The sequence below is a fragment of the Candoia aspera genome, chromosome 3 (assembly GCF_035149785.1).
Source record: "Candoia aspera isolate rCanAsp1 chromosome 3, rCanAsp1.hap2, whole genome shotgun sequence".
Taxonomy (NCBI): domain Eukaryota; kingdom Metazoa; phylum Chordata; class Lepidosauria; order Squamata; family Boidae; genus Candoia; species Candoia aspera.
Genome location: NC_086155.1, coordinates 155163554 through 156185288, shown reverse-complemented (window position 1 = coordinate 156185288; position 1021735 = coordinate 155163554). Strand labels below are relative to the sequence as shown.

The 1021735-nt window shown below is 38.3% G+C and overlaps 16 protein-coding genes, 1 long non-coding RNA gene and 1 other non-coding gene across 33 annotated transcripts; 11 read left to right on the top strand and 7 right to left on the bottom strand.

The window, feature by feature from the left end:
* The first annotated feature begins 17587 nt into the window (after positions 1-17587).
* On the top strand, positions 17588-38605 carry IMPA2 (inositol monophosphatase 2). Of its 2 annotated transcripts, XM_063299089.1 has the most exons (8): positions 17588-18101; positions 25448-25581; positions 27601-27705; positions 28687-28732; positions 29904-30012; positions 32170-32278; positions 32863-33014; positions 34178-38605. In XM_063299089.1, exons 1-8 carry the CDS (start codon positions 17994-17996, stop codon positions 34291-34293), a joined length of 879 nt encoding a protein of 292 aa, XP_063155159.1. In that variant the 5' UTR covers positions 17588-17993; the 3' UTR covers positions 34294-38605. The 2 variants fall into 2 exon arrangements, with proteins under 2 accessions (XP_063155159.1, XP_063155160.1); XM_063299090.1 differs by lacking the exon at positions 27601-27705.
* A 5632-nt stretch (positions 38606-44237) lies between these two features.
* CIDEA (cell death inducing DFFA like effector a) lies at positions 44238-60815 on the top strand. Of its 2 annotated transcripts, none has more exons than XM_063299088.1 (5): positions 44238-44380; positions 47895-48051; positions 48413-48559; positions 49702-49886; positions 60492-60815. In XM_063299088.1, exons 1-5 carry the CDS (start codon positions 44337-44339, stop codon positions 60595-60597), a joined length of 639 nt encoding a protein of 212 aa, XP_063155158.1. In that variant the 5' UTR covers positions 44238-44336; the 3' UTR covers positions 60598-60815. The 2 variants fall into 2 exon arrangements, with proteins under 2 accessions (XP_063155158.1, XP_063155156.1); XM_063299086.1 differs by lacking the exon at positions 60492-60815 and adding an exon at positions 51907-52475 and having other exon boundaries at positions 44248-44380.
* A 9289-nt stretch (positions 60816-70104) lies between these two features.
* TUBB6 (tubulin beta 6 class V) lies at positions 70105-76368 on the top strand. Its single transcript, XM_063299085.1, has 4 exons — positions 70105-70262; positions 71025-71133; positions 73962-74072; positions 74569-76368. Exons 1-4 carry the CDS (start codon positions 70206-70208, stop codon positions 75630-75632), a joined length of 1341 nt encoding a protein of 446 aa, XP_063155155.1. The 5' UTR covers positions 70105-70205; the 3' UTR covers positions 75633-76368.
* A 1620-nt stretch (positions 76369-77988) lies between these two features.
* Positions 77989-122522, bottom strand: AFG3L2 (AFG3 like matrix AAA peptidase subunit 2). 2 transcript variants are annotated; one of them, XM_063299083.1, is made up of 17 exons: positions 122288-122521; positions 120553-120652; positions 116873-116941; positions 113701-113816; positions 112059-112211; positions 103534-103608; positions 92900-93024; positions 90577-90850; positions 89838-89975; positions 86155-86308; positions 85675-85782; positions 85286-85411; positions 84665-84775; positions 83783-83898; positions 83224-83424; positions 79655-79849; positions 77989-78985 (listed from the first exon to the last, which is right to left on the bottom strand). In XM_063299083.1, the coding sequence occupies exons 1-17, from the start codon at positions 122408-122410 to the stop codon at positions 78746-78748; spliced, it is 2424 nt and encodes an 807-aa protein (XP_063155153.1). In that variant the 5' UTR covers positions 122411-122521; the 3' UTR covers positions 77989-78745. The 2 variants fall into 2 exon arrangements, with proteins under 2 accessions (XP_063155153.1, XP_063155154.1); XM_063299084.1 differs by lacking the exon at positions 77989-78985 and adding an exon at positions 82687-82768 and having other exon boundaries at positions 79683-79849; positions 122288-122522.
* Positions 122523-128806: 6284 nt separating this feature from the next.
* Positions 128807-149367, top strand: PRELID3A (PRELI domain containing 3A). Its single transcript, XM_063299082.1, has 6 exons — positions 128807-128963; positions 135001-135169; positions 135439-135528; positions 135997-136067; positions 136149-136251; positions 146626-149367. Exons 1-6 carry the CDS (start codon positions 128932-128934, stop codon positions 146716-146718), a joined length of 558 nt encoding a protein of 185 aa, XP_063155152.1. The 5' UTR covers positions 128807-128931; the 3' UTR covers positions 146719-149367.
* A 4419-nt stretch (positions 149368-153786) lies between these two features.
* On the top strand, positions 153787-156245 carry LOC134494121 (uncharacterized). The gene is made up of 2 exons (XR_010067642.1): positions 153787-153939; positions 155922-156245. It is a non-coding gene; the product is annotated as an uncharacterized LOC134494121 (long non-coding RNA).
* Positions 155958-227421, bottom strand: SPIRE1 (spire type actin nucleation factor 1). Of its 2 annotated transcripts, XM_063299080.1 has the most exons (17): positions 226879-227421; positions 208929-208963; positions 204103-204330; positions 197389-197514; positions 195077-195160; positions 190148-190312; positions 188681-188767; positions 187991-188120; positions 179798-179967; positions 172100-172190; positions 171745-171887; positions 169220-169273; positions 162292-162429; positions 161407-161477; positions 160433-160460; positions 159871-160007; positions 155958-156216 (listed from the first exon to the last, which is right to left on the bottom strand). In XM_063299080.1, exons 1-17 carry the CDS (start codon positions 227204-227206, stop codon positions 155958-155960), a joined length of 2274 nt encoding a protein of 757 aa, XP_063155150.1. In that variant the 5' UTR covers positions 227207-227421. The 2 variants fall into 2 exon arrangements, with proteins under 2 accessions (XP_063155150.1, XP_063155151.1); XM_063299081.1 differs by lacking the exon at positions 169220-169273.
* A 9219-nt stretch (positions 227422-236640) lies between these two features.
* On the bottom strand, positions 236641-264691 carry CEP76 (centrosomal protein 76). Its single transcript, XM_063299079.1, has 12 exons — positions 264523-264691; positions 258196-258351; positions 256948-257029; positions 255847-256071; positions 254055-254240; positions 253460-253557; positions 252476-252604; positions 248764-248955; positions 247441-247607; positions 243611-243944; positions 240371-240588; positions 236641-237306 (listed from the first exon to the last, which is right to left on the bottom strand). Exons 1-12 carry the CDS (start codon positions 264583-264585, stop codon positions 237168-237170), a joined length of 1989 nt encoding a protein of 662 aa, XP_063155149.1. The 5' UTR covers positions 264586-264691; the 3' UTR covers positions 236641-237167.
* Positions 264692-264823: 132 nt separating this feature from the next.
* Positions 264824-275623, top strand: PSMG2 (proteasome assembly chaperone 2). Its single transcript, XM_063299078.1, has 7 exons — positions 264824-265204; positions 267021-267192; positions 269080-269138; positions 270065-270183; positions 271862-272032; positions 273484-273604; positions 274950-275623. The coding sequence occupies exons 1-7, from the start codon at positions 265145-265147 to the stop codon at positions 275040-275042; spliced, it is 795 nt and encodes a 264-aa protein (XP_063155148.1). The 5' UTR covers positions 264824-265144; the 3' UTR covers positions 275043-275623.
* Positions 275624-276386: 763 nt separating this feature from the next.
* On the bottom strand, positions 276387-299632 carry PTPN2 (protein tyrosine phosphatase non-receptor type 2). Of its 3 annotated transcripts, XM_063299076.1 has the most exons (10): positions 299388-299628; positions 293607-293697; positions 288404-288504; positions 286278-286376; positions 285754-285891; positions 284880-285089; positions 282517-282678; positions 281254-281444; positions 279610-279711; positions 276387-276723 (listed from the first exon to the last, which is right to left on the bottom strand). In XM_063299076.1, exons 1-10 carry the CDS (start codon positions 299460-299462, stop codon positions 276702-276704), a joined length of 1191 nt encoding a protein of 396 aa, XP_063155146.1. In that variant the 5' UTR covers positions 299463-299628; the 3' UTR covers positions 276387-276701. The 3 variants fall into 3 exon arrangements, with proteins under 3 accessions (XP_063155146.1, XP_063155147.1, XP_063155144.1); XM_063299077.1 differs by lacking the exon at positions 288404-288504 and having other exon boundaries at positions 299388-299627; XM_063299074.1 differs by lacking the exon at positions 276387-276723 and having other exon boundaries at positions 278777-279711; positions 299388-299632.
* A 2742-nt stretch (positions 299633-302374) lies between these two features.
* On the top strand, positions 302375-322005 carry SEH1L (SEH1 like nucleoporin). Of its 2 annotated transcripts, none has more exons than XM_063299073.1 (9): positions 302375-302618; positions 303651-303701; positions 307355-307501; positions 309729-309940; positions 310459-310557; positions 311029-311169; positions 311497-311654; positions 316745-316898; positions 321176-322005. In XM_063299073.1, the coding sequence occupies exons 1-9, from the start codon at positions 302508-302510 to the stop codon at positions 321390-321392; spliced, it is 1290 nt and encodes a 429-aa protein (XP_063155143.1). In that variant the 5' UTR covers positions 302375-302507; the 3' UTR covers positions 321393-322005. The 2 variants fall into 2 exon arrangements, with proteins under 2 accessions (XP_063155143.1, XP_063155142.1); XM_063299072.1 differs by having other exon boundaries at positions 319585-322005.
* A 4163-nt stretch (positions 322006-326168) lies between these two features.
* On the top strand, positions 326169-402069 carry CEP192 (centrosomal protein 192). Its single transcript, XM_063299954.1, has 47 exons — positions 326169-326360; positions 327602-327721; positions 328549-328691; positions 330542-330591; positions 331301-331348; positions 332655-332784; positions 333073-333206; positions 335472-335618; positions 335775-335916; positions 336554-336618; positions 338340-338556; positions 339002-339133; positions 342415-342479; positions 342576-342773; positions 343193-343316; positions 347385-347473; positions 347795-348440; positions 349827-350009; positions 352386-352533; positions 353003-353168; positions 355883-356675; positions 359683-359831; positions 360179-360409; positions 360759-360884; positions 361657-361800; positions 362210-362270; positions 363579-363718; positions 363802-363894; positions 364650-364765; positions 364849-365025; positions 366786-366876; positions 375457-375621; positions 376665-376925; positions 377111-377217; positions 380217-380326; positions 381521-381662; positions 382734-382900; positions 383191-383314; positions 384135-384240; positions 388742-388943; positions 391873-391952; positions 392777-392872; positions 397956-398075; positions 398501-398619; positions 399375-399483; positions 399854-399912; positions 401802-402069. Exons 1-47 carry the CDS (start codon positions 326194-326196, stop codon positions 401938-401940), a joined length of 7341 nt encoding a protein of 2446 aa, XP_063156024.1. The 5' UTR covers positions 326169-326193; the 3' UTR covers positions 401941-402069.
* A 15313-nt stretch (positions 402070-417382) lies between these two features.
* Positions 417383-706603, top strand: LDLRAD4 (low density lipoprotein receptor class A domain containing 4). 3 transcript variants are annotated; one of them, XM_063299069.1, is made up of 6 exons: positions 417383-417556; positions 510341-510830; positions 551062-551202; positions 691721-691875; positions 702548-702601; positions 703093-704702. In XM_063299069.1, the coding sequence occupies exons 2-6, from the start codon at positions 510791-510793 to the stop codon at positions 703633-703635; spliced, it is 933 nt and encodes a 310-aa protein (XP_063155139.1). In that variant the 5' UTR covers positions 417383-417556; positions 510341-510790; the 3' UTR covers positions 703636-704702. The 3 variants fall into 3 exon arrangements, with proteins under 3 accessions (XP_063155139.1, XP_063155141.1, XP_063155140.1); XM_063299071.1 differs by lacking the exons at positions 417383-417556; positions 510341-510830; positions 551062-551202 and adding an exon at positions 687517-687663; XM_063299070.1 differs by lacking the exons at positions 417383-417556; positions 510341-510830; positions 551062-551202 and adding an exon at positions 688064-688324 and having other exon boundaries at positions 703093-706603.
* Positions 706604-728443: 21840 nt separating this feature from the next.
* On the bottom strand, positions 728444-746633 carry FAM210A (family with sequence similarity 210 member A). 4 transcript variants are annotated; one of them, XM_063299064.1, is made up of 5 exons: positions 746508-746633; positions 743880-744062; positions 741819-742314; positions 737232-737343; positions 728444-730795 (listed from the first exon to the last, which is right to left on the bottom strand). In XM_063299064.1, exons 3-5 carry the CDS (start codon positions 742286-742288, stop codon positions 730463-730465), a joined length of 915 nt encoding a protein of 304 aa, XP_063155134.1. In that variant the 5' UTR covers positions 742289-742314; positions 743880-744062; positions 746508-746633; the 3' UTR covers positions 728444-730462. The 4 variants fall into 4 exon arrangements, with proteins under 4 accessions (XP_063155134.1, XP_063155137.1, XP_063155135.1 ...); XM_063299067.1 differs by having other exon boundaries at positions 743945-744062; XM_063299065.1 differs by having other exon boundaries at positions 746518-746633.
* A 37-nt stretch (positions 746634-746670) lies between these two features.
* On the top strand, positions 746671-765291 carry RNMT (RNA guanine-7 methyltransferase). 3 transcript variants are annotated; one of them, XM_063299063.1, is made up of 11 exons: positions 746671-746811; positions 748339-748576; positions 750709-750829; positions 751532-751654; positions 754240-754355; positions 754924-755105; positions 756522-756686; positions 757831-757948; positions 758582-758683; positions 763074-763107; positions 764315-765291. In XM_063299063.1, exons 2-11 carry the CDS (start codon positions 748370-748372, stop codon positions 764347-764349), a joined length of 1203 nt encoding a protein of 400 aa, XP_063155133.1. In that variant the 5' UTR covers positions 746671-746811; positions 748339-748369; the 3' UTR covers positions 764350-765291. The 3 variants fall into 3 exon arrangements, with proteins under 3 accessions (XP_063155133.1, XP_063155131.1, XP_063155132.1); XM_063299061.1 differs by having other exon boundaries at positions 746711-746752; XM_063299062.1 differs by having other exon boundaries at positions 746804-746887.
* A 6763-nt stretch (positions 765292-772054) lies between these two features.
* On the top strand, positions 772055-775518 carry MC5R (melanocortin 5 receptor). Of its 2 annotated transcripts, XM_063300223.1 has the most exons (3): positions 772055-772161; positions 772856-772955; positions 773676-775518. In XM_063300223.1, exon 3 carries the CDS (start codon positions 773775-773777, stop codon positions 774750-774752), a length of 978 nt encoding a protein of 325 aa, XP_063156293.1. In that variant the 5' UTR covers positions 772055-772161; positions 772856-772955; positions 773676-773774; the 3' UTR covers positions 774753-775518. The 2 variants fall into 2 exon arrangements, with proteins under 2 accessions (XP_063156293.1, XP_063156294.1); XM_063300224.1 differs by lacking the exon at positions 772055-772161 and having other exon boundaries at positions 772593-772955.
* A 20908-nt stretch (positions 775519-796426) lies between these two features.
* Positions 796427-797389, bottom strand: MC2R (melanocortin 2 receptor). The gene has a single exon (XM_063297242.1). The coding sequence runs from the start codon at positions 797384-797386 to the stop codon at positions 796427-796429; it is 960 nt and encodes a 319-aa protein (XP_063153312.1). The 5' UTR covers positions 797387-797389.
* A 77882-nt stretch (positions 797390-875271) lies between these two features.
* Positions 875272-875411, bottom strand: LOC134495082 (U4 spliceosomal RNA). Its single transcript, XR_010067762.1, has one exon. It is a non-coding gene; the product is annotated as a U4 spliceosomal RNA (small nuclear RNA).
* Between the last annotated feature and the right edge of the window lie 146324 nt (positions 875412-1021735).

Below are 1021735 nucleotides of genomic sequence, written 5' to 3'. Positions count from 1 at the left end.
AAACAAGAGGCCGATTCGGAATTACATTATTTTTCTATTCAAATATCGTTAAAGTCGTGTGATAATAAACACAGTCATAACCTTTATGGAATTTGTATGTTAATTTCGTGTAACATTTTCATGTTATAACGCTGGACTGCAAATTTAAGTATAAGCTTGTCTAGAGAAATGTAAACACCTGGTATATAACGTTCGCCTAACACTGATTTTTGGGAAAAGGAAAGCCAATTCCCTACTACTAGGAAGCTAAATAATCACATCCCTGAATAATTATACTGTATGCTCTTATCAACTTATCTAAGGTACGATTTTATTTTTATTTATTAGATTTTTTTTATCCTGCCTTCTTATTCTTATAAATAACTCAAGGCAGGGAACATACCTAATACTCCTTCCTCTTCCTATTTTCCCCACAACAACAACCTTGTGAGGTGAGTTGGGCTGAGAGATTGGGACCAGCCCAAGATCACCCAGTTGGCTTTCATGCCTAAAGTGGGACTAGAACTCACAGTCTCCTGGTTTCTAGCTTAGTGTAATTCTTGTATCTTTATCATATATTATTATTTCAGTTTTGGAACTGGCAACATTCATCATGGCAGACATTATGTGATTGCACAAAGCCATGGGCGGGGCATTCTGTGAGTGTTCTCATCGCATGCTCTCAAAGTTCTGATTTTGTCTGCTGGTACCTCCAAAAGCTGGCTGTCCTTGTTGGAGGGATTCCAACTGTCACCTATCAGCAGAAGTCCTACTCCAGTGTGTTGAATATTATTTGATCCATTTCTGAATGTAATGAGCGTCAGATAGTTCCAGAGAGAAGCTATTCTTCAAGATACAATAGAACTCCCAGTCTGGGCTGCCAAAAACCAGATGATCACTAGATGGCAGCAAAGACTGTTATCTGTTCCTTTGTTTAAGGACAGTAGAGCTCACTTGGAAGATGCAGTACAATAATTTTAGTCCTTTAATTAAACCCCTTCCACACAGAGACGGCTGATCTGGACTGGCGCTGTGCTCAATTTACAACACAGTTAATCTTGGGAATCTTCTGTAGTTGAGCTAATTAAATTCCAGTTCAGCGGCTGTTCCAGAAAAAACACTGCAAATATAGCACTGACGCATTTTCTTTGGCACTGTAGAATCACCCTGTCCTAGCTCATTGAATTCCCCCTGCTCTCTCTTCAGTTCAAAGTACCATGACACTTTCCTACCATTCACTAGTCATCTCTGGTGGATCTGAGGGTGAATTTTGCCAATCACCTGAATTAGGGGCAGGATTTTTTCCCCCTTTCATCAAAACAAAAGAGATACCACAGTAGGGTGCTGGCTGAAACACTGTTTTTTGTGCTCCCCCATTGGTCAGCTGAAGGAAGAACTACTTAATTCATGAGATTCCTTGGCCATTTGCAATGAAAACAGTCCCAATAAGGCATGATTTTTTTCCCCCATTTGATGGTGAAACAGTAGCTAGGTAGAAGAGCCACTAGGATGTTATTGGAGGAGAGGGTTATTGGAGAAGCTCTTTAGTCAGTTATTACAGATATGGAGCCCTCCTACACATTCTATTGAGTTGGGTCCTAGACTGATTTTATTTATATCTTGTCTTTCTGCCCAAATTTCTGCACTGATAGCAGAACTGTAACTCATGAAAGTTTGCCTCTGTTAAAACAATTTCAAGAAAGCGTATTTGCAGCTGGCGTATATGGCACACTGAGGGGCAGCAATGTTACCCCACTGTTTTAGGAACACCTGGGTGAAGATGTTAGCAGCAGGAAACTAATGAAACAATGAAATTAGATTGCTGAAAAGGAATCTGCTTAGGATTGTTGTATTACTATCAGCAAGAGGAAATCAATTATTTTAAATTGGTTTGCAAGGAAGAGAGCGGAAACTTCATATTCCCAGAAATTCTTCTGAAGATTGCTGGCTAGTGGTGGAGATCGTTTATGTGTATTATGCCCCTCACCCTAAATAGACTTCAAATGCCAAAGCCTTGTTCATCATTTTAAGCATTTTTATGAAAAAAAATTGTAAATATTCTGAATAAGTACATTTGCTAGTCAAAGTTGCTAATTGTCCTGATTACCAGGAAACACACTGAGGCGAGGACTTGGTCTCTAATATTTATTAGTAGTACTTAACAAGAATCCTAACAAACTGAGAAAGCGTGGGAAAACCCAGCCATATAAACCCCAAAGGTTAAGGCGGTCCCGATCTGTGTCTCTTTGAATGGCTGAACAGTTCCTCAGTGCTACGCATGCGCTTGACAGTCTGGGTGAGAGCCCCCTGCTCGCCATCCTTACTCATGACACTAATGAAGCTTCAAAATCATGCTAGCTAATAGGCAATTTTTGTTTGCTTCCATTCTGGGGCTGGAATAACGCTGGAGAGGAATACAAAGAATGTTTTTTTAAAAGTATATGGGTAGAATCTTGACTTGTTCTAGCTCAAAATAGGAAAAAAACCAATCTCATACCAGTCGAATTACAAAACCTAGTGAATCTTGAAATTTATCTATAGACTTTAAGTATATCCTTATTTATATATTTAAGTATATTTAAGTACATCCTGGGGATGGCTAGCGCCCTAGAATGCTTTTTAAAGGGCCCGTTATATTCACAGACTGATAGAGAACTCTCAGCCATCTAGATTCTATCTCATTTTTATTCTTATTATATTTATTGTTGTTTATTCGTTTAGTCGCTTCCGACTCTTCGTGACTTCATGGACCAGCCCACGCCAGAGCTTCCTGTCAGTCGTCAACACCCCCAGCTCCCCCAGGGACGAGTCCGTCACCTCTAGAATATCATCCATCCATCTTGCCCTTGGTCGGCCCCTCTTCCTTTTGCCTTCCACTCTCCCTAGCATCAGCATCTTCTCCAGGGTGTCCTGTCTTCTCATGATGTGGCCAAAGTATTTCAGTTTGGCCTTTAATATCATTCCCTCAAGTGAGCAGTCTGGCTTTATTTCCTGGAGGATGGACTGGTTTGATTTTCTTGCAGTCCAAGGCACTCTCAGAATTTTCCTCCAACACCACAGTTCAAAAGCATCGATCTTCCTTCGCTCAGCCTTCCTTATGGTCCAGCTCTCGCAGCCATATGTTACTACGGGGAACACCATTGCTTTAACTATGCGGGCCTTTGTTGTCAGTGTGATGTCTCTGCTCTTAACTATTTTATCGAGATTTGTCATTGCTCTTCTTCCAAGGATTAAGCGTCTTCTGATTTCCTGACTGCAGTCAGCATCTGCAGTAATCTTTGCACCTAGGAATACAAAGTCTTTCACTGCTTCTACATTTTCTCCCTCTATTTGCCAGTTATCAGTCAAGCTGGTTGCCATAATCTTGGTTTTTTTGAGATTTAGCTGCAAACCAGCTTTTGCACTTTCTTCTTTCACCTTCATCATAAGGCTCCTCAGTTCCTCTTCGCTTTCAGCCATCAAAGTGGTATCATCTGCATATCTGAGATTGTTAATGTTTCTTCCAGCGATTTTAACTCCAGCCTTGGATTCCTCAAGCCCAGCTTGTCACATGATGTGTTCTGCGTACAAGTTGAATAGGTAGGGTGAGAGTATACAGCCCTGCCATACTCCTTTCCCAATCTTAAACCAGTCCGTTGTTCCGTGGTCTGTTCTTACTGTTGCTACTTGGTCGTTATACAGATTCTTCAGGAGGCAGACAAGATGACTTGGTATCCCCATACCACTAAGAACTTGCCACAATTTGTTATGGTCCACACAGTCAAAGGCTTTAGAATAGTCAATAAAACAGAAATAGATGTTTTTCTGAAACTCCCTGGCTTTTTCCATTATCCAGCGGATATTGGCAATTTGGTCTCTAGTTCCTCTGCCTTTTCTAAACCCAGCTTGTACATCTGGCAATTCTCGCTCCATGAACTGCTGAAGTCTACCTTGCAGGATCTTGAGCATTACCTTACTGGCATGTGAAATGAGTGCCACTGTTCGATAGTTTGAACATTCTTTAGTGTTTCCCTTTTTTGGTATGGGGATATAAGTTGATTTTTTCCAGTCTGATGGCCATTCTTGTGTTTTCCAAATTTGCTGGCATATAGCATGCATTACCTTGACAGCATCATCTTGCAAGATTTTGAACAGTTCAGCTGGGATGCCGTCGTCTCCTGCTGCCTTGTTATTAGCAATGCTTCTTAAGGCCCACTCAACCTCACTCTTCAGGATGTCTGGCTCTAGCTCACCGACCACACCGTCAAAGCTATCCCCGATATTGTTATCCTTCCTATACAGGTTTTCTGTATATTCTTGCCACCTTTTCTTGATCTCTTCTTCTTCTGTTAGGTCCTTGCCATCTTTGTTTTTGATCATACCCATTTTTGCCTGGAATTTACCTCCAATGTTTCTAATTTTCTGGAAGAGGTCTCTTGTCCTTCCTATTCTATTGTCTTCTTCCACTTCCACGCATTGCTTGTTTAAAAATAATTCCTTATCTCTTCTGGCTAACCTCTGGAATTTTGCATTTAATTGGGCATATCTCCCCCTATCACTGTTGCCTTTTGCTTTCCTTCTTTCTTGGGCTACTTCTAGTGTCTCAGCAGACAGCCATTTTGCCTCCTTGGTTTTCTCTTTCTTTGGGATGTATTTTGTTGCCGCCTCCTGAACAATGCTGCCAACTTCTGTCCAGAGTTCTTCCGGGACCCTATCTACTAAGTCCAGTCCCTTAAATCTATTCTTCACCTCCACTGCATATTCCTTAGGAATATTAGTGAGCTCATATATTTATTTATAATTATCTTGAATTTTAACTCTGTTTTTATTGTAAACCGCCCAGAGTCCCTCCATTGGGGGAGAGATGGGCAGTGATAAAATATGATAAATAAATAAATAAAGGAGAGCAATGCTGAGATTTCTAGAAGAGAAAGCACAAACTGACATTGTATTTCTTACCTGATCTGGATCTAGTCTGTCTCAGGTTGTCTCAGATGATCACTAGATGGTAGCAAACAGAGTTTTTTATTTTTAAATCTTTGTTACTATTTAGTGGTCTCATGTTTTTGGCAGCCCAGATTTGATAGCTGGGTTCTTGGGAATTCCCAAATTCATAAAGCTTAAAAAGAGATATTGTGGACTGGAGTAGGACAGGCTTAGTACATTGGATTCAGGGCCTTCAGTCCTTTGCATCAACATTTATATCAGCACAAGAACTATCTAAATGTATCCCTCCCATTGTTTGTATTGGGTTTTTTTCCTCACAGTAAAAGAGTAGCAGCAAATCTGGCTTCATACTTCTATTCTGCTTTTGTAATTTAGCATTTGTTAAATGCTCTGACTTTGGAATACTTTGGCAGGAGTGCTGAAATAGTTTGCATGCCAAGTTATTCTTAATTTAAACACCAGTTGTAAAGATTACAGAGAAGCTAGTACATGCTTTAATATGAACCCATAAACTTACTGCCTTCCGATTTTTTTTCCTCCAGACAAAATACAAAACACTGATTTTTACTGCTAATGCTCTGACGAAGAAACTAAAGATTGCCTGCTGTAACTGGAATCTGCTTATATATTAAGATTGCCAGTTTTGGCTTACATTCAGATGTATCCCTTTTGTCAAAAGGATAGTTATCAGAGAGGGGAACTGGTTTTGTCAGAGCACCTGATCTGTGGAATACTCCTTATTCTCCAGCTGCCTTTTTTTTTTTTAGCAGGTCACTAGATGAATTCTCCTATTCTCCCAATTTGCAATTTAATTATCAAAATCCTAAAATATCCAGAAGGAAAGATATCTTAGTCTGTTGCAACAACAACAACAAAAACATTATGGTACCATAAAGATTATTAAATGGATTATGGCATAAACTTTCATGGCCTGCAGTCTGCCTTCTTTCCTTTGAGAGAAAGTGTGAATGTATGCACCATATACATACAGTAGGAGAATATTAAAGAGGTCAGAGAGCAAAGAAACACAGAAAGTATAGCCTGGGGTTAGTACATTATTTATCATGGTCATTCCCAAACTAGATTTTGAGTATTACATAAACTTTATTGGAAATTAACTTATGTAGAGTAATAAAAATCTTTTATCTCTGTTTATTCAGTGGTTGCTCACAGAGAAAACCTGTGGTTCAGCTGTCTTGTGACAGTGGTCTTGACAATTCTTTTGCTCAGATGGCTGTCTTGAAGTTAGTAACTCGATGTTCTAGGGGAGAAGAGATTCCTCCTTTTTTTACATACTGCATTGCCATTCCTCTTATCATATTTGTTTCTAATACCACTTTTGTGAAAATTGGCCTGCTTCTCCTGCATACAGTAAAGATCATTAGTGGCAAACAATCACATACATCACATTGGAAGATGAGCAAGTATATCATCTCCTGATGACATAAAACATTATTTGTCCTGGAGTAGTGTTGCCAGAGTAACTATGTAAGCAGAATTGGCATATGGATCTGCCCCAACACTCCATGCTTGTGCCCTGTGTTACTGGATGATCTTTTATTGTAGATAAGTAGACTTTGGGCAACTGTCTAAAACATTTACAGACTTAATGTTCAAAGCCTGTATCATAATTAAGGGTAGGCTATGGATCATTGATTATATGCTTGAGTAGTTTTAACATGGAACTGATAACAAAATATTCTCTTGGTTTTTTTCTTTCTTGTAGTATACTTCTGGATGCTAATCTGACCTTGTTGAACTATTTATTGATTTGGCATTGACTTGGCACTGAGTTACAGACAGAACTGACTGTAATCCTGTCTTTTCAGAAATAATTCCTATTCAACTCATGCAACTTCTCTGAAAGAGCATCTTTTTTCATCGTAGACTTTTACTAATTGTTTCCTTCTCTCATTTTTATAAATAAATATAAGTTTTCTGTTAAGTCACCTTTAGGATTAGTTAATACACCATGGTGTATTTTATACATTTGCTTTGGATAGATTGCTAATTAGAGAGATTATGTTGAAGGATTTAGTTACAGAGGATAAAAACGTCAGCATGTAGCAGCAACTCACTGACCTTCTGTTTTATCAGAAGTTAAGCAGAGTTGGCTTGGGTCTAATTAGTTCGTGGCTCAGAGATATCCCAGGAATGTTGCAGTTCTAGGCTAGATTGGAAAGTCAAAAAACATCCTGGAAGAAGCAATGGCAAACAATTTCAGTACTGTTCCCAAGAAAACTGTCAGTCCCTAGGACTGAAGCTCCAATCTCTATTCAGGAGACTTCAGCAGAAAAAAGGGCACATTTTGTATAGTGTAATTACTGTGAAAGATGCGAATTGCACATCATTGCCAGAACAGTGCCAGGTTAATTTCAGCTTATAGATGTGTTTTTATGACCCAGAGATTTTTTTTATTATTATTGGATAGCTAAATTGACTGTAATATACTCCAGATGGCCCAGAAAATACATTTTTTTGGTTCACAGATTAAACACAACACAGGAAATAGGTATGAATGTCAAGTTAAAATGTGGCTGCCTGTCAAATATTGTTTCAGTCCTTGAAAACACAGCAGTTTCCTTTCATAATATTACTCTATAAATTAAAATAAAACAAAATATTGTTCGTTCATTTTCCATAAAATAGGAACTACAAAGATATGAATGGAATACAGCTTTTAAATGGACCAACAGTCTTAACAATCTGGTGCCTTTCAAGTGTATTAGAACTAAAATTCCAAAACTTCTCAGACAGTGTGGTCACCAGTATAGCCCAAATGTATCTGGAGGCATCCGGTTAGAAACGACTGGTCTATACCTTGACATGCCTGATAATGAAAAGAATTACAGTAGTATTGAAAGGGCCATGAGCAACATATCCTTATTCCATATCTTCCCTCCCGGAATTAACTAACTCTGTGTCTACAGATGGTCCTTGTTTAACGCATTCAGTGACTGTTCGAACTTACGATAGCACTGAATGAGCGCTACTTACAACCGGTCCTTGCATTTACATCGATCAGGGTGTCCCCGCAGTCATGTGATCACTAGTTACAACCTTCTTTCCCAGCTTCCAACAAACAAGTCAATGGGGAAGCCAGCAGGAGGTCACAAATGGTGACCACGTGACATCCTCACTTAATGACTTGCAGTGATTCGCTTAATGATGGCAACTCGAAGTGCTGGAATTTCCATCGCTAAGCAGCACAGTTATGTGATGTTGCACCTTGTGACTACATACAATTCTAGATTAAGACTGCAGATGGATTTCTGCAATTGAAATGTTACAAAAATGTTAACAAGGTAATCAGATCGAATGCCCATAGAACCTCTAGATATATAAAGAAGAAACACACTGGATACTAATGTTCGCACATAGTAAAACCCAACTTAGGAGAATGATGTATTAACCCAAATATTAACCCAAGATGTTAGCCTATGGATGAACATGACCCCCTTGAAAATCCCCTCAGCCCAACTTACCCACTGGTTAAAAAGGTAAAGGTAAAGGTTTCCCCTGACATTAAGTCCAGTCGTGTCCGACTCTAGGGGGCGGTGCTCATCTCCATTTCAAAGCTGAAGAGCCGGCGTTTGTCTGTAGACACTTCCATGGTCATGTGGCCAGCACGACTAAACAGAACGCCATTACCTGCCCGCCAAAGCGGTACCTATTAATCTACTCACATTTGCATGTTTTCGAACGGCTAGGTTGGCAGGAGCTGGGACTAGCAACGGGAGTCATCCCGTCACGCAGATTCGAACCGATGACCTTCCGATCAGCAAGCTCAGCAGCTCAGCGATTTAACCCGCAGCACTACCGCGTCCCTACCCACTGGTTACCTGGAGCTATATTAGCTAATGGGTAGACTGGTTCACTCAGAAACCTTGTTGGCTTGATCCACCATTAGCTAACATGGAGCTATGTCAGTTTATGGATGGCCCTGCCCAACTGAAAATCCTAAACACAAGATGTTCTCAAGGATGGAGCAATGGAGGCAGGCAATTATAGCCTCTTTGCTCTGTGGAGCCTCCAGTGCTCCATACCCTTGTTTGTCAACAGCTGACTTCAGCCTATTGATCTGTTTAGTGGGGGAGCTACTTTTCTGGGGTCCAATGCAGCTGTATATGCTGCATCCACTTTAAACCAGCTTTTTGAGTCCTACCAATATACAAAGGGAGTTTGAGTGGCCAAATAACACCCCAATTTGATACTTGTTTCATTTATTTAATAAGCAAAGTCATACAATGTGCAATGTGACAGTATGAAAGAATAATTGCCCCTTAGATTCAGTAGCTGGTTGCATTACCTTTAATTACAGTAACTGCAACCAACAGCTTCCTGTAATTTCACACATTCCTCCATGGTGATCTGCTTCAATTCAGTAACTGAGTTTTCTAGCATGAGCTGCTTGAAGATTAATGGCTACCTTGAAATGAGCATCTCCATTCTTAATGAGAAATGGCTTCTACTTTGCTATTCTCCCGTGAATCTTATTTTTACCCAGTGCTTTTCTGATGATGGAGTTATGAACACTTTTGCCAAGACAAGAGGGGCCTGCAGATTTCTGGATGTAGTTTTGCAATTCTTACATTATACTTAGCTCTTGGAATGATTTTGTCAGGACAGCCACTCTTGAGAAGATTTACTGTTGTCCCATCTTCTTCATTTCATGTCTCATGTCACTAAAAATGGATTGGTGGAGCTCCAGAGCTTTAGAAACAGCTTTGTAATTTTTCCAAACTCACAAGCATCTATTTATTGATTGATGCGTTTTTATGGCTGCCTAACTCAAACTGTGTAACTCTGGGAAGTATACAAAAAAAAAACACCCAAAATTGTAATTAACACTAAATAAATAACTCATTAAAACATACTAAACAATAAAGTGGCCAATAGAAGTGAAAACTTCTACAACTCGCCCATTGGGAGCTCAGCTCAACCTGACCCCAAAGCTGGGGGAAGAACCAGGTTTCAACCGCCTTCCTAAAGGCCTGTAGGGTTGGAGGAAAGGAGATTGTTCCAAGGGGCAGGTACTATCACATAGAAGGCACACTTCCTGGGTTCCATAATAATGGCATTCTTTCAGTAAAGGCACCCAGAGTGTGCCCTCCTTGCTGGAACATATGGGATAGGCAGATACCCCCAGGAGCAAACAGCCCTGCAGATAACCTGGTCCTATGCCACATAGGACTTTATAGATGATAACCAGCACCTTGAATTGCATCCAGGAGCCTGTTTAGAAGATTTCAAGAAGTTTCTTTTGCATCAGGCACAATCTGTCTCTAGAAAGTTTAGTGTTAACTCAGAATAGAATCAGTTTAAAAATCAGTAGAATGCAAATGAAGCTCTGATAACCTTCAGTAGCAAAGGTATGCAATAATTGAAAAAATCTAGAAGGTTGAATACTTTGTCACAGAAATGTATATTCATTGTGTAGATTTTCTGCAGTGGGAAAACTTAAAAGAGGGTTACACTTGGCAGCAGTACTGCCTGGGGCTCTGTAAAATTCTGGAACTGAGACAGAATGATTGCATGATAAAAGCCCTACTTGGAACTACCCAGCTAAGGTTGTTTAAATAAGGCATGTGTACACAGCATTGAGAAACCAAATTACTGAACTCTATACTTATGAAACAAGAAGTTATGAGCAAGTGGCAGCATTTAGCTGACCTTGGCATATTTGGAAAAAACTAATTAGGGTCAGACCAGGGAAGTATTTGGATTAGAGATGACCAGGAAATTCCAGAACTATAGGCTGGACTGGTAAGACAAAAAACACATTGGAAGAAATCAGGCACAAACCACTTCCATACTGTTACCAAAAAAACTACAGAGATGTGTCCATGTAGCCACCAGGAGTTAAGCTTGACAGTGGAGCCATAAGAAGTTATAAAAGGCTCTGCCCAGCATTTGAAAAAACAGCTAAAGTTCACACTGAATTAAAAGTACAGCAAAAGGTGGAATAAACATATAGCTCTGTTATCATTCATATTCTTTTTTTTTTAAATTAGAATCTGTTTTAAATACTGTACTTAACACTTACAAGAATCTTTGGTAAAAACCTTGTGTTTCTCAGTGTAACTTTCCAACATTTCAAGACCATCATCATACTCCATGCCCCTCTAAAAGAAAAGAAAAAAGAAAAAATCTTCAGAACTAATCACTGTAAGAACGAAGCTTACAAATACATCAAAAAGTTAGTGCTAGTGCACTTCCACAACTTCTATTAAAAGGACATCCTCTTTCCCAAGTACACCCTTCCATGCATCTAGGAAGGAAAACATTTGTATACTAGAACAAGAATAGGGAGCTCAGAAGAGAAGCTGTAGCCTGCCTGTAGCTTTTGCCCTATAACACAGTTGCCTAGATTCAAGTGAGTATTTGTCATTTTAGTATGATCAACATTACCACACACACTGTTCAATTTGGTACACACTTGAAAAAGGCATAGTTGAAATCTGGATTCTGTGTATGGAGGAAGGAACCATTAACTATCTTTGTATAGATTTTTATTTTGGAAACTGATTGGCATAACAAGATAAAAGTATAAGAAGAAACCTCTTGGACCTAGGTAAAAACTAAATGACAACATCTATTTCCAAGTGGCCCAATAGGTTGTTATGGATAGTCCACAACCAGTGCCATTTCCCCGCCAACAAGTAAGATTCTAGAAATAGCATTATGATTGCTAGGAGTAACCAGATGTTTGGAACATTAAGAGCCCTGCTGAATCATTCCAAAACCCTATTTAGTTTGCTCCTACAATGTCCAATCAAGTCCCTGGGGATAGATACACAAGCGGGGACATCTATATAACAATGCCTTCCTGCCTGAAATGCAGACACATAATGCTTATGATATTGGAAAAAATGAGTAGACCTTTTCAGAACTAGCCACGGAGGTTGGCATCACTCTAGTTTGTGGTACTGATTTCCATAGTTTAATTATGAGTTATATGAAGAATTGCTTTCTCTTACCTGTTCTAAATTTCCTTCTTCCAGCTTTATTGGATGAGTGCAGGCAGTACTATTCTTAAAAAGAAAACTGAAGCAAATATTTGTGGCTCAGGGTTGAACTGTGGAGTCCTTGGTGCTCTCTGAGCCTTGTTGTTTTCTTGCAGATGTTTCATTGCCAGACTAGGTAACATCTTCAGTGCAAAGAGGAAGTGGACCTTGCTCTCAGTTTATATACTGTAGTTTGTCCAGCTTGTGTTGGTAGGGGTGTTGTTCTCTCCTTGGGAGTTCTTTGATTGGGCTGTTGTTTGCTGCTTGGTTGATTGCCTGAGTTAATAGTTCCTTGATTAAGGTTTAATGTACCATTTGATTGTTCACATAGAGGTAAACAGCATTTACATACCATTCAAAAGAGACAATAGAAAAGCCAAAAGACCAGAACACCTGCTTGCCAGCAATCAATACCCAGAAATGCAAAGATTAACACTGGGATTAACACCAGATGAACAATCAAACAGTACATTATACCTTAATCAAGGAACAGTCAATCAACCAAGCAGCAAACAACAGCCCAATCAAGGAACTTCCAAGGAGAGAACAACACCCCCACCAACACAAGTAGGACAAACCACGGTATATAAACAGAGAACAAACCCCACTCCCTTTTCGCACTGAAGATGTTGCCTAGTCTGGCAATGAAACGTCTGCAAAAAAACAACAAGGCTCAGAGAGCACCAAGGACTCCACAAGAAAACAATTGGTTAACTATTTTTTCTAAACCGTAGCTTTATTCAGTGTCCTTCTCAGAGCTGGTAGCAGCATCTTGGCTTTGTTCAAGAAAGCTAAACTGGATTAGGCTTGGTTAGTACTTGGATGAGGACCACAATGAAATCCCAGAGCTGCAGGCTAGACAGGTTTTTTAAAAAATCCCTGAAGCAAGCAGTGGCTGACTGAGCACATCTACAGTGTTGTCCACAAACCAATATTGATGTGTCTATGTTGACATCACGAGTTGAGATCAACTCAAAGACCTTTACCTTTGTCCTGTTTTTTTCTTTCTCTCACTTTCTCTGTGTATTCATATATATGCTCCCTTGACATTGTAACCTTTTCAGAAGGTAAATGGCTACAAGCCATTGATAATTTTTCTGTTTCTTCTCCAGTTTTACCATTTTGTGGTACACTTTTAGATGGTATGTTATTTCCATACCTAAATGAGTGTTAATTCCATAGTTCTCTCTCACGGACATTTACATTATTAATGATTAATGAAAGAATACCTCTTTACAGGAATGTTTTAATTTTAAAAGATTGTCATAGCAACAACTATGTTATTTTTGGATATACATTCTCATAGTAGTTCGAAAAGTTCTCAAGCTGTCTGATTAAACAGCATCATGAACCAATATTTCTATTATTATTCAGAAGCTTATCTTACAACTTTGGAACTGTGAAGAAAATAGAAGCCATTTCCTACAAACACAGCCTTCATGCTCCAATGAGTAAGATGTTGTAATGCATGCATAATTCTGTCTCTGCACAGAATTTCCATAGAGCATGTTCCAACAAGAAAAATTGGAATAGAAAAATATATTAATCGCCAGAGGAGCAGAAAGGTTTTGATATTGAATATATTCAAAATAATATATTTTGAATATATTCAATATCAAAACCTTTTGATATTGTAGGAATGCTAATTTCATGGATAACTAAACTATAAATTCCATATGATGTTTTGAAATTTAGAATTCCGAGTTACTTTTTTTAAACCATATCTATATCAGGACTGTGCAGCAATAAAGACAAAAAGATGCTTTGGAGCACAAGGGACAGCAAATGCAGCACCTGTCTGCAACGATAAAATCGCCCGGATTCGCTCGAAGTTGGACTCCAAGCGTGAAGCAGGGTCTGTGGAGATGCCAACGGAATGTTCTTGCCCAGTTATCTGGGAACAGTTTGATCCTGTTGGACCCGAGGAAGTGGACAGAATCCTCCGGATTGTGATTGCCACCACGTCATTTAGATCCATGCCCCTCCTGGCCGGTGAAGGCAGCCTGGGAGGTGACATGTGGTTGGGTCCATGCAATGGTTAATACATCTTTGGGAGAGGGGGTGTTTCCGGCTGCCTTTAAGAAGGCGCTGGTGCACCCCCTCCTCAAGAAGCCATCGCTGGACCCAACTGTACTGGACAATTTTCCTCCAGTCTCCCACCTCCCCTTTTTAGGGAAGGTGATTGAGGAGGTGGTGGCGTCGCAACTCCAGAGGATTCTGGATGAAACAGATTATCTGGACCCCTTTCAGTCAGGTTTCAGGCCAGGATATGGGACAGAAACTGCATTGGTCGCACTTATGGATGATCTCTGGCGGGATCAGGATGGACATAGTGCATCCACCCTGGCTCTTCTTGACCTCTCAGTGGCTTTCGATACCATCGACCATGGTATCCTTTTGGGATGGCTCAGGGAGTTGGGGGTGGGCGGCATGTTTTTGCGCTCGTTCACCTCCTTCCTCCAGGGCCGTTCCCAATCGGTGGTGATTGCGGGGTGCCACAGGGTTCAGTTCTCTCCCCTCTCTTATTTAACATCTACATGAAACCACTGGGTGAGATCATCCGTTACCATGGGATGAGGTATCATCAGTATGCTGATGATACTCAACTGTATATCTCCATCCCAGGTGAGGTAAGTGATGCGGTGACTGCCCTGTCTCAGTGCCTAGGGGCTGTAGGGGCCTGGATGGGTAACAACAGGCTTCAGCTGAACCCTGGTAAGACGGAGTGGCTGTGGGTTGACGGCTCCTCGGTTTCCGGGAAATTGTCATCTTTAGTTCTGGATGGGGTGGCACTGCCCCAGACAGACCCAGTGCGTAATCTGGGGGTTCTTCTGGACTCACGACTCCTGCTCACAGAGCAGGTGGCAGTCGTGGCCAGGAAGACCTTTGCTCACCTTCGGGTTGTGCGTCTGTTATGCCCGTTCCTGGAGCGAGAGGCCCTCCAAACAGTCACTCATGCCCTCGTCATCTCCCTATTGACTACTGCAATGCACTCTACATGGGGCTACCCTTGACCAGTATCCGGAAGCTTCAGCTGGTCCAGAATGCAGCCGCGTGGATTATTTTTGGTGCCCCTAGATCGGCACATAAAACACCTTTACTGCGCTGAAAACCTGGTTTTGCCATCTTACATGGGGCAGGCAGGTGGACAACTATCCATGGGGTTGGCTCGCACCTTAGAGCTCCTCCCACCTAATCAGAATTTTTAACCTCTTGGATTGTATACTTATTTATATTGCATTCTATATTTGTAATTTTTTTTATAGATTTTAATTGTTATTATTATAGTCTTAATTTTATTGTAAACCGCCCAGAGTCCCCCTTTTGGGGGAGATGGGCAGTAGCAAATTTTGAATAAATAAATAAATAAATAAATAATTCCTTGAAGCAGCTGCATCTCTTCGTGGGATCATGTGGCTATCCTCCACAGCTGTAGTACAATCCCAGAAAAATATGCATTCAGTTTAAGTAGTTGAAGACAGGTAAAAAAAAACAACATGTGCATCTCTGGACTTTCTGAAGCATCCTTTTGTCTTCAAATCTAAGAGCTGCACAGCCCTAATCTATATTATTCTTACTTTTAAAAATGCTTTGAATGTTGCTTCCATTCTTCTGGCTCTCATTTATTGTCAATATTTATATTCATGGTGGCATATTAGGCATCCTTTTCAATAATGAATCAGCTCAGTCAAGCACAGAACCTTAAGAGTGGACTAGCTGTAAGAACAAAGGCAAGCTGGCCGCCTTTCAGTTTCATAACTCACTCTCTTCTGAGGTGCTTTGAAGCAAATTGTCAGCATATTTAAATATTTATATTTAAATTCTAATTTGTCAGACTGTGAAATACTTCAGATGTAATGTCCAAAAGGTGCCAGGGGAGGCCAAATGTAGCATCTGTGATAAAACAGAAAAAGCCTGCATAGTCCTATGTTAATTCAAACATATTTTAAGTTTTATATTCTAAAAATCCAAATTCTTTCAGGGAGATCAGTCTACTACAGATTTGCAGATTATCTGAAAATACTGCTAGCCCATGCAGAGTAACCCAGTGTGGAGGGTCCCAGAAAGGCCCATAGATGTAAGCAAAGTACTAGTAAAACTTTCATAGAAATATTGGAAGAGCATATCTAGTTCAGAAGCTGCTTTAGTTCTGTTGGATACCAATTTTCTTGTTATCCCAAGAGACCCCAGATTGGAAATTTTTATTTAAACTTGTAAGAGATACAAAACAAGAATAAGAAAAAACAACTAATGATAAAGCATGAGTTAAAAAAATACTTTTTAGTGATGCTTTCTCCCCTTCCCTTCTATTTGTTTCCCCTAGTGCTTTTAATCATACCAGCCTGAAATTGGCATATTTAATTTTTTTCCCCATTATATTATAGCAGCTGTCACCTTCCAACCCCTAGAACTTGTCTGAAACACTGGTCTAAATTTAACAAATGCTCACATGTTCCAATAGAAGAGAATATATGTAGCCCAGGGTTGAAGGGCTGAACACTGTTAGCAGGCTAGGTAACACTGATGATGTTACCCAGCCTGGTAAAGAAACCTCTGCAAGAAAACAACCAAGCTAAGAGAGCACTGTGAACCCAACAGATGCTCAAACGAATGCAATGAAAACTAGGAAACAGTTTCTGCTTATACTACAAGCAGTTAAACAATTCTGGTTGGCACAGAGCTGTGGCAGACAGACTAATCTACTAGATTATCAAACAGGACCATTCCTAGAGATTTGTTCTCTCTTTATAAATAGAGGAATGGCAGATTTACTTCCTCCAACTTCACACTTCTGTGTTGGATGCTTATCTTGTAATGAGATAAGCAACATTATTTGTAATAAATTTAAAATATGAAAAATAAGTAAATCAACATTCCAAGCAACATTAATGTTGCAATTTACTTGTTTATCGTTTCTTAATTAACTGAAATTAATTTAACATTAATTTAAGATAATAAAAGACTCGCTTGCCATGTGCTTGCTCAACTCAAACCTTTTCTATCTGCGCAGGGGCTGGATAAATGTCCTATAAACAGATTTTGCCTGAAGGATCTGACCAATCACAGAACGGCGGGAAAGCAGTCTTAACTTCCTTAGTTCTTTTTTAGGAAGAACATTCTGATACAAAGTAAGGTTAATGGTTTCATTAAAATAAATATTATCTTGCCCCTCAGTAATAATTCAATTCAATCATAATTTAATCATTTTAGCAAAAAGCCTTCGAAGGACTGGATTTGGAAGACCTGAGCTCACTTTGGCTGTCAGTTGGTCTTACGCACTTTCCCGAGGAGGGGAATTTTTATTTTAAAAGGTGGATATTAATTTCTGCAATCATAAATAAATGAAACTAATTGCCTTTGACAAGAACTCCAGACTGACTTCACAATCGGGAAAAATGCGAAGGGATACTTTTAAGAACTACTGCCAGCATCTGAAGATGTTTTGCAAAAACTGACCTGCAAAACTGCACAAACATTGCTTCCGAGAGGGTAAGACAGCGAAAGAAAGACCGGGCTCCCATTTTAAAGGGGGGGCTGGGTGGGGGGAGTGTGAAAAAAGAAGCGAGGAACTTCCTGTGAATCATATCCTATTGCTCTAGAAACGCCCACCCGCGCCCCTGATTCGCTAGCTACGTGAGGAACCAGCCTGAGCGCAATGTCCTAAAATTAGGTGACAGCAAGAGGGCTGTGCGCGGAGAGAGGCGGTTTCTCCTCTAGACGAGCGGAAAGCATGGCCAGTCCGCTGAGGAAGGCGGGCTCTGTGTCAGTCGAGTCTCTCCCGCCTTCCTCCGTACCGGGGACCGAGGTGGCTCAGGCAAGGCGAGAGGGCAGCGAGGGATAGTGGCGGCGGCGCAGGAAGAGCGGCGGGGGAGGCTTCGCAGTGTGGGGGAGACACCCCGCGGGGCTGAAGCTGAACCCCCTCCTTAGCCTCAGCGAGGGAGGCCCCCTGAGCGCCAGAGAAAGTTCAAGGACTTGCTGCCACCGACCCCCTTCCTGTTTCTCTCCGCGGCGGTCTCGGAGATCCCCGCAAACGCGGAAGGAGGCAAGGCTCCTGGGCGCGGGGAAGGAGCGGCGGAAATCATGAACCCCAGCGGGCGGCGGGGAGCAGGCAAAGCGGCCGCTGGCGGAGGCGACCCCTGGGAAGAGTGCCTGGAGGTGGCAGTGCAGCTCGCTCTCCAGGCGGGACAGGTGAGCAGGAGCGCTTCGGCTGGGTGGGCCGGTCCCCGGAGCGGTTTGGGCTCAGTCCACACGTGGAGTCTTGTGGGGAGCAAATCCGAGGCGGAAAACTTTCTTTGCCCTCTCTCCCAACGTCAATAAGCTAAAGGAGGCTCCCCGGTGCACGTTGTTCCTTCTGCCTCCTGTAAGATTTATGTTGAGATTTCTGTTCAGTATACTTGCTAACTAGAGCTGCGGCTGCGTGCAGATCTTTGGCCATGGCAAGGCACAAGCCAGCCTTCACCAATATGGATCCCTCCAGGTGCACGGAGCTCGTTTTCAGACGTTTGTATCTGGAGGGGATCAGGTTGGGGAAGAAGTGCATCTTTGGCACTTAGTGTCTGGTCATTCAAATATGTTGATTTGGGTGCAAACCAATTAAATTCATTGGATTTCAGTTACTCCTGAATAAGTACAGAAACTTGCCCTCTACATGTTCCTTTAGGAGAAGATGTAAAAACATCTGGTGATCACATACATGACGAAAGAAGCACTTTTTCTCTGTAACTTGGACATAGGCATATGTTTCATCATGGTTAGGTACAGATGCTTATAGTATCATTTTTGAACTAGATGTTTGAAACTTAAATGCAGCTACACAAAGTAAATAAGAGAAAATGGACCCAGCATATTTACATTCACATGTTCACAGTATTATTTGAAAGGTTAACATAGCTGATGTTTTCTCTCTCTAGATCGGTATCCAGGGTCTCCAAACTCTTCAGGTCATTGACCCCTTCATGAAGTTTCAGATTGTTCATTGACCCCCAAACATTAATTATATGAAAATAATTTAATAAATACTACTTTAACTAATAGTACTACAATTAATTATAATAATAATAACCATAATGGGTAGTCCCATCGACCCTTGGGTGTCGATACTGACCCCTTTGGGAACCCTGATCTATATCCAACCTTTCTTCCATGAGGATGGTGGTGATGGTGAATTTCACAGGTTTTCCCCACAGCAACTCTGTGAAATAGACTATGTCTCAGTTCAGTATCATCCAATGAGTTTCCATGGTTGAAGGTGAACTTGAATCTTGGTACTTCAGGTTTTAATTACTTTTAAAACTGAACTCTTCACACTCAGTGTGAAATTATGCATTAAAAAGAAATAACAGGAAAGATAAGAGAGTCACTGAGAAGCTCTCTGCCACAAATAAATAATAGTCATTTGGATAATAAACTCTGTACTGTACTGTATGTGTTTATACTGTGTTTTCTTCCTACATCAATTTTTTTACACTGGCACACTAAGTTTGAGAAGAAATTGAGAGGGCTTGTCCTGTTTATTATTACATAATGTTTCTATTCTTCCAAGTAAAGCTATTGAACTTCCTGAATAATTTTCTATCGCAAGGATGTGTTCAAATGGATCACAACATTTCTTAGTTTAATTTTTCTTCAGTTTAAACTGTCCAGTAAACAGTAACATCTAAGGGGAGGTAAAATCAACCAATCTTTTTGCTTATTACATAGTGATAGTGTCTGTTGCAAAAGGGAATAACCTTATTGGGCAGGGGGCCTATTATGATGGAGTACAATATCATAGAGTTGGAAGGAACCATTTATGCCCTTGCATCCAACCCCCTACTTTGTGTATAAATCCAGATTAAAACATTGCAGGTAGATAGCTGTTTAGTTTTGGTTGGGTGGGAAATAGCCAACACCAACACAGTGTTGCTTTTATTTGTTGATTTTTGAACAAGAATGTTTTTCTAACCTAAAGTGCACTCCTCCCTTTCTATTGCTTTTGTTCCTTTCAAACAAATTGTGTCCTTCAACTGCTCAGTTCCAGTGACAGAGTCATCCCACCAGGTCTCTATTATATTTATTAAATCATATTTGACTTTACAGTGATAGTCATCCTACCAGGTCTCTATTATACATATCACGTCATATTTGACTTTCTATACTGAGGGCCCAAGCTTGTCTTGTTTATTTCCCATACTCTTAGCATTAATGTATAAACAATAATGATGAAAAACTTTATTCTTCATTCTGGTTTTTCTTCAAAAGGTTTAAAAGGCCCCATTTCAGCAACACTCATTCTTCTTACAATGCCCAAGACTTTATATGAGGCCCTTCAGCATTTTTGTTTCCATCCATCATCCTTTGGCCAAATACAATTATATTAGTCCTAGTGAAGTGTGACCATCTTGTGCCAACAATCTGTTATCTAGATAATTCAGACAAAGGTCCCAGAAATCAAATACCTCCCACTGACACCATTTGTATAGCCGTTCACTGATTTACAATATTCTTCTTTCCCCTTACAGTCCTTTTCCATGAACTAGAAAGATGGATGAGAATATCACTGAACCCTTAGGATCTTGAGCTTTCCCAAATTTTCAAAGTCTGGTGTGATATAGTTATAGCTGGTTTTTGCAGAATTGTTTGTCCCCAGATGTATTAGCAGGAAGGGATAGTTATCAGAGGATTTGATAAAACTTGTTTTGTCATGTCTTTGATCCTTGTGCCTGTCAGATGGCACACTTCATGAGCCAAAGAGTCTGGTCAATATCATTTGTTTTTGTTCCTCAAAGTGGTGAGTTGGCAACTACTGCAACTCCTTTTTTGTTGTTTTATAGGGCAGAGTTTACTTGCTATTAATAGCATATGCTTAGAGTGGTTGCCTGAGGCTGAAACTCAAATTAAGCTGCTACCTTTCTTTAGCAATTGTAGGGAGGAAAGGAAATGTGGGTTGCACATCCTGTATATTTCTGACAAGTTCTTTTACCTCTTGAAACACGATAGCAATAAAAATGTTTTTCAAAATTGTGATGGGTTAACTGAAAACTGTCCATGAACTGAATTTTACTTGTGGCCCTCCAAATAGCAGTTGGGTAATTTGAATATCCTATTATGCGTGTGTTCTTATATGTCCCATTGAGTTTAATATTGTGTACACTTAAAAGAGGCCAGCTTTCTCAGCCCAGGAACTTTTTTTGCTGGTAATGCCAAATCTGTACAGAGTAAGATCATATTTCTCCACAATTTGGGTGTGGATGAGCATGCATACCTGGTATGCACACCTGGCATGTATTTACTGGGACCTGGGGTTGAGAGTGAGTTGTGATGCTGCCACCTGGGAAATCTGCTCTGCCATGTTCCAGGTCCTGCATTAGCTGTGATCCCATAGTAGGCGAATTGAGTAACAATGATTGCTTGGAATAGTTTAGTAATGACCAGGGGACCTGGTCTGGAAGTGACAAGCTGTGAATCCCTATTTGTGATTTTGGACCACAGGACACACTAGGAACTCTGCTTGTGTACTGCATACCAGGGTCTTTTCATGATCTCTTGGAACTCATTGCAGAGCAGGAGGTGTAGAGCGCTGATTGCTTTTTATTTGCGGGACTTCAGCCTCCATGTCCTGAGGGAAGACTCCATGAGGCTTCAGGACTTCAGGAGTTAATGGCAGCTCTAGGCAATCTTGGATCCAATGAACACAGGTGTCATACATTAGATATGGTGTTTATCTACAAGCAGTTGATATACCATTTGATATTGGAGAATAAAGATTAAATCCTTTGCTGTGGTCAGATTGCTCCCTGTTTGCTATGAGACTCATCACTGCCAAGAGGCTCTCCAGGATGGAAGGACCTACAGTATTTGGATGGTCTGGTCCAGTGCCTAATGAATCTGAATGGATTCTAGAGAGCACTTGGGGATATTCCCAGCAACCTGGTAAGTGAGTCTTTTGAGAGTCTAGTCAATTTCTGGAATATTGAGGTAACCAGAGCAGTTGATGAGATTGCCCTCCTTGCAAGCCCATCCTGGGCTATTCCTGTTTGCCAGTTCTGAGAGATGAGGTAGCAGAAGAGACACTTGGAGTACTAGTGGAAGAAAACCAAGAGCAGATTGGACTAGACACAAGTAACTGCTCATATTTGAGACTACACTGTATGAATAAGGATGGCAAAATATGTTTCTTATTGTGATCATAGATTGTGCCTCTGCAGCCCTTTTTAGGGTTATCTGCATCCCTTTGAGGGGCAGGAAGCAGAAAGCTCTCTCTGAAAGCCACGTGAGATCCTAGGGCAGAATTTCATATATAAAATTGCTTGAATTCCCTCTGGCCTGGTCTCTGCACAGGTGGGGTCGTGACTGGATTAGCATCTTGTGTGGGTAACTAGGATTCATTTCAGCTTGTCAGTTTTGAAGAAGTGGATAGGGTGATCTGTGGAATATGCTTTACCACGTGTAACCTAATACATGTTCCATCTGGCTCTTTGAGAAGCATGGAAGGGTGAATGGAGCTCAGTAGTCAATGCCTTACTGAGCATGGAGATTATGTCCTACATCCTGACAGTGGTGCACTTTCCTGAAGAGGCCCTCCCTAGATCCAGCCAATCTTGACAACCATTGCCCAGTCTTCAGTGTCTCTTATCATGCTGTAGAGAGAGTGGTAGAACTTAATGTGTAGAAAACCCTAGAGGAAGAGGATTATCTGGACTCTAATTAGTCCAGATTCAAATCTGGGCATGGGACAGATACCATACTAGTCCAAGGGATGAATTACATCAGGATCTGGAAATGAGTGTACGCCTCCAAGTTCTTTCAGACCACTTGACAGCCTTCAGTACCATCAACCATGGTATTCTTCTGGACCACCTAAGAGAGTTGGGAGATGGAGGCACTGTTTTATAATGGTTCTGCTCCTTCCTGAGTAGGTGGTCCTAGCTGGTGGTAATGGAAGAAAAGAAGTGGTCCAGGTGGCTGCTTATTTGTGGGGTGCCACAAGTTTTGTCTCTTTGCCCTTCTATAGATTTAACATCTACAGTAGAATCTCGGTTAACCAGAACTCAAGCAACTGGCACTCTCAAGCAACCTGCAAAAAAATGAAGAAATAATACATCAAATAAAAATTTAAATAAAATCAATTTTTAGCAGAAAGATAAGTTTAAACTTGGCGCTCCGATCTGATCCCCCTCCAGCAGAAACACAAGCCCAAGCCTGGCACAGCACGCCAACACCCCCCCCCCCAGCAGAAAGCCAAATCCAAACCTGGCGTTCGCACCACACCAACCCCACCCCAGCAGAAAGGCAAGTCCAAACCCATCTTTTTAAAGGTAAGTCCAAACCCACCCCTCCACTAGAAAGGGATCGGATCGGCATGGTGTGGGACGCCAAGCCGAAACCCACCCCTCTGCCGAAAGGGGATCAGCCGATCCCTCTCTGGCAGAAAGGCAAATCCAAACTTGGCACACCTATTTTTAATAGTAACCACCCTCAAGCAACCGGAAACTACATTTATCTGGCATCTACCAGTCCCCATGGGTGCCGGTTAACCAAGATTCTACTGTACATGAATCTGCTAGAAAAAGTAATCCATTGGTTCAGGGTGCAGTATCACCAGTGTGCTGATTATATCCAATTATACACACAACATTGTTTGGGCTGGGAATGCAAGTCCTGACTCATTATTTGGAGGCTGTTAGAGTTTGGATGGAAAAAACAAGCTAAGACTGAATCCCTGTAAGACAAAGATCCTACTTGCCCAGAAACCATCCACAATTTGTCTACCCCAGTGATGACTCAAGATGGGGAGGCACTTACTCTAAAGGAGCAATTCAGTGACCTGGGGTCCTCCTACACTCACAGCTACAGCTATAGGCAAGTAGAAGCCATAGTTGGGGGAGGGGGTTCCCAGCTTTGGCTGATATATTAATTGTGGGCTTTCCTGGAGCATGATGTCCTGGCAATGATCATCTACAGTATGTTTCCATCACCTCTCTGATCACTGCAATGGGTTTTACTGGTGGCCATCTTGGAAACCTACCCCAAAACTGTAGTTGATGCAGAATGCAAAAGCCTGTCTGCAGGTGGGTGAGAGCTTCTAGTAAGCTTCTAGTAGCCTTCTAAGTACAATTCAAGATGCTGATTTTAACCTGTAAAACCCTTTATTGCATGGTGTCTAGGCAGCTGCAGGATCACCTGCTTCAGGTAGAACTGACTGTTCTTATTCAACCTGATGGGGAATGCTGTTCCACCCCTCCCCCACCTTGTGAGTTCAAGGGGGAACTGGTTAGCAGGAGTATGATGCTTCTCTGGGTATGCCCTAGCGTTAGCTCGGGAGTTCCCAAAAATCAACTCCCTGACAGCCTTTTGGAGGGCAGTTAAAGCTATGCTATTCCACAGTTCTCTGAATGTCAAATTGGGAGTGGGTTTATTTTTACTGATTGTTGAGATCAGTTTTATGGTTTAATATAGCTTTATAAACAGTCATGAATCCACAGTATAAAAGTGTTATAAATAAATATGCCTTGTTTGAAATTCATGGGAATAACCCTGTGTCAAGTAAATATTCCTAAATTCATAGGATTTTTTAAATAGGGATTTTATACCACCCAAGTGCTTATTTTACAATCCTGATACAGTGGAATAACAGATGCTTTCATTCATGGTTAACTTCTCTTTGCCCTATAAAAAGACATTCCTTTCCCCCTGAGTTTACTTTTAAAATATTTCTACCTATGTGCTTTTAGAAAGGAATTCATATTGCAAGTCATTTCTGGATACTGTGCAATGGTCATTTTTGCCTGAATTAATAGTTATTCTGAAAGAAAATGCAAAGGATTAGAAGATACTATTTGGCAGCATAAGGAGGAGCAAAAACTGAAGAAATGATAGTTTTTATGTTTTTTTATCATGTATATCTTATTTGGCCCATCTTTCTAGGTCTCTAGAAAATTGGCTACATGGAAGTTTTACAGAAGTCAAGTTATATTTCAGTAACAATAACTTCCACTATACAGACTGTGTAAAATTACAGGAAGTCACTATACACACTGACTTACCATTAAAGGGCCAGGTTCTGATACTAGTTCAATCCTAATTTAACCAGTTTAATTTAACTCAATTTAACTCCAAGTCAAAAGCAGTCCATTTTATGTAGTTGCAATAGTGTGCAAAAATATTTTCTTCTAATAGGTTCTCCTTTCCTTGTTAAAAATGAAGCACAATTAAGATGTTAAGGTAGCATTTACTGAATTAATAATATACATGTAAACAATGACAAAATATTAGCATCACAATCTTGAGACAAAAATGTGGCTTCTAAATAGCAGTCATGTATGAAGAAAATTCAACAGAAAAAATAAGATAATTCTGTTAATCAGCACCAGAATCTTCCTGGAATAAAGTACTAGTGTCCTATTATATCAGTATACATGATATCATTTTAGAAGTTACCTATGTGCACAACTAAAATATATGTATCGTTTATTTCCATTGAGAATTTACATGCTGCAGTTTTTCAGAGATAATGGGAACAATTTGTAAAGCAATATATGATATTTTCTTTCTAGATTATTAGAAAAGCTCTCACTGAGGAAAAGCAAGTATCAACCAAAACCTCTGCAGCAGATCTTGTGACTGAAACTGATCACTTAGTGGAAAATTTAATTGTTTCTGCACTGAAAGAAAAGTTTCCCTCTCACAGGTATGTCTGGCCATGGCATTATTCTATGGTGGTGTTTTGAGTGAGTGAAAATCATAATTATGTGAATAGATATGCTTCACACATAATATGCTTGAATGAAACGAGCATGCTTTACATGCAGTTACATTTGCTGGAGAGTACAGATTGGCAGTAGCCACTATCAAATGTAGCCCTGGATGTGATGCATTGCCAACAAAATGACCTGGTTCTCACAACATACTGAACGATGATGGAGTTAGGTTTCATGTGCTGTCTGAACCTGGATCATAAGTTAAATTATGGTTAAGGTGGTTTGCATGGATGGTTTATTTTGTTTTATTTCAACTTATTTTAGTGCTTTTAAGCTGCTTCATTTGTACATTTTTAGTGGCCTAATAGCAACTTTGTTCATTTTAGCCATGATTCTAACCCTGTGATTAACTCTTCCAATTTTGAAACATAAAGTCAAGAAGCAAGAATGAAACTGTTAAAAATGTGGCTCGTCCAACTGCTGTATCTCCATTGCTCCTGGCTCTGCTTTCATCCGATGCAGTCCATGGGACAATTGATTTGGCCTCTACAAATTTCTGAGCCCATTGGCATGCTCAGGGATGTGTGTAACAGAAAAAGCCAAGTAGGCAAGAATGGTAACTGGAAAACCATTGCTTGGTGTGTTTTTTATCTTCTGCCATATTCTTGGATAAATCTTCCATCTATGACAATGTTTTCCAAACTGGGCAACTTTAAGAGGTGTGAACTTCAACTTCCAGAATTCCCCAGCCAGCATGCTCAGATAAAAGCAGAGCCAGGAGCAGTGGAGATACAGTAGTTGGATGAGCCACATTTTTCAACAGTTTCATTCTTGCTTCTTGACTTTATGTTTCAAAATTGGAAGAGTTAATCACAGGGTTAGAATTCCACACACCTTAAAGTTGTCAAGTTTGAAAAACACTGATCTTTGATTACAGTAACTAACTTTCTAAATATGTGCTCAATATATACACATGACATCATTTTAAAGTCTCATGGTCCAAATTTTCCACTCCATGAGCTTGGTAGATAAGTGAGGACTTGATGCTGTATTTCTTTGATCCTTGCCCTTGTATTACACTTAAATTATAAATGTAGTAGTAATAGTAATATGATTAACCTTGCAACCCCTTCTGAGAACATTTAGCGGAAATAGTGACAAGAATACTATTTTCCAAAGTGTAACAAGGATTGTAGTGCTTTGCATACATTTGCAGAGTACAGTAAAAGCATACTCTTTGTAAGAGTATACACTGATTTTACTTTGAGCTAGGGGCACAGAGAAGATTTCAGACTAATCTAAAATGGATGTATGCCAATTTATGTTTATATTGTGTTGTTTTTAATTATCTTGTCTTTGTTGTCTTAAATCCAGTTAAGTTTACCTTTAAGGTTACACTTGTAGAAGGTTACAGTCTAGGCTTTTTTGGCAAATGTTCATGTTTTATTTTTGTTTTTTAATTATTCTGTACAACAGGGGTGGGCTGGGAATACAAATCAGTCTCCCAGCTTTCTGAAGAGCTGCAGGAAATAGTCTTAAGTTCCCAACCCTAAAGCCCCCCACCAGCATATTCTACAAGAGGAAGTAGGAGCTAATTTTGCTTTAATTCGTAAAAGTAAATAAATTGTACATAGTCCAAAGAACAGGCCTGTGATTTACACACCCTGTAAATGTTCTTCCAGCTGTCATCCAAAGGAGGATTGCTGCAGAGTAAGATGAAGAAGCAGTCACTGCATTTTCACACAAGAGGTGTAGTTTTCTCATTCATTAAGGTCTTGGCATGTGTACAGAGGTTCTTTAAGTCCCTTAAGCCTTCCTGAGATCCTTTGATCACAATGTTTTAAATTTCCTTCATTTAAATACATATGTAATAGGGAAAGCTTTTATGCCAATTCCTAAAATGCTCTTCTGGATGGAACCTATTTTACTTAACAGTACACCTGCAACTGCCTCAAATGCAGCTTTAATTCATAGTTTTTTTATTTGAGTCTTGTGTATACCAATGTTAGGTTTATTGCGGAAGAAGCTACTGCTGCTGGTTCAAAGTGCATACTCAATGACAGTCCAACCTGGATTATTGATCCTGTTGATGGCACCTGCAATTTCATACATAGGTAAAGAGACAGTGAAAACCTTGCATCAAATGACACAAGCCAGAGTGTCAAGCATCTTTAAATGCCTGAAGTATCAATGGAATTTCTGTGTATCTTGAATCCCATCTACTTTCATAGAGCTTGCAACCCATCCTATGCATGTTTTGTGCCAAGTAAATCTGTGCACAAGATTATAGCAAAATTATTTTTAAAATCTATGCATATATTAAGAAAATTTTAATAGCATAGCTTTAATATTTACATTACTATCAAACAAAAAAAATCAAATGATCTGTTTAACTCATTTGAGTAATTTTAGTTGCTGTTCTTTTAACAAATTAGTCTGTGAGCATTAAATTGACATGATCTTGATCACCTTGAACCATATTTCCCTTTGGAGGGAATTTTCATCAGTTTTCAATCTTACATTCCATTATGAAGTATTTTACGAACTAAAGTATCAGTTATTAATCATTTAACATAGAAGGCCTACTTTTTACCCAATGTATGCTGAAATAATATGGGGAATTGGGCTGAAAGTTATGGGAGGAAAAAATAATATTTATATTCTCAAGTTAAAAGGTGGCAGCAGTTTTTAGGAAATGACTTCTGAACTCTTAACATTTATTTTGGAAAAGCAGTTGCCACTCTCTTTTAACCTATTCCTGGCATAATATCATCCTACAAAGGCAGCAGGGAATATGAACAACAGCTAACTGCTTCAGTAGGTTCTTAAGATTTAAAGAATGGAGAACTTTCTGAGAATCAGACAATTAATCATGCTTTATGCTTCAATGGAAAAGTCACAAAACTGGCCTTTAGGATCAGGATGCAACTCAGTTTTCTGACAGTTAAAATTATATGAAAATTAAAAATTTAATCTCTTAATGTACAAAAAATATAGCATTTCTTACCTATGAACAAATATCATCACATTGTTGATATGCTGAAAGTCATTGTTCAGAAAGTTTATTAACAAATATAATGTATTTATTTACACAGGTTTCCAACTGTAGCCGTTAGCATTGGATTTGCTGTCAACCAAGAGGTATAAGATAATGTTCTGTAAGTTGGATAGGCTTCAGCAGCAGCTATTAACAATTGAAAAGAAAAAGAAACAGATTTAACAAATACAAATTAACTGAATAATTCTTACCTAACGTCCTTCCAATTTATCCTGTGGTATTTATGGAAATCTAGGTTTGAATGCATAAACCTACTTACAATACTCTCAAATCATCCTTGAATTGGATTCTTCTCTTTACTAGAAGTGTTTTGGACAGTAAAAATATATTATGTTTCTAGCCATGCAGAACAGTGTTGTGGAGAAACAGTTGTTACAGAAGTACTCCTTAACCTAAACTGCTTTTCTTAAACTAAATTGCAATCAGTGAGATTAATTTACTAAGTATATGCATTTAGGAGTAGTATAGTAGTTAAGCAAATGACCTAAACCAAGCCTTATTCTTTGAAAGCCTTTTAAGATGGCTACACCAACAGTGCTGCCTATCAATTAAATCAGCGAATTAACATTTCTCTATATTGTTCTCTGTCTACTCATGTTGCTGCAGAATATGAGGTATTTGTCTGGATTTCTGGAAACAATGTTGGTAGCTAATATATGGCTTTTATGCCATTCCCTTAGAACAGGTGACCCACTGAACTGGGTTTCCCTACAAAAATAACCAATGTTCTTTCTCCCTACCTCAATTTGCCAACTTTGACTTGGCTGAGATCCATCCTTACTGCTAGACAATGATGGAAGCTACAAAAATGTTGCAGTAGCAAAAATGTTGGGACAAGCAAGCTGTGGAAGCATGATTACCCTTCATGTTATTTCTGTATACTGATAATTGTTTGGGGGTAAATTACATATAATATTTCTAGATAGTAGGCAATACACAATGGGGAATTCCAAACAAAGATGATGGAACGCATCTGATAAGTGACTATGCTTGCAGCCAGCACTCTGCAGAAGATGTTTCTTGTGTCTTTCCTTTAGTGATTATAATGTAAGAATTAGTTCTAAGTTTATATAAGGAGATGGAATAATTAATTTCCTATTTTAATTTGCTATAGTTTTATAACAAGGAATACTTGGGGTAATCAAAATACCTAGTATAAACTGCAATTATATGCAGTTAAAATAAAAGAGATCTGTTTATACTGATATAATGCAAATTGCATTCATGTTCCTTTTCTTTTTTTAAAACCTAAAGCTTGAATTTGGTGTAATTTATCACTGCATTGAAGAACGATTATACACTGGTAGAAGAGGTCAAGGGTCATATTGTAATGGCAAAAGGCTTCAGGTGTCAAAAGTGACAGGTTAGTTTAGATTTTGTAAGCACTATAAAATTTGTTTGTTTGTTTATCAAATTTGTCACCACCCATCTCCTCCCACCAAAGGGACTCTAGGCAGTTTACAACAATAATAATGTATATGTATATGTATATATATATAATTATAGAGTTGTCAGTAATTCTAGATAAAATTAATGTATCTTCTGTGTAATTCCTACTTTTTGTTAGTAATTCAGTTTAATGACGTTTTGCTAAATCACTGTAAATTCAGCTCCATTAAAATTGAGCTCTGCTTAATCCTATTGTTAGGTATCTGGGCACCCAGAGTGGGAGACGGGGGGCAAGTGGCAAAGCATGTGTTGTGACCTCATGATACAGAAACTGCAACTTATGCTCTTGCATCAGACACTGGGACACAAGTAGATAAGGAGGATTCTCATATTGATGTCACTATGTATATGTTGTAATCTCAGTTTGCTGTGGATACCTGTGGCTGGGCATATCTTCAGTGGCAAACGAGTAAGCTAAAGTTGACTTAAAGTAGTTCAAATATGACAGAGCTGAATGGGTCTCTACACAGTTGGATCAAACTGATTTGAAACCCTCCTATCAGATGCTATGGTTGCTGCAAGAACACTATATAAAGCAGGCTGCATTGTTCTGGAGTTATAAAACCACCTCTTAACAGTTTGCCCTGGCAGTGCATAGAATTCAGACAATTTCTTTAATGTTCATGACCTCTGTTGGATTACTAGTGTAGAGCTTTAAGAGCATAAATACTAGTTTATAGTGGTCTTGTAAGGGTGGATTAGAAGACATTCCTCTTCGCCCAGGCATTTTTACAGTTATTTGTTCCACATTTTGCATTTTACTGGAATACAATGTATATCTGTGTGTGTGTACAAACATACAAACTGTTTTATTCTTTGGTTTGAATTGCTTAAATTACTTTGCAATCTGTCTAGAGACCTCCAGTTATTGAGTACAATAAAATATAATAATGTAAATAGTATATGCATGCTAATTGGAAATATTACAAAATTTTCAATACAATGAGTCACCCTAAAGTATTACAGCTTTGCACCTATTTCTAAAATATGTAGCACTGGATGCTCTACAAAAGGTTAAGTTGTTGTGTTGTCTTATCTTTCTTTCTCAAGAATATATCATTTGCATGTGGCATTCCCATTCTGTTTTACAATAAATAATAAGACAATTATCTTTTCTGCAAGATCTAAAATTTAGTTCACATGGCCTTTGAATCTCAGAACTGAAGGGGTCATCAAATCCAAGTACAGACTTAGGGTTAGACTTAAAACGGTCAGATGAAATTTTTGGATTCATACTATGAATTCTTTGTGATTTAATGTGATAAAGACTTATTTCTCTATCAATTCTAGAATGGCAATGAAAGTACAGGCAATCCTTGTTTAGCAACCACAATTGGGACTGGCAACTTGGTAATTAAGTGAAACAGTTGCTAAGTGAAACGGCAACTGTGCTTACGATTTTCTTCAGCTTTCCTTTGCTTTACAGACCTGTGAATGTCGTAAATGCGAGGAATGGTCTTAAAGTTACCTTTTCATCACCACTGTAACTGCAGACAGTCACTAAACGAGGACTACCTGTAATGTTAGCAGATTTATTTTATTTAGTTTCAAGATAATGGCATTTTGCTAATGCAGAATTTATTAGGAATAAATAAGATCTCATGAAGCACCTATTAAATTATGCTGCATAATCTTAGGCCTCCAGGACTTAAATTGCTTTTCATAGTACTTGGATAGGAGACCACTATGAAATCCCAGGCTATAGATTAGACTGTGAAGTAAAAAAAAACCATCATGCCAAAAGAAGACAATGGAAAACCACGTCTAAATTGCAACCAAGAAAACAATGTGGACATGTCCATTTAGTCAGCAGGTATTTAGTTCAGCTCCCATGAAATTGTACTGCTAGTATGGTTTTAAATTTATTTACTTTAAATGTTAACATAAATGAAATCAGGTTTAGTGTCCATGCTCCATTTTTTGGTATGTGGCCTCTGGCATGGCATTCAAAGGTCAACTGTGGACTTTGCCCCTAAAAAGACTACTTAAAAACAAAAGATGTAGAACTTCAAGATAAATTGAAATTGAAATAAGCTGTTGCATTAATACACGTCAATCATTTTTCTTGCAGATATCACAAAAGCCCTGATTTTAACTGAGATTGGTCCAAAGCGAGACCCTGACACTCTGAAAGTCTTTCTTAGTAACATGGAACAACTGCTAAAAGCACAGGCTCACGGGTAATTCTGTTTCTTACAAAATCAATAAACTTTGTAACAAGAAAACTGTCAATATGATTTAATAATTCAGTTAAGTACTATAGTCATAAATCCAATCAACCACATCAACAGTTTCATAGGTATTCAAATGCATATATGGACTGTGCCATTAGTAGAGACCCTTGTATATCAAGTGAATTCTTCCCTTGGTGTATATCTGCAATAATACCATCACAGAATTCTGTCTTCTTTTTTGCACTGAATTCATGAATTGGACACGAGTAAGCTGTGTTTGTGCATAATGCTAGTCTGTAAAATGTAATTAATGCATGTACAACTCCATGGTTTCCTCTTCATCCCTATTGTGATTGGCTTTTTAAGGGAGGTCTGGAAAGTTTTTTGTGTAGGGTGTCATGTTCATCCTGGACATCAAGGATAAAATCTGTAAACCAATAAAAACTGTTGGGTCAAATATTTGGAAATGTATGTCATTATTTTGAAGTAGTTAACAATTTGTAATGAACAAATTGCACAGTCATTTCATTATGAGCTAAATTAATGGGTTGTCTCTAATGTTATTTGCTATTTTTTAACATTTATTTCAGGGTTCGTGTTATTGGAAGTGCTACCTTGGCACTCTGTCATTTAGCATCTGGGGCTGCAGATGCCTATTACCAGTTTGGCTTGCACTGTTGGGATTTGGCAGCAGCTACTGTTATTATCAGAGAGGCAGGGGGAGTTGTGATAGATACATCAGGTAAGCAAATATATTTTATGGAGAAGAAAGTATGAGTTGTACATTCCTTCTAATTCAAAAGAGGAATATTCCTTTTGCCACAATCTCATTCTAGACCTTCCTGGAAGTCCAACCTTCAGGAAAGCATTTTCAGAAGAGTATGAGGCTACTTTAGAGTAGTTGGGGAGTGGGTGGCCTTGGAAATGGGGAAGGAAGGAAACTAACTTATTGTATGAACGGCTATCTTGTATTCTAGGGCTTTAATAGACAATTTTAAAAGTTTGCAAATACTGTGCTTCTTATTGTACAACCAGTCGCAGTCCCTAATGGCTTACTGTATTGTTATGATGGGAAACCCAACTTGGTTCAAAGCAAGACTTCCCACACGTATCCTGTTAAGTGTTTTGGGTGATATCAAGATGGACTTTAGGACAGGAAATCCGCTGCCTGGTCTTTGAGCCAACCCCTCTTCTACTCACACTAGTTCCCCACCTTCTTCTGTAGGGAGGAAAAAAAGACTACTCAGCATTCAGAAGAGAAATTTGGTATTTCCAAGCATTGCTAGGGAGTGTAGGTGGAGCAGATACTTGTGATGATTGCCTTAATCCAAATAAAACTCTCAGACTCAGAATCTTGATTCAGGTTCTTGGTTTATTTAGAAAAGAGTGCAAACAGGTAAAAAGCTGAGAATGAGAAAAGCGCGCCTAAACTCAAACTAAGTAGCGTCTTTGCCAACATCACCCCACCCCCTCCCTCACAGACAGCCCTCCCCACATTCCCAGGTGCTCCTAACGAGCTCTGCTGATCAACGGGCTAAAAGACCTTGACATTTAAGAGACAGCCAAAACACATTCCTCCCTGGCACAATCCAGCACGTCTCCTGTACAAGGTTCCCAGCAGCACCCTCCCAACCAGTACACGTATCAGCACCATGGCAAGCGAACCATTACGATGTAGCAACACCGGAACAGTGAACATGACAATACTAAAGTGAGGAGGAGCAGGAATGGGATCAAAAAGAGGGAACTGTTGACAAGAAACTTTACAGATCGCAATAAAGCTTAGTAATGTTCTTCCTATATATGTCCCAGCTAAATGCACATAATGGACTATACAAGAAATAATTTGTATCTGTGTCACAAAAGAAACATCTAAGCTACTTTTCAATCAAATTCTTCTCCTAGGTGGACCTCTAGACCTGATGTCGTGCCGAGTAATAGCAGCAGGTACCCAGGAGATGGCCTCATTCATCGCTCAGGAAATACAGACTATTCACTATGGACGTGATGATGAGAACTGACCAGACATCAACCTAAAAGCAATATGAAATCTGACCTTTTGGAAATATTTCACTTCCTTTCCTTTAAGATGAACCACTTTTAGAAACTATTATTGGTTTCTTGTACAGTTTGTAAATCAAACAAATTATAAAAACATTTTATTTGCATTTTAGGAAGGTGAAGGGTATATTACACTTACACACACACACACACACACTGTATATATGACCTTTCCCTTTTTAATAAGACTATTTTTCAGTTATGCTTTTTTAATGTTACAAGCTCTTTGAGGCTGAAATAGAAGGGGGGATGTTTTTGGTTTGACATAGAATGAGAAACAAACTGTTATAACAAACTTGTATCTCAGGTAATTTCTTTTGTTCCATGGCAAGGAACAAGTAGTGCCTCAAGTGCCCTCATCCAACAATACTTGAGTGAAATTACTATTTTTTTTTCTGAATTTAAAACAGACCCACTGAATAGCTCCCGAGATAGTTACATTTATTTATATGGTGCACAAACAAGCATGATAATGGTACATATTGGTACATATTCTTAGAATTATGTGTTATCCTTGAATAAGTAAATAGGTACTAAAAGAGCTGATTAAAGAATGAAACATTCCAAACATTCAAAATTCTTTAGCTTGATTCTAGCCCTAGACGGTAACAGCATGTTTTTAAAAAATAACATGGAAGATTCACTAGGATGCTACTGTTCACAAAAGTTTCTTACTAAGCACATAGGTAGTCTAATACCTAGTCTATAATCAGTGGCATTCATCTGAATGGAACAGTACATATTCTGGTCACTGCTAGAAGTCAAATCTCCAAGTTACATCTCTTGGCGACTTCACAGATATATCCATGTAATTTTCTTGGTAACAATACAGAAGTGATTTTCTATTGCCTTCTTCCAGGATAGTGTTGTGTTGTGTTTGTTTTTTTACTTCTCAGTCTAGCCTAAAGCCCTGGGATTTCCTGGTGGTTTTCTCTGCAATATTAATTAGGCCCACCCCTGCTTAGCTTTCAAGCCCAGGCAGGTGCTACTATGTGATGAGATGGCCATTGTGTATCCTTGAATGATTACTCTGGAGAAAAGGAATCTATCACAGCAAATTTAAAACTAGCAGAGAGATTCCTGCAATGCTGAGTGTTAGTATTGCTTGAATAGTGCTTTGTAGTTTATCCTGTGGAATGTTCTCACTATTATATAAAAATAGTGGCTGAATGTGTTACAAGAACTAGAGTTTTCTTGAGTGGAAATGGGCATGACTTGGGTTGAGTTTTCATAAACAGCACATAAGGTGGCAAACCCTTAGAACTCTGTCTTACATAATTAAATGCTGCACGATAATCCCAAATAAATACCTAAGTAACAAGAATTAGAATGTCAGTGGAAGGGACCCTAACCTAATCTTTTCACTGACCTAGTGTTTTATATGTTTGAGTCTTATGAATTGTTGCGATAAACTCTTACGAGCCCACTCTTGGCATTTCAGCTGGTACAATCCAGGAGTACTTAACTATCTCACCAGTTATCAGATTTAGGCTTTAGACTGATGTTAACCTGAGTTACTGGCAGTGACTGTATGGATGAACTGCTGGTACTGATGATCTGTGTTCTGTCCAAATGCTGGAACGTTATGTTGGCCATAGTGTACCTTGTCTCTCAATAACATCCTTCAGTTCTACATTCGGTGGAGATAAATGGCATTAATGATACTTCTAAATAAGTATCATTTTATAAATGGAATTTAAGGCAGAGCCAGTTGTTCCTCTATATATATATGAGGCTACGAATTTGGCCTATTCTCTTAATAAGTAAAGATCTATTTTCTTAAGAGGTTTTAAAAATTGGGTAGATGCTCCAGTTAAAAAAGCAATGTGCATAGTGGGTTGGATCCAGATTTAATCCTACTAAGAATAGACCTATTGAAATCAATGGGACCTCAGTTAATCATAATAAGTACCTGTTCTAAATGAAGGATTTGCAGCTGATTAGATTTTGTTGTAGTAGGCTAGCCTTGCTGCTGTAGAATTTGGTGATAATTATTAAAGGGACCACTGAACAAGAGGCTCTTCCACTATTCAACTCTAGCACTGAAGATATGCCTCCCCAGAATCAATCTTTGTGTGTGTAAATAATTCATAAAAAATTTAGCTGTATGATGGCAGCTTTGTTACTTATTGTTAATTGTGTTGCAGTAGCGGTTGCCAATGAATCATTTCTTCTGTTCTATGCTACAAATGTGCTATCTGTATGAATTATCTCATTTTCCCATATTAAAAAGTATTGTGGTTTGAATGCTTAGGAAATGTGGCATATCTAAAAAAATGAAATTTTGAAGATAATGTGTATAGTAAGAAAGCATGTATTGTGCAGTTAAACCAGAAAGGCCTAAGAATGAAGGTGAAAAGCTGCTAAAAACAAAAGCCATTAGAGATCATTAGTTCTACTTCAGTAACTTTCTGCCAACTCCTTTGGTGACAGATACCTCTCTTCACTTACCAACTACATAATAGTGAAGAAAACATGAGCATTTCCCATCATCTCTCTATGACTGGAAAATTCCTGCTGCTATTTAATTTCTTCCCTGTCTGCAGTCATCAAGGTACAGCTAAGAATCTGACAAACTTGGTAGCTGGAACATTAAATGCACTGAAACATAAGAAGTAATACGTTAATAAGGGATTAGGACAGAATCATAAAATATGACAAACTGTCATTGCACAAATATTTAAAAATGATAGTGTGTGCACCTTTATGCACTGGTGACTTTATAACAGCATTTCTATAGCACTTCAGAATGTTCAAAAGCACTTTCTCAGTATCATTTGCAAACCTTACAGTATTCCTCCAAGATACTCCTCCAATATTCCACTTATATTACAAAAAAGAAGAGAGTTGAGGGTTAGAGTATAACCTGCCTAATTTTAATCTAATGAGTAAATTAATACAGATGCAAGATTCAAACAGAATTTGTTCTTAGTAGCATAGGGGTAATGTGTGCAAGAATAACTGCATTCTTGCACACATTACTTGGGGTAAGAATGTAAGCAGAGATGTAAAATATGACCTGAAGCTACATACCCTTTTTTTTTCTTTAGTTAGTTACAAATGTGATGAGGAAAATACATTATTTAAAATGTTGTATGAAAGAAGATACATGCTTTTATTGTCCAGTAATGATTGAGACTAATTCACAGAATTTTATGCATTGGTAGAATATAGACATCAGATTTAGATTATTATGCATATGAATTGTCCCTTTCATCTCTTTAAAAAAAAGTGATCTTGTGGGTAGTAATCTGAATAGAAACCATGGAAACTAGGGAGCAGAGAATAATCTTTTATTCCCATTCTGTAGATCCAAAAGAACATACCTGGCTGTGAATTGTTCTATACAGAAGCTAATATTAAAGTCCATAACAATCTGGAGGAGTGATTTGTCAGAAGCATGGTATCTGGGTGGAAATGTATTAACTCATCCCTGTGTACCAAAGTCGCAGGGTGTTTTTTGTTAAGTAAGAATTATTAATGATATGTGAAAGCATCAAACAAGGGCTTCACATTTACTGTTATTTTTAATCTTCCCATCTTTCATTCTCCAAAACAATAGTAACTTGGAAGTTTAGTATCTTAGCCACTATTTTCTTGTATATGCTTTAGAACAGGGCAGATAACCTATGGCTCACGGGCTAATTTCAATCTTTTGTGCAATGGATGAGGTCCCATCTCTGGAAAGAGCTATCTCCTGAGGCAGAAGGGGATGTCAGCCAAAAAAAGGGTATGTACGAAAGAGTGGATGTTCTCACCCACTTTGGGTTCTTGTCACAGCCCCCTACTGTTTATCCCTGAGAGAATGTATGATCTTTGAAAGAAAAAAGGTGTGCCTACCTGTGCTTTACAAGAAAGCTTTTCAGTGGAAAAATACATATAGCAGAAATTACTTGGCCATCAAGTTGGCAGGGTGACCTATTAAGTATCTTGCATGTATAAAGTGTTCAAGAGCTGTATGGTCATGACTTTTTATGCATCTTTATTGCAAGAACTCTAAAACTTACTGGTTTACAGTGTTTATAAATATACATTATGAACCATTTGGTGTTATGTACTTGTTCAGTTTACAAACTCTGTATCAATGGCTGTCTGCTATTAATCCAGACGTTTCTACCTCATAGGGGGCTATGAGGAATAATGTGTTTATTATTCAGTAGAATAAAAGTTGTTTCCAATGGATAAAGAACTACATCTTGATATCTAGAATTCTTATTAATGTATGTGGGTCAAAATAGCTTCATTTTCCAATAAAACTGAGAGGCAAATGTGTATTATGCAGCTCTTCTTCTGCTGTTGTTGTTTAACTTAAGAGTAAGTGTATAGTGGCCTGATCAAGGTTGGTGCCACTGTGTGGGGGGGTTTCCCCCTTCCCCTCAGTCCCTTTGTTTAGAATAATCCTGCCTCACACAAATGTGTGTGTGTGTTTAAAAAAAGTTTTCTTTTAAACTCAACAGCTCCGGGTATGTTAATTTTTCTAAAGAAAGGGGTAGGGTAGAAGGAGCATTAGAAATTCTAATCAGGATAGGGCCAATGTGTACTTCTTTCTAAAGAAGAAAGACAGCTGTAAGATGTATATTATTGTGCAGCTTAGCCAGGACTGACAGAAGTTTAGGAATTGCTATTTTAGGCCCTGCGTACTTAATTTACAGAGGCACTACACAGTATAAAGTGAAAATATATAACAGAATCTGACATCTCAGCTTAATTTTTTGAAAGTGACTACACTATCTGAAGCAACTAAGGTGCCTTAAATGCATAGATCTGCTCTTGTTTTTTGCAAGCAGTGTTTTGACTGTTGCTTCACAAGGTGTTTTCTACAGATCTTTGCTTCCCAAGTACAAACAAGAATAAACCGGGCTGCAGAAATCCAGATGACCATTACTGTAACTGGGAGTTAGAATGTTCTGTGGTTTGGTAACTGAATAGCAAGACCACAGTGTCAACCTGTAATATCTATGCTGAAGTACCAATAATTATTTATTAAGCCTGGGGTGAGGTGGGGGCTTTATCTACCTCTTCTCTGCTCATACAATATTTTGAAAGAGCAAAATACACAGAAACCCCCTGTTTAACAAACCAGGGCACAATGGGGATAAAAACAAGTAGTTATCTCAATATACTTGAGAAACCATGGAAAGATCGCTGGGCTTAAGCCCTAACAAAGTGTCAATGAATCCTGGTTTTATGTGCACATTTGTTTTCTTTCCCACGGTGTTAAAAAGGAGACATATTTTAAACTAAAAATAGTTGGTTGTTCAAAGTATTCTAATAAATAATGTCACAATTTATTCCTTGGGAGATGAAGGACAGTAGTGTCATAAGTACTCATCTCTCTGTAGGAAAAGGCCATTTGATTCCTTAGTGAAAATAGACTTTTTTTTCTATTTCTATTACTTAAGAAGTAATACATATAGTATTAGTAAAGAGAATAAGTACTGAAAATAAGACTCAGGGCCAACCAATTTTAATATAGTGAATTTAATCAGTGGACCTCTATAATGATTTAACTGAAATTTTGCTACAGTAGGCTCCATTCTTAACTCCAGGGACTACCTGTACATCAAGTTTTGGCCCAATAAATTGGTAGGCCTACAGTGAATCTACAGTCTTTCCACTACAATTTCTGTGAATCTGTTATTCATAAAATTTCTATTAAACATTTTATTTGATACGTTAACTTTATTTAAATATTTAAGGGGAAATTGCTTTTTTATACAGAAGAGAGGAAGATATTCCATTTTATTAATGTCAATTTTAGTCACTGTCACTGAAGTTACTATTTTTTTGCTGGTTGCAGATGGCCTAATTCTAATTTATCCTTAGATCTACCTTCCCTTGATACAACTTAGTGTCTTAGAAGAACTAGATAATTAATTATCTTAATACTGAATATTAAGGGCCTCTGTTTATAGAGAGAAAGCAGGAACAATTTTGTGAAGAAAATGGGTAGAGGGTATGGAATTCGCTTTCTTTTCTTCTGTTCCTCTGCTTAAACCACAGATTGCTTCTTAGGATTGCTTTTCATTTAAGATGGCTGGTAGGTAGGTAGGTAGGTAGATAGATGATAAACACTGGTTTTAGGTTTAAGATATCAAATACTTAAAAAAAAACCTTATCCAACAAGTAAAGTGTCATACACAGCAAAAGCAATAAAGATACTAAAATACTGTACTTAAGCCACTGAGAATGTTATATTAGCCTGTCCTCTCTGATCAAATTTAATAAATCAGTTTTAAAACTGATTTATCAAACTGCAGATACATGATACAATAATTCTATATATTTGTATTTTAGAAAATTGTGGAACTTACAGAAACATTTTAACCCTTATTAAGAAGCTAAACCTCTTCATAAAGAGTAAAATAAAAAGCAAGTCTAGTTTTTGTCCGGTTCTGAAAAAGTAAAGAGAACCCACTGAGAGACTGGTCCACCTCCATTTTGTCCATTTTTAGAAATCACCTCTGCACATACTAGATGTTACTAACACCCTACATTTCAATCTCTTGGTTCCCATCCTGCCTGAAAATTCATTGGCCTAATTTCCAGTGCTCCTAACTCTTCCTTTCTAATGCTATAAACACCCCTCCTTTTCTGCCACATCCTATTCCCAGGCACCTGAGCTAGCCTTCCAAGTGAAGCTGAAATGAAGAGTGGCAGTGTTAATCTTTTCATTCCCTGTTTGGTGGCCAGGAAAGGCCCAGCACCAGAACAACCTAGTCTTCCCAACCCTGGCAATGTCCAGATGTGTGCATTTCGAGTCCCAGAATTCTCAGCAATGGTCATTCTGGCTGGGGAATTGTGGAAGTTGAAATTCACGTACTTGGAAGTTGCCATCTTTGGAAAACACTGGCCTAGGTTGAAGCAAACTTATATTCTACAACACAAGTGGAACTATGCAGCTTCTATAGTACTATGGTTTTCTCCCACAGTGCACATTGCATGCAACCAGGAAAAAATAGAAATAATAAGAGAAATATATTAAATATTTCACAAGCAAGTCTGGGATTATCTGATGTTTAATTGTGGGTATTTTTCCCCTGGCAGGATTGTTTTTTACCATTATATTTACTACCACAATCTCAATTGCTTATACAGTATTGTTTCTTTTTAACTGTGTAAACTGCCCAGAGTCACATGCAAGTGGGCAGCCATGGAAATTGAAATGATAGACAGAGAGAGAGGGGAGGATTATAACCAACCTAAGATAAATTAGGAGAAAGTTAGATAACCCTTAGTTTACTTGAGTTCAATTTGAGAAAGGTACATGAATGCTCAGGTAACTTGTAGATACTATTTCAAGGCTGACTTCTGCAATATCAGAATTCTCATACAACATATGATGTGTTATAAACTGGGAAGATTTTGAAAATGAAAAGCATTGATAAATAAGAACCACATGGATTTATCAAGAATAAGTCTTGCCAAATCAACTTCTATGGTTTTAGTTCGGTGAATCATAATGCGTTCAGGAAATAGCATTCCTTCACCTTCCCCTAGCTCTGATTGATTTCGTGCCTCCACTTGTTCAGAAAATCCATTAATACAGATAATTTTACTCTCAGACTGTTTTAAGTATGAACAAAAGGTTGTTCTGGACAACTTAATTAGGACTGGCTTAGAATGCCAAAACAGTTAATTCTCTCAAGTCATCTATTTGAAATATCTCTATTCTCATGTTTTCTAAAATATAAGTACAAGAGTAATGTTTGTACAATGAAAGTATAAATAAAACTTTATAATAAAAAGCACAATATATGATATAAGCATAGTTAGAAATAATGCCCAAAATGTCATAACTATAATATGTTCACCCCCTGCAAAATGTATTAACTATGTCAAGGAAAAATGCTAAGTTTTATTCATTCATACATCTGGGGAAAAGGTAATATAACTAAACATATTCTTGGCAAGGATAGAAATATTTTTGCCAAAAACATCTAACAAAAAAAAATCCACCCTTACTAAATGTAACAAGCAAAGACAATATTTATGTTAAATATTTACAATTAATAATGACAGATTAATACTCAGCATCTGAAACTTAGTGAGAGCAAATAATACTCATGGTTGCAAAGGTCAAAATCATCTCTGTCAAGCACAATTAACAAAGGCATTTTCATGCTTTAGATAAAGATTAATGATCTTAAGGCCAAGCAAAGAAGGTAAATTGGCTCATGACTTTGTTCATGACCACTGGTCTGATTCAGACATTCTTAATGTGTGAGGTTTAATGATGCTCTGACCTTGCTCGTCATGCCTCACTTCCCGACTTTGCTCTTCACAAACTTGTATTAAACCAGGTAGCCCGAACAGAAGCTTTACTAAAATTTGCCTTAATATGAGTCCTGCACTCTATTCAGTCTGGGACCTTGATATAGTACCATCCCTAAACTGCATGGAAAACTGTACTGATATGCAAGCAAAGGTGAGCATCTCCCCTCTCCAGACCTTCTCACAGAGGCTGGGAAATAAAATAGGCACAGTGGAAAAAGCAAAAGGATGCAAGGATGGTGTAAATGTGCACAGCTATCTTCTACACATTTTTATTCTCATGCATTAATCAAGAATACTTGAACAGTGAGGATTTATGAATATAGTATATATTATTTTCAGCAAAGCATTTGACAGTCTCAAAATTCTGTTGACAAGAGTAAATGTATACTAGATGATCCTGTTCTTTGAAGGATCCACATTGGTTGAACAACATAGCCATTAAGAGCTCTGGGTCAATGTGGAGAGAAGTCTCACAGGAAGTAGAGTGTCCTCTAGACTTTTAGTTCATCACTAGCTGATATGAGTTTGCAGCACAATGCTACTGCAAAACAGTTCATGCACTCTTATATAGCAGAAGCAATAGTATGGTATCAGGAGCATGAGAAAAGTTCTAAATGTACTCAGGTCACATATGAACACTGTGTCCTGTTCTGTGTATCATAGTCCAAGAAACTTACCAATATGCTGAAGTGTGTGCACTCTGAGCTTGGCATCTCCAGGCAGATCTAGAATAACTTTTCCCCAACTTTTGGAGAACTGCTGCCAATGTGTGTCAACAATAATGCTCTATGTGGATCAGCTGTCTGTATAAGGCAGATTTCTATGGTCCTTGGAGTGGCTAGTGACAGAACAAACCAAGATCTTTGAAACATAAAGGAGTTGGAAACACCAAATAAAACTTTGGAAAGGGGAGGATGATGGCAGTCTTTAAGTACAGTATCTAAAACAGCCTTTCTCAACCTTTTGACCCTGGAGGAACCCTCAAAATTATTTTTCAGGCCTCAGGGAACTCCTGCACATTCAGGCTCAAATATAGGCCAGAAATTACAAAATTATTATATTCCTTTCAAGTGTAGGCCTGTAAATATGCATTAACAGTGTTCTTAAACTAAAAATAATGAAATGTACCTCTTTAATGTGAAGTTGCCCAAATTTGAAATAATTTTTTAAAATAAATCATGATCTCCCAGGAAACTCCTAGTTACCTCTTTCAGAACCTTGGTTGAGAAACCCTGATCTAAAATATCGTGCATGGAGGTCAAAAGTTTTGTTTTCTAGAATCAAGAACAGATACAATGCCTGCACTGGAGAAGTAAATAGAATTAATCTCAGAGAGGAAGGCAATTTCAGACAAAATTATGAAGGACATGGCTCAGAATAAAGCCATGGTTTTCCTTGTAGCACTAAACAGTTCAGCAGTAAAAGGTGAGCAGAAACGAAAGAGGGGAGATGGCTTCAGATTATAAATTTGTAGACCATTACTAAAAATACCCTCTGGACTGCAAAAAGATCCAATCAGCCTTGTGCAAATAAAAGCGTCAGGCGCCACCCAAACGAAGATTCGCACACTCTGAAATCACTTCCCATCCGCGCACTGGGTTTCTGTCTCCTCTTTCGCCTCCGATCAATAGGCGGTCCTGCTGCGTAAAAGACAAGGAGGGCGGAGCGCTCTTGCTCATAAGGAGTAGCGGAGGCGGTCGTAGGCGAGAGGGGAGAGTAGGTGGCGATGGCTGTGGAAAGCGCTCGCGATTACGCGGTGGTTTTGCTGCGGTAAGTATGCTGCAACTTAAGCCGGCAACTATCCCATATACCCCGTGGGGTGCGCGCGCGCGCGTGTTCTGGTTACCAAGGCAACCTGTCGGGGTGTTTGCTGGCGCAGCTGAAGTCGCCTAGCCTCTCCCTTTCCGACGGCGTTGCATTTTCTAGCCCGGGAAGCGCCTTTGTCTCGCGCTGCTCGGCGCCTCATCTTCCCCCGCCAGACCCATCCATGGCTGCAACGTCTGTCCTCAACCCGGGCTTGGCGTTGGCTATCGACTGGCGATCCTCCAGCGAGGTGTTTTCCGGTACCCACGCCTTGTTGCCTCTCCGCCACATCGTCAGCTAGTGAACTGGGGAGCCTCCGGGTGTCGCCTTGACCTCGGTTGCCGAGAGGAAAGGAAGCTACTTGGCTCGCTCCCTTCGTGTGTATTCGTCGGGGTGCTTTTTACACTGCGAGAAAAGACGAGCTCCGCTGCTTTGTAGTGGCTTAAAGTATTGCTAAATTAAAATGGCCTGTTGGGGTGACTGCCTGGCTGACACAGCTCATCGTAAAATTCGTATTCCAGATGTAACTGTCCAGTCCTTGGCATAAGCTAGAAAGCATGTTAAATACATGAAGCCTTTTTTTTGGAAAGGGACTCTGAACAAAATGTGAGTTTTTTACCTCTTAAGCCATTAAACCAAAGCAGGGGCATAGTTAGGGTACAGTTCAGAATGTTGTACCAACCCAGGCACTTTTGTTAATTCAGCACGCTATGACAAATACAGATATATGCAGCCTAAGCTCATGGAGAAAAGGTGGGGTAGAAGTGTAATAAAAATAAATTACAGATAATCCTTGTTTAGTGACTATCTCATTTAGCAACCATTCACAGTTCTGATGGTGATAAAAAGTAGGTTTATGACCAATCTCACATTTACAACCTTTGCTGGTCTGCAAAGCTGAAATAAAATCATAAGCACAGTTGCAGTTTTACTTAGTGACTGCTTTGAATAATGACCAAGTTGCTGGTCCCAATTGTGGTCACTAAATGAGAACTACCTGTAGACTGGTGTGATGAACACTAAAAATTAAGCTGGACAAGCATACATTGAGCTAGACTTTTGCTGAGATCAAGCATTATCAAGTAAGCATCACTAGTATTGATGTTTCAAACCCTTGAAAAAGCTTTACTTAAAGCTGACCCATTCAGTTAAGGATTGGATGTCATGTGAGCTTTAATCACAGTGTGATTGAATACCTATTTAGCATTTTTTTTCCATTGAAAACCTTTGCTGCAGTTAGTCTGACTCATTAATTGCACTGCTTTTTCCATAAGGCCTTCAGGGACATAAAGCCTTTTTGGAAACAAATGTCACACAACCCAAGATGATCTGAAGTAGACAGCCTATGCACTTGCAGCCATATTGAAAGTTTGCGCAAACCTATTTTGTAAGCTCGTAATGCAATTTGATGCCATTTTGCTCTAATAAACTGTGGCTGAGTTTTGAGCCTATGGTATTATGTGAACTGGTGGTGAGATATTTTTTTATTCCAGTACAGAAATGTTAAGGGCAACAGCAGCTGGAACATCAAAGGACATTAGGGTAAAAAGGTTGTAAATCCTGCTTTACAAGGCTGCAATTCTAGACATATGCAGCAGCTTGCTTCTTAGGCCCCATATTTGTTGCAAATTTGCCTTGGACTAACAAATAGTTTTATTAAAAGGCTTAAGAAATATGGGGCAATATAAGGAAGAATGTTTAAATCTGTATTGCATTGTTGACAGAGTCACAAGTGGTCTATCAAATTATGTATTCCTCTGACATGAATCTTACTGCTGTAATTGGCATCAGGTGTACCTGAAGAAATGCCTGTACCTAGTGAGATTTTGGATAGGTCCCCCTGGCAATCAAGCGAAAGCTAAAACCAGCCTTCTCTAACCAAACACCTTCCAAATATATTGCACTAAATTCTTATAAATTAACCAGAAGTAAGAGCTCAATGGATAAATTAAGCTGTAAATTATATCTTACAGTAGGAATTATATTAGCTAATGTAACCAGTTGTCCAACTTTCTACATATAATAGCTCGACTCTCCTTTGACGTTCCTTTAAAGCAGGGGTTGACAAACCTTTTGCATGGGCGGGTGGTAGTTTCCTGAAAATGGGGGGAATGTTCTTTTGGGGTTCCTTTTAAAATCTCTGAACTTTCATTTTGTTCCCTTTTTTAGGTGCACTAAACTTGACTTAGCAAATCATTTTTCCTTAAGTGTCCTGGTAAAAGCTCCTGAAAAAACATGCTACCAGGTTTTGGCAATCTGCAGCTGGATTTAAAGTCATGATTCTTGCTATGCCCTTAAGATCCACAAAAGGGTTCAAGGTGTACAATTGGTCTGTCAATTCCCTGCCCCTGCATTAATGGCAATAAAACCATTGTTGGTGGTACCTAATATTAGCTTCATCCATTAAACTGTTTAACTGGTTGCTAATAAAAAGCTGGTGAACTTTCTAATCTTATATAGTTCAAATATATTTTGTAGGAGAGAGCCTGCTGAAATCTTATGCCCAGAATAAAAGTCCCATAATGTGCTAGTATGGACTGAAAATGACTTGTTTTTGGCCAATGACAAAGCCAAGAAGGTGGCGTTATATTGGCAGCTTAAGGTTTGATCTGGATACGAAAGAGGAAGAAGAATGTGCTAGTATTAAATATAGTTACAAGCCATTAGACCCTTTAACTGGACATTAAAGCTAGGTTGGAGAAATCTAGTATGGTCTCAAATCTTTGTTTGCTTTTTCAGCTGGTGGGTCATCATAGTTAAGCTGGCAAGGCCTCCAGTTATTAGTATTCTAAAGATATAATGCTAATATGGAAACTCTCCCAAATGAGATTTATCTTTAGGTGGGTTTGCAAACCATTAATGGTCTGTACCCAGATAGCCATATTCAGTTTACTGAAATTGGCCAAAAATGAACATAGGAGACATTCTACAAACTGGATACAATAGAAAAGCTGTTATTTTCCGTAAGAATAAAATTAGTAAACTTGCCAGCTATGTCAAGTTAAGAGTTGCCTTCATTCCCTCTACAAAAAGGAATATGGATCCAGGTTGGGGGGGGTTCAGACAAAGGCTGTGTTTGGCTTTTGTGTGCATGTCACAGGTGGCTCCTAGAATGGGTGGGCCTAAAATAAAAACTAAATTTGAAGTATGTCATTGAAAAACAAAAAGCTCATGCCAGATCCTTCTGGACTTGTAATTCAGCAAGCAGTTTGAGGAAGCAGCCATATGTTTAGCAATAGATTTAGCAATAGATTTTGGGAAAACTACAGCCTGCTTTTCTTAGATATTTCTGGAATACAACTCCCCAAATTCCAAATCAGCAAGGCCAGTTCATGCTGGCTAAGAATTTCAGCTGTAGGGACTATAATATATCAGTGGCTCCAGAGTGGTAAAGGCTGCTAATTGAAACTTCTTAACTGAAACTTCCACAGTTAGTAGGGACACTGAACTATGGTAAAGAAGTACTGTATTTCTGTTTCAGATCTCTAGTATCAGTGGGAACATCAGTAGGATCAGTAACAAGACAAGCCCTGCTTGCTCCTCTTCCATCTGCAGCTCGGCCTTTCCGTATTTGTAACCATGACAGAAGCAGCCGGAAAGGAGTTGTGGCAAGCAGTTTACAGGAGCTTATCAACAAGGTTTGACTCTCTGAAAAAACATAAGCCTGCTAATCATGCCTTAAACGTTCTTGTTCCAGAACCGTTAAAAGTTTCTGTTGTGCTCCAAATGCCTGGGATAGTTTCTGCTTAGATTCTCTAGATAGCTTACAGTACCTTTACTACATAATCCTGAATATAGTGTCAGGAAGAATTAAGATCTGTATTTTGATTGCACAGTAGATGTTAAAATGCATCTTCTACTTTACACACACAACAGAACTACTGCAAAAGATCTCTGGGTTATTTGCAGTAAATCAGAAATGCTTTCTACCTGCCTTATGGGATAGCTTTAATAAAGGGGCATTTAAAACTAAGCTTTCTTGAACTTCTTCATCTGTAGACCTTGGATGCGTTGATGATAACTGCTGGATTAATAACACTGGTTCTAGAAGAAGATGGAACAGTGGTGGATACTGAAGACTTCTTCCAGTCACTAGGGGATAATACACAACTCATGCTTTTGGATAAGGGACAGAAATGGAAGCCAGTAAGTGTTCCCCTCTAAAGTAGTGCACTACAGCCAACAACAAGCTTGGTATGACTTTCTTCTGCATTTGTCTCAGAAGCAGTACCGCAAGTGTCATTGAGTGAAGAGAATTGGGGAGAATCAAAGCCTTGTGTGTTGTGTTGTGTCAGCTCAGAGGGCAGAGAAAAAATTATATAAATAAATAATGGCCTCAAGGTCTATTCAAGTGTGCCCAGAACAATGTTTCTCTTCTTGTAATATTTTTCCTCTGGTTTACAGAAGTGACCCACAATCAGTCTCTTTCCAAAAACTTTTATGAGCTGCTTCTCTATCATTTTTCTTAGTCCTCATCCTTCCTTACCTCACTCTGTCATTTGATTTGTGCCATGTAAGTCTAGCTAGCTCTATTTTTGAAGGAAAGCATTAATTTTCTTATATGCATTACTGTTTTTCTTACCTGGCTGGCTGTATTTCTGAATTCTGCAATTCTGTGCAATTAGTTAAGATGTCACTACTATTACTACTATTAAGAGTTATCTTTCACGAACTAAATAGGAACAGGAGTTATTCAGCTTCCTTAACTTGTCTCACTGTTTAGTTGTTTCAGCTTCTGGTTCTACTTTGCCTACTGAATATTGACTCTAAACCATAACATATTTTCCCAGTATTTCCCTTATTGAGTTGCCTGAATTTACACTTGTAAATGTTTGTATGTATTTGCCATAGTTTAGTATGTTGCTATCAGAGATTTTAACATATTAAAGCATACCTTGACAAATGCTTCTGTTCCAAACGTAACAGCATATTATTACACAAATGGAAACTAATGTATGAAATTCAGTCTTGTTTTTAGCTGAAAAAAATGTACTAGTCAGCCATGTAAACTTAAGCCTTGTTTTTATGATGGTGGTGACACTGGGTCTGCCATTATGTAATACTATAACTTAATTAATTGGGTTGTTGTAGTTATGGGAGAAATAATTATGTGTCGGTCTTCTGTTTTTGAAGGAAGGGTGGTATCCAAATCCATATCTCCAAGTTAAAAGAAGAGAAAGAAACACTTAAACTTGTCCCAAACTTTCAGTACAATATAACAGGCATTGCAAATGTTTGGGCAAATAAAATCTAATGTTTCATGCATGTTTTTCTGCATTTTGATATAGGGACCAAATTATGGTACTGCAACAATACAGCAACCAAAGAAAATGGGAGTAGCAAATATTACTTTGGATTTGTACAAACTGAATCCTAAGGACTTCATTGGTTGTCTGAATGTAAAAGCTACCTTCTATGAAATCTATTCTGTGTCCTATGACATCAAGTGTATGGGAGCAAAAACTGTTCTAAGGTAAGTGTACATTTCTAGTGTTGAACATGGAAGCAAAATTATTACAGATGTTCTAATGAAACATTACTAATAGCTTATGTAATCAGAAAAATAGCAAATTCCACCTTTGGCTGCAACAAGAGCTTATGGAAGGCTTTAGATTCTTACAGGCTAAACTAGGGCAAATTGTAGTCTTATGTCTTTATTATCTTAAGCAGGCCAAAGGTCATAAGAGAAGCCCTCCTGGACTAGAAGTCTATCAGGTATAGGTGCCTATGAAAAGGCCACAAATCAAATATGAGCACATCTGACTGAACTGGAGGGATCAAGGTAGATACCACCCCCCCCCCATAAACCATGGAGGCATTCTGCGACTTATCTCTCAGGCTAACCTACTTCAAGGGTGGTTATGAGGTGACAGTGATGGGTGAATCTAGATATGGTGCATTAGGCTTTTTAGAGGAAGCATGGAATGTAAGAATAAGAAACAACTACCTCAGGCGGAATCACTAGCTTATTTATTTCCATAGTTTAGCTGAGCAATATTGGATGCTTAGTATTAACATCCAATGGTGCAATAGGAAAAACAAAAATTCTTTGTTGACATAAATAATTTTGATAAGCCTCAGCTTATTGAATGCTAACTCCATGCTTGCTTCATTTAAAGTAAAAGTGTTGAAAACATAATTTATTAAACTTGTACGCTGCCCGACTCAGTATAATATCAAACAATTGCTGCAGCCATTTTCTACTTTAACTCTTTCTATACAAATGCTGTGCAGATAGTTAAGGCTGTAGAAGCTAAATGTCATTGTCTAAAGTCCTGAAAGAATTAAACCTTCATGTTTAGAATGACATGTAAGAAACAACTACAGTCAAGCAGTCTTATAAAATACTTCTTAAACTGAGAAAATACTAGAAGTCAGTAATTCTGCTACCTTGATGTAGTTTACAATGGGAATTTAATATTCAGCAATAGATAGATATGATAACATGACATTTTAAAATAATTGGGCTGAGCTGAATTAAAGAACTAGCAACTGAAAATGTTTGAAGTCTTGGATATTGAGGCACTAGATGATGGTAGTGCCTATAGCTTCTCATGTGAGAACTTAATATGTAACTGTTGTGGAATGGGAATGGGAATACATTTCCCAGAATGAAATGGAAGTTGGAACTTACGCATTAATATTTTTAAATCTAAAAAATATTACTGTGCATCTCGCACTGACATTTTTCTATGATGAAATTAAGACAGTGACTTTTATGGGGCAACCTAATCTTGAAGTAATAATTTATTTTAATAAGTTTCTATCAGCAGCCATAATAACTTGATCGCCAGAAAAATCCTTTGTTGAATAAATTAGATATTCAAATGTGGTAGAAACTTCTTTTAAAGAAGCAACTGATCTTATGACTATTTTGTACATTACACTAATCAAGTTTAACCATGGTTTGTTATAAGCCACTATTGATTATTAAGTTTGTACAATACATTAACCCAAAACAGGCAAAAACCAGGTTTTGAGATTCACCCAATATCAATATATTAATTGCCCTTAATATCTAAATTATAGAACAGTGTATATGTATAAAACCACAGTGCTACACTCAATTTACAGCAAATCAGCAGAAAAATTATTAGCAAAACTGAAAATGCAGCGTTAAGCTTTTGTTGAAAGGAATTTTGTTTCAGGCAGATCTCCTTAGGATGTCCCATAGCTGAAGCCACAACAGAAAAGACAGTCTTGTGTCATTGACATAGACATCTAAAGTCAGCTGCAGATGACCTTAGAATGCAGTCTGTATTAGAAAAGGAGGTGCTTTCATTATGAACTTCTCCCAATATCTCCAGCAATTGAGGGCAATAGCATTTTGAAATTGGCTAGAATTGAAAAGAATGACAGTTTAAAAAATGCTACTTATAACAGCGCTGCTTTGGACAAACTGAACCATCTTTGTCAGATAACACATTGCTGTAATGGTCTGGTAACCATCCAATTGGCCAAGTGGACTAAGCCAAGTGTTATCTTCTTCACAGGAGGATGCTTCGTTTTCTATCACAGGTTGCCCAAGTAACAGGGCAACTTCTTCTCCACACCGGAACATACATGCTACAATTAATGGGTGATTATGAAGATGGTCTGGTTACGGGTGCCAAACACTAAAGTGAACATAAGAGCCTTTTTAACTGCTTGTTTGTCCACCTAACACTATAAGCCGGTTTTGGGAAGGAGAGATTGAGTTACACCTTAATATATTAAGTATCTCAAGTTTAACTTGGTACACAAATATACTTTAATGTTTAGGCTTTTATTTAAGGTAATGATGTCATAACTGTAAATATGGTCGGAATCTTTTTAATGTAACGAAGAGAAATGTATTTAAGTTGAGGAATTCTTGTGCCATAAACTTCCACTATGAAGTTCTTCACATAGCAACACATGACTCATACTGACTGAGAACTTTATTTAATTCACGTGTGAACAGTCATATTGCAAACTCTGAAGTCTCTGACTTTTTTTTTTTTTGCAGAAACTCAGCATTAACCTCAGCTGTATTTAAAACTCTCTCGTTGTTGCTAATCTATAAATAAACACATCTCAGTATTAAAAATGTTCTCCCTTATTTTTCAGAAATCACCTCTACCATTATCTTAGTTGTTCAAACACTGCTTATAGTTGTTAAAAGAAGGATGATTTTGCCAACAAAAATAAATATTGCCTAAATGGATTTAACTTAATGGTTAAAGCCAAGCTGCTTAGTCTAACATTTATATTAAGACATAGCCCCATCTTTCCTCCTCATGCAGTCTCCCAGGCACTTATCAGCATCAGGACAAGCCTTGGCCTCAAAACTATTAGACTTGCAAAGGACTGATAACATTTCACTTGACAGAAAATACCAAACACTTTCTCCTCCTCCCTGAGTTGCATGGTGGAGCACAGAGTGAGAACATTTCACTTCCAACCTACTGTTCCTTACTTAAGCAAAGGTACAGTAACTATCCTGATGCAAGAGGTCTGGGAAGCTTAGAATATCTGTGGAAAATAATAACTTCAATTGATAGGAAGTTAGCTGAACGGCTGTACAGGACCTGGAGGTTTTCCAGGAAGCAAAGTTTTTAATTTTTTTTAAGAAATAGCTAGGGAAACCTGAGGCTAGAGCTCCTACAGTCTCTTTATGGCTATGCTTCTGTTAGGAGCACAACAATCTAAAGTTTGACTCTTAGGAATCCCCCTTCAGCAGAGACTTGGATGTAATGATCTGTATAGAAAAACCTAGGTACTTAATGGTGGGGCACATCGGACCTCTAGGACTGATCTCAAACCTGCATATCCAGAGTTATTGCAGATCTCCAAGAACAGGGTTGAATTACAATAGCAGTGACATCCAGAAACTAAAAAAGCACACAGTGGTGGCTTGTCATCATCTGATAATGTAACAAAAGGAAGAAGGTCCCTTAGTTCTGGCAAAGGAAAGTAAAAGCTTTGTGGCTGCTGTGAGACATAGATTGAGTGTTCATACTGTCTAGGCCAGCCTTGCTCAAGTGGGGTTCCATGAGAGATCATGACTGGAAAGAAAAAGGTTTTGGAACAGCATGCACTATTTGTGTGTGTGTGTGTGTGTGTGTGTGTGTGTGTATTCATCAAATTTTGCCACCACCCATCTCCCCCCAGAGGAGGGACTCTGGGCAGTTTACAATAAAGGTAAAAGATTTAAAATACAATAAAGCCATAAATAATACATTAAATATAAATATAAATACAAAATATAAATATAAAATCCAGATGGCAATGAAAGTTCTAATTCAGTTCATGTATATGAGGGCCATTTTAATGCACTATACAATGCTAGTTGTAGATATAATTTTATGCAATTATTTCAAGGGTTCATCCAGGGTAAAAAAGTTAAAGGCTGATCTAGACTATGCTTTGCTTAACAGACATAGATGACTGGGTCCACACAACACATCAAACCTAAATCAGAAGGCTTCAGTGGCGTAGTACATTGTGTGATTCCAGTTGGTGTGGTCTGCTTATTTTGGGCTTTGTGCAACATGTGGTTTCCAAATCACAGTTAACACTTGATGCATTTTGCAAATCAGAATTGGCTTGAACAAACTATGGCTTAGCTTAAATGAATCAAGTTTAATAATGGTTCAGTTCTTCATCTTGCTGTGACTTGAACCCTTCCCAACATAACTCAATTGAACAGACATTTTCAAAACAGTTTTCCTTCCTCATCTAAAATGGTAGTTTGGGTGTACTGAGGCTTTCAGCAGATACTATCTTTACTATTTCTTTGCGAAATGTATTTATTTGAAAAAACAATGCAAATTAAAATCTGTGTAAATGTCTTACTACTGACAGCTAATGGAAAATAGAAGTAAGCTGAAACAACTGAATTTTATCAGCAGTCTGTGCCCCTTTCATGTTTACTTGCAGTCTTCTGCACAGTTTCCTAATCATCCAGTAAAAAAAAAGCATGTGAGATTAAATTGAAACAATTTCAAGGAGAATATTCAATCTCTGCATTGTCTTCATCTGTGCTTGACAATGTGCATTTATCTAAAACTACACAAATAGCTTTAGATAACAAACGGGCACATACATATAATTACAGCAATTCTTCAGTAGTTCTTCTGCTCCATAAAACAAAGTAGCAAAGTAGCAGACAACTTCAACAGGATTTACCTCATTCCACAACACCCCCCCCCCAACTGAAGATGTGTTCTGTAGTTACAACACAAATATTTCGTTGTATTAAGGCATTAACAATCCTGCACAATACATAGTTTCTGGCACACCAAGGATAAACTGCATCCCTCAGCTGGGCAATCTGAGATCCAACACTATAGCCCTCAAACCCTCTTTTTGTAGCCTCTGAAACCCTCTGTGACTGCAGTCACTGAATATGAGTGATGCAGTTTCTTGACATTTGGGGGCAGGAAACTAGCATAAACCCTAATATAGAGTAGGTAATGCAGGAAAACCCTATACTTCTCAAAATCATGCCTGGCCAACATGCATGACATGTTGACATCATGGTTCAAACCAAATGTTTATTTACCCTGCAAAAAATGGTGTCATCCTCCGCCCCTAGTCAGTTGTTCAGTCATTCAGTCACCTTAAATATGCAGCTGCCCCTGAAGAATGTTCAGAAGCTACAGCTGGTCCAGAATGTGGCTTGAATATTTATGGGTGCACCTTGAGACACCCATGTAACACCTCCATCCAGAGAGCTGCACTGATTCCCAGTTGGCTTCTGAATGGAATTCAAGGTGCTGGTTGTCAGCTTTACAGACATTCATGGTACTTGATATCTGTGGGACTGCCTTCTCCCAACAATATGATTGACTGTTAATAACTACTACTTTGAGTTCTTCTAAGCTTATGGTTGTGTCATGTATCAGCCACATTGTCTTCTATTTGCCTGTTTTTCATTGCCTTCAATTTTTCTAGACCTTGGAAAAATTTATTTCCCCTAGTCTGACTGTTCTTTCTTGTAACATGCTACCTCTTTTTAACTGTGTGCTTAAGGTTGCAAATGTAAGATGGTACTAAGAACAAATATATCCTATTCATCATGGCTCACCCTAATGTTAGGCAGAAGTTGAGTGCATTGAGGATAGCACACTGTAGAATGAAGCCCTGGTATATGCTAGTCTACTTGTCCTAACAGTCAGGAATCACGCTGAGACGAGGAGTAGGTCTCTAGTGTTTATTACTGCTACATAAGACAGAATCCTAACAAACTGAAGAAGCGTGGGAAAACCCAGACAGATAAACCCCAAGAGTTAAGGCGGGTCTGATCTGTGTCTCTTTGAATGGCTGCTTAATTCCTCAGTACTGCGCATGCGTTTTCCCCCCTGGATAGAGGCCCCCTCCTGCTCGCCATCAGTACTCATGACACTACTGTAGCTAATCTGAAAAATAATATGTCAAGAAAAGTGATAATCATGTCTGTGAAATCTACTTTTCTATATGAAGAGAATCTTCTGCATAAATCCTACCCCCAGAGGTGAGGTTAGCCCCATTGCTCCTGGCCTTCCGGAGGAATCTGAAGACTTGGCTCTGCTTCCTGGCTTGGGGTAGGGAGGGGAATCATCATGTTTGGGGATGGCTACTGCCCTAGAATGCTCATCACACACATGGACTGAGTTAGATCATCTGCCACTTGGATTTTATCTTTATATTTATTGTCTACTTGTAATTGTATTTTTATATACTGTATTTATATTGTATGTCTATTGTTTTAATTGATTATTTTGTTGTAAACTGTCCAGAGTCCCTCTGGTGGGAGGAGATGGGCGGTGACAAATTTGACAGAAAGACAGACAGACAGACAGACAGACAGACAGATAGATATAAAGAGCCTCACCTGTACTGTGAAGTAGTGCAGACCTAACTAGGTTGCCTGTCTTTCTGAGAATGATTCCATTGGTTAGTTAAAACCATTAGTATCAGTTTTAGTTTTTCCAGGAACTGCTAATCTTTATGGTAGGTCTGGCAAATCTTTATAAAGTTATTTTAAAGATGGTGTGTAAGTGAAGGTTTTGTTGTTGTTTATTCATTTAGTCACTTCCAACTCTTCGTGACTTCATGGACCAGCCCACGCCAGAGCTTCCTGTCGGTCGTCAACACCCCCAGCTCCCCCAGGGACGAGTCTGTCACCTCTAGAATATCATCCATCCACCTTGCCCTTGGTCAGCCCCTCTTCCTTTTGCCCTCCACTCTCCCTAGCATCAGCATCTTCTCCAGGGTGTCCTGTCTTCTCATTATGTGGCCAAAGTATTTCAGTTTTGCCTTTAATATTCCCTCAAGTGAGCAGTCTGGCTTTATTTCCTGGGGGATGGACTGGTTTGACCTTCTTGCAGTCCAAGGCACTCTCAGAATTTTCCTCCAACACCACAGTTCCAAAGCATCGATCTTCCTTCTCTCAGCCTTCCTTATGGTCCAGCTCTCGCAGCCATATGTTACTACGGGGAACACCATTGCTTTAACTATGCGGACCTTTGTTGTCAGTGTGATGACTCTGCTCTTAACTATTTTATTGAGATTGGCCATTGCTCTTCTCCCAAGGATTAAGCGTCTTCTGATTTCCTGACTGCAGTCAGCATCTGCAGTAATCTTCGCACCTAGAAATACAAAGTCTTTCACTGCTTCTACATGTTCTCCCTCTATTTGCCAGTTATCAATCAAGCTGGTTGCCATAATCTTGGTTTTTTTGAGGTCTAGCTGCAAGCCAGCTTTTGCACTTTCTTCTTTCACCTTTGTCATAAGGCTCCTCAGTTCCTCTTTGCTTTCAGCCATCAAAGTGGTATCATCTGCATATCTGAGATTGTTAATGTTTCTTCCAGCGATTTTAACTCCAGCCTTGGATTCGTCAAGCCCAGCATGTCGCATGATGTGTTCTGCATACAAGTTGAATAGGTAGGGTGAGAGTATACAGCCCTGCCGTATTCCTTTCCCAATCTTAAACCAGTCCGTTGTTCCGTGGTCTGTTCTTACTGTTGCTACTTGGTCGTTATACAGATTCTTCAGGAGGCATACAAGATGACTTGGTATCCCCATACCACTAAGAACTTGCCACAATTTGTTATGGTCCACACAGTCAAAGGCTTTAGAATAGTCAATAAAACAGAAATAGATGTTTTTCTGAAACTCCCTGGCTTTTTCTATTATCCAGCGGATATTGGCAATTTGGTCCCTAGTTCCTCTGCCTTTTCTAAACCCAGCTTGTACATCTGGCAATTCTCGCTCCATGAACTGCTGAAGTCTACCTTGCAGGATCTTGAGCATTACCTTACTGGCATGTGAAATGAGGGCCACTGTTCGATAGTTTGAACATTCTTTAGTGTTTCCCTTTTTTGGTATGGGGATATAAGTTGATTTTTTCCAATCGGATGGCCATTCTTGTGTTTTCCAAATTTGCTGGCATATAGCATGCATTACCTTGACAGCCTCATCTTGCAAGATTTTGAACAGTTCAGCTGGGATGCCATCGTCTCCTGCTGCCTTGTTATTAGCAATGCTTCTTAAGGCCCATTCAACCTCACTCTTCAGGATGTCTGGCTCTAGCTCACTGACCACACCGTCAAAGCTATCCCCGATATTGTTATCCTTCCTATACAGGTCTTCCGTATATTCTTGCCACCTTTTCTTGATCTCTTCTTCTTCTGTTAGGTCCTTGCCATCTTTGTTTTTGATCATACCCATTTTTGCCTGGAATTTACCTCCGATGTTTCTAATTTTCTGGAAGAGGTCTCTTGTCCTTCCTATTCTATTGTCTTCTTCCACTTCCGCGCATTGCTTGTTTAAAAATAATTCCTTATCTCTTCTGGCTAACCTCGAATTTTGCATTTAATTGGGCATATCTCCCCCTATCACTGTTGCCTTTTGCTTTCCTTCTTTCTTGGGCTACTTCTAGTGTCTCAGCAGACAGCCATTTTGCCCTCTTGGTTTTCTCTTTCTTTGGGATGTATTTTGTTGCCACCTCTTGAACAATGTTGAGAACTTCTGTCCATAGTTCTTCTGGGACCCTATCTACTAAGTCCAGTCCCTTTAATCTGTTCTTCACCTCCACTGCATATTCCTTAGGAATATTAGTGAGCTCATATCTAGCTGATCTGTGGGTCTTCCCTAATCTCTTTTGTCTGATCCTAAATTGTGCAAGAAGAAGTTCGTGATCGGAACTACAGTCAGCTCCAGGCCTTGTTTTTACCGACTGTACAGATGTCCGCCACCTTTGGCTGCAAAGGATGTAGTCAATCTGATTTCAGTGTTGTCCATCTGGTGAAGTCCATGTATAAAGCCGTCTCTTAGGTTGCTGGAAGAGAGTGTTTGTTATGCAGAGTGAATTGTCTTGGCAAAATTCTATCAGCCTATGTCCTGCTTTGTTTTGTTCTCCCAGGCCATGCTTACCTGTAATTCCAGGTGTCATTTGACTGCCCACCTTAGCATTCCAGTCTCCCGTGATGAAAATAACATCTCTTTTAGGCGTGTTGTCCAGTACGTGCTGCAGATCCTCATAGAACTGCTCTACTTCAGCTTCTTCAGCATCTGTGGTTGGGGCGTATATTTGGATGACTGTGATGTTAGATGGCTTGCCCTGAATTCGAATTGAGATCATTCTGTCGTTTTTTGGATTGTATCCAAGCACTGCTTTAGCCACTTTACTATTAATTATGAAGGCTACTCCATTTCTTCTGTGGTCCTCTTGTCCACAGTAGTAGATCTGGTGGTCATTTGATGTGAAGTGGCCCATTCCAGTCCATTTCAGTTCACTGACGCCCAGAATGTCTATCTTTAATCTTGACATCTCACCAATAACCACATCCAATTTGCCCTGGCTCATAGATCTTACATTCCAGGTTCCAATGGTGTGTTGATCCTTAGAACATCGGATTTGCCGTTCACCACCAGCACCATCGGCTGCTAGCCGTCCTTTCGGCTTTGAGCTAGCTGCGTCATCACGTCTGGGGCTAGTTGAACTCATCCTCTGTTCCTCCCCAGTAGCATTTTGACCATCTTCCGACCTGGGAGTCTCATCTTCCGATGGTATACCGACATATGTCTGGTTGTACTGATCCATTTAGTTTTCACGGCAAGAATACTGGGATGGGTTGCCATTACCTTCCCCAGGGATCGCATTTAGTCTGACCTCTCTGTCATGACCTTCCCGTCTTGGGTGGCCCTTCACGGTTTAGCTCATGGCATCATTGAGGTGCTCAAGCTCCAGCACCACAACAAGGTAATGATCTTTTGCTGAAGAAGTGAAGGTTAACTGTGCATAATTAACTGGTTCCTATAGATAGTAGATAGTAGGGACGCGGTGGCGCTGCGGGTTAAACCGCTGAGCTGCTGAACTTGCCGATCGAAAGGTCGGCGGTTCGAATCCACGCAGCGGGGTGAGCTTCTGTTGCTAGTCCCAGCTCCTGCACACCTAGCAGTTCGAAAACATGCAAATGTGAGTAGATTAATAGGTACCGCTTCGGCGGGAAGGTAACAGCGTTCCGTGTCGTCATGCCGGCCACATGACCATGGACGGGTCCTTACGGACAACGCTGGCTCCAAGGCTTAGAAACGGAGATGAGCACCGCCCCCTAGAGTCGGACTCGACTGGACTTAATGTCAAGGGAAACCTTTACCTTTACCTATAGATAGTAGAAGGGATTTCAAGTATGTGCTAGAATCTTAATTATTGTGTATATTACATCTCCCCATTTAGCTGCTTCAAGCAATTATCTAATTTTCTCTTCTCTTCATTTTATATGTTTAGTGCATATTGCAACGCTGTCCTTTATACAAAGCATGCCAATCATTTTGCATGCTTTGAAATATATTTCTGAATACACTATTCCTGGCACAATTCTCCAAACATCATATTGTTGAAGGGAAGCAAGACATAAGACCTCATACAAAATATTATTTTGACAAAGATAACCTATTGCTTGCAGATACTGTATATTTGTTTAAAGGAATACAGGGTTGGCCTTGGGCATGCAGAAGGAAGGAATGAGCAGTTAAGGGAGAGTTTACAGAAAAGTTCTCATGCTCCTGAGAAAGGGGAAAGTATGAGAAAGAAACTAAAACTACCCCACATTGATTTTGTTTAGTATAGATGGGACAGAGAAAAACTTGGACAGGCTTTCAAGACTGATGTCAGCCCTTCAAGACAGCCGAAGTCAAGAAGCAGGCACAGCAGGAATGGAATAACAGAATCTTGAAGAACCTCAGCAGTAGAAATAAATCAAAATAACATAAAATAACAGTAACTATAAATCAGCCCTCTATCAGGTGGGACACAAATACAATTTAGCTATTGCTGAAGGCCCACTGACATGGAGACAAGACACAGGATCATAGGATGTCTGTATTGAAAGAGCTGTGCTGGTTGCCAATAGCATACCAGGCAGATTTTAAGCTGTTGGTATTTACCCATAAAGCCCCTAATAGTTTATTGCCTGAGATTTAAAGGATTGCCTCTCCTATTACAACCTTGAGTTAAAATATGGGGTATAATCAAATAAATTAAAACCTAGTCACTTGCCATTTGACTTGTATCTAAGCATCCACTCATGCATCCTACAATGGATGCTTCAAGATCTAGAAATTTAATAGACTATTTGGGTTCTTAATAATTGCTGTGTGCGCTTGAACATGGGGGAAGTCATAACTAAAGGTAGATTAGAAGTTCCAGTGTTCAGGGTCTAGAATCTTGAGGGGGAGCTGGAAGAACATTCATCTGAAACCCAGAGAGCTACTGGCAGTCAATGGCTGGGTTCACACATTGCACTAAGGCATGGCTTATTTTAACCGTATGTTATTGAAGGAGTCACAGTGGACAGCATCACACATCATGATAAGTCACAAAGCATGGTTATAAATCACAGTGACTAGCTTCACCATCATACTAAATCAGAGCTAAAAGAGCCATACTTTAATAGGGTTCACACATTAATTAACTTACTGTGCAGTTTCTTTTGTTTTCACTTAGCATTTGTCAATCTCAATAATACCAAATTAGATGGATTAATTGGTTGACTCAAGATGACATGATCCTGACAACAGCATGAATTCCAAGCAAATTCTTGCACCATCAAAACATGTACTGTACATCCCCAGAAGAAATGGGAAATAACCAGTGCTGATGTCGGCTTTAAGAATGTGCAGCCTGCCTCCAGGAAGATTCCCATTTCTGTATAGAGAGGTAGTCTTAAGTCCAGATACAAACTTATGAACAGCAAGTGATGTGTGTGGCAAACAATTACACACAAACAAATCCTAGGCTTCTTTTTTCCCTCCTCCAGTATCAAAATTATCAAAATGCATTTTATCTTTCCCCTTGTTTAAATCTGTACAAGAACAACTGGCATAAAGGAGAATTAATTTATTTTAAAGGACATGGTAATACTTTTGCAAAACATGTCCTCAGCATAGTGACTACAACTGTGCCTTTGCTCTCTTTTCTCAATGCTCTTAATTCTGTGGTGCAACTGACATATAATGTAATCCCAAATTCTGGGCACACTGCTTAACAAATGGACCTTGACACAGATTTTTTTATTTGTGGGCAGGCTGTAGGGGTGGGATAAAGAAAGGCTGTTTTGACCGTTTTACATTCTCAGCATTCATATGCCTTTAAATCATGGGGTGTATGGCACTACAGCACACAGTTTTCATCTGTGCATTAACAACTAGTTTCATCTCTGAAAAATTCATTTTTGAATAAAACAGATGCAAGAATGTGACAATTCATTCTCTGGGACTTTTTAACAGGCTCTTTCAGTTTGCTGCTGAAAGACACAGCTTTATATCCGTGGTCAAAATGGAGCAGTCTTGTTTGAGCCAGGAGATACTGTGATTAGGGTGTGATTGCCACTTGTTTTTATATGGCCACATAACTGGAACTGTAAGGAATTATATTGCCCCACCTGCAGATATAATTTGATTGAATAGCCAAAAAACTTAAGGGCAAGTGGTGCAAATAGTTAAAGATTATCCCTCCCCAACTTGGTGCAGTTGAAATTATGACAAAACTCTTGCTGGAATTATGGAACTTGACATCTTGTAACATACCAGTGGAACTTTTCCTAAATTAAAGAAAGTAGCAAAGGTGTTGCAACAGAGGAAGAAAATGATCATGAGAAACAATTTTATTATTAATAAACATGCCTGACTGGAAGCCAAATGAAAAAAAAATCAAGCAATATGTGGGCTCATTCTTTCTCTCTCTTTCTGGTTATAGGTATATAATTTAAAATAAAGTCCCTCAAATCAACCTTGACTTTTTACATCACAACAGACAGCAGAAACTAAGTGCCTTTGGTTGATCTCAACAACAACAACAAAAAGCTAAGCAGTGTTTCAAATGAAAAGTATTTGGAAAGGAGGCCACCCAGAACTCCCAAGGTTGTAGGCTAGAATGTGAAATTGAAAAAAATATTCTGAAAGAAAGCAGTGACAAACCACTTTGCCTGCAGATAGATTATTTTCCTTTGCAAACTATTTGACAGTTGCACAGTACTTTTCAGTGCACTACTTTATGGCAACTTTGCCACCCTCTGAATGCATAATATCTAACTTAAAAAAGGCAGAGCAATGAAAAGCATATTTCATTTAGTATCAAATTCTTGTTTTAATTTCCTTGGCTCCTCTCTTTTTATCTTACAGTGAGAGGATCTGTCCCTTTCAAAATTAATGTTTGTTTTGTCATGTAACCCTTTGATTCCATCCTCCTGTTAAAAAATGATGATAGATTGTAAACAGTAGAGTTGATTTTTTGTTTAAGAAGGTTGGTAGGCAAACTCCATATTGCCTTCCTTGATGCGAGGGAACCTATGGTCTCCACTGCTTTCTTTTTTCTTGGCAATGTAGCAATCAAAAAGAGGAACAGAAGTAAGTTTATTTCAGTTGCAATACCAGTATCAGCTATGTTGATGTCAGGCATTGCAGATAAACAACTGTTTCAAAAGTTGGTTGTAGCCTTTCTTTAGTAGTCTTGATAAAGGCAACTGGTAAGCCTGAATGCTGAAAAGATGAAAAATATGAAATATGAAAAAATTCCCTGAAAGCAGGGGAAAGGTTCTACAAAACAGATTGAATATGCAAGAGCCACTCCATCAATTTTCTAGGACTTTAAACAATATTTCTATGGTTTCTTTGCTTAATTCTTATTTAGGCAGCACATACAAATGGTTTCAAGTAAGGTGGCTGTGTCTTTTGTAGTATACTAATTTACTGCTATGTAGCAATCAGTCATAATTTCCAATTCTTTTCCCTCATTAGCTGTACTCAGTAATATTTCAAATACAGCTGCAGTGCATGTTCTTCAGGACTATGTGTGTGTCTCAGGATTATGTGAATTTTTCTATGGTCTCCCATTCCTTAGCCTGAAGGAGACTCAAATAGCCCCTCCCTCCCAATATCTGTTGAAAGAATGAGGGGAAGGGATTACACCAGCATGGCAGGCTGGGAAATTCTGGGAGTTGAAGTCCACACATCTGGCAGTTTCCGAGGTTGAGAAGCCCTGGATTACACAGACATGGCCCCACACATCTCCTGATTGCAGGAAACCCATCCCTGCGGTCCATGTACATGACCAGTGTGGAAAAAGTAGCTCTAGGCACACAGATCCTTTCTCGCAATGATTAAAGGCATGGAAGTTGAGGGCTGCAGCCCTGCACTTATCATAAGCAGGGAGGAGTAGCCCATATAGCCTAATGCTGCAGTTCCTCCCAATAAGAGAACAATGCCCCTGCTTGCACTCTTGCTCCAAAATAACTGGGATTTGGAAATGTTTGGCTTTGGCTCAGTTGCGAATGTAGTGATCATTGGTTTCTTTTCAGCTCACTCTGCAGGGATGGAAGCATGAGCATACTCATCACTTTGCTGTTCCCAAAGCAACATTATTCCACCTGTTCCTTCCGGCTCTGAGTCACATCTCTGCCAGGCAAATACAAAATTGTTCCTTCTGGCTCTTCTCCCAATTCTGTGCTGGAAAACTCCACCCTAGCAGGTGGCCATGACTGAGATTCCAGATGCTTGGAATAGCCAATTGTCCCTTAGTGTTAACTGCACTTAAGACCAAGCCACAGTAAAGGAAGGGCCTTTTTGCATGGCTGCATCATAATTCGATGACCAATTTACAAAGGCAAACCAAGGGTGGGCAACTTTTTTCTGCTGAAGACCACATTCCTGCAGGAGTAATCTGCTAGAGGCGACACTGCATAGTTATGGTGGAAGAAGCAATGATTCCAGGGGTGGATGTGGTCAGAGCCCAAAGCGGACATGGACCCTATTTTTCTGGCACTCCCTTCCTTCCTTTCCTTCTGCTTTGTAGCAGGCTGCCCCAAAAGGGTTAGCTTTTTCCTTTCAAAGAAGATAAGGGATCACTTGCAAAGTGCCTTCAAAATAAGCCTGAGAGTCATGTATGGCAACAAGACTCCAGTAGCAAATCAGCACTGGCCCAAACCGAGCCTGTACTTTCCATCTTCCTGACCCTCTTGGGCACCTTCTCTATTTCTCAATCCACCAGAAGCAACAGTAAGAAAGAGCAATCATTGGGTGGGGTGGGGGGTTGGAGGCACCTTGTTGGCTGCTGGACAAAGCAGGAAGCTGCTTGCCTGATTCAATTCAGCTCCAGTTCCTAATTTGCCTTGTCATTTACCACTCATGTAGTTTTTGGCTCAGCTAGATGAAAACCAAACTTTGGCTTGGAAAATTCCAACTTTGGCTTGGAGGAAATGCCAGCCAAAGAAGGGGGATCTGGGAGGAAATCAATGTTCAGGTATTTATTTTAAATTAAGACTTTTTAAAATGTCTTAATTTAAAATAAATTAAAATTATTAAAATTATTTTAAATTAAATGCCCGTTCACAATAAAAAGGTAGGCTAAACACCGTTCAAACAGAGAATTATTTCAGTTTGTTGGGTGAGCTTATTAGGGCACAATATTAGTATAAAAATCATTCTTTAGAGTAAAAAGAATAGTTCAAAAAATTTAATTATGTTCTTTTAACTGGGAATGATCTGAATCAAGTGAAGCACTTTACTGATTTAAACGTACTTTTAAAACAGATGCTTAAATCTTCCCCAATGAAACAGGGAACTTTGATTTGTGGCCATTCGATCCACTCAGTGGATTATTAACACAAGAAATATAAATATGCAGTCACAGTATTATTATGTCATTTTGTTTCTATTCAAGATCTTAGTGTTTTTTTAAAAAGATGTAATTTAAAATTTTTAAATGTACCAATTGCACCCTGTCCTGGACTGGGAGGCCCTGCTTACAGTCATTAATGCCTTGGTCACTTCCTGTTTGGACTACTTTACATTATTATGTAAAGTATTTTTGTTTTTAATATTTAAATTTAATTTTAATACTGTGCTTTCCATTAATAAAAGTATTAATGTACCTTTGTATGTCACTACATTTATTAGACCAAAAAGATCTCAACTAAAAGAACCTTACATGTAATGCCAGTGTAGCTAGAACACTTTTAGCGACAAATTATTTTTACATGTAATCTAGAAGATGTGTTTCCATAACTTACTAAGCCAAACCAACCAACCAGATCATGGCTTAATTTGGGTGCAGGGAATGTTATGAGCAAATCTGAAGGAGGTTGCATATTTTTTGGTAGTGGTGGGGCTCTTGCACACACAAATCAGGATTGCTGCCAGAATTTTTCTTGTTTTGCCTGGACAAGAAGACAGGCTGCTTATCCAATCAAAGGCCAAAGTAAATTCCATCAGAACTCATATCCTCAACAGACCATGTGCATTTTGCTGTGCCAGAGATTCTGGAGTTGTAATGTATCATCCCACTTGTAACTTAAGATTATACTTCTGTGTGCCTTTGCTTAGGAACGTATCTTCCTGACTTTAATAAAATCTTATTTCTGAAGGAATGCAAGAAGGGATGGGTTCCAGACAAATGCTTGGAGGATTGGCAGAGAAAAATTAACAGATGTACGGAGCCAGAAAACAGAGTAAGATTCAAAAATTTGCAAGACTCAAAAGAAAGAGGCAGACTTGCATTTCCTGATGTTAAATTATATTATTGCACAAACTGCCTATCACAGATAACAGAATGGATAAAATCCCTGAACAGCATAATATCAATCATAGGAGGAGCCAGTCTAGCCAATGGAATTAATAGCTATTTATGGTATAAGGAAACAAAAGAAGACTTTGAAACAACATATTATAAGACGAAGTTTGTTAAAAATACGGAATCTTCTAAAAACCAGGAAAAGCCCAGTGATCTCATTATTAGCTTCACCATCAAATGCCTCTTATTTCAGGGATAACTACAGCAAGAAAGAATTAATTACATATGCCAATATGGTACATCTAGACTCACATGCAGCTTTAAGCTAAGGCCAAATAGGCACTGACCTAAAATGCCAAAGCTGGGGACGGGGGGCAAAGCTGCCCCTCCTTTTGAATCATTCTAAAAATTCAAATCTTCACATTGGCAGGAGGTGCCATCAGTTAATGTGGCCTCAGGGCACCATATACCCTTCATCCAGCACTGTCCAGACTCAGAAAACAGATTAAAGGCACAACAAGAATTGCTCCATGAAGGTAGGAATTTTCCATGGCTGATGTATTTACAAATTGCTGGAAGAATAAGAAGTGATCTCAAGAAAGGAGGAAGAACCCTGAGAAAGATGTCAGAATTTGAAACACTTATACAAAACCAAGACACCTACTTGGATATATATATATATATATATAGTTATTGAAATATGACATAGAGATGGAACAAGTAAAAAACTGTATGATAAAGTGGATGCAAAACAACAAAGAAGTAATCACAGTACAACAATGGGAAGAAATATGGAAAAAGAATCAATAAAATTTACCCCAAGCTACAATTTAAGGGAAAATTGGTACAAAATGGTACAGATGGTATATAACTCCATCAATAATTACCAATATAGACAAATCATATAACAATATATATTGGAAATGCCACAACAAAGAAGGAACATTTTATCATATTTGGTGGTCATGTAAAAAAAAACAACAACTCAAAAATACTGAAAAAAAATACAACAAAATATTCAGAAAATTCTAAAAATAAAATTTGAACTGAAACCATAACTATTTCTATTTGGTATAATTCCAGAAAATGTAAATGAAAAAAAAAATCACAATTTATTAAGATACATGCTGGCAGCTACAATGTCACAACATTGGAAAAGAGAAACTTTGCCAATGATACAAGACTGGGAAACTGACAATTTATCTCTGTTACAGAATCTAACCATATTTAAGCAGGAACATACTGCACATGACACAGCAAGGCAAACTTAGACATTTGGAATATGGTTTCTAGGAAAAGAATTATGAGAACTAATGAATTAAACAACCTAAACAGAAATGAGCAATAGCCTTCAAAGTTTAATGTTAAGTACAGCAGTCATGGAAACAAATGGGAGAAAACATCCCTAAAAAGTACTTCTATAATGTTTTTTATTCATGTTTTATCAGTAGTTCTTTCTTTATATCTTTCTAAAAATTTGTTAAAAGCTTAAAACCAAAAAAAGGGGGAGATGGGATGCATGTATTATAGCGCATATTACACACTCTGCTCTGTCCCTCTTTTGTTTGGATTTGCACTAACCCTAGAGCTGAATTATGTTATAGAGGCCCTTTCGTCAATCTTGATTCCTGGTGATTGCGTAGACAAGTCTGTGCACTTTTCTTGGTAACACATCCCAGCTGAACTGTTCAAAATCTTGCGAGATGAGGCTGTCAAGGTAATGCATGCTATATGCCAGCAAATTTCAAAAACACAAGAACGGCCGTCAGATTGGAAAAAATCAACTTATATCCCCATACCAAAAAAGGGGAACACTAAAGAATGCTCAAACTATCATTTCACATGCCAGTAAGGTAATGCTCAAGATCCTGCAAGGCAGACTTCAGCAGTTAATGGAGCGAGAATTGCCAGATGTACAAGCTGGGTTTAGAAAAGGCAGAGGAACTAGGGACCAAATTGCCAATATCTGCTGGATAATGGAAAAAGCCAGGGAGTTTCAGAAAAACATCTATTTCTGTTTTATTGACTATTCTAAAGCCTTTGACTGTGTGGACCATAACAAATTGTGGCAAGTTCTTAGTGGTATGGGGATACCAAGTCATCTTCTATGCCTCCTGAAGAATCTGTATAACGACCAAGTATTAACAGTAAGAACAGACCATGGAACAACGGACTGGTTTAAGATTGGAAAAGGAGTATGGCAGGGCTGTATCCTCTCACCCTACCTATCCAACTTGTACGCAGAACACATCATGTGACAAGCTGGGCTTGAGGAATCCAAGGCTGGAGTTAAAATTGCTGGAAGAAACATTAACAATCTCAGATATGCAGATGATACCACTTTGATGGCTGAAAGCGAAGAGGAACTGCGGAGCCTTATGATGAAGGTGAAGGAAGAAAGTGCCAAAGTTGGCTTGCAGCTTAACCTGAAAAAAACCAAGATTATGGCAACCAGCTTGATTGATAACTGGCAAATAGAGGGAGAAAACGTAGAAGCAGTGAAAGACTTTGTATTTCTAGGTGCGAAGATTACTGCAGATGCTGACTGCAGTCAGGAAATCAGAAGATGCTTAATCCTTGGGAGAAGAGCAATGGCCAATCTCGATAAAATAGTTAAGAGCAGAGACATCACACTGACAACAAAGTCCGCATAGTTAAACCAATGGTGTTCCCCCTAGTAACATATGGCTGTGAGAGCTGGACCATAAGGAAGGCTGAGCGAAGGAAGATCGATGCTTTTGAACTGTGGTGTTGGAGGAAAATTCTGAGAGTGCCTTGGACTGCAAGAAGATCAAACCAGTCCATCCTCCAGGAAATAAAGCCAGACTGCTCACTTGAGGGAATGATATTAAAGGCAAAACTGAAACACTTTGGCCACATAATGAGAAGACAGGACACCCTGGAGAAGATGCTGATGCTAGGGAGAGTGGAGGGCAAAAGGAAGAGGGGCCGACCAAGGGCAAGGTGGATGGATGATATTCTAGAGGTGACGGACTCATCCCTGGGGGAGCTGGAGGTGTTGACGACCGACAGGAAGCTCTGGCATGGGCTGGTCCGTGAAGTCACAAAGAGTCGGAAGCGACTAAATGAATAAACAACAAAGTCTAGGGCTAAGAGAAAGTGATTGGCCCATAGTCACCCAACTGGCTTTCATGCTAAAGGGAGGACTAGAACCTGGGTCTCCCCAGTGCCTTTGACCACTACACCAGATTGGCTCTCTAGGGCTAAATTATATCATTCCATTGTTTACGGAGGAGGGCACGTGGCCACTTACTATACTTTGGCACGGGCTGAAAAAGGGCTGGGCAAGCGCTAGGAAGTCTAACGTATGGCAGCCTCTGGCCCCCAGTCAGGGCCGCAACGGGGGGGGGGGGCAAGCGGGGCATGTGCCCCGGGCGTCACGCTGCGGGGTACCAAAATGGGCACTGAATCCATGTTTGCCCCGGGTGACACAGACCCTAGTTGCGAGCCTGCCCCCAATGTGTGAAAACAGCTCTTCCCAAGCGTGAGGCGAGTCACACTGGCACACACAGGCCCGGTCCGAGCAAAGGCTGGGCAGGGGCAGCGCCAGTTGCTGCTGCTGCTCCCCCCCCCCCCCCCCCGTCCTTCTGTGAAGTTGCCGAGTGAGCAAAGCGGGGAGGCTGAATCATGACCCGGGAGCCAATAAAAACGTTCATTGAGGCAGCAGCTCTGCACTCATCCGCCGAAGTGGGTGAAATACGGGCAGGAAGAGGGGAAGCGGCGGAGCAGACGCGTCGGGCGCGCAGAACGAGCACCATGAGGGAGATCGTGCACATCCAGGCTGGTCAGTGTGGAAACCAAATTGGAACCAAGGTATGGGAAAACGGTCCTCACCTTGCATGATAAAACCCATCGGCTAATTATAGTCACGGATGAAATCTATCTGGCAGCCGGTCGCGAGGGTTGAGCGTGAGTGGGAGATGAGCTGCTCTCCCCTGAAGGCGATCGCGCCTTCTCGTCTCACCCCTCCAGGTGCACTAGACGTCTTTGAAATCCGCGGGGAGAAGCCGCCCGTTTCATTGTTGTCTCACTGTTTAATGTCAAGAGGACAAAATGATCACTTCGCTGGGGGGAAAGTTCCTTTAAACTGCGGGCGCGCGCTGCTGGGCCAGAGGGCTGGAAGCCACCAAAACGGGAACTAGATCACAGCTTCTTTCGTGTTGACCATAAAAGGCTTCGGAAAAACCGAAACCAGGAAAAAAAAATGCTGAGGCGGGGGGGGGAGTGGGATAAGGAGATTAAAAAAGGAGACGGGGAGGAAAACTTCTACCAGGAAACGGACTGAGACTCTTAAACCAGTTTCTTTTCCTTTGGAACTTCTCGGTTCGTCTGCCGCCCCCCCCCCCCTTTTTCCCTGCTGGGCTGTTCCAGGCAGGAGCGGGAGGGGCTCGGAAGAGCCGCTCTCAAACATGCCAGGCATCCGGCAGCTGCTGATCCGACGCCTGCCTCTGAGGCCGCCTCTGTCCCTGCCGGCGATGGATGGCTGGGCGGGAGACAGGCAGGCAGCCGCGCACGTCTCCCTCAGGCTGGTGAGAACAGCGCCGCCCTAATTCTCCCCGTCCTTTCTCCTCGTAGTTTTGGGAAGTGATCAGCGACGAGCACGGGATTGACCCAGCCGGAGGCTACGCTGGTGACTCAGCCTTGCAGCTGGAGAGGATCAGCGTCTACTACAATGAATCATCCTGTAAGTGTAGAGTTGCAAGCCGCCCCGCGATCTCTTTCGGGGAGGAGAAAATGGGAAGGAAGCAACGAGGTTACTCACGCGTTTCCTGTGTAAAAATACTCCCCAATCTGGCACACAACAGCAGCCGCCCCCCCCCCCCCGTGGCCCTAGGATGCCCATTCCCAGAATTCCCAACCTATGGCTTGCTTGGTGGGAAATTCTGGAAATGTCCCAACATGCCTTCAGGTTTTAGAAGCTGTTCTATGAACTTAAGTAGCATAAAGTTATTACCAAGCTGTTTTATTTATTTATTTATTTAACATCAGGCAAAGAAAGCTGTCTTATTAGCATAATATCTACAATAGAAACATGAAACAGCATTTATTTTTTTAGATTTTTTGGATTTTTTAAATTTAAGTTCCACTTTAAGTATGGCATAGTCATAGGTGAACTGTGGTTTTACAGTCATACCACTCCAGAATAGAAGGCGAGACTGCACATCCTTTAAAATCAGTCGTACAACTGATTTTTTTTTCTTTTAATTTCTTTCATTTTTTTCTGTTGCCCGTATGTTTTAGGTCTTTTAATCCATACGTGTAACAAACATACATGTATAAATACTTTTAAAAATACATATGCTGCTGAAATAGGGTTGCTGGGGAGAGAGAGAAATGAAACACAGGAAAAATACATTATGATTTTAATTATATGTGCTTTGCTTTGGTTCCCAATAAGACAAAACTAGTGTCTGTCAGAGATGTCAGATTTCTCCATGATTCCCACTGCAGAAAGCACATCCACCAACTGAGATGCTCCGTTACACTGTTTAGTCATTCTTACTCTTGAGGATGTTTCTCGTTTCTAGTGGAAATCCTGTTTCTTTCTTATTTACTTTTACCAATCCTTGTACTGCACATGTGGTACCCCCAGTTTAATATATGACCCTGAGAGTCATTCTTTGTGGCCACACAGTGGGGCAAGTGGTGCTGCCTCAAGATTTTCTTCTGTTGCTGCCACCTTTAGGCCACTCCTCAACTGTTGCTGAATGCAAATGTTGAGCATGAGCCTGATGAAGAAGAAGCATGCCGTGGCTGGTTGCCACAGGTTATGCCAATCACCTTTCCCCGACTTAAATGGGGAAATCTCTTACTGAGCTGTCAGTTCACAGGAAAGGGAAATTAAAGCTCCTCTTCCAGTAAGTGAGAGAGCATTTGTGAGTTTTTGTGCAGAGGTCTGTGCATATTGATGAGTACAGTATGTGCATCTGGCTTCTGACATACCATCTTTTGCCTCCCACAGCACTTGGGGCAGAGAAGAGTTGCCCACAAGCACTTTCTCGATTGGAGAAAATTCACAAGTGTAAAGTTTGCAAAACCTCAGTAACTAGCAGTGATCAAGCCCTAAATGTTATGAGCTATTGTCCCAGTCCAAAAGCATGAAATCCTGCCATTCTTTATGGGTGTGAGCATGTTAAGCTCTGTCCTGGATGAATTCCAGATGAGCTAGTAGTCCATTCTCTCCTCCCCCCCCCCCCCCACCTTGCCCCTGCCTCCATGGCTCCTGACATTTCTGGCTGAATGAAACCTCCCACTAACTTCCTTTCCTATTAATGAAGCACACAAGCCCCATTTGCTTATTCTTGTTTCAGCTGATGGCATGATAGGTGGACAAAAGAGATTCTAATCACTGTGGGGCCGTGTTTGTAAGAGATGATAATGGCTGTGCTAGCATGACATACTAACCCAAGGCTAACAGAACCATCATTCTGATCCAAAAATGGCCAAGGAGATGCCTTTGGGAGGCCAAAAGATGAATGCAATAATTGTAATGGTATGTGGGAAAGACTTTGGGAGACTGGGCAAAGAGATGCTGCCAAGGGAAAGGTCAGGTAAGAGATAGCATAGCCTGCAACCAGCTTGGCCCACAACTGGATAGTGGGCTGGGTAAGAAGCTCAGAAGAGACCCTCCCTAGTTTCTCGGACAGTAAAGGAGACAAGGGGGAGGGCTGTACTTTCAGACTTGCAAGATTCTGTCAATGTAGCTGTACAATAAAGTAGAATTAGCTCATTGGTTGTGATTCCTATCTGATTTATCCTGTGAGGCCAACATAATGCATTTGTTCTTTCTCCAGAAATTGGTATGAAGAGCCACATCACTTCCAATGCTGTTTAATACCCTTTTAAATGATCCAGTAGGAGGCTGTCATTACAATATATGATAGCAAAGTACATTGTTTGCCTGTGAACAGAAAACTATTCGAACAGTGCCTTTGTGTGGATATCTGAAGAAATTAAGAATAGCAAGCCACCCTTTTTCTTTCTGTGTTGAACTATTAATGTCGCTGAAGAGACAGGCTCTATGAATACACAAGAAACCTTCTAGATGAGCTGAAACCAAGACTCTGTATAATGGGGGTTATAAAAGTGTTTAGGGACTGAAATTCTATGGTATTATTTTAACCTAATTTGTTATGCATCTTTGCTTCTTCCTCTCAACTGTGGGTTTTGGATGTATTGTTTTGTTTTTAAAATGGCATCAGCTTGCACATTTATATCCACATGTGCTCACTAAGATTTTGATATGACACCTAAAGGGTGGATGTGGGAGTGAGCTTTAGGGGATTTTAAAGTTGGGGTGGTATATGTATATTGACTGAACTTCATCAAAAGCCTAAGTAAAGACTTCAGTAGTTGTAAAAGACAATGAGACATTTCTCCAAAGAACAATAAGGAATTCGTCCCTCTTTTTGAGATCAAATAAAAATTAGGCGATGTAGATAAATATTCAGAACTTCATGTGATACATGGGTAGTCATTTTTTATTTAATGTATATTTCATTAATTTTTTAGCCCAAACATATGTACCTAGAGCAATTTTGGTGGACCTGGAACCTGGAACCATGGATAGTGTGCGATCTGGCCCTTTTGGACAACTCTTTCGACCTGATAATTTTATCTTTGGTATGTTGACAATATTCTTTTACAAAAACAAAGCTTGCCAAAGAAAATGCACTGAAATGCATGCAGTAGACAATGCTTATATACCCTTGCACATTTATAGTTTTGGTGGGTACCTCTTTTTTCACATTAACAAAACTTCATATGGGTAGCCAGTGCATTTTTCTGCAGCACTGGCTGGTGAATCTTGAATTTTTAGTAAAAGACAAAAAGCAACTGGCAAGCCCACCCATCTCAGCACAAATGGGTGTGAATGAAATTCTTGTGTTACTTGGATAGTGTCAGTATACCACAATGTACTTGAGTGTAAAATTATATGAAGCATTTCTAAAAATACTTTGGCTATTACTTGGCAGCTAGAGTTCCCAGTATATGATAATACTTAAAAGTTCTCTTGAATACATTTAAATTTATAGAGTTTTGGAATGGTGAACATGCACCACTACAGATGTTTTGAGTCTACCATTTAATAAATCTTACCTTTTTTCTATCATTTCAGGACAAACAGGTGCCGGAAATAACTGGGCCAAAGGACATTATACCGAAGGAGCAGAACTTGTAGATTCAGTGCTCGATATTGTGAGAAAAGAATGTGAACACTGTGATTGTTTGCAAGGATTTCAGCTCACTCATTCTCTTGGAGGAGGAACAGGTTCTGGGATGGGTACGCTTCTCATCAGTAAAATTCGAGAGGAATATCCTGATAGGATAATGAATACCTTTAGTGTCATGCCATCTCCCAAAGTGTCTGACACTGTGGTAGAACCATATAATGCCACACTCTCAGTCCATCAGCTGGTTGAAAATACAGATGAAACCTACTGTATTGATAATGAAGCACTGTATGATATTTGCTTCCGTACTTTGAAGCTTACCACTCCAACATACGGAGATCTGAACCATTTGGTGTCCGCTACAATGAGTGGGGTCACGACATCACTGCGTTTTCCTGGCCAACTAAATGCAGATTTGCGCAAGTTGGCAGTAAATATGGTTCCATTCCCACGCTTACACTTCTTTATGCCTGGATTTGCTCCCTTGACTGCTCGAGGAAGCCAGCAATACCGAGCTCTCACAGTCCCAGAGCTCACTCAGCAGATGTTTGATGCAAAAAACATGATGGCAGCCTGCGACCCAAGACATGGACGATATCTGACAGTGGCCACAGTCTTCCGAGGTCCCATGTCCATGAAAGAAGTTGATGAACAGATGCTGGCCATCCAGAACAAAAACAGTAGCTACTTTGTGGAATGGATCCCAAATAACGTCAAAGTGGCAGTTTGTGATATAGCACCCCGTGGCCTCAAGATGGCCTCTACCTTTATTGGAAACAGCACTGCCATTCAAGAGCTCTTCAAAAGAATTTCAGAGCAGTTCTCTGCCATGTTTAGGAGAAAGGCTTTTCTTCACTGGTTTACTGGTGAAGGAATGGATGAGATGGAATTTACAGAAGCAGAAAGCAACATGAATGATCTTGTCTCCGAGTACCAACAGTACCAAGAAGCAACAGCAAATGATGGAGAGGAAGCATTTGAAGACGACGAGGAAGAAATTAATGAATAAAGTTAATATAATACTTAAGTCTGAAGTGCTTGCTGTAGTGCTATTCTTTTCCATAATAGTATCATAGAGTTTAATTTTCAGAGACTAGGTAAATCTGGCTGCGGTTTTGTTTAGAGTGGATCACGAGTGCTTTGTACGAAATATGAAGCTAACATTTCTCCTGATTTATTTTCTTGCTCAATGGTGCTGCAAGGACAAGACTTTAACGCAAAAAATCAGGCTCAAATTCAACAGACTGAGCATTATTCCCCTCATATTCACTGGGTTGGCTGAACCTGTTTTGAAACAGTGATGTTAGACTCTTGCCCATTTAAAAGTGGGGTCATAAGCATATTAAGTCGTGTCTAAATTACTTAGGTCCCCCAGTTATATAATGTAGGCACTAGACTTAATAGGCTTATGAGTGTACCACTTTTGGCTTAGCACATAAATAAGATAAAGGATGTACTGAAATAAATAATTGTATCCAGCTCCTCGAAAGGAATGGAGATTTTTCTTTTAAGAAAGGGTTGTATCGTATTGTTTCCCCCACCCGCAACTGCGAATCTAAACAATTAATTTACACTGCAATCCTATGCACGGTTACTTGAAAGTAAATGTTTGATTCTGAATGGGATTTATATCCAAGCAAATGTGTTTTCAGAATTGCAGTGTTACTGAGTCTTTGTTCTTTTGTACCAAGCATTCAGCAGAGTTGTTGGGAAGAAACTCCATTAATTAAAAAATAATTTAAAAATGTAATTTTGTCTTCTGTATATTCCATGTTTATAAATTAATGCTTCAACGCTGGTGTTTTGAAAACTTTAAAGAAGTAACCTCTGAGGAAGTGAATGATTCTTTTAGAAGCTGAAGCCTTAAATCTTACAATACAAATGAGGCATATTCTGAGGCTTTAGGGCCACATATACCCTATGAAGCTCCAGAATTGTCCCAAACAGTTACCAATTTTCCACTTTATATGTGATAGAAAGAACGCATTAAATACACTGCATAGGGTTTAACTACTGTAAATGTAATTTTATTACACTGAAATGTAAATTAATTCACATGCAGTTCTCTTTCTGGCTCCAGCGACTTTGCCTTTAGCTCAACCTACCTTTTTGGAGTTTAGTGCCAGCAAGCATGGCCCCAGTCATTCACTTGGGTAATCCCCATCACGTGGATGGGCCAGACATGTTGTCTGAGTAGATGTCAGCACATTCCACAGGAATTCCAGTCTACTTCAACCATCTGCCACATCAGATTTTCCTAAATGCTATGCCTGACCTATGCTGACTTTGGACTTTTTGGATGATAGTATGACAGTTAACCAGCATCAAGTGAAACAAAGCGCTTTCCAGCTGAACTCCCAGTCTACAAAGAAGTATGTCCAAGTGTGTGCTTGTGAAATAAATAGCTACTATAGCAGCCAAAATGATTCATAGGGTGAATGGGTCCTCCCAAGCCTCTTATAAACAGCTGCCTAGCTATTCTAATCCTTGATGTTGTGTTAGCTCTCATCACAATCCAGATAATGTACCATTAGCAGTTGCATTTTTAATTTCTTCCTTGGAAGATCTCCAGCATGGGACTTCCTTTTATACAGCCACAAAATAGATTGGACTTTTCATGGATCTATTTCCCCCAATCTTACTATCCTAGTTTTGTCACAAGAAGTTCATAACATACCATGAAGCTAGATTTTCCCCCAATATACCTCCTTTGATAGTTGCTTCTATTACCATTTGTTGTTTTAATGCCCATTTTCATTTCAATGCTTTGAAAACTCTTCTCTATCCCCTTCTCTTTTCACTGCCCTAGATACTTTTGCAGAAGCAGCAGCCATACTTTCTTCACGCTTACTACCAGGTCATTATGAGCAAATAGGGAAAGGACCTTTCTTTCCAGAGATCCCCTTTTTTCTTTTCATTTTGAGCTGTTTATTTGCATTCTGTTCTTATCCAATTACTAATCTGTAACAGGAATTCCAGCTCCTTCCTATCCCTTGCTCTTGCATGCCCTTTGCTAATAATGACAGGATAATGAATAGTCCATCCATCCTTTCTTGCTTGTGCAATCTACCTCTGGTTCTGAACTGGAAGATTGGTATCATGTGTGTGTGTGTATGAGCTCATGTGATGATGCTAACAGTACAGAGCAGATAACTTGATGTTATTTTCCATCTTAGTTTACTTAAATGGTACATGCTGAATTGATTTTTCTCATCTCAGTGCCTCACTTTATCAGCATGCCTGTGGGACCACTAGCCTCCTTCAAAAAGTTACCCTGTATCCTTTATGCCTACATTTTTGTAGTCATTAGAAATCTAACAACTGGTTGTATAGTCCCATAGCCAGCCCAAGGATCCAAGAGAATCTGCCTGTTTGCACAGTCCAGTGTGCTGATTTTATTTGATGTTTCTAAACTCTATTTACAAAATACATTCGCATGTTCAGTATTTTACAATCTCATGTAGAAAAAAATCCAAGCTTTATTAAAATTGCAATATAATTTAGATTTTACTCTTCATTTTAGCCACAGATCCATAACTCTAATGAATAAGCTCTTTAGCAGGTTTCCAGTTTGATCACTGATACCTGCAGGGTTTTTTTTAATGGCGACAAGGTAAATAAATTTAAATTGGTGGTTGAAAACTATGTGCTTCCACAAAACAGAAGTGTCGTAAGTGATGTGGGCTCCCAATAAATACTCTGCTATGACCAAAAGCAACAATTTCAGAATATTGACAGCTCACATTTGGTAGAGGTGATCAGACAAAGAAGGTTTTTTTGGGGTGTTCTGGGAGGTTTTACATTCTAGGGCAGCTTACACATACCAGGTTACATAACTGTGATATGGGTCTGAAGAGTTGGGACTCCAGAAGAGGTTCAGTGTAAACCGATTAGTTCTAAGATACTTTTTATCAGGAATTTGGGGAAACAGCTTTCCATGGATTCTGAATACTCTGTAGAGGGAAAAACCCACCCTCCTCCTGGCTCATCAACTGTGGCAGGCTTCTTCCATAAAGCAGAGGATACTTGGAGACCAGATTTTTGAACTGTTTCCCCTTTACTTTTCAGTGCACAATATAAACACTGTGTCACTTTTATGTACAACACCATCATACTGCAACACTAAAAAGGCACATGTCCTGTGATTTGCCTGGCAGTCCCCTCATCTGTTGCCTCTTCTTTCTCCTCACGATCTTTGTTCCAGTCTTTAAGGCCTTCTGGAAGTGAAGTATCTTCATCTAAGCTGCCTGTGCCCTCAACAAATTCTTCATACGTAGATTTTTCAGCAAATGGTCGGGGGCCAAGCATTTCAACCATATCACTCTTATCCAACACCTCCTTCTCTAAGAGCCTTAAAGCCACCTGAAACAATAGGCACATATATGTTACAAGGAAGCCTGGTCTCTGATTTTTCACTCTACAATCTTAATATATTGTTCATACATGTAAGAAATTCCAGATTTTTTATAATGTTAACCTCTGCTGAACACATTCTGAGCACCATTACTACAAGGCCTTCCAGCTGAGATTATGCAGGACAAACTCTGCATCCCTGTATCCTACTTTCAAGCTTTCCAAAAACAAAACACATAACTTTTGTTCTGTTCTGACTAAAACTCCATCATTTATATTGAGATGTCCAGAAATGCATTTCTGCTGCTGTCAAAGCTTTTGGACAGTGATTATGGTTATTTTTGTACAGCCCTACTTTAGAAAAAAATAACATGATGTATTCAATAGAAGCAGATCTTTCTGATACACAGAGGCTAGTAAAACTAGCCATATTGGAAGTAGGCAATTTTCTGTCCTTGCAGCTACACCCTGAAATAATAATTCTTGGGAGCCAGGTAATGCTGGAATCTGGAAGGAAAAAGGAATTGTAAGAAATGATTATCCCCATTCCTTTGATCAACTGGAAGGAGCCTTATGTCTCAGGGAATCCGGTTTGGATCCAATTCAACAACACGCTTTTAACCTACTTATGTAAGAATCTTATGCCCATCCTGATAATGGTAAGACATGAGTGCATACCTTTTCTACCTCAGCCTTCTTTTCAGTAAGCAGAGAAAGTGTCCTTTCATAAGCTGCATTAATAAGTATTCGCACTTCTTCATCTATCAATCTTGCAGTTGCTTCACTGTAGGGCTTTTCTAACACCATGTCTCCTTGTCGTGGAAGATCAAATGAAATCTGCCCAACTTTTTCATTCATTCCAAACTGAACAATCTGCAGATTGAACAGCAGAGTAGATAGGCAATTACTACAATACTCCATCAAGAATGAAATATTAGTAACCTAACTATTGACATGTTAATATGAAGTTAAAATTTGCCCTTGCCCTTTTAAAAAATTCCTCTATCCATAAATGCTTTCTGTGGGAGCTTAATTTTACTGACCAGGAAAGGAACTTTGGGGCATGATACCTCAGTGAAAAGGTTAACCAATGTGTGGCTACAATACGAAAGTGATATATTCCCTTCCACCCCAATAGATTTATATGATCACTCATCTCACAAATGTGACTCTGGCAGCTAACAGCAAATAAAAGCAATTAAAAAAAAACATTATTAACAAAGAGTGAAAATGTACAGTGGTCACCAAGGGTAAACCCAAGCAGAATAATCAACAAAAACCTCTCAGTAGGCCATCTAACCTCCCAACCCCCAGGCCCCCCACATCCTGATCTTCAATGCTTTATGAAAGGCCAGTAAGGTCAGAGCTAATCTAATGGGGGGGGTGTGTGTTCCAGAGGGGAGCTGCTGCAATGGAAAAGGCCTACTTCCTAAGTCCCATTAAATGACATTCTTTAATTGAGGTGACCCAAAGCAAACTCCTCCTGTTGGACCTAGTGGGACTGACAGAAACAACTGAGGAAAGGTGGTCCCGCAAATAGCCCAGCCCCATGCCATGAAAGGCTTTATAGGTGACAACCAGCACCTTAATTCCACCTAGAAGCACACTGCAGCTCATGGAATGTAGGTGTAACAAATGTAGTGCAGCTGCCAGACAGTCTCCAAGGACAGTCCCATGTACAATGCATTGCATTAATTTACTTGGGAGGTGACTAAGGCATGAGTGACCACAAGAAGTGCCTCCCAATCTAGGAAAGGGCACAAGGAAGTTGTGTGAAAGCTCTCCTGGCCACGGTTACCACCTGTTCTTTGAACAAGAGTTATGAGCCCAGAAGGACCCCCAAATTGCACACTGGTTCTGTTTGGGGTACTGCAACCCCATCCAGAACCAAATAAGCAAAAACAACGGAGCCAGGTGGCCCTAAAATCCACAGACCCTCAGGGTTGCCAGGGTTGAGCTGAAGCCTGTTCTTCCCCATGGAGACCCCCCTAGCTTCCAAACACTGAGACAGAACTTCCATGGCACCATTTGGTCATCCTGAGGCCGAGATGATACTGATACCACACCCTGTGCTGTCAGATGACCTCACCCAGCAGTTTCATGTAGATGTTAACTGGGAGTGGGGTGAACACTGAATCCTGTGTAACTCCAGAGAAGGGACTGTGGACTAGATCTCTCCCCCCATCACACCGACTGGAATCAGGTCCAGAGAAAGGAGGAGAAACAGTGCAAAATAGTGCCTCCCACTCCAAATCTCCAGAGCTGGTTCAGAAGAATACAATTGATGGTACTGAAAGCTGCTCAGAGATCAAGAAGAGCCAGGATGCACACACCATCTCCATCCTGCTTCCCCCAAAGAACATCCACAAGTGCAATCAATGCTGTTTTGGTCATGGGCCCAGGTCTGAAACCCTGCAAAAGATCCGGATAATCCATTTGCACTTGTATGGCACCTTCTGCCAAATGCATCTCTCCCAGGCTATCCAATGCTTTACCCTGCTCATGTTTCTTCTGCTGTAGCAACTGCAAACTCCAAGTATAGATGGACCATGACATGGCCTTTCAGAACAGCTCATGGACCATCTGTTGAGCCATGGTATCTTCCTGGCTCCACAGAGGAGGAAGAAAAAAGAATAAAGGCCACTGTTTGTCATTTCACAGAAAAAGGCAGGCTTCCAAGGCTGATGTTCCTTATCCCCACCCAGAACTGATAACTGCAGTTGACTCCACTGGCCCACTGGCAGTTGCATATGGCTGGGGCGCCTTGTGCTAATTAAAGCTCCTCAGTTCTGGCACAAAGCAACATTCTTGGCCTGCAACATTGCCCTGCCTTTTGTTCCTTTTATTTTTTTCCTTCTTTTCTTATCTTCAGCCTAAGATGAAGCCCAGAGGGAAAAAAGCCCTTCTTTTTCTGCTGAAGGCAGAGCTAAGGCTGAGGACGTATCCTTCACTAGATGGTAAAAAGCCTAAGCAGCATATAAAATTATGAGTGTTGTATAAAATGTGGAGAGGATTTTTTTCTCTCTATTCCACAATATTAGTACTCATGAACATCCACTGGCACTAAATATCAGAAGATTCAGGATCAATTAAAAATACTCTTTGCAAAAAGCATAAGTGAATTAATGAATTTGCTGCCATTCGATGGTACAACAGCCACCAATTTATACAGACTGAAAAGGTACTAGACAAATTCATGGATTACAGTACTATCAACAGTCACTAGTCCTGGTAATTCTATTGTACCTGCTAAATCAATAGGCAGCATACTTTAAATATTAGTTGTTAGGGAATAACAGTGGGAGAGATATTACCCTTACAAAGTCTTTGCTTCTGGAATGCACTCTATTAGCCACTGTGCGACACAGAATGCTGGATTAGATAAACTTCACCTGATCTGTAGTGGCTTTCCTTATGTTCCAAAGGAACACCGTTTTTTTAAATATGGTAACCATTAATTCCACTGAAATATTAATATTAAATCATTGTAATTTAATAATCAGAACAGTAACTTGTAAATGTATATCAAAATAAAATATTTAAAATAACAAATTGCATAAATTTCTTAACAGAAGTATTCAATAAAAATTAGGGATTCCGTAACTATTTAGTTGTTACGCTAATAATACAAGCAGTAGAAAGTATAATGCTGATGCAGCATCAGCATCACTGAAATGCATGGAACCTGCTCAAGAATGCAATACACACACCTGTGCAGCAGTTCCCATTCATTCCTGTGTTCTCAGAGAGCTGCTTCAGAAGAGGCTCTTCCTGGATTTCACCCAATAGAGCCTGTAAAGGGGATGAGGCACACACTTAACAGCTATCCAGGAAAGTTCTGTTTGGCAACAGACTGAGGCCCAATCTTGCAATCCAAGGCTTTACTAGGAGACCCAAGCACTTCTGCGTCTCTAATTCCCCTGTTTGTGGTTAATGTCAGTAGTCTAAAGGCCATTTAATTGAGAGATGCTGATCAAAATTATAAAGTACTTTGGACAAGGCAAGATGATAAAATTTAAATGACCAAATATGATTTTTAATTTTTGCATGAAGAAACAGAACTCCGTATTTTGGGAAGGAAACAAACTCTTTTTCAACCTGCATTTAGCAGATGTCAGATGAAACTTTGAGAGGAACTGTGGTACTATTATAAGAGGATATTAAGAAGAAACAGAATGTACAAGCAAAATTCTTGCCAGGTAAGATTTCTACAAAGTTGGTGAAAATACCAAGCAAAAAATACAAACCTGAGCATATGCACTCTGAGTAACTTTCTTTAGGTCATCTTGGGCCCCTGTTGTAATTCTTCCAAAGAAGATTTGTTCTGACACACGTCCTCCCAAAGTCATACACATTCTGTCCAGAAGCTGTTCTTTGGTGTACAGATACTGCTCTTTTGGCAAATACTGAGCATAACCCAGTCCTTTCCCACGCGGAATAATAGATACCTTGTGTCAGAAGAGAAATAAAAGCATTTTGGTAATAAACCAACAAATATATAAACAAGCAAGTATTAGCTTATAACCTAAGTCTGGATTTCACATAATGGCTATTTGTGCAAAGACACATTTAAATAAGAAATATGTAAGGATCAAGACATGACATTTGTGCTCCAAGATATTAAAAGTTGATTTAATAACCTTCCAGTTTATATGAAATAGACACATGATTAATTCAAGGCATCCTGGTTTGACAGCATGCATCGCAAAAGGAGATGCCAAGGGGCTATATATAAGGCTCATCTATAGTTTATCTCAACTGAGAAGCAATCATCCAAAAGAACCACAGTGCTACAAGTCAACAGACCTTTAGAAGCGGATCAGCATGTTCCAGAAACCACCCAGCAACTGCATGGCCAGCCTCATGATATGCAACGGTTTTTTTCTCTTCTGGTTGTAACACTTGTGTTTTCTTTTCCAGGCCTTTTATTGGTTAAATAAACAATCAATCAGTGGATCAATTCCTATGGAGCCTATTTCTCAGCTGCTGTTCCAATGAGTGGCTAACAAGAAAACATGAGACTAGGAGATATTTTTTCGTTTTCCCTCTGCATGAGTGAGAAATTATCACAACGGAGGAAGAAGGAAAAATATTTTTAGGCAGAAGTCACATTGGCTCCTACATACTATTTTCATGTAAGAAGCAAAATGTCATTATTGCTTCACAGCAGGGGTGCCAAAAATACAGACTGCCAGCACTTCTGTAGCCACCAAAGCACCCTGAGTGGGTAGGGTTAAATACATTATGATTCCCCTTTCTTGCAATTTAGGGGTTTAGGTGTGAATGGGCAAAATGAGTGCCTTAAACCTTACAGATGCTTAAGGTACCCATGTCATCCCTTTAAACTCCTGACTCCTGCCCCTGGATTGTAACCTTCACCAGGTGCATCAGGGCCAGCAGCAAAAAAGGGGCTCTTACTGCCATCAGGGGGGCAAAAATGCCAGCTGGCAATCAAAATTGTGACCATCATGATTTTGCCACTCCTTCTAAGTTTTTATCCCCCCCCCTCTATCCCTGTAAACTACTCTATGGGCACTCCACATATGCCCATGGCATCCATGTGTCACATGAAGCCTAGCACTGTACATAAACCAATGAAATTATTTGCCAAACAACATTAAAACATGAGTAAAAGAACCAATTGATAACAGCACCAATAATGTAATCCACAACGTGCAAGCTTCTCACCTCCTATCACTCGTTCAATGGCTTGCTCAAAATGCTTTTGAGTTATGGCATCTGCAAGATGTCTTGCAGCAATTAAGGCAGCTTCATTGCATACATTGGCTATATCAGCACCTGAAACGAGAGGATGAGAGACGCATAATTTGAGGCTATTTCAAATTTTTATCACTTACCGCAAGGAGGATAGTTTGAAATTCTGTATTTCTAATTAACAGCTAACGTCCTACCAAAATAAATGCTACTCAGCCCTGGAAAAGTCCAAGTCCAAGTAAATTTTGGGTCAATTATTTAAAGATTATCTTTTGAGAATCACAACAAATGGCTAATATACTCATAAAGAATCCATTCAGGATACCTGAATAACATTAGGACTTAAGAGTTAAAAGAAAAATTATTCCCAGGCTCCAGAAAACTATTTTAGGTATGCTCATGGCTCACTGATTTTGTTCTTCACTTTTTTCCTTTGATGATCATCTTCAAACTCCTTTGCCCAAAATAATCTTGGCATGTGACACTGGGGAGACTATAAAGCAAGGCCTTCTTAATATGAGTACAAAGTCAGTAAATGATATTTGTTATGTGATGTACTAACAGTGCATTAGTTTATTACACAGGATTACCTACCTGAAAATCCAGGGGTAAGTGATGCAAGTTTCCGTGCTAAATTATCTTTATTCAAGGTAACATCCAACTTAAGAGGCCTAAGGTGAACTTTGAAAATAGATGCTCTTCCCTTTATATCTGGTGGCCCTTGGAAAGTTAAAAAAACCCTTTTAAAATATACTTTTTAAAAATATTTAAACATGTATACTTTTTACAAGCCTAGTAGTAGCCTAGCTTACTCCAATTCACTGGCCTTCCACGTACAAAGAGTAATTTGAGATTCTTTTAGATAAGCAATTTCACCCTCTAAGTTTTCTAAGATGCTCCAGGAAAATAAGGATTCCACCTCATTTCCTCTCTGCATAATATTGTTTAACATCTTTACAAGGCCAATATGGGTAACAGCTTACCAATGAAGATCTGTCTATCAAAACGCCCTGGCCTCAGAAGTGCAGGATCCAGGATATCTGGTCTATTGGTGCCTGCCAGAACGACGACGTTTGTTGTTGTATTAAACCCTGTGAATGAAAAGTACTATTCAGTAGTTATTAATTATTTTCCAAAATAGATCAATAAATATTATGGTTTCACTCTGATTTTTCAGAAAAGCCTTTGAGGCTTTATAGAGGCAAAGATGCATTTAAGCTATTTTAAATTGAAATTGTGGGAATTGTGGTTCAACGAACATGGCTCAAGAAAGCTGTTACAGAGAATTTTTAAAATAACTTTCATTTACCATAGTTCTTTATTGCATCTGTTTTCCAATTCTCAAAATAACTTACTTGGAAACAGTAGAATTTATTTCTGTATCATCTCTTTAAGACTGTAGTTTTATTTTAATACCCAAGTATTAAGATGTACCAGAACTACTACAAAATTTAAATAGTTACCATCCATTTCTACTAGTAGTTGATTGAGTGTGTTTTCTTGTTCACTTTGCCCTCCAAAGTTACTCCTTCCTCTCTTTCTTCCCACTGCATCTATTTCGTCAATGAAGAGAATGCAAGGTGCATTTTTACGAGCCAAAACAAATAAATCACGAACCTTTGCAAGAGAACATAAAGTATTTTCAATGATTTAGTGCTCGACAGTTTGTTTTTCATTCAACAGAAAGTTACAGTAAAGTCATGAAATCAGGAAGATTGTATTGTAGCCAATATGCTAGATGTAAAATACATTTTGTACGAAGTGTAAGATGCTTTAAAATGCATTAAACATACATTTTATGTTTAGTGTAAACATAAAATATTAAACATAAAAGTATTTTGTTGTTTTATGAGAGCCAAACATACAGAAGAGCTGGATCTAGAATGAATACATGCTGATCCAAATTCCATCTGCCAGAGCCAGATCACTTCATTTAGTGCAGAAGTTCTATACATTTTTTAAAGAAAAGATCACAATTTTCATGTACCATCTTATACAAGCATTATATATTATTATTTAGTTTTGTCAACATCCATGGAAAGCCACTGTCATATTTCTTTGAAATTCCAATCCACGTGATTAGTGGTTTTCATACAGAAAGCTTAGCTATTCAAAGCTGTATCCTCATTGCATGGTCTTCAAGAAGCCACAGTATCTCAAACTCAAGCATGCCCTGTTTACCCAGATAATATGAAAGGATGTGTAACAGTGCCTATACACAATGAAACTTCAGCAACTATAGTAAGTACTATGTTGGCATCTTAGAAAAACCAAACAATCCATGCTCTGTTGCTAGAATACAATGATGAGATAAAAGGTAACTTTATATAAAACTGAAGCAAAAAAATATATACTGCCTAAATCTGTTCTAAAATTTAGTATCAACTGCTTCTCCCAATACTATTAATAAAAGTTTTTTATTCATTATACAACTCTGCATTCATGATCCAGTTAGTACCTTTCCAACATTAATGAACAAAGTAGATGAAGCAAGACATATCTTGTATTCAGATTATTTCACAAGAAACAGAATGTATGTACTGTATTCCATTATTTAAGAAAACTACAAAAGGATAATACATACTGTGTTCAGATGGTAACTCTATAACCTTACTCATGTTTATATAGACAATGCCTATAACTTACTCACACAGTTAAATAGATTGTATGTCATTGGCCTGGGACTGTAAATAAAGGACTTGATTTGATTTGAACCAGACTGTGCTTTATCTTGTCCTTGTCCAGTATAGCAGTATTTTGAAGTGAGAATAAATTTTGTATGTTAATGGAACAAAGGATTCAAAGTGAGGGAGTGTTCATATCACGATTAATAAAGATGTAAAGAAGCCTAAATTGATATGCAGTGAAAAACTGACAGTAAGAAAGGCTATTAATGCAAGAATGAAGCAGGAATGGCAGGGGGGTTTGATATACAGGTAATCCTCATTTAGCGACCACAATTGGGACTGGCAACTCGATCATTAAGTGAAGCAGTTGCTAAGTGAAACTGTGACTGTGCTTACAACCTTACTTCAGCTTTCCTTTGCTTTACAGACCTGTGAAGGTCGTAAATGCGAGGATTGGTCATAAAGTTACTTTTTCATCACCATCGTAACTGCAAACAGTCACTAAATGAGGCAATCACTAAACAAGGACTACCTGTAGCATATGAATATATTTCACTGTATTATGTGTAAACTGTTCAGATACGGATAAAACTGTGAGTCTGAATCATAAACCATGAACTGGAATGAAAGCAAACAAATGAAAGCTCAGTTCTGTAATACATTACACAATTGGGACTGGCAACTTGATTGTTAAGTGAAGCAGTTGTTAAGTGAAACTGTGACTGTGCTTACCATCTTACTTCAACTTTCCTTTGCTCACAGACCTGCGAAGGTCGTAAATGTGAGGATTGGTCACAACTGCTTCTGTAATGTATTAGATTGTAACCAAATTCTATTCTATTAAGTTCTATTAAATTCCTCTATCTATGATCAAGTCTGGACTCAACCCATAACATTTAAGTTGCATACAATCTATGCTTTTATTTATATCTGATTTTCTTTTTATTTCCTACCCTTTATTAGAAATAAAATAATAAAGGAAAAAGATAACAATATCTAATAAGAATATGCAAAACATCTTGTGCATAAACCATTCTGTGCATAGAACAGCTGGCATTTCAGGTCTGTTTTGTTCTGAATATGGATTGAAACATTCAGACAGAAGGCAGGGGGGAAGAGATAGGGAAAAAGTCAAGGATGTTGATGGTGGCAGCTGAGTAGGTACAAATACTGAGACCACTGGACAGAATATTCTGGGAAGATGGAGGAAGACAGATGGGATATGCAGTGCTGGGAGCTGCTAAAGGAATAAGGGAAGAGAGGGTGCCACATATCAGCCTTGTCCTACTTACTCCACAAAATCATCTAGATTTTGTTTCAGCCAAAGCACAGAACAAACATCTGGGTTGTTGGGGTTTTTTTTGGTGGTATTTGAAACAAAATATATTTTCTGTTTCACACAGACCCCTAGAATCTAAACTATTTTATTCATAATTCTGTCCATTTGCAGTTTAAAAAATGCAACCAAGTGGTAGCATTCACAATATATCCTACCTAAGGTTGCTGCCATACTGCATTATCAGCAGTTAACAGTAAGAGTAATTGTATGTATGAAAGCTTGCTCAAATTGGAGGTGTCAATGAATCATTGAAATTTCAAGATAAATTACACACAAAAAATTGTGCCTAGGCAACTAATTGAGAGAATACTTTTGGAAAACCAGTTTACCACACCAGAGATTTTTATAATCCAACTCTGAATAGTATTATTAAAGCAACTGCTGCAGCTGCCAATTTGCTATTGAGACAGGATGAAGGTTTTGCTTACAAAATGTAAGCTGAAGAGGTGTGCTGGGTATGCTAGAACCTCAGAGGATACTTTTGTGATTGATCACAGGCAGGATCACTCTCTGATGATCCCTACACACAGGAACATTCTCTGCCTTCTGAAATTCATGAGGTACCTACTATTAGATCTTGTAGGCACCTGACGACATCTCTCTTCATCCAGGCTGCCTCTGTGCACATCAGGTGAACTGTTTTTGTTATTGCTGTTATTTCTGACCCCTCTTTTTTTATGGTATCTGATTTTATATTATTTTTAATTTTATCTTTATTGTGTATGTGTATTTTATGAATTGCATTCAGATGTTTTTCTACAAGAAATATCAACAACAACCATAATTTTCCCTAAGTGCTCTTTTTTAGATATCTCAACTAACCAATGCTGTTGCTCCAGCCATCAGTCCCTCTGCACCTACCCCATACGGACCTCTAGCCTTCTTGTTTAGAGTACATATCAACAATCTTGTCGTAATTAAGTATTAATTAAAAGACCCAAAATGATTACAACCCAGAAACAGCCAGAAAACTGTACCTCCAAAGTAAGATCTAAAAACTGAAGGTGGCATATCATTGATTGGTCTCCGTTAAAAACTCTGACAGCTGTCATTTGAAAAAGAATCTGTAATCTGGATAGCAACTGAAGCATAGTGTATTATTAGGTTTTCAGCCTTCCAACATTAACTATGTCCTTTTAATCAATGACAGAGCAATAAAGGAGCAAGGCCATAGACTTACTCTAGCAGGACCCACGCCAACAAACATCTCTAAGAATTCAGACCCATTGACTGTAATAAAAGGAACGTTGGCTTCCCCAGCTGTTGCTTTTGCTAGAAGTGTTTTTCCTGTACCTGGGGGTCCAGTCAGAATAGCACCCTAAGAAAAGGTAGGGAAGAAAAAGTTAAGCATGATCAAATCAAATGCATGCGCGCATACAGTCACACACCACCACCATCATTCATTTTTGTCATAATATTAGTAAATTTTAGCACATTATTTAGAGCAGTTTGGAGAAAATGTAAAATATTTAAGAAGCCCAATCCAAATTACAAAAACTGTGTCAATACAGGGCATATACTTTCTACTGATGCAATGTGGCCAACAGATATTAGCTTGCAAGGCAGTCTCTAGATTAGAGATCTCAACATGTACAGAAGAGCATGAACATATGTATTATTTTTAAAAAACTTACAGCTACCTTTCGTTGAGGTAAATCTACATTAAAAAGGCCTCTGTTTTTGTTTTATTCAAAAGGAAGTAATGGGATTGAGCTAATTCAGCCAAATCATAAGTGAGTTCTTTTAATTCCATAAATTAATCAATACATTTTTCTTATTCTTGTGGATAATTAAAATAATCTGATGTAAAGTTAGAATGTAGGAAGATTATAAACTGTGACTAAATTTGAAATTACTACTTCATACCAAACAGATTTCTATCTCTAAGTTAATAAGTGTCTTATTCTTGAACTTAGTACCTTTGGGATCTTTGCTCCAAGATCCTGATACTGCTTTGGGTTTTTCAGAAAGTTAACGAATTCCATTATCTCTAATTTAGCCTCCTCACAGCCAGCTACATCTTTGAACTTCACATCTATTTCATCTTTTAGGACTTTAGCAGTTGTTTCACCAACACTGAAGAGTCCACCCATTCCTCGGCCTGCTCGGCCTAATCCAGCTGCTCCTCTTCTTATTGAGTATAGTAAAAAGCCAATTATAAGGACTGTTGGCAACATATTCAGCAGAAATGAACTAAAAAAAAAAAAGGGTAAAAACTGAAAGTTGGTATAAAGTGTGGCTTACGTCAAAATATTCATACAACTTGTAAAACTCAATACATGGAAAATACAATACAATGTGTGGGAAAGTGCATTTACTGTGTTAGGAATTTTCTAAATCTAAAAGAAAGACTGTGTATAAAGCATATTTATATTAGCAGAACATCTAACCTCCTTTTTAAAACTTTAATGACCAGACATTTACAAAACTAATTGTTGGGGTAAACATTCTTAAAGCATGGGAATAGAGGCAATTTCCACATGAGGAATGAAATGGTTCTAGCAAAAAATGCTAGGTGCTGTATATTGCCAATATGTACAGTCACGGCCCAAAGTAGTAAGATCACCGTACTGTAGGAAATAGCACCTATACATTTTCCTAGAGTCTTGCTCACATACATACATATACCCCAATGCACATTCCATTCTCACTAAAATTCCTTCCTTGACTGTAGCAAAGCTGTTCAAATGTCTACACTAATGACAATGGAGGCTTTTGTAAGCCTAAGTGCAGAGGGTTTGCCTTTTCAACGGGAAGCAGGATTTGGAAGAGTTTAAATTCTTCCACCCACGGCAATTTCATTCTGCAGACAAACTTTAAAATGCCTCTGCTCAAGGCCTTACAGGTAGTCCTCCCTTACCAACCATTCAAAGTTACAACAGCACTGAAAAAATAACTTTACTGCCCATTTACGACTTTCGCAGCATCCTTCAGTCACATGATTGCCATTATTGTCAATAGGTGTTGTCCTGTGCCTGACCTGTGGTTTTTTTTTCCTTCCCCTTGCAGAGCAAAGAGATTGGAGAGAAAGGATTGCAAGAGAGCAAGCTGTTTGCTCTTCTACACATTGAGAGCAACATGATCATGCTGGCAGCTAGGGCTGGGAGCTGTGGGCACGCTACACAAAGAGATTACATTACTCTCTTGAAATCTCTTCCTTTCCAATCTCTCTGCTCTGTGAGGGGTGGGGGTGTGTGTGTGAGAAAAAAGCAAGCAATCTCTCCTTTGCCTGTCCCTTTCCAGCTGCCAGCACGATCACACTGCTTTCTATGTGTAGAAGAGCAAACAGCTTACTCTCTTGAAATCCCTCTCCAACCAATCTCTCTACTTTGCGGAGGGGGGACAGGCAGTCAAGCATTCCAAAAGCCAGGGGAGTGCTTAGGAGGCAAACAAAAGCCAAAGGTGTGAAACTGATTTCAGCAGTCTTGTGTCTTTCCAGCCAGAAACCACAGTCACAGTTATGTGATTTCCCATTTAATTACCGCTATGCTTAGCAGTGGAGTTGCTGGTTCCCGTTAGGGTCGTTAAGCGAGGACTACCTGTATTTGTATTCAATGCAAGATAATCCTATCTGCTTCAGTAATCATATGCTTCCAGAGTGCCCCACTCCCATGATACAATCAGCTCTTCTGGCTAACGGGAATCATAATCTAATTCATCCAGAGGATGTTTAGAAAGACACCATTTATAACCTAAAGAGAGGAATGTTGGATTTATTTATTTTTCTAACATTTAGCACTTTCTAACATTTAGAATATCGCAAACAGCTCTTAAGTTAATCTGTGTTTAAAAGGAAGGTCAAAATTCTATGGAGTTAAGTGCAAACATAATTAAAAAGAACTTTAGAACCCAACCATTATTTAAAATGATGGAAAAAAACAAATTTGGGTAACATCAAGGAAGCAATGGTTCACTTCATACATGTCACACTTTGAAACAGCTCAGAAAACCATCTCCAAGAACACTGAAAGAACACAGCAGCAACTGCTCAGAAACACATATTTGAAGCCTATCTTTGCTCTCAGTTCTAAGACCAACAAAGGCTTTAATGACAGTTATCTGATACCTTTTAGAAGCAGCTGCTCTTGCAAGAGTGAATATTTATTTATAGTTTTCTTCAAAAATTTCAGCCTCAGTCTCAATAACAGTTTAATTTTTTTAAAATAATACTGCCTTCTAATGATTTTTAAAGGTAAAATATTATGCAATCCATTTATAACATTTATTGTTTAGAATACTTACCCATCACTTTCTGCTGCATATACTACAGGCAACTTGTTCTCCCCTTCTATGCCCATCTCTTGTTGGGCAGTTTCCAAATTCCGCTCAAATGTATCCACACTTCCAATATTAAACCAAAGAAATTGCTGTAAACACACCACAATGATGGGAGTTCAGTTTTACTACTTTCAGGTAATCTTAGACAGAAAAATAATAAAGCTTAATTTCAGAGAAAAGGGTTCCATTATGCATTAAGTGAATCAGAACCCTTCCTTATTTATTGATTGGACTGCTACTCAGCCTTTCATTCAAAAGCTCGACCTGGCATACACAGAACTCTGTTCTCCTATTTTCCACCAAAACAGTAACCCTATGAGGTAGGTTGACCTGAGAGAGAGTTCTGGCTCAGTCATCCAGTGACCTTGAATATCTGAGGGTAGTCCAACAATTTAACCACCTCACTACACAGGTCTCTCAATCTGCCATATATCAGCAAGAGCTGTGACTTTGGCAGAGGAGTACAGAGCACAATATACTCAAACTTCCCATGACTTCCCATGACTTGTTGCTTGGCCACTGAGATGCTTGGCCAAATTCATAAAAGATCTAAACATGGTTTAGCATAAGTCACAGAAGAAGTGCTACATACTGCACTAAACCATGGATTACCTAACAATGACCTACTGCTTAACAATAATTCACTGAGTCTGCAGAATATATTAAAACATAATGCAGTGTGAATCCATCCTAAAGATTCACATGGTCTCCACTCTTTTTTCTTTCCCAGTTGCTAAAAAGTAGAGCTTCAGGTCAGCCAACTGTTAAGGACTTCTTCACTATCATGTCAATTCACATGATTACAGTTATCCAAAACCACAATGAAATAACTCCTTTCCTTTTGGCCACAGAGGTGGAAGAAAAAAGAGAGAAGAATATGCAAACTGGAGGCTTCCTGCTGTTCACCTCTGGTCATGCAATCATACTACTGTACAATTCAGTGCCATTACAAAATATAGCAATTGTATTATGTTAGCAATTATTTCTGAACCACTCTGTCTATTGACATGGCTTGTGGAGCAGTTCTGGAAGTTGCTTTTGGAAAGGAAGCAAAAGTGTCCTCCTGACCTTTAAGAGGTTCATTTTGGAACTATTTAGATAAAGGCCCTCAAGTTTAAATACTTTCTGATTGAGAAAGTACAGTTTATAGTTAAAGGGAAAAGCACAAACATTGAGAAAATTTCAAGTTATATCTGCCAGTAAAATGACAGCTGTTATCTTGATTTCAGTTGTGCAAGTTCAGTCTAGAAAGAAAGCCCTTGGGGCAATGTTTTATTTTGAAATGCTTATGACCGAAGTAGGTTTTAAGTTCAAAGATAAAGACCTAATATAGACAAAATGTCATTTGCACTGCTACTAAAAGAGATGCCTCTGGGAGCTTCCGGTGAGGATTCATGACGTACTAGACGTCCCTGAAGGAGTGGGGACGGCACTGTGGTGGAGATTGGTGGCCAGATGGTGAATTCTGGCCAGTGCAATCTCTCCAGAAAAAGGAGAAATTGTGAGATCGCCCACTTGCACTCCAGACAACTGCTCCTTGTAAGTATACTGCAGGAACTGCAGGAACTGAGGTTTTTGTGGTTGGCTTGTGAGTTGAGTGGCTGGGAGTCAATGGATTTCAATCAAGCTCACAGCCATAATGCAGCCTATAGGGACCTAAGGTTCGTACAAGCCTCATTTCTTAAACACTTTCAAATATAACTAATTTACAGCTAAAGAGAGAATTTCTGAGCGGCCAGATAAAAATTCCACTTGGTGAGTTAACATTCTTTCTGGATTACAAAGGAAAAAAAAGGTTTTAAAGATTTAAAAACTTTTGGCAAAAAGCTTAACAAGGACTGAATGTAACAAAGTTTAAAATGGATGAAGGGGACAGTTATTTTGAAAGATTATTTTTTTGGTGAAAGTGCTTTTGAATAAATTGGAATTAAAATAGATAAACGAACCAGACCTTAGTGGGAATGTTTTTTGTTTACTGTTAAAGAGTGCAGACAATTGGTGGATTTTACAGAACAAAAGGTAATATGAGTCAGACTATGATGCTGTCTGTAATCATAGAGTACTACTTGAGTCAAAAGTATTAAGGGCAGAAGAAGATCAAATAGGAAAAAAAAAGGGGGGGTAGCTTGCTTTTTCTCTTTCCCTTGAGACACTTTTATTTTTGGGTTCTAATATCATAATGGCAACCACCAGAAAAGCAGCAAAAATGGAGGGGAGGAGGAGATCTCTAGAGCAACCTGAAGAAAGAGAAATTACACCAGCTTCACTTCAGAAAATGTTTGCACAAGTGGCCAGTAAGTTATCTGAATCACTTGATATGAAATTGACAGCTTTTGAAAAAAGAATGGATGAAAGACTTTTAAAGATGAAAGAGATGAAAGAAGTAGTTAAGAAGATGGAAAGCTCTGTAAAACAAGTGCCTGGAGATGTAAAAAAAAAAAAATTAATGACCAAGTGGAAATCTCGGAGAGTAAGATAGAAGTTATAGATAGAGATTAGGAAAGAGAACTGGATAATCTGGCTCTATTGGAATTGAAAGAGAAAGAATTTTGTTTGAGATTTAGAGCAACCCCAGAGGATTCTGGTGAAGATAAAAGCTTTTGCAAATTTTTTGGATTGGGCTGAGGATACAGAGGCAGAAATCGATAAAGTATATAGAATAAATAGAAGATTTACGAGAATAAGAAATGTTTCAAGGGATGCTTTGGTGCACTTTGTCAGGAAGACGACAAGGGATCAAGCTTTGCAGCAGCATTTTAATACAAGACTGAAGATTGATAATACAGATGTAATTGTTCTTAAAGAAACTCCTAGTAGGATTTTGTGTTAAAGAATATTATTAAAGCAGAAAAAGATACCATTTTGATGAGACAAATTGGAAGGTGTGATTTTTACTTTTAAAAAGCAGAAGTTTCAATTGAATTCTATCCAGAAGGCGAGGAAACTTTTAGAAAAATTTAAAGAGGAATTGGAGGAGATTCAAATGGAGGTGTCAGAGACAACACAAGAACTCCAAAAGGAAACTGAAAGGGATGATACTGAACTAGGCGCTACAGGTATCGATTTTTCTAAATTTGTGGCTTGATTATGGATTACAAATGCTTAATGTGGAATATAAATGGGGCAAATGTTCCTCAAAAGAGAAAAAAATATTTCATTATTTGAAAAAATTAAAGCAAGATATAATTTACCTACAAGAGACACATTGTCATAAGTAATGATGGCGAGCAGGAAGGGGCTCCCATCCAGGGTGGAAAACGCATACGTAGTACTGAGGAATTAAGCAGCCATTCAAAGAGACACAGATCAGGCCCGCCTTAGCTTCTGGGGTTTATATGTCTGGGTTTTTCCCACGCTTATTCAGTTTGTTAGGATTCTGTTTATGCAGCAGTAATAAACACTAGAGAACTACTCCTCGTCTCAGTGTGATTCTCACTGTCAGGACACACATGTTAGAAAAAAGGACATAAAATATCTGATTCATAAAAATTTGGGTGAAGAATTTATTTCAGCAGGAACAAAAAAAATAACAAGAAACAGAGTTGTTTTGTATATAAATCCCCAACTAAAACCAGAACTTGTATTGACTGATTAGCATGGTAGATTTGTTGAGGTGGAAGTTAATTTGCATGGGACTAAGACTTTGATACTCGGAGCACCTGAAAACGGCATGGAACCTGAACCAGCGCCAAATTCGTTGGTTGTTCTTTTCACGCTTTAATTTCAGAGTCACGTACATTCCCCGTAGGCAGAACCAAAGAGCCGATGCCTTATCCAGGAAGCCTAAGTATGAGAGGGGGGCCTTTCCCCTACCTCCTTGTCCGGTAATCCCTGTAGAAAAATTCGATGCAACTCAAGCAGGTGGAGATTTGCTCCTACAACTCCAGAAACAGCAGCAGAATGATCCCTTTGTAAAGAAACAAAGAATTACCCAAACTTCCAGCTGACCAAGCAGCACTATGGAATTGGAACCACGACTTGCTATGCTTCCAAGGCCAATATTATGTTCCTCCGGGGAACTTCGTGAAAGAATACTTTGTTGATGCCATGATAACCCAGCCATGAGCCATTTTGGATTTTTCAAGTCTCTGAACCTCTTATCTTGGGAATTTTGACCTCGCGTGTTATATGATGTGAAACAGTATGTCCTTCCTGTCCAAAATGTCAGAGAGCAAACAATCAGACGTGTAAACCTCCAGGACTTCTTATGTTGCTCCCAGTGCCAGAGCAACCTTGGGTGGCAGTATCAATGGATTTTATAATTGATCTTCCAAGATCGCATGGAGCCATAGCTATCCTTGTTGTTGCAGATATTTTAACCAAGATGGTGTCATGAGTACTGATGGCGAGCAGGAGAGGGCCTCTATCCAGGGGGGAAAACACATGCGTAGTACCGAGGAATTAAGCAGCCATTCAAAGAGACACAGATCAGACCCGCCTTAACTTTTGGGGTTTATCTGTCTGGGTTTTCCCACGCTTCTTCAGTTTGTTAGGATTTTCTGTCTTATGTAGCAGTAATAAACACTAGAGACCTATTCCTCGTCTCAGCGTGATTCCTGACTGTTAAGACAGATGGCGCACTTTATCGCCTGCCCAGGACTACCTACAGCTCAAGAAACCACACAATTGTATATACAGAACATCTTTCGCCTACATGGACCGGCCAAACAAATTACAGCTGATCGTGGCACACAATTTACAGCGAAATTTTGGAAGGCATTTCTCCAAAACCTGAAGATCCAAGGAAATATTTCATCTTCTCACAACCCCCAATCAGATGGAGAGACTGAACATGTTAACGCCATCTTAGAACAATACTTAAGGTGCTACGTTAACTATCAGCACAACAATCGGGTCGAGCTCTTGGCCCTTGCTGAATTCGCTTATAATAACTCAGTATGTTCCTCGACTAAGACCACACCATTTATAGCCACTTATGGTTTCCAACCTTGTTTATTTCCACTAGAACCACCGTAGTCATCAGTTCCTGCCTGTGATCAATTCCTGGAAGAACTTCAAGCCTGTCACCAGGTATTGAAGAATCAGTTGGACCAAGCCAAGGATAATTTATTAAAAATTTGCTGATCGTCATCAGAAAGAGGGAAGCTGCTTGGCAGTCGGGGATTACGATTGGCTATCAACTCAGAATCTACCTTCCGCACATCCTTCAAAGAAATTAGATCACTGGTTTGTGGGGCCATTTCCCAGTGAAGCAATCAGCAATCCTGTGGCCTTTCTCGTCACCTTACCCAGACACACGAAAATACACCCTGTGTTTCATCGGACATTGTTGGTCCCTGCCGCTGCTCCGAGCCCATTGAGAACATCCAAGCCGGTTCCTCCACCTGTATATGTTAATGGTGAACCTGAGTATGAAGTCTCGTGAATTCTAGATTCTCGAAGGAGACGGGATAGACTTTAATACCTCGTGGACCGGAAGGGATATGGACCCAAGGAAAATTCTTGGGAATTGGCTTCTGACATTCATGCTCCAAGGAAAGTCGCTCAGTCCCATTCATGTTACCCCCTGAGACCAGCCCCCAAAGCTGTGAGGGAGGGGGATCCTGGGTGGGGGGGGATAGTGTCAGAATCAAGCCTGCCTCTGACTCAGAAGGCGAAACTTCTTCTGAGTCAGAGAAGGAAATAGAAACTTACTGGGCTGGAACCGGGAAAACAAAACTTGAGGATGAGTCAGCAGCGTGGGAGGGGTCCAAGGTGCTGATTGGCCAGGATTTGGGGGAGGATTCGAATCCTCCAATCAGCATGCGCCAACGACAGGCAGAAATGCATGTGAAAGAGAAGGCAGCCCAATTTGGCCGCAGAAGGGTCCAGGCGCGTGAAGGATCCTTATAAAAGGCAGATGTGCAAAGAGAAAGCTGCTGGAGACAACTGATCCTGCAAGCCTGCAACTTCAGTGGAAGAGTCCCTACCAACATCGGAGACAGTGTCTGTTGTCAAAGAGGAATCAGCGCCTTTGCTCTCTACTGAAGAAGACTTGAACCTTGCTCCTGCTGCAACTGAGGATCCGTTATTCGCCAAGCCCAGCAATCTCAGCCTTGCATCCAGCCTTGGATCTCTGCAGTCATCCTGTGTGCATTCCAGACGCGCTTCTTGTCCTGCTCCAAGGTTCCAGCTGAGTCCAGCAATCTCAGCCTTGCATCCAGCCTTGAATCTCTGCAGTCATCCTGTGTGCGTTCCAGATGTGTTTCTCGTCCTGATCCAAGGTTCCAGCCGAGTCCAGAGACTTTAGTCCAGCCTTGTCGTGCCCCTGTTCCACAGTTTCGCCCAGAGTTTTGGGTGCAGCCTTGCAACGCTCCTAGATAGCCGATTAGCTCCCATTCTTCCGGGCTGCTTCAGTGTGCCTTCAATCTCCAGTCTTGTAGTGGATCTTTGCTCCAATCTAACTGTGTTTCGAGTGCTCAGCATTGCTCAGGAGTTTCACACCTATCTCGTCATGAAACTGTATCACAGTCTAGCCTTGGTCTGAGTTCCCAGTCTTGCTCCAAGTCTCCAGTCCAGAGAATCCAGCCTAGTCCAGAGCTTCTAGCCATGTCTAGCCTTGCTCCGAGTTCCTGGTCTTGCTCCAAGCCTCCAGTTCAGAGAATCCAGCCTAGTCCAGGGCTTCCAGCTGAGTCTACCCTCGTTCCGAGTTCCCAGTCTTGCTCTGAGTCTCTAGTCCAGAGAATCCAGCCTAGTCCAGAGCTTCTAGTGGAGTCCAGCCTTGTTTCCAGTTCTTAGTCTTGCTTCAAGACTCCAGTTACTGGCTTCTAGTCCAGTGCGGGGTGTCAGGTTCCATCCTTAGTCCTCAGAAAAGTCCAGGGGGCTCTGATCAGCACCATCCAGTATTCCAGTGCCCGCGTAACTCATACTGTTCCAGTTCGAGACCTGTTGTCTTCAGCTTCAGCAATACCTTGTGTTCCAATCTCTTCCAACCTTCCAGTTCCTGTTGGGGAGTCCTGTTCTGCTGCCTTGTCGCCAGCTCCTTGGGCAATCCTGCCTGTGGTCTTGCTGTTGCCCAGTTGGGCTTGATTGAATCCAGTTCTTCTTGCTTTAAGGACTTAATTATTTTAAATAGTTATTTAATAAAGAATATTGTTGATATTACTCTGCCTGGTTACATAGTCTGAACTGGACAGTGAGTTGGTTTATAAAAGAAAAGCTAATTCTTTTAGATGGAGACTAAACATCTAAAAGAATTAGATTTTATTTTATAAACCAAACTCACAGGATTATAATCTGAAAAAGTCTTTGGTAATATCTCTACTTTAGAAACCTTAGTAGCCAAGTTCTTTAGCAACGAAATGTTACTACAGAAAAAAGCAACAGTGGAAGATTGTAAAAAAAAATTAAAATAATTTTTTGAAAATAACGTAGGTAAAGGCACCGATTTAAGAGTGGTTTGGGATGCAAGTAAAGCTTTTATTGGAGGTTATTTTATACAACTTAATATTGAACTCCAAAAGAAGAATCAAGAGAAAACACAAGCTATTTTGGATGAGATAAAGAAGAAAGAAGAATTAAAGAAATTAAGAAAAAGAAGGTAAGTATTTCTCAACAAATTAAGCTTTTATAATGACAATTATCTATGTTATATGTAAGAGAAATGGAAATAAAAATGAATTATGCAAAGCAAAAAATTTTTGGCCTTGCAAATAAACCAGGGAACTGGCTAGCATATAAATTACAAAAAAGAAAAAAGAAAAAAAAGAAAGAAAATGATATTGAAATTACAAGAGGGACATACTGTATTAATAGACAATGCGGCCATACAAAAAGCATTTTATCAATATTATTCCAACTTGTATAAAGGAAGTGACATCTCTCTAAAGAATATATATGGATTATCTAAAGAAACAAAATTTACCAAGGATTATAGAGGAACAGAGACAGATTGTTAATGGACCTATAAAAATAAGGGAAGTTCCTGAAGCTATAAAAAAGATTAAACCAGGAAAGGTGCCTGGACCAGATGGATTATCAGGTTCTTATTATAAATGTTTTGAGGATGAACTTTTATAACTCTTACAAAACATGATGAACTCTATCTTACAGGGAGGAAAGATGCCAGAGAGTTGGAAAGAGGCCAATATAGCACTAATACCTAAAGAGGGACAAGATTTGACTTTAACTAGAAACTATAGGCCAATATCATTATTGAATAATGACTACAAGTTGTTCACAACGATTTTAGCCGATAGACTGAAAATTTTGCAAGAATTTATTCATGAGGATCAAGGTTGGCTTTTACCTAAAAGACAACTAAAGGACCATCTTAGAAATGTGTTGGACATCTTGGAATATTTGGAGCAACATAATGAAAAACAAGCCTCATTGATTTCCTTAGATGCAGAGAAGGCCTTTGACAATTTGAACTGGGCTTTCTTGTTCACAGATTTGGAAGATATGGATTTTGGAGAGAACTTTATAAAATGGGTAAGATTGATTTACACTTCACAGAAAGCACAAATAATTGTTAATGGAGATCTAACAAAACCCTGAGAGATACAAAAAGGAACAAAACAGGGATGCCCACTGTTTCCTTTCTTGTTTATATTGGTCCTTTAAATACTGAATAGAGATATTAGACAAGATGAGAGGATTATGGGAGTAAAGATTAAAAAAGAAACTTATAATTTAAGAGTTTTTGCAGATGAATAAATATTGGTTCTGGAAGATCCTTTAAAGAGAAGGATAGATCTAAATCTGTGTGGCAGGGGAAAAAAACACGAGTTAAATATAAGGTCTTACAAGATGCAAAGGAAAGAGGAGGATTGGGTCTACCTGATTTAAAATTGCATTTTGCAGCTTGCTGTTTGGTTTAGATGAAAGAGCGGGTGGTGAGAAATAGAAGGCTTTTGGAGTTAGAAGGACGCAACCTGAGATTTGGGTGGCATGGATATTTGTGGTACAACAAAATCAAGGTTAATGTGGATTTTAAAAATCATTATGTTAGATGTGCCATATTGAGAATATGGAATAGATGCAAACCCAGATTGTGCCCGAAAATACCTTTGTGGCTCTCAGAACAAGAAGCATTTTATAGTCGAGAAATAATAGGCAAACACAAATGGCTAACTTATTGTGAAATACTAGAATTTTGTCAAAGGGAATGTAAAATAAAATTAAGAGAAGAACTGGTGGCAGAGGGATATAGTTGTCAATGGTTCTCTTATTTACAATCATCAGAAAGATTTAAAGTAGACAAAAGAGTTTATGGTTTTTAACATTGTAAGATAAAACTTTTGGTTATAATGTACAGATGAAACAATGGGAAAATATGTGGTTGAAAGGACTGAAATTTACACGATGTTATAATCCTTAAAGATAATTTTTATAAGATGAAGTACCATTGGTATATGTCACCAGAGAAATTGTTTAGAATGTATAAAGGTACTTCAAATTTATGTTGAAAATGTGAACAAGAAGGGACATTATATCCTGTTTGGTGATGTGTAAAAAAGCTAGAAAATTCTGGATTCAATACACACTGAGTCAGAGGATTTTGAAGATTAATATATAACTGAGACCAGAGGTTTTTCTTTGGGATTGATGGACAAACAGCTGGAAAAAAGTCATGGAACTTTATTTTTGTACATAATAACTACAGTGAGATTATTGTATGCACAAAGATGGAAAGATCTGGCATTACCCACAATGGAGGAATGGTTGGCGAAGATGATGGAATTTGCTGAGATGGCTAAATTCACTTCTTCGATCAGAGAGAAGACAGTATCTACATTTATTGCTGCCTGGAAACCCCTTATGGACTTTTTGCGTAAAACAGAAAAAAACGAACTTATGAATTATGATTCTGATGATTAGACAGAATAGTATAAAAAGAAGAGAATTATGTTCTAACCGTAGAGTAAGAGGTAAATTTATAATTGTACTTATAACTGCTGTAAAAAGATCAGAAGCTACTTCTTTGTATCTTTTTTCTTTCTTTTCTATTTTTCTTTTAATTCTTTTCCCTTCTTGTACTTTCAGCTTTCTCTCTCTTTTTCTTACTTTATATTAGTTTGTATTATATCTTTCTTTTTTAAAATCTTTAATAAAAAAATTATATACTGTATATAAAAAAACTAAAAGAAATGCCTCTGCAGCCTTTTTTAGAATTTGTGACTGATCCTGAAAAACTAGGTTTTTAAAGTGTGGCTTGTTGGAAAAGATTTCAGAGTCTGTCAAAGATGACCACTAGAATTTTCTATGGTACTGGTATGGATTACTGTTGTTTACAAAATACAAAACCAAGTGTCATCCACCCTTTAGTTTTTGTAACGCCAAATTTAGTCAGAATCTGCCTAACTCCAATACTATAAAGGAAATGTGTAACCATAGCAAGAACAAGAAAATTCTGCATTACTGAGCTGTTTACCAGATCAAAATTAAAAACACAAATTCCTTAGGGTGCTGCAAAAATCACTTCTGTCCCACCAAATTCAAACCGTAGTTTTGTCATTTACATATGAGGACCCAGCCCCTTACCCTGATATGCTACTTAACATGGGAGCCAGACATCTATTTAACTTATAGGAATGCATATAATTGTAAATGTTGCACCCTCTTGATGTTCACAGGCAACTATGAATTCAATTTACCCCATCAACAGGAGATTTCCCTGGAATAAAGATGACTCTAACAAAGCGCTTGTTCACCACTTCTAGTTTGTCCACCTACCAAAAAGAAAAGGAACATATTATTACCGGTATTCCTTGTTCATGTAATACTATATCTCTGCTAGTATAAAGGTAGCAAAGCATTAATATTAGATTTATTAACTTTTCCAAATTACTCTCCTTGCTAATTAAACTAGAGGCTTTAAAGCTGGATCTGTGCTACACACCTGTAAAAAAAGTGTTTGATTTAAAATAAGAAATAAGGTAGATGAAGTTGATAAATTCTCCCCCTGAGCAGACTACTATTGCTTCCTGCAATCCATAAAACTGTGTAATTTTCCTGACCATCAGTCCAGTATATAAAATTGGACAATGGGAAGAAGCATCACAGGAAGTAAATGAGAATCCATCACTCCCTGCTTTGTTGTTCTTTTTGTGCCTTAAATTGTACTGGTGGGGTCATCCTTTAAATGATTGTAACAGAACAGCACCTGAAGCCATGGATCTTTTAACATTTCTTAAGCCTAGTTTAAAGCTACTTTATTTGGCAAAATGTGCACCTTTCAGTGCCTGCAACGGAGTTTTTTCTGAATTTCAGCTTTCCTATTTAAACTTTTGAGGTACTATAAACAGTTAAATGTACCTTAGAGATAATCAGTAAGGCAGATTGCTCCATTATCCTCCCCCTAATATTTTATAGTGGTATGCAAGAAAAAGGCTTTTCTGAGTCTGCCACTGCAAGATTAACAGACTTATGGATCTCAAGAGATACATAAGCTAATAGGAAGATACCTATTTGCTTATCTTGAAGATCATTTTTTTCCCTAACAAAAAACTGGAATTAGAGAATATCTTGCCCTCAGTTCAGTGTCTATGTGGTAAAAGTACTACTACCTTCTCCAAAGAAGGATAGATTTTATTTTTGGGGGAAAAATAAGAAAGTAAGTCCTAAAGATCTGAAACTAGGGAACCAAACTGAACATGTATTTATTCATATGCAAAGGTGGGATAAGGATGATTATTTTTTTAAAAAAATAGATCTGCAAGTACATTCCAAGTACATACAACCTTCTGAATATTTTAAAGAAATCCTGTTCAGGATGCTTTAGGTGTTCAATGTTTTTCAGACAAGATGGCTTAGGGCAGAGATGGAATTCCCAGGGTGTAAGGCTCTTCCATCTGGCCTGTCAAACTTGGGCAGGAGGTCCTTCTCTCTCTCTAAAACACTGCAGTTTGAACCAAATTGCTCTGTATCTCTTTCTGGGTGATCTAGTGAGGAGGGAATCAAGTTTCTTCCTCTGTCGCCAGATTACTAGGACTTTAGACAGGCTAAAGATCCACTTTCTGACACTATGCAGCCTCCAGGATGTCCAGGAGCAATCTTTATATCCTATATTTTCCTCTGGAAGTCCAAAGCAACTTACGTGGGCATAGTCCTTTATGCCTTTTCAACAATATCATGTAAAGTAGACTGACTGAGAGAATGGGGCCCAAAGTCTCTCAATAAGTTTCCATGGATGAGGATGGAATCAAAACTGGTCCCTCCAGTCCTAGTTCCAACACTTTAATTGCTACTCTGCTTTGTGTCATGCTCCCATATCAAACATTCCCAGAACATCTGATCCGACTTGCATGCATGAATGGAATCAACACAGGTTGAGATTTGCAAGTCAGTAGAAGTGGGAGTGGGGACAAGCCAGGAGTGTGAAAGCATCTTGTTTGGGCTCTCTCTGGCATCCAAGGTCATCCAGCAGAGCCGTTGCAGACATCTGCACAGAACTGAACGGACTGGCACGGAAAGCGGGGCTGCATACCGAAGAAGGGGGAGGGGGCTGAGTTCATTGGGCGGTTTAACTTGGGGAAAGCGCGGGAACTTCTGTTCGCAACTTTTTCCTTGTACTGCACACTACACTCCATTAAAGAGATTTCTACTTAATCACGTATGAATCGAATATAATGGGAAGTTGAGTAGGCAGTCATCACACTTCAGATCATGGATCAATAAAACTGTTCCTTGTGCCAACTTTAGAATGTCTTCTAAAACACACACACCGTAAAGTCCTTATTACACTAATTACAATGTTAAGTACCTGAACTCTGCCACACATTCATTAACATACCAGTCAACAGTGAGAGCAGCCATAATATTTAGAAGCTGAAGTATTTTCCAGAAACTAAAGCATCTAATCAAGAAACCCACATGCAACTAAAGCACTAATGTATTTGGGCCTTGCAACACGAGGAACAATCATACAGTGATTCTGTGTAATGATTGCCTAATCCCAAATACTCAGTCTCACAAGCTCGGGCTTAAAGATAACTGATTTATTAAAAGGAATAGTATGCAAATACAGAGAAAGCTGAGAATGAGCAAAAGCGCGCCAAATACAAACTTAAAAGCCTTGCTTGCGATCAAGTCCCGCCCTATCGCCCGTCAGGACGCTCCCCCTCCCAGGTGCGAGAATCCGTTAGACGCGCCTGGGAAAGTAACCTTGAACAGGAGCGCAAACCCAAACATGCATTCCAAGCCCTGAAAACAATGAAGGGCAAAGGAATGGAAAAACCCCGGGTGAAGGAACACGGAACAGAAAAAGACATGTGAAACGTTACAATGTTAACCAGACATTGAAATGAGAACATGACATATTGCCCCCTCAAAAGAAACTAGGGAGCCGGTTTGTCAGGATAGGCAGAGTGGAATTGGGTTACGAGACGAGGGGAATGAACGTCAGGAGCAGCAACCCATTCAGGATGAGGGAAATGTTTCCAGCGGACGAGGTACTGTAAAGCGGAGCGCTGGCGGCGGGAGTCGAGGATGGATGCCACCTCGAAATGTTGCTGGTTGTCAATCATGAGGGGAGGTGGAGGAATGGGTTGCGGATGCCAACGGTCCGACGACAGGCAGGGTTTGAGTAAACTACAATGGAAAACAGGATGTAAACGTTTAAGGTTGTGAGGCAAATCAAGTTTAAACGTAACAGGGTTGATTTGAGCAACAATTGAAAAAGGTCCGACAAATTTAGGGCCAAGTTTCTTAGAGGGTTGTGGGGACTTGATAAACTTAGTTGATAAGTAGACTTTATCCCCGACCGTAAAGGATGGTTCTGGGGAACGCTTTGCATCGGCATGGCGTTTATAGGTAGCCTGGGCATGGTGGAGAGCGAGTAGAATATTAGACCATGAGTCTTTGAGAGATTCTGCCCAGTCAGCAAGGGTGGCTGGTAGCGGTTGAGGATGAGGAAGTTCAGGAATAGGAACAAAGTCACGTCCAAAAACTGTTTTAAAGGGAACTTGACCAGTGGTTTGATGAACGGAATTGTTGTAAGCAACCTCAGCAAATGGGAGTAAATCGACCCAGTTGTCTTGTTGGTAGTTAACAAAAGCCCGGAGGTATTGTTCCAATGTAGAATTAACCGCCTCTGTAGATCCGTCCGTTTCCGGATGCCAGGCAGTGGAAAGGGACTGTTTTGTACCCAAAAGTTTTAAAAACGCCCGCCAAAATTGTGACGTAAATTGTGTGCCTCTGTCACTCACCAAACGGGCGGGGATACCGTGGAGGCGGTACACGTGGATGAGGAAGAGGCGTGCCAGCTGTTGGGCGGTGGGGATAGAAGCGCATGGGACAAAGTGGGCTTGTTTGGAAAAAAAATCTTTAACGACCCAAATGACAGTTTTGCGTTGACTAGGGGGTAGATCAACGATAAAGTCCATGGAGATGTCCTGCCAAGGGACAGATGGAGTGGCAACAGGTTGAAGGAGCCCTTGGGGTTTGCCTGGTTTGCGCTTTATCGCCGCACATACCGGGCACGCAGTGACATACTCCTTCAAGTCTTTAAGCAAAGTTGGCCACCAGAATTGCCGGCGAATGAGGTGCAGAGTTTTGACGTAGCCAAAGTGTCCAGCTAGCTTGTCATCGTGGCAGCGCTGGAGTATGGTTTTTCGCATTGCCTCGGGGACATAGAGCCGATCGTTGCGCCAGGCAAAATCATCGGTGAAAGTTAAAATGTGTCTATTGGCTTGTAACCAAGTGTCTGTTTTAAGGTGGGAAAGCAACTGTTGTTGCAAATCGGAAGGAATTGACAAGTGCGGCGAGCGGCTGGAAGGCAGAGCGGTTGGAGGCTGAGTTGATTGCGCTCGGGTTTGGCTGCGAGTCACTGCTGCCAAACTTAATTGTTTGTCGGTCCAGATGGTACCTTGGACCGTTGGCCCTGGGCCAGCGTCTTGGGGTCTGCGCGAGAGCGCATCAGCTAAAAAGTTTTTCTTGCCTGGTATAAATTTAAGGGTGAAGTCGAAGCGGCTGAAGAACTCAGCCCAGCGGAGCTGTTTGGGACTGAGTTTTCGACTGGTGCTTAGAGCTTCCAGGTTTTTATGGTCAGTCCAGACTTCAAAAGGTTTTGAAGTGCCTTCCAATAGGTGTCGCCATGCTTCTAACGCCGTTTTTACAGCAAAAGCCTCTTTTTCCCAAACGTGCCATCTTCTCTCTGTTTCAGTGAATTTGCGAGAGAGGTAGGCACAGGGTTTTAAAGCGGCTGATTGGTCGGCTTGTAACAGAATTGCTCCTATGGAAAAATCAGAAGCGTCGACTTGTACAACGAAGGGTTTAGAGGGGTTTGGATGCTGTAAAATTGGTTCTGTGGTAAAGATTTGTTTAAGCGCTTCGAACGCTTGCTGACAAGCAGGAGTCCATTTAAGGAGCGCGCCTGGGTTCTTTGAACGTCGCGTATCCCCCTGTCCTTTAGTTTTTAACAGTTCAGTAAGGGGGAGGGCGATTTCTGCAAAATTTTGGGCGAATGCCCGATAGAAATTAGAGAATCCCAGGAAACTTTGTAATTGTCGCCTGGTACGGGGAGGCTCCCATGCCACAATAGCTTCTACTTTTGCAGGGTCCATTTCAATGCCCTGAGCTGAAATTCGGTAGCCTAGGTAATCAATTTGCGACTGATGAAATGCACATTTTGACAATTTTGCGTACAACTCTGCTTTTTTCAACTTAGCCAGTACTTGACGCACCAAGTGGATATGTTCTGACATGGTTTCAGTATAAATCAATACATCATCCAAATATACTAGTACCCCCTTGAATAGGTGGTCATGCAAAACCTCATTGATTAGTTGCATAAAGACCCCAGGTGCCCCAGACAAACCGAATGGTAAGACTTTATATTGGAAAGCCCCAAGAGGACAGTTAAATGCTGTCTTCCACTCATCCCCTTTCCTTATTCGAATGCGAAAGTAAGCTTCTCTCAAATCCAGTTTTGAGAAAATTTTTCCTCTGGCCAGATGTGATAACATATCTTTGATCAGGGGCAAAGGATATTTATTTAATATTGAGACCGCATTGAGCCCGCGGAAATCGGTACAAAGCCTTAATGACCCATCCTTTTTTGGCCGGAATAGGACAGGAGCGCCTACCGGGGAATTTGCCGGCTCAATGAAACCCCTAGCCAGGTTTTTGTCAATGAACTCCCTTAGCGTGGTAAGCTCTTTGGGAGACATGGGGTATATTTTTGGGTGAGGCAATTTTACATTTGGTAAAAACTCAATGGCACAGTCCGTTTTTCGGTGGGGTGGCAAGCGATCCGCTTCCTTTTCCCCAAATACTTCAGCAAAATCCTGATACTGATTGGGTAGTCCCTCAAGAGGTTGAAGCGTTTGCACAGTAGTATACGCTACCCCTCCACCCTCCATGTCCTCCAGTAGGTCCTTTTCTGGTACTTTGTAAAATCCATCTGCAAACGTCACAGTTCTATGCAGCCAGTTGATAAAAGGGTTTTGTTGCACAAACCAAGGCATCCCCAAGATTACCAGAGGACCCCCCACTGGAGCTACCACAAATGGCAGCTTTTCCTGATGGGAGCCCATCTGCAAGGCGACCAGTTCCGTGGAAAGATTGACTGCTTTCCCTCCCGCCATAGTTCCATCCAATTGGGTGAAAATCATGGGTCTTGGCAACGGGAACATGGGCAGTTCCAGAGCCGCTACGACATCAGGGTGCATTAGGGAACGGGAGCAACCCGAGTCTAGCATGGCCCACACTTCCACCGTTTTGGTTTTTGAACTCAGTTTAACTTTAACAGTCAGTGTGGGGAAGTTTCCACTCACCGAATCATGGTTACGCCCGGTTTCTTCCACCTGCCCTAGGGCGCCCTTCAGGGCAGGTGGTAGGCTTTTCCCGCCGGCTGCTCGAATTGCAACTCTTCTTCCTCATCTCCGAAGGGTAGGTCTGGGGGGTCCAGTTCCGCGAGGGCTGCCTTCAGTTTTCGCGGTGGAGCAGGAGCAGGCGACTTTACCGTGGGTTTCGTCTGTCGTTCCTCTGGACGGCGTCTCGGGCACGACGTGGCTCGATGCCCCTCTTTCCCACATCTGAGGCACTGACCCTTGGAGAACCGTCGCTCCCTCTCCTCTTCCCAGGTTTTCGGTTTGGGGCGGCTGGCAAGTCCAGATGTGCGCGCTCCTCTAGCAAGACGTGTTTGTCTAAGCTCTTTGGTATGGGCATAGGTTTGTAGGGCATTTTCTGCGCTTCCCGCCAACTGAATCCACCCATATAGCGTTTTGGGATCATCTCTGCCTAGTGCCCATCGAAGGATTTCGGGTTCTAGCCCCTGCTTGAACAATTCGATGATTGTTGGCTCAGACCAGTCTTCCACTTTGCCTGCCAAAGCTTTAAACTCCAACGCATATTTGGCCACTGAGAGGGACCCTTGGTAGAGTTTCCGCAGGTCATTTTTGGCCGTTTCTTGAGCTAGGGGGTCTTCGAAATGCTCCTTAAGTGCCCACAAAAAGTCATCGAAGTCCTCTAACTCATTTGCCTCCGCTTGGCATAGTTGCACATACCAATCCGCTGCCCTTCCTCTCAGCTTGTTGGCAATGAAATTGATCTTGCCATGTTCAGACCGAAAGTTTCGACCCCAATCTTCTATGTAATGTTTGGCATTAGTAATAAAGAAGGAGAGCGTTGTGGGATCCCCATCGAACTTCACTCCAAATGGTGGGAAGGTTCTTGCCGGCTCAGCTGGCTGTGGCGGTGCCGCGAATGTCAGCGTACGCCGAGCCCCCATGGGTGGTCGATCCCTAGGGGGTCTTGCCTCTCGCTCCCCCCCTTGACGTGCTGATCGAGTCTTGCTTCTCCCCCGGGTCGACATGGTACTGTGCCTGGGGTACTGTGACGGCTCTTCTTCCCAATCCTCCGGGGTGGGCTCTGCTTCTCTGGGTAGATCCTCTCTGGGTAGATCCTTGAGGATCGTCACTATTAAATCCATTTTATCTTCCAATGCCCTCATACGGGCCGGAGTGACCGGCTCCTCCTGGGGTTGGTTGGTTACCACCACCCTCGGTGACAAGGGGACTTCGTGCTCCCAGGACAATTGTGGAGACCCCCTCCCCGGTGCTCTTTCCATGACAGTTCTATGTTCACTCCTGAGACTCTCCTGCATGGATATCAGCAGCTCGTCCAATTGGATATCTCGCAACTCCCGACGAGCTGCTCTTTGCGCTCTCGATGTTAGCGCTGGCCGGCTTTTGGCCGCCTCCCGCTCCTCTTCGCTTCCCTCACTTGCGCGAAGTTGAGGTTCTGTCATCGCTAGCGTTCCCTCTTATCCAAGGATTGGATGGGGCTAGCGGCAAATGGATAAAATGATTCTCAGCTTTATGTAATGATTGCCTAATCCCAAATACTCAGTCTCACAAGCTCGGGCTTAAAGATAACTGATTTATTAAAAGGAATAGTATGCAAATACAGAGAAAGCTGAGAATGAGCAAAAGCGCGCCAAATACAAACTTAAAAGCCTTGCTTGCGATCAAGTCCCGCCCTATCGCCCGTCAGGACGCTCCCCCTCCCAGGTGCGAGAATCCGTTAGACGCGCCTGGGAAAGTAACCTTGAACAGGAGCGCAAACCCAAACATGCATTCCAAGCCCTGAAAACAATGAAGGGCAAAGGAATGGAAAAACCCCGGGTGAAGGAACACGGAACAGAAAAAGACATGTGAAACGTTACAATGTTAACCAGACATTGAAATGAGAACATGACATTCTGGTTCCACTGAATACAGGAAACTGCCTTATACTGGCCAAACCACCAGTCCATCAGGAATAGACAACCTATAAATCTATAGATTTTGCTGAACTTCAGCTTGCAACAGATTCAGCTGCCATGATGAATAGCGAGGAATGTCTAAATATTATAGTTCAATTATGTCAGGTGAGTTACCATTTGTCCACTTCTCTGACTGGCATCAGTTCTTCTAGGGTTTTAGATAGGAGTCTTTTTATACCTTTGGACACAAGGGATTAAAGCTTGAGTCTTCTGCATGCAAAACACTAGCTCTGTCTAGTGCCCTTGATAGTATATAGCTATTTTATTTATTTCTCTATAAAATTATACTACAAGTCCAGACTAAACTTTCTACGATTTGCTAGGTTAATCTGTGTTGACCTGAGTTTAGTCTCATTGATTTTAAATTATACAGTGATGCTATCTTTTATGAGATGATTTCCTAAGGCTACTTACGACTCCTTTGGAAAGGTAGTTGTTGACAAAGTCCTTCCATGTGATTTCTCTTCCAGAATTCCTGAAGATAACGTAATATACTAGCACAGACCAGAAAAGAGAAGTCGAGATGAAATAATACCGAAACTCTTTGTCATCCCAGGGAAAATCACCCTAAAAGGAGAGAAAAGGAATTATTAGCTACAGAGGACAATTTTGTATAAAAAGATAACAGATTTCTTATTTTACACTAACAAAAGCAAGCATATAGCTTTTTAAATATTTAAATAAACCCCAGGCAACATTTGGCCTCGGGTTAAGATATAAAGCAGATATCGGTTGACTTCCTGCTAATGGATTAGCTGCTGGGCGGGGCTAAACTAGCTTCTGGTTCCAAAAAAAAAAAAAAAAAAGATAAAGGCAGCCCCTTTGCAAAGCACTGTTGGGCGGGGCTGAGCTAGCCTTTTTTTTTAAGGTGAAGCTAGATCAGCCCCGCCCAGCAGCTCTTTGCAAAGGGGCTGCTTTTACCATGGGCTGGGTGGCTGTGGCTTTCCCGGGCGTTGCAAGCAGGCCCAGAGTGCGCAGGGTGCAGGATGGCCAAAAGGGCAGTATGGGGGTGGGGAGATAGCTGCGTGGAGGGATTTGAAGGCAATCCCTTACCTTGCTGAGGCTCGGGGCTGGGAGGTATCAAGCCTGGAATGGCTTGGATTGGGGTGGGTCCTTGGCTAAAGACCGGTAAAATTCACTTAATGACAGCAAGGGGAATTGCCAGGATTGTGGTCACTAAGTGAAGTGGCCACGTGATATCTTGCTTAACTTTTCCTCTCCCCACTACAGTATGACTGACTGGAACCTCTCCCTCGAAAACCACTGTAAAACAGCATGGGGGTGGCCAGTAGGATACTGACCAATCCAGCAGGACCGGGAGAATCACACTACTCTATCCCAGTCCCACCACAGATCATCCATAATGGCAATCAATATTGTTTCAGTGCCACATTCAGGTCTGAAACACAACTGAAAAGTGTTTAGCTAATCCGTTTCTTCCAAGACTCCTTGTAACAGTAAGTCCACCATATTCTCAACAACCTCCCTAAAAAGGGAAGGCTGAAGACTAGATGATTATTGTTGTTGGGTTCAGTCACGGCTTCTTCAGGAGGGGGCACATCACCACTTCCTTCAAAGCAGATGGGACCATCTTCTTTCTCAAGGATGTATTACCTACACCCCAACCCAACTTCCTGCTATCTCCCCAGAGGCTTTCACCAATCAGGAAGGGTAGGTATCCAAACCTCAGGTGGCAGAATTGATCTCACAGAAAACCTTGTCCACTTCCTTAGGATCACTGAATCAAACTAAACTGAGATTACTTCACAAGACATAGCCTCAAGCAGCTCTGTAAGATTTGCTCAGCTGGCACCCAACATCAGGCAAATTTAATTTTATCTTCCAGATGTCTTGAAAACTCCTCACCCCAGTGCACTAACTGTTCTTTGGTCTGTCCTTCTCTAATAGGGTCCAAGTAATTGAAGTGATGAATTAAAATGCTCCTTTAATTGGTATATTACAAAATAATGATTCATGAGTTGATAAATAGTTGGTAAAAGCAAGTTGGTAAATAGTGACATTAAAAAAAGAAGTAGATGAAGAAAAGAATTGGAACCTTTTGCAGTCTTGACCACCAGTTAGTATCTTCTTTCTTGCCACCTTTTTTGCCCCCACTACCACCTCCTCCACTGCCAGACTTGGAAGGTTGCTGGGATTCAGCCTCCTTTGTATCTATATTAAATATGCATATATGTTTCAATGGAAATTATAAAGGATTTATTAAAATTATCAATGACATTCTCAGATATTGTCAGTTTTGTATACACAATACTTATACAACATTAATTGCCTAAATAGCCAAGCTACACCTTCAAGTAATTGTACTGCGATCTAGCAAAATCATTTTTGCACATCTAACCCCAGAATTGTTGGGAGTCAAGATGGCATACAAATTTGATTAATACACTCCTATTCTATTATTAAGGGACGCGGTGGCGCTGCGGGTTAAACCGCTGAGCTGCCGATCGGAAGGTCGGCGGTTCGAAACCGCGCGGCGGGGTGAGCTCCCGTTGCTCGTCCCAGCTCCTGCACACCAAGCAGTTCGAAAACATGCAAATGTGAGTAGATTAATTGGTACCGCTTCGGCGGGAAGGTAACGGCGTTCCGTGAGTCATGCCGGCCACATGACCCGGAAGTGTCTATGACAACGCCGGCTCCAAGGCTTAGAAACGGAGATGAGCACCGCCCCCTAGAGTCGGACACGACTGGACTTTACGTCAAGGGAAACCTTTACCTTTTATTCTATTACATCCAGCATCTAATATTACTGTTGTTGTCCTCTGTTTCCCACCCAGCTGAATAAAGATGCCATGGTGCAGGAAAATACAAAGTATTATTGCAATACAATATGAGGTGGCTCCAGCCACTTTGTGCCAATAATCACAAAGCCAAGAGGTCTCTGAAAATGTACTGTAAGTTGCTAATCCTGGAGACTTTCAAGTTATCAAATGCCAATTTTTAATGTAAGAAAAGGGGGGAAATTATTCACTATGTGACTGTAAAACATTTATATTAACTATATATAATTTCAATTAGATTTAAACATTAACATAATTTTATTTGGGCCCCATTTGACATTTTTTGCAGGATGGCACTTCATTCAAATAATGTGGTTTCAGCCTTGCTATAGAGAAGGGTATTTCTGGAAGATACTGCCTTCCCTGTGTCAGGAGTCACAGTGACTTCTTTCCCACAAACTACAGAGAATTTTAAACAACTGATTCTGGAGTTTTTGCAGTTTCACAAAGTTTGCCTATACACAGCTATTTCAAGATAATAACCTGAAAAAAAAACATTATACTAATATTCAAATCATGTGATTATGCTAACAATGTTAGAGCATGTAAGTACTGGTAATGAGGGAGACAGTTTTGTAAAAAATTTACAAATTATAGAGAGCCCCTCAGGAAGATATGCAGGAATAAATTGGTATGACTAGGATGTTTCAGGCACAGCTTGCTATTTTCCAATACAGTACTGGATTTCAGTATGACAAAATCCAGTTTTCAGTGAAAAGATAATCTACTCTCAGTTTCTTTCATATATTTCCAGTTGTGTTTATTAAAATATCTGTGGTAATGTTATGGCCTGCAAAATGGAAGGCTGGAAATTCAAACTCTCCTCTCCCAGATGCCCTCCGGTTCCTTGTAATTGCTCTGAAGTAGCAGCTTGGTCATTCCTGCTGCAACCACTATCCTTCAGGGGGTCTTACCTGGCATCTAGCCCCTAACATTGATATGTAAGACGGATAGGATTCTCTTACGCTATGGTGCTTTTCTAGCAACTAAAACGCCAAAAAGCAAAAGTTGAAATAATTTTGAAAGTGCCACAGACTGTTTGTATAATATATTAAAACCTCTTTTTAGCTGTAGGCATTAAAAAGCAGATATTCAGTGTGGAAGGAGAAATTACGGAGTTGCTCTGAGGACATTTTTACTGCAACTTTCATATTAGCTAAGAAAGAAAGAAATCCAATATAAAATGAAATATTCCAGGCAGAATATTTGAAGTGATGCTTCAAATGAAAGGCCCTCAACCCCAAATCTCTGAAGAGACTAGAGAGAAGTTTAATTACAGATTATCATAATTGCTTGTCTCTCTCTCTCTCTCTCCCCACTTCCCCCACCCCCATGAATATAGCTAGAACTATCAATAAAGGCTAAACTAAACACCTAATTTTGTAACTGGTACAAAGAGAGAGAGAGACTTGGCATAATGCAGGAAAGAGAAATAAAAAATCTAGCAGAAATTCCTGGCTACACATATCTATTTATTTCTACACAAACAGCTGATGGGGAAGATGAAAACATTGTCTTTTACTGGGCCTCTCTCTACAAACTTTTTTCTTTCACTGCATTTTTAACAAAGACATATGCAGTATGACTGTGTGTGTGGGAGACAGAGATAATGTCTCTGATCTGTACATGACAAAAGGGGATCTCTCACTCATGACAATATGAATTGTGAAACTGAGACTGTAGTTTGGCAAGCAGGCTGGGTTCCCATCTACATTATTTTACTGTGATTGCCCAGCTAATTCTGTTTATGCTACTCCATCAGTGGTATCCTCAGGGAGGAAAGGGTCAGAACTAGCAAGATGGCAGATGGACCATTACAATACAAACCTCACTTCTTTAGGCAGCATACAATGTTGGCAGATGTACAAGAGGTGGAACTTCCACCAAGATGCTTCTTCTGCGCTCTTGCTGATTTTGACACCCCCTCCTATGAGCACTATTGCCCTCCTTGTTACCCCTTCTCTTTGTCCTCTTACTATTTTCAAATGGATGCACAATGGATACTGAATAATCAGCTCTTTGCTTTTGAGCAACACCCAAGACCATTAGGGTAATGAATTCCAAAAGGCATGTGAGACTGTTAGACATAAGCAGAGTCAGGATGAGTCCATATATAATTCTAAACAAGGTATATAACAAATCTCTGACAAAGAACTAACAACTGAATAGAGTGAATTCAAATCTGAAATGTGAGTACATCCAACAGACTTTTTCTAGCTAAAATGTACTAACAGAAAGGAAAAGAACACAACAGAAGTAAAGACCAGGAAGATTATCTTTGGGGGAGGTCAGTTCAGCCAATTTAAGTACTGAATTAGGAAACAATAAACATGTATACTGGTGCAAGTGATCATTTGGATTAATGAGTACTAAAGATGCTAAAGTTAATATTCATTCTATATACAGGCCTCTAATGAAAGAGCTTGGTACCTTTGGGTTCTCCATTGGAATCTTTTGCTTCATTAGGTTTCTTTCCTCCAGGAAAGTATTTTTCAAATCCTATTAAAAGAAAGCAGTGGAAATAAAAATCACCTATACATTGATGCCTAAGACAGTAAACCTTCATTATATATATTATCAGTTGGCTTCCAGGTGCAATTCAAGGTGCTGGTTATCACCCTTAAAGCCCTTCAGGGCATACAGCCTGACTATCTGAGAGGCCATTTATCTCCAACTGCTTCTGCCCATCTGGTGCAATCTAGCAGGATAGGTGCACTCCAGATCCTATCCATCAAACAGGGTCATCTTACAAGATTCAGCAAGCACACCAATCTGGTTACAGCTCCTGCCCTCTGGAATGATATACCTGAAATATTTGTGCAGCTTCCACCCTTATGTCCCAGAAACTAATAAAAAACTGGTTGTTCTCCCGGACCTTGGAACAGGGTGGTTGTAGAGCTCCTTTTACATTAGATTAATATTTTCTGGTTTAAGACTATATTCTCTTTTCTTATACATATTTTTTCTTTTATTTGTAAACTACCCAGAGTCATCATGGAGTCAGGCAACCTTGAAATTGGATTAAATAAATAAATAAAATAGAAACCCCATGAATCAAAGAAGTGAAAGAGACTTATAATTGTAATTTGTAGTTCTTCCGTATCTTTATATTCCCAGATCCTTAATTCTATCAGGTGGGTAATCCAGTTAAGCTGTAGTTCTTCTACAGGAAAGGAAATGTATTTATTCATGCTCACAAACATATTTCTATAAAAGCCCTGTTCCTAAAAAAACAAAACAAAAAAACTAGGATTTATCCCTGGTGGATCCCAGAACAAAAAAAGGAATGGACAGGATGACTTTTGATCTGTGCCTTAGAAGTATTTTTGACATTCAAAACATGTATATGTACATGCAAATTTCTTATTTCTTAAGAAACAAAGTCAAATTTAAGAGTATTTTATTCAGCTGGATTATAAAGAAGGGGGAAGTCAGAAATTAAATATTTACCTATAAATATATTAGGTTTTTTTGCACATTTATAAATAATAATATAGTAGAGATTTTGGCATTAAGCTCAAAACATTATACTTCTTTTTTATATCACAAAGACAACTCAATGTACTCTGTTTGGTATCTTTTATTAATGTCAGATTGACCATTAATTGTGTAACTTCAGTAACTATCTGTCCATTTGTAGACAGATTGTGAATGCTACCACCTGTCATTTAGATCCATGCCCCTCCTGGCTGGTGAAAGCAGCTTGGGTGGTGACGTGGTTGGGTTCAAGCGATGGTAAATACATCCTTGAGAGATGTATTTACCATCGCTTTAAGGAGGCGCTGGTGCACCCGCTCCTCAAGAAGCCATCGCTGGACCCAACTATGCTGGGCAATTTTTGTCCAGTCTCCCACCTCCCCTTTTTAGGGAAAGTAGTTGAGAAGGTGGTGGCGCTGCAACTCCAGAGGATTCTGGATGAAATGGATTATCTAGATCCCTTCTAGTCAGGTTTCAGGACAGGATATGGGACAGAAACTGCATTGGTCACACTTATGGATGATCTTTGGCGGGAGTCGGATGGGGGCAGTGTATCCACCCTTGCTCTTCTTGACCTCTCAGCTGCTTTCGATACCATCAACCATGGTATCCTTTTGGGACAGCTTAGGGAGTTGGGGGTGGGCGGAGTGGTTCTGTGCTGGTTCACCTCCTTCCTCCCGGGCCGGTCCCAATCGGTGGTGATAGGAGCAAGAGATCCAACCCTCAATCCCTCTGTTGTGGGGTGCTGCAGGGTTCGGTTCTCTCTCCTTATTCAATATCTACATGAAACCACTGGGTGAGATCATCCATCACCATGGGATGAGGTATCATCAGTATGCTGATGATACCCAATTATACATCTCCATCCCGGGTAAGTGATACAGTGACTGCCCTTTCTTGCTGCCTGGGGGCTGTGGGGGTCTGGATGGGGAACAGCAGGCTTCAGCTGAACCCTGATAAGACGGCGTGGCTGTGGGTTGACAGCTCCTCTGTTACTGGGAAATTGTCATCTTTAGTTCTGGATGGGGTTGCACTGCCCCAGACAGACCTGGTGCGTAATTTGGGTGTTTTTCTGGACTCACGACTCCTGCAGGTGGCAGTCGTGGCCAGGAAGGTCTTTGCTCAACTTCATGTTGTGTATCAGTTATGCCTGTTCCTGGAGCAAGAAGCCCTCTGAACAGTCACTCATGCCCTGGTCATCTCCCATATAGACTATTGCAATGTGCTCTACATGGAGCTACCCTTGAAGAGTATCCGGAAGCTTCAGCTGGTCCAGAATGCAGCTGCGCGGGCTGTTTTTGGTGCCCTACCTTTACTGCTCAAGCTGCACTGGGTGCCAGTTTGCTTCCAGGTCCAATTCAAGGTTTTGGTTATCACCTTTAAAGCCCTACATGGCACGGGGCCAGGTTACCTGAGGGACCGCCTCATCCCCATAACATCGACCCATCCCACCTGATCATGCAGAGCAGGCATGTTGCAGACCCCGTCTGTAAGAGAATTTCATCTGGCGGGTCCAGGAAGCGGGCCTTCTCTGCAGTGGCCCCCATCCTTTGGAACATCTTGCCCCCAGAGGTGAGGCAGGCCCCTTCACTCCTGACCTTCCGGAAGGCCCTGAAGACTTGGTTCTGCTGTCTCGCTTGGGGTGGGAAGGTGGGTAGCCATTCTTGGGGGTGGCTAGTGCCTTAGAGCCCTTCCCACAGGATTGGAATTTTTATAGCCACTTGGATTCTATATTTATTTATTTATATTGTATTTTATATTTGTAACTTGTTTTTACTTTTTATGGGAATTTAACGTTTATTGTTATGGTATTGATTTTATTGTGGACCGCCCAGAGTCCCTCTTTTGGGGGAGATGGGCAGTAACAAAATTTGAATAATAAAAAAATAAAATCTCTTTTTTGAAAATGTTAGTTTTAAATAAAAAATTTAAAAAGTATTTGACTTGAAAGTAACTGGAGCAGAAGGAAGTTTTTAAAATATATGAAAATACATTAATAATTCCATTATATTGATATCATGGAATTCTAAGATGTTGAAACTCAAATTATAGAAGTGTTAGTAGAAGCGATGGTTGAAGCCTACATATTATCAGCTTAAATCTGGTTGAACTACTAGTTTCCCATGAGTATTACTGTAAACATTATACAACTTCAGAAAGATATAGCTGCTGTACATTTATTATTTCTTTTTTGAGATGGTATGATACAAGGAATTTTCCAAATAGAAATGGAAATTTCACTGAATGAAATTGATTACATTCTAAACCTTGCTACTTTTTATCAGCCACCCATGACAAATAAAATACATACTTTGCAGAGAATGACAATATGTACAATAAAAATGAAAATATGAAATGTGGATTAGTTTCAGAATTAATCATACTCAGAACAAACTTTGTGAAATTAATGACAGTTAAATTACTTTTATCTCAGTGGATTTATTTAAAGTATGACTAAATTTGAAGTATTTTTAAATAACAATACAATCTGCAAATCAGTTTCATATATCTCTCTTGCCATCCAGAATAAGTTAGCACTAAAAATTTCTTGTTACCTGTATATATACCTTTACAATAACAGGAAGTAATAGTATGTAAGCTATATGGCATCACTATTATAGAGCAATAATTACCTTTTGGAGGTTGGGAAAAAAGTTTTTGATAAGCAGCAATTACATTTACAAGGACACTGCTTCTGTTTGGAGGAACTTGGGAGATCACTTTCTCATGAAGCTGAAAAATTAAGAATATTCATTGTAAGACTGAAAATGTTTCCAGAATTTTTCTTAGTACAATTCTATGCATGTTTAAAAGTAACTTAAGATGCTTTCAGTGAGGCTTACTTGTAAACTGCATCTAACTATTTTCTTACATTTTAATCTATACAAACCTAATATATCCCAAGTCACACTCTCACAGTATTGTACATTCCCTGACATCTTCTGAATTCCCATGAATGCCCCAGGAAAACAGTACTTAGATATGGCTTTTATCATCCAACAATACCACACAAGTGTAGAAAATACACTTGGAATTTCTTAAACATTACAGCAGGCTTATATTTAACAGCATATTGGTCACCACAGATGACCAGAAAGTCCATGAAAGCAAGTGGGAGATGAGGATTCCATTCTTCCTGGTTAGCACTTCCTTGATGTCTATGCCAGCCATGGAGTACAAATAATCTCCTTATTCACAATTAGCACTGAAGTCAAATTATCTGATAAAGGGGAAATAAAGTGCTGTACTGTATCATTCTTCTGGCAGTAAATTTAATAGAAGTCTTATTTTTCTGTTTGACTAGTTTTAAATCAGGTTAGGTTCATACATTGTGCTAAACTGTGGTTCACTGAGTAACAGAATATGAAGGACTGGGTTCAAACAAGCAACAAACAGACCATATTATGGTTCAGCATGGTGTGCAGACCAGGACTCTTTCTTTTCATGCTGGTTATGAAAACTGGAAGGGAGCTCCTTCTCTGAAACTTGCATGAAAACAAAACTTCTTTAAGTTAATCTCTTTCCAGAGTAATATTTTTTCCTAGAATTATTTATCAGATTAACTAAAAAGCATAATTAATATGTGCTAAAACATACTGAATAAAATTCTTGCTTAATAAATTCCTTATGGCACTTATTCCTTATTTATGACACTTAGCCAAGCACTCTACAAGAATCCTGGTACATTATAGAGGGTAGGAGATTCTGTACTATATATATATATATATATATATATATATATATATATATATATTGCTTTTCATGATGTTGGTTCACTCAAGTTCACTACAGAGGATACCCCATCTTAGAAGACTATAGATATTGTCTATATCAATATCTGTATCAATATATTGTCAATCTGCAGCAAAGAAACAACTTTCAGAATGGTTAAAGCTATACAGGGAAACTTTATGTAAACATCTTTAAACTCTTAAAAGCACTACACAAACATGGTGGCTGAGTTTTTGCTAGTAGGAGAAAGCAGATTGCCTGGGAAAAACAGGTCCTGTAGCCCAAAATATCTAGAGGATACAAAATGGGCAAAACCTGGTGTTGACAATAAGCCACGAGGGTCAGGTATCTAATTCAGGGTAAAGCATCTTCCTAATATCCTAATGATTATCACCTATTATTATTCTTATTAGTATTAAAGTTACCCTGAAGTAAGCGATCCTGATCGGAACAGGCAATGCTGTTATCCTCGCAGCGAGCAAAAACGCAAGCTACGCAATTTACGTTTCGTTGCAGCTGCTGGCTCAGGTGGTTCGGGCGAACAGGGGCGCAGGCAACGCTGCGGGGAGGGCGGCAGTGGAGGCGTAGGAAGAAGGCACCCGTCTGCCCTTGTCCTGCTTATCGTGTGTGACTCACCAGTCTCATGGAGCGGGAAGGGACCGCTCGACCTCGGCTCCGAAGCAGCAGCTGAGCTCCGGGGACCCCAGTAGGGGTGCGCCGGCAACAACCGCGCGACAGCCAGAGGCAGCGATGAGCCATGACCCCCCAAACAGGCCAAAAGGCCCCACAAACACCGCGCTGTCACGCCTCCTAGAGGACTGAACCACACTCGTGGCGCCCAGCTTGCGTCATGGCGTCGGCGTCCTCCTCCCCTTCCCCGCGCGCGCGCAGACTGTCTCCACGCCTGCGCGCTTTTCCTCGAGTGCTCCGCCTCTCCTTGCAGCCGTGAAGCCGTTTCATTTCTCTTGATTGCGGAAGCGTCGCTGTTTCCCAAAGCAGCGGTTTTCGAGCAACGGTGCCTTCGGGCCTCCCCAGAAAGATCCTTACAAACACGAAGAGGGAAGGTCAGTTAAATCAGCCAAAAATCCGAGAACAGAAGTTGCATAAGCGGAGACAATAACTTTGGAAAGTTATAGGCTTATAATTTATTTCTTCATGCATCAAGAGTTTTGCAGAAGAGCATCTGTCAAAGATGACTCTTCAATTTTTATTTTCTATGTTTTTGCTTCAAGACCATATAATAATATAATTATATAATTATATAATAATAATAATAATTTACAAAACTAATTCAATTTGAACAGAGCAAGTCAAATATTGCTGGCTTGTTTTCTTTCAGAATTCTTAGACATACCTGATTATTGGGAACTGGGCTACTACAGTTTTTGAGGAATACAACAGGACTCTTACATAGGCAAGGTTACTTAAAAGGAAATCCCACAATGTTTAGTGGGATTTATTTTCAAGTAAGTACAAATGGAACTGCTGTGATTACGTTAAATGAATATAAACCCTGTTTTTCTGGTTAAGTGATAACAATTATCCAGAAAAAAAAACCTTAAATGGTTTCAGTTCTGCTCCCAAATCTGAAAGACTATTTTCTACACTTCAATTTTAACATGGCAATGTAGGTGTAGGCTACTGAACCAGCTTGAACTGGAGCCCAGAAGTGTGAGAATCTGAGTTCTAGGACATTTTGAGAAGCAGCAAGAGCATTAGTAGCAAAAAATGTTGTATCTTGGCCTTTCTTCACAAGATTAGTTACACCACTGCATGACTGGTCCAGCCTCCCATCAGATAAGTATAAGAAAATTACAGCTTGGAAAGGACTTAACTGTGTGTTTCACTAAAGGTTTTATTATCTCTAAGGTGGAGGATATTGCTGGAGGTGTTTAAAAAAGACTGGATGGCCATTTGTCTGGATGCTATAATAGTAGATTCTAGCACAGGGCAGGTAGGGGGATGCACTAGTTCTTCAAGTCTGCTTCAGCCTTTACATTATATAATTCTATGAATTACAATTAAATGGAAACAATCTGTACTTAAGTTATTTATTACTTATGGTGGTTTGTTTGTTTGTTTTCTATCCCGGATTTATTATTTTTTTATAAATAACTCAAGGTGGCGAACATACCTAATACTCCTTCCTCCTCCTATTTTCCCACAACAGCAACCCTGTGAAGTGAGTTGGGTTGAAAGAGAGTGACTGGCTCAAGGTCACCCAGCCAGCTTTCATGCCTAAGGAGGGACTAGAACTCTCAGTCTCCTGGTTTCTAGCCCCTTGCCTTAACCATTAGACCAAACTGGCTTTATAACAAATAAAACCACTACTGTACAGCAAAAATAAAAAATAAAACATGTTGCTAATAATTAATACATTGATGTATAAAATCTGGTTGTAGATGGTGTTCAGTCAGTCCTCAAAGGCCCTCCAGAAGTCTATAGTTTTCCCTACCTTTTGGAAGGCCATCACTGAGAAGGCCAGCCTATCCACTAGAGGAATGCTGTATGGAAGCAGTGATGGAAAAACAGTGTTTTCTGGTTTCTTCTCCCTTCACCTCATGAAAATGGGAGATCAGAAGCAGCTTTTCCCGGTGGATCTTCTTGGATGGATCAACTGTATTTGGAGTAGGCAGTTTGAAGGTACCAAGACATGTAGGATTTTATAAGTTGAAACTAGCACTTTTAATTGCACCCAGAAAAAAAAGGGTAACCAATGCAGGGCCTGCAAAATCAGTATCATGACCAAAACAAGTGCCAATCAGTACATGGGTCACTGTATTCTGAACTAATTATAGTCTCTAAGTGGTCTTCAAAAAGCAACCCCATGTAGAGTACATTGCAGAAGTATAAACATATAGCAGGAAGGTCATGATTCACTATTGACTGGTCTTCCTGCTCCAAGAAAGGCCACAACTAGGGCATGACATGGTGTTCGGTGAAGGCCCTTTAGACTGCTGCCTCCATCAGTCAATCTAGCAGTGACTGAATCCAAGAGGACCCTGAGGTCACAAACCTATTCCTTTAAAAGCAGCACTTAGCACTACCCTCTCCCAAAGGTAACACTGGGCTGACTGAGAACTGAAATTCATTTTGTCAGAATTCAGTTTCAACTGTTTTGTCCGATCGAGACCCCAACAGCCTCCATAGACACTAGGACAAGATGTCAATAGCATCACCAGCTGGGGCCAGGGTGGCCAAATATGCTGAGCATCATTGGTATGTTGATGGTAGTAAAGGTAAAGGTTTCCCTTGACGTAAAGTCCAGTCGAGTCCGACTCTAGGGGGCGGTGCTCATCTCCGTTTCTAAGCCTTGGAGCCGGCGTTGTCATAGACACTTCCGGGTCATGTGGCCAGCATGACGACTCGGAACGCCGTTACCTTCCCGCCGAAGCGGTACCTATTGATCTACTCACATTTGCATGTTTTCGAACTGCTAGGTGAGCAGGAGCTGGGACGAGCAACGGGAGCTCACCCCGCCGCGCGGTTTCGAACCGCCGACCTTCCGATCGGCAGCTCAGCGGTTTAACCCACAGCGCCACCGCGTCCCACATGTTGATGGTAGCACATCCTAAACAGCTAGATGACTTCTTCCAGCAGCTTCATCTAGTTTAAATAGAAAGGGGGAGAGGAACAATAAAGGTAGAAGAAAGCAGTTCCTTTGTCGCTGACTAGAACCATCCACTGGGGAGTAAATGGAACTACTATAAAACAGCCTGCAATTCCCAACAATGTGTTCAATCACAAACTCCAGCAGGCAGTCTAGGAGGATATGATTGATGGTATCAAAAGCCACTGAGAGGTCTAATAAGATCAAGAAGGGTATATTGCCCCCATTGAGGTCCCAATAAAAGTAATGTACTAAAATGACCAATTGGGTTTATGTCCCATGTCCATACCTGAACCCTAACTGAAGAGGATCCAGAAATTGTGCTTCCTCTACAGCCCTACTACACACTCAACCATCTTCTAAATAGTTAACTTCTTAACTTCATTAATGGAGTTTATTTCTAAAATGTGGACCAATGAGCTGCTGTTTTTTATTTCTGTAGATCTAGGCTGCACAAATCATAATGAACACTACAATAGATGAAAGCAATGTTACTTTTTAAATCTCTTGCTTCCATCTAGTGATCATCTTGATTGTTGAAGCTCAGATTTGGTAGCTTTATGTAGCTTAACTGACTACCTGCCAAATTCCCTCTGATACACAGCAATGAAAAGAACACAGGAGGTCTGTCCTTTATTGCACAGCCTTCAAAATAAAGACACAGCATAATTTAGCCATAAGCAAAAGTGACAGATACTTATGTGACTGTGTAAATAACTGTTGAGTCTGTCTTCATGGAAAATTTACTTCTATTGTTCAGGATGCCAAGTGGTCTTCATATGAATGAATGCTGCTTCTATGGATGGGAGGCCTGTATAACCGGACAAAATTTTGGAATCCCAGGATCCTCTGGACAAACTATTAGACTATAATGTGATGCTATCTTACTGTCTATGTATTCTTTACGTAGTCAAGATAGCTATCAGCAAGAAGTAAGAATATTCTAGAAGAGTTGATGGTTTTGCCTGCAGAATTTTACACTGCAGAAGTATAAAAACTGAATGGCAAACCCCTTAACTGCAGAACTGCTTTCACAAACAATATTATCTTAGCATGACTCAAGCAAGAAAAATTAGACTGGAGCAATGCATGTAACACATGCTTGGCTCTCAATGGCTGGAAATACAGACTTCTACCTGAAAGATATCCCTAATGGTATTTCTTTCCTGTCTAATATTCAGCTGAATACAACTGTTTTTGATTGGGGAATATCTTCTATTCATAAAACGTCTTGAATATGTAAATTTGGGCTCCAGACTATTTAGAAATTAAAAATATTAATTTTGTAGTTTTTAAACTTTGAAGGGATGCGGTGGCGCTGCGGGTTAAACCGCTGAGCTGCCGATCGGAAGGTCGGCGGTTCGAAACCGCGCGGCGGGGTGAGCTCCCGTTGCTCGTCCCAGCTCCTGCTCACCTAGCAGTTCGAAAACATGCAAATGTGAGTAGATCAATAGGTACCGCTTCGGCGGGAAGGTAACGGCGTTCCGAGTCGTCATGCTGGCCACATGACCCGGAAGTGTCTATGACAATGCCGGCTCCAAGGCTTAGAAACGGAGATGAGCACCGCCCCCTAGAGTCGGATTCGACTGGACTTTACGTCAAGGGAAACCTTTACCTTTACCTTTTTAAACTTTGAGTTGCATTTATAGGATAACATACAGTCAGAGTGAAGTACTAAACTTATTTGCTGGAAAGCAAGCTCCACTGGATTACATAGTAAGTTCTTGATCAGGTGTGGAGAACTATAACTGTCCAGGTCAGGGAAGGACAACCTAGCATCCATCAGATTTCTGAAGTTTAGTTCTATCAACCTTGGCCAGCGTGGCACTTAACAGGTAGAGTGTGAATTATAGTCCTTCTGGAAAGCCGAAGTGTTTTCCATCCTGCTCTGAATTTCTGAGTATATTCACTCCTGTCAAGTTGCAGAAAATACAAACTAGTATCATTTGTCAGCTTTGGGGCTAAGATAAAGTATATTATTTCAACACTTCACTCTAACAGTTTAGTGGCTGCCAAGAGCTCCAGTGCACAATACAAGAGGATGGGGCAGTGGTGGTAATTATTTTAGTGGAAGTTGAAGGACACTTTTCTCCCAAGGCAGCTAGTTTGTTTAGATGCACTAGAAGACACTATTCTAAAGCCAGTATTAACTGAAATCAATTGCCATGGCTCAAGTTTTATTTGTTAATTTCTGAATGAATGCATGAACTAGGGCAGCATCTTTCTGGGCTGGTCTTGTTGCTGTTGTATTTTGCCAACTTCCAGTAGCAGTGTACCAACAAAATAAGACATGATCTCATCTTATCCTCCCTTGACTAATCATGAGGTCATTTTGGTCACATTTCTCTGTTTTTTGCTTTTCTGGGAAAGCAAAATGTTTTCTCATACCTGTTACAATAATTTGAAGAAAGTGATCTGATAGGCTAACACATTTTAGACTGCAAATCTATAGTTATTTGGGAATAACTCTGAGGAACCCAATGAAATTTGCTTGGAGTAATCTGGCATAGGAGAGAGGCATCTGACAAATTACATCAAGAAAATATTTTTGGAAATATTAAACAAATGCACAGTTCTATAGGAGTGCTTTCCGAAGTTATTCATAGGCTATGGCCACACAACATGCTAACCCAGTTGGCTGAACTAAACCAGAAGCCTGGGGTTGCACTACATTGATATATTAAGGGTTGTTTTTTTTAATCCGTTCAATCAGGTCCAATTCTTGGAGACTGCCTGGATGAGTCCCTGCAGTTTTCTTGGCAAGGTTTTTTGGAACTGGTTTGCCATTGGCTTCTTCCTAGGGCTGAGAGGGAATGACTGGTCCAAGGTCACCCAGCTGGCTTCCTGCCCAAGACAGGACTAGAATTTAGGGTCTCCCAGTTTCTAACCTGATGCCTTAACCGTTACACCAAACTGGCTCTCCATATATTAAATAACTGAGCCAAATTTGCACAACACTGGTGAGTCAACTGTATTTTAACCTACCACCTAATGTGAACATGGGCATAGAATAGGGCTATAATGTTATGTCTGATTTCCTCTTTCTGCTTTAATTAAAATTAGTGATCCAGTACGGTGAATCCTTAAATCTGGTGAATTTAGCAGCGCATATATTAAAATGAGAATGTTTTCTTTTAAAGTAAAGCGCTGTCTACTCAGAAGTAAGTCTCATTGATTTCAGTAGGATTTGTCCCCAGTAAATGAGTGCAGATTGATTCTTCCATCAAACAAAAAAATCGAGCCAAACCGAGATGCATTATTCTGCTTTCGGGTCAGGCTAAACCCGATCAAGGAAACCTTTAAAGCCTTCCCCACGCAGTCACGCAATGAAAACCACAAGGTACAAGTACCTAGGAGAAAAAGCCGCCCGCTCACAGAGATGGGGGCGTGGCTTAATAGCGTAGCAATGACGGCGCAGGCACACGCCGACCGGCAAGGTGAATTCCGCGGCTCCGGCCCAAGGGCGCTGCTGTCTTTACTGCGCGCGCGGCCTTCCTCTTCCCGGCCGCAAGAGCTGAGAGCGGTTGACCCAGAAGGTCGTCCCTGCCCTGGTGACGCAGATGCTGACGTCTCCGGCCACATTCTTATCCTCATTTCGCGGGAAGCTCCACCTTTTCCTTCTGGGCCGAGAAGCCGGTGCCGTCTGCCGAGCCGCCATAGCTGCCGCAGGATGAAGATCTGGAGCTCAGAACACGAATTCGGGTAAGAGAGGGCAGAAGTGGCGCTTTTCCTGTTTGCTCGGTCGGGTCCTGGGCGCGTTTCGGCCTGGCAAGAATTTAGAGGGAGAGCTAACACGGATTTCTCTCTAGCCTGGTCTGTTGAAGATCTCCAGCTTTTCCCAGCCTGGTGCCTTCCCGTCCTTTTAATTCCCATTGGAATTAAAGTCATTCACTCTGGTTGCGTTAATTAAATCATGGTTTATTCGTTGGGTTTACGCAATGTGCTAATCCATAAACCACGATTTACAAACCATCCCGCCTGGATCCCCGGGACGCTCTCGGATACAAACAGGCAGCCTCATTTTGGTGATGTGTCGCAGTCTGTCACCCACAGCCAGGCAGATCCCTTCCCTGCAGCAGCTCCTCTGATTGCTGTAGCTTCGCTGCCCTTCCAGTCGTGGTGCTGAAGACTTAGGTGGATAGCGGGAAGAGCTTTAAAGGTTGTGGGGTGTTGGTGGTGAGTGTGCAGGCACACTCATTTGATTTATTTAAGGCAATAATGCAGTGCTTACAGTAACTATGTCTCCTCCCCCACCTCCACCCCCCCCCCCCCGTTCCCTTTCTGTCCTTATTGCAGGGGAAAGTAGTTCTTGACTTGCCCTCTAAGGGAAGCTGGTAAGGAGAGACCTCTGCTAGGATGGAGGAAGGTCATCAAGTTGATGTTTTCTTCTTCTATAACAGTGTTTCTCAAACTTAGCAACTTTAAGATGCGTGGACTTCAACTCCCAGAATTCCCCAGCCAAGTTGCCAGGTTGAGAAACACTGCTCTATAAGGTCTGTGATCTGTGTTGAGTGATGCCCTTCGTGGATGATCTTAAAACCCTTGCCTCTTCTGAGGTTTTTAGAAGTAGTTTTCTGATAATTGAGCAATCTGAATAAGCAGTTTGACTAAGAGACAAGTAAAATTAGTCCTAAATCTTCCTCTCTGGCTTCCACTGTTTTGACATCTTGAGTCTGTCTTGGTTATGAAAAATCCAGAATCTGGACTTAAGGCAGAGTCTTTTCTGGTTTATGTTTCTCTCTGTGTGTGTACAGGAGAAACATCTTGCTCTCTTAATCCATTTCTTCGTCTTCTTTTTTAGTGGAGAAATAAGAAAACAGTTTATCCTTTCAGAGACCAATTTCATATAAAACAGACTTTAGCGCTTCACAGAAGGGTGGCTGAAAGAGGGAGCAATGTTGTGATGTCTCCATATATACATATATGGAGGAAATAATTTCATGATCCAGTCACCTTGGAATTTTGTAATGAGAGAAGTTGGGACGCCGTAAAAGCTTGCTTTCATTTAATTGACCGTGCAATTTTTGGAATCAGCAATTGTCCAGCAATCAAATATAATGCCAGTCATGAAAAGCAGATGCCTAAAATCATTCTTAAGTAGCATAATATGCTAGCAAATAGCCATGCTATTATGAAACAACTTTGTGAAATGCCGTAATAAACTATAGGCTTTTGATCTAAAATTTAAATATACATTTATAAAATACAAATCTTTTCCCAGAAGCTAATAGATACAGTTATTCCAGCTGATACTGAAAGCATATATTTATGTGATTAATGGAATGAACTTAAATATTGGGATGATGCACAGTTGGAACATTATTTAGAAGACCTCAGAATCTTGCATGAGCTCAACTGCACAGTACCTTTCAGCTATTCTAATTTGCAGGCTTCTGACTGAGCCTTAAAAGGTACTGCTGCTTTAAGCATCACATTAAAAGTGTTGAATTGATGCTTTTAAGCATTCACACCTTTTTAGAGTCCCATGGAAGCCTAAAGAAAGAGGGGCTTTAATAAATGGCAGGGAGGTACTGAAGCATTTAATTATTTTTGAAGCATGGGCAGTCCAGTTAAGTTTGCCACTTTCATCCTTGTGAGTTCTCTTTTCTGAATGTTCAAGGACAGCTGAATGTGAACTTAACCTTTTTCACCTTTCTGTACAGTGTCTGGTTAGATTGCATAAGCCTTAAGATTGCACATATTGGTGTGATGAAAACCTTGCAGTCTTGTTACTGTCATTTCAGCAGTGGATGTTTTCTGAACAAAAATTTAAAATCTGCGTTTTTCTTCTGCAATAGTCTATAAAAATGAGAATGCAAACCTGTGGGCGCAGTTTCCTACTGAAATTGATGGGACCCCCTTTTTGTTACATAGATAGTATCCTGCTATGAGAGGACTTTTCAATTAATGTGTGAAGTGGTTCCTTGGTAGAGGATCAATTTTTTTTAGAATGGAAATTGAAGATGGTGCTCATACATTTAATATTTGTCAATACTGCTTGGTAGAATTTCTACTAGAAATGCAAACAGTACGTGAAGAAATTTTAAGACATGCAAATGGTGGGGAAAGATAGCAGGTAGAATGTGAGCAGTGGTAAAAAATGAATATTTGTCCAAAAAATTTAACATGGCTGGGTATGTGAATGTGCTGTTGCCTAATTTATTATATAGAAATTAGTGTTGGGTATATCAGGAGAAATTTAAAAGTAAGTTGAATGTAATGGAAATGCACATGTAAATATAGTATTTAAAACAGTGTGATAAAGCAAGAAGAATCAAGATCGAGAGATTGCTTGGAATAGGGCAGGCTATAAATTTGTGAAATAAAGAAGAATGTATGGTGCTGAATGAACATGAGTTGAATACAAAAATGAGTGAGCAGTATAAAAGAAGAATGGTGAGGTGGCTTGGTCATATAGAGAGAATGAATGAGGATCAAATTGCAAAACAAGTATATGAAGGAAGAGTTGAGAGGAAGGGGAAGACAAAGAACATTGCATGGAGTTGATGAGATCTTCAGAAAGAGACCAATGAGATATTTAAAGAATAAATAGCTATTGTGTGAAATGATGAATAGGTGTGGTAGAAACAATGATTGGAGACATATATTGAATGATGTCTGTGTTAAGATTTTTCCCCCTCTTATTCTTTGCCTTTTAAATGGTTTAGCTTATGTATTACTCTTTTTCTAAGATTTATATAACATTGCTTAACTTGAGAAGGAATTGTATGACTGGTATGATGTGTGTCAGTGAACCAACACCCCAAAATAGCTGTCATCTTGCCAAAGTTTATCTAAGGTTAAATCCTGAAACTTAGTTGGGATAGTCAATTTGGGTGGTGTAATATAAATTATATTATGCTTACATCAAGCATTTAAAATTCACATTATTATTTGTCTGACATTTAATATCAAACCTTTAGCTTTCATCAAAGCCTCAATCTATCTGGAAGTGCCAAAGGGTAAACTGTACAATAGTCCTCGCTGAATGACGGTAATTTGGACCAGAATTTCCATCACTAAGCAATGCGGTCTTAAAGCACAATGTCATGTGACCGCATTGCTTAGTGACAGCAATCCCAGCAGTCCCTGTTGCTGTCATTAAGTGAGGACCTCAAGTGAGTGAGACTTGTGACTTCCTGCCAGCTTCCCACAAGTGAAGTCAATGGGGAAGTCAGCAGGAAGTTGCAAGTCCTGGTCACGACAAGCCTTTCCTTAGGTGGCTCACAAGTAGGCGGGTGGGTGAGTACTTTGGAGTGCTGCAGGTGTGGGACAGGGGTGCTGTGGAGTGGCTTGAGTGCAGCAAGGCTGGAGGGGGCTCTGCCACTGTGAGTGCACCCAGGCAGGTGGCCCCCTGCCTGTCTACCTGGGCCTGCACTTGCCCTGCTGCCTGGGGGCTCCTTGGGAGAAAAAGCAGCATACTAGAGCAACTTGTGACCTTCCCTACAGGGTTTCCCATTGAAGCAACTTGTGGGAAGCCAGCAGGTAGATCACAAATGGTTATTGCGTGACTGTGGGATGCTGCAATAAGTGCAAGTTGGTTTCCAAGTGCCCGAATCATGATCACATGACTGTGGGGTTGTGGGACGACTGCAACTGAGTACCGGTTGTGAGTACCACTTGTTCATCACTGTCATAACTTTGAACATTCGCTGAATGAGTGGTTAACCGAGGACTACCAGTATGCATTCTTGCCTACAAAAATCTCCTCTCTGCTCTTCAAATTTAGACAGCAAGAATGGAATGTTCTGGCAGCACTGAATGAAATTGTACTAGTGATATGAATTGGTGAAGGTTATTCACCACAGGTTATTTACCCTGTGTAAGGGTACAAAAGATCTGTAATGCTGATTTGAACTTACCAGTGTACGTCATAAATGAGAGAGCATTTTAAGCTTAGCTTTTTCCCTGAGTAGGAGGAAATTATAGTTGTGAGAAAAATGCCCACTTAAATTAGAAACCAAAGTGACTGGAAATAGATGCAACAAAGTGTATTTTATTGGCATGTGCAGATTATAGTGATCACTGGGCTCCTCACCAAGGAACTGCAGAAGAACCCCCAACAAAGCAAGGTTGCAGATTATAGACATTTGGTTTGTTACGCTACATAAGAAAGATTAAGAAAATATTGTAAATCACAGTGAGGCCCAGAATGCCTTTGATAAGGATGGGGGTGAGTGATCTTACTATGGTGGTCCCAGTATTCCTTCACACTATCAAGATTCTATCCTGCTAGATACCTTCAACTTATTCTATAAACAATAGTGTTTAATGTATCTGCACACTTTCTTCTTTCTCATCATTCCATTTACTTTCTAAGGAAAAACAGTTGTCTGGTTTCTGTTATCTGTCACTCCAGAGGCACAGCACTAGCCTTCATTTCAAATTCTGCTATACAGTTCTACTTTAAATCATGGGTGGGCTATTAGTAAAAGAGAATAAATGAAATATGAATGAATTAAACCTACACAAGTATAAACCAGGCAAGTATTAATTATCAGAGGAATCTAGTGGTAGCCTGAGACATTTCAGCATATGGGAATTGCAACAGAGCCACTTAAAAGAGATATGTGGAACAAGTGATCCTGTAGAAGAATGCTCTACTCCTCTCTTTTCAGCTGGAGTGATCTAAAAGTACCTCTAAAAATCAAAGTCCAGCTTACACGCTCAGAATACGCACATGATGTGTGCTAACTTACATTCAGCAGCCTGGGGGCATGTAGGGAACAAAGGTTGTGAGTTGTAGTTTGGTTTCTCATTGGATACATCTATACCTATCAGCAACAGTTTTCAATCTGCCCTCATTTCATGAATAAGTTCTGCTGAATCATGATGCCTTTGTCAGATATTTCATTTATTCTTTACATAGTCAGATTTCTGGAGCCATCAGAATTCAGCATAACTGGAAAATATAAATAGGCTTCAAGAGTGACAGATGACAGTTATCTAGGAATTTAAAACTTCCAGAAATATGGAAGGGGGGAAAAAAGGCAAACTAATTGATGTGAGAGAATATTTCTGGGTCATATGGTCAAGCGGATGTGATACAATGCTAAAAACTACTTTAAGAACTCATAGCTGTAATTGAGATTGTTTCTAAATACGTTGCTGGCATTGCTGATTAGCAGGGCTCTTTTTTAAGAGAATCTTGTCAAATTAAATACAGGATTGAATTTATAATCTGAAAGTTTTTCCTCTGAGTACAGTGGTCCATTACTGAATGGGAACTTGCTACAGAGAAAAGCCTTGTTAGTTTTTTAAGAGGGAAAATGTTTGCATTAATATCATACTAGCATGATGTTCTTCTAATGTTGCTAACCTCATGCTAAAACAAATTCTGACAAAGCACTTTTAACTGAAAAATATAAATCAGAATCAGTATTAAAAGTAAATTACACATAAAGATGTAATTCTTTTTAACATTAGCACATGATTTACATGCATTTTATTTTGGGCTGAACTTATGACTTTTGGATTACCAGGATGGGGGGGTCTGTGTTCATTAAACAAAACTGCATACACACATCCTTTCTCCTAACTTCTACTTTCAGCTGATTAAACATCAAATATAGGTGGGAAAAGTTGGGAAAAGAATAAGAAAATAAGAAGATCCAGTACTGATTCCTGTTTGGAACATTCTTTAATACAAATCAAAATAATTTCTACTCGTACTGAACCTTCTTGCTGAGTGCTTAAAGATATGTATTGATTAATTCTGTTCTATTTCATTTTTCCCCAGGCATCCATGGGATACTGTAATAAAAGCTGCTATGAGAAAATATCCCAATCCTATGAACCCATCAGTGGTAGGAGTTGATGTCCTGGACCGAAGCCTTGATAACCAAGGAAGATTACATAGTCACCGATTACTTAGTACAGAATGGGGTCTACCAAATATTGTAAAAGCTGTAAGTTATAAAAGCTAGCGATAAGCTAAAATAGAAAATGAGTAGAAACTTTTATTAAATAAATTTCTAAATTATTGTATAACCTTTTTTGCTTCTTAATGCAGTTATTGCTTTTGATTTTGCATGACTATAGTGATAAATACTCAGATATCATCTTGTTAAGAGTTACGGTGCACGTGAGGAACCATACTTCTAGAGACTTAGATTTATTGCAGACCTTCTGCTCATGTGACTTTGGATTAATTCTTGTTTTTCTTTTTTTGTTCAAGATTCTGGGAACAAATAGAACTGTTACATACATTAAAGAACATTCTGTGGTTGATCCAATGGAAAAGAAAATGGTATTGAGCTCCACAAATGTAAGTGATGAAGTTCTGTTGTATTTGCTTGCAGGACAAGATGCTTACTGAATGCTTGTTCTGTATTTTTTTTTAACACACTGTTTGAAGATACTCTGAAAAATACAGTGTAAGACCAAGTTGGTAGACAAGAACAGCACATCAGGTAATGCTCAGTATCTCTGAAATAAACCTTAGGAAAAGTTATTCTAGGAATTGTAAATTTGGGAGTAGGGAGGACATCCTGAAAGAATCACGATCAGTTATTCTGCTTATATTAATACTTAGAGTATGAGCCTTAAGACTCTTTAGGTTACAGTCTCCAATAATGAGTTTAAGATTTCAACCTTTGCCATTTTTAAAATGGTTCTTTTATTTAAGGAGTTGCAGAATCCAAGATTTTTCCATTTAATATTAATTGTGGTTTTGAGTTGCAAGAGTAAGTCAGAAATGGTAAAAAAAACTAATTTTTGCCTTTATTTTTCTAAGATAACACTTACGAATCTTGTATCAGTGGACGAACGATTAGTCTATACACCTCATCCTGAAAATCCTGAAAAGTAAGTTCAGATGTCCTGTTTGATGAAAAGTGTGAAGATTAAGAATCCTTCGATGTCTAACATTTTTTTTTCCTTTCATAGAACTCTCCTAACTCAAGAAGCAATTATTACAGTAAAAGGTGTTAGCCTCAGTAGTTACTTGGAAACTTTAATGGCCAACACAATATCGTCTAATGCTAGAAAGGTAGGTGTATAATTTTTTTTTATTGTGTTACTGTTGCTACCATGGTGCCTTTTTAAGAGTTAATAAAGTGTAAAAACTCCCTTGGCTTTTGGAGTCCAAGATGCCCTCAGTTACAAATCTTTAACAATCAAAAAATAGTCAAAATGCAACACTATTTAGTAGTTTTTTCCAATATGATGCCATCTAAATATTTTGTATTATAACTTCCTTCAATCAGTCTGCTGGGAGTGATGGGAGTTAAAGTTGAACAAAAGTCCCTTATTCAACATTTTGAAAACATGTGAACACCAAGGAAAATGACTGTGATGATAGATTGCCCATTCACAAACCATCTGTGACAGTGGATGTTTTGTGGTCCACCACAAAACATCAGTTTACCAAAGAGTGAATTGGTGAAGGTGCTCCTGGCACCCTTTCTAGCTCCTCAAAAATTCACTGTCAGCTTTTTTTTTAATGCAGAGAGCATATTTATCAGAAAAGCTTTGGGCTGCAGCTACTCCCCATTTTATTTTTGATAGGCCTATATGGAATCCAGGGGATTCTTAGAAATAAAATGAGGGGCTGCTCCTTTGCTTTGCAATGTAGTAGCTTCCTTCTAATTTTATTTTTAAACATTAAGAATGAGGTAAGAGGCTTGAGGATAGACAAAAGAAATGTCTAAGGCCTGCACTGGAATCCCAGATCCAAACCGTCTGAAGGTCACTAAATTGCTGAATGGCAGAGAAACATTACATTAAACATTCAATATAATTTTTAAGAAGTAATATTAGGAATATGACTTTTAATTTACAGTGGTGTTTTAGAGAACATTCTTAATATTTAGTGCTTAATATTCAGAAATGCAGGTGGTAGTGCATACGTACTGATGGTTGGGAACAATGTCCTGCATTTCCTTTTCAGATACATATCTGTGTGTCTATGGTATTGGTTAAAATAGCAGATGTTTACAGCCAAGAGAGTAGAACATGTGTGGCTGAGGTATAATCACATATTCAGCCTGATCTTGAATGGGAAATGTGGCAGCTGGTCTCCTGAACATAGATCAAAGAATAGCATTTCTTATTGCCAATTAGCTTCCCCAGTGGGTTGCTCAGGGCACATAGATTTACAGAAGAAGCAGGCCAATCACTTGGTCAGTTGCCTGCCATTTTTAGCTTTCAAAATAGGAGAGAGAAGAAAGGTGTTTATTTATTCATGTCCTTGGTTTATATTATGCATTAGCAAGCATTTAAGGCAACAGTTACCACTGCATGATATGATGTGATGTGGGCACCCCCTGAGGGAAATCTGTGGGTGGGGGAACTATTTACAAGTTATTTAAAATTAAAATGGCCCAAATCTCATGGAATATGATGTGAGAAAAGCTTGCAAAAGCTTGTTTTTCTCTTTTTTAAAAGAAACTTTATTATATTTTCAAAGTAAAGATAAAACATGAAAAGATAGAAAAAGATTGAAAGGCAGCTAAAGAAAAAAAGGGAAGAACTAAAAAGAAACAGAAACAAATAGAAACAGATACAAAAGAACAACTTCTGACTCTTTACAGCAAAGATGTGCATAAAAAATACATCAGTCTCTTACTCCAATTTTAACTATAGTAAACATTATTTCTATAGTCCATTTCAACCTAATAATAAAAATTCAAAACTATAACTTCATTTTTTTAATTACAAACAAAAACCCAAAAGCAATTCTCTACCAAAGAAAAAGTTTATACTAAATATTGTCATACATTTCTGTAGTCAATTTTGCCTTCTCTGCCAAATCTATTCAATTTTATCTTATTATACCCCTAATACTACCATCCATCACCATACATAAAATATCTAACTCTTAATATATAAAAAATACAAGTCAAACTATTATTTCAAACTAAATATTCCACAAACTTACAAGGGATAAATTCTGTTATATATTCAGTTTAAAAAAACCATTAGGATCACAGTCTATATCTTATAATATAAACATTTCATTATCAATATTAGTATTATATATATAAAAAAGAGCATCCTAGGTATTCATCTTAATCAGCAAAATCCATACCAGCCATAATCATAAAAAATTATCTCACCTCAAAAAGATACTGTCTTAGTCAATGTATTCATCGCCCATCTCTTTCAGAGAGCAATTCTTATTTATAAAATGCATATCTAATCCCAATACTTCTTAACATTCTTATATAATCATTCCAAACAGCAAAAAATACCTTCATCTCATATATCAAATATAGGTATAATATTACCATTATTAATATCAATATAACCTAAGGTGAAAATAATATCCTAAGCAAAGCAATCATCTTAACCATAAAAAATCCATCCACACAAACATAATTGGAATTTATCCAACCTCAAAATAAACCAAAGCACCATTTAGTCTCTTATTCATTATTACATATCTTAACATTATACAGTTGTCTCCTCTTTCATCTTCCCATCTTCCCATCCTACGTACTGAAGTTCTCTTCTGGGACCTTCCAAATGTTTAAACTAAACTCCTTTTCTTCTTTTTCTTCATATTTCAGAAAAACAATGTTATCCAATTCTCTAACTCCAAATCAGTAATTTCCAACTTATTCTTTGACAAATCCAGTATGTCCTTTAAGTATTTGGCATCACTGTCACTTTTTGCCTACTGTTGATCTTCTACATTGTCTGAATCTTGTAGAATATTTTTCATATAGTGCAAAATTTTGGAACTAAATTCCTGAAGAATCAATTTAAAATCTTCCATGACTCTTTAAAATAGTCTATAGCACCCTCTAGTGTCCCAGTATAGCTCCCATAAAAATAAAATCTAATCCAAAAGAAAGATCCAGTTACTATTGTTTACATGACTAAACCAATGAGCATAGTAGGAAATAATAACAGAAAAAAACTTTCCCACAGGAGCCCAAAAACAAAAAAGGCAGATTTCAGCTTCACTAAAACAGATTTTCTAAAGAAAAAAAAGGAGAAAAAGTCACAGATAAACTCTATAACTTCACTTCTTAAGAAAGAAAAAAACCCATCAGCATTCTCAGCTTTCGGGTTTTTTGTGATATATACAAAGCACAAACTTCTATGCCATTCACTTAATCCAAGAGATAATGAGAATCACTAAGAGAAAAGCTTCTTTTCACTGTAAAAAGCTTCTTTTAAGTAGCAAATAAGCATAAGAATAATGTGCTTTAGAAATGGGGTGGTCAGCTCTAAAGTCCTTTTGTCTTCAAGGCAGCCTGGAACAAGATGACAGCCCCACGTCCCAGCTATTCCAATCTCCAGTCAGTCGCTGAAACTCCGTTTCGTGACACCCCCCCCCCGAGAAACAGCTGTCTGGAGGACAGAGGGGATGATTTCCAGGATTCTCCTTGGATCTGGAGAAGTCTTTGGACACCAGGAACCAGCCCAAGTCCATAAAAAAAAGCATACGTCAGTCATCAGCTCCGCTTCAAAAAGGAGCTGTTCAAGCTGCCATATTCCCACCGGAAGTGCAAAAGCTTGTTTTTCTCAAGGTTACAGGCTTGTATGCACCATCCACTGGTGCTGTGTTCCCAGTCTCTAGGTTCTATGCAATCTGGCTTCTACAATGTGAACTTGTTCTAACTGTTCCATATATGGTGTCATTAGGGAACTCTCATCCAATATATTTGAAATAGCCAATGGCTATTGCTTTCTAAGTTCAGCAAGGTATGGAAAACATGGGCAACTTTCTGTTGTGACTCCATTCCTTTGAGAACAGTCTGCTGCTTCAGGGCAGAGCTGAAGTCAAGTGACAGTTAGGCTGCCCCCTTTTTGCTCCCTTTCCCTCACCTTACAGAGGAGTGCAGATTGCAAATGCCTCCTCTGTTTAGAGTCAGTGATAAATGAAGAACGATTGTTAAGGTTGCAAAACTGTTATTTTAAATGATTGATGCTACCTGTAAAATAAGATGCAGTACAAACTTTCCACATGTTTGAGACATGGGTGGGAAACTTGTCCCCTCCAGCTGGTGCTGGACATGATGGTTGAAGCTTCTGGAAGTTATAGTTTGGCAGTATGTGGAGAGGCACAAGTTTCCCATCGCAGTGTTAGCGGGTGAGAGAGAGCTAGAATCATAAGCATGTGGACTTTTGCAGTTATTTCTAGTGCAATTAATTTCAAATAATACGTAATTAGGAAGACTAGTCAGTGGCACTTTCGTGTAAGTTGACAAGCCTGACAACATGTGATTCCCATTTTTTCCTGTGATTTTTGTAACTTTAGATTGGTCCTAATGGCACCTTTGTTCATTGCAGCACTTTGTGTTTACTATGGGATGTACTGTAACTATTGATTCTGTGGGATGTAATTCTTACATCCTTTAGAGTTTAATTAGAAATAGATGGCAAGACTGCAACTAAATAGCTCAGTCCTATAAAGAGTATTTTTGGAAAAGATACCATATACATATTAGCTGAGATGCTGTTCACAAACTTTTTTGGGGGATAAACAATCATTTTTACATTTCTCTGCCTGTTGATACAATTGTCAATGCATTGCTAATCCTAGTCAGTTGCCTTACTGTTGATTCTTCTTTTCTGTTTTAATGCTGAAACCACTAAACCTTTGGTGTGCCTCTGTATTTTCACCCATTCAGCTGAGGCCACTTCCTTTTTGTAACCAAGTGTCTAGATGGCAGTTATTTTTTAGGAATTTGGTAACACATGAGATAATCTCAAGTGGATGTCAAAAACAAACTAGTAAGAGCACATGTGCTTAGCTGACTCTTCAGCATTATTATGATGGGATGCATGTTCGTATGTTGTCAAAATCCTGCTTTGCTATACTTACAAACTTTCTCCGGGATACTCTTGCTTGCCATATCTATGCAATTAAAAATGTCGAATTTTGCTAGAGGCTCTTAGTTTGCAGGATTGATGATGGAATAACCTTTTGCTGCAAGTTGTACATCTTTTCTGTGTTGCTCCAGGGGTGGGATGCTCTTGAATGGACAATTCAACATTCTGAAAATGTTCTAAGCTAGCAGTCTCTTTCTACAGCTGCATTTTGTACTAACTAGTGGTAATATCAGCATTTGTTACCTTGGTATAGCATTTCACCTTCTAGCAAGTACGTGCATGTTGTTGTGATGTGCCTTTAAAAAGTTGCATGCCTTTTATATGTATATACACACATTGCATGGAGAGGAACAGTGGCTTTATTCTTTAATTATGGAATAAAGGCTCCTTTGGTATCTAAATACTTTGTCACAGGAAGGTTCTTAATTTAAGGGGGTCAATTAGTAATATTATTCTTACATTATTTGTTGTTCCCTTTTGTGTAAAAAGAATGTTGTTAGAACACTAGAGGAAAAACTTTCTTCTGTCAGGTACTACATGTCTGGGTTGAACAGGGGAGCAATTAGTCAAGGGTCACTATTGTAGCCGTAGGTGGCCAATCAGACTGATTATGTTTTGGGTCTGAGCACTGCAAGAGTAGATCTGACAGAACTGTTCGGTGAGGCAGTTAGATTCAAATGCTGTGCTGCTTAACACTACTGCTTGAGGTCAATACTGGTTTCAGTTGCCTCTGTAGTATATTTCTGTAGAAAAATGGTGCCAACAGTATTTAGGTGATTGATTGATTATGTGCCATCGAGTCATTGTCGACTCTCAGCCACCACACAGATAGATTTTCAGTATAATGATCTCTTAAAAGAATACAGTTGCACAGCTTGTGCTAAAAGCTGTACAAATACAGTCAGTGTACTCTGGCTATCAGATCAGATACATGGGTTCTAGCTGCTAGAACTTGACAGGGGTAGATGGATGCTACCCAAAACAGCCTCATTATGGGGCAGCCAGTTCTCAGGTTGTTCACATCTTGTGCCTTGCCTTTCTTGACAATACAGTGAGAAAGAGGTGGGGAAGGTATCAGACTGCATGCATTTCATGATATATTTGAGTCAGGCCATATGTACTATATTTACCCCATAGAAAGACAAGATTGTTTCCCCCAAATAATTAGGGGAATTGGGATTAACACTGATCATTTTGAAGATTTGGCCTTAGTTGAAAAGGGCTACTTGCCTGCTGAACATCTGTGACATCTAAGTGAACCTTTTCTCTTTTCTCCCCTTCACTCCCCAGTTGCCCCTTCCCTTGGCCTCATCTCCATCCAGTTTTGTCTTTCGTACTTCCTCTTCTTTTGCCTTCCCTTCTTTTTAACTTCTGTTCATCCTTATTTTTTTTTCTTCTTTTATTCCTTCGGCTGGAGATGGATGGTGGGGAACATTGATCTGCATCTGGAGAGTGGTTTATGTGAGAGAGAAAATGTTTGGTATATGCAGATAGGCTCAATTGATTTGATGAATGGGGCTACTTGCATTACAGGCTATTAATTTTAGTAAGTTATTAATTCAGTAGTCTCAGCTTTGTCCATTTCTGGAATGTGGTATTTTTGGCAAATACATATTCAGGTCTGCAAAACATTCATATTTATTGGCAATGTGGAAAATTTCCAGCTGGTGAGTTAACCTGGCTTCCCAAGATGTAGACCCTGGGCACAAAGTTTTGTCCAGAATTATATTTTTCTACTACTTTTTTTTTTTTTTGAAAGCTGTGGGGACCTTGTCTTCAATTCAGGATTGTCTTCCTTTTGGGTAAATGCAATAGATATTGTTACCTTCATTGTTTGCAGATTCCTGGTTGCTTTGTACTTTTTAAGTAAGCAGTCATACAGAACTTCTTTGCTCTACTCACATGTAGCTGCAAGATAAAGTGATTAGCCTATTCTTGAGATTAGATGTGCTCTTTTTCTTTTTCATTCTCCTTTGCATGAGAGGAGAAACTACAACTGCTAGTTATAATTTGTAATTATGCTTGTATCTAGATTGAAAACAATGAATGGAATAAACCACCAGTTGCTTTTCATTTGAATATGATAAATTGCAGCTCATTAATTGAGCAGTTATTTGAATTCATACTAATAATGAAATTATGTTTCCTATAATAAAAGAGGGTTTTTGTTTTTTTCCAACTGAAGATCTTGTTTTCAGAGGTACATTTTTTAGTATCTCATAGAACTGTCAGTTATCTGTAAGAAAAAATGTAGATAGGGCCTTATTATATAAAAATACATTATTTTCTACCAATCTTGGAACAGAATAGTTTAATTTCTGTGCTTAATATCCTAATTTATAGGTTTGAATAAAATTATTCAAACAGTATTGTCATTCTTTAAATACTCTCATTTTTGGAGTATGTGTGTATATAGTATGAAAAAATAGGATATGCTCACCATATGCTTTCAGTTGTCCTTAAAGTAAAAGCCATTAACGTTATGTCTAGGTTGTACTATCATCACATGCATAAATATATTAAAGGTACATATTTACTGGCAAATCTGCTTGCTTGCAGTGTATATTAATATGCTGTTTTTCAGTACATTGCAAACCAGTTCTTTGTCAGGATTGCTGTATCCATAGCTACGTTTATTTAGAAGTAACCTAACTCATGTGTCTCCTTCAGCTGTTACAAATGAATGACTAACTGTTCATTGCAACATAAACTAGGGAATTCAGAGACATTTGTTGACATTTATCAGTTTAATTGGAATTTGCTGAAATCAAATTGTTGTTTCACTTCTTAGAATTTATTTAAATCTACACTCCAAAATTTTATTTAGCATGGAATTTTGTTCACATAGTTGTCAGATCTGAAGTAATATTTAAAACCTTTGAAAACTGATATATTGCAAGTATCTTGTTCTGTAAGAATGCAATAGTTCCTGCTCTGTTTTGCAATAGATCAGTGAATGTCTTCTTTCAGCATGTTATTTTTCTATATTGATGATTCATTTTAGATTTTTATCTAGAACTTTTAAAAGTAGATCTGAACTGTGTAATTTGCAGTGCTCAAACATGTTCAGATGGACAGTAGTTTAGAGATGGTTGGTTTAGGCTCAAAAATGAAATGTGTGCAGGCTTCAAAAATATGGAAGTATTAATAATGAGTACAGTTCTCAGAGGTGTGAAACTACAAGAGAAAATATATAATTGATCTGGATGCTCTTTAATATGTATGCAATTTGTGGCATATCTCTACCATAAAGCTTGCAAGAAACCTTAGATACTATAGTACTGAATTTAGATAATAATCTCACTCAATTAATACTAGATACGTTTGGGAGAAGTCATGGCAGTTAAGTTGTCATCAGCCTAGGATCAATTACACTGTTGTAAGCCTAACAGAAAGTTGCAGAATGGATAGTCCTTAAGGCTGGGTCTTGGATCTCCTATTCAGTAGTATGTTTACTTGGTGCTTTTTTCCACACCTCAAAACTAAACTTCTATTAAGAAGTCACATTTTTGCAGTTTAGGGACAGTACATGCAAATAATACAGTAATCTAGCAGATGAGGACAAAGTAAGCACCATCCTGTTACATTTTTTGAATAGAAGCAACATTCCTGACTTGAGTAGTATGTTTTGCAATCATCATAATAAGTATGTGAAATGCAGGTAAACACTTCTAATCAAGTTTCCTACACACACCTCACATATTTTTACAGAGTTGTAGCAAACTTGATGGCTGGAATACGTGCAGGTAGCACATAGCTGACCTTGATCACCCCCAAAAAGGAGTAAGCAGGGTTGGATATGGTTAGCGCTTGAGAAACTACCAGAAGTTCCAGGGTGATCTGGACTTGAAAGTTGAGAAAACATTGCCAATAGAAGGCAGCAATGAACCACTTCCATGTTGTTGCCAGGAAAGTAGCTAATTCAGTGTGTGTATTTGTGACAGGGCTATTAATTCATATTGATAAGATTGTGGGTGTAGGCTTAAGCTCTCTGAGGTGATTTGATTCTAAGTATTTATGATACTTTAAAAATCTGACTGAAATTTTATTGAACATAATTGGCAGTTATTCACTTTCCATAAGCTTATATAAGTGTCAATAAATGGCTAATCATTTTGGACTGGAACTAATACTTTAGTTGAGCTATTTATAGTCTATCGAAATGCCCTTAAAACAGATTGATAGATAAGTTTTTGCATTAATTTCAAATATCAAATTTCAGTAAAACAGCAATAGCTATGTAGTTCTTGGAGAGATAAAGAATATTCAATAGTCATTTGTTAGATAGGGTTTTGCATTCGTTTTAAAACAATTTCTGTCAATTACAAACTTTAGAAGAAATTTATTTCAACAACTCCAGGGCTGGTTGACGTCTTTACCCTGACTGTGAACATGTTGAAGCGTTCTGGATTCATAGCCCCTTGTGGGTCCTCACCATGACTTGTAATGTCTTCTTTTAATCTTTTACGTTGAAGAGATCCAGTTTGGTCTAGTGGTTAAGGCAACGGGCTAGAAACCAGGAGTCTGTGAGTTCTAGTCCCGTCTTAGGCGTGAAAGCCAGCTGGGTGACCTTGGGCCAGTCACTTTCTCTCAGCCCAACTTGGTGCAATGTAGACTAGCCTCCTCATGGTGCACCTCAGGCAACGTGACTTGTCATGGCTAAATAGTCTACACATCTGGCTGCTGGATCTCACAAGGATTTCCCAGCAAGAAAAAGCAGCATGAACACCGAACTGCTATGCCATATGATTAAATGTATGTATGTATGTATGTATGTATGTATGTATGTATGTATATATTTACGTTATGGGATTTCTCAAAGTTGGAAACAGCTAGCAAGGGGCAAGGAAGATTTCCCCCTGAGGTCTGAGGGGTGAAAAACTGGCTTCTGAGACACCCTCAGGGATTGTAGAATTCTAATGGACCATCGTTTTCTAGGACTAGCACTTGAACAATTCTTTCAATGGCAGAAGAGAGAAAAAGAAATCAAGGCAAGGAATTTTCTCATTCAGAATAGGCAAAAAGAGTTACTCCAATGTATTTTCTTTGTTGAGATGCAGTGTGGTAATTGAGAAAACAATAATTCCAGTATTAACTTAGTATTGTGGCTTGTGAAAAAGTTTCAGGATACACTGATAGATTAGAATTTGAGTAATTGATACGTTTTGTTCTGGAAATATCAGTAAATCAAATCTGTCTTTAGCACTCATCCTGAAATGTTTGATCCTTTGTAACTGATTTGCTGGATTGAGAAATCAGTTAATTGCATTATGCAGTAGAATTGGCATGCAATCTTGTAATGTTGTTGGCAAGGATATTGTTTACAGAAAAGTGTGTCACTAGGTTAAAAATTAAAGATTTTCAATCAAGTTAAAATTAATGCTGTTGTTAAAAAGAAGGAAGCCCAAGAAATAATCCTATAGAGATTCAGTAGCACTAATAATTCAGCTTTTTTATAATGCAGAAAGAAACAAAGTACTTTGCTTTTGAAACTGTTTTAGGTTCTGACAGAGGAAAGTTTTACATGCTTAGCATTGTTTCCAGTCAGTCAATTAACCTTTTCTGTTTTCCATTACAGGGGCGTGAAGCTTTAGAATGGGTGATTGGTGAACTAACTTCAACACGAGACAGTATGAAGTCATCCATGGCAGCTGCTTCAATGGAAAACTGATGAACTGTCACAATCTTTATTTTTCCATTGGATGTTTTGTTATTGTTGTTGCTGAGGCAAATACTCCATACTTTTTTGATATACACATACAGGCAGGCAGGCAGACAGGCAGAGTGAGAGTGTGTGTTAATTTATAATCAGTTTTACAGGACACACTTCTTTTTTCCTTTACATTGAAGCATTTTGGGGACCCACTGCATTATAATTAAGCTTATTTTTGTGTTTTTACATGGCTTCAAGCTATAGGTACCTAATTTCCCCACAGGACAGTGACTTCAAATTCTAGCTATTTACATGGATTTCAGACTTCAGAGTGGTTGAAGTTCAGTCTACATAACTACAAAGCTGTGCTTTGATAAAGAGCTATGTGAATACACTTTTGAATTTCCTGCTCTTTTTGCTGCTTGAATTTTAATCATTTATGTTTTTAAGTACAGTTATAGTTCTTTGGTGAAGTACATAGGTACAAAAAAAAAAATGGAGATTCTGTCAACCTCCAGTGGCTACTTATTTGTGGGGATGGGGGGTGGAATGACAGTCCAGAACAGTGTTTTTCAAAGTTGACAACTTTAAGATGTGTGGATTTCAACCCAGCCAGCATGCTGGGAGTTGAGGTCCACACATCTTAAAAGTTGCCAACTTTGAAAAACATTGGTCCAGAAGATATATAGAGGCATGCTCTGATTAATTTCCTTAATTTTGCAGCATGGCCTCCTGTTTTATTGGAGCCTGTTTGGGGAATATACCAAGCAGTGCTCCTTGGGGAGTTACATTGTTTGTTGCAGATTTCTGTGGTATTATTTTTGCACTGTTTGAATGTAGAGGCTGAACAAGGAATGCCAGCATTTTACCTCTTTTTATTTATACTCAAACCACTGCTAAAGATAGGGGAGCAGATATTTTGCTAGAAGATAGTAATTTAATTCTTTTCTTGCCAGCTGCTATTTAGTGCATAATTTATTTTGAAATGGATTCATTCTGGTCATTTGTGAAAGGCAACTAATACCTCAGTGGGAAATACTAGAAATCAAAAGTATGTAGAGTTATTTTTATACATTCAGGATAACTTGCTTGTTTAGCTCATTACTTCACACCATGGATTAGAAGGTTGCAAAAGGGTTTTATATTCCAGTCTGTATTTCACACACTGCTTTGAGAATTGTGTTTTATCTTGTGCATAGAACTGTTGGTAGGAACATGATGTTGTAAAACTCAGTTAATGTTCTTTAGAGCCAACAGCCTTCACATAGTTCAAATTTTGGTTCTAACTTCAAATTTAAATGGAATATTCTTTCTAATAAAAATTCAGAAGTAGTTTTATTGGTGAAGGCAAATTGGAAAACAGCTGCTTAACTAAGTTATTGCAGGGTTCTCTAGATATTGCACAAAGAGGACGTGGTAGAAATAGGCTTGAATTGCAAAGAAACTTTAATGGAATAGCAATAGTTTTGAATCATTTTTGAAGCTAAGTAAGTTTTGTTTGCATATGATTACATTTCATACAATTTAAATTTTTATTTTTCTACAAGCAATTCATCACTAATGAGTGAAAACCTGCTTTGTGACGTTTTCTCTAGAAATTGGAAGCAGGAAACATTTCAAACTCATAATATATCTTAGTAATTCGTATCGCAAAGCTTTAAAGGCATGAGGCACATAATTGTTTTATCTCCAGAGAAAGATACATGCCTAAACTGAAAATGTCCCTTGATTACCAAAATCCAGTAAGATTAATATAATGCTTTCTCTTCAGATTCTTTTTTTAAATTATTGTTTCAGAGAAACAAAGAAACTGAAGAGTACCTTTACTAGGAAAACTACTGTCCTGTTCCATATTCCTGCTAGATTGATTCTCTCTATAAAGCAGACTGTTGCGAAGGCTTTTCCAGTCTATAGTATCTATGATACCATTTTGCATTTCCCCATTCATTTGTTGGCTTTACAGTATAATTGAGAGGGAAGCAACACTAATGGCGGGGATATCCTTAGGCATGCATGAAATCAACAGGGTCTGTGATGTCAAAATGTGCAAGATGGTGGATGCAGCATTGCAGTCTTGCCAATTTGGACATTTGCTATGGACCCTGCTGAATGAAACCCTTTATTAAGAGAAAGGAAAAGCAAAATGTTACTAACATCCAATTTCACACTGTCTCACACACTAACAGAGTAAATTATATCAATAAAAGGAGAATTGGCAAGGAAAATAATAGTCTTAAGGTTGTATTTTCAGTCTCTTAACTGAAGAAATCTAGCGTGTATGCTCTGTGCCACTTCCAGCAGATAATAGTGATCATATGCAGGTGTCTTTCAGAGTCTGTCATCTGCCAAATTTATATGCATGTTCAAACATTTGGTTCATATTGTCCATGAATCCACCTGGTCTTTAATTGGTCTTGTAACCCCTTTCCTACTTGGATGTGTTTTTACTTGTGTTTAAAAGTTCCTCAGTGTAAATGAAGACAAAGCTTATGTATTTTCAAAAGATGTAGCAGAAGTATTTGGAGTAGGTGAAACTGTTCATGCCATCATGATCAGAAACATTTGTGCAAATTTCATTTTCTACTTAACTTGGCTGTTAAAATAGAAAAATACTGTCTTCCCTAATAATGGGGTCCACTTCCTAGAATAAAGAAGTCTTGATTTTAATGGAGATGAGCAGACTGATTATTTGAAAACATTTAGTTTTATGTTTTGGACAGTCACATCAAAATCTCCAGTTAACTCTCTTAATTAGTGTGGAACAATGCTATGATTGGTGAAAGTAGGCAACTACTTTTCAAATAACATATTATTACTGGAGTGAGGGGAAGCATTGAGGTGCTCTCTTCATCATTTTGTGTTTTGATTGTGAGCTCTTCAAAGCAGAGAATCGTATGATCTCAAGTGTTAAATATCGTAGACATCTGAAATTATAAATAATATGACCCGCCTAGAGATGGCAAACACATCTTGTTTTTCTTTAGGAAAGCATAGTCTGTTTTTATGTCAATTGTTGAGCAGGATAATCATACAGTGCTGAGTCCTAAAAATTGAAAATAGCACTAGCAAGGTTAGCAAATGTTCTAGAACAAATCACTAAACTCAAGAGTACTAGGAGTAAACATATTCATTAATTTTGTCTGACCTATGATATAAAACACTGAAATTAAACCACTGGAGGTACATAGAATGGTGCTTGTATTTACAAACTAATAAAAGCAGGAAAATAAAACTAATCTTGTTTTTTCCTAAAAGCTAGAAACCATACATGGCAAATAAGTGCAGTATTGTTGAAAACAAAGGATATATATAAATAGGTGTAGAGTTGTACTTGTATGAAAGCCTGTGTTATATATGAACTTTGTGCTTTGTGTATGAAAAACATTAACTGACATAATTCAGACCAAGAATGATAATTCTTAATTTAATAAAGGCAGGATAGAAAAAAAAAATTGTCCCTTGAGTTTTATCCTGTAACAGTCATGGAAATATAATCTAATTTGTAAAAAAAGTCCTAAAGATTATAACATTTTAAAAATGTTTGTTAGAATTGTATGTGCATATAATGAAAAATAATTTTGTTTAGCTGATGAAGCAATGAAGACACTATTGCAACTTTTAGACATGTTTAATGATGCATAAATTGCAGGTCAGTATTATGTGACAGGAAAACAAGCAGAAAAAGAATCATTGCCTTTTTCATTTACAAATGGTTATTCTGATCCATCGGGGTAGCCGGCATGGTGACATGACATAAGAAGATAGACCTAAAGAGCTTAAGATTGTGCTGCCTTTTCACATAATTGCCAAGTATCATTGTAGGTTCAGGAACAAAATGAAGAAAACTAAACAAGTGCATTTTTTTCCTTGTAAGCATCCAGACTTTGATGACCTATATTTCTTTTTTAAAACCAGCTATGTAAAAGATAGCAGTGGGAAAAAAGCCAAGAAGAAAATGGTTATTGGTTTGCTTCCCCAAAGATATTGTCCACTTTCAGAGAGTAAGCCTAGATAAACTTCTTTCATTACCACTGTTTTCCCATTAATAGTGTAAGATAAAGGCTGGGTAAGACATCACTGAAGCAAGTTACTTTCTGGGTATCATCAAGGGATGAAGTCTTATTTCTAAAACATTTATTACTTTAGCAGACAATGGCTTTACTCTGTGTCTTAAATCCAGCTCTAGTAAACTCGGCTTTCTCCAATAATCCTTCATGCCTTTGATTTTCATTTGTTCCTCTTTTTTATTTTTACAGTATTATGATGTATTTTCTACCTTTGGCCTAGATAGGTTTTCAGGTGACCACAGTCCTTTCAGAAAGCAAGATTTAAAACAGAAAAAGTCATTTGAAATTTAAAAAAAAACATACAATAATTTTCCTACAAATACATGACTACAAAGCTTTTCTGCAAAATCTGTATTTATGGAGTGCAAAAAACTAAGAGTCTTCAGTTAGGAACTGCTAGACAACAAAATTTAAAATGTGAATGTCGTTATCTTAACAACTTAAATATAAGAGTCATCTCTGTACAAACAAACACTTATTTTCCTTGATGGAAAGCAGCAGACTCCAAAGGGTTCTTGCTGATGGAAAGCTGACTTCAGCCAATTTCTCCAGGAGCTTCCAGTGCCACCTCATTACATGTTCAGGATGTCCCCGGTTCTCCAGAGCAGATTTTAAGAAATACACATTGACAAAAAGAATTGTGCTGTATATATGTGGCTTCTCCCTAGGGATTCATCCAAATAAGGGAGTTCTGAATCCAATCCATAGTCATTAAAACAACCCTATATTTTAACTATTTCTCATACGTTCATGCATTTAAAAAAGTGTACCGTTCTATACATGGCAATAGGCTTTGAAACTTAGCAGTGCAGATCAAAGTATTGTGGTACAAGGTTGGCTGCTAGAATGTCTTCCTATGTTTCACTGGTGGCAGACAGCATGGAATAGCAAAAAGACACTTGCTTATCCGTTCCTTCCTAGAGAGTGGTAAGATGCGATTCAGACCTACCCCAGCGTTGATCTAACACTCTTACTGGTTTGAAGGTGTGATGGCTGCTAGATCTAAGTTTAGGGATAGTCTCTTTTTGGCCTTTTCTAAACTTCCCACTATTGGCAAGAGCTGTCCTTGGAAACAGGAAAGGAGAAATCTGACTAATCTTATGGAGCCATAGGTTTGCAAATAACAAATATGTAACTTGCAAGTAATTTTTTAGCACATTCATTTAACTTTGACACACATCATGTGATGATCAGATGTGCTTTAAGAATCATTACAGCATCTAGGTCTTAAAAGAATTTTTTCCCTCCCATGGTGTAGTTTTCTTTTGAAAGCATGCAATAATGGATAACTTGGCTTGTGGAACAGCTTTGTTGTATTTTCAAACCAATTGGGCACACAACATTTGTACAAAGCATTAAAAAAAGTCACTTCACCAAATGGACTGGTGCAAGCTCAATACCCTTCTGCACTGAAGCAGCCTTGTTCTCTGTAAGGCTCAGGGTAGCTGTTCTGAAAACTTTTTCTAATGCAGCCTTCAGAGCAACCAAACAGCTGGGAGAGTGTTCCTTTGGCTTGCTACAAAGGGCTTTGCTTGTGCCCCAGTGATGCCCTTTTCAAATACTTTGCACAGCCCCAAGCATTACTTACATATTTTGGTAGATTGTGCCCATGTCTTGAAAAAGCATGAAAACACACAAGAATACTAACATAATCCCAGTTCTTCATCAGTCAAATATATATCACAGACAGTACTACATAACTTGCATTAGTGACACCTTGGAATGTAAAATGAATTAAGAAATAGATTTCCTAAGAAAATCTACACAATGCCAACATACAGAGTTCTGCAGATTCTCTGCCAGATATATAGTATATGAACGGCTTTAGTTTATAGTTGAACTAACTTTATAATATTACAGGAGGAGAAGTGTTTGAGCCAGGGAAACATATTGTTCCAAATAAATATATGTCACATGCAACAATATTCTTGAGCCACCCTCAAAGCAGCCATAAAATCTGCAAGCCTAAATACATTTAGGAACAAGCAAACATTCACAGAACTCTGCATTTTATCTTGCAATTTTAATCTTCAGTTATGTGTGCCACAGTAGCTACTGCTTTCCCTTCCTATTTTATCTTTTTGCTTATACCCATTTGTAAGTTAATCTGCAGTGATTGCAATATACACTGAATTTGTAGTCTAGTTTTCTAAAAAAAAAAAAGGAATTATCTTTCAATACAATTTTCGGATCAATAAAGAACAAAGTAACTTGGGTTTAAATTACAAAACAATTTGAGGTAGAGAAGAGAGACTCAGTTTAATAAAATTCCTGTTAAGGGATGACAGTGGTTAAGTTAAGAAGCAAATGGGTTTGCTTAACATAACCATTACACTGGAACTGGTTTTGAATTCCACAGCATACACTGATAAGCAATCACTGGGGGATAACTTACAAATGGATATAAGCAGAGAGATAAAGAAAAATGGGGAAGGGAAGTAATAGGTTTTAATTTATACCATTTCTTTTTCAGTAGGTTTTGCAGTCACAGAAATAAGCTATTCTGACATTTGTATTGTGAATGCAAGTGTAATGTAATTATGACAGGGATGGTAAAGGTTCAGAACAATGCAAAGTATTAAAACTACCTATTGATTTTTCAGCTTGAGATATGGAATTTTTGGGAAAACCATTTTTGGTACAAATTTGTAATCATTGTCTATGTACTGACTATACAATTGATTGTTTCAATGGACCAAAGTAAGCTGTTTTATTGCAATTTTATGCACTGCTATTCTATGCTGATGTGATTTGTTCCTTCTGTGCAGCCCCATACAAAATCCTTAATTCATTTATTTCGTTAATACATCAAACGTATGTAGACAACTATCTGACTGTAGTCCTAACAACATCAGGGTAATCTTACATACCAGAATTTGATAAATACTTTGCCAGGAAATAAATTTATAAATTTATATGATATTCAATTCTTTGCCCCCCACAGAAACTCACAAAAAAATGTGAAAACTATGGAAGATCTTTGCCAAAATGATGATTTAATAAAAAAGTAGTGGACAGAATATTCTAGCCTAGATTTGAAAAGACGGTTGACTATTTCTGTAGGAAAAAAATAACCTATTTTTATTTTGGAATGAGAACTAAGTGACACGGCTAGAAGAACAGCAGACCAGCTGCACTGAAAGAGAATGTATAACATGGAAAGCCAACAGAAGTGAAAAGATTCTGGGTAATGTAGCGTAATAGAACCACCAGTTTGACGATATAATGATACTTTGCCTTCATGTTATATGTGTGTGTGGATTTTATAAGTTAAAGAGTTTTATAAGTGTGGATTTTATAAGTTAAAGCATTTTATAAGTTAAACAACCTAAGATAGACAATTTCCTGATTAATGGAAATGATTACTAATTACCTTGGAGATTGTCGGTCATCACCCATGTTGCCACTGGCCTCCAAAACATAGTTTTCAATAAATTTCAAATGTCTTTGACTTATATGATCATCAAATCTTTCAAGATTTCTTGTGTTATGCATGAGGTTTTAGCTATTTAATTTTCTAAAATTATTCCTAATGTATTTAATATTTGGGTATTTGGGATATTGCATAATCATGCCTCTTACCTGAAAAGATTGCTGACTTATTTCTAATGTTACTTTTTTATATAGTTACTTCATCACAAGATGTTTGCCATATAGAATTTGTTATGGAGCCAAATACTCATCATAAAAATGGACTAATTTGTGATCCTTAGATCTTTAACAATCATCATTTCAATTAGGTAGTAGAACATTCAGTATAGGATCTGGGTTTTGGTATTCAAGGAATAATCAGATCAAAATATTAAGAGTCAAGGATTAAGGTGACAGAATAATATTTTGATAATATATTTAATAAATAAATGTCTGGTAAGTAATTGAATATAAGGACATTCTGCTTATTTTGGAAGTGAACTGAGGTGTCACTCATTCCTTTGCAAAACAAAAATGAAAATGCAAACACCTTTTTTTCCCATCGCCTATCTTACTTTGATTCTAAAGTAGGCTAGGGCATTAAAACATAGAAGAGTAATTGTTTCTATCCTGCAAACACTTTAACTGGGCTGCTATAAATATAAAAATAATCCAATTCCATACTAAGCGCCAGTTTTGTTTAAAAAATCTGACTATAAAAGAGTGCAAAAATGTGATGTTCAGTAATATTTTAACTTCAAAACATTCAAGCAGTGTTTCTCCAACCTTTTGAAAAAAAGGAAACAAAAACACCTCTTAATCTGAGACACCACTGTCCCAAATTTTTCCAGGAAAAAAAATCTTTACAGCCAAGATACATACCCCTGGAGAAATGGGGTTAATAATGGACATGCTCTCATATTCTTAGTTACAGCAGTACTTATGTATTGCTCTTAAAACAAATATATATATTTATCTTACTTTCTCAGGATTATTGCCCAGAGAACATTTAGTTTACAAAAGTTCATTAATATTAAAAATTGAACTTATATTGCATTCTCCCTTTATAAAGGGATTTGTTTTGTTTATTTATAAAAGCTACAGGTAACACTACCACTAATATTCAGAGTACATTCCAGATAGGAAAAAAAAATATCACTTTGAACACACTGATTTTATTATAGTATAGCAGAAGCTGCAGGAAAATAATTACCCATTCAGGCTTCCAGCTTATTCAGTATTTTATACTAAGACTGAGACTGTATGGATTGATCAACCATTTCGAGCACATTAGCAAACCCTTCTTAATCTTATGCTATAAGACATTAAGTTCTGTACATTATGGGACCAGGTACCTTGGATACCAAAATATGAATAATATTCAATTGGTAGTAAATGCCATTATGTTTTAATGCTTACAAATGTACTAACACCATTACCTAGTTTTTCTTTAGATATATCTATATATACATTGACACTCATCTTAAAAATGATTAAAGGACAAATAGGGAAAAATACAAATAAAGACTTTCTTTGTACATTGTACATATACAAATAGACAACCATCTAGTATAGTTGCTTTCCTCCAGTAAAACAAGTTTATTAACTGGCCTGCTGAGTAGGCCAATTTCTGATTCCTTTGTAAATTATATAGAGCAGTGAAATCAGTAAGCTAATGTAAATGTAAACAGTCAAGTAGAACAAAGGAAAGAAAGACATCCCGGTTTTAATGAGTTTTCTCAGGATCTCATGAAGACCAAACAAAGAGAGGCACAAGACTCAGATTTCATTGATAGTTCTCTCAGAAGGACAGTATTCTGAAGTGCCTGGAGATGACATGTAGAATGACTGTGTTTTCCTTTTTAATCTGGCTCGTTTGTTAGCCAAAGAGAGGCTGCGGCGGCTTGAATTAATGATTTCCGAAATGAACTTCTTGCAGTCCACGCATACCTCCATGGTACTCCAGTCTTCCATGAGTTCTTTTGGAAAGAGTGCTTCATCACTTGATTTATCTACAGACTTTGACTTTGAGGACAACCTAAAAATAAAGGAACAATTCTGATCTTATTAGTATCACTCATCTTTCCAATTGTTCTAAAGAATTTCAGAAGTCTTTTCAAGTTTTTCCAGTTCTTAACATATTGAGTAAAGAGAAAGAAGGAACTAAATAAGTCACCTGAATTTTTTATGGTCAGTTAGTAATTTGTGCCTTCAAGTCAGTGTTCATTCATGGTGACCTCACTGACAGGTCCCTGCAGTTTTCTTGGCAAGGTTTTTCAGAAGTGGTTTGCCATTGCCTCCTTCCTAGGGCTGAGAGAGAGTGACTGGCCCAAGGTCACCCAGCTGGCTTTATGCCTAAGGTGGGACTAGAACTCACGGTCTCCCAGTTTCTAGCCTGATGCCTTAACCGCTACACCAAACTGGCTCTCCCAGTTATTAATTTTTATTTATTTATTTATCTATCTATCTATCTATCTATCAAATTTATCACCGCCCATTCCCCCCACAAGAAGGGACTCTGGGTGGTTCACAATAAAAACTTAACCACAATATAATATAAATGCTATACAATAATATTAATAAGCAACAAAATATAAATATATTAAAATATAATAGAATCCATATGGCTAAAGTTCTCTCTCTGTCCACAAGAAAGACAGGGCAATTCTAAGGAGCTAGCCATCCCCAGGAGGAACTATTCTCTTTGCCTCCTCAGGCATGATGACAAAGCCAGGTTTTTAATTTTTTGATCCAAACCTATTAATATAAATCTGTATTAATTGTGATTAATACTAATGGTTATGTTATATGGCTAGTATTTGCAAAGGCGCTTTTAGTTTTAAAAGACTTTTACAAGCAACATAGAGAAGAGTACTTTTGCAAACCTGATCATAAAAAGTTTTATAATTTTAATAGCAAGTAAAGTTTTAAAACTTCTCACCTTTTGCTTTAAACAACATAAAAACAACCTATTTTATATAATCAGAACATTTAATCCTCAGAAAAAATTCTGCTTGCAAGAAAAAGAAAGGAAAGACTAACGTATGTATTATGGTAGAAGTTTTTAGAGGCAAAAATGGTAAAATATTCAAGTAAATATTTAGGAAAAATGCAAATTTAACTAATGAAAAGCAGGATGTAGCTGTAGAATATAAATCAAGCAATTGCTCTATATTCAAAAATTCCCTTCTATGCTTCCATTCTTGTTATGCTACTAGCATAAAAGTTTACCAGATGCACTTGGAGTTTCTAAAATTCTCTTTGAGTCTTAAACACACAGTATTTTGTCTTAAATCATGCGGTGTACAAAAAGTATAAGTGCAAAAGCTGGCCTGCAGCTAAACCACAAAACAACCAAAATTATGGCAACCAGCTTGATTGATAACTGGCAAATAGAGGGAGAAAACGTAGAGGCAGTGAAAGACTTTGTATTTCTAGGTGCAAAGATTACTGCAGATGCTGACTGCAGTCAGGAAATCAGAAGACGTTTAATCCTTGGGAGAAGAGCAATGACCAATCTCGATAAAATAGTTAAGAGCAGAGACATCACGCTGACAACAAAGGTCCACACAGTTAAAGCAATGGTGTTCCCTGTAGTAACATATGGTTGCGAGAGCTGGACCATAAGGAAGGCTGAGAGAAGGAAGATCGATGCTTTTGAACTGTGGTGTTGGAGGAAAATTCTGAGAGTGCCTTGGACTGCCAGAAGATCAAACCAGTCCATCCTCCAGGAAATAAAGCCAGACTGCTCACTTGAGGGAATGATATTAAAGGCAAAACTGAAATACTTTGGCCACATCATGAGAAATCAGGACACCCTGGAGAAGATGATGATGCTAGGGAGAGTGGAGGGCAAAAGGAAGAGGGGCCGACCAAGGGCAAGATGGATGGATGACATTCTAGAGGTGATGGACTCATCCCTGGGGGAGCTGGGGGTGTTGACGACTGACAGGAAGCTCTGGCGTGGGCTGGCCCATGAAGTCATGAAGAGTCGGAAGCGACTGAACGAATAAACAACATGAAAAGTATATTTTCTTTCTTTTTACTAAAACAAATTAATTACATACTAAAACAGGTTGAAAAAGCTACAAAAGATTACATTCTTAATTTAACTTGATTGTTCTCACAGTCACATCACAATCACATGTGAGGAAGGTAGAAAGCCAATCAAGGGGTATTTTCCAGTTTATTGCAGAGTGTCAAATGTATGACTATTTGCCAGTTAGAAATAAGGCATGGGTTTGCGCTCAATGCAATGAGTTCATGGCACTCAGGAAGCAAGCTTGTTCCCTTAAAACCAAGGAGGTTGAACTGGAGATGCTTGGATAGCTACAGAATACGTAGACAAATTATTCTGGGATGTTATAGCATTGACCCACTCCCAGAGCAACCCTCCTGCTATCAGGGAGACTGAGGGTCTTAGGAAAGGAAGACATCATTTCAAGAATAAGGCAGATGATCCCACTGGACAGACACAATCCTTGCAGGGGAACACATTTCCTCTTCAACTAAGAAGACTCCTATGGAGTGTCAGACAGATGGGTTTCTGACAGACATGTAGTGTGACAGATTGGAGAGGAAGGAATATTAAACATAACCAAGAGATAAGAGAGTTTGTTGGTGTTGGTAGCTCATAAACAGCAATTCAATCTAGACGGCAAGAAACAATTCAAAATATTCCAACAGACTCTGCCTTAATGAATTCACTAGTGAGGCTCAGAAACTCCTGCAGTTTCCCCACTTGTGTATTTACTCCTAATACTAGCTTTAAAGACTCTTTATTTAAGCTTCCCTGAGCTTTTCCAGCTGTGTGGGGCTTGACATATAAATCACATCTTGACATGCGTATTTGGTACAAAGGCATCTAAGCATCATGAGTCATCTAGATGTAAATTGTTAGATAGTGCTGGGGAGGAACAATGGTCATGGTGCGTATTGGCACCTATAATATAGGGAAGTATAGTGTGACAGTCTTAAGTTTAGGCCACTAGTAGCAAACAGTAATTCAGGACTTTCACGCTAGTGTTTTCAGAAATGCTATCTGTTCCAAATGCAGGACTAACTAGACAGGCAGCGCTCAGGAGTTTCAATATATGAGATGATGGTGTCAGGCAGAGGGGCTTAGATTTCAAATATATATGCCAAGATTCAAAAAGGTTTATATATGCACAAAATCTTTCCAAGAAGGATGCTTTGGTTGACTGTCTTCTTGTTCTTGTGCTTCACAGAAAGTTACTCTGGAAGGTGTTAACAGGAAAGGGAGGGCTGTCTTTTGAGGCCTGCCTAGGAGTTTGTTAAAATGCTATTTTATTTTAAGGTAGGGAAAACATTTAAAGCATTGCTTCTAGAATTCTTTCTCACCCCTTAGAAATAGCTCTATTCTGGGTCATGTAACTGGGGAGGAGATGGTAAGGAAGCTTAGAACTGAGGTGTTGGGAATATTTCAAGTGACTGACCAATTGCCTCTTCCATAGTGGGAGGAGATTTTCCATGGTGGGAATTTATCTGGAATCTTCTCTGTAGCCCCTATTTAAATCCAGCCATTTTGAACTCAGTATTTCTAGCTTCTTTGCTCCTAATTTGATTGAGTTGCATGAAATCCCATTAGTTTGGAAAGAATAAAAATGAAATAAACTAATGAATAATGAATCTCTCTCTCTCTCTTCAATTATTAATCATAAACATAACTTACCTTGGTATGCCCTTCAGTGACCTGTGATGGCTGATGGAAGGTTTATCAGGCCTCATAAAGCTTTCTCCTTTCTGTAAAGCAGAAGGTCCCAGGGAAAAAATTGGAAGGGTGGAATATGGCTTTGAGGGTAGGCGCATCTGGTGTAAAAGCAAGGGAACAATAGTGAGATCTAATTGCCCTGAGACTGCAAATGTCATACAACTTAGAGCAGCTTACTCCAAAATATTCTCAATAATACTGACTTTATGAAACTTAGTAAAGTGCTAAGATAACATAACTTTCAACTATTTGCTAAGTATAATATTCTGAGAGCAAGTGCAGACTCTCATTTTACAACCAGTCATTAAAGTTCACTGTATGACATTTGTCCACTTAACAATATCTCATTCAGAACTACCTCTTATGTTTCTTTAGGGATAAAATTGGAGATGGAATACTATATATACTGTCTTGCGTTCCTAAAGGAAAGGCAGAATTTAAAACTAACATATAAAAATGAAATATCTAAATAAATAGAAACAATTTAAGAAACAGATTTTTCGACAATTGTTTCTAAACTTACTTTTTTACAGCACTGTGAACACACAGGCCTATAAAAGAAAAAAAAAAGGTGTGGCTTTCTTAGTTCAAAGCAAAATAGCCTCTGAAATCTATATTGCATTCTTCTTATTTCAACAGTTACATACTATTTTTGAATTTCATGGGTTATTTCATTTGGAAACACAACACAGAAGAAGGCCAGAAGACTGGAACTGGGAACAGAATCTTGTGTGCCCAATCTAGATCTGACCCAACTTCCCACTTGGGCTGCTGCTTCTCATGTTCAAACCTAGTCTGCTTCACTAAGGTGATTTAATTTATAGAAACTATTTGGAAGTAAAGATGAGATATCTCAGAAGCCAAAGTGGGCATGTTTCAAATAGGGTACTATTTCACAATCTAAAACCAGAAATGGAATAAACAAAAATTTGCCGCAATTTTATTCGCCTAAGAAAATTTAGAAACCGGCCAAAGATTTCACCTGAGACTCTACAGCAGACCTTTACTTCAGAAATGCAGAAAGCAAATTTTAAATAAGTCTTATGAGAAACTCAGAGGAATGTTACTGTTCAGAGCAATATAGCAATCAGTCTACAGTAGCATTTATGGCTTTATGTTATTACAGTACCTATCATGCATGCAGTATCTATGTAAGCTTATGAGACCAAGACTGTTAATCTCCTGCTCTTAAGAAAGCGATCTTGATGGATTCTAAATACGTTGTCTCTCACTATCTACTCATCCTCTTTTATATTAGCTGGCATGTATATGATACTCCATAATCGGCAGTATTAACTGAAAAGGTTTCCCACTTAAATCGATAAAAGTGCAAATATTTCACCTGTTCAAGTTCTCCTTTACTCTCCAAAAATCACCCTTTCTCCTTCCTTCCATATGCAAAAACAATAAAAATAAATTCTTTAAAAATGGTTTAATAAGTACTTCATTCCTGTCACTGCAGTATTCAGCAGTTTTCAATGGCAGCCATGTGCTTACCTTTTACAAAACTGACAAGTATAGGACCAGGTGAAGAAAGAAAATCTTCTTGTGCGGCAACAAAAACAGAGCTACAAAAATTGGGAGAAAGAAAGACGATTATGTCTGTACAGGAACCCCAGTAAAGCTACATTACTTAATCAGAGATTAGTTGTATACTTCATTAATTTAATCACTGTAATTAAATTTGTTAAAATAAGTAGTTTCTCCACTCTTTATGAAATACTCATTAAATGTTTCTAAAATCCCTTGCTGACGTATCTTCTTCTATATTAAGCATTCTGATAGCAGAAACATAGACCCATACTGACAAAGAATAACTACCACTGAGTTCAAGAACTGGACTCAGATTTATGCTCAGTACTACAGGTGCTTGAGAAGGTCAAGGGGGTGATTTATACTGATTCTTGCTCCTTTCCTCTGTGGTTCCTGCCCAGTGCTTTCTATAAAGCTGCTCCAGAAGGCTGAGTGATATCCAGAACAAGATGAGAAGTAACAGTGGATGTTTCAGGTAAAATTTGCAAAAATTACTGTCCTGCCCCCTTTTAAACACTTCTGGACATTTGTGAAGAGAAGGAGCTCTTATATTTTCAGAAGAATAAGCCTGGATCTATATACCTAGTCTTTTCCTTGTGCACAGATTTACAGCCTGAAATATTTGAGTTCATCTTTGCAAGTTTTAACTTCCTGTGTATGTACACAAAATCAATCAATGCATAAATAAAGGTAACTATTTAGTTCACTTAAATAATAAATTTAGAATATTTCTAAGTGTTTGAGACTTTTCTGAATTTACACTTTTAGGATTTCTAATAACATTTGATTGAATTTCTTCTCCAAACTCCAGTATCCATATCTATGGAAGGTCAACAAAATCAGCCATACCTTGCCCTTCTTTAGGGCAGTATAGACATCTTTGTATTGTTGGTACTTCTCTAGTTCTGCCTTTACCAGTACTTGACGGATATGCATTACTTCTTCCACTGTGAGAGCCAGGCATTCCACTGGGTAGCAAAACTCCTCCTGAAAGCAAAAAATTGTTTTTAACTGTCTTTCTCATAGCATTTCCCAGATATCCATGTGAAGAGCCAGCCACCTGGTTAGTAATTTCAAGAGAAACAGATTTTACCGTCAACATTGGAGAACACTTATTGATCCACAGGCATCAAAATAGCAAAGACTTCAGATATGCAGCCTAAAGGTGTTGTCCCCCAAAAACTCTTTGATGTTTATTAAGCCAAAAACTATGATGGTGTCTTTGATACCTTATGATGCCTAGAGGAGCTGAAGAAATGGTTAGTAATCCAATCCAAAAGAAATCTTTATTCTGTGGTATTCTTTTAATTGCAGTTATATGTATTTGTTTCTTTATGGAATATTTAAACAATTATAGTTATAATTTTGTACACCTTTATACTCTTGCTATTAGCAAGAATATCAATCCATTACAATTTGTGATAGGAAACAGTATATAGAAGTTTTTTTCAACACTAAAACTCCATAGCAGGTTAATATTGAGTTGAGTAAATCATCAGAATTGTTGATACCACGGAATAAAAATGGACATTCCCAATTCAGTTCTTTCATAGATTGAACAGATCTTGTTGAAAGACAGAATTCTTGCCATAAACTGCTAAATTATATTTTGCAAAAATTTGATTTGTAAATTATAGAAAATGACATGTTAACTTTATTTTTACCCTGCCAAAGAATGACTATAAGGTTGGGAGAGGAAAATAATCAGTAGTCTGCAGATGAACTAGGACATTCATCAAATCTACATTACTGATAGCTCTTAGGAAAATTGGTAAAATCCACACTATAAATGCAGCATAATGCTGCAAAATCCAACTAACAGACCAAGATATACAGGGTAGATACAGAGGACATTCCTTTATTTTCAGTAGGTTATAATTCTGTCTTTCAGTTCAGAAAAAAATTAAAACGCAGAACTGGTAAAGAGAGCGTACCAGAGCCACTGTATTTTAAAGAACAGCTGTCTTACCTATCTAAAAATGGACCTCAAACAGAAACTTCATCCTGCTCAAGATGCCTACAAATTGTGCCTTTTCTATCATTAACTTATTCATACTGAAGAAGACTTGGCTTAAGAGCCAAAATTTAGTGCAGCTTGCTATACTATATTATCCTTAGCATCACACTGGAAAGAAAAAAAAAAAGCTATTTCCCCCCCAGCATCTACTACAGGTCTTATATTTTATATGTGATTATAACTTTTTATCTTTTGCTTTTCAGTTTTATCTACTGCTTTTACAGAATTATCTAGCTTATTTTAAAATATTGCTTTACAGTGTTTTAAATTTCCATCACAAGTGTGTGGTCATTGGCTTTAAGACCCTATACCTAAAGGTTGATATATGATATGATCCAGAAACAAATCAAGGAATATGGTGGCAGGATTCTTTATATTAAATGTTGATACTCTGTAATCCAAAATGGTTTGCCACTAAAATATTTGAAGGGGTGTTGCCTTTGTATGAATCAATCCACTTGCTCAATCGCTGATACTAAAATACATGGGGCTATTGCAGTGCAGATCAATGAAATCCCCTCTCCAAAGAAATGCCATTGTCCTTCCTCCATATTGATAATTTTTAAATAGGTGACAGCTTGCTTTTTGTTGTTTGTTTCATAATCTTGTTTAAAACACCAATGCCAGGGCAGCCTTTTAAGTACTGAAAAGTATATAAAATGTTTAATTAATAAAGGTGGATTATACTCAGTCTATAATATAGATGAGGTATGTGAGGAGGCACTAGTCCCTTCCTTTTCCAAACAGTGTTTCTCCCCAAGCTACAAAATGGTCCAAATTCACCAAATAACTTTCATGACTAAGTAGATAACTGAATCAAGTCTATGTAAATAATGGCATCACTGAGAAATTACTAGCTTTTTCATTTCTTCTATGTATAATTAAAATAGCACCTAATTATAATTTCACAGACTTTTTTTGTTTTTGGTCTTAGAAATATAACTTAAAAAAAAGCGTGCATCTATAACTTCAATGTGAAAATGAGAGGTCATGTTTGGAAATATTTACTACACAGAGAGCATGTGAGAGTAAAGCTAAATTGCTGCTCTGTCAAATGTACAGTATGTTTACTGGTCAACCCAACTCTTCTCTATTGTTCCTTGGGCCTTATTATCTGTAACAAACTATTAAAGTATAAATTAATACTTTTTACTAATTTATTACATATTACACTGGAGAACTGAAATAGTTTCATTTTTATAATGGATAAAAGCTATACCTATGAAATATGGTATATTATTTTCTTAGTATGTTCTACTGCTCTGTCCTTCACTATAATAAACAGTAGAGAATTGTATCATTCTGTTCTTGCTGTCATAAAAAAACCTTTCTTGAAAATATGAAAGAAGCATGACCAAAAGGAGAAAAACTATGTTTCATAATTTTAGTTTTTAAAAAGTTACACAAGGACAAACAAATTGTAATACATCATTAGGCGAATAAAAGATAGTGAATTATTCTGGGAATAAAATAGGACATACTGATATATACCTTGTATTAAAAAGAAAAATCTTTTAATTAAAACTGATTCATGTAATAATCCAGGTAAAATTTGCTAACAGTAGCATTTAGCATTACCAATTCCATCATAGTTTGTCCCACTTTCATGAAGATTACATGCAATCAGGTGAAAAATTCTGAGAGGAAAATTTGTTTTATGTCTCCCAATTCAATGGAATACAGCAAAATTAGCAAATCATTACAGAGAATCCATTATTTGCTGGATTAGGAACTCATGACAATATTAAAGGAAAATTGATATGGCATAAAGAGTTATCAGTTTAAATGCCCCTGAATTTTTAAAGAAATGTTTGGCTCTGCATTTTCAGAATCTAACACACCACCCAGGAAAAGCACATGGTAAATATTGTGATGTTAACTTAGAAAGGGACAAAAATCTCTTTAAAACTTGAAGAAAACATTTCATCATGTTCTTCTCCGTATAGCCTTGCTGATTCATTATTTTTGAATACGATGTTCCTAGAGTGTTGTTCTCTTAGTGAAAGAAAAGCAGGGCTGTTCTTTTAAAACTATACCGACACATCCTCACACATCCAAACACGGAGCATATTGGTTTGCAAAGGGATCCCAATATTCATGTTGTCCGTTTGAAGACAACAGTCCTAGTTGTGTGGATGTTTAGAAAGGAGATACGTGATAATGGCGCTCTTGTTTCAAAACGGGAGTTACTACATGCAAGTATCACCACACAGGTTTACAGTATGTCTTTAACGAATTAATTGGTGCGTTTCTGATAATATTGGCTAGAATCATAAGAATTGGGGAACTACCTCCAAACAGATTGCTGTCTTGTTTTTCTAGAAAGCAACATAATTTCTGCATGGCCAACTGTTTTAAAATAGAAAATAGTCTCACAAGTATTTCACAACATGACAAGCATAGAGAGTAGGCCAACTATTTAACAAAACTTCAGGGTGAGATGTGTCTGCTTTTTGGATTCTGGCCATTTAACTCCTTTATGTTAATTGCCCATTATACAATTTAGTTCCAGCTGCTGATTATGTATTTAAAATAGATCCTAGAATAATGTCAATGTTGCAATGTTGCCTTTTCAGTCTGAAATAAAATGCATGGAAAAATGTATCAGAGCACCATCATGACTTCAGCACAATCTTCATTGATGGGGGGGAGTCTTCTGCCCATGAGAAATTCCTGTAATTTGTGCCCTTAAACTTTCCCCCATCAACAATTAGCTACCATATTTAATGAAAACTATTCAGTATTCTACTGATATTTCTAAATGTAAGATGAGTCCAGTATTTTAGTATAACTGAAGGTTTAAATATGGATTATTCCTATATTGAGGATTTAGTAGAAAGTCCAGATGCATGAAGCCACCCAGGATCCATCCACTCTGACTGTACCTTAAAGGCATTTTGAAGTACTACTAGAATTTTACATTTAACGAGGACTAATAGAGAATAATTCCTTAGAAACTTCTCCAACCTCAAAAAGTATTAGGATGGTACTGTTGCTATGCCTTTTCTTCTAAACCACTACTCTACTGCGAACAGGATCATTGCTGATGCAGCTGTACTAAAGTTTCTTTTTCATCAGAGGCAATTCAGTTAGCTGCTGGTCCTGCTAGTGGGATGGATACAGTAGTTTACCAAGCTAAAATTCTCAGGCAGCTTTTGAACTAGTTTATTCTTAAATTGCCATTCTATAGAAAACTAACATAGGAATAACTTCTGTTAAATAAAACATAAAACATAAAGCATGCAACACATTCATGTATTACAGATGAAGACTCTAGTGAAATAAAAGTCTCTATAATAATAAAGCCCAAAGTATTTGTTTCTTCCAGTTTAAATCCACTGAGAAAAATGCACTAATTTGTGTAAAAATCTTCAGTGATGTTCATATATGTTCTTAATTGTAAATGCTAACTTATATTTAAGATTTCCTTAAATGCTTGGCATATGCATTTACCTGTATATGAATACACAGTGAAAGATTAATTTATAAATGTGAAAACTTGGCCAAAATTGACATGTATGATTTTATGAGTTTAAAAGCATTCTTAATTTTTTCTAAACTATTTCTCTACTATTTCTCTACTATATTTGCTTTTTAAGTTCCACAAAGTTAAGATCCTAAAAGCTCCTCCTCTAATAAACTTATGTTAATTTGATTATCTTTCATAGGTAATTTCTGCTCCCAGGCAAGTTGATCAGAGAATCTATGCATGCACAAAAGAGCCCTACAGACACTGAAATCAATTTTAATCAGAATCCAGTGAAATCCTAAACTGTTAATGCTTTGCCACAGTTTAGGAATCTCTCCCCATCTTGATGGGAGGGAAAGATTTATAGGATAGATTTGCAAAGCTCACAGTATGAGGCAAACCTTTGAGGGTTTCCACTTGTTAAAAACTCTTTCACATAGATAATAAACAGTTGTTGCCATTCCAAATAAAGCTGCTTCGAAAGGATGAGAACTAAGCTGAGAAGCTGTATGTATGGTTGAAAAAAGTGTCTTCCTTGGAACCTGAACATTAGATAGGAGGTAGAAAAGGGAAATCTAAACATAAATAAAACGTTTGTCTAGTATTTTACATAGTGTAACCCCAGCATCAATATTTATTTCTTTGGCTTAGTAGGAAGCCAGCTCAATATAACCAGAATTAGTATATGACACAAGTTCCCAGCTAGTTCTGATGGAAGAAACAATGCAACTTTCTTTTCAGTGGAAATGAGGATTATTTAAAGATGGGATTTCTTTCACCAGAAGCAATGACATTCCATCAATCCTGAGGGAAAGAATGAAGAAGGAGGATGTTAAATTTAACAGAGGATAACGTGAACTTATCTATGCCATTTTCTCCATACTTTGAGAAACTGTAGACTTAGAACTGTAACATTAATTTTATATCTTTTCTTAAATATAACTTTAATGGTACTGTTAAATGACACTGAAACAGTTACTCAATGACAAATATAAAACGTTCTAAAGTTATCTTTATAGCTTTCCTAAAAACAACAAATTTGCAAAGTTATCAGTTCTTTCCCTAAGAAGATAGCTTAGGCACAGTAGGTATACATTTCTTTATGAACAACACAGCATTTTTTTTAATCACCATTTTGCATAGCATGATTCATCCTCATTAACAAACCCAGCAATTACTGGCATAGGACTATATTGCCATTCTGGAATGCTCACTGTGTTCTAAAATACAGTACTGCTTTTTTATGTACACTCTAAAGAACCTTAACAAAAGAAAGGAAAAATAAAAAATGAAAAGAAAATGGTGTTCTGCCATATGAATGCAAAATCAAAATCAGACACTACAGGGGAACTATTTTATAGTATATGTAAACTTTAATATGTATTTATTAAATACCTACCAGCTGTCCCTCCTATATATGACTTTTTAAAACAAGTATATAGTTTAAGGCTTTTCTGGATTAATTAACTACCTCTTCCCACTGGCTTTGAAAAACACCTGGAAATCTCAACTGGCATAGAAAAATGCAAATATGGAGCAACTTGAAGAAGGTCACAGCGGTCCTGTGTGGTTTGCATTTATTCATTATTTCTAGTTCAGTTCAAGGTGCTGTTTTAAGCTTTAAAACCGTACACAGGTTGCATTTTGTGTATGTAGACTTTGACCCCAACTCTAGTTGCCTTCTGGAAGCTATTTAAGATGGAACTTTTCCAGTGGATTGCACCAGATGCTTTCTGGAATGTAGGTTTGCCTATTTTTGACTGTTGAATTTTTTATATTTTCAGTTTTATTGGTATAATGGTTTTTTTATGCTATGAGCTGCCATGAGTCTACACAATTGTAGCAGGACATAAATGTGATTGATTGATTGATTGATTGATAAATAAAGGGTTCAGCTTCTTCCATATTTGTGGGCCTCACATACTTTGTGTCACCTCTAAATGGAAATTTGCAGAGAACTATTAAGAGGAGATAAAGCTTAAAGTTACAGAATATTGCAACAAAATGTTTGGTGGGGGGAGGGGGCAATCCAGTCTAGAACCAATGGAAGTTCAGGTACTAGAAAATTCTGGTCCTTTCAGGAAGCATTTAGTCTACGCTGAAATCTGAATGTTCATTTCAGACACTGTCTCGTGCTGTGGGGATTTTGGCAAATTACTATAGATGTCTGCATAGATTCTGTTGTTTTGTGATTTGTTCATACTATTTTAATTTTATTTTAACTCTGTAGCTGCCTTGTTCTTAAGGAAAACAAGATATAAAATGTTTAAAATAAATAAATAAATACTTACAAGAAGTCTCCTCATTCTCATAAGACCAAAGAACAACAGAATTAGGGGGTTTTCCTTTCAATGGTACAAGATATAAAATATGAGATTATTTCTTATTCAGAAACTTCTGTAGTTTTAATTTTTTAAATTAACATTTTATTTGTTGATTCAGACTCTATCTGTATGCTATACCAAGAAACCCTGATTTAGCAGGGCAAAATGCCATGTGTGGTACTGCCTGCTGCTCTGATGGCCCTTAGTGGCTTATCTTGACCAATCAGCTCAGTCTTAGTGGATGGGCAGCTCCATCCATGTTTATTGTCTGAATGAAGGACTTTTCTGACATGTTCCCCTCAGAACAGACAAGAGGAAGAAGTCCAGAATAAACTGTTTCTAATAATATGCCAAACAAACCATAGGGGAACACCATCTATCATTTGTTAGCCTGAACGGCTTTTGAGATAAGACACCAGGAATAATTAGAATAGCTTATATTATCATGTGGCTTATTTTCTGCCAAGTCATAATTCTGAAAAATTTGGACCCGATGCTTCATAAAAACACAGCCAGTATACACTTTAAGTTTGCCAGTGGACATTATATTCAGAGTTCTTGCTCTGATCTCAAAGGCTAAAATAAGATTTTTTTTCTTTTTTAATCCATTCAATTGTGTCCAATTCTTGGAGACTGCCTGGATAAGTCCCTGCAGTTTTCTTGGCAATGTTTTTCAGAAGTGGTTTGCCATTGCCTCCTTCCTAGGGCTAAGAGAGAGTGACTGGCCTAAGGTCATCCAGCTGGTTTTGTGCCTAAGGCAGGACTAGAACTCACAGTCTCCCAGTTTCTAGTCTGATGCCTTAACCACCACACCAAACTGGCTCTCCAAATAAGAATATAATTGTCAAATAGCATTACTTCTTCTAAAACAAAACCCAGTTAAAATCTGACTTTTTCTTAAATGGTCCTAAAATAATAAATAAGAAAAAAAGCATAATGGACCTTATAAATCCACAGACAACTTCTAAGAATATACGAAGATTTCTTTAAATTAAGATGAGACTGGATTTTTCACAGCATGTCTATTAGAAATGCCAGATATCTCAGAAATGATGAAGGCTTTATCTGTACTTGGTCTCCATAAAAAGCAACTTTTAAGTAGTACATAAAAACAATTGCTACAGGGTATTTTGAGCACCTGCATAGGTATACAGGTAGTCCTCACTTAACGACCATTCATTTAATGATGGTTCAGAGATACAACGGGGCTAAAAATAGTTACTTATGACCCTTCCTCGAAGTTACGACTGTCACACACACCCCGTGGTCATATGATTGCGATTTGGGTGCTTGGCAACCGGCTTGCATTTATGACTGGATGTAGTGTCCTGCAGTCACATGATCGTGATTTGTGACCTTCCCAGCCGGCTTCTGACAAGCCAAATCAATAGGGAACTGTTGATTCACTTAATGACTGTGGTAAAAATGGTTGTAAAATCGGGTCCAGTCATATGATGCCTCGCTTAATGACTGAATCACTTAATACCAAAATTCTGGTCCCAACTACAGTCATTAAGCAAGGACTACCTGTACTTCAAACAATTTTCACATGCACAAAACCATTATTCTTCTAAAGCTATTTCTTGGAAAATAATTACTTTTGTATTGTACTCTGCATATTGAACTGACAAATCAGTTTATCTAGGATCAGAAAGTGAATTCAGGTTAGAATCATAAGACAAAATGGCACTTGATTTTTTCTTGAGAAAGCAGCTCTGGTCTATGAATTAGTGGAGTAATGCAAGTTAACCTCAGTATACTGAAGAACTGGCATCCAAATCAGAACTTCTTGAGCCAATGCAGAATAAGAAGGCCTCTTATTAATACCAATCAGTGTCTATCAGCTGACCTAAGGAGCTGAAAAGTGCCTAAACCCGAATTCTTTCACTCTCTATCAATTTTAAGAATCCTTTTAACAAGGAAAAATGGACCTTATAAAATTGCAAGGATTTGGCGTTGTGCCAGCCCTTAAAACAGGCATTTTATTTCCTTATGACAATTATGTTCTATTGGAGTCTGCTTTCAGATGAATCCAACTAACTGAATGTACTGTATTTTCTTTTGGTCCTCAAATAGATTCAATAATACTATGTGATCACATGGCATTCTAGGCTCTTTAAACATGTGATAGGAGAAAAACATCTCAGATTTCAGTAACAAATTAAAGATCTGCAAAAACAGCAGCAAAAAGTTTCATTTTCATGTATCATGTAGAGACCTTTTATTTGGAGATATATTCATTTTGTTAGCAAGTTTATGTAAGAACCTCAGTAATTAGGCACAACATTCAAACCTGAATTAAAAGTTCAAAGATATTTCATTCTAGATCTTACTCTCAACGTCCTGGAAATAAAATTCAAGTGCTGTTCCAAGTTCTCACAATTTTGAGCTAAGGATTCATCACAGTATGGTTTTTACATATTCCCTCAATGCCAGAACTACCATGTTTGACCCCTCAACCAATGCTGAACAAGATCTACCACATTACTTACAAGTGATCTGGAGCTCTGTTTTGTGGGGGGCAAGAATTGCCGTACGTTGGTTGGCGTTTCCTTCTCAATGGAATGTCGCCTCTGAGGTGGTTGTCTCCTTTCTGGCTGGGGTGTAGATGATATTGGCAAGAATTTTGGAGGCACTATAAATTTGACAAGGATGAATTAGGTCCAAACTTAAACTTACTTTTAACAGTAAGTGCAATGATGTCATACAGCTAGAATGAAAGTACCCCCATGTCATGTCATGTCATGAATATATATACTGAATAAATTTGAATCTCTTTTAACCCATCAGCTTCAAAATATTTCTACTGTATCAGAAATCTTATTCTTTTTGAGCATTTTTACTCACTCTTTTTTCCAGATGTGGTCTCTAAAAATATATCTTCCATCTGGGAGGGAGAAATACTACCACTACTGGCAGATTTGGGTATAGAATCCTCCTGGAAATAAAATAAAGCAATTGATTGTCCCCCTTCTCTTTAATTGGAAAACAGTATAAGAAATATGCAGAAAAATATGTTTAATAATGCAGGATATGGAACTATATAAGATTACCTGGTAATATTAACAAAAATACTACCAGAAAACAAAATATTGCTATTTCTTGAAACATTAGAAGTATAAACTGTTAAAAAGAGCCATTGACAAGTTTCCACATGGGCCGCACCACTTTACATTCATTTTTTAATTAAATTCATTCAGTGAATTTATTTCATTGATTTTCTTCCTTGGGCAGAGAGGCAGGTCTTCATACTACACTCTTACTCCTTGTCACTGCTTGTCCTTTTTCTTTTTCTTTTCCCTGGCTGACTAGCAGTTGGCCCTATAACAGGGTGTATACATGCATGAAATGTGTTGGACTGGGCCCTCTGGTTCCCATAAAGGAGTATAGGTAGTCCTGGCTTAATGACCAATGGGACTGGAATTTTGGTTGTTAAGCAAAGCAGTCATTAAGCAAATCTGACCCAATTTTATGACCTTTTTTTGAGGTGGCCATTAAGTGAAGCACTGTAGTCATTAAGTGAACCATGTGGTCATTAAGTGAATCACACGGTTCCCCATTGATTTTGCTTGCCAGAAGCTGGCTGGGAAGGTAGAAAATGGGGATCACATGAGAAACAACATTGGACTTTGTTCTTGTATATGATAACAACAGCAAGACTTTATATGCACAAAGATGGAAAGATGCACAAACTCCCACAAGGGAAGAATGGATGGTTAAATTAATGGAACTGCTGCAAATGGCTAAATTGACACCATTGATAAGAGAAAATACCATGACTGGATTTGTTTCTAACTGGATTATTTGCTGGTAATGGAAAAAAAATTAAGTTTTGATTTTGGGCTTTGATGATTAAACTGTTTGTTTTTATAGAAATAATGTTAGCAAAAGTTTATCTAATGGTGTAAAAGATTAAATTTGTATAATAAGCATTTATATCTGTGTTGGAGAAGGTCAGAAGTCACCTTCTTTTTATATTCTCTTCCTATTTCAGCACTTTTTTAGTTTTCCTTTTTTCTTTAGTTCTGTATTCTAGCTTTTCTGTATTCTATATTTTGTATTTTAACTTTACTTTGAAAATCTAATAAAGTTCTTATATATAAAAAAAGAAAATGGCGATAACATGACCATGGGATGCTGCGATGGTCATACAGTTGTAATTGAAATTATTCAACCGCCATTGCAAATCAGGTTGATTGTCAAAATGTATAGACTTTCAGCTGTTTGCAATGAACAAGTCAAACAAAAGCAATTGAAATAGCTCAACACAACAAATGCTTCAAGTGGTGTCCTCAAATTCAACTGAAAATGCAACTTATAATGACTTCTCCAGTCTCAAAATTATTCAACCCCCTGAACAGAATCTGTCACAACAGCACACATACAGTATGCAAAACAGGTGTTGTCTCAGGCACACCTGATGCAGCTACTCGAGGACTTCATTAGCTGCACCAGGTGTGCTTGAGCTGGAACACATGAAATACCTTGAACTGGCTAGGGGTTTGTTGAGTGTCACATTTGACTGCATGTTAGAAATACAGTATGGCTAAGTCAAAAGAAAGGTCCAAAAAGGGAAGAGAAGAGATAATCGCCCTTCACAAACAAGGAACAAGATACAAAAAGATAGCAAAGGCACTGAGTGTTCCTAGAAACACTGTTGGAAGCATAGTTCGCAAGTTCAAAGTTCAAGGAACAATGGCTACACTACTTGGACAGGGCAGAAAAAGGAAGCTGTCAATGGCTGCAACCAGATTTCTTAGAAGGCAGATTGAGAGAAACCCTCGAGTGACTGCAAAAGACCTGCAGCAAGACTTGGTGGCAACAGGCACTGAGGTTTCAGTGAGCACAGTAAGGCGCGTACTAAACACAGAAGGTTTCCATGCCAGAACTCCAAGACGTACCCCACTACTGACCCAAAAGCACAAGAAAAGTCAGCTCCAATATGCTCAAAATCATAACAATAAGCCACAGAAGCTTTGGGATTCTGTTCTGTGGAGAGATGAAACAAAACTGCAACTTTTCAGCCCGATGGGTCAGTGGTATGTCTGGAGGAAGAAGAATGAAGCATACACTGAAAAGAACACTCTGCTTACAGCTAAGCATGGTGGTGGCTTGGTGATGCTCAGGGGCTGCTTTGCATCCTCTGGCACTGGAAACCTGCGGCGTGTGGACAGCAAGATGGATTCATTGAAGGATCAGGAAATCCTAGGAGAAAACGTCATGCTGTCTGTAAGGAAGCTGAAGCTTGGGCGTCATTGGACCTTCCAACAGGACAATGATCCTAAGCATACCTCAAATTCCACTAAGGCTTGGATGCAGAAGAAGTCCTGGAAGATTCTACAGTGGCCTGACTTGAACCCCATAGAGAATCTCTGATGGGATTTGAAGAAGGCAGTTGCAGCACGCAAACCCAAGAATATTACTGAACTGGAGGCCATTGCTCATGAGAAATGGGTTAAGATTCCTCAGGAACACTGCCAGTAGCTGGTGTCTGGCTATGCATCTCATTTGCAGCAGGTCATAACAGCAAAAGGGTGCTCTACTAAGTACTGAAGATGCTTGCCATGAAGGGGTTGAATAATTTTGAGACTGGAGAAGTCATTATAAGTTGCATTTTCAGTTGAATTTGGGGACACCACTTGAAGCATCCATTGTGCTGAGCTATTTCAATTGCTTTTGTTTGATTTGTTCATTGCAAACAGCTGGAAGTCTGTACATTTTGACAATCAACCTGATTTGCAATGGGGGTTGAATAATTTCGATTACAACTATAAATGTGAACCAGTTGCCAAGTGCCCAAATCATGATCATGTGACCGCAGGGATGCTGTGACAGTCATAAGTGTAAGGACTGGTCATAAGTCATTTTCCCCCCCAGCACTGTCATAAGTCCAAACCGTCACTAAGCAAATGGTTAAGTGAGGACTACCTGTACAGCACCTAAATCCTCCATCCACAATCTCTGGGGAAAACCTATTTAGTATTCCTTTCTTCTTTCCACAGGTGATCTAACTAGAGGACATGTTATAGTCTACAATCCTTTCCAGAACAGAAGTTCCTGACTTATTAAAAAAGTCAAATCTTCATTACATATATCAAGATTAAAGAACTAAAAGGAAGTTGAAAGAGAACAAAAGGAGAAGGAAGAGTTGAACTACTGAAGGGACTGAATTCAGTCAGGTGTTCACCCACTCCCACTCAGAACGAAGTCACAAATAGCTAGTATCACATCTGCGAAATAAAAGTAAATCTATACCGCATCCAGCTTTACTGGTTCCTAACTAACTGCATAACCTCCTGATTCCAACTTGGATCATTATGGGTTAGGACTTTCATTCTTACTTGCTACATCCAGCCATGGAAGAGAGATCTAACGGGGGAAAGAGCAAAAAGCAATATGCTCTAGTGTCCTCACCTCTTTTTAAAAGTCCATCAGAGGGAGCTCTGAATATAGCCTGCATCCAGCCTGCAGACTCATAATCCACGCCCCCCCATGAGTGAGAGATAGCTCTCTGTCAAATACAGAGTCAGATTACCCAAGTCCATCCCCTTGTTGGATATGGAAGATATACGGTCTTTTTAAAACAAAAAAGAGAAGTCAGTTGAAAGAGGCAGAGAAAGAATGGGGCTTCCATCACCCTCTACAGATTCCAGATTACTGTCTGGAACAGTGTTTTTCAACCTTGGCAGCTTGAAGATGTGTGGACTTCAACTCTCAGAATTCCCCAGCCAGCCAGCTGCCACGGTTGAGAAATACTGGTCTGGAATCTTCAAGAAGCTGGAGAAGTCCAAGAAAGGACCTTTGTTTAAGAAATCCTGCTAATATGCAAATCCCACTTCTCTTGCAATGGCCTACCCGGTACTCTCTGCCATACCTATTTCTACCTGTTGTGGACCAATTAGAGACCCCCACTCTAGTGGCTCCCAACGTCCCCATTCACCTTTCTAACATTTCCTGTCCCAGCCTACCATATACCTTAACAGCATTAGCTGCCATGTGCAGGGTAGGCTTTATATACTACCACACACTATCTTACTCCATCCCCCAATAACCTCGCTCCATTCAACCGTCATACCAACTCCTGCATCCAGAAAGCTTTCAAGCTTCTAACAAATCTCTTCCAGCCCCTCTGTTCTCTCACTCTGGGTCAGGAATTACCTACAGCCTTTCTAATGCTCACCCAGGGAGGATAGCCTTCCTAAGGTTAGCTTCAGGTCTCAACTACCAGCAACCATGGTGACTGACAGAGGTCTCCCTACTGGCACCAACAAAGATTCTCTCCCCATCCCCAGTCAGGCCAAACCGCCTGCAAGTTTGAGGCTCAACTCTTGTCCCTCACTTCCTCTCAGACTGTCCTTCTTGTCACTGCCCTGATGGTTATGGCAACAACAGCTTGACTTCTTCACCCTCCAGCAACACATCTTGCTGGGGGCTCTAGCAGCTTCAAAACTCTCTAAGTCCAGTCTGCAGAGCCCTGGATTTTTACCTAGTAGTCTGGGACAAACCATGCTATTGCTTTCACTCTCTTTATCACCTTTCCTAAACCTGGTGCCCTCCAAATGCACTGGACTACACTACGTCTAGTAATGACTGTCTAGTAATGATAATAACAACAAAACATATTTTATATTGCTTCCTATACAATAGCTTCTTGAGACAGTTGACAAAACAGAAAATTCTTAATAAAACTAGTAAGTTAAAAACTATATTAAACTGTGTGTAATAAAAAGGAGAGTGAAAAGAAAACAAAAGCAGAAACAAAAATAGAAAATCAAACATTCATACAAAAAGGGTCTGGATGAAGAGACAGGTCTTCAACAGTTGCCTCATGAACTTCAAGGGAGAAACCATTCCAGACTGTAGGCACTATCACAGAGGAAACCAATCTATGAGTGCCATAAGACAGCACTCTGTGGTTCTAGGTACAAGCAGCAGAACCTCTCACAACAATCTCAGAGATCAATCAGGTCTAACAGCAGAAGTGTTCTGTCAGATATCCTAGTCCTATTTAGGATGTTTTGTCATAAACCAATGTTGAACCTGACTCATAGATAATTGGCAGCTAACTGGCAGCCGACGTAGTTGCTTGAACAACTGGAACATGCACATAGCCAGGTGTCCTGCTCAGCAACCTGCCTACTACCTGCTGCACCAGCTGCAGCTTCTGGATCAAGAGCAAGAGTAGGCCTACATCGGGTGTAATACAGAAATCTAAGCAGAGATTACTAACAGGTAGACAACAGCAGCTAGGCTGTCCTGCCCAGGATAGGATATAGTTGGCATATCAAACAAAATCAGTAATAGTGCTCCTTATCACATAAGTCACTTAGGCCTCCAATGACAGTAGGAATAACTTCATTTATGTACTTATTTTTTCAGAGGAATACAATGCCATTGAGACTGGCAAACTACTCAGTTCCTGTATTCATAACCTACCCACCTATAAGGTCTCTACTGCATCAAAATTCAGTCTTAGTTTACTGGTCCTCATCTATCCCATCACGGTGTTCAGAGACTGGTTCAGAATCAGTGCCTCTCCTGATTCAGATATTAAGGAGAGACAGAGCTTAGTGCCACCAACCCAAGACTTGGAACAAGAGGCCATATAATAGGCCAGACAGCTACAGGCATCTTGCCCATATCTGCAAGCCTCATAAACTAAAAGCAATCCCATGCAGTTGGTACACTATACATATTAATAGGACTTGTGTCCAAGGGGGCATTCATACTGGCATGAACAAAATTTATTTTATCCAAACCATGGCCTAACACATTCACTGTCATCTTTAATTTCAGATTTGATTTCTGTCATCTTTGAGATGGCTGGCTAGCCAGTACATTTAGTATGTTTCCCTGTTAATTTTATTTTAAAAAATAATAAAACAGTGTTCTGTCTCAATTGAGTACTAAGTCTTCTCCCATCCATTTGATGTCTCCATTTCATTCCTACATGTCAACAGTGGGTGAAAAAAGAGCTGCCTTAATGAGAGTCTACCTTAACGTCAATTTAATTCAGGGTCTAAGTTAAATCTTAGTGGAAACTCTTTCTCTCTCCCAAAAACATTTTTTCTCAAAGTTCTTTCCTAAGCCTCTCCCTCTCTTTCACATGTCCACATGTGGAAAAGGCACATAATTAATCAGCTTCCTTCGAAAATAATCCCACAGCTTCTCAACATTCCTATGCTTATCAAGCAGAAGTAGTGGTACTGGAATATCCTCCCCACCCAATGGGTAGACAGGGACCCAACAAAACAAAGTGCATAACTTCTTAATAATCAACCTAATGTCCTTATAGGGAATTAAAGTGACTGGCATTTCAGGGTCAGTGTTTTTCTATTATATTCAGGCATTTAAATTTTCATTAATAAATACATACATTTAATCTACTTGAGGGAAGTAGGTTGAATAGATTTTATTTATTTATTTATTTAATGTATTCCTAGCCCCTCTTCTTATTTCTAAAAAAATCCCAAAGGAGTTTACAATAATAATTAAAAGGTCTCAGAATAAAATTAAAGGAAAGATGTATTAAGAGATAACACTAAGGGGAGTTAATTGTTAGAGAAGGCCAGCACAGAAATATTAGATATTAAGAGATACATATTAACTTGGGGGTCTGTGGCACCAAAGAATTTGTGCCCACAGCACTATCTAAATATCATGTTTAAAATATTCTGGTACCTGTAATGATTGCCTGAACCCAAATAAAATGCTCAGACTCAAAATCAAAGTTTAAGTTCTGATTTTATTTAGAATAGAGTGTAAACAGAAAGAAAGCTGAGAATGAGAAAAGCGTGCCTAAAGTCAAACTAAATAGCCCCGTTACAAACAACGTCCCCCCCCTTCAATCATCACAACCCCACATTCCCAGGTGCTCCTAATGAGCTCTGCTGATCAACGGGCAAAAAGACCTTGACATTAAAAAGATAACCCAAACACATTCCTGCATGGCACAGAGAGATACAGCTTTCAGTACAAGGTTTATCAGCAGCACCCTCCCAGCCAGGAACGTGCGTCAACACTCTGGCATGCGAACCATTACGATGTACAAACACATTGAAACGATGAACATGACAGTACCACATATGTCAAGACCTTGATTCTGTACAACCAAGGATGAAATGAGAGCAAAGCAGACCCAACTCAATGTAGAAATGCTTACCAACATCAGGAACATCACCTATCCTAATGGTTTTATTTGATATAGCTTGTTTTCCTCTTAATGTTTGTTAGCAAGAACTGGATGGTGACATACAGACTGAATCTCCATTTGACAACACAAAGACCTTGAGTTTCAAGCCCGCTTTGGGCTTAAGCCCTGCAAAACCATGTAGCTTTTGTGGTCTAATTTTACAATTTGGTTTGAATCTTAACAGTAGTCATTAGGATGAATGGGATAAAACCACATTTTGTTCAAACTACTTTTATCAAATGTACAGTATTTTAAGGTAAACAAGTTTTAATGTGAAAAATAAAAGCAGTAAAAGGAAATGAATCTATTAAAAATGTAAAACTGAAGAGATGCATTGTCGGTACACATCTTACCTCTGAATCTGAGCTACCCAGTTCAGCCAAAGTGGGAGCTTTCAAAAGTCTCTTCCGCTGCACTGTTAATTTTGCTGAACCTCCGCCGTTTACTTTTGCTTTGGATTCCAAGCTGCCATTTGCTACACAGCTTTCTGATAGGTTTTTGGAGGCTGCTGGTGTGGGTGTATCTAGGAAAAGCAGAAATCCTTGTGATAATACATTGAGTAAGATATTTTTCAAACAGCATGAATAAGCTCTATAACCGTGGTACTTATCTTTTCTCTAAAAATTGCAATTATGTAAGAGCTGTGATGTGACAGAAAATCAGTAGTGAGAACCAAAGTTTTGGAAAATGTATAGATTTTTCAAATATGTCTTCAAAAATGTATCACATCCAAAAATTATATTAGTGATACTTCTATAAAAGAAGTCTAAATTCCTTATTTGTACTGAGATGCTAGTTCCTATTCTTCAGAAATTACGGCAACAGCAATATGAGAGATGAGGTATGATAAAGCAGTTGGAGATAAGGTAGGGAATCAAGTCTCCCATCCACCTCCAGCTTTCTATGGTAGTTCCAATGTTATTCAGAAAGCTAATAAAACATAAATTTATCTGTAGAACACATTGCTATTAAGATATGGTCTATTTAGCCCAAAAACTTAATTTTGGGATATAAGTACTAGACTTTGTTAGATTGATTTACTATGATTAGGTCTCCTAAAATGGTCAAAGATAAATTCTTTATATTTGTTACTTAACAGAAACAAGTCAAAAGTTTAAACAATTGTTGTCCTGCAATGGTATGATTGTTGCAAGATGAAATTTGCCCAAAAATATATTTAATGAATCCACTCATCTTTGAGAAAGTTTCAGATTATTTTTCTAAATTATTCCTGGTATACACATATAGGAAGCGTAGGAACCACCTAAGAGTGAACATCTCTGTGGTCAAAATCAACAAATTTGGTGTACTATTTCACTGCACATTTTCATAAACCACCAAGGATTTTATCATTTTGCAAGTGAATTATCATATTTAAGAGATGAAAAAGAAAACTTATATTTCTTCTTTATAGACACAGAAAGGTATAAAAACAATAAGGATTAGAAAAAAAATTAAACTCTAAACAGTACTTGCAATGTTTGTTTCTATCTGTATGAAAGCTATAGAATAAATTCAGGTAATATAAAACTACTTTTAAAGGCTTGACACTACAATCTAAAAGATGGTTTATATTTTAGAATGACTGTTTTTATGTCTTCCTTGAAGCAGACACTGAATTTTAGTTCTTTTTCAAACAAAATGGAAAAAAGTGTGCAACCATTGCCTCAGTCTAGCATAACATATAGAGCTTAAATTTGACTTTAATAGATATTAATAGCTAAGGTATGTGTGTTAGAAACAAGAAGGCATTAAAACTGAAATTACAGATGTAGCTTTATACATGAAAATAAATGTCAGCAGACGCACTAGCTCTTAATAGTTCCAAGGCAAATAGTATCTTGGCTACAGAATATGCACCTTGTGTTCAAAAGAATTCCGCTATAAATTCTACTTATAACAAACATGAGCATGCTATTTCCAGAGGAACCAGTGGTAACTAGCATTTCTATTTCTTTAAATCAAATACAAAAATCTGGTGAAAGGTAGGGAATTACGCTCTCTTTAAGCATACAAAAAATGAGAATATTTATTCTTATCATAACATGTTCTGCATATTCACAATTGCACAGAACCATTCACAGAGATAGCTCTTTGACATACTTACAATATCTCCTGGAATATCCAAATGATCACAAACAATATTGAATTATTACATGACCAGTCTAGAAAGTGATGGCCAAATGCAAACTGGCAAGCTGCATGATGATGCATGAGAAAAATGTGGCATTTGGAAAAGAAAAAGAAAAAAAGTACCAATTCCCCAAGGGGCGTGGGGGGGGGGCTTCATTTAACCAAGAGAGTGACTGCAATCCCAATTATTCCTCCTACACATTTTTACCAAGATTTTTTTCCTATGGGTTTTAAAAATTTGAAAGTCAAGTAGTCTATGGATTTTAAATTAAATAAAAAACAAACAAGGGCTGTTAAGAATCAGCATATACAAATTTATATTATTATAATATTTATATTGATATGTTGCAATATGTTAGCCTCGTGTGGCACAGAGTAGTAGACGGAAGTATTGCAACCGAACTCTTCCCACAACCTGGGTTCTTGGGTAGCCGTCTCAGGTTGACTCAGCCTTCCATCCTTCCGAGGATGGTAAAATGAGTACCCGGCTTGCTGGGAAAGGTGATGACTGGGGAAGGCAATGGCAAACCACCTCGCTATAGTCTGCCAAGAAAACATCACGAAAGTGGCGTCCCTCCAAAGGGTCAAACATGACTCAGTGCTTGCACAGGGGACCTTTCACACCATGTTGCAAAAGCTGGCATACATTACTGCTGACAGGTCCAGGCTCACTCAATTGCTCCCTGGGCAAATAGGTGGATAAACATTCATTGGCTTAGCCAGTTAACTTCCTTTTCAACACTTCTGAATGCAATCACTTCTTTCTGCATTCAAAAATTATCACACTTCAAGCTTGTTCTAATTATATTATGCCATTTATTCCTACAAGAGTATTTCACTAAACCTCAATTTGCTTGCCAAAAGGATATATTACAAAGAACACTTAGATAATGAAACGTACCTGCATTCTACTGAAGACTAATGGATACCATACTGATATGCAGGAAGATACTGTAGGTATTTATTTTATAGGACAAAATATTTATTTATGCATGCATGCATGCCTTCATGCCAGTGTTGACTCTTGCAGTTTTCTTGGCAAGATTTTGGAAGTGGCTTGCTGTTGCCTCCTTCATAGGGCTGAGAGAGAGTGACTGGCCCAAGGTCACCCAGCTAGCTTTGGGTAGGACTAGAGCTCACAGTCTCCTGGTTTCTAGCCTGGTGCATAACCCCTACACCAAACTGGCTCTCATAACTGTATTACTAAAAAGTATTTACTGAGTGACCATAAGGCAGAGTAGGTGCTCATGCTTTTCCTCCTTCCTTGTATCTATTTTTTTTTTATCTTTAAAGAAGCCATGACTACATTTGTGCTAGCTGTTTGGTTCACCATGCTTATTTTTAAACTATTTTAATAATTATTGCAAGCAGATCCTAACTAGAGTTGATTAAAATGCCAGTGCAGATGTGATATTACACTATGGTCTAAAAATGAAAAGGAGGTGAATCCAGATGAGACAGGGAAGAACGACTGTATGAGCCTTGAGAATTAAACCAAGGTGCGCTTAGAAAATGAGGCAGCTTTATATATTTATTTACCAACTTTTATCACCGCCCATCTCCCCCCAAAGCGGGGACTCTGGGCAGTTTACAACAAAAACAAAGTTTAAAAAACCTGTGCTCCAGGCATGCTGACAGAACCAGGTTTTTAATTTTTTAAGGAAGTCCAGGAGCGAGGGGGCCTGTCTCACCTCTGGGGGAAGAATATTCCAGAGGGCAGGAGCTATTGCAGAGAAGGCTCGCTTCCTGGACACTGCTAGATGGAATTTTATTACAGGTGGGGTCCATAACATGCTCTCTCTGCATGACTGGGTGGGACGGGTCGATGTAATGGGGATGAGATGGTCCCTCAGGTAACCTGGCCCCATGCCATGTAGGGCTTTAAAGGTGATAACCAAAACCTTGAATTGTGCCCAGAAGCAGACTGGTACCCAATGCCAACCTTGGGCCACCCAAGATTGCCTGCGTGGCTGCGTTCTGGACCAGTTGTAGCTTCCGGATATTCTTTAAGGGTAGCCTCATGTAGAGTGCATTACCATAGTCTATATGGGAGATGACCAGGGCATGATTGACCATTCAAAGGGCCTCTTGATCCAGGAAAGGGCATAACTGTCGCACAACATGAAGTTGAGCAAAGGCCCTCCTGGCCACAAATGCCACCTGCTCTTTGAGCAGGAGTCATGAGTCCAGAAGAACACCCACATTACGCACCAGGTCTGTCTGGGGAAGTGCAACCCCATCCAAAACTAAAGATGACCATTTCCCAGATACCGAGGAGCCATTAACCCACAGCTACTCTGTCTTACCAGAGTTCAGCCGAAGCCTGTTGTTCCCCATCCAGGCCCCCACAGCCCCCAGGCACCTGGAGAGGATGGTCACAGCATCACTTACTTCACTCAGGAGGGAGATGTATAGTTGGGTATCATCAGCATACTGATGATACCTCATCCCGTGGTGATGGATGATCTCGCCCAGCTGTTTCATACATGGGGGGGGGCAGGTCCCCATTTCATAGGGCTTCCTCTCTGTCTCCTGCACATGCAGACATATCCCTCAAATATGTAGCTGAATTGCAATCTTCTCAAAAGAGATCTGCAAAGTGTCCTGAAAAGAGGTGGTAAGAACCTGTTCTGCTAGTAATAATAATATCTGCTAGTTTTATTTGGCAGTAAAGTAATGCCACTGGAAACAACCCAGTACTAGACTTGCATAGATGGGTTTGTGACTTGATTTGGAAAATGGTAATACTGTATAGGAAATGGATATTTACTAAAATATATTACACTGGTTCTGTTCTTATGTGTATGGGCCAATACTTTGTGTGTGTATGTGTATACATACTGTACATATGTTATTTTAAGGAATCTTAGCTTCTGCCAAGTAGGTTATGGAAGGCTTGTTTTTTACATAGAAGTTAAACAAGCAAATGGAATGGAATATGTTAACCATGAATAACCATGTCAGGTGCCGTAGCACTTTTTACCTGACGAATCAAAATTGTAAGACATAAGAGACCAGATTATTGCAAAAAAAAAAAAAAAGGAAGATGAAAAAAGCAATTCTATTGTTAACAATGCATAAAGGAAACAGAAGATTAGTTTTCTGAGAGAGATTTCATATTTTTATATAAAGGTTAATCTATCTCTGAAATGTGTGAGACATTTATTTTAACACCAATAAAGATATGTGTAAACACATAGTATTGTATTGCCAGGAGTGTTTAAAAAATAACTTAGTTGGACCCAATTATTTGTGATTTTGTGAAGAGAATGGCTCATTACGAACATACTTGGATCCACCAGAGTGTTCTACTGTAAAAAGCAAAGGGAAATCAATCTTCTTCCTCCTGCAAGGCTCAGAATCACTGCCCAGACTGCTGCGAAGGGCATTTTGGCCTGCCAAAGCAGAACTCTGAGCAGCACAGGGGACACTGGGGAAAGGAGATCGTATTTTCCATGCCTTTGAGAGCTCTCCCATGCAATTCTTATCAAATGATTGATAGCTGAATCATATTTTCCCAATTGTAAAGACTACTTTTATTTTTATTTTCTCTACATGCAATCCAAAGAAAAGCACTTTCTGGTGGCATTGTCTATATAGGGAATGAAAAAAATTAAAAGATCTTACTGCACATGCAGCCCTCAGTTTTGTATACTGCTGCTACTGATGCATATACTTGTTAGGCATTGATCTGCAAATAACTTCAGGTACAGCAGAAACTGTACATGAGAGAAACACCTTTTAAATATTGCATTTGTACAGAATATTACCATGAGGAAGGACTTTCTTATATTCTATCTGCACATCAAGCTTCTTCTAGGTAATTCTTAAAATCAAACCGATAAACTCTACACCAATGCTGCATATATGTGATGTGTGAAAGGTCCCCTGTGCAAGCACTGAGTCATGTCTGACCCTTAGGGGGGGACGCTGCTTTTGTGACGTTTTCTTGGCAGACTATAGAGTGGGGTGGTTTGCCATTGCCTTCCCCAGTCGTCACCTTCCCCAGTAAGTTGGGTACTCATTTTACCGACCTCGGAAGGATGGAAGGCTGAGTCGAACTGAGCCGGCTACCCGAGAATCCAGCTGCTGCTGGGATCGAACTCAGGTTGTGGGGAGAGCTTTTGGTTGCAATACTGCCGCCTACCACTCTGCGCCACACGAGGCTCTGCTGCATATATACCCTGACGTAGAAATGTATATGGCAAAATATACAGGTAGTCCTCAGTTAATGACAGTAATTGGGACTGGGATTTCCATCACTAAATGATGCGGTCGTAAAGCGCAACGTCACCTGACCACATTGCTTAGCAAAGGCAATCCTGGCAGTCCCTGTTGCTGTCATTAAGTGAGGTTCATAGGTCCTTAAGCAAGGACCTCCTTGCAACTTCCTGCCAGCTCCCAATAACCAAAGTCAGTGGGGAAGCTGCTGGAAGTTGCAAGTCCCAGGCAGCTCACAAGCAGGCTGGAAAGCAGATGAGTGGCTGCTGCTGGGCAGGGGAGGGTGCGTGGGTGGCTGGTAAAGCACAGTGTAAGTGCCATGTGGCTTGGGGTGGCTGCTGCCAGGCAGGGGAGAGTACATGAGGGTGCACGGGTAGCCAGCAAGGCATGGTGCGAGCACGGCAGGGCTTGAGGTGGTTGCTGCCAGGTGGGGGATAATGCATGGGTGGCCAGTGAGGCATGGCATGAGTTCGGTGGGGCTGAGGGTCGCTGCTGCCAGGTGGGGGGAGACTTACCAAAGCAACTTGCAACCTTTCCTGCTGGCTCACCCATTGACTTTGCTTGTGGGAAGCCATCAGGGAAGGTTGCAAATGGCAATCTCATGACCACGAGATGCTGCAACTGTCGTGTGAGCTGGTCGCCAAGTGCCTGGATCATGGTCACGTGACTGCAGGGATGCTAGGACAGCTAAAACTTTGAGGACCAGCCATAAGTACCACTCGTTCAGTGCTGTCATAACTTTGAAAGGTCACTGAATGAGTGGTCATTAACCAAGGACTACCTGTATTTGAATTTCAATCTTGAGTTAGTACAGTCTATTTTCTATTAGAAATTGATACTAAAAAAATACATCTGCCATGTTTGAAGTAGCCTTGCCCACATTTTTGAATAATGGCATAGAAATAAAAATAAATTATAAAGATAGAATCAAAGAACCTCTGCTATAGTAAGAGTACATGCCAAATATTCAGGGAAGCACAATAGTATAGCACAGTATTTCAGTCATCCAAAATATTCATACAAATTTATAATTAATTATTGAAGAACTGCATTCAAGACAACTTGAGCCGTTGCATAGTGTCCTAACAGCCAGGAACCACGCTGAGACAAGGAATAGGTCTCTAGTGTTTTATTACTGCTACATAACAGAAAATCCTAACAAACTGAAGAAGCGTGGGAAAAACCCAGACATATAAACCCCAAAGGCTAAGGCGGGCCCGATCTGTGTCTCTTTGAATGGATACCTAATTCCTCAGTACTACGCATGCGCTTTACAGCCTGGATGGGAGCCCCCTGCTCGCCATCCTTACTCATGACACATAGCTTGATAGCTACATTTTGTTACTTGCTGAAAGTTATAATCTTAATTTTATCTGATTTCTGATAAATCAGGCAAAAGGAACATTGAGATAAGTATATCCTCTACCCCTTAGAAATTTTACCACAAACAATCAGCGATTTTGTTTTATTACTTTTCTGCTGAAATGACTACAAACAAGGGTAGGCATATGATTTCTGCAGGTGATCCTATGTAATCCTAACTCTTATTAGGAAGAAAGCTTCTCTGAACTCCAGAAGTTCCCAAAGAAGTGAAACAATTGGTTTAAGGCTTTATTAGTCCATCACCAAGTCCCTAATTTCAAAATGAGGTGTAAGCTTAAAGCTTGCATGAGAATTAATTTTCTAAATTTAAATTAGTTGCATTTGTTCATTTTAGTAGAAAATTCAACTCCTTTCAAAGTGTTCATATTTTAATCAATTTTTTATCCAGTATTTTTAAAAATGCCTTTCATTATATTTTTGTTTGTATAGTCAGCAACAGAGATCAATCACTGTGTTTATTCTTGCTGCTTGGAATGGCCAACTGTAAGGATGGAGATGCCTTACAATGCCTCACACTAACGTACTTTAGAAATGAAGAGCGATTTTGTAAGCACATATTGGAAAAGAAAAGTTTTCATCAAGTTGACCTTGACTCCTAGAGGCTTCATTGACATATCCACACACTTTTCTTGGTAACTTTATGGAAATGGTTGCTACTGCCTTCTTTGAGGATAGTTTTATCTTCCCAGTCTAGCCTATAGCGCTGGTATTTTGGGGAGGTTTCTCATCCAAGGACTAACCACACAGACTCCACTTAGTTTCTGAGCCCAGAGAGGTGAGCCAAGTTTCATCAAAATCGAAGTACTCACCTAGCCTGCTACGCCTGACTTCATCAGGTGAAACGGGTCTCAGCTTTCTTTCAGATTTTATTTCTTCCAGAATTCTTTCATGGAGGCTGCGTGGCCGTGGTGGAGTTGGCTTCAGCTGTCTTGCAGATGCCTGAAAAGAATATTGTATCTCAAACAAAAATCCTGGCAATGTTTAAGAGATGCTCATCAACACACACAGCTTTACCTGAACTAAGTGTCCACTGAGATTAGTAAATTTCTAAATTACATTATAAAAAACAGATTGCTTACCTATATCTGTGGTTCTTCAAGTGCCCATTGCACATTCACTTAAATAGATTCTAACTCTACTTCAGCCTAAACAATGTCTTAAAAGATATTATGCTTTAAATGCTCTAGCACAGACATCCAACAAGATGACTTCATAAAGGCTGCCGAGATGACTGATGTAAAACAGCAAAAATACATTAGATTTTATTTTAAAATAATTCCTCTAATTTATATTAATTTTAGATAAATGCATCTGAAGGATGCTGACGTTACAATATATAAGAAAAAAGCTGTGTTTCCTCTATTCTAAAGAACACTGGGAGTAGCGATAGAAGAAAGCTGTGAAGAAGTTTGCTTTAACTATGAAGTAGTTAAAGCGAACAAAATATATAACATCTCATATTCATTACCCCCACCTCCACCCCCAGTTGTATTACATACAGGATTTAATGGAGGTCGAGACCGGATAAAGTCCAAGATAATTTCATGGGCACTCTTTTTCAATCGTGGAGGGATATCCCCATTAACCTAAAAGAGAGAAAGAAAAATATCTACTATTTTGCTTGCACATCATCATCATCATGCACTCCAAAAGGGCAATGAATTCTAGAACAATTGTGATTACGGTACTGAAATGCATCATGCTGACCACCAGGAGGCAGGCACTATGTAACCAGTTTTATCCTATCTGGGATCTGTCAAATGTAGCTAGCCAGATGTTATTCTATGGGGTTCAAAACCTCTACTGGGAATTGAATTCATGGTCCTTTGCACTTTAGATGACAAAGCATTAGCTTTAGGAGCTATCTAGCTCCTGTGCTCAATGGTCACAGGAAGAGATACTTAGAAGCTACCAATCGAAGCAAATATTTGTAGCTCAGGGTTGAACTGTGGAGTCCTTGGTGCTCTCTGAGCCTTGTTGTTTTCCTGCAGACGTTTCATTGCCAGACTAGGCAACATCTTCAGTGCAAAGAGGGAGTGGGCCTTGCTCTCAGTTTATATACTCTGGCTTGCCCTGCTTGTGTTGGTAGGGGTGTTGTTCTCTCCTTGGGAGTTCTTTGATTGGGCTGTTGTTTGCTGCTTGGTTGATTGCCTGAGTTAATAGTTCCTTGATTAGGGTATATTGTGCTGGTTGATGGTTCATCTGGTGTTAATCCTAGTGTTGATTTTTGCATATCTGGGTGTTGATTGCTGGCAAGGGAGTGTACTGGCCTTCAGTACCATCAAACAGCACAATACACCCTAATCAAGGAACTATTAACTCAGGCAATCAACCAAGCAGCAAACAACAGCCCAATCAAAGAACTCCCAAGGAGAGAACAACACCCCTACCAACACAAGCAGGGCAAGCCAGAGTATATAAACTGAGAGCAAGGCCCACTCCCTCTTTGCACTGAAGATGTTGCCTAGTCTGGCAATGAAACGTCTGCAGGAAAACAACAAGGCTCAGAGAGCACCAAGGACTCCACTTAGAAGCTACCCAAATCCTTTGATAAACCATTTATAGCCTTCACATATACCATGAAGCAAAATGAACTTCAGTTTTTATAGACTAGTGTTCATGCTGAACAGGTTGGCAATTTTTGTTAAATCCATATGATACTATGCAAAAAATCTATGTATCTAGTTTTATGTGTCTAAAGAAATATGGTCCTTGCATCTTCCAAACAGCAGATCCCATAACATAACAACTACTACTGAAATCAAGGAGATTCTCAAAAACAGCTTGTGATTTAGCTAATATTCTAATATTCTAAGGGCAAAACCTAAACAAAACAAAATAAAACCCCTTCACAGGGTGTCAGTTTTTCAAATTAACTACAATAGTTCTCTTTTTTTCCTTTTTGGTAGTCGTAACGTAATTTATGGTATGTGAAGAATCATAAAACTGATTTTGACAGAGCTTACCATAACCTTTCTTAAAGTATAGCGCTTGGATCGGATATCATCCATCAGCATTTCATATGGAGTGAGCTGGTATTCTATGGGAAGAGGGTTGTACTGACGTTCTTGAACTTTCTTAAGTTTTACACCATTTCGCAAATCCCTCATAACTTGAACCCAAAACTGTGCCTGAAGTATTAAAGAATAAAAAGTTAGTATGTATCAAAGTTTGTACTATTGTATTTTAACTCCTACTGAACTTAAATACTTTGATAAACTCTTTACAGCTTCCACATATACCATGAAGCAAAATGATGCCTCCGTTTTTATAAGCTACTGTTTGCTTTATTGAATACTGTAAGAAATAATTATCTTTTTTCCAACTAATTTCCTTATATTATTCCATTTTAGCTAACATAAGGCCAAATATTTCTTTCTAAGTCTGTATACAGGATAGGAAAGGTTATAGCAAGCAAGCAGTTAATTATATTGTCACATAACCAGATCATCAGTTGCATGTCTTGATACTGATAATAGAACATCTAGAGGTTTGACAATCCTAATCATATTTGCTCAGAAGCAACTCCTCTTTGTGATTACACTGGCTTAATTTCAGTTTGTGATATCTTGTTTTTATAGTAATTTTATTAAATATTACAATTTCAAAAATTAAAACTAATAGAAACTAAAATAAAAAATAGAAGGTGCAGAAAAGAAAAAAGAGAAAAAAATAGAAATGAAAGAAAAAATAATATAGTAAAGAAAATGAAAAGAAATATATAAGGAAATGACTTCCCCCTTCATCACAACAAGTATAAACAATTTTAGTAACTTATCACCTTCTCTTAAAATATCTCTTCTTTCCATATCCCATCTCTTTACAAACAAATCCTTAAAGCCTTGTCATTTCAGTCCTGATGTCAGCAAAAGTCCATTAAGGGTTACCAGAGATACAAACATATCTATTTTAACCTTGATCTCTTAAGCCAACCTTATATTCCTTCCTTGTACTTTTAACAATCTTGATCTTTAGTCCCTTCAAATAATGTCCTAGAACTTGATTTCTTTTCATTTTTTCTTTGTCCCTTCTCACAAAATTCTTTAAAACTTTAACAAGCCTCTTTTGTAAATCAAATACAGGAAAGTTATCCAAGTCACTCTCTTGGTTTGTTATTAGTATATCCTTTTTAATTATTAAGACATCAGCAGGTTTCTTTTGTATATCCAGTGTAACATCTTTTTCTCCATAATTCTTGTAGCCTGTCATTTTTAAACCCACTTTCAAATCAGTCTCAATCTTGTCAGGTAAAATTTGTTCCTCTTGTATAATATCTTTTAAACACAGTCGATCTATACAGGCAGACACTCTTAAAATTAACTTCTAGGTCCATTGTTCAAAAATATCCTTTAATATGTCCAATGTTAAAATATTTTGCTTCATTCTGTATTTGTAAGTCGAGTTTGGGTGTTCTTTTCCTTTAATTGTAATCTTTAGTTCCTTCTAATTCCCTCTAGTGTCCAATATTTAAAGTCCTATCTTATTATTTTTTTTAAAAAGTATTCAGAACAAAAGCATTTTGCCATGGGAAGGATTCTTTATAATTAATTCCAAAATCTTATTTCAAATTTTAACACCCTTAGTCTGTTTGTAACTTTCTAAAATCAAAGTTTTAATCACCATTTTGCTGTTTATTAAAAAAAATTAAGTCCTTAAACTTGTATTTAAAACTTATTTCGCTAAGAATTGAAGGAAACTCACTGGTGCTGTAAAACTTGTTACTCTAAAGGTTCCTAATAGCTAAAAAGCAGTTAACAAGCAATTTCCAAAAGTGATTAGAAAAGGAAGTATGTGAACCTAGCATCCTTTCAAAGGCACCAACCATGGTTTGAGCAAGATGGCTATTCCCTCATCTCCCAGAGCCATAAACCTGCCGAACACCATTGTCTTGAGGTTTTCTTGTGAGGATCAACTGTCTGGAGCAGTTGTGGGTGATCTCAAGTCCTCTTGTCTGGTGAAGAATTATCAAAGAGCCGGTCTACTTGCTGGCACTTCATTCCTCCACGGTCATCGGCTCCACTTTTCGCAGAGTGGTCTTCAGTCTGTCATTTCTTCCCCGGAAGTCAATTTCAGTTTGTGATAACTGCTGCAATTTCAGTACATGGACAGGCTGCTGCAAATGTTATATTCTACCACTGGTCTTCTAGACCTTTGGCTAACTTGGCTTCTAAATTTTAACTAGATATTTATTAGAGATGGTTTTGTTAATATCATAAAAGCTTCACTGAGAGATAGCAGGATACTTCCATCTTAAAAGGAGGACATTATTAGACCTCTTCTTAACAAGATTTCTTTCAATTCCTTGGAGATGGATAACTAATAACCAGTCTCTAATCGTTCATGATTGGGAAAAGTTTTGAGAGAGTGAGAGCTTCTCTGATACAGACAGTCTTGGTGAAAGCTGATTAACCAGGTTCTTTTCCTGTTTCTCATGTAGATTTGATATGGTGCCATTCAGCTGCTCTCTGAAAGGGGAGCTATTGTATGGTGTCACTAAGAAGTCCATTCTATATCCATCGCTTTGTGGTATCTTGTCCTGTTCAGGCTAAAGAATGGCCAGGTAGAATACAAAAGGACGTCCTTTATTTACAGTCAAGTATTTACAATAAATAAGAGTTCATAGATCTGACAATACAATTCACTCAAGTCCACCCAGGCAAAGGATGGAAACAAGGCAAGGCTGCAGGATCCAGAGTAGGAGAAGTTCTTGGTAGTACAGCAAGACAGAACTCGGCTAACCCTCTCAAGGAGGCAGCAAGACCGGGTGTGGCTAAGGCATGTGGCAAGGAGGAGGCTTGAGGTTCAAATGCAGGGGTCGGCATGGAGAGGAGGCTAGGCTTAGCTGCGGAGGCAGGACAAGGCGCTGCTGGAGAGATGATGCAAGGCTTGGTTCTGGAGACAAGGGTAGTCTCTGCTGGAGCGGCAGGACAAGGCTCGGATCTGGAGGCAAGACTGGACTTGGATGGAACGGCAAGATGTGGCTTGGAACTGGAGACAAAACTAGGCTTGATGGAGAAGGCAAGACACGGCTTGGAACTGGAGGCAAGGCTGGACTCAGCTGGAACGGCAAGCAGAGGAGGTAAGTCCACATTAACAGGAGGAGCTGGCACTGATTCCCTGTTGGCTACAGGCAAGGCTTTGGGCTCCGGCAAGGACTTTCAAGAAGAAGCTGGTAGCTCAGTGGATTGGTTGTTTCTGGCAGTTTGCCCCCTGCACTGGTGCCTTTTTATCCAATCCCTTTCGTGCTGTTTCTCCTCTGTAGCGAATTGGGTTGCCTTTTGCTTTGCTCACTTCTCAGCTCTCCTCTCACGGGCGCTGATTGGAAGATTCAAACCTGTTAATATGTTTTCTACTACAGATTAAGGTTACTATGGTAACTAATCATTTTGGCCGCGTGAAGAGGTTGAATTTAATTGTCCCCTTTTCATGTGTTAATGGTTGCATTTCCTAAGGGAAGAACTTGCCTGGACTTGTTTTAGTTTCAGTTTCCCTTCTGTGTAGGCTTGCAGAGAGTATGCAGCCGAGAGAAATCTCTCCTCTCAGCAAACAGCCTTTAAATATGTTTGTTTTCTGTAAATAAAATTATTTTTATAGAAATGCCTGGTGTGTGACTTTTCTGATCTCTCCTGGGCCAAATGCTTTCCTAGCAATCTGCCAACAGAACCTCCCTCTGGTTTTTGCCCAGTCAGCATCTCCGAATTTTCCTGCTCTGCTGAGTCACTCCTGGTTTCTAATTCCTCAATTCCTTCCAGATAAGTTTTGTTTTCCCCTTCTGGCATAGCATAAGTTTCGTTTTCGGAGTCAAAGTCAGACTCAAACCTTACATATCTATACAAAACCACTGGAAAAGATCATCAAGAGATCTGGAACAAGTTCACATCAGCAGGCTGATAACATAAAAAATTATTTCTCTTTAATACTGAGGAGTACCATATGCAGTGAAAAGTTCATGATTAAAATTGGTGGCTCCCTTGATGGTTCCACAGAACCACATCTATTCCAATTATAGCTACTGTATTTTCCCCCTTGAAATACTACTCCAAATGCCTGAGGAGTAGGAGTGAAAGGAGACTTTATTTAGGTAAGGGGCTGTAGCTTAAAAAATATGCAGAAAACCATCTCAGCTGCTCTCTCTCAATGAGAAATGCAGTTTCTGTCACACTTCCCTCATTTCAGTCTAAACTGGAAACCATTAATCCACAGGGCAACATTCTAAGAGCACTGATTAATAAAATTTATTAGAAAGAAGTCACGGTTGCAACATAAGAATTCTAGTGAGTATTCTACTTTCAAATGTGGCACCTATATACAGGAAATCTAGTGTGGCACATCTCATCTGTTTCTTTCCACTTTTCCATGTATAAGCGTCTCTTTGAAGTACAGGCAGTCCACATCTGTTCCCTGTTTTTATAACTGTAATTTGTAAAAGAGACCCAGTTTGGTGTAGTGGCTAAGGCACCAGGCTAGAAACTGGGAGACCGTGAGTTCTAGTCCTGCTTGAGGCATGAAGACAACTGGATGACCTTGGGCCAGTCACTCTGTCTCAACCCCAGGAAGAAGGCAATGGCAAACTACTTCCAAAAATCTTGCCAAGAAAACTGCAAGGGCTAGTCCAGGCAGTCGCCAGGAGTCAACACTGATTCAGAGGTACAAAAAACAAACAAAAAACCACTATCAGCATGAGAAATCACTCTCACACTCCAAAGATTCAGAAAGTTTTCAAAATAAACACAAGCATAATAGCGCAAGAACATAAATATTACCCATAATTTTATAGATTTTAGGTATGTGCATCTCTGTATATATTTGATATACATATTTGATGTATATTGTGTTTTCTGGCTGTAAGGCTGTAATATAGATAAAGCCATTACTTTATAAAAATGTAGTCTTACCCAATCAGCAGTTTTTAATTCATCAAGATCAGTGCTGGATTCCTCATTTCCTTCTTTGTCCATTTCCTGCATTTTCTTTAAATTCTATCAATTAAAAGAAAAACTATTTGTTTACAGTAGGGTTGGTGAACATATGACCCTATAGATGTTGCTGAACTACAGCTATTAACTCTACTGAGCATGGTCAGTGGTGAAGGATACTATGCATTATAATTCAGCAACACCTGAAGCAACCACAGCACTGTCAGATAAACTCGCATTTTAAAGGATTATAACTGTCACATGTTTATTTTGGCATTTGTCACTTCCAAATAATGTTTTTCAACAGAAACAATAAAATGAAGATAAATGATATAAAACTGATATCACACACTGATATAAAAGGTAAGGTAAGATTGGTGATGTAACGAGGCGGTAAGAAGTGGAAAGCTGCAGGTAGACAGATATAGTGCCTTGAGTAGAGGGAAGTAGAGAAAGGATGTTTAGTGGAGATCATGTGATAGTTATATTAGTAGTGGCAGATGGTAGGGGAGGTTTTGGGTGGGAGATGGGGCAGGAAATTTAGAAGGCAGCATGAGGAGAAAGGGATGATTACAGTTGTGAAGAGCAGAAGGAGATACGGTGGGAGGCACTGGATGAGCACTGGGAGTTTATGATCAATATCTTTTTCTGGCCCTTCACTCTCATTCTAAGAATCAGGTGTCTGGATTACTGAAGACCATGAGTTTAGGATGATGCTATTAAATGCCCGGTTTATCTGTAATAAGACCATCCAAACTGATTCATTCTCAGTTGGAGGCCAAGCGTGGTGCAGGTCCTTTGGAGATGCCTGGGGATCAGACTTACCCTGTTATCTGGGAACAGTTTGATCCTGTTGGACCTGAGGAAGTGGACAGGGTCCTTGGGATTGTGAGCTCAGCCACCTCTTTATTAGATACATGCCCCTCCTGTTTGGTCAAGGCTGACCAAGAGGGTATAGAACAAAGGAGGCTATACCCTAAATCTGATGTGTGCTTCAGAGTAGTTCAGACATGATTTGATGGTAGGGAAGTAAAAACTAGTCCACTGATGCCAAGGGGCTTCTTGGTTTACCAAGGAGCTCTGGGAAATGAAGGACCAGAAGAGATTCTGACAGCAAATCAAATTTGGCATGGATATCCTCAAGTCTACATCATGGTGGCAAAGTGGTGAAGTGTCACTATTTCTCCACTACCGTTGCATCTGCAAAATGCCAGCCAGTGCTGTGTTTAAAATGATATTTGGACTACTGTAACTTCCTCACTATGGGGTTGCCCCTGGAGTCCATCTGGAAACCTGGTAGAGATAATGGCAAACCCATTATTGTCACATTATACCCGTATCGCAGGAGCTGCACTGGTTACCAGCTTGTTTCTGAGTGCTGGTTATAACCTACAAAATCATACATGACTTGGGGCTGGTGTATCTTCAGGACTGCTTATTTCAAGCAGAATTTGGCTGCCAAAGACATGTGGGCACAGAATACATGCTAAAAATTCCACACCCTCATGTACTTGGACTGGTTTTGTTATTAATATAATGATGCTGTTAGGTTACAGGATTTGTAAATTGCTTAGATTAGTTTACATTGAGGCGGCATAAAAGCAGCATTAATAAATAGTACATTTGAAAACATCTGCTTAGTAATCCTCTTTGATTTATGTCTGAAGGCTTAAAGTAATAGTTGGCATATAAAAAGTTTATAGTTTTATAAGGAGTATAAAAACACAAAGAAACTTAGGTAGTCAATGGTATACGAAGTATAATAAATAAATATAATATGACTGATCATTTTCAAAGACTTCATATTCAACATTCATTAATTTTCTTTCAAGTCACAAAGTGAATTTATGTAAAATAAATCCATTTAAAAACTAAAATCCAAATAAATAGGGTAGTATTGAAAGAGCACACCAATATTTATATTGACTGAGATTTAAGTTATACTTATTTGGTGCCACTGAAATCAAAATAATTATGACTAATGTAATTCACCTGACTGGCTTTAATGAGTCTGTTCTAAACATGAAAAAGCCTAAAACCAATCCAATGTTCTGTTTAAATATTTCAATGCTTTTAATTATCATTTGTTTGTTATTTCCAGCACATTAGGCATGATTTACAAGGGTCTCTTAAGGTGAACTCCTTAGTGAATTGGCATGATAACTGAGAACGTAGACTACTATCTATTACAAAAATAACTGTTTAGAGTGTTAATACTAAATAACAGAAATATATAACATTTTTAAAGAGGTGAATAAGCCAAATAACTAAGTAATTTTTATATTACTTACCTCTCTAGCACTTTTAATTCTGGCCAAGAATGTGTACAGCTCCATTGTTTCAGCAAATAGTGCACGACATACTGCCTGATAGTGATTTGGCGCATCTGATTGGGTTGGCAGATGGGCAGCACAAAGCTATGCAAAAATGTTGTAATGACAAAAGCATAATAATTCTTGTTTTTCCAGAGAAAATACAAATGCCTGATTTAAAATATAACAAAGAAATGTAATTTCATTTTTTAATGACATTTGTATCACAAATTATTTTAAAGCACATTTTAATTATTCTGTCAGAATAAAAAAGGAATGCTGTTATGTCTGCATATCACCTCGGAATATCTAGAGCTATTTTGCCCAAGAATATATGCATTACTAAAGCCAGTTCATCTAGAATAGATCCTAATAAAACTCTAAAACAATCATTATACTGAAGGTTTGGCAAAGTGAGAATTGCAAATAGGAAAAAACAAAAACAAAGGGAGGATTATATCGTCTCTAGGTACATATGGATTAATATGTATGTAGCAGTCTGTTTCCATGAACAGTATCAACTCAAGAATTTCTTCCAGTTATAAAGCTTGCCAGATTTGTTCTTAAAGTTGACTGTACACTTTTTGCAATTAGTTCCAGATCTTCACTTAATTAAAAGATGGGTTAAAGTTAACTCTATATTTGAGGAATAAGTCTTATGCATTTAAGATTATTTGGGAAATTGTATTTGTTGAATATCCCAAACTTGATTAATCTTCCACTATATCCTAGTATGTTACCTTCATCTCGTCCCCAGCTCATGAGTGAGACAGGCTTAAGCTATCCTTCAACATTCCAGTTTGAAAGTAGTTTTCTCTATTAAGATGGCAGTAACCTGTGATAGTTTCAAAAGACTCCTCCTCATATTCATGTTAAAGTGTTGGTGAGCAATACTGTCCTTACAGTGTTTATGTGGGACAAGTTAAGGAAGGTGATTGATGGATACCTCTGTTTTGTTTTCCCTCCACCAAGCATCATTTTCCAATGGGAAAACAAACCCCACTCACTCTATTTCATGTATGGTATAGTGGGGCTGAGTGAATGTAAACAGATGCTTTTAATGGTGGGTAGAGCCACCTTGTAAAGCTGTATGTGCTAAATCTGACTCCAAGGGTGCCCAGCTGACACTCCCAATTTATCCTGTCCCTCTTCCCTATAACAAGTTAGTTCGGCTAACAAGCACAGAGATGGGATGCAGAGTGAAGCAGAAGGGAGGGATTTATCTGTGGAAAGTGTAGCCATGCTAAATTCCCTGTCAACAGAAGCAGCAGAAATACTGTAAAACTCACTCATCAGTGACAGAACCAGCAACACACAGCTGTCAGAGCCTGGTTCTCTTTCTTGGTTTAAATAAATTTAAAAGTGCTCTTCAGCACTCTCAAAAGACTGCTAAAGCCACGTTCAAAAGACAGGTCTAGCATTCTTTCAAAAAAAGGCTAAAGCCACATAGGACCTGGCCAATGTTTTGGAAAGGACTGGTCAGACATTAGGTAAGTAGATGCCTCTGTGGAAACCAGGAATCCAGTTTCTCCTGCTGTCTGTACCAAAATGACCACTGAAGGCTGTACTCAGTCACTGGGAGAGAGGACATACCCACATCAGCCTAAAGTGGACAGAGCCCAGGCCCCAACCACACTGTCAGCCACATGGCTGATGAAGCTTCATGGCAAAAATTCTACCAGAAGAGGAAAAATATACTATTGAACAAAAATCTTTTCCTAACAAAAACTTAACATTTTTCTTTAGTAAGCTGAATTTATTATTCCAATGAGTTTCTGGGTTCATTTTAGCCAACCCTCCCCTTGTCTGTAGGAAACAAGAACTGTTGAAACAAATAAGCCAACAGCTCTCTTCACTGTTTTTTCTCAGACAGAAACGAGGTTAATGACAGGTAGGTGTACACAGACTTTGCCAAGATTACAAACAATACACAAAGAACATGTGTTAAAATTTATGCATGTGTAAGAATGTAAAGTTTTGCTATCTCTAAAACATGTGATTTCTCCAATTTAATGTAATGAAAGCTGTCTCCTAAATACCTTATGGTAGATTTCTGCATATATTCCATAGCCTAGAAATTCAATTTCTTTGTTTTTTGTCTTAACTCTCCAAGTGATTGCAGGAGCCACAGATATAATACAAGACAATCATACTGAAATACCCTGGGAACATATTTATTTTCACCTCCATAAAAAATAAATCACCACCTCCTTAAAGTAGATATAGCATAGCACAGCTTTCTTCAGTAAGTCAAAAAAACAAAAAACAACCCCAAATTTAACATGACACCTACCAAGGACGATTAGCCTGAAAAAGATTACGCACAGATGCTTAGGTACTGTGCAGGGTTTAGGTGTGCAGTGCTTCAGAATAAAAAGTTAAAAGGTGCTTCAGTGCACATGAGGGTGCGAACATAGTACCCATCTGCAAACACTTTAATTCAGTGTAAGAGGGAGAAAAACATGGCTTTTCAAACAGGACTTCCAGAACTTATTTTTTTAAGAATTTTATAATTACTTTATCTGAGTATACTTTTGTAAGCCACCAAAGCTATTAGAGCAGGGTAGCATATAAACTCACCTCATGTACAGAAATCTTTTACTACAGCCAATATATTAATGGCTCAAAAAACCCTATAGTTCTCTTACAGTTGTGAGAGAAAATAGGCATGTTCATCTGAGCAAACAAGAAAGCAAATTATAATTGTTCTTAAAGTTACAATTTCACTAGTGCATTGTGGCTTTATGCCTGGAAGAGATTCACAGCCCAGATTTTTGCATGAGTATAGAGTCAATGGTTGATTGCTGAACATACTAGGAGCAATATATGATGAAAGTAAACCATCTGTTAGAAAGGAATGCTTAGTGAACAGTTGAAAGTTGGGCAGGAATGGGGGAAGGTGTCTCCCTGGTTCTTTAATGTATATAAAAGCATAAGGAATGTTTGTGATTACATTATATGTATGAAGATGATGCTGTGTTATTGGCTAAGAACTTGAATGATTTGGTAGCAATTAAATGGCTTGTATAATGTCATGAGGAGTATGATCAGACACTCAGCTTATCAAAGACAAAGGTAGTTGTATTTGACAGGGGAAATGGGGTGAGTGATTGTAAGTTACATGATGAAAAATAGAGAAAGTAGATAAATTTGTTACACTTGGCTGAATGTTTACCAAAGATGGAAAAAGGGATGGAGAAATTTTAAGATGTGCAAATGTTGATCAAAAGGTTATCAGTAGTATGTGATCTGTAATGAGGAATGAAAGTTAAATTTAGTAAAAATGGCTATGTGTAACGGTGTACTTCTGTAAGTGTTATGTATGCTAGAAGAAATGTGCAAAAAGTTGAATACAGTGGGAATGGGATACTTCAGTGTGAGTGGTAAAACATGAAGAGACAGGGTCAGTAACAAAATGGTGCTGAATGAGTGGAGACTAAATACAAAATTGATTGATATGTTGATATCAACATACAGGTAGCTGTTGGTTAATGATGGCAATTGGGACCAGAATTTCTGCTGCTAAGTGATGCAGTTGTAAAGTGTGATGTCACATGACTGAGCTGTTTAGTGACAGAAGTTCTGGCACTTCCAGTTGCCGTTGTTAAGCAAATCACCATTTGCCATTTGTGACCTCCTGCCATCTTCCCCATTGACTTTGCATGTAGGAAGTCAGCAAAGAAGGTCGCAAATAGTGATCACATGACTGCGGGATGCTGCGACTGACTTAAGTATGTGGACCAGTCATAACTACTACTTGTTCAGCACCATCATAAATTTGAACAGACACTGAATGAGTGATCGTTAAACGAGAACCACCTGTAATATGTTTTGTCACATAGAGGGAAAGAACAAGACTTAAACAACGTAACAAATACGTGAAGAAAAAATAAATGGGTCAAGAGAAAAGAGAAGACTGAAAATGTTAACTGGAATTGATGTGATCCTCAAAGAAAGATCCTTTTATTTTGTTAACTTCCTATGATTGTATTTTATTTTATTTAGATGTAAATATATAGCCTTGTTTTATTTGATATATACATTAAAATGTAATCATTAAAAGTAAAAGTAATGTAGAAGGCTGGGTTGATCAGGTGAAATTAGACTTTTCTTTCCCCAAATCTTCTCCGACATAGTACATAACAGCTATCCATTGAATGGCATCTAACCTGGTGGATCTCAACAAGTTAAGCAGGATTGTTATCTGTCTAGTATTAATCCATAGGACAGATTGGAAACTTGAAAAAAAATGTCCAAGAAGAATGTAATAGCAAACCATGCCCACATTATTGGAGGAAGTCACAGGAGTCAATCTTCACTCAAAGACTGTATTAATAGCAATCCAGAGATTGTAATCACTCAAGATGTGGATACTGTATTTTGACAGAAAAATGTTGATGCTGAACTAAAAGGTAAATTTACAATGCTAAATAAATAAGTTTAAATAAAGGACTGTTCACAGAAAATTGCTTTTTGTGTTCCCAACTTTGCATATTTCTCGTCAGAGAAAATATGTCCTTCAGATCTTAATCTGAGATACACAGATCTCTCTGGTATGCGTTTGTATGAAAATGGAATGTGCTAAGAATGTGTGGGTTGTAGAGGAATATTACATCAATGCAGTGATGAAATTCCCAAGAAGGTTTGCATTGGAATGACTATTTGTGTAGAGGACAATAAACTCTTGAAAAACTGAAATGGAGTAAAAACAAAAAAACAAAAACAAAACAAAACAAAAACAAAAACCCCCAGCTTGGTGTCAAGGCATATATCAGAAGAAAATAATATTTCAGATTAGAATATACTGGAAGAAATTTAGCAGCAAAGGAAAAAAAATCTGCTGATGGAATCACCTATACATGTCAGTCACAAGATTATACACTGTTAGGTGATAGTTAATGATGTAATTATTTTTAATTAGTGTATTACAATAAAAGCAGATACGTGATTTTAAAACATCCATACATTTTGAGGCATCCAACCTCCATATTTCATATATTCCCTCTGTAAACAGCATATCATAAATATAGAACTAAGGCCACAGATCCAGTTCTGTAGATAACTTTTGGACTACCAACATTTGTTGGAAGTTGTAGCTGGCAACTCCCAGGATTCCCCATCACTACCATGCAGATTTGACTGCCACTAGTTATAGCCAGCATCCTCTATAAAAACTATCTGACCATAGATTTCATATAGTATCCATCATTAAAATTGCATTCAAATATATTATAGAGCTGCCTCTTCTATAAAACTAACTGTACCAAATACAGTGGCAAAGGACATGCAGGCAACACTGCAGGGTCAGACCGTGGCAAGACAGCAAGGCAGAACTCGGCCAGTCCTCTGATTGAAGCTGCAAGACTGGAAGGAGCTAGAGTGTGTGGCAAAGGAGAAGCTGAAAACTCAGATTGGCACCCTGGCATGCAGGATGGATCAGGCAGGTACATGGAGGCTAGACAAGGCTCGGCTGGAGTATCTAGGCAAGGCTTGGTTCTGGAGGCAAGACTGGACTTGGCTGGAGCATCTAGGCAAGACTTGGTTCTGGAGGCAAGACTGGACTTGGCTGGAGTATCTAGGCAAGGCTTGAATCTGAAGATGAGGCTAGGCTGGGCTGGAGTGTCTAGGCAAGGCTTGAATCTGGAGTCAAGGCTAGGCTGGCCTGGAGCGTCTAGGCAAGGCTGAGATCTGGAGGCACACCTGGATTGCACTGGAGCGACGCAGTGAGGCTTGGAGCTGGACACGAGGCTGTGCTCAGCAGGGACAGCAAGGAGAGGCTCGACTGAAGCGACTTGTGCAGAAAGCAGGTCCGTGATGGCAGAAGGCGCTGGTGCTGGTTCCACGCTGGCTACAGGCGTGGCTTCTGACATTGGGAAGGATTCTTCTGTAGATGCTGTGAGCTCGAAGGATCGGTTGTCTCCAGCAGCTTGCTCTTGGAGCGCCTGCCTTTTTATTCGCTCCTTTTCGTGCCGTTTTCCTTTAGCAGCCAATCAGGCTTCTTTCTCTTTCATGTGCTTCTCTGCTCTCCTCTCTTGGGCACTGATTGGAAGCTTCAAATCTCCCTCCAGAGTTTGTCCAATCAGCGTCTGCAATTTCTCCTGCTCTTCTGAGTCACTTCTCAGTTTTAATTCTCCAAGTCCTTCCCAATAAGTTTCGTTTTCCCCTTCTGACTCTGGATAAGTTTTTCGGAATCAGAATCAGGCTCAAACCTCACACATTTTCAATTTTTAAACTGGATAATTTTTATCACTGACAGAAACCTTTACACATTTTTGTGTAATAATTAAATATTTTTCCAGTGTGGTGTTATGGTTAGATGCTGGATTAGGAGTGGGGAGACCCAGGTTCCAGTCCTCTCGTAGGCACAGAAGCCATTTCAGTGATGTTGAGCCAGTCAGTCTCTCTGCCCTGGACTAGGAAGTTGAAAAACATCCATCTTCCAAACTGCACTGGACCAACATGGTTGATTATGGAAATAACAATAATAATAATAATAATTCTATGGTGGAGCAACAAAATATTATTCATGGACTAAAGCCTATTGAGATCAACAGGTTCAATGCTACATTATCTAGGTCAAACTCTAATAAGAATATCAACCACAGTATCAGTGCTCTACCTAAAGATAAAGGGTGTTATTTACTTTAACTGTTTCTTAAATACCAACACTGGATAAGTAGATTAGAAGTATACCTTCATGACATCTCGATAAGACTGGATAACTTCAATATTCTCTTTATGTTCATCATCTACACCTTCATCCAGAGCATCATAACCTTCATCTTTGCTCGCATCTGCTTCCACTGTATTAGTCATATGATCAATCAGTTGCTCCAAGGGAGGGCTTAGCTCTCGTTCTTCATTCTCTTTCAAACCATAATCCAGTGCTTTATAAATAATAATTCCCAGTGATTCTATAACCTGAAAAGGGATTATAACAGGTTTTAGATAAACAGTCATTTTGCAACTTTTATCTTATTTAAGCTGTGGTCCAAAATATCTGAAGAATACTAGATTGCAAAAGATTATTTTATATTAAACCCGTAGTTAAACCAGAAAAAAAATATTACCGTATCAGTATTACATAAGGAAAATACATAAGAATTATAATATAATGGAAACATTAACTAATAAGTTGCTAATATGCAACTTGCCCACCCCCCCAAACTTATCTGTCTGTACTTTTCGAAGTATTGAAATTGGATCAGGTGGATGGTGTTTAATGTTTTTTTGTTTTGAATAACCAGGCTGTACCCAAACAGATTACTTCCAATGTTATGCAGTCGTTATTCTGCCTTTGAAGTCCATATGTGGAGCTCTCCTTTTTCTACATTTCAGCTGTCTTCTGCTGAATAGGCATGATAAAGCTGAGATGAGCAAACTTACTCCATATTCATAATATTGTAGGAGGTGAGCCTACAATACTGTAGGAGATGTAAGTTGGGGTGAGATAGGGGAGGAAAAGTTAGGGATGAAAGGGAAAGTTCCAAGAGAAGAATATAGGACAGAAGTTAGAATGAATACATGGGAAATGGGACAAACATCCCTCCGATTGTCTTTTCCAAATCTACCCTTCCTACTTTTTCCATGTTTGAAAGGGACTGAAATTTGAATGACAGATTTTTGTTTGTTTGTTTAATAAAGGTATTTGACCTTTATGCAGAGAATTAGAAAATTAATGTAAGGAAGGGTTCTGTCTCTGTGTTACATATTTAATAAAGTATAAAAAACAGACCTCTTAATTCTGTTATGGTCTTTTATTTTCATGTCTCATGCTGTAATACAAAATCATGCATACCATTCTCCCACACTTACACAATATAATACAGCATTGTCCATATGCTTGTCCTTTTCCTGAAGTTCTCATATTCATAAATAAAATAACAAAGCCTCAATGCATGTTTTTCCTTGTAAACATTAAAAAAGCTGTTTTCGGCCAAAATTCCTGCCTCTCTAACTTTTCATTGGGGCTATTTATTCCTTCAGATTTTTAAAAACAAGTTCAAATACCATCTGTTATAGCAAATTATGTTTACCCTGCCATGTTAGAAGATTCCAAAGTCCTGGCACACTAGACTCTGGTGCCACTTAATATTCTGATTTTCATACTTCTGAAATATATCAGTCCAAATTGAATGGATTACTTAGTAAAAATGTAAGGACAAATACCAACATTAGATTAATTCATAGCAATATCATAAATCATAAACAGTACAAACATGCTGGGGAATTAGACCAATTGAATTCAGTGCAGGTTATTTCTAAGTTGGCAAATAGATGACTGAACCATCCATTTTAATTAGGCTTAAATCAATAGTAAATTTCCATAGTATTCCATATAAAAATATTTCATGCATTCCTGTGATAATAGTTTAGACCAATCTAAACTAAATAATCAAAGCAGTTCTTTAAGTACATACATTGTTCTCTTTACTAGCACATGACTTTTCTTCAATATTCTTGAGAACATTATGTACAAGTCAGAGAAAACTGTGTTTAAACTCTTCAAACTGAAGGTTTGTTAATTTTCCTGTTTGGATATGTGAACTCCCTCAGCAAACAAAGAAAGAAACCAAATATATTTGGTTCTGCCAGTTTGGTCTAGTGATTAAGATGCTGGGCTAGAAACCAGAAGACTGTGAATTCTAGTCCCACCTTAGGCATGAAAGCCGGCTGGGTGACTTTGGGCTAGTCACTCTCTCTCAGCCCAACTCACCTCACAGGGTTGTTGTTGTGGGGAAAATAGGAGGAGGAAGATTAGGTATGTTCACCACCTTGAGTTATTTATAAAAAATAATAAAGGTGAGATAAAAAAATAAAAAATATTTAAAATTGTAGCTTCATGATTAACCTTTCATGCATTCCATACTGTAAGCCTATTACCTATACAATTAGGAATATAAACATAAAAAGTTCTTTTTTATACTTAATTGTAGCTTTAAAAATGTTAACAAATTGGAAAACATGCAGGTAGATATTTTAAAGTGTCTCATCTAGTATCAAGCTCATTGTACTCAGTATTACTCAATGCCAACAACTACAGGGAGAGAACATTTTGGCTGTATGATTATACTGGTAATCTTTTCTAGGATGACTGAATTCGTTCAAAGTGATATGAATTAGCACTGTCTACAAACTATAATGCAATTAATACAGGGTATCTAGATTGCTGACTGCTCCACATTTCAAAACTACAACAAATAGCTTGGTAGGCCAGCTGTACTAATTACAGGTAAACGTACGAATCAAGCATTACATCTGCATGATAACAAAGTATTGTGGAATGAAAAAAATCATGTCAGATTCTGAATAGGTCAATGGGCTTTTAATGAGAGCATTAAAAAAGGAACTCTGGAAAGAATGTTTCCCTGCACTGACCCCATGTAGAACTGGGGACTGAATGGAACAAAGACAGCTTTCATTCAAGTGTCCTTAAATAGTAAGGGCTATAAAAACAAGCCTCTAAAAGAAAGAAATATCAATATGGAAGCAGCAAGGGATTTTGAGGCAAGTTAATTACGCTGCTACTGGGTACACAGCCTTTCAATTTTTTAAATATTGCTGAATAAATCCAGATCCAGAATTATACAATACTGCAATTTCCCATGTCAGACTAAATGTTCTCTGTACTTTTCTTCTAAGAAAATATGAAACTGCATCCTGTTCTAACCTTTCAGTGTGCAACGAGAAGTAAAAACCTGGATACTTTTTTTTAACTAATTGGGAGCATATATTTTTGCATGTAACTACTTTTAAGTTCTGACATTCACTGAGATCAAACTAAATGCAATGAGAGTAGCCCCAGTGGTTTGAAGTTTTGCCCCTTATACATAAAATAATTCAGCAGTAGAAAATAGGGACCTAGGTCAAATAGCAAAAAAATATTTGGCATAATAGGATTTATGCTACAGTAACTGATTATCAGTTTCACAGTGTGTAATCTCTTGCTTTTCCCAATTCCTCTCCCTGAAAGGAGACAGAATATATGGTTTGGGTTTCTGCATTGTGGAAATGGTTGAACTGATATATTGTAGAAAAGTGAGCTAAGGAAAAATGCAGTATCCTTTGTTCATGTGTCTGATGTTTCTATCTATCTCCGTCCCTCCCTACCTACTCCTTCATGATACATTCAAATGACTTCAGATTTTATATGTGAATGGCGACTTACAAAAACCTATTTGCCCATGCCTTTTGTACCTTACCTTATAACCTTTCTAGTGTTCTTCACCTAGGCTTCAGTACAGATGCTAAATTGTAAATCCATTGAACCTACTTTGATATATCTTTGGATAGACATGCACCATTTACCTAGTTGCATACTATAGGTATGTATGTGTAGCAGAAGAGACATCTATCCCACACTTAAATCCTAAATTGAAGAATAGTTGAACAAATTAATATAGGGAGCTGGTAGGAATGAAACAATTGGGATGACAGCTACTGCAACAGTGGAAGAAAACATCTCCCTTCCCTTAAAGAGTTTAGGGCAAAAATATTGCCATTACTTGAATTAAGCTATATGCATACAATATTTAAAGTCTTACCAGAACACTTGAGCTGACTATATTGGAAGTAGTCCATATTTGATAATATTCTCGCCATATCTTTTAAAAAATAACTATTTACATTTGTTTTAAAATCATGTTTTAATCTAAGGCATATACAGGTAGTCCTTGTTTAACGACCACTCGTTCAGCAGCCATTCGAAGTTACGACAGTGCTGAATGAGACTTATGACTGGTTCTCATAGTTGCAACTGTCACAGTGTTGCAACTGGCTTGCAATTACAACGGTTACAATGTCCTGCAGTCATGTGATCGCCATTTGCAATCTTCACAGCCAGCTTCCGACAAGCAAAGTCAATGAGGAAACCAGCAGGAGGATGCAAATGGCAATCATGTGATGTTGCACTTAACAGCTGCATGGGATTCAATTAATGATGGCAACCACAACTGTCGTTGTAAGTTGGCGCAGTCACGTAATGTCACACTGACTGCGATACTTAGCGACGGAGTTGTCAGTCCCAATTACCGCCGTTAAGCGAGGACTACCTGTAAAAGCTTCCTGACCAGCTCTATCCACTGCAGCCAATTGCATTTAGTAAGACTGAACTTGTAAATCAATGTTACTAAAAAATGTCCCTGATAAAGGACAATCAGATCTCTAAGCAAAATCATTAGTAATCCTTTGATTTGCTTCCTATAATATCAATTGGTGTATACAGTATCTATTTTTTTGCAAACTTATGCCTCCTTTGCTGTTGACCCAAAACATGTTGGAAGTCTTAGGAAATGTTAAAGTCTCTGAATTGATCCAGCAAAATGTTTCTATGTTCTTGGTTTTTTTCTTCTGAATTAAGAGGTCTATGGTGACAGAGAGGGAGGGAGGAAGGTCTGCCTCATGTCAATGTTACAGACTTCTACTAATAACATACAAGAAAAATGCATGGGAAACCATAGGAAATTGTGTTGAGTTTCACTGAATAATAATAAAAATAACTCCTTATAAATTCTTCTTACCTTTGTTTCAGGAAAACATGAACGTTCAGATTTACCTAAAAATGTAGAAAGAAAAGTTATTTTCACATTTTAAAGAAAAAAGTCAATTCAAAAACAAAATCAGAAAATGTCAGTTGCATTCTGTGTATGAGTCCAGTAAAGGGGAGATTGAAATCCATTTCATATAAACAAACCCATTTTAAAATCATCAATTTTGAATGCATACATGCATACATACATTTACTCTGCAATGAAACACATGAATTTTAAGGGACAGTTAATACATGAATGGAAACCATTTGAGTAGCATCTGTTTTTGTTTGTTTGTTTGTTAGTTTTTAAGGGCCCATATATATTTCCTTAAGAGTAAGGCTCACTGAACTCAGAGGTCATCATCATGTCTCCCTAAGTACAGTGCACAAATGCTCTGGTAGCTTTGTTTATACAACATGTCCTCATGACTTTGTCTCCATCTTATGCACAACACACAGCAGAGACAGCTTGAAATCATTTTTAACTGTCTCTTTTAAAGTAGCATTTTTCCTCTTTTATCAAGTTTTGCCACATTAACAATGTTGTTGGTGACCCCTTATGGACGTTTTGCATAAAAATGAAAAAAATGAACTTGTGATTTATGGTTTTGATGGTTAGACAGGACAGATTATAGAAAGAAGAGAGTTATGAGAGTAACTTTAGAGAGAGAGGTTAAAATATAATTGTACTTATAACTGCTGTGAAGAATATCAGAAGCCATTTCTTTATATCTTTCTCTTTTTTCTCTTTTTTTTCCTATTGCACTTTTAGCTTTTTATTTCTCTCTCTTTTGTTTTCTCTGTTCTATTTTAGTTTGTATTAGTTGTTCTTATTGCTCTTAAAACTTTCAATAAAAATTATGTTGGTGATATGGGCAGAAGTTGGGGTCTAACATCTTCTACTGGACTCTCTAGGCTGCTGCAACTATGCCCTGTCACCTCTGTCCCTGCATACTGTTCTCCATTCTGCTTTTAGCAGTGGGGCAGTTGGGTTCTTTCAAGCTGGGCTCTTCCCATGTTCTTTTCAGGTTTCTAAAACTGAACCCGAAAACAGAGACCTGGATCAGCTTGAACAGAAGCTGACTATTATGGCAGAGGTAAGTCTGCACAGTGAAGGAGGGCACAAAAAGCCAGCTCTCTCACCAATTCAGGGTGCAACCCACCATCTCTGTTAGTTGTTAATATTAAAGTTAAATTTAAATATTAACAAATATTAACATTTACTTGCTGATTGGAAAAGATGGTTCTTTACCTGTCAGGCCTCCAATCACACTGATCATCTCCATGGGACTGGAAACATGGTGGGTAAAGGGTCACCTCTTCATCTCATTTTGCAAGCATCTTTCAGCCAGCCCCAAAAAAGCTTGGTGAAGTAGTGATATGAAGCAGGAGAATCCTGTTTTATCATATAGCTCTCTCAGGAAATGTCAGCAGGCACTTCCTTTTTCAGGCCTACTTTTAAATACAGATGGAGCATTCTTTCAGAACTTTACCACCACTTCACCACACTCCTCCTCTAGTGCTCATTTGCTATTTTAGGGACTGGCTCACAGTGATTGGTGGTTTGATTCCCTATTTCTCCTACCTCCTGCCGGGAGTTTAGCTATCAGGTCTTCAATCTGTGACTGACTGAGAGGGTGGAGAAGGGCTGCAGGGAGAAGGGTGGAGAAGCCCAGCTCCTGATTTGAGGAGTAAGGAAAAAATACCTAGTAAAGCAGAAGAGCCTCTGCTGCTTTACCAGGCAGCTTCTGCCACCCTGCAGATCTACTGCAAACCCAGAGCCTGTTCTGCAGGGGTGAGGGAGGACTGTTGAGTAAAGCAGAAAATCTTCTTCTGCTTTGCTGGGCAGGTCTACTCACCCTGCAGATCAATTCTCTTGGTACCAGGTTTTGACAGATGTCTAAACCTATGGGTCTAGCTATCTGTTGAAACTTGCCTCCTTCCCATGACAGTCCCCGCCCATGATAGGGAGAGCAATGGGGGGTTGTTTTTTCTGTCTGTAGGTGACACTTGTCATGAAAGGAAACTAAGCTAGGGAAATCTACCAATAGCTTTGACACACATTAAACTGTAAGGACTTGCCAGCCTTGTTACTGAGGCAGAATAGGGCTTGGCATTTAGGACAGCAAATTTTCTGTTGGTATACTTCTCTGCTCAGACTGGTGAATTGTACATTAATGTGGCTGTCTGGCTGTTTCCTCACTAATGCCCTTGTAAAAGTAGGTTGTCAGTATTTTTACTAAACAGGGCTAGATCTGTTTCATATGCATGGTTCACATCTGACCTCTTCACTCTGTTGTACATGTTAATTGAAAAGTAAACATCCTTTTAGGCAGTTGTACTGAAGATCCAGAACATCACACTTTCTCCCTAAAAGCTAGTACTTAGTTTTAGCTGACTTTATGTTCATCATATCCTATATTTTCTTCTCTGGTTTATTATAAATAAAACAAAAGTTTCCAACTCATAGTTTCCAATAAACTCCACTGCATATTGCTGCTGAGGACTCTGTAAAAACTCAGTAACTGCATAATGCTATTGTGATAGGGACTCAGTGATCCTTTCATTTCATGCAGTAGGATTTGGAAGAAAGAAAATGTTCAAGATACTTCGTTAATACTGGTTATTCACTTTTCCATTCAATCAACATTCAACACTAATTCATTCTTGACCACATCTTTTCTTGTTTTACTGTACATACTTAAGTACCCCATTCCCAACACATTCAACTTACTTTTGTGTTTCTTTTGATGCATCCAACTTTCATTTCCAGGAGCACATGCTTGCTTCTCTCAACAAACATTCATTCCTTCTAACATATCAAATACTACCTTTTAACCAGCATTCTAACATGGTACACAAATTCATGTATTTGCTCTACTTTTCCACCATTTATCAATAACTTGCAATCATTCATCCTGTTTTCCTGCCAAACACAACTACCTTGGTATTTACTTTACTTTTAATTTATTACAGTCTTAGACCAGTACATGCTTGGTATTTGATACATTAATTTATCTATACAGATGTGCTTTGCCCTTTCTTCTTATTACAACTAGTAGGAAGGGGCCCAGGCTGAGATTATATTTGCTATTTATAAGAAAAAGTGGTCCCAGTCTTATTAAGAGAGGCTATAGTGAAAGCACTGTGAAAAAAAATATTGGACCCAGAAGATCTAAATAATTATAGACCAGTGATCAATGTAGCCTTCCAGGCTAAAGTGCTTGGATATGGTAGCTGATCTGATGGGTTATCAGATCCTGACATTTTGGGCAGGAAAATGGATTTTCTAGATCCATTTCCTTCAGGGTTTATGCCTGATTTTGGCAACAAAACTGCCCTGGGCAAGTATAACTGTGTTGGTTCCCCTGGATCTCAACAGCTTTTGACATCATTGACCATGTATCTTTCCACAGAGGTCATCCCTTCTAGGTGCCTTATACCAAGACTATGACATGTAAGCAGAATGATACCTTTTATTCCTCCTGTATATAACCTAGCAGAAATAAGTAACTGGTATGTCAAATGAAAAGCTGCAATATGTGTGTGTGTGTGTGTTACTTTAAAGAGGCCTACAATTTTGTTTGTCCTGGCAAGTAAGGAAAAAAATGGGGCTAGCTTCACTTTTATTTCTGAGGGGTAAGGTGTTAGTTCTGAACTTCTGAGGCAAGCATCTCTAAAACTCAGTTTAACCTGTGGATAATCCCTCAATTCCTTCCCAGGTCCACGATGGAAAAGTATGCAAGATTGTGCTTATTTTATAATGAGATATTCCATTCTTCTTTTGATCTTATCTCCTCTTCCTCTATCCAAATTGGCCTATCTTTATCATCAGTATAGACGCTTCTTCCTTTTCATTTACATATTTGGTAAATTAATATATTTTTATTCAGTTTGTCCAACAAGAAGTTTAGGGTAGTTTATGAGATTGAACCTTACTTTAATTTTATCTCCTTTTCCTTATTGCAACATGACTTCAATAGTTTAATACTCCTTAATGTTACTAATCAAAAATATTTAGCACTAGGGAAAATATGTGTGCAGTCTGAAAAGAAATGAGTTTTGTATTAAATTTTTCCTAATGTTCAACTTGAATCTCCATTCTTCTAATTCCATCTCATTGATCCTTGTCCTGCCTTCAGTTTCAACAGTGTATAGATTGGTCCCTTCTTGTGCATGTCAGCCTTTTAGATATTTGTAGTCTGCTATCATATCTCCCAGTTTTCTCTCTTTCAAGATAAATATATTCAGTTCTTTTAACTATTCCTTGCACAGATTTGTTTCTAGACTCATCATCCTGATAGTTCTCAAAGTCCCTTTTAAGATAGGAAGCCAACTGTAGTGCAAAGTTCAATAGAACTATTACAAATAAAAGAAAGCAACATTATAACATTTGAATACATATTAGAAATGAAAACTACAAATGCATGTTATTAGTGATCTTTGTAAGTAATTCGACATGCCATTTTTGGCTAAAAGGACAAAAGTTCTTCAGCTAAACCAAAATGAAAAAAGATTGGTGACCCTTGGTTACCATGTCAACCATATATATTCTTTGCATGCTCAGACCAATATCCAGAAGCTGTGCATTCTTACAAAATGTTTTCTGTGTATACTGTACATAGGGAGAGTATATTAATGGCTAATGTTTCCTTTTGGCAGCTGTGTTTCATATCTAATAATAGGGTGCTGTTCCAAATAGGTCATTTTAGTGAAAGGAGGAAAGTGTTATATATCACTCCTTCTGTGGATCATGATCCTAATATGAATTAGGATCCTGGATGATTGTGATCTTTTTTCTTTAAAAAGTGAATGGCCAGTATTAATTACACTTTAAACAAATTATTTTATGGTCTGTAAGCTGCCCAGAGTTGTCGTGTACGAGATGGGAGGCAGAGAAATTTGATAAATAAATACATAAATAAATAATGTACACTTAATGCAAAAATTAAGCTGGCCCTTAGGACGACTTTAGAAATTCAATATTTATCATGTCAAGGAGGTAGCATAAAACTTTCATAAAGTCACAGGATGTATTAATTAAAAGCCAACAGTGAACAAATCTTTAGGGATTCTGCCATCAAAATGTGAATTTTGTTCTATTTCTTGGTCATAGATTATACCTATTTTTAAATTAATGATTTATTTTAGGGGCCTCAAACCCATAGGCATCCATGAATAAAAAGTGCATCATGATGTGATCATACAAAACCTGTATCTCATGTGTTTGTATCAGATATCAGGACACAAGTATATAAGGGTGGAGTTTGTTTCCTGATGTCATCATGCATGCGTCATTGTTACATCTTCAGTTCCATATATTTCCTATTCAACTAATAAACCAAGAAGTCTATATAGAAAGGGAAGAGGTGAAATCAGGGTTTTACAGAAATATGTCATCTCTGAAAAAAGTTACTTCAGTAAGAAGACCCTGCTATTCGCAGATGGCCTTTTGTCAGACTCAAAGAAAAGAGCTTTTTTCCCCATTGCTTCCAAGCTGTTCGCTTTAGAACAGGAAAGGGCACTTTCCCAGAAAAATCTGCTCCACCCCCTTCTGTTTACAGAGAAACAAAGAAATCACCTCTCCTGACTCAGAGAAAGAGAATGAATGCTCCATGGGGTGGGATTTCAGAGAAGAAAGTTGCTTTTTCTGTCTGAAACCTTTTATCTGGCAACAACAGTTGAGGATTTTCTTGGGGAAAGAAAGTAAGAGCTTGGCCTGGATTTGTTCCCCAAGCCTGACTCTAAATTATTGACTCCACTCATTTTTTTTTTTTTTTAGAAAAGATGCCAAAATGTATGTTGTTAAATTGGTGTTTTAAATTCCAGATAGTGCAGATCTTAATAACCTTGTGTATTTCCATTATATCTGCACAGTAGGAAGGTATAATAAATAAAGGAAGATATAATAAATAAATTTCACTTTACCCATCCCAGAATGCAGCCATAAGAGCACAAAATGTTTCCATTTATTTTCCTAACATAAATTTTGTATTGTTCTACAATCATCATGCATGATCAAAATAAAATGATCCAACTTCAGAAAACGGTTACTCCTAGATTGGCTTCCATTCTTAACTAACTAATGAACACAACGTTCCACAGAAGGTCTCTCTCAACCATATTCTTACTGCATATTCTAATCAATAAACTTTTTCTTGAAAACAACTGAACTGAAATAATTGGATTCCTGACCAGAAGGAAAGCATCTTTTGGAAATTCTGTACCAATTCAGGTAATAGATGTGAAAAGTGATAACTGTTCTTCAGTACTATAATAACATTGCTGTTATAGATGCATAATTACTTTTTTCTGTTATGTTTACCTATTTGGTAGAGTCCATTATAGCTAGCGCAGCTATCATCTTCAATACCTAAATAAGCTTTGGAAGTTAAAAGAGCAGCATTTTATATGATACATTTTACACATTCAACCTCTGGAATGTGCTTCCTTGCCCACTGGCTTTGGGATTAAGACTACTTCTGGCCTATTCAATCTTAATCTTCCTTTGTACAAAGGATATCTATTAGAATTGTTTTACAATAACAATAAGCTAACAAGACATGCAAACAAAACAAGAACTGTATCTACACTTCCTTATCTTCAGTTATGTCTGGATAATCTACTAAGAGAAGCTGGTCCTACTGTTTATTAGAAATTATAATCTGAATACAATCAAAGTGAGTATTTGTAGCTCAGGGCTGAACTGGAAATGAAACGTCTGCAAGAAAACAACAAAGCTCAGAGAGCACGAAGGACTCCATAATCTGAACACAGTTAAAGCATTTCCACAGCTTATATAGCCTTATATTATCATATTCTGTTTCTTTCATAATGAGTAAAACTGCATTTATTTCACTTATTGTAATGCATCTGAATCTGAGATTAATTCCATAAAAAGATGTAATACCTTTTCAATTTAAAAAAAATTATTTTCTATCATCAACAAAATTCTGTTTAATTATGATACTGTAAAGGTAAAAAGCAGCAGCAGCAGCAAAGTGTTCTGAGAGTTTTGCTCTATTCCTGGTGACTCATCAGCACGTTTATATGATTTTCTTGGCAAAAATACAAATGTGGCTTACCATTGCTTCTTCCAGGATAGAATTCCAGTATTATGCAGACCTGGAGCTGCTTAGCTTCCAAGCTCAGAAAATAATATATGTTGTGCTAAACCTTTACAACTTTTACCATTGATTCACAAATGTTTAAAAACTTCATACATTAACCATATTCTTGGATCTTATGAGCTTTTTCTGATAAATTAGTTGTTGCATTCACAATAAAAAAGACATCAACCCATTATAAATGATCAAGCATTTATAAACAATGTGTACAACCTTCATGGAGATACCAAATTAATTCAAGGTGCTTGAAATAATACACACAAATCACCTGGGAATGGGAAAAAAACATTTCAAATGTGCTTCTCCATTATCACCTAGATATTTCCAAAAAAGGTCAGTATAGACCTGCCATCTATACAGCCATGTTGAGCATATTCATTTAGAATTAAATTGAATCTTAAACTTACATAGGTGCTAATCTAAAATTTGCTCAATGCAACCTACATGTTTTCATTTCTGTGGTATTCTAGGTTTTTATATACAATTGTTTAAAAAAATCAATTGTACCTAAATATTACTTTTTTATGTCATTCTGTTTATACATTTAAAAGCATTAAAAGATATTATTAAAGAATGTGTTAACATAAGCAATAACATGATTTGTCTTTTGCTTTGTTGTATATGGTTTGTAATCTGTGATTTATGGTTTAGTATGCCATGCAAACTCAGTCAATTGTGATTTATACTCATAACTAAACAAACCTGGCTTCATGTGATACCAAATCAGGCCCAAGAAATAACCAGAACTTTTTTCCTTTATCTTTACTTGTAAATGTAAATATCATACAAAATGTATTATGATTTACATAAAATTATCTAGATTATGTATATATGCAACTGTATTTATAATCCGTCCCAATCCCAAGTGACTCTATGACAGACAACTACAGAACCAAAATATAAAAGCAACAAAATGGTAAACTCCACTAATCAAAATACTACATTCCATAAGATCAACTGAACCAGAAGCTTATTGAAATTACACAGATTTTAGGGTCCCAAAGGTTAAAACATTTGCTATTTTTGTCACAGTAAATTTAGAGACTGCACTGCTGTAATTAAACAGAGTCAGTTCCTATGACCACAGTAACACTTAATAATCCTAAATGTGGAGTGGTGGTAGAATAAAGCAAGTAAGCTGCCCAGAATCGCTTTCTGTGAGATGGGCGGCTATATAAATTTGAAGAATAAATAAATAAATAAATGCATCAGATTATGTCAAACAGGGCAGGAGGAACAGGTAATAGAGCATGGGAACTTTCACAGATCAACTTTTCCCAATTTAATTGTGGCATGTATCCAGGGTTTTCAGAGTAGTCCTTGACTTATGATGGCAATTGGGACTGGAATTTCTATCACTAAGCAATGTGAACGTAAAGCGTGACTGCATCGCTTAGCTATGGCAATCTCTGTAGTCCCTGCAATCCCTGCAATGCCCAAACATGCAAGGGAGTACATGAGGGTGCGCGGGGGGGTGTGATTGGGTAGTACAAGAGCAGAGGGGAAGCTAGCATTGACTTTCTGGGAAAGCTGGCAGGGAAGGTCACAAATGGCAATCACGTGATTGTGGGCACTGCAACCGGTCATAAGTGTGAGCTGTTTGCCAAGTGTCCAGATCATGATCATGTGACTATGGGGGTGCTGGGACAGCCAGAACTCTGAGGATTGGTCATAATCACCATTTGTTCAGCGCCATTGTAACTTTGAACAGTCACTGAATGAATGGTCATAAGTCGTGGACTACCTGTACTTTTAATACATTACCTAGCAGATATTGCTTCAAGTACAACTTTGACAGCTCTTCAAAATATAAATAGGCATTTGATCATTATAGCAATTGCTGAGATCCACAGGGGGGAAGGCTAGAGGTCCCAAATCCCCTCTCCCAAAAGCACTTAGGAACTTTACACATAGCTCCTGCCTCCTGTTTTAGGGTAGTGGATTGGTAGTTCCTGCTGCCAACATCTGTCTTCCAGAAGGCATTTCACTCATCTCCTAACTTCAGTGTGAAAGAGAAATACACCCTGTGCTGTTTTCTGGTAATTCAAAGGTCAAAATTACTAAAGTTAAAATAATTTCAGCAGTGCATCTTCTGGTCATATAGCATCAAGTCGTGGTGATTAGAAAGTTCAGACTTTCCTTCTCCCCCATTGAGAAAGAAACCAATCTCACAGGATATAAACAAAAGCAAACTGTATATAAAAAATAAAAATGTGAAAACCATTTTTTTACTTTAAAAATGAAGATGCAAAGATTCAGAACTGCCTAGCTCCTGGCAAAACAACTGGCAACCTAATTAAAAAAGAGAAATCCAAAACAAATACATTTCAGATAGACCACTACAAATGAAGAGCTCTCTGTCAGCATCTCCAAGAAGATACTAGAAAAGTTTTAAATTATTTTTAAAGATCACAAGAAGATTCTAAAGAACATTTGTATCTCTGTAAGAATGAATGAAGGCTTACATTAACCATCAATTCTTTAATATGTACAGAGAAATAAAAACCTAGGATTTAGCACAGCACAGCAAACAAATAAAAAAACCCAATACAAATTTCTAGTTAGATATTTTTACTTATTAGTACAGAAAAGACAAAACTTATGAACCAAATAAGCTCTGTTTCAATTACCTGGACCTTTCCAGTTTCTTGGAAGGTTCAAACTGTAATCCAGAGGCTGTTGGGGAAATGGAAAACCCCATCTTTACCACCCTCAATCTACAGGCTATTATTGAGTTCCACTCTGTTTCAAAAGGAGAGGGAACAATTAGGGTAATCTAATTCTGTATGTGACTAACAGCCATATCTCATTTATGGGGATTTATACTTTCTCAGGGGGATACCAAGTCATCTTGTATGCCTCCTGAAGAATCTGTATAACGACCAAGTATCAACAGTAAGAACAGACCACGGAACAACAGACTGGTTTAAGATTGGGAAAGGAGTACGGCAGGGTTGTATCCTCTCACCCTACCTATTCAACTTGTACGCAGAACACATCATGTGACATGCTGGGCTTGAAGAATCCAAGGCTGGAGTTAAAATCGCTGGAAGAAACATTAACAATCCCAGATATGCAGATGATACCACTTTGATGGCTGAAAGCAAAGAGGAACTGCGGAGCCTTATGATGAAGGTGAAAGAAGAAAGTGCAAAAGCTGGTTTGCAGCTAAACCTCAAAAAAACCAAGATTATGGCAACCAGCCTGATTGATAACTGGCAAATAGAGGGAGAAAATGTAGAAGCAGTGAAAGACTTTGTATTTCTAGGTGTAAAGATTACTGCAGATGCAGACTGCAGTCAGGAAATCAGAAGACGTTTAATCCTTGGGAGAAGAGCAATGACAAATCTCGATAAAATAGTTAAGAGCAGAGACAACAAAGTTCCGCATTGGTAAAGCAATGGTTTTCCCAGTAGTAACATATGGCTGCGAGAGCTGGACCATAAGGAAGGCTGAACGAAGGAAGATAGATGCTTTTGAACTGTGGTGTTGGAGGAAAATTCTGAGAGTGCCTTGGACTGCAAGAAGATCAAACCAGTCCATCCTCCAGGAAATAAAGCCACTTGAGGGAATGATATTAAAGGCAAAACTGAAAATACTTTGGCCACATAATGAGAAGACAGGACACTCTGGAAAAGATGCTGATGCTAGGGAGAGTGGAAGGCAAAAGGAAGAGGGGCCGACCAAGGGCAAGATGGATGGATGACATTCTAGAGGTGACGGACTCGTCCCTGGGGGAGCTGGGGGTGGTGACGACCGACAGGAAGCTCTGGTGTGGACTGGTCCATGAAGTCACGAAGTGTCGGAAGCGACTGAACAAATAAACAACATACTTTCTCAGCCTGCAATCTAGCATACAGGCTACATTTACAATTGTCAGTTTTCATGTTACTACTGTATTTACCACAGCAAAAACAGGAATTAGTTTGAAGAAAAAGGGACAGACTATATCAAAGGATAAATATAAATGTCCCCATAAAGAAAAAATGGAGGGGTGGGGGAGATTATTTTACAGAACCACTGATCATTAAGATTAAGGCAGTAACATAGTCATATACATTAAACATTAAGGCAGTTTTTCCCAACCTGGTGCCCTGTTCTAGTTATTCTGGTCTCCATTACTCACAGATCGAATTATTACCTCCTTTGGCAATGATGGATAGGATGCTGGTTGTAGGCTGCATTCACACAACACACTATGCTAAAAAGCGATCACTAATCTGTGCTGTATGAATCCAAAGAGTATTATTAGTTTATGGTTCAATGGGTTATGCAATCCCATGGAATTGAATTATTTCAGTCAGCCATGGTTCAGCTATACATGAGTTAGCATACTGTGTGAACACAGATGCTATTTATTTGAGATGCTGCAGCTTTATCTGAGGCATCTTATTAAAACACACCTTCAGTATTTAATGCAAAACAGTGGTTTAAGAAAAGACTAACTCTGGAATTACTGGAGTAATTTGTTCTTCAGGCACTTTACTGTGGTGCATCTTTCTTGTTACACAAGTTCTCTGCCTGTAGCCTGGATAGCAACATTTTAATAAGAGAAAGTGCAACATGTAGAAGTTTCAGCCTAATAGTACGTATGTATGTATGTATGTATTAGACAAATTATATGGCTGCCCAACTCACACATGGTGACTCCAGGAGGCTTACCAGATTATATATTATATTAAAAGCAACTAGATTTGCAAGAAAATGTTGCTCAGTTTTCTTACTCTCTAACAGGTGCTCCTTTGCAGATTCTAGCCAGTCAACCATATTCTCTTCTAAAAGTCTTTAAACTGTTAGAGGTACAAAATGGAAAATTCACTTTTCCCATCCACCCCTAAGCGTGCTCTTAATTATTGCAAAGTTTCTATAAAACCACTAAGTATATAGTTTATGTTTTAAAAATATTTTATACCTCTTGTTTTTCAAAAGATCTACTTTTTCTGTTAGCATTCTTCACCTGAGGGGATAATACAGAAAAGATTTGAACTTCATTTTCCTCAAATGAATCTCTTCATATTTTGTTTTTCTTTCAGCTCAGCACATTCTAATGACTTGCATACAGAGATATGAAAGATAGGACAGGACAGTGGAATTCCTTCTCTGAAAGGCAATCAGAACTGGAAAAACTGTATACTTCCAAGCAGAATGGTATACTAAAGTGAGATTTATTGGCCTTGTGTTATTGTACATTCAAAGTCTAGTTAATACCATCTTTACAAAAATATATTATCCCAGAAATTCAAGGTTCCTAGCAATCCTTTCTCTTGAAGTCTTCAAGATGACATGACTTGCTTTGTTTGAACTATTTGAATTTCTTTAACTCAGCAGCGTTTATTTTCATTCACTCAATTTGTTTGTGGAATGTTATGACCTATAAATCAATCAATCAATCAATCAATATTTATTCAGTCAATGACCAGCAAAATTTAAAAGGAGAAAAACAAAGTAAAACAAAGAAATACAATAATATACTACCAACTAATAAAATACATCACATAATAATATAGCATTCACTTCACTATTACTATATTAATACATTTGTTACCTAGGTAGTGTGAGCCTAAAGCATTAGTAAGTATAATATAAAAATAAAAATATATATCCCCTAACAATTAAGATATTTCAATTTAAAAGTAATTTTTAAAACAAGAGAATTACTTCTTTAGCTGGTTTTGTCTTATTTTTGTTGTGGCAACAAAAAATTTGGGTACTGCACACGTATGGTTTTAGATCCTGAAGAAGATGGTTCATGTAAAAATTATCTGGATTCCCAGGGAATTTATCTACTAGGGGCAAAATGTAGACTGACCTAATGTCCCTATAAAATTTACAATGTAACAGTACATGTGAGATGGTTTCAACTTCCTCTTCACCACATGGGCAGATACACTCAGCTACAGGGATTTTATTATACCTGCCTTAAAGTAGTGCAGACAGAATAATATTGAATCTAGCTTTGAAGAATGCAATTCTCAGCTTAGGGAAAGTTAGATTTAGCAAATAACTTGCTGGTTCCCATATGCCCCTGTTTATCCAAATTCTGTCATATGGGGCAACCTGTTAACTTCAATTTGGAACTCCATGTCCCTTATTCTTGAATGACTAGTTATTTAAGTTGGTCATAACCTTGTTAGAAGGAATTCTTACCAGGGTATTAATGTTTAGCTTGGTCATAACCTAATGGTATTAAGAATAGTGGAGAGAGCCCATATGAAGCCAGCTTATATTCTACGTATATTATGACCTATTGCTAGATAAAATCTTCAAGAAAAAGACTGAAGCATTTGATCTTCAACATTCCCTTTAACTATGTAAATGGACACAAATATTTGTATTTTATTCCTTTTTTTCTCAGATTAAGAAAAATAAGAAATTTGGGCATTGCTATCAGAGCAGTCCCATGTATGTTTATTCCAAAGCCTGTCCCTTTGTAGTCAACAGACCACTCTCAAAGATAATTGTACTCAAGATGGCAACTTAAAACTTGCTGCAATTGTTATTTATCTGATAACATTCTTCGTAAGTCCATTCTTAACTACCACATGTTTTTTCATTACCAAATGCTATATTTTTATTTGAAAAAAGTTTAGGACTGGGTTAGCTCATAGTATGTTACGGACCCTGTTGGCTAAAGAATTTCAACTGCTGGGGTCTAGGAGGAGAGCCTTTACTGCCATTGCCCCTGCCATGTGGAATATCTTGTCACCTGAGTGAGGTCGGTCCCCCCTCTTCTGGCCTTCTGGAATAGCATTAAGACCTGGCTCTGCCACCTAGCTTGGGGATCCAATAGTGGTAGGCAGCCCTGGGAGCGGATGGTGGTTTGAAGCCTTTCAGTTTTTCTCTTTCAACCCTTCTTGCATTTCTTGTATTTTTGTGTACTGTTATAATGGTTTTTATGACCTTTTATTTGTAAATCATCCAGTCACTTCCATAGTGAGATGGGAAGTGCATAAATAAAATAAAATAAAATAAAATAAAATAAAATAAAATAAAATAAAATAAAATAAAATAAAATAAAATAAAATAAAATAAAATAAAATAAAATAAAATAAAATAAAATAAAATAAAATAAAAAATGTGTCTGATTTAGTATTTTATGTGAATTCACCCATTGTAAACAATAATAACCCAGCCAATTGTGGCTTATTTAACAATCCACTAAACAACCTGTGACTTAATGCATTGTGTGATCTCAGCCAGTAATTGGTTTCCATTCAACTTTTGACTATTAATGGGAACAAACATCTCCAGTCAAGAGAAAAAAACACAACCAGTCATTTTGATGGATCTGGATTAATAATGGTATAGGTAACAATGAGACCTTTCTTGTGAGATCAGGGAAATTTTTAAAGCTTGCTTATTTAATCAAAACTTTTAATAAATTATATAAATGAAATAATGCATCTTATTTATCAATCTCCAACAATCTTTCTAACTGATACAGGACATAATATGCTTAATTTTGTAGTGTCTTGTGGTGAATTTTAAACATTAGAATGCTTTGTAAGTGCAATAATAATCTAAAATTGGTAATATTACTGAATCAGTCCAATTGGGATTGTGATAAATACTGTTTACCTCCCACAATAACACTGACATGTTTTGAAAGGATTAACAAAGATATAAACATGCAAACATGAATATTCTCCATGTTCCATTTTTTAAAAAAAGGGAGAGTCTTCTTTGTTCATTCCAGAAATGCTGGCTATAATCTGAAACTATCACAGCACAAGTTCAGCCTATTTGGAATGCCTGCAGTGCTCTTCCACATTTAATTTTAAGAGTCTGACAATGCAAAGATCATCACTTGCACACCTTCAGACTTTTCTCTCCCTACTTGTTTGCTCAGGGATCTCCAGAGTTTCTATATTTTTTAAAATCTTAGCCTAATAAAGGTATTCTCCTAATATGGAAGTTAGTAATATAAAACCTAAAAGAAAGAAGAGAAAAAGAATACAGTAACTATTTCAGGAATTATGAACTAGTATTAAGAAGAATTTTTCTGTTTATGTGTTGTTTATTGCATTGGTATAAAAACCTGGATAGAAGGTACATTCTCTCAGCTGTAAACTCTGTGCCCTAATCCCAGATATGGAAATTCATCGTAAATACAATTACTTATGATGTAAAAGCTAGTATGTTCTCTAACTAGCTAATGTAAGAAAGTTCATCTTCTAGCATGTGCTTTAGAACTTAAGAATTCATCAATTATTTTTAAAGAGATTATGTAGGGGCCAATATAGGAGGCTCTTCGAACAGTCACTCATGCCCTTGTTATCTCCCACACAGACTACTGCAATGCACTCTACATGGGCCTACCCTTGAAGAGTATCTGGAAGCTTCAGCTGGTCCAGAATGCAGCCACGTGGGCTGTTTTTGGTGCCCCTAGGTGTCCTAACAACCAGGAAACACACTGAGACAAGGAACTGGTCTCTAATATTTATTGCTAGTACTTAACAGGAATCCTAACAAACTGAAGAAGCGTGGGAAAACCCAGACATATAACCCCCAAGGGTTAAGGCGGTCCCGATCTGTGTCTCTTTGAATGGCTGAACAATTCATCAGTGCTACGCATGCGCTTGACAGTCTGGATGGGAGCCCCCTGCTCGCCATCCTTACTCATGACACTAGGAGGGCACATATAACACCACTGCTGCACAAGCTGCACTGGGTACCAGTTTGCTTCTGGGTCCAATTCAAGGTGTTGGTTATCACCTTTAAAGCCCTACATGGCATGGGACCAGGTTACCTGAGGGACCGCCTCTTCCCCATTACATCAGCCCGTCCCACCCAATCATGCAGAGAGGGCCTGTTACGGACCCTGTCTGTAAGAGAACTTTGTTTGGTGGGGTCCAGAAAGCGGGCCTTCTCTGCAGTAGCTCCCGCCCTGTGGAACATGCTGCCCCCGGAGGTGAAGTTAGCCCCATTGCTCCTGGCCTTTCGGAGGAGCCTGAAGACCTGGCTCTGCTGCCTCACTTCAGGCGGAGAGGGGAGCAGTTCCGCATGGGGATGCCTGGTATCTTTTAGACTACTCCTCCCACGTATGGACTGTATTGGATTCTTTTGCCACTTTTGATTTTATTCATATTCTTATTTTTACTCTTATTTTTATATTTATTTATTAGGAGTAATGATATATTTATATATTGTACCTATATTGTATGTTTGCTGTTTTAATTGACTATTTTATTGTAAACTGCTCAGAGTCCCCCGATGGGAGGAGATGGGCAGGGACTGACTGACTGCCTGACTAAATAAATAAATATTCAGAGACAGGCAGATATTAACCACACAGTAAATTCTCCTATTATTCTCCATACAACAGAGCATAAAAAATCATGTATCTTAAATTCAGTTAACCCCATTTTGAAGTCTTATTAGTTCTTGCTCTGTTTTGTCCACTAGCTGTTCATAGTAAAATTAGGATCTTTATGATACATTGTATGTATCACATTTCTTATATAGTGTTTGATTGACAAATGAAAAGACAGGAATAATCTGTTTACTGACAGAATGAGCTTATGTTGAGTTGGCGTTGGTTTAGGATGTTGACATGACTTTTAAAAGTATGTTTATAATGACTACATAGTCAGATGCTAACCCATGTACGACTAAGTAAATATGGTATTATATTACTCACATATATGAAGAGCAAATTACACATAATTGCTGAACCTGTCTGACATATTGTCCATAAGTACATTCTTGGTAGAGGAATTTAACAAGTCACATTATTATTTCCTGTATTCATGCTCAGATTGGTTTCATATTCTAGTTTGAATACACAACACTTATACACATTAAAATATAAACATAAATTGCTCTCACATGAGATACGTAACTGTAAGACCAGGATGTAAATTCTGCTATATTCATAGTGTATTCAAATTACTAACGAATTGATTTGTCTGGATGTCACACACACACACACACACACACACACACACACACCCAGTAGTCATTAAAACCTCTGCCAACAGCTTGCCTGAGACTCTGACAGCTGCTCTCTTTGTTTTGCTTTCAAATGCCCTCCCCCACCACCATGCTGACCTATATGAGCAGCTTTGCATAGCTTTCTTTTCCACAGGCTTTCAGCAAGTAGGAGCAAAGAAAATTGTAGCTTGAACAAGAAGCCGAAGCAATCCTGGTAGACAGGCTATCTACAGAAATCACCCACAGTCATCCATGTTGTGATATTGAAAATAATGCAATTACACATTTTAGGTCCTTTATCCCAAAATAAAATCTGTACAAATCATTTGCTCAAGCCACCCTGCACACTCAAAAGTGCTTGCTGATATATCGGCCATAATGCAGCATTCGTGGGCAAGGGGTGGGGGGTGGAATGTCAAAATGGTGATATCTTCCTTTTTTTAAAAAAGAGGCACATTATTATAGCGAGGGGGAAGGGATGAAGAAATGCTAAGTGGAACAATTTTAGGAGATGCTGTATAAACAGAAGCAATTTTGTACTGTAGGAAAAGAGGGGAGGGAGAGAAATTTCGCCAACGGAGGCAACCCATTTTCCTTTTTTAAAAACAGCAACCACAAGAGTTAAGAGGTGATGAAGAAATGCTGGTAGACGGCGGACTGAAGGTAGGATGAGAATCCTCCTTATACAGTACTGACCAACCACCAGCTCCAACAGCAAGAACAGGAGATGCGAGCAAATGGGAGAAACTGGGAGAGAGGGAGGGGAATGGGTCCTTGCAAGCAGCAGCAAATCGGCCACGCGCCAAGCAGGGAAGTCGCCGGACTGTGAGCTTCTCTTCGAACGAGGACCGGCTGAGGCAAAGACCGCGCCACGCTTACCCGCCCTGGCCGAGCTTCGAGCGGCGCCGCCTCCATTCAAAGTGACGGCCCCATCCCTCCAGATGCGGATATCGGCAGGGCTCTCCAGTCGGCGGGTCAGGGTCTCTCCGCGGCGACCTCCGGCGCGGAGGGAGCCGCAGCACTGGTAGCAAACGGCCCACGCCTGTTCCTCATTGATGGGCTGGTTGTAGAGCTTGAGGATGTCTTCCAACGAGAGGGCTTCCCGCGGCATCGCAACCGCCTGGCCTCCGCCGTATCCTTCATCCTCTCTGCGGCTGGAGGTGCCGGGCGAGGGCTCCTCGTCTCCCGCCGCCCCGGCGTGAGCCATTCCTTTTGCTGGAGAAGAAACCCTGCGAGCTGCTATTTCCGTCGCCCTTCGCCTCGCCTCAGCTGCTGCCCGCTGCCTTCATCTTTTCCCAAACTCCTCCTTCCCCGCCAGAGCAGGCACCGCAGCCGAGCGCGTGAGCGGTGCAGGACAGCCCAATCCCGCGGGGCGGAGAATCCAGCCGGGGAGAACTGCAGACCGCCAGCGGGCCGGCCGAGTCACCCGCTTCGAGGGCGGAGACTGTGGAAGGCGAGATTCACATCATAGCAACCCGATGGCGTCCACTGCCACCGACCTTCCCTTCGGCTCGGCTCGACCGCCTCCTGTCTGTCGGAAACTGGCGCAGCAAGGGTATTATCCTGCGCGGACGGTATTCCGCTCCATCTCCATATCCCGTGGCAAGAAAACCAATTGCACACCAAAGTCTTCCCCATCAAGCAGCCTTTCTCAACTTTTTGACCCTAGAGGACCCCTTGAAATATTTTTTAGGCCTCGGGGAACCCCTGCACACACAGGCTCAAATATAGGTCAAAAGTTACAAAATTATAGTATTTGTTTCATATGTAGGCCTGTATATATGCACTAAGTGAAACGTATCTCTTTAATGTGAAGTTGCCCAAATTTGGAATAATTTTTTAAATAAATTGTGATCTCCCAAGAACCCCTAGTGACCTCTCATGGCACCCTAGGGTTCCACGGAACCCTGGTTGAGGAACCCTGACATAGAGGTTTCAGAAGGAAGCATATGCCTTATCTTCACTTAGACTGTGACTCATTGAAGCTCTATGAAATGCATTCAAGGTTATGTTCCACCTTCTGACCTCTACCTATGGCTTTTCCAATGCAACTTTGTGGGTTTGTATGAGACACTGAATCATAAACTACCTGGAATTGGACTGGCACAATTCACTTCAAATGTAATTGGTTAGGTTATGGTTTAGTGCAGTGCTTCCCAAGCCTGGATCAATTACCCAGAATTGGGTAAAGTGGTTTTCCTTTGGGTAATGACACACAAACCCTTTACCCAATCACAACAGGGACCTTTAAATTGACTTAAAGTGTTTTACCTACATTGGGGAAAAAGGACTGTCTGATAAGCGATTTTGGGTAATGAAGGAAAAAGTTTGGGAAGCACTAGTTTAGTATTTTGTCTAAACGCAGCCAGACCCTGACAACTGCCCAAAGCCTTTGAACTAGCACCAGTCTGAGTAAACAATAATGAATATAATAAATATAGTAGTCATGACTACTACTATAAAAACAGATGTACTGTATAAGGAAACAGAGATAGATAATGCCACTCAAGACTGGAGTTCTGTTGTTTAGGTTAGGGATGAGCCCACTGAATTGGTTCAAAGAATATTTTATAATTCTTATCAAGACTTAGAATTAAAACCAGGTGCCAGAATGAGGAATGGGTGAGTTTTAATATATATTTATGCTACATTTGCCTCCTTTATACAATATGTTAAACTACAGACTGTGTTCACACATGCTGTCCCAGAGCCAAACCAATAAAGTAGAACTTTACCTAATGTTAGGCATAATGAATTTATTTCAACCTGGATTAACATGTTACTCAGTTCAGACAGGAAAGGTTACTGTGCAGAGATTTAGACATATTATTATCCTCAACATGTTCATGGTCCACAGGTAGGCAAGACATTGGTTGATTGATGTACCATCATGTTGATGTTGATTCTTAGTGTGATGGTATGTAGGGATGACCTTGGGAGACAGGAGGAAGAATGATGCCTAGGCTGCAAGTCTGCCTCCTGCCTCTCAAGGTCATTCCCACATACCATCACACTTAATGACCACAAAGATTTTCTCCATGACCATCTGTCCCCAACCTGTTCCTTCAGATCTTCCAGTAGTGTACCCATCACCACTGTAATTGATTCCCTCCACCTTTCTGCTGGTGGCGGTCTTCTTGTCTTTCCTTCCACTTTTCCCACCATTACAGACTTCTCCAGAGTTTGGTCTTCACATAATATGTCCAAAGTATGATAATTTGAGCCTGGTCATTTGTGCCTTGAGTGAGAACTCTGGGATGATTTATTTGATGATCTTTTTTTGTTGTTTTGTTTGGCTATTCATGGTATTCTCAGGAAGCTTCTCCAACACCAAAGTTCAAAAATGTCAATACTCCTAATAACCTGCTTCTTCAAAGTCCAACTTTCAGTTCTATCTTTATAGGTATAGACACATCATGGCACCTGAATATCTGTATATCTTTTGTAAGGCTTTCACTGCTACTCTACCAAGTGCTAGTCTGTGGCATAATTCTTGACTGCTGGTTCCTTTATTATGGATAGTTGATCTTAAAAGGCAGAAGCTATCCAGTATTTCAATATCTTCACTGTCAATTCTAAGGCTGGTTGCTGTACCTGTTTTCATTAGTTTTGACTTCTTTATATTTAATCTTGAAAGGTGAAAGGTCCCCTGTGCAAGCACCGAGTCATGTCCCATATTTTTCACTGTTCGTTGACTTTCATTACTAGATCTTGCATACCATTTCCATTTTCATCAGCATCGTGCAGGTTATTGATGTTTCCAATTTTAAAATCACGTTCATCTTCCCTCAATATATATCTGCATATAGGTTGAATAAATAAGGTGAAATATAAAGCCTTGTTTCATTCCTTTGCCAATCTGGAGCCAGTCTGTTTTGCCATGTTCTGTCTATACTGTGGCTTCCTGACTTGGGTAGGTTTTGCATGAAGAGAATGAGTTGTTCTGGGATTCCCATTTTTCTAAGCACATTCCACAGCTTGACATGATTGACACAACCAAAGGCCTTTCTGTAACAATAAAGCACATACTGATTTCTTTTTGGTATTCTTTGGTTTTCTCAATTATCCAGTGTGGTATTACATTTCCTTTCTTTGGTATTGGTATGTAGAGTAACCTCTTCCAATCAGTTGGCCACTGCGTTCTCCAGGTTTGCTGCATAGCTTGATAAGAACCATTACTGATTCTCCTTCTGTTGCTTCCTATATTTCTGTAAATAATCCATTAATTCCTGTAGCCTTCTGATTGGTAATAACTGAAGTGCTAATTTAACTTCATCTTTTAATACTAGAGGTTTTGTAAGTAGGGAATATCTTCTAAGGTATATTGGATGTTGACATCTCTACAGAATTACCGTATACTCCTTCCATCTTTGTTCGATCTTCTTCGAATCAGTTACTATCTGGTGTCCTTTAGCATACCAGTTTGAAGTTGGAACACCCTTCTGAGTTTAGAGATCTTTTAGAAGACTTGCCTTGTTTTTCTGGGTCTGCTTCCATCTTTGATTTCTTTACAGATATTGCTGTAATACTGCTTCTTGTCTCTTCTAAAAGCTCTTTGAAATTCTATGTTATGGTCCTTCTTGAGATCTGTCTTTCTTGACTTTGGCTTCTCTTCTTGGCAATTTCCATGGTTTGTTCTGACATCCAGTTTGCTTTCTTCTGTTTCTTCATCTTTGACAGTCTCTTTTTACATTCATCCTTAATGACTTCTTTTAAGTTTATTCCACAGTTCCTCTGGTTCTCTATCAATGAGGTTCAAGATTTTGAAGTGATTCCTGATGTTCTCCTTGAAAATGGTGGATATATGCTCAAGATTATATTGTGGAAACTGGTTCGCTTTTTCTTCTGCTTTAGCTTAACTTGGAGCTCGCACAAAAGCAATTTATGATCTGTTCCACAGTCAGCCCCAGCCACCTCATTGCTGTTGTAACTGAGCTCTTCCACTTCTTTTTACCAACAATATAGTCAATAGGCAAGACATTACACAGGGACAAAAAAAAAAGATTGTGGGAAGATAAGGTCTTCCGTACTTTAACCACAATAATCCCAATCCCAAATGGGTCACATATTTTCATCAAACAATTTTTAAATGAATTTTTTAGAATGGAGAGCCAAGATACCAGCAAAACCCAGCTGGCTTTGACTTAGATTAGATATACACATCATATTAAGGCATAATTTAACTACAGTTCTTGAATAAACAATTGGCTAGATTTGTGCAGTTTGATAAGGCATAAATTGTGAATTACAAACTGCAGGGGCTTGATTTACACAATATGGCAAAACCAATTTGTTGCTTTTTATATTGTGTAACCTTAGGATAGGAAGAAGCAGCACCACAAGGGAACCCCCCACAAAAAAAAGCCAGGGGAAAAGAAATGTACTTGCTGTTGCAAATAATCTTTGTGTCACTAAACTCATTTGGAAGCCTACCAATTCCTGAGTTTTTATCATAGACTTGGTATTCTTAAGGAAAGGCTAACCTATTCTAAAATGTGTCTGATTTGCAAACTGTATGTAGATTTTTTCTTTCCTTTTTTCTTGTTAGTTTATGAGCCAGGATCTAATGTGTCATATGAATTCAGCCACTGTAGTTTATTTAATGAACTATTATTAACTCAATGTGAAGGCAAGGCCACATTTAAAATCTGAGTTAAAATACTTAGGAAAGTATAATACTAAAAGTTCATCTAGGTCTCAAGATTTTCTTTACTCCCAGAATTACCACAGAATATACAAAATACACATTTATTGCCAATCCATTGCTGTGCAATATATGTGTTTTATTATTTTCATATAAATTAACTTTAGATTTAAAAAAAGTCAAGTACTCTGAGAAAAGAGCAGATATTTTGGTTCTGCTGACTAAGAGACTTCATTAATATATTTTTTCTGCTTTGCTTTTGCTGTTCCTTATTGGGTTACTTATTTTGTTCATTTTTAAAATTCTAATCTGTTCGTTCTGGCCAAAATTCCCTGGTTATATCACCAAGGCATGCTGGTATGTGAGAAGGCTGCAGTCTAGTGGTAGATGAACTTCGTATTTAAAAAATGTTGACTCCTGATGACTACCCTGACACACCCATGTTATTTTCTGGGCAACAGTACAGAAGTGGTTTGCCACTACCCTCTTCTAGGATGTTTTTTCCCTTCCCAATCTAGCCTACAGCCTTGGTTAATTCCTGGCATGGGGAGTTAAACAAGATTTCTAGGAGCAGAACAGGAAACCATATTGGGCCAGAGGGAGCCTTGGCATGAGTTTAATGAGGTTGATTCAGATATAAAGTTGCAGTCCATGATACTTTCTCATTGTGCTGGGCTTCAAGGTTTAGTGACCATGGTCTAGACAAGATGGTCTTGATGTTTTGCTGGCAACCGTGGCTGGCATCTTCAGAGGCAAGGTGGTCCACTATGCAGACTACAAGCAACTGAGAAGGAACTGACGGGGCTCTGGTCTTTATAGCCAGGTATGCCGATTTCTGATTTAGTACTTAGCAGAGCTGGTTCCTGATTGTGCAGGTTGGTGAGTCCTCCTATTGTCTAGATCAGCGGTCCCCAACCTTTTTGGCACCAGGGTCTGGTTTTGTGGAAGACAATTTTTCCACAGATGGGGGGGGGGTTGGGTTGGGGGGGGGTTTCATGATGATTCAAGCGCATTACATTTATTGTACACTTTATTTCTATTATTATTACATTGTAATATATAATGAAATAATTATACAACTCACCATAATGCAGAATCAGTGGGAGCCCTGAACTTGTTTTCCTGCAACTAGACGGCCCCATCTGGGGGTGATGGGAGACAGTGACACCCAAAGTGGGTTGCTTATGTCCAGTCTACTCTGTAATCTCGTTTTGGTTGCTGTCACTGCAGAAAACCCTGCTTCACAAAGATAGGATGTTGGAAATGGAAGCAGGCTTTTCAGTGCTTTCATGGTAATCTTAGGATATTCCACCTTGACTTTAATCCAGAACGTATGGAGATTTGAAGTTGTCTCAAACATACTTTTAAGGCCACCATCATTTGCAATCTCAAGCAGTTGATCCTCTTCTAGCATGGACAAAGTCAATTCACCTGGCTTATTCACAAATGGGTTGTGGATCCATTCCTTCCCAGTTCGGGGTCTTTTGTGGTTGGGATGTAATGTTCAAACTCTTTTGAAAGCTGAGATAGGTGGTCATGCACCAGCTGGGAGAAAGAAGGCCCTGGCTCAGTCTCTTTCAATATCTCTGCTAATGTTTGAAACATGTCAAAAATCCCAATGTTCACTTGTTGCCCCCATAATTCCAGTTTGGCTTTGAATGCAGCCACTTTATCTGCCGTCTTGAACACAGTTGTTGTTCTCCCCTGAAGTGACAGATTGAGTTCGTTGAGCAGGTTGAATACGTCACACAAGCAAGCAAGTTTTGTGACCCATTCTGTGTCACTGAAAAGTGCTGCCAGTGGTGACTGTTTTTCTAAAAGAAATCTCTGGAGCAGCTCTTGTAACTCAAAAACTCTGGCCAGCGATCTACCTTTAGAAAGCCATCTCACTTCTGTGTATAAGAGAAGACGTGTGCTCTGCGTCCATCTCCTCACAGAACTACACGAACAGATGTGAATTAAGGGCATGTACTTTAATGTGGTTGATCATTTTAATCACATCCCGCAAAACGTTATGTTCAGGTGACATTTTTCAGCTAGCCAGCATTTCCCTATGGATGACACAGTGCGTAGACTCACATTCAGAAGCGACCTCCTTGACCCAAGTAGTGAAACCAGAAAGCCGTCCAGTCATGGCAGCTGCTCTGTCCGTGCATATACTGACACAAAATGACCAATTCAGTTTTCTTGATATGTAATCATTCAAAGACTTGAATAGTTCTTCAGCTGTGGTGTTGGTTGGCAACAAAAGTGCACATAACATATCCTCATGCACATCCTCCTGAAAAATATATTGCGCAAAAACAAGCATTGCTGCCTTGTTGTCAACATCGGTAGATTTGTCAGCCTGGATTGCGTACCACAGTGACTCATTAATCCTCTCTAACAATTTTGCTTCAATATCCTCTGCTATTTCATCAATTTGTCTAGTTATGGTGGCAGCTGAAGGAGGAACCTTTTGTGCCACCTTTGAACTGTGGCAATGAACCCGTAATTTAAGGAGGACTGCTGGTATTTTCTTTTAAATGCAGTTTTCTTTTTGTTGGCAGTCTTAGAGTTTTCTGCTGTCTCATCATTGGATCTTTCCCCCTTTTCAAAGAAGTTCTCCAGCAATGTTCGTTTTTTACTCATTTTGGCTAGGGGTAGCTTGTGGGCTTACCAAAACTGTGACTGAGACAAGTGCGCAGTGTGGGAAAGAGGCGCAGACGGAAGCGGTAAATAAAGTGATGGGCAGGCCATGCGCGGAGTAAAATAAGTGTCGGATTCTGACTTCTCATAAGGAGCGTGCAACCTAGATTCCTTGTATGCACAGTTTACAGTAGGGTTCGCGCTTCTGTGAGAATGTCCTGTTCTGAATTGTGACTTGACATGGAAGATGAAGTAATAACCTTTATTAATACAGTAAGTGAGATACAAGTTTGGTGGTTAGTTGCTGGTTGGCACATGGCAGGCTTGGCACAAAACTCAGATGTGGTAAGCAGGGTAATGGATTGGCTTGGCAAGGTCACACTGGCGAAGGCAAGGCTTGGTAGATTCCGCACTGGATCCAAGAAAGGCTTGGCAAGATTCATTCTGGCAAAAACAAGACTTGTCAGGATTCGCACTGGGTACAAGGCTCGGCAAAATTCACTTGGGCAACCACAAGACTTGTCAGGATTCGCACTGGGTACAAGGCTTGGCACAGAGTACTTGCGTGCTTGCCAGCAGGGTTGAAGAGCAGAGTCTTTTTCAGAAAGCCAGCAAACTCAAAGCGGACCCAGCCACAGAATTCCCTGGATTCACGAGGCACATGTCAGGCACTAGGACTGGCATGGAAACCAGCAGGTTCAGGCAAGGAGCTCCAGCCTGGTAACCTTTGGAGGCAGCAGCTTGGCAGCGGTGGAGAGTGGAGGAGGCATAGGAAGGTAGGACTTAGTGGAGGATGGGTCAGCAGGGCAGGGCTGGAAACAGCTGAGGGCAGGGAAGGCGCAGGAAGGCAGGCTTGTCTGGTGGTCCAGCTGTGCAAGGCTTGGAAGGTCATCCCAGTTCTGGATCCTAAGAGGCGAGGTCTGGAAGCTGAGTCTGAAGAACGGTTGTCCCCAACAACACATGCTTCTTTTTCCCAACCTTTTATTCTTTTTTCTTCACGCTGTTTGGAGATAGCAGCCAATGGGCTTGTTTTCTTTTTGGCACTCTTTCTAACTGTCAAGTTGGACTCTGTTGCAACTTTTCTGCCATTGCTGCAGAGCTCAGCACTTTTCCCACCATTGCTGCAAAACTCAGACTGCATTCTAACAGAGGATCTAATGCCGCTGCTGATCTGACAGGAGGCGGAGCTGAGGTGGTAACGCAAGCGATGGGGAGCGGCGGTAAATACAGATGAAGCTTCACTCACTTGCCCACCGCTCACCTTCTGCTGTGTGGCCCGGTTCCTAACAGGCCATGGACCAGTACCACTCTGCGGCCCGGGGGTTAGGAACTCCTGGTCTAGATCACAGTCATTAATCCTGAAGCCCAACACTGCTTACCTTAAACCTTACCTAAAGTTAATGTAATCATAGTTTACTCAACTCATTCCTGAATTTGCATGACATAAACATAAATTAATCTCATGATCTGGATTTGGAGAACATGTTAGACTGAAATGTAATGAGCTAATCTGTGGTTCAATGAGTTGTGTGAACACAACCTGTAAGAAAACAAGCATATAGGTAGCAGAGGCAATAATATCTACTCAATCCAGGTAGTGAGGTCCTCTTAATCTGAGTGCTTCCCTCCTTTGGCTCTGGAACTATTATTCACTATTATTGTGAATATATTCACTATATTGTGAAATACATAAATATAATATAGGTAGACAGGCAATATTTCCACAAGTAGGCTGGAGATTGGCTTAAAGCATCAAGCTTGGTCAAACCCTTCAGGGACATCAACAACATAAATAATTATATATTTAGCTGCAACATACAATAAAACTCTGAATATTAGATTATCTTATCTTGGTTTGGAAGTATGCATATTCATATCACAAATTAATAGTTGTCCCTAACTCTTAGGGACAGAATGAATCCCTTTTCTCCGTTAATTTGATTAGTACTTAGACTTCATGTAAACTATTAAATTATGATCCTGCAGGATGTTCCCACCTATAATTTTAACGGATTTTCAAAAGAAAAACTATGTGTACATTTTAGCTAATTTAATTACATGTTTTGTTGTTAAAAACCTGATCTATATTTTTACCAATTTACACTTCTGCAGGTCATTTATTATTAACATAGATTTTATTCCAATAAAATATTTAATACACATTATACATTTTCTGCCATTATATATAAAATTACATAGACCAATTCAAACATTATAGCAGTATCCTTTATTAGGAATCCACCATATCATATTCAAATATTTGTTATTAAAGTCTCCTGAAATAAGGAATAATAAGATTGTACTGCCAAAAATTGAAGGCAATATACCTAAGTTTAAGTGGCATGATTTTTGTTACTGATGCTTATTCAGAATCAAGGGAGTGAACTGAAGTGGGGGATCTCCTAGGAGGCTAATATCAGCATTTTCAGCTGAATTTTGGTCTGTTTGGCATTTCTTTCAGGGTTTTAAGGATGGGAACACATAGCATATGGAAGACTACCCATTCCCAACTCCACCCTGCCAAGCAGACCAAAATTCAGCTGAAAATGCTGATATTCCCAACTCTACCCTTAATTTACAGACAGCCTCAAAAATAGTGATTCCAGGTGTTCGTTTTTTTTAAAGGCCCTAAAATTTCAGACATCACAGACTGCCTCTTGTAGCTCTTTGGAAGCTGAATGACAATCCCCAAACCCTCCAACATGAGCCATCATTGCCTTAAATAGCCTCTGTAGTGTATACATCTAAGCAGACATAGAAACGAGTCCAATGAATTCTATTTAACCATGTTTGGGACCAGGATCAGCCTGCCATCAATAATACATACAAATGTTTGACTTTCTATAAAGTTTGCATGTGATGGCACAGAATTTCACTCAGATAGGCAAGCAATTCCTTAGAGTACACAACGGTATTTGCAAGCAAGCATGATCCAAACAGCACATGCAGATTCAGGATATGTGAATACTCTGACACGAACAGCAAGTCGCACTTGGTCCCCTCTGCAGCACAGAATTTCTTCACAGAAAGGAGACCTATTTGAAGAAGCAGAAACATGAAGAGCTGCAGTATTTGACTGACATAAATAAAACATATATGTTAAGAATACTAATTATTACACAAAAGGTTAACTTAATCAAGTTAGTTTAGAATCACACTGTAAAACAAAAGATTTGGAAGGAGGCATTTAGGCCATCAAGTCCAACCTCCTGATCGGTGTAAGAATTCAAATGAACAGATGGCGTCTAGCCTCTGCTTGAACACAGCAATGAAGTGGAGCCCTCTACATTTCTGGATAATTGGTTCCTCTCTCTGTTAGGAACTTCCTTCTAACTTTCATTCGAAAACACCTTCCTATAACTTAAATCCATTAAATCTTCACAGAGAATAGATCTTAATCATCTATATGACATACCTTTAGATATTTGAAGAGTGCTCTCATATCCCACCCTTAGTTGTCCTTTCTCAAGGCTAAACATACTCAGCTTCTTCAATCTCTTCTTACAGGACTTATTTTCTAATTCCTTGATTATTTTCATTAGTGTAAGAACTTCTATGAATCATCGAAACTTAACACTCAGAATAGGCACAGAACTCAATCTGGGATCTGACTACAATAGAATCAAAGAATTACTTTGGATAGTGTTGAAGGCTTTTCATGGCTCACATCAGTGAAGCATGATGACCTTTTAGGCTGAATGGCCATGGCCTAGTTGGTCTAGTGACATGGACCAATCAGAGGGCAGCTTGTCAAGTTCAAATACAAGAGCCCAGTCAGCCAATTTCAGTTGCCTGTGAGCTGCTGAGAGGTACACTACAACGCACCTCACTCTGCCTCTGAAGATGCCAGTCACAGCTGCTGATGAAATGTTAGACCAAAAATAAAACTAGACCATAGCCTTTCAGACTGGAAGCTCATCACTGCTTCAATTACAGGTAGTCTGCACTTAACTACCACAATTGGGACCGGAATTTTTGGTTGCTAAGCAATGCAATCATTAAGTGAGGCATCATGTGACCGGACCTGATTTTACAACCATTTTTATAGTGGTCATTAAGTGAATCAATGGTTCCCTATTGATTTGGCTTGTTGGAAGCCAGCTGGGAAGATCGCAAATTGCAGTCACATGACCGCAGGACGCTGCAACCGGTCGTAAATGCAAGCTGGTTGCCAAGTACCCAAATTGTGATCACATGACCATGGGGGGGGGGTGCAATGGTCATAGCTTCGAAGACAGGCCGTAAGTAACATTTTCTTTAGCCCTGTCATATCTCCATCATTAAATGAATGGTTGTTAAGCAAGGACTACCTGTACTTTGGTGATCTGGAAATTATATTTCTATTGATGAAGTCTAAAATTGCACTTGCCTCTTTGTTTTGCAGCCACATCACTTTGTAATCAATTATTGTTCCAATATATTTTTCACAAGTACCATTAACAAGCCAGAAATTCTCCATGCGATATGTGCAACCAATTTCTTTCAAAGTGAAGAGTTTTGCACTATCCTGTTTCTTCAACCATTTCTCTAACTCTCAAAGATGAATTTTATTTCTGTCTTCTATGTTATTAGCAGAGAATCAGTTTGGTGCAGTGGTTAATGGCACCAGTCTAGAAAGTTCTAGCCCTGCCTTAGGTACAAAGCCAGCTGGATGACTTTGGGCTGGTCACTCTTTCTCAGGAAAAAGGCAGTGGCAAACCACTTCTGAAAATGTTGCTAAAAAAAATTGCAGGGACTTCTCTAGGTAGTCACCAGGAGTCAAGATTGACTCAAAGCTGCACATACATTATTAACTATCCCACTTAAGTCTGTCTCATCTGCAAATTTCTTAGCATTCCCTCCAGTTCTTTATCCAAGCCATAAAAAAAAATGTTGAAAAGGGAGGGGAGGATCCAGAGTTACTCTTTTGACATCCCACTTAATACCTTTCTCCAACTTGATGAGGAACATTGCTGAGCAATCTCTGAGTATGATTTTCAAGCCAACAATAATTGTTAGGCTACCCACCATATACTTAATTAGCTTGCTAATCTGCATTTCAGAGAGTACTTTGTTGCCCCTCCTTTGGTTAGGAAGACTTTACGGTTTAAAGTCTTCCTAATCAAGCTCACTGTGCTTTGGCTGAACACATTTACTGGTCCTTATCAGCTATGACCCATCTTGTGCCAGCAGCCTATCCATGGCCCCAGAAACCAAATTGCAGCTGTTGATACAATTTGCATAGTTGACCAGGTTTTCTTTAGTTAAATAAATTAATATTCAATGCAGTAGCAGGAATGATAGCTGTCTGGATTCTGGCCTCATCCATTGGTCAGGTAATAAAAGTGCAAATAAATGCAGGGAAGCTTAGGTGTCAAGCAATAGTCTCCCATACCTTCTCCTGAACTTGGCCTCACATAGAGGAGTGGGAGCAAATACCCAGAGTCTCAATCCAATCAAATAGTCCAAAAGCATACTATGGCAATGATATCAAAAGCTAGTGAGAGGGTCAGGAGAACTGACTCTAACTGGTACAGGTCATACACCAAGGCAATCAAAGCAATTTCACTACTAACAAAAAGTCTAATTGAAATGGATCCAGAAACTTGTTATCATTCTGAAGCCCTTCTCAATAACTCTGCAAGAAATGGAATAGATTTTCCACATCAAGTGGTGGTGGTATTTTTCCATAAAGGTCTTATTACTTATGGGGGAGTACATCCAAACTGACTTTTGTTTCTGCCAGCTATGAATACTCTAATGTTGTTGTTGTTTGATTTTTATCCTGACTTTTTAAATACATAACTCAAGGCTGCAAACATACCTAATACTCCTGCCTCCTAGTTTCCCCACAACAACAACCCTGTGAGGTGGGCTGGGCTGAGAGAGAGCAATTGACCCAGCTGGCTTTCATGCCTAAGGGAGGCCTAGAACTCAGTTTCCGGGTTTCTAGGCCAGCACCTTAACCACTACACCAAACTAGCTCTCATAATTTTCTTATAATCTCTAATTTTCTATTCTATTTGATCTGATAATGAACTGGGTACCTTACACAGAATTATAATATTAGATCAATATTTTACATAAAAATTACACTGAATAAAAGTATGTAAGTTTTACCGAAGACATGAAGCAAATGCTCTCCTAGCATTTCTATACACAAAGTGGATGGGAAATCCTTTGAACGTATGACCATCTGGTACAGCTCTCCTGATAATATCTTGAAATTCTTCATTTCCTGAAGAAATTCCTGTTATGCGTTCAAGTTCATAGGCTGCCAAAGCTGGTGACAAGAAGTAAGATAGCTGGTCATCCCAGACTGTTGCAAGACCAAGATCCTGTATGTTGACAAAACAAAAAAATATAAATGGAATGAATAGTTGCCATTAATTATAAGAGATGGAGTAACAACTAATTTTGCCGGTTTGTCTTTAGAACAAAGAAGAGGTCACACAAAAAATTAACTTATACTTTAGTCATATAACTTAGTCCCCTATCCTCACAATATTTTTAGTTTACAAATCTGAATTACCAAACAGAATGTCTTATGTTCTAATGATATCTACAGGTAGTCTTCACTTAATGATGGTAATTGCTCTTGGAATTTCTGTTGCTAAGGCATGCGGTTGTAAAGCGAGATGGCATTGCTTAGCGATGGCAATCCTAGCAATTCCCCTTGCCATTGTTAAGTGAATTTTACCCGCCATTAGCCTGAGCGCCCACCGCAATCCAAGCCATTCCAGGCTTGGTTCCTCCCAGTCCTGAACATTGCCTTCAACTCCCCCCTGCCTATCTCCCCAGTGCAGCTCCGAGAAGACAGCATAAACTAAGAAGATAGCATAAGCTGAGAATATAGCGTTATGAAGGGAGCCACATGGAAGAAACAATGTTCGCCAGAGAAGCTGGGTCCAAAAAGGACTCACAAAGGCAGGCAGCTGCTGCAGCTTCTCCTGCGGGGGCTGAATGAAAAAGGCAAAAGGTCAGTGCGGGGACCTGGGAGAGGAGGCAGCTGGGCGAAGGAATGTGGGCTGGGGAGGGTGGAGTTTGCTACTTGCGGCCTCACATGTGGGTGGGATGGGACACCTCATGCCTTGTGGGTAGGCTTCCCACCCCGCAAGGCAGGTTGCAGGACTTCCAAAAGGGCAGAAATGGTGGGGAGATGGGGGGGTGGAGTTCAAGCACCCCCCAGTCGTAAATGAGGGAAGGCTGCCAAGCGCCCGAATTTTGATCACATGACTGTGGGGGTGCTGTAACAGTTGTAATTTTTGGCACAGGTTGTAAGGCCATTTTTTCAGTGCCATCGTAATTTCAAATAGTCGCTGAATGAATGGTCATTAAGTTAAGACTACCTGTACGGGGGAAATAGGTAAAGGGAAAGCTACCATTTCTTTGACTCCTGTTTCTATACTACTAAGCTTTGTCACTTGAACTCAGCTATTGTAAGGAATTTACAATTTTGCCATTTTAAGGAGATTTGTGAGTTTGGTTTTCTTAAAAACAGTTGGACCAGAGTCAGAAGATGAATGTTTAAGAAAGGGTTCAGCAGTTTTTTTCTTATAGGAAACATTGTAACATTTCAGGGGTGTAAAAAATATAAAAAGTTAAATTATGTAGTTGGCCAAATTCTCTTGAGGTTTCATGTAAGAAAACAAAGATGTTATGTTATTTGGCTATCTCATAAGGTTTTAGCTGGAAATGTGCAGTACTTCCAGAAATATACTGAGAGAGAGAAAAAAATGTTCTAGAAACAAGCCACATCATTTAGCACATAACTTTGGCCATTTAATTTTTTTTAAATGTAAGAAAAAACAAAAATGATATTAAAAGATTCAAAATCTAAACAAACGTCATGATCTGCCACCTAGTGGTGTCATGAATGCCATGGAACCTCGGGGCTCTAAGCCTCCCAGCTTCTTCAATCACTTTGCACAATAAAGAGTAATATAAAATCTTCAGGCTTTATCATTCTATCTGGGGATTGTGTACAAATACTACCTTTTCATCTTTTCCATGTTATTATTTAAGATATTCAGAAAAAAAATCTAGGGTTAAATAAAAATCCTGTATTCATCCAGATTAAAAGGTTAATAAATACTACATAAAGCAGTACTCATTACTGTAGATAAATGTATGGATGTCATGACCAAAAGAAATTCAGCATATGGTCTTTTTAAAAATTTTTACAAAGATAGTGTGTTGTTCAGGTTCAGGTTCATGTGGTTGGCACTGTTTTAATATCATAGAATTTCATTATATTTCAATACATGCTGAAGAAATGTTTATTAACTATTCTAAAGGATACGTAACACAGTAATATTTACCTGCAGCATTTGGATAGTATATTCCCACATGTTTTACCTCCCTCTCTCCATGGGAAAAGTTAATATTTAGTTTTCATTCTTACTCATTCTGTAAACAATTATTGCTCTTTTAAATAACCTATTGAACAACATCAGTTAGCTGGAGCTACATTCATTTATTGCCAGATGTTCTTTTTATACAGGTAGTCCTTACTGACTGCCTTGCTCAGTGACCATTCAAAGTTATGATGGTACTGAAAAACTAACTTTACAGCCAATTTACAACCTTCGTCGTGTCCCTGTTATGTGATCGCCATTACAGTCAGTACACATTGTGCCTGACGTGTTTTTTTATTTTTATTTCCCCCCTTACAGAGTGCAGAGATTGGAGAGGAAGGGATTACAAGAAAGTAAGCAGGCAGACAATGGGGAATACACATCAAAAGCAATGTGCTGGTGCCAGCAGCTGGGAGAGCTCTATGCAAACAGCCCAGTGTGTTTGCATATTGGGGTGAGCATTCCAAAGGACGGGGGAGTGGTTAGGAGGCAAACAAAAGCTGAAAGTGTGAAACGGATTAGTCTTGTCAAAAAACTAGAAAGAGGAGCAATTTAAAAAACCAGAAGAAGCATTTAAGATACTAGATGCATTTAAAAAATGCAAAAGAAATATGAGCCAAATTCCAAAGAAGCATATGCTTAAGTCTTAAGTAAATTTACAAAAAGGGGTATTATGGGTACATCAAACATTTACCAGAAAGTTGCTCTGAATCTATTAAAAATATTATCAGTTTAAACATAGCATTTATTTGATGAGAAGCTTTGCCTATACAAATTGCTTTGGTGACTAAGGTACTCAACTGATGTTCAAGGATCCGGTTCTTTGTTTATAAGGGACTAGAAACGGAGATGAGCACCGCCCCCTAGAGTCGGACACGACTGGACTTTACGTCAAGGGAAACCTTTACCTTTACCTAATTTACAGGTAAATCTGTAACTTGAACCTATTTTAAAAAGTAAACATGTATGTGTTTCATAGCACTCACCAAATAATGATACCTACCTTCCTATGTTCTACCACTAACATTCTAAGTTGCAATTCTAGTTCATTGCTTGCTGCTGCAGCGTCAGTTGTGGAATTACAGAGAGGAGGAAAAGATGGAAGTGCAGTTGTGGCCCCTGGAGAACACACAGATTTGATTGCTTCTCCACTCATTGGTTTCCATTTAGATTCATCATGCAAATCAAAGATACAAATTTCTATAGCATCAGAAGGTTGGCAGTTTGCCAAAAACTTCTGATGATTGAAGACACATCCTATTGTTCTGTAAGGATATAGTGCCTTGGGTTGCTTAACAATTGGAGGATCATCAGGTTTGACAGGATTGTGGATGTACCTGAAGAACAACAGACATGCCTTAATACGTTAAAAGTTAAATTAAATTTTAAAGTAATCTACATGGACTAGCTTTTTCCACATTATGTTGACATAGAATTGCTGATTGCTCAACTATGATTAAAAATACAGAAGTGGGGTTCAAGAATACAAACTCCTTCATTCTATTCAACAATACATCCATGATTAAATAAATATGCAAGCTCAAGAGCAAAACCTGAATCTATATTTTTCATTTTGTAATGTAGTATTTCACCAGGACAGTTATGTATCCTGTCCTCACCTTTGTACTTTAGTCACCTTTCATTCTTCCGGGTCTGGGACTTGCCACCACAGTTTTCCACCAAACCCCCCCAGGATTTATAGATTTAGTATGTGTTGTCTAGTTCTTATGCGGAGGTGGTTTTTCAGTAAGGCTGTTTGTTAAGTTGGGGGCAGAACTGAATAATATTCCAGGTTGCTTTCCATTATACTTTCCTGACCACGTTATAGAATAGTAATGGATTAAGTGTTGCCAGCCGTGCATTGGTAACATGACTGCGAGTGAACTGTGCTCTCACTGCGAGGAAAACAGTGCATGGGCAAACCTAGGATTGTTTTAACAATAATCATAAGGTTGGGAGGGATCATTTGGGCCACTGAATGCAAGTCACTCCTCAGTATAAGAGTCCACTTTAAAGCACCCCTGCCAAATGGTTATTTAGCTTCGGCTTGAACATATCCACTCGTTAGGATAATTAGTTCTACTGTCAAACTGGCATACTCTTTTTTTCTAACATTCAGCTGGAATCTGGTTGATCTTATTTGGACTCAGAATCGGGGATGGGCCTGATTAGTACTTGGATGGAGGAATTCCAGGGAATACCAGAGCTGTAGGCTAGACTAGGAAGTAAAAAAAAAAAATCCCAGTAGAAGGCAAAGACAAATCACATCTATTTTCACAACCTTCCCTGCCGGCTTCCCCAGAAAGTCAATGGGGAAGCCAGCAGGGAATGTCACAAGTTGCTGGAGTAAGTTTCCCCAACCTGTGCACCCTCCCTCAGCTCCTCTGTGCTCATGCAGTGCCCACCCCTCACTCCCCCACCGACCCACACCACACCTCCCGCACACCCTGACCCGTGCAGTGGCTCTCACGCACTCCCTAGCACACTGTCCCTGACCCTCCCCTACCGGCACCTCTTGTGCACTCTCCCCCACACCCATGTATACCCCCTTGTAGCTACCCCTGAGGGTCTGGGACTTGCAACTTCCTGCCAGTTTCCCCACTGACTTTGGTTGTGGGAAGCCGGCAGGAAGTTGTCTTGCCTAATGACTTTGGGATTCGGTTAATGACGGCAACTGAGATTGCAGGGATTATGACCGCAATTTACAACCGCATCACTTAGCACTGGAAATTCCGGTCCCAATTGCTGTTGTAAATACTATCTGTATTATATTCCCCTCAGTCTTTGCTGCTCAAGGCTAAACACTCCTAATTCCTTCATGGACTTAGTTGCTAGTTCCCTTGTCATCCTCATTGCCCTTCTCTCAACCTGTTCCTATTTCTCTGAAATATGTGCCCAGAAATGGAGCCAGAACTCAAGGTAAGGACTGACTAAAGTAGAATTAAATGAACAATTGTTTCCTGTGATTTGGGAATTACTCTTAAGTTTAGGCAGCCTAAAACTGCAGTTGCCATTTTTGCAAACTGAATGAGTCAGCAGTGAAATTAATTACTATTCCAGGATATTTTTCACAAGTACTATTTCAAAGCCAGGTATCCCACATTATAGCTCTATACCTGATTTTACCACGTACATAACTTTATTTCCCTTATATTTCATTCTATTATTTTCAGCAGTTTAGTCTAGTGGTTAATGCACCCAGCCACGATCAGGAGACCATGAGTTCTATTCCTGCCTTTGGGGCAAAGTCAGCTGGGTGACCTTGGCCAGTCACTCTCTCTCAGCCCTAGGAAGGAGACAATGGCAAATCACTTCCGAAAACGTTGCCAAGAAAACTGTAGGGACCTGTCCAGGCAGTCGCCAGGAGTCAACACTGACTCGAAGGCACACACACACAAAGTCTACAATGCATCAAAGGCATTTTGATTTTTTTTTCTTCTAAAGTACAAACTATACCTAATGGGATGCCTCTTAATCCAACTAATTAACAAAAATGCTGATGAGAACAAGGCCTTGGACTGAACTTTGTGGCACCCTAATGTGTCCTTCTGGTTTAGTGAACACTCTAAGTATGATTTTTGAGGCAAAAATTATTTAACCTAGGAATCACACCATTTAGCCCACATTCACCTAATTAGCATGAGAGAGAACAAGCCAAAATTAAATCCAGACAAGATAAAATACTGTTGATAAATAGGAAACTGGACCAGAAATTGAAGTTTAGTCTGTTTCAATGGGGTTGCACTCCTTCTGTAAAACCAGATTACAGCACAGGAGTACTCTTAGATCCTCACAAAGATTTGCAGGTGGCAGTTGTGTCAAGATATGCTTTTGTACAATTACAGTTAATGTGTAAACCGTGTCACTTCCTAAGCCAGCCACATTTTATAACAGTTATCCACATCTTGACTACTGCAACATGCTCTATGTGAAGCTCTACTTGAAAACTGTCTGCAAGATGCAAAATGCAGCAGGTAGACTGATAACCCATACCAGGTTAAATTATGATGTCTGTACTAAAGATCTGAACTTGTTGCCAATTACTTACACAATTCAATTAAGTTTAGGCAGACTAAAACTGCATTTGCCACAATTCAAGGTGTTGGTACTGACCTTAGCTTAGGGCCAGACTGTCTGAAAGTCTGTGTCTATTGTGAACATGTCTAATTGTTAAAGATACCTCACTGTGAGAAGTTCTGCTATCTGGCAGACGGAGGGTGGTCTTCTCTGGCACTGCACCCAGGCTATAGAATACTTTCTCTTGGATGTTACATTTGACCCCTACTTTCTCAGTATTTAGGAAATCTTTAAAGATACATGCCTTTCACCATACTTCTGGTAGATTATTTTAGTATTGATTTTAGATCTGTATTTTTTCAAACTTTGTGCATTGTTTTAATTATGTTTTACATTATGTTAGCTGCTTGAAGTTCTTGGCACAGTCAAACACACAATCAAGCAACCTAACTAGAATTTTGGCACCTATATAGACTATAGAAAAATTAACTTAACTGGGGCTATGCATTTATTCCCATGGATTGTATATGTTGCTACGTTGGTGCCTTTTGAGTGTAGAATAGTAATTACTTTGCATGGTATTTGCCATTTTAATCAGGTAATGTGTTCAGTCTGGCAGAAACATTTTTGTCAAATAATAATTTCATATAATGAATGGTTAAAACAAAACTAAATGCTTTCCAATACAGCAAATACGAATTTGGTTTCATTGGGAGACTTCATCAAATTGATTAATAACATGATTGTAGATACATATTTACTGTATTGTGATGTTTGAATTATCATAATTTGCCATACTTTTACTACTTTTCTTACCTATGCCCTGTTAAACTCTCCCAGAAAGTAGTTACTCCATCAATCCCGTAAGTCATCACCCACGTGTGAGGAGTGCCTTTAGCTTTTGTTCCTACACAAACAAAAGCTTCCATCCCAAATCCCAACAGAAGACTACACAAAAGGTTAGCATGATCTTCACAATCACCCTGAAGAGGAGATATATTAAATGTAGAACACAAACTCATTAGATTTTTTTAAAAAAATAAATCTTAACATATAATTAAGATGTAGGTGGCATATTATAACTAGTATAGCAACTATCCAGGAATTATTCATGTTCTTGGGTCATAAAAATTATCATTATTTTTGTTGTTGTTGTTCAGGAATATGCAAAATGTTCTCCTCCTCTGGACCTGAACCATTTCCTATTCTGGAAGGCTGATTTCTGTAAAACTACCAGGCAACACCTGAAATGTCCAGATTGGTGTGGTCCAGAGGAAGAATGAAAGGTTGCAAAATAAATCTGTCTCTGGAACAGAATATTTACACACATCTACCATTACTCTAGATTCATATATTACCGAAAATTTTATTATTGTGCAAATGTCCTCTGAACCTTCCCCTTCTGAAATAATTCAGCATCTTATGGAAGTAAATTTTCTGAACTGCTTCCAGAATATCTTCTACTTTGAGGAATTTATTTCTGAAATTTACTTCCCCTTCCGGAATGACACAGTCTGGAGGAGATTCAGCATGATCCAGAAGAAAATCAGAATGTAGAACAGGGAAGTAAATTTACTTCCATAAGATGCTGAATTATTTCAGAATGGGATGGTTCAGAGGACATTTGCACAATAATAAAATTTTCGGTAATATATGAATCTAGAGTAATGGTAGATGTGTGTAAATATTCTGTCCCAGAGACAGATTTATTTTGCAACCTTTCATTCTTCAGAAGGTTCTATTCCGAAACAGTTGAATTATGCATGTCCCTTGTTAACACAGATGTTACTGAATATGTGTTGTTAGAAAATGCAAGATTAAAAAACCCAGAACTTGTTACTCAAAAGCAAATACTTCAACGTTTTATATAGGAAATATATGCTAGGATTTGTTCCTATTCTTATTTAGCAATACTAGGAAAAGGCACACATTGAATTCTGCTTTCCACCATGTTGCTTAACTACAGTTTTCTTTATGTCTCCACTAGAAACATGTAAATCATTTAAAACAGTGGGAACCGCATTATTTCATCAGTTCAGAGGCATGATAATGTACAAGGCTTCTGGATGAAGGCCATCATATTCAAAATTGCTTGAACTATGAATTAATAATATAGAAGAATTAAGATTTAAGGTATACCTTGTTTCTACAGAGAAAAGCCAGAAGAGAACACCATAGTTCTTGTTTACTATTTCCTCCCCCAATGATAGGCGCCTTTTCATAACCAATCAAACTGACAAATCTTGCAGCTTGCCGAGGTGTGTCCAGAAGTCGGCCTGCTCGAAGTGGCCTAATATACGAACATACTGGCCTGTTTATCCCATTTTCATCCTGGATATAAAATGTATATGAAAAAGTTAAATCAATTAAACCTCTGCATGCTTGAAAATTTATTGGGAAGAATGAGGTTGAAAAATAGTTGCCACTGCTTTAAGGAACCCACTCAATAAAATCAATCCAACTCTTTTAAAGCCGTTTCATTTCCTTCTCAGGCGAGCTTTAAAGATATCCCATAACAATAACGATTTACCTTCTGCAAGTTTTTAAGCTCATTTCCAAAAGGAAGAACCAACTGGTTGCACAGTGCCTCCTTAATACCATTTTGAAACTACTCTAAAAACAGCTCTACATTTTTTTAAAAAAATCACTGTTTAAAAGTACAGCAGGAGATGCCACCTCTCGCACTGTGTCAGTCACATTCAAACATTTCCCACAGAAACATTCCCCATTTTATTTGCATTGTTTTATTATGCATTCAACCCATCTCTACTCAAAAGATTACAGAAGCTGCTGAATATAAAGAAATGGGCAGCAAGGAGAAATGACTGCAGTCATCTGAAAAGTCCTGCACTTCCTTGGGAAAGCTGCTTGCCTAATGAAATGTAAGATAAAGGCTACTTCTCCTTTGAATGGAGCTCTCCTGGTGACCTCCTGGACAGCAGGATGCAGTTTTCTTGGCAACTGCACAGAAGTTGTTTGCTTTTTTCCAAGATGTTTCTCAAACTACCTTTCCTTGCTTAGCTTCCAAATCCAGACAAAATCAGTTAGGAGTTGCAATCTCTTAAAATCTTAATTTGAATCCTTTAAAAAAAAACACCTAGACATGGCTTCTTGCCTTTCTTTCTCTGTCCAGTTCTATCTTCTTCCTGCCTCACCTCCATCAATTCCATTTCTGGGACAGCCTCAGGATAACCATCTCTTTCCCTTACACCAGTGTTTTTCAACCTTGACCATTTTAAGATGTGTGGACTTCAATTCCCAGAATTCTCCAGCCAGCATGCTCACTGGAGAATTCTGGGAATTGAAGTCCACACATCTTAAAAATGGTCAAGGTTGAGAAACACTGCCTTACACAATAGCCATCCTTTTTCCTTTTTTTGGGCTGTTTCTGCTGGAAACATGAGGGGCTATTTTGTGTTTCTGTATTAGAGAACAATTGACCTATGTGGATAGGGAATCAATACTTAGAAATACAGCACCTTATTTTAGTGCTGTTATTTTGACTTTCTTGTGGCGAGGAAATTGCACACAAATGTGACACATGCACACATTTATTGGAGAAGGAGAACGTTTCAAAACTGGTTTCAGATGAAGTTGGCAACCCAAAGTTGACAAAGCAGGGAACCTAGGCATTCTACAGGATGTTAGTCTACATTCATAATGGTTCTTCTGTCCAGTCTTTCTTTGCAAGGGGGAATTTAGAAGCATTATGCTTTCATGTAAATAAAGTAGTTAGCTCAAGCTTTTCCAATTAGTTCCACTGTATGCAGCCTTTGAATCTTGGCTAGACCATTACTTTTTATCTTTACAGTATATCTACATCACACATTATATTTCACTGGCTCTGGTAACCAGGAATGAAATTTCTTTTTATTCATTTTTAAGATTATCTATATTTTTATTAATCCATCTAAATCTATAGATTACATCAGAGAATTGTAGGTTACAGTAGACAGATTGTAGAATTACCATATCTGGTGTTTTTTTGTTTTGTTTGCAGTTATCTAACAAATTGGAAAAATTAGACAACGGCCCAGTATTTAATTCTAATGCAACTTTATTGTCCGTTTTTCCAACTCTTATACAATGTGCAACATAAGGAATGAATTCAATTGTTGTTGAAATCTACTAGATGCATTATTGCAAAATACTGAAAATGTAAAGTACATCCTTCTTTGGATCAATGGTTTTTAAAAGTGTGGGAAACAGCATTGGTTAAAAAACTAAACCAAGACATTATTTTCTAGAATCAATATGCATATTAAATTAAAATTATAATGCAATTCTATATATATTTACTCAGAAATAATTCAGTACTATTCTATCTAGTAAGGGTATCCTTGAATTAGAATGGCTATGATTGTTCTTTGGTTCCATAATTTGTATTTTTAAACAAGTGATGATACTAACAAGGACAATATTATTCAACTGCCCTCCATCACAGAGCGAACAGGGATCCACTGGAGGCCCCTTGCAATGTAAAGACAGTTGCTGATTTTAACCAATTCTCCCTACAGTCCTGAGCACCATCTTCCCACACTACTGATAATCCTCTAATCTCCAGATCACCTTTTGAAAGAGCACCAAGCAATCATCAAAAAATTATTACTGGATTCTTTTATACTAGTCTGAATATAACCTACTTATTATTTTTAAGAAACGGGTATGCTGAGATAAAAATTTGGAATCAAGGCATTTAAAACTTTCACAACTGAAGTCCTAGATCCTAAGTAGCTCTTCCTTACAATGCATTGTTTAATAAATCATGGAGTCTGTATCATCATCATCATCATCATCATCTTGCTTCCAAATTTTCATGTGTAAATCATGTAAAGTAAATTTGGAGGGGGCAGGTAGTATATCTGGTATTTTGAAGGAGTTTTTTTTTAGGCCTGATGATTCTTATGATGATGCTTATTCATCAATGAGCTGTCATACTGGGGGGTTGTGCATCATCAAAACTCATTTACTAGAAAGCAAACCAGCGAGGATGTTTCCTTCCACCCCTAATAATTTATTTATTTATTGCTCAAATTTAGCCACTCCCAAGTTACCTTTGTATTTTTATAAGAAGATGATCACAAAACACCCTGCTGAAGCTGCTTACCATTTTTATTTTCTAAGAATGCCTATAGGAACATCTAAGTTCAGTTTTCCATTAAATTAACCCCCCCACAAATGTCAGATGGGGAAGGAGGTTGGACAGGCATTATAGATGTTGTCTAGGAACACTGAGGGACCCAAGTATAAACGCATATGAAACAAGAAAAAGTAACATTTAACTGGTCAATTGCCCAACTTGGCACTGGGCAGATAATTTTGGACTGAAACCAGGTTATGCAAAAATTCAAAAAATTAACAGCCATACTGGTGGGGACCTTTAGGAATTGAAGCCCCAGGACACCTGAAAGGCACAGGGTAATATAATCCATAGAAATAAAACTAAATACAGTAGCAGTAGTGTCAAGAAACCAAAATATTTCAAGTTTTACACTGCAGGAAGCATGGAGATGGCTTTCAGCAACCATCAGGTAAACACCAGAATTCAGCAACCATTAGGTAAACACCAGCTTAGCCCTGGAAGGGAGATGGGAGTGAGAAAGAAACTCAAGATCACCCAGCCTTGATTCTCTTTGGTATAAGAGGGGGGAACCAAATCTCTGTCACGCTTTCAAGATTTTGTTATTATACCCTATAAATAAATAAAGAAGAATTCCCAAGATTCTTGTGGTGTCTGTATCCACACTGTACTAACTGAATTTCATAGAGTTGTAAAGAGTAAATTTGTTCCTACAGTCTTTTATCCACAAATTATATCAACAGTAAAGTCTAGAATATGGAATTGCCAAACCTGTGCAAATATTTTCACTAGTCTTGAACTGTGTGATGTCCTGATCTGTAAGTATTCTCTCCACCACTGCTTTGCATACACAAGAAACAAACGTTCTTTTTCTGCTGTTTTCTGCCGTTCTAAAGCCATCTGTAATTGAAAACAAACATGGACTCATTTTTTTTATGAATTCAGAAAATTTTCTGATTTAGAAAATTCAATTTTCTAAAGCATAAAGCATAATGCACTGCTAGTGTAAATTGAACTACTGGCTGGTGTAAACTTTCTGCCACTCACAAATTACAATAAATCTTTATATAATTCAGAGTATAAATAACACATCCTAGTGTTCTACTGTAATTAAACTCTAATCTTAAATAAGGATGTGTTTGCTTAATAAAGTGTAAGATATCTTATTCCTATATAGTGCATTTATGGCTGAGTAACACATTTCAAGAATGGTTACAGCCTGATCCAGACTTGCCGTGCCATAACGAAGCAAGAATACTTGTGAGTAGTACATTTGTAAGGATATTGATCAATTTTTAGAAAACTTTCAAAGGGAATTTTTCCTTCCCATGAAGCTCCATGCTTCTGCCCTGCCTTCATTTGCTGCAAGCTTACACAAAGAATTATCAGATGCATACAGAATTAGAAATAGCTTTATTCTTTAGGTCAGATTAGTAACCTTGGAGGCCTTTCATCCATAGTACAGTAGTACCAACTCCCACATAAGTTGGCCACATTCCAGGAAAATGTGAACTACAACCTGTATGTGATAATATCTTGAAATAAATAAATTAGAGTTGCTCATTCCATGTTTCATATTCATTATAACATGACATTAATCTTTATTATTCAGGAGGGAGATCAGAATGTTCCAAAAAACTTCATGCTTGATAAAACACACATTTTAACCTGTGAAATAAATCTTAAAATTATATTTTATATATAATATAAAAACCAGTCTGAATTGTATTAATATCACTGTTAATTAGAACATACCTGAGTATTAATTATTTCCTGAGTAAGTGTCTTGTTAAGTTTTGGATAGATTTCAAGTTTGATGTTAAGTACTCCAACAGAAACCTTTGATTCTGTGCCTTTGGACCAAAAGTTACAGAGTTAAGAAAACAAACCTTTTACTAGACCAAGCATTCAAAGAGCACACAATGTCCGTATACAGTATTATTTATATTTACAGCTATGTTTATAGTTATTAAATGTGTTTTAAACTGCTTCCTCTGCAGCCTGGATACAGTTCTTTTTTTCCCAAAGCAGTACTTTAAATTTACATAAGATCAGTTTGCACTATTAGCAACTAGCAAAACAGAGGAAAGAAGAGAAAAAGGCCTGCTAGTCAGATTAAAGAATGAAGGGAAGATCAACAAGAAACTATACTTTCTGAAGTTGAGAAAGCCATTCTGAGATGCCATTCTGTTCCCTCCCACATGCAGAAATTTCATTGCTGAAATTCAGAAAAAGTACTTTTGGGAACTTTCTTCCATGAAATGCATTTTCCTCACTATCAATTCTACCATCTTTTTAAAATTCTCCCCAACATCATTTCCCCCAATGTTAAAACAGATTTTAAACTTACCTACACCAAGAAGTTCAACTGCCACACTTGTTGTCCTATTTTCTGTGCTAAGGACAGACCGCCACTCTAAGAAGTAGGATGCTACTAATGTGGTCTCGCCAGAGGTGTCTGTTTTGATCAAGACAACGTGCACTGGATCGCATATGGACAGCATAGTGGTAGCATCAACCATTTTGCTTCCTTCACCTGTTAACATTGCATCCAACTATGGTTCACTAAAAATTCCAGTTAAAAGCACTTCCACTTGTTATCTATGTACGTTTGCTTAAAGATCATATAGCATATTCAGTATATACGTGACATAATATTCCATCACATAAATTTTTATCATGACATTTCAGCAACTATTTATAACCAGTTTAAATTATAAAGGAAAAACAGCTGGGATTGGAAGAAGGGAAGGAAAGATAGGTTTTGACTGAAAAACAAGTTATTTAAGCTCTTTATTCCCATTTGCTCTTCACTGCATTAAAAACAGAAGATATCAAATTCTCCATAGCAAAGTACTGTAACTGGTTAGCTTGCTGTTTCATTGCCAAGTAATCCACAATGCTAAAACAGCATTTCTCAATAGACTACCAAGTTTTAAAACTGTGGTAAGATACCAAATATGCTAGAAACTCTTCCAAAAAGCTTGGAACACATTTAAATTCAGATTACATTATATGAGAAAGCAAGTAATGAACTTCTGTTTATACAACAAATTTGTTTTCTAGTTCTATTTATTAAAATGTTTGAAACTTTATGTTAAAAAAAAACACCCTGAAAATGCCATCTTACACAGGTCTACCCAGAAATAAATCCCATTGATTTCTCTGAGATTTATTATAGGTTAAGCAAGTTTCTGAGCCACCAAATCTAATAATCTCTTCAGGTACTGTATATGTTTAGGAATACATGGATTTGGAGTTTCATGCAATACTAGCATTATAGGTAGTCCTCGTTTAGTGACTGTTCACCTTTATGACAGTGATGAAAAAGTAACTTTACAACCAATCCTTGCATTTTCGACCTTCAAGCAAAAGAAAGCTGAACTAAGATCATAAGCACAGTCATGGTTTCACTTAGCAACTGCTTTGCTTAACGGTCAAGTTGCTGGTCCCAATTGTAGTTGCTAAATGAGGACTATCTGGTATAAGATGTTTTGAGCAAGAAGCTAAAAAATAATCCCTTTATTTAAGACAAAGTCTTATACGCTATTAAACTAACTGCTAGTGGGAAATGTAAAATGAGAATAGGTAAACTTTCAAATCTGTCAGATAACAAGAGTAATTTGATGAATGCAGTCATTTGTTCAAATCATATGTACTAAGCATTGCCTGATCTTTCATTTCAAGGCCAGAGTTACAAATTTATGAAGTAACTCATGCTCATAAAAACTTGGTGGTTTGTTTTTGTTAGAAGGCTCTGCATAATTTTAAGACATCACCATAACATTTAAATTGTCTTTTTTTATATATATATAAAAGAGAGAGAGAGAGAGAGAGAGAGAAAGAATTTTTCAATACAGTAAAATTATACAAATAAAAAAAAGAGAGAAAAAGAAAAAAAGAAAACAAAAAGAGAAAAAAACATACAGTTATGCCTTCTACCCTTCTTTCTATTGAGTAATTATCAGCTTATTCTTTTCCCCATCTTCTTTGGCCCTTTTTAATCCCCAAATCCAGAAATCATTAATTTGATCTTTTCTTCTTTCAACAAAAAGTCCATATAAGGTTTCCAGTCTCTCAAAAAAACATTTGCCATTTTTTATATAATGTTTAAATTCTGATTAATGCACAAATTTACTTACCTAAAGTATCCTTATACACTTCAAGTAAAAATCCGTCATTGAAATCTGGTTCACAGGCACATGGAACAGGTTTAGAGCGGAAGCGCTGGTTCCGAAAATGTAAGCAAAGAGTGAAGGTAGAACAAGTTTGACCAGGCAAAGGCTCAGGTTCCTGAAGATGTTCTAGGAAAGCTTTTCCACCCAAAACTTGAAGGTAAAGATACCTTCGTGTTGGATCAATATTTGCTGTAAAGTATAGGAAAATTTTTAAGGTGGTACAAACCATCTGTAAAAATGTACATAGTATTAATGATTTTTTAAAAATGAAGACACATAGGATCTTCAAAAGAGAGTTAAAAGACCGCTTTTAAAATAAGTATGTGCTTTACATTGTTCACCTAGTATTTATTCCAAATGTTTGTTATTTTCCTACCAAACCCATAATAATATTTGCTTTTGACCAACTTGTCATTTATTTTAAAGGGTATTACAGAATCATATTATTTAAGATCTACTTAAGATCTAATAATCATATCATATAAAATTTTCATTCAGCATACAAATCACATCTGCCTATCAAGAGGAACATTAAGATTACAGGTAGTCCTTCACTTTACAACGGTAATTGGGACTGGATTTTCCATCACTAATCAATGCGGTCATAAAGCACGATATCACATGACCATGTGGCAGTTCTGTTACAGTTATTAAGCAAATCCCGCAACATCATTAAGTGTGATGTCATGTGGTTGCTGTTTGTGACCTCCTGACAGCTTCCCCATTAATTTTTGCTTGTCAGAAGCCGGCAATGAAGGTCACAAATGGTGGTCATGTGACTGCAGGATGCTGCAATGTTGTAATTACGAGCCAGTCGCCAAGTGCCCAAATTGCAATCATGTGACCGTGGAGATGTTGCAACTGTTGTAAGTATGAGGACTGCTCGTTCAGCACTATCATAAGTTCCAATGGTCACTGAATGAGTCATTGTTAAGCAAGGACTACCTGTATTTACAAAAGGATACCCAAAACACAGAGGGGAAAGAAAACGAGAGAAGGGTAAACAAATCACAGAATGAAAACAGTCTTATCATTAAATTTTTGTCAAGGTAATATGTAACATACTTTTTTTCAATACTGCTGGTTGTCTGTCAACAAAGTGTGTAGATGGTTTTGGAGTGGAAATTCTTTCCCTGTCATTTATATCCTACAGATATAATTAAGATAAAATTAAGGTCATATTCAAATCAGATTTTCTGCAAATCTTTATTTTTTTTCTTACTTTATTTTATTCTATCAAAATATCCAGCCAAAGGATATACCTTTATAATTCAATATTATTAAATTACCTTTTGCTAGTTATTCCAAAACTCATAAGCAAATACACGCTTTGGCATGTATTTTTTGAAATGTTATTCAAATAAGAAAATTCTAAAATTTGGATTTCAGCATGCCCATGCATTTTGGTTCTCTTATTTGTCAATCTGAAAACTAGTTTAATTGTGAATAATTATAACAGACTGAGTTCTCATCCATTTTGGACACAAGAGGCTGTAACTAAGGGGGAAACAGGATGCTGATTTATCCTCTATCGTAGGGTTTCTCAACCAGGGTTCCATGGAACCCTAGGGTTCCACAAGAGGTCACTAGGGGTTCCCTGGGAGATCATGATTTATTTCAAAAATTATTTCAAATTTGGGCAACTTCACATTAAAGAGGCAAGTTTCATTCTTTATTTTTAGTTTAAGAACACTGTTAATGCATATATACAGGCCTACACATGAAACGAAAATAATAATTTTGGAACCTCTGGCCTATATTTGAGCCTGATTGTGCAGGGGTTCCCCGAGGCCTGAAAAATATTTCAAAGGTTCCTCCAGGGTCAAAAGGTTGAGAAAGGCTGCTCTATCGTTTGGTGAGAGCACACTAAGTGATAATGGTAGTAGAACTTTCTCACACCTATTAAATTCAGGGACAGAGAAATGTGTTATGCTTCTCAGCCTTTAAGCACTTAATGAGGCCAAATTTGTCATCTGCTTTCTGCCCCTTTCTTGAGCCTCCTGCAGAGTGGATTTTCAAGGAGACAAATGAGATGGTACAGCAGGCAGAGGCATCTTTAGACCAATGGTGGCAACGTACACCCAGGAACAGCTTTCTCCTTTGTTCTAACCCCCTGTGGCTGGTGGATATCCAAATCAAGCGGCAGTGTTATTCCATTTCAGTAAGGAAACGGAATCAGAGTTTATATTATTTTAAATAGTTTTGTATCACAAAAAAGCCTGTCACAGATAGCTTTGTTCAAGGAGAGCAATAATTTTATTATGCTCATTAATATTTCTCCAGAAGGGTTTTTTTATGCCAAGCTGTACTCACAGGTACAAAGCTGAGTTCTTTCATAACATCATCAATGATTCCTCGTCGTGTTAGGGCTTTCATTAGATCTTCTTCAGATAACTGCTGATGTTGTGGTGCCAATTCTTCATGTATGGTCTCAGCAAGAACTGCTCGGATCCTGCTATGAACATCCATCTAAAAGGAAACATCTCTGATAAGAGTCCCTAAAATATATTCTACCCAATCTTTTAAATAGGCAATTCCAAAACAAGAGCAGGATAATACCCAGATGGATTTTTTCTCAGTGGAAGTGTATCTTGTTGAAAATGGTGCCTGAGTAAACTGTAGATTAACTTCTATACAATACACTGTGAATGTGTTTTATTGATTGCAAATTTATTTGAAATTGACTTCTAATTGCAGTGTCAATATATATAGAGGCTCAGATGCAAATACAGGTAGTCCTCAACTTATGACCATTTGTTTAGCAACCATTCAAAGTTATGATGGCACTGAAAAAAGTGACTTACCACCAGTCCTCACAAGACCGTTGCAGCATCTCCGCGGTCATGTGATCAAAATTTGGGCGCTTGGCGACCAGTATGTATTTACGATGGTCGCAGCATCCCAGGGTCACATGATTACCATTTGTAACCTTCCCAGCCAGCTTCTGACAAGCAAAATCAATGGGGAAAGCCAGATTTGTTTAACAAATGTGGCAAAAAAGGTCATAAAATTGGGCACGGTCACTTGATGCCTCACTTAATGACTGCATCACTTAGTGACCAAAGTTCCGGTCCCAGTTGTGATTATAAATTGAGGACTACCTGTATACCAACATACAATTAAGTCCAGATTGGCTATTCCATCAGTAGAACGGCTTATTCCAATGCACAAAAGGCATAGGCATCCATAGACAGAGATTATCTTTGGCCATTCATCCTTCCTTTAACATCACCTCTCCTGCTACTCTGTATGATCTTCCTGACCACCAGATCAACTTTTCAGGAGGCATAAGGGCAGTGCTGTGCTGGAGCCAACCACACCGGCTTGGAAGGGCCGACTGTTAAATTTTCTGGAAAGGACTGTAAACCTACCATCCCAAACTCTAGTATAAGAGGAAATCCACTATTGTGATATTCATGATCCAATCAACATCTAAACAATTCTAAAGTTGTAGTAACTGTCTCAAAGTATTTTTTTAGCTACTTACTTCAGATGTAATATTAATGTCCCATGCCTCCACTCACAAACTACTCAACAGCATTAGAATATACTTTTATATCCATACTTCATAAATGTTGGCATTAAGCAAATATTTCAGGTGCTTTTAGCTCTTCTTCATAGCTGACTCTTTTCAAAACGTATATGTATTTCTGAAATTAAGTCCTGAATTCAGCTAGATGAATTAAATATTAGGTAGTCAATTTAAAATTTTATAGCCCACTATACATTTACACTTCCACTGATTAAACACATATAAATCATCAAATAAATACATATTTTTACAGTTGAAAATAAATTTTAGCACTAGGTTTACAATTTTATTTCCACTTTATATGTAGTTACCAAATGGGTCCAACCAAGTTTTTGTCCAGCTTATTTATTCTATTACTGTCTTAATATTCTTCCTTTCAATTATGATTACAATTATTCAATTATGATTACAACAACTCCCAATTGCATTCTAAATTTTCTTTAGTACATCAAGAACTGGCATTTTTCCAGAAGTTCAGCACAATGTAGACAACTACAACATACTCTACATGGGGCTGCTTTTCAAGACCACTCAGAAGCTGCAGTTGGTTCAAATCGCAGCAACCTATATGTCAGTCAGTGGGTTCACTTTACACGAGTGCTGCAGGCCTTGCACTGGTTGTCAATAGGCTTCTGGGTGCGAAAATGCTGGTGCTGACCTATAAAGCCCCACAAGGCTTAGCACCATTGCAGGACCACAAGACTGCATTTTCCCATTGGCCAATTTGATCTAGCCCAGCCAGACGCTTGCTAGTGGGTCCCCAATTTAGGCAATGAGAGGCAGTAAGGCTCACTGCTTTTCCGCAGCACTGGTCCTTTGGAATGGTCTCCCAATGGACACCAGATTGGCTCATGCTTGGTCTCTGGAAGCAACTCAAAACAGAGTTCTTCAAGAAGGCATTTGGGCTGTGACATCATCTTGGTTGGGCTTATAGATTGCTTTTGTTATATGTTTTGCATTCTGTTTTATTTTAATTGCACTGTGAATGTTTTAATTATGTACGTTTATGCATATCTGTATCTTTGTGAACTGCTGAGAGTGCTTTGGGATTGTGGTGGTCTGTAAATGTGATTATCAGTAATGTGCAGGGCTTTTTCCTGCCTCATTTAACCCTGAAAACAGCCTTGTAAGTTAGGGGAGACAAAGAGATAGTTAATTGGCCCAAAATAACTCTGTAAATTACATAGATGAGTGGGGTTTTAATTTAGATCTTCCCAGTCCTGTATCCTTCAGCAAAGGATTGTTATCTTGTCGTGGTGCTGGAGCTTGAGCACCTCAATGATGCCATGAGCTAAACTGTGAAGGGCCACCCAAGACAGGAAGGTCATGGCAGAGAGGTCAGACTAAATGCGATCCCTGGGGAAGGTAATGGCAACCCACCCCAGTATTCTTGCCATGAAAACTAAATGGATCAGTACAACCAGACATATGTCGGTATACCATGGGAAGATGAGACTCCCAGGTTGGAAGATGGTCAAAATGCTACTGGGGAGGAACAGAGGATGAGTTCAACTAGCCCCAGACGTGATGACGCAGCTAGCTCAAAGCCGAAAAGATGGCTAGCAGCCGACGGTGCTGGTGGTGAACGGCGAATCCGATGTTCTAAGGATCAACACACCATTGGAACCTGGAATGTAAGATCTATGAGCCAGGGCAAATTGGATGTGGTTATTGGTGAGATGTCAAGATTAAAGATAGACATTTTGGGCGTTAGTGAACTGAAATGGACTGGAATGGGCCACTTCACATCAAATGACCACCAGATCTACTACTGTGGACAAGAGGACCACAGAAGAAATGGAGTAGACTTCATAATTAATAGTAAAGTGGCTAAAGCAGTGCTTGGATACAACCCAAAAAACAATAGAATGATCTCAATTCAAATTCAGGGCAAGTCATCTAGCATCACAGTGATCCAAATATACGCCCCAACCACAGATGCTGAAGAAGCTGAGGTAGAGCAGTTCTATGAGGATCTGCAGCACCTACTGGACAACACGCCTAAAAGAGATGTTATTTTCATCACGGGAGACTGGAATGCTAAGGTGGGCAGTCAATTGACACCTGGAATTACAAGTAAGCATGGCCTGGGAGAACAAAACGAAGCAGGACATAGGCTGATAGAATTTTGCCAAGACAACTCACTCTGCATAACAAACTCTCTCTTCCAACAACCTAAGAGACGGCTTTATACATGGACTTCACCAGATGGACAACACCGAAATCAGATTGATTACATCCTTTGCAGTCAAAGGTGGCGCACATCTCTACAGTTGGTAAAAACAAGACCTGGAGCTGACTGTAGTTCAGATCACGAACTTCTTCTTGCACAATTTAGGATCAGACTAAAGAGATTAGGGAAGACCCACAGATCAGCTAGATATGAGCTCACTAATATTCCTAAGGAATATGCAGTGGAGGTGAAGAATAGATTTAAGGGACTGGACTTAGTAGATAGGGTCCCGGAATAACTCTGGACAGAAGTTCGCAACATTGTTCAGGAGGGGGCAATAAAATACATCCCAAAGAAAGAGAAAACCAAGAAGGCAAAATGGCTGTCTGCTGAGACACTAGAAGTAGCCCAAGAAAGAAGGAAAGCAAAAGGCAACAGTGATAGGGGGAGATATGCCCAATTAAATGCAAAATTCCAGAGGTTAGCCAGAAGAGATAAGGAATTATTTTTAAACAAGCAATGCACCGAAGTGGAAGAAGACAATAGAATAGGAAGGACAAGAGACCTCTTCCAGAAAATTAGAAACATCGGAGGTAAATTCCAGGCCAAAATGGGTATGATCAAAAACAAAGATGGCAAGGACCTAACAGAAGAAGAAGAGATCAAGAAAAGGTGGCAAGAATATACGGAAGGCCTGTATAGGAAGGATGACAATATCAGGGATAGCTTTGATAGTGTGGTCAGTGAGCTAGAGCCAGACATCCTGAAGAGTGAGATTGAATGGGCCTTAAGAAGCATTGCTAACAACAAGGCAGCAGGAGATGACGGCATCCCAGCTGAACTGTTCAAAATCTTGTGAGATGATGCTGTCAAGGTAACGCATGCTATATGCCAGCAAATTTGGAAAACACAAGAATGGCCACCAGATTGGAAAAAATCAACTTATATCCCCATACCAAAAAAGGGAAACACTAAAGAATGTTCAAACTATCGAACGGTGGCACTCATCTCACATGCCAGTAAGGTAATGCTCAAGATCCTGCAAGGTAGACTTCAGCAATTCATGGAGCGAGAATTGCCAGATGTACAAGCTGGGTTTAGAAAAGGCAGAGGAACTAGAGACCAAATTGCCAATATCCGCTGGATAATGGAAAAAGCCAGGGAGTTTCAGAAAAACATCTATTTCTGTTTTATTGACTATTCTAAAGCCTTTGACTGTGTGGACCATAACAAATTGTGGCAAGTTCTTAGCGGTATGGGGATACCAAGTCATCTTGTCTGCCTCCTGAAGGATCTGTATAACGACCAAGTAGCAACAGTAAGAACAGACCACGGAACAACGGACTGGTTTAAGATTGGGAAAGGAGTGTGGCTGGGTTGTATACTCTCACCCTACCTATTCAACTTGTACACAGAACACATCATGTGACATGCTGGGCTTGAGGAATCCAAGGCTGGAGTTAAAATCGCTGGAAGAAACATTAACAATCTCAGATATGCAGATGATACCACTTTGATGGCTGAAAGCGAAGAGGAACTGAGGAGCCTTATGATGAAGGTGAAAGAAGAAAGTGCAAAAGCTGGCTTGCAGCTAAACCTCAAAAAAACCAAGATTATGGCAACCAGCTTGATTGATAACTGGCAAATAGAGGGAGAAAACATAGAGGCAGTGAAAGATTTTGTATTTCTAGGTGCGAAGATTACTGCAGATGCTGACTGCAGTCAGGAAATCAGAAGACGCTTAATCCTTGGGAGAAGTGCAATGACCAATCTCAATAAAATAGTTAAGAGCAGAGACATCACACTGACAACAAAGGTCTGCATAGTTAAAGCAATGGTATTCCTCGTAGTAACATATGGCCGCGAGAGCTGGACCATAAGGAAGGCTGAGAGAAGGAAGATCGATGCCTTGGAACTGTGGTGTTGGAGGAAAATTCTGAGAGTGCCTTGGACTGCCAGAAGATCAAACCAGTCCATACTCCAAGAAATAAAGCCAGACTGCTCACTTGAGGGAATGATATTAAAGGCAAAACTGAAATACTTTGGCCACATAGTGAGAAGACAGGACACCCTGGAGAAGATGCTGATGCTAGGGAGAGTGGAAGGCAAAAGGAAGAGGGGCCGACCAAGGGCAAGGTGGATGGATGATATTCTAGAGGTGACAGACTCGTCCCTGGGGGAGCTGGGGGTGCTGACGACCGACAGGAAGCTCTGGCGTGGGCTGGTCCATGAAGTCACAAAGAGTTGGAAGCAACTGAATGAATAAACAACAACAGTCCTGTATCAGTCTAGCCACAACAATATATTGCCTCTTAAATGGGTCATTCTACCAGCCCACTTTTTCTTTTCTGTCATCTCTTTCCTTTCCAGATTCATCAAAACAAAACAATGGCCAAGGACTGGGCTATGCCAAAAATTGGCACTGTGTAGTCTCATGCACCCCAAAGTCTCCTTTTTATGATCTTGGGAACAATTTCTAATCATAAGTGCTGAAAGGTAATCACAAAGTTTCCTTTCATTTTTAGATAGGAAAGCTGCAATGTAAGCCTTAAAACAGACATACCAGCGTTAAAAAACAGTTTCCCCAAACTTCCCTCTTTTCCCACCTCCTCCACAGCCCTTCATCGCCCCCTCCCAGATGTTAAGGGTTGCCCATTCCATCACAAAACTGGTTATAAGTGCCTTCCTTAAAGTTGCAACACTGAGTTCGCATCATCACTGACATTAGTTAGCATTTTTGTCTAGTGCGCTATGTGAACAAAACCCCCGAACTTAGTTTATCGTTTACCGTGCCGTGCGAAACTGGATAAGCGCTGGAGAAAAGTATAATTAAGCATAGGTAAGTGCGTTATGCGAACACCACCAGTGAGATGACACACAGACCACGACTGGGGTGGTTAAAAGGAGAGCTGACCAGCGATAGAAAGACCCTCACCTTCGTCAGCTGCTGGTGAATGATTTGCTTTAGCTCCGAGGCTTTTTCTGGCGGCAAAGCCATGTTCCCCAACTGTCGCTACAGAAAGCAGAAGTCGCGTTAATTCCCAGGAAAAGGTCCCTTCGCCATCTCCGGGAGCGCAACCCCAACCCGCCCGCGCCTCCTCCCCTCCCGCTCACTCGCCCGCTCGCGCCCAGTCTCAACTCTGCAGAGCGCCCATTGGCTCAGTCGTCAGCCAACCAGCACCTGACCTCCCACCCCCAGTTGGGCAGCGGCCTTTCATCCCAACCGTCTTTCCAAAGAGTGCTGGGTGAGGTCTGTCCTAAGTAGTCGCCTGAGAAGAGCCGCGGCCCTTTCTATTCCTGCCCTTCCTCCTAACCCGCGTCCGGCAAGCAGCTCGGGTAAAGCGATGTTTTGATGTTGTTCTTCCGGCTCCACTACCGCCTTTCAATAAAGCTGTTGCTAGAGAGGAGAGAGGTTGACAGGCACCGTTCGAACACCTATTCCTGCTGAGGATAGTACAGGACCCAGGACGTAGAAACCGGCACGCTTCTCTCCCCGTTTTGGATCGCTACGAGGTGGTATTTCGTGGCTGTTTGTTGTTTTCTCCTTCCTTGCCGAGATGTTCGTTTCCTGTTACGGCTGTGCGTGCTCCGATTTCAAAGGCTTCACACTCCTTATGGTAAAATAAACATTCACTCCTTATGGTAAAATAAACATTCATTTTCTTGAGTTTCATAACCAGGTACCTCTTACGCCGTTGTCCGGGCAACCAGCGAGTGGAACAACTGCGCGGCGTTTTTGAACTCTGACCTCTTCTCACCTCTGCATGGTGAGGCCTGAGAGGGATTTTAAAGCCTTGGGAGCCCGCACGCTAAGGGGTCATGGATCTGTCTTTCTCCATTTCCTTTTTTTTCCTTTTCTACTCACTGTAATCAAAAAGGCTCATGATGGCTCACAATACGATCGTTGCAGTCTTCTAAAATAAATCTTTATCATTTTAAAACAATTCTATTTTGATTGGATTTTTTTGAAAAAGAAAAGGAGTAGAAGCATTCTTCCCAATAATCAAAGCAAAGAGATACAGAACTAGTAATCGGATTTTTGCAGCCCAGATATAATAGCGGTACCTGAAGTTTCTAGTCTCGAGGGAACCGAATGTTGGACTAATGGACTTTTCATGTGGTCCAGCAAGTGTTCTCATTTTAGGATTTTTATCAATTAACAACTGTAGTGTGTTAAAAACCCATTATGTCATTGAGACCTTCCGAGATTGCCTGAAACCTTTTGATTAAGTCTGTTCAACAAGTTTTTGCTCAATTGGTGCTGTTAAAGTCCCCTTTTCCAAAACAGTCACTTTGAGTTTTGCCATGGAGGGTCCTGGGAGGTTGAAAGACTCTGATAATTTGTCCTTGTTTTGAGTCCTGATGTCAAATATGTCCATTAATTTTTTTCTATAAAATTTGTCCCAAATTCAGAAGTTCCTTGCTGGCATTTGATGGCATATATCACACTGGAGAAAGAATATGTGAAGATACCTCTAATCTTGTGTGTGTGGCCCACAGTCCAATTTGGAAGTATGCTTACTTTCCCAGGAAAATGACAAAAGTAAATAAGAATAGTAGTGAGTGTTCTACAAGAATGAAGGGCAGAACAGAATGAAGGCACTATTGGGAATGACAGATAGTATTCTGGTAAATCAGTGCTTTGTAATCGTAATCATGTGGTCCTCCATGATAAAACCATTTTTTGCAATAAGCCAAGGTCTGTCCCCAGCAGCATTTTTGAGAGAGCATACTCTTAAAATTCCAAATGTACCCACCAATCTGAAAAGTTTGGGGACATCTGCTTTAGATATATTAAAAGTTAATTAGGGGAATATTACTCACAATTTAACATTATCTTTCTTCCAAAACTGAGGTGCTTTTTCTGTATAGTTTTGTTTTTATTATTGATGCAGAACGTTTAACTTTCTAGGCTGAACCTGAATAAAATGTTTTGAACCAAATACTGAGCACAAATAATTTTGCAGTGATGTTACTTCTGTATAGGAAATGTGTGAATTTTGGAAGATGTACATATAGTCAAAATTTTTAACTAATCACATTTTGTGCTACTCCCATATAAAGTTAAATAGATGTACAATATAATGTACATGTAATTTTTCAGTTCAGAAGTATTCAATTATCTGTAAAGTATTTGAGCTTTGTTGCAATGCAGCATATCAATGCTAAAGTATATAATCCATTTGTCTGCAGTTGATTAAGACATTTTCATATGAAGAAAGACATATTTTATTTCAGTAATTATCAGGCTAATATATAAATATGTTATTTCCCTGAATTAATTCACAACAATATTGTAATATAATGTGGATTTGCAAACCTACAGTGTAAAATAGATACATAGCTAATTTCTTATTTCTTTATTTCTAGCAAATTAGAAATAGTAAATATTTGAGATGATGTAACATATGTTTGTTTCTTAACTAATTCCAGCCGGCTGTATCAGTGGGCAATGTTGGCCAGCTGGCTATAGATTTAGTCATTTCTACACTTCATTTACCCAAAGTTGGTTATTTTTATACTGATTGTCTTGTGCCAATGGTTGGAAATAATCCATATGCAACAACAGAAGAGGATGCAACAGAACTGTGCATAAATGCTGAAGGTAGGTGATGTAAATGCAGTCATGCCATCACTAAGCTGGGCATTGATTCGGTGCTTGAGATGTATGATATGATCTATTTCAGGGTTTCTCAACCAGGGTTCCATGGAACCCCAGGGTTTCGGGAGAGGTCACTAGGGGTTCCCTGGGAGATCATGATTTATTTAAAAAATTATTTCAAATTCAGGCAACTTCACCTTAAAGAAGTAAGTTTCATTCTTTATTTTCAGTTTAAGAATACCGTTAATGCATATATAGAGGCCTACACATGAATAATTTTGTAACTTCTGGCCTATATTTGAGCTTGAATGTGCAAGGGTTCCCTAAGGCCTGAAAAATATTTCAAGGGTTCCTCCAGGATCAAAAGGTTGAGAAAGGCTCATCTATTTAGAGGCTGTTGCAGAGTAGTCCCATAAACAGCATTGTAATGACTACCAAGATGCAGCTGGAAAAATTTAATGCTTTCCTGAGTTTGCTCAAGCTATTATTCGTAAAGAGATTTTCAAGTATCTTATTTGGCTTTAGCATTAATTTCTCCAATATAGAATTTTTATAGAGACAGTTCTTGATTTTGGAATATGAAAAAAAATGATTTATATTATAAACTTTTGTGCCTGCCAGACTGGGGTGTAAGATATGTGACCATAAATTCAGAGTGACCTAGCTAAATTGTTCTTAATGCATGCATAATGTAGCATAAAAAAATTCATTTTTTAATGAATTTTGAGAAAATGGAAAGCACTCATGAACGATAACAGACTATGCTTACTCTTCAGTGTAATTTATGGGTTTTTGTGAAAGAGTAACAGAAACTCTCTCCACGACCAGAATTCGATTCTTGGGTAGCCAGCTCAGGTCTACTCAGCCTTCCATCCTTCCGAGGTTGGTAAAATGAGTACCCAACTTGCTGGGGAAGGTGACGACTGGGGAAGGCAATGGCAAACCACCCCACTATAGTCTGCCAAGAAAACGTCACAAAAGTGGCATCCACCCAAAGGGTCAGACATGACTCGGTGCTTGCACAGGGGACCTTTCACCACACACAAGGTTAAATTAGGTATATGCTTTGGCAGAGAAAATATTTTGAATACTACATTGCACTACTTAAAGTTTAGGCTCTCTTTTATGTATTTATTAATAGGAAATTATTAGTTCAAATGTCCCATTTTCATCCCCTTCAGTCTTCTTGATGATGAGCAATATTTTTAATTTGAGGCAAAAACTAAACATTAAAATTTTTGGAATTTGCTGGGATTGCATACAAAAAATGTGCATGCTAGGGGAAGCTTGATAATAGGTATCAGCCATAGCTGAAAGATGTGTTTTGTTTTGTCTTAGTGATATTCTAATTTGCAAAATAAATGAAATAATAATTTCAGTTTTTACTTTTTTTCTTTCACTCTTCCATGCTCTACCTTCTGCAGTAATACAAATATTTTTAAATATTATTTTAACCAATTGGATTCTTCTTCTTATGTGTCCCTTAACTACTCAAGACCTTGATACAAGTAATTTAGTCTGATCATTTTATTTTTTTTATAGGTGAAATCCTAATCAGTTAGTACCAAAATTACTGATACCAGTGATCCCAAAGCTCAGAATCATTATGAGATTTCAGACATATTGAAAACTGTACAGGAGCATATAAATGATGGGTGTTTATAAAACTTTTTCTGTTTTTGTAGGAGGTTGCTCTCTTGTTCTGAATCTTTTGATTTTGTATTAGATCTTAGACAAATAAGTCTTTTTACAGTATTGTTAAAATGCAACAGAGGCATGATTGCAGAACAATGCTGACCCCTCCTAAATTTCCTGGCATCAACTGTAGTGTGATTAGATAAAGATAATTTAATGTTAGTCCTGATATGTTGCTTATGCTACTTCTTTCAGTGTATGCAGCAATGTCAAAAGAATTGGTGGTTCTGCAGATCAGATCACCATTCATAAAGGTGCGTATGTCCACGTGGGATTGTGGAGGGTTGTCACGTATGATAGCATATACATGGCATAAGCATGAAGAAAGGCACAGAAATACAAAGGAGCAGGCAAAGCAAAACCACCTGATCACCTTGGAGAGAGAGGAGACAGATAACAGAAACCAGACTGTTGTCTTTCCTTTGATGTGAATGGAGGCGGTATATGGGCACAATAAATGCCATTGTTTATAGTACATGATGTTAGTATTTCTACTTAGGGCATATTAGAGTCCTAATATGTACAGAAGAATGTAGAGGTGCTGGGATAGCCAAAGTAAAGTCATCCCATAGTGTTATCAGATATAACATTCTACCTGTAAAGGTCACAGTATGATTTACATTGGTTTCTTTTTGATTCTTGTATAACTGTTCTGGGAGTGTATCACCCATACCCTAGCTTAGTTTGGGGCTCTTTTGCATTGGCTGAGAGCCCAGTGATCATTGTACTTGTGCATGCCAGTAAAAGATATTTTGTTGCACTTTTCTCCAAATGCTCTGGTTTCTTATTTAAGTGGGCATTTTTCCCACAACAGGGATATTGAAATTATTCACTTTAAATTGAAACTAGAAGATCAAAAATCTTCATGTCAAAGTTGAATAATCAAGATTATCCTACAAATAATTGTATCTAAGAAGATTTTGGTAATACAGCTTTACAAAAAGCATCAACATTGTTCCCTCAGTGATTTGCTAGAATTATTTAAATTATTCTGAGTTGATAAAACTGTGTGAAAACTAACTCGATCAGTCAAATCATTTTTATTTTTCACTGGCAATAATAAATAAGAAAAATTTCATTGCATAACTATACAAATTCCAGAATGTTAAAAGTACAGGTAAATTGACATGATTCCATGCAAAGTTCTAACCTCTTGCTTTGCTTCTTGGTGTAATAAAAGAATAAATATAGGCATTTTTGTCAAATACTGCTATCGTGGGTGAAAAACTGTGAATTTTCCAAAGTTGTTCTCTTGTCAAGCAGTCATGCTTATCAACGCAATGACCAACAGCTTCATGGGTAAGTCATTACATATGATGCATCTGTATGCATAAGGCCAATTGAGCATTATACCAATGGACATGTACTTATCTAATAGAAGTTTCCTTCCACATCTCTTTCTGGCAACTCCTCATTCCTTCCAAATCTGCCCCAGTGGGTTCCTTACATTTCCAGAATGGATCTGGTGTTGTAAGGAGGATTGTGAAAGGAAGTAGAACTGTCCACAGTAGAGTTTGTTCTGCTGCCTGAAAAATATTGTTTATATAGTATAAATTTGTGCAGTCCACTCTGTGGTTTAGTCTGCAGTTACTTTTCTGGGCAGATACTTCCCAAACTGATGAATTATTAGTGGAAAAAAAGAGCCCTGATTTTGTTCAGCTCATACCTCTATAGACTGGGTAGTTTTATACATTTATAATATATATTTTAATTTATAATTGGTGGTTGAGTCTACTGTGCCCATTTTACTAATTAGGGCCTTGCAGCACTTAAGATTCAACAGCAAAATGGTGCTTTGGAGTGTGAGGGTGTGCTCATGTCATACCTGCCTGCCATGTCATATCAGTTTGAAGCATCTGTGCCTTTTCCTGAAATTAAATGGCTCTTCTTTGCAGCTGCAGTATGACCCAAGGAAAAACATGTCTAGTTTATGGAGCTGTTAGTTATATGCTAGTTGTTACGCAAGCCCAGGAGAGTCTCTGAGCACACTGATGAAATGGGTGAGGGTCAGTAAAATAAGACTGAGTCATAATAAAATGGAAGCACTGTGGCTAGACATTTTTCTTGTCTAATAATTAGCGAGGCTTCCTGTTTTGAATGGGGTTGTCCTTCTGAATGAAGAGCTGTATAACCTGGCGGTATTTCTGAAGAGAGAGAATGTACAAGGCACTCTGTGGCAACAGGTGTATCTTTCTAGTTAGTTTTCTAGCTGAAACCACTTTTGGACAGGGTAAACTGGCCACAGTGATCCATTCATTAGCAGTCTCAAGGCCTTTATTGCAGTGTGCTGTATGTGGGGCTACCCATAAGGTTGACCTGGAGGCTGTAGGCAGTGCAAAGTGCTACAGCTGCAACTTGGTTGCTGAACAGGACAAGCTACCATTTGCTGAAAACTGCCAATGAGCTACTGATCTAAGTTTGGTACTTGTAATGATGACATAACTGTCAGAGCACCATATGTACTGCCCATCAGCTAAGTTATAATAGGAATGCTGAGGATATTGCATCTGAAGGATTTTGTGTGCTGCCAATCAAGAGGGGCATTTTCAGTCCAAGCAGCCTGGTTGTGCAATTCCTACATTCAGTGACAGGTGGCACTGAGCCTTGTAAGCTGAGCCAGTACTGGGTTAAGATGGAGGCTTTTGGTTAAATAGGTACTGCCTTGCCTTCAGGTTTGGTTTGGTATTGTTGCGTTGTGTCAAAGAATTTTTAACTGTTTATGGGTTTAAATACATAGTTTTAGAAAGATATTCAATGAACTATTATTTAACATATATTGCTAACTTAGTGTAAATTCTTTAACAGATTGTTTCCCCATTTTAGGGTTGTTTTTAAGTGAAATGAAAATATTTAATTAAAAAAATTGTTAACCACCTATTAGAGCTACTTCAGTTAGATTTGCTAATTAACTTGTTCTTTTGAAAGGTCACAGTTCTAAGTTTTGCAGCTAAACTTACATTTTATGGTTAATTGACAGCACCGCGTTGCGATACTTGATTTCACCTGCTGTTGAGAAAACAGTGGGAGATGTTTTGGAGAGACTGAGTGGCAGTGAATTGGAGCAAATACCAACATTTCCCGGAGTAAATGATGATAAAATATTCTATATTCCAGGAGGCGGTATTACAAAACTATTGTTCACAGAGAGGTTGGTGAGACAGTAAAGTTTTAATGTTAAAAAGTAACATTGCATTAGGAATTCTCTCCTTCTTCTTCTTCTTCTTCTTAAATAGCAGGTTGTCAATGGATCTTTGTTTGGATCCAAAGAATCACGAAACTAAGTCTGAATGACCAATCATGCATTAGAGTGTTGTTTCTCAAATAATAGTGTCTAATTGCATAAGATTGTTTTCTGCAACTCAGGGAAATTTCTGAACCAATTTATGAAATGGAAGTAGCATAGCAAGTGGGATTCAAATTCCCCCTGGTCTCTGCTAAACTTTTAGGAATAATTAAAATAGCCCTTTAGATCTTAGTCTTAGATTCAAAAATAAATATTTCTAGTATGTTACAATTTCCTTTAGAATGCCTGTTTTGTGTACAGAAGCAATAGATTCCTTGCTGAATTTGATAACAGCTACTTTTAAGAAGTTAATTATTATGCTAATTAGACCTTTCAAATAAAGCCTCTGCTTTAAGTTCACAACATGGGCTTTCATAAGACTGACAAGTTCAGTTTTCGAGTGGTTAAAAAGAAATAACTGACTTTTCCCAGGCTTCATGCAAAACACGAATGGTAATACTTCCCTTTCTTCTGTAACTGTATTTAGTGCTGAATAAAAAGTGTAGGAAGGAATAAAGTATAGATATATTTTTTTATGATTAAGGAATGTCACCAATTAAACTGTTAAGTGTTGACTAATAAGTGCATGGAATGGATGAGAGAGATGTTTCTCTCAGTCCTTGAAACATATTGAAACAGTGCTGTGTGCATGAAAATATCACTGTCAGAAAACAGGAAAACTCATTTATACTTTGCTGAATTCTCACTTAATTTTCTGAATGATAAAGAATAATTGTAACTTTTTAGTTGGCAATTCTAAAAAGAGGTGCTTGTTTTATTTACTCTGTGTTGGGAAGTGATTACAGCCCTTTGAGATTGACTAACAGGCTGGTTTCTCACATTGTATGAAGTTATGGTTTGTTTAAACCTGAGTATTGAATAAACTACAGTGAATGGGTTTATACAATATGCTAAGTTGTACAGTGGGTTCACAAACCATAGTACCTCAGTTTAACAGCTTAATGGGCTAATGGGTTTTGTCTTCTAATTCAAGTTTTGCAAAGTATCTTCCAGCCTGAATGCATGTTTTTAACAAAACATGAATGAGAGATAAAGGATTGTAAAAATAAAAGGATTAAATAGAAAGTAATACTGTAAAACATAAACTACGTAATTTGTGTTGTGCCATTTGGCTCTAAGAAAAGGAAAGATGGGTTAATTTAACAGTATTGTTTTCTTTTGAGATAAAATAGTTCTTTAAATATATAATGTATCCTGCTCCTCTTGTATTCACAATTCAAGGCACAATTTACACCCCAGATAAAGAGAGTTTGCTCAATTTCTCACATCCTTTCTTCAATGTACTTTTACTCCAGTTGTTCAAAAGGAATTCCATTGGTGGTTTTGCTGAAGTTCTGCTCTGAAGGAGATAATATACCTGATGCGCTTGCTCTTGCTGACTACCTTAATGAATCTTTACAACTAATTGCACCTCAAGTAAGTATGCATTCCATTACTTTGATTTGGGAAGTTAAGGAAGATTCTTAAGCATATTGCATGAGATTGATTATGGGCCCAGAATTTGTTTGATTGATTGATTATTTATTTATTTATTTATTTATTTGACTTAAAACACCATAATCTTGTGACTTTTGGTGGTTCATTGAAATAAAAATATAAACACTATTTAAATTTAAATAAATATATACAACACTATTTATATTTATATTTAAATTAATTCAAATTAAAACAGTATCCCAATAATAGCTAAATTTCAGTGGTTCTGTGTTAATTAATTAGTTAAAAAGCCCTCCAGAACTTTATTTTAACCAATTTCTGGAAAGCCAGCAGGATTGCAGCAAGCTAAATTTCCTATAGAAGGCTACTCCATAAAATGAGGATTGCAGTAGAAAACTATCTCCTTCTAGACTTGCCTGTTAGTAATGGAGATTATCACAAGTTTTCCTGTGGTTCCTGTGGATGGATCAATTCTGATAGAAGGATGCAGTCCTTAAAGTTTATAGTATACTATTAATCTGCAACTGCAAATTAAGAGAGCTTAGTAGGAAAACTCAAAACTACCATTGTGTCATAACGATCCCAAACTTTGCAAGATTCTTCAGAATAATTTAAAAACTATTTGGTGATATAGGCAATAGTTAGTCCTTGCTTAATGACCCTTATTGGGACCGGCAACTCCCCTGGTAAACAAAGCAGTCGCAAATCACATGACTGGGACTGTGTTTTCCAGCTGTAAAGAGACAGGACTACTCATTTTCACATCTCTGGCTTTAGTTTGCCTCCTAACCAGTCCCCCGCTCTTTGGAATGCTTGAGTGCCTGCTTATGTCTTGTACACATTGAAAACAATGCGATTGCGCCACAGTCCGGGGCTGGGAGCCGTGGGCTAGCTATGCAAACAGCTTACTCTCTTGAAATCCTTTTCTCTCCAATCTTGTCACTCTGCCAGGGGGTTGGGGGAAAAAAGCAAGTGATTTCTGTAGGCAGTTTCTCCTTTGCCTGACCCTTTCCTGCTGCTGGTGTGATCACATTGCTTTCAATATGTAGAAGAGCAAACAGCTTACTCCCTTGAAATCCCTCTCCAATATCTCTGCTCTGTGGGTCGGGGGGAAGAAAAAACTACAGGTCAGGTACAGGATGTGTACTGACTGTAATGGCGATCATGTGACTGAGGGACATTGCAAAGGTCATAAATTACCTGTAGTCAATACTTCTTGATCCATTAGACCACTCTAACAGTTACTACATACTAAGTTAAGCATTTGGGTTAATGGAATTCTACTGCTGGAAAATAATTTGCTTTCTACTTTTTAAATCAATAGAGTAGCAGTTCTCAAGCAAAATCTTCACGATGGAAAATACCAAGTTCCTGGAAACTACTTTTTGGTAGTGGACTCCCATCTTCATTGTTTTAAATCATACATTGTTTTCTATATAGCCCACTTGTATACAATCAAATTTGTATTTTGGAATCTACAGGTCTATGTAATCTTATATGAAACTAGTGATCACTTGTCACATATATTTTAACTTACTTTAGCAAACTTATTATATGAAAACTGGACGAAGTTGCACACAAAATAAATCCTTTCCATATTTTTGGTTTAAATATTGAAATGTTCCAGCTTCTTCTCATTATTCGTATTTAATTTCTTCTGTCTTAGCGTAATGAAGAAAAGCTTAGCTTTCAGCATGTATACCACTCCCAATTTTCTGTCACGTGAGGGTGCATGTAACATTTGGACAAGAGGCATTATAGGTTATGTAGTGATCTTGTAAATATACTCAGAAAATCTTGTACAAAATAATGAAGCAGATTTTAGAAAATCACAGGCATTATATTTGACTTAAGTCCAAACTCAGCCTTGTTAAAATAGGGATTTGAGGCATATAAAGGTCTATGTTCATAGTACAGGTACAGAGATGGTTTAGCTGTAAACTGGGAACATGTGGTGTAGGTTTTTAAAGGGTTACTTTTAAAATTTCTTTCTAGCTTTAACGCTCAAAACCTAAGTGCCCAAAGGAGCTGTTCTTATGTTAAGAGCAGCTGTACGTACTTAAAAGGAAAGGAATGGTCTTTAATATTGTGTTATTTGGCAATTGTATTTCTAAGCTGGTTAAGACAGTTACTAAAGAGGAAACATGGAGATTCTCAAATACAAAAAAAAACACCCTGACTTGTATGTTTTTTTATTTCCTTGTTGAGTTTTTCTTTAAACAAAACCAAAAGTATTTCTCTGTGACCAATAGCATTCATGCAAGCTCCAGAGTTGTTCCCAATTTCCATGTACTTGTCTAAAAATATAATCACTCTAACTCATCAGCACTGCCATGACTGAATGCAGTGAGTTTAAAATCCAGATTCTTTCAAATTTTTCAAATATAAAAGTGTGAGAGTGGATTTGTGGCAGTGAGATAATTTTCTTTTAAAAATGGATGGGAAAATGAACTTTTGAAAATGTCTCTGGACAGACCCACTTTTCCCTTTGCACCTTCTATTCTAAAAATGTGTATGTCCAGTGCCATCAATAGACAAGCTTTGTCATCTCCATCTGAAGTTCGTTTGACTCTCATTCTCTCTTTGTAATAAATTTGAGAATGTGTTAAATTCTCACTGGAAACAGAACTGAATAAAAAACAAGTAATCATGTAGAAATATTGTAGCTGAAGCTGAGAGTAATCATGGATTAAAGTAGCATTTCTCAGAGCATTGCCAATAATCTTTCTGGAACTGGATGAAAAATATACACACAACAGTATATAATTAAAAAAAATATTTAATGCTGCCAAAAATATAAAAAAAATACAAGAATGGCAGTACAAAGTATTTTGTATATGTGATCTTACAACTCTCTACAGTTAATACAAGCATAAAACACGTAAGACAAATTCTATTTTGCAGTCTCTTGCTGGTGATGTACTTCGTTCCGTTTGTTTACGCTGTAAACATATATTTATGAGGCCACTTGTGTATTGCTCAGACCTCATTTTTTTTCCTGAAGAACAGTGATGTCCTGTTTTGCATGTCAATAGTGTGTTATTATAGCTGAAGAACATTCTCAAGTCTTGGCAATTTAGGCGTCAGTCACTCTCGGCCTATAAACACACAATGTAAAAGAGTCACAAATTCAGTATAGTCAGGAGTATAATTTTAGGGTTTTATAACTGCAATGTAACTCTACCCGTTTTTTTTTTTAAATCAAAGGTAAATTTATTAATGAGTAGATACTGCAGCTTGGATGTATACATACATGTATGGGCATCCTGCTATAAACAAAATGTCTTTGAACTAATCATTAAAAAATCATAGTAGAAAACCATCTTGCCTCAGTATTTTGCTATTGAATAGGTATAAGAAACCGCTCACCATCTGTTCCCTTTGAAATAAGCCTTAAGTATACTTTTAAAAATGTGAGCTGTGTAGTGGAAGTGCAGCAATTATCTTAGTGTTAGCTATCACATTTTAGAAAGAAAACCTAAACAAAAACCTGCTGAACGTTATATAACATTGAAGGGCAAGAAGCAATACGAGGAATCAATACAGCAACCACTACACTGATAGAAACTGAAAATAGGGAAGTATTTTTTAAATGAGTAATAACTGCAACTCATTGAATTAAGCAGGGTATTTACAAGAATGAATGAATGAATGTATAGAGTTTTCAAAAATCTATGTATTTATAGTCATGAAAACAACGTAGCAACTACTTTTGAGAAACTGTTAGAACTAAAGTATCCAGCGGCACTATTACTATGCATTTGTGCTTATGATTTGTGTGATACGGATTAATGAACCTGAAAAAACGCGTACTGGGGGGGGTGCTAAAATGTGAAAGCTGAACAGAAAGGTGCAGGGCTACAGTGCAGCAGTGGAAGAGTTCTAGTTTCTATCTTGGCGAACTCCCAAGGATGGAAGGGAAAGACTCCTGAAATCTTGGAAAGCTGCTACCAGTCACACAGTACACAGCATAAAGCAAGTCTGTATTATTTAATGGGGATAGAAATAGAAGAGAATACCTCAATTGACTATCTTTATGTATACATGTGCCCCTAAAACAAAACTTGAAAGCTGGTTAATCTCAAAAGGACACATTTATTGTGCTTTCATGTTTCCTATGTAATAGGTGTGTGTTTATGTATGTAATGTGTACAGTTCTACCATGCTCGTGTTTCAATATACACATTTTAGAAATGGCAGCATGAATCACATTACAGTATAAAATGGAAGAGTTGTTGAGGCCAAGTGTGATTGCTCGCTCTTCAATTAAAGTACAAATTGTAGGCTAGGAAAGGTGAAAAAAAGGCAGTTTTGTTTCTGGAATATCTTTTTATGCAATAAAGGTTATGAGGAACTTCACATTAACCATTTCAGTGTTTTCAAAACATGGGATGCCATCTATTTTTCCAAGAGTAGAATTTACAAGAAACTTAGAGCACATACACTAACACTGGACTCTATAAGTTGTATTATTTTAGCCATAAGAAATCATTGGTGGTTGAACCTAGAAGGTATCCCCACTGGCAACACGGTAACTTCCAGCAGATCAGCCCAAAAGAATTGGAGAAGACTCCACAGCAACTCTGGAGAGCTTATAGAGTATGAGAGCAAAGGAACAGCTTGTTGCACAAAAGATAATCACCTAACATATGCCATGCCCCAGAATTTTGTATTTTCATGGTGATGTCTTGGATCAATGATCCATCCACTTTACACAGTGGTGCTTTGGAACATTTAAAGATGGTTAAACTGCACTCTTATCAGGGTGGTCCAGTTTGTTTTAAATAAGAGTGAGATGGGACCCATAAGACATTTTGGATAAATATGGATGCCATAAATGTAATATTGTGTAGTGGGGTTGTGAGTGCCAGAAACAATTGGTTACTCTTGTTCTTCAAATGTAATGATAAAATGGAGAGGATTATTCCTAGTATATAGCTTATGCCACAGCCCAATGCCAACAGCTTCAGGAATCTTCATTTCCACCTTTCCCCTGTTAAATCTGCATTATGGTTATTTGCTTCTCTGTGTAATGCCTCTGATATGCCCTATAATTTTATTATCTGAAATTACTATCAAGTTGGTAATGTGCTGCCTATTCCAATATAACAGACATAGAAGCTATACAAGAATAGGACTCAAATCCAGTAAGACCCACAAAAATGTTTCACATTTAATGGAATGTTTAAGCTTTAAACACAAGCTATGGCTTCCAACAGTAGCTGCAGTCTTGACAAAGTATTTTTTCCAAAGAGGCAGCTTGAGATACAAGATCCAACCTCCCAGTAGACTTATAAAATTAAATATTTTCAAATATGTTTTAAATAAAATAGCTAAGCATAAATACATGTATACATCTTACAAGTAGAAATTGTGGAATAATTATTTGCTAACATTTAATTTCTGAAACAATTTATTAATCATTGCATTGGGAATGGTCAAAGTAAATTTCCAAGTCATTCCTGAAAAGGTGGTGGTAGATGCACCAATAACTCATTTCTATTGGATAATTTATACAAATGTAGCTTTTAAAAATACAGTTATTTACAAAATGATTATATAGAGAGTTATCAAATTTGTTTTAACTCTGCATAGTATAAATGGTTAATGGTACATTAATATACAAATGTAACTTTTTGCATTCAGAATATCACTACACAGTTTATTGCTTATATCATGTATGTAGGTCATCCTTCTGGTGACTTGGCCATTCAGACTAACAAGAGTTCAATGCTGCAAGTTAAATTGCCACTGGTGAAGTAAAAACACATTTGTTCTGTCAGATGTGGCAGCAATCTTGGATCCATTTATACTCACTTTAAATCCCACTAAATCATGGGATGTAAGGTTCATAGTAGATGCAAGATTGCTCACTTACTTACATGAGCATGTACTGGGAATACAATTTCCAGGAAGAATAAGCTATAACAAATATGGCTGAACCAAATCCAATCTTAATAACAATAGGCTTCCAATATAACCACCTTTTTCTTTTTCTTTCAGATTCACTCAGCCTATGTTTCATCTGCTGCACCATCTGTGCTGTGTTAGCTTTTTTGTCTTCTCGCAGCCGCTTCCGTAAAGCCCTTAAAGAAAATAGAAACTTTAGTCAGCTTTGAGTTATATATTCCACACATGCCCTAATTGCGCAAGATGAGTTAGTAATGCTTGAAAAGAAACAGTGAGATGCAGAAACATTATTTTAATACTTGGTTTTATCAGATTAAATTGAATGATGTAGTTTTAATCTGAACAGTTAAGATTTAATTACTTATGAAGGAAAATCCTTCAGGGTGACATAGTCAAGGGGGAAAAAAAACTGTGTAAGAAAAAGTAAGAAAGATGACCTTGACAGAGAAGGCAAGATCCATGATGAAGGGAAAACATATCTTAAATTCAAAACAACCAGAAAGTATGTGGAAGCAGCTCAGACAGACAACTCCCTAATTCACATGGGTATAAGAAGAGGGTTGCAAGATTTTTACAGCCACTCTCAATTACAATAGTCCTAGCTTTCCAGTGGAACTGATTCCTGGTCTAGTCTACCTTGTGGGGCTGACAGCATGTATGAGGGAGAGTATATTCATCAACATATATCTGCATACGTATCTAATTTTTGAAAATGTACACATTTTTAACCATACCTGAAAATTTCAAAATGGAAGATGCAAGTTAAATTGGGTTTTTATATTTTAGTAATGCATTGTGGTCACACAATATTATAAGCTGCTTATAATTATTATCCAATCTATATTATATACAGCTTAAATTCTCTGTTCATAGAAGATTTTCAGAAATTTCCCTATTTGTAATTCCTCATACCTTTATTCCCAAGGGCCCAAACACTGAAGAACAGGTTCTCAGAACTTCAGAAATTCTTGGAGAGGGGAAGATATACAGATATGCCCCACAACCAATTGTTGTGCACAGCTGCACACAGGCTTCCTACTATATCATGTTGAGAATTGCCAATAATTAATGTTAATCTATCAGTGTATGCTACTACTAGCCCTTACCTCAGAAGTATGTTTTCTAGGTATGACATCTCTAGTAACATAAGAGCAAGTTTAAAAACCAACCAAAACAAATGAAAACTAAAATTCTAGATTCTGAATATGTATTTAAGGCAATGTTCTTCTGCTAACAGAACTTGTCAGTGGATGTATATTATTCTCTCCCATCCTGTTCCACATCCTGGAAGTACGTTCAGATGTCTGAAGATAAACTATCCACAGCAGCATTCGAGTTGGCAGGAACTGTTCCTTAATCATTTCCATCAGTGGCAAATCGGTTCTCATCCAAAGGGTATTTTCATAATGACTTTCAATGCCCAGTACTGCTTATAAAAATAATATAATGATAATTCTGTTTCAAAATTGATGGGACTATAAAGTAGAGAACTATTAGCTGTCAGGTATCCCAGCCTGGGAAGGAAAAGTAACACTACCACTCTTTAATTCTGCTAAAAAAAGTCTAGAAAATTCCAGGATGAATTACTTTATCAGCTTTAAGGCTACCTTGACTATGTAAAAAAGACAAAATCTTGTCATTTGATAGACTAGATAAAAAAAATGGTTTTTGGCCACTAGCCAGTTTTACCGCTATTATAAAACAAAACTATTACTCACTTGTCATCATTTGTATCTGAAGCATTTTGTATGGGAGAGAGCAGATCAACATTTATGTTCTGTCCTTGCTCCTGTTCTTCTAAACCCAGGCTATTCCCATTGTACTTTTCTGCAGTAAGTTTAGTTGGGTGCGGAGGAGAGCATTCAGAACTTGGTGCTTGGTCTTCTCTTGAGAGTTCCTTCCAGCGACACTGAATAGAAAAAAAAATACATGTTTTGAATAGTTGAATCTGAAAAACTAGATGTAAGTATTTTCAAGTTATTTTTAGAATTAAACTGCAAAAATGTATGAAAGACAAAATTAATTTATAGGGTTAATTATAAATACGAACAAATTGGATAAATAGTATACTTGCCCACATAAAAATGTGTGTAAATTACATCTAATCTATTTAATACAGTATAGCACTCTGAATTCTTCCCCAAGTTTGACTTGGATAGGAGGGAATTCAGACACCTATTTCTTCCCATAATGCCCCTCGCATAATCTTAAAGAATAGTGTACAGGTGCTTAACGAACCTAATTGGGACTGGAATTTCTTGTTGCTAATAAGCCAAGTGTTCATTAGGCGAAACATCACGTGACCACACAACTTAGTGGTGGCAGTTCTGATAGTTCCAGTTGTGGTCGTTAGGCCATGATCATGCAGTCGTTAGGAGAGGACCTCATGCTTCTGCCCTGCATGAACTGTGGGTCTGTCCTGCCTCCTCCTCAGCTGGGTCTGGTGAGCTCCCTTTGAGAGATGAGGCTACACTGCCCTGTTGCCTCTGCCTCTGCTTCAACTCCCCCCACCTATCTCTCCCCGTCTCTGCCCTTTCGGACTCCCTGTACTCCACCACTGCCTACTCCTGCTGCCCCCCATGAGGCATCGTGAAGGACCAGCACTTGCCTCAGCCGAGCATACACCGTCAGCAGTGGGAGGAGGAAGACGGTGAAAGTCAGCTGGGGGCAGCAGGGCGGTGGAGTACAGGGTGGCCAAAAGGGCAGAGATGGGGGGAGATAGGCATGGGGGAGTTGAAGCACACGTTGCAGTTGTAATAGTGGCCTGGCTGACAAGCACCCGAATCTTGATCACATCACCGCAAAGCCACTGCAACAGCCGTAACTTTGAGGGCCAGTCATAACTACCATTAGTTCAGTGCCACTGTAACGTTGAACCATTACTGAATGAATGGTTGTTGAGCAAGGACTACTTGTATTCTGGTTCTGTGAAGTTTACTATGACCCATCCAGAGTGACTTAAAAACAGACAATGTATTTACCTGCATAGTGGAATCCCCCATTATATATTTTGCTCCTTCTATTACAGCCATATATGAAAATCTTAGTTGATCAGGAGTCTGAATCAGTCCCATCCTATATTTTCTCATATTCAGTAATACTTGCTTGATATCTACGTGAAATGGATCTTTTCTTTTTTCCATCTGGAAATGAAAAAAACAGCAAAAGGTTTTGGTGGCAGTTTAACAGACCAGAGTCTCTTTTCAATTTTCATTTGATTTCAGTTTTAAGCCCTCAAGATACTTGAGATATTTTTAATTAATAATTTTAATTTCTATGGCTGCCCACTCGTACAAGACCCTGGGCAGTTAATAGTTAAAAACAATGTAACAATTAATGCAAGAATGAAATGGCATTCCACAATGTACAAAACACTCGATTTCAATGGTGCCTACATCTAGCATCCCAGTCCAGTGCCTATGGAAGAAAGTGGGTCTTCAAAGCTGTGCTGAAGGCAGACTAGTTTGGGACTGTGCGGGCCTTGAGAGGAATGCTGTTCCTCAGGGCAGGTGCAGCAACATATGTCCTGATAGGCTGTAATAAACTTCCAGGCATCACTGATCAGTTTGGTAACTTGTTTGCCCAAGGAAGTGAAAAACCATAGTAAATCACTCTAACCAGGTATCCTAATTATTACATTTTTATCCTGCCTATTTTATATATAACTCAAGGTGGCAAACATACTTAATACTCCTATTTCTCCACAACAACAAGCCTGTGAGGTGGGTTGGGCTGACAAAGAATGTCTGGTCCTAAGTCACCCAAGCTTAAGGGAGGCCTAGACCTCTCAGTCTCCTGGTTTCTACGCCAACACTTTAATCACTACACCAAACTGGCTCTACCATTATGACAGTGAAAATGGAAACAATACCTACCTTTTGTGAAGCGGAGGATACTGTTTTATAAATACCAATGCAGAGCTGTAAGAATTCTGCTATAATACTCTAACTTCAAATCAGTGAAGATAATGTGTAGACAGTTTACAGTGTAATCCGCAAGATGATAGGGACGTAGAAGATAAAACCAAGACCTCACTACAGCCCTTTTTACCTTCCCTCATGGAAATATGACTTTATTCCCAATTCAGCAACCTAGTTTGAGAGGTCCTTTCCTTGTTTTTTCATGTTCAGGAAAGACTTCATTTGTGAAACGGTCCAGCTATATCTCAACCAGGAAATGGTTTGAGCAATCTAAATTTAGGACACTCTTCAAGGTGAAAGATAACTTAATCCCATTTCCTATTTCAGATATCATGTGAAATGAATAAACATTCCTGAAGCTGGGCATACTGGAAGAGCAGTAATGTGTGGTCCTGATCTGGCAAATCATTGCTTTTTGGGCAAGGAATATATCTGAGCTAGTTCACTCCTACTATAGTTCATAGATAAGTAGTGTTTCTTTCACATTATCTTAGTGTAATGACTGCCACTCGATTTACCATTAAATTTTATTTATCAATCAAATTTATCACCACCCATCTCCCAAAAGGGACTCTGGGCGGTTTACAATAAAAGATAAAAATATAAAACTATAAAACCCTATGATACAGATAAAATAAATACAATAAAAACCTCGATGGTTAAAAGTTCTTTATGATTTGCAGGCAGAACTGGGTCCTTCTAAGAAACTAACCATCCCCAGGAATGGCTACTCTCTCCCCCACCCCAGGCATAATTACAGAACCAGGTCTTTAGCTGTTTCCTAACGTCCAGGAGGGAGGGAGCCAATCTCACTTCCGGGGGAAGGATATTCCAAAGGGCAGGTGCTATTGCAGAGAAGGCCCGCCTCCTGGACCCCACCAGATGGAATTCTCTTGCAGACGGGGTCCATAGCATGCCCTCTCTACACGACCGGGTGGGACAGGCTGATGTGATGGGGAGGAGACAGTCCCTTAGGTAACCTGGACCCATGCCATGCAGGGCTTTGTTAATAAATTTGATTCATGCATGCTAAGTAGTAATCTCTTTAATGATATTGAAATGTGCAGTACAGAGAAAAAGTTGCAAATAGAAGTTCCCGTGCTTTTCCCAAGTTAAACAGTCCAATGAATTCCATCTCCTCCCCCTTCTTCGGTATGCAGCCTGCCTTTTCATGCCAGTCCGTTCAGTTCTGTGCAGATGTCTCTGCCAATTGACCTTGGATGCCAGAGATAGTCCAAACAAGATGTTTTCACACTCCTAGCTTGTTCCCCCTACCATTTCTACTGACTCGCAAGTCTCAACCCAGGTTGACTCATTCATGCATACAAGTCGGATCAGATGTTCTGTGAACGTTTGATCTGGGAGCATGACACTTAGAATAATGCTGTGGTAGTTTTCAGGTAAGTATTTATGGATAAACCTACCATGATAAGACATGTGTCTACCAATGAAAATGTACCAGAGCGCCCAATTCCAGCACTACAGTGAATGACTGCAGGTCCATGTTCAGAACTCAGAGATCCAGATTCTCTGACTTTAAACAAGAAGTTGAGGAATGAAGCTGGGGATTCAGGAACTCCAAAATCTGGCCATGTAGTATAGTGAAAATGGAGTATTACCCTGGACTCACCAGTCTAAAGAAAGAAAGAAAGCAATTCAGCAGGAGATATCTAATCTGCTTGTGTAGTCAACTAAGAGAACATGCACTAGTTCAAATATAGTAGGAGAAGAGAAATAGTTTCATGTAAAAATCTAGCTGGCTTAAGATAGTACAATTCTGTAAATTTTCCTCACTTTGAAAAGTCTTCTGAAAATAATAAAAGACACAACTGGAGAAAAATTGATTGATCCAATTGATTAATACTGATATTCAATTACAAGGCAAACAAGAAATGAAATATAAATTTAGTAAAAGGAAAATTTACTCAAGTATTTTCAGTATGATTTATTTTCCAGTTACTTCAGAAATTTGATTCCCTTTTGCCATACTGCCATCTTTCTGTATGGTATGAGACTTCTTCCCACTGCCCTCAAAAGAGGTCAGACTATTTAAATGAAGCATCTGAATAGTAAACACAGAAAGAACATGAAGAGTATCTTATCCTTTGTCTACCTCCTTTTTATCACCCACTTCTCCATGAACCAAGCAGTGTTCACACTCCAACTGCAATTGAAAAGCTATAAAATTATGAGTGATTTTAAAAACACTCTAATTTTGCCTTGGCAAATTTCAGTGATGGTAACATAGTTTTCTCAAAGTATTTTGGTGCAGTAGACATAATTTTAATGCTAACTTACATTGATACTTTCTAGCTGGAGCTGTCGTACTGTATAGTATGATTTGACATCTTCAGATTTTAGCCTTACACAAAACCCCGTCTCTCTGAATATCATGGGTTCCTCTTCTTTTGTTGGCCAATACTGTGCACATTTCACCTGCATTATAAAATAAGAATACTGCAATTCGTCACACACACTTGATATACATATATTCTTTTACTGTTTTTATAACTTATTTTCTATCCAGGCTAAATTTATCATCCAGGCTTATTCAGGTTCACACAAATAATCCTCCAACCTCTCCTAGATTCTAGATATTAAAATAAGTAAATAGTTCTGCATTTCAATCAGGTCTGTTTTCTTCTAATGTTACTAGATTAAGTTGCAGTCAGATTTTATAGCTGTATTATGTCTAACCACCAGCAGAATGTATACTGCTGACAGATTAAATTCTTATTCCCTTTTCTATACATCAATTCCAAAGGAGTGGGAACCTTATCAAATATAATTAACTAATTTTAACTAAAAAAAAGACAACTTACCGAATCCTTCTCAACAATTCTATTAAGCATGACAACTGCTTTGGTCTGTTGTTGCCATATCATTAGCCAGAAATGGCAACATGTGTTAGGAAGTGGACCCTGCACAAGAAAAAGGAACAAACACCACATAGACTTAGAAAGAAAGCTTTCCTGAAAGAGCCAGATGAAAAGATGAGAGTGCTTAACATAATATTGATCATAAAGTATTTGGAACACTACGTTTTGACATACGGTCTATGTGTGAAGATACTAAGCAGAAAAAACTCCTGGGCCCTTCTCTCTCTCCAATGAAAGGAAAACAATCTTGCACAGTTCTGATTTCTGCTAAGCACGATAAGTATGTAACATTGGCCAAAACTGCATACTATATGCTGATAATAAGATCAATACATTTATACCTATTGGACTCTTCAATATATTTCAATTTTTATTTTAAAAGCCTATTATATACACTTTTAACACACTTTAACATGGCAAAATAACTTTTAAAAGTATGTAAGATGTTCATGAAATCCTGACTGTACTCCTGGAAGACATTTTTACAATAATACTATACTGAAATAACAGATATCCTTTATATAATATACAAAAGTTTGGATCCAGATTTGACCTATCATCAGTTTCAGAGAGATTCCCTGCTAACAGAGATTAGTAGAACAGTAGTTTTTGCTACTTCTTCCTTCATTCTGAAGTTGCCAGTACTTTTGACAGTCATTGCTTGTCCCTTTCTTTGGTGGCAACAGCATTTTGATCCAATTCACTTTCAAAATCTTATATTCTAAAAATAACAAAAGCACTCTATATGATTTCTTTAAAAATGTGTAATATTCATAACTGTCTCTACATTGTTTTTATCTCATTTTGTAACCCAGCACTTGTAAGTGGGCAAAGAAATGGGACATGAATTAAGCAATGCCTACATTTTGTACAATAAAACCAGATCTAAGCACTTACTTAAAAACAAAAGAATCCAATTAAATTCAATAATAGCTTGTGCATGACTTTACGACACTTTGAATATCTATTAAATCGCTTTATTCAAATATTTGTTGACTTTATCAAAGAACTCTTTAACAATTAGTGAGACAAAAGTAATGAGATACTATAGTTTGTTTTTTTAAAAGAAGTAATGCTGGTCCTTATCGTTCTATTTCAAGAGTAGGAAACCTGTGTCCCACCAATTTAAATTACAACTCTCAGCATTGCTCATTCTGGTTTGGCTGCTGGGAATTGCAATTGAACTTTAGATGGAGAATTTGCACGGTCATTTTATCTTTAATAATACCTTTCATCCATCTATCTGCAATAGGTATTCAACCAATCATCTTTTATTTTCCTGGATTTATCTGGATTCCCCCTCCCCACTTTTTTAAATGGCCATTATTATAATGGCCAGTATTATATAATTGTCTAGTGTAGTGATCAACATGTTACATGAGACTAGTAATTTCACATTTGAGTTATTTAAGAACTTTCACACATCATCCAGACCTGGAAACTTTTAGTTATCAGCCTCTCTGTATTAGGTTGAATATGGTTTAAGCTATCCCAGAAAAGAATGCTTCATTTCTACATAAATTGTGTCTTACTTCAGAGAATTATTTCAGGTTTCACCCATCACAGTTTATAAAGATCAGACCAAGTTATTACATTCTTGTTTCCTTTCTCTTAATTCCCAAGTTGCACCAATTTGAGAACAAAATCCTAAATTATATTAAGCCAAACTTTTCCATTATGTCTGAATTGGGGAAATCTAGATTAAGGTTGAGAGCAAGTTTGGTATAGTCATTAATGGCATCAGGCTAGAAACCAGGCTACTGTTAGTTTTAGTCCTGCCTTGGTCATGAAGCCAGCTGGGTGACCTTAGGCCAGTTATTCTCTCTCAGCCCTAGGAAGAAGGCAATGGTAAGCTACTTCCGAAAATGTTGCCAAGAAAACTGCATGGATTCAAAGGCACCAAAAAATAATAAAATAAAATAAAATGTTAATTAAGAAACAGAAAATTAAACCAGAGCAAGACAGGAGAAAAAGAAAACAAGTCTACGGAACCAATACTCGGCCCTATTAGAATAGAATATCTATCATAATATAATCAAAGCCTGTACTACCTAAAGTCTAATAATTACCTGTGTTAATATATAATTTCTTTGAGCTTCTTCATTAACCACCAAGCTGGCATTGATGTAATCATTGTCAGTGTTCTGTAGTATTACACGACTGTGATCATCTTGAAAAGAATATAATCAGGAAAGCGTTAAGTTTCATAGTGTGCGTGTGCATGTGTATATATTATATATATATATATATATACACATATAAAAATTTCTTTTATCAGCAATGCTATCAGTCAAGAAACTGTAGTTCAAGAGATTGACCATTCTGCCAACAAAATGCTTCTATTAGAATATGTAGTGGATAATTTATTCTCCTTCAGGTCTGTCTGGAAAGGAAAAAAGAAGAAAACACTTCCTTGAGCAAAATACTGCAGGTGCGATGGGGGGAATGGAATGGAACTCAATTTATTTTACAATGCTTATATTGTATCTTGTGGTATACATTTAATAAAATTAAACACTCTAATATGCAAATTGAAATGCTTGTACCATTAAGTGTTATCTCCCTTTTATAGCAGTTCTGGAAGCAAATGAAGGAAATTTTAAATGGACAAAGTACCAGTTTAGACTGCACTCTCCCGTCTTTTTATTACTATAGTTTTTAACTGTTTTTAATTAGTTTTAATGGTTGAATTTTGTGATGGTTAGTTTGTTTTAATTGTGTAGGCCTCCCAGAGTCACACGCAAGTGAGACGGGTGGCCACATAAATTCAGTAAATAAATACAGAAACACTTTTCAGAATAATCTCCAAATGAAGCAGAAGCAGCATAAGGCCTTTGTTGCAGTTCTGAGAAGCAGCAAAATTTTAATGGACGTTATTACTAGATTGCTTCAATTTCTCCAGGGGCTATCTATGATAAGCATGCTTGTACTGTCTTCACTTGAATTTTGGGATACAAATTTCCCTCTAGGTCCTTACATGCACCTAAATAATGCATCATATTCTTTATTACTTTTATATAATACCAGGCCTCCAGAAACTCAAGATAAAATATTATCTCCCTGATGCATAGTTACTGTGTGGACAGTAATATCATAATTTTGGTTAGCTCGCCATATTTTAGCTCATTGTTTGAACTAGTGTGGGTTAAGTGTTTCATATGTACCCAGAAAATCAGACTGAGTATATTATTGTTAACTTATTCATGGGTAGGCATGTCATGAGAATACTGCCTGTATATTTTTTAACATGCCCATTATGGTAGGTTAAATTAAGACATCATTACAAAATGAATTGAGTGAACTGAGTGAAGATCTGAATCTCAGTTTCTTCAATTTTACTCCACTTGGGTAAAATTTGAGAGGCAGAATCCATTAGCATTTATACTGCCCTTCAAGGAAGTATTTCACATTTATAGTTTGATTAATTCTAGTAGCTATTTATGTTGTGCAGTTTTATTATTCTGATTAGATTTAAAGGGATTTATGGCTTGCATAAAGCTACCCTGCGAGTTTAGCAAATGTACACTTTGAAACAGGAATTTCCAAGCTCACAGGTCATATTTGTAATGATAACATAATACCAGCTCTTCTTTCTCAAATGTTAACTGAACATTTCAAGATTTATGCTACTCACAATTGTCAGAAGAAAATGACATGCTGATAAACAGTAATCTTTTTATCCACCTATACAGTTATTTTTTTTGAAAATCAGTTCATGATGGCAGCTTACACAGACTTAGCATTCCAATGACATGCAAAAAGCAAATTCCAACTACTGAAGAATTGGGTCCATGATCCAAATAACTCTTTGCAAGTCCAGGACAACTATGTAATTAATCTAATTCTTTCCTTGTTTCTTAGTCTGTGGCAGCTCAACTGGAGACAAAGTCTGCATTAAAAAATACACGATGGCTTAGCTCACTGCATGTTAAAAATGAAGAAAGAAATATTACACTCGATGCTCGGGCTGTGCACATAGTTCTCTTAAGAGTGTAAAATCATCTCATTTGGACTTCAGCCAGGGCAGTACCCTTAGAACCTTTGAACAAATTTTTACAAGAGGATGTATAAATATGAACAAAATATGGTATCTAGTTCAAAATGGAGAACTAAGAATATAACCCTAGCTTCCTGTCACTTGCTTAGAAGATCTCTAACCCACAATTAAACAAGCACAGATCAGATGACTACTGCTTAGTTCTTAAAATCATGATTTTACATAGCCTTATGTATCAGCATTTATACCTGGTAGTACACAATATGTTTAAAAGGTCGCTTTCAAGTGTTTTAGATTACATTATCATTTGTGACAAAGAAACTGCCTTCTCTTTCAATGCAGACTGTGCACATAAATAGAAGTTTTAGTCCTATGTTAAAAATATATGCATAGAAACTATTGAAAACATGCTATTATCTATTTAGTGTAATCAATAGAGATAATCTATTCTGGTGGGGATGATATCCTCAGAACGCATTAAAATAATATTCAAACTTTAAATAGTGTTTCCTTCAACCCCAAATACTTTGTTTGGAATTGAATGTGTTAAGTTTCTTGTTCAGAATATCAATTTATTGGAATGCAAATGTTTCTACTGGATAGAAACCAAAGCCTTTGTAAATACTACATACCATTTGCCAACAGGAAAAACTTAAGACCTTGTTATAGTAAATTGCAGATACTGGTACTAGAGTTCTCGGAAATATGATGTCAGCAAGTATGGTTTTAACCACTGAATCACCAAGCAGTTCCTGTTTGATTTCATATAATACAGCACTGCTTCATTTCTATGTTTTGTTCTACCAATGTCAATGAACAAGTTTCCTCTCTGGTTTGTCAAGCTGCAGTTCTCCTCTACTCACATATACACAAAAACCTATACAGATCATGAAAAAGAAAGGGACGCCAACACAACTGCCCCAGTGAAAGAGAAAGAGTCCTTCTGTTAAAAATAGAACTAATAATGTTTTCAACAGTTCCTATAACTCAAGCCTACAAGAACTTCACTCTTCTCAAATACAGAAAACAGAAAACTTTTTCATAAGGTGCTTTCCTAATAAAGCTTGGGACCCCTTTGTTTAGGAAATTATTGTTGAACAAAAGAAGAGAAAACAGGTATCTTGATTTTTCAGTAACTGCCACGTTTTGAGCCAAGGCTAAAGGAGGGTTAAGGATGTCCTTAGAGTTCTGACCAATGGCTAACACTTCAGCCAGGTGACTCTGGAAACCTGCAGTACTGATTTTACTAATGCTTGACAACTGGGGAAGGCAATGGCAAGCCACCCTATGTAGTCTGCCAAGAAAATGTCGCAAAAGTGGCATCTTCCCAAAGGGTCAGACATGACTTGGTGCTTGCACAGGGGACCTTTCACCTTTCACAATGCTTTGTTAATTTGGAGGGGACTTTTTCCAGTCTTTAATTAAATATTCTTTCAGAAATACTTTACCTCAAGTAGCATAGATTCACTCTTTTTGTCTCACTCTGATAACCTCAAATTTGTCATCTAGAATCCTCATTTAGAAGCTCAATATAACAGAAAATATCTACTTTTTTATTTATATAGTGAGAATCTAAAAAAACAAACAAACATGGGATAGAAAGATGGACAGATCACCGAAGAAAAGCATATGCAAGTAGCTTGGAATTGTACAGATGTTGTCAAGAATACTGAAATTGAGCTTGTCCTTCTCTTCAAAATGGGAAGTTGGGTCTGGGGAACTACAGATCAGTCAGTCTGATACTGATACCTGGAAAGATTTTAGAGTACATCATAAAGGTATCAACCCATAGGCATCTAGAAAGCAATGCAATAATTACCAGAAATCACCACTGATGAACATGTGAAACTAATCTTATCTCACTTTTTGATTACATAGCTTTCTTAGTAGATTGTGGAAATGTTGTAGACATAATACATCTTGACTCCAGCAAAGAATTTGATGAAGTACCCCAAGACAATCTAAAAAGCAAGCCTATTATATGTGGGCTGCATAGCATGGCAACAAAATACACTGCTAGCTCAAAAATCATCTCCCAAGAGCGTTCATCAATGGTTTCTCATCAAAGTGGAGAGAGGTATCAAGTGGTTAAAGGTAAGTCCTGAATCCTGTACTGTTCAACATTTTGGGGGTAAATATTTATTAAATTTGCAGATAAGAAAAAACTGCAGATACATTTGAGAAGACAGGAACAGAATTCAAAATGATCTTAATGTGTTAAGGGAAATGGACTGGCAACACAAATTAGCTATAGGAGAGACAAATGATTGTTAGAAAAAACTTCCCAACAATAAGAGCAGTTCACAAGTGGAACCAATTACCCAGAGAGTTGGTCTTCTGCTGAATGTTTAAGCTGAGGTTGAATGATCATCTGTTGGGGATTGCATGGAACAAGAAGTTGGACTCAAGGGCCTAAATAACCCCTTCTGTCCCTTGAGTCTTTGTAAATATTTGTATCCCACTCTTCTCATGCTTCCATACCACTCAGAGCGGCCAACAGTTTAAAAAGATAGAATAGTAATTCCAAAAGAAATTGAAAATACACTAACATGAGAGATATAGAGCCCAATTAAAACATTAGGTAAGTCTTGCACTTTCCAAACTTAAACTTGTTCAATTCTTTAAAATTAATACTCATTTAATTCTATTCAAATATCTAACTGCATTCACAGATACAAAACACTAAGAAAGTATTAGAATCAAACATACTCATCACAACACAGTTCTGACTGTTCACCCTCTAAAGATGACACTAAGAAGCAACAGGGGGTAGAGAATGTACCCCCATCTCTTATTTCAACATTCTAAAGACAAGTTCAGGTAGTGTTAATTGTATACAAAAGATACAGGTACTCAAAAAATTACAAAATGTAATTATGGTAAAATCACCCAAATATCTGGAGGAACAATGAAAATTATCTTGGATTTCATGATATGGTCACACAGTGCAACAATCTCGTTATCTGGTCAGCTCCTGGAAGGAATACTGCTTAGAAGTCTTATGTACAATTCCTTACTAAGTTCCACAGAGATAAAATGGAACATAAATCTTTAAGGATTTTTAAAAAAAATCAAGACTTTAGCCGCACACACTTAATTTCAATAACTCCTGTGACACTTCATATATTTATGCTTTTTTATTTATAATACCAGACCAAAGTTTATTCTATGTGCAAGGCTAAGCTGAAATATCAATTAAAATGTAACACCTTAGTGTTAATAGTGCCTCTTTGCCATATATTAAGAGAAGTTACAGTAAATGAAATATTACTTACATGGGCTAACATCTCTGTATCTGTTCCGATTTCGGTTTTCTGCATACTTTGCCACTTTATGAGGATAATCACTAGATTGATGCCGAATATCCTTGAAGAAACAGCAATAGTTAATAAATCTTAATTGTCTGAAAACAAAAGGATTTCTGAAAACAAAAATGTATTAAACAAATCACTCATTCTTTAAAAGACACCATAGATTAGTCTCAAGTTATATAATCTTTTGTTTTTCATAGATGGAAAACTCAGGAGCAAGAGTGGGGAACTGATCAGTTGTATTACATTAAGGAACTCCAAAGTTTCCCTAGCTAGGAAACTTTTGCACTGTTCTGCATGCATGGCTGTTTGATATAACTCTGCACAGTATTAGTTTGTTTCAGTACCAGCATTCTGACTTCCTTTGTTGGGACTACAATTGCTGAAACATTTCTACTGATGCTTGACATCATATCTAAATGTTGGTTTCAGTGAGGTTTTTGATATGATGAAGACACATTTGTACCTTACAAATGAAAATAAATTTCAAACAAGTTATTAAAAAAATGAAACAAAAAAATCAGAATATTACAGTACTTAACATTTCTGTTATGCTACCACAACAGGAAGATTAAAAGTTATCCTCAATTTACTAGTAAGTGAAACATGTCATTTAAGAAAATACGAAACAGTAACATCCTTGTTTAGAGCAAAATGATATTAAATTGTCCTCTACAGAAGAAAGATAAGGAAAAAGCCTTGGACTTATGCAGTTCATACCCACTCCTTATACCACACAGAAGTTCAATCTTTTGGTCCATTTTTAAAAAAAAATCTATCCCATTCACCTGAATGTTGCAGTAGTTAGAAGACATGGATAAAATTAAGGCAACACTGCATTCAGACAACAACACACCCTTACCTCATACACTGACTATACTTATACATCATGAGTACCTGTCTCTTTGTTAACAATAATTTTGTTAACCAACTGCCTGGCTTTACATAACAGACTGAACCATAAACTAAGCACACTGGGTGCTTGCCACAGCACAATCAACCAAAACTAATCAATCATATTTTAACAGTAAATTTTAGGCAAAGCCACTGCAGCAAATAAATATATCAATGTGCAAGACTTACTAATTGTCTCATAAATGTGGCTGTCAACACATCAACCATCCATATATAGAGACATAACAGTATTTTGTACAGTTATGTTCTGTATGGGAAAGTGTATGAAAGAGTAGAAAAACAAAAATTATTTTCCTTGTGCAGACAGGTAGTCCTCAACTTACGATTGTTCATTTAACGATGGTCCAAAGTTATGACGGCCTTGGAATAGGTGTTTTATGGCCTGTAAAGCACTTCCTAGAGTCACAAAACATTGCGCTCCCCCATTGTCACATGATCACATTTTGGGCACTTGGCAACTGGCTCTCATTTACAACCAGTTGCAGCGTCCCACGATCACATGATCATGTATTGTGATTTTTTTTTACTTTTCTAGCACAAAGCACCCATAGGGAAAGCTGGATTCACTTAACTACAGTGATTCGCTTAATGACCCAATATACGCTTAACAACCACTGTAAAAGTGGTCATAAAATCAGGTCCAGTCACGTGGTGACTCAAATTACAACTGCGACAATTTACAATGGAAATTCCGTTCCCAATGTGGTTGTAAGTAGAGGACTATCTATAGAGTTCATCCAAAGTGGGCACAGGCAAGGAACTACTATACTCAGTGTAAAATGAGCGTTTAGACATTACATATCCAATATCCATCCACACTGAATGTAATGCAAATTCAGCCAGTATGATTAGTTTGGGGTTGAATGTATTATAACCCACAAATGGGTTAATTCAGTAAGATATGCTTAAACAAACCCACAAATGGGTTAATTCAGTAAGATATGCTTAAACAAACCCAACTAATGATTTGGTTTTAGACTGTCCTTTCTATTAACAGAAAAGCCCCTTCCATTCACAGAAGGAACTAAGATCCTAAAGAAGCTCCTATAACCAATTCCCTTTGTGACACCTCTTCCCCCCCAACCCTCAACTACAGAGGCATAGTAATGATAGAATTACAAGCAATATACCCTAGTTCCCATCCTCTGTAGTGAGCAGAACTCCACTCAACTTGCTGTTAATATATATCTGACTTTAAAGGAAATCAGAGAAATATAAAAATTATATTTCATAATAGTAACTATAAATGAAATGTCCATGTTCAGAGGTAATATATTGCTAATAAGTAAAGACAGGAAATTACTCTTAGTTGTTTATCCTTGACTTCACTAAGAACACCATGCAGATAATTCTTTGAGACAGTGCAGAACTTCAGTCTTCTGATCTAGCTAGGCAACCCTTACCTTATGAAACGTTTATATAATTATAGCAGAAAGCTTAAACAATGTAGGCATAAAATCAGTACTCCGCTATGGATATAAACACAGGTATTTGTGTATTTATATATGGTAATGCTGAATTAAGACTCAAACCAGAGAGAGAAACACAACTTAATTTTTCCTATCAGCATGTTTAGGCTCATTAGCATTTAGTAATGCACATAAAAAATATCACCAGCAAGTATATTTTTTGCTAATGGTACTTGACATCTGATTTACAGGCTGTATTTGTATGGTACAATGAACCACAAACTAGCCACCACAGTTTAACCTGGTGTGTTGTATGGACTCGGCCTATTTATGCTAGTGTGTTGCATACAGGCTGTCAAAAATTGAATTAATGGACTAAAACATAGTTTGGTTAATTATAGGGAAGCATATGCACATGGCAGGCACTGATTCCCAATGGAGTTTCTGACTATTTCAATCAGATTTCAAAAGGTTCCAACTTCAAAGCCATGCTTGCAGTCTAGTGAGATGAAAGGTAAAAGGTCCCCTGTGCAAGCACTGAGTCATGTCTGACCCTCTGGGGGGACGCCGCTTTCGGAAGGATGGAAGGCTGAGTCAACCTGAGCCAGCTACCTGAGAAACCAACTTCCACTGGGACTGAACTCGGGTCATGGGGAGAGTTTCGGTTGCAATACTGCTGCCCGCCACTCTGCGCCACATGAGGCTTTTTTAGCTTGCAGTCTAAAAAGTGCTAAATTCAAATAGCTATAATGCAAATTATTAAAACTGAATAAAAGGATTTTTATGGCTAATTATAACCTACCTCAAGTCCCCAATCAGTCTAGTTGTAAGTCAGCTATATTACTGAGCGCTATAATTAAAAATTTGTTGGGGGGAGATTTTCCGGTGTAAGAACTTCCTTTAATCTCTTCTTGTCCTCATATGCTAAGCTTCTTAACAGCATGATATTCAGTAATCTAGTTAACTAAAATTCCTAATACAAGATTTCACAAAACATGACTAAAAATCATTGTTGCTTATTTACCAATGAAAAATTAGCTAATTTCAAACAAGATCGCCAAGTTACTTAAAATCATGCCACAATATATAAGGAAGTATACACACAGGCAGGATTGCATGCACGAGTCACATTTTTATTATGCTTGCACAACTGTGGAATTTCAGAGATTGCAAACTGCAGACATTTAGGAACATTTTTTACCAACTCAGCTGTTGTCAGACTTTTAGTTAAAGCAACAGACAGCATCGAAAGCTATCCCCCCACACACAAAATGGTAGGCTTCAAGTACTAGCATTGAGATTTATCTATAAAACTGAATCAAGTTTCAGTTCCTGTCAGTTTGTGGCTCTGCACCTGGTGATGATGTAAAGCCCCAGGGAGGAGCAAAGCTCAGCAACAAAAATCCAGCACATTAATTGTGAAACTAGATAGTTACACAATGGGACCTATTAAAAATAGTAAAAGCTGTATTTTTTACTGTATTAAAAAGTGACTCGTAACCTTTCAAAAAGGTTTATGTACAAGGCAATAAAAATAACCTCTTGATTAATCCATTAAATAATTCAAGTGACATCCACTACTTGATTTTTCTAATGATTAATTGAAACTGAGTATTTCCTAGAATCTTTTGAAATTTTATACTAAAAACTCAGAGTCAATTATGATACGGTCTCCATTATATTATTTTTACTGGTGTTTCACTTTAATATTACCATCATATAAGTAAAGCTACTTATCACAGTTCTGACTGGAAGATCCCAATTAATCTTCTTTCCTGAGTTGTATTTGCCATCTTTCAGCAAGAATAGGTAATACTCAGTTGTCATTTAGAGCTATAACTCCACAAGCTCCAGCTAACATGTCCAACTGTCAAGAACAGCTGGAGCTATAATCCAGAATAACTGGTAAATAGCAGGCTATCAGTTCTACCCCTACAGACTCTTGAAGAACATTGAGAATTATTCTACTTGACAAAAGGGTTGCTGTACCTTTAACACTAATACTTCTTAAAATTCCCAATTGCACATACACACAGAGACAATTGGTTGTGGACAGAATTGTAAGCAATAATGTCAGAAAAAACACATAGTACCAACAGTGGTAATTCAACCAGAACTTGAATACTAAGAGCAACTGCAATGATTACCCTTTAAGATGCCACCAAACATATTTATAGATACAAACACAGTACAGGTATCCCTCTGGAAATTCTTTTAGGCAAATCTTAAATGTATTTTTTCTTTACCATTCTATTCCACCAGTTCATTCTTATTCAGCGTTTGGGGAATATCCTTGTCATTAGCCTTGTTTAGGCTGGAAGATTAAGTGCTTGTATGCTTAACACTTAAGATCATGCCTGCAACATGCACAGGCCTCTTCCCTGAAGTCCTATGCAAAGAGGACATTTTGCTTCCTTTTTAAATTAACTTTAGTGTACTGTTAAACCTGTTTAATTGTTAAATCTAACAACTAACCCTAGCATCAGCCAGCTATCCTTGTGGTGATATAGAGCCTTATTAGTGTTAAATAGGCATAACATTGGCTATATGACTGTAAGAAAATACTATAATGCCTGGTTTCGTATCTAACTTTGGTGATAAGACTGCTATATAAGCTTAGGAAAGCTGGTATTTCCCAAACTTAGCTACTCTTGTGTCCATTCAGTAGGATCTACTGAAATCTACAAGGCAGTGTAATTATGCTGCTTTTGAATACACTAATGTTACAAGAAGGAACTCTGCAATGAGATATTTCCTATTTTAACCAAACTCATTCCATGCTAACCCTAACCACACAATCCCTTCCCATTAGCTAAAATTAATTAAGGTTGACCAAAGCACCTGGAAAACGATCGAGGCAGTTTGCTCTTACATGGGTAACACAACACTGAGCGCAAAGCACACTTCACGAATGAAACAGCATCACACAACGATAGTTTGTAGCCGCCTTCAGTGGCAATAACAGCGTTTTCTTAGATGGGCTGCTCCATGTTAAAAATATTGTGTTCAAGAGCCAAACGAAGTCTTGCTGTAGTTGGTATCCAGGAGTCCAGCAAGACGGCGTGACAACCACGTGGGGAACAAATCAGCGAGAGCAGCTCAGCGAAACTTCCTCGGCGACCTAAAGCCTTGCCTCTCCCCGCCCTTCCTAGCCGCTTAAGTCCGCCACCGGAGCCGCCCGCAAGCGGACGCGCTGGGCTGGAAACCTCTCGCCCGCTTCCCCTCCGGCCCTCCGAGTCTGGCTTCTCCGCGCTCATCGCGGCCCCTTCTGAAATTCGGGACATGCGCACTTCTTCCCCCGAGTCTCCGCATACCTGAGAACGCCCGTCGGGCCCGGCGATTTCTTTTTCTCCTCCGCTTGAAGCGGCCTCCTGGTTCCTAAACTCTTCCCTCCCCGCGCGCGCGCCCCACCCTCACTCACCAAGTAGCGGGGCTGCCAGTCGTTAGCAGCGTCGACCTCCTGAAACTCCTGTTCTATAGTGGCGATGACGGACATAATGGCGGCGATAGCCAGAGGGTGGAGGAGAGCCGCTGGAAATCGGCAACTTCATCACCTACCTCCAGTTGCTGACAGGGCGAGGACGACAAACCCGCCCCCTCTGCCGCTCGCGTTACCTTCAACGAGTTTCCGCACCGCGCACGCACTCAGCGCTCCCTGACTCTCGACGCATGCGCATTGGCCGCCTAATAGAGCTGAAGCTCCGCCCATTGACGGAGTGGATGGAGAGAGCGAGGGAGAATGCGTACCTGGGATTTGGTCATTGGTCGCCTTGTGTGCGGAAATTACCAGTATGAGTTAACTTTCGGGCTGGGTTTTCGCGTTGCGCTACGCCGCGATTTCTTTAACTGTGGCTTATTGAATGAATCACAGTTGGCTAGGTTCAAGTTACGCACTGGACCATAAATCATTCGCATACAATCACAGAGTTTGCACAACACACTAAACTATAAATAATTTGCTTGTTATGTGGTAAATGTATCATGTGGAAACAAGTATAGTGGTTTATAAACTTTGGTTTCTGGCTTAGTATGTTGTATGAATTCATGGCTTATTCAGTAAACCATAGTTAAGCAACATATAGCTTAGCTTATTACGTTGAATGATCAGGCTTTTTGGAGACAACATGGCCTTTTCCAAAAACCAACAGGCCTGGCAATTGAATCTTTGTACATTTAAATCTTGGTCTGATGGTGGACAAATTATTTTTGCTTCTGCTTTATTTTCATTTCTGTCACCTTTTTACTATATACATTTTTATATTGATTTTTAGTGCTTGGTATATTTTATAGTTTGTAAACTGTTTTGCCATGTTTTTGCATGTAATTCAGTCCCTTCTGAAGCTTAGTGACACAAAGGACCACATTTTGCCAGGCTTGTCTGTCATAACAGCTTTGTAGATTCATGTTTGTTTCCTTGGGTTGTCTTGTCAACCTCTTTTTTGACTCCCTTTCATCAAGTTCTTCTGCAGTGACTTTTGCCTTTGCGTTGTATGTCCAAAATATTTAAGTTTTAGCATCAACAGTGCTTCCAGTGAGCAGTCTGGCTTTACACCATGTAATACATACTGTACAATTTGTTCTTGTAGTCCAAATATTTTTTCAACAATTTTCTCCAGTACTAACATTCAAAGGCATAATTTTTTTTCTTCAGCCTTTCTGGTGGGCCAGCTTTCATAGCCATATGTTACAATTGAGAAAACTGTGGCTTTGGTTGTCATTGTAATGTATCTTTCAAGTCCCTGACTCCAAAAATGCCAGTGTTCAGTCATGACATTTCCCCTCTGACAACATCCAATTTGTCTTGATTCATAGTTTTGACATTCAATGTACCAATGGTATACATATCCTTGCAGTGTAATAGCATGCTATTGGTACATGACCTCTGCTCTTCCTCAGTAGCTCATTGGACACACTTCTACCTGGGGGGCTTATCTTGTACTAATCAATGTATTATGGTATATTGTCCATGCATATAGTCGTTACAATTCTAGCATGGCTTGCCAATTGTAGCTACATTAGACAGCTGCTATAAGGCATAGTAAAGCACATATGGAAAAACTCTAACCCTACTGTGGCTCTGTTTATATAAAACTTAAAAAATGAAAATGCCTTTGAATCAAGTTCCATGCAAATTCATCACAATGATCAAAAGTGATTTACCATTGATGTCTCCTGGGATTTTTTTTTACTTTTCAGACAAGCAGTAACTGTGTTTTATTGCAGTACTGTTGAGATAACTTGTGTAAATAAAACCAGTATTACCAATGAGAGAGTATGTGTCTCCTCAGATTTAGGTTCTACTGAGTTTACTGAATAAGCTTACAGCTTTTTAGTTTGTGTATTCTGAAGACAATTTAGAATAAGGTACTTATATAATGACTGAAGTGAGCTGCTCCATTTCTGCTTGTATAAAAGTTGGTGAGAGCAAGAATCACATACATAGAAACATGCACACTTATGTACACTATGTTGTCAGGGCTAAAAGAAAGAATGCATTTTCTTCTACTCAAAGAAGAAAATACAAGTTTGGCTTCCTCCATGCCTCACAACTCCTTCAAAGAAAAGAATAGAGTTTTGGTAGTTTACCAAAAGATTTATTTTAACCTATTGGTTTAGGGCCAGCCCCCATTATATGATGCATTGAATTAGTTCCAGTGGACTCTAATGTATACAGTGTGCCTGTAAGAAAACAAAGTTACTGCTTTCCCTGGGTATACTCTTATTATTTTGTGGCAGGAAAAATAAGGTATATAGCATTTTAAAGATTAAGAGTTGTAGAATATACTTTAGATGACCAAAATGTTTGATGTAATACATATATTGCAGTGTCACTATTCATTGATCTACTAGAAAGCCTCACTGAATTCAGATGTACATAGGATTGCTACATAAGAGTGCACTCTCATTCAGCTGCTCATGTAAGCCCGATTGAATTCAAATGGGTTTACTCTCTGTAAGTACGTATAGAATGCCAGCCTGTTTCAACAGTTACAAGAATCTTGATTATTTTTACTGGAATTCGTCTCTTTAAAACAAAAGTGTTTATGAGTGTGCTACGGGTTTGTGGGGAGGGCTTCAATCAGCGATAACTCTAGCTGCTAGAAAAGGCTTCACACCTATAACCCCATATTCCACGTGCCTTTTTAGACTTCGGCTAAATCTCTCTCGTAAGCTTCCGAGGCTGTGTCCGTTTCCGTTTAAGGCAGTGTTTCTCAGCCTCAGCAATTTAAGACGCATGGACTTCAACTCCCAGAATTCCGGGATTCAGGCTAGGAATTCTGGAGGTAGAAGTCCACGCGTCTTAAAGTTGAGCTTCACTGGTCTAATAGGGAAAGAGCGTAAGAGTTACTGATGAAAGCGATTGGTCGCTTACTTTTGACGACAGCACGACGCTTAACGCAATTATTGTGAGCCGGGCGCGCTTGAGCTGCGGGAAAGAGAATTCATTTTCGTAGAGGATTGAGGTGAAAGAAGATAGCCGGTTTTGCTGATTCTCCTGAAGAAAGAAACATTTCTTGACGCAGACGGCGAGGCCGTCGGAATGTTCGTGGCGCGCAGCATTGCGGCTGATCACCGCGACCTCATCCATGATGTTTCCTTTGACTTCCATGGGCGGCGCATGGCGACTTGCTCTAGTGACCAGAGTGTTAAGGTGTGGAGAAGGATGGGGGCCAGACCAAGGTCGAAAGTCTTTTCTTTTTTGACTAATTTATGAGGATGAGCCAGTCAATATACTCGTTCAGGCTAGTCGCAGTTTTCCTATAGGGTGCCTACGCCCCAACTTGGTTTGGTAGAAGGTGCAGTTGCTGTGAGTAGGTTAACGGAATTCTATATTGGGAACCGCATTTCAAGGCAGCATTTTAATAAGGAAAGGAAAGGCCACTTTGGCTGGGTTTGCACTGCATGCTAAACTGAACGGTGAGGGGGGTAGAATTTGGGTTTGGCATGTTGTGTGAACACAGCTGTTATGGTTTGAATTGGAAGCCACTGTTTGTGGTTTAGTAGGTTTGAATCCAGCCAACTGTAATTTGATTTAGTAACCCAGTGTTGTGCTTAAGGCAAAGGGAATGATTAATGGGAATGTGCACATTGCTGTTTTATCCCCATAGATTAACCATGCTCTCTTAATTTGGAGCAGCTGCCATGTACTTACAGTAATTGGAATTTGAAACTATAATGGACTTTTGTTTCAAAGACTGTTTTCTGCAAATTCAGAGGGAATGGTAAACCTCAAATCTTAGGTAAAAACCATGAGGTGAATGTTCTGTCCTTAGTGTGGTATATAAACAAACCCTAATGGTACCCTTCATGTCCTTATTTCATAGAGGTTTTTGAGCTAACAAAAAACCAAAACAGTAAGCCATAAAGTATTCCTGTGACCTAAATCATTTTATAATTGGAGAGATTTAAATAGCCAAAGGTTATTATGCTGTAGTTAAATAGTGGCAGAATTGTGAAGCCAAAAATTCTTAGTCATAAGATTGTTTACTCAGAAGGAAATGCTTCTGAACTTGATTTTGTTCTATCTATTAAGAATATGTGCAGCTTCTTATTTCACTTATATATGACCTGGGATCTAACTGGAGTGCTTATGAAGTCTCATTCTGATAAGATTTTCTACAAGACCTGTTATGAAGACTCATTTATGTCTTCATTTTATAATGAAACTTGTCTGTCTTAATAGGTTTGGGACAAAGGTGAAAATGGAGAATGGCATTGTACTGCCAGTTGGAAGGTAGGAACGTGAATCTAATATGGTGTTATATAGAATATTACTTGACATGTAAAACAATAATGAACGGAAACAATGGTTTCTAAAATGGCAATCCTGTGATGCCTTCCTAAAGGTAATTTTCTTTGTGTTCAATGGGACTAGGGCTGTTCGATCTGATCTGCAAAAATCTGGATGATCACAAGAGGACAAAGAGATACAGAAACTCTTAATTCTTTGCTGTCATCTAGTGCATCCAAGTTTTTGCTGTTACAATCCTCACATAGGACTCAATTTTAAATGTTTAGGATTGCAGTCTTTTGGGATAATATTAAGCACAGACAATATTTTTGGACTAGTGGATACAAATAGAATTTTGAGAATATGTTATGTGAACTTTTATATAATGGCTGCCATTATTACAGCTTGCATTTTCACAATATTGCTCTCATGATTGATGGCCATTTACTAATAGGGCAATTGGTATTTCTTGCTTTCTATCTAGTGCTCTGGATACTTTCTGCTACAGCAGGCAAGGTAGGGCACTTGCCTTGTGGGTTGTCTGCAGGTTTGCTAGTGGCCACAGACACTATATTGCTTATTCCCACTATAAATTATTTTATTTTTAAATGCGGGGCTAATCTCTGTGATGTGTAAGTTCACCAAAGTCATAGGACTGAATTTCCATATTTCTTTCTCTTGAAACCTTATATTTTTCTTGGGTTTTCCACACAGGGTCACATTTCTTATATTTAGACTCTTCAGAACTGAAGCTTCCAGAGATCTTGCTGATAGAAAATTTGCCATGGCTGGAATTTCTAGCTCTACAGAGATTCTAGCTTTGCCTTTCTTCCTCTCATGCGTACACACATAACTAAGTGCACAGAAATTAGCAGATCTCTTACGTGTTACGTTTTAGGGAAGGAAAAAGCCTCTGCCTTAATATGAGAGCTGTGCCCCTGCCCTATGTTTTGTCTTGTGGCATGCATAGAAAAACTTGGGGGGTGGGATATGGCATTCTTCTTTTACACCTTGCCTTTACAAAGGCAGAAGGAGCACCCATTCTATTCTGCTTTAAATGCAGAATATTGTGGGAGGTGCCAGATGAGTCCTCTGTGAATTCTAACGAATTGTGGAGCAGCTAAGAAGTTATAACAGTTTATAATTTTTTACTTAGAATGTTTACTTTTTTATTTCTTTTTATTGCTTTTTAATTAATAAAAGAGAAAGAAAACAGCAAATCACAAAAGGTAATAATGATGGAGATACATACATACATTGTCAAAGAAGAGAAAAAAACATACTGTAAAAAGTGCTTTAACAAAACTGAAAGAAATACAACAAAGAAAAAACATAGTATGATAGGTCATAACAGTGAAGTTACAATTCTATAAATACTTACCTAATGTAAATAATATTCAAGTATGTATATATTTCTAATACATTTATATGACTATCAAGTTTGTTTTTTTAACCACCTGTATTTTGTATAAACGAGTCCCATATTGTTTATATATCTGGAAAATATTTTCAGAAAATAAATTCTTAGCAAATTTCTATGGGCTTCTTCAATTCTGAGAATATCTTTACAGAAAATGCAGTTACCAATTAATGAGGAAGGATTCAGCTTTCCGAATCTGGAGCTATATATCATGCTCTCCTATTGTCAAGTATTAAATACTGGAAGCCAACTGGTATTAGTTTTCTGATTTGGGATACTTTGGAATATACATATATAGCACTTTTGGTTCAAAGGACAGTATTAGGATCTAAATATACTAAAACTCTAGTATCTCTGGAAACACATCAGTTAGAAAGTTATGGAATGTAATGTCTAATAAAAGATTTGACCCTTTTTCCCATGCCAAATTGACCTTTATGGAAAAAACCAACTTTAAAAATTGGGAAAAAGATGGTGATAAGGAAAAATTGGAAGTGGGGATATTGACTGTGGACCAACTGATAGATGATGAAGATGAATTTTTAACATACTCTGTGTTAAGAGATAAATATCTATCAGATGTAACCCAATGGCAATAGTTACAGTTACAACATTTGTTAACGTTGTTTGGACCAGCAGGATTTTCAGCTTCTGAGACACCTGAGATACTAGAACAATTTGTTAAATCCTTTAAAACTAAAAAACCTACTATTAGTTTTTATAGATATTATCAATACATCAATTTGATATGCAGATGTTAAGAAATGAGTAGAATAAAGAATTAGAGGTTCCTACAGTAGGTCCATGGGGTCACGAAGAGTTGGGTATGACTTAACGACTGAACAACAGCAGTATATTGACTAGACAATGGGAGAGTGTCTTAACTTCTATAGCAAGAGTGTCAGTGGACCTCAAACTACAACTTAAGCAACAAAAAATAATATTTAGAGTTTATTGGACTCCATTACATTTGTATAGAAAAGGATTGTCTAAGCATTTTGTTGGAGATGTAATAAGGATAATGCTTCTTTAAAATACAGTATATTTTCTACAATGTCTTGTACTTACCAAGTTTTGGGAGAAAGTAGTGGATTATGATTATGCGACCAAAGCTAAAATTTTCAGAGGATATTATTCTCTTGATTATATACCTAGTACATGGAATTTGACAACTGGACAATGCAAATGGATTCTCCGTGCCCTTACCATGGCCAAAAGACTGATAGTGCAGTGACGGAAAGATAAATGTATGGCCTTATTTATTCAATGGATTGAAGACCTGATTGTACTTTCCACATATAAGCGGATTGCCTATAGATGTAGACTTTGTATGGACAAGTACTTAGAATATTTACTTAACATTCCTGGGTTGTTGTTAATGGGTTTTTGTTTTTGTTCTTTTTGTTGTTGTTGTTGTTAAAGATGAAGGGAAAATTCCTAATGTTAAGAACTATTCTGTAATGGAACAGAGTGTCTCAGTAGGGGGTTTCTCTTTTGCCAGAAGTGTTTAAGCATTGGATGGGTGACCATGTGTCATGGACTTTACATATGCATCTTTTTATGTGAATTGTAAATTAATATTAGCTGGCCTTCAAGATTTCTACCAATTCTATAATTCTTCTAGGCATGCTATGCACACATGCTCAAGTATCACATCTCCTTTCTATCTCCTATAACTTACAATAAAAGCGTGTATCCTGTTCTTCCTTATGTATGTATAGCCTAGATGTATAGTCTATTATTGCTGTCTTTTTATCTTTGTTTTCTCTTTTGCTCACCACCTTGTTTAACTATTGCTATGAAGGTTCTAAGGTGATGGTTCCAATTCTTCCTTTTACAATATATGTTTGTAACATAAGAGTGATAGTGGCTGCTAACTAAACATGGGAGGGCTAGAACAAAGCACTAATTCATGAGATGTTTGGTCTGGCTAGATATGTGGATGTTGATCCTATTTTTTCACTAAATAGCTACAGCTTTGAAAATTGATTAGTCAAAGGGATTGTTTAAAATAACATTGCTTATTTAATTTGTGCTCCTGTTATGTCCCCCCTCCCAAATTTGATAAATACATAAACTAAAATATCTTCTGTTGTAACATTTATTCTGGGAGAAGATTTGCATAGGTTAACCGAACATGAGGTTAGATATGATTGTTCAGTTTTATGGTTGAATTATTGTCTCAACATATTCTGTGAACCCAGCATATAAATTTTAATTCATCTTAATTCTGCAGACACACAGTGGATCTGTGTGGCGTGTGACATGGGCACATCCGGAATTTGGACAAGTCTTGGCTTCTTGCTCTTTTGACAGAACAGCTGCTGTTTGGGAAGAAATAGTAGGGGAATCAAATGATAAACTTCGGGGGCAAAGTCACTGGGTAAGGTTTGAAAAATAGCCAATTTAGAATATGCCATTCATATTTAGAATCTGTTCATGATATCCTTGATAATGAAGTTTAGCAAACAAAATATACAAGTTAACAGATTGATAGAGTATTTTTTAGTGTAAACAACAAACTTGTTCTATATTGGTAATTTCCATATTTCTATTTGCAAAGGATGGGTGAATTCTGTTGAATTCAGTCTCAGCTGCAACTACATAAATCATCACTGGGGCTTCTGAACTCTCAGGAGAAGATTAGAAAGGGATATGGGAGACTCTAAAAGGAACTGGGAAAGCTGGCTTCATAAAACTTGCTAAGATAAACTAAAAAAAAAATCCCATTATGGGTCAGTGTGATGTGTAAATCCAGCCTCTGTTTCATTCATGGAAGAAGTTAGAAGCCAAATCCTAGCAGATTTTTGTTTATACATACAGGTAATCCTTGCTTAATGACCATTCAAAGTTATGATGAATGGTAGTTACGACTGGTACTCGAAGTTATGGCCATTGCAGCACCCCCATAGTGACATGATCAAAATTCAGATGCTTGGCAACCGGCCTGCATTTACAACTGCATCACGTGCTTCAGGTCCCCTTGCCCACCTATCTCACCCCCATTTCTTCGCTTTTGGCCACCCTGCACTCTGCTGCCACTGCTTATCCTCACCGCTCTCCACTGCCCCCAGCTGACTTTTGCCATCGTCTTCTGTTGCTGGCTGTGATCCTGGTGCATGGCGAGGACACATCCCTGTGATGTGCGCGACAGGGCAGCAGGGCTTTGTCTGCTGAAGGGAATATGCTGGGCCTGGCTGGGGTGGAGGCACGGCAGTGTGAACGGCTCCCTGAGTGAAGGTGGTTGCTACGGCCCAGCTTGAGTGCAGGTGCGGGTAGATGCTACAGACCAGTGCGAGGGCGGCTGTCTGGGGCTCACACTTGCCCTGCCATCTGGCTGCTCCTCGGGAGAAAAAGCAGCCAGAGCAATGTACCAGAACAACTTATGACCTCCTTCCAGCTTCCCCACTGTCTTTGCTTGTGGGAAGCCAGCAGGGAAGGTTGCAAATAGTGATCACGTGACTGTAGGATGCGGCAACTGTCATAAGTGCAAGCCGGTTGCCAAGTGCCTGAATCGCAATCATGTGACCACAGGGACACTGTGACAGCCACTACTTCAAGGACCAGTCGTAAGTCCCCCTAGTTTATTGCCACTGTAACTTTGAATGGTTGCTGAATGAGTGGTCGTAACCCTAGGGCCATCTATATTTATTTGTTGCATTTTATCATTTTCATGGTTAATTTTTCTCTTTTTAAATACTTTTAGAAATGTTTAATGTTTTAAATAAGTTGGCAACCTATCCAGAGAACTTTGATTATTGGACAGATAATTATATGATAATTAAATAAATGGAATGAACCATAATTGTAGTGTAATTTGTTTCTGGCTTGGCACATTGCGTAAACCCAATCAGTGTGTATAATCTCTTATAGAAAAAAAATACTTGCTGTTCTGTTTCTCAGCGACTGCAAGATTTGTAGATCAAAAGAAAGTACAAACACATTCCACATTCCATATCCCCAGGAATTCCAACTAACCTAGCAGAGGAAAGATGGAATAACCATTGTGCAGTGACTGCCTCATCTTCCTTTACCACCTTACAATTGATCTTAACTAATAATCTGAAATAGTATTTAAAAATTTAAATAAAATTAAATTTTAAATTATAAATTTAAACAAAAGCATTGTGTATCACTTCACTCCATCAATATTGCACAGAGTAGCTTGGTGAATATTTGTGATGAAACAGTATTTGAATGGTAGGCAGTACTGCTGTTTTTCTACTAAAGTGAGCCACTTTGGCAAATTTCATCTAAATAAATCCAACAGCCAAGAAAACAAAACCTACTATCTATGAAGACAGCCTCCTAGAGGTATTAGCTATTTTTACTTAGTGAAAAATGCTTCATGTCTTTTTTTTTTCCATACATAAATAGATCCCTTAATATTACTTACTCATTTTCTTTTCTAGCACTCAGGGATTTTTTTTCCTCCCATTTTGAAATATTAAGCAATCATTTTTTCCCCCTTTGGTAACTAGCTTATAAGTTTTCTACTACAAAATCCCTATTTTCTTAACACGATGACTAAAATTATATTTGAAATTATAATCATACTTTTAACAATCATACATTAATAATTCTCCTCCTATCAACTGCGCTATTTATAGGTAAAGAGGACTACGTTGGTTGATAGCAGGACATCAGTTACAGATGTCAAGTTTGCTCCTAAACATGTGGGTCTCATGTTAGCAACATGCTCAGCAGATGGAGTTGTTAGAGTATACGAAGCTCCGGATGTTATGAATCTCAGTCAGTGGTCACTTCAGCATGAAATTTCATGCAAACTAAGCTGCAGTTGTATTTCTTGGAACCCTTCAAGGTAAGTTATTGGTTCTTTAGAAAAACCACTGAATCATGAAAAAAACCTCTTAATTTGTGACTAATTCGTATGCATCTTTTTTCTGCAACCAGCATATAAAATCATAGGTTTTAGTACAGAGATGTTAGAACTGGAAGAAAATTTGGATCTATGGTTGAAGGATCAGTCAGCAGAGATGCAAGTGACTTGTTCTGAGGCTCTGGAAAATTATTTTCAATTAAAAGTATCTCAAAATGTAGGTTAGGAAGAAGAAAATATATGAACCTATTGAACATTTTACTCAAAATTAAGCATGATTTGCTTAACTGTTGTTTGTGGAATAAGCTACAATTGGCATCACACATTGCACTGCTAAGAAAAAAACAAACCAAATTAAGTTTCAGTGCAGTGTATGAACTTAGTCTATGAATGACGCAGGCAGAATTTTGGATTTACTACCCATAAAGAGTTTTAGAGTAATTCTGTTATAGTTCTAATTGTTAAAATCTTATCTAATAATATTTCACTTTTAATTATAGTTCTCGTGCTCATGCTCCTATGATAGCCGTAGGAAGTGATGATGGTAGTCCTAATATACTGGCTAAAGTGCAGATATATGAATATAACGAAAATACCAGGTGAGAGGAAAAAACACAGCTACTTCTATAACTAATTTAAATGTGTTATCGTATTGCTGAAACATTATTGAAGTATTCATATGAATAAAAATTACTAAAAATGTCATTTGGGATATGAAATACAGTAAATGGTTACCACGCATTAGTTCTTAATATGTTTTTGGTTCTATAGCTACAGTGAAGATCCAAAGAAAAAAGTTCTGAGAATATAATTCTATGAGTCAATTTCTTAAATAGTAATCCTCTATCACAATACCCAAAATGAGATGAGATCTGTTTATTATTCTATTGATACTAGTTGGAATCTGTTAAAAAAGGTCAAATGTAAATTCTTAAGTAGAATATATTCCTTGAAAAATTAAACTTACATGAAAGAATTTGGTTATAATGATTTTTCCAGAAAGGAAACTTTCTGGGACATCTAACGTATCTTATCGAAGGGAATAAATACTCTGTTTATATGTTACTTAGGAAGTATGCAAAGGTGGAAACTCTGATGACAGTCACAGATCCTGTTCATGATATTGCATTTGCTCCAAACCTTGGAAGGTCCTTCCATATATTGGCAGTAGCTACCAAAGATGTACGAATTTTCACATTAAAACCGCTAAGGTAAGTTTTTCAAGCAGGTCCTTTAATATGGAAACATTTGTATATAACTTTGTTTTCAAAGATTAGATAAGTAGTTCTTGTTGAGAATCTAGTAATTTTATTTAGCATTTAACTCTTTAATAATTATTTTGTTGCAACTCACAAAGGGAAAATACATTCTAATCAATGTTTTGCTCTGATTTTTCAGATTTAAATGTATTATGATATTGCTGAAACATTATTGAGGATTCTTTATTATGAATGTGTTAAAATGAAACAACGTAATTTTTAAAGCAGAATGTATCGAGTAGTCTAAAGTACAATTCAGATGTGTACTTTTTTTAATAGAAAAGAACTGAGTACTTCATCTGGATTGACAAAATTTGAGGTTCAGTTAGTGGCCCAGTTTGATAATCACAATTCCCAAGTCTGGCGTGTAAGCTGGAATATTACTGGCACAGTACTTGCATCTTCAGGTGATGATGGATGTGTAAGGCTTTGGAAGGGTAAGCATTTCTTCAGTTTTCTCTCTCCCTTTCCCTCTCTCTCTCCCTCACTCACACACACACATTTATATGACTGGCCATCTCACAGAACGTGAATCTGGGTGGCATACAACAAAACCATAAAATAACAATATTAAAACACACTATCATTATATCTTGAACAATTGCTAATTCATAAAAATTTTAAAAAGTCTTGATATTATTAAAAAAGGCTAGGTGAGAGCATTGGATAAACCAAGCAGCGGAGCTACTCAGCAGATCACCATTCCCTTGAGACACCCAGGCCTCTTGACATAGCCAAATTTTGAGGGATTTCTGGAAGGATGGCAGAGAAGGGGCCATTCTCACGGGGTGCGTGTGTGATAATGTTCCACAGGGCAGGTGCCACAGCAGAAAAGGCCTGTCTCCTGTGTCCCACCAGATGTAACTCCTTAGTTGATGGGACCCACAACATTCCTATTCTGCCAGATATGATGGGATGGGCAGATATAATCGGGAAGGGGCAGTCCCTCAAATAACCCAGCCCCATGCCATGAAGGGCTTTAAAGGTCAAAACCAGCACCTTGAATCGGACCCAGTATGATGACTGCCCTACTTAGTTCCCATTAAATTTGATTCATAAGTGATAAAAGTAGAAATCTCTTTAATGAGTTGTAGTATGCAGTACAGTGAAAAAGTTGCAAATAGAAATTCCCGCACTTTCCCCAGGTTAAACAGTCCAATGAAACCAATCCCTCCCCCTTTCGGTATGCAGACCCCTTATTTAGGTCAGTTCGTTCAGCTTCATGCAGATGTCTCCAACGGCTCTCAGCAGCCTGACCTTGAATGACAGAGATAGTCCAAACAAGATGGTTTCATACTCCTGGCTTGCCCCCCTCCCATTCTCAGTGACTCGCAAGATTCGACACGTGTTGATTCCATTCATGCATGCAAGTTTGATCAGATGCTCTGGGAATGTTTGATTGGGGAGCATGACACCCAGAAGCAAACTGGCAACCAGTGCAGCTTGCAGAGCAAAGGTGTAATGTGTGTCATTCTAAGGGAACACATAATTGCCCACGCTTCCACATTCTGTTCCAGCTGAAGCTCCTGGATACTCTTCAGGGGCAATCCCATGTAGAACACATTACAATAGTCCACCTGGGAGGTGACCAGGGCATGCGTGACAGTGAACAGAGCCTCCCAATCAAGGAATGGGCACAACTGGTGCACAATATGAAGTTGTGCAAAGGCCCTCCTAGCCACAACCGCCGCCTGCTCTTCAAGCAGGAGTCATAAATCTAGAAGGACCTCCAATTTACACGCTGGATCTGTCTGGGGCAGTGAAACCCCATCCAGTACCAATGATGTCCCAGGACTGGCAGGCCAAAAAACCCAGAGCAACTCAGTCTTGTCAGGGTTCAGTTGAAGCCTATGTTCCCCATACAGACCCCCATAGCCTCCTGGCACCAGGATAAGACATCTACAGCATTGCTTAATTCGCCAGGGGCAGAAATGTACAATTGGGTATCATCAGTGTATTGATGATACCTCACCCCATAGTGACAGATGAACTTACCCAGTGCCTTCATGTAGATGTTAAATAGGAGAGGAGAGAGCACCAAGCCCTGTGGCACCCCACATAGTAGAGGCTGACAGGATCTCTCTCCCCCATCACCACCGACTGGTATCGACCCTAGAGAGAGGAGGAAAACCAGCATAATGCAGTGCTGCCCACCCCCAATCCACAGAGCCAGTCCAGAAGGATACTACGGTAGATGGTATCAAAGGCTGTTGAGAGGTCAAGGAAAGTGAAGATGGATGCACCACCCCCATCCTGCTCTTGCCAGAGATCATCTAAAAGCACCATAATGCTGTTTCTGTCTCATACCCAGGGCTGTGGCCCAGTATGGTGGGGTCCAGCAATGGCTTCTTGAGGAGAGAGTGTACCAAGTCCTCCTTAAGAGGTGAAGGAACAGCACCCCCACCCAAGAAAGAATTCACCATCGCTAGAACCTACTTGCACAACACCCCCCAGGCAGCTTCAGTTACCCAGGAGGGGCATGGATCTAAAGAGCAGGTGGCCGAGCTCACAGTCACGAAGACCCTGTCCACTTCCTTAGGTCCAACAGGTTCAACCTGTTCCCAGATAACAGGGCAAGACTTCACCCTGGGCATCTCCTGAGCACCGACAAGGCTGGCATCCAACTGCAAACAAATTTGAGTGACTTTGTCCAACAGATGCTAAGCAAATTCTTCCACACCCTGCAGGGGGATTTCCAAGCCCTCTCTACCCAAGAGGGCACGTATCACCTTAAAGAGGGCCGTGGAACAGCTATCTGCAGACACAATAAGGGTGGAGATGTATTATTGCTTCACCACCCTTACCGGCAGTAGGTAGGCCTTAATAGTGGCTCTAACCCATGCTCAGTTGAGTTTGTCCCTCATTGAGTGGTAGTGGCACTCTAGCCGTCTCTTCTCCCATTTCATCTTCCTCAGCTCTTCCATGAATCATGGAGAATGACTGGCAAGAGGGGAGAGGTTGGATAGGCACAATCTGATTCAAAGCATCTGCCGCCCTCTTGTTCCAAGCGGCAACCAAGGCTTCAGAGGGACCATGTAGCAGACCGGCAGGAACACTCCCCAGCTCCCTCTGAAAGCCTTGCAGGCCAACAGTTGCAGAGGGTAGACTGATCTTATAGGTTCTGCCTCCCTGTGCTAGATAGTGGCACCAGAGAACTGTATGGTAATCAGGGCATGATCTGACTGTGACAAGGGGGACACTAAAAGCTCCCCCAGTTCCAGATCACATTGCCACTGCTCTGACAGGAAAACCAGATTAGGTGTGTGACCATTGTCCTGTGTCAGGCCTTGGATGACCTGAGATAGGCCCATGTGATTTCTATTTAACGTTATTTCTTTCAGACAAGGACTCAAAAATATCCTCCCAAGTTGCCCTGTTTTGTGCTACCATCTGTATGATACGCTGCACCATTACTTAAATTTGGAATTTCTTATAGTAGTATTCTATTTTGATTTCTTTTAGTATCTTTGTTCTTAATTATTTTTAGATCCTATTATACTTACTGTTTTTCTGTGTGTATGTGTGTATGTATATACTGTATATGGATGTAATACTGTTATTATTAGATATTTTGATTGTATCTGGCCTTAGGGCTGTAATAAAATTGAAATTGAATTGAAAAAGGCCCACTTCCAGAGAGGGCAGATTGAAGTCTCCCAAGACCAAGTCTGGGGAACTCCACCGCCAACCTGGAAATGGAATCAAGCTGCTCAGGCAGGGAGATTGCTATGCAGCAGGGAGGCTGGTACAGTAGCAACAATCCCAACTGATCACTAGAGCCCAACTTAACGAACAGGGTCTCACATCTGGCAACCTGTGGAGCAGCACTCCTGAAAGCCTTACGAGACTCACAGATGTCAATTGCCACATTTCCAACCCTGCTTCGAGTCTCGGCTGATGCCACACCCAAAACCCTGCTGGGCACATTTCCAAAATTTATGTATTTATATTCTTTCTGAATTATTGAAGAACTGGGACTACAGAACCAATGCTAGGAATCTAGTTATTTTGAACTTCATTAGATTTCCTTCTGAGTACCCCTAGTTAGTACTGAATTGTACTTCTCTTGCTTCAACATTTTAGTATAGTATTTATGGACTATATGGGATCATAATATTTTAAATTTTAGTCTTCTGCAGTCCAAAATTCAATTCTCATTTATAAAATGTTAATATTTATTGTCATAAAAACAAATACAATATAATATAAGCCACTCGTAAGTCTGAATAATATGTAGAAATTATACTCTTTTTATTGTGGCTGCATTCACAAACTACAATGATGAAAAATGCAGATACTTCCAAGAATCCCACTGGCCTTGAATAACATTGGGCACTGAAGTTGGTGACTGAGCATAGTAAAGGCAGAAAAATAAGTTATAAATGTATTGAAATTCACTGTAATGTAGTAACCAGGAAGTTCTCTTCACTAGCCCATAGTGAGGATTTAGCAAATCATTATACAGAATACTCTGATTATAATTATCCAATAGGGCAGAAGCAATCACTTCTGGCTAATGGCTGCAAAAGAAACAATGGGATTAGGTTAGTATGGTAGGGCAACCTGAGGCATTTATTGATGAGATGAAGATCCATCCAAGGGTAAATAAGATGCAAAGGGAGATGATCTTGGAGAAATTATCCAAAAAACATTAAGATAACAAGTGCATAAGCATGCTTTGAGCCCAGGGCGAAGAGAAAGGAAAGAGACTCAGACTGCCCCCCCCCCCAACTTCCTGGGTGTAAGGGAGGGAAGGAAAAACACAGCCAAGCTGGCGAGATTCTGTTACTATAGCCATTCAATAAAATAAGGCTGTGTCTTTGGGGGCAGGAGCAGTGAATCTATTCTTTTTTTAAAAAAATGCTGGTGGGCCAGATGTTGTGCAGGCCTGGTCTAGGTGATTTCTATCTCTTTTTGGGACCAATGATGGCAAAAACCTCCCTTTTCCAACACCATTAATCCTTGCACCATCCCTTAAACCTCAGAGGCTATATATTAGTTTTGCTGTACAGTCTTGCTATTAAATTCATTTTAATTATTTTAAGGGTCATCTAACTGAATAAACTGATGTTCACCAGATACTGATTTTCCCACGGAAAATTAAATTCTTTTATTTCTGCCCTATTGGATAATTATAATCAGAGTATTCTGTATAATGATTTGCTAAATCCTCACTAGTAAGAATTAAGTGATAGGATGTTTAATTCATTTTTTCTTCAAAATTTTGATAAAAATAATAAAACACAGAAATTTTAAGTGGTTTTGTTATTGTTAATGGAGGTATACACTAATTTGGTGGCAGAAGCTCTTGCTGAATTTGTGTTTGCTACAATTAAGTATCGACTAAATGAAATATTGTGATCTACATAAGCACTTATGTAAATGTAACAATATATAATATATATATATATATATATATATATATATATATATATATATATATATAAAACCACATAATTTTAACTGTAACTACATAAGTAGAACTTGCTGGTAAAAATGCAAATGGGATTTGTGGATTTCCATTTAGCTAATTACATGGATAACTGGAAGTGCACTGGAATACTGAAAGGCAATGGAAGTCCAGTGAATGCTAGCTCCATGCAGCAGGGAGTTTTTAATGCTCCTGTTGGCACAGCAACTACAACCCTCCAGAATTCAGTCAATGGAACATCTGTTGGCAGGTAGGTTTCTTTTTATGGAAACTCCACAACCTTAAAGTTCCTATTTCTCTAAGTATCTGATTTGATCTCACTAAAAAGTTGACCATGTCTGTGGTTTTTATATGCATTCTTGCTTAATTTAAAAAAAATCACTTCAGTAGTTCAGTTACGCTTGTCCTACTTAGTGCTGCACCAAGGCTGTTCTAATATACATAACAGACAAAATATGGGTTAATATAATAAGGCAACCTGAGGCATTTATTGATCAGATGAGAATCCATCCAAGGTTAAATAAGATGCAAAGGTAGATGACCTTGGAGAAATTAGGCATTCTTTCATTTATTATTCATCTACTTCAAATGCTGATATGCAATAATTTGGGGTAGGCAGGGGTGGGAAGCATTATTTTACTTTTTTTCCTGTTTACAATAACTATCTCATTTCCCTATAATAAACTGACCGCTAATTATCTTGCTGTCTTTCAACCAAATTCCATGCTAGACTTCATGGGGGAAAATAAAATAAAATTTGCCAACCTTTTAATATCTAGATTCGCTTGCCGAGATAGGTGATGAAGAAATGTGATAAATAAATTCAACTCTATTGTCTATCTGCATTCTGGCCATTATGTTTAAAACAAAATGTGAGGGCTGGAAAAGGTGCAGAAGATGGCCAAAAATTATCAAGCAACGTAACCTCTATACAAGCAAAAGATGGGATTCTTTAGCTTGGAAAAAGGCAACTTAGAAGGGACATGATCAGGATGGGTAAAATCATGCAAGACATGGAGAAGGTGGGCAGGGAGACATTCTTCTTCCTCTTAAAGCGCTTTAGGATGGGTTGTCCAATGACACTGACTGGAAGGAGGTTTAGTACAGATGAAAGAAGTAGTTCTTCACATAGAATATAACTAAATGTGGAATTCATTAGAAGGTGTAATAGCCAATAGCTTGGGTGGCTTCAAGGGGCATTGAATAAATTCAGAAGGTTTACCAAAGCTTATTAGTCTTGAAGACTCTACAATATCTCAGGTGGATAACATGTTTCTCCACTTGCAGGGGAACAACAGTGGATGAGGGATATGTCTCAGTTTCCTGCTTATAAGCGTTGCAGAGGCATGGTTGGCCACTGTGAGAAAAAATAGGTAGAACTAAGATGAGCTTTAAGAGAGTCAGTTTGGTGTAGTGGTGAAGGCATCAGGCTAGAAACTGGGAGACAGTTCTAGTTGTGCCTTAGGCATGAAAGCCAGCTGGGTGACCTCGGGCCAGTCATACTCTTTCAGCCCTGGGAAGAAGGCAATGGCAAACCACTTCTGAAAAATCTTGCCAAGAAAACTGCAGGGACTTTTCCAGGCAGTCTCGGGATCAGACATGATTGAATGGATAAAAAAAAAAGATGGGCTTTGGCTTGATCTTGCAGGGTCTCTCTGACTTGATATTTTTCATATTCTTACATCCTGAAACTTTTGGGAATAGGATCTTCTTTCAGTTCTTCTTTATTTGAGAACCAATTTGTTCAAGTACTTTCAGTACATGAGTTGTCACTGGCTTACTGACTTTTTAGGACTGCCATTGGAGTTGGAAATAGCTATAATAGCCACATTTGATAGAAACAATACAGTTCACATGTGATAGATTTGTTACCATTTTTTTTTTTACAAATATAGGTGGAGATATTTTATAAAATTAAGGTATTGTTAAATATGGTGGTAGCATATGCTCTTGATGAAAGTGGGCAGTTTTCTATAGCATTCAGAAAATATAGCTGCAGTTTTTTAGACAAATACACCCTTATTTCATTATCTTTTTTGTACTAATGTGTACGATTTTCCCTATATTTGCTTTCTTAATTGGATTCTGGACATAAGAGGCAGGTGGTAAACACAGGAGACAGAAGACAATTGATCTGTAGTAATATTTCCATACTCTAGCTATGTTTCCTTGTGGTATATTATGTCACAATGATGGAGCTTGAGCAAACACGAGGAAAGAGAAAAATAAAAGTACCTAATAGCTACTTATGAACCTGAAGAAGCTCTGGAGCTGCAATATTCGGGATAGCTAGATACCATATTTTGTATATATTTCCATAAGAAAAATAAGAAATAAAAGCTTACTAATGGAACAAGCTCTTAGACATTTTTGCTTTCTGTTCTTGTACTCATTAAACTGCTTTCAACTACTTACCAGTCTTAAATTAAGCAGGATACTTGTTTATATTTCCCCCTTAAGATTGTGCAAAGGTCTTGTTTCAGAATAAATCATGATTTCAGGTTCAGGAATAGGAAGTCTGTAACAAAGATATACATACACACTTGTGAAAAAAATCATCTGTAAATAATTTCGCTTTTTGATAGCAGCTTGAAAGTAGAACAAAACAGCTACACCGTAATTTATTTCCTACAGATTTTATGAGAACAGGAATGTAAATTCTAACTTTTAGGAACAAGTTGATAGGTGTTTTACTGGTTCTAGAGCTCAGTGTTTTGGTACTTTGTTAATCAGTTCAAGTAACACTACTAACGTGTTAGAAGATCAAAGTAATTGTTTTATACTTAACAGAGAAGTAATTAGTTTGAAAAGTGATTGGAGAATTAATCAACCTACCAACTACTGCTCTACAGTATTCTTATTGTGCTTATAACCATGTGTGTCTAAAATTGTTATGCATTTTCCCTTCTCCATTTGTATTATGTCCTTTTTAACAGAAAGCACAGCTGATACCAAGCTAACTGGAGTAACTTTGCTGTTTTACTGCTTGTTGCATGCACACAGGAATGGAAAGCGATATTTTTCCCCTCCCCATCGCCGTTTGACCTCTTCCAAAGACACCAGCAATCTGTCTACTACTAAATGCAAATCAAAACACTCTTTTAAAATATGCTATATATGTACTCTACTAGCCAGCACAGTATGATCTTGTTGGAATCTGTAACAAAAAAAAAGTAATAGGAAGAGCCCAATTATGGATTCCACTTCTTCCCCTCAAAAATACACATTGCAGGAGAAAGATGGAATTCACTAATGTAAAGAGGGTTATTGTCCTTGCATTCTAAGGTTGTTAGGAGATAAATCCTTAATGTAAAGCAATTGAAGTAACTGTTTTTCATTAAAATGTTTTGAACATTTTAACTTTGTTTGGCATTTTAGACTCTTAACAATTACAGTTTTGTGAATGGATTTGTAATACACAACATAACTAGTCGTAAACAATGTGGGCACGTTGTAATTTGGCAGCTGTAGAGTTGGTATCAAATTATTTTGGTATTGTTTCAGAACTACTACTTCAGATGAAAATCACAAAACTATTAGTAACATACTTTTAGTTGTCTTGATAGGAATGATCATACCTGATATTTGCATGTTCCAGTGGCATGATTCCATGCAATAATTAGTAAGATTTCCTCTTACTGGTTTTGTGGTGGAAATCTATTCCAAGTGAATGTTTGTTCTATGGTATTATTAATTTGGTATGGGAATTAGTATCTTTTGGTCCCAACCAGTTCCTGCATTGCAGAGTATTTACACCCTGCTCTGTGCAGTGCAGTTGTTTACTTGAAATAAACTGAAGTGGTGTCCTAGTGCAAACATTCAGTTAATGCCTTGTTTTATATAGTGGCATGTCAGTGTGGCTTTAAATATATGTCTTCTCTCAAAATTTACTAACTTTACTATTCTGTTCTGTAAATTTATGTACATTTCCAAAGATTATAAAGATTACAAAGTTTTCTTCTATTACGGGTAAGTCATAAGAAATGACAGAAGTCTTTGGTTATCTCGTGTTTTCTCCAGAGAGATGTTTTTAAGCACACAGACCGTTATTGCAATGGAAAAAGAATAACTCTGTATATAGTGAAAATCTAACATTGTAAAAACAGTTTATCTTTAAGTCTGATTTATTCATCTGAGTAGAGTTAATCTAAATTGGATGCAAATGCAGCAGACCAATGTGCATAAATAATTTGTGCCTGTGTTTCTGTAATTATATTAAAACAGTGGTTAATAGCATCATTTGTAGGAATAAGTGAGAAGATATGTGATAGTTCAGAAACAGTTAACTCACATGTAATTTATTCATTTTACAATGAACATAAGGCATATTTTCTGTTGTCTCCTATGATCATTTTCCTTCAGAATAGTTTCCAGACTTTAAAAACTGATTGTAATTTGAGCTAAGAACTTGATTTTGGTCCTTTCATTTTTGTCCCAGCACGTGTCTCTCCTCTCTGGTTCTTGTATTTACTACTATTCTTTCTGTTTTTCCCTTCTGTGTGGTGTTCCTGTCTGAATTGTTTTCAGGTATTTTTTTCCCCCTCTGGATTCCCCATGGGCTGGATCAAGATGGTCCAGTTATGCCCAGCTCTTACCACCACCACCACCTCCTCCTCCTCCTCCTCTTCCTCCTCTGATAGAGCACTCTTGCGATGCTGACACTGCCAATCTCCAATCTCCTCACCCTCGCAGACGATATGTCTCTCGACCTCTTAATCTCTTACGTGAACACGAAGGGGTTTAATGCATATTTAAAGCTGTATTAAAGGCCTTACTCACATGCTTAAAAAACACATTTCTCTTGGCTGTTTGATTTTTTTACATTTTTTTCCAGCCAGAATTCAGAGTGGGTTTTTAAAGGTATGATCTGTAATGCAGACTATAGTATTTTGAATCTACTATGTTTAGTTCTTCTGCAGATAATAAATACTAGTTCTCTACTATTAAATTACTCTCAATCTAATGCAGTATTCAGGATAAATTATGTGAAACAGAGTATTTTATCATTTAAAAATATTCAATTTGTTGTAATCTGTTAATATTCTCCTTGCATTGCATGTTGTGTTTGGAAATAATTTCTTAAAATGGAATGCAGATTGCAAGAAAACTGCCCATTAGTGTAGAAGTGAAAAAAAAAACCGTTATGTTTTTTAACATAAGAATCAATCTTTTAGCTCATCAGATTCCTTAGCCTTTTTCCATCCCTGGCAATTTCCTGAAAGAGAGTTCAAAAATAAACTGTTTGTATGCATCCCTACAACAAAATAGGAATATTTGTTATTTCTGCAAATTGGTTCATTTATAATTACATCCACTACAGTTATATGAAAATAAGTCAATAAAACATTGAGAAAGTATGTAGTGTGTTGCTTTCATTTATTTCAAAAAGTTTAAGGAAAAGTTTGAGAAATGATACTGAGTTGTACCTTACTAAAGATTTTATATTTATACTAAGTACCTTACCTTATTTACTGCCTTGTCTCACTCAATGGCCAGTGGCTTGTTTGGAAAAAAAGGTTCCTGGAGGTGCTAGAAAGCCTTTAAGTAAGAGGAGTGACAGGTGAGGGTAGTGGGACTGTATTAGGCTGCAAAAATCTGGACAATTGGTAGATAATAGTGAAGAGATTTAGAAGTCTCTCTTTGCTGTGATCCAGTAGTGGTCCAGATTTTTGCATTCCTAAGTAGAAGTTTATGGCATCTCTACATTTCAAAATGAAATGGCATTTTTTAGTCTGACTGAGTTTATAACTAGTAAAACATAATGGGACTTGTCTTCCTTTGACTTAATGTGTACTGTGAATCTTGCCAGCAGGGCCGCAACTGGGGGGGGGCAACTGGGGCATGTACCCCGGGGACTGCACTGGTGGGGTGCCAAAATGAGCACTGGGGGGGCGCTAAAACGGGTGCGGAATCCATGTTTGCCCTGGGTGACACAGACCCTAGTTGCGGCCCTGCCTGCCAGTGTGCATAGATGGGAGAGCAGGGCAAAATCCAAAGAAGAATATCACCAGAGGCTGAGATACAGGTTAGCTTCAAGATGACCAAGGCCAAAACAGCGGGAGCGGGAGTGACTTCCAACTTGCTGCCGGCTTCCCCATTGACTTTGCTCGTGGAAGTCTGCAGGGAATGTCAGAAATCTTCCATCCTTCCCTCTCTCCCTCTTCCTTCTTTCCTTCCCTCCCTCTCTAGTTTGCACAACTTGCCCTCCCCCAAGACTCTCAGAAGAGCACTGTGAAGCATCCTCCTCCTCAGCTGACCCACGGAACTGCCTGCCACTTTGCTGGGGGGGAGGTGAAATTCAGGGAGAGATGTATCTGTGTTGAAAGTAGCCAGTGTTGAACTGTATAGCACAAACATCAGGAATTAACCACAGGGAATGTTTTATGACATTTTGTATTATGTCACAAAATGTTTTGTGATAATTTTTATATCATACAATGCTTTATCAAATTTGCCAAATTTCTATTCCATGGGAATCACGGTTCCCGTATTTTGGATGCATTCTGTAAGTTAGCCCATGTGAGGTACCGTGGTTCAAAAATTGTTGCACTATGATACACCGTTCTGCCCAACTGAGGATTTCACGCAGTTAAAAGTTAGGAAGTACAGAGTTTTAGTAGTATATAGATAATGGGACTTGTCTTGCTTTGAATGTGTAATGTGAACCCTGCCAGTGTGCATACATGGAAGAGGAAGGGCAAAATTTTAAAAATATCAGGGGCTGAGGAACAGTTCAGCTTCAAGATACAAGTGTGCCACACTCCTGTTTTTGTAAGGTAAGGTGAGAGAGGGATTCATTCTCAACAGCTGAAGAACTGACATACTCAGTAAATTGCTGGCAACTTATTGCTAGCTGCTGCTGAAGCCAATACTGTATGTAGACATCTTTAATGGGAGGCCTGTGCATAATAATCATAAATTTGCAGGCTTTTCCACCTCACCTTAGAGTGTTTCTATAACAATATATCAAAATCAATTAGCAAGTCTATAAACAGTATTTTTGCAGCATGGTAAATATCATTAAGGCATATTCCGTGCTACCCTCGGGAAAAAATTAATGTAACTGTTGAGCTTCCGCTATTTTAGATAAACCCTACCAACGTTTCCAAACTGATGTCTTTCAAATGTATTGCAGTGTACCTTTCATCATCTCCCCGACATCATTTTTTTCTCCTGTCTGTGCGTGTGTGTATAATTCCTGTGCATCGGGATTACTGGACAACATATCCTGTCCGAGTTTTAATGAAACATCTACCAATCACAGCTTCCTCCGGATTCAACCTTACTTATCCTTTGCTCAGGCTATTTGAAAGCAAGCGCGTCACTCCCTCTCGCCCAATCAAAGGGCCGCAGCCCTTCCCTTCTGGGTGATCTCATAATCCAATAGCTTTCGCTTCTCTGCGCTCCGCCTTTTCTCTTAAACGGAATCCTGAACTGGTTTCCCGGGCGCCAGGAGGGAAGGTGCGCGTGCGCATCGTCTCGAGAAGAAACGGGGGGGGCGGGGGGACAGTTATTTTCCTCTTCTGTTAAAGAGGTCGAGGGTGGTGGGAGTAGGGACTTCCGGACGCTTTGGAGCGGTCTGTTGGATGTCTCGAGGCGCCCGCCTCCTGCGGCTGTTGCGCTGGCCTGGGGTTCGGGTGACCGCTTTGTTTCTTGCACGTCCTAATCGCGGCTAAGCGGGGTGGCGGGGGCGAAGTCAGGTCAGTTGCCGTTCTTCGTCGCGAGGAGCTCGGAGCGTCTTAGTCTCCCCCTTTTCCCGCTCCCGCCGCTTTGGCATTGGTGGTTCGAGGGGCAGATTCGCGTGCGAGCTACGCGCTGAGGTGGCGGGAGAAGAGCCGGACCCTCCCCAGGAGCCTTTCGCTCTTGGATGGGGAAGAGCTCTTGGCCTCCAGCCTTTACCGTGGAACGGAGATGAAATTGTCCTCGCCCTAGCGTGTTTGGCGCACACGGATTTTCTACACCTGCGAGCATCCCAAGTGTCAGTTGCTTGTGTGCCCTTCCGCAACCTAACGGGAGCAGTCCACTTTGACTCAAACTAAACTGGGTAAAATTTCGCCAGCCCCGAGCCCCATATAACAAGGCTCTCCCAACCTGGTGCTTTCCAGATGTGTTGGGCTACCAGCAGCCACTGGCTGGAAATAATGAGAGCTGAGGCCTATCTCATTTGGAGGGCACCAGATGGTGGAGAGGCTAAGATAAAGCCTTGACCTTACAGTGTTTTTAACCACTTGCAGACCATAACACTTTGCTGGGTAGGTTTGCTTATGCATACTGGGGCAGGAGGTCTGGTCACTAGAGCCTAAGTTGTCAAGTTACGATACAATCAAACTATTGTGAAAAGGTGGGTGTGCCTCTTGCCTTGTCTAAGGCAGGTTCTTTAACAAATCTATAACAAAGATGAATACAGTATTATGGTAGAAGCTTTTGTGAACTTGTCTATTTCTTCATGTGCCTGCCATAAAAAGATTTTGTTTAATGAGTTGTTACAAGTTTGAGAGACATTAGTTTTGTTTTACAGAAATGTGTGATACTATGCAATTAAAACTGTTGAAGTACTTCTACCAGAGTTATTGGTAGAAGACAGGAGTGGACAATTTAGTTCCCTCCCTTGGCTTTGGACTACAACTTCTGCACTCCCTTACCTTTGAAGATGGTAAGGTGGGATCTGGTGGGAATTGAAGTCTAAATGTTAGGGAGGAAATAGGTTGCTTAGACTGGTATAAGAATGCACAGTATGAATAGCACATTCAGTTTTTTGGTACCTGAGTCATTGATGGCAATTCCACTAGTTGTTCAGCCTAGAATTGGTTTAAAAGCCTTAATGAAAAACAGAACATTTTTTCCCTTTCTTCTTAGCTCCCTTCAGATGCTGAACTCTCTGAAACAAAATTCTGTTCATGATAATCAGCATAAAAAACTAAAATTAAAATCTGCAACGCGCACAGTGACTAAGCTGACTAATAATATTGTTCTGGGAAAAATTAGTGCATAACTTTATATTTTCCAGTAATTTTAATCTGTAGGAAATCACTTATGTGAGCAGTGACTGGTGTATTTACATTTCAGTCAGCCTGTTCTTATGTTCTAAAACAACTTTTTATATAACTTGTTTTCCTTCAAACTTCCTTTTGCTTTTAGACTTTCTAGGATACATTTTGAAAGAAAAGCAATAATTGGTGACACTAATGCTTAATGAGAAAGAAACCAAAAGAGTAGCATTTATTATAGCATAACCTCTGGTTTCTATATTTTTTGTTGCTATAATGGATAAACAAGGCTACCTCTTGGATATTATATATATATATATATTGATACTAGTAAAGTATAATTGTAATATTCAGAATTATATTTGATTATTATGCTGCTTTAGCTTTATGAAAGATCTCTTTCTTATACATTAACCATTTAGGTAACAGCAATATATAATACACTAAAAAAGTGATATAGCAATGTTAGAATTATAAATTTAAAATTTGTAAAATTATAAATTTCCTTGTTGCTTATGTTTGTATTAAAGCTTTCAGACATTATGAGAGAACAATAATATGGAAGATTTCAGACATATTGGGGATGAGACATTTCCAAGTGTTTTGGTCAACTCTCTAGCTAACCATTCCAACAAAATCTTAGACAATATCACACTTCCATCAAATCTAGGTCTTCCAGTTGCTGCTTCAACTGAAACTAGACAGAAAGCTGGTTCTCATGACAGGTAAGGCACTTAATAGAATTATAGGCAACAATGTGTAAACTAAAAGGTTATTCATGGCTGTTAATTTCTGAATCTTAAATTGTTTCCAGACCTAGTTTTTCATTCTGCAAATGGTGAGCTGTATTTGTACAATGTGCTTAGCCATTGTTAGCTTAATCAGGGTTTATTTTATTAATCCAGTTCTTTTCATTTACATGACATAGTCACAAATTAACCTACTGCATTCTACCCTAACGTTCTTTTTAAACAAAGGCATGGTTAGTCCTCTTTATTTTGATATGACCTTTTAGAAAGATGGTGCGAACAAAACCTCAATAGCTGCTAAAAATACTTAAAATATAATTCTTAATAAAATTCCTAGTGAGCTAGTTAAATAATGAAGTGAAGAACTATGAGGAGAATATTCCATTGGAACATACTCTGGCTGTGCTTGCCCAATAAGCTTATCCAGGGTTAACTTGCCTACTGTCTATTTAAATAGCTCCATTTTCTGAGTTTGCATAAGGCAGTAAATCAGATACTAACTGTGTAGGTTGGATTTCTAAAACATGCTAAGCTAAAACATGGCTGGCTAGTTTGTATGCCTTGCTGAATGACAAGCACAACTTCTGTGTTTGGACTGGGGAAGAGAGGCTATAGAGGGGAAAAGCTATCATGAATCAATTAAAATAGAATTACAGTATTTCTCTTTTTCCAGTGGGAAATTGTGAATGAAAATTTGAAATGACATTGTGAATGAAAATTTCAGAAAAACAGATCTTGACTAAACATTAGATCAAAGAATAAGAGCAGTTTGCCAGTGAATCAAAAGGTATCTGTGGTATCTATTTGAACAACTTGCATCCCACTGTTAAATGAGCAATAGTGAATAATATTGAATTCCTAAAATTGTACAACACTAAACCATAAACTACACTAGTTTACTCAACAAAAAGTCACTAAATAGCCAGCCACATTTTTCCTAGCATATAGTGGTGTCTCCTATGAGTTGTGGCATGAACTAGATAATCCCCAAAATTCTGTGGTGAAGCTCTCAGCCTTTGCATATATTTGAATACATGAATAAAAAAGCTGCATCATTCTTTTAATACAGATGGCTAATCAAATTTGTGGCTGGAAAAAGGGAAAGTTATCTTTATCTTCCACTGTAACCATTTTCAGTATAATCTCTTAAAAATAACTGCAACTATTTTTCAAACTAGAGAAGATAAAGGACAAGTAACTGTTTTCTTTTCATGCAGACTTTCTGATCATGCTTCTTATATTGAAAGGAAGTTTTGGGGCACATTAGCATCTTCTGGTGGTGGTGAACCTGATTCAGATCCAAGAAGAAATCTTATACCTAACTTTCAGGATACTGTGTAAGATTTATATTAATTGATGTTACATTCTATGATACAAAACTCCATAATTTTGGCATAATTAATAAGAATGTGTTGGACCTGAATATTTCCTATCATTTCCCAAAGAACCATGTCTGTTTATGGATTGGAATCTTAGGAATGAATTAACACTATTTATAATTCTCAAAGTGCATTTGATGAATATGTTTCATACAGCACTAATAAAAAATTCTTATTAAATATTCTAATTCAAATAAATTGGCTAATATTTTAATATATACTTTTGACTTCTATTTTAATATGTTAATTAGTTAATTAACTTTTATGGGTAACATTATTATATGGTTACCAAATTCACTTATCTTTTTCTCTAAGGACAAATCCTATTATGTGCTCTATTGATTTAGTTCCAGATGTGGTACCTCAGCCTTCCCCAGATTAGACAGTAATTCCTAACAGCATGGCTTTTAATTGTATATTTGTCATCCAAATATATGGTTTGTTGAAGGAGAAATGAGTTTACAGCTGAAAAACAATTCTGTGGTAAAACACTCTTAAATTTTCTCCTTGAAACTCTGAAAGTAGATAATAGGAGTAATTGGTTGGTTACATACTTTTAATAGATAGAAATATGCCTGTATATATATATATATATATGAATCTGAATTTTTTTCAAATAGTTGCCTTAGTATAATTATCAAAATCACTTTGCTACTGTTACCATTTAAAAAGTAACAATGTATTTATTGTTACAAAAAAGAAATCATTGATGTTTAGCTAAACAATACTTTTTGAGCATTTTAAAACTAAATTCATGATTAAAGACTTTATTCTAACTTTCCCAGGGAAAACTGTGATAAAGCTGCTGAAATTAACTTGGAGTCACACCAGAATGAATATAACTTTTTGCAGAGAAGGCAAAGCCAAAATTCTACTGACGATTGCCCAGTTAAAAATCAGAATAGCTTCCATGAAAAACATTTGGAAGGTATGCAGTTTCAACTGTATCTATTGCTTCTAGAGTTTTAGCATTACCAAGAAATCCACAACAAACCCAACATCCTGAAGTTCTGTGCAATATGGTATTTTATTCTAATTTGAGAAAATATTAGTGTAATAGCCAAGATATGTGAAAATTCTAATTGTGAACTTATTTGAATGTCAAGTTTAGAAGTAAAATCAAGTCATCTCAAAATCATATCTGTTTCTAAAATAAAAACTTCAACATCTGCATAATGAAAACAGATGCACTTAGTGATATAATGGAATTGTTTGCAAAAGGGCATCAGGGAAGGATTCATTAGCAAATTTGAAGTCTCTGAGATCATTCTGAAATGTAACATGATGGTAATGTAGCGTTACTGATCTGCACATAAATACATGGAAAACAGAAGGCAAAGAAGAAATTAATAATACAATATTTCTCAACCTTACTGTCCTTCAGATGTGGTGTCTCCCAGATTCTCTGTAGTGACCATGCTGGCTAAAGGATTTTGGAAATGAAGACTGTAAATCTTGAGGGTGCTATAGGTGGAGGGTGGTATAGGTGGTGCCGTAGTAAGTAAGGACTTGGGGATAGAATGGGAATAAAATCTATTGTATCTTTTTCACTCCTGAAATCTTGCCACCCTCCCATGAGACTCACATTCACTGCTGATCACAGTCATAAGCTGTAGTTCTTAAGGCTGAATACATCACAGTACTCTTTCTGTTTAGAAGCAAGATATAGCATCACTTAAAAATAAATGATATCTACATTTTCAGTGTCTAGATAAACTGAGCTATATGTTGATTTTTTTAAAAAAAAGGTATGAAAATCTCTAGTGGAATCTTCTACACAATAAAAATGGGACTAAAAAGACCAAAAGTCAAATTTGCACAGTTTGCCTATTAAGTCTAGGGTCAAGAAGTAGAATGTTGCATTATTAACTGAAGTAGCAGTTTTGCTCAATTTTGTGCCTTGATTAATTTCCATTAACCAATAAATCAGTTACATTAATTTTTAATTGTTAGATTTTTTTCTGAACATAATATTTATTAGCAGTTATTTAAATATTAGGGTTAAATGATACTCTGTAGTAATAGGAAACATTAAGGAACTATAAATCTTTAAAAACCCTTGCTTGTAGTAATGAATAACAGAGGAGAAAAAAAGATGATTTAAATGTTCAACTTGAAACCATTTTCCGAAGTCCTTCAGCAATTATTCCTAGCTTTAAATGTTTATTAATAATACAGTAATATATTCTGAGATTTCAGAAGCGACTACCAAAGATAAATCTTTCACTTGGTAGAGATAGGGCCTTTTTTCCATTGTTGCTTACCTGTCCCTGCTCCCATATTTTCTGGTATTGCCAGAAACTTTATTTTCTATGTTTTTTATCTTTTTAAAATTGAGTTGTAGAAATACTTTTATAGTTTTTTAGGTTATTTTTGCCTAGATTACCAAACATTTTCAGGTACGATTTAACTGTAAACTACCCCAATATACTTGTAACAATATGATTTTAATTTTTGTGCATATTTTAATTGATCAGTTTTATTTTGTTAGCTGCCTGGATCATCTTGTAGGATGGAAAGACAGGATATAAATATTAATTATGAACAAGATAAAATCTGTAAGAACATTATCTTGAATGATTGACCAATTCATGTATATTATACAGTAAGATCTTAATTAGAAAGTAACACCCACGTCTGATGTTATTTGGCTATATTAAGTGATGGTCTGCAAAGCAAGAGAAACTTGTTGACTAACAATATAACACAAGTGATTGACCTTTATAACTTTTATGGATCGGTCTGTTTAGTAGATTCAAATGGTTCTTTCACTTTCAGATTTGAAAACTAGAGTATTTATTTCCTTGGAAAAAGAAAATGAAATTCAGGTAACTTTTTCTACAATCTGGTAAAGTACATATCTTACTATGTATACCTTTGCTTCCTATCATTTCATTTTCCATTTCTGAACAATTACAGTGTTCAAACAAATATCTGTAATCATTCTAAGAAATTTTTGTTCTGTTCAGATTATTCCACAATCCAGTTTGTACTTGCTGAGATATCAAGAGTGCTGTATACTCTTCAGTGCAAGCACACTGAATCAAAATTTCACATGTGAAAGGAGTGCTTCATTTTTTAAGCTGTAAGAAACCCCATGTTAGATTTTTCAGTAACAGTTGAGGGGGGAAAATATATCAAAACATTCCATCAGTTGTTACACACACGCACAGAAAGAGAGAGAGAGAATATGAATAAGGACTTCTGGAAAATTAATTCTCATAATGTATAATTTCTAGTTATAAATATTTAGTTTTAGAATGGAATACACTGCTAATTTTTGACAGCTGGTCATAAAATGTGAGTAGTAATCATCTACACTGGCCTTGTGAATGAACTAAGCTAGGAATAGGCAATATTTAGGAGTGGTAAGAAGTTACTTTGTTACCATTTACAGCCCTTTGAGGCTACATGGGATTATTAAATGAAGCCAGGACATTCATACATTGTTGATGGGAGTAAAGTGAGGCTTTTATGTCTTCCTTGCCACACCAACAATCCCGATAAATACTACTACTTGTTCCTTCCCTGATTCAGGCATCAGGGGATGAGGGAATGAAAACCTCTTCTATAGCACAGAGACAGGTAAGGATCTGTAGGTTGATTATATGTGCTCTAATCTAAAATACCCCACACGTTTCATCCATTTTTAACTGGGAAGTTATTTTAGATGTGGTTGGCTGGATTCATGCATTATGCTAAGCCATGACCTCTTTTGACCATGGTTTGAGGAACAAAGCAATGTGGCGTGATTAACACACAATGCTAGGAAATAGAACACATTCAGACAAAACCAAAAGAGCCATGATTTAATGTAGGATTGAACCAAGCTGTTATTTTGCTTGTCTTTTGTATATTTACTCTGTGATGATCCAAAACTATTTTATCCTACAACTTTCCAAAAGTTGCTGCTCCACTGTTTATCTTATATAACAATGCCTTTATGCTGTTAGCCCAATGTTTCAATCTTTTTCTTAATAAACCTGAGCACGTCTGGTGCTCACTAAGTTGGTAATGGGATAGATATTAAGCGTGATTCCCAAATCTTTCATAGTTACTCATTTCTGGGTCAGCACTTGCTTTATATTTAGGTAGACTGAATCTAATTTGCCATTTTGTTGTCTAACACATTTTGAAAGCTCCTTTTGGATTCTTTATCAGCATGAATAGTTATTGCTAATATGCTAGGGAACTTTACTGTTTACCCCTAGCTCATACATAGAACAGTTAAACAGAACTAGTCCTAGTTCAAACATGTGGGAAATCCCACTGAGTTTTTCATCTGTATTCTGTTTCCTTTAATCAGTTGCTAATCTGTACGAGGACTGTTCTTTTATCTTATAATTTAGGATCTTCTGATGAGAAGCTTTGTTGAAATTTTTGGAAGTTCAGATATATAAAACATCTAGTCAGGACCAGAAATGTTGGAACAAGGATAACTGTTTTGGCATTTGGCCTCTGTACACCACCACATTGAAGTTGAAAGGAAACACACCTAGATGGAAACAAAGTCAGGACTTTCAGCTGTAATTCAAGGGGTTTGACAAAAGTGGGACACTAATCTTTCAGGAAGTACAGCCAGTGGCATACACTTGTTGACACTTTAAAAATTCCAAATAGTTGATAAGGCTGGATTTCCATCTTGGCTACTGAAGCTTGATTCTTTTTCTTTAGTATTTTTTGCTAGTTTATGTGGTATAGAGTTAAGAGATTTTAATTTCCTTGGATATCCCTTTAAATATCCATATGGAACTTACACAATGGAATAACTTTCATTATAAGCTCATTGTATACATCTTATGAGTTTTCTTGGGATCTTCTGCTGATAGATTAATTTCTAAGAGTTCTGCACATTATCAAACAAGTAATTTATTAAAGTTCATATTTGCAGTTTGCTTCATTAGATCCTGATCAGAATGGGATAGCAAGTGAAATAGGCAGCAGTGCTGTGGCTGGCTTTTCCAGATTTATAGAAAATGAGAAATTACTGAGTTTTGAGAGCCTGGAGGAACATTCTACAGGTATGAGATAAAAAGTTGAAATCTGGGGAATTTCTATTACTTCTACTAATGGTGACTTTGTATTGTATCAGCAAACAGGTTATTGCATATACTCTGGTGTTTTCATGCAGCTAAATGCTAATTTTAAGTAAGTAATTAAGTAAATAAGAAAGAAAGATAGATGGACAGATAGATAGATAGATAGATAGATAGATAGATAGATAGATAGATATAAACAAGCAACCCCCTGGGGATCAATGGAGATTTGAAACATTTGTGTTAATAGCAAACCTTTCTTTTCCAAATTAGATTATGATGTTGGAGATGAAGAGTTCTGTGATGATCAATTGGAAGCTTATTTTGAGCAGCTTATACTGCCAGAAAGTGAAGATGCAGAAGAACATGGTGACTATATTAAAAACATGGAATTACCTCCAGAACAGGTAACCCTAAGTGAAAAATCTGTCACTGTAATACTGGAGGCTTCATATTCACAGATTCACTTTCTAAAATGAAGCAATAAAATGGGGTTTCTGTTGGTAGCTTAAAGGAGCTAAAATGAAAGTTTACAAAAGCATGGCAATCAGTGGCTGGATATATGGAAACACATGTAAGCTAGGCATTCTGTCTAAAAACATATCCTAATCTAGGCGTGTGTAGAGCGTACTGTTCTGGAGAGCTCTGTGCCATTCTTTCTCCAGAGGATGCTGAATATCCCAGTCCATGCCGTTATAGGGGAGTCCTTCACCTTGCAAACTGAGGGAAATCAGAACATCCCCTGTTGAACAGAACAGACAGGCCAGCCAGAGTCAGTTTGGAGGAAAGTGTTCTATAGGAATCTTGGAACCTTACCTGTATGACTTAATATGTTAAAACCAGCACAGTGAATTGTATTCTGAAACCTACTGGAAACCAATGCAGTGGCTACAAAATAGATGTAATTTTGGTGAACCAACTATACTCATTAGCATGCAGGCTGCTACATTTTGCATCAGTTGGTTTCCAGGTGGTATTCAAAGGCAGCCCAGGTAGTGTGCATTGCAGTTATACAATCTTGAAGTAATGAAGGCACTGTCAGAGTTTCCTGCTCAGAAAATGGTTGTTAATGGTGCAACCATTAAAGCTGGACAAAAGCACCCCGGGCTGCAGCTTTCACCTGCTGATCTGGAGCCACAATTCAGAAGAACTCCTAAATTATGGATGTACTCCTTTGAGGAGAATGTGACCCTCTTCAGAGTCGGCAAAGAAACCACTTGTCAAGTTCTTGGCTGCTCTACCTCCACAGAAATATTTTTCCAGACATATTTTTACCAAGACTTACTAAAAGAGGATAGGATATGATTACAGAAACATCAGCAAATATATTGTGTTTCCTCTTTGGAATTCAGTTTATCTCCCAGGTTCCTTAGCGGGAGACTTTCTTAGTCTCTTGTTCATGGCTTCTGATGAGCTGTCTCTTAACCAATAATGGAGGAACTTTCAGCTGATTACAGAGTGAATCCCGCTTCAGCTCTAAATGTATCATTAGACTACCAACTACTACATGGGTGCTGAGCAAATAGCCACTATTTACTAGTATTCAACTTCAGTTTGTTTTATCCTATCCAGATCTTTACAGCATCTAGTCACAGAGTAAGGGTCTCCACAGCGTCTCCTATTTGGCTCTGAGTGGACAGCTGTCATCAGCATATTGGTAACTCACCTTGAACCAACAGATTACCTACCCCAGCACCTTCATGTAGATGCTAAATAATGTGGAGGAGAGGACCAAGCCCTGCATATCTCATATTAAATGGGTATTCATCCCATATCATTATTAATTAGTTCTACTTGTTCAGGAAAAAAACAGAACCACTGTTCTGTAAAACATTTCCTCCTTCCTAGCCCTTTCAAGAGCTCTGGAAAGATACTGTAGTCAGTAGCATTGAAAGCAACTGAGAGGACAGGATGAAAATAGCTGCCCTTGCACTGTCCAAGTCCATACAGAAGTCATTCACAAAAACAACCAAAGCTTGTTTCTATTCCACAGCTCAGTTTGAATTCTGACTGAAAGGGATCCAGACAACTAGCTTCATCCAGGATCTTTTACAATTGAAGCCCCGCCGCTTTTTCCAAAATCTTCACCAAAATGGGAAGATTGGAGTCTGAGCTGAAGTCTAATATTGGTGTTTTGTTGCTCTTATTGCTACAGTATAGGATTTGGGGGGTGGAATCACATGGCACATTAGTGTATACACATACTTACATTCATGCAAATAATTCAAGTAAGTGATGTGCACACATTTACTGTAGTGGAGGAGATTGGTTTCAGTTGAATTACAAAGTGAGGCTGATGGACATTACATAGGTTATTGTCTGTGTTTGTAGCTTTTTTTCCTTTTTACTCCTTATTTCTGAGATGTTTTTAAATTCAGTGTCTATTTCCTTTGGGGCAAATAGAGCAATTTAGGGACAGTAACATGGCTGGCTTCAGAGAATACAGCTTGATGCTTTAATTACAAGAATTAATTATAATATCTGGTAGTACCTTTTTTATTGGAATATTTCCTACACGGTCTTCAATTTTGGTCAAGTAAACTAATTTTTTTAATTAGTGCAAAGTGGAACTAAAAGAAGAATATAGCAAGCATGATTAACATCAAGTAGCTAATTCTAGAGAGCAAATTAAAGATATTTTGGTTGAAAATTAAACTTTGATTATTCTTCAGGAAAAATTCCAGATTCCAGCTGTTTACCAAACAGCAGTAAGAACTCATTCTCCTGTTGCTTGTGATGAAGAATCATATGATGTTAAGGAAATGCAGTACAGCATACAAGAAGAACAATTCACGTTGCCCATAATTACAAGGCAAGAGGTACGGGATAATTAAATTTAGTTACATTTCTAGTGGAAGTCCGTCTTAAGCAATATTGATGGACGTTGTTAGTTATGAACTTCAAATGTTTGAAAACAACAAAATATGTATTAACTCTATGTACATTGTAAGTTGTCTTTTATTTTCTTCCTACAGAAGAAAAATGAGTATTGTAAATCTAATCCTAAATCAGAGTACAATGAGAGTTCTGATAAGTTTCCTGTGGGAACAGCAGCAAATCCATCTGAAGTAAAAAGCAGAAAAACAGATTCTCAACATATTTGTTCAGAGGTAGAAGGTAAGTTAACTTTGTAGCTGTATTTTTAATAATACTTCTTACTTTTGAATGTTTATCAGTCTGATCTATCTATCTATCTATCTATCTATCTATCTATCTATCTATCTATCTATCTATCTAAAAATGGCAATGTGCCTTTACAAGCTGAAACATCAATTTCTAAAATATCTAAGTGTGCACATTAGTTGGAAAATGCATTTATTATTATCTTTATTATTATTGCTGTATTTGTGAACAGTCGCTAAACAAGGTAGCTGCTAAATGAGAAGTGGCTGTACGCTTAATTGTGAAGAGGCAGTTGGAAAGCATTTGTGCAGTGGGAAATGGCAAACAGCATTAAAATTAACATTGTGGAAATTCAGATATAACATGCAAAAAGAGAGCCAGTTTGGTGTAGTAGTTAAGGTGCTGGCCTAGAACCCAGGAGACTGAGTTCTAGGCCTTCCTTAGGCATGAAAGCCGGCTGGGTGACCTTGGGTCACTCTCTCTCAGCCCAACTCACCTCAGAGGGTTGTTGTGAGGAAAACAGGAGGCAGGAGTATTAGGTATATTTGAGAGAGAGCGAGATTAAAAAAAAAAGGCAGGATAGTTTGTGTGTATAATAAAAGAAAAAAAACCTGTATTTATATAATTGTAGGGTATCTTGCCTGTGATAGAGAAGATGGAATATTCGGGATTACTACAGTCAGTGATGGCAGAAATGTAAGTTCAGGATGCAAGTCCTAAAAATCTTTGTTACAATATGCAAGTTTTTATTCTTGCATAAATAATCTTCTTTTCAATGCCTATTAGGGTTTTGGTTTTGGTTTTGAAAAAAAATTCTCAACTATTTTAAGTGCAAGTTCAATACAAATTCTTGCTATTGTGTCAAATTAATAGTTTGTGTCTCATTCTATGACCTAGGATTGTAGACTTTGCAATGTAAATCTTGTTCTCCTTACAACATGTCTCCTACAGATAACTATGCTTATCTGACAGTCATATGTGCTTTAGATAGGACATTTGCACACAGAAGGGAAAAGGGAGAAATTGGTACATCTTGATTGCTTTTCTAATTTAAAAAAATGCCCCCAAAGGGACATAAACTTTTAAAAGTTATAACCATAATAGAAATATTTTTAAAAAAATGAGATTCAGAACTAGGAAAATTAAGCTATTTGTTTAGCTTTCTCTGATAGTTGTCTATTTATTTAACAAGCCACAAAAGTATCTTGTAGTCTTACTGTGGAGACTACTTGTTGTCTCAAGCCTTGGGAAGATATAAATCTCACTAGGATTGCTGAGAAAAGCCAACCCTCTTAAGCATTTGGAGTAGGAATTCCATAAGGGAGTCTACAGTGAAAAGTCCTTGGAAGTAGTAATTAATACATGTAATCAATAAGCAACTAATACCTCAAAACCAATAAGCACCCAATATTTTTATGATATTATGTTGTAGTTTGGCAGCACCAGCTGAAACTTTTGCAACATCTCCAAAAGTAGCTCTGTATGAAGCGTATTATAAAACTGAGTAAGAATCACCAAAAAGGGACGCGGTGGCGCTGCGGGTTAAACCGCTGAGCTGTCGATCGGAAGGTCGGCGGTTCGAAACCGCGCAGCGGGGTGAGCTCCCGTTGCTCGTCCCAGCTTCTGCACACCAAGCAGTTCGAAAACATGCAAATGTGAGTAGATTAATTGGTACCGCTTCGGCGGGAAGGTAACGGCGTTCCGTGAGTCATGCTGGCCACATGACCTGGAAGTGTCTATGACAACGCCGGCTCCAAGGCTTTGAAACGGAGATGAGCACCGCCCCCTAGAGTCGGACACGACTGGACTTTACGTCAAGGGAAACCTTTACCTTTTTAAGAATCACCAAGGTATCATGCAGCATGCTGTAGTCTCATCAGAACAAGTTCACAGCTTATTTCTCAGTCATGGGCAATAAAAAACTGGTATATCTCCTAAGCATAAGGAAGATCTCAATTGGCTTCTTTAAGGGTAGTGTGATGCCTTCATACTATTTATCTTGTCTGTATCACTATCATGTAAAAGTTGTTCAATAGGTTTACTGTGTGACTGGTTTAATAGCACATAACTATTAATAGCACTATATCTTTGTCTTGGTGGCTTCAGAGGTTTAGCTTTGGTTGTTCTCTTGCTCCTTTATTTACTGGTGGATGGAATCTCTTTATAAACGCAAGTATTCAAAGAATCGTAATTGTTTCTGGTAATGATGAATTTAGGCCAAAGAATTTGAGCATTGATAAAGCCTTGAAACATTAATACAAGACTTCTGTATAAGGATGTGGATTTTTCTCTTTTGTATTGGTGTTCAGGAAATAATCTGAGAATGTATCAGTTAATTGTTAGTGAAAACAATGAACATTTTAAAAACATAAAGTAACCTTTTTTCCTTTTTGTGTATTTTTGCTTTTTTATAAAAGAATGCCACAAATGAAACCAACTCTGAGCTAAAACTTGATTCACTCTACTTTAAATGTATTGAAAATAATGCTGCTTCTGAGATCTGGAATACAGAACAACAAATCAAATTTCCCAATCAGTGTCAAATGGCTAGTGAAAGTCATATTTCTTTGGCTGACATTTATCTGTCCCCCAGTATTTACAAAGGATCTGAACATGATCAATATACAGCAAAAGGTTAGTAAAATGTTAGGACTTTCAAAAGTTTTGGCACACATCCACATAGCCAGGCCAATTAGAGTAGCTAGATCTTTTTTATTTTTGCTTTGATTCTTAATCTGAGAAACTGCTTGTAAGTGGTTGCTGCTCTTTTTGTGGTATGTGTAATTTAAATAGCAAATGATCTTAGGTGATACATTTCATTTAGTGCAGATATGTTTGTTAATAGATAATGAACAAAAAATACCTTTGAACAAAGATTTAATCCTTTGATGTTATATTTTAGCCAAAGTAACAATTTAGTCATATCAAGTCGTGTTAGCTTTGCTTTCCCAATTTCTCTTGCTTTTCTCCAGTAGATAATAGGAACTTTGCTTATGCTAATTGTAATGTTCTTATACATGTGAGATCAGTTCTTTAACATGAAAGAAATCTTCAGGGCAACACACAATTCATCTTTCAGCAGACCAGCCACGTAATGTTGTATACCAAAATGAAGAGGGTAGATGGGTGACAGATCTTGCATATTACACTTCATTTGATAAAGAACAAAAATTCAATATTTCAAACATAAGTGGAGACTTCATAACCGGAGGTAAGTCTGATTATACTTTTATTTCTTTTAAAATTTCCCACTAATAAATTTGTAATTCTAAAATAGCATCCATTTGCTAGCTCAGAATAGAAGTCATTCATTTCTCAATATTAAGGATTATTATTAGAAGTAGTAGTAATCAAAAAGTTATATATATGTGAAGCTTGGTAACTTTTCTTTGAATTAATTTAAAAAAGGTTTTATTATTGGAAACAATGTACTGATTTGCTGTATATAGTATATTTAGCAGATAATGTAATACAGATGTCAGTTAAGGTATAGTGAAGCAAAAAAATGCATTCAGTATAATTAAACTTTTAAAGCAAGAGGTAGAGAAGAGGTAATCACAAAATTACAAAGCTAAACCTTAATAATATGACTTGGAGTATTTGTTTGCTTTTAAAATTAAAGAATGAATTTTAGAATAACTTCTTCAAAAGAGAAAACTGGTTGATACATGCTGAGGCTAGTTTGCTTCAGATTTTCAAAATGCACACTGGATTTGTTTGTTATGACGGCAGTGATACAGAACGGGGATTCAAATGGCTTAAACATTTGGGTGTTACTCAGTAGACTTACTCTAGTAGACATGAGAGGAAAAACACCTGTTCTTTACACAAAGGAATTTTTTTAGTACCCAAAATAGTTAATTTTTTTGTATATTACATCATTATATATATGAAGTTATTTTTATAAGGATTTTATTAGATTTAAGACAAAGATAAAAACTACAAAAAAGCAAAAACCTACAAAAAGAAAAAAGAGAAAATTGAAAAAGTGTGTGTCGGATTCCTCCGATCAAAGAGTTCACAGAACCCCTTATCGGAGCATCTTCCATCGCTTCCTTATCAATGGAGTAGACTCTCTGTTGCTGGATGGGAGTGGGTGTTGAGTTGGAGTGTGAATTGTATTATGGCTACAGATTTATGATGGTTCATATCAAGGCCAGTCAGTAGATACACCAGCAACACCACCTGGATGAGAAGGGGGGTGACATACTTTCGTGGGAAAGGAAGGCAATCAAGGGAATGTAGTTTTAAATGTATGTTTTAGTGGGCATTCTCCATTCGCAGCTTTACCTCTGTCCTAGCCATTTCGCTTCATTAAACAGTTAAAGGATCCTGGTCTCCTGACTGTCATTGTGTGAATGCGCGAATGAACTAGTGCTGACAGTGTGAAAACACGAGAATTTTTTTTTTTTTTTTTACAATTACAAGAAGAGGTGACTTCTGACTTTCAACAGCAAGGATATACAACAAATTTTCCATAATCAATCCCTTATTCTATATTAAACCAAAATCACATTATTTCTATAAATCATTCCATTGGCACATTATAAAAATCACTAAACACATTTGCTCCATCCCCTTACATTAAAAGAAAAAGAAATATATATAGATATGTAGATAGATAGATACACACACACACACATACTGTATACACACACACACATACACACATACATACTTCCTAATCAACTTCCCCCCCAAAGATAACATTTATTTATTTCCTTCCTACTACTATTCTATACATTGATGTTGTGAGTACTGATGATGAGCAGGAGGGGGCCCCTATCCAGGGGGGAAAACACACGCATAGTTTAGAGAGTTTGAGCTGTCATTCAAAGAAACCCAGAACAGGCCCGCCTTGACTTTTGAGGTTTATCTGTCTGGGTTTCCCCACGCTTCTTCAGTTTGGTAGGATTTTCTGTCTACAATAGCAGTAATAAAACACTAGAGACTTCTTTCTCGTCTCGGCGTGGTTCTTGCTTAGTCAGGACAATTTCTGTCTACTATAATAAAAATTAAACTAAAATATATAAATTGTCTGCCATTATAATTAATAATACAGTTATAATAACCTTAATCATATTAAGCCTAAAATCAAGAATTTATTATTGTACCTTACTAATCTTAATCCAAATAATTAAAGATGAATGAAGTCAAACAAGCCCTAGAAGGAATCCAAATAAATATTCTTAAACCCTTATCCTACTTCAAAATAAACCAGAGCATTTAGATACCCCCCACAATACACACAACTTTTTTCATAAAGAAATCAGACAGCCCAACTGCTCCTCTTAAAAATTCCGACTTCTCAACAGAAAGCCTCCCATACATAATAACCCCTTCTTTTCTATAATATTCCATCAGAAAATCAATTTCACTTATGGCTTGCAACTCGATCTGTCCCTTTAATTTCTTCAACTTGACTATCCAATCTTCATCTAGCATTTCAACAGAAGCCCCGATCTTGCTATTAGGAGAAACATTTCTATCACTGTTAAGCTTTTCAATTTCTTCCACAATATTCCCAACCAGATGACACACTTTAAATTTCATGTTTTCTACAATGTCCTGAATGCCTTGCATAAAAACTTGATGGGAATCAAAAAATCATTTAAAGTCTGGATGAAAATCCGAGAAAGTCTGATTGAAATCCTCCATGTCTCACGCAGTAAAATATGGCGCCCCCTAGGTACTTAAGCAGCAAAAGTGGGAGATAATAGAAAACTTCCGAATCGTGTTTACACAAGTGAAAGTATGATAATAGGCAGTTCCTCAGGGAAAGTAGCAACAGAAAGCTGAAAGTTCAAAACTGCAGATTCAATGTGTAGGAAAGTGCTAAAATCTTCAAGTTTAGTACAAAAATAATAACAGGGAGACAATTACATACTCTCAACCTTCCTTAATATTTGGATGGAAAGCAAAATCCAAAACTTAAAAAGAATTTTTTTTTGAAGAAATTAATCACAAAAATAATAAGCACCAAAAGAATGTGTTTCTCCTTGCTGTAGAAAGCCTCTCTTAGGGTACACATACTTAAAAATAAATTGGGTGATTTAGAAATGGGGTGGCCAGTCTTAGTGTCCTTTTAAGGCTACAGCATGGCTTGGAAATGATGATGCCCCAGCCTCCTGGCTGCTCTTACAAGTCAATCGCAAATGCTATTTGCGATTTTCTGTCTGCAAGCAGCCTTCCTGAGGACAGATGGGGTGATTCCAGATGTTTTCCTTTCTCTGGAAAAACACTCCTGGGCTTAGGAAAAACCTGCCTGAGCCCCAAAAATTGCCTCATTGTCAGTTCTGCTTGCGGAGCCTGTGAGCACAGCTATTCAGACCGCCATGTTCCCACCGGAAGTCACATTATGTATATGAAGTTATAAGAAATTGGCAACTAATGTGTAGAGTGGGCTCTTGGGGCTTCTCTTATACTTTGCTTTTAACTTTTTGTTGTATATAATTTTTTTTCTCTTATTCCTCCTTCATTCTCCCCAAAAAGCTGAAGCAATTGCTATGATTGCCCAAGATCAGGAAGCATTTGAAAGGGACCACAGATTTATTCAGGTATGTGACATTAAATTAACATTAAATAAATCCAGAACATCTGTATTAAAAAGCTAATGATGATTCTTAGTATTTTTGTGTTTCCTATAATTTTAGGAAGAGAAAATGGATCTGCAAAGTATTTCTCGATTAGAGGATATATCTTGGAAATCAGTTAATAACCATAATACACAAAAAGATTCCCAAAATGACTTTCATAGAGATGCAAGTTATTTACGACTTTCTCTGGGAGAATTCTTTGGTCAGAGATCCGAGGCTCTTGGTTGTCTTGGTGGAAGTGGTGATGTGAAACGGGTACATGGCTGCTTTTATTTCCAGAGATACATTGTGTTTTTGCATTGTTTTCAGTTTCTTAAAATTAGTGTAGTTTGTTGGCAGATTACCAAAAATAAGAGAGAAAGAAGATTCATTTGAAGGGCTACAGGTAAGACAGTATACATAATGCATATAGAAAATTTGGCTTCTGAAAACCTAATTAAAAGATCTGTGATAGTTCTGTGCCTGCAAACTACTGCAGAGAAGATTGGGCATTGATCTATAGAAACTATTGTTGTTTACACAGGATGTAAACATTCATTTGGAATGCTTCCTTCAGTTGACTCTTAGCAGACAAACTTTCAAGAGACATTTGATATGGCTAGATTTAGTCACTATATTTCCCAGATACTATTTAATTTATCAACAAATTTATTACTTGTTGTGTCTTCTTGTAGCCCTCTTTTGGTTATCATATCACTTCTCCAAAGAAGAGACAGCCTGTACCTTTGTTGAGGCAATCTGATGTATCTACAACAAACACTGGTGAACAGGATTTGGAAGTTTCTGGTAGTTGTCAAGGTAATCTTTCCTTTAAATCTAATAATATTTACTGTATGTTTGGATGTACTGATTGTATTTCACTTCTGAATGGCTGTTTATTTTCCAGCATTGGATATCTCCTTTCACCCACCCTGGAGGCAGGGCTTAGATTTCTTTTAATGTTACTTACTGTGTGGGGAAGAGAATAGCATCTTTCCCCAGTTCTGGTCCTGTCTTCCTTTAGGGAACAGGGACATTCAGTAGTTCTGGCAGTTGTCCAGATACCCATACCAATTAGAATAGCTAGCCCATTCTTAATTTTGCTTTATTTTACTTTTATTATTTTATTTTTAATAGACAATAGGCTCCCATGGCCAGCAAGCACATGGACAATAACTTAAAGTCCATAGACACAGAATATTTCTCTGATGGCTGAAGTCAACCACTTATACTAGGTCCCAGTGGTATAGGATTGTGTCCCCTTAGCACTCTGCTTCATTCCCTTCAGGGAAACATGATTAGTGCTATGGCTGCTGATTTATTGGCCATGAGCTGTGTGCTGTTCATGGTGTGCAGTGGGCTCATCAGTGCTCCTCTGGGGAGCTGGATGGCTCAGGCTCTGGAATGAACAGAAACCAGCAGTGCCAGCCACTCATCCCCCCTCCTGATCCTTCAGAAAAGGAACAGTTCATGGATACTTCAGTGGCCTCATCAGGTACTATCTTTTCCCAAAAGCACTGTTTCATCCACTGTTGCATCTGAAACTCCTAGATATGGTTATGGGATTTCCAACCAAGTCCCAGAATCTCCAGAACAAACCTGCTCCATCAGCCATCCACACCAAGAGGCTGTGAGAACTGGTTCACATAGTGATCAAAAGGTTTGCAATTGTTTCCAAAACATTTTGCAAATGCAGACTGCCCCTCCTCAGAGGAGGCAGTCATCCTCTCCCTTGCATCAAAACTGCATTACAAAGAAAATGAGTCCTAGCTGCTTTGAGTTGCCTATGTGTAGACTTTCACTGGAAAGTCAGTGTATTTGCCAGAGACCTTGAGTTGTCACTAACCCTTTTCCTAATGAATCTTACTAATCTCACTTTAGAGAAACTAGTTTCTTGGACTGATCATTTTCAGTCCTGATTAGAGAAGTCAGACTTTTTCATTGTGCTATAAATTTGATTCCAAGAACTCAGATTCCTGCTAAACCCCAGTACTCTGTGTCTGCACAAGAGTTGATTTGTCTGAAAGATTTCACTGATGACAATTTACAGAAGGGTTTTTTAAGACATTCTGCATTTCCAGCCTCAGCCCCAATGCAGAACATCCTAGAGCTGGGGCAGTGATTGCAAAGCAAACTGTACCAACTTCAACCCCATCCCAGGAGGAATATCTTCCACCAGCCATCAACTTCTTCCACTTCCAAATGGATGAGAGATTAACAGAATTTGCCCATCTATAGACCTACAGAACATAAGACACAGGGATTCTAATGACAATCTCTCAGGTTTATACCATATTCAACAGGTTTCCATGAGATTATTCCATGACTTCTCCCATATCACAAAAGTGATAGTGACTATTGTCACCTCAAATCCTGGGCAATACATTTGTACCCCTAGTAGGTTGATCTGTTGATCCACTCCTCACTGAACATAAATCAACAATCGGGCTCCCCTTTGTCTGTTGTAGGAAAATAGTACATTGGATTTACCATGAAGACTTATATTTTACAGCGGACACAAGGCATCCAGTCCCTTCGGGGCCCCATCAATCACAGCCAGTGATGCAAAGTTTCTCACATAACTCCCTTATTCATACTTTTCTCAAGGCCTTGGAGTTCTTTTTTATGTTTGTCATTCCAAAAATTGGGGAAGGGGCTATCCTTTCTCTCAGGAATTAGTATTAAAAGAAATCTATGTCCATGGTGAATGGGGAGAGATACCCTCTATTTTTTCTATGGTGTAGAAAATGGACCTTCACAGTAAGTCTACTGACCATTTATTATCAAGTAATTTGCTAGATATTTGCTTCATCTCTTTTGGGTGAAGTTTTTGTGTTGGGTGAAGTTAGATGTTTAAAATCTGGCCTCTGTGAAAGTCTGAAGGAAGATAATTTATTCCAGTAAGCTGGCATGAAGACAAAAAACAAGTTTCATGTTAATGTGTAAGAAAAATGAGATTTCAAGACAATTGCATGTTTGATGCATTTGTAAATTGATTTTTGTGAAATATTTAAATGCTTCAAAGAGATTTAGCATTTGGCTAAGGAAGCAGTTCTTTACTTAGGTTCTGATTCTATCTCAATTTCAATAATTAGCAATCATCTGGGTGAGACAGAAAAGAAGGAGGGTCCATCTTCCCTTTGAAGTCTGAGTGCTGAAATATATGATTCTTGCAAGCTGTTGATAAGATTAACTATAAAACGTTGTTCAAACTGTACATAGTTTTCCTTTCAGCCATCATAAATTTATAGCATATTTTGGAATGGAAATTGGCAAGTTTACTCATGACAGTCCTTTTATTTTCAAACTTGAGCCTATAACTTGTCCATTTAATTGTCAGTTCAGTGTGTAGTTAGAGAGTTTTACTTAGTAAGTCTATATTTCCTGTAATGAAACATCTATGTATGAATTAAGCTTAATACTAATCCTGGTCTTCACACTACTGTTTTCTTAAATTGTCTGTTGCTCACACAAAGCATAGATATATTTAAGTACATAAAAGCAGTAGAAGAAAAAGTAGATGGAGATTTCCTTAGGAACTGATATTGGCTTTGAGAAGCTATGGCATACTCAATACCTTTAATCAGAGCTATTTACTTCTCTGGATTGAATTCACACTAGCCTAAAGTAACTGGCTTGTTTGTGGTTTACTATTCTTTGGAAACTCAACCCAAAATATATGTTGAACTCTGGGTAGTTGGGTTAATTCAGTCAGCCATAGGTTTGTGTATTGTGCAAATACAACCTGAGTGTTCTTCCTCCCAGCACATAAGTGTGGTAAGCTGAACACTGGCTATTTTTTATATCTGAAAAGTTTTCCATTCTTTGTCTCTTCAAATTTCACAGAGATCTAAAAGTTAATACAGAATGCTAGCAGATATTTTGCTGATGTCATAAAATACATGACCATCTGTTAATCTGGGTACAGTAGTCCTTGGGTTACGACTGTAGTCCTCGGGTTCAGTGACTGTTCAAAATTATGCTGAAAGAGTGGTACTTATGACTTGTCAAAAGTTCCAGCTGCTGCAGCACCCCCACAGTCACATCTTCGCAATTCAGGCACTTGGCAACTGGCTCACACTTATGACGGTTGCACTGTCCCATGGTCATGTCATCGCCATTTGTACTCCTTAGCAACCCCCACCCTCCCATAATCTGTAACATGCACCCTCCTGCGCACCCGCTGCACTCCTTGCCTGGAACTTCCACCTCTTCCCACTTAATGACCTGCATGATCCTGGGGTTCTGATGGCAATGGGGAGTGCTGGGATTGCCATCACTAAGTGATATAGTCATGTGACATTGTGCTTTACAACTGCATTGCTTAGTGATGGAAATTTTAGTCCCAATTGCTGTTGTTACCCAAGGAGTACCTGTACTGTATTTCTAAATACTTTATGATTAAAGTGTTAAATTATCTGCACTAATACTAACTTTCAAATACAGTTTTTAGCTGTGTTTAATGGAGATAGCAGCAAGGAAGAACACAAGGGTATCTAACCTGATACATGGAAAGAGTTACTAAGAAGCTAACACTGACCTCTATGAAGCATGAATTCTTGCTCTTACATATTTTAAGTAGATGCTTCTCTGAACATTAAAATTTAGTTTGGATAGTGATTGCAGTCATTTCTGTATTTGGACAATAGCATAGGTTTTCATAAAGCGTTTTTCATGATCTTGGCTTAATCATAATTTATGAAGCTGTGTTTGGACAGTATCTAGAATCACTGTTTGCAAAGGTGGGTTTCAAATCTGTATGAAAAGCTAAAGATCAGTTGTTGTTCATTATAATTCTGGGGCTCTTTTCTCGCTGTTACTAATCTGAATGATGTTCTAGCCTAGATAAGTTACCTGGGTTTTTGTCTGCTTTGTTTCTTTTTTTAGGAGATGTAAAAGACGGCATTAAAAAGGAAGTAACATTTGCTACTTTTGCTGTTGGTGAAACAGGCATACCATCCAGAGAAAATAGAATTGTAAGTATGCAAATAGTTTCCAAAATCAAAGGAAAAGTATTGATAAAAAAGAATTTTTTTTAATAAAAATATTAAAATAAGTCTGCCATTTGTTTCAAAATACAGTTATTCATATTGAGGTTAGAAGATAAAACATATCTTCTCTGAAGGGATTTGATGTTTCACAAGCAGCATTTATGGTACATAATGTCCAGTTATAATTTGGATCACTTTTTCTAGCCAAGTGGGTTGAGTAAGATTGTGATGGGTTTTCAGAGCAGTTGGATTAAACTTTGTAATGTAAAGTTAAACATTTCGGTCACTTGTTTTTCCACCATTCAGAATCAACTTAGAGACAAAGAACTTGAAAGGAAGCCCCTTCAACTAGAGCCCTCTGTCCTGAGTGTGAGCACAATTGCATCTGCTATTGCAAATGCTTCTGTTAGCGCTGAACCATCACAGCTAGCTGCTTTGATGATGGCACTGTCAAATAAAAATAAAGAAGGAAGAAATGTTCCGGAAGGTGACAAGCTCACAGACTTCTCAGTTGTCAATCAGTTATTATCCAGCAACATGGAAAATAGTACATTTGATATAGTAAAGTATCTCGGAAGAGTTGAAGAAGTTGGAAATAACAATGAGCAAGAAAGCCTAATTAAACACGAGGAAACCACCATAGATGGGCACAAATTTTTGCCTGTGCATGAATCTGAAACTCCTCTTTCAGGAGATACGTCTAAAAACAATTTCAGTACCAACTATGGAAAAGAGAAGCAGCATCTGGAAAAAATAAATGAGGAAAACTGTATGAGAGATTTGCACTGTAGCATTTCTTCTGAGCAGAAAACAGAAGTGGAATATGTGCAAGCATCATCTAATACAGTTGAATATTTTCCATCAAAAGAGCAGACTTCTTTACAAAATTCAAAAGAGAAGCCACCTGAAACTGCTCAAGTATCTTCAGAGACTGAGTTGCCAGCAATCCCAAGTGAGTTTTAATTTTTTTTCTCTAACCTGACTTGAATTCAAAAGGCACTTTTATAAGCAACAAGGAAAATAATAATAATAATAAATTACCTGCATGTTTTTATGAAAGTTTCTTGATTTGCCAGCTTAATTGGAATTGGATGATAAAAGATGACTAAAAAAATGGAAATCTGAATAGGCTTTACTTAAGTGAGCCAGCAAGCAATGTCAGAGGTTTTCTGTTAATTATAGTTTCCTGGTTTATTTGGCATGAAATGAAAAACTGTGCATAAACATGGAAGGCATTGAGATATGAAGTTGCAAACCTATCTTAATACTCTGGTTCATAAGAAGTAAAGGAAATACATGTAGCCAGAAGGCTTGTTGTTCTAGACTTACTTTTGGACTTATTATGGAAAGTAAGTATACATGATGAATTTGTGTAGTACTTGTTTTGGGGTCACACAAGCTAAGTCATAATGTAATTCGTTTACTTTTTGTTTTGTTCAGCATAAAATTTTGGCCAAGTAATTGTGGTTTTGAAATCGTGGTTTATGGCCTAGTTTTACATGTAAACACAATGGTCAGAACTTAACAATCTCTATTAAAAGAAACATAGTATAGCATGTAAACCCAGCCCTAAGTGCAGTGCTTTGGATCTTAAGATCAGTTAAATAAATAAATTAAAAGAAAAGAATATTTTCTGTTTTATCTTTCTTCCTGAACTTCCCCCACATAGCCCATCTAAAAGGAACGGGGAAGTCACATTCTGGAAAACATGAGGTAGAGCAGGGGAACTTAGGAGAAGTATCTAACATTTCTAATTGATTTTTTTTTCTTATAAATGTCCTTCTAAATTGTTAAGAATTGGTATATTAACTTAGTATTTTTGCATATTTGCTTTTTTGAAAACTAAGTAAGTCATGATAATTGTTCATGCTTTAGAAATATCTAAAAAGGTTTTTTTTAATTATCAAAATTAGTTGGCTTGAAACAGATTATTAGATCTAATAGTGTGGGGTTTTTTTACATTCAAGTATATTCAGAGTTTTACTTAGGCATGAGAAATAATAGATCATCTATTAATATTGTAAGATAAAGAAATGCAGTAACATTGAAATAACAGAAAGCTATTGCCATGCTGATTTTAGCATGCTTGTACAGCTAAATACAAAATTTACTTCCTAGGGAAAGTTACTGGAAAAATTAGTTATGCCCCAGATGTAATATCTGTCTGTTATTGTGTTCAGTGAAAATTGTTCTAATACTGTTCCCATTCCAATTGCCCAGTGTTCAGTCATTATTACTACTTATAATTATTTTTATGAAACAATACATTTGTATAAGTGAAAAAAATCAACCCCAAATAATTGATCAAGTTCTCAACCCTTTTTCCCCCTTTATCCAGCCAATTCTGAATCAGATGGAAGACCTAGCACAACTACCCTGCCCTTCAGTTTAAAGCCTATTCCAGTATTGGTTCCCCCTTTTCCTAACAATGAAAAAGCTACAAATAAAGAGAATAGTATGTACCATAATGAAAAACATGTGACTTTTGAAAACATACATGTTGATAACCAGACTACTGTGGGTAAGTTAAAAATCTTGTATGTGAATTTCTGCAGGTCTGAAGGCAGTTTAGTTTCTCTTTTCAGAGGAGAATGACCTGCCATGATAGTGGTGTGATTCCTCCAGTCCATTTCTGGAGGACTTTACTCGTCTCTACTGAAATATCTACTACTGTTTTTCAAAGGCTTTTCTCTTCTTTCTTATCCTATCTTTATAGTTTAAGGTTATGTATGTAGATTTCTTGTTTTTTTTTATTCATTGTTTGTTTAGAAAGAGCCTAATTAAAAATAACACCCTCAATGAGAAAGCCACACCACTTGTTCTTTTTCTAGAGTAGAACTAACTATCAAGGAGAACCCTTCAATATCATATACTGTCTCCATCACTACAGCTTAAGCTAAATCTTGCTAATACTAAGAATATTCTGTTAGCTAGAAATGTGAAGTTCCCATAATAGAAGAGATTCTGAAGGAATTAAAAGAGCATCATCTACCTTACTAAGTCTCATCTTTTAAATGGACATTATTTTTGGTACATGATCCTCAACTGAAACAATGACTAGATCTCATCTTGATTTGCCATCCGTGAATGGTTCAAGCCAGTACTGCATATTATTAATCAAATTTATCACCTGGGCGGTTTACAATAAAACATAAATAAAAATATAAAACTGTAAAACACAATAATACACAATAGAATAAATATAATAAAAACCTCAATGGCTGGAAGTTCTTTATGATTTGCAAGCAGAGCAGGGTCCTTCTAAGAAACTAACCATCCCCAGGAATGGCTACTCTCTCTCCCGCCTCAGGCATAATTACAGAACCAGGTCTTTAGCTGTTTCCTAAAGTCCAGGAGGGAGGGAGCCAATCTCACTTCTGGGGGAAGGATATTCCAAAGGGTAGGGGCTGTTGCACAGAAGGCCCACCTCCTGGACCCCGCCACATGGAATTCTCTTGCAGACGGGGTCCGTAGCATGCCCTCTATGCACAACCGGGTGGGATGAGTTGATGTGATGGGGAGGAGACGGTCCCTTAGGTAACCTGGACCCGTGCCATATAGGGCTTTAAAGGTGATAACCAACACCTTGAATTGGACCTGGAAGCATACTGGCAACCAATGCAACTCACGGAGCAAAGGGGTGACGTGCTGATCTTGGGAAACCCAAGATCGCCCGCACAGCTGCATTTTGCACCAGCTGTAGCTTCCAATTACTCTTCAAGGGTAGCCCCATGTAGAGCGCATTGCAGTAGTCTACATGGGAGATAACCAGGGCATGAGACCAGCATATGCTACTTTACTTACAAAAAAAAATCACATGTAGTCTGGGCTAAGGGTTGTTATAAATGCAGTAGCATTTACTAGTTTATTGAGAGTCATCTCTTGAGAACCTGTATGCTGAACTAGGAGCAGAAAAACCCACCTTAGGCATGGAAGCCAGCTGGGTGACCTTGGGCCAGTCACTTGTTCTCACCCCTAATCAGCATCAAGCTCTGCAACTAGCTGGATGAAGAATAAAATTCTTAATGTCATTGATAAAAATCTCTGCCATGAGAAATGTAGTGAGCATAGTGCAAAACAAGCAAAACCTGAAACAACTTTGAGATTTACAGTTGTAATCGAAATTATTCAACACCCATTGCAAATCAGGTTGATTGTCAAAATGTACAGACTTTCAGCTGCTTGCAATGAACAAATCAAAAGCAATTGAAATAGCTCAACAGAACGAATGCTATAAGTTGCATTTTCAGTTGACTTTGGGGACACCACTTGAAGTAGGGCACAGGTATAAAAAGTTGATATTTCTTCCAATAATACCTGTAATATCTCTGTATCAGTTGGTTTTATTCTGGATCTTGTATCTCCTGTTAACTTCTCTTAGAATTAGATGTATAATGGATTATATATTGTCCCTTTGTGAATTTCTTTTCATATAAGTTGTTAGATGTTTCTATGACCATGCTTTGAGCTACCATATTATAAATGTTCTGTGTTGATAGATAGTGGAAAGCAATCTGTTTATTTTATTTATTCAGTTTATAAGCTGCCCCCAATCATCCAAGCTTATAATTGGCTACATTTGTTCAGCGAGTTGATTGGTTGTTACTTAATGTGTTGATTGAAACTGGCCATTGTGCATTATGAACTATATTTAGAATGGAGCATTTTGTGAGAATTCAGCAAATTATGGTTTATAAAGTTGCCTTCCCCCTCCCCCCAATTTGGTGCACTGCAAATTGCTGCCCAATCTGAAAGATTTTCTTCTGGAAACTAATGAACTACCCTCAGAACAGATATATTGGTACATTCTGGGAGAAAAATCATAACATTTGGGGAACTGGCAATACTATTTTATGCATCACTAAGAAGAATCCAATATATTTTTCCTAATGTTCAGGTGAAGCTGTTGTAATAACTCAACCAAAGCTTATAACCTCTGCACCTGGTGTGCAGATTTCAGATGATGAACAGTATAGCTTCAGACCTTCAACCTCTCCGCTGACTCATTCATCTCCAAGTGAATCTTCAGGAGCTACCTTTTCAGGGTAAGAAATCTATGTGTGGATGTCTAAGAGACAGGATAGTATGTTTGTGTACGAGAGACAGGGTGTTACAATGTCTTTGAACCACAGCATTGCTTCCATGTCCTGTATCAGCTGTCTGGTGTCTCAGGCAGAGATCATCTCCATCTTTTTTTAAAACTAGGGCTGCAAAGGATTTAACCTTGGGTTTCCCACAAAGGAAGTATTGTGCTCAACCACTAAAATAATGTCTTTCAGTTGAATTTGCTCATTGTTACTTAATTATCAGAAAAGGTTATTTTTGTTTTTTAGAGGATGCCAATTTTTACCTTTATGTTTCCTTTATTAAACATCCTTCTTTAAAGGGAAACCTTTTCAGGAAATTATGGAAGATATTTAAATTGACATTGGACTTTGCAGTTGTGCAAGTTGTGTAAGTCATTGATATATACTGTAGGTATTTTTCTTAAAGTCTCTATGCTTTGTTTCTTAGGTCTGTTTTTCCTTCTACATCACCCAACTTTAAGGAGGCAACTTGCAATGACAATACATTACCACAATCAGTATGCTCTGATCCTAGCTTAGGACATTTGACTTTTGTTTCTGCTACTGAAAACACCTGTAAGAATCTAGCTGTCTCTAGTCCAACAAGATACAAAGTAAGTACTTTGTTAAATGCTAATGCATATTTATATACAGTCTTTAAAATTGTAGTTACCTTTCAAATTACACTTAATGGAGTTGCAGTAGAATAAAATGTTAGTCGAGGAACATTGTAGCTTTATGTATGATTTCTTGAGCTCTGTAGGTTAATTATTTCTGTTTTAGCTACAAATGGACTCCTCAGTTTAGAGTTTTTTGTACCCCAAATTTATGATATAGTGTAACTAGTACTGGTGACAATTAAAAGTATTGCACCTAAAATTTGATACAATCCATTTTATCTCACAAAATATACATGTAGTCCTTGCTTAACGATGGTAATTTCCATCGCTAAGCAATATGGTCATAAAGAGTGATTTCACGTGACTGCATTGCTTAGTGATGGCAATCCCAGCAGTCCCATTTGCCGTTGTTAACTAAGGACTTCAAGTGACGGTGACTTGCAACTTCTTGCTGGCTTCCAACAAGCCACATCAATGGGGAAGCTGGCAGGAAGTTGTAAGTCCCAGTCACGACAAGCCTTTCCTTAGGTAGCTCACAAGCAGACCAACAGGTTGGTCAGTGCTACGGAGTGTGGTCTGGCAGGGGATGGGTGCTGCGGCACAAGTGTGGGCGGGTTGGGTGCAGTCATGCAGTGCGAGCGTGTGTAAGCGTACTCCGTAGCGGGGCTCTTTGAGAGAAAAAGCGACAGGAGTGACGTACAGGAGCGACTTGTGACATTCTGTCAGCTTCCCCATTGACTTTGCTTGCAGGAAGCTGGCAGGGAAGGTTGCAAATGGCAGTCACATGACTGCAGGATGCTGCAACTGTCATAACTGCGAGTCAGTTGCCAAGTGCCTGAATAGAGAGCCAGTTTGGTCTAGTGGTTAAGGCAACAGGCTAGAAACCAGGAGATTCTGAGTTCTAGTCCTGCCTTAGGCATGAAAGCTGGCTGGGTGACCTTGGGCCAGTCACTCTCTCTCAGCCCAACTCACCTCACAGGGCTGTTGTGGGGAAAATAGGAGGAGGAAGGAGTATTTGGTATGTTTGCCACCTTGAGTTATTTATAAAAATAATAAAGGTGGGATAGAAAATAAAATTTAAACAAATTGCAGTCATATGACTGGGGGTGCTGTGACGGCCAGAACTTCAAGGACCGGTTGTAATTACCACTTGTTTAGTGCTGTCGTAGCTTTGAACAGTTGCTGAACCTGAGGACTACTTGTATTGAAAACCACCCAATAATACTTTTGTGAGTTATTTTCTCCTTAATTATTTGAGAAGCAGTTGTCAGGTGGCACCATTAAATTGCTGACTCCATAAGTAAAAGTTCAAATTAAAATATCCATGGAGTCCGAGAGTTAAAATAGGGGTGTGACCAAAATGGCAAATATGTTTTGTTGAACTTGAAGCAGTGTCCTAACAGTCAGGAATCACGCTGAAACGAGGAGTAGGTCTCTAGTGTTTATTACTGCTACATAAGACAGAATCCTAACAAACTGAAGAAGCGTGGGAAAACCCAGACAGATAAACCCCAAGAGTTAAGGCGGATCTGATCTGTGTCTCTTTGAATGGCTGCTTAATTCCTCAGTACTACGCATGCGTTTTCCCCCCTGGATAGAGGCCCCCTCCTGCTCGCCATCAGTGCTCATGACAAGCAGTGCATTCTAGTTAAGAAGTTTGGTCAAACTATTCCATATCCATCACAGGCCAAACTAAAACCTGGAATACCTTTGTTGTTTTCGTTTTTGGCTGGTATACTTCCCTCCCTTTTTTTTAATGGTCACTTATCTTTTCAGTGCCTTCTTTTACTATTAACTTCCTTTAGCCATGCTTGAATTCAAGAACAGCATATCCTGCCAGTCTGCCTATTGTTCCCCTGATCATTCCTGTACCTTCGTTTCCCGTACTTCCCTTTAGCTTCCAGGGATGGCCTTGCTCTCACAAGTTGTTTTCTCCGTTCCAAAACACCTCTGCTCAGAATATGCATGTTTCAAATACATCCATAGATCGAACAAGTATGTTTCAATTCTGAAATAAGCTGCAGAAAACTGGCTGTTCCATGAACGGTATATTTTATATACTGTACCTCTAATTAAACTGCAGTTAATCCATCAGTATTTCAGTTGTTATGTCTAACATAATACAGCCAATGTTGTTTATCCATTTTAAAAGAGTTTGCTAAGGACCCTGATTTTTATTTAATTGCTAAATTAATAATAGTTTAGTGATTGGCTTCTTCTCAATTGGCTGACATATATAATTAATTCTTAATTAGTTGAAACTCTCAAAAGCTTTTATTTGCAAGCAGAAAAAGGACAATTTCTTTGAGGTTTAATGATTTCTTAGGGTACATTTTTATTTTTTTCATATAAACAAAATGATTCTAGTAGTAGAAATATAAATTTACAGCTTAAGACAAAATTCAGTTTTTTCCCTTTGTAGCATATGGCTATGAAAATACCCATAAAATGCAAGTTATTGAAGCTGACTTTCCACAAAAAGATCATGTTGTATGTGAAGAACTTTCTATGTCAGTAAATGTATAGCAAAAGTTACTGTAGAGATAAGTTGCTCTTGCTCTTGCTGCTGTTAGCTATTTTTAAAAATAAACTTATTGATTATTTGAACTTACAATGAAATATTGATGGCACGTATGTAATAAAATATGTACCTGACCTACAAACACATGCTGTAAATTCTAATCAGAATTCTAATGTTTTCTGTTCAGAGTAATCGTCCCAGTGAATTGAGCACCACAATAGTTTGGACTAGTCCAACTTCATTAATAGAGAATCAAACTGGAAAAAGCATTGCTTTGCAAAATAGCAAATCTCTATCGCTGAGCAAAAATATAAAAAGCAATGCTAAGAGTCTAGACATAAATGAAAATGTAGATCCTAACAATCAATGTGACAAGAAAACATCAACTGAAGAACTTCCAGCAACAGATGAAGATCAATCCACACAGAACTGTAAAAAAATAAATGAACCGGATCAGGTTGATATACCTAAAATACAGCAGTACTGCACAAGTGCTATACATGGACCAGGATTACAGTCTCCAAAAAAATTGTCTACTTATAATGATTTAGGCAGCTGTATTTCATTAAATCAAAATAGAGAGCATTCTAAATCCCAGAGTACTTCTTCAAAGCTTTCACCAGTGTCTTCTGGACTTCCAACACTATTAACAGGATGTTCTCTTAAAACAACTCCATTTGCCCAGCAATATTTGGGAAGCTTGCCATCTCACACAAATGTTGTTTTGCCTCGGTACTGTCCACCAGTTCTTAGTGTTCCAGCAGGTCTGATTTATTCTACAATTCCTGTTGGTCACATTCAAAGCTCAGTAACTCCTGGAGTAACAGTAGGTACAGATATTGGGCCTGGACTGACAGGAACAACTCAGCGTTGCAACTTCACATCCAACCAAAATATCTTCAGTAGTACATTGCATACTGGGCGAGCACCTGATGTGGGGGGACCCAGGCAGTGGGAAGAATCAATGCCATTTGGGTTTGGTAAGTGAATTAACTTTGTCTTCAGTAACATTAAAGTTTTTTCTGGTCAAGAAGATTAACCCCTCTCCCCCAACATTATTTTGCAGCCTCTGAAACAATTATGTATTTTTGCATTCTAGTGGTTTTATCTTCACATGTACCCAAATTGGCTTTCTCTGGACTATTAGCAGGGTATGCTGCATACCTTGTCTATATCTATCTTATTAACAAGATTGAGGGAGAACCTCAATCTTGAGGGAAATTGAGGGAAAGCCTCAATTTACCAAAGCTATGATGGTGGATGGTGGTCATTATCTATGACCCATCTTGTGGCAACCATGATATATGGAAATTTGTGACTTGGAATATGGGACTAGTAAATTTGCCCAGCAATGAATGATGTTTGTCCATAAAAGTGAACACTGCTAGGTATAAGTATGTGCTTCAGTAAATTTCATTTTTAAATGCTTACAGTATATATCACCCAACTCATATGATTCTGGACAGTTTGCAATAAGTATTAAACATCTAGAAATCATTCACTTCAAAACTCAGCAATAAATAATAACAACAACATAGTAAGGAAGTAAAAACAAAAATAATCCTCCACCAAATACCTAAATAATACAGTCTGTGCCATCTTCTGAAGTACTAGTAGGGAGGTACAAGTCTCGAGGCAGTATTCCAAAGTATGGGGGCCCTAGTGGACCCTTGATCTGATACACGATAAAAGAGAAAAGCAAGTCATTTAAAGAATAAAAGGTTCTGTATGTAGTGCTATATTGACAAGGTGGAAGCAAAGATGTTTTGCAAGGATAGAAGAGTGTGGAGAGTATAGTGAATCATAGTAGTGTAAACTAGATTTAGCTATATTTCTATTTCTCTTACCTCATGCCTTTAATTCCTTCGGTATACTATTTTTTATTCTATTCCTGTGCTTTACATAATGTTGATTATCTTGAGGTAGAACAGTGTGATGGGTATAGATGTACATTTATCTCTGCGGTAGGTCACAATGTGCTTTAACTCCTTCCCATACCAGAATCACCTTGTCAACTGGGAATAACTATATGGACATTTTGGCTTTATTTAGCAATGTGAAATGTGTTATATGGCAATGGTTCTACAGTGATAATATAATAATTCTTTCAAAGGCATAACAAATTTGTGTGTACCAGTTGATCTGTGTTACAAAGCCCCAAAGTAAGAGACTTCCTCTCACACAGAGTTTACCTGGAAAAACTCAAAGGTTCTTATTCCAAAAAGCTTTTCAAATAATTCTAGTGTAGACTTTTTATTTTCCATGCTATATTTGGTTAAATCATCAAAAAGTAGGTAATAATAAAATGACAGAAAGAAAGCTCTTTCCCCATCACCTATGCCATAGTTCTGTAATATGTGAACATATTTTTCTAACATGTTGAAATTATTCTTAGAAATTATTTATTTATTTGTCATATTTTTATTACCACCCATCTCCCCCACTCGGGGGACCCTGGGCGGTTCACAATAAAACAGTATAAAATTCAATAAAATCAGAATAATACCAATAAACATACATATAAAATAATACTAGATAGAATGAAAACTTTGGTGGAAGTTGTGGTTTATTTGTTTTTTACAAGAAGAGGTATATCATAATAACATCTGATACTAAATTTAGTTTTTACTTTTATTTTATTTATGAAATTTATACACTGCCCATCTCACTATGGAAGTGACTCTGGGTGGCTTACAAATAAAAGGTCATAAAAACCATTATAAAAGTACAAAAAAGGTTAAAAGAGAAAAACTAAAAGGCGGAGAGAGCATCTTCAAACTACCAACCACCCCCAGGGCTGCCTACCACTATTGGATCTCCAAGCTAGGTGGCAGAGCCAGGTCTTAATGCTCTTCTGGAAGGCTAGAAGAGTGGGGGCCAACCTCACCTCCAAGGGCAGACAGGGCAGGGGCAACGGCTGAAAAGGCTCTCTTCCTAGACCTCGCCAATTGAAAGTCTTTAGCAGGTGGGATCCATAACATGCCCTTCCTGCTGGACTGGGTGGGATGGGTCAGTGTAATTGGGGTGAGACAGTTCCTCAGGTAACCTGGGCCCATGCCATGAAGGGCTTTAAAGGTTTATAACCAACACCTTGAATTGGACACAGAAGCACACCAGTACCCAGTGCAGCTCGCACAGCAGAGGCTTTACATGCACAGCCCTAGAGGCACCCATAACTGAATGCACCAGCTGCAGCTTCTGGATACTTTTCTAGGCTAGCCTCATTAGAGTACATTGCAGTAGTCCATATGCATGGTAGATTTCAGTGGTGTCGCTGGTTCTCAGGAAGGAAGGAGCACATTCCAAGGAGGTGGAAGAGATAAGAGGAGGCACAGTCCAGAAAGCAATGGTGGGAAAACAAAGAGGTTCAGAATAGCCCCGCCCTAGAGCTCTCCCATGTTATTTCCCCTTAGGTTAGGTAGAGTAGCTTTAATCTGGCAAGATTCTGTCTGTATGGTGTGAGCAAATAAAGAACTGAAGTTTGACTGGACTGGTTCTTCGTTGTTTGTGGGCTGGGCCTGACAATACGGGAGATGACCAGGGAGTGAGTGACTGAGAGAACGATTTCCTGATCCAGGAAAGGATGCAACTGGCACACAACACGAAGTTGAACAAAAGCCCTCCTAGCCACAATTGCCACCTGCTCCTCGAGCAGGAGTTGTGAGTCCAAGAAGCCCCCCAAAATGCGCACTGGGTCTGTCTGGGCAGTCCAACCCCAACAAGGACCAAAGATGGTAAATCCCCAGGTACAGAGGAGCCCCACACCATTTAAAATGCTGTATTAAATCAAATTAGTAAGTCACAGCTATGGACTTCAAAGTTGTATAGGCTTCCTTTATTTTAGTCTGATATTTAAAAAATAAGGTTACAGGGATTGGATAAAGAATAGGTATTAACTTTTTAACTACTTTTTTATTACTGTTAAGAGGTTAGTCTAAAATAAAATGTCTAACATGTAGCCATGCTGTACTGTATTTTTTTTATTAGAACGTGTCAAAGTTCCAGAAGAAGTAAAATTCCCTAATGCTTGTTGTGTGGGTCTGACATCCCATGCTGTCCTTAATATTTTTAATCCATCTGAACGGTGGCTACAAGTCAGTATTCGCCTCCTTAGTATAATGCTTAATGGTGAAAAGGTATGTAATAAAATCTGCATGTTCTTTAAAAAATTGTCTGGTATTAAAAATACAATTTGTAACTTTTATGTGCTCAGGAATTGAGCAAAAATAGAAATGATTAGAAATTGGTTGTGCCTCTTTGTCAAACATCTATGTGACATTTATAATGAAGCTTTTATGTTCCAGTTCAGATTATCTATCAATATAACACTGAGGCCAAAAAGCAGAGAAGAATAGGTGTTGATGTGGCCAGCACAGTCATACAACTTTGATATTTCTGCTTCTATTTATGTCTGTAGAGTATATATGACATAATTATATTGAAAATAGTTACCCAGTTTGCCTTTTTTTTTTTTAAATTATAGGTGGAACCTTTGAAACACAGATGCCTGCTATTTAAGAGCAAAACTGTCATAGGACCTTGCACTACAGAAGAACTAAAAATGTTATTTTTACCCTGTCAAGCAGGAGTCTTCCAGTGTGTGCTTAATATTGCCTCTTGGCCATTTTCTGCAGAACCAGATATTGTTGTTCAGGCAGAGGCCTTAGCAGCTAGGGTAATTGTGAATGCAGTGGCTGAAAATCCTGATATAGAGGTAAAAATTAGGATATAGAGATTGAATACAGTATATAGTTTGTATTTATTTAAAATAATTTACGGCATGCTTAAAAATGAAGAACATTATCAGTATTGGTCCATACTGGTTAGTTATTAGTCTATATTAATTAACTATTTTTTTCTGTGTCTATCTGGGTGTATAAAAATAGAAACTCCTTTGGTTTAAGTCATCATCTCACAAGTGTGTGTCACATTTTTTGTCAAATCTGTTATCTTGAAGAGTTGGTTGAATGAAGCTGCATGGTAACAATTACCCTCTGCAGAAATAGTAAGTCCTTTTTATACATCCCTCCCCTGTGTTTCATTTTGTTTTTTCTTTTTTTTAGGTGGAAGCAGGAAAAACAAATTCTCTTGATTTTGGTGATCTGCCATATGGCAGCTGGAAAGCACTTCCTCTGAAATTAACTAACAAAACTTGTGCTAGAGTGCCAATCAGACTTGTTATTCATGCTGTAAGTACACTCGATATATACACAATATTTTGTGCTATCATGGAGATTTTGAAACTTTGTAAGTGACTGCTAGGCTAGATTCACTGCTGTCTTTATAGAAAATTATATGGCATATCATGGATGAAATTATAAGGAATGCCCACTTTACTTTGTTCCAAGATGAGCAGAGCCCAGCTGGATTATCTTTCCAAGGCCTTTATTGCTACTCTACCAAGTGCTAGTCCGCAGTGTACTTCTTGATTGCTGGTTCCTTTACTGTTAATAATCAATCCTAAAAGGCAAAAGCTATCTACCACTTCAGTATCTTCATTGTCAATTCTAAGACTGGTAGTTGTATTTGTTGTCATTGATTTGATCTTTATATTTAATCTTACTCCTCTTTTTTCATTGTGCTCCTTGACTTTCATTACTAGTGCTTGCAGATCATTTGTATTTTCAGGTATCAGAGTAGTGCCATCAGCATAGTACTGGTTATTGATGTTTCTTCCTTCAGTTTTAAAGCCATGCTCATCTTCTTCCAATCCAGCTTTTCAAACACATGTATAGTTCAAACTGAAGCTATTTTAGAAGATTAGTGCTAATATTCATACACCTCCTTTATAAAGAGGCTAAGATAGATTTCAGAATTTCTAATGATAAAAAATAGGCATTTGATAAAGCCACTTATCACAAAAGACATCCATTAATAAAACTTAGACAGTGGACTATAATGGAGGTAATAGTGAACATGAATAAAACCTTGTCTCTAATATGTAAAAAATATTTATTACAGAATGCTGTAGCATGGCGCTGTTTCACATTTTCCAAGGAGCCAGTTAATCCTTCTCTTAAAAGTACAGTTCCCTCTTACAACATCTCTCAGCTAGCAGCTCCATCAGTTATATCTCATGTAATGAATGCAAGTTGTGATACACAAGTAAGTAGCTGTAGACTAGAACAATGAGCATTTGTATAAAAATCTGCAACTGTCAGCCATGGAGAAAATATGTTATGTTAAACTTTGGCAACATTATTTTACAAGTGTCTGGCTACATGCTAAACTTGTTGTATTGGAGATACCAATTTGAGTTAGTAGTATACCTGATGCCTGGGTGTGTCCAGGAGGTTGTGTTAAAAAAAAAAAGAATATTTGTACTTTCTATATTCTCAATATATATGTAGCTTAAGATTATAAACATTTCTGAAATCCACATCTCTTGATATCTTAAAAGCATCGTTCAGTATAAGATTATGTAGCCCACTGGTATCTCAACTTTTATCAAATAATTTTAAAAATTGTACTTCCTATATAATGCTTAATTCTATTCCAGTATCTTTCTTTCCAGGATCCTGATGTTTTAGTAGTATGGGTCCAGTTTCATGCACCAAGCAAGTGCATATATTCAGGTATAGATTTGCTATTTCTGAAATAAATTATGATATAAATCCTGTGGCTAGGTTTAACAGAACAGAAATCTATTTTTTAAAAATGTTTGGCCAAGCTGGTATGGAAATTCCAGCACTTTGATATAATGGACCATTTGTGGGGACGGGGTGTACATTAAACCAGAATTTATGTAACTGATGTAGCAAATGTTTTGGGAGGGTTTGAATGCTATTTAACTTCATGAAGGAGAAAGCAGAGACTGACTGCTCCCTGTTTTCCTGCACAGAGAAAGGTAATACTTTCCTCATGTACAAAATACATGCACAAAATAGATTCAGAATTAATAATTTTTTTTAAAAAAAATCACTGCAAAACAATGATATAGTCAAACCTCTATTATTGAATGTATATTAAAAAGAAGTCCACAGTTCTAAACAACTGAAAAAGTAGCTTAATAACAAACCTCATTCTAATGATAAATTAAAACAAGTGTAATAAGCAAACAACTTAAACCATAAATGAACAGAAGCAAAAATATCTCAAGGACTAAAAACAAAACGTGAAAGAGGGATAATCATACCTCTTTAAGGAACAAGTTCCATAAAAGGAGAGCTGCACAGAAAAGCTGTATCTGCTGTCTGGTCATATCTTCTGGTGGAGTTGTAAACAAGGTATACCAGAGCAGCCTCAGGAATCCGTGGAATGGACTATACAGATTTCGTAATTCTTTCTATGTCCTGTTATACCTATATCAGACAGATGATGGGTGGCTTGAGAAGAAGCACATACCCATGCACAAGACTTTTATTCAGTGTTGTATTATTACTGAGATTTCAATGCTTCTCCATTCCACAAAATGCTGAGTATTTTACGAAAAAAGATAATACATTCAATACAATGGAAAAAATGAGAAAAAAACAGTGCCATCAAGGGCAGGCTGAATTAGCATCCCCTGAAGGCCTTATTGAATAGCCAAGTTTTTACAGTCCTGCAAAAACGCAGGAAGAAGGTGGTGGTCCAGATGTGTGAGGGCAAGGGGTTTCATAGAAGGGGGCCACCAGAACATATTCATTTAGATATCAAGGGGGAGGGGACTGAGCATCCCATAACCCTCGTTCTATGTTTTCTAGGTTATTTGTTGTCAGTTTTAATGCTATCAGTTTTGAAAACAATACCATATAAACAAGTAGAATGGTATTCTAAATACTGTCATTTTACTAATGGTATTCTAAGTGATATCATTTAGATATATAATTATATGATGAACTATTTGAGGACAAAACTGACTCTAGAATGAGAAATAAGATTTTATACTTTAATTTTTTCAGATTCTTTGGGACCAGCTGATGAGTACTTTGCAAGAATTGATGTGGAAATTGATTGTCCAGAGCCTGCTAATGTTTTAAGAAGTATACCTTTGAGTGCAAGATCTGGAACCCCTAGGATATATGCTCCTAAGGGCCTGCAGGTATTCTGTAAAACCGATTTTACAAAATACAGACTAGCTCTGAATTGGTAAAATATGTAAAAGTTATGTGTAATTTTTTTCAGACTTTATATATGTGTACAAAAATAGGATCATCATCAAGGCAGCAGTTGCCATTAAAGAATGCTGGGAATATAAAAGTTGATTTGAAGATCATGGTAGGTTTCTTAATTCGTATTCCTCAGGAATAACTTAAAAATTATCAACTGTTCAGGCATGTGGTATATGAGGTTAACGTAATTGTTCCAGGATATTCTTTTTATTATAAGAGTCCATTTGGTTCCATTAGTTTTTGAAGATAAAGTAGATGACAAAGCAGTGATCAAAACTTGGGGTTAATTTGATCAAACTAAAACCACTTTAGACCTATTCTATAGTAATAGCATTATGCCACACTTGAGAGGCCAGATGGTGTCAGCCAGAAGAGTTGTTTCCAGTGATTATGCATCTTCTTCTTATGGTAGAAATATAGCATTGCCTGATTTATGGTGAACTGTTTGCAAAATGCTTCCTGAAGAGTCAGTTGCTTCTGTTCTATCAATCTGCTTCCATTGAAGAATGGTTGGATGTGGTTTTGGAAGCTCCTGCTTGGCCTCTTACAGATCATTTTTTCTTTTGCATAGCCTGAGGATATGAGAAGAGTACATGCAAGTAGACAGCAAGTTCATGTTTGACTGGCCTTTCTCGATTTTACTTACGAAGCTATGGTGATCTGACAAGCCAACAACTGTATGCTTTACAGTACCTAGATTAAGCATTGTAGCCTAAATGTGGCTCCAGATAAAGGCATCAATATCTGAAACTGGGCTCAGTTTTTCTAGAAAATTGCAGATTGAACAGCAGCCAAAACTGTCACCGTCTTTTACTAGAACAGTAAATGTTGACAGCTTGAAGTAACACTGTTCCTTTCCAGACAGTTGAGCCAGATAACTGCATATCTATCAAGCCTGAGGATCTTATTCTTATACCTGGAGAAGAACAAGAAGTAACTATTGAATTTTCCCCAAAGGACTGTAGAAATTCAGAAAGGTAACATAGCATAAATGGTTTAATGATGATATTAAATAATTACTATTTTTCTAGCATATCTAACAATAATTTTGTTTTAATAGTGTTGTGAAAATATTGGTATTGCCATCTGGACCAGAATATAAAGTGACAGTGAAAGGTGATGTGTCCATGGAAGAGAACAAACCTTTGGTACAAAAATGCTCCAATTCAGAAGTTCCCCCCATTCTTGCCAACAAGCAGCTTTTGACCTGGGGAGGTGTACAGCTTGGCAGGACAGTGTAAGTGTCAAGAACAATGTAAGCAATGTATGAATCTTGATGGCTTTACAAAGCCTGAGCTGCATTTTTATAAGTAGTTCTTTTAATTGAGTGATGATATAGGACAAGTGAAACCTTAAAGCAAGATTTTTCTAACGTACGCATGGGTCAGGAGTATATATTCTATAATAAAATGCCTTGCTACCAAACATACAACTATCCGTGTACTACTCCAGGAGATTCTTAGGTGCAGCCAGTATATTTGTGAGAATATTGAAAGAAGTCCCATTTGTGCATACCTACCATAGAATGTGGTGGTCTGAATATCAGTCCTTGAACTGTAATTGCATATGTAACAAGGTTATAAGTGAAAAATGGTACATTGATCAAACTAACTGGATCAAAATAAGCCATACTGGAATACTGTATAGAATTCCAATTTTCACACACACATACAATTCACACACAAACTAGCTTCTTGTCCTGCTGTTGCCCTCTCTTCTAGCAAACCCCTTTCTCCCAATCCCATGAACATATCTGTCTTGTTGACCTTTGTCCAATATAATTCACATCTCTCAACACATCTACAGAAAGCAGAAGAAAAGGTGTAGAAGGGAGCTCTGAAAAAGCTGCTCATGTCTTCTGAATCATTCTGATAATTAGGCAAGATTCCTCAAATTCAGTCATGAGGGAAAAAATACTTTCATAATCTTTGCAAGACAAAAAAACCCTATAAACTTTTAATGAGAAAGCAAAGCAACACTAAGGAGTTTCATAATGGTGACACTGCCTTTTCCAGCCATTTTCTAGCTTCAACTCTCTGTCCTGGAGATTGAAAGGGCAAAGCTGGGTAACTGTTTGACTGTGACGTGATCTTTGCACAAGTCAGCTGATCAGGGGAGGATATTTTAACGCAAAACTGTTGCTCCACAATTCTAGCACTGATTAGGTTTAGGTACTCGCACAACATAGTAGAGGTAGTCCTTGTTTAGCAACTGCCTCGTTTAGCAACTATTTGCAGTTATAACAGTGATGAAGAAGTAACTTTATGACTGATCCTCACATTTATAATCATCGCAACTCTATAAAGCAAAGAACAGCTGAAGTAAGATCACAAGCACAGTCGTTTCATTTAGCGACTGCTTCACTTAACCAAGTTGCCAGTCCCAATTTTGGTTGCTAAACAAGGACTATCTGTAACTCCATCTATGATCTAGTTAAGCATGTCATGAAAACCCAGTCTGCGGGATTGAAAAGAGAGTTCACAAATCTTTGGAAATATTAACACCACTTAAATTGCTTTGCTCAGTAAGATGAAGAAAATAATAAGGTTTTGAGTAATTTGTACAGTTTCCTCCTGTATGTTCTAAAATAGTCTTAACTGTGAAACCTTATTAAACTGCACCTTGAACAAATGGATGACCTCCAAGCAGGTGCAGATCAATATGTTACTTAATAGTGAAATACTTATTTGACAAAGTGATCTGTTAATTGCATCCAAAATGCTTAGCCTTATGAAGCCCAGCTATCTCTCCAGTTAGGCATGCTGTGCTTGTATGGTAGAAATATTCAACCTTTGAAAATCTAAGTATTTTGATACTTCATGCATTAAAATACAACTCTAGACTTAATTAACAGCTAAATTGGTGATTGCTTTGCTAGGTCAGCTTGGCTTTGAAGTGTTGCAGTTCTTTCTTGGTACTTTTAATATATTTCCTTAAAAATGCATTTCCTGAGTATAAATAAACTGCTACAAAATGTTAAGTAATTGTAATTTTTAGTCAACAGAAGCTAATTCTGAGAAATGACTCTTCATCGACTACTCAGCAGTTAAGACTGCTGATAAGGGGTCAAGATCAAGATTGCTTCCAGGTGAGACAAGAAGCTATGAGGCTATTTTTGTTTCTAGTACTTGATAAAGGAAGGATAACTTTAGAGTAATGTTCTTCTCAAGCTGCAACCCTCTACTTTGGATGGTTATTCCTTAGTATTATTCTCACTGAATTCAGCAGGATTTGTCTATAAATATGAATAAATTACAAACCTTATATGATTCAAGGCTTTAAAATTTTGAAAAAAATGTTGGTTTTATTTAATGTTAAGTGTCGCGTCACGCGACCAGTCCTTCGCCCTTCGGTCTATGGGATTCCCTGGGGGGGAATGAGCCAACGATTCCCTCGCAAGGGTGAGGTCGAAAAAACAACGGTAGGCACAGGATTCTTTTGTGGCGAGTGACGCTACATCTCAGGAGGTTGCTGGTACTGCCTCCTGGGCCACGCCCCCACCTCCTTTTATTCAGCAGTTCTATCAGGGCGGGGGAGTGAGTACAAAGAGAATAGGGAAATACAAGTCATGCCCTGAGGCTACGTGAGAGACATGCAATCTAGCTGTGCAGTAATGGAGTCAGGTACGTCACAATTCCACCTTTTTTATTTAATTTTGTTCCTCCCCCAGAGGGTCTGAGTCGGGGAGCCAGGGACTCTTCAGTCCAAGGAGACCCATCCCAGCGTCCTCTCTCGGGGGGTAGTGTGACCGGGGGTCCTTGTCCATTTCCGATTCACTATCGGAGGACCATCCCAAGAGTGGTGTTTTCTCCATACCTACAGCAGTGACCAGGTGTTGAACAGCAAGCTTTGTCTCGGATACCTCTGAGTCCAATGTATGAAGTCTCTGCTTTAAGAAGCGGAGAACGCGACCCAGCACACAGGGGCCTATGGTGCATACGAGAATCAATAACAGGAGGGGCCCCAACAGAGCGGACAACAGTGTGGTTAGCCATGGAGAAATGCTAAACATATTTTGATACCATGACATGGATTGTTGGCGCTCCAATTCCCTTGTTTTTAAACGGGAATTGAGCTCTTTCATAGAGTCCAATACTACTCCTGAGTTGTCGGCATAAAAACAGCAGTCTTCCTTTAGAGCAACACACAGTCCCCCTTGTTTGAGGAACAGAAGGTCGAGACCCCTACGATTTTGCAAAACCACTTCGGATAGAGAGGTAAGGGAATCTTGTAGCGCCACAATAGATTGTTCGATGGCGCGAAGGTCAGTGTCAATGATAACGCTAAGGTGACGCAGGTTCTGATCATTGACAACAAGGGCTGACACACCAGTGGCGGCTCCAGCCGCACCTAAGCCCAGTAGGACTGATAAAGTTACAGCAGTCACTACTTCGCGCTTAGCCTTGAGGGGATAATGAGGGGGCTCTAAAATGGAGAGAAGTTCGTCAGGGGAATAGATAGAAATCTTGGGGAGTAGGAGCACCTGAATACAAAAGGCGTTAGTTTGTAACAAGGTATCACCATATACACATGCGGTGAGGCCAGAAGAACATGCCCAAACAGAGTTGTTCCCAGGGATAAAGTATTGCCCTGTCAATCGGGCAGAGATATTACCAGAGGTAGTGTAGAGTACACCGTAGCCACCATGGCCGGTGTGACCGTTGATGTTCAAGCGATTTTTTGGAAGATAGAGGGCACAGTGATCATGAGAAGAATTAAGGCAATATTGAATATAGTTAGCAGGAACACGGCCAAGGCAGCAGCCCTGCCCTATTATAGAGGTGATAGTCAACGTGGTGTTTTGCCAGCGGCAGGAGGCGGCTGAGGTAGAGTTTCGGATAGGGTCAGGAGAACCGACTGCTTCATAGAATGGTGGGGAGGAAGACAAGCAAAGCCAACATCGAGATGTGTTAGAAGCGGTGTGAACAAGGGAAAAGGAGGAGTTAAGAAGAGAGACAAGGGGGTTTTTTTGTTTGGTGAGGGGTTTAAGAAAGGTGGAGTGAATGTCGTCGGCATTGGGCCCAACAGGTGGGGACTGAGGGAGAGTGACCTGTCGTTGAATGTAGAATATGTTGCCGTAATGATACCCGGGCCATCCGGCATATATACGACCTCCCCATTTTACACCTGAGTCCCAGGCATTCCCCTGAGCTTTTCCTGCAGCAGTGAATTGTACAATAACCGGATTACATCTATTCCAACCCCCCTGTCCTGCCGCATTCTTTTTGGTTGCGGTGCACCTAATGTCCTTTCTCAACCGAGTGAGGGTGATGTAATCAGTCTTATATGGAGGGGTCCAGTAGATGTAGCCAGTGGAAACGCAGGACCAAGATTTGCAAAAGTAATCTGCTATGCCTCCGCAGTCGTGCACGTGATCAGGGCTGGTGTCATGTCCTGGGCACACATACAGGGGATACCTTTTAACGGTGGAGTGGCTGGGCTCTGGGAAGCCGTCCAGCCTCCTGTAGGCTGTCACTCCTAAAAGCATTTCTGAAAAGTCAAAATACAGGTTAGGGAAACAAGATATAATTGGGCTATAACAAAAGGAGGTATTCAGGATCTGTCCCAAGGCATCGCGGATTGTCCAGGTGATATTGTAAGGGCGATGCGATCCCTGGGCGTCAAATGCCAGTAGGCGTCGTCCCTGCCAACGGGCGGGCTCAGGAAGGGAGAGTAAAAATAAGGTGAGCGTAAGGCGAGATGAGGTGGCGAACCCCTTAATTAATTTTGTTATTTCACAGTGATATTGTCCTAGATCGGTCAACTGTACGTTGGTGATAGCAAGGGTAGTTTGGCGAAAGTGATAAGTGATGGAGTAGGAATCGCCATCTTGGAGAAGAGTGTTGTTGCGAAACCAGCGCCAGAAGGTGCCTTTTCTTTTGATGGGAGAGCGTTGAAGACATTCCATGGCGTTGGATGCTGAGCTGCGGCCAATGGTGGCAGGGTAGCGTAAACGATGGGTTCGAATGAGAGAGGTTGTTTTAGGGTTCGTTGTGAGGGGAGCAGAGATGGAAGAGAGATAACAGAGAAGGAGGGTCAAGAAGGTGCTTGTCAGGAGACTGCCCATGATATGGCCGGATGCAGCGAGCAGGAACCCAGAGCACTCGATCAGGAAGTTGCACAGCAGCGTAGCCTTTTCCCCAGGTGACGAGTTGCGCAGGGCCTTTCCACTCAGGGCTGGGCAGTTGCCTAAAATAAACAAGGGGACGGGAAGAGGGAACTACTGGCTTGGAAAAGTGTCGAGATGCAGCCGTAGCAGGGGGGGTACCGGTAAGATTAAGGAAATTCAAGGTAAACAAGGTGAGATTAAGGATATTTTGTAACATCGGGAGGCTTGGGGGGCCTAAGGCCTTTTTCCCCGTTTGCCGATCAAGGGCATTCTTTAGGGTCTGGTTAGCCCTTTCCACAATAGCCTGACCTTGGCTGTTGAATGGTATACCGAATCTGTGAGTAATGGACCACTTACGGCAAAACTCAGCAAAGGGAGTGCTGACGTAAGCGGGGCCATTGTCAGTTTTCAAAGTTTTGGGACATCCCGATGTGACGAAAGTGCGAATACAATGATTGATTACGTTTTTCGTGGCTTCTCCTCTTTGCAAAGTTGCCAGGATGAATCCCGAATAAGTATCCACAGATACATGGATATACTTCCAAGGTGCAAAAGAGGGATAATGAGTGACATCCATCTGCCATGTGTCACAAGCATGGACACCCCTGGGATTAACTCCCTCAGGGATGCACTTTGCCTGCAAACTGCAGGTTGGACATTGTTGAAGAATGGCGGTAGCTTCTTGATATGTAATGCCAAATTGGCGCACCAAGGCTTTTTTATTTTGATGGAAATAAGCATGGCTGTCCCCTGCTGAAAGCGGCGGAGGAAGAGGGGAAGAGGCCATAATTTTGCAAGCCTCATCTGCCATGTGGTTGCCTTCGGACAGGAAACCGGGTAGCTGTTGGTGGCTTCTAATATGCGCTACAAACAAAGGGGATGTTCTGTCCTTCAGGAGAGTTTGAAGCTGCAAAAAAAGCGTCATGAGAGAGGGGGGGGTAACAGGGGAAATATATGCATCAAACATGGCCACAGCCATTTGAGTGACATACATACTATCTAATATAACATTCAAAGGCTGTTCTGGGAAAAGGGACAAGGCTAGCAAAAAGGCGGCTAACTCAGCCTGTTGGGCAGATGCTTGTGGGCCTGTTAGGCGTTTATGCCATTTGCAATTATTTTGCCATGTACAAGCCCCTATGGTTTTGGAGCCGTCTGTAAAAACAGTGAGGGCTTCCTTGAGTGGCTGCTGAACGAACGGCGAGGTTAGTGTGAAGGGTACTGTTCGCAACAGTTGCAATCGAGGATCAGGGGGAAGATGGCATGACACCTGGCCACACCAGTCCTCCAAGGCATCCTGCAGTGCAGTGGAGTTTTGTAGGAGGGGTTCCCATTGAGTAACCTTAAGGGGAATGTACAGGGTGGAAACATCCAGTCCCATTAGGGCTCTAATCCTCTTCCGGCCTTTCTCAACAAGAGAGGCCATTTGTGCTGCTCTGGTGATGATGGATGTCTTAGGTGTGTGCGGCAAGTGTAGCCATTCTAAAATATGTAGATGTTTGTTATCAGACGTTTGGACAATGATGGCAGTTAATAATTGATGTGTCGAAAGAATGGCAAGAGAGGGTGGTTTGTCAGTGAGCGCACGGTCCACCCATTGGGTCGTAAGGACGGCATTGACCTGTTGTAGGGCATGCAATTGTTGTTCTGTAAGGTATACCTTGTCAGCTGGGTTTGTCAAACCCACTAACGCTTGGAATAAAGGTGATAACATGGGTGTAGTTAAAGCAAGGTATGCGCGGGCCCAGTTAATGACCCCCAGACATTGTTGTAATTGGACCAAGGTGGTCGGCTGGGGAAGCGTGAGCATAGGTAGAAGTGGGGCAGCAGTGGAGGCTAAAACTTTGTGGCCTAGATATTGCATTGGATAACGAGACTGGACCTTTTCTGGTGCAACGTGCAACCCTGCCGTTGCTAGGGTGGCTAAAAGAATAGGAAAAGTTTTTTGAACTGTCCCTTTCGGGCCCTCAGCAGCAACTAAAATGTCATCCATATAATGATACACAAGAAAATGCGGAAATTGGGATCTATAGGGTTGCAATGCTTTATCGACAAAAAATTGGCACATTGTGGGTGAGTTCAACATGCCTTGTGGGAGGACCTTCCACTGGTACCGAGCAGTAGGCTTTGAATTGTTAAGTTCCGGTACCGTAAATGCGAAAATAATTCTGTCCTTTTGTGCCAAAGGTATGGAAAAAAAACAATCCTTGAGGTCTATTACAATAAGGTCGTGTCCTTCCGGAATCAAGTTGGGGTTGGGAAGTCCACACTGCAAAGGTCCCATGGGCTGAAGGATGGTGTTGATAGCCCTAAGATCCTGTAGGAGGCGCCATTTGCCAGACTTCTTTTTGATGACAAATACCGGAGTATTGTATGGGCTGGTGGAGGTTTCGATATGGCCTTCAATTAACTGCTGTTGGACCAAGATATGTAAGGCGTCCAGTTTCTCTTTGGTGAGAGGCCATTGATCAACCCATACCGGCACAGAGGTTTTGAGAGAGAGAGAGAGAGACCCTGAAGGGTCCTGTAAAGCCATTAGGGAAGTTGAATAAAAGCGTGGAACTGTGAAAGCAAGTCACGGCCCCATAGGTTACAGTGCAAAGGCAAGATATAAGGCTTTAGATAAGCTGTAATATGAGAATGAGCAGTCACAGCAGAAAGCCAATGAGAGCTGACCTTAGCGGCCTGTGCTCCGCCTACTCCTTGCACCGAGGAGGCTTCAGCGATAGGCCAGGAGGAGGGCCATTCAGCGGAACGAATGACAGAGACGTCGGCGCCGGTGTCAATCAAGCCTTCGAAAGAGCGACCATTTAGTGTGACAAGGAGGGTGGGTTTAGAGGTTTGGACTGGTTGCTGCAAGGCAAACAATGATGGCATATCAGGAGAAGGGAGAAGTATGAGCGTGGCGACAATTGTTCCTTTATTTAAGGAAAAGCACCTATCTCCCACTCCTGCCAGAGCAATTTGTGTCAAATCTGATGAATCATACAAATAGGGAGCAGCAACCATTCCCTCAAGCGTAAGCGAGGAGTTGGGAATAAGCAAAGCAGGGGTAAGAGGAGGGAGGGGTTTATGCAGCGTGACAACAAGAGGAAGGGAAAGGACAGCCCCCGGATCGTCATACAAAAGATCCTCTGCCAACTCCACAGGGAAGCTGGTGATGGGTAATTCAGCCTTTGGGGCGGGGTTAGCTGACAACCCCCGATCTAGTTTTCCGAAGGCTGGTGAGGGGAGGAGTTATTGCGACATTGCGAGGCCCAATGATAGCCTTTGCGGCACCTGGGACAAGGAGTTTTAGGTTTGGAGGGGGGGGGCGGCCCCCTTTGAGTGGAAGGGGGCGCCCCACCTCCCCCGGGTGCACGGCATTGATTCTTAAAGTGGCCCGGCTTCCCACAATTGAAGCAATTTCCATGACGAGTGATTGCGAGGGCTTCCGGGGAATGGAGCTGAGGGGAGGGGTTAGTAGAAGGCAGCGAGGTGGTAATGGCGGCAGCGAGAGCGCTCACTTTGTGAGAGGTGGTACCAACGATTCTGCAGAGTTGCAGGAAGTCTGCAAGCTTTACACCCGGTTGATTGACTGCGGGTTGCAGAATGGTCTGGCAGTCATGATTAGCGTTAGAGAAAGCAAGTTTCATTAGCAGCTCATGTTTAGCCGTGGCATTATCAATTTGTCGGTCTAAAGCAATCTGAAGGCGACTTATGAAGGAAGCATATGGTTCATTTGGTTCTTGCATTATTTTCAAAAACGTTTGGGTGGATTGAGAGTCGGAATCATCCACTCTTTTGAGAGCATTCATGGCGCACATGTGAATAATAGCAAAACAACGACGGGGGGAGTTCTGTTGCTGGACTAAGGTTGCGAATTGTCCCTTTCCTAATAATTGATTTGCGGTCACCCCTGCGGGAAGACCTCTTCTAATTTCTACTTCCACCCCTTTGTCGTATTCAGATTGCCACACAACGTATTGCGCCGGGGTCATAAGCATAGAAAAAAGCATTTTCCAATCATACAATAACATAACAGTGTTAGCAGTAACTAAAGAGTCTAAAACTCCCCTAGTAAAAGGAGAGTGCAAGCCGTAGGTGGTTACAGCATCTTTGATTTGTTTCAAAACCTTAAGTTCAATATTGTTATACAAATTTCCTCCCGCCGCCCCTAGGCCGATGGTCATGGGAAAGGCAGAGGGACTCTCCATTTCCAATGAGAGGGGGGAGGAGAGGAGTTCAGTGATGGCGCCTCCTAGGGGGTGGTGTTGAGGGGATCCGGGGGTTGGAGCTGAAGGGGGAGGAGGAACGGCTGGGTATGGAGGGGGTGGTGGTGAGGCAGCATCGAGATGGGCGGCAAGAGGGGGTGGGGTTTTTGGGCCGGGAGGAGAAGGGCAAGTTTCCGGGGAAGACGGGGGAGGGGAAAGAGTGTTGATGGCCGCCATAACAGCCTTCCAGGCAGTCAGAATAGGCACGGGTGCTCGTGGGGTATCATGAAAATATTTTCCTATCCTTTCCCAAGTGGATGCTTTGAGCGACCCCTCTGAAGGATAGACAGGGCAGTGTCTGTCCATGTACAGTAGGAGTTGAGTCACCGATTTTTTTGAAATGGGAAAGATGGTCGTACCGTTAGCCTTTTGACAAGAGTTAGCCTTCTTCACTAAATCATAAAGTTCGTCCCTATGAACTGACGAAACTTTGGAGAGTGGGGAGCCCATTACTTACGATTGCAGAGCCTTTTCCAGGTGCGTAGTAACGAGAGTGAAGGCAGTGCACCTCTAGACAGAGATCACACCGTGAGACCGAAGGGATCCCGGACGAGCCCCCAGTTGTCGCGTCACGCGACCAGTCCTTCGCCCTTCGGTCTATGGGATTCCCTGGGGGGGAATGAGCCAACGATTCCCTCGCAAGGGTGAGGTCGAAAAAACAACGGTAGGCACAGGATTCTTTTGTGTGTGGTGAGTGACGCTACATCTCAGGAGGTTGCTGGTACTGCCTCCTGGGCCACGCCCCCACCTCCTTTTATTCAGCAGTTCTATCAGGGCGGGGGAGTGAGTACAAAGAGAATAGGGAAATACAAGTCATGCCCTGAGGCTACGTGAGAGACATGCAATCTAGCTGTGCAGTAATGGAGTCAGGTACGTCACAGTTAAGCAACATTAAAAATGTTTAATGCTATTTGGTTGCCGTAAACCAGCGTTCCTGAATATGGTAATTGCCAGTTCTGAAGTCTATCTTTTAGGGAAATTTAGTCATTTTCTAACTAACAGCTTTGTGAATAAAGCGCTCTTTGGAAAGTTAATGCATTAGATTATTTTGACTCTATTGAACCTGCACATAGAAAATGTTACAAAGTAGAATTGGGTATGAATGGAAAATATTTGCATCTCAAGATTTTCTGAACTGATGCTGATAAGATTTTTATAGATTCCTTTTTTTTTTTTTGCTGGCATGTCAGTAGAATGATGTCTCTGACTTTATAGAACTGTACACATTACTATTTCAATTAAAATTATTTATTGAGAGCTTAACTCAGGTGAACTTAATATGATTTTTTTTCTTCTACATTTATAGTTGAAAGTTGGAGATTATGTGTACAATAGCTGTGAAATCAAGATCCGACCAAAACACGATTATAGTATCTGTCTAACATTTACACCGTCTCGTTTAACTTGCATGTTTGCAAAGCTGGAAATGAAACAGCTTGGTGTTCTGTCTCAGCTAGGAATCAAATTCACTGTAAGTTGTCATCTGTACTTATAATATGGTGTTTAATTATTTTTACTACGTTGTTTTTCCTCAATTCTGTAGGAAATTCACAAGTATCCATTATGTTTAAATTTAAATTGGGGAAAAAATTAGGACCTGATCAGAACAAGCTTATACATTACCTCAATTTCTCATTCCTAAAGGAAATAAACTCTTCTCAAACTTCTGATCTTCCTTCTTTCTCATTATGGACTTTTCAGTGTTTACATTTACTGTTGCAACTATAATTTTAAAATTTATTTTCATTCAACCTACCTAGCCTGTCTGGATTCAACCTCTGTCCATGTTGCGCTATAACACAGTTCAGCTGCTGTTTCCTGAGAGAGAGAAAGGGTATAAGTGTTTGTACTGATTAATATGGGAGAATGAGAAATCATGAAATTGTAATTCCCAACTATGCTGAAATATGTATTACTTAATATAACAAGACTTTTACCACATAGAGATAAAACTGTATGGTTGTTTGAATGGCACAGTTATAAGCTTTCTTAAGAAAAGCAGAAAAGAGAGGTCCAGATAAAATAAAATGTAATGTGACTTCAGAGATATAAGAGCTTTAAATGCCACTTCAGGGTTTTTTTGCAGACATATTTGAAGAAAGAACCTATTCAATAAGTATTACATATATAGTTAATCTGATTTTCAAAATAATACTTGCTGATTAACCATTGTGCTATTTGTAGTCTATATTCAGTGTCAAAGCATGGACATTGCTCATAAATATGGATTTTCTTATGTTCTGATAACCCCTCCCAATATAAAGTATATATGTAGAGTAAATAGGTGAGTTCATAGCAAAGGCAATCTTTCAGGTACTGTGCCTCTAAATAGTTTAAACATTTATAGTTTTAAATACTGATAACTCTGTAAATGGGTGTAACTGACGATCTTTATGCACTTTCATAATTTAGGATCCTCCCTTTTCTTGAGTTAGTCAGATGAAAAACAATATGAAGAGGGCTCTTTCAATTCCTGTGATTCTTGTTTGTGGCTTTTTTCTCTCTGTCTTTCAGATACCATTGTATGGTTATGGAGGAAAAAGTAATGTGACATTAGACGATGTTAAAAAACATGCTAACAAATATATAGTAGGACTATATGATTTATCACCTGGTAAAACAAGCCAAACTACTTTCTCTGTACAAAATACTGGGTGCCGGGCTGCCTACGTAAAAGCATTGTGTTTTAGAAACATTTATGAAAAAAATGTCATGGATCCAAGTACAATGAGAATCCTTCCAGAAAAGTTTGTCCTTAAGGAAGGTTCAAAGCAGGTAAACATTAAAGCCAGTCATGTAATTGCTTTGATAAATATGACATAGATAAATTCTTACGCATTTTAAGGTATCAGTTTAATTATACTTTTGTTTCGTATCCATACATCTTGTTTTTAATGAAACACAGTAGCACTTACCAAAAATCATATTAAATTTAATACAAAAATAACTGTTTCTCTCAGAAAATTGCAGTTACATATAATTCCTCTGAAGAAGTCAAGACTTCATCAGTGTTGTCCACAATTTGCTTGTTTTATGGTGATGAAATTTTGAGAAAGCAGTACTGCAGGTAAGATCTGTTTTTCTGAAAGCCAAGGTAGCTTTTATCATTCCTAGCTGTTCTCCTAAGAGTCAGTTCTGTTTCAATTCTAAGATAATTATTTCAAAGAAAAGGAGCAAATTCAAATATTTGGAAATTTATTCCATATATTGGAATAATTTGCATTTATGCAGTTTGTTTGATCTACATTATATAAAGTACTTGCCTGTTTCTGAGATTTAACAGTTCAGTTTATTGAGCCTGAGATTCTGTCTTAAAAATGTACTAGATTCAGAGGACTTTTAATAGAATGTTACGTTTGAGTACTTGAGTTAGCTTCATTTTTTCTTTATGGAATATTAACAATCCTAATCAAATGTCAGAAACTTTGTAACAAGTGTCCACTTTCTATAATTTTGTTGAGATATGTAATAGTATCTAGTCAACTGACTTGCGGCACCCACTTCTTCCATAAACACCAAAGCCGGCTTGTATTATGTGCCATTAAGGGGAAACAAGAAACTCTGATTTCCAAGAATTCCCAAATCCTGGACTGTAGTCTTAAAATGGAAAGAGTACCCTTTTCTTGCTCTCCTACCATGTTACTAAATGTAGATACTAAAGGAGACAATGTGGGAAAATATAATTTTGATTTAAATAATATTATATAATCTACCTGACAAGAATAATAATGTTAAACTCTGGATTTTAGCATAAGTCACATGATTAAGGACAGGATATTACTATTACTAAGGATAAAATATTACTATAGACCTTGTTCAAGTCGGTAGCTGTGCAAAACATATTAATCATGAGTAAATTTGCAGCAGATTACTATACTTTTAATTTGAGTGAAATTTTATTTATCATATTTTTATTACCACCCATCTCCCCCACTTGGGGGACCCTGGGCAGTTCACAATAAAACAATTTATAATTCAATAAAATCATAATAATATTGATAATCAATAAATATAAATATAAAATATAATGAAATCCAAGTAACGGCAGATCTAATTCCACCCAAAGGGGACAAGACCGGTTCCGGCAGGACTAGGGAACCAACCAACCCCAAGAGTGGTTCTTCTTCTCCCCACTCCAAGCATGGTAACAAAACCAGGTCTTCAACCATTTCCTGAAGTCCAGAAGGGAGGAGGCTAACCTCACTTCCGGGGGAAGGGTGTTCCAAAGGGCAGGAGCTGCTGAAGAGAAGGCCCATTTTCTGGATCCCGCCAGATGGAATTCTCTTGCAGACGGGGTCTGTAGCATGCCCTCTCTGCATGACTGGGTGGGCTGGGTAGATGTAACGGGGATGAGATGGTCCCTTAGGTAACCTGGACCCATGCCATGTAGGGCTTTAAAGGTAATAACCAACACCTTGAATTGGACCTGGAAGCAAACTGGCACCCAATGCAGCTTGCAGAGCAAGGGAATAATATGTGCTGATCTTAAAGCACCTAAAATCGCCCGCGTGGCTGCATTCTGGACCAGCTGTAGCTTCCGTATACTCTTCAAGGGTAGCCCCATGTAGAGCGCATTACAGTAGTCTGTATGGGAGATGACCAGGACATGAATGACCGTTTGAAGGGCCTCTTGCTCCAGGAAGGGGCATAACTGGCGCACAACATGAAGTTGCGCAAAGGCCCTTCTGGCCATGACTGCCACCTGCTCTTCAAGCAGGAGTCGTGAGTCCAAGAGGACCCCCAAGTTACGCACTGGATCTGTCTGGGGCAGTGCAACCCAATGCAGAACTAAATATGATGATAATAATTACTGGAAAGTGACTGAACTTCCATATCTAGAAATGGCATGAATAAGTGTAGCATAGATAGTTTAATATCAAATAGCCAGAATATATATGAGTCATATGCTAGAAAAATTTAACTTCCAGATTCTGAAATCTGAGTTATACATAGACTGATAATTCAAAATGAGAAAGTTATCGCTGGTAAGATGTTTTATCTTAAATTTTCTGAATCTGGTTATTGAACTTAGCTTGAAGAAAAATTGTAGGCATTAAGTTCTTGTAAGTCTGTTGCTTGTTTATGTATTATGTTCTTTGTTTTGCATCTAATCAAATTGTATTATTCACAACAAATGACAATTAAGTAACAAGGACCAGGTGATTTATAAATAATTCATTAATGTAAGAATTGTGAGGTTTGTCTTGAACAGTGCTTGATAATTGTTAAATTCTTGAACAGTGAATCACAGCAACCCCTATATATTCTCCCACGTGTTTACAGTTTTAATCTGTAACTTGGATGGAAACTGTTTTATACAGCAGATGACTCCAATGGGAAGCCTCTAGACTGATATAATTGCAGTGGGCTATGTCCCACCTGCATTTTTCAGTGGCTGTACTTGATAATCTGAAAGATTCTGATTTTTTTTTTAAAACGGCTGATGCATATTGGAGGCCTGCCAGATCATGATTTACAAAAAGTTGGCATTCTAAATGACAGGTTGTTGTTATCAATCTCTTTAACAGACCACAAAAATATTAATATTGGTAGCTGAAACACTTAACACTGGCTATAGTATATATAGTTCATGGGTTTTTAACTGGCTATAGTCACTGAAATCACCTGCTTCTTCCTGAGTCCTTCATCATGCAAAGGACTCAGAAGAGATTAGTTTCCTCAGGAACCAATACAAAATGAAATTATTGCTACTCAGAATTCTTTATAGATGGATGAAGGAAGAAATGGAGAGGTGTTTTACTCCATGGCAGGCATCTAAAGCAAATAATTGCCAGTAAGACTCTTATGTTAGCCATTGATGCTTACAGTATTGGATAATGACTTTTTCCTTGTAGAATCAAAATTATATTGATTTGAAACTTAATCCATTGTTACATCTTGTTCATATATTACAAGGAGCAGCTTGGTAGTAGCTTGTTAGTACTCCTGCATAGGCTGCTTTTAAACTGGTACAACTGGATTCACTAGTTTTATAGAGTATTTCTCTTTTATCAACCACTTCATGAAACTAATGGGACCTTTAAAATCATTTTAAAATCTTCTTAGAGCTATACAGCATAAACCTGAACAACTGCAAAAAATACTTTCTCCTAATAATCCAATACTAAATATTAAATTTGATGAAGAATTTCCTGGAGAAGAGCTGGTGGAAGAAGGTATGTTTGGTCATTCTAAAATTCTGTGTAATTTATATAATCTGTACAGTATATACTTAAAATGCACTGCTTTCCCATGCATTCCTCTCTCATTTTCTAAATATCATTGTATTAAAAAACCAGTGCAGCTGTATTCTTAACAGTAATTAAAGAGATCAGGTTCAACTGATACTGATTCCACTTCCTCTAGGGCAATTTTCTCTTCCCCTCTCTCCATGATTCTGTAGATACTAACTATGATTCCCATTCATTGGGGTTTGACATGCTCTGCATATCATTAGCATTTGATTGAGTGAACTGTCAGTCAGTCATTTTACTAATTTTCTTTGAAGTTCCCAACAGTTGTCCTTTTTGAAGTTAATTTCTGACTTTTGCCAAAAGCTGTTTCCTAAATTACAGTTCCTAGGTAGCACAGTAGCTTATTAATATTTTTGGCATTTGGTTAGTATTAGTATTTTTATTCGGTATGCGCTTATATCAAAGCTCAGAACTAGACTTATTTTCCCCCAATAACCTTTCTGTGAGGTAGATTGGGCAAGAAACAGATACCACAGGGATTCCAGGAATGCTACTTTATTTTCATAATAATAAACAGAATCTTGAAAGCTTGTTTGTCTTTCTCTTTGTCCCATCTTGTACTAAGGTGGGGTTATTTTGAGTTTAGTTCTCACACTTGCTTCATCTTTGGACTGTGTAATCTGTTCTCCAGGGGCTCCTTTCTTCCTTCTCCAAGGTCAGCTCTAAATTCCTTTACAGTCACTCATTGAGCTTCTGTGACTGAAGGTGGGCTCATATGTGGGTCTTCCAGTTGCTATTCCAATACTTTAACCCATCATACCACATTGCTGCATGTCTACTTCACTTACCATGTACAAAAGAGCCAGTTACTTTAGTTAGTTTTTCCATTTTCATTACATGGACAAATTTTTTAGGAAAATCTGTTTAGATGATCCAGTCCATCTCCAAAAAATCCAGAACAAATAGAAGATTCCTGCATTCTATGTGTAGAGTCCAAATAAGCTTATTATTGTTTTCATTACAGTTGAAGTTTGTGAAATTATTTGAGAACACATTCCACATATGGTAAAACTATAAAGAATATTAGTTAATGAGATGCAAAACTATATTTAATGTTGGAACAATGGAACTTTTCTTTCATTAATCCAGTTTACTTAATTAAAACATTTTTTCCAGTATATGATCTTCCACAACAGCTAAATGATCTCCAGTATTTTTTGACAAACATGCGAAAGATTACACTCTCTGTTGTTAATGATTCTGCTAGTACTGCATTCAATATTAGGCCATCTTCAGTACATCAAGTGGCATTGGAGAGGTAATGTCATATTTACTATTTTTTAAAGAATCCTTTAATTTGCTAATAAATTTAAATTTAAATCCTTTAAATTGCTAATAAGCAGTTCCTTGTTAAATAAGGCAATTACAGATGAAATAAAAAATTAGATCCTAATGGCCCAATTAGCATGTACCATTAAATTTTAACACTATATATCTGAATAAAATACATCTTTTAGCTCAGTCTAACTTCATGTATTCCTGATATCTTTTCTTTTTGTTCCAATTTGTTTAAAACAAAAATTAGCAATTTAGAATACGTAACTCAGGAGTAAGAAACAGTAAAATCTAAAATTAGTCTCATGTGGACTATATGGTGTGTGTGTGTGTGTGTACACACACACATACACACACACACACATACTATATATATATATATATACACACCCACACAAACATACATTCACATACACACTATAGATATGGAGCTAAAGTCCTTTTCTTAGGGATTACAGGGAAAGAACTTTTTATGGTTCTAGAAGTGCTTTGAAAAAGTCCATCCTGAAATGTTTTTAAAAACTACCTAGGAGCTGGAAGAAATCCATTTTTCTGTGTTTCTCCTTTGGGAAACGGGTGAAGTTGAGAAATTTGGAATTGGGGTGGGGAGAAAGAGAAGCATATGGAGTTAACTCTGGGCAGCTCACTATACCCAGTGTTAAAAAAACCATAAATCCAAGTACAGACAAACATAATAAATACACATAGAAAAGCCAAGGCAAGCCCTAAACTCATGTTTTACATCCTTCGTGTACTGTAGGTAATTTACATTATAGTGGCAATCGTTACAGATATAATTTTCACAGGAATATATGTTGGAATCTTTCTATGAAGTAATGTATATGGGAAAGTTCATGTTGAACTGTTTTTTCAACTTTTGGCCAGAAAACTCTTGAAAATAATTCATTTATCAACCTTTGTTTGCTTATATTAAATTGTTATAAAGAGATGTTATTTTAGAAAACTAGGTTGAACTTGATTGACTTTAAATTATACCTTTCTCTCCTTATTTCTCCCAGTAGCTAGTGATTAATCAGTTTTTAACTATTTATAGACCTGGTATTCCTGAGAAATCTGGTATGACTCTGGATGTACTACCTGTTAAAGGACCTCATGGCTATGCCCTACCTTCAAAAAATGATGGCCTAAATGAAAATAATGTTTCTCATGATACTTGGACTCTTCAACCTGAATTCCTGATTCTCACAGCTCCTTCTCAAAGTAAGTAACTTGGCAAGTTTCAGTATGCAATAAAAATTTTGATTGTAACTTTTCCCCTGTTGATTTAGGTTTATTGTTATTTGAAGAATAATCATACAATACAGTGTGACAATGGGATGTGATAATTCTCCATCTTAAATAATTAGTTCCCAATTAAGAAAAAAATGAATACCATCATTTTTTGTAAAAATTGACATGTTTATTTTAGTTAACAGTAAGCATATAAAATTTTTATAATTCAAATATCTGTGGAAGATAACTGAAAACTCATTCAATTCTTATCTCAAAAGGTGGTGCAACAGTTACTAAATATACGTGGATAACAAATAACTCAAACAGATCATTGAAATTTGAGCTATCATGGCCAGCTCACTGTCTTACAGTAACTCCTCAACATGGAACTATTGAACCAGGGTAGGTACTTCTGTTGTTCATGAATATTTAATGAGAGCAGGCAGATAGATAATGCCGTTCGATTCAGTATTCACTCACATGAAGGTATCATTGAATTCAGAATACATGCAAAGAATTATACTGTGAGTCTAATTAATTCCATTTTGTTCTAAGAGTTTTTCTATGGTCATAAGTGTGGTAGCTAATGTTGTCATCTGACTGTAATTCTTAACAAGTTACAAATTGAGCGTGTATGGAGTAAATTATATTCTCTAATTAATTTCATTTTAATTAGATTTAAATATTATCAAATTTTGTTTTTGTCCTGTTCCTCCATCTTCTTGAGGTGTATTTCCCAACACTCAAAGAACACAACTGTGTCATAGAAAATAGCTTTTTTAGTATTATGGAATGCAGCTTCATTTTAATGAACTGGCAGTAGTAGTATCCATTCAAAACTAGCACTAAATAGTTAATAGCCTTTCTGTTGTACACATGATATCTCTTGTGTATATAGAATAGTGAAAGATACTGCAGTTAAGTTCTGTAGCCAACAAGTTTTCCTCATTACCAATTATGTGAACATAATTTAAGGGAATTAGTGAGCTATTTTTTTATATCTATAAATGTAAAAAAGTATAATCAAAAAATTCTGTGGTGTTTTAGTGCATTATAGATGTTTTGTTAAATGATACATCAGTATATGAACTTTCTCATTATAATTCCTTAACCACAGTGGTGATTTGTGATTCTTCTATACAAATTAAAGTGTTATAATTTCCTATATCAAGTTTTCTCATTCTCACTTAAGTTCAAAACTAATATTGAACTCTGTTTTTAGAAGCAGCATTTCAATTCATGTGAGTCCAAATCCATCACTCACAGATAATAAATCAATATTTCCATGGAGTGGCCTTATGTACATACATTGTGATGGTGGACAAAAAGTAAGTGCTTCAAAAATGTACCAAAGTTCTGAAAATAGTAAAAAGTTACCCGTGATACCATACCTAGTTTTAATGTCTTAAGTTTAGCCATATTTTCTGAAAGATACGAGGAGGGAGTGCAGAGAAAAATTGCAATGGAATAACAAATATGAATCTTTTAACTCTGTTTGGGAGGCCTAGAGGAGGTTTGCACTTGTCAGTGGAAAAAATAAGGCACTCTTCATGTATTTAGGCACTTCTGATTTATCCCAACATGAGAAATATTGATTATCAAACTCAGCACAGTTTATTGATCTTTATTCTAGGCAATATGGCAACATTACAGGAGCAGCATTGATAATCTGAAAGATGGTGAGCATTAGAGCTCTTCACATAATAAACAAAACCCCAGGTTTTGCAAATTTCCACAGATACCTTCTAATTGGAGATATATTGAGATTATTCCAAACTGTTACATAACACATACAAATTTAGATAGAAAAACTTGATCAGTATCAATAAGACACAGCTTATCATCGGCATATAATAATTTATGTTCTATATTGCCCCTTTATACTCAATATATTGATTGCTTGCCTGACAAATACGGTTCTGTTTCCAAAACCAGGTTAAATATAGGTAAAGGTAAAGGTTTCCCTTGACGTAAAGTCCAGTCGAATCCGACTCTAGGGGGCGGTGCTCATCTCCGTTTCTAAGCCTTGGAGCCGGCGTTGTCATAGACACTTCCGGGTCATGTGGCCAGCATGACGACTCGGAACGCCGTTACCTTCCCGCCAAAGCGGTACCTATTGATCTACTCACATTTGCATGTTTTCGAACTGCTAGGTGAGCAGGAGCTGGGATTAACAACGGGAGCTCACCCCGCCGCGCGGTTTCGAACCGCCGACCTTCCGATCGACAGCTCAGCGGTTTAACCCGCAGCGCCACCACGTCCCCAGGTTAAATATAAGACAAGATAAAGGACATCATTCACATTTTAATCCAGCTAGCAAAAACTGGAATCAAAATTTTAGCATTATAGGTAGTCCTTGCTTACCAACTATTTGAAATTACAATGATGTAAAAAGGGGGGGGGTTGCGACCAAGCCTCGCATTTATGACTGTTGCAGTGTCCCATGGTCACGTGATCGCCATTTGGGTGCTTCACAACTGGCACACATATATGACAGTCATAGTGTCCTACAGTCATGTGATCGCCATTTGCATGCTTTCCAACTCTCTTATGACAAGCAGAGTTAATGGAGAACACAGTAATTCTAAAGTAGGAGTTACTTTTCCAGTTTATTAAGTTGAGATTCATTTTCTTCCTTGCTATATAAAGCACATGCAATAATCCAACCCCATATGTAAGCCTTAAAAGTATCCCAAACAGTAATTAAATTTGCTGCTTGTTAAAAGCTTATTTTAAATTATTAACGAAGTATCAATCTTTTAATAATTACACATCTTAAAACTATCTTGAACTAATAAAACAGACTTCCCAAAAAACAATGTTAGGGGGCATGGTCAGATATAACAATAGAATTTATTTATTTATTTATTTACTTACTTACTTACTTACTCACTTACTTACTTACTGTGCTGCCCATCCCGTGCATGACGACTCTGTGGCTTACAAATACTAAAAATAGCAACTCACTTATACAATTCAATCTAAACACATAAAAAATATAAATACGAAGTCTAAAATATAAAATATAGAGTAGAACATATACAATACAAGATGGGAAGCTCTTAATCTTGACACCCTTACGGGGCCAACCACCCCCATGAATGGCTGTCCTCTCTCGCATCCCAGGCGGTATAACCACATTTTTAATCCCTTTGGAAAGGCCGGGAGAGTGGGGGCCTGTCTTATCCCCAGGGGTAGCTTGTTTGTTTGTTTGTTTGTTTATTATTCACATTTCTATCACCGCCCATCTCCCCCTAAAAGGGGGAGTGCTATGTTCCAAAGGGTGGGTGCTATGGCAGAGAAGGCCCTCTTCCTGGACCCTGTCAATCAGCAATCCATTATGAACAGGGTCTGTAGCATGCCCTCTCTGCCTGACCGGGTGGAACAGGTTGATGTAACAGGGGTGAGGCAGTCACTCAGGTAACCTGGACCCATGCCATGTAGGACTTTAAAGGTGATAACCAACACCTTGAATTGGACCCTGAAGCAAACCAGCACCCAATGCAGCTCTCACAGCAACGGTGTTATATGTGCCCCTCTAGGGGTTCCTAAAACTGCTTGCGTGGCTGCATTTTGCACCACATTTAATTAGATATATTACAGTTGTCTAATCAATTAAGGATTGAGATACAAACGAATAGGTCAGGAGCAAGTCTTATAAGGGATTGAAGAAATATATAGTCTTGTAGAGGCGAAGATAACTAGGCTTAGACTCTCATACTTTGGGCACATTGTCAGGAAAGACGAATCGCTTGAAAAGGATATCATGTTTGGTAAAGTCGAGGGCCAGCAGAAAAGAGGAAGACCTTTAATGTGATGGATTGATACAGTTACTGCAACAATGGATGCAAACATTGGAACAGTCAGGCATGTGGCACAGGACCGAACAGCATTTCGTTCCGTTGCACATAGGGTCGCCATGAGTCATAAATGACTCAACGGCAACTAACAACAACAACAACAACAAGCTAGGTAAATTTAAAATGCATTCCGTGTATGTGATATAAATGTACTTGAAGTAGTATCATGATCCATCATAAGAACAAAATATTGATTAAAATTACCAGCTATAATTAGTAAAGTAAAAAGATAAGCAAATCATCTATGCAAAACTTACGTTTTATCCTTAAATGGACCATTGTTATGGGGATAGCTGACGAAGAAGGATGGGGCCCTCTCCAGGGGGAAAAACGCACGCACCATGTGGAAGGCCTGGGGCTCCCAGCCAAGAAAATCAGAAAGGAACCGCCTTAGTGTTCTGGAGTTTTTCCTTTAGAGTTTGGTAGTCTGATTTCAGTTTGACAGGATTCTGTCTATAGGGTAGAAAAATAAGTACTAAAGTTCAATTTATGGCTCAGTGTGGTTCTTCCTGACAACCATAAACATTCATCTGAGTGTCCAAATACCTAATCACCAAAATTAAAAACTACTGTATGTTTTGGTTCTATAACTAGGTTAAAAAACTTACCAATTAGAATTACTACTTTCCTAGCCAAAAATTATATTGAAAGACATCAGCATTCTTGAGCTGCAGCTAGCCACTCCATGCATTTGATGAAGTGAGCAGGAGCTCACAAAAGTTTATGCCTTTTAATAAAATTTGTTAGTTGGAAAAGATGCCACCAGACTTCTTCTGAGACTGCTTTCCTCCTACTGTGTCTGCTTTTGTAGCAAAGCTTGAATTACCATTGATTGATTGATTTATCCAATTTGTCCCCACCCATCTCCTCCCATTGGACTGATTGCTCTGTCTCCTCAATAAGAATCCTCCTTATCAGGAAAAATAAAGAGTTTCTTGCAAGGAAGCAACTTCACTTTTTAAGTGATCCAATTAAAAAACTATCCTTCCTTTCTTGGACAAATATTAAGGCCTATTCCTTTCCATAAAACAATAACGATATAAATATAAAGGTAATATATGTATATTTTACTGAGTAGTATATCCATGAACCAAGGAAAAGAGGGGAAAGAAGTGTTCAGTTATCTGAGAGATACTTTTAACAATTCTCAATTAAAAAACAAAACAAAACCTCACAATCATTAATATTTTTTAAAAGGAAACATTTTCAGTAGCATCTGGATCAAGATATTTTTCTTACCCTAGAATCTAAGGTTGAAAAACAAAATGCTGGATATAGGGGCGGGGAGAGGATGCTTGGTGTCTTATCAGTATTTTAGGGGCATCAGCCAACGTGGTAACTGCATTCTGCAGCTTGACACATCTCTCTTGTTTTGTCTTTGATATTTGTAGCCCAGTTCTATAACTCCAGAAAGTCGGAACAGATAGGATACTGAAAATAAGTCGTATTGAATTCTTTTTTTGTTCATTTGTATGATTTAGAGAAAATCTTTCATCTTCCTTGAAAATTTCCTCAAAGACACACTATGCTCTTCTACTTACCAGCTACAAATAAAAACATTTATAAAGTTACACATCTTATGCACTCATTAATATTTTTCAAGTAATATCTTTGTTGGTGGCTTCCTTAAAACTGTACGTGTAATGTTTTGTTCTAAATAGCTATGCTGTCCTGAGAGCTCACTGAAGGGTACTAACCTTTAAGTCTATAAATGATGTTGTAAATCCCACTATTGTGCAATAAGTAACTTTTAAAAGATTGAAAATCATGTGTTCTATAAGCTGTTGATAGGATTGCTTGTTAGCTGGTTACATTTATTATTTTCACATTGCAATTGAATTGTAATTAGTTCCCTAATATGTTTGGGTATGTGCATTAGATGGCAGTTCTAAATATGGATCCATATGTTAACAACTTGAGACAAATCATATGAAAAGGTGTGAATTTTATATCTTTCTATTATGCACAGCTTGTTAAGGTTCAAATTCAGGAAAATATCCCTGAGAGGTCATCTGAAAAGGGCTTACTGACTCCTAAAATGGATGCTCATCAACAACAGTCTGAACTTCCTGTTACTCACATACAACCATGCCAGAAACAACAGCTGACCAAACTTGAAGTAAAAAGTCGGACTATATTTTTTCCTGAGACAAAATCTGGTGAACACTCAGGTAAATTCTGACTTATGTGTATTGGTATCCTTGTGGCTTTTTTTTTTTTTTTTTAGTGGCCTGGTATGGCTGCTGAGAGAGAGAGTAAAAGGAGAGAAGAAGCTCAGTTCTAGCTTTGCAGGTGTGCTGTCATGGGGGCTGATGAGCTGAGCTGGCTGCTAGCCAGGACTGTTGTGGGACAGATGTGGAGAGCATTCCCATTGGTCCAGCCTTGCATATAGGTGTTGGGGATTACAACCCTGGGCGAACACCTACCTCCTCAGTTGCTGGGGACATACTGCCGGTCTAACCCCAAATTGGAGAGAGAGAGAAGGGGAGGAGAGAAAACACAAACTACAAAGCCTGTTGTAGAGGGGAAAAGCTGGAGAGTAAAGTTGATGTGACTGTGCAGAGCATCTGTCAGCTCCCGAGTTGGAGAGGGAGAAGAAAATTTAACAGGCTTCCCTGGAGGAAGAGAAGTGAATTCCCAGAGAGATGAAATCTTCACCCAGACGGGAAGGAGGGAGACAACTGGCTATGGACAGAGGGTCAGAGTCTTTGGCGAAGCCCTAGTCTTTGGGGAAGGACTGGGCAGAAAATTAGAGGTTCATCCCCCAGTGGAGAAGACACAAACGATAATTGGCTGAGTGGATCCAAGGAAAGGAGACAAGCAGTGCTGAGCACACACATTCATAAATCCAGCAGCTCCTTCCTTTTACTGTGTTTATCTGATCCTAGAAATGGGGAAGGGAGACAAAGGGAAGCGGGAGGAAGTTAAGCATTTAGACAGAGAGTGAATGGAATAGTCCTGGGAAGGAGAGCTAAGAAGAAAGCCAACACCGAGTGGAAGATGGAATACTGTTGTAAATACCTATTGTAAATAGTTTTGCTGTATATAGTAAAGTAGACACATAAAAGCCTCCACTGTCTTGGTTTCTCTGTGCCAATTGCCATCCTGTAACCTTAAATACAAATCCAGTTCTTAAAGAACCCAGTCACACTGTGACAATCCTACTCAGATTCCTTCCATTAATTTAATTTGGTCTAATACACCATTTCAGTGTGGTTGACAAAATTAGCTATGTGTGGAATATAGATCAAATGCAAACTGACTTTTCATTATAGCCCAGAGGCCAGAAAGCATTACATTATATGTGGTGGGAAACTCCTAACTGTTATAACATAGCCGCTTATGCTAGATTGGATACTGCATTTAATGCGTCTGCAAAAAGGCACTGATCCAATGTACTATTTTTCTATCCCAGTAGTAAAATTGATCTCCCAGTATTAAAGATAGTTTTTGCTGTTGTCTATTGATATATCTAAATGTTCTCCTGCTGCCCTTTTTTAATGTTTAAATCCTTAACTGTCATCTTTTAATATGACTTAAGATACAAAGCGTACACGCACACTCACACACGGACATTTTCAGTTCATTTGAACTCTATAACAGCCATTGGTTCACTTAGGTACTCATTCCTGGTTTCATAAGCTATTTTTGATGCTGGGAAAAAGCACTATAGCCAAACATCTCTCTTGTTCATTTTTTTTTTGGCATGTATTAAACCAGAGCTCTCTGTTATATCTAAATGCAAGTACTATGGCTTAATCCTTTAGATATCAAACTAGAAACAGCACGGGTATGTATGCCCAATTCTTCCTTGGAATCACCATCCAAAAGCTTACCATTGAGAAACAGGCAACCTATATCTTAGAATAGCTTCATTTCCTGCTGACAATTGTGTGGTTCCCAGCTTGTTATTATATGATAGACAACTTGATTAATTTCATACTTCTGAATAATGAAGAAAGTAATTGAATAACTTCCATTGTTCCATTTCTGCATAAAGAAAAAGTCTTCAAAGATACATATCATTATCTATCTGTATCATTACAGATTATTCACTATCTTTTGGTGAATTAATATTTGCGGCTCTCAACCCTTAAATAGAAAAGATAAGGTGTGCTGGTAGTAGAAAGATGCTATATTGTAAATCAATTTATTGTCTGGGTTCACACTTCACACTAAGACACCGAATGATTTGATTTAGTTACATTTTGTATGTGTTATAAATCCAGTCATAGTGGTATCTTAACTATAGTTTTTAATTTGGCGTGTGATATAAATCTAGCCAATAAACCATTGTTTAAACAAATCCTGGTTTAGTGCAGTGTGCAAACAATCATTGTCATTGCACTTTTTGTCTAATGTTGAATGTCAGGTTATCAGAAGTAATATAAACCTGGTATTTGTATAATTGTTTACAAATTGGACCTTTCTACCTTTGCCATAGAATATAGTGTAAAATTGTTTAAAAACTATGGTCTCCTGTAGCCTGCACAGTGTGTGTGTGTGTGTGTGTGTGTGTGTGTGTATGTAAGTATGGACAAGTCTTTGTGCTTATTTAATTTGAAAGGTCCCACCCACTTTGAAATGAGCCTCATCTGCCTCTCAAAATCATATGCAGTTTTCAGACTTCTGCTATGCTGCACACTGCCACGTAGAGGAAGTCTTTTATCTCGCAAATACTTACATGAGTGCTGGTCTTACAACTGAAAAGTATGAACCGATGTGCAACTCTTCAGATTCAGCTTTCAAAAAAAGCCTCAGAATATGCTGGAGCAAGAACATAACGTCTGTCTGTATCACTTGAAAGCAGCTGAAGACTCAGCTGCTTCAAGGTGTGGGAGATCCATGGAATAATTGTATTCCCACATGTTACAAAAGCACCTTTGGAATATTAAATCCAAAGTGCTGTGCAGCCCAACTGAACAGTAGAAAACTGCATTCTAATGTTGACCTTGGTCTTCTGTAGAAAGCAACAATAGTTGTAATTTATTATCACTCCTGACCAAATTAGCAACTTAGATTTTCAAGAAACTGCTTGTTTCTGTGAGTGTTGTGAAATGTACCATCAGCATGTTGTTGTTTGGCTATATTGTTTTACAGAGAAATATCTAGAGATTGAAAATAATGGAGATGAAAATTTGAAGTGGTTTTTGACTTCTTTTGCACCACCTTATGTCAAGGTTAGTAAAAAAAAAAAAAAAAGATCTGGTTTTCAAAGACTGGGACAAGAAAACTCCTTTTTGGAAGAAAAAATTCTAGATAAGTTCTAGTAAAAAAATAATAACCTGCTCATTTAAGCAGTTTGTTTTGTTTAGTTATTTCACTGCTCTTTACTGTCATGAGAATGGCTGCAACTGATTATTAAACATGGTTTATTCAAAGCACCATGTGGGCTAACATGCTTTTCATTCTTCAGTTGAAAAACTAGTTAACCATGATATCTGAACTAATGTAATTACAGCTATTGCTAACTTACACATTGCTGATGTAAAAGTTTACATCAAATCAGAAAATGAAATCATTTGTATTAAATTACTTTCAAACAAAAAGTTATGTTTCCTGTTATTGCAGAAAACTGCATATTTCATTCTGTATTACTGATTTGCTTTAATAAGAAAGTATTTTCTTACATTCAGGGAAAGTTTGTTAAACATAATATGCAGAAAATCAGTAATGGCATCAGAAGAGCAGTTGTGGGTAAATTGTTTTGTATGGCTCTGTTGCTAAGTTTACCTGCTTTTTATTTTTTTAAAAAAACTTTAGAATTGATTGTTAGAAATTGTTGTACACAATAGAACTAGTAAAAACTTGAAATAATTTAAAGTGTTTCGCGATAACAGTATTGGCAAACAGGAAAACCAATTTTCAAATAGTGGTTATGCCATGAAATTAATATCTTATTGAAACTCAGCATATCTAGCAAATCAAAAGCAATGTAGTTAAAGATTATTCAAATATTGATTTATACAACTAATAGTTTCGATTAATAATTATTTAATTTTAGGGAGTTGATGAAAGTGGAGAGGTTTACAGAGCTACGTATGCTGCTTTCCAGTGTTCCTATCTTTCAGGTACTCTTGAAATTTGTGGGAAAGAAAAAGTAAGTTACTAGTTTATTATGTTCATATTAATTCATTGCATTTTCAGCTGATTTTACTTTAAAAGAAGACAAGATGTCCCAAAGTTCTAGGTTATAATTGATAATAGTATACCTGAATAAACTCAGACTGTTGTGGAAGCATCTATTTTGAAAATAAATCAAAATTTCAGTAAGGTTTGATTATTATTTAGTCCGAAATGTATGAAAGTATTATTCTTTGAATACATTGCACAAAATGAATGTTTCACATTCACAATTATTTTGGAGTAGTTGCTGTTCCATTATCTTTGCCCCTTATGCTACCCCTAGAATTCGGGAAACATAGTTTTCTTCCCTTCTTCCTTCATATTATTCTCTGTTATCATGTTACTAGGGCTGTGGAGAGCCAGGATTTCAAGGGCAAAATGTGATTAGGTACACACATACCACCTACTGGGAACACCTTAAAGCATCTATGTCTTTAATTTCACATGGCTGTCCTTGACAGCTGATGTGCGAAACCAGGAAAAGATGTGCTTGGTTTAAGATGTTTCCAACAGATGCTCTGTGGGTGCTCTGAATTACACTTTGCCCTTTGAATGTCTGCACAGCCCTACTTGGTATCCATGCAGTCTTCTTAGGATTAATGTAGCTGAAGGGTCATCTGCCATCCATTATTAGCTAGATTACTTTTAACTTTGTGACCTTGTAACCAAATACTTCCAACAACCTAAGAGACGGCTTTATACATGGACTTCACCAGATGGACAACACCGAAATCAGATTGACTACATCCTTTGCAGCCAAAGGTGGCGGACATCTGTACAGTCGGTAAAAACAAGGCCTGGAGCTGACTGTAGTTCAGATCACGAACTTCTTCTTGCACAATTTAGGATCAGACTAAAGAGATTAGGGAAGACCCACAGATCAGCTAGATATGAGCTCACTAATATTCCTAAGGAATATGCAGTGGAGGTGAAGAATAGATTTAAGGGACTGGACTTAGTAGATAGGGTCCCGGAAGAACTCTGGAGAGAAGTTGGCAGCATTGTTCAGGAGGCGGCAACAAAATACATCCCAAAGAAAGAGAAAACCAAGAAGGCAAAATGGCTGTCTGCTGAGACCCTCGAAGTAGCCCAAGAAAGAAGGAAAGCAAAAGGCAACAGTGATAGGGGGAGATAAGCCCAATTAAATGCAAAATTCCAGAGGTTAGCCAGAAGAGATAAGGAATTGTTTTTAAACAAGCAATGTGCGGAAGTGGAAGAAGACAATAGAATAGGAAGAACAAGAGACCTCTTCCAGAAAATTAGAAACATTGGAGGTAAATTCCAGGCAAAAATGGGTATGATCAAAAACAAAGATGGCAAGGACCTAACAGAAGAAGAAGAGATCAAGAAAAGGTGGCAAGAATATACGGAAGACCTGTATAGGAAGGATAACAATATCGGGGATAGCTTTGACGGTGTGGTCAGTGAGCTAGAGCCAGACATCCTGAAGAGTGAGGTTGAGTGGGCCTTAAGAAGCACTGCTAATAACAAGGCAGCAGGAGACGACGGCATCCCAGCTGAACTGTTCAAAATCTTGCAAGATAATGCTATCAAGGTAATGCATGCTATATGCCAGCAAATTTGGAAAACACAAGAATGGCCATCAGACTGGAAAAAATCAACTTATATCCTCATACCAAAAAAGGGAAACACTAAAGAATGTTCAAACTATCGAACAGTGGCACTCATTTCACATGCCAGTAAGGTAATGCTCAAGATCCTGCAAGGTAGACTTCAGCAGTTCATGGAGCAAGAATTGCCAGATGTACAAGCTGGGTTTAGAAAAGGCAGAGGAACTAGAGACCAAATTGCCAATATCCGCTGGATAATGGAAAAAGCCAGGGAGCTTCAGAAAAACATCTATTTCTGTTTTATTGACTATTCTAAAGCCTTTGACTGTGTGGACCATAACAAATTGTGGCAAGTTCTTAGTGGTATGGGGATACCAAGTCATCTTGTATGCCTCCTGAAGAATCTGTATAACGACCAAGTAGCAACAGTAAGAACAGACCACGGAACAACGGACTGGTTTAAGATTGGGAAAGGAGTACGGTAGGGCTGTATACTCTCACCCTACCTATTCAACTTGTATGCAGAACACATCATGCGACAAGCTGGCCTTGAGGAATCCAAGGCTGGAGTTAAAATTGCTGGAAGAAACATTAACAATCTCAGATATGCAGATGATACCACTTTGATGGCTGAAAGTGAAGAGGAACTGAGGAGCCTTATGATGAAGGTGAAAGAAGAAAGTGCAAAAGCTGGCTTGCAGCTAAACCTCAAAAAACCCAAGATTATGGCAACCAGCTTGATTGATAACTGGCAAATAGAGGGAGAAAATGGAGAAGCAGTGAAAGACTTTGTATTCCTAGGTGCGAAGATTACTGCAGATGCTGACTGCAGTCAGTTAATCAGAAGACGCTTAATCCTTGGGAGAAGAGCAATGACAAATCTCGATAAAATAGTTAAGAGCAGAGACATCACACTGACAACAAAGGCCCGCATAGTTAAAGCAATGGTGTTCCCTGTAGTAACATATGGCTGCGAGAGCTGGACCATAAGGAAGTCTGAGCGAAGAAAGATCGATGCTTTTGAACTGTGGTGTTGGAGGAAAATTCTGAGAGTGCCTTGGACTGCCAGAAGATCAAACCAGTCCATCCTCCAGGAAATCAAGCCAGACTGCTCACTTGAGGGAATGATATTAAAGGCAAAACTGAAATACTTTGGCCACATAATGAGAAGACAGGACACCCTGGAGAAGATGCTGATGCTAGGGAGAGTGGACGGCAAAAGGAAGAGGGGCCGACCAAGGGCAAGATGGATGGATGATATTCTAGAGGTAACGGACTCGTCCCTGGGGGAGCTGGGGGTGTTGACGACTGACAGGAAGCTCTGGCGTGGGCTGGTCCATGAAGTCACGAAGAGTCGGAAGCGACTAAACGAATAAACAGCAAAACCAAATACTGGGGCAAATCTGGCAGCTGAGCAGAAAAGAATGGTGAAATAGATGCCCAAGATAAGGAGTTTTTTGTTGGTTTTGAAAGAAAAATATTAAAAGTGAGATAACTAAACTTGTTCAGAATACGGGGAATCACAGTGGCCTGGTTCTTATATCTCCTTCTGGTAAAATCTTCCCCTTTCTTTGTCCTGAATAGATTTAGAAACATTTCTTCTTCAATGTTTTCTACTTTAAGAACCTGTTTATCAAAAGTTCATTTTCATTCTGTTATTTTCAGAGGGTACTAATGTTCTAAAGTCTTTGGCCCACTGCAAAAAAATTCTGTTCCTTTTTCTCTATGGCATCTTTTCCTTTCTTGATTCACAGTGAAGTGTATTTGCTACACAAACTTACAAAAAGGAAGTGGAACAGATCAGAGGCATAAGACAAGACAATAGGACAGCTCCTTCTGAGAAACTAGGCTGTTGCCATCTCCAGTGCCTACAATCAGTTTCAGTCTCCACCTGTTCCATCCCAACCATTTCTGTGTAATGTATTTTTCACAGTGACCGCTAGGTGATGGCAAAGAACGATAGATGCAGCCTTTATACTCCCAAATGGCTGAAAAAGGCTCATAAACAAAATGGATATATTTTTCTAATACATTTTTTTCTGCAGAGTAGATATAGAGGCTTGTTAGGTTTCTAGGCCAAGGAAAGTATTACTGTAAAGACACATATGAACCATTATAGGACCATTATAGCTGTTGCATCCATTTGCTAGAGCCCTATTAGACAGCCCTCTGCCTACTTTGTGAATGCTGTGTAGTTCACATGTTCTCCTGTATCATAATGAGCCAGTGTGGGGTACTAATTAATGTGTTATTCTGGCATGGAGGAGGCCCAGGTTGAAGTCCACACTCAGCCACAGAAGCTCACTGAGGAATTTGGGGCCATTTGCTCTTTCTCAGCCCAAACTACTTTATAGGACTGTTGAGAAAAGTGGAAGAAATAGTGTTAAGTTTCCTGCCTTGAGGTCCTAAAAAAGAAAGGCAGGATAAACTCTAACATTACATTACTTTTGCTTCAGTATCAGCTATATGCCCCAGGCATTGTTTAATTGTTTATAAAATTTATTTGCCACCCAACTCCCCAATCCATGGTTTGTAACTTAGCATGTCTGAACCCACCCAGTTGTAGCTAAGTCAGCAAACTGGTTAAACAAACTGGTCTGGAATATCTGCAAACCAGAGGAACTTCTAGTAAGGACCATGTAGGACCATGTATTCTCCTTTGTAAGTGATGCTTGTACTAAAGTCTGTGTTCAGTAATGCCTGTGGGTCTTTATTTATTTATTTATTTGATTTGATTTCTATAGCTGCTCATCTCAACAAGTGACTTACTGTGTGATGCAAAAGAGAATAGCAATACTATACTAAAGACTGGAATATTTACCTGAAATTATGCAAGCTACATTGGCTGCCAGTTGGTTTCCACGTGTAGTTCGAGCTGCTGGTTGTCACCTTTAAAGCCCTTCATGGCATAGAACTTGGTTACCTGAGGGACTGCCTTTCTCCCATTGTTTCTGCCCACCCAGTATATTCGGGCTGAGTTGGTGAACTCCAGGTCCCTTCTATTAAATGTTATCACCTTATGGAACCTAGGAAATGTGCCTTCTGTGCTGCAGCCCCCACCCTCTGGAATAATATCCCAGAGGTGCGGATGGCGCCTTCTCTCCTGGGGTTCCAAAAAGCCCTTAAAACCTGGCTTTGATCCCAGGCCTGGGGTTAATGGGTTGTGAGGGGAGTGTGGATGTGCTTACTTTTAATGGTTGTTTTTACTCCAGGCTGTCCTGTTTCATTTTATGTTTTTAATTGTTTTAATTAATAATTATATTTTGTAAGCCATCCAGAGTCCAATGGAATGGGTGGCTTTTTAAATCTAAATAATAATAATAATAATAATAATAAGTTTTGCAATGTGTTTTTTCTTTTTTCTTTGAAAATAAAATCATTTATAATATCAGCTATAGTCCAAATATAATTCACCATTCTATTAATGCAATCAAGTTTGGTAAAATAATTATACATATATGATTTTCTAATTTTATTTCTTGATAGATTATAGTGTCCTTTTTGCCTAGAGATAAAGGGCATTATTCTCAGTTTTGGGATCTTGAATGTCACCCATTTCATGAGCCTCATTTGACAGACAAATACAGGCTTCAGTTTTGTGGAATGGTAAGTATATGAATGATATAGTTAATTTTTGCTTGGATTAAATTCATAATTAACTGATTTCTTTGACAGAATGGAAGAAGAATGAAAACAAGAAGACCTCTGTGGTAAAGAATTTGATTGTTTGTGTCTAATTGCTCTCTGATTAAAGCCTTAAAATGAACTACTTAAATACAAATGTTTTTGTGAAATTTGTAAAATACCAGCACTTGATAAAATATTAGCACTTACCTCTTACATTTTTTCTACACTCTAGCAAGTATAATGATAGTGTGAAGCTATCAGTTTTAAGAAACTATTCTGGTTTACTTAATTTCTGTAGAATAAAATTAATTGGTTGTTCCTGTTTCTGAATAATTCATAGGTAACAGAAGCATAGTCCTTCTCTAATTTATTATATTTTGTAATTTATTTATTCCTTGTGATAGGGCATCCTAAGCAATAAACACGTAAAAAACAAAGTATCCACATCGGCATTGGTAAAAATCAATATTCGAGATGTATCGCAAAGGAGAGAATACCCCAGTATATTTGATCACAACATATGGTATGTAAATTGGATGATTTATAAAATACATTTCTGCATACTCATTCTTTGTAAAAAAAAAAAGTAAATGCTGTCAGTGTTTTAAATAAACATTCTATTTGGTAGTACTTCATGAGATCCACAAAACCTATTATACAGAACTGCTATGTAATATGGGCGAGGCCATAGATTTGCCCTGAGCCAGATTTGGGTAGTTTGGTTTTTAGTGTGAAGTGTCAACTATCCATTATGATTTATGAACCCTAGTTTATGATATAACATGATGTACAATCCAAGCTCCTGTGGCTTATTCTATAAACCATGGGTTAATTTATGGGTTGGCATGATATGTGACTCCTGCCATAATGTCTGATAAAATATAAATGTTGCTTTTCGGTCATGATACCCTAAAAATCAAAGCTTGTTGAATCTGTAATCCTATACAGACTTTTCCCAGGGAGTAGACTTTCCTGAACAAAGAACAATCTTCTTAGGAGAAAGAATATTTTACATTCAGAACCCTTAATAAACAAGAGATGTGGAACTATGAAGCAGCCTACATCTGAATACCCTTTGCTCAACTAAACATCTTAGTACAAGAATTGGAAAAAGATGCATGAAAAATAATTCAGATGTTTCTTAAAATGAAAACAGTGACATGTATGGGTCTGATTATAGAAGATATTTTGTAGCTTTAAGAAGCTTCTCAATTATTACAAATACTTGTTAAAACACAAAGGATTATTTTTAGTAGTTTTTTTCTCTTTTAAACCCAGGAAAGGGGTGTATGTCCAAGAAGATGTCTATATATTTCCTCCAACTAGGGTTGGAGAATCAAGTACATTGAAAATCAGCATGAAGAATTATTCTACGTCTTCCTGCCAGGTAAGTTGACTTCTAAGCATTGTTTAAAGTTTCATTTGATAAGGCTTCACACTAAGATACCTAATGCTTAATACTGGTTCTCATGTTAAAGTTGTTTGGACCACTGTCTTTTGCTAATCCACTTTCTAGTATTCATACCTGTTTTGGTTAGAAAGTAATAATTATTAAAATTAGAAACCATATGAAATTTAAATTCTAGAATTGGAATGTGTATCATAATTTGTAGGGCAAGCTTAATGATTACAATTTTTTTCTCTATGGAACCTGCATATGAATGTTTTAATTGAAATTTATGTCTCCTGACAGATTATATACTTGCAGTGTAATGAATAAAATAACACAAATATTTTAAACAATTATTAAATTACAGCTCAACTTTAGAAGTCCTGGAGAGCCTTTTTATATCAAGCATTCCCATTATAATTTGAGGTTAGTGAACATGTTTTTTCTTAAAGGGGACTGGTAGAATATATATGGAGATATTTGTTTGCTTTAGCTTTGGCTTGCTTTAGTTTTTTCCAAAAGTCCAGTCATTCTAGATTTCATAATAAAGAGCATTATCAGTTTCCTTTATTGTTAAACACTTTATAATTAGTAGTAATATGAAATACATTTTGTACCAACAGAATCATAAGAGGGGTGGGTACCTAAAAAAATTACATACTTGTGAAAATGAAAATTTATGAAATATTTTACTGTTTTAGCCTTTTTTTATCTACAGAAGTTTCAAAGTGGGCCACAGTAAATACTCTGGAACTCTACATAGATTAGTCAACAAGAGAATCACTGTCTATAATGTGGGTGTGTAACCTGCAGCCTTGGCCATTAAAGAGTGACCTACAGAGTTTTCCTGATTAACATAATCATTTGACTAGTATAAGTTAGATCACTGGTTCTGTGATCAAATCCCTACCAGTCAATTGATCACTGTTGAACCCTTCCTTCTTGTGCCCTTACTTAAGTCACTGGGAGGGAGGAGCACAGAGTGCTTCTATGTGTACATTAGTGAGTGTGAGTGCATTTAAATACTTGCATATCACCCTTTGGGGTGAAAATATTGGTCATCTATGGCCTATAGCAGCAGCAAGCAATCCTTCTTAGTCCATGGATTCACATTTTTTTTAAATAAATATTTTGGCCTCTGAGAACTGTAGAGGAATATACCTGGTGACGTAACGACATAACAGAGTAAGTGGGACTGTAATTGCCCCCCACTTTCTTTGTTTAAAGAAATGTAAATTGCCTTACAGAAACTTAACATGTCCATTGCTATTCTTAATTTTGTATTAAGGGGGAAAATCTCAATACTGAAAATTGTTCAGTTTGCTGCCAAGGTTTGGCAGGACGATCTGGGAATATGCTGGATGCTGCTTATGAGCCACAGATTGCCTACCCAGTTCTAGCTTCTTTTTAGCTTATTTGATGGCCCTAGGCACCCTTACTTGTCAGATATATAAAGTATGTTTCTCTTGAATAGCGTTAATGTTTTAGAAGAAATTGTAGTCATTATTAACTACAGGTAGTCCTCACTTACTGCCCACTCATTCAGCGACCGCTTGAAGTTGCGATGGTGCCAAATGAGTGGTACTTAAAATTAGTGCTCAATGTTGCACCACCCCCGCAGTCAGGTGATTGTGATTTGGGTGCTTGGAAACCAGCTTGCACTTAGACATTTGCAGTGCCTGCGGTCAGGTGATCACCATTTATGACCTTCCCTGCCAGCTTCCCACAAGCAAAGTCAATGAAGAAGCCAGCAGGGAAGGTCACAAGTTGCTCAGGTAAGTCCTCCTGGCCTCCCCGCACACATGTGGCACAGTGCACTGCTTCACCCGGCCTCCCTGTACTTGCTCGGCACCCTCCTTCCCTTAGCCTCCCTTCGCTCACACACAGCCTGCGCCAGGACACCCCTTGCCTCCCCCACCCCCTGCAGCACCCCCTCACTCCTTACCTGGGACTCCCTCTGCTTCCCACTTAACAATCCATGTGTCTTGGGATTACAATGGCAACTGGGACTGCTGGGATTGTTGTCGCTAAGCAATGTGGTCACGTAAAGTCATGCTTTACAACCATATTGCTTAGCAATGGCAGTCCTGGTCCCAATTGCCATTGTAACCCAAGGACTACCTTTATAAAGATTGTTTCTGTTCCCTGTTCAGAATAGCACAACCAGCTGACAAGCTGAAATATTCTAGCCATTTTGATAAGGAAATACTCTGCTGGTAATAGAGCTCTAGAACTTACTTTTTCTCCACAAATCTAAGTCAAATTGAAGAAGTTGGCTAAATGCTCATCTAATTCTTATATTTGTTCTTTCACAGATGTCACCACTACTGCAACTTACCAGTCCAATTCAAACCAATGTCACCAGGCATTTTCAAATGCTTATTGGTGGTAGAGACAGATAAAAGTGGAATTCTTACTATTGAGCTAATTGGCGAGGCTTTGGCAGAACAGTAGTTAAAAACTGTTCTTGACCATGCGCACTATGACTAAATTATTAAATGATCATTTCCATTTTTGTATACAGAATAAATTTGTAGGTAACTCAGGTGCTTGTAAATTTTAATAAAGTAAATTTGTATGCTATCATGCAACCAGTGCACTTTGGCTGTTGAAAACAGCAATGTAAGTAACTTCTGTTTTGATTATGACTTCTCAAATGACTATGTATACATTAAAATGTTTTTTTTAAATAAAGCTTTCTTTAAATATTTGCCATTTTACTGTGTTTATTGCCAACTCTCTTTATATCTTTTCCATATGAAGCAGTATTTTCTGTAATAAAATCAAATTGTATAAGGTTTTGAAAGTTGCTGCCAAAGTAATATGCCCTCTGTCCGTATCTGATTTGATCCTTACAGCAGTTCAAGTTCACGTAATATGGTCTTAGGCCAGATGGCAGTGGTGTTTTATTTATTTATTAATCAAATTTATCACCGCCCATCTCCCAAAAGGGACTCTGGGCGGTTTACAATAAAACATTAAGAAAAATATAGTGTCATGAGTAAGGATGGCGAGCAGGGGGCTCTCACCCAGACTGTCAAGCGCATGCGTAGCACTGAGGAACTGTTCAGCCATTCAAAGAGACACAGATCGGGACCGCCTTAACCTTTGGGGTTTATATGGCTGGGTTTTCCCACGCTTTCTCAGTTTGTTAGGATTCTTGTTAAGTACTACTAATAAATATTAGAGACCAAGTCCTCGCCTCAGTGTGTTTCCTGGTAATCAGGACATATAGAACTGTAAAATACTATAATACATAATAAAATAAATATGTTAAAAACCCCAATGGCTGGAAGTTCTCTGTGATTTGCAAGCAGAGCAGGGTCCTTCTAAGAAACTAACCATCCCCAGGAATGACTACTCTCTCTCCCGCCCCAGGCATGATAACAGAACCAGGTCTTTAGCTGTTTCCTAAAGTCCAGGAGGGAGGGAGCCAATCTCACTTCCAGGGGAAGGATATTCCAAAGGACGGCGGCTGTTGTAGAGAAGGCCTGCCTCCTGGACCCTGCCAGATGGAATTCTCTTACAGACGGGGTCCATAGCATGCCCTCTGTGCGTGACTAGGAGGGATGGGTTGATATGGGGAAGAGATGGTCCCTTGGGTAACCTGGACCCGTGCCATGTAGGGCTTGAAAGGTGATAACCAGCACCTTGAATTGGACCCAGAAGCATACTGGCAACCAATGCAGCTCGCAGAGCAAAGGGGTGACATGTGCTGATCTTGGGAAACCCAAGATCGCCCGCATGGCTGCATTTTGCACCAGCTGTAGCTTCCAGATACGCTTCAAGGGTAGCCCCATGTAGAGCACATTGCAGTAGTCTATATGGGAGATAACCAGGGCATGAGTGACTGACTGTTCGAAGGGCCTCTCACTCCAGGAAGGGGCGTAACTGGCGCACAACACAAGCGTGTCACTAAATCTCATCTAGGAAAGCTAAGGATTGAATGAGAATTTATATGCTTAAGACTGGCAAATGTTCAGTGAATGCTTTCAGTTAAATAATTTCTTTCAGACCAGCTGAAAATGATAACATTGTTACAAGGCATTTATAATACAGTAACTGTCCCAAGGACAGCCAAATTGTTCTGGATACTTTTACTAGTGAAGCTTAAATCTGTCCAGAAGTTGAGTAATATATAATGCTTCCAAGCAGACCACTTGATTCCAGGCTGATTGAAGAACATTAAATTCATTGTGTGACTGTGTTGAAACTCTTGGCAATCCTTACTCTATAACATTATTGACTTTTGTAATAGTAAGTATTGGTGTAACAGTCTCTATTACAGATGTACAGATCATAACAAATCCACTATGTTTGATTGCTCTGTGTGGGGTCTTACTTCAGTTTATGTGTATTTTTTCTAAGGAGAAAAAAAATGCGGATTAATTAAGGGATAAGATTGGACGTAGTTCCATTGTATGATACAGTGGGCAGAAACATGTATTGCTTCTTGTTTTATAATGTTTAAAATATCTGCAAACTGTTAAAATGTGGCAGCTCCATTTCGCTATTGTTTTTAAAAATATACTGGAACTATTAAATTAAAATCAGGTGGGGTGGAGAGTTAGATGAAAACAAAGGCTACTATTAAGGGCCCTTGCCTCCCTGCCCCCCACCCCAATAGTTCAAAAACTGTTTGAAAGAGACCCTGAATCTCCTTTGAAGGGAAGGGAATTTTAGAGCAAAATAGCAATGGGATTAGAGGAGTGTTTAACCCTTTCCCTGCTGGCTATTACTCCAAACTTGTCTCCAGTCAGTACCTTCTGCTGGATGATTTTGGTTGCCCTTCTGTACTTGCAAGCATAAATAGAATCTTATAGGCTGGGATCATACAACATGCAAACCACAAACTAGCCAAGAACATTTTAGTCAAGTGTATTGTGCAAAACAGCTTACAGCTTATGATTCAGTGTGTTGTATGAAACCAGAAGATTGGATTGATTGATAGGGCTCTGTGCTCTTTGAAAAAGATTCAGAAAAAGTGCTTCAAACAGTGTAGCGGTTCTCTGCTTTTCATTACTGACCATTTTTTTAGACTTGCTTATGAGCTGGAAAAAAATGTTCTCCTGCTCTAAGAATTTCATTAATTGAAGGAGTGGCATTCCTTGAAAGCAGTGGTAAATTTGGCTAGCCACCTTGGCTAGCCACAGCAGTATTCCCAACATACAGCTCTCCAGGTGTGATCAAGTATAACTGCAAAGTATGGCTGTGGTGGCTGGTAAAGATGGGAGTCATAGTCAAACACCCTACAAGGCATCTGGTTGTGGATGACTTAGAGGAGGGAATGGAAGACACTGGGAAAATTGGGAGGTGAGTGAGTCGGTGGCATATGTCATGCTGGGCCACTGATGGCATCTGAAGGGGGAGGATGGAATGAAGGGCACTGGGAAGATTGGACAAGCTGGTGACATAATACGTTGCACTGGCTGTTGCTGAAAGGATAGTGCTCTATTTGTTCCATCTGAAACCTGAAACACCACTGTTCCAGATTTCATTTCCGCTGAGACATGGTTGACCTAAAATGATTTGGCAGAACCAAACCTAGAATGCGAAGGTTTGTTCCACATTCAAAGCAAAACTTTTTTTCTGTTGCATGCGAAGTACACCCTTAATTTATCTCATGTATAAAACATCTCCAAAAAAAATCAACTAAATTGCTGAAATCTCATCCTTTCACTTTGAATATATGTATCCTTGGCCAGCAATAAGTGTTCTAAAGCCAATTTTATAGTCCTGTGGATTTTAGCCCCACATGTGACAATAATAGACTAAGGCCAGGTGATAAGAGTCTATGTTCCAATTCCAAGTTGCAGTTCCATTAACCAAGCAATTGCACACAACACTTATTTAATGTTCTCTGAACTGTATGGCATGCATAAAATATAATTTTCTGTTGTATTAACTTCATTTTAAGAGCAAAATGATGTTTTTAACATGACGTTCCTTTGGTTCACAAAAACAGCATTCATCTCATTCCAAATTCACCTGAACGTGTGATTGTCAGTTTTATGCACTTCTTCAATTTTACATAAAACTTTAGGAACCTCAACTGATTCTTCCAATCTAATAACTGTGGAATTTAAGGGGCAGCAATGGCATCAGAAACAGCCTGCAACAAGTACTTAAATTGAATAAACTGTTTTAAAAAATCACTCTTTAGAAAATCAAACTGTTCTAAGTACTACAAAGAGTTTTAAAGCAATTATGTCAGAACTAGGTTATTGCAAAGTAGTAGTCTTCATGAAGGGCTCAGTTACTGTCAAAAGAAATTCACTGGCCTTTTTAAAAGTAAGTATCCCATACAGTAAGCATTTTATGAATCAAATGGTGAAAGTGAAGTTAATATTTTCCATATACGTCTTGTGCCATTAAGTACACGCATTGAAACTGATCCTTGAAGAAGAAAAACTCAGTACTTGGCAGGATTTTAGAGGGGTATCTTGCATCCCAAAGAGTATTGAATTCAGAACTTTTTTACTTCAGTCAATAACTGAAACTAAAATAAAGACCCAATAATATATCTGAAAATATGGAAAATTAAATCCATTTTATTCTGAAGGTAACACAATTCTGCAAGGAAAAGTAGTTTCTTATACCTTCACTTGAAATAGTATGAAGGAATAAAAATAGGAAGAACTCTTAACATATACATCAACCATGGAATTAATTTCTTCTTGATCACAATTACCTTGTTCCAAATATTCAAAGGAATGTTTATACAGTATCTTAATCCATGTGTGTAAAAAAAAAAGTTCAAATTTATCAGAAGCCTTCCTAAAAACCCTTATACCAAGATAACCAAAGGAGTTGACAAAACTCAACATCCCAATCCCTATGCATATCAATATTCTTACTGAGACAGAAGTCTGATTTGTTCTAATTTATAGAATACAGTAACTAGGCAGGTAACAAACACACACATTACCAAAATGACATTAGGAATGGACGTTTTCAGCTACTCTATGAAACATATTCACATATCCAAATTTAAATTCTGCCTCCCCTAGTATGATCCCCTTAATGTTTTCAGATTTTTTAATAACACAAGTAAATTCTAAAGATAATGCAAACAAGGATGGCATCTTTGACATAATCACGTAACCTTAACAAAGATGATAACACACTCTTAATAATGTGATTTAGAAGTTAAATTATATAAATTATATATAAATATGGGGGAACATTTCTAGGTGCAAAGATTACTGCAGATGCTGACTGCAGTCAGGAAATCAGAAGATGCTTAATCCTTGGGAGAAGAGCAATGACAAATCTCAATAAAATAGTTAAGAGCAGAGACATCACACTGACAACAAAGGTCCGCATAGTTAAAGCAATGGTGTTCCCCGTAGTAACATATGGCTGTGAGAGCTGGACCATAAGGAAGGCTGAGAGAAGGAAGATAGATGCTTTGGAACTGTGGTGTTGGAGGAAAATTCTGAGAGTGCCTTGGACTGCAAGAAGATCAAACCAGTCCATCCTCCAGGAAATCAAGCCAGACTGCTCACTTGAGGGAATGATATTAAAGGCAAAACTGAAATACTTTGGCCACATAATGAGAAGACAGGACACCCTGGAGAAGATGCTGATGCTAGGGAGAGTGGAGGGCAAAAGGAAGAGGGGCCGACCAAGGGCAAGGTGGATGGATGATATTCTAGAGGTGACGGACTCGTCCCTGGAGGAGCTGGGGGTGTTGACGACCGACAGGAAGCTCTGGCGTGGGCTGGTCCATGAAGTCACGAAGAGTCAGAAGCGACTAAACAAATAACAACAACATGGGGGAACATAAATCAGTACTTGCTTAAAAAACTAGCCAAACAAATTGTAACAAATAAAGTATCCACAGATAGCTTTTGCCAGTTTTGAGTTAAAGCAATTGCAGTAATTAAACATCTAATATCAGAACTGTGCTAACCCCATAAAAAGTCCAGTCTGAGCTGGACACATTATAGATAGAAGAAAAGCTATAGCCTAAGATAGCTGTTAAGCATCTATGTTTATTTTAAAAATGAGAAATTGGAACAATTCCATTCTTAGGAAGGACTGTAGTAGTTGCCTCATTAAAATAGAATATAGTAATCTATTTGAAAAAGCTTCAGTACATATCATAAATAGAACAGGAAATTCCAGCTCAATATATTTCTGCACTGGAAAAAATCTGGCCAAGGAAATTAGCATGCTCTCGTTGCTTTAACTATAGTTACAATTTCTGGAAGAGAAATATAAGATCAGATAAGTAACTAATCTGTGATCACTGTCATTCTTACTTTCTGTTAAATATCTGTTGATTGAAGCTATACATTTGGAGTTGATCTAAAATCAGTTTACACTTTCCCATATGTATCATGAATAGAGGATACATAATTACTGTACATTTCTTAGTTGTTTAAATCTAAAAGCTTACTGTATTTCTCCCCCGATTCCCAATACTGTTGCTTTGTATAATGTAATAAACACTGTTTTGGTGGTATCAAAATTCGTTAAGTTCAAATTTAGCACAGACCAAAACTTTTTATTGCTCAGAAGATGGGTGGGATGGTAAAGATTAACTTCTATTTCTGGAGATTTAATTTTAACTAATTGCTGCTGCTATTTATGAAAAATGTATGCTGTAATATGACCTCTAATAGTACTCCTGCTGTATCCCACATCCAAGACAGTGAGGAAGCTGAGCCAAATGATACAAAAATATCCTACCATTTCCTCATCCATCTGTTAAATAGAATCATTATTTTTCAATGAAGTTACAATCAAAGACCAGTTGAATAATATATGTAAATTATTGACAGCTGAAACTGGAGACTGGTCAGAAAAAGTTATAGCATCTAAATCATATGCCTTAACCATAGAATGAGATATCAGGAAATAATCAGAACAAAAACAAATTTTATGTGTAGAAAAGAAAAAAGTGTATACATATTGAGAAGGATCAATAGGAAACCAAATATCAACTAATTTAAATTTTCATGCATAATCCTGCAGAAAATCTAAGAGTATAATTTGGGTGGTGGCTATTATAATCTAAAAAAGAATGTTAAGTTTGATCTTCTACAACCATTATATGATCCACTGAATTGAACACAAATGTATGAATCCTGAAAGTCTGTAGCTGGATAATACATTCAATAATATTAAACATTGATTTCAGTAAACAGGGTTTTCTTTCTTCTGTTATCCCTCATAAAGCAAAGCTAAGAAACATTTTAAAAAATGGCTGAGGTGCATCATCTGAATGAAAAGAAGCTGTAATATGATGCGCTGTCTCAATATCTGGCTGTGGCAATGAGTATAAGGAGAAAATCAAACATTTTAGTCCTAGTATGCAATAAATATTCCTATATACTGTGCTATATACTATATCCCATGCTAGAGAGCTTTAAGCCATGTATGAACCTATAGACTAGTCAAGTACTGAATCAAGTCTCCAGGAAATTCTCCATAGGTATTACCAGCAAGCTTGACATCCCTTAAGAGATTAAGCTAATTATTTTCCACTTTTTAGGAATATCTCCCATGCATAGACTGATTGTTGAGATTAATATTCTAAATGTATTAGTTGGTCCTAGAAGGTGTTACTAGAGTTTTGTTAAACCAGTTAGAGATGTATCAGCAGGTTTCCCACAATCTTCCTGCTGAGATTCTGTTTTCAGCTGCATCCAATCTGCTACTTACAGAGCTAACAGTAGTTTGCATGTCTTTTATATTCACCTCTCATCTTTGTAAGAACAGATACCATGTTCTCCTCAGTCTCTGTCGCCTTGGATGGGAGTGGGGGTGATGGTGGCAGGGCTTTCTTGGGTGCCATCCAAGCAATTAAAAACAGACCCTCCCTGATTTCCAACCAGAAGATAATCAGCTATTTCTGCTTTGAGGAGTGGCACTTAGAAGTTTGTTGGAATAATAAAACTTCAGGGAGTGAGGGAATATTCCAATCTCTCTCTGACTGGAGCAGCATCTCAACCAGGTGCCCCCTAAGTAAACCTGAAGGTTTTAGAGGCAGTGGAGAATGCTGGCTTCAATATGGGGAACAGAGAGGAGAGTATCAGGCTGCTGCTTCTGCCTAGCAGTTTGGAGAATCGGCTTCCATACAAGAGAGAAGCACTAAGAGCCACAAAAAGTGACATTGCAAGTGTTTTTTTAAGTTTGCACTCTGGTAGAAATCATAACGTTATTTATTTAGATGGCTTTTAAAAGCAGTAAAATGTGACAAGGATTTCATATTACCAAGTGTAAAGCTGAAATTTTATACCCAGATATGGTAAGCCCTGCTGAATTTAGTGAATTTTATTTCTGAGAGGCATACAGAAGATTGCAATGCTGATCATTTTTTTATCCTTGGATAGGCAACCTTGGGGTGCTTCCAGATGCTTGGGACCCATGCCTTCATAATACCTATCATAAGGTATCAACTGTAATATAAGCCTTGAAACAGCAGTACATAGCTGTGTCTCTTGTATTTTCTCTCTTTTCTTCTTTCCCAATCCATAATATGAGTATGAGATAGTTACGTTATATAACTCTGAATTCGTTCCTCTTTAGAAAAGAGCTTGTAAGGTTTTTAGCTGCACTAACAGTACTAGAAAAGTCCTTTGTTACTTGCATAAACTTGAAAGCTCTCTGGCAAAGACTCTATGAAGATGGAAGGAGCTCTCCAGAACATACTTGGGAATGAAGTCTCCAAACTCTTTGTGTTAATTTGTACGATTTCCAAATTGGAATGCTGAGGGCCATATTGAGCCTTTAATAAACAGTAGGTTCATTAGGTAAGTAATCGTAAGAAAATGGTCCTCTGCAATGAAATAAAATCAGCAGGGGGGATCCTAGGCTACTTCCTTTCTTACCTTCCTTTCACATGTCCTCTAGGCTAGCGGTAGGTAATACTCATCCTGCATAGAATTCTGTCTCTTTGTGAGCATTCTGTCACCAGTCAAAGCTGTCCAGTCTGTCAGTCATGGAGTATTGTGGTTGTGTCAGAGAAATAAACAGGAGATTAGATGGCTACAAAGAACTGAAAGTAGGGGAGTAAATAGTGTTTGGGAGGAGGAAAAAAGTTAAAGAAACTGTTTTATCAAAAGGTCTGTTAGGGAGGTTACTACAGTACAGCTGGAACAAGATATTTGTGAAAAGAGATCTTTGGGTGTTCTCTGTAACTTGCTTGATACTCGCTAGAAATATTCAAATGCTTATTTTGCATTGCAAGTGCCAGATAGCACATTCAAAGGGTAATACAATCCCTTTTAGAACATGTAAGATCTACTGCCGGGAAATGTTAGGGACAGTTTTATAACCCCCACAAGGAATATTTGTACTAAATGAAGTCACAAAAATGCATTTTCACAAAAGTTTCCTTGGAAAATCCATTCAAGCCTTAAATAGCTCTGCAGTGAGAAGCACCAATTTCAATTTGGTCCAGATTTCCCCCCCCCCCCCAATATGGTTTTCTCTTCCCAAGCATGCCTGTTTGTGGGTTATGGACATTGCATAGACAGAACAGAATGATTAAAGCCTCATCACTCTGCACAGACTACCAGCTTTTCTTTTGTAGTTCAGCAGTTAATCACCATTTACCAAAAGGAAATACCCCATTTGCGTATATGCATTTAAAGAATGTAGTCTCATCTTGAGAGTCTTAAATATTTGAATGAAGGGACAACTTACATAAACCTTTCCAATTAAAAATTCCCACAGACCTAACTGGGCATCACAAAGTACTTACGCATTATTTAGATAAATTTGAACTCTTTCTCTTTCTCTTTGTCAATAACAGAAACAGATTGCCTATTGTTTCCATATTCACAGCAAATAGTTACAGTTTCCTCATCACTCTTACTAATCTCTAAAGTGCATTTGAAAGATTATTTCCCACTCCATGGGAACCACCTGCACCTGAGTGGAGTCATTGGTGGAGTACTGGTAAATGCTGAAGTGCAAGGTTTTGCCATAACAATATACAAACCAGCAGGACGTAGCAAAACTCGTAAATTGCTAGGAGCAGTATGATCATAACCCAAGGCATAGTGATCTAGACTGCCCTGAAATCATTGGTGATGCACATTCCACTTATAGAACACTGTGATTTCAAACAAAAGAGTGTCAGCCGGTTGAAATGCCATTTCAATGTTAGCTTCTTTCCCATATGCTCCATGTTCACCATTAATCTCACGCAATAGGTACTGGGTCTAAAGGTCTCAGCATATGATTGCCTGTCATATGGGCCTGTTGGTGTGTTGGATTATTTAGGCATGTACCTCCTCCCACTTTTATGGGATATTCTTACATCTAAGTAGTTCTCATACTGTTGGGATAATATTTAAATAATATCCAAACTAGAATAAGATGAATCTTAATAAGTGCAAGTAAATGCCAAATACTTATTTAATAAAAAATAAAAATCCTCCACGCAACTATAAGACATGATTAACTTGGAATCAGATTAACTGCATGCTTCTTTCTGAAGTCAGATGGTATGAAGGCACATATTTATTCTGAGGAGTTTTAGGGAACATATTTTGTGAGCTAACTGCATTATATACTCAAAACTTGGCAGGAATTTACCCTGAGATATGTTGGAATGTAGGAAATTCTGTATGTGCCATCATAGGTAGTTTCATACATCTCAGTCCTGGATTCACAAGCATTGTAACCTATTTCTTAAATGGATTCTTCCTTAACAAAACAATGCTGAACTAGATTCGTAAGCCATCTGTCCATCTTTGCCAGTCGGCACCTCTTTATCCTTCTCTTTGTCTCCATTACTGTTCCAGGCATTAAAGAAAGTGATTTCAGAGAATAGAAATTATTAATATAAAAATTAACAGCAACATTTTATACAAAGTTCTGTTTAATCACTGTTGTGGTTATTAAACAAGGTCCTGTATAGCCAGCCCTGATGTGCACTGTAGCAACTTTCAAAAAGAGGATAAAATGAGGCATTATAGTTAACGTTAACTTGATCAAGGATCCATAATAGCTTTATTTGGCAGATTGGTTGATCTAGTGTTTGAAGTAGACTTGAAGTCCACACATCTTAAAATTGCCAAGTTTGAAAAACACTGATCTAGTCTTTTGCAGTCATTTAATGTTAATTAATTTTGATTTATATTTTCAATAGATTATGCCTACTTTTCTGAAAGCTTTGCAAAATATGCAGCTACAGTAGACTACAGTAGCTACAGATTACAGGCACTTCTCATAACTTTGGGATGAAATAATAACTAGTACATTTACTATATTCTGTTCACATTACCTTCATACTGAGCTGAACCTTTCCACAAATTACATTTGTCAGGTTTCAGTTTCATATATTTTCAGTGCAAAAGCTGTCTTTTAAAAGCTGCCTTTGTTGTTATTTCAAATTGTTTTATTTTATTATTACTTTTTTAGCTTCTGGTGACAAGAGCCATTTGAACTTTAGAACCACCCACGCTTTCAATGCAGCAGTGTGAATAGGCTTCACAATTCCTCTGGGTTTCCAAGCTTTTGTACTCTGATATGGTTTACACAGACAAAAGACTACAGGAGTCCCATTTATCCACCTAATAGTTAAAAGACGGGGGGGGGGGGCTTGGGGGAAAGAGAGAGAGAGAGACTTAAACTGAAGTGCCCTCTTACAAGTGTATTAAAACCCATTTTGTTTACTCTCCACTTCCAAAATGCCTCAGGCAGCTTATGATGCCATCTAAGCAAATGACTCATGTTGGGCACAGGCCCTGTTCCTAATAGTCACATAATACCCAAGACAAAATCTGACATTTTAATCACTCGAATCACACGTAGATAAATTATCTGTACTCTTTAGCATGTATAATGGCCTGTCAAAGCATAGCTGGTGAATATTTATCAGCACTTCGGTGAAAGAATCTCATGATTTAAAGAAGTGAACTGAGCTGGGAACTAGCTGTTACTGCCTGCAACCTAATTAGAAATTCAGACAATAATAGAAATGTTGTTGCTACTTCTGTTTCCCAGTTGATTATAATTAATAAGGACAGCACTGTCAGTTTTAAAAAAAAGAGCATACTATTCAACTCTCCTTTTATAATTATTATTTCTCCTTGCAGACTATTCAATACAAGAGTAAGGTTATAGTAACTATTTAAAAAGAACAGTATAGGTCATTTTGGGATAATAACAATGGGAAAAGCGATAAAGCACAATAAATCGGGTAAGATAATTGTGCTTTCTTTGATTAACTTTTCTTTGGTGTTTCTATCTTATTAATATTGAAGTTATGCTAAAATTTAGCATCACCATGATCATGGTCACTTATTCACAGAACTTTTCTCCACTCTGCCAGACTGAAAAATTACTGCATCTTCCAATTAATTCTCATATGAAGGTAAGGATCTAACTGCTTTTATTAAACTAAAAGCAGTTAGACCTTAGGACCTATCGGGCTTCCTGTGTCATTTGACATGGTGCAGCTCTCATTAATGAGAAGCAGTCTGAGAAGTCTATTTTTTCTTTTGAGAAATGTGTATTATACCCACCATGTATATCATTTTATTAGAGTACCATAGTATATTCTCAGAATTCCAAATGAGCATAGCATCCTCAAAAGTTGAGTCCTTCATTTAGAATTTGTGTGCGCGTAACCATTGTTTGAGTAATCACTATGGAGAGAATACATTATTCTCTTAATAAAGAAGTGTTCTTTTATTATGTGGTATACATGGAGTATTTTGTCAATAATTACCTATGAGATACTTCCTTTATTCCTGGTGGTGAACATTTTTGTAAGAGTGCACTGGATGCAGCCAAACCTCAAAATCTTGACCTGAAGCAAGGTAATACAAAAGAGATAATACATTTCCCTGGGGCAGGATGTTTGATCTGACCCTTTCTATTCCAGTTCTGAGCATCAACAAAGCTCCAGTCTTGATCTGTTTTCTCCAGAGCTCTGGGGCACCACAGTGGTTAGCATCATCATAGTGGCAGTAAAAACATAAACTTTGCAACTATTTTCCCCATATTATATTGGGGGAGAATGGACCTGAAGTTTTTCCAATTCTTGCTCTGGATCTGAGCATCACTGTGCAATGACACCAGTTCAGGCTATTTCTGAGGTTTTGACTGGGCTTCCAACTAGATCAAATAATCTCTGCACACTCCCAGCTCTTACAATACAGAAAATGAACAAGGAAATTGGTCAGTAAGTCATGTATAAGTATCCAGAAATCAAATAAACCGATATGTATTTGCAGATACCCAAGAGCATCTACTAACAGTGATATCAGCCCAGAGTTAGCTTTATCCAATACAGGTTTGTTTATGAACATTAAACTGTATTCTCAGATATGGGGGTCAGTTATCATCTATAAATGTGTAAAACCATATTTTCACATGTTTTTCCTCTACCTCAGCTTAACTTTTCCTTTAACTTTTTAATGGAAAATAAATATATTATAATGGTTGCATGCGATCTTTATGTTCAGAGGCAGTGATGCTATAGTACAGTGATAGAGCACATCCTTGCAGGAACAATAATATCTGCAAAAAGAAAAAGAAAACACCTGTAATTTTTACTAAAGATTGAAAATAAGAGTGTGGGAGCTCACCTAAAAATAAAATAGAAACTGAGATTAGGTATCCTTTTTTATCTTACGAAGTGAAAACAAGAACAGAACTTTCTTTGTACATAACTTAATCTCCCAAGTTTCCTGATGTCTAATTCTTGAAGTAGCTTTGTGGAACTTCATTTCAATCCCACCCTGTCTAAACAGCACTTTGGACAGCAGCATAAAGTTGCCCCTAGATAACTCAAGTGCTTTGGAAGCAGGGTGAGAGTTCAGTTCTTAGAAGTCTCCATCGGAATACAATGCAGTGAATGATAATAAATGGAAGCCAATTCCCACAGTAATGCAAAAGAATCATTAGCTGAAGATGGGATAAGAAGACTGTAATGTAACCCTAGTTGCGTCTACTGTGGGTTTGCATGATCGTGTTTGCACCTCTCAAAGATGAAACTGTTAATAACAGTTCATAGACTACATTTAAAATGTGTGGAAGATTTATAGGATTTTTTGTTGTATTATAGAATGAATGAGTTGGTCCTCAGTTCCATTTGTAGAGTTCAGAAAAAAACTGACAAGTAGAAATAACTGTAGGTCATTTTTTTTCTATACTGAAGAAAAGCCTTCTTAGTAAAATTCAAATTCTTTATCACAGGTCAGCAACCCAGACTAAATAAAATTTATTACAAACCTTCTTAATCTGCCAAGCTATTGGTTTATGATACAGAAGGAATCTTTGATGTCTCTACATTTCTTTGGTGTAGCCTACTACAATCTGGTCTCAGCAGGTGGCAGCATCTGGCTGACCTTCCCTGGGCTCAGAGATTAAGCAATGTCAAGTTGGCTAGTAAGTGAATGGAAGTCTTCCAAGAAATATCCGTAGTTGACTGGAAAGCTAAACAGCATCCTAGAAGAAGGCAGTGGCAAACCACTTCTCTACTGTTGGCAATATGTCCTTTGATCTCAACTTGAAGAAGACTTTATCTTACTCTAGGTTGGTATCACTGATGTGTTTGGCGCTGCAATTCCTACAATGTCTGAGCAACATGGGCAAAAAAATTATCTGGCTTGGAGGACTCACCTAAATGACAGCAATAGCTCTGTAATCAGTGATAGGAAGCAGATGCCCCCCTTTAAGTGATGTTTTAAAAACCTGGTTTTGCACCCAGACCTTAGGTTAGGGTGCTGGATGGGTCGGGGATGATATGGTTGGAGACTATATTGCCTCTCAGTTGTTGGTTGTGTTTTTATATATTGTTGGTCTTTTACCTTGTGAAGAGACCCAAAATTGCTCTGGAGTCAGGTGGCCTAGAAATTCAATCAATTAATCCGCACAAGCAATGGATTTTTGCAATTGTCTCCCATGGAAATGTGAGCATCAGTGGAAATAAGGTTAGTTTTGTTAAAACCTAATAGGCAGCAAGGGCTTCATTTGGTGCTACAAAGCCTTTTTCTCTTGCAGGGGTGGGCAAAGTCCTAAGGAGTGCCCTATTTGGTGATGTGCAGTAGGAGCAATTTGATGTTATTCTTCATACGGCCCTTTTTTTAAACGACAGCGAGGTAGGCTGAAACACCGAGAGCAGCGTGCGCCGAAGAGGGCTTGAGCGCGCTGTCGCCTCGCCGAAGTTCTCGACAAATTTTCGCGCGCGGAGGTCGAAACTGAAGGGGGGCATCTCCCAGCTTTCCGATGAAGGCGCTTAGAGCCGCTTCTGATGTGGAAATTTCGAAGCTGAATGCGCGAAGATTCCTTCACCCGATTTTTTTTCTCCTCAATGTAAGAAATTCTGAAGCGCCAGCCGAAGGGAGGGGAGTCGACTTTGAACCCGGATTCCCACGCGCGTCCTCGCTCCCACCTCCGCCAATTCTGAGATGAACTTCAAGAGGGCTAATAAAGTACGGCCAAGTCACTGCCTTCCCTTCTGACAGCGGGCGTTCCGGGGGGAGGAGGGTACAACCCTAAACGTTTGTAGTAAAGTTCCCCGAATAGAACAGGTCTGCAGCCTCGGCAAACGCGCAGAGGATTTTGCACCAGGCTGGCAGAGCACTGGGTGCCCTTTGCCGAGAGGCACTGCACCGGAATGTGACGAAAGAGGCGGCGCTGCAACCGGCGAAACACCCCAGGCAAGCCACCCGTGAGAACGCTTTTTCTCCCTAGCCCCTCGGGCAGTTGGCGGGCGGAGGCCCGTCCGGCTCTTTGCACATCCGACCCTGCAGGTGTCAGTAGAGGCTGCGAATGGGCGCGCGAGGGGCTGGGCAGGAAGCGCGTCCTCCCCTCCCCCAGCCCGCGGCCCCGCTCCTTTCTTCCTGAGGCTCCGGGTCCTCGCCTGCTGTCACGAAGAGCCAGACTAGCTGCAGACGGGCAGCAGCCGGGGGAAGGACGGGAGGGGGCGGAGGAGCCGGGAGCGGCAGACGCAGCCTCCGCGCGCAGGAGACAGACTGCAGGGGGGAGGAGGAGGAAGAGGAGGCGGCGGCGGCGGCTGAAAGGGGCTTCAGCTGCTCTGCGAAAGGCAAGCCCTCCGCCCTGGGACGAGCGAGATGGAGGGGCTCTCGGAGGGAAGGTGAGTGTGGACAGCCTGGCGGGCTCTTCCTTCTCCAGCCTTTGCCCGGCGGGATGAGGGTGTCGCTCTCCGCGAAGGCAGGCAGGAGTTGCTGCTCCAGCTGTACCTAGACAGCTAGCAACTAAGTGTCTGACAAAGTGAGGGGAGGCCCAAGTTAAGGTCTGCGTCTCTTAAAGGAACCGAGTGCTGCTGGGCTTGCTCTGGGGAAGGTGTTGCTCTTTCCCCTTTGTGTCTTTGGCTGCTGCCAATCTCACTGCTCGCCAGGCAAAGTGCGTGCAGGAGCCGAGGGGATGCACGGATGCAGGCAGGTCTCCCTCAGCGAAAGATGCGGGCGGAAAACGCCGGTTAGATCAAGGGGACTGCTGTTTAGACTCTCGCAGCGGGCGGGCTTCTCCGGGCTGCATATCCCCGGGAGACTTGGCCCAGGTTTGGACTCCTCATCTGTCTTTCAGGGAGCGAAACGAGAGCAGGAAATCTAGAACGGAGGAACATCGGGGCTTCCCTACCCGCTGATGTCCCGGTTACTTGTCAGCCAGGGTTTTGGGGACATGCCGCTACAAGAAGTTAGCCCCGTGCCATTGCTCTTTTATTTAGTTAAAATATGCATGATTTAGGCTTTCTTCGTCCTTGACAGGGCTTTTGATGTGTCTGTGCATGTCACCTTCATGCTCCTGAGTATACTGTTTTGTTGTCACATCCTTATTGTGGTAAATAAAGCTAGAAAGATGAAAGGCATATGTCTGAATTCATACTTTAAATGGGCTGTTCTGGAGATCTGGGTATAGTTTTTGTGTGGTGAGAGAATGGGAGCTGCATCCTCTGTCATTGTAAGTAACTCTTTATAGTGTGGGACCATTTAGTATGAATGAAATGCAGTACAGAAAAGGCGGATTTGACAAATAATTTTTCAGATCACATTTTGAAGTACCGTGTGTATATTCATGTCACCATTTGGAATATTTAAGTTTTAAATCCCCGACAGATGGTAAAACACACATCCACCTGAGTACAATATGTATTACAAAGCCTTCTCGAGAAACTATCACAAAGGGGTCTGTGTGCTATAAACTGTATTATAGAATCATGCATGCAACTTTTATAGGAGAGGTGAAAAGGGTCCACTTATGACTGAACTCAGGGGAAATCAATACTTGTAGAAATTGTTTCTCCCTTTTTGCACATGTATCTTCCATGCTCATACTTAGCTTTAGGTTCAGTTTTTTTATAACCGTGATACTAAGTTTATACTATAATTACATGTTTATTTAATCTTACATATGTACAGTATCACTTCCTTGATTATCAGAATACATTAATGGACAAGGGTGTTTTAAAAAAGTTGAACTAAGAACCAATCAGAAAGTTTTTTATGCTGCTTCCATATTTTGACCTATTCTTAATCTTTTTTTCAAAGAAAAACACAGAAACTGTCTTACATAGCTTAAGTCAGGATGACAAAGAGGTACATTGCCTTTAAAGTTTGGCCATGTAATTCTGTCCAAAAGATTTATATGATCTGAAAAGAAACCAGAGTATATCTATGCATGTTTACTTAGATGTAAACCCCTCGTGTTCAGTAGAGCTTACAACTCAATATAGTTGAAAATCTGTGTAGTGAGGATACTGGCTTTTGGGAAATGATTCATAATAGTGTCTTCTGTTTCTAAGTGTTCTTGGATAGCATTTTGAACATCCTTGTATTTCCAAATTAGTCTTGAAGCACAGATCTATACTTGTCTGTTCAGATATAAGTCTCATTCACTGGAAGTTTTATATTCAGTTTTCTACATGACTTGTTGCTGGTGGTACAGTTATTCTGGAGCTACTAGGAAGCATGTAAATATTCTGGCTTCCCTGTTGCTGGAAATAAATGAGATATGTTATTGGTCAAGACATTATGAAGGATGGCATAATTCAAACTGGTGAATGTCCCAACTTAGTTTCCAGCTGAAATAGTGACAAAATGTTCTGCATGTCTGTGTCTGTAAAGTACAGATATTAAGTTACTGACTGTGAATGAGCCATAAATTTCTATAGTGGCAAGATCTTAGCTGCAAAATATCCTATGTCTTTGTATATATGTTGTTCTTTGACATATATTTCATTCTGCCATAGGCATTTCATAATTATTTCTACATATGCACAGGTGATATATGTTCCTGTTATTAAATAGTTACATTTCAGCACAATGTAATGGGGTGGGAGAGGAGGAATACAAACTGGCAACCTTGCATGCCAACAGACTTATTTTTATCATGATGATAGCCTTTCCTAAATGTCGCTTTCTTTATCCTCGATTGCGCATTTACTCTGCAGGTCTTTTTTTCCACTTAAGAAGGTGAGCCAGGGCTGGATGAAACTCTGTTTAGAGTACTTTTTCACTCCCCCATTCCAATGGTAGCAGTAGCTATGTTGCTGTATTTATGAATGGAAACATTTAGCAATGCAAAGACTGGTGCCATGCTGCTCTTGATCTGCTGAGAAACTTGAACAGTATGGTCAAAGGTGTGAGCACCTTTGTCCTGTGCCTATAGACAACCTGTGCCTTTTTTTCCTGCCCTTCCTAAGCCTTCTTTAATTAAATGTTGGTGCCAGTGCAACTTCTCACTGTTGTGAGAAAAGTACATGAAACTGTTGTGTGAGTTCTAATAGAGGTATAACATAGTTTAAGGAAAGAAGGAAAAAAAAACCCTCTGAAAAAAATAATATCCTAGTCTGTCCCACTTAATTATTGCAGCTCTGATTCCTCAGAGGCCATCAAAACATTGCCATATTTAAATCAATGATCTGGTTTATATACTGTCCTAAGCCACTGTTTGCTTGGACCTGAAAAAAACACTATTGGTTGGGTGTACTCACCTAGTAGGCCAAAACCATAGTTTACAAACTTGCTCTGCCAAAATCAAATGAAACACATTATAGCTTGTTTGAATCCAAACAGTCTGTAAAATATATCCCCTCTTATGATCTCAGATTCTTGTAGTTCTAAAGTCAAAAATAGTATAATTTATAATTATATATCTTTATAATTTGTTACTAGGAAGAATGAATGAATACTTTAATATGTTCTTAGACCAGTGTGCAACTAAAATATATGCAGTATAAAACACAGTTTAATTAATAGAAGATAGTAATAAAATAATAAGAAATCAAAATACTTAAACTTTTTAAAACTTTGCCCTAAAATTCCATATAACTGTTTCAGCCCTGAGGTTACTAGCATGTGATGAATCCTCCTAACTAAAATAAAAAGTTGCAACTGAATATGTAGCTTTAGGGCCTCCGTCTCCTAGCAGATACTGAAAAAAAAATTTAGCTGGGTGGTCTGGGAAATTTTAAAAATAAAAGCTGGATTAGAAAAGTCAGAATAAAATTTACAATATAGAACATGGTCTCAGTGTCTCCTGATTTGCACAGGCAGAGCCTCTGGAGGACTGGGATGTTATGGTATCTACGGTCTAAAAATGCCAAGGGGATAACGTTAAGGTGAGCTCTTGTAAATGCCCATCGAAACTTGGCATAGGCGAGTGAAAATAATGGAGAACATCTCTGGGATTCCCAGAGAGGTGTACAGATCTTAAGATTCAATTTAGGTTGTTCTGTGAATCTGTGTCCCAGATCTGCTGTTGATTCCTTCTTTTGGCTATCGAGACCTACCTCTAATAATTGCTTAGGCATAAGGCTGTAGGAAAGTCGTATGCTTAGACATATAATTGTCCAGTTATGTTACTGTTGAGGGAACAGCCCATTTGGAGCCAAGCAGAGCCTTAACCAAGCAAATAAAATAACTAGTCAGCCTTTAGCTTCAATTCTCAACAGCTTGATTTCTAGTCTCAATGCCACATTAGGGACACATCTGGGGGACAGGAAAAAGTATCTTAAAAAAAACCTGGTCTCACTTCAAGAGACCCTAAGTTAAAATAAAGGCCTAATTATGGCCCATGTACCAACCATGGAACAGATTTTACCATTAATAGTTTGATGGCAGTTGGAATAAATTTCCCTCTCTGCATCCAAAGAAATCTTAATATTGCTGTGGCACTTTTTTGGAGAAACAATTGATGTGAAGTTTTCCTTCTGGAGGCTTGAAAAACTACCCCTAGATATTTAAGTTATTTTACCTGCCCTACATCGTGATAATCTAAGCACCACTTGTGAATTTCAGTGCTACTAGAAAAGATCATGACTGCTAATTGTTCTTTACAGTGTTGGGCAAGAACCTTGACTGTTCTCCTGAGGCCAATCTGGGTTCATCACTAGAAGGAGATCCCTACTGTCTGAACATGTTTCCCATTATAGTTTCTTTCGTTCATATACTTTGTCTTACAGTTTTCTGATTTTTAGTTTATGTTTCTCAGTCTCTCAAAAAGCTTTTACGAATTTAATTATTCAGTTCTTGATCTTCTATACATACATAATGGTTGCTTTAAACAGTGAGGCAATTGTGTTCTTTTATTCCCACCCAAAATAATTTATTTCCTTCAGAGAATCTTGGATATTTGTGAACATAGATCCTAAGCGCTGTGGACATTTATCAATGCTTTGTGACAACATAGTAGCTCAGCTAGTCACTTGAGAGTTTTAACTGTGCATTTATTATAATGGTTTTCAAATAGTGTTTCACATTTCAGGCTGATTTGCAGCTTCCTCAGCCAAATCAGCTTTTAGGACAAATGTACAGGGTGTTTTGGAAGTTCTTGAGATATGCCTATGTTTTAGCAGAGTTAAGTACTCACATTTGTATATCTTGAGTTGCATGCCTCATGTAGTAATATATAAACTAATTTAGAAGCAACCTGGATTTCTTAGAAGTACTATTAATTGGAATAAATTCAGGATGAAATCATATTTCAGAGGAAAGACATAGTTGTACTTAATGAATAATTTCTTCTTTAATAATTGCCGCTGAATGGATCCTATCTATACACGAAGCAGCCTTCTGCAATCTGTTGACTTCCAGATGTGTTAGATAACAGTTCTAATCACCCCTATTACCATGTAGTGGTCATGCTGGCTGCTAGTCATTTGAGTTATAGACCAACACATCTGGAACATCAGATTGGAAGGGAAGACCTAGAATATCAACCATTATCAGCAATTTTGTTGTTTATTCGTTTAGTCGCTTCCGACTCTTCGTGACTTCATGGACCAGCCCACGCCAGAGCTTCCTGTCGGTCGTCAACACCCCCAGCTCCCCCAGGGACGAGTCCGTCACCTCTAGAATATCATCCATCCATCTTGCCCTTGGTCGGCCCCTCTTCCTTTTGCCCTCCACTCTCCCTAGCATCAGCATCTTCTCCAGGGTGTCCTGTCTTCTCATTATGTGGCCAAAGTATTTCAGTTTTGCCTTTAATATCATTCCCTCAAGTGAGCAGTCTGGCTTTATTTCCTGGAGGATGGACTGGTTGGATCTTCTTGCAGTCCAAGGCACTCTCAGAATTTTCCTCCAACACCACAGTTCAAAAGCATCGATCTTCCTTCGCTCAGCCTTCCTTATGGTCCAGCTCTCGCAGCCATATGTTACTACAGGGAACACCATTGCTTTAACTATGCGGGCCTTTGTTGTCAGTGTGATGTCTCTGCTCTTCACTATTTTATCGAGATTTGTCATTGCTCTTCTTCCAAGGATTAAGCGTCTTCTGATTTCCTGACTGCAGTCAGCATCTGCAGTAATCTTATTATCAGCAATAGAAAAACATATATTTGAAAGCTAGTTTTTGCCAGTGGCACCCAGCAAACATTTAGCCCAGCTTTTAGTAGAGATCTGATACTAGGGTATCAGTTGTTACAAATTTTCATATATAAACACTATCACTTCCCCCCCCCTTTTTTTTTCTAACTAATGGGTATTTCTAAGAATAGCTTTCTTGTTTGGTATATTGACTATGTAATAGATTCTGAAGTGTATTTATCTTTTTAAAAACATTGTATTAGTGTTTGCATTTTGAATAAAGAAGACACAATACACTTGGCTAAATTATCTCCCACACAAATCTTGTACTTCTCATCTCCAATAAACATTGAAGGTAAGATTTTAGTTTCACAAGCAAAAATCTCTCAGAAGAGGAGACAGTATGTCCTGCATTCTCTATCTGGTACCTATCTATGTTGTATTTTTGTTTTTTTCTTTACATATTTCTTTTTTCTCCATTTGACATAGTTCATGAGCTATATGTGAATATCCTACCACATTTAGCTACAGGCTTAATTTATCAAGTCAGATTCAAGTGTGACCCTTCCAGCCTTTCATATTACAAGAGAAGGAACATGGTGTTGTTTGCTTGTACTCTGATTGAGTCATGCCTTTCTTTAAAGTCTTCCTTATTGGTCTGTTAATTGAAGAAGCAGCGGAAAGACAAGCTTCCCTAATGGCAGGTAGTTACATACGTGCAAGTCTACTCTCTAATTTATGAAGAGGAAAAGGGGGATTTGACAGAGAATCCAAGGAATAATATCTGTATATCCAGAGTTCAAGAAATTAAACTACCTCTCCCTTTGATCTTCATGGTACTATATGTGTATTCCGCAAAATAAAGGCAGATTCTTTTCACTAGGATTTGGAGGTGGAACAATACAAAGGTCTGGGCCCAAGGGAAGTTGGGCAAGCTGATGCTTTTTTAGGCTTCTTCCTGTCCACTTCCGATTTTCGATAGAAAACTATTAAAATGGGCAGTTATCAATTTATCATGTCTCATCACATTCAGAAATCATAACAGATAGAGAAGCAAATAGACCTTAGAATTATAAAAGAAGCAGAAATGCTTTTATTGCTAGACTATTCTAGTCATCATGCCCTCTTTGCATTCTGCTTTATATAGCAATATATAAAATGGTGCTTGAAGGGGGTCATGTTAACTAAAAAAGAGCATGGGATGTGTTTTCTGGGCAGAAGAGGAAAAGAACCTGTCATTTGGTTGAAGAAAGATTGAACTAATTGAAAGGGAATTTACTGGACTGGTTAAGAAATTTGAATTTACTAGCGGGGAAGACACACATATACATGTTATATAGACCAGTACTTTTCATTCTTTCATATCTTAAGTCCCACCAGTCACTGTCAAAGAATGTGGGTCCTCCCCATGACAGGGAAAGGTCACTGTTGCACAAGAAGGACATTTATATGTTTACATTCATTCTGTTATTTCTTATATAATCTAAATAAGTTTAAAGATATAAAGTTTCAATGACTTTGTGTCCCACCTAGACTTGGTCCGAGTTCTACTTCTGGCATGTCTACTCCAAGTTGAAAATAATGCTCTGCTCCATGACTAATGCTCTTGTCTAATCACAATGAAAGTTACAAGAATTTGCTGGAAATTTTTTGGTTCACTAGAGCAACAATGTGTGCAAGAAATGTTAGATTTGTCAGACTGTTATGTGACAATGCAAGTCTGTGCTTGCCAAAATCCAGACAGTCCGTTAACATTTCATGTTGGAGATAAATAAATTACTGTGTCTTAAGACAGAAATGTCATTGCATTTGGTGCAATCCTGAGATACATTCTTGTAGATTTCTGGTAATACTGTGTATTCCAGTGTGATCAGGTAACATGTTTGGCACCTGTTTGTTTGTTTGTTTGTTTATTTATTTAACTGTTGATAACCTAAACCTTTATAAAGCCTCTTTGTATATTTATAGACAGTATAAACAGGCAGAACAGATTTTCTAAGCTGACAATTTAACGTAATAACCCACCACATGTTTAATAACTTCTCCCTTCTTTAACATAACAATTACAATTTAGAAAATTCTTTTGGAAAGATTCAGGGGACTGTAGCTGTGGAGTCTCAAGTTATGCACTTTGGCAGTCAGAGTTCCCTCCTTGTCTGGACTGGAGTGATTATTCCAAAGAACAAGAATCCAAGAGCTGGGATTAATAGTATTTATTACAGGAAAAATAAAAGTTACAACACAAGAATTCTAGCGACTACTATATTCAAATGAGATGCCTATATATATCTCTGTGTGTCGGTATATATATATGCAATTTTAAGGTTCAAAAACTCTTGTCCACTCCTTTTTCTATGCAGGGTGCTGGATGTCTTTCTCATTTGTGAAGGAGTGGCAGTCTTCATCTGTCCACTGTTGTGGTAACCGTCAGTCTTCTCACTCTGTGAGAAGTAACTCTCACACCTGCCTGGGAATTGCAAGTGGTAGACTTGGGGATCTATTATTGTAAATTATTTTTTGTTTTGAATATTTTATCTGCCTATCGATTTGGGTTCTATAGTTGCATGCAAAATTTTAGGCACCCCTGGTTAACTTGTATGTTACAGTGAATCTCTAAGTGAACAAAAGGTGACACAATCTCTACATGGTACAAAATTAAATATACTGTAACAACTTTGTTCAGATTTGAGTGCATATTTGCAGCTGTTTACAAATTCAAATAAGAAAGCAGTGAATATGGCAGATGCAGAAGTTTATTACGACTTTTTTATTGTAAAATTTTGCATGCAACTATATCAGTATGACATGGATAATGGGATATGAAGGCACCAGTTACAACAAATAATTAAATACATGTACTTGCAGATTAGTTGTATCTGTGACCAGAGTTTTTTAAAATTCCCAATCAGGCTATGGGCCATAATTGGGATTTCGTTCCAAGGAAGGTAGCAACTTCCAAGTAAGAATACTTACCAGAAATGCAGCAAAGGAAGAATAATTATATTAATTCTCCTCCTACCTACCACAATTTTGATTAATCCTCAGTTCCCCATTTCCTGCTTTTTGCATTATGTAAAAAACAAGCCTATTAAATATAAAGATATGACAGCTTGACCATACTAACCACATTTTGTTCTGATTTAGATCCGTGGGATTTAAATTAGTTCTGATTTACTTTACCATGATTTCAGCAGGATCTAAAAGCAATTTACTTAATCTGGATCCAAAATATTAGGTATAGTGCTGAAAGCGATTACATTACTATGGTTATCAGATGATGGAATGTATTTTGTAAGAAACAGAAAATAGTTGGAGGATTCCAGGGAGGTATGGCAAACTGAAAATGTCTCTGCAAAAGTGGAGCTGATGACCACAGCAAAAACTGAAGCACCGGTGAGTAGATCAGTTCTTTGGAACCTCTCCAGATAAGGAGAGGATGGGAGATCACCCACATGTACTCTGGACAGCGGTATTCCACAGGTTTGAATGGTGGGAGACGAAGGGATTAGCCATCTTGCAACTGCGGTGGAGCCTTTTAATGGACACTAAGTTTGCAAGCCTTACTTTCTAATCACATTCAGAAATTGCCTATCAACCATCTTAAAAGCTATTGGAGACCTTTGGAATGACAAGTTTGGAAAGTCACCGGGTGAGTTTAGCTTCAACTCTGAACAAAATAAAACTTAATTACAAGCTTAAAAACTTTTTTTAAAGATTTTTTAGCCCACCTTTATTATTTTTATAAATAACTCAAGGTGGGCAACATACCTAATACTCCTTCCTCCTCCTATTCTCCCCACAACAACAACCCTGGGAGGTGAGTTGGGCTGAGACAGAGTGACTGGCCCAACTGGCTTTCATGCCTAAAGTGAGACTAGAACTCACAGTTTCCTGGTTTCTAGCCTGGTTCCTTAACCACTAGACCAGACTGGCTCTCCTTAAAGAATTTGAAATAAATAGCAAAAAGCTAAATAAGATTTTGATCTAAGAAAGTTATAAACGGATTAAGGATCCAATTAAATTTGGCATATTGACCTTTACTATAAGATTTTGGAAATACTGTAACTATAAAAAATAAATAGCTTCTCATGGGAACCAGATTTATTTTGTCTATCTTGGCTCATAACAAAGATAAGTGACTTTATGATTTTAGGAACTGGGTACTAGAAGGGTCTAAAAATCTAAGTAGGAGGGAAAAAAAACCACAAGCCTGATTTTGGTGTTGGTTAGTACTAGGACTTACAGAACTTCATAACATTGGAAATATTAAAGGAGATCTTTGAAGAATGGAGCCAGAAATTAGTAGCTACAATATCAACAGTGTCAGTAATGATGTCTGATTCTATGTCCAAAAGATGTTAATGAGGGAATGACAGATGTGGAGCAAATTTTGTCTGACAAGACAGAGAAATTGCTGAAAGAGGAACTACAAATGACAGGCCAAGAGAATGATTTGAAAAAGGACGCTTTAGTGGATATACAAAAGAAACTGGCTGAAGTTTTTAAAAATAAAGGAAACACAAATGCAAATGACAAACCAAGAGAATGACCTGGAAAATGTTTTCTTATTGGATCTACAAAAGAGACTTGTTAAACCCTTGAAGAAGTCTGTGCGATGGGATAATTGAAGAGAAATCAAATCCAACGATATTTGAATGAATTAAAGATTAAGACAGTTAGAAGTAAAAGGAAGGAATATAAAGGAATATAAAGTTGGCTTATTTGATCAAGGTTAAAATAAGACTTTTTTTTTTTTTTGCAAAGTTCTGGCAACCCTTTATGGACTTTTTGCTGACACCAGGATTGAAAATTTGATGTTTTATGGATTTGTTTATAAATAAGGGTTGGGATATGGGATGAAGAGATATCCCATATCTGTTTGTAAACTTATAGGGGGTGAAGAGTTACTAAATTTGTCTATACTTGTTGTAATGAAAGTTGGAAGTCAGTTCTTTATATATTTCTTTTCTTTTTCTTTATCATATACTTTCTTTTATCTTATTTTTCTTTTTCCTTGCACTTTTTATTTTCTTGCTATTCTTTTTAAGTTTAGTTTATATTAGTTTTTACTATTGTAATCAAAATCCTTAATAAAATTATATACCAAAAAAAAGAAAGAAATAGAGAATAGTTTATTTTAAAGATTTTTAAACACAAGGCTTATTTAAAAAGGATAAAACATAATATATACAGAATTCCTAGAATTTTAAAACATTTTGTTATAATATTCCTATAAATGAATGGAGAAACTTACTGTTTCCTGGTTGCCTGAATACCTGTGTCATCTGTAGCTTAATCATTCAGTTTCCATCATTACTCTTTGTTTTAACTTCACCCTTATTTTTATAATAGAAATCCCACCTTGCCTAACTCCAAAAGATGTTAGAATGTACACTCTGTTTTTGTGATATTTTTGGTTTCTCACCATGGAACTATTTGTGCTCTTCTGTTACCCATGGGGAAGCTCTGAGACTGAGAGACAGGAAAGCTATTACAGAACAACATCTTTTGACACCTTCACTTTACCAGTGAGCCTGGATTGAAGTGTTGCAGAATGTGCATTAACTGAAGGGGAAAAAAAATCCATTCTGACTTCTTAATGTGAGATGTTGAGAAGCTGCATAAGGTTTTCTGATACTCCAAGATCTGTGTGAAGCTACTGTGAGATTGCTTAAAAGTCAATTAAATCAATTTTTATTTAAAATTGCCAACTGGAATCTCTCTTTGATTAAAGAATTCACATTTTTTTTAGTAATGATCCCTGAACATATATGCTGGTCATAGTTGGATTTGAAATAATTAATGAAATTTATAGTGAAGTTTCATCTAGAAAATACAATTCTTGACAACTTTGTCCTTGATATTTCTGCTGAATATTTCTATTTGAACAATTCCTGATCAGATAATTGTGCTACTACAAGTTGGTATTAGTTCTATCAAATCTGAGTATTAATAGGAGGCTATAGATCTGTGACGGAACACATATCATAGATATATGTCATCTAGCATGAACCTTCTGCATCTCCAGATAAAAAAGGACCTAGTAGAAGGTGAGGGAGACCCTTCCAGGCAGAGTAAGTTATTTTGGGACAGGAGGACAAATAGCTTGATCTGAGAGCCTTCTCCATTCCTTGGAAAGAGTGAATATATTACAGTTGCTACACTGAGGTCATTATTAATAGGCTTCCAGTAATTGTTGTAACTGTTCAAACTGTTGATGTGCTAAGAATGATCATGAGAACTGGACTAGGCTTCTTGTTTTTGTTTTTTGTTTGTTGTTTTGATCTGTGTATCATTTATGATTAGTACTTCCACTAATCAGATAGAAAATAGGTGTGAGTGAAAGTTATACAAGTAGCTGAACAGCCCATTTGTATCTTACCATGTGTTCAAAGCAGTTCAGTGAGAGTTATTTCATTTTGTCTTCAGAAAATCCTAAGGTGATCTGAAAGTGACTTAAGTAATGTTTTGTGGGTGAGCAAGGAATTGAACCCAAGGCTTTCAACTGACAGTCACACAGATTTAGTTCCTTAAAAATATATATAGCAAGCAGTCCTACTCATCCTTTTTGTTCAGTCACAATTTCAGTCAGCACATGTTTGATTTTGTTTGTTTTCACGAATAGAAACATACTACAAACTGGGTTGCCCTTGAGCTGCATGTACCCTCCAAGTTGTTATGAGTCATTGTGAGTGTTCACAACTCTCCTTATCTTCCCATTTGCCTGTTGCTGGGAGTATCCTGCAAGAAACCATAGCAACAATGGCAAAAAGACCACAATAGACTCCTTGCAGTCTCAACTGCACTGAGATTGATAGGGTGGGAGGTCTGTTATGTACATACATAACTTCTGACCAACCATCCAACAATGTGTTTGCAGCCCTTTGAAATGTTTGCCCAACTACTTTTAACCCTTCATATAAACGATAGCATGGCTACTTCTTGCATCACCCTCTAAAAATAATAAAAATTGAATATAATTTACTAATTATTTGTATAGGTGAAATATCAGAAAGTTATTGTAACTTAAATAGAAATACAATGTGTTTCACCATAGAGGGAAGCCTGCATAGGCATTTGCAGTAGGGCAAATGACAAAATGTTATGACATTGCAACAAAAACCCTGTCCCTTATGTACTTGCATGTGATGTCAAGACATAACTATGAAAGGGCAGAACTTAAGTCATGATACCACAGTGCATGTTTCACTATTTTGGCATAATTGTGGTTAGAAACAGATATGCAAGCCTGTCAAATTTGTATCTGCTCAGTTTCCCAGAGACTCAATCACACTCCAACTGAGCAACCTTTAAACAGAAGGACGTACTTTGTAAATAAAGGTTTACATGAATGGAAAATGCATTTTGTTTTAAACCCAAAACAGACCATCATGTTCTGGAAGCTCTGTTGAATTCTTTCAGATCAGCCATAGTTTGGCAGAAACAAAACCTGGAACATTTTGGTTATTCTCAGTTCTGATTGAAATAAAATATACTGTATAGAGAAAGGCTGATGCATGTCACTCCCTTCCTCCCTTCAGCAGCTCCCACTGGTTTGCATGCCTCCCTGATTTTTCCAAAGTAATTCTAGAGCGTGACAGTTTTTTTTCCCATGTTCTTGCAAGATAGCTTTCTCTAGGGCCTGAGCAATGAAAAGGCAATTGCCTTTGAGCCGAACAGGTTTTTATTTCACAGTTTAGTTAATTGCTCTTTCTGTTGTTAAGTAGTGTGGTTGGTGTACATTGTATTTTAGGTTTTTTTCCTCTATTATCTGCAATCAAGATTTTTTGAAAGTTAAAAAGAGAGAGCAAGGGTACGCATTTTGGCTACCCAGTTGTGTACTTCCAAATTGGATTGAATATACACTTTGAAAGGCTGCTTTATATTGTAGTCCTTGTCCCACCACTCAGAGCAAGAGGGAATCAATCTCATAAATTTTGTAAATGTCTCAGCACATTAACACAAATTATTCTATTGGTAAAAAACTGAATAGAAAATATTAGTTAGCAATGAATTGCCATGGAGAGTTTTGAATGTCTAAATGTAGGGTATTTCAGTTGAAAATGCATACTTAAATGTAATTATTGGCAGCATGGGTCCTCTGAAACAATTAATTCACCCTGTAAAAAGTTAAATTAGCAGCCTACTTTCTGACAAAGCATATTTTTGGTTCTTTAAAGAAAACAAAAACATAATATGCTACAGGCCACACTTGTTTGCTGAACATTGGTTTTAGAGTTGAAACCTTAGGCTTCTGGCTAAACAAATAATTCTTTAATTACCTATGTCTGTCTTCAGCAAGTATGTCGAATATAAAATCGACAGATTAATTTGGGTTCAATTAAAACAGTATTAGTACATAAAGTGTAAAATTGCTTCTGTAGAAGTTTTATTCTTAGGAGGCACAAATGTATTCTTCTCATACTGTTAGACTTGTTAATATCATGTATTCAACATGCATTTAATTGGGTAGTTAATGGCACTTGTGGTATTTTTAAGAAATATACCTCTGTATGGAGGAAAAATGGGCATGCAGAGGGTTTTTTTGAAGTACTGTTGTGAGTCAAATGAAAATGTTGCTCAGAAGTTGGCTGTGCAGGATATTTAAATGTTAAATAATAAATAATAATAATAATAATAATAATAATAATAATAATAATAATAAATTTAATTTATATGCCGCCTGACTCCCAGCAACTCTGGGAGGTTTACAACTTGTTAAAAAAACATTTTAAAACAAGGAACAATTAAAAAAACACAAAAACAACACAAAACAAAAGAACAGAGATGACAGAGAAAACAAACCCAGATGGGAACAAGGGAAAGGAAGAAAGGGGTATCAGGCCTTGGCAAAGAGCCATGTCTTCAAGGCCCCTCAAAATACCAGTAGGGTGGTGGCTGTTCACATCTTGGGGGGAACCTGATTCCAGAGAGCAGACCGTGCTACAGAGAAGGTGTGCTTCCAGGGTCCCAATAAGTGGCATTGTTTAATCAATGGAACTTGGTGCATGCCAACCCTGCCAGATTGAATCAGCCAGGCAGATATTATGGGAGACAGGTGGTCCCTCAAGTAACCAGGCCCTATGCCATGTAGGGCTTTATAGGTAGTGACTAGCACCTTGAATTGCACATGGAAGCAAACTGGCAACCAGTGCAGCTTGTGAAGCAGAGATGTTAGGCATGGCTATCACTGCCCATGTTGCTGCATTCTGGACCAGCTGAAGCCTCCAGGTAGGCTTCAAGGGAAGCCCCGTGTACAGTGCCTTGCAATAGTCAAGCTGTGAGGTGACCAGTGACTGTCTGAAGAGTCTCCTACAATCCTGGATGTTCTATTTATAAATAGAACAATATTATTTTTCCATATTTAATCTTTTTCTAGAAAGTTTAATGCTAAAAAATAGCAAAAAATATTTTTAGGTTTTTATATGAGAAAAGCAAAGCCACTTTTTAACATGAAGAAAGTGTTGATGAAACCATTTTACCCCTTTCAGCTCAGCCTTGGTCAGAAGTGAAGTCTATCTTGTAGCAATTGTAAGGAAACCAATGTGAATTACAGATTGGGCATGAATCAGGGAGATTTAATTTCGAAGTTTTATAAAATCTACAGCTTCTGACCTCTTTTTCTCTTGTTTGCCTTTCACAGCGCAGTTGTAATTTTGTTTTCATATCACAGCAGGTTTACATTAAAATATTGCTTCTGGCATCCATTTTTTAAAATGGTTTGATGAAAGAGTACTTTAGAGCCCTTGCTAGAATAGGAACCAAATACTTAAGGGTCCATTGGAGCTAATAAATTTAAGTAAGTAAGTAAATAAATAAATAAATAAGGGTCAGGAATCCAAGGAACTCCAGATAATTTATCCTCTAATAGTCTTTAGGTTTTCTTTGTAACTCCCACAATCTCTTGCCATTGACCATGCTGGCTAAGAAGTTGAAATGATGGAAATTCAGATCCAAAACTTTGGAGGATACTGGGTTGTCCAATCCTTATTACTGAAAGACTTTAATATCTGGATTCTATTCTGTGGATAAAACTGAGATTAATATGCTTAAGGATGAATTAATCTGTGGGAAAATATTTATGAATTTTTCTAATGCCTATTTAGCATTCTGCTTTTTTCATCCTTGCAACTTTGTTCCCAAATGGTAATTCATATATGTGGCACAGTTAGGTAATTTTAGACACTGACCTTACATTTCCTCCCCAGTGCTCTCCTTGCTCAGTTGGCAATGAAAATGGATGATACATAGATGGGTTACTTTATTTAGTTCAAAATATGTTTTGCCTTTTGGGTATTGGGCATCTTTTTGATTTTTGAGTGGTGTCCTGCTTCAAAATCCTTATCTCATGAGACTGTTCATTTTTATGATAAACCTAGTGGGACTAGAATATTGCAGATGTGTATAGCAGGATTGCAATAAAGTGGTGGTTTGAAAAGTTATTAATGTGATACGGAAAATAAAACCAGCATAATCCTATCTACCTGATTCATCCTTAGCACATTTTTGGAGATGTTATATGGGCTATCTATGTGGAGAAAAATGTAGTGTACATGAGGTTTTTCATTCCTGTATAGAAGTTTCATTGCTAGGGATACTTTGAGGAGCGTAATTTTGAATGCTTCTGAATTTAGGAGTAAAACTGACAATATAGACAGTTTGCTCTCCAAACTCGGAAAATGCAATATACTACTTTATTGACTTTGATTATGTCCTGCTTTGGGGTGTGAAACTGAGAAAAATGTATTGATAATGGGGAAAGGTTCTTCAAATAAAGTTGGCTCTCATTTTTCTATCTCCAAGTTGTGTAAGAAATTAGCACAACTTAAATGAAATTGTCTGAATGGGAACAGTGACCTTTTAAATTCTAATTTGGGAATGAATTAACTACTGTGAATTTTTATGAGTCACAGTGAATTATAAGTATTAATTACTTGACAGTCTTGCATACAATAAAAGCAGTGGTTATCCAAATGGGTCTTCAGCTGCCAGATCAAGCTGAATGATATTAGATTGCTTGATCAGAATGTCGCTTTACTTCTTAAAAGTGTTTCCTGTTCTATGATTCTTTTAATGAGGTGAAGTTGAAATATGGCATAGTTAAAACAAGAAGTAGACTATTTATTGTCTTCTTGGTGGGCTGTAAAATAGGGAAAAATGCTGTTGGCAGACATTTGAATTCTGGTACCTTGTGGCTAGATTCAGAAGTCCTAAATTATACATACTTCTCATGGGTGCCTTATGTAGAATGAGTTGTATTACTAGAATGCAGACATCAAGCATTCAAAGGAGAAGAATGTCTATTATACACTGGTATTCTTTCTCACAGTACAAACTTTGACCTAATTTCTTTAAATATTTTCCATTTTTCACGCTGTCTCTGAAGCTAGATGCTACTGCTGTATATTGACAGCTCAAAAGGCACTTAAAAATGAGGTGGTACTTACTTTCCTTTTGTTTACACTAGATTATAAACTAACTGTAAAATAGATACTGAATTCGGCAACCAGCCTTCTTTTAGACAGGATACAAGAATATGCTGGTCAGTTTTATTTCCCTGCTATAGAGTTCTGTTTATGGTAGGAATATCCCTGAGGACCTTCTAGGCCAGGTCTCAGTACTGAGTAATTTTTCTGAGGATAGTCATTAAAAATAACGTCACATAATGTTCTGTCTTCGAAGACCCTGATTTCAGGTCTCTCTTACTTGAATCAAACAGGTTGCAGAATGGCCAGCACAGGAAATTATGCTGTGATTAAAACACTATTGGGTCATTATTGTCTATTGTATGCAGGGATAATGTGCTAGTGGATGCCTCATCATTGCATATTTTGAGCTATTCTGAAAATATAGAAGTCCAGTAATAGGGTCCAGAAGTCTTTATTACATGGGTTTGGTGGTCTGGGGGAAAAGAAAACAGTTGGACTTTTTGAGCCTACCCACATTAAAAGAATTTGGTCTCGCACAGGGTTAAATTGCCCCTGACTGTGATGGAGATACAGCCTTGCTGTTTTCCTTCATGGAGTTAAGATTGGACATGATACTACTCAAACAGGACTTGAGTGACCTAGTTTCCTTGTGTGCAGCATACAGATAAAGGTTCCTCAGTTCTTCAGCACCTTTGTACTGCAAAGCCTGTTTTGCACTGGGGTGTTTGTTTGCCAGACATACTGTAGGCTTTTAAATTTATTATGGAACCTCATATCTTGCTTTTCTTTTTGAAAAAAGACATTCTCAGAGCAACAGGTATATAATCATAATAAGAACAATAATCCTGTTAAAAGGAAAAACAGCAACAATACAAAAAGGAAAAGAACCAAAACTAACAGTATATTAAAGAAAGTCAGAGCACAATCAAATGATTGTTTAAAGAGGAATGCCTTTGGTTGCTAGATGAGCCCAGAATAGTCCCTTGAGGCAGAGAGTTTCATGTATAGGATGCCACTGCAAAGAAAACCCTCTGTTTCCACCAAGTTTCACACAGAACAAGAGTTGCTGATGTGAGGAGAAAGCAGGTATTAATCTATTTAGAACTTTAAATGTAAGGACTTTTTTCTTCCTAAGAACCAGTTCTGAGCATAATTTGAAGTGGTATTGGAAGAAAAAAATGAAGCACAGGTCATGTGATACCCTGTATAAATACAAGGATGAGCAAAGTTTCCAGTTTGAATCCTCACAGTGAGCATTATTATGTCCTGGTACAAACAGAGCTATCCTCAGGCTGCTTATCCTATTATCTTACGAGCTTGCTGATTGACTTTTTCCAGTATGTTTTATTGATTTCCAGTCTAGTCAACAGCTCTGGGATTTCTTAGTGGTCTCCCATCCAAATACTAACCAGGCATGATCCTGCTTAGCTTTTTTGAGATCAGAGAATTGCTATCTAAACTTTAAAACTAAAAAAATAAGGTGAAATTAGAGTCATGGCATAGCAGGTCATTGACACTAATCCCCTTTTGTCCCTTTAAAAATTTTGCATGAGCACTTAACTTGCCTTGCTGGGTAACATATAGCCCTCTAAAGACATGTTAGAGACTCATGATAAGAAAGCACTGTCGTGTTCAGATGATTAGACGGCTAGGCAGAGTACTAATAAAATTCTTTATTGAATAACTGTTTACAATAGTGAAAGTTCTGCAGTAGATTAGAGTATGTAGTTCAAATCAAGTCCAACCAGGTGGCAAGGGACATGCAGGCAACACTGCAGGGTCAGACTGTGGCAAGACAGCAAGGCAGAACTCGGCCAATACTTTGATTGAAGCTGCAAGACTGGAAGGAGCTAGAGTGCATGGCAAAGGAGAGGCTGAAAATTCAGGTTGGTATCCTGGCACGCCGGCTGGATCAGGCTGGCACACAGAGGCTAGACAAGGCTGGGCTGGAGTATCTGGGCAGGCCTTGGTTCTGGAGACGAGACTGGACTTGGCTACAGCATCTAGGCAAGGCTTGGTTCTGAAGGCAAGACTGGACTTTGCTGGAACACCTAGGCAAGGCTCGGATCTGGAGACAAGGCTGGAGTGGACAGGAGCGTCTAGGCAAGGCTGAGATCTGAAGGCACACTCGGATTGTGCTGGAGCGATGCGACGAGGCTTGGAGCTGGACTCGAAGCTGTGCTCAGCAGGGATGGGAGAGGCTCTACTGGAGTGACCTGTGCAGGAGGCAGTTCTGTGAGGGCAGAAGGCGCTGGCGCTGGTTCCACACTGGCCTCAGGCAAGGCTTCTGACACTGGTAGGGATTCTTCCACAGGTGCTGTGAGCTTGAAGGATTGGTTGTCTCCGGCAGCTTGCTCTTGGCGCGCCTGCCTTTTTATTTGCTCCTTTTCCCACTGTTTTCCTTTAGCAGCCAATCAGGCTTCTTTTTCTTTTGCGTGCTTCTCTGCTCTCCTCTCTCGAGCACTGATTGGAGGCTTCAAATCTCCCTCTGGAGTTTGTCCAATCAGTGCCTGTGATTTCTTCCGCTCTGCTGAGTCACTTCCCTGTTTTGATTCTCCAAGTCCTTGCTGATAGGTTTCGTTTTCCCCTTCTGACTCCGAATAAGTTTGGTTTTCAGAGTCAGAAGCAGGCTCAAACCTCACACACACACACACACACACACACAAAGGTTCACTGAAAGATGTAGTTTTCATAACTTATTGAATGTAACTATTATGTGTTTGAAGAACTTTGCATAAAAATTCGAATAGTTTGTGGAGAAATGGTATTTTTTACCCCTTCTTTTTTCTTTGGTAATGAAACCTGATCAGCCTGTGTTTGGAAGAAGTAGTATCCCTGTAACACAAATACAATCTTTTGTTAAAAATATGAATTATGTTCAGTGAAAGGGGGACTGAGCAGAGGGAGAGTACACTGATTATACAACAACAACAAAAACCAATTTGATGTTATATGGAAAGACCCATAGAAATGATCTTTTAATGAGAAATGAGTTGATAATTTCTCAAAACCACATGCTATAAATAATTTTTCAAGGTGCCTGACTATGTCTTAACCCATCCCTGCTGTCCTATTTTTTAAGTTGTCTTCTGCTGTTGTGTGTGTGGATCTGGAATACGCCCTGTTGAATCTAGTAAGATTTTATGCTTCAGTAGGAATGATCTATAAAGTCTGCTTTCCAACTCATCCCCAGTATCCCTACTGGCCAGTGTTGAATTATGCATAGCTTGTCGCCACATGTTAGAACTTGCTTGGCAGCTTGGCAGCAGTTTTACTCAGAAATATAGCAAGTAGAAATTGAAAACCAATTGAAATGCATTGCATAGTAGTATGTTACTTTAGTTTAAGGTGGCTAAAATGTGTTGCCTGACATGCTTTATGAAATGACAATAAGAAAGCTTCCATGTAATTTTTTCACGTTGTGAAAATGGAAGTTTAGAATATTGTAAGTTGTTCATCTTACAGTAAGTAAGTAGCTGTTCTGGTGTAGAAATATTGTAAATTCAAATGCATTGGATAGTTCTTCAAACTCAGTTGATGACTATCTGGATAAACTGGATCTTGTTGGTTGAGTCAGCTATGCTTTATTCTATACAGTTTATGATTACTCAGAAGAAAATTGTGTTTTCTGTCCTTTGGCCAAATATAGAGAAAAAACTTTAGGTCCCACAATAATTTTTCATAATGCAAGAAGAATATCAGCAACTTCAAAGATAATCTGAAGCAGAGAACTTTTGATTAGAGATCCTAGTTCGGTAAGAAACACCTTGGTGGCACAGAATGTTGAAAGGAAAAATTATATAATTGCATGGAAAGAAAAATAGAATATGGTGCCTGGAAAGTTAAAAAGGCAGAAGGAGCATGCCCATTGACTGGATAGGTTATTTCCTGGTTCAAGCTAAGAAATTACTTTATAATGTCCCATCTAACAGGAATGCTAGCTGCTAATAAACATGAGCACAGAAATCAAATATGTAAATATAACTGGAAAAAAAACCCTCCAGGAAAACATCCACACTGAGAAAAAGCAGTAAAAGGCCAATAGAGGATAAGTACCCTCTTGTGCGCAGAGAACTGACTGGAAAAGAGGGAGGAGAAATTGGCTGGAATCCTAAACAGAAGCACTCTAGCTTGTAGCATGTTGTTTCAGGGCCCCACTTGTTCAGAGATCCTTTTGACACTAAGCCAGTGAAATAAGCTACTGCTCAACTGTATACATGATAATTTTAGTGAACTTTTGATATTGACTTAATTGTATTTTTTTATAGATAAAGCAGCATTTTGGTGAAGTGGAAAATGTTGTCTTGACTACCAAATGTTAGCCAAGAATAGAGAGTAAAATTGAAAGCCCAGATTTCCCATAATTTAATTTAAGTTTGTCCAGTCATGCTCTTGATTTTAAAAATTGAGTTTTTATAAAAGGCAGGGTAGGTATCTGATTTCTGGATACCTAATTTCAAGGCAGAACTGATCAGAAATGATACTTGTTTTTTCATCTGACTAGTGAAGTATTTAATGATTGCTGCTCCTACATCAAAGTGGCATGAGATTAGACCAGGTCTTTATGATATACCAGGTTATTAGCTTGTATAGTGGCTCATTTGACAGTACAGGAAAACTCCAAAGAAGTTTTGGTTGTATATTATATAAAGTGACAGTTCTGATTAAACTTTGGTAAAGAAACATGAATATAACTATAAAAAAAAAAGTGTTCTGAGAAACATCTTTCTACAAGTTTGGAATAATTTTTGAAGGCATCTTGTGGTCCTTTTCCCATTGTTCTTATTATTTACAGTAGCAACAAGATTATAAATAATGTAAGTTTCCTAGGTATATTAAAAACGTTTGATTAAAATTCAGTGAGTGACTGATGAATGCTTTTGCCTACAGTGTGAGAAGGTTTCCGCACAGCGCAACCAATGTTGGAATGTGAGATGAAGGAAAAAGTAGTCAAGTTGCTGCATTTAACTTAGGCTAAGCTTAATTACAGCCATTGAAAATAAATGAGATCTCTACTTGAAAATAAGCAGGATTGTATGCCCCTAGGCCAGTCTGAATTCTGGCTGTAAATGGGTACTCTATTTAAGGATAATAAAACTTGTGGGAGATAAATTTGAAAATAAGAACAACAGCAGTGAGACAATGTTGTATTTATTCAATACAGTCCAATAAAATCTTACTAAACACTGTGGAGGTGATTTTGCCCCTTGTTGAATCCCTTTACCAGAAGTATTTGGTCTATCTTGTAATTATATCAACATAATTCTTTCATGATGCAATTGTATCCATCAATGAAAAACAGCAGTGTCATTTTCCTTTATATGTTGTTTCCAAAGAGGTCAAATAAGATGATTGGATATGTGCAAATCTGATAAAGTTGACATATACTTAAGATAATACTAAAAAATTCTTTCAGACTTGAGTTCTGAAGTCAAGTATAACAAGAGTTTTACCACAGCATACTGGTATCTTTAGCCACTTTTTTGAAAAACAGAAAGTTGGTTTATCTTATGAAAGATGTAAGTACCTCATCTTGTGAAATCAGTACTATTCATGTATTCTTTGAAACTTTTACTCTTTTCATGTTCATGATTCATATTTCATATATAAATCAGTATTTTTCTTCCTCATATAACAGGAAAGCCCCTGTGCATCCTATTTCACTTAAATTTCATGAATCACAGAATGGTGATGAGCTCATTCTTTACCTTTTCATTTCTGAAAAAAAGTTGCTTCAGGTTTGTATCGGAGATCTGATTGTGCCAGTTTTTCATCATGAGATTTCTCCCCCCCCCCCCAGATCTTATGAGATTTTGATGTTTTTGCATTAGATCGTTGGGGGAGATCACAGAAAAACCATGACATTTTATGAGCTAATGAGATTTCTGCTTTTAAAATTTTGGGGGGTTTTGGCTGTGCTTGGGGCCTTAAAGAATTGTTGATCCCTTGCCTGGGCTCAATGAAAACTTGTTTTCCAAGCCTAATTACTGTGAATATGCAAAGAATAGGGCTGTTGTGCTGGGTGACAATATATGTTGGCACGTGCTATCTTTCTGTTCATTTTATGATGTATATTGCGAGAGAGGGTGCATTTTAATCTAGCTATCAACAGTGGTACAACATGTGTGGTAAAATGTATTTTACATTTTAAACATTTTCATTCACCTTTTAAGGTACAAAACAAACACACTTTATAAACAATAAATCTAATTTAAGAGCAGCCAGAGATAATAAAGTATTCTGCTCCAAAAGATTAAAAGTCAGAAATTTTGTGCTCCTATGAAAACATATTTTAGTAGAAGACCACATGAAGTTGTTTTTTGTTTTAAAGATGATGTCTTCTTAGAGTTGAGCTCTATACCTAGTAATTTCATGGTCATGCAGTTTTCTTGGCAGCAGTATGGATACCATCTGCCACTGCCTTTTTTCAGGATGTGTTTTCAATTTCCACTTTGGCCTACAGGCCTGGTATTTCCTAGTAGTCTCCATCTATGAACTAACTAGACCCAGCCTTCCTTAATTTCTGAATCCAGACAAGAAAAGCCAGGTGCCACCTGCTGAGGCAAATTAGGCTTGTAGGCTGATCTAAAAGCCAGTAGTGATGGGGATTGACAATTCTTTTTTGTAAGGGTTTTCCAAAGATATGGTTCAGGTCCTGAATAAATCAGAATCCTGAACTAGACTGTTGACTGTATTTGCATTCAGTTAACACGATAATTTGAATACAATTGTCATTCTCTTGGGACTTTCTGCCTGAACATATGAAAATTGGAGACTCACATGTGAGCTTACATGTATATAATCAGAGCAGGGTACTTGTATCAGCAATTGGAAAGCAAATTAGTGTATTTAAGACATTAGCCCTTTATAAAGAACATATGTTTGATAATTGGCTTGGTCATAGAATTTTCTAGGATGAAGAATCCTGCCTAGAACAAGTGGGTTAATATTACAGAAGAACAGCCAAAAGCATTTTGATCATTGATGCTGGTTATGAATAATACCTTTACATATGGAACTGGATGTAGGATTCCTATATTAATATTGGACAGGTCCATGGAAAGTCAGATCATACACAGATAGTAATGAGCAATAATTATTAAGTAGAATACATAGTCCATGGACCTGAATTCATAACAGGTGCATGTATAGGAAGTAGGGAGCGGATTATAAAGAAGAGAGTGGTACCATCTGATGTACAACTAGTGCTTATAACTCAGCTTGTCTTGCCATGTAAGGGAAAAAATGTCAGTGATGGTGAACATCTTTCTCCCTTTTGGTTCCATTTGGACACTGTTCGTGTTATGTAGTAGTATTGCATGTGGTTGGACAACTGACAAGAAGGGAAGAGTGTCAGAGCGACACAGGTAATGCAAAGCACAACGTTTATATATATTTGAGATGGGAATATGTGGATCTCTAGATGTTCCTGAACTAAAGCTTCCAGCAGCTCCAGCCAGTACAGCCAGTAGTGATGTACTCTGAGAATTGTAGTTCACGAGTAACAGAAAGGTCACAGATTTCCTCTCCTGCATCATATATGAAAGAGGGTTGGAGGATATATTTATAGCTGTAGTAATTTGTAGCATGGACTGACTGTTGAGTAAATAAATGTTTGTGGTTGGAGTCCTCAGGCAAGGTACTTGTTAAGGTTTTGGCAAGATAAGTGTTAACAACATACTTATGTTTCCAAATGTGTTATGAAGTCAGGAACAGACTGACATTTTCCCCTCCTTTCCATTGCCAAAATCCTCCCTAAAAGGCAAGAAGTGTGCACAATATGAAGCTAGAGAGATGAGAGCATTACAGTTTCTAGCACTGTCATCATTGGTCATGTTTCCAAGGAGTATTGAGAGTTATGGTTCATCAACATCACAGAGTGCCACAAATTCTCTACTCTTGCTATGTAACAATATAATTCTATCATTTGCAATGCTCGGTTTTTAAAGAGACTTGGTCCACTACACAGTTGACGATTCTTGCTAAAGTTTGCCTATTCATAGTTAGAATTCAGTTGTTAAAATCTAAATTTGTTTAAAAAGTGCATTTCATAAAAATATGTGTGAATATTTACAAAATATTTAGATGAACAAAATTCTTCTGACATAATTCAGGGTTGTAGTTGCTAAAAAGTTATTAGAAAACTGTATTCCACTTATTTTATGCTAAGAATAATAATCTGAGAGATAGAGATGTGCCCCTTAAAAAAGCAAACAATAACATAGAATTTAGTGTGGCGAAAGCCACATTTAAATCTTGCTGTAATATGATTTTAAAGGTATTTTAAAATCAATCACAGAATTGCATCATGTCAAGAATTATTCATAGCTATAATCACCTGGATATTTTTGACATTCATTTTATTATACCTAATACCCAAAGAACTGAAGACAGAAAATATTTCAACATGTATTTCAACTTTCAGCGGCATAATGGCAGTTGATCCCATTCTGCCTTGTATAATCCTTCCAGATGGCTTTGGCATAGAAATTGTAGCAACTTTCCTTAAGAATTCTAAGTTAACAAAAAAGGAAAAGCAGAGTGGCTAAAAATATATAGAACTTTCAGAAAGTACTGCATTTTGATATCTAGAATACAGATCACCATCACCATCATTATTTTCCTTTCATTACCAAATTTTGTTTGGGCAGTATTGTTGAGTTTGATCCCACAATGATATATATTAATGCATGTTAACTGTTGATTCTTAAATATAAACTCTAACATACATCTCAATGAATGAATGGCAAAATATTTGTTAGGAAAATAGAGGAAGATTGTAAATTTCCATTAGTGAGATACCACAATTGTGCATACAAATATTTTTTGGAAAGCGCTCTTAGCCAGTAACCTTAGCCAGTAAACCATACTTCCCTCCTTTGGAGATAACAGGGCATTGTTACTGAAACAGAGCAGAATCATATAGCCAATGCTTTTGCCCAAAACAAAGAAGTAAGATAAAAACTAATTTCTGGTTTGCTAGCATAGAAATTTTATGCCTAAATCAAGCTAGCGTCTTTTTAAAGGCAGCTTTCATAAGGTATTGTGAAAATGTTAATTTCAGGACAGTGGACCAATAACCAAACTGATTCTGATTTCCTTAGATGTGTTGCTAGATGCATTCATCAGCACATAAGGATGCGAATAACCTTTTCCTTCAAATCATGTGTATGATGTACCAGTTCCTTCTGTTGACAACTTCTACATTTTTCTAGTCCTGTGAATAAATCAGGTTTATTTTTAGTCTTGTTTTGAACTACTTCACAAATACATGCTCCAGGCTTCCTTCATTCTTGATGCAATTTTATCCACTGGAGACATTCATTATTCTTCCTTCACTTTATGTATATTGTTTTCAACCTAATGCATTCAGCAGTCTAACTTTCTTTTAACAGCAGGCACCTGGTCTTCCATTCATGTGGAATTACATGACAAACTGTACAATGTTAATGTTTTGAGTTATATTCCCTGTGTGCTTGAATAGAATGCTGCATAGATACTTGTCACTCTATCTGCATGCATTTCTGTACTTCTTTACTGTTTCTGAGCTTCCCACTATTTTGTTCAGCACATTGTACTTGCCATACACTAAAATGGATCAGCTCAGCAGCTCTGGTTGTTTTATCTTGGTATTAAATAATTGGGGACAATTCATGTTACTTAGTACTTTCCAGTGATGTAGCTAAAATAGCAGAAACTGAAGAGCTATGGTGGAAGGGAAGAGTATGCATTAAAATGTACTATGTATAGCCCACTGGGCTGTTGTACTCTGTTTTAAGTGATCCTTTCCAATCCTCTTGGGAGAAGCCCCTTAAGCAGAAACTCCTTTCACGTGGCCTTTCTCAGACCATTTTATGTAAACTTGGCTGATCTTGAGCTAAAAATCTGAGTGCGCCACAATTACTCCAAACTGAGCTACAATGTAATTTGAATTGACTGCCCAGTTTTTCCATGTTACCAAAAACAATAAATTGAAGAGTCACAGCTCCCTATATTAACTCCCTGAGTTACTCAAACTATCACTGGGTTTTACCAGGGCTCACTCTAGCACCCCTCCTTCAGTACTGTTACAGAGTAGATAGTGCAGGCCCCACATGGCTCATCGTTTCTGCCCCATGGCATACAAGAGGTAGAATTGATAACACATGTTTTTTTATATTGCAGGTTTTATACTTCATTACATCAAAACATTGATGTAATGAAGTATAAAACCTGCAATATATATATAAGTATGTGTTATCAATTCTACCTCTTGGCTCAGATCGACTCAGCCTTCCATCCTTCCGAGGTCGGTAAAATGAGTACCCAGCTTGCTGGGAAAGGTGACGACTGGGGAAGGCAATGGCAAACCACCCCGCTGTATAGTCTGCCAAGAAAACGTCAGGAAAGCGGCGTCCCCCCAAAGGGTCAGACATGACTCGGTGCTTGCACAGGGGACCTTTCACCTTTCACTTTTCACATCAAAACCTTATTTTTCCTCTGGACAATTGCTGATAAGGCTTTTCATGCAACCTACGATGTTACAAAGTTTTGTTGTCTAGCATCAAGGCTTCAGCAGAGGATCCATGGTAAGATTTAAGATGGATTGCTGTCTGTGCTTATTTCTGTTTATTTTTATTCTCTTTTTTTCTTCGTTTATCTGTTTTATTTGCTGGCTGATGGCTGTAATAAAATTGATCTACACATGTGCATACAATATATATAGTACTGAAGTACAATATATATGGTACTGAAGAAATAAACTGGTGCTAATGTGCTACGAGCAGTTTTTAAATTGTCTCTGTTTCTTAAAAGCGGCTATTTTTTAGTGGCTGAAAACTCATATAGCAAATCTAGCTTTCTTCTCTCTGCCTTATAGTACGGTGCTCTTTTTGACGTCTGTTGTGCTTCTACAGGATTTCATTTAGAGTCCTTTGCAGTGCTCAAATCATTGTGTGATACTCAAATGATTTGAGGATATTTTTCATTTTCCTGTGACTTCTGACTTTTCATCAGGAACAATTGCAACATAATTTTTTTCTTAGTTATAATTATGAAGAAAATCTTAAACTGACCAAAAAAAGAAAAGATTATAATATGCTGAACATGATACTGTATATAAGGAAGCTATTTTATAGCCATCAGAAAATAAATCTACAGAAGCTGTCTGAAGAATCTTCCCCTTTTTTTTTTGCTCACTTGCTTGATGATATCTAGCTTACCTTCTAATACAGTTCCTCTTTGTCATCATCTCTAGTTCTGCAAGCTTTCATTTTGTGCCTTTCATGCAGTATTTTTAAAAGAAAATCTATGCAACATCCCTTATCCAGAATGGAAGTTGCTATTGTTTTGTACTTAATGGATAAAAAAAGGGCAACCTGATTTTATTCTTTCCAAGTGGTAATATTTTTTAAATTTACTATTGCTTCATAATGTAACTTCCCTAGATACTTTACAAGTAAACATTAAACAATAAAAAGCATTAAGTCAGAAATAAATAAAGTGGAGAGAATAAACTGGCACAAGACACATTTAAAGTGAAATGTCAGTGATAAATTACGCTGCTACAAAAGAGCTAATGTGGAACTCAGTAGATGCAAATAATTATTTGAATGTTGCTGTACATTATGTTCTTTATTAGGAACAGTTGTTGCACTTTGGCCAGTATTGATGATTCTCTATCCAGTCCTGGGATTGGGTTATTACACTAATTGGCAATGGGACACTTAAGCCCTGTAATGTAGTGGTTGTTTCGGAAGACCCAGCTTCAAATGCCTTGACTGGCCAGACTTCTATTTCAACCTAACTCACCTTAAAAGATGGGAATGAAATGGAAGGAGCAGGAAAAACCATGAACTCTAGGGATCACAGAGTGTGACAGAGCAGGAGGGAGGGAGGGAGGTCCTATGATGTGACAATGCACCACTTCAAAGTTGGGTCCTCAGAACAATTGTGTTTTAACTGATGTTTAGTAATATGCATATATCGAAAGGGGAAATTGTATTTGTGCTCTAAGCACAGTAGAAAATAAGGGCCTGTGCTGAGTTTCAACAACTCAGATACATACAGTATCTGTTACATGTATATTTGTGTTTAAATAGAAGTGCTTAGCATGAGGAATAAATTGGATGGAAAGGATCAATATATAAAAAAAGCACACACCAGAACTTCATGTTGGGGCAATTGCAAAATTATTCATAGCATCTGTTAGGTGAAAATATTGGCATTTTTACATTGAAGTAGTAATCTCACTAGAGGTGCTGTTCCCAGGAAAACATTTATAAACTTAAAGCTGTGACTTAACATCTGAGCTGAGCAAAAGCTTTCTCTGTCAGGATGATGGGAAAATTGTACATTTAAGAATTATCTCAGTGCACACTTAAACACATTTTCTGACAATGGTTCATTTTGAGTACTTTGCTAACATATTGCCATGCAAGTCTGGTTCTCTTTGGAGAAGAAATTGTGATGAAGAGTGTTTGGGATGATCTGAAGAGCAGCACTACTGGCTAATATAGAAGCTTATTTGAATGGGCAGCCATTAGGTACAAGATGCCTAAAGTCATGGCGAGAAGCTCATTGGAAGGTTTCAGTTTTAGCTCTTCTATACATTGCACATTCTGAGTGCACAATGAGTTTATATGGGATAAAGATAGTTGTTAAAGGCACAAAGATTTAATATATATTTTAATGAAGTTAGAATCTGTAAGGAATTTGGTGCATACATCTGTAGTGGGGATTTTTTTTTAGTATTAATAGGTGCCTTGGGATTGTTCTATTATTGCTTATTTACTTTTAATAGTTAACTCCTTTGATTTTCTAAATTACAGTAACATCTAGCAGCTGAAAGTTATGCCAGAAGTTTCCTGGCAACCAAGTTGCCATACTAGGCAGTCTTTAATGGCGATGTCCTTAGAAGATGACCTATGATTACAACCCACAGTTTTTCTGTCATTTAGCTAGAGGGGACATGTGTTACTGTCACAATCACAATCAATTGATGTGATTGGATGGATAGCTGAATGATGAGACTATGGGTTGGGTCTTCAGCTTGACATCTTGTCTGTGACAAGATGACAGCAGACATGCATGGGCAGTATTTCTTCCATCATCCTTATGCTTCAAGATAGAGTTATCTGTGTGCTTTTACATTCTATGTAAACTAATTGAGACGAATAAAAGCCACAAGTATAACAACATTTTCATATTAACAATAAAGCCATCACAAGCTTTAGTACATCTCATTTGTTGGTAGTTTTTCCTCTGTTCTGCGGTGACAGAAGTCAGTGGGGACTTGTGGCCTTCTGGATAACACTGAAATTCATTTCTGGCATTCTTCACCTTTATACCTGTTAGTTGGGGCTGCTAAAATTTGTAACTCAGTAACATCTGGAAGACCACAAATTCCTCAATGCTCATTCAACATGAAAACATTGTTGATTTTAACAAAGGAACTGAGTCACTACAATAACTTGTTCCTATACTAGATGTGTCATAGTATTCAATTTGATTTTGATGAGTTTTTAAATAAAATTCCTTTAAAAATTGTTTAAATAAGTTAATTTTTCATTCACACAGTGATGATGAAATTTTTGAAGTATTATCTAGCATTCCTTTTCCATACATTTTCAAATTAATAACTTTAACTTCTTTGTCTGATTTACTGTGTTTTGCACCATCACCTTCTTATCTCACTTAATGCAGGTCTCCTTGCCTTGTTTTTCCTCCCCTGTCTTTCCTAAGTTTTATAGTTTTTTTTTCATTTTTTATATCGAACATTGGATTAAGATCTGCAAAATTAAATTCTCCAAAGACAGAGTGCTGTAAGTGATGAGCAAGCCTATTTTGGATGGGTTGTAGTAACTCTGAAAGAGATACATAATCTGTGGTTACTCCTTGTATTGTTACTGAGGCCCCAAATGGCCTTAGTGGCCTTACCCAATTTTGGCCCAAATAGCTTTCCTAGCTGGAGATAGCATAGCTTCAGTAAATAATTCTTTGAAGCAGAAAACAAAAACAAGGATATGAAATCATGGCTTAAGAAAAGAACTGGGCTTAACCTGGATTTATGTGAAATCAAGCTATGAAGAATGGCTGTGTGGCAGATGGAGCTTTGCTAGGGATTGAAAGAACAATTGTGTCTCATTCTTCTGTTTTATATCCAAATGAGTATACAAATAAGGAGATTCAATTATAATTCCAGCTAATACAGAGTGCACTTGTGAAATGCTAATTAGACACAGATAACATCATTTGTAGTTTACCGTTCCCAAGTAAGTCATCTGTATTTGCTTATGATATTTGACTGCTACAGCTTGATTTACTACACTTCTGTAGTTATAAGGAAAACTATGACTCGGATCTAAATTTATGTATGTTTAGAACAGATCCTTTGAAATCCATGAGAATGAAGTTAGTCATAACTGTGTTGTACCATTGATAATTCCGGATTCAAACCAATGCTCTATCTATCTATCTATCTATCTATCTATCTATCTATCTATCTATCTATCTATCTATCTATCTATCTATCTATCTATGAATGAAACAGACTGGGCTAATAGAGAGTGACTGTCCAAAAATCACCTGATGAACTACCTTGGCTGACAGTAGACTTGAACCTAATTCTCCCTAGTCTGAGTTCAACACTTTAAACCGGCTCTCGGTGTCTGATTAAATGAAAAAAAAAATAATCGTCATTCTAACAAAATAATGGTGCAAACACAACATTACAAATATATTCATCTGTTATGCTAATGATAATAAATCATATAATATGAATTGACAATTAATAGAACGCAGTTCAGTGCCTCAACGTCTGATGATACAGTTATTAAAATACAGAGAAGATCGTACCATTTTCAGCTGGCCATGTCTGAGCATGTCAAAATGTTGCCACAGGCCTGCAACTAGGGTCTGTGTTACCCAGGGCAAACATGGATTCCGTGCCCATTTTGACGCCCCCCCAGCGCGGCACTTGGGGCACATGCCCCAGTTGTCCCCCCTAGTTGCGGCCCTGCGTTGCCATTATATTGTAAATCTGCATTTACATGGGAGTGTGGTGGCACAGTCATTCTTAAGTGGCTGCCCATGTATAGCCATGCTTGATACTTAGAGAAAGAATATTATAAATACTGTAAGTGCAGGATGCTTACCATAAGAATAGGAACTTTGGTTTTAAATCTTGTTGCAAACAGTATATATTCGATGAAAATAAAAACATTTAAACAAAGTAATAAGTAAATTTGCCTGGCTAAATTATATCAGTATGAAATTATTTCTGTCTATCTCCCAACTAGATAAGGAGGAAGGAGTATTAGGTATGTTCGCCTCCTTGAGTTATTTATAAAAATAATAAAAGTGGGATAGAAAATAAATAAAATAAATAAAATAAATAATATTCCACTTTTACTTTTCACTGCTGTTTTCATTTGCAAAGAAATAGACTGTTGTAAAATACTGATTCAGTAAGTTTTGGAAAGAGGTTGGAGAACATTTCACAAAGCTTCTAACTACCGTCATATGGAAGCAGTGTTCCTGCTTGTCGGAAAGATCAAAAGTTTAAGCTGCTCTCCTGCACTGTAACATGTTGTATTAACAGCAGATTCATTTATTTCCTAATTAACAAAAAGTGTTCTTTTTATTTAAGCCATCTGGCTGCAGAGCATGTTGTTTAACTGCTTGCTGTTACAGTTTGGAGCTACCGAGGGTGGGGGGGAGAAATGTTTTGGCTCTTATTTTGGCTAGCGACTGAATCGATGCTGTAGGTGTATTAACACACATGCTTGTCATTGCAGCATTTACTCCTTATTGATTGCATGTGTGCACGCACGCACGCACACACACAAAGATTTATTTTTACTGACAAAACACTTTTAATATTGACAGTTGGTTCATGCCACTCAGTCAGTAGCAACTGAGTGTTGCCATTCTCTTTCCATATCAACAGAATCATCCAGAGTAAAGCTCTTTCATTGACCTTTTTCTGTAGGCACTTGGAAGGGGTTTTACAGTAGCTCAGTGATACTCTCTTGGCATGTCTTCATGAGTGATGTAGTACTTGTATAAGTTATTTGCTAATCCTGAAAGGTCTGCAGCTTTTTACCGATCCTCTTTTTCTTTGTAGCTTGACTTCCTATATATACAGCAGCTATGCTTATTCACCTTTGCATTGCCCTGATAACAGCAATTCTGGCTGGCACCTGATTTTTAAACTACAGACTTATACCCATCATATGATTATGAGGCTATAAATAATTACACTTTCCAACTGATGTATTTTGCTTTTCCCTAATACTCCTAAACCTATTTCTTGGATGTACCAAAATATATATTTCCCTAAATAATGTTCTGCTAGTTTCTGTGTAGGTAGGTAAGTAGATAGATACTGCTAGTACTTCAAGGATATTTATTTATTGATATGATTTATATAGCTGCCCATCTCACACAGGTCACTCTGGGTGGCTTACCAGCTAAAACACACAAACCCACTACACATCACTGCCCAGTGCCTAAGGATAAACAATGATCCCACTCATATATACATGTATACATACATACATACATTCTTTTTTTCTCTCTCTCTCTCTCTCACACACACACACACACACTAAACTGGTGTCCTACAAATATGCTCCAGAGTCCCTAGCTGGAATTATGCTAGCTAGAGATTATGAACATTCAGATACAAGATACCAAACTGGTTCTTAATGCATGCTCCCAGGTAAATCATTATATAAAATTACTCTCATTTTTAGAAGTATACATTTAAATATACATTTATATAGACAAGATGACTTCTCTATGCTGTTCTCTAAACTTGGTTTTGTTTAATAGTTTTAAACAATGATTAATAGTTTTAACTAGGATTTATTGCTGCCCTTCAAACCATGATTTCAAACCCTTATTTAAATTTCATAATGTGAGTAATGGAAAAATACAATTTGTAAAGGAACAAGGAACTTAAGAAAAGTTAACCATATAAGGTAATCGAAAGATTGTGAACCCACCAATCCGAGGGCAGAAGGAAGTAACTGAAAATGTATATAAGGAAATGCACAGCTAAAACGGGTGTGGCACCCTACCCTTGATCAGAGCACTGCGTTGCCTGTGGGGGTGTCCACCGCACTTTGCAAACTGCTGAATAAACTGAAATCTTTGTTCAGAGTTCCCTTGTCTAAGTAGTTTGGTCTTTTGGGGTAAAATTCATACTGAACAATAAGACATTGGAAAAATGTTTCTCCTTGGAACACCAATGTGGATGGTGTTAGGAGACTTACCTACCATTGCCCCTTTCCATTTTCAAATTCTGCATGTGGTCATGGAGAGTGAAACATAAAAAATACACAGGGGCAGAATTACTAGAGAAGCCCTCTTTTTATGGAGTTGCTCTAGGGCTTCATCTCTGTTTCAACTGGAGAGAAAGTGTTAAGCCTTTCAACTCTTCAGACAACACTGTTGACTGTGAGACATAGTTCAGTCCTGGGGCTGATGGATGTAAAACTACATAGGTCTACCCCAACCACAGACTGAAGAGAGTGTTTGCACAACATACCAGTTATTCTGCTTGATTCAGCTAAGCATGTTGTGTGAAGAGGGTCTGTGTGCTCGCTCTTCCTTCCTTCCTTCCTTCCTTCCTTCCTTCCTTCCTTCCTTCCTTCCTTCCTTCCTTCCTTCCTTTGCGGTACAGCTAGGTCTCGATTAGTGTGGTTAATGAATTCCACAAAAAAGTCACATTATTCAAATTTGCACTATTTGAAGTGATATTTCTATGGAAAACATGGTAATTGGTTCCAGCTTGATGGAAATAGTGAGTGAAACATTTTAAACATAAATTTTTATAAGCATATTAATGAGATATTAATATAATAATATATTACTTATTATTTATTATTTAAATTTATTGTATAATTTAAATTTATTGTTTCTTTAGCCACAGAGTGGTTATAGAAAACAAAATAAAAACAAAAAACTTCTAAAAATCATTCCTAAAAGTAAATTTACACTGATGAAAACATCTTTATTGTTTCTCAATCTCCTTGTAGATGTTTGCAAATCTCAAAAAGCTGATGCAACTTTACCTTTTTCTTTTACTTCCCCTGTGTGTTTTATAATATTGTGCACTGTAGATTCAGGCATTCTAACATCTTGTCCTAGTTTAGCATTGCTATGACCACATTCATGTCATTCAATTACATCAAATTTTTGCTCTAAGGTTATAACGAGCATCTTCTTTTTTGAGCTTGTACTGTTTTCCTCTGATGGAATCTTCCTTTTCTCCATTTTACACACATGAAGATTAGCAGTAACCAGCCCTAACTGCGCATGCACTGACCTCAACTCTGCACACGCTAGCCTTGCATTAACTGAATTTTGGATCTTATTAAACATGACCTGATATCAATTTATAATTCACACTAAATTGAATATCGCATTGTTCAACCTCACATTAATTGCAACCTAGCTGTATTTATATATTGCACTGAAAATAGTTTTCCACTTGGAATATTGTATAAAAGTCATGGAGGAGCACGAACTTGAACTGGCTTGCATGCTAATTAGTTACCAATGTTGGTTTCTTGGAGACAGATTATTCAGTATGGAATTAAGTAGGGAATTTTAGTAAAGAATCAAGTAAAGGCTGGATTCTCATATAAGATTAAGCTATAGTGTGGTTTGGTTGGTTTTGGCTTAGATTATAGTTTATGAACCCAGTCATTACTAATAAACCATGATTTATATCTTAGTAGAATGTGGTAGCACAATTTATTGTGGTTTATTCAATAATCCAAAGCAAACAATGGTTTAGCAGGTTTAGCAGAATTGTGAACCCAGCCAGTCACTGAGCAGTTGATAAACTATTCAGATTGAAGAGTCAGCAGCATTAGAAGGACAGATGAGATTTTATTGGCTTCTTGTGTTACTTTATCCCCTTTAAGCATATATTGCCTCAGCAGTTGTCTGGGTTCTGTAACCCAGAGTTCCTGATTCCAAAATGGTGATTCCAAAATTGATTCCAAGTTTTCCTAGGAAGCATTGAAAGCAAAAGACTGAGGGATTCATGCTTACACTTTTTGTGCTTCCTTTATAATATGCAAAGATTGACATTTTTCCATACAGATTTTCTCTGAAGCCCAACTTATGTACTACTTCTTTGGATCTATTTTTCATAACATGACAGCTACTCCAATAAGTTAGATAACTGACATAGTTTATACAGGTAGTCCTCAGTTAACAACCATTTGTTTAGTGACAGTTCAGACTTATGATGGGGCTGGAAAATCAACGATTTATGACTGGTCCTCACACTTACGATCATCACAGCATCCTCCAGTCACATGATCACAATTTGGGTGCTTGGCAACCAGTTCACATTTACAACCATCACAGGATCCCGTGGTCACGCGATTGCCATTTTTGACCTTCCCAGCTGGCTTCTGGCAAGCAAAGTCAATGGGAACTGCATGAGTCGCTTAACAACCATGTGGTTCACTTAACACCCACTGTGATTCACTTAACGACTGCTGCAAAAACGGTAAAATCGGGTTGGATTTGCTCAATGACCGCTTCGCTTAGCAACTGAAATTCTGGTCCAAATTGTGGTCATTAAGTGAGGACTATCTGTATACTGTTGCTGTTCATAGTCATCTTGCAGTTCCTTTTGAAAATGCAGTGCTCCTACTGCATTTCTCTGACCTTCCATCTTTCTCCTCTTTGCTTGTATATTTAGCAGCTATTGCATGTGTTCTGTTGCATTGTTCTTCTGGAATAGTTTTGGTGAAGCAGTCAATCCTATATTACTTTTATTGTAAATCTTCCTTGCAGATATTTGTAGAGAACTGCCTGTGGGTGGCATCATCTCATTTTCCTTTTAGATGGACTTGGCATTTACAAAATTTGGGAAATTATGCACTTGACTTTTCCTCTATGAAAAGCTAAAGCCAAAGCAGCAGGAGAGGATAGCAAACATGATAGTGGTTTGGCTCTAGGTTGATTGCTTTTCCTTTGACCTGAAGCAATGGCATCATTCCTGCAGTCTGATGTGGAAGAAGCAAGTGAAAAGTAGGAGTAGCTTTATTTAATTTGAAAGTCTGGCTTAAAAATCCTAAATAGTTGGTCTTCACACTCACCCTCCTCTTTGGTACAAATTCCCATCTTGTTTAATGTATTAGGGTTGGCTTTTGAGTCATGATATGTGGGTGTACTTTTAATGTATTATCATCTACACTAATTTTTCTGGTCTTTTCTGCCTTAGGTAATTGAATTGCCAAACTATTTAATGAGTCTCATCTTATGTATTAAGAAACAACTACACTATACAAAGAACTTGCAGTATATTCTCATCAACAAGTGATCTGGTTTCCATCTGTAATTTGAAATTTGATCTGACCGAATGAATATATAGTACCAACTGATCACATACTTGTTCAGTTATGAGTCTTATCCTTCCATGTCTGTATACTATAAGGTCAAAATATATATGTAACTGTCAATTATCTTTTATTGTGAGACCTTGAAATAAGAATATAAAAAGAGCCCTACTGGATGAGGCTATAGATCCAACTGGATGCTAAAAACATTCTATCAATATTTACTGTACTTTAGTTTTCAAACCCACGTCCTTTCTAGCACATGGATTTTGTAAACTGCCTAGAGTCCCTCTGGTGGGAGGAGATGGGCGGTGACAAATTTGACAAATTAATTAATTAAAAATGGATTTTAATAGTAAGTCTCTGCTGATTTATATTTTGTTAAAACCATGCTGTGGAGCAGCTGTTTTGCAAAATGGTAAGATTATTTCCCTGATTATAGAATGAGGATTTAACAAAATAGAAAAAGAATTTCTGTTGTGTTGGTTTTGTCCTCTGGAACGAAGTGCTTTCTACAAATACTTGTCCCAGAGTTACTGCTTAGAAGTAATAATGTTCCCAAGTGAATAAAATGTTCTATTCCATCTCCTCAGCTTAAGCATAAAAAGATCTCTTCTAAATTTTAAACCTTAGTAAGTTGAGTAAAGGTTCCACGTTATGAACACAACATCATGATGATGTCATGGCCCCTGCCCTCTGAAACAGTATCCCCCATGAAGATAGTTATGTCTGCCCCTTTTCAAATGTTCTGGGAGTCTCTTAAGATCTGGCCCTGTTCCCAGGCCTGGGGTTAGGGTGTCTGTGGAGCCCCTGGCAATTTGTTGTTATTGTTTCTGGATGCTATTTATGTGGTTTTGTTCAGGCGGTCATGTTCCTTTTATATTATGTATTCCTTTAAATAACGGAAGCTGTCCGGAGTCTTTTTGGAGTTGGGTGGCCTGAAAATCTAATAAATAAGAAAATAAATCATACTTTAAAGAAACACTCATGTTTTACATAATAGGACCTACTTGCTGTTGCACTAGCCTAAAATAAGCTATCTTGGTTATCTCTTTACTTGACTATTTCCTAGTGCTTACTTAGTAGCTACTCACTTAATTTTAATTTGTTTCTCTTCTAATTGCAGCTCAGAGATTTGAAAGACTTAACTTAAAGTATGCACACCTGGTTTTTGTGCACATGATAGCTGATACATATGCTAATTTCCCAAACAGTCCTATTTCCAATTTTGCATTGACTGAAACAAAATTAAAAGTAATAATAACTTCAGTTCATGAAGTTTTGCAGCTAGTGTTGTTACTTCCTGTACTTGGATGCTTCATAGTCCAAGAAAACACACACAGCTGTAGGACGCCAAAAAACCTGCTGTCATTTGAAAGGATTCAAATATAGATTTATGTGCATCCAGCTCTACACTTAGGAAAGAAGATTGAAAGCAATAAGAGAGCAACCTGGAAGATTTAATTTTAAAAGTTTTGGAGAAAACAATGTTCATAATTGTATTTGCTTAATAATAAGATAAGTAAAGTTTTATTGTATTGAAACCTTCTAGGTTTGTAAAGGCTGAAAATTGATTTCGATGATTTATGTTAATATGCTAGCTTAGAAGGAGGAATATAGCAGCCTGAATTCTGACCAGGATGGTAGATGCTAGTTCTTGCCTTTTTAAGATTTGTAAAATGATAGAATTCTGAGAGTTGTAGTTAGGAAATAGTGTGTAGTTAGACCACCCAAATAGAATGCCTTTTTTTATTAGATGACTTACCTCTATAGTTCCTGGCACATGATGGTAACAGGAGATGACAAATACAGCCTAGGGAATCTCCTAGAGAGGGATTTCTAGCGAGATTTGCTCATTTCTCCTCAAATGTCTGGCTGATCACTTGAGGGTGACATATGGTAGGAACATGCTCTGAGGGACAAGCCTCCCGGATGGCAAACAGTGCCATGCAAAACAGACAGATGGTGGCTTATTCAACCTTAGAAAGTTGTTTAATCCTACATACTGGCAAGCCTAAGTGCAGAGAGACAGAGAGGAAGATACACAGCCCTCATGGCATCTGAAGCAAAGATGTGATGAATATGCTCAGAAATAGCCATGTATTTTATACGGTTTTTTTTTAATCATATGGCATAGCAATTCAGTGTTCATGCTGCTTTTTCCTGCTGGGAAATCCTTGTGAGGTCCAGCAGCCAGATGTGTAGACTATTTAGCCATGACAAGTCACATTGCCTGGGGTGCACCACGAGGAGGTTAGTCTACATTGCACTGAGTTGGACTGAGAGAAAGCGACTGACCCAAGGTCACCCAGCCGACTTTCATGCCTAAGGCGGGACTAGAATTCACAGACTCCTGGTTTCTAGCCCAGAACCTTAACCACTAGACCAGACTGGCTCTCATTTTGTATGTAATAATGTTGAACTGATATAGTCGAATGGAACAATCCTGATCGTTTTATTTATATATATATATATATATATATATATATATATATATATAATAGCAGTGAATATAGTCTGTTCTTTGAAATTCATCTTAAAAGTGCATATTTGAAAAGACACAATAATTTGAATTGTTCAATTGCTCAGGAGAAGGATGCATTTTTTAAAAGTCTGTTCTCCATTTAATTGTTTGTTAATGGTACTTTCCTTTCTCCCAATCTTTAGTATTTATCACTCATGCCCTTGTTATCTCCTATATAGACTATTGCAATGTGCTCTACATGGGGCTATCCTTGAAGAGTATCCAGAAGCTACAACTGGTCCAGAATGCAGCTGCGCGGGCTGTCTTTGGTGCCCTAGATTGGCACATATAACACCTCTACTACACGAGCTGCATTGGATACCAGTTTGCTTTCGGATCCAATTCAAGGTGTTGGTTATCACCTTTAAAGCCCTACATGGCATGGGTCCAGGTTACCTGAGGGACTGCCTCTTCCCCATTACATCAACCTGTCCCACCCAATCATGTTGAGAGGGCATGCTGCGGACCCCGTCTGTAAGAGAACTTTGTTTGGTGGGGTTCAGGAAGCGGGCCTTCTCTGCAGTAGTTCCCACCCTCTGGAACATGCTGCCCCCAGAGGTGAGGTTAGCCCCATTGCTCCTGAACTTCCAGAGGAACCTGAAGACTTGGCTCTGCCACCTTGCTTGGGGTGGGGAGGGAGTAGTTACTTTTGGGGATAGCTAGTGCCTTAGAGTGCTCCTCACACACATGGACTGAATTAGACCTTTCTGCCACTTGGATTTTATTCTTATTTTTATATTTATTTTTTTAAAAAATTGTAATTACATTTTTATATATTGTATTTATATTTTACGGCTTTCGTTTTAATTGACTACTTTTATTGTAAACCGCCCAGAGCCCCTCTGGTGGGGGGAGAAGGGCAGTGACAAAATTTGATAAACAAACAAACAAACAAATAAATGTATTGTATTTTCCTTTGCATTGTTGATTGATTGATTATGCACCATCAAGTCAGTGTTGACTCTTAGCAACCATATACTGTAGATAGATTTTCTCCATGACAATCTGTCCCTAACCTAATCTTTCAGCCTTCCAACAGTGTAGCTATTGCCACTGCAACTGAGTCCATCCACCTTGCTGGTGGTCATCTTCTTCTCTTTCCTTCTATCTTTACCAGCATTAGAGCCTTCTCTAGAGAGCTAGGTCTTCGCATAATGTGTCTGAAGTAGAATAATTTGAGCCTGGTCATGTGTGCATCAAGTGAGAACTCTGGGTTGATTTGTTCAATAATTCATTTGTTTGGTTTCTTGGCTGTATATGGTATTCTCATGAGTCTTCTCCAACACCAAAGTTCAAAAGCGTCAATACTCTTCCTATCCTGCTTCTTCATTCTTTGCATAATAGGTAATAAGAAACTACTGTATATAGCATAATATAAAAGTTTGGGATGTACAGTATGTAAAAACAGTGAAAAAAACATTAGTAAGCTTGCTTTAAATATTAAAAAATGTTGATAAACTATTATAAACTCAGGTACTGAAAACTACCACTTCTTAAAAAGTATGACATAAGTGTAATAATTAAGAGTAATAATTAGTAAAGGAAAGTTGTATAGATATTTATTCTCCTGTGTACAAAAACTCATTATTTTTATCCAATAAGCAGTTGATGATTGAATTTGTCTTTAAAGTCCGTATTTCTGCTTAGGTCACAATAGAGTTTCATCAAGATCTTGCTGGAGAAGAATCCTTGGAAATTCAGTCTATTAAACATTTTTCGTCTGTTTCCCCCCCAGAATACCTGGTATTACTAGCTGAACAGGACACTGATTGTCAATTAGATAGGACACAAAGCTGTACTGCAGTTTCCTGAGTCTATCTTGGTGAGTCTATGATTTACATATTCTTTATATATCACTTCCTATGGAAAAAATAACCCTATACGTTTTATAGGGTTCAGTGGCTGCGTTACTGTCAATGGTATTTTTCCCCTCCCATCATCAATAGTGTATCTTCTAAGCACTTCCAAATCATACATTTGAAATGCTGTGCTAAGATTTTAAAATATGGTTGTTTTAATGGAAATAATATGTAACATTTTGATAATTAAAATGAAAATTTTATAATGTCTTATGTGTGTTTTGATAAAATCAGAATATAAACATAGATTTACAGAAATGCTAAGTAACTTGCTATAATTATCTGAATTAGTATAAATTACTGAAATTAGTAATTACAAATAAAATATAACAAAGGTATGATAAGAAAATTTGTTAATGTTATAAGCTTGGCCTTGGTTGTTCATAGTTAAACAGAATGACAGGTGTTAGGAGTTACCCTCAGGTGATCAATTTTTTTAGATACAGAAATTGATTGGCTGTAGCTCTACTCCAACTTAATACTTCTTTTTTTCAATTCTTCATTTACTGTGAAGTCTCCCTATCTGCCTAAAGTGAGACAGAATTATTTTCTCCATAACCATTAACAAACAAAGAAATGAAGAAACAAAAACTCCCCAACTATCAATAGCGTATTACAAAATGCACTGAAAGTTAATGTAGTATAGAAGTTAAGGTATTGGTCTCTGACTGGGGAGACCAAGGTTCAAGTCCCTATTTGGCCACAGATCTCACTAATGACTGGCTAGTCTCTTCTATGTCCAATGTATCTCACAGGGCAATTGTTATAGGTGTAAAATTAGAGGAATTAATTATGGAAATGATATCAAACTCTTAAATGTATTTATTCATTCATTCAATTTATATGTTCGCTAATCAATATATTACTAAAACTCTCTTGTCTGTCTGTCTGTTTGTAATCTTCAATTAGCTGAAACAGTGCATCATAATGCAACAATTTTTGAATGAAGGTACCTCAAATGAGCTGTCATGAGTACTGATGGTGAGCAGGAAGGGGCCCCTATCCAGGGGGGAAAATGCATGCATAGTAGAGAGAGTTTGAGCTGTCATTCAAAGAGAACCAGAACAGACCCGCCTTGACTTTTGGCATTTATCTGTCTGGGTTTTCTCACGCTTCTTTAGTTTGGTAGGATTTTCTGTCTACTGTAGCAGTTGTAAACACCAGAGACTCATTCCACAACTCGGCATGGTTCCTGCTTGTCAGGACATCAGCTACCTTATAGAATGTGTACAAAATCCAGGACACATTACTCCCGTGTAATTGAAATTTCAAGGCTCTTCACACCAGTTGCATTGGCAAAGTTGTGGCCACTGCTGCACCACTGCACTGCTGTGGTCAGCTACGGTCACATGATCATGATTTCCAGTACCCCCTGCCAGCTTCCCACAAGCAAAGTCAATGGGGAAGCTGGCAGGAAGTTGGAAGTTGTTCCTGCACTCACTGCTATTTTGCTCACCCATGGTCATTCTGTTGATATCTTTAGGTAAGTAAATGTCTCTGAAGCCGTGACCCAACAGGTCATGGGTTGCCTATAATATAATATAGTATAATATAATATAATATAATATAATAATAACAGATAACCTCACAAAAATGCCAATGAGGTGACCATATTGCATGATGAGTTTAACACTGGACAACAGCCATCCTCAGCTGGATACCACTTAACCTTAAAAGAAAATGCCCAAAGAAATGCTGGGCAGATGATATAACTCAAATCAAAGATACAGGATTAACTGCAAATGACTTGTAGTGTGGTGAAACAGCTGGAAAGCAACTGAAGACATCTTCATCCTGCAATAGACTGATTTGGGCTGATATTGATTTTATCTATATCTATATCTTTTACCTATATTAGACTGTCCATATAATAAAAATTTGGGCATTGAAATGTTGTGAGATCATTCATGAAAATGGTCTTGGTAATCTTACATGAGTAAGTTTGGTAATATTTTGGTCTTCAGGCTAACATGGAAAAGTATGTAATTGCACCTAAGCAGCATTTATGGCTACTGGCCCCTGATTTGGTGGATGTGGATTACCTTATTTAAACTTGATTTACTTTGTGGGCTATCCAAGATTTACTTATCTCACAAATGTGTGTGCATGCGTGCACATACATAGGAATGATTGGCTGCTTTGTCATTCACATTTGCAAAGTTGTCTGCTTAGGTTTTCACAATAGCTAATCAAGATCAGAGGTAACACTATTAAAAAAAGAAGGTTTTTAATTATAGTTGCCCATGGGAGATACTGTCACCCACTTCTAATTAGTCTGTGATAAAAACAAACAATACAAAACTCAAATAATTTCATTTCTAGTCATAGTCTTAAATAAAACTAAATAAAAAAGGTACCATTAAAAGATGGCATTGCAGCAGCTTCCCAGATGCTTTGCCCAATCCTTCCTCTCTGAACTGTTTTGGGACAAAATCAGTGCCTTTTACACTGCTGCAAACAGGGGAGGAACAATGTAGAAAGAAACAAAAACAGCAGCTGTGAAGAGTAGTAGAGCTTTGTCTTCTGGGAACATTTCAACGAACAGGCATCAGCTTCAGATGCAGACAAGGTAACTCTGTTATATTTCAAATTGCTTTTCAAGGACACAAACTTGACAGAAATGGAAAATTGTTTCTGGCTGTTCACTATCCAGTCTACAGGCTAGGCTGCCTCTTTCACTTTGTAGGCTGTAAAGATTTCCATCTAATTGATTTGCTGCACACTTAGGTGGCCACAAACTTCTCTTGAACATTTGATTCAAAAAGACATATATTTCCATGTTTGCAGTCTACTAGATGAAATGTCCAACACATAACAGCACTTAAGATGCAAACTGGCTGTTTGTGGAAATAGCTTGTCTGCCTGAAAATAGACAAAAGGTTTTGTTGCTTCTAGGAAAATGAGCGCAAGTCTGTTTCTTGGACATTCTGATGAAATAACAAGCCTGTACCAAACTTGGACTTCCTTCTCCTCCCTTCAACATCAGAGAAAGACAATATGAACACAAATCAAAGCTGGTAAATTGAACTGAAAATGTGTACGTAGTTAATGTACTTTCAGAAGTTTTACTTCAGGTGAATATTTCAGCTCTTCTATAGTATGGGTAGAAGATTGTCATACAATACTTTTTTGTTTTTGTCTGTTCTGTAATGTGCTATATTGCAATATGCCTGATGGCTGATTTCTTTCTTGACCAGTTGTCAAAAAGCAGGCCAAAATAGTTGATTGAGGTTTCATCAATTAAGAGTCAGTAGTAAATAATGTTTTCCTGATATCTGGGAATTTCCTTTCCTTTTTAGAATCTGGTATAAACTGCATTGTCTGTTTATACATTTACTTTTTTATTCACCTTGGTCTGCTTGCTCTTTAAGTAGAGCAAATATTTCAATGACTCCATAAGTTTCCAGTTTTGGGGAGAAGTGCAGAAAATTTAACTCTGAGAGAGCCAGTGTAGTATAAGAAATGCACCATATCTGATACTGGACCCATGACTGAGAATCTTGAGAAGGAAAGAATCACCAAAGTGACAAAAGAACAAAGTAACTCAGGTCATGTGCCATATCATTGAATTAGAAACCCCGAATGACAGATTGCTACTCTAGCACTTCTATGCTTCCTTTAATTTCCTTTAACATTAAGTCTTGAGAGTTTAGGGGAAGAAATGCTTGGAACAAAGCCCACAAATATTTTCTGATATGTTAATGCTATTATTGGCTCAGATTCTAAGCTATGTTCTAATCAGGCAAAGGAAGCAATTTCTATCACTTCAGTTTTCAACCTTCCTCACAGTATCCAATTCCGTTCCCAGATTGCTCAAATCTACAAGATTCGTTTTCAGGTGCAATGGAGGGAGGGGGAGGGGCCTCCATTGCATAGCAATGAAAACTGTTCTGTCTGTGGAAGAGAAATCAGGATCCAAATAACTGTATATTTGGAATGAAAATAACTGTATATTTGGAAATGATTTTGGGAGGGGGGAGGAGTAATCCAACTGTGCATATCATCCAGTTGTATTATTCGTAGCTTTGGTTAAAATAAGGATTCCAGGAACTGGAGATTTAGGATGGGTAGTGTATGCTGAAAGCTTATTAAGGAAGAGGATGATGGATCTAAGCTAAAATTGCTTTTGCCTGGGCTCACACATTTAGCTAAACCACAATGTGATTTCTTTGTATTTGACTTAATGTGGTGTTTGAATCCAACCTTTGTGGATGTGAATCATGTTTATGTGTGAATCCAGGTTTTGTGACTTGTTTAAAAACATGGTTAATGCAGTAATAGCTTAGCATGATTTTTTGGATTTCAGTTTGCTGGGAGAATAGATACCTCTTCCCTAACTAATAGCGTAAGCTATCCCTTTTCGTTTTGAGTTTTCTTAAACTTCCAATGTCCAAAAAGTCTTATGGTAACAATTTCTGTTTTTGGTTGCCCTGATGAAGTGGCCTAGAAGGAAAGAGAAACACCCCCCTCCCCCCAAAAGTCTGAAGGAAATTAATTTCTGTTTTAAAATAATTCAACCTGTCATCTCTGGAAAAGTTAGTTTAAACTTTCTTCTTAGTACTTCTTTTTAAAGTTGGTATCTTTATATATATACACACACAAACACACATATATATATTATATGTGTATATACATATACATACATACATACATATATTTATATACATACAGGTTATATTCTGCGTCAGTATGTTCCTCTCAATATTAAGAGAAACAGGAATATGAGGGCTTAAACAAAAAAATTGTAAATAAAATCTGCATCTCTTCCACTTAACCCTGTTCTGAATATCATAGAAAAACAGAGTGATCATGGGTGGTCAAGTGAAATTATGTAGTTGCCATCTTCATTATACTATTTTTTATCAGCTTGGAAGGAGAGTTTTTAATTAAAACAAATGTTACATTTGTTTCCAATAACATAACGTAGAAATTGCAATGCTGTAAGAGTACAAGTAATGATACGGGGTTTGGAAGGAAGACAATCTCATAGATCTGAGTTCTTTAAAGTGTTGTCCTAGGACCCCTGGGGTCCTGTAAGACCCCCTCAGGGTTCCTCAAAATCAAAATCATTAGCTGGATAGTGAAGATATTTGCAAAAATTAAAAACAATTGTTAAAAGCTATAGGTTTTTTTCATGAAAAATATTTTATTTACATTAGTATCTAATGGGGTTAACATTGTTATTTTTACATGATTCAATAAATAAATATTCTATGAATGCATTGGTTTTAAATTTTCAATATGATAAATATTGATAAAGGTAACCCATACAAATAAAAGCTCTCTTGGGGTCCTCCATAATTTTTAAAGGTGGGAAGGGGTCTTGAGAGCAAAAAGTTTAAGAAACACTGTCATAGATTATCCTTTGGCACAGTAAAAGGTAGAGGGTCTTACTCAGATGCTTTTAGTGGTAGGAATCTATTGCTTTTCATTTGGAAAGTCAGTTTGAGTCAGTGTTGACTCCTGGCAACTACCTGGACAAGTCCCTGCAGTTTTCTTGGTAAGGTTTTTCAGAAGTGGTTTGCCATTGCCTGCTTCCTAGGGCTGAGAGTGACTGGCCCATGGTCAGCCAGATGGCTTCATGCCTAAGGCGGGACTAGAACTCACGGTCTCCTAGTTTCTAGCCTGATGCCTTAACTACTACACCAAACTGACTCAATTCAATTATTCATGTTTAGTAACTACAAATGTGTTCAATTTAAAATAATAACAGCCTCCCATGGACACACTTTGTAATTTAAAGATCAGTTGAGCCAAATCAGGTTACGTGAGAGAAGCTCCATTTTCAAAGATAACATTTTTCCTGTTTTAAAAACATGCACTTGAGAAAATAAACAACTTGACACTTTTCACATATTTCTTGAGAATATATACTTTATCTCCTCTTACTTAAATCTGAAATAAAGGAAATAAAGGAACACTCTATGCTCCTGAGCACTTTAAGTTTTCAGGCAGCTCTTCCTAGAGACCAGTGTGTTGCACTTATTTTTCTTAGCATATCCTTTCTTTATTACAGGCTTTGTTCTGCAGCTGCATTGCCTATAGTTCTCCTTTTGAAGTTCAAATAACTTCCAACATGGAGTGGACTGCAGACTTTGCCCCTGTATGTTTTGGTTATGTAACAGATTAGATCATCAGGAGTATTGTGAGATGATCTCAGCTGAGTGGAAAAGAGAGATCTGAGCAGGAAAGAAAGAGAAATGTTTTAGTTGTATATTAAAAGCAGTTGCTACTTTCATAGCCTTATATCTTGGAATGTCAAGAAAGTACAGTTGTATTGTAGTGAATTTTGTTTTCCCTTCCACATGGCAAGTAATAGATGGGAGGATCAGTCAAAGAAACTGATACAGCAGAAGAAACTACTGTAGTTAAATTTCTAGACATAGATTAGCGCTTTGTTTTCTCACATACTTTTGATTCTTCGTTCCTCATGCAGTTTGGATATAAGCATGTAGTATATAACAAGCATTCTCGGAATGGTTTATCTCCATACTATGAGGTTTTGGTTTGATTAATACATTGTTCATTTTGTCAAAATGTTGCCAATTTTCTTACTGAGGCAAAATGGCCAGTCTAGTATGTGTGCAAACCTATCAAGAATTTTAAAGCTATCATTTACTGAGGTACTCAGTAGATGGCAGCACCTGGCTGACCTTGTTTGAGCTGGATTGGGACTCAAGTCTCAGTATCTGGATGAGAGACCACAAGGAAATACTAGACTGTAGGTTAGACTAGGAAATCAGAAACATCATGGAAGAAGACAGTGGTAATCCACTTCTAGAAGGTTTCAAAGAAAACTACATATACGTGTCCTTGAAATCACCATTGAATTCAAGTCACCTTGATCTTTAGTGACAGAGCCATAACAATCTAGCTTATACACAACAATAAGCCATTGGCACATCATGCTTACCTAAAACTAAGAAAAATCACAGTATGGATTAGCCTTATGAAGTAATGAGTTCAATAAGCTGCAGACATACAAAATAAGCCAAGTTATAGGGTATGTATCTTTATTCTGTCTTCATGTTTCATATTCAGAATGCATGTATAAGTGAGCTTTAGTACATTAAACAATAGTCAAATTTTAAATATTATAATTCTCATATATTTCAACCCAGTAAACCAGTAAATTTCAACCCAGTTCAGTTGTGGTGTTTCCTATGCAGTAGGAAGTTATAATGACAGTCTTATTATCTCTGTTACATATTATATCCCTTCTACAGATACTATCTTATGATTAATTCTGGTTTAGAAAAAAGGGGACAAATCTTTTATGAAGTTGGTTTGTTTCTTCTAAATTACAGTTAAATTTAATCATAGTTTTGGATTCAAACGCACCAGTACATTGCAGTAAATTGAAGATGGAAGGAATACTAAAATAAAAATGTTTCTAAATCTCCTCCTCTTGGTTCTACAGGAAAAGAGGGAAAATGCAGAAGCTGAAGCCATAATCTAACTTTAAATCTGAACTGGAGCTCAGTGTGGCCTGAAGTCAGGCATAAGACTAAGCATTTGATTATGCTGCGCCAATTATTAGTATCTGAGTTCATACAACATGCTGTGCCAAAATAAGGAAATGGAAAGCATAGCCGGTACATTAAAGTGATCTACATATCTGAACACGCTTTAGAATAGGATTGCAGTATATTTCTTGGCAGCTACAAGTGTGCTGGCATAGACATCTCAGCATTTTATTCCATATAGCTGCTTTTGCCTTAGCTCTTTCTCAGAGGAGCTTCATTTCCAGTTACAAGAAACAAAGATTCGGATACATAATAATTGAGAAGTCAGGTAAAAGGAACTCAAAACTGACAGCATGCTGTGCATATTTGGGACAAGCAATTCACTTTCTAACCTTTGATAATGCTCAAATGAAATCTCAGTTTTCATGATATATTAATGAGAAATGAAATGTTGCCTTAATGCAGGTGAGTGAGCCCTTCTCCAAGTCATCAAAAGAGAAAGGAAAAATAATAATTAGAAATCATGCTTGAAAGAACTGCCTGTTGTGTTTTTAATGGCAGGTTGGCATTTTTCTCCCACCCCTCAAATCATGCTAGAAGAAAATTACCAGTGAGTCATGATACGCTGTAAGTGCTCCAGTGAGGAACATCTAAGAGTATGATTCATAAATAACTGCTTGTGATTAAAGAAAATATCTTACAAAGGCTTCATTTACAGGATGAGTACTGTATATCAGTTTAAGTTTGCAACATATATTAATTCTGAGTATTTTTAAAGCAATTTACTGGAAATTCACTATCAGTCTTGCTTTCCAGAACGTTCTTGGATAAAATGATATGTCTCAGATGTTTTAGGATTACACCGCACAGTAGCTTATATTTTGGGTTTATCATGGACAGCTAGTTGTAGGTAGTAACGTGAACATTTTCGTAATGACATCTATGTTAAATGTTACAAGCCTGTTTTAGCATAATTTCAAAAAATCTGTATTCAGAATAAATTCATGTTTAAACAATCTCCTCTTCAAACTCTTGTGTGTGAAAAAGGATCTGGATAAATGGGTTCTTGGTGGATTATGTGATTAAAGTAGAAATACATAGTATTTCAGTGTGGTCTTTGAAATGCAGGCTTGGATTCAGAATGATAGAAATGATTCTAGGCTAAAGAATTAAGTAGGGTCAGGGCAAAAACTAATTAAACAAGGTTAACAGGATTATTTCCCATGCACTTAATTCACTCATATAAAAATTACAATTTAGTGGCAACTTTTGTAGAGGCTTGAGGATTATTTCTAAGTCTTTTGGAAATCACATGCAGGCTGGTGGCTTGGGTTTTCACTGGATTAAAGAAAGGAAAGCCGAAAGTGGTAGACAGCACTTTCATGTAGCCATTGTTACTCTCTTTTAATACGGATGCCAATGTGCAAATCTTGTGGAAGAATAAGCAGCAGCATCAAGATCAGACCAAGACTCACCATTCCTATATCCCTTTTGGTTTTTTTCCATGCATCAACTTTTACTTTAATAAAAGGATATCTCATTATCTGTAATCTTCTCTAATTTTTTCCTGCTCATTTTACATCCACATTATTTTTCCTTCTTCTTTTGTATCCAGATCAGACCTTAAGCTGCCAATATGAGACACCACCTTCTTGGCTTTGACATTGGCCAAAAACAAGTCACTTTCATTGCATGCCATTGATAATAATCGGCAGGTCAGCAGGTGGGACAGATTCTGTATCTCTCCACATTCACACGGCGTGTTATTATCCGTCAGCAATCCCCACTGGAGCATATTAGTCTTGCACTTAGGCACTCCAACCCGCAACCTATTCAGAGTCCTCCAAATAGCATAAGGGAGGTCGAATCCCTCAGCCATATTCTCCTCTAGGACTCTTCCTTGGTCAGTGATTTCTCTCCTCCATCTTCCAATTTGGTTTTGCTCTTGTGTGCCCTCAAGAGTATTTGTTCTTGCCGTGAAACTCTTCCTAGATTTTAGTCAACGAGTTTGAGGCTCATACCCATACAGAGGGTGCTGGGGATCATTTTCATAATTTGGTCCCACACCAGACCAAACCAAACCAAAGAAACCAATAAATTATTTTTCCTAAGACATATAACTCTGATGTTATAATATTAGCCTTCATGAGCAACTCTAAAACTGAGTTTTAGTTTATAATTAAATTATAATTTTTTAAATTAAATTATAATTATAAAACTCAATTAAACTCTTCACTACCTTGGGGTAAAAAATTGAAAGTTGGTTTAACAGCAGAACATCTCCTGAATCAGTAGTTCATTCCAGTATCTGATTTTCTTCTTTATCTGAGCCAGAAGGAAAGAAACATTTGCTGTCTAGAACTCCAAAAGCCTGCTGGCTATTCCTAAATATTTAATCTGTTGTATTTTTGCATTCATGTAGGCAAATACCATATGTAGATTACTTGTTTACTAACTTAGCATAGAACATGCCTTTTGTTTGCAGTGTCTATGCAGGGAGGACACTTTAGGATATTGTCTTTTTCTTCTTATATGCCAACTGGAAACTCTTAAGTAGACTAATTTCAAGTTGTGATATAGCTACAAAGAGTGGGCTGAAATTCAACAGCACTGCAGAAATCCTGGCATCAGTGGCTGTAACCTACTAGATGTCCTCTAAAGAAACTCCAAAGTGACTTTGTGGACTGCTGAGACTCAGTCTGTTGCAATTGGCATCAGTTGCCACAGGCAAGTAATCACAAGAAACTGACCTTGGCAAAAAGTGCATTTTACACTTCAGTGCTATTCAATTGTCTGTGTGTGAGAGAAAAAAACAAGCAAGAGGGAAAGAGCTGACACTGTCCACACATCTAAAAATTAAACTTTCTGACATGAAGTATTAATTTATGTGAACATCCTTGGAAATATTTCTGGAAGGATGGCTTACAGCCCCCTCCCTCCCCAAATCAAATGACATGACAAAAAGCTATTTTAAAAATACCTTTCTTCCAGAGTGCACAACAATCAACTACAAACTAGTTGATTTTAGGCACTAAATTTTTTAGTACCTATTATTGACAGACATACTATATTTCAAAGTAAAATTTGTTTGAAAATTACTGTGCATAATTTCCAGTTTGGTTTTCACTAACCACACTCCCAGTCAATCTCTATGCCTAGATCAGAATAAGCACATATGCCGCTCAGTGCAGCTAGCAAAAATAAATATGGCTTGGTGCTTATTTATTAAACATCAGCAAACATCAAAACAGTTAACTTATGGAAACAGGACAAAGGCAGACAAAAAACAGGGAGAGAGAGAGAGAACATGAACAGGCATGAATTTAGATTATATATATTTCTACTAGTATATATCAAAAGGACTCAGAACTTTTCAGGGCTGCTGGAAACAATATTATTGATAATTAACATAGATAGCCCCAAAGGGAGTGGCCTGGTTATTCCAGTTTTAATTCTTTAATGTACATAATAACAGCAGAACAGAGATGGAAAGTAGGACACCAGGTGATCCTTCCTCTATTCGGCACTATTAAAGGAACAGTTTGATGGATGGGGATGGTGTGTCCAATAAAATTTAGGACTCTTTTTTAAAGCACTTTAAGAACCATTGGAAAATCAGGCCTTAAAATGGAGTGTGACTACAGGTTGAACTTTTTGCAAAAGTACCTGCTAGATATCTCTTCAAGTTACAATTCTGCAGTTGAAATGTACAGTTAGGATCAGAAGGCTGGGCACAGGGCCAGGGTTCTGCCGTTCAGGGTCCATTCGGTGCAATGTACATCTCGGAGAAGAAACTTGCCTTCCTGTCCTCCTCCCTCATCTTATTCTCTCTTTTTCTCCCCCGCCTGCACTTACACTGCTTTCGTTCTCAAGTCCTGCCACCTTTGCTTTCTTTCTTTACAGTTTTTAAAAGTGCTTTTGTGGGCTGCAGTGTGAAATTACAACTGCATATGGCATTCAGAGAACCTTGATGTGAACCCACTTGGAGAAACAAACATGCTAGGTGCAAGTGCAAGTGCAGTCCCTCTGCAGTGCACCCTGATTCTTTAGAAGTGAAATGTCGTCAAGTGCAGAGCAGGTGTTTTCAAAATTTTTCAGGCTATGGAACCTGTTAGTCAAAAAAACCAAAAACAATGAAAAAACAAAAACCAGAACTTCTGATCAAGAGGCAAAACTCAAGTGATAGAAAATTGGCTCCATCTGAGTGAACTTTTTTTCTTTTTTTGCTATTAGTCTATCACGGAACCCCATCAGATTCTCACAGAACCCTTGGTTGTGCAGAACACAGTTTGAAAAACCCAGGTGTGTAGTGTCGAGCTCAGGAGAATTCATTGTTCCTCTTTATTATTCTGCATTGGTCGGATTGCATCTCGAGTATTGTGTCCAGTTCTGGATGTAACATTTTAGGAAGGTCATTGTTCTCTGGTGGACATCCTCCAGATTGTCAGTCAGCATGATAAGGAGCCTGGAAAGAAAAAAAATTGCAAGGAATGGTTTGAGGTGCTGAAGATGTTTAGTCTGGAGAAGACTGTGGGGATACATGTTAGCTGTCTTCAGGTATCTGAAGGGTTGTTTTGCAATGATGGTGGGTCAGAATTGTTTAGCATTGTTGATCCATAAAACAGAACAATAAACAATGGATTTAAATAACAACTTACATTTTGTGCACAAAACCTGTCCAGAGTGGAGCCTGGGTAGCCTGGTAGCCTTGTGGATGGATGGATGGATGGATGGATGGATGGATGGGAAGGAGGTAGATGAACATCAGGAAACATGGCCTAGTTGTAGGAGTTGTTCAACACCTCTGTTGTGGGAGCTGGTGGATTTTCCTTCATCGGAGATATTTAAACAGAAGCTGCTTGATCATCTGTCAAGATTGCTATAGTAGCAGATTGTTGCACGGGGTTGGATTAGATGATCTCCAAGATCCTTTTCAACCCTTACATTCTATGACTGTATAAAAAACATACTGTACAGAGAGAAAAAGAAAATGTGCTCCCTGATAAGAGAGGGAAAAGACAAAAAATAGAGAAAGTTCTAAGAGAGAGTGGAGAGCACAATATTAAGATGGATAACAAAAATTGAAGGAAGTAGGGGGAGAACCTTCAGCAAAGGATCATTACCTTGTCGTGGTGCTGGAGCTTGAGCACCTCAGTGATGCCATGAGCTAAACCGTGAAGGGCCACCCAAGATGGGAAGGTCATGACAGAGAGGTCAGACTAAATGCAATCCCTGGGGAAGGTAATGGCAACCCACTCCAGTATTCTTGCTGTGAAAACTAAATGGATCAGTACAACCAGAGATATGTCGGTATACCATCGGAAGATGAGACTCCCAGGTTGGAGGATGGTCAAAATGCTACTGGGGAGGAACAGAGGATGAGTTCAACTAGCCCCAGACGTGATGACGCAGCTAGCTCAAAGCCGAGAGGACGGCTAGCGACCGATGGTGCTGGTGGTGAACGGCGAATCCGATGTTCTAAGGATCAACACACCATTGGAACCTGGAATGTAAGATCTATGAGCCAGGGCAAATTGGATGTGGTTATTGGCGAGATGTCAAGATTAAAGATAGACATTTTGGGCGTCAGTGAACTGAAATGGACTGGAATGGGCCACTTCACATCAAATGACCACCAGATCTACTACTGTGGACAAGAGGACCACAGAAGAAATGGAGTAGCCTTCATAATTAATAGTAAAGTGGCTAAAGCAGTGCTTGGATACAATCCAAAAAACTATAGAATGATCTCAATTCGAATTCAGGGCAAGCCATCTAACATCACAGTGATCCAAATATATGCCCCAACCACAGATGCTGAAGACGCTGAGGTAGAGCAGTTCTATGAGGATCTGCAGCACCTGCTGGACAACATGCCTAAAAGAGATGTTATTTTCATCACGGGAGACTGGAATGCTAAGGTGGGCAGTCAGTTGACACCTGGAATTACAGGTAAGCATGGCCTGGGAGAACAAAACGAAGCAGGACATAGGCTGATAGAATTTTGCCAAGACAACTCACTCTGCATAACAAACACTCTCTTCCAACAACCTAAGAGATGGCTTTATACATGGACTTCACCAGATGGACAACACCGAAATCAGATTGACTACATCCTTTGCAGCCAAAGGTGGCGGGCATCTATACAGTTGGTAAAAACAAGGCCTGGAGCTGACTGTAGTTCAGATCACGAACTTCTTATTGCACAATTTAGGATCCGACTAAAGAGATTAGGGAAGACCCACAGATCAGCTAGATATGAGCTCACTAATATTCCTAAGGAATATGCAGTGGAGGTGAAGAATCGATTTAAGGGACTGGACTTAGTAGATGGGGTCCCGGAAGAACTCTGGACAGAAGTTCGCAACGTTGTTCAGGAGGCGGAAACAAAATACATCCCAAAGAAAGAGAAAACCAAGAAGGCAAAATGGCTGTCTGCTGAGACACTAGAAGTAGCCCAAGAAAGAAAGAAAGCAAAAGGCAACAGTGATAGGGGGAGATATGCCCAATTAAATGCAAAATTCCAGAGGTTAGCCAGAAGAGATAAGGAATTATTTTTAAACAAGCAATGCGTGGAAGTGGAAGAAGACAATAGAATAGGAAGGACAAGAGACCTCTTCCAGAAAATTAGAAACACCGGAGGTAAATTCCAGGCAAAAATGGGTATGATCAAAAACAAAGATGGCAAGGACCTAACAGAAGAAGAAGAGATCAAGAAAAGGTGGCAAGAATATACAGAAGACCTGTATAGGAAGGATAACAATATCGGGGATAGCTTTGACGGTGTGGTCAGTGAGCTAGAGCCAGACATCCTGAATAGTGAGGTTGAATGGGCCTTAAGAAGCATTGCTAATAACAAGGCAGCAGGAGATGATGGCATCCCAGCTGAACTGTTCAAAATCTTGCAAGATGATGCTGTCAAGGTAACGCATGCTATATGCCAGCAAATTTGGAAAACACAAGAATGGCCATCAGACTGGAAAAAATCAACTTATATCCCCATACCAAAAAAGGGAAACACTAAAGAATGTTCAAACTATCGAACAGTGGCACTCATTTCCCTGCCAGTAAGGTAATGCTCAAGATCCTGCAAGGTAGACTTCAGCAATTCATGGAGCGAGAATTGCCAGATGTACAAGCTGGGTTTAGAAAAGGCAGAGGAACTAGGGACCAAATTGCCAATATCCGCTGGATAATGGAAAAAGTCAGAAAAACATCTATTTCTGTTTTATTGACTATTCTAAAGCCTTTGACTGTGTGGACCATAACAGATTGTGGCAAGTTCTTAGTGGTATGGGGATACCAAGTCATCTTGTCTGCCTCCTGAAGAATCTGTATAACGACCAAGTAGCAACAGTAAGAATAGTCCACGGAACAACGGACTGGTTTAAGATTGGGAAAGGAGGGCTGTATACTCTCACCCTACCTATTCAACTTGTACGGAGAACACATCATGCGACATGCTGGGCTTGAGGAATCCAAGGCTGGAGTTAAAATCGCTGGAAGAAACATTAACAATCTCAGATATGCAGATGATACCACTTTGATGGCTGAAAGTGAAGAGGAACTGAGGAGCCTTAAGATGAAGGTGAAAGAAGAAAGTGCAAAAGCTGGCTTGCAGCTAAACTTCAAAAAAAACAAGATTATGGCAACCAGCTTGATTGATAACTGGCAAATAGAGGGAGAAAATGTAGAAGCAGTGAAAGACTTTGTATTTCTAGGTGCGAAGATTACTGCAGATGCTGACTGCAGTCAGGAAATCAGAAGACATTTAATCCTTGGGAGAAGAGCAATGACAAATCTCGATAAAATAGTTAAGAGCAGAGACATCACACTGACAACAAAGGTCCGCAGAGTTAAAGCAATGGTGTTCCCCATAGTGACATATGGCTGCGAGAGCTGGACCATAAGGAAGGCTCAGAGAAGGAAGATCGATGCTTTTGAACTGTGGTGTTGGAGGAAAATTCTGAGAGTGCCTTGGACTGCAATAAGATCAAATCAGTCCATCCTCCAGGAAATAAAGCCAGACTGCTCACTTGAGGGAACGATATTAAAGGCAAAACTGAAATACTTTGGCCACATAATGAGAAGACAGGACACCCTGGAGAAGCTGCTGATGCTAGGGAGAGTGGAGGGCAAAAGGAAGAGGGGCCGACCAAGGGCAAGGTGGATGGATGATATTCTAGAGGTGACGGACTCGTCCCTGGGGGACCTGGGGGTGTTGATGACTGACAGGACGCTCTGGTGTGGGCTGGTCCATGAAGTTATGAAGAATCAGAAGCGACTAAACAAATAAACAAAGGGGGAGAACCCAGGATTATATTATTAAAGTTGTACAGAACTGTAACTTGTAAACCATACATAATATGTGTATGTATACCTATGGTTGTGTGTATAAAGATGTATAAATGTATACATGTTTGTGGGATGAGAGTGACACACGTAAACATAGAGTACCCATATACCCATACTTAAATGATTTCACTCCACTTACAGATCTTGCACAGAACTTGCTGTACTACTTCTAACTGCAGCATATCAATGTTATACTGGCAATCACAACTTTGTACTGGCATTGTTATGAATTTGCTTAATAATACCATTTCTATAAGAGAAATGTGTCTCTTACTAATTTTTGCAAAAAGGCTATAATAGAACATGACCCACAGATGTCTATTTTTATCCAGTGCAGTGATCTAGAAAATAGGTCCTGAACATTTCTGACTCAGTGGGTTAATGGGGCAATGTTGCATATTTTTTCCCATGAAAATTGATGTTCACTCCTGCTGAAAACAGTGTATGTGTTTAAAAACAAGGATGCTATCTATTGCTTTACCACATGTCCTCAGTTGCAGCTAATTAAGAACTATATTCAAAACTACTTATTCAAAACACTGATGTTTTCTAAACGTGTTTGAACAGTGGTTGGAGACCTTTAGTTATATAGTTATTCAGGATAGAAGCAGTGTTTCCTAGAGACATTGATAATTTAGGATGACAGGCAGATAGGTAATTTGCCAGAGGCAAAACAGAGAGAGTTAAATTCCAGTGTAATAATTTTTAAAAAAGATTTCAGCATTAGTAAATTTGAATAATTGCAGTTACTTAGAATGTGTAAGAACCAAGTTGTTATGTGTGGGTTTTTCCCCAATAAGTCTTATTTAAGATTAGATTAGGATTTTATTCTGCAATGTCACTGTTGAAGATTCAGGTTACCTGTCAGACTCCACAATCAAAGGATTGTTGAATCTTTTGATCGTGTTCGTCTGCAGTGATAGTTCAACGCGTGTCAAGAAGGAAGATGGAAGGGGGGAATTGCAAGGAGTGTGAATCACTGTTGTTTGGGCTGGAAAAGGGGGAGTCAAGGTCGTACTGCCAGAGACATCTGTGGCTGATATGGCTGACTGTTAGAGGTTGGGTGAGAGAGAGACAGGAGCGAGGAGGGGGGCATTGGAAAGTTAATGAGTGAGTTTAGGTGGGAATCTTTTAAACGCAGCTTTCTTCTGTTCTGTATGCTTGTTCTCAATAAACCTGAATTCTGCATATTCCAATTGTGCGTGAGTTGGGTCAATATTGGGACTAATGGTGTCAGTTCGTACATTACCATACAAATTGGTGTTTACATATTTTTACTTGTGTGTTTGTGTGTACGTGATGTGATATGTGTCTGTATCTTTGTCTCTAATATAAGGAATTTATAAGCAGATGCATAAGAATATTTAAAGGAATATTTTCATCTGCTTTTTTTTATGAAGATGACAGTATAAAATTTGTCAGTTTTTTAAGAAGCATAAATTAGCTTATTAGTTTTTTGGCACAAAGTGGTACAAACCAAATCTCATTCTCTTTCTGAATACCTGAACAGGCAAATACAGACCACAGACATCAATACCTCTGAATAGTACTTGTAGAACCCTGAAGTTGAATTAATGTGTGTTTTTTTTTTAATGGAAATGACTGAAATCTCAAGAGACTTCTCTGTACTCAAAGAAATTGTGTGAGATCTTGGGAGTGAGAGTTCTGAAATTTAATTAAATTTTGGACAATGAAATAAAAATAACTTTTTGGTTCCTCTGTGTGAAGTTGCACAGTGGTGCTCAGTACCTGGAACAATTATGTGTCATGTGGCTGCTTCATAAGCTGCTCCTCGCTGTCTCCTCATACATCTTGATGCCCAGCCACTTAAGAGTCTGAAGAAATCTCTAGTTGAAAGTGAAAGAAGAGAGTGTAAAAGCCAGACTGTTGTTCAGTATATATAAAGAACCCCCAAATGTCAACAGGCAAATCCAACCCAATGCAAGTAAGTGGAGAAGAAGTTGAAGTTGTAACAGACTACCTTTCTAGCCTCAGAAGGTTCACAGGTGTGGTGACTGTAGCCATGACGTAAAGAGAGGTCTGTTACTTGGGAGAAAGAGTATGATAGATGTAGACCAAATGTTGAAGTGTAGAGACATTACACTGATAACAAAGGTATGTGTTTTCAAGGCCATGGTTTGTGAAATATGGCTGTGAAAGCTGGACTGTCTGAAGGATTGAACAAAGACAATTGGTACCTTTGAACTGTGCTGTAGAAAATTGTTGAGAATACTTTGAATTGCAAGAAGAACAAATCATTTAATACCAGATAGAGTACAACTAGCCTGCTCACTGGAAGATTGCAATGGAGCTAAAGTGTAAATATTTTGGGCACATAATGCAAAGACAAGAGTCATTGGAAAAGAACCTGATACTTGGAAAAACAGGAGGCTATTGAAAAAGAAGCTGACAGAAGACAGGTGGCTTGATACTATCACTGATATAAGAACTCAAAGAGGCAGTTGCTGACAGATAGTCCTGACAAAGGGATGTCCCCAGGGTCATGAAGAGTTAGAAGTGACTGAACAACTAAACCGCTACCACCTCCACCTAAAATTTCATCCTGAAGCCAATAACAGCATGGTTTTGTAGAATTTATAATGTATATAGCATAAAGAAAGTGTCCCATATCAGTTGTTGAAATTGTAAAGAACAGTGAATTTTAGATTTTTTATGGGACAACCAGAGTTGTTAGTGTCTTTTGGAATTAAGAATTATTGTTAGCAATGTGCTCCAATACATTTTTCAAAACATGCTCAGTTTGGTTTACAATTAGTTTTTCCTCCCTTGCATTGGTTTTTGTTTTCTTTTTTAAAGATATTTAATGGCTCATTTTAAGTTGATGGTGTCATCACAGTTGCTACAAGGATCAGTTTTAACTGGTGTTTTCTAAAGCAGTTAGAATGACTTTTTCAGAACAATTGTAATCTGTGGAACTGACTGAAGCTGCTTGCAGAACAATAAAATAGAGGAATGGATGAATACGTAGCCGTAAATTTGAACAAATTGGAGTAATTAGTATATGTGATCATTGAGATGGCTGAATGAACTTGGCCGTTTCAAAAAGTCAGGAAATGGGCACTTGAAATTAGGGGGGGCTACAACATATATAATGTAAATTCTTCCATTGTAGAAGGACAAACAGTTTTGAGACCAGAGTCAACAGAAATTCAGATGAAAATAGAAGCCTGCCAGAGGCTGCAGAGATAGTTCCAGAAAGTTCTTCACTGAAATTTCAAATGTCTGTTTTTATCATCAGAAGAAAAGACATTGGTAGGACACTTGGAAATATATGTATATTTTAACTACCTGAAATTGTTAAAATGTTGGACTGCTCCCAAATACACAATCAGAGACCTAAGTGCATAAGAAATCAGAAAAAAGATTCAGAATGGTTAATTAATACACACAAAGAAAACTTATATATAACATTTAAGAATAATAAATTGTGTATTTATAGATCATAAACACAAGAATACAAACTGTAGAACTATAGTATAGTTCATGGCCACTAAGTTAATTTGCCCGTTGCACAGTACTGTATTAATGACTAAGAAATGAGAAGAATGGCTTGGATATGTAAATATTTATTCATTTTTTTAGACCACTTATCACTTAAGTCCCTGAGTGATGTACAAATGACAAAAATCTTATAACAAACATGCAAACATATAAAAATGGTAAAATGTCTTGTTAAAATAGAATCAAATCAACTCAAATGGGTGGAAGATTTAAAAAATCAAAACAACTAAAGAATGGAAAGATAAATGTTTTTAAACTGGCAAAAAGACCAGACCAGAAGGCAGCCCCCATTATTGTGTGGAGAAGGGAGTTCAGCAGCATGGAGAAAGCTGCAGCATGGAGAAATCTCTACCATGGAGAAAGCTCTATTCCAGGTAGTAAGCTTATAATAGTGAATGTTCTTACAGATGTAATGTTCTTACAGATGTAATGTTCTTACAGATGTAATGACAAGGACAATGTCCTTGTCATTACATCTGAAAAGTAGTAGTTGTCAACTGAACAGTAGTAGTTCAGAGTTTCATCATGTAAAATAGTATAGAAATTTTATTTATTTAATTACCTGGTTTGTAATACAGTACCTCATTTATAAGACCACTAATTAACTTCAGATTTCTGGTAAGGGTAGTAGTTTTTTAATTTCCAAAATGCAATGGAGCTAATTCCATGGAGCTTATGTTTATAAAACCACTATCTTACTCACGTGTTATACAATAGAGTTAATTATATACTACCTTTGTACATGATTATTATGACAGTTCAACATAATGAGCATGAGAAAACTGCATGAAATGTATTGGATGAGATTCAAAAAAATAAAGTGTTTTCTTTAGCTGTAAAGTCCAGTGCCAGATCATACAACCATTCTCTCATTCGTTTTCAAAATTTGTGTACCATATAACACCAGAGTTTACAACATAGGAAACAACATAGTTGTTGAACATAGTTTCCAAGTTTCTTTAGGCATGCAGAAATATGTATGTTCTTGGGTCTAGGCCCATTTGCAACTGGTCATTTAGTCCATTGGGCTGCACTGTGTACAATGCATACATCCTGTATGTCTCTTTAGGCCAAATGCATTCCACAGTTACTTTGTGATGTAGTATTCCTGCAAGTTGTTCCAATATGCTTCTGCGAGCTCATTTGACTAGGCACCTGGGATATTTTTCACAGGATTGCCTTTCAACAAATTGCATAGGTAACACATTAGGACAAAATGTTTTCATTTGTGTGGGTTCCTGGTAATGGTTCCAAAAGCAGCCTCTGGATGCAGTATGTTTCACTGGATCTGGACCAGACATCGCCATACAAGGCAAATGGATAAAAACTTACATTAAAAGCAGATCGGTTGCGTTTACAGATAAATATGCCTGAAAATTTATTCAAATGTATCATGAAAGAGGGCTGTACATAAAGATCATACAAAGAAATGTGTGAATAACCAATATATAGATGCACTCCCAATGTGATTTTATAATCAGAAGGGCTCCACAGAATGTATCCATGACTATATGGTTTTCCATGTCATATGGTTACTTTACAGAGGCTGCTGACTTTGTTTTTATACTGTGTGCGCCTTGATTGGGCCTGGAGACAGATACTCCAAATGGGTTGTATACTTGTTATTTGTTCTGATATTGGAAAGTATTGGAGGATGCTGGGAAAATTAGGTGATCTATATTCATGATTTACAGTACAGACAACAGTAATATTGTACTTTTGTTAATATTGAACTATTCAATCCATTGACTCCATTTTTGCTTTCATGGGCATTTAACATAATGCTGTGCAAACAAAGCAAGCCAAAATAAAGCTACTGCATTCAGCTATTCCTGAACAAGACTCGTAATTAATATGCCATTGGTAATTCCCTGCTGCCTCAAGCACCATGTTTTCTTCCTTATTCAAATATAGAGTGTTAGATGATGAGATTTATTTTGTTTGGAAGTGTGGCTTTGTCAAGACCTCCAAAATGTCACTGTGAGATTAATCGCTCTTCCAGCGAAAGTTCACTGGTATTTCTTTTGCAATTGTTGATTTTATGTGGTGTGCTCTTCAGAGCAGAACTGCAGGTTGATAGGCTGATGCTTAATGATACTTCATTTCTAAGAGGGGTGTGCTATCACCTAGAGCCACAGCAACTGATATGGCATTGGGAAGAAGGTGATTGAGGATCAAAGGATCTTGTACTTTTCTTAATCATTTCTAGCTTTAGCTTCCTTTTTTTTTTTGCATCTCCAGACAGATGTTCCAGTTAATAAATCTGCCTCCAGATGTTTGTTTTTATTGTTTTCAGTCATCCTAGTGGCATTTCTGTTAGTTGCGAGTTTTTCCTCTTTGCTATAAAGAAAGTATTGTGATGCAGATATGTAGATTTTCATGTCCTAAAACAGCATTCATCCATAGAGCCATTCAAAGTGGAAATTGCTTTTAATGCCTGCTCATAACTTCTAGTAAATAAACTAACATTTTTGAACAGATATTATGAATGTGTGGAGCTTCAAAGGGTTGCTTCACTTTGAAAAACGTTTGAACAAAATACTTCCTTGGATTTGCTTCCCAAACAAAATGGTCCCCTCCAAAGAGTGAAGCAAAGTGGCTATGTTGCTTTGCTTCAATTTACTCTGGAGTTTGCAATATGGGAGAAGTGTCCCAAAGTGCTGGCTGAAATGCTTCCAGTTGGGCAGCTTTGGCAAATGCTGCATGATTGCCCTCAATCTACATTTGTAGGGCTCTAATCTGCTTTGGATGATCCTAAGCATTAATTTACTAGCATGTGAACCTAAGGACATTGTATGATAGTTTGCACACTCTGTTATGTCTCCTTTCTTTGGTATCAGTATGTAGACTGATCTCTATCAATCAGTTGGCCACTGTGTCGCTCTCCATATTTGCTGACATAGTTTGGTTACAGATTTTTCTTTCATTGCTTGCCGTATTTCTGTAGATATTCCATTAATTCCTGTAGTCTTCCAACTTGGTAATGTCCAGTGTGTTGATTTGATTTCATCTTCTAGTACTCATGGGTCTTGTAAATAGGAAATATGTTTTAAGATATCTTAGATATTGCTATCTCTACTGTTCAGAATCTCAGCATAACTTTGTATGTAAATGTATGTATTGTATGTAAAATCTTCCATCTTTGTATGATCTTCTTTGAATCAGTTACTATCTGTCCATTAGCATCCTTTAGCGTACCAATTCAGAATTGGAACTTCCTTCTGGGTTCAGAAATCTTTGGAAGATTTTCCTTGTTTTTCTGTGTCTATTTCCATTTTGATGTCTGTACAGATGTTGTTGTATATTGTTTCTTCTCTCTTTTAACAGCTGTCTGAAATGCTTTGTTAAATTCCTTCCTGAGATCTTTGTCTTTCTTGGCTTTGGTTTCTCTCCTCTTCTTGGCAATTTTCACTGTCTGTACTGACATCCAGTTTAGTTTCTTCTGTTTCTTGGTCTTTGGCAGTCTCTTTTCACAGTCATCATTAACAATTTCTTTGATTTCATTCCACAGTTCCTCTGGTTCCCTATCATGAGTCTCAGAACTTCAAAGCAATTTTTGGTATTCTCCTTGAAAATGGTGTGTATATGCTCAAAATCACATCAAGAAACCAGCTGGATTTGTTTTTCTGCTTTAGCTTAACTTGGAACTTGCACCTGAGCAGTTTGTGATCTCTTCCACAAGACTTTATCCCTGGCCACCTCTTTGCTGTTATAAGTGACCCCCTTGTCCTTGCAGAGCAGAAAGATTGGAGAGGAAGGGATTTCAAGAGAGTAAGCTGTTTGCTCTTCTATACATCAAAAGCAGTGTGGTTGCACTGGCAGCGGGAAGGGGTCAGGCAAAGAAGAGATTGCCTACAGAAATCGCTTGCTCCCCCCCAACCACCACATCGTGAAGAACTTGGACAGGAAGAGATTTCAAGAGAGTACTGTAAGTGGTTTGCATAGTGTGCCTGCAGCTCCCAGCCCTGGGCTGCTGGTGCGATTGTATTGCTTTCAATGTGTAGAACAGCAAACAGCTTACTCTCTTGCAATCCCTTCCTCTCCAATTTCTCCACTCTGTGAGGGGGGAAAGTCAGGCAAAGGAAAGATTACCTACAGAAATCTCTTGCTTCTTTTTTCTCCACCCCCACTTGCAGTGTGGAGAGAGGAAGGGATTTCAAGAGAGTAAGCTATTTGCGTAGCACGCCTGCGGCTCCCAGCCCCGCATTGCCTTTGATGAATGCAAGACAGTAAGCAGGCACTTGAGCATTCCAAAGGGAGGGAGAGTGGTTGGGAGGCAAACAAAAGCCAAAGGTGTAAAACTGAGTAGTCTTGTCTCTTTTCAGTGAGAAAGCACAGTCGTGGTTATGTGATTTCCCACTTAGTGACTGCTTTGCTTAGTGGTAGAGTTGCTGGTCCCAATTAGGGTCATTAAGCAAGGACTACCTGAACACCTGACAACAAGGGGCATGCCTTGGTGCATAGGGGCATGAAGGGGTGCAAAGGTGGCAAAAGCATGCCCCTTCACAAAAAGGTGCCCCTTTGTGCCAAGGCACCCCCTTTCATGTCCCTTCACACAAATTGCAAGCAGCTTCTCCAGAAACTGACTTTGTTTGAAGGGGCAATAACAATTATTATATTTATTATTATTATTATTATTATTATTATTATTATTATTATTAATCCCCTCGCGCAAGGCTGGTTGCAGGAACCAGCTTTGCTCAAGAGGGAGCAAGAAGATGGCAAGGTGAGCTGGGGTGGTGGAGGGCAGGGCTCCAGGGGGCTTGGAGGTGGCGAGTGTGACTGCTGCTGGGACTGGACTGGGCTGGGGTGGCTGCGGCTTCCTGGGGCGTGGCAAGCAACCCCAAAGTTGCGTGGTTCTGGGGCTGCTTGCTGCCCTGCAAGGCAGGATGCAGGGTGGCCAAAAGGGCAGAGATGGGGGGGGGAGAGACAGGTGGGGGAGAGAGTTGCAGTGCCTTTTGTTTGTTCAGTTTCTTTGGTAACTCAAACCGCAGCACAGATGATTGGATTGTATTTTTTTTAAATAAGTGAATATGCAAAGAATTGTTTCTCTTTTGTTTGGAGGGGGTGACACACCAGCAGAGTCAAGTTAGGCATTTTCCAAATTTTTGACACATCAAGCCCAAAAGGTTCACCATCACTGCCCTCATGTATGATCATCCTTTCTGCCTCAGCGTTTATTGTGATTTTAGTGATAATCTGGTATCATTTTTTAACTAAACAATCTCTAGATAATTTATGAATGGATAAAATAAAGCATATATATGTATGTGTGTGTATGTGTACGTGTGTGTGTACATTGTTTAACAGTGATCTGATTATGGAATTGTGAGTTGGTAAGAAATATTCACGAATATCTGGCAGAACTCGAGTTCCCTTCTACTTTAAGGTCGCTTCAACATTCAAAACCTCTTTTAGTCTGGAGCATTCTTTCTCTAGATATATGCTAATACACTGTGAAAGTGCTCATCATGCCTGGATGGACCCTGCTGATAAACTACTGCCTGGAGATCTTTCCAAGTGCTAATGTGTCAAACTGCCTCCAAGCCCAGAATGAACATTATTAGTGCTTTCTAAAGGTCGTGTCTGCTGAAGTTAGCTTGTACAGTCTGGGATGGGGTGGGGGGAATGATACTCTTTTTAAAAGAGAGTTGGAGAGGATTTTTAGAACTAGGCATTTTTTTTTTTGTAAAAGTTGCCCAATTGATAATATGTTTTTGAAGAGGTAGTACTGTTACTTATTTCACAGGTTTGATATTCTTGGACCCTTTGAAATTTTGCAAACCTAATTATTCTTGAAGCTGTTTATATCCTGGGTGGTAGTGACATAAAAATATAACAGGTGAGATCCAAGGTCTAGTATCAACAATGTAATAATGATATAATTGGCAAAACCAAATGTGTTTAATAAAAAACATGTGTTTTTTAAAAAAAAGATAGTGTAATAGAGTGTGTTATTGACAAAAGAAGGAAGAGTTAAACTTTACTTTGATCAGAGAAGCAACTTTTCAGTGTTAGCTTGTTGGATGAGGAAGAAGACACTAATATTAAATAAAATTGAAAAGTGATCTGATAGCAACATGAGCAGTAAAATCAATGAATAATAATTAATACACTGAGATGAAAATTAGCTAAAATAATCAAACATATAACAAACACAGCCATCTTAGCAAGTGAATCCAGGGCTTCATTCTGGAAATACAAATTAAAATATGTGACAATTCTGAATCTAGGAATAAATAAATTTTATAAAATAAAATTCCTTTATAAAATAAATTTCATTTTTGTATTAAAAATCTTCCTTTAATGTTTTCCTATTCATTAATCAATATGCAATCAATTTTTTAACAATATTGTAACTCCTTATGATTTTGAAGTACAGGATTCCTACAGTAGTGACTAATCCATTAGCTGAATGTTACCCATATATTTTAATAAAAGTGATGAATTTCTTATAATAATATTACTTCTTTTTGTATCCTTTTGTATGTTTAATGTTCTTTTCCACTTAACCAGCATACCTAGTCCTCTTGCACTGAGTAAGAGTATTTTTAATCATCCTGCAATTTTACTTTAATTTTGTTCTTCTAATGTTTTATTTCCTAGTCTAGTAAAAATGAAATGTATATGTTTAGTCCTTAGAAAAAGTGAACAGTTGCTCAATACCTGAAGCATATTTGTTGTTCCTTTTTTCAGACAACAGTAATAACTTTAATGATTTATGTGCCAGATATTGTAACAGTAATATATAGTAATTTTGAATATATGTTGTATTTTCTACTATTAAGAAATATTAAGAAATCTATGTTTATTGAATTATTTTGCTTTCTGTAGAAAAATGATTTTAACTGTGTCCTATTGTTGTTCTAAGCATTTTGTTTTTTTTTTTTTTACATAAAATTCATTTTAAATCTTCAGCTGAAATCAACTTTTCATTTTTAAAATTAATTTAATTTTGATGGTTCACGAGACTCTGAAAATGTAATCTTAATAAATAATGTAATATAATAAAAGCAATCTAAAATAAACAGATGTCTGCTAATAACTCATAGGACTTCCTGTAATTTCTTTGATTCCCTCCATTTACTTTATACATTGTCTTCTTCCTACTTCTCTCAGACTTGTCAGGCATAATTAATTTTTGAAAATACCCAATTTATTTTTAAAAGATTGGTTTCTTAAATTATTGTAACTTATAAATAGGAAGAAACGAATTAAGGTAGATATTCAGAGAATCCCTGAGCCATATTACCTGTCTCGTACAATATCTCAGTCACTGAGCTTTGCAGAGGGTTGAGCAGAAAACATGTTTTAGAGATAGTCAATCAAGCAAACTAATTCAAGAACCAATTCAAAAGGTACAAGAAAAGACAGAGTTAATGGTTAGAGGCCTAGAAATCAATCCATGGCCCCAGGCCAGGGTTCAGAATAGGTGGTCACAGGACCACACAAGATCTACTGTATATAGGCATTGTTTCTAGCACAGGGTTACTTCCAGATAGAGAATTTCTTGCATGAAGTTTCAAGTTCCTGCCCCACATCAAAACTAGTACGGTATGTGTATAATTCAGACTGTTGGAGCACATGGGAAAAATAGTGGTTCCAAAACCGAATTTTAGTCCCGGGAAGATTGAATACAACATAGGGGCTTTCCATAAAGTAATTAACTTCAGTTATCAGTGTTACTAACTTGATTTTTTTTAAAAAACCTATGAACTGACATCCTCATTATGCAACAATAAGTCCCGTCAGCCAAGGAATGTCGATTGGCGTGAACTAGAAGGCGTGCCTTCTCAGCCATAGCGCCTGCCCTCTGGAATATTCTCCCTACAGAGATTAGGATGTCCCCAACCCTGTTGGCCTTCCGTAAGGCCGTGAAGACCTGGTTATGTGCCCAAGTCTGGGGCCCCGAACATGTGAATGGCCTGTTTCTTGGTAATATTAACACCTATGCACAGCTTACTTGGTGGCCATGTATATTTATTCTGTAATTTAATTGTTTGAATTGAAAGTGTTTTAATTGTTTTATAGTTTTTATTGTTGTAAGCAATATAACCCTTTTTGAGAAGGGCGGCTATAGAAATTAAATAAACAAACAAACAAACAATAAATTTGCAGCCTTGTGGATCCTTCTTTACATCCATTCCAGCTAGTATTAACGTATGTACAGGTAGTCCTTGTTTAGCGACTGCCTCATTTAGTGACCATTCACAGTTACAACTGTGATGAAAATGTAACTTTGCAACCAATCCTCACATTTACAACCTTCACAGGTCTGTAAAGCAAAGGAAAGCTGAAGTAAGATCATAAGCACAGTCGTGGTTTCATTTAGTGACCACTTTGTTTAATGACTGAGTTGCCGTTCCAATTGTGGTTGCTAAACAAGAATTACCTGTATGTTTACAAAACAGTAAAATATCTTAATTCGTATACTTCATTCGATGGCGTAACGTATTGTTCTAACAAGTCTAATAGGTCAACTGGCTAAAGATAGAGATTCTGGAAATTAGCGTTGGTTGAATGAGAAGGAAAGGGTGATTATTCTATGGCAAAAAAAAAGAAGAACTTCTGAGCTCAAATATTTATTTATTGATTGATTAATTGCAATTTATATGCTGCTCTAATTCAAACTGGACTTGGTTTGATTTCAATTTTTTAAAAAGAAACTGAGGGCAGTTTGTAAGCCATGCAATGTGGGGTATGACAGGCAGCAGTACACATAACAAATGAAAAGATGCTCACTTGGTTGGTTGATCTGTTTTGGAGTTGGAAGTGTTTCACAAATTTGGACTATTTTTTCCAGCAATGTTCTAGTTTGGCCATTTGCTAGTATTCTTATGGGACAGTTGGGGGAAAGTTATCAGTCATAATGCCTGCATGTATCAGCACTTCTTAGAAGGCAGCTAAGTCCCCTCAGAGTTCTGGGAGTTGAAGTCCACACACCCAAAAGTTGCTGAGGTTGAGAAACACTGGTCTAATAAGCAGAGGAAGCAACTACCTCTGAATTTGATCAATGGAAGGACTCATGTACTGCATGATAACAGCTCTGATCCCCTTGTGGTCCCTGAGGGCATTTATTCTTGTTCCTAGCTATTGCCAAAGTACAAACTGTTGTTCAGGCTTAGCTGAATTTTCTGGAACACTGTAGATTCTGGAATCAGGATGCCAGAATAATGACAGGGAGAAATACAGGGTGCAACTTTACATGGAGACATAGCCAGTATATTTGAGCTGGTACGTGACACTTACTTCCTAATAAATACACCTCACTTCATTTAACAAAGCTCTTTTAACATTTTCATTTCTTCTTCCTCTTTTCATGGAATGTTTATATCTTGTTTTAGCTACGTCTTTAAAAAAGGAAAATAATTTGTGGTGTTCCTCTATGATTGGCCAGTAACTATATTTTTTCTAGAATGTTATGAGTTTGGTAGTTAAGGAATTGCAGTTACTATTGCAACAAAGCTGGGCTGAAAATAATAAATACATACTACTTCTATTTTACTTTTTGTTGTTATTAATGAGAACTATATTTCTTAGGAATGGGGAATATTAGTGGAATGCTGAGGTGGTTGCAAGTAGAAGCTGTGACAAGAGCAAAGTTATGAATTCATTGTACTGTACAGGGATAGGGTTCATTTATGGTAGTAGTAGATTTAAATTTAAGTTTCTTGCTATTTTATAATACTTGTTGAAGTGAGTATTAAAATTGGGCTGTTTGCTCTTGGTATAGGAGATTTGTTTGGCTTGAATGTTTTGGGTGTTAAGAGGTCCAATTAATACTTTAAGAAAATAGGGCATGACTAATAGGGAACTTCTAAAACAAAAAGTCACTTGAAATGATTGGGAATTTTTTCTAGAAAAGAAAGGTGTGAGCCTCTTAACTTTAAGTGAGAACAGAGGTTCTGTTTTTGCCCATAGTCAAATAAGAACAAAAGATTTAGGGCATATCCATATATACTGTTTAAGTTCCTCCTGTCCTTTGCTTATGGGAGCTTGATGCTAAACCAGTTTAAGAAAATCCTGTCTAGACTGAGACATTTTGGCAACATGGACTGAAGTCACCATACCTTCCCAGTGGACAATTCTTCTGTTGCTGTGCCCTCCCCCCAACTTTTTCCCCACAGAAAAATTGTTAAATACTTTCCTGTGGATGGATCTCCCTGGATATATATAGGTGTGTGTGTGTGTGTGTACACACATATACATACATACAAGGTTAGAGCATGAAAGTGTACGTAGGCGCAACAACCCAGAGAGTGTAACCTCAGGTAGCTAGAAAAATGATAAAATGATGTATTCCTGGACTTGCTTAAATATTAAAAAAAAATGGGGGGGGGGACTAGCTAGTTCAGGAAAAGGAAATAGTAATTAAAAAAAGTTTCTGCCAGGTTCTCTTGGAAGGCAAGAATTATATACAGTATATCAATTGGGTTATTGCAGCGGTCTAAGGCAGCATGGTGAACATTGACTCAGTTGAAGAAGCATTCCTTCTCCTGCAACGTAGTCAGTGAACTCCTGGGATTAGCCTGCAACAAAAGCTATCCAAAATGGACAAGAATGCTTGAGGCAACATAACATAAAAAAGTGAACTTCAGAAATGGAGCAGAAAAATATGCCCTGAGTTGACATCATCAACTCCCAGAAATGATCTCCTTCCCCTTTCTGGCAATGGGGCCGCTGGGTAGTGCAAGTTTAATGCAGTCTGGGGCTGTATCACTTATTCATTGCTGCCTCAAATACAGATAAACATTGGATATTTTCACTCCTCTGTTTCTGGAATGCTTTGAATCTGTAGCCAACCAGCTAACTTCTTAGATTACTTTCATGGAATTATTTCCAAGTTAAGGTTTCATAGAAATCCTGCCCACTGGGTGAAAACTAAAGTACAATTTCTGCCACTGTTCTGTATGTTTTAGCAGAATTTGGAAGTATAAAGCTTGTTTTTATCATTTGTTTGCTTAGTTTGTAAAGATAAGGGTTCAGAGAAAATTAACAGATCTGTTTGAAACATGAAGTTACTGCCATTTCATGGAGTATATTGATTAGTTCTAGAGAACATATGAGATTGGCTTTCCTGTCTTTTATGCTTATACTTTTTATTAGATTCAATATAATTTGCTTGTTGCATTTTTAACATTTTTTTCAAAGACATTTCAGTTAACGTCTTTCCATTACATTATTTTATTTAAAATGAAATTAGTAGCATTTAACTTGGCACTCTGCTTATTACTTACGAAAATGGTGCTAAAGTCACATTACTAGTTTAATGAAGAAAATGTATTATGCCTTCAGACCGAAACAAGAACACAGTGGTTCTCATTGGTTTTTTTTTCATATTAAACACTGCAAACCTTTTACATTTTATAGCTGGGCACGTGTAGTCAGTTCTAGTCAATAAGAAAATGTGATCAGTACTGCTAAGAAATAAGGTTTTCTTTTATTTAACTCAGTGAGCTCAGGATTAGATCTGGATCTTATTAGAAAAGCCTTAAAAGGAGAAAAGGCTACCTGTTTATGTCACAGGTAACCGGAGGTGGGATTGATGTTCAAGAGGCAAGGGAATTTGAGTGGCAATGCTCTTACCTTATGCTTCTGAGACTAACCAAAATTGGGTTCGTTTATTGGCTTGTGCAGTTAACTGAAAATATGAAACTGTGACAGGGTGATGTTTACCTGAATAGAAGTAAAAGGTAAAGGTTTCCCTTGACATTAAGTCCAGTTGTGTCCGACTTTAGGGGGTGGTGCTCATCTCCGTTTCAAAGCCGAAGAGCCGGCATTTGTCCCTAGACACTTCCGTGGTCATGTGGCCAGCATGACAGTCACAGAACACCGTTACCTGCCCGCTGAAGCGGTACCTATTAATCTACTCACATTTGCATGTTTTCGAACTGCTAGGTTGGCAGGAGCTGGGACTAGCAACGGGAGCTCACCCAGTCACGTGGATTCGAACTGCCGACCTCCCGGTTGGCAAGCTCAGCAGCTCAGCGGTTTAACCCGCAGCGCCACCACGTCCCTCTACCTGAATAGAATCCCTCTACCTGAATAGAAGACATCCTTGAATTTAAGAAGACCCTCTGCCCCTCACATATACCTTGTCAACCTAGATGTGCAGTATTTGGATCCAAAATAAGCAAAGGTTGCTTATTGCCTATATCAGTGTTTTTCAAACTTGGCAACTTTAAGATGTGTGGACTTCAGCTCCCAGAATTCCCCACACAGCATGGCCTCTATCCTTGCTGTACCTGTTGGAAGCTTTTTAAAGGAGCTGTGCCCTTTCTTGGACTCACATGGTAGCAGCTTGGCCTAGGAACATGCATGTTTAAGTTTACAAGGCATTAAGAGGTGGTGACCTGTGGTTGCATACCATGTTACTGTCTCTGTTATGCCCCCTGAAATTTGGGGATTTTCCACAGCTCATATACCTACTGTGGGAGCTGGGAAAAGGTATAGCTCCTTGAGGAGGTTGCCACAAGTACAGCAAGGGTGCCCGTGAGAGATCCAAAGCACCTTTCCTGCTTCAGATCCAAATATTGCACATTTCTATTACCTAGGTTTGTTACTCCAACTTAAACTAATTCTGGAGATTTCATGTCTCTTTTCCTATAAATAGTAGTTTTTAATATTTCTGTAACAATTTTGCTAATGTTATCTTGCAAAGTAGACAGCATTTGTTCTCAGTTATTATTGCTTCCCTTTGATTGGATAAGTTAAGCTGGTATAAATTATTAAAAAAAACCAAAACCACTCTGCTCCCTTGTTGTTGCTAGTTCTTCTATTCCTATGAGTAGAAATAAGATGAGTCCTGTCCCTAATTTACAGATTATTTGAAGGGAAAGAAACCTTATCTTTCTGTTGGGTAACATTATTTTTAGATTTTTTGATTTATAAGATGTAGTCTTCTTTACCACTTAATATACCTGAGTGCCAGTGTAGAAGACTGACAGCTGAAGAGCTATATTTAAAATCCACTCCATATATATTTTATATTCATTGACCCACTAAAGAGTCTTGGCATGAGGCTGCAATTGGTTTTGTATTCTCATTTGCAGTGCATATCTGCAGGGTGTGAAATCTGTCTGAAGCTCTGAAATTTCTCCATTGGACATTAGGCATTCCAATCTGGATCAGGCCTCCACATACTTAACTTTCCGGTATGTAAATATGGAAGGATTTTTATTTGCTACAGAATTAGTGTGACATGTAGCTTAGCCCTGGACCCCAAACGTATTAATTATCAAAACTGAATGGAGCTCGGAAATAAACTTGTACTTAACTGCAGTTTTCTCAACTTCAGTGGTTGTAATATCTGGATGTCATTGTGATGTTGCTGTACAATTAATACTGCAGCCACAGAAAGATTCCATAATGATCTTTCAAGCAGAGTTACTGGTACAAATGCCCAGAGGCCAGTTTGTCAGGCATTATTGAATTGACTTTATTGGCCTGCTTCTTGTATGTATTTTTCTATTGACATTTGTCTACTATTATTAATGACACGATGAGGAAATACACAAGTGTGTATTTAATTTTATTCTGAGGTTAAAGCACCATGTTTGTTGGACTTTGGCTTCCACTGTAGTTTTCTCCCAACACATACAAGAACAAAATACTGGGATTGCTTCAGGTTTTCACATGTTTGTATGCTTTGTTTAGTTTTCCCTAACTTCCTGATAGCAAATAGTAGTTGAAGTGCAAAGCTTTGTGGGGGGAGTGCAGGCAGGAGATCATTGCAGCTGCAGAGGATATAGAAAATACTGTTTGAATTCACAAAAAGAACACATTGTTTGACTTTTAAATGACAGAACTTGATTATTATTTATGAATGCTTCCAGCTCTTGAGACTTGGTGTTCTAACACTGAGTTGCTAGTTGAGGGGAGGTTCACAGAGATCTCATTAATTGGTCTGCTACTTCTGCTCTTCTGTCTTTCAGAGTTATGGTAAGTGTTTCTCATTGTTAGCCCTCTTTTGTATTCGCTGTCAAGTAAAGTGATTTTGTTTTTTCAAATTGGTGGTACTAGTAGAATTGAATTGACCTCCTGGAAGGTAAAAAGGGAGCTCACAATACCCAGAGCCTCTGTTGATTAGTGAGTTGATAACAATTGGGGTTTATTGCTTTTATTGGTTTATACCTTTCTGCCTATCAGTTCTTGGTTTATTTTACCTTTTCTTCAACATACCCAGAAAGTTTTGTGCAATAATATTATAGATTATAGATATTGCAGTATTATAGATTCTGCCTATGATAGAGCAGGAAGGAATTAATTATGCTATTTGTCTTTTCTTCTTTTTTTAAAGCCATGTAGTTATATGTTTTACACATTCAGTGAGAAGGATTTAACTTAAAAAAAAACTGTTAAAAATCTGATCCCTCATGGCTACAGGATTGATTAGCAAGAACTCCTGTATAGATACTTTCCATTTCCCTTTTTATTCTTTCCAAATCAGTGGAATGTTGGAAAGAAATTATGTAAAGGGGCTCAGATTCTGTCTATGTGTGAGGAAGAAAACCTCTGCAAACTGAACAGAACAATTGCACTGTTCTGTTATTAGTATGGTGGGAGAAACTGAATTTGAAAAAAGCTGGATATGCTGGTGAAACCTTCTAGTGCACCTGTATGGAAAAGCAGGGGGCAGTGGTCCAAGTGGTAGAAATGATGCTATAGAGGGCCTTCTTCATATCCTGAGTACTCATCCTGTAGACTCAAAATTAGATCACTTCAAAAGATGAGGCCCCAGGCCAGCTGAAGTCCAGCTCCTCTCAAATCCAAATACTTTTGTCCACCAAATGCTGTGAAAATTAATCATAGTGACCCCTCAGATGGTCTTGGCAAACATCTTTTCTTACTACAGATACATGAAAAAGTGTATTGATTCCTGGATGATGGCATGCATGCTCCTTTTCAGATCTACCTGGGTTCTTGTGGCCCAGTAGATTAAAAAAAAAGTCTAATTAGTGCTACATCATGTCTTGTCACATGCTGCTTACTTTGAAATTCTATCTCCACCACCCCGAAAAAGTTTGATTTGTGGCCTGACTAACAAGGGATGGCTGTGAATGAGAAACAAGTCTAAAGTCCCCTTGGGCTCATAGAAGTAATTTCATAGTTCTTTCAATCTACATTTTTTCTTCTTCTTTGGTTGTGCTGTTCCAGATGCTGATTGGATGAAAAAGAAGGAATACAACCAGGATAATGCCTATTGATTGCTGAGTTGTGGCATGTAAAGACAACTTAGTTTTGTTGCCCCATTTGCTTCTCATTGCTGTCTCATAAAGAACTGGTAGCGTTCCATCATTTCATTTTGTTTGGGTACGCAGTAGTCCTCCAGACCCTGTAAGAGCTGCTGCAACATGCTAATAGGACCAAACCTGAGCGAGCTGCAGATTTCCTACCCTTTTTCACCAATCAAATAATGTAGGAGTTTTACCTCCATCTCGTCTTCGTCTGTAAAGGCAAGGTCCCGGTACAGTGCAAACTCCTCTTTCCAGTGCTGCCATGCTTGAGCAAGGTTGGGAGCACTGAAATCCAGTGGTGCAGGGGGCTGCAAGCCACGCTCCATGCTTCCTGAAGTTGTTTCATAGTTCGGCATTTGCCACTGTGCTAATCCTCCAAAGTGGGTTCAGTTGTTAACTTCTGACACCATGTTTCAAAGTTTCTTCCAATAATAATGAGTTGGAAGTTCATTTATACTAAATGTCTTTATTAGCTAACAACTCCCACATACAGCCTCCTGTTTTAACTACTTGTTGAATAAAACGAACTACTTCCAGGGCCAAAGGCCGTACTTCCCAGCAGAGGGTGTGCCTCCTCAATCTCAATCTTTCCTCTGTGTTACCAACTTTGTCCACCTGACTCTACCACTTAGTTCCACCTATTGATACACCATTTTCTCTCATCCATATACAAAATAATAAAATAAAATAAAATAAAGCACATAGACCAGTTCCAGTTTAAGATAGTTTAAACAAAAAGAGAACACCAAGGCTCTACATGAAAGTTTATTTGGCACTCTTATCATGAATGATTCAAAGGAGTCCTTTTCCAAGGAGGAAGCTGTAGTCCAAATGTTGAAAGATTTTTGATCATCTTGACCCTTGACCCTTACTGTGACTATTTGAATAACTTGACCTCTGCCAGGCTTTGAGAATACTTGGTATCTAATTCACTAAATTTTGCTAAAGTATTGAAACTTTGTGCCTTAAGTATTTTCCCAATCAGTCCTGCTGCAAATGCCTTGAGATTTCTGTTCATGGAAAATGAACAGAATGAACTATGCCTATAGCACCACTGTGTGAGATATGGGATCAGATGCATTAGACTGTATTAAATGAGAAGTTCAGACAAATTGTAAGGTTTTATGTGTATGTGTGTATACACACGTGCACACACACACATACACAATGTATTGTGTTTGAAAGACATATAATGTCCTGGTTTTCATCTACTGTGGTCCTCTTTAATAGAAAATGAAAGAAAATTACAGATTTAGGAAACTAAATTATATAATTGAAGAGCAACAGATGGTGAAAAACCGACTGGAACTTAGATTTTCTCTTTTCTGAATTTGCAAAGTTTGATGAAAAAACTAAAAATTGGATGTATGCCTGTTACGTTTGTGCATTTAAATGCTTTAAAGAAAGTGGTAAATGTACTCCATAATCTCTCTCTCCATCAAGCCCACCATCTGGTCAATGCAGGAATCCAAATTAAAATATCCCTGACAGTTAACCTCTGGCCTCTGGTTAAGCACTGCAACCAAGGGGATGTTCACCACATCTCCAGGTAATTGTTATCATTATCATGCAGGTTTCTTTTAGAACTGTTTTCCTCACATTCAATTTAAATCTGCCTTTCTGCAACATAAATCCTCCACTTTGGGGAAATAAACATCACCCCATGACTTCCTGTCAGCCTTACCAAGTAAACCAGACAAGAAACATGACCAGATAAGCTAATTCTACTTTATTGTAAAGCTACATTAACAGAATCTTGCAACTCTGAAAGTACAATTCTCCTGCTTTACAGCCTGAGAAACTAGGGAGGGTCCCTACTGAGCCTCTTGCCCGGCCCACTATCCAGCTGCAGGCTATGCTGTCTCTTATCTGACTGTTCCCTAGGCAGCATCTCTTCGCCCCATCTTCCAGGGTCTTTCTCACATACCATTACACATCCTTTCAAATACTTGAAGAATGCTGTCATATACACCCTCACTCCTGGTTCTTTCAATCTCTCTTTATTGGATTTAAATTTCCAGTTTCCTGATCATGCTGCTGTTCTCCAAACCTGTTCTAGTTTGTCAAATCCTTCTTAAAGAGTGTTGCCCAGAACTAAATATAATACTGAACGTGGGTCTGACCAATGCAGAATAAAATGGAACAATTACTCTCCTTGATTTATAAACTGTACTTCTGTGATGCAGCCTAAAATTGCGTTTTTGTTGCCAGGCACTGAGGGTAGAAACCAAGGGCTGGACAGTGGGACTGCTTTCAAGCAGCAGGCCTGGTGTCCCTGAAGGCAGCTCATCCTTAAATTTCTGCCATGTCTCCCTCTGGAGTCCTTGGTGCTCTCTGAGCTTGGTTGTTTGCTTGCAAACATTTCATTATCTGAGTAGGTAACATCAGTGCTGGTGAGTGTGGGGTTTGCTCCCTGTTTATATACAGTAGCTTGCCTTGCCAGGGTTGGGGTGTGTGTGGCTTTCTCCTTGGTAGTTCCTTGATTTGGGTATTGTTTTCTGCTTGATTGTTTGTCTGGTGTTAATCCCTGCTTTTCTGAGCATTGGCTGCTGGAGGGGATGTGCTCTGGTCTTTTTGTTTCCTTCTCAGATGTTTTATTGTCTCTTTTGAGTGGTTTGTAAATATGGTTTATCTCTATGTGTCTATTTATGGCTGATTTGTCCAAATGCCAAGGTTCCAGGATTTCCCTAGTGTTTTTGGATTTGGCTTGGTCTAGGATGCTCACAGTTTCCCAGTTGAAACTGTGGTTGAGTCTGTCCAAGCTAAATCCAAAAACTTCGGCTCCTTGGCTCCATCTCTGAACTTTCCCTCTCTCTCTGCAGCCTCCAACAGCCCTTGCGGCCTCCTGCAGCCTAGGAGGCCTTGGGTGTCTCCAGGGCTTTGTAATTGACTGGAGAGCCAGTAAGTACTATACTGGGTCCCCCCAATTCTCCCTTTAATGACAGAGGGTTCCCCCACTAGCTCAGTGGTCACATCCACACCAACCCCTCCTTAGCACACCACCCAGAAGAACTGGAAAGAAGAAAAGAAGAAAAAAGGATGTAAAATCATTATAACATTATACTGTTCCACTGTAACAAAAAATCTACCCAGAAAGGTGTTTTAGCAATAAATGGAAAATTGATTAAATGTGATCTTTTCCTTATAAAATGGCACCAACTGGAAAAGTTATAATAAATGACTCCATCCACAGCAACATTATGAAAATTATTTGCTGTGTAGCTACAAGCTGAGGAGAAAAGGGGAAAAGATGTTTTGTAAACTGAAATGTAAAAAGAAATCTTTCTTAGGGGCACCTTAAATCAGTTCTAGTTTTTACTCTCATGACAATCGGAAAAGTTTTGTACTCAGTGACATTTTCTCTTGTTCACGTTCTGGTTTTTCTCTGTAATTTTTTCCTTCCTTGCGGTTTTTCCAAGCTAAGTGAAGTCACATATTGTGTGCTGTACAAAGTGATGCCATCTAATTATAGTTTGATGTTATTTCTTTATCCAAAAAACTGATAATTTTTTATTTTACTGGATAATATATTTTGATAATATATTTGTATCGAGAAAATAATGTGTGTGACATTCATAGAGTTGTGTGTTTTATATGTACATGAGAGCTAGAAAGTCTTTCATTAGTGCAATTAGTGGCAGAATGTGGGTTCTGTTTTTTCTTTAATGTGAAACTGGTGTGAAAGTAGCTCCTGTTAGACCATTTTGGATACAGGGCTTTAAGTTAATGGCTGACCTATACAATATTTATGTCATTCCAGTTTTTAAATCAAGCAAACAACTGCAAATATATTGATCTTTCAAAAGAGATAAGTTATTCATACTTTCTTCATTTTTAAATTTGTATGTAACTTTATTCTATGCAAAAGCCCTAATCCGGTAACCTTGTTTCAAGCAAAATACATATTAGACCTGCATTGCGATTTATGCTTTATTGCTAGAATAAGTTTATACTGGTTGTCTAATCAAAATTTCACAGATTAGAGGCTATGTGGAATTGCATTGGAGTTTTATAGGGCTTGTATGAAAATATATGTGTTTTTGTATGCTGTGAACCTGTAATTATATGTATACTGTGAGATTTAAGTAAATATACTGTATGTATAATTGTCTAATTTATTTTAACAACTCTATAGATGGGTGTCTTATTTTATAGAATGATTTAAACTGGGGTGATAATTGAAACTAGGTTTCTTTGTGATTCACTCTCTATCAGCCAAATCCTTACTTTTTGGTCTGCATTCAGAACTGAGTGGATCATATACAGATACTTTGAAACCAAAAAGCAGGGAATGTTATTTACAGTCATTCAAACTGAAATTTCAGTAGTAGGCTTAATTCAGCCACTGTTATTCATCTGAATAGTTGTTGATTTTCTTATAATAACAATATAGTGACTTTGTATACCATGATTTTTTGAGTAGGTATAAAGAAGACCTTGATTCTTACCTCTAACTGTTGTGAGGATTTGTTGTGTGGGGTACTTGCTAAAATGCTCTGAAGTAATGCTATGACAGTGTATATTTAAAAAAAAAAAGAAAGCTGAACTTAAGGTATATCTACCTGAAAATATTTCCTGTTGTGATCTAGCAACCACAAATGCATTATTTGACTTCCTTTCCATGGGAAGTTATCAGATTAGTAATTCTGCCAAAAAATGTCTGGGAAATGTTCCTTTGTCAACATTCTACTTAAAATGCGTAAAATAGCAAATCAAGTCATTTTATTGAAACAAGGCTTTCTTTGATCCTAATAAAAAAACTTGCTAGAAGTAATATATGACTAATACAGGTGATCTCACTTACTGATGGTAACTGGGACTGAGAACTCCATCATTAAGAGATGAGGTGGTAAGGCGTGATGTCACGTGACCACACTGACTTATGGTAGCAGTTCTGGCAGTCCCAGTTGCCATTGTTAGGTGTATCCAACAAGGTTGCAGTGTCCTTCAGTCACATATTCGCCATTTGTGACCTCCTGCCAGCTTCCCCATTGACTGCTTGTTGAAAGCCATCAGTGAGGTTGCAAATAACGATCATGTGACCACGGGACACTGCGACCATTGTAATTGTGAGCTGGTTTCCAAGTGCCTGAATTGTGATCACATGACCATGGGGACACTACAACAGCTGCAACTATGAGGATCTATCCTGAGTCCCCCTCGTAACTTTGAATGGTCGCTGAACAAGTGGTCGTTAAGTGAGGACTACCTGTACATTTCTTCAGCAAAGGATCGTTACCTTGTCGTGGTGCTGGAGCTTGAGCACCTCAATGATGCCATGAGCTAAACCGTGAAGGGCCACCCAAGACGGGAAGGTCATGACAGAGAGGTCAGACTAAATGCGATCCCTGGGGAAGGTAATGGCAACCCACCTCAGTATTCTTGCCATGAAAGCTAAATGGATCAGTACAACCAGAGATATGTCGGTATACCATCGGAAGATGAGACCCCCAGGTCGGAAGATGGTCAAAATGCTACTGGGGAGGAACAGAGGATGAGCTCAACTAGCCCCAGACGTGATGACGCAGCTAGCTCAAAGCCGAAAGGACGGCTAGCGGCCGACGGTGCTGGTGGTGAACGGCGAATCCAATGTTCTAAGGATCAACACACCATCGGAACCTGGAATGTAAGATCTATGAGCCAGGGCAAATTGGATGTGGTTATTGGTGAGATGTCAAGATTAAAGATAGACATTCTGGGCGTCAGTGAACTGAAATGGACTGGAATGGGCCACTTCACATCAAATGACCACCAGATCTACTACTGCGGACAAGAGGACCACAGAAGAAATGGAGTAGCCTTCATAATTAATAGTAAAGTGGCTAAAGCAGTGCTTGGATACAACCCAAAAAATGACAGAATGATCTCAATTCGAATTCAGGGCAAGCCATCTAACATCACAGTGATCCAAATATACGCCCCAACCACAAATGCTGAAGAAGCTGAAGTAGAGCAGTTCTATGAGGATCTGCAGCACCTACTGGACAACACGCCTAAAAGAGATGTTATTTTCATCACAGGAGACTGGAATGCTAAGGTGGGCAGTCAAATGACACCTCGAATTACAGGTAAGTATGGCCTGGGAGAACAAAACGAAGCAGGACACAGGCTGATAGAATTTTGCCAAGGCAATTCACTCTGCATAACAAACACTCTCTTCCAACAACCTAAGAGACGGCTTTATACATGGACTTCACCAGATGGACAACACCGAAATCAGATTGATTACATCCTTTGCAGCCAAAGGTGGCGGACATCTGTACAGTCGGTAAAAACAAGGCCTGGAGCTGACTGTAGTTCAGATCACGAACTTCTTCTTGCACAATTTAGGATCAGACTAAAGAGATTAGGGAAGACCCACAGATCAACTAGATATGAGCTCACTAATATTCCTAAGGAATATGCAGTGGAGGTGAAGAATCGATTTAAGGGACTGGACTTAGTAGATAGGGTCCCGGAAGAACTCTGGACAGAAGTTGGCAGCATTGTTCAGGAGGCGGCAACAAAATACATCCCAAAGAAAGAGAAAACCAAGAAGGCAAAATGGCTGTCTGCTGAGACACTAGAAGTAGCCCAAGAAAGAAGGAAAGCAAAAGGCAACAGTGATAGGGGGAGATATGCCCAATTAAATGCAAAATTCCAGAGGTTAGCCAGAAGAGATAAGGAATTATTTTTAAACAAGCAATGCGCGGAAGTGGAAGAAGACAATAGAATAGGAAGGACAAGAGACCTCTTCCAGAAAATTAGAAACATTGGAGGTAAATTCCAGGCAAAAATGGGTATGATCAAAAACAAAGATGGCAAGGACCTAACAGAAGAAGAAGAGATCAAGAAAAGGTGGCAGGAATATACAGAAAACCTGTATAGGAAGGATAACAATATCGGGGATAGCTTTGACGGTGTGGTCGGTGAGCTAGAGCCAGACATCCTGAAGAGTGAAGTTGAGTGGGCCTTAAGAAGCATTGCTAATAACAAGGCAACAGGAGACGACGGCATCCCAGCTGAACTGTTCAAAATCTTGCAAGATGATGCTGTCAAGGTAATGCATGCTATATGCCAGCAAATTTGGAAAACACAAGAATGGCCATCAGACTGGAAAAAATCAACTTATATCCCCATACCAAAAAAGGGGAACACTAAAGAATGTTCAAACTATCGAACAGTGGCACTCATTTCACATGCCAGTAAGGTAATGCTCAAGATCCTGCAAGGTAGACTTCAGCAATTCATGGAGCGAGAATTGCCAGATGTACAAGCTGGGTTTAGAAAAGGCAGAGGAACTAGAGACCAAATTGCCAATATCCGCTGGATAATGGAAAAAGCCAGGGAGTTTCAGAAAAACATCTATTTCTGTTTTATTGACTATTCTAAAGCCTTTGACTGTGTGGACCATAACAAATTGTGGCAAGTTCTTAGTGGTATGGGGATACCAAGTCATCTTGTATGCCTCCTGAGGAATCTGTATAACGACCAAGTAGCAACAGTAAGAACAGACCACGGAACAACAGACTGGTTTAAGATTGGGAAAGGAGTACGGCAGGGCTGTATACTCTCACCCTACCTATTCAACTTGTATGCAGAACACATCATGCGACAAGCTGGCCTTGAGGAATCCAAGGCTGGAGTTAAAATCTCTGGAAGAAACATTAACAATCTCAGATATGCAGATGATACCACTTTGATGGCTGAAAATGAAGAGGAACTGAGGAGCCTTATGATGAAGGTGAAAGAAGAAAGTGCAAAAGCTGGTTTGCAGCTAAACCTCAAAAAAACCAAGATTATGGCAACCAGCTTGATTGATAACTGGCAAATAGAGGGAGAAAATGTAGAAGCAGTGAAAGACTTTGTATTCCTAGGTGCAAAGATTACTGCAGATGCTGACTGCAGTCAGGAAATCAGAAGACGCTTAATCCTTGGAAGAAGAGCAATGACAAATCTCGATAAAATAGTTAAGAGCAGAGACATCACACTGACAACAAAGGCCCGCATAGTTAAAGCAATGGTGTTCCCTGTAGTAACATATGGCTGCGAGAGCTGGACCATAAGGAAGGCTGAGAGAAGGAAGATCGATGCTTTTGAACTGTGGTGTTGGAGGAAAATTCTGAGAGTGCCTTGGACTGCAAGAAGATCCAACCAGTCCATCCTCCAGGAAATAAAGCCAGACTACTCACTTGAGGGAATGATATTAAAGGCAAAACTGAAATACTTTGGCCACATAATGAGAAGACAGGACAGCCTGGAGAAGATGCTGATGCTAGGGAGAGTGGAAGGCAAAAGGAAGAGGGGCCGACCAAGGGCAAGGTGGATGGATGATATTCTAGATGTGACGGACTCGTCCCTGGGGGAGCTGGGGGTGTTGACGACCGACAGGAAGCTCTGGCGTGGGCTGGTCCATGAAGTCACGAAGAGTCGGAAGCGACTAAACGAATAAACAACAAACCTGTACATTTAACACACTTAAAGAACACCCAAACATCATGATAAAATATTTTGCCTTTAAAAAGTTGTGAGATATGTAGTTCTAGCAGTCTTTATCTAATTCAGTTTATGTATAAATGATGTCATCCAAATATAAATAACCCAGACATATTCGGTGAAAAATTATAGGTTTAAAATTATATAAAACTCTGGTGTGCAGTAGAAAGTAAGTGAAACCATTTTCAAAAATATTAGTTACCTCTTTTCTTCAGATATGGAAGACTGCTAAGAATGAGAACAGTATATTATAATCAACCTCAGTTCTGCCTAAATCTAGACCAGTGTTTCTCAACCTCAGCAACTGTAAGATGTGTGGACGTCAACTCCCAGAATTCCCCAGCCAGAAATAACTACTGATTAAAATGGCTTGTGAAAAAGCACCCCATTTATAAAACTGATTTCTCATCAGCATATAGCAACTTTTTCCTCTTTCACACACAAGCAATTACACAGAGCATACAAAAACAGACAGGCATAGACAGATTCTCCTTTCTTTCAGCAGCAGCAGCAGATAATTAGGTTGGGGGAAAGGTGGCTGCAGTAAGAAGAGAAGGAAAGAGAGCAAGAATGATAAAGATGAGGGGGGAAAGTAATTGGTGAGATAAAGAAAGATGAGCCCTGTTTAGCCATTATGAAAGAGTTAAAATTAATTTATTTTAACAGTATCTTTTATTTTTCACAGCAAATGAAAGTACTCTTCAATCTATATGTAATTATTTGGGGAAATTCAGTACTTAAAAAGTTCCTTTGCACCAGAATCTTGTCATTTGTTTGTCTGTCTGTCTGTTTGACTGATTTATACTCTGTCTTCCATTTTTTTACAACTCAAGGATGTATAGGAAATAAAGAATTAACTGATTAAAGAGGAAGGTTTTGAATGCAGAAAGACAATAGGCCAAGTATAATTCCTGAAGAAGTCTTCTATTTTGGGTTCAAAATCCAGACCTTAGAGGCCTCCTTACAGGACTTCTCCTGCTGACTTTAATGTCTGGACATGTTCCTATTACGTCTTTCAGCCAGGCCTCAAGCTTTTTAAGCCTTTAATACTCACAATGAATATCTTAAACTATTTGCTATCAGTGAAAGTCTTTCAACACAGAAGTAATATAGATCTAATGTTGTGCACCACTAAGCAGCCTAGTTGCTGCATTTTACATCAATTGAAGATTCCAGACATTCACTCTGGGTAGCCCACATAGAGTGTACTGAAGCAGTTAAATAACATAGGTAGTGTTACAAATTTGACCAGTTGTGGAATGATTGCAGCTGGTGCACTAGTCATGATTGTGCAAACCCATTTTTTGCCACTGCTGCCAATTGGGAATCCCTGTGAACTGGGAAACAGTCAAGCAATCTTCCTTCCTTTTCCTGCAATGGTCAGCCCTTTGAGATAGTCCAGTCAAGAACCACCAACCATGAGTACTAACACTACCTTTATTGTAATGTTAGAGAACAGAGACTTACAAGTCTGAAAGAAACTCCCTCCTTCCTTACTTTATTTTCCTGAAAACTAGGGAGGGTCTCTTCTGAGACACTCTGTCTACCCCCACCCCTCCTTTGGGGTGGGGGTGGACAGAGTTTATCAGACCATTGTCTAGGCTGCGGCTCTTCCTCCTGTCTCCTGAGATCATTCCCACATACCATTATATCTGACCAGGGACGTTTTGAGCCATATTGGTGATTTTCTCAGTGATCCCTCCCAAGCCTTTTAACATTGCCCCTCTTCCCAGATGCATTCCTTGACCGCAGGGCCTTACTTTCCCCTAAGGAAAGTTGACCTCCTCTCTGCGCACACACATTCAGTTCTAATAACTGATTATTAGAATGGCAGGAAATTGTCAGGAAATTAATATGGAGTGGGAGAAGACCCAGAGTTAAATTAAACATTTTACAAAATTTTAAGTTTTCTAAACATCAGAGTGTTAATAATCTCCAGTCAACACTGTTTAAATACCAGTGCATCCAAATAATATAATGTACTATTTGTGTTTTATAATAATAAAATAAAACAATATTAACAAAAAGATAGTGTGATGGCAACCATGCCCCCCACTCCCCGGGCAGACAAGGCCTCAGGACGACAGTGATCCAGTGGGGCTAGGTGGAGTGGAAACAGCCCTGACTCAGGTTGGGAAGCCCGGTATTGGTAATTACAGAGCAGTCAAGGATCTCAGGATCTGGTCTACTTTAGTGAAAAGGCATGAGCGAGGGTAACCAAGCAAGTAAATAACTTGCTGGCTCACCTACCAAGTCTTCCTCTAATCAGACGACAACCTTCCTTCCCTACCTGAGACTGCTGCAAACTGTTGCTAGCTGCTGTTCCTTCAGGGCTTCTTGCAATATGCACGATGAGCATACTTTATTTTGAATTGTGTATGAATTAATAATAATAGAAGTAGTGCGGACTTGTCTTGTAGGGAGGCAAACAAATGTTATCCTTGGCTTGTTGTGTTTAGAAGAACTTGAAAGATGCAGAGTTTTGTGCCAGTTTACTAAGAGTATGTGGATTTTGGAAATATTACAAGCTAGAGTATAATTTCAGCTGTTCTCAACAAATTTTGTAATTGATTTATTACTTCCTTTGTTAAACTATTTAACCTTCATATGATGGATATATTATTATCACAAGGACTGAAAAGTTACCTTCAACTCTCAATATGGTAACTATTTGGCAATATATGTTTAGTGCATTTTTGTGGTCTGTGTTATACAATTGAGTCAAAATGGAGGGAGCACATATTTGGGTTTTTGGTGGAAATTTATGCACACTGTACAGTTTTCTTTCTTAAAATGTCATTTCCATTCACACTGTCACATGCAAATATGACCTATTGTGGCACTTTCCATGTTAATTTCTTTTGGCAAGTATCTGAATTATGTATATTTTTTAGCTCTTGTTTTCTTGTAATTCACAGCAACTTGGAGGGAGAGATAGAAATCTTTCAGAACTTTGTGTTCTTGCAGGGATATTTGGAGTTAAGATGAATATGGGCCAAGTTGCTGACAGAAACTCTTGTTTAATTTTCTGTGGTATTTCCTGGGGCCTATTTTCCAGTCACCAGTGTATAGTATTAGACGATTTTAATGAAATACATATATTATTAAAATTGAACATTTACCATCGTTTCTCTTTTATAAAAGAGATTTCTGTAGCATGTAATTGGACATGGAGAGTCTTGTATGTATCAGTCTTGTTTTTTCTAAGGTGCCAGTGCTGTACTCAGTTATTAAAGGAAAAAGAAAGTATAATCTATCTCAGTTTTGTAAACATTTGTGTTATGAACACCCTGCAGCTGATTGTGTCTGCAGTTTTTTGCAGACACTGTTTGCTTGTCTGGGTAATGTTCCATTTGCACTTCTTTATTTAGCGGCCAGACGGAAGATGTTGACTACTGAGACATTGTAAATAAATCAGATTCATTTGTGCAGCATGATTTGGTTTGGATGAGCAAACCATTTTACTTTTCCTAGTAACTTGTATAAGAGTCTTGGATTTTTTTCTCTCTAGATTCATTTGGCTCTTGAATAGCTGCTGGTTATGACAGACACAGTTTTTACACTGCTGACTGATTCATCTTTCCAAGAAGACACAGATTTCTACAGGATTTAAAAAATTATATACGTAGAACCAAAATTTGACCATTAATCAATTCTGTAGATCAACAGTTTCTGTAGTTGTAGTAAAGCTACCTTTACCAAATTAGGTGTTTGTTTCATCTACCTGAATATTTCCCGGCCCCGTCTTGGAGACACCAAACATTGATATTGGGACTTGTTGCAAATGAAGTATATGCTTAACAAAATAAGTAGAAAAGGATGCCTGTGCAGGTGCCTTCACACAAACACACAGAGAGAGAGAGAGAGAGAGGGACTATCCACTAAACAATGCAGGGGACCAGCTTGAATGCAGGTTCAAAAGGTGTGGAGAAATTGGAAAGTAAGTAGGCACTCTGTTATTATGCTGGCCAACTAACACACAAAACCAGGCTTAGGTAGTACAGGAGCTGTTTGCTAATCACTGGAGAGATTTTTAGAATCCCTTGGGGGGAAATGGGTATAAGACAAGCATGGAAATTCTAGGATGTGAGTTACAGATGTTACATTTTAATTTTGCTAGCAAAAATAGTGTGACATGATAGCAATACTGTTGAACATGAATTGATTTTAGATCAAACTGATAAAAAACATTACATTCTGAAGTTTATTGGTCAATATCTTATGAATGCGTCTGAATACGCATAGTCCTATGCCTTTGGACATAGGAGTGTTCATTGATCGATCCGTTTCTCAAGAAGACTTTTTATATCTACCTATGTACTTGCTTGTTAATTTACAAATAAATACTGCTGTATACTTTGGCACCATGGCTACAGCTTGCCAGAAAAAGGAGCTACTGCTTTGTTTATTTCTATGTCTTCAGCATCCCAACAAGAAGTTGTAAGAACAAACAAACAAACAGTGGTTCCTCGGTGTGGGCACGTCATTACTCAGGCTCAGAAAGTACCTTCAGACTACTTGTCCCCACTTCTCTAGCTCCTGGCTTCATGGCTTGAATGCTAGCTTGTTTTCAGGCAGAAAGACAGACTTCCCAACTGTGTTCAGAGTGATATAGCCACTCTTCCCCAACCCACATAAAGCAGTTGTTCAGACATGTTTTGGTTCTTTACATATGGAGTGGCAGTGCCAGAGATTAGTGTGGATGTGCGTTCAAGATTTCTCTGAGAGCTTCTCCTCAATAAGTATTTTAGGTATCGAGGGCCTCAAATCATTTTGTTTTTCTCTTTTTCCGTCTCTTCTTCCTGCCTCAGCCTGGAATGAGGATCTGCTTTGCGTTTTCTGTGTTCTGCGCTTAGTAAATGCATTTTAGTTGAGCCCCTGGGGATTGAAATATTGTTTTACCTGCTATTAAAATGTGTTTTTTTAATCCATTCAATCATGCCCGATTCTCAGAGACTACCCGGACAAGTCCCTGCAGTTTTCTTGGCAAGGTTTTTCAGAAGTGTTTTGCCATTGCCTCCTTCCTAGGGCTGAGAGAGAGTGACTGGCCCAAGGTCAGCCAGCTGGCTTTCTACCTAAGTCAGGACTAGAACTCATGGTCTCCTGGTTCCTAGTCTGGCGCCTTAACCACTACACCAAACTGGCTCATTAAAATGTTATCAAACCTCATAGTGTATATAGTTCACATTCTCCAGCACGAAGCAAGGTTTTATACTGGCATGTCTCTTTACTTTCCTCTCAACACTTTCAAGCTAAGAGCTTGACTCCAGTCAGAATCTGAAGAAAGGGCTGGAGGAAAATTACTTGTTTACATTTGGTTTCAGGCTAAAGATGGTTAGAAGAGAAGAGGCAGAAGTCATCTTCTTTTCCAACAACCAGCAATTGCTGCTAGCTTGGATCTCATAGTGGCGCATCAGCATTCTCGACTGTGGGCAGAGTTTGTTGTTTCTGATAGTGACATTGTTTCAGTCTAGAGGTTCTTATGGCCCTGTCAAATTTTTTGAAATAAATGGCATTCCTGGGTGTTGCTGGCTGAGGATTATTTATTTCTTGGTCAGTGTTTATAAAGCCAAAGTCTGCTTCCAAGTTTTGATTCCTAAAATGTTCTAAAGCATCTTGGCAGTACATCTGCAAATCAATACACTTTTCACAGCAGCTATAATAGCAAGTGAATTTACTGTTGAGAGGAAGACTTTTATTTTCTCACATTCAAACTATTATGTTGTAAGTGCTGAGGAAATGTGATATACTTACAATAAAAATAGTAGCTCAAGAGAAGAATTGTAAGTTATGCATGTCAGATGGAAAGTATGCTTATGTTTACTGGGTAGACTGTCCAGAAAAGCACCAAAATATTCAGAGCTTCAAAAATTAGTCTTTCTCAGCCAAGCTATGAATTCTGAGAATTTTAGTCCTAAGATACCTGCAGGGCAGCAGGTTGGGGACGTCTACATGAGCACCATTCTTTTACCAGTCATCCCAGAAATAGGGCTGTTCAAATCCTTAGAAAGACATGTTTTGGAATGTACAAAGCATGCACAATGCATCTTTTTTCTAGGCTGACGTGACTGCTTTGGAAGCTGATTCTAGCTGTTTCCTCGTGATTGTGCATGCATAGCCACTTTGCTTCATTTTCCTTTATTTTGCAAAATATTAACTAGGCCCATTGCTCTTGCTTTCTGAGTTGAATCCACACAAGTTTGGCCAAATGCTTCACCCAATATATTGCTTGCTTATTGTTATTGGATATTAGTAATCTAGCTATGATGTTATGTAACTTTTAAAAATTTAATATGATTTATTCAATTTAGGCATTGCCTGACTCCAACCAACTCTTGACGGTGTACAATAAAACCAACAACCCCCCCCCCCAGAAAACAATAATTATAAAAGAGTAAAAGAATGCACAACAAAAATCAATGGCATATCTGGTTAACTACACCCAGACACAATCTAGCAGGGGCCCCAGCTACCCCAGTCCAAGGCTTAAGAACATCCAGGTCTTTAAGGCTTTCTGAAATGCCAGCAGGGTGGAACTGGCACATATATCAGGGGGAATCTCATTCCAGACTGCAGGGCTGCGACAGGGAAGGCATGCTTCCGGGGTTCCAATAGATGACGTTGTTTAATTGAAAGGACCCAGAGTCTGCCATCTCTATTGGATTGAACCAATTGGGCTATAATGGTATGTGGGAATGACTTTGGGAGATGGGGAAGATCCACAGCCAGGGTAGCAGTCGGATAAAAGGCAACCTAGCCCTCAGAAGGAATGTGGGAATGGCAAACATCTCAGAAGGAACCCTCCGCAGTTTCTTGGGCTATAAAGGCGACAGAGGAGAAATGTACTTTCAGTCTTGCAACATTCTGTTAATGTAACCTTATAATAAAGTAGAATTAGTTCATCTGGGCATGCTTCCGGTCTTGACTATCTCTCAGGGCTGACATGGGCTGATACTATGGAAAATAAGCTGTCTCTCAAGTAACCAGCTGTATTCTATGTAGGGCTTTATTGGTCATAACCAGCTCCTTGAATTGCACTTGGAAGCATAGAGGTAACCAGTGCAGCTCACAAAGCAGAGGAGTATGGGCGTACTGAGAGATGTCCATTATTGCCCATGCCACTGAATTCTGGACCAGTTGAATCTTTTGAGTGGTCTTCAAGGGCAGCCCCATATAGAGCGCATTGCAATAGTCAAGCTGTAAGGTGACTATAAAATAGTGAATATTATTGTAATACACAGATTTTTATTTTAAAATTTTGGTTGGTTATTTATGCTTCTATTTTTTAAAAAAGTTTAAAACCAAAATGGCAACTAAATATTCCTAGTAAGATTTTTCCTAATATTGTTTTTGATAATTGGGCTTTGAATTGGGCTTTGAGGGAAATGTTGAGTTCTCAGGTCTATTACATGTCCATATTCTAAGATTTTATCTCAAAACGTAAATGTTGAAAGCACAATGTCATATTCAGCTTCCTGTTTTATAATACTTTTATAAAATGAGAATGAGATCTGATAAAATGATAATTACATCTTAGAGCTGAGGGTCTTGATTTTATACTTTTTCCTATTAACTGCAATTTTGTTATTGCGCAGCTGCCCCATTTTACTGGATATGGCTTTTGAAATGTAAATCACATATTCTAAAATGCATATTGACATCATTCAACACTGTCTTTGCATTTCAAAGGCATATGCAGTCATACTTACGTACATCTCAACAACATTCTAACAATCCCCTTTCATGTGTATAATCAATCCCTACTAAATGGGGCTCTGTGTGTGTGTGTGTGTGTGTGTGTGTGTGCGCGCTTGTATGTGCATAAAGTGCTTTTATTCCCTGAATATTGTAGATCTTGCCATAAATCATCTTAAAACATTTTTCTTTTCAATTTTTTAGCCTGCACAAGGAGACAGTGAAGCTCAAAGCAATCCCAGAAAAGAAGTGAAGAGTACCTCTGGCTGACTCGAAGCAAAATGAGCAAACAAGCAAGCAACCAGAACCCTATGATGTTCTCCAAGCAGAGGCTTAGAACTAAATTTTGAACTCTTTTTAATGCATGGAATGGCTGCTATCTTCTTCACAAACACAATGACTGTAATTCTTTGTCAGGACGGTTGATGCACTTGATCTGGACTTGCCATTTGAATTTGAGACACATCCTATTTTCCATAGGTCTTAAAGGACCTGAGAACAGGAGGGAATTGAGGGATGTCAAATGCTGGATTGGGGTAAAAAAATGGACATTCACAAGTGAAGATGGAAGTAACTTGATCTCTTCAACTGTATAAGCTGCCTCTGGAAAGGAAAGGTTAAGACTGGAGTCACACGCTTTAGTGGGACAGCAGTATGCAGGAAGCTGGTTTTCAGGCCACAAATGCTTTCACAGGTAAGGATTTTGTTGTACTGAATTATAATGTAAGGAGTTGAGATATGCAAATCAAAGTCCTGTACTCTTACTTAGCTAAAGTTTATTACAGTTGTATATCAACATCTACTTTTATTGACATGCTTCTGATGAGCAGAATCAGATTAATATCCAACTGGAGAAGTACAGGTAATGACCATTTATTTAACAATGGTCCAATGTTATGACAGCCTCGGAAAAAGTGTTTTATGACCTGTACTGACACTTATGACCATCACAAAATGTTGCGCCATCCCTGCCGTCACGTGATCACAATTTGGGCATTTGGCAGCTGGCTTGCATTTACGACCAGTTACAGCATCCTGTGGTCACGTGATCACGATTTGTGATCTTTTTTGCCAGTTTCCGTCAAAAAAGTCCACTGGATTCGCTTAGTGACTGCTGGGATTCGTTTAATGACTGTTGTAAAAATGGTTGTAAAATCAGGTCCAGTCATGTGGTGACTCATTTAACAACTGCACTGCTTAACAACCAGTTTTCCGGTTCCTATTGTGGTTGTTAAGTGAGGACTGCCTGTATTATTAAATATTTCAGTTAATTTTCACTCAGTGCTATGCGTGAAACATGATAGAGGATAGAAAGTTGTATATGGATTTCCAAAATATTACTTGGTGAATTTGCTTTTCAAATATCAAATGCTAGATGACTTTGTATAGTTGCAAGCTGTTTTTGGTTTAAAAGGTATAATTCATATCTTTTATATTAATCTTGTTAGATTTAATATGGCTATTGAATAACTGGAATAGTACAATATATGCCTTATCAAGGAGCTTTTCAAACTTTGTCAGTTAAAGCTCTTAACCTTTGTCTTTTGGTCAGAAAAGCCTGAGAAACCATGAACATCAGTAAGTGGTGACTCTTTGGACTCCAACAGAGGTTATATGGAAAAACATAGTGGTTATACAGTGTAACTCGTAGGGTCAGACAAAAATTCTTCATATGTGGGTGAACTTGGCAATTTAAATCAGCAAGAGATGCCGGATGTGGTTTGTTTCTCTGTTTTTTTGGTTCAAGGTTTTTGGGAACCCTACAATAAAAGGAAATAAATATCTTTCAGAGTTACAATCATTTTTTCACAGCTTGACTTAGTGAAATTGTAGTAGATACCATAATAGTTTACCAAAGGAAATTTAGACACATTGCTTTAGCAAGCTAAGAATCAATAGAAATTGGTTCTAAAATTCAACTGTATTGTTGAAAGGAAAATCTAAACAACACAGACCTGAACAACTTATAGCAGAACAAATAAATGGTAAATTGTAAAAGATCACCAGTATCTTTAAGTACATCCATGAAGGACATCCATATACTGTTACAAACACTTTCCTCATAATCTGTGTTTACAAATCAAACTGCAGCAGTATTGTTATAGTTTAATATGATTTAGTTGTTTCTAGTGGCAGAGATTTGCTTTTATAAGTGGTGGTAGGTAGGTTGGTTTTGTTATCTTGCAGAATTAACTGGGTGATCTGATTTTCTAAGGGTCCAATCCAGACTGTTGGATTACTGTATTAAGTTCCACTGAAGTTGATGAAACATTGATTTCAATGGAGACTAAGGACAATTAAGTGAATCTGAACCCTAGCAATTAAAAATAAAGAAATGGAGAAGTCCAACTCATCCTGAACTGTTCCACTGAAATTTTGGAAAGTCTATCTTAATGTCTGCATCAGGAATTGTTAGAAGGAGGCATCTCTGCTGTAAATGCCTATATAATAGGACTTTGTCCTTGAGACATTTCCAATCTTTATATGCTTCCTTCAGGGCTGCAATCTGTTTTTTGGCCTAGGTAATTAGGAAAAGAAAACCTTGACCTATATAGCTTAATATGTGTATGCCAATAACTTGCAACAGGTCAAAATTAATCAGTGGGAGTTGGACATAGCTAAGGTTGTTCTGTATCAGACAGAAACCATGTGAAATGTGCCTTAAAGAAAATTGCTGAATAGATCAAAATATTTTCCCATATTCAGAATCTGTAAAGCAATGTATATGATTAGAGACATTGCTGACTGTTAAGAAAAATATGAATTTCCCCAAAGGCTGGTTTCCATTTAACGTGGTACTGTCCTTCTTACTAAAAATAAAACAACCTAGAAGTGGAATGGTAAATGAGATGGAACTTGTATGAAGATTAGAAGGTAAAGATGTACTTGAGTCAAGCTCCTGAAAGAATGCAATTGAGACCACATCCATGAAGTTTTCTTGGCAGTGTTATGGAAGTGGTTTGCCATTGCCTTTTTATCAAATCTTATACTGACTTCTCAGTTTAGCCACAGTCCTAGAATTTATAGGCAGCCCACTTTCCAAGTGCTAAATACAACTGACCCTGCTTAGCTTCCAACATCAGTCAAGGTCAGCTAGGTGATGCCATGTTGAGAAGCAATATAATCTATTTTGCTTTTATATGCTTCCTCCATATAGTTTAATATTTAGGATGATTCTTAAGCTTTGTAAGTTGTGATGAAGTCTCTTGGCTACATAATAAAATTGTGGTAATTTTAATACAAGTAAGTAAGATGGTAGCCTTTGTTATAATGTCACACATTAAAATTATTTCTGCTGTAGGTTACGTAATATTTTGTGCTAACAGTTGTTACTAGATACTATGAACTTCACTTCATATGCACAGAAGAAATTTTCAAAATAAAGAAAATAGAATTACAAACATTAATTAACTAGTGAAGCTGTGGTCTTCAGAAGAGTATTTTAAAAATACATTAGAGTATTTTTATGAACTCTAATATTGCTTGGCTGTGAAAACTGCTACAACAGTTTGGTGTCCTTTTTGGGCCACAATGTTTCTAAAGTTTTGTTAGAAGGCTAACAGAAAGAATAATTCTTTTATTCTTTTATAATAATTGTTCACCCTGATCTAAATAGCTTGCTGAGGGAGGTAGCACAATGCGCACCAGGTAGTTTGGATCGTAACTCTCACCAGTTCCATCCAACATGGCTAATGATCAGAGTTAACAGGTGCTATAAATAAAAAAAAGATCTATAGGGTACTATGTTGCAGTTTTGCAAGCTTTAATCTTCAAAAGATTAATAAATGATTAATCACTGAGAATGTTTAATTTAATTATAGTAGAATATTAAAAGGTTTACATATAAGACTATATATAAAGTGTATTTACTATCACAAATACTATATACTTAATCCAGAATCAGGTTTCCTTATGCAGCCCACCATGGAAATTTACGAAGGAAGAATACAAAATGAATAATCTCTCCCACTGTCGTTTCTCAGCATACTGTCTGTTTCTGGTGGAACATTCATGATTAGAAAATACATCCTGTGTTCTTGATACCTGGATATTTTAGTTAAACCTTGTTCAAGCATCCCTTTTATTAACGAACAGAAATGGCTAAGCTTTAGGATTTTAAGCCATTCATGCTTTATTTGCAAGTTAAGAATTTTGTGATATTTGATGGAAGACCAGTATTATTTCCCAAAAGAAATTCCATTGCTCACCAATTGTGACAAATACAAGTTGTGCATATGAGAGGAACTGGGTCTCAGTGGTAGTTCATGCTTTGTATGTCAAAGGTCCCAAGTTTAATCTTTGACATCTCCTGGTTACTCTAGAAAAGTTTACTTCCTGACAGTGGGAACGCTACTGTTTATCAGTATAGACAATACTGAGCTAGGCAGACTGACGGTATGACTCAGTAGATTGGAACATCCTGTGTTCCTTTCACAACTTTGTATAAGTGCAAATCCAGCTGGCAATGCTTTAAAGCATCCAAAGATACTGTTGAGGGGACTATAATTATGAGGAGGCAGTGACAGAGTGAAAAAAATGGCAGCAAATGATATAGCATAGTCTGCAAATCCCTAAAGAGCTCTGCTATTATGGACCAGTCTAAATAAGGAAGAAGAAGAAAAAAGAACAGATTAGCTGTTTGTGAGTAAAATGGCGATAGGTTGCTAGAAAATTTTCAGATGTTTATGAGTTAACAGTGTAATTGTTTCGAACTGTCTGCTTTCGGTATCTTTAGTAAATTCATTCAGTTTCTGTTCCCATCAGATGCAAAATGACAGTTGAAGTGTCAGCTCCTCTGCTGATCACTGAACAAAATGTTGTGAAAGTTCCCTTTTGCTTACAACTTTCTATACCACACAATCCTAGTGGCTTTGGATGACTTACAAAAATATGCTCAGTTAATACAATAATAAAACTCTAGAAGCCCAGTCTGTAAACTCTGATATGGAGGATGCTTGCTTCAACTCCAGAAGCTGTTTATTCCTTAAAGTTGGCCCAGCCTGAATAGATGACAAAGATAAAATAATTGCCGATGATGAATTCAGGCAACTTTAAATTTCTCAGAATAATTTTTCCAGAGCAGCTTTTCCCAAGCTAGTGTTCTCCAGATGTGTCTGGTAATGAGAGTTGTTAGTCCTAAACAAATTGGAGACAATTGTTCTGGAACTTCAGAAGAATTAGCATATTATGTTCAGATGTTAAAAATGAACTATTATTTAAAAGCACACGTGCATGCTTTTAAATAATATTGCTGGAATGTGTGGTTCCAAAGACACAAATCTCTGAGCTAAACTTTCTGAGATAAATCATGAAGAAAAGCATTGATGGAAATTGTATCATATTTTGTGTAGAATGTTTATGTTTAGAAAGTTTTTTCTACCACAAAAGAAAAAAAAATGACTACCCATTTTTCCTGATGTAAGTTTTTCTCATAAGAAATACATGAGTGTGCTCATATCTTTTAATTTTTTTATAATGGACCACAGTATTGTGAAGGAGTTTCCTGTTGTCTACTCTGATTGTCAGGTTAATTTTATTAGCGATTTTAAAATCATAATGATATGTTCAACACTGATGTTCTCAGAAAAGTTTATATGCAAATTTAATAGAATTATTAAAATATAATATCATGATGTGTAAATCCAGCCATTGTGGTCTATATGTTATGGTTTATGCTTTAATGTAATATATGAATGAAACCAATGTCAGTTGACCAAACTAAAAGTAGTGCAATAAAATGTGATCTTGGACAGTGGATGAAGCCAGAAGGTATATGCCTTCCCAGAGAAGCCAAAGCTCTCAATTCAGGTTTATTTGAGATTAAGCTGCATTGAGCTTGGCAAACTTATTGCTGAGCAAACATTTATGAGGTCAGACTGAAAGTGACTGTAAAAGTATCCCTTCGTTGGCAGAGAGATGGTCATCTTTAGATTAACTCTATTATAATATAAAACAGGTACTACTTTTTTTTAATAAAAGAAAATGGCAAGAATAATTGACTGTGTCTAGATTTTTGTGAACAGATGGTATAGAGGAAAGAACAGAGAAACTCCAGGGAAGTGTGAGCTGTCCACTGAGCCTTTTCCTTCTGTTCTGGTTCTGACTTTCCCAATGTGGCGTTGTCTAATTCTGCAGCATTGACTTTTTTGAAACTAAGAGATGGCCAGTTTTCTGGCTGCTTTGACATTTGTTTTCTCATTCAAGTTCCTCCCATATGATTTAAGGGGCACTCATATAGGGAGCTTGCTAGCGTAAATGCAGAATTCAGTATTTTTTTTCCCTATAAAAAGATGAGCACAGTTACAAAGAATTTGTCGTTGCAATAAACATCTTTGCACAACCAGTGCTTCTGAGACCAACGTTCGTAAAACTGATTAGTACACAGTCAGTGGAACATGGATACGTTATATGTTGGCTATGAGAGTGGGACATGGAACTTTGTAAACAGGGCAGATAGTGGCTCAGAAAAGCATGAAATATTTGTTTAGGATATGAGCGATTCAGAAATTGTATGTTTATCCTGGAGGCTTAGACTATACAAACCCGTAATTTATATTGGCGAAAGATGAATATGCAGCCTGGATGTGTATTCAATCAGTGCCGGAGTTAAATGGAAAAACTTGAAATTGCAAATGACGCACTGTTTCCCTCTCCTGCATCTTATTATATTTGAGTTGTTTATCTTGAAAGAGATGATCTGTATATTTTTTTACAAATATTGTTTCAGTTGTTCCAGGCAAGACATTGGACAGACATGGGACCTTCCAGTAAAATGAAAAAAATAGTTCAGTACAATCTCCACTGCAGCTTATTTTAAAAAATCAGTTCTGTCCAGGAAGAAATGAATGTTTTCCTTGTTGAAGAAAAATGATTTCCTTGCCAGAATAATACTGTGCTGAAAAAGTCCATTTCATTTCATATATTAGTGGAGAGAAGATACAGCTTTTTGTAGCAAATATGGTTGTAAAAGCTAGAATGGATTAATGTATTGAATGATATGAGATGCAGTTATTTATTTATTTATGGTATGCGTATAATTAATATTAAATTGTTTTTCAGAAAATTTGTTCACAAGTGATGGGGTTAAAATGAGAATCCTTCTGGTGTATCATGTGATCTTCCTTTGGTTGATGGCTAGCCTTTGTGGTGACGGTGAAGAAGCAGATGTTTATACAGATAGAATGCTCAATCACTGTTGGTTCTATTTTAGAAGTTATGCATAGGTTAATAGAGATAGGTTAAAATTGGGGTGACAGCTGAGTATTATTAATAATTTTTACAGAAGGTTGAGCCTTGTGCCCTTGCATAGAGAACATGGAGCATGTTTCCAGTATATCTAACTGTCATGTTCACTGTTTCAATGTACAGTATACATCGTAACATTTCACATGCCATGGCGCTGACGCACATTTCTGTTTGGGAGGGAGCTGCTGTGAAACCTTGTACCAAGCTCTGTATCTGTGTTCATTACAGTGGAATGTGTTTGGGTTATGTTCTCTGTTCAAGGACTTTTCCCGCAGACCATCAGAAGCCGTTTGGAGCACCTGGGATTGTGAACTTGGGAAGATTCTATGGGGGGAGGGATCTCATTTGCACCGAGGGTTTTTAGTTTGCATTTGGTGCACTTTTATCATTCTCAGCTTTCTTTGTGATCCTGCACACTATTCTTTAATAAATCAGATATCTTTGAATTCCTGCTTATGAGTCTGATAGTGTTTTAGAATAGGCAACCATTACATAAAGCTGAGAATCACCAAAGTTGTACCATTAGCTCCTACCAAGGTTAGTTTCTTGTGAGGGAAAATAGTTAACGATGGCCGAGTCCAAGCTCATGACTGGGGACTTGAGGAGACGGCTAGCTTGATGCCTGAGTTGACGGTCAAGAGCGGAGAACTGAGCCTCACCCAGAACCTTCAGGGATGAAGGATGAGTCGAGTTCCAGTCCTGAGGTGGAGGAATTTGACGATGGGAGAGAACCAGAGCAACCGGCACCCAGCGAATTGCTTGCAGAGTTGATCACCTGGGATGAAGTGGGAGACCCCCAGCCAGGGACGTCCTGGGCGTCCTGGAAGTATTGGTTCCCGCTAACCCCAGACAAAGAATCTACTACGGTGTCCACAGAGAGAAAGCCGAACACGCGATGGAGAGAGGACTCTCAAACCCCTGAGAGACTAAGAGTGGTGGAAGCCAAAATAGAATCGATAGAGTATATGTTAAGAAACCTGTCTCTATCACTGGAGGAGCAGGGGAGATGTGGAGGAGACCCCAGCTTCCTGCAACCATCCCCCATCCTCCCATCTGGGCTGCCGGCGGAGCGGGGCCAGAGACGGCTCCAGGATGAATCTCCACCCCACAGGGCTCGATCACCAGTGTCCCCACCCCGAAGAGGGAAAGCTAATGTAACCTGGGGCCCAACCACTCAAGTAGCTGCCGATTCCGCTCCAACTGGAGTGGGGGTGAGAGACTTTCCTGTCAAGTTTGGTGGGGATCCAACAAAGTTATCTTTCTTTTTAACTAATGCTAAAAGTTACATGAGGCAGTTTGGAGCATACTTCCCTTCCGAAGAGGCTAAGATAACTGCCATTGCCACCAAGTTGAAGGGTTGAGCAGCTGACTGGTATGTTCAATTAAGTGATGCTGACTCCCCTGCACTTGATCATTTTGATGAATTCATGTGGGCATTAAAGCTGCATTTTGAGGATCCTCTGGCCAAGGCAAGAGCTAAGCAGGTGCTGAAGGATCTTACCCAGGGCCAAATGTCCATAGCTGATTACGCCCTAGAGTTTAAGGCTCTAGCTGGGAAAATCCCCGACTGGTCTCAGTCAACCTTAATAGAACAGTTTAAAGAAGCACTCAACTGGGATGTCCTATGGTGGGCGTTGTGTAGAGACGACCCAGAGTCATTGTACGAATGGATCTGTCTGGCAGGCAAGGCTGAGCATGCTCAGCATACCTTCATGCACACTAGAAGATCTGAAAGACCACCCGCCACCATGAGGGGACCCCAAAGTGCTGCGACTGCTGCCCAGCCAAGCTATAGAGCCTGGGATGAGGAGAGAGATAGGTGCTATGCGAGGGGTCAGTGTCTCCGATGCGGAAAGGAACAGTATCGAGCAGCTGATTCCCGAAAGCCAAGGCTGGGGATCGAGTGGGGAAGCCGCCGGCTAAATCGCCCCCCCCTCGCAGCGGATGACAGCAGCCAAGGGTGCAGCCGACGCTGAGGAAATATTTTACTTCTCGGGAGAGACTGAAGACGACTCTAAGGAACTGGCGGGAAACGCCAGCCACCTGCCATGAAGAGCACCTGCGGGCAGGTGGAGGAGGATGGGCGCGAAGATGCTATGGTGAGTGCTGACTGTCCCACTTTAGGAGTAAAAGTGAAATTAGGCTCCCACACGAAAACTGCAGAGGTCTGGGCTTTGGTTGACTCTGGGTGTTCCAGGTGTTTAATTCACCCTGATTTGGTTGCTGCTTTGGACTTGCCTAGCTTTCCCCTCCAGCAGCCTTTGATCTTCACTCAGTTGGATGGTTCAACGGCAGGGGGGGCAGCAACCCATTTCACTGGAACTGTCGCAATGCAAATGGGTAGCCACTGTGAGACTTTGAAATTCGTTGTAGCACCTGTTGGCAATCCCTTGGTAATTCTGAGGATCCCCTGGTTGACCTATCGAAGCCCATATATAAACTGGGAACACAGAACTGTGACTTTTAAAGATGGATTTTACCAAGCTCCTGCAGCAGAGAGAGCTGCACGTGCGGGGGTTGGAAGGGCTGCGATCGCCTTGCCGCGCCCTACCTTGGCACATTTAGAAGGCTTGCTCGATCGATACCAAGACTTTGCAGACATATTTGGGGAAATGGAAGCAGATCAGGTACCCCCCCACCGGAAAACTGACTGCGCAATAGAGTTGGTTCCCAATGCTCAATTGCCCAAGCCAAAAATTTACCCAATGACTCAGAAGGAGCTTGAGGCATTACAGGACTTCATTGATAAAAATCTGTCAAGGGGATTTATTGAACCTGCTAATTCCCCAGTTGGGGCCCCTGTGCTATTCCGGGAAAAGAAAGATGGCACGCTTCAACTCTGTACGGACTATTGAGGGTTAAATTCTGTCTCAATTCTCAACAAGTACCCTCTTCCGCTCATGAAGGACATGTTAGCTCATTTGTCAAAGGGCAAGATTTTCTCCAAGCTTGATCTTCGCGAAGCCTATTTCTGCATCCGCATATGAGCTGGGGATGAGTGGAAAACTGCTTTTAATTGCCCACTGGTTTCATTTCAGTACAAAGTCCTTCCTTTTGGGTTAGCAGGGGCACCCGGGGTCTTCATGCAGTTGATTAATGAAGTTTTACATGCTCATTTGTTTAAAGGGGTCCTGGTTTACTTAGATGATGTTCTCATTTACACTGAAACCGAGGAGGAACACAAACGCCTCCTCAAACAGGTGTTACACAAGCTTAGAGATGCCAAACTCTATGCCAAACTTTCCAAATGTGAATTCCACAAGACCCAACTTGACTATCTGGGCTATCGGGTGCCTGACAAGGGAATTGAAATGGACCCTGCAAAAATTCAGGCGATTTTAAGTTGGGAACATCTCCACACCCAGAGGCAATTGCAAAGTTTCCTCGGGTTCAGTAATTATTATTGCCAATTTATCCAGGGGTTTGCTGAGATTGCCTTGCCCCTCACTGATTTACTCTGTACCAAGGGCTTGGGGGAGACACACAAGGTAAAACATCCTGGAGCAGTGCTGAATTGGACGCCTGAATGCCAGGCAGCGTTTGAAAAACTGAAATCCATTTTCACTGCTGAGCCTATTCTACAGCACCCCGATCCCGAACGCCCCTTTGTGGTCCAAGTTGATGCTTCTGACTCCTCAGTTGGGGCTATTTTGTTACAGGGAGATTCTGAAAATCACTTAAAACCCTGCGCTTATCTGTCCAGGAAATTTTCTGAAACCGAGCTCTGTTGGCATGTTTGGGAAAAGGAGGCGTTTGCTGTAAAAGCCGCTTTGGAAGCCTGGCATCACTTCCTGGACGGCGCTAAATGCCCTTTCGAGGTTTGGACCGATCACAGGAATTTGGAAGCCCTCTGCACCCCCCGGTGTCTCAGTTCTAAACAAATTTGCTGGGCTCAGTTTTTCAGTCGTTTCAACTTCCAGTTAAAATCTATCCCAGGAAAGAAAAACTTTCTGGCCGATGCTTTGTCATGTTTACCTCAGGATTTTGACCAGGGGGCAGATGTGGTTGGGACTGTTCTCACTGAACCACAACTGGGTTTGGTTGCTGTCACTCGGAGCCAGACCCATGCGCAGAGAACCCCGCCCCCAGCCCAGTCTGGGAAGCGGAAAGTGCAAGTTCCTTGTCAGTTACAGAAGGACTTTCTCCAGGCGCTGAAATCTGACACTTGGTTGCTAGCTAATAGAGACACTGTTTCTTTTGAAAACGGTCTGGCGTGGGTGGAACACGGCCTTTATGTGCCTGAAACTTTAAGAGCTGATGTTTTGCAGTGTTCCCATGATGATAAACTTGCTGGACACTTTGGTTTTGTCAAAACCTTGCATTTGGTTCACCGTCAATTCTGGTGGCCAACCTTGAGACGTGATGTAAAAGACTATGTTGCTTCCTGTCCTGTTTGTGCCATGTCAAAATGAAAAGGGGGGAAACCACAGGGGCTTCTACAGCCAGTGGCCAGCCCATCCCGTCCCTGGGACAAGATTTCTATGGATTTTATTGTGGATCTTTCTCCCAGTCAGAAGAAAACTGTAATTTGGGTTGTAAAATACTTTTTCTCCAAACAAGCACATTTCATTCCATGTGCATCCATCCCATCAGCCCCGCAATTGGCACGCCTATTTCTCTACCACATCTACTGCCTCCACAGTAGCCCCTCCCATTTGGTCAGTGACCGCGGGACACAGCTTACTTCCCAGTTTTGGAAATCATTTTTCAATTTGATTGTCACCAAACAAGCACTGTCCACGTCTTCCCATCCTGAGACTGACGGTTCTACTGAGATTTTAAACTCCACTCTTGAACAGTTTCTTAGAGCATACATTAACTACCATCAGGATGATTGGGTGGAGTTATTATCTTTTGCTGAAGTGGCTTACAACAATGCTGTCCACCAAAGTACCAGACAAACCCCTTTTTGTGTGGTTTCTGGTCACGACTTTGTTCCCATCCCTGAATTGCCACAGCCCCCTTCCCAAACATATTCTGCATCTGACTGGGCTGTTAAGCTGTCTGATTCCTGGCTGGTAATTCAACAAGCTTTGGCTGATGCCCAGGCTGCTTACAAGTTCCAATCCGATAAGCATCGTTCCTTACAACACGACTTCAAGGTTGGAGATCAGGTGTATCTATCTACCAAATTTATCAAGTCACCACAACCCTCTAAAAAACTTGCTCCAAAATTCATTGGTCCTTTCCCTATTGTTGCTCTTATCAATCTAGTTACTGTTAAATTGGACCTGCCTCACAATTTGAAACGCTTGCACCCTGTTTTCCATTGCAGCTTGCTCAAGCCTGTGCACCACTCCTCCTGCTGGCATCCTCAACCTCCCCCTCCTGCTCCAATCATGATTGACGGCCAACAGCACTTTGAGGTCAAGGAGGTCGTTGATTCTCACAAGCTTTGGGGCACCCTGCAGTATCTGGTCTGATGGAAACACTTTTCTCATCCTGAATGGGTGTCTGCCCGCCATGTTAATGCTCCTGATTTAGTTCGCCGTTTCCACCTTGCTTACCCTTTGAAGCCTGCTGCTTAGTGTTTTCTTTCTTTTGGGGGGGCAGTATGTCATGTTCACTGTTTCAATGTACAGTATACATCGTAACATTTCACATGCCATGGCGCTGACGCGCGTTTCTGTTTGGGAGGGAGCTGCTGTGAAACCTTGTACCAAGCTCTGTATCTGTATTCATTACAATGGAATGTGTTTGGGTTATGTTCTTTGTTCAAGGACTTTTCCCGCAGACCATCAGAAACCGTTAGGAGCACCTGGGATTGTGAACTTGGGAAGATTCTACGGGGGGAGGGATTTCATTCGCACCGAGGGTTTTTAGTTTGTATTTGGTGCGCTTTTATCATTCTCAGCTTTCTTGGTGATCCTGCACACTATTCTTTAATAAATCAGATATCTTTGAATTCCTGCTTATGAGTCTGATAGTGTTTTAGAATAGGCAACCATTACACTAACATTCTGACACAAGAATGTCTGAATATACAGAATTCGTTTTTACAATTGAAATGGAACAACAGTGAATTTGTACAATAATGATAATCAGGAGTCACACTGAGTTGGGTGGCCATTTAAATATTCTAAATAAATAAATAATTCAGTTCAGTAAGGAATTTTAGCCTGTTCAAAAAGATTAGTAATCTTTAAAGTTTTGTTTTATTTTGTTTCTCTTGCCCAAGTTACTTAGAAAGATTTGCTAGACTGGCGACTTTATGTGGGGCTCCTAATTATCTACTTGTAGCATATTATAAGCTGGATTACTTTGGTGGATTTGTACTGATACATATTGTTACACAGTCCCATAAACTCTGAAATGGTAGTTTTTCATATGATAATATATTTGACGATCCTAGGATGGAGCTTATAAATCATTTAAATCATTTTAAAAATGATTTTTAAAACCTTTTCAGTCTTGTAGTTCTGTGTCTGAAAATGAAAAAGCTTCCATTAGATAGGATAGGATAGGATAAACTTTTATTGTCATTCCACTATATACCAAAGTGTACATTAAAATGAAATTTTGTTGCAGTTGGCTCGAGCAATAAAATAAGTATACCATAATTACTATAGTATGTAATATATACATTATTCTTGAACCATTCCACTCCTCTAATCTTTATCCCTAATAAATATCAGTTGGTACACCATCTGCTGTTATTATAAATGCATATACCACCACCTTGAGTTTTCCCACTGAGAGCGTGGCTCCTACCCTGTAGGTACATTGTCAGCCCCTCCACGCTGACTGCGTCCTCAGGAACAGATGACCTCAGCCATGTCTCTGTCAGAACTACAACACAACAGTCTCTCACCTCACACCTTGCTGCAAAATCCAACCTCAGACAATCCATTTTGGTCTCCAAAGAGCAGACATTACTAAACAAGATGGATGGAAGCGGTGTTCTATGTGGATTAGCCTTCAGCCTTGCCGTCAGTCCTCCCCGGCTCCTCTGCCTTTACTTTCTGTCATACCGCCTCTGCCTCGTCCTCGTCCTCGTCCTCCTCCTCCAAAAACAGCCAGTACTAGTAAGAGGCCCTGCCACCTTGTAAGTCTCCAGACCTTGCCGGCGCAGCAGCCCAAGGCCACATAGCCTCCCCAAAACAGCAGGATGTCTGCAGGACTTCTGCAACTCCAATATATGTTGCCGGTTGTATATCAATCTAACTACACTCCCTTGCTGCCTAGCCACTAAACTACCTTTCTGCTCAGCACCAATACCATTGAGAGCCAATGCAGCCACAGCTGAACAAGGTGCCGCCATCTTGGAAAAAAGATACTACCAAATTTTAATTTGCCATGTACCTACAAGCATCCTCTTGGACACTTTTGTTCTATCCTACACTTATTTTCTATGCCAAATTTATCAAAGTGACCATGCTGCCATTACATATCATTTGAACTTAGAACCTATGAAATTGGTTTGATCACCCAAGAATCATACTTAGAAACTGAATATTTAGAATTAAATTAACCAAGTTCCATCTTTTGGAAGACTTGTAATTTGTATACAAATAATTCCTGATGTACTGTGACATATTTTACTCTACTGACTTTATCTGTGTGTATATGTGTGACTCAGCTGATAGTGAAGCAATACAGCAGCAGTTGAGATAAATAAAAAAAAACCCATTATTGAATGATCCACAGGCATTTAATATTCAAGCATTTAAAGCTTAGTAACTAAAAATAGTCTGTGGAAGTAAAGGCTGGCAACAAAAAGAAGAGATTTTTATAAAATATTTAACATTGAAGCTGAATGTGTTAGGATCTATAAGCATACTGTGGTAATAAGTATGCAATAGTTAAACTAAATGGTATTTTCTATACTTTATATCTGTTTTAACTTTTTATATCCAGAATCACACACCTAGCATATACACTGACATTTGATCATTAGGACTTGTATACTAGAACACATTTGTTAAGAACAGGATAGTTTTTTTTATTTATACCTACAGATTTACTTGAAATCACAATAATCTTAACCTCTACTGTTAAAATGAGCCTCGTGTGGTAGGCAGGCAGTATTGCAACCGAAACTCTCCCCACAACCTGAGTTCGATCCCAGCAGTTGGTTTCTCAGGTAGCCAGCTCAGGTTGACTCAGCCTTACATCCTTCTGAGGTTGGTAAAATGAGTACCCAGCTTGCTGGGGGAAAGGTAATTACAACTGGGAAAGGCAATGGCAAACCACCCTGCTTTATAGTCTGCCGAGACAACGTTGCAAAAGCAGCATCCCCCAAAGAGTCAGAAAATGACTTGGGAACCTTTCTTCTTCTCTACCGTTAAAAACGAAAGACTGAGCATTTGAAACGTAAAGAAGTGGCAAGCTTAGTTGTCTCATTTTGATCCTACATTTTTCTTTGCTTGAAGAACTCCAGAAAAGGAGTTCTCCAAGGAACTAGATAGCGATCCCAACATTGTAGGTCAGATCCAAAGGAACAAATTTGCAACAAGATGGTGGTGCTCTGGGCTTCTTGCCGTACACGAAAGTTAGGGTCAGGATGTGGGCTAATGTGTCAATGGGAAGGACACTTTCTGTACCGGTGATTAACAAAAGTTGTAACTGCAAATTTAATTTACATCTGTATTGCAACATAATATATTGACATGAATCAGGTACTGTGCAAGCAATATACTTTTGTATGCATGGTTTTTCAACTCTTCTGTTTAATCTAAAATTGTTGGGGGCAGTGGTCTTGGACAGATTGTGGTGGCAGTCATGGTGAGAAAGGTAGCATGTGTGGCAAATTTTAAACAGGTATACACAATCGCTTTAGTTTCTGAACTAGATGTAAAGTTCTGCAGTTGTTCAGAACTATAAGTGATACTAAGAAGAGAAACTGCAGATATGTTTTCAGAGACTTCAACAAGCCAGCTTATATGAAATTTTATACTATATAATTATTTCCCCTAAATGTAAGTGGTTAATTGACTAATTAAAATCTCTATAAAATAGTTAAGAGCAGAGACATCACACTGACAACAAAGGCCCACATAGTTAGAGCAATGGTATTCCCAGTAGTAACATATGACTGCAAGAGCTGGACCATAAGGAAGACTGAGAGAAGGAAGATCGATGCTTTTGAACTGTGGTGTTGGAGGAAAATTCTGAGAGTGCCTTGGACTGCCAGAAGATCAAACCAGTCCATCCTCCAGGAAATCAAGCCAGACTGCTCACTTGAGGGAATGATATTAAAGGCAAAACTGAAATACTTTGGCCACATAATGAGAAGACAGGACACCCTGGAGAAGATGCTGATGCTAGGGAGAGTGGAGGACAAAAGGAAGAGGGGCTGACCAAGGGAAAGGTGGATGGATGATATTCTAGAGGTGACGGACTCGTCCCTGGGGGAGCTGGGGGTGTTGACGACCAACAGGAAGCTCTGGCATGGGCTGGTCCATGAAGTCACGAAGAGTCAGAAGCAACTGAACGAATAAACAACAAAAATTGACTAATTGCTTAGAAACCAGGCATTAAATGACTGACAGTTCTAGACAGTGGAAATATACAGCTTAGACCATGTAGTGATTGCAAAATATGTTGAAATATTCAGCAACTCTTTGAGACATTTATGAAGGCTGCAAAGGTGATTTTGAATGCCACTCTATAGAGCCTTTATGTTTAGTCCCATTTGACATTCAGATAAATGCCATTATGAATTAGTTTATGTGACATCAAAATCTTGATGCATTTTGGACGCCTGGTTTATGAACCATGTCTTTATACAAATTGTATGATAGTTAAATTATTCCAATCTTACACATTTCAACTGCAGTTTTTGGATTTCTCCTATGGCAGATGCTAAGAGAGTAAGGGGGCAGTGTTTGTCTATTCTAGATAGTAAAAGGATAGGAAGGACAATAAGATAAAATGAGGTAGAGAGTACATTCAGAGTGAGGAGGAGAAGAGTGAACAAGAAAATAGGAAAATATGTTCTTAGGTGATGATGTTTTCACAGTATTTTTTGGAGTTGCTTGAAAACTAGAAATCATTAGGTTATGAATTGTGTGATACTTATGGATTTCATTACATTATACCTTTTGAGAAAAAAATGTGCAATCCCTCTTGATATAGTAAGATAGAACTATCTGCCCTGAATTGGTTAAAACTCAGTTCGGGTTGCATATTACTTTTCTGTAATGATTGCAAAGCTGTGGAAACCTGAGAGCAAAGTGGTGCTCATGGTGGCATGAAACTTGTAAAAGGATGCACTGCTACTTGAAATTGTTGATAGTAAGCAGCATTAATATTATACCATAAAGCATTGGCTTAATCTGGGGCCTCAGTGATTCTTGACTGCCATTATTTCTGCACAGGGATGCTGAGATTTTGAGAGATTTCTATTCTAGCTGTGCTACACCAGCTCATGATCAACAGCTGGAAGTAGTGGAAGTAGTAAAATTCACAAGATTGGAGTCCAGCAACTGACATGAACAAGTGCACAGTTATATGGGATACCCTGAAATTATTTTGGCTTAAAACAAATATAAGAATACCCAGTATTTGTAATAAAACATTGTTCTACTCCAGAGAAATTGACACCTAAGGTAAAAACTGACTTTGTGTGCTAAAATAACTTGGAGTTATTTAAATGCTGAGCATTATGTTGAAAATAGTTGTAGTATGCTAAATATGAGTTTGCATTATAAATATAATCTTTCTAAGGATGTTCCTTTTCTTTAATTTACTTAGTAGGCATTTAAAAGTTGAACTTTGATATTATCTGCTGATATGGAAGATACATAAACTGTGTACCAGCTGTTCATACAACATTCTTTCATTGTGAAAGGATGATGTCAATCTTGTGCGAGCACACATACACACACACACTTGAGGATGCAAACTTTGCCCTCTGTATGTCTCTTCTTTAATATATGCTAGAGAAAAATTTGTCCTAAAATGATAATTTTTTTTTCAGTTCATGACAAAACATGTTAACTTAATTGCAGTATTTTGTTGCCATAAATGGTATACTGCAGAGATCCTATGGGCAGATTCTGATACAATATTTCTATAAGCGGAAAGAGTTAATGATCATGGAAAATGGAGGTGCCTGTGTGCATTCAAAATTTCCTTGAGAGGATCTCCTATAACTAAAAGACAGTTTTGATGGCACACTGGGGGCTTTAGGGAATAGAGAAAAAAGAAAACCTGTTGTATAAATAAGTTTATATTTGCATATATTTTCCTTAAATGTTTCATGGGGGTTCCACAGAAGGACTGGTTCTCACATTTGCTATTTGCCAGAACAGACTTTCCAACTCTCATGTTCCTTCATTCTTCAGAAAATACCATTACCATTTATTTCTAAGCTTTGGGCCTACCCAAACTGTTTTCTATCATATTTTTTTTCTGAGAATAGACAATTTTATTTTTCTTCATTGATTTATTTTAACTAGAGTAATTCATGGTAATATCACTCCTGTTATCGTGTTGCTAAAAAAATCTGTTTTATTCTAGTTTCCTTCTATATTGCCTTGTTACATTAATTAGCATTCAGAAACTGAATTTAAAAAAAAAATAATTGTCTCTATCTGGCCAATACTTAATGTTACCAGGTCAACAATTTAAAGATGAAATAAATCATCTTTAAATTTCCTGCTACAGGAGGATAGTGAAGTAGGTGAAAATGAGTATTTGTTGCTAAGAAATGATCGGGGGAAAAGCAGAATGAAGAATGTATAAATGAGTCTATATGTGATTTGTCAATATCACATGATTGTTAGTTTATTTTGTCAAACTTCCACATTATTTTGTGACTTAAAAGCAACAGTAAAAGAATCTGTTTTTATTTCTAGATCTGTGCTTCCCTAACATATGCATTTGCTATGCATTTGAGGGCTAATGTTCTTTCTTTGGTATGGAGTCCTGCCTTTCCTCAAGGCACTCAAGATCATTTATATGGGGATCTACCTTTATTTTATCCCAACAACAACAGCCCTTTGAAGTAGGTTGAGCTAAGAGAAACTCACTGGTCCAAAGTCATTTGGAGTTTTTCCTGGCTTGAGGGTGGACTTGAATTGGATCTTCCAAATCCTAGTCCATCACCCTAACTACTACACTGCATAGACTAGGGTGAACAAACTTGGTGCATCTTAATATAATATATACATTTTTATATTGACATGAATCAGGTACTGTGATTATATACATACATCAGCTTGCCTTAATACTGGAGATGGTATGTGTGGATTCTGTAGGTTATGTACCCACTCTTGCCATTCTGTTGGAAAACAAATCTGCAATAGTCTTTTATAATATTCATAAGAAGAACTCAGTGCTATTACTGATACCCATACTTAAATATCACGTTCACCTGTATCTTTCCACATACGTTGAACTATGCCAGCTGAAAGGGTTAGAAGTTATTAGCATTCACATATCATGCAAACTTATGATTCATGTTTCAGATGACCGTGCAAACTGCTGTGAAAGCTATTTCTCAGGCTCTGTTCTGACAGCTAATTCTCTATCTTTCCAGAGGCTGGCTGGTTGGCCTATAAGTGTTTCCAGGTTCCTCTTCCCTTTTGTCTGCTTCCTCCCTCCTGCTATTTCCCTCCCCCCATCTTATTCTCCTCCCCAAGTCCAAAAAGATTTTCTTAATTGTTGGTCTGCTTGCTTCCTGCACATTGCAAGGCACAGTGTTTCCTTATCATAACTGGTATTCCAGGGCTGGAGAAATACTTTCAGGAAGAAGGAAGGAGATGACAGAGAAATAGAAGGAGGTGGTAGTGCTTATGCTTTGTGCTTCCTCACCCCACATTGGATTACACAGATGAATCAATTCAGCTAACTGCAAATACTATTTAAAGGCCTCTGCCTTAATCACAGCTTTTGTCATGGACCACATCTGTACAGATGTTGAGTGCGATTAGGATTATACCTTAGGTTATGGACAAATGAGCCCATTCAGCAGGTTGAGAAAGCTGTAGTGAACCATAACTTAATGCACTACACCAAACCTCAGATTCTTTCTCTTCTATCTCTTTTTCCTATTCCTGAGCAGCCTAGGGAAAAAGTTTGGAAGCTGTCAAGTTTGTTTATCCAGAGCTGTGCTTAAGATGAAGGGTCTTAGTGTCAACCAGCCAACTTCAGAAACCATAGTTTGAACCCTTATTGTTTTTAATCAAAAATAGGCGAGTTATAGTCCTGAATTGTGGCCCAAGGTTTGAATTACATGGCTCTCTACTATTTCAAAGTGATCTCTCCTTTCCAGCAGTGTGCTAAATGGAAGAAGGAAATCAGAAAAGAAACAAGGGGAAAGTCTGGATGGCCTCAGCTGTCCTTGACTCATTCCCCACTAATCACTTGCTTCAGCCCCACCCCTTAACTGATTATTATTGAGGAAATGTGGTCCTCAAATCAGAAATATTTATCATTTCTGCTATGAAGAGACACAGTGCAGGTTCTTGAAGCTGAAAATGCTTAATTTTATACTCATGATGTATTTGGGGGAATGGTGTGTTGGATAAGATGATGCTAAACTATGGTTTTCTCATTCACCCCTTCTGTGACAATTTACTATCATTAAGGATTTTGCTTACTGGGGAAGATGCTCTTTTTCAGGATTCAATTTGCAAGCTCAGTAAATCCGATATAGACTTAATGATTGTACTCATGTTCTGGACTGGAGAACTGAAGAGAGGCACCTGGATCCTTCACGCTCCACAAGCATCTCTGAAATTTATTATGGTGCTTGGAACCAGGCCATTCTCTCGGCTTCCTGTACTTAAGGGTTTAATTGGAATTCTGGGAATATTAGACGGGGCAGGACTCGACTAGTAACAGCAGCAGTGCTTAAAAATATAGTGGGTCAATTTCTAATGTGAACTGACCCTGAACAAATATTGTTAATGGAGTGCTAGGGACTGAGGGCAGAAAGCTGAGAGAAAGTGGATTTGAACCTATGCCCTTTTGATGCTATAGAGGAAATTGGTAATACAATAAAAGGAATGTCCATTTATTAATGACAGCTTGAGTTGAACTACTGTAATCCACTGCTCTCTTCTCTCTCCTAAATTTCCTCAAATTTATCTTTGTTCACCGACATGGCCTAGAAAAATAAATAAAAGGCACTCTTTGAAAGCAAATCCTTTTGCTTAATATTTTTTTATTAGCAATATTCTGAAGTTTTGGAGAAGATAGGCATAGGATGTTTGAATGCATAAGGATTTGGGCATTTTTGACCAGTAAAACATATTTGAAATAAAATGATTTTCTTTTCATGTTTGTGTTTACATGGACAGCAATCTTTATTATCCAAGTAAATGGTTGTAAAATACTAGATAGGAGATGCAGCAAGACGAAGGTATTTTGACATTTAAGGGGGGAAAAAAAGCTTTGTATAATTGGTTAACATTAATAAATTTGAAATTTTATTTTCCAGCCAGTTCTTTGATTCTAAAATGAAAACCTCCTTTGAAAGGAGATAGTGCTTGCATTCAGACAATCTTCCAATGTTTACCAATTTTCTCCCCCATCTGGTTTAATTTTTTACATTATTCAAATGAAGTCATAGTTTCCTCTTACTTTCTAGCTGTAAAGCTACAGTTTGATTATGTCAGCTCTTCATTTTATTTATTTATTTATTTATCACATTTTGTAACCACCCATCTCCCTCAAAAGAGGGACTCATGGTAGGCCATGTCAGGAAAGAGCCACCACAAGAATTATAGAAACACTACTTTATTGTTGTAGGGTTGTAGAGAATCTTGAAAACCTGCCTGAGTTTCCCTTTGCCACCCATAATACTGAACAGAATCAAGGTGGAGATATTTTGAGGTTTTTTTCTCACACTTTCTGCTTTCTACTTTCTCCTTTCCCAGGATTAACTTCTTTATGCTACTTTAGTGGCTTCTGCATTCCTTTATTAAGTTATCTCCATATTCCTGTACAGACTAAGAAAATTTACACTGTAGCTTGTTCTGTGAGGGGAGAAGAAAAGGAGGCGCCTGTTTATATATTTTCAAATTTATCAAGGAATTGACTGAATTGAGACATCTATCTATCTATCTATCTATCTATCTATCTATCTATCTATCTATCTATCTATCTATCTATCAAATTTATCACCACCCCTCTCCCAAAAGGGACTCTGGGCAGTTTACAGTATGATAGGAACATGCAACTTTTTGAATGAGTACCATTTTGAATTGGAAACAATTGTTTTGCAAGCTCAAAACATACTTTACTGCAGTGTGCTCTACATGGGGCTGACCTTGAAGACCATCTGAAAATAACCAGTGCAGAATGCATGGGTGCACACAGTTATGGATGCCCCATGGTTTGCCCATGTTACACCACTGCTGTGTGAGCTGCACTGGCTTCCAGTTCTTCCAGGTACAATTCAAGGTGCTTTAAAGCCCTGAATCACATGAGACCAGGTTATTTGTGAGACCACCTCTCCCTGAACGTATCTGCCCTCTCCACCAGGGCTGATAGGGTGGGCAAGCACCAGGTCCCTTCCTTAAAAGTTGCTATCGAGTGGGACCGAGGCAGTGCATCTTCTCAGAACAAACCCTGCCCTTTGGAACGCCCTTCCACCTGAGATCCAGCAGGCCCCTAACCTCCTGGCCTTCTGAAAAGCCATGAAGACCCAGCTTTTTCCACAAGCATTGGGGTAGTGTGTGGCTGATCCCAGGAAAGTTGTCTGTTGGATGTGAGGGGTGTGTGGTTTTGGGGAGGTGCTGGGAATTTTTTATGTTGGCTTTATGCTTGTTATTGTTTTATTATTTTTGTAAGATGCCCAGGATTATGATACTTAAGATGGGGGGCTATATAAGTAAAAGAGAATATATGTAGCTCAGGGTTGAACACCACACCACTATATAAATCTATTTATATTTACATACATACACACAAAGATACATATTTTCACAGTGATCAAATCAAGTGTTTTGAATTCAATACTTTTCTCAAATTTAAAATAGTTTGAATTCAAACATTTTGCACACCCCTACAGTATACATCTAATACCTGTTTTGCAACTTTCCATCCTGCTCTATGCATTTTCAAATGATGTAGAAAGAGAACAAATGGGATCTGATGCAGATGGCAGCACATTTAATTTATAAGTGTTTGGCTAATGAGGAGTATAGACTAGGGTTAGTCTCTCTCACAGGAAGGTTTCTGCAGTGAGTGCTGTGCCTTTGCAACTGATTTTTAAAAAATAAATGCAAGCTGTGTGTGCAAGTAGGGCCATGACTATGGCTTGAACAAGTTCTGATTGAAATTCTTCTCCCTGTGCCCACTTGGCTCTTGCTTTTTGCAAAAGGTGGAAATCTCCCAGGGATGCTAATGAGAGCTTTTTAGCTACTATGAATATTAAACAAGGGGAGAAAGCAGTTGTGATTGGGACTGTTGTATAGCTAAATAGTTAAATGTTCCCCTACTATAATGTTACAGTGACAGTTCAGCGTGCCCCCTCCCTCTATGACTATCTTTTTTTTTTATAGTTCTGCCCAAAGCTTCTGTGCTTGAAACAATGGCTATTTGTAGAAGTAAATTAACTTGTAACATAAGATGACCAGTTACTGCCCATGATCCCATTGACAGTGCAGCTAGGGAGAATGCGCAGTGCACTGACTATTATCCTGAAGTGTAAAAGTCTTCACTAAACACACACACAAGCCACCCATTATTACTGATAGTGTTAATATTGCTATAAGAACACTTAGTTTTTTGGAGATATTGGAAGTACATCACATAATTAAGTAAACTATAAAGCATGCCTATAAAGTAGCCCCACATCCTCACGGTATGTAGAGGAAGGGTGTGTTTGTGTTGTTGAGGTTGGGGCTTTTCAAACTTTTTCAGGCTGCAGAACCTGTTAGTTTAACAAAAAAAGTCCTGGAACCCTTAATAAAGAGGCAAAGTTCTAGTGACAGAAAATTGGCTATGCTTGAGTGAAGATTTTTTCTTGTTTCGGTATTAGTCTCTCGTGGAACTCCATCAAGTTCTTGAGGAACTGTAATATTCTGTGGAATTGAGTTTGAAAATCCTGGTTTAAGTACCAGCAGGAAGTTTGTCATCATTCTTTGGCAGATTACTATCAAATTTCAGTGCATTTATGTCCTTTTTGTAGAATTCTTCTAGGTTTCTAGATTGGACTTACAGTAGATCTAGTCTAAAAAGGCTTATCTTATGTTTGGTATCTTCTTCAAGGGAAAAAAATAAACTACCACAGGAGATACATGCTAGGGATCTCTCCTCACATTGCACAGTGCTGAGTTTATCTGGTGGCATCTGTGAAGAGAAAATGCAGAGTGGTGACAGTCATAATGCCATCCGGTGTAGTCTCATGGGTAGCTAACATGCTCTTCTCTCTTCCTCCTTCCCTGTCCTTAATAATGATGAAACTTAATGGTATCATGATGGCTATGTTGGTGGCTTATGACAGATGGAGAGAGAGCTGCCAAACAGCCAGTGCTACAGCTCAAATTGAACTGTGGGTAACCACAGTTTGCCTCAATCAGGGAAGCTGCTGTTCTGTGAAGATCTGCCTGCACAAAAGGCTATAGACTCCAGCTAAGGGATACCTGAAATATGCCTGACTCATCTTTTTTTTTATGTTTGGAAAATGATAATAAATTAAGGTTTTAGTCCTGATTGGTTGATTGATTATGTGCTATCAAGTCATTTTTGACTCCTAGTGACCACATAGATAGATTTTCTCCATGATGATCTATCAGTCGTTTTATATTTTCTATCCATGTGTTTCTCTTTGTAAAAATACAGGAGTGGTTTTCCATTGCCTTCTCCCGTGCAGTATGAATTGATGCCTTTGCCGTTGTCACTAAAGTGATCATCTGCCTCTGGCATCTTCCTATATCACTGCTGCCCAGTATAGGTGCCTACTTGCTTTAGCTGGGCAGCTGGGATGACCTTCATGCCTTGGGTGTCCCTGCTGGGAATATATGCTCTTGGCATATACTTCTTCACTCATCTCTCCCAGGAACACCCCACCACCACAGTGAGGCAGCACAGCAGGACTTGGAAGGGTTTAGTCCTGACCACATTATAAACACATTTATTTATTTATTTATTATTTTTTTAAATCCATTCAATTGTGTCCGATTCTTGGAGACTGCCTGGATAGTCCCTGCAGTTTTCTTGGCAAGGTTTTTCAGAAGGGGTTTGCCATTGCTTCCTTCTTAGGGCTGGGAGAAGCTGACTGGCCCAAGGTCACCCAGCTGTCTTTGTGCCTAAGGCAGGACTAGAACTCACAGTCTCCCAGTTTCTAGCCTGATGCCTTAACCACTAGACCAAACTGGCTCTCAAACACATTATAAAGACTGGGTATTAAATCATTAGTACCTTCGTCTGTAAGAAATGGCATTGACCTCATTTAATTTTTATGCAGTTAATACTGCAAAGTCTTTGGTAAAGTTTCATCCTTTGGTTCCCAGGCTTTACCTGGAGTAGCTATATTCTAAGTCAGCGGCTGGGTTCACACGCTATGGTAATCCATAGTGTTGTTTGTTTGGTTTTAAGTTAGTACATTGTGAGAATACAGCTATTATGATTTATTAAAAATATATTTAAAGCAATTCAGCCATTACCTGTAAGCCATATGGTTAAAGATTTTATTAAGGCTTACATCATTGTTTTGTAACTCACTTTTGTTTCCAAACAATACAGTATGTGTGCATTGTGGTATGGTTATTATATCATGATAATGAAATCACCAAAATGATTTTTTAATTCAGGAATTATACTTTCTTCATTTTGTAAATTGTATGAGAATCCATATGCCATTCTCCACTACCCAACCACATCACTATTTTTGAACAAGAATCCTACGCAACCTACAGAATATTTTTTAAAGTTTTTGCTTGGTCCTGTCAATTCTTTGACAGTGAAGATTTTGTTTTGTTTTTTTATTCCAATGGATCTGTGGGGCTGCAAAGCTATTTATAAATAGACTACACTCTGTTTTTCTAGTCTGTTAAATTTCAGAATCATGAGTTCTTCCTCCAAGGTTGATTTTCTAACAAGTTCTCACTTGATAGACAAAATAACTAGGTGTCTTTTGCTTCTTTTCTTCCTATCTGTTTAACCCCCTTTCGTTTTTGTCTGCTTGATTAGTATGTATAGCTAGACATAGCAGTCTAATATGTGAGCAACTTAGAATTTACTCACATATATTTTGGACCTGTAAATTGCCACAATAGCACCTGCTGTTCCTGGGATCAGTATCCATGATTTTGTTTACTTCTCCCAGCATTATTCTTCCATCTGATACGCATACGCATCTAGAAAATTTGGGTTGGTTGGAGCACTACTAACATGAGTATGACTGGCTCCTAGCCTCCTAAAGAAACTGCTGTTGAACCCTAAGACTCATAGGAAAAGTGAATTCTTTAACTTACCTGAGAGCATTATTTTGGCTTATTGACATAGTTGGGTCTCCACTCACTCACTCACACACTCTTCTATCACAGATTACTTTGCACTTATTTAAATATTTTGTAGTAAGTTTTACATCTTTCAATGTAAACTTTCTCTATTACTTTTTGAAAGCAGCTGCTTGTATATAATGCAGTGGTTGTTCAAAGGCTAGGTCATTGAATAAACACTAAGAAGAAATACACTTGCTTTCTGAGAAGAGGTCATGGTGCCATTTTTTAACCTATGAAGTCTTGTATGGTTGTACTGCAATTTACTACCAAATAAGACACCTATAACCATTGAAGCCCAGTTGAATTAAGTAACCTAATAGTATAATCCTGACCTAGCCAGCCCTTCCCACAAAAGGGTGCAACCAGACTTCGTAGTAGATCTGATACTCTTTGTGTTCATAGAAGGGACACCGAAATTGATACAAATTGTGTCTTGCTTCTATCAGGGATACTGGAATTTGGAATCATGGCATTCTTCTTCTGTGAGGCTTAATCTGCCAAGAAGTAGACAGCCCATTGTGCTCTAGATAAATATGGTTGATTCTTGCGGTGGGGTAGTGGAGGTGTGGTAGTGGTGCAGGAACAGGGGTATCAATCAATCAATCAATCAATCAGTCAAATCTTTATTATGGTCATACACCAGCATAAGGAGGGTGGGGTACAATTAATTAAAAAGCATGGAAAATACATAATAGATAATAATGAAAAACTAAAACAAATGAAAAGCTAAAAGATATGACAGAAAGTATATAAGACAGAAAGTATATATAAACCAGAGTCTTAAAAGAATCTAAAGAGAGGGGTAGGAGAATTAGATGAGTGCTGGGAAACATAAAGGTTAGTATGTGGCAGACTATATATATCAAATTACAGAGCACTCTAGTATGACCAACTAGATGCTCATTAGGTCCAGTTTATTGCACAGGCCATCATCTAGCAAATTTTAAGTGCTGCTGTGCAGATCCTGGCAACATTATATGTAGTAGCAGGGTTTGTATCTGAAAGCAGCAGGGAGGTGTAGAATTGTCCTGTGTGCCCTGGGTATTTATACAGTAATGGTGAGATGAGGCTAGTATGAATGTCTCTGTAACACAGGCACTGGAGAAGTACATACCCTGTTGTTTCTATTTGTCCAGAGTCACAGGGGCATTGTCTCTCTGAGTAAGGAATCTTCCTGTATCGGCCTTCAAGGACAACTGAGGGGAGGGCATGACATTGTGCCAGAGTAAAGGCCGTCTAGTGTTTAGGTATTTCGAGTTTAGTTAAGTATGCCATAGGGGAGGCAGAGTACCTGTTGGAGTCCCTTCCAATAAAGGTTGGCATCCTGGCTAGGTCCAGTTAGCATTCTGTGTCTGCTACTCACTGTTTAATGAGTGCTTTGGCCTGATCATATCCCATGCTGAGTAGAAGGCCTGGAGAAAAGCCCAAGGATGAGATTTTAGTTGCCACTGCCTGTTTCCATGTGGACTGAAAATCATCATTCATAGTTAATGGGGCAAGGCCAAGGGAAAAAAGGATAGTCTGAATCAATAGTTGAGTATGGTCACCCACACTCTAGCCTCCACTTTCATGAGGCCTGTGTCTAGTCTCAAGGTGTCATTAGAAACACATTTTGGGGCGTAAAGGGCTGATCTTCAAAATTTGGATTGTACAAATTCCAGTGGTGGAAAATTGGAGAAGCGGCCCCACTGGGCACCATAAAGAAGTTGCCCTATTGGCTTGGCTTTGAATAATTTGAGTGCTGCAGATATATAGTGATCACCTCTTGTCTTAAGGAATTTAAGGATGGCAGATGAGCTCCTCTGCACATTTTCAACAACATAGTCCCCCTGGGCTTTGCTACTGCTGGAAGAATGAAGGACTAACCCCCAGGTGTTTGAAACAGACCACCTGCTCAATTTTGTGGCCATCTATGTTCCAGGAGTGGCTCTTGGGCCTTTTGGTAAATGCCATGATTTTAGTTTTCTGGTAATTGTGTTCTAGCTGGTCTTCCTTGCAGTACTGTGTTAGTGCTCTCAGTGCTCTTTTATGGCCACTGGGTGTTCTTGAAAGTATTGCTGCATTGACTACATAGAGTAGAACAGAGATGTGTCTTCCAGCAAGTTTTGGGGAGTGAAAGTTCATGTTGAGGAGATGGCCCACCATGGAGTTTATATAGAAATTGAATAAGAGTGGGGCTGATATGCAGCCTTGCTTGATGCCTTTCTCAGTTCCAATGGCACTGGTGAGATGGCTCTTACTTTGAGTGAGGTCTCTTCATGTAGTATACATATTAAATGAAGTAGACATCAGTCAATCGAGGAGGCCTCCAGTTTTTCCCACAGTTTAGCTCTGGCTATGGAATCAAAAGCTGCTTTGACATCTATGAAAGTCGTATAAAGGAAGGTTGTGTTGCAGGAGGAGTATTTTTCAATGAGATGATGAAGTATTAGGCACTGATCAATGGTGGATCGGCCTTCCCTAAAGCCAGTTTTCTCCTCTGCAAGTATGGTTTCTTGTTCCACCCAGTCCTGGAATTTCCACTGTAGGTATTTTGTGTAGAGTTTGCTGATTGTGTTGAGGAGGCTGATTGGTCTATAGTTAGCAGGATCATCCTTTTTCCCTTTTCTATATATGGGGACAAGGATCGCAGCCCCTGGGTCTCACAACCCAGTGGCCAGTTGTGAGACCCTGTTTTTTAAGTTGGGTGCATGAGAACAGTTGGGAGTGTTGCTGCTGTACCAGCCCCCCTGCTGCGTGGCAACCTCCCTGCCTGAGCTGCTGGAGGCCGTCTCAGGGTTGGCGGTGGAGTTCCCCAGGCTTATGGTTCTGGGGGACTTCAACTTGCCATCCCTGGGGTGGGCCTCTGAGGCAGCTCAGGAGTTCATGGCTACCATGGCAGCCATGGGCCTGACTCAGATTATTCGAGACCCAACTTGAGACAGTGGCCTCACCCCAGATTTAGTTTTCTTGTCGGAGCAGTGGCAATGTGACCTGAGGGGAGAGTTACCGCTATCCCCATTGTCATGGTCATATCACGCCCTGGTGGCCTTGAGATTCTCTTATGCTGCCCCCCTCTGCAGGGAGGCAGGACACATTCGATTGGTCCACACCCGGTGACTGATGGACCCAGTAGGGTTTCAGAGGGAGCTGGGGGTTATACCTTGGGATCTGCTGCACGGTCCTGGAGTGGAGGCCCTGGCCACTGCCTGGAATAGGGAAGTGGCTGGGGCCTTGGACAGGATTGCGCCTGTGCGACCTCTCTTGCCTCATCATACTCGATGCTCCCTGTGGTTTATGGAGGAGCTGAGGGTTTTGAAGAGGATTAAGAGACGTCTAGAGCACTGCTGGAGGAAGACAAAGATCGAATCCAACTGAACACTGGATAGAACCGCTATTAAGGCCTACCTGGTGGCAATAAAAGTGGCGAAGCGTCAATACTTCTCCGCTCTTAGTGCGTCTGCAGAATGCCACCCCACTGCCCTATTTAAAATCACTCAATCCCTTTTGCGGAAGGTGGGTGCAGTGACCTGCCTACAGGGCCATGCAGAGGAGTTTTTGGAGCATCTGCAAGGCAAAATCGCTCGGATCCGCTCCACGTTAGACTCCAAGCGTGAGGCAGGGTCTGTGGAGATACCAAGGATCGTACTTACCATGTTATCTGGAAACAGTTTGATCCTGTTGGACCCGAGGAAGTGGACAGGATCCTCCAGAGAGTAAATGCCACTACTTGCCAATTAGTTCCATGTCCCTCCTGGCTGGTGAAAGCAGCTCGGGAGGTGACATGTGGTTGGGTCCAGGTGATGGTTAATACATCCTTGAGGGAGGGAGTGTTTCCAACTGCCTTTATGGAGGCGCTGGTACAACCCCTCCCCAAGAAACCATCACCTGACCCTACTGTACTGGATAATTTTCGTCCAGTCTCCCACCTCCCCTTTTTGGGGAAAGCGGTTGAGAAAGTGGTGGCATTACAACTCCAGAGGATTCTGGAGGAAACGGATTATCTAGACCCCTTTCAGTCAGGTTTCAGGCCTGGATATGGGACAGAAACTGCATTGGTCGCACTTATGGATGATCTCCGGTGGGAGCGGGATGGGGGTAGTGCATCCATCCTCGCTCTTCTTGACCCCTCAGCGGCTTTTGATACCATTGACCATGGTATCGTTTTGGGTCGGCTCAGGGAGTTGGTGGGCGGCGTAGTTCTGCGCTGGTTCACCTCCTTCCTCCAGGGCTGGTCCCAGTTGGTGGTGATAGGGGGGGAGAGGTCTGACCCTCGACCCTTCCTTTGTGGGGTGCCTCAGGGTTCAGTTCTCTCTCCTCTCCTATTCAACATCTACATGAAACCACTGGGCGAGATCATCTGTCACCACGGGATGAGGTATCATCAATATGCTGATGATACTCAATTATATATCTCCATCCCGGGTGAGGTAAGTGATGCTGTGACTGCCCTCTCTCGGTGCCTGGGGGCTGTAGGGGTCTGGATGAGGAACAACAGGCTTCAGCTGAACCCTGGTAAGATGGAGTGGCTGTGGGTTAAGGGTTTCTCCGTATCCGGGACTTTATCATCTTTAGTTCTGGATGGGGTTGCACTGTCCCAGACAGACCCAGTGCGTAACCTGGGGATCTTCATGGACTCACGGCTCCTGCTCACAGAGCAGGTAGCCGTGGCTGGAAGGGCCTTTGCACAGCTTCGTGTTGTGCACCAGTTACACCCTTTCCTGGATCAGGAAGCCCTTCGGACAGTCACTCATGCCCTTGTTATCTCCCATATAGACTACTGCAATGAGTTGTACATGGAGCTACCCTTGAAGAGTATCTGGAAGCTTCAGCTGGTCCAGAATGTGGCCACGCGGGCTATTTTTGGTGCCCCTAGAAGGGCGCACATAACACCTTTGCTACGTGAGCTGCATTGGATACCAGTTTGCTTCCGGGTCCAATTCAAGGTGTTGGTTATCACCTTTAAAGCCCTACATGGCATGGAACCGGGTTACTTGAGGGACCGCCTCTTCCCCGTATCATCAGCCCGTCCCACCCGATCATGCAGAGGGGGCATGCTATGGACGCTGTCGATAAGAGAATTCCATCTGATGGGGTCCAGGAGGCAGGCCTTCTCTGCAGTAGCGCCCGCCCTTTGGGACATCTTGCCCCCAGAGGTGAGATTAGCCCCATTGCTCCTAGCCTTCCGGAGGAAGTTGAAGACCTGGCTCTGCCACCGGGCTTGGGGCAGGGAGGAGAATCAACATACTTGGGGTTGGCTAGTGCCTTGAAGTGCCCCTCCTACATAATGACTGAAGGAGATCACAGCCATCTGAACTTTATGAGCTGGGGTAGCTGAGAAATTGTTTTAGAGGGATTTTGTTAGAATTTTATTGTATATTTATTATTCTGTATTGTAAACTGCCCAGAGTCCCTCCGATCGGAGGAGATGGGCAGTGACAAATTTGATAGATAGATAGATAGATAGATAGATAGATAGATAGATAGATAGAGAAAGAGCGAGGCCAGAGTGGAGGCCCAGAAGTCCAAGTTGTTTTTAATGGCCTCTGGAGGAATTAGATCTTTTCCTGGGGCTTTCTCTGGTCTTAGTTGAGCAACAAGGTTCTTGATCTTTAGCACTGTCACTGGTGCCCACATTGACAGATTTTCAATAGTTTGGCTAGTGCATCCACTTTCAGTAGAGATGTTCATGTATAGTTCCTGAAAGTATGCCTCCCAGATCCCTGGGAGGATGTGACAGTTCACCATGGATGGACCATTGCTTTGGGAGCTTGATGTGATATGCCAGAATGAGGCTGAGTCATTGGATTTGACTGCCTGAATGAGTCACGTCCAGTTGTTTTTCATGGCTTCCTTTTTCTTGTGTGCCAGCAGTTGTTTGTGTAGCTCTTCTGCTGGAAGAGGTCCTATGCAGCTGTCGGTGTAGTATTGTATAAATAAGCCTGGTGAGTGATAGCAAGAACTTTTTTGTCATTGACACAGTCCTTGTCAAACCATGGCTGTGCTGTTGTTGCCTCAAAGGTGCACTGTTACTACAGTTAGATGCTGGTGAAGCTCTTGGATAAGGGTGTGATAGTTCTACAAGAGTGCATCAGGAGACTCAGCTGATGTCAGGGCAGACTGTAGGCACTGTAGGCAGTCTGAGGCCAGTAGCTCAGTTATCATTTGATTTCGATGGGGAGTCCACTTGGCTTGGCAGTAAGTTTTTCCTGCTGGCATTAGAAACTTGGGAACAGGGGATATGATGTTGATCATTTGATATACAGGTTACTTAGCTGGTTTGATATGAGTAGGATCTTGCATAATGAGCCGCTATTTAAGAAAATGGAAGAGAGGATTTTACATTTACAAGCACCATCTGCAACATCCCTAAACGAGTCTCCTTCATCAGTTAGATGAATCCTACATATTACTGTATGCATATATATGAAATGTGAGAGTTACATGGCAATGATGTGCAGTAGATGACAAGTCAACTGGAGCTTCAATGAATGTGAAATAACTATGATCCCCATTCAAAACATCCCTAATTGATGGTAATATAGTCATTGTGACATGACTGTTTTATAGTGGCTGGAAACCATTTTTATTCAACCCCAAAATAATTAAATCAAAAGTTGTTATGAGTACCAATTCCTTACATTTCATGTAGAGGTTTCCCTTTGAATTTACTTTGTTCACAACTTGATTGACAAGAGCTGAAATGCTTTCCACTTCCTTTTGGATGTTTCCCTTCTGATATCGGGCTTGTGTACACTGTTTTGCCTACAAACTGCCATGATTGTTCTGGGTAAAGTAGATAGCATATTTCATGCTGGAAGTCTGGCAAATGCAAGAGCACCTGCTACCATGACTGATGTGATCAGTCCTTGTGATTGTTTTGCCAAGATCAATGTGAAGACAGAGTTGGCTTCTGAGCTAACTGTAGCATCTATTTGTATGTAAAAGTACAACTGAAATATAAAATTTTTACAAGCGAACATATTTAGAACAATGGATAAAAGTGTACTGAATTACACTGTATAAACTATACTGAATTAACTGATGTATAAAAGTATATTGAATTAATACAAAAATATTATTTGCCCATAACTGATATAAATTCCCTTCCCTTCCCACCTGCCTGCAAAAAGTTCTGCAAAAAGAGAAGAAGCATTTTTTAAAAAAAAATCACTAAACATTTCAGCTGCAACTGCTAATGCTTTCTATCATGGGTTAGAGATTGTTCTGTAACTGACCACTAAGGATTATAATTATGGCTTGAAACTGAAGAAGGAAGCAAAATAGGTTTGAAAAGTTATTTATAAACCACAATCCTGCTGGCTTGTCTTTAAAAATAGAATCACCCAATTTCTCCCCCCTCCCCCCCTTCTCATGTCTAGACAAGCTGCATAAAACTCAATTTATGAAGGTCTCTCTGGTGTGTCATTAGGTACAATTGTGAGTTAACTTTAGTTTACTTGTTAGTGTAATTCAAGGTCACTGGCTGTTCCTGACAGCATTGTTAGCATACCAGGTGATAGGATTGTTCCTAGAGTCTCAGGTAACAGCAGAGCCCATAGATGGAAGAAATGATGGTTTCTTCTAAATGGGTTTCAGTTGCAGTTAATCCCCCCAAAGTGCAGCTGCATATTTAAACCACTGTATGGATGATAGTCCCCATGTTAGAGCCTGTGTTCAGAGAATGGCCATGAATTTGAACTAACTAAACATTATTTTCAAGACCATAAGTGTATTTTCTTATCATTTAATCTCAAAGTAAGTACAGGGTGGTAAAGGAGGATTTTGAAACCTTGCTGTAATATCTTGGATCAAGACACTGAACTTGAGATAGTCACACACCTACTTCTGAAATGCCCTACTTATCCTTGGAGATGGAGTTAATTAATCCCCTAATCACCCATTGTCTGGACCAGTCCCAACAGGTTACACTGTATTTCTTATTCATTTGATCAGGACCATGAATCTCTAGAAAGATGGTCAAACTCACTGCAGTGGCAGTCAGAAATAGTTGGATCTGAACATAGTCTGGACATGCTAGTTTTTGTGAATCTGCATCTCCGTGCTGGACTTTTAACTTCATTTTTCTTTTGTTCTGTGACTGTATTTTCTCAAACAAACAAACCTGCTCTCTGTTATGGTCACCATCCTGACTGGAGTCCTCACATCTGCAATTTATATTGCTGAAAGTAATCCATTTGGTGAGCAGGATGAAAAAGAAAACGATAATACATTTTTAGGACATTTACTGGTGCTTAGTCAAACAGAAATATCCAGAAAAATTCATCTAAAACCATTGTGGATAATACAGGGTCTTATAAAAAAAGGAAGAGTCAAGCGTAACTGGGAAGAATAGTTCTGAATAAATGATTTCTCAGTGACTGATTTAAAGATAAGCATCCATTATAATTTGCTTTCTGCCAAATTGGAAGTATTTCCTGAAATAACAATTTTTAATGGATGAAAAAAGATTGCATGCAAAAGACAAAAATGCTATATACAAAAGATACCATTTAGCTTAATATTGATATAAATTGCTAAAACCTGAAACACAAAGCAATATTCATCAGTCTTTCTACTGTCATTCCCAGCAGAAAGTCTTACATATCCAGAATGACTCTTCCTAATGTTGAATAATTGTCTTCTTTAAAGACCCCAATACACAGCAAATTGATAATTTGACGTATAATGATGGAATCCACATTTTGGATATACAGTTCCATATCATATTCACATCCTTAAAGAGCAATGATGTTTGTAAACCAGTATTTATTAATTAATAATTGGAATATTAATTGAGCAAGGCCATATTTTATGGCTAGTATTTTCTCATCCATATTGCACTTCCCACATAGTGATTCTGCTAACCAGGCCCTTTGAACCTTCTCTGTGGAATCCAATAAACATGGACAAGAAGACACTTTATAAGGGAAGTGAAATTTTGAAAATAAGTTCTGGAATATATAATCAATCTGCTAAAGAAGTAGTCTTTCTCAAATCTACATGGACGTGCCCCTATTGTTTTGTTGGTAACATTTTGGAAGTAGTTTGCCAGTCATAATTTCTCGCATTTTTTCCCCCCAATGTCTCAGACTAGCCTACACCTGTAAGATTTTCTGGTGTTTTTCCAGCCATGTACCAACCACGTTCAGTCCTGCTTAGCTTTTTTAAAATCAGCAAGCCTGATAAGGTGCTGTCACCTGCTATGGCTAAATTATCAGCACAGCATAGTGTCTAAGACAGAATTAGATTTAATGAGTTATCTCTAGAATAAAATATTTCCTCAATTACTTTTTAATATTTATTAGGCTAGAAAAAATTGATGATTTTTGGAAAAATTTTAGACTTGGTTATTTTGTTTTTATAGCCATTTTTTTAAAAAAAATCCGACATAAAACAATTTAAGAGACTTTTGCTTTGAAAAAACATTCAATTGTTCGCCCTTTACCTCTAGAAAATTCTAAATGTGGAGGGCTAAACCTGACAGATCAGTGTATCCTATGTCTTCTTTTGAACCTGAATGTCCAGTTTGAATACCGTGCAGGAAGCTGAGAAGTGGTCTGTCCAAGAAGAGGCATGCCTGGGAGGGAAATGAATGAATCACGGCCTTTCCCGCATTCTTGGACTGCATAGTACAGCTCAATTTTTTTTTTCCTGAGTGCATTGGGAGAAACAGCATTCAACTATTGCAATTCTCCAGTTTGTTCATTGCCATCTGGCTTTTTAAAAATGTGGGCAGAGATACAGATTCATAGATTACTGCAGATTACAGTATGAAAGCTGAGACATTTTGTAGCTTTTTTTTTTTAAAAGATGAGCATAGCCACTAATAATTATATCTTTTCAAACTTGGCTATGTTCCAAGCAGACATAGAACTAGACAAGTCTTATTTTGGGTCAGTTCAAATAAAATATACATTATGTACTAGCATTTCTAACACCAAGTTTCTAACTGCTGTAAATGAAAAATGGGTTTAAAAGCAGCTGCATTTTTAAAAACCGAGGTTTATTTTTATGTGCACATACAGCATATGCTTGAATATACAGCAAGAAGCATGAAGACAAGTTTTCTTCACATTTATGATGAACATCTTCTGTTGTTCTAGATAATTCTACCACTCATCCTCTGATTTCATGTCTTTCAGATGTGGAAACTTTTAAAATAAAGCAAAATCCTGAAACACAAATTTAGTAATAATGAGAATGGCTAGCAGAAATTGTAAAACAATTGAGAGCTCTGTATGAATGAGAAGCTTCCTTACTAGGCATGGAAAGAAAAAAGCTCTGAGTGCTTGCTGAGCTTCATATACTGTGTAAAACAATGGAAGTTGTGGGGTATGTTCAGGGCCGCAACTAGGGTCTGTGTCACCCAGGGCAAACATGGATTCTGCGCCCATTTTGGCACCCCCCCCCATGCTCATTTTGGCACCCCACCAGTGCGGCACCCGGGGCACATGCCCCGGTTGCCCCCCATAGTTGCGGCCCTGGGTATGTCCACTATTCAAATTGGCCTTCCTTAAATGGAGAAGCTCTTTCCTTAGAGGCACCAAAATAAAGTACAGGAGACAGGGATAGGGAAGTGATTCCTATTTGCTCCTCTTCTGCAACCTTCTTCATCATTTCTCATGTGGCTCTGAAGTGGCCCCCTAATCCTTCAGGGCAGAAGGCACAGGAGGATCATGGGGGAAGAAAGAATTGAAAATATAAGTTCCTGGCCCCCTTCTTTCAGAATGGGACTTTGCTAAACAGGAGTCTGGATCCAAGTCTTTGTTTATAAATATAGCACTTTTTCCCCCCGTAGGACAGAAGTGGGGAACTTCTAGCCCATGAGCTCTTCCCATTCTCTCCACAGGAACTCCTGCTTTGCCTGAAATTTGCTCTGTATGCAAAGAGAAATGGGTAGCTCTGGACCCAGACTGTGAGCTATAATTCTACCCATTCAATAATGCTTGCAATGTCCTGTGAGGATGATGAAGAAATATGTATCTTGTGTTGTTGTTTATTCATTTAGTCGCTTTTGACTCTTTGTGACTTCATGGACCAGCCCACGCCAGAGCTTCCTGTCGGTCAACACCCCCGGGTCCCCCAGGGACGGGTCCGTTACCTCTAGAATATCATCCATCCACCTTGCCCTTGGTCGGCCCCTCTTCCTTTTGCCCTCCACTCTCCCTAGCATCAGCATCTTCTCCAGGGTGTCCTGTCTTCTCATGATGTGGCCAAAGTATTTCAGTTTTGCCTTTAATATCATTCCCTCAAGTGAGCAGTCTGGCTTTATTTCCTGGAGGACGGACTGGTTTGATCTTCTGGCAGTCCAAGGCACTCTCAGAATTTTCCTCCAACACCACAGTTCAAAAGCATCAATCTTCCTTCTCTCAGCCTTCCTTATGGTCCAGCTCTAGCAGCCATATGTTACTACAGGGAACACCATTGCTTTAACTATGGGGACCTTTGTTGTCAGTGTGATGTCTCTGCTCTTAACTATTTTATCGAGATTTGTCATTGCTCTTGTCCCAAGGATTAAGCATCTTCTGATTTCCTGACTGCAGTCAGCACCTGCAGTAATCTTCGCACCTAGAAATACAAAGTCTTTCACTGCTTCTACATTTTCTCCCTCTATTTGCCAGTTATCAATCAAGCTGGTTGCCATAATCTTGGTTTTTTTGAGGTTCAGCTGCAAGCCAGCTTTTGTACTTTCTTCTTTCACATTCATCTTAAGGCTCCTCAGTTCCTCTTCGCTTTCAGCCATCAAAGTGGTATCATCTGCATATCTGAGATTGTTAATGTTTCTTCCAGCGATTTTAATTCCAGCCTTGGATTCGTCAAGCCCAGCTTGTCGCATGATGTGTTCTACGTACAAGTTGAATAGGTAGGGTGAGAGTATACAGCCCTCCTTTCCCAATCTTAAACCAGTCCATTGTTCCGTGGTCTGTTCTTACTGTTGCTACTTGGTCGTTATACAGATTCTTCAGGAGGCAGACAAGATGACTTGGTATCCCTATACCACTAAGAACTTGCCACAATTTGTTATGGTCCACACAGTCAAAGGCTTTAGAATAGTCAATAAAACAGAAATAGATCTTTTTCTGAAACTCCCTGGCTTTTTCCATTATCCAGAGGATATTGGCAATTTGGTCCCTAGTTCCTCTGCCTTTTCTAAACCCAGCTTGTACAACTGGCAATTCTCGCTCCATGAATTGCTGAAGTCTGCCTTGCCGGATCTTGAGCATTACCTTACTGGCATGTGAAATGAGTGCCACTGTTCGATAGTTTGAACATTCTTTAGTGTTTCCCTTTTTTGGTATGGGGATATAAGTTGATTTTTTCCAATCTGATGGCCGTTCTTGTGTTTTCCAAATTTGCTGGCATATAGCATGCGTTACCTTGACAGCATCATCTTGCAAGATTTTGAGCAGTTCAGCTGGGATGCCGTCGTCTCCTGCTGCCTTGTTGTTAGCAATGCTTCTTAAGGCCCATTCAATCTCACTCTTCAGGATGTCAGGCTCTAGCTCACTGACCACAACGTCAAAGCTATCCCTGATATTGTCATCCTTCCTATACAGGTCTTCCGTATATTCTTGCCACCTTTTCTTGATCTCTTCTTCTTCTGTTAGGTCCTTGCCATCTTTGTTTTTGATCATACCCATTTTTGCCTGGAATTTACCTCCGGTGTTTCTAATTTTCTGGAAGAGGTCTCTTGTCCTTCCTATTCTATTGTCTTCTTCCACTTCCATGCATTGCTTGTTTAAAAATAATTCCTTGTCTCTTCTGACTAACCTCTGGAATTTTGCATTTAATTGGGCATATCTCCCCCTATCACTGTTGCCTTTTGCTTTCCTTCTTTCTTGGGCTACTTCGAGGGTCTCAGCAGACAGCCATTTTGCCTTCTTGATTTTCTCTTTCTTTGGGATGTATTTTGTTGCCGCCTCCTGAACAATGCTGCCAACTTCTGTCCAGAGTTCTTCCGGGACCCTATCTACTAAGTCCAGTCCCTTAAATCGATTCTTCACCTCCACTGCATATTCCTTAGGAATATTAGTGAGCCCATATCTAGCTGATCTGTGGGTCTTCCTCAATCTCTTTAGTCTGATCCTAAATTGTGCAAGAAGAAGTTCGTGATCTGAACTACAGTCAGCTCCAGGCCTTGTTTTTACCGACTGTACAGATGTGCGCCACCTTTGGCTGCAAAGGATGTAGTCAATCTGATTTCGGTGTTGTCCATCTGGTGAAGTCCATGTATAAAGCCGTCTCTTAGGTTGTTGGAAGAGAGTGTTTGTTATGCAGAGTGAGTTGTCTTGGCAAAATTCTATCAGCCTATGTCCTGCTTCGTTTTGTTCTCCCAGGCCATGCTTACCTGTAATTCCAGGTGTCATTTGACTGCCCACCTTAGCATTCCAGTCTCCCGTGATGAAAATAACATCTCTTTTAGGCGTGTTGTCCAGTAGGTGCTGCAGATCCTCATAGAACTGCTCTACCTCAGCGTCTTCAGCATCTGTGGCTGGGGCGTATATTTGGATCACTGTGATGTTAGATGGCTTGCCCTGAATTCGAATTGAGATCATTCTATTGTTTTTTGGATTGTATCCGAGCACTGTTTTAGCCAGTGTACTATTAATTATGAAGGCTACTCCATTTCCTCTGTTGTCCTCTTGTCCACAGTAGTAGATCTGGTGGTCATTTGATGTGAAGTGGCCCATTCCAGTTCATTTCAGTTCACTGACGCCCAAAATGTCTATCTTTAATCTTGACATCTCACCAATAACCACATCCAATTTGCCCTGGCTCATAGATCTTACATTCCAGGTTCCAATGGTGTGTTGATCCTTAGAACATCGGATTCGCCGTTCACCACCAGCACCGTCGGCCGCTAGCCGTCCTCTCGGCTTTGAGCTAGCTGCATCAATGTATCTTGTAGTGGTTGACAATAAATACAAAACAAATACTAATAAATGTGACAAAGAGGTTTAAACAACCACTTGAATGCATTGGGAGAGACCAGCCAACAAGCCTGGAAAATAACTGGTACTCATATATGGATATCAGGCCATTGTTGACTGTAAATGTCTAAGTTGTTTGTGGTAGATATGGCTATGTTGACATTCATTCTGCCATTTAAATTATTATTAAATTATATTGAACAGTAGTATATGTCCAAGGATCAAATGAATAGGAAAGTCCTTCACTGTCATAACTTATATGTATACTGAATATGTTGTATTACAGTTTATAGATCTGATATACAATGAAATAGAAAATAGATTGTATTCATATGTGCTTTCCTTTTATCGTGTACTTTTTCAGAGTGCAAATTCACCTGCACCAGTGGCAAGTGCTTGTATCATGCCTCACTGCTTTGTAATGAACAGAATGATTGTGGGGATAATAGTGATGAAGAGAACTGCTTACTTGTAACTGAACATCCACCTCCAAGCATCTTCAGCTGTGAGTACTTGCCAATATGCTGGTTATACAATTTGCTGTGAATTTTGTTATATTTTGTTATTGCTGGTGAAGTAGAAACCTGTCACTGTATGTAACTATCACCACAACATAGAATAAAAAATATAGTCATAGTTGTTATTTGTCATTTTCTTTCTTCTCTATTTCTATGCTTTATCAGTACAAGAAATTATCAGCAAAAATGGAGGGACTGTGAATTTCACTGTTTACAACACTAATTTCTCAGGATTATTGATACAACTCTATAGAGTATGCTAATGTGTACATGTCTGGGAAAACCAGAAGATGCCAACAGTTTGTCAGTGACAGAGGATGCAGGATTATCTAGGTTGACTGGGAGTATCCGTGTGGCACACTGCTAAGTATTAGCAGCCATTGCCAGAGGGATTGAGTAAAATTAGTCTGGTCTTTATATTGTCTGCCGTGAGATATGTGTAGATTTTGACCTTTTAAAACAAAGACGTCTGTTTCAGACTTCGAAAGACACTTAGGGTGTTTTGTGTTTTGTCCAGTTTTATTTTTGCTGAAAATCTAAGTGTTTATAGGACACTAAGTGTTTATATCTAAAACATGATGTATATTTTAATAGTCTTTCAGTGCAATTCAAAGTGAGAGTTAAAAATTATTTTGATATAATTCCAAACCATATTTTCACATCAGGTTTTAAATGCAGAGAAATATAGATTCTAATACTGTATATATTCCATGACAATATGGCCTTTCTGATAGTATTAAAGTAAGGATTTCCTTCATGTTATTCAGAAAGATTATTTAAGATAGTGATTTTCTTTTTCTTTTTAACTCTGTTTTAAATAATTGAGGTAAATATTTTATAAGTCATTTAATAACTCATGCAAACATATAAGAGACAATATAATCTTTACTAGCAGGACAGAATATAACCCTGTTGAGTTCAGTAGCTGAGTTGAAGAAAAATCCTGTGTTTTTGTTCAAGGATTTTGGAAAGGTTGTTCAGAATGACATACCATATATACTCCCAGATGAGCCAAGAATTTTAGGTGCCAAAATATACCCCCCAAATTGGGTTTGGCTTATCTGCAGATGGGCTTATTTGCAAGTATATACAGCAATACAGTACTTTTTTAAAGTACCCGCATATCCTGTATATACTTGTGTATAAGCCCACCCATGGATAAGCCAACCTTTGAATTTTTAACCAGCATACCATGAAAAATGTGCCACCTGCGGATAAACCAATTGTGAAAATTGAAGCATATGAAAATTTCAAGGGTGGCTGATCTGCGGGTGGCGTATTTTTCACTGTATTTTGGTTAAAATTTAAAGGGTTGGCTTATCCACTGATGGGCTTATACATGAGTGTATAAGATATGTTTAAAAATGAATTAATTGGAGCCCCTTGGGTGACCTTGGGCCAGTCCCTCTCTCTCAGCCCAACTTACCTCACAGGGTTGTTGTTGTGGGGAAAATAGGAGGAGGAAGGAGTATTCGGTATGTTCGCCACCCTGAGTTATTTATAAAAATAATAAAGGTGGGATAAATAAATAAATAAATAAATAAATAAATAAAACAAAACAAGAAGCTCTGGTGTCATGGCCATCATATTAACAATCAGTATTTGTTTCTACATTTTGTGATGTACAAATCTTGCCTTTTGTTGAAAATTAAGTGTTCAGCTTTAGTGTGATGAAATTAGTGAGGAATCATGAGTCTCTATAATTTACTAGAGATGAGAGACCAATTATACCTAATAGGCTAAGTGATAACTTAGAAAGTATGTGGTTTCCTTGGAGAAGAAACTTTGAATACATGGACATAATGCATGCAGGTTTCAGAAGTGTACAGTATAAGATGTGATTGAGTTTTTTAAAAATGGAAAAGGCAAGTTTGGGTAATTGCCTGGATGCCAATATTAGCAAAGGAGTTTTCTGTCCATGGTCTTGCACTGTGTTCATCTGCTAGCTGAGATAATTTCCAGTTTATATTCCATTACTGAGAAGTGGTTGAACCTGTCCCCATTTGTATTTGCTTGCTGCAAACCTGAGCTTAAATAAAGAAGTCTGCCATTGGATTTGACCTTAGTATGGCACCTGACTGGAAATGTTCACTGATGTGCTTTCTCTATCTCTATGGTCCCTAAATTTTTTGACTCTAGACTTTAAATAAAAAGTACCCAGCTTGCTGGGGAAGGTGACGACTGGGGAAGACAATGAATGGCAAACCACCCCGCTATAGTCTGCCAAGAAAACATCACGAAAGCAGCATCCCCCCAAAGGGTCAGACGTGACTCAGAGCTTGCACAGGGGACCTTTCACCTTTTTCACCAGACTTTAAATACTGGGATCCTTTTAACAAACAGTTGCAGTTGTCTTATAACTGAAACTGTAGATGTGTCTAAAACATTTAAAGATTTGACTATCAGATTTTGCAGAATACCTTTTAAATTTGAAGTGATTTCACTTGCCTCTAAATACAATGTATATTAATATTCTTTTACTTTGTACATTAATTTTTGGGTAGGAGCTATTTTTACAGTTTTACACAATAGCATAATGCCCCAAGTGGCTGTACATTCATAGATGAAGACTTATTTCCCATCCGTATCCCTTGCTAAGTGCAGTCATATGCATACAATCGAGTGCTGCGTGTGTTTCCATTTCCCAACCTTCCTTTGGGACCATACTTATAAAGCTCTTTTGGAAAAGGTCTATCTTGCTGATCAGCTGTTGAGCAGGGCGTTCTTCTGCTGCACCTCCTTTCTCACCAAAGAGCACATTGTGGATTTTCAGCTTCTTTTCATGCAAGCTTTCTTGGCTTGGAGCCAGATAGAGGAGGATGCTAGATTTTGTGCATTAATAGATTCCAGATGTTTTTAAGCGTTCCACATGTTGATAGCATTGGGCCAGGTGCAGTGATAGAACAACTTGGCCAGCAGTTTTAAATTACTAGGGAAGCTAAATACTGCACATTCAGCAGCACAATTAATTAATACATTGTTACAGTTACTTTAATTATAGCATTCTGTATTCTTGCATTAGATATATCCTTTGTGAGGAATAGTTAACAACCAAATATACTGATGACAGAAGTGGTAAGGATTTGTCATCATATAATTCTTACCAGATTTGGTGCAATATGCTTTAATTGTTGTAAAACTTGGCATTTCAAACATAATTGCCACGATCTATCATTAATATCATAGAAAATTAGGGGTAAAGAGATATAGTCAATATTCTTTGCAACTGGAATACAAGGAAAACAAATATGTCAATATAGTTTTATAGCTTCTTTTCATAATTGCCCACTGTAGGGGAATATACATTTACTTTCTATTTTAGGTCAGGGTATGCAGACTCTAAGGAGAATACAGATAACACAGAGGAATAGCTGTATGAAGAAATGATTGACTCACAGAATAGTGACTTCAAAACATTTACGGAGATTGCATCTTTCCTCTTCCATGCTCTTGCAGCCCAAGATAATTGCAGCTTGATAATTCTGCAAGAAATCTTTGCACCTTTGTTGCATTGGCCTTGTTCACTGTACAGAGTTAATTTGTGTGCTTGGAGTACAAGGACATCATCAGTTCCTTGCTGATTTACAGAAGAAATGCTTTGATGAATAAGACTTTTGCTCATATGTCAATAAAATTTGACCATATTGTGTGTTATATGTCTTCATACTCAAATAATCCCTGAGGTACTATATATTCTACATCCAATTGAAATAGCTTAAAATAAAATATTGACATTTTATGAGACTCGAATAGGAAGTTACTTATTTCGACCAAGGATAAATTGGTAAGTGTATAGGTAGATTGTAGTTAAGTAGACAGACAAATAAATAAATAGGTGGTAGATAACCAGATATTTTTTTTGTAAGGATTACCAAGTTTGAAAGTGTAAATACAAACATTTACTTATTAACTTGCTAAACAAATTGGAGAAAGAGAAAAAAAAATCTGGTCCAGGGATTTGTTATATTTATTAACCTACAAAAACCGATATATCGTTAATATTATTCTTGCAGAAAACATTGGTGCTGCTATGCCAAAAATACTTTCATGCAGCCTGTGTTTCATGATATTGCTCCAGGAGAGATGATGGATTTTACAAATATGAGGTCTATAATTGTAACATGATTTCTTGCTCGTATTTCAAGATTTAGAAATACAGCCAGGATGTAGTTAGGAATGAAAAATCTCAGATTATAAAATTATGGTTCTGTTCAAGTACTTAAATGTTAAAAAGTAATTATAAAACAATTGTGTTGTTATTACCATTTTGTGTGATATATTTGAAAACTGTACGATATACACCCCCAAAATTTTGTGAATCCTTTTCAAAATATCATATGCAGAATTAATAGGGTTTTGCTGAAGTGTGTGTATGTTTGTTCACAAATTTGGTGGGTTAAGCAACTTTTAATGCTCCAGGTAAATATCCTTATAACACATTTCAATGGATTTAGAACACGTTTACAATACATGAGAGATTATCTGCATGTAGCTCACACAGAGAGATTTTGAAGAGTACTGTTTGCCTACATCAGATAGATTGCTAACCTCAGCCCACCCTTCCCTCCTTCTCTCCTTCCTTCCTTCTGTGCTGTACGAAGGGCTGACCCGCATCTGGGTAACTCTTCCATTTATTTAAATATGTAGCCGTCTGGTATAGATGTTAATGAAAGTCTGACACTGCCGTTTTAAGAACTGCAACAATGATAGTAATTTTCAGTGTCAGATTACTGCTTCACAGAGGAAAAAAGATATTGGGGGAGGAGAGAGAGAGAGAGTGAAAAAAAAATCCAGTTCTAATAGAGTTTGCCATCAGCCTGGCTGTGCCAGACAGATGGATCATGAATACTGTCTAGACACTCTCTGCCTGAGTGAAGCTGTGGTCTCTAAGGACGAACAGTGAGATGCTGGTTTAAGTAATGGGGGGGAAGCCAAACTGCATTCTCCTCTAATCAGACAACAATCAATGCAGATTATGCTTCAACAGGCCTGAGAAATGGCCCTCAGTTACTGATAACAGGTCAAAACTGATTTCCGCTCAAACTTATCTATGAGTAAATGTTAGGGAGAAGGAATAGGGCAGAATTATGGGCAGTTATAAATCTTGATTTCAACTGATATGTTTCTGAAGCATTCAGAATAATTGTAGGTGGAGTAATGGAGGGCAGGAAATTGACCTGATATGACTACAAAATGTGTGCACAGCACTTTTTAGTTACCTTTTTAACCTGCATGTGATATGATAACTGAGGAATACTTTACTGAATTATTTTCTTCTTAGGAGACGGTGGTATAGTTACTATTCCTGGTATTCATTCCAGGTCATCTGCATTTGCTAATTGTTTAGCTAACAGGTATCATATTATGATAAATGTGTCTGAGAAATCATAATAAAATGCTGGATAGATTTTGCTGGTTGTTTTGAGCATCCTTACTGTCTACGTCCAAACAAGAAAAAAGCAAAACACAAATATCTCAGACATGTCTGTTCTCCCCGCATCACCCCAAAAGGCAAATAGTGTAGTAGCTAGGAGAGGGATAAGAGTTTAGCTGAAAAAAGTGGCATAGGGAATGAGGATTAATTCCCTCTGGGCCACTCTTTGTCCAATCAGTTAGTACGGACAATCCAATCACATAACTCTCTCAGCTGATTTAGTTTGGCTGTGAGTTGAAACATCCAGTCTGTGTGTGTGCTTGTGTGTATGTACAGTTAGCTCTGACAATTTAGGCCTGGTACTAAAGGGCAAGCAGCATTTTGTCAGAATTTAGCCAGTGGGTTACAGGTTGACAGTTTGCATATTATATCTGTCACTTGATACAAATGCCTTTTTTGGTTTTATTTTGTTTTAATCTCAGCTAATGGCTACATTAGTTCCAGATTGTCCAGATTAATTTTATTATTTTATTATGAAGACAATTTGTTGTATTTTTAGTATATTATAAATTATGTTTCTAATCTGACTGATGACTGGAGCAGGAAATGTATACTTAGAAAAAAATATACCAGAGAATTTGTATCATTAGAGGTAGAATAAAGTAGAAGGCTTAATAACTGTTGTTCATTTACCTGTGCAATTAGATTTCTGTAGTTACTGCTGAGTTGCATGGAGGCTGCTAGGTAGAAGCCAAAACAGGATTCTGATGTTTTGTACATGCTTCTGTATAAAGCAGGCTGAACAAAGAAAAATAAAATTAAGCCTTATCTAATACTATATTAACAAAATAGGTGTTTCATCTGCTAATCCTTCAGTAGTGGGAAGATATAAGCAAAGTTTCCTATATAGATTCTTGGCAGGTTCTGCATACTGATGTGGCCTGGATCATGACACAGATTAATAGTGTTGAGCTATTCTAGTACTTCTTTGTCCTTACTAGAAGTGTGATGAACAGAAATTCAAATTATCCCCGTTCGTCTGTGTGTGTGTGTGTGTGTTTGTGTGTAACAGTAATGGAGGAAAGCTTCATTTTGGAATTCCTGCTAGAAAATGAGAAGCATTTTTATTCTTAACATAATAATGTTGTTGAAAGGCATTGTTTGTTCATTTTTCATTCAAAAAGTAGATGAAAGTAAGTCTAGCATGTTTTAATATATAAAGATCCTGAAAAAAGAGCCAGTTTGGTCTAGTGGTTAAGGCACCAGATTAGAAACCAGGAGACTGAGAGTTCTAGTCCCATCTTAGGCATGAAAGCCGGCTGGGTGACCTTGGGCCAGTCACTCTCTCTCAGCCCAGCTCACCTCACAGGGTTGTTGTTGTGGGGAAAATAGGAGGAGGAAAGAGTATTAGGTATGTTTGCCACCTTGAGTTATTTATAAAAATAATAAAGGTGGGATAGAAAATAAATAAATAAATTCTGATGAAAAGTATGTTCCTCAGTTTATCCTTTGTCAGGGGTTTAAGCAGTAAGTTTGTGTCATGAGAGGACCTCTGGGAGTTGACCTAGATTCCTTGAAGAAGTATGTCGAAGAGATTTGACAGAATCAGACTAAAAAGATAGGACTGCAGGATATGGGTCCAGGACAGTGGCAACACTAGAATAGAGAAGAGAGTTAAATAAGCAAAGTTAGGAGAAAAGAGATACAAAATATCAGAATGTGAAGCAGATATGCATATCCGCTGGGGAAACATATTTGTAACATCTTTCAATTATTTGTTTGTTATAGCCTGCTCTTGTTCAGGAGCTCAAGGCAGTACACATAGTATTCCCTCCCCTCATTTTCCCCCACAACAACAGTCCAGTGAGATAAGCTGGGCTGAGAGTAAGTGATTGGCTCGAAGTCACCCAGTGAACTTCCATGGCTGAGAATGGGTCTGAACCTGGGTTCCCTACTGCCAGTTCAGCACCATAACACAACACCATACTGCATCTTTTTCAGTCATTCGAAGGATTCACTAACACCATATTAGTTAAAATAGCTTTATGTAGAGTTGGACATTAAAAATAATGTGCATATTGCGCACCTGTCTGAACTTCCTGTTTGAGGTTGTCTATTAATAAATGGAAGAAGAGACAATTGAATTGATGAAGAGCAGAGACAAAAGTGTGTGCTCTGTGTGTGTGTATTGCACTTTGTTGACAATTCTTCTCCAGCGCCCCCTTCTTCATTATCCATGATGCAATCGATACTGGAGCCACTGACCTTGGTTCTTCTTCCCTTTTGTTCTTAAAGTCATCATGGGAGTGTGTCTTCCCTTGTACTCAAGAAATGAACACTGAAAGTTGCCTGCATTTTTCTCTTGAAACTAAAATACTCTATTCATTAGCACGGATGTATGGCATTGTAATTTGTGTAGGGCTGAAGTGCAGAAAAGAACAAGTTACTGCTCCTTTCATTCCCAGACCTGTTGCAAGGCCTTTTTACTCAACCACCCAAACTTGTAATTCCAGCTAAATGGGAAACCCTGCCATTCAGAAACTGTGAAATGTTAATAGGATCCCATTTTGAGGAAGAATAAGACTCAGGCAGCCTACTTCTCTTATTTTTTAAAGAAAAGAACAGATAGTTAACAGTCTGTTTTTTATTCTACATATATAACTCTATATACTCTAGGATTTTTAAGGTTGTACAAATAATTGCACAAAATAATATATAAAAGTGTGGATTCTACATTCAAAATCCATGGTGCATCTTTTTACTAACTCAGTGACATCAGGCCAGGAGATAATACTTACTGTATTATCAATAATGACTCTCAAAAAGCCTTTTAGACTTACAGTGAACTCTATGTACTGCTTTCTTCAAAGACTGAATATTTCTATAAATGCGGCAAGGATCTATAGGATGTTGGTACAGCATATGATTTGCAGTGGGGAGACCGAGATAACCAGTTTTAAGTGTAGCAGAGGGCAATGTATTGTAAGCTTTTTAACGTAGACCAGCTAAGCAAGTGGAGGGCAATCATCTGGTAATCCGCTTGGGGCTTGGTTGGCCCTCTGAATCAGAACTAACATCAGCGTTTAAACAGTTGCAAGAGAAGACTTGGAAAACCTTGAAAATTTAGCACTTATTCAGAAATCGTGGGGAGAGTATTCATTCATTACCTCCCTTCCTGCTCCCACAAAAATTTATCTGTATCCTTTTTAGTTTATAGGCCTAGAACTCAAATAGGATAGTTCCTTTTCCCAAGGACCACTCAAGGAAACATTTTTTAAAAATCACATAGCAGATGATAGAACATAATGTGTTCTTTTGTTAAGCATCTTTTTTTAAATGACATTTTGAAAGTGGGACATGCAGAAACAGGAAAGCCAGCAAAGTTGGTGTACTATGCATAACTTATCAAACAATTTTGTTTCAGATTTTCCTTTGTTCTTTCTTTCAGTTCTACACAGAATTGAAATATAAGATAAGCAAATATAATTCATTCTTCTTCATTCTGTTCCCCTAATTTCTGTTGATCTCTGCCATAGAAAACATTAAGTAATATTATTTATCATTAATGAGCCACTTTAATTCCTGGTGGGATAAAGATATGTGTATTGCCCTGTCTTCCAAGGCAATAGGTCTTCCAAGAACTATTCAAACTGGATATATTGTATAATGAAAGATGTCTGTATGTTTCTAAAATAGAGTCATATTGGGCTTAAATTAATATATAGATATTATAGTTTTTTCTGTTTTGTCCTTCTTTAAATTTCTTTTTTGTATCTTTTTATTTTCTTTCCATATATTAGAGCAAGAAAGTAAAGTGTATAAAGTATACAGTATATACAGTAAAATGATGTTTAAGTAGGACCTGGAATTATTATTCCTTAAACCAGTGTTTCTCAACCTTAGCAACTTTAAGATGTGTAGACTTCAACTCCCAGAATTTCCTAGCCAGCAAGGGAATTTTAATTATCTTAAAATTGCCAAGATTGAGAAACACTGCCTTTATGCTCCATAATCATCTAATTGTCACTTTGTACTTGTTTTCCTAAATCACATATACTGAATTGGCTGCTGAGATCCTATTTTAAGTTTGTTGTACACAATCTAACTGTGCATAAATAGGGCAACCCAAGACATTTTGTTGTTCTCTCTAATTCCATTCCTTTAATTTGAATAGATTCCGTATGAGCCATTTTGGTGTAGTAGTCAAGGTGCTGGCCTAGAAACCAGGAGACTATGAGTTCTAGGCCTCCCTTAGGCATGAAAGCCAGCTGGGTGACTTTCGGCCAGCCATTCTCAGCCCAACCCACCTCTCAGGGTTGTTGCTGTGGGGAAAATAAAAGGCAGGAGTATCAAGTATGTTTGCCACCTTAGTAACATTAGTTGACCCTCCCCCCAAATATAAATATAAGTTTAAATATGTTGAAGGTGAAAGGTCCCCTGTGCAAGCACCAAGTCATGTCTGACCCTTTGGGGGGATGCCGCTTTTGTGACGTTTTCTTGGCAGACTATAGTGGGGTGGTTTGCCATTGCCTTCCCCAGTTGTCACCTTACCCAGCAAGCTGGGTACTCATTTTACCGACCTCGGAAGGATGGAAGGCTGAGTCGACCTGAGCCGGCTACCCGGGAATCCAGCTTCCACTGGGATCGAACTCAGGTCATGGGGAGAGTTTTGGTTGCAATACTGCCACCTACCACTCTGCGCCACATGAGGCTACTTATACAGTATTTATATTTATAAATATAATAATATTTATATATTATTTTTATATAAATATTATTATAAATATTTTTAAATTTATATTATAAATATAAATATAACAATCTAATAGTCATTGCACGAGATGGGTGGTGGAGAAATTTAATAAATAACATTCATATTATGTTTATTATTTATTTAATTTATTTCAATGCTGACAATGGACCAGTGTTGTCCAGTAAACCTGAAGGGAACAGGCTAGCTTAGGAACTTCAGGCCAGGGTTTGTCATACACACATCTCAGCCATCTACAGTTTGCCACTACTTCCATACCCTGGGTATCAGCCCTGTGAAGTGTCCACCTCAGTCTGCCTAATGGTAGGGCTGATCTTTTGGGTAAATAACAACAACAAGCAGTTCCAGCTCAATTTTATATGGGAATAATATTAGGATCTTGTGTTAATGACAGCCCCATCTCATACCCTATGTTAAGAACAGCCTCATATTTAGGAATATCTTGTATAATTAGTTATGAGTAAAAGTTAATTCATCACATAATATTACCTTCTCTTGTATTTTTGAAAGCCCCTTATCAACTGTGGAATTCTTCATTCAAATCAATTAATTAATCAGTGGAATACAATGGCTGGTGAATAATTTCAAGGCATGCAAATTCCAGTTCTATTCAGGAGTTACAAAAATCACTACCTGGGCACTCCAAATAATCCCTGCCCCTCACAGTATCACCTCCAATGTTGACAACCACCAGCAGGTACCTTAGCATTCAGTGTGAATGTCTGAAGCCTTTGTGTGCACACCTGTACATATCTTGGCTTCTATATGAATCAGAACTCAGGGCATATTAATATGTGGTGGGTATGCCTGATTTTGGTAGTGCTAGCGTTACTATTTTTGCTTTTTTAAGTTTATGGGGTCTTCACTAGAAGATAGTTCCTCCTCCTTTAAATTCATCCTAGTGTTGACAGAGCCACCGTAACTGCTTCTCTACGCTCCTGCTTTTTTCTATTTGCTATGCACAGAATGTGACACATGACTTTTGCTTACTTTAGAAAGTAGGAAAGAGAATGAATGAAACGACTGGTTTGATAACTGGAAATAAGGAACACTGATAGTATATTCACTTGATGTTGTGGAATGTTACCTTCTTCGTAGTGTTTTTCCCACATGGCACAGGGTCCGCTTTTTTTTCACGTATCAACTGAATGTTGATCCGTTGATTGCGACAGGAATTGACTGACCAGCTTGTTGCCTGAGCTTGACATCGTTAAAGAGACAGATACCATTTGTCAGAAAATAAATACTTTCACCAGTTCCTCTGAAGAAGTTAATTTGTACATGTTTCTGCACTTCTAAGATACATCTACTGTTGAAAATAGTGTTTTTGTTTTATCTCCATTAAAGCTAATTTTGTTTTATCTCCATTAAAGCTAATTTTGAAAACTTGATCATCTCACTATTTATTTTGGACATGAGAGAGACTTGTAGAATCAGAAGAATGAAACATTTGAACTTTCTGTCCTTTTCCCCTCATGTATGTTATGTTTGAAGATCCTCTTAATATCAGTTGGAGGTATTCTTTTTGATTCACCCTTCCCATTCCATCTTGTCAAATACAGAATAGAAGGACACAGGATAGTATTAGTAAAGTTTGTGAATACAGAGTCTGACACTTAGTAACACCTTGATGGAAATAGAAAGCTGTGAACACAGTATTAAAATATGCTAACAAGCTGCAGGAACTAATGGGCTGAATTTTACACTGCAGATGTTCATTCCAGCACTTGTGCTGAAAATGCGGTAACAAATGTGTGGGGTGGCTGTCAGCAGTATTCTTGGCATCACCAATTTTTGAAGTATTCACTTACTTTTTTCATGTTTGCTACAGTTTATATGTAATAAACTGAAATAAATAGAAGACAACTAATAATGGAATAAATAGTAGACAACTAATAATACAACTCAAACAAACAAACAAAACCTGAAGCCAAAGAAAGAAATCTACCCTTCTGCTAGATATAGTCCTTTGATGATCAGTTTGCATATGTTTGATTGTAAGTAGTTTTGCTGAGATTAAACATGCATTGAATATCACATGCTTAAGCGTGTGATTTGACTAGCTTGCTTGAGTCATCTGCAGATGGCTCTGCTGGCAATTTTCTTTAATGGAGATACAGTATGTGCTGCAGGATGTTGTCTGATTTTATGCAGTGCTTGGATGGAGGGAGGGAGGGAGGGAGGGAGGGATGGTTGGATGTGTGTGTATGTGTGTAAAGTCACACATAACCCTCTGCCTTTATTGAGTATGTGTATGCTATCTTTTTCTCTGATTTTGAGAAAAGTTCCAAGTTGTACAGACAAAGGGAAATAAATTTAAAATGTGGTAGATGTTTCTGAGCATATAGGAGACTTCCTGGAATTAAGTCTCAGGATGTGCCTGTTTGATAAATTCAAAAATCCACCTTGGCTGCTCTTCCATTACTGCTAACTTTTTTGTCTGCTGTTTCATTGAATATTGCCCTTTTCCTAAGTTGCCAGGTCAGTGTGGTAGTATGGTATAATGAATGAAATCAAATCAAAATAAAACAAAAACCATTTTTAAGCTATAATTCCTAAAGTTCTTGTTTGTAATGCAAATTCTGAATATACTCATAAACCTTCCGAGCAGAGAGACAGTTCTGAGACCTGTTCAGCTGCCATTACCTTTTTGCAACTTATAACCCTGGGAGGGTATGTAACAAAGGAGAAGGGGGAAAAAAATCAGACAAGAGAACTTGTACTAAGCCATGCCAGACTAAGCAGAAATTCAGAAATACATTGGAATGAGCTTGGCTTGCATGCGTCAGATTTCAGTCTGCCACTGCTCAAATTCGTCATAATTTCACAGCCCATGACTTTTCAGAATTTTTGTTTGACAGCCATCACTCAAGAATTATTAACAGTCTCCCTAGATACCTAAAAGATAAGCATATGTGGGAAAGGTGGTTAAGATCTGAAATGTTTTTGTCAGCTTGGTTGATATTAATATAAAGAGCATTTATTTACAACACTCTATCCTCAACATCAATCTGTCAAAGTAGGTGTAAAGTAGGTGTAAATGCCTACTTTTTCAAGGAACATAAGTGCACCCTTATTATGCATTGGCATAAATGCATTTAATATTAAGGTAATAGCAGATCCCTTGTACATATACATAGATGGTTGGTTCCATCTGGTGTATTACATCTACTGCTGACCATAATTGTGGAAGAGCAGTGTAATAGTTAGAGTTTGTAGATGCCAGTGTGGTGTAGTGATTGAGGTACTGGACTAGGACTTAGGAGGCCCAGATTTAAGTCCACCCTCAGTAATGAAGCTTACCAGGTGATTTTGGACCAACTTTTCTTAGCCCAGCCTATTTCACTGGGTTGGTGTGGGTAAGACTAGAAGAGACAGTGCTATGTATGCCACCTCAACTCTTAAAATAAAGACAGGATCTAAATCTAAATCTAAATCTAAATCAATCAATAAATATTTTTTTTTCCCTTATGGCGTTAGACATAGTCTTCATTCGTTTCCCCTAAAAAACCCATGACAGTCATCAAGTCAGATGAAGATAATTGTATTGTATGCATAGTATTCTGTTCTGCATTTGTACATAAGTCTTTCCATCTGAATAAGCAGATCAGGCCTCCAAATCACAATTGCTGTATAGACTACAGAATCATATGAATCATGAATAATGCCATGCAGTAGTGGGTGTTAGCCACACTCTTCCTAGTACCAGTGTTTATTAATATCTTAACTGAAAATTCAATATGAGAAAGAAAATATATCTGGGTTGCTCTCCTTCTCTGCAAGAATGTCTGGACCAGTCTTCTCAACCAGGGTTCTGTGGAATCCTAGGATTCCATGAGAAGTCACTAGGGGTTTTCACAATTTATTTCACAATTTATTTTTAAAAATATTTCAAATTCGGGCAACTTCACATTAAAGAGGTAAGTGTCATTCTTTATTTTTAGTTTAAGAACACTGTTAATGCATATATACTGGCCTACACATGAAATGAATCTAATTTTTTGTAACTTGTGGCCTATATTTGAGCCTGAATTTGCAGGGGTTCCCTGAGGCCTGAAAAATATTTCAGGGATTCCTTCAGGGTCAAAATGTTGAGAAAGGCTGGCCTGGATTATGGGCAAAACCAACTGTACATGATTTCTACTTTTCATTTAGCCTGGATATTGTTGACCAACTCACAGAGAGAATGGCCTTGCTTTCATGATAGTAGTGTGACTTTGCCACTCGTTTTGGTTTACCATGGTGGAAGCTAAATTGCAAACTTATCTGGGAACAATTGTATGGTTTGCATAAATCCACATTAAATATTGTCTTTCAAATAAGACATTTCCTAGCAGACATAATTATGGAGTTCATGAGCAATGATGGAATAAACTACAGTAACCGAGTTCACACAACATGCTCCTCTAAAAGCAAATGAACCACCTTATGGTTTAGCACAGAGTGAGAACTTAGCTAATATAAGCAGTAAATAAATCACATCCCATAATTACTCTCTGTGCTCTCTGTTCTGTTAATAAATTAGCATGCCTCATGAAAAACAGCATTTTTGACAGGTTTATAGTTGAATGAAATTTCCAGGAAGGGTAGTCTACTTCGGAGATTGTACCTGCAATCTAGAGTTTCTCTGCACTAATAACAGCTCTTCCCCCAGTATTCTTCGAACCGTTGTTAACAATTTTGACTTGTTTTGAGCAGGCCCCAGCATTCCTGACCAAATTTGTATCAGTGCCAATGAAATGTTTGCCAGATGCTTCTTGGAATCATTTTACCTTTACAGACTTTTGTACTGATCCCACCGTTAACAAAGAGTGCCTATGAATTGCATAGGATTTAGTGTTTGCTTTTGTCATTCTTCATATCCTTTTTGTACTGAACACCTGTTGTTTGCACTGAGTTATCTGCAGTACTTATGGTCAGCCAACTGCCTTTTGACATTTATAGTAAACTGCCAGACAATAATGCTATAATTTTATACAGTATATTCTCATTTAAGTTACTTTATAAAATGCATTATTTCATGCTCAGAAAATCTATTGGAAAAGGAAAGCAGGGGAGGCATCTAAAATTCTGAACTAGATGAAGAACAGACGTTGTTTCTAGGTGAGAACATGGTTTGATAAGCCTCAGATATGTTCAGACGGCACTCTCAATCCATTCCGGTCTCAAATTATACATTGTGTGTATAGATGTTGTTTTTGTCAAGTTGTCAAAATACATAATCTTTCTAAACACACATCAGTTATATTGATACCAAACTCCCTTGCCACTGAAGTTCTGCTTCCTTTATTTTGTTTCAGTAAAGTCTAGCATACAATTAGCATTGTTTAATTCCATTAGGAATTAAAGCAACCTGAATTGCATGAGTCTCTCTTGACTCTGTTTTTCCCACAATAGATCATAGGTCATGAATGAGCAAGAACCTGTATTATTTTTTTTTATTTTATTTTAGCTCTTAATATTATAGGGAAAATGCTAGTGATATGGTGACATCTCTGGAAGGAATGCTATCCAAACTTTTGGCCCATTTTGCTGAAGGCTGGCAGTTTGTCACTGAATTTGGGAGCTCCAGGGGCTGAAAAAATTGTGTTGGGGGCAACACGGGTTGTGGGCTGCATATTGCACACACCTGTTATAGGATGCAAGTCAGATAAGTGAACAGTTCAGATTCCAATAAATTAATCACCATATAAACCATATAAACCTAAGGTATCAGAATATCAGTCAATTTTCATATACTGCATATCACATGCCTTCATTCATAAAGTATGTAAAGAAAATTACCACTGTCCTCGTTTATTTCCCTTTCTCTGGAGGTCATTTTACAAAATTGTGACCTGGACTTCATTGATCATTTTATGGAAGTTTATAATACCTAGTGGTTCTGAATACTCAAAACTAAATCTAATAAGTAAGGTTTGATTTTAGGCCAAGACATGTGGGCTTGTCAATTTAATATGCAATTTATTTTAAACTAGTATTTTGTTAAATAAGAAAATGAAACTGAATTTTCACACAAAAGATATAAAATTTCCAAACTGTGATGGAATTTACAATCAGATCTATATATATTACACAGATGGGATAGTTGTACTGTACAAATCTGGAACTTTAGAGAGATACTTTGATTATATTACAGTCATTCGTGCATTAAATTCATCATTTGGGCCAAGAAATAAGAAGCAGAACTTGACTAGGGTAATTAAGAAATAGCTGGGAATAAATTCAGTTTTCCTTTTGTCCAAGCAACATATCTTTGGAGAGTTTAAAAATGAAATTGATTCATAAATTTAAGTTTAAAATAGGCAAATTTACAGACTTCTAATGCATTTTGTACTTTGTACTTTGTTTGCTAGCATATTTGGTGGACCATCTCAGAATTGTAAAATTGGAAAGGGCACTTTAGGTAATGGGTATTTATTTAACATCTTTGGTGTTTTTAAGTGTGTACTGGTATACAAAACTTTAAAATAACTAAAAATAAAATAAAGTAAAATATCAAATGTACTACCCACTGTAGTAATCTAAAGTATAATATCCCTAATAGATATCTGCCTCTGAACATCTCCAAAAGAAGGAAACTTCACCATCGCCTATAATAGCTGACTTCTCTATCAAACGTTCTTACTGTTAGGAAGGTCATCATACTGTTCAATCAGAATATGCCTTCCTGTCAGTTAAGACCATTTTTCTATGTCTTGAATTCTGGAACAATAGTGAATTTGAAAAGAGGAATCATACATCCTTCCAGTTGTCTCTTCTCAAGGATGAATATATCAATTTTTTGTTATAAACCTAGTTTCTGGTCTCCTGATTACCCTTACTACTTATCTTAGCTCTTCTTAAAAGTTTTTTTTTAATCCATTCAGTAGTGTCCAATTCTTGGAGGCTGCCTGGACAAGTCTCTGCAGTTTTCTTGGCAAGATTTCGGAAGTGGTTTGCCATTGCCTCCTTCCTAGGGCTGAGAGAGAGTGACTGGCCCAAGGTCACCCAGTGGCTTTGTGCCTAAGGTGGGACTAGAACTCATGGTCTCTCAGTTTCTAGTCTGATGCCTTAACCACTACACTCAACGGGTTCTCTCTTAAAGTTTGGTACCCCCCAAATGGACACAATATTTGAGGTGAACTCGGACCAACAACCTGTCTAATATTCCATGCATGATTATTTATGATTGGTATTTCAGCATATACAAAAGCACAAATGAAAACTCATGAAACTTTCATTTTGCAGCTTCTGAGATTCCTTTGCTGTTGGGATTCTTGATCTTTTACTTTTCAAGTTCTTACTGATTTTCAGGCCTTGCACTAGCAGCTCTACTTTGTAATTCAGTCTTGCACTTCACATTTTTTTACAGTGGCTTCCTTCCTTCAATTTCTTTGGGTGCTTGCTCACCAAACCAGCTTAAACTACCAGATGCTTTGTACCATAGGTTAGGGTAATTTTGCCTAGAAATAAATGGCAAATCTTCTACCACCCAGTCTCCCATTTGTACCACACACACATTGTTACATCTTTTATATCCAATATTGCATTGTATGAATATGTGTGTGTGTGTGTGTGTGTTTATATTTAAAAATTAGACAAACAGATTGAAGGTGGGCACACTTAACTGAGATGTCCTTTTAAAAACATTATGCAGCCTATATCATGTATGCCTGACTTCTGTGGGTTTTATCACAATGATATATTTTTTAAAAACTATGGATAAATATCTTACTTTAATTTAGGATAAAAGGCAGTTCAATACAAAAGCAAATTCAAATCTGATAGATATAGATGACCGCTTTATTCATAATTCTGCCAAACATTTTGATATGTGGTAGAATTCATCTTAGCTCTTTGCAAAATTATTCATTCATCTAAGCTATATCAGGATGAAAATTTTTATTCCAAGCAAATTGGCAATTTGGTTCTCCTTAGCATTTTATTAAATGTTTTCCTATTTTTTAAACACAGAACTGTCCAATTATATTATTTTTGCAAATCAAAGAACATAACTTAAAATATATCAACAATAAAAATAATAGAGCAGAGCCAAAACAAAAGCAAAAGCAATTTAAAAATATTAATTTATGTTATACCTACATATATACTGTATCTAAATGTATATATGTGGTTTGATGATAGCTTCAGACTTGAAGAACTTTGGAAGGCAATTTGGATTTTGAATTTGATGAATCTCATGGGGGAAAGCCAAAGTCCTTTAACAGTTAGCTTTCTTCAGTAACCCTTCAGCTGCAAGTAGAGAATTCTAACAAGTAGCTGTGACAATAAGCAAGGTAATCTTTTCATTCTGTTTTTGAAAAAATAATACCTTATATTAGGTTAATCAGTGCAAGTTGTAGAGCAAAAGCTGAGCAAACTGAACACCAAGTAGTTTCTTCGTTCATGCTAATTCTAATATGTTCTACAGTAGAAAACCTAAGCTACAAGATTATTGCTGGAACTTTTTCACCAACCTCAAATCTTTGATTTGAAATCTAAGCCTGACCTTGCTTGTTGTCTTTTCCCACATCAGGAACCTAAATGAAAGCTAAAGATCCAGTACTATGAAATGTCCAGATTTCAGTGGTCTTTGCTGAACCATCATCTTAGGTGATAAGAAATGAGATGATTTACAAGGCATCCAAAAGTAGCAAAATAGTGAAAAAAAAGACTGCAACAGTTCAGTGCAGTTTTTAATACTGGTTTAAATTAATAGCTAGCATTTCTGATCTAACAACCTTTATTTTTTGTTTTTCAATTTTTCAATAGAAGTAGCATTTGCTTTTTTTTTTTTTTTTTTTGCTGAAACTTGTTCTTTCTATAAAGCAGAAGTTATCAATTCAGCTTCTGTGAATGGACAGTTATGCTGGGTTCTTTTCTAAAGCACAAGTTATTTTAACTTAACAGCAGAGCCCCAGATACTAATGTGTCAATACAAGGAAAGATTAGTATCCACTCACTTTCCTCTCACACATGTCTATGAATGTACTAAAGATATCCAAGATATGCTATTGATAGATAAAATGTAGCAGCATTTCTCAAGGTGTAGATTGTGAATCCGGGGTTGGGTGGGGGGTTGCAAGAGAATGCTGTTGTAAGCAGGCTTACTAGTTTGATGGGGGGAAAAAATGCTGCATGATTAATGCAAAGCAAAGCAATGGTTCCAGACTGAGTACAAAGCCCTGTATGGCGTGCTACAGGGCTTGATGCTCTTGCCCTCCTGTTTAACATCTGGCTGAGGCTTCTGGGTGAGTCATTCATAGATCTGGAGTCAAGTAACATCAGTTTGCTAGTGATACCCAATTGTATGTTTCAACCCCAGGCCAACCAAGCAATGCTGTCAAAGTTTTGTCCCAGTATCTGGGGTTTGTGAGTTTCTTGATGGGAGGAACAGATTCAGGCTCAATCCTAGCTGTGGGTATTTTTATCACTCAGTTCTAGAGCTATTCTGTCCTTAGTCATAGATAGGGTAGCACTGCCCTATTTGAGACTGGTATGCAATCTGCAAATTTTCCTGCATTTGCAGCTGGGGCCAGGAAAGCCTTTGCACAGATTACTCCCGTGTACCAATCAAAGAGAATATTTGTAGCTCAGGGTTGAACTGTGGAGTCCTTAGTGCTCTCTGAGCCTTGTTGTTTTCTTGCAGACATTTCATTGCTAGACTAGGCAATGTCTTCAGTGCGAAAAGGGAGTGGGCCTTGCTCTCTGTTTATATACCGTGCTTTGTCTAGCTTGTGTTGGTGGAGATGTTGTTCTCTCCTTGAGAGTTCCTTGAATGGGCTGTTGTGCTGCTTGGATGATTGACTGAGTTAATAGTTCCTTGATTATAGTGTATTGTCCTGTTTAGTTAGTTAGTTAGTTAATTTATTTATTTTTCAAACTTCTATTACCGCCCATCTCCCCCAAGAAAGGGGGACTCTGGCTGGTTTACAATAAAATCTGGTGTTAATCCTAGTGTTGATTTTTGCATATCTGGCTGTTGATTGCTGGCGAGGAGGTGTACTGGTCTTTTGGCTTTTCTATTCTCTCTTTTGAATGGTCTGTAAATGTTGTTTACCTCTATGTGTCTGTTGATGGCTGACTTGTCTGAGTGCCAAGCTTCCAGGAATTCCCTAGCGTATTTGGATTTGGCTTGGTCTAGGATGCTCACACTTGAAAGTATGGCTGAGCCTGTCCATGTGTTGTGAGATTAAAGAATTTTCATCATGTCTTCTGACTGCTAGTTGGTGTTCATGGATGCGCTCTGCTTGTCTTCTGCCTGTCTGTCCTACATAGTGGCTGTTACAGTCCTTACTGTCCTGACTCCCAGGAAACACTCTGAGACAGGGAACTGGTCTCTAATGTTTTATTGCTAATACATAACAGTAATTCTAACAAACTGAACAAACGTGGGAAAACCCAGTCATATAAACCCCGCAGGTTAAGGCGGTCCCAATCTGTGCCTCTTGGAATGGCTCACCAATTCCTCAGTGCTACGCATGCGCTTAACAGTCTGGAAGGGAGCCCCCTGCTCGCCATCCTTACTCATGACACTTACACTGTATGTTGTAGATAACTCCTGTTTTTCCTTCTTGGACTACTGGGTCTTTTGGGTTACTTAAGATGTTTTGAGGTGTTAATCCCGTGTGCCAGTTGCTCTTGGGCTGAATGACCCACTTTGGTCACTTCACGTATGTACTGTTGTAATGTACTCCACATAGGGCTGCCCTTGAAGATCATTCATCATTCAGTTGGTCCAGGATGCAGCAGCATGGGCAGTAATGTACATGTCATGGTATGCCTATGTAACTTTTCTGCTTCTTAAGCTGCACTGGTTGCCAGTTAGATTCTGGGTGCAATTCAAGGTGCTGACTACTACCTAGAAAGCCCTATCTGAGGAAGTGCCTGTCTCTGGTAGTTTCTGCCTATCCTATATGATCACACAGAGTTGGCATGCTCCAGGTCCCATCAATTAAACAATTTCACTTAATGGGACCCAGTGGGCCTTTCCTGTTGCAGCGCCTGCCCTCTAGAAAAGCCCCAGAGATCCATGTGGCTCCCTACCTTGGCCTCACTTAAATGTTCTTTAAAACATGGTTCTTGTCATGAGTAAGGATGGCGAGCAGGGGGCTCCCATCCAGGCTGTAAAGCGCATGCGTAGTACTGAGGAATTAGGTATCCATTCAAAGAGACACAGATCGGGCCCGCCTTAGCCTTTGGGGTTTATATGTCTGGGTTTTCCCCACGCTTCTTCAGTTTGTTAGGATTTTCTGTTATGTAGCAGTAATAAAACACTAGAGACCTGTTCCTTGTCTCAGCGTGGTTCCTGGCTGTTAGGACAGTTCTTCCCCCAGCCTTGGTGAAGGATGGGTGCGAGGCCTGTTATGGGACTAGGTATCTTAGGCTGGATGTTCTCTTTCTCTTCTGGATGTATACCATTCTTCTCTTTGGTTGTTGTCTTCAGACTTTTTATTGTGGTAAGCTGCCCAGTGTTGTTATAGAGCTGGGCAGTGTTCTGCCTATTAAAATACCATTTAAATTTTTTATTGTTGGTGCTTTGATTGTTTTCCATCATTGGGCTGCAGTCTAAGTAAATGAGTTTAGGATTGCTGTTTAAGGAGTTCATAATCTATAAAGGGCAGGGACTTACTCTTTGTACTGGGAGGAAGATAGTTGCAAAGGACTGAAATATTTCTGTGAGAAATGTTATGCTCACAGTGCTATTGAAGAAAAAAATAACCTTGAAATTATGCCAGTAGTTAATTTTACAGCCATGAAGGACTTTTTAAGTAAGCATGTTGGCTCTGTTTGAATATCCTGCACCTGGTCATGAAACAATAGTAGACAATAGCACTGAATATTAAAGTGTGTTATAAATAACTTGCTTGCAAGCCAAATTGTGAGGATTAATGCATTTTCTCTATTAAAATCCATCTCACGTTAAAAAGTTTTCTGACCAGAAATGTTTCAGAAAATGAAACAGTAGTTTGCCACCATTTAATAAAAGACGAAGTGATGTTTCATTACCAGTATCAAGAGATGATGGGTATACTCTTTCAAACACTTTCATGTACGTGGATGCCACTTTTAAATTGTTCCCTACTTTGTGATTATTTTTAATTATGAAAAAAATGGATAAAACATTTTATAAATAATCAATAAATCAATAAAGAAACATTCTGGCACAAATATTCTAGGCAAAACATACAGCCTGACTGAGAAAGTGTACTATTTAAAAGCAAAATGAAATCAGGTGTATGCATATGTGTAATTGTATGCATTGTATGAATTTGTGCCCATTTTCTCTCCTGATGCTCCCCTGCAGTGTAGGTCGATCTTGTTCCCTGATCTTAATTGACTATTGACACAGATTCTTTTTTCAAAAATACAGCTTGTAATTCGCTGTGGTTACTTTCAAGTAACCTTTATCTATTGAATTCTGCCATAGAGTTTTCGAAGGTCAGTTCTCATAAGTTACTTTTGAGTCAGATACAAGGAGGTTATTTCAAGGGCCATGTAGGGTACCTACTTTAGAAAGAAAACATATGTTGCCTCAAATATGAAAGCACCTGTATATATTTAGCCCAGTTCTTTAAAATATGTGTAAGCAGTGATTTCTGCAGGTAGACTTCTACTTATTTGGATTATCTTGAGGGATGAGAAAACATTTACAGAGGATGTGGTGGTGGTGGGTTATTAACATATGCATATTCAGGCACAAAATGCAGTTGCTGCATGGCAAATAGTGTACCAATGTACTTTTAGCTCCATTCTTTACTATACTGCACACAGTGAAGGTCTGCTTGCTACTCACACACACTGTGAAAACAAACAGAATTAAAGTAATTTGTCTCCAGCTCCAGGTACTGTTGTTTTTTATACTTCTCCAGAAAATAGGAAATACATCACAAAATGAAGACACAACAGCAGCATTATAAAGTTGCATAAAATGTACACATTCTAATTTATATCTCTATTGTTCTATGAAGAAGCATTTAATCCCTTTTGGATTTTTTGAATTTTTATGTATCTTTACCACTTAATGTTATCAGATCTTCCATGTGGGTCCTATTGATATCCACAGGCCATCTGAGTGAACAAAGAACATGAAAATTCAACTCTTGTTTCATTTATACAATGTACCTCCACCAGACAGTAATCACTCCCTACCTTTATACCTTTTTGAACCTGACATTACTTCAGATAAAAGAGAGGTCAATTAGAAGATTATCCTCTGAAATGCTTGATACATGGCCACCTTAGTACCAGCTGAAATGCTTCTGTTTTCAATCCCAGTGGAGAATATAACATAAGGCAGTAGGAGTAATCTGTTATCATATATTATGGAACTTACATTAATTGAGCCATACATTCCTATAACCGTCATTGTGATTTTTCTGCAGACTTGTTTTTTTTTTCCAAATAAGAGGTCTTTCAGGATGCTGTGTTTTGCAAAATGACAAGCCCCTCTTTCAGTGTAACAAGAAATTAAATGTACACCAGAGTTATCCTACTGTACTTTCCTGAGTCAAAGGATTATAAACATTTCCACAAGGTGCTGATTCCACTCCCTAATCCCTTCAGACCATTTTGAAAAGTACATGGTTACATTAATCACTGCAGGGAGAAAAAGCAAAGACCATTATCAGCCAATTAGCACTCTAACCAATAGGAGTGCACAATGCCATTCAAACAGTGGTCTGCTCCAAGCTACTGCAGATCCTGGAGCAACAAAATCCTCTTGCTCCCATTAAATGCAAATGAGAAATAAAATAAAATAGGAAATAAAATAAAATAAAATAGACTACCTCTGTCTCCCCTTTTAAAACATAAAAGCAATTGTCATGAAGGGGGAAACTAGGAAACTACTATCCCTCTTCTGCATTTATATTCCTAGCCGTAGTGCTGAAAGGATAGCTTGCCAGCAGTTCTGCAACCAGGCGCTTTTCCCAGTAGCTGTAACTGTGGTTGCGTGTTGCTGTGGTGACCAGAATGGGGGAAAGGGAAAAGTAAATTCTAAACAATCCCTTGATACAGGCATCATGAAGAGGATGCTAAGGGTTACCTGTGTCTTTGGGGAGGAAAAGAGAGACATGGTCCTGAAACAACAAAATTCTCTTATCCCACACCCCACAGGAGGAAGAAATGGCTAGTTTCCTCTCATTCACAAGGCAAACTTTCAAAAAATACTAGGGGAAGCAATCTAGTGCTTTGCAGTTAACAGGCCAGAGATAAGTAGGAAACAGAGAGACACTTGCCAGTTTCATTCCAGTTCCCTTTCCCTGGGCTATTAAGAATTCAGGAACATTTGTGACAATCTGAACAGTCAGAATCAGTCCTGGCTGTGCTTCACAGTGGATTCAGGTAAGGTACATTTGTCTGGTGAGAGGGAGAGAGAGAGAGAGAGAGAGAGAGAAGGAGAGAGGGAGAGAGAGAGAGAGATGGATGCTAAACCATCTGAAGTCAAGGACGGCTAGAATGGGCATAAAGCAAGAATTGCTGCCGATGGAAAAAAGAGATTGCTATTTGGGCTACCATAATCTGGGCTGCAAAAATCTGGAAAACTGTTAGATGGCAGAAGAGAATTATGAAAACTTTATTGCCATCCAGTGGTCAACTGGAGTTTTGCAACCCAGATATTACAGCCCATATTCTGCAGAACTGAACTGTTGCAAACAGATTACTTTGGGGGCAATTCTAGATGTGCTGCAGCTGACCTGGCAACTAATCAGCTCAGTTGCTGAACACAGATGATGGTGTTAGAACATTAGAAAATTCAGTGGTTAGAACCAATAGCTTCAGAATGGACTTTGGAGTGGTGCAAATACCATGTGTGGAAGCATCTTGCATTTCCCAATAGCTCCTGCTGCGACTTCTATTGTGATTTGGAAAAAAAAGAGTTGCATTTCCTGAGATATATTTATATAAAAAAAAGAAGTGCGAAATGCAGGGAGAACAGAGAAATAGAGAATGGGAGCAGACTAGGGCTTGTGGGTAGATCTACAAAGAACTAGTGAAGATTAAGTAGATTAGAAATAAATGTAGCTCTGGGATTGCTGCTCCTAAAATGGTTTGAAAAGCCCAGGAAGACAGCTTTTATAGAAGCCCAGTTAAAGAGTAGACTTACTGTATTTTGAATTCAGCTCTTGTAGACAGCAAGTACGCTTGTCTAACCTTCCCATTAAATTAGCTGTTTAATAGTGATATTACAAATGTAAAATTCCTTCAGCACTTTACTTCCAATTTTAGTTTGAAAGGCATGCCACATTCTCCCATTAATCCCTTTATATAATATTTGAGCTGGAGATTGGAGGACTATATTTTCCTGACCCACTCCACAATGAAGATAGGTTTGACAGTTTCTGATGTAAAGTTCAAAACCCCTCATACCAATAGTAGGATAAAGCTTACGTGCAGTTGCTTTTCCCTCTATTTCACTCAGTTGTAATACTTTTTACAGATGGCATAGCAGGGAGCATTGCATAGTAATTGAGCATAAAAAATGAAATACTTGATGCATTGGTTTCACTGTATAAGAAGAAATTTTTTTTTAGTAAGAGTTCTGCATACATAGCATACTTAATTATATGATACCGTATCATATCTTCATGTCATAAATGTCTCCGGGGTCAATAATTTTTCCCCTATTCCATCCAACTCTGTATATGGTGAAACTTTCTTCCTCCAGTATTTTCCCTTTCCACCTCTGATCTTCTAGATCAGATCAGGTGTGCACCAGATGTAATGGAAAGAGTAGCTCTTTTTCCAGTAGCATCTGTTATGCTACAGATGGGCACTATTGGATACAACGCTTAAATAATAGGAAAGGCAGGGTAGGATTTTCCAGTTGTTTGTTTCTGCATTGTGGATTTTTCATTAAATCATGATTAAACAAACTATGAAATCCAGTTTGGTGTAGTGGTTAAGGCATCAGGCTAGAAACCAGGAGACCACAAGTTCTAATCCCGCCTTGGGCACAAAGCCAGCTGGGTGACCATGGGCCAGTCATTCCATCTCAGCCCTAGGAAGAAGGCAATGGCAAACCACTTCTGAAAAGCCTTGCCAAGAAAACTACAGGGTCTGTCCAGGCAGTCTCTGAGAATCGGTCACGATTGAACGCCGGCTGGGTGACCTTGGCCCAGTCACTCTCCCTCAGTCCAACTTACCTCACGGGGTTGTTGTTGTGGGGAAAATAAGAAGAGGAAGGAATATTATGTCTGTTCTCCACCTTGAGTTATTTATAAAAATAATAAAGGCGGGATAGAAAATAAAATAAAATATAAATAAATAAATAAAATTTAGAAAGATGCAAAATGAAATATGGAAACTTTACTGGAATTGTAAGCTTAGCAATAGAAGGGTCAGATGACAGACCTCAGTAGCTGAATGTCAACTAGAGGCGGATACTGATCACTGGCAAGTAGCCGAGAATAGCAGGTGTCAGTAAGAACTGGACTGAAATAAAAGACATCTCAGAAGTTAAAGCACATTATGGATGGTATTATTATATAATTCTAATTTAATATGTTATTCCAGATGAATATATTATTCTACTTTATACTTCAGTTTTATTTCTTCTGTTGTCTTTCATTGTCTTCTAGCACATCAACTACAGGGTGCTTTTCTTTTAAGTTTTCCCTTGATAATTCAATTCTACATACTTAGATTTTTGCCTTTTTGATAGCACACACACTCTGTTAAAAGGAAACAATTAATTGTGAAAGGGAATAATGTGATTTGGACTTAAAACTGACCTGAAAAGTTGCTGATATTTTTTGGTGAGCATGAACAGTACACAGATTGTAAGAGACAGCGAAGAGGAAGAAGCATTTTAAAAAATGCTCTGTTTTACTGATCATATCTTCCAAATCATGGTGACACTGGGGCTGTTTGCAGTAATATTCTTCAGACGTCATACTGATGCATGTATAGTGTTTCAAAGCAATTTGGTTTTCTTTATGCAGTTGGGAAGATTTTCAGAAAAGCATTTTGCCATTTTCAGAGATTCTTGTTTAGTAATGTCAACCATTTAAGGCTTGCCTGGGCTTCTGCCAATATGCTCGGCAAACACTCCAAGGAGTGACACTGAAATGGATTTTTTTTTTTTAAAAAAGGAAATTTTAGATCCTTTCCTTAGTACTGTACTCACAAGATCTGCTTCAGAATTGAAATCAAGTATTTCTTCTTACCTGGAATAGTATTTTATTTATGTATTTATTTACTTGTATTCCAGTCAAACGCCTGTCTTATCAAAAACATGTTTTATTTTCAAAAACTTACTGTTCCACTATGCCCAGAGAGAAATTCAAGCAAAAATGTTGTGAAATTACATTAGGTTCCTCATATTTTGCAGAGGGTGAGGGATTTATAATCTCAAAAATGACAACATTAAGAATTCATTCAATGAAGAGGAATTTAAATATTTTTAATTATATCTTGAACAATTACTAATTAATAAAAATTTTAAAAAGAGGAATATAAATATTGTCAAGCACAGAACAGATGCAGAGAACCAAGCAATTAAAAAAAAATTACCCTGGGTCCACAAACCAAGTGACAGAGGAGTGAACGCACAGCTAGGTTTTCAGTTTGGGGATTTGTTTAACTGCAGTACAATTTGTCATTTGGTTTAAAAGACAGATTCAGCAAAGTCCACAAAGGCAAGGAAATAGCAAGGAAATACACATATTTTGTCTGAATTCAAACACACACACACGCCCGCAGGCTCTAAAAGCAATTTTCCCAAAATTCTGATGCAAAAAACCCCAGCAACTACACTTTTCACTATCTTCTATAGTGGGGAGAAGGATAACAAGTTCTTCCAACTATTTGTCACCTTTGAAGGTTGTAATTTTCTGGAAGCAGTCATAGCAAATTATACAGATGCTGAAAATGTTGCAAATAACATGACAGTGTCTTTACCCAACCTGTTGTAGCAGTGAGTTCCTACTGTTCAGATGTATTTCCTGGTTGGCCATGGGGGAAGACTGTTCCTATAGTGACAAACTCTTTTTGGCGCCAGTTTGTTCTCACTTATTATATAGAAGTATTTCTTGAATTAGGCTTAAGGAATGGCAGTGCCAACCACTGCCATCAGCCCAGTTACTAGTGCCTCTTTTGGACCTATTCTTTTAGGGCTTGAGAGACAGAATTCCTGCATGGGAAGGGTTTGAAAGCAGCAAATTAATGTTATAAATAAAATTTTGAGCATTGTATGGTGTGCATTGATGAAGACATGTCCTATTTCTGACACACATGCCTTAGTTTGGAATAAAGAAAAATAATAAAGGATACAGCTTTTTACTTTCTTAGTGTTACAGGTAGTGTGATATTTAGTCATTTTTTTGAGAAGCAATGTCTGCATGTATGAGAAAGAAAGCATGTCCTTGAAGGTTTTTTCTCTCTCTACCACCTCCTCTACGCTGTGACAGCAGATACCCAAACTAAAAATGTTTGTCATAAGTCAGAGTACTTTTGATCCCAGAATAGATGAGACTGAATGTGGCCTCCAGTATTCATAACATAAACAAAGTTATGATTATGTCATAGCAACAAGCGCTGTGATTACACATAAAAGTTTGAGTACTCCAGGAGTGGAGTATATCCCAAAATATCACAGGTACTTATACCTTGGTGAAGAAGCCCTAAATAATTTCAGAAATCAGAGAAGCCACTAATATTATAGTATATTATATGAGGCCTTTTCTGATTTGTTGTCAGATTAGTAGTGGGGTAGTCTTCAGGCGTATAGATGTTTCCTAGATAGGTGAAAACAGTTAATCACGAGGTCTTAGATCTTGACTACATAATTAACATACAGAAGACAAATGAATCAAGTGAATGTCTTTGATGGGCCTTCAAGAACCTCTTATATACTGTATAGTGACTGGGTGCCTATTGTGAAGTGTTGAACAGCAAGCTTTATAGTCATTCTACATTTGTATAGACAACAGTAATTTTTAGGTTTTCGTGAATACTGTAATTGATTTTGACAAATAGTTTTCAAATAATTTAATCTACTTTGTTATTTCCTTTTATCATTAGATCATGTATCTGCTTAACTCATCTATATAATTCAGCAAGATACAATGGTTGGGAAATGTCCTAAAATGTTTAAGAAAGTTGCTGTTGAAATATATAAAAGATAAGCTTTACAGGTAGTCGTAGAATCATAGAATCATAGAAAGATTTATACAATCTGAAGAGAAACCATTCGCCACCAGCTGATTACCCCCCTTTGGTTTAAATTCCCGGGGCACTCTGATCATTTTTACTTACGTTTTTAAACAATGAAGATAAATGTATTTCTTTGAAAGTAGCAAAATTCTGCTACATTATGTGTAACTTTCTCCTACAAATGGTGGTTAACAGTTATTGATACTAGGGGATAACTTTGCTTGTTTTATAGAATGTATTTTACTGGTCAATGACCAAATTTTTTTTAAAAAATCATAGAATCATAGAACCATAGGGCTGGAGGTCTCTAACTCCCTGCCCAAGCCCAAGGCAGGAATCAATTATAGTCCTTGGGTTACGATGGCAATTGGGTCCAGGATTGCTGTCGCTAAGCGATACCATTGTGAAGCCCGATGTCATGTGACTACATCACTTAGCAACGACTATCCCAGCAGTCCCAGTTGCTGTCATAACCTGAGGAAATGCAGGTCTTTAAGTGGGAAGCGGTGGGAGTCCAAGGTAAGGAGCGTGGGGCTGCCACAGGGGATAGGGGACAACACAGGGGGTGGGGGAGGGCTAATGCAGGCCATGTGTGAATTGAGAGAGGCCGGGGGAGGGCTTGGAAGGCCTGCTGCAGGCTGTGCAGGAAGGCCGGGGGGGTGGATGGTGCAGTGCGGCGTGAGCAGAGGAAGGCTGGGGTGGGTGCACCCTGCAGTGCAAATGCAGGAAGGATGGGGTATGGATGGTGCACTGTGAGCTCAGGAAGGCTGGGGGGTGGGAGGCATAGCACGAGTGAAGGAAGGCTGGAGGTGGACAGCGTGGTGCAAGTGCAGGATAGCCAGGGATGGACGCAGGAAGGCTGGGGGATGGATGGTGTGGCAGGGCGTGAGTGCAGGAAGGCCAGAGGGTGGAAGGTGTGGTGCAAGTGCAGAAAGGCTGGTGTCCTAACAGCCAGGAACCACGCTGAGACAAGGAATAGGTCTCTAGTGTTTTATTACTGCTACATAACAGAGAATCCTAACAAACTGAAGAAGCATGGGAAAAACCCAGACATATAAACCACAAAGGCTAAGGCAGGCCCAATCTGTGTCTCTTTGAATGGCCACCTAATTCCTCAGTACTACACATGCACTTTACAGCCTGGATGGGAGCCCCCTGCTCGCCATCCTTACTCATGACAGCTGGGGTGGTTGGATGGTGCAGCATAGTGCAAATGAAGGAAGGTCAGGGGGACTTACCAGAGTGACTTGCAACCTTCCCTGCTGGCTTCCCCATTGACTTTCCTTGTGGGAAGTTTGGCAGGGAAGTTTGCAAATGGCGATCACGTGACTGTGGGACCCTGCAACCATTGTAAGTGCAAGCCGGTTGCCAAGCGCCCGAATTGTGATCACATGACTGTGGTGTTGCTGTGATGGCTGGAACTTCGAGGACTTGTCGTAAGTACCTCTCATTGAGTGCCTTCACAACAGTCACTGAATGAGCGGTCGGTAAGTGAGGACTACCTTTACTGTCATAATGAAAATGTGGACAGTTCAGACTTACATCCTGGTTACTTAAATTTACATCCTTATATAAATTTGGATATAAGCCTTTTACAGCATGCATGTATGCTATGTTTGTGAATTGATGAGTCTGCAAGCAACACACATACACACACAATCCTTTTTTGGGTAGCATGCACATATTCATCCTTTTTTGAAGAATTGTCCACAAAATGAAATTCTATTTGTGTTCCTAGGAAACATTACTGTAATTCCTCTTTTTGCTTCATTCCAGATTTGTATATTTAATACTCCAAAATCATGTTGTTAGATTATTATAGAATAGACATAAAAATAATAGTACCCTAGTAAAGTGAAATTGCTAACAGTCATTGCCTGGTGTTTTACTGAAGAGGCAGGTTATTTGTTCAGTTCTGCTTGAGTACTCTGTTTTGGTGGCAGACCATTGTTCAGCTCCATGGAATGACATACAATTCTAGTGAACCCGATTGGTGTCAAACTTCAGCTGCTAGTATATTGATGAACAATTGTGCTGTATTTCTTGAGAGGTGTTATTTTAACAGTTAAAAACTTTGTTTACTTGTGAGGGAACAGAGGAAGGAATAGATACTCTTAGAAGTCTCTGTTTTTATTCTTTTTTTGCTTTTAACAAAAAGTAAATATCTACAAGGATTATTAGAATTGTTTATACTTCTTATAATTTAATATATATTTCAAGATTTTCAGCTGTTGGAAGAAAACAGCATAGGGAACCAGAATAAAAGAATAAAACCAGAATAGACAAGGATTCTGTGTACTAGTAGGTTGACAGAAAATACGTGAACAAGCTGTATCTATTGACTTTTTAGATGTTATGGAAATTGCACCCTCAGATGTCAGGATGAACAAGTTTGTTTGTTTGTTTGTTTATTCAATTTATGTAGCTGCCCATCTCAGACCAGTGACTCTGGGTGGCTAACAACAATAAAAACAATTAAAACAATACAGAAAATTAAATATAAATATAGCCAAGAGATCTTAAAAACCATCAGTGTCAGCACAACCATGAAACAGGGCCCTTCGCACACTCAGGGCCCCAGGCCTGGGCACAAAGCCATGTCTTCAAGGCCTTCCAAAATGCCAAAAGGGTTGGGGCCATCCTAATCTCAGGAGGGAGATGTTCCAGAGGGCAGGTGGCAAAGCGGAAAAGGCACATCACCTGGTCCCCACCAGCTGACATTCCTTGGCTGACGGGACCTGGAGCATGCCCATCCTGCCGGACTGGGTTGGGCAGGTAGAAACAACTGGGAAAAGATGGTCCCTAAGGTAACTCAGTTCCAAGCCATGAAGGGCTTTAAAGGTGACAACCAGCACCTTGAATTGCACCCGGAAACACACCGGCAACCAATGCAGCTTCCGAAGCAGTGGTGTTACATGTGTGGAGTAGCCAACACTATTTACAACCTGGGCAGCTGCATTCTGTACCAGCTGAAGCTTCCGAATGCTCTTCAAGGGCAGCCCCATGTAGAGCGTGTTGTTATGATAATAATGAGACTACTCTCCCACTAACACACACTTTCCTTTTCTTCTGGGGTAAAACTTCCAGGAACAGTTTTGTTTCAATTTTAGACTATCCAGATCTTGAGGACTTTCTGAAAAGCCAGCAGGGTGGAGACCAACCTAATCTCAGGTAGTATAGTGTTCCAAGGGCAGGCATTGCAACAGAAAAAAACACACTGAGTCCTGCAAGATGACATTCTCTAATTGATGTGACCCAGAGCATGCCCCTTCTGCCAGACCTGATGGGATGGGTAGAAACCTTTGGAGAGAGGCAGGTAACATCCTGGCCCCAATACCTGGGGAAAAAGCCTGATCTTCACAGCCGTTTGAAAAGCCAACAGGAAAAGCCTGTCTGTATCTCCAGTGGAGAGATTGTTCCACAAGGCAGGCACCATGATAGAGAAGGCACCTTCCTAGGACCCACCAGGTGACACTGGTGGGACCTAGATCATGCTCGCTTTACTAGATCTGGTTCACCCATTGATGTCTGGACTTTACTCTTGTGAGTAAAATTGGACCTGTGGGATCTTGACTGTGACTATGGTGATGAAGAGTTCCAGAAATTTCGAGGGAATACACAGGTGGTTCTCACATTCATAGGCATATACAGAAATTATTTTCCATATATTTAGGAAAATTTGCAGAGAAATTAGGGCTGTATGTTTCCCTTGGGAAGTTCCCTCTTCTCACTATCTTGAAAAGGGAACCCAGCAGATTCAGATGAACATTTTAGTTAAATCCTCCCTGTGTTTTGGGAGCTCTGCTCTAAATGAAGATACCATCATGCGAGGAAGCTTGTAAGTGTTAGGTGAATGCAAGTAAGTCCCTTTTCAGACCTTCCATCCAAAGCAGGGCAGGGACACTGGCGGACAAGGGGTGTGTAGATTAATTTGGTCTGCCATTGACATTCTTTTGCAACAGGTAATGGGAAATTCCTACTCCAGCAAATGATCTTGTTCCCACGTTGAATAACTATGGCTAACACTAATTCAGTAAATCTGTGTATCAGGTATGGATATCTAAGGCACAAATCTTTTAAACAGAGAAACTAATCAGTAAGAATAATAATGAAAGTTTTATTTAGGTAGTTTTATCTCTAATATATAAAAGAAGGCACTAAACTCTCTCAAGATTCTTTTGGTAACAGCAGTAGGTTTGTTTGATCAGAAGTAGCATAATTTCTTCTAAATTTAAAAATCTCATTCCCACTATCCTAAAATGTAAATTGAAGGATTATATAATGTTATCAACTTTTTCCTAGTAGTTTGGAATCTTAGGTATGTGTGGGGAAGCTATTGTATTATGGATCTCATTTACTCAGACAACAAAGTGATTATCAGTATTTAAAACCTCATTTAACAATAACATTGTATGAAGAGATAATATGGGATCTTTCCATCGTTTTTGTTTAGCGGTTCAGAACTTAGTACTTATTTACAGAATTCATTTATCACATAATGCTCACGGATGCCTCCCTTCTCTTCTTTTTACTCAAAGATTTATTTCCCAATGCCACATTAATATGTTTTTCTTTTGGTCCTTGGGTCAGAAAGTATGCCATTATAAATTGTACTGCCCGCACAGCCTACCTGTACTGAACCTCAACAAGAGACTGGTCTATAGTGCTGCCTGCACACATAATATGGCAGTGTCATTTCAGGGATTGATTGCTGGATTTCCTGCCATCCGTTCCCCTCCCACCCAGTGTCACCTAATGGGAAGACCAACCAATTTCTCCTCTGAATGTGTGGTAAGGTGAGGTTAGCTGGACAATTGTAATGCCTTTTGTTGGAATGTCTGTTTTTAATATTTATGTTCTATTTCCTGTGCTGGTTGTTGCTGATTTACTGTGTTCTTTAAACAAAAAAATCCATTAGATAATATAAATGGGAGATAATAAATAAAAGCAAATATATGCTAGATAGTCCGTCTTTTTTCTAAATTGACTTGGGAAGACCTAACTTCAGTGTATATCAGCTATAAGCTTGCATTTTTATATCTCTTAATCTTATCTGTTTTTTGTAGGAGAGCTCCCTTGCAAATACTACCAAGCAACAAAAATAGCTTGGTTTATTTGTGGTTGAAAAATAGGGAAGAAAAGGCAAAATTTAAATATTGACATTTACTGTCCTTTGGTTTTTATTTTATCTGATGTAGAGAACAGATTCAATGAACTCAGGAAATAGTCACTGTCTCAAATTGCCTTAAAAACCTGAATAAAATAAGATATTGCCTCATCGATATTAGAAACAGAAAACCTAAGATACATTTGATTTTTCTTAGAGATCATTGATGCTAGTATATTAGACCATCCTTTTAAAACAATAGATTTCTGCCTCACAGAACTTTGGGCAAGGGTGTCAACAGTGTATGGTCAAAAAATTGTGTTCCACATATAAAACAAGTGGAGCTTCAATTGCACTATTGTGGCTATGTAGGATCATGATTTTTTAAATCATACCTGCAGAAACCCATGGTTTTGTGAGTACAGGTACTCCTTGTTCAGTGACCACTCGTTCAGTGACCGTTTGAAGTTATGATGGTGCTGAATGAGGGACTTATGACTGTTCCTTGTAGTTGTGGCCATCGTAGCATCCCTGCAGTTACAAGATAGTGATTCTGGGGGTTCCCGGTGTGGGAGCAATAGCGTCGGGCTGAACTCTACTGAAGCTCTACAGATAGAGTTCTCATTGCGGCTTGATATGACGAGTTGGAAGGTTTTTCCAGATTGAAAGCAACTCCTGGCGAAAGGAGCTGTGAGTGTGAAAGCAAAAGTGCTCTCCGGACAGCTGACAAGTAAGGAAAACGGCAGACATCACTTCTTTGTGAAGCAGAGATTCAGCTGGGAAGCACTTCCTTTTCAGTAAGCAGAAGCTGCAATTGAATGTCTTGTTAAAAGACAATACCCTCGACCACCTCACTTCCTTGGCTATTTTACAACTTAATAGAAGAAAGAAGAAGAGACTAAATGTAGCTGTAGAGACTCAGGAAAGCCTGGTGAGTCACTTTATTTCAAAACGGGTTGATGAACTGTAGAGGGATTAAAAGGAGAAAATAAGGACTACAGGAACAGAGTGCAAGTTAATTATTAATATATAGTAGCCATTTTCTTGAGACTGTATTACTTCTCGCCATATAGTGGACTTGGTGGACAAAAGCTGTATAGTAAGTTTCTCCTTATAACGTGGTGGATATAACCTTTAAAATACTGTGTATATTATATGAACACTTTAACAATGAATACCAGGAGGCAAAACAGAAGAGAATCGGGAGCAGGAGAAAATGATGGACTTCGAGCAATGTTTGAAGAGTTTTCTGGAAAGACTTCACAAACAATCTTGCAAAATGTAAATATAATGTTGGAAAAACATTTTGAAGATTTTGAGGAACGATTGAAACAAAATTTAGATAAAATAAATGAGAAAATAGATGGGGAAATAAAAAAGGTGATTGAAAGAGTAGAAGAACTGGAAGTAGAGAAGGAAAATGAATTAGACAGACTATCCCTTTTAGAACTAAGAGACAAGGAATTCAGTCTGAGGTTTAGGGGTATACCAGAAGAAAAGGAGGATGAGATAGAGGAAATAATAGTCTGAACACTAGCAAATTTATTAAATTGGGAAGAAGATAAGATGGAAGAGGAGATTGAGAAGATGTTTCGTATAAATTCAATATATGCACAGACACATAATAAACCTAGAGACATATTGATTGAATTTTCAAGGAGACAAACTAAAGAGATGATATTACATCCACACTTTGACAATAGAATTAGAATTAAAGGGAAATATATTATTGTGCTCAAAGAAATACCAATAAGAATTTTGAGAAAAAGAAAGGAATATGTAGGTTTAACGGAAATGTTGAAAAGAAACAGCATACCATTTTGTTGGGAGAAATTAGAGAGGGTAAGCTTTATCTTTCAGGAAAGGAGGTTTAAGTTGAATTCAATGCACAAGGTTAAAGAATTTCTAGAAAGGTACAAAAAGGATTTAGACCATATTAAGGCAAATATCAAAGAAACAAGCAGAGGAGAGCCAGCCACAACTTCTAAAGAATATGAAGAATTACTGGCGTGATGGGTATTAGTTATATTACTTGGAATATCAGTGGGACAAATAGTCCCCAAAAAAGGAAAAAAATCTTTCACCATCTTAAAAATTTGAATAATGATGTTATTTGCCTTCAAGAAACACATATTAAAAAAAAGGATTTTTTTTTACTTAATAGAAAATTGGGTAATGAATTTGTAACAGCAAACGATAAGAAAATAAATGGTATAGTAGTATATATTAAATCTTATTTAAAACCACGTTTGCTATTTTCTGATGATCAAGGGAGATTTTTAGGAATTGAAATTGAAGTTCAAGATATGAAAATAATTGTAGTGGGAGTATATGTACCCCTAAAGACACAAAGGTTTTTTATGAGAATTTAATGGAAGAATTATTAAAATATTCTTACACCAGCTGGATATTAATGGGTGACTGGAATGGGGTACGATACCGGCATAAGACAGAAAATCAGACAAACAAATTAAAGATGAACAGGGAAAATTACCAATTTTTTTTTTGAATTAATGGAAAATTTAGCTTTGATAGATGCATGGAGACATAAAAACGGTTTAATGAAAGACTACACTTTTTTTTTTCTGATAGATTCAAATCCTTTTCTAGAATTGATATGGTATGGGTATCTAAAAACTTAGCAAATAAAATAATAAAAGCTGAAATTTTACCAAAAACATTTTCAGACCATAACCCAGTGAAAGTTATACTCACAAGGATTTCTAAAGGTACAAAATGGAGATTGAATGAGAGTGTTTTAAAAAAAGAGGGAGTAATAGAGGAGTGTAAAAAGAAAGGAAAATAATTTTTTGATATAAATTTGAACAATGAAGTGGATATTAGAACTGTTTGGGATGCTAGTAAGGCTATAATGAGGGGACATTTTATATCTTTGAACCATAAAATAAAGGAACAATATCGACAAAATGTTCAATTAATAATGAATCAGATTAAAATAAAGGAAAGAGAATTACAAGAAAATTCATCAGATGAAAACTTAATATATCAAATCAAACTGTTACAACAACAACTTGAGCTTATGACAATAAAGAATATGGAAACAAAATTACGCTATGCAAAACAAAGAAATTTTGAGTTTGCTAAAAAACCAAGTAGATGGCTGGCTTATAAATTAAGAAAAGAGAGAGAGAGAAAAAATGATTATTAGAATAAGAGTCAGTGGGGAAGATGTGATAGATAACAAAGGAATTAAAAAAGTATTTTTCACTTTCTTCTCAAAGCTATATCAAAAGCAGGAAATTTCAGAAGAAAAATTGGTAAGTATCTTAATAACCAAAATCTTCCCAAATTAACACAAAGTCAACAACTCAGTATTAACGGCCCGATTACTAACCAAGAAATTATAGATGCAGTAAAAAAACTTAAAATAGGAAAAACACCGGGCCCTGATGGTATATCTATGGGCTATTATAAATTATTTTTAGAACAAATTTTAACGCCACTTAAAGACTTAATGAATTTGATTCTGGTGGGGTCCAAGATACCTGAGTCATGGTCTGAAGCAAATATCACTCTTACCCCAAAAAGAGAAGAAGATCCCACTTTAACTAAAAATTATAGGCCGATTTCGTTGCTTAATAATGATTATAATTTTTACGGCAATATTAGCTGAAAGATTAAAAATAGTCCTTCAAGAAATTATAAATAAAGACCAAAATGGCTTTCTACCAAAAAGACAAATAAAAGACAACACAAGAACAGTGATAGATATTTTGGAATATGCACATCATCATAATGAAAGCCAAATAGCCTTAATATTTTTGGACGCTGAAAAGGCCTTTGATAATTTAAATTGGAGATTTATGATCAAGGTATTGGAGAAAATGGAGTTTGGAAAAGACTTTGTGACAGGGATCAAAGCAATTTATTCATCACAAAGCTAGAATAATAGTAAACAAAGAAGTAACAGATAATCGTAAAATAGAAAAGGGAACGAGACAGGGATATCCATTGTCACCTTTATTATTCATTCTTGTCTTAGAAGTTCTTATTAGAGAGATAAGATTTGATAAACGAACAGAAGGGATAAAAATTAAAAAACAAGTATTTAAATTGAAAGCATTTGCAGACAACTTGGTGTTTACTTTAAAAGACCCATTAGATTTGATAGACTATTCATTGAAAAAAATAACAGAATTTGGAGAGGTAGCAGGATTTAAAATTAATAACCAAAAAACTAAAATATTGAGTAAAAAATGACCCAAAAACAACAAGAAATTTTAAAAGAAAAAACTGGCTTTACAATAGAAAAGAAAATTAGGTACTTGGGTATAATACTTTCAGCTAATAATAATGCATTATTCCACAATAACTATGAGAAAATGTGGTCTGAGATTAAATTAGATTTAGAGAGGTGGAGTAGGTTACAATTATCTCTTTTAGGAAGAATATCTGCAATTAAAATGAATATATTACCAAATATATTATTTCTGTTCCAAACAATTCCAATTTTGATAAATGAAAAAAAATTCAAGTTATGGCAAAAAGACATTTTGAAATTTTTATGGCAGGGAAAAAAACCAAGAATTAAATTTAAACTATTGCAAGATGCCAAAGAGAAAGGAGGCCTGAGATTTTCTGATCTTAAGTTATATCTGGAAGCTTGTTGTTTTCTATGGATCAAAGAATGGTTAATATTGGAAGATCAAAAACTTTTACAGTTAGAAGGACATGAAATTAAGTTTGGTTGGCATGCTTATATCTGGTATGAAAAAGTAAAATTGAACAAAGAATTTAATAATCACATTATTAGAAAAATGTTACTTAAGACCTGGGACAATTACAAAAGAAGATTACTTCCAAATATACCAAATTGGATATCACCATTAGAAGCCCTATCAAGAAGAGAAAGCTTAGGGGACCAGACTAAATGGTTAAGATATAAAGATCTATTAAAATTCGATCAAGGTGGTCTGCCTATTCTAAAATCTCGGGAAGAACTACAAAATGAAGGCCACACGTGTAATTGGTTTACTTACCTCCAATTAAATGAATGATTCAAGTTAGATAAAAAGAACTATAAATTTAAAAAAGAAGAATCAGAATTCAAAAAACAATTATATTTAAATAATGATCATATTATTACAAAAATGTATAAATCTTGTTACAAACAGATCAAGAAAATGAACAAGTTAAAACATGCATGATTAAATATTGGTTATGACATTCCACTAGAAAAATGGGAAAAAATGTGGACTAAGGATTTAAAGTTTTCATTATGTTATAGTTTAAAGGAAAATTTTTATAAGATTATGTTTAGATGGTACTTGACAACACAAAAACTAGCAAGAATGTATAATAACACTTCAAATACATGTTGGAAATGACAGCAAATGGAAGGAATGTTCTATCATATGTGGTGGACTTGTAGCAAAGCAAAAAAATTTTGGGCACAGATTCATGATATGTGTCAGAAAATTTTAAAGAAAAAGATGGGAAAAAAAACCAGATTTTTTTTATTAGGTCTCTGATGGCAATCAACAAGAAAAATATAGTAATTTGATGCTTTACATGATCACAGCGGCCAGATTAGTATATGCACAGTATTGGAAAAGGGGAACTATTCCAACAATGGAAGAATGGATAATAAAACTCATCGAATTAGCACAGATGGCAAAATTAACATGTTTAACGAAAGATGATAATATTTTGAAATTTAAGGAAATGTGGCAACCAATTTTAGATTATCTGTATGCAACTGATGAAAATGAAGCAATGATATTGGGTTTTGTATTGTAAAGAAGTGAATATTTTGAAATAAATAGTAAAATAAGAGTTCAAAATTATCCGGAGTTACATTAGGGGTTTTAATATATATCTTAGCTAGTTGAGTCAGAAACCTCTTACTTATATGATTTGTATATGTTGACACACCTATTTTCCTTAGGAAAAAGAAAAGTTAAAATCATAAGACATTATAGTAAGATGTGTAGAAATATATGTTGATTTTTTTGTTAATTTGTTTTGTTGAAAAATCTTTTCGTATATATGTCTTGTAGAATTTTTTTTGTAGAAATTTTTAATGAATAAAATCCTGCAATAAAAAAAAAGATAGTGATTCTGATGCTTGGCAACTGGCTCACAATTATGATAGTTGCAGCATCCCATGGTCACGTGATCACTATTTGTAATATTCATTGCCAGCTTCCAACAAGCAAAGTCCACGGGGAAGCCAACAGGAGGTCACAAATGGTGATCATTTGACTGCGGGATGCAACCACACAGGATTCGCCTAACAACGGCAACTGGAACTGCCACAACTACCATTGTAAGTCAGCATGGTCACGTGACATTGCACTTTACAATTGCGTCACTCAGCGACGGAGTTGCTGGTCCCAATTACCATCATTAAGTGAGGACCACCTCTAGATTAAGTCTCTACCATACTTTCATTCCACCTCAAAATTCTTTTACAGCTCAAATAAAATGTCTGACAGGGAAGGGACAATTTTGATGTTTTTTATGGAACAATTTAACCATTGAGTTTCTTACCAAGAGACTGTGTGATTATTCTTTGTCACCACATTCACAGAAGGGTGTGTCTGTGTCTCTCTCTTTGTGTGTTTTCAGCTAGAATTTGGTTTATTCCTGTATACATTTATCATACTGAAAATTTGTTATTTTAGCTAGAATATAGGATTATAGTCTGTCAGAGTTGAAAGGGATCTTGGAGATTGTCAAGTCCACCCCCTTGCCCAGTGCAGGAATCCACTACTATAGTAGCCCTGACCTGGACTTGGAAATGGATCTGGTCTCCATGTAACTATTGGATAACTACCTTGCCTTTAGTTCATTTAGCCTCAGTTTGAAAAATTCAGGTAAGGTGTAGGTAGGTAGACTGGTCCTTTCTTAACAGCACTTATTGTCAGGACATTCCTCTTCATGTTCAGCCATAATCTGCTCTCTGTTCATTTCAATGTGTTGGTTCTTGTCTTGCTCTTTCTTTCAATGAGAACAGGTTTGCCCACTCTTGCATATAACAGCCTTTGAAGTATTTGTAGACTGCTTACATATCTGCCTTCAGTCTTCTCTTTCAGAAGCTAAAATTATCAGGTTTTTTTAAAACTCTAAAGACTCCTTTTCATCCTGGTCATTCTCTCTGAAACTGTTCCAGTTTTTCCATTTCAAATCTGGCTAAACATACGTAAGAGCCACTAGTATGAATGGAATATATGCTGTTGTGTCTTGCTCAGCAGCTTTTTAAAAAAAATTTGAAATTATAATTCACAATAATAGTCCTATATTTATTCTGGTTTCTAAATTTTGTGAATGTCTAATATCATTTTCCTGTGAAATAATAACATCACAAACTACTATTCTTAAGTTTGTGCACCCCATGAGAAATTTCAGGGGAGTCAGCACTTAGCCAGGGCTTGCTTCCTGTTACTGTAGTACTTACGTTATATGCATAAACTGGGTTAAGCTTACGAGAGAAGCTCATAATATTAACAATCTACCTTTTTCTGTTTCTCATCAGAGGGGAACTCCAGTGTCCTACAGAACACAAAGCCAGTTCTGTTTTCTCTATCTGGGCACCCTGTGGTCCACAAATCACATGAAACCCTCAGTCCCCAGTCTGCATCTCCTACAGCATCCTGAGATCACTGTTTTTGGCAGCATAATCTTTTTGCCAGTTTTTCCATTCTTGTCCTTTAAATTCTATACAAGGCTTAACATGTATTTTGAACTCCCCCAGTACAAAACAAAGGAAGAGCAAAACCTGGGCTAAATTCTCTTGGTCTCAGCACACAGCAATATCAGTGTCATTCATTCTCCCCCTCCCCCTGATCTTGGATATATACTTTTTTTTTTCCTTTTGGCCATTGGCCAGAAAATAGCTGGGTTCCTTCTAGTTTCAGCATAGACTGACAAACCACAACAGATTAGCTTAACCCTTTTCTTGCAAGAAAGAAAGAGGACTGGTAGGCCCTCATCGCCAAACACACAGCTTTTACTGCAAACACATTACCAGAGTCAGCAGGGATCCACAGCCTTCTTGGCCCATTGAAAAACAGACACAGTTACAACAGTAACTGTTCCTTTAGAGCAGAGTAGAGTAAATCATCCTTAGAGGATTCACACTATAGACGCTTCTTGGGAAAGCATTCCAATGTATAACCACATCTTATAATATAGTAAAGCCATAAATAAGGAAATTAGGGGGAGCCCTTACATTGATTTGTTTCTTGGTTAGGATTTCTTAATACAACATGTTTGATCTTTTTCACTTATCTTATTAGTAATTCAAAAAGTGGATTACTCACATTGATGTGACTCAGGCTGCTGTCCTATCCACAAATATCCTATGGAGCATAAAGGGACTTGCCTCTGAATATTCATGGCTGGATTCCATTGCAGATGCAAACATTTTAACAAAGGTCAATCCTATTGAGTTCAAGGAGAAGTCCGCATAAGATATTCAGAATTAGTATGTAAGAATATTTTATAGCAAAGGGCCCATGGATTAAAGAATTTCAGAAACTGTATTTGGCAACTGTGTTTTAGAAGTAAAAGTTACTCTACCATAACAACAATAATTTGTTTTTAATTTGTTTGAAATATTGTCTACACTTTAGGATACTGGAAAGCAAGCCTGAGCTGTGAGGAAAGCAGATATATATTTAACAGGTACTTTCCCTAGATTTGCAGGGATTTATAGCAGTTAAAGAGCTGTGAAAAAGTTTTATTTGTATTTAGAATAGTGTAGTGAGAGACTATAATTTGACTCTCTTGCCTTCTTAAATTTAACGTTCTTGGTAACACATTTTCCCAATGTGAATTCCATAGTGTGAGAAACGGGATGATAATGATAGTGATAGCATGACCTAGCACTGAAAATAAAAATAGCCTGGGAATGTGTGAAAGAGGCTTGGGGTAAAAAAATGTGGAGAAATTGAGGTGGTGTTTTGCTGTAATCACTTCAACATTAATAAGATAGAATTCCTGAAAGTCATTGATTTTTCTGCTCTTGTATCATAAAATGCAAATTGTCTTCTTAAAGTGTTTACCCAACATACCTGACTGACATACCAGCCCCTGCTTGCTTGTCTTAGCTATATGTGAAGGGATGAGCAGTTATTAGGGATGCATTGCTCTATCATCTATCAGTCATGTTAACAGTTCTCCCAACTGCCTCAAACTGCAGAATAAAATGCAGTTTATTCAGTAAGCCATGGTTAAACAAACCATGGCTTAGCATGGTACATTAAATCTCATGCCCTAAAGGCAACTTCAAATGGTAACTGTCCTGACTTAAGCAAAAAACCACACTGAGACAAGAAATTAGTCTCTAGTGTTTATTAACTGCTAAAGTAGATAGAAAATCCTACCAGACTGAAGGAACATGGGAAACCCAGACGGATAAACCCCAAAACTCAAGGCGAGTCTGCTCTGGGTTTCTTTGAAGGACAGTTCAACGCCTCTAAACTACGCATGCGTTTTCCCCCCTGGATAGGGGCCCCTCCTGCTCACCATCCGTATTCATAACAGTAACATTCTTTCAGTTCAGTTAGCAGTATTGCAGGGTGGTGACTGAACGAATGGTGGTTACGACTGGTCCTTGACTTCCAGCAATCCCAGCACCCCTGCAAGTCACTGGGGTAAGTCTTCTCCACCCATGCACCCTACCCCAGCCCCACACTGCCACTTGTGCACCCCCATGCACCCTCCCCAACCTGTGCTGCACTCCCGTGCACCCTCCCCGAACTGCACCACATTCCAGCACCCCTTCCCTGATCCACACACCCCTCCCACCATCATGCACTCTCCCCAACCTGTGCAGCAGCTCTTGTGCACCCCTTGCACCCTCCCTAACCCATGTGGTATGTCTCACACCCCCTCACACCTCATCCCCGACCTGTGCCACCCCTCTCATGCACCCTCCCCGACCCACACCGTGCCTCTCATGTACCCTCATGCACCTCCCTGACCTGTGCCATGCCTCTCTCACGCCCCCTCACTCCCTTGTGCCCCTTCCCTGACCTTTCCCCACATCCCCACACCGCCCTCGCTCCCTCCCCCACCTGGCAGCAGCTCCTTACTTGCCTGCAGGCCTGGACTTGCAACTTCCTGACAGCTTCCCCACTGACTTTGGTTGTGGGAAGCTGGCAGGAAGTTGCCTCACCAAATGACCATGGGATTCAGTTAACAACAGCAACTGGAACTGCAGAGATTGCTATTGCTAAACAATGCAGTTGCGCTTTATGACTGCATCACTTAATGATGGAAATTCCAGTCCCAGTTGCCACTGTAAGTCAAGGACTACCTGTAGGTATAAACTATGGATATAACTGAGCAGCTTTGAGGGCCTCTCCATATCATTTGAGCTTACGTCAGCAACAGTTCATTTGTCATCTGTGTATGCATGAACGTGCGCAGCTGACATGGGGATGCCTCAAAGCAGCTGCAGACTTTAAGAGTACCGCTTCAAATGATATTCAAGGTCCTATTATCTTCCAAGCTAACATATGATATACATAATAAGCAACTATATATATATATATATATGTATGTATGTATGTATGTATGTATATTATGGCTGTGCAATACTTCTGATTTAATTCCATGCTTCAAATTATGAACGTGTGAACATAACATCTGTTCTGGAACCCTTTAAAGCAGCTGTATCTTTTCCTGAGATCATATAGCAGTTGCAGAAGATAACTGAGCAATCCTGGGGAAAGATGCAGCGGATTTAAAGAGTTGCAAATATGTATAATGTTCACACTACCATGCTCTCTGAACCACCATTTTCAAATTATTTCTGAGCCGTGGTATCTATTGTATCCCCCAATATTTCCCAGTGGGGGAGATTCTACATGCCTAGAATTTATTCAGTTAAATCTATTAAATATTTGAACTCAGTCTTATCTCAGAGGCTTAGTGTATGCAGATTAGATGCATTTACAGTCAGAGTCTGATCCTTAATATCTGGTATCTAGGAGACTCAGTTGACAATATATGCTGCTTCATCATTTGAATGCATATTTCACTAATAGACATCTGTTTGATACTTCCTGGGATCATTCTGGTGAAAGTACAAAACATATACTCAGGCCCACCACCATTTATTTTATCAGTGCAAGTGCAACAAATAACTAAAACTTTTCTTTAAAATCCTATTATAGATAAGAAATAATGCATCCCTAGGTTGATAATCTAATGACAACAATAGATGCCGCATTCAGATTCAGATATCAATCTTTTTTTTAATTAAAGGTTTGCAAGTGATACCGCCAATGAGTTAGCTTACCTGTCTTTTTAGCATAGGATAAACCATGTACAGTATATGTGCATACTGTATGTTCAAACTGCATAGCAAAAATTTAAAGTTGAAATGTCTGTTCTCACCATGAACAGTGATGCTCATTTCCTATCATCTTTGGCTGTCAGGGAAAAACAGTACCTTACTGTCCTTCAACCTTGAGAAGTGACATTATCACTTTTCAAAAAGATCTTTTTAAGTTAAATTGGATTTCAGATGTTATGCACAGAATCCTCAAATGGTATCAAGTTAAAAGAAAGCAGTCCCACAATGTAGGCTCCTGGATTGATTTCTATGAAAGTATCCCTCCATTCTTACACTTGCTGCTGAAAAGTATTATTGATAGTACAGGGCAGTTGTGTTTCTTTCTAGCAGTGGGCTGTCTCCCACGGTCCATCTCTGCTCCTGTTGGAGGTAGCTTGATTGTCAATGGTAGTTGCTGCTGAATTATTCTTATAGGTCACATGCATGAAAGGGAGCTGGTGATGAAGGGAGATAATCAACATGGTGCTTTGGACTAACTCCCATTTGCCCTAATTAGCACCATCACTGAAGTGCAATATTAGTTAGGAATTAAAGTCCAGGACATCTAGAGGACATCAGATAGCAAAGGTTTTCATAAAGCTGAAGATATTCTATGCTTCAGGATTCCATACTCCATAGATTACTGATAATCTTGAACTTCATTATTGGAGTGTTGTATTTATGCTTAATTACTATTTGGCAGAATCTGTTTAAAAGGAAAAGGAGAAGAAAAGTAAATATAATTCCTTATGAAACATGCCAATAGTTTCCTTCCTCCTGTGCTTAACTATATTTGTTTGTTGCATTGAGATCACAGAAGAAAATAATTACTGTATTTTATTTAGTTACACTGGATTCTTAATTTGCATTTCGTCTACATATTTCCAGTGTATTTTATTTTATTGGCCTCTTATACTTGGTGACTTTATTATCTGTTGGATCCTATATTTTATTTGTTGGCCCATGTTTATCAACTTCTTTCTGATCTCTAACAGTGATCAGTATGCTATTTTTAAAATTTAAATCTAGCCAAGGAGTACTAGACTTTTATTTGCAAGCTCAGGGATGGGGTGGAACTTCCTCCTTGTAAATTATTTGCCAGAAAATATTTTCAAATGCAGATTTAATATACATTTACAGTGTTGCACAAAAGTTTGTGAACCCTTTTGAATTTTCAGTATTTCTGCATAAATGTGACCTGAGATGGGGGCTAAACAAATTGAATAAAATAAATAAATAAAAGTGATCTGTTCTCCACACAAGTCCTAAAACTAGATAAAGAGTACCCAACTAAATAAATGAGTCAAAAACATACTTGTTCATTTATTTATTCTTGTGTGGAGAACAGAACACATTTGAAGTCATATTTATCCAGAAATATTGAACATTCAAAAGGGTTCACAAACTTTTAAGCAACACTGTAATAAGTCTCTTTCAAGTTGATCTCAATTCCTGCTGACTTCACAGACACATTATGAATAGTTTTCCTGGTGACAATCCAGAACTGGTGTTCCACTGCCTTCTTCCAGGATGTCATTTTTGATTCCATAGTTTAACCTATAGATATGTCCTAAATAAAGGGAAGAGAGTAGACACACTATACTGGTTGGTCAACAAAGATGGCAAAAGGCAAATTGATAAAAAAGACTAGAATTACTCAACTCTTACTATGGCACAGTCAAATTAAGAAACAGGTATGCATTCTACCAAGTAATAGAAGATAGTAATACAAAATCTTGGAATTTTCATTTATTAGAGACATTGCCGTGTAATATCTACCAACACTGAATAAGTTCAGATTTCTAGGAGAGGTGAAATGCACTCTAGGCTCCTGAATAAATTAGCTGATGATCTAGCCATAACTCTACTTTCTGCCTTTGAGAAATCCTGGGAAAGAGTGAAATACCAGATAACTAGAGGAAATTGCATGCCTTCTTATAGTACCATTCATTATTCACTTGATTCTTTTAACTCTGGAGTTCTTCTGTCTCTCTGCCTTTAAGTTCTTACCTGGGTGCTTCCCTCATTCCTAAAGCCAGTCAGGGTCATAGTTTAGTTAGTCACAGAGTTAGAAGTGATGGGAGTTGGTTATACCATGCTTGGTTATACTTTGCTGAAGGAAGCCCATTGTCCTATTGGTTCTGCTCCTCAGATGATGATTTGCCCAAGAGGGTCATGACAAAAATAAAGAATTGGTTACTAGTGTCCTGTTCAGACTGTGAGGTGGCCAGACAGAATTATTATCAAACTCTTTATTTAAAACAACTATTTACAACAGTAAAAGTCCTGGTGAATAAATAAGCAAAGCAATTTCAGTTAAGAGCATCCAGGCAATGACAGATGAACAGACAAGGCTGCAGGATCAGACTGTGGCAGAACAGCAAGGCAGAATTCAGCTAAGTCTCTGATCGAAGCTGTCAGACTTGGTAAAGCTAGAGTGCATGGCAAGGCAGAAGTTGGAGGCAAGGTTCTGTGGACTGGCACACAAATGTGATCAGGCTGAAACGTGGAGGCTAGACAAGACTGGACTGGAACCTTTAGGCAAGGCTTGGCTCTGGAGGCAAGCTGGGCTGAACTGGAGAGTCTAGGCAAGGCTGAGATCTGGAAGCAAGGCTGGACTGGACTGGAGAGTCTGACAAGGCTTGAATCTGGGAGCACACCTGGTTGTGCTGGAGCGATGCGATGAGGCTTGGAGCTGGACGTGAGGCTGTGCTCAGCAGGGATGGCAAGGAGAGGCTCGACTGGAGCGGCTTGTGCAGGAGGTGGGTCTGTGGTGGCAGAAGGCACTGGCACTGGTTCCACGCTGGCTACCGGCAAGGCTTCTGATTCCAGTAAGGACTCTTTCGCAGAGTCTGTGAGCTCGAAGGATCAGTTGTCTCCGGCAGGTTGCCCCTCGCATGCCTGCCTTTTAAAACAATCCTGTCAGCACCTTTTCTCTCCTGTAGCCAATCGAGCTGCCTTCTGATTTGCACGCTTCTCTGCTTTCCTCTCTTGAGCGCTGATTGGAGGATTCAAATGCCCCTCTGGAGTTTGTCCAATCCACGTCTGCAAATTCTCCTGCTCTGCTGAGTCACTTCCTGGTTTAGATTCTCCAAGCCCCTCCTGATAAGTTTCGTTTTCCCCTTCTGACTACGGATAAGTTTTGTTTTCGGAGTCAGAAACGGGCTCAAATCTCACAACTACAAATGAACATGGATTCATCAAGAACACAATTTGTCAAAGTAGTTTTATATCATTTTTATCAAGTAACTTTCTTAGTAGATTGTGAGAATAATGCAGACAAATATACCTTGATTTTAGCAAAGTTTTGATAAATTACCTCATGACATTGTGATTAGTGAAGCCATTAGTTGTGATGATTGCCTTAATCCAAATAAAACTCTCAGACTCAGAATCTCAATTCAGGTTCTTGGTTTATTTAGAAAAGAGTGCAAACAGGTAAAAAGCTGAGAATGAGAAAAGTGCACCTAAACTCAAACTAAATAGCGTCTTTGCAAACATTACACCACTCCCTCCCTCACAGACAGCCCACCCCACATTCCCAGGTGCTCCTAATGAGCTCTGCTGATCAACGGGCAAAAAGACCTTGACATTTAAGAGATAGCCGAAACACATTCCTCCCTGGCATAATCCAGCACGTCTCCCGTACAAGGTTCCCAGCAGCACCCTCCCAGCCAGTACACATATCAGCACCATGGCAAGCGAACCGTTACGGTGTAACAACACCGGAACGGTGAACATGACATTAGTGGACAGCTAGGACCACTGAATGGAGCAGAGCTAAACACAGTGGAGAAGCTGCGCACAGAAAAAGAATATTATCTGAAATAGCTTTAATGAGCACATCAGAGAAATACAGGTTATTGATTTTACACACTCAGCCCTCCCAAGCGTAAAGAATCTCATGCTTAGACAAAGTAGGTTTAAAAGTAAAAAAAGTCTTACTGATTTTATTCTTGGTTCAGTTATATCCATCTTTGGTAGAAAAATGAAGATTCTTTGTTTCTTCTGTTCCCTAAACTTAATGAACTCTTAGCCCTCATAGCTGCTAAGAGCTGTGTGGAGAAAATGGGAAAAATCCTTCTTCTAGGTCCAAGCATGTGGCCATAATGGAGGGAGAGAGAGCATCATGCATGCTGCCTCCTCGGTCAGTGGAAGAAGGAGGGAGAGAGAGAGAGGAAGTGGGAGTGGCAACAAACAGCTTCCTCACACATAGAGAATTGCATCATGGGATCAACTCATCTATATGCTAATGAGGCATGCTCATTTGTTAACATTTCCAACAATTAGCAGGTGTAGAAGAGTATAGAACTAACCTTGGAGAAGGAATGCAAGAATGGTTAGGTAAACATCCACATAGCTCTTCCATGTAGGAAGAAGAGGTGGGAAAGAAATTCAAGATAACCCTGCCTTGATTCTCTTTACTAGGCATTCAAGATTCTGTTTCTACAACAATAGAATTTCAGTAATTGTTGTGGTCTCTGTTTCCTGACTTGCCGTACCATAAAGATCTACAGTAAGGGTGATTAAATATAGCTGGATGGCCTATTTATTACTTGAACCACAGGTGGTTTGAGAATTGTACTAAAAATGCTCATCAGATTCCTCATCATAACTAAGGAGAGATATTGGATGAGGTCCTACTGGATTTAGTTCTAGCCTCATTATATTCACAATTTTGTTAATAATTTGGTAACTAACAAAAAACTGCAGATAATGCAGAGTACTCTAGAAAACATGACCAAAATTAAAAAAATATCTTAATAAATTCATTCATTTAAATACTTTATTTAAGAAAAAATGAATTGAACACATACCTATCAGATAGTGATTGAACATATGAAAAGGATTATCATTAGAGTAAAAGCCAGCAGTATGGCATGACTATAATAAAGGAAAATGCAATTTTAGTCTGCGTTGACACAAGCAATGGTTGAATAAGGCACAATGCAAGATTCACACATAGTGCTAAGCCATAAACCATGATTCATAAATCAGAAGATCTAGGTTCCTTTAACCAGGAAATTAAAGCCTCACAAGCTACATTATGTTTCAGCAGTGTCTTATGTTGTCTATCAAGAACTCAGAGGCACCTTCTTTGTGATTATGCCTAGGCTTTGAAACTCTTTCTACAGACAAGTAAGCACCTTTTCATTTAAACAGATCTGTCACCTATAGAGCTGGTTTGTGTTTGCTGCTTCATGTTTTTGTTAATAAACTTAGTGTCAATTTAATAGGTTGAAAGTTTAAAACTATTTTATGTGCTCTTGCTTAATTTTTAGATGGATTTAGCCAGGCCTAATGCTGTATCAGCATTCTGGGGATGTTCCTGAGACCATTGGGGATTTGGGTATGTCATAAATCATTTGCTCCATTATCTTACCATCTGTGTTTTGTTCCTCTTCTGGCATATTTTGGCTAACAGAGCTGCAATTTTGATGGTGGAAAATCTCTCAGGTCCTCTGGCAGAAAAAGGATTTCTGAAGGCAGAAATGATTTCATCTTCCTCATAATAGTTCACCTAGCCTACCTTTGAGTAAGGACTGCACTGAAACTTGAACTATGTTTTTAGACCACATTAGCCCTTGTCCAAACCAGCATCTTTTCTTTGACATTGTCTGAATCTATATAGCTAGTATTTCAAAAGAATTGGTAAGAATAGCAAGTAGCATTCTCTGGTGACTCTCCCATCATTATCATATAAAAGGACTTTAGACCAACCTTCCTTTGCTTTGGGACACCTTCCTTAGCCTCCAGATGCAATGGAACTGAAACTCTTGGATTTCTCCTGGCTGAGAATTTTGCATGTTGCTGTCCCAATGGATTTAGAGGGTGCCAGGATGGGAGCGGCTGCTCTAATATTTTTTTTTTTTTTTTATTTATTTAAAATACAAATTATAAAACACACTACCAATAGTAACAACAACAAAACATAAAATGATTCAACAAACAACCAAAACATAACACATTTAACTTTATAACTTAACCTCTACGTGCACCCATCACCCTTTTGTTAAAGGGGAGGGAGTAAAACCGGATCAATATATATTATCTTTTTGGAGAAGAGGGCTTATTAAGAATTATTAATAATAAAAATGTGTGATAATAAAAAGTAAAGAGATAGGGTTATAGGCTGCTCTAATATTAAAGCCTTTACTCTACCTTTTAGTCATCTAATAATTTCAACTACTCTTTGACATGGTACAATCTTCTAGAGGGATTGGATTTCTTCTCTATTTATCACAACCGATGTACAGTAGCTGCACTTATTTCCTCCAGTTGTTAGCACTGCATGAAAACCTATATCGGTTGATCATGTGCCATTAAGTTAGTGTCAGTTCTTAGTAACCACATAGTAGATTTTCTCCAGGATGTCCCCAAGTTCTTCCAATGGTGCACCCATCATCACAGTAATTGAGTCCATCCACCTTGCTGCTGGTTTTCCTCTTTTTCTTTTTCCTCTCACCTTTCCCAGCATTATAGACTTCCCCAGAGAGGGAAGATCTTTGCATGATATGTCCCAAATACGATAATTTGAGCCTGGTCATTGGTGCCTCAAGTGAGCACTCTGGATTGATTTGTTCTATGATCCATTTGTTGGTTTTCTTGGCTGTCCATGGTATTCTCAGGTGTTCTCTCCGAAACCAACATTCAAACCTGTCAATAATCTTTCTATACTGCTTCTTCAAAGTTCAATTTTCACTTCTGTAGAATGTCACAGGGAAAACCATTGCCTGTACAATTCTAATCTTTGTAGCTATAGACTCATCATACCATCTGAATATATTTCCCAAGGCTTCATTGCTACCCTACCAAATATGTTTGCACCATACTTCTTGACTGCTGGTTCCTTTACTGTTGACAGTAGATCCTAGAAAGCAAAAGCTATCTATTCCTTCAATATCTTTATTGTCAGTTCTAAGCTGTATCCTATTAATTATTCTGTAACCACATTACGATTATAGACATTCCTATAATGTCCTTTCTGTGAAACATCCTTTTGATGCTTTTATGCCAAAATCAGGCTATTGACTGATGACTACTTAATAAAACTATTTAAACAACAGTAGATTCAGACAGAACATTTAGACTGAAACCAAATAGGTCCTTTAAATCTGTCTATTCGGTTGTGTGTGTGTGTTGTAAGCAAGCTTTATTTGGTTTATGTGGATAAAATGGAATAAACCAATTATTTTGGAATTATCTACATTGTGGTTGCCATTTCAACATGCAAAGTTGTGTGAGTCATTATGTGCCCACTTGATATGTGCCTTATCCTTTTCCTCTTTGTTATCTTTTGCATGGAACAAAAGTGCAGTATAGTTTATTATCAACCTCTTATGATAGAGATTGCAAATAAATGGATTAACAGAGGTATTTACAAGTCATGAGTAAACATTACCAGGTGGAAAGAATTTTTTAATGTCTGCACCAAACTGTTCTTGGCTGAACACAGTGTAACTAGTACTTTGTTTTTAATTAGCATGATATTATCACAGAATTTTTAAAAAGGTAAAATGAAAATCTGGATGGTAAATGATAAGTATGCTGTAATATCTGTTGATTTTCTTTCTAATCCTAGATCCAAGAAAAGTAAGGAGGATTGACTGAGAATCATGAGAAAAAGATCATTGTTTTAGGTTGCAACTATGCACATATTGACCTGGACTCTGAAGTAAGGTCCACTGAAGATAGAGTGTGACATTTGGAATATGTTTTGCATTTTTATTTGCCAGAGTTCCTCTCTTATGTGCTAAGAGGAAGATCAACAGGTAGAGTATTTTGCCCAACAGAAAAAAGGATTCTTAATGAACTCCTGCTAATGAAGCAATCGCTAAGCACATAGAACACCATCCTTTATAAAGTCTGTCTTTCTGTCTGTGTATGTATGTATGTGTGTCTGTGTATGTATGTATGTGTGTATGTATGTATGTATGTATGTATGTATGTGTGTGTATATATATATATGCATGCATGCATGCAACTGTCTGGTTTTATTTTGTATAATGGTGAGCAAGTTTAGTATTATACAAGGTAGTCCTTGTTTAGCAACCACAATTGGGACTGGCAACTCAGTTGTTAAGCAAAGCAGTCGCTAAGTGAAAGCACTACTGTGCTTATGATCTTACTGCAGCTTTCCTTGCTTTACAGACCTGCAAAGGTTGTAAATGCAAGATTGGTCACAATGTTAGTTTTTCATCACCGTTGTAACTGCAAATGGTTGCTGTACAAGGCATAGCTAAACAAAGACTATCTGTAATTGCTTTGGAGTTGTGCATCTAGAGGAGAATAGAACAGCAAACATACCTATGATAAGAGGGTAAAACTGTTTGGGAAATTGCTTTTATGAGGATTTTTGAAGGAAGGACAGAAAACAGTAGGTAGATTATTTCTGTGGAGGGAAAGCAAGCATACAGTATGTGTATTTTTAGCTATAATATACCAGTGTCTGGGTTGGTATTCAATTTTTTAAGTGGTATGGGGACATTAATCTGGATGAGAATTATTTATTGCTTTGTTAATCTGGTGTCTTAATTCTAGGTATATGGGAAAGGGATATCTGTAAAGTTATGAGGAAATGTGCATAATCAGATGCATTCTCTTTATTATGATCATGTGGCTTGGACTCATGGATGAATCTTGGCTTCCTTATTTATTGATGTATTCCAGTATTTTTCAGTTGTGATGTAGTAGCAGTGTCCTCTACATCAAGAGGAGAAAATCATAACAACAAAGAGAACTTTCCACTATACATTAGACTGCTGAAATGAAAAAAGATTGGAATAAAACTTTTTGTATGCAAAATATCTGTGAATCCAGTTCTGTTACTGGAAAGAAGTTCCTGGGGTGAGCAAGGAATCATTCTTTTATATACCTCTCCCCATTTTACACCTGGTCCAGTTGGTGGAGAGAGAGGAGAAAAACTGGTATATGACAGGCTTAATCCTGCTCTAAATAGTGTAAATATATGTGCAGGGTTGACATATTGCACTAAGCCAAAATGTGATTTGTTTATGGTGTTTATTTATTTATGAATTAGAGTTATATCCCACCTTCTGTAGAAGAGCTCAAGGTGGCATACATAGTGCTCCCTCTCCTATTTTTTTTCCCACAACAACCCTGTGAAGTAAGATGGGCTGAGAGAATATGATTGGCCCAAAGTCACCCAGTGAGTTTCTATAGCTGTGCACGTGAATCTTAGTCCAGCACTCCTACCCTATACCACACTAGCTCTATATGTAGTTTCTAAACCATGGTTTATGGCTTTGAAGTCGTATAATCCCAGTGAACTATTCAATATACCTGTTTAAACAAACCATGGCTTCGGTTGTTTAAAGCTAGATCTCTGGCTTCCCACACAAATTTTTCTCTGTGCAGGTATGTCCTTTTGTGCAACTTTGGCATCCAATTTCTTCCTATGAAATGTCTGAGACTATATTTTGTTGCTTGCTGGGGAAGTGACGACTGGGGAAGGCAATGGCAAACCACCCCGCTATAGTCTGCCAAGAAAATGTCACGAAAGTGGTGTCCCCCCAAAGGGTCAGACATGACTTGGTGCTTGAACAGGGGACCTTCCATCTTTCACATATTTTGTTGGTCCCATTCTTGCTCTTCAGGCCATGTTGCTGACCTCTGCTTCCAGCACCACAAACACACATAGAAAAATAATCCCATTTTTATCTGTACAGTATTGGAATGTATGTGTATGTGATATTCTGTGAGATAGCTCTTCTCTCCAGGAACGTACTCTCTTCAAAACCTTCTTTATCTCTCACTCCAAGCCCTGTTAAAGTATACTACAGGAAATTGTCACTTGTTAGAAGAAACATTGCTTTTCAGATTCCTAATTACAGTTTGTATACTATACAGCAGATGTATAAAAAGCAGACCCTGGAACAAAGTTGGCTGTTGTTAAGGTTTTATTTGGAGGGAGACAAGGACTGTTTGTCACTAGAAAGTTATATATTTTTATGCAATATGGCTCAAAAGCAGTTTCACTTTTTGAAGACTTTCTAGCTTCTTTCTCATATAAGCAATTTTAACTTAGATTTTTCCATTGCATTCAGTATTAAACACTGTCTTACATCTATAGAACAGATTTTAAAAAACAAAACTAAAGGCAACTGAATGTAATTTACTTGTATCCACTGAGTACAAATACTTGGAACTAAATACTTTGTAACCTCTGATAGCATAATTATCACTCATCAGTTAGAGTGGTCAAATATGTGTATATTCAGAGATAAATCCCATTGGGTTCAGGGGATTTATTACAAAGTAAGGGGATCTAGGATTGTAGCCTACATCATTAGATTAGCTAAATGTATAGTTATGAGTGCAGCTAATTTTATGCAGGGAGGAGTAATCTGAGCACTCCAGATATTGATGAACTACAAAGCCCAGAAGCCCTAACCAGCTTAGTCTGTGGTGAAAGATGGTGGAAGATGTATGGCTGTTCCAGGTGGGAATGCAGTTCCAATAAGAACATTATCTGAACTTATAAGAACTTTTATTATTTATTTATTATTAAATTAGTATGCTGCCCAACTCCCAATGACTCTGGGTGGCTCACAAGTAAGAACATTAAAAAAGGATACATACAGTCAGATCATAATCACCTTGCAGCCGCTTAAAACAATTGTGCTGTCCTACTCAGAGGACACCATGACCAAGTACATTATGCTCAGTTGCTACATTTCTCTGTTAAAGTTTTCAGGTTTTTTTCAAATAGGGAAGTCCACTTCATAATGAAAACCATTGCAGAAGCAGTAGGATACTGTATCTCTAGCTGATGGGCTGCCTGTCCTGAGATTGGTGGGGACTCTTGGCATGCCCTATGTGACCCAGTCAGGATAGGGCAACATCCTGTCTAGTTAAGGGGCCCAAATGCTGTGCATAATTTTCATGCCAGCAGAATGATAAAGCATGCCACAATAGCGACCAGACATCAACAATTTAACCTTTTTTACTTGTTTTACAAGATGGAAGGGATGTGTGTTTTATTGTGAAACAAAGTGGGTGGGAGAAGGTTCTTGTTACTGGCTGGCAACCAAACCCTGATTGGCTGAGAGTTCTCTATTTCCAGCCATTGGGGAACAAAGTCGAGGGATGCTTGCCTCTCCGTACTCAGTGAGCTCTACCAGCTCTCAGGCATGTACGGCATACATGGCCATTTTCATAGCATTCTTGTGTTGTAAAGCTTATGAGAAGAGTACTCTAATATGGAATGAGAGGAGTTTGATGAAAGAAAGGTTGACCCTCTGGCAGTCCTTGTAGTTCAGCAATAACTAGAGGTCCATAGGGTACCTATTCCTTAAAAAAGACTTAAAGTTACTGAAACAATAAAATCAGCATTATTATTTTCATGCAGAGAAATGTTTATTATGCTCTTCTTCAGTGAACAAACTTTTAGCATATGGGATCTCTTTTGCTTGATGCAGAAGATGTCCACTGATGCTAAATTATATGATACCTAAAATGAATGTTCTGCTGCCAAACTTGTTTGCAGGGCAGAGGAAGCCTAATCCTATCTTCCAGGCTCTTTCCTGGGAAAAAATCAAGTTCTTCCCCCACCTCCCACCTTACATGTGAAAGAATTTGAAACAAGATATCATCAACAACTCATTTAAAGAACTCTGAGCCTAGGAATTCGTTTATGTTCCAAAAATGAGCTGAGTTCACCATCCTGCCACACGTAAACAATATAGTTTAAAGCAGCTGAAAAACTATTGTTGCTATTCTTAAACTACGTTAAACTACTGATAGTCAGACATCCTTGCTGATCTGCTGCAAATCACCCAGAGATTTACCAGCAGATCCCAATCTAACCCATAACATATGTGGCAGTACAGTAGCCCCTTACCTTCCCTGGCTTTGGCCTTAACAGATATGCTGATTAAATATGGTAATACTTCAGAAGATATGCATTCTTATGGATTAATATTGATGACAGTCCTAACAATAATCAGATTGGTAGCAGAATCAAATTAATGTGGTCTCCCGCAGCAGAAATATTTACCCTGCCAGTTAGAAAGATTGGCATTAAAGCTAGACATTACCTCATTTTCCTGGGCAGACAGCCTATTTCTATGCTAAGCAAGTCTGCAGGAGTGAACAACTGAATACCTGCCTGATTAGCTCTGCAGTGGCAGGTCTTGGTTGGAAGTGATTTCTCTTAGTGTGTTCCTTCTTTTGCTTGCTCTCTATCTCTGCAAGCTTTGTCACTATGCATTATCAAGCCATGTTTTTCATCTTGAAGGGCACATTGCAGGGAAGATTTTGCCAGACAGGGCAAGAATGAATGCTGATCCAGATTGGAAAGGTCACGATGAACAGAAGGAAGAAGAGTAAATTGTGTGAGTGTGTGTGTGTGTGTGTGTCTGTTTATCAGGAGTGTATGCTTTCCCTCCCTCTTTCTCCCAACATATATCTGTGCCAGGTAGGAGAAATTGGATTAATGAGGAAAGTCAGATGAAAGGATTTTGCTTAAAAAAAAAGATTCTGTTCTGAGTATGGGAGATAGTTCTAGTTTGGAGGTGAGTGGGACTTAATTGGTTGACAGCAGTGTCTTCTTAAAGCTTTGTTATATGGATGCAAACCTTTCTTTATTGGAAATACAATTGCTTAAAATCTCTTCCACCTGGCACTTGTGTTGTTGTCATGATTTATGAATCTCAAAACCCTTTACAAGCTTGGTAGAACTACTGTAGTATTTCCCTTGCAAGGACAAGCACTAGCAAGGAATCCTGCTCATTGGGTTTTGCCACCATCCCAGCACCCCTTCCCAGAGTTCATGGCAGGCCTCTCTCTAGCTGGCAGCTACAGATTTTTTTATTCTTACCATGACTCATACAAGGCAGTAGTGTTACACTGTACCCAAGAACACCCAGTTAACAACTTTTGAAAAAGAAAAAAACCTGTGTTTATTACAAGAATTCTGTCACTGAACTGCTCTAGCTCACTAGATTTGTACTGATCCATGTCCTGTTTAAAAACTGCTACATATAAAAAGATATACACTGAAATAATATGTTAAAACATGTCATAGTATTACTACATTGGCTAGCTCGTTAGTGTCTCCTGTTGATAGAATGTAGAAATGTGTGAATTCTATACTGATAAAAATGTTTCTGATCCTAGAAGAAATACTGTTTTAGAGCTTCTAGAATTCTGGCAGGCCTTCAGTGGCTATGGCCCCTTCTTTGATCTTCATGTGTTTGTGCTCTAGAAAGGAGCCAAAGTAAGGGATACATGCCTTTCACTTTTGCAACACAGGCAGCTTTCATTTTCCTTTTGTCCATATTTGTGACCTTAGTAATACTTAGTACGTTCACTTTAGTTATTCCATTTAATGATAGTACATGGACTGCTTTCCATTAGAGAATGCAGCTCTCTAGTACAGTGAACAGAGTTCTAAAAGTGCCACACACATGAGTTATTCAGTGGTAAAGAAGGAAGGCTATTTAACCATACAAAGGGTTGCAAACTTGCCACAAATTTCCTAAAAAAAACTGCCAAAAAATTGTTCTCTTATCTAGTGATTGTGTGCATTGGACACAACTGTAGTGGCCACAGAAAGGCTGGTGTTATTTGTTTTGTTAAATTACTATGGTTAAATTAAACATACTCCTAAATAAACGGGACCCACTTACTAATAAGCAGTTCTGTGTAGATCTCTATTTAAATGTTTCAATTACTCGCCCACTTATACTGATGTGTTCCATGAACATTGCAGCCCAGTGGTTGCTGACTGTAGTTGAAAGACCCATACAATTGATTCATATCTGCTCATAAATAAATGGTTTCCACACATGTAGAAAAAAATTAAAAGGCATTTACATTAATCTGGAAACCATTAATGAATCCAAATAGAAAGAAGTTCTAGATTTCTGCGGAGGATCACATAGGGTATTGGTGAAGGTTAGAAAGAACCTATGCTAGTTTAGAAAATAACAATAGCCCTCTTATGATAGTACTGTAAGTTCTTGTTTATCAGTCTGGCTTATTAGTTGATACTGTGGAATTTTTGTTATTGTTTAATACTAAATAAATCCTAGCCCAAGAAGCCAATATCTTTTTGACTGATAGCCTATCAGAGTTGAATTTAAGTATATGTCAAAGCTATATATCAAACTGGCAAAGTTTAAAGAAGAAATAAAACCTGGGTTGGAGTATTTTTGGTTTTTCTAATGCATGACGAAGATGTTTTTTATTATTTTTATGATGGGAGCAATAGCAATATATAAAGGCAGATGAGAGTACAGGGTAAATATGCCCCTGAGACAGATCTGTGAAATGGTTAATTTGGCTCCTTGGTTTATATCTATCAGTTTTCAGAAATATGTGATTTCCCTGCTCACCCCATGACACACAGATGATTTCCTGAAAACCTACTTGCTACATACAGTATGAAGTAGCCCCCAGCTTTAGTTTGAAAAGCAGGAAGGTCCCAAAATGTAGGAATGTGACAAGGAAAAGAAAAGAAACATTTGAAGAACAGCTAGAATTCAGACAAATGGGACAACTAGACAGAATACAAAAATAAATATATAAACTTTTTGTATTTTCTCTTAATTTTTGTGTTGGTTTTGTATATACATGTTGTACTTACATTTTCATACAAGACAATATTTTGTGGATATTAAAAGATCAATTGCAAAAAAAGATATGAAAAGGGTATGCTATGGAAAGGAGTTTAATGAAGAAAAGAATGTGTTCTGTGAATTTGAAGGATTATTGTGGGAAAGAATTTTGATAATGATAAATGCTTGGTTAAGCCAATAACAGCAGTTATTAATAGTAATACATTAACACCTGTGAATATAACACATTGGAAAGAGCTATATATTCCTAATTCAATCATATTTATATGCTACAAAAATATAGAAAATAACGTAGAAGCATGTAATGATTTATAAAACACTTTTGAAATCAAGCCTGTTTAGCCAGGGTATAATTGTATAATTGTTTAGCCAGGGTATAATTTTACTGAATGCTTTACTGCAGGGAATAGTGATCAAATAACATCCTGCTCAGTTAATTTCTGTAGATGTGGAAATCTGTGTTTGCTTTAGAATATTTCATGTTTAAACAATGTCGACCTAAAAGTTTGTTTCTGTGAATATTTAAGTAAGATAATAAAATTTGGATGCATCATTATAAAAGTTGAAAGGGAGTTTCCAATTCAAACATAATTAAAAAATATATAAATCAGATACCTCATTTTTTCCTTCTGAAAGAGTGAAATAAAAATAAGTGAACCTGAACTTCCTCTTAAGAAAAACAGAATACTGTGTAAGATGTTGTAGACTGAATATGGTGATATTGCCATGTTTTGTATGTTGAATGTTAAATAACCAATCATATTACTATAGCAGAGATGGAATATTCTGGAAACATGACCTTATAGGATCCTGTTTCTTTGCTGAAGAAAAATGTGGGAGGAACTTTAAGTTGCTACTCTTTTTCAGTGATTTTACAGGATGTGAGGACTGATGAAGTAAAGGCTCTAGCATAAATGCTATACTAGATTACCATCTATCTGTAGCTTGCATTCCTCTTGTGTGGTGTAAGTTTTTCCTAATTTCCTTGGATTTGCTTCCTGAAAGACTACAATGCTGGGGAAGCAGAGGAGATTTAGCAGTGTTTAATTTACACTTTGATGTGCAAAACTAAAGAGAGAGGAGGAGACTTTCTGAATCACCCAGTGCTGAGGTGTCAGAGTGAAGCAGTTACACTTGTTATTCAGAGCAATTGGATCAGGAAAAGTGCAAGTTACCTGTAATATTGGTGTTCCAGACTGTGTGAATGGGGTTGTTTTTAGACGATGACTTAAGTCATTATAGGCACCAATTCACACAGCAGCACAACAATGGAGCAAAAGGAGTATCCGAAATGTTACTCAGAGTTAGCTAGTCGTTTTATTTCCCAACATCATCTAGACTTTTCAATTTGACAGTATAAAAGTATTGAGAAATAAACAACTGGAGAGAATCTAGCATTCTACCTTCTTCAGCATTCTGCCTTCCTCAGGCTTATCATACGGTCAAGCAGACCTTGGCAAATTTGGCAGGCAGGGATGAAAGGAGCCATTTCTTATTTTCTTTCTCATCTTTCTCCTCTATCTCCCACCCCCACTGAGAGAGAGAGAGAGAGAGAGAGAGAGAGAGAGAGAGAACAATGCTTCCATCTTCTACTTGCCTAGAGTAATCAGCTGCTGCAATACCAGGCTTGGCCAAGGCTGGTGCATTTGCTGCCTTCTCTTTTCTCCCTGGAAAAGTATGTATCTCCTTGTCAATAATTTTTTTTTCCAGCTTGGTTGCTAGTAAGATGAAGGAAAGGAGAAGGAGTGGGTCAGAGAAGCAGCTGGAATCTGATTGTTAATTTATTTTTTACTGACTGATTTATTTGTTGAGTTTCTATCCTGCCTTCATACAGAAGCTCAAGTTGGTGTATGGATGTCAGACTGAGATATTCAATAAGCCTAGATTTTCAGACATTGCCCCCAATAGCATAGGAATAGATGGGCTACTAAATACAGTGTGCCTGCATAGGTGGTGAAAGGTCCCCTGTGCAAACACCGAGCCATGTCTGACCCTTTGGGGGGACGCCACTTTTGCGACATTTTCTTGGCAGACTATAGCAGGGTGGTTTGCCATTGCCTTCCCCAGTCATCACCTTCCCCAGCAAGCTGGGTACTCATTTTACTGACCTCGGAAGGATGGAAGGCTGAGTCGACCTGAGCCGGCTACCCGAGAATCCAGCTTCCACTGGGATCGAACTTAGGTTGTGGGGAGAGTTTTCCGTTGCAATACTGCCGCCTACCACTCTGCGCCACACAAGGCCTGCATAGGTAGGACCATATTATTAAAATTGCATAGTGGTTTCAGACAAACATATTTGCTTCCTAACCACTTTCTATACTATGCATAATTATATGCCACCTTATCATTTGCCTCTTGTCCTTATAAAAACCCAATTTTTGAACTTTTCTTCATGGGGAGTTTCCTCAGGCCCTTAATTGTCCTGGTTGTTCCAAAACATTCTGCATGTTTTCTAGTTCTACAGTGCCCTTCTAGAGATGCAGTGACCTGATTGTGGTCATACATTGCATATGACCACAATCTTTGATCCAGCACAAACTCTTGCAGTTACTTTTTGCCATTCCCCCTTCCCGCTGAAACTCTGAGCCATCTCCCTCCAGAGTAGTGGGCAAAGAAACTGCAAGATGAGTGAGAAGTTGCAAAAAGCATCTGTTTTTCACTGTTTGGAACTTACCACAATACCGATAGCAGAGTTCTATTCCTGGAAATTCAAGGTATAATAATACATTACAGCTACTACATAGCATGCAGCTGCCCTGCTAATTTTCTTTTAATTCATGGAAGTGTTGGGGCCCATATCAGGACCACCACACATGGGTTTGGAGAACTGAAGCCTCCTACTCTACCATCCGCTTTGATTCGGAATTCCCTCTAAATAGTCCTGTTCTAAATAGTCAAGGTGGTCAGTTTAAAAAAAAATACAGAAAGAGCATGACTTCCTGACTTTAATTAATTTTCTGCATTCTTACCTCAAAAGTAACCCCAGTGAATTAATGGAGTTAGTTGGTAATAAACATATATAGGACTGTTTGGTATATTTTCAAGTACATAAAGAATTACAGCTTTACATGTGACATGGAATAGTTGGCTCTCTTGAAAGAGCATCCCTTTAAGCATTTTGCCCCATTTACTGGCCTGTAGCTGGCAACAGCTCTTTTAAAAGAGAAAAAGGATGCTCTGTGCTCCTACTGCTTCTCTGTGAACTAAGTAGCCAACTAGAAGATCTTTCATTCAACTTTTAAGAGCTGGTCTCTGTGTATGTTTCTTTCTCTCATCTCTCTCCATCCCTGCTTTATGTCTTTTAAAAGGGAAGCGTGTAGGTGAAAGCTTTCTATTTTGTATTGATTTAAAAAAAAACAAAAAACCATTTTGGGAGCTCTTTTTCAACTGACAGGCAAGGTGTAAAATGATTTAAATAAACAACACAGTAAACAAATCACATACATCTTATAAAGGACTAATCAAAAGTATGCTCCGTTGAGTTTAGCAGGGCCTTTCCCAAAGATTTTAAATATAAGATTGCAGTCTTAGAATCTGTTATGTCATCAGTGAAAAGCTCAAATGGTTTGATGGTGGAGAAAAATCATCTCAGTCTTTAAATGAAGGAAAAGCAGACACTTCTGTTTCTCTAACATCCCCCACCCCAAAATTAAGGAAGAATGTTCTCTTTGTCTTTAGAGATTAAAAAGAAACTTGGGGAATACTGTACAGTAATGTGAACTCAGTAGAAGACTGAAGGCAATTACATTATTTTAAATCCAAGATCCAATTTATTTTTACAGAAGAAAGGGAAGATTCAAGTGGAAGGTCTATGTTTAAAGGTTGAACTGACCTCAAATGTAAATTGGAATATCCAGTACAATCCAAATATACCTTCTGATTTTTTTTACAATACTTACTTTTAAATCCATATTGGACTATATTCAGAGTGAAGTGATTTTAGAGGACACTTTAATGGCATGCTTCTTTAGTGCTGCAAAATCCAGTTGGTTTGTTACCCAGAATGTCTCAGTTTGGAATGTAAATAGTCCAGCTGCATGCATGGAAATTTGTAAGCCCCAGATAATAAATTGTTTCCCTTTCCTCCAGAGGGCAATTAGAGCTACTTAGAGAGTGACCTGTTTTTAGTAACTTCAGAAATATTTGCAGAGACTGCTTTGGTGCAGTTGGGTTCAAAAGGCCATGCACAAGTCATAGAGTATTTGGCTATACGTTATTCTAATCATTGTGAAACTGGAAAATAATTACTTTGTGTTAAAAATAATCAAGTAAAAAGGCAAGTGCTACATAGAAAATAGATTTCTTTGCAAGTAAACAATAAAGTCTGAATTCATGCATTATATCGGATGGTGTTAGAACTTATAGGAAGTAATTTTGTTTAACATTTTCTTATTTAAAGTAACAGAAGGAACAATAAGCAAAAAGTAAAACACATACAAATATTTAAAATTATGTACAGTAATTTGTAAATGCATCAAAAGAACTAGTAGCTAGAAAATAAAGAGATAACAGAACATTTTTAAAGCTGGTAGAGTACTGAATTTATGAATTTGGAAAAAGAAAATAAGGCAAATATATTAATGGCTCATTATATTGCCAGTGACATTTTTTTAAAATATCAGTAGCAAATAATGTTTGCTTAGATATTATAGTAAGAGAAAGGTGATATAAATGATTCATAGTCCTAAGCTAAAGAAAAAAACCCAAACCAGGTATGCTCTATAATTCTTATTCTATGTGTTCCTCCAGGGTTCTGTTACCATAACTAAATGTAACTGATGCACTTCTGATGAGAGTATAGAACAGAATAGAACCTCCAGTGTCACTGAACCTATCCATTTAATAATCTCTTTTCTGTGAATACAAAAGCATCAAATTACAGAATCCTTATGTGAACAAGGAAACATCAGAAAGGATACCATGAAACCTCCTATGAAAGAAGAATTGTATGGTTTTTGCTATACTGTTGACAAATAAGTTAAATATAATAAATGACATATACACTCTTTGCTTTCAGATTGGTTTAACCACATGAACTCAGCTGCAATTTATTTATTTATACAATAATGTATAGATTATTGAATGTATAGACTTCCACAAACGCCTTGAGATGGTTTACAAAAGAAGAATAACAATAAAGGTAGCTAGGTAGTAAAAGCTATTGTCTATCTAATCAAACAGAAGAGAATATCTGTAGCTCAGGGTTGAACTGTGGAGTCCTTGGTGCTCTCTGAGCTTGATTGTTTGCTTGCAGACATTTCATTACCCAACTAGGTAACATCATCAGTCCAAGTGAGTCTGAGTTTTGCTGCTTATTTATATATAGTAGCTTGCCCTGCCTGTTTTGATGGGGATATGATTTCCTCCTTGCTGGTTCCTTGATTAGAGTATTGTTTTTTGCCTGATTGTTTGCCTGGTGTTAATCCCTGCTTATTTGAATGTTGGCTGCTGGAGGGGATGTGGTCTAGTCTTTTTGTTTCCTTCCTAGGGTTTGTTTTTTTGGTCTCTTTTTAATGGTGTGTAAATGTGGTTTATCTCTGTGTCAATTGATGGCTGCTTTGTCTGAATGCCAAGCTTCCAGGAATTCCCTAGCATTTTTGGATTTGTCTTGGTCTAGGATGCTAATAGTATTTCACTCAAACTGTGGTTGAATCTGTCCATGTGTTGTGATCTAATCTATCTAATCTAGTCTAACTAATCCAAGACAGGCCTTGTACCATTGGCACCCATATCAATACAGTTTTCAAGGCCTTCCCAGGAGTTTAGTGGGCATTTCTTATCTAAGGAGGTAGAGAGGTCCAAAGAGCAGGGGAAGCCTCTCTTCAAGTCCTTCAAGCCCTCCCTCAGCAGGGTGGAATCTTCATCATACCTTCCCTCAAAGATTATATGTGATTGGCTAAGTCTTGGTAGAAAAGACTGTTTTGTGCCTGGGCTCCAAGACCATCAGTGCTCTAAAGTGATAACTAGCATTTTGAATTGGACCTGAGAACCAATCAGTAACCAATTAAGTGACCACAGCCTAGGTGTAACTCTACTGAATCAAATACCCTAGTTAGCAATGAGCTGCCTTGCTTTGGAAGTTGAAGCTTTTGAGTGTTATTCAAAGACAGCCCCAACTAGAATGTGGTACAGTACTCTACATGTGAGGTGAAAAGGATTTATCCATTACTAGAAAACACAGTCTAGGTAAAGAAGAAATAGTGTTATGTACTGTATATGTGCTGCAGATGATGATAATAATTTATTGCACATATGTCCTTTCTCTATGAGTACCAGAAGGCCTACTTAAATGTCTCCCCAACTTTATCCTCACAGCAGCAAAGGAAGGTTTTGAGGAAGGTTGAGCTGAGAGAGAGTGACTTGTACCAGGTCTCCCTGGCCGATATCTAACACCTTAACCACTATACTGTATTGGCTCTCAGAAAATCTATTGAGTGTGCTTCTCTCTAGAGCAGGGTCTGAATCTTGAAGATATTAATAGCAAATTAAATTGTTGTGATTCAGAAAAATAAACTAATGATAAGAACTACTAAAATCTATTATGTTGCTCAAATTAGATGGAGTTGATGTAATGGATGAAAAAAGGAGAACATTTTTTTTCTAATTGAAAACAAAATTACTTTTGTTTTAAATTAAACAGTAATATTGATATGAATGTATATAATTGCTTTCCAGCATGATGAAGAGCAGTAAAAAAAGAATAATATACATCAGTTCTTTGGTGTGCCTTATGTTCTCTGAATTGTTGGGAATATGTAAGCATAGTTTTGGAGAAAACCTTCCTTTTGATTAATCATAAATATATTCTAAAATATATTCTTTTAAAATTTTCCCTGTAATTTGGGATGAAGGCATTCAAAACCTTGCTCTTAGTTTTGTAATGATTTTTTTTTCTTAGCCTAGTCCATTTTTAATAACTGAATTATAAATTGAAAAATGGTTCAGTGTGGCTTACTTACCCAAGCATACTATGAAATTCAATGTTATTGGAAAATGAGTACACCCACATTTGTCTCTCACCTGGTGGTACATGTGAGATCTAATCCCCCCTTTTGCTTTATGGTCTGTTTATATTATACATAGCAGACTAATTTTTAAAAATTGCATTAAATTTTGTTGACATCTAGCAAACTTCCTCAAACTGAGCACTAGTACTTGATACAGAATAAAGTGTAGTAATTTATAAGCATAGAGATTTTTGTGTGAAAACTGTACACCAAGTTCATAAAACATACTGGAAACCAGCTGTTTTGTATTTACTTGTAAGAGTATTCCAGCAATTATTTTATTCATGTGATAAGCAGCAGCTAATGCTTATGTTAGTTTTCTGCTAGGGCTTCCTTTCCACTGAAGGGCTTAATTTAATGGAAAGGTTTAATTTAACCCAAATCATTTTAGGGGAAGGAACCTCCCCCCCCCACTTTACATATGAAATGAGCCTATGGAATTAAAGGGAAGCAAGGCTCTGTTTCTCTCCTTGCATGTATATGCTTTCCCATGTGAGTACCAGTGTATTTGGCTTTGATAGAGGTACTGGAGTAGCACCTAAGAATGGATTCCCTAAACAGTTCCTGCGAGGGCAGTCATTTGCCATAAGCAGAATCATTCTCTAATGTGAGGACAGTCATTTGCCATAAGCAGAATCATTCTCTAATGTGAGGACAGTCATTTGCCATAAGCAAACTCTTTCAACTATCTGCATATTGTTGCCATTAGTTACACTTATATTGTTATAAAAGGAGGAAAGATACCTGCCACTGCTGCTGCTTCCTCCTCTTCCTCTTCTTTTTCTTCTCCATCTTCTTCTCCCTGCCCCCCCCCCCCCCCCCGCATTTCCTTTTTTTTGCTTTCCTTCTCTTTGTCTTCCTCTTTTCCACTGTGGCCCTAGATCTCATTTAGCATCAACAGTAGATCACTCTTCAGACCCTCCAGATGTAATGGAGGATTCTGGGGAAGCCTACTTGCAAAGGAAAAAAGCCTCTTCATTTCCTCTTTCTGTTCCATAATTGCAGCCACTTTTTTCAGTCCAATACAAGTTAGCATTCAAATGGCAAGTATAATTATTCTAAAGGGTGAGATTTTTCTTTTCTTTTTAAGATTTACATGAATAGTTATATGAGTTATCCTTTGCCAAGTACAAGAGCCTTGAGAAAGCATACTAAAAGAACATTTTGCCCTAAAACAAGTTCCAATGAAGCTCACATGTTTCCTACATTAACCAGTTGTGAAATTTGACAGTAAACATATGCTTTAGACTTGCTTTTTTAAAATGGCATTTTTATCCTTTTCTTGTCTCATGGAGTCCCAAATTCAGAGAAGTAAGAACACGTTTATCTCCTTCATTGGATGTTTCTAAACTTGGATTTTCCTATATTTAAGATTCTTTCTTCCACCTGACTGTAGATTTCTGTCCTTTGTGAAAGTTGGTCCTAGAAATTTGGAAGATCTGGATACTTCCACAATGCTGCAACATTACGTGCTTTCTGAACCAATCACTGAGCTTCAGTGATAATAAATAAAGTACACACAAGTTGCTATTAGAAAGAAAGCCTTTGTCAAATCAATGTCAGCCCGCTTAAATACTGATAGTATTTAGGTCCATCTTTTGTCTTTCTTCCATCCTATTTGTCTGATAAAATTTGGATATGGATATTATAATGTAATTGCAACTATTGTTTTGTGAGATTCTAAATTGGACTATGGTAGATTAAAATAATGGTTTCTCAAAAGCAAATAACCTCAAGCATTTTTTGGACTATTGTCAATTTGCAAAAAAAAAAAAGACATATTACAGATTTGACTGGAGATCAGGGAGGGATCCTAATAAAACAGTCTTGTGTACAGTCAATTCACAGTTGGAATATAGGAAATGTATTCTGAGTGCCTGCAGTTCAATTTTGCTAACTGATACAGATTTGCTGCAGAGAAAAATATAAACTTCACATTTATAAGTAAGAGAATAATAGAGTTGTAACAGGTCTTGAAGCCTACCATGCCAAAGCCCTTGCTCAGTGTAGGAAATAGAGAGTTAGAGTTTTCCTAGCATATAGCTATCTCCTTGAAGATCTTGATAGGAAAAAAAAACTACAATCACAGTAGTTGGTTCATGTGTTGTAGTGCTCCTTGTAAAATTTTACAGGTGGTTTTTAATCCAGATCTACTTTCCTGTGACCCAAGGTCTGTAAGAGCTTGTCTGTCTCCTTTTTGGTGTAACAGAGAATAAGTTTTTTCACTGTAATTGGTATCAGGCCAACAAAACATTCTTGCCTTTCCCCAAATGTATCCTGTAGTGAAGTTCTGGGCTAGGTGCCTGCACTGCCATGCTGATGGTCTGTCAGGAAAATTGCCTGCAATGTTCTTTTAGATACTGTTTATATGTCATACAGAATTCTACCCTACCAAAAACTGATGATGATGTTGTTTTTACTAATGATGAGTTAAACCATACCTGATTATTATGTTATAGTTTAAAGAAACTGTCCAATCAGACCTGAAAAATGATACCAGTGCACTTTGTAAAACTGAGAGTCAAAAGTACAAATTGGGGAGTTCATATACTTCCTTCCAATTCAAGAACACAAAGCTGTAATAAAAATATATATGATTTTACGAGGAACTCTTTCAAGTTGCTTTTTGAAGAACAATTCTATTTATTAAATGACCTAACGCAAGAATCTAAGATATACATCTGAGAGCCTGAGGTATAGAAATATTCTATGTAAGCTGTCAAGAGTCTTTTGATTGCAGTGGCATAGAAACATATTTAATAAACAGAGCAAAAAGTTGCAGTTATTAAATAAATTACAATTGGCTGAAATCTTTCATGGAAGTAGAATTTCAAGTCATCCAAGAGATTAATTGGCAATTGGTTTTGTTGTTGTTTATTCGTTTAGTCTCTTCCGACTCTTCATGACTTCATGGACCAGCCCACGCCAGAGCTTCCTGTCAGTCAACACCCCCAGCTCCCCCAGGGACGAGTCCGTCACCTCTAGAATATCATCCATCCACCTTGCCCTTGGTCGGCCCCTCTTCCTTTTGCCTTCCACTCTCCAGCGGCAATTGGTTTAGAGCAGTCAAAACAATGAACTTTGCACAACTCCTGAAAATTAAAAAATGTGTTGTTGCTTCAAGATGTCCTTTGGAAAGTTGGCTAGGGTGGCTTTCAAAGGGCACTAACAACATAATAAAAACTGTTTTGGGTCAGATCAAAGGACTGTCCAATCCAGTATTCTGCTCTTCCAGTGGTTGACTGCAGGCCTGTGTGAATCTCATGAGGAATGGGCACAACAACATTAGTTGTATACAAGAAGAATGGACCTAAATCATGACTACTAAATTTAATTCCAGATTGTGGCTCCACGGTTGACAAGTGCCCAGAATCATTATTCTCCTGCTGTAATTGTAGCTGACTTCCACAGTTTTTCTATATGTGCATCTCTCTATGTTCCATGTACTGTACATAGGCATGATATATTTGCTGTAAATGGAACGTTTTGGAGTTCAACTCAATTCAGTGTATATCTTATGGTGAGTACATCTCACGGCCCCATCTAATTTCTAAGACCAATCCTTTAAATCAGTAATAAATACTTCTCTTTTTCTAAGGTAAAAGAGAAATGAATTGGTAACACCTGAATGCTATACATCTATTATTCTGCTACTGAATTATAGTGCAATCAACTGTTGGCTTCTTAGTGTTTTTTGAGCTTGCTTCTCTACCCGCAGATGTTTCATTACCAGGCTAGGTAACAACTTCAGGGCATGAAGGACTGGAGTTTGATGGCTGTTTACATATGATAGCTAGTCCTACCAGCCTTGACTAGAGTATTGTTCTTCCTTCTTTGATTTGGGAGGGGGGGCACTGCTTTGTTCTTCTTTATCTAGTGCTAGTTCCTGCTTATCTGGTACTGCAGATAGAGCTAGCTTTGGGTCTGTTGGATCCAAACTTTCATTCTTCTTTTGGTGGTGAAGCAGGTCATTGTTTCCAGTTGGGTATAGGCATAATGTGTATGTGTGCATATGTATGCACTTGTGTGGATGATGATGCCCAGTGTTGGGGCATGTCATGCAGAGCCAGGATTTTTTTCTTTACTTGGATTTGGAGAATGAGTTTTAGGATCATTCTTTTTTTAAAACAAATTTAAGCCTATTTTAGGGTTTAAACTACATGATTTGTGTCTTGCCTTCCAAAGGGTAGGTAAGTGAACGGCTGATCTGCACTTGTTAGAAGAGTCTTCATGGACCTTAAAAAAGAAGTTTGGGCCCACAGGTGCCTCAGCAGTGCCTATCCTTGATTAAAACTAATATTTTCCAACATAGTAGAGCAATAGCAGCAGCTGAATACTCTTGTGTGGCACCAAGGAGGGAAAATTACACTATCGGTAACGCTCCAAGGGTTTTTCATAGCCCTTTCCCATAGTGCTTGGAATCTCTTGCCTGCAGAACATTTACTGTACTCTATCTTTGTAGTCCTATTTTGCTGCACATATGTGGAATGTTTCCTTTTGTTTCCATTTCCATCCAAACCAAGATTTTAAGCAATTCAGTAATTATCCTAAAACATATCCACACACAATTTGTCAGTTCAATATTAGCTACAGCTCTGGTGACTCTAGATACTTTTAAAACCATGCTGCCAATGGTTGGAATGAACTATAGTAACATTAGAATCTCAGTGGTGCTGCATATAAGTAGTTTCTGTTGATGTAGTTTTGTACAGGTAGTCCTTGCTTAACAACCATTTGTTTAGTGATGGTTCGGACTTACAATGGTGCTGAAAAAAACCATCCTCACACTTACGACCATTGCAGCATCCCCAAGCTCACGTGATCATGATCCGGGCACTTGGCAACCGGTTTGCATTTATGACTGTTGCAGCATCCCATGGTCACTTGATCACCATTTTCAACCTTCCTGGCTGGCTTCTGACAAGCAAAATCAGTGGGGAACTGTGTGATTTGCTTAACAACCACGTGGTTTGCTTAACGACTACTTGCAAAAAAAGCTTGTAAAATTGGGTCAGATTCACTGAATGACCACTTTGCTTAGCAACTGAAATTCCAGTCCCAATTTTGGTTGTTAAGCGAGGACTACCTGTATGTGCTTGCGTTTTAAGATTAAATAGAATGGGTATTGCTCTGTTTGATACCAGAGTCTTCTATAAGGAGGTCTGAATGTGACAGTTATAACTGTTATTGTGAAATTAATGGCTGCTTTATAGATTTACTATAGATGATAAGGTTTGGTTTTTATGTGTCATGGAAAATGAACGGCAGCCTTGACAGTCTTCTATTTTATGTGAAATCTGCTGTCTATTATTCATACTGAGAGGTCAATCAAAGATCAGTCATTAATTTTACTTTGTTCATGTTTCATTTCATACTGTGTCTAGCAAGACATTATTGAAATGTTTGAGTGATTTGCATTCTTCCTTCCTACGCACCTCCCACTCTCAACACTTTAATGGTTCTTTAACCAGGCAAATCTTTATTCAGAGAGTTTGCAATACATAACTTCAAAAGAGAGTTCACACAAGATTTCAGCTTGTCTTCATCTTTGGCCAACACCATTCATCAAGCAGTTCAAAGAAATAGCTACCATTTCTCAAACTGCATAACTACTGACAGGTTCCTATATGTAACTTATATACTGTATGCATGCATGCATGCGTGTGCGTGTGTGAGTGTAAGCTGTTTTCCGACCAATTTATGGTCTAGCATGTAATAAATAGTAAGTTGTTTTATGTGTGTGTTTTGGGGAGAGGGTAGATATTCTGAAATGGACTGCTGTCTGGATAAATCTTAGTTTAATATTCTGTTCACTGAAATGATTTCAAAACAGAAAGTTAAAAATGCTTATGTACATTTTTGAAAAACAAAAGCTGCCATTTTTTTTTCAGGATCAGAACTATGGCACATGGAGAGATAGATTTTACTTTTTCCCCTAGATATGGTTCCAGTGAAAGTTACCCAATCAAACTGCTGCTACTTCCATGAGGAAAATTTCCATTGGAAATGTCTTTCCCAACTGATTGGGCATCCTGAAGAAATAGAAAGATGTAAACATACCATTGAAGTGATTTTAAGAACCGCACTACAAGGAATCCAGACTCAGAATAACTGTTCATATGCTATGCAAGAATAACCATAGAAATATAGGACAAAACTAGGGCTACCATATCTAAGATCCATAAATTTGGACAACCAGTAGATGGCAGCAAAGAGCTGGTGGAGAGCTGTGTATGTCTCTTTGCTGCCATTTAGTGGTTGCCAGGATTGTTTTCAGCTCGTATGTGGTAGGTCTAACAAAACCAACTTCAGTTAAATTCTACCTCAGTGATAGAATGCATAGCTATGACTTCACTTTTACTGCTAAGACACTAGTCAAAGCTTAATTTGGGATACTAGAAACTGCATGTAATAGAATGGAGCATGGTGTTGGTTCTCCTTTCTCTCTGGTTGGGTCTAGTCAGTGTTGACAGGGGAGAGGTTGAGCTCAAGGCCCCTGGTGTGTGAGGTACTTCAGGTCTCTATACTCTTGCCTCTTCAGGTCTCTACACTCTTGCCCCTTCTTGCATCTACGTGAGGCCACTGAGTGAGGTCCTCTGTCAGTTTAGGGTGAGGAATCATCAGTTATACATCTTGATCCCAGACCAACATGGCAATGCTGCAAAGGTCTTGTCCAAGTATCTGGACACTGTAAAGGGGCTGGATTGGAATAAACAGGTTGAAGTTGAAACCTTACAAAACTGAGTGCTAAGGGCTTGGGGATCTCCCTAGACTGGGAACATTTCATCTTTAGTCCTAATGGGGTTGAAATTCCCTCTTCATGGCTAGTGCAATTTGGGGGTCTTCTTAAACTCACAGCTCCTGCTGAAGGAGCAGGTGGCAGCTGTAGCTAAGAAGGCCTTCACACAAATCCATCTTGTGCCTCAATTGCGCCTTTGCTGGATGGGGTAAAGTTACTTACATTTTAGTCACCTTGGGCATGGATTACTAGAATGTGCTCTACATGGGGTTGCCCTTAACACCACTGAAATTAAAACTGTACAATCAGTTAAACATCAGCAACTGGAAATATTCTGATGGAACTGGGATTTACATATGAAAATATTAACAACAATAAAAGAAAACCAAATGTCATGACTGAGAGGCAATTGCAAACTCCAGCCTCCCTGCCTTGATGGAACAGTTAGGTTTTTCCCAACTTCCTAAAAGCCAGAAGGGAAGGGGTTGATTGTACAATTTCAGTTTATGCCAGAGAAGATTAGAAAAAGAAACACCAACGTGGGAAACAAATCTTTCATTGCCTGGCTTCTGAAATGTAAAATAGATTGATTTAACAGAACAAAATGGAAATCATGAGTCATGTACACCTCTTTGCTCATCAAAACAACTCTCCTTTTTGGACTTGTGGTGCTAACAGATTGAAGAACTGTAGCAAACAGATCTCAAAAACCAACAACTTCAAACTTGCTTCTGCAGCAAAACAAACACATACACACTAGTTTGGGGTAGTGGTTGAGATCCAGATTCAGGTCCACCCTCAGCCATGGGAACTCACTGCGTGACTTTGGGCCAGTCACTCTGCCTGAGCCCAGGCTGCCTCATATGTCTGGTATTGTGGAGGAGGAAAATGGGAGGAGGCAGTGCTATGAAGACTGATGTGCTCTTGAAGAAAAGGCAGGATATAAATGTTACAAGCAAGCAAGCAAATAAATAAATAAATAAAACACACTGTGAGTGTGATCAACAAGATCCCACAGTGCCCAGTACCTAAGCTTAGCAAGTCACCAGTATGGGGTCCCTTGATACTGCCCTCCCTCTCAAGACCTATTTAACTGGCTATCTTTCCCAGCTATTGTGCGTTCAGTAGTGTTTTACTGGGGGAGGGATTTTGTTTGGGGAATCTATATAGTCCCAAACTGGGAGGTGGGGGTGGGGAATAGCCTTACAAGCAAGGCTTAAAAAAAAACATAAAAAAGAAGGCCTGTGATGTGTGTGTATGTATCTCTAGTAAGCAGCAATGCTATCAGGGCCAGAACACCGACCCAATTAATTGGAAGAATTAATTTCCCCAAAGTAGCAAGCAGGCCTTCCTTGACAGGACATTTTTTAAGAAGGGGGAGTTTTCTTTTAAACTCAGAAGGGGATTGATTTGAAAAGCAGGGGATGGATGGAGTGGTCTGTCTCTCTTTTTCTTTGCATCTAACTAAAACTACCCCACTACACTGAATCAAAACTGTAACTAAACCGTCAAACAAATCTATAATAAAATGGGAATTGAGACTGTGACAGTTTCCTCAGAGGCATGTAGGCAAATAGATAGTTACTACCAGTCACCAATACTCCAGAAGCATCTGTCCAGTGGTGAATCCAGTGGCTCCCTCACCATGTCACCTGCTTCTTAAATACCTGCTGATTTGCTCCAAAACTGCACCAGATCACCTCCCACTCAGACTAAACCAGTAGCACTAGGGAACGTGACTGGTCTGTCCTACTGTTCTGGCTCAGACAGAAGACTTCAAAACACAACATCCCAATGTTTTGTTATGGGAGGCAAGACAGCTTCCAATAACAGCATCTAAAATGGCATAGAACACCCAAAACAGTTTCTACCCAAAACAAATCCAACCCAAAATATCTGGAACATTCACATTTTGTTTTGTGTTCAAGCTGCTCAAAACAGCTATCCCATGCTTGAGATGGTTTTGTTAGAACTATTGTGCAGATCCCTGCATCTACAATCCAGACCAAAGCAAGCAACTGTTTTAAAACTGTTTCCCTATTAGTAATAGTCATGCCAAATTTTATAGGTTTATTTAAAAATAAATGAGTATCACATGAATCAGACCCATTAATCTGTTCTCTTAAAGAACTATTAGGTAGTTAAAGAGGTTTTATTTGAAGAAAACAAGATTGGTCTGGGATATCATGAGCGACATACCTATTTTTTTCAGAGGGGAATAGGCAATGGAGTGCATTTTCTGAATCCACTTTCTCTCCTTTCTAACATAACTAACACATTTTCTGAAAAACATTCAGTCCTAGTTGAAAGCTAGTTATGTTTATGCAGCAGGTTGTTAAATATATTTACAGTCCTTTCCAGAAGTTCAATAGGGGATTCGATTATGGTTATTTATTAATCTACTTCAAAAAAAGCTGCTGTTTGAAATTAAAGCAAATCTGTTTGTGCTATTTGCAGAAATGCTAGAAATATTCTCATTTCAAATGAATGGCAGATAAGGAAATTTAATTGCTTGGACATATTATTAGTGCAGTTTATAGTGAAGCAAGACTGGTCTGAGAGGCAAGAAAGGATTATTTGTTGATTTCTAAATGATATATTGAAACATTTAAGAACTGAGGCTCCTTAACTTTGACTCAAAACTATTTTTAAATAAAGACATTAAGATGCATCTAAAATGCTAGGAAAATTAACATTGATTAATCAGATAATTAAACCTCCTTTTAAATATTGTTATTTAAAATTGAAAAACCTGAAAGTAAGGGTGGGAATAGGACTGCAAGATTTCTGGGGAGTCAAATGCTCTTATTCCTACTGGTAACCTGCTCCGACCCCCAAGTGATGTTACCACATCCCTGGAAAGCTTCTTCAACTGACTGATTCAGCAGTTATGGACTCCAGCTCTGAAAATATCACCCATTCCCATTTAAAGGATCCACAGGAGAAATGAGGCAAGTTGTAGGAAGCTTGTGCTTCTTCAGTCTAATTTCACCCCTGAGTATTTGAACCTTCACACTCTCTCTTTAGAGTAGATATATTATCTATAGATATGCATCTGGGTTCATTTGACTAAATAAGAAGCTCACAGCAGGACTATCCTGAAATGGAATGTGGTGCATGGGAACAGCAGACTTATTTTTGCTTTCTGCTACATAGTTGGAACAGTGTCCATTCCTGTGCTCAGGTAGCATACATACGTGACAATCACACTATTTCCTTTGGGTTAAGCAGAAAGAGAACGAGAAGCAGAAAACAAAATAAATTAGAGGCAGGAGATAAGAGAAAGAAAAGGAAACTTAAATCTAATTTATGCCAGTAAACCTGATCTAAACTAAACTAAACTAAACTAAACTAAATCAAATCTAGTTTACACCAGTACCATTTACTGTAGATCTCCTTACCTTTCTATCCTTGAAAATCAAGCTTGCTTCTGCCATATAGATACCACCAATTCATACATTGTCTTGTGTTCTTTAAACTTCTCACCTCTCTCCTTTTGAGGATTGCTTCAACTCCATCCAATTCCAACTTTTTTGTTGGTCTTCCTCTTCCTCTTGAGTAATTTATTCTTCCTTCATATACTTATTTTTTTATTTTATCCTAATTTGGTCACTGTATGACTATACTATCTCAACATACTTTTTTTGTACTGGTCCCTTATTTCTAAATTCGATACACATTTATTTCCACCTCCCCCAATTCATTCTTGATACTATCACTTCTTGTTTTACCAAACACACTTCTTGAATACCTCATTCAACTTACTTGGATGTTTTTTTCCTAAGATACCTCCTGTAACTCTCACTTGCATAAAACATAGTGGGCAGAAGCACACTTTTATACACAGCCATTTTTGCTTCATTTGGCAAACAGTCAAAAATAATTAAGAGGATATAGGATATCCTTGCATTACTCCCTGACATTCAGTTTAATCTTCCACATGCTTTATTTCTACCATATACTCAATTCAGCAACCAGCCATCAAGTCCATATTAATGCAAAATGTTTCATAATTCAAACTTAATCAATTTATCATGTTTTTTTCCTAAATCAATACACTTCCTCACATTCATATATTTCTCAGTGATCTGCTGAAGAGCAATAATCTGGTCTGCACATATTCTGCCTGACATAAAGATTTATTGCATTTCCTAATTTGTTCATCATCACCTGTCAATCAGAATACCACCAAACGCCTTCCCCAGGAATGTTAAATACCCTATAATTTTTACATTCACTCTTGCTATCTTCCATTTGTAGAAGAAAACAGAAACAACATTCTTCCAATCATCAAGCACATATGTACACACATTAAACAAGTCAGTCAGTCCATAAGCAAACCACCACCATATCTTAACATTTTTTTCAGGTACACTATTTCGCTGCATCTGTAGCCTTGTCATTTTTCAACATTCTCCCAAATGTATTATGTATTTCCTTTTCATCAGTTTTTTTTTCTTGGACACTAACATTTATAGCATACATTTCAATTCCATTCTTCAGCATATCACTTTTATATTCATACCAATCTCCAAATTATGCCTTCCAGAATTCCCTCACTTTGATTTTACCCCAAATCATTGCATGGCTTTTATTCTTTATACCACTCACTCTTTCATCTGCTTCCAAAACTTTTTTTTTTCATCAAAACTGTTCTGTACATGGGTGTAAACTTCTCTATTTCCTGGCAATTGGAAGCAGGTTGCATTCAAGTAATAGGTGTCCAAAAACCCTTCATGTAGCAGGTAAAAATATAAAAAAATGGACATGCAATAATTTTTGGTATTGCATGGAGAGTTAGGATTCTGACTGACTGAATGTGCATCTTTTCTCTCCATAGCCTTTTTCACTTCATTATTTTATCAAGCATGCTTACCTTTAGTGTAACTGCACCCTTCTATAATACAGTATTAACATAATTCTTTTTATTCTTTTCAAGGCTGCTTTCACATGATCGTTCCTTATAGCCACTTTACATTCATGTTGTTGAGAGATGAATCTATTTTCTAATACCTTTTTTGTTTACATGATTGATTAGGACTTTACCTTCCTGCAGTCATTCTTCTTTTACTCTTATTTTCTTCATGTCTTTTTCTTCCATATTTGCTTTTTTCCAAGATCCACTGTTAACACTAACAAAAATGCCCCACATTTGGAACCTCTAATTACCACTGAATTTTTGCTAATTCTTTCATTCTTTTATCCATAAGCAATCCAGTTATTCATGTTTTTCTATTCATTACTTTTCTGTGTACTGTATATGCACAAGTAGACTTATGTTTAAACTATAAAACTATCATTAACTTCATTCATTCTTGGAACTCTGAATGGGCCAGTCACATTTTCAATATTCTCTCATCTCATTCTATCCATCTGTTCATGTCACCTAATAGAGTAACAGGTCCCCTACATTCTTTCAGAATGTTGCATTTTTAAAAAAAACTCAACCCTCATTTTTTTATTACTCACAATTCATGGAAGTATGAATTCCTCATTTATTTAGCATAGCATTTATACCCTATCTTTCAGTTTATTACAGCAATGCATGTTATAGCTATTAAAAAACACAGAATATGAAACATAATAATCTGGTCCATGTTTTTATGCAGTATTTTAATTAACCTATAACATATGACTGTTGTCTCAAGAGCTAGATACACTATTTTATCAACTGTCTCGTCTAGTATTTCACAGGAATTTTTTGGTTTTTGACATGAATTTCAGTGAAAAACCAATATTACGAAAGGCTCTAGGAATTTTGCTGTATAATTTATTTCATACCATGTAAATTAGCAATCTTTAGGTGAAATTCCTAGGAATTTTAGGAGGAATTTGGACATCAGAGTTTTATATAAGTCAATGAAATGAATATATCATTTTTAAAAAGTTATTACCTGAATGATAATAGTTACCTTTGAAGTTCTGGCTTATGCCCACTGCAGAAAATTTAAATGATAAGGGATATAATGAGTATACAACCTTTTTATTCTAAAACCAGCATTTCTCCAGATGCATCTCTCTCTCTTTCTCTCTTTCTCTCTCTCTCTCACACACACACACACACATACACACCTACTTGTTTAAAAGGAGTTTGAAATGGCATATCTCCCCTTCCCTCTTGTAGCTTATTTAGGGCCTGTGTTCCCTCCAGAAACACAAATAATAAACCATATATTATATTTCAAACCATTTTTACTTCTATCTTGCAATTAAAGTACACTTTGATCTATGATATTTGGTTTTGTTCAAAATCCAGAGAATATTGCATTCTGTTTATTAACCTGGTAACCACATAGTTGCAACTGTATGTGCAGGAAAGAAATATGCTGATATGGCAGCTTTCCCCCATCGCAGCCCCTTCTAGAATCTGAACTCCATCTGGCAAGATTTTCCAAGCAACATAGCTATTGCTGAGTGTTTTTGGAGCTGAATCGACATACTTGAAGGAGGCTGAGATTGGGTGAGACTCAGTATATAGGATGGTAATTGATCAAGAACAAAAAAGACTGCTTCTTGTCTTCTTTTTTGGTAGCAACCTGGAAGTTAATGCTGAGCTTGAGTGTCTCTGCTCCTTGTTTGCTGATTTATAAAGGATATTTCATTGTTACTTTAAAATGTACCACTTTTTAATCCAACCCAATATGTTTTTTGCGTTATTCCACATGACCTTGCTTTTGAAATATTTGGTGAGCTTACAATAAAGATCACAAAAATAGCATGAAAATTATGCACTTGGTAAAAATCTAAGCTCTTTCTTTACGTCTGCCAAAATGTGATTGTCAGGGATTTGACAAGTTAATTTTCTGGGGGGAAAAGTCAGTCTTTATTTTTCAGGTTTTGGGTAGAAATTGTCTTGACAGTGTTTATTTAACATTCCCCTGTTGTTTTTTTTCAATGAGCTAATAAATACATATTTAAGAAGAAAAAACTTTTAGGAACTGAAATATATGTTTAAATTTACATTTGAGCAAGTATTAATCATTTATACATTTGGTATAATTTTATACTGTTTGTGGATGCCTGTTAAAATGAAGATGGGTTCATAAGGATGCTATATTCAATAGCCACTATTATTTTATGAATCTAATAGTTTCCACTGTATTTAAACCACTGGGTCATAGGCTGAAATCCTATTCCATTAAAACAAATTCAAATTTTGCCAGTGATGGCTATAAGATTGGAACTGCTTACACTAAATTAATGTTATTTGTTAATCTTATAAGTATCTCCCAGATACCTAAACCTGTTTACTCTTAAATAAGTTTATCTGCTACAATAGAATATCTATTTCAGATTTTTTGAATTATATGTTAACATTTTGTAATACCCAAACATAAATATACTATTAATATGCTTTGGAGTGGCATAAATTGACATTTATTTCAGTATAACCAACATAAGATTCTGGGTGGTATAATATGTTTGAATGTGTCCCGCTCAAGATGATCAGACTTTTTCTGTCTATCCATTGGGTTTATATACCCCCATATTCAACAAAAATGACTCCCAGTGGTTTACAACACAAAAAGAGAATAAAAACGTAAAATCTAATAAAAGGTGTAAGGAGCCATAAGTGTAATGGTGATCATTCATTCCCCAAAGGCCCTTCAGAACAACGATGCCTTTAACAGTTTTCAGAAGGCCAAGAATGAGTTTGCCAGTCTAATCTCGAGGGAGAGAATGTTCTATAACATGGGGGCTGCTACAGAGAAACGTTGTTTTCAATCCCTGGCCTCCTTCATCTCCCCTAAAGGGTACCATTAAAAAATGTTGGGAGGCCCATACTGGATGAGTTGGGTGGGCTACTTATGAGATGAAGAGGCAGGCTGCACATTGTGTGGAGCTCTGGGATTAATTTAATTTAATATTTCTATTTCGAGGCTGCCCAACCCCACAGTGACTCTGGGAGGGTTAGAATTAAAAAAAAAAAGAATTAAAAAGAAAACAACATGTATCAAAGCAAAGTGAATACAACCAACTAGAAGACTGACCTCATAATACAAAAAGACCAAAAGGATACCAAAAACTCATGGGTTCAACTACCATCCTAACCCAAGGCCTGAGAGAACAATCAGGTTTTTAACAATTTACAAAAAATCAGTAAGGTGGGAGCAGTATTGATCTCCAGGGGGATATCGTTCAGAGCACAAGAGATTCCCCCCTCCAAAAAGTATCCTCCCCTTTCAATCAAAACTAGAGAATCTGTGACTCCTAGAAACATGAGGGTTGTGTATGATATTTGCTGCAGGACACTCCACCAATCATGGCTCAGCGCAGGCTGCAAAGTAGCACCAGCTGTCAGCCCTGTGAAGCAGACCAGACCAAGAAATAAATTCCACGGAAGACTAAGTACTACTTTTATTTAGACTGATTACAGTAACATGATCTTGGAAGTCTCATTATGTCCCCCTCCTCTCTTTTTTATAACCATGTGAATTAGAAAGGAGTCTGTCTGAGAAGTTTGCACACACTTTCTACATTTCCCAACTTAATCTATGTTTCCTTTCGCATCTCTTTGGTAATGGTTCTTCCCCCTCTCCTTCAAGGTCATCCTCTTTAGTCTCTAGACCAGCACATTGTAGGACAGAATGTACAGAAAGAAGCTGCCCCTGACCATCTCTTGAAAAAGAAGCCTTTTTTTGCCTCAGAGCAGATGGAATGTACCTTCCAGCCCACTTCTCCAACCTTTGTGGAGACTCTTTAGCATTTGATCTACCCAGGGAAAAGTTTTAAGCACATTTGGGGATAATACAGTAGCATTAAAGTGAGTTGGTAGTTATTTGAAAGTCAAACTAGCTGTGGTTTGACAAGATATGTGTGTTGGAGAGAGGGAGGGAGGGGTAAAACCCCTTTCTCCCATATAGATTCTCTGCCCTTTTCTCTGCTGGGAGATTGGGACTTAAGGCAGATTATTAATATGAAAAATAATAGAACATGATACAACCCAAATGCTTCCTATGCCTCCTCCATAATTGTGATTTGAATTTTAGCAAAAAAAAAAACTAAACTTGCGAACTTTCCATCATGTAATGTAATGTAATGTAATGTAATGTAATGTAATGTAATGTAATGTACATAAAGTAATGTATGGTTTAGACGTAAGAATATTAGCCTTGAGCTCTCGTCACTTAGTCATGCAGTTGAAGAGAAGAGGTTATCAGAATTAACCCAGTAGCTAAACATATCTGCTCAATTATAAAACTTCAGGAGTGCTTCTTAAATAGCAGAATTTAGTGGCAAAAATGTTGACTGGATCATTTTAGATAGGGAGGTACATGCATGACTGCTTCTCCATTTTCCTCCAATGTATGTGAAAAATAGGAAGCTGCCATTGTTGGCACCAGCTCTTCTGTGAGTCTAAGACTTAGCATTTTTATTTTATTGGAGATTTGAGGAACTGACATTCTCCAAAGTTCTGAAGGAAAAGGCTTGTTTGAACCCTTCTTCCTGATTTATATTTGCGTGCAAAAGCCTCTTCCCCCCTTGTCTAAAAGAAAGTATTAAAGTTCTTTAAAATATAGTATGAGTAAACTATTAGGAAATATAAGTAAACTGTCCAGTCTATGAGTGATGAATATTTGTGCAAAGTCTTCCTTTTTGTTTTTTATTTGGCAAATAATAAAATTAAAACATATTTATTTAAAAAGCATGCAACTGTATCAGTTGCCTGAAATGATATAGTCTAGAATATGTTTACTGACTGATCTGGTGTTTATACAGATAAACTGCAGTCAAATCTTACCTTGTACAATTATCTTGCCTCATTTACAGAATATTATTAGGGCTTTGAGAGCCAGTTTGTTGTAGTGGTTAAAGACATCAGGCTAGAAACCAGGAGACCATGAGTTCTAATGCCGCCTTAGGCACAAAGCCAGCTGGCTGACCATGGGCCAGTCACTCTCTCTCAGCCCTAGGAAGGAGACAATGGCAAACCCCTTCTGAAAAACCTTGCCAAGAAAACTGCAGGAAGCTGTCCAAGCAATCTCCGAGAATCAGACATGACTGAATGGATTTAAAAAAAAATAGGGCTCCATCTGAGAGATGGCACCATTGAGAATTTTCCTTTTGTTCCATCCTCAGCCCAGCACGGCTTCTCCGCCTCTTAGTGGCATGGCTGCAAACCACTCCTCTGTGATTTCTTTAGGGTTTGTTGTATTATCTGAACAGGTAGAAAGGTAGAATAAGCCTAAGAGGGAATCTATTGTTTGTTTTAAAATTGTTTATGGGTCTCCTCTCTAACTTTCATTTTTTGAACATTGTTCTCATTCACACTACTGTACATGGTGATTACAGAAGAAATAGTAGTTTTCAGCAGCACTATTTATTATTGGAGAAACTCCTGGGTAGGGTCACGGCTACTATAAAGCAATATTGTGTGTCGTCCGAACATTGCTGTCAAGAAGCAAAAAGCATGAGCAAACAGATACTTGAAGTGTATCACTTCATCTTCTTGATCACACATCTCTGTCCTGATTACTGAAATACAGAGAAATTTTCTCCCATATTACATATTATAAACCAGTTGTTAGTATCCCTGTGAGATGCTTGCTAGAATATTGATAATCTCAGTTGCCTAAGCTTTATTGTTGATGCTGTTATGCCCTCCAGTTCATCCTAATAGCCCACAGTAAATTGTTGTCCACCATCTTGGAAATACTATGAGCATTACAATTTTATAACCTTTGTCAGTATATTTATAAGAGGAATAAAGAGGTAAATTGAGTTGTAAAGGATGGCTCGGTCTAATGCACAAGAATATACATTTTCTTGTTTTGCCATAAACTAGAAGTGTCAAGTCTTAAACCTAAGATGGAACTGAAGGCAAGTTTCAAGGGAGGATGTCATATCCATAGAGAGGAGCAGGTTTAAGTAAGGACAGAGCAATACAAAGGTGGATTAAACACACTAGATGGGGAACCAATTACATTTTCTCAGCAAATTCTGAGCTGGCTTATTTTAATTTATTTCTGTTGGAAAGTAATAATGTAAATACAGTTTTTCAAATGTTCTGTGTTATTTGAGCTAATTACCTTTGTTTTTACTGGACTTTTGAATTTTAAAAAGCTATAATATTACAGAATGCCCATATGGTATAAAGTGAGGTGTAAAATCCACATTGCGAATGTGTTTATTTTTTTCTGCAGGAGCTCTATAAAGTATAATTAGTACTCCTTATGAGACACAAAGTTATAAATAAATGTATCATGGTATTAGGTAAGAATAATTTATTGGGTAAACTGCTAACTTGAATTAGTTGTTCAGAGATTTGATCGCACTGTTATACTTGTCCAAATTTTTGCTATGTTTCTCTCCTGTATGGCATATTTGAAATTAAATGTAGCCGTTTAGACTGACAGATTCATAAATAAAGCTACACTTAATTCAGTAAGTTATAGTTATCCTGTTTTCAACTATCACAAGCTAGTTGTTATGATTTTGAGTGGCCTAAATATCTAAAAACTTGGTGTTTTATCTGAATAGTGTCTATATAATCAGTTTGTTCTTACTCTCAACTCCTGTTTTTAAGCAATAGTGTATAACATAAAGAGGTGATTACAAACTAACTGTAGAATTCTTTTTTTTTCTTTTTTTGGTCTGGAATTATCTGTGATCATCTTTAGGCATAAATTGCAAAACCTCATTTGAAACATTTAGCAGAATTTATCATTATGTATTATGGACTTGCATACATAAACCTTGCAGATCACATTATCACTCACCAGAAAAAGGCTTGAGAAAGAATGCTCAGACTTGAGGAAAAGGATGGAGGTGTACAAGCCAAGTGATAAATGCAATTAGCAAATGTTTAGCAATTAGGAAACAGGCTATCTGATCTAAGCCTAGGCTTACACAGGAGATTTTTTTTTTAAAAAAAAAACCTCTATAGGAAGAAAGGGCCATTATTTTTGTTATTATCTTTACATATATGAAGTGACCACTTTGGCATCAACTATAAGCAGTACTCTAGGACAGCCACAGGAAATCCAAAATTTTATTTATTTTCCAGAGACAGAAACATCACACAGGTTCAGTACAGAATCCAAAACAACATATTTCATTATTGAGCTTTTCCAAATAAAACTCGTATTAGAGACTTTCTGCAGTCCTAGTAAGTCTGTAAGGTCATGCTGATCTATAAACTAATCATAAGATCTCTTGGTGCATCAGCACATTATTGCTCAAGATAGAGTGGATTACTATCACTATGTGATATTATCTTACACTAGTATTGCAGGTGTGTTGTGGCAGCATCAGATGACAGTATGATTGCACTATACTTAGGTTTGATTGGTAAATATAAGCAGTCCAATTTTGTAAAACAGTTTGCTTCTGCAATATGACATCTACATTTCTTTCTAGAAATGATGGATGTATCTTGCATACAGTACAGTTATTTATTTCTTGTGTGTGTATGTGTAGCTTGTGTTGTTGCTGAATGAACAAAAAGGCTGTCTTATTATGTTATCATACAGTATAAAATTTATTATTGATGCCTTTGGCTTTAGCAATTGTTTTAGTTGCTTGGTAGGATGAGATTAATTATTGGAAAAATACAGGACTTAAACTTTGTTTTACTATATTGCCACTGGCAATATCATCTTGCATGTAGAATAGTATTTTGTCATTGGGTGGAAGAGACATAAAGTCAGAAATTAGACATAAAGTTAGAAAGAAATCTTCATCAAAATGGAATAAGAAAATGTGAAATTGGTAAAGAGTTGTGATGAAAGCCCTGAGATTATAGGAAAGTCATGCATATGTAGCAATGCCCATTTTTTTTTCCATAACAACAATCTTGTGAGCTACGTTGGGCTGAAAGAGTGTGATTGGCTCAAAGTTATCCAGTGACTTCCATGGCTGCGAATGATCTTGAATGATCTTGATTAGGATCCCCACAGTCCTAATCCAACACTTTTACCAATATATCACAGTGGCTTTAAATCTCACATTATTTTATGGTCTGTTTACCCAAGTAAGGGTGAAATTATAATTAACCGTCAGCTTTTGGAACATGCACATTTTACATTTATTCAGGCACTATTCCTATTTTTAATAACTAAGCTACTGTTTTCATTGTAGATCTTCCTTTCTTCAGTGCCCTTTCTTCATGCTCCTTCAAGTATTTGTAAATTTTTGATAAATTTGCTCTGGTATGAAGTTTACATGTGAAGCTTGGTACAATGGAATTTTCCCATAATTTCCCTTTCACTTCAGCATTGGAAAGATATTTGCTGGACACTGGCACTGCACAAGCTGAGTTTTCTTTGGCATTGTGCCACATGAACTGACCTATTATAAACTAGCTGACCTGATACATCAATAATTTTTAGAGCCTACATCCCTTCTTTTGTCCATAACAATGATCAAATCGTTTCCTCTTTTCATGAAGTGTCTTAATGTTAATACTCTAAGTATAAATTGAGAACCAGCTTGAAGGCCCAGCTGGTCATAGGAATGTTTTTATAGCAAGTAACACAGATTTATATTACTTGGGCGGCTGTTCCCTTGTCACAAGACAGGAGAGTAGTTGTCATGTTCCTAGACATGTAAGACAATGCACAACGATATTAGTGTGACAGGCATGAAGTGTAGAATACTCTATGTACCACAGTGAATTAGATTAGCACAGACCGAGTTAGGCTATAATTTGTTTGATTTTATTTGTTATCACCACCCTTGTGATTTTAATTTTGTCAGATGGAGTTTAGGCTATGGGGTAAAGACATATAAGTTTAGAACAGATTTATCATTGGATTTTCTAATGTATTTCTATGGCTCTAGCTGCAGTAGGACATCATGTTATACTTGGCAAGTTTATGGTTCTCAATCTTCCTGAGAACTGAGAGGCAACTGTGCTTCCAGTCTAGAAAAGCTGCATTTTAAAAATCGTTAAAAATTGTTGTATATTTTGTAGGATAGACTGTAGTTGACGAATGGTTCCTCTTTGATTCTTAATTCAAAATACTTGCATTGATCTGTAAAGTTCCATAAATACTTGCATTGATCTGTAAAGTCCCATAGGTATGAAATGGCTTGTTTTCTTACCAAGTTGTGACTGCATTTAGAACAACTTTGGGAATGCTCTTCAAATCCCCCTACTCCATCTGAAGTAAATGACGTGGCGTGAAGAATTGATTGGAAAGATGGCCCAAGACATCTGGGATTGTACTTACAGAATTATTTTTCTAAATTCCCCTCATATCTTAATCTGCATATTTTCCACATAACACAAAGAACTTTGTCCTCAGGCTGTTTAATATATCATGTAATTTTAATGCTGTTGTTTTATCTGTTTTAATTACAGTATGTGTTTTATTGCTTTTTATGATTGTGTTTATATATTATTGTAAGCCAAACTGATACACTTTAATTTAAGGGTGGCATATAAATCTCTAAAACAACTAGTCAGATAAAAATAATAGCTATCTTAGGATCAACTAGTAAGTTAAAAGTGCAAAAGAAATAGAATCTCTAGTTGGTAGATGGGGATATAACTCCTCCCCAAGTTCACATTGGTTACAGGGCTGTAAGATTCTTAAGGATTTTCCCTCAGTTTGTTTATACTGGTGCTGTAGTAAGTAATGCTATTAAGTAAGAAGGTCGGGATGTTTGTCGCTGCTCCTCAACTCTTTTGCATTGTTTATGTGAGGGAGATGAGACAAACAAACAAACAAATACAAAGACTTTCTGCTAGCAACCAGTTGGGTATCACTTAGCAACATCAATATTTTTGTGCACAAATAAATGTCTCCAGCTCATTGCAGGTTAGAAGAGTGTATATGTGCCGTAAGTCTATGTGATACTAACTTTGTATGCAGAAAGATCAGTTTGCCCAGTTGATTATTGGTCAGTTCTTAATTTGGATATCTAGACATTTTGATCACCGAGAATGAAAGGCAGGCTTTTAAAGATGTGAGGAGGGGTTTTAAGACAAACCAAGAACAGAATATAACAAACTCTGTATTTTGTTTTTTTCTTTAAAAAAACACAGATGTTACTGTGATTACTATCTAGAATACGAATATGAATATGAATATATATATATATATATGAAATAAAATATAAAATTTTAAATGTGATACATGTTTAAAATCAGAAGGGGTCTGGCAGCACCTTTTCTAACTAACAAATTTATTAAAAGGCATTAAGTTTTCCTGAGCTGCAGCTCACTTCATCACATACATACAGTGGCTAAACTGATGTAGGGTTTAAATTGGGATAAGGTTTTTTTTGGTGGGGGGAGATAGTTTGGTTATGGAAATGCTAAGTTACATATCAGACAGCTTGAAAGTACCTAATCAGTTAACAATTGTGTTTGTTGAAACCTTTGAGGTAGCCTGAAACCTTTTGATATTACGTGAGTTCAACAATCTGTTGTTAATCATGCTGTTAAAGCCTTTTTCTCCCAAAATGGTCACTTTCAGTGTCCTGGGAAGCTGAAGCACTCTGATACTACTTTGTCCTTTTTTGAGTCCTGATGTCCAACTTGTGTCCGTTATTTTTTTAGCTCAAAGTTTGTCCCATTTGTCCTAAGAGAATCCAGCAGGCTTCTGCTGGCAGATGATAGCATATATCACGTTACAAGAAGAACATGTGAAGGGTCCTCTGATCTTGTTTTTGTACTTGTAGGGGCCTGTGATGGTGCAGTATGTGTAGATGTTGGGACGAAGTAGACATATGAGTTTGTAGCAGGGCCTGGTTCTCATATTAGTATTATTGTCCTGTTGTTTCTTGTTGCTTGTGAGAATCTGCTTCAGGTGGCATGGTTGTCAGAGTAGATGGACACACAGAAAGGAAAGAGGGCATCACAGCAGCATACTTGTCATCTGATACCTGCATATTTTTAAAATATAGGTATACAATTGTCTCGCATATACTGTATGTTCTAATGATTACAGTGGAAAATAGGATTTTGAATGCATTTGATATTTGTCAGTAGAATTTAATTCTATGAAATGGAAAATTCAAATTATTAATTAAATTATTCAAAAGTTTATTCTCTTAGAGGTGTTCTAATTTTATTTGTGAGACCTGTTACTATTCTCTGTTTCCCTTTTACAAGGACATCTTAATCACATTTGTGTTTTTAAAATGTCTTTCTAATAGTGTTTCAGGATTGTATTTTTAGTAGTTCTTCTTTTCTTCTGATTGCTTGAAAGCTGTGTTTCCTTTTCAGCTCTTTGATAAGAAAGTCTCCTCAAAGAGCTCTAAGAACAATTTAATTCTCTTCCCCTCTGCTTTATTTCTTCTTCTTGTTTAGTTCTCCCAAACTTGCTATAATGAAGATTTCTAACTGAAACAATTCTTCCATCTTTTCTTTCTAGTTCCCCATAGGGAAATTAGGAAGTGGTTACCTGCAGACTGATCTAGACTTGATTCAGCATTTGATGAAAATGCAATTTTCGCTAGAGTGCCTTTATGATATATGTTTGTCGTTCAAGACTCATGTTTATTTGTCCACTGAAATACTATCCACCCAGTAAAATTCCTGATTCTTCCAGGAACTGAGTTGGGCTGGTTTCAACCTGCATTTTATAATAACAAAGTTATTTTATGTTATAATATTAAATTGTGTTAAATTATAAATTAATACTTACATTACAAAACTGAGAAGCCAAAACCTATGTGAATACACATTTTAATTACCATATTCTCCGTCCTCACCAAAATTTCTCCAATTCTGCACATATTCAAAGTGGGTACCCTTTTACTCATCATAGGCTTCAGTTTATTATTATGGCAGAGATAAAGAGAAAAAATGGCTATTTCTGCAAGGAGTAGGAAATGGGCATTTCTGTCCTTTCCAGGTTGCAGTAAAAAGCGATTTCCTGGTATTAAAGGTAGCTGAGTTTTTCTTTCTTCAGAAAAATGACAAAAAGATCTGGCTCAGATGGGAAGTATAAATCCATGTTTGCTTGCTGGTCCTGGGTTTTCCCTTAAATAACAAAGGGATAGTAAGAAACATGAGGAGCCAGTGAGCATGACCAAATCTCTTTGAATATTCATTCTCATAAGAACAAGCTGCATTTGGGAGTTCATCTGGGTTACTCTCAGGGAGTTCACATAACATTTGATTAATTTATATTTATTTTAGGGTTTTAAAAATTCTACCTTTTAGGATATATTCCTTTTCTACATGGCTCCTGTAGAAGATTTTTTTTTCCAAATTAAAGTATAATGTCTTTAATTTCATTTGCTATTTTCTGTCTGACCTCTGTAACTTGGTTTTAGCTAAAACTGAACTGAATTTTATCTTGGTCCTTTAATTGCAAAGCATCTCAATTACTACAGAGCCCCATTTGCTTAATATTTTAGCCCTCCCTATCTCCAAAAAGCTAAAAATAGAGTAATGCCAGTTGTTTATTTTAATAAGCTTCTGCATTCTAGCTGTTCCAAATAGTCTAACCTGTTGGCCATCTGTATATTGATTGCTGGCATAATGGGGTTGGGGTTGGGGGTAGGACAGCTTCCTTGTTAGAAGTTGGTTTGTTGATTGCACTGTTGTTACTCTCATAACAACCATCACTAAGTTTTGGTATTAGTTCATAAAGTTCCTATCTTTATTCAGCCTAGATGTAATGCTTACAAAAAAAGAAACAGCTTAAGCAAGGGCAGTCCAGACCTTTTACTGCATAAGGATTTGCATTTTTTTTCTCCAGTAGGTATCATGATGGGGTAAGCCTTCAGATACCATAAAGATTTAAAGAAGTCACCTAATTTGATTAACCTCATACAGTTCTAATATATGGGTCAGGGAGAGCACTAAGTATTACTTTATGCGGGAATATTTTTTTTTAGAGAGAGAGGGAGAGAGAGAGAGATGCTGTAGAGTAATGTGCCTGCCTATCTACCTTTCTACCCACCTACCTGTTTCTTGTTTGTCTCCACAATATGGGCCTAAGTGATAATAATGCTTGAAAATGAATCTTCCCTGTTTCCCTAAAAGTTACAAGCTTTCTTAGAAGGCAGACTCTGCTATACTATAAAGACTTTCTCCTTGTAAATAAGTATGTATTAGCAGATAGATAAATTAAGAGGATGAAATAAGATAGAAGTGCTGTCAGAATTGCAAACAGTATTGCAAATCTACTGGATACAATAAAGGCTGAGATGGTATTCTTGTATTTCATTTTATCCTCACAATAACAGCCCTGTGTGGTGACATGGGCTGCAAGAGAGTGATTGGCCCAAAGTCATCTAATAAGTTTCCATGGCGGAGGGTGGGGTATCTCTTCCTGATGGGATGCTAGTTCCCTGGAAAGGGACTGCTCATGTGTTTGGGGCACTCAAAGGATTCTGTATAATAGATGTGGTTTCTGCTGTGTTCAAGGAAACTCTTTATTAAGACCAATATTTAAATGATTTCATTAAAAAAAACTAACTTTTTGATAACTTGAAAACTTGATAACTTTCCAATTACATCTCACCTAAGCATCTGTATTAGAAAACAGAGGCAGTTTATCAAAATGTATTAAAATTTATCTTAATGAGGAGTTTCTTTGTAATGGGTTGAAACCATATCTACTGGGGAATGGATATAATACTGGAATTGGATCAGGAGTATTTATGTTTAAATCCCTATCAGATATATCTCTCTCTGTGTAGTTGTGATTGTACATTCATTTATTGCATTTATATCTTGCCTCTTCTCCACAAGCTCAACTTCATCATAATGCTTCCTCCTTCTCCTGTCCCGAGTTTTATCCTCCCAACATCCCACTCCTCCTCCTCCTCCTCCTAAATTTATTATAGCTGCCCACTCACCAGGCTGTCCCAAAATCATCCAGTGAGATTCATGGCTGAATGGGGATTTGAAATAGAGTCTTTTAGACCCTAGAGCAACACTGTAGTTGCCTTCTTTTATCCTAATCATCCTACCTAAAGGGAGGGCCAAAGTTACAGCAAACCTGGCCACATGAACCCATGAACTGTGTTTCTGGATGTACTCCATCATACACACGTGCAAACTTACATGTATATACAGTGTTTGGCCAGCTACTACACTAGAAGATCTTTTCATTAAGATACTGGATTCACGCAGCAGAATAAATAAATGTTACATGATTTTGAGAATATCTTCTTCTAACTTATAAATGGTAAATTCTCACAGATTCATATTTACAATGAAGAATCAATTAGCTCAAATTACTTTTACATTCACATTTCAGAGATTTCTAGTTTTTATTGTGCATACACATACTGTACACAAACACAGAAAGATTATATGCTATAAAAGAGAAACTCGACTGGGTAGCATTCCCTTCCCACATTAATGTGAACAGACATGTTAATTCAGGTTCCTAATTTAGAAATAGAAAAGTCAACAACAGATGTATAATAGACCAATCAAATTATGGAACAGGCAAAGAGAGCGGAGTAATAGTATGTACAAAATATGGAGTTAGAGGTGGTAGAGAAATAATACAGTTGGGATGCTGATAGACCGTGGAAAGGGTAGATACTAGTGAACCTGGGGTAAAATTGGTCAATTTAGAGACTTACCAGACATCATTTTTAGTCCTCACCCAGTGGCAATATTTTAATCTCACTATGAACTTCCTGACATGTTAGAAAGTTAATAAGCTTTTTTTTTCTGTCAGGGATTCATATTGGCCAATTCAAAGTCTAAGTGGCAGGGTGCAAACTTGTAATCAAGCAGACATATAAGATACTGATCTCTCTTTGGGGAATCTAATAAATAGAGGAAACATGTGCCTCTCCTTAATTTAAAAGCAGAAGCAAATGAACAGTAACATTACAGCCTTTGTTCCTGGCAGTTCTACAAGCTTCCTATTTTGGCTGCCTTTTCCGGAACTGAAAGGGAAACCTTGAGCCAAGGTGTCTGGTGAATGTCTAACAAGCATTCAAGATACAGCAAACATGTGGACAGAGTGCCAGCATATCTGAACTCCTCTGTAACAGGTGCTTTATCATAGTAAACCACAATAACCCATCAATTGTGGCTTGTATATGAATAAGTTCATTGAATCCAGCTCACACTATTTTTTTTTAATTCCAAACATCACAGTTCTTTCTTTGCTCCTTTCTTTTATGTTTTAAAACTGACAACACAGCCATTAGAATCAGAATTCCGAGACTTTTTCAATAGTAATGGCATATAGACTATATTTTATATCTTTCTCCTCCCCCTGCTGCAGCCTAAATTTAAACATGCAACATTTGTCATATTGAAGAACATTTTGGCACTGGTTAAAAATCTCAATAATGGTTTGAAAGAAGATGCTACATCTGAAAATAATGTGCACTTTGCACGCCTGAACCCATCAAAACGATAAAGCTTGGTGTGATTGTCATCCCTGAAGGTGATATTTTTCAAGGAACTAGCTAAACAGAGACAGAAACCTTTCAAACTGCACAGTCAGCAGGGACGTACTGTTACGTTTGCAGTCACAGGAAGGTAAATAGTTGATTCCCTAGGAATTTTTTATTCTCTTTATTTGCTTGTAAACCACCCAGAGTCGTTTGCTGAGATGGGCAGTGGAGAAATGTGATTGATAAATCAATCAATCAATCAATAGATAAATAAATAAGGACAGGTTACTTTACTTCAGGACAGTAAGTCTTCGGGGAAAGAGCACTGGTTGGACAGTCCCATGCAAGTAAGACAAAGGAAACTGTTGAAGTGACATTCAGTTATACAGGAACGGGACCCGTATGCTTTTTTGTCTCAGGCAGCAAAACAGCTAGGGCCAGCCATGATATTTAAATGACAAACTGCCTCAGTATTCTCTTCATTTTTCAACAAGCTTGTTTAACAAAACGTTTCAAAAGCAACATTTTGTCACCCGATCAGGGCTACAGTTAGATGCCTCACACTTTTGGTAAGTGCTGTGGGAGGACCTGCCTCTTTCAGTTACACACACAACTTTAGACTGAAAATGCTGCTGACTAATGCCTGCCTTATGGAAATCTCGTCTGTTCTACACAGGCAATATAAATTAAGAATGGAAAATGGTCCTTAGTTTATGGAAGAAACTACCTCATTGGATGGAACTGTGATGCGTACAGTAAAAAATACTGACCTTATTGACAATACAAAATAAAGAAAAGAAAGCAAAAAGCAGGCTGAGCATGCCATTGTTACAAATTAAATGTCCTTATTATTGCTAGGGGCTTTGCTTCAGAGTCCTCACTAGATATAAATAATCATTTTTATGGTACTAAATAGTTACAAATATCTTTGGGAGGCAGGGACTTCTGTTACCGGAGAACTGCTGTCCTTAACTACTTGGCTGTGTGGCTAGGGAAGGATGCTGATGCAAGGGTGCTAGTTCTTTGACCGCAGTTAAAGTCTGAGGGCTATGTGCATATTTATACAAAATGCTTATCCAAGGTTAACCTTGGCTTATTCACCAGTTTTATGACTTTACCTGCCACACTAAACCATAAACTAGCCATATGGGTTGGATTTGCCTTGCATGTAGAATCACGGTCTTGTCATAAACGTTTACATGATAACTTCTAATTTATAGTGAACCCAGTGGCTAGCTTTGCAATGTGACTAGTTCTTAATGTACAAAACTATTAGTTTACCTTAACAAGTATTATATAAGGTGATCCAATGATGGCATTACCCTGGTATTTAGTGTTTTTATAGAAATGAGAAAGGTTCATCACAATTCTTACACTGCCTCTGAAAAATTATGAAATCATCTTTCCACCTCTGATCCTTCAAAATGGTTACTACTATGAGTATGTGCCCTTAAAAATCATTTGAATTTGTGGAAGTGACAGGGGCAACTTTCAGAAATATTTGCTGCCAAGTTTCCTATACTGTGATCTTAAAATAGATCAGACTGGGAAGAGAGGGGGGAACCTTTACGAGTGCTGCACTTGATGTTTGGGGTTTTTACTTGATCTATATCAGCTAGTAAAGTTCTTTGTAAGTAGAAAGGAACTCACCCCACCCGCTTCCTCTTTTCAGTCTATTTTGGGACGGCTGTGAAGTTCAGTTCAGAGTGTACTTTCTCATCCAGAGTAGTACTTTTTTTTTCACTGTGATCTTTTTCTGGTAAATTACATTTTTATCTTTGTGGGAGGCGACAATAGGAATATGATTAAACCTACGCTATTTATGTGAGTTTAGCACTGCACTTGCAAATGGATTTTCTTGGGTGGTATATCTTTATTTACTATGTGCTGTTCTTAATATTCCAGCACTTGATAGATTTCAGCTGAGATTGGGGCCAAGATTCACAGTATGAGGAGGTCCAATTAAGGAAACTCAAGAAGTAGATTGTGAAAGGACAAACTCAGCTTTGCCTTTCTTTATATCACATCCATCCAGATACAGTATCATACGTTCCAAGTTGTACGCTACAGAAGCCAGCAATCCTACATTGTCAGTCCTTTTCAAGCTAAGGGCTTAGAAGGTACCAGTTTAGACTGAAATATTCTACTGATCTGGGGCATAGGGATTTCCCCCTATGATTCCATTTTCCAGATAGGATACTTAATTCCTGCTGTTAAATGTTAAGAATTGTCTGTTTGAAACAATTCCATACAAACTGCACAGCCAGTTATTCTGTGTTTAACTAATCATATAGTGAGAGAAATAGGGCCTCCTGGGGGGGGTATCTAAACAGTCAAGAGAGTTGTTGTGACCACATGACAGAAGCACTGCTCTTTTCTTTTCTTTTTTTTCCATGCATGGGATGCATTGAAAACAGGCAGAGCCTCAACCACCATCTTCACTTTTTTTATCCTCTCGTGCATGCCCCTGAGCAGATGCATGTCTGAATCAATCCCAGTTTTGGTATCTGTTTCCTAATGTGTACCCACAAATAAATTAAAGGACATAATGAAACAAGCTATTCATTAGGTAGAAGCATAGTGGCCAAAGGAAAATGGTGGAGACAGTTAACATCCTACTGTGTATCTTTAAAGTTATCAGTCCCCAAGAGTGTCCCTCTCTTCCCCACACCCTTCCACGCTTTAAAATAAATATGAGGATGTAGTACAAGTGGCTCTTGATTTTTGTTCTGTTCTCTCCATCTTTCACTGTCCGTGTTTGAATACTTTAAACATATGAGAATATGTTGCAGCTGTGGTGACTTGGAATCTCTCCTGATATCACATTCATCACATCTGTGTCCTTCTGGTTCGTTTATCTAATCACTGCTCCCTCTCTTTCCCATGCAGAGGCACACTGCCTAGAACATCTTATTATTTTCATTAGAGTGGCAGACCTCCAAGCCCCTCTCAGCAGTCACTCTGAAACGGGAGGGGAAGGCTGACATAGCTCTGATTTTCTCTTGCAGTATCCTAGCTTGGTTTACCACCTGGAATACATTGCTTGTTTTAACAGTCCCTTCCCTTTTTGTAATGTCACATTCTCCCACCTCCCCTCTTTGCATTTTTTTCCTAATGCAAGATAAGGAGAGTGGGGAGGTTAATGCAGGGGCTAAATTAAATGGGAGGGAGCCAAAACCATGCTGATTGGCTGAAACCTGACATTCCCCTGTTTATCTTGATTATCTGAGCAGTGAAAAATTGGAATGAAGTCAAAGGAATTGGGCTGTATTTAGCCAGTTTGAAAGAAAATGTTACATTTTTGATGCATAAGCCCTGAGGTTTTTGTTCACTGTTCCAAAAGGTAGGTAGATATAATTTCCTGTCAGGTTGCTATGTGCCTCTTATGTAAAACTGAAAGGTAGCACAGTTGGCTTTCTCCAGTATAGAAGAGTCCAATGCAGCCACCTATATCTTTGAAATTTTGATAGGGCAATCCAGTTTCCCAATCCACTGTCCCCAAAGATCCAAATTATTATAAAATTGAATTTTCTGTTGCTGTGCCTGGTTCATTGTTAAGATCATTCTTGTCAGACAGTCAGTGAACATTAAAACCTCATTCAGCCAATAGGCTTGGGAAATTACCAAAAACATGAATCTGGAGTTTTACAAAATAAGGGTGTTTAGCTTCTTTGGAAGTGGAAAGGCTCTTAGGAAAGAATCATAAGGATTGGGGTGGGGGGAAGGAACAAAGAAAGCTCCAGCTGTTTTCTTCTTGATGCTGTAGTACTGCAGCAAAGCTTGCAGAACTGCCACAAATATTGTAGCTGGGGGAGTGTTTGGGGGGCATTTAGTCCTGAAACTTCATTTAAACGTAGCCATGCCTCTGTCCTGAAATGTAGGCATTTGAGCATGTGCCAAGTATTTTATTGTGACCACTGGATAATCAAATCCTGTAATGGTTAACTTCATAAGAGAATATTCTATTCAGCCTTGTTTTTAAAATTAAGTTTGCAAAGTTGGTTGCTCCTGAGATTGGCATGGTATGACATTTGATTTGGTTGTTCTGCTCTTTCAGCAGAAAAGAAAATTTTTGACAGCTGTATGTGCTAGGAGATTGCTTGTGTCTTGTGTTATAAGTCAGGTTGGCATCACAAATGTTACATCCCTGTGTTGGAAGTGGCAGTATGTAACTGAAACTGCTGGGTAGAGCAAAAAATCACCAGTTTTCATAGGAAAGGGCTTGCCCTAGGGATAAGAGAAAGGTCTTGCAATTTGGGCTTTGGCGAATTGCAAATTCAAGTGAAAAGGATAATCCTTTTTCATGTAAGGTTTGCATGGAATTACAACTATAGAAGGGGAGGAGATGCAGGCCATTTCAATCTGGATTATGAAGTGTTTCAGATAATCTGAGGATCAGAGAACAGGACAATTCTATTGGCATGAAACTTTTATTTTTTTCCCCTCCAAATGCAGAAACAAAACCAGAATTTGTTGACCATTTATTAGGGTGGGAGATGGAATGAAGTGGGGCGGACAAGGAGGCCAACAGCAACTGTATTCCTGAAAGGAGAATGTATTTTTTGTGAGTGGAATACATCAGCTGCAATGATCTCAGGCCCAGACGGTTCATCCCATGTGATGTCCTCTTCTGAGAGAGATTATTGTAAGCAGCTGAAGCTGAGCAGTCATAAATTCTAGGAGGCATCAGTCATTCGGCTTGTGCCAGCCTGAGAGCAGGAACTCTTCTCATTCCTGGCCTTATCCAGGTGGTGCAGCGCAGAGACAGATTGCTCATTTGCTATCATGACAGCCTGTTGCTACAGTTTACTTGGTCCTGGGAAATAATTCCTTGCTTGTTATAGCTGGGTCATAAAGTTGGCACAGGGGGCTGAGGGTGGGGTAGTTTTATTTGGTTCGGGTTTGGCACACAGCTGGGCAGCAAGCGCCTATCCCTGATATAGATCTCATGATAGAGGCTGCTCTAGCTGCACTGAGGCTTACTATTTTTATTTTGTTAATGGAACAAAATGGGCTTGTGCCTCCTCCTCCTCCTCCCCCCTCATCATTATTAAACCAACCTCCAAATACCAAAGTCTCTCAAGAAAAAAAAAAGCCACATCCCCTTGCACCATTCCCATTCCTGAAAAGGGGGAAAAATTAGTTCATAAGAAAAAAAAAACCCTAAAGAATTCTTATTAAACACCTGCACTTGCCAAAACTGCACATTTTATGGTTCTCCAGGGAAGACCGAAAAACAGTAACAGAGCCTTTCAATGTTTTCCATTTCAGTTCCTCTCCCTGGCAAGGATCCTTTTGTGTATTGGGATCATGAAAGTTGAATGCTTTTCCACGGGGTATCATTTTGTTTTAGTTGGAAACACTGAAAATGTACGGATTAGAGAGGTCAGCAAATGGAATGTTATTACGTATTTGCCTTTGAAATTCCAGCATGGAAATGTCAGCAGTTCAGTTTTCTTTGAAATCTAAATTTGCTGTAGATATGAAACATAGTTACTGCATCATATATATTTTCATAACATGTAATAATTTGCAAGTTTTGGAAGGGGTTTTCTTTTAGCAGTCTATAGCTCCTGGTTAGCATGTTTTTAACTGACTACCAATTTGGTCTTTATTTTATTTCTTTTCAATAGAACTGATTTTTATATCTGCATGGTTTAATTCTGTGAGAACTCAACAGCATGTAAAAATATGACTGCAAACCAGGAATATTTTGAATAAAGTTATATTAATGCTAGAGCATTGTTAGAGAACAGAACAGAACAGAATGCAGGAAAATAATGGTGTGCATTGTGATGGATAAGAAAATACATTTGAAAAAAATTATTTTCTAGAAGGCATTCGCTATGATTTGTGCTGCACCCAGACTTTGCTGTTGTAAAATGAATTAATATTTAATTATGTTGCCACAAGCTTATAAATAAATTAGCAACACTTAATAACGTGTGTTATTTATCAATTAATAATCCATATCATAAAGCCACTAATAATAAATTATTCCACAATACATCAGTGCTTAATTTTATCTTGACCTTGCCGCAGTTTGAGAAAACATATTCTCCAGACTGTGGTAGACTTTTGAGACTGTCATCTATTTTACTACTGCATTTTGAATATATTTATTTTTTCCCTCTCTGAAACTTCTACAGTTTGTTTATTTCAAATGTTGAGCAGACACAGAACTTGAGCAGTTGTCTAGGACTCTAGGTATGACAAGAGGAAACTTTAAAATCTGGGCATTAAAGATGTTCTTCCCACATGCTCCTAATATGTATACATATTCATTTCTTACGCTACAACTGAAACTTTTAGGGTCAAATAAATAAACCATCATTCTGCCTGTAAACTGAAGGCTTCAATTTCTAACCAACACTTTTATTCAGTTAATATACAGTGTGTGTGTGTATGTGTGTGTGTATATATATAATATCTGTTCCTTGATCAGTCTAATGTAGACATGCCAGAAAGCTCAGTGTAATTGAAGAATACAAGCACCACTGTGCCTCTTTCAGTGGCTGCATTGGTTTGCCTTTTTGTGTGGGAAAATGCAATGCCAAGGAACAAGTCCCCAGGTCTCTCTTTGTCATGGAGTGATCATATTTCCTCTTTAGCTAGATAAGAGAGGGGTTGGTGAGCATCTGCTTTGCACCAAGCACTGGCATGAAGGGTGGGGCAGCAAGATTTATTCCAGTATAGTTTTCTGCCAGTTCAAGGAATGGTGTCTAGTACTAGGGACCAAATTGCCAATATCCGATGGATAATGGAAAAAGCCAGGGAGTTTCAGAAAAACATCTATTTCTGTTTTATTGACTATTCTAAAGCCTTTGACTGTGTGGACCATAACAAATTGTGGCAAGTTCTTAGTGGTATGGGGATACCAAGTCATCTTGTCTGCCTCCTGAAGAATCTGTATAACAACCAAGTAGCAACAGTAAGAACAGACCACGGAACAACGGACTGGTTTAAGATTGGGAAAGGAGTACGGCAGGGCTGTATACTCTCACCCTACCTATTCAACTTGTACGCAGAACACATCATGCGACATGCTGGGCTTGAGGAATCCAAGGCTGGAGTTAAAATTGCTGGAGGAAACATTAACAATCTCAGATATGCAGATGATACCACTTTGATGGCTGAAAGCGAAGAGGAACTGAGGAGCCTTATGATGAAGGTGAAAGAAGAAAGTGCCAAAGCTGGCTTGCAGCTAAACCTGAAAAAAAACAAGATTATGGCAACCAGCTTGATTGATAACTGGCAAATAGAGGGAGAAAATGTAGAAGCAGTGAAAGGCTTTGTATTTCTAGGTGCGAAGATTACTGCAGATGCTGACTGCAGTCAGGAAATCAGAAGACGCTTAATCCTTGGGAGAAGAGCAATGACCAATCTCGATAAAATAGTTAAGAGCAGAGACATCACACTGACAACAAAGGTCTGCATAGTTAAAGCAATGGTGTTCCCCGTAGTAACATGTGGCTGCAAGAGCTGGACCATAAGGAAGGCTGAGAGAAGGAAGATCGATGCTTTTGAACTGTGGTGTTGGAGGAAAATTCTGAGAGTGCCTTGGACTGCAGGGAGATCAAACCAGTCCATACTCCAGGAAATCAAGCCAGACTGCTCACTTGAGGGAATGATATTCAAGGCAAAACTTGAAATAATCATGAGAAGACAGGACACCCTGGAGAAGGTGCTGATGCTAGGGAGAGTGGAGGGCAAAAGGAAGAGGGGCCGACCAAGGGCAAGGTGGATGGATGATATTCTAGAGGTGACGGACTCGTTCCTGGGGGACCTGGGGGTGTTGACAACCGACAGGAAGCTCTGGCGTGGGCTGGTCCATGAAGTCACAAAGAGTCGGAAGCGACTAAACAAATAAACAACAACAACTATAACTTGGCCATAAGGAAGAACCCCTTAATCTGGGATTTAGAGCAATCAGCTCTCTTTAACTATACCATAACAGACTGTCATATATTTGTAGCACAGAACAACCTTTGTAATGCAGTTGCACTTGTGTCCATGCAGCACACAGCTCTTTGCAATGTCACCTCACAATCCCAGTAATTCCTTTGTCCACTACTGGTATTATATTTACCTACCACCTTTTTCTTTTCTTTTCTCCTTTTGCTTGCTTGTTTGCTCTTTTTCTTCTTCTTTTAAAAATGATTAATAAATAACTTAAAAAGAAATACTTCAGTAAATCAGATAATGATGATTGGCATTTACCATAGTACACCTTTTGTTTTTTTACATGCAAAAAATTCACATTTGAACAAGTTACATAGTCAGAGTTACTACATAAATTACTCCAAGGCTTTGCAGTACTATACCTACCGAATAGGAGCCTTCAAATTGATAATACAAATCAGTTTATTATGTGGTTAGTTGTCTCATGCTGTGAATGCTTGGTCATCTGGAATAATTAATATATGATTAATGTTTTCTTTGCTATTGGTTGCCTTGCATATTAAATACCAAGTTGTCAGATGAGTAATATGGTTCCATTATTTTTTCCATCTGGTTATTTCCTTGTTTGCACTGATTACCAGTAAATTGAGATCTTTGTCATTGCTGCTTTACACTTACTCATTTAATAACACTGACTCTGTACTGACTGTTTGCTTTTGGGTTAATTTTAAAGAGTCACCAATATTCTAGTGGAAAAGCCACACAGAGGTTGATATATGTGGAAAGTACGATTCTTCATTGAGCTCACATTTCAAGGGTATTTGAAAAGATGATGAGCTTCATTCTTGGTTTTCTGCTATCTCATGTTAGGGAAATACTCAACCAGACTTCATCTCTACAGCAGGACTAGAACTCACAGTCTCCTGGTTTCTAGCTTGATGCTTTAATCACTACACCAAATTGGCTCTCTGCTGATACCTTAATGGCAGGTGTTTTGATTCAGCCTACTGTGCTACTGAAGAGTACTCCAAGCGCCACTTTCATGCAATGAGAGCACAGGATTTGCAAACAGAAGATTCTGCATACTAAAAAAAACCCTCTGTTTTTTCCCCATGCTTTTCCTGCATGCCTATACAGGTCTGTGCATGCTTCCCACGTTTCCATCCTGATTCCATCAGTAATTAGTGCACTAATAGTGCAGATATAACTTCCACTAGCAGGAGGAGTATAGATTCTATATTCCCATCCTGTTGAGCCATCATATTTGTTTGATTTAGGACAAATGTGCTGTTGTTTATAAATCGTGGTCTATGGCTTAGTGATCATGCCAAAACTTCAAATGGATTCTGCATTTCAAGCAGTGTTTGAAATGGGGACTTCTATATGTTTTGCATAGGCCTAATATATTAGAGCTTTTTCCAGCATTAATATTGTCGATACTGAAACCAGTGTTTCAGAAACTATGCTGACCCTACTAAACAAGATTATCATTAATACAACTCTTTTCTGTCTTCCTCTTTAGAAAAATATGGATTAGTGCATGAAACATGAAGAAACCCTGCCAATAACTTCTTTCTCTGCTTGTTTCTTTGATATGATGGTAAACCTATATAATCCTCAAGCAGAATATATAAGCCACAAAATACCTCCCACCTTGTCCAAAGTATAGCACAAACCTTCATAATCCATGTTTCCATTTTATTTCACAGACATATCTCTCTTTAGTATCTCTGATAAAACCCATAAACCAGATTATTGGTTTTCCTTTTGTGTGTGTGGGGGGGTTTGCTTTTATGATCCGTAGTACATCATGTATTCATGGTATCAGTGAAAAGCTCATCTTCTTGATGAATCAGAGTTCTGCATCTGAAAATCTGGCTCTTTCAGGGATGTGTTTTGGAAAAATATCACTTGCATTTTACATTTTTATGCCATTTCATCTTTTTCATTCCACCCTATGCTGTTTTGGGACAGAGGAAAGACCAGAACACTTTGAAATGTATTAATTGTTGTGTATCAGCAGTGCTTTATAGAATTTTTACATAATTTGCAACTAATCATAATTACCTGGATAACTCTTATTCAGTGGTATCTGTATTACATTTTTTAAAAAAAATAGTTATTGATGATTACACTTGCAGAAAAAGAATAGTTGGGAAACAGCAAGGCCTAAAAGGATAAAATGAGTATTAAATGTAAGTCTTATATTTCTCTAGTCACCAAAATACTAGTTATTATACAGTGGTTTAAAAGTTTTGACAGCTTGCTGGCAAGTAAAAGCTATGACTACTATTGCTTCTGCCCCATTTCCTGACTTGGGGAATCTTTTTCTAGTGGTAGTCTAATCTTTGGAGGTACTCTCTTGCAATCCAGTGCCATAAATCTATTTCTCAAAATAAAAATGCTGTGGCAAGTATGGTGGACCTTTATGAGGCAAAGAGCTTTTCAGTTGGGAACACTGATTTATGGTAGTTGTAAAGGGCAAACCACAATTCCACAGCTTTCTGACATACATTTAAGATAAAACATTATTTTAAACTTTTTTTGTTTTTATTGGCACTGACAGGGATATTGGATGGATTTTAATGCTTTAGTAATTGGATGGGAGATCACTAGGTAACATCAAGGTTGTAGGTTAGATCATGAAATTGGGGCAGGGAGAATCGCATAAAAAGGTAATGGCAAACCATGTCTCTATATTGTTGCCAAGACATCTATATGTTTGTGTCCATTTATATTCCTAGAAGCTGAACTCAATCTGAAGATAATTTTATTTCAAATTATTTTACTTCAAAATATCTTCAAGTTTTAAGCTAGAGTATTCCCTGGGCTGTGAGCTCTTACTGAGTAGTGGATAAAAGCCATTCTGTTAAGAAGCTTTAGCCATATACAGATAGTCCATATGTAACATCTAGTGCAGTCTTTTCCAATCTGAGCTAAAACTCCAAGAATGGATATCTAGAGACTAAAAAGCTCATCTATTAGTGCTGGACACCATATTAAAAGATACATCCAGCCAGTTTCCTGGGTTGAATGTAGATGGGTGTCCGCTTGTTGCCTGTATATAATTCTCTCCTGATGGATATGGCTAAGTATTTGTTTTACTTATCTTTTATCCATTTTTCCAACAATTGCTAATCATAGTAGATTCATTCTCTGCTTCCTGAGATACCTGCCCTTTTACCTTGTATTGTTTGGATCCCAAACCTGAACTTAGTTCCTCTACTCCAGTTGTGTGTCCTGCAGGTGTGTCTCTGGTTTCCAAGGGAGGCTTTGGGCGACCCTTCTGTTAGGATCAGGAAGTCCATCATGACTGTATTCCAGTGCACTAGGTGAGAAACATCAACTTCAAATGCTCAATTGTATGTTCTTGCTCCCAGTACAAACCTGTATACTATCCTCTAGTACTAACTTATTGCACTTTGGCATTCAGTAGAACCAACTGTACAGCTGACACAGGCCACAATAGGGGCTGGTGTGTTGATCACTTCTTAAAGCAATTGTATGGTCATAGGAATAAGTTTACAACCACGAAAATGAAATGAAAAGACACCCATAGAAGAAGCACAAGAGCTGAGTTCATGCAGTCCAGTTCTTTAATTTACAGTTTGTTATGTGTGTTAAGTCTGAAATGGCTAGCTGGTGTATGTAGGTAGACCAGTCATCAGTCAACTAATTTGTTCATTAATGCAAAAAAGAAAAGTGGCTGTGGGAACTAGGGGTCTGGTTACCTTCACAGCCAAAGGAGGATGGGTGGGGTGGGGTGGGGTAGGGGACCAGTGGATAGACCAGATGGGAGGGGACAATCTCGCATGATCTGGGACCAGTGGATAGATCATGACAGCACATGGCAGGACAAGGAGATAGTGTGGAAATAACCATAGAAGCATGTGATAATGTGTTTCAAACCTTCTTTTCCCCCACTTTTTTTGAGATAGATCGATATTAAATGATATGAACAAAATCAAATTATAGATAGATAGATAGATAGATAGATAGATAGATAGATAGATAGATAGATAAGCAGGGTGTAAGATGCAGGCAGGAACAGCATACACTGAACGGCACAGCCAAGTAGCTGGCATTGTGTACAGGAACATCTGCACAGTGTATGGGCTAGACCCTCCCATGTCCAGATGGGAGATTCCACAGAAGGTTGTAGAAAATAACAGGGCTAAGATCCTATGGGACTTGCAGATCCAGATGGACAGGCAGGTACTGGCCAATCAACCAGACGTCATGGTAGTAGACAAGGACCAGAAGACAGTGGTGGTGATAGATGTAGCGGTGCCAAGTGACAGCAACATCAGGAAGAAGGAGTATGAGAAGCTGGAGAAGTACTAGGGCCTGAAGGAGGAACTAGTTCATGGCTTGGACTTTTATTCTTTATTTTTATTTCTATTTATAGTATTTTTATTGTATTTTATTATTCTGATGATTTTAATAATTTGTTGTAAACCACCCAGAGGCCTCCGACAGGAGGAGATGGGCGGGGATAAATTAGACAGACAGACAGACAAACTAAAGAGGATCTGGAAAGTGAAGGCCAAAGTGGTGGTGGTAGGAACACTCGGGGCTGTGACTCCTAAGCTGGGAGAGTGGCTCCAACATATCCCAGGAGCAACATCAGAGCTCTCTGTCCAGAAGAGTGCAGTGCTAGGAACAGCTGAGGTACTGTGCAGAACCCTCAAACTCCCAGGCGTCTCCACCCATAGGGGTAAGAAGGGAATTTATATGAAATTTGATGCAATGTTCTCAATAGGCCACAAGATGGTGTTGGTGTTGGGCCATTATAATAAAAAAGGTAAGGTATGTTCGCTACTTCCAAATTAGATTTCAGCTCACAAGAAGTTACAGTAATAAAAAGCAAAATAAATATTCCTGGCCACAGCCAGATATTATATAGAATGCCCTTCTTGTGCAGAGAAATAAGATCAAGAGACAGTAACTCTCACCAATAAAAATCAAAATTCCAATGTGCTGGCTAAACTTGATTACTTATTTTTTCCTAAGCAGAATTCTTGCAAAGCAAAAGTCTTCTGCTTCTTTTCTCTGGACCTCCCCTGGCTTCTTGGGATAATTCCAACCATTTATCAGAGCTCTTGAGGTCTTAAGATATGGTACTTGTTTTCCTAACTTAAGCACAGCAACTTCTTTCCCTGTTTTTCTACAGTTCTGCTTCTGGTTTTAAAGAATAACGTTTTTTCCTCTCCAGGAAAGAGGGGTGGGTCATTTGGCTGTGACAAAGACATCACTCTGTCCTATGTGACAAAGGGCATCTTTCCGTCTTGAATATTGATTGAAATTCATATGCTGTCTGACTGCTGGCTGTCAGTGAACGCGCAGTGTAACTATTTGTGGAAGGACAATTTCTGCAGATACCTGAGTGCTCATATCATTTTCATTAAAGCACCTACCATCATGTAGCAGAAGGTGATAGAAACAGAATCAAGTGTGTGTATATATGTGTGTGTGTGTGTGTGTGTGTGAGCGCGCACATGAGCATGTGCATGCACATATGTGTTTATATTTATATGTATATGTATGATAGTTTCAGGATTCTGTCTACAAAGGGCTTGTACCAGGAGCAGCAGCAGAAGGATGAGTAAGAGTTGATAAATAATGTAAATAACTACATGTTGTTGGGAGATCCTTTGCAGTCCCAGCTTTGTGAACTTGTCTCTACTACCTACCTACCTACCTACCTACCTACCTTCTTGTTTAAAATACAAATCTAGTTCTTCACAAACCCAATCATATGATACTGAAGACAAAAACTCCCCACTAGAAGTGTGGCTAAAATGATATGTAATTAATTATCTCTCATTAAAGAAATTATTTCAGAAAGTAATGAACTATTAACAACATTGGTAGAGAATTTTATTACTTATGAGAGAGACCCAGGAAGAAAAGGATCAGTTGATAATATATCTTGTGTAAAAGGGACAACTCAGATTCCACCAGTAAGCCTGGCTAAAGATGCTAATGAAGCAGATTCAAAAGTCACATGCAAAAGAGAAGAAAAGCAAAAATATCTTTATGTCCTTGGGAACAATTGTGGAATTAGTGATCTTCATGGGACATTATCTACTTACATTCCAGAATAGCAGACCCAGTCTAAAAAACTATTACGTCCCACCTTTATTTGTACAACTCAAGGCAGTGTACGTAGGATTCTGTAGTGTCTTTCAACTGAGCATTTGTGACTGTGATAAATAAAATACTATTACATCAGAATGACATGGTAGATATGTCATCTAAGAAATTTGAGATGGGGATATGGAATATTTCAGTCATCTTTTGATTTAGCTGCCTTACTTGTAAGCCTAAATAATACTGTTAATTGCTGTATTGGCAACATTTTACTATCTTATATTAGCCATATGCTATTATTTTTGCTTAGCCACAGTCTTTGGTACATTTTATTTCAATATCATACTCCTTTCTATAAGCCTCATATGCTATCAGATCTTCCTGTCTTCTTAAATTGATTTCAAAGTCATATAAATAGTATAAATTGATTTCTGATTTAGAAAGATTATTTTTTGTGTTTGTCATTAGCCTCTTTCTCTTTCAAATCTGCTGCTTCCTCCTATGCTTCACTTTTAATGAGATTAGAGCAATTACCGTATTAAGGTGTTTAGGGCATTAGCTTCTAGTGGGTCAGTTTAGTCTGTCTGAGTTGCTCACCTCCCATAAAGGTTAGAGAGTTTAAAAATGCCTTGTCTTGCACAACTGAAGTCTAGACATGTCTGAGTAAGCTTTAATTTTTCAGGATTTGCCTGAGATTTATCTGTCAATAGGAGAGTGATGATGAAGAAACATGACTGTAGAGGTGATCTACACTTGTAATCTTCTTCAATGTGAGACTGAAAAATACGTGGGTGCTTAAATTATGATACAAAAATACTATGCTGCATCCCAAAGGAGTTAATCCATAATGTGTTTTTGGAACTAATGCTTCTGCTAAAAGGTATTGTTAGAGGAATGAGCTATTCTGAAAGATTGATTCAGTCCCAAAGAATATAAAATTTGAGAGAGGAGGCTCTAACATGACTGTTGGGAACAGAGTTTATAATCTCTTACCTCATTTTCCTGTAAGCAGTACTTGAAGGGCTGTCCCAGGGAACGGGTGTGAATTTATTCTCAATTGTACATGAAGGTAAGATAAGAACTGAAAGGGGAAGCTTTGCAGAAAGAGATCCAAATTCAAAATAAGGAGGAATTTCTTCACTGTGAACACTATCAAGCAGTGGAATAGCCTGCCATTGGTTCTGATAGGTCAACTCAAAATAGGGATTCAGCCCTCTAGACTTCATTTATTTAGTGAATTTATATAGCCACCCAACTCACTTACGTGACTCTGGGCAGCGTACAAAGTTAAAAACATAAAATATAGTACAACAATTGATCAAAAACACGACAACAAAAAGCATTAAAAGCAGTAAAACTATTAAAACCGTAAAAACATAATTTGCATGAGAGTACAGTCAGTTTCCCTAACAATACAACCACCGTACAGATTCCATAGCCATGTTACTAGATCCCCAGGCCAGATGGCAAGGCTATGTCTTCAGGCCCTGCTGGAAGGCCAAAAGGTCAGGGCCAATCTGACCTCAGGGGGAATGATGTTCCAAAGGGCAGATGCCGTGGCAGAAAAGGCTCTCCTCCCGGGTCCAGTCAGATGACACTCCTTTGTGGACAGGACCTGCAACATGCCCTTCCTGCCGAACCTGATGGGATGGGTAGATGTGATTGGGGAGAGGCGGTGCCTCAAATAACTTGGCCCCATGCAATGTAGGGTTTTATAGGTCATTACCAACACCTTGAAAGCAAACTGGCAACCAACGCAGCTTGTGTTGGTTTTACACATTATGTAATGTGTTGGTGATTAGGTGCACACATAACTGCCTGCATCACTGCATTTTGCATCAGCTGAAGCTTCTGGATGCTCTTCAAGGGCAGCCCCATGTAGAGTGCATTACAATAATTCATGCAGGAGATGACTAGAGCATGAGTGACTGAGCGTAGGGTCTCCTAGTCCGGGAATGGGCATAAATGGTGAACAACTTGAAGTTGTGCAAAGGCCCTCCTAGCCACAAGTGCTGGTAATCTCTAAAGGAGATTAGATGGTGAAGATTTTAGTTTATATCCCGATTTTCTATCCAGAGGGCACCCAAGTGTGCTTCTGACACTATGACTCCAAGATGCCCTTCCTGATCAGTCATCATTTCTCATTTTGCCTGAAACAAGCATTAACCTAACTTGCCTGTAATTTCCTGTATTCCTCAACCTCTTTTTAAAAAGTGGGGTTACATTGGCTGTTTTCCATTCCACAGAAACATATTCGTCCTAAAGAAAAGTTGCATATTTTTGTTAGAAATCAAATACACATTTAATAGTGTCCTGAATTTATTTGTGTTTAATTTGTAGATGTTCATTTGATTTTCCTTCCAGAAAAAGGAAAATGAGTATCTGGGCATGAGTATCTGTTTTACAGCCTCAGCAACAAAATTAGAAGGAAAGAATCCAGTGTTTCTCTGCAGTTTCTTGCAAGTCATACCCATGACTTCTAGCTCAGCAGGAAAAGAGTAATACGTATGTGTAACACCCAATACACTTCACTGCATAGCCCCCAATCTTGACTACACTTTTTTATATGCAAAGTTTATCACTAACTGAATTTGGCATGGCCTTTATTTGAAATTTGTACAGATTTTTTTCAAACCTGCTCTCAAATTCACAATTTTGAGTAAGTTCAGTTTTACTACCACTGAAGCATTCTCTGCTGAAATCTATGCAGATTTTTCTATTTGGGACTAAGCTCCTTAACCATAAAATTTCTAAGGAATTAACCTTCTAGGATTCATTTAATTTTATTTGAAAAATATACAAATGGCAGTTAAAGTTTCCCACAAATGGTTGCTTAACTCAGAGTGTGCTTAGTTTCTTTTTTCTTAACAGTTTGTCACTGGGGTTATAATGCTTCATCTTCTGGGATACTCCTTGAGTTCAAAGACACTGCAAACATTTTAATTAGTTACATTAAAAATCTTTTGTTTAAATGATTAATTGAACTACTTTTTTTAATGAATACACATTTCTAAGACTTTATTAGTCATATCCGGTGACTGTTACCCATGCAAACACAATTAAATGTTTCTACAAGGATGATGAGCCAACCTATTAACTGTTGGGCCACAATCTTCTACTAATAAGTAAGTGAGAGAAATGAAATGAAGGGAAACAAGGTAACATGTTGTTATACTTCCCCTTCTTTTCCCAAAGATGTGTCTCTTATCCAGATTTGGTTTCCTGTTTGGAAGAAGGTCACAGTTTGAATTTATGTACAACTGAGAAGGCTAACTAGTGCTTCCACCTAGGAGTATTCAGTACAAGATATACCAAACCTCCTACCCCTTTGCTTTTGGTTTACAGATTTAAACTCAAATCTGTCTCTGTTAGGCTGTCTTTCTTTGTGTGTGTGTGTGTGTGTGTGTGTGTATAAATATACTGTATAATATTTATTGAAGATTTTTGCATAGGCAAAAGATAAATGTGAAAATATATAAAGAAAAGCTAGAAAGAAGAAAAAAGTTAAAAGAAAGAGTGCAAACCAATACAATTAGAGAAAGAAAAGAAGAAGAAAATTAAAGAAGTGACTTCCGATCTTCTTTGCAGCAGTTACAAACAAATTGACCCTCTTCCCTCTTTAAGATTACATTGCAGAGATTCTTTCTATCTATTCAACCCTTTCTTCAATCAGCAAATCCAGAAATCACCATTTCATTTTTTTCCATTTTCAGCAAAAGTCCATAAAAGGTTTCCAGTCTTTTATAAAGACTGTTTTATTCCTGACCAGACAGGTCAGTTTTGCTAATTCTGCCATCTCTACAATCCATTCCTTCATTGTGCATATTTCAGTATTGAGATTTGCTTTTTCAGAAGGCCACCATGCATGGTAAAATGTCCCTTCATGTTTTTAATATTTACAACATTGACCAGATGTACCTTTAGATAGTTTCTCTGGTGTCATATACCAATGGTACACCATTTCTATAAAATTCTCTCTTAAATTATAACACAATGTAAATTTCAGTCCTTTTACCCACATTCCTTCCCATTGATCCATCTGTATGTTATAACCAAAGTTCTTAGCCCATTTTATCATACAATCTTTAATTTGTTCTTCTTCCATTTCAAATCTCAACAAAATTTACACATTTTTGTAATCATGTGAACTGAACTATGCATCATTTGTACATAGTTCAGTTTCAAATTCCATCCTATGTTGTTCAATTCCAGTTACCTTTTTATTTATATTAAATCTTTCTCTTAATTGTGCATATGAAAACCATTGAAAATTATATCCTCTGCAGTCAATTGTTCTCTAGACTTCATCTTAAGTTTTCTATGTTCCTGTACCAACAGGTCTTGAAATGTTGTTGTGGAACCTGGTCTCTTGACTTCCTGACAAAGTGCACAAGTATATCTTTTGGTACTTTTCTTAATTTTGCATATCTTTTCTTAATTCTGTATACCTTGTCTACTTCTTTATCCGTATCTTCTTCATCCCATTCTACTCCATTTCTTTCAGTAAAATATGAAATTCTTGGAAATTACTTGCAAGGAGACATGTCTGTGGTTAACAATATAAAAAATCAAGGTGATTTTCTCTTTGATATAGTTTGCAGTGAACCTTGAACACAATCTGAGCACTACTATTCCAGGATGGTATCAGTATTTTAATTTTCCTTTAAGCATTTGTTATTGGTAGATACACATTTTGTCACTTTTGAGAAAGGTTATGGAATCTGCTTTGGTGCTCACCAAGAACTCTGCCCTTATATTTTTAGATTATTTTATTTAAAACAAATGGGAAGGTGGTATGCTGAAAAATAAAGCTCCTATGTCTTCAGCATCAACTTTATTTCTGAAAATGCTTCTAGTCCCTATGTGGGCCTCATAGGCATTCTTCCAAAGTAATAGCAGGAAATGGTTGTCACCAGGACTATGCTTGAAAATATACTCAGCTACCCAGGAAAAATGCCATTTTTTAAAACCATACTCTGAAAATTCTCAGTGTGATGGCACTTTACCTGAACTGTCAAACATTTCCCCCCAGACAGTATCTCATCAGTCAAGCCCTTCTAAATTGAGTGCTAAATCCAGGAAAATCATCATCATCATCCCAATCCAGAAAACCTATTCACAAAACCTTTTCTAACTTATGATGGCTGCATATATTTTCCTTAAATAAGTACAATCACCTTGAGCTGAGCCCAGCTCTTGGTGACTCCATGAACTTGATCAGGAAGATGCCTTCTTCTGGAATGTTGTTTTGACTTCCCTACCTACTGCATAGTCCTTGACTTTCCTGATGGTCCTACATCCAAGTACTAATAAGGCTGATCCTGTTTAGCTTTCTAGCCAAGGTTCTCTAGGTGTTGCAATACAGCTGGGCATATTGCCCTAGTTTAAAGAAGCTTCAACTTTTAGGTTAATGGGAAGCTTGGTATGTATGTATGTATGTATGTATGTATGTATGTATGTATGTATGTATGAATGAATGAATGAATGAATGAATGAATGATTTTTCAGGCTTATAAGCTGGTTCAGTTGCCTTTAAGCATTCTGAAAAAAATGCAGAATCCTTGTGTAGTATTCAGTCTATATAGCTGGCTTTTCTATATCTTGTTTTAATACCTTTATTATGCCATAATTCACATAATAGTTACATGAATAAGCTGTGTGTAACCCAACGTACCCACTTATCACACTAGTCAAGGCGAAACTTGTCTCAGACTCTCCTAACTGGACTTCTGAAGGATAATTGAATTTATGGAAATGAAGATTGGATGAATGTCTGCATTTTTATATATTTGAGAGTGCTTAGAGGTCTCCAACTACTTTTTGTAGAGCTGCTCTTCTGCTGTACTTCAGGCTCTTTGGGATTTAAGAAATTCATTATGCAATGAAATTGGAGGGTTCTTCCATTTTCTGGAGCCAAATAAACTACTGAAAGGATTCTGTTTCATGTTTTGTTCCATGATCTAACTTATTTGTGCTACTGCCTTCAGAGAAGAAATAAATGGTGTAGTTAGTTCATTATTTCATACAAATATAGAGTTTGTCTATTAATTGCAGCATGCAAAGAAAGAAATAAAAGCCAAAGAAATAAAATGTTACAACACTTTAAAAATTAGGTTCTGGAAAATTGTACAAATTATAAAGCCTAAATTATAGACTTTGATTTCCTTGAACCTTCTATTAATGTGTGAATGCTGTGATGGTGATGATGATACATAAATAGTATTACCCTTTCCACCATTAATACTTTAAGTCTCTCCTCCCACCAGTCAAAACATTATAAGGGGCCAGATATTTGAACTGTTATGGAATGGGGTTACTGATTCTGTATCTTTTATTTTGGAAAAACAGGATAAGAATAACTCAGTAATTTAGAGAATAGATCTGGGCTTTTGATTTGCATTCATGTCATTTCCTGAAGTTTCCCTATATTTTGCTAATTCTTGAGCTCTTTCATTATTTTTTAAAATTTATTTATACTGTTCTCTCGCCTGAAAAGCACATTGACTTTAATTTGGGAAATTGCATTCTTTGGGTGAAACAGTTTGCTGAGCTCGCAAGCTGTCATAGATACAAATTTGTATGGATATTGTGCAGAATAGAGGAGAGCAGTTCCCAGGACAGAGTGCAACAGCATTCGTAACATTCTGGGGATTTTTAATTTTTTTTTTGGTTTGCTTGTTTATGTTTTTTTAACAACCTGCAAAGTTGCATCTTACACTCATTTACATGAATACATGTCCAAACACTATTAGCACTACTAATACTAATAGTTTTTAAACTTAATTATAGTTGCAAAGTCTTGCAGTAGACCCAAGTCGGCCAGTACAACTGATTCAGTGGCTTTGTTAGAGCTTGCCTATAGAAAACAAAGTAGCCATGTAAGCCAAGCTTTCACTTTTTAGCTGAATTTATTAAATTAAACTTAACTTAACTTAACTTAACTTAACTTAACTTAACTTAACTTAACTTAACTTAACTTTATTTTCTATCCCGCCTTTATTATTTTCATAAATAACTCAAGGCGGCGAACATACCTAATACTCCTTCCTTCTCCTATTTTCCCCACAACAACAACCCTGTGAGGTGAGCTGGGCTGAGAGAGAGGGACTGAGAGAGAGGGACAAGGTCACACAGCTGGCTTTCATGCCTAAGGCAGGACTAGAACTCTCAGTCTCCTGGTTTCTAGCCCGTTGCCTTCACCACTAGACCAAACTGGCTAGACCAAATGGATTTAACTGCTTGGAATAAGGTTCTTTATTCATTTTATTGCTTTGATTTCACTTGCTTTTCAATGATAAAAAGTGCTTTTCACTTTCGTTCTGCCCATTTTCATTTGTAACTGAGTAGTGCCTATGATCAGGTGGGGAATGCATGCAGAGCTCCAGTAAAAACCTTTACTTATTTGTCTTCTGGTTCACTGTATGTTATAACTATTTGTTCTGATCTCTAGAAAGGTTTCTTCCCAATAAGTAATTGAACTTTTTCCTTCAGAATGAAATAAATGCCTGCTGTGAACTTCTTGTTCCCAGCATTTTGAGCTTTTATGCTGAGCTTGACAGCATTCAAGATTTCCTGCCCACATAGGTTATTAGGTGCTGCTTATCCTTTGGTTCCACTGCCTGGTGAAATATTAGATAACGGGGAAAGAGCTTATCGGGACGTATGTTTGAATTGACAAATATGGCAGCCTTTCAGCAAAAAGGCTAATGCACACAAGGTCCTCTTCCTGGCTTAGAATAAGAATGAGCTCCGTACCCGTCTTGCCCCATTGACAATGGTCAAATGCATACAGTGTGATTTCCATACCATCCAGACAGCCTGAGCACCTAATATGTACCTGTCTAGCCAGTGCATCAGCTTTCCTGGAGCAGAGAGCTGGAGTTTGTTATTAAGACTAATTTCTAATATATTGCAAACACATCTTTTACTGACATGCTTTATCCCAGAGCATACAATGTAAGCTGCATAAATCTGTTTACCTTTGGTGACAAATAACTGCCAGCCACCCTTTGTTTTGTCTTTTAAATAAGATAGCCTTCTAAAGTGCTTTTAGGATTAAATTTTAATTGCTTCAGACAGAAGAAAAAGGAATGCTGACAAGGCAGGGTTATAAGTTACAGACTGAACTCTACAAATAGGTTTGTATTTTTTTTCTTCCTTTTCCCCTCACTTCTTTTGCTGCCCATCACAATTAAAGGAGCTCAGTTTTGACACTGGGCAATATTTAGCTCAGCACAACTTGCAGAGTCATTGCTATTTATTTTTTTAAATGAGCAAATCAGAATGGATGGCTAAACTCACCAGACTATGTGATGGAACAGTTTATAGAGGGGGAAACTTGTTAGCCTCTTTCAACAAAAATAAAAATTATTTTGTAGTACCATAGAAGTTAAGAACTTGATTATGATATAATATATATTAATCTGACAAAGTTATCTGAAATCTTAACAGTTTTTGATACTCAATTATGAACAGTCTCCAGTCAGGTGCCTCCCCAATGTGTTAGGCTATAATTTCCATGTCCAATGGGAATGTTGCTTTTAAATTAGGCATACCATATCTGGGTTGCAAAAAATCTGGCCAGTCACTAGATGGGAACAAAGTGATAGACTTTTCTGTATAGTGATTGCCTGGATTTTTGCAGCCCAGATATGGTATATCTATTTTAAACTATCACAAAAGACATGATTTTAGGATGTCGAAGAAACTGGTTCTAGTGGGATATGAATTTCTTTACACCCTCATTTCTATAATGAATACATATCTACAATGTTATAAAGGAGAGTTTCCCTGCTTAGTAGGGATATTGTGTTGTTCATTGTGGGATTTCTCTTTAGCAGGGCAATATTTCAAACCTATCTCTTTAGAACAAGTCCCAGTTTTGCCTTGGATTTACAAAATATAGGTGCCAAAGGTTTATTTCCAGGCAGAAAAACATACTTAATGCTTATCATTTACTTAGCATACTTAATGCTTATCATTTATTGTACTACCAAGTCTGTACTGAAAACAGAAGTTACTGGGACCCATTTCTGAGGACTGACGGACTACAACAGACAGGTGACGAAGGGCTGAGGAGAGACAAAGGATTGGCCACACATAGAAATTAAAAGTTAAATGGCAGTCAAGGACAAATAGGAGGGTGTATGCCACCTTGAGCTCCTGTCCAAAAGGCAGGATATAAATCAAATAAAAACATTATGTAATATGGGGTTCATTTCATCCTAATAAAATAAATCAAATTATTGAGAGAAATGTGTTTATCGACTCCTCCAGGCCACAACATAGCTTTGTTGGTTATATTGAAGCACTGAAAGTCACATTAGCAGCCAACTCAAATGTGCAAATTCAGCTGCGGAGATTTTCTCCATACAGAAACTGAAGTCAGTATCCAAATAGGTAAGCCTAAGTGTTTGTCCATTTGGATTTCTTTTTACTATCCTTTCAACTTTCAGTAGGGGAGTCCCCATGCCATATTATAAACTGCTTTTGAAATAAAGTAAGTCAGACCACTGGTCTGTTACACATAGTAGTAAAAGAGCACAGTTGTGCCTCACCAGTTAAGACACTGCTAACAGTTAATATGGTTAACATTAACCATGTTAATGCCGGAAAACTCTGTCCCTCATCAAATCTAAACAATTCATCCAGTTCCCATGAAACCATGTGCAGATTATGGAGGGGAGAAGCATCACCACTTCCAAGCTTCAGGAGGCGAAGGACTGACCGCATATAGAAATCAGAACTTAAATAGCAGTCAAGGACAAATAGGAGGGTGTAGGCCACCTTGAGCTCCAGTCCAAAGGAGTTTTAAAGATCAGTTTTAAGAGAGGTTAATTTTTGCTACTAAGGAACTTATCAAATCATTAAATCATTTAAATCATTCAGGTTAACTTTTCTTTTCCCCAGTGTATTAGGGGGAGGTGGGAACCAGCTGTTCTTAGGCTAGAGATGGCAGGTATATAAAAACACCACAATTTCTGTTTCAAGGCCATCAAACACCATAGCTTGCTAATTGATGGGAATAGCAGGAGAAAGAAGCATGGCAGGCAGAAGAGTCCTTTGCCACATCTCACTTTCACAGTGGGAGATTATACTGTATGAACATACATACATACATACATACATACATACATACATACATACATAAAGTTATTGCTACTTGAGCCATATCTGGGAGGCTTCTGCCTAGTTCGTTCAAGGAGCTGAGCTAAGATGCAAAGTGTCAAAAAATCTGTGATTTATTGCTGCATCCAGGTGGGGGAAGCCTTGACAATTAGCATTTAAAATTCCTATTTTTATATAAATAATGTGTACTTGAATATCACAGTGTCTGTCTGATTGCAATTATAAGAACATGAATCACCCCCACAATAAAAATGATGGCTCAAGAAGGTAGCCTATTAAATTGTAGGTGTTTCATTGGGAGCAATTTGGAGTTTGTGCGCATCATTTTGTTTTTTCCCATCATGCCATGTTTTATAGTGCTATGGGGAAAACTTCTACTACTGTCTGCCTCCTTTCCAAGACAAATACCTACAGGAGAATTTCCTGCTAGAAAATTTAGGTATGTGCTTGAGACTGCAGTCAGAAGCTCTGTGAGAAAAATAGATTTGAACTTTTTATAGGCAATAAATGTTGGAATAGGTCTTTCAATGTGTCTGTGTCTGTGGTTTGGTTTGGTTTGGTTTTTTTTATCAGTTTGCATTTTTCTCTACAGTAGTAGATGTTTAAAAGGCAACATTTTGGAGTAGGGGAAAATTATAATTTTCAGCTTCCAATCCATGTACAGGTACAGTATGGACAGTAACGTCTAACAGCAGCAATGTGCCTTTCACTTTTTAACTTTAACTTTAACTTTAACATTTATCTTTTAAATTTTAGATGGTTTGATTTAATAAATAAATGGGAAGCTGGATTGTTGCAAAGCAAAGCATCAGTCTCTAATATAACCTTATTTGCAGAAGGGTGTAATAAAGCCCATAGATGTTCTTACAATTTTTTTTAAATAGTAAGTGGCTGCAGTCTAGTGTATTACTTAGCAGAATATCCTCTTGCCCAGAAGATGCAAGGCCTTTTCTTCAAACTTACCACTTTCCTTGCATCTGAGGAACCTGAAATCCCATCTCTTACACCATTGGTACTAATAATGTTGTAATGTCATTAGTAGGTGTTTGCGGGTAGGCTTTTGTTTATTCCTTTATGTGTATAAGGGAAAGAAAACATGTACAAGTGAGTGTCCATAGATAGGTCTGTGAAAGTATCAGAATTGTTTGTGTGATGGGTTTGTGGACAGTTTGGGTACATATGCAGTCACATGCTTTTACAAAGATGGCTAAAGATTGTCTACAATCTAACCTCAACTATGCACTCTAGAGGTTAAAACCAGTAATTTAAATTATACCTAAAAGGATAGCAGCTGTTCAGTGTGTGTTTTATGTTGTGAAGAGACCCTTACAAAATAAGCTATGATAAAAAGAGACGAACTACCTTTAAGAACTACCATAAATAGAAAGGAAAATGTTAGGCAACAGTTTGTGACTTTTTTCATGAAGTTATTAAGCTCTGAAAGTACAGTAGTACAGTATTAAGATTAACACTTCTTAAAAGATTGGGATGATAGCCAAGGTATCATGCTCCAAGGTCAAATATATTACATTTTAAGAGGTATACTATGAATAAGGCTTATATACTTGTGATATGGTTCCACTCATAAGGAAAAGATAAATTGTAATATGATTTGAAACTAGATCTTAAATTAAGCTCTCCACAATGATCATCTACTTATTCTTGTGCATCACTAAATAACATTACCCTGGTTTGCCTGATTGAACAGATACATGGCAGAATGAAGAGCTGGTGAGTAGACTGGCTCTTCGTAATTACTCTCCAACAAGAAGAGGACTTGAGATCACCCACAAGTGCTCCAGACAGTTGCTTCTTGCGAGAAGACCCAGTGGGTTTAGAGCTCTGGGAGAGGAGGGAATAGCCATTTTTTTGCTTAAACCATGGTCGGTGCCTTCAAAAGGACATTGGGTTCACATAATTCCTTTTCTAATTACTTTTGGAAATTGCCTATTAACTGCTCTTCCACTGTTAGGAACCTTTGGATTGACAAGTCTGAAAACACCAGGTGAGTTTCCTTCAATCCTTAGTGAAAACAGTTTTAACTACAAGTTTAAGAACTTAAAAAAAAATTTTTTTTTAATAAAAAGCAAAAGGGTGATTAGAACTTTGATTCTGGAAAGTTACAAATGGACTAAGGGTTAATTTTGGGATTAATTATAAGAATCCTTCCCATGGGAAAATGCTTTTATTTTGAATTCTTTAAAAAAAACATGATAAGTTGGGACTTGGAAGGTTGGACACTAGAGGGAGGATATTTTTGAACAATGGACCCAGAAGTTAATTTTAAGAGTGTCTGTCTCAATAGGTAGACTGTGTTTAAAAAATGTTATGGAAGAGAAACCAATTTTACCTGACAAGATTCAGACTAATCTGAAACTGGATTTAAAAATGACAGGCTACAAGAACGATATGGAAAAAGATGCTACCCTAGACATACAAAAGAAACTGGCTGATGTCTTAATAATTAAAAGGGATATACAAATAACAAACCAAGAGAGTGACCTGGATAATTTTCTATTTTTTTTCTTTTCTGCATCTTCTATTTTTTCTTTTTATTCTTTAATTTGTTTTAGTTTGTATTAGTTTGTATTGTTGCAGTTGTAATTTTTTAATAAAATTACTATTAAAAAAAGAGAATAGCAGGGTTCCAATAACAGAGCACCCCAGAGCAATCGGATCACCTGGAGCCTTTTCAATTAGGATTCAAATTTCTGTGTTGGACAGAAACTGCATTGGTTTTCCTGGTAGATTACTTCTGTTGAGATCTAGGTGGGGCAAGTGCACCACAATGGGTTCTTCTAGATCTCTCAGCAGCTTTTCATACTACCGACTATGGCACCTTTCTGGGTGAATAGTAGTAGTCATTGGTGGTAGAAGTTGAGAGATGGTACAGGCAACTGTTCTTCCCCTTCTGTTTAACATCTACATGAAACTACTGGAGAAAGTCAGATGGTAATCAGCTTCTAGACTGAACGGCTGCAATCTAATTTTATGGTATCCTGATGTTTCACCAGCAGCTGTGGCTGGCATTTTCAGAGGCAAAATGATCTGTTCCGTAGAGTACTTCTTGGCAGCTCACGGGCAATTGAGCAGAGACAAACTGGGCTCTTGTATTTGTAAGTAGGTAATCCAGCTTCTGACTGATCTTTCCAGTTGAGCTAATCTCTAATTGGACCATGTCAGGGTAAAGTTGGGATCCAGGCTTTGTTGACCTTCAGAATCTTCTCCTTCTTGTGAAAGTCATTAGCATGTTTATGAATTTAATAGCTTCTCTGTGCAGTCACACATAATGGTTTGATGTGATTGCCAGTACTTGTGTATCTTCAAATTGGATCATATGTCCATTACATAGAAGCGTGTGTTCCACTCCTGCTGACTTTTCAGGTTGTTCTAGCTGGGAATGCCTTTTGTGCTCCTTTAATTGGGTATGAATATTATATTTTGTGGTTCCAATATATACTTGTCCACAACTGCAGAGGATGCAGTCAAATCCTGATGATGAAGTGGATTTCTGTCATCCTCGGGTGACTGAATAATTTCTTGGATTTTCTTTATCATTTTGCAGATGTTTTTAAATTGTGTTTCTCCAATAATTTTCCAATTTTGTAACCTTCTTAATGTAAGGGAAAAAAACCTTTTCCACCAGGGGTGGCTTGCCTTGGATGTTTATTTAATGTTATTTTTATTGTTGGATCGCATCACCCTCTGGATCTCCCTGGTAGAATATTAGCCTGAAAAGCACTATCAAGATGTCTCAACTCATCTGATAATCTTTCAGGCTCACAAATATATCTGGCATAGTCGCTAAGAGTTTTGATGATATTTCTCTTCTGATAGGGATGATGGTTGGAATTTTTATGTAAATAGCGAGCTATATGTTGGCTTTTGGTATACTGTATGTCCTAGTTGTTGATTTTAAATCTGAATGATCAGAATGTCTGACAATTCAAGTTGGCATCCTTTTCGTCATTCATCATAAATTGACTATTTACAAGTAAGTTAGGTAAAGGTAAAGGCTTCCCTTGACATTAAGTCCAGTCGTGTCCGACTCTAGGGGGCGGTGCTCATCTCCGTTTCAAAGCCGAAGAGCCGGTGTTTGTCCGTAGACACTTCCGTGGTCATGTGGCCGGCATGACTAAATGGAACGCCGTTACCTGCCTGCCAAAGTGGTACCTATTAATCTACTCACATTGGCATGTTTTTGAACTGCTAGATTGGCAGGAGCTTGGACTATCAACGGGAGCTCACCCCGTCACACGGATTCAAACTGCCGACCTTCCAGTTGGCAAGCTCAGCAGCTCAGCGGTTTAACCCGCAGCGCCACCGCATCACATCTTACTTTTTTCAGGTGACACTGTTGGACTTCCCTGTTTATTATTGTTTTCATGGATATTTGAATCAAACATGTCATATACAATAATGATTTGATTTCAGTTTGTCAATAATAACAATAATAATAATAGCAGCAGCACAGATGTGACAATGGAATTTAGTCTAGATAAATATGCTACAGTAGCAATAAATCAGGGTAAAATCATGAGCAGTAATGGAACTGAAAGGCCAAATGGCCAAACCATCAGGAGCCATCAGGATGAAGCCTACAAGTATCTGGGCATTTTACAGTTGGATAACATCAAGCATGGACAAGTTAAAAATGTGATCAGTAAAGAATACATGTGAGTGAGAAAATTGTTAAAGACAAAATTGAATGATGGAAACACCATCAAAGCCATCAATATCTGGGCCATACCTGTTATATGATACACTGCTGGAATTATTAACTGGACACAAGCTGAACTGGGAAGTTTGGACTGAAAAACAGGAAAATTCATGACTATTCACTATGCATAACATCCCCATAGTGATATTGATAGATTATAGCTGCCTGGTAGAAATGGAGGCAGAGGTTTACTTCAAATCAAACAAACTGTTGAAGAAAATCATGCATTGGCTGATTATGTAAAAGACAGTCAAGAAAAAGCACTGATGCAAGTTAAAAATTGGAACTTACTGAATGTACAGGAAACAAAATGTGAATATCAAAATAATGTAATAAAAACACAAACAGAATGCTGGCAAGGAAAAGCATTACATGGTCAATTTTTACAAAAGATTGAGGAGAAAGTGGATAAAGATAAAACCTGGCAATGACTTACAACTGGAACATTAAAAAAAGAAACAGAAGGCTAGATTTTGGCTGCTCAAGAGCAAGCTATTTGAACTAATGCAATCAAGGCCAGAATTGAAAAATCATCAAATGATTCAAAGTGCAGATTGTGCCAAAGAAGCAGAAGAAACAGTAGATCATATACTCAGCTTGTTCAAGATTGCACAAACTGACTATAAACGACATAACACAGTCACCAAAGTGATTCAATGGAACATCTGTAAAAATTATCATTTGCCAGTAATGAAAATTTGGTGGGAACATATAATCGAAAAAGCAGTATAAAATGAGCAGATTAAAATATTGTGGAATTTCCGAATACAAACTGATAAAGTCTTGGCACATAACACACCAGATTTAACTGTGGTTGAAAAGTAGAAACTGTGGTAGAAAGTGTGGATAATTAATGTGGCAGTACCAGGGGATAGTAGAATAGAAGACAAAGAACTGGAGATCACAAAAGTATCAAGATCTGAAAATCAAAGTTGAAAGATTATGGCATAAGCATGCTGTGGTGGTCCCAGTGGTTATTGGCACACTGGATGCCATACCAGAAAAGCCTTGGATGGCACTTAGAAAATCTGTGCATTGACAAAATTTCCACCTGTCAATTACAAAAGGCCACACTGCCTGGATCTGCACACATATTACGTCAATACATTATGACATCGTAGGTTCTTAGGAAGAACTCGATGCAAATGAAGGCCAATACCAGCTAAAAAACTGGCAGCTGTGATTTCATGTTGTTATAAACAACAACAACAGGGTATGAAAAGTTGTATCTCTAGTTGATCCAATTTTATCAAGTTCAGAGAATGAATCTCATTATGCTTGCTCAATAATTAATCATGTTATGTAGGAAAAACCTTTTCCTTTGAACTACTAGTTAAAGAATGCTTTACTGTTTTCTCCAGTACATTGGAGAAAAATTCTCCAATGTTTAAAAACAGTATTTAACTTTATACAAGGCAAGTGAAGGCTGCAATATTTACTATATGTTAATTTTCTTTTACAACACTTAACTGATTTACTAATGTCAAAATTCTACTGACAAGCCAAAAAGCTCAGTTTGTCAATCAGCAGCATGTTTAATCAGAGCATTGCAATCTACAAGCTCCATCCATCCATCCATCCATCCATCCATCCATCCATCCATCAGCAAATGCTACTTTTATTTCTATTAATCTACATCATTTATCCAAAAGGGTTAAGTCAAAATGTACATACAGTATATTAAGGCTCTGTAACCTAACCTAACCTAACCTAACCTAACCTAACCTAACCTAACCTAACCTAACCATATTAAGGTTCTAGATGAAACTATTTAGAAAATCCAATGTATGAACTGCCTCAGGCTATTGCTTCTGCTTTCATTTTCATCATGTCGCTTTATTCTCCAAATGCTTACATTGTAGAATTGTTGTTGTTTACCATGGTTGTTGAATAAACCCACATTGGTTAAGTTCACATACTGCAGCCAAAATCAAGCAAACATAGCTTAGCACAATGAGAAATCCAACAACTATATTCCAGGAGAGACTGGAAAAAGCTTAATGTTTGCTGTTATGTTTAACTATAGCTCTAGACATTATGATCCCCTACATTATTAGCCTAATGTGATGGAAAGTGGAGACAAGAATGATAGCTCAGTAGCTTCAACAGCTACCTTCTCCCAACAAGATGTGGACTCCAATCTCTCATTTAGACTTGGAAAGCGCAGTGGAATAATGCAGATTGTATGTATTCATTCCCATTATTTCTTACGTTATTCTGATTACATGGAAGATTTGAATATTCAGATCAGGCATGCTGTTTGGGGAATTCTGGGAGTTGAAAGTCCACACAGTTTGCCAAGGTTGAGAAACATTAGTTTAAACAAATGTCTCTTAATATAACTATTTGATAGCTTCCAGAGGGGAAACAATGAAACCATCACAGAGGCACTTCCAGACCTGAACTCTTCAAAGTACTTGCAAGAGGTATAATTTCAGTGGTATCAAAAGTCACTTGAGAGATTTGAGAGCATCAAAAGGGTCACAGTCACTCTGTTTCTCCTGGTAAAGATAATCCATCAGATTATTTAAATTCACCGATGTCTCAATTCAGACTGGGAAAAATCCAGATAATTTGTTTCTCTAAGAGTTCTTTGAGAAACAGTATCAGTCCCATCTCTATGAACTTGACTAAATGAGGGATTTGGATATCAGTGGGGCCAAATATATCTTTTTAACCAAAGGCCTTACTATGATTTTGTTAAAGGTGACAAGGAGCTCAGTTTACCAAAGTGAAATATAAATAATGTTAGAATTCATTGAAAGATGTAGTCCCTGATAGTATAAAGACCATATTCCAAAGTAAGGAATCTGACAGGCAGCTGTGTACAAACAGATCCAAGAACTTCCATGAAAAACAAGACCTGGCTTTCACAGAAATTATCAGTCAATGTGCTAGAAATCTATAGTACAGTATTACCCAAGAGGTTATCAGCCCAGCAATGAGATTAAGAGTAATCTTTACAAATTAGGTAAGTAAAATAAAGATCACATAAAAGCAAAAAAGCATATAGATGTTTAAGTCCTTGGGAAGTATGGCAGTATAGAAATATAGTAAATAATTTAATGAATAAATGGTGACAGAAATAAAAAATATTGTTGTCTAGCAAAAAAGTGACTATAGGTGATTGGAAAACCTCTGTGGGAACACGTTTCCAGATAGTGGGAAACACTTTTGGCTATTTGTCATTTGCCTTATTTCAGCAGAAGCACTTGGAAGAGGCCATCCAGATATAGTGATAATGTTGAGTTGGTTATTATCGAAGCAGGTGCTTCATCAAATATTTGGAGCCAAATATGTAGGTTTTATAGGTTACCATGAGCAGTTGAAACTGAGCTCAGAAACAGAATGAACTCAATCACTACCCTAGCAGATGCTTTTGAACTAATAGAGCTTCTGAACAATCTTCAAGGGGATCCTGACATAATTTATTGCAGTAGTTTAAATGACCAGTGTGGAATAATATGGGTTTTCCCCACTGCACATCCTTGAATGTATCAGTGAAAAGAAAGCAGAACTCTATGGGTGAAGTTCTGCTCAGAATTTTCTGGCTGATGAAAAAAATTGCCAGTTATGCTTAGAAGTTATCCAGCCTTCTGGAGTAGATTTCCTGGGATTGAAGGATGGAATTGGTGAATTCTGCCAACAGAAATGCTTGCTAGGTCAGAAGCCTTCCATGGATTGAAAAAGGCCCCCTTTGGATCTAAGCTGTGACTCATAGATTTGGGTCAGGGAGGCTGAAGACTAGGCAGATATTGTCATGCACATGCCCTTTCTTTTCCAGGGAACCTCTCCATTATCTTCCAAAACAAAAGAGAGAGCAAATCTCACAATTTTTAAAAAGAAGAAATGAATCCCATAGTTGGAAAACACCAGATACTGCAAAATTAATGAAAACAAGGAAGTCGGGTTCTGGATCAGATACCATATGGCTTCATATAAGAACCAGATAACAATATTGTTAAAAACTCACAAGGAAATTCCCTCCCTCCCTCCCTTCTTCAGGCTCTGCAATATAATCAGGATGTTCTAGTTGTACCTTTTTGAATAGCAAAGAAATATCTGCTGTTTTCCCCTAAACTTGCTAATCCACTGGTAAATTTGTTTAGTCTTTTTATCAAAAGAGGAGAAAGGACTGGAATTGTGAGCGTCTAGTGTCCCATAGACAGTTTTGTCAAAGAGGAATAGTGTGCTATTGTTGAACTTGGTTTTTTTACAGTGAGTTCTGGCCTGTACCAAGCTGCTGAAGCTAAGAACTGAAAACTTTTTTTTCCTTGAAGATTTATTAAGCCTGGCACAAAATCTCTCTTTTTACTAAGGATTAGGAGCTTGCCAGGTTTAAATTCTTTTAACTTTAGTCATGTGATTAGAATAGATTGTTTCAAACAGGAGATGGAATTTTTCATTCTCCCAGTAAGTGAAACCAGTGGAAAATGTTTCTCATAAAGCCTTTGGAAATGTTTTTACATAGAAGCCAGGCTTGGGAAAGTATACTCTTAAATGTTATGAATGTTAAGAATAGGGTAATAACAAGATCTGTTTCTGACCTTTTCAAGTTATTATTTCAATTATTGCTCATTGAATAGGCCTCAAAATGTCCAGTGCAACACTGGAAAACAGAACTTGTCATCTCAAAGTTCCAGCTATTCAATTTTAATAAACATGTACTTTCAATTCCCAATGTGTCTGATGAGGGTTCAAGCAGAATTACATTCTTGCTTTTGAAACAGAAAATGGCAGTGTTGTAGCTGCTCTGGGGCCTCCTCTTCTTTTAAAATATAGATGTAGCTTGCCATCAACTGTAAATGACAAGATCTGGTCATTAGTAGTCTATTTCTTCACCTTGGCTATTTACAACTTCCACAATTCATATCCTCCCTGCAGGCTTTCTAAAATGCCAGGCTGTTAACATGGAGCATTCTTGCTTCAGTCCTCTTTATTTCAGGATCCAGTTCACACTGTTTATTTCTGTGTCCAGCGTCTGCCCTTCACTCATTGCAGAACCTTTTTTTCCTTCCTCAGGCAACTTACTTGTATCTATCTTATGCCCAAGGCCACTTAATTTTATACAGTTTATACATTCCAGTTCTTCCAGTAATTAGGTTGTTTCTATTTCATCCATCAAAAATAATCCAGTTTTTTTTCCAGACTGTACACAGAGATGCAGAGTATTAACAAACTGTCTGATGTCAGTGGAAATTTGAGAACATATATTCTGCTGAGTAACATGTTTATTGCTTCCAAAGCCCACATTTTCTGTGAGATCTCAAGATTGCATATATGAAGATCTTTCCTAGTATTTTCATAACAACAATCCTGTGAAGTAGGTTGGGTGAGGCAGAGTGGGAGTGGGAGAAAGTTACCCTCTATGACAGTGTTTCTCAACCTTGACAACTTTAAACTGTGTGGACTGGTTGGGAGAATTCTGGGAGTTGAAGTCCGCACCCCTTCAAGTGGCCGGGGTTGAGAAACACTGCTGTATGAGCTTAGGATTTGGGTGTCCCTGTTTCAAGTCTAAAACCAAGTCTAAAATCACAACAGCACCAGACTCTCTAAAGAAGATAATGACTGTAAATAAATAAACTTTATTTCAATTATTCTAAACTGGGAAGGCTGTTTAATATTTGAGTAATATTTATGCATGCCATATTTAACTATAATTACATACATAATTTTAATACTTTGAAGCTTTTGTTAACAGCAGTGGAAATGGCACAAAAATGTTTGTCTCTCTCAGCCAGACATACTATGAAACCCAGAGCAGGATTATGAAGTATTGCACAGACAGACATATGGCATTCTTGCTTCTCCTTTGTGGTTGGAACCAACACTCAGGGGTGGCTCAGAGCTGTCTGCAATAACTGTACATACTTTCTGCATCTGAGTGAGTCAGGAAGTGTCTGTTGTTGTGTGGTTTTAGCTGGCTCACAATACCATGAAATGTCTAGTTTCTAACTGTGGCAAAGTTCAGCGGAGTTTTAAAAACAGCAGGTGTTTTCCACTTTCCTAACAAGTCAGGGTAGCTTCAGTAGAAGGTAGTTGGCAATGAGTGAGTCAACTCGGTTTTTTAAAAATATTAATGAAAACCCTAAAAGCCCCCTTAACTCTGCCTTTAGAAGCAATGTTGACGTAGCTAATATACTGAGTCTAGACAGAAGGATCCTACTAAAATACTTGTTTGTTGCAATAAATGGACTTGGCAAATCACTGTTATATGGACCCAAACAACTTCTGATCTAATAAATTTCACTGGTAGGAAAACTGATAGCACTGCATTACTATCTCATGCTATGATTTTTGTTTTTAAATATGCAGTTATAAGGATATGAAAAGCCATTGTAATAAGTTGTCTAGAATATTCAGTAGAGATGGGAGAGATTGGAGTTCAGATCTCTGATTAGTCATGAGATGCTCATTGGGCTGGTTGCTAACTTTTAAAGATTTTTTGAGGAATAAAAGTCTACCCTGAATTTTTTTTTGTAAGAAGGGCAGGATGTATGAATGTTAAGCATTTGTTATGGTTTTTATAAGTATAATGAGTGAGGAGAAACCATTTTTTTCTAAAGGGGTCTGCCCTGAGAATGGAGAGTAATGATTTGTAAATACCCAGTATTCAGTAACTATTCTTGACAAACACATATGCTGCTAGGAGCTGTTTTGGCCTGTCCTGAATCCTGTTTAGGGTTTACATAAACTTGCAGAATTATGGGGATTTTACAGATAATTATGGGACAGAAAACATTAAAATTCATTATTCTATCATGGGCAATAATAGGTCCTAGCATCATGTGAATACTGTTTCAGGAAAATCACAAAAGCTGATGTTCCAACATTACAGCATCATTACGATATTTCCCTGTAGAACAAGTCATCTTAGAAACACATACTCTCTCTACACTTCCTTAGTACTCTGCATCCTGTTTCTCTTTCACCATCTCTGCCAAATGACTCGCTAACCATTCAGTTCAGGCAAGTGAATATTTTACCAGTTATGAGCTACACTGTAGCCCCGAAGGGACTAATTTTAGGAGCAACGTGAATATTCCTTTTGTGAGTAAAATGCTGCTAATGGTTTGTTTAGTGACATATATTTCAACAACATGGCTTTTAGTTTTTATATCAAGGAAGAATAAGATACTTGCATTAGCAGAGATGCTGGAATGGTGGCACCCCTGCTAATTCTGTCTTTGGTTATTCACTTGTAGCTGTGATATTTCTAGGGAAGGATAATAAATGAGGTGCTGTCTCAGATTTTTAATGCAGATCCCTGATGCATCTTTTTAGCTACTGCTTGAATGAAATGAAAAGAATGAGCCCTTCTTTTGGTAGTTAATGGAGGAAAATCCTAAGCACTATCATTTCTTCTTAAATAGGAATAGAGGATTCATGCTTGATATTCAGTCATAATCAACTGTAGATCAAATAGATGAGTACAGAAATGTTTGCATAAAATACATTGCCAACATCTTGGATTGCTTCGCTACTTGGTCTTGTTTTTACTTAAGTGGTAAGCCTGTATGTTGAATATGCAAATAAACATTCTGCTGGATTTTTATGAATTAATATTTTTCCATACTCTTCTCCCTAAATCAAACAACAGCACATTGAAAACTACATGTCAGATTGAATGATACTATTAGAGCCCTTTGAAATTGCTGCACAGACAACCACATGATCTATATACCAGATAGGAAAATTCTGAAGGATAGAAACATCATTTTTGATAAGCCTCAGTGGCCCTTGGAAATCCTAATGGAGTTGTGCAGAACTAATTACAAATTAGTAATTAGTAATTACACAATTACAAAACCTGCATTGTTTTACAAAGATTGTCATACTGGGAGACCATGAGTTCTAGTTCTCCTTTAGGCATGAAAGCTTTATGGGTGACTTTGGGCCAGTCTCTCAGCCCAATCACCTCACAGGGCTGCTGTTGTGGGGGAAAATAGGAGGCAGGAGCATTATTAAATTGTACAAAATGAAGGTGGAATATAAATCTATATTCATCTGCATGACACACACAGTAAGTTTTATGTGTTGGCATTTTCGTTCTTTCTTGTTCTTTGCATTATGGAATAGTTCAATCAGAGTATCCCCTCACTTACATTTTAATGTGCTGTAGCTCAGACATAGGCTTAATACTACAGAAGAACTGGCCGTAGATCAAAGAGTTCTTATAAGGCACACCTGGTTGTTCAGTTCCTCTGTCTTAAGGCATGCTCCTCCGCAAGTTGACACACATCCATACTCCAGATGAACCCACATCACAGAAAGAGAAAAGGAGTGCTATGTACTAAAAGCACCTGCTCAATTAATAGTTTTATTTCCAGTCTTTTTGTTGACTGGCTTGGCATGTGTGGTTTTTCCTGTTACATCAGTAGGAAGTCTTGCATAGCCAAAGATATTAGCTCATCTCACCAAGTAACCATAGTACAAAGATATGTGATTCCTGTAAAAGGAGGAAATCATTTGTGCCATTCTGGGTAAGGATTGTAATGAAATTGAATGACTGAATTAGCCAGTAATTGAATTGAATGAAACTAACTATAAAGTAATGTTTAACATTACAGCTGCCTACACAGAATTTTGATTCTTACCCTATCTGGCATTTTAGGGATTGTCTCATGTGAAAAAACCTGAATCAGTTATCATGGGCCTGTTAATACATACCCTTTTTTCTCCATTATGCTGTATTAATTTGCACTGAGAAATGCCTTACTCACATTTTAATCTGTTTATTACATTTCTGTCACACCCTTCCTCCAAGGAAATCAAAAACATATGAAGAGGTGATCCCTAGTGCGACTGAGAAACAACTGTATAGAACAACATGTTTCAGACCTTATGTCCTATATTAAGGGCACTAAAACTGACTTTGTAAAAGGCATTTATTTAAAATAAAAGAGTATAAACATATTATTTTCTGTGAATATTTTACATTCCAGACATGGAGTATGAAACTATAACAAACCTTAATACATAATGCGTTTTCTATTTGTTAAAAGACAAGTTTAGTTTCAAAAAATGAGGTGATATACTACAGGAAACATTTACAAAACATGATTCTCTGAAGATATCAACTCTATGCTTATTTGCCAGTTAACAATACTTTCTAACCCTGATAGAAAAAGTCCACGTTTGGTGAGTGAAATATGCGCCCCTCACAAAATATTATTCTAGACAAATCTTGCTTATCAGAAACTCTACTTTCTTTAAGTTATATACAGATTGCTTGTCTTGTATTGCTTACGTAATCTAAACTGGGTTTCAGTTGTTTTATCTCTAGTGCCTCAAGGGTACTTTGGAAATACTTTTTTTCCCCATTTATTTATGCTCCTTTCCCATCCATGAGTGGAGGAGAAGGAATCAAAAGGAAGGAAAAAAAAGGTATATATTTATTTATTCTCTATTAGAATGAAATCGTTTTTAGTCACAAATTGAAGATAAAAAAGTTAACACTCCCTCAAGTCAACCTTGAAAAAGTAGATAATGGCAAGCTTGACTCAAATGACTACATCCATGCAGTTGTATTATGGAAGTGGTAGAAACTGCTTCCACTACCTTCTTCTGTTACCTTGTTTTTAACTTCCCATCCATCCAATAGCCCTGGAACTCTCCATCCAAGTATTAAACAGGGCCAGTCCTTCTAAGTTTCTGAAATCAACGAAAGTCTACTAGATGCTATCACCTTTGAAGGCATTATAGGTAAAAGACAGATTGCTAAATTAATCACCAGTGGGAGGAAGGCAGTCTGATCCATGACATTGGTTAATGGTACACGTTGTACCTCCTCCTTTAATCTCTTGTGATTTAAGCTGTGTAACCTCAGGATCCATTTTATTTTTTAAAAATAGACCTCTCTCATTCCTCCCTTTATCTTGTTCCTAAAATTTAAGATCTGATACTGTTTTTCTGGGAAATACCCCTTTAATGTTTGATATTTTCAGTTGGTGATGTATTCTTTCATTGATACTGTGTTTTCTCCATGAAAAAAACAGGATGTCTTGTAGGTACTTCTATAAAATGATGTAGCATCTAAGGCTACCCATTTGTTTTTGACTCCAATATGAAGTTTCAGTTTTTTCTATTAAATTGATAATTTTTAACATATGAGGGTATACATAAATGTTTCAAAAAATAATCCATATATTGGGATAATGGCTTTGAAATGGAATAGTTTCCCATTATGTGGTAACTAGGTGGTATGTGGAGTTTCCTTTGTATCTTGGGGAATACACTGTACACTGGCAAATGAACACTAGATTTATAGATCAAGACTTGTTCCACAAGGAAATGTATCCTATGTTGCAGCCCTGTTTTAAAAGCACTGAAATCTGTGTTTTGTATTTGGAGAGTTGGATCTTTTGGCACATTATGTAGGAAGATAGTTGTGTGGCAATTATCTGATAGATGTGTGGCAACTTTTCTTCATAATCTAAGGTAGAATTTGAGCTAGTGCCTTAGGAAAATCATGCTCTGTAACAAGTTTTTTTTAAATACAGTATATGCTGTTTCTTCAGTATATTTATTTAGACTTCTAAAGAGAAAAAATACTCATGTTGGGAAGGCAAAACATCACTCTTAAGAAATAGTGAACACATAATGTGCAACTGTGTTGTAGCTTCAGAATCTAAAATGTTCTCAGTATGTTTTCACAATTCTAATGGCTTGTATAGAAGTAGAATGTTTATACTTGTTTATTTTAAACAAATGTTTTTGTAAACATTTAATTTATACTGCCCTTGATAAAGAAATTAGGGTCTGAAATCTTTGGGCTACACAGCAAACACTTCTCAGATGGATTGCTTCTCCATCTGTCTTTGACTGTTTGTGCCCACTTCCTTGGTTGGGTTTTTCCAAGGACATAGGCTGCCATATATAACCTTCCAAGGAAATCAGGCTGGCAAATGTGTTGTACAGATTCTCTTATTCCAAAATGATTCCATTCTGGCATATATATCCTCATGATTGTGAAGTCTGAAAATAGACAAGGAGCGCATGCTTATTACCCTCATTTGCATAGCTAGAACTTTCAGCACAAATTACTTTACAAATTAAATCTTGTCAATTCTGACAGTCTGTAGATAGTTTTTTCGTATCTGAGATTATAGATGAAGTAACTTGCTCTAGAAGTGAAGGCTCTTCATGGATAAAGTGGGATTTTAAACCTTGATCTTCCATGTCCATGTGGACACATCTCAGTCTTAAATCTTAAAATGGCTTTTGAAGAGATGGGGTTTATTCTTTCTTCAGAGCATAATAGACTCAACCAGATGAGGCATTTAATGGAAGTATATGGGCTGTGGGTGGACCCGTGTGGATGGTCTGGATCAAGCACAGATTTTTAGGAAGATTTAGTCAAGCCTTGGAAAGATTTTTTAAAAAATGTATGTTACTTTTCCAAGTAGTTATTAATAATATCATTTTAAAAAAGCTTTAATGCTGAGTTAATATATATGCCTAAATACTTGACTTTCATTTTAAATCCTTCCTCCAAACTTTTTTCTTCTGACTTCTGTTTCTAATCTCCAAGCTGGTGCCATCTGTTTACACCTAATCGCATTGAAACTAAAATAAAATATTATTTGAAATGATAAAAAGAGGAACAGTCACATTTCTTTCTATTCCTTTTTAACATGTTCCCTCATCTTCCTTTGTTTACCTAGCCCTGGAGTTAACTGTAATGTTTGCAAGACATTACAGACAGGACCCCTTGAGACATTCCTTGGTACTTGCCTAGGCCCCTTACTACACCCAATTAAAATATTATAAACTTTTAAAAGTAAAAACATGTTTTTATAATCGTGCCTGACTGGAAAGCATCAAAGCTCCAGCTGCCCTTCCCTTTTACCTCTGGCCACGGCATGGAAAGACAGACAGACAAAGTTCTGCTTCCCCACAACTGCCAAAACTTTTTTTTCATGTGATATTTACAGAGTTTGAAGACCAGTAGGATGGAAATTAATGCTGAGCAGAAGCCAGGAATGATCAAGTGGAAAGTAGGAGAAATTTGTATAGAGGAGGCATGTATGTGTGTGTGTGTGTCAGAAAGAGAGAGAGAATGGGAGAAATGTGTTTCAGGGCTCATCTTGTGTCAGATGTATGGATGTACACTAAGAGTATGGGGCATGTGCCAGGGTGGCTGGATTCACACATCACAGGGTCTTCACATCCTGGACATCCTTCCTGCCATGGTGGTTCCTGATGCCACCACTTACAGTATTTTCCAGGGCGTGCTTCATCTGACATCTATACTCTCTGAGGCCCTAAAAACAGGAATATTATATATTTTTGTTGTTGTTGTTCAATCATGTCAGATTCTCAGAATACCTGGACAAGTCCCTTCAGTTTTCTTGGCACGGTTTTTCAGAAGTGGTTTGACATTGGCTGAGAGAGAGCAAGGTCACCCAGCTGGCTTTGTGCCCAAGGAGGGACTAGAACTCACAGTCTTCCAGTTTCTAAGCTTGATGCCTTAACCACTACACCAAACTGGCTATCCTATAGATACACCTTTTTTTCCTTAAAAACCTTGCACAAATCCTGTTAGATTATACTAAGAAAAATGACAGCTGCATGTCTTCATTAGGTGTTTGAATCCAAATCTAGTTCTTTATCTGCTGTTAAAGGTAGTTCAAATTAGACTGTACAAAAAGAGCCACTTTAATGCCTTGGGTTGTAATTACATGTGAGTCAAAGACACAGGGAGGACTACATATAGATACCTATAGAATAGGTAAGACACATTTTATTTTATATCCAGCTACACTGAGGAGAGAAACCTGCCCAAGGAAACTGAAGAAGGGTCATCAGATGAAACACTGACAGTGGCTGGTCAATGAATCCAATTCCACCGATACACACATGCTATTTCCCCTCTTTTTTTGAAAAGCCGAAAGGCTAACGATTGCCTCAAAGCTTGGCAGGCAGCCAGACTATCCTTTTAACCTCACGAAGCGTTTCGTACTGAAATCGGGCGACGGGACGGGTGGCTACAGCGATCTTTGCGTTAGTAACGAACAGCAGCTGGCCGAAGCAACTGGCTTCATCCGCGCCGCCCAGCCGCCGGCGGAGGACACGTGCGAGCGTTTCCCAATAGCCGGAGAGCGGGGAGGGAGCCCTGCCAAGGCTCTTCCTAGAGCGGGCCCGGCGGCCGCCGCGCCTGGGGCTCGGAGTGACGCATGTCGCGTTGAGCAGAAACGCGGAAGAGGGAGAAGCCTGAGAAGTGTCAGCTGGGGTTGGTTGAAAGTGCGAAGCAGCCGAGGCAGTTACGTGCGGGAAGTTGGTAAGAACGGAGCCGTCCTTGGCTTGGTTTCTCCTCACTCCTTGCCTAACTTTCTCTCCCCCTTCTCCAGCCTGTGAAAACGAAGGGTGGCTCAGTTGGACACGACGGCTCTTCTCCCTCCCGTCTTTTAGCTTGGGGGCGCGCGGTTTATTCCCCGGGGAGCACATTGACACGGGGGCGCCTTGCTCCGCGTTGCCGGTCCTTTTGCGGGGACTTCGGCGCCCCAACCGGTGGCTTTCAGGGCAGCCGAGAGGCGTCTTGGGGGCTCCGCCTCCGTCCGGGAAGTATGAAAGGCCCCAGAAAAGCATTTCTTCCTCGCCGACTTCCCTCCTCTCTCTGGTTCCCCATTCGCGGCCCTGATTCTCCACTGCGCGAGTAATTCTCGGGAACCGGGCGCCACCGCGTGCAGTTTGGAGCACCTCGGCCAAGTAGCGTCTAGCGCTCGGTCCGTTCGCCTGCCGGGAGAGGGCGAGGCGCAGCTGCCTAGGCGAGCAGGGGCGTCTGGAAGAGCGTTGCTGGACTGCCCCGCGGAGCCCGAAGCGATGCTCTGCTCGCTGAAGGGCTCCTACTCCAGCGGAGAAGGACACGAGCATGTCCGCTGAGGAGCTTAACGTTACCACTTTGAAGGATGCTCGGTTGAAAGACCTGCTTTTGCACCGAGGTATTCTAGCGTCCCTCTGCTTCTCGTGTAGTACTTGGCTTTGTAATTTCTTCTGAAGGCTACTTTTAATTGTAGCCATGCCTCATCGCTTACATTTCCGCTCGTAATGATTTCTCTCTGTGTAGTTAGAGACATATGGGCAACAAGGTGCCCCATCTCTCTACCTCCTAACTCAGAAATGGGCAATGTGGCGTCTACTTAGGCTTTGGACTTAACTGCCCATCAGGCCTGACTGCATGGCCAAGGGTAAGGAACATGGGGGATGTTTCCCAGACGATCTGGAGGGCCCCAGGTTTCTTTTCTCTGGCCTGATGGATCATTTCAGTCAGCCCTGCTTACAACCTGGGCAGCTGAATAATTTAAAAAAAAAAGACTTTCTGCCTCTACTTTAATGCATGCTTATAGGTGACAATATCTTTGTATAGCAGGAGGTTATATTTATTATAGACCAAAGAGCAGTACAAACATGTATTGGAATAATATCAAAATGAGGATCTAGAGGAATTCTCTTGATTTGTATTTTTGGGCTTTAATTTTTTTTTAAATTTCAGCTTCACTTTTTTCTGTGTTCCCAAAGGTTATTGGATATTTTAGCAAATCTCTGCAATACACCAGTCTTTTCTAACATTGTTGCCTTAATGAGAAATTGTTCACAATTGGAATACATTTTTACACTTCAACAGATACCTACTAATGTTTCTTTACTGTATGGATCATTGTGAGATTGATAAGAAAAAAGGGGAGAAAGGACCAAAGCCATCTCTTTAGAGATTGCAAAACAAATTAACTATTTTGTTATCCACATTTCCAGAGAGACTCTTCCCCCTTCCCCTCACTTGCAATTAAATAATTTTTGGGGTATCACAGTAATGTTCAGACAAAAAGAAGAATTGCTTTTCTGTAAAAAGAGGAAATGCTGTTCTGTAAAAATATGCACAGCCCTTGATGAAGTTTAGAAAGCTACACTTTTGGCAGATGCAGAAGTAATGGCATTCTAGCCATCACTGCATTCTAGGAAAGCCTAAATCAACAATACTAAATTTACTCATGTCTGTTTCACAATAATGCAGTTGGGTCAATTGTTGGGTTATTGGCCCTTGAAGTAGTTAATGTTCAGAAATCCTTTAGTTCAGAAATAGTTGCTTTTAAAACTGAAACTTGTCTTCTAGCAGAGGGAGGAGGATTCATAGGACACAGAATCAAACAGAACATTTTGTACCTTCCTGTCACTAATTAGAAGTACAAAGACCTGAAGAAAAATAAATTGTACAGTTACATATAGAGTTTTTGAGGGAAGCAGTGGAGATCTGTAATTGGCTGAATTAAAATTGTACCTAGCTAGTACTGATCATTGTGAGGAAGTAGTCTGTGAAGCAGAAAAGGATAAATGATTAGTATATTTTCTTCTATTGCATAACAAAGTTATTTTAATATTCAGAGTGTAAATAACTTACAGTATGTTGGGAAATAAGATTTCCTGCACAGTGTTGTCTATTCAAGAAATGTGATTTAGAACACGTGCCCTTATTGGAAGTGTAGTTAGATTCTGTCACCCATTTATACATTTTTGATACTAATAGAGGAGAAGAATTTGAACAATACTCTTTTTAAAAGTGTTATTCTTCCCCAACTCATTGGAAATAATACTGAATGTAAGAAAAATACTTATATGTTATGCTTTTAAAAGTTTTACATCTACCTATCCCAACTTATAAGAAAAGAAATGTTGATACACTCTTATCTGTGCTTTTACGTAATTATTTTTAGAAATAATTGGAATGTTTTTGCAATCTGAATTTCACATTCCTTCTGTGAAACTGAAGATTTTTGTGAATTACAGAATTTATTGCAAGAGATTATAATCATGAACATGTTAGCAAATTGTGCATTTTGCCTTTGGTTCACCATTCCCATTACAGGGTATATATTGGCAATGGTCAAAGGCATGTTTTTGTTGAAAAATGACTGAATTCTAACTTATATGTGGGCAACGGAAGACTTGGATTTTGAAGAGATCTTACACATACAAACAAGTACGTTATCAGTCATTGATGTGCTTTTTTCCTGTTAATTTGAACAGCTAAAGGTGTGAGCCTTTAAGATTAATGATGCGACAGGTTTGTCCCAAAGTGCCATAATTTTAATTGATGCTGTAATTGAATCTGAGGCGTGTAAAGCAATTATCATGTCTTCCAAAAGGAAAACATTTAAAATACCCATGGGCATTTTTTTTTAATCTTTAAGACTTTTTAGGGGCATTGCGACTTTGAAAAACTACAGTGACTTTCTAGGTTAATCTCTCATCACCATGGTTTCACTGAAATACAAAAACAAAGTATAGTGATCCAAGCAAAGGCAGTCACTGTTTGTTTTTGTTGTTATTGCCTTTAATGAGAGCTTTGCATATTAAGGATTTGTTTTTCTTAAACTTAGTCCTTTCTGGTTATTAACTTCCACTATAAAATGATAGCAGGAGTAGCTGATTACACATATGAGTATAATAGCACTAATGATACCATATTGTTAGGATGGTTTTCTTCTGTGACCTGTTCTGGATTTTTTTTTTAAATTACTAATATGTAATACTTAATCAGTGTATTTTACATAGCCAGAGGAAAATCCTTAAAACTATTTGTGAAACGTTTGTGCGAAGACTGTTTTTCTTTGCCTTGTAGAGTGTTTTGAAAATGTACAACTTAACAAAATAGCATGACGGTGTATCAGCTTTGGCTATTGTTCCTATCTTATAGCATGAGGTATATAACCTGTTGCAATAATAAATAGTATTATTTTTAATATCTGTGTCTTTTTCTTTCTGCCTTGAAGTATATGTCATCACAGGGTCCTAATATTGGTTTACTTTTTAGTATGTTCACTATGTACTAAATGCAATAAGAATTGTGTATCTAGATGATGCATCACGTATTCCATAACAGTTAAGCTTTTATTTTTTATTATATATGTGATCTAGATCTGTTGTCTTAATTACCCTGAGGTCTAAACTTAATGAAATCATTTCCAAAAGAAGTAATATTTAAACTGAATTTTAAGATGTGTACTGTTACAGATCAAAACTCAAAGTATGGTGGAAATTGTCTTCTAGACTTTGGAGGGGAGCATATCCCCAATAGTGAAGACATAAACAATTCATCTCTATATTCCAGTGCTATTCAGTTACTTAACTATCCATAAACGATTTGTTTTTCTTCTGTATCTTGGGAGCATTTTTATTACTGTACAGAAGATCATTTTTTCTTTGACACATTCTGCAATTTATATGTATCAGCAAATCTTGATCTATTGGGGTTTTGTACCTCTGTTTTGTTTTGGTTTTTTACATGCTGTTTCTTGTTTGTCATTCTGTCTTAAATGATTTTTTTTTTCTTTTCTCTACAGCGGAACTAGAGTTTATTCAGATTATCATCATCATTGTGGTGATAACTGTTATGATAGTAGTGATCATCTGCTTGCTGAATCATTATAAAGTGTCAACACGGTCCTTCATCAGTCGTCAGAGCCAAAGCAGGAGGCAAGAGGAATCTTTGCAACCAGTGAGTTTAAATTTTTATGTATCACTTACTTTGGATATAAGAAGCATTTATTTTGTAGGAGTTTGCTTAGTCTTCTTCACTTAGCACACTCCACGTGTGTTGAGACTTCAACTTTTTCTTGGATTTATATCTTTAGTACAACTAGAGGACACCTGGTAGCAAAAGCTAATTTTCTTGTTTATAGGTCATTGATTGTTAAGAGAAGGAAATAATAGCAATATTCTCTGTTGGATCTCCATATTATTTAATCAAGTCAGTGTTCACTTGTTTATACCAACTGATACAGCAAAATATGTTGTTATTTGGGAAGTTTTCTTCCTGGAACTGACAACTAGTCTGAAACGTGGACAGTTTTTATGTATGAGTAATGCTTTGAAGGTAAAGATGAAGTCAGTGACCTGGTGACTTCATGGACATATTCATGTTGTTTTCTTGACAGCTATATGGAAATGGTTTTGCCACTGCCCTCCTACGTTCTTTTAACTTTGCAGTCTAGCCTACAGCCCTCGTCTGTACTAACCAGGCTGGACCCTGCTTAGCCTTTCAAGATTATCCAAGATCAGCTAACACATTTGCTGTTTTGAAATTAATCAGTTTTAAGAGGTATCTACATTTTGTACAGCTCTTTAAAGGCTTTCTTTGAAATCTCATGTCCAGCATACTATAGCCTATTCAAGCTTCAATAGACTTGGGACAGTCATTCTGCAAGATTCCTATAGGTGAACTAATTGAAGAGACAGCCTCAAATCAACTGTTCAGCTTTATGCATTATTGAGGTTTTTTTTTTTTAATCTCTATCCCAAACGAGGACCATCAAGAGAAGTTTAGTTACTATGGGGAATAGTGTTTCTTATATTTGCTGCAGTGGATTAGATTGGTTTTGCTTTTGAGGAGAGGGGATGGAACAGTGGCCTACCAAATTGGCTCTTCTGCTCATGACAAATTATTTATAGGATTTGGCCTCTATGAATAGAGGCTGTGTGCCTACTGAACAAAGAAAGATGTCACTGTTGCTAAGAACAGAAATGTAAATGACACAATACATGAAATAGAAGAAACTTTGCCTTTTTGTTTTAGCTACTTCTGCTTTGTTAAAAAATTATAATAACTGCTATTTCAATTAATTAAACTCTTGCAAAGGCTAAAAAAAGGCTAGTTCACTTCCCTCTGTAACACATCTTGCTGCAGGAAAAATAGGTTTGAGCAGACATAATTGTTTCTTTAAAAAACAAACCTTTAAAATCTATTTAATTGTCTAACTTTTCTAAAAAAGTTACTTGACAATGTGCTTTCATTTCAAGGGTATGTGGTTTCCTGTGTTTGTGTGTGTGTTTTTATTTTAGGCCAGTGCAGCAATCTAGTTTCATAGGGAAAAATTTGATTTGGAGTGCAGAGGGGCAGTTAGTCCTTAAAGAACCTGCATCTTTTCCTGCACTTGCACAGAAGGAAATTAGACATTTAGCTTAGGGTGGTACCATGTGTGCACCCATGCATGCTCCAGATAATCTGTTTCCTTTCTAATCCAAATTTCTGCATAGGCCTTTATAATGGATATGCAGATTCTATTATTAGATTCAGAAAATTTGCAGATTAATAATGCTAAGGCTACTGCAAACTTCCTAGCAGTGGAAAAATTCATATGGGAATATATATTTTTTTAAATTTTAAAATTTTTTAAATGGATTCATATTTGAAATAAAAGTGTTCCTTTGATTCTGCTAGAGTATGACATTATATTTTTAAAGGAAATATGTCTTATGTCATTGTACATTTATGAATAGGTAAAATACCTGTCTTTCCCTCCTACCTCTTAAATTCTTAAATTCTGCAATACATGTATTGTTACAAGAGCACTACTTATACTGTGAAAGACTAGAGGTGACCACTTTGAATAATCACCATGTGAAGAAGCTGCCCTATATGATTACAAACTATTGGTCCATTTAGTTTCATTGTCGGCTTTGTGCGGCAGGAATTTCAGGGTTTTTTGAGGTATTAGGTGGTGGGATAAAAAGAAGAGGTTGTTCTGCAGTGGGATGGTAAAACAGCTATTTTCAGTAGAAAGGTAAACGACAGGAACAGACATTTCCTCATAGCAACTGCTGAAAATTGGACAGATTTCAGTTGACAGAGGAAATAGGGCAGGATGTGAAACTGCTCTCTCACCAGTCCTTTCATTTTTTTTAAAATCACTTTTTAGACATTTGTGCATTGAATCAGTGTGTGAGTAAGGGGATGAGTGTTCTGACCTCAGCCTTCCTCCTGATACTGTACTTACTAGTTTGGACTACTGCTGGATGTCTGTTTATATGAATATCTGCAGGGCAGAAGCCTTCATATACAAGTCATAAGCCTGGAAGTTTGGGAATGGCACATTGTTGATCCTACCCAGCCGTCAAAATTAACCCCCATCTGCATTTTTCCAGATTTGAAAAATAGATTGCCGGTAACATAACTGAATATGCTAAAAGGAAAGCAGTAATAAATGAACACCAGTAATATGTATTCTCTTTCTATATATTACCAGTTTGAGCCATTTATAGCACTATATATAGCCTACTTGTTTAAGAAAACCGATAACTTAAAATTCTCATCTTGTGAAAATAATTTCCCAGTCTTTTCAGATTTTTTTTCCAGGTTTTCAGCAAACTTCACTCTAGCTCATTTCTTTGTGTTTATGTGATTCTATATTTTTTCCTGAATTTGGCAAATATGACGTCTTTCAAACTATGTGCTTAGAATAGTTGGTTCATTTTAATGCATTATGAATGTGCACTTCAAAGAAATATTTTTAAAGAAATAAAATGGGTCTCTTCTCTGCCCCAAGGGACGGTTAGACCGTATCTAGGACAAAAGCAGAGCTTTGGTGTGCAGCAATATTCAGTGTTTCAGACCTCTTGCTGCCACCCAGGGATAACATTAAGAATAGTATGCTAACCCCTTTATTGGTGAATGCAGTAAAACTTTATATATTACAGCGAATATATTTTTGTGTCACATTTATACATTTTTAAGACTGTTGAAAGAATCTAGTGTTTACAAATATTTAAAAAAAATGTATGAAGGTCAGGCAGGGTTATGTGCTTCATTGCTTCAGGACGTCTTTATGTCAGGATGTATACAAAATCCCATCTACGATATGTGCCCATTTTTGTTAGTGCTTGAAAAGGTTTAACTTATAAACACCCGTATCTGAAATGGGCACACATACCTACTTTAGTCTAAGGTACAGATCATATGTCTAACAAACTGTATGTCTGTCGTACAAACTGATGAATGCATGTTTATAATCCTGTGCCGTGCAGGCCCTTGCAGGGTGCCAGAAACGCAACCTGCTTTAGTTCTGAAAAATTGCTGAAGAGCAATTATTCTGTAAGGGTAATCTTGAGAAATAGTGGAGAGTGAAGAACATCACCACCCAAAGGAAATGGTAGAGAACTCTTCTTTAATCACAGAGCATTTATTTGGCCATGGAATGGCAAATTGCAGCCTGCAGCTGCATTCTAGCATATTCTTTATACCAACACTTAACTGTAATGGACAATTAATTGGTCGAATTCTATTCCTGACTGTTTTTTATTTCTTCTCTATAAAATTGTGTTTATTTAAATGGCTTCAGTTGCTGCTGTATTTCCCTATTTGTCAGCAAATGTCTTTGTTTTAGTGAACATCGTAAATCAATTTCAAATTTCGTATTAGTGATTTTGGTGGGCAAGTAGTTTTTTTTAACCCTGTTATTCACAAATGGCTTGCTTTAGATAGTGGCTTGGGCAGTATTAGTAATATTTTATAAATCATAATCCAGTGCAGTCACAATTAACGCTTATTTATTTGTAAACTGGAGTGCGGCAACACTAAATTTAGTTAAATTTAACAATCCATTTGCTCCAAATTCCCAAGTTCTTTGTTTATATTATCCATGTTCACACATTATTAAAGCTATCATGCTCATACACTTAATAATCTTGGCCACCTGCTGATTTGACTGACATGACATCAGCTTCCTGTTCTTTTCAGGAGAGCTGAAATTAAACAACCATTGCATTTCTAATAAACCACCATTTTATTCCCACTGATTATAGTTAAAGAGTTGAATCCAGATCCTAGATGAAGAGAGCATATTGGCAAAGTCCTGTGTATATGGAAGCAAATCCTTATTTGTGCACATTTTTCATTAGGGTAATTTTGCTAATAGTGTGATTGTTGGAATCCTTGACAGTTTGCAGCAAGTTTATGGATTCAGGATATCATGTCAGTGATAAATGGGGTCTTTTACCCAAAGATTCTTCAGCCAAATAAGCATAAAGTGAAGATGCTGAGTTAGGGTAATGACTTTTCAGTGCCTTGTTGGTGGAAGCAAAGATTAAAGCTCCTTTATTTGAAATCCTGAAGTAAGATTATTTCATCTTTTTAACATGTAAATGATCAGCTTTGCCTATTTCCTGATCATATGATAGTAAAAATAAAACAAATAACTATACCGAAATATGAGACACAGATTAAACAAGGGATGAGAGTACGTACTACCATGTATATAATACAATGAAATCTTTATAGTGATTTATTTTCATTGATTGAGTTTGCACAGTAAGTGGGTCAAAAATTTGGCACACTGATCAGGATCTTACATATGGAATTCTTGTTCTTGTAACAAACATGACCTGCTAACATTTTTTTTTAATGCCATTTCCATGCCATTGCTTTCATCTGTCCTCAGCTTATGAGTGAGACAGGCTAGCAGTACCAATTTTAAAGCAATATATTTTGATTTATTCTGCACCAATCGGGTAGTCACAAGACGCAAAAAAAGTCTGTTAGGCTTAGTTTGGTGACAGTCAGATGACTGTATTGACTTGAGAGAACGGCAGTAGATGCAGGATAGGAATCAGCAGTGGGGTCTGCTAATTGTAGATTGATATACTTTGAGTAGAGAGCACTTCAGCTCAGCAGTGGATAAAGATCTATAGCCTTGTTAGGAGAAAAAGCTGTGTTTTGTGTTTGTATGTGTGTAATTGAGAGGTGAGTTGCAAAAGTAGTTTAATTAAAATAGATGATGTTAAACTAGATGATGTCAAAATTGCATTCAAAGTAGGTCAGTGGAATTGAACTCAGCATGGAGAAAACAGTAAATATCTCCTTGCTGCTCTAATCAAGCTGCACACATCATTGAATAGGCAGTCCTCATGGTCTCCTATGAGACTTTGGAAGATCTTCCTCCCATGATTTTTATGATGCTGTACTGTGCCCAAGCGTCTGTTACGCTGTAGGTTCCATCTTATATGGAAGAATTCGTATGTAGAGGAATGGTGCTTGCTGCAAACTATTGTGCTGGAACTTGTGGATACTCACTCTTTAACGATGCCTATTCTAAAACACCATCAGACTCATGAGTATGAATTCAAAGATATCTGATTTATTAAAGAATAGTATGCAGGATCACAGAGAAAGCTGAGAATGATGAAAGCGCACCAAATTCAAATTAAAAACCCTCGGTGCAAATGAAATCCCTCCCCCCGTAGAATCATCTCAAGTTCACAATCCCAGGTGCTCCTAACGGTTTCTGATGGTCTGCGGGAAAAGTCCTTGAACAGATAACATAACCCAAACACATTCCATTGTACTGATTTCACATACAGAGCTTGGTACAAAGTCTCACAGCAGCTCCCTCCCAAACAGAAATGCGTGTCAGCACCATGGCATGTGAAACGTTACAATGTATAAACTACATTGAATCAGTGAACATGACATACTGTCCCCCCAAAATGAAGAATACATTAAGCAGCAGGCTTCAAAGGATAAGCAAGGTGGAAATGGTTAACTAAATCAGGAGCGTTAACATGGTGGGCAGACACCCATTCAGGATGAGGAAAGTGTTTCCATCGGACCAGATATTGCAGGGTGCCTTGAAGCTTGCGAGAATCAACGATGTCCTTGACTTCAAAGTGGTGTTGGCCATCAATCATAATTGGAGCAGGAGGAGGAGGTTGAGGTTGCCAATGCGGTGAGTGGTGCACAGGCTTAAACAAGCTGCAATGGAAAACAGGGTGCAAGCGTTTCAAATTGTGAAGCAGTTCCAATTTAACAGTAACTGGATTGACACGATGAACAACAGGAAAAGGACCAAAGAATTTGGGAGCAAGTTTTTTAGAGGGTTGAGGTGATTTGATAAATTTAGTAGATAGATACACCTGATCCCCAACTTTGAAGTCATGTTGTAAAGAACGATGCTTATCAGCTTGAGACTTGTAAGCAGCCTGGGCATCAGCCAAAGCTTGTTGAATTACTGGCCAGGAATCAGACAGTTTAACAGCCCAGTCAGATGCAGAACATGTTTGGGAAGGGAGCTGTGGCAGTTCAGGGATGGGAACAAAGTTGTGACCATAAACCACGCGAAAAGGGGTTTGTCCGGTACTTTGATGCACAGCATTGTTGTAAGCAACTTCAGCAAAAGGTAACAACTCCACCCAATCGTCCTGATAGTAGTTAATGTATGCTCTAAGAAACTGTTCAAGAGTGGCATTTAAAATCTCAGTAGAACCGTCAGTCTGTGGATGGGGCGATGTGGACAGTGCTTGTTTAGTGCCAATCAATTTTAAAAATGATTTCCAAAATTGGGAAGTAAACTGTGTGCCGCGGTCAGAAATTAAACGGGAGGGGCTACCGTGGAGGCAGTAGATGTGGTGGAGAAATAGGCGTGCTAATTGTGGGGCTGACGGGATGGATGCACATAGAATGAAATGAGCTTGTTTAGAGAAAAAATCCTTTACAACCCAAATGACAATTTTCTTTTGACTGGGAGGTAGGTCCACAATTAAATCCATAGAAATCTCATCCCCGGGGCAGGATGGGCTGGCCACTGGCTGTAGAAGCCCCTGTGGTTTCCCCCCTTTTCGTTTTGACATGGCACAAACAGGACAGGAAGCAACATAGTCTTTTACATCATGTCTCAAGGTTGGCCACCAGAATTGATGGCGAACCAAATGCAAGGTTTTGACAAAACCAAAGTGTCCAGCAAGTTTATCATCATGGGAACGCTGCAAAACATCAGCTCTTAAAGTTTCAGGCACATAAAGGCCGTGTTCCATCCATGCCAGACCGTTTTCAAAAGAAACAGTGTCTCTATTAGCTAGCAACCAAGTGTCAGATTTCAGCCCCTGGAGAAAGTCCTTCTGTAACTGACAAGGAACTTGCACTTTCCGCTTCCCAGACTGGGCTGGGGGCAGGGTTGCCTGTGCACAGGTCTGGCTCCAAGTGGCAGCAACCAAGCCCAGTTGTGGTTCAGTGAGAACAGTCCCAACCACATCTGCCACCTGGTCAAGGTCCTGAGGCAACCATGACAAAGCATCGGCCAGAAAGTTTTTCTTTCCCGGAATAAATTTTAACTGGAAGTTAAAGCGACTGAAAAACTGAGCCCAGCGAATCTGTTTAGGGCTGAGACGTCGCGGGGTGCAGAGGGCTTCCAAATTCCTGTGATTGGTCCAAACCTCGAAAGGGCATTTAGCGCTTTCAAGGAGATGGCACCAGGTTTCTAAAGCTGCTTTTACAGCAAACGCCTCCTTTTCCTGAACATGCCAACGGCGTTCTGTTTCAGAAAATTTCCTGGATAGATAAGCGCAGGGTTTTAAGCGATCTTCTGCATCCCTTTGTAACAAAATAGCCCCAACAGAGGAGTCAGAAGCATCAACTTGGACCACAAAGGGGCGTTCAGGATCAGGGTGCTGTAGAATAGGCTCAGCAGTGAAAAGGGTTTTTAATTTCTCAAATGCTGCCTGGCATTCAGGCATCCAATTCAGCACTGCCCCAGGGTTTTTTACTTTGTGTGTCTCCCCCAAGCCTTGGTACGGAGTAAATCAGTGAGGGGCAGAGCAATCTCAGCGAACTCCTGGATAAATTGCCGATAGTAATTACTGAACCCTAGGAAACTTTGCCTCCAGGTGCGGGGACGTTCCCAACTTAGAATCGCCTTAATTTTTGCAGGGTCCATTTCTATACCCCTGTCAGACGCTCGATAGCCCAGATAGTCAAGTTGGGTTTTGTGAAACTCACATTTCAAAAGTTTGGCATAGAGTTTGGCATCTCTAAGTTTGCGTAACACCTGTCTGAGGAGGCGTTTGTGTTCCTCCTCGGTTTCAGTGTAAATGAGAACATCATCTAAATAAACCAGGACCCCTTTAAACAAATGATCATGTAATACTTCATTAATCAATTGCATGAAGACTCCAGGTGCCCCTGCCAACCCAAAAGGGAGGACTTTGTACTGAAACGATCCTAGTGGGCAATTAAAAGCAGTTTTCCACTCATCCCCAGCTTTTATGCGAATGCGGAAATAGGCTTCACAAAGATCGAGCTTGGAGAAAATCTTGCCCTTTGACAAATGAGCTAACATGTCCTTCATGAGGGGCAGAGGGTACTTGTTGACAATAGAGACAGAATTTAACCCTTGATAGTCTGTACAGAGTCGAAGCGTGCCATTTTTCTTCTCCCGGAATAACACAGGAGCCCCAACTGGGGAATTAGCAGGTTCAATAAACCCCCTTGACAGATTTTTGTCAATGAAGTCCCGTAATGCTTCAAGCTCCTTCTGAGTCATTGGATAAATTTTTGGCTTGGGCAATTGAGCATTGGGGACCAACTCTATTGCACAGTCAGTTTTCCGGTAGGGGGGTAACTGATCTGCTTCCATGCCCCCAAATACGTCTGCAAATTCTTGGTATTGTGCAGGCAAGCCTTCTAAATGTGGCAAGTCAGGGCGCGGCATGGCGATCGCTGCCCTTCCAACCCCCGCACGTGCAACTATCTTCTGCTGTAGGAGCTTGGTAAAATCCATCTTTAAAAGTCACAGTTCTGTGTTCCCAGTTTATATAGGGGCTTTGATAGGTCAACCAGGGGATCCCCAGGATTACCAAGGGATTGCCAACAGGTGCTACAACGAATTTCAAAGTCTCATGGTGGCTGCACATTTGCATTGCCACAGTTCCAGTGAAATGGGTTGCCGCACCCTCCGCCCCCGCTGTTGAACCATCCAACTCTGTGAAGATCAAAGGATGCTGGAGGGGGAAACTAGGCAGTTCCAAAGCAGCAACCAGATCAGGGTGAATTAAACACCTGGAACACCCAGAGTCAACTAAAGCCCATACCTCTGTAGTTTTTGTGCGGGAACCCAGTTTCACTTTTACTGCTCAAGTGGGACAGTCAGCACTCACTATAGCATCTTTGCGCCCATCCTCTTCCACCTGCCCGCTGGCGCCCTTCATGGCAGGTGGCTGGAGTTTCCCACCGGCTCCTTAGTCATCTTCAGCCTCTCCTGAGAAGTAGATTACTTCTTCAGCGTTAGCTGTCCCTTTGGCTGCTGTCATTCGCCGCAAGTGGGGGAGGCGATTTGGCCGGCAGCTTCCCCGCTCGATCTCCAGCCTTGGCTTTTGGGCAATCAGCTGCTCGATGGCCCTCCTTTCCACATAGAGACACTGGCCCCTTACGTAGCGCTGATCTCTCTCCTTATCCCAGGCTCTATAGCTTGGCTGGGCAGCAGTCGCAGCACTTCGGGGTCCTTTCATGGTGGTGGGTGGTTTTTCAGGTTTTCTAGTTTGCATGAAGGTATGCTGAGCGTGCTCAGCCTTTCCTGCCAGACAGATCCAGTCGTACAATGACTTGGGGTCGTCTCTACACAATGCTCAACGCAGGACGTCCCGGTTGAGTCCCTCTTTAAAATGCTGTATTAGAGTTGACTCAGACCAGTCAGTGATCTTCCCGGCCAGAGCTTTAAACTCCAGGGCGTAATCAGCTACTGACATTTGGCCCTGGGTAAGATCCTTCAGCGCCTTCTTAGCTCTTACCTTGGCCAGAGGATCCTCAAAATGCAGCTTTAACACCCACATGAAATCATTGAAATAATCAAATCCAGGGGAGTCAGCATCACTTAATTGAACATACCAGTCAGCCGCTCAACCCTTCAACTTGGTGGCAATGGCAGTTACTTTAGCCTCTTCGGAAGGGAAGCATGCCCCAAACTGCCTCATATAACTTTTAGCATTAGTTAAAAAGAAAGGTAACTTTGTTGGATCCCCATCAAATTTGACAGAAAAGTCTCTCACTCCGCCTCCGGTTGGAGTGGAACCAGCCGGCGCTTGCACAGCAGAATTTCCTATCCAATAAGATCCGGAAGGGAGGGATACCTGTTCTAAAGTAGTCTTACCATCAGGGGCCATGAAGGCAGTTTTTTTCCTCTTCTGTGAAACAGCATTCCCACAGGGATTAGATCAGCACCATTTAGGAAAGCCATTGAGACCTGGCTATTCTAGAAGGCATTTAGGGACTGGTTTGAAAGATTAAATGCCACCCCCCCCCCTTTATCTTATTCCTCCATGTGGTATGATTAAATTACGTTATGCTTTTTATTTTGTTACTCTATTTTTAAAAATCTGTTTATTGAATTGAAATGTACAGTGCCTAGAGTCAGTTGTAACTGAATTATCTTCTGAGCCTGAGTAAGAAATAAAAATAAAGCATGTAGATTGACCATGGGAGGCCATGGTAAAAAAAAAAGTAAAAAAGTAAAAAAAGCTCTAAAATATGTATGCTTGAGTAGAAATTATACACTAATATTGAAGTAAAACAGGCCAGTGCTATGTAGCACTTAAATGCTGAAGCTGTCTTTTTTTCCTCTGTGTCCTAGGAAGGGTGTCTGTGGCCTTCTGACAACTCATCTTCTCGACAGGGACCTTCAGAGGTAAGCCTCAGAAGGAGCATCAGAGGTTCATTCCTAATTTGAAATTTCAATTATCTTGTTTCTTAATTGTGGGGGGGGAGGCAGATGTGGTATGGAAGTTGCATGTGGCATTGTGACGGTTATGTTGCAGCCCTTGACTTCAAGCATACGGATATCAGAATTAAAAAATATCATTAAAGGAAAAGAAAGTTTATTGCTGCTGTTGCACATTTACCTGTGCTTCAGTTTTCCTGTGATACTGCATTGACAAATGCTACAGAAAGTACATGGAAGATTTCATAGGAATATGCTTTCTTACGGAATTGTTCTGATTTTAGATAATGGCATTAATCTGTAAAGCAATGTGTTAAGGCCTCTTAAGAAATCTTCTTTCCCCCTGAAATTGTTTCAAGATCAAGTTGGGTTTGTGTGTGTATATGTGTACACACTGAATGTTGCATGCATTTCTGAATTTGTTTAGGTTTGACTATACTGATTACTTTGTATTGCAGATTATGTATGCCCCACGGTCCAGGGACAGATTTACTGCTCCATCCTTTATGCAGAGAGAACATTTCAGTCGCTTCCAGCCAACTTATCCATATGTGCAGCATGAGATTGACCTTCCTCCTACTATCTCTCTTTCTGATGGTGAAGAGCCTCCACCATATCAAGGGCCATGCACGCTGCAGCTTCGGGATCCAGAACAGCAGATGGAACTCAATAGAGAATCCGTGAGAGCACCACCAAACAGGACTATATTTGACAGCGACTTGATAGATATTTCAGTATACAATGCGGGCCCTTGCCCACCAAGCAGCAATTCGGGAATAAGTGCAACCAATTATAGCAGTAATGGAAGGATGGAAGGACCACCCCCAACTTACAGTGAGGTCATGGGGCATTATCCAGGTTCCTCTTTTTTCCATCACCAGCAAAGCAATGCGCCTTCTTCATCACAGAGGGGGAGCAGACTTCAATTTCAGCAGAACAATTCAGAGAGCACAATAGTCCCTATTGAAAGCAAAGACAGGAAACCAGGAAACTTTGTCTAGTTTCTTTTTCCATGTGCACTTGAAGAGAGACGGGAGAATCAAACAGGAGCATAATGGAAGCTTCTATGCCCCTGTGCACAACTTTGTTAAAAGTTTCATGTGACATAATTTAGTAAAACCAAACGTACAAAGCTGTTCTTTATTTCCAATTCTTTTAAGGGGAATTGCATGAAAATTGTTTTGAAATAATTGCAACCTTCCATTCAGTTTGGCCATGAGCAGTGTTTTTTAAAAATATATTATTTTTTTAATAATGTATTTGAATTATTTAATTTTAAGAAGTAACTTAGGCACAGAAACATGGCTTGATTGGCCTATTTTATAGTGTTAAAGGCTAAAAGAAGAGAGTAAGAAAGGTTGTTAGATAAATGGGGGCAAAATTGGCCAGTTTGCTTTCCCTCCCCTCTCCCAGAATATATAATTTCTTTTTTCCTGTCTCCACATTTATGTTGTGTGCCAAGTTTTTTTTAAAAAAACTAAATGAATACAAGGAGTTAATTTGTGTTGTGATACCAGTGTGTTAAATTTGCACTATCTTTAATGTTTTAAATATATGCGAGGGAACTGTTTCACATAAGGTTCTTTTAAACATTGTCTTTTCACCTGTAGAAAGATTATTACCCCTAGGACTTTACCCCGGCCTCTATTGATAATCACCATTTTGGGACAAATAGATTTAAATAGGTCTCTTATCATTTTATATAACTAAGAATAAATGATAGAAGACATTTTAACACGTTACTGTTTGCAATAATTTTGCATTCAAATAGGGTATCAGCAAATTGACTTAGAAACTTATAGATGGAAGAAAACAAATGTGAAAATACAGAAGCACCTTTTCTAGGTGATTTTAGCTATAAGCCATTTGTTTCACTAGAAGCAGATTAAAATGCCACATTTACTTTTTTTGTAATTACATCTATATCTTAACTGCTTGTCACCCTTTTTTTACACAATTCAGTGTCAGCAGTACTTAAAGCTTTTGCAAATTTTTATCTTCAGTGTAGCCCGTAATATATTCAGTCATATAGCCTTACATCATACAATAAATGATTTAAAAAGTACAACATGGATTCTGCTGTTAAATTATATTTTTGTTGTGGTTTAATATTAGTTTTTGTGTTTTACTTCCTAAAGACAGTGGATCTCTTTCTTCTCAGTCTGCATTTCTTAACTGATAATGCGAAAATAATTGATTGCAAAATGCTACTAGGAACTGTTTCAGAATATTAATCAGTTTTACAATTAGTTATTGTCAGCCTTCTGCATCAATCTGATTTTATATCTATTGAGCAAGCAATCATATAATGTTTAGGATCCTCTTTTCTTAACTGAAATTGTCATCCTCTTGAATGCCATATTAGGACTGCTCCAATATTTAGAATTGGACTTTAAGGTATTCTAGCAACTTTGATCTGTTTGGGAATCATATGTTGTTGGCTTTTATGCTTGATCTCTGTGTTTTAAGTAAATTGAAAGAGTTTTGAAGGAAATGGTTTTCAATTCAAAAGCACACCTAAAGCACAACAGGCACTTCAAATACGGTTACTAAATGAACTTTAAAAGAAAACAAAATATAGAATCTTAATTCTGATATTCTGGGCAAAATTGCAATTGCACAGCAAATTTCCTTCAAAGTTTCCTTTTTCTATGGTTTTATAGGCAAAATTTTCCTAACTGAAATAATCTGACAAGTGCACCAACTGCACTATAGTAATGTACTGTACTTATATCTTTGTTCTGTTTGCAGAAGTTTTTCTCTTTCTGGAGGACTTCTATTACCTGAAGTAAGTTAGACTGAAATCTGGAATCTGAACTGAGTTTCTGATCTATGCAGAGTTTTTATGCCAAAATAGCATGTGTGGTGGATGTGTGTTTTAGTTGCATCTGTGTCTGGATGCTTTCATGAGTCTTAACGTGGCTCATGAACTTGATGACTAGCTTGAAGAACACCCTTAAATAACCATTCTGTTCTAAAGATAGAATCCTGTTTTTGTAGTTGGCTAGAATCTGCTTGTGTACTGGTTATGTAGCCATGATTTAGAAGCTGTTTTTCTGATCTATGTGATCTTGGCTGATTCACATATCTGTCATGTGGTAACTGTAAACATTTTGTGATAATTATGTGAAACAGTCATTACAAGTTGGCATATTCAGAGTTCTCATTTTTGGTGAACACTGTTCCTTTCAATGGATGTTTTAATATTATTTGGTATTGCCCATTTAAAGATGTAAGACTGAAGTTCAGTGAATCTATTTTTGAAACCCTGATTTCCAAATGAAATTTCTCTGAACTAAAACTCAGAATGACATGGTCATATACATGACATATCTTAAATACAACTTGGATTTAGCCGAGAGGGCAAAAGAGCTAAATGTGTTAATACAGTTTATAGCTATAAAATAATTTTCATTGTGTGAATGGATAAGTCAAACCTAGTTTTTTAATTTGGAAGTTGCCAGTCTTAACTGGAAACTATTGAATATTTAGATGGGAAGTGGGTATAGTAATGAAACTGCTTGGAATTGAAATTTATGTACTATTTATTCAAAATGATGTTTCATAAAAAGTAATTTTATTTGATGTTAAACCAGATTTTAATTTAAGCACTGACTTGTTCAATTTTTAGATTATTACTAGAAAACTCCCTCAAGTTACTAAACTCTATTTCCTTTATTTTATTCAAATGTTTTATTATTTTGGTCCTGTTATTGCTGAAAGCTCCAGATAGCTCATGTATTAGGATTCAAAATGTGTTATAATGTGTAGGAACAGATGCTTACTTTAGAAATGAGCCTTTCCTTATGCAACCTCTTGTATAATTCCTGGAGCTTGCTTTAAATAATGCTATCCGGGAACAGTGCCACAACAATCTCAGTAGGTTGATTGGATGGTTCTTTTATTCTTTCTTCCTTTCTCTTTTTTGAATCTGGCACCTCTGTATATTAAGAGGATTATCTTCTCTTACTACTGTCATACTCATATTTTCCAGAAATGCTGTTTGAAAGCTTTATACCAAATTCATATGAAAGCAGTTTGCTTAGGAGTTAGGATGAGAATTACTGGGGAGCTTAGAAATACGTTAATTCTAGAGTGCTGCTTCAGACATTGTATCTCCAGCAGATATTTAATATGGCAAAAAATTTTAATGAGATAGGTTCATAGGAATGGAGTATTTGGGGGTTTTCAAAATTTGAAATTATTTGTCCCTCTTTTAATGGTGAAAATGCTATAAGCTTAAACCTGAAACTGAGTCATTGCTTTTACGATCCAGATGAAATGCCATGGAAGTATCAGTTGTAATGATAAGTCTGATGCAAGACATTTTCCTTCCTAAGGTGGAGCATCAAATGGCACCCTCCCCAAGTCAATATTCATGCTACTAAAAGCTGATAAGTTATCTGTAGCCCTTGAAGCAGGAAATGCCATAAGGCTACTTTCCTGCAACCTGGTAGTCAAAACATAGCAGTAATGTTCTTTTTATGACCCTTTCAGAACTGGTTGTCTGAGGTTATGACCTCACTCTGCCTAATAATAGGTTGGCCTTGTCCAGTGGCTAGCATGCAAGCCACATATAGATAATAAAATGCTTGTAATAAAGTTAATTTCATGTTTTTCATTCTTCAAGAAGGAGCAACTTCCTTTTATAGACCAACCAGCCTGTGAGAAAAAGACAAGCTGTCTATTGAAAACTGTATAAGTTAGATATTTTTTTTGTACCTACATATGCAAGGCAGAATTAATTCCAACTGTTGAACAATGCAATCCATGGAAATTTTCTTTCATTACCTAACTACAATTGTGTGCAGCTCTGAACCACCTAAATATCAAATGTTATAAATAAGTCATGTTTGCGTATGATACACATATACATGAACACCTTTTTTTTTTTTTTTTACTTAAGTCATATTTTAATTAGGATAGATGGTCTTGTTTAATCCAGGTATGATGGCTGTTTATTTTCAGGTTAGAATCCAGTTAGACATTCTTAATAATCTTTTTTATCAAATAAAAAAAATCTTAGTATAACTTCTCTGTATTCAAAGAAGAGACATGAGAATGCATAGGGATTAGTACAGAATTAACCTCAACACTCCCTTAATTAATGAAGTTTATTATTTCATCTGTTCTGAAATCCGTTGTTCCCTCAAGAAAATATTATGTAGGTTTATAGAGCATGTTTGGTTAGGAGCCCAGAAGTCTACCTTTAATCTCAGAGTTCTTCACTTGCCAAAAAAGTTGCAAAGAAATAAATGGCTTTAATCTAAATTTAAACCACACAATTAAAGCCCACCTCCACCTTTTTTTTTCCTTTTTGCAATGGTGATTACTTGTAGTTACTTATTACTTTCTATGCAGAAATAAGTCCTATGATTTGTTTTGATATAACTACGTACAGGCTTACAACTTTAATGTGATAAATTAAGTTTCATCAACTCAATTCATCATCCCTGTGTGTACATTTCCAAGAATTAGTCCATGTGTTGGTTGTTGTGTATGAAACATAGCAATGTACATTACACCTTCAGCTTCTTCTTATGAAGTACTTACTTAATACCCTTTTGCTACACAGGTACAGATACAGGATTCTTTCTCCTCATGCTTTATGCTCCATAACTTCAGATACTTTGCACAGGTGCTCTCAGGATCATAAGGCTGGGGAAGGAAGAAGATAAATGATGGTACATGTGAAGTTTAAGGTGTTTGTGAAATAAATTTGGTTAGTTTTCACTGGTCAAATTTACTGATCTTTCCAAAGGCATGTTTCATCTTTCTAAACTTTGGTGGGGGAGGTGGGTATTAAACTCAAGAAAAACAAATTCAAATCTCAATTTCAGGTAATTTCAGTCTAAATCTCTGAGAGAGTGATATTAAAAGGACAATTAAATGGACAATTTGTGTTTATAAACAAGGGAATTTGACCAAAATGTTTAAAACAATATTGAAAAATACATTGCCATGAAGGCATGCTTGATTATACTTACACCCAAAGTTCTAGGCAGGAAACACAAGGTTGTGGTAGTGCTTGTTAAGATAAGTTAATACTGATAGAGAAAGGAAATCAGACTATTATTGATACTGAAAATAAGGAGACAGAAATTATTCTGCTGCATATTTCAATGCATAAATAAATACTTAATGGGTTCATTTGACCCCATGGAAGCTGAGAGATTGCAATGGCAAATTACTTATAATCATTTCCAAGACTTACTGGAGATGGTTTTCTTTGTATGTAATAGAATACAACAATTTTAACATACTGTTCTTTACGTTAGTTTTCTAAAACAAAACCATGTTGCAGTTATTTACACTGAGGCCTTGATAATATTGAAAAGTCAGCCTGGTAAGTCCTAAATATATAATAATAAATAATAATAGAGATAAACAATATAAGAACTATGCCCTGACACCTTTATTTTTGAAAGAAGAAGCAATTTACCATAATTCCAAGAACATACATTTTCCATGACCCATTATCTCTAACATTCATAATGTGTGGGTTTGAAATTTCTGTATAAGAACAGATACATTTCAATTCTGGAATATGTTTGTGGCTAAAATAAAGGGCAAAACTTCACATGTTTCTTTAACTGTGTAACTTTTATTTAGCAGTTAGTCTAAATACACATGCATGGATGGATATTTTGCAATATTACTTGGGGTGGGGAAGGAGAGACCTGAATTTGCAAGCTACTAAGGAAGTGTGTTAATTCTGTGTTAATATAAATAGACAAAGGTGAGAAATTCTAAACGACTTAGGGCCTAATATATTGTTTCTGAATTTGGAGTGCTACATAGCCCACCTATCCATACCACCTCATATATGTGGCAGTCTCATCCCAATATGTATAATCTCTTGAGTTGTGAAATAATTCTGTATCGGTTATATTTCTGGCTTTTTTCAAAACTTCTCTGTGGTTATATTAGGACTTTTCTGCCAAGCCTCTAAATCTGCCTGTTCAACATAAAACCCTACAGAATTTGTTCTATTTACTATTTTGTAAATTAATAAACATATTATTCTTTATATGAAGATTTGAAAGAAGATATTACCCTGTTCATATTTCAGTTCAGTGAACAAAACATAATGTAAACATTTTATAAGTAAATTCCATTGAAGCTTTATTTGGGGGGCATTTTTCATTGCAAAAATAATGAATTATATATTATACTCTTCAACATTTTTTCAATATATTATTACTTTTTTTTAGAAAGATGTTTAAAATAGTACAATACTATCTCATTTTATAAACCTTCTGTACCAGGTGATGCAGAATGTGTTGCTATAGTCTGAGATGTCTAGAATGCCACAAGGCTTCATCTTGGGTGGGTGGGTGGGTGGGGGGAGTGAGGGGGTGGGGAGATCCCTCCTGCTTTGAGCCATTATAAAATTGGAGTACTTGCTATGTGAGTGCTCCAGTTACCCCTCCCCTTTGCCATTCAACATTGGTCCTTGAGACCAATATCTGTGATGCATTCAGCTTTAAGGTTTAAAGAATATTATTGGCAGGGGGGGAGGGGTGGTGGCAGCTTAGCACATATTTTGGAAGGAGCAGGGTCACAGGGAAGTATAGATTTTCTGGGCTCTCAAGCTACAAGTCCTACTTTAATCACATTGTCTGTTGCTGTTACTTGTTTAGTTCTAGCACTTCCTCACTTTCTCTGCTACATCTCACAAGAACTGAACAAGCTATATAGGTAGGGACAATTATGTTCCTGTAAGTAATCTCAAATATAATTATTTCTTTTATCTTGCTTTTTTTCCTACTGATAGTAAAGAAGTTGCATTTCTGGCTTGGCTAAATAATGTGAATCTGTCCCATCCTAATTGTAACTGGCACTGTGCTTCTTACCATCATCTCTTTCTTAATTCCATTCTCCATTCTTATTTCTATTCAGCGCTGGTGAGTGCTGTTGTCAGAACAATTTCAGCCATTTGCTGAGTCCAATCTGGACAGCTCCATTCAACTATTCAGAGATTTTTGATATAAAAACTACCCATTTTCAAGAGATTTTATAGGAAATACAGTATATCTATAGTTAAGTCCTGGATGGTCCTTGTGCTATCTAGAAGCAAATCAATCACTACCCCATTTCTTCTGTTTTGTTTGGTAGAAACAATTGAATTTCTGTTTAAAATAATAGAGGTGGAGGGAAGGGAAGATGAGGTGGGGAGGAGGGAAGATGAAATTGCCCTGCAATATTCCTTTGAAACGTATGAAACCCTTATTCAATAATACTTGTGTCTATAATTAAATGACCCACATTAAACACTTTGTGGGGTAGCCAAATGTACTTGTTCCACAAGATGTTGCAGTAAAATCAATAGATTTTTAGTATTTTGTTTATGTAACTATTTCTAATACTTGGTCTATTCAAACATAGGTTTATAACATTCTCCTAGAGATGTGACATGGATTTAGTTAATAGTACGACCAGTTAAGAATGCCTTTTTATCCTTGAAGACTTGAGGGAATTCAGCTTTTCACTGCAGAAGTGTTGTTGAGAAAGCATGAACTATTTCACCTGCAGTCAAATTCTCTTTATTTCATCTTCAGCATATACGTTCTCATCTACTTGGCTTTCGTCAGCTAGCTTGTTTTCTTTGGTTAGTGTCAATATGTTTTTCTCATTTTCCAGGGACTCTTTTTATATTACAGCAGGTAGCAAAGCCTCCTATTGAATTGTTTATAGCAGATGTCTTTTGATTCAGAATCTTTTCTTTTCGTAATTCAATCCATACATGCTTGTAATCTTTACCTTCCTAGTTCAGTGGATAGATGTGAAAAGAATTTTGGTAAAATCATTGTCCTTTAACTGATAAGGAAGGAAATCAGATTACTGTTACGTAAAAGAACCTCCTAATTTCATGACTGTCATTCTGAAAAGTCTTCTTTCCCTAGTACTTGAAAGGAGTATGGTCTATGTGCAATGTTGTATGGTTTGGACAGGAAGAATATAAAAATGAACTTCCTCTTCTGGATAGATTGGAGGGAAGTCTGTGACATTTGGCTAGGATAAACCATGACCCAGGTTTTATATGAGAACCCTCTTTTAAAATTTGTAATACTATTGTTCCTCTATATTTTCCTAAAGAGAAACAAGGCTCATTCATTAAATCATTGTTTGGCACATTACCAATTTGACTTGAATGCGCGATGTCATAATGTACAGTGAGGTTTCAGTCTGGGAAATAAGGAAGAAGCACCCACTACCTTCTGTGGATTTTCTTAATGTCACGAAGTTAAGTATTTTGTATGACAAACAGTATTTTGTAAGACAGAAATTAAGTTAATTTTGCTCCTTTCCATTTGTGAATTTACCAGAACACATAGCTAATCCCTAAACAAAATATTACTCTGTTTTACAAGAGAAGTTTCTCCATTCCCACCCTGTGTGAATTTCAACCTGAGCAAATGCTATACAAATTGCACACTGAGTTGTGCTGCCAATATTCTGGAGACATGACCTATGAAAACATCCTGAAGATACCAGGTTTCCTGATCAGCTCCCTGAGTATCTAACGTCTGAAGAAAAAGCACAGTCTCGGTAATGGCCTGGCGTGTTTCATCTCTGAGAAGCTCTCAGGCTTTACTTCTGCTAAGCTCTGAGATATGCCAGTCTTAAGGGGATGGTGGATAGTTGGTTCAATGCCTTTTATGTATACTAGTTTTACAGGTGAGCGGTTTACCTGCTTCTGACATTACCTTCCTGCTAAATGGACAGTGACAACAACCAGAACAAATACATTGGAGAAAGCACTGATGCTGGCATCCTCAGCCATAGTGTGTTCCAGAAATATTGCATTGCAACTTCCATCTTCTCCATTTAAAAAGAAGAAAAAGTGGGTGTCAAAAGTTAAAAAAAAAAAAAAAAAAACCTCTGAAAAATTAACTGCCATTACAGAAAATTAAATAAATGGAGGCCCCACACAAGTCCTTTATCAACAGTATTTCAAAAGAAAAAAAAACGTACAAAACTTACACAATTTAATCCATTTTAAAGATGTTAACATGTAGATAAAGACCCTCTCTTGGCACTATATTGTTTGAAATTTGCAGCAGAAGAGGCACATTTTAAAAATCTTTTAAAATTAGTTTTATTATCACTTTAAAGCTAAAGCCAAAACACAGAAGTCAATATAGCAAAATACCTTGGAGTTATAAAAAGAACTGCCATTAAAAGAATGGAAGACCTGTATATTTGGAGAGGACAGTAAGACTTCATGAATTAAATTCATATTTGAAATTATTTTGTTGGCTCATCTTTTGTCCCTTTTTAATTATGCTTTGCATTTTTTATAAAATGCAATAGACCCAGTTTCTCCACCTGGTCACTGAAAATACCTAGGTAATTTTTGCTGTTTTTCTAGTTGTTAATAATCTGTTTTGACTTACACTTCTTTGGGAGAAAAAAAGACCTAAGAGGAAGAATCCACAAAAGAGAAGTATTTTGCATATTTATCTTACCTGTGCTTATCAGCTAAATCATTTCAATTAAAGGATGCTGTCAGGCTTGCTTGAAGGGGAGCAGCTGTTTAATCTCAAAGTGTTGATGCTTTTAGTATATAAAGATATTTTCCCTTTAATAGGAAATTGACTAGGTATGTCTAACTGAAAAAAAATATAAAGCTGGAAATGAATGAATGCATCATTTTGCTGTGCAAGGAAAATACTTTAGGGATATGCTTTGGAGGGAAAGGGAAGGCAAAGGGAACGAAAAGTGCAGTATCTGAGGATCAAATCAATAGTAAACATTGGCTGTCCTCATTTTGTCCTCTGGGGATTCAACTATTGAAGAATAATACATTTTTGTTTTTGTTTTATAAAGTTTTTATTACTACGTCTACTTTGCTCTGTAATCCAGAAACGTAGTTCTGAAATTTGATGTCTTTATTTCCATGACATGCTTTACTAAAGTTGCTCTTACCTTCTGATTTTTATATTCCCTAAATAATCCCTAGTCCTTCGTTTGAGAGCTCTAATTGTTTTACCTACATAAATTTTGGGATATGAGCTTTGCATTATATATACAAGATTTATACTATAACACATTGTGAACCTTGTAAGTGATGTCTCTGCCCATCTACTGTATTAAGTAATCATTTTACAAGTGGACTGGCATGCCCACAGGGAAAATGGCCTTCTGTTTTGGGAAGTCTTGTGGTAATTCTGTTTTGTGATGGGATGTTGCTTACACTAAAATCACTTCTAATGAGTGTTAGATGTAGGAAAAATGGGAAGTGTAGTTCTCTTCATTTGGAGGCCACTAAGTTGAGGAAGGCTACAGTTGGAAAGGTAAAGGGGAATATTGAAGGAAGGTCGAACTAAATATGTCTGCTTTAGTCATGAACTTCAGAGGTTTATGATTAGGGAATACTTATTTAGGAGTTGTCAGTGCATCCCTCAGTGCTAGAAAACTCACCTGGGGTTTGAGGGAGAAAGTGAATCTGGTTAACCCTACCAAAGCATTGATTGCCTGAGATGGCTGTTACAGATGCTGCAGCCCTAAACTTCCTTGCTTGGAAATGGGTCCTATAAAAATCTGGGGGGATTTGTCTCCAGGTAATTTTGGGTAGGAGAAGTGATTAGTTGCTATTTTGATGCTGCTTTGACTAGTTTGTGAGATTGTGTGGAGACAGTGTGGCATGCGCTAGGATCTTATGGACGTTCCTGTGCCTCTTCCTTTCCCTCTGCCTTCCCCCCCCCTCCCTGTTGGTTGATTGGTTTCCTATGTTCCTCTAGGGATATTACCTCTCATGTAAATGCATGTGTGTAGATGAGGATATAGTTCGAAGGATTCTGCATGTTCGTAGTTTGTAAAGTAACTCAGGTGCCACCTGCTCAGCAGACAGAGCCCCTGTCCCCCAGCACACTCGGCATCATCAGCGTCCACAGAAATCAATGGAAAGATTCCCATGGAGTCAAATGATTCTTTGGAGCTAGTGTTACGCTCCCTCTTTGTCGTGCCTCACTTAAAATGGTGCTCTTTTTTTGCCACTTGTCTCTTTTGGTTTTGATTTTTAAGGTGCTGTATATAACATGAATATATTATGCACATATCCTACCCAATGGGTAGAACAAAATGAAATCTGTTTTTAATATTGTGAAATACTCTGCTGTATAGATGATAACTGTTTTAGTACAAAAAGGCATACAACTTGTTAATACCTGCTTACACATCTTTCATCTGTGTTTTGTAAGGGAATTTGCAATGGAATGCATACACAAAGTGAGAAATCCATGTATTTTTATTTTATTATGAAATATCCAAATGCTATAAGGGAAAAAGAAAACCTGGAACAAATCACTTTCAACTAGTCTGTAGATGGTAATTGATCCATGAATCTTTATTTATAAGGAGACTTTTGTGAGCATGATTATGTTTATATTTGTCACTTTAAAAACAAAACAAAACAAAAAATCAATTTTTTAACTGTAGGTGGCTGCTAGTTTCATTTTTTCCTGTTCTAAATGAAATTGGACCAGTATTCAACCCATTATTTATTATTCCCTAGCAATCTCAATATGGACCAGATCTCTTGAGCCATTGTTTCTGAAATACCAATATTTAAAAAAAAATATTATGAACCTGATTTCAAACCATCCCTGAAAAATATAAGGTGGATAATTTTACAAGATAAAGATTTTTTTAAAGATGCAATTTCTACTTTTAAAGTTTTCAAAGAGATTTTTTTTTAAGGGGAACATGTTTGTATTTAGTGTACATCTTTTCTACATATATTATATATTGTATGTTCACAATACATGCAACAGTGCACTATGAGATGATCTGAAACAGCATTCATAGCATCCTCAAAACAGATATCTGCATTTTCTAGGTTACCTACTCCATTAACTTGCTGCATTTTTGATTTGATGCACAACACTGTCATATTGGTGTGTCTTTTCCTATGTTTGTGTGTGATTTTTTTAAAAAAGAGGTCTGCCTGAATGTTACATGTTGATATTTGGAATACTTTAAATTACACTGACTTCTGAAGAATGTGAGTTACAATTTTTCTGTATTTCCATCTTACAGGTTCTCTCATTTCCTGGTTGATGACTTAAATATTGCAAACATTATCCTACTGAATCTAAGTAATATGTTTTGGGTGCTTTGGTTTTCATTTGGAGAATGAGATGAGTTTTAGTTTCTGGATTACACCAGAAAAACATTCTTCTATAAGACAGATACTGATCTCAGCATGATTGTCCTGGCAGGGCAAGTTTACCATCTGTGCAGGCCAAGGTCTGCTTTGAGGGCTTTTTGGTTGGGCAAAGCAGATATCTCGGAAAAGCAGGTTTTAACACTGAAAACAACTGAATGTCTTTTTCCCCCTTAAGAACCTCATTCAATATCCTATGATCTAGCAATGGGAGGCCACATCATAGAAGTAGGGTTTATTGATCTACTGGGTTTCTCCATTATGAGTGGTAAGGTAAGCATAGGGACCTCTTCAGCTTTAACTCAGTAGAACTGTCCCACTCTGCTCATATTTTAAAATTATCCCCTAGCTGCTACAATCTGGAAACACAAATTAATGGATCACCTCCACTATTGCCATAACAGGTGGCCAGAAAAAGTTTTCCATACCCATTAGTAGTTTGACCATCTTTTAGCCACAGAGAGAGCAAAGTGATCTCAAGTATGTATTTTAAGAGTATTGATGTTTGACTACCATGAACTGAAGCCATCACCAAACTATTTTTGGGAAGGACTGATCTTAATATGAAATAGTAGATGGTCTTCACAGGGAAATTATAGTCAAAGAAGTTCAGAAATACGTTTTTACCCTGTTCTTACTAGATAGCTAGCTTAGAATTCTGGGTGTTTTAGTGGAACACATCTGGAAGAGATCAGGCTGGGAAAGTTATATTGGTTTATCTTAACTTTTATATGGACCTGCACTAGTGTTTTCCTAATATCATAGGTGTAGACAGTATACTTCTGTCCTGTACTAGGATACTAAATGACGTACAATCCTCCCTGTAGTGTGAGTTTTTCATCTACAAATGGACTGTTCTATTATTCCACCTCCTTGCACATGAGATGCAATTAGGTTGTTTAGAAAAAAAATCAAATATGCCTAATTAATTGGTATTAACTGAATGGGGACACGAAATTCTAACTTTTATTAGTTTGATGTATTGGTCAGTTCTGTGTTAACCCTGCATTATGGTAATGCTTTGCAGAGTACAAAAAGCTTGCATCTGAGCGAATGATGTGCCAGGTGCAAGTTGCCAATTGCAATAACAGTTGCTGTGTATAGCCAGAGGACCAAACAAGATGCTGCTCCTTTCAAAATTGCCAGCCTGTGAAGCTGCAGTGGTGGAAGGTATGACCGAATGTACTGTTAGAAGTCACTCATATTTTAGGGCAAACCAAAAGACACATGCACACTTTTCAGTGTGAATAGCATTGTAGGCATATTACCCAACAAGCAAAAAGACATTTCATTTCAACAGAGTAATCATTGCTTTACCTCTAGTACAAAAGCAATTTACACATTACCAGCAAACAATCTTAAAGTTAGTTGTTAGATAACTTTGATGCAGAAAATGTCATAGTATTTACAGAAACCTGTCTATTGGGTTCCATTCACAGAACAAACAAAACCTTTTGGAGGACCACTTCTGTAGGAAGAAGGTGGGCAATCTCCACTTAATTCCCCTCCTGCAGGGCTTGTGTTGCCTCTCCATAAAGTCTCCAAGGGCATTTTATATGGCCCAGAGGCTGCTAAGGAAAGGCACGGTCACAAACATCTCTCTGCTCCATTGAATTCAGGCCTGCTTTCCGCACACTGTTTAGTTACATAGTAATGCTAATTTTGCATTTAATATGTATTGCCCAATAAGGCTGTTGCTTTTGCCACTGGGTCTCGTTTTTGTATCTACCCAGGTTGCTTGGTATGTATTCAGTTTGTTTCAAGTTTTTTTCTCTAAATGACGAAATACAGCACTATTCTCGATATTTAGCCTTTCATTTAAAAGTTTGCTTTTTAAATGTTTTAAGAAAGGAAACTATGTTGTGGTTTTTACTGCAACTTCTCAACAGCTGTTCATGTGAAGCTACATGAATCTTGGTTTGCTTTAAGAGTCTTTCCCTTTAACCCAGCTTAATCCCAATCTGGAGACTTCCTGTATTTTTTTACTAGAGCTCCCAGTGTCCCCGGCCAGCATGGATAACAGGAACTGTAGTTGAACATACCTTCAAGGCACCAGATTGTGAAAGATCCTTTTAAACTAATCAGTTTGCTGTTTAATTTTAATGTAACTTGTGGTTATATGCAGAAAAAGACTTTAACAGTTGTGTACCTGCCTCCTCCTAACTGAGCAAATGGTGATGTTTTAATTTTTAGACCTAAGGTCTGTTCTTGCAATACTTTTAAAGGAAAATGTTGCTCTAAGTGCTATTGTTAGTTTTAAATACAGATTTTATGCTTGTTCTTAAGAAGCTGTGGTCAAACTGCAGAACAAAACTATTAAAAAAATGCAGACATTGATTGGTCTCTTGTGTTTTTTTTCCTCCTTTTCTTATTCTAAACTAGAAACGACCTAGGAGTGTTACTGATAGGCACCCCTATTTCTGGCTGAGAAATGCCTTTGCACTAGGAATAAGGGTGAGTGAAAAGATTTGTGTATTTGTTGGATTTGTATCCCTCCTTTTCTCCAGAAGTAAGCCAGTGTACATGACATTTTTGTTGGCAGATGCTGGGAAAGCCTTTAGCCCAGGAGAGGTCAAAAAAGTCACACACCAAGCATTTCTATAAAAATAATTTATTTACAGAAAGCAAAACAAAAGCAAAACATATTTAAAGGACTTAGCTCCCCTTTGGAGCAAGCCTTGCTTGGCTACATTGCCGGCAGAGAAAAAAGAGGAAGTAAGAAACAAGTCCGGGCAGGTTTTCTCCCCCCAGGTAATTTGCATGAAGCACGTGAGAGGAGACAATCAAATACAACCTCTTCACCGGGCCAAAATGATTAGGTACAATAGCAGTCTTAATCGTTAGTAGGAAAACCTCAACAATTTTCTCCTCTAATTTCTGCATACAAGATCCCTGTCAGGTAGGCTTGAGTGAGAGACAGAGACTGTCTGAAGTTATCCAGTGAGTTTGCACAGTTGAGAGTGGGTTAGAACTAGACTCTCCCCAATCCTAGTCCAGCCTCTTAACCACTATACCACATTGCTGTCTGGATGAAAGGTAAAGCTAGCCTCTTTGTTCTAGAATGTATTGCATGAGTTATGATGGTCCCAGGCCATATCTGTCAAATAAGACTACAGACAGGAGTATTCTGTTAAATACTCTTGTCCTCATCTGTAGCATAATAGATGGATGTGCACTTTCAACTACAGAAGGATGCACACCAAAATCATGTGTTAAAATAAAAATAAATTTGGACCCTTTCACTATTTCTACATTGTCAGTTGACTTAACTACTGAAATCGGCAGTTTCCCTTAATCTAAAATGTATTCTTTTGACAGTAGCTCTATTATTTTAAAATGACCATTGTTTGTACATGTGCCACAGCCGGGTTAACCACTGATATCCCCGGGATGGTCGTTTTGTGCATAGGAAGGGAACTGCATCAAGGACCATCTGTCCTTGAAAATTTCAGAGATAATTTTTGGGCCGTGCAGTGCTCATGGAGACCCTGTTGGCAGCTCCTTAAACCAGAGGTTCCCAAACTTTCTTAGTTCATGGCGCCCTTAGTTTCTCAGTAATCTTTTGTGGTTCCCAAACTCTGCACACCCAAATTATGGGAACGGTGGACTTAAGAGAAACAGCTGATTCTCAGGGGTGCCACGGGGTAGTTTAAATTTTGGGGAAAACACAGCAAAGCTAGTCTAGTAGTTCATGTAGTTTCCAACAGGTGTTGAGCATTGCTGTGTTTCCTTTGAAAATGTAAATATCCTGTGGTGCCCGTGAGCTGCTTGTGGTGCCCTGGGGTACTGTGGCATGCAGTTTGAGAACCTCAGCCTTAAACCGAATGTGGCCTTAGCTAAGTTCATGCTGTGGTTGTGGAGGGGAGCTGTGTGATTCCAATGCTGCTGCTTGAAGGAGCTGCTGACAGGTGCCCATTGTGAAACCCCTTGTTGTTTCTAACCCAACAGCATGTTGGAGGAAAACTAAGTGCAGGTATTGGAACCCTGTCTGATTGTCCACCATCAAGGTGACTGAACACTGAACAGTGTGGAACCAAATTTGGTCCATGGGGAGAAGATGGCAAAGAAAAGGGACACATCCATCAAGGGGCTGAGAAGAGAAACAAAATTTGGATTCTATTTTTATCTATAATTATAATTATTGTTTGTTGTAACTGTATTTTTAGATATTGTATTTTTATATATTGTAATTTTATTGTATATTTTTTGTTTTATTGATTATTGTTGTAAACTGCCCAGAGTCCTTCTGGTGAGAGGAGATGGGTGGTGACAAATTTGATGAATAAAAAAATAAAATGAAAATGAAAATCTCCAATTCCCCTAATGGATTCCTGTGAGACAGGCAGTTCAGCAGCAACTAGGAAAGTTGGCAGCTCCTCCAGGCTAAGTTGTCGTCCTGCTTCTTGATCAGGAGACCCAGAAGATCCACTCTACAGGGGTTGGAAAGAATTCTAGAAGCCATTCCCTGCATGCTTTTCCCTGTCTTGCTCTGGAATCTGAGGTGCTGCACAGCCCTAGTGATTTGTGTTTCATACCATTGTCGGGGTAGTAATAGGAGAAGTGTAATATATTATGAACCCGTTTTTAATTACTAAGAAATCCCCACCCCCACCCCAAGTCTCCTAGGTGTTTCTCAGAGCACCACTTTTCAGACCTCTCTCTCTCTCTCCCCGTCTTCAGCTTCAAGTTATGGGTGCCATAAAGATTAAAGCTAATTTAAGGGTTAAAAATAGCTAATTAAAGCTAGTTTTTAACCCTGGTCCCAAATCCCAGATGCACAGGTAGATGTAAAACTTAATTTCTGAAAATGTTTTGATCTTTCCTCTCATCTGCTACTGACAGTAATTATTGTTTGTTTGAAAATATGATTTCCATTTATTTTTGTCTCTTGACATCTTTGGACCAATTAAAGACATGTTATCTCCTTATGAGGTTTCCTGCTGGAAGATTAATCCAGTTTTTGCTGCTGGGCAATAAAATGTTCAGGTTTCACTTTTAGTCTTCCAAGCGTATTGCTGTTTGATAAATACATGTGTTAAAATAATTTCAGCATCTTTTCTAGCTAAAATTCCTTTTCTAATGGGATTTTACTGCTTTAGGCAAAAAAAAAAAAGAAGACTTATTTTCCTTATCACTGTTTTGATCTGCAGTGCTTTGAGTTGGCTCTGATTAACCTGCAGGTTTTTTTTAAAGTTTCTGCATCATCATCTTATATGACCCCATATACATGCCATTAAGATGAGACCAATTTTTATTTTGAAATGTGATAAATTCAGGCATTATGGCTTTTCATCCAAGATGTCATTAAATCTGGTATCTAGAAAAGATTGATAATAGCAAATGTTCAACAAAAGAACAACATGCATTCACAAAATACTGTAGCCTGGAGGTATATGATCATTACATATGCAAAATCTACCTTAACTGTGGCTTCAAGCTAAAACAATGGTCAAGGAGCACCAGAAGCCCATTTCCACAACCTCCCTGTGATTAATGTATTGATAACAGCAGGATGAAGCCAAAGAGTTCTGGCATTGGACTGGGAAGGGTGGAAAATGATGGCCAAGTCCCCATCTGATTCATGCTGGAAAGGCCTTCCTTCCCAGTGGTTTGTTGGAAGAACTCTTCAGCATCTCAACCACTATTTCCTTCTGAAGGGCATGGTATCAAAGTTCTGCTGGTGGGGCACACTAGACCCACATGCCTTGCTCTGATGGGTAACCAGTGTGAGGCATCCTGGTAGTACTTGTTGCAATAACTGCCTGCACTGTGGTAGGGCAAACAGCATCATTCCATACCATTTGTAAAACTAGATGAGGATCTACACTGAGTATATATGGATGCCAAAGGTCTCCACTGCAATCCTGAGATCTCCAAGTAGATCATTGGGCTTCCCAGACTGAGCTCACCAAAAGCTACCCAGACATTCAACCCAGTACATATTTGACTTCCAAACTCCTGCAGTCCTATGACTCTTAAGAAGTGTCCAAATATGTATTGCGAATTAGGATGAAGCCCTATTAAGCCATAGACTTTTCTATGTCAACATGACAGCACAGTTCTCTGCACTTCTTTTGGCTACCTTTCCCCAATCTCAATGGGCACCTTGTTTTGTGAGTCTGAGAGTTGGGGCCAATGGCTGTTGGTTGCTGACATGACCAGTATGCCAGCTCTGGGCACTTCTAACTTCCACAGCATGCACAGAGAGGTGGGAATGATACATCCCAAATGCCAGGAGGGTGAAACTCAGTCATGTGATGATACTGAGAATGATGGCCAAATCCACTGATTCACTACAGGAGTTTCTTGTGTTATGTACTAAAGGTTTGGGGTGTTAATGCTGCAGGAATTACTTATGATGGCAGACGTGTTGCTATATTCAATCCCCAACCACATATTGAGACGGACTAATGATGTAAATTATGCCATTTTCATACATTTTAAAAAAAGCCTCAATGGCCTCTTTTTCTTTCTCTATCCTTCCTGTTCTCTCTTCCACTCAGGCTGCTGGGCGAAATGCCAGAATGTAAGAGCTTCTCAGTGACAGAAGGGCTACTTTTCCTTCCCTACAACTATAAGCCTCAGCAACATTCAAGAGCTCAAGCAATCCTTCGAAACCAGCTTCATCTCACTCCTAATTAATTTAACTTTTGCTGATATTGACAGTTAAGGTATGAGCAAGACGCGCATACGTGCACCCCGATTTAACCTTGCGTTGACTAGATGCTGTAGATGCAGCTTCAGGCAGCTTGACCCACATTTAACGCCCTGCACTTCAAATCTCTTAGTCAAGCTGAGCTAAAATAAACCATGTTCATTCATTGTAGGGTTAAGGGAGGGCAATTTTTTTCGTGATTTTTCTGTTTCTCATTTTACCAATCATGCATTTATTACAGCCTGTTTCTAGGTCTTGTAAATTAAGGAAACGTTTGCACAAAATTAGTAAGAATTTGTGTACATTTCCTAGGTTGAACACTTTTTAATAGATAATTCTGTTTATAGTTCTGCATGTGATTTTGCTACAAAAAATGTGCAGTTATATAAAAATGTAAATATATATTATGTAAAGTGTTTTGTGTACACTTTTTAGATGCAAAATGCATTACGAAGTGGAGAAAACTACTTTGGAAGTTCTAATATACAATTAAATTAGATTAAATCAATTCATGGAAATTATAAATGGAATTACCTAACAGAAAAATTAATCTGAACTTTTCCTATTATTCACCTACATTGTGGTGAATGATAGTCCCTCTGTCCCCCCTCCCCGTTAGCATTACTTTTTTTTTTTTTATCCATTCAATCATGTCCAATTCTTGGAGATTGCCTGGACAAGTCCCTGCAGTTTTTTTGGCAAGGGTTTTTTTAGGAAGTGGTTTGCCATTGCCTCCTTCCTAGGGTGATAGAGAGTGACTGGCCCAAAGTCACCCAGCTGGCTTTGTGCCCAAGGTGGGACTAGAACTGAGTCTCCCAGTTTCTAGCCTGATGCCTTCACCACTACACCAAACTAGCTCTAATATTCATACTGTGTCGATTCTGGATGTGTGCACTATATTTACAGAAGGATGTTGAATGATTACAGAGGCCTCAGAGGATGGCAATAAAAATGATACAGGAACTTGAAGACATGCCTTAGGAGGACAGGCTGAAGGAACTGGGGATGTTCAGCCTGGAGAAAAGAAGACCCAGGGGAGATCTCATAGCCACATTCAGGTACTTAAAGGAAAGCTACTAGAAAGATGGAGAAGAACTATTTTCCATACAGAAACTAGAATCAGAAATAACTATAAGTTGCATTTCAATAAAGGGGGAATAAAAACTTCCTAAAGTTGGCTAGTCATAGGATTGCAGCCTTAATCCAATGAGCGGCTGTTAATTCCTGCTGTGAATCTCATTAACTTCTTGTATTGGGTGGCTTCCCCATTACCTATTTACTGTATTCTACTTAAATATGTACCATGCTTGTATACATGCACTTTTTGCCCCCTTAACCACAGTCTGTTTGCCACTAATTTGTGTCTTTTTAATAAATGATTAATCACAATCCCCACCACCACCTTTAAAAAAAGGAAAGACATCCAACTTCATACTAACACACAGTATCTCCTGCGTTTGTTTGATTTATTAAATAGACTGGGAAACAGAAGTTACCCTTCTGGCTTATACATTCAAGATGTGTTATTTCTACTTAAAGAAACAGCTTTATCAAAACTTGATTGCTAAAACTAATTAAGTTTGTGTAATTGTTATTATATCTGACAGAAAGGATTTATGAGAAAGAATGGCGTTTGTTTGTTTTTGTTTTTAGAAGTGCAAACCCTAGTCGAGTTGCAAAAGGGGACCAGAATATTAAACAAATGTGAGCTCCTTCCCCCCTCAAATCATGAGAAGAAAAATATACCAAACTGAAAGTGGACATGTGGTGTGAAGACCTTGGGCATACATTAGAGAGCATCTTATTATGATGACACATGGGATCAGTGAAATATAGCATACATATTATATATTTAACTTTGACAAGGAGGTGATCAGATGCAGCAGCAAGCAAAAAACATCCATTTCCTAGATCCATTTTGCTTATTGTCCTTTTTCAGAATTCAAGATAAAAAATCTCAAATCTTGGTGGACTCCCTCCTCAAGAGCTCATTCATGGACCCAACAGTTTTCAGTAACTATTGACCAGTCTCCAACCTTCCCTTTTTGGGGAAGGTTGTTGAGAAGACGGTTGGTCTGCAGTTGAGAAACTTGGAGGAAATAGTTTAAGACCCATTCGTCTAGTTTCAGGCTGGGACTTAATGCTGAGACAGATTTGATTGTGCTTGTAGATGACCTGTGACAGAGCTGGGATGGAAGTGGTGCATCCATCCTTGTGCTCCTTGATATCTTGGTGGCTTTTGATACCATGGTATCCTTCGGAGATGGCTCTGTGGGTTGGGTATTGGGGCCTCTGTTTTATGGCGGTTCTCTTCCTTTCTCCAGAGCTGGTTCCAATTGGTGTTGGTTGGAGAGGGAAAAATAGATCCACAGGCTCCTCCTTTGTTGGGTGCTGCAGGGTTCTATTCTCTCTCCTCTCCTTATCAACTTCTGCATGAAACTGCTGGGTGCAGTCATCTGCCAGTCTGAGGTTTGGTATCATAAATAATCTGATGATACCCAATGGTATCTTTCAACCCCTGGGCGGCCAAGTAAGACTACCGAGGTTCTTTCCCAATGCCTGGAGCCTTTGCAGCTTTGGATGAGGATCTCTGACTCAATCCTACCAAGACCGAGTGGCTGTGGGTGTTTGGGCCATCTAGATCTGGGGATATTTCATCTCTGGCCTTGGATGGGATTGTACTTCCCCATTCATGGGCGATGCACAATCTGGGAGTCTTCCTGGATTCACAGCTTCTGCTCAATTAGCAGCTGGCAGCTGTGGCCAGGCAGGCTTTGCAGCTTCATCCAGTGCACCAGTTACATGCTTTCCTAGATTGGGGGGCCCTTCAGACAGTCACTCATGCCCTGGTCATATCATGGCTTGATTATTGCAATGTGTTCTACATGGGGCTGCCCTTAAAGACCACCTGGAAATTTCAGCTGGTGCAGAATGCAGATGCACAGGCAGCGATGGACATGCCTTGTTATGTCCATGTTACACCTCTGGTTCACAGGCTGCACTGGTTGCCAGTTAGCTTGTGTGTGCAATTCAAAGTGCTGCTTGTTACCCATAAAGCTCTACATGGCATAGGGTCTGGTTACTTGAAGGAATGCCTGTCTCCCATAGTATCTGCCTGGCCAATTCAATCTGACAGGGTTGGCACATTCTGGGTTCCTTCAATAAACAATGCCATTTATTGGGACCCCAGAAGTGTGCCTTCCCTGTAGTGGTGCCTGCCCTCTGGAATGAGGTTCCTCCTGAGTTCTGGACAGGTCCCATCCTGCTGGTGTTATGAAGGGCTTTGGAGACCTGGCTCTTCACCCAACCCTTGTGAAGCCTCCCTTGGGTTCTGTGCGTGTTTCTTTCTCTCATCCATGTCATCTTTACTCTTCATTTTGGTCTATCATATTTTTTCTTCTTCTTAGTGTTTTTATTTCTAACTGGCCAGTCATTGGGAGTCAGACAGCATATAAATTTAATACATAATCTTTGAGAACTCATCACATTTTTTTTAACAATTTAGTTAAGACTCCCAGTCTTTTCAGATGATGAAGGAAAGCACAAACAAAAATTGATAATTTATATATATGATTATATATCCATATTAAAACCAATTTGATTTTTGGTGAGATTAAATTATACAAAAGACAGTTTTGTATACTAACTCCCCCCTCCCTTTTAAAAGTTGATTGGAAAGGCTTTGGACCACTCAACATTTTCCTTTGTATGACTTCCTGTAAATGTTATTTTTTTCAACAGTGGAGAACCTCTTTTGACAATATCTTTTTATGTTATTGGTGGAAAAACAGCTTGAAGGGCAGTTTGAACCTGTAGCACAGGCTTTTATGCATGTACATGCAGTCTCAGAATCAACAGTTCTTATCTCATATACAATAGTCATCGTTTAGAGACCGCAATTGGGCCAGGCAACTTGGTTGTTAAGTGAAGCAGTCGCTAAGTGAAACTGACTGTGCTTATGAGCTTATATCAGCTTTCTTTTGCTCTACAGACTTGTGAAGGTCGTAAATGCAAGGATTGGTTGCAAAGTTACTTTTTCATCACTGTTGTAACTGCAAACGGTCACTGTACGAGACATTCACTAAACTAGGATGACCTGTATATACTGTGCCTTTGCTCTTAAAAACCAACCAACCAGGAAGAAATGCTGTATCAAATCAGTAATGGACTGCACTATGCAGAGATAATTCAGTCTTCTTGTTTCTCAAATACAGGAAGCCTACTTAAATCTTGAAGATAATACACTTTCATCTTTTACTATGTATCGATAAACTAGAGATTTGTGCAACATTTGATGCTGGCATTTTGATTGTATGTATTAGCTCTGTGGACCTTAAGATGCAGAATATGTATGAAGTGATACATACACTTCCCCACTATTCACAAGTAGAAATCTGGAAGGCAAATTCTATTTGCAGACAGAAGTTCAGAATAAACAAAAGCTAAATTGACTGAAATGCATAATTCCTTCTACAGACTTGCTGAAATACTGCTGACATGAAGCCTGAAATGTTTTGAATAAAATTCCTACATTGCTATGAAGCATTTTTAAACACAACCATTACAGTGTGTTATAGATAGCAATCTGGTAGCTAAAAGGGCTGAAACAGAAAATATTTTGTCTTCTCTTTAATATTCATTCCAAAGAGAGTCCAAAACCTCCACACCTCTAAAGCAGTATTTTACTACTGAGTCAAGATATCACTTAAGTGTTTTTCTATAGATAGCTTTGGTATTTGCTAAGGAATATTTCCTTCTCTTTGGATATGAAAAGTCTTGATAATTCTTGCTTCAACCAAAGCTCTACAATTAGTATCAGCTCAGCCCTTTATACAGTTAACACTCTGCTTAGAATAATATAGTCAGAGATTATTTGACAAGTAGAAAAATTAAACGAACTAGGCTGTACACTCATATATGACACTGCACACCAATTTGAATTTTAATTTATAACTTTTTAAAAAAGGAAAAACAGGTACTTCTCTGTCCAATATGTGACAGAATTCAATGCTTCCTTTTTACCCTCAGAACTCCTGCCAGAAGGGCCACAGCTTTCCTTTCTTCTCCACCCTCACCCACATCTGCTCCAGGATCCCCAGCTGTATAGAGCAGATTTGGTGGGTTGAGGCAGACTGTCCAGCTGTTTTGATGAAGCTGGTCCCCTCAGCAAAAGAGCAGCCCTGAAGCAGCCCCAGCATTGTTGAAGTCCAGTGTGACTAAGCAAGCTTCCACAGTGATCATTTTAACCCTTTCAAGTTTGGGAAGTATAAATACTTGTGTAAAATTTGTGTATGTGATTTGTAGCAGCTTGTTTGGAGAATGATAAAACAGTATTAGAATAGGTACTCTGAGCCAATTATTCACAAGGAACACACAATGTGGTATAGCAGGAGTGCTTTAATTCAATTAATGTCATCTGTATTATTAATTTAAGAACAACTCCTCTGCAGTGACTATGATGAAAACAAACTTGTGAAAGAACTGAGCAGTGGTTGGATGAATACTGTTAAATACTGCTTAGCCAACTCCATTTATTGTGTTTAGCAATAGGCCAATACTGCTTCCATTTATATCAGTTTGGAACTATTATTTTTAAATTTCTGATGCTATTAGAGAATCAAGTTCAAATATTGGGAGAGACACATTTTCATTCTGAATACACTGGCATTAAATCAGAAGCCATTCTTTAAAAATTACTTCAAAGTACAGAAACAAGGGAAATATTTTATTCACTTTTTCCCCTAGGGGACAGTCCTCACATTATTTCCTGTTGTGCCATTTGATCATGTCTGTTAATTTTACATTTAAAATTAGAGGCAGCCTACAGTAGCAAGAAAGTAAATATCCATGGAATTATGGATAAACAAGTTTCCAACATGCGTCTTCTACAGAAATGGAATATGCTTATGTCCAAACTTGCTTCTCCAAAATTTACTTGTAGACAAGGCTCTTTACTGTACCACCTGTTCTGTGCCCTTTTAAAAATGGTTTTTGCTAGTTGCCAAATCACCTGATTCTAAGCTTCAAAAGTCAGCATTCCTCTGCAGGCAGATTTAGGAAAGTTGCTCTGAATCTACTAAAGAAGAAATAGGCTGAGGCTTGCATATCACAAGGATGGTAAGGTACATTTAATAAATGAGCAGCGTCTATTTTACATACCACAGCTTATAGGGGCACACCACGGACATAATATTGGCGAAGACAATGTCCTACTTTTATCAAGCTTCTCTTTGATAGGTCAGAAAAGCAGTTCTGCGAAGCTTGTGTCATTGTTAGAATTTTCTGGCAATGCTAGGATAGCAACAGGCAGTATGAAGAGTATTTGCTGAGTACAATATTCATTAAGTTTAAAAGAAGCGTATCGTTTTTAAACTTACCTCACAGTAAGCATCTGGAACAAGTATTCTGCAGGAGTAAAACTGCTTGAAAACAGCTGTAAGAGCTCTCTCATCAAAAAACTATTGCGTAAATATAGCAGGATTTTGTTTCTGGGAATGAAATGGAATGACGTCATGGGACAAATCTCTCCACTGTAAGCTTAAGAGAGCACTCAGCAATGCCATGATGAGAGTACATAACCTCATGACCAATTCTCAAAATCATTATTTTGCTTTTACACAAGTATTGCCTAGTGGTACTGTGTTTTTATGCTGTATCAAACTTTACCAATTAAGAAAATACATTTTCTAAAGCAACTGCTTTAAAGGTAGGCAAGGTTGATTTTGGTACTGGCTCACAGTGGTCTCCTTGGTCCCCATCCCTTCAATAACCACTTTTTTACTGCTTCTTGGACACAGAGCTTTAAGACTAACTAGTGTCAGATATTTTGTTTTAATTGAACAGAGCTGAAAGAAGCAAATCAGATTTTTAAAAAAAATATATCACACAGTTCCAAAGTAATTGAATTATAAACCAGACGAAGTGTTTGAGTTACATTAATGTAAAGCACTTTGAAAGCATTCCTTCAACTCACAATAGAGGTAGTAATATAAACCATGGGTCTTAAAATGGATGCAACAGTCATTTCTAAGGTTCTTCTCACCCTGATGCTTCCATCCCTTATATTGTCACTGCCCATGATCTTTTCTTTCAACACAGGAAAAATACCTGGAATGCCGATGTTCAGAGCTGTGGTCACCAAAATACAAAACATGGAAATCATAGCCTCTTGATCTCATCCAAGTGCTCCCCACCCATCCAAAGCACATACCTGAGATGAATCTATAGCATTCATTAGCGCAATAATGTTGTATGTAGCCTCTAATAGAAATATTGGAGGATTTTCTATGCAAATGGTAGCAGTGTTTCCTTTTTTTCACTAAGCAGAGTTACAGAGATGTAAACATTTATTCCATGAACAAAGACAGATCTATCTCCTTTCTTTTGAAAGATTTATCAGTGACATGAAATGTAATACTTATTTTAGCCTAATTACGGAAGAATCAAAATCCTTTTTGCAATATAAATATGCAATTACATTTAGTACCATTTCACTCAGCCTCACACATCATTTTAAGTCAAGTTTTTATAACAGGAATATGGAACATAATATAGCTTTCTAATTACCTGATCTTCCTAGAGATAGTAAGATTAATTAATATACAAATATTGACACAATTTCCAATATTCAAGACATTGTTTACATGACCCAGCCATTTTAATATTTTGCTTTACAACGAGGTGAGGGATGCCAGGTAAGAATGTAAGCTCTATCAGATGTGCAGAGAGAATCTGCCTCTCCATAAATCCAGTCAAGCCACTAATGGGATGACCACAGAATATTCTTCAGGAACTCAGTTGTGGAGAAAGCTGTTGTATTTACCACATCCTACATTGAAAAATGTTGGATAATTTTTATTAAGGCAAGTGCAAGTCTTAAATGTTATCTTTTTAGCTTTCAAATTTCTAGTCAGCCTACAACAAAGTAGAAATGAATAGTAGCAAGAACATATATTTCAGATATTCTAAAGGGTTAAAAATGTCACCTTTCACGCCAACTTTCCTATTCTTTCTTCTTTATAAATGAAACTTTCTCTTTGGTTTCTTGTATCTTTTCAGTTATCCTCTCTTTCGTTTCTTCCATTTTCTCAGTTAATTTTTCTTTTGTTTCTTCCATTTTCTCAGTTAATTTTTCTTTTGTTTCTTCCATTTTGCCACTAATCATGTCTCTTGTCTCCTCCATTTTTCCTGAGAGTCGTTCTTTTGTTTCTTCCATTCGGTCCTGAATATATTCCTTCACTGGAGGCGGTGTGGACATATACCCCTGCTTGCGAAGATACTTCACAGTGATGGACGTTCCTCCTAATGTCACTGTGTATCTGGCTGGAGTTGCAATCTTACCAATAAAAAAAAAAGTATGTGTGTATATGTGTATAAAAACATTAAGGACTTAAATGACTTTAAAAGTGAAGAAAAAGCATTCTATGGACTGAGTAACAGCATTCAGAGGCTTGGCTTTAGCTGCAGCTCTTTAGACAATGACTGTGCTAGTGAAGTTAAAATACTAACATAACTCTAGCAAGGAAGCTCTCCAAGCTATCCAGGACGTTCCTTAAAGAGACTTCTATAGGTCTATGCCACTTTAATCAGTCGGTCACTAAAAGAACAAGCTGCTCTCATCTGCAGCGTCTGTGCCTCCCAAAATCTGCTCTGAAGTGTGGAATGCATCATCTGCAGAATACTTTAAGGGAACAGGTCACTTCTGAAGAAGGAAGGGAAAGTGGGATTTAGTCTCATGGTTGTCTGAATTACTTCACTGCTCTTAAAGCTTCGAAAGATGAGTTGTGCAGTTTCATTTGAATAAAGATAAAAATAAAATGCAGCCACTGAAAGATAATTACATTTTCTATGGAGATGCAATGAAAATTGTCTAGAAGAGTGATTCCTGGAAACCAGGTGAAAACTTTCCAAATATTCAGAGAAGGAAGAAAACATTATCTCTGTATGAATTAAATATGATCTTTATGCAGTTTTGATTGCCCTTTCCAATTTTGTACCCTGTGTGCTCCTTCAATCTTTCCTCCTACCCAAATAACCTTTCCCAGTTTTGAGTTCTATGTAATGACCTATCATGAGGAATTAAGTGAGAAAACAAATTCCTTGGTTGATGGTTTGGCATTTTATATTCATTTAAACATTCTCTCTACTTCTTGTTTAAGAATAGCCTCTTACTTTATTTAATAGTGTCTTATTGGAAAATATTTAGCAAATACTTCAGCACTGGATGGAAGAGATTCAGCTCAAAGACAGTCAAGTGTTTGGCATTAGGCAGAGAAACTAGGAGACTGAGTTCTAGGCCTTCCTTAGGCATGAAAGCCGGCTGGGTGACCTTGGGTCGGTCACTCTCTCTCAGCCCAACTCACCTCACAGGGTTGTTGTGGGGAAAAGAGGAGGAGGGAGTATTAGGTATGTTTGCCGCTTTGAATTATTTATAAAAATAATAAAGGCGGGATAGGAAATAAATAAATAGAAAGAAAGATCCGAGAGGAATAAAAAAGCACTTTGTGTGTGTGTTTGTGTGTGTATTTATATATTTAAAATCCTAAATTCTATTGAGACAGGAAAGTAGTTCTTTGTCATGCAGTAAAGCAAAACTTTTTAAAATACCGAGAAACAAAAATAAAAAAAATTAAAGTTATGCTTTTTAGCATAAAATGCTAAAAGGAAATATGGAAATAATTTTCCAAGGTTGTTCTTCAAGGCTGAAAATCAGCAATTCATGCATTAGACATACCATTTTAAAATAATTATTACCAGAAAAGATATTAAAACCTAAAATTTAGATTTTATAAAAATTAACAGGAGTTTAAGTCTGTGTGTTTTTATACTATTTTTAATAGATAACTTAATTATCAATAATTTAATATTGATAATTCCACAGAGCCAGCACTTTTAATGCTGTCAAGTGGCACTGCTGATGATAGTTTAAGCCACAGTGTCATAAGCTCACAGGCACATTAGCAACTTAAATAGTATCACTTTGCAATGAATTTTGTCCTTTTTTTTATTTATATAAAAAGGTCAAGATTCATTGCAAAGCAGTATTATTTGCATTCCATTATTCTTCCACTGTGTGGCACTAATAGGAGTGCCACAGTAGTAATGGAGACACTGATGGGAAAGCAGGTTCTATCATGCCCAAAGGCTAATAGAGGGTACTGAAAATGAGGTTCCTGGAGCAACACATCCAGGCACAGAGTCTTATATAACTTGTTAAGGCCTCTGAATGTTAAAAATAGGGGGAAAGGCTGTGACAACTAGAGTTTGCAAAAATTGTGGAATCACATTTTATTAAACAAGATGGTATGTAATAAAAGTTGTGAAATATAGAAAATTTTAAGTGGAACATTTTCCCACGACAATAAATGTTTTACAGATAATGATACAAAATAGTCACTCAGTGTAAACTCAGTGGGTCTGCTGTAGAAGTGGACTTGGGCAATGTGATTTTCTAAGGTTCTCCAATCCCTGCATTGCCAAGTGCATCCCAAATCTCCTCTAGAGAATCACAATGGATACAGGGGGGAAGAATGCTATCTAATGAGCAGAATGATACCATTAAATACAACCCAATGTCTTCTTCATTTCTAAATAGATGTCTCCTTTCTTCCTTTTTATTCCTCCTGCAGTCTCTTTACTTTCTTATAAACTGCTTTTTAACTATGTTTGCATCCAACTAAATATTTTCACTGTTAGAAACTTCAAATTATATAAAGCAGTCCTTAACATGGTTTCTCTTCTTTTACCGCCATACAGAGTAGAATTTATTATTAATTATAGCATTATCTACAGAGCCTTTGTGACAGAATATATTCCTCAGTAATTATAATCACAATTAGAAAATTCACACACACAATTTGAATGCAGAATCCCAGTCTCATTTCTAATTCTGTAGGGACAGCCTGCTCCAGCAAACAATTGTTACCTTGTTGTGGTGCTGGAGCTTTAGCACCTCAATGACACCATGAGCTAAACTGTGAAGGGCCACCCAAGATGGGAAGGTCATGACAGAGAGGTCAGACTAAACATGATCCCTGGGGAAGGTAACAGGAACCCATCCCAGTATTCTTGCCATGAAAACTAAATGGATCACTACAACCAGAGATATGTCGGTATACCATCGGAAGATGAGACTCCCAGGTCGGAAGATTGTCAAAATGCTACTGGGGAGAAACAGAGGATGAGTTCAACTAGCCCCAGATGTGATGACAGAGCTAGCTCAAAGCCGAAAGGATGGCTAGCGGCTGATGGTGCTGGTGGTGTATGGCGAATCTGATGTTCTAAGGATTAACACACCATTGGAACCTGGAATGTAAGATCTATGAGCCAGGGCAAATTGGATGTGGTTACTGGTCAGATGTCAAGATTAAAGATAGACATTTTGGGCATCAGTGAACTGAAATGGACTGGAATAGGCCACTTCACATCAAATGACCACCAGATCTACTACTGTGGACAAGAGGACCACAGAAGAAATGGAGTAACCTTCATAATTAATAGTAAAGTGGCTAAAGCAGTGCTCAGATACAATCCAAAAAATGATAGAATGATCTCAATTTGAATTCAGGGCAAGCCATCTAACATCACAGTGATCCAACTATACGCCCCAACCAAAGATGCTGAAGAAGCTGAAGTAGAGCAGTTCTATGAGGATCTGCAGCACCTACTGGACAACACGCCTAGAAGAGACGTTGTTCTCATCACAGGAGACTGGAATGCTAAGGTGGTCAATCAGATGACACCTGGAATTACAGGTAAACATGGCATGGGAGAACAAAATGAAGCGGGACATAGGCTGATAGAATTTTGCCAAGACAACTCACTCTGCATAACAAACACTCTCTTCCAACAACCTAAGAGACGGCTTTATACGTGGACTTCACCAGATGGACAAACACCGAAATCAGATTGACTACATCCTTTGCAGCCAAAAGTGGCAGACATCTATGCAGTTGGTAAAAACAAGACCTGGAGCTGACTGTAGTTCAGATCACGAACTCCTTATTGAACAATTAAGGATCAGACTAAAGAGATTAGGGAAGACCCACAGATCAATTAGATATGAGCTAACTAATATTCCTAATGAATATGCAGTGGATGTGAAGAATAGATTTAAGGGACTAGATTTAGTAGATAGGATCCCGGAAGAACTATGGACAGAGATCATGAAAAGGTGGCAAGAATATACAGAAGACCTGTATAGGAAGGATAACAATATCGGGGATAGCTTTGATGGTGTGGTCAGTGAGCTAGAGCCAGACATCCTGAAGAGTGAGGTTGAAGGGGCCTTAAGAAGCATTGCTAATAACAAGGCAGCAGGAGAAACTTGCAAGATGATGCTGTCAAGGTAATGCATGCTATATGCCAGCAAATTTGGAAAACAGAAGAATGGCCATCAGATTGGAAAAAATCAACTTATATCCCCATACCAAAAAAGGGAAACACTAAAGAATGTTCAAACTATCAAACATTGATGCTTATTTCACATGCCAGTAAGGTAATGCTCAAGATCCTGCAAGGTAGACTTCAGCAATTCATGGAGTGAGAATTGCCAGATGTACAAGCTGGGTTTAGAAAAGGCAGAGGAACTAGGGACCAAATTGCCAATATCCGCTGGATAATGGAAAAAGCCAGGGAGTTTCAGAAAAACATCTATTTCTGTTTTATTGACTATTCTAAAGGCTTTGACTGTGTGGACCATAACAGATTGTGGCAAGTTCTTAGCGGTATGGGGATACCAAGTCATCATCTGCCTCTTGAGGAATCTGTATAACGACTAAGTGGCAACGGTAAGAACAGACCACGGAACAACGGACTGGTTTAAGACTGGGAAAGGAGTGCAGCAGGGTTGTATACTCTCACCCTACCTATTCAACTTGTACGCAGAACACATCATGTGATGTGCTGGGCTGGATGAATCCAAGGCTGGGGTTAAGATCACTGGAAGAAACATTAACAATCTCAGATATGCAGATGACACCACTTTGATGGCTGAAAGCGAGGAGGAAATGAGGAACTCATGACGAAGGTGAAAGAAGAACGTGCAAAAGCTGGATTGCAGTTATATATAAAAAAAACCAAGATTACGGCTATCAGCTTGACTGATAACTGGCAAATAGAGGGAGAAAATGTAGAGGCAGTGACAGACTTTGTATTTCTAGGCGCAAAGATTACCACAGATGCTGACAGCAGCCAGGAAATCAGAAGTCGTTCAATTCTTGGGAGGAGAGCAATGACAAATCTCGATAAAATAGTTGTCATGATCACTGATGGTGAGCAGGAGGGGGCCCCTATCCAGGGGGAAACACATGCGTAGTAGAGAGAATTTGAGCTGTCCTTCGAAGAGACACAGAACAGACCTGCCTTGACTTTTGGGGTTTATCTGTATGGGTTTTCTCATGCTTCTTCAGTTTGGTAGGATTTTCTGTCTACTGTAGCAGTAACAAAACACTAGAGACTTATTCCTCGTCTCGGCGTGGTTCCTGCTTGTCAGGACAATAGTTAAGAGCAGAGACATCACACTGACAACAAAGGTCCGCATAGTTAAAGCAATGGTATTCCCAGTAGGAACATATGGCTGCGAGAGCTGGACCATAAGGAAGGCTGAGAGAAGGAAGATCGATGCTTTTGAACTGTGGTGTCGGAGGAAAATTCTGAGAGTGCCTTGGACTGCCAGAAGATCAAACCAGTCCATACTCCAGGAAATCAAGCCAGACTGCTCACTTGAGGGAATGATATTAAAGGCAAAACTGAAATACTTTGGCCACATAATGAGAAGACAGGACACCCTGGAGAAGATGCTGATGCTAGGGAGAGTGGAAGGCAAAAGGAAGAGGGGCCGACCAAGGACAAGATGGATGGATGATATTCTAGAGGTGACGGATTCGACCTTAGGGGACCTGGGGGTGGCGACAACCAACAGGAAACTCTGGCATGGGCTGATCCATGAAGTCATGAAGAGTCGGAAGTGACTGAACGAATAACCACCACAAAAAAGGGATAGCCTGAGGTTGGTTAATTCAGCTTTCTTTAACCTGCCTCTATCCACAAATTCTAGCAGTCTGCCAAACATCAGAAGGGCCCCTGAGTTAGGGAAGCCTGGATTAATTAACTGTAAATTCTTGGTGCTCTCTGAGCTTGCTTGCAGACATTTCATTACCCAACTAGGTAACATCATCAGTGTGATTGAGGGATTTGTTCCGTTTATATACAGTAGCTTGCCCTGCTGGTGTTGGTGGGGGGTGTGGTTGTCTCCTTGGTAGTTCCTTGATTAGGGTTTTCTGCTTGTCTGCTTATCTGAGTGTTGGCTGTTGGTGAGGATGTGTTCTGGTTTTTTTGTTTCCTTAGCTTTTTTTATGTTGCTTTTGAATAGTGTGTAAATGTGGTTTATCTATGTGTGTGTAGTAATGACTGATTTGTCTGAATGCCAAGCTTCCAGGAATTCCCTAGCATTTTGGATTTTGCTTGGTCTAAGATGCTCAGTTTCCCAGTTGAAACTATGGTTGAGTCTGTCCATGTGTTGTGAGATTAAGGAATTTTCATCATGTCTTCTGACTGCTAGTTGGTGTTCATGGATGCACACAAACCCCACACTCACTAGCACTTTGGATGTTACTTAGTTGGGTAATGAAATGTCTGCAAGCGAACAACCAAGCTCAAAGAGCACCAAGCACTCCACAGTTCAACCCTGAGCTACAGATATGCTCTTCTATTGTAACTGTAAATTCAAATGTTCCTGCAGGTAGAGTTAAGAAACCTATGCATCTACTTACCTTATACAATGCATAGGCAGTTAATGCATTTCCACTTTGAGAATGCTTTAGAATGTTTACAATGCTTTCAGGCAACCCTATGAATTCAAGAAATGGAACGACATTTACTCCCCTGTGAAACAAAGACATTAAAATAAATTACATAATTCATATTTCTGTAAACTTTTTTTGTATAGTTATCAGAAATGAAGGATTTTTATATTTGACAGTAAATAAGCCACTTGTTTTTTCCTGGACTGATACAGAGTAATGATTTAAGTGTCAATTGGTCATCAGGAGGAAAACATGGAAGTGCCTCACTTACAGAACATTTCCAGTTTTGAAATATAATTTCAGTATCTTAAAACAATGATTTATAACCTGTGTTCCATGACCATTAGAGGTCTGGAAGGGTACTGTACCTGATCCATGGTACAGCTAACAAAGTAAATGTGTGTGTGTGTGTGTGTGTGTGTGTGTATAGATAGATACATAATTTTGTCACTGCCCATCTCACTCGAAGAGCGACTCTGGGTGGTTTACAATAAAACTAAGATGACTACAGATTAAAATACAATAAAAACAATATTCTTCGTATAAATATAAAATATAAAAACCAAGATGGTGATATCAAAAGTTCTTAATTTAAACACATGTAATTCACAGGGGCCTCTTCAAGGTGTTAACCACCCTGTTCCGGAAGGCCAGGAGAGTGGGGACCTACCTCACCTCTGGGGCAGGATATTCCACAGGGCAGGGGCCACAGCAGAGAAGGCTCTCTTCTTGGGCCCCACTGATCAACAGTATCTCATGGATGGGGTCCGTAACATGCCCTCTCTGCCTGACTGGGTCGATGTAATGGGGTGAGACGGTCCCTCAGGTAAACATACTTAAATGGCAAAATCTCACAAGACTGTCAATTTGGTATTTCAGGTGGGAAAACCAACAGCTCGGAAGATATAATGATTTTGTATGGCTCTGCTTATTTTTATTTAATTCGGGAGTCCTAAGGATTCATATGGAAGGGATCAAGCATGACATTGTACCTGCAGGTGCCAGGTTGATGATTTTTGGCTTATATAGTGGTCTTTAAAACAATTTAGTGGTTTGCAATAAAAAGTTAAGAATCACTGCTCTAAACTACTCAGATACAACTGATTCTTGGAGCTATTTCACTATTGCCTTCTCTCTACTGTGGTAACTCAAGGCCAAGATGAATGAAAGTGTTAGGCCTCAGGGTCAGACAGTATGATTTGCATTAAAAGGATGTTGGAATGTCTGTCTCAACTGTGAAAGCTAATGCTGAAGTAGATAATACCAAGTTAAAAAAATCAAAATTCTATCTTGTATATATCAACTTCATGTCTAAACAAGCCACACAATTAGTTAACATGTCTTAAGAGAAAAATGTATTCAAGTTCTTCTGAAAAACATAGATTAAAGATAACCTTGAACACGTAGTCTCCATTTGGTTGTTCTGTTTCATTATTTGACATTATCAAACACTGAACTGACTGAAAAAATAATTTGGATGCAAGTACGAATATGATCAATGTAAATCTGGTCTGAGAGACATGTATTCAGACCATATTAGTTATGAAAATTATTTTAAAAACTAAAGAGTTATATGTGACTTTTCTGAAAACCAATTTTGTATGCAATACTACTGCTATCTATAGTTTTTGTTGGCACCTTTTCCAAATATATGAATTAAAATTGGGTATTAAATTTTGAGCCTGGTCCATTTCAGCCACTGGACACTAGCTGAATTCATACAATACTTTCACCTGTGCCATGGCAGAGTTAATATTTTTGGAAACTTTACTGGATCTAACTCACAAAATGAAAAATCCAAACAATGAAACAATTCTTAAAGTAAGGTCACAATCCTACATATCTTTCTCTGAGAGCAAATTCAATTATATCTTTAAGGCTTAAGTATAGTATAACCATGCTTTTCCTTTCAGCTTATCTTTATGAATTCCACCACTTTTGACTGGCAGAAAGTTTTCAAGGGATGGTCTTGAAGCCTGACTTGCCACAGCCATAAGCTGTCAGGACAGAACTTAACTGTTCTCTTTGAAAAGGGGAAGTCATTAGGATAAGCAGCTCCTGTGACACTGGCAATGCCCAAGCCAAGATCTGTCAGCTTTAAGTAAGTTACAATGTTTGGACTCTCATAGAAGCGGTAGAACAATAATTGGTGACAAGAAGCACAAATCTCTGACATCAGGATGTATTGTAACTGTTTTAGTTATTTTAACCAGATGGCATTAAGTGCCTTTCAAAAACTAATGGGTCTAAATGTCATTCTAAATTTATCCCTCCTCAGAGTAATAAAGACTGAAGCTGTTTAAAATTTTATTTTAGTGGTATCCAGATATTTATCTCCAGGTATTTCATTAAGAGTAAACAGTCGGTTTTTCTTAGATACTATAGGCATTAAGCATATTTAGTTACTGGCATTTTGAACCAGAAATCAATCAAATAGATCACTGTGCCCAGTGAAGTATACTTCCTGATCATGTAGCTTGATGCCAAACAAATCTAAGGATCTAAACTAGGAAGTAGGAATACTGATGTTTGGGATCATTGTTCATAGTCTTAAACAAGGTATTAAGTTTTAAATATATAAAGGAATATATTTAGGATCCTTCTTGTAGAAGCACTGAATTAATACAGCACAGAACCTTTAAGCTCATTTAGGCTGCTACTCTATTCATACGTATGTGGGACAAATCCCACTGAACTCTGTCACACTTTCATGTATTGACAGGGGTTCCAATTTTGTAAGTTAAGAGTAAGATATTTTAAATATTCTCTAGTAACTCTCTTACTTCACTAGTAACACTCCTATGAGAGCCAGTCTGGTGTAGTGGTTAAGGCATCAGGCTAAAAACCAGGAGACCGTGAGTTCTAGTCCTGCCTTAGGCATGAAGCCAGCAGGGTGACCTTGGGCCAGTCACTCTCTCAGGCCTAGGAAGAGGCAGTGGCAAACCACTTCTGAAAAACCTTGCCAAGAAAACTGCAGGGACTTGTCCAGGCAGTCTCCGAGAATTGGACACGACTGAATGGATTGAAAAAAAAAAGTAACTTTCAGAGTATGTGTGCAAGCTAGGAGCAAAAAACACTGAGCAGAGAACCTATATTATACATTAAGTTCACAGTGCTAACAGATATTTTCTTAAGGTATTAGCCTGTACTACTTATTCTAGCTTCATCATTAGCATTTTTACACATTACACGGTACAAGGAACTGCTCACCTTTTGAAATAAAGCTAGGACTGAAACAGAAAATAAAACATTAGAACTGCTATAAACAAATATTCTCCATAAACAAGTATATCTTCCTATTTTATGAATAGACTCCCTCACACTAATACTTTTTTTTATAAGATGACATCCCATCAACTGTTTTCTTACTTTTACTTTTAATACAAACAACTTATCATTTTTTAAAACCTGTTTTATTGCGCAAAGCAGATGCATACTTAATGTTGCCCTTGTAATTTTTTTTGGAAAAATAATAAGGATAGCAGCGATTTAAAAACTGTTGTTTCTTCCTAACTGGTAGACCCAGGAACTAAATTTAGAGGTTTTTTCTAACCCAACAGAAGTGTGTTGACTATTACAAAATTTGCTGGCATGCTAGCACATGGAAATAAATGAAGGATGGCATTTAACACAGATTTTCTTTACTACCTACAAATTCTACTTTCCACTAATCAGTAAAGTAGAACAGAACAAGAATGAGGAAAGGGGACCTCTTAACAGAAACAATATCTAATTTGATAAATTTAGGTAAGAAAATCACAGTGAAATTCTATGGATTTGTATTAAAATTCCCACTGAGTTGAGGGGGTAATGGTATAAACTTACAACTTTAGTTAATCCATTAAAATCAACTTTATTTTACAGTCTGCACAGGCACTTTAATTATGTTTATTTGGGCTTCCTACTCAGATAAGCTACAACTCCCTTAAGTGTTTCATTACTTCGCTTGTACATCCGTATGCATGCTTCCTTTTCTCGTACAAAATCAAGTCTTTTCATAGCAATTGTTCAAGCATGATCCCAGATTCTTGTTAATGCTTTAAGATTTTCCTATCATGGTTCCAGTCTCTTTAATTCTGCTATTCTTGGAGATACCTAAGGCTTTCAATAAGCAAAACAGTGTTTGTTAATTCTCAGCATTGTGGCAGCCTTTAAAAACTATCCTATGATAAACTTGTTCAGTCGATCCTTTCATTGAATGCTTGGTCATACAAGATAACATACACTCTTGTTTTGAAATGGAACACAGGATAGTGTTCCCTCTTCCCCACCTTTTCCTTTCTTCTGGTCCATCCTTCCCAAATCTATACATGCCTGACTGATTAGACTGAAGCTCTCATGAGTCCCACTAACACAATAAAACAAATATATATATTTACTCAACTTTGCATTGCTTCTTAAATAGCACATTATTGCTCTTCCCAGGCTTTTAGGATTCAGGATTATAGAAAGCAGTATTTGTAATGGAAGGTTAATTTTTTTTAAAAAGGTACGCAACATGAACTACAACACAGAAATTATCATCTGTGTTCCAGTTAATACTTCTGCACTTACTTTAAAGCTGCATAGTAAAAAGTTCCAAACCATATGCTGGAAGTCAAAAGATGCACTGGAATCAGAACTTTGCCATACTGTTTAAAAGTTTTCTTGAATCTCTGCACAAGACTAATTGATTTATCTTGTAAAGGGTCAAGCTCTACAGAATTGGGCTCTATAGGTGTTCCTTTGGCAAAATTACCAGCTGATGTGGTAAGTTTTTCTCTCTCCAGTTCTTTATTGTGAAGGTCTTCAGGTTGAGAAGATGTCTTGCCCACGAAGCCCCCTTCCTTGGAAACACAAAAAGCAGCAGACACATGCAGACATTGGCTTTGGCAGCTGAGGACCAAGGACATCGTTTTCCATCTTATGGGATGTAAGGATGTTTTTTCTTTTATGCATGGAAAGATACAGGAGCGATAGGGTAGCAAACAGGTCCTGTATGCCAACTGAAGTGGTTTTTGCATTTTGGTCAATGGTGGCAGCATTGTGCTGATACTCTTGTATATAGCTCCTAAGAAATATTAACAGTTGAATTGTTAAATTAAGCAAAAAATTATCCCTGGTATCATAATTGCAAAATAAAAGCAAGAAAAATTGGGTCCCTGGTTTAATCAAATTGTAAGTTATTATAACCAAATGTTGAGGTATGTAAACCTGGCTTAAACAAAATCCACAGCAGCAACGCTTAGACGTTTAAGTGGTGAGCAGTCCCTTTTTCCAAGAATTCAGTCTTCCTGATCTGGGCTGCTCACCTGCTATCATCCATATTTCATATAGAATACATAGATAAAATAGCATCAGAATCCACCCACATTTAGTACTGAGGATTAAATCCAGCACATATATTGAAACACTTTTGTATATCAAAACCTTTCACAGGTTTCACATTAAAGATAAAAAATATTAATTATGTTCCACTGACTAATGCTTATGTTGCACTTTAGTATTATTCGTAAATTTTTACAATACACTAGGCATACCAATCTGAAGTTACAGCCTGCCCTCTAATGTATCATTTTAGCACTACAACTAGTGTTGTGAACTTACTCTGACCAGTATAACTATCTTTTCCCATATAAAAATTTTACAATGGCCAAGCTACAGTGTAATTGTGGTTTTGCTTTCTCTTTCCTAAACAACAATTGCATAACATTCTCTGTGAGCTGTTAACCCCACACCTAATTAAATATCTTAGTTACTCTGGTCAGTTTTATTTAACACATAGAAAATGGTAATTAAAATCTTGTATTACTAGTTAAATAACGTAACCACTTCCTTGGATAAGTATCTTTCCTTCTCTTAGACGAAGACTCAGTCCCAAAATAGTAGAGTCAGGCTTTTCATTGACTATCAATAAAAAGTACCATAAACAAGAGAAACTGCACAATGATATCAATACTGTATAGTACTTATTACATGGATTAGAGATATTACAAAGGCAATTTACAACTTGCTTGCATCAGATAAAAGTCAAGTGATTTTTCTGTAATAAATGAACAGCACAAGCCATAACATCATCAATGTGGTAGCATATAAAATAGCCATCTGAATTTCAGAAATACTGAACTACTTCATTTTTATTAGCCATACTCAATTCCAGTAGGCTCAAATCACTTACTTTTAAACTTAATACTTTCAGCCCCTCACTTCAAATAGGTGATGGCATTTATGGCCCATTGCCACTGCACACTAATCTTGCTGCCAATTCAGAAAAATCCTGACTTCAATTACATACCCATATAAATTCTGTCTTTAAAAAGGACAGCTAACAGAACTACAGAACCTAAGTAAAGCTTGTTGATCAACAGCATCACCCACAATTAAGATTAAGTTTGGAGCAGAAATACCATAACTCAAATACTTGAAAATCTTAAGTGCTCCAGTAAGTCACGTTTAACTGTGAGAAGATCACTAGAAAGCACAACAATACCCACTTGAAAGAGAATTGTTGCCTTAAGTCCAAATATATCATTGTCAACACATTATGATATGGATATAATATCAAAGGCTTGTCTAATTTGACAATAGTTGTACAAAGAAAGCTATAGTATTAATTTTAAGGAGAAAGGTTCTCACCAGTTTACAGCACTCCTGGAACCAAAAATTTGCCTCTAGGGCAAAACATTACAGATGGATTATACCGTTGCAGGAGAATCATAATCAAGTCATTGTCTTCAGGTATGTCATGTAAGATCACAGCAAACAGATCAAAACATTCCTTCAACAAAAAGGCTTTTCAGCTACCAATAAGAGCAAGACCTACAAAAAAATTAGACATTTTCAAAACTGTGACAATAATGTCCATAAGTACATTATACAATACATTATCTACTTTGGCTTCCAAAGTAGACTAGGACAGACTTTGTCATGAGTACTGATGGTGAGTAGGAGGGGGCCTCTATCCGGGGGGAAAACGCATGTGTAGTACTGAGGAGTTAAGCAGCCATTCAACGAGACACAGAACAGACCCGCCTTAACTTTTGGGGTTTATCTGTCTGGGTTTTCCCCACGCTTCTTCAGTTTGTTAGGATTTTCTGTCTAATGTAGCAGTAATAAAGCACTAGAGACCTATTCCTTGTCTCAGCATGGTTCCTGGCTGTTAGGACAGACCTGGTCTCAACTACTTGGCATTACACAGCATTAATTCTGAAGTACAAGGCAGAGATGGTATTGTGATTATAAGCTAAGACAAAGTGCACTCTTGAAGGCATCAAAAACCTAAATTGTAAAAGAAATCTTCACAATCTTAAAAGCAAGCTTCCCATTCCTTGGAAAGCATATGGACTCAACATAATGTATTTTTAGCACCACAACTCTTTCTATTGTTGCTTTCAGTTAAGTGCAAGTAGAAGTTCCTCATGATTGCAGATTGTTTTCTCAAGGACCCTTTTTAAACCAACTTTGCTGTAGGGGATGGATGTGCCATAAGCACCCGTCTCCTCTGAGTACTCATGGGTTCTGAGAAGCATGAATAGAAGGTTCATATACTATATGGAGCACTGGGAAACCAAAGACACTGGAGATTCTGGTACTGAACTAACTAATCAACTTGCATTATCCACAAGGTTTCCTGGACAAATAGCTACCATATTAAAATATGGAAAGTTTCCATATACACAACAGAATTGTACTGAGACTTCTTAACCTGCTGTCTGAAATTGATTCTGAACTGAATCCAGTTACACTGCACAGAGAACAAATATGGAAGCAGATGATGAATTAAATGGTTGAGAAGAAATGGGCCCTTTGCCATATTTACCTGGAAGGAAGACAACCCTGAATTTAAGCTAAGCCTTCCCTAAAAGGATCTCCATTGCCATGCTCCCAAAGCACCCCAAATTAATATTACTTGAGTGAAAAGCTAAGTTCCCCTTCAAGTATTTGTGGTTCTCAGAGAAGGCAGGGTACTTAACTGCCTCTGATCTACTGCCTTTGGCTTCTCATTCAGTTTCAGCAGAAATGTTTTTAAGTGGTCATTTCAATCCAGATATGTGGCTTAAGTAGTGATGACAGGCCTCAATATCCCTCTGAGACTTTTTAAGTTGAGTTTGGCACAAAATGTATACTATTTAATAGACTAATTTAAAAATAATATACCAATCATAATACAGCTTTGAGGGCCAGTGTGGTGTAGGCTAGAAATTTGGAGTTTTAGTCTTATCTTAGGCTCAAAGCCAGCTGGGTGACCTTGGATCAGTCACTCTCTTTCAACCTAGGAAGAAGGCAACTACAAGCCACTTCAGAAAATCTTGCCAAGAAAACTGCAAGGACTAGTCCAGACAGTTGCCAGGTGTCAATGATGATTTGAAGGCGTGCGCGCGCACACACACAGGTAGTCCTTGATTAAGGACCACAACTGGGACCAGAATCTTGGTTGTTGACCAAATTTGTCATTAAGCGAGACGCCCATGTGACTACTCTGCTCAACGACCGCAATCCCGGCACTCTTGGTTGTGGTTGTTAAGCAGTCTCCCAGGTTGGGTTGTTAAATGGGTGGAGCGAAAGAGCTGCTTGCCAAAGGGCTTCTCCTCCCCTCGTTGCAAGGAATGAAACTCAGATCCTGAAGATCTCTGCTTCCTTCTTCCAGCCCTACTAAGTATTTCCCCTCTGTGCATGGAGGGAAAGGGAAACCCTTTGGCAGGCTGAAGGAAGGAAGCTCAAATCCTGAAGATTTCCTGAAAGAATCTTTAGTGCTCTCACACTACACAGACTACCACACAGAGAAAAAACACTAGCTCAAGCTATGCCAAACCTTTGAAGAAGGTGTTTACAAACCCGCGCTGGGGAAAATTCCGTCTCTCTCACGCATTCCAAATAAATAATGGAGCTCTTGTCATTCAGTTAAAAAAAAACAGCCTCCAACTTTATGCACTGAAATCCTACCTAGCGCTGCAGTCACCGCCGAGGGGCGTTTAAGGCGGCCTGCTCTGACCTGAAGCTCTGCAGGTGCGTGCGGCTGCAAGTTCCAACACGCGTACATGCTGGCTGGGTGTTATGGGAGTTGGAGTCTCGGCATCCTTGATGGCCTTCAGATGGGGAAGCCTGACGTAATGTTACATCAATGCTGGGAGCAGCATTCGCGGAGTTAAGACGTCCCCCCCACAGCTTTTCCGACAAGCAGCCCAGGACACGGAACCCCTCCCTCCCGCCGCCCCCGTGTTGGCTCTGGGCGCAGAAAGATGAACACGCCTCCTCTGCATGTACTGCTCGCTACCTTTTGAAGAAGACCGCCTTCCTCGCAGGTGCAGGACAGCGCTAGGCCCACTTTTCTCCCGGCTGCCACTGACTCAGGCGGACCACGTGCCCTCAGACGCCCCGACCCCTCCGCGCACGTTCCCCGCGAGAGCCTTCTAGGACCTTTTCCGCTTCCCGCCCCACCGCCCGCCCTCTTCTCCTGACCTTTCCGAAGAGGAAGTGGCAGGGCGACCCCGGATGGAAAGCGGGGAGCGGTAGCGCCTCATTTCCTTCGAGCGGGAGGCAAACGTCTCCGCTTCGGGGGACCAGGAGGGTGAGCTGCGCCGTGCTGTAGCGCCTCATTTCCTTCGAGCGGGAGGCAAACGTCTCCGCTTCGGGGGACTAGGAGGGTGAGCTGCGCCGTGCGTCCGGGAGGCGCCGTTGTTGCCTGGCCCAATTCGGCGCCTTTCCTCGGGGCCGCGAGCAGGGCCTGCTGTTTCCCTCGCTGTGCCCGTTTCCTCCTTTTCGGAAGGGAAAGTGGAGCTGGGCTGCTCCAGTGATGTTGGGCCTTCTCTCGCTCTTTTCTGTCGCGTCTCCTGGAGGTCGAGGAGATGGGACCCCTGCTTCTGGGGTCAATCGAGGGACCGAGGCGAAAGAGGAGCTGCTCGCAGTCAGTCAACTGCTCGGCAGTCTCCCGATGTTGAGGATTATTGTTACTAGATTTGTGTCCACCTTTTTATATATAACTAAGGCGCCGAACATACCTAATACTTCTGCCTCTTACTTTTCCCGCAGGCCCGTGCAAAGGGTTTGAAATTGTTGTTTTGCAGTGCACATTAATACGAATGAATCACCTCTTTGAATTAATAAAGCAGCCATTCTTTTTTGCAAGACTAATGAAGCCACTTAAAAGCTACCCTTGGTTTTTTATGTGCATGCACTGGCAACATTTCTGCTGGTTTTACCAATAAAATGGCTGCATGTACCCAGCTATGTGGGGATAGCTGTCAACCAGCTGTGTGTACCTCACAAAGGATGCTGCTGTTTTAATTATGTGAAAAGAGATTGTTTGCATTCATATGTTTTGAAGAAACTTTTTTGAATATTTTGCACATCACTTTTAACAGTCATACAGATGAATCATCCCCAGTACTCTTTCTTTTAAAAATATTGGAAAAGCAGGGTAGTACTTGGATTTGGTAGTACTTGGATTGGAGAACCAGTCTGGTCTAGTGGTTAAGGCACCAGGCTAGAAACTAGGAAACTGAGTTCTAGTCCCGCCTTAGGCATGAAAGCCGGGTGGGTGACCTTGGGCCAGTCACTCTCTCTCAGCCCAACCCACCTCACAGGGTTGCTGTTGTGGAGGAAATTAGGAGGAAGGAGGATTAGGTATGTTTGCCGCCTTGAGTTATTTGTAAAAATAATAAAGGGATAGAAATTAAATTAAAAATTGAGTTATTTATAAAAATAATAAAGGTGGGAGAGAAAATAGATTAAATTTAAAAAAAATGTAGAAGGGGCCTAAGGGTATAAGCCATGTGTCCAAATAACCTAGTGTGGGTTAAGGGCCTTAGAGAACACAAAATACTGAGGAGGCATGTGAGAAGGGAACTTGGTTGGGTAGGATGGGAAAGAATTGTAATAGAGTATCTTGGAAAAAGGTGTAGAATAAGCTTGTGTGTGATTTGTTTGACAAAGCAGAGCCTACCATTGCCTTTATTTAGCAGCATAGCCAAAAGAGCTCATTGCAGTAGAAGTTGATGTGGACATCTTTATGACCCAGTAGACATCAGTTTATCAGAATGGTCTGTCAGCAAGGTCTTGTTTAATAATAATAGAAAATATTATTTTTTGTTTGCAGCTGTAACAGGAGAACAAGCTCTTCAGCTAATATGGCTGAGGTAGTAGAGAGTGGAAAGCATAAGAGAAAGTTTGTTGAAGAAGATGATAGCGTAACTACTAAACGCCCACATACCGATTCTCTTGTTGAAAATGATGATAAAATTGCAGATAAAAAGTCTTGTGATGAAGGTCAAACAGGAGATAAAAACACTCTCAATCGTGAAATAGAAACTGAAGAAGTTCGTAAAAGGAAAAGAGTGAGTGTTTCAAATATTAATTTTTACAGTAATCAAATTCTTCCAGTCTCTTTTTCCCTATGTTTGAGGATAATTAAAATGTAGGCTACTATTTGGATAGAACTTTAGAAACATATACAACTTTATATTCTAGGCTGTTGTGTTAAAGTTTTGTTGACCTTTTGGGTAGACTTGCATAGGATTCTGCTGTTATGGACCAAGTCAAGACTTAGATATATTCACCCATAGATGGATATTAGGAACTTCAGACTGATGGATAGCCATGTCTGGGAAGATTTTATAAAACAGTGCAGTATACTAGTAGTGATTCCTGGAAGTCAGCATGGATTTGTCAAGGACAGGTTTGCCAGACTAATCTTACTGCATTTTTTGTTCATATAAGTTTCTTAGTAGATTGTGAGAATGCTGTGGACATAATATATTTATACTTCAGGAAAACATTTAACAAAGTATCTCATGATATCCTGATGGTTATGTCTGTTTGGTGGATCCATAGCTGATTTGAAAACTATAATCAAAGAATGCTAATACATAGTTCTCATAGAACTGGAATGAAATATTATGGTACAGAGTTCAGAATACTCTTTTAACATTTTCATTGATGATTTGGATGAAGAAGTAGTGGGAATGCTTATCAAATTGACAAAAAACTGAGTAAGAGGAGCAGGAACAAGATTTAAGGTGACTGGGCCTTTCCAACTTAATGAGTCTATGACACACAAGAGCAGAAGGTTTGCTTTTAAATGACAACAGCAGCAGCAACAACAACAGCATGACAAAGTAGCAACAATGGTGCATTGGCATATCTGCAAGAGATACCACTTGCCTGCAAGCAAGAACTGGTGGGACCATAAAATAGGCAAAGTAATAGAAAATGAAGAAGCCAAAGTGCTCCTGGACTTTAGAATTCAAACAGACAAGCATCTGCTACACAACACCCCAGGCTAAATAATTGATAAGAAAGACAAAAAAGTCTGGATAGTGGACATTGCAAGACCTGAAGACAGCAGAATAGAAGAGAAAGAACTGGAGAAAATCACAAAAGACCTGCAAACAGAAATAGAACGACTGCAGCAAAAGAAAGCAAAGATAGTACCAATAGTAATAGGTGCCTTGGGTGCAATTCCTAGATACCTGGAGCACCACTTGAATGCTACCGGCATTGACAAAATCACCATCAGTCAATTGCAGAAGGCAGCTTTACTTGGAACAGCTCGACATCCTGTGATGATACCTTTAATATTATTAAACAACAACATCTGCCTATCCCAGATCCTTGGGAAGGACTTGATAGGTGGACAAAAATGCCAAATCCAGTCTAAACATCTGGCTGACTGTGCGACCGACTATAATATACTAATTTTGTATGCTGCCTGATTCTCATTGTCTCTGGGCAACTCACAACAATCAAACAAAAAAATTAAAATAAAATCAATAAAATATTAAAGATGAAAGATGGCAAGTGTGGTGAAGTGAGAGATCTCTCTTTCTCCCTCACCAAAGGCCTGGATGAAAAGCCAGATCTTCACAGCTTTTCTAAACAGTAGTGAGTTACATATGAAGGAAATGAAGCAACTTTAGACTGTTCTTCAAACCAGTATTGCTTTTGATAATAAAGTAGCAGCAATATCCAAAAAATGCCTTTGCCACTGTAAACAGAAACACCAGCTTCATGTTGTTCCCCTTTATATAAAATAAATCAGGAGGAGAAAGAATTTATTGTTATAGACAAACGCATCTTATTTATACTGAAATTAAATTACTACAGTGCATTCTATGAAAGCTTGCTTTTAAATAATATATGGAACTTCACTTGATTCAAAATGCAATAGTAAGATACTTAAATAAGTTTGCTTATTCATCTTTTAGTATTTGTTTAATATGATCTTTTTCATGTTTACTGTAGTCACACTTTTATAGTTCTGCTTTCTTTTTTTCTGTACTCTTATTTATTTTGTTTTTTTTTTAAAGTGGGTTAGAATTTGGCAGGACATATAAACTCCAGATGTAAAGATGTAATTTTTACTGTGAAAGGAATGCACCAAATTAAAAATATTGGGACTTAGCTATCACCTAAATGTATGTAAATCTTTACATGGTACACTTAATTGTTTATTTTATGTTTTATGTAGCATACAGAAGCTGTAGCAGCACATTATAATAAGCTTGAAGAGGTTGGATTGGAACAACGTAGCATGAGTCGCATCGTCTATCTCCGAAATTTTAACAATTGGATAAAAAGTGTGCTTATTGGTATGTCTTTGTTTTAAAGAGTTCCAAGTATTTGTATATTCAGACATCTACTTTTGGGGGAAAAATTGACTGGTATTACAGCTGGCCATAAGGAACAAATCTCAAACTTAATTTGTAAATTCTAAATATTAGATTTTATATTAGAACATTAATATTTTTATTAATGCACCAAAAAAAAAAAGGACTGCACTCGTCAGTGTTGTGCTATAATGCAAGCATTACATGTATCTGTCAGAGTATTTTTCTGTTTATTGTTTTGGTCTAAAAAATGTGAGATTGTAGTCATGAATATATTGTGAGGTAGAAGTGATACTTTTTGTCAAAAGTACACCTCAGACCAGACTAGTCATCTTTGGATATAACTAAAATTAATCATTGGAATCCTGAGAATTCAGTGATGAAAATAGCTTTCCTAAGATTTAACACATAAACTAGAAACATTCTGATGTGAATTAAGTTTTCTTGGGATGCAGTCCTATACACTTAACTAGAAATAAATTCCATTGAGCACAGTGAAGCTAACTTCTGAGATGAAAACTCTTGCTCCATGCAAGTGCACCATGATTTTCTTTTTATCTCATACCTCTCAAAGATAGGAACAATACACTGGAGCTCTAAAGCTCTCAAAATAACCAGGGAGCTGTATTTTAATACAGGGACAATATTTCATCTTCTCAGGATTGTTGTTATTTTTTCTTTTAGGTGAATTCCTTGATAGGGTACGACAGAGAAAACAAAACATTACAGTGTTAGACTTGGGATGTGGTAAAGGTGGGGACTTGCTGAAATGGAGAAAAGGCCGAATAAGTAGGCTTGTATGTACAGGTAAGAAGGCAGATTAATTCAATATGGGAATCATGTTAAATTGTCAACATAGAAAAGGGAGTTTGAGATATCTTTAGTGATTTTCATTCTGCAAATATGATTTGTGAAAACAATAAGATACTTTAAATCCAGATATAGGATAAACTAGCTTAATAGTACCTGGCTCTGCTGGGGTGAAGGAGTGGAAAAAAAATTCCAAAGGGCTATTTATATCCATTTTATGCTTCAGTTATACTCAAGATGGCTAACATTGAAAACAATTCTGAATCGATTCTGAAATTGAATTAAACTTGGATATTGTACAATTAAAGCAGAATAAAAGCAGCAAAATTAGAATCTAGTGTCCTCCTGTGCAGTAGTCTAAAACAGTTTCTCTTTACACACCACCATGAAGAGGGAAGGCAGCCCTTTTCCTGCAGGTGAGGAGATTTAAACTCTGATTCAGGTGCATAGTTTCTTGAATGGTGTAAGTAAAACCGGTTCTGCAGTACTTAACAGTATCTACTAGAAGAGATGTTTTAAATAGCACACACAATATGGAAGAGAGCCAAATTTCTTGTATTTGGCTGATTTTACAGCTGGAATTCTGTTTGTCTTGCCAACCTGCTAGATTGCTATCTGGAATCATAAGATGCATTATTGTCCTCACAGAAAATGTGTATGTCAGCTACACATACGATAAATAAGTAGCACATGTGCTGACTGAAATACTCTTTAATCATTCTTTAGTTAGATCTCCTCAATGCGGATGTTCCATTTCTAAGGTCTCTTAAATCCTATTTGGTACATGGTTGACATACATAAGCCCCCATATTCCTCAAAATACTCAAATCACTAGCAACCAGGACAGCACTGGAATATTTGATTCAAAAGGCTTGTTTAGGATCTGAGGTTGGTTTGCCAGCATTGGCTAACTCTGTCTGACAGTAATGATGGTAGATCCTCTCTGGTGACCTGGATCAAATATAACAATATCACTGTTTATCTTCCCACCTTTACAGCTATGGGATCCTGCTGAATAATGCCTTAATATTAAAAGGGAAATGTAATTGATGCCTTTTTGATAATGACTAATTTTCAGGGCAGTCCAACCTGTTCCTGATGAGAGTAATGCTATCCAGCTCAGAGACAAGGCAAGAGTGATGGCATCTTTGACCTGGCCTGGTTTTTGCTTTCCCGCCTTGCCACAATTATTCATATGTATCTGTTCTCATATCAGGATAATGTCTATACGAAGCTCAACTATGCAGAAGCACATATATATATGTATATACACACACAGACACAAAAGGCATCCCATAAGACCAGGTTTATTGAATTTTACTTTTGTTTATATGTAAATAATTATAATTATTCATATATATTTACATATATAGTTATTTATAATTTATAATTTAATTATTTGTTTATATTTTGTGTGTGTAATTTGCCAATGTGATCTTTTATACTTAGTTCCTGGATCAAGTGCAGCACAAAATAAAGTCACAAAGGACAAGTGATGTAACAAATGGAAAAATTGAGTAGGGAGATAGTACATATGATATACTGATTAAGAATCACTGGACAAAGTGCCAGATGGCAAATACATAAGCATTTAAAAAGAAAGATGGAAGTCATTATGGATTTATACATGGAGGTTCATGCTACACTAGCGGCAACCAGTAATCAGCTTCATTTTAAAAAAAAAGTCTGTAGGTTCTGAAAGATTCTTGGGTGCTTTAATATAAAAATGCACCATATAAAAAGTAAGGCCTGGAAAGCTATTTTTTGAATATTTCTAAAGGTATGTTTGAATGGATGATTGAGTAAATAAGTAGATAGAAGTTCCATTTCTTCAGTCAGTTTGGTTCTATTCATAAAGTAGCCCAGTTTTCTAGAGTCCAAAGCAGGCTAGTGAATAAAGAATTATTCTAAGTCTGGAAAATCAAAATACGTTTGAGGTTGCTTTTTTTCATTTGTCTTTAAATTTGGAATGAAGGCCTCTCAAAACCACAAATATCCATGCAAATAAAAGAACTGAAGATGAAGAGCTTATTGTCTTTTGTAGTACAGACAGTCCTCATTTAGCAACCACAGTTGGGACCAGAAACTTGGTTGTTAAGCACAGAGGCTGCTAAGTAAAACATCAAGCTTTTACAATTTTACTTTGGCTTTCCTTTCCTTTACAGACCTGCGAACGTCACAAACGTAAGGACTGGTTGCAAAGTTACTTTTTCATCACTGTCGTAACTGTGAATGGTGACTGTACCCTATATCCTGGAAAGATTTGAGATCTAAAAAATAAAACAAAATGCATCCATTGGTGATAAAAAAGCAAACTGTGTTGTCCTATACTGTGCTCATGGCAAACACTTGTGTTAAACACTTGCCGAAGGTGTTACTTTTAGGTTTGATCTAATATTTGCTGTGAATAAGCACCACCGAACAGTGGTACCTGTGTACTATAAATAAGAACTATTGTACATATGTTCTAAATAGAAATGAATTGATTTCCATTAAGCCTACAGTTTTGCTAAATGTCAGCCTTCAAATGAGTGATACTATTTTAGATTTTTACTGTGTGTGTGTGTTTTTTTTTTACATAGATATTGCTGGTGTATCTGTACAACAGTGTGAACAGCGTTATCAAGATATGAGAAACCGTGGTCGCCAGAATGATAGATTTTTTAGTGTAGAATTTGTAACTGCTGATAGTACCAAGGTATAGTTGTTTCATGCTCTTATTTTCTTTCTATTTCTTTGAGATTTGTTGTTCTTAGTATAAAATGTGGAAAGTAGTTACATTATTAGTGAAGTAAAAATTTAGAAAAAGGTGTTGAAGAACACTTTCAGTAAAATTGTTGCATATTTTACAGACTGAATAATTAATAATCTTACTGGAAGGGGAGTCAGGAACCTACAAGGAATTAGTCTTAAACATTCTCTCTAGAACTGTTAAGATTTGTGGCATATTGATGAGAAAAGCACAAATTGGTAATTTTTATCATATGGAACCATGTGTTCAGAAATTCAGAAGTTTATGTAACTATTTTTTTATATACCACAAATCAACATATGGTTTGCCTAAAATTGTTCTCTTCTTTGTTGTTTTCTTTCCTGGAAAAAAAATCTCCAAATGGTATTTTTTAGAATTCAGTTCATAAAGATGTAACAGATATTAGACACAGTAGATATAAAAAGGTACTTTAATTAGGTTTTCAAAAAGCTTTGTGGTTAGGATGCTGGAATAATGGACATTTGTTTTTACTTCTCTTGTTTGTTTGTTTCAGGAACTTCTGTCTAAAAAGTACAGGGATAGCAATATGTACTTTGACATTTGCAGTTGTCAGTTTGTGTATCATTATTCATTTGAGACCTATGAGCAAGCAGATATGATGCTTAAAAATGCTTGTGAGCAGCTTTCCCCAGGAGGATACTTCATTGGCACAACTCCAGATAGTTATGAACTTGTGTAAGTGGGTGAGAATGAATTATGCGAGAGCAAACAAAGGAAATACTATTTATTTATTTATCAAATTTCTCTGCCGCCCATCTCGCACACAGCAAATATCTTAAGTCAGATATTTTCAAATGTGAGCTACTTTGAAATTGATTTGACAAACCATTCCTGCCGTAACAATGATGAATACTCATCCTCTTATATTATCCCCCCTGTTTCATTTGTTAGCCTACCTGCAGCTTTTCTCTTACGCTTTTTACAGCTGCTGTTGTATCTCAGTACAATTGGAGCAGTAAACTTTCTCCAGAACGGAAAAGGACACATGATAATCAACATTAATTTCTGTCAGTTATTAAACAATTGCAACAACATACCTCTTTTTCACCCACACAACATTATAAAGCTTGAATGAAAGAAGCTTAATAGATTTTTCTGTGAAAGAAGTGAGTTCCATTCCATTCTGGTATCCCAAAATCAATTGCAGGACTCAGAATTATGCTTCATATATATTGATCCAATGTATCTGTGTGGTTGTGAAGAGTTGAAAATGACTTGATGGTACATAACCAGTCAGTCAATACTGATCCAGCTCCAGTTTGTGGACCTTGTGGCTATAATCTAATGTAATCCTGTATTTAATATATAATATAAATATGTAAGTGAGAAATATGTCTGGTTTGATTCTGTATCATGTTGGCCCACAGGGTTCCTAACAGTTTTAAATTCTCAGACTTCCTCTTAAATAAGCACCTCACTTCTATATCTTGAAAGTACCCCATCAAGTATTTTCACTGTTCCAAACACTGAATGTGAAACCATGAGATAATTGACAATTACAGCCATAAGTAGAAACTATTATCTTTTTAAAAAAATACAGTTAATAAGTAGGAGCACATTGGACTTGAAAGCAAGAATGTGACAGGTGATCCTAGGAAGACACAAGCCCTTTGGTTTAAGGACTTGCAGAAATATGCTATTTTTGCATCTCCCCATTTTTCTTTCTAATTTGAAGCACTGCACAGCCATTAGGCTTTGGCTATTCTCTATTAACTAACTTACTTATTCAGAATATCCAAAGACATGTGGCCACCGCGTTTCTCTGTGAGCCTGTTGAAAGGTTGCTGCTCCAAGCATGTTGGGGCAAGTCAGATGCCCCTTACCAAAGTGTCGAGGCAGTCGCATTTTCCACAGCTGCTTCACTATGCCAGCAGTCTCAGCAAAAGTGATTTCCACATGCACGAATGTGCAGACAACCTGGAAAAGCTCTCTGAGCCGCTGCACTAAGCCTTTGGGAAAGTGTGGCTGCTTCACGGCTTTGAAGATACTTTGTTCTGTTAGCTAGCTTCTTAGTGATCTTTGGATAAGCTGTATGATTCTACTTAAGTTTAACCAAATGTTGTAATTGTCTTTTGTAATGTTTTGCCATAGAAAACGCCTTGAGTCTTCAGAAACAAACTCATTTGGGAATGAAATTTATACTGTGAAGTTTCAGAAGAAGGGAGATTATCCCTTGTTTGGTTGCAAATATGACTTCCACTTGGAACAAGTGGTTGATGTCCCAGAATTCCTGGTTTATTTTCCACTGCTGGTGGAGTAAGTTCTTACTTAACCTTATTATTTATTTTTTGCATGTTAGCTTAGTTTAGTTTTATTTTTTTAAACCTCTTTGCTCTGTATTTTAAGTATTGTCAGCTACTTTGAGTAGTTGACAAAGTGGAAAGGTAGGTTATAAAACAACAGCAACAGAAGTAATACTCTGTTTTATTTAAATGTTTGTCAGAGTTGCCCATAAGTTGGTTTTGCCTATTTTAAGTTTCTCTATGGAGTAACTTAGGTTTAAGTTTCTTTCAGGAGTACTGAACTGTTCTTGTTCTTATTCAAACAAACAGTGGACTTTGAATTCCCTTATACAGTATCTTCTTCTTCATTCCTTCCTTTTCTTAATATCCTCTCTCGGGCAGAATTAACACTGATTAAAATCAGTGTCTTTGGTCCTATAGTCTAATGCTGAATTCTGACTTACTTTCCAGTGTTCATAGAATCAGCAGTATGGTGTGTCTGCAAAAAAGGCAAACATAATTTAAGGCTGCTTGTTTAAAAGTACAATTTCCAAAATCATGGAAAATAATTGTTTCTCTGCATTAGTCATACTCCACCTCAAGAATTGCTTCTGGCACTGGATGCAGTATTTTAAAAGGACTCAGGCAATTCAAAACAAATGTAAAATGGCAAAGAGGATGATCAGGGGACTAGAAATTAGATTTTCCAGAAACAAGACAACTGGAGAACTCTTGAGAAAATACGTCTTTTCAAGTACCAGAAGAAGTGTCACACAAAAGAATGCCACAACATGTTCTCTGTTGTCTCAGAATCGGAAAATAGAATAATGGTATTAAATTATGAGAATGTAGATTCTAATTAAATGCTTCTTTACGGTAAGATCAGTTTGACAGTGAAACTTGTTACTTTAGGAGGTAGTGGGCTGGATATCTTCAAGCAAAATTTAGACAAACATTTTTAACAGATGCCTTAATTTTGATTTCCACATTGAGCACAGTATTGGACTTGGTGACCTAAATAATTCCTTCTGATCCTATAATGCATGTAGAAGAATTGCTGCAATTTTGATGCAGATTACATGGCATTCCTGTGATACAAATGAAATAGCATTTGAAAACTTAGTATTTTGAGGATAGAAATAGTAATTTCATGATATGTTACTAAATTTATTCTGCAGCATGGCAAAGAAGTATGGAATGAAACTACTCTACAAAAAAACTTTTTGGGAGTTTTATGAAGAAAAAGTGAAGAATGTGGAACATAAAATACTTCTGCAACAAATGATGGCATTGGAGGTAACTGCTCAATATAGATGTAGATATGTGCAATCTTAAAATGTTGGTCTGGTCAAGTATCAGGTACTTTTCAAATAATGTACTGTCATTAGGCTAAAAGTGAATTTTGTAATAGTTTCCATGTTAGTTTGCATTTGAATCAAATGTATTTATTACAAGGTTTTGGCTTGTGCTACTGGCTAATCGCTTCTGTAATAAACATTAAAACGTATTTAAAATCTAATTGATGTATGGATACAACAGTGGGACTAACCTACTGTAAAATGTTTAAGTCTGTTATTGACAGATCCTACCTTCCCCTTTTGGATGTGATCAAAATTATAAGAAATGCAGTTGCGACACACTTGGACAGCATCAGATTGCAGAAGGTTAAGCTGAGATATGGGCTGTGGACACAAAATGTAGTATCATGCCAAAGCTAAGTTGGTCTCATTCTGTTAAGAGCCTGAATAGAAATCACTTCTAGCTCCTTTAGTTCCATAATGGGTGAAATGAGGTATATAAACATAGATTGGAAGATACAGATGTTATGAAACAGTGCATTTTGTTGTGGAGATGATCACCTGCCCATATAATTTTTAGTTGTTGCCCTTGGGTTATATTCGCATTAAGTCTGTTTAAGCTGTTTTTCAGAAATACCCTGCTGATGAAGGTTCCAGATCGGCCTCACATATAAAAGAGGATTATGAGCATGCAGAAATGTTTAAGAGGGATGGAAAAGCAAAGCTTCCTTTTGTAAGTATTTGCAGAATTGTATTTCTTTGAAGCATAAGACCTGTCTTTCGAAGGCATAGTAACTATCTAAGTCAATGTGATTACTGCAATATCCTGTCTTTTGACCAGATCAATTTGGTTGAAGTGTTGCAATTCCAGGTATTTTTTTTCTCCATCTTCCCTCTGTTGGGCAGGCTTAGGACTCAATAAATGTCTGTGTTAGATGGCATATTGCACACATTCTCCTCTCTTCTGGTGCCACTATGAAGCAAGGATATTTTCTCAGTTTGCCAACTTGGCTGCAAATTATGAAGCCAGCCTGTCTCATTGTCCAAATGTCATGTTAGGCACACAATGTTAACATTAGGTTTGCTTGTGCAGCAAATAACGTTTTTATAGTTATTATTTGAAACATCTGAGCCTTAAAAGGAGAAAAAATATAGTGTAGGTATTTTGTTTATGATATTAGCATATGATAACTTACAAAGATGGCTTTATGTATAACCAGGGGTGTTCAAAATGAAGTAACATTAGCCTTTTACATAGTAAAGGTAAAGGTTTCCCTTGACATTAAGTCCAGTCGTGTCCGACTCTAGGGGGCGGTGCTCATCTCCGTTTCAAAGCCAAAGAGCCGGCGTTTGTCCGTAGACACTTCTGTGGTCATGTGGCCGGCATGACTAAACGGAACGCCGTTACCTGCCCGCTGAAGCGGTACCTATTAATCTACTCACATTTGCATGTTTTCGAACTGCTAGGTTGGCAGGAGCTGGGACTAGCAACAGGAGCTCACTCCGTCACACAGATTCGAACCTCCGACCTTCCAGTCAGCAAGCTCAGCAGCTCAGCGGTTTAACCCGCAGCGCCACCACGTCCCTAGCCTTTTACATACGTTTATAAAAATTGCTAGCTTATATAACTTTACTTGTCTACCTATCTAGAAATAGTAATTTAAGAGAGTTCAGCTACTGCTTGAAAACAGAAGTAATGTCAAAATGAATTGAATTGACAAAATGCTTTGTGTCCTTATTCCTGAAAGTGGTTTTTGCTCTGGGTACAAGAGCAAAAGTTGTACGAGAATATAAGTAGCCCTTGTTTAACAACTGTTCAAAGTTATGGCAGTGATGAAAAAGAAACTATACAACCAATCCTTGCATTTATGACCTTTGCAGGTCTGTAAAGCAAAGGAAAGTTGAAGTAAGATCATAAGCACAGTTGTGGATTCACTTAGTGACTGCTTCACTTAATGGTCCCAATTGTGGTTGCTAAATGAGGACTACCTGTACTAATATTAAGAAATTAGGGAATATTGTTATCACCTAGGTAAAAAAAAAGTAAGAAACCAGGGAATATTATTATTACCTACTAATATTTAGAAATTAGGGAGTTCTAATATTAAGAAATTGTTCCAGGTAGACAAATAGTTATATTCGAGCCAATTGCTAACTATGTTTGCCACAATAGCTTTAATATATGTGGAGAGTCGCAGACACTATTTTTACCATGAGAATATTAATATTAAGGAACTAACTAGCAGTACAATATTATGCACAATGGATTGAGCAGTTGTAGGCTTGTATATCATTGTTTGTTAACTGATTTATTGGTGCTTGAAATACAGAAGAAAACAGCATAAGTTTAGGGTAACTTGAAGATATCCTTGAGTTAAACTTAACTTCTGGTAGCTATATAAAGTCTTACCATGTAGTTTTTTGTGGGGAACAGTATGGAAGTGGTTTACCATTGTTGTCTTCCAGAATATTTTTCGCTTCCAAGTCTAGCCTACTGCCTTGGTGGTCCCTGATCCAAAGTACTGATCAGGGACTGACCCTGCTCAGGTTCTAAGACCAGACAAGGTCCTCCAGATGCTGTTAGCCTATATATGACAAAACTCACTCTTTCTTTAAATTTTCTTCCTGTGAAAATGGTATTTTAACTTTAGAAAGATGGAATTTCTCAAATATCTATAATTGGACGTTATTATTTATTTATTTTCATCTCATTTGTTTTATTTTGTTAATACATTTTATTAAGTTTCAAGAGAAGAATAAAAACTACAAAAACAAAAAACTACAAAGAAAAAAAACTAAACAGTGCAAAAACATGAGAATTTTTTTTTCAGATTTACAAAAAGATGTGGCTTCCGACTTTTAACAGCAAGGATATACAAAAATTTCCATAATCAATCTCTTACTCTATATTAAACCAAAACACCAAATTATTTCTATAAGTCATTCCACTTTAGCACATAATAAAGATCACTCAATACAGTTACTCCTCCCCCTTATATTAAAATAAAGAAGAAAAATATAAACCTCCTAAACATCTTTCTCCCCTCCAAAAGATAACACCTATTTAATTATTCCCTTCCTACCACTATTCTGTACATTTATGTCTACTATAATAAGAATAAATTTAAAAAGCACATAGGTTGTCTGCTATTATACTTGATAATACAACAGTTTTAGTAATCTTAATCTCAATAAACCCAAAAAACAAGAACAATTCAAAACAGTAAATCCAAATCTTTAAAAGCAAATAATTTCAATCAAATCCTTAAAGCAAACCAGATAAACATTATTTAACCCTAATACAACAGTTTTAATAATATTAATCTTAACCCAAAAAAGCCAAAGAGTTCAAAGCAATAAATCCAAATCTTATCTCACTTCAAAATAAACCTGAATATACCCCCACAATGTGCACAGAGCTTTTCTCTTGAAAGAGTCAAATAACCCAACTGCCCCCCTCAAAGATGCCAGGTTCTTTTCATGGCATTCCACCAGAAAGTCAATTTCACTTGTGGCTTGCAGATCCCTCTCTCCCTTAAATTTCTCCAACTCCACTATCCAATCTTCATCCAACATCTCAATAAAAATCCCAATGTCACTCTTAAACATTTCTATCACTGTTAAATTCCTCAATTTCATCCACCACATCCCCAGCCTGATAGCACATTTTAGATCTCATATTTTCCAGTGTTCTGAATATCTTGCATAAAAGTCTGATAGTCGAAAAAGATTTGTTTAAAATCTTGGTGGAAGTCAGAAAGAATCTGTTTGAAATCCTCCATGTCTCACACAGTAGAATATGGTGCCCCCATGGAGCTTAACCAGTGAAAGTTGAAGCTAAGGAAAAGTTCTGGAGTGTGTTTACGCAGTGAAAGTGAGATAGACAGTTCCAAGGGAAAGTGAAAACAGAAAGCTGAAGGTTCAGATCAGCCGATTCAATGTGTAGGAAAATGCTAATATCTTCAAATTTAATACAAAAATAATAACAGGAAGGCAATTATTTACTCTCAGTCCTCCTTTATATTTGAAAGGAAAACGGAATCCAGAACTAATTTTTTTAAAAAAAAAATAATCCCAAAAATAACGATAAGCACCAAGAGAACCAGCTTCTCCTTGCTGTAGAAGGGTTACATATACTTTTTTAAAAAAAAATACAAATTGGTGATACAGAAATGGGATGGCTGGTCTTAATGTCCCTTTAAGGCTACAGCGCGGCTTGGAAAGTGATGACGTCCCCGCCTCCCAGCTGGCTCATACCAGTCAAATGCGAATGCTGTTTGCGATCTTCTGGTTGCAAGTAGCCGTCCGGAGGGCAGATGGGGTGATTCCAGGTGTTTTCCTTTATCTGGAGAACACTCCTGGGCTTCAGGAGAAACTGCCTGAACCTGAAAAAAATTGCCACATTGTCAGCTCCGCCCACTGAGCTCGTGGGCACAGCCGCTCAGTCTGCCATTCCCCACCAGAAGCCCCTATTTTCATATAATTTGTGAGGCTCTTGCCAGGTTACACTTTTAACAATAAAACATCCACAGTACAAATCATTTTACATAATGATAAACAATAATCAAACCATAGATAAAATGATAAGGCAACCAATAACAATACATGTAAATGGCAACTTCTATAAGCAAAGGGCTTCTTAAAGTGAGGTGCCCAGAGTTAGGCAGCATACTAGTTTAAATAATAATAATAATAATAATTTTAAATAATTTCTTGAAGCTTAACAAAATAAGAACTGATCAGATTTCAGAGGGCAGGGAATTCAGTAACATTGCTCCCATCATAGAAATCCTCCATCTGTCTAATCTCTCAGGAATGGGAGGCTGCTCATAGATTCTTCTGGGTGCTTAACTTCAGATGGGTTGAAATTGAAACCTAACATGATTTTGGCTGTTTCAAAGGTATGAGATCTTCGTATTAATTCATCTTCCAGGTTCAAAGAAAATGCATAAGTATTGTAGAACACAGTTTGGCTTTCTGAAATACAGGAAAGCTTAAGAGAAAAAAAAATTAGTGTTAGGCGAAGCATTAATTAAAGAGTTAATCAATGATCGCCCTTTATTTATAACTGCTTAACATATGTACAGTGAAAAATTCTTGTTGATTTCTCTCTCTCCTTTTAGGGAACACTGAGTAAACCTGAATGGGAAGCAGCAAGTACGTATTGTGAGCAGTGTTTGAAAATTCCTGGAATAGTTCAGTTATAATCAAATATGTATCAAAATAGATCTATATCTATATCAGTATCAAATATCTATCAAATATAGATATCAAATCCTGCATTTCTGCAGTTGTCATGCTATTTTACTATTATGACAAATTTCTTTAGCGGGATATTTCATAAATCTACGAAGTGTTGGTGGAGGTGTTCTCTCCTTGGTAGTTCCTTGATTAATCAACCCCCACCAACACTATCAGACCAAGCTCCTGTATATAAACAGAGAGCACACCCCACTCCCTTCTAGCACTGAAGATGATGCCTAGTCAGGCAACGAAATGTCTGCAAGCAAACAACCAAGATCAGCGCCAAGGACTCCACAGACCTACAAAGTGCAATTTTTGCAGAAAAGGACTTGCTATTCATAGTAGTAAATGCAAATTGATCAGACCCTTATTCAGTGTGGGTACTTAGATTAAATTCAGTCCTTTAATTGCATCATTCATTCATACATACATACATACATAAAGTGATTTCTTATTATCTTGGCTTACATGACATAAACCACATGTGTTAAGCACAACCATATACATTATTATTCATACTGTTAATAGATTTACAGAAGTGACCCCCATCAGTGTAGATACTATAGTTATAGCAAAAGGAAAAAGTATAAGGTTGAAACAAACTGGTCTTGATTTAATTTAAATTAAAAAATTCAGTGCATTTAATTACTTTCTAGATATGCAGTAGTTTTTGTAATCTCTGTCAGTATGAATTAAAATGCATTAGCAACTGTTAGAAAAATCATGGCTGCGGCCAAGTCTTTGGTAACAGGTGCTGCAGATTCTGTACTGCTATACTAAGAGAGGACATGGATTTACAACAGTTAAATGTGGTTGATATAATTTACTTACCTTGCAGAATAGTATGTGGTATTTTAAAAAATAACTGTCTTTTCTTAAAAGTATACCACTGAGTACAGGTGCTTTCCATGTATTGACATGTTATTGGAAGTACTTTAGTCCACTGGCTATATTATGATTAATAATAATAATAATAATAATTCTCTAGTAAATATGAATAGGACATGCATAGTTTCAAATTTGTATATGTAAGTAATGAAAGGAGAACTAGGAACAAGTTATTGTGCTAAAATTTTTGAAATGAGATCAGGCTATTAATGTTTGTTTTTTTCCTTTCCAGGTATATACTTGATTTTTGCATTTGAAAAACTTTAAAAGGAAAAAGAAAACAATGAAATACAGATGAAATGATCTAGCATCCAAAGGGACAGCTAATTTTATATTTTTATGTTTGAGAGTGTGCAGGACACAACCAAAATTGGGGAAGCTTACGTTTGAGTTATGGCTGCCTATCTGTGACAGATGGAATTTGTGTGTGTGTGTGTGTGTGGTACGTATATGTGTTATATAACCATGAAATAGGAATTGGAATTTACCTTTTGTGTGGGATGGTTGAGTTCCTACTGTTAACAAAACATGAGTTTTCTGGAATACTTAGGGTGTTTTCAGGCTACTTATTGCTACTTATTGACTCCTTAAAGCTGTATCATGACAGTTGTCACAGTACTGTATGAAGAACTGATCATAATGTAGTAGTATGATAATGTAAGTGTTGCCAGCTAAAACATTTAAGGAATCAGGGATTTGATAATTACATTCCCAGGGACTACAAATAAGCAGCTCTACTTACTGTTACAGTTGTTGCAAAATAAACTTCCAAGTGATTATCACCTGAGATCCCCTGTCGCAAGATGTTGTTGGGTTGTATACAGTTGTAGGCTAGTAAATTTGTAAGCACTGAAGTGTAAGCCTGGATCCAGTAGCCATTGCAATCAATAGAAATGTTGTTACCCTGTTTTAGAACTATATTAGTGGGTATTTCCTTTCAGACAACTTGTAAAGGAGTTTAAGTGATTCCAAAGCTCTTGCATGCTTGCAAGCTCTGTGTGTATCAGGATACCAGAAATTCATTATTCATGGCTTGGATTTTCTATTTCACAATACAGTATTTTCAGTGCTAAATTAATTGTGGTTGGTATGTAAGGTGGGTAATATTTGGAGAGATACTAATTTGCTGTTTGTACTCCTTAGTGTGTAATTTCTTTTCAAATAGGAAATGAAAATTAAAGATATTTCTGTTCTTATCATTTAACTGTATCTGAGAAGTCGTATTCCTAACTGACTGTTCGCATATACAATTTGAAAACTTGAGATACATAAGTAGCAAAAGCCATTGCCAGTAGAATTTTTACAAATAGCATGTTTTGCTAGTCAGAATTGTCCTACAAATCATGATTTTGGTGAGCTGGATTTAATTGGACATACCCTTTTAAATGAGAGATTCATGGGTTGATACTACAGTGAAGTACACACTAAATGATGGTAGGTGCATGCAGGAATGTGTATTGTCTGGCCATGGTGTTCCAGATGAAACAGGCCAGTTTTATATCATGCAAAACACTACACCCTGTTTCTGAGGCTCAGAGGGTTAACTTCTGGAATACTGGTGGACAATGGCTAGATAAGCATAGTCTGGAGAACTGGAACATTGTGGAGTTCCTGGAATCATAGATTTTGCACATTTTGACATGATTGCACATATAAAAATTGTTTGTGGCTGGTGGCACATTTTTCTGATATGTGAGATATATATGAAGAGATGAGACTTATTTTTTTGAAATGAGAGAAAAGATTTTTGTCTATGCCCTTCCCATCAAATTCTCTCTCTTTCTCTCTCTCTCTCTCTTTCTATATATATATATTTATATTTGTTGTAACCATAGCTTTGAGTTGTAATCTTAAAAAATGAGTGCACCACTCAACTGCTTCAAAAATCACAATTCCTACCCACTTTGACATGAGGGATGTGAGGTATTCAGGCAAATACTGAACTAAAGGTGAGGTGTCAGCAATAACAGCTAAACATCACTTGTGTATTCAGTATTGGAATACATTTCTTTATTTGGCCAAGGGAACCTCAAGGGCTTCAGTGGCATTAAAATCCAGGAAGAATTCGCCATCACTTGATGTAAGGAACTTTAATAACAGTACAGGTGCTTGAAATAGAAGTGTAGCAGTGAATATGGAAAGAATAAAGGCTTTAGATCAGTGTTTCTCAATTTTGGCAACTTTAAGATGTATGGACTTCAACTCCCATGCTGGCTGGGGAATTCTGGGAGTTGAAGTCCATACTTCTTAAAGTTGCCAAGGTTGAGAAACACTGTTTAGATTGATGGCAACTAGCATACAGTATTTCCAAATTCGTGTTACTGCCAACAACAGGATATGCATACAGAAATTAAATCTATCTCAGCGTACATGAATTCCAAGGTCTCTGTAGCATAGGAATAACTTAAAAAGCAACAGAATTTGTAGTAATCAGTATTTCCCTCCAACTAATTAGAAGAGCATATTTGTCTGATACAACAATGGAAGCAGCAAGCACATGACCATCTGATTTTACAACCTTTTTTGCTGCAGTTGTTAAGCAAATCACAGCAGCTGTTAAGTGAATCACGCAGTCCCCATTGATTTTGCTTGTCAGAAGCCGGCTGGGAAGGTCACAAATGGTGATCATGTGACCCTGGGATGCTGCAAATGTAAATACATGCTGGTTGCCAAGTGCCCGAATTTGATCACCTAGCCACGCGGATGCTGCGATGGTTGTAAGTGCGAGGGCTGGTCGTGAGTCACTTTTTCAGTGCTGTTGTAACTTTGAATGGTCGCTAAATGGTCATAAGTCAAGGACTACCTGTATATACAAAACTAAGGCTAGGAAAAAGTAAACCATTTTAGTATGGAATAGATTACATGTGGTGCTTCCCTGAGGATCTTTTTTGTTGCTGGAAGACTGAATTATGCAGTCTAATCACTGTAGCTAAAAACTAGGGAAATAAATAATAAAATGGCTAATGAACTACATTCTTGGTATATTCTTGGTAATGTAACTTGTAAAAAACAGTCAGTCATGAATTGTAAATGAATGATTTGGGCATGTAGAGAGGCAAGCCTTTAATTTTCTTTTTAAAGGTCACATCCACTCTTAGCTAACTATTCTAGATGAGGCAGCACTCTCTCCAGCCTTGAAGGGGCCTGTCCTCCTGCAAGTCCATGGGGAACCCCAGATCTTTTGAGTTTCATTAAATTAGGAATGCATAACAGCACAACTCTCAAGCCCCTCAAAAGTTTGCTACTAATTATGATTTTCAGTGTACAGAACAGGAATTTATTACACAGGAATAATATTAACTATAATTTTAATTGCATATCCTTAATCCAATTTGGTTTTGTCCTATGCCAGTCTACTTTTTGAAGGAAGTCCCAAGCTTGGCATTAAAAGGCCAAGCGTCACTCTTGGGATGAAAAGAAGGCCACTCCCTGGAATTAGATGGTGAGAGCTTTGAACACTCTGCTGGATCAGAAACACTGCCTCCTATAATTAAAGTATTATTGATTTCAAATGGCAGCTCTTGCTTAACTCTGACAATGGAGATTTCAGATACTAACTACAGGAAATTCTCCTATTCATAAACATTGTATGCAGTTCCCTCACATTAATTTTAATTGCATTCACTGCCCTTCAGTTGATACTATACCTCAAGTTCTGGAGACCGTGATTTGAATGTGAGCATATTCTTTTTTTAAAAAAAACAAACCCATACATGAAATGAATGGGGATGTTTCAAGATTGGGTCATTTTGTTTAGGTTTTTTTAGAAACCTAGATCATGTTTTCTGAACAGTGTTACAGATTTAGAAGTTGCAACATTCCATAGACAGAAATAGTTGTCAGCCTTTCCTTTAATGTTTTATTGAATGAGATAGGGGGCTGGGATTTCCTATTGCTTTTAAGACAGCTGGTGGAGAAGATGTTCCTCGTGGATTTGGGTGGTCGCTGAACTATTGGCATAAATGTAGCCCATTGATGGAAAGGAAAAATCTCTCTCTCTCTCTCATGTATTTGTAGGAAAGCCCAGTTATTGTATGTTCCATTGCTATTTTATCATAAGAAATAGGCGGTGGCCTTATGCTAAGTTCTGCTTCTGATGAATATTATTAAATATTATTCACCACTCAGAAAGTGATGCTATATTGATGGCTTTAAAATTAAAAATTATGCCATTTTCCCTTTGGTATGACATCTCTGCCAGAAATACGTATTTTGTGATCATCCTTAAGTTATGCTCCATCCAAGAACCACTGAATTGCTGTAATTCAAGGATTATTTTTCAAGTATTCATTAGCTGACTTGCTGTTGCATTTATCATGAAATAGTTCCATAAATGCTCTGCAGAGAAGGGATGAAAAGAATTTACTAAAAGAATTTACTATGAATTTACTAAAATGAATTTACTAAGAAGATCCTTCAGATTCTAATGGTAGGTTAAATTTTATCATTACATATTAGTGTGTCTGATTTAGCCATATAGGGTTAAATGCTGGCTGGGGAATTCTGGGAGTTGAAGTCCACACAGTTTAAAGTTGCTGAGGTTGAGAAACACTGGATTAGAGGCATCAAATATATTCTTTTGACCTTTCCAGTTCAGTGAAGTATTTCAGGACTGGATATAGTTTAAGTATTTATTCATAGTTACATTTTAAAGAGATTCTAAAATAGCTTCCTGAGTTCATGTATCTGCCTATGTTGAGATGACTTCCTTCAACATCTATGCAACAAGTACATGTAGGAGGTTCATCCTAAGTGCTATAAAGGACTTGGAAAATCAAGCTGTTAATGATTAGGAGCTTTGTTAGTTCTTGCACATTGGACAAGAATCCCACTTGTCTAAAGACAGCCATAGTGCTTGTCACACATATTTTAGAATGGTGCTTACAAAAGAATCAACAATTGCAGGGGTCTCCTTCCATCGTTCAGTCCTTTTCTTGTTTTAGACACTACTTGAAACAGCTGTGGTTTTCTCTAGTTCCTCCAAGGAAGCTAATTGTCATAAAGTGTTATAGTTTCATATTCGAGACAAGATAATTATTCGCCCATTTTACAGTGAAACTTAAATGCATTTAACAATTTCTGAATATTTTGCAGAAGAAAAGATAAAAAATAAAGCTGAAATACAATATCTTTAATGTACACACGCAGACAGACTTTCTGTCTTCCTGTCGTCTTCTATGTTAAAATATATCTTATTACTTCTTGAGGCTGGGCAAGAAATGGATGTCAAGATGGCTAAAATATCTTTGCTGCATTTGCTGTTTGTGTTAAATTTCATTGTGTTATTGATCCATACAAAGTAAAATATTACAGTTTCTGTGGAACAAGAAAAGGCTGATTAAACCTTTTGTTAATAAACAGAATTGTAATGGAATAAACAAAGTGTACAGGAAAAATGATTAAAACGGGAACAGTAGAAATTAAATCTGAACAAATAATAAGTAGAGATTAAGTACTATGACCAGTCCTTAAAAGAGTAATGTCTCTCCTGTTGAAAGATTTTGTCCCAAGTGGCCATGGAAGATTATTTCAATGTATGATTAGTGTGGCAAGAATACTATATGCACAAGATTCAGCATTATCCACCATGGAGGAATGGTTGGTGAAACTGACAGAACTTACTGAGATGGACAAACTGACTTCTTTGATTAGAGAAAGGACAATATCTACATTAATTGGTGACTGGAAACCCCTTATAGACTTTTTGCATTAAAAAAAATGACCTTGTGATTTATTGTTTTGATGATTAGACAGGATAGATTATAGAAATAAAGAGAGTTATGATGTAACACTAGAGAGAGAGATTAAAATATTTGTACTTAAAACTGCTCTGAAGAATATTGGAAGCTACTTCTTTATATATATCTTTTTAAAATATCTTTCTCTTTTTTCCTATTGTACTTCTAGCTTTTTTATTTCTCCTTTTTGTTTTCTCTGTTTTATTTTAGTTTGTATTAGTTATTATTGCTGATAAAACTATACACACACACACACACATATATAAAAGAAATATTTTGTCCAAATGGAAGTGATATTGCTTTTAGAGAATCTCTCTCTCTCTCTCTCTCTCTCTCTCTCTCTCTCTCTCTCTGTGCGCGTGCGTGCAAAAATAGGATTAGAAATGATAGAGAAACACAAAACAAAGCAAAACAAAAAAAATACCTCCATGGTATATGGAAGAGCCAAGTGAAAAGGACAAGTAAGACATTATGTTGTTCTGCTGGATGAATTTGAACTGAAAATGCTGCCCTGTAAAAGACACTTATGCTTTCAAAAAGTCTTGGTATACCATCATGGAGTAGCACTACGTCTCTAGAACCAAGAGAATGCTACTCAAGGATAGCTTTTAATTCAGTTGCAGTCAAGAAGGATTAGAAGCACAGCTGTTAATTGCTTTTTTTCTCCAAGGCACTTTTAATGAGATCAACCTCCAGAGTAGATAAATAAGGCATTCTGTATATTAGATCCTGATCAGGAAGATGGAATTCTCTGTCTCAAGTTATTTCATAGGATAGGGTCACTCTAACCCATTGGGTGAGGATGTGGATGAGATTGACAGAAAGTAAACAAATACGTGGTTTTGGGAAAGAAGACCTTCTCCAAGGGAAAGTGTTAAAAGGACAAGAAATGTAAGAACTGAAGATTATAAATGAAATAATTGAAGATCCAGTGTGGTGTAGTGATTAGGGTGTTGGGGTAGGAATGGGAAGAGTCATGTATTCTTAGCCATGGAGATTACTGTTTCTCAGCCCAACCTATTTAACAGGTAGTTTGGGGAGAAAAAGGCCTTAAGCTGTACTTTGATAGAAGCTTGCTTGCTTGCTTGCTTGTTTATTTTGGTGCTTTCAAGTCAAGTCTTGCCTCATTGTGACTGCCTGGACAAGTCCCTGCAGTTTTCTTGGCAACATTTTCAGAAGGGGTTTCCACTGCCTTCCTAGGGCTGAGGGAGAGAGTGACTGGCCCAAGGTCATTCAGCTGATTTTCTGCCTAAGGTAGAACTAGAATTTACAGTCTTGTGTTTCTAGCTTGGGTCCTTAAACCACTACACCAAACTGGTGCTGTATATGGCGCTTACTGAAACCAAAGAACACCAATGGGAACAAAACTATTTAAAAATTCCCCAAAAGTAAAACTACTACCCAATATATAAGTTGGTCAGTATAAAAAACGTTTTACTACCAATATGAGCATCAAGCATTTCCTGAGGAAGTGGACAGGATCTTCTGGGGTGTAAATATGGCCATGTGTGGATTGGGATCCATCCCCTACCTGGCTAGTGAAAGCTGCCAGGGAGGTTACAAGAGGCTGGGTTCATCCTTGGGAGAAAGGCATCTACATCCTGTTTTGAAAGAGGAGGTGGTGTGCCCCTTTCTCAAGAAGCCATTGCTCAACCTGGCTATTTTAGACCATTATAGTCTTGTCTCCTACCTTTAGTTTGAAGAAAACGTTGTTGAGAAGGTAGTTGACATAAAGCTGTAGTGGTTTATCCAGATTTCTATCAGTTAGGATTCAGGACTGAATATGGAATGGAAACTGAGTTGGTTGCTTGTTTGGATGACCTTTGACAGGACTGGGATAGGACAAGTATAACCCTTCTGGTCCTGCTGGGTCCCTCAGTGGCTTTCAGTACCATTGGTGATGGCATCCTTCTGGACTGGCTGTGACAGCTGGGAGTGGGGACACTATATCGCAATGATTCTCTTCCTTCTTGAATGGCCAGTTCCTGCAGGTGATTGGGGAAGAGGTCAGTCCATTGTGGGATGCCACAGGCTTGGTCCTTTCTTCCCTGCTGTTTAACATCTACGTAAATAGTACCTGGAGTCTGTTAGGGACTGGATGGGGAAAAAGAAGCTCAGGCTTAACCCTAGCAAGATAGTATAGCTGTGGATTCAAAGGCCAACTGATTCTGGGGTTAGCCCATCCTTACCTCGAAATGGGGCTTGCTGCCCATCAGACACTGTGACCGTTTTAGAAATATATTTCATGTTTATTTAAAAACCTTTGTCATAGACAACGTATTCAGAGAGTATGCAGCAAAAGGAAGAATACAGTTCCAATCCAGCTCCATTTCTTTTACAGGTCAGGCTGAATTTTTGTAAGATGATCCACTCCAAAGCAACATCAGATCAGTATACTAATTTTGGGGCACCCTCGCTTAGTCATTAATAGATGCCAAATTCCAGACTTTTCCTTATTAAAGCCGACAAACAGAGCAGCCAAATTCAGATTACACCTAGGTATACACTCAGGGTGAGCAGAAGGAATTTTGCACATGCTCAGAGGCTAATATTAGGAAAGAGCCTGGATGCTGAAAACAGATGCTGGACCTAAGGGCATGGGAACTCTGATTCAAATTAAACCTTGCGGAGTAAATATATGAAATAGGTTGTTTTAAAAACAGAAAGCCCAGATAATTTTTAAAAATGTTTACAGTTTGGGACAGGAGAAAAAGAAATAATATTATAGGGATGATTTCTAAGAAAAAAGCAGCCATGGAGGGAGGAGGAGGAGGAGGAGGTGTATCACCAGTATCAGCCATGAGGTGGCACTAAACATTCAAGTCTTTGCATCTTTGGGAAGCCGGTGAGAAGTCAGTGAAAGGAGGGGTATAGGAGGAGCTGAAAGCTAGAGCACTGAAATCATTTTACCTCTTGAGACTATAAATAGGCAGGTCCTTGGTAACTAATTTATAATACAAGCAGCCCTGTCTTTTTGGATGTGAATTGTGCATTTCTCCTGACATGGCACCTACAACTGCAAAAAACGTAAGAAGCTTTGATGATGTATGGACAAAGCAAAAGAAACTTCTGACACCCAGACGAACATATTCAAGGTCTGAAGAGAAACAGGATCAGAACAAATAACAGGACTTGGTAAATAGCTAAAGTTCTTTATTTGCAAAGTAAGTATTTGGGGAATACCTTGATTCTTTGAATATTATTGCTTAGACTAAGAATCTAAATATGTCGTCAACCTGGATGGTCTGAACAGCTTGCACTGTTTTTTCATAATGTTCCTGCCATCTCAAAGAAATCTGAATTCAAGCACCTATTGTCAGGCTAAAATTCAGATCAAACTGATGTATTATGCTAACAAACAAGAAAAGCTATCTAATAAACTTTTGAATATCAATATATTATAAGGTGTGAGATTTGCTGCAAGGAAGCTGACATACAGCTGTATGTATCATTGTTTAATAGATGGAAAGATCATGGAAAATATTTAAACCCTGTTGCTTTACGGATTAAGAGGCAATTGAAGAAATTCACACTTTTGTATAATTTAGAACAGAGGAGCAGATAAACATTGACCTAGAGATTTAAGGCTGATCAACTTTGCAGCATTATTTGCTAATCTAGACATGTTGGCATATTAATATTTCCTCGAATCCATAAAAAATCAGGTGAAAGCTGGATGTAGGGGGACGAAGGAAGCACTTTGGGGGAGAGACAGGACTGATCACCACCACTGCCTTTGGATTCTTGTGCTCTGTATTCCTACCGCCTCCTAGCTTTATATGAGCTCAGAAACAATGTCTTTAGATTCCATTTCTTTTCCTAGTATCAGACTATTTTCGGTCATTCTCTTTGTAGGAACGTCCACATTTCTGGAAACTGCCTTTCCAAGATTATGTTCTGACAAGACTGCCAGACTGAAAAGACGATTTTCAAAGGGCATAATTGCCAGCAGAGATGAATTTATCTGACCAACCCAACTTTCTAGACCCTAACTTCACTCCTCTTGGGAGCAACTTCACCATCCCTACAGCAAGGACAAATCCATCAACATGTGACCAAGTAGCTATAGCAGCTGAAGTGTTTCTCATGCTTGGCATTGTTAGCCTTCTTGAAAACATCCTTGTCATCTGTGCCATAGTTAAGAACAAGAACTTGCACTCTCCTATGTATTTCTTTGTATGCAGCTTAGCGGTTGCTGACATGCTGGTCAGTGTGTCAAATGCCTGGGAGACTATAACTATATATTTATTAAATAATAGGCATCTTATTATTGAAGATGCTTTTGTACGTCACATAGATAATGTTTTTGATTCAATGATATGCATATCTGTGGTGGCTTCCATGTGCAGTTTGCTAGCTATAGCTGTTGACAGGTACATCACCATCTTCTATGCCCTCCGTTATCATAATATCATGACTGTGAGAAGATCAGGGCTCATCATTGCATGCATATGGACTTTCTGCACTGGCTGTGGAATCATCTTCATCCTTTATTATGAATCAAAGTATGTAATCATGTGTCTCATCACAATGTTTTTCACCATGTTGTTTCTCATGGTTTCTCTCTACATACACATGTTTCTTTTGGCTCGTACTCATGTTAAGAGGATAGCAGCTTTGCCAGGATATAATTCTGTCCATCAAAGGACTAGCATGAAAGGGGCTATCACTGTGACAATACTGCTGGGTATCTTCATTGTATGCTGGGCTCCCTTTTTCCTCCATCTCATCCTGATGATCTCCTGCCCTCAGAACCTCTACTGTGTTTGCTTCATGTCTCACTTCAACATGTACCTCATTCTCATAATGTGCAATTCAGTTATTGATCCCTTGATCTATGCCTTTCGGAGCCAGGAAATGTGGAAAACTTTTAAGGAGATCATCTGCTGTTATAGCATAAGCATGGCCTGTGGACTACCCAGCAAGTATTAGAAAACAGATTTGGATCTCATACTGTAAGAACTTTTTAAGAAATAACAGTTAGCCTAAACACAGTTACCTGAAAGCTCATTCAGTGGTGCTTATTTGTGAATAAACATGCATAGGGTTGTCTGTTAGTTCACAAACTAAATTATTGATTTTATCTTCTTGTTCCTTATGGGCCGCTACACTTTTAACTTGTGATCCTTGTTGACAGTTTGTGTGGGAAACAAGCATTTTTCTATTTGTAATACCATTTTTGGATGATTTTCTCTTCCTTGAGCAAGCATGAATATGATACATGTTAATTATTTACAGAAATGCAAACAATTGTTTGGTTTGGTTTTATAATGGTAGACAGATATAGTAAATTGTCTTTGTACTTCCTGAAATCCAGATGAGTCTTTTAAACAACCAATACTTAAGAATCACATTGTTCCCTAAAAAAATGTCTTTGCTGAACTCTATGCATGAATGTAATTTATAAATAATTTAAAAATATCAGGATCTATGTGACTCAGCCTCCATGAGAATGGTCAAAGAATATCCATATGTAAACTCAGTTCTTTATGGGAAAAGAGAAGCCAAAGTATAAGAAAAGCACAATAGATTACTAAATGTAAGTAAAATAATTTCATATTTATTTAAAAATGTATAAAGCCACCCAACTCTATGATTATGTGTAGTATGAATTCTTTGATATTTACTGATATCTGTTCTATTGTGTCCTTTTCTTTTTCTTATCTATGAAAAACAGCTAAGAATAACCTGTCCTCTATAGATCTAGGCAGGGCCGCAACTAGGGTCTGTGTCACCTGGGGCAAACATGGATTCCGCACCCATTTTGGCACCCCCCAGCACTCATTTTGGCGCCCCACCAGCGCAGTGCCCAGGACACATGCCCCAGTTGCCCCCCCAGTTGTGGCCCTGGATCTAGGATAGATGTGTCTTAATCTGACCAGTGGGGGTTGAATGGGAATGCATGCTGCAGGTGGTCAGAGGTCTGTGGCTTGATCCTAGGCATTTACAGCCATTACTGCTGTATTTTATGTTTCACATAAAAAACTATTAAAAATTTTTTAAAAACGCCATGCTTAGAATAACTAGTGTATGGTTAATATGGAGCATTTTAATAGTTCCACTGATTTCCGTAATAAAGTTAAATACATGGTGATATATGTAACAGATTAGATGGGATTTAATGTTGGCTGGATTAATATCCTAGTTTTTCAATTGCTCAGGGAAGAATATTCTAGCATTAACTTTTTTTCTATCTACAAGCATACATTTCACAATCAGTTTAAGGATGACTAGGATGTTGTTCCAAGGTCAATATTGGGAAATAATAGATCACTTTTTCTTCTAAGAAATATACAGCAAGTCCACAGTTAGCCTTGGAGGTGATTTTAGAAAAATGTGGACCCACAAACTTGTAGAATTCATACTTATAGTGAACAAGTGCTTCCAGAAACACACAAACAAATATGTTTCCAAGAACAGCCTTAAAACAATATAGTAATTACCAGTTGTTAGCATGGCAAGCAAGTCTTATCTAATAATTTTCTTAGTAGACTGGGAATCTGTAGATCAGCCTTTCTCAACCTTTTGACCATGGAGGAACCCTTGTAATATTTTTCAGGCCTCCGGGAACCCCTGCACATTCAGTTTCAAATATAGGCCAGAAGTTACAAAATTATTATATTTCTTTCATGTGTACTTCTGTATATATGCATTAACAGTGTTCTAAAACTAAAAATAAAGGATGAAACTTACCTCTTTAATGTGAAGTTGCCTGAATTGGAAATAATTTTTGAAATCATAATCTCCCAGGGAACCCCTAGTGACCTCTTGTGGAACCCTAGGATTCCATGGAACCCTAGTTGAGAAACCCTGCTGTAGATGTAACATATATTGATTTCACCAAAATGTGTGACAAAGTATTCCATGACACTCTAATTAGCAAGCTAATTAAGTATGGGATGGTATGAGAATGAAATGGATGCATAGCATGGTAGGCTCACCTTCACTGGATATATTCAGACAGAAGCTAGACAATCATATATTGGTATGCTTTAATTCTGATTCATATTCTGAGCAAGGGACAGTATTCAGTAGAGGGCCACCCAAGTCTATGATTCTACTTTCTACTGAAAATACACCAAGTCTTCTAGGAAATGTGTTACATCTGCAAGATATTTTTCTGATTATTAATTTTAAAGTAACAAATAATTACTTGTTTCATAATTTCTGTTTGAAATATTCCTTTAGTTTTAATGCAGTTTATACACCCCAAAATATTGGTAGATTTAAAATCTACACAAACATTTTGCAGATTTACTGCAGTCCTTTACTTATTGGAAGATGTTTTATCCAAATTTCTTTTCTATGGAAACTTCTGGTTGAAACCCATATGACTGAAATGTTGCCCCGAAGACTTGCAGTTTAATTGTACTCAGATGAGAAAAAAAAATCCAACTTTTTTTGAAGAGAGTTCCATATCTTGTACGTATAGGGTAGATTCATGCAGATGTAGTAACTTTTTATGTGTAGCTCCCAGTATGCTTGTGATCCTGAAATGCCATGGAAGCAGGTAAATCACAATCTTTTCATATTTTCAGGCTCTAGACCATATGTAAGACTATTATTCTTTTTTTTCTGATGGTACTCTAAGGTTAAGAATGAAACGCATCCCCATAAAAGCAGAATGATCCTACAGTTTAGTATTCAGCAAGGCTGGAAACTGTGGGAATAGCTGTTCCAATATATCTGGTTAGGAAAAGCTGCTAGAAATGATTCCTATGTTCATATTCCGTTTGCTTTTAAATGGATTACCATATCAAAATTACTCTTAGTGAAGGATTTTGAATAATCTTATCTTGTTGAAATGTAACTCTTATTGACATGACTGCATTATCTCAAGCCCTAACCTGAATAAGGTAGCTATATACTGCTATACACATCGATTCTTTGTGCAGTAGTACATTTTGCTGTAGGATGAATGTTGAAGAATTTGTAATAATATTGTCTCAAGCAGAAGGCAGTGTTCGAGTTGTTTCAAAAGGAAACCATACATATCCAAAGGATATTTCATTTCCATGTGATATAGACTATGTTGTAAACTGGAACTGTTGCATAGGAAATTTGAGGTTGTGTAACCTTGCTGAATGTGTGTTGCTTAATTTGCTCTGCAATTTTACTTGAAATAAACATGCAACATTTGAGCTAATAATTAAAGTTGTTGGAATGGAATTACTTATGATATGCATTATTTTGCCTGATAATGATGGTGCCTTTTAAAGTCACTGGTAAAGAAGTTCATAAAATTTCAAGACATATTTTAGTAAAATGTCTGTGTAGAGTGAAATTTCAAACTTCTTTGGTTCAATTTAAATACATGCTAAATGGATCCATCGATTTGGGGTTTCATTCTTGAATGCAAAGAAATAATCTAACAAAAATCAGATAACAAACTCAAAACCAGAAAAGTATAAATTGACCAAAGATTAGTTAACAATATCAACAGCACTTAAACATACAGCTGCATGCAACCAGGTACTCCTGGTCACAGTGAATCCCTAAATGAACAGAATACATTGTCTACCTGATTAAATGTTAAATGTAAAATTTTCTTGCAGATTTGAATGCAGACATACTATTTATGTGCAGTGGTTTACAACTTCACAATAAAAAAATGTGAATATGGAGAGCAGAAGTTGGGACACCTTTTTAGTTACAGGTAGTCCTCAGTTGAGTGCCAGTTTGGTGTAGTGCTTAAGGCATCACCTAGAAACCAGGAGACTGTGAGTTCTAGTTCTGTCTTAGGTACAAAGCCAGCTGGGTGACCTTGGGCCAGTCACTCTCTCTCAGCCCTAGGAAGGAGGCAATGGCAAATCAGTTCCAAAAAACCTTGCCAAGAAAACTGCAGAACTTGTCCAGGCAGTCTCTGAGAATCGGACATGATTGGACAGATTAATAAAAAAGAGTCCTAATTTAATGATGGTAATTGGAACCAGAATTGCTGTTGCTAAGCAATGCAATTGTAAAGTGCAACATCACGTGACCACACCACTTAGCAACAGGACTTCTGGCACTCCCAGTTGCTGTTGTTAAGCAAATCACTGGGTTGTTAAGTGAGAATGTCACATGATCGCCATTTGTGACCTCCTGTCAGGTTCCTCATTGACTTTGCTTGTGGGAAGCTGGCAGGGAAGGTTGCAAATGGTGATCATGTGACCGCAGGACACGGCAACTGTTGTAGGTGTGAGCCGGTTGCCAAGCACCCAGATTGTGATCACATGATTGCAGGGGTGCTGTGATGACTGGAACTTTGAGGACTGGTTGTAAGTACCACTCGTTTGGTGCCATTGTAAATTTGAATGGTTGCTGAACGAGAGATCACTAAGCAAGGACCACTTGTAGTACTTTCTAATGCCTCCACTGGCAGATATAAAGGCTTCCAATGTTTCCTATAGCACACTTGAAGTTTTTCAACTCTTCCTATTGGATTTTTCTTGCAGAAATCTAATTAATATTTTTAGGTCAGATTTCCTCACAGATTTTCAGTATTATTTGCATCTGGGGGCTACAAAGACCATTCTAAAACCTTTCCTTTTCTTTCAAGGATTTCATGGCTGCTTTGGAAGTATGTTTCAGACTGTGTCTTGCTGAACCATTTAGCCTCTTTTTAGCTTTAGTTTCTTCACTGACTGAAAGATTAGCTTTGAGGATATGTTGACATTTAGTTGAATCCATGCTTCTTTACACCCATACACAATACTTTTTGTGCTACTGATTGCCACATAAACCCCAAGCATACTAGAACCCTGCCAGTGTTTAAAAGTATTCTATTCTTCAAATGATACATTTTTTGTTTCCAAATTCATAGTTGTGATAAAAGAGTTCAATTTTTGTTTCATAAATCCAAAGCACCTGGTTCCAAAACATTTCAGACTTATGACTTAAAATATGAGCTCTGTGATGAGGTTGTTGGAAATATTTCTTTCTGAAACTTTCCTGTGTAGATTATTGTTGGATATGCAATGCTGTCCTGTAGGTCTATGGCCAGTTACTCTAATGTCAGCTAAATTTTTTCAGCAGGGTGTTAGAAGAAAACTGTTCTGTTTAGGAGGTCTAACCAGGTTTTGACCAATTCTAGCTGATATTTTTCTTGGTGGTCCAGATCTTGCTCTGGCTTCAACAGTTGCAAGTAAGTTCAGTTTTTTAAAGAATGCTTATCACAACTGAAATGGCTAGTTGGAAGCAATTAGAGATTTTTTATAGTCTTCCCTTGCTGTGTAAGAGTTAATTAACTTCATTTTCAAATGCTGACAGCTGCTTAGAGGAGTCCATGGTGGTTGAAAGCCGACAGAATAATAATCACAACCTGAGAGATCAGAAGGGCCAGAGAATTTGTTCACCTGTGAAATTGTCTCCACCTGATTAATTATAGATCTAACAAGTTAATCACCATTTTGGGTCTTATTAAAACTTTACATTAAGCCAAAATAGCACTACATCAACTGGAAGCATGTCCAAACATCTACACGTATCACATTCACCGTTTTCTTATTTTGAATTAATAGATTCACAAGCGTAATAAAGATGCATCCACATTCAAATTAATAAATAGATGCACATGCAGAAAATACGTTTCTATCATGCAGTGGTTATATCAGCTGTTGTTGACTTAAGTATTCATTGAAACTTACACTTTGACCAGGGGCTTTTAAATTTTTGCAGATAACCTCAAGATTCTAAGTAGATATATATATATATAGTATTTAAAAAGATTCTGAGTATTGGAAATAAACTACAGTTAAAGAAAGCACTTGTTATTTCAGGTTAATGCTCTTGCTTAAGTGATATAATGACTTTGTAGTTTGCAATAAAGTTAGATACATCACATTGAAGATCTAAATCCAATGGCACTTCAGCACTACTGACTATAAGAGGACAGTCAAGCGTAGATAGAGTGTTAAGAATTTACTTTGTGTCTTCTCTTTTTCTATCGCTCTTTCTGCTCTTGGTCTAAGAGATTGCTAAACTGAGGCTACTTCCTCTTCTTTGTAGGTGTGCGGGCACACATACACAGGACCCATGCTCTTATATTATATCCTCCTGGCATGAGGTAGTTAGCTTAATGCTAGGCTTTGTAAATAAATCTGATTTCTGTTATAAACCCTATTTCACTCATCATTGCTCAGGTCCGATTCTCACTCTCAGAAACACTCACATGCATGCACAGAATGCTTCAACTTTCAGTATATTAGTGTTTGAAAAATATTAAAATAAAAAAGGCTGGCCTTAGACCAGCTGATTGGACCTTCATCTGCTGCATCCTTTGATCGGTAATATGCATGTTGGTAGAATTCAATACCATGAAGAGTAGCATATTTTTATCACAGGTATCTCCAGCCAAAAAATTACAGAGCAGGGCAAAATGCAATGACTGCATCCATTTTTGACATTGCTCTCCCTGTAAGAGCCAATATGAAGTGTAGAGCTAAGGTACTGAAGTAGGATTGTGGAGTCCACTCCCAGTCATGGAGATTCATTGGGTGACTTCGGGCCAGTCACTCTCCTTTAACTCAAGTTACTCACAGCAGAGAAGTTGCAGGAAAGGAATGGGAGAAAGAGCTATTGTCGTGTGCCCCTGAATGGAAAGTGAGATGGAAATAATAACACCAATGGAATCATAGATTTGGAAGGGATCATTTAAGACTTGGAGGCCAATCTGCTATTCCTGCAGGACTCCAGATTGAAGCATCCAAATGCACAGCATCTGTAGCAAACCACAATGAGGCCAAAATGACAACACATGCATCATTCACAAAGAATATGCTTATGTAATGGTGTGCATGGGTGGCTATCTAGCTTTTGCTTGACCACACCCAGTAAAAAGAAGCCAGTCACCTGAGTAACTGGTTTAATTGTCAAACTACTCAGGGCATTTTTCCTAATATTCAACAGAAATTTGCTTTTACAGCTTTACAGAATTTTGCTCTTACTACAATCCATTACTTTGTATCCTAACTTCTGGGGTGATCATGCTTTCCTTTTAAAATGCTTTTTGTAGAATTTTTTTGGAGTCTGCTTAGGGTATTTGCAAAGCTGGGCAATCATTTTGATTTCCATGTTTAATACCTGCATTTCAAAGGCAGCACCCTTGGCTATGAAAGCTCTCGATGAGACTAATGAGATTTGCTCTGATCAGTTTAAAGCTTTGACCACATGTTATAACGTAGCTGTCAACACTTCAGAATCAGAAGTAGGGACGTGATTATTTCAACATATTTCCTTTTTGCTTCTTTCTCCCTGCATCTGTGCAGATTCCCACTCTACATAGAGTATATTGATACAGAGCCAACCAAATGAGTGATCCAATTAATGCTTTTATTGCATTTACATCAAGAGAGGTAACTTTTACAACCCAATTCTGGGAAAAGTTTTGAGGAGCATATTATAGTTTTGGTGGTACCAAAGTTAAAGTGGATATAGAAAAAGTAAAAAAGAAAAAATGAACAACAGCATCAATTACGTACACCTTTTTCTGCACATCAGCTGTATGCACTTCTCCCTGCATGGCTACTTAAAAGCATCAGCTGAAAAAGCTAGACTTCTTTTTCCCCCCCCTCTACTAGTAATAATGTGGACAAGTCCATGCAGTTTTCTAGACAGCATTTTGGAAGTTGTTTACCATTGCCTTCTTCCTAGGGCTGAGAAAGAATGACTGGCCCAAGGTGACTTATTTTATTTATTTATTTATTTATTTTTCAAATTTCTATTACCACCCATCTCTTTCAAAAGGGGGACTCTGGGCAGTTTACAATAAAATCAGAATTAAAAGCATATAAATTACAATATAACTTATTGTATACTTATACTTATCTGGCTTTAAGCCTAAAGTGGCACTAAAACTCCGGTTTTCCAACTTGCATCTCCTTAGCTTACATTATGTTCTTTACATTCTTAGATATCCTGTCCCAATTAAGAAAGGAAGCTGAATGTAGATCAATGGAAATCACTACTGATGCTGACCTGAGGTCAATACAATTATTTCATAGCCCAACATTTAATGAATGAAGCAACTGCTTTAGGACTGAGGAACTAAATCTGAAACTGCAGTGTACAAACAAGAAGTAGGAATTCTTTTCATTCCAATCCATTCTTTTCATTCTAATCCAAGCAACTTCCCTCCTGCCACTGGATTTTGAGAGAGAAAAATACCCTGGGACCCAGTGGCCTCCAAGGGGAGATCAAAGAAGTCAAGATGGCAGCCATGAACACACGACTGAAGCCCCTACACACTTAAAAAAGGAGTGGTGTTTCCACTGAGGGCTCATGGCTGCCATGTTGCCTTTTTTGACTCTTTTTGCAGATGCTCCTGCTGAAACTGCTAACCAAAGACAGAGGTACACTTTGAATCTCTGACTGAAATCATTCTGCTATCCTAGTGGTGAAACTTGTTTATATTATAAAGGTGAAGTTGAGCTTGGCTCCTGATGACTACACACACAGGTCCATAGGTTTCCTGACAGCAACATAGAGGGATTTTGTCCTCACCCTTTTCGGGATGTTCTTCAATTTCCCAATATGGTCTGCAAACAAGTGATTTCCTGCTGCTCTCCCATCTAAGCATTATGGTAATCCAGCCCTACCCTGTTCAGCTTTTTCAACAGTAGCCTAAGGTCAGCCAGTTGCTGCCATTTGCTGTAGCTGTCTGTCCCAAAACTAAGTATATGTTGAAGTTCAGGAACAAAGGGTACTCACTAGACATTATTAATATTATTAATAATTAATATCATTAATATGCTGAAATCTGATTTTTAATTTCCTGAAAGTTTTCTTCTTTCTTATAGAGAAGAAATTCTGTTTTTATATCTTATTCTCCCAGGATTTCAGAAGAATGGGTAAGTAGCATTTTTTTGCAGCTGGAGGGGGGACATATTTTCCTTTGCCAAGGGAGGAGTGTGTGAAGTTGGTGGAGCCATATCTTGTAGATGGTGGAGGTGGGATTTTCCATTTTTTTCTTGTTTGGGTTCTTTTTAGAAAAGAGGGGCATGCATCCTGTTTTAGCGTTTTCTCTTTAAGTGGCAGGAAGCTATGCCACCAATTTAGGCAAGCATGCTATTGAAATTTAGGAATGCAGCTGGATGGCTCTCTTAGTGCTGCAAAAAAGGAGTTGTGAGATCACAGATCACCTATTCATGCTTCAGAATGTTCTATGGAAACATTCTGAGCTTATTCTATTTTCTGAGCTTATCCTATTATTGTTTGTGGCCAACTTTTGTTCTTGTTGGTTTTTCAACTACATGCCTCCTCAATCTACAATCTTTCTGGAAAAAGGCCTATTAGAAGAAACAGAATTATATAATGAAAAATATTTATATACCCATACTGACTAATTAAAGTAAATGCAAGAAACCACATCCCACCCCTAAGAATATAATCTCTCAGAAAACCAAATAAAACATAATTTTCTCTTTTTAATCATAACCCAAAGTACTATTCAGAGGAGAGAATTCTCCAGTCCATTCTTAAGAATGGATTCTTTTTGTGTCTCATACCTGATAATAGAAACTCATTAAGATTCAACTTTTTGTTAAAGTTGCTTACAAATTACAGTAAATATAGGATTTGCTCTTACAATCTTATTTTAATTTTGTATTTATTCATGGCCAGTATGTAGAGCATAATGTTGGAAGTTCAGGAAAGCACTAACTCATACTTTCTTGTGTAAATGTTGGTTCAAATCCCTTGTTTTGGCTTGATATCCTGATGAATAATTTCATAGAGCACCTTAAGACTTGCTAGATTGTTTATTGATCATTCTGCTTCCTTTCCTTTTTTTTCTTACAAAGACCGTAATTTGCAGAAGAATCTCAGGAGAATGAGTGGAGCTGCAAGGAAACTAGATTAGAGGAATCAAGTTAAATTAAGAAATGAAAAGGGTGATTCAAGTGTAGCTCAACTAAAAAAAGTGTGTTGCATACATGTGAAGTCTGGAAAATGAAAATTGGAAAAAAATGGCTGTCTCTTGTCAGTAGTCACTTAGTAAACTTCAATCTGAATGGCAACAGTAACTTGGAAAATTTTCTGCAGTTTCCACTCCCCACCCTTTACCAACACATGTGCTCTCTTCAAGCATTTTCCTAAATGTGTGAGATCTACAAACTATGTAAGGTAACTTTGCCCTCCACACATTTGGACTTCAGCTCTGAGAATGTCCAGTAATGGTCATGCTGACTGGGTAATTCTGGGAGTGGAGGTTCATACATCAGGAAAAGGCTGATATGGGCCAGGGGGCCTCACAAGCTGGCCCCACCCCTACACCATCCCTGCATGCCTTACCTGCTTCATCTCTTGCTGACTATGCTTTGTTAAGTTGGCTGTGCTGAACAGGAGGAATTCTTACCATGTTTTTTTGAATGTGAATACAATTTCATCATGATCACAAAGATTGCTTGATTGGGGTCATGAGAAAACACACTGGGGAGAGATAGTTTCACATTCAGATGAATGAAACAAGAATTTGCAATTTGATAGTAGAAGCAATTACTTATAGAAGTGTTGGGCTCCCCATTATTGGATATGTTCAAGCAGAGGATAAATAGCCACATTTCAGGGATACTTTCAACTGGATATCTGCATTGATTCAGATTTTTGTTGGATTCGGTATCTTAAAACTCTCCTTCTTATGCTATGGTTCTCTGATTCATCATGAGATTGGTGCTCAGTGCTGAAAGGGCTGCAGTTGAGGAAGTGAGATGGGTTTCCAGGAAAAACAAATGGAATGAGGCCAACATGAATGACTTTGCTGCCCTGTCCAATTTGTAGTCTTCATGCAAGCTGGTGAATGTCCAATGAGGGCTATAGTATAAGGCATTGGCATAATGACATTAGCTTTTCATTTGATTCCATCCCAGTACTACTTATTAACTTTACAGATGTAAACAATTTAGGTTTCTCTATTTGAAGCAGTAGTCTCTACAGCCTTTTGCACATTTGGAAATTTGATAGAATATGGTGGGCATTCTCAGAAAAGGCCACTGTATTTGATATGGTCTCTCACAAAACACCCATTTACTAGTAGACAAAGCAGTGATGTTGAACTGTATCACCCTTTCTAAACTCCCAGGATGGTTTCTACAATCCACATTTATTCCTGTCTTTTTAAGGGCAGATAGACACCCTTCTAAACAAAGCACTGGCTTGTATTCATGTTTATTTCCTAAGAAAGCTTGCAGTGGCCAGAAGCTTAAAGCTAGCATTGGCTGTTCAGGATGTCTCATTTTTTTTTAAGTTAAAAGATTAAAAAAAAAAAAGATGGGTCATGGAGCCAAGCAGGTGCTAAGGAAAATGTCATTAGGCACACTGGCCTATAGACCTGGGTCCTTCCAATCACTGAAAATCTTCTCATTCTGCACTATTTTATGTAACTATTGTTATAGAATTCAAATCTGTGAAAAAATGGGACAGTACTTCTCTAGTGATGGCTTTATAGGGAATGGGACAATCATGTGAATTAAAAAACAGTGTCTACTGTTATCATACCAGCTTGGAAGTTAAGCAGCATAGCTTATTCTCAATAGATGACATGCTATGATTTGATGCTGTTCAGAGTTTAAAAAAAATAGTGATGATTTTCATGAAATATCTTGGTAAGATTAGTTGGAAGAGTTTCAGGAGGTTTCACAGGAGATCCATTCATTTACGGCTTGATGATGTGATTAAATATTTTTTTAATAACAAGCCCAAATCTGTCCAAGCAGAAAGGTGCTAAGATAACTTCATTGCCTGAATATTGACCCTATGATTTCAGATAATGTTACTTCAGTGATTGCTTCCAATTTGCAACATAATTTTCAGGACTCTATAATGGAAGGTAAATCTCAGCCAGCTAAAATTGTATCTAGAAAGTGTCATCAGAGCAAAGTTCACCATGACATTTGACATTAGTGGTTCAAAGAAACTCAAGATAACCAGCTCATCTGGCATAAAAAGCTACACTCCAGTAGGATCTACCAGGTCTAACAGACAGACTGACATTTGAAGGAAGGACAAGAAAAGGGACTCATTCATTTGGTTTGGTGGACAATTTTTGATCCATATCAACTTAACAAAACTTCTCAAACTGGAAATTTTTAGCCTATCAGCTTGTAAGAATTCTTTGCTCAAAACCTCTAGTCTCTTCCCAGAGGCTAATTTTTAAAGACTTTTAGCCAAGTAATACAACAGTGCTTATTTGCTTATTTTTAAATTGCCTTTCTGATCACCAAAGCGTGGTAAAATACAGTAGCAGTCAAGTAATAATTACCAGTAGTAAGATACAAAACAAATTATAATTACAGAACAAAACACAAAAAGTATCAATTAAAATACCACCAAAACCAGTAAAAAAAAAAACCCTTAAAGAAGATGTGTCTTCAAAGCCAATAAAACTATCCAAAAGAAGTGTGTGCTGTGCCAGAGTTAACCAGCTCAGATGTTCCTTTATATTTGCAATGTAGACATTTTTGCACACTTATAGCTGCAGAATGGGAAGAACAGAGAGACTATAACAAACAACTTTTAAAAAGAGTGGCACCATCATTTATGAGCTCAGTTCCATAAACTGGTTTGAACCTTTAAAGCCATAAATAAGTTCAGATCTAAGTACCTTAAGAGTCACTTTTTATTTTTCATCTTCTGCGTCCAAACTTTGAATCTTCTAAATGAAACACTATTCCCATTGCCCCCCCACTCTGCTCAACTCCATGGATTTAAAAATAAATACTACCATGTTCCTGCATTACTCAGGATTAATCTTCCTTTTCCAATTTTTTGACAAACATGCGGGACATAGCATCCTACAGGATGGAATAACATTTCTTCCTTTCTTCCCTGCTCAGTTCTTCTTCTTCTTCTTCTTTGCTTACCTATTTCAGTCTCATGGTTGCAGAAAATAATTTTTTCCCAGTTCCTTATGTGTCATAAGCACATAGATCCAAGCCTTTTCCTGAACCACCATCACTAACTCCTGCAACAGTCTGTTTACTTATATCTTTGTAGGAGAGAGAGCCAGTTTGGTGTAGTGGTTACGGCATCAGGCTAGAAACTGGGAGACCGTGAGTTCTAGTCCTGTCTTAAGCACAAAGCCAGCTGGGTGACCTTGGGCCAGTCATTCCCTCTCAGCTCTAGGAAGAAGCAATGGCAACCCACTTCTGAAAAACTTTGCCGAGAAAACTGCAGGGACTTGTCCAGGCAGTCTTTGAGAATCGGACACAACTGAATGGATTAAAAAAAAATGTAGGAGAAGCAAGAACTTGTCTGTGTGTGAATCAAATTTTTGTCTCTGTTTTCAGAGTGGGAAATATGAAATATCCTATGTCCTTTGGCTGCTATGTCCTCTTTCAAATTACAGCCCAGGGACATCCATGAGGATGAGGGTCAAAATATTCAAGATAGTGGCCATGGCAGTGCAGTTGAAGCCCTGGTTCTTTTTAAATCACTTGCAAAGGTTATATTACAAATTATTAATTCTACAACTGACTCTCTACTTCTGAAATGAAACAACTCTGTGTAAGAAGACATTTTAATGTTCTTTCCCACCCACTCCCTTTCCAATATTTGTCCCCTGCTATGTTTTTTATGGAAATATTACAGTTTTTTATGGAAATATTACATACATTTATGGCTGTTAGAGGAACCAGCAGGGGGACCAATGAGTCATCTAGAAAAAGGCATTGCTGAAGAATGAGTTTACTTTTGCTCAGAAATTACTCAGTCTCTTAACATCTAAAGCTATTATTTGTTTACATGGCAACCATGATGAGGTTTACTGAAACTGTTATTTCTACAGTGGAAATTAGATTGATTCTAAAAATGTACATCATTCTGATCATAATATCTCCTAACTAATTTGAAAAATGCTATCTTGCTTCTGATTATGGTCATGTTATTAATAGCCATTTTTTCTCACATAGAAAGGATACAATAGATGCAAATCTCTCTTTTAAAAAATCTGCACTTGTTCAGACTGCTCAAAAGGCCATAGGAAGTATTTTCCGTTTCTCTTAAGTCCCAAAGATGAAATACACCACTCTCAATAAGTCAGTTCATAAAATATACAAAATATTTCTATTTTTGTAAACTGCAGACACTTGATGCTGTTCGAGTACTTTGTTTGAAAAATTAAAACTGTAGAAGATCATGGTGATAGCATGTGAATGTCAACATCATCACAATTATGATTTAGTATTTATTTTGTGCCTTTGAGTCAGTCATGGGTCCTGGCAACTACATTATCTTGGCAACATTTTTTGGAATTGTATTGCCATTGCCTTCATCTTCCTAGAGGTGAGAAACAGTGGCTGGACCAAAGCCATCCAGCTGGCTTTGTGCCTGAGGCAAGATTAGAACTCACAGTCTCCTGGTTTTTAGCCCAGTGCCTCATGCAGCCTGGTGATCTCTAATTTTTATTATGCCATACCTATCTATTTCTGCTAGGTGGCAGCACCTTGCTAACTTTGACTAATTTTGAGAAGTTATATGGGATCAGACCTGATTAGTACTTGAATGGGAGAAGGAAATTCCTGGGCTGTATGGTAGACTAGGAAGATAAATTCAAGGACTGGATGATAGCATGCTAATGCAACCAAGAGGAGCAGCCTATAGATATGTGTATCTCCTATGAAAGAATGCCATGGGGAGTGTGGGACTTCACTTTGTCTTCTGATGGAGAGCTTGATTCAGACAATATTACTTGTGAATGTATAATTTCTCTGTTAGGAGCCACTACCTCATTATACATTTATGTGACAGAACCCTTGGAATTCAAATAAAACTTGGTCCCACAAAGAAGTGTAGATTCCTGTGATGAAAAATTGTCTTTTGATGTAGGTGTGTTTATCTAACACATACATATTTTCTGAATAAAAATGTCCTAGAACCATTAGGAATGGATTTTCATTGAGCGTAGACAGCAATTTATTATGATAGCATCTAGTTTGTGTCTTCAAAACAATATAATAGTTTTTGAATTAACTTTCACCTATTTCCTGGATAAACTATTCCTTTATTGGAGGTCAGGTGTAATAAAAGGTTCATGACCTTTTTATTTGGAGAGGGAAATTCCAGATAGATTGAAAATACCAATTTCTAAAACTCAACCAATAGAGTTTCCTTTCTAGTCTCAGTATCCTCACTTTTCAAAGAAAGTTGGGTAAGAGGTATGGTTACCCATGAAGCCATTAGTGGACAGCTAGGACCACTGAATGGAGCAGAGCTTAATACAGCAAAAAAGCATGCACAGAAAAAGAATATCTAAAATAGCATTAATGAGCACATTAGAGAAATATAGGTTATTAATCTTACACACTTAGCCCACCCAAGCATAAAGAAGTACACACTTAGACAAAGTAGGTTCAAAAGTAAGCAAAAAGAAGTCTTACTCATTTATTTGGTCCAGTTACATCCACCAGAAAAATGATAGTTCTTCTTCTTTCTTTTCCCTGAACTGAATTAACCCTCAGCCCTCATTGCTGCTGAAGGCTGCATGGAGAAAGTCCTGACTCTAGGCCCATGCATGGCACCCAGATGGAAGGAGCAGCTGCATGGTGCTTCATTCCCTGATGATGGAAGAAGGAAGGAAGGGAGGAATGTGGGAGGGGCAACAAACACTTCCTTCAGGAGCACATAGAGAATTGCATCCTAGAACAAACTCATCCACGTGCTAATGTGGCATGCTGATTTGCTGAGACCTCCAACAATCCAGTGTTCCATTCCTTACATTTAGTCCTCTTTTCACAAGACTCTGCTTTCTTTCCTGGTTCTACATTTGTCTTTGGCTCAGCCAGTATAAATCTTTCCTTTTTTCCCCATGGCTCATTGGCAAACCCATGCAAGAGCCACCAACAGACTATGTTTATCACTGAAAGCAATACAGAGCAATAGTCCATCCTACATACCCATTTGGATGCCTACACCACTACCCAACCAGCAGATGTTTTCTACAAGTGAATGCTTACATTTAACTAATTGAAATTCATTGTCTGTCACTTGATTAATTACTTTGATTGGTGTACTTCTGCTTCAAAGCAGGCAGAGGTTAATTACTTTGAGTAGTCCATAATGAGAATTTTCAGAACTCTGTGTAAAGACAATTTAATTATGCAGTCTACAAGGCACAGTCAATAACTGTTGAACAACTTCACAGATGATGGCTATGGTACATAAAAGAATAATGCCTGAATTTTGAGGTACAAACTGAATGCTTTCATAAGGAATTGCTGTCCATGCTCTATGAAAATCTATTCTCTGTCATGCTGGGAATGTAATTTCTGAGGTGCGCTATAATAAATGGCCCGATAGTAATTTAGTAAATACTTTCATACTCCATAATCTGCAAGAAAATCAATAGCAGTTTCCTGACCTTTTCATTATTGTACTTTTTCACCTTCAGATACAATTTAAAAAATTTCATTTGTCACTGTGAGGAATATAACACAAAATTTATAGCTGTTTGATTTTCTTTCTGTTGTATCTGATCTCACCCTTAGGTATAGTATGTACATAAGTCTTGCTAAAACATGATGGATGATAGAGAATGTTTTCTTGAAAATACCACTTTTCTATGGCCCTTCAGCAAATGCTTCAGCCTCCAGATACTGTTTATAAGAAATCAGCTCAATAGTTGTGTTCTCCATGGATGAAAGAGTGGGTGTTGCTGAGAAATAGAAGGCTTTTGGAGTTTGAAGAACCTGACCTGAGATTTGGGTGGCATGGATATTTTTTTAATAAGAATTTTATTAGATTTAAGACAAAGATAAAAATTACAAAAAAGCAAAAAACTACAAAAATAAAAAAAAAGTAAAAAAGTGTGAAAGCACAAGAGATTTTTTTTTTTTTTAACAATTACAAGAAGAGGTAACTTCCGACTTTTAACAGCAAAGATATACAACAAATTTTCCATAATCAATCCCTTACTCTATATTAAACCAAAATCATATTATTTCTATAAATCATTCCATTGGCACATTATAAAAATCACTTAATACCTTTGCTCCATCCCCTTATGTTAAAAGAAAAAGAAGAAATATATATACTGTATAGATATAAACCTCCTAATCAACTTCCCCCCAAAGATAACACTTATTTAATTATTTCCTTCCTACTACTATTCTATACCTTCTGTCTAGTATAATAAAAATCAAACTAAAAAGCATATAAAATGTCTGCCATTATAATTAATAATACAATAATTATAATTTAATCATATTAAGCCTAAAATCAAGCATTTATTATTATACCTTATTAATCTTAATCCAAATCATTAAAGATGAATGGAGTCAAACAAGCCCTAAAAGCAATCCAGACAAATATTCTTCAACCCTTACCCCACTTCAAAATAAACCAGAGCATTTACATATCCCCACAATACACACAGAGCTTTTTTCATAAAGAAATCAGACAGCCCAACTGCCCCCTTGAAAACTCCGACTTCTCAACAGAAAGCCTCCCATACATAATAACCCCTTCTTTTCCATGCCGTTCCATCAGAAGATCAATTTCACTTATGACTTGCAACTCGATCTCTCCCTTTAATTTCTTCAACTCAACTATCCAATCTTTATCCAGCATTTCAACAGAAGCCCCGATCTTGACATTAGAAAAAACACTTCTATCGCTGTTAAGCTCTTCAATTTCTTCCACAACATCCCCAACCAGATGACACATTTTAGACCTCATGTCTTCCACAATGTCCTGAATGCCTTGCATAAAAACTTGACAGGAATCAAAAAGAATCTGTTTAAAGTCTCAATGAAAATCTGAGAAAGTCTGATTGAAATCCTCCATGTCTCACGCAGTAAATTATGGTGCCTCCTAGGTACTTAACCAGTGAAAGTGGGAGATAATAGGAAAATTCTGAAACATGTTTACACAAGTGAAAGTATGATAATAGGCAGTTCCCCAGGGAAAGTAGCAACAGAAAGCTGAAAGTTCAATCCCACAGATTCAACATGTAGGGAAATGCTAAAATATTCAAATTTAGTACAAAAATAACAACAGGGATACAATTACGTACTCTCAACCTTCCTAATGTTTGGATGGGAAGCAAAATCCAAATTAAAAAAAATTGTTTAAAGAAATTAATCACAAATATAATGATAAGCACCAAGAGAACATACTTCTCCTTGCTGTAGAAAGCCTCTCTTAGGGTACACATACTTAAAAGAAAAATAAATTGGGTGATTTAGAAATGGGGTGGCTGGTCTTAGTGTCCCTTTAACACACAGCTTGGAAATGATGACTCCCCAGCCTCCTGGCTGCTCTTACCAGTTGATCATAAATGCTGTTTGAGATTTCTGGCTGCAAGCAGCCTTCCTGACGACAAATGAGGCAATTCCAAGTGTTTTCCTTTCTCTGGAAAAATGCTCTGGGGCTTCAGGAAAAACCTGCCTGAGCCCCCCAAAATTGCCACATTATCAGTTCTGCTCATGGAGCCTGTGACCACAGCTGTTCAGACCTCCATGTTCCCACCAGAAGCAGGGTGGCATGGATATTTGTGATACAGTAAAGTCATGGTTAATGAGGATTTTAAAAATCATTATGTTAGACATGCCATGTTGAGAATATGGAATAGATACAAATCCAAGTTGTGCCCGAAAACACCTTTGTGGATCTCAGCACAAGAAGCATTTTATAGATGAGAAATAATGAGCAAACACAAATGACTAACTTATTGTGAGATACTTGATTTTTGTTAAGGGGAATGTAAAATAAAATCAAGAGAAGAACTGGTGGCAGAGGGATATAGTTGTCAATAGTTCTCTTATTTACAATAATGAGGAAGATTTAAAGTAGGAAAAATAATTTATGGTTTTGAACGTTGTAAGACTGAGTTTGAAATAGAACTGTATACAAATGATAGGCTGACCATATTTCCTTGAGACAAAAACAGGACATTGGGATGGCAAAACAGGAAGGGGTTAAAAATGGGACATGGGGATGGCAAAATGGGGCAGGGCTGGTTGATGGGTTGGATCGGCAGGCAGGAACTTCTCCGGTTTTCTCGGGTTGGGAATCTTAGGATTCCTTGTTCACAAGAGGCAAGGCTGGGCTGGAGAGTCTAGTGAATGGTTGTCCCCGACAAGCCGTTCCTCCTCTGGCTGTGCTTTTACATTCTTTTCTTCCTGCCATTTCAAGGCAGGAGCCAATCAGCTCGCCCTTTGATCACACCTATCAGCTGATCCTGTTTTTGTCTTTTTAGGTTTCCCACCGGGTTGAGCTCTGCAGTTTTTTTCCCACCTTTTCTGTTGAGCTCCCCCTCCTTCCACTCAAAGTCAGACTGCATTCTGACAGGTTCAATGGAACTTTCAAATTTTTAAGTAGGGTTTTTAAGAAAACGGGACAAGATGGACATTTATATTAAAACGACAGGATGGTCTGGAAATGTTAAAAAAACAGGACTGTCCTGTTCAAAACGGGACATATGGTCAGCCTAACACATGAACATGTAATTGCTAAAATGTATAAACTTTTACTGAAATTTGAAACAGAAGAACAACAAGTGAAAGAATGTATGATAAAGTGGGCTAAAATTTTTGGTTATAATATACAGATGGAACAATGGGAAAATATGTTGGTGAAAGGATGGAAATTTACACTATGTTATAATCTTAAAGAGAATTTTTATAAGATGATGTACCATTGGTATATGTCATGTATAAAGGCACTTCAAATTTATGTTGGAAATTTCTGAAATGTTCTGAAAGTTAAAAACATTTTCAAGACAAAGTAATTTAATATTAATACAAACCATAGGAATATATTTTAGTGCAGGTTAGAGATTTATTAACATTTCATTTAAAAACCACTGGCTTCCTATAGATTTACTTTTTATCTGCTTACTGCTGCAATTTAAAAATTAAAGACTTAAAAGAAATTATTCCACTTTGTTAACAAAGCATGCCATAGTTTAACATTATATCTTAAAATATTTATTACTGTCTCTCATGATCATTTTAAAGGAAGAAAGTAAATATTAAAAACAAATTAGTTAATTGGGCAGCTTTAAAATGAATCAAATAAAACCTGAAATAACTGAGATAGTTTTGTCTGGGCACATTTTTTCTCTCTCTGCTTGGGTTCTTCTCTTCCAGATATCTAAGAAGGATATAGCAGCTAGTTTGTAAAATATATTGATATATCTACAGTTCATCTAAGAAGTAACAAATTGAAGCCAATTTAGTGGCCTGCTAGAACCACTGAAATGGATATGAAATAACACAGCTGAGAAGCTGGCACACACACACAAAAATTATCTTAGATAGCTTCAGTGAGAATGCCAGAGAAACACAGGTTATTGATCTTACACATTCAGTCCTCCCAAGCATAAAGAATCACACTCTTAGACAGATTAGGTTAAGATAAGTAAAAGAATTCTTACAGACTTTATTCTTTGTTGTTCTGTTACATCCATCTTGGTGGAAAAGATGAAGTTCCTTTGTTCTTCTTTTCTTTCTAAATACTTAGGCCCAAGCATATGGCCCTGATGAAGAGAGCAGCATCCATGCTGCCTGCTTGATCAGTGGAAGAAGGGGAAAGAGGGAAAGAGGAAGTGGGAGCTTCCTCAGAGTTGCATTGTGGGACAACTCAATTTACATGCTAATTCACATGCTAATGAGGCATGCTGGATTTGCCAGGACTTCCAACACAAATACGATAGTAAGTCTGAAGTTTGTTTATGTTTTACTAGTTGTTAACAATTTTATTGATGCTATTTATTTACTATTTTGTTCATTGTAATACTCCTGTTATCAATCCTGTGATATTTTAATGAAGAGATAAAGCAAATAGGATGATGATGATGATGATAACAACAGCAACAATACTTGGGCCAGAGTGAGGTGATAATTAAGGCACTAATTCTTTTTAAAGAGAAGAACCACAACACAAATAATGTTTGTCACTTGTAGCCACCTGTTTATCGAAAGGCATCATTATGAGGGATAAAAAATTTATCTAGCCTATTAACTTGTTTCCTTAGTGACCTCTCTGGTATCTATGGCATATCAACCAGGACATGAATATACATACCCCAGTGTGTTCCCAAGAAACTGGTGCTGAGGGAGGTGATGACTTAGTATATGGAGGTAAGATATATCAGTCATGACTATTGGTCACTATATTTTGCAGATACTTCTTATATTTCCTGAATGTTGACCTAGTTTATAGCATCCACTAGGGATCTGCAACCTGGGTACTAGTTAGCTGTATTCAGGCTATTTTCTTTGATTTTTCAAATCAATTATGTACATTGTCTTTTATAAGAGGGAGATGGAACTCTACTAAAACAAAAGAAAAAAAAATCAAACTCTGCAACCCAATTCGTATAGTGCAGTGTACAGATTAAAGCAAAATCTTAATGCTAGCTGGATAGAATAAAGGATAAATAACTGAACTATCTCAAATAATTTCTTGGATGGTTAGAGAAAACACATTTGTTCATCACCAATAAATAATATAGCTGCTTCAGCTGTAATGCCATATGTGCGAAGACCTGAATGAGGCCTGTGTCTGACGGTGGTCTAATTACAGATGTTAAACTTGGAGGAGCAGCATTGATAATCTGCATGTCTAGATCCTTTAGAATCCTTGGGATCCTACATGATAAATTGCTCCCCGGAGTTTTGCATTTCTAGTAGCTAAACCCAGCTTGGCTGCCAGCAGCAGAACAATCTTTTAAAAGTACTTCTCAGTTCTGGGCTTCGAAATGCATAAATCATGGGATCAATAACAGCATTGAACATGACTAACATACCATTCACATGAAAGATGGACAAGTAACAAACACAGTAAGGGTTTTCAGGGCAAAAACGTATTAGAAGCATGTGAAGAACAAAGGGAGCCCAACAGCAGAGAAAAACACCAAGTAATACTGTTAATGTAATGGCTCCTTTCATGTTAGCTTTCTGGTGGACCGAACTTGCAGGCATCAGGGCAATCTTTATGGCATGGGAACGGGCAAGCAGAAACATATGGATGTAAAGGCAGAGGATAAAAATGAGCATAAAATAAAATAGAGCTGTGAAAGATACAATAGTGGCAATCTCATGGGAGAAAATCACTACTGCTATGCCACTCCCAGCACAGAATGCCCAAATTACTAGCAAAATCAGCAAAGCACGCCTTTGAGTCATGATGTTGTGGTAACGCAGCGCATAGAATATGGTGATATATCGATCAGCAGCAATGGCCAAGAGACTGAAAATCGATCCCAGCAAAGATAAAATAAACATGAAATCTACTATATCATCCAGAGTTCTTGCCATCTTTCCATGACATGGAAGGTATCTCATTTTGCAAAATATGATATAGATGATATTCTCCAGAGTCTTGTACAAACTTCCTAGCATGTCTGAAACAGCTAAGCTGCAAATGAAAATATACATGGGGGAATGCAAGTTCTTATTCTTCCCTATTGCAATGAGCACTAGCAGGTTTTCCAGGATTCCTACTATAGCAATGGTGAAGAAGATTTCCTCTGGCACAGCAATTTTCATACAGTCAGAGACGTTCAGAGATTGCTCACTGTTGTTTTCAAAGACATGAATGCTTGTCTGCTCCAGAAGTCGTCTTATTTCAGAATCTGTGTTGGTCTTCATCTTCTTAACCTTTTTGATTTGGGGACGGGGGCGGGGCGGGTGGGTAGAGAGAAATGTATGACAGTTATTCACTCTGGCTTGATTACTTAACTGCAGATATGTCAAGCTGAACATCTTATTATGGTGAAATCACTTCAGTTAGATCTGGGAGAGTTGCTATGAGCTGACTGATTAGTAATAGCCCTCCTCGTGCATTATTCTTGAATTGCAATATATACTGGGGTATCAAATGGCCTGCATTGGTCTCATCCCTAAGAGCAGCGTTGGATGCACACACAGCTGCACAATCCTGCCCGCTTGACATCACCTTCCTGTGTAAACAAAATGTTTGAAAGGGATTGTTTTATCTGAATTCCAAACTCCCTGGACCCTTCTATGAGCGTTCAGCTGAATGCTTGTAGGAACCCCTTTCAGATCTTCCTGTGCCATCTAGAAAGATCAAAGTAGAAAAGATGAGTTTGGGATATGGCTGGGGCTGCAGCTTTCTGCCCTTTGTTCAATGTCCTGTTCAGGCACAACATCTGAACAGGGCTTATGAGACACCAGGATTAGAATAAGCTTATAAAGATTTATTACTAAACAGACTGCTGCATTCTGGAATCATAGATATTTGTTCTTAGATGGACTCTTTTGGTCATGGCTGGGTAGAAGCAATGGAAGATCAACATGTGGCATTCACTGCTGGGTTTGTTTACATCTTATATTCGGATGAAATAGATTATTTCTGGACAAAGTATATATAAATTTGAGTTATCTTTGATGCTTCAAAGTCTTTTAGCTATTTTGGGTGTAACAAATGTTTCCCTCTGAAGTTTTCTGGTAAGCAGAGTGTTCTGATACTACTATGACTACTACATTCTTTTCCCGCCAGTAGATTGGCAGAAAAATATCACTTCTTTCTCTCAGCAAGATCTTGCAAATTCAATTTCTGAGGAAAGAATCCTTACAGAATAAAAATGTCATATTCTGCAAGATAAATAAATGATAAAGATAAAATGTATGGGATAGCAATAAAAATTGCTCTAGATAAAATATTTTCCCAATGCAATAGGATATGCACATCTAACTAGAAGAAAGGCCTGCTGGGTTCCATGGAACCAATGTCCCAGTGAATGTATTTAAAGTTAATTTAACTGGAATGTTAAAGTCTCCCTGGAATTGTGCTCAACTCCTAGTGACATGGACACATTTTGGGGGGATTGGGGGGAGCTACTTTATAGAAGTGGTTTAACATCAGCTTGTTTTGCAGTGTGTTTTTGGCTTCTGAGTCTCTATAACTCTGATATTTCCCTATGTATGATCACTCAGATCTAAGCCAAAATGGGTTTGATGGGGCTTCCTACATTTTTACTGTGTATAGACTTAAAATTATACATTTCATAAATTTTTTCCTTCATTCTTGGCAAGCTTCATTTGCCCTAAAACATTTCTTAATCATTCAGATTTCAGGGCTGATTACATCTTTAGACACAAGTTAGACAAATGCTGAAGCTACTGTAGGGACTGATAATGTATTGCCAAGTAAACCTTCAATATTGCTTGTTTATATATGCTAAGTATCAGATTGGCAAATACTGATGCCTTCAATTTAGGCACACATCTGCTAGAAGCCCAAAGGCCAGCTTTAGTCAATTAAAGCAATTTAACTTAAAGAGAAAATGTAACAGGAGTATGGACTCCAAATCTCAGGAAATAATTGTCCCACTCTACACAGCTTTGGTCAGACTCATCCAACTAAGCATATTTATGGTGAAATGGCAAGGGAATGATACTCAACTTATTCTCTAACATACTTTTTCTGGGCAAAAACCACATGTGTATTATTACTATATGTTTATTTTAAAAGACTTATGTAGCTGCCCATATTATAACACCAACCCTGAGTGGTGCACAAAGCAGTAAAAACAACAGAAGCTCCCAAACCCTAAAATAAAAATCATTAAACGCTGTTAGAATCCTGGATGAGAAGGTAATAGAGGGGAAGGAATTGCAATGAAAAATAATGAAAATATCATTTCCCATTCTTCCCCCCAGAGGGTCTATTGAAAAGCATGGTAAGTTAAGGTGAGCCCTGCCCCACAACGATATCTCTACCCAAGCCCTTCCTTTACATGCTTGCGTGTTGATACCACTGCACTGCAGAGCTTGTCGCGTTGCACCTGCTCAGGCACAGCAAAAGCACATCTTGTCCCTTGCTTGTGGCAAAAAACAGGCCCGACGCCCTCCTCCCCACATTCATATAACAGTTGATTTATAGGCTTTTCCATGGACAGGTGAAGGACCTCCTCAAAGTGATGCCAGTGGGACAACAAGCCACTTTGGAAAGCAGTGTGACTTTAGGGTAATAAAACAGTTTACAGTGTGCCTTAATCCTAGTAAAAGAGCATGACCTGATGGGCTACCCATTCTGAGCCATAAGAGACATGGCTGCTTAATAACATCAGAGCACTCCAAGCAACTCAGTAACTTGCCAGAGATGGATCAGCAGAGTAGAAGGGAGAGAAGAAAAGTGGACTATCGTCCCCTTCCTGCATTTTTAATCAATCAATGGGAATGAATTGCAACCAGGAAAATATTTTTTCTCCTCTGGGCTGGGGAAAGGGTAGGAAAGAAGCAGGGATTTGAATCCTGAGAATCTTTGGTCTTTTCTGATCTGCCCAAGTTTTGCTTCTCCACTCCTGTTTTCCAGCCTTAAGAAAATAATGTGAAAATAATCCCCCTGTAGGAATTAATGGGGGAATCTGGGAAGCATAAGGCTATAAGCTAAAGATACCATAATACTATACAAAAAGGGGAGGAGTATTTTAGAAAATCGTTGGCTGAGGGAGAAGAAATCTTGAAAGACAATATTTGTCTCTGTCTGAAAATGAAAATGGAAAGGTGCCTCTCCTTTGAGGCCAGGTCAGTTGGTGATTCAGAGAAGATTCATGACGGAAAGCCAGCAAATGACTTCAGGCCAAATTATTTGACAGCTGCTTGTTGGAATAAAGCTCGTGGACGCTGTAGTTCAGCTGGATTTGAAGAAGGCAACTCTGTCAGGCAAAAGGTTAATTAAATATTCTTTCCCTGCATAGGGACTTTTTTTCCATAAATGTAATAGATATTTCTGTGCTCAATTCAAATTAATGGAAAAAAAAACAAGATAGATATTAAAAATCAGAGGATGGACATTGTATGTCTCACAACTAGAGATATTCAAATGTCTTTACCATTCTAAAGATTTTCACATCTCTAAGGTTTGTTTCTACTGGAAGCATTTTAAATTACACCATCATAAAACCACACTATATAAGAACCCTCACAAAAAATGAGTGTTCTGAGATCACCAGTAAAATAAAGGGCAATTGGCAACTTCATTTATTAGTGTCTCTAGTCCTATATAGAGTGGATTCATTATAGCTAAGACCTCATGAAGCTGTTCTTTTATGGCTCAGTATGGAGGGAAATAGAAGTGAATATGGCATTCATCTACCCTCTTTATTGAGTATTTATGTGTGGAAATGCCTGCAGATGTCCCCCTTTTGGGATCTCTTTAGTTCTCCTTGTTTGGATAGTACATCTAAAGCAACCTGGCCTTCTTCTGATGCCTGTGTACAGAAACTGGGAAATGTGGTAGTCCTAAGGCATCTCGAAAGTGCCAAATTAGTGAAAGCTGGTAGAAAGCACAGTACATAAAGATGGTTTTGAGCCCGAGGCTTGCTCCTGCAACAAGATGGATGTAATATACACATTTACGTCAATGAGTTCCTTACTTGAACATTCATATGATCAAACAAATGGAGACATCATCATTTTTACTCATTTGGATATGAACTGCAAACATTCAGGACAGGTGAATTTTTCAAATACTTATTACAGTGAAATAAATAGTCATGTAAACAGTGTTCAGGTGAAAGCGGAAAGTGCAGACTGGCACTTGGTATGCAATAACTTCTGTTTTTTATGATTCTCCATTAGAGTAGATCTATTCTTCCACAGGAACATGAAAATCAGGCAAATTGGTTGGAGACCTTGGCTGATCTTGAAAAATTAAACAAGGTTGGACCTGCTTAATATTTGGACAGGAGATACTAGGAAATAGCAAGCCAGTAGGCTAGACTGGGGTGTCAGAAAAGCTTTCCAGAAGAAAGCAATGGCAGAACACTCCCACATGGCTGCCAAGAAAACTATATGGACATGGGTATATAGTCCCTAGGAAATCAACTAACCTCAAGGGAGTCCTTACCCTTAACTTGTAAACTATCCACATATTCACTTGCCATAATTTTTTTTCCTGATATGATTTTATACATGTATTCATAAACCATGTTTATGCCTTATAATTCTTTTGGCTGGCTTGAATTTATATACGTACTATAACCCGTGTTCTCTGAAATTCAGTGTCCTGTCCAAATGAACAATAAGATCTTTCCCCAATAAGATGATTTGAGATTACAGTAAAATCTTATGAAGTGAAGACTGCTTAGGAAGAACGATGTTTGGTAGCCATGACAACTAGCTGATGGCTATGTTTGCTGCCTTGTCTGCAGCAAATTTGTCCAGTCACCACCTAACCCCTGGTTTCTCCAATGATTTTCCAGTCTCTTCCTCAGAGCAGCTCTCAAAACACCTGATTCTCACTGTGCTGTAGATCTTATTGGCAACCCACCTCCAGTTTTCTGAAAGGAAAGCTATCTCTTTTCTTTTTAATGCTGAGAATCAGGTTAATTTTTAAAACAATTAATCAATTCTGCATAATCCTTATTGGAAACTTACTTACTTGTAAACAGATCCCTGGGGTTTTCAGTAGAACTTTTCTGACCAAGTTTTAGTGATCTTAGAGCAAAATTACTAACTGGAAGAAAGAGAAGAAAATTGAAAGTATTTCCTTCTTCCTGAAGGAAACCCAGTCTGTAGGGGACAGCCCAAGAGTTTTCCAATACAGAGAAATAGAGAAACAAAAATAAATCTCTTATTTAGTTTCTTTCCTCTCTGTGAACCATGGGCTAAAAGTACCTTTTACTCTTTGGAGCTCTATGCTTACAGTTTTCTGGGTCTCTACAATTTGTTTCCAGGTAGGAGATTTTTTTAGTTCATCTTCTGGCCTACATGACCAGTATTCCTACTGTTACTAGCTATGTCATATAACCATAGACTACATACTATGAATGTATTATGTATTCATAGATAGCTATGAATAATGTATTAAAAAGTGTTTGCTTACTGAGGAGATTCACGCTAGCGATTTACAGAGTCACCTTGCCACTGATGTGGCGATACACCATTCATGTGGATAGACTTGATATGATTATAGGATGAAGTTATAAGTTAATTAGTTAGTGTGTATAACTGTACTGCCCATGCTTCATGCTTTTTTCAGGCAATACAGAACAGCAGTAAACTCATCTAGAATTGCAAGGATTAAATTTGCATAATGAAGTCTTTTTATTTGCTGCTAGCAATCAAGAATTGCAAAAAGCTCCATCTCCCATATCTGTGTGTCTGTTTCCTCCCTCCAAGGACACTGCATGAGTGGCATTTTTTGTTTTGTTTGTTTTCAGAGCATCACTGGAAACTCTTGTCCTAAGTGACATTGGAATAAGTTCCTCAGCATTACAATTTCCAGACCTGCACTTCCTTTATCCATTTCTTCCAAACACCTGCAAATCACACAACCTTTTCCATTAGATTTCTGTGAACTTTTGATAGCTACCGATAATGTTAGTGTGGAAACAGATTAAAATTATAATTAAACTACAAGTTGGGTTGTGCAAATGCAAGCTAATTTTGATTGCTCTTATAGAGTTGCTGAATGCAGGCCTTAAATTTTTGAAGATGGTAGTTCAACTTCCTTTGTCCAAGATCCCAGGGTTGATTGCAGAAAAATACGTATGTCTGCAAAGTTTTAATTTTATTTTTTGTCAGTGATGGCAAATTATATTTTTAGTGCATCAAATGTGAGTCATGCATCATATAACTTTTAGTCTACAATCTAAATATGAAGAATGTATGTAGCAATGCTGTACTTGTATTTTAATCTTACAAAAATAATCACCTGCTTAATTGATGTGAACATGAATACAAGACACCCCTGAAAAATGTATATGATCCTTCTAATCTTTCTACAGATGCTTCAGTATTCTTTCATGAGTACTTAGGCTGAGAAATTGCTTTTTGTTCAGAAAGGAGAGGTGAGGTAGCAAACTCCAACAAATATCTGCAAAATGCATTTTTATCCCTACTGAAAACCTTTAATGAAATGGGAGTAAGAGAAAGTGTTGGCAATTTGCTGCTACATAATCAAGCTTTCTGAGGTTTATTTAAAAATGTGCACTGCTCTGAAACAAATGGTTTTTTTCAGTCTAGAAGACAATCGTAATAATTTATCCACCTTACTTCAGTGGGACTATTAACTAAAAAAGGGACAAGATGAGCTCCTGCTATACACACTAAACAATGCTATGAATCTGTTGTATGCTAAATTCTGTATACTGCTTTAAGTATTAAAACACATTATGTTCTATGACCAGCCCTGTTCCTGGATTAAGAACATGCTGTTAAAATGGAAGGTATCCCTTCAAAGAAGAAACAGCTGGCAGTCTTTCTACTCCTGCATGGAAATACTAAGTGGGCTCTAGCAATCAACTTGAATTCTATGCAAGGTCTTAGATGAAGAACAGCTTGTAAACCTTCCAGGATGGGGAGCATGTTAGTTTGTTGCAGCAAAAACAATAAAGCCTCAATTATTTAAGTACAGAGGTTAAAGGATATATTCAGGGCTTGTCAATATATAAGATGCTATGATACTCCAGTGTTTCATAAAAGGGAAAAAGCTTTATTTTCCATTGTTGTTTGGCATCTGAAGGCCCTACAATATACATTTGTCAACCAACCCAGGCCTTGTGTTTTACAGGACTCTCAGTACTGATTTGGAAGGTCATTTCCCCATTGCTAAGTTGAAGTGCTATCCACTTATACTTGAGCTGGGAGAAAAATTCACCAACAAGACATTTGCTGTTTCTATTGCTGATTCCTATCTTGCCTTTGCTCCCAGTTATCTGACTACTCTCCAGCGTAGTGGTGACAAAGCCCAACAGAAGTGATAGTTTACAAAGGCTGCCCTTGGAGGTTCTTGAAATGAAAGAGGGAAATACTAGTACTAGTAGTTGGGGATATAGTAAGGGTAACATCATGAGACACAGGAAAAAGATGCTAGCGAGCATATTTGTGCTATGGTTAGAGGCAAGCAGAAAAAGATGTTATGCCCCATTGATAGATGGTTTTCTACAAATTATTATTATTCTTTCTTATTTTTTATGGGTATTGTGCAAATGATAAGGATGGCAAAGTTTGGACAGAGCACCTTTTATCAAACAGCTGCCCAATGTTACTACTGTTGGCGCCAACCCAGAAAGCCGTGGATAACAAGGCTGTGCAGTGCATTGGATTTGATCCACAAAAAGTGCTTTGGACACATGGAGGTGCCAAAGTACTACTGTCTGCAACACTAAGCAGCCACATCTTAGTATCCAAGGGCAGCTGCTATATCTCAGGAAAAGATGCTATGCTACTTTACAGAATTTGCACACCCATTGCTCCAAAACCTATTTTGGAACTGAATCTCAGCAACAGCATAACTCTAATTGTTAGCAACCAGATCGCTACTTTTGCTCTGCTGCCATTTAAACTTTGAAAACCTTGAGTTCTTAGCTGTAGCTCAGGCTTTATCTTGTTTTAGCCTTCCTACATCTAATATGCTTTCTTTTTTAAAAAACATTTCATTTTACTATTCTACTGCTATTTTAATTGTATTTTATGGTAGTTATATGTTATCAGCTGTGGTTACAACAATAAACTTACTTACCTGACTCTAATGGATATAGAATTTTGATCACTCTTAGTTAGGACTGCCTAAAATGTTTTTAATCTTTACTGCAAAGCCAGCCATATTCTTCCTCTGTGGTGATCTTTACCTGAGTGCAGCACAAAGCCTTGAAACTAGAGGTATTCATGTTCAAATATCTACAAAACTTTTCAATTGCATAAAATCCACCAAACATTTTCATATTCTTAGCTGGAGCCATGTGTTTTCAGTACTCACAGAATTTGCATGAAGCATTATCTACAGCTCAATGATCATTGTATGTTTGCTCCTTTGTTTGGGCTCTCAGATCTTCTCTATTGGCATTCTACTGTTCTCTTGGAGTATGCCTTATTAATGGCATAGGAAACATCATTCTTGTTGCTGATTAGCTTCACATTAACCAGTTATAGTGATTCCTTAACTTTGTTAACTTGTGGCTCCTGCAAAGAAAGAAAAAGAAAAAGAATGTATTTATGACCATTGATGACATATTCCATTCAATATATCCTGCCCAATTTACATATGTCTCAAAAATATTGCTTCCTTTTCCAAAATTATTCTGTGAATATGTAAGCTTAACTGATGAAGGTAAATTCTTTTATATCTTAATTATAAAGGAACTGCGTGAATAATTGAAAGACCAAATAGAAAAGTTATTTCTTACAACTGCCGCTTTCTGTGATGTAAGCATACAGCAATACCAAATGCCCTTCCAAATGTGACACTTTCTTGTGAACACTATACAAATGCATATTTCCTAAAAATAGAAATGTTTTATTACTTGTTTATCTGACTGCTTATTTATGCCAGAAACAAATGGATCACAATTGTTATTGCTTATTAAAGCTTCTGTAACTCTTTTTAATAGAGAAGAAGAGCTTATTAACATTTCCCGCTAGGGATGTTTGGATCAGATGAACCATACAAATTTTAACGTAGCTTTGAAAATTGTATATTCATTGAATTAAAAAAAATAACAAAAGAGTAGAGGAGGTTCCATCCACATGAAAAGTTGTTCTGAATGTAATTAGCTGCTTCCAGATGGAAGGGGAAGACAGGATTCATGGAAGTGTATCCATAAAGAAAAAAAGCTGGTGATGGAGTTTCTTCACTGACTGTAGCAGATTTCATTTTGTGAGCTCAAGCATTCCTGAAGTTATAACAAATGCAGTTCAGCACCCAAGTGTCGAAGTTGACAAAAAGTATGGGTAAGTTAGAAAAAAATATATAAAAGCTATGATCCCTGATAAATTTCCTGTTATGATAAGAAATTTTTGTGTGATACCCTGGATCCTTAATCAGATCCATTGAGTCGCTATGAAAAAAAGAATCATATGCATCTTTATAGGGTTTCACAAAATATGCCCATGATAAATAAAGTTTTTTGTCAAGAAAGACTTACTCTCCAAGGTTTGCAAAAAAGACTATGTTAATGTTTTGAATTGTCAGTTATTCCCAGCTCTAGTCTCTTTATCAAAGGATTTATCTGCCTGATATTTATCTGTAGAATCAATGAACTTAAGGCATGCTTTGACATTTTCATTTGACTATTGTGCAAGAGGGAAGAAATATAGCTTCAGTGTGCCTAGTACAAAGAGTTCCTTGAGTTCACCACAGAGATCAGCCAGGAATCCTTCAGTTGCCAGTTTTATTTGGTGAAAACCTGCTGTATTCCACTACAAATAGTCCATTAACTATTGAAGCAAAGAAGGTTGTCAGTGAATTGGCTGCAGGGGTTAGAAATCTTGTTTTCTCTGAACACTCCTTTGTTTTTTAGAGAATTAAGGGGCTGCTGGTAATATCTCCACAAATATAACACAGGGAACAGTAAAATAGAAATAATGGAAATATTAAAACCATTTTTAAGGTTCTTTCTATAGAGAACACCAAAGAAATAAGAATTTAGCATTATATTACCATTGTGAAATGTTTCCTGAAGTTACAATTATATCCTGTGACAAAAATAGTTAATGCTTGAACCCAGGTCTCCTACATTTCCTATAAAGTGTGTTTTATTCATATTAGACATTTCTAGATATCTGAATGCAAATATGGTTAACATAACAAGTATTCCTCATTCCATTGACAAGCACAGAATTATTTAAGGGTACCTTATTGTAAGGAACAAGTAGAATTAACATAAATCCAGAATTTAATACTTTGGAGATGGATTAACTCAGGCAATAATACACATATTCCTTCCTTTCAATCATTCATGTGTACAATGGGTGAGTACAGAGACTCCCCATGTTTTCCTTTGCTAGTGTGCTTTCCTGTTCCTCCTCCTCCAGTGCCAGCAATCCAATATTACGATAGGCAACCACCACCATGTGACTTTGGGTTCACCCATTTTAAATCATAGTTTGCTGATCAAGCCACACAACTTCAATGACATGGAGGTGAACTCCTTTGCTGTGGCATGGATGGCAGATCCTTTATATGTGATATGCACAGATCCATCCCTGGATCCACCCCTGCTGTGGGAAGCTTACAAAAAAGCTTCATATATTGGTCTCCCTAGTGCAGTGTTTCTCAGCCTTGGCAACTTCAAGCTGTGTGGCTGGCTGGGGAATTCTGGGAGCTGAAGTCCACACAGCTTGAAGTTGACAAGGTTGAGAAACACTGCCCTAGTGCCTCGTCTTTTGAGGGATTGTTCTTATTTTTTACTGTTGCTTTTATACATGTGCCTTTAAAAATGAAAACTACATTTTCAATTATAAACAAGCATATTATTTTCAAGTTGGCAACTTAAATGCTGTATTTTCTTCTTTGTAATATGAATTGTTCATCGGTATTTTTATCTTTAAAAGAATGAAAAAAGTTATTTAGTTTTCAAATCATTCCCTTACAGTTCACTTATACTGCATTTTAAAAATATTTTTATAGTACTTGCAATATTTAACGTATTTTGTAACTTCCAAGGACTATCCTGTCACATGTAGGACATCACACTGGTTTTATTTATTTCTTAAATTTATATAGATATTCAAAAAGCAAGCATACTTGAAAGCTAAATGACAGTGGTTCATTTTTATAGTCAAATATCTACAGCAGTGTTTCTCAACCTTGGCAACTGGCCAGGGAATTCTGGGAGTTGAAGTCCACACATCTTAAAGTTGCCAGTGTTCAGAAACACCGATCTAGAGGGTCAAACACTGGGGGGTGGGGGTGGGGGTGGGGGTGGGGGGAAATATAACACATCCTCTACATGTCTATTAAAAAGACAATATTGAATTCAGTGGTATTTACTCCCAGGTCACAGGACTGCTGCTTCACTGCTTTTTCCATCCTAGTTCACTACTGCGGACAATACATTCAATGAGCATTTCATTGCTGAGCTCTGATTTATTCTTCCTTTAACGTAACTCCTATCCCCAAAGTAGCATGACAGCATTCTACTGTTGCCCCAAGCCCCCTCCCCCTCCTCTAGGTAGTTTGTTTTGACCAGAAAAGAATCTGAAAAGTAGTTTCAGTAGAACCAAGAGTAAAACTGCAGACTGTACAACTGCAGGTAATAGTGTAGGAAATTGATTTCCCCACAAATCCTGCATAGAAATAATAACCACTGGCACATAAAAAACAAGTAAATGTTAGAGTAGGAAGAACACATCCCCTGGTGGGATTTTGCAGGTTAAATTAGTATTTGCAAAGATGGTCACATATAAATCTTGTTAAAAATGGACTTTAGTCCATATAAGTCTTATCTCCATCTATATTACCTTGTAACAGAGCAACACAGCTATCTTGGCTGAATGAATAACTGAAGTAATAATCCAATATACTGTACATACAAACCTCATGCTGCAAACCTAGTAGACAATGCAGGGAGGTGAAAAGCATTAGATCCACTGGTTCTATAACTGGCCCTAGATAGAAAGCCACAAAAGAAAAGACTCAGGTACACCTTCATGGGAAAAGGTTATCTGGAGTTTCCCTAGCCGCTACAGAATATCAGCTACTTTCTTACAAGGCTGGAATAATTAATTATTTAATCCCAAAGGCAGACTTCATTGTTCTGAGCAATTCAAACTTCCTTCTGTGCCAAACCAGAAGTAAAAGTACTAAGATTGCCACCAAGCAGACTTTCCCATTTCTACCCATCATTATTTATCTTCAGACAGTAATTACCAGTCATTTCCAGTCTCTTCTTTATGTGATCTGACAAATTCTGAGGTAGGAAGGTTTGAAAATGAGGTGAGAAACTCTCCTCAGTTTCCCAATTGAAGATTCTGGCTTCAAAGGGTTTTTGGCAGGGATGCAAAAAGTTCAGCCCAGAAATTATGTGTAGCCTGTCTCTTTGGGGATCTTAGTGGGTAGACCAAAGTGGGTAGACCAAAAGTTGGGGTCTCTTCTTTTGCATATTTGGAGATTTTAAGGGAAAATGGGTTCTTTAAGCCCTGGGCCCATTTCATACATCTCTAAACTGCAAAACATCTTTTCCTTTGAAGTTCTATTTGACATAAAAAGGGGGACTGTGAACTCAGAAAGATAAACAGATACATCTGCATTCCTAGGAGAAGGGGCAACTGGAAAGCCCCCATAGTTCTCTGTTGCCCCAGAACAAAAGTGTTAGATTAATTCCGTAGAAAAGAATTGCTTTACGAATTACAGCAGACCCAGATTCTACAAAGGGTCATACAAACATCCCCTTGCTCCAATTTCACATTCAGAAAGATAATTGACCAGCTAGGAATACTGAAGAAAGGGAACAATTGATGGCTGCAATTGTAGATATGTAAAGAAAATGGAAATGGAGGTACATAACAATCAAAAGAGTTTGGAGAAAGAAAAAAGAAATACATTTCTACTGTAGTTACATACATACATGCCATCCCACAGATGTTCTGTAGTAAGCCTTCTTTGGAAGGAAGCCTTTCCCTCAACCTTTCCTTGTATAGCTCATTACTTCTTTTGTTTCCCACACAAAAGATATAACACATCAGGTTAGCATGATGGCAAAGCCTGGGAGGGAATCTGCTTTTAAAGCAATGAATAAAGCCATTGCGCAAGCAGCAGACGAAAACACTTAAATCAGAGAGAAAAAACAGCACTGATGTTATTGCAACCTTGAGGGGCATCACTTTGAAATGAATCTGTTCTGTGTCAGAGGGAGAAAAAAAAAGCCATGGAAACTTTTTTCTCCAAACATTGTGATAAATTATTAGAGAAAATTCATTTAATTTCTGTACATGTCAGAAATTAGAAAAATAGAAAAGGTGAGAACCTGACATTACATCAACATCCTCAAAATAGATAAAGGGTGGACAAGTCAAATGAAAAAAAAAAACCAATTAACAACAATTGCTATTTCTTGTAAGGAAGCAATTCCAGCTTTTGGATTTTAGTATTTTGTCTCCAAACCTTTTATAGTCTTTATAAAGTGTCCCACATAGGGACAAGTTGGGATTGTTGCTGTTGGGCTGCCCCTCTGCTGCACAGTAGCATCTCTGCCCAAGCTGCTGGACCTTGTCTCAGGATTTGCAATAATCATATTGAAGGATTTTAAAATGCCTTCTCCAGGGCTTGTCCAACATCATCAGGGGCCCAACTCATATAGGAAGACAAATATTAGATTGAGTTTTCATCTTGGAGCAGATGTAATGTGGTCTAAAGCTGGGGGTAGTACTATCTGTCCTGTGTCACCTGGTTACTATGGAGTTGATTGGTGGTGCCAATCTCCACAGGGGAGATGGACCTATTTAATTGGTCTGCCCCAGGTACTTAATGGATCCTTTTGGTCTCCATAGGGCAGTTAGGGTTTTTCTAGACGCCAATCCTTCTGTGGTTTTAATCATGCCTGGAATATGGAGGTGGCAATGGCCTTGGACAGGATTGTACCTAAGTGGCTTCTCCCTATTCACCAATCCAGAAAGCTTGTGGTTCCAGGGGATGAAGCAACAGAAGAGGCATCTCTGGTTCTGGTGAAAGATAAGGAATGACTCCAACTGAACACAGAGAAGAACTCAGATTCAAGTCTATACTATGGTGATTAGATTGCCATGGATCATTGTTAATAGAAGTACTTGATATGTCAGTAAGAGAAAAAGCATTTTCTGTAGTGCGCCCCCCCCCTTGTGAAATACCCTGCAGTAGTTAGGATGGGAGCCAATACCACAATTTTAGAGTATTTCTGTATTTGTCTAATACACATAACATGATCTGTTAATTCTTAACTATTAGAGTTTGAAGAGAGAGAGAGAAAGAAATACATTTCCAGATATTTTATTTACACACACACACACACACACCATCCTATAGAAATTCAGCAGTAGAGAAAAGGGAAAGATGTAATAGATTTGAAGGAAAGTGGCCTGATGTTGTGGGTAGAGTTGATGAAGACATGAAGGGAAGTGAAGTAGATTTAATTAGGAATGGAAAGGTTAAAATATACATCAGAAGCTGTGAATTAGTGTTATCTGCTTTGTTGTGAGTGTGAATGAAAGTAGGACAGTTAGTGATAGTTGCATGTTATGTTACAGTGACTGATGATAATGAAGGAACCAAAGATGAATTTTGGGAAATAAATGTGGAATATTCTGGATGAATGTGATCCAGGATAAAAAAATTATTTGGATAGGTAATGTCAATGGATGAATGGGAAGAAAATAAGAAGATATAGCAAAAGTGATTGGGCCATTTGGAAACCCAAGAATAAATGAGAATTGTGAGTGTCTGGTGAGCAACTGTTAAGGAAAATATGTTTGTTTCAAATACCTGATTTAAACATATGTCTCTATAGAGGGAGAACGCTCATGTCTTGGGAGGGCTGTAATGGTGCATTCAGTCTTCTGGATCACAAGTTTCCCTGGCTTGTTTTATGAATTTCTACCACATAATGGAAACTTTTTGTTTTTATATATACCTCTCATAGTTTATAGTTCATATTTATATTTTCAGCTCTTTACAATACTTTAAGAGGAAAAGAAATGGAAATGGGACCCATTTTGTCTAAAGTTATGGGTAGCTGTCATTTCTGCCATATCTAAATGTGTCTGCAAAACAGATAAGCCTAGAGCTTAATCTTCTGTGATTGCCTGTAATTAAGATTCCAATTAGCAAACGTTCTTATACTGCCAGTACTCATTTCATAGCTCATTCATCAATACTGACAAATGAATTGTGCACTAGTCTTTAATTTGGGAGAGGACACCTGTGATTTCAGAATCCCATTTAGTTTCCAGGACTCCTTAATCTTTAATGTGAATGATTTTTTAAATGGTTTAAATTGGATTTAATTAATTGAAATTGTATTTTAAATTAAAATAGATTCTTCTTTTTTCCTGGATAAAACTGTTATTTAATCTAGACATTAGCCTTTTCTTTATACACATCTACTGCTTTATACATCTACAAGTATGGGAATGGGTGAAGGTGTCCATACTGTTGAACTACAGCTTCCAACATCTCCACCATTAGATATGCTAGAAGGGTGCTGAGTTACAGTTTGGCAACAACTAGAGGGCTACAGATTGTGTATTCTACAGTCAAGGTTTACACTTCCAGGTATTTCTTGAACAGCTACGCCACAAAAACCTCAGCATTTTCTGATTTTAAATAAATGTTACAATTATAATTAATAGTTTTACCCTTCTCTTCTGAAGAGGTAATTTATACTTTTATAATTCCAGGTATGTTCATGCTGTATACAACTCCCTTTTCTGCTTCCAAAGAGGCTAGATCGGCATTGTCATCACATAACAACAGTTGGAAAGGATGAGGCTGAAAAAGAGGAAATTCACAATAAGAAATCTGATTTAAAACAAATATTTTAAATTTTCTTTTATTTCTTGGCAATTTCAGTCAATGGCTTAAGTTGCCTTGATTTATAGTAAAGTCTATTGACATCACAAGCACCTTTTCCTTCTGTACAAATATAGAATAACTGAATATTTAAAAAGGCAGTTAAATGTGCTCAACATTTCCCTTCACAGTCTGTGCTTTGCACTACTGTCTTCAAGAATTTCTTTTGCAATTCACATGGCCATTTAAAAGCTGAGTTTTGAAAGCAGCTTGGAAAGGGCAATTTTAAGAGGCAGCACTAGTACAATTGATAATCAAGTGTGAAGTCTTATATCAATGCTCATCATTATTAATGGTCAGAAGGTTATTTTGTATTCCCCTTCTAATGCTTGGAAAATTATACTCTTGGTATTTGACAGAAGACATAATCTATGAGTCATACTGAATGTGGGTTTCCTCATTATCTTGAATGCTCTTAGCTAACGGTTCTCAAGTGATTTCTGGAGATAAAATCCCACATGGTATCTTTGTATTAGTAATCCCTGTTGTGCAGTTATGATGTTAGCAGCCCCCATTGCTAAAATGACTGGTATATGAGTATGTCTCAAATTACAGAAGAATTGTATATTCTGGGGCATCACAGTGGCTGCACTTGTATGACCCAATTAATCAACTATATTTTAGCTTAGCACCGCTTTGGCGGGCAGGTAACGGCATTCCGTTTAGTCATGCCGGCCACATGACCACGCAAGTGTCTACGGACAAACGCCGGCTCTTCGGCTTGAAACGGAGATGAGCACCGCCCCCTAGAGTCAGACACGACTGGACTTAATGTCAAGGGAAACCTTTACCTTTACCTATGTGACAGAAACTCAGCCCATATGATTAGTGTGGTATATCATACGAATCCAGAAAATCTGGTTAACTGAATGAAAAGTAGTTAGGTTGTATGAAGTTAGCACAGCCACTATGCAGTTCATTTACAGTTACCGTATATTATCATTATCATTATTATTATTATTATTTATTAAATTTATATCACCGCCTATCTCCCCCACTCTGGGACTCTGGGCAGTTTACAATAAAATAACACTAAAAACATAACCACCTAAAATTACCATTAAAATATACATAAAAACAAATGTAAAATCCAAGTGGAGATGGAACACAATCACTAAGAGGTGCTATGGCACCAGCCATCCCCAGGTGGAGCTATCATATCCAACCTTTCTGCTTGAAGCCCAAGAGAATATACTCAGTTGCTTCTCAGGATGACTCCTGGGGTAGATTGGGCTAAGAGGCAGTGACAGGCCAATGTCATCCAGTTCACCTCATTACTAATTAGAGACTTGAACCCAGGTCTCCCAGTTCAATATTCTACCTACTATGCATTCTAAGTGGCCATCTCCTCTTTTGTCAGCTTGATATAAACTATATTGACACAGTATAATCATATTTGAATGGGTGGCTATATAAAATGTATGTATGAATGAATTAATATTTCTATGCTTAGTTACTTTTAACCTGTTGGGTTTAGGTTGGCTTTTACCTCAGCTAGGCTTCCTATTGTGCAATCTCAGAGAGAGTGGTTAGTTTTGGGTTCAGAATCTTGTGTAAACCAGGCTACTGAGTTAATTAAATAAAGCAAGATTGAAACTTGCATGTTATACAAGCACTGTGAGTCACTGTGCAAATTCACTTGTAAATAAGCTCAGCTTTGATTTTCTCCTTGCTTTTTACTTCTTCATCAGAGAACTTGAACAGATCTAATTCTCCCTTTATTATGAAAAAAATGGATAGATGCAAAGCTATAGGTGTATGCAGCAAGCAATGCTTGTGTTTGCAGGATTTTTATGCCATCCATTAAGGCTGCCTTCAAACCTTGTAAATCAATAAAATATAAAACCCAATTCACTAACAGTCATTGTGCTGGGAATGTAATGAAGGCATTATACCAGGCCTGTACGACATGCAGCCCACCAAGCAGCCTTGTGAAGCCAACCAACTTTTTTTTCAAAAAGTAGTATATTTAAAGCCATTGCTGCCATGTTGCTGCTGCCACCAGTTCCATCACTTCTGCCACTCCTGTGTAGCTGATTCACACTTCCAGTATTTCTTCATGACCCATGAGGTTGTTTAATTTATCAGTGTGCCCCTTCCCCTCAACAAGCTGTGCTGGCCTGCCTTATATAGTAGTTACTTAAGCATCACAGTCCCTGCATGCACAGAGTTTACAATGTCAAACTTTCTTTGTTATACCCAGTGCTGTTATTCTGTTGGTAGATAATCTCCTTCCAGTGGAACATCACCTTCCCCTGCTGATAGAAAATCTTTTAATTACTGACCCCCAAACCTACTTTCCTGGACTGAAAAATTCTTTAGTAGACTTTGGAAAGCGAAGTTAATGGAGCTGCAGAAATTATTACTAACAAACATTGATGAAATACCAGTAGAACAGTTTAAAGTCTTACAAGATGATGCTGTTAAAGTGCTACTTGTGGTTTGTAAGCAGGTATGGAAAATATTGCAATGGCCAAGGGACTGAAGAAGATCAGTTTATATTGCAATGCTAAAAAAGGGCAGTATTCTTTAGCAGGGCTAAAGAATGTTCAAAATACGAGATAATTGCACATATCTCACCTACTGGTAAAATAAATCCAGGTCAAAACAGTGCATAGAACAAATACTGCCAGATGTACAAACTAGATTCTGAGAAGCCAGGGTACAGTACCTGAGATCACATTACTATTAGCTATCAAATGTTAGCAGAGACAAAATTGTTCCAAAAAATCTCTTATGTTTCTTTATTGATTCTTTATTGATTTTATTTTTATAGAAAGATGCTTGATTGTGTAGAAAGTAAATCGTGGATAGCCCTTAAAATATAACCATATCAGACCACCTCATCTACCTATTGAAGAATCTGTATGATGACCAAGGAACAGCAGTTAGGATGGAATATGCTGCAATTAAATGGTTCACAATTGGGATGAGCATGCCAATGTCACATACTGTCATTTTGTTTATTTAACTTAAATGCAGAAGAATGCTGCCCTAGAAGAAATAGGAATTAAAACTGAAATTGTTAGAGGAAATATCTATATCAGCAACTATGCTAATTATAACATTTTGATGACTGGAAGTGGGGAACAGTTAAGGAATCTCTTATTGTAAGTGAAAGAAGAGAGTGCAAAACCTGGTCTGCTGCTCAGTATTAAAAAAACAAAAACCCAAGTATATGTCAACAGGCAATAAAAACCCAAAGCAAATGGGTAGAGATGAAATTGAAGTGGCAATAGACTCAAAAATTTAGAGGAATAGTGACTGTAGGTATAAAAACATTGACTAGATTTTTCTACTTGGGAGAAAGATTATGACAGATGTAGACAAAACAGTAAAGTGAGGAGACATCACACTGACAACAAAGTCTGTATTGTCAAGACCATAGTTTCTTCAGTTGCAATCTCTGGCTGTAAAATCCATCAGAAAGGCTGGATGAAGAAAAACTGACCTGTGCATAAGAAAATTGTTGAGAACGTCTTGGATTGCAAGGAGAACAAATAATTCAGTGATAGATCATTCCACAGTTTACTGGAAACACTAATAATGAAGCTATAACTTAATATTTTGGACATATAATACAAACAGAAGAATAATGGAGAAGACCTTGGTGCTTGGAAAAACTGAAGACAATTGAAAAAGACTCTGACAGAGACAAGGACAGTAGGTACAATCACTGATTACACAACCATGAACTTACAAGAATTCCAAGAAGCAGTTACCAACAGACAATCTGAGCAAAATTACGTCAGTAGGACATGGAGAATTGGAAGTGACTGAACAAATGAACAGCAACAAGTGCTGAGAACAGATGGATCAAGGAGAGAATAATTAGAAACCCTAATTCTATATGAATAGAACTTGACCACTGAAATATTGGAACTAGGAGTTAGGAAATTAGCAGAGGGAAGGATGAGACTAAAAAGTGAAGTATACCACGTTATGCATACTTAAAGCTGGGTTATTTCTGGGAAATGTAGGATATTTTTGCGCTGAGAAATTATTTCTTTAAAAAAACTTTGCTACTGAATTTTCTATTCAAAATCATTATATTCTTCTCTGCATATTATCTACTATGGGAAATCACAGTCCATAGTTTAATGTATAGGCTATTCTGATCTTAGGTGTTACGTGAGGTTATACTCAAAAGGCCAATTTTGGGAAGAAAATCATTTAAAAGAGCTGATAAGAAATCCCATCAGTCCACTGAAAATGTGGTAACTTCTAGTAATATTTCAAGGATGTTGCCATGAACAATCAACCTTAGGAAGATCCTAACCCTATTAAAAAGAAGATTTCTTGTTCATTTTTAAACATTCCTTTGTGCAAAAGATTTTGTAGGTTCTGAAAGTTGTGTCTTTATGAAGGCTTTACTTTTTAATTATGTACTTCGTTTCCCACCTTTGCTTAAAATCATCAAAATAATTGGGTGTTCAATATGTGTGAGATTATTTAGGAAATAGATTTTGAGTATGTGGATAGAAAAATGGGATATGATTTCTTCATTATTTGTTTTTATTATGGTGTTTTTGAAAAAAACATTAACATGTACATGAGAAACTATTTTCGTTTGGAGTTTGTGTTAACTGCTATGCATATAAATGCATGTGCAAAGTGCTAATGATACTCCTAGCTAATTTTAGAATCCACAGATAATAAAAAATTCTGGCAGAACTTTCCTTGCAACACATACCCCCTTAGTGATACATCAGCTTGACCATTTGAGCTTGCTGTTCATGATAGCCCTTCTCTTTACAAAACATCTTACTTCATGTATCCTAGTAAATCCCCTCTTGGGCTGCCTTTTTTGGGAAGATAGGGCCATTTTTATTCTGGCTTTGCACCATCATATAAATATATTTCATCCATAATATATTGTATCACTATATTACCTATAACTTTTAGATATAGTGGTATTTTATTGTTACATTTTAAAATGTAGTTTAATGTATTTATATTGTAGTTTCTTGAACTGTTAAGGAAGTTATGACATTACTTTTAAATGGATGGAAGACTGGGTAATTAGGAATGCTTTTGGTTGGTGGGCATATCTGGAATATTGAGACATTGGAATTTTGAGATGTTTTTAAAACAGGCCACCACAGCCAGACACAAACATTTATATATCAGAAAATGTGTTTCTAGCCACCGGAGCACCTTTTAGCATCTTTGTATCGTTTTGACCACAGGCATCCAGGGGTAGGGAGGTGAGGGAAGGGCAAAAGTTGAACAAGCGTTGGTCCATCATGATGCAAGGTCCATCCATTTTGCACTTGCATCATAATGTCACACATGTATATGGAAAGGACAGAGCTTGCATCATGCCATTGCAGTGGTAGTTATATCATTTTTACCACTTTGTTGGATTCTGCCTCTGATCTGGGCTTCTTTTGGTCTTCCTTCTGTTGGTACATTTCAAAGCAAAGCATTAATTAGCAGCCCCTTACCATCTTATTTTCTAAGACTGCCTTTGGGACTATGTGAGTCCAAAAGATATTTGTGGAAATAAGCAGAACATTTTTCTTTGCAGCTTGCCAGCTTCTACTTTAATTCTTTTTAAAATTAATTTGAAGAGGCAGAGGTACCTGTGAGCCTAGCACGGGTGCATTGGAGTGTCACAGAAAAAAGACTGTTTATTCTTGAAGTAGTTCATAAGTCCCAGAGAAGAGAATAAAAATCTACACAAGGAAGTACAAAGAACTATACAATTACAACTACACCCTGTGGTTCTAGCAACGTGTATCTTTTCAGTTCCTGACTGAAAGTCTACTTAAGCAATATATACTTTTTATGTGTAGAAAAATGCATACTTAATTTTCTAAGTATTGTCAAACCAAATCTGCTCCTTTCCCAGCAGCACCTCAGGCCCCCCACCCACCGAGACTGCCAGCTTCCGAATGAATTTACCATGAACAAGCCATTCGAAGCATCCTCTGATCAGTGCAATGTTGCTGCCATGAGATGTCTGCTCTGAATCATTCCAGGCAGAGACTGAGCAGGGGACAATTTTCTTCCTGCCTAAAATGCCCTAATCCAGATAGTGAGATGCTGTGCTGATGCAATTAATTTACTAGCCTCATACCATCACTGCCTTCAGGTTTTTAAAAATTGCCAGACATAATTCTGAGCTGATATTCTAACCTTGCTTGTCTAAGGCAATGGAGGCATATGACTCTGCATTCAACTTCTTTTATAGAGCAGAACTCAATGGTCCTCACTCATTAGTAATCCATAAGCGTTACGGGTAATCTCATCACCTTGACCCACATAGCTCCTCTTCATAGTTCTGCTCTATTGCTGCAGGGAACAAGGCTGTCGGCAGGGGTGTCAAGAAAGTCAAGTTGTGATTGTGACTGCATGATCAAAGCCCCAGCTTCTTTTATGTATGTTGCATATGTGATGCACATAAAAGGGCAAGGTTTAAATCACATGGTCACAGATGCTGTATTGATTAGTTTTGAGCTCCACTGCATGTCCCCTTAGAGAGATGGGCACATGCTATTTAACTATTCAAGGAACTAGGAGAGTGCAGTGATTTATATATTTGTACAAAGTTATACAAATAATGGTTATTATTTTTCACATCTTATTATGTACAAATAATACGTTTCCAATCATGGAAATAATAATAATAATAATAATAATAATAATAATAATAATAATAATATACCACTATACATGGATATGATGAAAGAAGAAAGTAATAACTACTTAGAAGAATTCAGGTGACATTTTGCAGGAAAGTAATTCTCAATTAGGCTTTAGACTGTCTGCTTTTTAATTTCAACCTGATAGTCTTGCTAAAATTTATATATACGTATGTAAATCATGTTTTCAGATATTTGATACTAAGAGACTGAATGTTAGACCCAACATTAATCAGGTCAGCACTTAATGATTTCAGAAAATAAATAATCTAATTTAATGAGTATAAGTGAAAAAAACTGTTATTACTGAAATGTCACCATACTGTTTGTTCTATTGCTAACCTATTAATTTTGAATGACCAGTAAAAAACGATTCAAAATGAATAGGTTAGCAGTAGAACAAACAATGTGGTGACATTTCAGTAATAACAGTTTTTTTTGAATGACCAGTAAAAAGAAAGAGCCTGTTTGGTGTAGTGGTCAAGGCACCAGGCCATAAAATGGGGAGACTGTGAGATCTAGTCCCACCTTAGGCACAAAGCCATCTGGGTGACCTTGGGCCAGTCACTTTCTCTCAGCCCTAGGAAGCAGGCAATGGCACACCATTTCCAAAAAACCTTGCCAAGAAAACTGCAGGGACTAGTCAAGGCAGTCACCAGGAGTCAAGACTGACTTGAAGGCACACTTGATCACACAGAGAAGAAAAAGAAATCCTAAGGGCGATACATACTGTTCTCTTGATATTCATACCATTTCTTTTGCAAGCTGTGGAGAGGAATTCATGAGTAATAAAATAGCTAACAGTTCATGTGGACACTAACTTTAAACCTGTAACATCACAAAAGCACCAGATTCTGATATGTATCTTCAACAATGTCTGCCAAAAGAATATGTCAGTATGTGGATTTTAGGGAGCAGTATAGCCCACTAATACCAAGAATTAGTTTGAATTATGATTTCTCAAAAATACTTAATATTTTTGATATTAAGACAGAAATATTGTGTTAAACCAAACATATAAGAACCTCTAACCTATGTAGAGAAGAGAAACCTTGTCATGATTAAATGAATACTTGCTGATGCTGAAGATTAGAAGTTCTGTAGGCACACAGTATCATTTGTATTGTGATGGTATCAACAATCCAAACATCAAAACTAATGAAAATAAGGCATTTTAGGTAGAGTCAAACATTCTGAAGACACCCAGCCCAGTAAAGGTCATATTTCTCTCAGATGTATTATCAAAGGTGATACAGCTGAGAGAAATATTTCTGGAGAAAAATGAAGGAAAGAATCTGACTTGAATGGATTTGAAAGTCTGAATGGATTTCAAGTGCATCAGGGGGAGGGAGGAAGAATTCAGATTAGAACTGAGAGCCACAGCAACCAGTTGAAAGAAGTGGCAGGCAATATTTGTGAACAAAAACATAAAAATACAGATTCTGATTTTTCTTTGTTAAAAAAAGGCTTGTGTTTAGCTGCCAGCCTTCTGTGATCATCTATGGCTCTCAGAGGGCCTTATTAGTGAGCAAGTTCAGCCTTTGACTTCTGACATGGTCACAGGCTCATAAAGGAAAAATTTCTTGTACACATATTCAAAAGTTGCACTAGCATCAGCCATTCCTCCCCTCCTCAACCCCATTCATTTACTAACAACCAGAGACCTGGAAAGATTAGCCCAGCGGCAGGTCTTTCTGCTGATATCTTTCCATTCTTGACTGAATTGTGGCAAAAAGGTTTTCCCACTAACACGTTTCCCCATTACTAACTGAATCAAGGCAAAGACTTTCTTTGGCATCCTTAATTGGACCAATGCAGGGATTAATAACACATTCTTTCTGGTAAAACCTCAGGTATTAAACCAACATTAAAAAGAATCCACTGTAATTCCTTTGAAGTTAGTTGCTTCATTCTGAAAATCCTTTTACCCACTGTACATAACCAATTCCTGGAAAAGGGTGAACTTTTCTAGGAACTGTCAAAACAACAACCAGTCATCACAGAGCTCATGAAACTGACAGCCAATCATATTTTGGTACCAGCAATTCAATTCTCTATATAAACTTATCTTTTTTACCCTAGCAGTGTTTCACTACCTCTGCAATTTGGAACTTGGTGTTCATTCATAAAATAAACGCTTGGCTTTCTTTCTTGATGTTGATTCTTCTTCTTCCGTAACAGTTTCAGTCAAATTGCAGGTGAAAAATAACTAATTTCTTCAACTGTACTTCTGCCACCTGCACTCGCTGGGATTAGGTGATGACTTCACAGGTCTATCAGATTCAGGGCCTGAGGTCTCAGCATCACAAAGAAGTGAATCTAAGAATGTATTTGCTGAGAAACTAGAAGCTCCTTTGTCAACCTCATAATCCTCAGATGAAGATTACTTCTCTTTGTCTTCTAGTTTTAGTGCCTCTTGATTTTTGTCAGGCAAGACACAATTCCTTCTAGGAAGGACACAAAGAAGGGCCTTACTTTTGATCTTAGAGAGCAAGTTGGATATTAAAAAGCTGAGCATTTGCCTATCCATAAAGATTTGGTGCTGTAGTTCAGTATAAACACTTTGGAATTGTGTCACATGATAGTCTACCTTTCATCTTGGAATGTTATGGAAGTTTTCCACACTGGGTCTCTCTTCTTTCTTATACTTATGCTTTATTCTTGGCATTCCACCCATAATACTATTGTGTTTCCTTAAGTATAAATTTTTCTTATTTCTATTGCAATTAGAGTTGATCCAGATCCTTAATGACTTGAATTGGAAAGATTGACAAAACTGACAGATGCACCAAAGCTGTAATTACTCTTTCTATGACAAATGAATCATTGTGTAGACATTACAGGGCTGTGGACCATTCCTCCTTAACATAATTGACATTTAGTAGTAGTTAATAGCTTCAGTCTAATCTACTGTGACATTATTTTGCATGTTTTTTGCTTGAAGATTGACTTGGAATTCAATGTTGTTCATTTTGAAGTGAAAGTCCCTTTAGGACATATTGGTCTATTTATCACACTCCTTATATACCTTCAGTGGCAGGACAGGTGTTGAGATGGTGGCCTTTAAAGGACAAAAAGCTGGTGATACTATTATATAAATATTTGCATAATTCTTATATATAGATCGTTGATTATAAAAGTTCAAAGTAATTAGCACAGAATTTTCTCTACAAGCAGTTATGCATATCCCTATCCAGTTATGCTCATGCTGATGGTTTGATGTACACATGGTTTCTAAATGTATAATGCTAACTGAAAGCAATAAATGTAACAATCCTAAATGTCTTTTCATTTAAATTTATACAGCACTAATTAAAACCTTGCTTTTAAGTTTTATTTTCAAATCAAGTATTTGTAGGAGCTTTATTTGAGGCAAACAAATGGCAAAGACTGAGGAAAATCTTGCTTGTTTAGAACATGTTTATAAGTCAAAGAGAAAAGAAAGATTTACTTTACTTTGATGTACCAAATAGTCCATCAAAAATTAAAAATTTCAATTAATTTGGAAATTGTACTTTTTGTACTGTGTTAATTTTAACTCCTGAAGAACCCTGGAAAAGAAAAGAAACATTTTGAAAGATGCATTTTATTGTCTTCTAGCTTAATAGGATCAATTGAATAAAATTATTTGCTATATTTTAACAAAGATTTATCTGCACACATGATAATTAGACTGATTCAACTGCTGACTATCCTAGGATTTAAATACCAAGAGAAACATGCACCTGTGGTCCATCCTCTGTCATGCTTTCTTCATGAGGGGACTAAGATCTACTGGTTTCAGAACTGGACAGAAAAACAACAGTTGCAAAAAAAAAACCAACCCTCCCTCCCTCCCTCCCTTCCATCCTCTCAGAAACAAATGTATTGCAGTTCAATTATATGCCAAAGCTTACTTTATCTATTCAATTCTGATCCTGTTACTGTTATTTTTTCATTAGCCACTGAATAGCAATTGCTTTATTTGGCTCGATAGATAATTGTCTAATGTCCATTGCAGACACTTTCTCCACCCTGACTAAGGCTATGCAAATAGTTTAAAAGAGGTGTTCCATAATGTACAGGAACATGGACAAAGCACCCCTTCTTGAATCATTAAGGCAGTCACATCTTTTTTTCCAGGCTTAGAGTAGCTGCCTAACAAGCAGCTTTGGCTGTCTCTGCACGAATGTGAAATGTTTTTTTTTTCTCTTCCAGTGAAGCACACCAGCTGTGCAGACATGCAAATGCATAAGCAGCTTTAAAAACAGTTGTGTAAATCTGGGCAAAAAAGCAAATTTTTTGTTGTGTAAATCTGGGCAAATTTCTTGATTTGCAGAGAACTACTTTCGCAAAGCTCTTCTTTCAAAGGATTTCCACAATGCTATTTTACACATGTTCAGAACGCTTAAATGGGGGTTAGGGGTGAGGAGGAAGGTCTTCCGGTAGAGCCATATGGGTGGAAGGCTCATTGTATGTCTATACCATTGCAGAATTCTCCTTCCATACACTGAATTACTCATGCAATAGGCTTATTTAGACAATGTTGTGTTCTTATAACATGCTAAACTAAAAGCCATAATTAAACCATCATGTATTCACATAACTCACTAAAATCAGAACAATTAAATGATGCCTGATTTACATCAAATGTTAAGGTAAACTTTGGTTGGTTTGGTTTTGGCTTGTGATATGTGAACCAAGCTTTACTGTTCAGTAAGTATGCATAGCTTGAAAGCCAGTTAATTGCACCTCATCATGCATTCATTGAATTCATGGAAAAACAATTGCTAACTTGTGGGGACACCCCACATTTTCTGAGGATGATATATTGGGTGGCATATAAATTTAATATTTATCAATAAATAAATTAAATATATATATATGTATATATATATATATATTAATAATAATAAATAATAATAATTATTAATAGGTTAACAAGCATCCCATTCTTTTGAAAAGTCAGACATTTTAGGTTTAGGGCTAAAGAGTTTAATATCCTCTGGGTGAGAAAACCTAGGTAACTTTGTACTTACGATACTAATCAATTTAGACAAAGAATAACAGAACAGAAGTGGAAAAAAATAGGTACTCTCTGGAAATAAAAGATCGCATAGAAAGGAGGATATTTGGCAGCCACCCAAACTGTCAGCCCAGGCATAATTAAGTATAAATCAATATCTTCCAGAAGCTCAACTTTGTATTCAGAACTTGATTGTCTGGGCAGATTGCTTTATTGCAGATAACAGAGAATTCATGTATGCACATAATATCGATATGCTGCAACACAGTCTTTAAATCATATCTGTCTGATCCAGGGCTTAAATATAAGCTCTTTTTCTTTCACCCTTTTGTGCCAATGGACTCTTGCCATTCTTTTTTCCAGTCCTGAGAATGGAATGCACCTGATCCATGATTATGCAACAGTTCTGTCTGCTCTGAGCGGTACTGGTTCCTTCTTTACCAGCTTCAGCCCTTACACACCTTCAACTAATGCTAGTTGGAAACTCTGGTTTTTTTCTGTTTACCCAGTTACAATAGTATTTCATTCAAAAAAGCCCAGTGATTCTCAAATTATTTCAGTAATGTAACTCCCTTTGATCAACAGCTATCCAGATGATCATCCAGCAATCTAGCCAGCAAACTACCAGTTTTGTATTTATTTTAATTAAAAGCAGAGCAAAGAAAGACTTTTTCCAGAATATTATTAATTTAAGCGTCAGATATTTTCAGCAGAAAATGCTATTGGTTCAAAATATTATTCTCTCTCTCTGTATATACCACCCCCCGCCCCCCGGTATAACCAATATTTTTGTCCTATTCAAGCCTTAGACTGATGCAAACAGAAACATAACTGCTGTTTGAAAACTTTTATGAATATATTGCAAATCTTCTACCAGTAGCCAAAATAGACCTAGGAACTGGTAATTTAGACAAAGGCTTGAAGAGTCCAAAAAGAATTTTGTCTGCCTCATAAATTATGCCAGTGCTGCAAGCTGCTGGCTTCAAGAATTCAGAGGCAGGATTACCGAGAAAAGTCCACAACAGTCAGTAGGCTAAATACCAGATAATTCTACAGAAGCCAACCCAAACTAAAATACAGGGCCTCAGAGGAAGATGTCACAGGAACACAGTTCAGGAAACAGGAGAGTTTTTGTAACAAAGAGAAGTCTGAAGCACACTCTTAAATAGCCAGAGTTCCTTGCTGTGCTTAATAAAAGGAGTTAACACCGTTTCCTCCGAGAAGCCAAGATGACCTCTGCTGCTCAACCAGTTTTGTCTGGCAGTCTGATTTAGGGCTTTGTACTCTCATTCAGGCTCAGACTCTGAATCAGCACTTACCTGCACAGCATTATCCTCATCAATCACAGGTGACTGAAAGCCTGTTGCTTCCTGAACTATAGGTTGAGAGTCCATGAGCCCTGAAATCAAAGGAGTCTAGAACAACTTTAATAACTGGTAAATTAGAATAATTAATACTTTTAAAATGAGTTACTATGTAATTTATATCCAAAAGTCTTGATTCTGATAAATATGATAAAAACTAATGAGCTGTTCTATTAAGCTTCTACCTCTCATAAACGAAAAGAAACCTCATTCAGAACTATTTATATATGCCGTTCCTCATTCAGTTTTCTTCCAATATAGGACAGCTTGCAAGCTAAATAAACATGAAGCTTGCTGTAGGACCATGAAGGTCTATCCTACCTATTGAGCATCATGCCATGCTCCATGGGCAAATGTTGCTTTGATGTTTGTCATTAAAAAAAAAAGTGCATACAAATCCACACATGAAAAGCTGCAAATAAGAAGGGTGTCATGTTCACTGTTTCAATGTACAATATACATCGTAACGTTTCACATGCCATGGTGCTGACGCGCGTTTGTTTTTGGGAGGGAGCTGTGGTGAAACCTTGTACCAAGCTCTGTATCTGTGTTCATTTCAATGGAATGTGTTTGGGTTATGTGCTCTGCTCAAGGACTTTTCCCGCAGACCATCAGAAGCCATTAGGAGCACCTGGGATTGTGAGCTTGGGAAGATTCTACGGGGGGAGGGATTTCATTCACACCGAGGGTTTTTAGTTTGCATTTGGCGTGCTTTTATCATTCTCAGCTTTCTTTGTGATCCTGCACACTATTCTTTAATAAATCAGATATCTTTGAATTCCTACTTAAGGGCCTGATAGTGTTTTAGAATAGGCAACCATTACAAAGGGACTTTGACCAACCAGGACTCCTCAGTATATTCATTTCTACTTCTACCTACAACAGACTTCTAACGAATGTGAGAGATGCTTATTGGCGCTACCTGAATTTGCATCCATGTAATCTCTTCAGACAGTGGATAGAGGAAATTGTATGTGCCCCACGTAATTGCTTCTATTAAGTACTTTTCTTGAATATTACTCAAAAAGTCTTTTAAGGCATCTGCTCTATGAATGCATTGTGAGCAGCATTTTTCACTAAGGAAAGAGCTTAACAGGTGTTCCAGTAGGGTTCCCAACAGCAGCTGTCATTCTAAAGTCAGCTCTCTTCATTTTTCACAGATCAACAGCGTGATTCAGGTATTCTCTGACTGAGTCATAGGAAATGAAGAAGCTAAAAGAGAGTTGTTCTCTATGCATTGCTATCTGCTGCTGAACTGTTCCATTATTTCTTCAGTTCCCAACTTTGGTAGTCTGGTGCTTATATCTAAGATAGGAGCATGTATACAAATGGTAGCATTTTTACATACTCCTTAAATAGTCAAGGATATAATGATAAACACATACTAAAGTCACCCAATAAGGATTCGTAGCAGTAGCTTCCAGGACTCATAAAATATTGAGAACAGCTGAATCACAGAAAGCTGAAATCGAAGTCTTGTGGCACTTTAAAGTCTAACAAATTTACTATTCTGTTAGCATATGTGAAACCCAGTCTGCTTCCTCACATGCAGTGGGGTCTAGAGTGAAGAGCATTTTGTTGCATTTACAGAACAAGCTAAACCCTCATTTTTAGCCCACCTCCTTACATTCTGAGGAAATACATTCTGTTGCATGTATATATCACTTACACCTGCGTAAACATTGCTTCAGTTTAATTACACAAGGTTTTTTTTTAACCTAAAGCAGCCATGCATTTTCCTCAGCTGCCTAAGTACCAGTCAATTCCAGGAAAGGGCATCGCTTCTTTAGTGTTGTAGACAGGTGCTCCTGTAGTCTGGGAAGCACTTTTTGGAGAGTGAATCAGAAATATTGCACGACCTTAATGCATATGTAGTAAATAAAGAGTCCTGCAGTTTTTGCTTACACGTACCTCAGAAAGTTCAGGCCCCAATTAGCTTTTCCATGGGTGAACGGTTATCTTCAGTGGAAGAAGTTCTCCCCCTCTGCTGTAATATTATAGAAGGAAGAACACCTTTTCTCTTTTCACATTCTCTAAAAATAACTCCTTTGATGTGTACATCAAGGAAGTGTTCAGATGTGTGTTTTGGCAGTTATAAAATAATGGAAGAAGGATGGGAAAGCATAACAGGCTTAAATGTATTTCTCCCCATTACTCATAATGGAAGATATACACACACACAGGGACTCTGATATATGTGTATATTGAAATTTGACAATCTGCCTTGGACTTAGATTGCCCAAGAGATACATTATAGGCCATCGTTCTGATAATAGTTTAATCCAAGATTATCTCTGTGTCTAATACATCCAAATCATCAAAACAAGTGAGCAAATAAATAATAAAGACCGACCCTAGTGCCACTAATTTCTTTTAGCAGTAGTTGCTGTTTCTGTTCAGCTTGCCTAGCTTTTCCAGCTTTAGGTGAAAACAGTTAGTGCATGGCTTTTAGCATCACTTTTCACTACCTTGAACTCCTGGCTACTTCATGAAGATGCAGCCAATAAAAGCTTGTTTGTCCAGCTCAAATGGATTTTAGATAGAATGGTTGCTTATTAAGATAAGTACCTTTATATGGGCTGACCAAGCAATGCTGTGGAGGTTCTGTCCCGATCTTTGAAGGCTGTGGGGGCCTGCATGGGGAAGAAGAGTTTTCAGCTTAACCCCAGCAAGACTGAATAGCTCTGGATTTTAGGGCCACCTTACCCAAACAGAACTGGTGCACAATTTGGGGGGTCCTCCAGGGCTCCTGTTCAAAGAGAGGGGGCAGCTGTCCCCAGGAGGATCTTTGAACTCTGGTGGCTGATAACCTAGAGCCATTCTTTTACATGGTACATTGTAATTTTGGTGGTAGTATCGTATCTCACATGTAAGACTATCAATTAGGAATGATATAACATACAGTCCATTCTAGTGACTTGTGAGAATTCTCCAGTGGCTTGGCACTTCTACACAGGTTTTTTAAAAAGATGTCAGGTCATTTAATTAAAGGATCAGAACAGCAAAATGTACCCTTTTCTGGACCGGGAGGAAGTATGAACAACCACTCTTGCTTTGGTCACCTCCTGTATAATTACAGCAAGTTAACTGAGCCTGTGAAATTCTGTTAGGTATAATTGAAGGACTTGTCCTTGGTTGTCATCTTTTGCTTTCTTTTATTGCATGTTTTTGGGTTATTTTGTTACTTGTCATTCAAACTGATGTTTTAAAAACATGTTTGCTGCCCAGAGTTGCTTCGCGACTATTTAAATTGTATTCAATAAATAAGTTTGGCTAATGGTAGCTAGTGCTAGAATTATAGTTCAGTAGGATTTGGTGGGCAACAGTTGTCTATTCCCAACATTTTGATGAAAACCAAGAGAGTTATTGGGTTACAGAATTAACTGAATTTGCAGAAATGGCCAAGCTGATCACTTTGGTCAGAGAAAAAAATGATAAAGACTTTTTTGAAAGACTGGAAATCTTTTATGGACTTTTTGCTGAAAGAAATAAAAAATGAATTGGTAATTTTGAGTCTTGGGCATTAAAAAAGGGATGAAGAGGTTGGGGAAAAGTTTAAGATAACAACTATTCAATAGAAAGACGGGTGGAAGACATAATTGTATGTTTCGCTTTCCTTTTTTTCCAATTTATCTCTTGAATTGCTATTTCTTATTTTCTATCTTTGTTCTTGTTTGTTTTGTACATTTTGTTATATTTATTATATATATAATTAGAATGTTTAAATATACAAAACAAACAAGAACAAAGATAGAAAATATGTATATACCCAAAAGAGACAGAGACCTTTCTCGCTCATCAAAATGGAGAAAAATATCAACATTTTGCAACAAGAAAGCAACTGCAATTAATCTATGAAGCAACAGAAATCAAATCCAGATATCCCTCTGCCAAATTAAGTGCTTTATGAAAGGGAATGAGTTGACTGAGATGCAGAAGCTTAATAGTGATAAAGTTGGACGAATTGCCTATGGAGGTGGTTCCATAATTTGAAAATTACCAGTAAGAAAGCTTATCCTTAATGGCCTAAATATAAGTCTATTTCAGCCTTTTTTTCCAGGTATATTGTATTACTTTTTTCAAACTGTAGAAGTATATAAAATTAATTCACAATAAATAGTTCTCCACAATGGCAGAATATGCTAAAACAACATCTTACTCTATTTAATTTCATGGAAATAATATGACATTTCTTTAAGCAATGTGTATGAAATAAATATTTTAAAACAGCACCAACAGAACTTTAATTATCTTATCTTTTTCCCCTTGTATTTAGTTCATATATGATTATATGCCATCAAGTCAGGGTCAACTCTTACCAAACTACATAGATAGATTTTCTCCATGACTATCTGTCCCAGTTCATATGTAAAATATCTTGTACTGTATATAAGTCCCATATGTAACAAATATTTTTACAGTTTTATGTCTTATAAATATTAAAGTATTGAGTTGTAGAAATTGATATATTTTTGATGATTCATCCTTCCTCCTGCTAATGCTTGTGAGGCTTATGGTAATTCATCTTTATAGCTGCACAATATTGCTGCTATGAGAACTATCTTAAGTCCTGTATCTGCTGTCTGGCAGAGGTTAGGAATGGGCAGGGCCACAACTAGGGTCTGTGTCACCCGGGGCAAACATGGATTCCATGCCCATTTTGGCGCCCCCCCAGCACTCATTTTGGTGCCCCCCCCGCACTCATTTTGGTGCCCCACCAGTGCGGCGCCTGGGGCACATGCCCCGGTTGCCCCTCCTAGTTGCAGCCCTGGGAATGGGGCAAAGTTTTGCTGTGCTATTGGACAGACAATTCCCTTCTGGATCAGCCATATTCTCCAAAAGGTCCCAGTTTTGCCTTTTGACACGTTCGTAGGCATATTGTATGTAGAGAGCATTGCATGCTATGCTGTTGGCTGGCAAACCACGACAGCTGTGCAAGATGTTTATTTACATTGAACCTTCCTTGAACTTCCATAGTGGATATGGTTGTAGCAAAAACTTTCCTCACAAGGCAACACGAGCTGTAACCTGAGCTGTGCCAGGAGGCTATCAGGGGGGTTACATGAGGTATGCATTGCTATTTAGACCAATCAGCCTTCTGCTATGTGAATTACTGTTTTAGTGTACTTGCTTAGCTGGGGGAAAATAAAAGAGAGCTTACGGCTTGAATCGGGGCTCTCATCCCGAGGAAGTTGTGTCTGTGCATTCTTCCTACATTCTTCATGAGAGACCACAAGCTCTCATCCCGAGAAAACTTGCAGCCTGTGTATCCTTCATGAGAGACCACCACAATTGTGCCTGCTAGTAATAAAGTCTGAAACAGCTGTGGCAGCAGATTAGTGCAGCATGATATCTTCTGGATCCAAAACATTTTGCTCTTCTGATCTTTTAATTAAAAAAAAAATGACCTGACATATTTTTAAAACAGCTTGTGTAGAAGTGCCAAGCCACTGGACAATTCTCACAAGTCATTATAATGGATTGCATTATATCATTCCTAACAGATAGTCCTGCATATGAACTACGATACTAGCACCAAAATTACAATATACCATGTGAAAAAATGGCTCTGGGTCTAAGCTGTTACATAAGAATTACAGAGCCAGTCTGCTGAAGTGGTTAAGGCATCAGGCTAGAAACTGGGAGACTGTGAGTTCTAGTCCCGCCTTAGGCACAAAGCCAGCTGAGTGACCTTGGGCCAGTCACTCTCTCACAGCCCTAGGAAGGAGGCAATGGCCAACCACTTCTGAAAAACCGTGCCAAGAAAACTGCAGGGACTTGTCCAGCCAGTCTCTGAGAATCAGATGCAATTGAATGGATTAAAGAAAAACACCATAAAAATGCGTCATTAGAGATTTTGTGTTGATTGGTGGATTGTTCCCATTATTTCTTTGCATTTTTGACCTAACATAAGCTGTTTATCCCTCCTTTCCAACGCATTCTGATAGTTTCTCTCTGGATATCAATTATCTTGTTCCTGATCATGAACAAGCATCTATTCTTCCCTGTTGTATACCATTTTCCTCTTTTCTAGCTTCATTTTCTTTACCAAAACTTGTAGTTTCTCTGGTGATCTTTTAAATTACAATTTTAAAGACAAACTTCACTTATTTCCCACCCAGCTATGTTTTGTGTACCTTAATGAATAATAATGACACTGATCTGAAACACGATTTAAGGATACTTAAGATCTTACCAAGCACAGTCTTTTGAATTAATCTGTAATTACTTTGAAGGCAGATTCTAATTTTATTGCTTACATTTCAGGGTTTGGTATTGTAAGTACATTTATTTGCAAGTAAATTCTACTAAACTCAATAAAATATATACTAAGTAAATATATTTAAGCTTTGGCCTCTAAGAATGCTCAAGTACTTAACAAGAAAATACTGTTATTGCTATTACAGAGTTCTATATTGGTTAGAACATAGTGGCTGCATTTGCACAACAAGGTCAGCTTGGTAGGTTTAAATCTTTGTTGTTATTATTATTACATTTGTGTCTGTGATAGCATGCTATGTGAGTTTAATCCATTTGGTTAGTTTATGATTTAATTTTGTCTATGAAGTAAAGAAATGGGTTAACTCAGTAATGAAGTTGTGTGTTCCAGTGTGTTGCATAGACCTGGAAAACATTAACCATGGTTAAGTCAATTATGGGCAAACATGTCCCACAAATGCATTTTTGGACTAGGATTAGGGTGATCCAGATTAAAATCTCCAGTCAGTCATGAAGCTCACTGGATGACTTTGAACTAACTGATTTCTCAGTCTAACTTACATATTGCTGGCCTTTCGTAAGGCCCTGAAGACCTGCTTCTGTGCCCGGGCCTGGGGCCCTGAGGGTGTGCTTCTTGTTTATGTAAGTGATTTGGTTTGTTGTTGCTTGGCCGCTGTGTATTTTAATTTTTGTAATGTTTATAATTATTTCTGTTTTATTTTAACTCTGTTCACTGCCTAGAATGTCAGTCTTGCTAGGTAGACCAGACAGGAAACACAACCAGTTAAACCAATTCTACTTTATTGTAAAGCTATATAAACAGAACCTTGCAAGTCTGAAAGTATAATTCTCCCGCCGTCACCTTTACAGCCTGAGAATTTACAGAGGGTCCCTTCTGAACCTCTTGCTCTGCCCACGATGCAGTTGCAGGCTATGCTCTCTCTTATCTGACCGTTTCCTAGGCAGCATCTCTTTGCCCTGTCTCCCAAGGTCATTCCCACATACCATTACACGGAGTCACTGGTTAAGACGGGTGGCCATATAAATCGGATGGACAAATAAATAAATAAATAGTTATGAAGATAAAAATATAGGGGTTTGAAGCTTTGTGCTCACCCCTATTATGGGGGTGGCCTGGATGGAAGACCATTTACATCTTGAGTGTGTTACACTGAAGAACTTTCTCCTTGGAAAGATTTAACTCCCTACCTTTTGTGCTAACAGAGGGGAAGTAAGAACAATACTTCAGTATAAGGCCATTTATGTCCCCTGTCAAAGGAAGGGTATTGAGTGTCACTCAAATTTTATTGCACTGCTCTTTTACATAAAGCCAGTTTGGTGTAGTGGCCAGGCTAGAAACCAGACAGTGAGTTCTAGTCCCACCTCAGGCACAAAGCAAGCTGGGTGACCTTGGGCCAGTCACTCACTCTTGGTCCTAGGAAGCAGGCAATGGCAAGCCACTTCCAAAATCTTGCCAAGAAAACTGCAGCAACTTGTCCAGGAAGTCTCCAGGAACCAAAACTGACTGGAAGATGCACATACACTTTTTACGTAGCTTGGTATGTAGATCTTAGTAACCCCCTTTTTGTTAACCTTTTCCCAACTGATGTCTTCAAATTATGGGTAATGATTAGATTAGACTTGCCCTGACCTGACTGGCTTTCTGTAAGGCCTCGAAAACCTGGTTTCGTTATTGAGCCTGGGCTCCTGGGTATATGGCTGAGCCCAAATTATGGTTATGTTATTGTGTTGGTTGGCTGCTGTATATGCTGTTATCTTGTTGTGATGTTTCTGTCGTGTTTTTATTCATTGTTAGCTACCCAGGATCATGTATTTGAGATGGATTATTATCATTATCATTGATAAATAGATGATGATGATGATAATAATAATCTGTGTACTTCCTATCATTATTGATGAATAGGTGAAATTTCTCAGTACTAGATACTAAGTGCCTAAATATTTATTTTCACCATGCTATAGTTAAGATCAGTTTTTAACCCTTTAACTTTAGTCATCACCCTTTATAATTTTAAATGTATTTGTATCTTATTTTGGTGTTGCTTTATTTTACTTTATTTTCACTTTTCCTGATCATGTCTCCTTGTTTTTTAGAATCTGCATTTCTTCTCTGTTTGTATCTGTAAATATAGTTACAGTCTACGATGATAAATGTATCATATAAAATAGCATAAAATGCATATTTGTTTCAGTGGATAGCTATAAAGATTACTTGCATGAAGAAGGTTTGATTTTGTGAATTAAAGCAAGATATACCTCTACAGGTCTATTTGCCTGAAAGGAGAAATTAGATATTGTTGAAGTTTTGTGATAATATTCAGTATAATTATCCACTTGACTGATAGCTCCTTTGGGATAGGATTTGTCCTTTATGAAGGCTATTAGCATTAGCATTTTCTATTAACAAGCATATCTCTTAATAATGTCTGTAGATGGCTGTTTTCCTAATGAGAAAGCAGCAGTACTGACAGCTGTCCTCTGTCACATACCTAAACTTAATGAAGATGCCTCTGAGGAAGTGTTCTACAGAAATGAAACATATGCTGCTGTTAATTAGAGTTTGGAATGAGAATACCGATTATGTCTAATTTGTGACAAAGATTTCAGTGGGACTTATATTTCTTCACTGACAGCAGAATATCATCTGAAGTCCTCCTGCATAGCCAATCTCCAGAAGAAAATCTGATCTTTGTGGAACTTCAGTGGATGCTTTGAGTTGAAGAAGGCTCAGGAGAAACAGCCCCTTGAAGCTGCTTTGTGTTTCTGCATGTGAAGCAAAATGGCTGTCTTGTTTTCCTTCACCTGCTTTGATAGGCACTTGCAATAGCTGGAAGAAGTTTCTGTACATGTGCACAAGAAGCCTCTTCCACTTTTCTAAGTGGTGATTGGAGTAGGTAAAGTACTGCCAAGCACTGTAATGGGCTGTGAGAATAACTTTGGGAGATAGGAGAAAGAGCAGCAATAACCTGAGTCCAAATGGGGATGGAGAAAGCGTCTCAGAATTGACCCTCCCTAGTTCTCTGGAATGTAAAGGCAGAGGAAGGGGGAAGCACTTTCAGACTTGCAAGATTCTGTTACTGTAACCTTACAATAAAAGTAGTATTAGCATTCGTGATTTTGGTTTCCTGATCTGGACTGCCATGAAGGGCTGAAAAGTACCTTGCTGAAGCAAATCATGTCACTTCTTTGCTTTGCTGAAGAGGATATGTATTCATTTATTTATTTAATGGATTTTTAGGGATGCCAAATTCAAACAATGTGACTTTGGGCAGCGTACAGCGAAAACAAATAAACTATAAATAAATAAATGACCAAAGACACACATTAAAAAAGCTACCCAATATATATAAAACATAATAGCAACTGAATAAGATAATTAAACAACCAATATGTTACCTGAGTGGCATGAAGGTCTTCATTTAGGCAAATCTATGTTGCTTCAACTCCTGCCAACCTAGCAGTTCGAAAACATGCAAATGTGAGTAGATCAATAGGTACCGCTTCGGCGGGCAGGTAACGGCGTTCCGTTTAGTCATGCCGGCCACATGACCACGGAACTGTCTACGGACAAACACTGGCTCTTTGGCTTTGAAACGGAGATGAGCACCGCCCCCTAGAGTTGGACACAACTGGACTTAATGTCAAGGGAAACCTTTACCTTTACCTATGTTGCTTCAAACAGGCTTGTTTCACATGCAATGTCCCTATGTTGTAAATGTGACCTGTTTGGTCAAGTCTATGGAAGATGGATCTTTAAGTATTTGATCAAAGTGCTTGTCAAATGAAAAGGGAGGCATCATATCATAATATTTGGTCTTTCCTCAGTTATATCTTCTTGTGCTGTTTATAGGAAGTAATCAACAGCAGGTCCTGGATCTTTAATAAAATACTTCTGTTAGAGACCATGATGGGAGAGAAATCTGGGCTCCAACAGCTCACCTTTGGCTGTGTCATCAGATGAGAAGAGGGCAGAACTGGCTTATTAATGCTGAACTCTGAAATGTGGTTTTCTCAAAAAAGTATGTAAAAACCTTGTTTCTTTGTTCCACCAAACTGATTTACAGAATTGGTGTAGGTTTTAAGTATACACAGAAGCATGGGTGGTAAAGGTTTTTTTTTTGGGGGGGGGTAGAATTCAGGCTTGATGGAACAAAATGGTATAAAACATAGCTATCATATATGGCTGGGTCAGGCACCCCAAATTTCAAAAGAAAACTTGAAAACATCAGAGAATGAAGTTACGTTTTTGCAGATACAGACTCTGAACATTCAGAAAATGAGGAGGCTTCAGAAAGGTCTGACTCAGTTCTGTCACTTGTCTTTGATTTTGCCATCTCCTGAATCTGACTTTGGTTCAGTTTTGGGATTCAGTGGAACTGAGGCCATCTCCCTGCCAAGCACTTTGTCCACTTCATGATCCTATTAATTCATCTTATTTGCTCCAGTGTTATTTCGGTGAGGAGGACGCTTGCTTTGGTAAGTTTTTACAGAAAAAAAAGTGAGTCAAAATGCATTTCAACTGACACCTAGATTCCAATCTGGTATATGTTTTAAGCCTCAGACTGACACTTCCTTTTAGCTATCTAAAGATTTTAATTTTAGTTTTATTATTCAGCATGCCCACATTTTGACTGGATTATTCTATCTTTTAGTCTTAATGTGAATTTTATTGTGCTGCTGAATTTATAGTTTAGCTATTTAATTCTGTTTTAACTGTTTTTCTTTTCATTGTTCATAAATTACTGTTTCCCGTTTAGGGAAAAACAGGGTAAGCGTATGCTAGATAAATAAATTAATATAAATAGGAAAAAATATATTTAATAGCCTTTGTCACTGGAAACAGAAGTTAAGCAACATAGCTGAAAAGATAAATTTCAGAAGCAGAAGCCATTCAACTGACTCATCATCTGAAAAAGTTTCCAAAGGAAACTGCACAAGAGAAAATTAACAGAAATCCACTATGATTTGACAGTCTGTCAGTTAGCAAATGCTGCTCAAAATCTGCTTTCCTTAGAACAGACACTGCTTCATTGTAGCATATCAAGTGCACTTAGTAGGAATTTGATTGGAATAATTTTCTTGGGTGCTATTTAGTACAACTGTATGATCTAGGATAATAACAGGGTACTTCAAGAAAGTACAGTTTTGGAGAGGAGCTCTCTAGCATTCAAAATAATTTGCTGAAGGACTGGCTTTGATTCTCATCTATTGTCATGGTAACAATGACTCAACGATGCACTCTGCAAAGCATATTAATACCAGACTTTAAGTGTCAGTACAGTATTGCCTACCAAGATCATCTCTGTGTGAGCTCAGAAATGGAAGTTGAGTCTGTGGCACATTTTGCCAAACTTCTCTCTGCATGATATCTGGCATCTCGACTTATTGAGCCACTTAATTAGCAAGCTTTCCTACCTACCTCAGTTAGTGATTATAGCTTGGTTACCGTGACAGCAATTTACTAATGCATCAAAGAAGGTTTTACAAATTTTAGCTATGCAGGGGCCATCAGAAGCTGGAAGCTTTGTGTCCTACAAATTTATTTATTTATTAATTAAACAAACTTATATAGCTACCCATATACCAAAAGGAACTGTGGGTGGTGAACAAAATAAAACACAATACACTAAAAAGACCATTTAGAACAATAAATGATGTTGAGGCCCCACCAACCACCCCATGCCAGCTCTGTCAACAACCTGGCCATAGTACCTGGGGGAAAAGCCAGGTCTTCACCACTTTCCTGAAGGCCAACAGGGTCAGGACCATCTGTATCTCTGGGGTGAAGTTGTTCCATAAGGCAGTCGCCATGATAGAGAACATCTGCTTCTGAGGCCCTACCAGGTGACATTGTTTCACCAAGGGGATCCAGAACATGTTACCCCTGCCATACCTAGTAGGATGGGCAGAAACTATTGGGAATGAATAGTCCTGCAAGAAACTAGGCCCCATGCCATGTAGGCCTTTAAAGGTGACAACCAGCACTTTGAATTGCATCTGGAAGCCTAGTGGGAGCCAGTGCAGCTCATGTAGCAATATTCTTACATGGTTGTACCGAGGTGTTGTTCATTGCTGCCCTTTCTGCTGCATTCTGGACCAGCTGCAGTTTCTGAATGGTCTTCAAGGGCAGCCTCCATGTAGAGCTCATTGCAATAGTCCAGTTGGGAGGTGACTAAAGCAATTAACTAAGTTTGGACTCTGTTTTCTATTTACTAGTATGGAGCCTGACTATTTTGTCTCCACCTTTTCTATTAATCTCTGGGCAAGAGTCTGGTTGCCACAGCACTCCCTAGTAGTTGGTAGCCTTCATTCCTATATAGCATGCCCATCTCCTGATATATGCCAGCTACAAAGCTCACTGGCTTACATGACTTCCTCTCTTCAAAAACATTTTATAGTTCCTGTTGGCTTTTTTTTTGTCATGTCTTTCTGGTCTATAGCCATTTGACAAACAAGCAAACAAATAAATTTCACCTTATTTTCAGAGAAACAGACTGTTAAAACCTTACACAATTTTCATTCAAACTGTATGCTGAAAGGGGGGTTCAACTTTAGATGCTTCTTAAAAAGCAGTAAAAAAATCAAATATTGTCTTACTTTTTGGTGCCTTGTTGTGTGTGTATTTGTTGCCATCTTTTAGTTTTAATTAGTGCATCAAAAACTGGAAATGACACAGGTTCTCTGACTTACTTATTTGGAAAACAGCCCAATTCACTTTGGCTTGCTTAAGAGCTCCCAATTAGACAAGAGCTGCATATCTATAGAAAAATGCCCAGTATATAGGGAAATATCTAAGAAAAGCAGGGGGACATTAGATAGATAGCTAAGATAAAATGGATTATGGAGAGTGCAAGAGAATATAAGAACGAGGTTTACTTTTAATTATAACAAGGTTTATAACAAAACCTTTGAGGTAGGACATGCCAGAATATGGAGCAGTTTAAAGTTTGTGGGCATTCCTAAACATCTGATTATTCTTTTGAGGGACTTTTAGTTTAACAAGAAGCTCCTGTAAGACCTGAATTTGGAAAACAAGGTGGTTCAGGTCAAAGACGACAGCAAGGCAAGGATGCATATTATCCCATATTTGTTTAGTTTATACAGTACATGTATGTATGAGAAGAATATCAAAAGAGATGACACCTGGAATCAAAGCTGGAGGTAAAAACTTTAACCCTAAACTTTAATAATTTGAGATATGCAAATGATATTTGTTAACTGAAAGCATGGAAGATTTAGCAGAGCTAATTATGAAAGGAAAAATAAAAAGTGAAAAATCAGAGTTAATAGATATTAAGAAAACAAATGTAGTATCAACCAGTGTGTTTAGTAAATTTACAGAACATTGTGAGAAAGTGAAGTTTTCTTGATTTGTGGGGGTGTTAATTGTAGATTAAAAACAAATGGTGTATTGGGGGAGTAAGGAGGAGATTAATCCTAGGAAGGAAGGAAATTACAGACGTAGTCAAGTTCATGAAAGATAAAGATATTTCAGTGAAAAAAAAAATCAAGTAATTAAAGCAATTATCTTTTCAATGGTATGAGTGGCTATGAAAACTGAGAAAGAATAAGAGAAAGGAATTATTGGAATTATGATTTGAAGATAGTTACTAAAAGTGTCCCAGACTGCAAGAAGAACCAATCATAGTGCTAGGCTAAATAAAGAGTAACTGCTCCCTTGAGGTGATAATCAGCAAGCAGAAACTTGCATACTTTGGGCATGTGATGCCAGCAGATGATGGAATAGAAAAGAAAAAGTGATGCTTGGCAAGACTGAAGTAAGTAAAAAAAAGGGAAAGCAATAAATAAGATGGGATCAAAGAGATTAGTGGAAAGTATCTGGAAGAGCTACAGTGTCAGGGCAGCCTTGCTCCAAATAAGAAGAGCTACAGTGTCAGGGCAGCCTTGCTCCCCTATTGTCCCCCAAGCCAGGTCCGGATGGGTGATTAGCGTTGGTATGGGTCCGACGATGGGCGATTCGGGCGATCTCCGACATTCCCCTTTGTCTCCTTGTCTTCGTCCGGTGCAGGTGCGTCCCCCGGGGTAATGGGTGGGAGTTCTCCCGATCTGTTAATGGTTTCCAGATCCTGTCTGGGGTGCGGTTCATTTGTCCTGTTGATTTATTTATGGGTTTGGGTGCTTAAGGGATGATGTGTGTGTTTAAAGGATAATTAATCCCTTCCTCTTTCCTGATGTGCATGTTCCCTGTTGTGATGCACTTATGCCTTGCAACGGGGAACATGACATGCTGCCCCCCTAAGAGAATTCTAAGGTGCCGGTTTGTCCGGGTATGCTTCGTGGAAGCTTTTGACCAGCCGTTTTGCTGAAATGTTTTGCACTTGGACCCACTCTGGGTGTGGAAAATGTCACCATTTGACGAGGTACTGTAGGGTGCCCCTTAGTTTCCTGGAGTCTAGTACCTCCTTAATTTCAAAATGTTGTTGCCCGTCTATCATGATGGGTGGAGGCGGGGGGGGGGGGTTCCTTGTGCCATCTTGAAGGGGTGGCCGGTTTCAGTAGGGCACAGTGGAATACTGGGTGTATGCGCCACAAATTGTGGGGTAGGTCCAGCTTGAAGGTCACTGGATTAATAATTTCTATGATTTGGAACGGTCCAATGAATTTGGGTGCCAATTTCTTTGAGGGCTGTGGGGATTTGATGAACTTAGTGGAGAGGTAGACCCTATCTCCCACTTTGTAGTTCGGTTGTGCCGCCCTGTGATTGTCTGCAAACTTTTTGTATGTAGCTTGTGCGTCTGCGAGGGCCAGCTGGATGACGGGCCAAACCGTGGCCAGTTGTGCCGCCCAGTCATCTGGGGAACAGGGCGGGGTGTCTGGTTGGGGCAGCTCTGGGATTGGCACAAAGTCTCTGCCATAAACCACTTTGAATGGGGTGTGACCTGTGCTCTGGTGCACTGTGTTGTTGTAGGCTACCTCTGCAAAAGGTAGCAGGTCCACCCAATTGTCCTGTTGATAGTTAATGAAGGATCATAGGAATTGCTCCAGGGTGGAGTTGAGAATCTCCATAGAGCCATCTGTGTGGGGGTGCCAGGCTGTGGACAGTGCCTGCTTGGTCCCAATAAGTTTTAAAAATTCTTTCCAGAACCTAGATGTAAATTGTGTGCCTCTATCAGTCACCAAACGGGAGGGGGCGCCGTGGAGTTTATAGATGTGGGTAAGGAATAGGTGTGACAGCTGTTGCGCGGAGGGAATGGACGCGCAGGGTATGAAGTGTGCCTGCTTGGAAAAATAGTCTTTTACCACCCAGATGACCGTTTTTCTTTGGCTGGGTGGTAGGTCTACAATGAAGTCCATGGAAATTTCCTCCCAGGGGTGGGAGGGGCTTGCTACTTGCTGCAGCAGTCCCTGGGGCTTCCCCATCTTTCGTTTTGACATGGCACATGTGGGGCAAGCAGCGACATATTCTTTAACGTCCTTTCTGAGAGTAGGCCACCAGAATTGTCGCCTAATTAAATGTAATGTTTTGACGAACCCAAAGTGTCCGGCCATCTTGTCATCATGGGAGTGGTTTAAAACTTCCGCTCGCAGTGTCTCTGGCACATACAGGTTCTTCTGTCTCCAGGCTAGACCGTTTGTAACAGATACATGGTGTTTGTTGGTTTGCAACCATGTATCTGTCTCGAGGGCTTGAACGAGTCGTTGTTGCCAGTTCGGTGAAATTGACCTGCAGCTCCCTCCGTTCGCGGGTGTTCGTGCTGGGGTGCGTTGGGTTCTTGTTTGGCTGCGTGTGACTGCAGGGCAGCCCAGCTGTGTGTCGGTCCACACAGTACCCACAATGTCCGATGCCTGGCTGGCATCCTGAGGCCGTCGGGAAGGAGCATCTGCTAGGAAGTTCTTCCTCCCCGGTATGAACTTTAATTTAAAGTTAAACCGGCTGAAGAATTGCACCCAGCGTACTTGCTTTGGGCTGAGGCATTTTGGAGTGCTGAGAGCCTCTAGGTTCTTGTGGTCTGTCCAGACCTCGAAGGGGCAGGAGGGCCCTTCCAGGAGGTGCCTCCATGTCTCTAGGGCTGCCTTGACTGCGAATGCCTCCTTTTCCCACACGTGCCATCTCCGTTCCGTTTTGGAGAACTTGCGGGAAAAGTACGCGCAGGGCTTCAGCTGATTGTCAAAATCTCGCTGAAGCAGGAGTGGTCCGATGGAGAAGTCGGATGCGTCGACTTGCACAACGAAGGGTCTGGTGGGGTCGGGGTGTTGCAGTACTGGCTCCGCTGTAAAGAGGCTTTTGAGGCGTTCGAGAGCCCTTTGACAATCAGCTGTCCAGTTCAGGAGCGCCCCCGGGTTCCTTGATTTACGTGTGTCTCTCAGGCCCTTTGTCCGGAGTAGGTCAGTTAGAGGCAGCACAATTTCTGCCAGCCCCTGGATAAAACCCCTATAGAAATTTGTGAAACCGAGGAAACTTTGGAGTTGCCTCCTCGTGCGTGGGCGCTCCCATGCCAGTATGGCTTGGACCTTGCTTGGGTCCATCTCGATCCCCCTTGCTGAGATTCTATAGCCCAGGTAGTCAATTTGGTCCTTGTGAAACTCACACTTGGAGAGCTTGGCATATAGCTCTGCCTTTCGGAGTTTCCTGAGCACTTGCTTTACTAAGCGTTTGTGCTCTTTTTCGGTCTCTGAATATATTAAAACATCGTCGAGATACACAAGCACCCCCTTAAATAGGTGGTCGTGCAGGACCTCATTAATTAACTACATAAACACTCCTGGTGCCGCCGCCAACCCAAATGGTAAAACTTTATATTGAAAAGACCCCAGTGGGCAGTTGAAAGCCGTCTTCCATTTGTCCGCCTCCCGTATTCGTATTTGGAAGTAGGCTTCCCTCAGGTCCAGTTTTGAGAATATCTTGCCCTTTGCCAGGTGGGTAAGAATGTCCTTTATTATGGGCAGGGGGTATTTATTTGATATTGACGCGGCGTTCAACCCGCGGTAGTCGGTACAGAGCCTCAGTGGCCCATCCTTCTTTTCCTGAAAGAGGACGGGGCTCCGACTGGTGAGTTTGCGGGCTCAATAAAACCCCGCGCTAAATTTTTATCGATGAACTCCCTTAATGCTGCCAGCTCCTTCTGGGTCATCGCATATATTTTGGGCTTTGGTAGGGGTGCGCCAGGGACTAGCTCTATGGTGCAGTCTGTTTTTCTATGGGGTGGGAGTTTGTCAGCCTCCTTTTTGCCAAACACATCGGCAAACTGCAAATCTGGCTGGCAGACCCTCCAGGTTCGCTGCCTCCAGATGCATCGAGGTAGTCGCCGCCCTCCCCATTGCAGCACGGGGAACCTGATCCCCTGTGGGTGCGTGATAGCGCCCATCCGCAAACGTGATTTCCCTGGTTGTCCAGTTTATTTGTGGGTTGTGTTGCACTAGCCACGGGATCCCTAGGATGATTAGGGGTTGGCCCACTGGTGCCACAATGAAGGGCAGTCTTTCCTTGTGGCTGCCGAGCTGCAGCGCGACTTTGTTCGTGTATTGGGTGACCGCCCCCTCCCCCCGCTGTTGAACCATCCAACTGTGTAAAAACAATATGGTTCTGAAGTGGATAGCAGCGGAGGTTTAGCGCGGCCGCCAGGTCCGGGTGCATAAGGCACTTTGAGCAGCCAGAGTCAATTAGTGCCCAAACTTTTTCCGTCTTTCCACCGTGGGTTAGGGTGACTTTCACATATAGGGTGGGACAATTATCACTCACCCCGAAGTCGTTGCGCCTCTTGTTTTCATCCACCTGTCCTCTGGCACTTCTTAGGGCAGGTGGCTGGCATTTTCCGCCGGCTCGTCGTTGTCGCTTTCCTCGTCTTCAGTGCAGTAGGGGAAGTCCTTTGCCGCGGTTTCACCCATCGCAACTGGCATTTTCCTGGGTGCTGGGGTTGGCTTGGTTGGTGCCCTCCCCGAGCTGTCCCTCGCCTTCGCTTTTGGGCAAGCCACCACCTTGTGATCGTCCTTCCCGCACCTGAGGCACTGACCCTTTGCGAACCGTCGGTCTCTTTCCTCCTTCCAAGGTTGGGGTCTCGGCTTCATCGGTCCTGCAGCTGTGCGGGGTCCTCTCGCCGCCTCTGCCTGCTGCGCTTCCCTTTTTGCTTGGAGGAAAGTGTCCTGGGCATCCTCTCCCTCTCCTGCCAGCCGGATCCACTCCACCAGAGTGTCGGGGTTATTTCTGCACAGTGCCCACCTGAGCATGTTCAGGTTGAGACCCTCCTTGAACTGCTCAATGAGGGTGGACTGGGACCATACTTTGACCTTACCAGCCAGGGCTTGGAACTCCATGGCATAATCTGCCATGGAGTGCTGTCCTTGTTTGAGGGTTTTCAGGGCTCTTTTTGCCCTCTCCCTTTCCAGGGGGTCCCTGAAGTGCAGTTCCACTGCCCAGAGGAATTCATTGCAGTCCTCGAGTTCCAGGGAGCCTGCCTGGCATAACTGGACATACCAGTCGGCGGCCCGTCCTTTTAATTTAATTGCTAAGGCATTTACCTTGCCTTTCTCTGTTCGGAAGTAGGGGCCCCATTCCTCCATATAGTTCCCCGAAGGTCCCCATCGAACTTAATGCCGAAGTCCTTGATCGCCGCTCTCGGTGGGCTCCAAGCCGCATCTGGGCGTCGAGGTGTGCTTCGGGCAGTCGGGGCTCCATGGTCTGGCTGTGGGGATTCCCTCCATCGGGCATCGGGTGGTGTTGGTGCCATCTCTTGCCGGCTCCCACTTCGTTCTGGTCGTCTCGCCATTGGGGTGGGAGGGTGGGGTTCAGTCCATCTGGCGGGTTCCTGGAAGCGGACTCTGCCTGGCGCCGCGTCGTCCTCTGGACCTCTCCTCCGTCTCTCTGGCTGGTGCGTCTCCGAGGGGGGGGTAAGGGGTGTCGGGCATTTGGTGCCTGGTCCTTCCGCGCCCCGGCTGTGGGATTCATACGCCTCTGCTAACCTCTGGAGCAGCTGCTGCATTGCCTCCAGCTTTTCCTCGACCGCGCTCAGCCTTGCCGCTGTTCGCGAGCCCTTCTTGGTATGGTCACCCCTCCGCTCTCCTTCGGCTCCTGACGCCGTGGATGATGGGACGTCCCGCAGTTCCTCCAGGGTTCCGGGTGATCTGGGTGAGGATCCCCCCATCTCGTCGATGGTGGCCCATGTGCCACGGGACTCACGGGTGGCGTTCGTCGTTGCTTCCCCCTCTGAACTCGATCCCGAGCTCACCTGGTCCTCGTGCCGTCGGGGCCTCGGGCACCTTCCGTTCGTGGGGATGGGCGTTCTGTTGCCGGTCGCCGGGTAGCCGCCTCACTGTGAGATGCGATCTTCCATCACTAGCTTGGTTCCCTCACAGATTGGATCTGGACTGGTGCTAGTGGAAATTTTTTTTTCCGATTCCCATCTTTATGTCAGGGCAGCCTTGCTCCAAATAAAACGCGGACTCACTTAAAGGGTTTAAGGATTTCCGGGTTTATTGAAACAGAATGCATGCGGAGAAAAAAGACGGGAATGCGGGTGTGGTATCAGGGTCTTCCGTTTATACCCCGGTGGCGGCCCTTGTTCTCCTCCACCCCCTATTGTCCCCCAAGCCAGGTCCAGATGGGTGATTAGCATTGGCATGGGTTCGACGATGGGTGATTCGGGCAATCTCTGACGTTCCCCTTTGTCTCCTTGTCTTCGTCCGGTGCAGGTGCGTCCCCCGGGGTAATGGGTGGGAGTTCTCCCGATCTGTTAATGGTTTCCAGACCCTGTCCGGGGTGCGGTTCATTTGTCCTGTTGATTTATTTATGGGTTTGGGTGCTTAAGGGATGATGTGTGTGTTTAAAGGAGGTTGTTTATGGTTATCCCTTCCTCTTTCCTGATGTGCATGTTCCCTGTTGTGATGCACTTCTGCCTTGCAACGGGGAACATGACATACAGGATATTGCTGAACACATATCAAGATGATGAACATTTGTCTATGCAGTTGCCAAGAGTTGAACCTGACTCTATACCTAATTAATCATGAAATCTGAATCTTCATGCTTCCCACTGGTAGTACTGCAAATTAACAATCTGAGTAGCTTTCTGATATCTGAGAAATTGATGTTACATGTATAACTAGAGTCTAGTCATACCTAGATGCTTATGAAGGGATAAAGACTGTTAAATTTCAGAAAAATAAAGTAGGGTTTTCATGCTATGCATATTTTAATTTATTATTATGTTTTAAAGCAACTACTAAAATCTTCCTTTTTCTTTTGGCAAAGGTGAGTAAAATGAATAAAGTTGTCCCTTCTAAGCGAATTAAGACTTCCAACAACAAATTCAGGTGGGGAGGTGGCAAAAAAAAAGGTCTTTGCAGTTCAGGATTATGAAAATAACATAAAGCATAGATAGAGGTCTTCAGCAAAGGATCGTTACCTTGTCGTGGTGCTGGAGCTTGAGCACCTCGATGATGCCATGAGCTAAACTGTGAAGGGCCACCCAAGATGGGAAGGTCATGACAGAGAGGTCAGACTAAATGCGATCCCTGGGGAAGGTAATGGCAACCCACCCCAGTATTCTTGCCGTGAAAACTAAATGGATCAGTACAACCAGAGATATGTCGGTATACCATCGGAAGATGAGACCCCCAGGTTGGAAAATGGTCAAAATGCTACTGGGGAGGAACAGAGGATGAGCTCAACTAGCCCCAGACGTGATGACGCAGCTAGCTCAAAGCCAAAAGGACGGCTAGCGGCTGACGGTGCTGGTGGTGAATGGCAAATCCGATGTTCTAAGGATCAACACACCATTGGAACCTGGAATGTAAGATCTATGAGCCAGGGCAAATTGGATGTGGTTATTGGTGAGATGTCAAGATTAAAGATAGACATTCTGGGCATCAGTGAACTGAAATGGACTGGAATGGGCCACTTCACATCAAATGACCACCAGATCTACTACTGTAGACAAGAGGACCACAGAAGAAATGGAGTAGCCTTCATAATTAATAGTAAAGTGGCTAAAGCAGTGCTTGGATACAACCCAAAAAACAACAGAATGATCTCAATTTGAATTCAGGGCAAGCCATCTAACATCACCGTGATCCAAATATACGCCCCAACCACAAATGTTGAAGAAGCTGAAGTAGAGCAGTTCTATGAGGATCTGCAGCACCTACTGGACAACATGCCTAAAAGAGATGTTATTTTCATCACGGGAGACTGAAATGCTAAGGTGGGCAGTCAAATGACACCTGGAATTACAGGTAAGTATGGCCTGGGAGAACAAAATGAAGCAGGACATAGGCTGATAGAATTTTGCCAAGACAATTCACTCTGCATAACAAACACTCTCTTCCAACAACCTAAGAGACGGCTTTATACATGGACTTCACCAGATGGACAACACCGAAATCAGATTGATTACATCCTTTGCAGCCAAAGGTGGCGGACATCTGTACAGTCGGTAAAAACAAGGCCTGGAGCTGACTGTAGTTCAGATCACGAACTTCTTCTTGCACAATTTAGGATCAGACTAAAGAGATTAGGGAAGACCCACAGATCAGCTAGATATGGGCTCACTAATATTCCTAAGGAATATGCAGTGGAGGTGAAGAATAGATTTAAGGGACTGGACTTAGTAGATAGGGTCCCGGAAGAACTCTGGACAGAAGTTGGCAGCATTGTTCAGGAGGTGGCAACAAAATACATCCCAAAGAAAGAGAAAACCAAGAAGGCAAAATGGCTGTCTGCTGAGACACTAGAAGTAGCCCAAGAAAGAAGGAAAGCAAAAGGCAACAGTGATAGGGGGAGATATGCCCAATTAAATGCAAAATTCCAGAGGTTAGCCAGAAGAGATAAGGAATTATTTTTAAACAAGCAATGCGTGGAAGTGGAAGAAGACAATAGAATAGGAAGGACAAGAGACCTCTTCCAGAAAATTAGAAACATCGGAGGTAACTTCTAGGCAAAAATGGGTATGATCAAAAACAAAGATGGCAAGGACCTAACAGAAGAAGAAGAGATCAAGAAAAGGTGGCAAGAATATACAGAAGACCTGTATAGGAAGGATAACAATATCGGGGATAGCTTTGACGGTGTGGTCAGTGAGCTAGAGCCAGACATCCTGAAGAGTGAGGTTGAGTGGGCCTTAAGAAGCATTGCTAATAACAAGGCAGCAGGAGACGACGGTATCCCAGCTGAACTGTTCAAAATCTTGCAAGATGATGCTGTCAAGGTAATGCATGCTATATGCCAGCAAATTTGGAAAACACAAGATTGGCCATCAGATTGGAAAAAATCAACTTATATCCCCATACCAAAAAAGAGAAACACTAAAGAATGTTCAAACTATCGAACAGTGGTACTCATTTCACATGCCAGTAAGGTAATGCTCAAGATCCTTCAAGGTAGACTTCAGCAGTTCATGGAGCGAGAATTGCCAGATGTACAAGCTGGGTTTAGAAAAGGCAGAGGAACTAGAGACCAAATTGCCAATATCCGCTGGATAATGGAAAAAGCCAGGGAGTTTCAGAAAAAGATCTATTTCTGTTTTATTGACTATTCTAAAGCCTTTGACTGTGTGGACCATAACAAATTGTGGCAAGTTCTTAGTGGTATGGGGATACCAAGTCATCTTGTATGCCTCCTGAAGAATCTGTATAACGACCAAGTAGCAACAGTAAGAACAGACCACAGAACAACGGACTGGTTTAAGATTGGGAAAGGAGTACGGCAGGGCTGTATACTCTCACCCTACCTATTCAACTTGTACGCAGAACACATCATGCAGCGTGCTGGGCTTGAGGAATCCAAGGCTGGAGTTAAAATCTCTGGAAGAAACATTAACAATCTCAGATATGCAGATGATACCACTTTGATGGCTGAAAGTGAAGAGGAACTGAGGAGCCTTATGATGAAGGTGAAAGAAGAAAGTGCAAAAGCTGGTTTGCAGCTAAACCTCAAAAAAACCAAGATTATGGCAACCAGCTTGATTGATAACTGGCAAATAGAGGGAGAACATGTAGAAGCAGTGAAAAACTTTGTATCCCTAGGTGCAAAGATTACTGCAGATGCTGACTGCAGTCAGGAAATCAGAAGACGCTTAATCTTTGGGAGAAGAGCAATGACAAATCTCGATAAAATAGTTAAGAGCAGAGACATCACACTGACAACAAAGGTCCGCATAGTTAAAGCAATGGTGTTCCCCGTAGTAACATATGGCTGTGAGAGCTGGACCATAAGGAAGGCTGAGCGAAGGAAGATCGATGCTTTTGAACTGTGGTGTTGGAGGAAAATTCTGAGAGTGCCTTGGACTGCAAGAAGATCAAACCAGTCCATCCTCCAGGAAATCAAGCCAGACTGCTCACTTGAGGGAATGATATTAAAGGCAAAACTGAAATACTTTGGCCACATCATGAGAAGACAGGACACCCTGGAGAAGATGCTGATGCTAGGGAGAGTGGAAGGCAAAAGGAAGAGGGGCCGACCAAGGGCAAGATGGATGGATGATATTCTAGAGGTGACGGACTCGTCCTGGGGGAGCTGGGGGTGTTGACGACCGACAGGAAGCTCTGGCGTGGGCTGGTCCATGAAGTCACGAAGAGTCGGAAGCGACTAAACGAATAAACAACAACAATAGATAGAGGTGGCTTTAAATATTAATCTAAAACAAATCAGAGAAAGAGGTATAGTATTTTTCACTTCCTCTTTTCTACATGCATGGATTTATGTATTTATTTATATGCCATTCCAGTCTAGTAGCTTACAAACATGCAACAGTAATAAAGTTAAATACTAAAATAATAATAATAATAACAACAACAACAACAACAACTATAGAGTTGACTCAGATGCTGAGGAACAACCATAACTCTTACACTGATTCACCCTGCAGGAGAGACCAAAACAACCTCTCAAACTCTGAAGACTCACAAAAACAACCCTGTCCTTATTGATTTATGAAAACTAACAGAGTTGGAGCCCATCTGATATTGGAGGAAATGCTGGAGAATGGAGGCAGCAAGTGAGAATAATGATAGTCGATGGCTGTGTGATGGTTCCTAGACAAGTAACCTACAATATGTCAGATGAATAATGGAGGAACCAGGAGGATATGATTACTGAACAAGCAATGGTCCATTTTTAATGTGCTGCTTACTTGGTACCCAAATGTAGAGAGCCTGATAAGATAGAAATGGAAGAAAGTTATGGAGAAAACAGCAGCAAAATCAGAAATATTCAACATTTTCCAGAAAGAAGCTGATATTGTCACACTGACACTTCACAGACTCCAGCAGTACTTTCAAATACAATTTCTCCAGGCCTCTAGCTCTGCATGAACTCCATTTGAACATCCACTTTTGTCTGAACCGTTCCTTATGCAGTGCATAATTGTACAATGCTAGAAGACAACAAAGTCAATAAAGGAGCCAAATAATAAACCAAGAGGTAGTAAATCAGAGATTATCCAAACCAAAATCAATTTTCCACAAATGGCTGCACATTACTTCTTGCCCAAATATTTCTTTACATCATATGTAATGATATAAATAAAGGGAGAAGGATTGCTAGGAAGTATAAAACATTTTCTTTCAGCCAACTCCTCCACTACCAAATAAATCATGTCCATTTAAAAGAAGCTGAAAGGCTCCCAAAGTGAAAAGCAGAATTTTACTGAAATTTAGAGATAGAATTTTCCTACTAATTATTGGCTTGTTTTTTAATATAGCCTAAATGTGTCTTTTAAGATGCAGCTCCTAAACCTCTGCTAATGAATAGAAAATCCAGGTATAGAGTCAAATCTTGAACAACATGACCTTATTAGTACTGGTGTGCCAGATAAAGTGCTCTTGAGTAATATCAGTAATGAGCAAAAAAATGAGTCATTTGACTACGCTCTACCGAACACCCTGCAGGATGAAAACCATCTAAAGTCCTCACTGAAACTGCTCCCAAGTGAAAAGTTTGGTCTAGTGGTTAAGGTGCTGGGCTAGAAACCAGGAGGCTGTGAGTTCTAGTTCCGCCTTAGGCATGAAAGCCAGCTGGGTGACCTTGGGCCAGTCCCTCTCTCTCAGCCCAACTCACCTCACAGGTGTAGGGAAAATAGGAGGAGGAAGGAGTATTAGGTATATTCACCGCCTTGAGTTATTTATAAAAATAATAAAGGTGGGATAGACAATAAATAAATAAATAAATAAATAAATAAATTAAAAAGGGAATTCTTAAAAAATGACACACTTTAAACTCTCTCTCTGTCCTGACTCCCAGGAAACACTCTGAGACAGGGAACTGTTCTCTAATGTTTATTTGCTAATACATAACAGTAATCCTAACAAACTGAACAAGCGTGGGAAAAACCCAGCCATATAAACCCCGCAGGTTACGGCGGTCCCAATCTGTGCCTCTTTGAATGGCTGCCCAATTCCTCAGTGCTACGCATGCGCTTAACAGTCTGGAAGGGAGCCCCCTGCTCACCATCCTTACTCATGACACTCTCTCTCTCTCTCTCCTTGATACGAATAAATTGGCTGCAGCCCAAAATATAGCCTCTTTCACTCACAGGTTCTACCTGTTGATGGTTCCTAGCAAACTAATTGTCTTTCCCTGGATAAGCATAGCATAATTTTAGGAGATCTTTACAATTCAAGACCTTAAAAAATGTGAAGGATTTCCAGATTCATGTTCCTTCAGTGATACTGAGCCCTACTAAAAACTATAAAGAAGATGAGTCCATCAAACTTGTGACTAAGGCAATTCCTCTTATGAAGCCTCGATCTGTCCTTTAGGGCAGGTTTGGACTCGGCAACATCTGACTGACTACAAAGAAATGAACCAGAAATATTGCTGATCTCCTGGAACTTTGCCAGATGGTGCTGTAAAACAAAGAAGCCCTCCTTTTCAATGAATTCAAGAAATGTGCCTCGTCCTGTGAATTTTTGGAGCTTGATGGCTATAGGTTCTTTTCAGAATGGGTAATTCCAAGCATTAAAGGCAGGCAGCCTGGGACGTGTGAGTAGTATACTGATTTCTGAGAAGTAGGCTGGCTGGGGAATTCTGGGAGTTGAAGTCCACACATCTTAAAGTTGCGCAGATCGAGAAATACAGCTGTAATGTTTGGCTTGGAACAGGCAGTGAAAAGCTAATTGCACCATATACTGTAGCTGTACCCATCTGCCTCAGAATGGATCTATCAACTTTTACCTCCATTGTTCAAAAGGTCATATTACTGGGGTTGGGGACTGGGATTATTTCAAATAACCAACATCTATATTATGTTATACTTATTACATTTGTTTAATGCCTGACTCCCAGTGACTTTGGGGAGTTCACAAAGTAAAAAAATAGGAATAAAAGAATATAGCAATAAAAAGACAAAAAGAAGGCAAAACTGGGCAACAAGGAAAAACATATGCACACTACTCAAAGGGGCTTCAAATGCCTAGCCAAAGCCTGGGCAAAGAGCCAAATCTTCAAGGCCCTCTGAAATGCCAGTAGGGTGGGAACGTCATTCCAGAAGGCAGGCGCTGTGACAAAGAAGGTGTGCTTTCAGAATCCCAATAGATAGCATTGTTTAATTGAAGGTACCTGAGGAGTACCAACACTGTTGGAACAAAGCAGCCAGAAGATACTATGGGATAATCTTGATCTTAAATGGCTCAACTGAATAAATTCATCACTGAGAGCAGACTGACTTCTGTGAGCACCAAGCTACAGTACCTTTTAGTATTATCAACATTTTCACAAAATGTAATCTCTTTTTTGACTTCCGGTGGGGATATGGTGGACTGAACAGCTGTGCCCGCGGGCTTAGTGGCAATCTTTTTTGGGCTCAGGCAGGTTTTCCTGAAGCCCAGGAGTGTTCTCCGGATAAAGGAAAAACACCTGGAATCATCCTGTCTGTCCTCCAGATGGCTGCTTGCAGCCAGAAGATCTCAAACAGTGTTTCGCATTTGACTGGTAAGAGCGAGCTGGGAGGCTGGGATGTCATCATTTTGCAAGCTGTGCTGTAGCCTTAAAGGGACACTAAGACCGGCCACCCCATTTCTAAATCACTGTATGTATGTATGTATGTATGTATGTATGTATGCATGCGTAACCTAAGAGAAGCTTTCTATAGCGAGGAGAAGCTGGCTGTCTTGATGCTTATCATTATTTTTGGGATTACTTTTTAAAAAATTATTTTTTAAATTTTGGACTTCATTTTCCTTCCAAATATTAAGGAGAGTAAACAATTGTCTTCCTGTTATTATTTTTGTATTAAATTTGAAGATATTAGCATTTTCCTACAAGTTGAATTGGCTGATTTGAACTTTCAGCTTTCTGTTTCTACTTTCCCTTGGGAACTGTCTATCTCAATTCCACTTTGTGAAAACACACGCTGAAACTTTTCTATATCTTCAGCTTCTGCTGGTTAAGCTCCTAGGGGGCACCGTAATCTATTGCATGAGACATGGAATATTTTAAACAGATTTTTTCTGACTCCTACCAAGCTTTTATACAAGACATTCAGGACATAATGGAAAATATGAGCTCTAAAATGTGTCATCTGGGGATGTAGTGGATGAAATTGAGGAATTCAACAGTGATAGAAATATTTTTTCTAAGAGTGAGATTGGGATTTCTATTGAGATGCTGGATGAAGATCGAATGGTGGAGTTGGAGAAATTTAAGGGAGAGAGGGATCTACAAGCAATAAGGTGAAATTGACTTTCTGGTGAAATGCCATGAAAAAGAAGGGTCATTATGTATGGGAGGTTTTCTGAAGAGAAGTTTGAATTTTTGAGGGGGCAGTTGGGCTATTTGATTTTTTTAAAGAAAAAAGCTCTGGGCACATTGTGGGGATATGTAAATGCTCTGGTTTATTTTGAAGTGGGATAAGGGTTAAAGAATGTTTACCTGGATTGTTTTTAGGGTTTGACTGATGTTATTTGTTTTTAAGGATTTGGATTAAGATTATTTGGGTATATAAAAATGTTTATTTGGATGGTTTTGGGTTTATTAAGATTAAGATTATTAAAACTGTTGTACTATTAAGTATAATGGCAGACGATTTATGTGCTTTTTAGTTTGATTTTTATTATAGTAGGGGGAACTGGGGGTGTTGACGACTGACAGGAAGCTCTGGCGTGGGCTGGTCCATGAAGTCACGAAGTGTCGGAAGCGACTAAACGAATAAACAACAAAGACAGAAATGTATAGAATAGTAGTAGGAAGGGAATAATTAAATATGTTTTATCTTTGGGGGGAAGTTGATTAGGAGGTGTGTGTGTATGTATGTATATATACAGTGTGTATATGTATGTATGTATGCATGTATGTGTATGTGTGTGTGTGTATGTATATATATATATATGTGTATACACACACACACACACATTTTCTTTTAATATAAGGGGAGGGAGCAACTGTATTTAGTGATTTTTATAATGTGCCAAAGTGGAATGACTTATAGAAATAATGTGGTGTTTTGGTTTAATATAGAGGAAGAGATTGATTGTGGAAAATTTTTGTATATCCTTGCTGTTAAAATTTGGAAGTTACACTTCTTTGTAACTTTGAAAAAAAAATTCTCTTCTGTTTTCACTCTTTTTTAGTTTTTTTTTCCTTTGTAGTTTTTTTGTTTTTCATAGCTTTTATCTTTGTCTTGAAACTTAATAAAAATCTTATTAAAAAAACAAAATGCTTGTCTCTTATCATGACATGCAAAGTTTACACCTCAGTTTACTCACTCATGACTCACTTGTAGAAGGCAGGACATTAGGAATATACTGTATGTAAGGAAGAGGAAAGAAGTGCCAAAATCTGTAGTGATTGCAATGAGCCAATGCTAGGGTGTAGGTTTTGGTAGGGTTGATAATTAAATATTTCCATTATTTAGTTTCCATTTAAAAGTATTGGTGTTTCTTCACTGAACTCTTCTTTTGTACTGGTCTCTTTCATGATCTCTACATTTAAAGTGCAAGTTTTTTCAGCTTGTTCTAAACAAAACTCTTGGCACACCTTTCTACTGCTTTCACAAGTCTTGTCATTCATATTAGGTCGTAATCAGATATCCATTTTCAACCCTGAATTATCTATTTTGCCAAGAAGAGTAGACATTAATGGCTGTTTACTTTTCATCCTGTTGAAATCATAAAGATGCAATGATTTAGTCACATAAATTATTTTGCCTTTATTGTATGAAAAGAGTGTTAGGATTTCTACAGGTAAAATCATGTCTGCAAATCTACCACATCTATAAACCACATACTGGTATAACATAGACATTATATCAAAGCAGGGGAAGGGGCTTATTTGAAACAAACTTTACTTCATTCAACTGCATGTATGGAGTATCTTTTTTCATAGTTGATTCTGATTAAGTAGAAGGAATAAATAAATAAGTCCTTATTATGGACATAGATCAGTATTGGTTCTCAGCTCTTTAGATGAGCCAGTTATGCATGTTCTTTTCAGATCATCTCACAACTCAGTGGAAGAAATGTACTTATGATTTCAGCCATCTTCCCCTCCCATTTTTTTTTTTTGCCTACCATCTGAAAGAGGCTTTGCTTTACCTAATACTGTCACACCAGTATATTAGGGGAAAAGACAATGAACAATGCAGGTTCAATGAACAGAACAGCACCTCAATTTTGCAAGATGGAACAATACTTAAGTGGCATGGACAAGGACCAGATTTAGACTTGTAGAACTATTCATTTTCTGACTACTACCCATCGTACTGAAGAATGGGAATTTCTAGAGAAGAAGCTGCACCAATGGCAGTGGAAACTGGAGAAGAAGTTGCTGGGAATGATGTTGGTGGTAGTTGTGGCTGTTGACTAGTTCTCCTGAAGTTCTGTGCAGGCTGGAAGCCAGACCAGCAGCCAACAGCAGGATTAGCACCCCTTTCCCTACCCTCTTGAGGACTTCAGGCAACAGATCAGCTTCCTTCTGTGAAAAGATCCAGCCATTCTAACACCACAATACATGCAATAAGTGTTAGCAGAGTGCTAGAAAGCATCTGGCCCAGGAGAGATCAGAAAAGTCACACACCAGGCATTTCTATAGAAATAAGTTTATTTACAGAAAACAAACATATTTAAAGGCTGTTTGCTGAGAGGAGAGATTTCTCTCAGCTGCATACTCTCTGCAAGCCTACACAGAAGGGAAACTGAAACAAGTTCAGGCAAGTTCCTCCCTTAGGCAATGCAACCATTAACATGTGAAAAGGGGACAATTAAATTTAACCTCTTCACCCGGCCAAAATGATTAGTTACCATAGTAACCTTAATCTGTAGTAGAAAACATTAACACTCCCCTTTTTATACTACAGAATAAGATGCAAACCAATTTTCTTTGACAACTCTGTATGGCTTTCCATTCACAATATTTGAACATTATTTCCCCTTTGGTTTAACATAAAGCTACCATCCTTCTCCCTGTGTATTTCCAAACCTAGGTAATTTGTTACAGTTCCAAGGCTTTTTAATGTGAAATGGCTTTTCATGCAGGCTTCAAAATCAAGCCTTTGTTTTTCTGTTGGTGTGAACAGCAGTAAATCATCAACATAAATGCATAGATACATACAGCCTTGTTTGTCTTTCTTCATGAATCTGCTTTTCCTTCTTCAAAACCAAAATTCTGCAGTTTTTCATCTAATTTTTGGTTCCAGGATCTAGCAGCTTGTTTTAACCCATAGCTTGACTTCTGCAGTTCACAGACTAGATTCTCCCCTTTTTCATAGCCAGGGGGTTGCTGCATGTATAATTTGTGGTCTAAATCACCATAGAGAAATGCAGTTTGAATGTCATAGTGGTGAACTGACATTCCTTTGAGTGCAGCAATTTTTAACAGTAATCTAATTGATTCACCTTTAGTAACTGGTGCAAAAGTCTTGTCAAAGTCTAAATCTTTCCTTTGAGTGAACCCTTTTGCAACTAACCTTGCTTTATATTTTTTGGATTTTGCCATCAGCATCCCTTTTCAGTTTGAAAACCCACCTGCAACCTAGACAGCGTTCATTGGGAGGTAGATTTACCAGTTTCCATGTTTTATTTTCTTTCAAGGATGCTAATTCCTGTTGCATGGCAGAATGCCAATTTTGTGCAATCTCAGGTGGTAAAGCATTCACTTGTTCTAAAGACTCAGGTTCTGTGAATATGTGAAAAGCCTTTACTGTTTCAGCCTGAAAACATGATAGAGGAACACCTTTATTACTTCTCTGAGATCTGTGAGGTAATACAGGGCTAAAATTTTGACTCCTATCACTTTCCTGAGAAGCATCTGTCTCATCAGACAGATCTTCAGTTTGCTTTTCTGGTTTAATGTCCTCATCAGGCAAAAGATCACCATCAGCAAGTCCTTGCTGTTCTCTTGTGGTGGTCAGATCAACTGGAGAGCTAGAATTTAATCTCCCCCAGTTTTGTTCAGCAAAAGAAGCGCTTTTGCTAATTATTAATGTCTCTCCCATTATGAACCTGTAGCTCCTTTGGCTTTGTTCATAGCCAACAAAGATGGCTTTCTTTGTTGTGGGGCCTCCTTTCCTTCTCTGCTGTTTTGGAATATGAACCCATGCAGTGCTACCAAACATTCTAAGATGGTTTACCTTTGGTTTCACACCATAAAACAAAAGGAATGGAGTGTCCTGAATGACAGAGTTATACAATCTGTTTTGTACATAACAGGCAGTAGATATTGCCTCTCCCCAATACTTAAAAGATAAATGTGAATCTTTAAGCATGTATTCCATCACATTTTGCAAGGTTCTGCCCTTTCTTTCAGCAACATCATTTTGTTGAGGGGTGTAAGGGTTAGAAAGAATTCGTTCTATCCCCTTTTCCGCTAGGAACCTTTTGAATTTATGAGAAAGGTACTCTCCTCTATCACACTGGAGTGCAGATACAGGCCTAGGGAATTTTCCATTTGCCCATGTCACAAAACCTTTAAATTTCTCAAATGCCTCATCTTTATGTTTTAAGATGTAGATAAATGTGTATCTTGAGAAATCATCAATGATGGTCATTGCATACCTTGCTTGTCCAAGACTTGGAGCAAAAGGACCAATAATGTCAGAGTGTACAATTTCCAAAGGTCTACTTGTAACTCTGTCACTGTGCTTACTCACAGGAGCTTTTAGTGTTTTGCATTCTTTGCAAACTACACAATCTAAATATTTGTCACAGGGTTTTATCTTTAGGTCAGCACACAGCTGTGGCATTTGTGCTATATACTTGAAATTAGCATGACCAAATCTCCTGTGCATCAGGTGTACACATTGGTCATGATATGGCGTGTTGCCAACTGCAGCCTTGCAGCTTGGCTTCCTTGCATTTTGCATGATGTACAAGGAGTCTTAATACACCAGTAGCACACAATTTTCCATTTTTACGTATCTCACAACTATTTTTCTTAAATGTTATGACATACCCTGTTGCAGCCAATTGTGCCACAGATAAAAGGTTTGATTGTAAATTTGGCACATACAACACACCTTTTACAGTTTCTCCCAAGCAGGATAAATACAGGTCACCTTGTCCCATAATTTTGGTCACAGACTCATCAGCCAAAGATACACTTTGTCTTTCAGTTTTAGACAGTGACACAAAAGGGCTTTTACAATTGCATAAATGATAATTGGCCCCAGAATCTAACACCCATACATCAGAATTACCCTTCTCAGCAACCTGTGCAATTTGGGTTGTCTGAAGAGCCTTCTTCTGTGTTGCCCTTGTGTTCTTCTTCTCTGTTCTTCTACTCTTGGGTCTCAAGGAACAGTCTTTCTGCAAATGTCCAGCTGAACCACAAGTGAAGCATCGCTGGCTGGCTAGCGCTGTGGCCTCAGCTTCTTTTCCCTTCTTTTCCCTTGTTTTCTGGTACTGCAGCTTTCCAGAAGAGATGGGGGGGGGGATCTTTCCTCTCTCTTCTCCCATTCAGCGAGTAAGCACTGAACATACGATGGGGTGAGGTCTGCTTCAGGCATAGCCTCCAGGGTACAAATCAGTGTGTCCCACATTTCATTCAGTGAGGGCAGGAGGATATAGGATTTTGTGAGAGGTGTAAATTCCATTCCTCTCTCCTGCAACTCAACAAACAGCTGCTGAATATAATGCAGGTGCTCAGGAAGGCTATCTCCTTCTGCAAGGTACTCCTTTGTACAGCTTTTTTGTCAGGGTAACTTTACTCCCTGCTGTTGCCTTTACATACAAGTCTCTCAAAGCATCCCAAAGTTGCTTTGCAGACTGCATACTTCGCACGTGGACTAGCTGATTGTCCTCAGCTCCCAGGATAATGGTAGCTCTAGCCTGCTCATCCTGTCTAAGCCATTCAGCACTGGGATTTTGGGGGGTTTGCTCACCAATTGGCAGCCAAAGATTCTCTCTGTGAAGATACATCTCCATCTTCAGGGCCCAATTCAAATAGTTGGTCTCTGATAGGCGCTCCAGAGGCATCGCTGAGGGCTGGGAGGTAGCCATGGCTTCTTCCTTCTTTTGCAAGTCACCTCAGCTGGCTTCTTTGTCCTGTAGACCGGCAGTTGCTGGAAAATCTCCAGGTGGCTCCAAAGAAAATCTTCACAGGACTTTGCTACCTGCCTTTAAATCGTGCATGAGGTGTGGAGCTGATCTCTCTATTCTCTCTGGGGTTTTACTGGGCTTCTTAGGTTTACTGGGCTCATAACCTGTTAGCAGAGTGCTAGAAAGCATCTGGCCCAGGAGAGATCAGAAAAGTCACACACCAGGTATTTCTATAAAAATAAGTTTATTTACAGAAAACAAACATATTTAAAGGCTGTTTGCTGAGAGGAGAGATTTCTCTCAGCTGCATACTCTCTGCAAGCCTACACAGAAGGGAAACTGAAACAAGTTCAGGCAAGTTCCTCCCTTAGGCAATGCAACCATTAACACGTGAAAAGGGGACAATTAAATTCAACCTCTTCACCCGGCCAAAATGATTAGTTACCATAGTAACCTTAATCTGTAGTAGAAAACATATTAACAATAAGAATCAATTGTTTCTGCAAAGCATAGCAAAATTGTGAGGACTGTGTGTTCACCGGTAAAGTGCAATACACTTTCTCAAATGGTCAAATCACACTGGATGTTTAATAGAAATGTGAAAGGCTAAAATTTGGTTGCTAACCAGAATTCCTGGGTGCCTGGATCCCAAGATACATTATTATTTTTTTAAAAAAAACTACTATACTTTGGGCAATTTCATCCAGTTTTCATCAGACTTGGTATGCTTCTAGATGTGAATTTAGGGCTTATATTCCTATGGTGTTTTTGATTTGTTTTATGAGCAATGATATTTAATGGAATGTCAAAAGAGAGACCAAAACACCCCCCCCCCTAAGTTGGCTGAAAAGAGCTATAAGCTACAATTCTTTGGATATTTATTAACCCAGTTAAAGAAGTAGCCATATGTCTCGCTGTCTGTCTCTTTATCAGCTAACAGAAAAGAACAAAAATATCATTCTTTAAAAAGATCTTACATCTTAATAAATACCTATGAGAGTGTCTTTTTAGATCACAATCTGGGACATTTCTGTCAGACATGTAAAGATGTCAATATAAGTCTGAACAGCTGGTTTTATCTTTACTTTTATCTTACTAATAAATCATCCCTTTGGCAAACGATGAGTGAACTTCTATAACATCTAACCCCGTTCTTTTTTTAACCAGCCTTAAATAAAAGAATATGTTGCCTCTTAACAATGGACAACAAAAGCTAGGTCATAAACTTTTAAACAATATTACCATTGATCCCTTAATGTAGTCTCTTTTGGACAAATAAGCTTTTCTGTTAATGGAGGAAAATGGATGTCATATAAGACAGCCATCGACTATAGCCTGGAAACCTTCATTATGTTTCAGACTTTGCTAGGTGGTGACTGCTGAGAGAGGGAACAAGAAAGGACATTTAAGTTTTTATAATGTTTTCAGAGCTCTGTGTGACTTTCAGGTTTATGTCATCATCAGTGAAGTAACTTCATTTAGGTCATAGTTAAATCTTAAATTCAGTTGAAGCTGAATTTATGACAGGAAATACAGCCTCCATTGTCAGATGTTCAATACTTCAGTATATTCATGGGCAGCAACAATCTTTTTCTGAGTTACAAATTTGCATTGAATGGCATGACAGGGGCCATATCCAAAAAGTGGCCAGGGCCTCCCTTGCATTGCAAATTCAGCCTCCAGGCACTCTTTCCTAATGCTGTTTGAAAGTAGTCTTTTCTTCTTATGTTGTCTGGAGTGTTTTATTTCCTCATAGTCTAGTTCTAGCAGGCTACTTCCCAGAGGAAGGAATACCTCTTCAGCTGAACCAGTGCTTACCCTTAGCTCTCTTTTAGATCTCTTGCCAATGTAAGTCTTGTCTTGTAAGTCAAAGTTTGGTTTGAAACAGCAGAGAATCTTTTTAATTTTTGTTATTCTTTCTGGTTTCCTATTTTCTCTGTGGTTTATTATTAGTTTTCAGTAACTTCAGTTCATGGTTTTTTCCACTCACTTAAGATAGAAGGGTTTCACTCTCAGCTCCCAGTCCTTACTATGAATCTTAGGGGATATCCAATAAACATGGATATGTATAATTAATTACAGCTGAAGATCATAGGATACTGATTGACCATTCTTTGAAATTCTAGCCCACTAATTTGTCAAAACAGGATATTCCAAATTACTTGTAGGTTTCCCATATTATCATAAACTACATTAGCTATGCTTTTGTCCTGATTACCAGGAAACACACTGAGACGAGGACTTGGTCTCTAATATTTATTAGTAGTACTTAACAAGAATCCTAACAAACTGAGAAGGCGTGGGAAAACCCAGCCATATAACCCCAAAGGTTAAGGCGGTCCCGATCTGTGTCTCTTTGAATGGCTGAACAGTTCCTCAGTGCTACGCATGCGCTTGACAATCTGGGTGGGAGCCCCCTGCTCGCCATCCTTACTCATGACAGCTTTCTTATCAGTGCCTTAGATTGCCTTGGCTCTTCTGTGCTTTCCATGACTTCACTTAACATGAAAGGGAATGTATGTATGTATGTATGCATGTATATGTATACACACACACACACATATACATATATATACATATGCAAGTTTATATGTTCTAATAAATCTGCACTACTTTATTGCTTAACTCAAAAGACCAATTTAAAGACGGCTGCATTAAAAAAGTATAAATAAATAAAACATTTTTACAGTTAGTACAGATTATTTATAGATTTGCAGGCAAAGAAAACTTTTCAGAAGTTGAAGTGCAATTTCTATAGCAACAGGCTACAATATCTGTCATAAAATTGTGCTTGATAGTGAATCCTGATCTCAGGTGGGTGAAGGAACTGTAGCAATTAATATAGAGTATAGGAAAAATCAGAAGGCCAGATTTATGGGATTTTCCGTTGGATAATTTATCTCTGTAGTTCATTAGTTAAGACTTATAACTTTAGTAATATTATTTCAAAGAAGGATAGTATAATCTGTGTTGGTCTAATAGGGAAAACAACTCCTAAAAGGAGCATTTATTAGGACAAGTTAAATTTATTGCAAGTTAAATTTACTATGATTAAATTTACAATGCAATGTTTCAGTAATCTAAAATGTATCTAATTTCTCTGCAAAGAATAAAATCTGCCAGTCTGAAATCTGTTAATGTAAATGTTATTATAACATTTGCCAGTAAATACAACATTTGTTCCAATTTGATTTAAAATTGAGCTAGGGGAAGAGGAAAACTCATGCTTTTTTGCAGGTTCTAATCAAGACTTTGTTTCTATTTGGATTTAACCAAATAAAGACATACCTGGCTCTGTTGTGTGCTCCCTGTTCAACTTAGAGGAAGTCGATGAACTGCTTTGTATATCACTTTAATAAACCACATTTCAGAATATATTGTATAAAGAGATGTTGGTCTTAGTTACCTCTCTTCCAACTGTGCTGAGAAGATAATGAATTAGCTAAGTTTTTTCCCCCATCTTCCTTATCTACACATTTACCTGTCATTTTCAGCCAATGGAAAAAAAAATCGCAGGAAACTAATCCTACAGGTCAGGGCTGGTAAGAGACTTCAGGTTGCATAGGGCCAGCACTCCATTTACAGTTCCAAACCAAAGTAAGAATGAAAATAGAAAGCAAAATGGTTTTAGTCTGAGCGGTGGAAGGAGGAGGGAAACTTTCAGAATTTTAGAGAGGAAATGGGAGTAGTCTGCTTCTACATCTCATTTCTTCCCTTAAAACTACCCAGAAGAAACACAAACCTATAAGAGTTACCACTTTACAGAGAAGAATCATCTGTGCCAGTATTGTGCAGTAAAAAGAAGAGAGGAAATTACATGTTCCCCAGATGACTGACCCTACTCTGGTTTAAGGCGATCTTGCCTGAAGGTACCAAAAGCAAGATACATGGCAGCAACATTAGAAGAGGTAGATGAATTTGTGTACTTTGGAAGAATGTTTACTAAAGATGAGAAACTGGCTGAGAGAAATTTTTAGAATTGCTGCTTGAAACATAGTGGATAATGTGATTTGTGGTGAGGAGAGAACGTTGAAAGAAGTGAAAGATTATCAAAAGAAGCAAAAATGGCAGCATGCTTCTCTGCATTTGGTTATATGGAAATGAGTTGGGTATGCCAGGAGAAATATAAAAGTTAAGTTGAATGCAATGGGAATGGGCTGCTTAAGAATTGTGTGTGAGGAGATAGGGTCAAGAACAGATGGGTACTGAACGAATGTGGATTAACTACACAAGTGAATGACCACTGCAGAAGAATTATGTTGAAATGAGAATGAGGATCAAACTGCAAAACAAATATAGAGCCAGTTTGGTGTAGTGGTTAAGGCTTTAGACTAGAAATCAGGAAACAGAGAGTTCTAGTCCTCCCTTAGGCATGAAAGCCAGTTGGGTGACTTTGGATGAATCGCTTTCTCTCAGACCAACCCATCTCACAGGGTGGTTGTTGTGAGGAAATAGGAAGTGGGAGCATTATGGAAGCTGCATAATATACAAAATAAAGGCAGAATAGAGATCTAATAATACATAGTACATATGCATATACATATGCATATACATATACAGTACACACACACACACACACATACACACACACACACAAACATACACACACACACACACACACACATACATACATATAATACAAATATATGAAGGAAGATTAAACAAGTCAAGAAGAGAGATAAAACCTCTCTTGTGGCTGAATAGAGCTGATGAGAACCTGAAAAAGAAACTTAAAGAATAAAAGGCAATCTATGAGTTCATAGAAGGACAGCATGGTTTGTTAGGGAGGAAGGATTTTAAGAGGTACAATGAATAATGTTGGCAAAGCCCAGATTTTTAAGATTTCCTTTCCTTTTCTCTTACTCCTGCCTTTATATTTTGTTTATTACTTCTCATTCTTTTTCTGTATTTTGTGTATTGTTGCTCAGCCTTAGATCAAATTCAGTAGTGTGATGGGTATGTATGAATGCATGATGGTTCTTTTTCAGTCATAAACTCTGCTAATGTAAGCTCTGATTCAAGTATTACTTTTAATAGCATCACCAAATAAAAATAGGTAGACCACACCAAGAAATCCTCAAGTTCCTCAAGAAGGCTAAAACTACTTTTATTGAGATTGGCTATAATAATAGTATCTTGCAAGTCTGATTGTACTTTCCTCTTCCTCCTTCTTATAGTTTGTGACTTAGAGAATACACACACATACACACATGCATGCGCGCGTGCCCACACACACATATAAATGTCCAGTAACCATCATACTGGGAGGAAAGTGATTGTTTTCTTGGAAAAGAAAGTGGGGAGGACACAGCACCTAGGGAATTGTCCAATGGGAGCATGTGGTAGCCCGCTGTTTGGATTGCATACCTTGCAAGCTGTTGTCAGAGCACCTCAGTCCAGACAAGATTTTCTTAAGCTGATTTAGAATAAGCATAGGAGAGGAGCAGCTTAAATGGTAAGTGTGGGTATGCCCTGAAATAAGTTTCTCTTGAAGACATCCAGGAGAACCACCATTCCCATTTAAGAAGATCCCTGAAAGCTTTTAACTACTAATTGGAGTAGTTGAAAGTTGGCTAATGATCGACATAGGTTTGAGCTTCATTTTGTTACAGTTTCAGATCTGCAATAGTCTGTGCTTATGTTTTTAAAAACCCATTTCTAATTTGTTTCAGTTGGTATTCTGGTATATGACCCGCTGTTCTAGAATTTAATGATTCCCAATTCCAGGGGTACTGAGGGCAGTGAAGTTGTTTGATTTGCAACAGTGGGTCATTTTGCTTAGCAACTCAGAAAAAAGAATGAACTAGAAGAGGAATTTGGAACAGGACTTTGCTTTATGAGCTTTAAGAAGCCCAAATATTATTTATTTAGATGTTCCAAATATTATTTATTTAGAAGTTTGTGTAGCTAACGTAATTTAGATAATAATTATGTGCTTAGCAATAGAGGCTGTAACTGATGAACTACTGGTAGGGCTTCATGATTTTGTGGCATACTTATATTCTGTAGATCATGAATGCCCCCTTGTGGAAGGCAAATATTATTTGTGTTGGCATAGTTCTGCAACATTGTTAAGAAAAATTGACTCAATTCTGGTCTGTCTTATACAACATAAAATAATACCTTTCCAAAATTGCAGGACCCCTGAACCACCACTACTTCCATCAATGAAGTTGTGTTTCCCTGGGTAATAAAGTCTTATCAGTATCAAACTTCTGAACCTGCCGCATTGTTTATATTCCCAATGGCTGAGAGCAATTTATTTGCCACCAAGGCAGGACTTGGTACTTCTGAATGGCAAAATACCACTGCCAACCAGATAAAGTTTTCAAGGGAGAGTTGGTTAAATGAGTTGATGTCTGTTATCAATGGAAACCAAGCTAGCAATTTTTTTCTGTTCTTTCTTGACCTGATGTTAGCCATTTATTGGAGTAATCTAAGAGTGTGGGCAGTCAGTGTGGACTGAAGCTGAATGGTTTGATGGATTCAAAATACTGTCACCTGTCAAGGAATTTTTCTACATGGTAGAGTTGGCAGAGTTGGGTAGCAATGAGCTTTTCTTAACTTCTGGCTCTTAGGACCTGTTTAACTATGATAATTCCAAATACAGGAATCTTAACTTTCCAGGTAAACTTAATATCTTGCACGTACAGCTATTAATGTCATCTATCTATCTATCTATCTATCTATCTATCTATCTATCTATCTATCTATCTATCTATCTATCTATCTTTACTTAGTTAATGTTGCTGGTTAGGTTGACTGAAAGTCACCTTGCTCAATTGATGTTTTGGTCATTATTTCCACTATAGAATGATTACGTTAAAAAGGCTGTGTCCCTTTTTCCAAATTATGTCAAGATGATTCATGGAATAACAGAATTGCAAGGGAACATTTAATTTAAAAAGCCTTGGTCTATGAAGGAATCAAAATTAAAGTATGCCCAACAGATCTGCATATATCCATATCTTCTTATAACAGTTGACCTGCTTTTACCATGAGGAAGTTTTTCCTAATATTCATATGGGTTCAGAATATGGTGGCCCATATTTTATTTATTTATTTATCATATTTTTATCACCGCCCACACGGGGGACCCTGGGCGGTTCACAGTAAAACAATTTAAAATTCAGTAAAATTATAAATAATACCGATACTCAATAAATATAAAATACAATAAAATCCAAGTAAGGGCAGATCAAATTCAGCCCATAAAGGGGTAAGGCTGGTCCCTGCAGGGCTAGGGAACTAACCAGCCCCAAGAATGGCTCTTCCTCTCCCTACTCCAAGCATGGTGACAAAACCAGGTTTTCAGCTGTTTTCTGAAGTCCAGAAGAGAGGGGGCTAACCGCCCTTCTGGGGGAAGGGTGTTCCAAAGGATGGGAGCTGCTGCAGTGAAGGCCCACCTCCTGGACCCCACCAGATGGAATTCTTTTAGAGACAGCATCTAAGCAGTTACAGGTTCTGCCCATTTAAATGGCATCTTTAAGGTGGAGATTCATTGGCTACCAGTTGGCTTCTAGGTGCAGTTCAAGGTGCTGTTATTACCTTTAAAGCTGAATGGCTTGGGACCTGAATATCTGTGAGACTGCCTAAGTGAATTCAGCTTATCCAATGAGAACATATAGTGAGAACATGTTACAGGTATCCCACCTTCACCCCAAGGAGTGTACCAAAGTGTTACAGGTGCCCCCCTTGCAAGGTGAGTACGTGAGATGAGCCTTCTTAGTGGTGAATCCCATCCTCTGGAGCAGCTTACCCCAGAGATAAGGATAGTCCTATCCCTGTTACTATTCTGGAGAACTGTTAAGTGCTGGGTCTTCTGTATACCCATTGGGGATGCAACAAATACTTGTATTGTTGTTCCTGAGGTGAATGAGGGTACCTGGTCTTAATTTTTACTCTGTGTTTGTATGTTAAACATTTCTGTACTGGGGAATTATTAGTTCCTCTGAGTCTAAAGATTGAAGCAGCCTATAAGTATAAGCAAGCAAGCAAGCAAGCAAGCAAGCAAGCAAGCAAGCAAGCAAGCAAGCAAGCAAGCAAGCAGGAATTACCTTCTGGTAAGTTATTGTAGTTATTATTCTGTGTTCTGTTCTTTGAAACAATAGAGATCTGTGTGAAGGCAGTCAAGTACCCTTAAGGTACATAATTGTAACCTTTAACCTTTAACCTTGCTCAAGGAGAAGGCAGTATTGCAAGGAGACAGTGTTCTGGGGAAGACAACATGGAGGGCAGGGAAGGATCTTAATTTCCTCCAACGATCCCCCCTCTGTGCATTAAAATTATACTAAAAATTTAAAGCACACTTAACCATATTTAGCATCAAGCTTGCAATATGTTTCAGTCATGTCAGGTTGGGCCTGCGGTAATGAAGATTTGCAAAATGTAGAAAAGGTTGAAAAAGTAGTAAGACATTGGCAACAGCAACCAAAACATAAGAAAATCATAGCTATTCCTACTACAACATATATTAACTGTTGTACCCATGTAACATCAGGCAACCATGACCACAAATTACCGGACACAAGGTCATAATAGTAATATTGCAGGCTGAGCTCCTCATATAAAATTCCATGCCATTTTATGGGAGGCAATCTGACTTAGAGCCCTGGTCCAGCAGTCAGATGCATTTATGTTGTCTGCAGGAGGATGCTACCACATGCCTGTGCTAAAGCGCCAGGTGGGGCAAAAAAAAGAGAACCCACACCCTTCCTTTCCTCCCAGCTTCCAGTGTGTGTTCCTTCTTAGGCTTGTGTGCCATCCCAGTGAATGAGCAGCAAGCACCTGCCCAGTCTAATGCCTGGCTGGGGAAACAGGAATGTCTCCATAACATTTAAAGATTCCTTTCTTGGTGCTGTAAGTGTTCGACCTAAGGCAGCTTGAACTCTTGGGACTGATTACAGAGAAAAAGTGGAAGCTCTTGCCTTCAATGGGAAAGGAAGAAGGAAACCAAATGTGGCAAAGAGAGAGAGACAGATAGACAAACAAGCAAACCTAATCTTACTTATAATTCAGTCTCTAACGCTTCCTTCTTTGATTCTTACCAGTGTTTGGGTGGGAATGTGCAGAAAAGGGGACATCAGCTTTTCCCTATGCACCTGAAGCCTTTTGGTAGGGTCTGAAGAACTCTTTTCCACTTTGATTGGAGGATGTTCTTCTGTTTGGAGACTTGATGTAGATCTGGTCTTAAACTTGAGGTAGCTGCCAGGCTGGTCTAGGGTCAAGTAGCCAGTTCATGGAGTGCTTCTTAGTGAAGCCATCTGGAGGATGTACATTCATCTGGGAAGCCATGACGTGGGGATCCAGGAATTTTGGCCTGCCCATCAGTATCTTGGGGTATCTGGCCATTTAGATTGCTTGTCCTGGAACAAAATATAAACTTCCACCCCCCACCCCCCTGTTGCTCCTTATAGCCAGGTTTGTGAAGGAAGGGGCAAACTGTAGAATAGAGGGATGGGGAAAAGGTAAAGCTTGAAATAAAGTTTTTGTCTAGGAGATTTCTGCTAAAGACGGGTTCTTGGCAGATGACCCTGAAGAGGTGAGAAAAGTCAAAGTACATAAACTTGCAAGAGAAAAGAAAGTTAAGGGAAAAGCATGGGGGTCCTATAAAAAGCAACGAGTGACTCAGAAATGAGAAGATAAAGAAACCTTTTGAGTAGCTTAAAGTGCTAGCGGACAATGGTATTTTGGAAAGAAAGGACAGTTCATTTAACAAAGGGTTCATAAGAACTGGAATGCTGTTATTTTCAGCAACATTACTATGTTTAAGTACATTTGTAATTTCAAATAAAATAACTATGATCCAGCAGCTGCAGTAGAAGATAGTTGTTTTGGGAAACATTGGTCAAAGTTTATTCAGATTTATTGCCTGTTGCTATACTTGGTGGTGCCCTTTCCTTTTCTCTAGCTTAGTTCAATTTATCACTCCAGCATGCATACCTATTGCTTGGTGGGCATTCTTTTATAAGTTTTACAAGGAAGTTTAATAAAAATTAAAATCTAACGCATCAGCTCAAATGTATGTCATATGTAAGCATTGTGAGGTTGAAGTCATTAGGTGTAGCTCAGGTCAGAGCTAGGCTATTTTTTTCTGGCCTATTCAGAGATATCTCTGCATTGGCACCTGCCTTCTGGAATAGCATGCCCCCAGAGGCTTGAATGGTCCAAGGTGTTTTCCTTTAAATATGCCTTGAAGACCTAAGTCTTTCTCCAGACTCTGCACTAAGGTGGGATGTGGGCTCCCTGTGTAAGGGGTTTTATACGTTGCTAGCGGATGTTTTGTTCCACTGACATGACCATTTTTCTTTTCTGTTTGGGCTTGTTGTATTACACCTTTGTTTTTAATTCTGTACATTGCTCAGAGTTGTTGATGAGGTGAATTATAAATAAATTATAAATACATCAAGTTATATATGATAGTACAGGTGAATTAAGATGTGTAGTGAAATGTCAGTAGAGATTATTAGAATTAGCCAGGATCCAAGGAAGATGGAACTATCTTCAGAAAGATGTGTGCTTTAAGTGAAAACCTAGGTGCACAGTTTTTATTAACACAAATTACCTGATCTTTCTCTGAAAGGATGCCTAAGACCTTCAGCTTTAAAGGAATGGGACTACTTTTCTTGCAGTGGTGACAACTTGGAAAAATAATGAGGGAGGGCATATGGGGTACTGGGGGAGGGTGAAACAGTAAAGATCACTGCCCTAACTGCATGATCAAAGCCCTACTGCTTTTTTACGTGCATTGTCCTCTTGTCGCAACAGGGGCAGGGCTGTGATTGCACTGTCTTGACTTTTTCAACCACCTCATGGATGCCTCTGAAGAACAATGAAAGAGCGAGTGACTTTTTATTTGAGAACCCTATAGAATGTAGGAAACAGTGAACAGAACTGGTGCTTTTCCTAATGGGATTTTTCTGTCTGATTCATGCTCCAGCAGGAAGGAAAGTAAAATAGGCCTTAAGAGTTCTATGAGAGGGAAAAAAAATAGTATATTGAAGAATAGGCCGCCGTTCAGAAATAATCTGACCAACCACTTGATGTCAGTCTTGTTCAATACTTGCTGGCAACTGTTTAAAAATTCAAGAAAATTAAGCAAGTTAACTTTTTCTGTAAGGCCTATTTTGAAAAGGAGTACATGAAATGTAGCAAATGTTTCTTCTGCTCTGTGGGTATTGACTGAAAGCTCTCTTGTAAGCCCCTAATCACCTAAAGCCAAAGAGAACAATCGTTTGCAGCAATACAGTTTCTTCACTGGTTGTAAAAACGGGTTACATGGGTTGTGGGGGGAAGAGAATCTTGGTCGCCTACTAAATTTGCTATATATTTCAATTATCCATTAATTAGTGATAAATATTAAGGTATGAATGAGCAGTTGTTTAAGAAAAAAAGAATGCTAAATACCCTTGAGGAATAAATAATTTCAAGGCCAATAGTTATGGTTGCAATTCCTGTAATAAAATACATGAATTTAAGAAATAGCTACCTCTGTGATCCATCTTTCCTTTTGTGCAAGTGAAGACAGAAACTCTATAAAACTTAGTGGAGACCTTTACCTTAAGAAATGGTATTCATACAGTTATATGGACACTGTTCATAGATCACAGTATATTTACCATGATTTATTTTAGGAAGCTCACACATGTCTTCCATGTGAAAGGATAGAGGCTCTGCTGTTCCCAAGGCCATATCAATTATTGGCAATTTAAAAGAGCTTGTTTACCAATTGATCGCTTGCAGTGAAAAAAAGCTGGAATCATCTATCTTTCCAAAACTGGTGTTTCATTTCCAGGCATGCTCACAAGCTTAACACATGCATAGAAAAGTCTAAATATGCACTATTGTTGCATGAAATATCTTTCCGCTTAAGCTGCTGTGGGATTCCCCTGATCAGCTGCCTCTTCTTTGGGCGGACAATCAAGAATGCTGAGGGAAGATTGCTGGTAGTAAACAAATGGGTGGTACTAAAATAGGAGGGCAAACAAAACGTGATGAACAAGAATGACAGTTAGTGTATAAAATATGTATTGATCACTTCATTTCTGAGAGAAGTTAGTCAAGTGAAAGAAAAATGCTGATTTCTATATAGGTGCTGATGGTTATCTCTTTTTTAATAATAATTTTTATTGAAGTTTACAAATACAAAGATAAAAAACTAATACAAACTAAGAAGAATATAAAAAGTAAAAGGTAAAAAAATGCAGAGGAAAAGGAAAAAAAAAAGAAAAAAAGATATATAAAGAAATGAGTTTCCCCTCCATCAAGACAAGTAAAAATTCAGTAACTTATCACCTTCTCTGATATTTCAACAAAAGATCTCTTCTTCCCATATCTCATCTCTTATCTATAAACAAATTATAAAGCCTCGTCATTCAGACCTAATCAGCAAAGTCCATTAAGAGTTACCAGAAATAATAACATATATATTTTAACCTTAATCGATAAATCAGTTTTATATTCCTTTCCTTTAACATAGTAACTCATCACTTTATCTAAAAATACAGCAAAAAAATCTCTTCTTTCTATATCTTATCTCTTATCTATAAACAAATCTTTATAGCCTCATCATTCGGTCCTAGTCAAAAGAGTTCCATTAAGAGGTATCAGGAAGAACATATATATTTTAACCTTGATCTGATAAACCCATTTTATATTCCTTCCATTTACTTTTTAGAATCTTGATCTTTAATCCCTTCAAATAGTGTCCCACAAGTTGATTTCTTATCATTTTCTCTTTATCTCTTCTCAGAAACTCCTTCACAGGTTTAACACGTCTCTTTTGTACATCCAAGATAAGAAAGCTATCCAAGTCACTTTTCTGATTTTTTATTTGTATGTCCCCTTTAATTATTAAGACAACCACTGGTTTCATTTGTAAATCCAGTGTAACATCATTTTCCATATCATTCTTGTAGCCTGACATTTTCAAATCCATTTTCAGATCCATATTCAAGTTTCTGTTTTATCCAGTAAAATCTGCTCCTCTTCCATAACTGCTTTTGAATCCATTTTTATAATAGCAGACATTCTTAAGAGTAATTTCTGAATGGGACTTCTGGTGGGGACATGGTGGACTGAACAGCTATGCCTGCGGGCTCAGTGGGCAGAACTGACAATGCAGCACTTTTTTCGGGCTCAGGCAGGTTTTTCCTGAAGCCCAGGAGTGTTTTTCTGGAAAAAGGAAAACACCTGGAGTCACCCCATCTGTCCTCTGGATGGCTGCTTGCAGCCAGAAGATCGCAAATAGTGTTCACACTCCACTGGTAAGAGCTAGCTGGGAGGCTGGGAGGTCACCTTTTCCAAGCTGCACTGTAGCCTTAAAAACCAGCCACCCCATTTCTAAATCACCCAATTTATATTTCTTTTAAATACGCATACCTTAAGAGAGGCTTTCTACAGCAAGGAGAAGCGGGTTCTCTTGGTGCTTATCGTTATTTTTGAGATCAATTTTTTTTAAAAAAATTCTTTTTAAGTTTTGGACTTCGTTTTCCATCAAAATAGGAGGCTTGAGAGTAAATAATTGTCTCCTTATTATTATTTTTGTACTAACTTTGAAGATATTAGCATTTTCCTACACGATGAATCGGCTGTTTTGAACTTTTGGTTTTCTGCTTTGACATTCCCTGGGGAACTGTCTGCATATCTCACTTTTGCTTATGTAAACACATTCTGGAATTCTTTCATATCTTCAACTTTCACTGGTTAAGTTCCATGGGGGCACCATAATCTACTGTGTGAGACATGGAGGATTTAAAACAGACTTTCTCTGACTTTCACGTTGATTTTAAACAGATTCTTTCTGATTCCTACCATGTTTTTATGCAAGGCATTCAGGATATTGTGGAAAATATGAGTTCTAAAATGTGTGATCTGGTTGGGGATGTTGTGGATGAAACTAAGGAATTTATCAGCAACAGAAATGTCTCTTCTAAAAGTGAGATTGGGACTTCTGTTGAAATGCTGGATGAAGATTGGATAGTCGAGTTGGAGAAATTTAAGGGAGAGGGTGAGTTGCAAGGCATAAGTGAAATTGATCTTCTGATGGAATGCCATGGAAAAGAAGTGGTTATTATGTATGGGAGGTCTCCTGAAGAGAAGTCAGAATTTTTGAGGGGGGCAGTTGGGTTGTTTGATCTTTTTAAGAAAAAAGCTCTGTGCACATTGTGGGGATATGTAAATGCTCTGGTTTATTTTAAAGTGGGATAAGGGTTTAAGAATATTTATCTGGATTGCTTTTAGGGTTTGGCTGATTTCATTTATCTTTAACAATTTGGATTAAGATTATTAAGGTATAATAAAAAATAATAAATATCTGGTTTTGGGTTTAATATGGTTAACATTATTAAAATTGTTGTATTATCAAGTACAATGGCATACAATTTATATATATATATTTAGTTTGATCTTTATTATAGTAGACAGGAATGTATAGAATAGTAGTAGGAAGGAAATAATTAAATAAATGTTATCTTGGTGGGGGGAAGTTGATTAGGAGGTTTATATGTATTTTTTCTTTTAATATAAAGGGAGGGAGCAACTGTATTTAGTGATTTTTATAATGTGCCAGTGGAATGATTTATGGAAATAATGTGATTTTGGTTTAATATAGAGTAAGGGATTGATTATGGAAAATTATTGTATATCCTTGCTGTTAAAAGTTGGAAGTCACCTCTTTTTGTAATTTTGAAAAAAATTCTCTTGTGTTTCTATACTTTTTTAGTTTTTCTTTTTTTCTTTGTAGTTTTTTATTTTTTCCTAGCTTTTGCTTGACACTTAATAAAATTCTTATTAAAAATAGAGTAATTTCTGAGTGTATTGTTCCCCAATATCCTTGAATTCTTCCACAGTCAAATAATATTGCTCCATTCTGTATTAATGGGTCTTTTCTCCTTTAATTATAATCTTTAGTTCTCTCTGGTTCCCTCTAGTCAACCTTCAAAGTCCTCCCTTATCACATTTGTTTTTTTTTAATCAACCACACTTTCCCATGGGAAGATTTCTTACAGCTAGTTTCAAAATCTTTATGTATATTTTTTGTAAAATTTTAAACAACCCACAGAAATATTCTTGTAATCAATTTCAAAATCTTATTTCAAGTCCATCTGGCCCCTTAATCTGTTTATAACTTTCCAAAATTAACATTCTAGTCACCCTTTTGCTGTTTATTCAAAAATAAAAATTTTAATAGTCCTTAAACTTGCATGAAACTTCTTTGACCAAGGATGGAAGGAAACTTACCCAGTGATATAAAACTTGCCTTTCTGAAGGTTCTTGACATCCAAAAAAGCCATTAGCAAGCAATTTCCTAAAGTGATTAAGAAAGGAAGTCTGCAAACCCCGTGTCCTTTGGAAGGCGCTGAACTGTGGCTTAGATGAGATTACTTTTCCTTGGCTCCCCGAGCTCTAAAACCCACCAGAGACTGTTGTCTTATGCTCCCTCATGGGGAGCCACCGTATGGAGAACCTATGGGTGCTCCTGCTCCTCTCCTTGCTCCGTAGAGGAATTCCAAGTAGCTGATCTGTTCACCAGCTCCTCTTTCTGCCATAGTCGTTGGCTCCGCTTGCTTCCTTGGAAGTCGCTGATGGTTATTATCTCTAACAACTATGATTTGGGAATATTACACATGTAAAAAAATATTCCAATTAGCAATAATCACACCTCAGATAAACTTCATTGGCTATGATACTGCCACCGCACAAAGCTGTATATGTTCAAAGCCAACATACCGAGATAGGATGAGACTGGATCCACTGCTTGTTTTCCCAATATCATGCGCCTTGTGCACATGTATTGTCTATGTGTATATGTGCATGTGTGTGCATGTAGGCCAAGTAGAGGGAGCTGGAAGATAAGATTATCCATTTCCTCTGCATGTTGAATGTAAATTTTTATTTGATTTATATTCCACCACTTATTTAGGAGTGGTGGCATATGCAGTGGCATTCCTAGTGCTTCTTCCCCCACCCCCATTCCCTACCACAACAACCCTATCAGATATCACCTTGTGGGCTGAGTGACAGTGTCTTGGCCAAGGTCATCCAGTAAGATTCTGTGACTGAGGGTGGACTAGAATATGGGTCTCCCCATCGTAATCCAACAATTTAACCACTACATCTCTCAGGTTCTCTTTGCACATGGAATACTTGGAGTGAGCATAACCATGTATTGGCTGTCCACATTTAGTCAAGGTATTAAGACCTAATGGCTCCATTTGAACGGCATGATAAGTTTGCTTAGGGTTAGTTTTTTTTTAAAGCATGGCTACTGTGGGATTTAGCCAATTTAAAAATTTCTGTACTGTGCACTTCCTGAAAATGTGCTAATTCAGTAACCAGAAAAAAAGTTAGAATACCTTGTGTGACTGCACATGAAGTATGGCTTTTTCTGTTCAGCCATTCTTTTTAACTCTCATCTTTTCTAAACTAGCTCTTTCCTATATACAAACACTTCTAGGTTCTGTGTTCCAGGCTCTGTATTGCTTGTTCCATCCTTTCCTTTACTCTCTTTCTCTTAGGGCAGGGTTTCTCAACCAGGGCTCCATGGAACCCTAGGGTTCTGCGAGAGGTCACTAGGGGTTCCCTGGGAGATCATGATTTATTTAAAAAAATATTTCAGATTTGGGCAACTTCACATTAAAGAGGTAAGTTTCATTCTTTATTTTTAGTTTAAGAACACTGTTAATGCATATATACAGGCTGACACATGAGATGAATGTAATAATTTTGTAACTTCTGGCCTATATTTGAGTCTGACTGTGCAGGACTTCCCTGAGGCCTGAAAAATATTTCAAGGGTTCCTCCAGGGTCAAAAGGTTGAGAAAAGCTGTCTTAGGGCCAAGGCATCCTTCTTACTTCCTTTCTGGGAGATCTTCCCAACAGTGGTGTAAATACAGACAAGGCAGGGGTGGCAACTGCCTTGGGGTCTGCAGGTACAGAGGTTCCTGGCTGGCCTTCGGTCTTTAGAAAAGTCACCTCTGGTCATGGTCTGCTGTGGGCCTGACACAGGCCCACAGAAGAACCTAGGCATTTGCCTAGAGTGGTATAGTAAGTGCAGTGACAGGTAAAAATAGGCTATAGCAGGAGGGACGCGGTGGCGCTGCGGGTTAAACCGCTGAGCTGCCGATTGGAAGGTCGGCGGTTCGAAACCGCGCGGCAGGGTGAGCTCTCATTGCTAGTCCCAGCTCCTGCTCACCTAGCAGTTCGAAAACATGCAAATGTGAGTAGATTAATTGGTACCGCTTCGGCGGGAAGGTAACGGCGTTCCGTGTCGTTATGCTGGCCACATGACCCGGAAGTGTCTATGACAACGCCGGCTCCAAGGCTTAGAAACGGAGATGAGCACCGCTCCCTAGAGTCGGACACGACTGGACTTTACGTCAAGGGAAACCTTTACCTTTACCTAAGCATAGCAGGCAGTCTCGTATATACTGACTAGATGGCAGCAAAGACATAGAACATTCAAGATTTTACTGCCATCTTGTGGTCATCAGATTTTTGAAACTGGTAGGCCTCGTACTGATGTAGGCTGCCATTATCACTCTGTCCCTGAAAGAATGTCCAGAGCTGCTGCTCCCATTTCTCTTCTGAAGATCAGGTAATGTGTGTGAGCCCTGGGTACCAGAACAGAAGTGTTGCTCCCTCAGATGTAGCCACTAGCCACATCATCTTCCAATTATGACTAATGTTGGGCCATATCTGAGAGGTTTGCCTTGAGGCTCAGAGAGCTCTACTTCATCCTTGCTTCATCCACCATTTTGTTTATTTCTCAGTCTCTGAAACTTGTCCATACAACTCCTTCTGCCTGTAACCTAGTAATAGTCAATTTGAGTCACAAAAGAAGATACAAGACCAATGTTCTTCATCAGATGTACAATTTCAAGGAACATGCTTCAACCTCAGTCAGTGGGAAGAAGAGCTTTTTCACTGCTGATGAAATTTTGACCATGATCTCCACAAAATCTTGGTGTGGAGATTTAAATTCACTTCAACCAAGTGCACCCTCTAAATCGTGCTTTTAAAATCCATAGTCTAGAGTTGAGTACAGGCTGTTGAATGTTTTATAATTGCTCATTAGACAAGAAAAATATATATAGTTTTCAAAATGCAATTAGAGAATGATGATGTTAACATGGGCTTTTATTTCTCAATTCATTATAGGCATTTATTTAATTATATATGACCAAACATTTACTTACTTTTTCAGTTTGGAGGCTATCTGACTCCAGCCGACTTTGGGCAGCTCACAATAGAATAACATAAAAACAACAAAATACAAAAAATATCCAGAGCAGTTCAAAAACAACTACAAAATATAATTGATTGATTGATAGATTATGTACCATCAAGTTGTTTTCGACTCCTAGTGATCACATAGATTTTCTCCAAGATGATCTATCCCTAACCTGTTCTTTCATGTCTCCCAATGGTGCACTCATTGCCTCTGTAACTGAGTCCATCTACCTTGCTGCTGGCCATCCTCTTCTTCTTTTTCCTTCCAACTTTCCCAGCATTTGAGCCTTTTTTGCAGGTAAGTTGGGGCTATCAGCTCTGGAATTCCCAGACAGCATGGCTTTCTTGACATTGTAATTTGAACACATCAGGAGAAAGGCTGTTTGATGCTTTCTATGTGGAACTACTTAAAAGTGATTGAAAGGAAAGATTTGAGAAATTTAAAGTGATAGTTAATCCCCATGGTATCTCCTCTTTTAATTAAAATCTCTCCTGTGAGCCAAAGAGGAGTTGATGCTGAACAAGAGACCATTTATTTTTTGGTATAGTGAAAAACAGAACCAAACAAAAATTTTGCCCAACGTATAATTTTTTTTGAATAAAGGAAGGTTATGGCTGATCATCAGTTTCTTGAAGAGATGATGTTCTGCTGAGGCCAGTAATGAGCTCATTTCTTGAGCCTATAATATTAGTTGGATCCATTTGACAAAAATAAAACATTTTTAAAAAATTAAATTCCCCTAAGAAATTTATTATCCTGAGAATCTGAGGAGCTCATTATAGCAGAAATGCCAGCAGGGGTTAGAGAATGAAGGCAAGCACAATCCTATCTTCTGCAGTACATGGATCTTGCAGTTGGTCTTTTTGATCCTTTGGAAAGCAATCATTTTTGGGGGGAACCAGATCAATTACTCCAAAGTAAAGGCAATGTATTATACATAAAATATCCCTTCGTGGACTGTTGGTGTTAGAAATCCAATTAATCTTTTTCCTATCCTGGCATTTTAACTGTATGATTTATTTTCCTGTTAAGCTGTTTTCTTTTTTTCCTTTTCTTCTTTTCTTGTTTTTTAAAAATTCAGTTGTATCTACATATCAATAATCACTTCACACAACCCTTTCTATAAAAACCAAACAAAATAAACATCTGAAGGAATATAATGTTATTTTTGATGGGTACTTTTTTATGTAGTCACTAGCACATGGGAAGTTTAGTCACCAAACTATGTCACTGGTATTCAGTAAATCATCATGACTTGATTTAGAAACAGTTGTATCAATGCCACCGCAATGAGGTTTGGAATCAGAAAAGTGAAGAGAGATAAAGATGTAGAGAAGGAAAACAATAATTCTAAAAAGTTCATAATACAGTTAAACTAAATTTACATAATATATATTTTGGTAATAGCACACTTTACTGGGGCACCTTTTTTTTTTTGCCATGCTCCTAAATGTATTTTCTTTGTGCAGAGAGCAAGACTGTTAGGAACAATGGATGAATTTAATCAGGTGCTACCCTAGAAATACAGAAAATTAAGAAATGTGTTGTCAGATTAATTGAATGCTATGCAAAAAGAAGGAAGTGGTAAATAGAAGAGGAATAACAGTGAGCTGCTGAACCTGAGTGAGACAGAAAAAGGATTTCTCTTTCCTTAATCTACTGGGTTAACTCGGAGCCCAAGAAAAGGGAGGGATCCTAAGAAACAGGTAAAGTCAAGAATATGGCCTAAGAATTAAATAACATAAACCAGGATATTTAGGAATTAAGACTTTCTCTTTTCATTTCAGTGCAGGGTGGAAAATGACTTTGTTCGGGTAATATCCATGTCCTTGATTTCCAGAATTTATCAGCATAAAAATATAGATGACAAAATGGAAATTCAGAAACAACATAGAAACATGTAGGCCTTTTGACAATAGCAGTCTGTAAAGGTTGAATATCACAGGTATTTTCAGAGCACAATAGTTCATCCAAATGAAAATTGAGTGCTACCATATTAGAATCCTTCCTTTCATTTCTTTCCTGGGTCCTTCATAGATTATGGTATGATGCAGCAAGACCATCGAGATCTATTTGTACTGAACTAAGTACAAAATTGGTAATTCATAGTTCTCGTTGTGCATCAACCAAATAACTTGGAATCTGTAGATATCAAACAGTACATAATTTCTTGTCCTAGACTTTACATTTATGGCTTCAGAAAACTAGTAATAAACTTGAATTGTGCTTCATGGGAGCTGAAAGTTCTGTATACAGCTGAGGATAATTTTACACCTAAAGATCAGCCCAATTTGCATTAAGACAGTTTTCATAAAGTGACCACAAACAGATGTTCTGTCATAAAAAAGATGCATATATTTGTGGAAGTAACAGTTTATATGCTATAATCTATCAAATGGTTTACACTTTTTATGATAATTTTTTTTGTTGTAGATATTAAAGATTCTGTTTGCAGTGTTCCATAATTTCTGAAAATTCTGGAAAAGTCTGATTTAGTTACATCAACACACAGTTGAACTATAGTTGAAGCAGGATTGCATTGGTTCCACTAAGAGTTAATGCAAAATATCTGTGGTATCAGGTAAAAGAAATATATTGGTTTCAGCTAAAATGCATTGTCTGTTTTTGTGAGAACAAGCATTAGAAAACTGTGTATTTGTTTCAGTAACAATGTATTCTTTCCAGTGCAGTCATTCTGGCTTTCAGCAAGAATATATTACTTTTATAAAAATACACTGCTTGAGATCAACAACCATTCAGGTAGCATGCACTGGTTTTTGTTAAAGTTCCCTGACTGAAGTTAGGAACATTATGCAATGTCATTGGGTTGCCAGATGGGCTTTTAAAACACTGAATAGAACAAAGAAATGTATAGTTGTTGTGCAAATTGTAAAAAAAAAAAAAAAAACATGTGAGGGAGTGAGTTCTCTCATGGTCAGAACTAAACAGCCTAATAACAGATCTGCCAGATACCAAATCAAAAGTAAGTCTGGCACTGTGGATCTATTATAAGAAAAAGTAAATATGCCAAACAGTAAATAGAACAAATCATGTCATCTCATTTTGATCAGTTGTGAATACACATAAGAAGTACTTTGTGGCAAATACAGTAATATCCATGCATGGTAGTAGTTTATCAATTGGGCAAAGTGTAATTAAGAATCTCTGCTTTGTTTAGCTGCTGTTCAGAACTGGGTTTCCATTTCATTATGCAACAAACTCACCATCCCTTTGTTTCTTTTGTCACCAGAATCTTAGTCACCAGAGTCTTCTCATTTTATAGCTTAGCTAAGCAGGCATAAAAAGCTTGCCACGTGTCTACAGACCATTTACAATAATGGCGGAATTACCCTGTCCATTTTTGATGGATAGACACTTTTTCTCTTTTGGAGTCTAGGGTCCCATTTAAATTCCTTTTATTCCTTCTCTTGATTCTTGATTTTATTGATTCTCAGCAAAATCAATCTAAAATATTTGGGCCAAAGAAGGGGCTAGTATTATCTTGGCTACCATCTCTCTGAAGAGATACTTGTTGACATTCTGCCTTGTGTCTGACATAATATACTGCAGGATATCATTTTGGAGAATCTGAGATTTGAGTCCTCCCATTGCTCTAGCTAATGAGCTATGGGAAATATGAGTCTCTCAAAGACTTTATGGGATGGTCATGTTATTATCTTCCCTTTCTTTTAAGTTCATGTTGTCTTCCAGTTCTTTACACTGCCATGATTCTTTTGAGGAACGGGATATATGACAGCAGCTCTCCACAAATCCTTCTCTGTATCATAAACATATTTTTTATCTGTTGCTACACAGCAGTTTTGACTGGCTATCAGGAACACATATGTATTAGGGAAGAGGGTGCATAAGAAGAGTTGCGCATTCTCTCTCCTGCTGCAATCTACGTATATTTTATTAGTGTATTATTTGTTGGATTTATACCCTGCCTTTCCTTGAAAAGCTCAAGGCAGCTTAAATGTGGATCTCCATTCATTTTTCCCCCCACAATAACATTTCTGGGGAAAAATGGGACTGAAAGAGAGTGACTGACCTAGAGTTACCCAGTGAGTTTCCATAGCTGAGGTTGCACCTGAACCTGTATCCCCTTAGTCCTAATTCAACACCTTGACTATTCTGTCTCAACAAAATCACTAGGGAGAGTCATAGCTCACACATCATTCTTACTATTTGTAAAGCCCGTGAAGGGGGCTTAAGGAATAATAGAACTACTAATTATGAATTATGAGAGCCACTGTGGTATAATTGTTAAGATGTTGGAACAGAAGCAGGGAGACCCAGGTTCTAGATCAATCTTAAGTATGGAGGCTGATTGGGTGACTTTGGGCCAGTTATTGTCTCTCAGTCCTACACTGGGATGCCTTCATCCTCCATTGAATAGATTTGGCATCACCACCACCACCACCACCACCATATATATCAGCCTGCCCCAACCTGATGCTCTTCAATTAATTTGAATCTTCAGTGCCTAGGATTCCAATTAATACAGCCTTAGCCCATCTACCACATGCACTCAATACTCTGATATCACTTCTTAAATCTATGCTATCCTTTTCTTGGTGAGTTGCATTGCTAGCATCATGTGCACTTGACTAATAATTGAGGATGGGCTTTTTAGTTGTTCTGGTCTGGTCCATCATTGATTTTACTTATCTTGCAATTTCATGTGAGGTTTTAACTTTTTATGGCATTTATATGTTAAAGATGTAGCTGTACAATCTACCTATAGGAACCTTAGGAAAATATACAAGGTCAGGGTATTTTTATTTGTCCATCTAGCCCATCTAGCCAACATCACATATGTAGGCCTAGTGTATTCTATCAGCAGCTTTGTGCAGACATTGTGTAATTAAAATTTAAAAAGTGAAGTCACTTAGAAAATTGTGGGTAACTCAAGAGTCTTCCGCTCAGAAATGTTTCCATCTGCTTGATTTGCTTCATAGATCTCTACTCCTGATATTTCAGATGACTCCTGATTTGATTTTCATATTAAATCTTCATCTCCAGACAAAATAAAATGTATTCTTTGTGCATTCAGAGAAATATATCTCATCTTGACGCAATCTAATTTACTCTGTGAGGCATAACCTGGAACAACTTCAATTACATCAACTATATTTTTTAAAAAATAATTTTCTGGGAATGTGATTCTTTACACTGCTGCTAATTTTATAACTGATCATATTAATAATGGTTTCTTGACCTCTAATGTGTACTTTGCTACTCCATGTATCCAAAGAGTATATATTTACAGCTGCAATATTCCAGGGATTGAGTAGCTCAGGCAGTTCTGGCTATAGGAAAAGTACATAAATAGGTTGAGAAATGTTACAGCAAGCCACCCAGTAGTAATGTGCCTCAGTGCCAAAGTAATCTGTTCAAAAATTATTCAGTACTGAAAGCTAGATCTTTAAAGGAAATTGTCAACTGACCACCAGAATAGAGTTATAGGGACAAATCAACAAACTGATTGCCATAATATTCCCTTCATAAACAAATGTGCTTCAGAGGCTGCTTAGAGTGCAGCTGGTCCAAAACAGATTCCACTTGATTCCCCTTATTATGTATGCCCACGTAACAATGATCAAAATAGTATAAGACAACTGGGAGAGACGGTGCTTCTCTTCCTTGAAGTTCTGGTCAAGGCCTGCCAAACGTGTAGTGAAGACAATCCAGCCCTCTTGCCTGATTCAGTTTTCAAGCTCAATTCCAAGATCGTACTTGCTTTAATACAAAATGTTAACAGAAAGTTCCTGCTAGTTTCACACAGAGAGACATCTAAATCATTATTACATATAAACTCTCCATGAGTTCCTATCTGAGCAGCAGATGCTTTAGGTACCAAAGCTTGTGAAAATATGTTTTTTTTAAATTTACCATACTTTCGCTACAGAAAATAAGCTGGCTTCAAACAGACCTTTTCAGAGATCTTTCTTTTTCTTCCCCATTTTTGACTGGGCAAAAAGGCCATGTTTTTCACCCAAGCAATTTTTTAAAAGAATAATAGCTTTGTGGGATAAACTATAGCTGACTACTAGTCCCAGGGGTATCAGGCAGAAGAGGACAGAAACAGGCTAAGAGTGCCAAGCAGTATTTATTGAAGAGTAAACTTTGGTTGCTTACTTTAAATTCTGAGAGCAAAACAGTTTTCTCTTCTGTAAGAAGCAGTTTGCTTAATGATTTATGTCCCATATAAAACAATGAATCAAATTTTGCAAAGCGTGATACTACACCTTGCAGAAACCCCCAAAATACCATAAAACAAGTGAGTGCTTAATTTGCTAATTGGTTAAATAAGTATACTTTATCTACTTTTTCCAAGCATGGAAATACTGCACAACATTTATTTCATAAAACTAACAGCAGTTTCTTCTGTCCTCATCTGTAGTAGTATAAGGTGACTGAAAAACAAATACATGAAAATTCCTACCACTGATAATGTATGATTCATTACCATCATTATCCAGATTAGCTGTTATGTCCCCCACCCCCTTTGGTTAGGGCTTATTTTTCTTACACACAGTTATTCCAGATGATGATGAAGATGATGATGATGTGACTACATTCCCATGTTACTGATGGCAAGCATAAAGTAAAATGAAGGCAACATTTCTTTGGTTGGTCAAGGAGGTCATTTTCAGTGGTGGTATTTAACCTTTCAAGAAAAGCTCACCTAGTACTGATACTGTGGGGCCCAGATGAAGATATATTTATTTTCTCAGGTGTTGGGGCTTTCTAAAAAAAAATTAATGGTTTTCAGATTTTGCATTGTTGACTTTTATCTGCTGTAGTTTAACCTGGTTTTATAGAGAATAGCTGTTTTAAGTTTTAAAATACTTTTATATGTTTTGTTGTATGACTAAAACCTCTGCTTTATGAACAATGGCTTTGGTATTGAATGGTACAGATGTATATGTGGATGTGGCCGAGTGGATACAAGATAGACTAATAAGACAGGTGACCCAAATTCATATCAGATCTCATAATGCAAATAGAAGGTAACATTTTTTGGAGGAAGGGGTAGCCCTATTTTGTGTTCTGGTTTATAGTAGTCTGAAGTAGCTGGGTTTTGAGTCTAATCAGGCTGTGCAGCATCTCTCTCTCTCTCATCTTGTTTAAAGCAGAAAACACCATGAAAAGCAAACATCTAAAGAACATCAGCTATAGATCTTCAACAGTTACTAGGCCATTAGTGTTTCTAAACCTTCCTTTCACTACAAGTATTCAGCAGGAGTTATTCACACATCACACTTTTTAGTGGACTTAAGCACCCACTTGTAAATAACTCACATACTAGCATACAGTATTGTATTGATTAAATAGGACTGAACTTAAGATTCTGCAAATGGGATTGTTAAGTGACAGGCCAGGAAAGAAAAAAAAAGCAAAGCAAAGCAAAACAAATCCTTAACATGAATATAGTTGTTGACTTTGTTCTCAGATCTGTAATTTAGTAAAATACTAATGTGGGGGTTGCATGCTATAGTAAGAGGCCATATTAGAAGAAGATGAAACAATACGGCAAGATTTAAGGCCTTAGAAACTTACCACAATGAGAAACATTTAGATGTGAAGCAGCTGTGAAGCTTGACAACAGCTATACAGTATAGTGTTGAAGGCAGAAACCTGATTCAGAGTACTCAAAAACAGAGCTGGAAGAGAGAAAGTGAAAGTAGCTGGAATAAGCAGCATGTTCCAACTTTAAATGCAGGAGGTAAAAAGCAAATAGGGCAGGAGTTGCAGGAGCAGAATAGCATGAATGTTGTCCTTGGGAAGCCATTCTTGTAAAGAGCAGCACTCTATTCACTGCTTGGTTCGTGTGACATGCAGGATTCCCCGGCAGCCATTTTAGACCCAAAATTGAGGTTAATAACATGTTTGCCCACAGAGTTCAATGTTACTTAGGTTATCCTGAAGTTCAGGATAAAACAACTCCCACCAAGAAGTCTTGTTGCCAACTAAGAAGCACCCCACATAAGTACACAGATTACTATTTACTGTTAACATTTAACAGCATCTTATACAATTCTTTTGAAGTGAGAGAGTGGCACATGTAAATATATTCAGGAAGGAACTAAAGAGGAAGAAAGTTGATTATGTAGTAGAGAAGAAGAAGACTAGTGGGACAGCTGAGAAGTAGAAGCAACCTATGAATCTTACGTAGTTGTTGTTTCCAAGAGTCTTCTCTAGCTGATATAGAAACCTATACTGGAGAAGAGAAATGCTACCTAAAATCCCCATTTTTTGAAAGAATGATGTCTTCTATGTACATTATACAGGGTTGTTTTCAGTCCTTTTCATGTAGCCTACATTACTGTTGCTAAACCCAGATTTGCCAATGCATGCGTAGTTGATGGGAAGCCATAGTCAGGCTGGTTCAAATATAATTAAGAAGCAACTGTTAATTGATCTTAATTCAGGGAACACACTAATAGCATGTTAAAGAATTAATATCAAACAACTGCTTGTATGTGTACAAATGAATAATGTTCACATTATTATCCCATCTGGAATAGCATTATGAGGAAACTCAGCTGGTAACATTGCACCTGAAAGCCTAGTGGGCAGAGAGCTGTCCGTGGTACTGAAACGTTATCATTCATGAAACAGAAATATAGTTAGGGTGTAAGTGTCTATTATAACATGGTTCACTGGTCCTTAAACACCTTATTTTCTATGACTGATCAAGGAAATAATTTAGTATCTTATAATATTTATTGAAATCTCAGAACTGTACTTTATTACCACTTGTGTATATACTGTGTTCCATACTGTGGCTATGAAAGCAGTTCTGTGCCTGTTTTTCCTAACTGCTTTTAAGAGTCAGCCCAGTTTTTCACAAATATAACTTTAACTTATTGACTCAGCCTTCAGTATTTACCTCCATTATACTGTTTATATTTTATATCTTTGGCATCATTATGAAGTCTTACGTTTTGTGAGAAATCTAAATGTTGAACTATGTTGACTGTTTTGGGTTAAATCAAAAGGGGAGCTCCTTGACCCAGGTAATTGTTGATCAGACCAGGGCATGAGTTTAAATGAGCCCAAGATAGATGTCAATAGCAGATGGTATGTCATATGTTGGTATTTGACTTGTATTTAGGGAGATAGAAAAATAAATGTCCCTTAATCTTTCTAGATCTGCATTTTATGCAATTGTACAGAGATATTTAACAGTGAACTGTTTCAGGCTCAAGGCTGTAGCTTACATTCTGGTTTCACACAATCAAGTCCACAATATTATACTGAAGCAATTTTTATTGTTGTTAAAACTCAGAAGGTAAACTTTTTATTTTGCCTGATGCATGTGATTTTTATACATGAAGGAAAGGAATCCAGATCATTCATGTGCTGTGTAATTATGGACATGTAGCATAGAATGACCTCCAAATCTGGATTCTGATACCAACTTTTTATGTTAGGAAGTGTGATTTCATGTGTTTTCTGACTGGAAGTGTATTTTGTTCATACCATACCCCAGCACATATTTGGGGGGAAAAAAGATGCCTAGTAATCCAACAAGTTGTACTTTTCTTTTGGCAACTATTGTCCTTGCCAATGCACTTCTTTCACTTAGCTGAGATTTAAATGTCTTTGCCATAAGTGGCAGCTCTCCACAGTAATATTCTTTCCTCAAGCAAGAGCACAATGTACAGGTTGCTGGAATGGCATCTCCTAGCACCGTGGCTAGCTTGTAAGGTAAAGGTAAAGGTTTCCCTTGACGTAAAGTCCAGTCGTATCCGACTCTAGGGGGCGGTGCTCATCTCCGTTTCAAAGCCTTGGAGCCGGCGTTGTCCATAGGACACTTCCGGGTCATGTGGCCAGCATGACTCACGGAACGCCGTTACCTTCCCGCCGAAGCGGTACCAATTAATCTACTCACATTTGCATGTTTTCGAACTGCTTGGTGTGCAGAAGCTGGGACGAGCAACGGGAGCTCACCCCGCCGTGCGGTTTCGAACCGCCGACCTTCCGATCGACAGCTCAGCGGTAAATAATTTCATGCAAGATTCAGTCAGAAGAATTCTTCAGCATGTTAGGTTTATAGTGCGAGCATAATGCTGGATATGCTAAGCTCAGCCCTTTGATTCTGGAGGTTTCAAGCCATTCTTGATTGTTTAGACCATGTGATGTTGTATGCGAAATGAGAGGTGACTTCTTATCTATGTGGAAAAGCCACCCAACAAATCACAAAGATGAATAATTTATATGGCAGTTGCAGAGAAAACAACAAATCACACTTCCCCTTCCCCAAACCGTGTAAAATGTCACTTGAATTCTAAATGGACCAAACCAAAATACACTTGAGAGAACAGCATTTACCATTAAGAAGACCAGGTAATGGAGACTGAACAGAAGAAAGGAGAAGCAGAAATTGACATTGATGTGATACTTCCTTTTTGTCATTGATTAAGTACAGAAATAAGTTAGAGCTACTGAAGTTGTCATAATAGAAGGGAAAAACAAAGCAAAACGTACATCCATCTGTAGTTATTATTGGTTTTATTAATTATATACAATACTGGTTGATGGGAGTATAAAACCCTACCAAAAGTAATAGCATTTCTCCATAGTATAAATCTAACAGGTTCTCTGAGCTGAACAAGGGAATCTGCTGGGATATTTAAGACATGCAATAGAAACTGAATAAGTTGTTAAGGATAACAGGATCTGAGTAGCTAAAATGTAAATACTAACTTCACGTGACACATTTTACTCCTTTCAACTGGATCAGAGAAAAATAAAAATACATCAGACAACTTCCTAGGTGGATTGTAGAATTTATATTACTACTGTTATGTTCTCCAGCTATATAAGGTAGGTTGGATCAGATTATCACTACTGTGGCAAATGTAGTTTATATTTTAACAATTTGCATAGCTAGAGTTTTGCTATATAATACAACTGGAGTATTTTTGAAAGTTGAGAGAATTGTGACAAGGTAGGGGCAGATCCAGAAATGAATACTTCCCTCTTCAGAGCACAGCACCTGTTTGGTGTACTGGTTAAGACATGAGGCTAGGAACTGGGAGACCGTGAGTTCTAGTCCTGCTTTAGGCACAAAGCCAGCTGGCTGGCCTTGAGCCAGTCACTCTATCTCAGCCCTAGGAAGCAGGCAATGGCAAACCACTTCTGAAAAACCTTGCCAAGGAAACTGCAAGGACTTGTCCAGGAAGTTACCAGGAGTCAGTACTGATTCAAAGGCACAAAAACAAACAAAAAACAAAATAAAACAACCCTCCTCCCCCAAACAATGTAAAAATAGCAGAAAATCAAACAATGTTAGCGATCTTACATGAAATCTTGCAAAAGAATGCCAAAATTCTGTAACTAAAAAAAAGCACTGGGTTAGTGATGCTGATTAACCCTGATGTTAGTCAGCCATCATTGTCTAAGTCATGCATTCTTTTAATCTGTGAAAGAGTCAGAAAGGCTAAGACTACAAAGAATATCATGTACAGTTAAGTTATAATTGTCTATGCAATAGCTTTATCTTCAGTTTTGTCGAACTCAACATACAATCTCAACCTTCATAGGGAAATGTGGCAGAATTTCATTACAGCACAAATTCCCTGGTCTTCCTACCATCCTGCCCCCCCCCCCCAATTAATCAAGAACAAGAATGCTTTGGATTATAACGCTCCAATATGCCTTCCCAGTTCATAATAGCAGTATGATTATACAATCATTTTATGGTATGAGTTGGGTTCTATTTTGAAATTTTGATATGTAAAGGGTGTCAATTTGGGCCTGTAATTTGATGCCAGGATTTATTTAATCTAGAAATACACATTTCTGCTTGGGAGTACATAAAGCAGGGAGACCATCAGTAAGTTCATTTCACTGCAACCAAAGTTAATCCTTCTGGGTCTGCACATTGAAACCAGAACAGACTGTTAATCACATATTTCCAGAACTTCAATTGCAAGTGCCAGAAAGGGCAGAAACACATGAAATGAAATGTAATAGAAAGAAAAAATTGATCTACATCCCTTTGACCCCCCTCCTCTTCAAATTCAGGCTCAGTTTCTTTTGAAGTCTGGGTGAAAGGTTAGATTGGTACTTAACATTATAAAAATAAATTCACAAACCAGAGGAAGTGAGTAAAGTGTATCAAAAGGGAATAATCTTAAATTTTACGGTAGAGGGCACTTTAAGACAAGATTAGCAGATGAGCTGTTCTGAAGACAAAGTCTAATTAAAGGTATGTTTGAGATTCATAATAGTACATAGTGGATAAGAACACTATCATTTTCAAAAATAGAGCCAAAGACTGATAAGGCCACAAAGTTTATTTTAAATAAATGTAAGTGAAATGTTTTGTTAATGATAGTGTAGGTATAATGTTAATTATGAATTTCAAAGCATCATCCAATAATTCACCTAGCACCCTAGATAAAACCTGTACATGAATACTAGCTGAAAAGATCTGTTATATTCAATGAAGCTGTCGGCTTATACAGTATAACATCAGGTTATTCTTGGAAGTTTAATAAGACCAACTAGAATTAATTAAATGGCAAACATTAAATTTCAGCACAAAACAGATGTAGTAAATATTGCTGAAAGTGGCAGGGTGGGGGTGGGAGGGGGAGGATGTTCAACTTTTGTGTGAACCTAACAGCTCTTTGAAATTTAAGTGATAATTGGTCTTCCAGCTGAGTGCATGAAATTGTTCTAGTAGAATATTATTTTACAAGGAATTGTAATTATAAATATACAAAAAGATCCATCACACTATTTCCTCTCAGGAAAAAAAGTGCAAAGCACCAAACAACAACAACAACAAAAAAGGAGTAGGAAATACTAAGCTCAGAAATTAAAGACATGAGATAAGAAAAGGAAACTCTCGGATGAGCCGAGAATTTTAGGTTCCAAAATACACCCCCAAAATTGGGTTCAGCTTATCTGTGGACCAGAGCTCAGATTTTTTTAAAGCCCATCACAGCTTTAAAATCATGTGGTTTTATAAAGATAATGTAGTTTCCCACCTGTTGCTGCAGTTACAAATTGGAGGGTCAGCTTATCCACATTTATATACGGTAGCTAAACCAGTTTACACCAACACCATACCTTTCCATACCTTTCTACTCTTGGAAACCATCCTGGCTTCGACCATGCCTGTACAACACTTCATACATTGGCTTTTATTGGTTAAACATTCCATCTCTCTTTTTGAGGTTCTCATCACTCCATCCAATAACAACTTCCCCTTCTGCTCAATCCCTTTACTCTTCTTTCATGCATTTGTTTTGCAACTCAGTTCTCATTCTCATTCTCTGTAGATGATCAACTCAGTTTAATCTACTGCTTTCATACAGGTCACTCACGGTTGTATTCAGTGTACATTCATTTAGCACCTATTCTTTCTTGACTCTACTGAACATCCATTTTTCTTGACCCAACTCTCATTTCCACATAATGAGGTGGGCAAAAGCATGCTCATAGCCTTATTTGCTGCTTTTAACAAACATTCATTCCTTGTAACAAATCACATACTATCCACAATCTTTTATTCAACATTTGCACATTTTAACATTTCTCTATTCTTGGTCTCATCTTTAGTAAACATTCTATCAAGATATGCAAATTCATCTACTTATTCTATTTTTTTTGCCATGTATGCATAGCTTGCTATCATTCACTCCCTTTTCCCTGTATACAGTAATAGAACTATCTTTGGTTTTGATACATTGATTTTCAGATCCACATTCCTTGTTGATCTATTGAACATTTGATCTATTGAACATTTGCTGCAAATCATTCAGGTTCTGAGCTGAGCCAATATCACAGCATCATCTGCAAACAAAACTACATACATAACCAACAAATCTCTAATTTTACCACAAACATTACTTTCCATTTTTCTATGTATGCATTAAACTACCAAAAAGTATTTCACACATCCTTTTTATTCTCTGGTCAATGTTGAACCATTCACTAAACAGTTAATCCATTCTCTCATGTGCTTCACTTCCATCATATATTGCTCTTTTTAAATTCAGCAGTCAACTTCATTTCCATTTTCTTATAAAACTTCCTTAATTTAAGCTTATTTGCTTTATCATACACTTCCTCTAAATCAACAGATGTGCAATAAAGTTTCTTTCTCACATTTATATAATTCTCTTTATAGTAAATTTTATTAGGTTTCAAGAGAAAAATAAAAACTACCAAAAAAAAAAAAACCTTCAAAAAAGAAAGAAAAAAAAACTAAAAAAGTGCAGAAACACAAGAGAAAAAATTTTCAAATTTACAAAAAGATGTGGCTTTTGACTTTTAACAGCAAGGGTATACAAAAATTTCCACAATCAATCACTTACTCTATATTAAACCAAACCACCACATTATTTCTATAAGTCATTCCACTTTAACACATAATAAAAACCACTAAGTACATTTACTCCTCCCGCTTTTATTAAAATAAAGAAAAAAAAATCATATAAACCTCCTAAACATCTTTCTCCCTCCAAAAGATAATATTTAATTATTCCCTTCCTACCACTGCTCTATACATTTCTGTCTACTATAATAAGAATCAAATTAAAAAGCACATAAGTTGTCTGCTATTATACTTAATAGTACAACAATTTTAATAATCTCAATCGTAATAAATCCAAAAAACAAAGACAATTCAAAACGGTAATTCTGTATCTTTAAAGGCAAATAGCATCAATCAAATCCTTAAAGGAAACCAGATGAACATTCTTCAACCCTTATCCCACTTCAAAATAAACCAAAGCAGTTACATATCCCCACAATGTGCACAGAGCTTTCCTCTTCAAAGAATCAAACAGCCCATCTGCCCCCCTCAAAAATTCCAGGTTCTTTTCATGGCATTCCACCAGGAGATCGATTTTACTTATGGCTTGCAGATCACTCTCTCCCTTAGATTTCTCCAGTGCCACTATCCAATCTTCATCCAGCATCTCAATAAAAATACCAATTTCACTCTTAAAAAAAACCTTTCTATCGCTCTTAAATTCCTCAGTTTCACCCACCACATCCCCAATTTGATGGCACATTTTAGATCTCATATTTTCCACAATGTCCTGGATGTCTTGCATAAAAGTTTGATAGAAGTCAAAAGAGATCTGTTTAAGATCCTGGTGAAAGTCAGAAAGAATCTGTTTGAAATCCTCCATGTCTCACGCAGTAGATTATGGCGTCCCCTAGGAGTTTAACCGGCGAACGTCGAAGATATGAAAGGATTCTGGAATGTGTTTACATACGCAAAAGTGAGATACGCAGACAGTTCCCCAGGAAAAGTAGAAGCAGAAAACTGAAAGTTCAAAACAGCCAGTTCAAAGTGTAGGAAAATCCTAATATCTTCAAATTTAATACAAAAATAATAACAGGAAGACAATTGTTTACTCTCAATTTTTGGAATTTCCTTTGGAAGGAAAATGAAATCCAAAACATAAAAGAATTTATTTTTTTTTAAAAGTAAACCCCAAAATAACATTAAGCACCAAGAGAACCAGCTTCTCCTTGCTGTAGAAAGCCTCTCCTGGGGTACATATACTTAAAAAAAATTCAAACTGGTGATTTAGAAGTGGGGTGGCTGGTCTTAGTGTCCCTTTAAGACTACAGCACAGCTTGGAAAGTGATGAAATCCCCGCCTCCCAGCTGGCTCTTACCAGTTGAAAGCAAAATGCTGTTTGTGATCTTCTGGCTCCAAGCAGCCATCTGGAAGACAGATCAGATGATTCCAGGTATTCTCCTTGATCCAGAGAACATTTCTGGGCCTCAGGAAAACCTGCCTGAGTCCAAAAAAAATTACCGCATTGTCAGCTCCACTCAATGAACTAGCAGGCACAGCCATTCAGTCTGCCATTCCCACTGGAAGCCACATTTATATATTTTTCAATGACCTGTTGAAAAGTGAAAATGTCATCTGCATATCCTTTGCCCAGTATAAAGCCACACAACACCTTCCAAGTTTGGCTCATTAATAGTTCTTCTACCCTTCTGATCAGAACTCTGCCAAACACCTTCCCAGGAATTTGTCATAAATTTAAATTGGTCCAGACTAACTTAAAGTATCTAAGTCTTAGCATTAATGATCTCATTAAGGATTTAACATTCCTTATACTTGTAGCTTGATCTGTGCTTGGCTATAAGAGCTCTAGATCCTTACATTGCAGAAACAACTTTCTACCTGTCTTGAGCAATTTCTTCAGCCTGTCCAGTGGCAACAAGCAATCTCTGAGGAAATTTAACTGTATATTCTTTCCAAGTTAGCATTGTTTAGCCCAGCAGAAATACAAATGCAAGTAGTAATGAAACATTGAATCTTTATAACTTGATCTAAAAAAGCAGGTACTTGGAAATAAGTTCTACTGAAGTCAGTGCAAACCAGGCTTCATTTGTACAATTAGCATTTCAATCATGGAACTGAGGTAGATTGCTGAATTTAATAAGAGCAATATATGATCACACGAAAGAATGAATTAAATTCTTAGTCAGTAGTTCAGCATTGATCAGGGAATAAAAAGAATGTGTGAACTCCTCTTAGTTGTTTAATGCATATTAATGCTTGGGGGCTGGGGCGGCAAGTAACAAAATGTGCACCATGGCATTACAACACGAAACCCATGACTTACAAACTTGCATCAGACATTAGCAAGATCTCATCTTGGTTTGCGGCAGGTATCTAGTATTTGTATAGTACATTAATTACATAATCCTATGCATGTTTGGTTGAAAACATTTCCACTGTATTTAGAAAGCTGTTATCATGGAAATGTGTACAGGGACGATAGCCTCAAGTGAACATACTTGAGTGTAAATGAACTGGGCATAAGGCCCTTCCTGTCTATAGATTGCTGTCTCCATGTTATAGATAAAGATGTCCCTGATGTCTTTGTCCTGCCAAAACTTATTTCTCCTGGCAATAGCAAGGGCTTCTGTCTTCCTCAGCAGTTTCCCATAGTGGCACTATTGCCAATGTGAATTCAATTGTTTTTCATGAATGACTGCTGATGAGTTTCACAGCTTGCATATTGCCTGCACCCTTTACAGTAGTGCTTACATCTTTTAAATTGTGGGAAATGGAAATAATTTTTTAGGCCACACCCTAAAATAATTCCATTCATTCTTTAGAGGCCTCCCTCTTATTTGTGTTCTTAACCTTAACTTATTTAACAATTCAAAAAATCAAGAACATTTTTTGTGTTCTCTCCATTATGCCTTTTAATTTGTCCAAGTATTATTTCTTATTTTTCTACTAGCTCCTTTAAAAGATTGATGAGTCTCTTTAACAATGCTGCCTGTGAGAAGTCACAGCCACTTGTGCTTCTGGGACTGCTTCAGACCACTGACTTTCCAGATGTTCAATTTGATCCTGAAAGAAGGGTTTGTATTCATCATTAAGATTCAGTTTTTGAACTTAGTTATGTGCGTACATTTCATCCAAAACCCGGTGGGTGTTCAAAGCAGCTATCAAGGGCTGAATTTGACCCCACATTCCATTGTATATATCTAATGCAACTGTGATGAATGCAAGGTCTGAATTAAGTAGACTTAATAACACATGACGGGTTTATTAAGTCAGTACTGTGACAATGGTTTTTACATCTCAGAAGCCTTCACGTGGCTTTCAAAGACATAATTTTCAGATATTGTGCACAATACACTTCTTGTATTGCTCACATAGTTTTGTCTTTTTATGGACATTTTAAAAAGCCTTTTACAATTATCCTGACCTTACGTAACCCTTTTAAATAGACAGTTTCTTTGTCAGCTCGTGCAAAATATGGCCTTTGTAATATGTGAGAGGAAATGGCTGTGGCATAAGGGGAGCAGTGTTACCTCACAGGAATATTGCGTGGGAGCTCTTCATCAAAGAGCAAGTTTATCAAATGCATTGGAGTAAAGGAGGCTGTCAAAGGCCATCTTTACATATTGTAATATGACCACACTGAAACAAGTTTTGAATGATCTCTATTAATTCCTAATTTTTCGGCAAGGTTAAAGCTGGTATCTGTGGTGAAAGCGGTATTAGAGGTTTTTTTTAAAATGCACATCGGTTAAATTACATTTATATTTTATCTTTTGAAATAATTTTGCATTCGATTTAGGATGTAGTTCAACTGCCTTTCTCCCCATTCTTTGTATACTTGCACCAGAACACACACACACAGATATACCCCCGCCCCCCACAATTTAAAAGATTTATATGGCCATCCATCTTATATACAATAAACCTAGGTGGCTCACAGCATAACCATAAAACATTAAAAACCTTCAGTAATAATAATAACAAAAATATGAAAACAACCCTCCTCCATACTTCCATTGGCCTTCAAGGGCAGCCCCATGAAGAACGTTTTGCAATAATCCAACCAGAGAGTGACCAAGGTGTGAACGACTGTGAGCAGGGCTTCCTAGTCCAGGAACAGGTGTAATAGGTGTACAAGATGAATCTGTGCAAAAGCTCCCCCAGCCATGGTAGCCACCTGCTCTTTGAGCAGGAACCACAAATCCAGGAGGACTCCAAATTGCACATTGTATGTTGTGTGTGTGTGTCTGTGTGTACATACGTACATACTGATTTGCTACTTCCCAAAATGTCACTCTTCCAATGGCTCAAAGAGAGAGAACATTCTAAATATTTGCTATCTTCTAGTAGACAATCATATTTTTTCCAGCCCAGATATAGTAAGTCTAACCTTGGCTTTATGGTGTCCCAGTGGAAGAGGAAACTTATTAATATTTTACTTGAAACCTTGTCTTCTTGAACGGCTTAGAGCTTATTATGCTATTTCATTTAATATTTGTACCCTTTGGGGCAATGATAAAGTACCTCACTCCCAATTTATAGGTATGTTGTTGTCAATAATTTCCTGAACGTGGAGTTAACGCTTTTTCCTCAGTGTACATTGTTGCATGCAGTATATGTGATTGTATATTCTTTTCACTATTATATGCAATTTTCCTTATGTTAACCATGTTTTTTCCCTCCACAAATCTAAATCATAAAATCTGAAATTACTATGATTAATATTACCCATGGATAATGGGGTTTTGGCTTGCTTATTGATTTGGGAGGTATGAATTACAGTATATAACTTTGCTTTTGACAATTCAAACTGAATTTCTCTGATTGAAATTATCTATTTCCTTGACCTTGCCTTTCTTTGTTTATTTTTCTCTCACAAATAGAATTTCAAACTTTTTGCTTTTCCTGGCAGACAGCCTTGACATTTCTAATGCCAGAATTCCCCTCGACACAACCGTGCCATATGTTATAATCTGCCACTGTTTCTTTGAAACACTGATTTTCTTTCAGATCTGTTCATTTTCTCTTTTGTTTCTGCATGGCTTTGTATGTATTCAGAAAGCTTGCCTCTAACAAAGTGGCAAATGTTTTTAATAGAATTAATACAGTGCACATATCATATGCAGTAACAATATATTACGTACATTATGTTTTTGTAGAATTTATCCATGGTGTGCCCACTGTGTATTTTCATACTGTATCGCTCTTGCGTGCCTCAGGCTATTATGCATAGGTTTATTGCTTCAGCCAGAAACCCCATATGCTGCCCCATATGCTGCCCTAAGTGATCTCCATTATTTGCCTATCCTTGCTTTGACAGAAACATTCACTGGTGCTCCATAGGTAATCCACAGTTTCTCTCGGCCAAGGAAGAGGATCCTCCAAGACTTATTTTTGTATTATATCTACATTAACCAAACCTGCCAGGTTCAGAAACCCTGTTTTCCTGAACGATCCATAGTGCGAGATTGACTTGGTATTAAATGTTTTGAATGCAGGAGAAATTCTGTATCTCTCAGGGAGATGGGCATTATATGTTTTTTAAAGTCCTATGTTTTCTTTTATGCAAATAAGTGTTCACGCTGCATCTGAAAAAAGTAAGACTCAGTGTAAAGAAATTATTTTACTTCCTAGGTTTGTCATACACATCAGTCCATTTCAATCTTTCCCCAACTTTCTGTCCTCCAGATGTGTTTGGACTCCAATTCCCAGAATTTCACAGACAGCATACACTTTAAGAAGATGCTAGAATCCCAGTTCTTGTATTAGGAAAATGGGCAATGATGGAATTATTAATGACTTCACTTTACTGGTCCATAGAATCACCAAGAATCAGACACGATTGAACAGATAGCATCACCATCACTTTACTGGTAAAGGAATGAAACAAACAAGCAGGTTTGAAATTAGACTTCACATGGATTAATGTAGGAAGGCACAGCCAAACCATTGTTTACATTTTCCTTTCTTATTCACCCAGTGTCCATATAATAATTTTCCAAGTATATCAGTGTGATCTACCTTCATGTGAGCCCTAGATTCTTGGTCAAATGGGGAAGAAAGTAGTATATTGGACTCTTCCTGTGCATATCTATATAGCACTTCAATTTCTAAAGATAACGGGACACACGTACATTTCCATCTCATGGAGAAAATCTACCTACGTGGTCGCTGAGAGTCAACAACGACTTGGTGGAACATAATAATCAGTCAGCACACTGCCATCAAATGACACACACAGAAACAAAGACACAAAGACACACAGACACAGACACAGACACAGACAAACACACAGACACAGACTAGATTTTCCTTGCAAGTCTGAGAACCTATCACTGACTTCTTCTTGATATGCTGGTTTCGTACCTGCAGAATATATCCTTTTATTTTTTTTTCTTCCTTCCTTAGCATAAAGGTGATCTAGCTACTTGGGCTTCTTCTAACTGATTAATACTTTTTTATCCTGTGGCATGAGAAGATACAGATGGAAGTGCATGAAGTTCTGAGGCAAGCAGTGCTCAACCAAATGCTACTGGAAATTCCTGTTGAAATTCATTAATTTCTTAAAATTGATTTATAATGTTCCGCATTTGAGCATTTGTAGTGTCTATTTCTGAACCCAAACAGTTAAATTACAAAAATTGTGGTATGTTGATGTTTTGCCATTGTTCTTTCTGTATCATTTTATGCAGCTTTTTCAGATTCTTCTATATTGCAGTAGTAGAGACCTAAACCAATCCTGGAAAATAAGCTTTTGTGTCGCATCCGTACTGAATTATGCTTTGATGGAATAGAATTTGGCAGCCGGGGCAACACAGTATATGTTGGTTGGGAATGCTACTTTTTGCAGTTACAATGTCTTCTTATACTGTCTTATTTTGAGATGCACAATCAGATTAGTGTATGTTTTCCACAAGGTCTATGACAGCTTTCAATTCTTTCTGGTTATTTGCATTTCTAACCATTGGGACTAGCAACACAAGTTGCTTGCTTGCAGCAGTGCAGTGGATGGAGGAAAATGAAAATGCAATGAAGGTGCAGAAAGTTGTCAGAAGCCAACATGAGCAGATTCTCGTGGCAAATTTATCAATTAACTTGAGAAGGAGTTAACACTTTGTACATGTTATCCTGTCTCCATCATCACATATGGCAAACTTCCAGAGTTTTCAGTATGTAGTTTTTACTTACAATACAGTATGGAAATAAAATAGCCTCATCTATGCATATCATTCATGGAAGGAGGTCTTTCAGATTATCAAACAATCCTTCATGCAAAGTAAATAAAGTCCTGCATGTTATTTAAAAATGGTTACAGGGTGACTGAGTTATTGATAGGATGGTAGCGTTAAGAGGAGATGTGCTATTAAGTGTTTTATGTTTAATTACCTTATTAGTCATATTAATTTAACATAAGATTTTTATTTTTATATAATTTGCCACAAATGTTTTAACGGTATTTTGTTCACTATTAGGAGTCTTGACTGAAATACAGCAGTAAATAAATAAATTTATCTGCTTCCCAATGACATAGTTTTTTAGCAGCTTACTACTGGAATAAAAGTACTGAGCTAAAATGAAAATTGTGAAAGTTTGAGTTATGTAGAATAAAAAAACCTGATGTCAGAAAATAAAGCCAGTCTGGGGAAACTCTCCAGGAATACACATAATTTTTAAATGTCTCAACTAACATGGCAGAAAGACAACTATGCTAAAACCCTTTCCCAGATGCCTAATTTTCTGTTTCTAGAGAATTATTACAGTATTTTGAGGAGCATTCAGCAGTTATGCATCTTTACCATGCCTAATACAATTATATAGATGTAATAGGATTATATCTACCTGCAAAACCATCCTTGATCAGTTGGGAAAACTTTCAAGATACATTTTGGGAGGAGGCACATGGATGGAGTGGAAGATGAAATAGGAATATATTGTTTGCTGTCTTAGCTGACTGAAACAATTGGGATGGTTTTCTGTTCAGGATCTAGGGGTTCTAGTGAGAATCTCCTGTTGATGCTCAATGAAAAGCTGCAGCCTTCAGAGGATTTTAGTTTTATGCATGTTTCTAAAGCTTGCTAATTGGGAAGGTCCATAGAAGTGATTTATCATAATTCTCTTAGTTAATCTTAACTTTTAAAATATATTTTCCTATTATGGCTGCATCTGTCTCATGAATACACATTTCTATGTATAGGATTGTCTAAGATCTATAGTGCTTGTTAAATTCTTATTAGTACATGCTGCACTCTTTTTCCTGAAGGAAAACAAATTCCAAAGTGAAATTTCCAATTACGACAAGTCTCATTCACCCAATACCACTGTTTCTATTATAATTTAATCAGAAAAAGCTGAGAATAATCTTCTCTACCAAGTTCTTTTTCTCTGTTCATACCATTTCCATCACTGGATTGCAATTTCATTTCTAATTAGTTTCTTGGCATGTACAAATGCAAAGCTTATTTAATTTTATTCAAGATTTGTGTGTACACTTTTTTTCCTGGCAACCTGTCATCCTCTCCACATCTGTGTTGATTTTTACCTCATGTCCTTCCTTACTAAGTAGCTAAAAAATCTTCCTTCATATTTGTCAGGTTTCAGTTTGCTTTCATTGTACAATGCTATTCTCACTATCAGTCAGCTTAGTTCAAAACTGACAGCCCTCAAAATGAATGCGTGTGAGTTTGTGCATGTATGTGTAAGTGTGAATGGGGTGTATGTATATATATATTAAATTAAAACAGAACTTGATTTCTCAAACCATGCATGTTTCTCTCTCTCTCTCTCTCTCTCTGTGTGTACACTATGTATAATGTGTGTGTGTGTGTATATATATATATATATTTAGAAATTATGTTCTGTTTTAATTTAACGAAGACCCAGAATATATTATACAGAAACAGATGGACAAATAAGAAAGTTCTGGTAGTCAAGAACATTATCCTATTTACATTTTTTCCCCATATTTCCACTTGTCTGTCAAAAATGTTCTTTGTCACATATTTGTGATAGCTATTTATTATTTATAGACTTCTTATATAGTATAGTGTAATCAAAGCCCATTTCGCATAATCTTTCTTACTATAGACTTGGAAAGATGCTTGAGCTGAATATCTAGATGTATAGAAAAACAGTATTTTTGCCATTTAATCCCACACCAGAAAAACTCAATAAAAGGAAAAAAAGAGAGAGAGAAATATAGGCTATAGTTTTTGAAATTTCTTTAGCTATTGGCTATGGATGCCTTGGCATTTCATCGTTGAAATGATTCTGTCTATTCAGTGGTTTACTTCCACTTGCTCAAAGGCTTGGAAAAATGATTGGCTCATAAGAGGTAAAGTCAAATGAGGCTGTGTGCAGCTTATTTATGTACATGTATGTTGCTTGCTCTCTTAACAGTTCAGGGCACCCATTCATTCCCTTAATAACTCAGTGAGTGGGAATGATTTCAGGAAAAGGAAGTGTTATTGGGAAGCAGATTTTTTTTTATACATGCTACCATATTTCAGTAAAAACCTCTATCAAGTCAGAGGTCTGATTCATTTGAGGCATTTGGCAAACCCTGCAAAAAGGCATAAACCAAAATAAAGAAAACGAGTGTGTGTGTTGAAGGACAAGTTTTGAATTAGCCTGAATTAGCCTGAAATAACTGGAAGCGTTATGTTATAATTAAATGATTTTTAAAATGAGTTCTTGGTATAAAAACTAAGTATTTAGTTAGATTTTTAAAAAGGTTTTTTTCATCCCACTGTTTTCTCTTCCATCCTCAAAATAGCCTACATGAGAATAACAATATCACTGTATATAAGAGTAGTGAACTCATCTTGTTTGACTTCTTTTTATGGCCAAAATGGCACTATCTATACTCAAGAGGTAGCAGCAGTGTCCTCAGCACACTATGATAATGCCAAAATGATGACACATGTGTGGCAGTGTCATCGCACAAGTGCTGTCCTTATGTACCCTCTGATACAAGTTTGTAAGTTGCTGTCTTGCTTTCCTGTAGATGCCCAGGAGAGAGAGGTATCATCAGGAGGTTCAAGAGAATCCAAGATCCACACAAGAGAACTTAGAAGAACAGGAGAAGAGGAGCCATTCAGCCCACTGGCCAATGAGCATGTTTAGTGGTCATGGAATGGTGAATGAGTGTTCTGAAAGGGAAGAAATAGAAAACCCAGTGACAAGGGGAGATGGAATGGAATGTCATGGAAGACGAAATGGCCTGATGTCTAATACTGTGAACAGTAGCATCCTATGCAGAAACATTTGGTTAGTGGTCCCTCTTGTTTAAATCTGATAACTATCTTAACATTTTCAGGTAAGAGATAGATCCCAACAGACAAAATCAAAACACAAAACCAGGGCATTGGCATTTAATGAGAGGCAAGATGAGCTTCTTCAGTAAGAAGTTCTATGGCTCAGGCATGGAGATTCAAAAGTATCTTTTGCATCCACAGCAGTCTGATCTAAGGTACCAGCTCAAAATAAAGAAGACCCTCCCCTGAAATCTTAGATATTATATGAAAGGATAGAATATTTTTCATATCTTGTATTCAAATTTGTCACTTCAACAATTTTGGATGGTGTCCTGAACTTTGGATTATATTCAGAAATGAGCTAAAGGCCAATGCAGCTAGTAAACACTCAGTGGCATATCCTACATATCTCGCATAGCTTCAGGGTATTAAATTCTAAGCATTTATTCATCCTTTAACAGTTATAATACCAGAAAAAAGTGTTACTTACTACTTATTAAAGATTTTACTTGCATGCTTTTCAGACCCAATGAAACAATTGGTTTTGCTTTATTTTTTATAGGTATTACATAGGACTGGTTAAATCTGATTACTAAATACTAATAGTTCCTGAGATCTGAGGCTGGTACATTGAGGGTTTTATTTATTTATCTGCTTATCTGTTTATTTATTTATCTAGCTAGCCAGCTAGCTCTATGCCACCTCAATCACCTCAATCACCTCAATCACAATTCTCCACAGGTGGAGAATTTACTGTAGGTCTTGTCCCAGCACTGCCTGCCATTTTAAAGAAGTTGCTAGTTCCTTGGTTGTTCTTTTGAATGCATTTGTTCAGCATCTCTTCATTTTTTAAATTTTTCACTCACCCACTATATAATTGTTTTTTTTTGGGGGGGGGGGACCTTTATGATAGTAGAAACTATTCTTTGAAAAGCAGTGCCATCTGCTTTATTTATCACTCTCAGTTCAGTTACAGTAATTACTATATTTCCATATCCATTAATTTGACAGCCATAGCAATGCTTTTTAATATGTTTTCCTTTTCCCCAGTGTACCTGAAGACTGGTCAGAGAGAATGCATTAGGCCAGGAGATCATGCTGTTTATATCTGTTTCTGCAGCCTACAGTATGTGTTCCCAACTACTGTAATACTTCTAGTACTTGATGGTTTATACATTTCCGATACACTTCTTTATACAGATGGCATTTAAGTACAGTTGTCTGTAAAACAGCTCCCTTTATGCTTCCAAGAAGCGTGGACTGTATCTGTGTGCATGATCTATTTTGAGGAGCACAATGCTATGAAAACTCAGCCTTCTATGGATAAGCAATCTATGATTAGTGTATTCCTCAAACACACGCAAACAACCATAGGCACATAAATTACTCATGAAGCCTGGAATTCTTAACAGCATGTCAAGGCTCATTTGGGGAGGGTTTAGGAGTTTTGTGAAAGTGATATCAGTGCCTAGGTGTCTGCTAGATATAAGACATTACTTTTGCTCCTTAAGGTTCCCAAAATCTTCAGATTCAGCGGTGAAATTTTTGCCTTCCTATTCTATGGGGCACTGTTTGCACTCCTACCCTAAAGACTCGATTTGGTTTACATAATTGTAAATAAATTAAATATTTACAATTTTTTGGCTTACCTTTTGCAAAAGGTCTGATCGTTGACCATTGATATATAGTTGATTCTTAAATTTCACTTAATGATAAGTACAACAGTTCTTTCAGAATGGAAAGAAGCTGTTGTAATCATTTGTACCTATTAGGGCTATAAATCAATTTTATTTTATTTTCCTTTTGGCAGGAAGAAAGAGTTTCAGCACCTTGGCACTCAGATTTGATAGCTTGATAACTGCATGAACATAATGCCTAAAAGTGGATAGCTTTTGTTGTTTCCCTCTGTAATATCCTAATGGTAGGAGCCCTGATGGATATATATATATATATATATATATATATATATATATATATATATATAAAATATCATGATGCATTTGTTTGTTTTTATGTCTGGGGATGTTTTGGAATTGGAGGTTCTTGCATTGGATTATTCAGATATCTGTCTAAACAGTGTGTGTGTGTGTGCGTGCGTGTTAGCATGCATGTATGTTTGTGTGTATGGCTGTGCAGAACTTAACTACAGAGATACAGATTCTATCCTGCTAACCTGTCAGCAATGTGTTCTCTTATTCAGTGAAGAAGTTACAGCATTTATGATTATTTGCCTACTTCTCTGCATATAAAATGTCCTTGAAACCAGAGAAGGAGATTAATTATTAATTTGGTTTTCATCCTGCAAAAGGCATTACCTATCAGACTGAATATAACCAACTGGTTCTTTATGCAAGAGTAAAATAAGCTTGTGCAATGTGGTACATGATAATTGAGCCGACTTGTTTTGGTGGAGACAGAGGTATACAGAAACAGAGATCCAAACATTCATGAGATTGATCCAATAGCTGGACAAAAAGTTTCATGGTAGAACTCCATCTGTGTCCCATTTAATTATGTTGCCAATTCATTGGTACGTTTTATTAAGTCCTGTTGAATTCTTTCAGGATTACACCAATTAGATATGGACAGGATTGAGCCATTCTATTAATATCTTCTGCCCAACCCCTAAAGAAATTTGGAATATATGTACCAGCCGCCCTGCTGTGTAGCAACCTCCCTGCCTGAGCTGCTGGAGGCCATCTCAGGTCTGTCAGTGGAGTTCCCCAGGCTTATGGTTTTGGGGGACTTCAATCTGCCTTCCCTGGGGTGGGCCTCGGAAGCAGCTCGGGAGTTCATGGCCACCATGGCGGCCATGGGCCTGTCCCAGATTATTCGGGACCGAACTCGAGACAGTGGCCTCACTCCGGACTTGGTTTTCTTGTCAGAGCAGTGACAATGTGATCTGAGGGGAGAGTTAAATCTGCCCTCCTTGTCATGGGCAGATCATGCCCTGGTGACCTTGAGATTCTCTTACACTACCCCCTCTGCAGGGAGGTGGGACCCATTTGATTGGTCTGCCCCTGGAGACTTATGGATCTGGTAGGGTTTCAGAGGCTGCTGGGGGTTATACATGAGGATCTGCTGCTCGGTCCAGCAGAGGCTCTGGCTACTGCCTGGAATTTGGCGACGGCCAGGGCCTTGGACAGGATCGTGCCTATGTGGCCTCTCTTGTCCTCCCAAACCCGACACTCCTCGTGGTTTATGGAGGAGCTGAGGCTTTTGATGAGGATTAAGAGACGCCTAGAGCGCTTCTGGAAGAAGACAAAGACTGAATCTGACCGAACACAAGCTAGAGCCGCTATTAAGGCCTACCTTCTGACGACAAGAGTGGTGAAGCATCAATACTTCTCTGCTCTTATTGCATCAGCAGAATGCCACCTGGTGGCCCTGTTTAAAATTACCCAATCCCTTTTGGGGAAAGGGGAGTCAGAAATCCATCTACAGGGCCATGCTGAGGAATTTTCTGGGCATCTGCAGGATAAAATTGCTTGGATCCAGTCCGAGTTGGACTCCAAGTGTGAGACAGAGTCTGATGAGATACCCAGGGAACATACTTACCATGTTATCTGGGAACAGTTTGATCCTGTTGAACCCGAGGAAATGGACAGGATCCTCCAGACTGTAAATGCCACCACCTCCCAATTAGATCCATGTCCCTCCTGGCTGGTGAAAGCAGCTTGGGAGGTGACATGTGGCTGGGTCCAGGTGATGGTAAGTACATCCCTGAGAGAGGGGGTGTTCCCAGCAGCCTTTAAGGAAGTGCTGGTGCACCCATCTTCAAGAAACCATCACTGGACCCTACTATACTGGACAATTTTCGCCCAGTCTCCCACCTCCCCTTTTTGGGGAAGGTGGTTGAGAAAGTGGTGGCGTTGCAGCTCCAGAGGATTCTGGATGAAACGGATTATCTAGACTGCTTTCAGTCAGGTTTCAGGCCCGGTTATGGGATGGAAATGGCATTGGCCATACTTATGGATGATCTCTGGTGGGAGCGGGATGGAGGCAATGCATCCATCCTTTCTATTGACCTCTCAGCGGCTTTCGATACCATCGACCATGGTATCCTTCTGGACTGACTTAGGGAGTTGGGGGTGGATGGCATGGTTCTGCGCTGGTTCACCTCCTTCCTCCAGGGCTGGTCCCAGTTGGTGTTGATAGGGAGCAAGAGATCCAGCCCTTGACCCCTCCATTGTGGAGTGCCACAGGGCTTGGTACTCTCTCCTCTCCTTTTTAACATCTACATGAAACCACTGGGTGAGATCATCTGTCACTACGGGGTGAGGTATCATCAATATGCTGATGATACTTAATTATACATCTCCATCCCTTTGGGGTGAAGTAAGTGATGCTGTGACCACCCTTTCCGAATGCCTGGGGGCTGTGCGGGCCTGGATGGGGGACAACAGGCTGTGGCTGAACCTCAGTAAGATGGAGAGGTTGTGGATTAATGGCTCCTCGGTATCTGGGAAATTGTCATCTTTAGTTCTGGATGGGGTTGCACTGCCCCAGACAGACCTGGTGCGTAACTTGGGAGTCCTTCTGGACTCACGACTCCTGCTCAAAGAGCAGGTGGCAGTCGTGGCCAGGAGGGCCTTTGCTCACCTTCAGTTGTGCGTCTGTTACGCCTGTTCCTGGATCAGGAGGCCCTTTGAACAGTCACTCATGCCCTTGTTATCTCCCACATAGACTATTACAATGCGCTTTACATGGGGCTACCCTTGAAGAGTATCCAGAAGCTACAGCTGGTCCAGAATGCAGCTGCGAGGGCAATCTTAGGTGCCCCAAGGGCAGCACATGTAACACCTTTGCTGTGCGAGCTGCACTGGGTTCCAGCTTGCTTCTGGGTCCAATTCAAGATGTTGGTTATGACCTTTAAAGCCCTACATGGCATGGGACCAGGATACCTGAGGGACCATCTCATCCCCATCACATCAACCCATCCCACCCGGGCATCCAGAGAGGGCATGCTATGGACCCCTTCTGTTAAAGAATTCCATCTGACGGGGTCACGGAAGTGTCCCTTCTCCGCAGTAGCCCCTGCCATTTGGAACACTCTTCCCCCAGAGGTGAGACAGACCCCTTCATTCCTGGCCTTCCGCAAACAATTAAAGACCTGGTTTTGTCACCATGCCTGGGGCGGGAGGGAGAATAGTCACTCCTGGGGATGGCTAGCTCCCTTGAATGGCCCTGTATTGCTTGTGGGTTTATAGAGAACTTTTAGCCATCTGGTTTCCATCATATATATATTTTATTATGTATTATATTTATTCGATAGTTTTATATCGCATTGTTTTAACTGTGTCTTATTGTAAACTGCCCAGAGTCCCTCCTTGGGGGGAGATGGGTGGTGATAAATTTGATTAATAAATAATAATAAATAATATATTTTGAGCCATTATGGACAACCTGCAACCTGTTACATGTTCCCTTTGAGTTTCAGTTTAGAGTTCTCCATAATCACATGATAAAATTCAGTGGCAATTAACTCAGTAGTTGATAGACTCAGCTGGATCATAGCAAAGACATAGTGAATAGACCCAGACCCATAGAAAAGACTGTAATGGTAGGAAAAGTAGAAGAGATAAAGGTGACCAGCAGCAAGGTAGATAGACTCAGTTACAGCAGTGATGGATATTTATCTATCTATCTATCTATCTATCTATCTATCTATCTATCTATCTATCTATCTATCTATCTATCTATCTAATTTATCCCCCCCATCTCCTCCCGTCGGAGGCCTCTGGGCGGTTTACAACAAGTGATTAAAACCATCAGAATAATACAAAAAATAAAATACTATAAAAATACTATAAATAAAAATAAAGAATAAAAAATCCAAGTGATGAAAGATCTAAAACAGTCCAAGTGTGGGAGGAGTGGTCTATAACAACCATCCCCATGTAACTCTATTCCCCTCTCCACCCCAAGCGAGGCGGCAGAACCAGGTCTTCAGACTCCCCCGAAAGGCCAGGAGCGATGGGGCCAATCTCACCTCCGGGGGCAGCATATACCATTTGAAGATCTGAAGGATCAGGCTGGGAGAGATTTTCCTGGAGAAAATTTACCTATGTGGCCACCAGGACTGAAAACAAATGAATATGAATGTATATGTACTGTATATGTATATGTATATACAACAGAGCTAGTTTGGTATAGTGGTTAAGGCATCAGGCTAGAAACTGGGAGACTATGAGTTCTAGGCCTCCCTTAGGCACAAAGCCAGCTGGGTGACCTTGGGCCAGTCACTTTCTCTCAGCCCTAGGAAGGAGGCAATGGCAAACCACTTCTGAAATCTTGCCAAGAAAAGTGCAAGGACTTGTTCAGGAAGTTGCCAGGAGTCAATGCTGCCTTGAAGGCATGCACATACACATGTATACATAGTCCCTCACACACCCCTACACACCAGTGTGGTGTAGTAGTCAAGCACTTGATTGAAAGTGAAGAGACACAGGTTCTAGACCTCCCTTCAGCATGGAAGCCAGCTGGATGACTTTGGGCCAGTTGCCCTCTCTCAGCCCTAAAGGAAGAAGCCTACCAATCTGCATTGTAGATTATAATCCATAACCTTCAGGGAAGAGGCCTTCATCCTGCAGTGGACTGATTCACATACCATGCGTATATTCATTCTACATCAGTAGCAGCTAATTATTCGAGATAAACTGGTATATAGTTGGTAAACAGTTCATTGGTAAGGATGATCATCATAGATTAGATTTTTTGCAAGATAAGGGATTTTAGACTATGGATATAGAGGACATTCAAAGAAGAGATGTGTTCTTCCTCCAGCTATGTCCATTTGGTGAAGAAAAAAAATCTTCCCTACAAATCTTGACTTTTCTTTTTCCCTTTGACAGCTCCAAAATACAGTATGAGTAAGAAATATTGTTTTTTTTTAATCAAACAACTAAAGAATTATCTGAAAAATATTTGCAGTCAAGTCAAGTAAGATTGGAACCACCAATGGCACTGAGCTCAGCACAAATAGATTCTTCATCTATGCTTTAATTTTCAGGTCTTCACAGAGCACGTTAATGTCAACTCAGGTCCAAAGAGTTTCATGGCATTTAGCAATATGCTCCTGTAGAGTAACCTGCATTATCCTGATAAAACGCTTGCTTTTACAAGAACATTTTCTAGCGTTGAAAAATTAGTGTAAATATGTTTCTCCGGGCTTCACTGTCAGATAGGCAATTTTGGTTTTTTTCAGCTGTGTCCATGGTTAGTTAATTAAAGTATGTCAAGTTTAGTTTAACAACGAGAGTGTAAGATTTTTATATATCTATATCTATATCTATATCTATCGAAACAATACACCTTTGTGAGAGCTAGTGTGGGTGCTTAAAATGAATGGATTAAAGTGTATCCCTGGTGAATGAAACAACAGTATTTAAAAAAATATTTTTAATGGAAATTCATGCAACCATGGCGAGGCGTTCTAGTTTAGAAAAAGCATTTCCCATTCCTGCAGAAGAGAATTCTTCTAAGATGATGCCTGTTGAGATCTACGGAAGTGTCAGTAATATCAGAGAATTGGTTTATTTTCTTTACAGCTATTGTTTGCAGATGATTGCAGAATTCAAAGTTTAATCAGGTACCTGACTGGAATTCGTAACGTTGTGCTGAATGACAGCACTCGTATTTTATTTAGTATCAGCTCAAGGTGAATTTGGCGCAGGGTGGCTTTTCCATCAAAAACTTTGTGGAGTTGGATAGAAACCAAAAGGAAAGAGTGCTGTGAAAGTGAAAACCAACCCAACTGTAGTGCATGACAACAGCTCCTTCAGACAAGTCACAAAACTATCTCAAATGTATTTATCATGGAGAATAATACACGGTGAAACAAATGACATGAAGATGACTATTGAAATGATATTAAGTGCCACAGTGAAAACAAGATTGCATTCAGTGGTTTGAGCTTCTGATATATTCCTTGGACTATGAATGAGCCCTTTTAAGTAATTTACTTTGAAGGAACAATCCACAACGTTGTCTGTAGAGGTACAATAAAAAACAGACATGCTTTGGATCGATTTGAAAGCTTTTTAGGATTTCTTTTAAAAACAGCCATATTTTATGATCTGTAATGTGAAATGGAAAAATAAACCAGTAATACAACTGTTTTACATCCAAGTTTATTTGTGTTGTTGTTTATTCGTTTAGTCGCTTCTGACTCTTCGTGACTTCATGGACCAGCCCACGCCAGAGCTTCCTGTCGGTCGTCAACATCCCCAGCTCCCCCAGGGACGAGTCCGTCACCTCTAGAATATCATCCATCCATCTTGCCCTTGGTCGGCCCCTCTTCCTTTTGCCTTCCACTCTCCCTAGCATCAGCATCTTCTCCAGGGTGTCCTGTCTTCTCATGATGTGGCCAAAGTATTTCAGTTTTGCCTTTAATATCATTCCCTCAAGTGAGCAGTCTGGCTTTATTTCCTGGAGGATGGACTGGTTTGATCTTCTTGCAGTCCAAGGCACTCTCAGAATTTTCCTCCAACACCACAGTTCAAAAGCATCGATCTTCCTTCGCTCAGCCTTCCTTATGGTCCAGCTCTCGCAGCCATATGTTACTACAGGGAACACCATTGCTTTAACTATGCGGGCCTTTGTTGTCAGTGTGATGTCTCTGCTCTTAACTATTTTATCGAGATTTGTCATTGCTCTTCTCCCAAGGATTAAGCGTCTTCTGATTTCCTGACTGCAGTCAGCATCTGCAGTAATCTTTGCACCTAGGAATACAAAGTCTTTCACTGCTTCTACATGTTCTCCCTCTATTTGCCAGTTATCAATCAAGCTGGTTGCCATAATCTTGGTTTTTTTGAGGTTTAGCTGCAAGCCAGCTTTTGCACTTTCTTCTTTCACCTTCATCATAAGGCTCCTCAGTTCCTCTTCACTTTCAGCCATCAAAGTGGTATCATCTGCATATCTGAGATTGCTAATGTTTCTTCCAGAGATTTTAACTCCAGCCTTGGATTCCTCAAGACCAGCTTGTCGCATGATGTGTTCTGCATACAAGTTGAATAGGTAGGGTGAGAGTATACAGCCCTGCCGTACTCCTTTCCCAATCTTAAACCAGTCCGTTGTTCCGTGGTCTGTTCTTACTGTTGCTACTTGGTCGTTATACAGATTCTTCAGGAGGCATACAAGATGACTTGGTATCCCCATACCACTAAGAACTTGCCACAATTTGTTATGGTCCACACAGTCAAAGGCTTTAGAATAGTCAATAAAACAGAAATAGATGTTTTTCTGAAACTCCCTGGCTTTTTCCATTATCCAGCGGATATTGGCAATTTGGTCTCTAGTTCCTCTGCCTTTTCTAAACCCAGCCTGTACATCTGGCAATTCTCGCTCCATGAACTGCTGAAGTCTACCTTGCAGGATCTTGAGCATTACCTTACTGGCATGTGAAATGAGTGCCACTGTTCGATAGTTTGAACATTCTTTAGTGTTTCCCTTTTTTGGTATGGGGATATAAGTTGATTTTTTCCAATCTGATGGCCATTCTTGTGTTTTCCAAATTTGCTGGCATATAGCATGCATTACCTTGACAGCATCATCTTGCAAGATTTTGAACAGTTCAGCTGGGATGCCGTCTTCTCCTGCTGCCTTGTTATTAGCAATGCTTCTTAAGGCCCACTCAACTTCACTCTTCAGGATGTCTGGCTCTAGCTCACTGACCACACCGTCAAAGCTATCCCCGATATTGTTATCCTTCCTATACAGGTCTTCTGTATATTCTTGCCACCTTTTCTTGATCTCTTCTTCTTCTGTTAGGTCCTTGCCATCTTTGTTTTTGATCATACCCATTTTTGCCTGGAATTTACCTCCAATGTTTCTAATTTTCTGGAAGAGGTCTCTTGTCCTTCCTATTCTATTGTCTTCTTCCACTTCCGCGCATTGCTTGTTTAAAAATAATTCCTTATCTCTTCTGGCTAACCTCTGGAATTTTGCATTTAATTGGGCATATCTCCCCCTATCGCTGTTGCCTTTTGCTTTCCTTCTTTCTTGGGCTACTTCTAGTGTCTCAGCAGACAGCCATTTTGCCTTCTTGGTTTTCTCTTTCTTTGGGATGTATTTTGTTGCCGCCTCCTGAACAATGCTGCCAACTTCTGTCCAGAGTTCTTCCGGGACCCTATCTACTAAGTCCAGTCCCTTAAATCTATTCTTCACCTCCACTGCATATTCCTGAGGAATATTCGTGAGCTCATATCTAGCTGATCTGTGGGTCTTCCCTAATCTCTTTAGTCTGATCCTAAATTGTGCAAGAAGAAGTTCATGGTCTGAACTACAGTCAGCTCCAGGCCTAGTTTTTACCGACTGTACAGATGTCCGCCACCTTTGGCTGCAAAGGATGTAATCAATCTGATTTCGGTGTTGTCCATCTGGTGAAGTCCATGTGTAAAGCCGTCTCTTAGGTTGTTGGAAGAGAGTGTTTGTTATGCAGAGTGAATTGTCTTGGCAAAATTCTATCAGCCTATGTCCTGCTTCGTTTTGTTCTCCCAGGCCATACTTACCTGTAATTCGAGGTGTCATTTGACTGCCCACCTTAGCATTCCAGTCTCCTGTGATGAAAATAACATCTCTTTTAGGCGTGTTGTCCAGTAGGTGCTGCAGATCCTCATAGAACTGCTCTACTTCAGCTTCTTCAGCATTTGTGGTTGGGGCGTATATTTGGATCACTGTGATGTTAGATGGCTTGCCCTGAATTCGAATTGAGATCATTCTGTCGTTTTTGGGGTTGTATCCAAGCACTGCTTTAGCCACTTTACTATTAATTATGAAGGCTACTCCATTTCTTCTGTGGTCCTCTTGTCCACAGTAGTAGATCTGGTGGTCATTTGATGTGAAGTGGCCCATTCCAGTCCATTTCAGTTCACTGACGCCCAGAATGTCTATCTTTAATCTTGACATCTCACCAATAACTACATCCAATTTGCCCTGGCTCATAGATCTTACATTCCAGGTTCCAATGGTGTGTTGATCCTTAGAACATCGGATTCGCCGTTCACCACCAGCACCGTCGGCCGCTAACCGTCCTTTCGGCTTTGAGCTAGCTGCGTCATCACGACTGGGGCTAGTTGAGCTCATCCTCTGTTCCTCCCCAGTAGCATTTTGACCATCTTCCAACCTGGGGGTCTCATCTTCCGATGGTATACCGACATATCTCTGGTTGTACTGATCCATTTAGTTTTCACGGCAAGAATACTGGGGTGGGTTGCCATTACCTTCCCCAGGGATCGCATTTAGTCTGACCTCTCTGTCATGACCTTTCCGTCTTGGGTGGCCCTTCACGGTTTAGCTCATGGCATCATTGAGGTGCTCAAGCTCCAGCACCACGACAAGGTAATGATCCTTTGCGGAGAAGTTTATTTGTAAGGGGTTAAAAATGGTCAAATTAAGACTGATAAAATGAAAGCATGGGTCCAAAGATGTGCCTTAGGCATTCCATGCATCCAGGCAGCATCTTTTCTATATTTCCAGAGCCCCACTGAATCAATCCTCCCAATGGGCGGAGATGGGCGGGGACAAATTGGATAAATAAATAAATAAAATGAGACTATAATGTTCAGCTTGAACCTATTCCTTTTGGGCTTTCGGTGAGTTTTGGAGGCCAAATGAATGACGTAAGACTTGAAAAAGCTTAAGGCACCCATTTCACCCATGAAAACCTTGAACCTATTAAAAATGGATCCTGACCCTGCCCATTTGCTTCAGCCCTCAAGATGTTGGAAGTTGCATGCAAGGGATTTGTGAAATATTCCAAGGTTTCCTCTAAGATGTTGCTGACAGATATTACCTTGGAATAATGTGGCAGGAATTTCAGCACCATCTGCTACAGTTAGATTACTGGGAATATAGTACAATAATTTCTATGCCATATGACTAGGAACTTAAAATGCATTGCTTAGCACTGAATTATTAGTAGATAATTTGCCATTTTCTCCTTTGAGGAGATAATTTGGAATTTTAGGTAATAGGCATAGTCTAAATATTGGCCAAAGTGGACTGTTTTCCTAAAAATAGTCAACCATGAAGATTGGACAGAGGTCTGACCACAATCAAAAGCAGCAACCACAATAGAAGAACAGAAATCCCCATTAAAATACTGTTTCAATAATCAGTAACACAACAATCAGAATACAGAGCTATTTTCAGTGTTATTGTCCTTTTTGATGCTCTGAAATCTGCACAATAGTCTTAATTATTAATCCACTGCATCAGTGGATTTATTTACCAATTTTTAACATACATAAAGAAAGAATAGTCTAGTACAATGAGATATTCATAAATATTAATCCCTTGAGTTTCTGGGCTGTCAGAAAAGCATAGCATTGAGCACCAGGATTTCTATGGCAGTGCACCCTTCAGTAATTTGGCTCACACTCATTGCCTTTGAGAGAAAAACTTCTGCATGGAAATTTGATTTTTCAGTGGTCTTTGCTTTTAGTTTTCTTACTGTCAGATAAATTATATAGTTCATGCTAATTTTTGTAATGCCAGGTAGATATTTCATTTCATGAAGGTTTATTAAGACATAATTGCAAAGGTGTTATTGTATCTTAATTAGATATTTGGCACAATATGTTAACTAAATATTAACTGAACATTAAAATATTCACTGCAACAATAGTGGCTAATCCTCCTGGATGCATTTTTAATAATACACTTGTGAGTAATGTGCAATGAATATCTTATTAAATGCAAATTTATGGTATTTTGTATTTTTATATATTTGGTTTTAATTTGTTAATATTAATGGGATTCAAATGGCATTGAGTTCAATTTACTCCCTTATATATGCAATATCCTCAAATAATTTATTTGGCTTTGGTCTTGTGATTTCACTGGGATTTCATTAGATTAAGGACCTTTCATAAGAATAGACTTACTAAAAGTGTTATGTACTGTAACAGATTTCTTGTAGGGTCATCCTTCTGAAAAGGTATTCTTAGATATCCAGTGTATGTACTGTATATATAATGTACATAGCAATATTGAGAATTCTGTTCTGAATACTGTTGCTCTCATGGCAAGGTAAGAACTTAAAATGCATTGCTTGGCACTGAACTACTTGTAGGTAATATGCCATTTTTTCCTTGAGAAGATAATTTGGAATTTTAGGTAATAGGCATAGTCTGAATATTGGCAAAAGTGGACTATTTTCCTAAAATTTGAAGACTTACAACTATGATTAGTAACACTTATATGAAGACTTTCTAGAAAAAAAATATACTTTTCATATAAAAGTCTTATCAACTTCCATTATATATTACAATATGGGACAGACAATAACTCAGTGGTAGAGCATTTGTTTTGTATGCCGAATGTCCTAGATGCAATCCTTCTTTATTAAAAGAAACTAGTAAAGGTAAAGGTTTCCCTTGACATTAAGTCCAGTCATGTCTGACTCTAGGGGGCGGTGCTCATCTCCGTTTCAAAGCCGAAGAGCCAGTGTTTGTCCGTAGACAGTTCCGTGGTCATGTGGCCGGCATGACTACACGGAATGCCGTTACCTGCCCGCCGAAGCAGTACCTATTAATCTACTCACATTTGCATGTTTTCGAACTGCTAGGTTGGCAGGAGCTGGGACTAGCAACGGGAGCTCATCCCATCACGTGGATTTGAACCGTCGACCTTCCGATCGGCAAGCTCAGCAGCTCAGCAGTTTAACCCGCAGTGCCACCGCATCCCTAAAAGAATCTAAACCCTTATTTTTTTCTGAAGAGCATCATATTTTCTGGTCTTTATTACCAACTTTTAGATCTCTCCCTCCCTCCCTCCCTTCCTTCTTTGCTGGAGATGTAAAGCTATTTGGTTTTTTTATTAGCCTTAGAAATCTCTAGCTCATTCTGCAACCAGTTTTTTTTTCTTGCAAAGTCTTGATGTGAACAGAAATCTGCATGTCAGTCAAACCAAGTCTTATCCGTCCCTCCATCTATCCCTCCCTCCATCTCTCCTTTACTCCTAGTGCTTATTTTTCTATTCACATTTAGAAATATGGCCATATGTATTGTATGTACCAATTTTATTTTTTAAAAATACTCACTTTTTAAATGGTGAATGTTCTTCATATGATATTATGAAATGATAACCTAACTTGTGATGTAATTCTTAGGACTGTCTGATTAAAACTTCATGCATGTACTGCTCACCTTTTCTTTTCTCAACAATGAGCACACTTCTCTTTAATTTGTCTGAAGTTTTTCTTGCACTTGTATTTAATCATCTTCAAGATCTTCCAACTCTGCAAGTGCAAAACATGACAATTGTCATCACTGTTACGCTCTCCCTTCTCCCCCCGCCCCCCCAACCCATAACTTCCATAGAAGTTTATAGATCCCCTATTTATAATTCTAGTTTGGTAATTGTGGCCAGCATGTCTGCAAGCAGGACACACGTTATTCATAAGATTTTGCTCCTTCTGAAGGATTAGGTATTGTGATTTTACCTGCATTTTGTTGCTGTTAAAAACCTAGTTGTTTCTGTGAACAACGATTGATTTTCTTCCAAAGAATATTGAGGAGGAAAATTTAATCAATGTTTGCACAAATTTTCAAAAGTAGAAGGCTTTCTGACTTTTTTTACTGTGACTCTCTTCACACTTCCTGTCAGCCTGCCCACACATGAATGTAAAACAGCCCTCCAGTACGCTGCAGTTTAAAATGGTAACCTATGCAACCGCTCTCTGATATATAAGCACTTTTGGCATTTTATCATTTAATTATCTGGAGGTTTGTTTTCTTCCTCTGTTCTTTTCATATTTTAGAACAAAAGGTAGCTTTCCTGCCTGTTAAAGTTAGCTTTTATTAATATATTTATATTTAAGAACATTCACCATTTAAAAAGTGAGTTTTTTTTAAAACGGTACATACAACACATATGTCCACATTTCTAAATGCAGATAGAAAAATAAGCTCAAGAAGAACTAAATTATTTAGTCCTTCTTTACTAAAGAGTAAAGAAGGCCTAAATAATTATAAATTTAAATAATTATATTTATAATTATTTTATAAATAATTAGTAATTTTGTTAAATTAGTAACTTTTGTTAGTAATGTACAACTGCCTATTGCTTACTAAAATACGTTCTCTTGTTCAGGAAGACACGTGGAAGCTGAAGTCTCCCATCCACTCCTCTTCTCATGGCAGCCTATCTCATGCCTTTTCCATGTCCCTTTGCTTGTTGGGCTTTCTCTCAAACTCAGCCTCTTCTTTATTCTTATACCTGATTGCTTGTTCAAGATTTCAACGGTTAAAATGAAAATAAACTCATATGTTTGTACTGGGCCTGCTATTATTCTTCCCCATTCTCTTTGGCTGTTTAGAAGTAATTAGGAACTTCTTACCATGTATCAGTTATTAATTTCCAAATAGATACCTTTATTCTACTGCCTTAGTATACATGAACATGCACTATGGGTAACAAAAGATTGTGCTAAAAAAACAAGCTCCCTCAATAAATTCCAAAACATTTCTGAAGCTTATCTTATTGTTAGGTAAAGGTAAAGGTTTCCCTTGACGTAAAGTCCAGTCGAGTCCGACTCTAGGGGGCGGTGCTCATCTCCGTTTCAAAGCCTTGGAGCCGGCGTTGTCCCTAGGGACACTTCCGGGTCATGTGGCCAGCATGACTCACGGAACGCCATTACCTTCCCGCCGAAGCGGTACCAATTAATCTACTCACATTTGCATGTTTTCGAACTGCTTGGTGTGCAGGAATCTTATTGTTAAGGTCATCTATAACTCTTAAATTCATATCATCCTGGACATTTTTGCATTTGCAGTTTGTCACAAACTTCAACCCATTTGTATTAGCTCTAAAGACCCAATTTTTCCAGTACTCTGCTGTCAAAAAAACACCACCAATTTCCAATGAAAAACGAGGATGGGATCTGGGGGCCAATTGAAGAACTGATGGGTTGGATTGCACAGAATTCCTGAATTCCCCAGCCCTGCCATAAAGAAGATAGGCCGTAACTTGTTCTTCCTCAATAGTTAAGATTTGACAGTGTTGGCAAAAGGAATGTGTGAATATAGACTATAAAGAATAATTATTGATATATATGAAAGGAAGAACTTTAACATTCAGCTACACTGTTATCACATAATTCAGTCCACTTAAAAAAAAGAGCATTTATACATTGATTTGAGAAGAAAATCTCTCTGGCCTTTGCTCCTTTAATCAGTTTTGAAGTATTAACAAAGCTTTGTGTTTTTAAAATAACACAAGCCATAAAGCTAATGGTTATTGCTTAACTGATTGTTTAAATGTACAAACATCTTTCTAAAGTAAAAGAAAGGCTTTTTGAAGTATATGAAGTAGAAAAGAGCAAAGCTAATGAAATAGTAAGATCTTGTAAGATGTTTAGCAATTGTGAAGTGAAAAGTGCAATACAATTGGGCTTAATATGTAGTTGTAAATAATGGGGTGCGTGTGCTGATTGATAATACAGCTATATGTGCAGAAAGACCCAACATCTAATTTTGTAGTATTTTAAAATAAAATATAATTTAACAAGCTGGCTATGTCAAAAAATCAGTCATTCCAAAGACTGATTACTGTATATTCTGCTTGCAGATATGGAAGTCCAATTGTTCATGGCATATCTTCCAAAAATTAAATAATGTGAAATGTTATATTTTCAATCTTTCACTATCCAATGCTTTAAAATATTTACAGATGATGATTGATAAAGTGGAGGAGGTATCACAGGGTGATGAGACTTAAGGCAAGATAAAAATATTTCCACTGATAAACCCCCCTGGAGAGTGCTATCTCAACTTTCTTGCATCCTGAAACCCCCACTCTTAGGTGCTGCTGCTAAACTGCCTCCCTTCTTCAAATTGTCAGAAGAGATTCATTGGGACAGCACTATTAGGAATGGTAGAGTTAGATCTCCCAAAGCAATACTGTCATAGAAAATAGGGCATTTCTACCAAATCAAGCACATTCAATTGTTCAGTCAACATAATTCTGTTCATTCAGTTTTTAAGTGCTACTCTGAGGCAACTATCAACTATTGTTATTGTTATTCTAAATTATGTTTTAAGAAGAAAAATATGTAAATACCATATACAAAATATGGAAGTACTCCCAGCTTAATGGTGAACGGGATGGATGCATTTCTGATCCATTCCCTTTAACTCACGCTTTATTTTATTTATTTATTTATTTAATTTGTCCCTACCCATCTCCTCCCATCGGGGGGCTCTGGGCTTACTCTTTTCTTTACTTGGCATAATTTATCTGATGGTAAATCCTTAAGCCACAGGGCACAAATTGTTATGAGAGAAATATACATCTTTTATGTCAATTTTTTTAATGAAACATGCAACTAAATTGTACCCTTTGCTGATATATATCCATTTGCCTGTAACTTCAGCAGAGATCAAGGGGGAAAGAGGGAAAGACAGCAAAAGAAACAGAAGTCTCTTAGATTAATTATAAGTCAGGAAGGATAGCTGGACTGATACTTGATACCAGCGCTAGCAATTCCATCTACTAGTTCCTTTGACTTTATTATCATTTCCTGAATGACCTGGTTTAATCCACTGGAAGTTTAATGGTACTGAATTGTCAAAAAGAATTCAGCAAGCTGCTGTGCCCTAAGACCTTTTCACCAAGGATCTGATAATTTCAAGCCTTAAAGCTAAAGAGCTAAATGTACTTACAGAAGCCTAGAATGCAGTACTTAAAAGTACTAAGAAAATATATATCAGCCCAGGATATATAAAAAGATCATATTTATTTGATTACTCCATGTATAAAATAGCTTGGTTCATGAGCTCCTAAATAAATAAATAAATCCCTCATTAAATGAGGAAAGGGATATAAGGTAGAGGATTTGGTATGTGTTACAAACTGTGTAAGATTGTGGAAGGGAAGTAGCAAGATAAGTACAGAAAAATAAAATCTGTTTATATCATCAGGAATGATAAAATACAAGATGTGATTTAACAACATTGTTGACTGTCAGAATCTAGAGTTTTAATTTTTAACATACTGCAACTTTATATGCAATGTAAACAACTCTTCCTGTGCGTCCAAATGCATATGTATGGAATTCATGACTGTAATGTCACAAGAAATTGGGAATCAATATAAGAGTAATATAAATTGTTATATTTTTGTTATATAGGGTTATACTGTTGAGGAACATATAGAAAAATGCAAGCAGCAAGAATGTGAAATGTGGAATGGGAAGATCTTGTGTCAGGATGGATTCTCCAGAATAGACCATTCCATTTCTTGTTTTTTTCTTTAGGCATCTGTTACTAGATGTATCTTGCATACCCCCTACTTGATAAAGCTTCCAACGTCCTTAGCTGTTGTTTCCTGTAAGGAAGAAAAAAACACTGTCAAATGACCCTTCCTACTACTTGATTCTATCCCACTTCTTAAGTGAATGTTAGCTGTTATGACAGTTCATGGGTTGAATAATGTAAAAAGATAGCTTGTCTTCTTATGAGATGCTGGAATCTATACTTTTAATTCTGAGCATAATTGATAAAAAGGAGTTTCAAAAAATCCATTCATCTTTCATATATGCTTGTAGGACTTGACCAGCAGGATATAATAAGCCTTTTTATTTATCAACCAGCCTCATGCAGAGCAGAGTTAAAAATAATAGCCATTATACCTGGGCAAATCATTTGATGCCATCACCCTCTTAAGGTCTTTTGAACATTTTTGGAAGCTTTCAGTAGGACCTGAAACAAATGATTTGCACAGGACTAATAGTTATGAATACTATTTATTATCTGGATTACAAGTAGAAAATTGGTGCTGCCTGGATGGGGCTGAATTCCAAGTAGATCTAGAAAATTGGCTAATGAAGATGGATCCTGGGAGATATCATTCAGCAATATATAGAGGGCCATAAAATGTATACTTTTTTCCAACTTGTTGTCTTTCCAAAGTTTGTAATTACAATTCTTGTAATTTCCCACATATCTAATTATTCAACATGCTAGTTGGAAATTCTGTGAGTGTCTCAGACCATCTGGAAGGCACCAAACTGGAGAAGATCCATAGACATGACAGCACAGGATTAGTTTGTGATGCTTACCCTTAAATTGTATAATGTGGGATGAGACAAATACATAAATACTGTACATTACATTACATTCTTCTGCACTTTCACTGGAAAATTCACTTGAATAGGTAGTCAGAAAAATTGACAGGTCCTCAAACTCACACTAATGTAGGGGGTGGCTTTCATTGTTTTATATGGTTCTGCCATTCAGATGTATGAATATTTCATTAATAGGCTTTTCCAGCTAACATTGAAATAACAGTCAGCAGCTGATTAGCTCTCCTGTGAGTCAATGATTGTGTTTCTAAAGCAGCAAGGATATCTAATACCTGTGGAGGGCAATCACTGTTAAGTTTTTTTTATCACTTTTCAAGAGTAATCAAGTGACAGTTATCAACTACTATAGTTGCTGTGCTGAGTCAAATGATCTTCAGTGTATTTTAATTAGGTTACAATTCCACTATTTTCCTAGGGCATCAACGAATAAATGAAAAAGAGCATTGTTCCATGCTGAGTTCTTCCTCTTCCTCCTCCTCCTCCCCCTGTTCCCTCTCTGGCTTAAGTATTCAGTCAAAAGAAGAGCAACTATATTTGGGCTGCAAACATCTGGATGATGCCTAGATGGCCACCAAGAAAGTTAAAAATTTTCTATATTTCTTTGCTACTATCTAGTGGTCATCTGGATTTTTGCAGCCCAGATAAGGTAGTCAGAAATCTATTTCCTATTTAGTCATACCAATAGTTAGGGAATCCAGACAAACTTTGTAGCATAGCACCTTATCATTTTTCACTGAACTGTTCAATAAACCCCAAATGACTATTTTCTTTAATTTTAATTAGCAAGATGGTATTATACATAAATGTTTACATATAAAGTCCACTGAGTTTCAAAATACTTAATTACAGATCATATGTATAGATTTGCAGTATAAGACAATTCCAGATACTGGAGCAATTGGATGGAGAAAGACAGATGGGACGGTATCTGCTGACGTGGGTGGGTATCTTCTTTGATTCTTAAAAATAATCACTTTTTAAAATAATCACCATAAAATACAATTCATTTAATGCTTCCATGATAACTTTTGAAATCCAGGTTGTGAGATAGATAGATAGATGATAGATAGATGATAGATAGATAGATAGATAGATAGATAGATAGATAGATAGATAGATAGATAGATAGAGATGATAGATAGATAGATATAGTGTCAGAGTCAAGCCTGCCCCTGACTTGGAAAGTGAAACTCTTTCTGAGTCAGAGGAGGAATTGGAAACTTACCGGGCTGGAATTGGAAAAACAAAACTCCAGCATAACTCAGCAGAGCAGGAAGAATCCACAACACTGATTGGGTGAGATCAGGAGGAGGAATTGAATACGCCAATCAGCGCGTGCCAGAGATGGGCTGAAAAGTGTGCGAAGGAAAAGGCAGCCCAATTGGCTGCAGGAGGCTCCAAGTGCTCCAAGGATCGGGATAAAAGGCAGCCATGTGAAGAGCAAGCTGCTGGAGGCAACTGATCCTCCAAGCCTCCAGCATCCACAGGAGAGTCCTTACCTGCATCAGAGACAGCATCTGTTGCCGACGGGGAATCAGCACCTTTGCTCAGCTCTGAAGAAGACTTGAATCCTGCTTCTGCTGCCATTGAGGATCCTTTGCTTGCTGAGCCCAGCAGTCTCAGTTTTGCTTCCAGTCTTGAAACTCCGTGATCTTCCAAGTGGCTTCTTCGTACCTTGAAATTCCAGTGCCGCCACGTGCCTTTGGTTCCGTCCAACCGTGCTTCGTGTGCTCAGCCGTGTTCAGGTATTTTCACACCTATCTTGTTCTGGATCTGGAATCCAGCCCAGTCTGGGGCTTCAAGCTGAGTCCAGTCTTGTTCCCAGTTTTCAGCCTTGCTCCAAGTCTCTTGTGCAGAGAATCCAGTCTAGTCCAGGGCTTCCAACTGAGTCCAGCCTTGTTCCAAGTTCCAAGCCTTGCACCAAGTTTCCAGTCCAGGGAATCCAGTCCAGTCCGGGTCTTCCAGCCAAATCCAGTCTTGTTCCCAGTTTTCAGCCTTGCTCCAAGTCTCTAGTCCTAGTCCAGGGCTCTCAACCTAGCCTTGCTCCGAGTTCCAGTCTTGCTTCAAGTCTTCAACCCAGTCCAGAGTTTTTAGTCAAGTCCAGTCTTGTTCCCAGTTCCTAGTCCTGCTTTGGGATCCTAGTTGCTGTTTCCAGTCCAATGCAAGTCTCCAGCAATCCAGTGATCCAGTGCCAGAGCAGCTCCAGTATTGTTCCAGTTCAAGACCTGTTGCCTTTAGCTTCACCAGCACATTGCGTTCCAGTCTCATCCAGCCTACAGTTCCAGTTAGAAGTCCTGTTCTGTTACTTTGTTGTGGCCCAGTTGGGCTCGTTGAACCCAAGTCTTCATATATCATGGACTTATTTATTGTAAGTAGTTATTTAATTAAGAGTATTTTGATTATGGCAACCAGCTTGATTAATAACTGGCAAATAGAGGGAGAAAACATAGAGGCAGTGAAAGACTTTGTATTTCTAGGTGCAAAGATTACTGCAGATGCTGACTGCAGTCAGGAAATCAGAAGACGTTTAATCCCTGGGAGAAGAGCAATGACAAATCTCAATAAAATAGTTAAGAGCAGAGACATCACACTAACAACAAAGGTCCGCATAGTTAAAGCAATGGTGTTCCCCATAGTAACATATGGCTGTGAGAGCTGGACCATAAGGAAGGCTGAGAGAAGGAAGATAGATGCTTTGGAACTGTGGTGTTGGAGGAAAATTCTGAGAGTGCCTTGGGCTGCAAGAAGATCAAACCAGTCCGTCCTCCAGGAAATAAAGCCAGACTGCTCACTTGAGGGAATGATATTAAAGGCAAAACTGAAATACTTTGGCCACATAATGAGAAGACAGGACACCCTGGAGAAGATGCTGATGCTAGGGAGAGTGGAAGGCAAAAGGAAGAGGGGCCGACCAAGGGCAAGACGGATGGATGATATTCTAGAGGTGACGGACTCATCCCTGGGGGAGCTGGGGGTGTTGACGACCGACAGGAAGTTCTGGCGTGGGCTGGTCTATGAAGTCATGAAGAGTCGGAAGCAACTGAACGAATAAACAAAATAAAATTTTGATATTACTCTACCTGGTTGCATAGTCTGAACAGGACATTTAGTGTCTTTCTGATAAAGCCCCAATGTAGACAATCAATGGCTCATAGGCTGCATGCCACTCTTGGTTTGCTGTGCACCCTGTCCCTGATACTTCCATTTTATTTGTGCCTTTTAGCCCTGTTGTCTTCAGTACACCATGAAAACAAAGGCAAGACAGTAATGAGCACTTGCTCTACATGCATGGAGTCACCAATCTATTTAGATGGCTGCCCAACTCATATAGCTATCCATGTAGAAAATACCTGTCAGACTTTCCCCATCATGGAAAATTGCAGTGCAGGGCTTTTAAGGATGCAACAGAGGAGCTGGGGTCCATGACTGCAGCATTGCTGTAACTTTCATATGATTGAAATTGCACAAATGCTAAAGATGAAATAAGACATGTGTTTTTATTTGTGTTACAGCTGACCAACAGATATTTCCAAGGAGGATCCACATTGCTACTGGATATTTCTCTACAGTACTTCAATAGATAATATTTTATTTACTATTTAGTTATGTTCTAACTTAGACATAGATAGATGTGGGATTTTTGGTGGTATGTATTATAATGGGGGGGGGGCTCATAGTTACTTTGCAATTGGTCAAGATTTCCCATTTCCTTGGTTGTTTCTTGGCATTAGTTTACATACATGATCTTAACTTTATCCTAATGAATTTAATTCCATTTCTATTACTCTAGTTCATGAAATCAATTAACTTTTCTCTGGGGTTCAACATGCTTTTGGTAAATAAATTCTGGTTTGGAACTTCTAAAGTGAAATTTTGGTTATATATTATGATGTAGAAATTGTCCTGCCTTTTCTATATTGGTCTGATTGAGAGTGAAAACTTTCCTAGTAAATGTATAAATAATTATTAGAATTCAGATATCTGGTATGACATTTCTATGAAATGCTAAATGTTTAACATCCGACCTTGATTTTCAGTCTCATAGCAAATAAATAAGAGGAAAAGGTCTCTTAAAATGGCAACACTATACAGTCTTTTCCTAGAAGTTTGTGCTTCAGTAAATGGGACCTGCTTCTCAGGAGACATCTATAGGATTGTGCTAGTATATGTATTAACTAACTTTGCAAATGAGATCATTTTTCATGTACAGGTAAACAAGTATTTAATCATATTGAAAAATTCATGGGAAAATAGAAATTTGGGGCTTTGAATTAATTATGGAAAAACTTTGAATGTTTGCCAAATTCCTAACAGAACAATTTTTCACACAACTGTGGTCAAATGAATACATTACTCAGGAGAAATAGAGAAGGGACTGTTTATTATATTGGAAAGTGAATTAATGGAAGGAATGTTCATTTTTTTAATGAGAACTTGGTATGAACACACTAGTATTAGGGCTTATGTGGGGGAAGAAGATAATTTTCTAGGATCATTTGTGTTGACCATACTTGTCCATTTAATTCTTTGTCTATCCTCCAGTTTTCTGATGCCCTTTAAATAATGATATGAAAAATAATAAACCTTCCTTCCTCCCTCCCTGTTCCTTGAAGAGTGATTGTTACCTTAAAGAGTGGAATTTTTCAAGAAAGAGTTAGATTAAGAGTGCAGCCATTTGGAGGAAAATACATGAAAATACATTACAGTTTTGCAGTTTTAGGCAGATGATTTTCCCCTAACACCTTTTCCTTCTGCATCTTCATGCAGAATTTTGTTCTGATTTAAGAGCTGTTTGAAAGGAAGAGACAATGTTCAAATGTATAATGAATAAGGGGCAATCAAGAATCAAAAAAGCACAGACATTTTTTTTTGTAATGCAGAAGAATAGAACTTAAAACTTTAGAACTGCATGTATCCTCCCCAAAACCTTGGTTGTGGTCCTCAGAGCCCCTTGCCTTCTAATTTGACATACTGAGTTTAAATCACTGATGCTATAGAAAGGCAAAATAAATCAATAAAATATGGGTCCTGCAATTTTTTTTTATTTGTGGCCTGATATGCAACTCCAACATGCAGTTTTTGGCCTGAAGAAGGTTGCGCATTCTTGGTATAAAAGAATGTGAGTAAACTTGGTTCCTGTTGCATATTGTTGGTGACTTGAGTACCTAGTGAATCAATCAGATTTTCCATTTCTTAACATAATAAAAAATATTCTATCTACCAAAAAGACTTCACCCAGTCTTTCATTCTTATAATCTTAAAACTTTGATTTGCCATGCAGAAGGAAGTAATTTCTTCAAAATTGGCTAATCATCATCATCATCATCATCATCATCATCATCAGGGGGGAGTACTAACCCTAAAGCTATTAAAAATGGATCTGGGGATATAAAGGGGAAAGTGACTTTAATGTTAAATTTAACATCAGCAGGATATTTTATTAATTGATGACATGAATTAGTAGACAATGCCTATATAAATATGTTAAAATATTTTAAAATATGTGGTACAGAATATATACCAATACAGAAAATATACCAGATAAACATATATACATAGACACACTCACACACTGTATATATAAGATAATATAAACACAATGCAGTTATGCTTACATTTTATATACTTTATACCTATATAAACTAAAATGCATATGTTCCTTCAAACAATATGGAAATAAGAGATTGGAGCAAGCTCTAAACAAGATACATTGCAATAATTTTAAATGGTTCTGCTTTTATACCTGATTTGGAGGCTTTTTGGAGACATCTAATTTACTGCAAAATCTGTGGTGCCCTAGGGGAGATCTTGGTTCTGATAGATTTCATTTTATTTTTATGCATGCCAGAACTCCATCTATGCAAAGAAAGCAAAATGATCACAACCAGTCAAGATTTCTCATTCTGATCTGAAAGGAAAATATCTCAGGAAAGGCATAACATTATGTCCTTTTCTTGAACTGAAATCATCCAAGTGTATAAACCTTTGCTGTCACTTCTGTTTGGGTACATTTGTTTGTAATGTGCATTAAATTAAGTTTAGTTAAACAGCAACTATTGCTGCAACCCTCTTTCTGCATTTGGTAGAACAGGGTTAGGAAACTGGTTACCCTCTTAATTACAACTTCCAGCAGTCACAGCCAGCACGGCCAATAGTGGGAAAGGCTGCAAACTGGAGTTCAGCGAGATTGTGTGAAAATCACAGATTTCAGTAGAACCTACCTCAGAAAGCTACATAGGTATTGGTTTCACACATACAACAGACAGTTGGCATTAGTCTTTACATGCACGGAATAAGCATAGAGAGTTTTCTGGGAGACAATTACATCGATGCATCAATAGGTACTCTCCAGACTGAGCCATTTGTGTGTCAGTTGGGTCTGTGACTAATGTATACATTAGCTCCTAAAGATTGCTTAGTCACACTTGCTCATGATGGCTGTTCCTCACACTGGATATCAAACACCCAGAGAGCCTGTGTGTAATTTAGAATTACACACGGTGCATGTAATTTAGAATTAGAACAAAATATTTCTAATAAAATACAAGCTAATAAATTGTGTGCAAGACAGGGTGCCAGGGTAAATCAATACTGCAATAACGGACTACTGAGTTCATAGTAAATAAAAGCATAGTTGTGGAAACAAAGATAAAATTAAATGAAATAATTGATTAGAGCCATCTAGACATTTTTATGTGCTGAAGATCTTAATTACATTTATTTCTCTTGGATTGAATGACTGATTCTAACATGCTGCTAATGAACTGCAGGAGGCTCCCATGCCCCAAATAGCCTCAAATAAGGTCTTAATTAATTTTAAATTAGCCTTTTGGGCCACATTTATGGGAAGTACTAAGAGTCTTGCACTTTGAGCCAGTTCAAGAGAATGATTCATGGTTTGTTCTGGTACAAAAGACTTAACTGCGTGCTGTGCCAGCCATTAGTACAACTTCCCACCAATCAAGTCCTCTCCATATCTCTGCTGCAAAAGAGGAAGTTCAAGACTTGACAGAAGAATTTTATTAGGGTGGGGCTAGGGAGCTGGCAGAATGGACAATTACAGTTTGACAAAGTAGTGCTTACTGGTTGTTAAGAAATTTTGGGCCAGCGGTATAGCTATCATCATTAGTACAAAGAAAGAGTTCTAACAGCAAGTCTCTCTCACTGACCAGTTATAAGACTCACTTATTACTGTGAATTTGATTGTATTAAAAAACCATGTTGGATGGCCTTTTACTTAGAGAACAAGAGATCCATATAACCTTTTGAAAAGAAAAAGGCAAAAGGAGCAGTGACCAATATTTTTGTATGAGCTAGAGAATCCTGCATGTTTTTAAACAGATTAAGTACTTTGGTAACATCTTAGTCCTAACAGAATAGAAGTTAGGATGATTTAATCTGCGAGATTTGGTATGGTATTTCCATATCAAGGAATGGTGCTTTCAAGAATGGTGCATGAATAGAATAGATTAATTGCCTTTTTATCAACATTAAGCTCTTCTAACATATAGAAACAATAGACTCCTCTGAAAAAAAATCACACTTTTATTTATGGAAGGAAACCACTGATATAATTTAAAAAATAACAGCTATTCTATATTTTCCCCTTGGTGAAATATAGTAACTCGGAATTAGAAATAGCAAATATGAAGTGATAAAGTTGGGATGAGAATATTGTGTTAGGAATTTAGTAGCAAAATTATTTAAAATATTACAGATAATGTCTAAACAGGAGTATCCTTGCATAGTTCAAGAGTATGTTTACACAATTAAAGTTAGAGCACCAGGTGCAACCCTTCTTGATCTGGACAGATTTGGCAACAGTTATTTACACCCTGATTCAGTGGTGTGCTGGAGCCAGCTCAGACCAGCTTGCAAGTGAAATTGATTGTAGAAATTTTCTGGAATTTTGCAAGCTGGTTGAGAGCAGAGCTGAGTTATGATGCTTAGTGTGCTGATCAGCTGTTTGGTGGCTAGCAGCATGGAGCTGGCAGAGCTGGTTGTTAAACATTTATCAGCACGCCACTGCCTTGGTTACATCTACTGAACAATTTCTTGCTATTGCAGTTGGAGGAAAATGAAGCAGGTAGGTTGTTAATAGATTTCTCATTAACAATTGCACTAATTGTAGCTGCTTACTGGGCACAGTCCGCCAGCTTGGTGTTGACTGTTAAACACTCAAAGGGCTTAGGACCTCACTATTTCCAAAACCATATATCCCCTAAGAAATCTGCGTGTTCATTAACATCTGCAGAAGAAACCTTTCTGAAGGTGTGTCTGCTGGTTGAAGTCCATTAATCCTCCATTAATGTTCTTTTTTGCAAGGAAATATCTCAGCCCCACATAAATCTCAGAGGCATTTTTAGAAAATAAAATACTGGGCATTTCCAGCCTAATATTTAGTTCAGAACTTTTCCTAGCTATCTGGGAAAAAGAGTGATTAAGTGGGGTGGTGATGTAAACCGTGGGAGACTACAATGGGGGGGATAGAAGCAACCTTATCAGCTTGCCTTCTGGAGAATGGGTGTTTTGTAGTTAGCCATACCTACCATGGCAGCCATTTTCTAAGAGTGCCCATAACATGGTCTCAAAATTCCAAATGAGCTCACCAGTTGTTTGCCCTTCCAGTCCCTGCCTTCCTCTAAAAATATGACTCTAGTAGCTATATGAGAGAGGGTCTTTTCAAGTGGATGTGCCCATCTGGATGTGCCCATTCTAGGGACTGACATCCCTAGAGGGTTTCCCGACTTTTAGCATCCTTTTGGGCTGGAGCATCTATATTCTGGTTTAATAATTGAAAGTAATTTCTTGCCCCTCGGTTTACTGTTGTTGTGGTCTTTGACAACCTGAATTTGAAGTAGAAACATAGGAAGCTGACAGATTATTGTCTTCTGTCTACTCAGACTGGTAAATACTATAGAGAGTTTCTTTCCTGTGTAGTTCCCAGTAAATGGGATCATATAGATGTGGTATATCAGTGAGCTGCCATTTTTCAGTACCTGAAGCTTGATAATGCCTGAAGTTGTATTGGCTGCAGTAATATTTAGTTATGGTTCCACTTTGCTTGTAAAATGACACTGAGACAATGTATCTCCTCAGTATTTTCCCTTCCCATTGGTGCTAAATCTTATAGTGGTCACCTTTGATTTTGCACCAGTTAAAAAGTTAAAAGCTGCTTCAAGTCTTGTACCAGAAAGAGATATTGACCATATATTTTACCATAATTTGGCTACAAAAAACCCTAGTGGAAGAAATGGGGGTTGTACAGGGACCATAACTCTAATTCATTTCAGCACAAGAAAAATTCCTTGTAGATTGTGGTTAATAATTTTTTAGAAAAGCATGCAGCCTAAGGTACAAACCTTTTTGTTTGAATTGCACAATCCTGTTGAATTTTGTCTCAAATGTTCTTTGATAGTTGACATTATTTCATATATGGTAGATTGTCATGAGAATGCTGAGAATACAAAAGCAATATGGTTTAGTTTGTAGAGGTGAGCTTGCCAATCATTTTATACAACAGATTGAAATTGCATTTCTAATTCCTGTGTGTGGGATGTTTTCCAAAATCTAATCAATAGTGGATCTTGTCCCACCTGTTAAATATCTAATTAGACTTAAAAAAATGTAATTGGATCTATTAAAGTGCCTTTCTATATCTTGTTCTGAAAGCTCATTAGAGTACAGTTAGCTTGCTCCCTAATTTTTAATTTATTAGCTTTTCACACAAATGTAATCACCATTGCGCTCAAATTAAACATCTGCTTTTTAAAATAATTCCAGGCATGACGTTGTGGACAAGAGAAACACATATGGTTTCTTTTAGAATGAAAATGCTTTACTGAGATATGATTTCAATCAAGCTTTCCTGCACTGTGTATTAGATTATTTCAGAAATGAGACTGAAGAAAGACAATTAGCATATATTTTCTCAGCCCGATTGCTGAGTTTATTATGCTTCACTTCCTTGGTATTAATCCTTTTCCTTGTACTAATTGACCTTTATGCAAACTACTTGAGACCTATAAGCCTTCCAGCTAATGGCTCACCTGGTGTTCAGGTTATCTGAGGCATGTAGTTTGTATGATAGCAGAGGTTTTTGAACTCTGTGAAAACACTTATTTTAACTGTTCCATCTTTAATAAATTGGTCCTTCTGGGGTGTTCCAATTCTGGCTTGTATTTGAAGGGCATATAAATTAGAAAGGACTTTAAGGCAAGAACAATAACAAGATGAATCATATTAGACCAAAAAAAAATCAGAATAAGTACTTTTTTTCAGAAAAACAATCTATGCATTATGGAAGATTGCATATAAGGAAAAGAAGTCCAGATTGGGAAATCTGTGAAGAATGGATGCAGATTTATCAGCTTTTAACAACATCTGTTAAAAATAATCAATGAGAAACTGTAATGCTAATCTGGACCAGGTTTATACTGATCTCTACTTACTGAACTAGAATTCTATGGGGGATTGCATTTTCTGAAAATATATACCCTCCCACCATTAGGTAATTCTACCTGATTTGACATCTATTAAAGCCTTCTTTTTACTCAGTACATTTTAAATTGGCACCTGCTTGGTTAATCAAAAGACTGCCTAATTGGCACCTGCTTGGTTAATCAAAAGACTGCCTAATTTTTTTTCCATTTTCCATTTCCAAGGATGAATAGTTGTACTGTATTTCCAAAAAGGAAAGATTGACAATTATTTGCTTATTTCTACTTTCAGCAACCTTTTGGACATTCCTGGTGCAACTTCATCTAACTCTTTCGTCTAAAGGCACTTCATCTGCTGCTGATCCGTTTAAAATACTAGTCACATTTTTCCTCCCTAACCTTTTGGATCTTGCTTGATCAGTCCTTGGGAAGTCAACAGACGGTTTTGCAAGCTTTCATCTGGGGGAATAATGATATGGCTTAATATGAATTTTGAATTTATTTGTTAATCGTGCTACATTATAGTTGGCATTTTATTTGATTTTTCATGTTTTTTAAGTCATGTTTCAAAACATAGTTAAACATCTAACATCATCCTGGGGGATGTCGATGTCCTAACAGTGAGACACATGCTGAGACGAGGAGTAGTTCTCTAATGTTTATTACTGCTACATAAACAGAATCCTAACAAACTGAATGAGCGTGGGAAAAACCCAGACATATAAACCCCAAAGGCTAAGGCGGGCCTGATCTGTGTCTCTTTGAATGGCTGTGTAATTCCTCAGTACTACGCATGCGCTTTCCAGCCTGGATGGGAGCCCCCTGCTCGCCATCCTTACTCATGACATCACCCTCCCCTCCAGATTCACATTCCATTTCAGCCCCCTCCCTTCCAGAGGCTTGATAAGATTCAACGTCTGCTTCTAAGCTCCCATGGGAACTGGGCAACGATGGAAAGTCTTCAAAGGAAACCTCCTCCAAGGACGAATCAGTGCTGCTCTCCAGGTCTGATAATGCTTCTGGCCCAGGTGGCCGCTGCTGGAAAATAGCTAGATAATTAGAAGAGTTGTCCCCCCTCCCCCCTGGGAAATGCATGCCTGAGGTGGAGGGCTGCGGGCCCCCCCCTCCTCTGTAACTGGAGTCAAGGCTTCAGGCGGGGGTGGAAGGTGCAAACTTACGAATTCCTCTGCCTGCTCATCCAAGTGAGGAATCTCTGGTAGAGTGCGAGGCTTGGGTTTGTGAGGGAAAAGCTGATGGAATCGATGAACCAGTGCTGGAGCATGTACATCTCTGGCATTCTCCCATGTGCGCTCTTCCTCAGGGTACCCTTTCCAGTGTATGAAATATTGGATGCCCCTTCCCCTCCTCCTAGAGTCCAGAATTTCCTCAACTTTGTATTCCTCCTCCCCCTCCACAATTACTGGAGGTGGGGGGGCAGTTGCGATTGTAAGGCACTTGGGGGAGGGTCTTTGGCTAGCAATGATCTGTGAAACACTGGATGGACTTTCATGGATGCTGGTAGCTGTAAACGATAAGCCACTGGATTTATCTGCTGTACCACAGTGAAAGGGCCCACAAACTTAGAGTCCAATTTCTTGGAGGGTCTGGTAGAGTTCAAAAACTTGGTAGAGAGCCACACTCTGTCTCCTACTGCAATCGCTGGCCCCTCTTGTCTGTGAGCATCTGCAGCTCTCCTGTAAGCACTCTTTGCCCTGTTCAGCTGCTTCTTTAACAACTCCTGTGCGGCTTGTTGCTCTTTAAGAAAATCAGCCGCGGCTGGAACAGCTCCCTGCTAGGAGGAGGTGGGCAACACCTGAGGGTTAACCCCGTAGAGTGCCTGGAAAGGGGACATCTTGGTCGAGGATTCACAGAGTTGTTATAAGTAAATTCTGCCATGGGGAGCAGGGCTGGCCAATTGTCTTGCTGATAAGTGGTGTAACACCTCAGATGCTGCTGTAACCATTGGTTAATTTTCTCGGCTTGCCCATTACTAGCAGGATGATGTGGTGATGACAGGTGGATCTGGACCCCTAATGACTGGAAAAGGGCCCTCCAGAACCTGGAAGTGAACTGTGGGCCTCTGTCATTCACCAAGTGATTCACCATGCCTCTATACCTAAAAACATGGTCCATGAACAACTGCGCTGTGGCTTGTGCAGATGGGAGGCCCTTGCAAGGAATAAAATGCGCCATTTTTGTGAAAAGGTCCACCACCACTAGTATGGAAGTCAGCCCCTGGACCGGGGGTAAATCAGAGATGAAATCCATGGAGATTGTATCCCAAGGCCTACTGGGGGTGGGTAGGGGTTGCAAGAGTCCTGTGGGCTTCCCTGGGAGAGGCTTGGCTCGTCTGCAGGTGTGACAAGAAGCAACGTAACCCTTTATGTCTGCAGTCATCTTAGGCCACCAGTAGTCTCTCAGAGCTCTATGGAGAGTTTTGAAAACACCTCCGTGGCCTGCCGTTTGATGGTCATGGCAAAGTCTCAGTACTTCTTCCCTCAATGAAGGGGGAATATATAATCACCCACTATGCCAGAGGATTCCTGCCTCCACATTGAATGGGGGGGCAGTGTCTTGCGGGCCCCTCTGGAGGTCATCCATCCTGGCCCTGGCATATGGGTCCTGTTGCTGCTGAGCTCTGACTCTTGTAAATAGGTCTTCTGCTTGTCTGCCTGCTGCTAAAATCTCTGTCTGGTTCCCCCTCATAGACTGATCAAAGTTGTGAGGTTGTGATATAGTAGCCTGTTCCTCCTGGTGAGTGGTGGGGGTTGCCTGAAAGGATCAAGACAGGGCATCTGCCAAGCAGTTTTGCGCCCTGGGCACATAAGAAATAACAAAATTGAAATGGGAGAAAAACTGGCTCCATCTGATTTGGCATGGGGTGAGGAATCTGGTGTTTTGTAGAAGCTGTAAATTCTTGTGATTGGTGCAAACTTTCACAGGAAAGGTTGCACCTTCTAGCCAGTGCCTCCACTCTTGGAATGCTGCTTTAATTGCCAGCAACTCCTTGTTAAAAACATCATAGTTTCTCTCTGCTGGTGAGAACATGCGTGAAAAAAAGGCACATGGAAGCAATGTATTCTCGGTTTTGTTTGTATATTGCAATAACACTGCCCCAATGGCAATATCGGAAGCATCTGAATGCATTATGAATTGCTTTGTGGGATCAGGGTGTCTTAACAGCGGCTGGGATGCAAAGCGTTGCTTAAATTCTTGGAAGGCTGCTTGCTCTCTCTCCCCCCAAATGAATTTTGATCCTTTCTTCAAAAGCTGTGTGAGGGGTCTAGCCCTGTCACTAAAGTTTTTTATGAACCGCCTGTAGAAATTGCAAAATCCTAGATATCTTTGTACTTCTTTAACATTTCGGGGAGGTGGCCAAGAGAGAATTGCCTGGACCTTAGAAGGATCCATGGATATGCCTTCTGTTGATACTTTATAGCCCAGGAAGTGTAATTCAGTTAAATCAAAGGCACACTTCTCTAGCTTGGTGAACAGCTTGTTCTCTCTCAGTCTTTGTAAGACATTACGTACATGGGTTACATGAGTTGTAGCATCCTCAGAGAAAATTAATATGTCATCTAGATAAATGACCAGATACTTATCTAGTAAATCAGAGAAAATTTGATTCATAAATTGGGAAAATATGGCTCCTGCATTAGACAAGCCAAAGGGCAAAACAAGGTACTCAAATTTACCAAACCTGGTGTCGAAGGCAGTTAGATATTCGTGCCCCTCTTTCATCCCGATCAGATTGTACGCATTCCTGAGATCCAACCTGGTAAAAATGCGTGCTTTCTGTAAGTGATCCAGCAGATCAGATATTAGGGGCAGTGGATAAGTTTCTTTCTTTGTGAGTTGATTTAAAAAACTGAAATCGTGGACCACTCTCATGGGTGTCTCCTGGTTTGCAGGTGCCAACGGGTGAGGGAGGCTTCTTTGGTACGAAGAAGGTAGGAGCAGACGCTGGGGAAGTAGATGGTCGGATGAAACCCTTTTGGAGATTAGAATCCAAGTAATCCTTTAAGGTGGCTAGTTCCTTGGGAGACATGGGATATTGTTTCCTTGCTGGAATCCTGGCTCCTGGTATAAACTCAATGGTGCAATCACAGTCCCTATGTGGGGGTAATGCTGTGGCCTCTTGTTCGCTGAAAACGTCTGCAAAATCTGCATACTTGGCTGGCAACTGGACCCCCCCTACTTCTGTGACTGCGTTGGTTGCTGGAGAGTGGAGAGCAGCTTGAATCTTGTGGTGCTGGCATTCCTTAGCTGGGAAGGAGATTGCTCCCGTAGTCCAGTTCAGCAATGGGTTGTGGATCCTCAGCCAAGGCGTGCCTAGGATTACAGGAACATTAAGTGATGCAGTAACATAAAGCTGAATCCACTCAGTGTGGTCTCCTGTTGTCAGTTGCACCGGTTCTGTGAACCTTCTAATCGGCCCTGCTGTCCTAACAGCCAGGAACCACGCTGAGACAAGGAGTAGGTCTCTAGTGTTTTATTACTGCTACATAACAGAGAATCCTAACAAACTGAAGAAGCGTGGGAAAACCCAGACATATAAACCCCAAAGACTAAGGCGGGCCCGATCTGTGTCTCTTTGAATGGCCACCTAATTCCTCAGTACTACGCATGCACTTTACAGCCTGGATGGGAACCCCTTGCTCGCCATCCTCACTCATGACACCTGCCTTGAGCGGCTGGCCGTCAATGGTCTCCACTTCTATGGGACATGGCAATTCTATGGTCGGGATGTTGAAGTCTTGTACGGTCTGCACATCAATAAAATTGGTTGAAGCTCCGGAATCCACGAGGGCCTCTAGCTTGACCTGGTGCTCTGGGTTGATGTACATTATTACTGGTAAGTAGTAAAAGGATTGCCTGGAATCCTCAGAATGAGCCCTCCTTAATTGATTGATGGTCTCCCTGCTGAGCTCTGTGGAGGGAGACCAACGGAGTTTCCCTGGTTGGAAGCAGAGGCAGAGATGGCTCTTGTTTCAGCTGCTTGCCCTGGGGCTCTTACTGAAGTTGCTTGGCTTCTCACTGGGCAAGCTCTCACCATGTGCCCCTGGGCTCCGCAGTAGAAACAGAGGGTTCTCTCTCTCCTTCTCTGCCTCTCAGCCTCGGAAATAAGCCTCCTGCTCGCCCCGATCTGCATTGGCTCCTCTGGTCCTGAGTGAGGAGATGCTACGGAGAGAGCTGGAAATCCTGGAAGCGTCCTGAGGCCCCTGCCTCTCCCCGGCTGCATCTGTCTGAGCTCTTCTAGCCTGGCATCTATGACCACAGACAACTGATATAAGGCTTCTAGGTTAGCTGGTGTTCCCTGGTGCACTAATTCATTCTTAATTTCTTTATCCAGCCCCTGTTTGAATTGGTCTTTTAATGCACTCTCATTCCAGTCCAGATCTCCTGCTAACAACTTGAAATCAGCAATGTAGATTCCCACCCTCTTGTTACCTTGCTTGAGCTTCCGAATTTCCCGGCTGGCAGTGACCTCTCTGATCGGGTCGTCAAAGTGTGCTCGGAACCCTGCCAAAAAGTTCTGGTAGTCGTTGAGAATTGGGTCATTGTTCTCCACCATGGGAATAGCCCATTTGGCTGCTGGTCCCTTTAACAGACTTAGGATGAAGGTGACTCTGGTTCTGTCTGTGGGGAACTCTGCCGGTCTGCTGTTGAAAAACATTGTACACTGTGTGAGAAAGGTTCTCAACTGTCCTGCTTCTCCTCCAAACTTCTCTGGTAGACTGCCCTGGGATCTCAAGACTACTGGTGGAGCTGCTGCTGCTGCTGCTGGCACCGGTTGTGGGTTAATTGGAGCTGGTTGTTGTAACTGCTGTAGCATGGCAGCTTGTAATGTGTTGACCTGTAGATCTACCTGTTGTTGGTGTTGTTGCAGGGCTGCTGCCAATTGTTGGATGGCGAGCCGAATTTCTTGGTTTTCTGAAGACATTTTCCAAATGTCTCTCCTTTAATTTCTTTGTTCCTCCCTCTTTCGATGGGAGTACGAGTTTGTTAGGATTGATGTCCTAACAGTGAGACACATGCTGAGATGAGGAGTAGTTCTCTAATGTTTATTACTGCTACATAAACAGAATCCTAACAAACTGAATAAGCGTGGGAAAAACCCAGACATATAAACCCCAAAGGCTAAGGCGGGCCTGATCTGTGTCTCTTTGAATGGCTGCTTAATTCCTCAGTACTACGCATGCGCTTTCCAGCCTGGATGGGAGCCCCCTGCTCGCCATCCTTACTCATGACAGTCAGCCTTACCAGGTAGAGAGACAGGAAATATGACCAGATAAGCTAATTCTACTTTATTATAAAGCTACATTAACAGAAACTTGCAACTCTGAAAGTAGGATTCTCCCACTGTCTCCTTTACAGCCTGAGAAACTAGGGAGGTTCCCTTCAGAACCTCTTGCGCTACCCACTGTCCCACTGTGGGCTAAGCTGCCTGTTATCTGACCATTCCCTAGGCAGCATCTCTTCACCCTGTCTCCCAAAGTCTTTCCCACATACCATTGCATGGGAAGAAATATGGAGGCTGAAATATGATTACTTCCATCAGCATCTGCAGGAGGGGTTTAAAATGGTAAAGATATGGGATGACACTCCTGCATCCTCTGTCTTAGCCATCTTGACCACTCTGTCCACCCCGGCCCTCCACAGGCACTACTTTTGAAGCAGGTGCTTCAAAAACTGTTAGAGGACAAGTGTCTCTGTAACTGTTAGCTGTAAGTGGCTAAGCCCAAACAAGGGGAATATATTCACACTTGCTTAAAGATGAGTAGAGCACAGAGTAGAGAGACCTATGATCTTATATTCCTCTGGAAAAGTAGAGGAGAAGGGAAAAAGTACTGTGTTTGAAGGGAAAAATTGGTGATAACAGATTTTCTGTTCCTTCAGCAATACATGTAGGCCTTTTTACTGTCCCAGGGCCAATGCTGGCTCCAACTTAATATTATATAATTTATGATATCATTCAGTAAAGGTAAACACTGCATTTTGAGGTAAAATTTACTTGTATTTCTCAATATCTAATCTTTGTTAAAAAATGTCTGAAAGAACTGTTGGCAAATGTTTGAAAATAGGTTACATTCTGACATGGGACACCTCCAATTAATAGAATATGCATTTCTTTCATTTTGTTTTTGGCCAGCCCCTTGACTTCTTTAGATTATAATTTTTTTCTTTTAAGGTGGCTTTTTAAATATGTGTATTTAAAAAACTCAGACTTTTTCTGAACTGAAAATTACGAGTGTGGCTGTATAAAATGCAATCCTCCTCCTCCTCCTCCTCCTTGTCCTCCTTGTCCTCCTCCTCCTGAATCAATACACTGCAGGATAAAGAACTTTTTATTGAAGGTTATATTACACTGGTCCAGCATAGGTTAGTAAATAGATATTTTCTGACTTCCCAGTCTAATGCTGAGAGAGATACCTGGCCCAAAGTCACCCAGGGAGATTCTGTGGCTGAGTGTGGCATGGGATGTTCCCAATCCTAGTCTAATACCCTTACCACTACACCCCATTGTTTCAGTTGTAATCACTTATTTTGTAATTAATTAATCATACACTTGTCTACAGACAGAATAAGAATTTATTCTAGAAATGTAGTAAATGCATGGGCTACTCTTCAGTATCCATGGATGTTTTTGCTTTCAGCACTCCCCAGGTGTTGCTTCAGTATCACTCACCTCTCTTGGTAAAGAGTTGCTGGCAATGTAATGTCTATAAGAAGAGCATCTGCCTGAGACTGAGTTGCTATGTTTGCTAGTCCAAGAAGCAACTGAAAGGCCAAGGCATCACCCAGATATGTCTGATGATTACTTGGTTAATGATTCTTCATGCTCCAACTATTGCATTGTCAGCCTATTAATCATAAAATGACAAACATTACAAGATTTAAAATTGTTTTATATCATGAGCTTTACTGTAATTTCACCCTCCCTTATATGCTCAGAAGGAACAGTTTCTAACTCTTGAATTCCCTCTTCTTCTGCTTTTTCTCATGCTCTGAGTTTGGGTCTCCGTATGTGGCAAGCATTAGGTTTAGCAAATGGAACAATTGATCAGCCGTGAGTAAAGACCCATCACAAATTCAGTGCCAAGGTGTGAAGAATATCTATACCTTCAAACCCAGTTTGGTCTAGTGGTTAAGCCACCAGACTAGAAACCAGGAGACTGAGAGTTCTAGTCCTGCCTTAGGCATGAAAGCCGGCTGGGTGACGTTGGGCCAGTCACTCTCTCTCAGCCCAACCCACCTTACAGGGTTGATGTTGTGGGGAAATAGGAGGAGGAAGGAGTATTAGGTATGTTTGCTGCCTTATTTATAAAAATAATAGGGGTGGGATAGAAAACAAACAAACAAATAAAATACCTTCAAACCCAGTTCAAAGAGAATAGGAATCTGGTAAAAAGAAAGTCTACATAAATGAAATGAATGAAAATATGCTCTGAATGAAACCAACTGCCATGCAGAACTTCTTGATATATAAATGCAAGGCACAGTAAGTACTCCAGTGACTATTTTCATACATTATTTCACTAAATAAGTATTATTTATTTATCTATTTATTTAATTAAATTTATGCCACCACCCATCTCCCCCAGTGGGGGACTCTGGGCAGTTTACAATAAAATGATACTAAAAACATATCCACCTAATTTACCATTAAAATATAAATAGAAAGTGAATATAAAATCCAAGTGGAGATGGAACACAATCACTAAGGGGTGCTATGGTGCCAGCCACCCCCAGGTGGAGCTATCACTCTCCCCCTCCCAAGCAAGGCGGCAGAACCAGGTCTTCAGTTTCTTCTGGAAGTCTGAGAGAGAGAAGACCCGTCTCAACTCCGGGGGCAAGATATTCCAAAGGGCGGGCGCCACTGCAGAGAAGTCTCACCTCCTGGACCCTGCTAGATGAAATTCCTTTACCGATGGGGTCCGTAGCATGCCATCCCTGCCTGACCGGGTGGGGTGGGTCGATGTTATGGGGACGAGACGGTCCCTCAGGTACCCTGGTCCCATGCCATGTAGGGCTTTAAAGGTGATAACCAACACCTTGAATTGGACCCAGAAGCAAACTGGTACCCAATGCAGCTTGCGTAACAGTAGTGTCACAAGGGCTGATTTTACAGCACTGGTAACTGTTCATGCAGCTGCATTCTGGACCAGCTGAAGCTTCCAAATACTCTTCAAGGGTAGCCCCATGTAGAGCACATTGCAATAGTCTGTATAGGAGAAGACAAGGGCATGAGAGACTGTTTGGAGGGCATCTCGGTCCAGGAATGGGTGTAGCTGGTGCACTACCTGAAGATGTGCAAAGGCCCTCCTGGCCACAACTGCCACCTGCTCTTCAAGCAGGAGTCGTGAGTCCAGGAGGACCCCCAGGTTCCACACTGGTTCCAAATGGGGAAGTGCCACCCCATCCAGAACCAAAGAAGACAACTTCCTGTAACCCGAGGCGCCATCAATCCATGGCCACTCTGTGTTACCAGGGTTCAGTTGAAGCCTGTTGTTCCCCATCCAGACCCCCACAGTCCCCAGGCACTTGGAGAGGGTGGAGACCCCATCACTTACTTCACCCGGGATGGAGATATATAACTGAGTATCATCAGCATATTGATGATACCTCATCCCGTGGTGACAGATGATCTCACCTAGTGGTTTCATGTATACCATGGTTGATGGTATTGAAACCCACTGAGAGATCCAAGAGAGCCAGGATGGATGGACTCCCTCCATCCAGCTCCCACCACAGATCATCCATATGTGCGACTCATGCGGTCTCCATCCCATATCCTGGCCTGAAACCTGACTGAAAGGGGTGCAGATAATCAGTTTCCTCCAGAATTCTCTGGAGCTGCAACACAACCACTTTCTTATTATTTATACCCATGTTAGGTATACATGGGCTTCTGCTTAATAGACCTTATGATAATTTGCTGTTAACATTGATATGAAGAGTCTCATTCTCCTTTCTGTCTTTCAGGGACATAAAAATTTGCCATAGATGTATATGGAATAAGACTGGTGAGATCTGGCATATTAGACTCACTCATGACAACTAATCTCATAATTGAACCTAACTTAGCTGGGTTGTCTAATAAAAAAATTCACACCAATGCCCCTGCATTTATCTATGAGAAGTGCCTCTCAAAAGCATACATATGTTCATACATACTCATTATGCTACTTATCTGAACATACAACTATCTGAACCAACTTCAAAAGTATTTGAAAGTATGCTTTGAGACCTGACTTTGCAACTTCTTATAGCTTTAGACTGTACCACTCATGTGGTACATTAGGAACTGTAACATCTTATTCATTTACCAGATGGAAACATAACTAGTCGGAAGACTGAAGTTGTCTGTTCAGTTTACAATGGAGACAACTATAGTAAAGGCTCAAACAACCATACGAGGTACAGCTTTTGAAAATGAAGCAATAATATAAGAATTGCAACTAGTCAGTGCTAGTAATAATTTCAGAATTAAGGCTCAGAGTCCAAGAAGATTAAATATTTCCCAAAGGCTTAGTAAATAAGATCCAAAGATTATTTCTATTTGATGATGATATTAAAAGTGATACAGGAATCAAAACTTACAGCTACATATTAGCAATCTTTACTTTTGAAGAAAAAATAAAAATACCTATCTCACTACTGTATTACCTTTTGGGATAAGCAATATATGTGCAAAGCTCAGAAAAATAGAAATAACCAGAAAACAAGAGAAATTAAAAGGAATAAAGGAAATAAAAATAAATCTAACCAATTTACTCCAATATTATTCACTATATACTTTTCCATACCTTTCTATTCTTGCAATCCAACTTCCACCTAAGTTCCAGACCCAGTTCATACATTGCCTTTTCTTTCATGTTCTTTAGTAACTCTTCTACAAACGTACACAAATTACTTTATTTTTGTTCCACTTTTTCACCACCTACTGTATGTATAATTTGCAATAATATACTCCATTGTTCTTCTCATACACAACTACCTTCTTTGATTTTTTAATTTTTCACTTCTGTATTCCTTGTTGGATCAACATATAGTCTCACATCTGCTGCAAATCACTCAGATTCTCAGCCAAAACAACCTGAATCATCTGTATACAAAACTACAAGCACAAAAATATTAACAGGGGATCCAAATATCCAAATACATTGAGTATTACCAGTCTGTAATTACCAATGGGATTACTTTAGACTATTTGAATGCTGACACTTAATCAAAAACCTAGAAATAGTAGAAGACTGTTTATTCTCATCTCTGTTTCTATCATAACTGCATCATAAATGTATTTGGGAATGTGTCATATGCCTTAGTTTAAGAGCTCAATGCCTTATTTTAAGAGATAGTGATTGTAAATAAAGGGGAAAAAAGAGCATTACTTCTCAAGTCACCTTCAAATCACCCTAAGAATAAGCTGGCATAGTCTTCTGAAGATGAGATCTGTGCTTGAATTATTTGTTACTCGTCTCCAGTGGATTAATTCTTGCAAGACATAGCATAGTGCTCTGATTTCTTGACCACTGCATCTTTATTTTTTTCCCTTGCTTTTTAAGCTTTCTTTTTTCTTCCCTTAAGGAGAAGACTTTAAGTATACAGCCCTGCCGTACTCCTTTCCCAATCTTAAACCAGTCTGTTGTTCCATGGTCTGTTCTTACTGTTGCCACTTGGTTGTTATACAGATTCCTCAGGAGGCAGACAAGATGACTTGGTATCCCCATACCACTAAGAACTTGCCACAATTTGTTCTGGTCCACACAGTCAAAGGCTTTAGAAGAGTCAATAAAACAGAAATAGATGTTTTTCTGAAACTCCCTGGCTTTTTCCATTATCCAGCGGATATTGGCAATTTGGTCCCTAGTTCCTCTGCCTTTTCTAAACCCAGCTTGTACATCTGGCAATTCTCGCTCCATGAACTGCTGAAGTCTACCTTGCAGGATCTTGAGCATTACCTTACTGGCATGTGAAATGAGTGCCACTGTTCGATAGTTTGAACATTCTTTAGTGTTTCCCTTTTTTGGCATGGGGATATAAGTTGATTTTTTCCAATCTGATGGCCATTCCTGTGTTTTCCAAATTTGCTGGCATATAGCATGCATTACCTTGACAGCATCATCTTGCAAGATTTTGAACAGTTCAGCTGGGATGCCGTCGTCTCCTGCTGCCTTGTTATTAGCAATGCTTCTTAAGGCCCACTCAACCTCACTCTTCAGGATGTCTGGCTCTAGCTCACTGACCACACCGTCAAAGCTATCCCCGATATTGTTATCCTTCCTATACAGGTCTTCTGTATATTCTTGCCACCTTTTCTTGATCTCTTCTTCTTCTGTTAGGTCCTTGCCATCTTTGTTTTTGATCATACCCATTTTTGCCTGGAATTTACCTCCAATGTTTCTAATTTTCTGGAAGAGGTCTCTTGTCCTTCCTATTCTATTGTCTTCTTCCACTTCCGTGCATTGTCCAGAGTTCTTCTGGGACCCTATCTACTAAGTCCAGTCCCTTAAATCTATTCTTCACCTCCACTGCATATTCCGTAGGAATATTAGTGAGCTCATATCTAGCTGATCTATGGGTTTTCCCTAATCTCTTTAGTCTGATCCTAAATTGTGCAAGAAGAAGTTCGTGATCTGAACTACAGTCAGCTCCAGGTCTTGTTTTTACCAACTGTATAGATGTCCACCACCTTTGGCTGCAAAGGATGTAGTCAATCTGATTTTGGTGTTGTCCATCTGGTGAAGTCCATGTATAAAGCCGTCTCTTAGGTTGTTGGAAGAGAGTGTTTGTTATGCGGAGTGAGTTGTCTTGGCAAAATTCTATCAGCCTATGTCCTGCTTCATTTTGTTCTCCCAGGCCATGCTTACCTGTAATTCCAGGTGTCATTTGACTGCCCACCTTAGCATTCCAGTCTCCTGTGATGAAAATAACGTCTCTTTTAGGCGTATTGTCCAGTAGGTGCTGCAGATCCTCATAGAACTGCTCTACTTCAGCTTCTTCAGCATCTGTGGTTGGGGCGTATATTTGGATCACGGTGATGTTAGATGGTTTGCCCTGAATTCAAATTGAGATCATTCTGTTGTTTTTTGGATTGTATCCAAGCACTGCTTTAGCCACTTTACTATTAATTATGAAGGCTACTCCATTTCTTCTGTGGTCCTCTTGTCCACAGTAGTAGATCTGGTGGTCATTTGATGTGAAGTGGCCCATTCCAGTCCATTTCAGTTCACTGACACCCAAAATGTCTATCTTTAATCTTGACATCTCACCAATAACTGGATCCAATTTGCCCTGGCTCATAGATCTTACATTCCAGGTTCCAATGGTGTGTTGATCCTTAGAACATCGGATTCACCGTTCACCACCAGCACCGTCAGCTGCTAGCCATCCTTTCAGCTTTGAGCTAGCTGCGTCATCACATCTGGGGCTAGTTGAACTCATCCTCTGTTCCTCCCCAGTAGCATTTTGACCATCTTCCGACCTGGGGGTCTCATCTTCCGATGGTATACCGACATATCTCTGGTTGTACTGATCCATTGAGTTTTCATGGCAAGAATACTGGGGTGGGTTGCCATTACCTTCCCCAGGGATCACATTTAGTCTGACCTCTCTGTCATGACCTTTCCGTCTTGGGTGGCCCTTCACGGTTTAGCTCATGCCATCACTGAGGTGCTCAAGCTCCAGCACCACAACAAGGTAACGATCCTTTGCTGAAGGAATATTAATTTACCTTACTGAAATCTGGTTATAAAATTTAACATTAGAAACCCCCCCAACAACCCCAACAAACATGTTCAAGTACATTACATTTTCTGTTGTTATTCCTTAAAGTGAATTAAGATGACATTAGAAGCATAAAAATATTGTGATAATGTGCAATTGTTTATCATCAAATGCAGGTAAGACTGTAGTTTAAACTGCAGTAAAAAAAGTCAAATTCTTTTTTATTGCATAGAAGCAAACAAATGAACAAACAAAATAATAGGAACCTTTATATTCTCTAGTGTAAGAAATGTGTAAAAGTCCAGAATAATTAAATTCTTATTATTTCAAGTAGAAAAAAGTACATTATGTGGAATGCTTTGAAAAACAATTCCTATCTTCTTAGGCTTTTTCCTATATGCCAGTGCCAAAGCCATTTGGATTAAATTCATTATGCATGTGATTAAAAAGTCAATGAATAAAGAGAAAATCTGTATATTGATTTTATTGGATTGTGGCCCAGATTTCTGCTGTTTTCCTCATTTACACAGCGTTCTTTCTTCCATTCCTGCTTTTAAATAGAACTTTCCAGTTCAGGTTTGTCACTCTCTGCAAAAGCTACACAGCATAGGAAAAAACAAACTTTAAAAATAAATGTGATCAATGGTGTAGACTATTTGACAATCACCATCAGTGTCTAAGGAAAGGTATCTCATGCAGATACCATAACATACCTGTGGCTTTCTACTGATATGCTCCTGCCCCAAACAGGGAACAATATAAGCACTGAATGATGGCATGTAAACTTTAAGTGGCCTGTACTGGATAACAAGAATACAGTTCCCAAAGAGAAGTGTTCCATTCCACTTCTATACCAGTTTATGCTATTTTGTGGTTAAAAACCCAGCGTAACATTCACATGCAATTGTATATGCATTTGCGCTAATATACACAAAATAAAAATGTTTGTGCATTTTTCCTTAATATATATGCTGTTTTTTAGATGGTTTACTTTTTTTTAATTAACACTTCAACAAAAATATATAAATAATACAAAAGAGAATATGGAAAAGAATACAATAATATGCTGCAGATAAATAAACCAGTGATTTAAAATATCACGGAGGCTACAGCTTTCTAATATAACAACAACAATTTTAAATATTATGTCACACTAAAAACTTAAACTTGAGCTGAAAATGAATATCAAGAACCATGGTCAACGCAATATAAATCACCAAATGGAATTATATGCTGGAATACATTCAGTCCATATTATTAAGAATCTATTCTGATTTAGGTATCTCATAAAATCAAAATACAGATTCTGTGCATAGATAAACCCAAATTTTGCATGTGATACCAATCCATGGGTCATATTATAGTCTAAGAATGGTTTCCAGTTTGAGTTGAAATCTGCGTTAGATTACTTTTAAGATACCAAGTTATTCTGGACATCAAAGCTTATTCCCACAACTTGATTAGCCATTCTTCCATTGAACTGGATCAGACAACCTTTTCAGTAACAAGCATATTGTTACTCTTGCAGAAGTTATCATATATAAAGCTAATTCAGTATACTTTGAGGGAATATATGGTTTGGTAAAGTTTAATAGGAATATCATAGATTTAAATGGGAATTCAGCTTTTGAGATTTATTTTATTCTAGTATGAATCATTTCCCAGAACTATTGAGCTTTATAGCACTGCCACGAGACATGAAAACATGATCTAATCTGCTTATTATATTTCCAGCAATTGTTTTGAAAATGAATTGCCTATTTTAGCAATTAAAACTGGAGAAATATACCAGTGATAAAACATACCGATTTTCTCTTAACATTGTGTTCAGAATAAATTCAATTTACTATGTTTGCTGAAATTCCCATTGTTGCATCTCTATTACTACATTCTGTCATGATCACGGTTGCGATGCTTGTAACATCACAACAGCTCACATAACAATACAAAGAAATGAGCACCGGGCGGATTAAGGGATAAGGCAACCAACTAACAAAAGCAAGCAACAAGTGCTGGCAACAAAGTCTCGATCCTAGCTGGAGGCACGGAAGGAAGAGATACAATGTTGCAAGGGAAGTAATTGACAACACCCGACCACGAGGCATGCCCGAGCTGTCAGAAAGCTTACGAACCAGATCGCCCGGCAATGACCCATCACCGGCCAGAGAAAAACAATTAAGGAGACACCTGAGGCACAGGAGGGGCTGCTCGACCCCTCACCTACCAGCAACGGGGCTCGGGGTACACTCAGAGAAGGAGGGGTGGAGCGCTGACCGGCGCGGGCTATTTAAATCCCATTCCGGTGCGCTCCAGTCACTCTCAGCTTTTCCTAAGGCATGCATTCTATACTCCAATAAAACCAGAACCTAAAGCCTACACTAGCATCTGTGTTTTACTGGGTAGCAGGCAGAGCCTGACATAAAGCTGAGTGTCACCAAACCAAAAATTTTCAAGCTCCACCGGACAAATTTTTTTTCCGCGGGACAGACCAACTGGCGAGAAACGGAATCGCGGACAGCGATGGAGCCAGCACTTTGCACCAGAGGCGTGAAGGATGGCCCACAAGAGGCAGAGGCGACCCGACGGCGGCTGGAGGCGGCGCACCCCACAGGAGATGCGGACACCCTCCCTGCCCACACCGCTCCCCAGTTCCATACCTGGAGCCCCAACCCAGATGGGAGAACCCTGATGGAAGACGAGGTCGGGGACCAACAATTCCTCGCTTGGGCCGACGGAGCAGGATCCCGGATGGGAACACCCTACCTCAGCTGGAGGCTCCGCTACCCTGAAACACCCAAGCAGGAAGGTGCAAGACTATGTACCGGACAGCATCTGGCAGCACCGATGTCAGACGACCAGGGCACGCCAGACAGGGTCACAGCTCTAGAAGCTAGAGTATGATACCTTGAGCACCTGCTCCTGTCGCCACCAGCGGCAGATGAGGACACGGCCCTGAAAGCCAAGGTACAAGACCTGGAACACATGCTCCAGTCCCTGGCAACAATAGTCAGCAAGTGCTCCAAGACTGAGGCAACACAGGAGGTAAGAGGGGACCGGGGTAACATACCCACCCCATCTACAACCCCGAGCGGGAGGGGCCAAGCTCGAGACTCTACCGCAGAGATTCGCGCCCCCAGGCCAGTGGGAGCCATCCTTCAACACCCACGGGTTGGGGACCTACAACACGGGAGGTTCGCAAAAGACTTGCAATTTGATGGGAACCCCATGAAACTGTCCTTCTTTTTAACTAATGCGAGGGACTACATGGCCCAATGCGGCCATTACTTCAACACAGAAGCCGCCAAAATCTCGGCGGTGGCCACCAGACTCCAGGATAGGGTGCGGACTGGTACGTACAGATGTACGAGTCCAGAGCCCCAGCTCTGACCAATTTCCATGACTTCCTCGCCGAGCTGAAACATTACTTTGAGGACCCCCTGGCGAAGGAAAGGGCAAAGTGCACACTCCTAGGACTGCGGCAGGGCAAGAGAACGGTGGCCGACTACGCCCTCGAATTCAATGTCCTCACGGGCAAAATCACAGAATGGTCGGAGGCCACCCTCATCAACATGTTCAAGCATGGCCTCAACTGGGAGGTGCTCCAATGGGCACTCTACAGGGACGACCCAGCCTCCCTTCACGGGTGGATTTGTCTAGCCGGCAAAGCAGAGCACGCACAGCGCACATTCCTGCTCGCAACTGCAGAAGACAAAATCCTGCCCAGCACAAGAGGACCAGTCCCACAGACGGGGCCAACCTGGCACGCAGACCAACAACAGAGGCTTGTCTGCGGACAGTGCACCAAGTGCGGGAAAACGGGCCACTGAGCGGCAGATTGCTTCACGAACAGAGCAACGAATCACCCGCCCAGACCCACACCGAAGACGCCACACAAACCATCCAACCCCCCCCCCCCCGACGGCTGACAGGAGCGTTAGCAACCCCGGACGAGGACGCAGACACCTACCTCGCAGGGGACGCGATCGACGCCCAAGAACAGCCGGCGGGAAATGCTCCCCACCTGCTCTTAGCAGCACCGCCGGGCAGGTGGTGAAGAAGGGGCGCAACAACCCCAGGGTGAGTGACGACTGCTCCATCCTGGCAGGGACAATCAAACTCGCTTACGGCCCCAGAGTCATTGTGGCCGAAGCTATGGTGGATTCTGGGTGCTCCAGAAATCTGATCCACCCGAACATTGTCACCGCACTCAAACTGCCCTGTGCCCCCCTCCCTAAACTGCTGGCGTTCCACCAACTAGACAGTTCTACAGCGGGGGGGGGGGGAGACCGGCCACCCAGAGGACCGAAATGGTCACCCTGACAATGGGCACCCACAAGGAATCAATAAACTTTGTGTTGACCCAGATAGGGAGACCCATAATAGTGTTGGGGATCCCATGGCTAACACGCAATAACCCACACATCGACTGGAGGACACGCTCCATCAAGTTCAAAGACGGGGTCTACCAGGCACCGACACTGGACAAACCATCTACTCTGACAGTGGGGAGGGCAGAAGCCGTCATCCACAACAACGACCCCCCCCCCCCGAAGGACTGCCAGAGCAATATGCAGACTTTGCAGATGTCTTCGGAGAAGAGGCGGACCAATTACCCCCCACCGCAAGTCGGACTGCACAATTGAGCTTCTCCCAGACATCCCATTACCCAAACCCAAGATCTACCCCATGACCCAGAGAGAATTAGCGGCGCTGCAGGAATTCTTGGATAAAAACCTTTCCAGGGGCTTCATAGAACCAGCAAACTCGCCGGTTGGAGCACCCGTCCTATTTCGAGAAAAGAAGGACGGCACCCTAAGACTATGCACCGATTACCGCGGATTAAATTCCGCTTCTCTATCCAATAAATACCCACTACCCCTCATAAAGGACATGCTAGCACAACTGTCAAAGGGTAGTGTCATGAGTAAGGATGGCGAGCAGGGGGCTCTCACCCAGACTGTCAAGCGCATGCGTAGCACTGAGGAACTGTTCAGCCATTCAAAGAGACACAGATCGGGACCGCCTTAACCGTTGGGGTTTATATGGCTGGGTTTTCCCACGCTTTCTCAGTTTGTTAGGATTCTTGTTAAGTACTACTAATAAATATTAGAGACCAAGTCCTCGCCTCAGTGTGTTTCCTGGTAATCAGGACAGGTAGGGTGTTTTCCAAACTCGACCTCCGCGAAGCATATTACGTCTGTGTTTTACTGGGTAGCAGGCAGAGCCTGACACATTCAAATTCTGCATCCACTTAGTCATACAATCTCTAACCTGTTTAGATTCTGAGTCATACTTTACCAGCAGTTGATAAATAAAGCGCAACAAATATTCTCAGTTATATATTATAAGATTTTCAAATTTAATCACTTAGTATTCCCCTTAATTTCTGCAATTCTTTTAAGACAATCATACGTATTTTAATATACTGAAACCAATCAGCTGAACTGGACCACTGTGAAGTAAGGGTTTCAAAAAGAGTTTACTTTTATTTGTAATAAAATCTTGTAATCTAAATGAATTGTTAGGGCTCAGCTGAGCAAATTTCTTGGGACCTTCTTAAAATTAAACATTTAGTATCAGTACAAGAGGGGAGATATCTAGGCTGATTCTTGTCCAAGATTTATCCCAGATATTCAATACAATACTTATTACTACATGATCTCTTGCACAGTGCTTGTTTTTGTCAAGCTAGAGATAGTTATGCAGACTGTCAGGAAACCCTGTCCCTTTCTTAGATGGGACCAAAAACAGCCATAAAGTGATACAATCCACTCTGAAATTCATGTTGAAAAGCTAGCAACATAATACAATTTGAAATTTGGAAATGCTAATCCACCTTGCTTTTTTGAATCCAGGCTGGGGAATTCTGGGAGTTGAAGTCCACACATCTTAAAGTTGCCAAGGTTGAGAAACACTGCTGTAGAATCTTGAATTTGATCTTTGGTCTTTTATTGGACCAAATTGCATTTTGAGCGTCTCCAGAGCCAGCATGGGACGCGGTGGCGCTGCGGGTTAAACCGCTGAGCTGTCGATCGGAAGGTCGGCGGTTCGAAACCGCGCGGCAGGGTGAGCTCCCGTTGCTAGTCCCAGCTCCTGCTCACCTAGCAGTTCGAAAACATGCAAATGTGAGTAGATCAATAGGTACCACTTCGGCGGGAAGGTAACGGCGTTCCGTGAGTCATGCTGGCCACATGACCCGGAAGTGTCTATGACAATGCCGGCTCCATGGCTTAGAAACGGAGATGAGCACCGCCCCCTAGAGTCGGACACGACTGGACTTTACGTCAAGGGAAACCTTTACCTTTACCTAGAGCCAGCAAAAGGTATTGTCGGTGCTATGATGTCCATGATGTTTAATCTATATAAATTATATCACAGGGCTGTACGTCCCTTGAAAATAGTTTGGAAGGAGTCCTTTGGAATGTTTGGGAATTTGCGTATACCATCTCTTAAGAGCACTGCATTTTTTACCAGGCTGAAATTGAAGCCTGACCAAAAATAAAAATAAAAAATAAATTGCAGCTGCTTTAAAGAGGTGCTGTAGATCTTTTCAAATAATTTTTGAAGCATGCCAGCCCCAGCATATTTTTTTTTATTTATCTGCTTTTATGTTGATATGATGAAAGGTCTACTGAAATGAAATGCATAAAAATATACATATCTCAGTGCAGTAAGTTTGCTGAAGACCTCAGAACGTTATTGTATTATGTCCTGGACATGTATAAATATTTTTCCTTTGTTTCCATCTCATTTTCAATACTGTTACCCATAAAGTATTTTGAAAGAGCATTTCACAAGTTGCTGAAATCAAAGCTTAAGTTTGCAAACCACTTTCTAAGCCATTCCACTTAGAAGCAAGAAAACATACTGCTTCCAATGTTTGTTTCCAATGTTTACACTCATCATTCTCTGTCTTCCTGTTTCCGTCTATCTCTGAAATATAATAAAAATTGTAATAATATAATAATCTTACCCCAAGGGTAGGTGTGGAAAGTAAATCATGAAACTGTTCCAGTACTGAGTTTTGTTTTGCATAAAAAGGAATCTGAAGCAGTAGACACCATCCTATATTAGCTCAACTTAAATGAATGAAGGGACGCGGTGGCGCTGCGGGTTAAACCGCTGAGCTGTCGATCGGAAGGTCGGCGGTTCGAAACCGCGCGGCGGGGTGAGCTCCCGTTGCTCGTCCCAGCTCCTGCTCACCAAGCAGTTCGAAAACATGCAAATGTGAGTAGATGAATTGGTACCGCTTCGGCGGGAAGGTAACGGCGTTCCGAGTCGTCATGCTGGCCACATGACCCGGAAGTGTCCCTAGGGACAACGCCGGCTCCAAGGCTTAGAAACGGAGATGAGCACCGCCCCCTAGAGTCGGATTCGACTGGACTTTACGTCAAGGGAAACCTTTACCTTTACCTAAATGAATGAAAGAAAGCTGAAATTAGTCGTTGAGTTGATTTCACTCCATGTTTATGTTAATAGGGTATTTGACTCCTGAATGCTTCATAAACCTTGTTGTGTTCAGTGCTATTTGAGGTAGTAAAACAGCTGGAACTCTGTCAGGAGCTTTAATTGGAATCAGCTTAGCTGGGCCTGACAAGATTTTCTACTGTTTAGTCTCAAAATTATTATAAAAATGCAAAATTATATGCTATTTATTTCCTGTGCTTCTTTTTGAAGATGGCCATAGAGGTAAAACTAGATACAGAAGAGGGAATTATTCTGCCTTCCTCATATAGACCCAGACCGTTGTTTGACAATGGCAACATGGACATTGCCTCTCATAATTTGGGTAGAGATTTTTTGTCTTCCTTTAAAGTGCTGAAATGATAATGAGACCCAGAGCATCCAGGAGTCCATCAGTAAGATGGCAACCAAAGATGAGCTGTTGAGAGAATGTCTGAGGCAGCAGCAGACTTGGAAGGGAGATCGAGTAGAGGAAGCGCCATGGAAGACAGGACCCTGCATGGAATGTACCACTGACAGATAGCTGAGGTGGCTGACCTTGGGAAATTCTGCCAGTGGCTGGAAAGGGCTGGACTAAAAGACAGCGCTGAGGCACTGATCATAGCCGCACAAGAACAGGCACTAGGCACCAGATGCCTCAGAGACAGTCCAACACATAGTGGCAGGGTGTAAGATGCAGGCAGGAACAGCACAACCAGAAACACAGATGCAGGCAGGAATGGCATAGCCAAGTAGCTGGCATTGTGTACAGGAACATCTGCACAGCCTATGGGCTAGACCCTCCCAAGTCCAGATGGGAGATTCCACAGAAGATCGTGGAGAATGACAGGGCTAAGATCCTGTGGGACTTCCAGATCCAGACAGACAGGCAGGTACTGGCCAATCAACCAGACATTGTGGTAGTAGACAAGGACCAGAAGACAGCGGTGGTGATAGATATAGTGGTGCTAAGTGACAGCAACATCAAGAAGATGGAGTGAGAAGCTGGAGAAATACCAGGGCCTGAAGGAGGAGCTAGAGACGATGTGGAAAGGGAAGGGCAAAGTGGTCCCAGTGGTGGTAGGGGCACTCAGGGCTGTGACTCCTAAGCTGGGAGAATGGCTCCAACAGATCCCAGGAACAACATCAGAGCTCTCTGTCCAGAAGAGTGCAGTGCTAGGAACAGCTAAGATACTGCACAGAACCCTCAAACTCCCAGGCCTCAAGTAGAAGACCTGATATTGAGGAAGACACATACCACCCATATGGGTGAGAGGGGAATTTTTATATATATAACAAATATATAAATTATTTAATACATAAATAACAAATATATAAACATGTGTCTGTGTGTGTGCATTGAAAGGTCTTGCATTGCAGGAATAATTTCCCTTAAGTATGGAATGGACTAACCTAAAAATAGCTTGCAATCTTCTGTAATTTCATTTCAAGTGTCCTTTGAGCCTTTTCCCAGCAGAATATATGGATAAGGAAGCTTTTTGAACTATTCCCAGGAGTGGATTTAAATTTCTGGTATTTGATTGAAAGCTAATTACATCAAATCAGCACTGCTACAGGAGAATGAAGGATATTACTTCCATGTTTAAATATTCTTCTGTGGTGTCAGTTGTTTCTGGATAAGCAGATGGCTGGTGTCTGGGACGGTATCTAAAAGGTATTTGAGGTTCAGTTCAGATTTATGGCACTTCTCCCTCCCAAAAATAAGTGATCTTCAAAATGGACAGAGTCCTTGCCAAGAATCATTGTTCATGTGAACCACTGCTCTCATCTAACCATGTCTATAGAAAAATAACCTGATTTTTTTACACTGGTGGTTCAAGATTTAAAATAATCTCAAATTAGACATATTTATATTAGGGCAGTGCAGCACATCAGAAATCATTTGGAAAAGATGCTTTGGAGTGTGCAGGAACCCTGTCTGAATCTCTTTAAAGTGGTGGCATTTTTCCCAGGATTGCATGCTGCACCTGCCATGTGTACTTGGGAAAAGATACAGCTACTTTAAATTTATATGAAAATGAATTATATGACCAGGAAATCTGAAGGAGAATGTAGCTGTGGCAGAGATAAAAATGATGTTGGATATCAAATGTCACATATTGATTTGAAGTGATGAGCCAATTTTTAGCTGTAAGCGTCTAATTGCTGCCTTCCTTTCCTAGAATTTAGATGAGATAAATCCAGAATATGACACTTCTCCCAAAAAACCCTCCCAACTTTAACAAAGGTTATTTAGGCAATAATGAAGCCCAGGCCAATGTCCCATCATTAAGAGGTCTAAGATGACAAAAAATCTTACATGACAGACTGAAGTTGCTAAAAGGTAGTAGAAAAGTATTGGCCTTGGGAGATTTCTGTTTCTTGAAAATACAGATAGTCCTCACTTAGCAACCACAGTAGGGACCAGCAACTGTGTTGCTAAGCACTGTGGTTGCTAGGTGGAAAATCACATGACCATGATGGGTTATGACCTCACTTCCCATTTGGTTGTTAAGCCAATCACCATGGTTGTTAGGTGAGACATCACGTGACTGCGACTTATAATTTCACTTCCGTGTTCTCCATTAACTCTGCTTGTTGCAAGCCATTTGGGAAGCATGCAAATGATGATCACATGACCATGGGATGCTGAGATGGTCATAAATGTGAGGATTGGTTGCAAAGCTGTTTTTTTTTTACTGTCATAACTTCAAATTGTCGCTAAACCAGTCAATTGGTAAGCAAGGACTACCTGTATTGCTCTTCCTAGAAAAGTATTTCAGCAGGATACTTAATGTTACTCTCAGATGGAACATTGGCCATTCTCTTTTCTTTTGTATATAGAACTTTATTGTTTTTTCAAGATATAGTTAAAATACAAGCAAAGGAGAATATACTGTAGAACAGATAGAAAACAGAACTAAAGAAAAAAGAACAAACTATAAAAGTGTCAGTAGAAAGAAAACATAAAAGGAAAGTGACTTGATTGTAAGAGATTAGATTTGTAAATTTATCTGTATCGGAGAAAGTTGGAAGTCACTTTCCTTTTCGGCCATTCTCAACTGAGTAAGCTACTTATAAAGAAATCTTGGACTTATAGTCCTTTCTCAGAACGTTAGCACTTAAGTTATCCATTATTAACTAAATGTGGATAGATGGAGGACCAATAAAAGGAAATAAATACAGAAATCACCATTAATCTAAATTATATAGTCTGCCATTGTACTTGACAATACAACAATTTTAATAATCATATTAAACCCAAAACCAGACATTTATTTTTTATTATGACTTAATAATCTTAATCTAAATCGTTAAAGATAAATGAAATCAGCCAAACCCTAAAAGCAATCCAGATAAATATTCCTAAACCCTTATCCCACTTCAAAATAAACCAGAGCATTTACATATCCCCACAATGTGCACAGAGCTTTTTTCTTTAAAAAAATTGAACAGCCCAACTGCCTTCCTCAAAAACTCTGACTTCTCTTCAGGAGACCTCCCATACATAATAACCCCTTCTTTTCCATGGCGTTCCACCAGAAGATCCATTTCACTTATGGCTTGCAACTCGATTTCTCCCTTAAATTTCTTCAACTCAACTATCCAATCTTCATCCAGCATTTCAACAGAAGTCCCAATCTGACTCTTAGAAGACACATTTCTGCTGCTGTTAAATTCTTCAGTTTCATCCACAACATTCCCAACCAGATGACACATTTTAGACCTCATGTTTTCCACAATGTCCTGAATGCCTTGCATAAAAACTTGGTAAGAATCAGAAGGAATCTGTTTAAAATCAACGTGAAAGTCAGAGAAAGTCTGTTTTAAATCCTCCATGTCTCACACAGTAGATTATGGTGCCCCCTAGGAACTTAATCAGTGAAAGTTGAAGATATGAAAGAATTGTGCAATGTCTTTACATAAGCAAAAGTGAGCTATGTAGACAGTTCCCCAGGGAAGGTCGAAGCAGAAAACTAAAAGTTCAAAACAGCCGATTCATCGTGTAGGAAAATGCTAATATCTTCAAAGTTAGTACAATAATAATAATAATAATGAGACAATTATTTACTCTCAAGCCTCCTTAATATTTTGATGGAAAATGAAGTCCAAAACTTAAAAAGGATTTTTTTTTAAAAAAAAATGATCTCAAAAATAGCGATAAGCACCAAGAGAACCCGCTTCTCCTTGCTGTAGAAAGCCTCTCTTAAGGTACGTGTATTTAAAAGAAATATAAATTGGGTGATTTAGAAATGGGGTGGCTGGTCTTAGTGTCCCTTTAAGGCTATAGTGCAGCTTGGAAATGGTGACGTCCCAGCCTCCCGGCTGCTCTTACCAGTCAAATGCGAATGCTGTTTGAGATCTTCTGGCTGCAAGCAACCATCCAGAGGACAGATGGAGTGATTCCAGGTGTTTTACTTTTTCCAGAAAAAACATTCCTGGGCTTCAGGAAAAACCTGCCTGAGTCCAAAAAACATGCTGGGTTGTCAGTTCTGCCCACTGAGCCTGCGGGCACAGCTGTTCAGTCTGTCATGTCTGCACTGGAAGTTCCCATCAATCTAAAATATTTTAAAAGGGAGTCATCAGAGTCATGGATGGCAGGGTTGTCAGTGGCCAGCAGAGGAGTCCATTCCTAGCCATGATGAAGCCAAATGATGAAATGTGCAAGCTCTGCTCTTTCACACCTCAGTTGTGACATCGCATACAAATATATAAGAGGCAGAATTTATGTTTTGTCCTTATTTCATTATTTGTACCCTGTGGATGCTTTTGATGGCTGCATACTACAAATGTTCTGAATCACAGACAGCATGCTAGAAATACTAGCTGCTAGGGAGTAACAGTGAAAAAATTCTATGCCCCCTTTGTCCCTACTTGTTAACCTCCTAAATGCATCTAGATAACTCTTGATAAACACAAAATGCTGGACTAGATGGTTCTGATCTAATCTTGGATTCCAGCCTTGAGAGAGATAGTTGGAGCCACTGGAGAATAAAATATGTACAGACTTCCAGAATGTCCTAAAATAACAATGAAGAACCAAGTGAACATTAATTGCATACTGTGACATATTGGACAGCAATTATCCAAAAGGTGCTAATGGCATCTACAAATCATATTCTGGATAGCATTAATAGCAACATATTTCCACCATGAAAAGACATCTAAAGTGTAGGGAAAATGAAATGTTTCTGCAGTAGAAATGCTGAGTAAAGTAATGATATTTGGACACCTTGCAAAAACTGGGTAATAAGCACTTAACCGTTGTGTGAAAAATCACCATCTGGAGAGGTCCTTTTTTGCCTTAGTTACAGAACTGAGAAAAACATCTGGAATAAGTTCCAAATTAATGCTTCCCAATTAAAATCTTACAGATATGACTGCTTCTGAAATAATCTGCTCTGAGGCTACTTATTTGTGATTATTGTGATCTGGTACTAATTTCTGAATACAGCAAAGCTGATTTTAATGATTTATGTGTTCTGTGTTACAACATACTGCTTTTCAACACTACATTTAACAGTTTTCTAAAAATGACATGATTCAGAAACAAGTTCATTTCAATTTCGTTTTAAAAGGTTTTTAAAGTTCTTTTTATGAGAAAACAACTATTCATATTCTAAGTTACATTGTTTCCTAAGTCAACAATTCAGTTTGCTGTGCTTTACTTATAATTATTATATATTTCTTAGTTCTGAGAAAATGGCTTTAGCAGAAATGATAAACTTGAGAGCTATAGAAAGCAAGGGGTTCCATTATCTGTAATACTAGTATACAAACTGCATTTCTGCTATCTCTTGTACAAAAGTTAGATGAAGTTCTATTTTACAGTTTTTCAGGTGAGGCCATTCACCTCCCTTAACTCCTATATTTTTAATTGATCGTTTTAATTTGTTTTTATTAGGAAATATTGCTTTATGTTAGTCTAAACCACTTTGCAATTGCTTGTAATGGGAAGTGGTAAATAAATATTTCAGTTACATATATAAATAATACTCTACCATTTCTACTGCTAGGAAAAGATTCTCCATGATGGCACGGTGTTAAAGAATGCTCTCTGCAGAATAATTCCCATGGGTATTTGGTATTTAAACATTGCTTACTTCTCAGATGTCTTATTGACTTTTGCTCGGAGTCCTTTTAACTATGATTTATCTTATTACTTCTATCTTCTTTTTAATTTGTAAGCCATTTTAGAGACCTTAAGTTCCAAAACATGATGTACAGTATAGTGTATTTTAGTTGCACAATTGGGTTGAATTACCTGTTTTACTGTCTCATTTCCCATGTGAGTAAGTGAAATAGAAATGATGAAGCATAATTGGACAGAACGTTACCAAGGTTAGCATGCCCCATCCAAATGCTTATCAGGCTCAACGCTGCTTAACTGCTGAATCCAGAGAAGTTTAATGAGATGCTACTGCCTGCTGAACTAATAGATATGATCCAAAGAAATACCTCTTAAAGCAAATATATTTATCAAGTCAGTATCAAAGAGTGACTTAATTTGTGGCAAAGGCCCTAAACTGAAGGGATATAATAAAATACACTCTGAAACTAAGTTTATTTTATCATTAGTCCTGTCAAAGATAATTTTATAAAAGTTGTACTTGGCTGCAATCTTCTCAAGAGAAAAGATAAATCAGTCAAGAAGATACAGATGCAGAATCTATTACTTGTTTTTAGTCCAGGTAGAACGATTTTTGTTACTAACTCATTCAGTTAAAATCAGAAGACCCTGTTTTTCAATAAAAGGATTTTTTTAAAATTCAGAATCTAGGAACCCGGTTACACCACAATTTGTTTGTTACCGCCACCTCAAAAAAAGAGTATATCAGCCTGCTTTCCCTCCTCCATATCATTCTCACCTGCTGCCATTTGCAATCTACAGGCTGGGATTAAAGGGCTGGGCAAGGAGTCATTCACTCCAATAAAAAAACACAGGCTGGAAAATGCACAGGTAAATGCGCACTTCTCCCAAAGGAGACACATGGCCATTGCAGGGTGGGGAGGGCTGGGGACCCTGTTTTACAGCATTTGCAGAGCAACCGTGGTTTTGGGAGGTGGGTGATGGTGGTGCTATTTCAGGAGCAGCATTATCCAATTGTAAGTGATCGTATGAGAGCTCTAGAAATGTCTCCAAGATCAGAAGCAGACTTTTCCCTCCATATAATAGACTTTTCTATTATATTTTAGAAAACAGAGACAGATCTCCTCCCTGCTTGAAATAACTGGAGATAGCATCTCCAGTTGTTATGTCACAGCATTGCAGGAACAATGTAGGTTGCTATGGAAGACATTTTGCCATGCAGCATATGCATATAAGAAACTGTGAAGACAAAGTTTTTTTAAAAAACAAAAATTCTCTAAAAGCTTGATTTGTCCACTGACCTTGATGTATCCCCCCTTGAAATTCTTTGTAGCACAGAGTTCCTTTTAAATCTATGTCAGCAAGCCAACAAAAATGATTATGAAAATAATCCATAGGTATTAACATTCTGCTAACATTACATTATATGCATTTCAATTCTTCACAGTTGTGTTGGTAGATTATAAATATGTTTGGTTGTACTTTTGTTGTAATTCCTCAATAGTCTGTAGGATTAGTTTAAAGTTTTTAAAGTTTTAAAGTTTTGCCCTCTACATGAATCTTTCAAGTCTCATTGGGTTCCTCCTCCTCTGAATTAGGGAGGTATCTGCCTGAGCTTTTCCAAATGTCATCTCATGCTGGACTTAAAAACTGCTTCATTCCCTTTTGCCTAGGTAATAGTTCCTGCATATCTTTCTTACTTTCTACTGTACCAGATCCCGAACTGCCCAATAACTTCCCCCAACAGCTTCATGTAAATGTTAAATAACAGGGGAGAGAGAACCAACCCCTGGGGCACCCCGCAAGGAAGCAGCCACCATGTCAATCTCTTCTTCTGCCCCTCAAGCCATCACTGACTGGAACTGACCACTGAGGAAGAAGCAAAACTACTGTAGAAACAATACTTCCAACCCACAATTCTCACAGCCAGTCCAGAACAATACCATAGCCCAGCCTTTCTCAACTTTTTGACCCTGGAGGAACCCTTGAAATATTTTTCAAGCCTCAGGGAACCCCTGCACATTCAGGCACAAATATAGGCCACAAGTTAGAAAATTATTAGATTTGTTTCATGCGTAGGCCTGTATATATGCATTGACAGTGTTCTTAAACTAAAAACAAAGAATGAAACGTACCTCTTTAATGTGAAGTTGCCTGAATTTGAAATAATTTTTTAAATAAATTGTGATCTCCCAGGGAACCCCTAGTGACCTCTCATGGAACCCTAGGGTTCCATGGAACCCTGATTGAGAAACCCTGCCATAGTCAGTGATCTCAAAGGCTGCTAAGAGGCCCAGCCCAGGTGCTTGACTCCCATCTATGTCCTGACACAGGTCATCAACCAGAATGACCAATGCCATCTTTGTTCTATACCCAGGTGTGAATTCTGACTGATACAGACCCATATAATCTGCTTCATTTAGGGTGCTCTGTATGGTCTCAGAAAGTGGGAGCCCAAATCAGAGGACTGTGATTTTTATTTTTATTTTCAGGCAAACATACATACACATACACAAACACACATTGTTCATATGTGAATTTTCAGTCATTATTTTATTTTTTAAGTCCTCTGGATGCCTTTTGTAGTTGCCAATCTTTGATATACACATACAAAAATGCATGCATGCACATTTGTACACATTTGCCTGCTCCTTTTAAAAAAGACAATCACAAATTGATTGCAGAAACAGGTTAGGATAAATATATGTTTGGGGAAAGAAGAGAAACTGAATAAAATTGCATTGGATGGATTCATCCCTCCCTATCATGAAGAGCCAAATTTTCACAGCAGTGTCTTTTTCATTCTTGAGCAATGGCTACCATGTCCTGCAGTCAAACTGAAGAGAACTATCTTTAGAGCCAGCTTTTAAAATTATTCTGGGAGAAACAGAATCAGACAAAGAAGCATCAGAATCACCCAATCAGATGTAATTCCTTGTTAAATCAGCATTAACTCCAGAATAAACAGCTGGAGTTGAAGAGCTAAAGAGAAACAGCATCCTTGTTTTCATGCAAATGCATGCCACAGTAAAGAACAAATATAGTATATATTAGAAGAATATTCTAACCAGCAGCACATTTTTCAAAGTTTCCAGGGGTTGCCAAAAGCTTTTTACACTTGCTTAAAAGTCATGCAGCAAAATGAAATCCTTTTCACATGTGATTGTTTTTCTCTTTTTCAGCTCCTTCCCTATATCCCTCCCTTGGCTACTTTCTGGTGGTGTACAAAAGGTAATATGCTGCATCAGGACCAAATCACTACAAAAAATATCATTGTGTTAAAAGATTTTGATGCAAGAAGAATGGAGGAGAAGGTGGGAGGAGTGGGGGCGGGGGCGGAGAGAAGCGAAGAGATACATCAAAATAGACTCTGAAGAAGAAAGGGGTTATGGACTGAATGCTTTAAATTATTGCTAGCAAGAACTATGATATCGTAGAACACAGGATGTGTAGCAATCTGGTAGTGCAGGTGGGGATTTAAACTGCACTGAACAAACCCTCCCACTGCTTGCTAGGAAAAGCTTACTGCCTGCTGTTTGCCAATTAGTTTTGGAAGGAAGACTACACAGGTCGACAACAGCTTCTATGGATTATTTGAATTATTTACAATGATGTAAAGCCAGGCATTAAAGGTGCAGTGTATAGAGAATATTCGTTGAAATCAAGAACTTGTTTTGTAGGATAAAATTGCTTTCAGCCAAAGTTTAACCCCTGGATTGTAATGGAAGTTAAGCATCCCTTTGAAATTCATGGAACTTAAAAGTATTTCATTTTGTCAGGCTTTTGATTTACATTCTCCCTTGTATTTATTTCCATTAGTGCAGCATGGAGACATGAAATATCTCAGTCTATCCTGAGATATTTTAAGTAATGTTATTCACTGGAAAATTGAACTGGGGCAACGTTATTTACTTCAATGAGGTTGCATTTTGCGTGCAGTGTGAAGATTTGCAGGAAATCTCTTCTCTCTTGCCAAGTATTCAATTCCTTTTCATTTTAGAAGGAGAAATATTTAAAGTGAAACAGTATGGTCTGTGTTACTGTTCTTTGTGATGGAATATCAAGCCTTGGATTGTGATGCTGTGCTGATGTAAGAAGAGACAAATCTTGGGTTCAACCTATAATTAGTTTATATTGAAACGATCATGAACAGGAACTTAATGTTCAGCTATATCCTTTCACACACCTTATTGGGAATATGCCTAATAGAATACAGTTGAGGAGATTTTCAAATAATAATTTATAGGATTGCTTGACAGATTACAATATAGAGTTGTCCTGGGCAAAGATGGCCTTTTGAAATTGTCCACCAAATTTTCATTGGATAATTTCTCTAGAGAAGGATATTTTTTTCCATGATTTAACAACAGTAGACTTCCTTCATAATGGTGAGAGCAGGCCCACTACATTAAAAAGGCTCTAGACCAGATCTCTGGAGTGATTATTGGATAGTGGTAGTCTTTGTGACTAAATAGGTGCAAAAATATCACATCCTGCCCACAAATATTCTGATTTTTTTTCCTGTTTTGAATTACTTTATAAATCAAATTCTTGTTTATCCCTTTAGATAACAACTGATAGGAAAAAATGCTTGTGAATTTTTCTGCCTGGCATTGAATTGCTTTTCCTTTCACATAAGAAGAGTGTTGGTGTATGAGTTGTTTTTTCTATGTTGTTTTTTATTGTTTTTATCACTGCTGCTATGAGCTGCCCAGAGTTATGGCACATAAGATGGGTGGCCATGTAAGTCTCTTAAATAAATAAGAGACTTTTGCTAACCCACCGCTCCAATTGCAGCTTCTTTTGCTTTTCAAGTTGTATAGATTTGTTGATGGACTTTGAACTGGCTGTAACAATCACCCAGAAAGAGATTTTCCTGGAGATAGCAGAAAAGGCCATGGAAAATGTTAGCCCACTGCTCTGTAAAAATGTAAGACAAACTCAATGATACAATTTTTATTTTTAGGAAAGAGACTAAAAACAAAACAGTATCAGACTGACATTACATAAAATCTATCATGTGCCTGGGTGGTGGTCTTCTGTATCAAATAGAGGAAGGATATAATAAAACTGGAGGAAGCATAGAAAAGATAAGATTTTCTTTACTTTCTATACATATTCCAGAGATATGTAGAGAGTAGAAGAAATTGGGTTTTTTATTGTATATAAAATGTGGCAAAAGGAGAAAGTAGTTGAAGAGGAGATTTCCTTCCTTCCTTCCTTCCTTCCATCCATCCATCCATCCATCCTTCCAAGGCCATACATTTTAAATATATGATGCCTGGAGGAAGGCATGAGGAAGTTCTATTTAGTTTTCTCATCAGCACTGATTGTATAGATCTTCATGGAGACAAAGCACTGGCCTTTGAATATAATATGGAAATGAAATGTACTTGGCAATATATTAAATTGAGAAGAAAGTCTAGGACAATCATTTTCAGTCTGAGGTTTTCATTTTCCATAGTTGGGTTTGATTATGGAAATTGTCACATATCTTGGGGGTACAAAATTGGGAAATTATGGTCTAGGAATTGTTACTGGGGAAAAAAAAGTATTAGTAGCAGGGCAGAGAAATGCAGAATAACCTGTTAAGTAAAATCTTTCACTTATATATACATATATGAATTGAGCATGTAGGTAATACAGTCACAGCAAAATGGTTGCAAGTACATCACAGGGCATATCATCATCATCATCATCATCATCATCAATAATAATAATGATAATAATAATAATTGTGCAGTGCATTATATGATTATTCCCAAATGTTAACATTGTCTGTATGATCAATGTAACAATATTACATCATATTGCCAAAAACTGAAAGAACTTTAAATGTAACCTATGTAATAATTACATCCTTTTTTATTTCATGGATTCCTCAGTGAGCCATGAGTCTTCAGATAACTCTGTTTTATGGCTTTGTACATACTACAGTTCTTGCTGAACTTTCAGGGAAACATTCACTATTTATCGTGAATGTCTGACAATGTTATAGTTTTATTTAAATATGAGCAAACGTGAACTTTTTTCTTTTTCTTTTTTTAAATATAGTTTGAGATGAATATTTCTTGCAAACTGTTATGCAGAAATGTGCACTAGAGAGATTTTGTTAATAAATGGGGGATGAAGTTCCATCAGTCTCATTACACATGACCAATATCCTTAAAAAGACAAAAGCAATTAAATTTTGAAGGTATTTTATTAAAAATCAGTTGAATATGTAGAAGATGATCATGCTTAGAAATATAAATAAAACAAGAATTTATTAAGACAAATTGACAATCTTTCTGAAGAATTAAGGGTGAATGTGTAACCAGGTTGTTAATGTATAAATGGAAGAAGTACCATTTTAACATGAGAGATGAGGCACTTTTGGATGAATCTTTTGATTTCAGAATTGAAATTAAGCAGGATTTGAGCAGGCTGTTTTCACCATTTTAATTACCAGGATGTTCCAGGAACTTCTACACAGGTGTGAGTATGTAAATATGTACATCATTTGCATGATGAAGTCATCTCAGATGTGGCATTGCAAGAGAGCCAGTTTGGTCTAGTGGTTAAGGTTCTGGGCTAGAAACCAGGAGTCTGTGAGTTCTAGTCCCGCCTTAGGCATGAAAGCCAGCTGGGTGACGGGCCAGTCACTCTCTGTCAGCCCAATTTGGTGCAATGTAGACTAGCCTCCTCGTGGTGCACCCCGGGCAACATGACTTGTCGTGGCTAAATAGTCTACACACCTGGCTGCTGGACCTCATAAGGATTTCCTAGCAAGAAAAAGCAGCATGAACACCAAACTGCTATGCCATACGATTAAAAAAAAAAGTGTCATTGCAGCTTGGGCGGATGCCATTGGAAGGAGATGCTTGGCTCAAACCTTCATTGAAGCAAAGGGTCCTTTTGAAGATCTCTGTATGTTATGAACCTGAATGTGACTGCCAATTGATCTCTAGGCTTAGGGCCTTCCCTGAGGATGGTTGTTCTTGTTACCAAATTGCCAGGCTGTCAAAATCTTGAAGAGAAGCCATTCCCCAAATAACCTTCTTATTGTGAGGAAAGTCTTCTTCCTTTTTATGCCATTTGGAGTTGTGAGTGCTTTTTACTGTAGCTGTGCATATGCTACATCCCTCAAATCCTGATGTCCAACCACTTCTTACCTAGTTGTTCTAGGTTGGTACAAAAAATGGCTGTTTCTGTTTGTTAACCCATTTCCCACAATACAGGACCTCTCTATATAAACTAAAATGTTTTGTTTCAACTTTTATTTAACTGGATTCTATAGGTCTAGAAATCATCTTGAAGTCAATAGTATTGATTACATTTCAGAATACAACTCTGTGACAGTCCATATGGAGCTGGCCAAGATAATCAGGCTTCATTTTAGAAGGCATTTGTCAGCACAGCATAGCATATTTCCAAAGCGTGTCTTTGACAAAGTGGTTTTGAAGCCTCATTTACCACATATGTGAAAGATTTCAGTCAATAACCAAAAATAACTACACTGAAGTAGGGGGAAGGTTTTTGAAAAGCAACTCTATAGTTATGCAGTTTGCAGGTAACATTTAGTTGATCATAAGAAATCATTGTGATTTTTAAAAAAAAAACCCTTCTAGGTATTTTTAAAAGTAGAATTTGAAAAGTGTCTGATAAATGTTTTTTTTTTCTTTTACTGCTTCCATGCAGGGAGATGGATTAAATTTGGGTGATCATTTGGACAGCTAAGAACTCAAAAATAAGACCATGGCTATCCCCCCGACCGCAGCAAAAACATGCACTGACCCATACTTTTTTCTGCTATCTTTCCATGAGTCTTTATCTTGGCTCCATCCTTGATTGATACAGGCTTAAGGCATCCTTAGCGTGCTGCTGTTAAAGGAGTATTTTCCCCTTTATTCCAACACTGTCTAAAGGTAGCTTCGAAACCCGTTAAACTTCAGACTTTGGAAGGAAGTTAGATGACTGGCAGTGAATGGAAACAGAGACGAAAAGGGCAGGATAGGTGCTGGTAATGGGAATAGACAATTCCATATCAGGTACTTTTCTGCAGGCAAAAGGTTGGATGGATTGCATATTGGATAAAGGCTCAAAATGTATTCTGTGTTAAACACACACATTCACATATATGACTGATTCATGCCAAGGAAAGTTGAATTCTTTACCCTTTCTCCTATGGATGCAATTTCCTAGGAAGAAATACTTATGTTGAAGCAAAACCAAAACAGGCACATAACTTCCAAAACAAGCATGTGCTATAACTTCAATTGTCTGCTTTCCTTTGCAAGTTGCAGAAAAGATGCAGAATTTTATAGCCAGGCTCCAGTGGAAGACTAAGAATTAAACACAACCTCTCTATGCTATGAGAACTGCACAACACATATTAACGATGACATGTGGCCCAGAAGTTTGAATTCTACAATCAGAATGAAGGGAATGTACATTGATGCTATTTTTCTGAGTTTATCTCCTGCTTCAGATATTTTTGTCATACTCTATGAGCCTGAAGGCATTTTGTAAGATGCTGACTTGAAAAAAATAAATGTTCGATATTTGCATACATTTTTGCCTAGGAAATATGTCACATATGCAGCTGTGTATTAGTCACTGACTTCTGAAGGACCATTCCACATGAACTTGCTTTTTTAGTACAATTTAATTTTTTTCCCCCTTGCATTCTAACAGATGGCCACAATAATAACTCAGATGGATTCCTTTCTGCATGCACTGCAATGTTTTGCGCATGATAAAGTTTAACAGCTAAGTACTTTTATCTTCACTGTTATTTGATCACATTCTAATAAAAGCACTGTTCATATCAAGCTACCTGCAGTCATACTGTAATCAATGACATTTGTTGTACGGTTCCTAAAAGAACATGTTGAATAATTAATTCACTTTAAAATTCTTAAGATAAGAGATGTAGTAGAAAGGATGTGCCTCCAATGTGACTCCGGATCTTTCCTTTGTGGCTCTTTCTGATTTAGGATAGATTCAAGAGTGCTTATCAGTTCTGTAATTATCTCTGTGTTGTCAGACTATTCCTCTGGTAACTCTCCATTTTCAGATTGTTACAAAAACATCCATTTTACTTTCTTACAAAAGACCTTGTTAGTGTGCAAAGAGGTGGGCATCCCCATGTGGCTAGGGGCTACGCTTTGCCTTATTTGGTGAACAGAGAGCTGCTATAGGCAGAAAGATGAGGCAAAGCACAGGGAGCCATTTCATACATGGGAAGGATTGTTAGGACTTCCACTGCAAATATTTTCTACTTCAAATGGGCTCAATTATCAGCAATTCCAGTCATGTAGGTTTGGAGGCCACATGTGACCTGAGGAGCTTGCATATTGTCTAGCCCTGTTACACAAGCTTGTGATGTATTTCTCACTGTTTGGGAAAGAGGGATTGTGAAAGACCATTTTTAGTCTTGCCTTTGCCTGTTTGTTTTCACATCATTATCATTTCTGTTCATATATGGTCACAGCTGTCTTTGTACTTGTATTGCACTTGGCCTATAACTCACATATTCAAAACGGTAAGCCTGCCATTTACGCACTATAATCCTTCAGGAGAGAAGACTGTCTTTCAGTAGTTCACAAAATACAAACATGAAAAGTCTGAGCAGATTCATTAAAACAGAGTGGTTCCTTGAAGAAAGTTTACTTCCATCCTCCAGTTTATTTCAAATGCCAGATAAGAGGGTGATGACTTAGAACTGCTATAAAGGTAAATGTCACGGCTAAAGTAAGCTTATATTTAGTTTTCCACAAAACCAACTAACAGCCATGTTGGTTTATTTTCTTGTGTTTTCATTTTTCCTTTAGGCTATAATTTCTTAGATAATCATTCTAAATGCATGATGAAAAGTTGTATTGACTATGTATAATGCTGTCTGATAGGGCGTGTATTCCACTCTCCTTACTTTTATTTATTTTTTAATTTCAGTGCAGTTCCTCCATTCTTATTTTGAATTTCAAGGCTCTTTAATGCCCACTATGTGACAGATTCCTTCCTGGGCTATTCACTGAAAAAAAACTTATCAAATATCAGTTTTTTAAAAATTAAATTTTCAAAAGATAATCACACTTAAATGACAATGATAACATAGACAAATGATAACATAGACAAATCTATGTTATCCTAAGGTGGCTATTAGAGTGAAATTTGTAAAGATTTACTTATTTACTTATTTAAAGAAGACAGAGTTTAATTGAAAAGTGTATATGCAAAGCTGAGAAAACAGCAAAGTTTCCTTTCATGTGAGGACAGCTAGAGCTATAGACAAGGCCAGATTTAGCTATCAATGGAATGTGGTTTAGATGTAAAAGTGTGGTAGGGAATTAGTTAGAAAGTTCTGTGTGTTTACTGTCAATAGTGAAGCAGAATACAGAATGGAAGTAACTCTATAATTTCAGAGGGAAAAGGTGACAAGGGGAAAGGACACCGAGAGAGTTATTCAATAAAATGTTCCCAGAGTCGTTGAGGGCTGGGCAGCATACAAGTTGAATAAATCATTATTATTATTAAATTAAAATGTGGATTGCAAAGAGCACAATCATCTGGATGACAAACATAGTATAACCAATAAAAGTAGATAGGACTACTTCGCAATATGTTGTGCTATTAGGGCTGTGTAACACTTCAATTTCAAAGACTTAAAAAAAAAAGATTTTGCACAGTGTGAATGTAGCACCTGTCTGAAACTCCATAAATCATGTGCTTCTTTCCCTGAGATCATATGGCAGCAAGACAAGCTTCCAGACTTTCCTGTTAGATCAGAATGTACACCCAACTGACCTTTAATTACTTGTACCTCAAATAAGAGAACGCAGGGTGGCCAATTGGCTAAATTCCTGAGGAATCTTCCTGGAGCAGCACCTGGCAATTGTGGAGAAGAAAGATTCAAGCCCACTGCAGATTGTGGGGTGAATTCTTCCAGCACTTAGGCATGAAACCAACATACCTAGATTTCTAGATGCTGTGCATAATCAGATAGAATGCATTAGTATTTCAATTTTATTTTGACTGTGCCCAAGACTTGCCCAATCAGCATCAATGCTACTTTTTCTTAGGCTCAGTACTAACGGGTCTATCCATTGCTGCTTTGCTTACACATTTTTCTCTAAGCCTAACACTTTTCATATTTTCTAAGTACTGTAGTATTTTCAATAGCTATTTTGGGTGCCAATTTGTGTCTTTCCTAATCCTAACCCTAACCTTTAAATCCGAAGTGCTCCAAAACACCCAGAGCTATTAGAGACAATTGTCAGACTGTATTTTATGGGAGGTTAAAATAACACAATCAAAATATAATTAAGGATATACTAGGAAAAAAACTTCAGGAAAAGTTGGAAAAGCCAAGGGAATCAAAGTTTTAATAAGTGATAACTTCTTCCTCTGATAGTCTGAAACAGCAGATGGCCATTTGTTTTAGCAGTGATTGGTGCTCCATTAAGCTTTAGTTCCCAATTTAAAAGCCACACATGCCACAAGTGGTAAGAAATTGTGAGGTTGTGGTTTACCTGGCAGGAGCAAGAAATGCCTTTGTCAGATCTGTACACCTTTTAGGTTTTCCTATGCTTCACTGCTGCTGGGCTCTCAGCTTAGACCAAGACACAAGGTCATAAAGGTACTTTGATGCCATTCATGTGGGATTTTCTCATTCCAGCTATAGGACATCCTACAGTAGCGATCAGCTTTAACTTTGACTTCTGATGTCCATGACAGCAATGTCACATGACTTAAAGACACAGCTGATATTGTTTTATGGATTATGCTGCATCATTTATACATCATATGTCATGTGTTTAATATATTGAGGCATTTAAGTTGTTTACTGCCTGAAAATGCTTTAGTGGAAAATCACTATGAAGCAAACAAAGAGATCACAGCCTTGATTCTTAATTGACCCAAATAGAATACCTCTAAAGACTTAAAATGTCTTTCCACTAGTAATACCTTTCTGTTTCACCATGCACATTTTTCCACAACCGAGTCTTTGTTGGAAATTGCCAAGCTTATGTCATAATTATTCATTTAAAAGTCCTTTCACCATGTATATATTCATTCTTCCTGTTCTGTTAAGTGATAGCTTCTTTTTCAATCTGCAACTTTACCTCAGCTCACATGTGATAGACCAGACGTTCTTGGGCATTGACAGTAAAATTGATGAAGCTGATTTATAGAATGATTTTAATTAAGGCAAAATTGTGAAAATGTCTTTACCTATAGAAGATGCTTCTTACATCCCTCTCACTTTTCTTTTTGGCAGAGGGCTCACATTGTGTTGCTTACAATTGTTACATGTTTAGGTTTCATTATCAAAGCTAGTAATGTGAGTCAACTAGAAGGCAAGGTCTCTGATAAGTATTTGTGGTGGCTTGTATCCCTAGCAATCACATTGCACGGGGTCATTGAGAAATGCACAGCTAGCACATAAAGCAAATTCAACAATATGTGAGTAGATCAGCTAAAGAGACAAAGTACTCTGTCCAAGAGATACACAGCATAGGACAATAATTGATTTATTTTGGAGTTGAGAATTCAGACAGACTGAAATATATCTCTTACATATATTCTCTGCCATGGAATGTAAAATACAGAACTTAAGTTGATCCCTTACTACATATTCCAGTTTTGTTTTATATCTATAGTCAAGAACCTGGTGAAGGGATCATGGGACAGGTCTGCTGATACAGAGCAAGAGGTCTAGCAAGTACCCTAAGACCACAAAGCACTGATACACCTAAAGATGTTTTAGAAATCTGACTTTGTTAATTCTGAGATGTGCGGTCTGATCCAGTTCACCTGAACTTACCTATTTATTAGATTAAATAATGATCATATTTCTAGAATGTTACAATGCTAGTCATGCAACCAAAGAAAAACATTGCAGTGTCCATTTTAAAAAGGCATAGCATATCAAACTGAAAATATTTAACAGTAGGTATTTTGAGGGGAATATTTTAGAAAGGTATTTTCTAATGTGAATTTTCATGGCTGTCATTTATTTTTACAACATTTACAAATTAATCTACAACTTGGATGAATGAAATGAATAATGCAACAAAATATTAATATGGAAAAACTTTATCATCCTTACCTTTATAATCCATGCATGGACACTATTCGGATAGTAGCAAGATGTGGCATATAGAAAGTGGCATTTCTACAACATTCTACAACGAAGTCATAGTGGGAACAGGTCAACCCAGGAGAAAGATTGTTTATCTGGAATGCATTTTCATCATGTCAATACTAATTGCCTTAGTGAAAATTATTTTTTCTGATCGATAGTAGTTTGGTTTATGTTGATGTAAATACTGACATGTAGCAAAGTAGTATAGCTTTTATTTACTTTTAATATACAAGACGCTGCTATAGCTAAGCAGTAATGGACCAGCTCCATAGGATTGAATAGGTAGGATAATTAAATGACAAGACAGTGAAATAAGGCACTTTATTTTATAAAGCTAACCTACAGGTCACCCACAACTCACAAAGTTTGTTTTCCAAAGTTTGCATATTCTGTGCAAATAAACATTGACTGCAGGACTTGAGCCAGAGTTCAAAAATTTTGAGATGGAGCGACAGAGGATGACAGCCACTTTTGTTTCACATCATTAAAAACAGAAGCAATACTATAGATTAAAACAAATTAGAAGTAATTCAGTAACAATCCTTTCTTTATAAAGAAATCCTTTACTAATAAATAATCTTACAGATAATTAGTAAACCATAGCACTCTCAGAACAATCTCCTGTCAGAAATTTGTTCCTGACTCTCTTTAGTTCAACTTTTGCACAGAGCAAGTAGACTCGTATTTGCAAAAGAACAAATGTATACATATCTATGAGTGAGTTCAGTTGGGATTACTTCCAAATATAGGAATGCTGAATTCAGTGTTATTCTTACTGTTCACCTTTCAGCATTACTATGACTAGTGACTGATTCACAACTTTGACAGTGCTGTTCAATTAAATCTGTTTAAACTGAAACAGAATAATAATGATGGCTGTTGAATTTTTCTAGTCTAAGGATTTCCTTCCTCTTTCTAGAGTGCTATGTAGAATCATGAAGTTGCATATAATGTAAGGATCACCTTGACCATTTTATACACTGGCTGCATATTGCAAAGTAGATTTGCAAACCCGTCCAGACTGTTGTGGGGGAAGAGACTGTAAGTCCATTATAATATGAAAATTGAAGGTGAGAACTAGATTTTAAAATTAACAAGTGTCATGTTCCCCGTTGCAAGGCATCCATGCATCACAACGGGGAACATGCCTTTCAGGAAGGAGGAAGGGATAGCCCTAATCCGTTAAGCACTCAACCACTAAAAGCAATCAAAGGACAAAGGAGGCACACCTTTGCCAGAACCAGAAGGGCCATCAACAGATCGGTGGAACTTCCACACATTACCCCGGGGCATGCACCTGCAACGGATAAGGAAGAGGAGACAGAAGAAACCAGAGGTGATCACCCTAATCACCCATCAGCAGACCGGTATCGCTTCCAGATCGCCCATCAGGGATCCGGATCCAACCTGTGGGACAATAGGGGGTGGAGGGGGACAAGGTCCGCCACGCGGGTATATACGGGGTACCCCGCAACCACGCCCGCATTCCTGGCTTTTTGCGCGTATGCACTCTGTATTCAATAAACGGAAATCCTTAGCCCGTCTAAGTGAGTCCGTGCCTTATTGGGTAACGAGGCAACCATTACATAAAGCCGGGAATCTTGAAAAAAAAATTTTCCGCCAGCACCAATCCAGATCTGATCTGTGAGGGACCCGACTTGGCGATGGACAGAATCCACCGACAGAGTGGCGGCGACCCAAGGACCGGCAACAGGTCACCTGGCTCCACGGAACGAGCGATCGGAAGGACCCATACACCCCGACACAACGAAGTCCGGGTAGGTTCGGGATTGAGCTCGGAGGAGGAGACCGGGAGGAGTGGAACCCTCGAAGCCACGAGAGAGTTGCAAGGTGAGTGGGTCACCCTGGACCATTCGGGGCGTCGAAAGAGGTGAAAGAACAGCGCTGCACGACAACCTCAGGAGCGGAGGGAAGGCAGCGGAGCAGATGGCCCGTGGATGGCTCCCCAGCTGATGAGCGGCTCAGCATGGTGGAATCGAGGCTGGAGTCGATAGAGCAGCTGCTCCTGAGGTTGGTGATCGGGTGGGAAACCCGAGGGAGAGGTGAGCTGGAACCAGGCTCCAGAGGCGCATCACCCCCCCCAACCTCCGAGACGGGACATCGGGGGCACGGACAGAGGTGGCAAGAAGAAGACGCGGAACCAGGCAGAGGTCTCCATGCCGAACCGAGGAGGAGGTCATCTCCCCCCCCATCCCAGAAACGCGACATCTGGGTCGAGGTTGGAGCAGGCACGAGACGGGAGCAACGCCACCTGGAACCCGGCTGAGGGAATCCCCACAGGAAGGATGGAGAACCCCGACAGCCCGGGAGGTGCCCACATGCCCAGAGGTGAGGTGGAATCCACCGGGAGCAGGAGTCAAAGACCTCGGGGTTAAGTTTGATGGAGACCTGACCACGCTGTCCTTCTTCATCACCAACACAAAAAATTACATGGAGGAATATGGACAATGTTTCAGATCTGAAAAAGGCAAGATCAACGACATAGCAAATAAACTACGGGGAAGGGCAGCTGATTGGTACGTACAGATGTGCCAAGCAAGTGCTCCAGAACTAAATCATGTCGACGAGTTCATATGGGCGCTCGACCTACATTTCAGAGATCCCCTTGAAAAGGACAGAGCAAAAAGAGCATTAAGGGGAATCAGCCAGGGGCAACGTTCTGTGGCAGACTATGCCATGGAATTCCAAGCCCTGGCTGGAAAGGTGGAGGACTGGTCACAATCGACCCTGATCGAGCGTTTTAAGGAAGGTCTGGACTTGAACGTCTTGAGGTGGGCGTTATGCAGGGATGACCCTACCACTCTCATTGAGTGGATACGGCTAGCTGGAAAGGCAGAAAATGCCCAAGAAACTTTTTTGCAAGTAAAGCGAAGAGCCCTGCAAACAACAATGACAAGGGGACCCTGAACCGTGGCCGGACTGGCGAGACCAGCACCCCAATCCTGGAGGGAGGAGAGGGAACAGCGATTCGCCAAGGGGCAGTGCCTCCATTGCGGGAAGGAGGGGCACAAAGCCACATCCTGCCCGAACACCAAAACCAACGACAACAGACCGCGGAAACCACCGGGCAAACCACCAACACTGCCTAAAAAGATGCCAGCCACTACTGGAGAAGTCACACGGAAATCTTTTCCCTACCCCATGGAAGAGTCAGCGAGTGACGACGACGAGCCGGCGGGAAACGCCAACCACCTGCCCTAAGAAGCGCCAGGGGGCAGGTGAGGGATCAAGAAGGGCGCAGCAACAGCCAGGTGAGTGAAAACTGCCCCACCTTGTATGTCAAGGTTGAACTGAAATCACAGCTGAAGTCTGTAAAAATTTGGGCCCTAATCGACTCGGGCTACTCCAGGTGCTTAATGCACCCGGACCTGGTGGCTGATTTAAAGCTCCGCTGCTATCCACTTCAGCACCATATCGTATTCACTCAATTGGACAGATCAGCAGCGGGGGGGGGGGGTGTCACCCAATACACTGACGAAGTGGCGCTGCAGCTTGGCGGCCACCGGGAAAGCCTGCAATTTATCGTGGCACCGGTGGGCCAACCACTAATAATCCTGGGTATCCCGTGGTTGGTGCAATGGAACCCACACATCGATTGGCAGACCAGGACAATCACCTTCCCAGATGGCTCCTACCAAGCGCCTACAGGGGATTAGGTCCCCCGTGCTGCGGTGGGGAGGGCAGCGTCCACAATTACACATCTGGAAGAAGTGGCCCTGGCAGGCTTGCCAGAAAGGTACGCGGCATTCGCAGATGTGTTCGGGGAAAAAGAGGCAGACAACCCCCCCCCCCACAGAAAAATGGACTGTACAATAGAACTGGTTCCCAATACACCCTTACCAAAGCCCAAAATTTATGCAATGACCCAGAAGGAGCTGGCAGCATTGCGAGAATTCGTGGACAAAAACCTGGCATGCGGCTTCATTGAGCCTGCTAACTTACCAGTCGGAGCCCCAGTCCTTTTCAGGGAAAAAAAGAATGGGACATTGAGGCTTTGTACGGACTACCGTGGCTTGAATGCCGCGTCCATCTCAAACAAATACCCCTTACCCCTCATCAAGGACATCCTGGCACACCTCCCTAAAGGCAAAATATTCTCAAAACTGGACTTGCGGGAGGCTTATTTCCGCATATGGATACGGGAGGGGGACGAATGGAAGATGACTTTTAATTGCCCCCTGGGGTCGTTTCAATATAAGGTGTTACCATTTGGTCTGGTGGGGGCACCAGGGGTATTTATGCAACTGATTAACGAGGTCTTGCATGACCACTTGTTCAAGGGGGTCCTCGTCTACTTAGACGATGTACTAATATACTCAGAAACGGAAGAGGAGCACGAACGCTTGGTTAAGCAAATGCTCAGGAAACTCCGCAAAGCAGAGCTATTTGCCAAGCTCTCTAAGTGCGAGTTTCATAAATCACAAATTGACTACCTGGGTTACAGAATCTCGGCGAGGGGCATTGAGATGGACCCAAGTAAGGTCCAAGCCATCCTGGCATGGGAGCGCCCACGCACGAGGAGGCAACTGCAAAGTTTCCTCGGATTTACGAATTTCTACAGGGGTTTTATCCAGGGACTGGCAGAAATTGTACTGCCTCTAACCAACCTACTCCGTACAAAGGGCTTGGGAGACACGCGAAAGTCACGGAACCCAGGAGCGCTCCTGAACTGGACGGCTGATGGTCAAAGGGCTTTTGAGCACCTCAAAAGCCTCTTTACAGCAGAGCCAGTGCTGCAACACCCCGACCCCACCAAGCCTTTCGTAGTACAAGTCGACGCTTCTGACTTTTCCATTGGGGCACTCCTGCTTCAGCGGGATTCTGACAATCAGCTGAAGCCATGCGCATACCTTTCCCGCAAGTTCTCCGAAACGGAACGGAGATGGCACGTGTGGGAAAAGGAGGCGTTCGCCGTCAAAGCCACCCTAGAGGCATGGAGGCACCTCCTGGAAGGGGCCACCTGCCCCTTTGAGGTATGGACAGACCACAAAAACCTAGAGGCTCTCAGCACTCCAAAACGCCTCAGTCCCAAACAGGTTCACTGGTTGCAGTTCTTCAGCCGATTTGACTTTAAACTAAAATTCATACCAGGGAGGAAGAATTTCCTAGCCGACGCTCTCTCCAGGCGGCCCCAAGATGCCAGTCAAGCATCCAACATTGTAGGCACTGTGTGGACCGACACACAGCTGGGTTGCCAAGCCGTCACGCGCAGCCAAACCGGGACACAGTGCACCCCAGCGCAGCCACCCACAGGGGGAGGGAAACGCATGTCAATTTCACCTAGCTTGCAACAACCATTCACTCAAGCCCTCAAAACAGATACATGGTTGCAAATCAACCAACACAATGTATCTTTCACAAATGGTTCTGTTTCTTGGAAAAAGAATAACTTGTACGTGCCAGAGCAATTGCGAGTGGAGGTTTTGAGCCGCTCACACGACGACAAAACAGCTGGGCACTTCGGGTTCGTAAAAACACTGCATCTAGTCAGACGACAATTCTGGTGGCCACTCTTAGGCGGGATGTAAAGGAATATGTCTCTGCTTGCCCCACATGTGCCATGGCCAAACGAAAAGTGGGGAAGCCCCAGGGACTGTTGCAGCTGGTAGCGAGCCCCTCCCGCCCCTGGGAAGAAATATTGATGGACTTTATTGTGGACTTGCCACCCAGCCAGAGAAAAACAGTTATCTGGGTGGTAAAAGACTATTTCTCCAAACAGGTACACTTTGTACCCTGCGCCTCCATTCCCTCCGCGCAACAGCTGGCACGCCTCTTTTTAAACCACATCTATAAATTGCACGGTGCCCCCTCCCGTTTGGTGATGGATAGGGGCACACAATTCACTTCCAAATTCTGGAAGGCATTTTTAAAATTAATTGGAACCAAGCAAGCACTGTCCACGGCTTGGCACCCCCACACAGATGGCTCTACAGAGATTCTTAACTCCACCCTGGAGCAATTCTTACGCTCATTTATAAATTATCAACAGGACGACTGGGTAGACCTGCTACCCTTTGCCGAGGTGGCCTACAACAATGCAGTGCACCAGAGCAGAGGTCACACCCCATTCAAGGTCGTATATGGTAGAGACTTTGTTCCAATCCCAGAACTACCCCAGCCAGACACCCCGCCCTGTTCCCCAGATGACTGGGCGGCGCAACTGGCCACGGTTTGGCCCGTCATCCAGCTGGCGCTCTCAGACGCTCAAGCAACATACAAAAAGTTCGCGGACAACCACAGGGCGGCGCAGCCAAACTTCAAAGTGGAAGATAAAGGCTACCTCTCCACCAAGTTCATCAAGTCTCCACAGCCCTCGAAGAAACTGGCACCCAAATTCATTGGCCCATTCCCAATCATGGAAATCATCAACCCAGTGACTTTCAAGTTGGACCTACCACACAACTTAAGACGCATACACCCAGTATTCCATTGTGCCCTACTGAAACCGGTCACCTCTTCAAAGTGGCACAATGAACCCCCCCCCCCGCCCCCATCCATCATGATAGATGGACATTTCAAAATTAAGGAGGTACTAGACTCCAGAAGACTAAGGGGCACCTTACAGTACCTCGTATGCTGGAAACATTTCCCCCACCCGGAGTGGGTGCAAGCACGAGAGGTATCAGCACAGCAGCTTGTCAAATGCTTCCACAAAGCATACCCTGACAAACCGGCACCCTAGAGTTTTTTTTGGGGGGGCAGTATGTCATGTTCCCCGTTGCAAGGCATCCATGCATCACAATGGGGAACATGCCTTTCAGGAAGGAGGAAGGGATAGCCCTAATCCGTTAAGCACTCAACCACTAAAAGCAATCAAAGGACAAAGGAGGCACACCTTTGCCAGAACCAGAAGGGCCATCAACAGATCGGCGGAACTTCCACACATTACCCCGGGGCACGCACCTGCAACGGATAAGGAAGAGGAGACAGAAGAAACCAGAGGTGATCACCCTAATCACCCATCAGCAGACCGGTATCGCTTCCAGATCGCCCATCAGGGATCCGGATCCAACCTGTGGGACAATAGGGGGTGGAGGGGGACAAGGTCCACCATGCGGGTATATACGGGGTAACCCGCAACCACGCCCACATTCCCGGCTTTTTGTGCGTATGCACTCTGTATTCAATAAACGGAAATCCTTAGCCCATCTAAGTGAGTCCGTGCCTTATTGGGTAACGAGGCAACCGTTACAACAAGTTTGTGTTGATGATTATGACTTTTCCAGTACCATATGTTTCATCTTTCCCCCGTGTGGTATCTTCCTGAAGAATGGGGTTTGAATTCTCATAATTCCCACTTCTTTGCTGGCTACGAATGATGAGAATTGACATCTAGCATATATGGAGAACACCAAGCTGGAGCAGGCTGATTTGTATGCTGTATATAAAATTGACAGAGGACATTGCTTTACTTAGATTAGGATCTCCTTACGATTGGCACCCGAGGACACTTTTTAACTACTTCATTCCACTGGGCAATAAAACAGATATAATTTTCTCCCCAGTATGGAAACATGAGCTTAACTCTTCAGTCACAACTACCAGGGATAGTAGTCCAGACATTAAATGATATCAAAACAGAATGCCATGATGAGAACTTTCAACTAGGGAGAAATTAATCTGTCTGTTTCACTTTCTATAAATCACAGAATTTCAGAGTTGGCAGGAGTTGTTCATACCATTAAATCCAACCCCATGCTCATTGCCAAAATCCAAATTAAACCATATCAGGTATGAATATATCTAGTGAATATATCTAGTGAAGATGAACCCACCAACCACTGTTGAACTCTGTCACTGTAAAACAGTTTTTTCCCCTAACTTTTAGCTTGAATCGGCTTTCCTGTAATGAAAATCCATTATTTTGTTTTCACTGAAATGTGACAGAACAGATCATGGCCTTCTATGTGACATCCTTTCAGGTATTTGAAGAGTGTGCCATATCCCTACTGAGTCATCTTTTCTCAATGCCAATGTACACAGCTCCTTTAGTCTCTTTTCATAGGACAGTTTCTAGTTTCCTGATCATACCCACTCCTTCTTTGAACTATTTAGTTTAATTCTTTCTGAAAGTGTTGTGCTCAGTACTGGATGCAGTACTGCATCTAGTTATGATGTTCATACCATTTTCTAAAAAGAAGCATATATTTGTTGATTTTGTTTCTAGGTTAGTCTGCAGTTTTCAACAGCATTTGCATGAAAATACATCTTCATTCTTCTTCCCATATATTCATATTTTTGGAGAATTTCCACTGGTATATGCCTTTTAAGTGCATGCTTCTTTGTTTGCAATTCTCCATCATGCACATTTTTGTATATATTTTAAGTAGAAAATTGTATCCTAAAATGTGAATATTGAAGGAAGTTGTATTCTGCTTTACCTATTAATCTCAGGAGTGTGGTATGTATCAAAATGTAAACCAAATTTTCTTCTTATGTGGCGTCTTGATGTGAAGGCTTACTCACATATCAAATCTTTCTCTGGATTTGAAAGAAGCTGCTTATCTCAGGTTCATCTCTTCTAATCTTGCTAAGCTAGGATGGGATGAATTGTCATGTATCTCTAAGCTAACATTTAAAATCAACAGAAAAGAAAGAGCATGGATTAGTTAGGGGGCTATTACAATAGATGGAATTATAGGATGAACCCACTTGTCTCCAGAAGTATAGCAGTGCTAACACAGGTTTAGAACAATTAGCTATCTTTCATCTGTATTGTAGGTCCTTGTGGATTAAAGACAATTGTGGCTCTTAACTATGTTTATTTTTTATCTTGCTAAACCATGGGGGCAATAGGGTTGATGGATTGCTTCCTAATGATTTCCAATAGGATTTGATGATCCTTTGGTCCTTGCCATTACCCTTTGCCTCCTTGCCTTGCCTGGGAGGGTAGCTGATGATAACTCGATATCCCTGGAGTGGACAGGAATGAACATTTTGCCCCTTTTTGCTCTTGAGGAAATATTGAAGGGATGAAATGGGTACCTTAAGCTCAGACAACTATTGTACCTCATATAGTCTCCCACAGGAAAAATCAGCTCAGTTGTTTGTAGCTGAATCCGTGCAAAGGTTAAGGCACCTATTTTGCCCCTTAGAGCTCTAACCCTCCAAAACCAAAGATTTCAGCAATGCTGGCTTCAGGGGGCTACATAGATGCAAATTGGGTGTGATGGGGTTTGGGGGTTGCAGTTTGTCCCCTTTTTGGCATTCACTCTAATGTGCATACATAATATATGGATCCTAACATCTTCCACTGATGTGTATGTGTGTGTGTGTGTGTGTGTGTGTGTGTGTGTGTGTGTGTGTATGTACACACACACACATGACACACAGACACAGACATACATGACATGAATACATACATACAAGGGGAAAAACAGGAAATAATTTTATAATCACTTACATGGTTTTAAATTAATCTTTTCCCTAAAAGTTGTTCAACATTATATCATTTAACAATAAATATGTTTTGTATACAACATTCTTCATATCTGCATTATATCTTTGTATAATTTCACAAATCTATATTTTTTTTCTAGGCAATTTTCTTAAATTGCTGTATTTTTGTTTAAGAAGATGAAGATTAGTTTGCAATAATAGAAATTATGTATATGTACATGTGTTGTCATAGATTATACTTTGGTGGATCAACCAAAATCTGCTTGAAATCTTTTACAGCAGGGAGGTTCAGAAGCTTCATGGAAAGGGGGGTAACTTCCTTTAAATCTCTTTGAAAGTGTGAAGATTTATTTTGAGTGACCTTTCCCTTACAGTGAAAGTTGCAGTTTAACAAATCTGTTCTATTATGTGGAATGTTGAATTTATATAAAATAAGTCATGTTACAAGAAGTTACAAGAAACCACGCTAAATAGAATGGTACTTAAAATACCATGTTAAGGAAGACTTCACTGCTTTTAGATCCAGTGTCCTTCAAGACACAGTAGTCTTAGCTGAACCTTTCTAACACATGTGCATTCGGAGAAAAATAGTGGTTTTAAAAAGTCATACCACTCTGAATTTACTATAACAAAAGAGATTGTAATGAATCGTTCAGAAGCAAAGCTCAGTATGCGGTATAAAGTATACATACACAGTATATCTGAACTTCTTTATAAAACTCAGTTTACACTGAGATTATCTTGTAGACAGAGTTGGCCATATTTTTTTTAAAAAGTAGACAATTTTTAGGGGACTGTATCTGTTAACCCACTCAAATTCAAGAGATTGTACGTATGTACAATACATATGTATGTAACCTGATATAAGCACCAGAAGTAGAGTTCTGAAACTGTCAGCACTTCCAAGGTCACCCTCACATTCCATCACAGAAACATTCTCACCTCTGACTTAAGCACATTATATAAAAAAAGAGCCCACATCCAGAATGCTGATTGAACTGTAGATAGTATTGCAAGATGATAATGTACTTCTGAAATAATGTGTAATCTCTGTACAAGAATGTACTTTGTCAGTTGCAGACAAGAGTATTTGGAGACAAATATTTGGAATAAATGAAGATGTAAGATGGAGACTTTTTTTTAAAAAAAATAAAGGAACATACATTAAAATCCAGAAGAGTATGACAGCAGCAAGTTAAGGAAATGCAGAAGAGTTACTTGTGAAAAGACAGATCATTAATCATGGAAACTTCAATTACTCTGGCACTGACTTATGAAATGAATAGCAAAGGTTACTCAGTGAGTTAAAATAGAGTTATTTCCTTTGAAATTTGCTGAGTAATCAAAAAGACTGAAGATAGTTTTGGACTTATTCCCAAACAAATATGCTATCAATGATAAATGACATAAAAACTCAGTGGATATTTGATTCTTTTGATCATGGAATAACAGTATCAAGTTTTCAGTATAGCCCCCCGCCCCATCCATCCTTCATAAAACTGGTGGCACAAGATTATTTATGTACTACTGAAACATTTCTATCTGTTTGTCTGTTTGTAACCTTCAATTGGCCAAAATTGTGCATCACAGGGCAACAGTTTTTGAAGCAACATACTTCAAATGGGCTCACTAAAAGAATGTATCCAAAATCCAGGATCCATGACTCCTGTGGAATTGAAATTTCAAGGATCTTCACACCAGTTCTATTCATAAAGTTGTGGCTGCTGCAGTATTGCCACAGATAGCTGCAGTTACATGATCATAATTTCAGACTACACTTCCCATAAACCCATAGGTTGCATGGTGCAAGTGAAGATGGGAAGGGCATATTCTTGTCCTCTTTTCCACCTCCCTCTGGCCCCTGGACCCAAACTGCTGGTGACAAGGCCTGACAGGTGAGTGGCGATTGGCTGCTTTGGAACTGAGGATGAAAACTGAAATCTCTTAACAGTGGTGGGTGGTGAGGGAAGGACAAGGGAGTGACTTGGATGTCTGCTGGTGAGGTAGAGCTGGCTGGGGGTGGTACTGGTGGTTGACAGGTGACCCCTCTTCGTCCCTGGAGGGAGGGGGCCCTTGCAGACATGCCAGGATGGGGAGCAGGGGTGCTGTTTTCCTCATGGTCTGCAGCTCACTTTGTTCCCCCTCACCCCAGCAAAGTGGCAGGCAGTTCCACGGGACACTGAAGTGGAGGAGGAGGAGGAGGGGCTCTGCTGAGGGTCATGATGGGAGGGGAAATGGCACCAGCCTATATTATATGTGGAAAGAAGGATGATGCAACAAGTCATGGGTTGTCTAGTTAGGCTTAAAAATGACAGGTACTGAAGGAATGGAAAACATAACTTATCCAAATAGTTAAACTAATAGATTTAAAACTCTTAAATTAAAATAAAGTTGGGTTGGATTGGATCCTAGCATCTTCCATTGATTATAATTTAGGTTCCTAGTATAGGGCTTTCCTTCTTTTCCATTTTCTGGATAGTCTCATGTATTCCTTTGTATCTTCTTTTTCTAGGGGCTGAAGGCTCCTTGGATAACTGTACTTTATGAGATTACAGCTACAGGTGGAAGAGGAGTTACTGGAAGTCCCCTTCTACTAGCAGTCTAGATTCCAAAATACTGGCTATACAGTTGATGAGAACATACAATATTGCAAATGATGCCAACTTGTTTCCACATTAAAAGATTCACTATAGTAACATTGGCTCTGAATGGTGAAGTCTTGTTTATGGTGATTTGTAGTTTTCTTCTGAGATTCCTCTGGAAGCAAAGAATGAAAGCAGCAAATCTGTAGCCATAGAGTGATGCAGCAACTGCCTCAATTCTAAAACGTTTTTTTCTAGGAGGATTGCATAGGAGAGGGGAAAAAAAAAACCCTCACTGGGTTGACTCAAGAATTTGATAAATGAATGAAAGGGTCATTTTTACTTGAGGACCTCAACAGTGGATAATTGGAGAAGAAAGAAGAAAACATTCTCCTTTCTCCTTTGACTTTAACCATTTCCCTATTATTTTAAAGTAGTCTTCCCCAACCTGGTCTCTCTTGCATTTATCAACTGCCATAATCTCCAGCTAGCACAGCCCTATGAAAATTGGTCCAATGTATCTAGAAGACACCAGGTTGAGGAAAGTTTTTCTAGGGTGTAAACAATTTGTTTATTTACTGTAGTTAATTAATTTATATAGCTGACTCATGGTGGCATACAATTAAAACAGCAATAGCATTTTAAAAATAAACTATGAAAAAATGAACAGGCAATTCAGCTATGAAAACCAAACAATCTGGATGGGCTCACAAGACCACCTGACCCAATGCTGGGGGGGAAAAACAGGCAGGTAAGGTCAGAGCCATCCAGATCTCAGGGGAATGCTATTCCATAAGGCAAGCATAGCAACTGAGAAGGAACATCTTCTGGGTCCCATCAGATGGCATTGTTTAAGTGATGGGACCCAGAGCATGCCGCCTCTGACAGTTCTTATTGGAAGAGCAGAGATAATTAGAGACAGGTGGTTGCACTAATAACAAGGAACTGTACCATGAAGGGCTTTAAACATAATAGCCAACATCCTGAATGCATCTGGAAGCCCAACCAATGCAGCTTGTGAAGTAATAGGGTTACATAGGCATACCGATGTACCCATACTGATGTACCCATAACTACTTGTGCACCATTGCATTCTGGACCAGCTGCAGCTTCCAAGGGGTCTTCAAGGACAGCCCCATGTAGAACACATTGCAGAAATCTAGATGAGAGGTAACCCAAGTGTGACAGACAGTAAGTAGGGATTCCTGATCCTGGAATGGGCGCAATTGGTGCATAAGACAGATTAGTGAGCAGGCTGCCACCTGCTCGTCAAGCAGAAATTGTGAGTCTAGGAGGACCCTCAAACTGTGCACTAGTCTGTGTGGGGGAGTGCAACCCCCTTTAGAACCAAAGATGGAAAATCTCCTATCTAGGAGGCTACTTGTTCTTGCTAAGATTGAGTCTCAGTCTGTTCCTCCCAAATGCCCACAGCCTCCAGACACTGAGTCAGAACTTCAAAAGCATCACTTGAGCAACCAGGGCCTGAGATGTATAACAGTGTATACAGCATACTGATGGTACTTAGCCTCATACCAATGGACAACCCCACTTAGAAGGTTTTTTTAATGAAGCAATTTTATTAAAGATTATAATTACAACAGTAAAAACTAATGCAAAGTTAAAAAAGAAGAATAAAAAGAAAGAGTAGAAGGTTCAGAAAAGAAAGAAAAAAAAGAAAAAATAGAGAAATAGAAAAGTAAGATATAGTAAAGAAAAAAAGAAATGTACAAAGAAGTGACTTCCTGTGAGAATCCAGCCTGCCTCTGACTCAGAAATTGAAACTCCTTTTGAGTCAGAGGAGGAAACAGAAACTTACTGGGCTGAAACAGGGAAAGCGAAATCAGGGGATGAGTCAGCAGTGAGGGAAGAGTCAAAGGCGCTGATTGGCCAAGACTCAGAGGAGGATTTGAATCCTCCAATCAGCATGCGCCAATGATGGGCTGAAAAGTGCATGAAGGAGAAGGCAGCCCGATTGGCTGCAGAAGGAAACAGGCACGTGAAGGATTGGCACAAAAGGCAGACTTGTGAAGAGCAAGGTTCCCAAGACAACTGATCCTACAAGCCTGCAGTGTCTGCAGAAGAGTCCTTACCAGCATCAGAGACAGCGTCTGTTACCAAAGAGAAATCAGCGCCAGCATTCTCCATGGAAGAGGACTTGAATCCTGCTTCTGCTGCTACCCTGAATCTTCTCCTCACCAAACCCAGAAACCTCAGTCTCATGTCCAGCCTCAGTTCTTCGTGTTCACCTTGTGCGCATTCCAGGTGCGCTCCTCACCCCGTTTTGAGATTTCAGCTGTGTGCAGAGTCTTCAGTCCAGCCTTGTTGTGCCTCCAGCTCACAATCTCACCCTGAGCCTTCGGTGCAGCCTTGCAACATTTCTAGACCACCGCTTAGCTCCAGGTCTCCTGTGCAGCCTCAGTGTGCCTTCGACCTCCAGTCTCGTGGTGAATCTTCGGTCCAGTCCAGCTGCACTTTGAGTGCTCGACCTTGTTCAGGAGTTTCATACCAATCTGATTGTGAACCCAAATTGCTGCCTAGTCTAGGGCTTCCAGCTGAGTCTAACCTTGTTCTGGGTTTCCAGTCATGCTCCGAGTTCTAGTCCAGAGCATTCAGCCTAGTTCAGAGCCACCAGTCGAGTCCAGCCTTGCTCCAACCTCTCAGCCTTGCTCCGAGTTCCTAGTCCTGAGTATTCCATCTAGTCCAGAGTCTTCAGCCAAGTCTAGCCTTGCTCCGAGTTCTCAGTCTTGTTATGAGTTCCTAGTCCAGCATATCCAGCCTAGTCCAGGGCTTCCAGCCAAGTCCAGCCTTGCTCCGAGTCTTCAGTTCCCAGTGTCCAGTCCAGCCTGAGTCATCGAGTCCAGTCCAGTCCAGTTCTTAGAAACCAGAGGTGCCCAGGGTGCTCTGGCCAGCCCCACTCAGTGTTTTGGTGCCAGTCTGTTTCAGGTGGTGTTCCAGTTCGAGATCAGTTGACTCCAACTTCAGTGGCATCTCGCATTTCAGCTTCTCCCAGCCTCCTAGTCTCCGTTGCTGAGTCCTGTTCCGCTGCCTTGCTGCTGTCTCCTCCTGCAATCTTGCCTGTTTCCTTGTGGCTGCCCAGTTGGTCTTGATTGAACCAGTTCTTTCTTGATTCTAAGGACTTATTTATTGTAAATAGTTATTTAATAAAGAGTATTTTTGATATTTAATCTGCCTGGCCACCTCTAAGTCTGAACAGGACACTTTCCACCTTTATCACAAGTATAAACTGATTTTGCCATCTTGCCTGGGGCATGAAGGACAGCAGTCACTCTTGGGGATGGCTAGCTCCCTAGAAGGACCCTGTTTTACTTGCAGATTTATAGAGAACTTTTTGCCATCAGATTTTTATTATATTCATTTTATTGTGTATCTGCATTTATTGTATAGTTTTATATTATATTGTTTTAATTCTATTTTATTGTAAACCTCCCAGAGTCCCTCCTAGGGGGGAGATGGGCAGTTATAAATTAGATAAATAAACAAACAATTTTAGTAACTTATCACCTCCTCTTAAAATACAATAAATGATCTCTTCTTCCCATATCCCATCTCTTATTTATAAACAAATCCATAAAGCATCCTCATTTCAGTCTTAGAGTGTGATGGAATGTGAAGGTGACCTTGGAAGATGGGAAGAGATGTCGCCTAGGGAATGATCAGATAAAAGAGAAAGGAGTCCACAACAGAGTAACGGCCAGAGAAAAAACTAAGGAAGGACCTGCCCTAATAACTCAGGTGGTAAATAGGGAGGATGGGAGATTTGTACTTTCAGACTTGCAAGAATGTAGCCTTACAATAAGGTAGAATTAGCTCATCTGGTCATGTTTCCTGTTGGTTTACCTGGCAGGGCTGATTTGGTTAATTGGACCCCAAAAGTCCATTAAGGGTTACCAGAAATAACAACATATCTATTTTAACCTTGATCAAATAAACCAACTTTATATTCCTTGTACTTCTAACAATCTTAATCTTTAGTCTGTTTAAATAATGTTGTAGAACTTGATTTCTTTTCATTTTATTTTTTCTTTGTCCCTTCTCATGAGATTCTTCAAAATTTTGACCAGCCTCTTTTGTAAATCAAAAATAGGGAAATTATCCAGGTCACTCTCTTGATTTATTGTTTGTATATCCTTTTTAATTATTAAAACATCAGCTGGTTTCTTTTGTATCTCCACTGTAACATCTTTTTCCATGTCATTCTTGTAGCCTGTCAGTTTTAAATCCATTTTCAGATCAGTCTCAGTCTTGTCCAGTAAAATGGGTTCCTCTTCCATAACATCTTTTAGACACAATATAGAGGCAAATGTCTCTGTTGACACTATTAATATTAACTTCTGAGTCTATTTTTCAAAAATATCCTTCAATATGCTCAATGTTAGAATATTTTGTTTCATTCTGTAATTGTAAGTCAAGTTTATGTATTTTTCTCCTTTAATTGTAATCTTTAGCTCCTTCTAGTGTCCAATTTTTAAAATCTTATTATTTTTTTTTAAAAACTCAAAACGAAAACATTTACCCACTGGAAGGATTCTTTATAATTAATTCCAAAATCTTATTTCAAATTTATCTGGACCTTTAGTCCATTTGTAACTTTCTAAAATCAAAGTTTTAATCACCCTTTTGCTGTTTATTTAAAAAATTTTTTTTTTAAGTTCTTAAACTTGCCCGGAGAGGTTTTGATAAGTTGGTCTACTCCCTGGCTCTTCATTCTGCTGTGGTTGTTGGCTCTGCTTTTAGTGGAGCTATCTTCACTCTGTCATTTCTTCCTCTGGAAGTCCACTCAGAGGGTTCATGTAGATGTTGAACAGGAGTGGGGAGAGAATTGAATCATCAGGTACTCCACTAAGCAAGAACCTAAGGCTGGATCTCTCTCCCATCAACACTAATTTGAACTGGCCCTGTAGGAAGACAACACTGTGCCTCCCATTCCCAACCTCTGAGCTGATCGAGAATAATACCATGCTTGGTAGTATAAAAGGCCATCAAGAGATCAAAGAGGGCCAGGATGAATGCACCACCCATTCTGCTTCCACCACAGGTTATCCACAAATGTGATCAATGCTGTCTTGATACTGTACCCAGGCCTAAAGTCAGACTGAAAGGGATGCAGATAATCATTTATTCCAGAGAAACCAAAAAGGGAAGGTTGGAAGCAGATCAGAAATTATCTAATACTGTTTTACATAAGAAAATTATGTAAACAAATCAAAGACAAAAAATTACAATTGGGAAATACAAGGAGTTTGTGTCACTTTTGATTCTGGCACACAGTGATGACTAATATGGTCCAGATATTTTTGATCTTTCGTTTTGTGATCCTTTTCAGTCATCTGAAAGTGATATTTAACAGTTGGATCACTTGATGCAAACTGACTAAGCTCTGCCAAAAGAGCTAATGCAAAACAAATAGAAACTCTGATTTGCATTAGGTGGAAATATGCACGTGTATTTGTAAACCAACAGTTAAATGTTGTAATACCTCACAGATTACTTCTTAAGATATACCAGATTCGCTTAAAGAAGAAAACTGGTTTCAGAAAACTTAGGTTGAAGAATGTGCACTTTTCCAAGATCTGACACTGACTGCAGTTTCTCTGCAGAACACCAACTAGCAGTCAGAAGTGAACATATGGAGACAAACCTGGATTTTTTTGTGATGTAATATGTGAAACATCCCTCAGAATCCTCCTTCAATGGAAGTCCATGATATAAATTTGTGGTGTCATGCCCCGCTTCTGAATAGGTGGTCCAGGCTAAAATAAAATTACACCAAAACATTACAAATGATGTGTTGGGAGATTGCTAGGAAAGCCTTTGGCCCAGGAGAGATCAGAAAAGTCACACACCAGGCATTTCTATAAAAATAATTTTATTTACAGAAAGCAAACATATTTACAGGCTCTCAGTGAGAGCTGCTTAACTCTCTACATGCCTACGCAGAAGGGAAACTGAAACTAAAACAAGTCCAGGCAAGTTCTTCCCCCCAGGTGCAAAAATTAACAACTGAAAAGGGGACAATTAAATTCAACCTCTTCACCCAGCCAAAATGATTAGTTACCATCGTAACCTTAATCTGTAGTAGAAAACATATTAACATGATGATCGTGTCTGAAATAAATAATACAACATGATTGTATCACAACAAAGGAGGGATGGATAAAGGGAAAGAGAGGAAAAGAAAAGAAAAGAGGAGTTAAGATGCAATAATAAGTGTAACATTTTGCTTGATTAATTTAAAAAAAAATCAATGTTAGATCCACAAACTAGACTCACTGGATCTCTTGTGGGTTTCTGAGGCCTACTGCTATTATACATACTTAGGCAGTTAAAAGTCATTAATGACTATCAGGTGGCATGCTGACATTTTAAAGCAATATCTCCATGCACTCTATGTAGGCTTTCTATTAGTTTTGTATGTTATATGTTTTGCCAGCTCAAATAACAAGTGGGTCAAAATGAACAAAGTCTGTCTCACTGCTTACAAATAAAACATGAACAGTAGTAGGTCTTGGAGTTATTTAAAGAATTTAATGGACTTTGAAAATCATTCATTCTGTCTCCTGCTGTTTTTTCCTCACTGTGAAATTATTTTTTAAAAGTTGACAAGTTCAAAGATCCTATCACAGAACCCCAGTTTTTAGCATTTCCTTGATATTGTGTTGAGAACCTAACGAAAGTTTCCTAGCCAAGCTCACCATGATGTGGACTATTTTAATGTGCAATCATCTATTAAAGAAAACAGATGTTTCTGTGGAATCCTTGATGCCTTTATTCCTTTGAAGATATTGTTGATAGTTTCATGTATCTTCTCTAGTTGTTCCTTTTTTTATAATGACAAAGGTGTCATCTATATTCTGGATCCATACTTTTGGTTGTATGTTTGGGAGTGCTGTAATTTCTAGATGCTGGATTATGGTCTCTACTATGAGTCCTGAGAGTGGTGATCCCATGGGTGTTCTTCTGATTTGTTGGCATATTTGTCCATCAAACTGAAAATAGGTAGTGAGGTAGAGGTTGATGAGGTCCATGATTCTGGGAATTTTGATCGTAGTGTATTTGGCTAGATCAGGTATGTTGTGTAATACTGCTGCCATGGATTCTTTTCCTAGTTCTGGATCTATGGACGTAAAGTGTGCTGTGATATTGAATGAAACTATGATTTCATCTTCTTCTATTTTTAGGTCTTTGATTTTCTGGAAGCAGTGTAGTGAGGGGTTGATAGAATATTCACTCCCCTCTGTGATATGTCCAAGCTTTGGCTATATTGTATGTTGGGGTCCCTGGTAACAATACAATTGGATGAAGAGCTATGTCAGGCTTGTGTAGTTTACATCTACAACTTACAGTGTAAGGACTGTAACAGCCACTATGTAGGATAGACAGGCAGAAGACTAGCAGAGCGCATCACTGAATACCAACTAGCAGTCAGAAGACATGATGAAAATTTTGTAATCTTGCAACCCATGGACAGACTCAACCACAGTTTCAGTTGAGAAACTGTGGGCATCCTAGGCCAAGCTAAAACACTAGGGAATTCCTGGAAGCTTGGCATTCAGACAAATCAGCCATCAGCAGAAACATAGAATTAATATGGGAATACACTAACATGGAAATAAACATATTTACACACCATTCAAAAGAGACAATAAAAAAGCTAAGAAGGAAAAAAAAAGACCAGAGCACATCCTCTCCAGCAGCCAACACCCAGATAACCTCTGCTTATCAGACAAACAAGCAGAAAACAATACCCTAATCAAGGAACTACCAAGGAGAAAACTACACCCCCTGTCAGCAGTGCAAGCTACTATCTAAAAAAACAGGGCACAAATCCTGCACTCACTAGCACTGATGATGTTACCTAATCAGATAATGAAACATCTGCAAGCAAACAGCCAAGCTTAGAGAGCACCAAGGATTCCACAGTTCAACCCTGAACTACATATATTCTCTTCTATTGGAGATATGTTTCTCTCGTCCTCAGTTTTTGTAGTCCCTGAAGAACTGAGGAATAATATAAACAATTGCTACAAGGTTCTGTTTCCTCTAAAAGTTTTACACTTGTCATTCAAAGGAAAAAAGGAAGCTTTAAGTCTTAAAATTTAAAGGAAAGATACATTCTGGCAGCAGATTATTTGAGGTTACCTAGATTTGTAGATTCCCCTGTCTAGCAGTATAAAGCAGCACTGTGATTATGGATCATGATTCTGAGATAAATAACATAAATCATCATCAGCAGTCAGTCAGCTGAAGCCATGATGCTCTGCTCACTTAGAGATCAAGTCTGTTACCTCGTTCATCTTCCTGTTTTTGAATGGGCTCATATGATTGGTCATGGTGTGGACATTACTAAGGTATTAGTAACCTAGCTCAGCCCATTTGACCCAGCTGCACAGCAAATGACACCTCTCCCCTAAAGACAGGATATTTAGTATCTGAAACCAATCAATTCATTTTGGCATATGAAACAGCAAATCTCACAAGTAAGAATAAATGAACAGAAACAGACAACTTTGGCAGGGCTGTGAGTTCAAATAGGCTAACCTTTTCCATCCCAAGCATGGCTCTATCACTGAATCAAAACTTTTTACCTCCCTGGCAGTAAAAATGCAATAATGAAACATGCTGCCCTTTTGTGTCCCCCCCTCCCTGCCACAAAACTCAGATTTGCTGTCTGACAGTCAAGTCAACTTTTTGCCATTTCTGTGACTTTTTAAAGGAGTACAATAGTTCAGTATCATCACATATTGCAAGTTAATTGCTACTTTTTTGTCAGGCTTGATAGAACAAAAGGCAGTGATTGACCACCACAGTCCTAAATGTTTTGAAGATTTTTTAAAAAAAGTTTTAAATTTGCAGGTAAGATCATCAACTGTAAGCTGCTATGGAAAAGAAAACATACACAGAGACATGTTAATAGAATGAGAATAATAATTATAAATAAGCTGCAAGTCAATTTTATTTTTACGTTATTTCCAAATAGGAAGCAAGTTTTAAAACCATGAATGTTTCCATTCAAATAATCCATTACCTTGCTACCATCAGTAAATATAAATAATACTTTAAACAACTATCTTGTCCATCTGGAAATTAGAAAAAGGTGTCAAAATGATACATTTGTTCAGATTATACATTATACATTATACGATAACTCAAAACTTTCCTAGCAGAAGTGAAATGCAAGCCAAACAGAGGTTTGTCTAAGTGTTGTTGGTGTGTATGGTTTTGGGATTGTTTTGGCCATCTCTTAAGCATTTTTGCTGTAGTATATACTCTTCTGTTGTGGTAAAAATCACGGACCAAGAAAACCAATAAACTGGAAAAAAGTCCAGATGATTGTTTATTAGTGCAAAAGTAGCAGATTATCGTGAGTCACACAGCAGGGCCAAGAGCCACTAAGTTACCCAGATGCTATTTAAAATGTTGATCAAAGATGATGAGAGTATGGAGATTCATTAGTGAAGGATTCTATTCCTAAAGGAATTGTTTTACAACTGATAATGAGGCAGGATAACCACAGGCACAGTGCTGCTTACTGTGGACATTCTAGGAGGGAAGTTGTGTTAGTTCTTGGCAGCAAAAAATCAGCACTCTGATAGCACCTTTTCTGATTAACAACTTTTATTAAAAGGTATAAGCTTTTGTGGGTTGCAACTCACAAAACCCTAAAACTTGCCAAGACACCGGCACAGGTACAAACAGATAATTTTTCTAAGCAAGTGCAAACAACATGATCTCATTCCTAAAGGACTGAAAATGAAGAATTGTCCTCAGTCTACACATTACACAGACTACAAGCAAAGACTGTGCTATACTCTCTCCAAGAGACTCCCAAACCATGTCATCAGCATCCTTTACGACAACCAAAGGTTAATCCCTAATGCCATCTCTACCCTGGAATTTCAACTACATCATGACTTTGCTAGGAGAAGACAATGAGCCTACACTAGCTGCAGCTCATGAAAGTTATGTCTTTTAATAAAATTCATTAGTTGAAAAAGGTGCTATTGGACTCCTCCTGATTTTTCACAGGCACAGTGTGATGTTACTGCACATTCATTACTAGAAAGGAAACATACAGTAGTAGCTTTGAGATGAAAGCTGAGCCAAGATCCTAATTGTTATTCTAACAGGAAGACCTTGCATTTTTACAGCAGGATGAGATAAGGAATCCTTGAGTCTCTAAGGTGTGAACTCTATGAGCCACTAGCAGGCACAGATTGGCACAGTAATAAAAATTCCAGCCCTAATGATGTTACATGAGAAGTATGGGGAAAAGCATCCAGGATCTAAAAGAAACATACAGTGGTACTGTAGTTGTAAGCATGATCCAGTATTGGCTCAGATCCAAAGTTTTATTGCAACTCACCATACTTTTATATAGAATTATACAGAAATTTTATATAGAAATTATATATGACAAAAACCTATTTTGTTACAGCTGAACAAACAAAGTGAGGTTCTAAAAAAATAAAGGCACACTTATATTTTGTACATCTGATTCATAAATACACATTTGTATTATTTTATTTTTTTTATTTTCCTTTGGTATTCCATATCTTTTTCTGCCTTCAGAAGTGTAATGTTAAGCAAGCGTGCCAAATATTTCATATTTATAGTACCTTACTTTGTTTTATGTAAAACATGGAATGAAGGTTACATCCTTGTTGACACATTAAATATTTTCACAAGTGCAAGCAGAAGTGCTTTGAATAATTTACCTTTTGCAAACAAAAATGGCACATTTTGCACATCACAATGTGCATTATCAAAGAAAGTACTTTTTAGATGGGCTGAACATTGTTTACATAAAATGGGGGGGGGATATTGATGAGATGCTTTTAAATTATTCGTATTAGTTTTAGATATATTAGCTGTGATAAAATAATGAGAAAGAACTTTCTACTTCTCCATCATTGACCAAAAGTATTTCCCAAAATATGGAATTTTGCAACTACTGTAGACCATATTATTTCCATTCCTTAGCTCCTATCTCACCAATAATCTTCATCTCATTCAGATGTAATATTTGATGGAAAATGTAAACTTAACGCACTTCAATATTTCCTTTTTAAAAGTGTAGATGGTTTGCATAATTCAACAACAAAAATAATAATATGTTTTAAGGTTTATTTATCCCTATTACAATCAGTCAACATTCAGGTGGCATGATTTTATGAGAATAGATATGGGAGCTAAACAGGTGCTCAGCTGACAAGACAATATTTTAAAAGCAGAACACCTGAAATGGGGGACTGTGCTGATTATGACAAAGCCAAATGGGGCTATTTTATGCAATTGAATCAGTGTGAAGAGACCAAGGAAGAGCTTCCTAGCTCACTTTCCTTTGTCTATGACATACCATTCTGCATGAACATTTCAAAATATCTCACCTTCCTTGTCCTCTATACTTCAGACTGTAGCAGGACTAACATATCTAGGCTTCAGAACTCCAGATGACCATGAGATGAAAGCAAAAAGTTACAATTTACACAATTTTTTTTGTAGCCCTCTATGGTAACCCTATTAAACTTGTTTGAAAATTGTATCTTGGGATAATGTTTCATTAATCACATAATTAATTAATTAATTAATTAATTGCATATTATATTATTTACATAATGTTGAAATGATTCCCTTTTTATTTACTTTTGAGTAAGTGCATAGATTTGTCCAGATCAGAACCAGTTTTCGGGCTGAGGGTGGTTAACATTTTCCCATGCAAGTGCTTTATGTTAGAAATCCCCCATGCACACAGTGGGGTTTAAAATGAAGCAGCTAATGGAGGAAGGCTTTCTGTCAGTCTAGACATAGAGGTTCAAATCCAAACTGGTGCTCCACACACTTTTCTGTATAGTATATAACCCTCCCCCCCAATATATTTATATAGCTTGATCCTAATGCATTCTCATTCTTCTCAACCTCAAGTTGTATCAAAATAATTAATCAAGTAATTAATTATAGATAGAAATAATGTAAAGCATGGATGAAAATATCAGAGAAACATATTGAATGCCTCAAAACACTCTCAAAGTGTAAGGGAGAAGCTTTTACAAAGAAATCTTCCACGGCTTATTAGATTAAGTTCAACCGAGAAAGCATGAATCACTCTGGCCAGCCAGCATATCAGTAGGGAGGGAAGTTGTGCTCTGACAATATCCTTTTTTTGGCACTCAGTCAAGGTATATTAATTTTCTTTGGCCTTTGCAGTATATCAATATAAAGGCGTAGCCTATATGTGGTCATCCAATCAAGGAAACAAAGATTGTCATCAGCTCACCATTGGGCACAAGAAAGAGCCAGTAGATAAATAGTCTATTTTTTTCTTATACTGAGGAAAGAAAGATTAATAGTAATCAAAGCAGGGAGAAAGATGCAGGCTGCTCCACTTTCTCAAAAAGCTATCTTCCAGGCCTCTCTACAGTAAAACTGAGAAAAAACAGATGAGTTTCCTCCCATGAAGTTACCTATATATAGGTGTCTCCTTTGGAAGTATAGTACTTGCTGAAATTCTTGTGGTGTAACCTTAACCTTTTTTCTAAGAAATGCTATTCAATTAACAAATCTAACACAGACAAACTTCTTTGCTTAGGAAGAAGAAAACAAATACACACATTCAGGATGGGAGATGCCAAATAACAATATATTAAAAAAATGAAGCTAAGAATTCAGACAAACCAGAATAGTTTCAAAGGAAGGCAACAACATTATCAGGGTTCTGGAAACTAAGTCTTATGAGGAAATATTAAGGAAGCATTTAGTCTTGAGAAAAGATCACAGATGCCTATGATAGCATTCTCAAAGTACTTTAAAGTAAACCCATGACTTGCTGTATTATTCCAGAATTCAAGACATGGAATAATGAACTTAAATAACAGAAGAAGGAGTCTTACTGAATATTACAAAAAGTTCATACCATTAAGCCCAGTTTGACAATGGAACCAATTTTCTAGGGAGGTGTTGGATCCCTCTCACTGGATATGTTAAAGCAGAGGTTGGTCCACCATTGATCAGGTTTGACTCAGTAACCCGAATGACCTCTTTCAACTTTGTGAGTCTCTGATACTAGCTTTCTACCAAAGTCCATGCAATGTTTGATTCCTAAATCTAATTTTATCTGTATTCAACATATTATAGTTATAGTCTATTATAATGGATATTTATAATCAGGAATAATTTTTCTGATATAAGACTGAAGAATACTGAGAATTTTCCCTGATAGTTTACATATTTATATTAAACATAGAAAGCTACATTACTGAGGTACTCATTTTGAAATGTTTATTACACATATTATTCCAATGAACATTGTTTATCATCAACAGGATGTAATTATTGAGCAAAATCAGTAGTAATGGAATAACATTGTGTGATATGAATGCTAGCTACTTGATAAAATTGTGAACGGATAAAGCATCAGTGTCAAGCAGCATATTTATATGTGATTGATATGAATCTGCTGCCCTGCTAAGAAGCAAAAGAGATTATTTCATAAATGATGGATGGAGACTGTCAATATCCTAAATAGAAATATAATTTCTAACATGTTGAAGGGAAAAATATACTCATTGAATTTCAGTAGACAGAGTTCTTCAATAATAAATCTTTCAGAATTTTTGCAAAAAGAGAGTAGTTAAGAATCAAGTATAAAAATGCCTGAAAACGTAACATTTTTATAGTGTGTGTAAGGGCAAAAAAAAGGACAAAGTTAAGTATTTACACTGAAGACTGAAGCCCTGCATACTATTAATGAAAATTATTTAGGATGAAGTGCAATATGTCCTATTGATTTCAGTTTCTTCTGAATTGCTTCAAAGACCTTTGGAATTAACATTTTTTAAAAGTGAGAGTAATTCTATTCCTAGTAGATATGTGTGAATACATTGATTAAAGCAATTGTATGCAATGATTGCCCTTCGGCCAACGTCACTGGCATGTGTAGTAAAATTTACTGAACTGAACTGATAAACAAACAAACAAACAAAAATCTGTGATATCTTTAGTTGTTAGCTTATTTAAATGGAGGGTCTAGCGAGGCAGCCAAGTTATGTTGTGTTACATATTAAAGCCAGTTCACAAATGGTTTCATAAAGAGATTGCTTCTGCATGATCCATATCCATCCAGCTGACATGGTTGAAATTACATCCAAGGAGATCTTTCTTCAAGCCTGTTTGCACTGATGAAAAATGTTTTTGTTTATATTAGGTGTTTAGATATGTGCTCATGTCATAGAGGTTGGTATTAGATAAAGTATGTGGAGTTAAAGCCCACATAGTTTATACTGCTGTAGAATATAGGATAAGGAATTTGATGTAATGTTAAATTTAATACTGTACATAATAAACTAAGGTTTTTGCACTCCCCAATCCTTCCCCACTTTGTCCTTCACTGACATGGCCCTGGAGCCATTGGATACATCTCCTGCTGGTTTTAACTAACCTGTTTGTCATTTTACTCTATTGTAGTTTCTGATCTTGGCTTGTTTGTGAAAACTATATGAAAGTCTGAAATCCTCAGTTTAGATGAAATGAAAAAAGGGTTCATTTAAAACAAAAGCAGACATTTTTGACCTCCTTTTAGGCACCATAGGGAGTAAGCATTGTAAATAATGCTGACAAAGGTTAATTTTGTATCCAAATAGACCAGTGGCTAGCTTTTAAATCAGTGCTAGCTTTAGAGTTGTGGAACTCTAGTGTTGAATCTCATTGTTTAAGCTATGAGAACTAAGCAAATGGTTAACTTTTACCCATTGAAATATTTGTGCTCAGTTGTGTCTGGATCATTTTCTTAATATTTACAGTCATGTACAATTGGACAGAACTGTTTTGTTCAAGAATATTTAGAAACACAAGCAGAGGCATCCACAAGGAAGGTGGGGTTAAAAAGTCAAGTTGATGCAATGATTGAAGCCCCAAACTTTTTTTCAGTATGACACACACACACACACACACACATACCGTACATATACATATACATACACACATACACATACATACATACACACATACACACACATACATACATACATACATCCTGGCCACAGGATTTTTATTGCAGGGAGGTGTCCAAATTTCACCTTCTCATTGTGCCTAGAAAATTGAAACTGTCAACTAATTCTATTGTCTCATCCTTTATCTTAAATTCCTGTCATTTTCTAATAGATACAGTCTTTGCTTCCTTGATGTTCAAAGAAAGCCCAGCTTGTTCATTCCCCTGTTTTACTTTTAGAATGATAATTCTTAGATCTTCAGTTTCCACAGCCAATATAGTATCATCTGCATACATCAGGTTATTGACATTTCTTCCATTTTGACACCAGTCTTCATTTCTTTGAGACCTTGACATATATAATGTACGCATTATAGATTGAATGGGTATGGCCATAGAATGTCTGACTTTCTCTTAACTCCCAAAGTTAAATCATCTCATGTTATGAATACTTATGGAAAATATACTTTGGGATAGAGGCTCACTAATCATTCATCATATTTCCCCAACTTTAGGTTTTATTGAAATAATGGAGATGGATTTTAATAGTAATATTAGCATTGTGCAATGGACAGCTTAAAGTTTCTTCAATGGACAACAAAGGGGAAGATGAAAGTGTAATGAATGCCTATTCTAAAACACTCTCAGACTCATGAGCAGGAATGCAAAGATATCTGATTTATTAAAGAATAGTATGCAGGATCACAAAGAAAGCTGAGAATGAAAAGCGTGCCAAATGCAAACTAAAAACCCCTTGGTACAAATGAGATCCCTCCCCCCGTAGAATCTTCCCAAGCTCACAATCCCAGGTGCTCCTAACGGCTTCTGATGGTCCGCGGGAAAGTCCTTGAGCAGAGCACATAACCCAAACACATTCCATTGAAATGAACATAGATGCAGAGCTTGGTACAAGGTTTCATAGCAGCTCCCTCCCAAACAGAAACGCGCGTCAGCGCCATGGCATGTGAAACGTTACGATGTACAATGCACATTGAAACAGTGAACATGACAGAAAGATAGGCAATTGGCCATGATTGCCTAGTCATATAAATTGATGCTTAGCTTGCTAGATGTTCTAATGGAGAACATCCAGCAATGTCTTCAGTTTAAAGTAATATAAAACTGCTTAACACACACAAAAAATATGTTTCTATTTTAAATTATGCTTTATTTAAATATTAAATAATATAAAATAGTAATTGTGAATATCCTATGAAATATTGTATGGAATTTCTAGGATAGTAGATATTACAATATGGATAAAATCAAAATTGGGAGAATGGCATTGTGGGATTTAAGCTTCGTTGCAATGGAAGTTTTGCATTGAAAGTCCTTAGTTTGAAAGAAAGCAAATGTATTATCAATTTCCTGGCAGTTTTATTTGGTACTTTATGATATGTAAAGTTATTCTCAAATGTAAATTAATAAAAGGCTGTTACATTAAGAGTATCCTGTTTGCAAAGAAAAATGTGCTTTTACTTTACAAAGCTATTGTTGCAAAAGTATTACTTTAGAGAGCCATAAACTATTTGTTTTTAGTGCTTCCTCTACTGCTGATGAACTCAGAAAAAGCTACTTGAAGCATTCAGATACATAATACAAATCATTAAAGATCAACCATTTCCAATTACAGAGTCATACTTGCTAGACAATAGTTGATACAAGAAAGGCATGGCTGGACAGTTTTATATTTGGAATGAGAATTTTCAGACAAAGATGGAAAGTCTGAATGTATTAGATATTAGTACTGTCAGATGCATGCTTCAGCAGCATTGCTTGCTTTAATCTATTTGTTAATAACAATCCAATGAAATACATCTAAGTTCATATTATCACTAAAATAGTTAAGCATGGGCTTAGGTCTTTCCCACAGAATTACATGGGATTGAAAGTAGTATACATTTTGTTCAGTTGTAGCCTTTGGAAACTGAGGCTAGACACTTCCCACCCTAGTTCTTTCAAGAGGTCATTGTGGCTATCTCCCCGCTAGTGACTGATCTTCATAGCATTACCCAGTCATTGTTGAACTGTTATTTTGGTACAATGATGGATGATGCTATGAATGGAAGTGTGGAATGATCTATATATTTTATTGGGAGGAAATTAGCAGTGAACTGTATGACTGGAAAATCTATCTGTTCAAAGAATGGCATGAGGTAATTTGCCATTCCTTTGGCTCTTTCTGTGTCCTAACCATCTGTTCTGGAGGACTTTCATGGCTTGCTGTAGTAGTAGTGATTCAAGACAAACTTTTAGGTGTGTAGCACTAAATTCCATCCATTAATCACTGTATACTTTTGAACTGATGGAAAAGTCACAGATAACACAATTCTATTATAAAAACAGTACTATGCTAATTATGTGGTACACAAAGATGTTCTAGACCATATTTCATTATTACAAAAGAACAAGATTGCTAGTGTTATTGTAGATGGTTATTTACTATCCCAACTATTGCCTGCAAATATACATTAGAAGAGACACTGGAAAATAATGAGAAATTCCTGGGATCCAACTCAGTATCTCTTATTTTCCTTCCTCAGCAGGAAATGTAGGAAACATATTTCAAACAACCATAAACAACATCAGTTAAATATTATAATCCTGAACTTTTCATGATATCTTTAATAAGAACACATGAAATGTTTTCTAACTTGAATTTGCATGAATACCTCATGGTCACACAGAATTTAGTGGGTCCACTGAAGTCTCACAGGTGTTGGCTTGGATCTCCAAAGATTACTAAGCCCTACAGAGCATTTCACTCTTCTCCTAATAGCACCAATGCCATTACACATTTTTTATTTACTATGGGTAGGCAGTTTGTTCCAGATGCTTAAAGCCAAGTGTTTATTTTCAGCTGTCATATGACATTCCACAATGGATCTTGGAATTTATTTCAGCTACTGAACAGTCTCTCTCTCTCTCTCTCTCTCTCCTTCTCCCATTCTTGTTCAATAATTGGCATGCCTGCTATATGTGTGTCTTCTGATGTCTTTGATGGTTTTCTTTTCATTGGATATAGTGCTTGGTCTATAGCTTTTAGATAGTGGTTGAAGATCGAACACGCAATTCTTCTCCTGGTCTACTCTATCATCTTAAAGAATGCAGCTGCAGTAGTGCCTTGGTTACTATCTTCACAAAAAATTGCCATGCTTGAGCCTTTCAATTGACTACATCTCTCTACAGGAACTTTGCCAAGCAATGGACACTCTTGACTTCTACATCAGAGCTTTCTAATATTCTTATTCGGCTGCTTATAAATCCTGCTCTTCAGTTTCTGTTGGATATGCTAGCTACCTGAATATCTTAACCATATCCAAATTCTGCTGTGCTTTTAAGTGACAGATTCAAATCTCTTCCCTCTGCTTACTAATTAGTCATTTCCAGGGTATACCATGCATAGTTACCTCTGTCCATGGAGTGGAAACTGTAGAATCATTAAACCATGTAGTGCCCATCTGAAGCTTCTATCAGACAGAGAGTTCAAGATTTATTACTCCTATTCTTCAACAATTCCCTCAAAGGTTTCTGGGCTGATATCTAACATTTCTAGTAGCCAATGTTAATAAAATTATGACTTTTACTGCTGCCAATTTCTTTTGTTCAGTTAAACAGATTTGGAAAAGGATGTCCCAGAATTAATCTGTTTTGTTTTTATTGCATTTTCTTTGTAAGTTTTGTGCTTAGTTTTATTTATTTATTTACTATTAATAGTTTGGGTTTTTAGTCTGTTTTGCTCTGTTGAAAGAGAAAATATTTTGATTTACCTGTGGGTTTTTGATCATACAGTGACGAAATTGAATTACATGGAATATTTCCTTTGATTACAGAAAAATAACTGACACTATTACTTTGTTTCACACATTCACTGACTGAAAGATCAACATATGAGTTTGGTTTACCTTTTTTGAACATCGGGAATTACATTCACAATGAAGCTCTGAGAAGAGCCAGATCAATGGGAAGAACAAGATCCATACCACCAACACATACGCCCTGCCAGTAATCAGATACCCTGCTGGTATAGTGAGCTGGCCAAAGGAGGACATGGAGGCTGCCAGTGTGAAGACCCAGAAGCTGCTCACAATGTATGGAGGTTTCCATCCCAAGTCCAACACCCAGAGACTGTACACCAGCTGGAAAGAGGACGGGCAGGGTCTAGTGAGTGTTAAAGCATCCAGGAGTACCTCAGTAAGATGGCAACCAAAGATGAGTTATATTTCTATTATATTCCTATAATAGTAAGAATATGAGAAAAGCTCTGTTAGACCAGGCAATGAGGTCATCTAATCCAGCATTCAGTGTCACACTATGGCCAATCATTTGGGAAACATACTGGTATGGGCTGGGGGTGGGTATAGCCCCCTATATCTTACCAAGCAGTATTCAATATTTTATTAAAGCAATAGTTTTATAAAATATCCAAGGCCTTGCAGCCATATTTTATTACCTTGTACTTCTAAAATAGGGAATCCATATCAAGGCTTTCTTTGAAATCACTGTTCTACAATGTTCTTCATTTGGTGCTATAAAATCAAGCAAGCTGGCAAACAAACAAAAATGTTCTTCTTAATCTTATTTTTACTATTTTCTGTAGGAACATTTTTAAAGCAATGGATTCTTTGTTGGGAAATCCTGATAATTCATTTAATGACATAGGCCAAAGGGAAATGCTGTGCCCTTTTATTTCCTAGTACATCATATCTGATATGTAGGTGTGTTCATCATACTTGATATCTGAGGACATACTCCAATGGACTCTTTTGTTGTATTTCTACCAAAATGGGAAAGCTGCAGAGTTCCATGACTATGATCATTCATTCAATTGGGATTAGAAATGGAAAAGTTCCCAGTGTATTTGCATTTAATCAAGCTCTGTATATCACTGAAAAGCTGGGAATTGCTCATAGAGTTACCACCCACACTGTATTCCCATAGATCTGAAGCTCCACTGTAATTATGAGAATTGGTTAATACCAAGCTTTAAATAAACTATTCTAGAGTACCTATTTGCAGTGGCATGATGTTACCATTTAGGGAGGAAAAATCATGAGCTTAAAATACCTTTCAGTTCTAAGGCCTGGTGCACAGACACTGCCATGAGTGTTCAGGTTCAAGATCACTGTTTTGTATTTAATAAACCTATAAAAGTTCTTTTTATATAGCGCAGGCATAAACAAGGGGAGTGTCATTTCGATATCACTTCTAAATGAACCTGCCATGTGTGTAAGAGATCCAGAAGTCAGAAAGAGAATAATTTGTTCCATCTAATTCTGCCTTCTCCATACTTCTCAGACCTCAGACTTAGGATTCTGCTTTGATAGCTTCATTCTGCTGGCTACTTCTGAGGGCTTAGTCTACAGATGACAACTGTGTTATGGCTAACATCTGAAATGAGAATCAGGGGATCCATAGCCATATAAAATACTGAACTTCTGCTTATTCCCCACTCAGCAAGGCCAGCTTCTGAAGTTCCCTGTGGTCAGAACTCAGCTTGAAGCCTTCCAATAATGAGTTCTGCTGTCTGAATGAAAGTTCACTGGTACTTCACAGCTCTGCTTCCTGCTCTGCCTAGCAACCAGCTCTGGACTTCAGCTCTCATATCAGCAGGGTTGTTTCTATCTTCCAACCTCAGTTTTTCTTCTGCTTTAAATGACATTCAGCTATCACAAACTGACTTTCCTCTAGTTCTTTTAAGCTGTCAACTTGAAGTCTGTCTCCCATAAAAGGTAAAGGTAAAGGTTTCCCTTGACGTAAAGTCCAGTCGAATCCGACTCTAGGGGGCGGTGCTCATCTCCGTTTCTAAGCCTTGGAGCCGGCGTTGTCCCTAGGGACACTTCCGGGTCATGTGGCCAGCATGACGACTCGGAACGCCATTACCTTCCCGCCGAAGCGGTACCAATTCATCTACTCTCATTTGCATGTTTTCGAACTGCTTGGTGAGCAGGAGCTGGGACGAGCAACGGGAGCTCACCCCGCCGCGCGGTTTCGAACCGCCGACCTTCCGATCGGCAGCTCAGCGGTTTAACCCACAGCGCCACTGTCTCCCATAGCACCTTAAAATGTCATAACTGACCTAAGTTTTAAAAAAATCAAATTAAAAAAGCTTTGATTTAATCCCTGATCATATTATATCCATACAAAGAGATAAAGTCATAGAGCAGAAAATCACAAAATATAAATGGATAAAAGTGCAGTGTTGCCTTTTTTGAGTTATTTAACATACTGTGCAATGCTTCAAAATCTGTCCCCAAAATCTGTTTCTGCACACATGGGAATGCAGACAGAGCACCTCTCTGCAACACCTTCAAGCAATTGTGTCTTTTCATGGGAACGTTTAGCTGCCCTGCACAGCTGCCATGACATCCTGAGAAAAGAGGCTTCTGGTTTAAGATGTTGTACTTTCAAGCATCTTTTGCATCAGAAACATCACCATAGCCTTCTAGCCTCAATGTGTATTGAATTATGTGGATTTCCTTTAGTCAGTAACACTAGAAGAGAATTGGAATTGAGGGATGCTGTACATTTATTACTTTATTTATTAAATTATTGATCAATGTTTAATTTTTCCTACCAAGTATTGTATGCAGTGTATAAAAAATAAACATTAACTGATAACATTGTTTTGACAATATAAAAGCATAAATGACAATACAGAACTGGAAAAGAAATGCAACAATGGTAGGGATATTTTCAGTGAGCTGAGGTGTTGTCAAAATGTGTATTGTGATGTCCATGACACAAACTCTGATCCTTACGTTTCTGTGTGTGATTTTGTGATGCAAGTACAAAATGGGCAGAATTCATGTTGCCAACATCATGATGCATACTTTGTCACTTACCATGCCCCTACCTCCTTCCTGACCCCCATGAAGAATGGCAATAACTGTTAACTGATCAGTTAAAGCAACGCATACAATTATATAGTGAATGTCTTTCTAGACATTAAAAAAGAGTGATGATTTTCACTACAATGTGTCAATAACCCACCACTGCCATGCATAAATCTTGCATTAAGTTCAGGGCTTGAAATCATAAGCTCAAAAGCTCCTGAACAATTCTTCAAGTGTGCCAATTAGTGCTGATATTGTGTATGATGCTTCTTCAAGTATCATATGGTGCGTGGATTCCCATCATAGAGCCATAGAAAATGTAGGAGGAGAAAAGGCAAACTGACTGAATTTTGACAAATTATTACCTTTGCAGTGAGGGCAATCTTCATTTTAGGTTTTCTGAACACAATATACATATTGATAAAATTATGCCAGCAATAACCTGGAATATATTATCACTTGCCTTCTGTTTAATTTGCCTTTACAAGGGTTAGTCAGAAGAAATTGATAACTTGTTGCAGACAGCCTTTTAAAATTCTGGTGTTCAGCAATGTTAGCATTAATTAGTTCAAACCATTTTGTTTACCAAATGTTTTTACTTTATGATTATTTTACTATGTTTAGCTATTTTTTTTATCTGAAAATGTTTTTCTGAGAAGGTAGCTGTCTTCATTTTCCCACATACGCATAAAACAGGTGGACATGTTTGCCAAATTCTCTGAACATGCTCTTTTTTGTGTTTGTGATAGACAACATTGTGCCCTCAGAATATTCTGGAACAATTCCAAGCCTAAGGAAATATGGATGCAAAATGGTGCCTGTTGCTAACTCAAGGGTAAAAAGGAAGCAAGGGGAAACTCCAAAGGAAAAATGCTATGTGGCTAACACTGCTAATTATATGTCTTGTCCATAGCAAATTGTTGAAAAATACTTTCAAAATTTGTTTTTCTTCAAGTATTTTAGAGAATAGTTGATGATATGTCTCTCCAATTTTGCTATCCAAAAATGTGTGGACTTCTGAGATCGTTTCCTGGTCTATCAAAGCTACTCTGTTCTAAAGATTCTGTACTTCCATATTTCACTGCTAGGAATTGAACAAAATAAAATCCAGCTACCTTTACTTTTTTCTTAGTATGTTTTAACACAGCTAGTCAAGTACTTGATATGATTAAATATACATGTATATTCACATACAGAAAGCAGAGTTCAGAGCCATGCTTTAATTTCTGCAAAGGCATTATGGAGGAGGACATTGGATTCCTGACTAGGAAAGAATTCTCAACACATTTTATTTAAGCATGGCTATTGTTTCTCTTCAGGCCTTCCAACCTGAGTTAGAAAAAATCTGGTAGAAGTGGAATTGATGCATGTATGCATTTTCTCACAATTTCATCATATCTATATGAAGTTTTACTGGGCCAGAGAGTGGAGCAAGTAGATGAGTTAAAACATCATTATCCACATCGGTTGGGAATTCTGGAAACTGCAATCTGAACACATCAGGACAGCACCAGATTGGGTAAAATGTTATAAAGGGTTCACAGAAGTAACTTAATTGAGGGTACTGCTAGCAGATAATTATTATTATCAGCTGCAATGGAGGCAGGACATTTCCTTCATCATTCCTGCCAAATGTTATCAGTGTTCCTCAAAAAGGCCATCTATGTTGCTGTCTTTGAGGATCTGGGATAAAATTCACTTATTTTTTAATACTGTTTTCACATTTTTTCTCTTTCTAGCATCTCTTACTGAAATCCAATATTGCATTTAAAGCAGCAACTATTAATTCAGCAATAAACAGTTATTTTACCTTTATTAGTTGCCTAGTTTGAATACAAACCCATTTAATCAAAAAAGCTAACCTGGAGGAAAGGGTAAGGGGAGAAAATGTCTGTGGTTTAATGATTACTGAAGAAAATAATTGATACTGCTGTGTCATTATTAACCACCTTGTTTGTATAGCAGTTCACAGTACTGATTGAATACTTTGGAGAAATGGGTGCAAAAGACATAATAACTTTGTCTATTTATTTGCTGTAAAGTGGAAATTAAAAAAAAGTTCATTATTTTGGGGGTATGTGCTTTGCACCTTTGCTATTATTAGAGAAGAAGTTGTTATCTGAATCTCATACATGGGATGAATGTTTCCCTAGGCATTAAACTACTGAATTATCTGTCAGTTTGATATGGAAAGTTAGCTGACAAAATGGACTGAACTGTCAATCAAAATGTATTTGAAGAAAATTTCAGCAGCTTCTCCAGTAGAACTGTCCCTAAAAAGGAGAATAAAGGCAATACAGAAATGACAAAATTCAGGAAATTCTAATCTCTTCTACAGGAGAAAATATCTGTTGCTTGGTGAAGCTGTTAACTATATTTTATGTTACATTGTGAAAAATAAGCACTGTATAATAATGCTTGCTTGGTTTGTATTTACTTAGTGTGTGCTACACCATTTCATAAATCAAACTGCAAAATGGGAATCAATAATGAGATGAAATAAGGATCATTATCATCAGTATTAAATTCTGACATGTGATGATGTCATGGAATACTTCAGCTAGAAGCTTGTAAGCCTTCTATTCCCAAGAAAGTGCACTGCTCTGTCACTTTTCATTTATTTATTTGGTTGGGACAGAGTGCCAGAGTTCATATTAAAACATGTTCTTTCTTCTAGATAAAATCTATCCATGCTATGGATGGTACACCTTCCTTTTTAACTTGTTTCCACTCTGAGAGCTACAGGTGGGCTAATTTATCTGAGCTTCATATCAGAGGCCTCATGACCTCCCTTGGGGGCAGGGTTGTATAACTTTGTATTACAGTGGTAATATTCACTACTATATATAAATATTCAGCCCTTTACCAGGATGCTAACTCACAAGACTTACACTCAGATGACTGTAATGCAGTGAATTTATGTATTAGAGTTACTGTTGGTCTGGATATGAGTAGCCTGAGGGAAGTCTATAAATGCTATGAATGAACACTTTCCTTTTTTGTTTCCACTTTCAGACCAGAAAGTGGGAAGTATTAATTTATCTGAGCCTCATACTAGAGGCCTGTATACCTGACAAATCCCAACAAGAACAAAACCAATTGTATTGACCTCTTATTGATCAGGAGTGAATATAATTACTGTGATACAAAATTATACAACCCACTTCTGCAAGGGGGTTGTAGACCTTGTAATAGGACTAGGTCTAAAAATATGTTTTGGGAAATTTGATTACATGTTATGGACATTCATGCAAAAATGGCTGTCATGGAATGTGTAACTAATCACAAAGCTCTCCATTTACCAGAATTCCAACCATTTAGCTCACTTCCCATTTTCTGAAAGTCCATTTTCTGTTTGTAAAAGTAGTAATGAAAGTGGAACTAGAGGGAAGAGATTTGGATTCAAGGTGTGAGACCATAGAATAGGGAGCAATGCAATGCACATTATTATTTCATTCTAGACCAACCGCTTCTAGTACATACTATCTATTGGCTATTTATCTGTTCATATATCCACCTTCAAATTTTCTAATAGTAATTCTAGGGAGACAGAGTGAGTTATTCCCTAATATTTTCCATTAAAATAAAAGGCATTGGGCTAGGTCCAGACTCAGCCACGGCTCTGCAGCAGGACTACTGAAATCAATGGGAGAAGTTAATCAGGATTAACTTCCATTCCATGGATTTAAATGATTCTTAAATAAATATGGTCTGGAGCTTGATGAAAGGGTATTATTTTCAAGCATATCATGCTTTTCCTTGAAAGAGTTCAAAGCAGTACATTTGTAATCCCCACAACCACAGCTTTGAGTAGGTTAGCCTGAGAAACAGACTAACCTCCAGGTTCAAATCCACAGCTGAGGGTATTTTATTTATTTATTTATACTTCAAGTTTCGTTATCGCCCATCTCACCTGACAGTGACTCTGGTTGGTTTACAGCATGTTTCTCCATCCCTCATTCAACGTTGTAACAAAAGCATGGGGCAGTTCATGATGACGGGCCACATCCTAAAACATGTTGAACTTGCAATGCAGTACATAGCACAACATTGCTGATCTTATTCAATATACTAGATTAAAAAGTGATTTATAGGTTTGTGGCAGCCCAGAGTGTTCTGTGAACCCAGACAGTATGGTTAATTTATAGTTCAGGGCATTACATGAACATAAAGAATTGGATTAACTGAGTAAACCATAGTTAGTGCGTTTTACAAATTCAATCATTAAAAGTTCATCTACTGCATACATTTCCATGAGAAGCAAATGTAGGATGTAACATTGTCAACAAAAGTTATTTTCAGAGTAGACTAGTTATTTACTCTGATTGTTTAATGTCAAATAGCCAGATAGAAAATCCATTTTATATGTTATCTCAGTTTTGCTGATTTATCAACAGCTTCATTGAAGAAAAGGAAGAGGTGTTACTTCATAAAGTGAGAAAAATGTTTTATTTTACTTATAGCTTTAATGATAACTACAGTATGTTCACAGTTTGCATTCACAGAGTTTTAATCAGTGCTGCTTGTCCCTTGGGTTCTTTTATTTTTAGCCCGTCATAAGAGTTAGAATTTTATTTACCTCATCACTGTAAGTAAAATTTGCCAGAGTTCAAGGAACTGCTACCAGGGTTAATTGTGCACTATATCAGTGCCTTACTTTGCTGCCATGGCAATGTTTCTAAATAGCTTCACATTTCAGTTAAACAAAAATCACCAGCTTGCTAATAAAAAGACTGTCCATGAAAGCAATATCTATCTAATTATTGTTCAGTTCTCAATTGTTCTTCTTAGTAAGGGAAGGCGGGAATGGGTTAGTTTCTTATGAATTTTTCTTCATGGCTATGAACTTTCTAGAATGTACTACACCTGCCTGACCCTGATGACTCTTAAATTAATTAGTGTTTGGGACAACCAGAGACTGATCTGCGGTGAGTAGAGTCAAGATTACAAATAGCATGCTACTTTCTCTCCAACCCTAAAGCCCATGCACCAGCCCTCTTAATTCCCAAGTGTGACCAAAGAGTAGATAATTTACCAATACTTAAAATTGGGTACTTATTGTGGGCCTAACAACTCAAGGAGTACTTTACTCCAAGGGTAAGAGAAACATAATATTTTGTCCAAAGCAGCAGACTGTTATAATAATTTCCCTTCATTTTCCTAACCTGATTGACAAACTGATGCAGCCTCTGAGGGCAGTTCAAGCCCCAGAATACATGCCCTTACTTTTGAGATAAAAAGAGATACTCATGGCTATTCATTAACTCAGGTTTCTCCAACAGGTGTCTTCCAGATGTGTTGAATTTCCAGCCAAAATAATTGCTGGCAGTTAGGAATTCTGAGAGCTGCACTTGGAAATGAGGTTGAGGAAAGCTGCATTAGTCTAATGCCAAGGAGCTAAAATATATGTTTTTAAATATACAACAAAAGCTGCATATGTTGAAATAGAGGCCTTCAGCCCATTGTGTTTTCAATCCCAAATAGGGAAACTGGAGCCTATAATTTGCAAAAGGGGGAAATCTTAATTATTCCAGTTCAAACTTCAGGAGCTCAACTCCTCATCTGACTTTAATCTCAACTGGGAAGAATTGATTTGTTTCAGTCTGAATTTGCATCCAGTCTCCTGTGCTTAATGTTTAGTATAGTAAAACAAAACAAACACATGTGTATTCTGCATGCTAAAAACATGTACTATTTTAGAGATTTGCCTATTATCCAGCTATGCTACTGCCTATCAAACAATAACAATTCCATCCACCCAAGATGGTGAACAATAAATATTGTAGTAGATTACTATACAGAACTGGCAAAAATGAAGAATGTTGTCTTTTGACAGCCTTTCACATGAAAAAAACAAGGAAGCTGATTCTTACTGTGTGTTTTGATCTACTATCAGCTCTTAAGTAGGCCAGGTCAGAAAACAGAAAATGCAAGGGCTACAGGAATTCTATTTTATTGTTATAAGATATTAGAATATATCTATATCTATATCTACTGTATATATCTATATATATCTATATTCTATCTCTCATATATAACAGAAACTTGAAAGCTTCTCAGAGTTTCCCTTGCCCCTTCTTATACCAAACAGAATCAAGAATGGTTACCTTGAGTTTCTTTGTCATCCCCGCTTCCTTCCCAGATTGAGGTTTACTTAATAGTTCTTGCATTCCTTCATCAAGGTAATCTCCATACTCCTCTACATCTAGAGATCTGCTGTCAAATAAGAGGAAACTCTAATTTCCAAACCTGGGATTTGATTTGTTCTTAATATTTGTACACCATGTTATCAACAGCAGAGATGAGTAAAAAAGCAACGCAGAATAGTAATAAACATTCCAAAATGTTAATATTTTGATCAATATAAGTATACAATATACAAAGTAATGCTTAATTGATATTTTTATTTTTAAAATTCCAGGATAGAGTTACAGAAGCAAGATAAAACAATATAATCAAAATAGGAACAAATCAAAACCATAATACAGGAAAGCAGGAACAACAGCACAGTAAAAAATGCTAATACAACATTAAAAATTCAGCAAGAAGATTTGGAGCTAGTGATGACCGAGTAGAGAGAGAGAGTTCTAATGTTTAGATACCTATATCAAGAGTATCCTTTTAGCTTGCTGCAAAGCAAATGCATCACCATCAAAAGGATATTCATACTAGATCTTAATGACCTATTAAGAGTAGATAATGGAGAAGGCAACTCAAAAGGTATAGTTCAATAAACAGTTAATATAGATATGTAATTACAAGCACACGATGAAAATGATAGATCAGAAGAAACCTTAGAGCCAGTGAACATAACCTAGACTTCCTCAACATGCTTTCTGCATTGGGATTGCATTTCTCACTACAGTATATGAGTTATGAACACAGCATTAACAAGTATTGAAAATTCTCTTAAGCACGATAAACATCTTCTGCCTTTTTAAAAACACACATACGAAAGGTAGCACAATTCAAAAGCTGTCTTGTCAACCATAACTATAAAGTGGAGGAGGACTAATGGATGCATTTTGTGGTTCTAAATATGGACACCCCCCTCCCCAGTTTTCTGGTTAACAGAAAAGTGGCTGACAACATCTGACAATGTTAAATTCTTCTTGTGTATTAAGGGAATATGCTGATATATAATAAGTATTGCTTGACCTCTGATCTCATTGTCTGCTGTGTGAACACAGATGTCAAATGGAAAAGACTGACTGTATTCATGCATTTGTGAGTCAAGCATTTATGAGATCAGGGTATTTTGAATTCCTTTAGCTCAAAGAAATACTGTGTGTTAATATATTAAGTCATATAGCTCTTTGTAATAGTCTTTCTTTTTAAAAATTCTGATTTCCTACCTAGTGCAGTAGGACTACAGTTAATATTTTCATCTAGCTAGTAAAGGTAACTATTCGGTGACAGAAAATGGAGGAGTGTGAACCTGTTTTCTTTTCTTTCTCAACTTTCAGCTCTGTCATAACGAGTGTTCAACAAGTTGCTCCGGGACTTTTCTATTACTGCTGCTTTTCTGCCACCTGTTCCCATCTATTCTAGTTTTGCTAAGGTATATTTGTGTAGCTGCTGACCTCTTACTTTTACAAGTGGTCCAGAAGAGTACCACAGTCATGATGATATTGAACTGTTGAGAGATCTAGTAGGAACAGAAGGGCCATACTCACTCCATCCAGGTCCCACTACAGGTCATCCATAAAAGTGACCAATGCAGTTTCAGTCCAATGTCCAGGTCTGGGTCCTGATAATAAGGGAACTAGATAATCCATTTCATCCAAGATCCTCTGTCATTGAATTTCACACATTCTCCACAAACTTCCCAGATCACTGGGGTGCGGTTGTCCAATACTATTGTTTTGGGATAATTTCTTCAGCAGTAATGGTGAGCGCAGCATCTACCACTATACTGTATACCCCTTTGCCCATCACTTTGGGTCCTCAGTCTCCTTATTCCCTCCCAATTGAGCTCTCTGGTCAGCCCTCATGGGTTGTCTAGCTTTATGGCTGCTGGCCACTTCTATCAAAGTTGCATACATGTTCTCCCAAGACCCACTGTTTAGGAAACCTTCCCTCCATTATCACCCTTTTCATTTTTCTTTCTGAATAGGGCCTACTCCTTAGTGTGGACACCCAGATATTACTCTATACAACTGGTCTCTGGCTTTTCATGAGGATAGCACCCTGCAGTTTTCCACACCAAGCCAAGGAGTACTAAACTCCTCACATTTCTATTGGCAATTTTCTCCTGGGACTCAGATCTACTGAACAGGTTCTACTCTTTGACCATGCCTCCCAAACAACAATTTACATTTGGGGGGCACCTCCAGAACCCAGTCTGCCTCCATATATAACTGCAGCATTGGCAACTCTCCACAAGCAATGGCCAGCAGGAGAGCTGTAGGTATCAGATGCCCAAATTGCCTCACCTCTATAGCTGCTGGGCTTCTGGGAGCACACTGGGCTTGTAGCAGTTAATCCCAAGGACAAGCATTTCTGATTAGTAAGATTTAAGATGAAGGTTTTCAGTGGCAGGACCTATGCTATGGAATACTGGTAGAAATCAGGTTGGCTTCTATGGTTTTAGCCTCTGAGAATTTTTTGAAAACTGAGCCATTCCAGAGGGCTTATGGAGAATGAAAGGACATCAGTTATTTATTCTATGTTAGCTTTTGTTAACTGCAATTTTAGCTTTATCAAGAATATCTTAATTTGTTGTATCTCCTTTAATTATTGCAACCTTGCTAAGAATCTCATTGATTGCAGAATGTATAAATGTCATCATCAAACAACACAAGAATTCTAGCAACTGTTCTACTCTCAACTGAAAAACCTATATATAAGGAAATTAAAGTAGGAAGGTTCTATTTCTTTTCCCTGATACTTTTTCACTGTGAAGGGGTAGAACCGTGTCCCTTTTACAAAAGGGGGGAAACTGCACCTGTTGTTTGTTTTGAAAAGGGCTACTAAGCTTCTTATCAATCTGAGAACCAGCTTTCACAGCAGCCTTCTGCTGCTTAATCAGCAAGCACAGCATAGGTTCATTCTATTTGCAGTTTCTCTCCCAGAAAAGTACAGTAGTAGCCATTTCTGCATATCCTCCAAATCCTTCGCCCCATTTGTCCTTCCCTCTCATCTTCTCTTCTTCTCATGCCTTCTTTTCTTCTGTGGATATGATTCCCACAGCCCTCATCACCATTGTCTCTTCCTCCATTCCTCCACTCACATACAGTATATTTCTATGACTTCTTCACATAACCTTCTCCAACTTCTTTTGCAGCTCTTTCTTCATGGTCATGCCTCCTTTTCTTCTTCACACCCACAACTGCTTCTCACCTTTCTTTCTTATATCTATCTTCCTTCTCCTCCTTCTGTTCTTCTACCTTATTGTGTGTCTATACATCAGGTCTTCTATTCCAATCTCTTTAATACGGTAAATTTGGTGCACGTTCCAGACACACTAAGGTGCTGTGGGTGGGTGTGGGAGGGAAGGGAAATAACATGGCTGATAATTTAGCTTAGTTATTATTAACCTGACTGGTGTTAGAGTCTGGCTGCCAAGAGGAGGAGGAGGAGGAGGAGGAGGAGGAGGAGGAGGAGGAGGAGGAGGAGGAGGTTTTGAAGTTAGGTTACTAAATCATTATTAACACACTCTTAATACTGTGAAGGGGCTGCATGTTGTGTGTCCTATTAATCAGACCCATACATTCTTATGGCATGTGATGGGTTCTGTGCAGGTGAATAGGATCCCACCTTTTGAAAGTTTTGCCCCACCTGTAAAAGATTAAAATAAAATCATAATACAGCATGATTTCCATTCTTCCTGAACTTCTAGTACTTTGTGAACTTCAGGGAGAATCAATGAAACTGTACATTTACCAGTGGACAATACTGATAAAAATGTCTCATCACAATAATTGTATGAGAATTAACCAAACAAATTATTTAAAATGTATTTTGTTGGAAGGGAGGGTGTTAATCTTGAAGAGCAGAGCTTCAGGTCTTCCAGTACATGTTATCTTTGCAATGATACAATCTCAGATCGTACACCAAAGAGACATTTTCATTCCGTATAATCTTTAGTTTCTTAGGGGGACAGTGAATACTCATTTGAGAAGCAAGAGTGAAATAAGATGGGATTTTAGTCCTGCAACTTTTTTTCTAAGACAGTATTTTAATACATTATTTCTATTCTTGCAGATACTCAGAGGAGGAATATGGGTAAGGAAATTACAACTGACAACAGTTCTGAAAATTTACTCTACCAGCAATTGAGCCTTAAAAGTATTTATGATAATTTGACTTTAATTAAATAAGACTGTAAATTTTCATATTTCTAACTGAAATTAAAAGCTAGGAAATCACAGCTCTTACACTCACAATTAGAAATAGGCCTATCAACAGCTACACTTTATTTAATGTAACGTAGCCAACAGTTTGTCACGATATATTAGTGTAAACAATTTGTGAACTAGAGACTTGTTTACATTTTGTGACACAAGCATCTGAATCTCTTTATTATTTTATTCATGATATTATCCTTATCTATCATTCTCAAGTAGAAGTTTGCTAAACCTAATAAAGGTAAAAGAAACATGGCTTTAATTCATGCTATATTCAGTTCTTCTTAGTGATAACTAGGCTTGGATATAATAGTAAAGGAAGTTATTCCTACACTTGGCCGGAATTCTATGGGGAGCCATAGTATGAATTTGGGCCACACTCTAAAATGTCTCCTATAATTCATTTAAGACATATGCAGAGGAGTCAAGAATGGCTGAGGCCCTCCATGCATACCTATTTCTAATGCAGGGAATAGATAATTTTCTGCACTGAAGATACTGACAAGAGTCTGGGTACTATGTAATGGAGTTTCTGATACATCCATATCTTGTGCCTACAGGCAGCGTAGAGAGTATTTATTTGACCTATGCAATTCACATGGAATACTGAAGTGGATGAGTCCTCCTGAGATTTTGGACCATCTGCTTCAAGGGCCATCCCATGTCGTTTGACCATATATGCCAATCTGCAGAAAATACTTCTGCTGCAATTGGCAGCAAAGCATTGCCCAAGTCCTGAGATCTTATTATTTCATATGGCAGGAAAACTCTGAGACAAGAAGGAATGGACAAGAGATCTACATTCAGTCCCTGAATTGGCTTGGAGCTCCCTAGAAAGAAATGAGTCCTGGACTTGCTCTAGAAATCATTCTGACTTTACTTACTGTACTGTATATTGCCAGCTTTTGCACAGGTGCTGCTGAGGGTGAAATAAATCCCTATTCTTAGTTTCTTCAGCAAGAATCTTTACCTGGGGGGCAATGGGATACTTCTAAATGTTCTGAAATGATAAATATTTTTTAAAGGCAGTATCTATATGTCTCCAGTGAAACAATATCTTTATTATTATTCACCATCTTCTACTGTTTGATGTGCCTTGAAAGGTATGGCTTTTTTTTTTTTGCCCCAAAGGCAAAGACAAAGGATGGAGTAAAATATAAAAGAAAAAATATTGTAGCTGTAACTGTAACATTGCAATGTTTTATGACAGTCCAAAATCTATTGATCATTTGGTACAGTACTTATTAATAAAAAGGGGGAATTGAGGATTTTAATGTTTGCAAATTTATTTTTGAAATAAGCTCCTATACCTTGCAGATTAAAATGTGCATCCAAAATGTCCCTTACCACTCAAATGAAGTTCATGCCTTTTTTTTAAAAAAAACCCAGCATATGCAATCTATTTGTATAGAAAACTAAAATCAACATTTAACAATGTGTTTCAAAAAGGTTTGTTTGAAAAACATCATTGCAGAAAAAACACAGTAAAATAATTGCTATTTTAAAAGAATAGCAACAGTAAAATAATTGCTATTTTAAAAGAAATGCAGTAGTAATTTAAAATAAAAATAATACAAAACACAATGTATACCGTCCATGCATAATTAAGTTCTAAAAATGATGGTTATTTTAGGGGATAAAAATTAACTGTGAAACTCTTATAGTGTAAACAATTGGACTTAAATGTAATCCTGAAAATTGGCTTATTCAGAGACACTCTGCTAAGATCTAATGGTGAAGGCCACTTTCTGGGATCACTTTTCTCATGCTTCACATCTGGCACAGCTCTTCAAAGTCTTATTCTGGACTTGCCTTTATTAGGCAGAAGGCACATAAACACACACGTTTTGGCAAGATTAGTTTCTTTATTGCAGACTAGGATAAAGTCATATATAGGTCACAGCAGGTCACAGCAGCCAAAGCCTCTATATACATCTATGATCCAGGATTTAAACTCAGGCTTCCTTCTGAGAATGGACATTTTTCCATTTTCTTTAAGGCTATGGGAGGCAGTTGAGATATGTTTGCCTGACAGTTTTCTTGAGCCTGGTAAACTGGTATTTTTTGTCTTGTCAGCTTCATTCCTAATGACTTGCACCAAAATGAAGAAATCCTTATTCAAAATAGTACATTGATATTACTTGACTTTTCTGAAACTTTCTTGTATTGATGACTCACTATCACCATCTCCTCTGTGCAGTACAGAAAGAGCTGAAGCAATGTTGGGTAACAGCTTCTAATGTGTTTGGAATACTCTACATATAAGGTCAAAAATATGTGAAGGGATGTTGGACATGGGACCTGTACAATATAGTACACATACTGTATATAAATTCTATATTTATCCTATGGTCATTATGAATTAGTTAATTCAAATGTATACAGTAAGAAGCAAGGGAAGTTGGGAAGTTCAATTTAAATAAGAACCTGTCATCTTATTTAGTATCTGAAATAGAATCAACATCCTGTCATTTTAGTTAAAAGCCTGAAAGAGAGGGAAGGATGATAGAAAGAATAGTTGGGAGTTGGGTAGTATACAAATTGAAATAATAATAATAATAATTATTATTATTTCTGTGATCTCTGTGTTATGTTGGTTTTTTGCTCTATTCTAGATCTACTACTTTAAACAGCACCCTTCCAACATGGGACTTAGCATGGTAGCAGAAAAGACCATCACATCCTAATTTGCCATCTACCTTCTTGGGCAGCTAAGTTCCTTGAGTCTCTAATAATAATAAAAAAACGTAGCTCTCCCCCTCCCCTGGGTTGTGATGCTTTGGGTGTGTCACACTGCATCATGTTGGATTTAGGACTTTTTGCATCCAGATTGGTTTTTCTTTTTTTATATTCCCTGTGAATTTACCTGGTGAGGCAAGGTACAGTGGTGGAGATTTGGCTGAAGGGAGTGTTGGAAGAGGGTTCAGGTCACTTTTGAGGGGGTGGCTGCATGGAAGTGTCCCGCCCCCTCCTAACAGAGCAATGTTGCAATGGGTTCAGGGACAGAATAAAAACATTTGCCACATCCCAAATCTTGTAAAGTTTGTGCTCTCCTCCTATATCTGGATAACTTTCTGCCCTCCCCAAGACTGGCAGCAATTTTCTGCCTTTTTCACAATATAGGTAGGTCTCAATTACTGCTGATAATGAGTCCCATGAAATGGTCACATTATTTGAATTCACACTATTCAAAGTGATATTTCTATGGAAAATAGGGTAATTGGTTCCAGCTCGAAATAGGCAATGAAAATTTTAAACATAATTTTTTATATGTTTATTAATGAAATATATTGGTAAAAGATTAAAAGAATATATTTACAACTTAAAGTTATTTTTAACAAAGTCACAGAGTAGTTATAGAAAGCAAAATAAAAACAAAAAGATCTAAATATCATTCCTATTTATCTTCTAAATAGATCGATCTCATAAATATTTAAAATAAATCAAGTGAACAAAGGACAAGCTTGAGGATTAACCCTTATCCAAAGGTTACCTGCTATCTCCTGTATTCTGCTGTAGCTCTTCAAATTTAGCCTCTTCTTTGAGCTTTCCTCAAACAGAATTCTTTGAGCTTTCCTCAAACAGAACCTTCCATTTTTCCATTTAACACACATGACGATTAATATCTAAAACCCCAACAGCAACTGTGCATGCTAGCCTCAACTGTGCGCATGCTAATCTTGCACTAACTGAATTTTGGCTCACATTAAATGTGACCTGGTATAAATTTATAATTTGCATTTAATCTAATATTGCACTATTCAAACTTGCACTAATCATGACCTACCTATATTCTAGAAGACACAACAGAGAGGTGGTTCATTTATCTAATATGGTGTATGCTACGTGGAATATTTATTTATTTATTTGGTCTCCATGGTCAAACACATTCACAAACATGGACATTTACAAACACACTGCTAAACATGAACACAATATTCAGAGTCAGAGTTTGTGTACATAGAATCATATATTCAGATCCTTACTGTGCTCCTCCTGAAATCTGTCCCCTTCACCCTTTATTCTCTCTGATAACAGTAATAAAACAAGAACAGAAGGAGGAGCTCAAGATCCTTAGTTGTGGAGCAGGGAAGATGCAAGAAGGGCTGGATTCAAAACTGGGGACAGGATAGAAGAAGTCCCTTCTTCACCAGGGAAGAAGGGTCTTGGGCTGGGGCAAGTAAGGAGGGAAAGCCTCTGGATTGGAGGTAAAGGGATCTGGATTTGGAGTAAAGGGCTGTAGTGTTTGGGAGGGTGCCAGGAAAGGGGACAGATTTGAACCAATAAAGAAAGGGTTTTGAAAAAGTGCAATGATTAGACACATGCTGAGAAGAATCGTAGCCAGAAGCAGGGGGTGGGGGTGGGGGTGAGGGGAAAGAAATCGGGAAAAGAAGGGACATGGGAGGAAACAGAGAACTGGGAGAGTGAGGAAAAGTGCTGGGGTGGACAAGGGAAAAAGCTGCTCAGAGATTTCCTCTGTCTCTTTAAAAAAGAACTAGGAGCCCCAGATGTCACATCTGTTTTTAGTTTCCTGCCTGGAGTCTACTTCAGAGTTCAAAAATTCCCTATCTAGGGAATGACATATGGTATTCTATCTATTTGGAAAAGAATGGCTCAGTTTACCTCAGGAATTCATCCTTCCTTAAATGTCTTTTTGAATATCTGTTTCAGAATATATGTAAGGTTTTCTTGGTTTAGTGGTCAGTTTTCAAAAAGGCTCACATTCAGCATACTCCCACCCTTATTTCCCTCATGACTGAAGCAAGTAGCTCAGTTTTTGTGTGACCAAGAATGTAACAAATCAACAAAGATTTGCATAATAAAAACCACAGGTAATCCAAGAGTGAGATAAGCCAGAGTGGGCAGAAGGGAACTTCTGAGGTAGTTGAAGACTTAGAGAAGTGTTGAACTGCAATGCAGAAACCAAGAAACTGAGGAGGGTTGCATGAATAGTCTTTTCGTAACAAACATACTGCATTTTCATCTTGAAACTCATGTTTTGGGGTTTGGACTAGGAGACTGGCCTTCTTAGTTGGGAGTAACTCCCATATTATGGACCACACTCTGCTTAGAGATCTCACTGGCCTCTATTTCCCTTAAGGATAGTCTTATTTCAGCAGGCTGTTGGG

Excerpts from the sequence above, each read along its gene's own strand:
- IMPA2 (XM_063299089.1), top strand. The coding sequence starts at position 17,994 with ATGAACCCCAGCGGGCGGCGGGGAGCAGGCAAAGCGGCCGCTGGCGGA. Across the intron at positions 32,279-32,862 it reads CTAAAAGCACAGGCTCACGG|GGTTCGTGTTATTGGAAGTG; the intron begins GTAATTCTGTTT and ends CATTTATTTCAG. Across the intron at positions 33,015-34,177 it reads AGTTGTGATAGATACATCAG|GTGGACCTCTAGACCTGATG; the intron begins GTAAGCAAATAT and ends TTCTTCTCCTAG.
- CIDEA (XM_063299086.1), top strand. The coding sequence starts at position 44,337 with ATGGCTGTGGAAAGCGCTCGCGATTACGCGGTGGTTTTGCTGCG. Across the intron at positions 44,381-47,894 it reads TACGCGGTGGTTTTGCTGCG|ATCTCTAGTATCAGTGGGAA; the intron begins GTAAGTATGCTG and ends TTTCTGTTTCAG. Across the intron at positions 48,560-49,701 it reads AGGGACAGAAATGGAAGCCA|GGACCAAATTATGGTACTGC; the intron begins GTAAGTGTTCCC and ends ATTTTGATATAG.
- TUBB6 (XM_063299085.1), top strand. The coding sequence starts at position 70,206 with ATGAGGGAGATCGTGCACATCCAGGCTGGTCAGTGTGGAAACCAAATT. Across the intron at positions 70,263-71,024 it reads GAAACCAAATTGGAACCAAG|TTTTGGGAAGTGATCAGCGA; the intron begins GTATGGGAAAAC and ends TTCTCCTCGTAG. Across the intron at positions 71,134-73,961 it reads CTACTACAATGAATCATCCT|CCCAAACATATGTACCTAGA; the intron begins GTAAGTGTAGAG and ends TTAATTTTTTAG.
- AFG3L2 (XM_063299083.1), bottom strand. The coding sequence starts at position 122,410 with ATGGCTCATCGCTGCCTCTGGCTGTCGCGCGGTTGTTGCCGGCGCACC. Across the intron at positions 113,817-116,872 it reads TTCCAATGGAGAACCCAAAG|ATACAAAGGAGGCTGAATCC; the intron begins GTACCAAGCTCT and ends TATTTAATATAG. Across the intron at positions 84,776-85,285 it reads ACTTACCCCTGGATTTTCAG|GTGCTGATATAGCCAATGTA; the intron begins GTAGGTAATCCT and ends CTCTCGTTTCAG.
- PRELID3A (XM_063299082.1), top strand. The coding sequence starts at position 128,932 with ATGAAGATCTGGAGCTCAGAACACGAATTCGG. Across the intron at positions 135,170-135,438 it reads TACCAAATATTGTAAAAGCT|ATTCTGGGAACAAATAGAAC; the intron begins GTAAGTTATAAA and ends TTTTTGTTCAAG. Across the intron at positions 136,252-146,625 it reads TATCGTCTAATGCTAGAAAG|GGGCGTGAAGCTTTAGAATG; the intron begins GTAGGTGTATAA and ends TTTCCATTACAG.
- SPIRE1 (XM_063299080.1), bottom strand. The coding sequence starts at position 227,206 with ATGGCTCACGCCGGGGCGGCGGGAGACGAGGAGCCCTCGCCCGGCACC. Across the intron at positions 195,161-197,388 it reads GAATTAAAAGTGCTAGAGAG|AATTTAAAGAAAATGCAGGA; the intron begins GTAAGTAATATA and ends TTTAATTGATAG. Across the intron at positions 179,968-187,990 it reads AGTCAGGCGTAGCAGGCTAG|ATACACCCACACCAGCAGCC; the intron begins GTGAGTACTTCG and ends TGCTTTTCCTAG.
- CEP76 (XM_063299079.1), bottom strand. The coding sequence starts at position 264,585 with ATGGCTTTGCCGCCAGAAAAAGCCTCGGAGCTAAAGCAAATCATTCAC. Across the intron at positions 257,030-258,195 it reads AAGAACTCAGCTTTGTACCT|GATATAAATGACAGGGAAAG; the intron begins GTGAGTACAGCT and ends TTATATCTGTAG. Across the intron at positions 247,608-248,763 it reads CTTTTCTCTGTAGAAACAAG|GGTGATTGTGAAGATCATGC; the intron begins GTATACCTTAAA and ends TCTCCTCTTCAG.
- PSMG2 (XM_063299078.1), top strand. The coding sequence starts at position 265,145 with ATGTTCGTTTCCTGTTACGGCTGTGCGTGCTCCGATTTCAAAGGCTTC. Across the intron at positions 265,205-267,020 it reads AAGGCTTCACACTCCTTATG|CCGGCTGTATCAGTGGGCAA; the intron begins GTAAAATAAACA and ends AACTAATTCCAG. Across the intron at positions 269,139-270,064 it reads TCAGATCACCATTCATAAAG|AATAAATATAGGCATTTTTG; the intron begins GTGCGTATGTCC and ends GTGTAATAAAAG.
- PTPN2 (XM_063299074.1), bottom strand. The coding sequence starts at position 299,462 with ATGTCCGTCATCGCCACTATAGAACAGGAGTTTCAGGAGGTCGACGCT. Across the intron at positions 286,377-288,403 it reads GAAATTATATATTAACACAG|GGTCCACTTCCTAACACATG; the intron begins GTAATTATTAGA and ends TTTCTTGTGCAG. Across the intron at positions 285,892-286,277 it reads GAATTGTTGAGAAGGATTCG|GTGAAATGTGCACAGTATTG; the intron begins GTAAGTTGTCTT and ends TTTATAATGCAG.
- SEH1L (XM_063299073.1), top strand. The coding sequence starts at position 302,508 with ATGTTCGTGGCGCGCAGCATTGCGGCTGATCACCGCGACCTCATCCAT. Across the intron at positions 302,619-303,650 it reads CTAGTGACCAGAGTGTTAAG|GTTTGGGACAAAGGTGAAAA; the intron begins GTGTGGAGAAGG and ends CTGTCTTAATAG. Across the intron at positions 309,941-310,458 it reads ATTTCTTGGAACCCTTCAAG|TTCTCGTGCTCATGCTCCTA; the intron begins GTAAGTTATTGG and ends TTTTAATTATAG.
- CEP192 (XM_063299954.1), top strand. The coding sequence starts at position 326,194 with ATGGAAGATTTCAGACATATTGGGGATGAGACATTTCCAAGTGTTTTG. Across the intron at positions 347,474-347,794 it reads CATCCAGAGAAAATAGAATT|AATCAACTTAGAGACAAAGA; the intron begins GTAAGTATGCAA and ends TCCACCATTCAG. Across the intron at positions 360,410-360,758 it reads CTGAAAATCCTGATATAGAG|GTGGAAGCAGGAAAAACAAA; the intron begins GTAAAAATTAGG and ends TCTTTTTTTTAG.
- LDLRAD4 (XM_063299069.1), top strand. The coding sequence starts at position 510,791 with ATGCAGGAAGCTGGTTTTCAGGCCACAAATGCTTTCACAG. Across the intron at positions 510,831-551,061 it reads GGCCACAAATGCTTTCACAG|AGTGCAAATTCACCTGCACC; the intron begins GTAAGGATTTTG and ends GTACTTTTTCAG. Across the intron at positions 551,203-691,720 it reads ACCTCCAAGCATCTTCAGCT|CGGAACTAGAGTTTATTCAG; the intron begins GTGAGTACTTGC and ends TTTTCTCTACAG.
- FAM210A (XM_063299064.1), bottom strand. The coding sequence starts at position 742,288 with ATGCTGCCACCATTGACCAAAATGCAAAAACCACTTCAGTTGGCATAC. Across the intron at positions 737,344-741,818 it reads TTTTACTATGCAGCTTTAAA|GGGAGTAAATGTCGTTCCAT; the intron begins GTAAGTGCAGAA and ends TTTGTTTCACAG. Across the intron at positions 730,796-737,231 it reads CTGCCTATGCATTGTATAAG|ATTGCAACTCCAGCCAGATA; the intron begins GTAAGTAGATGC and ends TTTATTGGTAAG.
- RNMT (XM_063299061.1), top strand. Across the intron at positions 754,356-754,923 it reads TAACTGCTGATAGTACCAAG|GAACTTCTGTCTAAAAAGTA; the intron begins GTATAGTTGTTT and ends TGTTTGTTTCAG. Across the intron at positions 756,687-757,830 it reads TATTTTCCACTGCTGGTGGA|CATGGCAAAGAAGTATGGAA; the intron begins GTAAGTTCTTAC and ends TTTATTCTGCAG.
- MC5R (XM_063300223.1), top strand. The coding sequence starts at position 773,775 with ATGAATTTATCTGACCAACCCAACTTTCTAGACCCTAACTTCACTCCT.
- MC2R (XM_063297242.1), bottom strand. The coding sequence starts at position 797,386 with ATGAAGACCAACACAGATTCTGAAATAAGACGACTTCTGGAGCAGACA.